The sequence below is a fragment of the Manacus candei genome, unplaced genomic scaffold (assembly GCF_025592945.1).
Source record: "Manacus candei isolate 608988 ecotype Guabito, Panama unplaced genomic scaffold, ASM2559294v1 h1tg000015l, whole genome shotgun sequence".
Lineage (NCBI taxonomy): Eukaryota > Metazoa > Chordata > Aves > Passeriformes > Pipridae > Manacus > Manacus candei.
This window is the reverse complement of record NW_026138063.1, coordinates 22,708,476-23,823,681: the sequence shown is the minus strand read 5'-3', so window position 1 is coordinate 23,823,681 and position 1,115,206 is coordinate 22,708,476. Positions and strand designations below refer to the sequence as shown.

Here is a 1,115,206-nt window from a genome sequence, read left to right as displayed (position 1 = left end):
GGAATAGCTGCAGAGGCGGGTGGCAGAGACAAGGTGAAGCCTTGGCCCCCTGGCCAGCGTGATGCTGCCCTCCTCCACTGCCTCTAGCTCTCATCTCAGAGGAGAGACGTGCCTCATTTTCCTCCAAGGCTATCTGGTCCTGCTTCAGCTACCTGGCAAGCACATCAGCACTACCTCCCCAGGGCAGGAGAGGAAGCCACCTGGGAGAGCAGGGCAAGGGGAAACCCAGACCAGCCTCTGTTCTCTGTGAGGGACAGGAGGGTTTGGGGCCATGGTCAGAAAGCTTTTGCATCCCTGCCCTGTCAGCCACGAGATCAGTGCTAACACTGGCTGTGGAGGTGAAGGCAGCCCTGCCGTGGGACAGTCCTGTTTCCACAGGGCCTGTGCCCCCAGCCCCAGGAAGCCTGGCCCTGCTGCCAGCTGGCATAGCAGCCCACTGCCTCCCACCCCACAGCTGGCAAAGTATGTAATACAGCCTTGGAAATAAAATTAGGGGGGGGGGGTTTGTTTTGTTTTTTTTTAAATAAAAACACTTTATGGAAACTGGATTTTTTTTAAGTAGTTGGTCAGTGGTCAGTGAGGAAGAATGAGTGGTGTTGTATTTGATAGACTGGATTTATTGGTGCCCCACACATGGGGCCCTGCAGCCACCACTGCTCTTGCTGATGCTGGGTGGGAGCCCAGAGCACCCATGGGTACGCAATGGGGTGGGGGAGTGTGCCAGCATGGGAGGGCTCAGGCACCTCGGAGCCTCACCTCCTCACTCCGGGGCTGTTTTACTTCTTTCACTGTCCAAATCATCATCTTCCTCTGCATATAGTGCATCCACCTCCTCCTCCTTCCCCTCTTCTGCCTCCTCCCGAGCCAGCAGCTTCTTGAAGACCTCATACTCCTCCAGGGTAGAGCAGGCCAGGCTGGCCAGAAAGTCTTTCTCCGAGAGCTGAAGGATGTCCTTCAGTTTTGGGTTATTGGTTTGTATCTGCCCTTTGTGTGGGGTCTCGTAGAGCCCTCGGCGCTCCAGGAAGATGTGCCGGTTTCGGAGCTCGGCAAAGGGCATTTGGAAGAGTCGAGCCTTCACCATCTCCTTCTGCCGGACTCCCATTCTGAAGTAAGCGTACTGCGGGCGGGACGGGCTGTGTCAGGCACAGTCCCATCCCCGCGGCAGGCTCCGGCAGGGAGAGGGATGCCGATGCTCACCTGGAAGTGGTGGTGGAGGCTGCACGGCTCCTCCAGCAGGACGGCGGGGCAGGTGCCCAGCACCTCCCGCAGCTGCTCCGCCGTGAAGAGGCAGCGCTCCCGCAGCAGCCGCACCGCCGCCGCCAGCCTCCTCCGGGGCACGGCGAAGAGCTGGGGGCAGCGGCTCAGCGCCCGCTCCAGCCGACCTGCAGGCACAGGGTCAGCGGGCCGGGCCGGGCCCGACCTGCAGGCACAGGGTCAGCGGGCCGGGCCGGGCCGGGCCCCGACCTGCAGGCACAGGGTCAGCGGGCCGGGCCGAGCCCCGGTGCGCCCCCCCGTCCTCCCCGCGCCGCCCTACCTCCGTCCAGCCCCAGGCGCCGCAGCTCCTCGGCGCGCTCCCGCAGCTGCTCCGTGGGCAGCCGCAGCAGCGCCGGGCTCTGCTCCAGCAGCGCCAGGGCGGCCTCGGCGCTCAGCCCCAGCAGCAGCAGCTGCGCCGCCACCGCCTCCCGCCGCTCGGGGCCGAGCCGGGGCTGCAGCCCCTGGAGCCGCCGGGCCTGCTCCTGGCTGAAGCCCATGGCCCGCAGCGCCGCCGCCTCCCCACAGCCGCGGCGGGGGCACGGCCGGAGGGCGGCGAGGAGCGCCCGCCCCGCCAGCACCGCCCGCCCGGCCCCGCGCGGCAGCGGCAGCGGCAGCCCCGCCATGGCCGCGGCCCGGCCCCGCGGGGAGCAGGCGGGAAGGCCCCGCCGCGCTGCTCCGCCCCCGCCCTGTGGGCAGCGCCGGGGAACGGGGAGGAGCGCCGGGGTGGGAGCCGGGCCCGGCCTCCCCGGGCACGCAGGGCTGCCTCGCCCCGAGCAGAGCGGTACCGCGGGCCGAGCGCCGTGCCCGCTGCCCATGGCCCGCAGAGGCGATGCCCGGGTCACCTTCCCCGCCCGGGCCGGAGCCGAAGCACAGCCCCAGCGCGGTGCTACAGAACACAGTGTACCGGGAAGGCAGCTAGTTATGTGTTCGGATGGAGACAGCAGAATCCAAAGCCGGACTCAGAGCTAATCTCTAGTAATTTACCTGGCTTTAAACTGAATCCTGTTGCTTCTCCGCAGAGCTGCTGTCAGACAGCAGCTGCAGCCAGGCAGAACTGCTGCCTCTCCCAGCACTTCCTCCCAAGCAGCCTAACCCTGAGCTGCATCCCAAAATGTTCCTGTTACCTGTGTCTCAATCAAATTCTCTCAGTTGAATCTATTTTTTCTTTCCAACATCTCTGTCTCATCAAAATCAAGGACTACTTTCCTGGATATAGAGAGGACTCTGACATAAAAAAAAGACATCACCACCCCACCCCCCCGCCCCCAAATCATGATTACATGTCTGTTTTTAAGGCTCCTTTGCGCACACAAACTCCAGAAAACACCCAGAGGTATTATCACTAATTTATTCATTCACTTTTTAGAAAGATACAAAAACTACATATAAAAAATAAAAGCAGACAATAAATATATATTCTGAGTTATGGACAATTTGAACAACGTTAAAATCTTGGCCTCACAGCTTTGAAGCTGGGTAAGAACACTAATAAACTGGGCACACATGGTTTGGGAACTATCCTGCTAACACAGTTCAGACTTCTATAAATCACTGCTGGATGAAGAAGCCTTCAGGAGGCGGTCTCACCTGGCTCAGCAGAGATGTACACCTCTTCCCAGGTGTAATCAGCCAGGTTCACGGGTTGCCGCAGCCAAGGATCCTCGGCTAGCACAGCTAGAGTCGTGCGCTCCTCTGGAAGGGGGTGCAGAAGCCCAGCCATGAGATCCATGAGACCTGGGCAGAGATAGCAGAGGGATGGCTCAAGATGTATTTTAGGCAGCCTGGGAATGTGAGATATGGTTTATATTCAAAGACTGACAAGTTGCCCAAACTCTGCTGCACTGAGCAGCTTTTGAAATCATCACAGAGCACACTGGGGAGCTTCTTTTCAGGCTTCCCCTTTGCTCGTGGTGAAAAAACACTGCTTATACTTTCCCACTCCTTTAAAAAAGAGATCAGCTCCTTTAAAAAGGCAAATGGAAAGAGCTCACCATCTGACACAGGGCGAGGAGGATTCAGGACAGCTGCCAGGGCCTCCTCCAGCTCACAGAAGGGATTCTCCCCAAGCACCAAGGTGTAAAGGGTGATGCCAAGCGACCACATCTCCAGCTCGGGGCCATGGTACCTGTGCAGAGATAAGCTTGCCTAAACTCAGATTGCAAGTATATACCTATCTGCAAAAGAAAGTAAAAAGAAAAAAGGAGGTTGGCAGCCCTTTTTCCCAATTTTTATTTTAACATAGGAAGTTTGTGAGAATTCTAAGCAGTTTCTCATGTGTTTGAGGAGTCTGCATTATCCTTCTCCAGGAAATAAAACCACCACAGAATGGCCAAACAGTTTCTGTTGATGAGTGTGTGAAACATGTACCCAGACTGCCACACACGTAAGCTGGTGACAAGAGAACTTACCCCTACAACTTCTTCACCATAAGCCAAAACTATCAAGTAAATATTTAACTGGAAGAGCAAACAGGTCCCCCCAGCCCTTTCAAAACAAAAGAATTCCATCTGAGAAAACGTGACAGTTCCTTCACACAGTAACAGGGAGAACTCCCAGGGAAGAGCTGCTCGCTTCACCTTCCATCTCATTCCCAGTGGGAATTACCTCTCCTCCTGGCATTGCTTCTTCCCCCCACTCTGTTATGAGGAGCTGCCTGAAGGACCAATGAAAACAGCAGTGAAGTGGGAGCAAGATACGTACAGGCACATCCAATCACTGCAGGTACCACCCTGGGATGGGGAGTCTTCCTTGTGGAGCAGGTACAGGACTGCCAGCTGCTAGGTACAGAGTACTTGGAGAGGGAAAGAAGGGGGAAAAGACAGCCAAGATTCAGGCAGCACATCCAAAACAGCAGCAAGAGAAGTTGCAAAGGAAGAATCCTCGAGTCCCAAGGAGCACAGAAATCAGTGGGGAGATGACCAAGGATTAAACTGCAAAAATTCAAGTACAGGGAAGCACGTAGGAAAGGAGAGAACACTCAAGATGAGAGTGTGAGAATACGAGGCACAGACACGCAAGGCAGGTGCTATTGACAGCAATACTTGATTACACCACCTCTCTAAAAGAGCAGCTTTTGGTGGAGAAAGCCTGACAACAGACTTAGAAACAACTTTGTACATATTCAAGCTTTTACAACTGTTTTCTGTCACCACAGTGCCCTACTTTGTATGCACTCAAACTTTCACAAGCGATTTCTGTCACTGCAGTGCCTTGAATCTTGCTGCAGTTCCCTGTGGTTGGATACTCTAGCAGAGTTCCAACGGCACAGCAACTTGGCTTCTCTGTTCCAGCCCTGCACACATGGGTTTTTGGTGTGATGGCACAAAAATAACTTTTCAGAGGGTTACATACGGTTTGCCAGACAGCACTTCTGGTGAGCAGTACTCAATTGTCCCACAGAAGGTATAAAACAATTTCCCAGGTTCCAGGTAGGCAGCTGAACCAAAGTCCACTAATTTAATTGTGAAATCTTCAGCAATGACAATGTTTTCATCCTTGATATCTCTGTGAAGGATGTTCCTGCAGTGGAGATACCCAACAGCTGAGACAAGCTGAAAGAGGAGCAAAGAACTAGGTGTTACTACACAGAGGTGTCCTGGATAATCGATGTGGCATCGCAGTATTCCAAGAGTCGCATTTTGGCTTGTTTTGACACCATCTAAACAAGATATACATCCTAATTATGGTAACTGGAAATGATCCCAGGTCCGCCTGTCAGCATTGCTGCAGCGGGTGCTGCAATGCTCTTGGGAGAGACAATTACAAAAGGCTTTGCTTGCTCTCCTCTCACAAATGTGCAGGAGGAGGGGATGCTGCAGTCATGATGTGATTGGGGTTTTTTTTTGGTGAGAAGCTTCAGAACTCACTGCTACAATCCTGCAGGTTACTCTATTTTTATCCCAGCTTCGTTTGGAGGGTCTTTTGGCTTCTCCAGAAGGATATTACTGTGAACCTCCCATACTGCAGGATGACAAAGCATTTAAGAGAACAGTTTGGTATAAATAATACAGTCGCTCCCAAATTCCATTCCTCTTCCTGCACAATTCATGCACTAGTGCCATAATTAAGGACAGCATCAGAATGATACCACCTTGGAGACATTCGTGATCCTTGCAACGCATTTAACAAGAAAAGCAGATGGCTGAGGGAGAAAAGTTTCTATTTATAATCCTCTGCAGAGAAATGCTGTACAGATCTGAGAGAACAAGGCAGCCCTACAAACTGCAGGCTGGGTTAGGGAAAGGGCTGAACCATCACAAGGCTAAGGGGACATCAACACTCCAGGTGAGGGGAGGGTGGGCACAGCAGGGATGTGGGGGAGGTGAGCATGTGCACAACTATTCCTGCATACCACAGAGCATGGAATTTACTCCAAAACTCATGAGGGGGAGTTACTTGGGGACTGCTGCTGCGGTTAACTCACTGAACAAAGGACAATTCAGCTCTCAATCACCTACTGGGCAAGCTCCTGACTCACAGGAAAACTACCCTGGTTACTTTGTGTTATGCCACTCTAAAATCCAAGAGAACTTCTTGATTTAAAGAACAGAGCCCTATACCCCTGTAACCAATCTAAACAAAGCAGTGAACTAAGTGAAAACGTGGCTTTTTGTGGAGCTTGGGGCAGCTTCTGTGAGCTTTCTTCCTCCCTCAGAGAAAATGTGACTACTACATGAATGGCATCCTGGTGACAGGGGCTGTGTTCTGCCCCAGTCACAGCTGAGGGGCCATGGCTCCACTGGAAACCCTTACAGGCAGTAAGGTCCTGCAAAGGCTTCTCTGTTACAAGTTTCTAGGCAAACCTTAACGAGGGTTCTTCAGGCAGCATTTCAATCAGTCCTACAGACTAACGAGGAAAGGTTCTGCAGGTATTGAACATGACTCCAATTCAGCACACCAGCTGATCAGCCTGTATGAAGTGAAACAGGGCCCTGGTTCTTATATTAGCCAAATCTTACCTGCATGTAGCATTTGTGTTCTCACCTGTCTGAATATATAACTCGCTAATGGCTCATCCAAGTTGGGCTGATTATCAATGAATGTGAAGAGATCCAGACCCGAGCCATGCTTCTCCATCACCAGCTGGAAAAAGCATTCATTTTCAAATACATCCAGCACCTATAAATAACAGACTGGTTTAATCATGTGCTTCATCCTCAAACAGCCTTTTTTTTTTTTTTTAATAAACACTGCTCTCCTCTTGGAGATTTAATTGATGTATATTATAATCTTCAAAGTCTCATTTCACTGAGCACAAACATTTCTTGAAGAGAAAACAGAGCTAAAACCAAGAGCAGAATTAAACCTAAGAGGAATTTGCTTTCTGAAGAAAAAAAAAGCAACCCCAAAACCAAAACCAACAACCCCAAACCAAACAGGACGAAGCAAGACATGTATCCAGATTATTTACTGAAGTTGTACATGTTCAGATGTGACATCACACTTCTGAGATACGCATATTATCATCTTGAAATAGTGTATAGGCTTTTTTTCTGTTAAGAGTCACATCTTCAGATCAGTTTGGGGTAAAAGTGTCAAAGCAAGCGATAGTCTGCTGTGACACACACTCCTAAACAAAGCAGGACAGATAGGTTCCTTTCTTTCCTGAAAAGGCAGATTCAGTGCAGGAGACTTCACTCCTGAAGAGGAACAGGAGACACCAAGTATTCAAATGAACCACCTGATGCAAACTGCATTCACTCCAAGCCACTGTACCTTAATGATACTGGGGTGCTGCAGCTTCAGCAGGATTGCAATTTCTTGAGTGACTCTCCCCAGCTCAGGATCATCGACCCAGCAGTCCTCCAGCACCCTCTCCTTCCAGATGAACTTCACGACAACCTACACAGACAACAGCATTCAGCATCGCCTGCAAAAGCACCGCTTTGAGTGTCAGGTGAGTTAATCTCCAGGAACTCAGTCACTCATATTACTAGAAGGATAGAAGCAACCCAATGTGAATAGCTACAGTATCTTTAAACACCTTTAAAGTAATTTAATCCTGGAAGCCAAATGATGCACATAAATGCACGTATTTATCGCTGTTCTGAATTCCAAAGGCTTTGACAGGCCAGCTGTCTTATCAACCAGTTACAGCAGCAGTGGCACAGGGGTACAATGGAGGGAAATGAGCACTTAACATCCATGCAGAGAAACGTGAGATACTTCTGCTGATACTTCTGCTGTAAAGAAGAGGGTCCCATAACATAAACATCTCTACTGCACATCCTTGAGTCATGGCAGGATAAAGACTTTGAGGTTTGCCATTTTCTTTAGTAACAGAAGATAAAAACCTGTAATTCTGTTTAGCTTATGTTAACTTCTTTCAACAGGTCCAATTAGCTACATTCATCAGTTCATTAGCTACATTCATCAGTTCATTAGCTCATTCTGCACCTGCTGTCTCCCATTCATACATCAATGCAAATATTTTGCTGTCCTGTTTCCCTGAGGTTTGCTTTCTCAGATTTCTGTTTAAACAAAGCAAAACCCCAAACTACAAAACAGAAGCTTTTAATAGTGCAGTGTTGACAGAATATGAACACTCTAACCTTTCAGTTTTCATCCTAAATAATTACTGCAGTAGAGCTAAAAGAAATACTTCACCTCCTGATGATCCTTCTTGCTCCTGGCAGTCCAGACAAAGCCAAAAGCGCCTTTGCCAATAAGACTGAGAGTGCTGTAATTTTTTGTGTATTCTCCCTCACATGCTCTTAATCCTTCAAGCTCTTCAGCTCTTCGGGAATTATTGAAAAGAGAAGTTGATCTGATGGCCTAGGTACATATATACAGGTTACAGTAGCAAGAAAACAAAATGAGCAAGCCACGGGATCACGTTTATAAAATGAATAAATACTGAAAAGAACAGACACATCTGCAGGAATTGCTAAAAGGAGAAATCTTTGGTTATGATAGCGACAACCATCACCAGACAAGTTAAGTACAGGTCTAATCTGCAGTACATTTCAATACACAGCAGTTCCTTGGAGTCTCCTGCAGTTTGGAACAGTGTTGTTCAAGTTGGAAAGGTAACTACACTAACCCGCACACCAGAAATGTTACAAAATAGCAATTTGAAACCTTTTCCTTTTAACATAAAAGTAGGAAAACAAAGAAACAGAAATATCCACCCCACCACCTCGCGACCTTAATTTGAAAAACTTTTTGACTTGAGCTTCAACTTAACAATCAAACAAGGAAAGAAATGCTCAGGTATTCAAAGATAGGATTTCTTACTTCTCCAAGACTGTTTGTAGAAAGATCAGCAACAGACTGGGCAGAGCTTGCTAGGCTGGAGAGCAAAAGCTGAGTCTTTGCTACAGCTTCCTTCTGGCTCTGTGAAAGGTCTTTCACCACCCAGACACAGAAAAGTACAGTGGGGTCCTGCAGTTCTGCACATTTCACCTCAAAGAGTATACCTGTAGGAACAGGTGAGGAAGTTAAAACGGTAGAATGCAACTTTAGTGTTTAGCAAGACCACAGACAAAATTCTGAGCTCTTAGCAAAGAGCTATTTATTTGGGGAACACCTGCTCACTAAAGAACCATCAGAGGGGCTGACACCAGCATAGCTGTTCTAGAGGTACCTATCAGCTACCTCCACAGCTCCCACCTCCAGCAGAAACTTTTGTCAGGGTCCAATTGTGATTATTCATTTTGTATTGTTATTCTAAATTACATAAAAATGGAGATTTTACAGCTTTACAGTGGATTTTTTACAGTGTATTTTCTGTTAAGAAAAAGTTATCAGGTTCAACCTTTTTAATTGTGTTTTAAGAATATTTCTGACTTTTAAGTAGGGATTAATTTCTTAATAACTTTGTATTTTATATTCATTTATACCACCTTTTCTAATATCCTCTGAATAGACTTAAATAGACTGATTTTTCTTCTAGATGCTTCTTCCTTCCTCTCCACTGTGAGCTTCTAACCAGAACTGTCTGCCTTCTGCAAAAATGTGGGTGAAAAACAGGACCCTGGTAAAAGTTTTGGGAAGGGGAGAAGATTTAACTTACTGAACTGTGAACCGTCTCTGTGACAGCAATTCCCAGCGTAGCTGCCTTCCAGAATCTCCCAGACCAAAGGAGCTGCTGGATTGAGCCTCCCTTCTCGTTTCACCGGGGTTGATGTTACTTTCCTCTCCATATTTTGCTGCCCCTGCAGCTGACCGAGTTCCTCAGGCCCCCCTTTGCCTCTCTGGGGGTTTCTGCCGGCGTCGTGCCCCACGCTTTCTGCAAGAGTTTTGGCTGTCTCAGGAAATGCTTTGGAGGATTCTTCAGAGTTTTGCAAATGCCCCTGGAAGGCCAGCCACCCAGAACCAGCTTCTGTGGCAACACCACTCAGCAGCTGCTTTGCTTGACCAGCAGAAAAAGTGCTGTTTGTCTCAGTTAGCATATTGGAGTCTACTGCATCAGACGAGCATGCTCCTACAAGAGCTGCAGCAATACCTAAAGAATTGTCTGAGTTCCCCTTGACACAAGTGTTCAGACCCAGTACCTCAAGACCAGAGCAAATACAGTTCAGTTCAGTGTCTGATTCTTTAACATCTTCAGAGGTTGTGGCAACTCCTGGTGCAGAAGCACTGTGACCCACTTTATTTGCTGGACAAACATCATAGACAGTATTTCTTTCATGTGCAAAGAAGGCTGGAGCATCATTTAGCAGGCAGTTTTCAACAGCAACCTGCTCAAGGCTGGAATGCTCTGCATCACACCTCGAGTTTGTTTTTGATGCCTGACCTGTAACCACGTGGCTTTGGAAGTCTTGTCTGCAGTCCAGTGCTGTCCCTGGCCATGGCTCATTCATTGTTGGTGTTCCAGGTGAGTTACAGGTAACAACAGAAGGCAGCTTCACTGGGCCATAGGATGAGGTGTTTAGAATGTCTTCTAGCCTAGAACTAACATGCAACCAGAGAGCATCTTTAGAGAATTATTTGATCCTGAAGTTTCCACTGTTCTACACTGTTCCACTGCTCTGATTGTGTCAAGGCAGGTTTTGGGATAAGGCTCTCTGGTGGGCTGACAGCCCATCAGTAAGCAAGGCTGTCCTCACTGCAAAGATTCAAAGCTGACAGCGACATCATGGTGCCAAAAGAATGAGAAAACTGTCCTGCTGTATCCTACCTACTCTTGTTACCATAGCCACTATTTAAAACCTGCACCAATTGTTTTAAATTGTTTGAAAGAAAAAGGTAGAAAGCTGTTGGCACAGGCATCCAAAATCCTAACAAATTTTCCAGATAAGAGCAGGTACACTCAAATGGCACTCTTTCCCTATGGATAATTTCCTTCTCTAGCTTAGCTTAATTTCTAAATATAGATCATAGATCGTTTCCCATCACAAAAAAAAAAAAAAGCCAGTACACATGGCATGATACTTCCAGTTCTGAGAACAGGAGATCCCTTTTCTGTCCAACAGGAGATGGATGTCCCCATCCATCAGTTTAACCAGGGTTCACTGAAGTCCAAGGTATTGCACAAGGTGTTTTGCAAACATCTCCATTAGTAAAAAAGCAGCGTAGAAAAACAATAAAGCAGAGCATTTACAACCTAAGTATGATATGAGAGACATAAATCCAGGAGAGCACCAAGAGTGGGACTGTCAGTCTCTTTAAAAAGCAGCAAGAACTGTGCTGGAATAGTCTATATCTTAAAATGGACAGTAAATACTGCTTAAAATTTGACTTACAGTAAACCATGAGCATCATATATGTACTTGTACAGAATTTCTAACCTTGTAACAGGAAAAAGACCTGGAAAGGTAGAATAAAAATGGCTGGACTTCAGTAACACAGTACCCTGTTTTAATGGATGACCTGACAGTTACACTGAGCACCAAAAAGAATAACATTTAGAATTCACGCCAGGTAATCTGGCTTCAGTGCAACACCAGCTTGAAGGAGATAAACATCCACTGTTTATGATGTAGAGAAGGCAGAGCCTAATTACCTTCCCTAGTCTGGGTGAAGCATTTGGTCCCCTTTAGAGCTGGAATTCCTGTAACTTTACAATGGTGAGTTGTGCAGATCCAAATAAAAACCTAAGGTAGGCAAAGCTCAGCCTGTCTTGCAAACAGCACTCAGATTCTAAAGACAGCAAAATGTGGAAGGCCCTTGTTGCACCTTCCCACAGACATCACACTGGTGAAAAAAACAGGTTTTGCTGGTGATTGCCACCACAGCTCTTCATTTTCCCAAGTGAATATGCAGTTCATGAAGTGCCTACCTATTAGTGGGGGTGGATGCCACTTCAGGAGGTGAGGGAGGAGAAAAGAAACTGGTCCCGTTCTTTTGTTTATTCTCATCATGTATTAATTTGTCACCCTTGTGTCTTTGTTCCAATTTCTGCTCTTCATCTCGTGACAGAAGGTGTGCTAAAGATGCAGCCAAGGAGCTGCTGTCTGTACCAAAGAGGAAACAAAACCATACCAACTTAACCTGTTATATTTAGTCTTCAGAGGCTATAGTGATTAAAAATAAACTTGGAACTGCCTCAGTCTGTCTTGTCCCTAAGGAATTGAGTATAAAAGGCTTGACTAAGGCAAAACAGTCCAAATATGAGCATTCCACTCTACTTCATTTTTAAAAATCATCACATGCAGCAATCTACATGTTTTAGGGCTGACAAAATTTGCTTTTCTATCAGAGCTCTTGGACAGGTATTGGTATCATGGGTTAGCTACTTGAGTTGAAGTTCAGAGACCTAAAAAAAGGCCAATAACACATAGAAACTGGAATTAAAATGATCATACAAATAGCAGCAGCAAAAAAAAAAAAAAAAAAAAAAAGTCCAAACCACACACAAACACTGTCCATTCCCAACACATAAAATTACAAGGTTTGTACTGGATTTATATAATTCACTGAAGCTGTAAGATAAAAAAAGTACACCATCTAAATATGTTTGAAAGAACAGGACACAAAGTTCTTTCGTTTTCCAGTGACAACAGATCAGAAGCGAAAACATGAGTTTGAAAGATGAAGTAAACCAAGTACTGTTGCTGCAGAAGAAAGTAATGAGCAACGAGATCTGAATCTGGAACAATCCTTCCATTAGTAAAAGCTGAGTGCCAACAATGCTTCCTCACTGAAGAAGTGAATTATTCCTAGATTAGTGGCATCATTTCATCAAGGAATTACCTAAGAAACCGTCTAGGAACTCTTCTTTGTTCCAGTGGGGTGTATTGGTTTCAATGCAGATGTGCCTTTCTAAGCAAAGAGAAAAAGAAAAGGGGGAAAAAAAGAAAAGGAGGAAAAAACAAGAGGAGACAAAAACAGCAGAAGAGATCTCCTGCAATATGGATGAAAGTGTGCACTTGTTCTCTGTGTCGGGTGAGCTAGCTGGAAAGACAGATTTGGAAACATGAGGCTTCCTTGCTTCTGTTTATTCCTGTTGTGTTTAGAGAACTATAATTTTGATAAATTTTTCATAAATGCAGCAAACTGCATCAGAAGAATATGTGATGCTTCCCTAACTGAAACACCACAGCAACATAACATTGAATATTAGCCAGCAACACAAGCCAATTCAGAAGAATATTAGATTTTTCCCTTAAAATATTGATCCTAAGCATCTACAGCCCTGCTGCAGTATAGTCACAAAAGCTGTATTTTACACATCTTAAAATACTGAAGGATCCTAGTAGGGGAGGGAGGGGAAGTGCTTGTTAAATATAAAGCATTCTCTATTGACAGTGTAACTTCCAACTTGGATATTCAGATTCATCTTCCTGGCAACAAAGAGAGAAGCACAATCTTAGGTGAATAATTCTCTTTACCTGAAGTTATAGTGGAAACCCAATTTAAAAACTGCATGGAGGGATGTTGCTTTTATGAAGAATGTCCCCATGTTTGCAGGTGAACCTCTAGTCCCTGCTCTTTCTCCCTTCCTTACAGCAGCCAGAGCCAGCTGGAGGGCAGGCAGCAACACCTTCAAAGAGGCACTCACCCTCTGTCCCCGTGGAGTCATCCAGAGGAGGGAAAGGCAAGGAACACTCACTGCTTCTCTCCATGTCGTTATAGAAACCGGGAATCAGGAATGTAATGTTCTAAAACAAAGAATGAAGCCTCATAAAGCTAAGCCAGCGCTCACAGAACGGGGGCAAATGCTAACAATCCATGTTCATGAACCCCATTGTCACGGATAGCCAGGCAAAAGTGATCCACAGGACTAAAGGAGAGCATAGGACTGTGCAGTTTGCTTTGGGCTACTTGAAATCCATACTTAGCCCCTCAGCACTGCAAGTCTTAGCAATTACAGCACGGGATTGGTGCTGTATCATCCCACACCTCACTTACTGAACATACGGAGCACAGAGGTTTTGTCACAGGCAACAAGGAGTGTAAAAGACAACTTCACAATTCCAATGGATATGCTGCCAGATGTAGCAGTCTTCTGGGAGGGTTTAAGCCTCTTATCTTACCTTTCCCAACAGTTCTTTCTTCTCATAACCAAAGAGCATTAAAGCAAAACTATCGTCGATGCCACAGATGATTCCATCTGACTGGACAGTAATAAGACCACTGATGGTGGAAAAAACCACAACTGTAGCAGAGTACTGATAGCCTGGGAGAGAGCCTTCTGTCTGCAGAATCCCATCCTTCTGCAGCCTTCCTTGGTCCTCCTCCAGAAGGCTGGCTTGCAGCTTTAAACTGAGAGGAAACACGTTACCCTCTCTGGATCGGCCTGCAGCTCGCTGGGTCCTGAGGTTCTAAATTAAAGCAAAAAAAAACCAACCAACCAAAACTCAAACAGAAAACCTCTAACTAACCAAATGTTTTTGCTTTATTCCAGTATTCATATAAAATGACACAGGAACTCTTAGGAAAAAGGAGCAGGAAAAGAAAAACAAACCGAACCTGCGAATATCAAAATGAACAATATCTGGTTTTCTAAGGATTTGGAACCCAGTGTTGAACTCCTAGATAAATATCTTGATGATGAGGACCAGCCCATACTGCAGCTTTTCAGCAAATTAAGCATTCAGGAGAAGGCCTCTTTAAACTCCCTAGATGCCCAGTTTCATGGCATTTGCAACATCTGGGTATTCTTTCACTCCTCAGACAGACATGATTAAAACAAACTAAAGAATTCAAAGGAACCTTAGAGGGCTTACAGAGACAGCAGAGTGTCTTAAAAAGCCACAGTACTGGAGAAAAGTGTCTTTCACCAGGACAGATTCCACAGTGAGAGGTCAAGGCTTGGTCTCATTCCTAGTTAGGAACTCTTCAGACAGCAGCTCCACAAATAAGCAGCAAACCCTTTTCCAGGGGAATTAGGGTTCTCTCTGAAAAAGCTCTTCTCTGTTACATGAGGAGGGAAAATGGCATGCACACATGTGTTCCAAGTGGGAAGGCTATGGAAGAAATAAGGTTGGTGCTTATACTGTACCTTTGGGATTTTTTTGCCTAGAGGAGGGATCTGCACAGAAGGAATCAGGTCCTTTATGTGGAGCCCAACTACTTCTTCCAATGTTGGGTAGCCATGGAGATGGGCAAAAAGGAGGTCACATGATGTAATCTCCCCCTTGGGAAGAAAATTTACAGGACTGTTAAAACTTTAGCATTTTAGCCACAGTCCACTCAATCCTTTGACAACGGTTTCTGCAAACATCTAAGCAATGGAAGGAAATTTCATTCTGCAGTCCCTTGGTGGACACAACTCACTCAATAAAAGCAGACACAGCATAATGCAATACTCTGACATCACTGTGCAGGGAGCCTGCCCTTTTCCTGGGGGAGAGGCAGAGGAGTCCAGCACTCCTCACAGAACTGTTCCTCAGCAAGCTGATCCCTTCACAAGAGCACCCACACCACAAATAACCAACCCCCGGCCAAACCAACACTGCCCAAGTGTAAGATGTCCCTGAGGAGAGACAGCATAACTTCATGTGGGTTGCAAAACACATCAAGGAGAGCCACATGGGAGATCCATGCCCAGGCCCTGCGTGCACAGTCCCGGTTTCAGGCACTGCTATGGGCACAGCCCGTGTTCACAGTCACCTGTGCCTGCTGCCTTTTAGATACGTTCAGCTCACACATAAACTGGTCATCACAACGTCATTTGATTGTTAGGACAACACTCACGTCAGCCCTGAAGCAAACAGAAGCTGAAAGTCTCTCCACTGGTTCCAGCACAACCACACAGCGCTGGGTGTCCTTGCTTCTTATTTGCCTCTGCCAGACTGAGACAGGGATCCTCTCGTTGAGGTGGCCTCTAACATCCATCTGTCCCCAGGAAGCAGAGATGGAGACACCACTTACTCAGACTGTGGTTACTTAGCAAGAATTTCAAAGAAGAGTAAGGTACTGAGGCAAGATATCTCCCTGTCACTGTTAGAAAAACATTGTTTCTCGGCTACTTCCTATTATTTTATGAGAAGAAACACAGTTTTAACATAGAGATGAAAAGGTTTGAAAATAAATCACTGATCATACACAAAATGTTACTTGTATATCATCTCTCCCTGCCTGAGGAAGACTAAAGGCATTTCCTTCAGCCACTCTAACACCTTGCATTCAGTGAGAAGTGCCTCTCAGAGAAGCCTCTCAGGATGCCCAGTGGTGCAAATGAACACTCCACGTTAGTAACATAGTTCTTACTTTGAGATGCAAAATCCAGTGGTTTAACTTCTTACGGGAGCAGATTCTTCTCAGATCAGAAAGTGTTTATTTATCTTATAGCCTGCAAGGTTTATATCAAGCCTTTTATGAGATTTTGACAGAATGGGTTTATGAATTAGACAGTGACTCCTATAAAGTACTTGGAATGGCTTGGAATTAGTGCCTTTACCAGATATTTGATTTTTATCTTGGGTTTCACTGAATCAAACTTTTGTTTTTTTCTTTCCCCCCATATCCAGCTGAAGATTCAGGAAGATAAAGCTCTAAGATACTGACAATTTCAGTACAAAAATAACACACCAGGAAGAATATGAGCTCATTTTCCAAGGATTTTCTACTGACAGCTCACAACAGTAGCAAAAGAAAATAGTTTTGAGACATTTCTCATGCAGTTCTCTTATAAGCAACCCCATTCTAGGAAAAATATCCATTCTATTCTTTTGCACAAACTATGGTGTTTTGGCACAGATATTTCACTGGTTTGTAACTTTATAATATGCACCATGCAATTTAAGACAATTTATAATATATTTTTAAGGACCACACAACTGGGAACTTTTCCATAATAGACTTTTTCCATGTTAAGCAATTATATTGATTTAAAGGTTTTTTTAAAATCTAATGTGCTTTAAGTTCTGATTTGGTCAAGTCATGGTTTAAAAGTTTGCAGATGTGGGAATTCAGAGATGGTGGGGAATATTCCCTTGAACATTTCACGTACCACAGTTCCTGAAACCACCGATGACCATTCATAAGTTCCTAGGTACTCCTCACCCACAGCTTCCCACACCTCTTGACTGGGTTTGGATATCAAGTGGGACAGCTTTTGACCAATGAGTTCCTGACTACTGCACCCAAGCAGCTTGCAGGCTCGATCATTAGCCACTAAGATCTAGAAAAAAAAAGCAAAACAGAAAAAACCCAAACCAACACAAAGAATAAAAGCTGTAAGTTTCGTTAATAAACCATCATGTCCTCAGGTTGCTGCTTTAATGTCTTGTAATATCCTTTCCTCTTAGTGAAAATGGAGTGGTTCTTTAGAATTCTGAGTTCATTAAAGCTTCTTACTCTAGGACATATCTTCTTGGTTAGGAAGTTTTGAGACACTGTTTTCTTTTAACTGTAAATCATTACATCCATGGAAGTAAAACTACAAAGCTGTACTTGCAAGCAAAGCCTGGGCAAGCCATAAAATCCTGTCCAGCCTCTAAAGTGTGCAGTGATTATACCAGCCATGACACACTTGAGTCTGTGTTCACAGAGCAAGTCAGGATTAAATGCCTTTAAGAGGGGTAAACCCAAACTGCCAGTTCAAGCTAAAAAATGTCACAGATCTTTAAAGTTGTCAGGATTCAATTTTAGATTCCTTTCAGGACAGAAAAATACTTCCCAACATAAAAGGCATATTTACTGGGGCAGATAAAGAGACCTTGTGCTACCACAAACACATCCCAGGGTTGGTACTTTACATAGAGGAGGCTTGAAGCACATTTTGCTTTTTCTTTCTTCCCTCATGCCACTTTACAGCTGCATTCTTATGGAATCATAGAATCACAGAATAATCTGGGCTGGAAGGGACCTTAAAGACTATCCAGTTCCACTCCCCTGCCATGGGTAGGGATACTTTAGAACAAGTTGCTCCAAGCCCCGTCCAACCTGGCCTCGAACACTCTAGGAATGGGGAGCCCACCTCCCTGGGCTGTTTGAAAAAAGACTCAAGACATCCATGCTTCTGCCATTGTATTGTATATTTTGCTAACTACAACCTGCAATGGAAATAAACTCGTCGTCAGCCTTTAGAAGACTGCTGAGCTGGAGCAGACTGCAAAATGCCTTCATAGCACTCCGATTACACGTAGGAATAACAGTCATTTTAGCCTGTCTGATGTCATACAGCCTGCACCAGTTACAGAGAGCTGAGTGCAGCAGGCAGTCCTGCAAATACCTCTGTTGTGCTGGCGTCCACGGTGAAGATGGCTTTGTTTGGGTTGCGTGCAGCAGCTGTGAGGTGCTGGCTGGATTCCTCCACAGCAGGGGCATGCAAAAAGGAGCAAGAAGCAGAACTTCCAGTGGAAGCAGAGAGAGAGGTGGAATCCCACTGAGCCCATGAGTTACCAGTTTTGCTGGAACAAATGTTACGAGCTGTCAGTGAAGACAAACAGTAAGAGCTCCATTTCTCCCCTAGGAAAAGAGAAAGATCAGCAATGTAGCTGTAACCGTCCAGGAGTGTCAGAGGAATGAATTAAAAAAATAAAACAGACACACTTCTAATAAATGTATCTTTTGGAATCACAGCCACTGGAACGTGTAAAATCAGTCCACAGATTAAAAAAATTTGCCAAGATCCATAAGTTTCAACCAGACTAGTTAACTTTCATTTTTCACTTAGCAGATTTTAAAATGTTTTGAAATCTTTCAAATGAAAAATGAAATGGTTATTAAATAATTGCAGTAAACGCTCAAGCCCTTATTAAACACTGCATTTGTCAGAAGCCAGTTATTTAGCTGTTCACACCGAAATACCTGAGCTCACACCAACGTTTCAAGCTACACAACGCCAAGTGATTGTACTAAAATTTTCAAAGGTTCTGCCTGTAAAGAACATTTCTCTAAGAGGGGGCATAAGCAGCCAAACACCATCACTCCAATCCCAAATCAGTAAGGAGCTTTGAAGGTTTAGCAGTACTGGAAGAAGCATTATGAACAACTCATCAGAAGGACATTTCTGATTTTATGCAGTGCACATAGCATGAACATACCACGATAAAACAAGGAGACCTGTATCTGAACACACCGACAGAATCCAGCATAACAACATCTTTCTCCTCATTTGAAAATCTTTTGTGGTTTAGATAATTATAGAAGATGGCAAGGTGGTCCAATATGGCAGGCAATAAAAGTTGCCCAGGGACAAGTACAAGTGCAGAGCACCTATCTAGTAATGCTTTCCCTGTAAACTCTCCCAGCCTGCAGTAATCCACAGCTCAGGTGCTTACTGAACAAGTGTATCCTGGCGGATACTTAATGCTGTCACCTCTAGGTTTGGGGAAGGGGAGGAGGAAGATCTGAAAGCTTCATGGAAACTCAATCTCACAGTACAATGCTCACCAGACAGAGATGCTCTAAGCCGACAGAGTCTAGAGAGACGACTTTTCCTCCTCTTGTTGCCCCAGGGGTAGGATCTACTTAGCTTATCAGAATCATTCAAGCAAGTAAGGACTAAACCCGCCGATGAAGGCAGAAGGCCTCCTTCAGAGGCGCTAAAAGCCTTGGCTGCCATGATCACGCTCTGGTTGCCACGCCGCACCCGGGGAGCTGCAACAGAAACAGAGGGAACTGGATCAGCCTGGCGGGCTGGCACTGACGCTGACAGGAGCGGTGCCCTCGAGCCAAGGCACAGCCCTGAGTGTTACAGCAATGCACCCGTTCCTGGCGTGTCCTGATCGGTGTTTGCTCTGAGCGGCGACTCGGCTGACTTATGGTTCTGCCCTGGTGGTGTAGGACACCTGTGACCGACGTGTTTCTGCCAGATCTAGTGAGCACCCACCCAGCACCCTCTCCCCGTTCTGGGCGGTTTTAAAAGCAAAAGCTTTGGTACTCTGGGAAGTCACGTCCAGTTTTGAATCAGCAAGTGCGGCACAGCCTCCCTCCCCCACTCCCCCAGAGCGCTGCCCGGGCCCCCGCGGCCCCACCAGGACAAGACAGCACGGCACGGCCCGGCACGGCCCGGCACGGCACGGCACGGTCCGGTGCGGTCCGGTCCGGCACGGCACGGCACGGCACGGCTCGGCTCGGCACGGTCCGGTCCGGTCCGACCCCCGCGCTCAGGCCGCCGCCACGGCCGCAGGGCGCCAGGGGGCGGGACACAGCGGCCGCGTCAGCCAATAGGCAAAGGCGTTGTGAGAATGGCACGGAGGTGAGCCAATGGAACGCCAGCGCGGGAGAAGGCAAAAGAGATTTGTGTCTCCCGCCCTCCCTCCCCTTCCCCGCCGCCGCCGCCGCCGCCGCCGCCGCCGCCGCCGCCGCCGCCGCCGCCGCCGCCGCCGCCGCCGCCGCCGCACGCGGGGCCCCGCGCCCCGGGCTGCCGGCCCGGATCAGCACGGCCGACCTGCTCCAGGGGCGGAAGGCTGCAGGTGGGCAGCGATCCTCCGAAGGATTTGTAGGCAGAAGCGCGCAACGCGTCTGGCCTGAGGCGCTGGTGGGGAGGAAGGAGGTCCCCGGACACCTCCCGCCCCGCCCGCGGGGAACTACAGCTCCCAGGAGGCTGCGGGGCGCAGCTAGCGCGCGTGCGCACGAGGGAGGGACAACAGCCAAGGCGCTGCCCTGCCCCCTGGGCGCTCCGCCTGCAGGTGATTGGCTGCGGCGCGGGTCCAGCGGCGGGCTCTGATTGGCTGGGCCGGCGGCGGGGGCGGTTTCCGGAAGCGGCGGCGGGAGGCGGAGCGATATGGCGGCGGAGAGCGGAGCGGGGCCGCAGGAGATGATGGAGGGTGAGAGCCCGCCGGGGCTGCCGCGGCTGCCGCGGGAGTCGGGGCGGCGCGGCTGGCTGCTCAGGCACCGCCGCCCGACGGGAGGGCTACCAGCTGCGCACCGGGGGACTTGTGGCCCCCCCGCGCCCGGGCAGCCCCCGGGTGCCCACCCCCAGAGCTGCTGCCCGCGGGGCCGGGTCCTGGCGGGCCGCCGGGCACGGGGGGCCGGTGTGTGGTAGCGGGGCATGGCGTGGTGCTGCCCCCGGCCCCCGCCCGTGGGGTTCCGGGCGCCATAGGGGGAAGGAGAAGGGTTGTGGAGATGACCGTGGCGTAAAAAATAAAGATAATAAGAAAGAAACCTTTTGACTGTCGCTGGTTTTCCTTAGTCCCCTGGTGAAAGGAGAGCAAATATTGAGGGAGGGCCGAGGAGGAGCGAGGAGCTTCAAGTCCCAGGCCCAGTGTGGCCACCGGAGCTGTGACTCTGTAAATATGAAGGGGTCTGTCAGGTTGTTGTGGGGAGACTGTTGCCTTTACCTGCAGGGATTTTTTTTTTATTGATGCCTTCACTTTTTCGTGTCATTGGTACTATTGTACATGATACTGATTTTTTTTCTAAAAGCTTTTAAAATGTAATAGTTCTAATTCCATCTCCTTAGTCTTTGGAATTGCACTTCATTGATCTAAGAAATTTCCTTTTTCCTCCAGTCTTCTTCCCAGATTGTTGGTTTTAGGAAGATGTGATGGGAGGAAAAAGTGCATCCAAAATCAAAGTAGAAACAAGGGGTAAGAGGCCTTTTATTTAAGACTAAACCTTTCATTTAGTTAACTTAGGATTTCTACTAACTGCATAGTGGTATCTGTGACCCCCTGGTTATTATTTCTGCTTGCTGCTCCTCCCCCGTGCCCCGCTGCTGGAAGTAGCCTAATCCCGCCGCTCTGTGTCTCGTGCAGTTGACAAGCGGATCGAGTCGGAGGAGTCTGGGGACGAGGAGGGGAGGAAGCAGGCGGTTCGCCTGGTGACGGACCTGAGCCAGCAGAGCCTGAGGGATGAGCAGAACGGCGAGAACTCTGCAGGTACCGTGTCAGCCCCAGCGGCCCCTGGGTGCAGCAGAGCCTGCACCAGCCCCCCGCGCTCCCCCTGGCTGTGGCAGTGCTGGTTATCGGCGCCAATGTGCCCCAGAGGAGTCTTTAAATTTGAATAAATGGTACTGTTATCGTAGCTGGAGTAAAGCTGCCTGCTTCTTATGGAAGCACCCTCGATTTTTTAATTTTTTTTTTAATTTTCAAATTTGTTTATCCGTCCGATATTAAATGTTTAATATCAAAACGCAAAACAATTTTATTCATACTTTTTTTGGGGTGGAAATGCAGAAAATGAATGTGGAAAGGTGCTGGAAATGTTCACTGGAAATAACCCCAAGCATCTTTTCATAAATCTACTTTAGTTTATGTAGTCTTTTACCTAAAGAGTTGCCAGATTCCTTTGGAAGGCAATGAAGGCTATTTTTAGGTGGATTGAAGGGAGCTGTCAGTATTATTATTTTTTTTAATTTAAATTTAATTTAAAAATTCTAAGACATACCAAAATTATATCTTTGAATCCTCTCAGATTCAAACTTTTGCTACTTTTCCTACTGTTTGTGTTAGAAGACAGGGTAGAAATCTTGACAGACTTTTCTTAAGCCTGTGCATGTTTGGTGGGTGGGTTTTCAGTGGCTTGCATGGAATTTGTCAGAGCAGATCCATTTCTGCAGCCCCTGTGTGGTGATATGATCGGGGCTTTTGGTGCTAGCTGACAGTCTGAAGTGTAACAGCATCCTTTTGATAGAGATGTCCATGTAATTATTGTTGGTGTGGTACTAGAAGGGAAATAATGCAACAAATTTTAATTCTTTTTGACTATACATCTACTGCAGATCCCTTCTCCTCTTAACCTTGCCCATTGGGATTTGCCAGAGTATTCTTCAAACTAGTAAACTGTTATTTAAATCTCATATCGTAACTAAATGCACTCTACATAGGTCTGATTCATTGCTGATAGTTTAAAAACCCTGTATATTAATTAGAAAATGCTGTGGTGACGCCTGTGAAAGAGGACACTTTGCAAACTGTACATCCCAAGCACTGTATGATTGATACAAAAATGCAGATAAGACAGAGCTTGCATGCCTGGAACTATGAGTGTTTACTCAGCTTGGTGTGACTTAGCTGTGTGTTTAGGGTCATACTGTGCACATTGTTCCCCTGGAAATTCTGCTAAAGCAAACACAGAAGTGACGTACTTTTATTCCAGTGAGAGCAAGAAAAACACCTCCAGATTTAGTTGCTGAATTACATTTGTGTACCATTTAATATAATGACTGTATTGTTACTTTTTCCAAACTGTTAACATTAAGAAAACTTCTGCTAGGGCAGAAACCAAACAAAGGAATAATTTTTGAACATTTGAGGTAGCTTTCACAGCCAGCTTTGAGTTTCTCAGCTGCGAGGAAAATTAAAGAGTTTTCCACATTTTTTTTCACAGAAGATCATAAGTAGAAAGAGCTCGAGCAGCTGAAATTTCAGATTCATCATTTGACTAATTCTCTGAGGAATAGAGCCTCTGGTTAGAAAGCTTATAACTGAGCTATTTATAATATTCTTCGTGCGTGTGCAGTTAAAAAGTGTAGTTGGGCTTTTTGTTGCTCTAAACGCCTGTGGTACTGTGAACTTATGTAACTCGGTAATGACTGCTCCTACTGTGGAATTTGGGGTTCCTGAGGGGTGGATTTTTTTTCCCTAGCTCTGCAAAGCCACGTGTCTTGCAGGCATAGGTTACACAAAAATTCACTTAGGGAACTTCACTGCCAGAGCAATGGGGTTTTTTCCCCTCTTGAGAAACGTGCTGTGTTGGGAAGTGTGGAATAAAGCAGTTTGCAAGGGAAATTGCAGTCCTGGCTGTTATGTCAGTTTAGAGTGTTTTATATCCAGTCAGTTCATAAATAAAGTGACATGTAAATGACTGTAGATTTGCTGTAATTCTCCTCTTCCTCTCCTCTTCCTCTTCCTGTACTTTTAACATTTTCATACCAATACTGACAGCTGATATCAGATACACATCTCACTCAGGCTGCCATATGGAGTGCTTTATACACAGCACACAAACTTCATGAGGGTTGGCTCTATTACATAACCGCAGTGCCTGCATGTTCAGTTTCAAATTGTTTTTGTTTCAGTGAGTTTGATATGTATCCTGTGTGATTTGGTTTTGCAGGCTTGGATTCGAGTGCTGTTTTCCCACGCTGGCTCTGCCACGACTGGTCTCTCAAAGCCACGTGGCAAAAAATAGGAGGAGCTGCCCTTTGACAGATCCCAGAACAGAGTATTTAACACATTGCCTAAATCAAATGTGTATAAATGAAAATATTCAAGCCTGCCAGCCAAACAAAGTCTTAAGAGGTGCAGCCTTGGTAGCAGGAGGGTAGGGTGTCCCATTCCCTTGCTGAGGTGTATAGCTTTGATCTGGAATGGAAATAAGAAAATGCAGGCGTTGCCCACGGCTAAATTGCTGACAGGCAGACATACCTGCATCAGTTCTGGTGGCATTTCTGTCCTGTTTTCAATGTCCCCAAGATTCCCAGCTCATTTTGGATCCCCAGAATAAAATCTATGTTTCCTGCTAATTTAGACTGTAAAATAAAATAAAATAAAATAAAATTAAAAGATGAGGATTGATTTTCAGTCTTAACTTCTGTCAGTCAGTTCAGTGAGTCTCTCTCCTGTTTGAATGCCCAGGCAAGAGCAGCAGCCCAAACACAGGAAGGTCAGTGATGATCTGTGGACTGTCAAACCCTTGTAGTTTGATGACAGTATTAAAAATTGTGATGCTTGCACTGTTTGTCCTTACACTGCTACTTAGAAGACCAAGCACCAGTAGGAGAAATGCTTGTTAAATACAGGAGCACTAGGCATTTGCAAGGATGTTGTAACCATGCTGGGCTGTGAAAATAGTCACTACTACTGGGTTAATGGCATGAGCTTGCATACAGTAATGCAAGAGTCAGTACAAAGCCTTTGGCATGTGACTGTAATTAAAGGTGCTTGTTTTTTTGGGAGTAGTTAGGCACATGAAGTAAAAAAGCTTCCATGCTGTATGTCAGTTTTGCAAAGCTGAATCAGGCCTTGGGGTTTTTTTGGAAATTGATGCAACTGGCACACCTTCTTCAATAAATGGGAATCTGCATGAATTATTCAGCATGAAATTCTCCAGTAGACTTCCCTCCCTCTTGTGCTGTTGTAGAAGCACAGCAAATACTGGGCTGCCTTCCAGAGCTATAAAGGCATTTCCCAAGAAAATGCATTCAGTGTGATAAACAATGTTGTCTGGCATAGTAGTGAGTTCAGGCAAACAAAGGAAGGGAGATCCATCCAAAAATGTGCACAACAGTGACATAAACTGGCAGTGCTAGTAAAAAAAAGCTGAGGGGTGGGATTGTTGAGGTGCTTGGTCATTCCTGGTGCTCTCACTAGGCAGTTTAGATTCCTTTTTGGCAGTGTTTTATTGTGCTGTCAGAGGAGCACAGACTCTTTGGATGCTGTATCTTCAGAGGCACGATGGCCCCAGGTGTAAAGAAAAGGCATCCTGCCCAGCTCAGTCTTGAGCCAGCAGTATTCAGCAGCCACACAGGCAGGCTGGGAAAGGTGCTGATCTTTGTGTCTTTTGCATCTGGGCATGAAATTCTGTTGTTAAGAAAGCTTTTTATCCATGCCTAGCTGTCACATTGAAGTGTGGTTTTAATGAAGAATGTCTGAACTGTGCATCTCATGTGTTTCTTCTCCTGAGAAGCATTTGCTCTCTTGGTCTCTCTGGGTGTTTGCCATTGTTTTCCTGCCTTTAGCTGTCAGGTACAGAGGTTCATAATGTATTTGCTTCTTGTGTAGGAGAAGCAGAGACACCAGTGGACATGGAGACTATTAGCCTGGACCCAGAAGCTGAGGTAAAGGCAGATTTTTGTCCTTATGGGCTTTATATGGCAGGAAACAAAGGTAGGAAAAGGCAAGTATTGAAACCTGGTTAAAAGAGCTAATTCTTCTGAAGGTGATGGCTACCATGATCCTCCACAGAATTGATTCAGAGCCTTTAGACTAGAAGTAGAGGTGTTCTATTCTTGATCAGTAGCTGAAACATTTTCTTAGGACTTCAGTATTTTGAGTTAAGCACAGAGGCACTGAGAGTGGGGCTGTGCTGCAGAAGGTATTGATGGGCTACAAGCTTCTGTGAGAATATCTTAATGAACTGTTTGCTGCTGTGAGTCCTGTGATTTGGCATAGGCACAGTGACTTTTCCAGCCTAATGCCTTGGCATCAGCAGCACGGTGAGCCTGTTAGCTGGAGAGTTTTTGAACTTGGGTGGGGAAGTACTCTGTTTCCCTTTGACATGCAAAACTGGAGCATCTGGTGCTGATCAGCACAGATGTGAAGGGCACCAGCTGATTGCCAGTGCAGAGCTGATGTTCACAGAACCACCAGTTGTTCAAACTGTCAGTGATTCTTGCTCATCTGAGGCCTGGAACTGGAAATGGCAAAGTGTTCCAGTTAAGCCCTAGAAAAGCAGGTAAGAGACCTTTATGCAAAACTTTATTCATGGTAGACAGCAGAATTTGTCTGTCTCGGTAAATTCTGAAGATTTCTGGTTTTGGCAGAACAGTGCTCAGAGTCAGGAAAGGGCTGTTGCCTTTTTGCAGCTGACAAGCTTAGGATGGTGCTTCACTAGTGGTGGTAAAATCATGTGCCAAACCCAATCTGAAAAAGCAGTTTGAAGGGAAGTTTTAATGAGCTACACATTTCGTAAGACTGTAATTTTCCTTAGTTCAAAGGACCGTGTTGGGTCTTGGAAGACCAGGTTTGTTTTGAAATAACTGCCAAATCCCTCCATTTCTCTTTCAGGATGTTGACTTGAATCACTTCCGAATTGGGAAGATTGAAGGATTTGAGGTGCTCAAGAAAGTGAAGGTAACAGTCCTAGGGAATAGAGGATGCCTCTTGGAACTGGGCATTTCGTAGATCTAACCTATAAGAGGACAGATACAGTCTCTTTTTGGCTGAGATCTTAATGAGTTCACTTTAGCTGAAGGACATAGTGTTTGCCCATTTGTCAAGTAGTAAGAAAAATCCTTAGATTTTGTAAGTTGATTTTGGAAGTGGATGAGAGAAAATGCATCAGGGCACATCCTAAAAGATACATCCTGGACTTGTATGACAGGCTGAACATAGAATAACATGGATGGGAAAGTACCTCTGGAGGTCTCCAGTACAGCCCTGCTCAAGGCAGGCCCAGTTAGAACATGTTGCCCAAGGCCTTCTCCAAGCTCTTGAGCATTTCCTAAGACAGACATTACGTAGCCTCCCTGCACTGCTGTTAGTGTCTGACCATTGTAGTTAAAAGATTTCCTTCTGTAGAGCTGAAGTAAACCAAGAAAGGATTGTATTTAAAAAACAACCAACCAACCAACCAAAAAAAACCCCCCAAAAACAACAAACCAACAACCTCCAAACAAATCCCCAGCAAAACCTAACTGGGAATCCCCCTACACACACCTTATTGCCAAAAGACATTTCATGCTGTCCTTCATATCCACTTTCCTGTTTCTTTTTAAACTTTTCCCCAACAATTAGACTCTGTGTCTCCGTCAGAATTTGATTAAGCACATTGAGAACCTGGAGCAATTGCAGACCTTGCGGGAGCTGGATCTCTATGACAATCAAATCCGGAAGATCGAGAACTTGGAGACTCTGGTGGAACTTGAGTGAGTCCAGCAGAATCACTAGGATTAGGTTGGGGGTGGTTTGTGACTGCATTACTCATGCTGTGCTTACTCCAGGCCTTTCTCAGAATTCATTTGGGTGCTCTGTGAAGGATGATGTCTGTTCTCTATTGATATTTAACCCGTGCAGTAAACTAGTTTCATTGTCCTGAAGCTCCAGGGACAGGCAGCTGGAAATGAAACCTGTGCTGTGTAAGGCAGTGAGAATGACAGGTGGTTGCAGCTTCCATGCAAGTGTGGGAGTGCTCAGGCACCCCTTGCTCTTGGCAGCGAGAGCTCTGTGTAACAGGTTTTCATTCCTGCAGAAATGACAAGAGGTTTCAGGTAAGGTTATGATTTTTTTTTTTTTTTTTTGGAGGGTGTTAGGGAAGGAGTAAGGGCCCTTCCCAGTTTCTGGCACTTGTCTGGGATCACCGTGGAGATAGATTACAAAACTGTTCTCACTGGGGCACGGACTGGCCTACTTCTCGTGGTCACAACTGCTTCCTGCCTGTGGGAGGCCTTGACATGGTCCTTGTAGGCAAATACCTTTCCCAAGGAAAATGCAGATTGGCTTCCTCCCACAGTGGCTCCGTGGCTGGGCAAAATGATGGCTGTCTTCTGCATGTGTCAGATGGTTTTTTCTTTTTGCTGACACACTACAGAAGTATTTTGGAAGTTATATTTGTTGTATTTTCTGATAACAAGAAATTACACTCATGACTTTAGATTCAAGGCCTAGCAAAGGCTTGATCACTGCTGATAGTGAGGTTCCCCACCAACTTACAAGTGCCTCTTTCAGAATCCTCCACGCCTGATAGACTGATGAGACCTTTGGTTTGCTTTCCCTCAGGATCCTGGACATCTCCTTTAACGTCCTGCGACAAATTGAAGGACTAGATCGGCTTACCCAGCTTAAAAAGCTCTTCCTTGTCAACAACAAAATCAGCAAAATTGAGAATTTGAGCAACTTGCAGATGCTACAGATGTTAGAGTTGGGATCAAATCGAATTCGGGTAGGCTTGCTCTACGAGATGTTAGCTGGAGAGTTTTGAGCTCTTTGGTTTGGGGTTAGCATTTTCTGAAAGTGCACTTCATTGAGTCTGACTTGCAATTTTGTTGGTTTTTATTGTTCTGGTCATTCACTGTGCTTATTGCTGTGCATGCTGGATCCTTTCATTATGCATTAGTGCCTGGCTACCAAATCACTATTTATGAATTTCTGTCTTTAATGAGCATGTTTATCCCCCGTGTGCTTCCTTTTTCAGGTGATAGTTTCCTCCTGCTAGAGAGCCAAGCCTATCAAAACTAGCAGTTGTTTTCTCTTACCTTTTTAGAGACTGTGTCAATGACACCTATTGAATGCAAATTTGATTTGTATGTGTAGCTGAGAGCCTGCTGTGGCAGTCAGTCTCGCTCAGGAAAAAGATTGTCTTTAGGCTTTGCTCTGAAATGCCTCAAAAACCTGGTGCTGCTTTTGGGTTTTATTGTTCAGTTTGTGACTTTTTCAGTTTAGATGATTGAAAGCCTGTGCCAGTTACAGAGAAGCAGTTGTGAGTAGTCTCTCCTGTCCCTGAGGTATGATTCCCCGTATTTGGCCAGTTTGTAAGAGAACTGGTCAGACAGATGACGCAAAAGACTTGCAACATGCAAAGTAAACTTGTTTTTTTTAAGCCTATTCGATTACATCCTCTTTAGAAAATACTCATAACAGATGAGTGCATTTCAGTCAATGTGGTCTAAGCTGGTGCTCCCCATTTACAGTCTCTGAGAAATTACTTGTTGTGCTGAAAGAACAAATTTGGAAAATATCTGTTTTTCCTCTTTATTTCAGGACTTGTGGAAGCACACTTTGTAGAAAAGAAGGAAACTTCAGCTACTAGAAACAGCTTTTTAAGACAGAAATGTGTGCTGCCTTTTTGAAGTGGAAGAATTTTGGTTTGCTCCTAAAGCTAAACTGGACTGAATTTTTTTCCAGCCAAAGAAATTTCTGCTTTGGAAATTAAATTATTTAGGAGAATAAATCTGCCAGATCAGATGAGGGATTAGGAACCTTAGAGTTGCATAGGTTGGGGGAACAGGAGTTACAGAGAAAAGCACTTTGCTGTTTCAGAAACAGAACAGGCTAAGAATACTGATCCTTACATTTCAAAAGCTGAGTTAAGTAAAACTGTACTGTATTCCATATCTAAGCATCATTATGTTCTGGAAAAAAAAGAAATCCAGCTACATTTCTGAATTGGTACTTAGGTGGTGCATTGCCAATAATATCAAGCCAAGGAATAGCTTTTAAACAATGAAGTTAGATTTACTTTATGTGTGTATTCTCAGTGTTGAGCCTGAGCATACTAACAGAACAACTGAACCCCCTCGAAATTGTCACTGGATGGGTAACAGGAGCTTCTTAAATTACTTTATTTTTAGGGGGGGGGTTCTGTTTTATCTGTTAATTCTGTTCTGACTTCTTCAGACAACAGTGCTCTATGCCTCTAATTGCTTTACTGGAGTGACTAACCTGTGCCTAGGCTTGGCATGAAGAAATCTCGTGTTGTTCGAGGGCACCTAGAACTCTTGTCCTAGTTTTCTGTTGCTAGGGTGGCTTGGCTGTATGCTTCACAGGTGGCCATATCCTTAACTTTTCAGGGTACCAGCCTGTGGACTCTTCAGGAGGCGTTCTTGGCTCCTTCCCTGTGCACCAGAGCTGCTGCAGTAGCACTGTCTTCCTCTGCTGGATGCTCAGACCTCTTGGTGTGCGCTTACCCTGCAGCCCCTCGTGACTGAGCACTTGCTGCTCTGTTCCTTTTGAATGAATGGTGGGGAGAAGAACTTTAGGCTTGAGCTGACACATTTAATGCTTTTTTTCTTAAAGTTGGACTGAGGCAACTGTAATGCAAGCACTTCTTTACTTATTCCTTAGGGTTTTGTCCCCTCGTGTCCATCTGTCCCGTTCTTCTCCCTGTGCTGAGTTGTCAGTGTTTCCTCCTCAGGGCTAGGGGGGCTGCCAGTGAGCAACAAATCTATCATTTTTCTTGCAAGGTCAAAACAGGGGTAAGGCCATAGCCTAGAAGGAGGGTGAATCCAAATTTGAGCTGCTTAACACCTTATGTTCAGTCCTTTGGCAGTTGTGGGATAGAGGTTGAAAAGCTTCTTTCCTTTCCCAGAGTGTATCTGTAAGTTCACAGTGTGTGTGTTTGTGTCCATCTTCCTCTTCTTTGTGTTATACACACACAGGTAAATGTGCACCCATGCACAAACACACAGTAATCCAAGTGGTGCTAGGACTCAGTGGCCTGGCTCACCAGCACTAACCAATCTGAAACTCTGCCAGGCAGGAAGAATGTGGGAAAGCTGAGATGTCACAACCTGCTTGAGCACAGACACTCGGGGTGTGTCTGTGTCCATATTGTTGTTCTTCTCTGAGCCGAAGTCTGGTTTTAAAATTCTTACCTCTTTTAACAGTATCTTGGTTTTTTTTTAATTAAGAGGCTTTCCCCTGAAAAAAAAAAGAAGTGTTTTGTTTTCTTTCCTTTTGTTTGCAGGAGCCTTTTATAATCCCACCCTTTTCCCATTTCCCCCCCCCTGTTTTCACTCTTCTGTTTGTGCTTTCTCCCTTCCTCTGTAAATAAATAATATGACTCTCCTTGATGCCTCACAGAGATCCTTATCTTCTCCCACTGAAGGCTGAGCTCAGGAGTTAAACTGGTACAGTGTATATGTTCTCCCAGTAGCATGTGTATTTAAAACATGTACATCACTTTAACTGGTATGGGTGTGTTCTGCATGACTGTATAGCCAAGGAGTTACATCTATTAACACACCTGTGAGACAGTTAACCTTGCTTAGGGCAGAGAAGCTGAACAACTTGCCTCTGTGTTATGCAGTCAGTGATTCGCAGGACTAAATTTGCAAACTGTGTTTTCTCCCTCCCAGATTCTCTTTCCACTCACTGGTGACATGTTTTCTCTCGCTTCACAAATCTTCTGCCCTGGATACACCCCATGGCTATAACATGGCTAGAAAATGGCAGCCACATCTACCAAGTGGAGTTTTGCCTCACAGCAGTAACACAGTCTCCTCTGGTCATTTTGCAGGCAATTGAAAACATTGACACCTTGGCTAATCTTGACAGTCTGTTCCTCGGAAAGAATAAAATCACCAAGCTGCAGAATTTGGATGCACTGACAAACCTGACTGTGCTCAGCATACAGGTATTGGTTGTATTCTGAACAGCCTTTGTGCCTCAAAGCATTTTGTGATTTATAATCAGCTCTTCTGAATCACAGAATCACAAAATGGTTTGGGTTGGAAGTGACCTTAAAGACCATCTAGTTACAACCTCTTGCCAAGGGCAGGGACACCTTCCACTATCCCAAGTTGCTCCAATGCCCATCCAGCCTGGCCTTGGACACTTCCAGGGATGGGGCAGCCACAGCTTCTCTGGGCAACCTGTGCCAGGGCCTCCCTGCCCTCCCAGGGAACGATTTCTTCCTAATATGTAATTAAACCTGCCCTCCTTCAGCTTAAGGCCATTCCCCCTTGTCCTATTACTACATGCTCTTGTGAAAAATCCCTCTCCTGCCTTCTTGTAAGCCCCCCAGCAGCAGATCTGCAGTGTGGGAGTTGAATTCCTGTACTGGAAGGAGGTGTGATATTCTCTGTGTTGTCTTTTCTCATCCCTTTGTGCTACTTGAGATTGACAAACACCAATAAAATGATAAATATTTGATTTTTATGGAAGGAAGAACAGGAAACGAATGTTATCCTGTATTTTGTTCCTGAAATACTGTTTCCTAATGTGTTACAGTAACATCCAATGCATTACTCCAGGGAAATCCTTATACTGGCAGTGGCTCAGTGTCGCTGCCTTCTTCCTGAAGAGCCAAGAAGTCTGAATGAGACTGTGCTAAATGACATCTATCCTTAATGGGCTTTTGGAAAGCTTCTTCCTTTTCTAAAAGGTGGAATAAAAGACAGCTAGTTTCTTTCACTGAGTCCCCTCCTCATCAGTATGACAATGCTGGCACATTCTAACATCTCTTGCAGCTGTTGGCAGGACAGACGTGCTGACTCCGTGGTAGCACCTGTGTTGCACCGTTGTTCTGTGGGAGGTACAGCAGAGTGCAGTGGGATTAAAGGGGTGTAACTTCTCCACTGACCATCCCCTTAAAAAGACCTACAAAGTGAACGCTGTTCATGCCTAGGCCTGTTGTTTGTAAAGACACCAAGTGGAAAGCTTTCAGGCTGCAGCTTTTGCTGGGAAGGTCAGAGTCTGATTCTTCTAAACTTGGAGACTGTGACTCCCATGGTGCTTCCTCATGCATCAGTGGTGCAGAGATCAAACAGATGAGCTCACGAGGTCAGTGTGGGCCCAAGCAGACTGTTTCCCCTTCCCAGCCATACTTCGGAGGAATGGTTTTTCCCCAGTGACTCACAGGGGTCTGAGTGTGTTTGCAGTGGTACTGAACAGCTGTTACACTTCCAGAATAACCGTCTGACCAAGATCGAGGGGCTGCAGAGCTTGGTGAATTTGCGGGAGTTGTACCTCAGCCACAACGGCATCGAAGTCATCGAGGGACTGGAGAACAATGTAAGCAGGCTCTTGCTGACTGTGCAGCACAGTTGTTGCCCTGAGCTGCTCCTGTTAATGGCTTTTCTGGAAGTTTTTGTTCAACTCGGGCCTAAAAAAAGTGGGACAGAGAAGATGAAGAGAAATCTGATCTAATATTTTTCATGTTTGCTTTGTCTAGAACAAACTCACAATGCTGGACATTGCATCCAACAGAATCAAGAAGATTGAGAATATCAGCCACCTAACAGAGCTGCAGGAGTTCTGGGTAAGCACAGGCCAGAGGCTGTCCCCTAAAATGTCTGTACAGCAGTGAAACCCTTCTGATGGGCAGTGTGTGGGTATGTGTGTCTTGAGGTGAACTCCTCTAGATCTGGTGATCAGCTTTAAGATCTTGACAGTCTGCATGGATAAAGTGTCTGGTGGTTTTCCATAAGGAAAGAGAAGAGCTTAAAAAATTCTTTGCAGAGCTTTGCTGAGTGGTAAGAAGCCTCTGTCTGCCTGGGAAATAGGCCCTGCCTTCACGCTCAGGGTGGTTATGAAACAGTCCCACGTGTCCTATTTCTGCAGCTCATCCTTTTCTGAGTGAGCATGACAGGGTAATGGGGAAGCACAGTGCCTGTTCACAGCAGAGCTGGTATTTTTAGGGCATTATAAATACAAAGAAAATCAAACCATCTTCTGGTTTGCTTCCATTCCTATGAGGTAGATAACAGCTTAGGTTTGCTTCTGTTTCTTTCTGACACCTGGAATTGCTAAGCCCTTTGTGATTCCTAAGTCAGCTCAGGAAATTCAGAGACACCCTCTCCTGAAGCATTAGCACCCTGCCATGTTTGGGAGCTGTGTACAAATCTGCTCCTGTGAAAAAACGGGGAAGAAGCAGCAAATGTTCATGAGCTGGCACGTGCTTTAGCTCTTGTAGAGTTTCTGCATTCAAGGCTGAGAATAAGAGTTGTGCATCATAATGTCTGTCGTTTGGAGTTCAGTCATTTAAACTCTTGAGTAGAGGCTGAGAGAAAAGGAGTGCAAAGCAGCTTCACATGAAACCCAGCTAGAGCCTGTAGTCCAGGTCCCTTGGGTCATTTTCCTAGTCTTGCAGTGTGGCTTAGGAGACAGGTAGTAGTGTTACCTGTCCATGCCTGTTCCATAAGGAACTCTTTAAGTATCAGAAGCTGAGAAGCCTGTTTAACATGACATCTTTTGGGCAGTGAAAGTGAGACAGTTCAGTGTAGCTGGTGTGGGGCCTGTCCTGATCCTGTGCAATTTCCTCCAGTCTTCCTCTTTGCTGTTGCTCTGCTTATAGGAGGTGCCAGCATTGCACTGCTGGTTGCACTTGTTGTACTGAAAGGACAGAGCACATCTGAACCTCAATGGATTCCTTTGCAAAAACACCAGTGTGTTTGGAGTCCTTTGTCAGAACATGCCTTGACCAGGATCTGTTAGCTGAGCCTGGAAAATGCCCTCCTGGATTTGTTCCACTTCTATGTTAAAAAAACAGATTTGTTTGAAAAGGAGCAGGGCAAAATTTTCTTCAATGTGAACAAGTGGTGTATCTCCCAATTTGTATTTTCACTGACTGCACAGTTGAAGCCACATAAAAATGTCCTTTTAACACCTTAAGGAAGCAGAATTTAAAGTCCTAGACACTTGTTTCCCAAGTACCACATCCCCAGTGGAGGGACTGAGATGCCTCGAGGTGGAGTGACTTGGCTGAAGTGACATTGTGATGAGCTGTAGCAGAATGAGACAATCCACTGAAATTTTTTTTATATTTTATTTGAAGGTGGCATCGCTGTAGTGACTTCTCTGTATCCAAAAGCAAAGGGTGCTTGTGTCTCAGGGTTGGACAGCATGTGGCTACCTTGCAGCTTTGCTTCCTTGTTGGGCAGCTGAAGCAGTCATCCCTTTGTGTGGGAATCTCTTTGCTGTGCCAGCAATGAGACAGGCAGAGAACCCAAATGAGAGAGCTTGGCATTTTCTCCGGAGTGCAGAAGCAGTTTTGGTGGGGAAGTGATGTAGAGGAGAGAGGAAAATGTTGCTTTTCTTGTCAGTTTGGAACCTTTTTTAATGTTTCCTGGGAAGCTATGAAAGTAAAGATAGATGTCCCAGTGGAAATAAATCTTGATGTAAATATTTCCAGCCCATAAATGCACAGTGTATGGGGTGGGAGACTGTATAGAGACTGACCCAGAGCCTTGCAGTGCCTTTCCCAGCAGTGTTTGGACTGGATACGCTGTCTGAAGGGCAGAGCAGCCACCAGGATAGTGTGGGTGAGGAGGGAATAGTGGCGAGGCCTGGAGTGTGAGACAGGAAAGCTCATCTCAGAGGTTCCAGGGGGAGAAGGATCTTGTAGACAGGGTCTTCTTTGATGCATGTGCAGCCTGTGCAGCGCTGCTGCCCTGGGAGCAGCCATCCTGGGCAGCGCTGGGTTCCTGTGCCAGGCCCGGTGTGGGATGCGGTGGGTGAGCGTCACTGTGTGTGCTCTGCAGATGAACGACAACCTCGTGGAGAGCTGGAGTGACCTGGATGAGCTGAAAGGGGCCAAGAACTTGGAGACTGTGTACCTGGAGCGGAACCCTCTGCAGAAGGATCCCCAGTACCGACGCAAAATCATGCTGGCCCTCCCGACCGTCCGGCAGATCGATGCCACCTTTGTTCGATTCTGAGCCTCCTGCTGCCCCCTCTCCCCTGCCCTCCTCTGAGAAATGTCCCAGCAGGGTTTTTTATCCACTCACCACTCCCCAGGTCTTCAGTACACTGACACTCATGGGGCAAATAGTCAATTAAAAGCACTGAAACCGGATCTAGTGTACAATGCACTCATTGTTTTTGAAATGTTGTTGTTATTATTATTATTATTATTATTATTAAATCTTAACACAAGAGCCTTCAATGTGCCTGTGTTTTTTGTTTCATGGGGGAGGTTTTGCCAGAAAGTGTTTGCAACATACTGAAGCCACGTGGAGCTGCTTGCCAACTGTGTTGACTCTGTGACATGCCTTCATGTTAGGAATGTCCTCACAAACACCATATCCAGATCCAGGCTCAACAGATATCTGTAGAAAAGTAAAAAAAGATCTGATGGAGGTGCCCACCCAGGTTAGTTACCAGGTGTGAGTCAGTGCAAAATATCTGCTGGCAGAACATGGGGCTGTAGAGGAAGTAGCCTTTTTGTAGTAATTTTATTTTTTTAAGCACAGCTGCAAGCTCATGAGAAGGTTGGGGACAAACTGATATTAATATATTAACAGTGAGCAAGGTAAGGGTTTGGTAGGACTTTGTTAACAGACAGTGTTTGCCATCAGAAAATATGAATTATGTCCTGCTTCCACTAAACATGGTGATGTGGCATTGCTGTCCCTCTGAACCTCTCTTTGATCTGGGCAGCTGAACTGCATCCCCCCAGCAAATGGAAAACCTCCCAGGGGGAATCCTTGCCGTCTGCCACTGTGTTAGTCCAACAGTCATGTCATCAGCCCAGGGGAACGAGTTAAAAACAGAAGCATTTCCTGAAAATTTGCTCTCAGTGGTAGTTTGATTCATCCTGATCTGACATGGATTTGAATCTCTGGAAGAGTGGGAAGAATCCCTTCTTCAGCAAGAGACCAGAAATATTAAGCAGGACAGTGTGGCCTGGTGGAAGATTTTAGTTTCCCTTCGTGGGCTATGTTCCGCTTGCTCACCTGCAGCTCTACTGTGGATTGTGATGCTGCTGGAGGTGACTGGGCTTGGCTGGGGAATGTGCATCCCACCACGCCACTGAACTTGGGATGTGTTTGGTGGGATGAGTTGCTTTGAGTCCTCCCAGGTGCCACAAGCACCTGGGAACTGTAAAAGCACCTGGGGACTGTAAAAGTGGGGTCTCAGCTGCTCTGTGACCATTGCTGCTGAAGCCCCACCCATGCTGTCCCTGAGCTGTGGGCTGCCAGCACCTGGGAGGCAAAACAGCTGGGATTTCCCCCAAAGTTGTAAAAACCAGCAGAAACTCTTCTTTTGGGGGGTAGATCACCCCAGAGCTTTTTAGGACACGTGTGTTTCCTCAGGTTGATTTTGTGCTTGGCACGTGTCATCCCAGCCTTACCAACAGGTCTGACCGAGGCTCTGGGAGGCCACAGGACCCAAACCAAGCAAAGTTCGGTGCTGACGTGCAACTCCTTGGCTCGGCAGGAGTTGCAAAGGGTGTAAATGAAGCTGGAATTTGGCTCAAGTTTAGACAGGGTTGGCTGAAAGTGCCCAGGGAGCTGAGATGATGGAAGGGAAAGAAAGGAGCTGCAGGAGTTCCACAGAGGAAGGGACCAGCCATGGGAGCTTTCACTCTGAGTAGCCCGTGAGCACTGGAGGGAGAAGGGCTGTCCCATTCCCCATGAGATAGGGCTGTGAGATGCTGCAGCTGCTGCTGTCATCTCAGCCTGTCCCTTCCCTGCTCTTCCTCCTCCTCTTCCAGTCCTGCAGTTTGACTTCATCACCATCTCTGTGGCAGCCTGTCCCCTGGCATCCCTCTTTGCCCTGCTCAATATCTGGGTGGAGATCTGCCTGGATGCCCACAAGTTCCTCTGTGACTGCTGGCACAGGGCATTGGCATTTGGTTCTCCATCCTGGAGGCCATCACTCACCTGGCCATCACCAGCAGTGTGCGCTGGGCAGGCAGGGGCTGGTGAGGGGGCTGCAGGTGGAGTAGGGACTGGGAGGAGAACTTGTTTGGATGTTTGGGATGGAGCATGATGAGGTGAGCCCCACTGCCAGCTGTGGGTTCACATGTGCAGAAGGTGCAGCTCCAAGGGCACAGCCACAGGCGGTGGGAAGCTGTCACCCTCTAAGCCCTGCTTGGCAATATCTGGGGGGAGAGCAGGACACTGCACCATGAGCAGGGAGCTGCCGTCCCAGACCAGTGGTGTTCATGTCTGGTTTGTCAGGCTGAGGGCGAGGAGAGGCAGAAAGCCAGCCCAGGAGCACAGGGCATGAATTAGGGTGGGGATGGGGTGTCCCTCAGCTGCAGCACCTGCTGCAGAATATTTCATTGCTCCCAGGCCTTCCTCATAGCCTTTGCCTCTGAGTTCCTGCCCCGTGAGTACCATGGGTACATCCACAACAGCAGCCTGCACGACTGCATGAAGTTCACCTTGGCATATGTGCCACAGGACTTCACCTTGCAGAGCAACACCAAGTGCAGGTGGGAGCCCACTCCCACCTCGCCTGGCTCCTCACCTCCTTCCTTAGGCTTGGATTTGCCTTTCTTTGCCTCTGCCACAGCAAACGTTTTGTTTAGCAGTGACCTTTAACCAGGTTCAAGTTGTCCACCCATTTTCCTGAGGTTGTGGGGCCCTTGCTCATGCCAGGACCGAGCGTGTGCACTGAACCGTGCCTATGTGTGGGGTAATGTGGGGGCATCACTTGCCACCACTATAGAGGGAGGTGCTTTTGTGAAGAATAAAGGCCCCTGGGGCCGGGTGACCTGGGTCCCAGCAGAGACTGGCCAAGGGCTGGTTCTACTGTGCTCTGGCACGCCAGGCTGGGAGCAGGGATGCCTGCCAGGAAGCAGATAAGGGTCAGTAACCTCTGCACTTTGCTCCCACAGATACAGAGTGTTCAGGGACCAGGATGGCAGCCTGACCTTGACTTACTGCCAGCCGGTGGCCAAATGCTTGGACTTCATCATCATGTTCAAGGCAGCAGCTGCCCAGCCTGGACAGGTGGCCCAGGGCGTGATGCTGGGGCACGGAGTGAGGACCTGCCACCGCAGCCAACCTGCACCTCCCATCCACTTCCAGCACGTGGTTTTCTTCACTGGACATGTGATTGCATGGCTGGTACCTGACATTCCTGAGGCTGTGGAGGTTAAAGTGAAGCATGAATGGTACCTGGCCAAAGAGGCTCTGCCTGAGAACACGGTGGGCTGCAGTAGGGCCTCTGCCTCCTCCTTTAAAGCCTTTGTTGCTTTACACTTGCATCAAGGCACAGGCAAGCCCTGGAAGGGGTTGTGGCCACTCCTCCTAGGACAAATGCCAGCTCCCTGTTTCTGTGGTTCAAGTCCTTTTGGAGAGAAGGGAGACAAGAAGCCAGGCCAGGGTCACAGATCCAGCTGCAGGCAGGGACTGGGAAATCGAGCAGCTCACCAGTAGCTGAGTGCTGCAGGATGTCCATGGCCCAGGGCACAGTGCTGGCACGGAGAAGCTGCTGAGCGGTTCCTCCTGGGCTAGCAGGTGTGCTGTGCTCTCCCTGCCTGCCTGGCACCTGGGCATTTGGGGACAGCTGTTTCTGAAGATGGGGAGGGTCACAGCTGGCTCTGGGTGTCTGTCCCAGCTCGTTGGCATTACCACATGGTGACTGCCCCGCTGTGTCCAGGAGCTGGCAGGGAGGAAATCCGAGCAGTCCCAGTCGCTGAGGGCAGATGAGATGTTCTGGTTGTGGAGCAGCTGAGCAAGAGACCATGGCTAGTGCCTCCTTCTTGTCCCCTGCACTGGCAGTGTCCCTGGCACCACCTGCCTGAGTCCAAGCAGGTTGGTGCCTCCCTAGAAAGAGGGTGCAGCCTCCACCACTGCCCTTGCCTCCTCCCTCGACCCACCACTTGCTGTGTGAGTCCCACCCCGTTAAGGGCATGGCCACAGCAGAGGGCTCAGGTGTGCAAGCTGGAACTCCTCAGCCTGGGCTAAACCTGGCCCAGCATGGGCTGCCTTGGATCTCACCCCAACAGCAGAAATAATATCCACCACACTCCAAGCTGTTTCAGGTTTTATTTTAGAATTTATAAAATTCCAGTGTCATCCATACTCATGAGCCTTTTTACATGTTTGCATATAGTCTCCAAATTCCAAAGTTAAGGCCAAGGGATCATTGCTATGGAAACGTACAATATGGAAGACGTCAAAGATAGGAAATGGACACATGCCACCGTTTGCTGCGGAAGGAGGGTGGTGGGGGGACAGTACTAGGTACAATCACTTCATGACCTTCTTTATAGTGGAGGGTCGGGTTGTGGGGCACGAGCCCATGGTGGTGGGTGCCCCAGATGTAACTCAAGCCTTGCTGTGCAACTGGTGAGGGCACGGGGGCATTAAGAGGAGGAGGAGGAGGAGGAGGGGGTGGTAGGCTTGGTGATGCAGGACAGAACTAAGCTACAGGGGTATTAACCATTTTTTGACAGATGCAGATGGGAAGGTATCACCCTAATTCTGTCGGACCCCTCCTGTCTCCCCTGCTGGAGGCAAGGCCACCCTGTCCTTCAGGGGCAACCAGGCACCCCACAACGGGCCATGGTCCATTTCACTTGGTTCTCAGACTTAAGGAGAGCACTGTGAGATTTTGATTCGACTTCTGCATAGCAGTCTCTGCCAAGAAGAGCTGGTGTGGGAGGGAAAAGCATCGGCATGTTCGGCCTGCCCCATGGAGAGAAAGACAAGAAGGCTTGGCTCAGCCTGCCAGATCTTTGCTCCCTCATCAGCAATAGAGAAGAGAGGCTAGGGACTCCTGCTTGTCCAAGAGCTGAAGCAGCTGGGATAGAGGAATGGCTCAGACTACAAGCTCTGTAGGACTGAGGCAGGGGAGTAGGGGCACACAAAAACCCCATGCTCCATGCCTCCCTCCACAAAGACGTGGTTTTCCTCTTACTGGCTGGAGAAGCTTGGACACAGTCCCCTTCAAGCAAGTCATGGCAAGGCCCAGGTACAAGTGGCCCCGAGTACAGAGCACGAATCACCTTCTACCGCCACATGATGGAGGCCTCGGGAGGGCTTAGCCTACACTTCAGCCCCGATGCTGTCAGAGCAAAGCCTGACTCACACAACCTCTGCAGCCAGGGGCTGCAGCACAGCTGCGCTTGTGGCCCTGGGGCTGAGCCCTGTGCTGGCTCAGCACGCAATCCTACGGATTCACAGCCTGCCTCAGTGTCACCTTGCTCAGCTTCCCTCTGGAGCAGCTCCCACAGCCACGCAGAGACACAGGGCTCCTCTTGCTTCTCATCCACGTTTCTGCTCTGGCTGCCCAGGCAGCAGCTGGAACAGCTGCTCACCCGTGACCGCCGAGAGGCCCCCACCATACTGACGTCTGAGGTAGAAAGAAGGCAATAGGAATGGTGTCACTGCCGCTCACGCCGAGCTGCTGCAGCGCTAGCAGGGGACTGCAGCTTCTCCGAGCCTGTGTCCCCCCAGCTGCTCCTGAGCTGCGCCACCGCAGCGACCTCGGCCAACCCACATCTGTCCCGGCCACTCACACCGCCACGTGCTGGCTCTCCTGCCTGCTCACGCTGCTGGCAAGGGGGAATGAGAGACCATGGGGAGCTAGGAGCGGGGTCTGTCATCAAGCACTGGAAGACTGGCCACGTGTGCAGGCTGGGGCTGTGCTTGGTGTGGCGCAGGGGCGCGCGCTTGCTGCACTCACAGGTGTTTTCCTGACCAGGGCAGCCGTACGTTGTTCCATCTCTGTTGCCTCTACAACCTACTGAAGGTTTTGTTCCTTAAAAAGCAAGTTTCTGACCTTTTAGATTATTTCAAGCTCTCCCCACAGTCAGCTATCAGCATTAAATGAATTTTTGGCGGTTAAAAGGAAAAAAAGTTGATTGCACTCTACAAAGGTAAGGTAAGGCCTGGGATAAACACAAAGGAAAAGAGGGCAAACGTTTTGGCTTTAGAAAGTCAAGGAAATTTATTTCCTGAGGTCATGAGACAGGAAGTAGATTCCTAGCCACAGTAAAGGAGGTCTCCTAATGAAGGCGAGAATGCCTAGTCAGACATGCTCAAGAGAGCAGATTGCTCTGCTAGCGCTTGGGAAGCTGCGAATCTTAGCCACTTGGAGTCAATTATGAAGTTTCTAACAAAAACACACACATTTAGTGTTTGAATCTGAGTGGAAGCCTTGTTCCAAAGGAGGAAAGAATATCCATCAAGAGATGAGGGTGGGTCCTAGCCACGGTGATAGCTGAGGGGAGCAGGATGGGGTCTAGCACTCCAGACACCATTAGGAGACCTCTTGGGGCAATTGACTTGTGCTCCAGCCGCTGGGTCAGATTTCAGACAGGAAGTATTTGTGGCAGGTTAGTGTCAGGTCAGCGGGCTGGAGGAGTTTCTGCTTCCAGGTCATTATCGTTTGGGTCCCCAGGGAAGAGTCTTGGGGGCCACTTGAGCCCCAAAGCTGGGGAAGTCTTCAGAACTGCTCATATCAGGGGCCTAGAGCAAACAAAAAGGGAACAAGTTAAGCTCCTGCCCTGCTGTGAACCTACACGGTGAGGCCCTGAGCTAAGCGACATCACTGATGTCCCAGGAGCAGAGACAATGAGGCAGGGACAAAAAGGATCACTGTGGCATCAGGACTGCCCAGGGTGGAGGGTGGAGCCATCGAGGGATGACATCAAGGAGGGTGCAGTTAGGCACAAGGGCTCCAAAGGTCCCAGCTCAGTAATTGGGCCACTGGAGCAGGGTCACACCAGGCCTGCAGCAGTGCCGGGGCAGCTGAGGATGAGCTGCCACATGCTCCAGCTCACAGCTGCAAACACTGAGCCAGTTCTGAGCTGCAGCAAAGGGCCCTGTCCCTACCCCTAAAAACAACACAACCTGGCAGGACACTTTCTGGTAAGGGTGCCCCATTCTCCAACAGCTCCACAGTGGGGTAGCCAAAGTGCTTCGAAAGCTAGACAGGAGAGCCCAGGCCTGTGCTCAGCTTGCACAGGCCACAAAGAGCAGGAGGGCCCTTCACTGCTTTCTCTGTCACCAAGGAGGGAGAGTGCTCTGTGTCCCCAGCCCAGATAGGAGGGTCCCCACGCCCTGTGGCCCCAGCCTGCAGCAGAAGCAGCACTCACTCACCTTCTCGTTGTTGACAGTGGCCCAGGGGGCATCTCTCACCACAAAGCCCTTGGATGGGGCCTTGGACTCTTCGTGTGAGGAGGGCTTCATATACACCTGCATCGCCTCATTGTCCACCACATCGGCAAGCTGCAGCAACACAACCAATAAGGGGGGATCTGGATAGCTCCTCAGACTGGTATAATATGCCCACCCTCTATTTCACCATGCTGCAACCTGTTCAAGCTCACCAGCTGTTCTACAATGACTGAATACAGTGTTTCAGCATTAATCTGAGGGCCACAACTCCTAACTGGTGCAAGCTGCTGCAAGGCAAGCACATGCACACCCTGGGTTGTCCCAGCATTCTCATTCACTCCTGGACAGTGGGGGCAGTCCATCTGGTTTGAGGGGGCTGACTGTCACCTGCATAGGGCTTAAGTTCTCCAAGGCAGTGGAAGAAAATACCACTTCTTGGTATTTTCTGAGTATATGTCTAAGACATATACAGAAGTATGTATCTTCCTGGTATATGTCTGAGATACTCCAGACATCCAACTCTGTGGCAGGAGAAATTCTTGCTAAGCCCCCCCCAGATTTGCTGAACGCTTACATATTCCTCCTCCAAGTTCAGGATGTGATCAATAGCTTCTTCCACGTTCTCAGGGAGTCCTGTCACGGTCACACAGTTGGGGTCAGGAGCTCCACTCTGGGGAAAGCGAATATCCACCTGCAACAAAAGAAACGGGACAGGACTTACACCTGCACATTTGGAATGCCACAGACTCCCCATGACCCTCATCATTAAGATTCACAGACCACTGTCTGTTCACAGGCACAGGTCTGTTTAGGACCTCCACAGCTCAGACACCAGGGGGTGAGCAGGAATACACCCGCCCCAAAGCTTGTCCAGTTTGCTGTGAAGGAAAGCAGAGCAGTCTTTTGAGCATCCCCTGCTGCTCTCACTCCCAGAGGCTCACTGCTTTCTGGGCAGCTCCTGCAGCAGAGGCAGGAGAGTGGCTGCATTTCCAGACAGTGTCCTTGCACTGTTACAAGCATTTTCACCACCAAGCCACCATCAGCATGAAGCACAATGAGCTTTCTGTGTCTGACAGAGTAATCCTGGGCCAGGTGAATAGAGCCAAGCACAGTGGTGTGGAATCGGGTGGTGCAGTGTGGATGATCTAGCTTCCAGGGGTTTGGTTTGTCCTGGTTCTTAGTTGTTTTCAGACTGGTGCTGGGGGAGAACATTAAGCTGTGGGAGCTCTCCTTGCTATATTGCCTTTGTCTGGAGACCATGCAGGCGGCGCTATTTTTGGGGAGCGTTTTTTTTTTGGTTCTTGGTGGTGAATGCCCTACCCCCTTTTGTGGGTAGGGCACCTTCTTTATATAAAATTTTTGCTATTAATACTGCTGTTGTTATTGTGATTTTAGTACATTGTTATTTCAACTAATAATCTCTCCTTACTGTCCCTTCATTATCAGAAGGAGCAGGGGAAAGGGAGTGGCTTAGTTGGACTTTAGTTCCCTGTTGGTTGTTAAAACCAGTACAACCCCAGGGACTGTGCTCTCTCACAGCCTGCCTTTGAGAGGGGTGCTGGAAAGCTGCACAAGGCAGGACCAAACCCAAAGGCTGCTCATTTGGGAAAGCTGTTTCAACAACAGCTTATTTCAACAACTGAGTCCAGTTGAGATGCAAGTCTCCAAAACCCCATCCTTCTGGATTCATGTTCACTGCTGCCCCTGCAGTAAAACCTGCTGCTGATGCCACATTCTGGCAGGGTAGAGATCCCTGCCCTTCCCAGACCAGCTGACTTTGCCACATCTGGAGCCCTGAGAGTATCCCCTGATTCCCAAAGTCAAGGGAATCAACAGTGGCCTAAAGGAAATCCAAAGGAATTCCTTGAATTAAGCTCAAGTAGCTGAGGAGGCCTGGGCACAGCCTCTTCACAGAGACCCCAGCAAGAGACCTGGCTACCCACTTCAGTAATCAGAGTAGATGATATAACCACCTCCTCCTGTCTCTGAAGACCAGCTGGGACTGCAAGAAACCCAACAAAAGAGCTGCAGAGAGGGACACAGCTCAGCGCTACTTGCAGGGCTAATCCAGAGCAACAAGAAGCATTCTCAGGTTCCTCTTCTGGCTGGGTTCCAGCAAAACAGGAAAAGCTCCCAGCCTGGCTCTCAGAGGAGTGTGACTCAGAGTTGAGGTAGTGTGGGGATGCTTCAGCTGGTGTCTGGATGTGGTGTCCAGACAGCCCAGATATCCTGAGCATACCAGGATGCCATGGCCCAGGGATGCTGCTCATATGCTGGTGGGAACACAGCTGGAGGTGAGCAGGGCAGCACTGGCTTTCTTTTGTGTCTGCTGCAGCTGAAGGTGCTTAACAGGCACAAGACCACAAGATGTGAGCCTCAGGCTCCTGAATTCAGCACCAAGCTGGTACCAAGCTCTTCACAGAGGAGCAAGTGGCCACCCAGGTCCAGCCTGACCTGTGCTGCATCGCCCCACCGCTCACCTTGAACTCATCCATGATTTTGCGGATGGCTTTGCCACGTGCTCCGATGATGCGGGCGTGAACACGATGGTCCAGAGTCACATCCTCAGACACCATCTGCTCCAGCTCCCCAACGATCTTCATGATGGCATCCCGAGCAGCCTCGGCGTTCTTCTCATAGCCAGTGATGGTGATCTGGTCTTGGGCCTGGGGCACAAGGACATGTGTTGAGAGATCAAGCTCATAAGCAATGGAGCAAGCCTTCTCCCTGCTAATCCCGTTAACCATCCACCTTATCCAAGGGCAGTGGAGAGAGTTCAGAGCTCTCGAGAAGATGCTCAGAGACAACCACCAGCCATCCTTGTACTACCTCTGATGTCTCACCTGGCTTTCATCATCCTTGTCAGGGAACTGGATGTTGACCTCATGCTCTGTGCGTATCTGGGTGATCACTGCTCCCTTCCGCCCAATGATTTTAGGGTGATACTTGGGATCCACAGTGACTGTCAGCTTGAAGCTTCGCAAGGCCTGGAACAGGAGAAGCAGAGTGAGAGCAGGGAACACACCATGGCTGGTCCAGTGACATCCACTTGAGTCCCAGCATTTCCTTCTGACTTCTGAGATGCCTGGAACATAATCTGCAGCACCATTGCTTAAGTGTCCATGGTTACAGAAGAGCACCCAAGCTATCTGCTGGGACCTTGTGCTTTCACTAAGTTCAGCTGGAAACCACAAACAGCAAACAACCACCCAAGTCATCCCTCACCTATTTATTCAGAGCTGTGATAAGGATTCAGTGAGGACAGGTACAGAGAGACTCCCAGCACAGTGAGATTCCTACCCAGCAGTGTCTCGAAGGCACGTGAAGGTGAGAGAGACTCCGACAGTCCAAAGTTACATCCCCAAACTCTCCCATTAGTTCGTGTCAAATGAGTTACCTTTGGTTAACTCACTTAACACCCACAGAACATCTAAGGGTAGTCTTAAAAGGTGAGGGGTTCCAGGAGTCTGTGCCCAGAGGCTGAAGCCCTGCTTGTCTGGAAGGAAGAAGGACATGTACAGGCCTTACCCGATCCTCTTGTTCAGCTTGCAGCTCCTTCACTCGTTCCAGCAGCCCGGCCTTGGCACGGTCCAGGTTGGTAGCCAGCCCAGTGATGGTGATGATATCCGACTGCAGCTCAGGAGCAGGCACCTGGATGTTCACCTGAGTAACAAGTAGTGATTATAATTTTGTATCACTGCCTGTTCTGTACCACTTGTGATGCCTCTCACTGCAGGTTGGCATCTCACTGGTCTCCCCTGCCACCAAGAACAGCTCCCACCGAGGCGGCCTAAAAACCACAGAATGGTTCAGGTTGGAAAGGACCTCTGAAGGTCATCAAGCTGGGGCACCCAGAGTCAGTTGCCTGGGACCATTTCTAGACGGTTTTTGAAGAGAACTCTCTTTTTCCAGCCATTATCAGGCTGCTTTGCTGCAGGGCTTAAGTCCCCAGCAGTCCCTGTACCAGCCCAGAGAGGCCAGGAAACAAATACACGTTCAATAGCACTGTCTGTGGCCAACATGCACCAGCTCTGGGAGCCCCTGTTGGCTCTGGAGAATTCTCCTAAATGGGCAGGCACGGTTGTTTCCCATGGCCCAGGATGAAAACAATTCTCACACTGGTGAGGAATCCCTGCAGATGCCAAACAAGTCATGCAACACTCACAACACCAACACTGATCATACAGCTTCAGCACAAAACCTGCTGAGCCCTGGAGCCAGGGACCAAATCACCCGGGGATCATTTTCCTACTACGGAGCCTGGGTTCCACGGTCAAGCTGTGACAGACCTGAGTATGTTGCAAGTGACTGTCACCACCCTAAATGGGGTCACTTAGAGGTTCTCCAGGGGGAACAACTTACTTCAAACTCATCCATCATTTTGCGGATCCCGCTTCCTTTCTGGCCAATGATGTAACGGTGAAGATCAAAGGGAACTTCCACCTCAATGGTGACAGGAACCAGAGCCTGCAGGGGATGGAGCACAGTTTACCAGTGAAAAGACTTCTCCTGTCTCCCAGCTTGCTGTATACTTGCCCAAAAGAACATGTTGCTGAACTGAGGTACATTCCCCTGTAGTCAGGATACAAACTCTACAGGAAGAGAGAACAGCTGGGAACACCAAGATGACCTGTTGCGTATTGAAGCATGCTTTCCAAACAAGCAATCTGAAACCTAACCTGGGGGACAGGCTATTTTCATATCCTTGGCATTTTCCAAGCCTAGCAGAGACTTGGAAAACATAACTAAAAGAGCGTGGCAAGGTCTGCTAAAGCTGGAATGATTCAGCCTCAGTCAAACTCCTCCTCATTCCAGCTGTGCTCCATAAAACAAGCATGTCATACTTCTGTGGCAAATAGCTTGGGGCTGCCTACAAGCTCTAGCAATTGTAAGGTCATGCAAGGTATACTATGACTGAAGTCGCCAGGTTAAGTCACAGAGCAAAGGGGCTTCCCTTGAGTGGTGCAGACCCCCTCTACAGCCAGCATCACTGACCACCTGCACTGCACCCTGCACTGACCAGCTTTTACTACCACCACCAAAGCTCACATCCAGGCATCACTGTCTAAACAGGGTAAGGGGCTGAGAAAGCCACACACCTGCAGTGCCTCCTTTGCTGCCTCGCACTTCTCCCTGCGGCCAGAGATGATGATGATATCACACTTCTTCGGAGAGCTGGGATCTGTGTCCTTCCCGTCCTTGCCTTCCCCACCTTCCTCACCGTTTTCCTGCACAGCTGGATCTGCAACAGGAGCTGGAAACATGGAAAGTCTTGTGTTCAATGCACAGAGCCCCCTCCCTGCTTCCATCCCCCCACCTTCAGATCCTCAGGCTCAGCCAGCAGTGAGAGCTCAGAGAGGCCTTGGTAAGCTCGTAGAGCCCTTTTTGTTGGGGTAGGTCCTCGTACTCCCTGCACTCTGCAGTGACAACACATCCACAACACCCAGGTCTGTGGTTTGACCTCCTAAAAGTGTCCCCTCTACCCAAGAGGGCAAGGTTGATGCTAAGCCCAGATTCAAGGACACTGCAGGAACACCAGGGATCAGTTCTCCATAGATTTTAAATAGAACATGTCAACTGGTATGGAGTGCTGGCACACTACACTTCTTTGATCATCCCAACTAGCACGTGAACATGCATCCATAGGTATACCTGGGTTCTCCTCCCTGTCAGGGAATTTGATCTGGACACCATAGTCCCGGGTGATCTGCTGGATCCGGGATCCTTTGGGGCCCATAATGGAGCGGTGGAACTTTTGTGGGATGGTGCATTCGATTGTCACTTGAGCTTCCTGTGGGAAAGCAGAGTTGCTCTATTGTGATGTAGCCTCTTTCACACCAGAAAACAGGATTATTGTGCATGGTGAAATCCAAAATGGACAGAGGGGAGACAGAAGATGGTCAGGGGAGGCAATTCCTTCACATAGCATTGCCATTTTGGAGCCAGCTGCCACTGCCCAGGCTGCAGACCCTATATGTTGACAGCAAAGGTTCAAATCCCAGAACTACCACAGGACTTGTTCTCATAAAGCTTGGCCACACAGCAGGTTCAAGGAGGGCACTGCTGAAGCAACAAAGTACAGAAGAAACAGTTTTTCTGTGACATACCAGGTCCTCGATGATCTCCTGGATGCGTTTCTTGGCTGCCTCTACACAATCCTTGGCTCCCTTGAGGGTGACTTTATCACTCTGGGTGCCGGAGCGTGGGAAGCTGACCATCACACCACCATATTCATCTGCAATCTCACGCAGAACTTGTCCTCTCCGGATGACAAAGTGGCGGTGGTGCTTGGGGTCAACCACCATGGAGTCCTCCACCACGTTATCCTGCCAATAGATGACAGCTAGTCAGCCCTGCCTGTCCTGGTGATAAGCATGAGATGGCTGCACTCAACAGCAATCAGCTTACAACCTCACCCCAAAAAGGAACAACAAGAATGATCTTCCTGAGCTCCCTTGAAGGGCAGCAAATGGTTTTAGGCAAGCAGGTCCTTCACACTGACTTGTTACATTTTGCTACAGTGAGAGGAAGGAATGTAGAAAAAGTAGATCATACCAAGTTCTTTATGAGGGCCTCCAACTCCTTCTGTGCCTCTTTGACAGCCTCCTCTGTTCCCATGATAGTGATCAGCTCCTGATCTTTGTCCTCAGAGGTGGGGAAGATGATGCGGGCCCCGGTATTGTCACGCACCTTACGTATGTTGCCACCACCCTTACCAATAAGGAACTTGTGGTACTCTGGCTTTGCACGGAGGTCCACGGTGTAACTCTTTGTTTGCTGAAAGGAGCCAGAGACCCGTGGAGCATGTCAATATATAGAAAACACCCACCAGCATCAACAATCAGCATGTGGGAATGTCACCTACACCCACATACAGAGTGTTGCAAGAGCAAGGTAGATGCAGAGTGCTGTTGAAGTAAAAAAGGTAAACAATGTCTTAGATTAAAAACACTACCCCCTAAAGATGTTCTCAGGGCTGAAAATCTAACTGTACACTCAGCATGACCAGTGAGAATACAAGCAGAGGCTTCCCTAGAAGCCTGGTTTGACCCTCACGCAAGGCAGTACAACCATTTGCTAAGTGACTGCTGCAAACCAGGACACAGAGGCAACCACCCAATTCACATGGGGAACATGTTCACATGCTGACCCTAGACAGGGGCTTTTGCTATTAAAATGACCAGTCAGTCAGTCAGTCAGCCACAACTCCAAGCAACATCTTGTACTCTGAAGTTCTCAAACCTGCATACATGTAGTGAAATGGAAGAACTGGAGCTGAAATTCAGAGATCAAGAAAAAAGTGAAGGACATCTGCAGAAGCTGTTTTGGAGAAATGTGGACACCCAAGTGCATTCAAGTCACAAGAGCAGAGAGCCTTAACTCTTTAAGTGTGTTGCCAGCCTGGGCAGAGAAACATTACAGCCAGTTCTTCTATCCATGAGGGGCAGAAGAGCCTTGTCCAATCTGTACTCAAATCCCTCAAAAGACGATTTGTCTGTCTGGTGCTAGAGGCTTCCCAGCAGGTAGAGTGAGTCACTTCAAGCCCCAGAAAGAAACAGCTGGCCAAACCAACCTGCTTCTTCCCCTATGAGACAAGGCTCACCTTCTCCTCTGCCAGATGCAGCAGCTGTTTCTTGGCTTTCTCCACATCCTGGGCTGGGCCCCTGATGGTCACGGTGTCACTCCCAGAGCCCTCGGTGGGGAAGTGGATGTGGACTCCACCACACTCCTCCATGATGGAGCGGATGAAGCGGCCTTTGGCGCCAATGAGGGAATTGTGCAGTTTGGAAGGAATGGAGACCTCCACTTCAGTGATGTTGGCCTAAGGGAGGACAGTATGGGGTGTTAGTCTAGCTGCAGCAATGTGTTTGCACCCACTCTGCTTTCCCTCTAATTCCATTGCCAGGAGTTTTGCAGGAGCTGTGTGTAAGAAATGCCTGACCAGAGGGAATTGAGACTGGCCACTCCTAACACATGAGCAGCCACAAACTTCAGTTGAAGTGTCAAGAACACACTGACACCCACATTTGTCTCCTCCCTGCCCACCCCCACTACAGGCACTTCTATTTTTATATCTCCTATATTTATATTTTCATGTCCCTCATCTGTCACAGGCCAGCTGTTTCACTTACCAGTTCCTTCTGGATAGCCAGAATTCTGTGGCGAGCAGCCTCACAGTTTGCTCTCTTGCCTGTGATAACAATTGTCTCTGAGTTACTGTTCTCTGCCGGGAGATCAATTTTGGTGTTGCTTTCTTCACGGATCTGCCACAAAAAAAACCCCAAAAAATCATTTGAGAGGTGTCCTATGTTGGAAAAAAAGGCCTTGGAGGTTTCTTCATTTTACATTACCAATGAGCAGGAGAGACCTCGCTGCAGGCAGTGACCACAATAGGCACTGGAGACAGGAAAGATATCTTACCTTCTTGATGTTGGCACCTCCTTTCCCTATGATATTCTTGTGGAATTGTTTGAAGATGGGAACAGAGATAGAAAAGCTGTTTTCAACCTAAGGGAGAAAGGAAGGGAGAATTAAAGATTACACTGTCATGGCAAGTGAGGTGCCATCCCAGGAATTTGATAAACAAGCTTTTGACAACAGGCTTAGACCCAAGGAATTCTCTGTATGAGACTTGCATGAATAAGCAAAGGCAGGTACCTTCTCCTGTGCTCTTACATAACAAGTATTACCCACCTGCCCCCATCCAGATATAACAATGTCCTCAGCTCCCTCATCTTGAAGTGTGTCAGCCCTAGCCAAGCTACTACAATTTGCTCTAATTCAGAGTTATCCAGACATGGGGGAGAGAACAGCAGATTGAAGTTGCCCTCACCAGGTCTGCCACCATCTTTTGCATGTACTTGGTGCACTTCTCCACCTCGTTTTTGGGACCTCTGAGTTGGACGATGTCACTCTTGTGTGCAGGGTCTGGGAAGTTGATGATAACCTGCAGGAGATGGTCATTTAGAGTCAACTCAAGCAAATGCAAGAACTGTGTCAGACATGTGCACACTCCCTTTTCCTTCTGGAAGAGGGTAACCATGTTAGCAGTCTCTGGCCAAAAGAACCATCTTTCAAACACATTAGATGTAGGAGCAGACACATATTAGCTACACATTTCTCATACTTACAGAGACACTAAATTTATGACTTTAGTGACAATGTGTCTACTACCCAAGCAGAAAACATCCTCTCTGGATTCCTTACCTCCTAGAAAGCCTTACCTCTGGGAATTTCTCCCGGATTTCCCGGATCCGCTCACCCTTCTGCCCAATGATGGTCCGGTGAAATTTCTGCTCAATGATTAGGTCCTTGGTGCGTTCATTTTCCTGAGGAGAAGAGAGTTTACATGGAGTGTTCAGCAGGAGAGCCACACACTTGTAATCACCACTTTGCTGCCTGACAGATTGTCCCTCTTTTCTCCTCCAGACATAATTCACTCTAGGTTGACAGAAAAGGGGATCCAAGGGAATAGAGGAACTTGCATTTGCCATGAGATCCAAGTGCTCAGTAGGCTAGGGGCACACACCTGCACCAGAAGGTTAGTAGGGAACATAAGAGTCCAAACCCTGCGGCCTCCCAGGCAATCACATCCCACTAACCATACGGGAAGCGAGTTCCAGCAGCTCTTTCTTGGCCTGTTGGACCCCCTGTGGGTCTCCTTCAATTCTGATCAGGTTGCTCTTCTCATTGTCCGGGGGAATGCGCACTGACACCTTGTAGAGGTCCTTAATCCTGTTAACTGCAAGGCAAGGGCTGTGGTGACACACTCTGCTAGGCCAAAATTTGGAAGCAAGGCACCTTGACTATCACTGCTGTTTAAGAAGTAAATCAGCCTCTGAGGAGAAGCAAGAGCAGTGGGGTTGAACCAGGGGAAAATGCCTCTTCACCCTGAGGTTCAGCGAGAGCAGATCCATGCCATACAAGAATCTGTACAAGTAAATACTGTAGCATCTAGTTCAGCTGCCAGAGTGAGGCACCTGTTTCTTCCCCAAACAGCACCACATTTAGACCAGAAGATGCTCACGCATTTCCAATCCCAAAGTCTTTTTTGGGGAGAAACTCACCAAGCAGATTTTGATCACCCCCAATTAACCGCTAAAATACAATTCATATAGATGGACTTGAAAAAAAAAAGAGAAAAGAGAATTCTCCAATCCAACTGTCCCCCAAAAAAATTCCTCCAGGACATGGCAAAGGAATCTGTTCAACTTTCTAAGACACTTCACACATGCCAAGGCCTCACTGCCCATTCATCTCCTTGTCCTAATGTCACTCCAGAAGAGCAGAGGACAGCACCCTGGATGAGCTGCAGCCACGATATGATCGACTAAACACAGAAAGTCTGAACACAGGAAGGATTAGAAAGGCATCCCACTTACTGTTAGCTCCACTCTTGCCAATGAGGTGTCGGTGAAATTTGTGGTCTACGTTGATTTCTGCATAATCCATCCGGTTGATCTATAAAGAATTGAACAGGGCTAGGCAGGGCAGGCCCCCTCTGCTGCTGTTTGTGCCCGACGTGACTGCCCACTGCCAGTGCTGGCACTGAGTCTCCAGCAGCCAGCTACAATCATTCCTCCCTGCTGTTGAGCAGAGCAGAACACTCCTCTGGTTTGAGCTGAGAGCACCATGCTTATATAACATTTTAAGGGACTTAAATGCTTCTCCACCTGTGACTGAAAGAGAATCCTTCCTTCTCTGCATCAAAAGACTTAAGATGTACTGCTGATTTTTTAAGAATGCTATGGACAAGCTTCATAACCAAGGGTTTTGCTCATCTGCCACACCACTTGCCTTCTGCAAGGTCTGTTAAGCCTGTCAAGATACTCTGCAGATGGGACCTATGCTTCATCTGTGCTCTGTTGCCCCATCTTTCCCCATTTTCTTCTTACATACTAGAACTAGTACCACCAACTTACCAGATCCTTGACCATGACTTCAATCTGTTCCTGAGCCACATTCACATCTTCTGTAGGTCCTTCCAAAGTGATTTTGTCTTCTCCTTCAGTGAATTCAATGTGAACCTTGAGACACAAAGCAAGGAAACCCATAAGAATTTTCCAAGACACAAGACAGGCCAATGCAGTCAGTCAGGCCCACACCATCAATCTCTGCCACTAAGGGTACACACATCATTCCCATGATTTCACAAGTAGGGTACTTACAATTCTGGTCATATCACAGTGTCTAGATCATAAGGTTTTGGTGCTGTCCTGGAGACTGCAAGGGCTTTGGAGAAGTTCCTCATCTAACCTTTCCCTAGATACCATCTAATTCACCAGGGAGAAGCCTCATTGAAATCAGCATTTGCAGGTATCCTACTATATCAATTCTCCAAATAGTACTACATAAGGCTTCCTCTGAAGGACTCAACCCTCAAGAGTAAAATAGGATGAATAGTGTTTGAGGTAACAGAAGTTCATAGCTCCTCTTAATACTATAAGATTAGTGTAATTTCCTCCTTGGTTTTATCCATGCTAGAACACATTTCTCTCTCCTACAAGGAGCGATCTGGACTAAACCATATTCTGCTTCAGTGGGTGCTAAGCTAATAGCTCATCCATACCTTTGGCATCTGCTGAGTTATTTTGGCCAGGTTTTGTCCTTTCTTTCCAATGATGAAACGATGAAGCCAAGAGGGGGCTGAGACCGAGGAGACGGTAAAACTGTTGGCCTAAGAGACAGAGAAGCTGTTTGATGGACAGACTGGAAGAGGCTTTCACAAAAATTCCATTCCAATTCCCATGTCGCACCCTCAGCATTGAGTTCTAAGCTGCACCTCTGACAGCACAACTGAGACTGACTGAGACCACCCCCCAACTCCTGTCAGTGCCCACAAATGTGTCTCCATGGGGCTTTCAAAGGAGGCCTGTCAATACCTTTGCATAGACTTCAGTCAGTGCTTGCCCAAGCTTTTCAGGTTCGCCTCGCAGTATCACCGTCTCTGAGCTGCTGTCAGTGGGTGGGATCTCGACAGAGACTCCAGTTTTCTCCAAGATCTCCTGCAGGGAATTGCCCTTGGGGCCGATGACATACTTGTGCTGGGACTTCTTCACCTCCACTGCAATGGTAGTAGTCTTCTTTTTCTGTAGGAGCAGAGGCACTGGGGCATCAGTCACAAGGGAGCAAGGAAGGACAAGAGTGAAAGGGAGAGACACAAGATGCAGTGAACCTCTGCACCCAGGAAAGAGCAAAGCCAAGGTGAACACAGGGATTCTGCAGAACCCTAGCATCTTTGGGACGCTGCCTACAGAAAGCCCTGTTCTCAAAAATTCACAGGTGAAGTATGACAATTCTGTGTCAGCTCCCTGGGACACTACATGGAAGAGACCACATACACACTGCAGCCCTTGCACAATGCCCAGCTGTCCCCAGGCAGGGCGGTAACGCAACACTGTGTAGGCTATTAGGCTATAAGCTGATTATCTCTATTGAAATCCAGACTGGTATAAATACAGACCTAACCACGAGGGAAAACATATCAACAACCTACAACAAGGATATTCACAGGGAAGCTAGCTGTGGAAAATAAAATGAAATTCCGTCTTCAGCAACTTTTACTCGTGTAGCAACTTTGATACTGTCAGTTGGCCACACTGTAGCCTTCACACTGCCCTCCTTCCTTTGTAGCACCTGTGTGAACACGCCCAGAGAGCTCTTAGTGGTCTGCTAATTCCCATGACACAAAAAATCAGGAGATCTATCACCTCCCAGGCAGAATCACCCCAAGTCCCAGTCTGCTGAGCAAGAAAATGCTAAGACCTGGGTTCACGTACTGCAAGGGCTGCTGAGCAAGAATTGACAAAAGGACAATGCAACTGAGGGATCCACAGAAGCAGAACAAGAAGGGAAGAGGGGCTGTGAGGAGGTGGGGGGAAGATGGGAAGCTTTATGGACCATCCATACCTTTTCCTCATAGATCTTCTTAACACGAGCCACAGCCTGAGCTAGCTGTTCCTTCTCTCCTGTGAAGACTATCTCTGTCTTGTTAACACTGGGTGGAGGAATGTTGATGCGCGTCCCCGTGTCCTGCATGAGCTCACTCACCAGCTTGTTGTAAGGGCCAGCAATAAAAGGGTGGTACACTTTCTCCACATCCAGCCGCTCCACGGCACGCTTATCCTGGAAGGGTCCAGAACAGATCTCAGTGGGAACCGATATCAATATTATCATCTCTGCCACACACAGCTAAATTCCCAACGCTGTCTTGCTTGACACTCTGGCCCCAAGCACCCTTTTCAGTTTGAAGGCTCCATCCCTTTCCATCTACAAATACTGCTGTTGCCGATTTATGATATTCACCTCTGTAATCTTCTGCCATATCTCAGCTGGCACCTACTGTGGTTCACTTCAAAACATGAAACTGCTTATCTACTTCAGAGATGGATGAAAGGGAGAACCAGAAGGTACAGAACCTGGCAGCAGTGTTCCTACAGCCAGTGGCATGGTGTATGTCTCTGCTCAGACTAACAATCTAACAATATTGGCCACTGGCTGTGGTCATGGTGGCCACGAGCATCTAATATACCACGGAGAAGAAAAATGGCCATTTGGCTAATGACATGAGAGATCACAGGACTGAAGTACCTGCTCAGCAGAGATAAGCAGGATCTCGTGTCGGGCCTTCTCAATCCCTTCCTTAGTGCCGGTGATCTTGATCTGGTTGCTGGGGTCATCCGGGCGGGGGATCTGGATTTTGGTTGCAGTTTTGAGCTCCAGGTCCTGCAGCTTCTCGCCGTTCTTTCCAATGACAAAACGGTGGTGCTCCTTGGGGATGGCAACTGTCGCTGAAGCCTGCAACACAAGAGCCAAACATCTAAGAGAGCCCTTGCCTGCACAGGGAAAGCAAGTCATGTGCTGCTTAGTGGTACCACTGAGGAGCAAACACAATGCCTTCCAGCACATCCTGTGCAAGGACTGATACTATGCCAGAACAGCTGATCTACAGTGCCTGTATTCCAGGAGTCTAAACCCCATTATTCCCTCAAAAGCCTTCTGTTTGTACAGGAGCAGTACTCTGAATTAGCAAAGGCCTTAAGGCACAGATGAGGAGGTGCCTATGCTCCAGTGTCTCACAGTCCCTCAGCACCAGAGAGAAACTGGGGTGATGGCTCTGGAGCAGTTTATCTGAACTCTGATATCTGCTGCCAAGACTACAGAGAACAAGACACAGTCTGACTCCTAGGAAACTGAAATTCAACACCAAAACCCCATTCCAGCAGGCAGACAGCTCAGAGATGCTTACCACTACTGAGTGCTAAGGTGTTTTCATTACAGCACATGCTGCTCCAGGGACTGCTTCAAGATGGTTCCTCTTGGAAAAGGGGGTCCCCAGAGCTTCTCTCAGTTTACCATTAAAGGGCTGGTTTGTAACAGGGATTCCTGACTTCTTCCCTTTTCACCAAGTTTTTACTGACCTAGTAGCTTAGGATTGCTATCATGCTCTTGGTCCCTGTGAATATGTAACTACTAACTAATTAGACACTTAAAATTCAAGCTACAACAGAAATGAACAAATCAAATCAAAAAAAGATCACTTAGTGTGTTTCTTCAACTCTGTGTCCACGTACTGATGCCAGCCAAGCCTAGAAGAAGTTGGAATACATACACACCTTTCAGATCCAGGGCCAGGGCAGTAGGAGGGATATTTGAGGACAGTGGGGTAGGGATCTGTGGCAGCACAACCTAAGCTATTATGCAGGGTTTGTCCCTTTCTTTTCCCTCTGGCAGGGTATGACACATGGGCTGAACAGCACTAAGCAGACAGGGTGTTAACTATTGCATTAACTACCTTGGGCATTACACTTTAAAACACACCATGACACCTGGCTGTGATAAACCCTAACATGACCTACCATCTTGCTTGTGAACTCAAGAATCTGAAGGTAAGAAATCAAACCCCACAGAACTGAAAAGAAAAGCAACTGAAACAAGGGGGCTGCAACTGCTTACCAGTGTGGCTCGAGTTACACCACACAGAACCCTGATCAGAAGCTTTCAGCATTTGGCAGAACTCCCTCTTCTCTACTTTTCTTTCTCCCACCCCTCCATGTTCTCCTCTGAAGGACTTCAGAGAAAGCACCGGCCTGTTCTCACACACTGCAAGCTTTGTGTGAGGGGCCTGCACTCCTGCCAGCACCAGCACCTCAGCACAAAGTCAGAGATTGCAGACTCCACCCTTCATGCAACACCACGGCCTGTAATTAGCTTTGAACCCTATTTTAAGTCTCATTTCCATTCCAAATTGCCAATTGTGTGCTTTTTTTGTGGCAAAGCTGAATTAGTCATCTAATAATATCTCCTTGGCTTATAAGCACACATGCCCAAGGGTCTCAAAGCATTCTGGAGTCTTGAGGAAGAGCAAGGATGAAGTGAGAAACACTTAGCTGCCCTCACCTGAGTCTGCAGTCGAGCGACAATTTCCTTCCGAGCCTTCATGACTGCTTCCAGCTTGCCAGAGACCATGATAGAAAGGCCCTGGTCCTTTGCGAGAGACAGCTCCAGGTGAGCTCCTGTCTTCTGCATGATGTCAAGGCAGATCTTGGCCTGCTCGCCTTCTCCAAACTGGTTCATGTCCTTGTATTTCCTCTCCTCCAGTGGCACATGAAACACCTGCACAGACACAGGACAGATGAAAGGGCACCGCAAGCTGTCAGCGTGCTTTTGCCTGACAGTGCCTCCCTCTCTCATGGCCATACAGGACTTCAGTGGCATGCTGACCTCCCAGGTTTGTGCAGCCCATCAACCAGCTGCAGGGAAGTGCAGCAGCACTGCAGCAGGCAGTCTGTCCCACACTGGGAGTCTTCATAAAGGGGGATCAGCACTCACTATAGGAATTCTGCAATCCTCCCTTCAGGCATTCTTCAGCTATTTGTGAAACAGGGATGCAGAGCTTTTTCTGGACAGTTTTCCAACACATCCTTCCCCTCCAGAGCAGTCCTAGCTCTCAATTGCAGTACCAGGGTAAAGTACAGCAAACAGGCTGCCATACCAAGGATTTCATACTCCAGGGAATGCTTCACTTCACCTACTTTTGGGAGTGGGGAAAAGAAGGGAGATAAAGACATCCAATTCCACCAACCTGAGTGATGACAGAAGCCTTTATTGGTCGAATTTTGCTCCAGGGACCAGCGGGTTCCTGGGCAGCTTCCAAACATGGTGCTTTCTCAGGGAGCGGAGGGAAGGCTTCCTTGTAGGTTGGAGGATCATTCTCTTCTTCAGAGTTTAAAGCTGTAACTGGGGTAAAGCAAACAGGGTAAATGAGACGCCCTCCCTGCAGAAGTGCTCCTGTTCACAGGCAGTGCAATTGTAATTAGGCACCACTAACAAGAGAGAGCAAATGGCTTGTGCACTGCTATTAATCCTATTACATCTATGCCTGTGGAGCTGCCAAGTCTGGAGCACGACTGACCTCAGCATAGCACAGACTGCAGTGGATGCCATGAACAAACAGCCTTGTCTGAGCTGGCACAATGCATGCAGGGAGTGAACGTGCAAGTGAATGGTGGCAGTAAACAGCACCTTATTGCCAACTTTGTCAAGAGGGGCTTAATTAGGAGAGAACAGTCTGAGGAGAAAGTATTAAAAGGACCAGAGCAAGGGTGCAGGTCAGAAGTGGATAAGACAAACAAGCTCAGGAGGAAGGCAGAGAGAAGGGCTATAGTTAGGGCAAAGTCCTAAAGTTATGTTCGATTCAGTTGTGCACTGGGCTGTGCCAAGTGGGCCAGCTCACAGCTGGGGATGGCTGCCAAAATCCATCACTGAGTCAGTTCATATGGTTACAGTGACTTTCCCAGCACCTGGCTGAGCAAAGGAAGGAAATGACAGCCCAGCACACTGATCCCATGAGGCTCTCATGTAGCCCAGTGTCCCACTCTTGCATGTGCCCCGTTCCCAGGGCTGGTAGCACTGCTAGCCAGAGCTCTCTGAAGTGTCAAGGCTTGTCTCCTCACAGCCTTCCACTGTGCAGCACCACCACTGTGCTGCTGAGGGTGAAAAGCCAGAGTCTGGGAAAACACTGATCTAGGAACAGAGAATGCAACGTCTGCATGCTTGTGCTCACACAGAGTGAGCCTGGGTAAGAACATGGAACATTGCCTGTGCAATCTGGACCTAGAGGCACATCACAGGAACTCAACTGTGTTTGCTTACCTTTCACTTGCTGCTGAGCCAGGCCACTGCGGTGTTCAGCGAAGCTCTCCTGGGTCAAAACTGCCACGGAGCTCATTGTCGACTTCCCACCCACACACAATCCGGGTATGCCACTGGAAGAGACAGAGGAGGCAATAATATCACTACTCAGGATGCATGGTCACTCCAGGAAGACAAAGTATCTGTTACTGAGCACTCTTCCTGTTATCCTCTTGAAAAGCACCCACAGTGCCTGTTGGCTGCCCAGTTCCCTTGTTGAACCAGACAGGAACTCAGGGGGGATATTTCCTCCAAGCACAGTGATCACCAAAATCAGAGTTCCTCATTAAGAAGGCAGAGGATGTGCAACCTAAGAAGGTCACTGGAAAGAGGGACACCATAAGTTGTTGAAGCATAATCTAATTAACCTATCAATTATTAATGGTGTGCAATTTTTAAATGAGTATGCGAATGTCTGGATAGTCAGTCCAAGATCACTGTATATCCATAGAGAGAAAAGAGAAAGGGCCTAGGAAGCTGCCTCTTCCTGAGAAACTTATTTAGGTGCCTGAACTCCTGCTGACTTAGGGAGACACTCAGAAAGCCACTCTGTCAAGTAAGCTCAGCAACAGCAAGATCTATAGCTCTCCCAAAATATGAACTTACCAGCTAAATGGTCAGTAGCCAGAGAGTCCGTCCTGTAAGCTGCCCGTTTGTCAGCCTGCCAGCTTTTGCTTTATAGAAAAAAAAATTAAAATAAATTAGGTGACTGCTCCAAGACAACAGAAAACCATGACACCCCTGTTACTGTAACTTTCAAAAGAGCATGGCCTGTATGTTTCAAAGTTGCACTTATCCAAACCAGTCTCATATCCAGTTGCATCTCACCACACATGACACATGCCATGTTTTACCAGCACTACAGGTAGTGCCACTATCTACTCAACCCTCACAGCAGGAAGCCTGGAGTAGCTACTCTTTCATCACACTGGCTACAAGAATAGCCATCTAGTATCAGGCAAAAATACAGTCAATTAATAACAGATGTGCAAGACAGACACGAAATTTAAGGGCTGAAAGCAAGAGCATCAGTATCTAGTCAGAAGAGACAAACAACCTGAAAACCTGCCAACAACGCTGCCATCAGTCACAAGTTAGGAATGTAGTTTAGTGGAGCTTGGGTGAATCAACATAGACGTCCTCACAAACTAAGGCAAACACTCAGGGCTCTCCACACTCAGCTGCTGGGCAATCCAGCTCTGCAGTTTTTATTGAAATAAGATCATGCCCCAGAAACTAAATTCTGTCTCCAGCCCTAAATCCGCAAGTCAGAAAAAGAAAATTCACACTGGTTTACAGTGACTATTTTAAACGTGTACACAAGATGGAACCAGAAAAAAAATACACTGTTGGGAGGAGCTTTAAATCTCCTGAATCTGGATCTACAGATTTACTGAAAAAGAGTTTTAGAATACAAGTAAAAATGTAGAAGCCAGTACAGTATACGCTCTGCCAGATGTACAGCAGCCATCCACACCTGGAGTCCCCCATAGCCATTACATGTGCTCCTGTAGGGCTTGCACTCTCCTAAAATCCAGTGCCTCTGCCTGCTTCTGGGACAAGAGGCTCCTCTCCCACACACACCCTGCAGTGCTCTTCGGACCATATTTTGAACAGCAAACTCAGACACTTTTCAGCAAAGTGACAGTTGCCATCTCCAACCTTTCAATGTGCCAGAAACGACTCCCAAAACCACAGTGTCGCTCCTAAAAACCCAGCATTGCTGAAGGGGTGTCACATCACACTGAAGTTGTGGCAGTAAGGGAAGGCAGCAGTACCAGAAGGAAAGGAGGGAAAAACAACAAGAGCAGTGACACAACGGGGCCATACAGGCCTGATCTGCAACTCAGCCAAGGCTGAGGTTTTCCCCTACTTCAACACACCTCTTACAAGGCAGCATGACCTGTGCTGTCAGAGCAATAGAGCTAATGTTGCAATTAATCCTGTAATGATCTGCTACTCCAACACAAGCAGGTACCAGGCCAGCCAGTCATGCTGCTGAAGTACAGCTGCTGCAGCACGCAGACCTCTGCAAGGCATTTGCTGGTGGACAGAAAGGGTGGCTAGTAACTTGATCCTGGAGAAATACCTGAGTTGTCCTCACTATGCAGGGTTATGCCACGGTGTAACACGTGGTTACGTGTCCCTGGCACACGCCTGCATGGCACAAGCTGCCACAGATCCGAGGAAAGCGCATTAGTGGCACGGCACCTGTCCCAGGCCATCTCGGCAACACCTGCAGATTCCAAGGCGGCTCCTCCAGCCTGCTGGGTCACTGGCGAGGGTGCCACCACCTCATGGCAAGCTCCAAAGAGCAATGAAGGCAGGAAGGCAGCATCCTAGATATCACAAGCAGCTGCTGAGGTCTGGCTGGAGCCTTGCTAACAGCACAAATATCCTTGTAATTCTCACTTCTCCAGAAAACACCACCTGGCTGATCTTGCATGTGCTCTGCTCCTTAGAGGAGGTGGGTAAGATAAGAAGTTAGTGAACAACACCCAATATAGCGCCTACCTGAAAGCCATGACCTCAAGGCACAGCTGCTGGTTTCGCTGTGTACACACCAGCTGCAGAAATCTTTCTTGCAGCCTCCACCTCAGAGAGTAGCCAGACATTCAAAGAGAAATTGAAGGCCAGGGTTTATCTGTATGAATTTCTGCCTTGTCACCCATATAACAAGCTAAGAACAAATGCTCCTCATCTCCAGCAACCCCAAGCATCTGGTATATTGTAGGTCTCAGGGATTCATCTCTGGCCAAAATTGAAGGCAACCATTAGAATGGTATTTTAAATGTAACATCAAAACCAGTAGCTCAGGCACTGCATTTGGATCCTACACCTCCCTGGTTTCCCACTTAGGTTTTGAAACTAAGGTTACAGCTATGTCATGCTAGCGTGCGGCTGACTGGGTCAACAGGTTTCAAACTGCCAGGATGATACACCGCCTGTAGTGCTGTCCTTGTGCGCCAAAAGAAGTTTCAGAAGTCTAGAGCGCGCTTAAACAAAGAGAATGAAATAATCCTAAAAATAACCTCCAGCAAGGGCCAGACCTAACCACATGGGAAGCATTTGTATGAAGAGAAACAAAAGCGAAGTCATGAGTTAGGCTGCCAATACAATCAGTACTTGTGGACAGAAATGTCAGTTACATGTTATTTAAAAGTATATTTAATAAAAACATTAGCACTTTGTTAATAGAGGTAGCTACAATCCAACTCAACGAGGACCACACACAGTAGCAGGGCTGGGCAGGTTGTGGCAGCCACTGCCCTCTGTCAGATGTTCATGCAGGGCAGGTCGATCTTTTGGTAATGAGTGATCATAGATGAAAATACTTGCTTTCTGAAAACTGACTGGTCTCCCAGAGATTAAAGGCCCAGGCCCCTTGGTTTTGGGGGGATCATGCTGGCAGACAGCCGTTGTGTGGCAGGATGAAGTCTCTCCCTTCGCATCGATTCCAGACACAGGACATCAGGGCGTGCAACACGAGCACAGCTCTGGACGCCGCCAGCCCTACACCTGACCCATCCCCCGTGTTTACTCTTCCACTAGCGCCGGCCTCGCCGCCACGTCCTGCCCCGGGCAGGAGGAGCCCTGTGCCGGCCCCGCCACTGAGGACGTGCACCCGGCCGCGTCCTGCCGGCCGGCCCAGCGGGGCAGGCCCCGGCGGTGCCTCTCACCAGGGCTGAGGGAGGGCTTCCCCGGCCGCGCTCCGAGAAGGGCATCGGCCCTGGGGAGCCTCCCGCGAGGGGCTGTCTGCGCCCGGAGCCTGCCCGGGCCCGCACCGCCACCGTGTCCCCAGGGGCAGCGGCACAGCGCTGCCCCTCCGCTCGGCCCCGCGGTGCCCGGCCGAGGGGTGGGGGAGCCGCCAGGCCCTGCAGGCCGGGCCGGGCCGAGCCGGGCCAGGCGGGCGGCGCCGCCGCCAGCGCCACCTCAGCACTGCCGGCACCGGGGGCGGGGCGGCGGGGCGGGGCGGCGCCCTTAAAGGGCCCGGCGGGCCCCGCTGTCACCGCGCCCCCGGCGGGGCCGAGCGCGAGGGGGCGGCGGGGGCGCGCCGAGCGCAGTGGAACTGTGCGGGGACGGGGCCGGAGCGCGGCGAGGGCCGTGGGGCAACTGCGGCCCCGACAGCCTCAGCCCAGCGCGGCCCTGCGGGCTGCAGGCCGGGGCCGGCCGCGTCAGGAGAGCGGGGGACATGCGCTCCCGCGGGGCCCGGTGACAGCCCCGAGCGCGGCTCCGCGGCCGCTGGAACGCTGCCGGTGGCGGCAGCGCAGCAGGCACGGCCGGCGCCGGACCCGGCGGTGGCACCTCCCGCCGCCAGCGATGGCCAGGGAACAGGGCCAGGGCGCTCGCCTCTCTATAGCACGGCAGGAGTGGAGGGCTCAGCCCCGCGGCCCGGGGCAGGCTGGACTGCCCGCCGCCGGCGCTCCGCGGTCTGCCCGACGCTGGACGAAAGCCCGCCGCTTTGGCTCGTACTGGGATCAAACCCTACGAACGCCTGGGACGGCGTGGAGCCGCCCCGGCCCGGTTGCCCCCTCCCCGCGCACCCACGGGGTCCGGCGTCCCCACCGGCCCGGCCCCGCACGCCGGCGCTACGCGGCAGCTGCTGCCGGCCGGCACAGCCGTGTCAGCGCCGGCCGAGGCCGCGCCGCGGGGCTGCACTGTCCTCACCTCCCGCCGCCGGCTGCCCCCGCCGGACTTTGCCCGGCCCCGCCGGCGGGAAGTTAGCGCGGAGTTTCCCGGCGGCGCCGACACGTCGGTGCCCCGGGGAGGATGCGAGGCCGCTCCGGGCCGGGCCGCCCCCCCGCCCCGCCAGCCTCCACGTCGGCGCCGCGGCCGCGGCGAAGGGGCCGCCCCCCATCCCCCGTGACTCACTCCGGCCGGTGCCCGCTCGCCCGCCCTGCTGGAGAACCGGAGCGCTCCTGGGAGAGCGGCGCGGCGCCCGCCCCGTCGGCTATATAGGCCGGGCCGCTGCCAATCCCCGGCCCGCACGTCAGCGGGACATGCCCCTTCGCGGCGGGGCCGGCCCGCCACGCGTGCCCCGCGCCGCCGGGGACGCCCCGCCACTCGCCCGAGCTGCCCGGGAGCCGGAGGCTCTGCCGGCGGCCCCAACTCCCGCAGCCCGGCCCAGCCCGACCCGCGGGTGGCTGCCGCCCGCTCTGCGCGCCCCGGGTCCGCGCTGCCGCCCGCTCCCCGCTCGGGGCTGACACCCGGGGGACAGGCCCGTCCGTCTTCCCCGAAACCGCGCATTCACCCCCGGAACGCGCTTCCCACTCGCGGCCCGGCAGCAGAGAGGCCTGGGGCTGCTGCAGGACCGAACCCCGCGCTGGTCCTTCCCCAGCCCCGCGGCGGCCTCGGGGAGGCAGCTCAGCGCCAAAGAGCTCAGGATTACCCACTTCGGCCGAGCCCGTTTCACGCAGGTTTCGCGAGCTGGAGTGGCTCTCGAGGGCTCTGATCAGTCTGAAAACCACAGCTGGCACCGGAGAGAGTGAACACCTGGGGCTCCTGCCCGGTTCCCCGAGTGGGAAGGGACACCGGGGCCCCAGGCGGCCCCTCGATCCTCCTCCTCCTGCGCAGACTGTGTCAGAGCAGCAGCTAAATGGTCTGAGGTTGCAGATAGAAGGGGCCAGGTAACAACAAGAGTGAAAAAAGAAAACAACCAACCAAAAAAACAACACAACCCCCCCAAACCACAACATACATCCCTCTCCCCCATAGAAACAAATAAATTTTAAAAATCCCTCTCCTTATTCCAGTCTTTAATTTGGAAATGGGGAAGAGCAAAGGAGGAGGAAGGCAAGCCAGCAAGTACAATACCCTCCGTTCCTACAGAGAGAGTGTTTATTAGTTTGTGCAATATCAATGTTTTTAATTATTAGTTCTGCACCCTCAAGGAACTGAGGAAAAAACCCCATCCCATCGGTGTAAAAAGACACAAAACTTGAACTGATTTTTGCATTAGCTCAATCTCTGCCCATTTTCCTACAAGCATTAATTTTTCTTATCATTCATACCTTGCACTTAGTGACTGTTTTTCTTATTTCCACCTTGCTCTCTCCCAGACCCTGGCTAATGAAACGCAAGAACCTGCTCTGTGGAGCTCTGACCACAGAAATTCAAGGTCTTTGGGACAACTGCTTTTGATAACGTGCAGCAATTTTTAGAGATTTCATGCACTGTTATTTATGGAAACATGGATGGTATTTAGCCTTTAGTAAAATTATTATTACTTATTTTTAACGAACAAGAGTAGATCTCTCCATTTTTCCTCTTTTAATCTTCTGGCTGGGAGGACATCATTAAAGCACTTGAACTTTTTGACACAACTCATCGCTATAAATAAAAATACACTTGTGGGTGAAATCAGGAAGTCTGCTAAACGGCGAACAGTCATCAAGAGTTGACACCATGCCCAGGCACCTCAGTGATCTATCTCCCCTCACGGTGGCCTCTCCTCAGAAAGCCTGTTGATCTCTGTGCGGATGCAGGGATACTGCTCCAAGCCTGGGGCTGCGGCACAGAAAGGCAGTGACTGCTGCTGCCACGTCATATACGCTCCGGGAGCTGGCTCCGGCTGCTCCAGCACAAACCGCCCGGGCTGTGCATGCCAGCAGCAGCACCCTGTAAGGCAAGCAGGCTCGTGCCTAACAAGACAGAGGTGGCTCATGCAAAAGCAGAGCTCTGGGAACCTGGGCAAACTGGAGCACCTCCAGACTTAGGGCACTTCTGCTTCCAGGCAGCAGCTGGAGTGCAAGGTGTTGTAATTTGGGACTCAGAGCCCAAGCCTCTGAACCTCGCTTGAGGTGCTTTTCTGGTGCTTTTAGTCCCTTGTGTTTATCTCCCCAGTGCAAAACAGGCAGACTCCTTGCAACGTTCTAACTTTACCCTGTCCAATTAACTCTGACATAAGTCCCACGGTCTCTGGTGCTAGGGAACCAGAAGAGCATCACAACTCCCAGCCTAGAGTATCTTACCAAGACATCAACATCCTTCTCCCTCAACTCCACTTCATTATCAGTTCAGTAGAGGCCCTCTGTGGGGACATGACACTTTGTGCCTGTGGGACAACGGCACAGCCCTCTCCTGCTATCTCTACTAGTGCTGCTGCAGCCCCTGGGGTTGCCAGGTCGTTATGGATTTCTGGCTTCTATCACAGCTTCCTCTCTGGGTTTGTTTAAGAGGGAATCTTCCCCACGTGTTTCTGTAGCTCTTCTTTTATTTGCAGCTGCAAGTGGTGGGAGGGAAGCCTGCCAGTCCCAGAAGTTACTGGAAGGCCTAAAGCATCCCACTGTGTGCTACCCTCAAATAACAATTTCTGCTGAAGGAAACCTGTCACAGGTTATTCTCCTTACAGGAAGATATTCCACAGGGAAAGAAGGGGGGGGGAGGGGGAAGGAAGAGCTCACCTTTCCTCTCACATTTAGTAAGTACAGAAGTGTCCTGTGCATAGACAAAAACACATTTAGAGGGTGCCAGGAGGCTTATTTCAACCTGCTGCTCCCGCCAGCACATCAACCATCCACGTCCCACCCCATCCCCCCCCTTCTGCAGGGGCTCCTTGGGACCTGTTCTGTCTACTTACTTGTCCACAAATTCAATCTCCTATTAAAAAAATGAATAAATAAAAAATACACTTGTCATGGAGATGTGTGCAAAATAGCTCCTCTGTGAGTAAGGCACAGGAATTTTTGGTAGCTGAGGGGAATGCAGACAGAAGAAGGTACCCAACCTCTTGACAAACATTAAGCACTCTCCCTCTAGCATCCCATTGTTTGGCAGCATTACAACAGACCCTAGTTTCATGACCTGTGAAAACAACTGAAAAAGAAGCCTCCCAAAGAAAGCACCAAAGTGCAGCAGAAAGGGCGAAGGATTGGGCAGTGTGTAGTTTCCATGGCTTATCAAACTGGCACCTCATGTCACCAGTCTGAAGGAGGACACAGAAATGGGACCAGCAAAGATATTAAACACGCACAGAGATAAAAGTAACACTGAACAGGTTTGGGGCTTGTTTTTTTGGAGCATGTGTTCAATACCCGTGTGAAAGCAAAGGCTGAGGAGTTAAGAGGCTTTCCATAATCATTCCCCTCCAGGATTCTTAGGGAAGGGAGAGGAAACTTCCAGCTCCTTAAACCACTGGAGCAATGACCACAAAAAGACTGGTCTTTCCTGGCACATTCACCCTCAGCTGAGCTGGGATTTTGCAAAGGATTTCTTCTAGCCTGTTCGTATTTTCTGTTGTTATAAGAGATTCCAATTTTTCCTGCCAGAAACTGCAAGCCTTATTTGGAAAGCAACCCAAGTATGTTCCAAAGAGTGTGTGCTGTGATTTTATTTCCTGTTAAATATAACTCCAGATTTCTAAAACTGTACAAATAAGCACCCTTTTTGTACCCTGGGTGCTTATCCCGCACACTGAAGTCAGAGAACACAACAAAAGAACTAACCCTCAAAGCATCCATTTCAGCACATCCCTCCACAGTGGCATGAAGAGAAAAGGGCTCAGGGAATACTTTGCATCACACTAGAAAAAGAAGTGGAAGAGGATTCAGGATGCAGGGCACTTGTATGCCAAAGAGTACTGGGGTTCTCAACCAAAGCAAGCAAAATGCATGTCTCAGCTCTAAAGCTATTGCTGTGGCTCACTCTTTCATCTTCCAATAAAATGTTTGCATTTCTACAGGAAAAATCTCTATTAAATTGAAGAGTCAAATGATACAGATCTTCCTGCTAAGAGAATAAAAAAAGACTTTCATCATAAGAAATTACCAAATGTGAGTCCAGATTGCTTACGTCTCAGTGACTCTGAGACCAGTTTTTACTTATCTGCCATGAAGAGGGAAACTTCCAGGGATATGCAAATTAGACATCTATCCTCCCCATTCACACGCCAGCACTGGGAAACTATTCCTTAGGCTAAATTCTTCCCCTGGGCTGTACTTGATGCAATCTCACCATCTTCAGAGGCCCACTGTAAATACCCAAGTAGAGAACTACAGACAGAAAGAAAAGTCTACCCAGGCCTAGACACTAATCTCAAATCCAACCATTTAGTGATGTTGTGAAGAAGGGAGGGTGGTAGAATGAAGATGAGTGTTTGTCTCACATGGAACCTTGGGGGGTATAAATAAAGGGTCCCAGGTGGGTGCAACGCAACTTGCCTTTCTCCTGGTAAGGTTGTTTATTGAGGTAACAGGTTGTTTATTAAGGTAACATTGTTTATGCAACCATCAGCTAGCAAAGAAGATATACACTGCCCCTCCTAGCCTATCACGGGGTGCTGGGGCACGCAGAATGGGTAGAAAGAACAGGAGCAACTTACTGGTGTGGACAAGTGTGAACAAGGAGCTTCAGGCCTTCTGATTGCAGAGGGAAGAAAAGCTGTTGGTTTTACACAGGGACACTGTGAGAAAATGAGATTTAATGCAAAAAAACCAGTCAAGAGACTCAAGCTCTACTTAGATTTGCTGCCCATTTAGTGAATTGGCCAGTGAAACCCTCTTGGTTGCCCTGGCTGTGCACACAGCCTCTTGATTTACTCTGTGGACTCGTTATTTCATTTCAGGTTGTTTAGAATGCTGTGATCCTTGGATGCCAGGTGTTATGACAAAATAAATGCCTTTTCAGAGATGAGGACCAGAGTCAATAGCCAGTTTAATGAATTCAATCCAAAAGCAAAGCGAAGCCACAGAGGACAGGTCAGAGTCCGCCCTTCCACTTTCACTGGGAGAGAAATCTGATTTAACATAAACTCAGCTTTCAAGGAGAAGCTGCAAAGGAGTAGAAACAAATTTCAGGTGCTTGGCCTTGGGGAGCCAATAAACACTTTCATGAGGAATAAACATGAGGGATAAAGTATCTTTCAGTTTCACAGTAAAGAAAAACACTGTCTCGACTCAAAAATGGAAAAAGAGATTCAGAAAACAAAGATTCCAAATACATTGCCTGGTTCACAGAAATTGAGAATATCTGGCAACAGGCTTGAGGGCTGAGTCTCTCGGGCCTCTAGTCCAACCTCCTGCTCAAAACAGAGTCAGACCAGCGTGTTCAGGGCTTTCCTCACTCAGGTCTTGAAAACCTTCAGAGCTACACAAACTTTCTGTCCAACACCTGATTACCCTTACAGTGACAAGAGGTTTCTTACTTGCAGTTAGAACCTTTAATTTCAGTGTTGGTTCTTCATGATGATCTGAACTTGCTTTTTAGTTTAAGTTACCAGCACACTGTGTGCTTATCATACCCAGGTACTTTCAGAGTGGTGCTGCAGCACTGCTCTCTGTTCACAACCTACACTGCAGAACAACAAAAATTTTCAACGAGTAACAAGCTGAGAGGCACTTCCCAAAGCCTGCTAAGTATCCCAGTTACCTAAGAAGAGAGGATTTTGGAGATACCGTAGAACAGAGCAGGAGCTATTTTCTTCTGCTCTTCAAAAGGAAAAACTTTCACTTCACCCTCCTCTGGCTACTGGGTTGGAGTTCTTTTGTCTACCTTTCAGTGTCTCCTGTTCCCCCTCCAATGGCCACTGCACTTTAAATGAACACGTGGCAACTTTTAATATTTTTTTTTTAAAGAGATGCTGCCAGCAGTTCTCATGCACTAAACACCCCCTAACTTGAAAAGGCAAGGGGCTTGCAAGCCCCAAACTTACCTTTTTCCACATTACATTTTCTAGACATATGCCAGTTAAAGTTGACTGTGTCCCTTAGCTCGACCCTGTCACCAGGATCAATAAGACCCTCCTCCAGGTGCTCTGAAGCTCATGTTTTGCAGGGCAGAATTTAAGGACTTGCTTGCAGCAGTGTATGAAGATGACAACAACCACTTCTTTTCATGTCAATTAGGTAAATACATACAGCAAAAAAAAAAAAAAAAGAAGAAAATTGGCAAACCAAATGAGACCTCCCTAATGCCATTTTTCAGGGGGGCAATGGAAAAATTGAGACTTAAGCAAAAGTGTAAACAGACATTTGGTTTTGTCTGCTTTGTTTGGCTTTCAGTTCTTCATAATCTTGCTTAGCTACTTTGAAACCAGGTATTGTACAGAAAAACCTAAGCAAAGTTGTTCAAGGCTCCTTGAAATAGTTTAAAGATTCCTCAGTTTCTAATGTTTGCTGGATAACGAAGACTCAAGAGAACGCTGAAGCTCCATTTCTATAAACTTTCTATGCACTCTGGTATGTTTTGCTCCGAGTTCCAGTTCCCCAAGTCACATGGCTTCAGAAGACTCTCTAATTCTGTAAATTTTGTTTTTCTTTATTTCTACCTTTCAGTTGCAACAAGCAGTTTGAAATCATGAACTAGAAAAGATAGCATTATTATGACAAACAAACCCCTCAAAAGAGTAAATCCTGAAACTTGCAGGAAGGCTAGAGCTTTGTTTGGAGAGGGAAGGAACTATTTCAAATTCAAAAAAAATCTTCAGTTTGGCAATAATTCCTCTGAGAAGGCATTAAAGTAAATACCTGATTCCAACTGCCACTTTGGAAAAGCAATGCTGGGACCCTCACTATTTAAGCACTGCCTTCCCTTTGTCCTATTCATAGCACATGCAACAGGGGCTCAGCACATTCACAGACAAGCACTAATTCCTAATCTCTACTAGGCCAAGCAAAAGGCTCTTCATGTGTTAGACAGAATTACATCACAGTGATCTAAACTGACAGTGAAAAAACCAGACAGTCTTCCCTTCCAAATCTCCAAGGCCACTCTAAGCCTGCTATGAAAGAAGAGAGAGAGAGATAGCGAGAACTCAGAGTAAAACTATTTCCCCTAATTGTTACAAATAATATTATTTTACGCTTAAACCTCCTTTTCATAACTGAATCGTTCCCAGTTCCACCCTGCTCATCTTTGGGCTGAATTGGAATGGTATGTGGGCCATTTTAGGTATAATTTTTTGGTTTGATAGCTCATGTTGCCCACTCCTCCACTCACCTTGTTATTTTCTTTTGGATTAACAGAGTGGTGTCCTGAGCAAGAGGAGTTTTCAAATACAACAGAGAGGTTTCTCAAATTTGCAAGAACTTCTAACCTTCTGTAAATATTCATTGCTTGCTCTCATTTTACCCACAATTATGCAGCAAGCAGCAGAGCCGTCAACTCAGGATTTTAATGTCATGGAACTATAAGAGCAGGTGTAGAACTTGACTTTTAAGTTTCCTCAATGCAACATAGCCAGCCCCACTTTTAAACAACAGTCATATACCTACAGCTTGCTATTCTCCAGACATTCCAAGGGTCCTTGTAAGACCAAACACCTAAATCTCAGCAGGCTGTATCAACTGCTGAAGCATTCATTTTGAAAACAAAGGCATATACACTAACAGGCCAACCATAACATATCCCCCACTCTCACCCTGCCTGCTCTGGGAGCTGTTCTTTTCAGCTTTCCTTTCAACTGCTCCAGCACAGGTTTACATTCAGCTTTATCACTTGCACAGAGATAACAGCAATCTTACTTTCTGCTGTGCAATGGAAACAGCTGGGGCCTGGTTTGCAAAGAGCAGAGCCCTGCTCTCCTCTCTGGGAAGGGCAGGGGAGGTCAGGCAGCCTACACCACCTCCAGTGCCCACTGGAGACACATAAATGCCACCCATCTTCCAGGGAGAGCAGCAACAAGTCCATTTCAATTGCTCCTGTCCTCCTGCCCAACTGGGGTTTTCCCTGGCTTTGCCTCTGTCCCTGCCAATGGGGAAATCTTGGTCCCTGTTCCTGCTATACAGCTTGCCTTAGTCTTTGTTTGTCACTCATCTTTGGCAAGTGTCCAGTTTATTTTGTGAAACATCCAGTTTGATTCTCAGTGCCAGAAATGCAGATATAGACAGAAACACAAGACCAGCAACAAGCAGAAGAAAACCAGCAAGTGGTGCTCCTGCTCCCTAATAGAAAACTGGCCATCAAGGCAGTCTGTGTTCCTCTGAAAAAGGAGGTTGCTGACTTTTCAGACTGACTGCAAAACCTTTAGAATACCATTCAACCAAAACTAGCAGGGGTGGGAAAAGGGACAGGGGAGTGATGCCCAATACCCTAAACCAAGCCTGGTATTTGAATGATGTAAGAAGATTATTCCAGTTATCCAATCCCCGATGAAAAATATGCCAGAGGTTAGCTTTATGAAAATCAGCTATACCTGCCTCATGAGATATGATACTGTAACCTTCCTTTAAAACTACAGTCCTGACACATACCTTACCCCCTGGCCTGTGCAGGGGTCAGATGGCACTTCATGGGCTTTGACAGAGATCTCAACAAGCAACTATCACCTAATAACACAGGGAGAAAGCTGGGTCCTGCATCCTCCAAACGACAGCAATAGCCAAAACACAACAGAGTTTCAAGTCCTTCCTCCTTAAAATCCAGTTTGTTACTGGGATGTTGCTAAATTCACAGCTACAGCACACAAGTATTGACTGTCATATCACCAGCACTCCCAGAAACTCTCATTCACAGGTATTTCTCATGCAGGTGAAAGGTGTGCTGTACACACAAGTTGTATGTGTGGATGCTTCTACCAGACAGGAATGTGTGCTGAGGTACGTTTGTAAGCAAGTCCTTCGTGGAAATCTGCTTCTTGGTTTTGCTTTGTTTGCTTGTTCTGGTGTTGGCTTTTTTTTTTAGGGGGGTGGTGGTGGAGGGAGGGATGGGTGTGTTTCTTTTCTCCCATTAATGCTAAACAAAACTATCCATTCCATCCCCAAACTTCTCCCAAATGGTTCTCTCTCTAATCACCGAAAGATCTTCAGTAAAGACAGCAAAACTGTTGCTGGAAAACAGTTCCAGACACTGTGCTGTAGGGGAATCTGGTACTACTTCCATTTTGCATCAACAAGTAAATCCATTTTATTTTGCAATTAAATTAAATAATGCCATTTAAGGGAGGTTGCATAAACATTACTGTGCTACTCAACCCCCTCAAAGGCAAAACTTTTCCTGTGATTCATCACTTCTTGGTGTCTTACAGCTACTGAACCAATCCCTTCCCTTCTTCCAGTGCTGTTTTTCCATTGAAGCTAAGCTCATTATGATTTCCTCTAACTGAGCCTTTTGTGGTCCATCTTTTCTCTCAGGTCTCTCCCTGCTTTTTTCTGTCTGCTGCTTTGCAAGGGCCTCTTTTGTGCCTCTGGCTGGACACAGCTCCTTGCTCCAACCCCTGCTCCTCACAAAAGAGTAACATGCTTCCCGTGCTGCCTCAGCAACACAGCCAGCTCCCAGAGCCAGGCAGCTGTGGCCAAGGTCAGCCCTCTGCACCCGCAGGAAGTACTTCAGTGTACTTAACTTACTTACACGCTAATGTATTTAGTAATAATTTGCAAAATATTACTAGATATTTTCGAGGCTCGAAAGATCTACCAGATGCATGATTCAACAACATTAAACCAGTTGTGAGAGACAAATGATGTCTACCAGCAGGATCAAAGAAAAGTATCTGTATTATATAGCAGCTGCTAAAAAGGATCCCTGTATTTCTGTGAGATTGCTGGGGAAATACCAGAGCTTGTGTAGGTAGAAACACCAAAGACCACCTAAATGAAGTAAAAACGAACCATTTCAGCTTTAATATAAGTTTCTCATCAAACAAAATAAACCCAGAACACTCATCACTGCCCAACTACTTCTTGTTATAATTAAAACCTTAAACACATAAAGCCTCCAGCAACTCAGTCTTCTATACACATAAAATATGCTCAATAAAGAAGCCTTTCCCCCCTTGCTTTGGCTGGAAATTGTCCTCCTCATTTATTGACACACCTTTTTTCGAAATGACTCTCTGATTCCCTTTCACTGAAGTCACACCATGAGAGCTAAGGGGCAACACGAGTTCATGGAAGGAAGATGGGGAAAAAGGTCACTAGAATCATTAGGCATGCAGGACTTTTCCATTTAAGATGGGAATGCAAATCACAAGATTTTAATAGCAGATTTTTAGGACATAAACAGTCTTTCTTTTAAAGCTAAAGGACAGATAAATATAAAGCCACACGCTGAAATTTTTCAGGTGTAATCTCACATCCAGGATAAACCTGTAATCCAGAATTATTATTCTAAAACTAGAAAATTCTAAAATAGAAAGAGCTCTTGAAACAAGCCCTAGATTCTTGCCTTAATGCCCAGCCTAGCACGAGCACCTGGGGGCCAGAGACCAGCTCCTGGTGTCCCCTGAGTCCTCTGCAATCCCTTCCCCACAGAGGCCCTACTGCCCAGGGCCCTCCCTCCCACTCCAAATGCACACAGCCCACAGTCAACACCACAGCCCCCTGGCAACACAGACTCTGCAGGAATGCTTCTAGACCAAACACCTAGAAAAAACAGTAAGTAAAATAAAAAAAAAGCATCAGCAAAGCAAAGCCCACCAAGCTACAAAACAGCATTCTCCTTTCAAGAGTCAGGTAATTAGGAAGAGAGGCCTAATCCTGCATCTGGGTTTTACTTTCCTATCTCTTCTTTATCTGTTTTCATATTTTAATACAAATAACACCTACTTACTTCTTGCGCAGACCCACGTTGCAAAAGTTCTGTAGGCTCTGGGCCTCTCAGTGACGTGCTCTTGGACAAGTCACACTCATTACCTCCCGGATGAACATGCCTTTCTCAGCCTGCTTTAAAAATCCCCATTGCAACTTCATCAGTAGTGCACAGAATCCCAGAATCACAGACTGTTTGGGGTTGGAAGGGACCTTAAACACCACCCAGTTCCGCCCCCTTCCACTAGACCAGGTTGTGCCAAGCCCCATCCAACCTGGCCTTGAACACTTCCTAGGATGGGGCAGCCACAACTACTCTGTGTATCTTGGTCAAGACTGTAACAGCATTGCCATAAGGGTCCAAAACACCCATGGGGACACCTGACAGTCTTGCCACTTCACTTTAAGTTTCATTTTATAAGCTCCACACAGGATTGGCCTGAGGGTTTCCTTCTGTAGAATTCTTGAATACAAAACAAAGTTGAATCCTTGTCAAACAACTGTTTTTAAAATAGAAATAACATTTTCACAGAAATCTGATGCTCTACAGAAATCCACGGCTCATATTGTCAAAATCCTCCCAGTCACGGTAAATTCATTCATCAGGGGAGGTTTTGACTGGATGTTGTGAGAGATTTCCTTCCTAAAGGAGTGGTCAGGCACTGGCATAGGCTGCCCATCAGTCACCATCCCTGGAAGTGTTCAAGAGATGTGTGGATGAGGCACCTGGGAACGTGGGTTAATGGTGAACACAGCAGTGCTGGGTTAACGGCTGGACTCTTCCATCCTAAATGATTCTGTGATTCTTACCACACACCCATGTTCAGTTTGAACAGTCTGGACTGGTCCCAGTGCCACTGCTGACTATTCTGACCACCTGACTGGTAGTGATTGGGTGAATTACCCAAATTTTCACAGCAGCACAATCCTAAGTGCATTTGTACTTAAGCTTAGTAAGCTTCTATATACTAAGAGAAGACTATGTTTTGGGAAAGGCTTTATCACCTGAAATACTGTAACCAGTAAAACATCCCAGTTTCCTTCAGAAAGGTGCAAACTGTGCAAGCTGACTTGTCTGGGATGGCTCTCACTCAGATAACAGCTATGAAAGCCAATGCTACAGAGCTCTCTTCTGACAGACAATACCGTCTTCAGAGGCAGCCTAATGTCAGTGGAAAAAGACCAGCTACTTGACTAGGAACTGCCCTTACCTAGAAAAACCAAGTTACTATTGTTACCATTGTGCTACGCAACATAATGACAATGCTATGATCCAATTCCCGTTGAAGGGAAAAGTAGGGAACATAACCTTTAAAATCATAAGAAGGAATGTCATATTTTTTCTCCTTTTCGAGTAAAACTGGGGGAGACCAGAGAAAGGAGACAATAAGAAATCAGCTTAACTTGCAAGGAAGGAGACAGGAGTATGTGTCACACTACCAGGAGTGAAAACACCAGGATGATTTATATAGGATAAACATGGAGCAATCTTTAACAGCTTCTCAGAAGCTACTTAGAAAACTTGCTTTGAGAATGATCTGGGCTTCCTGTACTTTGCCACAATGGCAAAGCTGAGGCTGGCTGGTTACACTGCCTCTGCAACTCCAGTTACACAATGCCAGGTACTGTTACCTCCACATCTAGTGGGAGCTTTTCCTATGCCTGTCATTCTGATCCATAAAAAACAATACTACTGTGGACTTCTATGAAAAAGGTTGGGATTTTCTTCTGGTGGATGGCTCTGCCTATGATTTGGGCCATGCTGTATGAAAATCCAAGTACAAACAGGAAGACTGTTTTTTTCTAACAGCTTAAATCTAAACAAGCAAGGGGTTAGAGAACAGGGAGCTTTAGTAGTCACACAGCTACATATTAGGTTACTGCTTCCTTTCCTGCCTCACCTTTGATGTATATTCCTCTACCACAGGGAGGGATATCCAACCCACCTATGAAACTACATGAAATACCACTTCCAAGTCAGGTTTGGAAGGAAAAGAAAAGAAACCCAAACCACACTACTATCTGTCTTCTAAATGAAGACAGTTGTCTAGCATTTGGATAGCAACAGTAGGAAAAATGGAGACTCAATCATGAGGCAGCAACTTTGCTCGTCTTACTGAACAGAAATCGTGTGATAAAGCAACACAGCACATATCAGTGTGCAGATTCTTCTCTGTCATTACACAACAGCATAGGAAAATTCCTTCAAACTCCTTGGCACTGAATGTCACTAATCTTCACTTCCCAGACACAGAGTTAAAAATCTGGATTCAAATACTAAACTTAGAACTGTGAATTCAAGGCCCTTGGCTCACCAGTTACGAGTGAACTGCTGTCTCTATTACCAACATTTCCAGCAAGATCTGCTCTCTTGCTTCTCTTTTAGTGGAAGGACCTATTCGTGCCAATTGGGAATCCTCCCCTACTGTCTGGGGAAGGCCAGCATAGGAAGCGTTACTTATCATGTGTCACATTGCTCCAGCTATAGCTCAAGAATCATCAACGCCCCGTGCTTAACCCTCTTCGGCGCTGCTGGATCATCCTGGTCTATAAATAACCCCCAATAAGGGCTGCAGTCCCAGAGAGCAGGTCAGCAGAGGCAGAATTTCCCCTTTATCATGCACAGAGGCGGCTGGCGCTACCTGCAGTGCCACAGGTGAGGCCAAAACCCTCCCGCAGCGCGGCCCATGGCGCAGCCTCAGCTTTCGGGCCCACGGGCGGTGGGAAAGGAGACTACAGCACCCTGAGAGCCCACAGCAGTCCGGCACAGGGCCGCCATCGGCCGAAGGACAGGGGAAGGCGACCGCCCCCCCAGCCGCGTCCCCTCAGTGGCGGGGCAGGCCCAGCCGCCACCGGGAAGGGAAGCGGGACATGACTCATGGCTTTTGTCGGCTCCCGGCTGGCGCCGGAGCGCTCCCCGCCGCCGAGGCGGCGCTCGCAGCGGAGCGGGACCTCGGGTGGCGGAGCGGGTCCCTGGGGCGGCCCCCGCGGCCCGGCCCGGCCCGGCGGGTGCAGGGGGCGCCGGCGGCACGTGGCCCGCGGTGCGCCAATGGGAGCGGCCGCGACCATAGAGCGGGGCCGGGCGCCCGCCAGACATCCCGCCCGCAGCCCGTCTCGCTGGTGCCGCCATCTTGCTGCAGGCGGCGGAACGCGTCCGGCCGCAGCGCCGGGCCCGCGCCCTCCTCCCGCTTACCTGAGGCGCTCCCGCCCCCGCCCTCCCGCGCGGCCGGCGCCGGGCCCGGCGTTACCTCTGGTCGGCCCGCAGCGAAGCCTATGCTGGGTACAAGGCCGAGGGCCCGGCCGCCATCTTGGTGCAGCAGAGGGATGTGCGTGACCTACAACATGCGGGCGGCCCCGCCCCGTCCCCGCGGGTTGCTATGGCGACGGGGCCTGCGCGTGCGCGCCGGGCCCTGCTCCGCCCCGGGGGCGGGGCCTGCCGGGCGGGGCGGCACCGCCCCTTCGCCCTGACCGTGCGCGCGCGGGAGCGGAGCTTGCGGACCGTGGCGGAGGGAGGCGCGAGGTGAGGGCGGCGGGCGCTGAGGGTCGGCGGGCGCTGAGGGGCGGCGGGCGCTGGGGGGCGGCGGGCGCTGGGGGGCGGCGGGCGCTGCCCTCCTCTGCCTCGCCCTGGAGGAGCTCGGGTAAGGGGCGGCGGGCGCTGAGGGGCGGTGGGCAGTGGGCGCTGCCCTGCCCTGCCTTGCCTCGCCTCGCCTTGGGAGAGCTCGGGTGAGGGGCGCCGGGCGCTGAGGGGCGGCAGGCGCTGCCCTACCTCACCTCTCGGCAGCTCGGGGTCCCTCTGCGCGGCTGTAAAGAGCCGGGGCTGAGACGAGGGGGCCGGGAGGGGCGCTGGGGAAGAGTTTATCCTTTACAGCCGCGCAGACGGACCCCCCGAGCTGGGGCGTTCGGCCGAGGCCGGGCGGTGCTGGCGAGGAGGGAGCGGGCCGAGGGGGCCGCGGGCGGTGCCGGGGGGGTGAGGCCGGCGCGGGGCCTGGTGGTCGTGTGGGCCGCCGAGGGACCCCCGAGCGGGGGCCCTCCCCACAGCGGGCCAGGCGGCCGCTTCTGAACACGCTCCTGTGGAAAACTCCAGCAGCGCTGTAGAACCCGGGGGGTGAGGAACATCACCGACCAGCTCCTGAGGAAAATCTGGGCTCCTCCAAGGCTGAGTCCTGCCTGTGTGGGAGTGCTCAGCCCCGAGGGGAACGCTGCGGGAAAGATCATACATGAAATATTTCTGTGCTTGGTCCATATGTTAAAACATAATGGAGCTGTAGCCATCTGCATAACTCTGCTTCGTTTCTTAGTAGCTGTGAGAAACTTTCCTCCTCTCTTCGCCTGCTTCTGAGAAACAGTTGGGTGACAGATAAGTCTTGCAAATTAAAAGAATGTTCTTATGTGTTCCAGCAGGATCTAGTTTTGTTTGGCATTGAAAATCGCTCGTGGAGGATGGTTGAGCAGGAGTCAATGACATCAGTTGTCAGGAAACACTCTTGGAAGGAAGAGTTGCTATCAGAGCAATCTTGCATGATGATGAAGGGCTCACGGATAACCTCTTAAGTAGTTGAATAATTCATCGGTCATAGACCAGTATACAGATGTTACAGATACTGCAATTTGTTTTTAGTGTGAAATTTCACTTGAGAAACATGTTATCCAGTTTTTATTTTACGTGAGTAACCAGGGTGCCAGATCGTTATCACTTAAGTTCAGCTTCATGAAAAAGGACACCAAATGGCTTCAATGTTCAACATCTGTACTCTTTCCCTCCCATTAGGAATTCTTTCTCAGAAACCACCTCTTCCTTATTGAAGTGATTGCTGGGGTGGAGGGGGGCAGGAAGTAACTTGGTAACTCTTACCAGTGAAGTAGTCACTCGGAGCTAAAAAGCTGCATCTTTGCAAACCTAAATGAGGTTGCAATTTGTGTACACATACAGATATACAGTAGCTTTGAGAAGCAAATCCTAGAAATCATCCCCAATTTGAAACAACTTTACCTTCTGCCTGGCACAAAAAGTAGGGCTCCTGTTCGTCTGACGCTGGGCAGGTTGTTTTGACTCAGGATGGCTCTTTGCTGGGAGGAACAGACTAAAGGGTGCTGCGTGCTGAGGCAGTTTGGTGTCATTTCACATGGTGCTGAACTTGCTGACAAAAATCCGCTTGGAAGGTGGAAAGAATCAAGCAGTGATAGTTTCAAATCTGTAGAATAAAAGTGGTAATGAGCTAGCTAGAGAAAAGGTGACTATGGGCCTGGGGAGTGGGAACAGATACCTTTTGATTAGAGGTAGGGGAGGGTCTAGAAAGGGGACTTGTGGTCTCCTCACTTACAGATCCCAGCATATGCTGACATTTTTATGTTGTCACAGTAAAAGCCTTGATCTCTTGAACTCATGCAAGTCAGTGTGATAGGCCTGTGGACGAGTCTCTGTTTGTCAAGAGACTTTTATGTAGAGGTGTCGGATGAGAAATTTTTTAAAATAAGTTTTTAGGAAAAATATTTTTTGCGCCTATTTTGTATTTTACACACAGCTGCATATGAAAATTTTATATTGGCAGCAGAAGGTAAAATGACTGAGTTTGCAAGCATCCAGATGAAAGAGGAGGAGGAAAAGATTCATATTGAAACTTTTAGCTCTTTACAGAACACTCAAGCCTGAACGGAAATGGTGAGGGGAAGGAGGCTTGAGAAGAAAAAAAAATACATGAGTTTGGGGTTTTTTAGCTTTGAAAAAACTGTTTCCTGTAAAGAGCAAGATGTCCTTGAGCAGGGTGTTTGGTTTGTTTCTGGAAACGGTGTGAACCTTTCAGGCTTCAGAATGGTTTGTGGCACATCTGGTGCCTTCAGCACCCCACGTTCATGTTGCTTGGATTTATTGTCTGACCACGTTCATAGCAACAATGGTAGCTGAAAATTCTGCCCCTTGTTAGTACAGAAGAGTCAAATACTTGCACCCTGTGAAGGAATTGACACTGTTTCAGGATCTGGACATCCACTCAGGAATGCTGCTCTTTTAATTTCATGTGCAACAGTGGATATTACGCTGATTTGTTGCCTTTTTTTTTCTTGTACAATTTTTAATGAACTGAAAAAACTTTATTTTTCCAGATTTGTTCCTGTCCTTTCCTAAAAATGTCCAAGGTAAGAATAGCATTTCTGTCTTCCAATGTAACAATGTGAAACAGATAATTTGTTTTTAAATACTAATCTTCGTGGATAAAACGTGCAACTTACATTGTGTTTGATGTATGCTTTATTAACAGTCCATAAGAGAGAATTCACATCTAAAAGACATGATATTGAAATATTGAGTGATGTAAAGCATACATTGAATTAGTTTCCTGCAAGTATAAACCTCTGCAGTTAACTAATACTCTTGGAAGGATTTAATTTTGGTCCTGGAGTTGTGTATAAGCATCTTCATTGAAACTTCCATTGTGCTACCTTGTTTTGAGCAGGAATTATTTAAGGAAATTATGTTCTTAGATCTAATTTCTTCATTTACTAATAGAACCAACTGATTTTTCAGTAAAATCCTTCATTAGAAGGATTGGTGGTAACCTACAATATTATTGGCATGCTGGGATTCACCTAATTCTTGGCCCTCAGGATTTGGTATGATGTGTAAAACATCTCTGTTGGCTTATTGGAGTGAAGTGAATGATAAAAGGTGCTTGAGTAATGTGTTTGAAGAGGAAAACTAAGAGACCTAAAGATTTCTCTGCCATATTTGTAGTAGTGGGCATTCCAAACACTGTTGTGTAAATTCCCCTTCCCCCCACTTGGAGAGCTCTCTGGAGAGCACTTACAGCAGAAAACTGTCACCTCATGAGTTGCTCAGGGTTTTCCTTTGAATGTGCTAGAAGTGGATTAGAAATGGTCACCTTTTTATTCAAGTCCGTACAAATTGGACTCAAGCTTTTTATTTTAACTGTGTGTGAAGACACTGTTTGAAGTGTGGAATTAGTGACTGCACTTCATACTTTGTCACACTTTGATAAATAATTGTTTGGGATTTTGTTTCCTTTTTACTTAAGGCGATCTTGGCTGGAGAGCTGAATAAATGAAATTTTTTTTAAGCTGTAGGTCATTGTTGTTTTCTGTACTTCTGTGTGAAACTGTTGAATAGTAGGAACCTCTGAGTAGTTTCCTCTCCATATGTCAGGCAGCTTCAAACCGTTGGAAATAAACAAGGAAGGCAGTTATACAAACAAATATGTCTGGAGTGGTTGCTTATTATTGTCTTCTTTTATTTCATTTTTAGCAACAGCCTGCTCAGTTTACCAATCCAGAAACTCCTGGCTATGTTGGATTTGCAAACCTTCCCAATCAGGTTCACCGAAAGTCTGTGAAAAAGGGGTTTGAATTTACTCTTATGGTGGTTGGTAAGGAAACATTTTATAGTCTTTCTCAAAATTAGTACTTGCTCACGGGGAATTTGAGGTTAAAATGAATTTTACTTCCGCTATTGTAAGACTCCAGCTTGCACCAGGAACTCTCCTGCACTTTCTTTTATAATTCTTTAATTTTATTTTTTATAGTTTATTAATTCCTGCAGCAGTTGTTTTCCACGCTACAAACTATGTTTGAATACATTAATAAGTTTGTGGGCAAAGAAATTCTGTTATGCACTCCAGAAATTATTTCTTCCTTCTTTTTCTCCTGTCTTACAATTTTCAAGCATTCTATTTAAAATGTAGTTTTAAACTGGTTTTGCATTTGAATACAGTCTCTATTCACTTCCACATTTTTATTAAGAGACTAGTATTAAGGAGAACATTCTATTTAAAATGTTGTTTATGTTTCTGTAGTTCAAAACAATCTGAACTCTGATCTTTCCACCCCTTCTAAATACTCTTGTAAAAGAAGACTGAGAGTCGGTTTTGATGTGAGCTGTTACTTTTTATATGGATCATGATTTTCTGTTAGCAGTTTTAATTTAAAGTGCAATTCTATTTGATAATTAAGAGTCTGTGTTGGTATCTGAAATGGAAAGTGTCTGCAGAAATATCTTGGTCCTTTAAGAAGTTGGTTGCTGTTCTTCAAAGTTATGTGGACTCCCAAATCAGACTTGGATGTCTTCTCTGTCTCTCCTGTTGGGCACTGTAACTTCTGAGTTTTGGTGTTTGAACTCTGCCATTCTTGCTTTTAAATAGGCTTTTGCAAAAAGTACCCTAATAGAATTAGGCTCTTTATTACCTGGCACTACAAGAAGTAAATCCCATTTGTGAGTTAGACTTGTCCAAGAGAGATCACAGTGGGAATGAGCAGGAGAGGTGAGATAGTACAGGGCAGGAGGTGTTTAAGTTCTTAATTGTTTTGTATTCCAGTAGTTACAGGGAGAGTCTATATTCTCAAACCTTTCATTAGTTTTGCCAAATGACAGCCCTAGCACTGCTTTTATCCTGTCTTTTGTACTTTGTTGTTGGACAGACTTGGCCCTTATCTTTGGCTTCCTAGAGTTTTATCATAGTTGTTCACTGCATCTTTCCCTGGATTAGCTTTGGATGATACCATAAAGGATATCTTATAAAATCTAAGGGTAAAGCCAAGCTATAAGCAGCTGTTTCAAATTATGGTATCTACTGTAACTCTTCAGAATTTACTGTTCAGTGAGCCTAGAAACCTGAAAGTTTTGAGAAAGAAAAAATGTGCTTTCTCTGCTGCAGCTAAACTTAATTTCCAGATTTCTTTGAGACCAATTGCTCATAATACCATGTAAAAGGGTCCTGGCAGAAAACAATGTAAAATTATATAGACCAACAGTTGTTTCTAGCTCCTTGTAAAATAGAAATAGAGGGGAAATGACATCGTGTCAGAGTATCAGAAAGGCAATTAATCCACCCATGTCAGAGTAAAATGGAACCTTACAGTTGTTGCCTGCCAAAATTTTGAGGGATAAATGAAAACTACAAAAACAGAACTTGGAAAAAAGTCATTTCATTGAAAATTTGGAGTGGTATTTTAAGATACACTAGCAGAGGGAGGCAGCTGATGTAAGATAAACTGTGCTTTAAATTGTTGATTATTTCAGCAGTTTGGAATGTGAATTCTTTCCCTTCAAATATGCACAGGGTTTAAGTATGTTCTCTTGTGGGATGTGTCACAGTGCCTGTATTGAACTATCATTCTTCATTGAGTTGCCATCCTTCTTCATTTCTGAGCATGACAATACTTCTTTAAAAGCTGTCTGCACTGACAGAGTCCTGATCAATGATTTTTCTTTTTTGCACTTTTTTTTCCTGCTTTTTACTGTGGTGTCTGAAAATACGAGCTGGATTTGGCTGCTTGGCTGTGTTGCTCCCAAAGAAATCCAAATCACTTGTATTTATTAACAATTTTGTGTTCATTCTCATTATTAAGCTATGACTTCATCTAAATAGTTATTTCACTTGAGAGTCGCTAAACTACTGTAGCCAGTATAATCCTTGACAGCAACTATGAAAACTGATTTGGTTAATGTATAATATTTACCCAAACTGAAAGTATGGTATGTGGCACTGGATGAAATCACACTTTTTTTTGGTTTTGCTGAGATGATTCCATGTGGCTGTTGAGTTCCTCTGGGTGCATGTCTCCACTGGTGAAGGCTGCACTGGTACAATCTGATTTCGAGAGCTGCATTCTGTGAGGCATTAAAAACTGGCAGCTCCTACTCCAATATTTGCTTAAAAATTATTTCCATCTTTTTTTTTCTTTTGTTCAGTTATTTTAGTCAGGCTCCTATTGCAGAATAGTCTGTCTTACTTAGAAATTACGTGGCTCACCATTTTTAGCATCTAGTTTTTCTAATTAATCCTATTTCTATTGACACCTAAAATTCTAGAAAAGGATCCTTTCAGTGAATTCAGGTACCGAGCACTTCAAGAGGCTACTCTTTTTTATGCTGTAATCATTTGTTCTGATTAAGATCTTGAACTAATTAGTTGGCCTTTGAACTTTTTCCTCGTGGCTTAGTCAGTAGCCCTAGAACCAAAATCTGTTTATGGTCCAATATGGTAATGCCCAAATTCATCAGTATGAAAAGAATGCTCAGTGATTGTGGCATATTTCTCTTTCCTTGGGTTCTTGTTTGCCATATTAGCATAAAAAGCAGAAATAAATCCCCATTTATGATGTCTGGGTCTACAGACAATGCCTTTTTCATTGTTTAAATTGATGATATAGCCTAGGCAAGATCTAGTTTCTCACTAGGTATGATCTTTCACATTCTGGAGTGATAGGAGAAAACCATGCCTTAAAAAATCAGGAGATATGAAATGGGAAATATTAAGTTTAAATTGATCAGATCCCCACTTGACTAGCAGATTTAATTACAATTCATCAGTGAAAGCTCAGGGAAAGTACATTATAAAGCAGAGGTGTAAAAATTGTTATTCAACCTTTTTGTGCAAACTTCTCCAATGCAAAATTATAAATTATAGAATTTTAATTTGAAAGAAACATGAAAAAAATGTATAGTCATATAATACTGTCTGGATACAGTTGAAATTATCTATGTAAATATTTTGAATTTATCTTTTTATTGAACCCCAGGTGAATCTGGATTGGGAAAATCTACATTAATAAACAGCCTCTTCTTGACAGATCTCTACCCAGAAAGGATAATCCCAGGAGCTGCTGGTAAACACACCTTCCTTCTAGTTTCTCTGTGCTTGATGATTTTTGGAGTTGAATGCTTTAATCTTAGGAATTTAATAACAATCAGCAGTGATTCCTAGCTGTAATAGTTTCTAATGTGTTTCCTGAACCTTGAATTGTGTCATAGAATTGATTTCCTCTGCACCCAATGTCTATGGGATATTTATTATTTAGTCCTTGGGTGTATTCTGTTAGCACCTAGAAAGTTGATCCCTTCTTTTGCTTAAAGAAAGTCATTGTGTCACAGAAAGATAAACAGTCAGAAGCTTTATTTAGTTTTTTAATCAATTGCAATTTTAAACATATGAATTGTTTATACCTGTTTGGACTTGCACCCTAATTTCTTTGCTTTGGCTTAGCATTTAGTGAATGTGAACTTCACCTCCTGTTCTTCAGTCCCTTGTCCTTTTTTTATTCTGTTAACTGAGGCATACAATTATCCAACAAGAGAGGATATTGTAAGAAAATAGAGGAAGATGCTATTTTTCCCCCTTTGCTAGTTGTTGAATTACTTCCTTTTTAATAGTTTATCATACTAGCTGATGATTACTTATTACATGCAGCCTTAGGAAAAAAATCCATTACATATAATTCCACGTTGTTCTCCAATTACCTACAATTTTGTCTCAGTCCCCTTTGCCTTAGTTTCTCCAGTATATTAAAGAAAAGTGGAAAGTCTCATACTATACTCTTAACAACATCTGAAGAATTTATGTATTGAGTCTTGCTGTTATCGGGGCCTTAGAATGTAATCCATAGAATAATATTTACGTGCTTGTGTCTGCCAATTAGTGTTTGGAGCTTATCTCCAAATGCCATGGTCTCACAAGTGCCATTCTGAAATGTCACATTTGTTGCCTTCCAGATAAGATCGAGCGCACTGTGCAGATCGAGGCCTCCACAGTTGAAATCGAGGAGAGGGGCGTGAAACTGCGGCTGACCGTGGTGGATACCCCGGGATACGGGGATGCCATCAACTGCCGGGACTGGTGTGTGCACAGGGAGTTTATTTTGGTCTGGGTGTGCAGACTGACAGACACTTCATGTATGTCCCTGGGTGTGTGTGTTAAGTGCTGAATATGAGGTGTGATTTTTTTTTTGTGTGGTTTTTAGAAAACCGTGCTTTCGAATTTTGAGGAAGCTTGACTTCAGTGTTATGGATTAATTCAGGTACATGTAAAAAAAAAAGCTTGAAATAAATTCTGTGACACACATGTATTTTTTTCTTTTCCCGGTCAACTTTCTTAAGCTTGAAAGAGCTTTAAGTGAAAAGTGACCTTGACTTAACTTGTAGTCACAAAGTAATGGGACACAAGAATTTCAACAGTGCTCTGAGAAAGCAAATCATCTAGTCTTTACTGTGGACAAAAATCCACCTTTAGATCTTGCCCACTTTCACCTGAGCATTCTCAGATTCTGTGCTTCATTTTTAAATGCTTTTCATCATCTTTGGTTTTTATTGTTTCGTTTGAAGGGTTTTTTTTACAAATTTGCATTGTAGTAAATACTGAGAAATAATCTTGAGATCACTGGCAGTCAGTTTCCAAAGGTAATCCCTTTCCCTACATCTCTCAGGCCTCTGAACCTCAGGGTAGGAACTGTGTAATCTCAGGCCCTGTAGTAACAGAGCAAGGGGCAACAGTTTGAACCTGAAAGAGAAAAGAAGAAATGTTTTACAGTGGTGATGTTGAGACACTGGCACAGGTTGCCCAGAGAAGCTGTGGCTGCCCCCTCCCTGGAAGTGTTCATGTTGGAAAGAGCTTGGAGCACCCCAGACTAGTGGAAGGTGTCCCTGTTTGAAACTGGATGATCTTTAAAGGTCCCTTCCGACCCAAACCATTCTATGATTTTAAATCAATTTGGGACGAGAACCTTAAACTATCTGGAACGTGTGTGATTAATGCTAATCAAAATATAAATACTAACCCAAGAGAATTTTTTTTGCAGAACTGAAGTTGTGTTACATATATGTATATTTTATCTTACAATATATATTAAAAAAGTACACATAGTATCTTGTTATTCTAGAATTCAACTAAAAATTTTAAGATATGTGTGCTTCTACTTTTCCAGTCCTACAGAATCAATAAATGAATTTTTTTCCATCAGAAGGTTGGCTCACCAGCAGGATGTCTTGTTGTTATGATATTACCTTTGGAACAGCTCTGCAGCTATTGACCATTGGGTGATTTCTCAAATCCACCTTTATTTTGCAGTTTTAAGACCATAATCGCTTACATTGACGAGCAGTTTGAGCGGTACCTGCACGACGAGAGTGGTTTGAACAGAAGGCACATCATAGACAACCGGGTTCATTGCTGCTTCTATTTCATTTCACCATTTGGTCATGGGTAGGTGTTTCTCGGTCATTTTTCTTTTTACATTACTTTATTTCAGGGACTTTGTTCGTGCCTGTTGACTTAAATTTTCAGAGTCAGGTTGCCATCCCTTAAGGAAGTGCTCTAACTGCTGGCATTAGTTGAATGTGTTCTTTCTCTCTGTGTAAAGAGAGATATTTATTTGGTGTGAACGTAAATTGTAATTTAGAGTAAAAATAAATAAAACTTTTTCCGTATTTTGATTTTAGCCTTAAGCCTCTGGATGTTGAGTTTATGAAGGCCATACACAACAAAGTAAATATTGTACCAGTGATTGCAAAAGCTGATACTCTTTCTCTGAAAGAGCGAGAGAGACTAAAGAAAAGGGTGAGTGTTTTTCTGGCTTGCAGAAATGTGTTGTCCTTTGATTGTAGCAGTATGGTGGCTGAAGAGAGGGACACTCATTAACCTTACTCTGCCCTAGCTGAGGAAAATATAATCTCCTGCACAGTGTAACATCATTTAATATGTAGTTTGATATCTTGTAAATTATTTTATTATGTATTTAACTGAGAAATTGTCCTTAGAATGTTGCTTGCAAAATGGCAGATTGGCTACATTTACAATTACATTATGACTGCATTTTGAAACTTTGGAAAAATACTTAGATACATTTGCTGATGGTAATTGTTGTCTTACCTGTTTAATCAGTCCCAAAGCAGAGACTGCATCTAGAATATGTGTGTGTGTATATATATATATATATATGTATATATATATGTGTATTTTTTTTAATTATTTTTTTTACCCAGTCAGAATTCTGATGGTTGAAAAATGAGATTTTCTGAGATGTTTCTGATTTTGGGGTTGTTTTTCTTCCCGTGTCACTCTTCTTCTAAAACATTCCAGTTCTTTCTTCCAGAGGCAAGAGCTCTTAATACATCAGTCTTGCAGGACTTGGTGCCATATTTGCTGGAGGGAGAGCAGGAGAGCAAAGGCTGGAGGAGTCAACAAACCATCATGAGTTAATAAGAGATATGAAGTTTAGAAAGGAGGGTTAGAATTAACTTTCCAAAAGGCATGCTTGATCCAGTCTTAGCTCTTGTATTTAAAACTTTATCTGTGATTTTTTTTTCAGTTATTCTGAAAATCCTTATAGCTATCTTACCTAATTTGGAATAGAAAGGCATTTACTTTACTAGAAATACTTATTGTGCTAGAATTCTGCAGAAATAAAGATTGTTTTATTGTTTTTTAAAGAGCAAAATTTGGGTTTATGGCAAATGGATTCCAGCTGCAGATGCCGTTCTTGGCAGTCATGAAGAGAGAAAAAAGTATTTGTTGTGTCTGTAGCTCAGCTAGCTTTTTAAACACTCCCACCTCTACCACCCAAGTAGTAATTCAGAGGTAAGAGCAAGGAGGTTTAGGCTGTGGCTTCTGAGTCAATGCTTTTATTATTACAAAAAAAAAAAAAAAGACAGTGTTTATGTGAACACTATTGTTTGTCTGAAAGTCTGTAGCAAGTAGTTGTTGAATATCCTGAAGAAATATGGTGTTTAAAAACAAATCCTTGTCGAGTAATTTGGATCAGTAAGATAGATCCAGATTTTTTAAGAGACTGTGTAGTAATTTTACGTTAAGATCTAAAAATACTGACTCTACATGTATATTATCTTGATTTCTTACATTACAAATCTCAGATTCTGGATGAAATAGAAGAGCATGGCATCAAGATTTATCACCTGCCTGATGCTGAATCAGATGAGGATGAAGATTTTAAAGAGCAGACCAGACTCCTAAAGGTGTGACTGGCTTCACAGGTTACATGTGTGAATAACATATTGTACTTCTTCAGACTGCTCAGATGGCTTTAGAACAAGACCTGAGATGAGACCTGGAGTGAGTCACTGTGTCTCTGTGCTCAGGCTTCCCTAGCTGGAAGATGATGGCAACAATTACATTTATTTTTTTTTAACACCTTCAAATTAAAAGAATTACCAACTTATTACCATAGTATGCAGTCCTGAGCCGAACAAGAGTTGTTCTTGGAGTTGTTTGTCCTTGTTCATTGTTAGTAACTTCTGCACTTTTGGCTTTCAGGCCAGCATCCCATTTTGTGTGGTGGGATCCAATCAACTCATTGAAGCCAAAGGTAAAAAGGTTAGAGGTCGGCTCTACCCATGGGGTGTAGTTGAAGTGGAGAATCCGGAGCATAATGACTTCCTGAAGCTAAGGACCATGTTAATGTAAGTTAGAGAACTCCAGTTAAATGGTAGCTTAACAAACAATCACTGAGGTGCTCAAGCACTGTATTGGGAGTTTGAAGCGGTTGTGGAATCCTTGGAGACATTCAGAATTTGGCTGGGGAAGGCCGTGAGCAGCCCTGACCTGGCTGAGCTAGGCCTAGTCAGGGATTGAGCCATGTAGGCCCAATAGGTTCTCTCCAATCTGAATTGCTCAATGATTCTGTGAAAATAGTCTTTTGTCTAATTCTTTTGTGGAATGCAGTGTTGTAGCACCATTCAAACCCCCAGGAACATAAAACAGCTTGTTTGAGGCCTTGTGCTTATTTCAGTGTATCTATAGGTAGATGCATCTGCAAAGGAGGAGATTTCAAAAGTCCACTGGTTGTTTTTTCACAGACTTTGCTACTCTGTTTCTCCTGCCCAGCTTCAAAGGACTCCCCATGAGGACAGCTTCAGTCAGGGCAGCCTCAGGGCTGAGGTGGTCCCTTTACTGCACCGATTTAACTGAAATTACCTTGTAAATTAGTATTTTAAGAGGGTGTGCATGCTAAGCACATTAAGCCGAGGCAGTGCTGAATGTGAGAGTTGGTTAAGCAAGCTGATGTGACACAGGGATGTTTCATCTTTTAATTACTTTTCTTCCTCCAGCACCCACATGCAAGACCTTCAGGAGGTGACCCAGGACCTTCACTATGAGAACTTCCGCTCTGAAAGGCTCAAACGAGGCGGCAGGTTGTTGTCTCATGGCTACATGCTGCTTCTTCCTCTTCTGAATTTATTTTTTGGTCTCTCTGTGTCTCACCTATCATTTCATTGCTAAGATTTGTTAGATCTAGGGCAGCTCTGTAGCTCCAGGAAGCACCAAATTCAATCGTCCAGCTTACAATGAGTGTAAGGAAAAGTATTTAGTAAATCCGAAGAGACAGCTGTGGCATTGAAAAGGAACAGTTAGATCTGTGCTTTGGTCTGAGGCATGAACACAGCTGGATTGGAATGCTGGAGGTACATAAGTAGGACAGATGTCTATGATAAACATTGTCTAAAAAAACCCTGCAAGTTAGGTCATTGCTGATATATTTAAAAGAGTGGATTTTTTTTTTTCAGGATTAACAACTGGAATATTTGGACTGTGTCTTTAAAAAAAAAGATATTTGAGTTCTTTTGTAGTGCTTTCTTAAACATGACATGTATAAATCATTTTCTTTACATAGCAGTCACAGGGCTGTCAGCCCTATTTTGAGCTGGGATGAGTAGGGCACGGCTTTCCTGGTAAGAGAGAAGGGCAGAACACCCCATTTTTAACTGCAGTAGCAGGATTTGTAGAGTTGAGTTGGTGAGTTTTGTGGAAAACTGGGTGTTTCCTGGTTTAGATGTTTCAGCTGCGTCTCTTACTGCAGCCACTAGAGGGTTCCGAATTGCACATTTCGGGGGCTTTGGTGCATTTTGCAAAACTTTTGCCGTCCTACTGTTGGCAGAGGTTTTGTCACATGCCTGGGCAGTTTACAGCCAAAGGAGTTTGTCTCTGCCTGTAGCATTGGCCTACAAGTCCAGTTTTGCCCTTCAGGCAAGATGAAATGCTCTTCTCTCCTGGCTTTTAGATCCTGACTTCTGAAGTTCAAGGTAAAAAACCCCAAATTTCCCAGTTCTGGTGCTTGTTATCCAACAGATGTGTAGGAAGGCCTTAGAAGTATTGTTGCCTAAGGTCATCCAGAGTTAAAACAATTTTTAAAATTTTTAGAGGATTTAAAATTGCCTCTGCCAGTGACCTGTGGCAAGAGGTTGCTGTTAATTTGGGGTATGTGAAACTAAAACATGTTTTGGTGTCTTGCCTAGTGAAGTGGCCCATATACCTTTGTTTTCACATTTCTGAAATGGGTGTTAGAATGCAGTCAGGTTTACTGTAAGTGAGGGTAGTTTGCATGTGAGTTTATTTCAAGCTTGAAACTCCTGTCCTATAGGAGAGCTTGGCAATAGGTGCTTGTTGCCTGTATTCATTAATGTTCCCAGAGGGTTTTGGGCACAGAGGATTTTTTGACAACTTATTTAACCTTAAATGCAGAGTTTGTTCACTCTGCATTTTTGATGGCACTTGCTTGCTTAGATCCATTAGATCTTCCCTGTTGTGACATGGAGTAGGAGGAAACTGTTAGCAAAGCAGTAGGTGACCTTGAATAGAGCCAGGTGGGAGTCAGTCCTTTCTCCCAGGTAACAAATGACAGAACAACAGGAAACAGCCTCAAATTGCACCAGGGAAGGTTTAAACTGGATATTAGGAAACATTTCTTCACTGAAAGGATGATCAGGCATTGGCACAGGTTGCTCAGGGCAGTGGTGGAGTCAGCATCCCTGGAAGAGTTCAAAAGGTTTGTAAATGTGGCATTTGGGGACATGGTTTAGTGGTGAACACGGTGCTGCGTTAATGGTTGGACTTTATGATCTTAGGGGGGTTTCCCAACCTTAATGGTTTTATGTTTCTGACAATACTCATCTTATTTTAGGAAAATAGAAGATGAAGAAGTAAATAAAGACCAGATTCTGCTTGAGAAGGAAGCGGAAGTAAGATGACAGAATTTTGTATTCTTGTAATGGGGGAATTTTTGTTCTTGTATCACTACTTTGGGTCAAATTATTTATATGGTCTTGGTAATTTGTAAAGGAAAAGGCAGTTATATATATTTGCCAATATGAAGTTGTATAAGGGTCACTAAGAAAACAGAATGCAAAGAGGTATAGAGCAGTCTCAGGATAGGGATTTGTTGGAATAAGTGGAATCTGGTAAAACTCCATTCCATTAAGGGATGTAACACACACTGTGTGGGCAAGGAGAAGCAATCTCACAAAACATGTAAAGGTTCTACAGTTAACAACTGCAGGCTGGGAAAAAGTTCAGCTCTGCAACAAAGGAGGGAATGATGGCAGGAATGGTCAGGAATAAAGAATGAAACAGAAATTCTCATTCTGCCACTATGACAAATTCATAATGGGTAACTCATGCTCTTTTTGTTGTATCCTTAACTCAAAGAGGGTATATCCAAGACTAGAAAAAGTGCAGTGAATAGCAAAAAGTGGGCAGAAAGGCTGAAGTGGAGACTGAAGCAGGTCCTGTACAAGGGGAGATGAGGTTAGTGCTCTTGTTGAGAAGTAGATACCAGAAAGCAAAGGGGCTTACATGATTATAGGTGGCAGGATGAATGGGAATCTGCTGTACAAGCAAGAGGTCTTGGTTAATGGGATTAACAGGTGGCTGATTTAAAAAAGTTAAAGTTAAAAGAGATGCTTCTAAGATAGTCTGTAAATTGTGGAACTCATTGGCGTGGAATTTGTGCATAAGAAGATATTTTTGAGCAGATAAGCCCCAAAATGCTGAGAGACTGGAGACTTTGCTTTCTCCATGAATGTGCTTGCTAAATGCAAAGGTAGAATTTTTTGTTTTAGCAAGTTCCAAAGGGACAGATTCTCGAGTTTGAGAGTGTGTGTGGGTAAGTACTGGGAGTGGGCATCCAGTGTTCAGGCTCTTCCATGTGCTTCCTAAGAGCCAGTACTGGAGAGAGGGCTGAGTGAGATGAACTCCTTGGCTTGCCCCAGCACAAGCAGATGCTCAGCCTTCTATTAGTGATCTTAGTGGTGACACAGGTCTCAAAAGAGAAGCAGAGTAAAAATGAAAGGGTTTGTTGTTTCAAGGAACATGAAAAAAAGAATAGTATAACTTTCTGCAGGTTTAACTTAATTGTTAAGCTTAACTGTTTAGTTTGAGTTTACAGTGTAAGTGCAAAAAGGCAAAGGCACCCAAAATTGTTCCAGTGAGGCTCACTTGCCACCTCTCAGAGCTGGGTACAATAAAAGGATTTAAGTATTGAATGTGCAACAGGGTTGAATTAATCTTAGTAGCTGAGTTACATAATTACTTTATGATTAAATGTTGCAGTGCTCTAAAACTGACCTTCAACCAAGTTTAATCATGCTTATGTTTCCTTGGATGGTTTGCCTGTAGCACTTGCTTCCACCTAGTCATCACTAGCAAGGGAATTGGGGAGTAATCCTAACAATTTTTTTTTTTTGGTGGCAAATACTGGTATAGTTTGGAGGGACACAAACAAGCTGCTTTTCTTCTGGTGATAAACTTTAGTAACTGTAAGTGTTTGTTCAGCACTTCAGCACCATCATTTTTATGCATTTAACTTCAGAGACTTCCATTCAGGAATGCTTAAAAATCCCATCCCACAGTGCAATAATAAAGCCTGTTTACTTCAGTCAGCAAATGCCAGCCTCTTCAGGGATGAAGAGCAGTAGAAGATACCATAACCCAGGGTCAGATAAAGAAAATGCGATCCCTCTCTCATATAAATAAGTAATAGGTTGGTGACAGTGAGGAATTCTATTCTGAGGGGAGATCAGTCTGCAGAATCCTTCTGTGCTGCTCTTCCAGCTCCGTCGCATGCAGGAGATGATTGCAAGAATGCAGGCACAGATGCAGATGCAGATGCAAAGTGGAGAAGGTGACAGCAGTGCAGTTCATGGGCACCACGTGTAAAGTCTTGGGTAAGATGTTCAAACAGCCACTTGAAGGGCTTCTTCCTTTAACTGTTCACTAGTATGATTGGCATTAAGAAGTTCTGGAAAAATGTTTATGAGGTGAGTTTCCAGAGGTTTCAATTTTAATTTTAATTTTTAAGAATTAACTGCTGATTCACTGACAGTGAAATGGCTTGGAGTTGTTGTTGTGGTGTTGTGTGTATGTGTATATGCAAATTTTCCAGAAAGTCAATACAATATATGCTGGTACGAACTATGGAAGAAGTCTTTGAAATAGTTTAAAAAGGGGATTCTAAGCTCATGATGTTTCCTTGTGACTTATAAAACATGTGCAGTTCTTGTGGGTTTCTAACTGTGAGAAGACAGCTGATCTGAAATTGTATTTTCCTGCCTTGTTTTTAGATGACTTTGTCTCCTGACTCAAAGGAGACCTTCTGGAGTTGGATTGCAGTGGTGGTGGAGCAGAAAGGATGCCTCTTGCTCCCATGTGACTTGGAGTTTCCTGTAGAATTTAATGTGGGAACGTTTTGTGGTAACTCTTGTGAGATGTATTTTGTAACATGTAGTCACACAATATTTTATATATTATACACATTTGACTTTGGTTTTTTTAGTCATTTTTACTTTGAGGTCATTTTTGATTTCCCATTGTATTAGGGATACAAAGTAGACGTCGAAACTTTTCTAGCCTGATACAGCATTAGATACTATTTTTTTTAATATACCTTATTAGCTACCTGCTTCTAACTTTGTGTTCCATTTAGAAAACAAATGTCTGTCAGTGATATCTTCTTCAGAGCCAGGTAACAGTCACCTCACTAAGGATCCCTGCAAGGTTAATTTTATATATATTGCAGTGTTTACATGTGTGTGTCTGGGAGACCATCAGCCCTTTCTCTGTCTCTGCTCACTGCAGGAGGATCTCCTTGGCCTCTGCAAGCATCAAATGAAAACTCAAGCATTCCTTGTGTCTTAGCAAAAGAAAGAAGAGGAAATGTCTCTGGGAGAGGCACACTGTGTGTTACTTGACAGGCATTGTTTCCTTCAGATTTAACCTTGAGGGTTATTATTTGCCTGAAATCTTTTACTCTATTGCAGCTAATTTTGAAGAGTTTCTTGTAGGTTAGCACAAGTCGGTCCCGCTATTTTCTGGCATTATTGTAGCCAAATAAACTTGAATAATGCTGATATTGTTAAATGGGGTAAACCCCAAAGAGTAGTTTTGTATGCACAGGTGTTTCCTATATCCAAAAGCATAAAAAAATCTATAATTCCTAATTAGTATTTTCATAATGTTTTTAGGGCATTGAAAACTGTTAAATATAGTATAAAATATATACTAGCACACTTCTATTTTTTGAAGTAATCTGTGCCTGACAGGATCAATACAAACTGTGTTTTAAGCTCTTGCTCCAAGATGGAGTCAGCAGTGTTACTTCAGAAGCGACTCTGATTTTTTTTATTAGGCCAAAGTCACTTCCCTTAACACTGATAGCAAATGGGGCTGTGTTCAGCCTGGCTGGGCTTGTGCTGCATGTCATGCCTGGTGTGGTGTTTGCAGCAGGTGATCACATCTGTAGTACACAGCTGCCCAGGTGGGAGCTGACAGGGCAAGCAGTGACACACCTTGGGTTGTCCACAGCTTCTGATAAAGCCAGCATTCAGCTTTCTCCATCTGATCTGTTGCAAAACATCCTTATCAAAACAGCTAATAAGCAGGTAGAATTACTACTTCTTTCTTCTCTTTGAGCTCAGGTGCAGCTGCGACTTTTATATTTTTTTTTTAATGTTTCTTTGACAAAAATAATAGGATTTCTACGGCTAATGTATAATTCCAGTTTACTTCAGTGGTTAGATTAAATATAAACCTACTAAGCAACTGAAACTTTTACCTGCCTGAAACTACTGTTTATAAATTGTTTTATGTTTGAATCTTTCTAAAAATGTGAAATAAAGCCCTGCATCATAGCCTTTACTGGGGAGCTTCAGCTCTCTTTACAGAAGCAATTACTGTCGAAGTTAGACACGGCTCATTTGACCTTCCCTAACCTTGACAAAAGTGAAAATGAGAACCTTTTTGTATGCTGAGATTCACAGAAGCATTAAGTCCCGTTTTGTCAAATATTTACATGTAAAACTTGGGTGGAAAAACATGTTACTTCTAAATTCTTGGGTCGCTTTTTCAAAAGAGAGTATAGAAACAAAGTAATGTGGCAGCACTGCCACAGAACACTCCACCTTATTTATTTCTGTTGCTATGAGCCTGTACTTGAAGAAAAACTGTGAAGTCTGAAGTGTCTGCACAGGGGCCTGGTTGTACGTGTCACTCTCCCTGTGTTTGTTGGACTGATAGTTTTTCCCTCTGTTTTTTAACATGGGAAGAAAAGTAGATTGCCCATGTGTTTAGGGCTGTTTGGTCACTACCTGTGGAATTAGTTCAGGCAATATGTGATTCCTTGAAATACCTATTAAAATATTTGATCAGGATAAAGTGTTTCATTTGATCTTTAGACAAAAAAAAATTTTGATCTCCAGATTCTAGCAGGAGAAATATTTTTGTATGTTGTTTTGGTTTTTTTGATGGGAAAAAGCAAGTTTATGGCACTTGCCATTTTAACTGCAATACTCAAGTCAGGTAATTGCTGCTTCTTCCCAAGCCCTTGGGGTGATTGTTCATAGTGTGCCTGATGTCTCTGAAGGTCTGTTTTTCCCCTACACTTTTCTTGGGATGGTCTTGAAATTCGTGGTTTCATGTTAAGACGTCAAAAGTGGGACTACTTTTCTCAGAAGCTGTTTCAGACAAACTCAACTGCTGGTAGAAGAAAGACTCAAAGCATCAGAAAGACTTGGGGACAAAAGGTAGATGCTGTTTGGTGGCTTTGCTGAACCAGCCACAGTTCTTTTTCTGTTACAGCATTGTGATGGTTTTCATTTTAGGAGTCAAAATACTTTGGAATTTGCAGAGCTTTATAGTTGGCAGCATATCTCACTTGTTCTTGGTACAAAAATCTGTTATTTTCTGTTTTATGTACTGCTATTAGCCAAAAGGATAATAAAAAAATGCTAAAAAACAATTTTGTTTTTATTACGATTCTTTATTATAATCAACCCCAGCAATATTAATTTGTGGTGATATGTTTGAAATATTTTCCTCAGTCCTGCCAGGACAGGGTTAATTTTTGCAGTGGCCCAGAGGGGCCATGGCCAGGACCTGGAGGTTATTCTGTACCACCTCATGGCAGTGCCTGGGGTGGGAGAAAGGGAGTCTCTTCCAGGGAGAAGGGGTTCCTTCCCAGCGAGTAAGAGTGGTGCTGGTCTCGAGCCAGAGGGAGTGATGTGGTGATGGCTGCCTGAATCACTCTCTCTTTTGTACACTTTTGTTATTAATATCATTGCTGTTACTGTTCTTTTTCTTATCTCATTGCTGTTTCCAGTAAGTTCCTGTCTCAACCTGTGGTCTTTTATCTTGTGCCTCAAATTCTCCTCTCCAACCACCAGCAAAGGGGGCAGGGGAGAGGGGAAGCGAGTGAGCAGCAGCCTGGTTTGGAGTTTCAGTGGGAACACTGAACTGGGGATTACAGTTCCTAAACCATGACAAACATAAAGGAGAAATGCAGTTGTGGTTGAAAGAGGACACAATGAACCTGCATCAAATGTAGTCATTAAGTATTGTGTGCTCTGAGTGTATTGGAACAGTGCATTTCCTTGTGGCTGTTCCCAGAGCTCCCAAAGTCCTACCCATGGGATCTTGCTTTTTCAGCAGCTTTCACCAAAGTTTCATGACCCTTAATCATGATGTTAGCATAGAATGGAGCTGCTTATTCTTAGGTGGGGCTTTAAGGGTCATTATTTTCTCCAGTGAATCCTGCTTCATCTTTGGTGAGAGCTAAAGACTGGCTGATCCTTTTTCTACATATTCCAAAATAACTTAGGCTTCATCTTCCCATAAAACAACTTCCAACGATCCTTGTGGCTTTTGCAGATTAAGAGCCTGGTGGCTGTGTCCTTGTTTTTGAATTCTTGAGATAACTGATTTTACAGCAATACTTTAAATTAGGAATGTGTGGCTTTTGCTCATGCCCTACTCTGGAATGATCTCTGTATGTTCGTGCTTTCTTTACCTGAAATATTTAGTGTGGAACTGATACATAAAAGGAAGGTTCATCTTTAGGCTATAGTGAGAGAAGAAAGCATCCCAAATATGAGACCTACTTTTTGAAAGAAAGCTTTTTATTTGTACTGCTTGTGTTTTTTGTTTTTTTTTTCCAGAATGTCATCCTTTCAGTCAGGTGTAGAAGACTACTTTTGTTGAAATCAAATCCGATTCTGGAAAGGAGTACTGGAAGAGAATTGCACTGAGTTGCACAATTACTGGATTACTGGAAAACTTATAAAAAATCTACCAGATTTGTTAGTTCCATGCACACAAACAAAAAGAACTGTAATTGTGGACAGGGACTGAAATAGAGTGTCAGAACTGACATATAAACACCTCACAAAACTGGGTAAGTGTACTGTAACCTTTCTGTTCAGAAGCGTGTGGATTAGTGCAAGTGGTCTTCTCAGACCTTTTTATTATACACTCTTATGTAGGAAAAAAGGGAGATAGGTCTTGCAAAAACAAAACAAAACAATAGAAAGAGTATAATGTCCTTTGTACATTGTTTTGCCACTGACTAACAGGAAGTGCTAGCAGGAAGGTTACAGTAATGCACTAATGCATTGTGCTCATGTGCTAGAACAAGTTTTATTTTGCTTTAAATCTGCTTAGTAGACCCAAGTTATCCCATTATTTTGGAGGAATTGCAGGGCATCATTAGGATATGGCTATGCAGATAAACTCATGTATTTGTTATATGCAAGCATACAGCTGAATCTATTTGGATGCAGATTTTTCTAGAAAGGTGTGCATGTATCTTTTAACCTTTCCTTCTAAGTTAATTTCTCATGCAATTTATGCTTGCACTGCTATAAATGTTTCTTTTCTAGGATTTATTTTCTTCTGATCACCTCTGTGCTCCTCAGTAGATTTTTCTCTTAGTTTGTTAGATTCCTGCCCTTTCTTTGTTCCTTACATTTGTGATCCTGCAAGGTCCTGGCATTTTTCTCGTATTTCATTTATACTTTTAGGGTAACATTTTTGTAGGTTCCACTTGTGCTAGTTAGAGTGATGGTGGCTTGGATGCCCAAATGTTCCCTTTTCTGAAGAGAGTAGTTGGAGCTTTACTCCCTGGCCACTGCGGCTCTTCAGCAAGGAATGAGGGTGGAGATCATTCAGAGCCTGTGGTGTGCCTTTTCCAGGCTGTTTTGAATATTAGGGTGGCTGGGCCTGAGATCAGATTTACACTGCTTGCTCTCAGGCTTTCCATTTGGGTGACAACCTGTGGATGAATTAGTCATACCTCTCTCCTCATAAACACTAATAACAGCAGATTAAGTGACTGAGGAGAAAGCTGTCCTGTGATGAGAGAGGAAAAGAATGCTTGGCATTTTATTAACAAATGCTACCAAAACTGACTATATTCAGCCTTTCCCTTAATGCACTGTCAGTTTACTTTCCTGGGCAACCATGTTGAAAAGTCCAGTGCAAAAAGGGATGGAGTTTTTCACTGTTTCGTCTTCTACAGAAGCTCGCAATTAGTAGGAAATCCTCCCAAGACTGAAAGAAATTCAGTTCAGATTCATGAGTTGTAACTTTGATGTCAGTTGAGTCCTCTGCTGTTTCTATCTGAGTAGACAGCATGAGTGCAGAAAAGTGCCTTGTTTTCAGATAATTCTCCTGCTCCACACAGCCAAATATTGTCTGGATCTTTCTGAGTGTCTGGACACGACCAGGCACACCTTGTGTGTCTGTTTCATGGGCTACCCTGTGGTGTTCTTGCAGGTTTATCTTGCTTTTGTGCCCTGAAGAGGGATTTCCATCAGAATTTTCCTAGCTTGTTACAGAGATTTAGTGGTTAAAAAAACAAGAAAAATGAAGAGAACAAAATATCTACTAACGCCTTTTTCTTGACCTCTGGGTAACAAAGAATGAAAAGTGTCACTTTTCCTGCATTTTTCTGGACACTTAGTAATAGATTCTGACATGCTGCATACTTTAGGGAAGTGTCTGAACTAGAGGGCAAACAAGGTTGCTAATTGCTTACAGTCTGGGTAATGTGCAAGAATATAAAGGCTTTGGGAAGAGTTGAAACTGTTTCTTGGGAAGACATCGAACTGCAATTCAATGCAAAGGACTCCAGGGAACGATATGCTCCTCCCTATTTGCTGTTTTCTCAATGTTGTATATTGAATAGTGCACAAAGAGCTTAACACAGGGCTGCTGCTGACAGAGAGAGAGAAAGCCAGAAAGAAACACTTAAAGGATTCCTGCAGTGGAAGAAAGCTGTGATTAAAACACTTCATAACTCAGCTTGCTCTAGAGCTTTTCCCACAGCCCACGATTCCCAAGGGCATTTCTCTCTCGAGTCAACAGTTCTGCTAGCAGCTCTTTGTCTCAGGGCACTGTTCCCACCGTGTCTGCCACCTCTTCCCGGAGATGCTGAGCGTGGCTCTGGGCTGCTGCACATCCTGTTCCTTCAGAGAGCCTGGAAGGCACATGGCTGGCAATGCAGGCCAGTTTACCAGTGGGGCAGGTATTGTCCTTGAGCTGGAGGAGACCTTGGCCGTGTAGTCGTTTCCTGATGAACCTCTTCATCACCCCAAAACTGCGAGGTGCTGTCACCCGCTCGTGTGTCCTTTTATATGGAGATTTGAACGGTGCTGAAACCAGGATGAAACCAGTGACCAGGTGACCACATTATGGGTCAAGCCCAGAAACTGAGAATGGAGCGAGTATGAGGAGGAAGAAGGTTGTCTGAGAGGTGGTGTGGTGGCCAGCCATGCTGCCAGTGCAGCCCAGACATGACGGGATCACCTGGGCCTGGCTCACAGCCACGGCAGGGTGTGCCCGAGTTTCAGGTGCGCTGTGAAGTTTCTGCAGCATTTAGCAAGGCAAGATCTGATGTAGCTGTGTGTTTGCAAGTTTAGTTTCGGTGCTTGAAATGCAGGAGACAAATGAATTTCACTCCCACCCACAGGAATGAGAGCCTGTTAGTCCAGTGAGGTAGAGGAGGCATCCAGCTGCCTCAGATGGAGAACAACACGCTTTTGGGAAACTACCCGTGGCGAGAGCAGAGGCAGCCCCACAGCCAGCCTGCTTGGCTGTGTGGAGCAGTCCCACAGAGCAAGCAGTGCAGCACTTTGACTGCTGTTGGAAACACTGAACTCCTAGATAGGAAAAGAATGAGGAGCTCTGCTCTCTTTCCCAAGCCTAGAGCCTACCCTGATCCCTTTTAGACCTGGTGCAAACAGGTTTGTAGAACTGAAGCAGCTGGTTGTTTATGCTCTGTACCAGCCCTACCTGGCTCTTAGCTTTGCACATATCATTTGTGGTGATGTAACTGGTGTCAGATTTGAGGCATGGCTGCGTTCCAAGAGGGATCCACGTTGCCAGGTGGAAATTTCTGCTCAACCGTATAAGTTGCATCAAGGAAGACATGGAAAAACTCAGTGAGATCTGAGCTATAAGTCATGCCTTCCATTAGCAACTTGGCCATGTTGAGGCATCATGTTTGAAGTGCCTCAGGTTGGCTGTTCCTATGTTTTTTATTGAGAAACAATTTGAAGCTGGTGGGGCAATGAAAAGGAGTTACCTTTTTTTTATAAACAGAAGCCAAAAATTCATGGGAAAAACCCATGTAGGAAGCAGAGGAGCTCCCAAGTGATGTGAAGGTAACTCAGCCTATTTTATTGAATAGGTAAATAAACACACCCTGAGAGCTAATCCAAAACATTCATTAAAACAGATCCTGTGCTTCTTCAACAGCATATTTTTTTAGAAACAGAAAGGCACTGACAGTAAAAGGCTTTGTTCAGAACATGCCCACTCCTGTGCCTCACAATTTGCAATTCCCCCGTTGTTTTAATGTTCTTGATTAATTTTTACTTTTAAGAAGCTTTTCCACAAGGGAGAGCCTAAAACCTAGGTCAAACTGTTCCTGTAGTGGTACTTGCTCTGAGCTTCTGCCCTGCAGAGAATATGTGATTTGGCTCTCCAGGAGTATTTCGCTCTCTTCGAAAGTTTGTACCTAAAGCAAGAAAATTGGTTTGAATCTTCCTTTCCTGCCCATCAATTAATCTCAGGCTGCTTTGAAACATGAAAACACAGTGTGGCAGGGATAGTTGTCCGTGTGTCCGACAGCTGGGCTCACCTTGGGGTCTGGCTCTTGGCAGCAGTGGGACTGCCACGCTCTGTGTCCTGGCACAAACAGCTGGAACAACCCCTTTGGCTGGGAGCAGAGTGGGGAATCTGCCAGTTTGGTTTGCCAGCAGTCTGTGTTTGGCTGCCTCATTTCTGAAAGGAACTTAAGGCAGAATGGTCTGTGTTACTGACAGCCTCAGCTCGGGTTTATTTGGCAGTAAAATATTTGCCAGGCTTATCTGTGTCTGGTGTTTAGAGATTCTAACTTTATCTTTTTATTATTAAGTGTCCTGTCCACGAAATAGAACTAGGCCTTTTTCTCCTTTATTTCTTTTAGACATAAATCCTTATTAACTGGGCTTTTTTGTAGTTGTTTTAACTAAAGTTAATCGTGAAGGTGAGGTGACCTTTCTTATCAGAATTTCAGATTTTGGGGGAGTGATGGTTTCTGTTTGGGGATGTCTTGTTCCCCACCACTCAAACATAGAAATTGTTGATGTAGATCTCTGAGGCACAGTACAAGTTATGACTGGAGCTCCTCTGAGGTAACAAATCCCAACCTGATTTGATGGGCAAGGAAATGAGGTGAACCTCAACGAGATTTAAAAATAAAAAAAGGATGGAGCTTTCTGACATTCCCAGTCATATGGGTTTTTTTTTCTGGTCTTGCTGCTTCAGACATACTTGGTTACCCTCATTGTGCAGGCTCATTATGTGCAAGAGAGAAATAAGAGGTGTAGTTGTAGAAAAGACTGGTATCTGCTTAACATTTAAGCTGTTACAGTCACAGAACTAACATCTATCAAAAAAACCTAGGATTCAATTTAAAGCAAATTTAGTGGAATTCTGGGCATATTTGTGCTCTTGTGCAATAGGATCGATGTACCACGTGGGGGCAATAAGGGATTGTCTGTGCCTGAGCTTTACCTGTGGATGAAAACCACAGGAGACACAGTTGTCAGATTTTGCCTGCACTTTTGTTCCAGTGTCGTGGCTCAGCAGCTGTTTTTCTCTGCAGCCTGTAGCTTGTCTACACTCTTGATTTTTGTGCTGTGGCTTCAGAACTGCTGCTGGCTACAGACTGAACCTTCTGGGTAGGGAGGACGTGCTTGGACAAGTTCACTAATCAGAATGAGAGAAGCTGCCGAGCGAGTGTGTCTCTGTGTGCGCAGGTATGAACATATGCTGTGCTTAATTGACTTGTTCTAATTGCCACTTTCACCATGAGAGCCTAGTTGAAATACAGATGCAATTCTGAAAGTCAAAGTAGATGATTGCAAAAAGGGATTGCAACCTCTCGGGTTTTTTTCTGTTAGCAGAGTTTTTTCCTGTACACAAGTGACCAGGACTGTTCTAAAGAATTGGTTAATGTTGAGAGTTTAGTCCTAGGTCACAGGCTGAGGCTGGTGGACTTTGCACTTTATAAAGTGCAATCTAATTGGTAGCTGCAATGTGTGTAGATGGGCTCCTGAAAAATACCCCAAAGGGGAGCAATCTGAGAAGTCCAAAGACTTCCTTCTCTGAGAAGTGCTAGAGCACAATTGTTGGGGGACAGTAGTATTTAAGACTGGAAGTGGAAAATTCCCCCCACAGAGTCTACAAATATCAGGAGCATGAAAATCAGTTTCTCAAGTTGGTTTAGCAAGGTGCTGTTACTGCTCAGTGTCTTTGCCATTCCATCTCTGCCAGTAGAACGAGGTGCATTCTACCCATTTTTGAAGCTTCTGCACTCGCTGCTGTGGAAGAACAGTATTTCTCCTGTGCCTGCAGGTCAATTTTAACAGTGAGAGAGTAATTCTGGCAATGTGCAGGTATGGCTGTGTTGTTCATTCTTTGTGCTGATCATGTGGATCATATCTCCCGTTGTCCAGCAATTCCTATTCACCTTGATTTGAATATTTTGCCATTTGCTAATGACAGTTGGCTATTGATCAAACTCTATGATTTCGCTCTTTTCATGTTTTTCTACCATCTAGGGTACTAGTGGGCTGTGAGTACAGAACAGCACCACACTGTAGTCACTGAAATTGGCTTGGTTTGCTATTTCACAAAGGAACTGGTGCTCTTTGTCACTGTTGGTAGAGGACTTCTTAATCAGTGATGAGACAGGTTGAGGAATGATTTATTGATCCATATAGACTGATCTCTACTGAGATATCTAAGGTGATGTAGAAGGCAATCCAGAAAATGGTTTGGTGAGATGAGACAACTAGTCTCTGTCTGGTTCTGCAGCACAGACCATTACAGACTGCAAAGTACTTTGCTGAACTCTTCGGGGCTGAAACACTTCCAGACCAGGAATATGGCCAGGGTGGTCACTAATTGTCATGACAGTCCATCTAAGATGTGAACACAGTTGTGGAAATGTGAGTTTTTCCCTTGGTGGACCTCTGAGGTGCTCTGCAGCTGGTAGTGTGACACCAGGTCCTCAAAAGTGATGGAAGAAAGAGTGATCCCGTGGAGGAAGCTCTCAGCTCTTGCAGTTAGGCCCAAGTGACACTGTGCTTAGGCTTAGGTTAACCATGTCTAAAGCAAATTGTTGAATATCTCCAGGTGGTAATGGGTGGGAGAATTGTTGTACAAGGCACTGGCCTGAACCAAAGTAGGACAATGGCAGTGAACTGTGGCAGTCAAAGCTCTGTGAACCGCCCCAGAAGGGATTGTGGTGCTTTCAGTGACCTACCTGTAATGAAATCCATACCAATCCATCTTTCCATCTTCATCCTCAGCATGCCCATATGTGTTGTCATTGCAAAGTCCCAGTACAGCCCACTAGAGAAGTGAACCGGTGGTGTGTGGCCCAGTCAGTCTGGAGTACAAAGTATAAAATGCTGGCTTAAATGTTTGTAACCATTTCCACTCTCGACTGTGCCAACCCGCTGCTGTAGACAGAAGGGGAGACACAATGTAAGCTTTTGAAACTGCTTGCCTTGCTGTTATGAGATAGGAGAGCTCTGAGAGACAGAGCTTTGTAGTGTGTATTTGGAAAATATATGCTGACAAAATCAGCAATAGGTATAATTTTTCAGCCTGCAGAGTTTCTCCTTGCCATAGTGAAGGATCTGAAGGATCTGAAAGGCTTCTGAAAGAAGCTTTTCCAGGTGCTGTTTTTCTTGGTTGATAAGAAGTCTGCTTTGAAGGACTTCCTCCATCCTCATCCAGAGGATGATTAAAGAAAGAGATGACATCATGGTGTAGTATAAGGGCAATTCTAATTGTCCCTCTCAGGCCAAGAGGAGAATATGGTGTAGATTATCTGTTATACTAGTTTGGTGAGTGAGTTACAGCTTGTTATCAGTTTCTTTCTCACAGGGAGAAAGTTGTGCTTTGTTCTGACACTGCATCCTTCCAACAGCAACAGCTGGCTTTCATGTGTGATGACCTTCTTCTTCTTCTAGCTTTGTTCTCTAAACTTTTCCTCCTCCTGCTCTAAAGGCTTCAAACACTGCCTGGATGGTTGGAAAGTTTGACTTCATGGGTGTTACGGAAACTCAGAGGTCTTTGTGGGTAACCATGAACAACATACTGCTGAGTCTGGGTATAGTGGGTCAGATAACCACCCACTCCCTCTTTTAAGTTTCAAAATCACACCTCAAGCATGGTTTTTATTAGAGTTGATGAGGATTTATTAAATGATTGTGTATGTAGAACAGAGGTTCAGCCTGATAAGGCACTTCCTATTTGTACTATGTTTGCTTGGGAGTAGGAATTGCAGAGGGTAGAGCAGTAAAACTGAAGTCTTGTCCCTTCCCCTGCCTGTGGTGGGAAGTGATGCCATATGTCTCTTTGCAGCCTGGTTCTAAGTGTGTGGGTAGAAGTGTGAAAATGGATGGTGACTCCTCTAATATAATGTATATATTATATAAGGAAAGGCTGGGAAATTGGGATTGTTCAGCCTGGAGGAGAGAAGGTTTTGGGGAGACCTAACTGTGGCCTTTCAGTACCTGAAGGGGCTCCAAGAGATCTATGGAGGGACTTGGTACATGGGCCTGGAGTGACAGGACAAGGGGGAATGGCTTCTCACTGCCAGACACCAGGATTAGATAGGATGTTGGGAAGAAATTGTTCCCTGTGAGAGTGGGGAGGCCCTGGCACAGGCTGCCCAGAGAAGCTGTGGCTGCCCCATCCCTGGAAGTGTCCAAGGCCAGGTTGGACGGGGCTTGGAGCAACCTGGGATAATGGAAGGTGTCCCTGCCCAGGGCAGTATGTTGGAACTGGATGGTCTTTTAGGCCCCTTCCAACCCAAAACATTCTGTGATTCTATGACATGATGGAAAACAATTTTTTTGCCTGTGTGGGTAGAAGGGCCAGAAATGAGCTGAGTGTAAGACAGAGGTGCTGGGGATGTGGACACTTAAACATGCTGAACCTCTGTGCCTTTTCCTTACTGGGTTGTTTCAGGACAGTAAATTACTTGTGTTTTGGGTGAGCAATAAAAGTCTGGACTATAGAATGAAGCATAAAAGGGAGCAGCAGCTTGTTGATGCTTCTAAAGACTCTGCCATATCTGTAATTATTGCTTCCTCTACTTGAGCATGGTCATATGTGGCTTTTAAAGTGATCACATCAGATTTATTCTCAGGCTTAGCAGGAGCTGCTTTTTTCCACGAGAAAACTTTAGTGCTCTTTTTAGATGTTAGAGCAAGTGATTGAAATGAAGATGACTCTGAAGTGTGGGCACTTGGAAGGATGTGAAACTGTATTAGCACTTGAGTTGCAAATAAACCTGCCTGCTCAGTTTCCATTGCCTGTGGAAGAGCCAAGCAAATGGCAGGCAAATGGAACACTGAGAAAGCTGTATCAGTAACGAAAGCACTTCACCTGAATGAAATAACAACTGATGTTATGAATGGAGTTGTCTAAAATGCTGGCTATACTTTTGCAGCTTTCCTATTTTCTTAATTTTTTTTTTGTATCCATGAGATTCTGCAGCTTCATTTCACTTTTTAAGGAGAACAAACCGCGGAATACATTTTCTAAAACCTCGCATCCTCTGTTCTTTTGAAGAGGCGAGAATGCTGCCAGTCAGGAATAACTCATTAAATTCGCGAGTCGCCTTTTTCTGCGGGTGGGTGAAGCCGCCTCAGGCTGAAAGGGCTGTTCTGCGCGATCTGTGCGCGTTCGCTATTACAAAAGTCGCACGCTACGTTAACATTTTTGTTTTTCAAATTGTCGTGAAAAGGCCAGGAGGAGGGGACGGGGCCGCTGGTGCTCCGTGCGCGGGGCCGGCCCCACCCGGGGAGGCGGTAACGGGACCCGGGGCAGCCCCGGGGGGCTCCGTCCGGAGCCCCCCGGGGCTGCCCCGGGTCCCGTTACCGCCCCCCGGGTGGGGCCGGCCCCGCCCCTGTAGGCCCCGCCCCCGCAGCCCCCGCCCACACAGACCCCGCCCCCTCCCCTGCCGGCCAATGGGGACGCGCGGCGCGGGGCGGGGCGTGGCCGGCGCGAGGCCGGTGCGCGCGGGCGGCGGCGGCGGCGGCGGCGGGACGGGCCCGGTTCTGAGGTGAGCGAGGAGCGGGACCGGAATGAACCGGATCGGACCGGACTGGATCGGACTGGACCGACCCGACCACACAGCCGGGACCTGAGGGGGAGCGGGAGCTGAGGGGGGACGGGGGGGGGGCTGTAGCGGCCCTGCCGGCGAGCGGCGCCCCAAGGCCGGTGGCTCGGCCCGCCCCGCCCTGCGCGTCCGCCGCTTCCGCCGCTGCCGCGCCGCCTGCGTGGGAGCCCGGCGGGGAGGGGGGACCGCAGTGTGCGGCCCGAGCTCCGCCGGCCCCCCGGGGACGGCGGGTGCGCTTTCCCCCGGGGGCTGCCGGGGACCTGGCCTAGGCCGGGCGCGGTCGGGGTGGGAGTGTGTGAGCGCCCGCGCCCCCGGCACGGCCCTTCCCCTGCACCCGTCTCCCTGCGAGGGACCCCCTGGGCTCATCCCGCTGCTCATCCCGCTCTCACGGCCGCTGCTCGGTCAGAGAAGTGTTCCTGAAGCACCGGTCCCCGCGTCTAGGTCCTTCCAGGCCGGCGTGTGGCTGCAGGGGAGAGCCGTGAGAGCCTTCACGGCCCTGTGGAGGGACGGGGGTCGGAGGGGAGTGTGGGGTCCGGGCGGCGCGGAGACGTGTCTCTGCTGTCACAGCGGGCCGCTCGGAGCCTCTGTGCCTCTTCGTTGCGGTGGGTAGGTTCCTGGTGCATCGGTGAGTGCCGGCTCGGTGTAGGGATGCTCGAGGGGCGGCCTGTTGCTTAGTGAGAAAGTTAAAAGGGGAAGGTTTGCTTCTGGTGGCTGAAGGGACCTGATCTGAGAGTACTTCCTTGCTGCTCCGTGCGTGCTCCTGCCATGCACAGGCAGTGGGGATCCCTTTGTATGGGAGGCAGGGATCACCCTGCTCACACTGGGCAGCAGGGAAAGTGGCCTTACTTCAGACCTGCCTTCTGCACGGGCGAGGGATGGACCATCATAGTGACCCCGTCACTGACCAAATCCACTGTGCTCAGAGGATTTCCTTTGAAAGCCCTTGGTATCATCCCTGGAAGTGTTCAAGGCCATGTTGGATGGGGTTGGAGCAACCTGATTTAGTGGGTGTCCCTGCTTATGGCAGGGGGTTGGAACAAGGTGGGCTTTAAGGTCCTTTCTAACCCCAGCCACTCTGTGTTTCTGTGATCTTGCATGTGCTCAGGTGTAAGCTGCCTTTCCAGATTTGCTGCTAGATGAAAACAGTGTCTTGCTTCTGAAAAATAAGTTTGTTCCATCCAAGCAGAAGATGAAACTCATTGTGACTTAAAAGCTATTTAAAAAAGACCACAAAAAAAAAAGTACAAAAATTTAAAAAAATTATATACAGCTACCTAAATTTCCTAAGTTTTGTTTTATATGCTCCTTCACTTAGGACTGAAAGCAATAGGGAGCTGATATAAGTTTGATGCCTGATCCTAATTGATAGGAAATTATCAGGACAAGGACTAGGTGCAAACAAGTTCAGGGAGGGGCAACGAAGGAAGATTTTTATCTTAGAACACTAATATTGTGGTAACGTTGCATTTCAGTTTCTCATTGGTGAGGCTGTGTTGTGGCTCGCCTGGGGCAGGAGGCTCTCAGTGCTGTGGGACAGTCTGCTCTGCCTGTAGAACCTCTTGATCTTCCTGGTGCTTGCAGCATGTCTCAGGCTTCACTGGTCCATTTTCCTCCTCCTTTCATGTAGTCAGCCCCTTGAACTGAAGTGTTTCTCAAACCATGGCACAACAGTTCTTGTCAGGAAGTGTCATATGTTGTCAGAGTACATAAAACATGATAGGTAACTCTGATTGGTGGTGAAACTGGAAATAGTGCTTGGCTTGGTTAACATTCCTCACACGTTGGGTTTTGGAGGCAGTGGGAGCAGACGAGGCTATTTGGGGATTGTTAATAGTTATGCTGGCATTAGTAGGGTGTTCTGGCAGGGAATGGGATGTGGCATGGAGACATGCTCCCAGCTGCCACAGCAGGCAGGGCACAGCTCTTCTGAGGATCAGGCTTGCTTCTGCACATTGCATTTTCTGCCTAGTGCTTGTTAGGCCTTTAAAATCTGAATATGTACTGGCCAGGGTAAATATTTTTAGGAACGTGTCATCAGCAAGACACAAGGCCGAGCCCTTTTGAGTTCACTTTTTCTGTTACCACCTGTGGGGAAGGACTTTGACATCTGCAGTTTCTGTTTGAAATGACTTTGGTCTCTCCTGGCGGGTGACCAAAGCCAGTGAGAATACCCAGGAGCTCCTCATTAGTCCGGATTTGGGTGGCCTGCCTGCCTGCCTTGCCTTCAGGAAGCGGCTGGCTCCAGCTGGAGGGGAGGCTGCTCAGGCCTCTGCCAGGGGCTGCTCCGTGTTCTGCTTCGGCTGTCGCTGCCTGCATTTTTTTCCTTTTGGGTAACTGCAGTGCCTGTCCCTTCCAGGAGCTGTTTATTCAGAAGGGGATGAATGTGCTCACAAAGCACTAACTTTAAGAGCAGGTGGCTAATAAACAGCCTCGTGAGGAGTGTGACCGATCCTGGGCAGCTCCAGTTGCCCAGCAAAAATCTTACAGTGTGGTTACATGATAAGTACACAGTGTCAAGGGGATACAGATGACACTGAGGTCTGGTTTCTCTTCAGATCAGCACTTAGAGATGTAACCTGGGCACCTCTCTCTGCTGACTTTTGCTGTTAGGGTGATTTTAAAATTTCTGACCTAAAAGTTTTTCTCCTTGGCTGTGTGGCCACACAAACCAAGGAGTCCAGCAAAAGAATACGCACAAAACACTTTGAGAAAGAAACTTTCTGCTTATTTGTCACCCAAAGCTGGTAAGTTGGACACTGGGCAGTGTGTGCCCACTTTTATGTTGAGATCATCCTTCATACTGGATTCAATTTCGGATCCCTGAAGCACTTTCAGAGAAGAGAAAGGCAGCAGAGCTGGGGAAGGGTCTGGAGCCCAGCTCTGATGAGGAGCAGCTGAGGGAGCTGCAGGGCCTCAGCCTGGAGAAAAGGAGACTCAGGGGACCTTCTCAGTCTACAACTCTCTGACTGGAGAGTGGAGCCAGGTGGGGGTCAGGCTCTGCTCCCAGGCAACAAGGGACAGGACAAGGGGAAATGGCCTCAGATTGTGCCAGGGGAGGTTTAGATTGCACATTAGGGAAAATTTCTTCATTGAAAGGGTGTTGAGGTACTGGCATGGGCTGCCCAGGGCAGTTGTGGAGACCCCATCTCTGGAAGTGTCCAAAAGACGTGTGGATGGGGCATCTGGGGACGTGGTTTAGTGATGGTGTTGGCAGTGGGGTTAATGGTTGGACTTGATGTTTTTTTCCAGCCCTTCTGTGATTCTCACACGTGTACGGTCAGCTGGGTGGTTGGAGACTCTCTGTGGTGGTCTCAGCTGTGCTGCTCAGGCAGCACTTGCAGAGGCCAAAAAAGCCTTGGGTGTGATTAGGTGGGAGGTGTCTGTCTACCCTCCTGGGATAAGTTTATCTGTACAGGGTCTGCAAATATAAAATAAAATCCCCCATAATGTTAAAATGCACTGATCTGTAAGCTGGGAAGACATTTGACCAGACTCTCTGAGTGTAAGGATTGAAACCTAAATCACTCCCTGATAGTTTGTAAGGACATGTAAGGCTGGCTCCATTCAAATCCCTGGAGCAGGCTGTCTACCTACTTGCAGCACAGAGGGACAAAGGGCTGTTTTCATGAGCTGCCTCTCTCCTTTTCAGACACAGCAATAACCTAACACTGCCTTGGATTTTCTGTGCTGGGCTCGCCAAGTGAAGGCTGTCCCAGCTGCAGTACCCACATAATTTGGATTGTTCAGACACAGTGTGGTATTTGGGTAATGCACCCAAAACCACCGAGGAGCCTCAGCCTTCCTGCTGAGCGCCTTGCACCTTGCTGCCAAATACTCTGTGCCAGGGGTGAGCGTGGGGCAGGGGCTGTGGTGCATCCTGAGCCCACATGCCTCACCTTCCATGTAGACCCTGCTGCGACCCCTGGGCAAATATCACCACTGCTCCAGTGGTGTGGGAGAGCCGGGGAGAGCCGTGTGGGACTTGTTCCCCATGTCAAATTAAACATTTGCTCTGCACAACTGCCACCAAACCATGACAGCAAGACTCCTGCTGTAGGAGTTGGCCTAGTGGTTGGTCTAATGTTGGTCTATGTAATTGAGATTTTTGCCCACTGATTTAATCTGGGCAGGTTTGCTAATGAGATGAGGAACTGTTATCTGCAGCCAGTGCCTGATGAAGGCTCTGAGCTGCAGGCAGTTAAGGTTTTGTATGAGTCATCATTTAGGGGATGAAGAAAGTTAATTGTTCCTGTTACCTTGGGGTGTGGTCAGTGGGATGGTTGGGTACAGGTGAGAGGCACAGTTCTGCCTTACCCTTCACTGCCTGTCTGCAGTGCTCTTGCTGCTGGTGGTAGGGAGCCCAATCAGCAGGAAAACTCATCAGAAACTAAAATAACGTGTCAGAAGGGTGGAGGGCAGAGGTTTGAGTATCCTATTGCCTAACCATGTTTCTGAATGGTTATTTCTTCTTGCTACTTTTTCTTCCCAGTGTCTGGATTTTAATCGTAATAGAATGGTTTGGGTTGGAAGGGACCCTAAAGCTCATCTCATTCCACTCCCTGCTATGGGCAGGGACACCTTCCCCTAGACCAGGTTGCTCCAAGCCCTGTCCAACCTGACCTTGAATACTTCTGTTTTTGACCAGAGTTTTGGTGTCCCGCTAGCAAAACCAATGACAAGGTTAAAGAGCCTTAAATAAGGATTTTGTGATAGTGCTTCAGTGGGTAGTATTTTCACACAGAAGAGATCTGTCGGGCTGTAACTGTCTGTTTTCTTCCATGTTTCTTTAGACTCTGCTCACTGTTGGAAGATGGGAGAGATAGAAGGAACATACAGAGTTCTGCAGACGCCGGGCTCTCGTTTGGGTGCCCAGAAGACCGCAGGAGTGAGCACCCTGGAGTCAGGACAGAACCTCTCCGCCGCCATGGCGTCGTCGCCTGCCAGAGCGCACGAGCGCGACCTCCCCGTCAGAATCAGGATGTTGGACAACACGGTGGAAGTGCTTGACATTGAGGTAGGAGAGATTTGCACCTGATTTCGAGTACACTGAGCCTCTGATGATGTAAAGCTCGCAAGGATGTGCCTCTGTGCAGAGCTGGGACGCTTTGAGGCGATATCTGAATAAAGATTCCTGTCGGGATTTTACCTGCTCACAAGTAGTGAAATTAGTTGCACGGCTTGTTTTTTAAGGTCTTTTAAGTGTAACGTGTGTTTTGTGTTTTTAACTTCAAATATAAGCGCACACCGTAAGGAGAGTCTTTCACTGCTGTTTGCTCTGGGGGAACACCAACTGTCTCCTGCCAAGCTGTCCTTGCTTCCTGAGCCACATGCAGCTTTGTCAGTTTGGCAGCTGAGAGAGCAGAAGAGCTTTGCCTTAGTTACTGATTTATATTAACTATTTTAATGGTATGTATCCTCTTCAAGTAAACTTGCTCCTATTTGAAAGCCTTTTCTTGCTGCCACGCTTTAGAGGGGAGACACCAAAGCAATGTCAGTGTTTCTGGAAATTTTTTTTTTAAAAGTGTGCTTGGGGACATCTGCCATAAGACATACAAACCATGCTCAAACTGGGAGGATTCTGCCTTTAAAGAAATTTTTGTTCTTCCAGTTCTTGTTACATTTTCGGTGTTGACCTCAGTTTAATTCTAGCTGGCCTAAGATCTGTTGTCAGAAGATAACTGTTCTAGTGAAGATACTCAGCTATCAGGTATCCTGTGTCCGTATCAAATCTGTGATCAGTAATTTATAATTAGCACTTGTAGAGTTAGTTTGTTGCATGGACTCAAAAGAGTTTTTTCCAAATGTGAAAAATATGCCTGTGGAGTTCTGAAGAAATAGTGGCTTTTGGGAATGTATTCTACAGATTCTGTCCAGCTGTTCAACTCTCAAACAAGGAATCTGCTTTTTTTTTGGTTTGTTTGTGAGGCTGTGCCTGTATCCTCCCACCTGAGCATGCAGAGGGTATTGCAAACCCACCTCATGTACTGCACAGAAGACAAAAGCCCCTTTTTTTGTCTTTAAATTATGTCAGAATATATTTTAGGAAATCTGCTGACTTTGATTCTTTTGAAGGATGATTTTATTTATTTTTCCAGGTTGGTGTAGACGTTGGTGTTTTGATTTTTAAAAAAATCAAAAAACAAAACCCCAAGCAATACCCCCAGCCCTGTAATTTTGAAAATCAGTGCAAGGTCAGGCTGGATGAGGCTTTGAGCAACCTGTGTTATTGAGAGTGATGAGGAGAAGGGGTCAGCCTTGGGTCAGCCCCAGACTGTCGAGCACAAAAAACTCCAGAGTCAGCAGCTGTGGCATTAGAGTCCTGCTAATACACTGCCTCCATGGCCTTTCATTTTTGTCTAAATGAGGTAGCAATGACAGCAAACAGGCATGAAGTAGTAAACTGTGACCCTCTGCCTCCTAATTTCTTTGGTGAGCTGATGGGATAGCAGGAACTGTTGGCTACTGTTTGTAATGGAAAATGCAAATTTTTCACTTGGGGATTGTGGGCAAGAGTTAGGAAATGGCAGCCACGTGGCTGAATAGGTGGTGTGAGCTAGCACAGTTTGTTTTTTTAAAAATAATAAGAGAAATTGGTGATTAAGCAGCTGTCCTAGAGGGGTGGAGGTTCTGATTGCTGTGCCACTTGCCCTCTCCTCTTTGCTTTTGCAGTTTTTTTCATTGAGTGTAAAAACAGGAGGTGATGTTGTGGGTTTGTGTTTGATTCAGGTCAGCAGTAGTTAGTCAGTGCAATGGGACACAGGCCTTTCCCCTGGGCTGTTGGCACTGCCTGCTCAGGGAGGTGTAGCTGGTGGCAAAAGGTGGTTTTGTGTTGGTTTTTATTCCCCCTGTTCCAGTAATTTTCTCTTCTATAAGAACAAATGGCAAATGACTTTTTACTGGGAAAAGTGATGTGTCAGTGGAAGAGCCTGACTGGGCACGGGGTCAGCTCCTGGAGGGGCCCTTCCCTGTGCAGCATGGTGGGGAAGCTGGTGCAGGAGCCTTGTTTATTCTTGCTGCCTAAAATGAGCCACAGCAGCATTTTTAACCATATGGGATACACAGAATAGCCACAGTAACAGCTTAATCCATGCAGCTTTTCCTTGTCTTCCCCTCCTTTCTCCATGATGTGTTTAAAACACTTGCTTCTCTCCTGACAGGAGTTGGTGGGTGCTCTCATTGGTGTACCTAGAACAGTGTGTTAAAAGTTCAGTATAGCTACATTCCACCACCTTTTGTCTAAAATCCACTGTCTCTCTCCCCTCTCTCCATCTGTATTGTATAGTTTGCTTTCTAGCTGGGAATTTTATTAATCAGTAAGAGGGAATTATTCTTTAAAGTATGCTGGAGCAGAGCTCTTCTTCAAGGAATCTGATTTGAATATTAGGGGGTGGAGAAATGCTCAGTGTTTTCTGGAGTTTAAAAAACTGAAAATGGGCTATTTATGGTTTCTCTTTTCCCTCCCAAAACAGAAAAGAAAATGAAATATATCCATCCAAAGCCAGGATGCAATATTCATAATTTTCATGGGTTGGGTTTTTTTCCCCTTTTACAACCAGCTTGTTTAGTCAGCTCAAATTTTGCATTTGCCATGTCACAGGGTGCCTGGCCTCTTCCCTCCAAACTAAGTCTGTCTGAAGGGTGGTTGTGCAGACTGAGAGATGAATGATCAGAAAATTCAATTTAGTTCCGACTGTGGGCACACTTCAAAGTAATCATGGTTTTGCAGTAGAAGTTCTGCCAGCTTTCCAGATTTTCTGAAGAGATTAAACTTGGAGGCCTTTGATCAGTGCAAAAATATGGCAGGCTCTTAAGTAGAAGGGCCTGGGTTGGGTTGAATTCATCAAAATGTCATTTAATGAAATTGCTGCCATAACGTGATGTTTAATGGTTGGTCTGTATGTTGTTCCTTATGTAGGAAATACGTGTTATATGGGAAATTCTCTTATATGAATTATGCTCTATGCTATGAGGAAGAAGTTTAGATTTTTATGCTTCTAGTTTACCGAATTGTTTGGGGAGAACTTGGCACCTCTTCAATGGCATGTGCTTCCTCTTCTCCTTCTGCTTGAACATCAAATATAATTTGGGACTGAAAAATACTTTTTCATTATATTACAGTAGATTGCTTTTCTCTGTTTCACCTGTTGGAGAATGAATTCTGTAGAACTGTAATAACTGTCATAGAATCATAGCATGGATCTTAGCTCTCAGCAGATCCAGGCAGGTCTGACTGCCTGCTCTACTCAATGGGAAAATTTAAACTGGGATTTTTTTTTTCTTTCATGCTATTCTTTTTGGGTTGTTTTGAGCCCAGAAGTCTGGGTGGTTTTTTTTTCTTTTTTTTTTTTTTTTAATTTAATGAAGTAATGATGTGCTGCATCCCTGGGGTGCTGTGTGATGTGTCCCTCTCCCTGTGACACCAGTGGATTCCTGACAGGGAGATGTTCCACTCCACTGCTGTTCTTGAGAACAGGCTAGTTAGATAAGAGTACACTTTAATTCCCCTCTTTATTGTCTTATTAAGTATTGTCCTCTCACTGATCACGTCTGCTTTGGTGTTTACTGATGTACCTTACGAAACTATTACATTACTACAAAATTGAAGTGGCTTATTCCATGCTGAGCTGAAAACAAGGACTCAGTGATTACTCTGATAGAGATACTGTCTTTGCTGGCCACTTATATGACTCTTCCTTGGCTTATTTAAATTTATAAATTGCATTATTATAAGTGCAAGGCTACTTTCCATCCTTAAGTTTGGAGTGGAATAGAATAACTGTGGTTATTCTGGTTTCTGTGCAGTTTGCAGTTATCTGTGACTGAAAAGGTGCCATGAAAGTGGCTCCCCCTTGGATGCCTGTTGCTCCTGACCAGCCATGAGCAGCCCCGAAATCAGAAGCTGGGCTGGGACTGCAGGAGGGTTTTGGGATGGCAGAGGGAGTACCCTGACTGCAATGTGCTTCCCATGGTTTGGAGAGTGTGTTTCCCACCTGTGCAGGCTGCAAAGCGCCGCTCTCAGCGACTGCTCACGGCGGCCTTCGTGCCCCAGGAACTTCAGTGGGCGTGATGCGAAAAGGATGCACCTTAAAAAGCTGCTGTGGAGCAGTTTTGAGTAAGAAACATGTATGTGACAAACTGAGATGGCACTGTGGGCACTGAGGAGCACTGCCTGTGTGCCGTGGTGAGCCCCAGCGGAATGGGCAGCCGCCGGTGGCTCTGGGGTGTAACCGCGCTCTGGCACTCGCTGCCCTCCCGCCTCTGCCTCGCTCTCCCTGCGCCTGCTGAGACCTTCCTTCCACTGCTGAGACCTTCCTTCCACTGCTGAGACCTTCCTTCCACTGCTGAGACCTTCCTTCCACTGCTGAGACCTTCCTTCCACGAAGCTCTTCCCCTCTGTGCTGCAAAAGTATTAACAGCTTAAATATGTGGGGGAGCGGAGGGACGGGCTGCTGTTGAATCCTATTAAGTGCTGTGCTGGAGGAACTGAGGTGCTGTTGGTCAGCTCAGTGTTTTTCTTCCCTGGCCAGGAAGAAATAGTCAAAATTCCAGAAAGAATCATAGCCAGATGTTTGTCATTGCTTTGGTTTGACGCTCCTAAATATGGCAAATAAGCTGCCTTAGGACTTATTTTTGTCTGACCTCAGAAGAGAAAGTTAGTAATTCACTATTTTAAATTTGGAGTTATTACAGGGTTTAAAAAGAAGGTAACTGCAACTTTGCAATTTGTGTACTTTTTGATTCGACTGTATATTTTTTAGACCTGTTATTTTGGGGGAGGGGGGCTTGACTTTTTTGATGCTATGTAGGAATGTGGTATTGGGTGGGGAAAGGTGAAACCGCAGCCATTTTGTTGACAGACATTTGGGGGGTGTGTTTTGTTAATTTGTGGTTGTTTTTTTTTTTCTTTTAGGGAATATGTGAACTTAAATTGTGTAATAAACCCATTTTATTATTTTACAGTTCTCTTGACACTAAGTGTCCCATTATGTATAAAGAAAATTGAATTATACTGCAGCAAAGGAGAAACAATCTGAATATTCCTCTACAAAAAGTTGTTTATGTGCACATGTTGTAACTTAAAACACAGAACCCATTTCAGAAGATGGTCAGGTGTTATCACAGTCCTATGCCATTTAGTCAGAACAACTGTAGGAAATGCTGTATTAAAAAAAAAAGGTGGTCCACTGGAACCCTTTTTTGGCTGTGGGTGACATTCAGATTTGTTTCCACAGATAGGTAAACATGTAGAATATATGGAGCCTCAAAGAGGAAAAAACCCCCGAAACCAAACAAAGAAACAACCTGCAGGCACCTAAGACAGCTACAGAAGTGCAGTGTGCTGTGCAGCAGGTCAGAGAAGCCTGAGGTTTGTGCCTGCAGAACAAACAGGGAGTTGGGGTTGAGCAGGGATGGTGGCTCGTGGTACCGCCGTGTTCAGAGCAGCACAGCCTTGGGGATGTGCATTTAGCAAAACAGGGTTGCAGAAGCACCTCTGTGTGTCAGCCCTTTCTCCTTGCAACCAAAGTCACGTCTGGCAAGGGCAGTGTTGCCTACTTTGGCAAAAGGGAGATGCTGCACATTTAAAAAACTCTGCCATGGCGGCACATGCCTAATGTGAGAGATTTACTTTTCAAGGCTGTGATGTTGAAGGACCCCTCTGTCTGACAGAGCAGTCGTTCATTAATAAAAACAAGAATTAGAAAAGAAAAGGGGAGGGTGAAAGGCTTTGTAGAGACTCTGTTAGAGCTGTCTGACATGTCTTCAACTGAAATCATGAAGGATGAGCATCGCTGTGCCCTCAGTGCTCTTCTCTGGCAGGTAGCCTGAAGCCAGGGGTGTAGGAAAGACTCCTGCTGGTGAGAGGGAAGTTAGCAAAGCTTGGGCTTGTCTGATCTGGCATGTAGGTATTTATTAACCCATCACCGTGTTATCGAACCTCTGCTTAAAGTACAGTGGGGATTGATGTTAGGACAGGTGATACAACTTTGGATTTGCATAAAACAGAAGAGAATTTTGGCCTTATCTGTAAAAATACCTAGTTTGTGTAAAGAGTCTTTTGTGACTGTCTTAATTTCTTGATGTGTTAAACTATTTCCTTTGGGAAACTTCCTCAGAGTGGTGTGTCAGCCTGGAGTAACCCAACCCCTCACAGGGATAGTACAGAATCCGGGTACTGTAACAGCTCTCCTCTGAGGGAAGGCTGAGAGAGCTGTGGCTGTGCAACCTGGAGAAGAGAAGGCTCCAGGGTGACCTTCTTGTGATCTTTGAGTACCTGAAGAGACTCTATAAGAGAGCTGGAGAGGGACTTTGGAAGAAAGCCTGCATTGATGGGACAAGGAAGAATGGCTTCAGAGGGCAGGGTTAAGTGGGATATTAGGAAGAAATTCTTCCCTGTGAGGGTGGTGAGGCACAGGCTGCCCAGAGAAGCTGTGGCTGCTCCATCCCTGGAAGTGTTCCAGGCCAGGTTGGACAGGGCTTGGAGCAACCTGGGCTAGTGGAAGGTGTCCCTGCCCCCAGCAGTGTGTTGGAACTGGATGGTCTTTTAGGGCCCTTCCAACCCAAACCATTCTGGAATTCTGTGAAAGTCCGGATGAAATCTAGTCAGTGTGGAGATGGATGATGGTTTTGAGGCAAAAGCAAAATTAATGGAGAAAGACTTGCAATTTTAGTAAGTTTTTTACATGAATAATGGAAAACAAAGTATTGTCTGTGTTTAAAGTGACTTAAAATATAGTTTTATTTATATACATATATATACATATGAAATGATACTGTGCAAGTTCCCAGAGCACCTACAGTCTAAGTGCATGGAGTGGCCAGGCCCGTCTGAGGGAGCAGGTATAGAAAGGTGCAGGGGTTTGCACAAGTGTGTAGGGCAAAGTTCAAGGGGGAAAAATTGAGATCAGTCTCCTACTGACTAGTTCCTTCACTTTGTTGTGCTGGTTTACAGCTCGTGTGAACAAAAGTAGGCGCTTAGACTTTCTGTTATTAACCTGATTTTGGGATCAGCCCCCCCAAAGCAGCTCTTCTCTGTGATATTATTGCTGCTATGGCTTGAATGTTTAATTATTAGCAAGCAGCAAGTCTGGTACCAAATCATCAGGCAGTACTGTCCTGTGAAACTCTGCCCGAGAACGTGGTCCAGGGTTTTCATTTGTGTGACTTTGCTCTTCCCCAAGTAGTCCACAGCCAGGCATGAAGCAGAGGTATTGGGGATTCATGTCTGTATTTCTCTCTCCAGGCAGTGAAAGCAACTAAGAATTTCTGCTTGATGGCCAGTATTTTTTATGTGGCTCTTCATGTGCTGTTTGTACCTAGTGCTTGGGAACTGTGTGTTGAACTGAGTGCTTAACTGAGGTGCCATGTGGTTTTTCTCTGAGCACAGTGTGTTTTATTCCAAGTACTGCAGGCACCACTTTTAAAACTTGAGACCATTTTTTTTTGTCTCTATATGCTATCTACCTAAGTACACATTTCCCAATCTGTTCACGTAATTCCCTCCCTCTTGGGGATCTTTTCCCATGTCAACCAATTGTTGTTTTCCTACTTTCAGGCATCCAGCAAGTCTAGCCACGCTGGAAAAGCATGTTTGTTGGGTAGAGCTGGTTCATTTGGCACTGAAGTGCTTTAACACTGCTTGAACCTTTAAATGATTACAGTTTTAAAGCTAGCCTTAATTAAATGAGCCAGAGGCTTCCATTTCTAGAATAATTTGTCTGGCTGTGGATTCTGCTTGAGAAACCCCTGGCAAACCCACATCAAAAATAACCACTGAAATCTTAGGACAAAAAAAAAAAATCATGGGGAGGGAGTCATAGAATTATTTATTTCTAAAACAAAAAATTATGCCCAATATTGAGTGTAATAATGGAACTTAAAATAGCTAAGAAATTTATATTTGGGTTTGCAGCTTCCATATTTTCAATGCTGTGTAGAAATACTGTAATACAGTATTTTAAAAAAGAATCAAATTTTCAAGGTGAAAGTGCACACTGTCCCATTTTGTGATGAAGAAGCTATGCAATGATTTCCAGAGTGGGGGAGCATGCCCAGAGTTGAGTCTGTGACCATGGTACAAGCTAAGCTGTGAGGCCCTGGCTTGGGCGGGTGTGGATGTTGGTGTTGCTCTGACAGAAGTGATTCCCAGTGTCCAGAGCCACCCTGCCAGCACAGGGACATGGGAAACCAGGGCTGACTAAGGATTTGGTTACCTCTAGGGAGCTGAGTGCTGGAAGACTGCTGCTGCAAGTGGGAGACCTGGCAGCTGAACCGTGCTCTCTGGGGGGCAGGGGAAAGGTTTTAAAAAAATAAATTCATGCCAGTGACTAGGGTATAAAGTTGGATGAGGTTTCACAAACCTTATTATGTGTGCTGGGTCGGCTCCTTGACCCAGTTCTGGTAGAATTCAGGATTGGCAACCTCAGTCAGTGGCAGGTGGGGACTGCAGGGCATGAGGCCCTTGGAACAGAGTCACATCCCCTGATGTCACTGGCAGGGCATCCATCCCATGTTCTGTAAGCTGTTAAATGCTCTGCAGGCTACTCCAGGGGTGGTCTTGATAAAGTAACCTGTAGTTGAGACCTGTCAATATAGGAAAGTGAATAAAAAGATGTATTTAAAATACCTTTCTTCTTAACAAAGAGTTAAAAAAAAATTGAAAGAATTGAAGCCATTGTTAAATGTTCAGATGATTAAAATGAAACAGTACTTAAACAATTTGGCTAAGCACATGAAACCAGAGTTTGACACAGTTGTCACCAGGTACCCATTTTTTTGGGGAGGCAGGGAATGCTTTCATTGGAGTCACTAGATCCAATCAAAATTGAAGAAAGTAATAAAGTACTGAAAAGGAAGGCAGTTATTTCTTACTTTTCTAGTCTGCAGATTATATACTAGATATGGATCAGTAAGGTCTTCTTGTTTTAGCCACAAAAACACAAAGTTAATGAATGGTGTTCCTTGCCATCTGAGATTATTTCCTTCTTTCTAATAAACATTTGAACATCCACCCTGTATTCAGAAATGCAGTTTTTGTTTATGTGTGGCATTAATGATAGTTATTAACAGGGAGTTTTGAGGGTGTTTTTTCTGTCTCACACTGCATTTGGACACAGATCTAACAGATTACAGGAGGGTTGGAGATAAACAGGGCTATAAACTCACTGAAATGTTTGCATATTTCTGATTAAGAAAGGAAATAACAAGTCTATGTTTAGTTGCCTTTTTTTTTTTTTTTAATTTGCCAAAGATGAGAAATCACATTTTCCTTAGGAAGACCACTGAAGTCCCCCAAAGTAAAAAAAGCAATAAAAATCCGTGACTGGTGAAGGGACCTTTATTTAACTCAGTTCAATTTGCTCTGGCTGTTCTCAGGGCACTCTGTGTTGGCTCCTTGTTGGCTCTGTTGGCTGCTTGTCAGTGATGACGTCAAATCTAAACTTCTCCCTCTCATGCAGATCCACTATTTATTGGAGGATTTGGTTTCCTGACAGTTGCAGATTTCTGTAACACAAAATCCAAGGTGTTTGCTGACACTGGGGACCGGTGGCTCCCCTGGCTCTGGCTGCACAAGTGTTTCCATTCTATACCTCTACTTTACAACTCTTGTTTTTTTCCAAACTCTTGACTTTTGCACTGATTTTTTTTTCTTTTTCCCTTCCAGCTTAACTGCTGCCAAAAGTGGATTTCTTTATTGGAAAGTTTGAGCAAGGGCAGTTTGTCCACTTTGGAAGATGAGAATACTACTTGTTATGAAAGTACCAGGGGTTTTTTTGTTTTCAGATTAAAATATGTGGAAGCAGAAAGTTAAGATGTTCTGGAAGACAAGTTTGGGAGTTAGAGAAGAATAGATTTTGATAATACTGACCTATGGTCTACTGAAAATCATAGGCTGTGTGTTCCCAGTTTGTTTTCCTCCCTGAGCTCAAATGTTATGGCAGAGGGAAGATCTGCCATGCAGGTAGTGTTGTTTGAGAAAACAGCAAATAACACTTGGGTTGACTGTCCCCCTCTGCTCTGCTCTGGTGAGACCTCACCTGTGGTGCTGCATCCAGCTCTGGGGTCATGGCATAAGACATGTGGAGCTGCTGCAGTGAGTCCAGAAGAGGCCATGGGAGATGCTTCAAGGGCTGGAGCCCCTCTGCTCTGGAGAAAGGCTGAGAGAGCTGGGGGTGTTCAGTCTGGAGAAGAGAAGGCTCTGGGAAGACCTTGGGGCCCCTTCCAGAGCCTGAAGGAGCTCCAAGAGAGCTGGAAAGGGACCTTGGGCAAAGGCCTGGAGGGACAGGATAAGGGGGAATTGCTTCACACTGACAGAGGGCAGGGTTAGGTGGGATGTTGAGTGAGTGAGGCCCTGGCATAGGTTTCCCAGAGCAGCTGTAGCTGCCCCATCCCTGGAAGTGTCCAAGGCCAGGTTGGACTGAGATCTGGCTCCAGGCCTTGGAGCAACCTGGGATAATGGAAGGTGTCCCTACTCATGGAATGAGATGATCCTTAAAGTTGCTTCCAACTCAAACCATCCTGTGATTCTATGATTCTATAAAACAAAAATAACTGGTTTTACAACTTTTTATATTATTTATATTTTACTCCCCTGTCCTAAAGATTGCTCACATTGAATATGTTTATTTTTCTGATAAAGATACCTCCTTCAGGCAAGAAACTTCAGCTGAAAATGCTTGTTCTTATGGATTTCTGTTCCCTGTCTTACGCTGTTTTAGCACTGAGCAGTGTCTGAAGGTGCTTCTCTTGCTATGCAGGGCTCTCTGTGGCATCACCACCAGTCTGGGTACCCTGCTTGCACTTGCACAGCTCTGAGGGAGCTTTTCAAACTTGATCTGAATATACAAATCAATTTGAAATAAATCTATTGTGCTTAACAGTCTTCTAATGATGACTTGTTAAAATTATCTGCAGTATGGTTATAGCTGGGTCACTGGAAAACTGTTGTTAGTTGCCTATTTAATTTTTTTTACCCTGTTTTTTTTCTTTCTTTTTATGTGAAATAATTCACTGATATCAGTAGTCGTTGTCTTGGCAGAAAATAATGAGTAATTGAGAAGTTTGGAATGAAAAGTATGCTGTGTTGTGAATTTGTATTGAAAGCAGGACCTTTCTGAAATGCATTCATGCAGCTGCTTGCCCTGATGCCAGAATTACAGTAATTAGGGAATTACTTAAAATATTTTACTTTGCTTTTTGCTGCTTTTATGCAAATTAAACAATGACATGGAGCTGCCCACTATGTCACTTCCATTTTTGTCCTCTTCAAAATGTCCAGCTTTTTGGAAAGGATGGTTGTAAACATAATAAACAATTTGAGGAACTAAATAGCTTTAAGAAGAGTTTTCCCACAGCATTGGAAACATAATAATAAAAAATCATGTTCCATCTCAAGCTTTTGAAACTCATTTTAAAATAAAATGATTACTGTTCTTTCAAAATGTGGCATTTATCTTCTGAAGGACTACTAAGCTACTCAGCTTAGACTGGGTTTCTTCTTGACACCCAAAATTTTAGTTGTTAGCCCAAGCCAGGCAAAATTATTTTATGCTTTTATAATTTGATCAGTTGCCAAGTTCTCCCAGACTTAACCATCTTAATTTCTTCATCTTTAGTTTCTCTTGAAGGAGCATGGACTTGACAGTGGAAGGGGAGGTACCAGGGCTGTGTGCCATATAGGCCCTTGTTTTTGGAGAGATGAAGGCAGCTGGACTGTCTTCAGCATGGAGCTTGGTGGAGCCACAGAGATGTAACTCAGTTTAAATGGGAGAAACCTGTGCATTACTGTTGGTTGGGATAATTTCAATTCCTGTATGTAACTAGCCGTGGACAGGACACAGATTACTTAATCAGCACAGTTTGGCTGTAAAACCTGTCTGATTGTTAGCAGGCATCTTTCACAAGGTAAGCCAAGTGTATCAGTTCTAACAGAAGGTGGTTGGAAACAGAATTGCTGCTTGTTTCACAAATGAGATTTGGGTCACAGGACATCTCCTGGTCAGGGGCTTCTAGAGGTCAGTAGATCTGTCCATGAAAAGGCAAGTGGCATATCCCATCTTCTGCACATGGAAGAATATGACATTGGTCAGGGCATTGCTGCATCCCCACAAATATTGCTGTCTGAAAAGTATTCCCTTCTTGGATCCGTGGGGCCTGGGAGCAGGAGAAATACACATGTGTTTATCAGTACCTTAAAAAACAGAGTCCCACTATATTTAAAGATATTTCCTTCTGTTACTGTTTGAAGCTTTATTCACAAGTGCGTAGCAAGAAATGTATTTCATTTGGAAGTTAAAAATTTAACTTTCAAAATGCATTTCTCCAGGCATGTGCCCCCTCTGGCAGAGTCTGTAACCTGCCTGGGATGTGTGTCTGGAGACAGCAGAGCAATAATGTAATTTACTGGAGATGTGGCTTGCCATTACTTGTATCATTCTTTATTTCATTGTGACCATTTAAATAGCAAAACCCTTACCCTCAGAGTCTTCTGTAAGTGCAGTTTTTGGCTAAAAAAAATTTAATTGTGCTCTTATAAAGAAAATACAATTTTAGACTTGTTCAGAAGAAGAGGAGAGCGTTCCTGCTCATGTACTGTGTCATCACTCAGCCAGGCATCTCTGTCCCCTCTGCACTCACCTAGAACTGCATCACTTCTCCCGACTTGCAGTTTTATTTGGGGGTTTCAGCATCAGTGGCCTGAGCCAGTGTGGTATCAAGAAACTTTTTGAATGACTCATGTTTGTGCCAGATGAATTCACCTGACCAAAGCTTCCCACCTGTGGTTGCCCTTATAGGTAACGTGAGTGGTAAAAGCATGAATGAGAGGGATGAGCCCATCTTGTGTTGTTCTCTGTCCTGTTTCTGTGCTTTTCTCTGAGGTTACAGCGTTGGATGCCATCAGCTCCACTCACACCAGTTCAAATACCAAAACTATGCCAGATTTGCAGCACTGCACAGCTGTCAGACTTTTTCTCACTGAAGTTTTGGGGATTTTTTTTGAAGTGTTACAGAGGCATTTAGCTAAATTGCATAGTTCTAAAAATGACAGTTAATCTTTTTCCTGTAAGAAGCAGTTGCTTTAGAATTTTTTGTGCACCCCACTAATGTGAAATAATTGCCCCAGCTTTCACAATATTTTTTACCTTTTAAACCTAAAGGGGCCCATTCCTTCTCTCAGATATTTTCATTTACATTTTATTAAATTATTCTAATTCTAACACTAATTTGACTTTAAAATGAATAAGGGTAGATTTAGATTAAATGTCAGAAAGAAATTCTTCCCTATGAGGGTGGGGAGGCCCTTACACAGGTTGCCCAGAGAAGCTGCTGCTGCCTCATCCCTGGAAGTGTTCCAGGCCAGGTTGGACAGGGCTTGGAGCAACCTGGAATAGTAGAAGGTGTCCCTGGAACTGGATGAACTTTAAGGTCCCTTCCAACCCAAACCATTCTGTGATTCTGTGATAACTTATTATAATGTCTAATACTTTTCAAAAGAGACACTGTTCTGAGTTTAAAGAGTCGATTGCAGAACTCTGTGCCTGCTTTGATGGGAAAGTTGTCTTCCATCACTCTGACTCTTCCATGGGAACAAACCTCTGTGGCATCAGTGCTGCCAGTGTGTTCTGTCAGATAACCCAGCTGACCAGAACGATGCCAGACCCTGTCACTACAGTTATAGGGTCACTTCCATGGTCCAAGGTGGAGCTTTGTGGCCGTGCAACCTCCCTCTGCACCCTGCTAGGTTTTGCGTGTTGCTGGAATGGGCACCTAGAGGTGTGATAGCCCTTTGGATTCTCTTCTGAGTGATCCAGATGGATTGATGTGTGGGTTCATAAATGCTGTTTTTCTTGTGGTGGCTGCTGCAGTCGTGCTGAGAGCAAACTGGGATGACTGAACAAGCAGCCCCAAGGGGAGCTGGTTTTGATGTGCTGTGGAAGTTTCCTGTTTTCTCCTATGTTGCTTTCTGACAATGTTTGGTTTGTGGGTTTGCCTCTAACTTGACTGTCAAAAAGGGTTGGTGAGTGGGTTTCTTGAGGGAGGGATTCATCAAAAGGACTCCACAGCAAGTGTGGTGTAACAGGAGGGTTGTTGGGGTTCCCACTGGCCTGCACTGGGATCCCTGGTGTTGGAAGGAGTGAGGGGTCTGCATGGAGCAGGGATTTGGCAGTCCCTGCTCGGTGTGCTGCTGGGGCAGACCACACCATCCAGCTACACAAACAAACGTGTGGGTTTACTGAAGGAGCTGCAAATAGCCTGCAGCTGGTCTGCTCGGGTCTCGTGGCTGACCCTGCTGTGAGGAGGAGGCTGGACGTAGGTGACCTCCGGTGGCCCCTTCCAGCTTCAGTTCCTCCTGTTCTGTGAAGGTTTTTTATGTGGAGCTGTGCCTGTGTTTGTGTCTTACAGTGACAAGAATAATGTGAAAAACCTTCGTGATATTTTTCTACAGTTTCTAAAGATGTCATAATTTGTTTTTTGATTTACTTTAAACTTATACATATTAATCTCACTGTAACTTTTTTATTACTTCCTTAGTCAAAATGTTACGGCCAGACATTACTGACAGAAGTTTACAAGCATCTGAATCTGATTGAATCAGACTACTTTGGAATTGAGTTCCAGAACATCCAGTCATATTGGGTGCGTATCCCGACAAATCAGGTGTAATAAAAAGCTTGGGTGAATGCAGTTCCTTGAGTGTCAAATATTTCCAAGTCTGCTGGAGTGTCCTGTAGGATCATCTCTTGGATTCTTGTATGTCTGCTTCGCTCACCAGATGACGACAACTACTAAAGCAGAGGGGAGGAATCAGATTCTGCTGCTTCTTAAATCTCAGGAAATGTATAAAGCTGTTAAATAGCTGCTGATATTCCCACTTTCAGGGACAGAAATAAAATCCTGCTTTCCTCTGAAAGGGGAAACATCAGCTCAAAGTGTCCTCTGTGGAGCACCTATAAAATCATATCACAGTGTGTAATTTTGGTAGCATTCATATTCATCCTCAGTTAATTCAGTCTTCAGTTAATGTCCTTGAAGAGCCATTACAAACCTCTTTCCAACACAAACCTCAGCAGGCATACAGGCCTGCAAGCTTTTTAAGTCATTGATCTAGATCAGTGCTGACACCTTTAAGCCTCCTAGTCACTTATCCTGTACCTTGCAAAGAGGACGATGTCCTTCTAAACTAGAAAATGTCCCCCAAACCCTCTTTTCCTTCTTTTTTTTCCCTATTACTTTTTCTAGTTTTAGGACGTGCAGAAAATCTGACTGAGAACATAGGGAATGCTAATGGCACTAATCCACACTGCTCTTGAGCTGAGGAAATACAGTAAAACTTGTTTAGTTTCCAGTTCTTCTGCACGGTTTCCAAACTGTTACTGCAGCTAATAAGGTTCTTGAAATCCTCATCTGTCTCTCAGACAGAGCAGTAACTAGTAAGGACCAAACATAATTGTCCTGTAACAGTTTTCTCTTTGGAGGGGTGGGGAAAATAAAAGGTGGAGCATCTAGAATATTTTGCATTACTTTTATGGACGCTCCTTTTACGGGAACAGCAATAGTCTTTCTTTTAAAATATGCTTGTCAAAAGAGGAAAAAATGGTGGGAAATTAATAACTAGTAAAAACCCTTAAGTAGTTAGATAGGAGTGCCAGAAAAAGCATGGAAAGGAAAAAAAAAGTCGGACCTTTTCTTGTTCTCCAGACTTTCTGTAATTCTGCAGCCTGGCTCCTGTCTGGCCGTGGGTTTTGGCATGACTCTTGCCTTCTTGGCAGTGGGGCTGTGCTTTTGCTGACTTGGCTCTTTTTCTGTCCAGAGGAGCTTTAAGCACAGATCAGTGATTTTTCTACTGATGCATGAGAAATGTCAATTCAAATAGATAAGCACACTTTTTGTAAAGCAAAGGAATTACTGCATTGCAGAAGAAATGCTACTCATAAATTACTGCTTAATTTAAATTTACTTTTGATGTTCTCATATTATATTCAAATAAGAATGTCAGTTTGTAATTTTTTTTTCTCTGCAATTTCAGATTTGGCTGGAACCTATGAAACCTGTTATTAAGCAAGTACGGAGTAAGTAGTTTTAAAAAAGGAAGTTTTCCTTAATTTGCATCTGCTTTATGTGGGTTGCTTTCACAATTACTACTTGATTTACTGGTTATGCTTCCCTGCAAATTACACATGGTAGTGGTGATAGTGGTTCCTGTTGGGACATGCCAACCTGATGTTTTTAATAGGTAGTGTGTTGTGGGTGGAATGGAAACTTACTGCAGGTAGGATTCTTTCTGTGATAAATATCTAGACAGATTGGGTCAGCTGGTGTTATGTTGAAGTGAAATACAACACTTGCTGTTTGTAAGCTTTTGGAAGTTGTGTTGTCATACCGTGGGAAGAAAAAGGAATATCTTGGCTGATTCCCATGTGAGCTCTTTCCATGTGCTCAGGAGCAGCTTTGCTGGTGGAGTAGAGGTAGGGATCTCCCACCTGGATGGTGGCTTCAGAGCTTCTGCTTTGGCTGTAAAATGCAGTTTTGCTCCCTGGCCAGGAGGATGCTGCAATAGCAAGGCTGTCTTGTCTTTATACCACTCTAAAAAGTAATGTCAGAGGTAATGTAAAGGTGAAAAATAATTGGAGAATGCAGCATGCAGGTTGGTTCTTCAGATGTTGAAAGATTAGATCCAGCTTTTTTTTTTTTTCCCTTTAGAGGAAAGTTAAACTGTTTGCTTGTTTTCTGGTTCTGAGTGCAGAGGCTTTGTGGAAGAACAAGATCAGGAGGGTGTGGTGGAATCCTATTCCTTTCCAAATTTTGATTGAAATATGTTAAAAATTAGTACTGGGAAGTAGTTTTTAGTTCGTCTTCTACCTGAAATTGTTTGCCAGAAAATATGAAATCACCAATTCTAGCTAATTTTTTAACCTTAAAGTCAGGATTTTGACTTTTGCCAACATTGTTTTTTAAGCAGAAGAGCCAGACCATCTATAAAAGGCTTCCTTCGAAGGGTATACAATACTTTCACTCTCTGTTTTCCCTGCCAAAAATATATTGGAGTGCCAACTTTTTATTTATTCCTGGCTGGAAGGAATTATATTCTAGTTAAAAGACCTGGTGGACCACAACTCTGCAGTGCTGCTTGGTTACTTCTTCTGTGTTCTTTTCTATACCATATAAATTGGGGAATCCTGACCTTAGATCGTAGATGGTGTTCCCTGATGGGACAAATATTGTTGTAAAATGATCTAAAATCATGGGGACTTGCTAAAAGTGTTGGCTGCTTTGTGGTCTACCACCCACATTATGTTGCCAGTGAAACTGAAAGATTTATTTTAAAATTTCTAAAATTTTAATCTGCAAGAGATACCAGTCACTTGTCTGGCAGATATTCACATTCTGAAATCAGTTTTAAATTGATTGAAATTTCCTGTTTTCTGTATATTGGGCTTTTTGTTTGTTTGAGGGTTTCTTTAGACTTTAATGATTTTGAAGTTAACCTTTAAACTTTTAGCCTAGCAGCAGGGGAATGTTATCATTGGCTTTAAGGTGTTCCAGCTCAAACCTGTTGGTTGATGTTGCTGGTGATTGCTTTGTAGCTGCAGATATGCACTTCTGAGTCTTTGACATCCTCTCTAAACACAAAAGTTCTTGATTTACTTTAAATTAACCTTGGCTGATGACCTGTTCTGAGATACATTTAGCTTTGTGTTGTGTGGTAAGAATTTTTATTTTTATTATTTTCAAATGAATGCAGTCAGTTTTACAACCAAACCACTCCAGAAGGCAAGGAGTTTGGATCCAAATTTTCAGCTCCCTAACAGGCACACAATATCAGGTTGGCATTTGGGTACTTCTCTGAGGTGCTGCCAGTTTATGGAGCGTTGTGTTCACCATCCCTGCCCAAGTGATTTTTCCTCACATCTCTTTTGTTGTTGTTGTTCTTGGTTTTGCTCAGATTTGGCTTCTGAAAATAAATTCTGCATCTCGATTAACACTGGTCAAGTGTTTCTTTTCCTGATTTGAATGGGACTTAAACACTGGTCAAGTGTTTCTTTTCCTGATTTGAATGGGACTTATTGATATAGGAAAGGCAAGGTTGACTAAACAAAAAGAGGAGGGTTGTGCTAGAGGCAAATATGCAGTATTATGTTTTTAATTTTTTATATTTATTGTCATTTGATGTAAGTGATGCTCGAAACACTTCCAAAATTGCTTCCACATTGATACTTTCCAGTTGATTGACATCATTTACATGCAGAACTGTTCTTGACCTTGTGAAGATCTTCCAGAGGCTCAGGGTATTTTCAGAAATTTGATGTGAAGTTTTGGTTTTTTTACTGGAATCATTAAAACTATTCATTTTCCTCACTTGCTGCATCTCAAGAACTATAAAATCCTTAGTCTCTGCCAAATGTGAGCTTTCTGTGTCATTATATGGTGTTATTTCCAGCCTTCTTTTATTTCTAGATATTACACTGTAATTGGGATGTGGATTTTAGTTTTTTTTGTTCACCAAAGCTTTAGTGATTCTGGGACTGGAGGACTAGGAGCTGCTCTTGTGACAGCTGTGATAATCTGTGAGTCAGTTCTCCCAGTCAAAAAGCAAAGTCTGTAATTCCCTCATTAGCAAACAAGAGTGAGTGGAGAAACATTTGGCATATGGGAATTGGGTATTCCAGACAGAAGAAATCCGTGTGCTTTGGGGCTGATGGGGTTAAATTGGACTTTGTCAAGCTTTAAGAGATCTTGATGCTTAAAATAAATCAAAGCAGGCTGTCTTGTGCTTCCCAGCATGCTCCAACAAATTTGATTTTTTTTTAAATTTTTTTTTTAATTTGGCTAAGCTTGCTTTGAAACAGCAGTGGCACACGGAGTCCTGGGGTGGCTGGGCCTGGCTCTTGCCCAGAGGGTGGCTGCAGCTGTCAGGTGGATGCTCTGCAGACCCCTGTAAGGACAGGCTGGCCAGTACTCCACCTGCCTGCAGAACACTCGGCCTCGTCTGTTTTAAGGCAGGAAAGAAAACGGTGGTGCCCAGTCCTGGCATGGAGAGCAACTGTGGCACCCTGCAGTAATTCCTTCAAAACTCCGGGTGCAGCAGGGTTGTGGTGCAGCAGGGTTGTGGGGCAGCAGGGTTGTGGTGCAGCAGGGTTGTGGTGCAGCAGGGTTGTGGTGCAGCAGGGACTGTGGTTCAGCAGGGGTTGTGGGGCTGCAGGGGTTGTGGTACAGCAGGGGTTGTGGGGCTGCAGGGGTTGTGGGGCTGCAGGGGTTGTGGGGCTGCAGGGGTTGTGGGGCTGCAGGGGTTGTGGTGGTTCAGCAGGGGTTGTGGTGGTTCAGCAGGGGTTGTGGGTCAGCAGGGGTTGTAGTGGTGCAGCAGGGTTGTGGTGCAGCAGGGGTTGTGGTGCAGCAGGGGTTGTGGTGCAGCAGGGTTGTGGTGCAGCAGGGTTGTGGTGCAGCAGGATTGTGGTGCAGCAGGGGTTGTGGTGGTTCAGCAGGGGTTGTGGTGCAGCAGGGGTTGTGGTGCAGCAGGGTTGTGGTGCAGCAGGGGTTGTGGTGGTTCAGCAGGGGTTGTGGTGGTGCAGCAGGGGTTGTGGTGCAGCAGGGTTGTGGTGCAGCAGGGGTTGTGGTGGTTCAGCAGGGGTTGTGGTGGTTCAGCAGGGGTTGTGGTGGTTCAGCAGGGGTTGTGGTGGTTCAGCAGGGGTTGTGGTGGTTCAGCAGGGGTTGTGGTACAGCAGGGGTTGTGGTGCAGCAGGGCTGTGGTGCAGCAGGGTTGTGGTTCACAGGCTGTCGTGGTGCTGGAGCGGTTCATGTGGACCAGTCGTGGTTGTGTTTTGTTGTAAAATGCCCCGCAGAGTGTTGTGGACCATTCCCAACAGTGACTGAGGATGCTGTTTAATTCTGAACATTAAATTAGTTTCCTGCCTGTTGCTGAGATGGACAAGGAAGTGTTGAAAATGGGAGGAAATGGGTATTACCAGGCATGCCAGAAGCAGGCTGCAAACACCCTTTATCTCCACAGGGAGCCAGATGGGTCCAGCCAGGCTTGTGGGTTCAGTTCTGATCATGTGGATGGTACTGGGAGCCTGTGGGGTGTGTCTCCTCTCTCCTCCCCTTCTGGGACCCTTTCACTGGGTCACCTGTGATGCTGTTGTATGCAGTCAAGTAGTTGCTTTGGGGTGTTACAGATTTCATGTTGAACAGAGCTCTTTTTACAGTGCTGAGCCTGCAGACTCACCTCTGCAGTGGTATCCAAGTTCTTTTGGAAACTAGCTCCTGTATCTCTGTTGATGTGGACAATCTGTACCCCAGACTCTGCTGTGGTTAGGTGGGAGTTGAAATCTGGCTAGACTTCATGTGTGTTGTGTTTCTCTGCTCGTTGGCAAACAGAATATGCATGTGCTTATGAAGAATGCCTGGGGTATTTTTGTGAAATGACCAACTTTTCTTCTAGGACCAAAGACTACAATGCTTCGTTTAGCTGTGAAGTTTTTCCCTCCAGACCCGGGTCAGTTGCAAGAGGAATATACCAGGTAAAGTATTTTTAGAACTATTAGATTTGCATTACCTACTGAATTAATAGGGAGGTAACAGTAGGAGGGCAGTGCAGCTGCCTCCTAACAGAACTGAGATGAAAGATGAGTTAAGGAGCACTTGGAGTGAGTGTCACAGTTTCAGCAGACATGTGTTGGCAGATGACTGGTGTCAGAAAAAATACTTTTCAAAGCAGAGAACAGCAGAGATTAGCACTTACCAACAACATGGTGTCAAAGGAGTCAGAGTATATAGAAAATAGTAAAATTTATAAACGGTGCCTATATAAAATAATCAGTACGTACTTTAATAAGTTACTTAGAATTTAAACTTCCGAAGCCCACACTTTGCAGCTAAAAATGACAGCTGCAGTTACTGCACAAACGAACCCTGCTTAAAATGTGGTTTTCCTTCTGCTGCGAGTCCTTTGTGCTGGATAAATTGCACTGGCTCAGTCCTGTGTTGATAAATTGCACTGGATAAGTCATAGGCTATTTTGCTTGATTTGACTGTCCTCGGTAGCCAGGCTGCTGTGTTACCTTGGGTTTGGAGAGAGGAAGAATTAGGAGTTGCTGGTTTTATAACCCCTTGCTCAGTTGTTCTGTCGTCATTTCATCTGTCAAGGCTGGTCCTTGTAACTCCAGCCCTTGTACCTCTCCCTCAGGTACCTGTTTGCATTGCAAATCAAGAGAGACCTGGCAGAGGAGCGACTGACCTGCAGCGACAACACGGCAGCTCTGCTGGTCTCCCACCTTCTGCAGTGTGAGTATCCCAGCTGGGCTGACATTGGTGCTGGTGCTGTCCCAGGTTAAACAGCACACAGAAGCTTTTGGTAGCTAAAAGCCATCTCTGCCTCATGGTATTTCCTCCTGTACACACTGTAAAACATGTTGATTTGCAACCCTGGAATGGTCATCCGGGCTGGCTGTGGGGAGGAACAGCTGGTGCTTACGTATGAGAGAACTTTGGCTTCGTGGAGGATGTAGGAAACCAAACCCCTTCCGTGTTGTCTGTTGTCCCTGGCTCTGCAGGCCATGTCACCAGCACTTCACATCTTCCAGACAGATGCTCTCATCTGCCTCTATGCTCCCTCCACTTGGCTTCTCACTTTCCCTGTGCCTGGGGGAAGATAGGTGTATAGGAACTGGGCTGAAACGCAGCTAGAACTGTGCCAGAGCAAGTTCCACAGTGGAGCTGTCAACAGCTTTCCTCCTCACTGGGAGTGAAAATGAAAATGGGAAGCAATTGACTTGGAAACCTTCTATGCTGCTGCTGACACTTGGTCTGTCTGTACCTAAAGACCTAAAAACGTGACCTTTGAGAGAAGGAGGTTGGAAACCTCCTTTCTAATCATGCTTTTTCCTTCTGTAAATCTCTTCCTAAATCCACTGTGTTGTATCTGAAAGACATGGATACGTGAAGGGGAGACCAAAACTCCAGATGTAATTTGCCATCTTGCCAAGTAGCCTTGCCCGTTACTATTTTACAAAAGTTTAGAAAAAAATACATTGAAACATGCTGGTTGGTATGAGGTATCTGTAAGTAAGAAATGTTCACACCACCTTGCGGGTCTTCTACAAGTCTAAATTTTCCAAATTATGTTTAAATACTGCTCTAATTCCCAGGAAGTCTTCTTGGGATAAATGTGCGAGTTTGGTAAAATGAATCTGGATAGAAAGCGTGATGCACAAATTTGAAGCACTTAAAGGCTCTTGGAGTCTCTGTAATTCCTTACCAAGTATTTTCAGTCATGATTCCTTTTCTGTTGTTTCTTCTTACTGTAACACTGTTTTGTTTTCTTCTTATTCTAAAATGGTTTTATTTTCTGTCATAGCTGAAATAGGGGATTTCGATGAATCGGAGGATCGAGAACACCTTAAAACAAACCAGTATTTGCCAAACCAGGAAAGAATTGAAGGAAAGATCCTGGAGTTCCACAAGAAGCACGTGTAAGTGAGGATTGAAGTAACCCCTGATGTAACCCCTGGGGAGCATGCAGGCTTGCTTGGGGGAGGTTGAGCATGTTGTGTGATAGGATGATGTTAGGAGAGTGTGCATAGGTCTTGCTTTTGTCTTGCATCATAGTCATTCTGTACTCATTAAGCACAAGGAAGATGAAGAAGGTTGGAGGAAGTAGGGGAGAAATAACTTTCATCCGAATTCATGCAACACCTTATTTTATAGCTGGGGTATTTTTGAAATAATGGAAGATTATTGGTGACAAAGAAACTCTTCGCCACATAAAACTGGTTCCAACACACAGTCAAGAACTGCAGGAACTTATCCTTCTGTAATTTTTGAGACCTTGCACATTAGAATTTAGCAATTTGAAGGGCTTTTGTTAATTGTGAATATCTTCATGCACACTTTATTGTACCTGGTTGTGTGTTTTAATCCGAATGCTATATTAGAAATTTAAATGTTCCTTTTGCTTTATGAGGGTAAAATCATGGATCGTTGCTGACTGACTTTCTTTTCACATAGAACAAGGAGGTTTTTCAGGGCAGCATCTGTGTTTAAGGCCAAGACACATCCTGTAGTATTGGAAAATTAGTTCCTGAGAATTTCAATAATTAACTCTTCGAAACTGTTTATGATCACTGATTTTCAGTTGTGCTGAAATTATTGGTAAGGATGGAATTTCAGCTTTGTCAATTCTTCATGAAATCAGGTGTTTGTTACTTTTTCCTGCTTTGAACCTTCAAGGTGCACGTGGAAATGGTTAAAAAAGAAACTAAAAGTTTGGTTTTGTTTTTAAATGATTTAAAGTAATTCTGAAATAAAATGTATGCTAGGGTTCTTCACCTTGGGAGAAGGTAGCTGGAGGAGGGAAACCATTAGTTTCATTATTTTTCTCTTGTCAAAAGAAAAGTGCTGAAAGAATTACTAACTTCAAAGCAAACTAAAAGGGGGAACATTCTTTTCATGGAACTCGTTGTGACACTGCTGCAAGGTGTGGTGGTGTCTGAAACTACAAATGGCTGGTGCAAGGTTTTGATGACATCATTGCATAAGCTGATGGTGTCAAATTTGAGATGAAATGTGGTGGTTTTAGTTCTGGGATAAGAACCCTCAGAAAATGCACAGAACAACCCTGCGTTAGTCACATGCCTGGATTCTGTTGAGTTGCTTGTGAGGAATTTTCTTGTTTTACTTCTCTTGATGGAAAGGTTGTGACTGTCTTCTGAGTCAGGGACTGGTGGTTTTGTTAACTAGGTTTGACCTTTTTTTTTTTGAACAAGTTACTTCTAATCATTTGTTACAGTAAGGGAAGTTTGCATTTTTGTATTGTTTCTCTGGAGGGAGTCAGAGGAAGGTTAATAGGAAAAGATTCCTTGCTTCATAAGTTCATTAGTTTAGGAAGAATTACGTCTAATGCAGCCATACTATTAAAATGATTGTAAATCTTATTTTAAAGCAGTGTTTTAGAAGTGCACATGCAAACCACATTAAGATTAGCAGCTGAGGCATGTAGTTAGAAAAGGTTGCCATTGGGGGTTAGCAATAACCCTGAAGGCACATTTTGAATCCCCCCACGCCTTTGGAAAAAATTTTGTTAGAGAGATGTCATTTTGCAAGTGCTGCAATCCTAAAAATAGCTGTGACTTCTGTGGTTTAACCCCAGCTCAGCCCCCACAGCTGCTTGTTCCCCCTCGGTGGGGTGGGGTGGGGGAGAGAATTGGAAGGGTGGGAAAACTCAGGGATGGAGATACAGGCAGTTTAATAGATGAAGCAAAAGCCACACAAGCACGCAGAGCAAACCCAGGAATTCATTGTGACTTCCCATGGGCAGGCAGGTGTTCAGCCATCCTCAGGAAAGAGGTTTCCATCACACATAGTGATGACGGGGGAAGACAAACACCATCACTCTGAATGTCCTTCTCTTCTTACTTCTTCCCCTGCTCTGCATGCTGAGCATGGTGCCATATGGGGTGGAATATCCCTGAGGTTGGCTGGGGTCAGCTGTCCTGGCTGTGGCCCCTTCCAACTTCTTGTGCTCCCCCAGTCCCTTGCCAATGGAGTGTGTGTAGAGCAGAGAAGGCCTTGGCTCTGTGTGAGCTTTGCTCAGCAGTAAGGAAAACATCCCTGGGTTATCCACACTCTTTTCAGCACAAATCCAAAACACAACCCTGTACCAGCTACTGTGAAGAAAATTAACTCAACCCCAGCCCAAACTAGTACAACATCTCTCTTCCCTTGCTCAAGGAGTATTGACCACCCTTTCCTATCTTTAGCAGTTGAGGAGGTCCCATGTTTTCTCAGTGCAGACACATTTTTCCTCACTTCTGTTCCAAGGAACAGGCAGGAGCAGGGACCTGGGGCATTTGGCTCCTTTCTGGTGGTGCAAAGTGCAGTTGGACAGACATGAATATTTCCCTCTCCTATTATTCTGGTGTGTCATATTTTTATTTTTGTGATTTGTTTTCATTTTGTTATTTCCTTTAATTGACCTTGTTATTCCCCCCCTTACTTTTAGCAGACTGATATTTTCAAGGCCAGGTTGGACAGGGCTTGGAGCAGGCTGGTCTAGTGGAAGGTGTCCCTGCCCATGGCAGGGGGGTTGGAACCTGATGATCTTTAAGGTCCCTTCCAACCTAAACCATGCTGTGATTCTTCACTGATGATTGCTTCTGACAGAGACTTCTTGTACTAACTGAGCATCCAGGAAGAGAAACCCATTTCTGGCAGGATGGTTCATTTCCAGACCAGTGCTGCAGCACCTTCTTTCTGCCTCAGATTCCCTTCTTTTTTTAAATTGCTTCACTGTAGCTATTAGAAGTTGTAAAGCATCATCAACCTGAATAAAGCAGAACCTCTGTATCCAATCCATTCTGTATATTGAGAATGTTGTAATCAGAAAGATGACAATTGAAAGCTTCTTTTCTATTAAATATTTTTTTTCTTTCACTTTTACAAATACTTTCTTTTACTTCCACAAGTAGACTATACTTAACTTTGCAAATGTAGTAATGGTAAACAGAATGAGTTATATTTTTGGTGTAGCATATTACTTAGTTGCTTCAGCAAGAGGCTGAGTTTACTTATTTCTGTAGTTAATTAAAAAAAAGAAAGGGTTTATATTTTGTGGATGGTGTATTGATGGGGGTGCAGTTAAATCCTGACTCAGACACTCAAAATACAATTTTTGCTGTCTTCCTGAGAGTAATAGAATACTTTCTGTGAGGTGAGTGCAGTCCAGGATTCAACATGTGTTCACATGGCTGTGGTTTCTTTGTCAGGAAAGAAGTAGAAGATTTGATAGATTTATATTTACATTTACTGTTGTCCTTTCACAACTTGTTAGCCTAGTTGTCCATGATTTAAATTCTTTCAAGTGTGTATAAATTAGAAAAATTCTAACTTTACACTTCATCTTTAAAGTTCTATATTGATTACTGGGTTTAAATGCCCTGTAAATCATCTAACACTTGACAGCATTTATTCTGAATCCATTACCACGGGAATATTGTAACACACAACCAGTATTTGTACACAGAAGTGGATGTAAGGAACCTTTATGTTAAAACCTATTGCACTGACAGCAGTTTTTGCTGGAAATACTGTTAATAGATAGTCTGTTGTCCATTGACCTGGGGAAGATTAAGTAGATTTATCTGCTTAATGGCTGAACAAAATTAGAGCAGATTGTTTTGGGGCTGGGCTGTGCAGCTAAGCCTGCAGCCATCATCTGAGGGCAATTACTGAAACTGCTCTCTTTGTACCTGTCTGTGGCACAGCCTGGCTTCGCTCCCAGCTTCCCCACACCAGGTTCTGCCTTCTTTGGTAGGTACAGGCAGGTTGTGTGCAAGAGAACACTCTTAAAATTGGCTGCTGCCTTATTTTTTATTTTTTTCTGGGATGTGCTGTGCTTTGGATCATATCTAACAGTACATGAAATAACTGTCAGTGATTCTGCATCAGTTACACCAGACTGTTCACGAGGAATTTTTAGTACTATATAGCTCCGATTTTCTAGTTGCCATTTTGTTTTTGCCTCCCTTCCCTTCCAACCCTCCTTGCCAACCTCAGCACCCTCTTTAAAAGACAAAGGCCCACTTTCATTCCTAATGTCGTTATGTTCAAAAGAATTATAGCAGGAATTAGTGTGGGTGGGAGTTACACACAGTGCTCTCAGAGTGTAACCGAGGAAGCTGTAGCCAAAAGGAGGATTTATGATCCACTTCTTTTGTGTTGTATGTGTTTAACAAACAGGAACCATGGTACTCCTGCTTTTATGACACAGTTAAGGAATCTGTGGTAGAATTGGAAACAACACTTAAAGCTGGTATTAAAAGCACTTACTCATTTCAGTGAGGGGAGGAGGAATCTGCTTTGCCGGTTGAAGCTCTTGGACATAACTAGCACATGTAACAGTAACACTGGTAGAAATGCAGCTACAAGGCTCTTATGTAGTTTGGCGTTTCTTTCTCCATTTGAAATCAGGTTTTTGTTCCTCTGTGTGTGTTCTTTGCAATCCCTTTATACATACGTGGTCACAAATATTGACGTTTGGATAAGGGTGGATTATGGACTGAACTTGTAAACTTAGGAATGTCACTGAATCCCTGCCTTCTGCAGTTGGCAAATAAATGTGGGATTTCCTGTTGCAGTGTTTTAGATTCTTGTTTTTCCCCTTGTGAATGAATAAGGCAACAGAACACTGCTGAAATCCTGTTGTCAGATGTGTGTGCATTCAGGCTTGCTTTCTCTGGGCATTTTGTGTATGTGTGTGTTTCACCCTAAGGAACATTTTACTGAGCATCAAAGAAGCACTGTTTTTTCTAACAGCTTCCATTTTAAAAACCCTAGCATGCTGAATAAGTTTCATAATTGAACTCTGAATTGTAGAGACAGTTCCTACATAGAGTTAATATATATTGCCATCATCCCTGGTTCAGATAAATTCAAATGTGATAATCATTCACTTCAATATTCTCTCTATTTTAAAAAAATCTGTATGGAGCTAAACTGTTGTTTAATCTATCACATGACTCTAGGTAAATAGAAGAAGGTATTTTTAAGGAGCATGACTAGAAAGGCAAGTTAGGAAAAGCAGGAGAATTTATTTAGTACTGATGTTTTGGTTGGCACTCCACAGTACACAAAAATAGGTAACACTAAAAGTAGTTTATCATCTGTTTTAATGAAATGAAAGGAAGATTTATGGAAGGAAGGCCGTTTCTTGGCAAACAGAGGTTTTAAAATTTGGCTTAGTCTGTGTGTGTAGGAATCTAATCTGGTTTCAGCACTGCTTGGTTGTAAATAGAATAATAATAAATTTTTATCACCTGTGTCTTCCTTCTATCATTACATTTATCCTAGTGAACTTGCACAAGCATGAACTTGCTCATGCAGCACTTGCCTGGAAGTAATTTGGTATTTATTATTTCTAATCATTGTCAGTAATGATAATTAATTTATGTGGCTGTGGCTGAAATAGCCTCACCACTCTGAGTGCCTCTGCAGGTCTGTGCTGGTGGTGTTTCATAGAATCACAGCCTGATTTAGACTGGAAGAGACCTTAAAGATCATCTTGTTCCACCTCCTGCCATAGGCAGGGACACCTTCCACTAGCCCAGGTTACTCCAAGCCCCGTCCATCCTGACCTTGAACACTTCCAGGGATGGGGCAGCCACAGCTTCTCTGGGCAACCTGTGCCAGGGCCTCTCTGAGTAAAGAATTTCTGTTAACGTCTACTCTAAATCTCTTCTCTTTTAGTTTAAAACCATTCCCCTTTGTGCTGTCACTATCTGCCCATACAAAAAGTCCCCCTCCCTCTTTTCTATGAGCCCTCTTTAAGTCCTGAAAGGCTGCAGTGAGGTCTCCCCAGAGCCTTCTCTTCTGGACACCCACAACCTGTCTCCATAGCAGAGGGTCTTCTGCCCAGTCCTTGGAGCATCTCCTTGGCCTCCTCTGGTCTTGCTCCAGCAGCTCCACGTTCTACTGATGTTGGGGGCCCCAGAAGTTGACACAGCACTGCAGGTGGGGTTTCCATGGGGTTGGCACAGGAGAAGGGTCTCCTGCTTTACCTGATTGTCCTGGACTGTATTTATACCTAAAACTGGACAGTAGTGTTGTCTTGCAGGATGTGTAGTTCAGAGACCTCCTTGGGCAACAGGCTTGTGTTTCTGATAAGGACTTTTTTGCTTTGTGGTGTCACTGGGGCACCATCAGTAGCAACGGTTGGACTTGATCATCTTTGAGGTCTTTTCCAGACATAATGATTTGGTGATTCTATATTCTAAGAACTCCTTCATTTCCATGGTAGCATATGTTCATGGAGGATCCTAAACCCCTTGTCAGGACCCCTGAACTGATAGAGAGTGGTTTGACTTATGGGAAAAAGTCTTGTACGAGCTGAAAAATGGGCTACAATACAATACACCCCCTGTCATGGAGAAAAACTGGGGGGGTGAGGGGGAAAAAAAGGACTGTTTTCACGCAGGAGAACAAAATATCTGTGACATCAGCTAGCTTGGGGAGCAGTCAGTGAGGGCTGAATCTTTGATGGGTGTGTGCCAGAGTCTTGAACAGTCTCTGTGTTGCTGTTTTGGACGTCGTGTGCTCTCATAGAGCAGTTGCTCCCTTTTGTGTACAGCTTCCTCCTGTTTTCAGTGTAATTTCCACAGCAGATGAGGTTTCATTTTAAAGATCCTCCTCTAGATTCCTTGGCATGGAGGTAATTGTCCAGCTGAAAACTGGGGGAATCTGCTGTACCAGGTAGTAATAATTTTGTAGTCCCAAAACCTGACCTGAAATGGGTCATTCTGTTGCAATATTTGCTTTGTTTCTGTTGTGCTGGCTATGCAGCTCTGCCAGCTCTCACTTCTTATCTGGTTAATGCTAATGTGTACACAAGCAAGCAGAAGAAAGAGCATAGTGGATTGAATCTGGATTTGTTCAACTTCATAGTTTCTAAAGTGAAAAAGCTCTGAGCTAGTTAACATCTGTTTTAGCATCTGTCTTGGGATGCATTTGAGGTTGGTCATCATCTGTGTCATACAGAACTCCTCTTACAGAACTTTCAGTGTAATACTTAACTTGGAGTGAAACTGCCCAAATAAATGAGACAGAAAATTCTCATTTAGTGCCAGAGTTCAGACTTAAGTGCATTAGCCGTGTTGGCAGTATTATAGAATCAGATTGCTCCTAAAACTTTATTTTTCTCCCTCTTTGCAGGGGTCAAACTCCAGCTGAATCTGACTTTCAAGTGCTTGAAATTGCCCGGAAACTGGAGATGTATGGCATCAGATTCCACCTCGCCTCCGACCGTGAGGGCACCAAAATCAACCTGGCAGTCTCACACATGGGTGTGCTGGTGTTCCAGGTACGGCGGGGAGGGCCGAGTCTGTCCGTCTGTCCTTTAGCGTGTCCTGGAGTGAGTCTCTCATTTTAATATCAGGTGTCTCTGACCACTTCCAAATCTAGCACATTTTATGGTCAAGGAGTGTCATTTAAGTCCCCAAAATATTGTTTGATGCAGTTTGTTCTTGCTGATGCAGAGCAGAGAGCATCAAAGCTGACAGTGGCGGTGAGGTAGAGGGGTTTTGTGTGAGAGTTAGATGTGTGGTCAGGGAACATCATCAGTTCAATTCGTTTGGTGCAGCCCTGGGACAGATTTGTCATCCCGGAATTTTAGGTCGGTTTCCCTTCTTTCAATGTTCCTGTGTATTTTTACCAGGATACCATTGCTCTTAGTGTGTAGAAGTGCTGATTGATTGAAGTGATTGGACCAATTAGTGTTACTGTGTTTGTTGTGTTAAATAAGTGACTCAGTGCTCAGAGTCCTGTTTATGGATGCAGTTATATTGTTTTCCTCTCACCAAAACACAGAGGCAGCTTATCTACTAAAATACTTCCCTTTGGGCGCTCGTTTTCTGTTTATTTTGTGTTTTACCTGTTCTTTGGTTACTGTGGGGAAGCTTCTTTTTGGAGGTGCATCATGCAGTCCTGCAATTCCTTGCAGACTCCTTGGTGACCTCTTTCTTGTTTAAGGGAATACTGTCACCAGAACTAAAAATACAGCAGGATGTACTGGGGTGGGGAAGGTGTCTACATGCACATGTCTATATAACTGCAACAGAATTATGTTTGTTATTCCACCCTTCTGAAACTTTTGCCAACTTTTAACTGTTCTCATTTTAATTCAGGGTAACACGAAAATCAATACCTTCAACTGGTCCAAAGTCCGTAAACTGAGCTTCAAGAGGAAAAGATTCCTTATTAAGCTCCACCCAGAGGTCTGTGCAAGTTTTTCTGTAATATAGACTGGTCAGTTGAAAAAACTACCTATGCTTCATTTTATTATGAACATTTCTAGAGTTTGTGATTTTATAAAACAACCTCAGCAGGGCAGGCTTCTCTTCATCATTCAAGTATAAATCTTTCCTTTCTCACCTCATAGCTGTCACCTTAGATCTTTAGGTTTTGTGTTTCAGCCTCAGCTCACCCTTAACATAGGCATACACATGCATAAATGTAAGACAGAAAAAAATTACTAAACCCAAGTATTTGGTGCATCCTGTCTCTGTACTTCTACTCTGAGAAGGTTACCTCTAGTTTCTTGATTCAAATGAGAATAACCTGTTACACCTCAGGAGGGAGTAGGTGGCTGGGATTGTATTGTTGGAGCTTAGTTTTAAGAGTAGTGTGATTACTCTTGCTTTATCTTTTGTATGCATCTGTATAGCAGAAGTGTTATTTTTCATGCTTGACTGATTTACAGTAGATGTTTTTGATTGCAGATGTCATCAAAGTTGTTGTTGCTTCCACACTGTGTGACTAGATTAATTTATATTAGAAAAGGGGCAAAAAACACCTTTGAACATAATATAATTACATGTATCAAGGACACCTGAAACAGGACACAGTGTCTGCCTGTGTAGTAATGACCCTCAGAAATTTCATGTGATAACTGTACTCTGACATATGCAGTATTTTCCAGTCTTGTCTAAATCTCAGAAAGTGAGAGAAGCATCAGAACTCCTAAGAAAGGAGAAGTATTTTAAAATTGCTACTATTTCACTTACATATTTTAATTTCTTCGGAATTTCTAAAGGTGGGTTATGTTGAGCATGTTTCTAAAGCCGAGTGCATTTTAAACACTTTTACAGTTTCAAGGTAAGCGAATATTTTTGAAAGCTATTAAATGGTTTTTGACTACCATCAGAATCACTCCTATGCTTTAAGGCATATGAGAAGTGACTTAGCAAAATTCTGCATCTCACTGGAGTTCAACCTTTTTGTTTGCACCCATTTGTTCTCTCCTTTACTCCTCATTGTCATTTTATGTGCTCCTTAACTTCTGTGTTTTTTTCCCAGGGCCCGTATCAAGATACGTTGGAGTTTCTTTTGGGAAGTAGGGATGAGTGTAAAAACTTCTGGAAAATCTGTGTTGAGTATCACACGTTCTTTAGGCTATTTGATCAGCCAAAGCCAAAGGCTAAAGCAGTGTTCTTCACCAGAGGGTCATCGTTCAGATACAGGTAGGGAGAAACAGAACAGATTCATTAAAGCTGAACTCATTATGTCTTAGAAAATGAGATCCAAAGGAAGAAGTATTCTAAAGTCATTCCATCTCTAGTGCTCATCCCCTGTGTTTGATAACGTTTGTACTTTTGTGGGTTCACAGTGGACGAACACAGAAGCAACTAGTGGATTATATTAAGGACAGTGGGATGAAGAGAACCCCGTATGAAAGGTGAGATCAAAGAGCTTTGTAAGGTGAAATGTAGCTGGGACTTTCACAGTGCCCTTATTGGCTGAATTTCGGTGTTTTAAATGCTCCTTGGAGGCATGGCCATTCTCAGTTACTAAGGTTTCTCTCAAAGTAGCTGAGCTAAATGTAAAAAGAATTATCATTTTGTGACGATTTAAGAAGCTTAGGAAAGTTTCAGTATAATATATTGATGTCTGTGGACAATGTGTGGCTTAGCCATCTGAAAGTTCAGCATGTATTGAAGATTCCCTGACATTACTGAGTCTGTGTGCTCCTGTAGCTGTGCAAGCAGCCAGTGGCAGAGCTCATAATTGAACTTGGGATCTGCAAGTCTGAAACCATCGCCTTAAATACTCATTTGTTTCTAAACATACAAATATATAAATTAAGAATGTGCGTTTTTATTATAAAATTGTCATTTCCTTACTAGACACTGAAAGCTGTCCTGTCTGCATGTGGAAAACTCCTCCTAGTCTTTCATCTGAAAGAGTATAGGGACTTAATAGGAATTTTTAAAAATTTGCATTAATCTAGTATTAATAAATATTTTTTATGTCTCAGACTCCAACTGACCTCCTTTTCTATATGAAAAATTGATTTTCTAGTTAATTAATGACATAGAATGAATCTAACCATGAGTGTAATGCAAGATACCACTTTCTGGGGTCTAACATACAGAATTTTATATGATTGACTGAATTTGTAAAAATTTGTAAAATTATTGCGTGTTAACTCGTTATGGTTCTGAAGCCATTCTTTGTGGATGTTTATTCTGATGTCAAAGGAAATGGTAACAAGAGACTGACACCCACCTGTCAACAACTCCCTGAGTGTAGCCAAGTTTGTTTGGGTTGGTCTCTTCTCCCAGGTAACAAGTGACAGGACGAGAGGAAACGGCCTCAAGTTGTGCCAGGGGAGGTTTAGGTTCGATATTAGGGAAAACTTCTTCACTGAACGGGTGGTCAGGCTCTGGCACAGGGTGCCCAGCACAGTGGTGGAGTCACTACCCCTGGAGATGTTCAAAAAACGTGGAGATGGGACACTTGAGAACACAACTTCATGCTGGGCTTGGCAGTGCTGGGGGAGCAGTTGAACTTGATGATCTTAGAGATCTTTTCCAACCTGAATGATTCTGTGATTCTACAAATGATCTGGGTCTTGCTTTATTCTATTTTTTGTATGTTTCTTGCTCCTGCATCGTTTAATTTACAACTCTTTTTTGACCTTTTTAAATCTTGAACTAGTTTTTAACAAAACACAGTAAAATAGAGCTTGAGAGGTGCCTGTTGGCTGCTGGAATGGCAGTGGGTGACTGGGGAAGGGAGGAGGCTGGTTCATGTCTTGGATGCTCACAGGCTGCTCTGTCCCACAGGAGGCACAGCAAGGTCAGAGCATCCACTCGCACCTCCAACGCAGATGTGCCAAAACAGGTCAGTTCTGCAGTGCTCTTGGTGTGGTGGTCAGGGGCATGGACAAACAGCTTTCTGAGGTGATGCTGAAGGAGTCAACCCTCCAGAATTGCTTTCACTGTTTGGTCTTCATCCCTGCTTCGCAGTTCTTTTTGTGGGTGTTACTGGTTTGATAGTTGTAGCCAATGGAGTGTAAAGTGAGTAGTATTTCACTTTTCAAAGTTCAGCTGAACTGAAAAGGAAATGTCAGACTTTCTAGTATGTTATTATTTCAGAGGATTAGTTTGTCTCCAGATACTCTCTGGCAGTCTTGAGTTCATTGTGTAGATGCCTTCTGCAGACCCCGGCAAGAAACAAGCATTTCACCGAATGCACTTGTGTTACGTGGGAGATGTTAAGGAAGCATCACAGAATTTCACTGTCATTTTGTTATTTTTCCTTGTGGATGCTTGTTCAGCAGAGGCTGTAAAATACACGGATTTAATTTTCCATCCAGTTACCAGAATTAAAGAAAACAGACCTTGTTTCTTACAGGGGCTGCTGGATCAGCTTCTGTGCAGTGTTTTGTTTGCTGTAAAGTGAGCTCCTCTGAAGCACATATTCCTTCTGCATCTGTGTGTAACTGGATGTTTCAGTTGTTTTTATGTATTACAAAAACCTTTTTATCTGTTGTGTTTCTACTTTTTTTCCCCTCTTAGAGTGTCCCATTCACTGAGGGCTTGAGAACCCCAGGGTCTCCTGCCTCGACAGCTGCTCCCTTTTCCTCGGTTCGCTCCTCGGCCAGTCCTGCTCCTGTCCTGCCCATCTTTGCTGAATCCAGCCCTTCCTCCTTGGACCCCCGAGCACCGTACACAAGGATTCCAGACAAAACCACTGCAGCACCAGCAGAAGAAGCGGGGAGGAATCTGATGCAGCAACCCGGATCTCCCATGCTCCAAGGTGTTGGGTTTGGTAGTGTTGAAGGAAACTGTAACCTGTCTTGTCCTGTTGTTGAGAGTGATTGTGGTGTAGATGTAGACATAGAGAGGAGTAGTAAGGAGAGCAGGGTTGCTGGTTGTAAAAATGACAATGATGAGGATGACTTTACCACAGGTGTATTCATTGCTGAAAAGGAGCAGCAGCACGGCAGCCGGGGTGCCCCTCTTTTCACACTGGCAAATGCACAGTTACAGGTGTCAGAGGAGTTTATTGATGATGACCCAGCAGAAATGTCCTTTTTTGCTGGGGGCTCTGAGGCATTTTCCTATGTGTACAGTGGGTTAGAGTTAAAGGGTTCTGAGTTTTCTAAGTGTATATCGGAGTCACCTCGTTTAACTACAGATGCCCTCCAGCAAAACGCAGTCTCTGCTCAGTCGAGCCCCGACAGGTACTCGACTGAAGCTGTGGATATGAATATGGAAGAGGAGTTTGAATTTGAAGAAGGGAGTGATTTCAACGGCAACGAGAGGCCATCGGACACCTCAGAGCTGTTTGAGGTGAAGGCCCAAGCGAGCAGAATGCAAAGCCTCCTGAGCCCCTCTGAAACGAGTTCCCTCATCAACAACCGCTCTGAGAGCAGCTCCCTCAATAACTTGCCGCTGAATGGAACGTCCTCCCTGCATGCCTATGGCTCTGCCAACCATTCCGAGGCCAGCTCCATGGTGAACTTCCCTGCCTACTCAGTGCGCTCCGAGTCCAGCTCAGCCTTCCAGTTCACGGACATTATTGACCAGCTGGAGCAGCTGAGCTACCCACCCACCACCACAGAAGACTCCAGCAGCACGGACACGGACTCCTGGGACTCCGGAACTGCTGCGCCTCTGGATGTAAATCTTTTCTTTAGTAACCCTTTTGCTCAAGCCACTGGGGATAACTTCGGTTTTGACTTTCAGAACAATTTAAAAAACCTCACGCAAGAAGACTGGACAGAGAAGTCACACGTCAGTCGCGAGTCTTGATTTTTGTGACCGATCCCTCTGTGCTGTTCAGACTTGGAAGTCAAAAGGGTGTGATCAGTTGCTTTAGGAAAGAAAACCCCAATCCAGTGGCTGGATTTTAAATCACATAATGTAGTTAATTATTTTTTTTTTGTTAATTCATATACCTCTTCAGTTTCCCTCAAAGCATCCAGGCTGTGGTGCTGTGTTTCCATGCATCACACTGCATCAAGAACAAGTTATAATATGCTACAATGTTGGAAAATACTGCATTTAGGAAAACCCACTGATTTCAAAGAACTTAAGTATCAACTGGCTCATGCAGACATCACAACTTACAGCATACTGAAGGATTTCTTTGGCTAAAAACATATCTGTAAGAGTCTGATGTATGCTGTTCCTGCAACACCTGCATAAAACAGTCACTTTTGCACATGCTTATTAATCAGCAGCTGCTTCCACTAAATTGCCCATTTTCCAGCGCTGTAGCAAGATCCACATTTTGTTTTTGTTTCCACAATCAAAAAAAAGAACACTCTTAAAATCATCTCTGAAGGACAGTTTTAAACTATCAACCTATGCAACATGTCTGTGGTATGCTTCGAAGAACAAATAGCCTGTGTGGTAGTTGGGAAGAGAGAGTGTGTACACAACCAAACTTCTTGTGAAGACAATCATATTTGCTGACTTCCAAGTGCCTTCAGCAGTCCAGCAGCAAACATTTTGCAGCAGTTTGGAGATATACAGAGACTATAAAAGCACTTAATCCCCATAGCATTTTGTCTCACCTTCTTTCTCGTTATTTAGTCACTCTGCATAAAAATACTTACAGGACACTTTTCTGAATTAATTTGTATCTGTGGGGGACAGCTAGTGGTAAACCCGGTGATAGCTTTAACTTTTTCTTTAAGATATGGGCTGTATTCAGAAAAATATAAAATTTTCTGAGAAATTGAGTTGTTAGGAGGGGTGAATACTGGAGACGACAGTTAGAGCTTCAGGGCTTTTATAAATTCTTTTAGGCGGGTGACTTTGATGTGAAACTTCACCTATAAGTTTGAAAGCGTAATTGAAAAGACAGTTACTGAACTGGTCACATCTAATTTAGCAACATTTATTGAGGCGAAACAGCAAAAGTTGTGGAATGTCCTCCCTAACTGCCGTGGTTTGGGGTAGTGACATTACAGAGTCACAGAATCACAGGTTGGAAAAGACCCCCGAGATCAGAGAGTCCAACCTGAGCTTCGGCTCGTAATAGCAGTTTTTAGGGTATTCTGCTTTTGTACAAGCAAGAATGTGAAATCCATTACACCTGACCCAAATCTTGTGCATCATCTCCTTCAGACGTTTGTTTTTGGGGTTTCCTTCTGCCCAGTTTTCAGTCCTTTGCAGAGGGAGTGCAGTGCTGGTACAGTCAAGGCCTCCAAAATAAGCAAATTAGTTACAATCATACCTTTATGCTCAATATTACTGATATCAGTTAAAGACCTTAATTGTTTACTCAAACATTTAAAAAGTACTATTATTTCTCAAAATTCTGATAACTAAAACTTTAATAGAATTTTTCTCAACATGTGGCAGGACACGAGGAGGTAAAACCTCCTTTAGTCACCTATTTCTTCCAACTTAGTTTTACCAAGATGTGATTATTCTGCACAGCACTTGCTTTTATCTCACTTGACTTACTGTGTTTTAGTGAAGTCTCTGTTGTCCCACGAGAAACCTGTCTGCTTTACCAGTGGTACAGAAAGCCAAAGCACTTTTAGAACAAAGTATTAGCTCAGACCTCCCAGAATGTACAGCAGTTTGCTCTTTTTGTCATTTATAAGTGCTGTATGTTACTTGTATTTCTCTCCTATTGGATGTGTGTTCTGGCTCTTTGTGTGACTTTATTCAGGCCTGTGGAGATGATGTCCTGCATGTGTGGTGTGACATTTCAAAATAGGACTTGGAGGAGGTCTGTAGTGGTGTCCAAAGCTGGTGCCTTTAAGTATGTTTTTAGGTGCTTCGTCTGATTTCCTCTCACAGTGAACTAGTAAGGAAGAAAAAGAAACCAGAAAAAAGACAGAATTCTGTCTGCAAACTCTCTAACAGGTGGCAGCATCAGGGACAAATATATAGATAAAGATATAGAGAAAGGCTGTTAGTTTCTTGGATCTATTAAAAAAAGAATCAGGATTCAGCTATTACATATAACTTTGTCTGCCTCTGTTTCATGTCCCGTGCCCCAATCACAAGCGTTCCTTCTAAATGTGTTAGAATTGCTTAATATGGGAATAAATCCAACTAAATTCTCTTGGTTTTCAGAAGATCTTAGGAGGAAGCTGCCTGTATTTTCGATGGACAGGCTTCCCAGTTCTCTTTCTTGCATCCCAGTTAGTTTGAAAAGGCATCTTCAATGTTTTTCTTCTTGTATTTTGCAATGGTGCAGATCTTTTATTGGCTGTTTCAAATCTCAGGGATTTTTTTTTTAAAGAAACTAATGAGAGTCTTAGTGTAGTGCCCCTTTTGTTTTTCTGAAAGAATGGGAGTGACTAGAATCTCAATCCTTTAGCTTAGGGCAGGCTATGTGGATCCACAGGTGAGGACAGAGCAAGGGGAGCTTTGACCCTGCTACAGATATTTTTAGATGAAGGTTTTAGTTAGAGTGAGAGTTCAGAGCTACTGCTGTGCCCCTGGTAGTCCTGTATGTGCTCTGGCTGACTGACAGCATAGAGCTATCGTGGTTTCCTTCTATGCTTCTCTTGATTTCCAAAGCCATGTGGCTTCTGAGGATATCTTTGCATAGTGAGCTGTGTTTTCTTGTTCATGGTTTCCCAGACAGACACAAAAGAGTAGAAAATTTAATTTGTGATTAGAGTTTTTATTATAGCAAGAAAGCTGTGAGCAAAGGTTCTTCATCATTTCCTTCAGAGGGATAAGTTCAGAGTCACTTTCCAGTACAGATGGAGAGAAAAACCAGCTGCCCTCAAGGGAATGGGATGGTTCCAACCTTTGCAGGGAGCTTGAACACCACGTGTGGGTTATTTCAATGCAGTGGAGCCATGCCAGGCATCCTCTTCTCCACTGACTGTCTCCTGAGATGGCAGGAGAAGGTGAGAGAAGGAATGGCTTTCCCTGCTCTGTCCCCTTCATTTGTCTTTGAGTAGTGTGAGGGAGCAGGTGAACTGTGAGGCAGTGTGGTGTGTCCCGAGTGCTGCCGATGCCGCTGAGCTCTCAGCATTGTTCCCTGGGGTTTGCGTGATTTTCTTTTCACAATGTTGATACTAAAAATTTAGTTCCTGGTACTGATTTCTGTTTGTTTCCTGAACACACAAGTTTTCTTTTCACGAAGGTGAGCAGTGAGCTGGCAGGTGTGGTGGTGTTGGTACCAACCACCTCACCGAGAGCCAGGAGCCTTGCAGGGCCCTGAGCAGCGACCGCTGCTGCAGGAACCAGGGGAGGTGACTTAGAAAAAATGAGAAGATCTTTGTCAAGTACCCCATGCAAGAAGAAAGCATTTGAGGAGCTGTGGTAGAGCAGGTAAAGCTTAGGTGTAAACATCACGAGTCCAGGGCCCAGTGAGTGGTCGCCCCCCCTGCCCCTGACACCCACCTCTGCAGGTACATTCTTTCACGTTTGCTTTCTGACCCCCCTCTGCAGGAGGCTGGGGGGACATACACAGGTACGTACATTTCTAGTCAATGCACGGGTCTTAGGGCTGTGTTTTTCCAGTAGGAGAACCACAGGGGTTTCCAGGTTTGTTCCCCTGCTCCCCACAGTGCACCCAGCAGCTGTTGCAGCGATGGCTCAGCAAAAGGAGGGTACTGGAGCCATCGCTCCGACTCCACAGGGAGTTTTCCTGTGGAAGCAGGGCTGTTTTCCATCCTTCCACGTCTCTCTGTTCTGTGTTAGCAAACACATGCAGCTGTAGGAAGCATGTTAATACCAGTGGCTTTTCCCAATGAGTTAGGCTGCTGGGCTTAGCTCTGCAGTACTCAACTGCACATTGCAGTGTGACTAAAAGGCACCAAAATGCGTGTCTCGAGTGAGTAATTTAATCTGCACCTGTACTCCTCTGTGTGTATACTTACAACGTTTCTATGCTTAAATACATTTTTTAAATGTAAAGCACTACATCAGAGCATTTCCGATTGTCATCTGTGCAGTTAGTGAAACTTAATTTGCACAAAACATGGGTCGTGGAATATTCTCTGACCTATCCATCATCTGGTTAAGCTTTGGTAAAATTACTAACCTGTGTTATCTATTGTGTGTAGACTTTGTAATTTTAAAGTACTCATTCATTAGTAAAGTAATACATGCTATATATTCCCAGGACTTGCCATATTTTATCTTAGGATGGAATAGGGCGATGTATTGATCTACTCTCACCTTTCACTTTATTTTCCATTGAATTTCAGAGTTACTGGATAATCTGGATAATACCAAGTATTGCTCTCCTTTTTCCTGTGTTTATTTGTGTTGTGGTCATAGGCGATTTTGTTTAAAGGGTTTTTGTTTTATTTTGTTAGTGACTTGGTTATGGTTTGGTGTTGGGTTGTTTTTGTTTGGGTTTTTTTTTTGGTGGTGGTAGTTTTTGTTTAGTTGCAAGTCTTGGTAAGGGTAAGATTTTGCAAAGACACTAATAAAAGTTATTATAATTTTATGCTTTTTGGTGCAAACCTGTCGATAAGTCATTCCCATTATTGTCATTTTGCAAAATGTTCTAAGCCACAGTTACTCAGTACTGATGGAATGAATGAGTATAATCACAGTTCTCAGTGTAGTCCTTTAGCTGTCACTGCCTGTCATTTTCAGGAGCTCTTACACCTCACTGGTCACAAATGCAGTGTGTATGTGTATGGCTGTACATATACATTCGCTGCATGAAGATGGGGAGAATTTACAGTTTCAAACGCATCATAAAATCCACTTAATTTATTACCTGCTTATGAGCTCTTATAGGATTAGTCCAGCAGGTGAGCTGGAGCTTTGGAGGTTCAAATTTGGAGCGTGGTGAATTGAACCTGGCCTGTGGGAAGGTGTTGCTGTACGTTTTCCAAAGCCACAACATTCCGCTGTTGCTGGAAATGCAAAATTCCCATTTGTTACATACAGGGGTACGTGTGCCTTGGTTAGAGGGACTCCCCAGTTCCATAGGTGCTACTCTTACCAGGAAAGGATTACATTAAAACAAAGAGAGCTGGAATTTCTTAACTGATCTCTTGAACTTTTATCTTTTATACGGTAAATGTTTATTGAATTATATGTTGGGGTTTTGAGTATCTTTGTGTCTGTTCAGATTGCCAATTATGAAACCACAGATTTGTACTAATTCGTAATTTTAATTGTTTATGCAATAAAACAAGGAAAACTTTGATATAAATGACAACATGGGCTTTTTAGCTTTATTTTCGTTACCCTTGTCTTTGAAATAGAATAAATATTTGTTCTCCTAGCCAAGGCATCTTAGAGTTCTCTTCCCAGCTTTCTCCAGACAGTTTTCTCCCCATACCCCTTCACTGAAAGTAGAGCACAGCTGGGGCAGACACTAGTGTGTGGGTTTCAAATTCCTGGTTTGTGCAGACCTTTTGCTTGGCGTACAAATGGGACTGGAAGTTCAGATTTCTTTGTAGGAATTACATTTATTGTGGAGACCATTTCTTTTAAACTGGGTATGTCCCTTGAACTCTCTCCTGTATATCTGTTTTTATTGGAAGTTTGTCCTTTATTGCAAACATAGCACGTGGAGGCAATTGCATGTTTTCTAGGTGGAAAGTTCTCCTGCAGGAGTCCGTGACCAATGTTTAGGTAAATTCTCTTTTCCTGCAAACAAGGGGGGGAAAGGTGGCAAAAGAAGGGCGGTTGTTTCAGATCCTGGGTGTGACCATAAAACTGGGACCAACCTTCGGACTCTACAACGGTACCACGTGTAGATGTGGCCTCACAGGTACCTACAGTTGCACTGGGGCACGTGCCAAGTGCTATAGACCTGCTTTAACATTTAATGTGATCTGTACCTGTGAGAAAGAGATCTTTGAATTTAAGGTCTCTTAAGTAGGTTTTTAGGCTCTTAGATAATTTTCAAGATTCTCTCTCTCTCTCAACTGTCCCTCATCTTTTTAAAGGAAAGATTTGCAGGGGGAAAATCTATTAGTTGTGATATTTTGAAATAAGGAAGATAGGGTGTTTTCCAGGATTTCGCTTGTGGTGCGTCAGCTTGCTAATGACTTCACTCTGGAAATAATCCTTTGGTCTGTGCATGCAATGGGTTCAACAGGGCACTGGGCAGAAGAGGGGCTCTGAGTGGGCTCCCATCATCTTCTAGTCAGCCTCTGCAGGGTGTTAACCTAAAAACAATCTCGTCTGTTTGAAGTAGTAGTAATAACCATGATATAATAATAAAGTTGTTTTCTGTGAAATACAGGAGGCACTCCATTTGATAAGGAGCCATTGGTGACATTTGACCCTCACATAGCTTTTGTCCATCCCATAGTGCTCTGTATTACTGGGGTACTATTGTAGTTGTCTGTCTTTGAATTATTTTAAGCATCAAGGTGTAAAGCTTATAGAACCTATGCTTACATTTTATTTTGGCCAGCCTGTGCATTCAAATCTGGCTTTCTGCATAGGGATTGAATTTAGATTGAAGAAATAAATGGGAAGTGATGCCAAAGCTTATTATCATTCTGCTTGTTACCTCAGTGGAAACCAAATGGAGCCTGCTTCTACATAACCAATATTACTGAGTAGCTGTGGCAGATAAGGCCAGCATCCTCACCCAAGTCTGTAGCTGTGCTCATGCAAACTACAGTGCTTTTGCAATGCTTTATTGATTGTTTTTTATTTTTTATTTCAATTACATGCATGTTGGTCTTTTTATGAAACTGGGTTTGTTTGCTTAAGGATACGTGTTTCTAACTACATAGTGAAACTAAGAGGTGTTAGTATTCTTAAAGATCTTTGAGTATGAATATCACACCGAGCTGATGCATTTTTGGATGTTGCCTTAAGTGCTTTTGTATGTGATGTGGAATCAGAAGTTTGTTGTGTGCAGAATGCAGCCCTGTCTGAGGGTCTGGGCTGCAGCACTGAATCCCCACGTCATCACATGGACCCCTGGCTCCTGCTTGCAGCACTTACAAACACCAGTTTGAGGTGTTTGTGTGACTTACTTGTAGAAAACAAATTTCTACTTCATGCAGAACACCGAAACATGGAAACATTCCTCTGAAAGAATAATCCCTTTTCATGTATCTGGAGGATGCTGCCTGCGGGGAAGGGAAGACCTCAGAGCACCAGGGTTTGAAGTCAGAGGGAATCATTCACGTGTTTTGATCTTTGCATCAATATTTCTACCTAATTAGGAGGTTTCTACATTGAACAGCTGTTGAAATGGCTTCTCCCTTTACCATCCTTCCCCTGATGAATAAGGAATTGCTGTACATCCTACCTGCTTGCCTGAAGTCCCTCTGTGCTGCTCTGGTGAAGAAGACTTGGATTATGAGAATGAAAATTACAGTCCTCACCTGTAATGTCATCTGCCAAGACACACTATCAAACTGAGCATTTATCAAACATTTAACTAAACAGATGTTAGCCAAAAAGCTAACCCAAGCTGCTCTGTGACATTTTTATAATCTTTTCTAGAAAAGGCAAATTTGGGAAGTGACAGGATGAGGGGGAATGGCCTTACGCTGAAGGAGGGTAGTTTCAGATGGGATATTAGGAGTAAATTCTTCCCCATGATGGGGGAGAGGCCCTGGCACAGGTTGCCCAGAGAAGCTGTGGCTGCCTCATCCCTGCAAGTGTCCAAGGCCAGGTTGGACCGGGCTTGGAGCAACCTGGGCTAGTGGAAGATGCCCCTGTCTGTGTCAGGGGGGTGGAGCTGGATGATCTTTAAGGTCTGTTCCAACCCAAACCATTCTGGGATTATGTGAACGTGTCTCTCATTTCCATCAGTCACTCTGGCTTCAGGCAGTGGGGTTCTTTCTTTTGGATGCAGTATTTGAAATCAGTTTACCAGCCAGTTTACCAATCTGACTGAAACAGGCAAGCAGTGGAGTTTAGAGCAAGTTACATCCCATTTGCTCCTCCTGTATCTGAGCTTTTGGACTGTCTGGAAACAATTCAAGTTACAGATTCTGGAATTCATTGCTACTTCATGTTAAATTCCAAGAACTTAAAGAAGCTCCTCTCCCCTGCAAGCTCGTTTGTTTGGAAGCTGATGTTTCAGCATTCCTGGCATGTAAAAGCAAACCTTGAATAAACTCCTGTTTCTGGATAGGTAAAACAAATGCCAGGCACTGTTGCTTTCCAGGGGTGATATTAAAAGCAGTGGGAATGGAGAAAATGCTCAGGCAGAAGCAAAAATCTGCTCCAGAATTAGTGCTGGACTAGTGTATGAATGGTTAACTCTGCAGCCTGGATGATCTGAATCTCTTCCAGGTGACCGAGTGCAGCACTGTTTAGCTTCCTGCGTTTGTCCATGTGGAATTCCAGGCTGGGGCTGCCTCGCCCTGGGTGTGCTTCCCGAGCCTGAGCAGCTGGGAATCGAAAGCCTCAGCTCCTTGTGCAGCACCCGTGCCTCGTGACTGTGTCAGGAAATGCTGTATATCCGTGGGGACTGGTGTTTTTTAAAGCCTTTTGCGATGATTTCTAAGTAGTCTGGGAAATGATGGGTTGGCAGTTTAGGGTTGGCTCCTGATTTCCCTGTTTGCCTTTGGGCAGGTGGTTTAGCACTTGTGACTTGACAAACCCTGCTGGGGAGGCTTGGGAGCGTGGCTGGGTGTTTGAGCTGGAGATACTGAAATGTTGGTACCTGTTTAGTTGCCTCACCTGAGGAAACTCATCTGTTTATCACAGAGAAGATCAGAAAAAATAATATGTGAGGTTAGGAGGAATTCTGTGTGTGTAGTGTAATTGGAGTGTCTGTCACCTTTGTTTGGTCCCAAAAAATTGATCTCGAATGGTCATTTTCCCCGTGAACCCCCAAGGGGAGTCTGCATGCTGAAAAGAGGAGGCTTAAATTCACTGTGATGGTGCCTTATGTGTCAGAAATCTCTAAAGGGTCCACAAATGAAATAATAATAATATTTTTTAAAAAGACTATTAATAATCTAAAGCAAAGCAGTACCTCTTGCTCCTGCTTGTAACAGGTTTAGCTGTGGATTGTGTCCATCCAGTTAATACTCGGTGCTGCAAAATTGATTTTCTTGAGATTATTCTATTCATATATTAGAAGAGCTAGGAATGAACTCTCTTGCATGCTCCCTCTCTGTATAGCAAGAGGTTTTCCTCTTCCATTGGACAAATTTTGGAGATTCCCTGATTTCTGAATGTATTTTTACCATACTTTGTCGTCCGAAGTGGTGAGTTGTGGAATGATTTGTCCTAGCTTTTCCCTGGGTTGAAAAGTAACTCTTGTATTGAGAAGGAAAAATGAAAGCTGTGTTCTGGTCCCTGCAGTATAACCCTATGTTGTGAACTGTGTTGCTGCTCAACAGCACTTTTTCCTTGACCCCAAGCAACTTATCCTTCCCTTAACTGTAGTTGTAGCAGTGTCCATCCTTACTGCGCTGCCATGTAACCCGTGGGATTCAGGGAACACTTCCTTTGCTTTGAGATATACACTGAAGTCTTTGGATCTATATGCCTTTTTGCTCTTTTTCTTTTGCCTTTTTTAAAATAATATGAGATTGCAATTCTGGTTTGCTGTAACAGTGAGTAATCACCTTAGCTGCGCTATCTTTGAAATAATTTTCTCTCTTTTTCCACTCCATTTTCTTGTTCTCTTCCCACCCAGGCCTCCCCGTGGACCATCCCGAGCTCTCCTCCCTTGTGCTGAAGAGTCCCCTGGGCTTGACCCCGGCCTTTCAGGTGAACTTGAACACAGCTGCCCAGGGGTCATCCCCTCTGCTGAGTCCTGTCCTCAGCGACGCTGGCGGGGCCAGGGTAGAAGAGGATGATGAAATGAAACGGAAGGTAAGATCATGATGTAGCTGGGCACTGATGGTGTCAGGTGAGGAGCTGTGCTGGGCACTGATGGTGTCAGGTGAGGAGCTGTGCTTGCTGGGCACTGAATGCTGATGGTGTTTTATTTTGTGGTGGAACAGATGGGTTTGGTGACTGTGTTAAAAACTCCACTGCTGAAGGTTTGGTCGGATGTCTCTCACAGTTGTGGCAGGAGTCCCCACTGCCCTCCTGGCATCTTCTTGTGTCCTCTTGGCATCGCCACTGGGACCCTCTCCCTCTCTTTTAGCAGGGAACTGTGCTCAAAATCCACCTTTTGTACCCCAGAATGGAAATGAGTTCAGGTTGGACATTAGGGAAAGGTTCTTCACCCAGAGGGTGGTTGGTCCCTGGAGCAGGTTGCCCAGGGAGGTAGTCACAGCACCAAGCCTGCTTGAAATCAAGGAGCATCTGGACGATGCTCTTAGTCACACGGTTTATTTTCAGGTGGATCCTCAAGGAGCAGGGAGTTGGACACAATGTTCCTTAGGGAGCCTTATTTGTTAATGTGTAAGGTGTGTCCTTCCTAGGTTCCTTCCTTCCCATGCAGTCTTGTCATGGTCTCATTGGTCCATCTCACCATATGTTGGTCCTCCAGGCTGTGCTTCCTGATCATAACAGGACCTTTAGAGGCATCCTGAGATGTGCCTCTTGAGCTGTGAAGGACCTGAGCTTAGCCTCAGCTGTCACAACAAGCAGGTGTCACAGTGAATTCTCTCACACCCAGTCTTCCATGGCTTGGTCAGCAGGGCTGGCTGTGTTGTTGAAGCTCTCCTCTCCATGGCTGACCCTCTTGTCCAGAAAGAGGTGGACAGTGCTCTGCCTTTGTGGAAGTTTGAGGCTTACTTTCTGGATAGAAGGAGGCAAAAGTGCTCCTGACTTTTTCAGGTTCAGTGAGTCTCAAAGCAGGAACAACTCTGAGTCTTCAGGACATGCTTATGTCTAGGTACTGCTCTGTGCATGGGCTGCTTTCCTCTCTGCCCACCTGTAAGCACTGGTTGCTTTAACTGAGGGCTCCCCCACATGATGTGGGGTTTTCCTCACCCCCATGTAGAGCTCAGGATTTGCTGTGTTTCCTCCAGTAGGATAGAGAAGTCTGCCTAACAGTAAAGTTCCATGACCATTTTGCTGGAAGCCTCTTTGCTCCCCTTGCCTTGCTGGCTAGCAGGGAGTTTTGTTGACTCTTTTGTACTTGAGAAGAATCCAGGACCTTCCATTACAGTGCAAGGAAGGCTCCACTGTCCAGACTCAGTTCTGTATGGAGTCGGTGGCCACACTGGGATCTACAGTTTTCTGTGCAGCCTCAAAGGAGAAACCACCTTGTGTGCTCTTTGCTCCTGCTCTTCTCTTCTGCTTGCCCCATCCAGCATCCTGGTTGTCCTACCTCTGTCAGGAGCAGGATCCTCAGGGAAGAAGGTCATGGGTCCCTACTCTATGGTGTCTTCACCACATCCTTGGGCACTTCCAGGCACTCCTTTCCTGGAGACCCCAGATAACTGACTCAGATTGTGTGATGCTATTGAGGAACACCTGTGGAGTGGACGTGGTGTGAATAAGTGTTTGCCAGAGAGAGGAAGGTTTGACCCATAACTGGGAGCTGAACTGGAGAAAACTCACCCAGCTGGCAGCTTCCCCTGTCTCATTCAGACTTTTTGAGGTGGAGTTTACAGCTTTGGCAGATTGCTCTACCTTTACTTTCTGTACTTATTTCAAGTATACTTCCTCTCATTTATCCTTGTAGCCTGGAAATAATGAGCAGTGAACGCGTTAGCTGCCTTAAGGGCTGAACCCAACCCTTTCTGCCTCTTTTTGCAAAGTCTGGTGTTTTGGCAGCTGGTGTTCTCATTCAGGCTGAAACTAATTTATAAAAGTGAGACTCCTAGAAGGGAACTTTTTTTATTCTATTGATCTTAAGCTTGATCAACTCCTGAGCCTTCCAAGGCTTCGTTGTCCATTCAGAGACATTATTTGAAGTGAAACAGACCCAGGTGGAAACAAATTGTTTAAATTGAACTAAGCTAAATTCCACAGGAGTTTTAGAGCTTTATTGTACAAGAAAAATGTAATCTTAAAATATCTCTCTGAATAGAGCTCTGATTTGAAGGTGATGCTGCTGTAATTCCACCTGGTTAATCAGGGTGTGTTCTGCAGACTCTCCAGCTCTTGCAATGTGTGCTCTCTGCTCTGTGCTGCCATGATGCTGCTGTACTGAAACATTGAGAAAGATGAGGGTTTTTCTTACATTTTATTTCACTGTGGTTTTCTTTCATCTTACTGGTAGATTTCTTCGCGTTTCTTTTCTAACAGAGGTTGATTGTAACAACCCACTTGAAAAGGACATTGAAACTGAGCTTTTTTTGGGAGTTCCCCCCACCTAGAGTTATTTTTAACACTGCTGAAGCCTGGTCTTTGAAGTGAAAAGTTAAACATTTTCATGTGCATGGAATTATTATTTATTATTTATTTATTTGTTTATTTCCAGACTTGTTAGTTTTGTGACATTGTCATCTGGGTACAAGGCAGGCAGGAAAGGCTTTCTTAGTCTTGTAATCCTTTTATTTTGGCCTTTTTAAGTTCACAGTAGAGCTCTTCACTCCCCACAAGCTTTTAACTCCCCACTCCTTGCTGCATGTGGTGAGTCTTTGAAGGTTTTCAGGTTGGATTGTGTGTACATGCTATGGTGAAACACTAGTTTTTCCAAGTGGGGGTATTTGCCTTGATGCCTGCTATGGTTGTAAAAACATTTTCTTTGGACTCTGGAAGGAGGCTGCCTTCTCAGAGAGTTTTTGTGTTCGTTTTTTTGAGGCATGAGCTGATTTTCTTTCCTCTTGCAGTGCCTGACCAGTACTGAAGGTGTTTGGCAGGGCCCCTGTGCGCTGTGACAGCCGCTCCACTTCTTGGTGCTTCTGGTGCAGGTTCTGCCCAGCAGCTGCTGCCAGCACTCAGCACAGGGGAGGCACTTAGGACTGGTGCAAGACAGAAAAAAAGCAAATTAAGGGCACTAAATTTCAGCAGGGAGCAATTTGGAAAGAGCAGGAGCTTCTGAGAGTAAATGATGATGCATTGGCAGGAGGGAGAAAGGAAGAGAAGAAGCCTGGGAAAAGAAAAGCATCTTCTGTGCCCCAAGTTTGCACAAAGTTAGCTGGAGAATGAAGTGAAAACCTGTAGAAATGCTCAAAGGTGATGAAAAAGGTGATCCATGCAGGCTATGAGAAGTGCCAGGTTATGGCCATGGTGTGTTTTTAGTTTTTAAAAAAGTTCCCCCCTGTTTCCTGTCACCACCTGCCCATGTAAAAAGTCACACTCCCACATTTTCATGTGTCTTCATGCTCTGTAAGGGTGTAAGCACTTCCTCTGTAAGGAAGTGCTATAGGATGCTGTACAGAGTCCAGGAGGAGGTGTACACAGAGCTGTGTTACACAGAAACATGCCTGCTACTCTCCTGTCATGTAAGAAACTGCTGAAGCTGGTGAGTGAAATGAAAAAGCCGTATCATCTTGAGCTCCAGGGAGGCTGTAAAAACGATGCTTTTTCTTTTGAGAAGAGGCTGTTTGAGAAGGATGCCCACTGAGCTTCAACAGGATATGACACCACAGTCAGGTAAATAACCCAAGAACAAAAAAGCAATACCTGAAGCCAGGATTAGGTAGGACTTTGCCTGACACTGTGTACCTGAGACAGGTAGGTTAAAGTTGAGAGAATGGCTATGGAACGAGTAGAAGTACGTTGAAGAATGTCCTCTGGTTCCTCCAGGGTGGGGACTGATGTGTGGGACTACAGTAACTAGCATAAAATAACCTGAAAAGAGGCTAGACATTGTCTCAAAATGAATTATTTGGGGACACATACATCCAGGAATTCTGTGTGGTTAAGGTTGACCCAATAGAGAGGTTACCAGGAGAACATCTCCTCCATGAGCAACGTTGAGCTGGAGCATTAGGAAGCTCAGTAGCTGTGCTGACAGCACTGGAGGCATCTGAAAGCAACTCTAAAAAGAGAATTTTTAATTAACTCGGCACATACAAGGAAACAGAAGAAATAATTTTCAAAATTGTGTTGCTCTCAGTAGGGGCAGACATGGGGGAGACCAAATTTTGACATAACTCAGTGGGTTTGCTGTGACTGATTTTGACCAGGCATAGGTTTGGCACAAAACTGTGCCACAGCATGGTGAGCTAAGGAGCCAAAACAGTATTTTAGCCTGAAATGGGATTAGACCCTTAATATTATGTGATTTTTAGTAATGTATGTTTTCAGGTTAACTCCGATTTTGGGTTGTTGCAGCTGCAGAACTGCAGTATTACCATTTCATTCCTTTATGCTTCCATGTCCATTCTGTCTTCTCTGTAAATAGCAGCCCTGGAGCAACCATACAGTCAACAACTGCTGCCCTTTGATTTTGCTGTTTTCTTAGCTAATTAATATGATCTTCAAAGGACTTGAGTAAAAACTGCAAGTGGAAATAGAATAGTTTTGGAAAAGGACTGTGTTGCAAATCTGCTGTGCTGTGTTTGGTTAGAGAAGTGTTTAAAACCTAGGAACCTTGGAATAACTGTTTCCATATTTTTGTAAAGTGCTCCCTGGATTTGAAATGGAAGTTCATATAATGGAAATGTTCAAAGCTGGGTTGGATGGGGCTTGGAGCAACTGGCCTAGTGGAAGGTGTCCCTGCCCATGGCAGGGGGTGGCATGAAATGGGTTTTAAGGTCCCTTCCAATCCAAACCATCTTTGTGATTCTCTGACAATTGACATATAACCTTAATTTTTAATAATCTCGAAATATAAAAAAATACTGTAAAGTCATTGTTTGGGAATGTGATACTGAATACAGAGATGCCCTGTTAGCAATGGGCTGCTCCATTTGCACACAGCAAGAGGGATGTAAGGTTTGGGCTCAAGCTCAGTAATAACCAGAGCATGTGTATTTTACTGTCTGTTGATGGCTGTGTATCCTTCCAGCGCTACCCCTCTGACAAGGCCTACTTCATAGCAAAGGAGATTCTGGCCACAGAACGGACCTATTTAAAGGACCTGGAAGTTATCACAGTGGTAAGGGGGTTTGACTTTCTTTAATGATTTTTTTTTGCTTTTCTTAGCACATTCGTGCCCAATTGTTAGTTTGGAAAAACTTGGAGTTTCTTCCTAACATGTAGCATAGTTCATTAGCCAAGTAGCTGTCCCCTTTCTTGTTCCATAGCTCCTCCTGTGGGAGAGTAGATACCTTCTCTGGACTTTTGTCTTTAGCTCCAGCAGCTCCATCCTGTGCCATCCTGATAACTTAGACAAACTTTTGCTCTGAAAGCTGTGAACAGAGACAGCCTAAAAGTGTTTTGCATTCAGTTTTGGTGATAGCTGCCAACTCTGCTTGTAACCTGACCATCAGTTCAGTGGTTTTCCTTGGGAAGTTTTTGTCCTTGTGCCTTTGGATCTGAGAGCAGATGGCAGTTGCAAAGGGCATCAAGGACCTATATGGGGGTTTGAGAAGTTTTGTCTTGTTTTCTTGTTTCTTTTTCTTCCACTTCCTTTTACCCAGACTAGACAAGTGGGTCCTGGCTTGGAGGACAGCGTGAGTTTCCAGCTTTGTTTCTGAAAGAGCTTTTTGTTCATGAGCTCCATGTTTGAGCACTGTGACTGTCACATTTCTATAAGCTGTTGTTTTAATTTCATCAAAGAAAAGCTCGAGTCCCTTAATGCCATGCATCTTCAGCTGAGGTGTTCTCTGCATCTTCAGCGAGCACCATCTCACTCCAATTCCTCCTACAGGCTTCCCAGCACTTCTAAAAGATGGGGGAACACCTGGCACTTCAGAGGATTTTTGTAATGTCCCCACCCCTGCCAGAAAGCGGGGAACCGAAACGATAAAGTGCAGAGTGTGACCTGCAACGAGATGTCTCCAACTGCTGAGTAACTTGCACAGGGCTCCAAGGTGTATGGGAGCAGTTGTGTCTGCATGGAAGTGACAGCAGTGGTGTGAGAGCAGCTGGGGCAGCCACTGGGTAACTGACTGTCACTCAGCTGTCACCAACCATCCCATCATCGCATTCAGAAACACGCTCATGCCCAGAGCCAGCCATAAATGTCTCATCTTCCTAATGTTTGGCAAGGAAACAAATCCCATCTTTTCATTTTTCACAAATTACTTCTTCCCTAAATATTTCTCCTTCCTTCCTGCTGTTTCCCTGTGCATACTTTCTCCTCCCCCATCGCTGCAGGAGCAGGAATTTCTGTTCTAACGACGAACTCCTGGAATAGAGAAATTGATGGGAATTTCTGATTTTCTGGCAGTGGTTCCGCAGCGCGGTCATCAAGGAGAATGCCATGCCAGAGGGCCTGATGACACTGCTCTTCTCCAACATAGACCCCATCTATGAGTTCCATCGAGGCTTTCTGAAAGAGATTGAACAAAGGCTCTCACTCTGGTAAGCGAACAGGGGGACCTTTTTCTACATCCTCATGTGAAAACCGGACTTAAACGCTCTTTGACCTGGTATTTCTGCATCAATACAATCAAGGAGAAGTATTTACTAAATTGTAGTTATAAAAAAAGCACTAAATGCATTGTGCAAAGCCCATTTTTCAAACTCTGCCTTGTGTATAATATCCTGTAGTCGTGTGAATTGTGCATCAGACCAAGGGTTTTGTAAAAGAAAAGACCCTTAAGATTGTCAAGTCCAATTGTTAATATAACCTGGTAGTGTCTCTCAAGCCTTAGAAAAGAGAAGGAACACAGGGTCAAAAAAGGTTTTTTTCCACACCTTCCAGTCAATGAAACTCCAGCTGAAAATCTAGGAAACATTTTTTGTAATTAAGATGAGAGTTCAGTTCTTGCAGCACCGTTTATTTCACAGAGCATGTTTTTAGTCTCTTAACCTTTCTCCTGACTTGACATATTATATGTTATCATATAATTACCATTCAAAAGGAGTATGAACAAAAATAAATTCAGGTGTGATCATGTTATGACATCTGTTCAGAGGTCTGAGAGGTTAAACTCCCAAACAGACTTTCACACAAACTCATTTCTAGTCCTTTCTCAGTTTTCCAAGCACAGCTTCGTGTTTGTTATTTCATACAGCTTCCATATTTAATGTACCAATCTGAACAGTGAAATGGGAATCTCAAGTGGCTAAAGATTATGTCTTGAATTGCAGAGGTAGATGGAGGGAAGAAATATAAATTTCTTGATCCCCCGTTCACGTTCCCTTCTTGTTTCCTCCCTGTGTGTGTCCCAGGGAAGGCAGAAGCAATGCTCACGTGAAAGGAGATTACCAGCGCATCGGAGATGTCATGCTCAGGAATATGCGCATCCTGAAGGTAAATACAGGATTCAAGAGATGAAATTTCGGGATTATGGAGTCTTTGTTTTGTCAAGGATCACAGAATCACAGGATGGTTTAGTTTGGAATGGACCTTAAAGCTCATCCAGTCCCACCCCCTGCCATGGGCAGGGACACCTTCCACCAGCGCAGGTTGCTCCAAGCCCTGTCCAACCTGACCTTGGACACTTGCAGGGATGGGGCAGCCACAGCTTCTCTGGGCAACCTGTGCCAGGGCCTCACCACCCTCACAGGAAGAAATTCTTCCCTAAATCCAATCTAACCCTGCTCTATTTCAGTCAGCATTGAAGTAACTTGCAAACAATTATTGTTGATAGCAATTTAAAAAGAAAACAAAATAATTGCATGAAGGCTTTGTATCACTGTTTTTTATTTGGCCACTTACATTTACCTTGAGAAAAGGTGTTTCTCTGTTGCTTATTCAGCAGAAAAGGAAGAAAAATTGTTTCTTTAGCTCCCCTGTTGAGACCCTGGTTCATAAGGTTATTTAATTCAAAAGTATATGTATTTTTTAAAGACAGAGCTTCTGAAATGAAGTCACCTTTATTCGGTGCAGAGTGCCTCTGTGGAACAGTTACACTTGTGCTGTAGTAGTGGAGTAATTATTCCATTAAAACCAGTGGCTTGAATGGGAGTGCAGGAGTGTGGGACTGCTATTTCGACTACCAGCATTTGGTATTCCCAGCAGGCACAGGCACAATGCCATGCAGACTTATTTTGATCCTGACTGGGAGCTGTCTGCCACTTTCTTGAATAATGGAAGACTGTTTTCCTTTGATCTGAGTAATTCTTTGTCTGATTCCACAGGAGTTCACCAGTTACCTGCAGAAGCACGACGAGGTCCTGACAGAACTGGAGAAAGCAACCAAGCGCCTCAAGAAGCTGGAGATGGTTTATAAGGAGTTTGAGCTGCAGAAGGTTTGCTACCTGCCCCTCAACACCTTTCTGCTCAAACCCATCCAGAGACTGATGCACTACAAGCTGATTCTGGGTAGGCTGTGCAAGCACTACACGGCGGAGCACCGGGACTTCGCTGACTGCCGGAGTGAGTGAGCCCCAGCTGTGTGCCTGCTGGCAGACACCCCTTCCATGGACATCCAAAGTTTTGCCTGTGCCCTGGGGAGACAAGAATTGTAGAATCATAGAGTCGTGGAATGGTTTGGGTTGGAAGGGACATTAGAGCTCATCTCATTGCACTCTGCTGCCACGGGCGGGGGGGCACCTTCCACTGGACAGGGGTGCTCAGAGCGCCCTGTCCAACCTGGCCTCGAACACTTATGTTCAATTATGTCCACAAATTCAGTGTGAACGCTTTTGGTCTGGCATTCCAGGAAGTGGTTTTCTCATGGTAATCTTAACGGACCCCAAGGTCTCAACCAAAGCTGAAAATTAGTCCTTTTCTTGTCTCCCTTTTTAGCAGGGGAAAAAAGTAGTTTTTTAGGAACTTTGTCATTTAGAAGTAAAAATGTGACAAAAAATGCTTGTTTTGTAGTATCAAAAACGTACATATTAAATTCCATTCGTGACAAAGTAATCTTTGGCAGAAATAGTTGGCTTTAATTTTTTACTTTACTTTTGGCTACATGGTAAATACTTTTTTATATGAGCAATATCTGAGATACACAATGAACTCCAGAAGCATAGGAAGTGCTATGAAGTTGCTTGTTAGTCTCTACTTACCCGCTGGGCAGCTCTAAAATACCCTTTAAGAAGTTGGCAGTTGGACTGGGTGATCATTGTAGGTCCCTTCCAACTAAACTATTCTGTTCCAAAGCTGGCTATGAATTTCAGATTCAGTTTTCCAGGGGTGGGTGAAATGGGTGGCCTGGGTCTCTCTGCTCTGCTCCCATCCCCTGGGTGCTGTTTTCCGCACAGACGCGCTGAAGGAAGTCACAGAGATGACATCGCAGCTGCAGAACAGCCTTATCCGCCTGGAAAACTTCCAGAAGCTGACAGAGCTGCAGCATGACCTGATTGGGATAGACAATCTCACAGCACCTGGCAGGGTAGGTGCCTCTGCTTCATTTTTAGAGCCTTTGTTGGTTTTATTGCCAAGGAAGTGCCTTTGAACCGTGGATTTGCCATTGCTGCCCCTCTGGTTTATGGGATGAGTGTAAGGTCTTTGTGTAACTGTCTCACAGTGAATCCCATGGATGATGGGACCATCACCTTGGTGATGTCCTGAGGAATAGATCAGAAATGCTTCTGCTGAGACTCTGGCTGCAGTTCTGTGTTTCCAGTACAGACACTGGTTACACTGGGTACGGTGCTCTCTGTTTCAGCGGGAACTGGTGTGTCACACTGGATAGGAAATCCACTCCCAGCTCTGCTGGTGCAGCCTGTGGGAACGTAGGGATGGTTGAACCATGGCACTGGGCTGAACTGGTGTCTCTGTTTTACAGGAATTCGTGTAGCTCCTGCCTGGTTTTTTGTTTCTTTGTTTTTGATAGATGTGTTGGGCATAAGTACAGGAGCATCGCATGTGTTTGGGGATGCTATGGCAGTCACTGCGATGGGATGTAAGTGTGATAGGTGAACTGCTGGTGTCCAACAGGAATTCTGCTTCTTTCCTTCCTCTTCCTTCACTGATTTAAATGCTGGTTGCAGCAAGGAGCTGATTCGTGCCACAAAAAAGGAGGAAAAGTGTCATCTGGCCTTTAACAAATCTGTTAGGGATCATTGCTGGGCACCAATCAACATCTGTGTACTCTGGGATGAAAACAAAATTCTCTTTAGTTGGGAAAGATCAAGCTTTGTCTAACTTTCTCTTTTCTGCTGCAGGAGTTTATTCGGGAAGGTTGCTTGTACAAGCTCACTAAGAAGGGCTTACAGCAGCGGATGTTCTTCCTGGTGGGTGTTGCTTCTGGCTTTCATAAACCCAAAGTCTTCAACATAAAGTTGTTGAGAAAATGTGTTTTCATGTGCTTGTGTCAAAAATCAACACTTGAGACTGAAAGCTCACTCTGAGAGATGTTTAGAGAGCATGACTGTGGCACTACTGTCTGGTCAACTTGGTTCCTTAATGGCACAGAGTTTTAACAGAATTTTAAAATTTAATTGCCTCTCTTGTAAATAAACAAGAGTGGTTTTAAGGAAAGTCAGCCAAACTGACTGAGAAATGGCATTTTTCATGCATCTACAGTGGACTTTAAACAACAGATTTTTAAGGAGATGTCAAAAAATCCTTGTCCCTGCCTGCTGCTTTCAGAACACTGATTGTCCTCTTCTTGCCTTTCCAGTTCTCAGACATGTTACTGTACACAAGCAAAGGGGTCACAGGGACAAATCAGTTCAAAATCCACGGACACCTCTCTCTGCATGGCATGTTGGTAAGTGGTTCCAGGTTGCATCACAGGGTTAAGGAAATGGCTTTGCCTGGGGTAGGCTGAGGAATTTCTTCAGGGCACAAGGACCAAAGCCACAAACTGCTCCCAGGTAGGTCTCAACAGCAATTGGACCTCAGATGTGTCAAACAGAGCCTTGTCTGCAGGTGATGAGCCTGTTCCTTCCACATTAGCAGAACAGCTGGAGCACACCCTCTTGTCAGTTCATTTTCACACTGCTCTGAGGGGCTGATCTGCAAATAGGGATTTATTTATCCTGGTGTTTTGCCCCCCCTGCACACACCTAGGCATATAACCAGCCCTTCTGCCTCCCCATCCCCTGTTCTCATGGGATTGTTCTTTCTGTCTTTGGTTTGCAGCTGATAGTGCTCGACCCTCCGGTAAGTAATGAGTCAGATCTGCTCTGACCACTTTCCCTGCCCTACTGGATGTGGTGTTGTGCTCCTGCAGTAGAACCACACAATAGATTTTAATGTAGAGCCAAAGTAAACTTGGGAGTAGGTGGTTTTCCTCAAAAAGTAGCTGTTCTGCACTTCCTGCAACCGGGTTTGACTCCACTCCCAGCCAGCAAAGGAGGACAGCTTTGGTGTTTATTGGTTACTGAGCAGTGAGGAGAAAAATATTTTCTTTTTCTGCAGGTGGAGGAGAGTGAGAATGAATGGGCCGTCCCACACTGCTTCACCATCTATTCTGCACAGAAAACCATAGTGGTGGCAGCCAGGTAACCCTGGTTTTCCTCAATTGCCTGGGGCTTTGAGGGATTCCTTCTCCAGAAAGTTACTGCTTGACTGATGCACTGCTAGAGGGGTGTTTCCTGCACCCTCTGGACTTCAAAATAAGCTCAGGACTCTCCACAACTCCTTTTTTCAGTGTTGAGTTTTGGGAAGGAGTAGTTTATCCTGGGCTGATCCCCACAGCCTGGGTAACAGGTGAGGAGGGGATTCTGCCCCTCTGCTCTCGCTCAGGTGAGACCCCCTCTGCAGTTCCAGCTCTGGGTCCCCAGCACAGCAAGGACATGGAGCTGCTGGAGCGAGTCCAGAGGAGGCACCAAGATGATCAGAGGGCTGGAGCAGCTCTGCCATGAGGAAAGGCTGAGAGAATTGGGATTGTTCAGCCTGGAGAAGGCTTTGGGGTGACCTAATTGCAGCCTTTGAGTACATGAACGGGGCCTACAAGGAAGATGGAGAGAGACTCTACAAGAGCCTGGAGTGACAGGACAAGGGGGAATGGCTTCCCACTGACAGAGGGCAGGGTTAGATTGGACATAGGGGTGGGGAGGCCCTGGCACAGGTTGCCCAGAGAAGCTGTAGCTGCCCCATCCCTGGAAGTGTCCAAGGCCAGGTTGGACAGGGCTTGGAGCAGCCTGGGCTAGTGGGAGGTGTCCCTGCCCATGGCAGGGGGTGGAATGAGATGAGCTTTAAGGTCCCTTCCAACCCAAACCATTCTGTGATTCCATCTCACCCAAAATACAAACAGCAGCAGTAACATTGCCATTGTGTTGGTTTACTTGTGAGTTGCCAGTGTCATCCTTCAAACTCACTGCAGGAGACAAAATGAAATCCAACCATACACATATTTTAGAGACCCAAAAGAATTAAACTCCAGAACATGCAAATTCCTGTAAGGAGGGGAGAGTTCTTGCACGATCTGATGGAGGAAGCTGGAAAGGGAGAGGAAAAATTAAAGGCTGACTTGGAGATTAAAACAATCCCTTTTCAGTCTAACTTATCCTTGGGCAGTGAGTTTGGTGCCTTTTTGTTGCTTTCTATCTGAATTGTACTTAGGCTGTCTCCTACACCTGGTGTCTCAGGATCAGCTTTAGGAGGTTTTGTCCTTCTGCAGGTCTGCTGAAAAGGCAGATGGAGTTAGGAATGCTAAGGATGCAGGGTGGGAGCACTAAATCTCAACCTTAGATCACAGGGTTTTTACTGCTTGATGACCTGTTCTTGAAAAATAACCACTACAGAATTTCACAGATCAGGTGTGTAGTGGCACAGGAACCAATACTTCTGGTATGCAGATGTGGGTTTTTTTAGTTCCAGCCTAACAACTGAAAGTGTCCTTTTTTTTTTTAAAGATCAACCGTTTCTCAGCAGCTGCAAATCATAAGGTGCTTGAAAGATTCTTAAATTTGGAAAAATAAAGATAATTTTTACATTGCCATAACTTTGAAATAGCTCAAAGTTTACCTGTGAGAAATAAAAATTGCTGCTGGGCTTAGACCATGGGTGAAATTTTCAGTCTAAATAAAAAGCTTTTGGAAAAAAAGAGATGATTACCAAAAAAAAGAGAAGTGTGGCTTTGTCTAAAGGCAAAGCTTCTGCTGTTGCATATCCATGGATACAGAGGAGCTGTGAATCTCTCATCCTGTAATGGAACCTGTGAGGGGTGAAGGAAGCCTCCTCTTCCTGCACCCTGGGTTTTAGTCGTGTGAGATGTCAGATCCCTTTAGAAGATGGGATGTCTTTCAGGTTGCCTTTTATCCTTCAAAAAAAATAATTGCTCATACTCCTCCATCTTCAAAATGTTTGATTCCTCTTCTGAGCCCAGGAGCTCCAGAGGGGATATTCTGCACCCCACTAGCTGTCTGTTCATTCTCTTTGCTCTAAAGTCCAAGTGTTTAATGGTTATTTTAGTCTTATTTCAAGGCTTGAGTATAGAGGTGAAGGCTGTGTGAGGTCAGTTTCCTCTCTGCAAAGCTCCTGCTTTGGAGGAATTCTAATTTTGTTTGGATTTATCTAATGGAAAGGGACTGCCCCTTGTTTTGGGCGGTGACCCGTGCCTCCCTTCAGCACACGGGTGCTGAGTCACAGCTCTGGGCTGGTGGATCCCCATGCCCACTGCTTCTCTTGCAGTACCCGCCTGGAGATGGGGAAGTGGATGGAAGACCTAAACGTGGCAATTGAAATGGCCAAGAAATCTACTGAGAAATCCGAGATGCTTCTGGAAAACTCTGTGTGCAACCGCTCCAACAGTAAGTGATGTTTCCTGCCTCCTTGAGAAGCAGCAGTTGTCTTGTCCTTTTCACCTTTCCTGTTGCAAATTTGATGACATAAATTAAGTATTTTTATAATTCATATACGGTAATGGAGAGTTAATGGGGTTTTGGTTTTAATCAAGAGAAATATGCTTGCCTTCCTAGACTGGTGTTCAAAGTAGCTTTAAATGCAGCAGAGATCCTCCCATTGCAGAATTGTTTTATAAGGTCCTTATTCATCTCTTGCATAGATTTTTCTCAATTTAACTATACAGTGATTTTTTTCTGTCCAAACGGTGGTGTCTTTGGAGGTCAGCTTTTATAGCCCAATATTCCTGTGCCTGTCTGGTGGTGTTATGGCTGTGCTGAAACATGGAGTATCCCTTCTTGGAGCACTCTGTGCTGTTCCTCCCGACTCAAGAGGAAGTGTGGTCATTTTTGTTTGTTTAACACAGCACTGAGTCAAACCATTCTGTGATTTTATTCTAGTGGAAGGTGTCCCTGCCCATGGCAGGGGGTTGGAAAGAGATGAGATTTAAGGTCCCTTCCAACTCAAACCATCCTGTGATCCTATGAATCAGCTGCCCCAGGCAGAGCTGAGTAGCAAAAGTCAGACTGATCTGCTCAGAGTGTGTGCACAGGAGCTGTGTAACCAGTTCAACTTGACATATTTAAAACTGGACCATGGCAAGAGAAAACAGCCTTTCTCAGGAATCCCAGCTTCTCTTGCTCTTTGTACTGCACAGTTTTCTTAAACCGCTGCCCAATTCTCCTCCCCCAGGATCCTCTGATGAGGTCTCTCTAGAACAGGAGTCTGAAGATGACATACACTCCTCTCGTAGCTCCTTGGACAGGCAGAGCCACCACCGTGCCAACACAACCATGCACGTGTGCTGGTACCGCAACACCAGCGTCTCCATGACTGACCACAGTGTGGCCGTCGAGGTACCGCGGGGGCGGCGCTCGCCTCACTCTGTCCCTCCTGCCTCGGCCTCCATCTCCCACTCCTCCTCAGCAGCGTTTCTGTATCCAGGGAGAGCACGGGCCATCAGATGCCACCGCATGCTTGTCCCCTCTGTGCATGTCCGTGTGTCCGCACTCACGCTCCGCTCTCTGCGCGGCAGGGCTTTGCTTCGGCAATGGCACAAAGCAGGGAAGGAAACCCAGGATATCCCAGGACTGAGTTGTTCCTTTGGGTTTTATCCTCCTTGCTGGAGGACTGACCATCCCCCCTGCACTGGGCACTGGTGAGGTGCCTCGACTCCTGGGTTCAGTTTTGGGCCCCTCATGACAAGAAAGACATTGACAGGCTGGAGCGTGTCCAGAGAAGGGCAGTGGAGCTGGGGAAGGGTCTGGAGCACAGGTGTGATGAGAAGCAGTTCAGGGAGCTGGGCAGGCTCAGCCTGGAGAAAAGGAGGCCCCAGGGGAACCTTCTCACTCTCTACAGTCCCCTGACAGGAGGATGGAGCCAGGGGAAGTCAGGCTCTGCTCCCAGGGAATAAGAGACAGGACAAGAAGAAACAGCCTCAAGTTGTGCCAGGGGAGGTTTAGATTGGATATTAGGGAAAATTTCTTCACTGAAACAGTGGTGAAGCATGGGAACAGGCTGCCGAAGCAGTGGTGGAGTCACCATCCCTGGAAATGTTCAAAAAATGTGTGGATGTGGCACTTTATTATATGGTTTAGTGGGATTTGGTCAAAGGTTGGACTTGACGATCTTGGAGGTCTTTTCTAACCCTAATGGTTCTGTGATTCTATGAGTTACCTGTCCATGGTATTTCCCTTTAGAGATTGACTCTACTGTGCTGAGCTCTGGTTAGCTGCTGTACTGCACCCAGAATTAAGAAGAGGGAGTTCAGTTCAGTGGGAATACACCTTCTCTGCCCTTCCCTTGCTGGCAGGACTGAACAGCCAAGTGCCTTTTCATGGCAGCATCATGTTATGCTGAGCAGAGTTGTTTATGATGTCCCTGATGAGGTGTTCAAGAGCAGGCTGGATGGAGCTCTGAGCAACTTGGTTTAGTGGAAGGTGTTCCTGCCCATGGCAGAGGGGTGGAACAAGATGAGTTTTAAGGTCCCTTCCAACCCAAACCATCCTGGGATCCTCTGATTCCGTGACCTGCTGGTACCTCGGATCTTGCCATTTGGTGCGGCACTGGTGGCACGTTTGGGTACTGAATCCTGAGTCCTGCAAAGATTTCCAGACAGATCAGTTCAGCACTCCTTACACTGCTTGCCACACCTCTATGGTTTCGCTTCAGGCAGCAGTTTGGCAGGTAGGACACCTTCCTGGAGGCTGGCATGCTTGGAAGACTTCCAGAAGTGGGAAGGACCCTAAATGTTGTGGAGAGAAAAAGGTCACTAACCAGACAAAGCAATGGGGCAGCGTGCTGTGGCACTGCTGTCTGTCCCTGCCTGCCTGCCCTGCCCCGCCCCTGAGGAACTGGTTTAATAGAAGGAGTTAAAAGTTTGGCCACTGGAGCTCCTGGGTTTTCCTGATACAGAGTGCGTGTGGGTCTGCTGAGTAAGAGAAATGCTATAGATGTGACCTGGGCTTGGGGTCCAGAAGTTGGGCACTGGAGCTGGTTTCTGTTGTGACTTGTGTTGGAGAAGACAGGCCTGCCTTTCCCTGCTGACACCTTTGGGAAAGGCACCATCTCACAGTTCTGTGCCTGGACAACAAGCCCACCCTGCTAGAGGTTCTGGGATTGACCGTGTGAGTTCTTGCACTCCCTCTTGCTTTGATCTGTTCCATGTTCTAACACCATCATTTTTTTCACAAGCCTTTTTCCTTTAACAGTCGCCTTTCTTGCATCACTTCTCTCACCCTAATGTTCTGTTTTTCTATTTCTCTCCCCCTTTCTCTGCTCAGTTTTCTGCTCTCTTGCTGTTTCTCCAGAGCTTCCTCCTCGCTATTTGCTGGGCCAGGCCCAACGGCCCAACACAATCACCCATGTTTGTTGGTACCGGAACCAGAGCCTATCCCTGTCTGATTACCTGTGCATGATCCAGGTAAAGATGCCTCTCACATTCTGCACTGGTGGGGAGGAGCCATGGGATGCCCAGAAAAATGTCCTGACTCCTAACTGCTCACTTGCTGGCGTGAGGATGCTTGTCCTCAGCAGCAGAGTTGTACTATCACCGTGTAGAGACAGGATTTCCTTCTGTTTATGCCTCACAAAACGGTTCTCTGTGTGAATCTGCTCTGTGTCCTGTCTGTTTCTCAGATCACAAAACCCCTGCGCTGTCATTCCGTGGCGTAGGTTTCCTCCTCCCCCTGAGTGACACCAAGGCAGTGGTGGTCCCCTCCCTGCAGCCCCTTCCACGCTGGCTTGGCTTTGCATAGCTGCCACATGTCACTTGTCCCCAGCTCTACCACTCTCTGTTTCCTCTCCTGCCTTATTTCCCTCCTCACACAGAGTGTTCCACGGGGGTTTTCTGCACGTAAGAAAGGGTGGCTGAAGGGATGGACGCTGGTGGCTGTCACCATACCTGGGAGGCCTTTTGCACTGGGGAGCAGGTGCAGGAGCAGTTGATGCAAGGGCTGTTTACCTGCAGCAGGATGGCAACCTGTGATCTCACAGCAGTTTTCTTTTCCTTCCTTCTACGCTAGAACCAGCTCTCTGGATATTTGCTGAGGAAGTTCAAGAACAGCAATGGCTGGCAGAAACTGTGGGTTGTCTTCACCAACTTCTGTTTGTTTTTCTACAAAACGCACCAGGTGAGCAGGGGTAGGTGAGGGAATGGTGTTCAGGGTGTTGGGGGCACCTGGAGGTCCTTGCCTTTCAGCTCCAGGGGCAGCTCACTGCTCTTTGAAGCAGAGTAATGAGTGGAAGGGGAGGTAGTTCATAATAAAGCCGGTCTCTGAAAGGCTGTGGGCCCTCCTTGTGGAATTTAATCAGGATTTCCAGTTCTGGTTGTACTGACCTTCTGTGGGTCTCCTCATGCAGTGACCAAAGGAGGTGGTGGTCCTGGCAGCCTCTGGGCAGTATTGGCCCACTTCTCTCCCTGCTGGGCTTCAGCTCAGCTCAACAGGCTCCAGGGATTTTCCTGCCCCTGGTGCATTCAGCACCTGCTTGATAACAAACCGTGCTGCAGCTCAACCTTTTCATCTTATTAACCCAATAAACTGTGTTTATTAACCCAACAGCTGGGTTATTCTGGCTTCTCGCCTTCAGGGCACATTTCATTTGGGAGTGTTATTTTACCTTTTGTGTCAGATCTGTGCTTGGAGTTCCACTGAAAGGGTGCAGAGAGGGAAGAGGGAGCCCAAGCAGTAGCAAGGGGCAGGGGAACAGAAGCAAATAACTCTATAAAAACAGTGAAAGGAGCTGGGGGAAGGTTTCATTATAAGCTGTCGGTGACCTTGCAAGAGAGGCAGGCTGCTCCTCTTCCTGTTATGTCCTAAACTGAAGTGCACAGGCCTTACCTGTGCTCACAAGCGTGCCTGTGTGTTGGGCTGAGCGCTGTGGCAGAGGGGCCTTGCACTGAGGGCTGGGCTTTGGGCTCTTGCAGGATGATTATCCCTTGGCCAGCCTCCCGCTGCTCGGCTACACGGTCAGCTCCCCGGTGGAGGCGGATGGGATTCAGAAGGATTATGTCTTCAAGCTTCAGTTCAAGTCCCACGTGTATTTCTTCCGGGCCGAGAGCAAATACACCTTTGAGAGGTAATTTTCTGTTTCCTCTGTCCTGGTGTATAACCTGCTGTTAACTCAGTGGTTGGTCATCCCGAGACCTCTCTTTCCTCCTAGTCTGAGTGACCTTCCAGCACATTCTCAGGAATAACATTCCCTTTCTCTTCCCACCGATGATATTTGGAGATCCCTTCTCTGCCAGAACCCTCCTGGGGGTGAGCTGAGGGTGCCCCCAGACCTGTGAGCTGCACTTTGTGCCAGGAGTCTGAGGCTTCCTTGGAGCCAGGGAGGCATGGGAGGAAGGGCTGTGGGGTGCTCAGCCCCACCATCTCTTTGGGAGTCAGATTTCCAGGTTCTGGAAAGATACTTTTTTTCCTCTTCAATCTCTGGAAACGGGATTTATAACAAGGCTGAGAACAACAAGTCCAGGCCTGCCTTTCACTTGGCTGCTTTCTCTGTAATTACATTTTTAAATTATTATTATTATTCTGTATAATTACAATTAATTGCTCTTAAGAGCTTCCACACAGGGTCCAAATTGTGTGTCAAATGCATCACATACAAAACTTTGCTGTTACATTAACTGTTGAAAACCCTTGCAGTGGGTCCTGCCCTGCAGGGTTGTATTGGTTGCTTTGGAATGTGGGTGTCACATATGTCCCCCTTCCTTGGGAGAGTGTCACACACTTGTGAGCGGCTTAGGTATCAGTCACCTGAGCTGTAAGTTGTGCTCTTTAATCCACTGGGTTCATGTAGTAATTTCAAGGGGAAAATGTCTCGTTCACAATGGGTTTGTCTGCTTTTTTCACTGTTGCTTTGCTTTCTTCCACATGAGTAAGGCTGTTACGTAATTCCTAATTTATTGTACGAAAAGCAGCAATTATTGTCAGCTTGTTGACTTTGATAAACACTGAGGGGAGAACATGGTGAGCTCTCAGGGGAGTTCTCTGGAGCTCAGAGCACTGTAGAGCTGTTACTTGGACAGGCAGGGTATTTACCACATCTCAAGCTGTTCATTTGAGTTAATTTCCTAAAAGACTTGTAAAAGAAAGAAAAAGTCTGTTTGGGGAGGTTTGGGGAAACGGGTACAGCTCATAACCAAAGGACAAGATTATCTGGGAGTGAGTGGCTGAGCATTTCTCACGTCCTTTCTTGGCAGGTGGATGGAGGTGATCAAGAGAGCCACCAGCTCTCCAGCCAGGTCAAGCCTGCTGCTTCCCAAGGAGGAGAAGGACAGTCACACTGACTGACGCAGGGCAGAGCTGGATCTCTGCTGGCAACACCAACAAAAGAGGCAGGTGGGAACAGGAGCCTCTGGAGCTGATAAAGCAAAGACTCAAGGAGGCCTGTTTCCCCCAGTGTGGAAAGTGGGAGTGAGGGGGCTGCAGACAGGGATCACATCCCTTCCCGATGGCATGGAAGAGGGTCCAGTCTGTTCCAGTTGAACCTACTTACATAGAACCACCAGCAGCGGTGCTCCGGTGCACACACCTCGCGAAGGGTTCTTGTTCCGTCGTACCTGTACAGTAACACCTTCACCTGCCCTGAAGGCCGGTGCCACCTTGTTTTTACATTTTGACTGGATGACCAGCATATATGGGAGGAACCCAGCAGCTGCCAGTGGTGTTGTGGCTCACAGCAGCGGGTGCCAGGGCTCGCTCACCTCTCCCAGCCATCACCTGCCCTGTGTGCTCGGTGTCCCTGGCTGCACAGCCCCTGTCCTGCTGCTGCCAAACGTCACCCTGCTGGCACAGCCGGCTCGGACTAATGGGGACGCACAGATGTGTCAGCTTACACACAGTTCATCACAAACAGGAACTGCAGCTCTCCTAAAACAGCTCTGCTCCTCAGGAGCTGCCACGGCAGCCCTTTCCCAGGGAAGCGGGAGAACTGGACCTCTGCTGAGCTGCCAAGGTGTCGGTGTATTGTGGGTCGGTGCAGGGGGTGCATGGTTTTTCCTCTGAACTCAATCACTATTCTCATATCACAGCTCCCGTTTCTGTCCTGTAGTAGGAACTATGTAAGGCACAGGATGGCATTCACTCTCCACTCTGGTGTGGGTGATGTTTTCAAGGCATTTAAGCACTATAGGAGAACAAACCTCTCTGAAAGTCACCGTTGCTTATGCTTTTGTCATGCAAAGACTTCTGAAAATCCCTATTCTTGCCTTTCAATTTCGGGTGGGATCCATCTTCTGTTTCTCCTGAAGGTATAAAAGTCACTGGATTCCAGATGGAGCATTACTGTCTGTGAACTCTATTAAATCTCTGTATTAAATCTGAAAAGTTCGCAGCTTGCTCTGTTTTTGTCAATCTGTCACCTGTGGGTGCCTCCACGGAAGGACCGATACACGCCAAGTGCCACAAGATGCCGTTGGACGTGGCTTTGATGGGCTCTGGGGACTCTGCTTTATATCATTAGATAGAAAAGTGTTTGTGTACTAGCAGAAGGAACAATGCAGTGGTGCAGTGAAAGCAAAAGGAAAGTGTTGCATGTTGTGAGGGTGCAGGAATGTGGAGGTCCCTGTGACAACGGGAAGGACAGAGGCCAGCACGTGCATTCTGTTGTGGTGTCAAAGATGTGGGGTGAGGACTGCAGGGAGGGGGAATCCAGAGGGATTTTTCTCGCTTGGCATTTGCATCCTCGAGGAGTGACTGCAGAACCAGCCTTTGCCACCGCTGCCACAAAGACCATTGTCCCATCTAAGTTAAATGTACTTAATTTATTAGCATCTTCATTTATTATTTTTTTAATTACCTGTTGTAGGTGTATTCATGTGGATTGATTAGATGTTATACTGTGGCTGAATATGACTGTTCAAAGTAAATAGCATCTTGGTATAAAACTCTCTCAGCCTCTTATTCCTGAGCCCACCATCCCATATTCAAGTTACTCACTAGTTTTCCAAGACTGGTTCTTGGCTCACCCTGCACCAAGTGCTGCTCCATCCAGAGTCATGTGCTGAGGTGGGACTCCCCGAAACGGGTGCTTCTGGAAGGACAGCAGGGAGCAAAAATTGCTTCTTTGGTTGGGAATACTGAGCTCAAATGTCTCCACATTTAAAGAGCAGGAGCTCAGGCTAGAAAAGCCAAAAACTTTGCTATTCCTGGCAAAACTGCAGACCCCTCACCTCGGTGAGCTTTCAGCGAGGTAAGGATTTCAGTGGCATGTCAATGCTGTGATAGATTTTACTTTTCCAGAATTCTGCAGGAGTATTTTTTGTCTTTGCTACAAGCATGAGCAGTGTCCTTAACAGGACCATTAAGCAAGAACAGCTTACAACAGGTCCTTACTTAGTGGTTTCCTGCTCACATGGTGTACGTAAAGGGGAGATGCACTTGGGACCACATGGCTTAGGATCCACGGTCTCACTATTTCAAAGACCATCCAGTTCCACTCCCCCACACCACCCACGCCCCCTGCCATGAGCAGGGACACCTTCCACTATCCCAGGTGGCCTTGGACACCTCCAGGGATGGGGCAGCCACAGCTTCTCTGGGCAACCTGTGCCAGGGCCTCACCAGCCTCACAGGCAAGAATTTCTTCCTAATATCCAATCTAACGCTGCCCTCTGTCAGTGTGAAGCCTTTCCCCCCTTGGCACACTGGAACCTTCTCCAGGCTGAACAACCCCAGCACTTCCAGTTTTCCCTCCTTGTGCTAGCCCTTCATCTGGGATAACCCAGTCTTGCTTCATTGCTTAAGAAACCACAACAATTGAGTTCTGCAGTAACTTCTACCACATGTTTAATGCAACAGACTGGAGCTGTTCTGGTGGCTACTCCCTTCTCTCTCTGTCCCAGGAGTGACTGTTTCACCAGAGAAATCACCTCCCTCTTTCATATTGGCTGCATCACCCCAGCTTTACCTCTGCTGAAGCATCAGCAGTGTGTGTGGGCAGAAGGTGTTCTGTGCCTGGCAGCACTCGCACTGCTGAGGTGCCAGTGGAGCAGGGCTGGCATGCCAGGAGTCAAGTACTCTGCTGGGCAGGGTTAGCGCCTGGCTGATGGAGGAACACTGCCAGACTTTCATTATATAAGGCAGACCATCAGCCACCAAAACACAAGCTGCACCCCCCTGCCCAGCTCTGCATCCTCACCTGCTGTGCTGAACCTGCCCAGCTGCACCACCCCTGTCTCGGCACAGCCTGCTCAGCTGAGGTGAGTGCAAGCACGGGGCATTTAGCTAAACTCCCCCAAAAAAGCAGAGTCAGAACCACATTTGTCAGTTTGCCTTCCTGGCTGCAAGGGGGAAAAGGTGAGGCAGCACTGCAGAGCTTGGTCACAGCCCCAGCCGTGGCCTTTACCTCTGTTCCTGCTCAGAGAAGGGACGGTCACACACAAGGGTTTAAACGTCTAAAGTGGCATCTCCAAAGTGTTCATCCTGTCCCTGAGGTCACACTCTCAGGGGTGTCTGATCCAACCCTTGCTCAAGCAGGGCTGTGTCTGGGCAGCAGATTACCCCTGGGCAACCTGTGCCACTGCCTGGGCCCTCTCTCAGCTGCAAAGGGAGACAGAGGAAGGCAGAGATACCCTGCTGTCAGCTTTTACAGTCAAGTCCAAATAATGCAGATAATGAACAGACTCCAGCAAAACCTGCACCTCACATTCCCCAACACAGTGTCACACTTTTGCAAAGCAGTGTGTACTTCCCGTAGCACCAGCAGAAAGGACAGACATGCCTTCAGCTGCAGTTCCTCCTTGCACACAAAGTACTTGGGTCTGTCTCCTGGGTGATATGGGGGAAGACCAAGAGGGATGCAGAGACAAGCAGCTGGAACCAATCCTTCTCCCCTAATAACACAAAGTTACACCAGCCTCATTTGTTTTTGTTACTTTATTGAAAGTGGCAGATCCCTTTCAACGTTTTTAAAAACTAAACCCATTGTTGCTTTGAGTACTGGACAAAGGTTGTGGGGATTGTTTCCTTTAAAAAGTTTACTCATTACACTGCAGAGAGTGTGAGTAACGATACAGGTACCTTATCAACACGGTTTGCTACCGTCATGAACAGCAACTTTAAAAGCAGCAGGAGCCCTTGTGCTGGCCTGCAGCCTCTACCTTCCCCCTCTCCAAGTTTCCTGTCTATACATTAACTTCTCCTAAGGGAAAAATGGGTTTGTTCTGCTCTTCCTAACTGTAGGCTCTGAGCTGGCTCACACCACAGCAGAACACTGCTCTGCAGCAGAGATCCAGCAAAACCCAACAGCAGCACCTCTGCTCTATGGGACAGGTTCATAGTGCTGCTGAGCCTGGATTTATCCATCAGGAAGAATAAAGGATAGTCATAAGCTAAAGTGAACACTGCACACCAGGATGAGGGAACATATGGTCCTCCTGAGCACTTAAAATCTGCAGGTCTGAATCCAAGTACCAAAAATCAAGCCTTGCTTCTAATAAAGTGGCTGAACAGCTCCAGCCTCTGTTCTCAGCAGCTCTGGGGTGAGCCACATCATCCACACACAAAGACCCAGACAGAAAGATCTGGATAACTGAGGTCTTGCTGACTTCATGGGAATCTTTACACAATTAGAAGGCAGGTCTCTAGGCAACCAGCTATCAGGGGTTATTTTCCTAAGTCTGTTTTTCTAGACCTTTAAAGTGTAGATTTAAGATCTGTGAGCTTACCTGAATTAAAGATTTGCTTTATAAACTAGTATGACACAGAAAGCAAAGCTCCTTGGGGATGGCTCTGCTGGAATACCTTAAGCAACCAACACAGCAGATGCTTTAACTGCTCTGCTAGCAAACACCACCCCAGCTTGTCAACTGGAGCAGAGCCCTGGCTGCAGCGAGTTTAGATCCCAGGCTGAAGGAAGAGCCAGAAAGGAAAGGCTGAGAAGGGGATGCCTAGAGCAGCTTTTGGGAACCCCCAGCCCCGCCACACTGCTGCAAGCCATCCAGTTTGTGCCTTCCTGTAGAGGACGGGTTGTTGCCTTGAGAACTGCTACGCAGTGTCCCTCTGCTTTGTGAACCAAAGCCCTGTCAGTGCCTTTGGCTGCTGTGTTCCACCCACTCCCCTTTCTTAACCCTTCTGCCCCATTTGGGCCTGCACAGAGTGTGTCTGCTCACCTCAGAGACCAGCACTGCCCAGCCTGCCTGTCTGGGTGCTTCTGCTGCTGAAAGCGCCAAGGACAAGAACCCCCCCAGCTCCCACAGCAAAAGGACCCACTTTGCCTTCTGGTTCCCAGAGACTGACAGCAAGTTCTGCTGTTGCCTGAAGCAGATGAACCAAGGCCTAATACAAAATGATGTCCCAGAGCCAAAAAAAAGTACAGTCAGCAAATCCATCCTCCTGTGAAACAACAGGCTGGGAAAGAGCGGCAGCGCATCAGCTCAGCTGCTGCTGCTCTGGAAAGCGTTTTGTTACTCGTGTGTGAAGGGGTTGAAGTGATCCTCCAGAACAACTGGAGAGCTGCTCTCGCTCTCCCAGAGGCTCTAGTGCCTGGAGAGCTTCCCAACATCCCTGCACTCACACATGACTGCTCACAAACACTTCTTTAGGAAGGCCAGGAGGCTAAAACCCATCAGACTCGCCTGTGAAACACATCTCAGTGGAAGAGAATCTCCCTCTTTTCCAGCAGCCAGGCATTTACCAGAAACAAGCTGTGAATCAAACCAAGCCAAAATGGACACATCCATAGGGAAACAATTAAAAACTGCATTGATTACATTGTAAAAACAATTAGACCACCCATCTCGGGTTCTGCAAAAGGTCTAAATTGTACTTGCATCGCAAACCCCACCCTGGGTTATCATGAAAACACGGCTAACATGAAGGCTCTGAAATGTCCTGGAGTCCATCACACAACGTCACATCCAACGGCAGATGGTGGTCTGGATTAGAGATGTAGTTCTTATGAAGCTGGAAAAAATCCTTCCCCCCTCATGACAGCAGCAGGGAATGTGGGTGTCAGCGGGCAGAGGTCAGGTGGTTCCGACTGTGTGAAAACCTGCGAGGAAGAAGAACGGGGCGGGGGGAACTGGTCAGCTCTGGCTGTTTGAAGCTCTCACCCCCCAGGAGAGGGTCCAGTGGGTCTGAGAGGGAAGGGGTCAGTCTGTGTAGGTCTGTCCCCATTCCCATTGCCCCTGCAGTTTTTGCTAGATAAAAAAAAGTTTTGAAAGCAAACAATAGCAATACAAAAAAAAGCCAAGGTGGCACTTTTTTCAGGCTTTCAAGATTGCTTTAACCTAGTAAGAAATTTTCAGCACTAGAAAGCAAGAGGGTCTCTGAGGTTTTGTAAGTCCCCCACAAAAATGTATCTTGAGCTTCTGCCCCATCCAGCAGTGTCATTCCTAGGCTGACAAAAGTGATTGATGCTGAAACATCTGCCCTGCAGTCACCTGTGTGCATTTGTGAGCACCTCTTGCTCAGCCAGACACTCAGGTTTTCCAGGTATCACCGGGACACCTTCTATGACCTCTGTGGGTCAGCCAGAACGATGGGAGTGTTCTCTTCACAGCATCAAAAGATTATTAGATGAGGGATCAACACAAAACCCATGGCATATTTGCTTGAAAGTCTGAACGACACAGAAACAGAAGCCCTCCAGTATGGCCAGTACATTTGGTCCTTAATATCTAGGACTCTTCTTTGCTTGACAGCAGCATGTACAGGACAACCAGGAGGTCAGGTGTGTTTAGGAAAGGTGGGTCCTGCCTGACCAACCTGATCTCCTATGACCAGGTGACCCACCTAGAGGATGAGAGAAAGGCTGTGGATGTAGTCCACTGTCTCCTACAGCATTCTCCTGGAAAAGCTGCAGCCCATGGCTTGGACAGGTGCATTCTTTGCTGGTTTAAAAACTGGCTGGATTGGCTGGGTCCAGAGAGCGATGGGGAATGGAGTTACATCCAGCTGGGGTCAGTCACTAGTGGAGGTCCCCAGGGCTCAGTGCTGGGGCTGGTCCTGTTTAACATCTTTATCAATGAGGGGATGAGGGGAGTGCATGCACCCTCAGTACACTCACGGGTGACACTGAGTTGGGTGGGAGTGTTGATCTGCTGGAGGGCAGGAAGGCTCTGCAGACGGATCAGGACAGGCTGAGGCCAGTGGTGTGAAATTCAACAAGGCCAAGTGCCAAGTCCTGCATGTGGGTCACAACAACCCCCTGCAGTGCTATAGGTTTGGGGCAGGGTGGCTGGAAAGCTGTCTGATGGGAGAGGATGTGGGGGGGCTGGTCAACAGTGGCTGAACATGAGCCAGCATGTGCCCAGGTGGTCAAGAAGGCCAACGGCATCCTGGCTTGTGTCAGCAATAGTGTGGCCAGCAGGACCAGGGCAGTGACCATCCCCCTGTGCTTGGCACTGCTGAGGCCCCACCTCAAGTCCTGTGTCCGGGTCTGGGCCCTTCATGACAAGAAGGACATTGCTGGAGTGTAAAAGTCCAAAGAGCAATGGAGTTGACAAAGGGTTTGGGGCAGAAGTCAGATAAAGAGTGGCTGAGGGAGCTGAGGGGGCTCAGCCTGGAGAAAAGGAGGCTCAGGGGGGACCTTCTTGCACTCTACAACTTGACAGGAGGTTGTAGCAAGGTGGGGGTCAGGCTCTGCTCCCAGGCAACAAGCGACAGGACAAGAGGAAATGGTCTCAAGCTGCACTGTGGGATGTTCAGGTTGGACATCAGGAAGAAATTCTTCATGGAAACGGTTGTCAGGCATTGGAAAGGGCTGTCCAGGGAGGTGGTGGAGTCCCCATCCCTGGAGGTGTCCAAGGAATGACTGGATGTGGCACTCAGTGCTCTGGGCTGGGTGACAAGGTGGGGATTGATCACAGGGTGGACTCGATCTTGGACGTCTTTTCCAACCTTAATGATTCTGTTCTATTCAACGGGTGCTTGAGCTACAAGGCACGGACTTAAACCCATCAGAAGCAGATGCTTAGAAAGCCCAAGTTCAAGGGTGTAAAAACTGCAAAGCCTGGGTTGTGTCTACAGGGGCAGACGGAGCATGGGATGGCTCCTTTGGTCACATGTATGGCAAAACACTTCCAGCTTGCTAACCAGGGGAGGGCCAAATGTTAAGTTTCTCTGCTGGTAACAAGGATGAGATTTAGGATAGCCTGCTGTGAAAGGGAGAAAAGCTGTGATCAGGGTCTGACATTAGTGCCTGCAACACATGGATACGACTGAACTTGGTGCCAGCAGTGGAGGCAAGTTTGACACAGCAAAGAACTAAATTCTACCAGATTACACTCCTTCACTGGTTTAATAAGCAATTGCCTTCAGGAAAAACACACTTTCCTGTGTATTTTCTGTACACCTGATGCTGGGCAAGCAGTGACTGTCTGCACATACTGCTGTAAAGCACATTCCTCGCAATGAAACAGATACATATTAACAAAACCTTACTATTCCAGAAGTGATCCTGATGAGATTTTGCATACTCCTTGCTACCTGGGTAATAGGACCAGCAGGACATCATAGGTATATAGGTATATGTGCAAAATGAAGGTGAATAGTAGCATCTTTCTGTGCTCTGCAACATACCTCTACACTACAGAATCCTTTTCACTGTGAGGAAGGACCTCTGGGGCATGAAGAGCTGCTTCCATTACATGAAAGCAGCTAAAAGAAGTGACTAAGGACTATTAAGGCAGCTTGTCACCAGTACTCACTTTTGTCTGTCTTGACTGCTTGGCACCAACCTTTCCCACACCCATGGAGTACAGCTGCCAGCTCACACTCAGGACACTCACCTTTGTACCCGCTCCACCATGTGTGCTATCAGTTTGTCAGAGATGCCTGGGCAGGACTCCTCAGCCAAGCTAAATGCATTCTCCAGCTCCTCCATGGCTCCCACGTTGCCTCCAGTCTGCTTGTGCTTATCTTTGAGCTGCAACCCAGAAACTGCATTAGATCCTTATTTTGTTGCAGAAAGCACTGGTCAAGCAGTCCAGCACTAAGGCCCTTTCCCTTTTAGCATGACTCCACCAGGGTGCAGAAGGTCACTCACATTCTACTTAAACAAACCAAAAAGGTCTCTTTCTGTAGATCAGGAAGGTGGAAACCCAATGTCTGGGATTCAGATTTTCTTCTAGGTACTAATGGCAATCAAGTCCTTACCAAAACAGGATGTACTCTTAAATGAATTAAATGATATAAAAAATGGATCAACAGCCCTGAAAACTCGTAGAGTAGTAACAGCACCAAGAACTCCAGGTGTACCTGAAGCAGTACAGTCACCTTTGCTGCTAATGACAGCCCAGTGCCCAGACACACACACAGGCTCAAAGGCAGGTAGGGCAGAAAATATCCAACACTGGGACTTAGTCACCACCACTTTGAATAACCCCAGAAAAGTCTCAGTTGCTTCTAGTGACTGAGAGGCCGAGGCAAACGACGGTCAAGCCAGGGATCCTGAGCCCCTTGGCCTCCAACACTCCTCTCCAAGACAGCTTTTACCCAGGGAGCAAGGGAAGGAAGCCCATGCACCAAGACCTCCACATGCAGCATCTGCCCTGATGAAAAGCCTCAGTTCACATCTTTCATGCTCAGTGCACTCCAACTAGGCCTCTGCTTGCACGTTTCCAACAGTTAAATTCAAAGAGCTACACCTCTGTCGAGAAGGAACTCCTGACAGGTCACTGGTGCTGACCCTGAAGGAGCCTGTCCTTGGAAATACCACATTCCCACCCCTTGCAACAGTTCCCCACCTCCTTCCCAAAAGTGCTGATATGACAGGCCCTTCCCCAGTTCACCATCACACAAGGAGTTGAACAACAATCAAACCTCCTGCTGAACAAGCAACGTCTGCCAGCCTACCACTGTCCAGTTCAATTAAGCTCCCATTAGGCCACGCTGATTAAAGGGCTTTACATAAGCCTCACAATTTTAGGATCAGCCTTTCCTGTTGCTGGAGCTCACCTTTTCTCCATGCTCTGGAAAGCAGGACAAATGTGAACACTAATCCCCAGCTGCAGCCGTCCCTGTGCTCCAAGTCCCCCACTGTGAACAAATAGTTCCCAGACAAAAAGGGCTGCTGTCTCCTCAGTGGGGCACCTGCTGCCTAACACACAGCTGTGGGAGGAACCCACACACACCTCTGCTCAGCCAGAATGGCAGGGGCATGGAGGGCAACTCAGTTACACATCAAGGGTACAGATTTCTTAAGCCAAAAATAGCTGTGATGCTAAAGCCAAGGATTTGATGTCCACCTACCAAAGGCTGCCCACCTCAGAACAAGCACAGGGTCTGTCCTGCAGATAAATTGCCAGTTTATCATCAGCCTTTGATGCCACACCCCTGACCTTCAGCTTGCCCAGCAGCCTGTGACAGGAGCAGTCTGTGCTGGCCTGTCTTCTCTCTCTGCAGAAGAGCTCTCTGGAGGTTAGCAAGACATTAGAGCACTGCACTGTGCTCACCCTACAGGCTGCCTCCAACTCACTGCTTCTCCAAGTGTAAATGTCATTTTCCTTCCCTGCCCCAAAAAGTTTCCAGATTTGCAGTTGCCCACATCTGTTAATTAACTCCCCATGGGTCATTTTCAATATTAGCATCCAATAACACACATGCAGGGAGGGTATATAAAAGATTACACACAGCATTTCAGTCAGATTTCCATTCATAAAGCCCAGCTTCAGCTATTTTATGGAAAGAGGGGATCAAACCTAGCTGGTCAGAGGGAATCACTCAACAGTAAGAAGGAGGAAGTCTGCCACTGGTAGGAAATTAGAACTGAAAAGAACACCACGTGCAACCAGCAGTGAAGCAGATTTCTGGCTTGGAGAAGTTTCCCTCCAAGCCCCCTCTAATGCACACAAAGGCCAGGTTATTTCAGAGACTGCCCAAAACCCTTCCTGCACCTGATTTTGCTCGGTGGGATCCACAGAGCCAGCACGAAAGTCTAATCAAAGGAAAGGAGGATCAACAAACTGGGGCAAGGGAGTCAAAGTAGCAGAAATGAAATGCCCAAGAAGCCACTTCCCACCTGGAACTGCTACAACAAGGTTGGTATGGAGAAGCACAAAAATGCATTCATACTCACAGCCCTGTCCCAGGAGGCTCCTAAACTGAACAGAGACCCAGATGTCAGTGACTGTGCTGCACAACCAAACTGCCTGCATCAGGAACCAACATAGTTTTAATTTGGTTTAATCTTACAGGTCTAGGCCTACAAGACCCAGAACACTGGCCTCATGCTCTGACCTCTGGAAGTCAAGCCCAGTGCAGTACAGAAGAGCTCAGTTAGATGAAGTCCCAATATCCAAAGCGGAGCTGTCTCAGTAATCTGCTTTTTGGGATGACCTCTGGTTCCTGTCACGCACCAAACCCTCCTTCCACATAGCACCAGACCTGAGAAAAGGGAGTTAAGTCCAGAAACTATCCCTGAAAAGGCACAGTTCTCTGCTGGGCCACCCCATCAGGATCCAGAAAAGAGTAAGTCCTCAGGACAGAAGAAAGGGTCTCTGTGACCAGCACCCCAAGAAGAACCCTGACATGCAGTGCCTAAGTGATTTCTTTTGAAGCAGAACCTCCTTTCCTACACTCCTGCTGGAAGGGGCAACTAGAGCCCGTAGCCAGCCCCCCCTTATGATTATCCTCCTCTTCTCTTCCCTGAGAACATCACCCAAAAAGACAAGTCACCTTTATGCTGATACAGACACCATCCTATCATTAATGGCAGCTTTTACTTCAGCTCCACATCCCCACCCTGAACATAAGGCAGGGAACAGGGTGGGTTTTCCAAACACATTTTCTCTGCCTGCCTTCCAGAGGATACGTGGCAGGGAACTCCTGGGCCTTGGCATGCTACTAGTAGCAGGTTGTGTAGATCAAGAAATGGTCCAGCAACCAGCAAAGCTGACTGCTGCTCTAACCCACCTACCTTCCCCTCAGTGACTGTGCTGTGGACAGCAGGGGACACGCACAGTGACAGGCCAGCTCGAGTACCTGCCTGCCTTAACAGAAGCTGCACTTCAGCCACAGACATCAGAGTCCAGAGCTGCCTAACCAGCAAGCCTAAGACACAGGAGAGACAGGTGAGGATCAGACTCCTCTATCTGATCCTCACCAGAAGACAACAGGGTAATGCTTTGCTTTCAAACACAACCGTTTTGGGGAGGACACGCCAGGGACATACTCACTTTCCCCACATACAATCCAGCCCTCTGAGCAGAGGCACAAATGCTTCAGAATCCCCTAACCCTACTAGATACTTCACTGCACTTCCCTTCTCCAAATCCTTCCCATTTACTTATCCATGTCAGGTATCTCCATCTCCAACCAGCACAGGCACCAAGAAGGTTCTACTCACCTCCCCAAAAACTGGGTGAACAAGCGTGGAGAGACACTGTGACCGTGGTTGCCTCTTAATGGGCTCAGTAGGCTGGAAAGCAACAGGAACAGAAGTTACAAGCACATGCAAAAGCTCCCAGGGCACACAAGTGTAAGTACTAAGTGTAAGTGTAAAGTACTAAGCTTTTGGTGAATTCACACCACTTCCATGGCAGTCCCCTCACCAGGTTTTAGGAAAGCCACAGGTTGCAGTACTCTGATAATGTGGAAAAGGCAATTCTGGAGCACCAGCTCTGGGTGCCAGACTGAAGTAAATTTTAGATAGAACATGAGTGCCTTGTGGCTTCCCCAAGACACCCAAAAGCTTGTGTTAGTTCAGTCCACTTCAGAAAGACCAGACAGCACACAGACCTTCTGGGAACCATGAAGAGCCATTCCTTTGTGCAGCTTGCTCAAGGAATTGGGGCGAATGGTTGGTGGGAATGTCCAGATTGGACCCTGGTCTCCATCTTCTGCGTCTCCATCACTGCAAATGAAAAGGGGAAGGTCAACACAAATCCTCAGTTCCATACATCAGGGGTTTGCCCATGTAGTCCTGGAGTCATAAGCTCTGTCCCACTGTGTTGCCATATCATTGCAGATCTCCAGGCATTTCCTTATCCCAGAAAAAAATCCTAAAGAGAAACCACTTCTACAGCACATACACAGCACCTGAGAGATCTGAGCTAAGTACTACATCATGTTTCCAAATCATCACAGTCACCTTTTTGCTCTAGATGCTTGAAGAAGCTTCTAGTGCTAATTAAATTTAGGAGAATTTCAAGACAATACAAGCTCAGAATTTCAGGCTTAGATGTTACAAGCCAATCTCCCAGAGTCCTTGAGTCACTGCCACTACAGTTAAAGAGCAGTTCTGTGATACCACTCTGGCAATCAAGTGCCCTTTCCCCACCCGAGGCCCATAACCTGACTGTCCTGCACAGCAGCAGCAAAGCTCTACCCATGAGTACACCAACACAGCTCTTGCCACAGTTACTAAAGCCTGTCGCTCTTGTACTTAATGGAATGGACACAAAACACAGGCAACAAGAGCCCTGTTTTACTATTTACACCCAAAGTGTTTCTTGTCAGTACTACAGCTCCTTACACTCAGCAAAGAAGCTCCACAGGTTAACACCGGAACAGAGAACCGGGTCCCACTGAACAGGAGGTAACAGCCTGGTTCTTCAGGCAGCAGTCACCTGTTCCCACAAATGGATGCTCACAGGTCTCTCTGAGCTACCATAAGATCTCCAACCCCGGTGGGAAAAGGACCTGAGCTGTGTAGGCACTCCTCTGTGCAGAACATGTACGTACATATCGGAATCACCAGAACTGGAATCTTCTCCGTGGCCCTCTGACTTCCAGCGCTTGAATCGATCAATCAGCTCCATTAGGAATGAGGTTTTCTTGGTGTAGCGTGTGATGAACTTGTGCTTTAGCAATTCTTTAGCTGTTGGCCTCTGGAGCAGATAAGGAAAGCATGTCACATCCAATCATCTCTGCACACTGAACATGCAGCACACTGACTTCCAGTGGAGTCACAGAATCTTGTGAGCTGGAAGGGACCCACAAGGATCATTGAGTCCACGGGTGGGCAGCAATACTCACAAATCTAGGATCCTTATTGAGACAGGCTTCCACAAACTCCTTGAAGGGTTTGCTGTGGTGACCCTCAAGTGTTGGAGGATTGTTTTTGGGGATCAGGAAGAGAACCCTCATAGGATGCAAGTCAGAATTTGGAGGCTCTCCCTTTGCTAGTTCAATGGCTGTAATTCCAAGGGACCAGATGTCTGCCTGAAAGCAGAAGAACGAAAGCAGAAGAATGAGGAGCAATGCTACAACATGAAAACACACAGTTTCAGGACAGCCAAAAGGCTAATTATATAAAATCAGATGGAGCATTTCATGTCTAATACACAAACTTCTCCAGGAGACCCTGAACCATAACAGGAAAGAATCATTCCTGTAGTAAGCAGCACTTCCAATCCCTGTTCCAGTCCTAGCACCACATCCAAGTAGGCCCAAGTAGCAACCCTCCTGCTCCCAAACTCACCTTGAAGTCATAAGCAGACTGTTTGATGACCTCTGGTGCCATCCAGAATGGAGTCCCCACAAAGGTGTTTCTCTTGATTTGGGTGTCCGTCAACTGTCCAGCCACCCCAAAGTCAGCCAGTTTCACATCTCCTTGTTCCGAAAGCAGCACGTTGGCAGCTGTTCACACAAATCAGCATTAAGTCTGCTGCCTTCTGAATCTCCAGCCCACACAGAACTGAACACTGAGAAGGGCCCTCCTATGCCATTCTCCTTCACCCCCAGTGATAACCCTCAGCTTGGATTTTCAGCCTCACACCCATTCTCGTCCTCTGAACTCCACCGGGTAACATGAACAAGTTCATGCACTTGGCTGGATCATAACAGGAATATTGCTATGGTAGGAGCAAGGAGCAGATGTGAAGGGCCACACAATCAACTACATGTGACACCTGGCCACACAAAGAAGGCAGGGCAACATGGCCCCTAATGGCCTTGATTTTTTTTTCGGTGTAGCATTCAGCACAGGTGAAATTGCAGATCCTTCTGAAGAGCTCAAGTCCCAGTCTTATGCTTCTTCCCACTCACTCATAAGACAGTAACATTGTGCAGGTTTGGGAATGGGGGTTTTCTGCAGGACTTTTCATCATGAGAGAGACCCTGCCTACAAACTTTCAGCATTTTCCCACTGCTGACAGCCAACAGCCCTGCACGTCTTGCAGCCCTAGAAATGTGCAGTCTCACATACACAATGGAATCTTTTCTCCTTATCTCCCTGCATGAGGTTACTGTGCTCTGCCTGCTCACCTCCCCTCCTGCAGGGGGTCAGAGGAGTGAGCATCCAGCACTGGCCATGGCTCCACAGCACTGTCCCTCCATCCTCCCACTGTCTTTTGATGCTCTGGGCTCGCTGTGACACTGCTCTTCAGGAGGCAGGTGCCAGCACTCTACACTGCACGAGGTCAATTACTATAAAAACCAGTAACAGGATAAGCTGATGCAAGCTGCCCTCATTTTCTAGGGCTGTGAACCCTGCATGAGGACAGCTCACCTTCACTGTGAGCTATAACCATGATGACCAGCACGCACACCCCTGGGGTCCACCAGCAAACCAGATGTCCAGACATGAGTCAGCTAATATCTGAGCATGCCTTTCATCAACTCCTTTGCTTCAGCTCCCTGCCTGTCCAAACTCCAAGTGCCAGAGGAGAGCTACAGATCCCTTTACTCTAAACACCTAAAGACATGAAAAGCATGAGTTGTGATACAGTGACAAGCATCGGATTCAGAAAACAGAAACCTAACAGGAAAAGGAGCACTGAGAAACAGTCTTTGAAATCTCACGGATTATCGCTATATGATACTTCTGAATTCTATGTTACTAATGTCCCTGACAAGAAAGGGAGCTGAGCTCTCCAGTCTTACCTTTGATGTCCCTGTGGATCTTCCTCTCTGAGTGTAAATAATCCAAACCCTTTAGGATTTCTCTCAGGATAGTAGCTATGTAAGTCTCCTCCAGCGGTCCCGGCTTCAGCTGATAAAGGGCAGAAAGATGACTTAAAAGAGGGTGACTGACACCTCAGATTTTTCAGGCTCTCAGTTTATTACTTGGAAACCTTGGCCCAGAAGGTCATACTCAGCAGGAAGTACTTGCATGCCTGGTGCACATTCTCCAAGCAGAATGCTGGACTTTGCACCTGGAAGCATTAAATGGAAAAACTTTGGGGGATTTTCTGCTAGTCTATCAGTCTATTAAAGGCTTCCCAAACAAACAGCAGGATGCTCAACTCTTGCTTTGGCCTGGAAATACATTAGTGAACAGAACATCTTAACAGTTTCTCTTGTTCAGGTCTCTCTGCTAGCACAAACAACTGAATTTCAGCCTCTGCAACAGCCCGGAGACAACATCAACCCTCAGGCTTTGGAGTATTGTATCAAAGCTCTTCTGCTTTCCATCAGTTCTCCTCTAACCAAGTCCTGCCTTCCCAGTGCAATAACCAAGGTTCTGACACTCAGATGACTTCTGCTGATGACAGCCCTGAACTACACCTTCCTGTGAGTCACTGCAGGCTCAGCATTTTCCCCCTACATGACAGGTTACTGCTCTGGAAAAGCGGGCATTAAAGAGAAAAATCCTGTGACAGAACACAGCACAGTAGAACTTTGCCTACGGGCATATTCTGCATTTGTATTCTCTTAACATTTGGGGTAACCTGATCACAAACCACGGCCCTGCTGAGCCATGCAAGCACTGAACACCGTAACTCTGACATGGTGAAGTACAGGTTCACACAGCTCAAAACCAACTGGTTGCTGTCACTTTTCAGTTCACTGGCTCTTCCCATCATACAGCAGCACAGTATTGTTGGAGGACAGTGCTTGGACAGCTGAGCTCTGCACAAACATTTCCTCTGTCCCAGGATAAGCATAACCAGCATGTCTGTCCTGCACTGCACACCCCTCAGGCACAGGACTGCCAAAAAGATGGTATGTGGCAAGTAAGTGTCTGGCTCACGGGCATTTCACAAACCAAGGCTCCAGACAATGTTTTCATAGTGCAGAGCTTGCCATGTACTTACCAAATCCAGGGCTGAACCTCCTCCCAGGTACTCCATGATTATCCACAGCTTAGTGCCCTGCAAGCAAGAGCACAAGTCAAGAGCAAAGACAGTAATAAAAGCAGGCAGAAAAGTGAAACACCTGGAGGCAGCAAGACATGGGAGTAGTCCTGTACACAATCCCACAATCCAAGAGATGCTGCACACCACAGCTCTTAGAGGGTCAAGGAAGGAGCTCCCAGCTCCCTCTTTTCTGCTGACACAGGTGGATCTGGTTCCAGTACATTTCTAAATCTCAGTCTGCAGTTTTATCTAAGCAAGTGCCCCTACAGGCACCAGACTGCCCAGCCCACAGAATTAAGCTTATTCTCAGGTTGGAGCCACTTAGCACCTCTCCAACAGCACATCCAGCATAACTCCTTCTTGGCAATGGCAAGGGAGCTTTGCAGCCTTTGATCTCATTAACAGGGCTGCCATCTTGAAGGGTACAATTGGCAAGACATCTTACTCCTCAGAGAAGAGATTTCCATACTGAGGTTCACAAGGTCCTGGTAGGAAAAAACAGCAGGCCCACGAAACTACAGCAGAAGGCTGAGAAAATGCCTTTTGGCCTTTGAAAAATATGCAAGGAATATTCAGGATCCAAAGAACTCAGGAACTGTTTGCTGCAGTCCCAGTGTTACCTTCACCTCCAGCATACAGTATGCAGAGGCCACCTCTGATCATCACTACTAGTAGCTTCCATTAGGGATTCCTAAGCCTGTTCTCAGTGGAAGCATATCAGCACTCCTCCATATTCCTATTCTTTTCACCATTTCTGATGAAATGGTGATCACAAGATCACAAAGTACAGTTTCAAACTTCTCGTCTTTCCAGAGGCATAAATCCCTCAGTGGTACTACCTTAGACTGTGCTATTCTGGAAAAGTATTCCACAAACTTCCTTTCAGGAATGGTCAGGCGAGAGAGAGGTCAGTCTTCAATGAACAATTTTCTCTCCAGTGAAGTGCCCTGCTCTTGGTAACACACAGAATCTCATTTCCATGTGCTTAACAAGTGTTTTAAAGCCCAGTCTGCTATTAAGAGCACACCAATGCAGTGAGCTGCTGCTGTTCCTGTTGCCACACTGACACTCACACATTGGGCACCTTCCAGTGCTGTGTGCCACCATCCGCTGCAGAACCCACAGAGGAGCCCACACCATTCCCAAACTGCTGGCAAGGAACCTCCATGCTTTGTCCTACCTTCAAGTATGAGCCATAGTACCGGGTGATGTAGGGACTATCACACTGGCTGAGCACTGTAATCTCCTGCTGAATGTCCTCGATCTCATCCTCAGCCTCCTCCAGATCAATGATCTTGATAGCAACCACCTCCTTGGTGCGGTTGTCGATCCCTTTATACACTTCACCAAACGATCCTTTGCCAATCCGCTCCAGCTTGGTGAACAGCTCCTCAGGGTCCACTCTGGAGTGCTAAACCAGAAAGCAGGGATGGGATAATTCCGTTAGATCCCAGGGCTGCGGAGCACCACACATACCCATACAGCTCATCTCCACATCTGTGCACCTACTGTGTTCATCAGTTCATCCAAAACTCACATATCAAAGTCTGAGAAACTTGACACAGAATATATCCAAGATCAGAACTGAAGAAACCTCTTCCACAGGCTTTCTGCCTCTGCAGGAGGGGGAGAGAAAGAGGAGGGAAGTCCAGCAAGAGAATGTCAGCAAGTCTCTTTATGGAAAGTGTCAGCCCCTCTGGGACAGGACTGCTCAGCTGGAGGCACAAACTGGTGGCAAAGCAGCTCCACGAGCAAGCACCTGCTCACACTTCAATAGAGACCAGCAAGGTGTACCAGAACCAGCCTTCTTTCAGCAATGAAAACAAGCAAGAGACCATAAGAATGTTTCCCTAGTCAGCCGTCCTGCACTCAAAGACTGAAATGACTTGAGAGATTTGCACCCTTCCCTACTTGTCTGGAGGGTGAGATACTCCACTGGTATCAATACCAGTTGACATTAGCTGTCTTCTCTGCTGCAGCCTGATTTCCAGGCAGCGCCCAGCCCAGCTCTCCTCAGATGCTTGCTGAGGAAACCTCACATCTTTTGGAAGGTCAGCAGTAAGGAGGCAGGAGAGCAGAATGGACACTCCATCTGCCTGACCTGCTTTTCTGGAACAGCCTCTCCCATGGATGGCACGCCCAGATGCAAAGGCAAATAGCATTTTCGCCATTAGATAAGCACATCAACTGGGAAGCTACTAACAGAGAAATACTGATTCTAACAGCAGCTGCACAGTTAACACTTTATTAAGATGAGTATGGATGAAAAAGCAGACAAACCACAATCACCTTCTAATACTATTTATTTCAGTCCAGCTGCACAGCAGGAAGTTCTGCTCTGCTTCATGCTACTAAAATGCTTTTTGTGATTAGTTTTTTCTGCCTTTTTTTTAAAATTTTTTTAAAATAGTTAAAAAAAATAATCTGGAAAATATGACCTGACCTACAGGAAGTAGCCAAGCTGCTATAGGGAGTTTTCCACACCCAGAACTTGTCGGTCTCCCCTCTAACACCAGACCACTCCCTCGCAAGGGCCTTGAGCTGGCAGATTTTATCACAGAGCAGGGAAGCTGCATTTTTCCATCTCATACCAGGTTCCAGCAGCAGGCCATCATTGAGCAGCCCAAGGTGCTGCTTAATGATTAAGCCAGCCCATCATTATAGGTTGTTTGCCTTCTGTGCCCAGTGCACTGCTGTAAGGCAGAACCAAGTGAGCTTTACAGTCAGCTCATTTAACAGGATTTCTACACAAACTCCAGTCCAAGATACAGAAGGGTAACCAAATATCCTTTTGCATCCATAGCAACACCTAAACAGGCTGTACTTTGAACAAATGCACTGGAAACAGATGGGAGGGGATGTGCAGACATGAAAAGAACTGGAGACACATAACAGGGACTGGAGAGAGGGAGGCAGGGTAAAGGAAGAGGATTTGAGCTTGAGAAATGCCAGGAGACAATATGAGAATGATGACTGCAGGCAGGGAAAACAGTCTGGCTAGTCCAGGCTCACTACAGACCAGAAGCAGTTTCCACCTCTTGACCTATTTGGAGGAAGGGGCAACAATGTGCCCCAGATGTTACTTTGCACAGTCACCTACTGCACCCTAAAACTGCCACTCACCACATCAGCCACTCCCACACATCAGGGAGAGAAAGAGGATCATCTCCTAGAAGCACCTGCTCAGCTCCTAAAGGAAACACTACCCACATCCTGCAGGGAAGCAAAGCTGCAAGAAAACCTTCCTCCCCTCCCATGTAAATAACTTTTCCATGAGGTAAGAAACAGCAAGGTGGAAGTGACTGCTGCCCTCCTTAGCTTGGCATAAGATATCAGAGAATCAGGACTGATTCCTCAAGAATAGGACACCACACATAAGAGCACTGGCTATGGCAGGCAGCTTCTGGGACAACCACCACTTTATGTGGTGGGCTCTGTAATCATGGACAGCTTGGTAAACAAGCTTCCAGACTTGGATGTTGGTTTATTCTGTCTTCTGTGGAACAAAGCAGTTCAGGTAGGGGTGGTGAAGGAGACAAAGCTTCCTGACAAGCACATGGAAATTCTGCCCAAGGGACTAGGGAAAACAATACAAACCTGATGGGCAGATGAGACAAGCCCACCACATTAGGGTGGAACAGGAAACTTCCTTTGTAGGTACTGGATTTACCTTCCCAGTACCTGCCACTTCAAAACTGACCTGGAGCTGCTTTGGACCTCTCAGGTGACAGGGCAAGAATCCGACTCTATGGAGGACCTGAGGACATATATCCCTTGACACAGTGGTCAGAATCACACAAGTCAGACCCAGCAACAGCCAGAACCCAGGGAGCCAGTATAGGGCCAAGAGGTACAGAGTCATTCCAGCCATGGTTACATCTCCAGATGCTGCTGCAGGATCAGAGTCTGCTGACAAATTTCTTCACTTTCTGTAAACAGGGAGGAGGAAACAGGCCCATCCCTGATGTAAGAAGGTCAGTGTCTGCCCAGGGGAACACCTTGTGAACTATCATTGTGGAAACCACAGAAGACATTGCCAGCTGGCATTTTCAGCAATCCTGAATTCCCATGACAAACTAAGACAGATAGAATTATGCTAGCCTGCAGGACATCTGCTCAAAAGCCCTTGTCCATTAAAAAAAAAAAAATCTGTTTTGAGCTGCCACACCTAACTTGCTGCTGACAAGCAAATGCTCAGATCCATAGCCATAAAAGTCTTAGCACTCAGCAGACAACAGCACAAATGCAGTTCTGCCAGGAATGGAGAGCCATGGAACTGCACTGCTCTGTCAGGAGAGAAGCACAGTCACACCTGGGCCCTTGGGCTGGGGGGGCAGGGGAGGAGAAGAATGCACTGCAGGAGCCTGACTCTCCCCTACCCCAACACACCTGCACTGGCAGAGCACTGCAGTGAGGGGTGTAACAAGCACCATCCGTCCCTCTCCTAAAAGCAAATTATCTCAGTGCCAGTTGTCTTGTCAGAGATTCACCCTGGCTGTAAATCCGTGTTCTGGAACTGCACTGCTACAAACACACCTGGAAAACTTCATTAGTAGGAGGTACCAGAATCCAGATGAAATGCTTTACACTTGCTTAAATGAGCATAGATAACACAAAGAGGCTTATTAGCACCTGTCACCTTTGCAACTGCTCACCAGCTAAGGTTCTTTCCATTTTCTTCCACATTCACAGAACCCACCAGGGCTGCAAAACAGAACTCCAGGCCAGCAGCTGCTGCTTTTTGTTCCACTACTGCATGTAAAACTGTTAAGGGATGGTCACTGCATTGTACCTTTTCGCTTGACTGAATGTTTATTACACAGCAGTTCTGGAGCAGAAAGCCTCATGCTGTTCCTCCCCACTGAGAGCAGTCAGGCACCAGAGATGGTTCAGGCAGGCCTGGGCAGACCTTGGAGGGGGGAGCACACAATGCACTATCTCTGTTGTAAGCACAGGAAGGGAAAAAGCATGAGAGGGATGACGACAATCTCCTAGTAATGTGCTCCACTTCTGCCCTCTGGGATCTAATCTCACAGCACAGGAAAGAAGGTCCTGACAGGTGTGGGGGTGTTTGCCATCCTGACTGATGATGCCATGTTTTAAAACAGAGCAACTCACTGCAGCCATCAGGAATTAGGAACTGCAGTGTGTTATGAGACAAGCCTGGCAGTAACACCAGCTGCTTCATGGGGAAAGAATGGGCTTTGGCAACTTTGCCCCCTCCAGCTGCAGAGACGTGATATCCATAGTCTTTGAGAGGAGACTAGAGAAAGCCTACAGTAAGTATCTGCCCTCATTTCAAAGCTGCTGCCTGGAAAGATAAGCTGTGTATTGGGAACAGAAGCAAACACCACTTGAACCAGCTGAAGATCTTCTCTCTGGGCTATGTCCAGCTGGATCTCATTCTCAAAATATTCGAGAGCAAGAATCATGCCTGCATCTGCTACATAAAACACTGAGGGGTGTTAAAACACTTTTGGAAATGAGACTTCCTTGGTCTGTGGTAGGTTGGAATTGGAATCACTGTTCTATACGGGAGAGGTCTGTAACAGAAGATTGCCAAGGCCACAACATTTTATGAGCTGAAGCTGATGGAGAGCCTGGCAACCTCCAAGGGTTTATTTGGAACCAGAAGCATTTAGTGTTATTTCTGACTAGAGCACTTTCCAAACAGCCAAACAAACAAACACAATTTTCCTCTGCCAAAACACAGTGGAAAGGAGGAAGTTGGTATTAATAAACCTGTCATCTTCTTTTCCCATTGCCTCCTCTGCTCCCCAACTTCCCACCCAGCATTTACCCACACTGCATGCTGCACACTCACCTCTGGGCCACCAACACAGGTGTCTGCAGCAGGCATTGTGTTCTCTTTGAGGAAATCAGCCTTGTATCTGAAACCATCTGAAAGTTTCCCTTCTGTGTGAAATCTGTGCCCAGCTCTTTGCAACTGTCAAAACCTGAGGCAGTTTTGAATTTCTGGACTATAGACAAGAGGGAAGTTTGTGTTCAGCACTTTGATACACACTAATTTGAGACTCCCAACTCGCTTCACAGGCAGCATGCTTTTGCTTCAGGGAGTAAAGCATTACTTAGCCAAAAAACCTGAATGGCTTCTTCAAGGTCACATAAGGAACAACAAAACTAGAAACAGAGCTCAGATCAGAGCTTTAAACAGGATAATATAAATATATCACCTGGCACACAGAGCTCCAGACAAAGACCAAAGACCTACAGTGCTGTATGTACACAGCAAAGGGGAGTCAAGGAAAGAGAGAAACAGCCTCCTGAGCCTGAAAAATGGAGGCACAGCCACAGAACAACCTGGGGATCAGCCTAAGGTAACACTGCCCATCAGCACCAGAACTGGGAATCAGACAACTCAAGCCTCTGACATCCCAATCTAAGTCTTAGTCTCTTGATTTTCACAGTATTTCCCACTGTTCCCTAAATCCTGGTGAACAGAACTTCAGGCCAGTTCCTACTGCCCTCCCAGCAAGCCTCGGTTACACAGATTTCAAGGTTGCACCAAGGATTCCTGAAAAGACCAGAGGAATGGACAACACAGACTGGTTTCCTATTCCAAGATGAGAGAGGCACAGGATGACAAGATCGAAGAATGCCTCACATTTCCATAATAAATTCAGAGCTGAGACCACTGGAACTCTGATAAGTTTCCTGAGTGAATGTTGTGTACAAAGAAAACTTCAGAGCAACCTCCTCTATAGCTACAGAACTCAGTTCAAACCAGACAGCATCCTTCTCTTTCTCTCCCTGTACAGTGACTCACTCAGGCACTCTATTTGCATTTAATTCCATAAACACTTTGGGGAAACAGTGGATGTGAAAAACAGCATGTAAACTAAGATGCATTGAAAATCAATTTTAAATCAGAAAAGGTTCACAGAAGGCATCATCTCAAACCACTGAGGCTTTTAGTAATTCTACACCTATAAGGAGAACAGAAAAATGCCCAAAATTCTCACAAAACATGGCTTAAGAGGACCTACATTTGGTCCTGACATCTGCCAATAATCAAACACACCCCACGACCCAATTCAGAGGGAAGAAGATGCAAGCCAATACTATTAATGTGGTTTAGCTTTTAGTCCCAAGTCATGACATCATCCTTCCACATTCCTCTTATGAAAATGCCATCACAACAGCAGCATTTAACTGCATCCATGGAGGCTGAGATCTCTCAGAAGAGTTACTGCTCAGTATCAAATATCACTGCCTCTGATGCAGTGAGGTTACAAGCACTGTTTTTCTGAGACTAATGCCACGAACACTTTAGGAAGGTACATCTGGCACAGCCAGCACACAGTTTTTCTGCTCCCATTTCTAGACTTCCCCTCCCAAAAATACTCAGACTGTCTCCCAGTGACTCCTGTCTCCCTACAAAAAGCAAATTTAACCTCAGAGGAAGGCCCCGTAGCGTGTGAAGAACTGCTTTTCTATATGTCTGGCAGCACAACACTATCACTCAACACCAGCACGGAGACACAAGTCAATCAGCTAACAGGAGTAAGCTGAGACATGTGCAAGAGAGATAAAGAGTGGCAAAAAGTGATTTTCTGGTGATTTGTTTGAAACCCTCATATCAAGAGCAAACACTGTTATGTTTGCCCTTGAAATGAGTTTAAAATAAATTTTTAATCACCACTTACCTGGCTGGCAAACTCTCTCAGGTGAGCCATGCCTACAGGATGCTCAGACATTCGCTTCTGCAAAACCAGGGAGGGTTGGGATGTTGCAGCACGACGGGAAAGCGATAATTTCTCATCCACTGGTTAACTGCGACAAGCAAGAACACCACAGCTCTCATGTGAGGTTCTCAGAGCCTGCCTCATTTCCCTGCATCTTTCTTCTCTCCTTGATTTGCAGCTCTCCTTGAACCTGCCAGCCCACTCTAAGTATGCCAGCCCCTTCTCACGAACCCCATTTCTCAATTCTTTACAGAAATGCCTTCCAGATGTGTCAAGGAGCCTCACCTTAATGATATACACTGATCAAGTCTCAGGCACCATTTTCCCCACCCATCACCTCGGCATGACAGTTACCCCCATAGCTCCATCCCCTCACCACCACTCCCGGCATCACCCCAGCACCTTCCCCAACACGACCCACATCATCGTCTTCAGACACCCCTTTCCTGCTGCTGCTCCCCAGCAATCCTTTCGCTGAGGGTACCCCTCTGCTCCCACTCTCCCCCGTACACTCGCCGGCAAAGCTCAGCTCCCCAGCGCGCCTCTTCCAGCTCAGGGAACCCCAACCCTGCACCATCCCTGGCTGCTCCCCCACCGGTGCCGCCCAGTTCTGTCCCCAGCAGAACTCCTCGGCGACCCTCCCCTCCACCCTGGCGACAGCTGAGCCCCCCTCGCCCGCCCCAGCACCTCCCGCTCCCCTCACTGTCCCCCGTCACGAACGCGGCCCCACGGTTGCTCCTCACCCCGCCGACTCCCCTCAGGGACACCTCGCCCCACCTCACACCCCAGCGATCCCCCACCTCCCCGGGTGCTCCGCGCCCCCACGGGCTCCTCAGCGCGCCCCCCGCTCCGCCCGGCCCCCTCAGAGTCCCTCTGTGGCGCATCCCCGCCCCGCCCGGCCCCCGCGGGCCCGCCCGGCCCCGAGCGCCGCCGCACCTACGGGCAGGGCTGCGCGGCCGCGGGGAGCGCCATGGCCGGGCCTGGCGCGCGGAGCCGCCGCCGCCCCGGCTGCCCCGGGACAGCGAGCGCGGCGGGGGGCGGGAGCGCCAAGCCGGTCGCAACGACACGGCGAGGAGGCGGCGGGAGGGGGGGGGCGGAGCGCGCTGCATGCCGGGAGATGTGGTCTTCGCGCAGCGCCGCCCGGCCGTGGACAACGCCTCCTTGGACTACAATACCCGGCACGCAGCGCGCGTAGCGGGAGGGCGGCGGGGCGGGGCCGCGGCGCGGGGGCGGCTGGGGCGGGGAGTCCTGAGGGGCCGCGGCGGGCGCTGCCCAGCCCAGCGGCCCCCGCGGCGGGGCGGACCCAGGACCCCCGTGCTCGCCGACGGGAGGAGCCGCCTTTGTCCTCTCGGCCCCGCCTCGCCGGCCCTCACGGGGCTGTGCCCAGGAGCCCGCTGGGAGATAGTGGGCAGGCCCGCCCTCAGCTCGTGTCTTGCCCCCTGCCCCCCGTAAGGGCTCGGGGCTGGGTGCCCCCGGGGGCTGCCGGTGCCCCCTACCCCTCTGCGGGGCTCCGGGCCCTCGGGGGAGCCGGCCGAGCGCACCGGGCCGTGCGGGAGCAGCAGAGGAGAGGCGAGGGGACGGGAGCTCCCTCATGGCCCCTCTCCCTGCGCTGCCTCTGCGGGGTTGGGTTTTCCTCCACGTGCTTTAATGTCAGTGACTGATTCACGTTTTCAAAGGGAAAAAAACCAAACAACCAATTTTCCCAGCCTCTGTTGCCAGGCAGCTTTAACACTGGCCCTGCATTTCTTCCCTGCAGTGGACAAAACCAGGCGCAGCTTTTCCCAGGCGCTGGCACACAACGCCTTTGTCACAACCTGCTGCTTCCGATGGTGAGCTGGTGCTGCTCTGTAGCACAGGTGACTGTAGCAAGAGGAACCGCCTTGGAACCTGCCGCTGCATGGACAGATGGGTCTGGGCAGCAGCCAGCAACTCCCTCACATCCCTCTGATTTCCTCCCACATCCCTCTGATGCTCTCCCCCATCCATCTCCCATCCCTCTGTTTCCCTGCCCCTGATCAAACCATCCAGCACTTTGAGGTACTTGAGTGAAAACATCAATTAGCTAGAGGACTGGTATCAAATACCCCTGTAATGAGATCATATCTTTGTATTTAAATCAACTGTACCTCGCTGGAAGGTTTTCAAGGAGGTCTTACCTGTTGGATCCTTGGATTGCTGGAGCTTTGAGTTTATACCTAAAGGACCAGCCTTCTAGCCACACAAAATATGATCATCTTGTCACATAAACATCCCTATTCCATCACGATACCTTAGCTTAAAAGGTCTATGAACAGGCAGAGGAACCAAAGCTTTTTGTGAAGTGGGAAAAGGAAGGAGAATGGAGTTCTGCTCTGGTTCTGCTGCCGGAAGGGCCAAGGGGTGTGAACTGTTCCCTGTTTGAGTCCCTCTGTATGTTACTTAGGAATCATTTCACCCCGATGGCTCAGCTGTCCACCTCCTGTCACAGACACTCATTAATTTAGCCATTCTTGGCATGAGGAGAAAGGGCAGAACTCTCACAAAAAGAAGCATATATTAATTAATGTGCCAAGTCTGAACATACACACACAAGCAGCAATTGACTTGTTTTGTCAGTTTAATTTGGGATAAGTCTCTCATAAGGGCTACTTGTGAGGGAGGATTATTTATGTGCTCAGAAAAATGCAGAAACAAATGCTGACCCTGAGGAAGTGGGTGTCCCTGACATCCCTGTGGCTGTCCATGGCATGTTTGTGTCCATCACCACCTCCGTTTGATTCCCAGAATACATCAACTGGGGCCAAAGCCTTACTCCTGTTTTTCAGTCAGTGCTGTATTCCTAGCAGAGTAGTTCTCTCTTTTCATTTTTTTTCTAATTTATTTTAACATTAGCAATTGTAACTACAGAACAATTGTACTACAAATTGTATATATGTAGGTTTTATATATATATATATATATATTTATAAATATATAAAACTTTTGCTTCAGCACTCAGAAGTTACCTGTGCTTTGCATGAAGAGCTCCACCTCCAGTGACAGAAACCCAGTCCCTGCCTCCAGGAGATCTACGTTTGGATAAAGCCAGCTAAGCAAGTGCAAAAGAGGAAATATTTCAGACAGAGGAAAACAGCAGAATGTTAATTACATGCTGGAGTGCCCAAGCCTACAAAACATTTGCCACTGGGTGTTTAGGGTTACAGCTTTCACCTGGCCCTGGGAAGCAGGGCTGCTGGAAAGGGAGCCTTGGACAGGATTGTGTTGTCTCCTGGCTCTGGCTGTAAGCTCCTCCTGAGCCTGTTGGGCTAGTATGGAAGATTACCTTGTTCCTGGAGCAGGTAGCCATGACAGGGATTCTCCTGTTGCTGATGGAGCAGGTGGCTCTTGGAGCTGAGCTGGCCTTACTGCTGTGCCTTTCTTCTGTGCTAGTTCTGATGCTGCTGGTTAGCATTTGCCTTCATAGCCCTGTTAGTAAGCTCTTACCTGTTCTTACCTTTTGCCTCACAAAATTTTAGGAACTTCATGCTTTGTGGGTTCCTACTCCCCAACCGGTTTAAAATTGGTCAAAAGCCATGAGTAGGGACGAGTCAAAGATTGTGTGTTTGCTGTCTGTGTGTGCTGTGTGGCTGCCCTGGATGCTGTAAGGAAATCAGGCTAAAAACCAAAAGCATCTGTTGTGTGGGGTTTCTTCTGTTGTTGGGGTATGTTGTTGGGGTTTCTTCTCACTTTTTAAAAGTTATTTCTTCTCTGTTGCATGGCTTTCAAGAGGATAAGCTTGTTAATTTTTTTCTTTGCCCTTTTCTAGTTCTTTCTGTTAAAGCAGAGGGATAAAACTCTAGAACAAACAAAAACTAGGTTAAAAGCTGGTGACATTAAAAAAAAAAAAGTATTTGAACAAGTCTTCTGCTTAACACCCAGCCCCCAAACCCCACCTCAGTTCTGAAAGCTGTTTAGCAGTAAGCTGTGCTGCAGTCCCCATTCCCAAGGAAGTTTTGCCTAACCATGGAGCCTGCTCTGTTCCTGTCCACAGAACAGTAGCCTTTGTCAAGAGTGAGTGTGTCAAAATTGCCAAACATTCTCTCTATAAGAAGGTAATTATTTCTAAAATGTGATGTTTTCTGCTGACAGTGTGGCATAAACACCATTTCCCCACCTGTAGATGGCTTGGGTCAGACAGAAAGGAGTGGGAGGGGGTGTGAAAATGTGTGGTAAGATGTGGACTCATAGAATCCTATAGGTTGAAAAAACCCTTAAGATCATTGAGTCCAACCATTCCTCCAGCACTGCCAAGCCCAGCACTAACCCATTTCCCCAAGTGCCAGATCCACATGGCTTTTAAATCCCTCCAGGTATCCCACCACTGCTCTGGGCAGCCTGTGCCAGTGCCTGACCACCCTTTTTGGGAAGAAATTTTTTGTGATATCCCATCTAAACCTCCTCTGGCACAACTTGAGGCTGTTTCCTCTCGTTCTCTCCCTGGCTACTTGGGAGAAGAGACAACCTTCCCCTGGCTCCTACCTTCTTGTCAGGGAGTTGTAGCAAGTGAGAAGGTCACTCCCAGCTTCTGCAGCCGCTCCTTATCAGACTTGTGCTCCAGATCCTTCCCCAGCTCCATTGCCCTCCTTTGGACTTGCTCCTCTTAAGGAAGGTCAGCCTGGAGCCCCAAGTACTGATAAAAGCAAAGAACACTGGTGAGTAGATGGTGTCTAGTCTTGCTGCAGGCTTGTGATAACTATTTATGGCCAAAACAAACCATGAGGAAAGGACCTCAAGAGCTTCTGCTCTGGACTGTGAAATCTTCCAAGAAAGCATCTGCTCCTGGTTGGTTCAAACACTGATAGATTTTTCTGTATGAATTATTCAAAACACCCGGATTTACGTTGTTCTTTCCCTCTTGAGAAACTTGTCATGACACTGCTGTCAGAGAGGCTGTGCAGGCATCCCTGGGAGAGCTGGGCAGAGTAGTGTGGTATGGCCTGCTATGAGATATCACCCAGTTCCTCAGGGTATGGGGCAGCTGGACTGTGTTTGAGACAAGGACACGAGCTTGGCGCTTTTTCTGAGTCCTGAGGCTGCTCAGCCTGCAGCAGCTCAGGGCTTTCCACTCTGTTCCCCCCCCTCCCATGCGTGCAGTGGGTCTGGAGAGCCCTTCCAACACCCTCACCGTGCTGACCGTGCTGTCAGGGAGCACTGATGGCTCTGGGACAGGTAAGACTTTTTGGAAGCCAACGTGGTTTGCTCTGTGTTGGTGCCAGCAGGTGGCAACAGCGCCTTGCAGCCCCGGCTCCTCGCAGCGCACAGCAGCGCCAGTGCTGCCAACCTCCCGCTGCTCGGCTGCTGCTCATCCCTTTCCCGCGTGGATCATGCAGCCCTTCGAGCTTTGCTCAAAGCCAGGCACGCAAAGCTGTTCACTCAGCCTCCAAGCAGGCATCTCGCTCCCAAAGGAGCGAGCAGCTGGCTGGGATGCAGGGCGGGTGGTGGCTGGTGCCTGGATGTGCCCTGGGACTCTGAGGTTTCCTGCTGCATGAGCAAGGCCAAGCCTGCTTCAGTTTCTTCTGTCTACCCTGGGTACCACGTTAGGAATTCAGGCACGGTGAAGGTAAACCAGTGGAGAGAGGAGTGATAATGACTGTACAGCTGCCAAGTGAGTGGGTGCATGGTGGCTGGGTGATGTTAGGTCTGGCACCTTAGCTTTGGAGTGACTGTGCGACACAGCGAGGGGTTGGAACAGGATGACCTTTAAGGTCCCTTCCAACCCAAACTATTCCATGATTCTATGATTATTTGCAGCAGCAGCTTAGGCACCTTGAGCCTGGAGAGCCCTGACAAGTGGTAGTACTTTCCTAGCCTAAACAGAGCTGTGAAGCAGAGCGGTTAGCCTGAGAGCTTGGTGTTAAGTGCTCTTCCTGAAGGTAGAGTTACTTAGCAGGATAGATGGTGTCAGACCCTCCTGTAAAATGTGCAACAGAACAACTCTCTTGGTGCTGTGGTGCTTGTTTGGAGAAGAGCTATTTCTGGCTCCATTCGGATACTGAGAGACTGGAGTGGTTTTCTGGATTGTTTTTCTGGAGAGCAGTGATGTGGAAGAGCACTATTGCTGCACTATGCAGTTAAGCAGTAACACTGTAAGAACAAAAGGCAAATTATCTCTCTGACAAGAGGATCCTTTTGAATTTGTCATGTTCCCAAGGTATATGGCTTTGCAAAGTGGAGCTTTCCAGCCCTAGGAAAGAATGCAGTTGTAACAGAGAGAAAGAAGAGTTGGACTCACCAGCGGTTTTACTCTTTGCTGTGGTTTATAGTTTGCATCTGGACTTGGCCCCTGAGCTTCTGCATACCAGGTGCTACTCAAGGTCATGCCTAAACAGTCTCTGCCTGAACTTGCAGGCTACGTTGACAGTTTTAAATGGGGATGTTCTCCCCACTCACCTTTCTTTTTGGTGAAGGTTTTGAAGTGCAGCAGTACCTTACCTGAATTTAGCAAAGGAGGAGCAGAGATCACTTTGAATCTAAATTACTCCTCCCTTTTGTGTAAAGCATAGGTCTAGGTTTTATTAGTTCTGCTCTATTTGGAGGCATCACAGCTACCAGTAAGCATAAAGTGATTGTCCTGCTCCAGGTCTTAAACTGTGCTCATTGTAGGAAAACCAGGGGGGATTCAAAGAGGAATCCATACCTTACAAGACTATCAGCTCAGGTTGTTAGAGCCTAGTGCTAATAACACCAAGATAGGTCAGGCTGAGGTGTTACTGTGGAAATCCATTTGCTTTGATGATGGCTCTTCAGGAGATCCCTGCTTGTACGGGGACTGCAGCAGACTGTTAAAGCTACACCAGTCTCCCTCCTGCTTTCAGACTGTATCACTACAAATCTTGCAATATTGGCTGCACAGGGCTTGCTTTCTGCTGATATTGTGGCTCTTAAGGCTGTCTTGAGAGTTGAGCAAAGAAAAGAGGCTTTATCTCCCAATCCTGCTGGCAGAGTGGAATAAGCAAGAGTGTGACGCTTGCAGCTGTAAAGCTCAGAGGGCAGCTGATGCTCCTGTTGGCTCAGCACCCCTTTGCTTCCCACAGTGACTAATCCCTAAACTAAATTAGCATTCTGCCAAGCCAAGAGCATGGAATGCTTGTTCTTCCAAGCCAGGTTTCTGGTAATGGTAGAAGACAGTTCAAGAGGATGAAGCTGAATCCTAGGTTCTTGCAGGCCTCTGAGCTGTGCTGTGCTGAGGCAGGAATGGATGTGGCTAATGTAATTCCTGAAGAGACTGTTGCTTTCCTGCTGGTCTCTTGGGGAAGCTGTATGCAGGTGAGTGGGTAGACCTCCCCATAAAGGATAGGTGCTGGCACACATTTTATCTGGGGGATGGACCTGGCACTTACTGAGTATTTCAGGGATAACCCCTGTCTGGAACCACAGAATACCTGTGACAACTAGTGTAAATGCTCCTTGAAACAGAGAAGAAAAATGCTCTGCAGAAACTGATAGCATGGCACTGTGCTTCAGTTGCCTATCTGCTTTTAAACTGGAGCTGCTAAATGTGGTTGAATCCCCTCTGAGTTATCCACCCGGGAAAATAAGGAGAAAGATAGTACTATCTGGAACTGCTGGAGAAAATAAGCTTGCTCTGACTTCCTGCCTATTGTACGTGCAGATTGGCCAAACACCTACTTTCTCACCCATGTCCAAATTAGGAACAGAAGTACTCAGCTGTAATTCTGGTAAAACCACAGTGTAGTCACACTTGTGTTTAGAAAGGTCTCTGCAATTCAAAATGATCACCTGAGTCATCTGAGGTGCTTCTGACCCCTCTGTGTTCCAGCTTCCCTCTGTGAAAATTCCATGGCACTTTCTGAACTTTTACTGCCTGAACTGCTGCTTTGTGAGGACAGTTTCAATATGTGCAAGCCATTTGGAGACTCCTTGGAAAGGAAACTCATGTTTTCACTTGTGTGTGGAGAACCACATCAGACATTGTAGTGCTGATCCCTGCCTCTTGAGTTCAGCATGGAAGGTCTTGTGGACAAAACCCTAGTGGTTTTAGAGGGGAGGGGAAGTTAGAGGGCTTGACAGCTGATATTCCCCTTGCTGACAGCATTATTTTCTTATCAATACAGGTTTTTCAGGCTATTAAACTAAAATATAGTACTAAATAAAACCAATTACTCAGATGCATGTACTTCAGAGGAAAGAACTGCCATGCTCCCATGAACTCCCAAGACACCTTGTGGAAGGGAAAACTAGCAATTCATGTAGATGAAAGATTCCTCTTTTATTTCATAGAATAGTTTCAGCTGGAAGGGGTCTTTTAAAGGTCATCTAGTCCAAACCCCCTGCAAAAGCAGGGACATCTTCAACTAGATTTGTCCAGAAACATTTCTAAACAGGAACATGTAGAGCTACCTGGTTGAATGAATAGTTGAGTGAATTAGGATTATGAAAAGCTTTTTTTCTGTCCTCTTGCAAAGCAAGAGGGTGCAAAGTTACCTGCTCTTTTAGGCCTCTTTGTGTTGAGGGACTTAGTGCCAGCATCTTGATCATCAGCTTGATTACCACTTGTTCATCAACTTGATGAGCACTTCTTTGGCCTCTGTTGTGTGGGCCAAAGCACCATTAAAAGCTCTATCCCCATGAGTTTCTGCAAGGTTTAGTCATAATTTATGCAAACTGCTCCAGGCCACTGCAGTGTGAGACCGATGAGCTCATGGCTGCTTCTAGAACTGAAGTCACAAAGATTGTATTTCTCCTAACAAAATGCTGTGTGTATGTTAGTGCCAGCAAGAAATTTTATGCTGCTTTGGCTTCTATCCAGAGAAAGTGGTCTGTAATTTCCAGGAAATGAGAAATCAGACCTCAAGTGAAAATATGCTTTGGGAGTTGGTGAGAGACACAGACCCTGTGCAGGTCTGTGTGAAGCTGATTTTGCTCTGATAACTCACAATTAGCAGCATCTGCTTCTTTTATATCAAGAACATTGATTAAATGACTCACGCTGTACACCTACCTTACTTTGAGGCTTCTACTAGAGGGGCACTGCTGTGCTTAAACAGCAGATGTTTGGCAGGAAGCATACAAGACAAGTGGCTGCCTGTCTTCCTCACAGAGGAGATGTGCTTAGCTGCTCACAGTGTCTTGGTGGCAGTGGAAAGCTACCTGGGAGTGCTTCCCTCATTGCTTGCTCCTCTCCAGTGCAGCAGTTCTTAAATATGGGAGCTGATTGTCTGTAATTTCTCACTGTCTTTGCCACATGCAATGATGCTGAACAGCACTGACTCCCTCCCTTAAACCACTAACACTTCACTTGAAACTACTGAAGTAACCCCACACTTCAGCTGACAACTGCTTACTGGAATGAGACACCTCTTTTCCCCAGAACTGCAGTTTTATGCATTTCTGCTTCATTCTTTGAAAACACTTCCCCTAATTCTGGTTTTGCTCATTAACCTCCCCCTTGCTGCTGACAGAGTTCAGATTTAACCTGGCTAGGGTACTGCTGGTTTCTCCTCTAAATCACCTGTGGGACACTGCACTCATTGCCAGTTCGTGTGCACCTTGCCCAGGTGAAATTTCTGGAAAGTTAAAGGGACCTTTTAGTGCAAGTTTTCCCTTAGAGTTTATTCATGTAGGTCAGTAAATACTTCATAGAATCATATAGGTTGGAAAAGACCCTTAAGATCATCAAGTCCAATTTAAACCCTTTCTTTGCTGTAAAAGAAAAATATTAGAGCCATGAAAATCTGAAAGTCTGAAGTGATGGAAAGCATGGCAAATATTTGAGTATTGTAAAATAGCAGCCAGCATTGCTTATGTTGAGTGGTTCTTCAGGCTTTTTGTGAAAAGACATTAATCTTGCCCAATATGTAGTAGATTTTTTTCCCCCTTGCCTCTCTGGCTCCTCATAATCAAATGACAAACTGAACTAACTCAGTAAGAAAGACTTCTCTGAGCTTGCAACATCTCAGAAGTCTTGACTTTGTCCTCAGAGAAGGCTTTTGGTCTCCAGCTGCTTATTCATTTCAACAGTTGACTCAGTTCAGTACCTGAATAAGAACAGTTCTCTGTTGTGGTTTTTTTTTTCCTCAGGTCCTTTTCTGCATTCTAGAGACCCTTTCCATTTCACGTTTGATAGATTAATTTAACACTTAAAAGCATAATTTTATTTCCATTTTAATTTAATTGCATTTGTATGGATGTTCAAGGGGGCATACAATAGCAAGAAGAAGTTGAAATAGCCTAAGTAGAAAACACCCTGGACACATTCAGATTTCTGACTGGTTGGAGCTGTAGAATTCCTTAAAGACACGTCACTTGTCTCCTTTTTAGCTGAGAGAGAAACCATAGCAATGGGCTGTGTTCATATACAAGTAAACAGGTGAGTCTGAGACTCGCCCTCTCTTAGAAATAAATATAAACTCAGATTAAAATCAGTGACGTCAAAACAGGATTTGCTGCTCACTGATTCTTAAATATGATTAAAATTGACTTGAATCACTTTGACTGAAGTGGATCCACCCTGAGTGTCTTTGGCAATACTTTTTAACATCTGGCCAGATGTTTGTTCTTGCCACACCAGTGCAAAGTGAAGCACTGGAGATGTGCAAGCTGGGCAAGAAGCAGGGCACCAAGAGCTTACTGGCTCTTGCTGAACTGATGGTCCAAGACCTGTAGCAGTTCTTTCCTGAGAGCCCAGAAAAATGACCAGGATGCATTGTGGAGCCTAAAAAGGGACCACTAACAATGGTGAGCTTTTCCTTCTTCCCTGAGCATGGGTGGGCATGTGTGTCACCTCATCCCAAACACTTAGAGCAGCTACTGCACCCAACTGCCTTTCACAGTCATGTAAACACTCCAGCTGAAAGGTTTCCAGTTGAAATAAGGGAGATAATGAAATCAATGGTCAACAAATGTAAGTTAACCCTGCTTTGGACACCTACTTGATTAAGCTCATGTTTCAGCCAGAAGGAAGGAATTGCTTATGTCGTGGTTACTGTACGTGCAGGATTTGGGTATCTCAATGTCAGGTAACAGAATGTTGCCATCTCTTCCTGTTCCTTCCCTCCCTCCCAATTTTAGTTAAAGTCTTTTCCATCAGAAGCCATGAAAGCTGTAATTTTAAAAGTGCATGGAAACCCAGATGTGCTAAGCAATCGTTGCTCTCACAGGAGGACCCCTTTATTACCTTCTCTCACCATTTATCTGTCTGCTGCAGGAAGAACCTCCAGATCACCACAGCTGCATTTTTATGTGGACACCAACACCAGTGCTATAGTTTCATGGGCATTTGTCTTGATGGCAAAGCTGAATTTCTTTCCTTCTGCTTGTAGCTACCTTGCTTGTACTAACACATCTCTGCAGATGTGCTTTGAATGGAAGGTTTATCACATCCAGATGAAAAATAACCAGTCAGCTCCCTGAACCAGCCCACAGTGCCAGCAACCACTAAATGATAGCAGTGCAATTGGGAAGGACAATTTGGGAATGAGTATGAGCAGCTGGACACGAAGGTTGCTGTAGCTGACCCTGCTGCTGAAAAAACCAGCTCTATACTGCTCCACTGAGTAAGAGGGGTAAATCTTGTTTACCAATGCAGCCTTGAAGAAAACTTTTGTCAGCGTGGAGTTGTACAAAGTCTAGAGGTGTATTAAGGATGTAGAAATGTTTTGCTGGCAATCAAGGTGGAACAGCTAAACTAATCCATCCTAATGGAGGTGCTCTGTGGTACAATACTGTGTATGAAGCAATCATGCACTGCAACATTGATCTGTGCAGACTAGAGGCATCAGCCTTCCCTCCTTGTCTGAGACCTTGAAAAGACAGTTATTTTAAGAGCATAGCTGCTGCCCTGCCCAGCCACAGAGGTTAAGACTGAAGATCCTGAAGAGGTTTTCCAGAAGTCACTAAGCATTTAATTACAAGTAGGATTACATTCTGGATAAGAAAAATTTGAGTCTAAATCCCTTGGAGCAGGTTTAGGGCATGAAGACGTGTGCAGGGTTGAGTCCTGCCCTGTGATTATCAGATCCAGCAATCCCTTTGCCTCTGTGGGACAAGTCTGCGTTGCTAGCACGTGTCTTGCAGCCACAGATAAATGTCAGAGCTCATAAGTGTTGCTGAATCAGTGCAGAAGTGCCTGCACCCACTTCAGGCTCTTGAGATTTTGGGATCATTGCAGGCAGAGGCATCTTCCTGTCTTTACCTGTGCATGTATCCCATGTGTGAGTGTGAACTGATTCCCAAACCTTTTGGGTGGTCAATTCTTAGAATGAGTCAGAGGCTTACTCTCTACCTGTATTGGTTAGATCTTGAAAGGGAAGAGAATTCTGCTCTCCTGGGGACAGTGACCTCATTAGACATTTTCTTCCTACCAAAAGAGAAATTTTGGTGGTAAATATTTTATTTGTGTTTCAAAACAAAGCTACAGCTGTTGAATAACTTAAAACTTCTTATTTCTTTGTGTCTGCTGCCTTCTTGGCTTATGAGATGATCCATTCAGTAAAATGTGCCATTTGGAAGCAAATTAGAAGATAGGAGACAAAAAACCCCAGTTATATCTATGCAATTAGGTTCTTAAGTGGATGATGCATCACCACCAAAGTCCTAGATGTAGCTAGAAGCTGCTGTCTTTCAGTGCTACCTGTGCAGCAACAACTGGGTAAACTCCTCTTGGACAACAATTCCAGAATAAGATTCAGGAATAGAGGTTCTATGATAAAACTCATATGCTAACGTTAAATCCCTGCTACAGTTTCCCCTTCACTGTGTTTGTACATCAGTTCTGGAGTACACCATATCTCTGTTCTGCCTTTGTCAAAACATGTGGATAACAAAGAAGCTGTGTCTACAGTGACAGTGGGCATGGCAGTGGGTTAAGAGAAGAAAATACTGGGTATCAGTGCTAATCTATGTCAGAAACCAAAATAATGGATTGGTCGCTAACCTTGATGTGTATAAGTCACTAGACCTGTATCCTCATGAAGGAGAATTGTCTAATGGCTGTGGAAGATAAGTTCACTGTGACACAGCCTCTTTGGTCTGGCATGTTACACTTTGCACTGCAAAGTCCTACTCCAAGAAAGGTGCTGCCAGGTGCTCCCATCAAACAACTTACACAACTCACTGCTTGGCTGTGAGGAGGCTTTGAATCAAGGCCTTCAGAAACAAGAAAAATGTTCAAAAAGCCTCAGTTGTTTTGGTTAGGTCCCATTAAGCTGCTACTTCCATGTATTGTTTTCCTGTTGCAGCTGGCAAAATATTTCTATGTGAAAAGAAGCGTTTCGTCCAACCTCCCTGTACAGCTTTGTAGCCCAAAGCCTGACACTGTACATGTTTTCACAGTGGTAAGTGATAACTTGGCAAACACAGACTCAAAGTATTGCTGCAAAAATCAGACAGGAAGAGCCAGTGGGGATAAGATTGCATGTTAAACTGGGTGAAATAATGCAGAACGTGGTTCAGGGATGGTTTGGTGGAAGGCACTGGTCTGCCTACAGTGCCAGGGTTTTGCCAGCGCATCTTGTCTCTGAAGGGAAACCTCTTGTAGAAGGTAGAGGCTAGCAGGGTTGGTTCCCTGGCTCTCTGGAGATGAACTGTGTGGCTTTGGCACATCCCTCTGCTTCTCAAAGTCCTTGCTCTGCAGGTGTTTATAACATCGTTTCCCTGTGTTACAGTGTGTGGTTTTCGCTGGAATTGTAGGTGGCTGGGACAGGCACTGCAGAGTGAGACAGAACAATACCTCCAGTAGGAACCAGGCTGTGGGAACACAAGGCTGAATGACCTCCTAGGGCCCTTGGGGCTATTCTTGTGCTCTTGTGGGCATTCATATCATGCAGACCCTTTCATAAACTCAGTGTGCTCACAATTCACTAGTTGTTTTGCTTCCCCTGCAACTGCTAAAAAGCCTTTCCAGAGACTGCCTTCTTTTGCAGTTAAACTATTTAATATTGAGCAGAAGCTGTCCACATTTAGACTATTGCTGTGTTCTCTCTGATGTGGCTTCCCCAGGGTTTGTTCCCATTTGACATGCTTATAAAATGTAGTCGCATCTCTGTAGCCCCCTGGTTTCATGAAAGGTTTTTATTAAACTCCTTTTATTAAAGGAGTGCTCCAAGCTGTTTTGGTCACCCCACCCGAGAAAGGCAAGAGCTGTGGCGTGAAGCCTGTTGTTCCAGCCAGGGCACTGTCATGCCAGTGATAGCTACACTGGGAACAGTGGTTTGGGGTGACATAAGCTGCATTTGCACTGTTTCCTGTCGCTCCTTTGCCACAGGGGTTTTCCCATTATAGATCAAGTCCCTAAGCATAAACATGCTATGGAAAAAGGGGCTCCAATTACACCGACGGTTCCTTGGATTGTAACGCCCTGTCCTTTTGCAGTCAGCTGAGCATTGTATGCTGTAGTTTCATCTATTTTTACTTATAGAGGCATCTTTCAGTGTGAGGCTGTATTTTTAGTGTGTAAATAGCATAGGTAGAATCCCATGCACTGTTGGTTGGGGGTTTTTTTTGTAACAAAGTTTGGTTTATTATACACAGCCCTCAGGCTTCTAGTTTTTGTGTCTTTGCAGCAGGGTGGAAGTTGAGGGGGTGCTGCATGCTGTGACAGTTGGGCAGGGAACTCGTGGGATGAGATTGGCACCCGCGGGGAGCTGGGAGGCACTGTGGCACTTGCACATTTGCCAGAATTCTGGGAAACATTATCATTAGTTAAGCAATACTGATATTTAAGCACTCATTTTTGTTTCAGAGCCCTACTGAATAGGGACAGCTTAGATAGGGCTCCTGTTTCAAGCTGTCAGCTGCTACAGGAAGCTAAGATATAGCTTTTAATGATTTTTTCAGCCATCAGGGTTGCAAAGGCAAAAATATGATTTTCCAAGAGAATATCAGGCCCACTCTGCAGGGAAGGGCTGGGTTGGGGGTGGACAGTAGCACAGGATCTCTGTAGTCTTGATTTCAGCTTCTATGGCATGGATCTCTGCCTATATTTAAATTTCAGGAAGGCTACTGGATAAAAACCAGATTTCTGAGAGAATCTTTGAGCACACACATCTAATGCTGGACATGCACAGTCACTGTTGCCAGCTTACCGTTATCACATCGAGCTGAGCTGAGGTCCCAGATGGCCACTGCTGCATACATGTACCTCTCCTTAACCCTGCTGCTTTCCCAGAAAAAAGCCAGCTCAGAAAGAAGACCCACTGCTGCAGGGTATCAGGTACCTCAGCCCTCTTCCAACACAGCAAAGCAGTCTCCAGCAATCCAGTTAATGGCAGCCAACCTGCTCTGTGTTAATCTGTGCGTGAGTGGCGTGTTGGATGCTGGCCAGAGTGTTCCATACGTCACACAATAAGGCTTTTTCATGCAGTTCTTTTGTTCCTTTTTATCCCTCAATTTTGGGGCCAGCAGTGGTGCAGGTTATACTTGAGGCATTTTTGTGATCAGCACCTTTGGAGGGGTGTACTCGCCTCTGTCTTTTCTCGAAGGCAACAAGATGACAACAGTTACTTCTCCACTTCTGTGTTTTGAACATGCCACATACCCAGCTGTTAACCTAAAAATTGTTATTTGTTGGGGAGAATTTGTGCTTGGGCTGGTAGAATTTCTTGGCTGCAGGAAACTTCTATTACTAAAACTTCTTTTGTTTCAAATCATAACACAAAAAGCCAACATTTGTATGTAGTTTGTTGAGATGTGGTTTATTCCACATGCACATGGAAGAAAGTTGAGCACCGTGGCATCAATACCATAACGTTGCAACAAGAAGTTGACGATGAAATTAATTTATAAATATGGTGGAACTAGTTGAAATGTTTTCCTTAAACTGTATATGTTAGTTTTCTTAACACACTGAGATAATATGGACATGTTCCTGCAAAACACTTCATTCTGGAAAAACTATTTCCTATCAGCAAACGCACCTAATTTTTTTTAACCAAACTACTCGTGGCTTGGGGGAATGCAAACACTACTTGCCTTAGCCCCGAGCTGTGGCTCTCATTGTTAATCATAAAATCATCATAGAATCACAGAATGGTTTGGGTGTGAAGGGACCTTGCAGATTATCCAGTTCCAACCCCCTGCCATGGGCAGGGCCAAAGTCCAAGACGATGGAGGGGACTCAATTGGTAGAACTAACCCACAGTTGAAGTATGACAATGTGTAGTTCCCCCACTTGGCTACCGTATGAAAATGACTGTCTGACATCAGCTCTGCAAAAGCTGCTGTGGGAATTCAGCAGGAGCTGTTCCTGTTTCAGCAGTGCATTCATCACAGGGGGTAACCTGGTCTGGAAATTATGCTCTCACTCTCACCCCAAAGTCGAGTCCTTGAACAAAGCCCAACAAAGAAAAACGAAGAACCTCCTTAAGAGGGAAGAAAGGGGAGGAGAAAACGTCGCTCTCTGGCTGCTGCAACCCCACCTCCCGGTTATTTCATCTTCCTTACAAGGCTAAAGCCAGAAGCTTTCCTCTGTGCCTGGGTCCCTGTAAAAGCGGGAGAGCAAGCCCCAAGGATCCCAGTGGAGTGCAGCCAGGATGCAGGGCTGACAGAGGTGGGGAAGGAGGCACTGGCGTGAGCCCTGCAGAGAGCACAGCAGAGGAGGCTAGTGCTCTCCAGAGAAGTGTGACAGTAACCCATGAATCCTAAACCAGGTATTCAGTGATGCAGATCTTCTAAAGAAACGTGAAACCAAACCCAAAAAGAAATCACTGAGGGGGAAAAAGTGCAGCATGAGAGGTAAATATATTTTTCCTTGGGATAAATAGAAATAACTGGCTTTATTTTGTTTGAAAATCATCATTGTAAGTAGGTGTCTGAAACTGCAGACTGAAAAATGCATTTACTAGCATCTGAATAAAGACTGGTCTGACTGACTTGGAAAGCAGCACTGGGTTAAAAACTCAGATGAATTGAAGGACCTCTGAAGAAATGTTGAAGTTGCTCTTTTTAAAGCTTTGTAAAAATCTACTTTTCTGTTTTGCTCTCTCTGCTACTCCTAGAGGTTTTCAAGAAGTAGCATGCACGTTGCTTTGGGGAAAAAGAGTGGCAGAACCAAAACCTAAACCGAGAATGTGGTAAACTGTCTCTATTGAAACATTTCAAATGCTCCCATACCCCTATTTTTGCAATAGTGCCATTTCTTCAGAAAGATCCATGACCTACTGAGCTGGAATGTCTGTTGACATCTGGTTGAGGTAACTGTAGCCGGTATTTGGGATTCTTTTTTTTTTTTTTCCAGTTTAATTGAAACAAGCTGAGATTGTCTACCCATTCAATGAATTGTTTCCATGCTCTGACCATGTAGTCTCTTTGACGGGTGATTCTAGAACTGCCAAATCTGAACTGGAAAAGAGGAAGCACCTCGAGAGTTCAAAGCTGCAGCCCTTCCATGCTGCAGCCCTGACCGTGCTGCCAGGGTTCTTGAAGGGAAGTCAGAGTGGCCAAAAGACGAAAGACTTTGACCCTTGTCTGTAAGATGGACCGAGACAAATGTGATACTACTGACTTTAGTGCAACTGTGTTCTTGGGCTTCCGAGTTACATCTTTGCGATGCTAGAGGACTTACAGATGCTTTTATTCACCAGGTAAAATGAAAAAGTGGCCTGTGGAGAAGAGCTACTGGGAGTTGTGACGAAGTACAAGACCAGAGGATTGCTCACCAAAGGCATTGGCTCAGCCTTCCAGCCAGTGCGTGCAGAGGTGCGGGTTCCGCAGCTGAGGATGGAAATGCTACGCCGTTCCTCAGTCTTTGCTGCAGAAGTGATGGAGGTTTTTGACAGGTCTCCCACTGACAAGGAGCTTGTGTCCCAAGCCAAGGCTCTCTGCAGAGACTACATAAACTCGAGGCTGATTCGGGCGGGTGTCAGCTGGAGCAAACCCGAGTACAACGTCCCGGTGCCCGGGGGTAAGCTGGCCGAGGTGTCCAGCATCCTGCTGCGACTAGGTGAGTCCCTGCTGCTACGGGGGGGAACTGGAACTTTGTGGAGCAATTTGCACCACACTAAGGTTTCTGGAAGAGGCTTTTTATGTGATGATAGAGAGGTTTTTCTTTTCTACTTGGGGCATTTAGTTTTGGTGATCTTCCCTAAGCAGCTCCCTTGCTTGGGTTTTCTCATGTCCCTTGGAGCACTGCTCAGCACAAGGTTTCTGCAGAGCTGCCTTTTTCTGAGGACTTCTCACAACTCAAAATCATGATGCAGTCCAAGAAAGCCCAACAGCAAACTAATTCTGTCTGCACAGGACTCCAGCTGTGTAACAGTTGTCACAGTATTTCCAGCAGTCTTTCTCAGCTGGACATTTTAAGCAGTCTTGTGGTGTTTTCTCCAGATCTGAGTGATGATGCAATCTGGCAACCCAGCCTGGCATCTAGTAGGGCACTGCTGCCTCTAGACTTGGGCTTCAGCAGTAGCTCACCCAGCTGCAAGGACCTTTAATTTGGGGGTAGTTGGCTTACAAAATGTGCATTGGAGATTTTATGAAAGCTGCTTTTGCATGACAGTGTGTTTTTAATTTTCCTTTGTCTACCTTAATCATTCTGCAAAACCTGAGTTTCTTGCTTTTCGCTGGAGCAAGGAGGAGTTGGCTGATGTTGCCTGTCATATGGTGCCATTTGGTGCCCCCCTCATGGCACAGCGACTGCGGGGGCTGCAGGGAGAGCAGTTTGAAGGTCATGCCTGAAGGCTGTGATTTGAAGACATGCTCTAGAGCTGTGCATGCACCAGGAGCACCCTCTAATGCTGCCAGTTGCCTGGCCTTTTGTTTTGGGTTATAGCATCCTTTGTGCTCCAGTCTAGCTGTTTGTCTTTTGGGATCCCACCACCCTCATTCTTGGAAGTTGCTTCCAACAGAACAGCCCTCTTTACCTGCAGGCTGGTGTTTTAGTTCACAGCTGGCTTGGAAACTACCACCAGCATTTGCATCTGATTTAATTACACCAGAGTTCAAGTGAGTCTGGTGAAGTAACCTTTAGCTGGGCCTAACAAACTCAGGACCAGGGCTGGTCTCCCCACTTTCTCCTGTTTCCACCTCTGTTTGATATTATCCCAAGTTTCTTTTTAAGGCATAGTTGTGTTTCTTTTAACTGATTATTTTTTTTAATTTGTTCTTTTTCACTTTTTCTCTCCTATGCTGACTTCTGTTTTTGTTTTGGTCTTGGGGCGATTTTTTTTCCTGTTCTTCTGTCAATATTGCTGCCGCTTTGTCCTCCCTTTCTGCCTGGGTTGAGGGTTGAGATTTATTTGCTTTCAACCAGATCTGTGGGTGGCCAGGAACATGTTAAAGGGCAAGCAGGTGGCACACTGGATCCGAAGGCGTCTCCTGGATGACTCTCCTATTACTTATCTGTGTCCAGATGGAAAGATTTGGCTGATAGTCTTCAGAACTTGGCGCCTTCTCTGGGCAAATCTGTTTGGAGAGCGCCATGTGGTACCTATGCAACAAGGAGGGTGAGCAGTTCCTCCTCATTAGGATGAAGAGTTGTTTCTGTCCTGTTCCTTCAGAAACTCCACTTGCCACACGGCCCATCCCTTTCTTTTCCCCTTTGCTGCTCTCACCAGCAAAAGGCTGAGTGGTATCCAGCCACCTGCCAGGAATGGGAGTCCTTCGCCATTTCCTAAGCAGTGCAACAAGCCAGGCCAGTTTTTTCCACCCTGATAGTGCTAAGAAGCCTGTGGAGATGAGAAGCTGGAGGATTTGCTAGCTGTTTTGCACATAGAGAGCCCAATGAACTGACTGATGGGCTGGCAGAGGTGCTGGGCACAGGCAATGCAGCTGCGGTCTTGGGGAGTGAGAGCCCATCAGCTCAGTGAGGCTTAGCAGCTAATTAGTGCAATTAATGAGTCAGAAGCGGTAAAACTTAATGATGTGGCCAAATGAGGCACCCCAGACTGACCTGCTGTGTGTGTCAGAGGTCTGGTTTATCTGAAGTCGTATTTCCTCTGGCCAAGGCCCAGGGAAGCCCTTTGACCACTACAAGGAGCTTCTGCACATGGGAACTGTCGCTGCTTCCCTGCTGGCTCCTCCATAATCACTGGAGGAAGGAGGAGAAGCCCCAGAATTGCTCTAAATGTTGCAAAGTCGGACATCTGAACAAGGGCACCGCAGACCAGCACCAGTGTAACGTGCTGCAGGAGAGGTCCTGGGACTGCTGCTGGGACAGGGAATGCTTTCCTTCCCCAGATGCTCCTGTCTGCCCTGTGCCTTGCTCTAGGGTGGGGCATATGTGCCTCCAAACAGACCCTGATCTCATCTGGGGCCTCCAGGCACTGCTTATTGGAAGCCATAACAGTGGCAGGCTACCAAGTGCTGATCCCAGCCTCCCGTGCCTCCCTCCCGGCTGACTAGGGCTATCCCCATTTCCTTGCATTTACCAGGAAGCCTTTGTGCTGCCTGTGAGGAGAAAACAGCTGTTGAGTACTGCAACTAAGGTTTCTTCTTATCTCTGCTGACCATGTGTTGGCAGGATTTCCTCTTGCCATTAGTCTGGGACAATCCCACACTCAGAAAGAGCCAGGAGAGCTCAGCTGTGGAATTCTGTAGAGCTGAGTTTTGACTGTGCTGAGTGCCAGTTAAATCAATTAATGATCTGTAGCTAATGACTCTGAAACAAGCTCCTGATTGTGGTGGCATCTTCCTTTTTATCTCCCATACAAATGAAATTTTGAGGAGGATCAGTTGCCCTCTGGCTGGGACAAGTCACCTGGATCTTGCAGTGGGATGTAAAGCTGTTGGGATAGCTCTTCCTCTTCCCAGAGCGCCCTTGTGCAGAAGAGCGCAGTGTGTCCTAAATCTACATCAAATAGGACTCTCTGTGCACAAAGGGCCTTGATCCCATGTGATGTGTTGTGTCATGCTCCTGCAGCAGCTATGAAACCTTCATTAAATATGTGTGATCCCTTGTAGAGAGAGAAATCCCTTGGAAACTGGGTTTTATTAATTCTACTTCTCAAAAATGGTTTGTTTTGCTACGGAGGAAAAGCTTTACTGCTGTTTCCCCAGCTCCATTGCTCAGTCCTGTGGGAGGAGGTTCTCCGTTTGTCCTTAGTAATTCCATCTTGGTCTTCAAGCTGGCCTAACACCTCCAGCCATTTCCCAGCTGGGGAAGAAACACTGTGGAGGTGAAAGCATAGGTCTGTATGTGTCAGGAACTTTGGTGCTGAGGAGTCAGTCATGCAAATGAACTTCTCTTTAACCATTGGGAGGAGAGAAAGAACTCCAGATCAATGCTCTGCCTGTGTGAGTGTAAAATAGCTGAGCTGAGAGTCTCTTTGCTCAATTAATGTTGTGCAGCTCTGGGTGGATCCTTGGCTTTCATCAGCATTCTTGAGTTGCTCTCATGTGCTTTCAGGCGTTTTTGTACAAGCCTGACGGGGTGCTGGGAAAGGGCGTATCTCCCAAAAGCTTGCATGGATGTACATGCCTCTTTCTCACTTCTGAAATAAAATGAAACAGCTTTGCTTATCTGGAGACTGTCTCCTGTGTTGAAGGAAAGCCAGGCAGCCAGCCTGGGAACAGCATTTCGGGGATTACTGCAGCTACATCACTGACACAGGGCCATGGGCTGTCCCCACTCCGTTTAGAAGTGCCAGGCACAGGGGATATTGGGAAAGGAGGGTGCAAGTGGTAGGGAATTGCATCTAAACGACCCTGAGCACTCTGCTGCCTGCTTAAACTCAGGTGGAGCTGGGGTTCAGTCTGTTTGGCTGCAAGGACCTGTGGTAATTCCTGCACCAGGAGTTGGTGTTGTGCGTGCTGACCCCTGGCTGTTTGTTCCCAGGGGACGAGCTGGAATACATTCGGCCCAACGTGTACCGGAACATCGCCCGCCAGCTGAACATCTCCCTGCACTCGGAGACCGTGGTGTCGGACGCCTTCCTGGCAGTGGCTGCCCAGATTTTCACCGCAGGTACTGTGCCCGGACAGATCCACAGACAGGGCTGGGTGGAAAAGAACAGGATGGAGCCACCTGTCTCGGAGAAGGCATGTGTCTGGGATAGCCTGCAAGGTGGGGCCTGGTTTCTGAAAGGGCTGTGGGCAGTTTGGCAGTGTGCCCTGCTTTAATGATTTAATGAGAGCTCCTCTCAGCTCTGTTCTGGCAGGGAAATGCCCTGTGTTGTTATATCCTCCCAGCAGGTTCTGGCTCATTCTAGAAGGCACCTCCAGCCCTTCCTCGATAGGAGGTGGTGTTACCTCATTGCATGGGTAGGTCACTCATTCCAAGCTCCTTTGCTCACCATTGGCAGCTGCAGAAGATTCATTGTATGGGAGACTCCCTTGTTCCAGCTCATGCTGCTGATGCTGGGAGCCAGAACCAACTCATCACAAGGGAGTTCCTCTCCTCCTGGCTTCCTTTCCCACAGCAATAGCCAGAACTGCAATGGAGTCTGATGCTTCTCCTTTCTCATATTGGTAAAGTCTTGGCCCTGAAGGCTGTTCCAGATGGGCAGGTACTTTGAACTTTCTCCCTGCTTAGATGTGAGTGTTCTGCTGCTGCTGTTAGACTGGTTCCAGCAATGATGGTCAAAAGCAAAGATATGCCCTGTGCTGTGTTTCTGCAAGGATACCTCAGCCTCCCCTGGAAACAGTCCCTGCCAGTGACTGGAAATGCAGCCTGTGGGAATTGAGGGAAGAGAAACCTTTCACACAGGCATTTATGTCAGGCAGGTCCTGACATCATCCTGGGTTTTCTACAATGTCTTGTGCTGTCTGTGGAAGGATAGTAGATCTTAGAGACTGGAAACAAAACCAAAAAAAAAGGAAAAATAACCAAAGACAGCAACTTGCATAGCAGTGTGAAAGCACTGGAACCAGTGACAGTGACCTGCCAAGCGTCACAGGATGCAGTGACTCTTGTCACATTGGGAATAGTTACTACAGTATAGAAGTCCAGGTTTCTGTTGTACTTTCAATCAGGCTTCCTCACTAAAAACCTTTTTATCTTGACAGTCAGCTGTGCTTCTTTATACAGAACCACTGACACCCTGGAGAAGCCCTGACATGGAGAACGTGTGAAGTGTGTTGTGGTGGAGAGAACAGATCCTCCCTAGAATCACAACAATGGCAAAATAGATGTCTGAGAGGCACTACTCAGGCAGGGCTCCTGGCAGGTCGAGCAGGGCAGATTTACTCCCTGAGTTAGGGAAACTGATGCTGTGTCATAGGAAATGGATGGAATTGGATTGGATGGATAGTCCTGCAGCCCTCAGCAGCCTTTCAGAGATGCCTGGGATGCAGATTGCCTTGGCATGGCGCTGGCCTGGGAAGCCCTGTGAGCTCAGAAAGCAAGAGCCGGGCAAGTATGGCAGGAATGTCTGAGTGTGGCTGTGTTCAAAGGGCAGGTGCCCTGTCTTGTCACTTGGTGCTGAGCTTTACTTGCTTAAAGGCTTACAGAAAAACAAGGGTCAAGTTGGCAAGCTCAGGTATTTGCATTGCAGGCAAGTAGGTGATCTTCTTAGATGACTGTAGCTGACTGCATCAGAACTGGCCCACCTCCAGAGCTGAAGTGACACAGGGACCTAAGCCAGAAAGGTGGATGGCTGCAAGTGGAGCAGACTGTGTGTGCTGCTATGCTGCATAAACATGATGCTGGGGAGAAAGCCCTGCTGCCTTCTAGGAATCCTGCTCTGAATGCATATTGACAAATTCATTGAGAGCTGCATTTTTGGTGCTCTTCAGCTTCTCAGCTCGGGAGTCAAATGCAAGGTGTGGATAGTTTAAAATTAAAGCTAGAAATTATAACTCTTGCTACTAAACTCTTGGTTTTCAGGGTAATAAAAATGGAATCTGAGCTCAGCCCTGTGAGGCTGGCAATGCTGGAGACTTTGGGAGCATAGCAGAAACCCAGGCTCAAGCTCTGTTGCCAGTGCTGCACCTTCTCTGGGGACACTGTGCTGCAGAAATGGCTGGCAGTGGGATGGCTGCACAGGGGGTGGATCCAAACCTTCCCAGTGTCCTCTATGCCCCGTTTTTAATTCTTTCTTGTCTCTGCCACTCTGCTGGGGGTTGTGTATTCAATTGCTTTTATCAACTTGTTATTGTAATTTCGGTTGGTAGAAGTTGCTGAGTGGCAGAGGAGTATGCTGATTTTTAACGTTCCTGGATCCTACTGCAGTCTCAAGACTCAGCATTTAATGCTAAATCCAGCAAATCAGAGTTGGCTGTGACAGCCAGACATTCATTCCTTACTTTTTTTTTCATAGTTCAGAGGAAAGAGGCTCTTATTGAGCAAAGGAAACCAGACACTCAAGTTCTGTCTGAATTTTCATGACAATTACCAAGGGCTAAAACATCTCAAGCTGTTTTTCACTGTACAGTTTATTAAGAAAACAGCTACAGTCTGGCACTGCAGTGCCTAGACAGCCTGGGGAGCCCCACTTGTCACTCACAATGCCTTTCCAGTAAGGGAGCAGGGGATTTTCATCCTTTCTTGCTGGAGAGATTTTCTCCTTAATCTTTCATATGTCTGTCTTCCACACTCTAGTCTGGTTTCGAATGCTGTGTAGCTCTGGCTGTGCTCATTCTTGTCCATGCTGTCTACAAGTCTTGTCTGAGCCCTGGGCAGCCTGTTTCAATGCCTGACCACCCTTTCAGTGAAGAAATTTTTCCTAATGTCTAATCTAAACCTCCCCTGGTGCAACTTGAGGCCATTTGCTCTTGTACCGCTGCTTGTCATCTGGGAGAAGAGACTATGGTAAGGCTCAAGCTGTGGTTTGCTCCCCTGTTTCCATACAACCCATTAGTTCTTCAGGATGAGGAGAGCTCATCTGCGTGGAGATGTGCACCTCAGAGCGTGATCTGCTTTGGATGGTGAAGGATCTGCAGCAGCATCACCTATGTGATGTTACCATTGATTCTGGCGTGTGGTTCAAAGCTGCTCTGCAGGCAGCAGGAGACTGTCCCCTGACTTTTAACAGGCTGTGGATTGGGGCTTAGCTGAGCTGGCATTTACACTGGCTGTTCGAATAAATCCCAGAAGGAAGGGGTCACTTGGTGGAGAAACAAGAGTAGAAAAGGGACATGCTTTTTCCTTTCCTAAGGAAACAGTTCCCTGCTGTTCGTAAGAGCTGCTAGGCTGGTGACAGACTGGATGTGGCACTCAGTGCCATGGTCTGGTTGACAGGTGTGTTGGGTCATAGGTTGGACTCGATGATCTCAGAGGTCTTTTCTGACCTAGTTGATTCTGTGATTCTGGGGTGGAATGAGATGAACTTTGAGTTCCCTTCCAGCCCAAACCATTCTGTCATTCCATGGAATGCTGTTAGAAATGCATCCTACTGCTCCCTCATTGCTTCCGCCTTATGACTTGAGCTCCCTTCCTCGTGCACATCCCTCTTGGCTTCTTTCTCTCCACCAAAGTGTATTGTGTCTGGCTGTATTCTTCCAGCTGTTGAAATGTAGCACTGGATCATGTTTCCTTTAGGTCTGACTTGCGAGCGAGGCTTTGATGCCGGGTGGAGCAGAGGGAAGTTTATTTGAGTAACCTCGGGCAGTGTGGTGCTCTGAGACCACACAGCCATGCCTCATGGCTTCTTGAGCTCTCCCCTGGGGCAGACGAGCTCATATGAGCAGGAACACTTTCAAGAGCACTCCTCTTCTGCTAATTCATTTTCCCCTGGGCTCGCCAGTGTTTACATACTTTCAGCTCCATGGCTGGCCTTGAGTCTGCAACTTGTATTTCTTATTTTTTATAATGCCTTCTAAGCAGCTCTTCACTTTTTCCATATCCTTTTGTTCCATCTCTGTGAGCAGAAGTTTTGGAGCTTTCTCTGTTTTGATCATTCCCTTCTGGACCAGTTTTCCATTCCCTGTTGTTGTTAGCTCCCATGCATGTTAGTCCACGCAGTGGGAAGCCCTATGAATGGATTGTCTTGCCAGGTGACGTGTGCCCATTTCACCCAGCATGGATGGCAGCCAGGCCTTTTGAGGAATTTGGAGCAAGATGATGTGTCTTCACTGCTCGTGCGCACTGGCCAGATGCAATTCCAGCTTATGCTGAGGGATGCATGACACTAGTGTCACCCTGAACCTGGCCTGAACATCATGGGGGACAGAGGCACTGCCCTTTCAGTAGACTGTGCTCCTCTGCCCCTGCCAAGGGAGTCCTTGAGAGAGAAAAGGTAATGGAGCTGGTGTCCTGGGAAAGTGCAGAGGAGGGCTGCTGAAGCATGTTCCCTTGCCCTGTCCTGTCTGGGGCTGGATGGCTGCTGGAGCCCTCCTTGGCAGGGGGACCAGTCACAGGCCCAGGTGCTGGAGATGTCTGCTCCCCTACATCAGGTGTGAAAAGAGCATAGGCTCTTTTCCTCATCTGCTGTTGCAGATGAGGAGCCCAGCCAGCTGTCTCCATCTTCTGCCTCCAGCAGTGACAATAGACACCTGAAAATCAGGAGGGAATTTCCTCCTCCCCCTGCCCCCATGGCCTGGCTGTGCTGCTAACAGGAAAAGCAGACTGAAAGATTGGTTTGACCCTGATGGACATGCTCTGGAAAGTGGATGTGACCGCCAAGCTCTCCACATCCATCACCATGATAAGCATTGGCCAACAGCTTGTCCTCTTTCTGCTGTCTGGTGAAAGGGGTTCTGTCTGTGTGCCAGGGAAGCCCTCACCTCATGCAAGTCCTGCAGCAGGTACCATTATGGAACAACCTTGGCAGGGAAGCTGGAGCTGAAGGGCTTCCTTGCCATCCTCCCTGGACTGATGTGTCTTAAACTGTGTACTAGGGAAGTCATGGGTCTCTTGAGGCTTTATCTTTCACTGACTGTGGATGCACTTTTCTTCTGTTGGAAAGAAAAACTTGGGTCTAAAACAAAGTTAACCAAGACTGCAGCTGTCTTTCTGTACCAGAGTGACCTCAGCCCTGTCAGTTTTCATTACTTCCATGTAAATATCTCAGAGCTAATGGACTTGCTTCAGATACTTAGAGTGCCGTAAACTTGGGAATAAGCCAGTGAACTCTTCCCTGGAATTTTGGGTAACTTTGGTTCATGTAACTCGAGATGCAAGGATCCACATTTCTGCAGGGATGGAGAACTGTAAAACTGGCTTACACTAAAGCTGAGGATAATCCACTGAGGCTCTAGTCCTGGAGATATCATCAGCAAGGTGTGTAACCCCTTAAAGCCTCTTTCATTAGGTAGAGACATACTGACCTGTACTGGGACTCTTTCTTGCTGGGAGAACCCCTCTGTCTAGTGTTTTCTTATGTGGTTTCATAGTCTCTTTCTGGCTCGTTCTACTGGCTGTCATGGTGACACACAATGTGAGAAAGGCAGATAAATAGTGTGAATGCCACACAGGCAGTGAACTTCCTGAGTGACAGCTCCGGGGAAGGGACACTGCAGGGCCCGCTTGGCAAATAAAACCAGGACAAGAATAACAGTCAGTCACTTTAGTTGTATTAATAACTTCCTCTGGTCTCGAGGATAGTGGTGAGGAGGAACAGTATCACAGGGGACACTGAGCTACTGCTGTTACTCTTGCTGCAGAGCCTCACGAAAGGATCATCTGTACATTTTGATCTTACATTAGTCATGAGTGAAAAGCGGCTTTTTTTGGAACACTGAATAGATTTTCACCAGTCTAACAAGGTATTCCTGTGACTGACATTTGAAGAGTTCTTCTAAAGTTTAGTACTTTTTTTATTTAAGGAAAAAAAAAAAGAAAGTGATTCTTAAAGGTGTTAGTGTGAGTGTCCCTTTTGAGTCACTAAGTGGAAGAACTGTGGAAATGCTCTGAAATCTGCATGTTTTTTGAGGAATATGGGGTGCTCTGCTGCAGTGAGAGCACCCGTGAGGAGGCTGGAGCTCCATCTCAGAGATGGGGGTGCCTGGGGATCTGAGAGTGCAATGAAGGAAAGAGGGAGACTCTTTACACCATTTAAATTGTATTTTTGCTTGCTGGGCACATCCAGTTTTCTGATGGTGTGTTTAACCCCTCCAGGTCCTCAGATCTAGTCACTGATCAAATCTTTCCATCTCACCCGTTTTCTTTCTCGTTGCAACCCTGTAGAACAGTTCTGTGTGGCTTTTAAACACTAAAACTTCACCAGGCTTCTGGCTATGTTTGGGAGAGACCTTGGACAGATTCCACAGAGACCTAACACTGTAAAATACTTCACAGTATGCTTGATAAATATGGCTATTCCAGATAACAAAGCATGGGGGGAATTCAGCTTCCTAGCCGATCCAAAGGAAATCAGTGTGCCATTGTGCAGTGGCAGTTCTGCAGGGGAGCAAAAGGGTTGCATTTCCAGGTCATTGGTCCTGACAAAAGCCTGATGAGGGACAGCTGGCTGGGATGTTTGAGCACGAAGGGTTTATGCCCAGTGGTGTTGGTAAAGCGTGGGGGAGGCCCTGGGAAGTTGGCTGGTACCCAGAGCTGAGCTCAAGCGCTTATCGCTGGCGCTAACAGGAAGACGATTGCTGCTGGGACAACTTCCATGGAGCTCTTGCTGCAGGCAGGTCAGCCTGGCAGGAAGGCTGTCCTCTGGGAGATTAGATAACTGACTGACCCTCCATCCCTGCACTGCCCTCAGTGGGGTAGGACAGGCAATGTTAAGTATTGTAGGCAGAGTGGACAAAGTCTTAAAGCTACCTGTTTTTCAGGTGGAGACTGAGGCATACTCCTTGCGTTGAAGAGGAGGGCAACCCTGAGCAACAGCTTCCTCATGAGGGGAAGAGGAAGGGCAGGCACTTTGCTCTCTGGTGACAGGATCCAAGGGAATGGCATGAAGCTATGTCAGTGGGGGTTAGATTGGATATTAGAAAAAGGCTCTTCACCCAGAGGGTGGTTGGGCACTGAACAGGCTGCCCAGAGCAGTGGTCACGGCCCCAAACCTGCCAGAGCTCAAGGAGTGTTTGGACAAGGCTCTCAGGCACGTATTGGGATTGTTGGAGCTGTCCTGTGCAGGGCCAGGGGTTCATCTTGATGATCCTTGTGTGTCCTTTCCAACTCAGGATTCTATGAATCCTGTGTTCCAACTGTGATTCTGTGAACCCTCTTGGCCCTGTTGCTTTGCCTCCCTTTTTTGTTTTGGTGCCATGGAAGAACTGAAGATGCTTATCTCGTGTGCTTTGCCTGTCACATTGGAACAGTTTTCTCTGATCTAGAAAAAAAACAGGAACACTTTGTCTAAAGGGTGTTAAAGGGTTGTGCTGATGACAAAAACCCCAGGTTGTTCAAACTGTTTGAATTCCATCACCTCCTGTGCAGCCTGTGCGTGGCTGAGAGCCAATGGCAATACAAACCATGGTGGTGCACTTCTTCCCTGTCCTGGTGGTGCCTTTGGGCTGCTTTCCCCAAAGCTGTGCACCCAGTGCTGAGAGGTGGTCAAACCATACCAAGGTCAGCTTATTTCATTCTACCTCTCTCTGTGGAGAGTTTTCCCCAGTCCTGGTCCCCCAGTATTTCTTTTCCCCCAGGGTGGAGAGCATGCTGAACCATGGCTGCGTGCAGGCAGCACGGGCACGTGTCATGAAGGAGAGCCATTTCCTTTGGTTATTCAAGACTGAGCTCTGTGTGTGTGTGTGTGTAAATCTGAGTGACCTTTCTTCTCTTCACAGGCATAACGTGGGGCAAGGTGGTGTCTCTGTACGCCGTGGCGGCGGGGCTGGCGGTGGACTGCGTGCGGCACGCGCAGCCAGCCATGGTTCACACCATCGTCGACTGCCTGGGGGAGTTTGTCCGCAAGACCTTGGTGACGTGGCTGAAGAGGAGAGGAGGCTGGGTGAGAAATGCTGTCTGATCAAACTTGCTTCTGCACGTGCAGGCTGGAAAATATCCTGACTGATGAAAGCGCGGGTGTCCCTGCTGCAGCTTTACGCTGAAAAGGGCTCTGTGAGATTCTCTTCCACAGCCCTCTGTCCTGCTTACACCTTGCTAGACTTACATAGCTCTGTTACTGGTCCTGCCCTGTGTAGCTGAGCCACAATAATTCAATCCTGACCCACCAGCATTCTCTTCCTGATCTTCTCTGGAGCTAACAGCCAGTCATAGTGGGAGACTGTAAATAGGGGTCATTTCAGTGAGGCCCTGGCACAGGTTGCCCAGAGAAGCTGTGACTGCCCCATCCCTGCAATTGTTCCAGGCCAGGTTGGACAGGGCTTGGAGCAACCTGGTCTAGTGGAAGGTGTCCCTGCCCTTGGCAGGGGTTCAAACTAGATGGTCTTTAAGGTCTCTTCCAACCCAAGCCATTCTGTGATTCTCTTGGCCAACTGTTTTCCAGAAACTGAAAAAAAATGAGGCTTTCCGACTTAATTCTCCTTTCACCTTTAAACATCTGATTTCTTTGGTCTCTCTATACCCCATGGGAGCGTTGGCTTCTGTGGAGGATTGTTCAGAGTAAGAACTTTACTTTGGTCCTGTGGAATAGCCAGACACCTTTCCAGTGACTTTCCCAGCAGACTGGGATGACTGGCTGGCAGCTGGGTGGTGCATGTTATGTACCAGGTTCTGTGTGCCTGGCTGGCAGGGACATGGACACTCCCTGGAGTGATAGAGCCCAAAGTGCTTTGGTGTACTGCCAGGAAGATGCTACCTGGAGCTAAATATTGCCCTATGACACCACTGAGCTCATGGGACATCGTGTTCCGAAGGCATGTGCTCTTTCCAGACTGAGCCACAGCAGCAAATTCCCTCTTTTCCAAGAGGTGAAATTTATTTCCGAGCCAACAGGAAATGGTCAGGCACCCCACCCACAAAGACCCAGAGAGGGGGGGGACATCTTTTTCCAAACTGAGTATTGCTCCTCTGTGCTAAGACTTCCCAAGTGTGCCTGTAGCTGGTTCAGTCACCTAATTTTTCCAGGAGTGAAGGCACCTTTTTGGTGAAGAGCAGTGGATCCCTTGCACTTACTAAGTGCCAATCCTGCCTTAAATCATCCCTCCCCTCTCTAAAACTGTGTCACCTTGAGGCCAGCTGACTCAGGGGTCTGTTTGGTTGGGCTAAAAGCAACCTTTGATTTGAAGGCCCTGATCTATTCCATTTTGCATCCACACAATTAATTGTGCCGAGGCAGGTAAAGAGGATATCCTGGGATTAAGTAGCGCTGTTCCTGCCTGTGAATACCTGTCCCTGCCTCAGTGTTATTTGAGGCTTACTTTAACTGCATACCTGTAGAGCTGCTTGAAATGTGTTCTCTGAAACAATTTTTCCTTTGGAAAAGATCCAGTTTCTTTGAAATGGAAACATTGCATAGGAACGTGTCTCCTTCTGGTTCCCAACTATTTTTCTTCTTTGTTTTGGTAAAACCTGCATGTTCTGATAAGTTAGCATCTTGTTTTAAGTTTTGTATTACTTCATTAGAGTTCAAAACAAGGTGTTTGGATAGTTCCAAAGGGATATTTTTGGAAAGTTTTTGTTGCAAAGCAAACAAGCTTCAAAACAAGCTGTGACAAGGGTATATTTGCCCACCAGAAAGGAGGGGTCCCTTCAAGTCTGGGGGAAAGCTACTAATCTTCCTTCCATCTTGTGCTGTGCTCCCCTGAACGTTCTTCCCCTTGATCTAGGCACTGCAGCAAGGTATTTCCCAGCTTTGTTCACTAAGGGGCCAGACCAAACAGCTCTATGATGGGGACCCTCTCGCCCTGCTGCCTGGCCTAGCTGGTGTTAGTTTGTCTTGGCACAAAGTCCTTGTTTCTCCTGTGCACATGGAGAAACATCAGCTCAGATGGAGGCTGCCAAGAGTAACCACCGTGCCCTGAGCTGGTCCAGAAAAGCCACTGTGGAGACCTTGAAAAGGCATTTGAAATTCTCCACTCAGCAGCAGGTCCCCATGCTGCTTCCATAGGGTGGAGAAGACCCTACCCCACAAAACCCAACTCAAACCTCTTTGGAGGAACAAAGAAAGTTTGAGGCATCATCTCTCCCTGTGGAGAGTTTGCAGCCTCAGCAGTGGCTTTACAGTAGAATAGAAAGATTTTAATTTTCTTAGCAGCATTTGCTACAAAGCAGTGCATGTGACTTGTACTTGTTTGAACAATTAACACAGAAGCTCAAACTGCCATTGCAGCAGTTTATCAGTGCCTGACAAGGCTCAAAGACCTGCTTTATTAAGTAGCTTTGAAGTTTTCAATTCCAGTACCTTATCAGGTATGCTTGATTTGGATAAGAGCAGCTAAGGCAATTGTTATACAGCTGAGCAATTTTGCTTATCTAAGCAAGCCCTATACAAATTTGTAAATGCTTCTGAGTGTAGCTCCTCTTGGTTAGAGCAGTGAACTCATTGTCTTTGGGAGAACATAGCTGGGCTTTAAGGAGTTCACATTTTCTCATCTGGCAGTTAACCCTCTGCAGCTGTGATCAACCCAGTGTGCATACTGGGCCTTGTACTGGCTCACGTGAGGCACTAAAGTCCTTCACAGCTTATGTTTCTCACGGATCAGGTACCCTAACACACATGTTCAGACAGCTACCTGCACATCATGACTTCTCTCGACTAAAGGGACAGTTTGACACATCTTTGTCTTGGACATGACACTGTGCAGGTCGCTAAAACTGAACAGGCTGAATCAGTTCAGACTTTTCTAAAATGCAAGTAGGGCGAGTGTGCTAAGCCATCACTGAAAGTGTTCAGGGAGACCCACTTTGCTTTCCTCCACAGTACAGACAAAGTACCTGTAACCACTGGTCCCACACTGCAGCATGTTCTGTTGGCTGCCTTGGCTGCGTGCTACGTTTGCTCGTGTTTTTTTGCTATAAGCAGCAGCATTTCCACACCTTGGTGCTGACTCAGCTTCCTCCTGTCATCCTGTTTCTTCCCATCCCTACGTGCCTGTATTCATTCCTCCTGCAGTCTCTGCTTGTCAGTTATTCACGGGCTCAGCATCTCCTGATGCTCCCAGGAGATCAGCAGTGCGGGGAGCTGCAGCATGCCAGCCTTCCAGACACTGTGGGGGAGGAACTGCTGGAACACATGGCTGCTCTCAGCAGAGCTTTGGTCTGTGGGTGATGAAGGGGTTGGTCAGTGCAGCTGTGCTCACTAACCAGCTGCCAGCATTTGTCCCTTCAGCTGCCTTTTGCTCCCTTCTAATAATGATCAAAGTTGCTGAGGCGAGGCTCAGCCATGTCTTCAGCACAGGCAGAAGGACTGGAGAAGATTATTGGGGTATTCATCATCTCTCATGTCCTGTTTTGGGGATGAACATCTCAGGGTTTAGAGCCTGCACCCCCCGTTACTCAACCACAGTCCACATGTCCTTGTGCTAGGCTGAAGTTTAACCACAACTCAGTTATACCACTGGCAGAGCTTCTAATTTTGATTCCTCCACCAGAAAATGCAGTTTTCTTTCTACCTCTGTCCTGTTCACTTTACCCTCCAGGTATTTTCCACCTTCTCCTCCCTACGCCAGGTGGAGAGCCTGTCTTCATCAATTTGCTGTGTTGTTATTTTTTATTCATTGTAGGCCAGCTTCTCTTCTTGTTAACACTTGAAACCAGCAGCCCAAGCGATCTTTAAATCTGACCCATGTGTCTGGGAGGCATCTCTGCCAGCACACATATTTCCACACACAAAGCTTGCATTGCTTTAGGTCTAAATTGGGGGTTGGCTTGCTTGCTTGTCTTCCAAAGAAAACACTAAGGCAAGAGAAAAAGTGCAAGCAACTTGAGTTGATATTAAACAGGACAACCTCTGGGAAGCATCCGGCTTTACAGAAAAGGATGGGAATGCTGATACTGCCAAAGTTTCCTAAACCTTTCAAACAGGGAAAGAAAGTTGTATTTAGCTATTCAAAATGGAAAATGCTGGACAATCTTCTTGTCCAGCATTTCTTTCCTCAGTGGTGGCTGAAAAGGGCGACACTTTGCCTTGTTGATGGGGAGTGAGGAAAGTGTATTTTGCAGGGCTCTCGGGCCTGATTTAATAACTTTTGGTGTGTGGAAGGGTCAGAGCAGGCATCTGGTGCTGCAGCAGCAGTGGTGGGTGCTGTGGGTTGTGGGGCTGGGAGAGCCTGCAGCGGTGGCTGATGTGGGCACCTCTCTCTGATGATCTCTCTTCCCTCCTCATTAGGCAGACATCACAAAATGTGTGGTGAATACTGACCCCAGCCTTCGCTCCCACTGGCTCGTGGCTGCTGTTTGCAGCTTTGGTCACTTCCTCAAGGCCATCTTCTTTGTCCTGCTGCCTGAGAGATGAGTGCGAGTTGCCAAGTGCACCCCCCTGCCCCATCTCCTCCCCCACTCCGCAAGCAACAAGAGGTGACTGGAGATGTAATTCCAGATTGGTAATGGCAATTTCTGAAGAGGAGGAAGAGAAGCACTGGGACAAACAAAAGGCTTGTTTTCCTCTGCCTTCATCTAGGAGCAGATCATCAACCACTGCTGCTCCTTTTGCAGCCGCAGGAGCCTCTCTGACCATCAATTCTTTCAAGAGTCTTGTTTTCCTGGGTAACTTGCATGTGTGGTCTGGATGTTGCCAGTCCCTGGGCACGCTGGTGGCATGTGCAGCATGGAATGTCAGATGTCTGTTCCTTACAGCTGTGTTGCACGGTTATGCTAGTGCCAGGCAGAGGGGAGGAGGAAGGGAATATTATTTGAAATGGGATAAGAAAATAGAAGAGGGGGAGAGTCCCTCCTTCACTCCACGTGATTCCCCTTTCAGTCCCCAGACTTGCCTTGTGTTAATTCTTGTCTCGTTAGGTCTGTGCTTAAAGTTCATCTCCTTTATCCCTAACTGACTTGCTGGGCTCTGCCCCAGCACAGCATGATGGTTTTTAACAGGATAAAACCAAACGTTTTGTCAACAAATGCTTCTCCCTGACACGTGTTGGAAGTCGGTCTGAGCAGCCGTGTGAGGGGCAGGATGAGAAGGCAGCTGCACTCGATGCAGCACGACAGTGTGTTTTGTTGAACCCTCTTACTGCACTCACACACCATTCCAACAGGGGCAACGCCTTCAAGCAACAACTCGGGCTGGAATTTCATCATGAAGAGAAATGGGTTTTCCACTGAGATTTTGTCGGAACTAAGCGTGTAAGTAGGAAAGGTCAGGGGGCACGAGCAGAAACAGGGAAACAGAAAGTGAACTGGCTGGCATTGTGAAGGGGGTGAGCTGTGGCAAAAGTAGCTGATGTATGTTTCTCTTTTAATCTCTTTGGAAGTACAACTCGCAGTCTTCTTTGTGGCAAACAATAAAAGAAATAGGTGGTGTTTCACTATTGCACAGGCTATTGTATTTGTTTCCAGAGTTAACAATTCCAAAAAAGGCCAGAACAGTGCAGAGACAAACACTCTGGCCATGCTAAAAATACTTCAGCTTTTCCCCTGGTAGAGCATGTTAACATGTTAAAACTACAACTCACCCAGTTCATGCCTGGAATTTAACCCATGTTCTTGCCATGTCAGAAATGTGCTGTTTTCACTGACAGATGTAGGGCCTTGCTGACATGAGCAGGGAAAGACTGTGGAGCCTCTTCTCTGCCAAAGCCTCACGGAGATGCCCTGCTCAGTGCCTTGCTCCCAGGAGTGTGGCAATTAACACAGAAAAAAACCCTTCTGGATTAAGAACATGTGGCACTATGGGAGATTTTGCTGGTTTTTTTTTTCCTGATTTCTCTCCCAAATATTTAGAGGGGTTTTACTCTTCCATACAGGAGTTACAAAGGTGTTTGAGAATAAAGCAGAGCCTTGATTTTTGGTACTATCTGTGGGCAGGATCTCTGCTAGCTGTTAGGAGTGCTGTGCTCTGACCAGCAGAAACCCTAGCACAGGATGTGTAGGGGTTAGATCCTTGTGCATTCCTGCTTTTGGCTGCTCTAGCTCTTTGCACTTTGGCTGATGTCTTGGTGTATGGGTACCAGGCCCAGCTTTAGCCCTAGTGCATCCCCAGTGAAGGGTGCTATACCAGCTTGGTCTACAAGGACGTTTTCAGCAGTAAAGCAATTCTCGTGGGTCAAAACCCTTAAAGGGCAACCTCCCCCAATCCACAATCTCCCAACAAAAACACTCACTGACAAGGAGAGAGCCTTGCATTCCATATCAAAGCCGTGTGCTGCCTTTGATAGTGGGTAGGGAGACCTTGGGATGGGTTATACTGACAAGTTCCCAGTGTGGATGCAGATGATGGTGCCCTGAGGCTGGGGCATTTTTATGTATGTAAAGCTTGCAGCAGTTCCCCAAATAATCCCAAACTGCCAAAAGAATATTTAATTTTTTTCCCCTTCCTGATGTAATTATATTGGCATTAGGGGTTTTGCTGGCACCCCTTACAGCTGGGATTTTCTTCCTTGGATTCTTGGTAGATCCGGCTATGGAAGTTTAGAGCAGGTACAGAACACACAGTGAATTACACTAATCACTTTTGATCAGGAGAGAGAGGATCCCCTCCCATCTGCAACAGAGGCATGAAAAGCTCTGTAGTCCACAGCAGGGGGATGCAGCTGTGTTGTCCTAATGGAGCTTGTGGAAAAGTAGACTTTGGATTTCTGGAAGTACCCTGGTTGTGTGCAGACTTTGGCTTGGACAGCTTCACAACTCATCAAGTCCAGCTTGCCTTATCATACCTTGTGTTTTATGGAGTGTATGGGAGGTCCTGAAGCAGTACAGTCTGACACTGGGACTGGCAAGACCTCTCTCAGTTTGGATGCTGTTTTGAAATGTAATACTTAAGGTTATGGCTGCTTTTTCAGTAAACTAATGGTATCAGAGAGAATACCAAGGAACATAAAGAGTTAAATGTACCAATTAAGTGGATTTAACAAAAAGATAATGACAAGCCAAATAAAGCAGCATTGCTGGAAAGGAATGTGTGTGGGTGGGAAGGGGGTTGCAGAGGCAGACAAAGGCTTGGCCTGGAAACTGCCAATAATGAAGAGGTGATTTTGGTCCCCTCAAATATGTTTAAGACTTCTCTGGCTTTTGGCTGTCTTCTTGCATTTGCAAGTCCCTGTGAAATACATACTGGGGCTGAATGGTGTGTTGCTCATCTTGCATTTGGTGTTAAAGGATGAGCTTTTGATCTTCTCACTCCTGTAATAACCACAGCAGCAGCAGCCTTGCCACCAAAATAAACAACAAAACAAACAGAATTGCACACACAGCTCTGCATTTGGAAAGTAACAGTCTTAAGCATGATATAGCCAAGTTTTTATGTTGTGTTCAGTCCTAGCTGTTATGTTTAGGAGTTTCAGAGTACTTCTAGAGGTCCTTTACAATCTCAGCAATTCTGGGGCTCTGTGATTTTTCTATTCCCTCTTCTCTTTTGGCCAGTCCTACCTGGTGGGAGACATCAGAGTTGGTTGTTTATCCCCCCGATAAACATTTTCCTTTTAAATGATTGGTGAAGATCCTAGGACTAGCTCTAATTTATTTAGTTGTTAAAGAAAACCAAGAAAAAACAAGTACCAAAATTAGTACTGTAGTACTATTGTGCTGCTCCATACCAAAAACCAGCATCAAAATCTGAAAACATCCAAACCAGCCATCTCATCCTTTTACCCCAGTGTGCTTCCAATGATCTGCTTGAGAACACTGCTTGTAGTAAAAGCTGCCTTCATTTTTTTTAAGCTGTTTTCCTCACACTGAAGGTTCTAAGTGAGACTTAGCTACACACAAACCTTCTTGGGGGTTGCTCCCTGTCCCCAGTGACCTTTCAGTCCAGTGTTTTTGCTGAAGGGCAGCAGTCACAGGGGGGTGGGGGGCAGACCTCCTCTCAGCATGGGGACACGTGGCTGCTGCTCACCCTGTTAGGCACACATAAAATCCAGATGGGCTTTAGCTGTCTTCTTGCTGTCCCACCAGAAAAGCTGGAAGCATAGGGAAAAGATGAGGCAGGGTCAGGTGGAGGCATGGGAAATTACTAGGAAGAAGCGGGAGGAGGGAGAACGGGTTGGATGGAGGTGGGGAAATGGCATATAGTATTTTGGTGGTTATAGAGCCTTTTGCAGAGGAGAGTGGCCTGTGTGCTATAGCAGTAGGGAATGTAAAGGTCCAGAGAGTAGTGCCTGGAGGAACCTGAGCCTCAGCTCTCCTTTGTTGACAGAAGAACTCGCCTCCAGTAAGGATTATCCCGCCATCCTTCACCTCCGGCGCCAACCTCATTCTCTGTTTGTTTATAGCAGACCTACATAGAAATACCTGCTTTATCACAAAGATGAGGAGCAGAAAAGCTGTCTTGGCTTGGAAGTTTCAATGATGAACATTTGACAGTGCTTATCCTGTCCTAGACATGATCTTGCTCCAGTCACAGCCCGAGTTGTACCTCTCCTGTGTCAAACACTGGCAGCAGGTTCACCTTCTTCAAAGCAATACTGAAGAAAATAGTCTCTGTCTTGCAGCAGATGTCACCTGTGTTCCTGCAGTGCTTTTTCTCCTGCAAGCAGAAAGAAAACAGTCTGTGAAGCTGTTAATTTATCAGACTTGCATCTGTATTGCAAACCAAAGTACAGAACAATAGCGACAGGGAGTGAGATTGAAGTTTCCTGGGAAATTGCAACACCAAACTTCCTCATTTTCAGAGTTGTTCTTTAGACCCTGAGAAAAAGCTCTGCCTGTATTTTTTTTTATTCTCCTTTTAATGTGCAAAGTCTGCAAGTGGGGTTTTTTTGTGCACGATTAAACTGAATATGAAGCAGATTGTAAGTCCTTTAGATGAGTTTCTGAAAAGATCAGTCCCTGAAGGCGTTCCAACAGCTTTGCCAAGAGCCTTCTTGATGTGACTCTTGTCAATGTGTGTCCCCTTGAATTTCTTCACTGTCATCGTTTTTTTAAGTCTACTATTTATAATTTTACAGGCATAGATTTGCCACAGATTAATTATTCTCTTAGGGCAATGTGAAAACAATGCATGCTACTAGATTAATGACAAGAAAACAGCAATTTAATGTACTGCTGGCTGACTCTATAAATTTCTTCTATGCAAGTGGTTTGACAGCTGGAGTTTAAATACTCGCTCTGAAAAGCCTGTAACCTCTTTAACTCTAAACATTTTGACCCACTGGGATTATGAGCCCCCAGCACAGCTAAACAGAGCGATCCTTGGTTGAACTTTACACCGTCACCAGGACCTGGAAGTGTATTGCATGTTCAAGCAGAGTCTGTGGGAAATAGAGTACCCCTGGGTCAATCACACGACATGAAGACCATGTCCAGGCAAGGTCAGATGAGAAAAAAACGCTTCCCCTTTCACAGAATTTAAAAAATAAGGAGTTGGGAAGGGAATTTCCAGCTTCCTTACCAGCATATTTCAGAGCTTCAACTCAGGAGAAATTTTGTCTCTTTGCCCACAGACCAGCAGACAGCACCAGAGCTTGTCTTCTCCATCACTGCAGGAAGACTTGCTGATACATCTCTACTGGCGTCAAATACAATCCCCTGTTGTTTCAAATTTCCACTTCTAGCCCTATCTTGTGACCTTCACTGTTGCTTTTGTTGAGCTCTGTGTTTAAGCAAGATAAGGTGTGTTTTCTATTCCCCTTCCCCTGCTGAATGTGACTCATGCTGGGATTGCTCTTGAGACCCTTTCAGTCATCTGAAGGGCAACTGGTTTGGACTTTGGAGGACTATGGGCAGCACCAAGGACCTTCAGTGTCACTAATGTGATGGGAGCTGAGAGGATGGGCCACTTGGCAGGACCAGCCCTCGCAGTGTCTCACCTGACTCTCATCAGGCAGGAGCTGGAGATCCTGCAGCCGGTCCCTGCTATGCAGATCCATTCTCCCACTGCTCTGTGACACTGTTCAGGCAACATCGAGCCACCTGAAAGTTGAGGTCCTCCCAGTATCGTGGTGTTGCCTTTTTACTCCTAACATGGAGGTGTTGGGGGCTGTTCAGTAGTGACCACGGGGACAGTTTGTTCCCATTTCCCACCAGAGCTGAGCCTGGATTTTCTGGTAATCTAAGAAGGGGATTAAAGCCCCCCCCAAAATAGCCTTTTATTTTGATCTCCTTGGCACTTCAAAAGAACAATTAAATCACTCTTAAGCTGCTAGAACATACTTTGCTCTCAGTTCCTCAGCCAGGAATGGCCAGTCTGTCCTTTTTAAGCCTGGCAAGCATCTGCCAGCTAACTCACTTGCCTTGTGCTGTCAGCTTTCCCTCTCAGTTCACTGGCATTGCTCCTGAGCAAAGAAGTCTGACCCCCATGGCCACCTGACCCAGCAGGCTGTTTTCTCCCCCAGAGAAGGCAACCCCATGCAAACCATGTGGTGGCTACGGCGGAGTCAGGTGCTCCCCCAAACAGCATCGTGCCCCACTGCCTGGTGTGTTCTCCCTTTGGTTAGGGCTGATGCATGCATTTACACAGGGTGGAAAAGGAGAAAGCATGGCTGGCATTTGAAAGGGAGCAAACAACTCCAAGGGTTGCGTTCACAGCCTGTCCTGCTGAAAGGCTGCTGCCGTCAGGGCTTGGGTACACATCACTGGCACTCCCCGGCTGATGCACACCACGAGCCTCTAATCTGTGGCTAATGGTAGATTACTTGAAGCTGGGAAAAGGTGCTTGGAAAATCTGTGCCCTTGGGTTTTATGGCTTAACTGGAGGAGGAGAACAGCACTGCTAAAAATAGTTGCATGTTCAAGCTCCCGTTTTGTCTCTGAGAGCGACAGATTCACAGAGTCGCGCCCAGGCTGTGCATTATTACAAACTTGGAGGCTGGAACTAGCTCGAGCTAAATTATGAGGTGCCGTCCCCAAACCCTGCAGCACATCAGGGGGACGACTGGAAAAATTGCACAGCAGGTTTGCTTATATTTAAACAGCTTAATAAAAATAAAGAAGTTAATAGAATGGCTTGTATTGACTTTTATTGATTCACAGCCTTGAGGATTTCTGTAGGGATGAAGACTGGATGGAGCAACAACGCTGTGTGGGGCAGCTGTTCTGGGGTGTTCTGCCATCATAACTGGCAGAAAGGTTTTCCTGACCGTTTTAGGCTTCAGCTCCAGTGCCAGAACTGGAGCTGGAGGAGAAGGAGCACACAGCCATCCCAGGATGGGTGAGGGCACAGCAGCTGGGAGAAGGCAGCCTGGCACCCAACCCCAGGGCTCTGGCCCTTCAAGTTGCTGCTGAATCTCATATCAAAGGGCTGTTTCTATTTATTTGCTGCCTCCCACAGCAAACACAGCTCCAGGGCTGAGCAGAAACAACGTCTTGAGGACACCAGGAGCCTGAACTGTTGACATGCCAAGATTAATGTGCAGTGACTTAAATCAGTTTATTTAGGAGTTCATAAAATGTAAAGCACTGAAGGAAAGGAGAAGAGAAAGCTGTAAGGGGTGCAGTGTGATCCAGGAGTATCCCATGGATTCACAGTGTACTTTCCAAAACCCAGTTATCTTGTCGAGACAGCTTCTTAGCAAGAAGCATTTGTTGACTGCATATAGTTCTCTCTGCAGACATAAAAATTTCAATCAGCCACGCATTTGAAGGGAAGAAGAGCAGCTGAGAAAACATTTGCCCTTTTTCAAAGAGCTTTATTTACTTTAGGATCAGAGTGATTTAGCATGGAGGCACCATCCGGGGCTGGAGGCAAAGCTGCACTTCCCTTGAAGAGGGAGTTGAGGATTAGATCAAAAGTGGAATTTAATCCTGGTATCTTTCACTTGAAATATTTAACAAAGTGCCTCCAATTTACTTTCAGCAACTTCTCCAAGAACAGTGGTGTCCTCAGGCTTTGAGGGAGTGAAATACTGGGCTGCTTGTCTGGAGGAAGCGAGTCATGTGCATGGCCCTCCCTGCCTCATTACCATGGGCAGAGGTGAACCTTCCCATCTCATGACCAGAAACCAAGCAGGGAAGGAAGAGTGGAGCACCAAGGGAATGAACAGGGTGATTTAATATCCTAGAACTGATGCACAAAAGACCTGATGCCTTGAAGGGGTCACACGGGACAGCACAACTGACCTCTGTATTTGCAGGGCACGTCTCTCCCAGGCTGACTCTGTTTTTAGAGGGAGTCTCTTCCTTCCCTGTGGGCTCAGTGCTCAGGGTGCTGGCTTTGGGACAGGCAGGGGCCCCTGGCAGAGCTGGCTCTACAGTCAGGCAGGACACTGTGGTGGCATTGCTGGTGGAACATTGGATAACAGCCTCTAAGCTCAAGCCAGTTGCTTTCTGTCTCCCCCACCTTTTCTGACTTGAAGTTTAACTTACAAAACACAACACTGGTTTTAAATGCTTGGGGAAAAATTGTGAATATTCAGGCCAAGCTCTCAGTTCCAGAGTGCATGGGTCCATCTGGCTTTGCATGTCCCTTGGGTGGCCAGGAGCCCCAGACTGAGTGGCTGGACCAGGCATGTGTTGAAGCTGCTCAGAGGAGAATGAGAAGATGCTGGCACTCACTGGTGGCACTGGGAGAGAAGCAAAAGACAACTCAACCAAAGCCAGTCAAAAACCCCATGGTTATACCATGTGATGAAAATTAGAGGAAGCTGGAGCTGCAGAGTCACAGAATCACAGAACATGCTGAGTTGGAAGGGGCCCACAAGGATCATGGAGTCCAACCATTAACCATCCCCAGGACCATCCCCAGGAGTCACATCATGTGCCTGAGAGGATCATCCAAACACTTTCGAACTCTGTCAGCCTTGGTGCTGTGCCCACTGCCCTGGGGAGCCTGGTCAGTGCCCAACCACCCTCTGGGAGAACAACCTTTTTCTGATATCCAACCTAAACCTGCCCTGACACAACTTCAGGCCATTTCCTCAGGTCCTCAGGTCACCACAGAGAAGAGATCAGTGTCTGCCCCTCCTCTCCCCTCCCAGGGAAGTTATAGACTACAATGAGGTCTCCCCTCAGTCTCCTCCTTTCCAGGCTGAGTCGGTGGCAGGTGCAGAGCTGTGTGGGGGAGCCAAGGTTCAGCCACAGCACACAAACCCCAAAGAGCAGAGGAGCATCACTGCACGTGGGTGCAGCAATTCCTTACAACAATAATAGCACGAAACCGCCTCTCTGATTAATCCTGCATGTGAAGGCCAGGTTGGATGGGGCTTGGGGCAACTTTGGGTATGATCACCTGTGCATGTAAACCTACCAAACTACCTTTGGGTTTGGGATGGAGTGAGACCAAACAGCCTCTCCCTCAACGGGAGGGTGTGGGAGCAGAAGACCTTCAGAAAAAATAGTGAGGAGGGAAAGCTTAGCACCCGTTCAAGGAAACTTTTGCTGCCAGAGAAAAGCTTTAAGGTGAGAAGGAATTCATTTTCATGAAGGATGCTGTGTATGTTGTCTTTATCTGCCTGCTGAGAGGTAACTCCCTTGCTACAAGTGATAAAATTCTCACAGACAGGCCTGGAGGCTCCCACAGAGTGGCCAGGCAGGCCATAAAGCACAGGGGGAGAACTCAGCCTGGGGTTTTACTGCACGTGTCAAAGGGGTTGTTATAGAAGCACCAAAACAGGTTTCCATTTTTGCCTTTTTGGCGAGCTGTATCGATCATTTGGATATATACTGCAGTGTTCCTCGCTGTGAAAATAAATTTTCTTTAACACTTTAACCACAGCCTGGTGCCTGGGGTTACCTGTATGCATATCAAGCCTCACAGAGGGGGAGGTTTAGATTGGATATTAGGAAAGATTTCTTCACTGGTGGAGGTTTAGATTGGATATTAGGAAAGATTTCTTCACTGGTGGTCAAGCACTGAAACAGGCTGCCCAGGGCAGTGGTGGATTCACTATCCCTGCAGGGATCTGAGAGATGTGTGGATATGGCACTTGAGAGACAGGGGTTAGCAGTGGCCTTGGCAGTGCTGGGGGAAAGGTTGGACTTGATGACCTTTTCCAACCTTAATCATTCCAAGATTCTATGATTAATCCTATTTTGCATGGCTGACAGCTCCTGAGAGTGGCCTTTGCTGGATCACAAGAGGCAGAGAGAGGAGAGCAGGGTTTAATTTTCCCCCTTAAAACGGGCAGGGTTAGGGGGGCAGCACTGCCTGTCTTTGCCTGCTGTAGAAGTCTGGTGTACTAGAGAGCAAGAGCCTCTCCTGGGGAGGCTGTAGGCAGCCTCTGGTGCTGATTCCCACAGTCTGGAGAGGGAGGAGCTGGAGAAGATCCCGGGACCACGTCCCCACAGACCTCTCACACACACTGCCATCTCAGGGGAGCACTGGGTCCCAGACAGGGGTGTGCACACATAGCATGGACAAATGGGATTTACAGGTGCTGGCTTCCTCATCTTACTCCTGGGAGTGGTAATGTCAAGGGTGCACAGAAGACTGAGAAAAACAGCTCTAAAGGGGAAGAGTATTTGCAAACGTGCCTGTTCTCCAGGCATTCCATAAGCAGTATGTTTGGAACAAACCCCGACACCTTTAGTAACAGTTCAATCTGCTAAAAATATGTTATTTGACTCAAAAAGCAATCTGGGAACCTAAACATTACCCTCATCCCCATAGCTCCAGCCTCTCCCAGCCAGCCCCAACGCCCATGGGTGGGAAGGCAGGCAGTGTCTGCTGCCTCCCAGGCAGCACCACGGTGCTGAGGGGACCCACCACAGTGAGATGGTCCATTTTCTGCTAAAAGGTTTGTAATTAAGAGCTCTGGCTCCCTGACAATGTGTATCCTATAAAGGAGGAGCTGTCGCCACTCTTGAAAAACTAAACAAAACAGAGAAAAAAAAAATAAATCCTTACTCTCATTTGAGGTACTACTTCCAGACAGTGGGATATCCTCCTAGTTTAGGAGACAAAAAGACTCCAGCCTCTATTTGATTGCATTTCCTACTACACACAGAACATTTTTTGACCTCCAAACTATTTCTGGAAATACCAATGTGTCATTTCAGGAGAACAGACCACCCTCCTTGTGCCTCTCATGAGTGGAATTATGTTTTATTGTGACCGGAGAGCTACTGAGCCAAATGCTTGGTAGCATTTGGTGGCATGGGCAAAGGTGCACAGCCAGTCCTGAAAACATGAGGCTTTGGACATGAGGCTGTTAGTGCCAGAAAGGGCATGTTGAGCCCACTGCCAGCATAGAGAGATGGACCTTTTAGAGACATCCAGTAATTTTCCAGCACTACAGAACACTGCTCCTCCCACAGCACTGCTTTCACCACTGCACCAAGGGGTCAGGAGGGCACTGGCCTGCTCCCAGGGCACTGCTGGTGGCCACCTTCCTTGTGTCAGGTTGGAGGTGGATGAATCTACACTTCAGGTTGCTTTGCTGGTGTCTGGCTGAAGGCATGGAATCAGGTTACAAAAAACCACTGTAGTGCTGCAAAAACCCCTCAGTGCATGGTCTGGTCTTGTCTCAGAGGAAATGCTGTTTTATTCAAGCACGTGATCGTTCATAGTGCTTAGATAATGAATGCAGGATTAAAAGAAAAATCTCCATGTCTGGATACTCCAGTGCTTTAGGCAGCAGGAGAATAATATTTCAAGGCTGGGAGACATAAGTGTGCATAGAATTCCTCTTTTGGCCCAGCTACTGCTTGTAGCCAGGGGTGGTTATTTATGTCCCTGCTTGAGATACTCTGTAGCTCCCAAGTCTCTCGAGCAGCTCTCTTGGGTGGCCAGACCTTGCCCTGGCGCTGGTGTTACACTCTGTCCCAAATATTCCCTTTTCGCGACGACTTATTTTTCTTTTAGCATCAAGGCTGGCCTTTTTCTTCTGTCACTTGCTGGAGGCAATAGCAGAGCAGATTTCTCCCTTTCCCCTCAAAGCTAAAGGCTTTTGTGTCAAATACAGCAGCCCCATCCTCCCAGCCCTTACAGCTGGGTGTTTGGCCCCCCATACCATGGCTGGAAAATGTTGCATGTGAGTAAAAGGGACATTGCAGTGCTACAGGAGCCGCCCTTCAGAAGTTGCAGGGGGGTTTGACAGACGAAGCATGGTTGATGGAGTTTTGTTTCCTGTGGAAACCAGGCTAAAAAAAAGGTTAAAATAAACCCACTCCAGGCTGACAGCTCTGTCACAACAGGCAGCATGCAGTGGCAATGCAGGGCCTGTCTGTGGCTGATCTGTGCAACAGCAATGCTCATTAAATCCTTACTCTCATTTGAGGTACTACTTCCAGACAGTGGGATTTCCTTCTAGTTTAGGAGACAAAAAAGACTCCAGCCTCTATTTGATTGCATTTCCTACTACAAACGGAACATTTTTTGACCTCCAAACTATTTCAGCTGAGGGATGACAGTCTTCTGAAGACTGGGACTGAGTGTTTGCTGAAGCAATAGCCAAGGCCATGCTCTGATACTGTGGCCCTGGTTTTGGCACTAAGAAAGTCCAGATGATGTCTTTGGTGGTGACGATGCCACTGCTGGAGACGATGCCCTCCTGGGTGGTGCTGCCATTCTGGCAGCTTTGGAGCTGTAAGATACACTTGGTGCCCACAGAGCTCTGCTTCTCAGCTCCCTTCCCACACCTCTGCTGCTTTTCCCAGACTGTTTTCACCCATAATACTTTTCACCATGCAATGCCCCAGGCTTCAAGTCATGATCACCGTGCTGATCCTGTCCGTTGGTGTCTCTTCCACGACAAAGCTGTGAGTTCATTTTGACAAGCTCAGCTGTGTGGGCAGTGCTTCCAGGCTGGTGAGCCCTCGCTGCCTGCAGGGGTGCAGCCTCGGACGTGTTTCAACGGTGCTGTGAACCATCAGCACTTTTAAAGAAAAATGAAATCATCAGGCCAGGTCTTGTCAAATCCTCTCACCTGATGGATGGAATCTGTTTACTTTACTGTTTAAAAAAAAAAAAAAAAAAAAAAGCTAATTAAGTCTCATTGGAGCCATACCTGCTTTCATCCAGAAGCTGCTGCCAACCAACGCACCTCTGGACTTAGGAGAACTTGAGCATGGGCTGCCTCATGTGAGAGATGTGCATTTCTTGCAGGCCCTGGAAGGGCTTAACTGCAGGGAAGGTTGAGAGCCAGGTGCACAATATCCAGGCCAGAGGCTCCATCCCAAAATTTGGCTTGGGAGTCTTTGCAGAGGAGAGACAAGAATGAAGAAAATTCAGGCAGCTATGCTCTGCACTTGCTTGTGAGCTGCCTACAACTGCCTGGAAGTGAACAAGAGGTACCTTAGCAATGCATTTTGGGGCTATGTCAGCTCCATAACACAAAAGGAACTAAAAGCAGTCATGGAAAGTAGTGCTGGCTTAACATGTGCTCTCGGTCCCTCATTAGACACATGAAACACTTCTGAAAGACTCAGAGGTCTCCTGCCTCTGGTACTGATTTCAGAAGAATACCACCTTTCATGCTGGGAAGGAGAAGTCCAAAACCTTTGGGTAAGGGACTAAACTCCAAGTTGCAGTAAGATACCTGGTATTGTGGGTCGGCTTTTCTCAAGCACCAAGAATACACCATTTCTGTTGACTTAGGAGATGAGATGTCATTTCAGGGGAAAAAGGAAGCTGGGCTCTATGTAGTACATAAATCTGGTGGCCCTTGCGGGCTTAGACCTTGGCTGTGATTTTTTTAATGTCTCTCAATAGCTAGTAAGGATACAGTGTCAGATGTGAAGGTGTTGCTGCTCCTTCCTTCCACAGCCTCTCTTCTGCCCTGGGGCCACCAGGGAGGGATGGATGGATGGATGATGCAACACTTTGGCTAAATAGTTTTCTGAATAAAAGGTCTGTTTTGCAGGAGTAGCTCCCCAAACAAGCTGCCAGCCTGGTACAAAACACAGTGTCACCAAGATGTCAGCACACCATACAGGGCTTCACCCAAGAAAGGGATGAAAAGGGGTGGTAGTTTGAAGAGGTAGGAATAATGCAGGAGATTCTCTGTCCAGGCTGTGGATGGAGGCTGGTAACACCTGGGTGCAGGAGGGTTGAAGCCCAAAGGGAGCTGCAAGCTGTTCTCTGGTGCTGTTCTAGTTAGAGAAGCAGCCAGGCTGTGTCTGGCAGAGTGACAAAGCTCCTTCTTCCATGACTCATTTCAGGAGAACAGCTTTGGTAAGCAATAATTTTGCACTCCTGTGATTTCAGAGGGTGTGAATTAAAAAAAAAAAAAAAAAAAAGCATCAGTTGAGCCCAACTGAGAACAGAGGCCACATGGCTGTGGGCTCAGCCATATGCTCTGAGCCAGGGGCAGGGCACACTGTCGTGCACGTGCCACGGGGCAGGCCAACCCAGGCAGAAATGGAACTGCCTGCAGCAAACCCCAGGTTGGCTCTACAACATGTTGTTAAAGCAGGTGGCTAGGAATTCAGTGTGGCTGTGAGGATGTCATCCTCCCACTCACCTGCTCTGTGACTCATCCTGGTGAGCTCATCCAGGAAAGGCAGGAGGGTGCTGCCAGCCTGGCTGGGTGGAAAGGCCACAGCTGCACAGGGAGCTGATGACCCACACCAGTGAAGCTGAGGTGGAAAGGGGCAGTGTGAGTTTGACACTGTTCAGCAGTGCACCAAGATGAGGGTGAGCCCGTGGCTGGTGTGCCAAGGGGGAGAAGTAGAAACTTCCCATGTTTCCAGCCTTCCCTTTCCTGTCCCTTCAGGGCCAGCAAACTCAGCAGTGGCAATGTGGCCAGTGTGCCTGTGGAGCACTGGTAACTGTGTTTCATCCCCCTGGAGTGCTCTGAGTGAAGCCATGAGACCTTCAGAGCAGGATCTCATCTCTGCAGCAGTGTGATGTGCACACAGTGCATGTTGTCACCTCTACTTACCTCCCACCTCTACCAGGGGCATCCCCAGCATCACCACCTTACTTTTTGGTGCCATGACAAGCATCCATAGGGGTCACCAATACCAAAAGAATGAAAGACTCTCATGGAAAGCCCTGGCACTACAGTTTGTTTTCAATGACAGACTGTTCTCTTTGCACTTCCACCTTGAAAGAAAACAATTCTGAAGCCCAGGAGAGTACCACCAGCCTGCCTACTGGGTTTTTACTCTTCGCTTCCTCCCTCTGTACATTGTTTTTCTGTCTCAGCTGTCTCTGTGCAGCTTAGGAGATGAAGAGGAGCTTTGGAAAGGGTAGCTGAGGCTGCAGTCTGGGCTGCTGCTGCCCTCTCCTGGGTCTAAGGCGGCCAAGAAACCAAGAGGTGATTTTTTAAAAGAGATTTTTGCAAGTCTGGGTGCAAGTCATGCTTGGCAGATCCTCTTTCATCCTTGCAGGGAAAAAGGGGAACAGCCTTCAGAGGGTGCCAGACCCAAGGATGCAGGTACAGGGATTGCCTGTATGTGCCATTTGAAGACCTTTTATCAGATCCCTTCATGAATCCCAGCGAAGTTTATGACAAGACAATGCATGATCAGCTTGGGGTGCAGGGGTACAGGTGCACTGGCCCAGTATTGTGGGAGCTGGTGGTTTCTCACATCAGCTGCTGCCTGTTCCCTCGAGGATGGTTTTGTTTATATTAAATTAAAAAGCTTTCCAAATAAGATGCTATGGCTGATTACTTGTACTCCAGACAAGTCCCCAACTCTGTCCCTCACTCTGTCTCCACTGCCAGCTGGAACAAAACCTCATATGGCATCTTTTGTCCTGTCTTGCCCAAGCTTTGTCTGACCCTTGCCCAGGATCCCATCCCAGATGGAGGGAGCACCCAGCCAAGGGAGCACCCAGCCAAGTGAGCACCCAGCCCTTCAATTCAGGAGGGATCTTACCCCAGCTTGGTCCTTCTGCAACAATGTGAGGGCACCCCCCTTCCAAAATCTGAGCCTCTGTGTTCTTTTCCTTACCCCTCTGAAAAGTGGCCAAGGAATCATAGAATCCTAGAATGATTTGGGTTGGAAGGGGCCTTAAAGATCACCTGGTTCTACCTGCCTGCCGTGGCAGGAACACCTTCCTCAGGGTTACTCCTGACAGAAGAACCTGTGTCGACGCCTACGAGGGTTCGGGAATAGTCCGTGGGTACACAGGAATAACACGGACAGTTCCTGCCATAGTTAATGATAAGAGGATGCAGAATCCTCCCCCGTGATGCCAAGAGCCCTTAATGCAGCAATTGGCTCATGGTTTCAGAAGCCACTTAGAGGCTTATTCTGGTGTTAGTGCCTTGTGAGCGGCTGGGAGCTCAGTGCTGGAGGGCTCCAAGGCTCCGGGGTGTTAGTGGAGTCCTGGCTCTCTTCTCAGTGGGAGCACAGGAGAAGGTGGAGTCAGTGGTCTTCCTCTACTTACAGCCTGTCCAGGAATGGGAGGCTTGGAGTCAGTGATCCAGACCCACATCTTCCAGAAAAATGATCTCAGAGCCGAAAGAAGCCCCAAGACACAGGCTAGGGCTGGAGTCCTCTGTGCCATAGAATGCTCCAGCCTCTGGGTACGAACCTAACCACATCTTGGACACCAAAGACCTCTCCAGATGTGCTACCACAAAACCCTGTGGCAGCCAGGAGCAGCAGATGGATTTCCACGGGGTGGTGCCAGACCTATGTGAAGGGAGCTGGGTGCCCTGCACATCCCTGGGCAGAGATTCCTCACCTTTTCCTTACTCACCAGCCCAAACCCGTAGTGAAGCTGGCTTCACACAAGCAGCCACTCCATGTTGCTCCGGGTATTTAAGAGCCAAATTAGCCCACTTATTGAAAACATCAAGTGTTTGAAGAGCTGGGGAAAAGAGGAGTTGCTGTGACATGACCCACCTCCCTGGTAGCACCAGTTGCAAAGCACAGGCACGAGGCCACCACGAGGGTCAGCGTGACATGGGCACGGTGGGAGCTGTGTCTCGCTGCCCATGGGGGACCACGTGGCACATCTCAGCCCTGGGCTTGTCAGCCCTGCCGTAAGAACAAACTGCGTGGGCAGTAATTCTTCCCAAAAATGCTCTTCCAGTCAGTGATGGAAAACTCCATCATGGGCTATTAAATATGAAGTCCCTGAGCCACAAATCCTGCACCAGTCGGAAGTGCCAGACTATTTATACACTCCCGTGTAAGAGCCATAGCAGACCTTTGGCTGTCTCCACTGCTTTTTGAACGTTTTCCAGTCCAGCTATATGCTTCCGAGACAGGGAGAGCAGAAATGCACTCCGTGAATTATGGATGTGTGGAGGGTCATAATGATGTTCTCCCTTTCGTAGGCTCCTCTTCTCCAAATGATTTTTAACCTGCACCTCTCATTCAAGCAGCTCTCGGACTACCTGGTAACTCTGAGCTCTCATTCCAGGGAGGGGATAACTTGGGGCACGTTGTAAGACTGTGAAGAGAAGAAAATAAAAAACCCCACTTTTGTCCTCATTCAGTACCAGCTGCCATTTTATTGTCTTCTTACACAGTGTCACAGATCGTTGTTCACCCTGAATTGTTGATGGGCTTGTCACCACATGGACCACACAGAGGTGGAAGCTGTGAGCTAGAGGGTTGGAGACAGGCTTGCACACCAGGGTTTTGCCCAGTCTGGATGGCTGGAATCCTCCCCCAAATGCTGCTTCATCCTTCACCATCCTCTCTACTCGCTCCTCTTCATCCTCCCCAGCAGCCAGGAGGAGTGGGAGGAAGGCAGGAGGCAGACAGTGCTGGGGTGTGTGAGGAGAGGACCAAAGTGGCTGATCCTGGGATGGAGCAGTGGTGGCCCCAGCTGTTCCTGGTCCTAGAAGGAAGTGGTGGTAGTTATGGCAGTGCTTCCCAGCCAGGTTCCCCACTCCACTGCACATTGAAGCACTGAGGAGGGCACATCCCTGTGCCTGGGAGCAGCACCTGATGGGGCAGGAGGTGTGCAGGGAGCAGGGAAGCTTTCCCACCTGTTTCCCCTCCATCTCCCCAACTCCTGACAAATGCTAGCACAGCCCCTGCACTGCCTGGGAGCTCTTGTCCCCACCCCTGGGAGGCTGCAGGCAGGTCATTGAGCAGCTGTGGTTTGTCCCTCGCCCTCGCAGTGGGGATGAATGGGACCATGCACCCAAGGCAGCTCCACTCCATCTGCATGGAGTGTGAAGAGAGTGAGATATGATGTGCAGCAGGAGCAAATTCTTGGTGTCCTAAGTACATAAAAGCCAGTGTGGTATCAATGCCTTTTGGGCCTGAACTCTTTTGTCCCACGCTGACAGGCTGAAATAGAAAAACATCTCATCTCCTATCCTCTCCCTTCTGCAAGAGCAAAGCCCTTGGGCCCACAGCCCTGCCCACAGCAGGATTTGCAGGGTTGGGGTCAGGGTTGTGGTGTGACAAAATGCTTGATGAAGGCTTTGCCTTATCTGCTCATCCTCACCACCCATAACTGGTCCCACACGCCTGCCCTGCACCAGGTCCCGTCTCCCTGAGCCATCTGCCTGCCGGCTGGGCTGCCGGTGGCCCCATTTCCCCCTTCCTCCATCCTGAGCACCAGGACTCAGTCTGCTAAAATCCCCATCGAAGGTGGGATTACCAGGCGCTGTCTGGAGCTCAGATCACCTGGGTTTTTCAGCCTTGGGCAGAGGAATGAGCTTTGTGGAAAATAAAAATGGGATAGGGTTGAGAGCCTGGCATGGAGCTCCCTAGGGAATGGAAGGAGGTGTCTCCTGGGGCTGAGCAGCTGATTTAGCTCCTGGAAGGCTTCATGCCAGATGAATTGTTTTTGCTGGGTGTTTGAGATCCTGTTTTGCTCTGCCTGGGCTGGGAGACAGCCACAGTTCTCTGCTCAGCTTAATACTTTAGGCACAGTGGAAGAAGAGACGCTCAAGGACCATGTGGCTGATGGCCAGGAGCGGATCTAGGCAAGGTCTATAAAGAGCATCATGGCACATAATGCCAACTACCTGAAAGGAGGTTGTAGCCAGGTGGGGGTTGGTCTCTTTTCCCAGGCAACTATCAGCAAGACAAGAGGGCATGGTCTCAAGTTGTGCCAGGGGAGGTTTAGGTCGGATATTAGAAAGAATTTCTTTACAGAGAGGGTGCTCAGACATTGGAATGGGCTGCCCAGGGAAGTAGTGGATTCTCCATCCCTGGAGGTTTTTAAAAAGAGAGTGGATGTGGCATCAGTGCCATGGTCTAGTAACTGCAGCGGTAGTGGATCAAGGGTTGGACTTGATGATCTCTGAGGTCCCTTCCAACCCAGCTGATTCTATGACTCTGTGATTCTATAAGGACCTTCCATCTCTCCACTGCCACGTCCTAAGGATGGGGGTTGGCAGGGCAATAAAAACCTGCAAGAGAAGAGTTGTCAGAGTATCTCCAACAGCATCAGCCCACCACCCTGCATGGGACGGGCTGGGAGCCAGTGGACACCGTGGCTTAGCCCAGCTAAAATTGAGCCAATGGGACTGGGCAGTTCTGGGGTGTTTGAGCTTTTCTTCAGCACATCAGGGGAAACACTTCAGGCCCTTTAACTGAATCCACAGAGCAGCCCTTTCCCTCCACCCACCTTCTTCAGCTTTTTGCAAATCCTGGATTTTTTCTAGCCTAGAAATGGAGCTATAAGGTGCTGGGGGACTGCTACCAGGAACTCCAGGAGGGGCTTCCCTAAGAGGTCCCCACCAGCTTTAGTACTGCTTGATGGCAGAGGCTTGGGTTCCCTGGGGAAAGGGAAGGACCCACTAATGGAGAAACCCTGGGAAAGAAGCAATATTAAATTGCACCTCACTGGGAAGAAGCCACCCCCATTCCAAATGGATACTCTCACTGGATGCAGCTTTGTGAAAGCCATGGCAGCATCCAGATCCAGGAGCAACGAGCCCAGAACTGGGGTGAGAGAAGCCCTGCTGACCCGGTCCCAGCTCCAGGCACACAGTCCTGCAGGCCCCAAGTGATGGCCTGTATTCCAAACCACTTCAGATTCCACAAGCACACCCAGAGGCTCCCTCCCGGTCCAGGAAGCATCCCATGGTGCAGGCAAAGCAGGAGCCCAGGTAGCCTGGGAGGAACATGAAGCAAGATCCTTTATTGTACACAGTACAGAATGTAATGCAGCTTTGCAGGAGATACATAGCCCTGCTTGAGTAAAGATATTTCAAATCAGTCCTCAGATTAACCCCTTCTGCACTGCAGACCTGCCACACCGAGCAAATGGTTAAAACCCTGTCCCCAAGGTGGGGTTCCCAAAAACCAAATGCTCCCCATGGGTACAGGCCACTGCAGCCCCCATGGGGAGAGTAACCGAGTCTTCGTGAGTTAATCTTCATACTTCCCCAAAAAAGAATGAATCCGACCAAAAAAAAAAAAAAGAACAACCCAAAACCAAACAAACCCCAAAAAATTCCAACCGAAGCTAACTAAAGAAGAGAAAAAAATTCCTATACAGCATTTACAATGAAAACATGTAGCCTGGTGCGGGGGAGGCAGGTATGGATATACGAGTGGTGGATGAGTGTTAGGGGGTGCAGCGGGGAGGGGGGGAGCTGGAGAGAAGTGGGGTACCCAGGAAGGGGGGTGGGGAACCCCCCCATCCCTGCCCACCTCAGCCTTACAGCCCAGCTCCGAGGCCATGCCGAGCAGGGGGAGCGCAGCTGAGCCGACACCGGGGTTCAGTCCCGGCTCCCCGGGAAAGAGGACTGGAGCAGTGAAATGGAGTGGACTAGATCCTTCGGCAGCCATCCCAGGGAGCCACAGGCATTGAGGGTTGCCCCTGCAAGCATGCCACCGGGAAAGCCATGGGGGTGTCTCCAGGGGCTCCGGGAACAGCAGCCGGGCTGCAAAAAATAGCTTCGCCTTAAAATACAAAAAATCTACAAAAATCAGTTTAGAAACCTTTCTTATTTTCCTAAAACATCAAAAAAACCCCCGAAAACAAAAACAAAACAAAAAAAACCCCAACAAAACAAGGAGGGAATTAGTGTCAGGGTCTCCTCCCCTAAAATGCAACCCATGGGCTGCAGCCAGAGCTGAGGAGGATCGAAGGGGGCACGGAGAGGATGCAGTGGATTATATGGGAACAACAGGTTATATGAGGAGGGGGGTTCGGGAAGAAGGCAGAAGGCTTCTCAGGGTTGGGGTAGGATGCTGCACACATCAGCCCTGGGGTGCTGGCCAAGGCAGCCCCCCTGCATCCCTCCTCTCTGTGCAAATCAAAGCCCTTTCCACCACACAAGGCAGCTACGCGGATTGTGCTCGATGCAAAGCAGATTGTCGTGACAATTGGCTCGGCGGCCACGCAGCCCAGTCCTGGGGCACTGCCAGAGCCAGAGCCTGGGGCAGACACTGCAGCTTTAGGCTCCCGGCGCCCCAAAACATCACGCTGATGTGTGGCAGGAGGTGCCGGCCACGGGCAGTCCTGTGCACTAGCCCTTGGACAGGAAGGGTGGGAATTCATCGGTGGCACACGCGGGGTGTTTTAGATCCCTCCAATTTGTGTGTGCACCCACGCGGTTTGTCGTTGGGTGCTTTTTTTTTTTCCTTATGAACAGCCAAAAATATTCTTTAGAAAACAAGGTTTGCCCCAGGTGGATGCGCTAGTGCCAATGGCTCTGCCGGCCGGCCGAGTCAGTAGGCGAAGCCCTCCGCATAGGGAAGGCTGCCACAGGGATCCATCTCCAGAAGGAATGCTGGGCTGTCCTCGAAGTGCGTCAGCGGCACTGTCTCCTCCTCTGGCACCGGGCAGTCGGGCTCTGTCTTCAGGAAAGGGCGCTGGTTGTCGGGATAGGCCATGGAAAAGAGGGCGTCGGGGTCGCAGACGAATTTATAGACGTACCGCTCACCGGCAACCTGTGAGGAGGAGGAGGAGGAGGGAGGGTGTGAGAAGTACCCTGAACTTGCACCCTGTCCTGGGGAAGCACTGCACACCTGACACTGGAGCTAACCCCCCTCCTGCTGCCCCTTAGGATGCCACAGTGACAGTGGGGGACAGTCACACCCCGTTGTGGGGTGGCAGGTGGGGTTACTCGCCTTCTGCATGATGCCCTTCTCATAGTAGTAGCGCAGGGAGCGGCTGAGCTTGTCGTAGTTCATGGCTGGCCGGTTCTTCTGGATGCCCCAGCGCCGTGCTACCTGCGGGGAGAGGCGCAGCAGTCAGGGCTCCAGTGAGGGCTTGGACACGGATCCTCACACGAAATCACAACAGAAACAAAAAGGGGCTCGTTTCAGAGGGCTGATGCAGCCGGGGGTGAAGGCATCACCGTGGTCCAGGAGTGGTGCCCCGCCTGCCATTACACACACTCCAGCTGCGGCCACGCAGCCACCGCCAAACCGGGAGCCGAATCAAAAGCCATTTGATTAGGGGGAGCCTGCCAAAAAAGCTGCTTCAAAAAACCACAATTTCCATGCATGGCACAAGAGACATTATGGGTAATTACCCACAATGCACAGCTCTGTGCTTGCTACAGCTGCTTTCAATTACTCCCCAAACAGCTTCTTCCTCTGTGTCACCCTCCCGCGGAGCCACACGGCTCCAGCAAGGCAGCGCGCCAGCACGGAGCCGCTGCTGGGAACCCAGGGCAAAGGATGGGAGCAGTTTGGGAAGGAGGGAGCCTTGGTGGAGCAGCAGGTCTCGGCAAGGCACAGCACAGAGGCAACGCCACCGCATCTGGTGACCACTTGCAGCTTCAGGGGCTGGCACGTGCCACGCCAAGAGGCAGTGGAAGAGATTAAAGGCAAATTTCTGCAGCTACCTGGAGAGTAAAGACACGTGTCTCGCTTCAAGTGCGAGCGTGAACATGCTGTTGCATGGGAAGGATCCAGCCCTCTCCTGCATCCCCCACGGCCACTCCCCAGCCTGAGGGCAGGACCACCTCTCGTACCTCCTCAGGCTCGATCAGCTTGAACTCCATGCCCCGGCCAGTCCACGCGATGAAGTGGGCATTGGCAGGGTCATCCAGGAGGGTGACGAGGAACTGCCAGAGCTGCAGGGACCCACGGCGCTGGTAAGGAGGGCCCTCGCGGTACAGGGTGGGCTCCTGCTTCACCTTACCTGCCCGCACAGAGACACCTGGTTAAACACCCTGGCTCTGCCCCTCTCCCAGGCTGTGTCACCAGCAACAGACATGTACAGCAACACTGAGGTCATCCCTGTGCTGAGACAGCTGAGCAGGATCAGGCCATGGGGTGGGAGAGGGAAGAGGTGCTGCAGGCAGGAAGGTGGCAGGGACAGAGATGGGCACGGTGACAATGCCAAGCTGCTGTGTGGGATGGTGCTCAGCAGCTCGTGAGAGCACTGTACCAGCACTGCTTGGCTTTAAAAGCCAGACACTGTGGATCCCAGCATCCCCACATCTCCCTCCATGAGCCCTGGTCCTCCTGCAGGCCTCCTCTGGGGTCAGACTCTTACCCTCCAGCCTCTCTGGTACCACGCACGTGTCATCAAAATACAATCTTGTGTCCTTTTCATATGAAAATCCTATGGGGAAAAGACCCTCAGTGAGCACAGTGTCTCAACCACTCTGGTGGCTTGACAAACCCGGGCTTGGCCCAACCCAGCACAAGACCCTATCCCCAGCTCCAGCAGCAGACTCAACCCCAGGTATTTCAGTGGCTGAGCACCACGCAGCTCTGCCCCCCCTCACTCTGGGGAGCTGGCGGAACCAAAACCCTCTTAGCAGCTATATCAGGCATATTATCCCAGATTACACGGCGCTGCCGTGCCCTTGCGGCACACTCGCAGGGGCTGCTGGCTGCTTTTAGTGCTGGTGCCACTGCATGTGGCTCTTACAGGCACCACCGTGCTCCTGGGGGTGTTTTCAGGGTGACCAGAAGCTCTGTTGCCCTCCTGGAAGGTACTGCCTGCCCCAAAAGAGGGATGGGATGGGACCCACCAGGGATGCCATGAAGAGGGGGAGAATGGGGGAGGTCACTCACCGTCATGGCTGCTGGGGAAGACATTCCCCCGTAGGTACGAGGACTGGCAGTTAGGCACTTCTGCGAGAGAGATGAAGGTGACATTAAGGATGTAAATCCCGTGGGTCCCACCAAGGATTTGGCAGCATATTTCCTACCCCAAGCATGTCCTGCGGCAAAGTCCGGGCATCTTCCCCCCTCCCCGGACCCCTGCATCCACCCTCAACATCGGGGAAAAACTCAGTGTGACTTGAGGTGGCACTGCAATGAACACCGGAGCAAAGGCTAAGTCAGCTCAGGTTCTCACAGGCCCCACAGGAAGGGAGGCACCACCGCGCCTCCCCTACCATCTGCTCGGCTGTGCCACCTTCCATCCCGAGGTTGGGATATTTTTAGGTCCTAAGGCGATTAGAGGATTTTTCCGTGATGCTGGTGGGGTCCAGCAGCCAGCAATCACAGCCAGCCCCAGGCCAGGGCTGCAGGGGGACCCGCTGGGTGCCGTGGGGCACCCCAGCCCATGGCTGTGGCACTGACCACACCACACAGCATTGGGTGAATGCCTGCTCTATTCCCTGGCTTTGGAAAGGGAGGAGGAGAGAGAGGAAAGAAAAAGGCAAAGCAGTATCCCAGCACTATGGAAACTCCAGCACCCACTGCCTGAGGCTCAACCCTGAACCCACCACGATGATGGCAGAGATGCTCTGCTCCTCTGGGTGTCAGTGGTGTAACCCCACCCAGCACCTGGCCGCCCCCCAACTCATACCCACCTGAGTCAATGCAGTAGTCCCGGGGCTCCTGCTTGATGCCCATGGGGGGCTGGAAGCCGTGGCCAGGGGGGCCAGGCAGGCCGGGGCCGCTGGGCTCGTAGAGCGGGTCATGGTACTCCTGCTTGAATCCCTGAGGGGGGCGGGGGGCAGCCGGGCCCAGGGGCTCCGACAGCTGCCGGTGGTAGACGGGGCGGCTGTCCCCTGGGACCCCGGGCTGCGGTGGAAAGGGGTGGCAGGGCTCAGACAGCTGCCTCTGAAACCTGGGGGAAAGGACACGGCATCACTGCAGAGTGGGGATGAGCCCTGCTGCCAGCTCTCATCCCAGACCAGGACTGCATGACAGCTGGGTGTCTTCAGCTTGGGGTGCTCCCAGGGTGCACCCACAGCAGGCTGGGATGGTTCCTCAGGAGCATGGCCACCACAGGGGCTAATCCCATGGGGACCCAGTGGGGTGCTGAGGAGCCCCATCCCCTTCCAAGCACTGGGGACCCCATGCTGAAAGGGCAGGATAGCACGTGGGCCATCACAGAAAAGCACTCTGGGCTTCAGATATCTGGAAAGGAGTGAGAAAAGGAACCAAAAAACCAGCCCTAAACAGTCCTAATGCTGTAAACCAGTAAAATCTGGCCCCAGGGTGGGGGGCAGCACTGCAGGGCCCGGGGATGCTGCGCATGGGTGGGTGCTTACGCAAAGCCAAATCCACCCTGCAACTCCAGCCAGCTGCTAATCCGCCTGCGCAGCCGGGATTAAACCTTGAACTCAACAGCAGAGAGCACTATTTTCAGCTCCAGGGTGCTGCCACCACTGGTCTGAGCCCCAGCACGATCTCTGCTGGTGGCAATGGATGAGGGACCATCCCGAGGGTGTGCTGCCGCATCCCCCCGTCCTCCGGCACCTTGAAAGGCGATCTCGGATCTCCGTGCTGGCTCCTCTCGGCCGGCCTTGCACCATTTGGCTTTGTAACCGGAGCTCTCCCAGCTGCCGGGCTGGGATTACTCCATTTCCGAGCCATGTCCCTCTGCCCTTCCTGAATGAAACCCAAGCCCCACACTGGCACGGTGCTTCCCAAGGGGTCGCAGCCAGCCCCCCGCATAGCTCAAAGGTCACCCAGAGCTCCGCTTTGCTGGGGAGGGATGTTCACCTGCTGTGGGCACTTTCCAAGGGTTTCCATGGCCCCACTGCATGGTCTTTGCCAGGCTGCCACATCTAGCCCCAAGACCACAGGGGTGACAGAGTGGCTGTCACAGCAAAGGGCATCCAGAGGCCAAAAGCAAAGCCAGAGGTCTTCTGTGACCTGCGCTGTGGCACCTACTGAGAGCACCCTTGGGAGCAAATCCATGGTGAGGTTGAGGACTGGAAAAGTGTCCAGGGACAGGGGAGTGATGGGGGATGAAGCCACAGCTTGAAGAGGAAGGAGGGAGCAGGGGTCTCCTTCCACAGCCCCCAAAATCACGGTAATGCAATGAGATACAAAAGGGAGCTCAGGACCAACCCCCAGCCTAGCGGTGCAGAGGGACAGGACAGGAAAGGTCACAGCTCCCCAGCCCAGCAGGGCTCGGTTTGGGGGCAGAGCTGCAGTGGATGGGAATGAGGAGAGCAGAGCCTGACTCAGCACCATCACCTGTTGGCACAGGGATGGATGCAGGAGGCAGCCTCTGCCTCCTTCACCTTTCCAGAGGGGGAGGCAAAGGCTCTGCCTGGTGTTCCAGGGGCTGGGAGGAGAGGTTCCCCATTAGCAGGAGAAAGAGCTGCAAGATCCCAATAGGAAGTAGCAAGTTTTGCCACATGGGACCCCAGGCAGCAACATTTGGCCCGCCGTCTGCAATCGCGGCACGGGGACAAAGGGACAGGCATCCCTCCTCCTTCCCCACGCTTTGGGGTCACTGACCCACCCTAAGAGTCCTCATAACCCCCCCAGCGGTTGCCGGGGTGGGGAACACCTTACCTGTGCTCTGTGGGGTATTGGTTCTCAGACATCATCTTTGGCATGTGCATGGGCGGGTGTGGTGGCCGTGGCACAGCAAAGGGCTGCTGCTGCTGCTGCCGCTGCTCCTGCAGCGCGTGCGGGGCCGGGGCCGCGCCGTGGGCAGCCGCGGGCACGGCCGGGGCCGGCGGTGGCGGTGGCGGCAGGGCCGATCCAGGGTGCGCAGGGGACACCGGCGTGGTGGGCGGCGTTAATGGCTTGAACCCGGCGGGGGGTTTCCTGTCATAGGCACTGCCAAAGGAGATGGGCCAGGGGCTGACGGAGACACCAACGGGGACACCAACGGGGACACCGCCCGCACGACAGGGAGTCCCTGAGGGGTCTGCGGGCAGCGGCTGTCCCTGTGCTACCTACCAACAGTTGTAGAGGCACTTGTCCCCATAGCCAGCACAGAGAGCCTGCTCGTGGCTGCAGGATGACAGCTCCGAGGACGGGCTGGGCAGCTCCCGCTTGATCTTTGCCGGAGGTGGGGCGTGCAGGACCACTGCAAGGAGAACAAGGAAGATACACATCGGAGAGAGCAATGGGGACATCGCCCCTGGGAGCATCTGCTTCGGTGCTCTTTGCTTGGGAATCAGGCGCTGAATTATGCCCCAGGAGCATCAGACAACTGAACCAGGGCAGGAAGGTGCCCCAGCAGACCTCAGCATTGGCAGTGGAGCGAGCTGGGGTGGCAGGGGAGGGCAGAACTGGGACAGTCACAGCAGCCCAGGACATTGCTCACAGAAGGGGAGTCCTTCCCCATTGGGATCCAAGAGGGGCAGAGCAAGGGCTGTGAAAGGGGAACAGGCAGCTTGACAACAGCCATGGACGAGACATGTGCCATGGCCAGAGCCCCTCAGCAAGTGGAGCCGAGCCCAGGCACCACAGGCAGCGGCTGCTCCCCCAAGCCATGGAGCAAGGAATGCAGGGGCTTGACAGATTGGAGCTCCGAGAGCACATAAACAGAACACAGCAACCCACTTGTCCTCACAGGGGCATACCCATCTTCCAGAGAGTCAGTAAACAGGATCCACCTTCCCCCAGCCAAAGTGCTCCAAGCGGACCCTCTCCCAGGGTCCCACAATTGTATGAGCTCCAGTGACAAACATCCCACTAAACCCAAATCCTCACTACCCACTCCCAAGCCCACTTGCTATATATAATTATAAACTGAATAATATATGCTTAAGCTAATTAATTTCTAAAAGCAGGCGCTCTAGGAAAGGGAAAGCGCCTCAGAGATCTGCACCTAAATAGTGCCTCAGAGGAGAGCCAAGACTAATCGGAAGTGGAGTATTAGCTTCATGCAAAGCCTAAACACAGCCCAGCTACAGCAGAGAGGAGTAGCTCCAGGACAACTGTTCACAGCTTGCCAGGTAATTAGCTGCTCCCCTAATTTGTCAAAACCTTTAAAGAGCTGCTGACTTCCCTCTCTACCCGTCCCCCTTCCTCGCAAGGGCCCAGCACAGCTGGTACCCAGGGCATAAAACCCCCCGAGAAGGATTTGAAACACAAAGCCCAGCGCCGAGCCAGCACAGCCCCCCACACGCCTTCCACTGGCTCCCAAGCCGGATTTATCCCACTCCTCCTCCTTCCCCCCTCCCCAGCGAGGTTTTGCCGCTCTCAGCATTTCCAGCCTTAACAGGGGGCCGGCACGGCGGCAGCAAAGTCCAGGCGCCCCACGAGCCACGGGAAAGCAAAGGGGAACTGGCTTTGGAAGGGCTCCAGCTGCCTATTGCGGGCATGGTTCTCCCAAACAGGCTCCGTGTTGTTGGAGCGGGTTGTTTTTCCGCCAGTCGTACAATGGGGTCTGGTTATTCATTGAAAAAAAAACCCTCCAGTCCCTGAGCAGGCACCACCCTCCATTCACAAACACTTCGGAGCGCTCCATTCATGTGGCTGAGGGAAGAGAAAAAAAAAAAAAAAAAAAAAAGAAAGGAAAAATTTCCCCAGAGCTTAGCTCTGCCATTCAAAAAAAAAGGGAAATGAGCCTTAAGATCCTAACAGAGACCAGCTGTCCAAGCCCGGACTCCGTGCAACGTTTGGATTCCTTACACAAACACTGCGGGGCCAGCCGGCGCTGCTCCTGCGAGGCACTCCTGATGCCCAGCTCATGGCTGACCAGTCCTCATGCCCAGCTCATGGCCGACCACTCCTCATGCCCAGCTCATGGCTGACCACTCCTGATGCCCAGCTCATGGTGCTGCTCCTGCGAGGCACTCCTGATGCCCAGCTCATGGCTGACGAGGCTGCAGGAGCCGAGGGGGCACCAAGGCTGGTGGAGCAGCTTTTGCAGGGAAGGTGCTGGGTTTGGGTCCCAGCAGTGAGCAGCCAGGCTGGAGGGTTCCCTGGGAAGGAGAGCCCTGCCCCAGCACCCAGTGCCTCAAAGGATGCATGAGCACTTTTACCCTTTCCGGTCCTGCCCTCGGCACTATAATTTAAAGCTAAAAAAATACATAAAAACAGGCAGAGGGAGCAGCTCAACTACAGATGGGGCTGGAGAACATGCCTGGGCAGATCCATGCCAGGGCTAAGCCATGGGAGCAGTGAGAGTGCCCGTGGGTGCCTGACAGCCCCTCTCTGGTCTGCTTTAGCCCCTAGGGATGAAAGGATCCCAGGGAGGCTGGGCAAGGGACCAGCTGCATGTGCCACTGCTGTGCCCAGGTAGGAAGGGAAAGTGGGGGAGCTCAGGCAAACCATCACAGTGCCTTATAACCAGTCAAACTGTAGATGCCCCAAATGCCAACCATGCCAACCATCAGCAAAGAGGTCTCCCATGGAAAAGGGTGACACCCCAAAGCCACTCGAGGCCTTGAATTCCCAGTGAATCCCTTGGTGAGAGACCAGGCATGTTGTTCCTGCCCACCAGCATAAATGGACCTCCAAAATGCCGAGCCTGGAGGACACTGGCTTTGCCAGTGGCACCCACTGTCCAAACCCAGAGGAAGGGAACTAAACCAGCACTCCCAGGGACCTTGGCACCCGCTCAAGCCGTCACCTGGGAGCTGAGCTCTGTGCCTGCCCCTCCATCTCCCGACACCACAGGACGCACCCAAGGTCACACCAGGAGAGGAGCCAGAAATAGAAGCCGGGCTCCTGTTTTCCTTTGTTTAAACGACTCTTCCTCACAAACAAACCTCCTGCTTTCATTCTGGTGTGTAAGAAAACCCACTCCGTGTCCCGCCCGTGGCTTTTGCCACGTGCCTCCCATGCAGGGAGGCCACAAGTACCCGGGGAACAAACCATCTGTTGTGATGCTTGACCTCCTCAGAGTGATTCCATCGCTTCTCAGGTATATAAACAACTGATGGAGGTATAACACTGTACATACACCCTTCTCCCCAGGACCACACTGCTGGTGAACCCACACCTATGCCTGGCCAGGGATGCAGCACGATGGCCAGCGCGGTGAGCTCTGTGGAGTTACCCGTGGCCTCCTTGCCTTCCCAGGAGGATCCACCACTTCCCTGTTCAACTTATAAGCACTGAATCAGGCCTCTTGCCGCTCAGTCCAGGGCGCTAAGAACAAAACATCCCTCATTCAGAGCAGCCCTGCTTTCTCTACAGTGGGATTTCCTCCCCAGCACAGCAATCCACTGCCCTCCAGTATGTTATTTTGCTCCCAAGTCCCAACTTTAAGCCCCTCTCTGCAGAGGATCTTGGCTATGGAATTGGGAACAGCAAGTAGGAAGCAGTGGAGCTGCAGGCAGCTATGAGAGGGTTTTAGCAAGTCAAGAAGGATGTTGCAGTTCTGAGCATCTCCAAGACTCCACACAGCACATGTGGCAGTGCATGATCCCCCCATTGCAGTGGGGTGCAAACTGAGCCTCATTTGTCCCTTTTTGCTGCTGTGCCAAGAAAGCTTGGCCCTGGGAATGCATGATGGGGCAGGAGATGGAAGTTTGCTCAGAACAAGAGAGCAGTAGCTTCCCCAGTGAAAAGGCACACACAACTGCAGTAACAGAGTCCAACGCATGCCCACAAACATCTGTAGGGACTAAGGAGGGATTTACCTTCCCCTGGGCCAGCTAAAGGACACTGAACCCCACTGTGACCAGGAAAGCAGCCCATCTCCATTAGTGAAAGCCAGGTGCAGGAAGGAGCTGCACCAGAGCCATCCCTCTCTTCCTTTCTACATGGCACAGGGTTCAAAACCAGAGTGAAATGAGAAAATAGGGTCAGAGAGTTGTAAACTGGAGTTTCTCTCCTCTTTAAAATCTCTCCAGTGCAGGGATGGAAGAGCCAGGCTCCCCATTCCCCTCCACCTGAGTCTGAGCCCCCTCAAAGCCAACACAGGAGCAGCGAAGGAAACCTTTGCTTTCTTTCCTCAGGAAAGTTAAGGAAGGTTATTGCAGTGGGGAGTCATGCAGGCAGATCTCTTTTCGAGTGACAAAGTCATTTCAACACCAGGTCTGCGGGCTGTGCAGGTCAAAACATTTTAAGAGCCCCGACCAAATGCCTTTTTATTTTTCCCCTCTTTTCCCTGCATCACCCAGAAAAGTTTGTCTCTCCGCCCTAAGCTCTTCAGGTTACAAGGAAACAAGAGACTGCCAAAAGGCACTGGAAAGAGCTTCAGCTCCAAGAGCCACCCTCCCACGCACACTGCAGTTTCTACCGCTCCGAGCGAGAGCTGCCGGGCTGTGCTCGGGATGTCAACAGCCCGTTGTGTTTCTGACTCCAGGCTCGCCTTTTATCTCAGGGGAGACAGGGAGAAAAGCACATCTGAAACTTGGGCTGTCTGGAACAGCTTAATGGCAAGCTTCCCGCTCCGAAGTAATCAAAGAGCAATAATTAACATGCATTTGCTGTCGGAGGAGATACCCCGCTGCATGCTGTGACAAAGCCGGAATGAAAAATCTGTTCGACTGCAGGCTAAATTTGATTTCCTTTAAGTTCCGTAGCTGTCTGGCTCAGCAGCAAAACCCAGCCACCGACACCAAGCTACTACTTGTGTTTGCCAGGTAACGAATCAAAACATCCTGATTCCCCCCCCCCCTTCCCCTCCAAGCGACCCTCAGACGTCCGGAGAGCAGCGCCCGGAGCTGCGCAAGCCCCGCACGCCATTACCCGGCCCCTGCCCTCGCCGCTAACCCGCCCCAGCAACGCGCCGCGGCTCAGAACCAACACTCGCTCTTATGCAATTCACGAGGGACTGCGTTTTCACTGGCCTCCTTTTAAACACGCTCGCTTGCCAGTGATTAATGCTGCTTAAAGCGGCTCAAGTTTCACCACTCAGGCCCACTCTTGCCAGCAGCGCTGGGCCAGGACTGTAAAAAGCTCCAGAAACTGCAGAGATTGTGGCTAACCAAGGAGCCCAGCACGGGCTCTCGCTTCCACTTGAAATGGAAAAGGAGCGTTCAGAAGCAAATCCACCTTACTACGAACAAGCAGCTTGTCTCAGAGGAGCCCAGAGATCAGTCAGAGAGATTACCACGTGTTGGGCCATGATTTTCCCCATTTAAAAAAGACAGGACATTGCAAGTTTCATCTCGATGAACCTAAATTGCACGTTTTCTCCCAGAAGCCCACAATTCCACGTTTTAGCCCCAGCAACAACTGCTTTCCTAAGGCAGCAACTCCAAGCCCAGCGCAAAGTTTTGCACAGGCACCCAAACCACCTCCCCCCTGAAGAACAAAAACCCAAAACAATCACTTACAGTTGTCAGACTGGAAATCTGGGACAAATTGTTCATCATCGGGGACCTGAGCTAAAAAAAACAAACAAAAAAGTGGGTTTATGGCTTTTTCAGTTCTCAAAAAAAATGCTCACAAAGAGATTTTACATGGCAAAAGGTGGAGGTGAACACTTGCCTTCAGCTAGCCAGGCCTCTTGGAGCTGGCTGAGATCCTGGAAGAGCTCTGGAACAGAGTGAAAGACTTATGTGCTCCACAGAAGAATAAATAAAACTGCCATTATTTGCAGGATTATTTCTAAACCAACGAACGTGAGGCAGATGGTCTTGTGGGGCACAAGAGAGGCCATGGCCGCCCGGGCCAGCCCTGCCTACCTTCCGAGTCGTGGGCCAAGTCGGTCTCCAAAAATTTCCTTTTCCTATCGGACCCCGGCCGGCCTCGGCTCTCCTCTGCACAGGACTTCTGCAACGACCAGGGCAACAGCTGCCCATGAGAGCGACAGCCCCCAAGGCTGGAGGGTGCCCCCAAGGATAGCAGGGTGCCCCCAAGGACAAGGGGAGTACTCCCAAGGATGGGGGGAGGTGCCCCCAAGGTCGGGAACGGAGGTGTCAAGAGGGATCGGGGAGAGCAAACTTACCCCGGGGCCCATGAAGGGAACCTGCTGATCGTAGAAGCCGTCCATGGCGCGGGGGAGGCGGGCAGTGCCCCCGGCGCGCTCAGCATCGACGCCGGCCCAGGAAGAGGGGTCCCGCCTGGGCTCCGGCAGGTGCGAGGCTGGGGGGTGGGAGGGGTCAGGATCAGCCCCTGGCCCCTGCCGCCCCCGGGGCTGGCTCGGTGCGGGGCTGCCGCGCCTCCCCGGGGAGCCGGCCCGCTCCTGCCGTGGCGGGTCGCAGCCCCCCAGCTCGTGATGTCACCTAATTTCTATAGAAACGGCCGTGACATCACGCGCCGTGGGAGCGGGAGGAGGCAGTGGGGCGGGCGGGAGGAGGCAGTGGGGGGGCGGGCGGGCGGGAGGAGGCAGTGTGGGGGGGGGGGCGGGCGGTCCGCATGCTTTGGCCCCCCCGCCCCTCGCTCGGCCTCCCTCTTCCCCCCTTTCCCTCCCCCCCGCTCACCGCTGCAGGGCCGCGCCGCAGCCCGGCCCGTTCCCACGCCGCCCCGCGCGCCCCATTCATAAACTCCGCCCCCCCCCTCCTCTCCCCCGCGCGCGCGCTCGCCCGCTCCGTCGCTCGCTCGCGCGCGCCCCCCGCCATTCACACCGCGCGGCCCGCGCCATTCATAAACACCGCCCCCGCCCCAGGCCCGGGCCGCGCCTCGCCCCCGCCGCCGGGCCCTCACGTACCCGGCCGGGCGCCGCGGGCTCAGCCGCCGCGGACTCAGCGGCAGCGGGGCGAGCCGGGACCGGGGCCGGGGAAGGCGCGGTGCCGCTCCGAGCCCGGGCACCGCGCTGCCGCTCTGCGCCGGCCCGCAGCCCCCGAGCCAGCGGCCTCCGCCGCGCCACGCCCCGCGTGCTTGTTTACCCTCCGCGCCGGCCAATGGGAGGCCGCCGCTCGACGGTCCGCGCCACCAGATTGGCTGCAGCGCCGCTCCGCGCCCGCCCGCGCGCTGCTCCCCCTAGCGCCATTGGGCGCCGGCTGAGTGGGCGGGGGCGGCAGCGACCAATGGACGCGGCGCGATTTGCCTAGCCCCGCCCGGAACGTTTTTCATTCATAAAAAAATAGAAGGGGAAAAAGGCTGGCGGGTGGGGCCGGGGCAGTGCAGCATTTAAAGGGGCCGCGACCTTCTGCAGGAGGGAGGCTGGAGGGTTAACGGGCGGCCTTGGGAGGGGTAGGGTGGGGGGTGGAACAGCCTAAGGGACCGGATCCGGCGTGGCGGGGACCTGGTTCGTGCTCCCTTTGCCCAGGAACCTGCACGCCGTACGAATGGGATGGACGTCAGGCCTCACGGGCAATGGGGACCCCTCTGCATAGGCCGTGAGATCCCCTCCTCTTTCCTGGGAGGTGGTTTCACCCCAGCAAGGCGGCGTCACAGGAGTCCCCCTTCGAGCCCGGCGTTAACCCACGCCTGAGTGCCTGCTTGGGCAGCCTTTCCTCTGCAGGCACGCTGGAGCCAGGGTTGCCTTAGAGAAAGGGACATGGGAAAAATAGTTCACATCTGCAGGGGCTTTGGGGTTGCCCGTGCTACGAATCCCTCCAAGCGAGTTCATGGATACATTCCCCTGCAGGACTGCAAATGTCCCAGAAGTTTGGGACTGAGTTTAGGATAAAGTGGTGTTGCTGTGTCCTGCCAGGGCCTCTCCTGCATCATTTCCATGCTAAGTGCGTCAGTTTGCCCATCTGTAAATGAACGTGGTAAGACTTGCCATGGGGACCTGCCAGTGGCTGCTCAGGGAGGATGCAGCAGGATAAGTGGACTGTGTGGAGGCCTCACATTGTTGTGGACGGGGAAGTTATTGCTGGAGAAGGGAAAAACAAGGGATAGTGCTCAGTTACAAACTGCTCTTCTCAGCTGAGGAAGGAGAGGAGACTTCTGCTCACATCCTGGGAAGTTGCCCAGGGGTTAGGAAGCCTGTCAGTACAGGGTTGTCCTGGCCAGTTTGAACTCCTCAGCCTCAGGTCATGGACTTGTCGGTGTCCTGTGAAACCTGTGCAGCGTCTCTGGGCTACTGGTGGGAGCTCCTCTGTCGATGTTGGGTTACTGATGAGCTTCCAGAGCCCTTCAGGGCCAACTCCACCCCCCAGGGATAATGCTGGTCTTGGCAGGTAGCTCATCTGCCATCGTGTCCCGGGTGGAATGGCGGGGGGGCTGCCAGGATACACCGCCCGCCGGGTGCCTGTGTGCTGGGGGCAGGAAGTGCACAGAGGGCACGGGGTGTCCTTGCTGCCTGGAGCCCACTCCGGGGGGCTCTGCAGGTGCTGGTGCTCTCATTTCCCCTCTGCACGAAGGCAACCAGGATTAAATCACCGCAGGTAAAATTAGCAGATGACACATGGGCGGGTGGGTGGCAAAACCCGGTCTGGGAAGCACGGCAGGCTGTTGGGACGAGCCGGGTCACGGCAGAGCTGGGGTGCACAGTGTGTGACCCACGCTGATTGCAGCCACGCACTGTCCAGGGGCTGCTCAGTACCCCTGGGATGGGGAGAGAGGACGGGGCCGAGTGCAACTGTGGGACAGGCAGGTGAGAGGTCACAGGAGTGCCTCGGGAAGAGCCAAAGCCCCTGGAGAGCCAAGGCTGGGAGGGGGCTGGAGATGGGTGCCTGCTAAATTTAGAGCCCACTCAGGGAAAAAAAAAAAATAAAAAAAACGTACAGGCTCCAAATTTAGCCGGATGCAGCTCCCACTGAGCGCTGCTCCATCGTGCTGCCGCTGCCAACACCCCTTCAGCCCCGGCACCCTGGGTTGGGCACGACCTGTTTCAGTCCCTGAAGGTGGGGACCCCACGTCCGGCCAGGAATCACCCTCAGTCACCCCAGGACCAGCCCAGATGTTCATCACCACCTTTATTAGAGGCAAGCCCACAGCAGTCCAGGTGTACACAGTAACACGCGCTACGCTACGGACGCCGTTCCATGCAGGCAACCACAGCTACACACACAGCGGAAGGAGGGGGCTGGGGGCTCCTGTGGGAATGGAGTTCCCAGCTCTTGGGAGTCCCCCAGTGCAGCACTGGCACCGGTGTCTGGGGCTGTTGTTTGGAGTTTCTGTTCTATCCCATGCCCTTGGGAACTGGGCTGAGCTCGTAGACACTGAGGGGAATACAGGGGTTCAGAGCCTCGAGCGTCCCTCAGCTGCATGGCATATTCCTCCCTGGAGCCAGGGACAGCTGGACTGAAGGGTCCCTCCTGGGCTGAGGACCTTTGCCTCCTCAGACTAAGGAGGTTGGGAGCTGCCATGCCTGTTGAACCATGCCTTTGGCAGGGTGGGAGCAGATAGGAGCCATGTCCCCTGGGGCAGGTGGCAGGAACCCTCTCCCTGACCATCAAAGGTAACGTCTCTGCCACCACTCCTGGCAGACCAGTGCTGACCTATCGCTGTCTCACTGGTGGCCCTGGGCCCTCCATGCCCTGCAGGACACATGGCTGGATTTAAGCTCAGAGGAGCGTTCCCTGCCCATGGTGCTGCCAGAGCCATGGGTGCAGGCATGGGCACATGGGCTTGCTTCCCCTGGCTCCACCACCACCGACAGCAAACCACAGCAGGGACCCCAGTGCTGCTCTTTGCCCCGAGCCCAGCAAACTGTGACCAGGGGCAAGGAGCACTGCTGATTCCATGCAGGCAGTGGGATAAAACCCCAGGTTGAGGCTGTGTGGGAAATGGAACCAAACCTGTTGACCTTGCGTGCTGCCATCCCACAGAACAAACTTGCCCTCTTGCTGGCAAAGCTCTGGAGATGGCAGAAGTGGTTTTTTTTCACCCTCCCCAAGTGTGGGGCTGTGAGGCACTGCTGCCCTCAGGAAGGGGCTGGGGAAATGGAGGCAGCTGGTTCATGGGACTTGGGTTTTGTTTGGCCTTGCTCCAACTGCTTTCACCTGGCTACTCATTAACAGCCACCTCGGGTGAGGAGGAGGACGGTGGATTTATGCACTGCTGGTGAAGTGTGCCTGTGTATGCAGGTCATGAACACCTCCCTTTCAGCTCGCCGTTCACTCCGAAACATAATAATGGCAGCACCCTCTGCACTGCCAGAGGGATGCTATTGAATGGGGACCTGCAGCATCAGGAGGGACAGGATGGGCACTAGGACTCTGGGGAGGACAGGGTGGCTTGTACCAGCTCTGTGGCAGGGGCATAGTAGGGACAAGCATCAGTTTTCCTGCCAGAGGTGACATCAGTGGGGCACATACTGCTCCTAGCTTGCTCACAGCAGCAAAGCAGCTTCCACCACACCTAAGGGAGCTGCCTGGGAGCAGGGGCCACAGCTGGAGGCAGTGGGTGCCTGCAGAAGCAACCAGCAGCCCTTTCTATGGGCCAGTCCTGCCAACTCCCGAGTCCTGGGGGCCCATCCAGACCCCCACAGCCTCCATGCATTCATCCGTTTTCTGGTCCCTGTGCATCCTGGAGAGAAGCTGCATCACATGATCTATCCATCCATGGGTGACATCAGCAAAACCTGCTCGTGCATCCCAGCTGGGCTCCGGCAGCTGTGCAGGCAGCAGCAACCACGAGACTCCTTGGATTTGGAGTGGGTTTCAGGGAGATGGGGCCACACAGAAACCGAGGTGCAACTGCTCTCCCCTGCTCCCTGCAGCCATCCAGGAGCATCAGAGGCAGCACTGGTTGCACTGGAAAAGCACCAGCCTGATGAAGCACATGGGCAGATGTGTTGTAAAAGTAGCAAGGACACCTCCAAGTGAGAAGAGCTGCTGTATGTCTCTCCCCAGGGTCCCCAGCCCCTGGTGCTGGCTGGCAGGCTTTAGGAGAGAGGAAAGTCCATGTGGAAGGAGGTGCCTTGGTGGACAGCCAGCACAGAAGGGAGGTGGTATCTGTGTCCAACCTGGGCTCATAAAAAGGTGACCCCCCCAAAGTTCCACCAAAGTTTGCTAAATAAATACATAAATATGAACATGAAGCCCAGAGCCGGGGTACAGGGGTTTCCCAGGATTGGCAGCTCCCCCCAGAATTCCTTTTTTTGCCATTTCCCCATCAAAACAGTCTCCTCCCATCCACCCCTGTGCATGGTCAGTCCCCAGCCTGTCCCATGCCTTGTGGCTCACAAGGCTGGCACCACTTTGCATCTCTCTTAACCCCCACAGCAGAGAGGTGAGTGGCTGAGACGGCTCTTCTAGTTTAAGGAAATAAATAATCCTCCCATTGCAAGGGTTGGAGGACAGAGAGCCAGTAGAGCACGACATCCAATGGCCTTCAGGAGGGTGAAAAATAAATAAGTGGAGCTTGGCATTGCCTCAGGAGCATGTTCACTCACAGCTCGGCTGGGGGGTAATTAAATAAAGGGGAAAAAAAATCCCAGTCCTAGTGCTGCTCCAGCAAATGTGCTCCCTGTATGCCAGTCTGCCTTCACCCACTGTTTCCATCCCAGATGGAGAAGATGCTTGAGGTGGTTGGGAAGGAGCCTCCAAGATCCTCCCAGGATAAATAATCCCTGCTGGGCTTGGAGGGGGAGTTTCTGTCCCAGCAGCAGAATTGGGATTTGGGGACCCCCTGCAGCAGGCTGTGGCTGGAATGCCGGGAACCTCCAGGCTGTGGCTCCTTGGATACTGTTTAATCTCGAGTTCGGCTTCTCCTCCTCAGGAAAAAGAAGCTGCTCTTCTGGGGTGGGCCCAGCAGCATCGGCACCTGGCTTTTATGTGTAATTTTGACCTAAAAAGAAGTAGAAAAACCCAGCTCAGTAAGGGGGTCCTGGGCTCTGAGCCCTCCAGGGCATCCCCCAGCCCCAGGACCCTGGGGAGCGACCCCAGCAAGCTGGGAGCAGCTCAGCACCCAGCACCAGGGCAAAGAGCTCTGGAATCACATCCAGGCAGTGGTGGGATGGGGAGAGGATTTATCCTCTGGGCAAGCTGCCTGCCGAATGGTGGGGACGCCACTGCAGCTCCCCCAGGAAGGGACGCCCCTGTGTGCACTGACCCAGAAAGGGATGAGGGTGTCCCTGTCCCCACAGCTCCCACAATGGCTTGTCATGAGTCCAGGGCCTTCACGGGCACAGTCACAGCTGGTTGGGCTCTGTGGCCACCTGCCAGCATATGTAGGAGCCTTTCTTCAAATTCAGAGGCTTTGCCACCAGGAGGCAAGGCTGTCCAATCCCACCGTCCTGCCAGCCCCTGCTGCCCCATCCTGCCAGCCCCTGCTGCCCCATCCTGCCAGCCCCTGCTGCCCCATCCTGCCAGCCCCTCCTGCCCCATCCCAACATCCTGCCAGCCCCTGCCCACCCCCACTTCCCGCTCCCTCCCCGGGGACTCACAGTGCAGGACGGCTGCATCCAGGGCTCCCCATCCACCTGCATGGGCAGCAGCTTGGATGTCCTGCAAAGCACAAAGAGAGGGAATAGGGGGTGACACAGCTGTCAGGTTTTGCTGTTGGTGCTCAGCTGTGACAGGGACAAATACCTGATAGTGACAGAGGAACACTGGGCCAGTCTCTTCCCTGCACTCTTCAGCCCTGTGTAGATCTGCCCCATCTCCATTGCACCCTCCAGCCCCACCACCTCCAGGAGGTGGTCACTGAGGTCTGCAAGAGAGAGGGGTCTGAGATCCCATCCCCAGGGATCCCCTACCTACCTTCTGCCATCATGCGAAACATCAGGGCCGGCACAGCAGGGCTGCTGGCTGTCCTGAAGTGCAGCAGGGCTGGTGGCACTGGGGGGATGTGTCCTGATGTCCTTTGTGTTCCATGACCACCAATCTGGATGTTTGCAGTGCTGGGCAACGCTGCTATCCACAATCTCTGGAGCAAAAACTCTCCTGGTCTGCAATAGCACCCAGGCCTATCTGGCTGCAGGGTGCCCCCAGCAGCCCTTCAACTGTTTGTTTGCATTGTATGAAATGGTGACACCCCTTCCCTGGGTGCCCAGGGGTGCTGCAGCCTCCCAGGAGCCAGCATGCATGGCAGAATCCTCACTGTGAGAAATCTGCTCAAATCCCAGGGCACAGCCCCTTATCCCAGCTCATCTTGCTCTTCTGGGCCACCAGCAAGGGCACCCAACTCTGACACAACTCAATCCTTCAGGGTTACCTTTCACACACCCCTGCCACTCCACCCCTGAGAAGCCCTCTGAGCCTCCCATACCATCCTACCCACCCACAAGTGGGGCTGTCCCCAGGGTACCAACCCTGCTGTCCCTTACAGTGCCTTTGGGACTGGCTTTTACTCTGTCCCACTCCCTGCTGCCTGTTCCCACTGGCTCACCCAGCAAGGGAGAGCCAGTGATGGTCAGGGATATGACACCGTCATTCTGGCAGTGTCATTACAGGGGGGCTGTTTCCAACCCCAGACCCAGGCTGTGGGAAGTGGTGGGCGGAAAATCCAGGCACTTTTGCTATTTTGCTGGCTGCTTCTAGCACACTGTTACCCACTGGGGAATGCTGGCAGCACTCGGGGCTGTCCCTGCCCTGCCACTGGTGACTGCAGCAGTGAGTGCAAGGTGCTGGCCAGGACACAGTGTGGGCACTGTGCTGCTCCTGAACCCCACATCCACGCTGGCAGCGCTGTGGCAGAGCCTGAGAAGAGATGCTTACAAAAGCCCTCGATGCCAGCTCTGCAGCTCTGTTCCAGCTCCTCCTTTGCCACACTGTGGGGTCACCCTGGCACCCCAAAAGACGGTGAGCCAATAACAACCCCTCCAGTACTGTTGCTCCAGACCTGGGGGTGCCCAGTGCCCCCGTGCTAACCCCACCCACTCCCCTATTGCCCATGGCTCACCCTGCACGCAGAACTTCAGCTCCTTGGCATCGGTGACCACCGTGCCGGGCACCTTCTCCGGCGCCTTCTTGCCCAGCCGGTTGTAACCACGCTGCTTCTTGGTCTCGCCCCAGAGGTTGGAGCCTCCGTACATGCTGGGGATGTTGAGGACAGCGATGCCCTCCAGGGACATGTTGCTCAGGTCTAGCAGGGTCCCGTCACACTGCCAGGTACGTGGGCAGTGTCAGGACGTGGGGTTGGGGGGCTGGTGCCCATCCCCATGGAGCCCAGCCTCCTCTCCCCACCACAGGAGCACAGTGTGACACTGGATAGTCTGCCGGGGTGACTGGGGCTGGAGATGCAAATACCCCCCCCACGCTTTGCTTTCCTAGAGCTGACTACCACCACCTCACCCTCCTTGTGCTGCTCTCCCCTCTATTTCCATAGAAATTTTACTACATGCCCAAAATGGCAGTTTTAAAAAGCAGATTCCTGGGAGATCACAGAAAACCTTGGCTGGGCTCAGTGCTGTGACCCAAAATAGGAGGCAACATCACCTCAACCCTGAAGCGACTTCAACCCAAGGAGCTCCAGCACATGATTCCCCACCTCCCCTTGTTCAGACTGACTCCAAAGGACTGGAAAGTTTGGCTGCCCAAAAAATAGCTCAAACTAGTTTGTTTTCAAGAGACACTAGGAAACTAGAAATGAGGCTGGAAGGAAATTATGGGAAAGGTGTCAGAGGGAAAAATGTCAGGTTCTGGAGTGAAAACCACAAGACAGCACACAGGACTGGCATCCCAGGTTTTGCTGTCGTACAGCAGGACTGCCCTGGCTGAAAATTCCCTGTAAAAGGAAAAATATCCATTTCCTGCAGCTTTCCCACAGGACTGAAGGCAGCAGCCGTGGAAATGCATTTCTTAACTTCAGGTCTTCTCACACTATCCAGACGCGGATCCCCTTCCTAGATACCTCTGGTGGAAGCAGCTGCTTTCCCATCCAAGTGGAATTTCTTTAGAGCATTCCTATTTTCCTTGAGGCATCTGCTCTCTGCCTGCCACTCTGCACCTCAGCAAATCCCAGCACAGCTTTTTCCTTGCCTCTTGGTGATGCAAAGGCATCTCTGCTCTCACTTGCTGTGCCAAGAGGAATGAAACGGGCTGATAAGCCCCCGCTGTTGCTCTAACTCCAGTTGTTTTCCTCTAGCAAAGGTTTGGAGCTTATTTTTACCTCCCTCTTGGCCAACGCTGAGGACACCAGCCCCCTATATGCAGAGCTGGACGCTCACACGAGCAAACACCTCGGTGTGTCAGGTCTGTTCTGCCTGCCCTGATGCTGCGGGATCTTATTTTTAGCCTTGCACTGAAAGCAAAATGCAGGAATCTTCTAGTCTGGGAGGGAAGAACTATTTCTCCAGGGCTTGGAAAGGATGTAAATCATTTCATTCTCAATACATCTTAATGATATTGTGATGTGTAGGAAGAGAAAAGACCTCAACGCTTGAGCAGTGGGTACCAAGCGAAAGGGCTCCGATCTCTTGTGGGACGGACAACACAGCCTGAGCATCACCCCCAACTGCAGGCACCTTTCCCACCTGCCTGCAAGGCAGTGGGAACCAACCCAGCCACGGTGGGATGGGGGTGAGTTGGCTGCCCAGGGTGCGGGACGATGGGATGCTGCAGGAGCCTGTTCCTGCCCACAGCTGCCCACGCCTGCCCACACACCCACGGGCAGGAGCGATTCTCCCTGTGGAGTCCTCCCTGGTTTGCGTGCCAGCGAGCTACAATGGGCCCTTTGAGCAGGGGCAGCTGACGGCGTGCTGGCAGCGAGGCTGGAAGGAGAAATTTGCAGCTGGGGGAAAAAGCAAATTCATTTCCAGGAGTCGTGGAGGGAATGAGTGCCAATTTCCAAAACAAAACTGCCATTTCTCTGCAAGGCTGACAGTTGCCTGGGAGCCGAGGGAGGACAGGCTGCTGCTTTCAACTTCATATACTGTGGGATTAACACTTTCCTGCCAGTGGACTCAGCTGGTGGGGATGTTCGGTGGGGAGCACCTGGCAAGGAATGGGGGGCACCTCATGCCCATCTCCAGCCCAACCCCACAGACACAGACTTTATCTACCCTGGGACCCTGCTGCATGGATGGGGAGGGGGGTGAGATGGTTTTGATGCTGCTCTTGCTCCTTCCCACCAGCTTCTACAGGTGCAGCTACCCATCTTGGGCTTTGGGAAGGGATGAAACTCCGGGTCTAGAAACAGGCATAAAAATTGCTCTGCCCATGGCCCCAGGTCTGCAGGGCCAGCTCTCCAGGCTCTGCCCACTCTCTGCCCACCGCCAGCACCCCTGTGCCCGCCACCTGCTCTGATTCCCACCAGTCTCTTGTAGCAAGCACTGCTTTTCTCCCCTCACCCTCCAGCCTGAGTTATAAAAGGGTGGTTTATCTGGAGATAAGGAGAGACGGAAGTTTACGGCCGAACCCCCCAGCGCCTCCGGAGAAGTGACAGCGCTCTTAGCAACCATGGGCCCTCCTCCCAGCTCTAATTAAAGGCTGTTTCCATGTCATCCAACGAGTGCTGGGAGCAGCGTGAAGTTTATAGAGAGAATATTCCAGGCACGCTCTCGAATACAGCTGGAAGTGGGGAATACAGGCCCATTCTTCTGCCTGCAGCTGGCTGGCTTTGCAGCAAGTGCCGCGTGGTGGAATGGGGGGTCCTGCCAGCCACTGTGTCCTCCCACCACCGTGAGGGGTCAAAGCCGTGGTGGCACCCTCTCTCCAAATAGTCAAAAGCCCTGCCTGAGGAACTTGTGGCCAACAGCTCCCGAAAAGCCCTTGTGCCGTGGCTGGAGCCACGGACCACCCCAGGAAACCCACCTCCACCTCCACATAGTCATGGAGCTTCTTGCAGGTGGCTGCAAAGGTCTCTGATGTTCCGAATTCGAAGTACCACAGCTTGTTCTTCATCCTGGGGCACAGAGACATGTCAGCATCCTGCTTGGAAGTGGTGCCTTGCCCCAGTTAGCAGCAAGATGAGCTGCCAGAGATTGTCTGGAGTTGTTGTGCTGGGGACATGAGCCATGGATGGGGACATGAGCTATGGATGGGGACACAAGCCATTCTGGAGAGGAACTGCCAGCATCATGACCCTAGGGAGTTGTGTGATGGGACAAGGGGTGGCTCAGGCAGACCTGGCTTAGACACCCTGTGCAGGGGGAGGATGGGGGTGCTGGGTGCTCCCTTGGCATGGGACAGGCCAGTATATCTTGACAAGGCTGCCAGGGATGGGATACCCCATGGAGGGGATGTCTCACACCTCAGAACCCTCCTGGCACTATGTCAGGCAGCCCCTGACCATGGCTCATCCCCTGCATCAGTTGTTGTGCCAGGCTTTGATGGGGGGCTGTAAGCTGTGAGGAGCTGTAAGCTGAGGGGAGCTGAATTTCAGGGCAGAAGCAGACACTTTCATCCATTCAGGATTCTTCTAGCAGGTATTTCTGAACCTGGGGTTGGGGATCACAAGCCACAGCTCCTGTTGCCATCACCCTATTTCCACATGCCCGAAGCACAGCAGGAGCGAGCTGTGACCTGCTGCCTGCCTGCCCTGCCCTCACTGCCTGGCCTGCTCCTGCCTGTCCTGGAATTCCATGCTAATTATAAAGCATGAATGAACGTAACTGGGTGCGTGGCCAAGTTCAAGCAGCCTGACACAACACACAGGGCTTGAAGGAGCACCCCAAACCTCTGCCAAGCCTTGCCCTGGACCTCCACCATGCCCTGTGCATGCCCTGCCTGTCTCCTAAGGCTGACCAAACACAAAGTCCCTTTGGCATGACGCATGGCAGTGTCAGGGTGTCCCCCCACACCCAGCTTTCCGGGGGGCTCCTGGGAAGCTGTTACCTGCTGTTGAATTTCTCAGGGTGCTTTTCTCGCATGATGTGGAAGCGGTGGGCGATGGAGGCGTCCTGTGGGGAGTGGGAGCACAGAGACATCAGTGGCACAGCACAGAAACCCCCGCTCTGTGCTCTGTGGGCATACGCCAAGGTACAGGAGCTCAGCTCTTTGTGGTCATCGCTGGCCCCCGTGGCACAAGGACATGGGGTGGTGGCCATGCCGAGGCGATGGAGGGACTCTCAGCCAGGCTCCTCCCAAAGCTCGTTAAGTGAGATGTAATTAGTGCACTTGGCCTCCTTCCCTCATCACATTGAGAGGATGCTGAGGGGGGAGAGAGGGCTACCAGTGGGGCAGTGGGGCTCCAGGGACACTCTGCACCTTGACAGCCCTCCTAGCAGGGCAGCAGCTCTCCTGAAGCTCATCACACCCTTTCCTTAGGCAGGGTGGGGGTGTTTGGGTCCAACTCAGAAGCTGTCACCAAATGCCACCTGCTGTGACACCCCCTGGCAAGAGCTGATGTGAACCCAGAAGCGTCCCATAGAGCTGCAAGTGGGTAGCCCACACCATGGCGGCACCCCTGGCCCAGGACAAAAGTGCTGCAAGCCCCTGGGAAGAGAAGGGCTTTCCCAAATCCCTCCTGCTCTCAGGATTGAGCCCCAGCACTGGGGGAAACCCCTGTGGCACAGGGCTGCCAGACTCCCCTGGGTCAGGAAAGCATGGGGGAACGTGGGTCTGAGCACCAAAGCAGGACTTTGCTGATGGGTGCTGTCTTGGCAGGTGAAGTGTCCTCGTCTCTGAGGCCCCAAACTTCTCTTGAACTCCATTTAAGCTCCTTTCACATTTTTCCCAGCGGAAAAGAGAAATCCTATGCCTGCTTACATATCTAAGTGTTGCCATTGCAAATGACAATAAAACCAGAAAAACAAGGCCAGGAGATGGAGGGAGGCTGGGAATGTGAGCAAGGAGGAACAGGGAGGGAAAGACCCATCCTTGGTTCATGGAACTCACCACCCCAATGGAGAAGTAGTTGTTGATGATGGTGGATGGGACAGGATCTCCGTTGGCCTCCCTGTCACTGGGAATAACATCTATCTGCCAGCGGTCCAGCATCACCTCCGTGCTGTGCTCAATGTCTTTCAGGACCTTCATCAGGTTGCCTCCTTCATAGCCTGGAAGGAAAAGAGGAGGATGAAGGAGGATGAAGGAGGATGAAGGGGAGCACAGCCACAGTTGGGTGTCAAGTGTCTGGGGGAGCCTGGGGCTGCTGCTATGCCACATCCTCACAGCAGTGGCAGAGATTTTGGCTAACGGTGGGGCTCTCCTGATGGAAAAAGCTGGGCAGGACCCAGCTGCAGGGGTGTTGAGAAAGCGGTGGCTGCTCTTTTTGGAGGGGGTGCCTGGAGGCACCAGGCTGAGATGAAGCTCTAACCGCATCCCAGGAGCCCAGGAGTCCTCCCTGCCCTGCGATGGCACCCACCCAGCTACACTGGAGGGTCCCCCTGGGCAGTGTGGGCAGCCCCTGGGCAGCGCTCCTCTGGCCTCACCTCCTCCCCAGCGCAGGCACCGTGCCAGGTCATTGCCCGTTCCCAGGGGCAGGACAGCCACCGGCGGGTGCTTCACCAGGTTCGCCTTATCTGCAGTTCAAGGGGGAAGAGAGGTTTGGGGCTGACAAGGCTTATTCCTGCTCCTCTCCATGTCCCTCCTCGGCCGGCAGCCCGGGATGATGCTGTTGTCAGGACCCCCCCACTTTCCCACGGGGAATATTGTGAATCTGTGGCAGATCACCGAGGATGCAGGCAGATGATGCTCTGTAGGAACACAGCCGTCCCTTGCTCACCTATGCAGTCCAGGATCCAACCCACCGTGCCGTCCCCTCCGCAGGCCAGCACACGGAAATCTGGAGTGTCCCGAAAGAAGTTCAGCCTGGAGAAAGCCAGGAGAGACAAGGTGTGAGGTGGGGGAGCAGGGGCTGGCAGGAGAGGGCAGAGGATCAGCTGCAGTGGCTCCGTACCCTGGCGCGGGCCCGCCGCGGTCCAGGTTGTACACTTGGCGTGGGTTGAGCAGGTAGTGAAACTTCCGAAGGACTCTGGGAAGAGAAAGGTGTGAGGAGCTTTGCGGAGGTGACTCCCACACCAGGAGTGATGCGTGAGGGACCAGCAGCCCCCACCCAGGGCGGGATGCTCTCCCTGGGCAGGACCCCACCTACCGCTCCCCTTGCCTTCCTCCGCTCTTGGGGTTCACAAGCACCAGGAGTGGGTGTGTCCCGGGCCGGGGGCTGATCTGGAGGGCAGAAAATGGAGCTGTGCATTCCTGCCTGCTGGGGGCTCAGCGGCAGAGCTCACCTGCAGCCCAGTGCGGGAACCTACCTGCAGCCCTTGCCCATCCACTGTGGTGGAGTTGAACTTGAAGCCTTGGGTGTCCTCGGGGGTGGTGCTGGCAGGGGAGTCGCTCTCTGATCGTCGGCAGTGGGACTGCCTGTCCTTTGGGCAACAGAGGTATGGATGCCCACACTGCCCCAGAAGGCAGTGCCAGCACCTGGGGGAGGCAGGCTGGCCTCAGTGATGCCCTGATGGGTTCCTATCACCGGCAGCAAGGAGGGGGGCACTTACCAGAACAAGGGAGGCACTTACCACTACAATAGGGTCACGTACCAGGATGAGAGGGGCACTTACCAGGACAACCGGGCAGATGTAGGATGGCAACAAGATGTGGTCCCGCAGTGGGCCCCCATCGCACTCCGGCTTCACGTGGGAGGCACACTTGTTGTGGAGCTGGAGGGGCAGGAGGAAGGGATGCTGAGCAGGGGACACCAGCCATCTCCTGCCTGTGAGCCTCTCCTCCCCAGGCTGACCGTGCAGGAGGCACTGTGGGTGCGCCCCAGCCCCCTGTACTCACGGTGACTTGGCACCAGACACAGTGCAGGCCGGTGATGCCCTGGTAGCACTTGATGCTCTTGTGACACCTGTCGCACTTGACGGGGGAATTGCCCTCGATCCAGGTGTGCTGCATCACCTGCAGGGCACAGGGGGACACTGCAGGCACACGACCGACCCACGGGCTTCTCCCTCCTGCTAAGGGCGGCTGCCACGATTTCAGAAGCTTGTCCTGCAGGGATGCTGACTGATCCAACCCAGCCCGTCACACAGCTGACTTCCCTCCCTGCTGTTCCATGCAGCACAGCAGGGACACCTGTTTCCCAGCCTGGAACCACGGCAAAACTCGGGGCTGAGGACCTGTGAGTGCCTGGGGACTGGGGACAGGGTGCATCCTGCAAGGTTTTGGATGCTGGGAATGCCCATGAGCTGCTGCCCAGGATGAGAGGGGCAAATCCCAGGGAAAAAAGCCATGTGGGATCAGAGCAGGAGACCAAGGGGCCAGGAGACCCACTGACTCAGAAATGCTGTCTACTCACGCTTGTGTTTCTCTTGGATTTAACGTAGGTACTGATGCAGGAGGCAATCTCTTTGGACACACACCTTTCATGGACTGTATACTTGCAGACTGGTGAGAGAGGAGAATCATAGAAAGAATCATAGAAGAATTCTTGGAAAACCCTTCTAAGACCACTGAGTCCAACTGTTGCCCCAACACTACCACTAAACCATATCCCCAAGTGCCACGAAGGAGATGGTGAGCATCGCTCTCCAGCATGGGAGCTGTCTCCTCCCCTCTCACCCTGCAGTACTCACGGGGCTCAGCACTAACAGGGACCAGTCCCCTCTCCCCAGGGCACTGGATGGGGTGGGAGCCCCCAGCCTGGGGGTGTAACATGCTGGCAAGGATCCAGGACTCACAGGAGCAGCAGAGGCCCTGCTTGCGGACCCCCAGCAGCATGGTGCGGCAGAAGTTGCAGTAGGCGGGTTTCTTGAAGTGCTTCAGCCTCCAGGCATGCTGCCCATCATCCTTCACATTCTGCAGGGCAGTAGAGTGGAGGGTGAGGGGTCACTCCCCTGCTGCCGGGGGTCCCAGAGCCCTCAGCCCACCGTTTTTATCGGCTTTTCATCCCCTTAAACCCCTCACTGTGTTTGTGGGAGTTTGCTCCCAGCAGGATCATGGGCTCCCCCTGCTCCCCTTCTCCCTGGTGTTTCTCCAAGCATGCAGGCTCTGGGCATGTCCAGCTCCAGGCACCAAGCTCCAGCTCCCACGGCCCCTTGGCACAGCCCAGCCACAGGGAGGATCTTGGTGGCTGACAGGAAGGTGACTCCACATCTGGGACCAGGCCATCACCACAGGGTGACAAAAGCACAAGCCTCTTACAGCTGGGGCCAGGCAAGAGTGCTTTGCAGGAGCCAGTTAAAATTCCTTGCTTTCTTGAATTTTCCTGCCAGAAAGCCTGCCTCCCACCCCCACCTCTCCATGGGAAGCATGGGCACCATGAGCAAAACCACAGATTTTTCCCTGCAAACTATTATCCAATGGCCAGGGATGCACCTGAAAGAAATTAAGGCCAAAAGGACGAAAAAACACCACAGAGAAATAAGGGGCGTTCCAACTGCCCCATCTCTGCTCTTTGAAGCTCACCCCATAAGAGGAGTTACCATTTTAGGTGCTCACCTTAATTTTTGATTAAATATTCATCTAACTGGATTATGCTGCAATAGCAAGGAGTGAGCCCAGCCTTCTTGGGCATGGCAGCTGGCAGTGACTACAGCTCAGAACTGAGCTTGGGAAGATCTGGGGGTAAAGGGGGCAGAGTGGGGGTGTCAAAAGGGTTGGGGGCCAGTGTAGGGTTGTGTGGTGGTGTATGAGTGCATAGTCTGTTGCTGGAGGCAGGCTGGATGCAGCCAAAGCAGGTCCCTGTGGGGGCACTCACCGTCTCCATCCCCAGGAGGACCAGCAAGGGGATGGTGGTCATGCCACCGCGGATCCATTCCTCCAGCGTCACAGTCCCATCGTGATCATAATCTATCTCCTCCATCATCGCCTTCAAGATCTGGAGGAGGAAAAAAATGTAGAGATACGGTGATTCCAGCCACAACTCTGGCTGTGGATCCCCACATCTGCCCCAGCTGCCCCCAGCCCCAGCACTCACGGGCTTCAGCTCAGTGGAGTCCCACTCCAGGTACTCAGCCACGTGCACCATCTGGTTGATGATACGATCCAGCTCCTGAGCACAGAGAGACAGTGGTGCCCGATGCTTAGGAATGGCTTCAGGCATGAGCAGTGTCCAGCCCCAAGCCCCCAAACTGGGGATGTATCAGGTTTATGTTTCCATACGCCCAAGGCCACCCCAGTCCCCACCCGCACAGGAGGGGCAGCGACACCCCAGTCCTCAGTGGGTGCTGGGAGTGGTCTTCTGCCCTGAAAACATGCAAGAAAATCTGCAGTAGGTTTTCCCTGGGAAAAACTATTCTGACAAACCAGATTTTTTTTCCAATAGGTTTCAAGGGCGATACCCAAAGAACAAAGAGAAAACATCCCGAGGGAGAAGGAGCAGTGCATTTTTTCTCCTCTGAAACACCATGACCTGATGCAGAGCTACAGTTCCTGGCTGGGTGGATTTTTTCTTGCTGCTGCTGGATGCAGTGGAGCTGGCATGCGTCTCCCAGCCCTGCGGTCCAGCTGCTGCCTTCCTCCTCCTTTCCCATACTGCTGCCCAGCTCAGAGCACCTCACCTTGGGAGTGGGCACCTCGGTAGTGCCCTGCCTGCTTCCAGCCCCCCGAGGAGCCCCCTCTTTGTCTCTCATCAAGGCTCACCGAGCTGTCCAGGAGGCCGTTTCCATCAGTATCGTAGAGGCGAAACATAACTGGAGGGAGGAGAGAAGCTGCTGATAGAGCCCAGCCCTGGAGCACCCCGGGGCACCCCAGGCACCCAGCTCCATGTTGCTGGGGCTCTGAGGTGGGAGCAGTGCTGTGCCAGCTCAGCTGGGGTGAGATGTGACCCTGGGGCTGCGGGGTATCAGAGTAAAGCCCCTCTGCCAGCCATGGGTAACGCACCCAGGAGCAGAGGGGGATGCTGAGTGGTTTTCCCAAATGGGCAGGAACATCCAGCTCTGCACCCTTCCTTGGGCAAACCCCCCTCAGGTGACCCCCTCCACACGGCACGACCACAGGGTCCCACTTACACTCCAGCTTGTCCTCTGCTCGTCCCCTCTCCAGCAGCGACAGGTAGCAGACAATGTCCTTCAGGTGGACCACCTGGGCCAGGGCGGTGGGAGGTGGAGCAGGGGGGGCTTTCAGGGAGCTGGGGCTCTTCCGCAGGCTGAAGGGTAACCTCTTCTCCACGCTCCTCGTGCCTGTGGGCAGGAAGAGAGGCCACACGCAGGAATGGCACTGGGCCCAAAGTCATCCCCAGGTGGGCCACGGAGGCTCTGCAGGCAGGGACCCATTCGTCATGGGGCCGAGTGGCACCACAGGGGAAGGGCTGGGGACACAAAGGGGGTGTGGGGCTGGGGCCCATCACGGGAGAAGAGCTGGAACACAGAGAGGATGTGGGGCTGGGTGACACTGCTGGAGTAGGGTTGGGAGCACAAAGGGGGCCCGGGGCTGGGTGCCATTGCTGGAGCAGGGCCGGGCACTGCCACTCAATCCCTGGGGCACAGACTCCCATCCCTCAATCACTGCAGGTGCAGGCAGGATGAGTAGTCAGAGCCCATGGGGACATGTCCTGACGGGGATCAGCACCCACCCAGAAGGAGTGAGAAGCTCAGTGGGCAGTGAGGCAGCTTGCTGGGGAGCCAGGACAGCCCACGCTCGCTGCCGCCCGTGCCGACAGCAGCCTTTGGCAGATGGTGGCTCTTGGCAGAGGGGCCCTTCCAATGCTTGCCTCCTCGGGGGCTGGCAGGAGCCGGGCAGGGGGCAGCCATGACTCACCACCCCATTTCCCCCTCCCTACGAGCTGCTGCCGGGTAATTAAGGCATTGACTGGTGGGGGCTCTGTGGGATGGGATCAGTGGCTTAAGTTTGCCAAGCAAAGGTGTCAAGATGACAAGAACACTCAGAGTTTGGGAGGTCACCACCACCGTGACGGGGACCTGACCAGCTGCACTGCCAGGGCACGGAAACTGCAGAGGGCTTGTCACTGCCTGTGTCCCCCCACGTGGAGTCCCAGCCAAGCTCACCTGGAGACTGAGGGCTGAGCAGAGACACGGAGGAGATCCTTGAAGAGCCTGAGGAGTTGTGAGCAGAAGCGGTGCCGGTGGTGGACTTCTGGGAGGATGATCTAGACCAGCTGGGGGAGGCACTGGGGATTGATGCTGGGGTGAGGGATACTGGCTGCAGCTCAGCCACGTTGCTGTGGCAGCTCTTGGGCTCAGGAGTGTGTCGTCCCAGGGCGCTTCGAAGCATTTTCCCATTGATCCCTGCAAAGTAAGATATATGCCCGGGGCAGTGTGACACCAGGGTGCCTGCGCCCCTTAGTCCAGGAACTGTGTGCTGAGTGCTCGCCCTGGGTCCTCTCTGCCAGCCCCATGCCTCTCTGTCCTAGCATCTCAGCCCCAGGGATCTCTGAGAGCCACCATGGGTGACCCCCTCAATCTCCTGCCCGTCCCAGTGGCTCCCAGCAGTGCTTCCATCCCTGGATGATGTCCACCACGGTTCTTGGAACCAGACAGGGAGGATGTTGTCCTTCACCATCAGCCAGAGTCAAATGTCCGAGGACGTTCTCCTTTTCCTTTTGCAATTTATAGTCCTTTCAGTAGATGTCTCCATGAGCCACAAATCCACTCGGAAAGGGCTGGGGGAGGCAGACTTGGGTGCTTGGCACACAACCCCTGCTCCAGGTGCTGCTGAGTGCAGGGTGGCTGCCTGCACCAGTACCTGTGACAGGGGCATAGGCCACCTCACTCTGGATGGAGATGCTGACTTGGGCTCTGAATGCACAAAGGAAAGGGAGGAACCAGTGCCGTGGTGCCCTGTTGGTGCCCATCCTAGGGAAATCCCTCCCTGGAACAGCAAAGGGCCCTGGGAGCCCACCCGTCGGATGGAGAAGAACTGGGTTGTGTGCCGGCCCCGATGCCACCCACTTCAGGTGCCACTCCCCAACCTCCATCCCCGTGAGCAGTTTGGGAGCAACCCCACCATGCCATGGTGCCCCGGCATGCCCAGCTGGGTGGCAGGGTGGGCTCACCGAGGCTGCTGTGCTGTGAGACACCGGGGCTCTGGCGCTGGGTCTCGGGGGAGGCTTGGCATATCTTACGCTTGAAGGAGGTGAAGAGGTGTTGGCAGAGCTCCTCAGGCACATCTGCCTCCAGGTAGGTCTTCATGAAGAGGCGGAAGCCCTCGTAGTCAATGGGCTGGGGAGGAGACCAAGGAGGAGGATAGAAGTGCCCCAGGCACACCAGGAGGGTGCAGAGGAGGAGGATAGAGGTGCCCCAGCCATACCAGGAGGGTGCAGAGCGGCCAGCCTGGGTGGGGCTCCATGCCCTCGGCCCCCCTCACCGGGCACATCAGCTACACAGCCCTCCCTAAAGCTGCTGGCTTCCCAATTCCCAGTGTGGGATATAACCTAAAGGGACCCAGAGGCAGCAGGGCCAGAAATGTCCAGTGCCAGTGTGGCTCAGCCAGGGCCAGTGGTGCTGGGATCAGGCTCAGCAGCCAGGGCAGGAGCTGAAGGAGTGGCAGGGAAGGGCAGAGCAGCAGGACCCTCCAGCCTGCCCCCAGCCTCTGGGGACTGTCCTCCTCCTGAGGTCTCCTCCCCTCCTCCCTCCCCACTGAGCATTGCCACTGTGTGGGGATGATGCCTTCCCAATGGCTTTTGTGGACCCAGCTGGAGTGAGGGTCCTGTGGTGCCCTGGAACAGTGGAGTAGCTTTGTGCCCTTCCTCACCATGGTCAGCCGACTGACATTCCTCATTTTGCCTCGATTCTAGTGATTACAGCCCCCGTGGAAGGCTCTGTCCTGCTGGCACACTAAGAGGTCTCTCTGAAATCACTACCCAGAAAAAATAATCCCAGCCTTCTTCGGGGGAGAGTGAGAAGGCACAGACCCCTCCCGTCACCACACCGGCAAAGTAATTTGCTTTTCAGGGAACAGTAAATCTCTCCCTGGCAAGGGAATGCCCCAAAAAGCTCTCAGCAAGGCAGCCAGCTGCCAGCACCCATGGCAACATCACTGGGATGGGGTGGTGTGCATGGTCCCCGGGATGGCCAGGGAGTCCAGTCCTGGGAGCACGACCATGGGGAGAGTTGGGGGACAGCCAGCCAGCCCTGCCTTCTCCCAGCTGCTTTCAGGGATGGGAGCCAGGCTGGGGGAGCTAGCAGGGGGCCAGGAGCTGCCAGCAGCACAGGGGAATGCTGGCAGGACAGGGCCATACCTGTTCGGGGTTGTACCTCGAGAGGACGCCGTCCCCATGGAACTCCTCCAGGACATCCTTGAGCTTCTTGGTGGAGTCTGGGGAGACAAAGGCACCATGCTGAGCATGGCCACGCTGAGCACCCTTTGTCATCCACGAGCAGGATGGTGCAGAGGGGTTTATCTGCTGGATATACAATTTCTGAATCCTTCCATGCCTGGAAGGGGCCATCCATGCCCTGCTTTCCCTTCCACCTTCAGAGGGCAGGGCAGTTATGGAAAGCTGGCCTGGGAGCTTTACATATATAGAGAGCTTCCTCTTACCTGTATGAAAATGAACACAAAGCCAGAGCAAAGCAAGGAAAGCCCAAACCACTCCCCAGTCCTGGCTGCTCGGGAGGGGATGCTGAGCACATCCCTGAATGTCCCTGCCCCAGTGCAGGGCTTTGGGTGAACGCTGGCACCTCTTGGCAGCCCCAGCCATCCCAGAAGCTGCCTTGGGCTGCCCACTGGCATCCTTAGGAGGTGCCAGGAGGGAGAAATAGAACAGTATCCATAGAATCATGGAATCATTTAGGTTGGAAAAGCCCTCTAAGATTGTAGAGTCCAAGCATTAACCCAGCACCAGTGCGTTCACCACTAAACTACATCCCACATCTACATGGCTTTTAAATCCCTCCAGGCATGGTGACTCCACCACTGCCCTGGGTGCTTGTTTCAGTGCTTGACAACCCTTTTTAGGGAAGAACTTTTTCCTCATGTCCAATCTAAACCTCCTCTGGTGAAGTCTGTGGTCGTTTCCTCTTTGGATTGCTCTATGCTAACTTCTATACAGGCAGTAATGACCTTCCCTGGCTGGGTGTCGTCAGGGCTGGAGTGTCTGGAGGGACATTGGTCCTTCCAAAATAGAGAAAAACAGGAAAAGAAGGAAAAAAAAAAAAGATCAAGGGGAGGGAACATTCAGCCTTCACCTTCACACACGTCTGGGCACATGCATTTAAAAGGTTCTTGGACACACTAGCCCTGTTAATTACTGTGAAATCCTCTCTCTGAGTGGGGGCTGTGCTGGCTCTGATCCCCCCCGCCCTCCACTGGGGATGGAACTTGGCACTGGACCACAACTGTCTGGGATATCTAGGGTGTTCAAAAAGGGGTTTCCTGGCCATAGGGCTGGGATGACCCCCCCAGCCCTGCTCTCCAGCCCAGTGCCAGGCCACCCTCCTGGGGAGGAAGCAGCTACCCATGTTGCAGCCTTGCTGGCCACACTTCAATTAACGAAATGAAGATGCTGTCTGTGTTTTGAGCCCAGCGTTACAGATGGTGTTTTAGGGTCTGGGATTCAGCAAAGCAGAGCCCATCCTCCAGAGAGGCAGGATGAGATGCAGAGAGGGATAATGCACGCACACCTCTGCCTGCATCCCCACCTGCCCCTGCCTGAGGTCTCTGGATGAGGAGCAGAGGCCTGGGGAGAACTTGCCCCCACTCTCATCCCTTTGATACACAGTGTCCCCAAAGACAGCCTCAGAGGGTGCTCGGGGTCCTCTTTGCCTCTCAGTCCTCCCCCATCCAGCCTGCTCACCCCAGGGTCATGCCAATCCTGCAAAGCAACACTCCTGAGATTTTACACCCCTTCTTCCTTCATCCTGTCATCCTGGCTGGGCTTTCCTGCCCATCCTGCCCTGCTCTCAGCACCTCCCTGGGCTGTGCTGCTTCTCTATCAACTGCTGTGAAGAGCACACCCGGCTCTTTGGCAGGCAGGACCTCAAGGACTTGGTTTCAGACCCCTGGGCTTTGCCCAGGCTCCCTCTCCAGCTGCTCCCAGCCCCAGAACCCTCCGGCAGTGCCACCAACCACCATCCCTCGGCGGGAGCTGCAGAAGGTTGCTCTTCAAAAGCACTAAGGAAAATTACCACAGAGGGCTGGCAACCCAAGGCAAGCTGTGGAGCAGCTCCGTGTGTTTGGGAAAAGCCAGTCTGCTTTCCTGGTTGGCATTTCACTTTGCTAACGAACGTGGGAGCCCAACGCCTTCAGAGGGACTGAGCCGTGCTCACGTGTCCAGCCCCCAGAGCTCAGCTAAATCCTCCCAGGCACGCAGGCACAGGGATCCCCACCAGCCAGTGTTGGGGGTCAGGGACCTTCCCAGCCTCCCCATCCAAGATCTAAGGAGTTACCTAGTTCTCCAGGAGGACACTATGAAAACGTAGGGTGCCAGTCTGGCACAGATCAACGGGACTTTTCGACCCCTTCTCCCTGTCCCAGGAGGGGCAGAGGGTACTCACAGTCTGTGTACTGCTGGAGCTGGGCAAACTCGGTGGGGCTGAGCGAGATCCACATGCCATCGCTCATCTTTGGGCAGCAGGGCCCGTGGCGAGGGCCACTGGCTGCTGTGCTGTCGTGCCAGGCTCAGTGCCACAGGTCCCCGCCGTCCACTCGGTCACACTGGCACTGCGAGGAGCGTGGGAAGGTCTTGGACTGCTGGTATCATCCTGCTGAGCCCGTGGGCAGTGAACCCCAGAGCTTCAGGGCACCTGGTCAGCACCTTCCTCCCTGTAGGGGGGCAGAAAGAGAGGAGGAGGTCAGCAGTGCCTTGCCCACGGCGGGCAGGGGCTGGGTCCTGCTGCACTGGCTGCCCTGCCACAGTGCCCCGGGGAACAGCCACCTTCAGCAGGGGGATCTGTGGGGCAGGGGGTGCGTGAGCTTGGAAATGGGGTGCCAGGGTGCTTTCCCAGCTGGGAAGGGCCCCCCACTGCAGATGTGGGGGACACTTCCTCCAAGGAACAGGGAGGGGAGTGTGTGGGCTGCAGCAGGGGATTGGTAGAAAGAGGGGTGAGCACAAGGGTCAGGGCACCTCGCTGTGTGACCATCCCTGGTGCTTGGTGTCCCTGGGGACAGTCCCCAGCATTTTCCAGGGGAACCCAGCATGAGGAGCAGAAGGAAGGGCACAATTAATTACAGAAGACACAGCACCTGGAGGCAGGGGATCCAAAAGAAATGAAACTCCCAGCTCACTCCACCTCTAAAGCTAGTGGTGACCGTCAGAAAATCATTGTAAATGAAAATCTACAGTCAAAACTGAGTACAAGGGGAAAATCTGTGTCACAGAGAAACCCCAACCAAGGGGCCCTCTCCAGCCCACACATTTTCAGGCTTCAAAACTGATTAGTTTTTTCATTTAACCAAATTGGTCATCAGGCAAAGGGCAACATTTGGAGGTGGTTGTTCTCCAAGGAATTCGATCTTCGTTTTAGGGTCGTTTCCCTGCCAAATGTTGGCTCCCAGTTTCCACCAGCCTGAGCTCTCTCTGGATGGACTGGAGAAAGCAGAGCAAGGATGAGCTGAGAAAGGGGTCACAGGACTTGGGGTGTTGCTCAAGGAGCACCCACCCCCCAGCTGACTGCAAGTCTTCATTCACAGAAAAAGGTGTTTGATTAAAGTGTGTGAGTCTTTTGTGGGAGTTGTCAGGTCTCACGTGCCACACCAATCCCAGCTGGTGTCCCTAGGGACATTCACATAGGGGATGCACCAGCAGCAGTCACTTAACCCCTCATTCTTAGGGCTTTCCCCAGTATTTCTTTACTAATGCTATTTTGGCTTTATATTCAGCTGCTACAAGTGCTCCAGGCAAGATGCGGTCCAGGAACAAAGCCTGGTGTTGGTGGAGGAGGGAGCAAATCCTCCTCAGGGCTGTGGAGAGGATGGTGACCCCTGAGTGAGCAGCACAGGGCTGAGCACCCATCTGGATGGCTGCCAAGGGGTTTTCCAGCTGCAGGGAGTGACTGCACATCTGGAGAGGAGCCACCAAACCCTGGGCATACATTTGCTGGAGTTAAACGTCATGACAATGCTTAGTCCTGCTCAGTCCTTTCCTCCTGGGAGGACACAGCTGCTGGAGCCTTGTTCCACCCCTCCATGGCCTGGGGCTTCTTGGCTCCTTCTGAGGCTGCCTGGAGGGCTGTGGAGCTTGGGGACCCTACAAAATGCTGCTTCTGCCCAGAGTGCTGGGGGGATGGCTGTCCCAGGATAGGGAGGAGTGCCCTCACTGCTCTGCCCTGAGGCACCTGTGGGGAGACAACACATAATCCTGGAGGAAATGTCACCTTCCCACCCTCACTGGGGCTCTGTGGCCTCACAGCAACTCACCTCCAGCCTACGGCTATCCCAGCTCATCCTGGCAGCTCTTTGTCCCCATGCCACCAACTGGGGACAGGCTGGATGCAATGGTGGTAGGGCTAGGAAAGAACTACCTCATGTCTTTCCACACTGCCATCAGTTTTGTGGGAATCTTCATCTTGGGAAAAGCACAAGCAAGAACATGGTGTTTGCTCCTTTCCTGGATGATCAGTTTGTCCCAAAGTATCTCCAAGGCTGGCCCAGAAGAACTCAATCCATAAGAAACCCCCAAAAGTGCACGCAGACTTCATGTTTCCTGGCAAATGAGCTGTTTGGTTTGATCAGAACCTATTTTTCATTCTAAATTTATCCAAGGAGAGGCTGAGAGCACAGAGCTAGTTAGAAGGAAAGGCAAAGCGGGGGGGACATGGCTGGCTCCAGCTGCCTGAAGGAGCTCGGGAGCACTGAGCCCTCCCATAACAGACGGCAGCAAAAATATCCCTTCCTTCTTTTAATGACGGGTGATGGGGCGGCACCAAGCGGAGCTAATTGGGCTATCCCAAGGGGCTTTCCCCCAGCAAAAGCTGGAATAACAAATGCCACTTCTGGCAAGTCAGCCTTGGATTTCAGGAAGGGCAGGAAAAAGCCTCCTTAGGAATCCAGCTGCTCCTCGTTTGGCTGCCCTCTGAATTGTCAGCGGCAAATTATGTACTATTAAATCAAATTTGCCTCTCGCTAAAAATAGCTCCCTACTAGTGTTACAAATAACACCGGATTACCCTGCCTGAAAGCGCTCACCGGGACGTGGCCCCTCTCCCCCTCCTCACTCCGTGCCCGCCAGCCGCGCGCGTGGGCTCGGCCGCTCCGCCGGCACCGGCGTGGCGTGACTCGGGGCAGCTGAAGTGGCTGGGGGAGGATGGAGAGGGGGGAGCCCGGAGTCCCCCAAACCCTCCCAGGGGATCAGGTGGTGCTGGAGCCCTCGAGAAGCTGCATGGAGCATCCTGCCAGCCCCGGTGATGAAGGAGGTGCCATGGGGAGCATCGATGGGGACAGGCAGATATGCGGCTCAGTGGGAGCCAGGGCCTGGCCATGTAGGGCCTGAAACACGTCAACAAGGGAAATGCCAGGCGGGAGCTGGACATGGGCCAGTCCCCGTGGGTGAGTGGAGCCCGGACAAGCAGCAGGACCAAGCCACCAGGAACATCTCCATAACCCTGAGAAAGGGCTGCCCATGGGCACTGCCAATGTCCAGGGATGGGAGTCTCCCAGAAGCAGCGATGGGACAGCAGAGGAGCTGTTTTTCCAGCCAGACACCCTGCCAGAAGCCTCCCCACCAGCCCCTGGCTGCCCAGTGCTGCTGAGGATGGAGGACCTAGCTCCTCCATCACACCACCGTGGCATTGGGAGGGCCTGTTCCACTGACACCCACCTGGCATCTCCGGGACTGGATCTACTGATGGGGACCTAGTTCTGCCCATGCTGGAGCAGAGAACCAGGGGCAGTGGGACGGCAGCTTCCAGGTGCTGGCAGAGCCTCCAGCCTCTGACCAGCTCCACAGGAGCATGTGGATGGGGCTGCAGCCCGTGCCCTGCAGGAGATTTCTGCTTCAGATGCCCTTTGGGAAGGAAAAACATGATCCGTCTCCTTGAGCTTCAGGATACAGCACGAGGAGGGAACGCTCCTGCCAGGCACACGCACAGGGGCACGTGCAGAGGCTGTGGCTCCCCAATGGCAGCACAGGACGACGCCGGGCCCTTGCCTGTGTCCCTGCCCAGGCCTGCAGAAAGCCACAGTCAAGTGACACATCTCCTCCTGGGGCAAAGCACGGCAGGTCCCTGCAGGAATGGCATTTTCCAGCCCGCCCGCCCCATCTTTTGGAAAGATCAGCCTATTTTTGTGTTGGATGGGGAGAGGCCCCTGAGGCGGTGGGTGGAGTGTAAATCCCTCCTGTCCCACTGCAGCAAGCAAACCCCAACCAAGTCACGCTCAAACTGTTTTCTGCATTGACAGAAGGCACTTTTCTGCATTTTGCCAGCCCAAGAGGACACTCAGGATCAGCCTTTTCTATTCTCCAAGCCTGTTGCTGTCTACACATTCCCCTGGCCCTTTGACCACCCACCCACACAGAGCCAGGCATGCTGTCCGGGTACCTCACACCAACTTTGCTTTGAGTTCTGAGCACCTTCATGGCACACAGGCAAGGAAAGGTGCTGGCAGAGGTGCCCAGAGCATCCTTGCTCTCCCACACAGGGAGGAGGGTGGCCACGGCCAGTCCTCTGGCCCCAGAGTTGGGCTGTGGGTGTACTGACTCCCAGCTGGGCGCTGGGAGGGCTCGGCTCAACCCTGTGTCAGCGGGGACCCAGCACAGCACCCCTGGAGCTCACCCCCACCCAGGGCCAGGACAGCTCGGTTCACACCCCAGGGACACCAACAACTTCCTGACTTACTACTGTTGCCTTTTTAGAGAATAATTTTGCTGGCTGAGTTCAGGGCAGACTGGATCTGAGCTAGGATGCCTTCGGAGCAAGATTCATCCCCTCACCGCTGTCCCTGCAGGTCCCAGCCAGACCAGACCTTGTCTCATGGAAAAGACCCTTCCCATGCCAGACAGGGAGGCAAATGCTGGCCCTGCAGCCTAGGGGATGGGATTCTCCCTGGGATCCCACCCCCATCACCAAGCCCAGGGCTTCAGAAACACTACAAACCTGGCAGAGGGAAGCTCTGGCTCTCTCCCTGTGGAAATCCTGCAGCCATGGGTACCATGGGTTAACCACACCTTGTATAGGATAACATTGCATTCTGATAGCTTTGAAATACATTCTTCTCCCCTTTCATCTCCCAACACAACCTGCAGAACAAGTCCCATCCAGCCTCCTTCCACAGGCCAGGCACGCTGAGTACCTTCTCGGTCCTTCTGCCCTCCAAAGCCAATGGCCCCAGCAATTTTTACTTAACAAGAAAGGCACTAACGAGCTTTTCTGGCCTGGCAACACATGGGAACGGCTGGATCAGGCTGTTCTTCTGCCCAGCCAAAGGATGGGTGGTTTTATAGCCAGGCTGAGAACCAACACATGCTGAGACACCAGTGAAGGTGGCATAGCCCCTGGGCTGTGTTAGGGGCTCGCTGGCTGCCATGCTCCCCACCCTGGGGACAAGAGGATGCTGCCCTCTCCTTCTCCACCCTTTGGGAAGCATTTCCCAGGGGCTGAGCCAACGCCCGGGCACCGGGAAACCCGACACCCCAACCCCAGCGCTGCCCCGTTCCTTCAACGCCTGCACCGCTCCCCAAACCGCTCGGGAAGGGGTCACGACCAGCCCGGGGAGGGTCGCGGACTCCGAGGGCAGCGGACGGGAGCCGACGTGTGCTGCCGAGCCGGTCCCGCGTGGGGCGGGGGGTCCCGCGTGGATCGGGGGGTTTGCCCACGACTGAAAGGGGGGTGAGCCCACAGGGGTCCCCGGCCTCCCCCCGCCCAGCCCCGCGTCCCCCCGCCGCTGTCCCCTTACTTGGCGGCGGCAGCGCGGTGCCATCGGCGGGACCGGCCGGGGCGCTCCGGCGGCGGCGGCTGCGGGGCTGGCGGTGCCGGGAGCGCTGGGCAGCCCGGCGGCTGCGGGGCTGGCGGTGCCGGGAGCGCTGGGCAGCCCGGCGGCTCCGCGCTCCCGCGGCGGGGCGGGGATGGGGGGATGCGAACGGGCCCGGCCCGCCCCGCCGCTCCGCTCCGCCCGCCTCCGCCGGCACCGGCGGGCGGCCGGGGCGGGAGGAGGAGGAGGAGGAGGAGGAGGAGGAGGAGTTGGAGGGAAGAGCCCGGCGGCCCCGACCGCGCCCCCGCCCCTGCCCGGGCCCGGGGCAGCGCCGGGGAGCGCCGTGGCGGGAGCGGCCGGCTGCGGGGACAGCGGGAGCCGCGTTTCCAGGATAAAACTCCTTTATTACAGATTCCCCACAGAGGCAAGGCTTTCCCCACTTCCCACTGACCCCGCACTCTGCCCCAGAGCCCCGACGTTATCCATCCCTGTCCCCATTCCTGCCTCCATTACTGCCCCTGTGCCTATCTCCATTCCCATCTATATCTCCATCCCCATCTTCGTCCCTGTCCCCATCTCCATCCCCATCCCGATCCCCATCCCCATCCTCATTCCCGTCCCTGTCCACATCCCCATCCTAGTCCCCATCCCGCTCTCTTCCCCCTGCACCTCGGTCTCTCATTTTCAAGCAGTTTCACTCATGGCAAAGGTTACTCTTTCCTCAGGAAGGGAACAAACCAGCGAAAACAAACAAACAAGAAATGCCAAAACAGATAAAAAGCATTTTTATTTTCTTTCCATGACGCGTCTGCCTGCCTGCTCGGGAGTGACACTATTTCAGGCATGTCTATTATTTATGTTCCACTATATTTATATTAATTAGAGACGCCATCCATGTACGTAGTTCTCCAACTTCAAAAAAAGCAGGAGAAGGGGAATGACATCTGGGACTGAACTTTCTCGAGAGAAACAGGAGCAGGATCCACATGTATAACTGCATGCTGCGTGCCAGTCCCAGATGACGTTCCTGCTCTACACTGGGGATCTCTCCAGTTCCAGGCCCGTTTTCCCTCCCTCCTTTCCGGCTGGGACTCCAGAGAGATGGGTCAGGGCCCCTGGCTGGGGTGCTGAGGATGATGGTGTCCTCAGAGCCATACAGCTTTTAGGGGAGATAGAATCATGGAATCTTTTCGGTGGGAGAAGATCTCTAAGGCTGAGGCCAATCATTAACTTCTGATGGTGGCACTTGTCTGTGTCCAGGAAAGAGAATTGTGCCTTCAAAGAACTAAATAGTCTCTGGTGGTGGGCTGTGCCAAAGCACAGAAGAGTCCACATTCCAGAGCAGTGGGAAGAGGACCCCGAGTTTTCCACTCCCGTCTGTGCCAACCGTCTCCCTCAGGAGCTGTAACCTGTGTCAAGACTGATCCAAAATGGGTGACCCCTCCTCTCTCCTGAGATGAGTGTCCCAGCCTTGTCCTCATCCTGTCTGATGGCTCTGGGGCACTTCTCCTCCATCCCGGGGATGGGGACTGGCCTGGGGCCTGGGATGGGGATGGGGAGCAGCAGGGCTGGAAGGCACAGTGCAGAGCTGGTGGGATGTGGTGAAAGCTCTGCTGCTATGCGGGTGCATGGAGGGAAATTCATAATAAATGAGTTTTATCATTTTTTATCAGCTATTGCAGGGAGGCAACAGTTGGCCAAACATGCGGGTGAGAGGAGGAGGAGGATGAGGATGAAGAGGTCTTGTGGCTGGACATCCACTACTGCCTGCACACAGGGTGCCAGGGCACATTATCTCTGATCTGGGCAGGCAGACATCTGGCCAGAGCTGGTGAAATCCCTCCTGCAAGGGCTCAGCTGGCAGACACAGAGCCCTTTTCCCAAAAGAAATCTCACACCAGATGACACCTTTCCCAGATCAGGGCTGATCCCAGCTTGTGTGGGAGTAACACACTCGGGATGCACACCTTCAGCAATGCCTTCCAGTCAGCAGGAGTCTCCCAGGGCTTTCCAGATGGCTGGCAGCTTCCACAGGTTTTCCAGCCTTTGGAATGGCCCTGCAGGAGTGGGGCATGAATATTTTTTCCAGGCAGGGTGGCCAGTTCGGTGACGAGAAACTGCTGGCCCAGAGAGATGCTGGACCCCCCTGCTCTGCCTTGACTTTGCTAATGCTCTGTCTGGACTACTGGTGAAATTCCCAGCAGTTCCAGACAAGAGAGTTTCATTCTTCTCCTGCATCCAAGTAGGTATCCCTTCCAGGGATTAATTAGTAAATTAAAACGGTAGAAAGACCAAATTATTATGATTAGACACAAGCCCTGGTAATAATGTCTCTCTCTTGCAGATCTGCATTATGTGCAGATTAGGCACACATTCCCACTCCCTCAAAGGGCTGCAGCAGTGGATTCACCCCGCAGATTGATTCCCTTAGTGGGACTCTGAGGTCCTTAGGGGGACTCTGAGGTCCTTAGTGGAACATTGGGGTCAGATTTGGGAGGATGAGAGCAACTTATGGATGCCTTAACACTGATTTCCAAGCCTGGAAACCCTGACCATGCAACCCACAGTGCTCTGTACCTGAGGGAGAAGGAGAACCCCTTGCTGGGGTGGCAATGACCATGGTCCAGGGGTGCTGGCAGCATCTTTGAAGCCTCTGAGCACTGCCTCCGCACACACAGGGGTAAAAGCCCAGTTTGGAGACGTGGGAAGCACAAGGTGCCAGCGTGGGCATGCTACCCTGGGAATTTGTAATGCCCTCCTGCTCCCTGTCAGTTCCCAATACTCTCCTTGCTGTGCCAATGGCTCCGTGGGATGACCCACCACCCATCAGAGACGCTGCAGCTGCGCCTGCCGGTGCCCCTCAGCAGTGCCCCTGCCAAGCCCTGCACCCCAAGGCCAGGGCTGGCCAAGCCTTGCTCTCCTGATTAACACAAGTGATGGATTAATTAGAGCTGCAGCCCCGTTTTCTATCCCTATCCAAAAAAGCCATCACATTCTGCCTGGCAAAAATCGTTCTTCTTAAACCTGAGTCACTTATGATTCCTTGTTCTGATGCTCAGGGATTTCTTCTTTGTCACTGGTTCTCCCTGACAGAGCTCAAACCCTGAGGGGATCAGCAGAGAGGGGGCTGAAACCCCTTCCCTGCCCACCCTGGGCACCTGGGCTCCCCTGGAGATGGATGCTCTGCAAAGGGTGGGCAATGATCCTGCCTTATTTTGGGCACACCTGAGGGAGGAAGATGCCCTTCTCGGTTTGACAAGCAAAGGAGAGGTTAAAATGCCTTTTCATCACCTAGGCAGGTTTGGGGGATTTTTATCAGCTCTCTTGCTTTAACTCTGGTTAATTTGCTGTTGAAATGCTGGCCCAAGGCAATGCTGAGGTTGGCTGCTGACTCAGTTGTAGCACTGCTTCCCCTCCAGGGCTCTGTGACGTAGGGGAGAAGGAATCCCGAGCAATTATAACTTGATTATTTTACTGAACGTGTGATTACAAATGGGAACTGCAGAGCAATGAGCGCTGCAGTCAAGATAAAATTAAAATGAGCCCAGGCTCCCCTGGTCCCAGCTCTTGCTCCAAAGACAAGCAGCTGCTTGGGAAGCCTTTCACACCCCAGTTATTTCTCAGCGACCACAGGAAAAGTGGTAACTCCCCCCCCCAAAACACTTTAGAAATTTCCAGGTTGATTTTTTTGTACAGTTCTGCTTGGCAGCAATGTCCTGGGAGAAGGATGAGCTCTCCAGCTCCTGCTCATGGGAGGTTACCAGCATTATATTAAGTCTCAGTAAGCCTGGAGAGAGGTAGATTAGGTTGGAAATTAGAAAACACTGCAGGGATGGGATATGCCCCAAGGGGGACTCAGCCTCAGAGCCAGGAGATGCCATTGTGGCTGAACTGGCCTCTTCCCAGCTGCTGGTCATGGTGCCATGGGTGTCCCTGGGCATTGTGCTGGGGCTCCTGTGCCCAGCGAGCTGAGCCAGTGGCAGGACAGTCACCTGCTCTGCCACTTTCACCACTGTGGATTTTCCCAAAGAACTTGGTATCACCTCAGAAGGCTTTTCCCAACCTCTTGTATTGGGGTGCTGAGCGTCAGAGAGGAAACAACAGCATCTCAGCTGCTGGCTGCCAGCTGACTCCATCACTGCCTCTGTGCCTAGAGAACAGCCTGCCCAGCTCTCCTCTGGAGAGCACTTCGAGGCAGGATGACATGCTGGAGGGTGAAATATTTCTGATTCGGGAATCCATGGGGCTGGCAGGCAGCAAGTGAGAGCTGCAGCGATGCAGTCTGAGGAAGCACATGTAGCAGTGCCAGCAGCAGCTCTCCAGAGCTGCGCAGCTCTCGCCCAAGCCCAGCTTCCACAGAGAGCCAGCCTGCTGCTGGGGAAAGATGGTGTGAGTGAGTCAGGGATTCGGGTGAAGTGGCATCTTCCTGAAGCTGGAGGAGAACTCCACACCAAGAGCACAGAGCCTTGCAAGCCTCTGGCTCCCTCTGAGCCCAGGAGCTCAGTGCAGGCTGGGGAGACTCAGGTGGGAGGGAGCTGAGTGACTAAGAACAGTGCTATGGGGCAATAGTGAGAGCACCCATGGGTGCTCTGAACTTCATCTCTGTTCTGTTTCCCCTTAGGTGACCTTGAGCTTGCAGAATATGATCACAGAATCATAGAACCACTGAATGGTTTGTGTTAGAAGAGACCCTAAAGGTCATACAGTTCCAATAGCCTGTCCCCACAGGCAGAGACACCTTCCACTAGACCAGGTTGCTCCAAGCCCCATCCAACCTGGCCTTGGACACTTCCAGGGCTGGGGCAGCCACATCTCTGGGCAACCTGTGCCAGGGCCTCACCACCCTCACAAGGAAGAAATTCTTCCCCAAATCCAATCTAACTCTGCCCTCTGTCAGTGTGAAGCTATTCTCCCTTGTCCAATCCCTCCCTATCCTAGTCCAAACTCCCTCTTCAGCTCTGTTGCAGCCCCTTTAGGTACTAAAAAGTCACAGTAAGTTCTCCCTGGAGCCTTCTGTTCTCCAGGCTGAACAATCCTCAGCCTTTCCTCACAGGAGGGGTGTTCCATCGCTCTAATCATCTTTGTGGACTCCTCTGGACTTGATGATGACCATGGTGACAATGCAACAGCTCAGAACATGAGGGTGTCACAGCATCGTGGCATCAGAAACCATTGGCAGAGAGCACCAGGGATGGCCACACACCTGAAAGGCAGGGTGCAACACTGCACCTTCCCATCCATGTACCAACCACACTGCTCCCCAAACTACATGTTGGTAGAGCAAAGACAAGAGGGATGCCTCAGCCCAGCCAGGCAGGAGGTGCTCTGCCTCTGGCTGCTGCTGTTGTGTTATTAAAACACGTGGAAAACTGCCACATCTGTGTGCCCAGCAGTTCTTTTAGCATGGTGAAAAAAATCCCAAATTTAACAAAATACATGGAAACACCCCCCCCCCTTGTACAGAGATATCAATGTACCATCTGCAACCTCAAGCATCCAGTGCTGTGGGTGACAGCTCACTGCACACCCATGGGCGCAGCTGGGTGCCTCCATCACGGAGAAGGGAGGTAGGAGGAGGACAGGGGAAGAGTATGAAGCAAATTTGAGGGGCAGGAGCTCATGCAAAGGCAGAGCCACGGCTCCATGCCCTCGGGGCAGGCGTGGGAACAGCAGGGTCCTGCCTCCTGGCTCCAGCTGCTGCCTCACTCGGAGCGCATGGAGAAGAGCAAGGAAGGGAGTAAAGGAGCTGTCAGATGTTGTTAGTGGTGTGGCACCTCTTAATAAGGCCCATCTGGCTGGAAGGCAGCAGATCCTGCAGGATTTCTGTGGACCTGATGGCAAATGCTCCTGCCAAGGTTTTACAATCAGCATTAATAAACACGCTGGGGCGGCATTTGGCACCACGAGCTCAAACTTCCCAGGATGAGAGCAAGAAAAAAAACAGGATTACTACAAAAATCCTCACTGCAGCGCAGAGCTCCTGGGAAACTCATTGCATCTTTCAGGATCTGTGGATCCCACACACCCACCCAGCTGTAGGGTCACTTCTGGTCGTGTACCCAGTTCCCATGGACACCCCATCTCACCGGGAATGTGCACATGAATCCTGCATCCTTAATCAAAAGGCTGAACAGGTTTTCCACCAGCCTTTCAAACATGAAGAGCCACCGGGCCTTTATCCAAATCTCTATTCCTTGTCCTGCATCGCTGCACCCCAAGGGACACAGGTGGCTGTGTGGGACTGTACCTGTGGCATGGCAACTCCTGTTCTCAGGAAAAGGGGCTGTGAGAGGACTGCAGGGATGAAACTCGCCGTGACAAACCCGTGTGCCACCTCAAGGCAGCACGTGCCATTGGCCAGCGGGCACTCCCAGGGCATGATGGCACCACACAGCGTGTCTGGGAGGGAACAGCTGGGCCTGTAGGTGTGGAAGAGCGGCAGAAAAAGCCCATGTGATTTGGGAAATGCCGCATTTGGGGATGATGAAAGGGTAGAGCTGCGTCGAGTGGCTATCGATGAATCACAGGGCTGTAGGGAACACTCTGGTGGGTGTTGAAAGCGCTCTGTAAAGCTTGGCTCAGCTGCAGCAGGCGTTTGGGCGTGCAGGAACGTGCTCTGCTGCCTATTCCCAGCATTCTCCCACCAGAGCTGGGGAAACACTGTGGGGTCAAGGGGAACCAAAGGTGGTGGTGTCCGTGGGGGACCCCTGCACACTGCCAAGGGAAGGGACCTGCATGGGGGTGCCTTGGGATGGAGCATGTGGTCCCAGCATGGCATGCTGGTGTGAGCCAAGCTTTGCCAGGACAGCCCTGCCCAGGGGTGCTTATTTGGTGCCAGGGGCTCAGCCCCCCCCCAGCTCCTGGGCCCTACAGAGTCCCCTCAGGTGAGTTGGCCTCTCTTAATTGAGCGCAATTAAACTTTCTTCATTAGAAACTCTATTAGGTTGAGCAGTCTGGAGCACCAGGCTGCAGAGGACACTGAGTCTCCCTGTTGCTGGGGAGGGGGAGGTCCCAGAATCAAACCGTGTTGAAGGCACTGATCCTGCACATCTGCACAGATGCCCTTTGCCTTACCCCCACAGGTGGTCTAGCCTGGGTCCCCACTGAGGCTCTTCTTCCCCAGGGTCACAGTACTTCCCCAAACCTGCCCCACTTTCCCTGAGGGCTGGCCGGAGTTCTCCTCGCTGAGAGCGATAAGAAGAATCACTTTAAGGATATACTTCCTTAAATCCCTTAAACTCCTGAATTAAAATAAGGATGTGGGATTTAACTTGGAAGGTTTTGAAGGAGATATTTTCGTTATACATCATCATGCATGTCACGAGCCTCAAATATTTGGAAGGGCTGTATAAATAACTGTGTGATCACCTTTTCTCAGCTGGCTCCTGCCTCCGTCTGTCCCACAGCTGCCACGGAGCAGGGAAACGTGCGTGGCACTCAGGAACCTGCAGGTTTACTCTCAGTTACTTTCTGGATTTCCATGAGAGATGCTGTCACAAGCATATGAAAGGCATGAGAGGAGAGGAGAGGAGAGGAGAGGAGAGGAGAGGAGAAGAGAGGAGAGGAGAGGAGAGGAGAGGAGAGGATGAGGATGAGGATGAGGATGAGGATGAGGATGAGGATGAGGATGAGGATGAGGATGAGGATGAGGATGAGGACCACGACCAGGGTGCACAAGGATGCTGCTTCCCCAAGCATGCCTCAGGCACCTGCAAACTGTTAGGACAAAACTGTTGGCACCAAAACACCATCACATTACTGGGATCTACACCATGTGCTGGGCAATGGTTGTGCAAAGCCCAGAACTCCCAGATATGAAATCATAGAATCATAGATAGGAATTTTCCTGACATTTTCAGTGAACAGAGAGGCAAAATAAGCCAGAAGCTGTTTCCCACCTTGACAGCTGAACCAGCCAGGGAGACCTGGGGACATAACTTGGGGTGCCCCACATCTTCCTTCCCATCACCCCAGACCAGCAGCTGGCAGACATTCCTCAAGATCTGCACCCCAAAAACACATTCCAGGCCCTGGGACCTGGGGCAGGGGGCAGCTCTGATGCTCTCTGGGTGATTTTTTTCCCAAAGCTACATCAAGAAGACATTGCTATTAAAAGACCTTCTGGGTCTGTGATGCAAATCCTCAACCACAGCCAGCCAGCTTGTCTCAGGTTCAGCTTAAACCCCTCCATGCCGGGCTGCTGGGGCTGGTGCTGCAGTCACCAGGAGAAGAGAAATGTTTGCCATATGCTGAGGGATTACTGTATAAAACTGAGATGCTTGGCTGCACGCCAAGACACAGGGTTTCCAAATAGAGTCTGAATCCTGGACAGAAAAGTTCCAACTAAATATAGACATGACAGCCTCGGAGTTGACTTCTTGTTTTTTTTTTTTGATTTGAGTTCACCTAAAATAGCATGTTGGGGGTTTTTTTGTGCCCTGTCGAGGGGGCAGGTATAGGCATGTTTACAAACAGAGTTACAAACCCAAGGAGATGGTGGGATGGGAACCTTACCCTCTGCTCTTGCCTACCCTTGGATGGTCCTGAGGGATGGAGGGGAAGCGGGTGCAGAGTACCTGGGCTGCCTCCAGAGGTGAGGTCCTCTTCCACACACCCTGCCCAGAAAGGTCTATCAGCTTAAAAACCGTTGCTAAAAGAAAAGAGAGTAAAAAAATTTGGGGCACATGATGACACAGGGGACAAGACAAGTGGGTGGCACCAGTGGGGGCTCGCTTGCACGTGGCTCAGCAAGGAGGAACCTCACTGGGTGCATTCAGCAGAGCCAGTCCTGCTGCTGGGAGCCAGGAAGCTGAGAAAAACTCAGCAAGGAGATGGTGCTTTCACTTGGAAAAGGCAGTGTGGATTTCCTGGGCTGCCAGCCCTGCTCACACCTTTTGGAGATGTGGGCTGGATTACTCAGCCATAAGACCCACTGGCAAATGCAGCAACAAAATCAAAGCCCAGCACTGGGATGGAGCAAGGGGCCAGGATCTCAGTGGCTTTGGGATGCAGCTCCTCCAGGTGCAGTAAGTGAAATACTTTTGCAAAAGCCCATAGAAAAAGTAACAAAGCCTAAATATCTCGGATGGGAAAGCAGGCTTTGGATGTGCTCCTCACACCCAGCATGGAGTGTTGGGAAGAAGCGTTGGAGGGAAAGTGGAGAGAACTCCCAAGCCAGACATGTGCACTGGAGGCAGTGGGATGTTGGAAGCTCTTTAAAGGGTTAGGGGAGAAAACTTCCAGAAACCTGTAAGTTGTTGGCTGTCTAACATCGTATATATATATATACACATATATATAAGAAATATAAGAAAATATCTTTAATAACCTTGATGAGAGAGAGGAGGTGAGACAAGCCCCTTATATTGTACGTGGGCTTGTACAGTATCCTCAAGAGCTTTCCAACACCCTTGCATTCAAGGCAGGAATTTATTTAAGGGTTCACAGCTCCTAGGACACCTGATAGGGATAAAAATCAAGCAGATGCTTGAGACAGACCTTAAATGAGGGCAGCCCTAGAAAACATAGGAGGTCTGAGTATTAAATAATCAGTAGTCTGAAAGGAAAAAAAAAAGGTTTAAACTAATATAGAAAGGCAGGAAACCGGACGAGGTGTGATCCCACTGCAGCAAAAGAGCTGCCAGGAGGGAGAAGTCTGGCTCTGCAAAACTCCTGTTCCTAAACAACAGCGTTGGGGAGGTCGGTGACATGGAGGAGGTAGGGCTAATAATAACAAATACAGCCAGAGTTATACCTTACATAGAGAAAACTGCACTGGAACTGGCTTTCTGAGAGCCCAGCAAAAAGCTTTTGTTTAATTTATGGGGCTCAGGCTATTTTTAGCCAGCAGATCCTTGGGGTTTTATCTGAGATCGCTGCTCTGAGCCAGCAGCTGGAACATTTTAATTGTTTGCTCTGGATTTGGGGTGGGTTTTTTTCCAAAGGGAGAAAGAGGAAAGCAGGTACTGGGGTCTCCAGACACTAGCCCCTGCTGGTCTCCTGACACCCTTAGCAGCACCTCCCAGTGTGGGGAGGGCAAACAGGTTTCGGAGCAGCTCTCTGCCTCCTGGGAGACTTTTTGGGGTGGTGCTGGGGGGATCATAGGGTGAACCCCTGTCCTCAAGTCCAACCAGGACTCTGCACTCATCCCCAGCCCCTGATAAAGGCCAGCAATCAGCAAGCCAGAGCGTGGCAGGGGGACACCGTGTCTCCCCGTCCTCTGTTTGCTGCAGTGGTTTAAAAATAGCCTGGGCGGTCCAACAGGGAGAGAGCATCCCCTTCTTCCAGGAAAGCCAGAAGCGCTCTGGGCCTGGGAACCTGCCTGCATGCAGTGGGGGTTTATTTGTCAGGAAAGCCCTTTGGTATCTGCCTGGAGCGTGGATGCGAGAGGAGCCATCTGCTCAGGGACAGGCCGTGTTTACACCAGCCCCGACGGACCCGGCGGAGCCTGGTTCCAGCTCCCATCACGCCGTTGGCACCTCTGCCCTGCTCAAAGCTTGGCCCCAGTGGTGAATGCAGACATCTCTGTTTAGAAAAACACTGGCTCTGCTGCGCTGGGATCTCCCATGTCAGCTCAGAAATCCATCCTGGCTGGTGGCTGATGAGCGCTGGCACAGGGAGGTGACAGGGGTCTGGTGGGGTGTCCCTGCCATGCAGGGCACTGGGAATGCCAGCAGCCTCTCCAGAGCTGTGCCCTGGTGCTGAGCAGGTTGGCAGGGGGCTGGAGGGGACAGTGGGCTGGAGCCCATGGCAGAGACACTGGCCTCGTAGGCAGTCCCAGCATGGGGGCACCACAGCACAGGAGAGTGTTCTGGGAGTTCCTGCTCCACCCCCAACCCTCAGGACTCCAGGCGGATACTTTTCCCCAGGCTCACAGGGAGGTGTTGGTGAGTTATGAGACAGAAAGGAGGCAATCAAAAGCAAAACAAAGCACCTCAGCTGGGCACATACTCTCAGGGGAGGCTGAGGTGCTCCAAGCTGCTCGTCTGCCTGTGCTGACCCAAGGGGATGCGGGCTTGGGATTAAAAGGAAAACTTTGAAGAAGGGCAAGAAAAATCAAGTTTTCAACCTTACTTCCCACACACACACCCCTTTTATTTTTTTTTCCTTTTGTCTCCCTAAGAGTAACTCTTTTTCATTTGGACCCTGCTGACACAAACTACCCCAGGTTTTGTGCTGAAACACCAGCAATCACCCCTTTCTATTGCTGGCCAGCGTGGCAAGCTAATTTTAACCTTCCCAGCTCCCTTTCATCTCCTGGAGATTGTCCTGTTGCAGCCAGGGAGTGCTAGAAAATAGTGCATCGCCCACTCATCCAGCCTCCTTCAAGGGAAATATTTATATGATGCCAAAGAGAGGGTTTCCATGGCAGTGATGACTTTAGCACCGTCGCCTTGGAAACCACTTGAGGCCATCTTGAAGGGTTTGAAAATCCCCTTCAGAGACAAATAAGGAGAGGGAGAGGAAAGGCCACTGGGATTAGAGTGGCATTTCAGTCTTCCCCAGCTTGCCCGTTGGCTCCTTGCCCACTCTCGCTGCTCTGGGTCCTTGCCCGTGCCACTGGGATGCTCTGTAGCCTGGATGTTGCTTCATTGATAGACCCAGGGCAAAGGAATGAGGTGCTTTGCAAACAGGAATGGTTCAGTTGATGCTTCCTCCTGCTTTCCAAGTCATCTGGCAGCGGCTCTGGTGTCAGGGCACTGCTAAGCCAGTATGACAGAGCTTCCTCCAGCCCTGAAGGGGGCTTCAGGGAGACCCCTGCCTGCACAGGGGTGATACCAGTGCCTGCCCAACCTCAAGCACCAGCTGCTTTCAGAACAGCAAACACACAGGTCCCACGTCTTTTTGATAGCCCCTGAGTCCTCACTACACACAACGTGTCCAGTGTTTCTCCAAGCAGCTGCCAAAATCTGAACCACATGCAGCAGGCGACGGCTGGCGTCAGAGCGCTCGCCTGTGGTGGCGAAATGAAAAGAGCCTGGTTCCCTCCTCTGTGTCACGTACCTCCCACAGCTCAGCCCCCACATCCCGTGGTTCAGCCGACTGAGCACCATCGGCCACTTACTCTCCCAGCCTGCAGGAGCTCTCTCACCAGCAGCCAGCCCATCTGGCTCTCAAGGACACCAGGAACACGACAGGGAGAGCGAAGCTTTCCTAGCAGATGGAGGATGAGCTCCACTGTGCAGCTGGTGGTGGCAGGGGTGGCCAGTGTTGCTGCTTGTTCAAGCTATGGGATCGCTTTCTTTGGGATTTTGCTGAAAAATATTAGTCATCTTCTTCATTTTGTTTAGGACAATCCAAAATATTTTATTCTTTCTCCCTGAGGTGCCTCCACGCCAAGGAGTCAGTGTTTCTCCAAGCCAGAGCTCTGACCTCAGCACCCCTGATCAGCTCTGCTGAGCATCTCCAGTGCTGCCTCCCGCCTCCCACCTATGAGTACCTTCACACCACCCCACATCTGCCCCCTCAGCCAAAATCAGCTGGCCACAAACAACCCAGCCAGCTTTCCTGCAGAGAAACACCCATACAGTGCTTAGTCCCTCCACAGGGTGTACCTGACCACGGTGCCCTTACCAGGATAGCTCATGTCTCTCTGTCCCACTGCCTGTGCCAGGCTGCCTGCTCCTGCCTGCAACTTGTGGGGGGCAAGGCGCATTTTGGGGGTGCCCCTACTATGTGCTGATGGTGTCAGCAACCATGGGTCTACCTGGAAAAGCTTGGCCTTGTTCTGAATTAATGTGGCTGAACCTGCCTTTGTTCTGGAGCCCAATTGCCCATCCAGCCTCAAGGGCCAGTGGCTGCAGGTGTCACTGCAGAGCAGGGGAGCAGCAGCCAGCAAGGGCACAGCACCCTGTGGTACCCATGGGTGCAGCACTGGAAGCAAGGATGGGTGCACTTGTAGGAACTATGGTTTTGTCTTGCTGCTGCTGCCAAGAAGGCCATGTAGTGATACTCTTACCCCATTCCCAAGGGGTCTGGGATAAGAGCAGATCAGCCCAATGAGAGCAGCCCTGGACATGCAGCATCATAACCCTCCTCACAGTGACTGTGGGAACCCATTTCTTTTGGGCTGTCTGCATGAAGTGGTGTGGAGCTCTGGCTCCAGCACAGGGAAGTTCTCAGTGCACTCTTGACCTACAGAATGTGAAAATCCCCATTTATACTGATGCAACTTCTCACATCTTGAACATTGAACATGTGGGCATGAGGCCAGGGGTGCCTGGCTTTGCCCAGGGTAGAGACTCATAGCATTCTGTGTGTCACGAAATTCATGCCTGGCCTGTGCTGACCAAGGCATCAGGCTGGGATGCAAAGCATGGAATTACAAGGGTAAATATTTATTCATTGGCATGAGATGTCCCAGCCAAATCAGGGCACCCAAATGTGGTTTTACATGGGGTTCTCACACCCATCAAACGCTCAGGTACAACACGACTTGACAGAGCACTAACACCCACACTACCAAATCTCCAATCACAGTAAAACTTGGCAAAGCTGCTCTGTTTCTGCATCGTTCTGCTGCTTATCGATCGATCCAGGTGTCCCTGAGTCCCCCTGGCTGCAATGACCAATCTGGGATACCGGACGATGCTGGGAGAGTCTCAGAGCCCTGTCAGGACGGCTGGGATGCTGCGGCACCCTGGGTGTCCCAGGGATAAACCTATTCTTTATTCTTCAGGCTCTGCTCTGAGCTTCCCAGAAGCAAAATTCTTCTCTCCAGGGCCGGGTCGTCCTTTTGTTTGTTTTACTTCAGCACGAACAATATCAAAGTTTGCAATAAAGCTCCACTACAGCATCACATCACAGTGTGTCATGAGAACTAATATGTATTTTACCAGGATGAAGGACCACCGCCTCCCTAAGATCTTGCTTTATGGTGAACTTGCCACTGGCTGCCGCAAGAGAGGAGCCTCGAAGAAAAGATACAAGGACTCCCTGAAACAACATCTCAGCCTTGGCCATATTGATCACCATAACTGGTCCACTCTGGCCTCAAATCGGGAGGCCTGGAGACACACCATCCATAACGCAGCTGTCTCCTTTGAGAACACACGCAGGATCACTCTCGAGGAGAAAAGGCAACACAGAAACAACCGTGTTTTGCAGAATATACCACCTAAGGAGTCTTTCTGCTGTGCCTTTTGCAATCGGATATGTCTGTCTCGTATTGGCCTCATAAGTCACCAACGTGCCTGTAACAAATGTGGATAGAGCCTTCCCAAATCTTCGTTCGCGAAGCCCAGCCATGATGATGTATTTTAACATCAACGTGTTTCCGTGCTATAAAGAGCGATGAATAAGCGGGTGAGGGGACGCGGGACCCTTTGGGGTCGGTTTGCGTAGGGGCAGCCGGCGGGGCTCCGGTTAACCCGGAGGGGATGCGGGCGGGCCGGGGCCCGTGCCCTCCTCCCGCGGGGGCCGGGCCCCCTCCTGCGGCCGGGCGCGGGGCTGCGGGGGGCGGCGGGGGGTCCCTCCGGCAGCCCCGCAGGGCTGGCTCCGCCCGGGACGGCTCCTGCGCCCGCCGCCACCCAGCCCTCCGTCCCTCCCCGTGCCGTGGGTCGGTCCCGGCACCCCGCGCCCCGCGGCCGCTCAGGGGCCGCCCCCGGCCCGCCCCCGGCCGGCCCTACATAGCGGCACTGCCCGCCCCGGCCGGGCCCGCCGCGCTCCGCCATGGCCCCGGCACCGCCGCTGCTCGCCCTGGCCATGGCCCTGCTGGCCGCCGCCCTGCTGGCCGCCGCCGCCGCGCAGGACGTGGCGGGAGGTAAGCGGTGACCGCCGGGGTGGGGCTCTGGGCGTCCGAGCAGCCGGCGCTCCCCGCACGGCACCCCAGAGTCGTGGCTGGGCAGTTTCTTTGGCCCCCGCGTTTGTGGGATGTCTGGTGCGGGAAGCAGGCGGGCACCCGCTGCGTGCGGGTGGCCACTGGCCAGGGCGCTGTGGCCACTCGGAGTAGGGCCGGGCAGTGGGAGATGGGAGGGGAGGTCCTTCCCTGGACGGGAACTCTGCAGGGTGGGATCTGGCGCAGAACTCCACGGAGTTTTGGAAGGTGGAGTGCTGGAAGTGGGGCTTCGCTCGCCACTTTTCCAGCTTCCACTGCCATGGAACTCTGCGTGACCGGAGAAGATGTGGCTGCCCCATCCCTGGAACTGTTCAAGGCCAGGTCGGAGGGGGCTTGGAGCAACCTGGCCTAGGGGAAGGTGTCCCTGCCCATGGCAGGGGGGTGGAACTGGAAGCCCTTCCCACCCAAACCAGTCTGTGATTCTATGATTTAGTGATGATAAGGGCTCAGGTGAGAGCTGGGTATGTGTCCTGGCCAGGGGGTTCTTGCTGGGCAGCCAGGCCCCTGCTGATGGCCCTTGGGAAGAGATTCTCTTTCAGGGCAGGGGAGACTGGCTGGGGCAGCCTCAACCAGGAACAAGATGGGTGTCCTCAGGTCTGGGTGGAGAGCAGCGGGTGTCCAGCTGCCCCTCCTTGGTGGGTGGAGGATGGAGGATAGCCCTGTGGGTGCTGTGCCAGGTGGAGGATAAGCTGTAGCAAAGGGTGGGGACAGCTGCCTTCAGGGTGTCCCAAGAAGTCTGCCCACTCTTCCGAGCGAGGAACTGTTCTCTATGTGATGATGTCTGCACGGTGGCTCCTCAGGGAGGAGAGTGAGGACCTGCCTATGTTTTGCTGTCTTCCTTCCTCTCCAAGGCATTCACTTTGCTCCTTTTGTAGCCAAGTGCCAAAAGCATTATCTGGGAGGTTTCTAGTGCAGCAAGAGCTGTTGTCCCATCTCTGACCCTGAGGACTGCAGTGCTTCCTGTGCCATCCTGTGCGAGCTGGCTGGTCCCCTGAGATGGAGTGTTCGGAAAAACTCCAGTCCTGCGGGGTCCTGGAAGCAGCCCGTTCCCAAACAGCTGTAATGGGGTGGCTTTGACTTAACACGGCTTGGAGAATGGTCCCCCAGCTGGGGGTGCCAGGAGAGGAGGAAAGCAGAGCCCATTTATCTACAGGCTCTCCTTTGCCCACCGCTGGCCTCCTGTGGTGTGGGAGGGTGTTTTGTGACTTCTGGTAAGAAAACAGTCTCAGGGCAGCACAGGCTCCGTGATGCTTTTCCGGCCTCAGTTGGAGAAATGGGGAAGACACAGCTTCCCAGAGTGTTTAAAATCTGCAATCTCTGCCTCTCCGGGTGTGTAAACACCCTTATCTGAGCTATGTTAATCAATTGCCCAGTTGTTTGGAGGGCTGCCGGAGCATGTGACTGCTGACAGTGGGTCACAGCTGAGGGTTCCTGCCAGCTGGAGGGAGAAAATGCAGCTTTGCTGCTTGTGAGGGTGGAAAACAAGCACCTCTGGGACTGATTTCTTCCTGATTAAGGAGCTTCGAAGCAGCGATTCTTCATCCACCAGTAAGTAGGCAGTCAGGCAAATTGGTTTGAGTTTTGGTTTTTTGAACCACTGTCAAACAGGCTTAGACTCTTGAGCAGGGGTGAGTTTTAAATGGCTGATTCTCAAGGGCTGGCAAACCACCCTTCCTGAGGATCTGGGGGAGCATACCAGAGAATTACAGGTGAAAATGCTGTAAGAAGACTTTCCCCAAGAGCTAGCACTGGTGGGAGCTACAGGTGAGCCCAGGAGGGTGTCTGGGCTGGGCCAGCTTGTCCTGTGTTCAGACTGATCCATTTCCCCACCTAGCTGACTGCATTCCCTGGGGGATGCCATCATCCGTGATGCCACTAGTCCTGGGAGCCACCTGTGTCTACAGAGCTGGGGTCTTCCTCTGCCAAATGGGGGCGGAAACAGGTTCTAACTGGGCACAGATTTTGGCTGCAGTGCTGCTCCCATCACCCAGACTGTGTCCTTCTGAAGGAAGATTTGGATGAATTGGCTGTGGCAGGGTACAGCCCTCATGTGCAGCAGGAGGGCCCCTGCAGGGACTGTAGCTGTGTGTGTTCCCTTGTGCTCCTCTGCTTCTCCTGCTAGTAACTTCTGTGTCTGGGGCCTATTTGCTTGAGCTGCTCCATCATCTGGTGCCACAGGGCTGCCCAATGCTCGCCCTCATCCTCACAGAGTCCCTCTGGACCGACCCTAGCTGTGTCCCCTGGCTGCCCTGCTGCCACAGCAGATGTGCAGGCTTTTAGGGAAATAAAACCCAGGAGAGGAACTCACAGCTCTGGGCTTTGGGTCAGCGGAGCAAGGCAGATAAACTTCCATTAGCATTTGGGCCTCCCACTGTGACCCCAAACAGAAGCTGGCAGCTCTGGCAGAGGCAGCATGCATTTCTGCTGGTCCAGTGGTAGGCAGAGCAGTGGGCAGGAGCAGGCTCACAGGAGCCCAACGTTTCAAACCACTGAAGCTCTTCAAAGTCCTGAGGTGTCTTTTTTCCTTCACACAGATTGTCGCCAGTATACGAACAGGAGCTGTGAGGAGTGCCTGAAAAATGTCACCGTGAGTAGCAGCAGTAAGACTCCCAACCTCTTGCAATGCCTGAAAACGTAATGTGGGCTTTGTGGGGCTGTTGCAGAGCAGTTTCCCTCCTGGAGGGGGCTATCCTCTGCCCTTGTCCCAGACAGGCTACAAATTCCACTAATCCATAATGGTGAGAGCACCTCCTGGTGCTCTGGGAGGTGGTTGCCAGAAACTCCTTGGGTTTTGTTGTATGGTTTTTGAGTAGAGTAATGGAATTGCTGAGCTGCATTTCACACATGGGGGACACACACAGAGAAGAGGCCGAGTGGGCTGGGCTGGGCTGGGCTGGTGAAGTTGCCTCTCCACCAGTCTGTGGGTGCTGTGGCACTGGGTGGGTGCAGGATGTGTACCAGTGTCCTGCCAGTCTCTGCTGCCTTATCTCTGATATCAGCAAACTTGAACTTGAGTCAGATCTTGCAGCTGATGTAGCCAGAACCAGTCTGACCAAACGCAATGGAATGCTGGGGTTGGCAGTTGGAGCCACCGGGAGAGGCACATGCAGAGCCCTGCAGGTAGTCTGGCTGGGCACACACACCTCTCCTGCTCACCAGCTCTGTGTGGACTGCCTTGTCTCAAAGGCTTTTTTCTTGTCCCAAAATAAACACAAAGGATTTGGTTATTACTACCATTGTGCAAGCCGTGGTGGGATCCTTGGGGCTGTCCTGTTCATGGCCAGTATTTGACTAAATGATCCTTGTGGACCCCTTCCAATTCAGGATAGTTTATGGTTCCAAGCCGTGAGAAGAATCCTCAGCATCTTTACTTACTCTAAAACTCTGCATTCCCCTTGCCTGCCTCTCCTGGTGTGGCCTGTGCTGACACAACTCTTATTCCCGAGCATCCCGTGGCTGCCGGGTGGTACCTGGCTCTTGGGAGCTGGCAGCAGTGGCCCTGTGCTGCAGCTACCAAAGCAGAGCGTGGCTATTGGCAGCACAGTCATGCACCAGTAACGCTGTGCTGCCTGGTTCTGTGTCCTAGTGCCTGTGGTGTGCCAGCAGCAGGAGGTGCATGGAGTACCCCGTCCAAAGAATCCTCCCCCCGGCCGACCTGTGTGAGCTCCGCTCTGCGCGCTGGGGAGTCTGCTGGGGTAAGTGCCTGGCGCTGCAGTGATGCCTGTGTGAGTGCCTGCTGCTGGTGGGAGGTTCCCCTGCCTCCCCATCTCGCTGCCGGTGTAGCAGTGACAGGCTGAAGTCAGTCAAGGTTCTGCAGATTTCCTCAAGTGTGGGCGGGGAAGCAGAGTATGAGCAGTTCCCTGCCTTCTGGTGACTAGGACCTGTGGGGATTTAGCTACTCCAAATACATCCCTTATGCTTTGGTGTGATGAGGCTCCAGACGTGGCTAGCATCTTGGAACAAGAGTGGAAAGTGCTCTGTGGGCAGGTGCCTGTGCAGCCCTTCCTGGTGTCTGAATCCCAGGAGCTCTCTCCTCTGCACCCAGCACATCACTCCATGTGCTGTTTCTGGCTCTTTGTGTCTCACGGTGTGGCTGCTGTCCCAGGTGGGCTCCTGGGACCAGAGGTGTGACTTCTCTGGAAGTCTGTGCGTGCTTCTAGCGCTGAGTGTGCTGTGGTCCTGTTCAGCTCTTACCCACCTGAGAAAACACCCTTTTCCAAATCTACCCTTGCCTGTGCAGGTCCCCTCCAGGAGCTTTTTCTGGTGGACAGCTGACTCTGGTGTTGGCTGTCTCTCCTTCCTGCTGGTCTGTTTCCTGGAGGATTTCTGGAGAAATTGGTGTCTTGTTTAGACCAAGCTTGGTGCATGCTTGTTCTCAGACAGGACGCAGCTTTTGGGGGCTGGGGCAGGAAGGAAGCAAGCTGGGGCTCGGTTGCTCCTACCCATCCCCTTGATGAGGAGCTTGGAGCTGAATTGTGGTCACCTGTCATCTGCTGTGCTTGAGGCTGGGCTCTCTTCTCTGCCCACAAGAGTTCAAACCGCTCCCATGCCTGTGGAGAAGAATCTCCTCTTTGTGAGCCCTGCAGTGTTATGCTTTTCCGAAACTTCTGTAAGACCTTGAAATACTAGTTTTGATGAGAGTAGCTTCATAAAGGGTTCCATTATAGAAGAATGCATTCCTTAACTTGCAAAACTAGCTTTAGAGGAGATTAGTGCTGTGGGAGATTAGCTCTCACATGAGTCTGCATTTTTGGTGTGTGTGACTTAGCCTTTATCATCAGCTGGAGGAGTGCCTGGTGCTCTGCCAAAGACCTCTCTGTGTGGGATGGGGGGATCTGAACCCCAGGCTCACCCTGAAAACCGAAGTTTCAGAAGCACTGAGGCTGCTGGAGGCTTTCAAAGCAATTTCAGTGGTGGAGTCAGCTCAGCCTGGAGCACCTAAAAAAGGATCTATTGAGAAGAGATACAAGGAAGAAGTTTTTTTACAATGAGGGTGGTGGCGCAGTTTGCCCAGAAAGGTGGTGAATGCCCCATCCCTGAAAATATTCAAGGTCAGGTTGGACAGGACTCTGAGCAACCTGGTCTACTGGAAGATGTCCCTGCCCATGGCAGGGGGTTGGACTAGGTCCCTTCCAACCCAGACTATTCTGATTCACCCCAATAAGTCTGGCACTGCTGGGTCCTGGCAGTGAGGGGACAGGCAGGCATCTTCTGAAATGCCCTCCAATGCCCCAACATGCTGTGCTTTAGGCATTCCACTGGGCTCATGGCAGAACTGCATGGAAAAGAAGGGATCAGAAGTGCTCTGAGCAGGTTTGGGTGCACTGGGATTCCTGTAACCTGGCTGTTGTGTGGGAAATGGCTCCTAAACAAATATTTCCACAGGCTCAAGTCTCTGAACAGTCTGAATCATACTTGGAAGAAACTCCTCTTTGTTGTTGCCTGAAATCCTTGGCATTTAGATGTGTCTGTTTTGGCTGGTGTCTCTACTGCCTTTACTGCAGGAACTGAGTAGGATGAGTGGGGCCGGGGCTCAGGCTCCTGCTTCACCACCACATCCCAGCGGGTTTTGTGCTGTGTGTGGGTGACAGATCCCCCCAGCTCTGGGGAGACATGGCAGCAGGGTGCAGGAAGCAGCCCTCAGCCTTCAGATGTTTCAGCAGCATTGCTGGTCTCAAGCCAATAAATCCCAACAGATCTTGTCTCAGTTTGTCTCTTGCCCAAGGACTTCAGACACCCTGAAATGCTCATCTCATCATAGGTGACTTCTGAGGTGGCTCCTGTGGGCAGTAACTCCTCTCTATCAGAGGTTGTTCCTCAGCCCTGAATCTTCCAGTTGTTGATTTTTTTTTTTCCCTTGATGGGTTACTGTTCACCTGGATTAGTGATTAAGACAGATTTGCTCCTGCTAGAGGAGTTTGACCTGAGTGCATTTCTTCTTGCCTTTCTTCACAGCCAGTAACTGAGCACTCCATTTAGCAGCTACATGTACTCACTGGTGTGCATGTGTGGGTGCCAACACTTGGTATATCTACAGCTAACCATGTCCATTTGCTTTCCCAGGTGGTTACACACGTCTCCAGCGCAGTGACTGAAGCTGCTGGTGACAGTAGCTGCATGTTCATAAATAGGACAAGAGGAAATGGTCTCCAGTTGCACCAGGGGAGGTTTAGATTGGGTATTAGGAAAAATTTCTTCACTGAGGGGGTGGTCAGGCATTGAAACAGGATGGTCAGGGCAGTGGTGGAGTCACCATCCCCAGCAGTGCTCAAAAAAACATGCAGCTGTGGCACCTGGGGACATGGTTTACTGGGGCTGGCAGTGCTGGGGGAACAGTTGGACTTGATGACCTTAGAATGCTTTTCCAGTCTTAATGATTCTGTGGTCCTGTGATTCTGTACTGTAACTCCAGACAGCTGTGTCTGTGTACTAAACATGTTTTGTCAAATCCTTCAGTGAACTTTGAAGCCCTGATCATCGCGATGTCCGTGGTGGGAGGAACGTTCCTCATCATGTTGGGGGTCTGCTGCTGCTGCTGCTGTTGTAAGAAAAAAAGCAAAAAGCAAGTATCAGGGGGTTCCCTGTTTGCTCGGAGCAGCTCAGATACAGCCACGTGCTGTTGCAGAACTGAGTGCTGAGTGCTGCTAACAGGCTCTTCTGTCTGTCAGGCCAGACAAGGATGATGAGAGAGCAGCCAGGGAGCGCGAGAAGAGGCGGGTACGGCAGGAGGAGAGGTGAGTTTGTACCACAGGCCCTCAGAATGATTTGGCTCCTGTCTGTGCCATCAGTTGTGATGCCAGGAGGCATGTGGGGCTTGACACATGCAGTCAGTGGCTGCTTCAGCCCAACTCAAACAGAAACCTCATGAGCAGTGAGGTTCTTCTGGGGTGACTTGTGGATGCAGCATCACAGGAAGGATATCCTTCAGGAAGTATACTGAGATGCTGGAGCAGGTCCAGAGAAAAGCAACGAGGCTGGTGAAGGGACTCGAGCACAAGTCCTATGAGGAGAGGCTGAAGGAGCTGAGGCTGTTCAGCCTGGAGAAGAGGAGGCTCAGGGGAGACCTCCTCACTCTCTACAACTCCCTGACAGGAGGTTGTAGCCAGGTGGGCGTCGGGCTCTTCTCCCAGGCAACCAGCAGTAGGACAAAAGGGCTCAGTCTTAAGCTGTGCCAGGGGAAGTTTAAGTTGGATATTAGGAAGAAATTCTTTACAGAGAGAGTGATCAGACATTGGAATGGGTTGCCCAGGGAGGTGGTGGATTCACCATCCCCGAAGGTTTCTAAGATGAGACTGGATGTGGCATCAGTGCCATGGGCTGGGAACCACAGCAGGGTTGGACCAAGGGTTGGACTTGATGATCTCAGAGGTCTTTTCCAACCCGGTTGATTCTCTAAGTGTTGTGTATGCGACTCCCCGAGGGCTGCTGACATTCGTGGGCTCTGGTGGTCCCCAGTGTCTCCAGGAGGGTGGGAGATGGGAGGCTGAGCAAACCTGGCAGCCTGGAGCTCCCTTGGTTGGCAATAAGCAAGGAGCTGTTGCTCTTCCTATTTGATTTTTGTATCACCAGTCACTGACTCATGGCTTTTCTGTTTTCTTCTTGCAGGAGAGCAGAGATGAAATCACGGCATGATGAAATCCGAAGAAAATATGGTACAGTGCTGACACGAGTGATTCAAACTAAGCTTTAAATGGAGCAGCCTCAGTAACTGTTCCTTGCCATTTTTACAGCTGTAGATGAGACCTGGTCAGCAGGGAAAACACAGTCCCTGCTTCCCTTGTCTCAGTGAATTACTCTCTGGGAGCAAGTGTAGGGATGCTGGGGTCATGGTGTGTGAGCCCACACAAAAGGACTCTTCCTCCTGGGCAGAGAAGAGGGAGTGTTTAATGCTCCCCAGAACTTGTGTCCTCTGAGCTTGCCACATGGGAGAAGTTGATGGGGCTTGACTGGAGGAGAGAAGCAAAAGCTGGGAGACACAGCATGATTGTAATGCTGTTACCCTTCAGGCACAGTAGCCCTGTGGCCAGTGAGTGGCTGGGGAGCCAGCAGTGTGGGGTGGGGGGCCAGGAAGGAATGAGAGTGCCCACAGCTCAGGAGCACAGAGCAGGCACCAGTTGCACCACAGAGCTGGTGTTCTGTGCTGGCAGGAGGTGGCTCAGTGCCCTGGGGAGCACAGCCTCCCTCCGGGGGCTGGACTGTCCTTCAGGTGAGTCCCACAGGATTGGGCCAGGTGCAGACCTGCCAGAAGTCTTGGAAGGAAGCAGGAACCAGCCAGTTGCTCAGAGCCAGTGGAGGGGTATCTCCAGCCTGCCCTTTGGGGTGCTGGGGGCTCTGCCAGGGTCTGGTCATGGAACAGGGAGCAGTTGGGCTCATGCACGCTGCACTTGGTGGTTTCTGGCTTTGGGGGGAAGGGCTGTAAGGAAAGCTGGAGACCCTTCCTCTTCCTGCAGCTGCTGCCTGCTTTAAGTCCAGGATGGGCAGGAGATCCAGGGACCTCTGGATGAACTGGCTTCTCCAGGGAAGGAAGAGCAGGCAGAGCTGTGCCTGAAGGAGCTCTTGGTGAGGGAAGCACCTGCCTGTGGAAGAGCTGTGCTCTGGGACTGTCTTGCCATGTCAGGGCTCTGTCTTGCTGCAGCCTGACCCCAGAGTTTGCAATCTCCTTTCTGGCTGTTCTTCCTCAAAAGTGTTGGGCTGGGAAAGCAGCCAACAGAGTGGCACAGAGGCTCATTGCTGGCCCTGAAGTTAGCCTGATACCCTGCCTTGCTGTCTCCCAGTCTGGATGTAGCAGCAGTAGAGCAAGTCTAAAAACAGTTTTAATTTAATTTGGATCTGGCCTCTCCACTTGTCTGACAGAAGGGGTTTGCAGAGGGAGTGGTCTGGAAGATTAGTCATGCTGCTTTACCTGGACTGTACATGGACTGCCTGGGAGAGGAGTTTGCCATCAGGTTGAGCTTCTTAATGGTGCCTCTTCTTGTGCAGAAGAGGAGAGTGAAATAGTGCTGTGTGCTCAGCTCAAGTAAGAGCAGGTCTTACGGGAAGACTGCTGGATGATGCACAAATGACAGAGCTGTTACCAAGAACTGGGTTTCCCACTGGCCATGCCTAGATGTTGTCTAAATGAATCTCTCCTCTCTTCTAGGCCTGTTCAAGGAAGAGAACCCTTATGCAAAATTTGAGAATTAGCATCTCCAGACCCACCGGCCCCCGTGAACAGTACCTTCTGCAGAGCCAAAAGTCTCCAGGTTTCCCCCCCCATCAGGAGACCACCACTTCAGCTGCCACAGAGGATGAGCCAAATGTTTGGTGGCACCATTGTCCCCACTCTGGGTGCTCGATTTGCCCAGAGCTTTGCTCTTGCCCTGCCGGCGCAAGAAAAAATGGTGGCAATACCAGACAATGGCACATTTCTTTCACTCACCCCTGGGGTGGTTGCGGGATCCAAAGCAATGCAAGTAACAGCCCTTGTCCCTGGCCAAGGGCAAAAGTCACCTTTCACATCTCCCTTGCTCCTGCCCTGCCAAATACCAAATACACTTCACGCACACAGAGCCAGACTCTTCTGTTTGCCTATTTTCTCCTTTTTTTTTTTTTCCCTTCTAGTATATGTAAAAGCCAGCAAGAGTTTCCTGACTTATGGGTCAGCAGGAGGCCTTGGCCGTCACTCCAGGTGCCTGTGTTTATCCCAACACATTAGCATTCCTCTCAAAGAGCACAAGTTTCTGGTAATCTGGGGCTTCCAGGAGGAAGGTCCCACGTGAACCTTCTCACTTGCAACTAATCTGGGGAAATGCCCCAAATCTCCTACCTCTCTGTGCCTTTCTAGAAAGGTGGTCTTGGGCTCGATGGCCACAGCTCTTAGCAATACTATAGGTTTCAGATGCATTTACAATATGTTGACTCAATATTAAACTGATTCGATTACTATCCTGGTCTGAAAGAGTTTAATTCTGTTTCTGCAGCAGACATGGGTTGGCAGTGATGGCAGATGGAGTCATCACTATTGCATGGCTCTGACTCATCAGGGGTAGCTAGAGGAGGCAGAAGCAAGGCTGCCTTGGGCTCTTGCTGGGCTTGAAAGGAAGAGTCTGTTCATGGAGATGTTCAGGTGTCAGGAAAAGCTTGAGATGGGAGTAATGCTGCTCTCTAAGGAAGGAGCTGGGTCTTCCAGCAAGAGCAGGGCCTGTGGCACTCCTGGGAGAGAGCCCTTGTCTGGGTGGGGTGACCTGGGGGGTTCCTGGCAGCTGCAGGCACAGACAACTCTGAGCTCTGTAAGGGACCTGGGGTGGGGAAGGAGGATTGGAGCCGACTGCTCCCATGTTCTGCACCTGACCACAACTGGCCATGCAGCTCCCAGAGCCCTGTGTGCAGGCAGGACATTGACTGAGAGAGTTTGGGCTGTGGCCTCCTGCCAGGTGGGGTGACTCCTCAGGCTGTTGAAGCATTGCTGTGGCTTGGATAAAATGCTCCATCTGCATTGCCAGGCTCATGGACCTCAGCACAAACTGCGCCAGCTGGGCTTGTGAAGCTGAACTGGCTGTGAGCCCTCACTGCTTCTGCTGCCCTGCCTGGGCTGTGCTGGCAGCCAGGCTCTGGCTGGCTGCTGCCAGGATGCTTGGAGATGCAAGACTTGCAGGTGATTTTTTATTTTTTTTTTTTTTTTAATCCAGGCTGTCTCTGGCTGCTGCCAGAGGAGACATGGGTGGCAGGAACAAAAGGAATGATTCTGCCAAGCTCTAATGGCTGCTTTCCCATCTTCTGTCCAAGTCAGTTGTCTGGGCAGGGGCTGTGTCCTGGTGATGCTGGTCAGGAGCTAAGGTTGGTGGTGACAGCAGCGCATCTGGGTGTACGTGGCAGGGAGATGATGCTTCAAAGGCATCCCTTGTGCCTGGGTTTGGTTTGAAACTCCTTGTACGTGGAAAATGAATTGTACATTCCCTGTAATGAGAAGGGAAAGTGCTGATAAGGATGCTGGTTGTGCTCTGGGCTTTACTGGGTGCACTGGCCCAGAGAAGCTGCAGTCCCCCTGCCAAGAAAAGGTACAGGGGACACTGTAGGGGCTTTTCTTGGGAACAAGCAGTGTACAGGGACAGTTGGTGCTAAAGCTGTTGGAACTGCCTGCACCCCTGCTGGGCTACTCCAGGTCCCATCCTGCCCTCAGCCTGGGACCAGGATAATCTATTTGGGTTATCTGAGCCCTTCCACTGGCCCCACTCCCAGAACTAAAGGGTGGTGCCTCCAAACCCATCAGGGATGGGGGGGCCCTGCAAGCAGGTTCCCCTTCCTGGGACCCCACTGGTGACAGGCTCTGTCCTCCTCTGCTGAGCCAGGGCAGCAGAGGGACCTGCTCACCTAGGGCAGCACCAGCTATCCTGGGCTCCAGCATCCCCATCCACAGAGCTGCCTTCCATAGCTTGGGATGGAGCTACTCCTGATGTTCCTAATTTCTCTTGTGAAGGTTGCTGTGTGCAGGCATTGTTTGGCTGATGTGCTGAAAAGCTGGTGCTGCCTTTCGCTTGGCTGGGCCATGACAGAGAGGAAGCTGTGTCCTTGTGTGGCCAAGTGTTACGGTCAGGTTATTAAAATTACTAGAGAGATGCCTCTGCCCAAATTAAGATGCAAACAAGACTATACGTCAAAGTCAATAGTATGGATTTTTATTTAGCAATAAATGTGAGGTAGAGAGAGTTGCCCAGTCGGGTCTGGGACGAAACACGTCCAAAGTGAACCAAGAGCAGAGCCTGGCAGCTAAAAAGACACTTTATGAGAATTAACTGGTCCTTGGAGAGGCCACCACGATGGAACACTGCCCTGATTGTGGTGGGGGAGCAGACAGCCGTGGGGACAGCATGGCTGAAGGGTGGGACAGTGCCCCACCACCTACAATAGCTGACAACAATAGTCACTAGAAGGATGCAGGAGGCAACTTGGAGAAGGGATTAATGAGTTGTAACAGGGAGCTTGGCTTCGAGCCACAAAAAAGTTAAACAGCCCTGCACAGAAAGGCCAGAAGCAGCTGGCACTGAGCTGATTCTAATCATGTGATAGGAAAGGTGGGACAAACAGCCAAAGCCCTTGAAGAGATGAAATCTCTGTGAAAGACAGAGCTGTGAGCACTGGCCTCCCAGCTGCAGGTGCAGGATAACTGTGCTTGGTTGGCCGGCAATCCTAAGAGCCTCTTCCATTTAATTCAAAACAGAGTGGTGGTGGCAGCAGCAGTGGGGCCCTGTAGGTGCCTGGCACTGGAGATTCTCCACTGAGCAACCTCAGTGACTCTGCAGAGGGCACAAAATTATTAGGAGAAGTGGTGTCAGTGTGTCGTGCTCCAATGGTATCTTCAGGAAAAGGGGAAGAAGAGGAAACAATGCAACATATGCTGCCTTGTGTTCCAGAGCTGCTGTATTGGAAGAGGAAAATGCTCACTGGGGCCAAGAAATGAAGCACCCAGACATTTGTCATGGGTTTGGAGAAAGAGGACAGCCCTGGAAGGGAGCTGGGCAAGCACTGAGGTGTGCAGCCCGCTGCCAGGTGGGCTTTGTGTCACAGGCTCTGTCTGTGTGGACAGGGGAGGTCGTGGCTCTGCCCTGAGTGTGCCCCTGGGAGCTCTGGGATGTCACCAGAGTCACAATCCCCCTATGACATCACCTGCAGCGGGTAACTGGAAAAGGCAGTGCTGGGCACTGCCAGCAGCACACAGACGAGGTCTGCGGGCAGCACCCGAGCCGTCGAGTACTGCCAGAGCACGCCAGACTGTGAGCCGCCAGTGGCCAAGGAGCCACAGTGAGTACACAGCGACTGAGGAGCCTCTGAGTCTTGACAGGGACTGAGGAGCCTCGGAGTGCCACCAGCGGCCAAGGAGCCTCCGAGTCCCGCAGTGGACGAGGGGGCTCCGAGTGCCGCCAGCAGAAGCCAAGCCTTTGAGTCCTTCCAGCAGCACCCACCAAGTGCCAGCAGCAGCTGCGAAGACTCAAGGGTAGGAGGAGCAATGGAGGAGGCCAGGCATGAGGCAGCAGCACCAGGAGCCGACAGGAGCTGCCTGATCTGCCTGGGTGCCCTGGAGAGCCCTGCTGCCGTGGAGCCCTGCGGGCACATCTTCTGCCATGCCTGCATCCAGGGCCGGGCCGCTGCCACCTGCCCGCTGTGCCGGGAGCCCATCGGGGCCATCCGCCCGCTGCAGGGGCAGGACAACCCTGCTGGGGTGGCCCCACGTCGCCGCCGTCGCCAGCTCCATCCCTTCGTGCTGCGCTGGCGGCAGGAGCGGCAGCGGCGGCAGGAGGAGGAGCAGCAGCAGCAGCAGCAGCCGCGGGGTCCTGGAGGTCGCCGTCGCCGGCGATTCTCCGACGGGGATAGGGAGCAGAGTCCCCCCGTGCCCCCGCGCCGTGTGCGGAGGGAATTGGAAGAGCGGCTGCACAGGGTGCGGGAGGAAGAGCTGGCCTCGGGGGACTACGTGCGCCGCCTCCCCTTCATCCCCTTTGAACCGGAGCCTCTGTGGGCCCCGTGAATTAAAAAACCCATGTTATTCCTACACGAGCTTCAGCTGGTTTCTTCTGCTCATCTGCTCCTTGCTGCAGGACTGGGGGAGTGGGAGCTGTGGGAGAGGGAAGGATGCGGCCATCAGAGAAGGTGGGCTGTGGCTGAAGAACCACCAGAGGGGGAGGAATATAGATATTGGAACTAGGGGAGAGGGGCTTTTCCTAGTTGCTTCGGTGCTGCTTTGCTCATCCCCATGGGGATGCAGTCCAGAAGAGAAGAAGAAAGGTTAAGGGAAAGTCCACTGCGACTCCTTGAGGAGATCCCAAAGGGGCCAGTGTGTGCTTTTCTGAAGGTCAGGGCAGGGAAACAGGCCGAGATGGAGGCTTGGGGCAGATCCTCTTCTCGTCTCCTGGCCCCGCACACCCCTGTGCTCTGGAGGGCTGGAATCCCTGGGGAGGCACTGGATCCCTGGGGCTGGCACAGCCCTGGCACAGCCCTGGCCAAAGGGCACCTGCCTGTATTGCCCTTGGTAGAAGCGGCCCCAGCCTGGCTGGGCCTCGTATTTAGGGGGTCTCCTCTGAAGAAGCCCAGAGCTGTTCCGGTCCCTCCCTGCAGGGGCTCCCGCAGCAGCGCCAACATCCCTGCCGCCTCTTCGCCCGTGCCGCTGGGCAGGGCCGGTCTGGGCTGGGCCGGCCTGGAGACCGCGGGCGGGCTGTGCTTTGGGGTTGGAAGGCTCGTACTCCTGTGTTCTGCACTCCCAGCGGTGCCGTGCGGCCGGGAAGGGGCATTCCCGGAGGTGTCATTCCCGGCGGTGTCATTCCCAGAGGTGTCATTCCCGGAGGTGTCTCGCGGCTGCCCCGGGCAGTGCTCCCAAGGCCCCGCCCGGGTATCCCGTGCCGGTCCCGCACAGCGCCCCCTTGCGGCCCCGCCGGGAAGCTCCGGTACAGTCTCGGTCACGCCCCCTTTGCCCCGCCCCTCGTGACGCACTTTGGGGAGCGGCCGCCAGGACAGGCCCCGGTGACCGCTCCTGCTCACGTGACCCAGGGGCGGAGCCGGGCGGGCGGGGCGGGGGCGTGGCCGAGGCGCGCGCTGTGGCAGGCGGCTGGAGGGGGCGTGGCTGTCGCGGGCGGCTGGAGGGGGCGTGGCCCCCCCACCATGTCGGAGGAGAAGCCCCGGGGGAGGCGCGGGCGGAGCGGGGCAGGGGAGCGGGAGGAGCGGCCGCTCCGCCGCGTACCGGGCCCCGCCCTGCCCTGCCCCGTCCCGGGCCCCGCCCTGCCCTGCCCCGTCCCGGGCCCCGCCCCGGGCCCCGCCCTGCCCTGCCCCGTCCCGGGCCCCGCCCTGCCCTGCCCCGTCCCGGGCCCCGCCCTGCCCGCTGGGCTAGCGGGACAAGACTGCGGGCGAGCCGCGGGGAGGCGCAGGCGGGCCGGTCTCCGCAGGGACCCTGCGACTCTCCCGGCCGAGCTCTGAACCCGGCGCGCCCTGCCGTGTTCCGTCCGGGAAGGCGTGAAAAGAGAGAACGAGTAGATCAGCCTGAAAGTTGCGGGGCAGCGCGGCTCCGTGGTGCAGTTCAGAATGAAGCGGCTCGCCCCGCTGGGCAAGCCCATGAAGGCACCGACCCCGCGCCCCCCGGGCAAGGGTCCCCTCGCTGCTTCCCTGCCCGGAGCCTGGAGCGTGCCGGTGCGGCGGAGTGAGCCTATCCAGGCGTGCGGGAGAGCGAGGGGTTGGGATGCTGGCAGCTTCTCGGTGTGCAGTTCTCAGTGAGTGGATGTTTCCTCTAGCTCTTCATGTGTTTTCCCTGATGTCCCGTGGCAGCGCTACCAGAATTCCTCCAGTTCTGATCCTGGCCCTGAGACAATTCGCTAATCCTCAGTCCTGTTATCTCTGAAAACTTCATCAACTTTGAGTGCATTTTCTATTTGGAAAATGGCACAAAATAAATTCTTCCATCCCACAGCTTCCTCATAGGCTTTTTCCTTCTCCCTTCCCCTGTCCCTCCCACTGCCCAGTGCAGTTGGGACTGCTGTGTTTGCAGGTGTTTGTTGGCTGCTCCGTGTCAGAGGCTGTTCCTTGGTGCCTTCCTAAACTGGAAAGGGATGTAGCCCCACCATCCCAGTTCCTGAGCCTAGAGCCCTCAATGCCTCTGCTTTACACAGAGCAGAAGGTGGGGATGTAAATGGCTTTGGAAGAGGAGTTTGCCAGTGTTTCCCCTCATCTGTTACTAGCAGGATGCTTTCTTCACTTACTCAAACTTTACATGCTGCTCTGTTCTGTGCCTCTCTCTGTTTGGGAAGGAGAGGTGAATACTTGGGGTTTTGCAGAGGTGCATGGAATTTTAGTATTCCTTTGGCTCTGTGTGTGACAGAAAGGTGAATCACACAGGGATTTCCAAGGATTTGAGAGGGCAGAGCAGTGCTCAATCCCTCAGGGACTGACAGGGAATAAAGACTTCCTCGTGTGATTAAACACTGTCAAAACAGGTTTCAGTTGAGTGTTAACTCAGGTTTTAAGGGCAATATAAACTTACCAACATTCAGCCTTCCTCAGTGTAGACAAGGAGACAGATATGCCCTTGTATTTGTCCTGATGATTAAATTTAAATCATAGAACCACAGGATGGTTTGGGTGGGAAGGGACCTTAAAGCCCATCTCGTTCCAAACCCCTGCCATGGGCAGAGACACCTTCCACTATCCCAGGTTGTTTTAAGCCCTGTCCAACCTGGCCTTGAATGCTTCCAGGGATGGGGCAGCCACAGCTTCTCTGGGCAGCCTGTACCTGTGCCTCACCACCCTCACAGGGAAGAACTTCCTAATATCTAACCTAAGCCTACTCTCTGTCAGTTTGAATCCATTCCTCCTTGTCTTTTGAGTGTTAATTTTGTTAACATTTGTTCTGACAGTAAATCCATGAATACTTAGTTTGGATTTGGAAACACAAGCGTAGTTTCTCATGTTAATTACTTTGAACTCGCAGGGCTTGTCAATGAGGCAGATTATATTCTGGTTTGATGGACAGCCAATTAAGGAAGCAGAAACACCTGCGTAGGTATGAAAAACACTCTTACTGCAAATTGCTACACAGATATTCTGATGTCTGTGTGATGATTAAAGGGGCTTGAAATCAAAATGATCCTGAAATAGTTGCTCTGAGTTTAGCATGTTCCAAGTATTTTGTTCAGGTTGACTGAGGGAAAGTGTTTCATGTGTTAATTAATTAAGTTATCCCTGAAGTGCTCTGTTGCTGGTTAGGAGCAGAAACCAAGTGTTTTTGTCATCGTGTGTCTTTCAAATTTTCTGTGTTACTTATAATTTCCATATTTTTAAAATGTTAAAATAATTCCTGTGTTACTCCCACAGTTAGAGATGGAAGATGAAGACACGATCGATGTGTTCCAGCAGCAGACAGGTGGAGGGTGCTAAGACACGCTGTCCTTTGGAGAAAGAGGAGTTTCAGGATCCTCACCTCACCTGACTCTCTCATCTGTCCTCGAATTTGCTATTTTAACAGTGAACAAATGAGCATTCCAATCACACGGGGCTCCTCAGAACTTCAGAGGACGTTTACCAAAGTTGCTTGTTGTCTTTGACATTCTGCATGCACAAGTCAAAACAGTATCTGCAGGGATGGATCAGCATTTGAATTGGGCCAGCTTGATTTAAGTTCAGATTAAGTCATGCGTATTCTCTCTGCTGTTATTCTTTTTTTTAATTGTTTTTACTATATTTTTTTTTTCTTTCTTTAAACCTATAGCCTGGACATTCATCCATGTGTTGGGACATGGAGCGTTCATTCCTGGCTCTGTTCAGTCTTGTGCCTCTGTTTAGCTCAAATTATGTAAATCAGTGTATTTTCATGCTAGTTTTGAGCATGAAAGTTTACTTTTAGGAGGCACCCAAGAGGAGGAACAGAGATACTGGTTTTAAGTTCTTAGCTTGTGTTGCAAACGCAGTCGGTCCCTTGGGCAGCACTGAGCCCTCGGCACGGGCTGGAACACGAGACAATACTTACAAAAGAGTTCAAATACTGAAGGTTTACATGTGTTTTGTCATGTTAGGATAAAGGTGTCCAAAATATACTTTTTTTATGCAGAAATGAGATTTTTTTTTTTGTCCTGAATTATTGCAGAACTGGAGGTGGCAGGGCAGTTGGTCCAAAACCAATGCTCGCAACAGAGCAGTGGTGTTTTTTGCTGTAGAAGCTTATAAAAATCCCGTTGCTGAAATTCCAGTCGTTTGCTGAGTGCCAGGCAGCTCCTGTCCCTTTCTCCTGCTCTCTTAATTTCAATTCTGTTTCACCCTGGGTACTAGAAGTCTGCAGCCTCAGGTTTCTTTTCAGTACTTGTTTTTGGCAGATAAACTTGATAAATGGGAGGGGGGTGGGTGGGAAGCACTTTTCAATGTCACAAAACCGTGCAGAAAAGCGGGTGAGCGAGGAGAGAGGCGTCTTCAAAATAATCACCTGCTCTCCTGTCTCCCTAACCTTTCGAAGTTTAATGATTTGTGTGGTGGTTTGGGCTGCGTGGAGCCCGTTCCAGGGGAATTTTAACTCAGGCCGTCCTGCTGCTCCATGGGATTCATACCAGCCTTTTCTCTTTCCATTTGGCCACGTTAGATCTGCTCCCGCTTGTAGGAATCTCGCTGGGAGGGCCCCCGTTTCCTTTTTCGTGTTCCTGTTGGCGGGCTGGGGTGGGACATCCCGCGGATCCCGGATTTGTCTGCTCCTGGATTTGTACGTTGATGTGTCGCCCCTTGCTGTTGCACGCGGTGAATCAATCCAGCCTGGGGCTCGGGCTCCCGCCTCGTGCTCTCCGTGGCCCCGTCCTGGCTGGAAGGGCACGCGCGGGAGCCGCTCCAGGCACCACTTCCACAAAATCCCCCTGGGAGGGGGCGGCGTTGCTGCACAGACCCCGCTCCGCGGGGGGGGTTGCCGCACAATGCAGCATTTTGCGTATCGCCCTCTCTCCCCCCCCTGGCGCAGGAGCTGCCGCGTTCCCGCCGCTTCCCCCCCGGCTCGCCCGCGGGAGCGGGAATTCCCGGTGCCTCCCTGGGCACGCGCGGCGCCGGCTGGAGGACTGGGCGCTACCATAGAGGCGCGGGCGGCGGGATAGAGCGCCTCCCCCCGTCCCCACCCCCGGGCGCTCTGGCCGCGCACCCGGAAGCGGCGGCGGGGCCGCGCCATGGCGGGGACGGCGCTGAAGCGGCTCATGGCCGAGTACAAGCGTGAGTCGCGCTCCCTGGGTTTCCCGCGCTGCCCCTCCTGCCGGGATCCTTCCCGCAGCCCGGGAGGGCCCGCGGGGCGGTGGCGGGGCAGGCCAGGCCAGGCCGCGGGCCTTCCTGCCCCTGCCCCACCGGCTGCAGGGCCCTCCCCGCGTCCGTCCGGAGCCCCCGGGGCGGGGGGGTGAGCGGTACCGAGCACGGGGCACCGCGGGCTTTGGGGAGCAGCTGTGGCGAAGGGGGGCACGCCCGGCACCGCGGCCCCCTCTCGCAGGCGGGACACAGCCCGTGCCCCGGGGCACGGGGGGCGGGCGGTGTGCGGGTGACACATCGGGCACTCCGCGGCTCCAGGAGCTTAGTCATGGGCGAGGCTGGCAACCCTGGGCAAGTGGCCAGTTACTTTCATGCTCTTCCCTGTTAAGATTTTCCGGATGTGGAAAGTCTCTGTTGCAGAGCTTCCTTATCTCAAAGATCATTAGAGGTGTTTGCCAGGATAGATACGTTCTAGTTGTGGCTGCCTCATCCCTGGAAGTGTGCAAAGCCAGGTTGGACGGGGCTTGGAACAACCTGGTGTAGTGGAAGGTGTCCCTGCCCATGGCTGGGGTTTGGAACGAGATGATCTTTACAGTTTCTTCCAACCCAAACAATTCTGGGATGTTGTCCTTAACAGAAGTGGTTAGTAAGAGCATTTAAACTCGAATGTAGTGATCAAGGACATAGACTTGCTTGTTTGTTTAAAAATCAGCGTGAGATGTGACTTGCAGGAGGTGGAAAGCAGTGATCCAGACCAGCCCCCCACAGGGAGCAGGGACTGGGTCCCCCTGGGAATCCCACTTCTCCTGGGATGAATCATCTGCTCCCTGGTGAGCTTGAGAGGTGTCCGAAGGTGCCTTCTGTTGGCAAGAAATATTTGTTTGTTTAACTCCTTGCTTTTGGGCTCTGATGCTCTGCCTTTTATTTATTATGGAAAGGAATTAAAATGCAGAAACAAAGTGTTTGGTGGGGAAGGAGGGAGCTGGGCTTTAAGAACTGTTCTCCTGCTCTAGGGAAGGTCACTTACTGCACTCCCCAGGCTGTCCAGGGACGGGCAGTTGTTTCTCTCTCTGCCATGGTTTAGGGGAAGATTCCAGCCTGAGTAAAACAGAGTATTTATAGGCACACGTTCCCTGCCAACAGCATGCCTGTTCCCAGAGCACAGGTCTGTAAGCTGAGCTGTCACACAGGGGTTTGGGGGGCCAGGCTCCCCCCACTCAGGGGGTGACACTGACAGCTGGGAGTGGTGGGCAAGCCCCGTGGGTGTCTGAGCGAAGCCTGTGTGTCCTAGAAATCTGCATTTTCCCTTGTGATCCAGAGGCACTGACCTGAAAAACAACCACAGACAGACTTGGCTCTGCTTCTGTCTGTTCTCTTGCATCAATCCCCTCAGTCCCAAAAAGCATTTTTGATCCTTTGTTGTTGAGAGAGACTCAGAGATCTGACTGGAGTGTCTTGTATGAATGAAATCTTTAGGAAAAAAATTATAATAAAGGGCATCAGAAAAATTACTTAATGCCACAGACAGACATGAGGTGAATCTTCTCTGCCTGGTTTCCCAGGGTAACACTAGTCATGAACTGAGATAATGTTTGATCTGTGATCTGCCTTTAGAAACACTTTCCCACCTCCAATACAGTATTGTGAAAAATTAATGTGACTGACTGCATAGTGCTTTGAATTCTAGAAACCCAAGTTGCAGCAGTGCAGTTATCCAGACGTTCTGGTGTCTGTTGCTGCCTGGATTTTCCTGTGCTGCCCGTGCCTTTTCTGGGTTGTTACTTTCCTTGAGCACCTCAAACCCTGCTACAGACCCCAGAATCAAGGCTGGCTCAAACCCCTCCCCCCAGTGTTTCACAAAAGGCTGGCAGTGAGTCGTAGCTCTTCAGAAGCTGTCACGCCCTGTGCAGATTTTCAGCAAAAGTTATTTTGAAGAACAGAAACAGTTCCTGGTCGTGAGCAGTTCTGCTGCCCCTTTTTGCAGAAAAAGAGCAAGCCCTGCCTTGGGACTGAGCTGTAGTCTGAGGTTTAGCTTTGTGTGAACTTTCCATTCTCCCCCAGTGATGTGAGTTGCTGGTGTGGATGCAGGCACTGGGTGAATGTGAACATGAAGGTGGTTTTCAGTCTTTGTAGAAATTGGTGAACACAATCTTTTACCTTCCCTCTTTCTCCTTTCTCTCTCTCCTCTTCAGTTATTTCTAGTCATGACAGAGGTGTTTGGCAGTCAGTCCCTTGCTGGGGGATGTATTTTGCTTGCCAGACTTCCAATTCTTTCCTTTTCTTTTTCAGTTTTGGTCTTTGATTTTCTCTGTGCGTGTGTGCACACGCTTAAATCTTTATATAATATGTATTTATTGTTGCTTTATGTGAAAAATGCTTGACACTGTGAGGAGTTTCTACCTGTCAGAGCCCAAATACATTATTCCATTTTGTGAGAGGCTGTGAAATTGCTCTGGTTTTCTTTCCTTTAGAAAAAGAAAGGGATGGTGGGTGTGGACAGCCACATCATGTGGATTCATTTTTTTGTCCTCATTTAGATCTTTGTTTGCATGTTTGGCTTTTTTCTGCCTCATATTTATTATCTACTCTGCCAGAACTGATTTGGCTAAAGCTTTCCAAAAAATCAGATATAAAAAAGGGCATTATTTTTATTGGAGTCTGTTGGGTTTTGTCTGTTATTTTTATAGAGTCTGTTGTTAATTCTAGATGTGTAATAGTATTAAGGCCTGATATTAGTCTCTCAGTAGCAGCTTGTATTTACGAGAGTTAAAGAGATGGAAAGTTTACTGCTTCCTGGCTGCAGGATCTTGAAGATATCTTACACTGGCTGAAATTTCAAATCTAAAGTGGGTTACTTTGGAAGAATTAGGTCAGATCTCTAGAGACCTGAGAACTATTGTGCCTGGTTGTATGCCCTGTATTTCCTTCCTGGTACAAACAGGCAATAGAGCAGTAGATTGTAATGCCAACAGGTATCTTTGGGAGTGCTGTCGGGTTAAAAATACGAGATTTATGTTGTGAGATTTGAGAATTCACGGGAATTATACATCTTCTGAACCTGGCAGCGCTTCAGTGAGTGCCTCCCATCCTTATTGCTTGGGAAGAGTTCTGTGGAGCCAGAAGAAAACTGGCCCTTTTCAAGTGTCTCAGTCCAGATGCTTTCAGATAGGGCAGTGAGCACGCCCTTAATGTTTCCCGAGTCCCGGGTTTTTAATCCCCTTGGAGGTACCTAAATTAGGTGCAGCTTTTAGAAAAAAAACATACTGTTGAACTTCTCTTATCAAGATGTGATCAGACTCTTTATTAAGACCTTTAACAAGAAGGTGTGTTTTCAGTTTTCCTGAGAACAGTCTCCCGGGTGGAATTGGCTGATAATGACTCCACAAAGAGCAGTGAAATGAAAGGTGTTGATTGTGCACCAGATCTGCCCCTCGTTCCCAATAGAAGCATCACAGTTCTGTAGTGTCAGCTGTTTTGAGCTTACAAGCAACAACTTTCCTGGCTTTCCCCTTTATCTCTTTCAAAGCTGATTCCTTTCTTGGCTTGCTGGTTTATTCTTTTTTGCAAATTAGGTCATCCTCAGCAACCTCTCGGAACCTCTTAGTGGGACATTTCTGCTCGTGTGCATACTCTGTAGGAGTTTTATTCCTACAGTTAAGGAATAAAACTCCTTAACACCAGTTGTAGTATTAGAAGCAGGTTTTACTTTATTACAGCGCTGGATGCAGGGGGGATGACTCCTCCTAACATGCATCCTTGGCTCCAGGTGGTACATCCCTGCCCATCCCAGGGGATGGAACTTGATGAGTGTTGAGGTCCTTCCAACCCAAACTCTTCTTTGCCTGCCCCAAAGAGCTAGCTGCTGCATCAAGTTTGGGCAAGCTGCCTCTCTACAGTAGTAGGTGTAGCTTCAGGATCTGTATTTTCCCTGTCAGTGCCTTCTGTTGGATACTGTCCATGCTTAGCCTGGGCAGAGGGCTCAGCTCCTTGCTATCCAAAGAAGGGTAATGGAACTGGGAAAGGGTCTGGAGCACAACTCTCATCAGGAGTGGCTGAGGGAGCCGGGGGGGCTCAGCCTGGAGAAAAGGAGGCTCAAGGGGGACCTTCTGGCTCTCTACAACTCCCTGACAGGAGGGGGGAGCCAGGTGGGAGTCAGGCTCTGCTCCCAGGTAACAACGTCACGTAGCACCAGGGGAGGTTTGGATTGGATATTAGAGAAAATCTCTTCGCTGAGGGAGACTGTTTGGCCTAGCTGGTCTGTCAAAGTCATTCTGCTTTTGATCTGAGCATTTGTTTTAGCCTTTCACTGCTTTTTGCTGCTCATGTATAAATAATTGGAAAAACTACCCCCTAACATTCCATTTTTGGAGGGTCTGGTGAGCCTGAAGCAGCTGATGCTGTGTCAGATCCCAGCAGTTCATACTGTGCAGCTCCAAAAACTGTGCTTGGAGTTTCCCCTTGAACAGCTTTAGAGAAATCACTGGGTAGGATGTGACCATTCCTGTGGAAAAGAGGTTTTTCCTTTCTCAATGACCAGGTGTAGCAGCAGCCACTCAAAATCAAACCTCTTGTGCCCCTGACTGCCCAGTTCTCACTTTGCCTGATCCTTAAGAATGGAAACCTCTTTCTCCAAGGGGAGAGCTGAGCAAGGAAGTGGAGAATTGAACCTGTGATCTCATGAAGACCCTTTGCTCTGTGGGTTTTGGCCCACTGCCCTGGTTTTCGTTGGAATGGAGAGCTGTATGGCACACCTCTGCTTGGCTGCCACCCCAGGGGATACACAGGTGCTGCTGGCTTTTCCAGGGAAATCATGGGAAACATCAGAGGGATTTTCTTAGAGAGAGCCACAAGATGGAGCAAAATGATTCCGGGAGCTCCTGGGTTTGACATCTCCCTCTTTCTGTCTAAAAGCATCAACAATAAAAACTGCTGGAGACCCACTGTGAAGCTGGAAAAACCTGTCCCTGAATGTCAGGACATTGTGGGAAACCGTAAGGCTGAGTTTCAGTCTGGGGCTTCTGGGCTTTGGAACTTCAGAGAGGGCTGTGCCAAGGTTAAGGGCAACCTGAGGGAACAGGAGAGTTTCACGGTCTCTCCTGTCAATGCATCTTGGCACATCTTTGAACCCTACAGTAAAGGAGCTGTTCTAAGACAGAAATCTGTTCCATGCAGCAGTTTTCACCTACAGCCTAACAGAAATTAGGTCAATCATTTCATTTGTTGGTTTGTGACTTCCCATGTTGCCTGGGTCCATGTTCCTGCGTGGGAATGAGCATGGTGGTTCTTGTGGCTGTGTTCTATGTTACTGGCTACTGGTGCTCCACAGACCATTGGTTAGGAAACAGTGTGCTGGGAAAGCAGCTGGGAGTGTCACCTCCTGCCACCAGTCCCACTGGCTGACCCACCAGCACTGTGGGGCTGGTGTTGAACCCCCGGGACTGCAGGCCACTGGTTGCCTGTGTGCAGCTGAACTGTGCCTCCCCTGCTGCTGCCACCCTGCAGGACATCAGAAACTGGAAGTTGATGGTCATTCCACTAGGCAGGAGAAAACCTGGTTGCTCTTTTATCAGCACATGGTGTTACTGGGCTTCACCAGGCTTGAAATGGGGGGCTGATGCCGGAGGTTATTGTATGAATGTCTCTGCTTCTCCTGCTTTTGTGTCATTCTGGGTTTTGTACTGAAGTGCATCAAACCTGAATGGGTGCACAGAGGTCACAGTAATACAGCCTCTTTGTAGGCTGTTGAGTTTGTACTTGCAGATACCACAGAGGTCCCAGAGGGGGGTGTTTCTCAGGCTCTGTGGAGAGTTTTTGTTTTCCCTCTCATTTTTAAATTGTTGCCCCTGGGAAGATAGTGGACTCGATGACCCTGGAGGTCTTTTTCAACCTAAACAATTCTGTGATTCGAAGATTAATTCTGGGAGGCTGAAGAAACCCAAAGTGCCAGATAATTTTGTCTATAAAACTTGTCTTGCATGTAGCAGTTAAATTGTCAGCTGTGGGATCCTGGGTCTCCTGGATGTGAAGTTTTGCTCAGTGAAGCATGGCCAGGAGATTCCTCCCATGGTATCCCCAAGCTGTTCTCCAAAGGTGTTTGGTGGTGGGGCCTCTGTGCTAAGCTGTGGCCAAAGCAAACACCACCCAAAATGCTCAGGCTCACAGGTCACCTTAACCTTCCTTGTGTTTCTGTTTTCACAGAGCTGACCCTGAACCCCCCTGAAGGGATCGTGGCAGGTGAGGAGCCGAGGGGGGTTTGTGCCCTCTGGAGCTGTAACCTTGTGTCCAGGTGGCACTGAGCATTGCTCTGTTTTGTTTCACAGGTCCCATGAATGAAGAGAACTTCTTCGAATGGGAAGCCCTGATCATGTGAGTTAATATTGTTTTGTGTCTGAAATCAGCAGTTGCATGCTGTGATTAGCTTCTAGGAGACCAAGAATGTAAAAAAATTACTATCAGTTCTGTATGACATCAGCCTTGGCCTGCCTTGGCTGGGAATTCCTTCTCTTACCTAAACAGGGAGTTATATTTGGATTTTAACCAGGATGATAGAGACAGCATTGGTGAAGTGTACAACTTGTGATCACTTGTTGTACAGGTGTCATAATAATAAGCTTGCAGATTTTTCAGGGATCCTCATTTGGGCTCCCTTGACTGTGTGTTACATTTACAAACACTGTAGGAAACAACAAATTGCTTGTAGATCACAGAGCTGTTGGGACATTGTTTAACTGCAGATGCAGGGCAGATTTTAAGTGGAGCAAAATACACAGATTATTAGTGACAGGAGAAAAAAAAAATCAATGTCTAGAATTAGTTTACTTACTATCCAGTCTTTTTTCTAGAAAAATTGAAAGGTTTTGATCTGAAAAACTATTCGTAGTTAAGTAAAAAAATCTTTTGTAATTCTTTAAACTTCATGAATAGGTTGGTGCTGTGAAGAGTTGAGTGCAGTGGTTCTGTATAGAAAGCTCTTCTTTTGGTGAATAGCTCTGAAAAACCTGTTGTGTTTTGGGGGTGGCAAAGAGTCCTTTAAAAAGCTGTGTTCTGTCCCTTCCACTCCCCAGCTGATGGGTATGGTTGTTGGTAGCAAAATTAGCCATGAAAAGACAAAATCTTCCTGACCAGTGTCTTAGGAGTTGTCTTACCTCTTTCTTGTACTCTTAGTCATGCTGTACTTTTGGGAACTTTGAGTACATGGAATAACTTGTGTTTTTTACAAAATAAAGTTCTAAAATGGCAGAGGAGAAGAAAACAGACCTTTGTCACTCACATGTGACAGTTTATGCAAATGCTACACAATTAGAGGAGGAAGAAGCTTTAAACCACTAAGTTCATCTTGAATCTGATGGTCTGTTATTGGGGTAGATCCCAGCTCTGTATTTCAGGATTCCTTTGGTAAGAATTGGTGATTTCCTTTCCTTCAACCAGGGCTGGGGGGTCCTGGAGGACTCAGGGCAGCAGGTTTTGGCCGTGGCCCCACTCACTCTGTCCCCACTGGGCTCTGGGCAGGTTTTCCCTGCAACCACCAGTGCTGACTGGTGAGATTCTCAGCTGGCGTGGGTGGCAGAGTTTTCCTAGCTGGGTTTGCTGGGAGTGTATTGTCTAGGGATGAAAAACAAGGTTTCTGTCTCTTGGGCTCAGGCACACAACCAATACAAAAGCATCCCGGGCTGCAGCGAATCCCCTGTTCCACACAAGCTGTGTGGGTGATCCTGCTGTATGGCAAGCAGGAGTCTCTGAGTTATTTTAGGCCTTGGTAAGTGGAGGTTTGGATTACCACTGCTTGTTTGCTCATTGATGGGAAGAGTTGGCAAATGCCTCTGCTTATGTGCAGCGATTTCTCCTGGGATAACAGGTTGTGCTTCCTGGTAGCTCAGTCCCCTGAAATTAAACACTTGGCATGGAAATAGGTTGGTTGTTGCCTGACACCAAAGATTTTGGCTGCAGGGTCTTATGCCTTCTCTTTCTGCGAGTGGCATAGTCAGCACATGTGCTTTGTAATGTGCCAGACTGCAGGTCAGACAGCTGTGCATTGCTGGGAGTGGAAATCCCAGAGGATTTAATGCACTTCTTGGAATATTCCTGCCTCTTAGTACTTTCTCTTAGCAGAGGCTGTGTGGCTGAGTAGAGCTTTGGTTTAGCCTAGACAGTACTTTTTCATATTTCCCATAATGTTCCTGAAGAATGAAGTTGCTGCTTGCAGACTTGAAAGCCCTTTAAAGTGCTGAGTGTTGAGCTTCAGGTCTTTGTCAGCGTAAAATGAGAGGCGGAGGAGGTGCTTTCATTTTGGTTTCTGTATTGTGTGTGTGTCATAATCAAGTTATATTTTAAGATCTGCTCAATTCTGAAGCTGTGGTACAATAGAAACATGTTTACCCTAAACACGTTTGGTTACTTTCATCTCTTTACAAGCCCTGTTAGCAGCAGTGTTTGCATACCTTTGGAAAGCAAGCTACACCTCTTGTTTGTATTTGTGGTGGTCTCTTCCAGTGTTTTGTAATCTCAAATGTGCTGTATGAGATTCTGGGAATGAGAGGTGTGCAGATGAGGAAATTAGAGTAAAGCTGGCTTCAGATTTTCAGACGGATGATGTGCAAAATCTAAGTAACGTGATAGTGAAAAGAACAGAATACTTTTTTCCTTCACCCAATTTATATAAAGCTAGAGCACACGTAATGGCAAATAAATTTAAAAACAGGGACCTAGGAGAGAAAAGACATCTCTCATTTATCAGTTCAGAGGTGGGCTGGGTAATGTTACACAGATTGATGTAAGAACTTGGCTCAGAGATAAAATAATGTCTTTTTAAATAATGGAAGTAATAATTTGTATTTCCAGTGTTCTTGCCCGCAGCAGCAGTGCTGGAGGAATGTGAGACATATAAATGTTAAGGCTGTATTGACATGTCTGGAGGACAGAACAGCTCTTACGCTCCCAAAATGAGTGTAATAGATCAAGAGCTGAAAATACCACGTGGAAACCTTTCTGAACAGCAGAGGTGGGGAGTATTTCTGAAAGTCAGATCTTTGCAACAGCGTTTCAGGAGAGTTTGCCTTATGCTGCCCAATTCCTTAGCGCTGGGTGAGGTCCTTCAGGCTGTCTCATTTTCATGGATTTAACATTTCAAGGCCGAGTTTTGCCCTCTCCAGTTGCCATGTACAAGTGTGTGTTGCTGTTACAGTTTATCCCCAAAAGACACAAAACCACACGATTGTTAAGAACTTTATTAACCTAAAGATTGCTTGAAAACTAAACAATGTAAACTGAAGTCAACTTTTCAAAAAGCTGTCTAGAAAGGTAATTAGAGCTCTAATTAGGCTTATGACTTTTGTCTCCATTCCTATTTTGGGCATCTCATGATTGTGGGGTTTGGCCTTTTCCAGTTATCTTTTTACAAATAAGCCATTTGAATAAGTATTTGAAGCTGTGAATATAGAATTAAGAATCACAGAATCATTAAGGTTGGAAAACACTTCTGAGACCATCATGTCCAACCTTTCCCCTAGCACTGCCAAATCCACCACTAAACCGTGTCCCCATGTGCCACATCTCCGTGTTTTTGAACACTTTCAGGGATGGTGACTCCACCGCTGTGCTGGGCAGCCTGTGCCAGTGCCTGGCCACCCTTTCAGGGGAGAAATTTTCCCTGATACCCAATCTAAACCTCCCCTGCACAACTTTTGGCCGTTTCCTCTTGTCCTGTCTCTTGTTCCCTGGGAGCAGAGCCTCATTTCGCTTGACCTTCCTGTCAGGGAGTTGTAAAGAACAAGAAGATCCCCCAGAGCCTCCTTTTCTCCAGACTAAACAATCCCCATGAGCTGTCCTCGTCAAGGCACTTTTCCCTCTTATTTTGGCAGATACCCACCACCCTTTTCAGCCCCTTGCCTGAGTAATAGCTGGCTCGTGGAGGTCAGAGTTTCTCATTTTCACGCTTAAAGTCAGCTGTGGAATCACTGCAGAGCAGGGGGGTGATTGCAGAAGCTGCCTTGCTCTTACCTCCCAGGCCCTGCTGATGTCCTTTTTGAGCTGAAAGTGATGCTGTTAAGTTCAAATGCTGAGTGTTTTGTAGCTGCAAATGCTGTCTTGGATTAACTTTAATAATTTCTTTGAAGTTGATCCTGGCAGCGCTGAGTGGCTAAAACAAAAGCAGGGCCGAAAATGGAGTGTGTTGGGTTTTGAGCCTATTTGACAGAAGAGCCCTCAAGGCTGTGGGTTTGCTCTCAAAACAGAACATAAGACACCCACCAGCTTTTCAATGCCTGTATGTACATACTCTCAGAAGTTCAACAATAAGCCTTTAAAATGCAGCTGGAATTAAAATGGTCATGAAAAAATGCATTCAGTTTACTCTCAGATGTGAATTGAATCCCAGCTAAATTTAGGGAAAAGGCCGGAAAGGGAACAAAGTGGCTGAGACAATTTAGCTTTCATTCTTGCAGACTATTGATGCATTTCTCTTATCTTACCTGCCAGTGTCAATGTTCGGGTTTAAATCACATAGTTGTTGTGTTTATCTACCAGCCAAGTCTTTTGAGTCCCAAAGTTTGAGACAGTGAGTTTCGTAAGGCTTTAGGATTTGCTGCTCTCGGTTTTCTTTTTCTCTAGGTTATCAATGGCTGTCTTAATTGTTAAGAATCCTTGAACTTTTAATGTTCTTTCTGGCACGGGGAATGGGGATTGGGAGGGGGAGGCATGAATATATTCCTAAACCTTATTTCCCAGTCAGTAGAACCTTTGTTTGAAGGGCTTTTTACTAAATAGATGAGGTTTCCCTGGCCACGATTTTCGGTGCTGAAGCTTATTTCGTCATTTTTCCAGTCAGGGGAAATCATGTTTGTGTTACAACTTCCAGATGGTTCATCAAGTTTGAATAGATCATGGCCAATAAACTTTTTTTTCTGCTCACTTTTCAAAAGTGTTTTATATAGGCAGGGTAAAATAGTTGTCTTCATGTTCTCAACTCGACTGCACTTTGAACTAGATGTGGAACACAATAAGGAAATGTTTCTACAAGAACCCTGGTGAAGCCATTTGTTCTCCACATGCACTCGAGGGAGGACAAACTCAATACCTGAAGTCTGCAAAGACACATTGTTGTCCTGCATCTCCTCTGGCAATTATGGTCTCAGGGCTCTGTTTTTATTTTTGCAAATCCTCGCTGTGTTTTCTGCATCAGACAGCGATAAATGTTTGTGTGGTTGTTCTCTAGACTGGCAGCTGGGATCTCTGTGAGGCTTATAATTTATTTTTGAGCTCCAGCATTTGACATCTCTGTCTTGTGCAGCATAACAGTATCTTCAAAGGCAGAGGAGTCCCACACCTGCCTCTGCTTTCTCTTGACGTGCAGACGCTCAAATCCTGGAACATGCCTTGGAGCCAGATACTCCAATTATATCCAGACACACCCTGCTAATTAAACAGTGTTGTGACCTTCCTAGTAATTTAGTGTGCAGGCTTTGATTTCCCCCTTGCCTCCCAAGCCTTGTATTTGGATTTAAGTTTATGAGGTGTGGGGTAAGAGCATGTTAACTCTTTGTTTCCCAGAGAGGATGATCTAACTGAAGCTTCAGACATCTCATTTAGACAAGAATTTGGGTGAAAGAGCTGCTTAAAACTGGCGAATAACGTTTTACCTGTTTCTAGGGGTCCTGAAGACACCTGTTTTGAGTATGGTGTTTTCCCTGCTATCCTGAGCTTTCCACTCGACTACCCGTTGAGTCCTCCGAAGATGAGGTTCACGTGCGAGATGTTCCATCCCAACAGTGAGTCTGATGCAGCAGGATGCACAGGGGAGTGGGTTGCTTGTGCACTTTAAAAACAAATTTGTGCAGCAGGAGAGCTGGTGTCCTTCCTGGGGGTGGTTCTCTCCCTTTCCAGCCTTGGCCATGCAGCAGCAGCACTCAGCTGTCCAGTTTTTCTCTGGTTTAGGGTCCTTTTCTGTTAATCACATTACTCCTCGTAAACCTTTTGCTCCTTAACAGTCCAGTAAGGATTCCAAAAAATTCACTGCCTTTAAGATAATTCTGGGTATACTTGTAACTAATGGATAAAGCTGAATCTACAGCTGAATCTTCTATACATGATGTGAGACTTAGTGAATTAATACAGGCTCTTTCCAGTCACAGAATCATAGAATATACTGGGTTGGAAGTGACCTATCAGAATCATTGAGTCCAACTCCTGGCCCTGTGCAGGACACCCCAAGAATCACACCATGTGCCTGAGAGCATTGTCCAAATGCTTCTTTAGCTCAGTCTTGCTCTGTGCCTTGTGTTTAGGTAGTTTGGTGTTATTTTAATGAGTGAAAAGTTGTTCATGTTCACCAAAGTGTGGGTGCAGCTTCATCAGGCAGCATGAAGTCACAGGTTTGTTTAACATTTCTGATGGGATCTTTCTGAAATACAGAGTGCTCTGTCCAAGCAGACGACACATTTGCTGGGCATTTAATATTAAGACTTTGCTGACCTTTGCTCTGCAATTCTGATTCCACTTGTACTCCATGATCACAGAGATCTTTTCCAACCGTAGCGATTCTGTGATGGCAGCAATATTATCTTAAGAGTCTTCAGTGGAAGTAATTGCAGTAATAAGAAGCACAGCTAACAGGTTTGAGCCTTGGACATGAAAAAACCATAAAGCCCCCCCTTTGCAGCCTGGAGCACTGCCTTCTGGCATCAGCCTTGAAATTCTGTGTAAAATCATTGCTTATGACATCTTCTGAATCAACATGGATTCTGTAAAGGTTGTTTGTCATCACCCAGGTTTGGTGGGCTGCATCTGTGTTCTAGGCTGTTAGGTCTCTGCCACTTGGGAGCAATAAAAGGCAAATGCTGCCCTCCTGCCTAATGCTTCCTCTCCAGCTGATGTTCCCACACTTGCAAAACACAAGTCGTAGCTTCAGCTGGGAATCGATTTATTTCGTCCTATTCCAAGGAGTTTTGCAATTTTGTGAAGTTGTTCTGTTCTTCCCTTCTGGAAGCACCACTCGTGCAGGTTCTTGCCCATTTAATCCACATCTTTCTGTTCTCCTGGGGAAGACACACCTGCATGTCACAGGGTGGAAACGTGTGGACATGCCTAAGGCAGTGTGGCATCACCTCTGGAGCTCTGGTGTCCGCAGCAGGGCAGCATTTGGCACTTGAAGCAGTGTGGCCACATCAGCACCTTGCTCCAGCTGGACTAATTCACCCAAAATTCTTGCCAGGACTGGTCTCCGTGAGCAAATCCGTGTGCACACAATACTCTGCAGCTCCTGCTGTGGCCTTGCCTTGAGGTTTACTGCTGGCAGCTACGTTGTGTGCAGCATTGCCAGGAAGAGTGGGGTGCAGAGAAGCACAAACTGCCTGACTCTGTGTTACAAGGTGGCTTTACATATGAGTGCTTCTTCCATGTGGTTAACTGGAGCATACTAGGGGGTCAGCTCAGTTCTTTAAAACTCTGGGTCTTGTAAGTCTGAAGTTTAGATCACCTGAAGTAGGCACTTGAGTCTTTCTTCTCAGCTGGGGTTGTGCTGGGCTGATTCTACCCAGAAAGGCTGCAGCTCTGCTTTTTCTGTTCCTTCAGTGCCTGTTCATCCTGCTGTGAGAAATTGCAAGGAAAATGTTTAAAAAGTCTGCTGTGTTCCCTCATCATTGCAGTTGATGTTATGTGAAGGGGGAATCAAAACACCTCTGAGCTATCTTCTCTTAAATTAAAATGACCTTCTTGGATGCTCTGGTGAAGACAACTTCAAAGTAGTGATTAGTGGCAGTGCTTGCATTAGCACTGAGCGATGACATGGAAAGATCATAGGATTGTTGGGGGGGATTGGAAGGCATTGTTGGAAGGGACCTGAAAGTCCATGTCATTCCAACCCCCTGCCATGGGCAGGGACACCTTCCCCTAGACCAGGTTGCTCCAAGCCCTGTCCAACCTGGCATTGGACACTTCCAGGGAGGCACAGCCACAGCTTCTCTGGGCAGCCTGTGCCAGGGCCTCCCCACCCTCACAGGAAAGAATTTCTTCCCAATATCCCAATTCTGCCCTAATCCTGCCCTCTGTCAGTTTGGAGCCCCTTCAGGCACTCCAAGGCCTCCCCAGAGCCTTTTCTTCTTCAGGCTGAACACCCCCAGCTCTCCCAGGCTGTCTCCAGAGCAGAGGGGCTCCAGCCCTCAGAGCATCTCTGTGACCACCTTTGGACGTGTTCTAGCAGCTCCACATCCTTCTGATGTTGAGGTCCCCAGAGCTGGAGGCAGCACTGCAGGTGGGATCTCACCTGAGCAGAGAGGGAGAAGATGAGTATGTCTTCCTGGAATCAGCCTTTGCCATCTTGACTGTGCCGCTGTGTTCCTGCTGTTTGAAATGAGGCCCTGCACAGAAACAGGAGAGTCACAGTGAAGCACCTTCTGCCAGTGGGTTCCTAACTTGCAAGAAGTGCTGATTTAGCACCTGCTGTTTCCTCCTCTTCCAACAACAGCTAGACTGGCTCCAGTCCCCAGCCTGGGGCTGCAGGAGGGGATGTAAATAAAAGTCTTCCACAGAGCTTACGTGTCACAGGCTTGTGCAGACATAGCTGGGTGATTGGAAGGAACTGGAAATGAGCACAGCTGCTTCCAGTGGTCATTCCTGCTTTGTTTTGTCTTGCTTCCCTGGCAGTGGCACAGGTTTGGTCACCTGAGGAATTGAAGCACTTAAAGTGCTTGGCTAAAGTTGTCCTTCCTTGGGAGGCTGCAGAATTAGGCCATGTTGCTAGAGCAGTGTCTCCAACTGTATTCTCTTTGTGTTTCCTCTTCAACCTTTGTTTGGTTTATTACCAAGTCAGTAGAGTCCAGTCTCTGTTAAGACAGCTTGTACTGTTGCAGACACTTTGCTTGTGCTAAAGGTGTAGAGGGGAAGGTGCCTGAAACTTTTAATTCATAGGTTTCCTTGTTTCCCGTGCTTTAATGCAGCTGAGCTTTAAGCAAAATGGTAAAAAAAAAAGCTGTGGGAATCCTTCTGATTGCATATCAGTAATGTTCAAAATAAGATCAGTTCTATTCTTTATGATATATTTATGTTATGGTTTTTAGCATAACACTTTATTTTTTATCACACTTATGTTTATAGCGTATTTAACATAACACTTTTCCCTCCTTTGCTTAATTATTTTCACAGTCATGGTCCAGTGGAGGACTCCAGTGTGTGTTCAGTGCATTTGCTTCCATTTAAGTAGGACTGGTTACCTACTTGGAACTGTGTCTGTGCATAAATCCGTGCCTTATTCCACCAGGCTACATCTATTATGTTTCCCATGGAGCCTGTCACTGGTTATTAAATGAGTGCTCCCAGCAGGTTTCTGTTGGGGAAGGACTTTGTTAGATTTGCTTAAAGGTTTTTGTCTTTCGGATTTTGTGTCCTCTTGCCTTTGGAAGGGGAAATTTAAAACTGGGTTTGGCCTCAGTCAATACAAAGGCTAAAGATCTGGACAAGCCAAGTGTTTCCACTGAGTAACAACCAATCCTCTATACTTCTTGCTCAGTTTACCCAGATGGGAGAGTGTGCATCTCTATCCTTCATGCTCCCGGGGATGATCCCATGGGATACGAGAGCAGCGCAGAGCGGTGGAGTCCCGTGCAGAGCGTGGAGAAGATCTTGCTGTCAGTTGTTAGCATGCTGGCAGGTGAGCAGTGCTGTTCTCTCAGCAGGCCCTGAGTTAGCTGGAGCTGCCTCTTGCTGCTTGCTTTGTTAAGTGAGCAAAGCACGTGTAAAGCTGCTCAACAGCAACCACAGTTCTTAAAGCCTTGTTATTTATTTATTAATAAACCAGTTTTCTGAAAAGAATTGGAAAAAAAATGCGACTGAATCAGTAACTAGGTGTTCCCAGCAAGGCTTTCCTTCCAGGTTGGCAGCAACCGAGCTGGTGGCGCTGGTCAGGTGGTTCCAGAGGCTCAGCTGGTTCCCTGCTCCTGGACAAAAGCTTCTTTGTATTTGCTGTGGTGTCCGTTCAGCTCTTAAAGCTGTGGATTAGAGCCAGTGTTGGATTTGGCTTTGGCAGCTGGAGTGTTACCAGATCTAACCAGTACAGTAAGCTGGAGCCCATAGCCTCTGTGATTCAGAAGCCAGCACCCTCCATTTCTCTTTGTTATTCCTGACCTGGGAATGTGCCCCACTCTACCATCTCTGGTTCAGGGGAAGGCTTCCTGAGATGAGACCTGGGGTGAAAAACTCTTTGTGCAGCCTTTTAAATGTTTTTTTCCTAAATCCAGTGAGGGCCATGGATCAGCTCTGTCACGTGCAGCTCCCTGAAAGATGGATCCTTTTCCACATAGTGGACAGAGCCACTGAACTGCCTGAAGAGGGCAGAGCCGTGTCCCTTAGAATTGGGTTTGAAGGATAGATGGGTTTAGAAGCAGCAAAGCTGATCAAAGGGCAAGCAGCAGATTCCTACGTGGGACTGTTTTAGCTTTGGAATAGTAACCTGCTGATGGGAAGCTTTGCAGGCAAACAGTACCTTGCTGGGCTTCCCATGGCCTCGAAGAGCTTGGTTTGTGGTGCAGCCTTACCTAGACTGGTAAGTGCAGGAGTCAACATGGTCTCATTCTCTGCCTGTGCATCCTGTTTTCCCATGGCCTTTGGAGTAATTAGGCTAAAACATCAGCTTCTTTCAGGCTGCTGGCCAACTCTCAGCTCTGGCTCTGCAGGTAGCATAAGCCCAAGTTTGCTAGACTGGGTGACCTGCACACCTAGTGGTTTTTACAGGTGGACCATCTCATGTTGAGAAGGATGTGAGCCTGAGGTACCTGCCATGAACTGGGCCAGAGTGGGTTTGGACTAGTGTGTGAAGGGAAATGGGCAGTGTGTGTTCTGTCTCAGTGCCTCGTGTAATCCTGGGACAGTGTCCTGCTGTAGGCTGCCCACAAACCTGATGAGTCCTGTGTTTCCACTCACCTCTTTTCTAATGGGGAGCCCCCCTGACCCCAGCACTTCATGTGCTTTCTAAAGCGCTCCGAAATCCTCAGATGAGAGATGTTGCAGAAATGAAAGCATTCTCTGGGTTTCCTTGGTTTGTTTTGTTGTTTTCTAATAGAACAAGCCATCTCAGTGAGTGACAGAGCCTGTTTGGGTGGCCTGGTTGTGGGGGCTTTGTGTCTGGGAAGCTGCAGAACCAGGAAAGAACATTTTGCAGGGAGCAACACGCGGTTTTAAAACCCCTTGACGGCGCTGGGGGTGCCCCATTGTGTTGGCCATGTGCCTGGTGGGGCTCTGCTGCTGGGAGCACAAACAAAAGGAAGTCCTTTTCCTCTGCCACTTGTTTCTCGCCTAAACTCGACCTTGCTGTGATATCCTTTCTCTTGTGGTCAGTTAAATCAGAGGTGTTTGGGAATCTGGGAGCTATCACTGGGTGTTCTTTAGTGGTGTTTCTGTAGTCCCAAGGAGGAGAAGTGTGTCAAAGCCTCGGGGGAGTGGCATTCTTGAAGAAGAAAGGAGGTCTTGTTCCATTGCCCACTTACCTTTCAGTCTTTCTTGTTTCAGAGCCAAATGATGAAAGTGGAGCCAACGTAGACGCCTCCAAGATGTGGCGGGAAGACAGAGAACAATTTAACAAAATTGCCAAGCAGATTGTGCAGAAGTCACTCGGACTTTAAGCTCACAGAGAGACTGAAGTGTTTTGTATTTCTCTCCACCTGGAAACGAGCAGTGCTCAGTGCTGGTACCAAAAAGGAAAACTTTGTAAAACTATTGACCTAGTTCTTATCATTTGTTATTTATTTACCATCTCTTTTCTTCCGCTGCTCCAGAGAAGCCTCTAGTTCACAAGCTAAACTGTGTGGAAAAGGGATTCAGTGCTAGGGAAAAAATACAGAGACAATGCTGTTTCAAAGGCTGCTTGTTGCTACCTCACTTCGTGGTGTGGAAAGCCTGGAGACTTGGCAATCTGCAGCCCACCCTCACCCATTTGCTGTTGGAGAGCAGTGCTGGTTTGGGTCAGCTGCTGAAGAATTAGTTGTGTGTTTTTAGGTAGCGTTGCATCTGGAGCAGTAGTAGACAGAACATAATCTATCCATTTTATGATACTCTCTAGGTTAAGGGCAACATTTGCAGTCAGATTTGATTTGAAAAGTATAGTTAGCAGGAGAGGCTGCAAAGCAAGGTTATAGTTGGGGTGTGTTAGCAAAGAAAGGAACTTTAGAGAGGATGTAGGGAGCTGTGAGGACTGGCTGGGGATCTGGAAGGTGCTGGTGTTCCCGTGTGACACTGTGAGTTTGTACTGAGCCTTTGAGTCAGTGTTGGCTTAGCAGAAATCCCAAGAGCTGCTTTATTACTCCTTGAAGACACTCAGTTGTAAACTTTACACTCAGTTAGAGGCACAAGGTGTAAAGACTGGATTGTGAAACACTTGGATCCAGGTTCAGCCGGACAGCTCTGTGAGCTCCTCCTCTGGTGACACGTGGCTCTTGAGAGGATTCGGCGCTGCTGGCCTTTGCTGTTACAGCCCAGGTCACCCATTTTCAGGTGAACGAGCGAAGATGAACACGATGAACTTGTTAAAATTACCTGTGACACTCTATGCTGAGTGCTCTTATGTATTAAATAGGAGCCAGAGAAGACAGGGACTGTCTTCTCGAGGATGGTACGATGCATGTTTTGGACTGCAGTGTTGTAGCCGATGTGAAGGGGGCAGGAAAAACCAGCTGATCAGTTCCTAAAACTGCTGAGGGGCCTCTGCTGACCTTTCTGCTTTGCAAGCCAATCTCACGTGTAGGTCCAGATCTTCAATTTACTACAAGCAATAACATGCCCACTGACAGCACACAGAGTCCAATTTTGTTGGCAGCTTTAAACGGGCTAAATTTGAGAAGGGCTGGTTTTCTTTTAATGTGAAGAGCGTGTGACATGGAAGGAGTCTCAGCGTGGAGAAAGCTTTACAGAGGTGGTTGTGTGCATGTGCGTGGTACAACTCGTCAGTGTTTCTGTCTTGCTCTCCGTGGTGCAGGTTGCACTGTGCCATCGTTCTGCACCTCTGAAGGGTTTGTATTGCTACAACTTGCTGATTTTTACCTCCTTGTAGAAGTAATTGTTGCTTTGATGTAAGGGTGGGAGGGGGACCGGACATAGCTTGGGAGCAGAGATGACAAAATAGTGTTGTACCTAACTAGTATTTCAAGGCATACAGGAAAATGTAGCACTTTACACAAACTGGGAGCGTTTTTTGAATTGAAGTAGAGGGAGGATTGCTCCTGGGAGCACTGCAGCCACTTTGGGGAACAACGCTGGAGAGCTGCAAGGGCCATGTGGCCAACGATGGATTCAGCAGACGTGGCAAAAGTGGGGTTTGGTTAAGTGCAGAGTGTTTTATTCATGTGTGCTTGCTCATTATCTTGATTTTATGGTGGGATTTAGTCTGTATACTGAAAATAAAGTGATTATATTTTCTCCTTTCATAGGTGTACGCAAATGTATTGCAGTGGGTGTTTTGCACGGGTAACCACCTGGCCAAGATACTTGCTCCAAAGGAGTGGAAGGGTTTATTCTAACCCAGTTAAAACACGGGGAATACTTCAGGGCAGTGGAGGAGCTGACATGGTTGCTGTTGCTTGGCCTTGCAGGCAAATGTCTTGTCTCTAATGATGGCAGTGGGTGGGTAATTCAAAGAAAACTGCAAAAACCTGACAGCGGGCAGATGTGCAGTTTGTTTCTTGCAAAAATCTTGTTATAACCATGTGCCTGGCCTAGGAAGGTCTCGTGAACATGCAACAAGTGAATTTATTTGGAATGTGCTGATATTAACCTTTGCATTTGAGAAGGACACTTAGATCATAGAATCACTGAATGGTTTGGCTGGGAAGGGACCTTAAAGACCATCTCATTCCAACCCCCTGCCATGGGCAGGGACACCTTCCACTAGTCCAGGTTGCTCAGATGTCCAGTTTCTACTCAGAATTTCCATAGTCCCCAAATCTCTCTGTTTAGAAATAAAATCTTTTTTTTTTAAGTGACTGGCATGCAGCAGGCTTGCTGACTCGGGTGTTTGAAGCCACCCAGTGAACATGCCTACCAGGCACTCTTGCAGGTGACAAAATGTAGGCAGAAGTTCACCTCAGAGGACTTGGTGTCGAGGTGAGAACTGTCCTAAGTGGTGGCTGTTTGCTCAGCTGAAACCAGCTGTGAGTGTTTTTCATTGAAAGGAGTTCGTTGTTTATCATGTTCTTTGAGGAAGAAATTTTTCCCTGTGAGGGTGGGGAGGCCCTGGCACAGGTTGCCCAGAGAAGCTGTGGCTTCCCCATCCCTGGAAGTGTCCAAGGCCAGACTGGATGGGGCTTGGAGCAACCTGGGATAGTGGAAGGTGTCCCTGCCCATGGCAGGGGATTGGAATGAGATGGGCTTTATGGTCCCTTCTCACCCAAACCAGTCTGAGATTCTATGAAAGGATTAAAGGTGGCAGCGTGGTTGGCATGCTAGATTCCCTGTTTTATTTGCAGGAAAGAAAGAAACCTTTATTTTTCTACAATAAACTGAATCCTTGCATGCAGCACAAGGGTTCAGCTCACACAATGGTGTGTGGGCTCCTGCTGTGACCAACTGAGAGGGTCTCACAGTACAGGCACCTTATTGTAGGTAGGGAACACCTGAAAGTTCAAGCTTGTGAAGCTGCCCTGTGGCTCCCAGGATAGACTTTCCTGAAAGGCTTAATCCTCTCCCTTCCTGAAGGAACACACATATTGGCAGCATGTGCAGTACTGGCCAGTAGCAATGTTTTTCTGAGCAGTTGCCTTTTTTTGGCCTGAAACACTTATTATAAAACACGTTCACTGGGGAGTGTCAGAGCTCTACAGGTGTTACGCATGCAGGTAAAGTATGAAAGATTTTAAAGAATCTTGTTCTCTGGATTATATTTGCTTTAAGGTTTTATATATATAAAAAAAAACAAAACCAAAAAACAACAGAAAACAAACCAACCCCCTTCAACAAAGCTGTAAAAATGCGAGCAACGTCCTCTTTAAAGCCTTTGTATATACACACATCCACACACACATGCTGTTGTTTTTCCTTGGCAGAGGGGCTGTGTCAGAACACACACAGTGGGTTGTGAGACATCCATTAACTGGGTTGGTGTGCCTGTGTGCAGGCGGGTGGCTCTTTGAAAGTGTGAGAGGCGTTGGAACCACATGAAACGGCTGCAGCTTGGGGGCAGAGCCAGCCCCGGGCTCCCTGCCAGCATTTTTTTTGCCTTTCTGGAGCGATATCATGAATGGAAGGTGGTGTGCTGCCTTGGGATGGGTGAAATAGGGAAGCTCTGCTTCTCAAGAGGGTCCCTGCTGTCCTCCCGAAGTTGTGTCTTGGTGAGGATGCTCTGTGTGTTTTGCCCCTGTGAGAATGGAAAGAAGAAGCAGCACAGACCTGAAATGTCCGTACCCAGTGCCAGCTGTGCTGCTTACACTGGGATTGTCTTGGATGTGGGATTGGTGCAGCTTTTAGCTCTAGAAAGGGGCTGGAAGCAGCAGCTTCCCCTGCCCCAGGGGGCTGTGTGTGCTGTGACTGAGCCAGGGCAGTGGCAGGGATGGAGGTATGAGCATTGGGGGTTCCCACACTACCTTGACCAGAAGTGGCACTGGTCACATGCCCTATGTGGCTTCTCTCTCAAATTTCCCTTGGAGGGAGAAGAAAATCATAGAATCACTGCCTTTCAGCAAGTTCAAGGGCTGGAGGAGTGTGAGGAAAGGGATGCTGAGGGTCTTGCTGCCAGCTGGAGGCATAGCTGGGGGTCTCAGAGGGAGGAAAAGGTGAAGGAATCTGGAGAATTCCTCTAGCATCTGAGAGCCTGAGCTTCCAGCCCCAGCGAGGGTTCCTGGTGTCCCCTCTCCTGCAGCCAGGTCCCATCTGATGTCACAGGCACCAAAGTGCTGTGCCAGGCTCTGTGGTGCTGCAGGGATGAAACCCAGCACTGAGGAGGGAATTGCTCAAGCCAGTTAACATTTGGTGGTCCTGCTCGGTGCTCTCGTGGTCCCCTGGGAGCATGGGATGGCTGGGAGGTTTGTGCCTTTCCCAAGACTCCAGCACTGGTGATCTTCCTGTCCATCCCAGCCTGGTGGATCCTGGTCCTGCCTCGGCTGCCAGCCCCTCTTCCAGCCTTAGGACAACCAGCCAGGTGGCTTTTGAAGGTGGTTTGCACCCCTCGAGATGGGACTGGGTAGCAGTTGCGATGATGGGACTCGTTAGTACATAATTGATGGTGGTGACACGGGCTGTGGGTTATTACAGGGGAACGGCCGGTGTGAGCAGTGTGTGCATGAGCTCTCAGGAGCAATTTGGGAGCAGGTCTGTCTGGTCATGTCCCTGAGGGGCGTGGGGGGAGATGAGCCAAGTCCTGGCCTGAGTCCCCTTCCTCCATGCATGGGGCATCTTGACTGGGGGATGAGACCGTGGCTCTGTCCCAGCTCTGACAGGAGCCATACAGGGTGGGGGGTGGCTGGGAAGGGGGGTTCCCTGGGACAGGGCTGAGGAGTGAAGGCAAATACCCCCACTGGGGCCACCCCTTTGGTGGGTGTGGGGTTGGGTTCAAAGTGGCAAAGATGCAGGATACAACATGCAGGGGGTGGGAGGCACCCACACGCTTGGGTGCAGGGCCTAGCACAGGGAGGCTCTCCACCCACGGCCAGGATGGGAGTTTGTCCCTAAAACAGTTTTCCCCACGCCAAAACAATTTGGCAAATTGAACCCAGTTGGGGTCGCATGGGGATGTTGGGTGAATCGGGGTTTCTTTGCTGAATCTGCCTGGGATGGGCTCACACAGACTCCTCTCCCGCTGTGGTGCTTCACCAGGATCCCTGTCTTCTTCTGCCACTCAGAAGAATATCCCTTGGAGATCTGATAAGATCTGATCCCGGTCAGGTCCCTCCAGGCTTGGTCAGCAGGTCAGGTGCTGGGGGATCTCACCCTGTGGGACAGGCATATTTAGGATATGCCTCCATCTCCAAGCTGATTGTGAACTGCAGAGCTTGTCCCCAGGGATGTCTCGCTTCCGCTTGCCATTCATCCTTCTGGGAGCTAGGAAGTGGTGAAACATGTAGTGGACCAGGTCAGGGGGATTTGCTGTGATGCAATGTTGGAGGCCTCTGTGGTTGAAGTTCCTTCCTTGAAGTCTCTGGACTTGCTGCGAGGGTGGCTCAGGAGGGGCCTCGCTGAGCTGGAGCTCAGCTTTGCTCACTGGTTCTTGCAATGGAGGAGGATGCCAGCTGGGCAGGGTGGAGGGCAGGTGTTTTCAAACCCACTTTCCCTGGAGAGGCAATTAGAAGTTGAGTTTTGTCCTTCACCAGATCCTGCTTTGACATGGGAACCTAGACATGGCCTTAGTGGGAGGGCATGGGTTCAAGAACTGCAGTGACCTCTGAGGGCTCTATGTGAAACTTTGCTTTATGAAAACATTGGTATTGTTGGAGAAGCCTCTTGTCCAGACTGTCTCCATCCAGCCTCACTTTTAGCATTTGATGCTTTCAGCATCTGTCCCTTGAACACCCAGTCAGTGACGAGAGGGCACCTGATTTATTTTACCAATTCATTACAATCCCCATCTAACGAGGCTCATAGGTTGAATTCCCTCTCATATGTTAAATACTTTCTTCTCTACCCAGAGAAGCTTTGGCTGCCCCATCCTGGAAGTGTTCAAGGCCATACTGGATGGGGCTTGGAGCAACCTGGGCTAGTGGAAGGTGTTTCTGGCCATGGCAGGGGGGGTGGAATGAGATGAGCTTTAAGTTCCCTTCCAACCCAAACCATTCTGTGATTCTTCTGTAGATACTCCTGTTCCTCCTGTGAGACCCACGGAGAGTGACAAGGGTGATCTCCTTCCCTACGACTTCGAGCCTGGGCTGAGCTTGCCCCTTCCCCACCACAGCCATTGTACTTTGGCCGGTTACAGGAAGCTGGATGTCACCACTGAATGATTTAGGTTGGAAAAGACCTCCAAGATCATGGAGTCCAACCATTAACCCAGCACTGCCGTGTCCCAGTGTCTGAGAATCTTGGGAATGCCCAACAGTGCTGGGGAGCGGGGCAGGAGCTGCGGTGCATGGGGTAACCACTCTGAGGATGCTGCCTCTGTTTCTGTGCTAGTGGAGACCAGGCTCCAAGGGCTGGATGGCAGGCACCTCGGCACGGGAACCACATCCCCACCGGCATCTGCACAGCTCCGAGCACAGGGGCCCGTGGTGCTGCAGATGGAGTGACTGGGCAGCAGCACTGCACTGGAAGAACTGCCCTGAAGAAAGTCTTGGAAAACAATAGCAATTGTTCTGTGCCTTTGTTCCCTTCCGTCCCCGGATGTCGGAGGAGATGGAGCTGCGCTCGGCTGCCGGCGGGTGGGCAGAGCGAGCGTGGCTGCCTGTGCTCCCGCCGGGGACCGGGGAGCCCTCCGAGCCCGCCCTGCCGCCCGCCCTGCCCCGCCGCCGCCCGGTCCCGCCAGCGCCTCCAGAGCCCGGGTCAGCGCTCGGGTAATAATTAAAGCTTGACACTGTCACATAAGCGAGCGACAGAACTGGCTGGGATTCTCTGTGTCAGGGGGCAGGAGGTTTTCTTACGGCTGCAGAGCAAAATGATGCTGAAGCTGCTGTTCTTCACCGCAGGGACCTCGGCCTGCCCATGGTCCGGGCAAGAGGGAGGACCTGGCCCCAGTCCAAATTTGCTACCAGCACTGGGTAGAGGCTTGTGATGCCCACACCATTCCCTAATGCCCCAGGCAGTCTGAGATGGACTTCTGGGAGGGAAGGTGCTGACTGGTCCCTAAACAGGGAGCCATGGGATCACTTTGGTCCAAGCAGCGCCATGCTTCCCATTTTCTATCCCTGCTGGTCCTCAATGGGCCCAAGCATGTAGGGGCAAATCCCTGGGTTCCCCTGCTGTGGCTCTTTGTGCCACTTACCACCATCTGCCTGTTGTGTGTGCTCACTGCCACTGACCAAAGGGCTACAAGCAAACGTGGAGAAGGGTTTCCCCCAGCACTGCCAAGGGAGATTCCTCTCCCCCTGCCAGAGCCAGCCCCTGGGGTTCAGGCGTTACCCCAAGGCAGCCTGCAGAGAGAGATCACAGATCACAGAATCACAGAATGGTTTGTGTTGGAAGGGACATTAAAGTTCATCTCATTACAACGCCCTGCCATGGGCAGAAACACCTTCCACTAGATCGGGTTGCTCCAAGTCCTATCCAGCTTGGCTTTGAACACCTCCAGGGATGGGGAGTCCACATCCACATCTCTGGACAACACTTAGCACGGGGCACTTGTCATGGGGTTTGCTTGGCACAGCTGACAGCTCCCCATGCAGGGCCCTCAGGTGTGTGTGTTCAGCCTGATGAGCTGCTGCTCCTGATGCAGGAAGGCTCAAATGTTTCCAAACTCTACCTGCTTTGCACAATCCCACGACCTTGGGACAAGAGCTGCTGCTGAAGGAGCATAGAGCACAGGCAGTAAGCATGAAACAGGAATGTTGCCTCCTTCCCCTTGGCCTCCAGAACGCTGTTTGTTCCCTTTGTGGAGAGATCTCAGCTGACCTCAAAGCCAAGCAGAGCTTTCCCATTGCAGGTGGAATAGGGAGTGCAGGTCACACCAAGTGACGTGTGAGTCCCTCTCCTGCTCTTTTGCCTCCATGTAGACTGGGGGCCTATAAAAAATAACCATTTCTATAGCTGGTGTGCTCATGGTTTCCTGGGTTGGATGCCCTCCATCTATGGGGAGCTGCCTTGCTGAAAAGTGGTGAGTCTGGGTGTCCTGTGGCTGCAGGGAGGTGACTTGGCCTCTTCAACAGGTTTGGGCACACTGAGGGAAGGTGGCAAAAATTAGAACAACCATGTCACCGAGGAACAGGCAGTAGTGAAGAGCTGTTGATCACATGCAGGAGGCGAGGGGGGATGCAGCTGCAGGGTGCTGCACAGCCCTATCCGGAACAGCTCCGGTGCAGGAGCACAGTCACAAAGCCTGTCTTTTCCCCTGTGCTGGCGAAAGTTAAGTGTCTGCTTTTTGGAGCCCTTTCAGAGCCCGCCAGCTCAGCTGCCATGTGTCCTCCAAATGCAGGACAGGACTCTCAGCTTGCTTCTGGCTGCCTGGGCAGGGCCATGGGCTGCAACCCGCTGCCTGCTGCCATGGCCAAAGCCAGGGAGCCCTGCCAGGGGCTCCCAGCTCCTTCATTCCCTGGGGCTGGCAGTGGCTGTGTGGACACAGAGGGCTCTGGGATGTGAGCGATGCTGGTGGCTCACCGCTGCCCGGCAGGGGCTGCTCCCAAAGGCAGCTCCGTGCTGGGAAGCTGGCAGCGGGACTTGCTGTGTTGGGGTGGCTTTGTGCTTTTTTTTGGTGGTTTTCCTGAAAACGGTGCCTTTTGCAATCCTCCCAGTGCTTCACAAAACTTTTCCTGGCAGAACCTCTCGAAAACTTCTGGGAATTCATTTTTTGAAAGGCATTGGGGTCAAAGACATTTACACTTCTGTACAACGCTGACAGGTTTCCTGGTGCGAATATTTCTTGCCGGAACTCCTCTTTATGTTGGTGGGTTGGACTCAGGGAGCTGAAGTTGCTCCAGGAAACAAAGGGAAAATTTTCAGCCTGGGAGAAAGGGCAGAGGTGATGAGGGAGGAGCCTTGGAAACAGCTGAGGATGGAGACCTCATCCTGCCATCCTGGGTAAGCTGTTCCATTTGTTCAGCCCAAACTGTGATACGTGGAACTGCGATGTGGGATGTCACTCTGGGAACAGTTCCCCCCATCCCCTTCATAACTGATCCCAAAGGGCTGATCCCCACCCTGCTGCTCAGGTGAGACTGGCTCCGTGTGCTCATTGCTGACCTCCAGCTCCATCCCCATGGGTGTGTGTGTGGCAGGCTCCACTGGCCCTGCCAGTGCAGGCAGGAGGGCAGACACAGGCTGGGGACAGCACAGAATGGGTATTTGTCAGTAGGTTACTTATGGGGTCCCTCAAAGCTTTGCCCTGTAAGCACACTGTGTTTCAGAGAGAAATACTTGACAGTCTTAGAGGTCTTTTCCAACTTAAAGGATTCTCTGATTTCCTACAGATGTCAGGAATAAAGACTGAAATGAATAAGGCATGAGGCCCTGAAACACGACTTTGTGTCTGCAAATAATAAGGAATGAGTTACAGCCTTGGAAGAGCAGGAACGCTCCCCGTGTGCAGGGTCCAGCCTGTCCCTGGCGTCGAGGAGGTGCCCTCCTTGCACTGTCCCCTGCCTGAAAGCTCTGCTTGGAACAGATTGCCTACAGATGGGTCTCTCAACCTTTCCTAACACAGGGATGGCCAAACCTTTTTGGTGAAAATCCAAGGACCATTTTGTTCGGAGCCGCCACATGGTTTTATTTACACCCCATGCGAATTAGGCAAACGACTCACTGTTTGTCTCTTTTATTTCATCCCCTCGTGCTGGCTTCTGCACATAGGAATGTATGCCTGGGTGCTTAAGGAACTATTTTGCAGACCACTTCCTACTGTCCTTGGGACACAGGGCAGGTCCTGGACCTAACGTGACAGCAGGCAGCGATGTGTCCCTGTCCTTACTTCACACAACAACTCAGTTCCCCTAGCAGGGAGGAAAGTGCTGGGCACTGCCTGAGCCTCTCCACCATCGTCTGCCATGCCAGCATCCCCAGCCCAAGGATGGGAAAAGCCCTTGAGGACCATCAACATCCCCGTCCTCACCAGGAGGCTGTTCATTAATGTGGCTGAAGAGCAGACTGAGCCCACCGTGTCCTCCGTGGTCATCAGTGGGGGCTTTGGTTCCCCCACCTCCTGCCTGAAAGTCCACAGATCTCCCTGCTTCTGGAGGGGACAGCCAGAGCTGTGTCCTTGGCTCTGGAGACGTTCCCACCAAATGTTTTTTTGGACAAGAAAGCACTCAAAGGTGCCTGCATCCTCTTTGGAAAAACAGTCACCCTGGAATCTCTGGCAGGACTTTGCCTCCCTCCCTGGACCCTTGCAGAGCCTCAGCAGGAGTCTTCCCCAAATCCTTCCTCTGCTCAGGGCGGTGCTGCCAGCTCCCGAAGCCACGCTTAACTTGACACATGTGTGCGGCCCTGGGAGATGTGGCGGCTCTGATTCTCATTTGTGCCACCTTCCCCAGTGCCAACCTGACGGGGGCTTCCCCTCCAACATACCCAACTCTCTGTCAGACAGGCCCGGGGTACCTGTCCCCATCTTCCCACGGTTTGGGGTCCCAGTGGGGTGGCTGCTGCCGGTCCCGATCCTGGCGGCTGTCCCCAAAGCTGCGGGGAGCATCAGGAAGGGCTGAGCCTGCCAGGGAAGGTGGGATGGTTTGTGCCTCCTGCATCCCTTGTGGTCACCTCCAGTAGCTCACATTCAGGACCTCCAGCAGCTCACATTCAGGACCCTCAGCTGCCATTCAGGACCCTCAGCTGCCATTCAGGACCCCCAGCTGCCATTCAGGACCCTCAGCTGCCGTGTGGGACACCCAGGTTTGGTTGTGGCTGTGCCACTGAACACCATGCCCAGCATGAGGATGAGGGCGGTGGGGAGCCAGTGGTGCATCACCTCTGCAGCTCTCTCTGCAGCAGGGTTAAGCTCTGCTTAAACTCTGATCCCAGTAGAACCCTAACTTGGGGGATGCCCAAAAGGAGGCTTTTTGGAGAGAAAGAGCTCCATGCAGCCCTATTTGGGCTACTGGACAAGCACACAGCCGCTCTCCAGGCTCTGAGCCAGAGGCACCAACATTCTGGAGTCTTGGGGTTTGGTACAGCTTCTCTTGGGATTTGGGATCGAGGTGCAGGGTGCTGCATGCCACCATGGGGTGCACCCCTTGGGCTGCACCCTCGCAGCCCCAGCACAGCAGGTTTTGGGGTGTGGGCAGGACACGGCCATGGGTCCAGCTCTGCCTGATCCTCTCTGACAAAACCCCCAGTTTGCAACACAGTTTTTGGCGTTGGGTCCTGGCCATCCGCTTTCTATTCCAGCGCTCGCCTTGCAGGAAGGCTTTGGGGATGGGGGGGGGCTGGGAGCCTGTTTCAATTGTTTGGGGAATGGAAGTGACTTGTTCTGCGGCTGGAGGAGCCCAGCAGAGCTCGCTGCGTGCGGGGAGTTTTTCCACTGCTGTTGCTCCCTTTGGAACAGCGGAACCTTGAGGGCTTCCCAACTGGTGGCGTTCTGGCGGCAGGGCCGGTTCTGGTGGCTGGCCCGTGGGATGGAGCCTTGCCTGAGGCACAGGCTGTGCATCACTTACAGGCTGTGCATCGCTACATCAGGACCGTTTTGGGGGGAAATATGCATTCTGTGGGGTCTGGCTTATTTTTGGGCACGGTGGAGTGGTCTGGAGGAGTCAGAGGGTCTCTCATCCAGTACAGGCTGGGATTGTGCTGCCGGAAAAACAAGGCATTTAGGGGCAGGAGGTTCTCACCTCGGTGTCTCCAGGCAGGGGTGAATCTCCCACCTACTCCCATGTGAGCCCGGAAAAATGAATCACCAAAAATGAAGGGAAGCAAAGAAAGAAAGCAAAAAATAATGATTAGAAAAATCCCTCCCCAAAGCCGCCTTCCAGAGGGTTGGGCAAAAGATAAAAGCTCTCGGAGGAGCCGGGACTCCTCCTCTCCCACCGCCGACCTCTCATTTAAATGTCTGTGCGGAGGCTGCAGCCGGCACTGCCTCGGCGGCCGCCCCAAGGGACCCCCGCCCGCCCCCGCCCGCCAGCCCAGCCCTGCCCCCGGGGGTGATGCCCACGCAAGGCAACGGCAGAGCCGAGGCTTAGAAACCTGGGGTGACACATCCCCGAGGAGGACGGATCGGTACTGGGGTGCTCCGGGGGGTCCCACCACAGAGCATGCGAGAGCCCCCGGGGAGCTGAGCCGAGCAGCGCCTGCCGGGGCAGGAGGGAGTGGACAGCAGGGGTGTCCCGGTGGATGGACTCCCTGAGACCGGCCCCCCCGATGTCGGCTCCGCTGCTGCTCTGGGTCATCCTCCTCCGCTGGGCCAGCGGTGGGGGCTTCATCCGAGGAGGCAGGACGTGGCAGCACTGCACAGGTAGGAGCGAAGGGCAGGGGGTGGGTGGGCTGCACACCGCGAGGGGGGTGTCAAGACAGGTGTTAGCCCTGCCGGGAAACGTGCTCCCATGGATGGGGTGTTCCCCGCACTGACACGGCAGACCCCAGAAGATGTGCTCTGTTTTGGGGGGCATGCCTCAGGTGGGTCAGCCTCTCACTGGCAGCCCAGCCCCAGGATTCCAGGTGCCTGTTATGCCTCAAGTGCTGCAGCTTCCAGCACTCTGCCAGCACCCATGGACAGCGGGTAGTGGGATCGTTCCTGCACCTGCGGCCCCCACCAGCAACCCTCTCAGAGCTGTGGAGAGACCTGTGTGCCTGTCCCTACGGCACAAGCATTGTCCCAAGGTCTGCTGGCCCTGGGGACAACATGAGAGGGGAAGGGCTGGAAAGAGGAGACGTGAGCCATGAAGTCCCCTTGGAAAGTCCCTCCTGCCCCAGACTCTCCTGCTCTCTGACAGGCACAATCTGCACCCTCTGGGAGTAAATGTCTCTGTCCCACTGCCCTCAGCCAAGGAGCTGGCAGCTCCAATGGTATTTCCAAGAGGAGCCTGAGCTGAAGGGGATCCCCATGCCCTGGCTCTGCCATCCCATCCCCGTCCCTGTGCTGTGTAGGCAGTGAAACCTGAGCTCAGTTTTTGGGGCTGCTTGGGCCCAGGCTCTGTATGTTTGGGGTTTGTCCCAGTTTGATGGTGCCTGTATTTGCATTTTATTACAGCACAGATGATGTGAGAAGGACAACTGGGAGAGATTGGAGAGTTTCTGCCCACTGCCTCTTCCTTGAGGTGCTCGAGTCTCTCTGGGAATGTCCCTGCCAGGGATGTCAAGGCTGAGGACCCCAGCACAAGGTGCCCTGGCACCACATGTACTGCCCAAGCTGGGCTGGAGCACCCCAGCTGCTCTCCCAGCCTTAGCAGTGCCAGATATGGGAGACAGACAGGGATACACATCTTTGGGTTTAGAGATTTGGGTTTGGTTTTGGGACTCGGTCCCTTCCTGGCCCGCAGCCTCCAGCCCCACCTGAGCTGTCTCCTGGCTCATCCCCACCACCCCAGGGGCAGTTGAGGACTCCTAAACCCCCCTGCAAATCCAAGCCTGAGTTCAGCTTGTACTTTTTGCTGGGGAAAATGGAAACTGGACATTCCAAGAGTGGTGCATTTCTGAAGTAAGCCATTCGAGTTAAACCTCCCCCAACGAGGCTTTGCTTTAGGAGCAGCTTAAACCAGTGGTGGGGCAAGCAGGGGGCATGCAGAGTTGCCAGGCTGGGAAAGATCTCACTGATCTCTCTGCTCTGGGCTGAATGAAGCAATATGAGCAGATTCCTCTTTGCTCTGCCCACCTGGAATTGGGCTGGCCAGGGGTGCCAGGAGGAAGCACTTCCCTTCTCCAGCTGTTTTGGATTCAGATACATGGCCCAGCCTTGCTCCCATCTCCCTCCCTCCCAGCTCTCCCGCTGTGCCCCAGCAGCCGGGATTTATTAGTACAAATTGGAGCTAAAAGCTGAGTCTCAGTGGGGTTGGGATGAAATCAGGGGTATTTTACTGTAGCCAAGTGCTGCTTCATCCCCTGGGCATCAGCGCTCTTTGCAGATGATGCAGGTCTGCCAGGGAAGCATTCAAAAGTAAAAACAGGAGGGTGCCAAGGCCAGGAAGGTCGAAGAAGCCCCCACAGCAGGTACAGCCCTTCCTGTGGCTGCTGGCTCGGGGCTTGCTGAGACATCAGACTGACGGTCACCCTGGCACTGCTCTGTGGGGTGGCACTTTGTGGTGCCCATGCACGGTGTGTTCTCACCGGGGTGATGCCCCGGGGCTGGGCACGTTGTTTTCTTTTCTGGGGAGAGATTAATTATTTATAATGAGTGGTTTTGGTGCCTGCTGGGGGAGTACGTGTGCGTGTGTGCAATTAGGGCTAGGTTGGGACAGCCTGAACCGGGACTGAAGGGTAGAGCTCTCCCCATGCCCCATAAGCAAGCCCACAGTGTTGGATCCCTGCCTGCTCTCCTGGTTCTGGCTGCAGTTGCTGGTGCTGGTGTATCCCGAGGAAGCTGGGGCTGCCCGGCTGGCAAGTCCCAGCTCCACTGACAGCATTCAGAGCTGCATTAGTGGGGTGGCTCTGCACACCCGGTGTTCCTGCTGTGGGGATGGAGACGCCAGCCTCGGTCTCTGGAGGGCAAATGTTCCCTCTGGCCCCAAAGCAGGGGCTCGGGTTGGACCCCAGGCAAGGACCAGCAGGCTACTGGGGCACACTGAGCCATCCTGCTGCCATGGGGCACCCCAGCCAGCGCAGTGGGGGCCCCATCCCACAGTGGGACAGGGTGGGACGGCTTTCACCGCTGTGACATGCTCCGCTGTCCCTCGGCACAGACCTGCGCCCGCTGGACATCCTCTCGGAGGTGGTGCCGGCCGGAGCGCTGGCCCGCGGCATGCGGGTGTTCCAGGTGCAGGGGCTGCGCGGCTTCCAGCTCGCCGCCTCCCGGCCCCGCGCCCTGGCCTTCCCCGCCTCCCGGCTCTTCATCCACTGCGACCGCTTCCCCGAGGAGTTCTCCATCATCGTCACGCTGAGGGTGCTCGGCGTCCCCGCCAAGGTGAGCGCGGCCGGGCGGGCACAGGGCAGGCACAGGGCGAGGACAGGGCGAGCACAGCGCGGGCACAGGGTGGGTACAGGGCGGGCAGAGCGCGGGCACGATGCGGGCACAGGGCGGGCACAGGGTGAGCACAGGGTGGGCACAGGGCGGGCACAGGGCGGGCACAGGGTGGGCACAGGGCGAGCTCAGGGTGGGCACAGGGCGGGCTCAGGTTGGGCACGGCGCGGGCACAGGGCGGGCACAGGGCGAGCACAGGGCGGGCACAGCGCGGGTACAGGGCGGGCACAGCGCGGGTACAGGGCGGGCACAGCGCGGGTACAGGGCGGGCACAGCGCGGCCCCGCAGCCCGCGGCAGGCAGGCAGGCGTGATCCCGTGCCCTCCCGCAGAGGAACGAGTACATCTTCACGCTGATGGCGGAGGAGAGCCCCGGCGTGCTGGTGGGGCTGCGCTACGCCCCCGACAAGCTCCACTTCCTCTTCTGGAGCCAGGAGCGCGCCGGCGGCTGGCAGACCCGCGTCACCTTCCCAAACGTCTCCCTCTCCGACGGCCAGTGGCACACGCTCGTCCTGGCTGTCTCCGGCCAGTCCTTCTCCCTGACGGTGGACTGCAGCATCCCCAAGGATGTGTAGGTCGGGGGCAGCGGCGGGGGGTTCAGAAGGGCGGGCGGGGCGGTGTCCCTCCACCAGCATCTCCCCGGGCCATCAGTAGATGCCATGAAATTGTCCCTGCCTTTTCTCTGCCCATCCTCAGGGTGGTGGAGACGCCGTTTCCAGCCTCGCTGTCGGTGAGGAGAGCCAGCTTCTACCTGGGCAACAGGCGGAGAAGGAAAGGCGTGTTCACGGTAGGTGACCCATGGTGTGGGGTACCCACGGGTGCCCGGGGGTGCTCGTGGCTGGCCGTGGGGTGACCCACAGCCCCCTCTCAGCCCCCTACAGTGGCAGGGCAGGAAGCAGAGGTAGCTGTGGGTTCTTGTGGAGGCAGTGAAAGGCAGCTGCAGCTCTGAGCCCCATGTCAGTGCTCCCCTCACACCAGCTGTTAGATTGCATGAGCTGGGCATATGGGATTTGATAAATGTGTGTGAATCCCATGGAGACTTCTGCATCCTAGGAGGGAGGGCAATGAGCAGGAGTCGGGCAAAAAATCCTAGGCATGAATCACCTGCAGTTCCCATTCTGTGGTCTTGCTGGACTTGCTCTCCATCCCGCTGCTCCCACTTTCCCAGGGCTTGCTGAGACAGCTTGTCCTGCTGCCAGGAGCCGATGCCACCCCTCGGATATGCACCACCATGAACTTCAAAGTAGCAACGCTCTCTATCCCCACTGTCCTCCAGGATGCTCCCATGAAGCCAGCGAGCAACGAGGTGCTCAAATACCCCTACGGTCAGTGCCCCCCAGTGCCTCTGTCAGCCACCCCTGCCTCTGTGAGGAAAAGCCTTTGTGTGTGGCAGAACATGGAGCAGGAGCAGGGGGGGAGAAGGTGCCACCAGCACCCTCTGTTTCTCACGGTGTGGGATGGGATCCCTGTCCAAAACTCCCCTGGAGAGACAGGGTGCTCCTGCCCGGATCCCTTAGCAGCACTGGGCTCATGTTAGTGGCCCCACACAGGCTTTTGCCAGTCTGTGTCTTCCCAGGTTGGTGCTGGGTTGCCATTTCCCCCATTCCCTGGTGCCCATTATCAGGATGAGACCGGGACATCCAACCCTCCTACCTCTCTGTTCCTCCACTGTGTGTGCTAAGAGGCTCCTGCCTCACTCATCTCGTGGCCAGAGACTGACACGAAGGTGACCCTGGGGTCCCACCCACGCTGCACCAAGCAGGAGAAGGCGCAGTTCTGGTTCAACGCCTCCCGACGAGGGCTGTACCTCTGCAACGGCAGCGCCTGGGTCCCCATGCTGGAAGGTACTGCTGGGGAGGTACTGGCACTCTTTGGGAGGGAGGGAGGAAGGGAGGCTCTTGCAGCAGAGCAGGAGCTGACATCTGCCCTTTTGATGGCTTTGGGATGGGAATCAGCAGCAGAGTGAGGGGGCCTGCCCCCTGCCCCTCCCCTGCTCGACCAGGCTTTGCTTTGTTCTCAGTGCCCACACCAGCACTTCCAGAACTGCTCTTGATTCAAGTGCCTCTGTGGTCCATCCACCTTCTTCTTATCCATCTCTCCTGGGGCTTCTCAGGGCAGGATGAGCTCCTAGTCTGTCCAAGAAGGACAGCTCACCCCATGTAGAGCCATGTTCAGGGGGTTGTGCTCCCTGCCATGGGTTCCCAAAGGTTGTGGTGCTCCTGGTGCTGAAGCACTTGTGGGGTGGACAAGGAGGAGCAGAGAGACTCATCAGCTGCCAGAAATACTGGGGCAGCATTGGGAGGGTGGCAGAGGCAGGTCCCCATATTGTCCTGGCTCTGTTGGGACACTTTGTGAGGAAAACAGTGGGAACACCAAGCTGAAAAAACAACCAGAGCCCGGGTGGATGGATGTTATTCAATAATGACATGGATTTCACCCACTGGCACTCTCCCACACACTCTAGGCGGTTTCCCCAGGATCCCTGGAGAGGACATGGAGTATGGGATATGCCATCAGCCAAATCATGCTTCCCTTCACTCCTCTTCCAGCATTTTTCTTCTGCTGATATCCACTGGGTGGGCTTGGATGAGCCATTTGCTCCCCACAGGAACTGGCAGTCGCTGGATCCCCTATCCTTCCCTGCCTCTGGAAGTCATCAGTACAGATTGGCACCATGTCCCAGGACACCTCATGCTGGGATCTTACTGACCTGTGCCCTTTGGTGCCACTGACACTGGCCCTTCTCCAGTGCCCAGCCATTTGCCTTTGGGGCAACTCTGGAGGTTTCTGCTCCTATTTCTGGCGTTAATTCTGTCTAAGTCTTCTCTAACCTCTCCCAGAGCTCATGCTGACTCCAGCCAGAGCCAGCAACTGGGCAGGGTTGCTGCAGGTGAGTGTGGGCTAACCTGGCTGCTCTCAGCAGCCCAGTGGACTGTAGGTCTCTTCCTCTCCTCCTTGGTCTTTTGAGGATAAATATATCAAAGTGATCAAAATCCATGGCATGGGGTTCTTCCCCGCTCCCAGAGGAGACAGCCCTGCCCTCCACTGGGGAACAGGCAGGGATGGATGGGGCTGGATGTGCTGCCCATCAGGGTGGAGTCAATCCTTTTACCACCCCCTTGGTTTGGCCCTTCACCCCCAGTGACACCAGGACCTTCCCTTCCCCCATAAGGCTCCACACAGCAGCAACTGCCACAAAGCTGGCACGAGGCCTCTCTCCAGCCAAAATTATCTGATTTTAACCTCCCCTCTCTTTTTTTGTGGTCTCCCAGTCAAGCACAGGCTGGACTATGTGGAGGAATACCAGAACCTGGTGACCAACTCGGAGACGATGGGGATTGAGGTCTTCACCATCCCGAAGGTGGGACTGTTTGCAGCCACGGCCAACAGGATCACCCCGCCGGGATCGGCCGTCTACAAATGGACCGATGGGAAGTTTGTGCCCTACCAGAACATCCGCACCTACCAAGCTCAGTCCTGGAAGTATTTCACCATTGGGAAGAAGGTGAGTCTGCCTGGAAGGTGCCTCCGTGTTTCAGTGCATTAAAGTGCAGTTGCCCGACAGTGGCTTCTCTGAAGCCCAGAGTCTTGGGCATAGTTTAGGGAGTGAATCTTTCTCTCTTTGGTGGAGTCACGCTGATACACGTGTTCAGCTGACCAAGGTCTCTCCAGGGACTGCTGGCTCATCTGTGGGCTGCCTGCTGTGTTTTTTGCTGAGGCACAGCTGCATCCACCCAAGCCATTTCCAGCACCTGATCCTGGCAGAGTAGGTAACTGCATCTCAGAGATCTACCTGTGGTCTTAGAGAGCCATCAGAGCCTGCAGCTCCCTCCCAAGACCCACTGATTTCAACCTCCTGCATTTTTAAGCTCTCATGCTTTTAAATCATTCTGGGACTTCAGAGTCACCTCTCCTCCCCTGGGCAGTCTGCCATGGGACTTGTGAAGAGTGTCTGCCTGGTTCTCTCCCCTTGGAAGCTTATCACTTTTGGAGGAGCCCTGGGCAAGGCACCTGCTGAGAGCCAGCTCTGTGCAGGGCTCCTGGGGAGCTGAGATCATTTCCCCTCTGGCATGACCCATTCTAGCTTTGTCACCAGGGTGGCTGCAGGGCTCCTCTGCTGCCAACCACATGCTGCAGGGTACAGAGGGGTGGGTACCTCCAGGCTTGGTGTTACCAACAGCCCTGCTGGTTGGATACAAACAGGCCATGTCCTCTGTTGGTGGAAGGGGAACATGACGGTGGGGTCCTGCAGAAAACCTGGTCAGGCCCTGAAAGTGCAGCTGTGTTGCAGTGCTGGCTTTGGGCTGGGAACGTGCCTGGCATCCCCAACACTGCTCTCCATCACTCCACTGCACCCTCACAGGCAGGAGACCTCCCCACTGACTGTTTCCTCCCTGTGGGCTGTGGCCCTGTGCCTCTTTGTGGCCTAAACTGGGGCAAAACCTCTGCCACTTCATCTGAAAGACACTGGAATGGTGGAGACAGCATGACAGAGGTTGGATGTGCTCCCCACCTTGCGCTTGGCTACCTCTGCTGCACCACAGCTGTCCCTGACATTTGCACAGGGGTTTCTTGGTCTGGAAAATGTTTTGTCTCGGGGAATTGTTATCATTATTGTCATTGTTATCATGTCTGCGATTTTTCTTCTGAGCCACCTTCTTTACAGGAAGGTTTGGTAGCCTGAACCTCCCTCCCTCCCCAGTCCATTTCACATCCGTGCTCCCCATTCCCGAGGCTGGTGAGGCGCAAGCAGACACAGCTCAGCTCTCCCTCCCCTTGTCTAAGAGGCTGTGACTGAGAGTCGTGTCCCTCCCATGCACAAACACCCCCACAGGCCACTGGGTCCCTGTCCCCACTTTGAGTTCACTGTGCTGCCTGGGGACTACTTAGGGACCCCAGCCAGGGCCACCTTGTCCTACAATAGCCACCTCATCCCTGGTCCCCCATCCCACCTCCCCACGCCCATTCTTGCCCATCCTCCTTTGAGAGGAGAAAATCAAGCTGTCCTGGCTTATTCCTTTTCAGATCTTCCTAGCAGTGGCGAATTTTGAGCAGAACGAGAGGGGTCAGGAGTTCTCTGTAATATACAAGTGGAGCCGCAGGAAAGCGAAATTCATCACGTACCAGCGGATCACCACGCACAGCGCCAGGGACTGGGAGGCCTTTGTCATTGAGGGGGAGGCTTTCCTCGCTGTGGTCAACCACAGAGAAGGTACCCAGCCCTCATATTCCCTACAGGCCCTGGGGTGACATCTGGGACCATGACAAGTGCCCCGCCACAGGCACCTGCTCAGAGCATCCTCCGGTTGCTGTGGAAACCCCGCGGCTCCCTGTGCATCCTCTGCTGGAGCAGAGTGCAGGGCAAAGCCAGGGAGATGTGCACACAGCTGGGAGCGTGGTGTCCTTCAGGAAGCCTGGAGCCATGCAGACCCTCCCATTATAGGGGAGAAGAGTGTTTGGGGAAGTGGCTGATGCAGTCCCCCTCTGGGTTTCTGGCAGCAGAAGACAAGGACAAGAGTGGGGACAGTGTCTGTGCTGAATCTCTGCTTCTTTTCATTTTTATCCCCAATGCTACGTAACCTGGTAGCACCCCAGGCTGAGCCTTTTGCACATGGGAAACTGAGGGAACCTGAGTGAGAGCCTGCTGACATCCCTCCCTCCCTCCCCGGGCACCCTGCAGACATGATCCAGCCTTGTTCCCCTTCCCAGGCCCTGGGAATAGTTCTGTGCTGGGACATGCACTCCTCAGCATGGAGGGATGAATGGGTAGATAGCACAGCCCTGGCTCTCCAGGATGCTCCCAGCTGGGTTCAAAACACTCAGCTAATGGGCTCTCTCCCTGCCATCAGGGCTGGCTCCAGGGAAATCAGCTCCTCTGGCACCAGGCTCGGAGCTGGTGGCAGGTTCCTTGGGCATCTGTGAGCTGGGCTGGAAACTCCATGTGTCACCTCTTGGACCCCACCATGGCCAGTTTGGATGAGACCTACTCCCATGGCAGTGTGGTCCCTCCAGCAGACATGCATGCAGGGGTTAAGACCATCATGGCTAAGCCAACCTGGGGATGTTTCCTTTGGAGGCAGGTGGATGGTCAGTCCCTGAAGAGCTGCCACTTATCCATGTGGCCATTCCTACACATTCTCCCTGCAGCCTTTCCTGCCCAAGTCCCTTCTGCTGCAATGAGGATTTAAAGCCAGCTGGGTCCCACACAGGTGTGAGGTCAAGATGCTTGAGCAGAGCCCAGGAGCTGGATGGAGCACATGCTTTGGTGCTGGGGGGCAGCCCACGATGCCAGGAGCTGTGGGACTGGCCCCAGCACACAGAGCCAGCCCGTGGGACCGCCAGCAGAACTTGGCTGCCCTGGGACACTGGCACGGTGCCTCTGGGCTACTGCTCCTTTAGGGACATGGCACCCACCTGTCCCTCCTCTGCCAGGGCTGCCACAAAGCTGCCACCGTACGCTCAGGACAAGCTGCTGGTGTGTGCCATGGGATGGAGGCTCTAGGTGTAGGTGGGGCCTCTAGACAGGAATGGAGGCTCTAGTTAGGGATGGAGGTTCTAGGGAGGGGTTGAGGCTCTAGACGGGAATGGAGACACGAGGTAGGGGTGGAGGCTGTAGAATCTCTTCAGCTACTTCTTGGGCAGCAACAGGTGACATGCTGGCAAAAATTCACGTGGCTGAACCTGTTTCTTAGACAAGCCAGGTATCCTTTTCCCTCATAGTGCATGTCTGTCCATCTGTCTTCCCCAGGGAACAACCACAATATAGATAGTGTGATATACAGGTGGAACCCCAGGACAGGGTTGTTTGAAACTAACCAGACCATTCCTACCTCTGGAGCCTACGACTGGGAATTTTTCACCGTCGGACCGTATTCCTTCTTGGCTGTAGCTAACACATTCAATGGCACATCCACTAAGATCTACTCACACATCTACATCTGGCTCAGTGGGTCTTTCCAGCTCTTCCAGTCTATCCTGGTAAGGCTTGCCTATTGCTCCTCAGTCCCCCTCTGGGTTTAGTTGAGCCAGCATGTCTCATGGTCTCCCTCCCCACAGACATTTGGTGCTGCCGACTGGGAGGTTTTTCATATTGGGGACAGAGTCTTCCTGGCTGTTGCCAACAGCCACAGCTATGACAGTGGGATGCCAGCGCCCTCCAACTTCTATGCCATCAACTCCTCCATCTATGAGCTGAACATCACCGCTCAGATGTTTGTTAAATTCCAGGACCTTCTCACCTACAGGTACCTTTACTCACAGTCAGGGTGCTCCTCAGTCCATGTCCTTCCCCTGAGCAGCCCAGAGGTCTCATAGAGTCATAGAATGGTTTGGGGTGGAAGGGACCTTAAAGATCATCTCATTCCAACCTCCTTGCCACAGACAGGGACACCTTCCACTAGATCCAGTTGCTCCAAGCTCTGTCCAACTTGTCCTTGGACCCTTGCAGGGATGGGGCAGCCACAGCTTCCCTGGGCAACCTGTGCCACAGCCTCTCCTCTTTCAGTTTAAAACTGCACTCGCTTGTCTCCAGGAGGGTTCCTGCAGGTTTTCACACTGCCAGGGACTGAGACTGGTGGAGAGGGTGATGGGTGACAGCTCCTTGGCACCAAATCCCAGTGGGAGCTGGGAGAAGGCCCTGGATTTGAGAACGAGGCTGGATTTCTTTCAGGAGCAACCTGGGAAGAGCAGGGTTTTCTGTGTGTCATCAGGGTGGCAGAGATTGGAGTGGGGTGGGCTCAGCCCCATGGACACACAGCCCCTTCTTCAGCTGGCCACACAGGGGCCACCTCACCTGCCCCTCTGCTTTCTTCATGCCCAGTGCCCTGGACTGGGAGTTCTTCTCGGTGGGAGACGACTCTTTTCTGGTGGTAGCAAACTCCTTCGATGGCTTCACCTTCTCCGTTAACAGTATTATCTACAGGTACTGCAGAGGGCAGGGCTGGGGAGCTTGGGCGTTGTTCCCAGCAGGAACGACCCTGCATGGGTGTAACCTGGTGCGTCTGCCCAGGGAGGAGGGATAGGACTGCTCCCTGCTTTCGGGCAGGAACGAGGAGCCCCAGTGAAGGACATCCCACCCCGAAACAGGGGGGAAGTGGGAGATGCCAGCCCCAGGGCTCAGCTTTCCTGCCCCTCCCAGGTGTCCTGGGAGCTAACTGCCCTTCCCGTGCAGGTGGCAAGGCTACGAAGGCTTTGTGGCAGCCCATCACCTCCCCACCGTCGGCTGCAGGGACTGGGAGGTTTTCCACACCACTGAGGGCTCCTACCTGCTCTACTCCAGCGCCAAGGAGCCGCTCTCCAAGGTGCTCAAGCTGAAAACCACCTGAGGTGGCTGAGACATGCTCAGCTCATCGCCAGGACGGAGGCGAGCTGGGCATCCAGGTGAAGATGGACCGCAGAGCCCAGGAACGGCTGCAGCGTCAGCCGGGCAGCGGCTGGCTGTGCACTCTGCAGGAAGGGGAGGAGGAGGAGGAGGAGGAGGAGGAGGAGGGAGCTCCAGGGCTCCCTGCAGCCTTGTCTGGGGGCTGGCAAAGGGGCTGAGACCCTGCTTTGGTGCTGTTTCTCCTGGGAAAGCTCTCCCACCATGCTTCAGAGCCATGTCCTACACAAGGTTCCTGGCGCCCAGGTGCTTCCCAGGGCTCACTGGGACCTGACACTTGGCAGTCTCCAGCTAGGAGGGACCCAGAGGTGCCAGTGGCTGTGGCCAGAGGTTGCACAAAGCCAGGGAAGGAAGAGACTGAGCAGAGCATGAGCTGGCAGGGTGGGTGCATGGCAGAGGGGAGTAAACATGTGAGAAACTGCGGAAAAAGGTCGGTCCAGGCTTGGCTTTGGCTGCCCAGTGCCTGGTGCTGCGATGCTGCTGAGGACCATCTGGTTTGACATTGCAGCCACTCTTGGTGTCACCTTTGGTGGCATCCCCACCCCTAGACACTGCTGCGGGTGCCTTCCCCCCGTGTTGCTCTGCTGTGGCTGGTTTGGGTTGTCCTTGACATGTCACGTGTGTGTTGTACAAGCCCGTCAGTGTGTACAAGGACCAGTGCTGGTCCCTGCACACCTTTGCCTGGGGTTAGCGACTCCTGAGAAAACCTGCTATGCATTTGGACAAATCCAGCTACCACGGGCACGGGAAAGATCCAAAACTGCGCCAGGTGAAACTGTGGCCTCTTTTCTTTTCCTCGCCTTTGCTTGGGGACTCTTTTGCTTAACCAGAGCTCTAATAAACTGTGTGCACCCAGCCTTCATCCCATGTGAGTACCCAAACTGCTCTGCCCATGGCAGAGGCATCCCTTCACCCAACAAGTCACCCCCGGATGAGGTGGAGCCGTGTCCATGTCCATGAGGATGAGGTGGCCCTGAGCACAGCAGTGTGCCGGGTTGAGGCTGCCCCTCTGTTCCCCCCAACCCAGGACCCTCTGCCTCACCTGACTGTCCCAGAGCATCACTCAGTCTTCCCCAGGCCCAGGTTTCCTGCTGGAGCTGGGCCACCCACCCTGGAGCTGCGGAGCCCTCAGGATGTGCCAACCCTGCAAGAAGGACTGAGGAGTCACAGCTTGAGCTGCCCCGGGGTACAGACCTGGGAGAGGCTCTGCATCCCTTCCTCCTCCCCCTGTTCATTGCAGCTGCACCTGGCTCTGCCAGGAAGGACCATTTCTCGCTTGTGAGATGAGGGAAAATTTGATTTGCTTCCATCACGCCAAGCCACCAGCAGCAGCTCAAATTCAGCTCTGAGAAAGGGAAAGATGAGGCAAGATGTACCAGATGCATTTGGGCAGCTGGTCCCTGCTTGAGCCAGGCTGGGCTGAGGGTGGAAGGGATGGCACCTAATGGAAGTCATGCTGGTACATTGAATTTAGGCTGGTCTGCTTTGGGAGAGATTGAAATAGGACAAGATCAAACCCCCCGAGCACCACCCTCTGCCCCAGGCACCCAGCTCTCAGCGTAGAACAAACCCTGAGGCTTTTCCTGTGTGCGGGGCTTTATTGAGGAGCCAAAGGTTTGGGAGATCCCCCCCCCCCCCAGGTTGCTGGAGGCAGGCAGAGGCTGCTGAGATGCCACATGGAGCGTTGGGGATGATGTCCTGCTTTCCACAGGGCTTGGAGCCAGGATGGGGTGACCCTACTGCAGTGACCCTTGGCACCCCGGTGACCTCCTGGCCCCACAAACCCCCACCCCCATCTCTTCCCACCAGGTGCTTGACCTGTGCAAACTACGAGCGTGTGGCTGGGGCTGCATTCCCTGCGAGCCCAGCTCTGGCAGGGAAAAAGGGTCTGGCTGGGTGTATTCACCCCCAGGAACATGGTCTCTGTGGACAGGTCTGCGTGAGGTGTCCCCAGCATCCCTCCCCCGTGTCCTTTGCTCACGCTCGGTCCAGTGTTGCTGGGGAGGGGCGGTCGGTGGCACTTGTGTGCAGGATTGGAGCAAGCACTGGGGGAATCCCACCAACAAGCTTTGAAGCCCACAAGTCGGCCGCTGGCTCCCTGCAAAGAAGCTGTGAGCTGGCACCCCAACCCCGCACTACAGGGCAGTGCTGGTGGTCTCTGCGTGGTCCTGGGTGCTCGGCAGTGACCTCAGGTAATCCACGTGCTTGCAGGCGTCCTCCTGGTTGTGCCGGACGTAGCAGATCACGTAGACGATGACCATGGCGAACCAGCCGAACATGGTGATGAACATGGCCACGTCCGTGGTCCTCTGGCGCACGCTGCAGAAGTTGACGCCGGCATCCAGGACCTGGAGCAGCGGCTTGCCCACGTATTCCTCCCGCGGGGCCGTGTGGCAGGTGATGTCCTGGACAGAGTCAGGGTCCAGTCGTGCCTCCCACAGCACCTCCTGCAAGGCGCACTCGCAGTGCCAGGGGTTGTTGGCCAGCCGGAGCTTGGCATTGAGTGCCAGCAAGGCCTCCTTGGGAATGCTGCGGATGCGGTTGCTGGAGAGGTCAAGGGTCCGCAGCCCCGCTGCCACCCCTTTGAAAGCCGCCCTGTCGATCTTCTCAATGGCGTTCCTGGAGAGATCGAGTTCCTCCAGGTGGGAGAGGTGCCTGAAGGCATTGCTGGGGATCCTGGTGATGCTGTTGGCATCCAGCTTGAGGAACACCGCGTCTCTGGGGATGTCCTTGGGGATCTCCTCCAGGTGCCGGGAGCTGCAGAGGACGGCCTTTGCCCCTGCCCGCTCCGTGCACTGGCAGCTGGGGGGGCAGGAGCTGCCCCAGGGGACGCAGAGCAGAAGGCAGAAGAAAGCCTGGGCCACGCTGGCGGCCGGTGTGGTGGTGGTGAAGGTCATCTTGCAGCCGGGCAGCTCAGCGTGGCTGCCGGCAACTCCCCGGGGGCGGCAGCAGCTCCTGGGCAGCAGGGCGGCCCCTCGGCGCTCCTGCAAAGCCTCTCCCATCGCTGGAGGGAAGCGGTGGGTGGAGGGGATATGACACGGCATTATTTCCTGGAACATTGTGTAAGGCTCATGTGTGATGTGCCCTGGCAAAGGGGTGGGAGGCTGGGCTCAGGAGCTTGGAAAACAAGGGTGGAGTGACACTGGCTACCATCTTGTCCAGAACAGCTTAATTTGGCCTAAGTTTAATTATACACAGAGATGCAGAGAATGAAACCCCTGCCCCCTGCCCCTATCTCTGCAGAGACCACCCAGGTAGACAAAGGGTGCTGCAGGAAGGAGGTGTGGAGGCAGGTCCAGCCTGGGAGCCTCTGCCCCATCCTGCTGCCAGTTTCCAGGGGCAATGTGATGCAGAAGCAGCAGTAAATTCCTATCTTACCAACACTGAGTGTTTAAAAAAATGATGAGTCAGACTGCACGGATCATCAGACTGACTTAATCACCACTGGGGTTTTAAATAACGAAATCTGGAGCTCTTTTGCTTTCCCTCCCCTTCTGGTCCATGAGCTGGTAACAGTCACATTTCCAAGGGTTTTGCCAAAGAAGGGTTTGGAGATGAGTTTGCTTTTTAAAGTAAACAAAGAGTAAGGTTTGATAGCCTAACTCTGGGGGCTGGAGGTGAAGAGAGGAGCTGCTACCACAGTAAAGGGGGTGATGTGGAAACCCCAAGGGACACCCTGGTGCTGTCAGGGGCAAGGCAAGAGTTGAAGCAGGTGGGACACCTTTCCTCTGCCTCTGGTGCTGCTCACACCTCTCCTGCTGCCTTGGCCAGCCTGGGGGGAAGAAATCTCCATGGAAAGAAGGGTGAGAGACCAAGGGAGCCTTTCACTTGGGAATTAAATGGCCCATGGTGATGTCATTAGGGGCACTGAGTTGTTGTCCCACCTGGTAGCAGCATCCTTCTGCTAATGGCATTCCCCTGGGAACAGCAGCATCCCTCAGGTGTGAGCATCCTCGGGGTACCACAGGAGGATGCTCACACCCGAGGAATGCTCATACCCGAGGGATGCTCATACCGGGTGGATGCTACCCGTGGTTTACCCCGTGGCCCTGCCCAGGGCTGGGGCACTGTGGGCTCTGCCAGAGGAGATGAAGTTCTGCTTCCCGGGAATTCCTCTTGGCCCTACGAAAGGTACCGGGCTCCGCCAGCTCCGTCTCTCCGGGGGAATGAGGGCGAGTTATGCGATGCCAGTCCTCACCGCCTGGAAGGGCTCAGAGGGGCTCTGAGGAGTAGCAGCCTCCCGGACCCCAGGGGTGTGCGGGGGCGATGCCCCGACCCGCTCTCCTGCCCCGCCCCGAGCCGGGACCCCGGCGGGCGGCACGACCGCCCTCCGCCACCCCCCGCCGCCCCGAAGCCCCGGGGGTCCCTTACCGGCTCCTCCGGGGCGGCTCCGGATGCGGGTTCAGTGCCAATGCGGGTGCGGTGCCGGTGAGGGTGCGGTGCCGGTGCCGGTGCGGGTGCGGTGCCGGTGCCGGTGCCGGTGCCGGTGCCGGTGCCGGTGCCGGTGCCGGTGCCGGTGCCGGTGCCGCTGCGGTGCGCGGCGGCTCGGCCGCGATCGTGGCTCGGCCCCACCTGTTGCTGCGGCCGCTCCCAAGGAGCCCCGGGCCGGGCGGTCCCGCCGCGGCGGCACCGGGCGGTGCGGGGGCGGTGCGGGAGCGGGGGGGCGGTGCGGGAAGACGAGGGGAGTGGGACCTGGGGGCCAGGGCGGTGGAACAGCCAGGCAGCATCCCCACGGGGCTGCAGGAGAGTGGCCGCGTGGAGCACCCCTGTACGGAAAATTAAGTGCTGCTAATGAGGTTTCGGCAGTTTTCCGGAGGCTGCCGTCCAGACTGCGGGTCTGGAAGCTTGATCAGCTGCTGTAAGGGGCGATCGATCGCCCCTTCCCTCCCTGGCCATGCCTCCAGGCTGGACCTCCCTGCACCCGTGTGGGCTGTCAGCAGATGGTCTCCTGACCTCTCAGCAATGGGAGACCAGGAGCAGATATCAAACAGTCCACGAGAAATGGGAGAAGGTGCCGTGCCAACACCTCGGAGCACATCTCCCATATGGACTCCAAAGAGGTCAAATCATCTCAAACACCCATGTGTAGTAGAAGGTGTTCCTGCCCATGGCAGGGGGTTGGAAAGAGATGGTCTTTAAGGTCCCTCCCAACCCAAAGCACTCTGTGATTCAGCCATCATTGGGGGTGAGTCAACAAGCAAAGTGAGTTTGTGCAACAAGATTGGGGTGAGAACATTCAAACTGGGCTCATCCTGGAAGTGTGCTCCAAGCATGGCCTTCAGGAATGGCCCCTGTTTAAACAGCATAAAAGACCACCAGCCTGTAGTTATTTAATACATGGTTTATTGAGCTGGGTTGAATACATTGCCAAAATGAGCCCCCTCTCCTTGCCAAGCCCCAGCACGTCACTGGTGAAACTGCCTTTGTGCTGTGGTGGCCACCAGTGTGGGATGAATAGCCCAGGCTGGTCAGTGTCTGATCCATCAGAAGAGGGTGGGGGAACTGAAATCCCACCCTGAGCAGTCCCAAGCATAACCTGCTACTGTGGGGCTCTTCTGGGTGACCAAGAAATGTCTTCACTGTGCCTAGTTCTCCCCATGGCGGGCAACAGAAAATGTGAGTGAAAGACCCCTTAAAAGCAGGGATATCTGGGATTGACACACTCCTGTCCCCTCTCCTGTCCCTTCCTGCTCAAGGGACCATAGAGCACAGATCACCTGGTCCCAGCAAGCTGCCCCTTTCCATCCACGTGCACCAGGGGGTGGGGACAGGCAGGTGACATTTAGCTGGTGCCTTGGCTCAGACAGAGGGAGGGAGTTCAGCGACAAGCTGAGCTCAGCATACACACACAGGATTACATATCAGTGTGGGGCATGGCGGGTGGGCCAGTGCAGAGCTATGAAACCATAGATATATAAGCAAGAGCTGCTCACACGTTTGGAAGTGCTGGGTCACAGCTCAGGACCATGTTGTTGGGTCTGAGACAACCAAAGATATGGAGACAGCTGCCACAGGGGGGACTCCAAGCCTTCTCCAGAGCAATCCTTTGGGATCTGTGGCACGGGGGCTGCCAGGGCTCAGAGCAGGAGCAGGGAGCAGAGATGGATATCCTTGTGGAGTAGCTGGGACTGGTGAGCCCTCAGTGCCCACCCCGAAGCCAAGAGCAGGTTGGAGCTGAGGGAGGGATCACCTTGCAGGAACAGCCCTGTGGCTCTGCATGGCCCAAGCTCTGGGCTAGTGCTGTGGGCTAATGTGGAAGCACCAAGACACAAGCTGGGGCTGAGCTTGGTCGCTCAGGTGACTGGGATGCACTGTCTAGGCAGCCCCTGCCCCCAAGGAGGGGACACTTTTCCTCCCAGAGACCTGCAATGTACATTCACAGCAGCACCCAAAGTACCTCATCTCCAGCAGCTTCCACGGTCTCACAGGTGAACTGGGGTGGAGCTGCAGGTCCCAGCCAGAACCTGCTCTGGGGCAGCAGGAGCCCTGGCCTGTGCTTGAGGCCTCAGTAGTAAGCACCAAGGAGGGTTGAGACCTTGTGTAGGAGCTCCTTGTGGTTGGCATGCAGGGGGATCCTCTTATCCAGCACCTGCCAGCGGATGCACAGCTCTGGGTCGCAACCCTGAAGGAACTGGAAGGGGACAGACATCGTAGATGTGCTGCTGGTGAGGGGCCACGCCAGCCACACTCAGCAGCACTTCTAGTCCCCAACCTCCTGCCCTTTCTTTTTGGGGCACACATTGGGGTGGCACCCCATGTTCATCCCCATGTTATTCCCCCACTCTGTGCAGCTGGAGAATCCCACTCCTGCTGAGAGGTGGGTCAGGGAGCCACGGGGTGACAGCCCCGTACCGAATTCAGCCGCTTCATCTCCACGTCGTTCTGGTTGTCGAAGTGGACACTGACAGCGACCGTCTCCACCCAGGCGTTGTCCGTGTTGCGGGGGTCATCCAGGTACCCCTTGTGCACCTGTGCTCAGTGACAGAGTTGCCACGTCAGCAGAGCCCCCACCACATCTCTGAGGGCACCAGAGGCCCTGGGGGTGGTGGGGTATTGCCCTGCAGCTCCTCTGCCCCACTGGAGACCAGCACCCCATTTCCACTGCAACCGGAGCCATGGAGAGTGACTGCAGCAGGCACAGACACTGGAGTGGGCAGCCACCCCCCGCTCTCTGGGCTGCTCCAGACCCTCACCCATGCATTACTGCATGTCTCCACCTCCTCCAGCCATTCCTCCCTGGTGGGAGCAGTGGCCACCAGTGGCCCCTGTACCCTGGGGTGCCCATGTGGCCCTGTTACACCATGAATGGACACATGTCTCTGTACTGTGGAGATGTCCCCATGTGCCTCTACTGCCTGGGGTGATGCCTGCATGCCCCCATCCCAGTGGGACACTCACGTCACCCAACACCACTGGGATACCCGTGTGCCCCCCACCTCAGTGCCTTGTTTCAGCAAGTTCTGGAACTGGGGCCAGAACTCCCGGCGGAGGATCCACTTGAGCTTCAGTGGCAGTGTCTCCCCCGGCTCCAGTGACCCCTGTGCCAAAGGAGATGTCAGCCATATGGCCTGCCATCAGCACAGCCCAGCCTCCCTCCCTGCCACCAGCTTGGCCATCAGGCAGTTGCCAGCCACCACTGCAGATGATGCCACAAGCTCTCGTGGTGCCTCCTTTCCTCCCTCTCCCGCTTGAAGCCCTCAGCTCTGCCCAGGCAGATGTCTGAATGTGCCTGGTGCAATGCCTGTGAAAGGATGCTTTGCCAATGGCTTAACATGCTCCCAATGAAGGACATGTGAGAACTGAAGCTGTGAAGGAGGAGGAGGAGGGAGAGGCAGGAGACGGGGGCTCAGGTGTGTGGGTGTTTGTAATGGGACCATTGCTCACCCAGCAGCCCTGGCATGCAGATGCTCTGCAGGAGGGTCAGAGGTACCTCCTCAGCCAAGGCCACAACATGTACCTGTCATTCCCCCTTTTCTGTGGGACATCCATCCATCCATCCATCCATCCATCCATCCATCCATCCATCCATCCATCCATCCACTGCTCCCATCTCCCATCTCCATCTTCTGCACCAGCTGTTTTCCCCCAGGTCTTACCCCAGGCAGAGCCCAGACGTCTGACAGTGGGTACTGGGCTACCAGCACTTCCAGCATCTTCTTCAGACTCTTCCTTATAATGGACCCATCCAAATTCCTCCTCCAGCTGTGAGAGAGGCCCCTGTCATGCTGCAGCTGCACTTGGCTCCCCTCCTCCCAGCAGTGGTCGTATTGGCAGAACTGGGTTTGGCCAGGTCCCAGTCTCTCCAAGGTGCTTCCATGCCCCCTTTTCCATCCCACATGCCCAGCCCCATGCTGGAGCAGGACACCTTCATGTCCCCACACACTCACCGGGTCACGACAGGGTGCAGGGCATGGTTGGGCCCAAAGCAGTGCAGCCTCCCACGGCCTCGCAGCCCCGTCCTGCCCATGGGGTTCCTGTCAGAGTGAGAGTGAGGGGGTTGGGACGGTGCCACAATCCCTCTGTGCACCCCTATAGCACTTCCCTACCACTGCACCCCACCTCTTTTGGGGTGCAGTGGTGGTTTTTTGGGGATGAGCCCTGAGCATGATGCATGCCATTATCCCTGCCGCACCGTTAGCCATAGGAAAGCGGGATGGGCTCAGGTGCCCCTGGACTCTGTCTCCTGGTGCTTGCCTCCCAGCCCAGCTCCCAGCTCCCTGTGGTGGCTGCACTCACAGTGGCAGCCCGTCCTGCACGGTGTAGAGCCCGTGGAAGCTCTGCCGGTCGATCAGCCCATCCATGGTGTTGTAGTTGATCTTCAGGAGAGACTCCAAGGAGCTGGGGGTGGGAGGCAGCCCGGTAGGGAGGGCTGGCTGTGCCACCCAGGAAAGGGGTAGAGGAGTGGGGAGCCGTGGGGGAACACTCACAGGCTGAAGGGGTCCTGCACAGCCATGTCTTTGTGGTCAGCCGAGTAGGCAGGGGGGTCATAGAGCGGGAAGTCCACCTGCGGAGCACATGGCTGTGTCAGGACTCCCTTGCATCTCTGCTCTGGTGGCAGGCAGGGACTGGGATGTCCAGGGACACCTTATGCCCCAGTGTATTGCTCTGCACAGCTTCTAGCATCACTGCCCTGGCTCTGCTGGGGGCTGAGCTCAGGGTCTCGGCTGATGGGATCATGCCCCCATGGAAGTCAGTGCTGGATCCTGTCCCTGACCCTGAGCCAGCCCTGCTTCAGGAAGTGCAGAGGCAGGTGATTGTACCCTCTGTCTCCAGCCAAGCATCCCCAGGCATCCCTACCACTGCAGATCCCAGCAGCAACTATGCCCTTGTCTCTGGGAGAACCTCAGTGCAGCCGCTCCAGGAAGACACTTGTCTCAGGGCTTGGAAGAACAGCAGCTCCCAAGTGCAATGATGGGTCTATTCCTCCTCCCACCACTGCCAGGGTCTGCCCCACACCCCCTCCTCCCAGCCCCACTGCCCAGGGTCACAGATCTTACCTCCCAGGGCACCTTCTCATCTGGCACAGGGAAGCGGAGGGTGTGAGAGCCTGGGTACAGGAGGTTTCGGGCAAGCACATGGTACGGGGGCTGTCTCTCCTCAGCTTTCCCCTCCAGGTCAGCCTCCTTGAAGTCCAAGGCTCTAGAGGAGCCTGTGAGACAGACACAGACAGCAGGGTCCCACAAAGCAGGACACTGAGTCCAGTACTGCGGACCAGGGCTCTGCTGAGGGGGCTGGCTGGGTCTCTCCATGGGGATGCTGACATCCCCTGGGGACCTGGACCCTGGCTTCCCTTCCAACAGGTCCTGGAGGAAACCTCAGGGAGGGTGGAAATGGCCACAGGAAGGGCTGGATGGCCTCATGGAGCCACCAAAGCTCCCAAGACCAAAGGAATCTCTGCCTTGATGTTGAACAGAGAGGTGCAAGGGCCTGCTCAACCCTGGTCTTGGGCCCTGGGCTTCCCTGGTGCTGCTGGGGTTGAGTTGTGCTCCACTTACCCACGGCTGGCAGGTCCTCCCCTGAGCTGAAGCCATTGCCCCGCAGTGCCTGCATCATCCACCTCAGGGCCTGGGCACTCTGGTGCACCTGTGGGGGACAGCAGAGGGTCACCCCCAGGTCCCCCTACCCCTGAGTAGTACAGGATCCAGCCCTGGCAGGTGGCACTGCTGCCCTTGGCACTGACTGCCAGTCCCCATGGGCAGCAGCGATCCTGGCTGTGTCCTGATGTTTGCCTTGGAAAACCACCTCCAGGGAAACATTTTTACAAAGCACGTGGAAATGGAAGTGGAAACAGGAGGTGCCAGGGCTGGGTCAGCTCCCTGGCCACCCCACTGCCAGGGGTGGGGACGGCTTCACAGAGTCCCCATCTCCAAGAGGTCTGGAGGGTCCTCTTAGGCCAAGGAGAAGAGCTGGGTCAGCTCTAACTCTCTGGTGACCAGTGGAGGCAGTGGCTCATCCCACCACTTCCCACTTCGGAGTCAAACAGAACATTCCTCAAAAACCTTTTCCACTTGGATGCTAATGGCAATGAAACTCAAACTGTCTGAAGGGGTATTGATTCAGGCAGATTTTGTGCTCTGTTCAGTTGACTCGGCCCCTGGAAAATATTACCTTTCTTGGGTAGTTGCTCTGTTTTTGCCTCACCTGGTCTTCCAGAGAGCCCAGTCTCTGCTCCACCACCCCCGTCCTCTTCACCCGGTCCAAGTCCAGCAGCTCTGCCAGTACATCAACCCTGGAGGGACAGTGCAGATCACAACCCCCTCAGCAGCCACTCCTGCACTGATCCCAACTGCTCCCTGCTCAGGGCGCCGAAGGATGGAAGGAACTCTCTGTCTCAGGAGTGACAGTACCTCTGTGCAATGTCCCGGATCATCTGCTCTGTGTTCTGTTTCTCCTGGCACTGCTGGTGCTGCAGGTAGTTCTCCTTCAAGAACATCTCCCATGAGAGGAGGGCAGCTTCCTCGTTCTTCTCCAGCTTCTCCTCTGCCGGAAGAAGGGGATGGCAGTGCTGTCAGATCTCGGGGCATCTCAAACCCCAGGACCACAGCCCAGGTGCCCAGCCTCGTGCCCTGAGGCTGGTCCTCACTGAGGACCAGGGAGGGAGAGGGAGAGGGAGAGGAGAGGGAGGCTGGTCCTCACTGAGTTTGTGGTGCGTGGCCGGCCGGCGGAGCAGCCCACGGCGGACCAGGAGCTGCAGGTGGTTGAGCAGGATGAGGGGCGGGGGCGCGGGCGGGCGGCCGTGGTACTCCTCAATCAGGTCGTGCCGCTGGAACTTCCAGATCTGGTCCGTGTGCTCCTGGACCTGCTGGAAGGTGTAGCTGGGGCAGAGCCCAGGTGTCAGCCGTGCCAGGGGGGCGAGGGGGCACATCATGTCTGAATGGTGTCCCAGCTCCTACCCATCTCCCTGATCAGCCCTGACCCACAACTGCTACTTCCATCACATCTATAATCCCCCAAGCGGGATCCCGCTACTTCCACCAGACCGCTAACCCCTCAGACTCACTTGAACATGGCAATAAGGAGATTGAGGAGGAGGATGTTGGTGAAGAGCAGGTACAGGCACAGCAAGATGACCGTCAGCCACTCTGGGAAGATGGGCTTCTTGTTGTCCGCGTTTGTCTCTGGGCACTTGGGCTTGTAGGGGTCGGTCCCGTTGGGGCTGCACTGGTCGATGTTGAAGTTGACCCCTGTGGGAGGGCACAACATGACTCTGTGGCGACCAAGCCTCAGGGTGTCCCAGGGAGCACCAGGCAGGGATTTGACCTCCATCTGCCACATCCCAGGTGCTCTGCTCACTGCCACCTGTTGGGAATTCCATGGGCCAACATGGCATGATTTTGGTACATTGGCCTTGTCACAGCCACCCTGCTCGTGCCATGTGCTGTCCCTTACCATCAATGTAGGAAGGAATCTGCCCAAAGATGGTCAGGTAAGAGTGGTAAACCACGCCACGGAAAAGCCACTCCACGCGCTCCTCGTTGTGGATCAGGATAGCCTGCTTGGCCACCCCAAAGGACACCACCCACACTGCCAGCAGGAAGAGGAAGAAGAAGACATCCTTCATCTGCAAAGACAGCAGAGGGGAAGGATAACTGTGTCCTGGAGCAAACTCCTGTCCAGGAGGGGATAATAGGGGTGGCACATCCGGCTGCTCTAGCAGGATGGTCCAGCATCACCCTGGCAGGGTTGAAGGGGAGCTCTCACCATGCGCTTCACAATTATGATCTTGGGCCCCAGCGTTTTACTGACTGTGAAAATGTGCATCAGGCGCAGGCAGAAAATGATGAAAGCCAAGGACAGGATGATACGCCCGGGATATAATGTCGATGGGATCAGCCTGGGCACAGAAGAGAAGGAAGGAAACACCTCAGTGCCACCAATGAGTCATATAGAATCATTTAGGTTGGAATTACTGTGAGGGTGGGGAGGCCCTGGCACAGGTTGCCCAGAGAAGCTGTGGCTGCCCCATCCCTGGAAATGTTCAAGGCCAGGTCGAACAGGGCTTGGAGCAACCTGGACTAGTGGAAGGTGTCCCTGCTGTGGCAGGGGGTTGGAACAAGATGAGCTCTAAGGCCTCTTCCAACTCAAACCACTCTGTGATTCCATGATTCTATGAAAATACTATCAAGCTCTGCAGCTTACCTGCAAGTCAGCCCTGCGATAAAGACTAGGATGGCGCAGATATCCAACTTATTCCAGAAGTCCTTGATGTACAGGGAAGCCATTTTCACAAGTCCAAGCCCATCTGGATCATACAGCAGCTGTTGGGAAGAGAAGAGGAGTTGGGTGTAAGATACTCATGTGCCTCACAGAGGGGAGGGATCACAGAGATCAGCTGGCCATCACTGGACACTCTCGCTGACCCAAAGGTAACCTAAGCCTATGGCCTTTTCTATACAGGCATGGAAGGAGCATGGGGACACCTGGGACATGTGGGTCTTCAGGCTGGAGGAGAAAGGCACTGAGGTATTGAAGCAAAAACTGAAGAAACCTCGAATATCAAGCAAAGCGTGGAGATGCTGCGGGGAATTCACCCAAGGAAGGAGGTGAGTCCTCCATCTCCTGACATTCCCCAAACCCCCATGTTCTTCTGCACGTGCACATGGCTAGGTCAGGTGCAGCCAAGGAGGTTCTCCAGCCTCAGAGATGGGGGGATCTGGTGGTTCCATGTGCTGGGAGGACCTCTCTGAATGGATGGTGACGTGAGAAGCAGCACGGGAACGTGAGCTGCTCAGGACGTCCCAGGAGCCCCCAGAGGGGTGTCTCTCCTCCTCTGCCACCCCCCAGCCCTGGCTCTGCCTGCCCCGCACCTGGCGGGTCTCCTCGCACACCAGGGAGAAGAGCCAGAAGTAGATGAGGTATTCCCGCCAGGACGGCGTCGGCTGGAAGTCAACCATCAGGACATAGGCGAAGAGCAGGAGGAAGGTGAAGTAAGAGAGGATGTTCATGAGGAAGATGACGACGGGCGCTGTGAAGAAGGCTCGGAGGCGTGTCAGGCAGCCCATGGGCTGCAGCCTCTTCTCCCTGCTGGGAGCAGGGGGGGCGTGGGCTCAGCTGCCCAGCGAGATTCCACGGCAGCTTCCTCCAGCCAGCCACAGGGTGAGGCTGGAGGAAATCCCTGTCTCCGTGCATGTGTGCCCCAGGAGCCAGAAGTACCTGAAGGTGATGAGGTTGGTGTAGAGCAGGGGGAAGAACAGCATGCATGTGATCACCCGCCAAAGCCCGTTGTCCACACACAGCTTCCCCCACCAGACCTTGGTGAGAAAGGCCTGTGAGGAGGGAGGAAGAGGAGTGTTGGTTACAGGGGATGAAGGGCAGAGCCCCACTGCTGCCTGCAGAGAACCCTGGATCTTGGGGACACTTGGACACGTCCCCTCCCAGCACAGCTGCTGGGAACCCACCTGGACACCCCCGTGGGACACAAAATTCATGTTCTTGGCCTCCAATGCCAGCTGCAGACAGGTTGTCTTCCCCCAGGCTTCAGAGACACGGGTGAGAAGCTTCTGAGCTCTCTCTTCATCCTTACGGTAGCAGTCTGTGAACACGCCTGCACGGGCAGGTACCAGGGAGATGAGGCTGAGTTCTGGGACAAGGCACCCACAGAGTCACCCTTTGCAGCAGGATCAGGACATTGCACCTCACAGTGGTACTCCCTGCGCTCCCACCACCACCTGGCAGAGCCCTTGGAGCATCATGACCTCGATTCTGATGACGGGACCCCCCCATCACCCCCAGACATCTCTTAGGCAATGCCTGCCAGCCCTATGGGGTGCCCTCCTGCTCACCAATCGCCTTGTGCTCGAACTGCTCAGCCAGGGCCAGCATGTCATCAGTGGTGTCTGTGTCCTCCTCCTCCTTGGCCAGCTCCTTCAGGATCTTGCTGCAGGCGAGTGCAGCTGCCATGCAGTCCTGGCTCTGAGATAGAAGAGGGCAAAGAGAGCGTGGACACTCTGTCTGTCAAGTTCCATCAGTCCTGCCAAGCCCTCCCCAACTCCCACGGGAGGGAAGGTGGGTGTCCCAAGCAGACTGGCACTCAGGATGGACAGCTTGCTGTGACAAAAGCTCAGCTGGGCTCCTCTCTGGGTAACCCACTGCCACAGGGAATACAGGGACAACCCTGCCCTCCTCATGGGATGCATTAGGTGATGGGATGGAGTGACTCCTCAGCATGCTCACCATGCCACCAGCCACACTGCCTCTTGTCTTGGGGTGCTGTTTATGGGTGGAAGCCTTCTCCAACCCAGCTGCCGTGCCCCTGTGTGCTCAGCCCTCTCTCAGCCTGTGCAAGGACTAGCCCACTTTTGGCTCAGAGCATCCCCTCTTCCCATTTTGGCCAGGAAGGGAGGGATCTGGCCTCATGGTATAGCTGGGGATGAACACCAAATCCCCTGAGGCTGTCTTCCCTTTGGCTGAGGTCAGGCTTGGGACAGCTTGCCTGCTATCCCAAATCCCAGCAGGTGCCACTGTTGCCCTTGGGGCTGGAAGGTTTGGCCCCACCTGAGCCCCTCAGCCATGACCACCAGCTCTAGGCTGTGATACCTGGGCCCAGATGATTTCTGCCAGCTCCTTGCGGTTCTGGACCACAGCCCAGATGAGCAGGTCTCGGACAGGGTCCATGGTGAAGGTGACTCGGCCGGCAGAGCGCTTGTAGAGGGACCGGAGGCTCGACCCCTGAACCTGCAAGGTGTGTGATGGTCAGACCTGTTCCCTCAGCACAGAGCCACCCAAACCCTGGGTACTGTGTCCACCACCCACGGAAGGGACTTTGCCTAGATAGAGGGGTGGCCAAGACTGGACTTATCTTGGAAATGCCAGGATCAGGTGGAGCTGTGCACCCACCCCACTGGGTCCTGCCCACCAGTCATGCAGCCACATGGTGCTGCAGGGGGAGGAGGGTGAGAGTTGCACCTGGAATGCAGGGCGGATGACTCGGGCAGGGCTTTAAGGGTTTTCCAGTAGGGTTATTGAGCAGAAAGAGAGGACAGAGGCCCAGCTGCAACCTCCAGGACGGCTCCCTGAGCTGGTGCCCCCTCCCCACTGCAACCCTGCCATCAGGTAACCTGGAGATGCGTACGTTCAGCTTGATGTGCGGGACGGGGATGGAGAGCCGGGGCCGCTCCGTGTGCTTGGGCTTGGGGTACAGAGGCTGTGTGGAGCAGCCCAGCAGCTCCCGCAGCACCTGGGAGACGTGGTGCAGCTGGAGCCTTGGCATTTTGGAGCCGGCCGTGTGCTCTCTCTCCTCCAGCAGCACCTTCTGCAGCTTGCTGTGGAACAGGCAGGATGGTGCCAGGTTGTCATACAGGTAAACCAGGGTGTCCCAGGTGACAAAATCCTTGAGGCGCACTCCCTGCTCCAGGAACAACTTCACAAACTCTGGCTTGTTGGAAATCAGGGCAGCTGCCATCACGGGGTGGAGATCTGTGGGCTGGCAGGCCAGAGACAGAGGTGAGAGGCTCCATGGTCTCAGAGCAGAACCCCACCAAGCTCCACACTCAGGGAAGATTTTATCCCTGAGTGCACAAGGAGTTTCTGGATGTGAAAGAGCATCTGAGAAGTACTAGGACTTGTGGGACATCTCCAGAGACACACTGGTGGATTAGTACACTCGATTCTCTGGCAGTGGAGCCCTCTGCTCGCTTGGCTGCCAGGTGGAGGGATGGATAGAGCAGAGAACAGCTTTCCCAAGTTCATGAATATCACACAATCAACAGAATGACTTGGTTTGGAAGGGACCTTAAAGCCTATCTTGTTCCAACCCCCTGCCATGGGCAGGGACACCTTCCACTATCACAGGTTGCTCCAAGCCCCATCCAGCCTGGCCTTGAATACTTCCAGGGATGGGGCATATACCCCCAGATATTTCATTTTTTGATTCCTAGTTCCCTCCAGCTCTTCCTAGTCCCACCAAAGGTACATGACCTGGGGGAACCCAAACTGGTGACCAAAATTGGAAAATCCCTTCCAAGTCCCACAGATCCATCAGAAAGGATGGATAAACCTGCTCAGCTTTGACCTCTGCTTGGGAGCACTTTTGAAAAACAGGAGATATTAAGAGCCCTTGGCAATGCAGTGGGAGCTCTAAAACTCCCCCCAAGCACAGCTGAGGTGAGAAGTGTCCTCCATATCTACAGTCCTGACAAGCTGTTAAGCCTGACCAGACAAGCACCACAGATACTGCCTTACTTTCCAGTCATGGTCATCTGTGAAGATCTCACTCCGGGCAATGTCCACCCTGTTCCAGGCCACAGCTAACTTCAGCTGGTGATCCCAGTTCTCACGACCAAAGTGGTCCTGGTTTCGGGATGCTGCATGCAAAGTGCATATGTTAGAACAGAGGATCAACCTTGGAGGTGTGGCCCTTTGCTATAAACATCTCTTCCCAATCAGCTCAGCATCACAAGGTTTGGGGACCACTTTGGTGATCCTGTAAGTCAGGCAGCTGCAGGAGGTGACTTGACCCCCCAACCTGTTTACCTTGCCCCATCCTCCTAAGCAGCCCCTCACCTTTGAGAAGGGCCTGGAGGATGGCCACATCCACATCCTGCTGGCCATATTTGCCCTCTCTGAAGATGGTCAGGAGCTGCCGGCTCCGCACTATGTCTTGGATCTACAGGAAGAGCCATGGGCAAGATATCAGCAGCAGCATCTCCTCCCTGCTGCTTCCCACAGCTCCCTGCCCTGTGCAGGGCAATTCCTCACTCCACTCGGGTTGCCTGCAGAACCCCTGTGCTGTGGCCCACAGCCTGGCTGTGGTTGATCCCAAACACTCCCTCTCTGCCCAAAGGGAGCAGACAGCAGAGGAGCAGAGCTCGAGGCCACGGGGTGCTCACCCCATGAGCTTTAATTTCCTGCTGGGAGCCTTTCTGCTCATGGGCTAGGGTCCCTGGGGACCCCTTTGGTCTCCACAAGCTCAGAGGAGCCTGCAAGGGGCTCACCTTCTTGGTCCACTCCACCAGCTTGCCCTCAGTGAAGAGCTCATAGGTGTCATGGAAGAGCACACTCAGCTTCTGCTGGACCAAGGCGATGGTTATCTTGGACACGGGCAGGTTGGCCACCTGTGCGATGACATCGGCCACACGGCCAGACCCTTCCACGATCACACAGGGCGTCCCATTGGTGATGGCGTTGTAGATGGTCTGCAACAGGGTGGGGAGGCTGGTCCTGATCCCACCCAGGCACCAGCAGACCCTTTCTGCTGCTCCCAACACTCCTGTCAGGGTGGCACCGCGCTCGCTCCGACACCGAGACCAGCCCCCCGGGAAAGAGCTGCCCCCACCACCTGCCCCATCCTCAGCTCGGCGGCAGCAGTTCCTTACATCGAGAGTCCCGGGGCCTCCTTCCAGAACCACACACACGATGGGGATCTTGATGGCAACACCTGCAGGGAAGCAAAATCCAGGGTCACCTCCCCATAGGGCAGATCCCCCTCATGTGGTCCCCTCTGAGTGGTGGGTTGGGAAAGGCAAAGTGGGAGCATTGTCCCTGACATGTCAGGCTTCAGGAGAGGCAGGGATAAATCATAGTAGGTGCTTGTCTGGTATGTCAGATCAGACACGTGGTGTCTGATTTTTGGGGGTGTCCTGTACAGGGCCAGGAGTTGGACTCAATGATCCTTATGGATCCCTTCCAACTCAGGATATTCTTTGATTCCATGATTCATGCTTGCTGATGTATGTGTGTGCATGTGTTAGAACAGAAAATCATCTGCACAGCAAGAAGATGCCACCTGGAAAGCTCCTTGGAAGCCTGGCCCTTTGGGAGAAATGACTTTCCCTGATCAGCTCAGCAACACAAGGTTTGGGGACATCTTTGGTGACCCCATAAGTCAATCAGCTGGTAGAGAAAGGGTCTTTGATCTATGTCACTGAGGAAGCAGGTTCTACATTTATCATGGCAATCCTCTCAGGTTGCTTGCCCAGATCCTCCAGGGATGCCACAGCCACTCACTGGAGCCCAGGATGGACACCCTCACCAGGGAATGGCCCATCCCTGCCTCAGGCCGGGCTGTGTGTCGCTGTTACCTCCTTTCACCTTGGTCTGCTCCGAAATGAACTTCTCCAGCTTGGTCCTCAGGGGGATTTCCACCCCGTACCTCCCATGGGTCCCATCATCCACCAGGATGAAGTGGGAGTGGTTGCTGTCCAGGCACGACAGGCTGCCTTGGTTCTCCTCATCCAGCACGTACTCAGCAGGAAAGCCACCCTGTAAGGTGCAGGAGGAGACACTCTGGGAGAAGCCTGGCACAGGAGCACCTGATAGCCAAAGTAACCAGCATGTGGGGCCAGCATGTGGAGACAGTCTGGCCAAACAGCCGTCCCCTGCCCCCCTCCCCAGCGCTCACATCAGCCTTGCCCCACATACCCTCACACCCACAAGCAAATATCAGCCCATGACCCTGGAAGTGTCCAAGGCCAGGTTGGATGTGGCTTGGAGCACCCTGGTCTAGTGGAAGGTGTCCCTGCCTGTGGCATCCTTGGAACTGGATGATCTCTAAGGGGCTTTCAAACCCAAACCACTCTGTGACTGTGATTCTATGACCTGGTGCACTCCTTCTGGTGCAGCTGGGTTGTACTGGGACTGGCAGCCACAGTGACATCTAGAAGCAGCTGTTCCCACCACAACTGTTGGCAGGACTTCCCCGGCAGCCGAGGTGTAGGCAAAGCAATCCCCCCTTTGGCTCTGCCCGGCTCACCATGGGGCAGACGAGGCTCTCCCGGTTGTACACGGTCCCCCAAGTGGCAATGCCAATGGTGACAATCTCGCCCTCCTTGTGGCTGCAGCTCAGGATGAAGTCTCTCACTGCCTCTCCCACCTGTTTCATCACACCAGCATGGGACCCCCCTGTAATGATCCAGGCTCCTGGGGGTCACAGAAGGGCATGGAAAGGGAGAGGTTCTGCTCACAGCAATCTCCAAGCATCCCCCTTATTCCTGCAGGTCCTCAGGGATGCTCCATCCCTGCCCTGGCAGCACAGGAGATGCCTTCTTCAGCACCTCTCTCAGTCCAGCTCCCTCTGAGCTTGCCTGCAGTGACTAAGCAACATCCTTGGTGGAGGTGGTCCAGGCAGGGACCTACAGGTCTCCTGGACCAGCTCAGCTTCTCTGGAACAGCCCAACTCAGGGAACCTGGTGTGGCTAGGTGACATGTCTCTCACCCACTACCACCACAGGGAGACACTCTGCATCCAGATAACCTTTAAAGGTCCCTTCCAACCCAAACTATTCTATGATTCCATGATTTGATGATTCTGTGATCTCTTACCTGTTGTCTGGGCCACCTTGACTAGCCCTTGCCGGAAGATGTTCTTCAGCCTTGGCTTCATGATGAAGTTTTTGGCTCCCCCGGTGACTGAGATGAGCAGGTTGGGTGCATCAAGGCCCCAGTGCTGTGTCATGAGGTGGTAGATGACCCGTGGAGGGGTGTCTGAGGAGACACGCACATACTGCAAAAAAAAGGGAGCATATACATATTTTGGGTATAAACAATGGGGTCAGGGTAACAGGCCACCTCCACCACAATCCCTCCCTTCCCACCAAAGAGCATGAGGCTTCCCAACCCCATTTCCCAGCATAGTCATGTTGCTGCTGCTCCAGGTCTTTGTCCATGACCCTGTTCCCAATAGATTCCCTGTGAACAAACATTCCCAAGACAAACCTAAGGACAAGGACAGGGAACAGCCACTCCTTTAATCACAGGTCTCACAGTGTGAAGAGCAGCCTTGTGGTTTCAGAAATGGACTAAGACTGAGAGGGAAGAGGGTTCCTGTCCCATCCCCCTCCTCTGCTCGGGTCAGCGTTGCCCTTGGGGCAATCTCACCCTTTTCTAATATCCTCTCACTCAGGAGGGAAATACTCCCACGCCATCCACCATGGCAAGGCCCAAACACTGGCTCCCCCTGCACCACAGGTGGGACAAACCAGTCACCTTCCCTGTCTTCTGCCCCAGGCCCGTGAAGCGGATATCACCGAAGGCATCCGTCGGCATTTCCTGGATGTGCCTGCTGGGGTCCCATTCCTTCCCCAGGAAGATGGGAGGCTTGGCACCATCGTCCAGGTGCTGTTCCCTGAGGTAGCCACACTCACACACGATCCTCCTGAAACACACACCAACTTTGTTGAGAACAGCTGAAACTCGAAAGGCCCAAGGTCAGCCCTCCTGTTCTCCTTAGGAACACCGTGGGTACCCACACCTCCCACCCAGCCCCTCCTCCAGCTCAGAATTTGTGCAGAAACAAAGGTGTTGTTTGGGGGGAAACTTAGGAAAAAAAGAATAGATATTTCCACCTGTAGAGATTTAGCACACAAATATTTAGGATTGAAGTGACTGCCTGCAAAAGCATTGGAAAGGGTTAGGGTGTCTGGGACACAGAATCTCAGCCATGTGGTGACACACAGCAGGGTGAAGAACCAGTTAAAAAGGGATTTGGGAATCCCTGTGATAGAAAGGTGGGATTTTCTGGTGCTGTAGCTTTGTCTCCAACACCTGCTTCTGCTCTCCTGGCAGGGGAGGGGAAGGAGGGACTGCCTGACTTACCCAGAATCTGATGTCTGGGAGCTTTCCACAAAGTAGGTGCACTCCTTCTTCCGGATGTTTTCAGGAATCCAGGAGATGAGATTTTCCTGAGGGAGCAGGAAAAGCAGCAAGGGGTCAGGGTTCCTGGAAAGGGTCAGAAGTTGTGCCAGGGGCCAGACACCCAGGTAGTGGGAGCACATCTGGGTGCTTCTTTGGATGTGAAGGATGAAAGCTCCATCGCTGTCTGCAAGGACAAAGCCACGTGTACCCCCAGGAGAGGGGATATGAGTGCTGAGCATGTACCTCAGATATCTGGGGGGTTTCTGTCTGTCCCTAAAACTAATCTGATCCGTTATTAATGCTCTTGTTAATGAGCACTCATTATGCCCATGTGTGTGCCCAACCACCCCCTCTTCAGGAGGTTCCTGAACTTGCCTTTTCATTGCTGCCAGTGGGGAAATGCGCCTTCCGCCTGCTCTTCGAGACGCTGCTACTGCTCTGCTGCAGGTTGGGGACCACCTCAAAGTCACTCATCTTCCTGGGGTGTGTGGCAGGGTCATCTCCTCTCTCAGGGCACACCTTGTTCAGCTCGGAGGGGAGCACCTTGGCGCACCGGCCACGCACGGACATGGCTCCTGTGTCTTGTGCTTCTCAGCCTCCTCTCTCCTGTTCCTAGGCTGGGAGGTCCTGAACATCCCCATCCTGAGTGCAGCAGAAGAGAATCAGAGAATCAGGCAGTGGTTTGGGTTGGAAGGGGCATTAAAGCTCATCTTGTTCCACCCTCACCTGCCATGGGCAGGGAAACCTTCCGCTAGACCAGGTTGCTCCAAGTGCCGTCCAGAGGGGCCTTCAAAGTAGGATACCCATGAACTGAAAGCACCAAGGAGCTTTATCCATCATTCCCTGGGTGGAGACTGTTCCCTGGGAAACCTGCCATCCCCTCACCACGATCCTGACACAGGGGCCACATGGGTGGTGAACCAGTCTTAGTGTACACCATGCTGCCCTGGAGTGCCCACAAATTGCCCCCACCACCTTCAGCCTGCCAGCCTGCAGCTCTCCTTGCCTGCTCTCTGCTGCAGGCAGCTGGGATATTTCTGGCAGCAGGGAGAGCAGGAACTAGGTCTCTTGTGTGAGCAGCCCGAGTGTGGCCCTGCATGGAAAACCTGTATAGACACACACTGGCTGCAGAGACCAGGTGCTCCTTTGTGCAGGGTCCAGTGTCCCCTGCAAAGGTGCCCCAAGAGCCCTGAGGTGCACACTGGCTCTCTGCATGGTGGGGGCTGCAAAACTCCTGAGCCCCCACTGAACACTCATAGCCCCCTTTGCTGAGATGGGAGAGCTGCTGGAGCAAAGGGGGATGGTGTCCCCTGAAGGGGCATGGTGTCCTCTCAGGGGAGCTGGGATTAGGTAACAGAGGAAGCATCAAGCTCAGGTGATGCTCTGGCCAAGCTGTGGGGTTTAAGGAGGATTTTGGCTGCCTTTCTACAAGCCAAACTCTGAATCACACCCAAGGGTGGGGAGTCCTTGTGGGAACAAGGAGTAGTGAAGAAAAATCATGAAGCAGCAAGGGAAAGCCCTTTTATCAGCCTCCCCCTTGGGATCTACACAGCCCCACTGACCTTGGGAGGCAAATTTTGGCAGACTGGCTTTCTGCATCAGCACAACCCGCAGCAGATCTGATTTCTTGAGAAAGAGTTGTCAAAATAAGGTCAAATGCACCCTTAATTCTTGCCTGTGGCCCCCCAAGGCAGGCAGGGTGATGGGGGCTTGGGGCATGGACAGAGGCAGCTCATAAGCCCATGCAGGAAGGGCTCCCACCCTGAGTCCTCCATGGGCACCTCGGGAGAGACAACTGGGCTTCACACCTGGAATACACGTCCTTAGGAGCTCAGGGACAAGGGCAGAGTCTCTCCCGCAGCACACGCTGCCTGCCGCCCCAGCCTGGGGGATCAGGTCACCCCTCGGCCGCACAGGGTGGTCTCAGCACCCATCGGGACGGGGTGCAAAGCCGAACAACTGCCTGTGAACCTGCCCATCGCCCTCCCCTCCGCCGGCACCACCGGAGCGGCTGCCCGTACCTTCCCTGCAGCATCCTCCGGCCGCATCACCGGCTCCTCCGCTCCGCTCCTGCCACAGGGATTCAGCCTCTCGTCCCTCTCCTCCGGCGAGTCATTTTGTCACTGGAGACACAGGCGACGAGCGGAGAATAGGGCAGAGCTGCCTGCAGAGAGGAGGAGGTGGCAGGCGGCTGGCAGCTTCCCAGCAAATCAGGCTGCGGAAGCGATCCCTGCCGAGGAGCTGCAGCGCCCAGGCAAGCCCCGAGTTTGCTGGAGAGGCTGAGTCACGCTCCCCACTCCCCGCAGTCTCGCTGCCGTCAGCTCCACGCGGGGCGAGACGCTCCATCCCGACCCTCCCTCTGGTCCCAGGGGCTGCTGGGACCCCAGCACATGGATGCTGCCGGAAAGGAGCGGCGGCGCTGATGGAGGCTCGGGTGCGTTGCAGGCTCGGCAAGTGTGACGAAAAATCCCTTCCCTAACTGTCAAACAGCCTTTATATTACAAAAGTGTATTAACTTTATGTATGTGTGCGCATATATATATATACACACACACTATATACATTAATGATCCACTGCAATGTAAGGAGGCAGTGAATTTTACTGGAGACTTTGGTATTGTTTGTGCTGAAGTAAAACAAATGAAAGGACAGACCAGCCCTGGAGAGGAGAATTTTGCTTCTGCAAAGCTCAACACAGTCCCCAAGGGATGAAGAACATCCCTGGGACACCCAGGGTGCTGCAGGATCCCACCCCTCCGGCAGGGCTCTGAGACCCTCCCAGCATCGTCCGGTGTCCCAGATTGGTCACTGCAGCCAGGGGGACTCAGGGGCACCTGGATCGATAGATAAGCAGCAGAACACTGCAGAAACAGAGTGGCTTTGCCACATTTTACTGTGATTGGAGATTTGGTAGTGTGGGTGTTAGTGCTCTGTCAAGTCGTGTTGTACCTGAGCGTTTGATGGGTGTGAGAACCCCATGTAAAACCACATTTGGGTGCCCTGATTTGGCTGGGACATCTCATGCCAATGAATAAATATTTACCCTTGTAATTCCATGCTTTGCATCCCAGCCTGATGCCTTGGTCAGCACAGGCCAGGCATGAACTTTTATTGAGGAACCTCATGTGACACCACAGGTGACAAAAGCCTTTTGGCTAGTGCTTCCCATCTCCCCATTCCAGATGCTCTCCTCCTCCCATTACTCTCTGTGCCCTAAATGAATCCAGTCTCCAATGGATTTACAGCCACTTAACTTGCATTTGCCACAAGATTCACTTAACAAAGACAGCATCCATCTTCCTTGGGAAATGTGCTAAGCAGCAAAGCCGGGTCAGGCCAGCATCCAAGGCAGTGGATGCTACAGCAGTGAAGAAAAGGAGGCTCAGAGGGGACCTTCTCATTCTCCACAACTCCCTAACAAGAGCATGGAGCCAGGTGGGGGTTGGGCTCTTCTCCCAGGGAACAAGGGACAGGATGAGATGAAACGGCCTCAAGTTGTGCCAGAGGAGGTTTAAGCTGGATATTAGGGAAAATTTCTTCACTGAAAGGCTTGTCAAGCATTGTAACAGGCTGCCCAGGGCAGTGGTGGAATCCCCATCCTTGGATGTATTCAAAAAAACATGTGGATGTGGCACTTGAGCACATGGTTTAGTGGTGAACGTGGTAGTGGTGCTGGGTTGATGATCTTAGAGGGCTTTTCCAACCTTAATGATTCCATGATTCTGTGATTTTATGATGGTAAAACATCATGGGGCAGTGCTGGGAGACAGCTGGGAAGAGAGATGCTGCTGGATCTAAAATGGAGATCCACATCCTTCAGGTGTGGGGTGAAGCCCTGTGCCCCTTCAGGCTGCAGTGGGCTCAGCTGGGACGAGGCATTAAACCAACAAGCAGGATCCAAATGCAAAGGCAATGCTGCAGTCACCTCCTTTAGCACACTTTCCAGCCCAAGGATGTGAGTGTGCACAGACCATCCATGCTGGTTGCCCTAAACAAGAGCAAACAGCTGAGCTGCTTTGTTGGGAGAACAGATGCCACTAATAAGGCAGTAAATAAATCCATGTGCAACACTTTACAGTTTGGTTGTAATTACCTCCAAGCTGCCAAAAGAGCCGATGCCAGAGCTGCACACTAATGACACATTAATGGGAATGCTCATCCGCTCTCTGCTGGCTGGTTCTCCAGAGACCAGGGCTTTTATTTCATTTCTGCACATGCCAAAACCACCATGGTCCAGTGAGACTTGCCTGGAGCCAGCACTGGGGTGGTTCCCACTGCTCCTCCTAAAAGCCTAGCTAAAAACCAGCAAGGCTGAGAGCAATTCCCAGCAAGTTAATATCCATTTGTGACAGTGGGAGGATGGAAGTGGGAATAGGGAGGACTCTGTCTGCCCTCGGAGGCTGTGCCTGCACACACGTCCTGTGCCCCAGGTCACATTCAATTTGTGAACCAGAATGCTTTTTCCTGCCAAAGAGCAGCAAACCTGCTGGTACTGGGGAGGCTCCGCTGGGATCAGCCCCTCACTCCAGGTCTCTCTCAGCTGTTACCCAGCTCGGGCTCAGTCCTCCCAGAAGCCATCGTGGTGCTGTCTTGGCTGTGGGTGCTGGAGGCTGTCCTGTGTTCCAAAGGAGGAACCTTGCAGCAGAGCATGGAGGATGCCTCTCTCCTCAGGTGGGAAGGCATTCCAATGAACTGGCAAGGGAGGACATGTGCCCTGGTCTGCCAGGGGAAGGGGGTCTCTCCTGCCTCTTCCCCCCACACCCCAAAGATATTGTTTGTGCCTCTCTCTCTGAGGAGTTCCCATGAAGAATGCCTCCTTTCAAGGGATCCATTAGAGGTAGCCTGGGACCTCCAGAGAGGGCTGCTCGGAGGGAGCTGCTGGGAAATACTAAAACTCACCTCCTGCTTGCCAGTGCTTTCCCACCTGCTCCTCCACGAGATTTCCATCTGTGCATCCACCTCCAGGGAAGAAGGCACCGAGGCCATGCTCTCCCTGAGCAGCCTCACCCAATGCTTGGCTGCCCTGGCTGGGGCAGGAACAGCCCCCAGTGCTCTCAACACCTAATTCTGAAGCCTATCCCAGGGAAGGACTGACTGCCAAGGCGGTAGGGAAGGATGGGCAGTAGCTCAGCCCCAACACTGGGAGCTCCCCCAGCAACCGAGTCTGCCAGAGGGATGGGAGCAGGGTGGCAGGACAGGCCTGGAACCCTTCAGGACACATGGCCACAGCACAGCTCTTGGAGATGGCCCCAAGAAGGGAGGGGCTGTGGGTTTTTTCAGAGGAGACCCCCTAAATACGAGGCCCAGCCCGGCTGGGGCCACTTCTCCCACGGGCAGTGCAGGCAGGTGCCCTTTGGCCAGGGCTGTGCCAGGGCTGTGCCAGCCTGGAGAGCCTCCCCAGGGATCCCAGCCCTCCACAGCACAGGGGTGTGCGGGGCCAGGAGAGGAGAGGAGGATCTGCCCCAAGCCTCCATCTCAGCCTGTTTTCTCACCGTGGCCCTCAGAAGAGCACAGACCAGTCGCTTTGGGATCTGCTCTAGTAATCTCAGGGGATTTTCCCTTTAACTTTCCCTTTCCCTTTCATCTTCCCCTTCAGGACTGTATCCCCATGGAGATGAGCAAAGCAACCCAGAACTACCAGGAATGACCCTTTCCTCCAGTTCCATCATCTACATTCCTCCCCCTCTACTGGTTCTTCAGCCATATCCCACCCTCTCCCACAGCTCCCACTCCCCCAGTCCTGCAGCAAGGAGCAAATGAGCAGAAGAAACCAGCTGAGGTTCGTGGAGTTTTAATTCAGAGGTCCCATGGAGATTCCGGTTCAAAGGGGATGAAGGGGAGGCGGCGCACGTAGTCCCCCGAGGCCAGCTCTTCCTCCCGCACCCTGTGCAGCCGCTCTTCCAATTCCCTCCGCACACGGCGCGGGGGCACGGGGGGACTCTGCTCCCTATCCCCGTCGGAGAATCGCCGGCGACGGCGACCTCCAGGACCCCGCGGCTGCTGCTGCTGCTGCTGCTGCTCCTCCTCCTGCCGCCGCTGCCGCTCCTGCCGCCAGCGCAGCACGAAGGGATGGAGGTGGCGACGGCAGCGTTTGCCCAGCTCCCTTCCAGGGTGGTCCCTGCTGCTGGTGGGCTTGTGCCAGTGTCACACTCCTAAACTGGCTGGGGTTGGCATGGACCTGGCCCAAGTCCCTTTTGAAGAATCGCTACTGTAGACCAGTAGTGGTGCGAGTCCTTTGCCTCCCTCACTGCTGAGGGACTCGATGACAGATTTCATTAAAGTCTAAGGCTGCCTTGGAATTTGAGACTTGGAAAGAGTTGCTGAGATTGATCCCTACTGTTGGCTGCTTCTCTTCTCTCTGCTGGCTCACAGTTATCCCCGAAGGTCTTGTGATATTATGCACTGAAGCTCAGTAAGGTTTGGCCCTGGCCTCCAGCACTGCACCAACTCCCTTCAAACTGCTGGACTGCACCACTGGGATCAGGGCCTGCGACAGTTTCCTCTGTCCCACAGCAAGAAGGTGCTCCCTCCCAATAATTAAGTCAAGTTTCATTGGACAGGCTCTCAAGTTCTCAGAGTCTGTCCCTGCAGTGCAAATCCATTCCCGAACTTTCTGCTCTTCCAGTGTTAGCCAGGTCGTCCAGGAGTTTGGATCTCTAATGCAACACCTACTAAGGAACAAGCAGCACAAAGCCCTCTGTAAGCACTGCCAAGCAGCAGGAGGCACACACCACCCTGCAATCACACCAAAGACACAGCCATAAAAATAAAAGCTTTTTATTTATTTTTTTTTTTATATACCATTACAGAAAGATCTGAATAACATTCTCAACAGGACGGGCAGCTCCGGGGCCCAGGGGATGAGTGCAGGCAGCAGGCTCCAGGGTCTGCCCTACTGTGCTCCCGAGCTGCTGCTGCTCCTTGCCCAGGGAGACCCAGCACTCCCAGCATCAGGGTGTCACCTTCTTGTAGGTAATGTGGAGGTGCTGAGTCATGGGCTGCGTAGTGGTTGCCATTGAGACAGTTTGTTCGAGTTTCCCATCAGAATTGAGCCTGAATTTTCTGGTAATCTAAATGGGGGAGGGAAGAAAAGAAATAAGGAAATCAAGCAAACAGCATCCATGGGTAAATCCCTTACCTGTGCTTTCTACCTTCCCTTTGCCATCCTCGTGCCTGCTGTCAAGGATATCCTCACTACAGCAGGCGAGTAAACAAGGAGTTGTCTCTCCTAAAGCAAGCAGCCTTCTCCACAATACCAGCTCCAAGCCCATCATCCATGGAGCAAGGCAAGGTCCTGGCACTACAGCTGACATCACCTCAGTACAGACAGGCATCTGTCCTCCACATCCCTCCACCAGAAGAATGGCTCCCTGCTGGCAGCTCAGGGAGATGGATGAGCCATCATTCACCAGGGCAGCCTTCCAAACCCCTTGGGCTCTCTGCAGGTCCCCACACCGTGCCAGGGTAAGGCAGGACACGACTACATGAGGAGATTGGAGCCTGCCGAGCCTCGGCCTGCACCTGCAGCCAGGTTGAGGTCCAGCCCTGGGCAGGAGGGAATAGCACTGCCATCTGCCAGGAGGGCTCCACAGGTGACATCATCCTCATCTCTGCACCCAGGCAGGCTGTGAGCCCGCTTGTGCAGCACCAACCCTTGAGAGAGGCAATCTGGGGTTGCCCTGTGGAGCTGGACCACTTGGGACCTGTGCCAGCAGATGCCTGAAGCATCCAGTGTTCAGCACAGGTTGTAGGGCTGCTCTGAGCTGTTGTCAAAATAAAGGAGAGAAGTGGGACCACCCTTTTGAACCTCAGGTGCTGTTTCAGAAGGATGAGGGTGTCACTCCAGCCACCTGGCCCAGCAGGAGAACGGCCACAGCACCGTGTGGGTGACGCCAGGGCACGGCAGCTGCAAGCACAACTCTTTCACAGTCATTTCAGCCAGCCCCATTTAGAAATTCCTAACGTCCAGAGGTTTTTCCAAACTCATTCATTGCCTTGAAGTCACTCAAGGGCACATCCATAAGCTATTGCCAGTCTTTCTGCTCCATACTCTCTGTTCACAGATCCACTCGTATGCCCACAGTGGGCCCTTAGCTCCCATATCCAACATGTCCTCCTCCTGGAATCAGAGCTATGCAGGGGTGCAGAGGACACGCCATCAGTCCAACATCCACAGGGGCAACAACAGCAGGAACACACACATGATGCTTGGATTCCTATTTGCTGCTCTGATGAGGCTCTCTTTGTAATGCACCAGTGTTCTTCAAATTCCCTAAGCAGGAAAAAGCGCTTAAAAGGATACAAAAGTCACTCATCTTTAACATGGGGGACCCACATGCCTTGGGGGGACTCTGCTGATCTCCATCACCTTTCACAGGTGACGGGGCAGCTCTGCAGGTGCCTCACCTGGTGCCCTCAGTGCCCACATAAGGCCAGGACTGTTCTGACCTTTACAAGTGCTTGAAAACCTGCTGGTTCTCCACATGCTCGTCACAAACCGAGTGACTCAGCGTGAGGGTCTCCCTTACTCCTTGTATTTCTCCCTTTAAACATAAACCCCTGACTGAGTCTGGGTCTGGACCTGGGTCTGGACTGCACACCCAGGTTCCACCAGGAGCTTGGAAAGCAAGGGGATCCTCTCAGAACCTCGTGACTCAATGGGAGGGTCTCCCTTATCCTTTGTGTCTTCAGTCTCTGTGTAAATCATTCCAAATTGATTCAAATCCACTTTTCCTTTGGATGTTTCACCCATGAGTAAGTAATAGAGGGAACCCTGTCACATCAAATTTTAAGTTGTGCTTTCAGAAATTTGTATTAAACCTGCTTTGATAAGCCCTTTGATGGTGACTCTTCAAGCAACCTACACCACTCATAACACAGCCTGGCCCAGGGAAAGGGTCTTCCTGCCTCCATGACAGCTCAGCTGAGCCACAGCCAAGCCAAATCACTTTTCAGCAGGAATGTAATACAGTGAAGTTTTCTCAAAGTGAGCAACTAAAGTATCAGCACACGTGCCCCTCTCACAACACCTGTGGCATCTTTGCTTCCATGGGCAATTTATGTTATTCTTGGTGAAGGAGAAAAGGTGTTGGGAGTTGGTTACTCTCTCATTCTACATTCTCCTTCACCAGCAAGGGCCTCTCAGATACTCACTGGGACCAGTCCCTGGGCCTGAGCTGCCCTCAGGTGCCAGATGAGCATGGACCTCCAGCTCCAGAGGTTCCCTCTTCCAGCCAAAGCCAGCCTTGGAGCCCTCAACTAGGAAGACATCTGCTGGCTTTCTGTGCTTCTCCCCCTCCTCCTGCCAGACCATCAGCTCACATTTCAGGCAGTGACTCAGAGAGGACAGTCCCTTTTGTTTAAATGTCTGCAATTAAGAGCTCTGCTCCCTTGCTGATATCCATAGTATCTAATGGCTTTAGTTTTGCTACAGAAAGGAGGCAACACAGCTGTTCCTGGGAAAGGGGAAACCCAGCAACTGAAAATATGCATCTAAAGGCAGGGGAGTTAGGACTTTCCAAAGTTAGGACACTGTGTAGGCACATGAAATTTTTGTCTACATCTGCACAAACCTGTGCTCTGTGTTGTCTATGGGTAAGTTTTGTAGCACATAAAAACCAGATTGTGAGAGCTTGTTCAGCCTCACTGTCTCTCTCAGCTGCTGGTCAGCCACGACAACTTCAGATGTGACACTGAGACCTCAGGATGCCACACTGCCCCCAGCAGTGCCACTGCACTCACAGCTGGCTGTACCCCTTCCAGCTGTGTCAACAACCCCCTGCTACACACTCAAAACAAGTCAAAACCCAAAAATACACACTCAAAACAAGTCAAAACCCAAAAAAAGACCCTAAAAGCAACTAACCAAGGCTGGAGCTGATAGGAAATGTCAGCCCTGCCCTGCAGCCACAGATGGGAAAAGAGCCCAGAGCAAGGTGTGAATGTCCTGAAAAGCAAGTTAGCAAGACCTTAGGTGTTCCTAAAATATCCTGATGAGGCCCAATACTGACTGTACCTAATACGTGCACCCTCATCCTGCAATCAATCCAGAAAAACAGCATTAAGAACTAACCCCACTGCCACAGAAGGGTATTTAGACAAGACTTTCCTATTCTCTTCCCTAAGGACCTGCTACTGCCCACTGCTGGAGACAGGATTCTGGGTTGGCTGGTCTGATCCAGCTCGTCAGTTCTTATCTTAATGATCCCTCTGGGTCTCATAATGTACAAAATACCTTCTGAAGGCTGTTACAGAAAGGATAAGCCAGGATGCCATGCAGTATTTCCAAGAACTCCTGATGGCATTCTGTAATTAAAGCATGCTAATTAACCTATCCTGTCAACTAGACTCCTCCTGGGGTGAGCAATGCTACGGGAATTGCTCACTGTGTGTGCACTCACCTGCTCTACGTGGGGCTTCTTGGCAAAGGAGATCCTGGCTATGGAGTGAGAAGCTATAGAGAGCTCTTGTCCATTCACCTCCCCTTCCTCCACCTCCACCAGACCTAGGTTGAAGCAAGGGCATACACATTATTAGGCTACAAAGGTTATTTAACTGTGTCACAATTATTACTGTGGCCTTTCAGCACTTAAAAGGGGCTTATAAAAAAGAAGGAGGATTTCTGTGATTCTGTGACTTTTTACACAGGCAGATGGGGATAGGACAAGGAGAACAGTTTTAATCTGAAAGAGGAGAGATTTAGATGGGATATTGGGAGGGTGGTGAGGCCCTGGTTCAGGCTGCCCAGAGAAGCTGTGGCTGCCCCATCCCTGGAATGTCCAAGGCCAGGCTGGAAGGGGCTTGGAGCAACCTGGGATAGTGGAAGGTGTCCCTGCCCATGGCAGGAGGTGGAACTGGATGAACTTTAATGTCCCTTCCAACCCAAACCATTCCATGATCTATTAGGGTACATAACATACCATCACTCTCCCTGTAGAATGGTTTTATTTGCCCAAGTATTATTGACAACTGCAAATCCACACGCTGTCAGACAGGGAATGCTGCTCAGAGAAATCCAGCCAGCCTTACTCACACCATGTGGGATGAGTACCACACGGCAACTGGCACTTTTCCCTTCAGCATCTGCCATTTTAGATGCAAATTTAAGCACCAACTGGGGTTTAACACTTTCACTTATAACACTTGAGATGTGGTTCTCTCTAGTTCAGTCCCTGCCAGATGTGTAACGAGTACCAAGGTGCTCCATCCACACCGTGAGAGACTTCCTGGTTGAGACCTGTGGGTCCAGCACCCAAGAGCAGCGATGCCCACGGGGAAAGTTAATTAAATAAAACTGTGAGAGGTGCAACAACTTTCTGAGAAAGTGATGAAATGGCCCAGTGAGGTAAGGACTTCTTCTTTTCCCCAGCATGGGTATCAGGTGTGTACCTGTGTTCTGGGCACTGATGAAGGCCACCTTATTAGTGTCAGGCTTGAGGCGGATGAACCCACATTCCCGGTGCATGGGCTTCCTGGTGTCCGGGTGGAAGGCGTTGAACCTGAGGGGAAATCAGAGCACAAAAGCTGATGTGTTTCACATGAAAAGACACTGTTTGCCCTGGCTTCCTCTTATTTAACCGTGTGAGTGCCTGCAGTATTCTTTGAAGGGTAAACAACTGACAACACTTCACAGCTGGGAGATGTAAACTTGGAAAAATGTGGTTACTTTACAGGCACAGCTATTTCTTAGAGCTGGAGTTAGTTATTTCAGCACAAGCTCTAGATTTTCCACAGCTCCTGGGTCTTTCTAAGAGCTAGCTCAGAAACCCCTCAGGAACTCAGACATTTCATATATGCTGAAGCCACACTCTGCCTCAAATACTTCCTTTTCTCCAGTAAATATCTGGAATCACTGTATCATCTTTAGCTTTTACCCCTGGCAAGTTGTATTTTCTGTGTATTCCTTGCTGCAGGCAGCAACAGAACAGACATATTTCTCCCATCACCCCCTTCAAAAAGATAAATTCAGCTCAGATTCTTATTTATTCTTCAGGAGGCCTTAAAAACCGTAGGTTTGGTCACCCATCATGTGGGTGATTATATGTATCACATGTGTTTATCTATTATATTAGTTGGGGCCATTATTTATTAAAGCAGCACCGAGGGCTGAAAAGTCCAAAGCAAGTGTTCCCTATATGAAGTAACAATGGATCACACAGAGTCAAGACTCCTGAAAGACCAGCAGCACAAGGTGCAGCACATGGCACCCCTACACCCCACAGAAACCCACTGGCTTCAAAGAAGTGGAGACAAGGAAGAGGGAGCACAGCTAAAGGAAGAATTAGGAAGAGTCTGGCTGGCTTGCAGCTGCTTCTGGCTGTCCTCTGGGTACAAATACACAAATTACTCCCCCCATTTGGCTTTGCCTCTCAATAAAAGATGTCTCCTTTTAACCATGTGGCTACAGGAAGAGCCAGGAATGACTTCTGTCAGTGGTGCAGGGCTGCATCCCTGCTAAGGGCTGTCCGAGCATCCCAGCCTCTGTGCTCTGCAGCCAGTGAAAACAGGTACCCTATGGAGCTCTCATGGTGGGAGAAACAAACTTAAATCAGGCTTTTTTCAGTGCTTGGAGTATTCAAGGGGTACTTGTATAAGTATCAGTCATGCAGCACTGCTCCAGGAGCCAGGAGCTCTGTCCTCCAAGCCTGTTGCCTGTTTTCCTGATGCATCCCAGAGCTCAACAGATCTAGGCTGTGTATCTTCTTGGCACAAAGAAAAGGACAAAAAAACCCAGGTGACTCAAATCAGTAACTGTTCACAAGCTGGAGAGGGAGGTGCAGCCAGAGCATGACTGTCAGAGCTTTGTTTCTTTTGGAAACTGGACTAAAACTGTCACAGGCTGAGCTGGCAGCTCTGTCACACTCGAGGAACACAGGGCATCTCTCACACAACACTTACATCTTGTAATTATTCTTTTCTTGGTTTTCAAAGCAACACATTTTCCAACTCACCCCTCCCAAACGAGCACCAGAGCAGCACTGAGCAGCAGCTAACATGTCACTTCTCTCTCTCCAGATTTCTTTTGATTTCTCTTGGAACAATCACTTGCAGCCAAAGCAGTTAAGCTACCTGCCTCCCATCCCATATGGTTTGACAAAGACTAATTCTTTTCAGATTTCTACACTGGTGAAGGCTGAGGACCACAGTTTGAAATGGACAGACTTGGCAGCCATGCCACAGCTCCCTCCCCTTGTTCTATCTGTAAGTGGGAGTCTCCCAAAGAATGCCAAGTTTTCAAGGAAAATAAAAGTCAGACCATGTAGTCACATACCACGACATCATCTCATTTGGTAGGTGAAAATCTGTGTACTTTGCCATTGGAAAAGAAACACAAACATATCAAATCACACTGGAGCCATGCCTGCTGCACTCCAATAGCTGCTGCCAACACAGGCAAACCCTTGACTTACGAGAAGTTGAGCATGGGCTGCCCCACGTGAGAGATGTGCACTTCTTCCAGGTACTGGAAGGGCTTCATTGTAGGGAAGGTGCCGTCTCCGGGCGGGTCCGAGAGCCAGGTGCCCAGCATCCAGGACAGGGGTTCCATCACAGGGTTCAGCTGGGGAGTCTCTGTGGAGGAAGAAAGAAAGAAGAAAGAAAACTCAGGGATCTGTGCTCTACAGCTGGCTGGAGGTGAACACAAAACACCTCAGAAACGCTGCAACAACACTTCTCTCCAGAGCAGCGCCACCTCCAAGGTGCAAGGGGAGATGGGGAACAATGAACGGTCATGGAAATTGGGTCTGTTTCCAAACCTGCTCCTAGCCTTACATAGAACAAGAGCACTCTTCCAGGTGGTCCATTTCTGACTCCTCTCCGTAGTCTGATCCGAAAGGAAAGCCCCCTCCCATCTACATGCAAGAAAGAAGATGACTGAAATCTCAGTGTAAAGAAAAATCACTAAATTGTAACAAATTCTCTAACGCTCTGGGCTGATCTTTCTCAGGCACTGAGTACATGCCTTCCCTGTTTTCAGAGACCAAGGAAGAGAGTCCTCACTTCAGAGGAAAATCAGGCTGTGTTCATTTTTGAGATCAAAATTTGGCTATAATTTTTTTAAGAGGTTAACAGTGACCTGAACTTTATACAAAGAGACGGGCAGGGATCATTCAGAAGTTGTTCTGCTTAGGTTCTGGACTAAGTGAAACATTTTAAAAAGACTTGAGTGCCTGTAAGTTAAAGAGTAAATGGAAGAGAAAGACACTTCCCTTTGTCACTGCATTTATTAAGGAGCAACCAAAGTCTGTTTCACAGTTAAAGCTTCTTTAGGAGAGCTTTGATAAACAACAGTTTAGCACTTTGCTTTCAGAGGTGGTGACCTGAAAAAATTAATCAGAGAGACGGAGACAGACAATTTAAAGCCACGTGAAAAGCAGAGCAGAACCATTACTAAGGTGTAAGTAGGGAAAGTGAGACAGCACCCCTGGGATCCTGACTCCCATACAAATGTGTGCCCACTACTCTAGGAGTAGTCTGTTATGCAGACAAATATGACTGAAGTATGCTTAAAGCATGTCCTCCTCCCCCTCACAGGACAAATGTTTCATCCTAGCAAGGTGGGAGTTCCAGGGGAGTGTTTTCCACACCTAGTGAGATCACCAAATACAAGAACAAGCTGCCTGTCTGGCTGGTCTGAAAGGCTGCAGGGAGAAATTGGGCCTAAAAAGGTGATGTTGTGGTCAAAATTTGCTTGATCAGTCTGAGTTTCACTGTGCTCTGTATAAAATATCAGGCTAAAAACACTGAGTAAGGAGGAAGAACAGACAGTCCGTACCTGGAATGCCAAAGGAGGAGGAATAGAAGCTTTCCTGGGTAAAAGAGATCACTTTTGGTACTCATTCTCCCACAGACAGGCAGGTTTGGAAAGCCAGCCTGCATGTCAGCAAGGTGCTGTTAATAACTCTGCTTTATCCTGAAGTATTTTGCAAAGTGAAGCGACATGACAAACATGAGAGCTCACCAGGAAATAGGTAATAAAAGTCTACAGCAGCAGAGCCAGGCTCTGCAGAGCGCCCTTCCAGCCTGTGCATTCCCCACCAGCTCATCCAGGGGTTGGGAAGGGGTTCCCACACCCCACACAGCAGCATCAGTGTACCAGACAGTATTTCACTGTACTCATTTCTGCATTTCCAAGTGGAGAACACACAGTTCTGTGGGTAAGGAGCCTTCCACTCCCCCGTCCGACTGGTGTTCGCCTTTCACTCCCTACTGCAGACACTGCATTTCTTTCCAGGCTTTTTGCAGGCCCCACTCCCACTGTGGAAGCAAAGAGCAAAGCTTTGGAAAGGCTGGAAGAGCCTGCAGCCTGGGCTGCTGCTGCCCTCTCCTGGGTCAGCATCCCAGGAGCAGGATGCTTTCTGTCACTACAGTGCTTTAATAGGGCACTTCTTTTCTTCTGCTTGCAGCACTTCAGGAAAAAGCAACAAAACAACACTGGAAAGGAATGGTTTTAGCCATTGCTACTCTTTATACTCCATTATAAACCAAGAGAAGCCAACTGACTGTTTCCAGCCCCCCCAGCTTGATCTCTGTCTTGCTGTGCAGCATCCAGCCTGTCCGGAGGTGCCTGACTGGGCAAGCTGGTCTCACTTCCAAGGAGTTGGAATTCCAGCCAGCTGAAAAGTGGAGATGTAACTGTACATCCTAAGTCTATGGCACATGGGCAAACAACATGGCCAAGAGACCATTCTTACTTTTCCAAACTACCTGGATGGCAGCAAAGCCAATGTGAGTTTTTTAGTTCTCATGTCACTGAAAAGTGCCAAGAGCAGCAGAAGTGCTGGTGGGAATAAGGAACAGAGACTCATTGAAGTGTAGAGGAATAAAGACATCCTGATCTCACTCCATGCAGTGCTCTTCTTACCTTCAGTGTTGCTCTCTGACTGGTGGACTAAGTCCATTTGCCTCCCTGGCAGCCTTCTGTCAGAGGGCTGGGCTGGGAGAATGGAAAAGCAAGAGGGGAGCCAGACAGGAGAGAGTCTGATTGAGTCCATAAAAAAAAAAAAAGTAGTCATTTGAAATTTGCTTTTTATGTCATGTTGGAGCAGGTAAATGCAAGACTATTGTAGCAACAAAAATTCTTTGCTGAGCTGCTTTGTTTCGAACAACAGGTTTAAAGATGCAGTCCCTGTCAAGAGAAACTTCTCTGACACTGGCAAAGGAGCCTGCATGTCCCAAGGATCTAAATCCTGGCACATCACTTTTACAAACAACCTGCTAATGTGGCTTAAAAAGTAAGCATGTGGTGATATCAAGAACACCAACCATGTCTGAGAATCTGCACCCTGGTCACCCTTGTGCATGCTTAAAGCTTCACACTCAGATGGGGTCCTCTTAATGCTGGTTCTCTTGCATCCACATGCACAGTTCTTTTACCCAATAACAGGGAAGCTCCCACTGCAGCCTCTTTCTTAACAAGGGCACTCCTACAGTCACCTTCCCCTACCAGATTACACACTTCCTTGAATCCAGAATCTCCAAGACCCCTGCTCCTCCACAACCTGGTCTAGTGGAAAATGTCCCTGCCCACAGCCAGGGGTTGGAACGAGATGAGCAGCAAGGTCCCTTTCCACTCAAACCATCCTGTGATTCTATGAAATCCAGCTGAAATCAGCCACGATGCTCACAAGTTGCAACAGCTTGGGAGACAAAACCATAAGCCCATAAGCAGCTTGATCTCTTTCCTTCAGGAAGCCACTCAGGCCAAAACTGCCATGCCCAGGCCCTGAGCACACAAGTCATCTCCTTTTCACCACCTGACCCCTGCTCCATCCCTCCAAACTCGCAGATGGACAGTTTCCACATTTTTCCCATTCACGGAGGGTTTAGAAGTCAAATCCCACCCCACACTGTAACACAGTCAGACTGTAACCAGCTGTCCAGGCTTTGCAACAGCAGACAGGCACTCTCCCTGCTGTGAGACAAACCAGACACAGTGGCTGGAGAGCCCCCTCAGGCCACGGCTGCACAGCAGGCGTGACTCTCAAGTGGGATCCCTGGCACAGAAAGCTATGCTGGCACAAATTCCGACGCAGCTTTATCAGCAAAGCCACAGTGAGCAGCCAGCTGGCTGTTAACAAGGCAGCTAACCTACTCCCCTGAGCTGGGGAATACTTGCTGCAGGAAACTTGAGAAAAAACCTCAGACAAACAACAACAAAAAAAAACCCACCAAAAAATCCCAAAACAAAACCTCAAACAAAACTCAAACTAACTCACACTGTCTTCAAAGTACAGGGTCTGCGGCAACAGCTGGCAGCCTCCTGCAGTTCTTCCTTCAGCTGGGTCGCTCTCTGGGTTTAACTCATCATCATCAAGGTTCTGGTAACTAAGGAGCAGCCTTGTTCAGCATACTCTGTCCATATTTAAGTACAGAAGGTGGTTTTGTACTCTGCTGCTCTTCCCTGAGAGCTGCAGCCCTTTGCGCACTTTGTTGATGCTCTCCCCAGCAAACGAGTAAAGCATTCCTACCACCAGCATGCTCTGGCTCCATCATGGAATATGCTGAGCTGGAAGGGATCCATCAGGATCATTGAGTCCAACTCCTGGCCCTGCACAGGACACCCTAAGAATCCCACCATGTGCCTGAGAGCATTGTCCAAATGTTTCTTGAACTCAGACACCTTTGGTGCTGTGACCACTTCCCTGGGGAGCCTGTTCCAGTGCCTGACAACCCTCTGGGGGAAGAACCTTTTCCTAATATCCAACCTAAACCTCCCCTGACTCAGCTCCAGCAGTTCCCTTGAGTCCTGTCACTGGTCACAAAGCAGAGATTGGTGCTGCCCTCCACCGTCCCTCAGGAGGATGCTGAAGACCCCAATGAGGTCTCCCCTCAGTCTCCTCTTCTTCAGGCTGAACTGAGTGATCTCAGCTGTTCCACACCAGGTTTCCCCTCCAGACCCCTCACTATCCTTGTTGCCCTCCTTTGGGTGGTCTCTAATAGCTTAATGTCTGTTTTTATATTGTGGTGCCCAAAACTGCCCCCAGAACTCAAGGTGAGGCCGCCCCAGGGCAGAGCAGAGCGGGACAACCCTCCCTGGCCCAGCTGGCAATGCTGGGCCTGATGCCCCCAGGACAGGGTTGGCCCTCTTGGCTGCCAAGGCACTGCTGACTCAGGGCCAACTGGTCACCCACCATGACCCCCAGGGCCCTTTCCAGCCTCTCATTCCCAGTCTGTCCGTACATCTGGGGTAGTCCCATCCCAGGTTCAGAATCCAGCGCTTGCCCTTGTTAAGCTTCAGACAGTTGGTGATGGACCATCCCTCTTATTTGTTGAGGTCTCTCTGCAGCACCTCCCTGCCTTCCAGGGAGCCAACAGCTCCTCTCAATTTAGTGTCCTTGGAAAACTAACTTAGCATCCCTTCGAGTCCTGCATCCAAGGGGTTAATGAAGATGTCAAAAAGAACTGGGCTGAGAGAACCCCACTAGTGACAGGTGCCAGCCTGATGTCACCCCATTCACTGTCACCCTTTGTGCCCAAGCCATGAGCCAGTTGCTCACCCATTGAGTAACACAGTTATCCAGCTGTGGGCTGGACATTTTGTCCAGAATGATCCTGAGAGAGACAGTATCAAAAGCTTTGCTGAAATCCAAAAAGATTACATGAACTGGCTTTCCCAGATCAACCAGGTAGGCTGCCTTGTCATAGAAGGAAATCAGGTTCAATGACAACATGCTGGCTGTGACCAATGACTATGTTATTTTTCAATACTTCTCAGAATAATCTTCTCCATGATTTCACCAGGCACTGAAGTGAGACTGACAGGCCTATAGTTTCCAGGGTTCTCCTTCCTGCCCGTCTTGAAAACTGGGACAACATTTCCAGCTTCCAGTCAGCTGGGAGCTCCCTGGATTTCCCACACTGCTCAAAAATGAAGAGGTTTTGTGATGACATCAGCAGCTCCTTGAGGATTCTGGGTTGAATCCCATCAGGCCCTACAGATTTGTAGGGATCCAGCTGCAGCAGATCCTGCACAAGTTCAAGGTGGACTGGGAGTTGATTGTTCTTACAGTCATGGTCCTCCAGCTCAGGGCACTGAGACCCCCTTGGTCTGTCAGCCGTGTTGGAGACAGAAGCCTTGTCTCTGTCCCTGTTTGTGAAGTGACCATCCTCATCCTGGAATGGGTTGATGTTATTTGAACACTGTCTATTCCCATTAATGTATTTCAAAAAAACTCTTTTTATTGTTCCTCACATTTCTGTCCAGCTTCAGCTCCAGTTGAGCTTTGGCCGTATCAATTTTCTCCCTGCAGTGGCAAACAGCATCTCTGAATTCTTCCCATGTCACTTGACCTTGTTTCCACTGGGCCCAGACCTTCCTTTTGTGCCTTATTTCCAAGAGAAGATCCCTGCTCAGCCAAGCCAGCCTTCTGTCTCAGCTGTTTGACTTCCAGCATTTGGGAATTGCTTCTCCTGTGTCCTTAGGAGGTGAGATTTGAAAAGTGACCAGCACTGATGGACTCCAGCACCTGCAAAAACATTTTCCCAGGGGACTTTACTCCCCCATTCCCTGCTCAGCCCGAAATCTGCTCCTCATATCCAGAGCTGAGGTTTTGCTGGCACTTCTCCTGCCAACAGAGATTTTAAACTCAATCACCTCGTGACCAAGATGGCCCTCAATCTACACTTCACTCACAAGATCCTCTCTGTGGACAAGCAGCAGATCAAGGAGGGCATCTTTCCAAGTCAGCTCCTTCAGGACCTGTTCCATAAAGCTCTCATCCAGGTTTTTTTAGGAATCTTCTGGCCTGGGTTGTACCAGCTGTGTGATGCTCCCAGTTAATTTCTGGCAAGTTGAAGTCCCCCATAAGGACAAGGGCAGTTGACTTGGAAGTGTCCCTTAGTTCCTCAGAATACCTCGTGGGTGTCATCACCCCGGCTGGGAGGTCTAGAGCAGAATCCCACAATGACATCCACATTATTTGCTTGCCCCAGGGGCTCCCAACTGTGAGCTCCAGACATTCCAGCCCTTCCATCACATACAGTGCCACCCCTCCACCTCTCCTGCCCTGCCCATCCCTCCTGAAGAGCCTGGAACCATCCAACAGGCACTCCAGTCACAGGGCTCATCCCACCAGGTTTCACTTATGCAGTGATGTCAGATCTCTGGGACTGGGCCAAAGGTTCCAGCTCCTCCTGTTTGTTCCCCATGCTGTGTGCACTGGTGTAGAAACATTTCAGGTGTGGTACATTATAGCCAACACCTTGAGAAGCAAATTGAGGGATCCCATCAGTTTCCTCAAGTTTTGGCACATCATCATTGGTGAGCCTGGTTTTGACCTTCGCCCCTTCTCCCTTCCAAGCTGGTTTAAAGCTCTGTCAACAAGCCCCACCAGCTCCTGTGCTACAACTCTTTCTCCCTTTGAGAAAGGTGCATCCTGTCAGGTGTCAGTAGACCAGGTGTTGTATGGATCATCCCATCTCTGCTCTAAAAGCTGGGAATGTAGTAATATTCAAAATTTTTCACATTACAGCCTCAGTAATTAATTTCATAGCCAAGCACCAATGTGTTATTGCCTCTGTGGTAAGTGCTCCAGTGCCTGTAGTCAGTGTCAGAGTTCTGCATTACAAAGCACAGAGAAAACATCTTTAAATTATACCCAAACCCAAACACCCTACCTGAGCTCACCTCAGCCTGTTTGACTTTCTCTGGAGTTTTCCTTAGTTGGCTGTTTCGTTGCTTCCTAGCTGCAAGCTGGAGTTTTGTTGTGAGTCATTGCCAACGTGCTGCAGAATTAAATGCTTAATGCACAAACTCTATAGGCTATCAGGGAAAAAAAATGGAAAAAACAAGACCATTCCACTGGAAAAAAACACAACAGCAGAGCAAAAAGTCTTGTTTCCTCCCTTCCAACTGCCTTTTTCCCCAAGGGGGAGGTCAAAGAGCCATTCCCCTCAGCCAAGTCCCTGACCTGGTGTGCCTGCTGCCACGTGGAGCTCGAAGCAGTTCACCTCCCACCCGTGTGCTCAGGCCACAGGTGCTGTGAAGTCTCACACAGCCTCTCTCAAGACACTTCCTGCCACGGATTCAGCTCCACTCTTAACCTCTGCACACATATTTCTACTCCTTATCTTGCTCTCAGCTCACTTTATAGCTCTCCTGTTCTTTATATCATCCACCCTATGGACCAGCCTTTTACCCTGGATGTGCCCATCCCAGATGAGGCACAAAACCCTCACAGGCAGCACTTGCTGTCTCAGAATAAAAGCACTTTTCTTCTAAAATCTAGCTACAAGTTAACATGCAGCTGCCAGGTTAGCAGTGCCTGCCCTGGCAGAGGCAATTTCTCTGACAGCACATCTCTGTGACCCATTAGACACATTTAATTTCCAAGCTGAACCAGACAGGGCCCCACTGCTGGTCTAGTCCTGCTCAGGCAGGTGAAGGCACAGCACCTCCATCCACGCACAACCCCACTTCTCACTGCCACTGAGGAATGGGATTTTGCTATTTGTTTTCTGCAACATGAATGAAAACCTGTTGCCATCTCGACAGGGAGCACCACCTCAGGCCCCACAGACCAGGCATCAGGGCACAAAAACACATTTAATGTTCAAGTCCTTCTGCTTGTCCCCGGAGTTCACTAACTGTGACTCATTTGCATGTAAAAAGTACTACAAACGACCCAATTTCTACACTGGCTCTGCACAAATATTCAAAGACAAATCCAAGCTGGAAGGAATTATTATTTCCCCCAGATCCCTAGCAAAATGCTAACCATTTTTCACACGGACTCATTTTGCCAACTCTCCTGCCTTTAACATGACCTTCACGAAAGCAGACATGCAGCGTGGAAGAGGCTCCCCACACACCCAAGCAGCCGAATTCTAAGAGCTTCACCTCTCTGGTGAGCACAGACACTCCAGCCCCATGGCACCATACCTGTGTTTGCTCCATGGCCAGCCATATTTGCAGATATTTTGCTATTTGCTCTACCTCTAGCCCCCTCTGCCCCCAGAAGGCGCTTTGCGCAGGGTGGTAAGATGGATATGAGGGAAGTGATCTCACGCTTGGGTAAGAGGGATCCCACTGCCTGCTGGGAGATGTAGTTTTGCAAAGGCACCAAACTGGAGCTGTGGAAGGAGCACCTCGGATCTCCTGCCTGTGCCAGCACACGCGATGCAGAGGAGCTGTGGGACCTTCAGCAGAACAGGACAAACAGACAGCACTTGTGTAGCAGAGTTCAGTGCTGTTAGAACAGTCTGCCCTTCCCTAGGATACTGGGTCCCTATTTGCTCCCTAATTTCTCCCAGTGCATTCTGTTTTTCTCCAAGGTGCATCCAACGCCATCCTGCCTGGTGCACTGTGCCTGACAGCATTCCCCAACCTTTGGTCCACGCCCCTCAGAAGTAGCCCAGGAAACAGAAGGAAACATTTTCCTACCAAACGAGCGACTAAACTCAAAGTTCAGATGGAAAGGGCCACCGTGGCAGCCTTGCTGTGCAGGAAACAGCCTGGGGCTCCTCCTAAAAGCAGTGAGTCGATCCCTCTGGTAAGACAGGTTGGGAAACACACATTGTGACAGCTGGAACAGGCCGGGAGCCACTCACCCAGCCTGAGTCACCTGGCCTCAAGCGTGGCTGGCAGGGACTGCTGTGCAGCAATCCTGCAGAAACCTGCTCTTCCCAGCCGGCTGTAGCTTGGATACAGCCAGCAGAAATTTATTTGTCTCATTAGAGGAAAGTGTGTGTGAGAACTAGCACCAAAATGAAGTTCTGCTTAGTGGGTGTGGGCCTAAAGCTTGTTTTTGTGCTCGGGATTTTGTGGTAGTGGCTGAACATAAGGCAGCAGCAAAGAGAGGTCCTGCAACACGTGGAGCTGGGATGCAGACAGGGAACCTGCATGGTCAGTCCAGTCAGGTGCTTCACTTACACTCCCCATCCCCAAGACACTGCCTTTAGCAGGAAGGAAATAATGTAAGGTCAGGTTCACAGCTAAAACCATCACCTCAACAGCACATCAGATGGTTCGGGACAACAGAAACGGAACTAATAACAAAGACTATAGTTGTTATCAACCTCATATGCTACCTGACTGTATTTTTATGAATACCAAAAAGCCTTTCTTCCATTCAGCCTCGTATTACAGCAAAACTCAGTGTCTGGGTGTGAACCAGGCTCTGCCCAGCAGCAGCTGGCTGCACTTCATCAGCTATTTTCACTGCCATAAACTATTTCTGTGACCACACAAAAAGCAGTGCAAGGCAGAAGAGCACCAAGATTAAGCTAAAAAAAAAAGAAAAAAATAAATAATAAAACCACTCAGCCATCAACAAATGCTTTAAAAAAGTCCCCAGCCAAAGGGTTCCATATAAACTTCCCATCCCAGCGAGCTACAATCACCAAAACGGTTCATTGTCACACACTGATCTCCAGTTTAGTTGGTAAGAGATGGCAGAGCAGGTAAAAAAATTGGTCAAATCATTAAAAAAAATGACATTTTCCTTTAGAGAATAGAATATGTAACTCATTAAGAATATCTTCTGTAAGAACGTAAAATTCTAACTTCTCAAAGACACGTATAAAAACATCAGTCTCAGGAAAGAGGATAAAAATCTCAGCATTCACCAGAATAAAGAAAAACGTCCTTAAAGACACTCTTCCTGCAATTAGTATCTAATTGATGGTATTCCAACAAAGCTAGACATCCCTTTCATATATATAAAAATACGTATATATATATATATGAACACAGTTATACATCCTTTTCCATATATATAAATATATATTAACAACTATGGAACCCTAAAAGTTGTATTTAGTTATTTTCTTTAGTTTGAGACCAAAACAATACAAAAATGCAGACCAGAAGGCACAAACAAGACTAGGCTGATTTCCCACACAGAAAAAAACCCCCTTCTTTTCCCTCCTCAACCCAAATCAAGTGTGAGTTCTCCCATACTTTGGAAAATCAGATGCATGTGGGAAAAGTAGCATTGGGTATTGACCTTCACAAATTTTGTCAGGGTCTGCTTTCTTACACTTCAGTAACAGCCTGGGGGATGTGCCTGTCTATGCCACCATCACCTTTCTGACTGTGTCCAACGGCTACAGAGGAAGCCATGAAGTTTTTCTCCTAAAGGAGAGGCAAGAATTAACCATCAGGGGATGCCCAACCTCCATGGGTGATGATTTCAAGCAAGCCCCCTGTCACAAATCCTTCACAAGGCAACCCCACGTTTTCTCAGCAGCCACACAAACATCAAACATCATCAGATGGTCCTAAACTCTTGCCCCAAACTGTACCTTGCAACCAGAGTCACTGGGCAGAAGTTGCACGTTAAAAGACGTTTTTTCTCACAAGAAAAATGGTTATAGCCCAATTCAACTTCCACATGACAAATTTTTCACATGACCTCGTCCCTCACGGAGCTTCCCTATGCTTTCAGGTGTTTAATCATTATTTTTTAATTGACAGAGAAGTCATTCTCCATCGCTTCCCATTTTATTATCCATTTCCTGACTTCTTCTGCCTTCTGAAGGAGGAACTGATCAAAGCAAACACAGACATTTGCTCATAAATCACGACCTCGCTGTGTACCACAACATACTGGATACCTCCCACCTCACTTATATTTCCTGTATCCCGAGTGCTGAGTGCAGTGCATGAAATCCAAGATCAGAAGTGCTTCTTACATCACTGGAGAAGATGACAACAGCTTTCACAGATATCTGCTGCCATGACAGCTCATTAACACACCCAAAAAAAAAAAAAATCACCAGCACGCTCCAAAGGAAGAAGGCAAATCCTAACAGGTGTCACTGAGTCTCAAACAAGTTAGAATAATAAAGGAAATTAAAAAAAAAAAAACAAAACACAAAACATAAATTCATCAAGAGAGTTGTCTGCAACATCTCAACCTAACTTCCCATTCCACATCTCGGAAAGGTTTGGCATATGAGAACTAACTAGTGTACCCCCAAAAGGAATTCTTTCACCTGCATCTGTTGGTCTAACACAGGCTACCGCTTCTCCCTCCCAAAATGTCCCTTGCTCATACCTTTTCCCCATCGCACCTCTACAACCTCCAATTTTAGCAGCCTCTAAGAAAACGCGGAATTCTGCCTCAACGCGGCACCCCTGGGAATACTGACCACAGTCCTGGGATAGCAGGCTGTTCAAGTAGGGGAAACTGATCCGCTTCAGCTCATCCAGCTTCTCCTTCAGCTTCCTGACCTGGCTGTCAGAGCGGCTGATCCTCTGCCTCAGGAGCTTCAGCTCTCCGTTCTTCTTCTCCACCTGCTCCCGCAAGCAGCACACCTGGCTCTTGCTCTGCCGGGAGGAGAAGCAGTAAGAGTGCAGGGAGTCGATGAGCTTGCAGGCCCCCGAGGCCGACATGATGACCTCGTTGATGGACATGGGGTTGGCGTCCGTGTCGCCCTTGCGCCCCACCACGGCCTCGGCGGCCGGGCGCGGGGTCAGGTCCGCCGGGGACGCCGACAGGCCCTGGGAGGGTTTCTGGGGAGTTGCGGTGAGGGAGGAAGTCGGGGACACTTCTGCCACGGCCTTGTCGTGTCCCAGGAGATGGCTGCTGCAGCTTGGTTCCACCTCTCTCTTTGGCCTCTTCCTTTCCAGCTGCTCTTTCGGGAGAGATGGCCTCTCCCTGGCGTGCTTGGAGGAAAAGCTGTACGAGTGGAGGGAGCCGATGAACTTGCAAGCACCGGAGGCAGGAGGGGTGAAGTCGTCGACCGACACGCCGCTTCTCTCTGCCACCCAGCTCCCCGCCCAGCTGCCCTTGGGACAGTCCTCCTCCACAGGAGACCTCTCGAGCTTCTTCTGAGCTCCAGGCTTCGCACCCAAACTATCCCCTAACGTCCTTCTCCGAGGGCCGTCCAGCTGGCTGCGGAGGGCCTCCGTCTCCTCCGACATCGATCCCATCTCCACTTGCAGAGTCGCCTCCTCCATCTCTTCCTTCCCTTGCATCACCATGAAGTCCTGTCCAGAAGACGCGTCCCTCTGCGCTACCTCACCGCCTCCTTCCCGCGGGGCTTCCCCATCCCGCACCTGCCTCGCTATTTTCCTTCGGCTCCTGACATAATCCAGCTTGTCGTGCTTCTTCTCCGCGAGCTGGAAGATGGTCGGGACAGCAGTGGGCTTCAGCAGCCGGTGCTGGTCTTCCAGCCGCTTGGAGAAGCTGTCTTTGGTGAAGTGCTCGCTGCAAAGAAAGGAATACTTGGTGGGGGTCCAGTTGTCTCTCTGAACAGCTTTCAGCCACTGAATCAGGCGCTTCGAATCCTTCAGAGGGAACCTAAAAAAGAAACGAGACATGGGTTTCCGTGAAAAAATAAGCCACCTTTGGGAAATCAGAAGGGCCAGTGCTCTTCAGATCACAGAACCACAGAATCATAAAATTGTTAAGGTTGGAAAAGACCTCTAAGGTGATCAAATCCAAGGTGATGGTCAGGCTGAAGAGGTTCTGGTGAAATCTATGTTTTGAGAGGCTCCACTCATTTAAAGATTTTTTTCACTTTGGGCTGAAATATTTGATATTCGTTCCCTGCTTTAACAGCTCCGCTTCACAAAAAAGCACAGGACTAGAAGGTGTTGTTTCCGTTTTCATCAGCAATCGACCCATTATTCCGCTCACCTCCCCCACGAGGAACACCCTGTCCACAAGGAAGGAGGATGTGACCACCACCAGAACACCCAGCTCAGCCAACACGCTGCCCCACCGCTGCCTCCGCTGCCCGGGCGATGCTGACACCGGGTGTATTTAATTGCATTCAATAAGGTGTAGAAACGCCTGGAGTGAAAGAAAGCCCGAGCAGAGGAACCAGGCGCCGTTTCCAATGGGACTCCCGGGACAGGGACCTTCCCCTGGGGACCCGCCCCAGGGAGCGATGGGGGGCCCGGGGGGCTCGCACGGAGGGGGCTCGTGGAGACAGGCCGGCGGTGGGCCCGGGCCCCGCGGCCACGGGCGCTCCCGCTGCCCGGCCCGGCGCTGAGGCTCCGGGAGCCCCGAGCCGGTTCCCCCCGAGGGAAACAAAGGGCGGCCGCTGCCGGGGGGGCCTGGCGGGGACAGCGGGGCTGGGGGGCGGGCGGCCCGGCCGCGGCACCTGCACGGGCCGGGCGGGCCGCCCTTACCTGTGGAAGGAGACGGCGCCGCGGCGCGCCTTGCCCTGCCGGTTGGAGCAGTTGGCGGCGGCGCAGCAGATCACCATCTCCGGCCGCCGCCGCCGCCCTCGGCCGGCCGGGCCCGCCCCGGCCCCGGCCCCGCCGCGCCGCCGTACGGCAAGATGGCGGAGCCGGGTCACCGCGGCGCCCCTCGCCGCTGGGGAAGGGGTTTCTGTACGGCACAACATGGCTGCCGCCACACGGCCGCCGCCATTTTGGCCGAGGCGCGGCCGTACGGCGCCGGTGCCGCGGGGCCGGTGGGGAAGGAGGGGGTCGCTCCCTGCGCCGCTCGCTTGCCTTCTCCGCGCTCTTGGGCGTCCGCCTCCCGACGAGCCGCTCGGTCCGCGGCGGCCGAGCCGTCAAAAGCGACTCCGAGAGGGGTGGGCATGGTGGGGGGGGTTACCTTCACAGGGAACGAGGGGCGGGGCTCGGACGGTTCCGTACAACAAGATGGCGGCGCCTCGTTGTCACAACTTCCCTGGGCGTACGTGTCACGGGCTGCGCGTGCCGGCGCTCCACGCAAAGAGCGGAGCCATCACGGGCCACCCCGTCGCCTGGCCATATCCCCGACTCCGCCGCCGCCCCGCTGCCTCCCCGCGCCCAGCGCCGCCGCTCCGTACGGCAACATGGCAGCCCACACCGCGCGAGGGGAGAGGCGCGGCGCGCCGGGCCGTGACGAGCGCCGCCGACAGCCAATGGGCGCGGGGGTCAGCGGCGAGCGGCGCTGCCATTGGCCGGGCGCGGCGCGTCGCGCCATCAGCCGCGCGGGGCCGCGCCGGGCACGGGTGTCGCGGGGCCGCAGCTCGGCGGGGCCGCCATGGACGCAGGTGGGTCCGGCCGGGCCCAGCCCCGGCCCGGCGGCCGCTCCCCCCGGGACCCCCGGCACCGCCCGCACTGGCGGCCGCTCGGGGCTCACGACTCCCCGGCACCGCCCGCACCGGCGCGGCCTCCCCGACGGGCGGCGGCGAAGGCGCCGCTCGCCTCCTCGGGAGCCGCGGCCCTGCGGGGCCCGGCCGCCCCTCGGCGGGGCGGAGGGGTGGCAGTGGTGGCTCCGTGGCCGGCGCAGGCGGGTCCCTCCTGACCCCCAGCCCCGCTGGTGCCGCCGCTTCTCGGAGGTTCGGGGCTCGGCCTCCTGGTCCGGGCTGCCCGGGGGGGAAGCGGGGCGGGGGCGGTGGCAGGGCCGTGTCCCTGTGCCCCGCTCCCCCTGAGGCCTCAGGGGCGAGCGTGCGGCTTGGGGGTGAGAGGGTGACTCTCGGGGAGGTGAGAAGGTGTCGCCGAGGGGTGGGAGGGCGACTCAGCCGCTCATCGCCCTCCCCGAGGGCTCCAGCACAGCTGTCTGCGGTACAGCTTTTTGCTTTCTTACAGAGGAGGGTAAAAATAAGTGTCTGGCTCTGGTGTGGGGACCCGCTTCCCTCCAGCCTTGGTGCAGCAGCAGCTTCCACCCCCCACCGCAGAGATAAGCCTTGTTCCATCCCAACAAACGCTTCCCTGTGCTCCGCGGGCTCCTCCTCCGCGTGTGTCCCGGGCAGCCCGCAGCTCCCGTCCCCCCGGGCGGCTGTCCCGGCTTGTTTCGTCCTTGGCGCTGCTGTTGTCAGCTCGGGCCGGCTGAGAGCGTCCCGACTCTGCCGGAGCGTCCTTGGATCCAGTGTCACACCTGGGAACAGGACGCGGTCCAGGGAGTGAACTGGCACACCCCGAGCCGGGAGATGTGTTTGCTGTCCCTTGGTGTGATCGGTACAAGGGAAGGAAAGCCCGGCTGCGGTGGGCAGTGGGGCTGGATCTCCTCCGTGCAAAGGGGAGGGGCAGGGGGGTCTCTGGGATCAAGCCCCTCGGTGTCCAGCCCCCCTCCCAGAACAGGACCTGACAGGCAGACTTTGAACTGTTTACTCTGGACGTCCAAGGAAGCACTACTCTCCAGTTAAATGACTTTTTTTCCTAGCTGTCCTTTAACTCCTCATTGGTGCTCAGATAATCAGGATTTGTCTTGTTTGAAAGAGCTTAGGGGAAATAAAAGATTTAATCTTTTGTCTGCAGAGGCCAGAAGGAAGGGTTCCAGCTGTTTGGTGTTTTTCAGCAATGAGCTTTACTAATGTAGTAAATTTACCTTCTCTTCTTGGCTCTCTTTTGAAATGTTCCACGTTCAGTAACGTTCCTGCCCTCTGCATCAGCTGAGGGAGAGGATCATCCACCTCATTCCTGACTCCTTTTTGGTGGTGTTCACTGGAGGCTGAAGGATTTGGGGAGCAATGAGAGCCAAGCCTCTGCAGAGAATGGGGGAAGCAATTTGGGAAGGGAGGTGTGGCAAAGCCCGGTTTTCCCTCAGCGCTACGCTCAGAACCTCCGCTTCAGTATTTTGCATGACAAGGTTTTCAGCAGGCAGGCTCTGACTGAGTGGTTGGTGCCGTTCAAACCACAAGGAAAATCACCTGCTGCGTTTCTGTTTGAGTCACCAAGTCTTGACTGGTTATTTGTTTCCCAGAGCTGGTGGAGAAACAAGTGGCGTTGGTGATGGTGAGGCAGAGGGAGCTGGTGGCTTTCAGGGGCTCTGTACTTGCTGTGAGCACAGGTCTGGCCTCCAGCACTTTGCAGAGTGACAGCAGTGCTCAAGGGTTGCTCTCAGCCCCGGCTGCCTCTCCCTGTGTGTTTGGTACAAGTTGGGATAACGTTTTTAGTTCGAGTGTTTTGTTGTGCAGCTTAGGAATATAAGTAGGGAGGGAAAATTTCACCCTCTACCCTAATTCTGTGTATTTAGACAGTTGTTCTTGTGCTGTGTCAAGATGTGTTTCTGTGAGGAAAGGCTGAGAGAGCTGGGGGTGTTCAGCTGGAGGAGAGAAGGCTCCAGGGAAACCTTAAAGTCCCTTCCAGTGCCTGAAGGGACTCCAAGAGAGCTGGAGAGGGACAGGACAAGGGAGAATGGCTTCCCACTACCAGAGGGCAGGGTTAGATGGGATATTGGAAAGAAATTCTTCCCTGTGAGGGTGGGGAGGCCCTGGCACAGGTTGCCCAGAGAAGCTGTGACTACCCCATCCCTGGAAGTGTCCAAGGCCAGGTTGGACAGGGCTTGGAGCAACTTGGGTTAGTGGAAGGTGTCCCTGCCCATGGCAGGGGGTAGAACTGGATGAGCTTTAAGGTCCCTTCCAACCCAGACCTTCTGGGATTCTGTGATGCTACAGAGCTTTTCAGTAACCTCACCCAAACTCATGTTTAGTAAAGTGCTGTTGAAGGTCACTGTTATTGTGGGCACGTGCTGGGTGTGTCAGGGGTTGGTTCCTTGCTCTTCAACCATGTGCACAGAAGTGGAAGAGAACTCAAACATTTCAGCTTTATCTTGGTATTTAATGTCCTTTGAGTTTGAGTGCCTTTACTACTAAATTCCTTTAATACAGGTGTCTTCTGCAGTGGTGTTTGTTCCCACATCCCTGGGAGTGTTCCAGGCTGGATTGGATTTGTCTTGGAGCAACCTGGTCTAGTGGAAGGTGTCCCTGCCCATGGCAGGGGCTGGAACTGGATGGTCTTTAACCTTCCACCCCAAACCATTCTGTGATTCTGTAGAGGTGTGTACAAAGCTTTGCCTTTTCTGCTGAGGCTTTCTAGGAGGAGAAGGTGTTCTGCAGATCCTATGGGTGGTGTGCCCATGGGGCAGAGACCCAGAGAGCCTCACATCATTCTCAGTGTGTCCAAGACCCCTAGGAAGCAAGGCTGCCTTTCTCAGGGTGAGCTGTGCAGGGCTGACACTCTGCCTTTTAACTTTAAATCCGTGTGAAGTTGAACTGCTGTGTTTGATGTGCAGCAGCTGCACATCTTTCTCTGCAGGAACTGCTGCTCTGCTGTCCTGGATGCTCAGAGGTCGGTAATTAAAGCAGACTGAGGGCTTTCTGAAGGTGAAGTTTTGGAGCACTGCCTGAGAAATGTGCTGATCTCACCCGGCTTCTGCAGCTCTGAGAGGAGCAGCTTCAAACAGGATTTCTGCTTGGGGAATTTCCAGGCTCACTTCTTTTCAGACCCTTTCTCTCTGGCTATAAGAAGGAGAGAAAGGTTCCTGTGCCCACTGTGACACTTTGTGCCTCTGCCTGAATTGCTCAGGCCCCACTGGCTCATATTTAGGCCATCTGGGCAATAGCACAAGGGATGTAGCTTGGAAAAGTGCTGGAGCACGTGAGGGTGGATGCTTGTAAGGGAAACACTCAGTGACCTCAAGCCTTGTGAGGAGTTTACTGCTGCCTTTATAATGTCCTTGATGTTAACTGGGAGCAGTCACTTGAGTTTGTCTCCCTGCAGAGGGGAAACCTGAACTCCTGTGTTTAGCAGTTGTGCCCTTTCAAGTGTTTTCTCCCAAAATACCAGTATGGCACTAATGTCTGGATGCACAGCTGGACACACACAGCCAGATGTTAGGCATTCAGCTGAAGGGCTGCAAGCCTGGGACTCTCATCCCAAATGTGCAGTGTCATGGCACATGTGGTGCATTCCCTGAATACAGAGGGAAGCATCCAGTTGCAAATCCTGTCTTTGCTAAGGATCTGGTTGGTGCCCTGCAAAATGTGAGGCTGCAGAGGTTGTGACGTTTGAGCAGGCAAGGGAATGTTGCTGAGAAGGAGAAAGAGGGATGGTGGGTCATTTGATAGTTCCTGTGTAGCATCCTTGTTTCAGTCATTTTCTTCAAACAATTTGGGGCCCCTGACAGAGAGATAGATACTTGGCAAGCTTGAGAACTGACAGACCACAAAATATTCCTTGGAGCTTTAAAACCTTCCTGAGAACTTCAGGTTTTATGTTAAGATCATATCTCTTATCTTTGTAAGTCTGGAAATTGGTAAACTTTGGGTAGTAGATGGGAAAGAAATCCTTAATTTCCCTGCTAAAGTTTGTTAGAGGAGACTGCAGTAGTTCACTGGGACATCTCTGTACAAACAGAATTGCTTTGCTTGGCTTGCTGAGGAGTCACATCATGGAATGGGAATGGGAGTGTGTGGCCTGTGCTATCCTAAATGTGCCTGAAACAGTCTTAAGGACTAATTCACCCAGGGAATGTGCTCCAGATCTTTTGGGCTCGACTTAAGGCAGAGTCTGATGCACAGTTTTATTTAGGAGCGTGTTGTCATCTCTGTTGCCAAAGTTCCTGCTTAAAGAGCAGCTGGTCTTAGTGAGGGTGTCTTGCTGCTGCTACTCCAGTGTTTTCTTGGACACTTGGAATTCCAGGTCAGAGAGCCCAGGGGCAGAAGGCTGATGAGATACCTACAGGAGGCCAAAGTCTCTTGTGTAGCAGCAGGTGACTCCTAGGAAGCCAAAGGCGAGGTGTGTGACATGGAGGGGAGCTGCTTTCCCTTGTCCTGCTTTAAACCCAACTCCCATTACTGCAGATTTTACTGCATTTGCTGTGAGAGGGATTTTTCAGTCACTGCTTTAATAGTTACAGAGCAGTCTGGCTTAGCTCTGCTTTGAATTCTAGGTGTGGTTTGTTAAAGAATTGACTCCTGCAAAATCAGTTGGTTCATTTCCAGGGTTCCCAGGCTACTTTAAAGTGCCTGATTCCCAAACACGGACCTGGTGGAGCACAGTTCATCTGTATCTCCTGGTTTTTCCTCCCTGTGATGACAGCTTAAGCTGCCCTGCTCCAAAGGCTGTGCTGTGAAGGGAGCCAGTAAAAGGGACAAGGTTTGCCTGTCACCTGTGTGCAGGTACATCCGGACAGCTCTGCGTTCTTCACGTTGTGGGTGACACCTGTAAAGGCTTCTGCTGGGTTTGTTGCCTCTTGAGGAGGGGCTGAGCAAGGTTTAGTTCCCACCTGAAGGTGATCTGTGTTTTGTGTGTCCTTCCTTCCAAATTTATATTCTCTGAAAGAGGATTTTTACCACTTTGCTTGCTGGAAAAGAGAACCTCAACATCATTGCTGATGACATGCAGGATGGTGCCTGTTCTGGAAAATGATATAGCTACCAGCTGAAGTTTTAGATGTTTTCTGCCCCAGGCAGAACCTGGAGCTGGCCTAGCCTGGAAATCCCTCTGCTTTTGTGCCTGTGGAGCAGCCAGGAGCGAGTCAGGGCTGGATCACCCCTGTGCCTCCCAGAGCCTGTGGGTGCAGTGCAGGAAGGAACACAAGGAAAAGCTATGAAAGGTCTGTAATTTCTCTTTTCTCTTTCCAGCTACCCTTACCTACGACACCCTCAGGTTTGAGTATGAAGACTTCCCTGAGACCAAAGAACCCGTCTGGATCCTCGGCCGGAAATACAGCGTTTTTACAGGTATTGTCATGGGCAGTGCAACGTTCTGATGCTCCAGAGCACTTTGTTAGTGTTGCACTTGGGTTTTAACTGCCAGGCTTCTGTCTGTCTGGCCATTTCTGTGGAGTCTGGAATATTTCTGTGCAGAAAGTTACCACACAGTAGTTATTGGGACATGTCGTGAGGGCTGGATGGTGGAGGCAGGGGGATGCTCAGAGGAAAGAAGATGGTTTGCCTCTTCATAATTTGCCTGTGGCTGTAGTGTCTTTGGGTTGATTGCAGCTGTTTTGGGGGGAAAAGGAAGTTTTTTCTGCACAGCAGCACTGCCCTGTTCCTCAGCCAGGCTCTCCCTCTCTGGGCATGCAGGCTGTGAGGAGCAGATGCTGCTGTCCTCAGGGAGGGTGAGTGGGAGGTGGGCTTGGCTGTGGTGGTGCCACCCTCACGTGTGCGTTTCGATGCTGGACACCTTTCAGAGAAGGAAGAGATCCTGTTGGATGTGACCTCTCGCCTTTGGTTCACCTACAGAAAGAACTTCCCTGCTATTGGTATGTACTGTGGGGGAGTCTAAAGACATCCTGGAAATGATCATAATCTGGTTGTCCCTGACAAAGCAGTCCCCACAAGCATGACATCATTTCCATTCATAAGAAGTCTGAAATGCACTTCATTTAATTGATTGGACACACTTTTGCTTATCTGATAATGAGAATTCCTCATCCCCTTGGGTGTGAGGGATAGCAGTGGTTTCAAAAAGGACACAAGGAGGAGTTTGGGAAGCCTGCTCTTTTTTTTTTTATGCAGCTTGGGAAGATTTCTGTGCTTCATGCTCATCACATCCTACATCAGTCTAGTGTGAAATATTATTGAATAATGGTCTTGGGCCTGAAGTGGATTAAAATTATGAAAGCTACAGATATGATATGGAAATTGCTGCTTTTGTGCATCTGCTCTAGACTGTGTGTGGGGTTTTGTTTGTGTGGGGGGTTTTAAATGCCTGAAGTGTCTGTTACACACAGGAGCTGTAGTGATATGGGAAATTTTTCCCAGTGAACTCGAAGGAGGATGTCTTGGTTCCTTAAGATATTCTGTATGGCCTCTTCTGGGGTTTAGTTTTGTGTTCTGGGTGCAAGGTATATCAGAGGAGATCTAAGAGCAAGGGGATTCCAAGAGGATCTAAGGCAAATGGGATTCCAAGCCCCACCCATATCCCCCTTCTGTCAGTGCCATCTCCAGCAGTCAGTGGGGAAGGAATATGGCTCAGGTTTGGAAAAGAGACTTCTTAGTAACTGGTCCTTCTGGCTTGTGCTGTTCTTTCCCTGCTGGTAAATCCTCTGTCTCACAAGCCCTCAGACATCTTTGATGTAGTTTAATTCCTTTAAATTCATGTTTGTGCACCACAGTTAAACACATGTTTGAGACTGAAGGGTTAGCACATATTGAACTGGCTCGCAGACACAATTGGGGTTTTGTGAGTCATTAAAGGCTGTGAGGCAAAGGCAGACACCATTTTCTGAGTCATTTCGCATTTACAGAATAAATATTATTTGCATATATACAGTAAACCTTTTTTAGTATTTTTCTTCTTCCAGTCATCCCTGTTGTTGTTTGTCACTTCCCTCTGTGCTTGCCCACTTAAATATTGTAAGGGTTAGGGGACTGTCTAATGCTAATTTGGTAAAGCATTATCATTCTTGGAAGTTGTATATGTTATAAATTACTGGTGAAATCATGGAAGACAGCTGCTGAACATCCAGATGTTGATTAAATAGTTCTCTGGGTGATTTTTCTCCCTGTGGAGAGTAGTTGTTTAAGACTAAAAGACAGAGGCAGCCTTACAAAGACTTCTGGCAGCTTTGCCCAGGCACAGCTGGCTGTGTGCTCATGAGACAGCTCACCTGCTGTGGTCACACTGAATGTTTATCTCTATTATTTGTAGTAATAGCCAGAGCTGCAGTGGAGGAGCTGCAGTTTCCTTTGGAAGGTCTGTCAGGGAAATGCTTCCAGCCTTGAGCTTTGTCTTGGAAGTCTTTGTCTCAGACTTTCCAGTGTGAGCTAATATCCAGCTTATTCTCCAACATGATGTAGGATGTCTTTCTTTCATTGCTGGGGGGGGTTTATTTTTTTTTTTGTCTGATCCCTTTTCTTTTGGCCAAACTACACTGTTCACTTTGGAATATTAGCCTGTCATTGCTGCTTCTTATGTAGGAATTCCTTGGGAATTGTTGAGTTGCCTTCTCAAGATGAGGATTGCAAGAGTCACGTGCAGCAGACACCTCTGTATAGAGCTGTCTCTGAATTGGGCTGGGAGTCTGCAGCCAGGCTTAGAGGCCACTGTGCTCCTGAGAAATTCAGCTCTCTCTTGGGCTGTTTGGATTCCCCTTGGAAGTTTTTTTCCCCTTTCAGTTGGCATTAGAGGGGTTTGTTTATTTGCTTTTAAGGGACACCATTAAGTCACTCATTGTTAACCACATTTTTGGTTCTCAGCCTTGGGTGTGTGAGCTAAGCTAGTCCTTACTCCCTGCCTCGTGTCTCTGTGAGCCTGCTGCCCACGCAGACTCACTGTGCCTGCACTTCTCTCCCTCTTGGCACTGTTTCCCCCTTCATTCCGTGTCTGTTCTCCGTCCTCGTTTGCAGGAGGCACCGGTCCCACGTCGGACACCGGCTGGGGCTGTATGCTGCGCTGTGGCCAGATGATCTTTGCTCAGGCCTTGGTCTGCAGGCATCTGGGAAGAGGTAAACCAGCCCACACTGACTTCCAGGGCCGTGTGCTCCCACAAGTGCAGCACTTGTAAGGACAGAGATGACGAGGGCACAGGAGGGAATTGCTGTGAGGGCTCTGTGACTTTCTCTTCAGTCTTCTCAAGTTCAGGGCTGTTGGGAGAGAAATCTACTGGGAACTCTTCAGCAGGATTTTCCCTGTTTTCTCCAACTCTACATAGATATTTGTATTTTTATTATTATTATTATTATTAGTTTTTCTGTGGGTGGCATTCCTTTATCCTAGCTGTGAGGATGCTTTCTGTTCTTTTAAAATTAGTCTGTTACTGTTGGAAATGCCTTAGATGCTTAATAGTAAGATAACAATGTGAAAATCAGGTCAGTTGGTTGATGCACAGGAAGAGAATTGTTGCTTGCAGCCTCTAGTTGCTAACAAATACCATGCTTTGTTTCATATATCCCATTTTCTTAGACTGGAGGTGGATAAAAGGGAAGAGGCAGATGGATAATTACTTCAACGTTCTTAATGCCTTCATTGACAAAAAAGACAGCTACTACTCCATTCACCAGATAGGTAAGAGGAAAGAAATGCTCAGAAGAAGCAAATGGAGTAAGGAAGGATCTCACCTCAATACAAACTTCCCTGAAAAATAAAAGAGAAGCTGCCTGTTTCCTATGGGGTGTTAAGATACCCACAGCTCCAGTGAACAGAACATGGGTTACAGGGGTGGTCTGGTGATCAAACACTCTGTGTAAAATTTCTTCTGAGGCAACATTGCCCTTTGAACTTCTGTGCTGCTGCATTTTGGGGAAAGGATTTGCTTTACAGTCCTTCAGGATGAGCTGCTCACCCCCACCTACAAGAAGATACCCCATGACAGGGTACATTCTGCTGATTCAATGTTTCCGAGTGAGAATTCTTCCCTACTTAATACAAGCCTGCTGAGCAAGGGATGCAGTGTGGGTGAAATTACTTACTAATTTTTTTTTCCTTGTGCTGCAGCCCAGATGGGAGTTGGAGAGGGAAAATCCATAGGCCAGTGGTACGGACCAAACACAGTCGCGCAGGTGCTCAAGTAAGGGCTGCTTTTTCTCCTTTTGCCTGTTGAACCAGGCAGTGTGGGGTCATTTGGGGTGTGGTACCTGAGCTTACAGGGTTCTGACCACTGTGGGAGCATGGGCTGCCTTGACTGACACCCTCCCTCCTCTCACTGTTCTCCCCTCACGTTGGTACGTGAGCAGGTAGTTCCCTGGAGTAGGCTGGGATTGCTTAAAGGCAGCTTTCCCAGGTCAGGCCATAGGCTGAGTTAGCCCAGGCTCTGGTACAGGTGGTCAGGAGATAATGTATGGGAAGTCAAAGTGCTTTTATTTCACTTCTAATGCTGTCTCACTTTCTGGTAACCAGCAGTTAAGAAATTCCACTTGGAGATTGTATCAGGGCTCATGTACTTAGTAGCTGCTGAGGGGCAGATTAGATTCCCAGGTGTAATCCCATTTGCAACCTTGTTTATTCTTTATTCTTCAGGCAGTAATGAAGTCTACAACTCTGCCTCTATCAAAGCACACTTCATAGCATAATTGATTACACCAGTCCCTCCTAATCCAGTTTCTCCTCTCTGCTACCCCACCATCTTTGTCATGTAGTTGTATTAATTCTTCCTTACATATTTGCTTTTAATTTTCCTGTAGAAAACTCGCAACTTTTGATACGTGGAGCTCCCTGGCAGTACATATAGCCATGGACAACACAGTAGTGATGGAAGAAATCCGTAAGTACCACACAGAGGTAGAATGTGATGTATCCTCTGGCAGCAACAAGCCAGAAAAAAGCTGGAGAGCACAACAAACATGAAGTACATGTTCTGTCTTAAATTCTTCCCTGTGAGGGTGGGGAGGCCCTGGCACAGGTTGCCCAGGGAAGCTGTGGCTGCCCCATCCCTAGAAGTGTCCAAGGCCAGGTTGGATGGGGCTTGGAGCAACTTGGGCTAGTGGAAGGTGTCCCTGCCCATGGCAGGGGGTGGGACTGGGTGAGCCTTAAGGCTCCTTCCAACACTCACCATTCTCTGGTCTCTGAAAGCTACAGCCAAGCATTCTGAAACCAGGTGAGAACTGCTGTTCTACGGCAAGGAAGGCCCTTGTTTGACTTTTGCTTCATCTGATAAAGCCTCTGGCTTGGCATAGTGGCCTCTCTATCTGGAGGGAAGGTTTGCTGACCTTCAGACAGTAAGTGGGAGCTGCTTGGATGGCAATGTTGGACTTGTTTATGGCCACGAGTAGCAAGCAGTAAATGGCTGCTTCATCTCTCATATAATGGGTAGGATGCCTCTGCTATTAGGCAGGATAAGAAAACTAGAACAAATCACTGAAGGGAAAAGTGAACAAAACTGGCAGGGGGCAGGGATAAGAAGGGAATCCATCTCTAGAGTGAATCTCATCATTTTAAGGAGTGTTCACTCATGGTTGGTTTTTTTTTCCCTTTTTTTTGTTTGGGGTTTTTTTGGTGCATCCTGCCCACAGGCTGGCTCTGGAGCTTGAGCAGGTCTTGGTGCCCATCCTGAGCCTGCCTGCTCAGGCTGCAGCCCTGCAGTAATGAAAGCTGAGTGCCTGCACTGCTGGTTGCTGCAGCCCTGCATGGCCCTGGCCTCACCAGCCCTTCCCCTGGCTTGCTTTAGGCCAGCTCCCGAGGCAGGGAGCTCACTCAGCACAAACCTTGCAGTGTTTCTGCCAGGGCAGTGCTCTGGAATGGCAGGTACAATGCTCTGGTGAGTGCTGGAGCTGGGGCAAGGTTACAGGTGAGGTTGTGGCAGGCATCATTTAGGCTTCTTGGCTGCCACAGAACCAGAATCAACTACCATCAACTACCTGGAGTGCAGGACAATCACGTTACAAAGCTCCATCTCTTGTCAGGCAGCTCAGTTGGATCTGACTGAGAAGTGCCTGTCTGACCTGAGCTGAAGGTACATGCTGATGTCCTTGGCTTAAACAAGGGCCAATTTAAAAACCAGAAATTGGATTTGTCTTATATCCTTAGCCTGAAAACATCACTTGTAGAGCTGAAGCATGCTGGCTGCGAGGCCTGGGTGTGCTGCAGGCTCTGTCTGTGTGGCACTGGCTATTCAGCACTGATGCTGCTTCAAGTGGCGTGTCCGTACCGCCTGTCATGGGCAGGCCGTGTTTGTTGTCCTCAGATGTGGATCATAATGTACCTGTACAGGGCCTGAAGGTCACTGTGTGAGTGGGTCTGATGTGTTACACGTCTGTAGGTTTGTGTTAGATACCTTGTGCCCCAGACATTGACGATAGAAGTCATGTTGTTTCATACATCCATTAATTTGGTCACTGATAAGGTTAAGCCAAAGGTTCACAGGAAATGCCTTTTGCTACAGCATTGAAGAAACATCCACCTTTACCCCTGTGTTCCATCAGAAGGGGGCTCTCAGTTGGGCATTGGAGGATCCTGTGCATCAGAAACGTGATGAGGCTCCAAGGCAGTACCTGACAGCAGCAGCCACAGCAGGAGAGGTGTCATGTCAGATCTGTTGGAATATGTTTGCAGTAAATAGTTTGGATCCAACTGGGAAGCTTTAGACAAGTTCTGCTACGCTCTGCCACCATAGCAGTGCAAAGCCTGCCAAAGACCAAGGTGAATTTAGTCTGTGCCAAGCTCTCTGCTGCTTAAACTGGAGTTAAATATGTTCACACCACAGCGCAGGATTGCCAGGTGCTTCACCTGATGAGGAAACCTGCAGTGACAGCCCATGCAGCAACAGCCCTGGATTGGCAGCTGATGTCAGATCACCAGGACAGGCAGGCTACTGCAACAAAAGAACCTGTTTTAACAGGAGAAATCACTACTTAAAATTTCCTCAGGACCTCTGGTAACTACGTCTGTGCATGAGATGCACACGTACACCTTCTCCCTTCTTGAGGGACAGTACAGGGAGAAACTGCAGACATCCATGCAGGTTGTCTTTCCTCCTGAGGCTTTAGATCAAAGTCGTATTTATTCTAAATTTGGGTGTAACATTGCCCTTGTTCAGCTGGGTTTGAAGCTCTCAGTAGTGAACAAACACCAAGGTCAAATGGCTGGTGATTAAGGTGTTTGTTTACATTGTGTCCTACCTGCTAGAGTGTCCTGGCCTTCAATTTAGGCCAGGAATAAATTAAATGAGCCTCTGGCATTCTGTCTAATTGCCTTGGCTTCATCATTAAAGTGCTGTGGGTTTCTTCGGAGTTTGAGGTTTTCTCTTGACACACCCAGCAAGTAATGAAATTGGCCAGTGAGACAGGTAAGCTTCGAGTTCTTTCTGGACCAGAATTTACATAACCTGGGTGCATTACAACCTGGCTGTGTGTTTGTCAAGCCTGTAGAATGAGGATGCAGAGTGCTTATGTCATGTGTATGCTCTGAGGAGTTCTGCTGCCCCACATCTTAGAGGCAAAGCTTATGCTGAAATTGCAGAGTTCAATGACAATCCTGCTTTAGGTCTGTGAAGAGGCTGCTGAATGATCCCCAACAAAATTTGTGAAGGTTAAAACCTTTAGGAAACTTAAGTGAACTTAGGAAAATTATAACTACTCTAGACAGATGCCATGTTTGTATCTTGCTACAGCACTGTTACAGATGAGCATTTCCTGTGTTAAGCCATAACACTGTCCTCGTTCAGTTCATTCACATCCTCTGTGAATTCCTCTGCAGTTGGACACTCCACACTTTTCTCGTTCTGCCTACAAGCTTTGTGAATTCAGGACTGTTGCCTGACAGCCTAATCAGCTCATCCAACCTTGTTGGCACAGGTGCTTGCTCACCTTGTGGAAGAACTGGCATTTTCACTGCCCAGCAGATGGTAGCTGTGAGTACAATGTGCTCTGCCGTAAACGTGGTGTGAGCTTGGCTGAAAGGCTGAGCCCTTCAGCAGCCCTGTAGGGAGTACACACATCACACAGTCCCAGCACTGGGCCTCTTCAAGCTTTTCTCGTTGTTTTTAAGTGCTGTAGGCTTTTAGAAAATAGCAGTTGTTGATCAGAGCTTGACTAGAACGACTCAGGGTCTGGAAACGGAGGTGATTCCTGATGCTCTCTGCTCCTGTTCCTTTCCATAGGGCGGCTGTGCCAGTCCAACTTGCCGTGTGCTGGAGCTGCAGCATGTCCTGCCCTGGAGTCAGACGTGCTCTATAACGGGTACCCAGAGGAACCAGGGGTTAGAGACAGGCTTGTGCTGTGGAAACCACTGGTGCTGCTGATACCTCTCCGCCTCGGGCTCACAGAGATCAATGAAGCCTATATTGAAACACTAAAGGTAGGGGATTTGGAGCTGAATTCCTGGTGGGGTGATGCTTAAGGATCCTGTCGTGAATGAAGTAATTATTCAGAAATAATTGTCCTATTTGCAAAAGAAAAATATGTTGAGAGACAACTCACGTCAGAGGTCAGGATACAGGTTCTTGCAGGCTCTAGTCAGGAAAATGGGGTGGGGCTCGGGGAGTTGTGCCTTTTTGAGGTTGCTTTTTTTTTTCTTTTGGGGATTTTACTTCATAGCTTGGTCTCAGTGTTTAGATAGCACCAACCTGCTGAAGCATTTGTTCAGCACAACTATACCCTGCTTGGCAGTAACCTGAGTATTGGTTAATGCAATGTTGGACACTCCTGTGGCTCTGAGGCTGGAGCTGGTGCTGCAGACTAAGGCCAGGAGCTGGCAGGCAGTTGCAGGTGGGGGAATTGAGAAGCTGCAGAAGCAAGGGTGTACAGAGTATGTGCACAAGACAGAGTGCACATTGTCTTGCTGTCCTAGTGCTGGCAGGCTCTGAGCTGTGTGGGTAAGACAGCTCCAAATTCCTGTGAGGTTACTTCCCTTATCTCAGTAGATCGTGCTTGGATGCTGCAGGTGGATGAGGAACTTAAACTGTTTCCTGAGTGATTGTTCCCTCCCGGGAGCACTGTTGCAGCCTGATGACAGCTCCAGGGATCTCGCCACTGACGGCAGCAGAGCCAGGACTCGCCCCTACTGAGTCCTGGAGTAGTGCAGCTTCTTCCATTTGGTCCATCTCTGTGTTCCTGTCAGCAGTTGGAAGTGTTTTTGAGCTGCTTCCATGCTCCTAGAAGGCCCTGTGTTGTAGCCTTCTACCTTCCTGATGGAGCCTCTCTCCAGAAATGGCTGGTTTTGCTGCTAGAGTTGCAGATTCTCTGTGTCCCTGTCCCATCTTTCTCACTGCATTTTTGGATGTTTGCCTTTGTTCCCACCTGCTGTCTCACTGTCTGTCAGCTGTGTGTTTTCTGTGTTGCTTTTCCAGCACTGCTTCATGATGCCCCAGTCCCTGGGAGTGATCGGAGGGAAGCCAAACAGTGCTCACTACTTCATTGGCTATGTAGGTGAGTGCCCAGAGGACTGCAAAGGCTGTCCAAGCATCTCCCCCCGCTGCTTGTGGGGTGCACAGCTCTCCTGCTTGGCCTGTGGGGAATGCTGCAGGGTTTTCCTTCCCTGCTGGAAGCATGGAAGGCTGCTGTGGGCCGAACCTCTCACCTGAGTCGTGTAGATTTGAACACTGGCCATAAACTGCCCCTGTGTAACACTAATCCTGTCTGTAAGAGGAGTGCACAGAACCTGCTTCCCGAGTTCAGAACTGATCTCCCTCTGGGGCCTGGCTGGATATAACTGTCCTTTAGGTGACCCTTCCTCAAACCCTACAAACTGTCATTACTCTCCTCTGTTTTTCTCTCTCTGCCTGAGACCTCTGGTTACTTGTGCTTTAGATTTCTGGGGTCTACTTGAGCTTACCCAGGACCTGGGAAGGGGTGAGCAGGGACAGTACCCAAACAGTGCCTGTACCTCGATCCCAGGGGGTTGCTGTGGAGTGGCCACCGTGGTTCTGGCAGCTGGCTCTGTGCCTGGCTGAGAAGCATTTGGGGAAGTGGCTGGAAGCAAGTTGTCCCCAGAATGTGGCTTCCTCTGTGTGGTTACGAGAGCTGGCTCTGCCGTTGCTCTTACTCCTTCTATCTCACCGCTTCTCAGAGACCAAGGTGCTGGCATGGTTCTTCCTGTTGATGTGTCCTTGCCTCTCTGTCCAGGCGAGGAGCTCATTTACCTGGATCCCCACACCACGCAGCCGGCGGTGGAGCCCGGTGACAGCGGCTGCCTCCCCGACGAGAGCTTCCACTGCCAGCACCCTCCGTGCAGGATGAGCATCGCTGAGCTCGACCCCTCCATCGCCGTGGTGGGTTCCTGCTCCCCATCCCACGGGGAGCAGTGCTGGGGCCCCTCTGTTCCACAGCTCTCTCCTTCCCCAGGGAACTGGCAGAGGCAGTGGGGATGGGCTGGGCACTCTGCAGTGCTGTGCTCTGGTCAGGTGCTGCCCCGGGTTTTGGTGACAGCCATAAAGCAGCTCCTTGTGCAGGAAGCTGTCCCAGGGAAGTCCCCCTTGCATGGCAATTAAATGCCATTCCTCCTGGGGCTGTGTCCTTCTCTCAGGTTTAGTCTGGGCTTTGATTCCTGTCTTGATGGGCAGATCTGCAGCTATTCCTGAATCCATATGAGGATGCACTGTGGCTTGTTTTCTGTTGAGCCTGAGATGCCTGCCCTTTTTTTCCATGGGGGTCGTTCCTCCTGGTTTTCCTTCTGCAGTAGAGCAGCCATTAATGATTCCAGCACTTGGATAGCCTGGTCAGAATCAGCCTTTGTGGAGTGTTCACTTAACACAGGGTAGTGTCATGCATGGTTTTAGAGCAAGGCAGTTGGGTGTAGATAACTGCTCACAATCCTGATCACGTTGCTTGGCATTAATACAGGGTCTTAGGTCTGAAACAATCAATCTAAAATATAGAAGGATAAAATCTTTTTCTCTTCTTTTCAGGGCTTTTTCTGCAACACAGAGGCAGACTTTAATGACTGGTGCCAGCAAATCAAAAAGGTTTGTGTTTATAGATCTGGTCAGACATTGGAACAGGCTTCCCAGGGAAGGGGTGGAGTCACCATTCCTGGAAGTATTCAAAGGCATGTGGATGTGGCACCTGGGGACATGGATTAGTGGTGGTGTTGACAGTGCTGGATTAACAGCTGGACTCAGTCTTGGAGGTCTTTTCTAACATTAATGAGTCTAATTCTACTCTTACTGAAAGGAGTATCAGGTATTGTCTTGTTGCCAAACCACTGCACAGAGACCATGTTCTCAGCAGCATGATCCCATTTTAAAGCATATTAAAACAGTTTATTAAACTACCAAGGAGAGCATAGCTCTGAAATTCTGTTGGTGACACAAGTAAAAGATTTGAAAAACATTTTTCCAGCTGCAGTGAAGTGCCAACAGATCGTTGTTACCCCCTAAAGAGCCCCAGGAGTGCAGAGCTGTTGGTTCTCATGGCTGTGCTCTGTCTCCACAGCTGGCCCTGGTCAGGGGAGCGCTGCCCATGTTCGAGCTGGTGGAACGCCAGCCCTCGCACTTCTCCAACCCCGACGTCCTGAATCTCACACCAGGTGAGGCCACGCAGGGAGGGAGAGCTGGGGTGAGCCAGTCCCTTTGGTTTTCTGGAAATTTTGAGGTTGCACAGTGGTTTCTGATATGTTCCTGTTCATTCCGGAGTTTGAGCTGGAGTTCCTGGATCAAGTGATCTGGTTTTTTTGGCTTTCAACTAGTGGTTTGCAGATCCCAGTGTCTCAGGATGATTTTTAGAACGATTCTGTGAATGGTGATGGTGACTGAAAAGGAAAAACAAGCTCACAGGCTGTCACAGTAATGTGAATCTAGGATTTCTTAAGGGATGCTTGGAGGAATCAAACGGGTCCGTTGAAAAGGCTGAAAGCTGAGTAGTTATGTAATGAAAATGGTCCAAGACAGGGCTGGTCACACTTAGTTCCAGCATAAGGCACTCCTTCCTGGCATGTACCACTGCCAGTGTGAGAAGGAACAACTGCTGGCCACCAGTCTTGACTGTCAGGCTCTGCTTATCTTGTTCATAACATGCACAAACATTGCAGGAGATAGAGAGGCATTGGCAGCTTCTGCCAAGAGCAGTGAGTGTGTGTGGGCAAACCCACCCTGACACCAGGCACCAGGCTGCCTCCTGCACCCTGTGCTTCCTCACTGTCTCCCTGTAGCATGAACTTTCAAAGCCTTCCTTATTGCACTGTCCTGTGCTGTAAGAGTGCTCGATTCCCTTAAGCCAATCGATCCTTGCCTCTCTTAAATTGTCCCCAATTGTTGCCTTTCCTACTCTTAAAAATGTTTTTGTAGTGGACTGCTTGTCCTTCTTCCTCTTCCCTGGCTTGTACCGACTCTTCCATCTGCCATGGCCATTCTGTTTGGCGTAGTCCTGTCCCTCACTAGGAGGAGTAATTGAAGTTGGAGCCCGTTCCAGTGCCTAAAGAGGCTCCGAAAGAGCTGGAGAGGGCATGCAGTGACAGGACAAGGGAATGGCTTCAGACTGCCAGAGGGCAGGGTTAGATGAGATAGTGGGAAGAAATTCTTCCCTGTGAGGGTGCTGACACACTGGCACAGGTTGCCCAGAGAAGCTGTGGCTGCCCCATCCCTGGAAGTGTCCAAGGCCAGGTTGGACAGGGCTTGGAGCAACCTGGAATAGTGGAAGGTGTCCCTGCCCATGGCAGTGGGTTGAAATGAGGTAAGCTTTAAGGTCCCTTCCTACCCGAACCATTCTGACATTCTGTGACTGTCCAGCCTGAGTTAATACAGGTTTCTCCTTCCTCAGTTTGCCCATTGGTCTCACCTGAATTTCCCCTGTGCTAAAGTTGCTTCCCCTTTAGGTGTGAGCTCCTTCCTCACCATATGTTGGAAGGATGGACAGGAGGGATCAACTATACTGTACAATTGCTTTTGGGAGAGTGCATGTTGTGTAATCACATTCCCTAACAGTTGTACCAAAGGTAACTACAGTAGAAACAATTCTCCAATACATGGCAGGAATGTATCCCTTAATTGAGCCAGAAACCCTCATGGATATTAGTCCAGACCTGGGCAAGTTCTCTTTATTTTGAGCCTCTTGAGGCAGAACAGTCTCCTGCTAATGCAGAGTTGGGGCACAGCAAGGTTGTACTGAACAGTCACAGCAGAGTTGTTTTGGGGATCTGTGAAAGGTGACGCACTTCTGTGCTCCATATAATTCTCTCCAGTGCATTTTCCATGCCATTGACATGTTCTCATCCCTGCTCAGAGCCTTCACTCGGGTATGTCACTGAGTCTTGGAACTTGTGGGCACTTGGCACTCAAACTGTGATGCCCTCCAGCTGCTGGTCTCACAGTCAGGGTGTCACACGGAGGCAGTGCTTTCTTCTTCTCTTCCAGACTCCTCCGATGCCGACAGATTGGAAAGGTTCTTTGACTCAGAAGATGAAGACTTTGAAATCCTGTCCCTTTGAAAACAAATAGGAAACTGACTCTGCAAATTTGTGTATGTGTGGGGAGAAGGGGGGAGGGAAGCTCCTTGGAGAGCCTGGGGCTACCGGTTTTCAATAGGCGCTTGCTGCCATCCCCGCCTCTTGTCCATCCCGGCATTCCGTGCAGCCTCGGAGCAGAGCGCGCAGTGTCTGCGGTGGGATGAAGAACCACGTGGGTGTTACAGCCTTACTGGCTGCAGTCAGAATTTCTCAGCAGCAGACAGTTGCTGGAAGTGGATGCAGTGGTGCTTAGGAGTTCAAAGCCTATGTGTTACATCAGCAGGTCAGCTGGGCCTTCCGGGGGAGGCACGGGAATCAGCAGAGTGCCGGATCCTTCCGTGGGGACTCCCCGCTGAAGCTTAAGTAGAGCCCACCCATCATTTTGCAGGAGAAATGTCCAGTTAATGCCTTTAGCAGCTTCTCTTCTCACTGGCCAACCTGGACTGCAGCTCACAATGCCAAGGAACAGCAGCCACGTCCCACAGACAGCTGTGAAGCCTCTGGAGTGCAGATCCCTACGGTACAATTCCTGTTCATGCTCTGCAGGACACAGCGCTTCCTCTCCTGCTCATCCTCTATGGAAAGGGCACTGAGGGAACTTCCAAGTGACTGGGAATTCAACAAGTGAATGGCTGCCTGGGGAAGTGTGGAACAGAGCTGTGCTGCTGAGAAGGAGCATCTCAATCCCAGTTTAAATAACAGCAGAGAGAATGGAAGAATAGAAAATGTGTGTGTTGCTCAGTGAGTCAATCCATGTGCTTCTACAATGTAATCTCTACAGCGAGTACCTTCAGGAAAGCTGCTTCAAGCAGAGAACTGGATTCCATAGGCCTGGAAAGAGACCCAGCTGGGAGAGGTGAAACAGGACAGCGGAGATCTGCCGGGCTCCTGCCTGTGCCCTCGTGCGCTGGCACAGCGTCTGGGGAGTTAATCCTGTCGTACCAAAAACGTGAGCTGTGAAACTCCTCAAGGTGCCCTCGGTGCACTGATCAGCAGTTCCTCCAGCTACTCCTGTCAGACATTCCATTTCCAAAGCAGAAGAGGCACCTGAAGGTCGGTAGGATTCCAAGCTGTTGGTACCTTGACTCTGCCTGCCCCCCTCCCTGCAGAGTGTGCACAGAGGTACTGTAGGAGCCAGCCTGGAGAAACCCCTGTCAGGTAATCATCCCAAACGGGCAGAATGCCTTGAGAAGGTCCAATTATACTGGCAATTTTAGCTGCTTTAAGGTGGTAGCTCTGCCTGGGGCTCTTCTCCACACAGAGAAGGGTGGAGCAGAGCTGTCTCTCTGCCAACTGCAAGGGAAGTTGCTGCCGTAGTTCCTTGGTGCATGCTGCACACTGCAACCCCGTTCACAAGGCTCTGGTTTGTGCATTCGGGTTTGGAACCTGTCAGATGATGGTGTTGTGACCAAGGGTGGTGCCACCTGGGTAGACATGACCCGTTTCCCCTGTGACTGACCTACTGATGCTCTGTCCCTGTGCTATCCGAAAGCAGAGGTTTGAACTGGGAACCACAATGCTTCTGTCACTAAATTATTATTTGCTGCTTTCTGCCTGCTTCTCCTCTTCTCTCATGTAGTCAGGGGAAGAGGCAGCAGAGGAAGTGGGGCTGTGCTCCATTCATCTGCTTTCAATTTCTATCTGAATAAACAGATCTAAAATCTTTGCCTGTTCTAATGTCCTTGCACGAGTTGAAAGAGGTGGTGGGTGGCATTCCAGTGACCCTGCCCTGTGATAGGGAATGCTGTAACCAGTTTCAATAACCATTATTCCTGTTTTGCCATGCAACAGCAGGACACAGAGCTTTAACTGGAAGGCTGTACGCTCTGTTGGCATGGGCAGGTCCTTTTCATTGAGATCTCATCACTCAGGACACATCACCCTCTTGATCTGTTCACCAGAAGAATCAGTATCTAAAGGGACTCCAAGAGAGATGGAGAGGTTTGGACAAGGGCCTAGAATGAGAGGACAAGGGGGAATGGCTTCCCACTGCCAGATGGTTAGATGGGATATAGGGAAGGAATTCTTCCCTGTGAGGGTGCTGACACACTGGCACAGGTTGCCTAGAGAAGCTGTGGCTGCCCCATCCCTGCAAGTGTCCAAGGCCAGGCTGGATGGGGCTTGGAGCAACCTGGGCTAGTGGAAGGTGTCCCTGCCCATAGAACAAGATGATCTTTAAGGTCCCTTCCAACCCCGACCATTCTGTGATTCTACTGCTTATTTCACGTTCATGATTTCATGGTTAAGGACAGCTCAGCCAGACAGGTTTTTACCTGAGTGTTAACACAACCCCAATAACAGAACTAAGCTCAGCTGTCTAAGATCTTTAACAGGTATTTCTGGCTTTTCAGTCAGGCCCTTAAAGCTAATAATTAAATGACTTCCCTGTGTGTTGTCTTGTGTCAGTGGTGCTGTCAGGGCCTGATTCAGCATTACAGGCACTCATCTGCTTCACCAGAAGTGTTTGGCTGCCAAGTGCTGGGCAGCTGTGGAGGGAAAGGAGCAGCTTTTTCCATTTCAGCTGATGTCTGTATTAGCAATTTTGCTTTAAACATTTAGCTTTCCTTTCCCTGCAAGGGAATCAGTTCAATCTGCCTCTCTCTGAGAGTTCAAGCAGGAGATTAATGCAGTCCACCCTGCTACAAGGTGTGTTAACTGTCCAGCAGAGACATGAACTCTCCTGGGCATCCCCATCTCTCAGTGCCCCTTGCAAATGATTTAACATTCCAGTTTGTTGTGGTTTGCTGGTTGTTACTGATGGCTTGGGTGATTCATAGCTGGTCTGGTTTGGCAGCCCTTATGGGCTGTTTAAATTGCACTGAGGGGTGTGTAGGAGCCACAGATTGATTCCCCTCATCTTAGCCAGTCTAAAATAGCTTATGTGCTACTCACCCTCCAAACTGGCCTTGCTGTGAGCTAATCCATCTATTTCAGGCTCTTACCTGCTCACAGCACTTTTCTGTCCCATTCTCAGTGCACATCTGGGAAGGAGGCCTGAATTCACCTCTCCCTTCATTCCACAGCTCCAGCAAACAGCTTTCCTTGGATTTAGAGCCTGAACTGCAGCACTTTCACCTCCCACGTGCCCTTCTAGAAGATAAATGATCATACTGGGAAAAAAAATGCCCTGTGCCAAATGCTTAAAAATAATAATTTATTAGCAAGTCCTCTACAAACCGGTTTGAGCATGCAGGGTGCATTTACTAGAGAGGCAGAATAATCAGAAACACGGCAGTTCCCTGAACTGGAAACTCTCCATGCTCAGGGGTGGCCCTGGGCTTCACACCCACATCTGCACCCCAGGACTCGAGCTGCAACAAGAGCTCCTGTTTGGGATAGGGAAGTTTTTACCAAGAATTTGATTCATGCTTATGGCATATTCATTTAAAAAATGTGGAAGGGACTATGGAGGGGAAGGAGCAGATGAAATAACAAGGACATCAGCATCGTTGGACCCAGAAGAATACTCAGGATCTGAGCTGTAGCTACTGGAGAGTGATATGTAAGGGAGTCATCCATGAGGTGAGCTTTCCCCTATTCCTTTAGACCTGCCCTGTATCAAGTCTTATTTCCAGAGTTCTTCCAGAGGTTTATTCTGAACCTCCTCCATGGTTTTCTCTGCAATGGACTTGATTTCTCTGTGCAAGTCTTCTATGCTCTGTGAAGCATCCACTGTCTGTTTCCAAGACAAAAAAAAAAAAACCAAAAAAAAAACCAAAACAGGATAGATACAGAAAACACAGAAACATGTTACTGGACACCAGAAAATGAGAAAATCTTTGCTGTTAACATCTGCTCCCCCTCATTACTCAATATTGTTACTGTTCCTGAGCAGTGAAATGAGCTAATTATACCTCCTGTGCACTGCTTCTGGAGTGGAACTGGGAAAAATCTATTTAGGAATAGACATTTAAGAAGTAGATGTGGGGCTGGGTGAAGGGAAACAGAAGAAACTGCTGTTGCATGTTGTTTGCTGACACTCTTTGGGATGTGTTAGATACATAGAGGCAGGTAAGCTGAGATTCATCACTGGTGCTCCAAGAGCTGACCAGGGTGTTCTGCAACAGGGAAGTGCCCTCTGCCACAGCCCACAGTGCCCTTGGCTGGTCCCCAGCATGTCCCCCTGACCAGGAGCAGGAAGGGGGAGCACAGGGATATGATGGGCACAGTTTGGGAGCTCTCATGAGAGACCCCCACCCCAGTCCATGACCAGCCCATTGGGGTTATTTCCTCACCTTCCAGTTCAGGGTCTTGTCTTCCATCAGACAATAGAAGGACTGCAGAACTTTCTCTTGGAAGGAGCTGGATTCATAACGTTCATGTCCATAGTTCCCTCGTTCTGCTGCTTCTTCTGGGCTTAACTGAAGGAACAGGATCAGGTCTGGCTTTGGGAGTCCCACGTCGGGCTGTTTGCACCAGTCCAGGCAGAAGTTCTGTCCCAAACAAAGACAACCAAACTTGAGGTGAAAGAAACACAAAAAGCGATAATATCCCAGCTTACCATGTGGGAATTCAGTCCTGGTAATTTGGGGGGGAGCAGGTTTTGCTGGGTGCTGTGCACCCCTTGTGCTCACTTGAGTTGGACAGAGCTAAAAATTTTAATGCCTCTTCTGCAGAGCCCTTCAGAGCTCTACCAAGGCACATCCTGAGCCTCCTCACAGCCTGTATCAGTCCAAAACTCGTGCTTGGTCCAAAAGAAAGCTGCTCCCAAATACAAACACCACACAGCTTCCCTGTGGATCTCTGAGCCCATGGAGGCTCCTTTTCAACACTCACTTACCCAGGAATTTCAGTCCAGACACAAGAGAAGCAGTTCTCCAGTTTCTGGATCTTGTTGACTGATCTGAAGACTTCCATCAGGGCACGTGAATCCATGATGGTGTGGGGAGACCATGGAGGCTTGTCCACTTAATGCTCATCCAAATCCTAAATCCCTCTTTTAAGAGGAGCAGGCAAATCTGCCCTCCAGTTTCTCCCCAGATGTTCTGTATCCCAGCAGTTTGGGTGTTTTTTGGATGCCTATGCAGTGGAGTTTTTAATCCCTTGAGGGTGTGATAGAAGCTGGAAGTGCCACAGCATCTTGGACATGAGCTCTGGCTGCTGGTAACTACTGTGTTAGATATGGGCATCAACATCTTCCCTCCTTCTGGGAATGCTTCTGGAGTGAAAAACATGTCAAACTCCACTCCTTTAACAAGTAGATGAGATCCCTTCTAGCAAAGGATGCCATCCCTGCTTCCCAAGAGTTGCATCCATATGCCTGAGTGCTGCAGGTTGACAGCTGCAGTCAAAGAAATGTAGACACTTTAAGACATTTTTCCCCCCACTGGATAGCAGAACATTCCTTGCTGTGCCCATATGGGCTTGGGATCATTGTTTTGGAGTGACTGACTCAGCCTGTGTTACATGTCTTCGCTCCTAATTTGGGGCCTTTGCAGACACCCAATTAGCACCTTAATGCTTTAATGCATCCATCTCAGGGTTAAGCCCCACTGTCCAGGTTTGGGGAAGCAGGAGGGTGGACAAAGATGTAGGTGAGGGTGCAAGGCATGGGGACCCAGATCTCCTCAATCCTCCCAGGAAGCAGGAAAAGGCTTGGGCAGGAATTAATGCAGGACACTGGTGCTGCAGGCCTGGCTTCAGCTTCTGTGACCACAGGGTGCTCTTTGAGGATTGAGGGCTACTCAGCAGGAATGGGGCTCATCTGATGGAATGGGACAAGAGTGACTGTGCAGAACAGGGAGGCTGACAGAGCTGACTTGTCCTGGAAGCAGGGACAGGCCCAAAGGCACAAGTGGGAACGTGAGAACTTCAGGCTAAATGAAGAAAGTCACTTTTTACTCTGAAGGTGAGCAAAGAAGAGCCCAGAAAGGAGTGGATCTACATCCCTGGAGAGACTCAAACTTTGGCTGGACGTGGGCCCGAGTCAGCCCTGCTGGAGGCTGGGCTTCATGACTTCCACACGTGCTTTCCAACATAAGTGGTTCTGTTATTCTTTGCAAGTTTATGGGCCAGCAGTCAGAGCAAGCACGGAGAGTCTTAAATAAACTCCTGGAATCATTCTCCAGAGTCAAACAGGTCAGCTTCCAGTCCAGGAGTCTGTCCAGATTTACAGAAAGCAACCAAGTGAGTTTCTTTGTTCTGGGGAAGGGCAGACCCGGACAAACACACTATGTCAACACCTGAGCTGAAACTTCCAGCCCTCACTTGCAATCCTCATTTCCCAGCAGGATAATGGCCCCTGGGCCACTCACAGCAATGGCATCTACCTGGAGCTGCTCCCCCAAACAGAGAGAGGGGCAGGGGCTGCTGCAGGACTCACTCACCCCTTTGGCATTCGTGAAGGCCACTCCAGAGAAGGCGTATCTGTCAACCACGATCGTGATCCCTTGGTGTAGCTTCTCTTTCATCAGTGGTCTGAAACCATGTGGGAGATAAAATAATGAAGTTAGTTACACTCCTTTGTAGTGACAGAAATGAAAGGAGTTCCATCTAAAAAACCAAGTATGTCAGTATTACCAGAGATCACTGTCAGGGTCAGCTGTGATGCAGACAAAGAGCTGTTTGTATTCTCTGACAGGCATTAACCAAATATCCTTTCAAGACACCCAAATTCAGGGTGCCAAGGGCTGGGCACTGCTCTAGGCAGCTCCAGGGCTTACAGGCAAGATCACAACTGAACTGTATTGATATGAATGACCCTCTTTAGGTGGTGCAGTAGATTTGGGATACGCTCTGCCCCCTTTATTCACAATGACAGTTCTTATTAGAGCTCACTCATCTGCCTTACTCACAGTTTCCTTGTCACTGCCACTACAGCAGAGCCACAAAAGCTTTTCTGTAAAATGAGAACATTTTGCAATATAGGTTTCCAGGTGAAAACAACAGCCAACACCCACTTCCCCACCTCCACACACGAAGCCTTGGGGGCTAAAGCAAGGACAGCCAGTCATGGCTGAACACAGCCTTTGGCTTGAGGGGAAATTTGGGGGCAATTCCTTAACCATTGTCACTCACAGGGACTGCCTGGCAAAGCAAGGCCTCTTCAGGGAAAAGAGTAAATTCACAGTCTAGGCTGGTTCAGTCTCAGCTCCCCAGTTCTTTAATCCAGTATGGAACAGGGACTGGAAATATGGTACCAATGATTCCAAAAAGCCACACCGTGGTACCTGATCTAAGTTTACAAGGCCAGGGTTAGATAGGATAGGGAGTAGAAATTCTTCCCTGTGAGGAAGTGCAGCTCTGGCACAGGTTGCCCAGAGAAGCTGTGGCTGCCCCATCCCTGGAAGTGTCCAAGGCCAGGTTGGACGGGGCTTGGAGTAATGTGGGATAGTGGAAGGTGTCCCTGCCCTTGGCAGGGGGTGGAACTCGATGGTCCTTAAGGTCCTTTCCAACCTAAGCCATTCTGGGATTCTATGATTAAATCCAAAGCTGGAAGAGTCCTTGAGACATCACTTCCAGCCTGTTTCCCTGGCTGAACAGGATCGCAGCCCTGTACTTTCTGTATCCACTGCAAGCTCAAACCCCAGGGGGATTCAACACCACCCATTTTTCTTCTACAACTGAAGAAACTTCCTCCTTACACATGTTCCCAGCGGTTGGCAGAGAAGAGCAGGTGAACTGTGTGGTCCTCCAGGTCCTTCTCCCTCACCAGGTAGGAGCTGATCAGCTGCCCAATCTCTGTCGTTCTGTCTGGGGGAAAAAGGGGGAGAAGAAGCAAAGGCTGCCCTAAGCTGCTCTTCCCAGAGGGGTGTCCCTCTCTCCTGGGAGTCTGTCTGTCTGTAACAGGTGGGAAGAGGTCAGTCCATCCAGGGTGGGGGTCTGTCTGTCTCGGGTTGGGGGAGGTTGGTCTGTCCGGGGTGGGGGGTATGTTTGTTGGTCACGGGTCAGAGGAGACCAGTCCATATGGGGATGGGAATCTCCCAGCCTGTGGCAGACTGGGAGGAGGTCAATCTGCCACGGGTGGGAAGAGCTCAGTCCAAGCACGGATGGGAGTATCTGCCTGTCCCAGGATGGGAGGCGGCCGGTCGGCCTGCCCAAGCATGGGGGGTCCATCTGTCGTGGTGGGGGGCGGTCGGCCCGTCCGGGGATAGGAATATCTGCCTGTCCCAGGCTGGGGGGCGGTCAGTCGATCTATCCGAGCATGACGGTCCATCTCTCACGGGTGGGGGGCGGTCGGTCCATCCGGCGTGGGAGGGGGTCTATCCGCCACCAGAGCCCCCTGCCGGCACCCCCCGTGTCATTGTTCACATCGAGCGCCTGGTGCCCCCCCGGGGCCCCGCCCCGTCGTACCCGGGAAGCGGACGAGGCCGGCCCCGTGCCCCACGGCCCCGCCGTGCCCCATGAGCTCGGCCCCGTGCCCCGTGCCCCCCGCCCCCGGGAAGCGGGCGAGGCCCGCCCTGCGCGCCCCGTACCCGGGAAGCGGATGAGGTCAGCCTTGTGCCCGGCGGCCCGCAGCCCCTGCACGAGGCGCCGTCCCTGCGTGCTCTTGCCGGCCCTGTCCACGCCCTCCAGCGCGATGAGGGCCCCGCGCCGCGCCGCCATCGCCGCGCGCGCGCCGCGCCGCGCCGCCCCGCCCCCGCCGCCCCGCGCCGGCCAATGCGCGCCCGCCTCGCCCCTCATGAATATGCATAACGCGCGCCGCCGGCGGCCAATGGGCGGCGGGCGGACCGCGCATACGGGATGAGGCCGCGGGCCTGGTCATGCGGGGCCGGCGCGCGGCGGGGAGCGGCGCGCGGGCCGCAAGATGGCGACCGCCATGTACCTGGAGCACTACCTGGACAGTGAGCGCGGGGCGCGGGCGGCGGGGCCGGGGAGGGCGGCGGGGAGGCCGGGGCGGGGGCCAGGGCCGGGGCGGGGGCGGCGCGGGTGGAGTTGGGACGGGGACGGGGGCGGCGGCGGCGGCGCGGGAATTAGAACTGCGCCACGGGCGGTGCGGGGGGCGGGGCCGTCGCTAGACGTCATCAGCCGGCGCCGCGGCGCGTGCGTCATCGGCGCGCGCCGGGCAGCGGGGCCGTGAGGGGATGGCGGCTATGGGGGTTCGCCGGGCGGGGGGATCCGGTTCTTACACACACACAGCGGGCAGGGGTCCGCTCACACCCCTCAGACACACACACAAACATGCACACAGTGGGCATGGGGTCCGCTCCCCCCACACACGGTGGGCAGGGGGTCCCGGGCCGCTGGTACCGGGCCGGTGCCGGCCTGCGAAGGCCCGTGGTCTGGTGCACAAGCTCCGCTGAGGCGAACAGCCGGCTCACGGTACGTGACTCGCAGGATGGTTTGGTTTGGGAGGGACCTTAAAGCCCCTCCCATTCCAACTCCCTGCCACTGGCAGGGACACCTTCCGCTAGACCAGGTCGATTCGAGGATTTATTGGTATTTTTAATTGCAGGTATTGAAAACCTGCCGTGCGAGTTGCAGAGGAACTTCCAGCTGATGCGGGAGCTGGACCAGAGAACAGAAGGTGTGTTCAGGTATTTTAGCAAGTGAAGGCACAGAGAGTCTCACCTGAAGGATGGGAAGAGCCCAGGGGAGACTGGACTTTAGAGGATGTGTCTCCCCTTATTGCTTTTCCTTTCCTCATCCCGAGGACTCTGCACTGTTTGTTTCTTCTCTATGAGGGCTGCAGCTCCCAGGACTTGGGTTTGTGTTCAGCCCTGGAGTTTTACTTCGTAGCTGTGTGATCACTGTACCTGATGACCCCTTGGAGGGTCTTGCTTGCTTACATTCCCATATCTACCAAGTCCTAGGTTGCTGTGTGCTTTACAGGACTGTTTTCTTTTTCCTTTTTGAACTTTTTGTTCATATTTGACTGCACAGTAAAGACTTTCAGTTTGAACCATTAGAACAGTAAGTAACTGTGCAACAAACAGAATATTCTGCGTGTGGGAAGAGAGGGTGAAGCTTGTGAAGCTGTGGGTTTGGTTTCTGATCTTAACTCTGAATTAGCCCTTGAAGTTGCTATAAAACACTTGAAAAAAGCAGAATCACACCACAAATGTTGAAGAGCGAATACCTTTGACTTAATTTTTTTAAATTGTTTTTAAAAAGGAAAATACGTTGAGGAATTGAGGGGAAAACTTTCAGGAAGGGTCTCCTGAATACCACAGAGAAGTAGAAGAGCCAAAATGCCTGCTTTGGAAGACAACTCTCTCCCTTTGCCTTTCAGATAAGAAAGCAGAGATCGACAGCCTGGCCGCAGAGTACATCGAGTCAGTGAAGAACATGCTGCCTGAGGAGCGAGTGGAGCACCTGAAGAAGATCCAGAGTGCCTACAGCAAGTGCAAGGAGTACAGTGATGACAAAGTGCAGCTGGCCATGCAGACCTATGAGATGGTGAGGCTCTGGAAAAACGGGCACGCTCTGGAGTGGTGCACGTGGAGGCACTGCCACCGCATCAGCTTCTCCTGGCGTATCTATTTTGTTGCTTAAAATCTTACTGAAACAAATTATTGGTTCTCAAGCTTAGTTTCCTCACTGTTGCCATTCCCAAAAAGCCTCCTCCTGTGTCACTGGGCTTTGTGCCAAGAAGGCTTCTCTTGTGCTGAAGAATTAATGAGTTTATCTCCCTTGGAAGTTGCTCTGTCCGTAGCACCCGTCTGCTGTGTGATAATGCCAGAGAATTTTCCCCAGTCCCTCCTCCCCAGCAGCTCCTCTGTCACCTGATAATTTATTTGGGGCTGGTCTTGGTTGCAAACAAGGTTTTTTAAGTCAACTGCAGTACTTTATTGTGGAGGAATGAAGGAGATCTGCTCCATTGCCTTGATTTATTGGACATCAAAATTTCCTCGATGAACCTTGTGGGAAAATCCTCTTTCTTAAGATCTAGCTTTCCACTTTTTTATTCTTCTGCTCCTACTCCTGTGACCCTGTAGCTGCCCCTTGAGAATTCTTATCTCTATGTGTTTTACCCCCTGGATAAAACTCGAGGGAATCCTTCTGACTGTGCCAAGTGTGTGTTGTCCAGCATGTGGAGATGCTTTGGGTTGTGCTGCATCTACAGATGTTTTCTTGCCCTCAAACACTTCAGAGAAGGAAATTGTCACAGGAATATCAGTGGCCTAGATAACTGGCCAACTAATTTGATGACAGAGTGTTGCAGTGGCACAATTTGGGGGTGGTGGCTTAAAATACCTTTGCCACATCCCTGTTGTGTAAGTCACATTGTTGCAGCCAGGGTAGTACAAGGTACTTTAATTGATGTGCATTGATTTGATATTGGGGATAGTCAGTTTCTGCTTGTGTTTATTACTGTATTTCTTTAATTAGCATGACAGTGTAGTACCAGGGGAAAAAATGAACTTATCCACTCGATGCATTTCAAGGGCAATATTTGAACTGCGAAAATTGTAGGGACTAACAAGTTATTTTTAGTACCTCTCATCGTGTTTTGTTCTGCAAACAATTAGCCTGAGTTCCTTTAACTCTCCCTCATGTCACCTCCCTTTCTCTTTGCCCTGGAGGGACTGGGTCCCCTTGCTTTTTGACTCGTTTTCTCTCCGCCTCCGTTCGCTCCGTGTGTGCCATTTCCCTTTTCCCCGCCTTGTCCTGCGCTCCCACACTCTGTTGGTGGCGATAACAGCCAAGCCTTAGCCCTTCCTGTTTCCGTGTGGGGCTCTTTTTGGGGGTTTTTCTTTGTGGCTGAGTCTGTGGTTTCCCCTGGGTGCAGGTGGATAAGCACATCCGCCGGCTGGACGCGGACCTGGCGCGGTTCGAGGCCGATCTCAAAGACAAACTGGAAGGCAGCGACTTCGAACCCCCTGGATCTCGGAGCCTGAAAAGTGGGTGAATTTTATGCAATTGAGAGCCTTTTCCAGCACTGCAGGAAGGCCGAGATGTTAAAATAGGCCCTTATTTCTGGAAGAGGGAAAGAAGTGCACCATAGTTGCTCTGCTTGGCTTTAATGCTCTTCAAGATATTTACACTGGGCAATAGATAAAGAGAAATGTAGTGCTGGGATCAAAGTTGGTGTTTCACAGATCACCCTGAGGTTGTAAGGAGGGAGCTGGCCAAGGGGCAACTGACTGTGCCAAACCTGCACTGATGTGTGTAAAGGTGGGAGTTTCAACCTTGATCTGTTACTGAGTAAGTTCTGTGCTCTTTTTGAAGGGAGATTTGCCTATTTTCCTCCTTTTACCAGAATCCGAATACTAATCAAGCTGGAAAAAAAGCAGGAAAAATTAGGAGGTAAAGGAAGATACCAGTTTTTGTAGTGTAGACTGAAATCTTGTGTGATTACAGTGACATTTGAGAGTGAATAACAGCAGCACAGCACAGCTTTATGCCTCTCAACTATGAAATAAGGGGTAAGAGCAGGGAGGTGGAGATAAAAGTTACTTTAGTTATTGAGTAACCTATTAACTGTTTAAAAATGCACTGAGATTTAAAAAAAATACTGCCAGTCTAATCAAATGTGATGCTGTTTATATCTTGTGCTAACACACTGCAGTGCTTTAATTGCCAAAAGAGTTTGGGGCTCAGTTGTACTTGCTAATTTGGTTTATTTGTGGCATAAAAATGAGTTTCAGAGTCAGCATATTCAATTACAGATGAAATAAGGATTGTTCAATTCCATTTGAAATGAGGAATTCAAGACAATAACTGCACCAAAAGAATGACACCCTGGGATGTTTCTGCCTCCCAAATAGGCTGAAAAGATGTGGCTGTTTTTCCTTTCTAGAGGGACGGAGTCAGAAAGACAAAAGGAGCTCTCGTGGCCGAGGCAGGAGAACATCTGAAGAAGATACACCAAAGAAAAAGAAGCTGAAAGGAGGGTAAGGCAGAGCCAGGCACAGCTCTGGGGACTTGTGCTTGACACTTCATGAATTTTCCACGAGGTCGTGTTACCCTATTTATGACTCGTGTCCGGATGGTTAGAGTGTTCTGGTCTTACACCATTTCATTACTGTCCTGCTTGGGACGAGCCAGCTTTGTTAATTAACTCCTTGGTTGGCATGTGGAAGCTCAGCATGCTTGGAACACTCTGACTGGAAGGACAAGATCAGCCCCTCTGTTGCTGTTGGCAAGCTGAGAGAAAATAGCTTTGATTTTTGTCACATGGCTATTTTTAACAGTGGCTTGTCAGGGTGGTAAAAAGAAACACTTGTCCATCAGGACAGAAACTGATGTTGTATTGTTGTTCTGGAAATCTTGGAGAATTTAGGGGAGTGTTTTCAAAGGATCGTGTCCTACATATCCTTGAATAATCTGATTTGGTTTTGGGAAGCAAGGAGGAAGGCATGTCCCCTCTCTGTGATGTGATTTGTACTAAAGGGGCTTTGTTTATTCTGATACTTTCAGTTGGTTAAATGGTGGGGCAGAAAACTAAAAATAGTTTCTGTGAGCTGCTGCTGACATGTCAGCACATTCCTGGCAGAGCAAGAGGGTTCACTCATACCTGACAATGAGAAAATAATGTATATTATTATGGGGGGGAAAAAGCCCAAACAGGTTATTCTGCCCACAAACAGGAGTGATCTGTATGATAATTTTGTTACTTTAGTCACGGCATCTACAAGTAATTGTCTTAATCCTTTATAGTCATACTGTGTTTGATCAACCTATTTTATTATTTTAATTATTGGATAATATGTGATAATATAATTTAAACTCTAAAGTAGGGTGAGTGTGGTTTAGGGAAGATAATTGTAAAATACTAATTTTCCCGAGTGGGACTCAGATCTTTGAACCCCAGAATGCTTTGGGTTGGAAGGGACCTTAAAGACCATCTTGTTCCAACACCCTACCACAGCAGGGACACCTTCCACTAGCCCAGGTTGCTCCAAGCCCCATCCAACCTGGCCTTGGACACTTCCAGGGATGGGGCAGCCACAGCTTCTCTGGGCAACCTGTGCCAGGGCCTCCCCCCCTCACAGGGAAGAATTTTTTCCCCAAATTCCATCTAACCCTCTGGAAGTGGGAAGCCATTCTCCCTTGTCCTGTCACTCCAGGCCCTTGTAAGACAGTGTTTCCTGCAGCTGGGAATGTTTTGTCCTCACTCTTTCCTTGCCCACAGGTCTGAGTTTGCTGATACCATCCTGTCAGTGCATCCCTCAGATGTCCTGGACATGCCAGTGGATCCCAATGAACCCACCTACTGCCTGTGTCACCAGGTGTCCTATGGGGAGATGATTGGCTGTGACAACCCAGATGTAAGCACTGGAGATATGGTTTATTTTTGGATATTTGCAGTATCCCAACCCTGTGGAATCTGAGGAGGGGGCCCTTGCTCTGTTAGATCATACCAAATGACAGGAATGTTTGTGAACCACTAAGCATCTCTTGGGGTTTTTCCTTTCTGTTTTGCAGTGCCCCATCGAGTGGTTCCACTTTGCCTGTGTGGACCTGACAACCAAACCAAAAGGGAAATGGTGAGTGTGACAACATACAGCTTTGGGATTTTTATCAAGCTGCAGTTTGCCTCAACAAGAATTAAAATGACAACAAGAATTAAAACCCTATTGTGACCCTTCCTGACAGAGGAGCTTTACTCTTCTCATCAGAAGGTTTGCATCCTCTATGATTGGGGATTGTGTTTGAGAGTAGAAGGTACAAAGAGAACCTTCTTTCTAAAATCCATTTCCATGGGAGTCTTGGGTTCTAGTGGGAGCAAAACTGCCTGTCAAACAGCAGGTTTTGGCCTGAGGTTTGTGTAACGTGTACAGGTTACAGCTGAGGTTTGCTGTACTGTCACTAGTTGTGGCTCTGCTTATAACTGAGAGACATACATTTTTTTCACTTCTGGAGGCAGATTTTGAAGACTTGTCAGGGTTTTACTTAAGTATGTGCTCATCTTGGGAAGAATCATGGACTTGATCTGTACTTAGATTCAAACACTCCATTAGATAAAACTAAGTAACAGTGTACCTGTCAGAAACAGTCTTAAGTGTTCATGAGTAGTAAAAGCAGTTCTTGGGCTCTGTGCTGTTAATTTCAGGAGCTAATTACTGTCTCTTTTTCCCTGTAGGTTTTGTCCTCGTTGTGTTCAGGAAAGAAAGAAAAAGAAGTAAGGAGTAGAGGAGAATGCACCGCCGAAGCAAGAAGAATTTAATATATTCCTTTATTCACGTTGCAATATTACCTTTGATTATTTTTTGTTAATCTGCCCTCCATCTTTTTCCGGTATGGTATTTAATTATCCAGTGGCCAGTTGTAATTCCTGTTCTTTCACAAGAAAATGACTTTGGGAGGGAGTCCCAAATCCCTTTGCCACAGAGATTTTATTTATGTTACTCTTGCACAGTAATATTGAGAGGGTGTTGCCTTTCCTGGCTGTTTCCATTTCCCTGAAGATCCTTTTAAGTACCTCACTGTGAAGATGAAACCTACAGTATTCTTGGAGAGAGAGAGAGAAGGTTGGATTTATTCAGAAAATAAGATGAAGGCCTGACTTGTCAGCTGTGACTGCCTGTGTGGGTAAATCAGGAAATCAGGTTTTAGGGAGAGGCTCCATGAGGACACTGTGTTTGTTCCCATGATGGTGTGGCTCTATGTTCTAGTTTTTTATTGGGCCACATTTGCATGTTCTTGACTTCTTTAAGCTGCCTTTCAGATGATGAATGTGAATCCTTGTGTTGACACAGTGTCAGTGGCTGCATGGAAGGGAGAGAGGAAATCAGGAGTAGGAAAGCAAAAGTCTTTGTTTTCTTACTTCCTCTGAGTTACAGTGGATGCAGAAGTTGAGGGTTGACCAGAGATAAGTCTTGTCTTTACATCTGTCTCCTGCATTATAAGGTTTACCTGCCTACAATGAAAGATGTAGTGGGGAAGGACTGTTCTGCTGGTGGAGGGGGGAAAGGAAAGCCCCCAACTCCTGAAGTTTGCTGGCCGTGGTCCCTGAGGGGTGTTGGCTCTGTGCAGGGCTGTGAGCTGCTTTCCTTACCAGTGTGCAGGAGCTCTTGGAGACTGCTGCAAAGGCATGAAGAAACTTCCAGATAAACTTTTCTTCTGCTGAATCAGCAGTACAGGAGATTAAAAACACTTTTCAGACTCTGGCACCTGTTTTCAAAAGGAAAAAGGCTTTTCCTGTTTTACTGAGCCTCTTAATCATGTTTTGCAATGAAGAAAAGTAGAACACAGCCCCTACCACTCCTCCTCCCCTCTGTGGGACTTTGTGCCTTGCTGACATAGAGGAAACCTCTCAATCCTGAGGCAGCTTTTCTGTGAACATTTGGATTTATTGCATCTCCACTGGGAAAAAAATGCCCGTCTCCAGGGTCCTGTCATTTAAAATAAGTGTGATGTTGCATGTGGCTTCACTACGTTACATCACAGAGAGATGAAGTTTTCATAACCCTGTTTATGAGATGATGAACATTTGTCATTGCTGCCATGGAATGGCAGCTGGAAAGCAGGCAGAGGAATTAAAAACAGAATGCTGGAGGGAAGGAGTAGGGACAGCACAGGCACACAGACCTGAACTTGGAGGTGCAGCCAGCCCTTGTTTTCTTTCTGCCTCTTTATGAGGGCAGATCTGTGATACCTCCTGAGCCAGCTTGTAATCCAGTCACCAGTGGGTGGGAGCTGCAGCTGCTGCACTGGATTCATCCGGAGCGTTGCTGTGTCCTCATGACCTGTGTTGATGGTGTTTCAGGTTTTATTTTCCCCTTCCATCCAATGGTATTTATCTGTTTGGGTTTTTTTTAACTTTTTCCCTAAGGCTTTGTTGGTAGTGGCATCACCATAGATTAAGCATTTGATTTGAAACAGTCTCAGAATTCCACTCTAAAGGTCTTGCTGGAAGCATGCCCTGAGGGAAGAGAGCAGCTCTGCGTGAGCCTGTGTGGAGCTGACCTCCCTCAGCTCCAAAACACATTTTTAGAAGTACCTTTGGGGCTTGGAAGAGCGTTTTCCACTTTAACCAGCAATGCAAAAAAAAGGAAAACAAGCTCTAGAAGGTAGAGCCCTCAAAAGGATGGATGATTTGCTAGGAATGATGTGAGGTACAACATTCTCCTCTTCTTTGCAACGCCTCTGATGTGTAAAGCATCTGAGATCTGATACCAGCAATAAATTCTCCCATTGGGAGCACACCAGTGCAGGGCTTGGATGGGCTCAGGAGTGTCTCCTGCCCTCTTTACACCTGGTTGTTGAGAATTTTTTTTTAACAACTCCTTGTAGACAGAAATACCAGTAGCCTTCACTTTTGCTTACTAAAGGATTTAAATCTGACTCTTGAATGTACAGCGTTAAATGTTTCCTGGAGGAAGGGTGACCCCTGAAGGAATGTCCTGCTAAAGATTGCCCACCCGGGGGCTCAGCTTTACCACAGCTCACCCAAACCGGAGGCCGAAACTTCAACCCAAAAATCCTACTTTTGTAACAGAATTAAGACCCGTAACTGAAAAAAAAACCAAAACAAAACCAACATAAACCTTTTTTTTTTCCTTTCTTAACGAGAAAAAAAGAAATAAGGAATGTAAAATTTAAAAACAAATGTATATCTGTATTTTTGGATCTTGGAGATGATGGATTATATTATAAAATAAAGTATTTTTGGGAATAAAAGGTGTGAGGGGAATGCGGGGGCGGGGGGTTGGTGCTGTTGCAACCTCCGGCCGCTGGGGGGCGTTGCCCCCCCACCAGCACTGAGCGCCTTCGCGCTGAGCGCGGGCGGGCGGCAGCGCCCCCTGGCGGCTTGGAGGTCCGGCGCACCGCGCTTCCAAGCCACGGAAAATCCTTGTCTTCTCCCGGTTTATCGGGATAATCCCGGGCTTCCCCGCCCGATCCGGATTAATTTAACCCCAAGGGGTGCGTGGCGCTGCGCTGTCGCAGCGGAAGAGACTCGCTGAGGCTCTAAACCAGCTCTGCGCCCTCCACACGCCGCCGCGTCCCCTCACGGCGAAGGTGGGCGGGGGGGAGGAAGGGGACGAGGTGCCAGAGCCGCGGGTTTCCAGGACGAGGGGGCATGGCTTCGCCAGCCCTGTGGGCTTTGCTGAGGGGCTGCCGCGGGAGGGTCTTGCGGCCCCGGGGGGACCCGCCGGGCAGGGGTTCGGCCGAGGTGGTGGCGACGAGCGAGCGCTACGCGGTGCGGAGGCTGCCCTTCGCCCGGCTGGGTGACAGCGATGTGGCGTTCTTCGAGAGGGTGATGCCCGGCAGGGTGGTCACCGGCGAGGAGGAGGTGAAGCCCTTTAACGTGGACTGGCTGAAGTCGGTGCGAGGTAAGGGAAGCCGGTTGGTAAAGCCTCCTCTCCCCCATCCCGCCCCGCTTTCCGTACGAAAAGTTTGGCAAAAGGAAATCTCGCTTTTATTTATGGCCATCGCGTCTGTGCGGACCGCGGAATGTCCTTCCCACCGGACAGCGATTCCCCGTGCTGGGAGCACCGCTGGCACAGCCTGCAGAGTCCTGTCAGTCACAGTGTCACTGCGTTGGCTAAAAAGACCGTGGAGAAAAAGACTGCAGGCCAATGTAGTGTATAAGATAAAGAGAGCAGGCCCTTTAATGATGCCGTAGGCCTAGAGGAATAAACACCACGCGTGCCACCCCAGACAGTGGTTCTAGGATTTTATAATAAGGGCCATCCAATCCCAGATCTGTCCACCCCTGGTTCTGCCTCCTGACACGCCCCTTCGGGAATTGGGCCTGGGGGCGTTTGGGACCCCTTCTTCCTCATCTTCATCTTCTTCAAAGCAAGTACAGTCCTTGGAGTTCCTCCAGAGTTCTGGGCTTGGAGGTCGCCTTGTCTGCACGATATCTCCTGGTCCAGGCCTAGAGTGAGATGTTCTTAAACAGGGGTGTTTTTCTACAATTTTACCTTGAAAAGGAGACTAAACATGCTAAAGGAATTTATAGGGATTGATAAATGGTAAGGGATATAATACCTTCTGAGCTGGGAGGGACCCCCAAGAATCATGCAGTTCAACCTTTGGCCCTGCACAGACACCCCAACAACCTCACCCTGTCCCTCAGAGTGTTGTCCACTCACTCATTGAGCTTTGGGAGCCTTGGGGCCGTGACCACTACCCTGGGGAGCCTGACCACCCTCTGGGGGAAGAACCTTTCCCTGATACCCAACCTAAACCACCCCTGACACAGCTCCAGCAGTTCCCTTGAGTCCTGTCACTGGTCAGAGAGAGCAGGTTCTGATCTAATCTCCTTTACCTTTACAGAGATCTGTGCTGCCCCTCCAAAATGAGTTTTTCTCATAAAAAACACTTCTTTAAGAATTACCTGATATCTGGTAAACTTTCAGGCTTTCATTAAAAAGAAAAATAATATAAACCCTCTAACTTACTAATTAATTTTTTCAGAAACAAATTGATTCAATTAACAGTTTTGACTCAGAGAAGAATCTGGAAGCTTTGGGGAGACTTGATTGCAGCTTTCCAGTACCTGAAAGGGGCTTATAAAAAGGAGGGAGAGGGACTTTTTATATGGGCCTGGAGTGACAGGACAAGAGAACCAGAGGGCAGGGTTAGATGGGATGTTGGGAAGAAATTCTTCCCTGTGAGGGTGGAGAAGTCCTGGACCAGGTTGCCCAGAGAAGCTGTGGCTGCCCCATCCCTGGAAGTGTCCAAGGCCAGGTTGGACAGGGCTTGGAGCAATCTGGGACAGTGGAAGGTGTCCCTGCCCATGGCAGGATGTGGAATGGGATGAGCTTTAAGGTCCCTTCCTACCCAAACCATCCTGGGATTCTGTGACTCTAAACAAAGCACTGTGAATTTTCTGTTGCTTCTGTCAAAGATTTCATGAGAATTCAAACCCTTTCCCATTGCCCCTACTGGAAACCAAGTCCACCTACCCACGCAAAGTTTTCACAGGGCTTTGAGGGAACGGTTGCTATTGAAGTGCTTGTTTTAAAAGTGCTTAAAATGCCTCGCAGTGGAGGGAGCACTGCTATTTCCCACCTCATGCTTTCCCACCTGTTTCTTTCTGACCCCTGCAGAGCCACAGCTTGCCTTGAGAGTCCCTTGCTTTCATTGCAGGCTGCAGCCAGCTGGTGTTGAAGCCGCAGACAACAGCAGAGGTGTCTCAGGTTCTCAGGTAACTTGCACCTCTTCTGCTGGGCTTGGTGCTGAGGAGACTCAGGCTTAGCCAGGGAGGACCTGGCAGGTAAAGGGAACTTGTAGGTGTTCAGACACCAATTCCTTAAGTATTGAAGTTGCTGAGGCTGCTTTCTGCATGACTTTTCTGCTCTGATAAATGGTTAAAATTAGGTGTTGTACAGGTACTCAGAGAGGAGCAGTCGTGTAGAAGGATTCAGGAGGGTCTGTTTGAAAAGGTAAAGAAGGTTAGATCAGAACTGGGCAGTTTGAGGATCTGTTTCATCCACGTCCCCTGGTTCACTGGATCACCGTTTGGCTGAAGAGCTAAAGCTGCAGGAACCTGCTCCTGACTGTGTTAGAACAGGCGTGTGGAGCACAGGAAAGGCAAGCAGGGCTTCTGAAGGAACTCTGGTGCTGTGGGGCTGGGAGCTCAGAGAGGATATGGTGGGTGTGCTTGGCAGGGATGTGGCAGGTGGAGCAGCTGAGGCACAGGTTCACCTTTTATTGCCTACAGGGCATTCATTTCTTGGGGGGAGGAGGAGGAGGAGGGCAATCATGTCTGAAACTACTGCCAGAGGCTGTCTGTCAGAGCCCACAGAGGGAGCCAAGCTGTTAACTGAGACTGCTGCAGAAACAGCTGAGGTGTGAACAGTGAGCAGGGATTTCCAGGCAGATGTCGTGTGCCAGATGTGTAGGTGCACACAGGGCTAACCCCAGGCATTCATTCCTTTACTCGGTGCTGGGGTGAGTTCAGGCAGGAGTTGCACTTTCTCACTTTGGCACTGAAAGTGTCCCTTTGTACCAACTTAATCTTTAATCTAAATTTAATCTAAATGCTGCTGAATTTTAAGGACCACTGAGCACTGTCATAACAGCAGACATTCATATGGAGGTGAAACTCCTCTGATAGACTGCATTATGGCCTTAAATTGCATAAAATTTCAGGCAGCTTTCTTGTTCCAGGTACTGCTATGAGAGGAACCTGGCAGTGACCCCACAGGGGGGTAACACGGGCCTCGTTGGGGGCAGCGTTCCCGTCTTTGATGAGATTATTCTCTCCACTGCTCTCATGAACCGGGTCATCAGCTTTGACAAGGTGTCAGGTAAATATCACAGAGATGTGAGGCACAGGAATGAGCCCCGGGCCTCAAAACAGGCATTATCCTGGGAACAGATAACAGCAGGATCAGCAGGGTTCAGCCCAGCATCATCATAAGGGGTGTCAGAGGTTTGTTTGGATTTGGAGTTAGGGATCAGGCTGGTGTGAGTCTTTCAATTCAGAGAGAGAGAACAGGCAGAGGTACACTTAATGTGATTGTGTTTTACCAGTCCAGAGTTGTGGGTGACCAGATGATGAGGTGATGGCAAAGCTCCCCGAGGGGTAGGACAATGCCCTGGAGCGTGCACAGACTCCTTGTGCATTTAAACTGAACCCCAGGAGGTTCTGGAGGACGAGGTGGTTGCATCTGCTCCTACTGCTCCTGCCTCTTGGGGAGGCACCTTCTTCTCAGTCACCAGCTTGTAGCAGGGCGTTTTTGTTCCAGGAATCCTTGTGTGCCAAGCTGGCTGTGTCTTGGAGAGACTCAGCGAGTACTTGGAGGAGCAGGGGTTCATCATGCCGCTCGACCTGGGAGCCAAAGGCAGTTGCCACATCGGGGGGAACGTGGCCACCAACGCCGGGGGCCTGCGGCTCTTGCGATACGGCTCCCTGCGAGGGACGGTGCTGGGCCTGGAAGTGGTAAGGCGAGTACCTGGCACTTCCCTTCTCTGTTTAATCCTCTGCTTCTTACTGCTTCCTGCTCCTCTGGCTATCCAAGCGTGCAGAAAAGTTCCCCTCCAGGCTTCTGCTATTAACTTTTCCTCGTTGGGCTCTTTTGAGAAGGGTCAGCACGTGTCGCATCACTTACTGCTGCGGCAGCTTCCAGCTCCCTCCTCTGTGCTTGCTGACAGAGGTGCTGTTGGGTGGTTTGCTAATCCAGAGGAGTGAAAAGAAGGTATCTCTACTGGGGGTTCCCAGGTTACCTGCATGAGGTTGGTTCCTCTGAGCAGTCTGCTAAATCCAGGTGTCTGGAACGCTCTGCTTAATCCATCCTGCAGCACTCTTTTCTAGTGGCTGCTCACTTGGCTTTTAATAGAATCACAGGATCACAGGTTGGTTTGAGTTGGAAGGGATCTTAAAGATCATCTTAAGGCTTAAAGCCCACCCCATAATAATTGCTTTGGGTTCATTTGGCTGCTGGCTTTGTCCTAGAGCCTTTGCTGTTCCTCAGCTGCTTCTGCCCTACAGGCCTGTGCCTCAATGTGTAAAGGCTGGATTAGGGGTTCTAAAAGATTTCAGGGCTGGGGAGCAGAGCACTAATGGGAAATAAATTGGGCAGGGAACAAAAGCATGGCTTGGTTTTATTGTGTAGGCTTAGAAGGGAGAGTGTTTGTCTTTCAGGTCAGTCCCTCTAGTGTCAAAATAGCCCTTACTAATGTGCCTTGGTTGATACTCAACCTTGATTTCAGGCTCAAGTGACTTTACCTCATTCTGCTTAACTGTTCACTGTTTCAAGTAGTATTTCTTGTTTCTGTTGAATACCCAGAGCTAGGGCTGCCGAGAATGGCTGGTCTTCTCCACCACTGGTAGGAAAAGCAGAGCAAACTGTATCTTCTGTTATTACTTGTACTGCTGGAAGGAGAGAAGTATGAGGGAAATACCTACTCTGTCCTACTCAGGTAGGATATAGAGGGGAGGAAGAGCTGGGAGTGGAGGAGCAGTGTGGGAATGGGCTGCAGCTGGTGTCCCCCTGCTCAAGGTGAGCGGCAGCTTGGTCACAGACAAGTTCATGACATCAGATTCCTACCTGGGAGCGCTGACTGGGCCTCCTTGTTCCCACAGGTGCTGGCTGATGGCTCAGCTGTGGACTGCTTGGCCTCTCTGCGCAAAGATAACACGGGCTATGACCTGAAGCAGCTCTTCATCGGATCCGAGGGGACCTTGGGAGTTATCACTGCTGTCTCCATACTCTGTCCTCAGAAACCTAAGGCTGTAAACGTGGCATTCCTAGGTAGGAGCTGATAGTAATGATTTCACACCTGAATTCAGAGGCTGGGAAGGGAAGGGGGATGGAGAGGAGAAAGCACTGCTCGGCCTGCTGAGCTGGCCTGCCAGCATTGGCTGGTTCCTGGGAAATATTGTGGGGCTCTGTGCTGAAATACCTGTGCAGGTATTAAATATCTGCTGAAATAACTGCAGGGGCAGATTGCTCTGTAAGGAAAGTAGAACCAGGAGATTAGGGTGAAGACGCAGGTAGGACAGTCCCCTCATAGACAAAGGCCTAGTCCGACAGTATCCAAAAGAGGTGAGCAGGGCAAGTCTGTGACAGAGGGAGAGGCAGCCACCATCCAAGGGCCACCAGGTGACAAGGTGATGACAAGGCAAGGCTGGGAAGTCAAGTCTGCAGAGTCTGGATCAGCGGAGTATGTGGCCAAGTACAGCTGCTTAAAAGCTGCTTCTGAGTGTCCCTCAGCAGGGACAGAGTTATTTGTGGGGAGCCTTCTGAGCCTTTTTTGTCAGAAACCTCCAAGGAGTTTTGGGGGGGTCTGTTTTTGTTCCTGATTGCTCTCTGTGTTCTGTCTGAAGGCTGTCAGAGTTTCGCTAAGGTTCTGGAAACATTCACAACCTGCAGAGCCATGCTGGGCGAGATCCTGTCTGCTTATGAATTCATGGATGAGAAGTGCATGGAATTGGTTGAGAGACATCTCAAGCTGTCCAGCCCAGTGACAGGTACTGGTGACATTCATGCTGTAGAAAGAGGCATTGTACTACTTGGGAATTTTTGGCCTAGTTTTAAACACTTCTTAAAGAGTTGACTTGGTGGCTTTTGAAAAGTCAGTCAGAGTGTCAGCATCCCTCATAATTTTTGTACCCAGTATTCCATTCCAAACACCTTTTATCTTTAAAGATAAGGCTTTTTACTTCTGCTTGTTCCCACAAAACTTATAGTTTTCTGAAAAGTGCTGGCTAAACAAAGGATAGAGCATGTCAGTGAAGTGCCCTACAGATAAAAGATTGCCTCTTGAGCTCCTCTTCTGCCTGGCACCAGGGAGTCTGGGCACATAACATGTGCCAAGCTTGGGAGAAGCTCCAAAACCTGCCCTAAATTCCTGTGTTTTATCCCAGGCATCTGCTTACTCTGGTCTCCCTCACTTTCAGGCAACCCTTTTTATGTTCTAATTGAAACTTCGGGCTCCAACTCAGCCCACGATGAAGAAAAATTGAACAACTTCCTAGAACAGGCCACAGCTTCTGGTTTGGTCACCGATGGAACTGTGGCAACAGACGATAAGAAAATAAAGGCAAGTCAGTGTTTGCTCTTCCACAAATCTCTTCAGGCTGGATTTGTATTTTTCACGGGGAACTGTTCAGACTGATGTTTGGTATAAGCAGGGAACCCAAGAGCCAGTTGGTTTATTGGTATTTCTGTGATCTTTGGTTGCTCAGACGCTGTGGAGCCTGCGGGAGAGGATCACAGAGGCCCTCACTCACGAGGGTTACGTGTACAAGTACGACATCTCCCTGCCTGTGGGAAGGCTCTATGACCTCGTGACTGACATGAGGGCTCGGCTGGGCCACAGTGCCAAAAGCGTGGTGGGCTACGGCCACTTGGGTACGTGGGGATCCTGGGAAAGGAGGTGATTGCCCTTCTGTGCTCCAGGCTTAGCTGTGCAGCTTCCTAGTTGTGTTAAAGTTTGGGTTGAGAGTAGTGTTCTAGATTAGTGAGAGGCATAAACTGAGGGCTGTCAGAAGAGGAGGGTGCATCAGGATCTTTGTGTTTGAATTTCATTGCTTTCAGACTGTATTCCATACATTAATGGCAGGTTGCTGGCCTGCCAGCCAGGGACCTGGTCATTTATATCTTCTTTCTCTGTACTTTCTATTTAAATATTTAACTTGTTCGATTGGACCATCAATTTGGTTAATGTGCTTGGACATATTTGGCAGGTAAACTCTTTTTTGTCTGAAGTGATTAGTCCTACTGGAAATGAATTGTTTGTGAGCCATTAACCTTCCAACAGAGAGTATAAAGATACTGCAGAGAAAGGCTGATACATTTGTCATCATGCTGGGAAACTAATCTGATTTTACAAGCAGGTAAATTGGTTGCTGAGCAGAACTGTTCTGTTGTACAAAAAAATACGGAACACTCTTGAGCACACTTGATTAGGGATGATTTGAAAGACAGGTTGCATAACAAAGGCTCCCTGTGGTAGTGCTTGGTATTGAGGATTAAGCTGTGTGCAGTGAGGGTTTGCTGGGTTGCAGGAAGAGGATCTGGAGGGAGGAGGATGAGTAAGTTTTGTTTATCTTTGTGTGTTTTATCTTCAGAGTACCCAGCAGCTCTGTGCTTAATCAAATACCATCAAACAGTGGCAAAAGGAGAAACTGTTCTGCTCTCTTTGTTTCTGTTGACACAGTGCCAAAGCGCATTTAGAGCACTGCACAAACATAATAGGGAGAGAAAAAGTGATGAAGGGCCATGTTAAAATCTAATGATCATTTTGAAATGCTCTTGGGGAAGTCTTTGACACGGCATCACAGTGGTGGCACAGTAATTGATGCAGCACAGTGGGAATTTTAAAATCACAAAAGTCGGAGTTTGAAAGTGGCATAACTCAAATATTGCAGTGGAAGCACGGAAAAACAAAGATCCAGTTTGAATTACTCGTGCACAGAGAGGCTGACGTTTTGTGGGACAGTGAGCTTGTCCTTTTTATACAGTTTGCAGACCAACAGAGGCCCCATTGTTTGAGTATGTGGAGGAGCCAGGAATGAGTCTCCATTGCAGGGCCACCAAGTTTTTCTTCCAGACTCACCTCTGCGATGTTCTCTTCCAGGAGACGGGAACTTGCACTTGAACATCACGGCGGAGTCCTACAGCCATTCCCTGCTGGATGCCATCGAGCCCTTCGTGTACGAGTGGACCGCGAGGTGCAGTGGGAGCATCAGCGCCGAGCACGGGCTGGGCTTCAAGAAGAAGCAGTTCATTCAGTACAGCAAACCCAGCGAGGCAGTGGCGCTCATGCAGCGCTTCAAAGCCATGCTGGACCCCAAAGGGATCCTCAACCCCTACAAGACGCTGCCCTCGGCTCCCGAGAGCAGCACGCGCTGAGGGGCCGGCGGAGGGTGGCCCAGCACCTGCACTTCAGCCATAAACACACTGGTGCATCAGTAGGCACGTGGGGTGCTCTGTGTTTGATTTCTTTATCGGGGTGGAACAAGTAAAGGATCATGGTTGCTCTTTTCAGGGGTGCCTGCTCTTGCTGAAGAGCACACTACCGTGCTTCCTGTTTAATCTGAACACTGAAACCAAACATGCAGGTACTGTGTCTGGGTATCCCAGCTCTCTGCATTTGCTCTGATTTTTCAGATACACCAACCAGAGGAGGCATTTTCTCACTTGGGGTGTGCAAGTGAAGCATCAGAGACACAGCAGAACCTGTGGATGCAAATCTTCCAAGTGAAGATGTTGCTCTTCCTAGCTTGTTTTATGTAATACACTTATCCCAAAGCCCACAACAGCATCAGGTTATGGCCTCTTTAGTGATGCCAGCTCCAGGCTGTCCCAAATAAGCATCAGTGTTGTCCCACATACAGGTTTGCAGTCCTGGAAAGACTGGCCAGAGAAGTGAGGGTGCCTGGAGACCCAGCTTCTGGGGTTTATCAACTGAGGGGAAATGCCAGCAGCCAGGCTGAGGGAGGGGACCCCAGGACATCTGTCTGGCTGGGGCAGGCTGTAGGCATGCCAGTATTTCCTGCTTCCTTGACTTCCAATCTGTCCTTGACAGCAAGTCATGATTTGCTCTCACAGAGAGATGTAAAATTAACCCTCCCAACCAGGCTGGATAGAGATAATAACTGACATTATAATCACCCAGAGGGATAATCCAAAAAGATGGGGCTTGGAGCAGCCTGGTCTAATGGAAGGTGTCCCTGCCCATGGCAGGGTGATGGAACAAGATAAGCTTTAAGTTCCTTCCAATCCAAAGTATCCTGGGATTCCAAGACGGGAGTTCTACAGACTCTGGAGGAACAACAGACCTTGCAGAGGGATCTGGATAGATCCAGACCAGGTAGCTGTCAGTGGCATGAAATTTAACAAGTCCAAGTGCCAGATTTTGTGCCCAAGACCAAGTGACGCTGAGCACAAGTATAAACTGGGAAAGGAACAGCTGGGAAGCAGCCCTGCAGAAAGGATCTGGGGATCCTGGTTGGCAGCAGCTCAGTAGGAACCAGTGGTAGCCAGGAGGGCAAAAGGCATCTTGGGGGCATCTCACATGGCACAGCCAGCAGGGCAGGAGAGGGGATGGTCCCACTGTGCTCAGCACTAGTGTGGCCTCACCTGGAGCCCTGTGTGCCAGGGTGGGCCTCATCATTAAAGATGATGTGAAGGTACTTGAATGTGTCCAGAGAAGGACAACCATGCTGGTGCCAGGGCTGGAAGACGTGTCCTGGGAGGAGGCTGAGGGCTCTGGGTTTGTCTGGTTTGGAGAGAAGGAGGCTGAGGGGCGACCTCATCACTCTCTGCAGCCTCCTGAGGAGGGGACGTGGAGAGGGAGGTGCTGATCTGATGGGAACGGCTCAAAGCTGTGCCAGGGGAGGTTCAGACTGGACATTACAGAGTGAACAACCAAATACTGCAACAGGCTTCCTGGAGAGGTGGTTGATGTCCCCAGACTGTCAGTGTTCCAGAGGCACCTGGACAATGCTGTAACTTTAGGACAGCCCTGAACTGGTCGGGCACTTGGACCAGATGATTGTCGCAGGTCCCTTCCAGCTGGACTGTTCTATTCTAATGTGGTGGGTTTTGCTGGTTTGGGGTTTTGGTTTTGTTTGCTACAGTCTGTTTTGAAATAACAGAAGACATCGTAATTTATGGTTTGTTGTACAAAACCACACTGTCACCCTTCCGCTACAGATGGCAGTGAGTCATCTGGTCTGCTTGGTGCTTGCTTGTCATATCCGCACTTACCAGCACCTGTCACTCTTAACCCAGGCTCTGTTGTGTCCAAACGAAGGTGATGATTGGGAAGAGCCTAGGGATTTGCCAAAAGTAAATAACCTGATCACCTTCTACAACAAAATGACACTTTCTGTCAACATGGGTGCAGCTGATGAATCCAAGCAGAGACAGATGTTGTCCAGGCAGCTCTACCTTATAACTTTATTACCCCATATATACATTTTTTACCCCATGTATATAGAGGACATCAAGGCAAGCCAGATGTTTCTTATCCCCACACATGCCCACATGACTGCTTTCATTCACAAAGAACAGTTATGCCTCAAGGGGCCTTCCAGCTTGACCTTGTGATTCTTTTCACACACACTAATCTTAGCTCTGGCTAGCTTAGGACCAGAATACTTTTGCTTTAGTATTTTCTTCTTTTATCATCCAGGTGGACGGTGGTGTCTGTCTGGCTGCCCCTACACGTGGGGAAAGCCCTACACGTGGGTGTCAGCAAAGCCTTTGATGCTCTTTCCCATAGTCTTGTCCAGGGTGGGCAGGGGTTTGAGCGGCCTGGTCCGATGGAAGGTGTCCCCTTGCCCATGGCAGGGGGGTCGGAACGAGGCGAGCTTCCAACTCAAACCATCCTATGATTCTGTGATTCTCCTGGACAAGCTGGCAAGGCACAGAGCAGCTGCCTGGGCTGTGGGACAGGTCAGAAGCTGGCTGTGCTCAAAGGGTGCTCATTGGTGGTTTTTACTCCCATGTACTGGTTTGGGAAGCCTTACTGGATGCCATGAGGGTAGGACACAGTAGCTGTATTCTCTGCTAGCTGCTTTTCAGTGATTTTGGCTCCTTTGCAGAGCAGTGACATAAAAGTTCCATCCAGAGCCTTTTCCTTGGAAGAGGAATCCTCCTGGGGAGTCAGTTTTCTTCTGTTTTAGCCCAGAACACAGTCTCTACAACGCTGGGAGCTGTTGGATTGCATTAAGGATACTGGCTTATGCTCAGCACCATGTTGCAAACACCCTTCCCGATACAATTCTAAGATCACACCTCTCTCAGCTTGGCCACATGGATGCTTTTGACAGGAATACCTCCGTGTCTTAGGTGGCATTACCTGCCAGTATCTAGTCCTGCCCTCCCATCTTGTCCCTTCAACTCTTTCTCTCTGCTATGGGACACTCCCCACCTCTCTATTCCTCAGGATGAGTTAGAGAGGAGCTGATCGACCTCTTCTTGGGTGAAGCAGAGTGAACAATGCTGTCATTAGCAAAAAGGAAGAATTTCTCCACAGAAAGAGTTACACATCAGAAGGGGTTGCCCAGGGAGGTGGTGGAGTCCCCATGCCTGGAGGTGTCCAAGGAATGACAAGGAATGAGCACTCAGTGCTCAGCTCTGGTTGACAAGGTGGGCATCAGGCACAGGTTGGACTCGATGACCTTGGAGGTCTTTTCCAACCTAAATGATTCTAGAATCCTGTGGTTCTGTGAAGGAGGAGACAGCCCATGGAACACAGTCAGCCTGTGCTACTTGCATGTGGGGTGATGCAAAAATATGAAAAGTCTATGATGTTTTCAGGGAAAAATATGCAGGATTTGTTTTCTGCTAGGATAAGCTGATGCAGCTCATTCTTTCCAAATCAGACTGTTTATACTCTCTGCCTTTTTCCTACACCATTCTTTCTCTTTTTTCCCCCAAACTACTGACCATCACTGTTTAAAATACAGGCTTTCCACGTGAAAGGCTCTTTTTGGGAAGCAGAACTTTCCATACTCCTGCTTTTCAGCTACACATGGAGAGAGTGCTCGGGAGGGAGTCAAGGCTGACACACAACCTAGTGCTGTGGCCAGGGAAGTTCTGGCACAGCTCCACTTAACCATCTTCCTTACACATGAAGATCCTAAAGCTCCATGTAAGTTTTACTGTTTCACTAAACCATAGAGCAGTTCCCTGAGAGAATAGAAGGGAGGAATTATTGTAGGGTAATTTTACAGGAGCTTTCCTAGACCTTAAACACCAGCATTACTCTCCTGTTCCATGTTCTCAGTGATGCTTTCAAATAGTGGTGCACTGTTGTACAGGGGGGGAGAGACAGGGTGGGTACATGTGTGTGTATTTTTACAAAGAATCATTGTGGCAGGGACTTCTTTTCCAAAATTCTATATTTTTCTGGGACAGACTGGAGTGTTAGGATGATGTGGATTCTCCACACTTTGGAGCAGTGGTCTTCTGGCACAGTGAGGAAGCACTTGGCTCTCTGTACTGCTTTTGCCTCTCTCTCTGTACTGGTTTTTGGCTGGGATAGAGTTAATTTTCTTCACAGTAGCTGGTCTGGGGCTCTGTTTAGAGCAGTGATGGAAGCACTGGGATGTTGTAGCTGTTGCTGAGTGGTGCTTGCACAGTTGAAGGTTTTTTCTGCTCCTCACCCTGCCCCCCCTGTGAGGGGCTGGGGTGTGCAAGGAGCTGGGAAGGGCCACGGCTGACCCCGCCTGACCACCGGGATATCCCACGTGTAGGACCCATGCTCAGCAATGAAAGCTGGGGAAGAGGGAGGAAGGAGGGCATTCCCAAGTCACCTTTACACATGATGGAGCCCAGCTCTCCCAGAATAGGAAGCTTTGCTTCCCTTTATCACAACCCATGAGTTTTTGCACATTCACCCCTCTGATTGTCCCCATCCCACTGTGAGAGTACTGCCCCCCAACATGGAGCAGAGCCAGTCTGGAGCTGTGAGTCCAGTGCCCCAGCTCACTAATCCTGCATCAGCTGGCTGACCTTCACTGCCCTGGTCTCCGAGCAGCCCACTCCCATATGAAATCAAATATTCCTGCCTGGCATCGTTTTGGGGTTTTTTTAGCATAACCAAACCTAATGATTCGTGTGCAACAGCCCAGGAGAGAGCAATGAATCAATTGTAAAAGTGCAAAAAATGGGCTTTTGTGATCCATGGGCTGTACCAGCTCCTGAGTGAGAAGCAGCACAGCTGACGTGTGCAACGTAACAGGAGAAAGAGGTCCATGAAATGTGCCCCCTTTGCCAGCAGCAGTGGGTGCTGTGCCAAGAGTAACCCTAGAAATTCTCTGTAAAAGAGCACATTGACTCGTGTTCTAGCAAGAAACTCAGGGAAAGCAACCTTACACCTTGCTAATCTCTGATCTTGGTAAGCACTGGGGTTGGGGCTGGCCTGGGGAAGCTGTGATTTAAAAGGAAATGCTGAGGTTTTGGGCACTCTGAAGACAGAGCAACATGGGTGAAGGAGTTCTGAGGACTTGGCTGTTGGTGGGGCAGGTTGGGACACAGCATACGAGGTTTGGAAAGCTGACACCGTGGGTGGGGAGGGAAAGGGGACCACCAGGAGATGCATGGAACATGGCATGGCCATAAAAGACAAAAAGCAACAACTTAATCCCCCCTGATCCAGGCTGGGAGATGTGGCTACGCTCTTGCCCAAATGAGGAGAGCATTGGCTTCATCTCTGCGTAGGGAAGAGGGAGATGACCCCACTTCCAGAGCTGCAGGACAAATCCTGCTCTCACCAGGGCAATTTGCAACTGTCAAACCCACTTTGTCTAGTGCTGGTGTACAGCAGCCTCGGTGGAATTTTAAATTCCTGCATAATGCAGGTTGTAATGGTAGTTAGCACCAAGAAGTAATTTTGCAAACAAACCATAAAATAAGGCTCGATTATGGGCAAGAGCTCTCCCCCCACCAAGGCCTGGATGCAGCCAAGTGTCTAAGCCCTTAACCTCCAGCTACAATAATTTCATTTTTACCAAAAAGTGGGAAGTCTAAATGTTTTAAGAGGAATTTTCAGTAGGTGATCACCATTCCTGTTTTGCCGATGTCCCCAATTTCCTCTTACCGAATGCGTCTGGCAGGGAGTTACAGTGCCAACCCACTGTGCAAGAAGCAGAGGAAAGGCACAGCAGGTGCTGTGACATTCAGGGTCACAAAGGGACCAGTGCCCTCCACCAGCCCCACACCACCAGCACCCTGCCTGGATCCTGCTGTGAGCCCCCCACACCTGCAGGCAGGAGAGAGGGTGGTCCCCACTAAGGGGTCCCTGCCAAACCTTTCCTTCCCTGCAAAGCTGTTGCAAATGCTGTGTCCTGGGGCAGCTTATTATACCTCTGTTGATGTCCCGCCACACCAGCGCTTTCCATGGCTTATTAATTAACTCCCACCCACTCTGGGAAACACACCTAGCCACTCCCTGTGTCCTCACCTACCTATTTATAGCCGGGAGGGGATGCTAGAAATAGGTACGTGGGCACTAAGAGGCAGAGGAGATGAAAAGGGTACTGGAATCGATTTGCAAATGAGACATTTCCCAGCTCGGAGCAGCATGAAAAGCCCTGGGTGCACTCCAAGGTAAGGGCAGAGGGAGCCGAGTGCTCGGGGTGCTGAATTAAAACTCACTTTGCGGGAAGTTCTGGTTCAGGTAATCCCTGGAAGCTGTTAATAACCTATAGACTTAGTTCCAGTTTGCTCCAGTGTAAGGGATTAATTTTGCCACGAATCATTCTTTCCGGTGTTCCAGGTCTTTTAATTTGAAAGAACCTTGTGAAGTTGACGCAGAGGTCTGTTCTTTTCTGCTTAAGCCAAAGCAACAAGGAGGTTGCCCCAAGCCTTAAAGCATCCGTAGAGGCACCTCCAAGAGAGGCAGTTTTCCATGTGTTCTTCACAGCTGGGAGATGGCACAGCACAGGTTGGAAAGGCAAGTGGAGCCTCCGGCGCCAGCCCTGCCGAGCGCTCCGCAGGTTTTTTGGCTTCTTAGAAGAACTGTGTATTTTCACAGTCAGCTCCCAGGTGCTTCCTCCAAGGGCTCCCAGGCCAGTTGTGTGTCACAGATGCTTAGGTAACTTCAGCGCGGTGCTCGAGTTGGGGCTTTCTCTCTTGAGCTTTGCTTTGCCAGATCTTGGAGGTCTTTTCCAGCCTAAATGATTCCGTGATTCTGTTCAGGTCAGAGACTCACAGTGTTGTGGCAAAGGGTGGGCTGTATGACACTAAGGGAACAGTCTTTAAGGCTCTCACAGAGGTGTGCCAGGGTGGTGGGAGCCTAACAGGGGGTGAAACCCCAGTGCAGGTTTGCAGGACATAGAATCACAGAAAATCCTGAGCTGGAAGGAACCCACAGGGATCATCGAGTCCACCTACTGGCCCTGCAGAGGATAACCCAAAAAAATCACATCATGTGCCTGAGAGCACTGTCCAAAATCTTGATATTCTCATAACTTCCATGAGGTGTATTTGAAGAATATAGAGCCTGAAATGTAATTGTTGTTCTCTGCAGACTTTCAAGGAGTTGTCATGTCTTACTCGGTTGTCACTGGAAGCAAGGTCTGGTAGCAAATCCCACACTGGTCCTGTGCTGTTTCCTGGCAGAGCAGTGGCACTGTGTTTAAAACAGGATGTGTATGCTCTGGGTAAAGGTCCTACACAGTTTCTATCAGTAAAAACCCTGAATCATTTCAAGAGCTCACTTGTTTACAAGGACAAGGTCTGCAGGAATGTTGGAGATTTGTCATAAGAGGAGGGAAAGTCCCCTGTCAGTTTGGTCCATGAGGGGTTTATTCCCACTCGGTGTGTGGGACTGCCATGCTGCAGCCAGTGGCAGCCCCTGTGAGTGCAGCTGTGGGTGGCCAAGCCCAGGGGGTGATGTGGACAGGACCCCCTGTGGGGGTCAGGACCTGGCTGCACGAGTGCACTGACCAGCACCCCACATACCTGCAGCCCCTCCTCTCATCCCCCCTCTCTGTTTTCCCACAGTCCTCCCTGGGGATCACCTCAATCCCTGCCCCAGGCCCTTCCCCTGCATTGCATGCCTTTGCTGGGCTGAGGGGCAGCAGAGTCCCCTCCATGTCCCCACTCCCTGCTCATTCCCTGAGCTGGAAGGCAGATATCTTTCCATCCATCCCTCCATCCCGGGCAGAGGAACAAGCACTGTGCCATGAGAATGCATCATTTGTCATCCCCGGGACAAGAAGCCTGTTATTTCTGTGCATCCTGGCACCTCCATGGACCACATGCCACAGAAATCAGTCACTCTTGCTCCTTAAAACTGCCGTGGTTTTGGCCTAGGTAATTTGGACCTTTATCCCCACTGTGTCTCCAGATGCAGAACCCAGCTGTTTGGTTTGGGGCTGACAAAACGGGTCTGCTGAGAGCATTCAGTTAGGCTGGAGATAAACTCACTGTGCTTGGAGGCAGGAAGGCACTTTGTAATCCTTTATTTAAGTAAACAATTATTAAAATATCGTGAGATTCCTTAAGGTGACTGGATGCAGAGGTCTACAGAGCCTGTCTTCTTGCAGCAGGAGGGGCTGCTAGTCCTTCTAGAGCATGTTGTGAGCCTGACCTGCCTTCAGGATGATTTTGGGTGTGTGCGATTTGTTTGCCCCATAAGACATCAGTCAGAGTCGCCATTCTGGGGACACCACCCAAACAAATAAATGGACCATTATGGCACTAATTGCACCTAAGAAAAGGTGCAAAAGGAGGACACTGCCAGACCAGCTCAGGAAGGACCTCCAGGCAGGCAGGGTGGTGGAAAACTATTGCACCAGCAACATCTTTCAGCTTAAATGAAAAGACCAAGAAGATTGGCAGGGGCTGCATGTGGCTGATGTGAGCCTGCTTGCTGCCTGTGGGCCCCTCTGCCTTCCTTCTCCCATCCCATCTCCAAGGACAGGGGATTGTCCCACTCCTGCCCCCCAACAAACCTGGGACCAAAACTGAGGAAATCCTGATGAAATCTTGCCTGCAGCAATGTCTTGAAACTATTCCTGCAGAAGCTGTGCTGTAAATTCCTGTCAGAGGTTGGTACCAGCTGTGGCTGAGGGTGTTCTCTGGCTTTGGGAAGGGCTCTTGGAGAAAGGTTTGGAGCCTTGCTTGCTCCCTTGGGAGAGTGGGAACCATGAGTGCCACCATACCATGCTGTAAATTGGGATTATATCTTCCCAAAACAGCTTAAAGCCATATCTAGTGCATTTTGGGAATGGTGGCTGAAAACATGGAATTCACAATGAGTTAAAACATCAGAGAAGTCAGATCAAGCTTGGTGATGAAAAATTCCTTTTTGGTGGGTGTCAACACCTTCAAAAAATCCTCTCTGTGTCCCAGCAGGACACTGGTGATGATCGTGGTATCACAGGATGGTTTTGATTGGAAGGGACCTTAAAGACCCCCCGGACTCATTCCAACCCCCTGCCACAGGCAAGGACACTTTGATACATGGTGGTTGCCTAATTAGTGCTGGAAAACATTCTCCCCCTCCTTGTTACCCAGCCCTTCCATTTCAAAGTGGGGTGTAATTAATCATTACAAACCAAACCTTGTTTGGTTATTAATTGATTTTCTGACTTGAAAAATCTCAGTTACATTGAAAAAAAACCCCTCCATTTAGTGTTTCTTTGTGTTCCCCATCTTCTGGAGTGATGCGATTACAGGAGCTGCTCAGGTTTCTCACCAGGAAAGTCTTTATAGCCCTACAAAGGGCTCGTTTTCTAGTGAATAATCTGGGAGTTTGAATAGTGAATAAGCTCCAAAGCCCCAGAAAAGCAAAACAAAAGCAAAACAAAAGGCAGCATAGCAGAGTGGAAGGCTGTTGGAAAAAGCTTAGGCTCTTCGTGAAGCACACTGTGTCTTGCCAAAGGCCAAAATTAGGAGAATAATAGTGAAAATGTAATTTCTCACTGTCTTGTCTCTAACACCAGAGCTGCTGACACAGCTGGGGGTGCCAAAGGTGGCTGCCACCACTGAGACCTAAAACTGTGCTCCCAGGGATTAAAATTCCCGAGGGTAAGACGCAAAGTTTGGTGGTTCAGGGAAGGACTATCAGATAAAATTCCACTGAAACTCTTCTTCTTTTTCCAGGCATACCAGATGTCTCATCATTTTCAGCCTTTTGCTGGGACTCATGTTCCTGTCAGGATTCTTCCATAGGAAGGATAAGGATTATGGGTAAGTGAAGCAGAGGCAAGGCTTTGTGTGCCCAGGCAGCCACGACCTAACTGTGACACCTGATTCAGCTCTCACGAGGCTGAGGCTAATACTGGAAGGTCAGTGTCCCCAAAATAAGTGCTAGGTCCATGTTTGGGTGGGTAAGGAATCAAATTAGCCAAAATGCAGGTCTTCAGGGCAAAATCAGCTGGGTAGGGAACTAAAAAGGGATTGAGCTGAAGCCTTTGGGTAAGGGAGAAACAGGAGAGAGAGGAAACTCTTGACATCTGCACTGGAGGGATGGGGCTGGTTTGGGTGCAGCCTTGCACCAGCTGGAGGTGTGGTGTCAGAGGAGCCCCTGGGTTTGGCTGTGCAGGGTCTCAGGGATGGGGTGCAGCACCAGAGAGGCCGCTTGCCCCATCTGTCACCTTCCTGCAGAATCTTCAACAGCCACGAGGACCAAACTGTCGCCTTCCTGCAGAATCTCAAACAGCCACTGCTGACCCCTCCCACGCCGTGCCATGCCAAGACAAACGTCATGTTCCTCAAGACCCACAAGACAGCCAGCAGCACCGTGCTCAACATCATGTTCAGGTTTGCAGAGAGGTACAACCTCACCGTCGCCCTCCCTGCTGGCCAGCAATTCCACCTCGGCTACCCGAGGATTTTCAGGGCCCACTTTGTGGAGGATTTTGAAATCATAGGCCAAAACTACAACATCATGTGCAACCACTTGAGGTTTAACCCCTTGGAGGTAAGAAAGAGCCACAACACCTGCGGAGAAACCTGGCTGGGACAGCAGTGCCTCCGGAATAACCTCTTCTTCCTCCCACAAATAGGTGCAAAAGGTGATGGCACCCAACACCTTCTACTTCTCCATCCTGAGGAACCCCATTCCTCTGATGGAGTCTTCCTACATCTACTTCAAGAACAATGTCCCCGCCTTCAGGAGCTCCAAGGACGTGAACGAGTTCCTGGCATCACCCACGAGGTTTTACCACCCAGCAGATTACAGGGAGAACATCCACGCCAGGAATATCATGTGGTTTGACTTTGGCTACGACAACAACGCGGAGGACGGCACAGAGTACGCCCAGGCCATCCTCGAGGAGATCGAGCAGAACTTCCACCTCATCCTCATAGCAGACTACTTTGATGAGTCCATGATCCTCTTGAAGCACACTTTGTGCTGGGATCTGGATGATGTGATTTACTTCAAGCTCAATTCCAGAAGTCAGGACACTGTCCAGACTTTGACTCCGGAAAGTGAGGAGCGGGTAAAAGCGTGGTGCTCGCTGGACTGGAAGCTCTACCTGCACTTCAACCAGAGCTTCTGGAGGAGAATTGAGGAGACCATAGGGCTGGAGGTGCTGGAGAAGGAGGTGGATCACCTGCGAACCAGACAGAAGGAGCTCATGGAGACCTGTCTCTTGGAGCAGGAGCCAGTGGGGAAGGATCACATCAGGAACAAAGCTTTCCAGCCTTACCAGTCAGGGGCTGCAAATATCCTGGGGTACAACCTCAGACAGGACTTGGACAACAGGACTCTGAGAAACTGCCAGAAACTGGTCATTCCAGAGCTCCAGTACACGTCCTACCTTTACACTGTCCAACACCCGCACAAGAAGGAGAAGCAGCTGGGGTTGCCATTGCCATGGACCAGTCTCCAGGAGAGGATGCAGCTCCCAAATACCAGCTAGGACACATGACAACCCACTGTGGCTTCCCACTGCTTTGCATCACCCCATGTCTGTCATGTGACTGACTGACACAAGACAGGACTCTTGTGCATGGGGGGAGGCAGTGGGGGCTTTGTTCAGGGTCACCGAGTTGGTGGTTGGTCCCTTTTTGGGGACCTTGAGCCAAAGGCTCTGCGTTGGTCAGATCCTGTGTGATCCTTCCTGCCTGCTCCCAGCTGGGGAGTGCTGGGCAGGCTGCAGCTGGCATAGACATTCCAGCTTCTCAATCATTAATTACAGGTGTGATCATTTGCCTGCTTTAATTTCATTTGATATCCACCACTACATCCAGTCTGGTCACAGCTCACTGGAGCAAGTCCTGATTTTTTGGGTTTAGGGGAGGGGGAGGGAGACAAGGAGAGCACAACGAGGGGATGCAGCTCTCAAAGGAGAAGGAGACGTGTTGGATGTCCCAACCATGGAGTAACCACCATGCACTGCGGGGGCTGCCTTTGGGATGGGAGTCCCAAGCATCTGTCCCAAAGCCAGGCATGCTGACTGGCTGCCTTTCTCCGTGGCATGTGAGATGTTCCTTTCACCTGTGTCACGAGGTGTGGCAGCCTCTGCCCCACATGGGACACCTTGGTGCTCCTCCGGGAGGACGTTTTGTGGCTTTGCCCCTCTCTCTTGTGTGAGGGTCTGTGGGCAGGGAAGGTCCTTTGGGATCAGCATCCCTGAAGGCCTTTATCAGCATAGGGTTTGTTGGGTCTCCCCTTGCTGCGTTGGCTGAACTCTCTGGCACAGATTAGGAGGGGATGGGGTGAGGCACTGCTTTGGGCATGCTGGTGCCATCCAGGTCCCCACTGGTCCACCTGCTGGTGCAAGCAGGAGACACCAGCTCAGCCTCTTAAGTTTATTGGCACTGTTGGCACCAAGGGGTGTGTTGGGAACTGGTGACAAGCGGTCACCACATCCACAGGGCTGGTGCTGCCACCTTGACCAACGTTCCTGGCACTGCCACAGCAGCAGGGCCACGGGTGGCGGGATGGGAAGGATGGATCTGGGGTTGCTTGGCTGGCAGTGTTGCCTCAGGGCAACATTGAAGCTGTGGGGCAGCAGCTCCAGCTGGGAAGTATGAGGGATGCTGTCTGGGGAGCAGGGTGGGAAGCAGACCCAGGATTTCCTTCAATTCTGTTTAAATCCATCAGGGAAGCAGCTGAGGCAGGGGTTAACCTGCCCTGCAACCTGTGCTCCTCACAGCACAGGTGTCCAGCAGCAACAACAGAGATTAACAGCATTTTCACGGTTCCCTGCTCCAGGAACCCTCCTAACCCGAGGCTCAGGAGGCGTTTGTGCCAGCAGGGTGGAGCAGCCAGAGCCACACGTGGTCACCTCGAGCCATCCCAGGGGCCCTTCAGGGGCTGTTCTGCAGCCTCTGCGTCAGTTTTCCCCTTGGAGCTTCTGATCCATGACCTACCCTGTGAATTTTGTCCAGCCCTTTAAGCTAAGTTGATGACAGAGACAGGTGTAAAAATAGTTTCTTAGTAGCTGACCTGTGTGCAGGTGGGGATCCTGGGCAGTGTGGGGGGCGTGGGAAGGCTGGTGATCCTGTGGGGGCTGGGGGTTCTGGGAAGGCTGGGGATCCTGGGAAGGCTGGGGGTCCTGTGGGGGCTGGGAGTTCTGGGAAGGCTGGGGATCCTGGCAGAGCTGGGGGTCCTGGGAAGGTTGGGTGTCTGGGTGGAGCTGGGGATCGTGGGAGGGCTGGGGGTCCTGGGAAGGTTGGGGGTCCTGGGAGGGCTGGGACCCTCCAGACCACAACCCCCAGGCTGGGGAGCTCACAGCAGGGTGGACCATGGTGAACATGGGCTGCAGCACCTCCCAGCCTGCAGGAGGAGGGAAACTGAGGCAGGAGTTGTAATTCCCCCATCATGGCTCCCCTCACATCCCATCCCCGGGGTCCAAAGAAGGAGGCTCAGCAGCCGCGGGGCCCCGGTTGTGCCCGGGCCCATAACGGTGCCTTTGTGCCACGGGCACAGCACCAGCAGCTCCACTGCTGACTCAGGGATTTTTCCTGGCCACCACCACCGCGGGAGCCCCGTGACCCATCGGTGGGGGGACCCTGCAAGGGGAGAGGGGTGGCAGCCAAGCAGTGAGGAGACGGCTCTGCAGAAACCCAGCAACGGCGGGAGCTGCTGGGGCCGAGGGACAGAGGGGACAGCCCAGCCGAGCAGGACCCGGTGAGTGCCTTCGCTTTCTCTGGGGGGGTTAGATCAGCAAAAGCTCCTGATTAAACCACTGGTGAAAGTCAGCCTTGGCTGCTCCAGCTGTGCCTGGAGTGGGGTGCCCATCTCTTCCTGTGGTAATAATCCCCAGGGACACGTAGAGACATGTAACCTGGGGACAGCTGACATGTAACCTGGGGACAGCTGATGGTGGTGTCACTCCTGCTCTCCCCAGAGGAAGGGCACTTGGGGACAGCTCGCACCCACTGCTGCAGGGACAGCCCGGCCAGGGACCCCACGGTCTGTGTTGTGCACCCCAGGCTCCCCCCACAGAGGGGGGGAACAAGGAGCCCACCGGGTACATTGTGCTGGAGGCACCAGAGGTACAGGACAAAACACTCCCCGACCCCCTCTTGATGAGCCCAGGCTGATCTGGGGGTCCTGTGTGTGCAGAGGTGGGCTCTGCCCTCCCAGTGCCCACTTGAAGGGAGCAGGGAGCTCCTTTGCTCACTGGCCTTGATTTCCCAGAAGAGCATCTTGAAGATCAATTTAATTTTATTTAATTTTATTTTGGAGTCCCCAGGTCAGCCTCCTTGCTGGTACCCAAAGTCGTGGCCAACCTTTGAGCCGCAGGGACTCCCCACCAGAGCAGTGCACGTTCAGCCTCTCTCCACCCCAGCCCTGCCCCTGCTCCCTGGGGGCTTCCCCAAGCCCAAACCCACCAAATTAAATCCCCAACCCTTCCAAGGACAACCCAGTGCCCCTGGCCGTGCCCAGCAGCCGATCCCCCGCCTTCACCGACCCACTGTGGTGGGGCTGCATCCTTTTGCTGCAGACCCCATGGGCTCCCGGCACTTCCCTGCGCGGACCGTGCTCTTTGAGAGGGAATCCAACGGCGTCACGTACCGCGTGCCCGCCCTGCTCTACCTGCCCTGTGTGGCCAAGCTGCTGGCGTTCGCCGAGGAGCGGCTCAGCGCCGACGACGCCCACGCCAACCTGCTGGTGCTGCGCCGCGGCACCATCTACGGCAGCTACGTGGAGGTGGGACGGGGGCACACCCCGGGCTGGGGGGACACGCGGGGCTGGGGACGTGGGGACGGGTGGGTGGTTGTCCTCGCTGCCTGTGTGTGGCACAGCTGAGCTCCTGGAGGCGGCTGCGTGGCGGGGGGAGGCTGGGTGGGTGAGGGGAATCATGGAATCCCAGAGTGGTTTGGGTTGGAAGGACCTCAAAGGTCATCTCATTCTACCCCCCACCTTGTGCAGGGACACCTTCCACTAGAGACCAGGTTGTTCCAAGCCCCATCCAACCTGGCCTTGAACACTTCCAGGGACAGGGCAGCCAGAGTTTCTCTGGGTGAAAAAGTAGGATGTTCCTCACCTGTCTCATCCCTTTCCATTCTCTCTTCCTCTTCCTCCTCCTCCTCCTGCTCCTACTCCCTGGGCAGTGGGAAGACATGCGCGTGCTGGAGACGGCAACGCTGCAGCACCACCGGTCGATGAACCCCTGCCCGCTGTACGATGAATTCACGGGCACCCTCTTCCTCTTCTTCATCACGGTGCTGGGCAGGACGCCCGAAGCCTACCAGATTGTCACTGGCCAGAATGTCACCCGCCTCTGCTGCGTCACCAGCGCCGACCAGGGCCTGAGCTGGAGCACAGCCACGGACCTGACACAGCAGGTCATTGGTGCAGCCATCAAAGGTACCCAGCTGGAGAGGGCTGGGGAGGGGGAAGGATGGCCAGCAAGGAGGTGACCGTGGGTTTTGGCCTCCTGGAACCACCTGTGGTGTGGCTGGAGGTGACCTTGGAGTAGGAAGCCCACAGGCTTCCAAGAGGGTGGAAGAGAACCTTAAGCAGAGGGGAGAGGGGATGGAGGGAGTATCTATATCACTTGGGGTAGGAAGAAGATGGAGACCTCCCCACAGCCAAGGGTAGGACCATGTGTGAGGACAACCAGGCAGCACGAGGCTGCTCTCCCACCCCACCACCTGGCTTGGCTGGGCAGGGGAAGCCCTGGAGACCCTTCCACACTGGGCATGGAAGGGCACCGTGGTGGTCGCTGTTTGCCCATTCCACCTTCACCGCATCCCGTCTCCGCTCCGCAGACTGGGCGACGTTCGCGCTGGGCCCTGGGCACGGGATCCAGCTGCGCTCCGGCCGGCTGCTGGTGCCCGCCTACAGCTACCACATCGACTGCAAGGAGTGCTTCGGGCAGCTCTGCAAGACCACCCCGCACTCCTTCGCCTTCTACAGCGACGACCACGGCCACGGCTGGCGCTTCGGGGAGTTCATCCCCAACCTGCAGACGGGCGAGTGCCAGCTGGTCTCGGTGGATGAGGAGGATGGATCCAACGTCCTGTACTGCAACGCCCGCAGCCCGCTGGGCTTCAGGGTCCAGGCGCTCAGCACGGATGACGGGGCCGTCTTCCACAGGGGGCAGCTGGTCCAGCGGCTGGTCGAGCCCCCCCATGGCTGTCATGGCAGTGTCATCGGCTTCCCAGCACCATTTGTGTATGTCCCCACCATCTCCCAGGACTCTGTGTTGCCCCTCCGGGGCTCAGCTCGACGGCTGCTCCCCAGGATGTTCCAGGGTTTTCAGTACCTGCCCACCCAGAAGGCAGCAGGTGATGGGCTGCCCACTGTGGCCACCAGCAGCCACCACGAGCCAAACGAGCCCAATGAGGACTGTCCTACCCCAGGGCATCACCAGCAAGCCCACAGTGTCACCTTGGCCCAGGGGGACCCTGCAGCAACCCCCAGCCCCACTCCCTTCTTCCAAGCGCCGACATGGATCCTCTACTCCCACCCCACCAGCTCCATGTCGCGGGTCAACATGGGGGTTCACCTGAGCACCTTCCCCAGGGATGCAGAGAGCTGGACAGAGCCCTGGGTCATCTACGAGGGCCCGAGCGCTTACTCAGACCTGGCTTACATGGAGCTGCCCTACACGGAGGCGCCGGTGGCCGGTGGCACGGCCATCGCCTTCGCCTGCCTCTACGAGAACGGGACGAGGTCGCCCTACGAGCAGATCTCCTTCAGCATGTTCACGCTGCACGACGTGCTCCAGAACATCCCCGTGACAGCCACTGCTCCCCGCCAGGGCCGCAGCCCCCGGCGCCGCGGGAAGCGGGGCCGAAGGAGCTGCCCCGTGTCCTAGTGACCCCCCAGGCCAGCTCCCCCCACCCCCCCAGTGCCACATCCCGGGACAACAACCCATAGCCTGGGGTCCCACCCCCCCGTCCAGCACGGCCACATCGCACAGAGCAGTGTTACCATTCCCAGGCTGGATTGGATCTCACTTTTATTGTTATTTTTCTAATTATGTATCGGTTGGTGGGGAGGCCTGTGGGTCCCACACAGCCCCAGGCTCCTTTCCAGCAAGAGCCACCTCATGAAACAGATACTGGGGGGCAACAGCAATGCCAAAAGGAGGCAGCTGGGGCACCCTGTGCCATCCCTGTGTGCTGGGTCAGGGGGACACGGTGCTCCAGCTGTGCCACATCTGGCACCACCACCCTGCTCCGGGAGTTTCCCTCCCGTTGTTATAAATAGTTATGTTTTATAAATGTTTTATATGTTATATAAATGTTTCGTGTTATATAACCTTAAATAGTTTCTTTTTCATGAAAAGGCTTTTTCTCAGTGGTCTCCCTGAAGTCACTGCGAGGGTTTGGGCTGGAGTAGAGTTCAGTTCCTTCATCACAGCTGGGATGGGGCTGGGTTTTGAATTTGGGCTGACGATAAAGAGATGTTTGTGTTCCATCACTTGTCTGTCTTGGGTTCTATTTCTATCTCTTTATTATTTTCCTTTACATTACAATTTATTATTATTATTTCAGTTATTAAACTGCTCTTATGTCAACCCATGAGTCTTCTCACTTTTACGCCTCTGATTCTCTCCCCATCCATCCCATGGGGTTAAACCACCACAGTGGCCCAGTTACTGTTTAATCTGGCTCAGTGCTTTGGTGTTTTTAATCTGCTGCCCCCATCACTGCTTTCCTTGGCCCTTGTCAGTGGGGGCAAACACCCTCCCAGCATGGGCAGGCTCAGGCCCACACTGGGTCCCTGTGAAGGTTTAGGGGAGTGGGAGATGCACTGAAACCAGTGACCCCCCTGTAAGCACAGCAGTGGGGTCCTGGTCCTGGGGATGAGCAGCAGCTGCTTCTGACATTTGTGTGTGGGTGAACTTTGGGGGGCTGCACCTCAATTCCAGCCCTGCCTCCTCCAGCAGGACTCTATCCAAGTGCTCCAGCCAGAGCCCAGCTCTGCTTCTCTGGTCTCCTTCCCCTCTCCTGCCCTCTGCAGGTGACAAACACCAGCCCAGCTGCCCTAAATACGAACTGATTAAGAAAAATTAAATTAGTGTCCCGCTCTTGTCTCTACAAACACTGTTGGGTCACATCTTGCACTGGGGTGGGTGGAGGCAGCCGAGGAAGCCGCTGGGCTCATGCTGGGGTGCCATGAGCCGAGTCCTCACCTCCATCCCTCACCTGGCTGCTTTCCAACCCCAAAGGGCCGGTGTCACAGTTCCTACCATACCTCCAGTTCGGCATGTGCCACCAGCCAAGTGACACCAGGGGTGACACCTCCTCCTGGCCCTGGCCCCGGGCCCTACTTGCCCTCACAGAGGCCACAGAGGCAGCCGAGGCACCCGTTGATGATCTGGAGGAAGGACAGCACCATCTCGGCCACGCTGGCGAGCAGCAGGATGGAGAAGAGGACGACGTTCCAGGCCACGATGCCCTCTGGCTCCAGGCAGATGCTCCAGGTGTGCCGATCGTAGAGGTAGGTCTTGGCCCTGTGTGACGGGCAGGGGAGGAGATGCAGGATGCTGCCCGTGGCAGGTCAGGAATCCCATCGCTTTCCGCCACAGAGGGTGTCCCAGACATCCCTCCTTCAGCCCGAGGGTGAGTGGGGTCAGGGGGGTGGTGGAGGTGCAAAGCACCATGTAGGAATTCATGGAAGGTGGGCACCCCTCGAGCTACCAGAGTCTTGCAAGCACCCACCCCCCCCACCATAATTAACAGTGACTTAATTAGCAATAAGCCAGTGAGGCAGCACCGGTGATTCAGCCCCTCACCTGGCATCGGGCACCTGGCCAGCGGCATCTGGGAAGGGGTAACCCCAGAGGGCTCCGTGCCCCAGGCTGTGCTCAGAGGCGTTGTAGAAGCAGAGGGGGCCGTTGGTCAAACCCACCCCGGAGAGGACGAAGCAGGCGGCAGCGCCCAGGAACGCCAGCTTGGAGAGCACGGTGGAGATGAAGGCCTGTGGGGAGCACCGGGCAGGCAGAGGGGACACTGAGAGTCAGGTGGGCTCCAAAACACAGCTGCTGGTTGTCAGCATGTTTGGCAGGGGGGAAAACTCCCCTCCCCTTCACCCCAAGGGGCTCCGGTCCCGGGCAGCTGTGGCTGTGGATGGAGCCATTGCTGGGCTGGGCAGAAGCAAGCAGGGAGTGGAGACAGGCAGGGATGGAAATGGGCAAGGAGCAGGGACAGGCAGGGAGGGAAATGGGCAAGGAGCAGGGACAGGCAGGGAGGGAAATGGGCAAGGAGCAGGGATAGGCAGGGATGGAAATGGGCAAGGAGCAGGGACAGGCAGGGGTCTGCCATGCAGAGCCTGGTGGGACAGAGCCCATGCCAGCACACATGGAAAGCCTGTCTTCTGGGAAGGGGCCACCCTGCAGCATCCCACCATGGGACCACGAGAAAGGCTACTCTGTGCCATGAACCTCCATAGGGCCATTGGAGAGGGACACCCTGCCAGGACCTGCCAGGGGAGAGGGGCCACCCACCACATCCCACCACGGGATGAGGGGAGAGGGGGTCCATGCCATGTCCCACCGTGGGGCCGTGGCAGAGGTGGCACCCTGCCAGTCCCCCCCATCCCACCCCTTGCTGCTGGGCACCGCTCTAGCACAGGGGTCCCTTACATTCCAGCGGGTGCCGCAGGTGGAGCAGCCGGCACGTCGCCACCCCAGTGCTGTGATGTGGGTCGCTGCCAGCAGCACCTGTGGGAGGGAAAATGAGGCTGGGGGACAAAGAGAAGCCACCTGCCCTGCTCCATCCCTCTGTCCCTGCTCCACAGGCCCGTGAGGGGGGACGGGTGTGACCCACAGTACTCACGGGGATGCCGCCTCCCCAGACACCCGGCACGGCCAGGGCATGTCTGCTGATGTGCCCCTCCAGCAGGTACTTGGATGCTCCGCCAGGGAAGAGCAGGAGGATGCTGGCTGCCATGGAGAGCGTGCCCAGGGCCAGCAGGCAGGGACCCACAATCCGGCTGCACTTCCCCACACACATCTCAGTCCTGCATGGGAACAGGGAGGAAGAGGAGGAGAGGAAAGAGCTGCGTTCAGCCTCGTGGGGCCCCACGGCTTCCCCACCCTGAGCCCATCCCACAGCTGTGGGAGAGCAGGAGTTACTGGGTCTTGGGTTTGGGTTCCAGCCCACCTCACTGGCACTGCCCCTACTTGAGGGCAATTTCCAGTGGAAACCCTAATATTTCTTTGGCAAACAGGCAATGGAGTTTAAGACAACAGCGAGTCCCACACCAAGCCTTGAGACCTGTGCAACCTCAGGGTTGGCTCCTCCAGAATGTGTCCCTGCCCAGAGCTGGAGGGTTGGAACAAGATGGTCTTTAAGGTCCCTTCCAACCCAAGCCAGTCTGTGATTCTGTGATAATGTTACTGCAGGGGGCAAACCACCCACCACGGCTCAGTTTGGCTTTCAGTGTTTACAGCGAGCCAGGAAAGGGGTGAAATCCTTGGACAAGGACTTGTGAAGGCACATCAGTCTCCAATCAAAAATCCAACAGCAACTCCACTCCTGTCATACATGAATCCTGCCATAGGTTTGAGTATGCTGAAACTAATTAAAGTTAATTAAGAAAATGTTATCCCCTACCCTCCAACTCCACTGACATCTTACTAAGTTATGAGTTCACCTATAAAGCACCTGCCCATCTCCAGGTGATACCTTGTCCAAAATTACTTCTCTTCTGCACCTACAAGACAGGGATGCCCACTGGTCACTCTGGGACCTCTGAAAACAACCTGGTTTGGTGCTGTCCTGGCTCCCAGGTTTCTTCTACCCTGTGTTCTTTTTGTTCCGGGTTGGGTTTATGCATTTTCCCCTTTCCTGGTGGATTGTGACCCATTTTGCACAAGTTCCCCAGACTGAGCTGCTTCTGGCTCTGGATAATCTTTTTCAAGCTTGCTCTGGCTTTGCAAAGCAGAAGTGGCCGTGGCACCACTGCCCCACGTGGCTGTTAGTTGTTCCCGTGGGAAGAGCTGCCTCAGCCCCCTCGTGGGCCGGGGAGGAGCAGCTCAGGCAGCACATCCAGCCCAGCACGGCCCGAGGGGCTGGGGAGCAGCCACACCAGTCCCAGCAGGATGCCAGGGGGGGCTGAGCATGGAGGAAGGGGCTGGGAGACCTGTGCGGAGGGTGACACGAGCCAAGATGCCCGAGTGGACCACCAGCTCCCCCCCATCCTGGAGTTCAGCTCCCCCCCATCCTGGAGTTCCACCTCCCCTCTGTTTTCCATCCTCCCTGCCTTGGTTATACAGAATTTAGGGCCCCTCACCCTATGTGGTCCTGCCTGCAGTCCAGGGATCGTGCGTGGTTGTCCATGAGTATCCAGTGCTGAGTCCCACCTCCCCACCACGGGGGAGCTCCTGCTCCTCTGAGCTCACAGCCCAGGCTCTCACCAGCCAGAGTTTTCTGCAACTTCAACCTCTCCAAGGATTCTCCTTCCCTCCACAGCTGCCCTCTCCCTGGGGACGGCAGGAGGCCTCTTTCCCCTAGGAAGCTCCCCGTGGTGTGCTGTCCCCTCGAAACGTTCCCCTTGAAGAAGCAGCTTCCCTCTCAGCCAGCACAGACAAACCCCTGCACGAGGGGAGGTAAAGCCAAAGTCCAGCTGACCCAGTCTCCGTCAGGACCCTCAAAAGCCTCGACCCTTCCGCCAGCACATCTCCATGGAAAAGCACAGGGATTCCAGCAAAGCCCGGGGAGCCTGTCCTCCCTGCTTCCTGGCTTACCTGGGAGCGATGCCACGTGGCGTCAGCAGCGTCCACCCCTCAGATGAGCTCTGTGCTGGAGGCATCTCCCTCCAGCTGACTATTTATGATGCCCCAGGGTGTGCTCCCTGTCTTCCCCCTCCCACCCAAGGTCCGCCCATGCATCAGTCATGATCCTTCCATTCAAAGGGTGACTGTCCTGGTTGAATGAGCCAGATCCTCCGGCGCTGTGCCGGATCCTTCTGCACGGTCCTTCCCCCTTTCACTGCCAGAGTTCATCAAAACAGGCACAATTTCAGATTTTAAGGCTTCTACCACTTCTGCACTAAATGCCTCGACCACTGAGAAGCCGTTGCTCCTGGAATGACCTGTGGTGACTATGTTAGGAGAACACTCCCCTCTCTCACTAGTATTTTAATAAAAGCTTCTAAATAAGCATTCTCATGTCTCAGCTGGTTCCTAACTCCCACCTTTTTCTTCCTCACAGGTGGCCCAGCTTCTCCTCAGGTGCTGAGTATATCTCGTGCCTTGGAGACAAGATTGAGAGGCAAAGGTTTCTGCACATCTTAATTATTACAAGTCCTCGGACACCACCTTTTCCCATCTGAGGTGCCCATGGCTGGCAGTTACTGTGCAACAGGGAAACTCCTCTGCTACTCCCACAGGAAAGGTCTGGCAGTATGGGAACAGGATTGGGAGAATGTGGATGATCTTTGTGTCCGAGAACAGGAGACAGAGAAACTGTAGCACCAAAAAATGGCAGAAATGGGGCAGTTTTGTTGGCAGAGGAGTTGCAGGTGGCACAAGCAAAGAGAAGAACAGCTCATGGGCTGTGTAGGCAGAAGGAAGAATCTTCTCCAAGAAGAGTTTTGAGATGGCTCCTATTCCTTGTGTGTTCACGAGGACCTGAGGCACAGAGTCTTGCTCTGATGCTGTAAGTAAAAAAAGCACCTGGAGTGCTGCCTTCTGGTCCATACCCTAACCTGCTCTACCCAGGGTGACCCACACCCCTTTGCTGATTTGTTTCAAAGTGGCTTTTCCTGCTTTCAAATCAATGAGTCGAGGATATAAATTGTGCTCCCAGACAGGAAGAAATAGAAGGTGGAGTTGGAGCCCTCAAGAGTCACATGGGAAAACATGAATGGGTGAGGCCAGGTCACATCAGACAATTCTGTTCCTCTAGGAAAAATGAGAGGAGCAGATTATCCAACAGCTCCTCTGAAAGGAAAAATCAGAGTCTGCAGCAGCACATAAATTTCTGTTTTATTCCTAAATAAGACAAATTGGTCTCTAAAAGGCAGACAACAGCAAAGGCAAAACATGCAGGACAGCAAAGTGCCGAGAATAATCCAATTTCTCCTTCCTCTCTTTTCTTACTTAGAAAGAGGGGAAGCTTTCCTCTGCTCCTGGAAGAAAATGTGTTGCAACCTCATCTTGTGCCTTTCCTACGTCACGGCGATCTGAGCTTCCCACGCTGCCCCACACATGATCCACTCCATCACCTCCCACAGGAAACCTCCTGCCACGCCGCGCCGGGGCGGCGGCAGGGACAATCTGGGATTGCTGCTCTTCCCCTTGTACCCGGAACAGTAACCAGAACAACAATAATAAAAGGCTAATTTTAGCCCAGCACGTGAGGGGCTGTGCCCCTGCCTTTCTCACACGAGAGCTTCATTGTGAAAGCACCAGCACAGCAATTATGGGCAAGGAATTTGCTGCCAGGCCACCCAGTTCATGGCACAGCCAAACCTGGTCCCACGAAAAGCAATTCCAGCTCAGCAAGGTCCTTCTCTGACTTCTTCTCACAGCTTCTTTGCTTCCCTGCTCCCCTTGCCCAAACTCCTTGGGGGCTGGGGAAATGCCACAGGTTGGGTTTCAGGTGTGGTTTGGCTTCAAGGAGGACCAGAGGCTGAGCTGACTTGGAAGTGTTGAGATGAAACCCTTCTGTGCCAAACCAGCCTCCACCTCGGTCCTGGCCAGAGGATGCTCAGCGCAGTGGTCCTTCCTGCTCCTCTCTGCAAATCTATTTGTGGAATCTGCAAATCCATTTCTGCCACAAGTCAGCCACGACTCCTCCAAAATCCCCTTGGACAAGCCCTGCAGGGAGTCTGTGGCTAGAACTGCCTGAGGAAATACCAACACGATGCTGCTGGACAGGATTTGCTTTAGTGCCCTTGTCACCTGAATTAATACTTCAGATAAACCAATCCCGTTAAAAATCTGAAGAAGCCTGCAGAAAGGAAAAATAAATTAATTAAACCAAAGAAGTATCTTGAGTTTGAGGTGTCCCTGTAGTTCCTTGACCTGCAAATGAAAAAAAGATTTCCACGCCAGTAGGAATGGGAAATATTTTCTTCCTAAGCTGCAGGAAGAGGTAAAGGTGTTTTCCAGCTTCAAACAGGGCAAGACCATGGCAATGGCTGAGGTCACTGTTTCAGTGGAGACCTACCTACAGTCAGGAACACGAGCATGACCCAAAATTAATTTCTTAATTATTGTTACCCCACTGTACCTGCCAAGTTCTTGTCCAGAAGGGCCTCTGCTCATCGACATTTCACGTGAGGCCACAACAGAACATCCCAAGAAGCCCCACAACAACTGCAGAAAGCAGAGGCTCTGCCTTGACAACAACTGTACCAGGAGGACACTGACAGGTCAGAACAGAAAGCCCCATTTCCTCTGCTCTTCCAATGGAAAATCCTATTCCTGCCTCTTTTTATTCATTTTCATAAGGGTGTTTTTCCCATCAAGGTCCCAAAAGTTTGTCTCACTTCAAGATTTTGTACCCTCTAGAATGGGCTGAAGTTTTCTTGGGCTGAGCAAGCAGTGCACTTGTTGTCAACAGTTGGAACTTCACATGTAAAACAAGGACAGACTTTCATTACAACTAAACCAACAAATAAACCCCAAAACCGAAAAACCAAGACCTGAAGAAAGCTACTGAAAACAGTTTGTTTTATTTCCAGGATCAAATATTACAATAGGACATTTACATATATTTATAAAAAATGCAGCAGTTGTGTATATAGATCAGAGGTTTCCTTGAGTTTGGTCCCTCCCAGCACAGTGAGCTGAAATCTTCCAAATGAATCCTCTCCCTCCTCCCACGTGAAGTTCGACATCACTGAAGAAGAAAGCGACCGTTGTAAAAAGTTGTAACTTCAAACTGGACGTTCCCCAGTTCGAGGAAACAGCCTCATTTAAAAAAAAAAATCATCTGTCCTAGAGTGTGGTGTCTGTGATGAGGCACCACGTCTCTGAGCTGAGTTTTACCCAGAGGTTCTTCATATAAATCTGGTCTATAAAATAGCACCTCGTCCCCTGCTCTGCAGACAGTTCCTGGATCCTCCCGTGCCTTAAATCTCAGCATCATTTCACAAGCAGTTACACAATGACTTTTCTCTGTACTGCAGACACTCACAGCAACTAAAGCCAGTGACCAAGTCCTGGATTTCTGCCATCACTCACAAGGTACCCATGGAAAACCCTGGATAATCCCAAGGCAGGCTGAGGCACCGGTGCTGAGTGCTGCGCTCTCCGACTAAGAACACGTGTGTGTATGTACATATGGCTCTATTTATTGGGAGTGGACAGACACCAAGCATCTCAGGGACAAGAGGAGACAGGAATAAAAGTCATGGTAGAAAGGGCATCCATTAACCTTCCCAGCTCCAAATCCAAACACACCCATGGGCACTTCCAGCAACCCAGATGGCCAACACAGGGCTCAAGGTCAGTTTGCTTTGTCTTTGAAACAGGAGCTGTTCGGTTTGTAGAACATAATTTGTTAAAATAAATAAATAGAAAGGGTGAGGGAGAGCAGAGGCTGGATCTGAATCTATTAGAACAGCCAGACAAGGCACAGCCAGTTCTTATGGGACAGCGACTTTGCTCTTCCCCCACCAGAACCACATCTCTGCCATCCCTTCTCCTCTTGGAATACAAGACCACCTGTTTTATCAACTTGATCAAAAAGGGGTTAAACCAGAAGAAAGCAGTGGCATTTAATACAAACCAAAAAGGAATAAAAATTAAGTGACAAGTTCCTGAAATGACACAGATCTTTCCACTTGCACCGACACTCCTGCACAGGTCTCTATGTTCATAATCTGGTTTTATGTGGTTTAGACAAACAACCACAAACACCACGTTTCTGCATCTCTGCAGTGTTTGGTACCTGACAAAACACAGCCCAAGTGATGCTTTGCCCCCAGAAGAAAAGAATATTGGTTTTAGTTTAGCCCTTGTTGCTCGAGTCCCCATGAACAAGCTCAGTGCTCTGGGAGGAACAGGAATTCGAGACCCTTCAGCAGGGAGGTGGAGTTATTAAAACCTGAACTAAACCCAGTTTCTGCAAGGGTACAAACCACAGCACTGGCAGAAGGGGAAGCTGCAGAAGCTGGTGCAGGTGAGTGAACAAATTTGGTAATCTTTAGAAAACATGGCTCTGAAGGACGTGGACCTTGTGAAACACAAGCTGGACAGAGCAGAGGTGTCACCTCCCCGTAACAGAGAGGCAAAAGGTCAGGGAGCTCTGGGAGGAGCTGATGGAAAATTCTTGTTTAAATCTCCTTAGGAACAACAGTACCTTTGAATGCCTTTTATAGTCCACTATACCTTACAAGGCTATGTGCACATACTGGACATTCCTTTAATACTGGTGGTGTTAATGGAGCTGATTTATCAGGAAAAGCAACACACTTCAATGTCAGAAATTGTAAAAATCACAGACCTTAATTCAAAGCCTAACAAAAATAACCCAAGTATGACCAGAAATGTTTGGCACAGCCTTCACCTGCCCTTTTGACATCATGCTGTGAGGCTGAAACTGGTCAATCAGCTTGACTTAAGAGCATGTGGCATCAGGAAGATCCAAAATCCTTCTGGGGGCCTCTGAAGGATCACAAGTAGGAAGTAAATGTGTCAGCAGCACCTGGTAGGGAAAGCCAGTGCTCATTTCACTTTCTGTTTGTGAATCCAGGCTGTGACTGGGACTATTGGACATCAAATCCCAAAATGAAGCCCTGTGGGGTGAAGAGCACAGGCAGAGGAAATAGCCCTGATGAGTTCTCTGCCCAGAAAAGCCTCCACTGCCTACATGCACTGCTGCTCCTCCAAACCCAGCCCTCGCAACACCACATGCAAATTCTGACCAAGCAACACCCACCTGAAGCCACAAACCACAGCCATTAAAGGATTTGTTTCCTTTGTCCTTTGTATGTCAACATCTTATTTCACAACCAGACCTAGCGCATTTTTTCCAACCTGCCAAGGGCAGTTTGAGCTGCAGATTTCACATCCAGAAGTGACTGTTGCAAAGGCTCTTTGAATAGTGTCCAACCAGCCCTCACCTTTGCTGCTGTCCCAGCTACAGCTTGGTTCATGTTCTCACCCCCATTCCTCAGGACAGCAAAACACGTCCTCCCAAGGGCTTCAACGGGAATGAAGATCTGAAGGGGTTGTGTCCTGGCTGGTGCTGGTTTTTAACAGCTTTCAGCCCCCACAGCACAGCTGACTGACATGTGTGCCACAGCACTGGGTGTTATTTGGGTTGGGAAGAAGGGAGAGAGGGGAGAGGAATGAAGGGAGAAAAGAGCCACGTGTAGGGACACACATTCCCTAAACATTCTTTTCTCTGTCTCTTGCTCTCGAAGCAAAGCAAAAGAAAACTGATAGAAAAAACACATTGTGCCACAGAAACCAACAACAACAACAAGCCAGGATCATGATTTCTCGGAACAGAACAAACTACTAGAAACCAAAAGATGGGAGAAACATCCCACTTTCATTGTAAATCTTCAACTTCATGTTCTTCTTTCCCTGCTAGAGCAACTCCTGGTGTCCTCACAGAGCTCACAGCCCAGTGAGTAGGTGAGTACACACCAGGGAGGGGCTGGGGGAGAGAAGCTGCCCATAAACCAGACCTGGGAGTGAGAGGGCAGAGTCAATTCTGCACATCTAACTGCAGGAAAGCTGCTGTGGGACAACATTCCCAGAGGGGATACAAAGCCAGGCCTGTCCAAACTGAGCTAGGCCTCCACCAGCCAACACAGCCAAGCAGCCACAGTGCAGAGAGGACCCTGGAACCACCAAGGGTGCATGGGCAGGAGAGCAGGGAAGGTCCCTGTGCTCCCACTGCCCAAGGGACACGAGGGGCTGTCACTCTACACCTGTTGGGTTCTGCCTCCTGTTGGCAGCCTGCCTTCACCTGCCTGGGGCTGACCATGGAGGAGCAGCAAACACTGAATTATTCCAACTACACAGCTGCTTCAGGAAGCACTAGATCTACATGGAAACACAAGTTATGGACCTGGATATCCCAGAAACTAAGGGATCCTTCAGTCCAGAGGTGCCACTGCTGCTTCACAGGCCAAACACAACCGCCCTTCTCCTCTGCTGCCCTGGCACCTCACTGTCCCACACTGGGAGCTGCTTCCATGACAGGGTGTCTTTACAAACCAAAATGCCATCTGGTGATACTGATCAGGAAACTGTGGTCAGATTTTGCTTTCCTGACACTACATCCTGCAGTAGAATGCAGCCAGTGTTCGTGCAGAAGGGAAATCAATTTATACAACTGCATGATTACATGTCAAACCCAATTATGAGCAGAAGACAGCCGTGAGCTCAAATCCTTCTGGGGAACACAAGGCATTTTCTGTGATTCCTCACATTTAAAGGCTCCTAAGTATCCAGGCTAGTATGAAACTAAAGGCAAAATATCTTGAAAAAAGTTTGAACATGGTAGATTTCTGACTACTGAAGTCTTTAACATGTACAATCATCTGAGAGTGGCAGAAGAAGTCAGCAGTTATGGCAGGTCCCAGCTGCCCTTCTCCTCACTGAGGAAGAGGACATCAAACTGAGTTTTTAGTTGTAAACAGGCAAATTCACCAACCACCCTGATGGCTGTGCTGGTTAACTCCTGAAACACCAACTGATCGACAGCTCCACGTCTACAGAAGACACTGGAGGAAAAACAGGGCACTGACTTCTGGTGCCAACCTCCAGAGCTGAAAGGAAAGCCTAAACAAAGGAGCAGCTTTCCCATGTAGCCCCCCAGCCTTAGAGGTAAGTGACAGTAGATGAACATGGCAATAGAATAAAAATCATCACAGAGAGTTCAAGCCACCAGGCTGGGAAGCTTTTTCTGAAGCATTAATTTGTGCCAGTCAGTCCTGGGAAAACCAACCAAGACACTGTGCCAAGGAAAAAAAAAGCCAACTAACTGTCAAGTCTGTGGTAGGTGTTTTCAGAGTCCAAGATCTCCACAGTATCACCTTCTGTAATCATTTGCAAAATCCTGAGAGCAAGTAAGAAGACACTTTGAGGATGTTGGGAAGAGAACCTGGAAAACCCACCCACTCCCACAAAGGAGTCAGTTCTGCTCCAGCAGTGGACACACAGCTTTCCCTCTGGGCCAAGCAGTCAATCCCAAATAGAGCACAGCTGGCTTTTTTGGGGGGGTTGGTTGGTTTTTTTACTATGTCCACTGGCAGTTTAAAGCAGGAGGAAAACATGAAGTCAACCTAGTTTTTAAATTAGATGGGGGCAGAGTACTTTACCACAGCTCAACCCAACTCCTTCCCAAAACCAGAGTGTTGGGTAAGTGAACCCTTGAGAAGGCTGGAAGGTTAATGGACACCTTTCATGTAGGGAATCCAAACAAAGGAAAGACTGTCCTGAAGATTACGCTCTCTCCTTAGAGAGATGACTCAGTGCCTTATCACACACTCTTTTCAAAAATAAATTAAACAAAACAGATTTAAGAATAGCAGCGAGAAGGGTTTGTGTATTATGGCCACTCCAAGCTTCAGCACGCCGGACACACCGATCACCGATCACTTTATCCCAGGGAAGCAGAGGGAAGGTGTTCCTCCCAACGCTCTCTGCAGCTGAGAAAGAAAATAAAACTCTGAGCACTCTCATTTGGTCAGTAGAGCAGGAGAAGGGAGGAAGAGAGAGGAGAAGGGAGGAAGAGAGAGGAAGAGAGGGAAGGGCCAGTCAGCTGCCTGTCTGATTCCAGCACTGCAATCCTATGACCCTTAACTGCATATTTAACAAGTCGGTGTTCCAGGCAAAGGGAAGAGGGGAGGAAGGCTGGGAGAACTCAGGCCACAGTGCTAATTCCTTTCCTGCACAAAGACAGTCTCTTGAGGACACAGGCCTGCCTCCTGTAACGTGATCTCATAGTCCAGGTGGGAGAGTTTCCTCCGGGGGAAGTTGGTGAGCAGTTCAAAGCGTTCGTTGGGGTATCCTTTGGACTGGACGTGTTTCACGAGGGCCTGGAGAGAAAGAAAGGCAAAGGAGTGTCACAGAATCCAAAAGAGGAACCTAATACATGTAGGATAAACTATACATAATAGGACATTAATGCAAGAAATAAAAAAATTAAAATTTGCAAATAAAATAAAAATTTGGAAAAGTGGAAAAAAATTGGGAAAAAATTGAAATAAAATCTGAAAAAAAAAGCCTTAAATGCCCCCAAATAAAAGCCTCCTCACTTGTTTATCAGATATTAATCCTTATCCTAAACCTAAATGCTACCAAAGAAGCATTTTTTGTGAGGTAGCACTGGCCAAAATAAATGCAGTACTTTTACTCATTATTTTTTTTCTTGCCTTCAAGAAGCAGGAGGGTTTGGGGTTGTTTGACTTGTGTTTTTAAAGCTCTTTTCAACTCACTGACTTCTCTGCCTACAGTGGTAACTGGGACAGGATACAGAGGGCATTGGGATGAAGGGGTATCAGCCTCACAATCCAACAAGCAGAGGCTTCAGGAAGAGCTTATGTCCTTGCTGTGATAAGAGAAATTTCCCAAGTTCATCAGGAAATACGGCAGATAAGAGCAAAAATTAGGAATAGAGAAGTAGAGACGGGAAGAAGAAAAGGGGATACTGCAACAGAGCAAGACACAGGCAGAATGGAAAGCTGAAGCTTTTTTAAGAGGGGGGAAAAAAGACAAATGTCTTGTATGCAATAAAATAGAAAGTGTGAAAAAACAGGGGGAGTTTCAACACTACTGTTACATAGTTTTGGTGGATAACTTATGCCAGTAAATTCCAGCAGCCTGCAGCACTCTTCTGGAACAGGTTACCCAGAGAGGTTTTGGACTCTTGATCTCTGGAAGTGTTCAAGGCCAGGTTGGACAGGGCTTGGAACAACCTGGTCTAGTGGAAGGTGTTCCTGCCCATGGATGAGCTTTAAGGTCCCTTCCAACCCAAACCACTCTGTGATTTTATGATGGAAGGGGTTCCTGAAGGACCCAACCTCTGACCTAACCCACTCTTGGAAGCTTGCTGCTTGCCTAGAGATCCAGGATGTCACTGGTATGATTTTGGTGGGATTATCATCACAGTGTTCCAATATAACAATGACAGAGGCATTTCTTTCCCAGAGATGCACAGTGAGGAGAGACAACACACACAAGCTGCCCCAGGGGCAATTTCATCTGGATATTAAAAAGGAATTCTTTATCATGAGAGAAATTAAACTTTGGAGTAAACTTCCCAGAGAAATAGTGCCATGTCCCTTGCTGGAATTATTCTGGACTCAGCTTGAGAGGGCCCTGTACAAGCTCATCTACAGCCCTGCTTTCAACAGGGGGTTAGAGCAGGTGATCTCCAGGGATTCTGCTCAACCTGGACTTTTCCAAGGTTTGATGAGTGCAGAACAGACAGGGAAGGACCTGCATGGAGGTTTCCCCCAAATTCCTCAAAATCCAAAGCCTTTGGCAGGAGGAGACTGTTCCCCAACCTCCTCCTTTACCAGGACTGGTCTCCAACTGACTTTGCAGATCACAATGCCTGTGTCTGATGGGGAATGCAGGGAAATGGGCTGACTTCCTTCTCAGGCAACAAGGATGATCAAAATTCCTTTACAAACCACTGGATTTAAATATTCAGCCAAGTTTCCTGCCCATATCCCTCCCTGTCCCCTTTACAAGCCAGTCTTTCCTGCACACCTGAAGCACTTGGCAAACAAAAGGTACTCAGGGGGAGCTGAGCTGCTGAACAGAGTAAAGTCAACTTAATTTGTACATAATGAACAACTGCTTCTGTGAAAAGGGGGGAAATGGGATTATGGTAATACTGGAAGCATAAGCATCTCCTGGAAACAAGAGCATGTAAAGAAGCCACACTTGATTGATAACAACACAATGATTAAAAATAAAACAGTTTTAAAACCAGCCAGTACTGGTGGGTATCATCAGTTAAAACTCCTCAAGTGCAACTGTCTCCTTAAACAATTTCTTTTTCTAGTTCTGGTCAGTTTTAAAATGGAAAAAATCATCATGGAAATGATGCTCACAAAGAAACACCTGAAACTCAAATCTTGATCTGACTGAAACGGCTTTAGAAGATCATATGAGGTGAGCACACAAGCTGCCTGCTCAGCTCTGCAATCAAAAGATATCTTTACCCACAAACCTTGACTCAGCTCAATTCCTCTGCTGACTGTAGAGTAGAAAGGAAATCACATGCTGAGATAAACTTCCTTTAACTTCAACAGTCCATAAAAGGAGTCAAACCAGAAGGCAGGATTATCAGGGGATATCTCAGTATCACACCTATGTACTGCCTAAATAAATCCCTTAAGTGTTCAAAAGTGCTACATGTTTAATAACACACACAAATTTACTTAGCAGGCTGCTTTCAAAAAGCAGTTAAGCTTTTTTTTTCCCCCATTTATTTTCAAGCAGGAGAGTTAAGAGCATGAGCTTAGGACACTGTACATTCCTAAAGCGCTGCAGACTAGGTGATAGCCTCATTTTCTGTATGAGATAGGACACTTCTCTCCCAAATCTGCACAAAATCCTTCTGAAGAGGTGTGCTTTTGCCTTCCCTAAGACTATTAGGCTGATTACACAGAAATGAGCTTAACTGGTCACCATGCCCTGAGAGCTCATGGCTAACAGGAACACAGTGACCTCTCAGCACACTGCTTCCAGGCAAGCACCCACAAAATCTGGATGGAAATGTCATCCACATCGACTTCTCCAAGGGAAGCGAGGCCAAAGCACAGCTGAAACTGTGAATTCACCGTGAAACTGAAATTAATATTGTAATGAATTTGTTTGGGGGGAACTTCCTCCAAAGTCTGCCGTGTCATCCATGCCCAGAAGGGAGGGTGGAAGTATGATGGGAGTGATGGAGAATGAGAATGAAGAGTTTTGCTTTTGCTTTTACCAACCAAACTTTTCCATTTAGAAACAAATGAGTGAGCTGAGGGCGTTTTATGGTAATTAATCATTAATGCAGAAGCCACTTAGAGCCACCACAGAATGGAAATGAGCAGTTTGGGGATTAAAGAAGACACTGGAGTGTACTGGGAACCCAAGCAGCAATGGCAACACACAGAGTGAGCAGGGTCTGCTGATCAGAGAGGAGTGACATGGAACACAACAGAAGGACAGTGCAAGCACTCCCTGGACAGACCTCTTCCACTAGATCTGATTTCAGCAGTGCCAGAGGTACAGTAATTCTGCAGGTTCAGCCCTCCTCTACTCAAACAAGGATTCCCATTAACTCCACTCACCAGAAGTTTAGCTTGTTCGGGCAGTGAAACTTGTTCCCTCTTTCCATCTGGATACCTCAGCATCAGCTGTGCCTTTGGTCCTACACAAAGGAAGTTACTGCAAGTTAACAACAGGACTTGAGTTGAGTTCTTGCGTAGATTTTAGGTGCGACAGCACAGCAGGGTTAGGGACTGCAGACAAACACAGGGTTCCAGTCTATGAAGATGTATTTCTGCCACAGGTACTTAAAATACACCCTTCAAACTCAGGACTCTTCCAAAAAGGTGGTGACTGGAACCAGTCAGTGTGCCCAGAGCACGCTGCACCTGCATTACACCAGTGTGTGCTTTACTCCTGGGCAAGGTCTCAAAGTAAGAAACCTGAGCTCAGGGACTTGGTCACAGCACCAACCCTGCCAGAGCCCAAGGAGTGTTTGGACAACACTCTCAGGGACAGGGTGGGACTGTCGGGGTGTCCTGTGCAGGGCCTGGAGTTGGACTTGATGATCCTTATGGGTCCCTCCCAGCTCAGGAGGTTCTGTGACACTATGGCTAACTGGACTCTGTAGGCTGAGCCAAAGTGGTGCTGCTGCCACGGGGAATCACTGTCTGGTGGCAAGAAGTCAGTAAATCAGAAGAGATTCAGCTTTTTAAAAACCAGGGATGAAACCATGCCTGGCAGAGTATAAACAGTTTCAGAGAAAAAAAAAACCCACAGCAAAAGCCAGGTCATGATAAAAAGCTTTAACTTACCATTCACATCCAGGCCCCGAAACGCACTCTCAGGCTTGTCCGGTGACTCCTCCGGCGTCCCCGCGTCGATGCAGGGCACAACTCTGTGGTTGGATGTCGTCCCAGGCTCAGTCCTTGCAGGGGCCTCAGGCTGAGGCCTCCGGCTCTCCTCTTTTTTGTACCCCAAGTCCTTGTGTGGAGACTTCCTCAGCTTGGCAGGAATCTCCGATTCCTCCTCCTCCTCAGAGCCGCAGACTGAAATAAACTCCTCGCTTCCAGAAAAAAGCTCTGACTCCGACTCCTCATCCGACCGACTCTCCTGCTTGGCCTGCGAGGAATCAAAATGTGTCTCCTGCAGGGAGGCTCTGATGGCAGCTTCCAGCTGGCTGTCCTCACTGGCATCAATGAGACTCTCCTGTGGAACGCAGGCACGACACAAATACATCAGGACCGCTCTTAAATATGCACTGAAAATCAAAAGGGCATCAGTCTTCCAAAGGGAAGCTACTAAACCTGTCAGGAAGAAACAGCAGGGAAAGCTAGTCATGCTATTATTAGTTAATGGCTTCTCCTTGGAGTTCTGCATGGAGTAATCCATTTTCCTCTCACACACGCTGTTAAATCCAAACCAAATGCTGAAAGCACGCACTGCACAACAAAACGGCGATCCTGGGAGAAGGCATTCCCTGTATTTTTGCATGCCCTTGCACTAACTCTGGGAGTCTGTCTGGGAAATCAGTGGAGCTGGATAAAGACAGGCCAGAGTGCTCTTTCAGGTGCCTCCAGTCCTGCCAAAGGGCCTCATACTCACCGAGCGAGAGCATTTCTGGGGAGGGCTGGTGGAATGCCCGTCCAGCTGGCCATGCTCACTCAGGAACCCAGTCACTTGGTCCAGGAAAGAAGTCACATCCAGCTGGTGCCACTCCACGAGCTTCTGGCCTGGGGAACAAACGGCATCATGAAACATCATTTCAGCAAAAAATTGCAGTCCAGTGGTCAAACACACCAACTCACTGCTGCAAGAGTCCGCATTTGTGGAACTGCAGCTTCCCACAGGCTACCACCTGATAATTATGGAGCTTCCTCCTTCCACTCCCTTGAAAAGGGACAGACACAAATACAGACTCAGTTTATTTCCTTCTTTTCTTTATACCTACAGGAAAATGAGCACAGAATGATGAATTTGTCTTCAAAATGAATAAACACCAAACCACTTGGTTTATGAAGAAGTACTTCTACATTCTTGCTAAATTGATTCCAACCCTTGGCAAACAGCATTTGTTCCCAGAAGTAAAGTGGTAAGAAGAGTATCCTAACTTCAGTTGCAACATTAAAAAAATATATATATTTTTGGCTGGTTTAAATCAAACACGAAGAAATCTCAGCTTTGATCACAGACATTATTACTTCAGTCCTTAGAAGAAGGAGACCAGACAAGCATTATATGACCTGACAGCTGCATTATATGATGATAAAAGAAGGTGCTGGGATACAAAAGAAAAAGTAAAACTTTTGAAAGAACTAGAGGGAGAGGCAGAAGTCTGACTGTTCAGGTAAAAACTGCAAACAAACAAACAAAAAACCCCCCAAACAACAAACCTGAAGCCAAAACAGCATTTCAGAATTAAGATGCATTTTAAAAAGTCACCACTGAGCCTCACAAAAATAGTGTGGAAGGAGCAGGAAGCCGATTCATGTAGTGCTTACAAATATTGTGGCTTATTCATCATATGATTTCAAGAAGCTTTTAAAAGGAGAGTTAAAAAAAAAAGAATTAAATTCAGAGTTTTGCCACCAGGTGGAACTATTTTCACCTCCTAAGCAAAGTACTTGCTAAGCTTCAAATACACGAGATTTCTGCAGGTTTGGGGTGTTTTATTCCCTTAGTTCCTCCAGAACTGTGTCACTGCTTCAGCGACAACAAGGTCTCGTAGAGATTCTTCAGCCGAAGAAGAATCTTCCACTGCAGTGGAAGGTATTCCAGCCTGCAACTGCCAGTCCTCCCCATGGGATAATAACTCCAGGTAACCAACTGTGACATGCCTTACCTGTCCTGGGATCCAGGATGGAGACATAAGGGAAGTCTGCTAATTTATAGAACTGGATGTACCGCTGTCCTTCCTCGCTGTCGTGGTACACCTGCAAAACACCACGTTGGGCAAATCAGTGGCTGGAGAGGGAACACAAACAAACTGTGCCTTGAAAATGCACCAAGTTTTTCTCTTGTTTTACAGTATAAACTACAAAAGGTACAAACAGTTCTCAGCAACTGTGACAAGCTGAAAATGTGCCTCCACCTCTCCATGTATTAGAAGCTACGTGGCAACACCTCGACTGCACAGGTGAAAGGCAGTTTATGCATTCAAATGCATATCCCTGAATTACATCTACGTCCATAAACTACACACACTCCATGACACACATCATCTCTGCAAGTTCAAGAGAACTCCATTATGCCATTGCATTCAAATAAGTCCTTTTTATTTTTTTTTTTACTGTTCCATCTACCAAGGCCCCAAGTCACTCACAGATCCAGCCCCATTCCATTCCTCACCTGCCAAAAAATGAAGTGGTCCCGGATGATGTTCTTCACGGCCTCGTTGCTCCAGACATCGCGGTTGAGACACTGGCAGGCAAAGTCTTGCACGTTCTGAATGTTTATCATGAGCCACTTGTTCTGCATCTGACCACACTCCTTGGCCTGGAAGCAGAGAGGAAAGCTTTGTGAGATCAGACTGAAGAGCCAGACACCACCAACGATCAGAGATGGCTTCTAAAACTGCCAGACCTTCCACCAAAACCCTTCCCAGTGAGGAAGATGGACAGAGCTAGTGAGAAGGCATCCACAAGACAGGAGGCAGGGCTGAAGGATCTGCTTTAAATGAGCCTGGCTGAATTACAGAATCACATCGATGAACAGAGCTGCTGGATTTTCAACAAGCCAAGCACAGGGTGGGAAAAGCAACTCAGAGGGGGGACACACATGGCGATGCTGAATAAAGTATTTATTCAGGAAAAAGTGTAGTCAGTCACACTGGTCTGACAACAAAGACCTGCTCAGTCTAAAGATAAACCCGTGGATCATCTAGTTAAATAGGCTGCATAATTGACAGAGGACTTTCATTAATTCAACAGGACCACTTTGCTGTTTTCTTTTTCCTCTCCCAGTTTTGAGTTACTCCATGACTGTCCAACTGCCCAATTAGGCATCCTTTTTTGATGCTCCTTATCCAGACTGCAAGTGGGGAGGAAGACAAGAAGGCGCAGGAAGAAATCTTACTGGTTTGAGTCACAAAGCTGGCACTGTCTGATTGCCTGGTTAATGGTAGGAGTTTGATCAAGAATGTAATTCTGATCGCTGAACTGTCATACCTGTTGAAAAAAAGAGGGCTAGATCAACAGCAGGAATGCTCTTACCACCTGGAAAGACTGGAATTGGCATAGGAACTCCCTTTGCTTTCAAAAATATATATTTTTAAGTTATGTTCACCATCCTGCTGGTAATGTGCTGTCAAGGAATTCAAAAGAAAAAAAATTCAGAGGAATCAGGATGTTATGCAAGATTTTGCTGTTTTGGGCACTACTGTGTTCCCCAAACCAAAGTTTTTACTTTTGAAATGAATTTTAGCCAGTGTAGCTTGGAACAGTCAGCCTGTCCACTGCGTGACAGACAGACATGTGAACCCCACACACTCAGCTTCACCAAGGCAAGAACCTCAGCCAACAAAATCCAAAAAAATGAATGTAGAAGCATGGAACAGTCCTGTTCTCAAAAGGGGCCTCCCACTGACTACTTACCACTAATATCACACTGCCAGAATCCACCAGGTCACCAGGTGAGAAAAATGGGGCAGGTGACATTTAAGTAACTGGTAAGGGTCATAAATACAGTCATCATGCTTTTATTTAAGACTTGTTTTGAGCTAACTGTGGGTTTTGAGAATTTAATCTAGGAAATCAGTTTAAGACAAGGCCTAGAGGTAGTGCCCAAATATATAGGGAACAAAAATCCTTGTGTTACTTGAGTCAATTGGATTGCCTTGGTCCTGTGTCCTAATCTAATCTGTATTGGATTAAAAGAACAAACTCAAAAATATATAATTAGAAAGCTGAAAAGTGCATCTCGCTCTTCTGCACTTTGTATACTTTTCAATATTAATGAAAACCTCTTGCTCTACCTCTCCTCTGTCCAGCTAAAAGTCCTTTGAAGGATGGAAGCAGGAAATTCCACACAGAACATTTGCAAAGATGAGTTTTCACCTGTAGAGCAGGTAGAGCATTTGAAACTACTTTGAACTTTCTTCCAAAAACAGGCTTCAGATTTACCATTTAAAAGGACACAGTTAAACTGCTGCTATCTCACACCCACAGCTCTGTTCTTACACTGCTCCTGGGATTCTTCAGAGGGGGTGGAAGGAGAAGAGTGTGGGGGGAAGAAATGCTGAGGGTTTGGAGATTATATAGGTGGGTCATTTGGTAAGTGACAAAAGAACAAGGCTCAAGAGCTGCCTTGTGTATCCCAAAAGCTGCCTGATGGATTTAGATCCACTGTTTCCATCCCCAACTGCCCCCCATTCTCCTCCCCCTTCGATGGACAAAGGCCAGGACCAGGCACTCAGAGAGCCCACAGACAGGGCACTACAGAACAGCCACTCTGAGAGCAGAGCCAGTGGAACTCAGATGCAAAAACCAAACCAAACCACCCCAATCTGTCCTAAGTCTGCCTTTACCCTTTCCCAGCCACATTTTTCATCACTACAACTTAGAGCAGCAAACTGGTCAGACCATCTGTGAAACAAGTCTTGTTTTACACCCAGTGCTGGATCTCACTGCACAACCTCTGGCTCTTGCAATAGTAAAAATAACAAGTTTTCTTCTCATTTGACTTCTCTGAACATATATGGTTTAAAACTGTTGGGGTGGCTCAGCTTTGTGGAAATGCAATCCTCCTTCCAGTCAGCAGGGAGAAGAAGGAAGTGGAGCCAAGCATCTTGTGACCCTCTGGACATCTCTGTGATTCAGGGTGGAAGATAACAGGTGACAGAGAGTCAGAGCAGATCATCCAACAAGAAATCTCCTGTTTGTGCCACACTTACACCTCCTGCCTGGGGCAGGGCACAGATCCTTTCTCCAAGCAGCCACTCCTGTGCCACAGCTGTAACTGCAGGCCATGCTGACCCAAACCAGGACAGAAGCACCTTATGCACCACTAGAACACAGTGACCAGATCAGCTTCCAAATCATTGCTGTTTGTTAAGTAGCAACAATTAAAAAAAAAAAAAAATCAGTCTCAGCTGTGAAGCAGGGAGCAGCTAGAAAAGGCTTGACTTGTAAAATGGGCAGAAAAATCACACAGACAGACTCGAAGCTCTGCACCGTGACATCCAGTCACTTCAATGAATCCCTAATGAGTGTTAAACACAGAACTGCACACACCAGAACCACCCCCTCCCTCAACAAGAAAGGTAAACTAAGGCAATTCAGTGTGTAGCCCCCAAATTAAATCATCTCTCACGTCACATGCACGAAGGGAGAACACCTGCAGTTCTTGAAAGCAGTCTGAGATGAGAACTAAACCACTGTTCTCTACCAAGCATTTTTGGGGTGCAATTTATTTATTGTGCTCAGGTGAATTATTCCCAGCAGATTCCACACTAAGGAGAGAACTCTGTTTAGTTTAGTTAATCACACACTTTACAAGTACTGTGATCATAAGTTGTTCTGCATGTGAAGCACAAGGCATCTTCACATACAGCAAGTTAAAAAAAAACCCAATGTCATTCAAAGTTTGAATTTTTTTCTTCAGTGGAAGTTAATCTCACCTACTCCTAAAGCTTGTATTACTGAAAAAATGAAAATGAAATGGCAACTTTTTGGACCTTACTGACAACAAAAACCCAAAGAGGAGCAACAGACCACGAGCAACAAAGATACGTGAAAGCATTAATAAGACCAGATGCCACCACTCCTGCCAGGTTTGAATGAAGTCCTAAATCCTAAATGATTCCATGATAAATGCACATGGCTCAAGCCTGGCTGAGCATTCCTGCACAGCCCTCCACAGGCTGGAACACACCACACACCAACCATGGTAAGGAAACCCCACTTACATTAAAACTGAACTACAAGAGCATCAAAATGACAGTATTTAGTTTTTTGGCACTCTGGAATGTGATGAGTATCTCTGATTTATCCTTTGGTTTATATATGTTTCTCTCAGCGTACAGAGAAGGGAGAAGCCAAGAGCAGCTTGCTAGAGATGAATTTTGAGAGACTCTGGTCACTGAGGCCCCACACTGCCCCAGACTGAAGCAGCAGAGCAGTCTGTAGTCCAAAAAGGTAAAATGCAAGCGGGCGACACATTGAGAAGACAAAGAGTTTTATTGCAATGAAGCTGAGGAGCGTCAGAGTGAAATGAAGGGTATCCCATGGGACAAGGAACTGTACAAGAACACACACCAGAAAGTGCACATGTCTTTAGAGAGGAGCTCCTGCACAGAACAAGGTGAGTATATACAACCCCCTTCCCCACTCCCAGCCCACCCTTCCTTTTTCTTTAAGTTTCAAGAGTGAATCAGAATGCAGAGACTTTAGGACAAACAAATCCATCAATCAGTTGTTTCACTCTCTGAAACTACTTTTGACTGTGATAGATGCCACAATTAACATTGCTAAAGTCTTGATGTGTTTTCAACAAGACCTGAGAAAGGACCAGCCCACATCTCAAATTCCACAGAGGGCTCACAAGGAGCTCAGAGGGTACTCCCTGATTGTCCTGGAGCAGCACTGGTTGTTTCCATGTGAATTCCCATTACTGCTGCCTTTAACCATGTGTTTGGTGGCTTCAGCAGCAGCTCTGAACCCCCGGCCCAGGAGGTATCACCAGCTGGAAGACCTGACACACCTTCATTTGAGGAAAACCCTAAACCACAGATCACAGGGACATCTGAGCACCAAGTGCTTCAGGCTGCTCCTCTGCTTCCAAACTCCTTCCCAAGGTAGACACTGCTGTTCTCTGCCAGCATCCCTTCACACCTGGAATTTTGTTAGAAGATTAAACAGATGGAGGGCACCTCAGAACAGGAGAATTAGTGACAAAGCAACTGATCCCTGGTGATTTGGGAAGCACAAAAAGAGATGAGGGTAACAGGATGAGAGCTGGAGACTCAATAAAGGCACATAGTGTTTCATCAGAAGTTCTCCAGCAGTGCTCTAGTATTTGTGCACAGCAGCAGAGGCACATATGAAAACAAGGTAAATAATATTTTTTGTTCAGCTCCTGCAGTCAGTTCTCCAACATCTGTACTGAACCATTTGATCATTACTTTGCATTCTCATTAAATAATATTATAATAATAATCATTACCATCATCAATCTCAGCTATTCAAAGATGACCAGGAGGAAGTTCAGTAGTAACTGCAACTTCTGAAGGATATCTGGAAATTATGGGCTCAAAAAATGAAAACATATACCAATCTCCATATTCTCTAATCATTAGTTACGTTGCTGATCCACATCATAACAACTTAGGATGAGATCCACACGTGCCTACACAGGCAAGAAAGGTGACACCTGAAATTACTGAAAGCCAAGTCCCCTGTATCTCTGGGATACTTTTCCCATCACTACCAGATGCAAAAGACACCCATTTTATACATGAGCAGGGCCTCTACTGAAGATAAAGCTGTGGTTTCATGGCAAAGCCACACTCAAATACTTTTAGTAGCTCAGGTATCAAAAACCACTCAGCTGTGTTAACTCCACCTGAGCTTCTCAGCAGGGCTGTGCTCCAAACTACCCTGCCCCTTGTGAAGTCCTTCCTCACCTATCCTCCTCCAGCTTTTTCTGTATCGTGCCATAGGGAGATACTCCAAGGGATTCAATTTTTCCATTCTGATGGAAGTTCTGATCCCTTGCTCACCAAAGTCCTTCACCAGGTGTGATTTGCCACACTGATATTGAAACATAAGCAGTGGGCTCTACATGGTCATCATCAACTCCTGCTGGACTTGGTGGCCCCTCCAAGGTGATACCACCACTAGTGAAGTTCTTCAATGTCACCAACGTTCCCATGCACAGTTCACCAAATATTTATCACTGCGCAGTCTTTTGCAACCTCCTGACCCTCCAGCCACGGATCCCCCCATGCCAGCAGCCTGACACAGAGGAGCTGCACCCCCCCCTCTCAGCCCTCACCGTTTCAAAGCTGCCCTTGTGCATCAGGTCAATGGGAGGCCTGAAGAGATCTGCCAGCGTCGTGAGCTTCTTGTCCACGGCCCCTCCGTTCCGGAGCTCCTGCTCCTGCCGAACTGCACCGCCCCAAGAGGAAAGGAGGCTGGGTTAGACAAAGGACACTCACAGGGGGGATTTATGGTTGGCTGAACGCTCAAGCACAAAACTTCAGCGCTAGGCGCAGGGTTAGACCCCACCAAACAAGATCAGCTGGTATGTAAGGGCAGAATCCCACCTGTCTCAGCTTTCTCTGACTTTAACTCTTAAAAAACATCTTAATAAACCTGAGTATCAGCAGAGGGGGGTCATATACCAGTATTTGAAAACAAATAAGTCAAAAGAAGCCATGACTTGTCCCCAGTGATGCTTTAAAAGGGGAAACTGAGCTAGATTGTAGCAATGTAATATTTCTACCGTAGTGTTTCCATTACTTGACTGTGGGGCAATCCCACAGAAAAGAAAATCCAAACAGATTAAGTTTATATGGGGAAATCTCTTTGGATGTTTATATTTAATATCAAATCTTCCCACAATCAGCTCAAGGTACCACTGTCTTGGGTGAACAGGTTTTCAGCCTTGTTTATTCCCAAGTATCACACTTTGAATGTGTCTTTTAACTGCATCAGTTCCACCCAAAATAACACAGAACATATTTCCTACACAGACCTGATCATGTACAATAAAGATACACATGTACACAGCAGATACACAATGTATTTTGTTGAACCAAGTCATCTGAAATGGGCAATAACTATCCCAGGACCAAAAATCTTCCAGTGTGGAAGGAGATGCCAATGGGCCAAAGTGTACAAACCATGTCTGAGCAGACACAGAGGGGATAAAGTATCCCTGTGGAACAGGTCTAGGACACAGGAAATAAACTGGACTTTCATGGCCAGGGCTGCTTTTCCAGAGACAGACAGACAGGGATGTTCATCTATAAAGTTTTACCAAAAAGCATGACAATGTTTCACCATAAACCCTCACAATGAATTATATATTGTGCATCTTTAATGTCTTAGAGTAGAATCCCAGAATGGTTTGGGTTGGAAGGGACCTTAAAGCTCATCCAGCTCCAAACCTTGCCAGGGGTAGGGACACTTCCACTAGACCAGATTGGAAGATGGTGAGAATAAAAATTGTGATTCTGTAAATGGTGCATTTTCATTTACACAACTGCCAGTGATTTTTGTAGTTAATGAGTTTATTATTACTGCAAAACTCTCACCAAACCTATCAGGGGAAACAAAGTAATTATCAACACTTATTTTCAGTTTGGCAGCCCACACCTGTGTGGGAACATGGTCCCACTTGTGTGGGAGCCCAGGAGCAAGGGACAGGACAAGAGGAAACAGCCCCAGGCTGCACCAGGGGAGGCTGAGATTGGATATTTGGGAAACTTTCTTCACAGAAAGGGCTGTCCAGCCCTGGCACAGCTGCCCAGGGCAGGGGTGCAGTCCCCATCCCTGGAGGGATTTAAAAGCCATGTGGATGTGGCACTTGGGGACATGGGTTAGTAGGTGGCCTTGGCAGTGCTGGGAGAATGTTTGGACTCGATGGTCTTGGAGGGCTTTTCCAACCTTAACGATTCCACAGTTACACTTCTGGAATACTCCAACAACACCAGCAACAAGAACTGCACAACAGCCATAACTCAGCTGGGAAATATCTGCTGTTGTGCTGTCACAGTGATATTCTGTGAAACTTAATGGATTAAACAACAGCCAGTGCTTTGGCATTTGGAAATCCTGTGTATGAACAGACAGGGGCAAACAGCAATTCAAGTCATGAGAACCTCGTGTGTGGCCAAGGAAGAAGCCTCAGGGCTACTCAAATGTAATTCAAGTGTCAGAATGACCACTGCCTAGCCAAGAAATATTCTACTTGGGTGTCAGAGATTCTTCCCCCTTTTCTACTCCCTCTAGAACACAAAAAGAGGTTTTTTCAGAGTTAGCAAGAAAGTATTTGCCATATGAAAGCAGACAGAATATACCGTGATAATAATGATTCTCTAAATCTAATAATATTATTCAAAAAAACTTCTATACCACAGGCAATTTAAAAACCATTCAACAACTGAAAGCTGTCCTGGCCTACAAGGGAAACAATTTTTCAATCTTATTTGAATTAAAAGCAATAAAACAGAAGTCAGGCTTACTGATCTATAGACACTTACTGGTTTCTGTCTGAAAATCCCGAAAGCCATCGAATATGGAGCGCGCGGGTCTGCGTCTTTTAGGGGCTTAAAAAAATAAACAAAATTCAAGAGTTATGTCAGAAGTGCCTCATCAAAACAAACACATATTAGTACTTTCCATCACACGTGTGAGAAAACAGAACAGAGATCCAAAGCAGGGATGATGTGGAAGAAGAGGAAGGGACAGAGGAGGATGGAAACAGGTGGTTTGTAAATCCCGTTTTCCAACGCGTCCTGCCTCCAGCAAACCCTACCTCAGAAACAACACATGAATCAACAACACACAGATGTTTAAAGTCATCCCCTTCTGATGGGCTCACCAAGGCCCATCAGCACGTAGTGGCAGTGCTGTCACAGCATCACCATGTCACAAATCCAGTCAAGATTTTACCAAAGGCCTTCAAGTGGACAAAAATCTTTAAAAGATTAAACCCCACGGGAGAATATTTTCTTTGTAAGGAAACACATTTGGTTTTTTTTTCCACAACGCAGTTCTATTCTTTTCTAAACTCTCATTCTGACCCTGTCCCAACTTCTGTGGCTGGACTGGCAACAGCCACATTTTTCCATTAGATCCAGTGTCACTGTTTGCAAGAAAACCTTCAGAACTGATTATCTGCAGCTGGACAGAGACAGCAGCCCAGGCAGATGTCAGAAATAACACCCCAAGTCCCACTGAAGTCCTAAGGTCCAGCACAACCACTGCACTCAGAATGAAAACAGAACTGCTCGCTGGGACCTGTTGCAGCTCTTTGTGTGCTTTACTATCAACTGAAAGCAGAACAATTTTAATACAGAACTTTCAAAGCCCAACTGCCACGAGACATAATAAATAACAAACAAATTAAATAAGACAAATACAATCTATACCCAGTGGAAGCATGTTGATACAGACTATCAGGGAAAAAGCCTGAATAAGGAACATGCTTGTGAATAACATCTCAACTCCAGTGAGTAACATCTTCACCCCGAGAGCTTAGGGACAAGCACAGCCCAACAAAGCCAACCTCAGAGCAACTTCAACTCAGCTGAGAACAGGAACTGAAGGACCACTTCAGCAAAAGCAGCATGTCCCTGCAGGCTCAGCCCCAGCCTGGCAGCACAGGTGAACAGGTTCTCAGCAGCCCAGGTAGCTGCTTCCCTGGTCATCCTTTGCCCTGCAAGATGGGATCCGTGTCTCTGGCAGAGCACAAACACACAGGATCACCTCTTCAACTGGAAGACACCTGAGCTCACACCACCACCTCTCAATATGATGCTGCTAAAAACAGTAAGCAGCATCTCCCCTGCTTTGAGGTTAGAGCTGAGAAGACAAATGAAGCATCTCTCCAGGTTCAGCTACTTTTTCAGGCTGCTTCATGTTTGAAACATAAGTGGCACTGGTGCATCAGAAGGGCCAGGAGGGCATCACTGACCCAGGACCCCTCAGTTGGTGGTCAGTGACTGTGACTGAGATCAGTGTGTGACAGGTGGGTAGAATCTGACCAACCATTAGGGTCAGCAGATCTTAACCCTGCACCACTGAGATTCCTGAACCCACAGGAGCCTACACTTTGTCAAAAACTCTGTGTCAGGCCACAGGAACAAGTACAGAGCTTGTCTGTCTTCAGAGAGGCCTCAGCAGGTCACCTTCCTCTGGAACCACCTCTCAGCTTGTGCATCCTGGCTAAAGACCTCTCTGATGTTGAAACAAAGGTTTAAGAGAAATCCAGTTCCCAGGTAAACCTGAAGCTTGTTCTCCTTCTCCTTTCTAACACAAGAACTAAACAAAGAAAAAAGAGCATTTCCTGTGGGTGTGAGACCACTTCAGTGACGAGCACTTGCATGGCCTTCCTTGATAAAAAGGGCGAGGTTCTCAATCCACTTGACATGGCAAAAGTCAGCCCAGAAATGGCCTGGTCAACACAGGAAGGACAGAAACAAGAAAAGTAGCTGCATGGTGCAGCTTAAAGAGCAAATTAAATTCCTAAATGAGAAATGCAGAAAGCTATGGGTAATAATCACACAGGTCACCCCTTCCTTTTGATCTTTCATCTCCCTAGGAAGCATGCATTTGTCCTCTTCATTTTCACTTCATTTTAACAAAGATCGAGCCAAGGCTCAATGTCTCATCCCAGCACCTTGAACACTTCCACAGCAGTGTCCCACGGTTCTGAACCCCCAGAATGCAGATGTGTACTTAATTAAGTTAATTGGCTGTTGCCTCACCAGGTCTCATGAAACAGGAGTTAGCAAAATTAGTACCTTTGGGAACGCAGCATCTCTCACGTGTGAGGTTTTCGATGCCACTGGTGTTACTTCTTCATATTTAGCAAGTTCTGGTTTTCTTTTGTCACTTAGCTCATCTCAATGTAAAGAAAACAGAAACAAAATAACAACACAAGCCTACCTCCAAACAAGGGCTCAGGCTCTACTAAAATTTCCTGCTTTTGAGGAATTGGAGCTCGTACTTCATCCCTATCAAAGGAGAAGAAAAAAAAAAAAAGATCAGAGAGATGGTAATATTTCAAAGGAATGCATAAACCACATTTCACTGTGCTCCAAAAGCTCCTGCAACTTGAACCAGCTAAGGATGCTGCTGTACCATTGCACAGAGTGAAGAGATTTGGGGTTAAAAGGGACCTCAAGAGAGCATCTATTCCCCCTCATGGCACTGCTGCAGGGCTTGGTACCCACTGCATCAAGTTCTGGCATGGATTACCTTTGATAGAAGATTACACAAACCCCTGAATGACTCGATCCCAGGCTTTGTCAATCTACTATTTAAATGCTTTTTCTTCTTTAATAACTTTGTTAGAACTTGGAAAAGTTCCTTAAAACTTAGCAAAAGCTGTTAATTACCCCATTTGTTATCCTCCTCTGATTATCTACATAGAGAACAAAAACTATTCTCTTCCTTATTACCAGCTTTCTTCTGTTGGAAGACCTTTTGCTTTCACTTAAAACCCAGAGCTCCCTCTTATCCAGAGGAAGGAAAAACAAGATGGTCAAAATGCCCATTTCCCCCATTTCAAGCAATTCTTTGCTCACATAACTGGGCTCCCTCACATATCAACAGCTCAGTTATGGTTGCAGAGATTTACAGATAATCTGAAATTGCAATTAGGATAAGAAAGGGAATCACAAGGGCTCTGAAACATCACTTAACTAGTGCAGTTAGCTGGCCCTTGGATCTGTGTGGAGGAGGACATGGGTTCATCCACTGCTACATCCTGTCTAGGAACTCCCTCTTTCCTTGGACTCTTCCAAGGTGTACAGTCTGCACTTGATGGTTCTTGGCTCTGCAGGTTTCAAAAAGTAACTCAGAATGTCAGCAGGATGCAGTAACCCTGCTGTTAACCTCCACATCTTTGGCTGTAACCCTGCTGTTAACCTCCACATCTTTGACTGCTGTGTGCAGCTGGTTACTCTCCATTTGCATATTTACTGTTCTCTCTTCCTAGAAGGAACACTAAGCTGACCAGCACCTGGAGGGTGTCAAGTACAAAAAAGAAAGTATTCGAAGAAAAACTTCAACCTTAAGTCACTAGTGTGCCAAAAGTTGTCTAGAAATAAGAATGCTAACACCTGTAAATGCAGAGTTTTACCTTCCATCACCTGTCAAAGGTTCAAGCAGGAAGACACTTGACATGAGCTATAAAAGTCAGTGCCACAACAACTGTTTAAATTTATACATGTGCTTCAGAAGTATGAGGGGGAAGGCTTTTCCTCTGTCTTTTTCCCCAAAGTGGACGATTTTCAGAAAGACAAAAGCCTGGCCAGGTTTAATTTACAATATTTAATTAATGTGATTTATACCAACTCATTTCCACTGAAAACATTCCATTTGTCCCAAACAGACTCATCAACAGGCAGCACCAAAAGCCTTTCTGCCATGGTCAAGTGGAAAAACTCTTCCATTTACAGGCATCTGATGTGCAAGACACTGATACAGATGTTGTAGCTGCTGATTCCTCTGCACACTGGTAGACATGGTCTGGCCTTTTCAGTGCAAGACAGGGATAAAACACCTCCAAACAAACAAAAGCCAAACAAAAAAGCAAACAAAAACAAACAAAAAAACCCAGGTAACAAGTGACACAGTGAGACAAAACAGCCTCAAGCTGTGCCAGGGGAGGTTTATACTGGATATTAGGGAAAATGTCTGCACTGAAGGGGTTGTCAAGCACTGGCACAGGCTGCCCAGGGAAGTGGTGGAGTCACCATTGCTGGAACTGTTCAAAAATCGTGTCATTGTGGCTCTTGAGGACATGGTTTAGCGGTGAGCGTGGTGGAGTTGCTGGGTTGACAGCTGGACTTGATGATTTTAAAGGTCTTTTCCAACCTCAACAATTCCAGAATTCCATAAAATGGGACTAAATCATTGTAAAGTAAAATTTCCGGAGCAATTTAGAAGTGAGAATCTCTTATTACTGGATCCTCACTTTAACGTCCTGTGCTTTGTTTGTAAAAAAACAGCACATGTGAGCTACAGAAAACTTCTGAAGCACAACACAAGAGGCTAATTTCTGCTGGTCCACAAACCGAGTTACGTAACAACTCCATTTACCCAGCACAGCGTTGGAGCAATCAATTTAACAGGGATCAAAGCAGCAGGTACTGCAGGGAGCTGGGGGAAGGTGAGGAGTGACAGTTGCCCTGTCTGCTGTGCCTGACACTGTGACATTTTTGGGCCAGACGTCCCCCAGGTACGTACTCGGTGTGCGGGCGCGCGGCCGACACCCCCGCCGAGCTGGTGCTGGGCTCCTCTGCAATCCCTCCACCATCCAGGAACATGGTGACAGCCATCTCCAGGTTATTGTTGCAGGCCTCCAGCATGTGCTTCCCCACGCTCTCGCTGGCACCTGCAATGCCAAAGGAAAATTAAAGGCGCCCAGAACGGCTTCCTCTCTCAAAGCGTTAATAATCAGGAAGAGCAGTTCATCAGCTGCCATTTATCCCTGAAGTACAGCTATGGAATGAGAAAAACATACATTTCTCAGGGGGAGGGAAAGCCTGCACGGAGGACAGCCAGACTTCTTCCTGATGGCAACAGAAAATCTAGTGGAAGCCATCTGAGGGGTCTTCTAGAGGTCAGACCTTTTCCTGGTATAATTTTTCCTGGTATGTGGATCTGTTGGAGTCCAGAGGAGGCCATGGAGATGCTCCAAGGGCTGGAGACCCTCTGCTCTGGAGCCAGGCTGGGAGAGCTGAGGGTGTATAGCTCGGAGAAGAGAAGGATCCAGGAGACCTCAGAGCCCTTTCCAGGGCCTGAAGGGGCTCCAAGACAGCTGGAGAGGGATTTTGGACAAGGGCCTGGAGGGACAGAACAAGGGGGAATGGCTTCCCACTGAGGGCAGGGTTAGATGGGATGCTGGGAAGAAATTCTTCCCTGTTGGGGTGGTAAGGCCCTGCCACAGGTTGCCCAGAGAAGCTGTGGCTGCCCCATCCCTGGAAGTGTCCAAGGCCAGGTTGGACAGGGCTTGGAGCAACCTGGGCTAGTGGAAGGTGTCCCTGCCCATGGTAGGGGGTGGAACTGGATGAGCTTTATTGTCCCTTCCAACCCAAACCATTCCATGATTCTGTGAATTTTCCAAACACAAGTAGGCATACACAAAGAAAAATGAAAACCTGATTTAACATTTTAACAGGGAGAATACTAAATCAGTTGCTAAAAAGTTTTTTTACTCACTTGTAACAGATATTTAGAGCTGGAAGAAAAGGCTCCCTGATTAACTGATTGTGCTGAAAGGCAAAAACAAACCAGCAGAAGTTCAGTTCATATAAGAAGGAAAAAAAACAGCCAAGGGGGAGAAAGTAGCACTTGTCTAGAGAGTTCTTTGTATAATGACTAACATTCATTAAAATCATAGAATCATGGGATGATTTGGTTTGAAAGGGGCCTTAAAGACCACCCAGTCCCACCCCATGCCATGGACAGGGACACCTTCCACTAGACCAGGTTGCTCCAAGCCCTGTCCAACACGCCTTTGAACACCTCTTAAAGAGCAGTTAATCCCAGTTTAAATCTTGCTGCCAAGGATGAAAGAGCAATTTCTAAAATCACTTGTGACTTTTTCCTCAGAGGAAAGAGTCCTCCCAACTTCTCCTCCAAAACCATCCCATCAGCAGAAGCTCCCTCAGCAAAGGAAGCTCTCCTGCACCCAACCTTTTTTAGTGTCTAACTGAGTACAGCACCTTCTCCACAGGTGGTGAGTTGCCAAAGAGCTTATTTTCCTATGGAAAGGCTGGTGGAGAGGAACAGCAGCAAAATGCAGCTAAACCTGTCTGGGAGCAGCTTTGGGATCTGTAGCAATTCTTCCTAAGTTCACCAAAACGAACAAAATGCTTTGCCCAAAACCAGGCTCACAGATAACATCAGTCTGGGCAAAACACATTCGGATGTTTCTCAAGATTTTCTGGGAAAGGCACAAGAAGCTCCAGCTCAAACAGAGAATACCCTTTGAAACTGAACTGAGAGCAACCAGTCCTAAATAACCTGCACATCAAACCACAGAGAAAGCCAAACTGACTGAGGGAACTGATTTCCTAAACACCCGACCTGCTGTGACAAGCGTGTGGGGATGGCAGGCAGCTGTACTGTAAGACCTTCATCAAGGTGAAGAAAGTGCAAAATAAAAACTAGTGGCATCCCAAAAAATGACGTGGAGTTCGGGTTCTTCCCACATTGTTCTTTGGCATTTTCAGCTCATTTCAGTGTCAACTGTAGCAATGAAACCACACCTGTGAGTCTGGGACACACACACACCACCCCACACCTCACTCTACAGTCATGCAAAGCCATTCATTTGCAAGAACTAGAATAAAAATGATAAATCAACGCTCTGCTATTTAAAGAGCCACCGACACAGAAAGTGCTTGCACTGATTCCTCATCACTCCTGAGCAAAGAGCCACCACATGAAAGCTTTCAGTTCTTGTGCTGGCAAACAGAAAATGGTAAATATTTGTTAAGTTTCAAAGCAAATTTCACAGACATCCCATCATTTCTTTGGGAAAGACATGCAGGAGCCATATCCTCTTAGCAGTACTCTCCTGGATGAGAGCACTAAAGAAACATGAGTCTGCCATCAGATAAAAGAAAAGCATCAAGGACTATTTCTCCTCATCCCTTACTATCCAACACTGTGGAGTACTCCCTCAGTCTCTTCCCCATGGACAGGAGTGATTCCATACACACACAGCTCCAAGCTGGAAGCTGCTAACACAAACCACTGAGGTGTGAACTCGGAGCACCTGTCACACCACACCAACATCAGCCAGACAAGCTCCACGACAACACACTTCTGCATATAACCTTAAATTCTATTAAAATAGAAAAAACAAAGCTTCAAAACTCCACTTGGACAGTGGATAGGCAAAGCCCAGCAGGTTCTTTTTTTTTATCTTGGAAAACATAAAGAGGGGTGTTCTTACATTTAACATAAAACACAGAAGCACAAAAAGCCGTCAGGAAGAGCAAACCAGCACAGCTCTGCCTGTTCTGGCTGTTTTTAGCAAATATCTCACACATAGGCACACAGTACAGTGAAAACATGTTTGATGTGAGTTCTTTTTGTTCACGGGAGTTTACCCTGAAAGGATTCTTTCGTGATAGCTGAGAGATCAATGATTTCCCTGTTCTCACGCGGTGTTCACATCCCTGTTCAGGGTTTGAGTGCATCCAAGCCCGGGGACACAACCTGAAACGGAGCTGGTTCGAGCAACCCAACTAAAAGCAGTTTCACTTCTCTCTGGCTGTTTAGTGGATACATCCTACTAAACACCCCTGCAGCATCTGACACGCCAAGCCATCAGCGAGGGGGAACCACAGCGAAGCAGATTAAGCACAAAGTGGGTCAAGCGCTCCGAGCACACAGACCGGCGCTGTCAGGGGCTGTCACCTGACGCAAACTTCCACGTAAGAGCGACCTGCCACCTCCGCGAGCAAACTCAACCCTCCGCAAGTCGCCAGGACCGCACGATAATTACGTATTTTCATACGCGGACTTGGGGCTCCGCTCCCGGCGTTCCCCGCAAGAGCGGGACGGGGCTCCCGGGGCGAAGCGGAGCCGGGAGGGAGGGCAGGACGAGCGCGGAGGGAGCGGGACACGCACCGGGATAAGCGGGAGGAACCCCCAAGCCGCCGCTGGGAGGGAGGGGAACTCCCTGCCACGCACGGAGCCGGGGGGGTCCGGGGCAGCTCCGCCGCGGCGGGCGGGCCCCGGGGCGCGCCCGCGGACAGGCCCGGGGGCCGCGGGGCAGGGCGCCCGGAACCGCTCCGCCTCGGCCCGCGCCTCCCGCCCCACGGCCCGCCGGCGCGGGTGGGCCGCGCGGGACCCGCCCTCGGCAGCCCTGGCGCGCCGCTCGGCCCGCACCCACCGGTGATGGCGGTGAACTGCTGCACCAGCGCCCTCAGCGCCGCGGCGCCCGCCGAGCCCCCGGACGCCGCCATCTTGCGCCGCCGCCGCCGCCGCAACACAACACACGCGCCGCCGGCCGGCGCGCGCTGCGCATGCGCGGGGCCCGCCCGCCCGCGCGCACCTTCCCTCCCTGGCCCGCGCCGCCCCGGGAGGAAGGCGGGAGGGGCGGAGGGGGCGTGGCCGAGGTTGCCGTGGTGACGAGCACCGCCCCCCACGGCCGCGCGGGAGGCGGGAGTTGCCATGGCAACGCCGCCCCCTCCCTTCCCGGCACCGCCCCAGCGGCTTTCCCGAGGGATCCTCCCCGGCATTCCCGAGGGATCTTCTCCGGCTTTCCCGAGGGATCCTCCCCGGCATTCCCGAGGGATCTTCTCCGGCTTTCCCGAGGGATCCTCCCCGGCATTCCCGGCCCGCCGCTACCAACGGCGGGACGCGACGGGCACGTGCCGGAGCGGCACCCTCAGCACGCGAGGCCGGGGGGTCCGACAGTGATTTACCCCGTCACAGAGGGTTTACCCCACGCAGGCCTCGAGGAGCGGGTGGAGCGGGTCCAGGCGCTGCGAGGGGGGAGACACCGGGAATAGCCCCGAGCACCGGTACAGGCTGGGGGTACTTGCTGGAGAGCAGCGCTGCGGTGAAGGGCCTGGGGGCCGATAAGCTGTCCCTGAGCCAGCAGTGGGTCCTGGGGGCCAAGAGGCCGATGGGATCTGGGGGACATCAGGAAGAGCACTGGCTGCAGGTCAGGGAGGGAATCCTGCCCCTCTGCCCTGCGAGGCACATCTGGAATCCAGCTCTGGGCTCCTTAGCACAGGACGGACATGGAGCTCCTGGAGCAGGTCCAGTGGGGGCTGCAGAGATGCTGAAGGGACTGGAGCATGTCTGGGAGCAGGATAGGCTGAGGGAGCTGGGGCTCTTCAGCCTCCAGGGGCACTGGGAGGGGCCCTCATCCATGTGTGTTGGTGTCTGCAGGGAGGGGCAGGGGATGGACCAGGCTCTGCTTGGGGGGGCCCAGCAGAAGGACAAGAGGTGTTACTGCAAATTGGCAACAAGAAACCTCTGAAAGTCCAACTCCTGGGTTTGTCCCCACCCACTGTGCCGGGTGTTTCTGATGCCCAGGCCGCCTGCAGAAGTGGCAGAAAAGGAGGGGTTTACTCTTTTCAGCAGTTTGCCTGCACAGCAGGAACATGCCTGGCTTGCTGCCAGCAGGCTGGAGTGCTGCTGAGCACCCAGCCAGTAACACTTGTCAGCTACAGTGAACACCACAGAAAGCTGAGGTTTCCTTAGAATTCTAGTAATTTAATACCTCACTGCCATGAAAACAGGTACATCTGTTCCCTCTCTTATGCCCTCTCTGCCTCCCATCCCCTCAAGCAAGCGACCAAGCCTGTAAAGTATCTGTTTTTTTGATGCTTGTTTTGTTTTTCCTGGCAGTTGGGTGAGCTGAACTTGGTTCACAAACAGGACACGTGGATCACCAGAGCTGAAGGCAGGTGAACTCATCCCTTCCGGGCAGCAGTGAACTGTTACACCAGCCCAGACGCCCAAACACAGACTCCTGCTTCACAAACACCACTAAAACAAAGCTCATGTCACCTGCTTCAGAGCTCCTGGATCACAGGGACAGAAACGAGCTGTTGGTACAACCAAAATCCACTCAGCGGTGGCCAAATTCCACCCTCTCACAATAAAGATCTAAGAGGACAGGCTGGACTGTGCCTGGTGAGGATTATTGTGTGTGGTAGGGAATGGGATCGTTTGGGGGGGACCCAAGGGCTGGCAGTCCCCCACCTCAGATGGGGCTGCTGCTGTAGGTGACAGGTTTTGGACATTTTGCAGTTAAGGATGGGGTTTATCTAACAATCAGTCTGTAGCCCCCTTGTTTTTTTCTATTCTGCTTACAAAAATAACAAGTCTTATGTAAGAGCCCATTCTGCCATTGAAGACAAAATTCAGCGAGCTGGAAAAACACAAATATCCCCCAAATCCTTTAACACACCCTCCAGTATATACACACAACAAAACCCACTTGTGAGCTATTTAGACCTTTGAAATAGCAAATTTTGTAATTTTTTTTACTGATTTCCAAAGGAGTCACAGCAGCAGGATTTGCTGTTGCTGGTGAGGGAGGCTGTGGGAGTACCTCCCTTGCTGAACTTCTTACTGGGATTAGTTCAGTGCATGTCACAAATCTTATATGGAAGAGGCATAATCACACATTAAAAGGGAAAAGAAAGAATCCATGGAACAGCTTGTGGAGGAAAAGGGAATGGGGCTGGTGTGAAATGCAGCAAATCCACGTACTGGGATGTGGCTTCAAGCCAGTGCTGCCAGAAAGGGAAATTCTCCCTTCTCCCTCACCCTTCTCTACCCCTAATGCTTCTTCTACCACTTTAACGTGTGGAATTAAATTGTGGGGAGTCCCCAAGTGCCCAAGCTGGTACTTGGGCATAAACTTAGGGTTTGGGCAGCCAATAAGCTCTTTCTCCTCCTCTGCTTTGAAAATGGAGTTATTTTTTACAGGCTTATCCTGACTGGAAAGGCCGAGGGTCACCAGCATGGAAACAGCCAGTAGCTCTGCCTTAAAGAGCACTTGAATTAATGAAGGGACATATTTGTTTCTGTTGACAGAAAACAACCTCAACTCAGGTAAGGATGAAAGAGAACCAGATCCATATTGAAGGAAGGCTTCCAGCACAATGGCTGAGGCTGCAGGAGGAAAACAGAAGGATTTGCAGCAGGTCATCTTTTGTAACTTTCTCAAAAAACATCTCAGAACAGACCATTTATTTATGAGAAGCCCACCATTGATAGAGACATACAGGCAGAGGGAAACAAAAAACCCAACAAGTCAGATTTTTGGCTCGGTGTGCCAGTCATGCTTTCCATAAAATTTGGGCTTTCTTGAAAATTAAACCATCAGAAGATAATGATTTGAAGTATTTTGTTACAAGTCTCCCAAAACAGAATTAAAGTCATCAGTGGGGTTCAAAAAAATGTACAAATCTCAAACAATTGCTGCCTTTGGTGACTAACACCCTTCAGCACTTACAGACAGTGCTTGGCTCCATTTTAAACATGAACAGTGCAAAAGCAGCTCCAAAGAAGCAAAGAAAAGCCAAAATATGGCTTCATAAAACAACATATAAAACAACATATAAAACAACATATAAAACAACTGGCAAGAAAACTTCCTCTGTGGAGTAGGACCTGGTCAACTCTTCACCAGCCTCAACTTCCTACATGCCTCAGCACCCCCAGGTCTAAATTACAATTTATTTTAAGTTCTTTTAGTTTTAAACCCAATGGGAACAGTATTTGGTAGTGCCTCTAATAATGGAGGGGAACAGTTACAGCCAGGCAGGGCAGTTAGGTGAATCTTTAATTGCAGTTACATCATTACTGACAACTCCAGTTTTCAGTTGCTTTTCCCCTTTTGGTTTAACTTTCTCCATCATAACTGGCTTCTGGACTGGGTTTTTTTTTTTAATATTATGTGGTTTTAATCAGACTCAAACCAGTTTGAGTATGAAAATTAAACGGCACCAAATACAGGTAACACTATTATAGAAGAATAAAGTTGCAGAACATTAGCAGTAAGAAAACAAATGTTGTTCTTAACAATAAGGAAAATGGGATCTGCAGGAGGGACCTCTCTGAATAGAGGTGAATACAAGCCCATAGCCTTGGCATCCATGAAAGATCCTTGGCTTTGGCAGCGGAAGAATGACCTGTTTCTTCCCTCTTTATCCAAGGGAGGGGTTAGCATATGAGAAGGAAAGAGAGGCTGTCTGGTTCCACTTGTGTAAACGGGCTGCAATTCCAGAAACAGCCAAAATTTCAGTGACATGCTTCAATTTACAGAGCAGTGGTTGTGCTGAGGGTTGAGCCTTGCAGCTGGCAGCCAGCTGGGAACACAGGCTCGTTCTTTGCTTGCTTCCTCCACGGAACGTGCATCCTTTCCGTAAAAGACTCTGGATTCTCATTTTAAATTATCCTCGTTTTTGAACACTACTGGTATTCACATTCCAAACCACGTAAACCCAAGCGCCAGCAAATGAGAAATGCTGTGAGTCCTGCAAGAAGTGCTGCAAGTGCTAGAAAATAAAGTTCAGGAAAAGAGCAATTAAGAAATGTTCAAGTCTGGGGGCGTACACTGCTAAAACTCAGAACTCACACCACCACTGCCCAGAGCCATTCCCCTCCAAACCAACAACTGGGAACTGCTTAAGGAAGCTTTGCCTAACGCGGGAGAACATCCCCACGGTTCCCATTCCCAGTCTACCACGTGTCCGTGGCTCTGCTGATCTACTCTGCCACGGGGCTTTTAAACATCTGCAGGATCGTCTTTTGCTTGTTCTTAGGCAGCGAGCAAATTTCGTTTTTGTCACTGGTATTGACCACACAATTCAAAACCTTTCCCTCCTTGATGCCGGGGGATTTCACCCGGACCTTGGTAGGCGACTGCCAGTTTTCATTGCAGGAACCTTTCCGAGTCTTGTAGTGATTGGTTTCGGCCTGTTTTTTTGATCCCTTGGAGTCTTTGGCCACCTTGGAACTCCCCTTTTTAGCAGCAGAGTCTTTCAGAGACTGAGGTGGTTTGGTGCGAAGCAGATACTCGTCTGGAGAACCCTTCTGCCGGTTGAGTGTCCTTTCCTCCTTGTCCAGCTCCTTTTGTAGCTGCAGAGCCAGGAGCCTGTCCTGCTCCTCCTGCCTACGCCTTTCATAGAACTCCTGCTCAAAGGCTCTTTGTGTTTGCAAGCTGAAATCATTCATCTGCACCCCTTCTTCTTCCACACCTTCCGAACAGGTTCTTCTCCTCTTGTCAAGCACCCCTGAGTCAGTCACGGCATCAGCTGGGGCCTCCAGCAGCTTCCTTTTGGGAGTCTCCTTAGTGTTCTGCAGCCCCTCTGCTTCCTTTTCATCTGAGTGTGCAGCCACCTTCCCCAGACCACATCCTGCACTCTGCCTGTCACACATCATGGAATTCATCCCTGACTGAACAGAGGTACAAGTCTGAGGAGAGTTTTCAATGTTTATGCTTTCTACACGTGTTAAACTGCCACTGTTTGTCTCGATTTCATCATCTTTTCCTTTGGATCTACAAAGAGCTGTTCCAGACCCTTCCCCTTCTGTGGCTTCATGAAGTGCACCTGGAACTCCATCTCCTAAACAATTTGGTCCTGGTGTTTTTTCCTGGTTGACAGTAGTGGTTTCACCTGAAGCCGAGGCACTGAAATAGTTCATGCATGATTCCAAAAACAAATCCTTAGCATCAGAATCTTTATTTACGCTGGTCAGCTGTGGAGACAGGGTCGGCATTTTTTCTTGCTCATCCTGCAATGCAGAACAGTTGCCTTCATTGCTCTTGGTCTCCTGAAGAACAGGGAGAGACCACCAAGAAAGTAAATTTATTAAAAGCCCACAGGTGTGAATAAATGCCAATCTCACTTCTCATAGCTGCACGGCCCCAAACTGCTCTGGGAGAGCAACTTGGATACTTGTCTTTTTTAAAAAATACCTAACTGTTTAATAATCATGAAAATATTTAAAACAACTCCAGAAGCCCAGCTAAAAGGACTAGAAACCACAACTGCAGTGTTTTCCTCTTATCAGTGACTCAAACCAACCATTCAGGCCTGCTCATGTTCTTTTGAGGCCTACCAGGAACGATCAGACAGACAGACAGACATGGAAAGATGTAAATCAGGGTGTGCCCCCCTCCAGCAGGCTCCAGAACTGGGAATTGTAGATATTGAGGGTAGCTTAAAACGGGTGAGATAACCTGCCCAGCACTGATGGGCACGGGGAATAGAGGATGGAATGCTACAGGCAAAGGGAAAATATCCCATAATTACCAACACTGAGATTCATAACAAAATGATTCCAGTTACCACTGAGCCAGGGCTGCTCCTGCTTCTTCCCGTGGTACTACAGAACAATGCTGGTCCCAACGTACCATGATGCTTCGGAGATAGGTACCTTAAAGGGAAAAATAAAAGTACACCCTTTTAAACATTTTTTCCTTGAATTGTCAGCCCTTTGCATTAATCAAGATCTTCAGGTTCGTTCTGACAAACCAAAACAACAAGAAGGGCAAGTGTTTCCCTTCTTCTCATATGAGGAGATGTTGTAACCTTCAGCACTTCACACATTTGTCCCCGATTATCCAGGGAAGTTGCCCTGCAGGATTCCAAGGAAGCAAATAGAGCAGAGGGACACTACAGGAAGAAACAGATCAATAATTCAATTCAAGAAACACTTGAATCCCTTACTTCTGAATGTCTCCAGCGTTGCTTGGTCTGTTCTTTGCCTTGCACAAGTGTGCTGGGGATGTCTGAGGCGAGAGGCTGTGTGCTGGTGACGGGCTGCTGAGCACGTGTCCCTCGGAATCCTCATTCTTCCATGGCAAGTAAAAACAGTGTTATATAAATAAAACAGAACACAACACAGACCAGAGAAACCCCCAGAGAACTGCTTTGGTTTTGCTGCACAATTAGTTATTTTTGCCCAAAGAATTCTAGAACTGTAAGTAACAGATAGTTCTATGGAATAAGAAAAGCTACACGTTGCATACACTTTCCTGGATCTAGTATTGAGGGACAGGAGGATTTGCTCAAATAAGTACACAGCTTTCCTCACTGGGTAGAAAAACTCCAACTAACCAGAACAAATTAATAAAACAAAAAAAAACCCCAAAAGATAAGGTAAATTTTCCCTGTGTGTTCCTTTTTTCCAGTACAGGTTACAGACGTTATTTTGTTCCAAAGAAGGATTTCTAAAATCATGGGGAAAAGGAAGTTTTCAGGAGAAAACCAAGGTTTTAAAATGTTTCACAATGACAACATGCAGCACATGTGCTGGATGCTGGACTTCAAGTGTGTATTACGTGTGTATTACAGGCAGAAATGTTTGGGGTTTTTGACCCTCCCGCTGGTTTTTCAAAAATTAATGGTCAACTAAGGCTCTGAAGTACTGGGGGCTGACAACAGCTTCCAACTACAACTAAAATAAATGCAAATTATTCCAAATTTTAGCTTTATCTCTGAGAAGCTGCTGGCACTGTATCACTGTTTTCTGCTGTCCCCCCTCGACCCTAACTCACCAGACTGTTACTGAGCTGCCAGGCCAGCTCTTCATCTTGCTTCAGCTGTTTCTCCATCTCCCTCCGCCTCTGTTCTGCCAACCTGTTCTCCTCCTCCTCCTCCTCTGCCAGCAGCCTCTGGATGAATTCCTCGCTTGCCTTGTTCTCCTCCTGTTCGTGCACTCGCCTCTCGGCCTCCACCTACAACAGAAGTGTTTGGGAACCCACCTGGTCACAGCTGCAGGACCACACTCTGCACCAGAACCTCTGAGCTGACGCTCCTTAAACGCGAACCACCCGCTGGTCACAAAAACCAGAACCAGCATTAACTGCACGAGTCTCCAAAGGTGTAAATCACCCTGATACCGTGTGCAGGGCCTTGGGTTTGACCACAGCCTTTTGGTTTCTGCCAGATTACACCACTAGTCTTGCCCACCTGCAAGGTTAAACTCCATTCCTCACCTTTTCACACGAAAACTAAGATCTCCAATACATGGATCTACAGAGCAACTGGGATTAAGATTCCTTCTAAGGCTGGATGGCAGCTATTCCACAGCATTTGCTCAACTTGCTTATGTCATTGTATCATCACATACCCCAGTGACAGCACAGCTCTTCTACAAGTCCTGCTCTCCTGAAATGCACAAAACCCAAAGCAGCAGGCCCAGAATTTTGCATCTGCCTTCCTTCCAGCAGATACCCACTGAGAGATCAGTTACCAACAACTCCACGAGGACAGCAAAGTACTTCAAGACTGAATAAATCTTTCTTTACTGGGTAAGGGAATTTGGAAATTACCTCCAGTTCTCTGCTTCACTCACACACTCCCCCTGCTCCTGTAACCACCAGCAAGGGGCTGTCAGGGAAAGGAGCATTCTTGCATATTTTCCAACTATAAATCTTAATACTAGTGTGTCTGAATTGGAAGAGGGATCCTTAAATAGGCAAAACTGAAACTTCTTAAAAATATTTTCTTCTGGTTTTCAAATGACTGGAGGTAGCAGAATAAGAAGAAAGAAAACACTGTATTCATCCAATTGTGGTCTGTAAGGCAAGCATAAAACCAAAGCCCAAACAGTTCCAAATATTTACATTTGCTACTTTTAAGTGCATTGGTTGAGAGGTGAGGTAGGAGGTACAGATCAAGAAAACTTGAGAAATGTCACCTCGTGTCAAACACAAGGAAATCTCTCTTCTTCCATAAATGTAATCCATCCTTTAGGAGTGACCAGTATGTTCTTGCAGTTGCAATGTGCTTTAAAGTATCTTTATCACTAAATACCATAACAGCTGTTTGTGGGAAAAATTCATATAACTGGGAGCAATTCAAGTAACTGGATCCAAAGTATTTTTACTTTTAAATGTAGTTTTAGACTTACCTTGCTAATCTCTGCTTCATATTCCTGCCTCAGCTCCCCAGGCTTGCTCAGCTGGTGCTGTGGTTTGGGGGCACAGACTAATGGATAGGAAAAAAAACAAAGTAAGGAACAAAGCAAGATCATGACAGTCAGCAACTATTTTAACAACAGACAACTTTCACACCCTGTCACAGGAATGATTTGACTGAAATCAAGTGCTGTGATAAAAAAAAAAATAAAAGCACTTTGTGTTACAAAGGAATAAAATTCCCACAGTAGAAAAGCACAGTGTCACAGAGTGGCAGGAGCAGGCTGTGATTTCCAAGCACTGTATATAAAGTAAATATGATGGAATAGGTTGCCCAGAGGAGCTGTGGCTGCCCCATCCCTGGAAATGTTCAAGGCCGGGTTGGACGGGGCTTGGAGCAACCTGGGATAGTGGAAGGTGTCCCTGCTCGTGGCAGGGGGTGGAATGAGATGGGCTTTAAGGTTCCTCCCAACCCAAACCACTCCATGATTCATCCTGTGTTGGTACACTGACCATAACATGTGTTTTTCACTTGTTGTGATTAAAAAGACCTCATAACACTGCGCGTGGAACAAGGTGCCATAGAGCCAACCTACCAACAAGTCTCCCCCAAGGGAGCTTGCAACATAATAAACCCCAAAATGCTTCTTCAAAAAGTCAGTCAGATTTCACTTCCTTCTCTCTGGCACTACAATTTCAGGCTCAGACACTCTTGCATTGACCAAACCCCTGGAATCTCTAACCAAACTAATCGACTTAAAAAACTTCTAACCACTTCACTTACTTGACAGTGATAAAGAAACACACCCGCACACCCAAACACTGCTTGCAGATACTACAGCTGAAAACGAGTAATAAGAACTGGTGCTTTTGCAAGGCCAGGCAGCTACACACCAGCACTTTGTGCCAAAGGCATGAACAAATACCCACTGCCGTGACCTGACAATATCATTTTTACTCTCTGTACTACAAATGAAAGAGGCACTGCCCAACTCTTCCCTGCCCCTTTCGCAGGAGAGCTCTGCCTCTGCCTTGCCCACCTGCCTACCCACAGCTCTTCATTTCCCAACATCCAAAGTCCACCCACAGTAACTACCGTGGCAAAGCAAAGACATCCCAGGACAAGTGACATTTCACTTACTTTCCTCGTCCAAGTCCTGCCCGTTAATCCTCCTCTCGCACTCCTCCGGGTAATTCTTCTGAATCTTCTCCCAGAGCTCCCAGTTAACAAGAGTGTTTCTGCGGGCATTGTACCGTGCCCAAGAAGAGACTCGACGCCGACAAAAAGGGCAGGAAAGACTGGCCTTTTCCACTGTCAGCTGGAAGCAGGAATTACAGAGGGTATGGCTGCACGGCAGCGTGACGGGCTCCACGAAGATCTCCATGCAAATTTGGCAGAGGCAGTCAGACAAGGAAAGTGGGGCCTTGGATTTCGTTGACATACTGACTCGGGGTAGACAAACAAGACTAGGACAACATCAGGGCCTGAAAGCAAAGTCAAACGTTCAGGTTCCTTATGGGAACTAAAATAAATAAAACAGAAAATGTTTTACAACAACTTTAAGAAAATGTTAGTGGATTTAGAAGCCTGTCTAAGTGGTTGCTTTTGCTCAGGATTCTAGACAGATTCTAGATGAAGATTCAAATCTTTCCAAAACTCATGGAAAAATTGTACCAGGCTTTCCTACTGCAGCGTCCTGTGAGCTGTAACAGGTGCTTTGGGGATGGCAACCCAGTGGTGAGGCGAGAGGGGGAAAGAAGGTGAGAGTTCTTCCAGCCACTTCTATTACTCCACTTCTCTCCCAGCCCTCTCTGTCTGTGCTATGCTATGACAAGCTATGCTGGATATGTTATCCCAGTTACCTTAACCTTCCATTTGCTCAATTTTTCAGTACATCCATGTCCTTCAAAAGCTGCTTTTGGCACAGACTTGCTTCCAGCACATTCTGAAGGTGAAATACATCATCAGGGCAGAGCAGCTTCTTTCTCGTTCATTTGCTTGCACAAGCTCAGACCAAAAAGCAAAAATACTTTTTTCCTATGATAAACGAAGAATTAAGACTTCAGCACCTTCTTGTATGACTTGAAACAATGGGGACCATCTGGCTCCTCACAGGATTTTTCCACTTGGCCTCTGTGGGAGAGAAAATAAGACACATGCAGCAGAAAGAATAAAACGACCGATTTATAAGCTACAAGCTTCTTAAACAGGCAGCCACAGGAGGTGTTTGAGAGAAAGGCTGCGATTCCCCACACAGAACTCGCCATGGCGACAAACACGCTTTAAGGCGGGTTTTACTACCACCGCTGTTTTTTATTGATTAGAAAATTAACCCCCGGGGGCGCGGGTGCTCAGAGATAAGGGCTCTCCCCCCCGCGCCCCGGCCCCGCTCAGCCCCGGCCCCTCAGGGCTCCCTCGAGCGCTCCGCACCCACCGCAGCGGCTCCGCCACAGGCCCCGCAATGGCGGCCGCGCCCCGCCCCTCACGGGGCCCTTCCCGCCGTCCTGCTGAGGGAACCGGCTCCTCCTCCTCCTCCTTGCCCTCCTCCGCCGCCGAGCCTGCTGGGAGGGGGAGCCTGCGGGCCCTGCGCGGAGAGGTGGGATTGCCTGTGGCGATACAAGTGAGGGTTAGCGGCTCCCCGCTGCCAGAGGGCGGCGTGAGGCGGGACACTGCGAGGCGATCCTTCCCCGCTGCCGGGAGAAGCGCCGTGCCCTCAGGGGCCGGGGCCGGCCCGGGGCGCGCTCACCTGCCCTCGGGAGCCCAGGGCACATCCCGCCGCAGGTCCCGCTCCAGCACCTCCGCCTGCAGGTCGAAGCGCAGCTGCAGCCCCTGCAGGCTGCGGTCCAGGGCCGCGAACCGATCCTCCAGGGCGTGCAGCCTGCCTTCCACCCTGAGCGGGGGAGACGAGGGGAAGGGAATCTCTGGAGGGTTTGGGGCTTTCTGCCGCGGCACTGCGCCGCCAACAGCTCCAGACCCCAAGCTGTGAGAACATACGCCGCTAAAAATCACGTTTTGGTTTTTTTTGTTTGTTTTTTGTTTTTTCTTCACGCCCCATGTCTTTTTGGCCCTTTTCTGGTGCGGAGGTCTTACAACCTCTAAAACCAGCTGCAAAATCAGTGTGGACATGTATTTGCAGGTCTCAAACATTTGCATTATTAGTGGCATAGGCTGGTGTTTTTTTTTCTCTAATACGTTTTGAGGTGATTTATGCTTTTATTTGTAGTATCGTGATGTTTTGAATCACTTTCATTTGGTGCCTTCTCATTTCTCCTCGGAGTAAGAATGATGCAAATAATAAAAAACCCACCCGCAGTGTTTTTCTTCTCCCATCAGCTCGTCCTGTTCTGGTTCTCCCTTTTGTAGGACTGTTCTTCCACGGAACAGCTCTGTGATAAAAACTGCTTCATAGCTTTTATTTATTAACTGCTTTTCATTACTTGGTATCTGTTGTATTTTTCCTTACTTAAAATCGTAAATTATAAGACCAAAGAAGAGGTTTTGGGTTTTGAGCTATTCCACTCCACTTTTGCTGAAGAAAACTGCCAAATTTAAGAGAATTTGCTGTATTTAGGGAGAAACTACAAGGCAATGCAAGTATTTATGCTTTGAGCCCATTTCTTTGCTGGAGAGACAGGCTGTGCTGGGCTTCTGTCCCCCCAGGTGGTTTTTGGAAAGATAGTTTTCTCCAGCTTTTCCTCTGTTATCTGACTGGCACAAGGCATGTTCTTGAGAGTCCTGAGGATCTCAAAGCTATCAAGATATAAATCCTTCAGAGTTCCTTCCTAAATACTGAACAACTGTCTCACTACTATGTAAGCAATGTGTGGTTTATTAGTAGAGCATCAGCTACTTCTTAGAGAATTTTTTGCGATTTTTCTTTCTGTTTTACTGGCAGAACTTCAGACTATATTAGCTAAACAGAAACTGCACCGTTGCTAATTTTTTTTACAGAGAAGACCCTGCGTTTTTCCCTTTAGCTTCTCTTTCTCCACCCCCAGTTTGCCCTACTGCTTCTGTTACTATTATTGTATTGTTCTAATGTTCAGGGAATGGAGTTCTGAATTGTGACCTACTTGTGTTAAACACTGTATTCAGGTCTTTTGCCTTGTTTGTTGTGGCACTATTATGCATACCTTTGGCTTTTTTTGTACAAAAAATACACAGCAGCTTTCAGGTGGTGACGTTAAAAAATAAAAAACCCAAACAAAACCCTCCGAACAAACAAATTAATTTTACACTGTATGAACAGCAGATTAGATAATTTACCCATAGTTTTCCATTCTTTCACAAGTACTCCAAGGTATTTTAAAGCCAGTTGTTGTAAGAGAAGGACCAAGAATGCCATTTTTTCCCTAACAGTAGCTCCCCCCTCTCCCTGCTGCCTCTTCTCCTGCCACCTCCTTCTCCAAGGCCTACTTTGGGTTCTGTCTGCAGTTGACCTGAGCGACGAAAAAATAAAAAGACATCAACCGTGGCACATTTTACTAAGTACCCCAGACCTTAATTCATTGTCTGGCCGCTTGAGCACATCCTCCTAACGATTTTCTGTTGTTTCCTGAGGCTACAAGACTTCCTCTGCATCTTCCTGCGGCAGGACTCCTCTTGCCTCAGCAAGAATCTGGGGACTAAACCCGAACTTAAATCGGAAAATTGAGTTTGTGCGATGTACAAATGCAGAGTTGAGAAGAAGTGGAAGGGTTGATGTGTCATAAGGGGATCGAGTCCCTCAGCACAGAGAGAGCAAGTGGATAAAATGAGGTGTGAATGAGTTTTAGAGGGGGGGAGGTGTCAGAAAATCAGTGTCCTGGGGGAGATACTCGCCGGTGAATTGCTCCCTGTTTTGCAGCTTTTTATCATGGTAAATAAGCTTCCTCGTGGCCCATTCTCGGCCCTTCTCCTTTACAAATAAAGTTATCGAAGATCTCATCAGTCATGCTACTGTCAGTGTGGTAGTTTGTTTCTCAGCAGCCTTTTAGTCCAATGCTTTACCAGTTGACCATTTTTGTCTCTCCAGCACTTTTTTGGGGGGTATATTGCCCGTCTGTAAATCGATCTTATGTATCTTTAAGCACCTGTAACAAACATTTCAGCATTTGCTAATTTGGGGTCTAAAAACATCAGTTCAGTTACACCACGGTAGGGCCCGTCTCCTGCAGCTTTTAGTGAATTCTGATACACTCAGTGCTGCTGCCTCTTGATCCAAGTTTAGAACAAAACGAGGAAGGACAGATTAAACCTCCTGCTTTCATTTCAATCCTGACCTCTGAACACTTTTCCTTTAGTGTGAGTGAAGTTACCACTGAGTCAGTGACCTCTAACTCTGGCTAGTGTACACACAAACCACATCCCCATTCTTTACCAGAAAGCTATTTAAAATTCCCCTCTCTCTCTTATTAGCCCACAGAACATACTTGGAAGCTATGCAGTAAAAGCACCAGCATTCCCACTTCTCTGAAAGTGTGGTCGTATGGGTAACCTTAGTTCTGCTATTCAGGCATTTACAGAAAATGACATTTTAGAGCTGTCACGTGGTTTTATTTTCCAGGCCAGTGCAGCCTCCAAGCTCTCCCTGTTCACTCACTCAGACACTTCTTCAAGAAGTTTACCACAGATGTAATTTTCACTTTTTTCTTTCAGGAGCAGTTCCAGTGTTTCTCCCTTGGGTCAGGTCTCTAGTATCTATTTTTGTGGTCACCACTGTTTGGAGTCATAAAAGCTGAGGGAGGGAACCCTGTTAGTATCTCGAGGAGAGGAGCAGTTTTTTTCCAAGTCAGTCTGTCAACACCTAATCGTTCATTTCCTAAACAGAAGTACTGCATCCCATTGGCTGTGATACTCTTGGTAGTGATCGTTTTTACTGCAGGTAAATCACACTGTATGTGTGACAGCTGAGTTGGCTTAAAAATGTCTTTTTACTGTAAAGGCAACACATCATAGAATCACAGAATGGTTCGGGTTGGAAGGGACATTAAAGATCATTCCCTTCCACCCCCTGACATGGTCAGGGACACCTTCCACTAGCCCAGGTTGCTCCAAGCCCTGTCCAGCCTGGCCTTGGACACTTCCAGGGATGGGCCAGCCACAGCTGCTCTGGGCAACCTGTGCCAGGGCCTCCCCACCCTCACAGTAATATGAAAGCCCAGAAGTGAAAATCCACTGGGAGGGAACAGTATCCTGCCTGTCTCTAACTGCTGACAATTCCAGACCCGTTTTTGACTCTTTCCTCCCGAAGATCCGTGCTCATGGTCTGTATCTGATCTGAGCCTCTGTCCCCCTGCAGCTGAGCCGAGCACAGGGAGCGGTGCCAGCAGGGGCAGCTGGGGCTGGATTGTTTTACAGGAAGCCAGGGGACCTGCTGGTCACGTTCCTCTGCCGAGGGCAGGCTTTGGCAGTGGAGGGTGAATCAGTGTCACCCGTGTCCTGATCCCACAGCAACACTGATTTGCTTTCTTTAAACTTACAAGAAAGGTCCAGTCTTGTTTGTTTTGTTGGGTTTTTTTTGCTAATGATAACCATTTACTCCCGATCTTTGAATCCTCCAGACTCTGAGGCATTTTCCGAAATTTGGTAATTCATCCCAAATCTCCCATTAACAACAGCAAACCTGAACTTCCTGTGGGTTATAAATCACCTGGCAACACCTCATCCAGCTGCAGGCCTTGGCTGGTGGAGCCACTGCCCAAATCCTGCAGCAAACAGCCAGGACAGCAGCCACGGAACTGACCACCACCATGGAGCTGGTGGCTCCGTCCCTCTTCCCTCCCCAGCGAGTGAAGAAGTCAGAGTGCCCATGAACCGCTCCCTCCCCACATACACACGATGTGTGTGTGCACACCCTGCTCCCCAGGCATGTTTCCAGGGAAGCACAGGTGTGCCATGCTCACAGGTTGCCTGGTCTCCTGCCCCAGCCCTCCCGGTCCCTTCCAGTGCCGCTCAGACCTGTTCAGCGTCTCATTCAGGGAGCGGAGGGAGATGCTGCCTTTAGCCATCTTCCTGGAGAGCACCAAGAGGAGAAGTAAAAGCTGGGCTTGCTCCTCTCTCCTGAAGCCGGCAGCAACAGCAGGGACAGGGGATCCGGGTCCTGCAGGAGGTTGTTTGTTCCAAGGCTTTTTATAGCCCGTATATCCAAATATAGGTCATGGATGCACCAGCACATGCTCATGGATATATCACACACCAAACCACGCACCTGAACCCCTTCCCCTGCCCCACTGACCACGTGTCTGCACACAGAAACTAATTCAGAGGTGGCACACAAGGAGGAAATTACACTGTTCTGTTTTTGATTTTCTGCTGTGTTTCGGCTTCATTTTGCTGTGGTGCCCATCAGCTCAGGTCCTGGGCCAAAGTCTCCTGCTGGGGAAGGCTGCACAAGCAGATTGCCTTTGGTTTCTTTAATTAAAAATGATATGATGGTAAAATCAGATTTGGATGAGAATGAGTTGTGTTTGTTTGCAGGGAGCTGCTTTGAGCTAAACCAAGACAGCAGGAATCTCTTCTATAAAGGATGGAGAGCCAGCACTGCCAGCTAATAATTATCAGGAGCTGGGTATGCAAGAAAACGACCTGGAAATTTTTCCATAATAATAATATGGGTGTGGTAAGAGCCCAGCTGGTGAAAAAGGCAGCACAAACTCCCCATCAGTGCAGCAGGTCCTCAGCCAGCACCAGGAATTCAGTTCTGTGACAGGTAAAGGACAGGTTGGGGAGAAAAAAAATCCTCTTTTTTAAATTATTTGCCCATTCCATGGGAAATCCAGCACGAACTGAACATGTCAAGAGCTGCAGCATTCCCACTTAGTTCTTCCTACCTTCAATTTGCAAATGAAGAGATGCTTCTAGCAAGCCAAGTTCTGCTCACTGTGTTTCCAAAGCTTTGGGAAGACGAAGTATTTAGGTAAGGAGAAGTCATGCCTTTGGCCCTTCACATTCCCCCTGTGACAGGGGTATAATACACTTTTTGACAGAATTTTGTGTGAGTTTGGCAATATTAGAGTGAGTCTAAGCACAAGGGAACAGTGAGAGAGAAGGCATTTATTTAAGTGTAATAGTTCTTTTTCCCTGGGATAAACAACTGACAGCTGAGCCATCAAACAGGTGTTAACAGTTCCCCTGCTCCCTCCTTTACTGCAGCGTGAGCAAAACCAATTGGCAACAACAGGGAAACTCATTTAATTTACTCATTAATTGACGCTTCCCTGGTCTTACAGAATGATGGAAAATAGATTCCACTACAGCTGGTTTAAGCCAACTGGGCTACAGCTTCATGGGGAGAGTCACACAGAGCACTGCAACAGTGCAAACCCCACAGAGCACAGCCAGCAACAGCCCTGTCACTGCTCAGCACCCTCACTCAGCATCGGGGTGTCCCCTCAGTGCTGAATTCCTCTTCCAGCCTTAATTACATCAGCTTAGTCATGGACTGATACCACCTAAATGTAAAGACCCGTTTCACTTAATTCAAGCAGCAAACTGCCAACCCTGCAGGAGATGGCAGCTGTGAACACAAGAGCCACAGAGAACCAGCATGAGGCCAGGGACACCACGAGTGCACAGCAAATCTCTTCCCCTTCCAAGGGACGTGGGGGTTCACTGCCCAGGTCACTGTCAGTGGATGTAACTGGCTCTGAGGAGTGGTTCTGCCCCCCCAATGTCTGCAAACACCTGGGTATTTACAGTTCTGGCAAGGGATACACCGACACAGAGCTGCTCTGGTCAGCGACCAGCACCCTCCTGGAGCCTTTGATCTCTGCGCACGAGAGCCAGTTCACCTTCTCTCCGTGCTCGATGGTGAGCTTTGGCACAACTCCAGTCTGTTCACTTGAGGACACTTTGTTGAGCTTCCCATTTTTCCTGCTGGAAGCAGGTGCTTGGGCCTTCCTCCTCTGCAGAGATTTTGCTGGACTTTTCTGCTGCTTCCCAACCTCGCTGCCGACATCCCAGAGCAGGACTTTCCCGTCGTTTCCTCCAGACAACAACCAGTACGCCTCTGGCATAAAGAGGACCTGGGAGACTCCCAAGCTGTGCCCCTGGAACTCCAGCTCACGTTCAAACTTGACACCAGTGACTCGGAATATTCTGATTTTACCGTCCTGAGCTCCGCAGCCAAAGACGTTCCCGCAGGAGGCGACGGACAGGGAATGTGCGAGCGGCGGGTTGAAGAACTGCCCGGCTGACTGTGGGCTGTCGTCCTCCAGGCCACACTCCTGCAGGTTTGTGGTCCACAAGGGGCGAGCCTTCTGCAGGTTCCACAGCATGACCTGGAAAAAACCAGGACGAATGAATGATTTGTCCATTTCACACAAAATCCGATCTTTAGCAGTAAAAATGAACCACCACACTTCTGGTTCTAGCAGAGCAAAGGCTGTGCGTGAGTGCAAGAGGTGTAGGGTGTGTGGTGAGGAGGGGCTGAAGATGCCCTGATAAATATGGCAAATCTTTCCAGCCTGGTCTCCAAACCCCCACCGCCATACTCTGCAGTCAGTGACTCAGACCTTTAGACCACGAAGGGGATGCAAACCCTGCTCTAAAAGCCTCTGCATTTATCTCAGCAACAGCAATCCTGACATACTGCACATCAATTATTGAGAAGGAGGGACATGGAAACACTCGCAGTGAATAGAAATCAGTATCATTCTGGATTTTTGTCTCTGCTACGCACTTGCCCTACAATAATCATCACCATGAATGTGTCTGAAAAATGGGACAGCAAAATGCAAACAGCAGTTGAGGCTCTCATTTTTAAACAGGTGTATTTGTATTTCTTTTTATATCCAGTGAGTAGATCTGGTTTGTGCTATCGAGTAGGGTGTGCTTTTCCTGAAGAGATGGGGGGAGGTTGTGCTTTTAGTCTTGCTTTTCAAATGCCACCCCACCCCCAAGCCCCCTCTGAAGTGATAACTGTGCCTTCACACGAATCCTGGGTCTCTCATATAGCAGTTCAAGCACTACAGATTTATACTGAGCCAATTAAAAATAATTCTCTCAAGACTTTCATAGGATATGAATTGACAATAAGCATTTTCAAGGCCAACAGAGCCAGAAGCACAACTCAGTCTAATGCAGCACTGCTGTGCTGTTTGCTTCATAAAGCTAAGCTTTAATTTGTTGTTGATAAAAATATTCCTTCAGCAGTCAATCACCAGTAGTAATCACCAGCAGTAATCACCAGAAGTCTTTAAATTTGGGCCACAAAGGAGCTGTCACCCTGGCTCTGCCTTTCTGGAATCCAAGTCACGCTAAAACATCTGCAACACATCATTTCCTGTCACCTTCCTGTTTCAGTGACTGCTCTTGCTGCTGCATTAAAACTACTTTGCTATGGATGAAAGGGAAAACTTTCCACAACAACTGATTTGTAAATCAGAGAGGCTGGGTGATGCTTACAGAAAATACTCCTTTTTCCATCACGGACAGCACTGCAACAGCCTGATAAATCCATCAACTGCTGACAGGTTTCCTGCAGACTAAGTATTTTCTGTCCTCGTGGCATTTTCCCTGCTTCCTTGGAACTCCTGAAAGAACTGCAGCAACCTAAATTTCAGTTCTTACCAGCCACGGCTTCCCCGAGGGTTTGACTGTGAATCCAGAACATGTTTGGATGCTCGTGGAGCTCGTAACTTGTCCAAAGACATGCTGCAGCACAGCATTCCAGAGCTCTGCAGCTCAGCTCCCCTTTGGGAAATGATGCATCTTAAAGGCAGCCTCGATGCAGAAAAATGCTCTTTTCACTATATAAAAACACACTAATGAATCCCAACTCTTTCGGGATATTGACTTTCACCTAAAACCCAGCTTGCTGAGCTACAATAAAAGAAACTAATACTAAAAAGTCACAAAAAAAATAACCAGCTCACTTGCACCTAGTGGTATATAAATGCTTACAATTCTGATAAAAAGCTTCCAGGCTTGTGAATCTGCATTTTAGGGTCCTGAGTTAAGCCAGCTAAGGCACCGAGCATTTACTCCTCTCAGACTAGATCTATCATCAGGAATTTAATGTGGAAAATTACCATTTATCCTAACTACCAGCATGTATTTGCTCTAATGGGTTTGAGATGTGCTTTGGTTTCAAGAACACAGAGTGAAACTGTTCAGTGCTGTCAAACAAACTTCACCCTGACATGCTGGAACCACAGAAACCTTTGAGAAGTGACAGTTTCCATCTCGGGCTAAACCAGGAATGTGGTCAGATCTCAACCACTGGAAAGAAATTACTGAAAAACATCTGTTCTGGGTGGCAGGCTCTGAACTTAACTCCTAGCACGGTTCTTCTCAGAATGCAAAGGACAAAGTTTCCTCTTGACGAGGACAGAGAAGTGTAAAAAGGCAAAGAACATTTCATGCTTCCAAGAGATCAATCAGAACAAAGGATGAGTTGTAAAAATGACTTGTCCTTAGTGATATGCTCCACTTGGAAAGACGTTGTAGTAAAGGAGCTTTGCACTGTATTCTGATTTCCTCCCACCCCGCTCACTTTTGGATTGTAAATATTGAGGAAGATAAAAACAGGGAGAGGAACTGCTGAGTAGAAAATGGCACAAACAGCCTTGACACTTGGTTTTTGGGCCAAAACTACTTTTGAATAGTGATGGAGCTTCCCAGTGACTGCAGGCTGGACACCTTCACTTTCAGTGAAAGTCTGTGGGTGCCTCACTACGACAGGTGGGGTTATTACTGTTTCACTTCACCAATAACCATCTACGTGTATGCAAATCACCTGCATGTCCAGTCCACAGGAAACCAGGCTTTGAGGCCGCTGAGGTCGGAAGGCAACAGAGGAGCAGATGTTGGAGTGTCTCAGGGACCGTATGGCTTTCTTGCTTTCCAAGTCCACAACCTTTATGGCCCCCGAGTCATCTGCCGCGGCCAGGAAGCTGTCAGTGTCGCTCAGGGAGAGGCAGTTGATCTCCTCCTCGTTCACGTGGAAGCGCTCCAGGGGCTCCTGGAGGGCCCGGACATCCAGCACGCTGATGGTTTCTCCGTGGGAGGTGTACAGGGTGCTGGGGCGGCGGGCGGAGAACACCGCGGAGGTCACATCCTCCTCCCCCGGCAGCCGGAGCTGTCCCGCTGGAGAGCCTCCCCCATCCCACAGCGCCAGCTCCCCGCGCTCCGCGCCGGACACCACCAGCCCCTCTGCGCTCACAGACAGGCACAGGACAGAGGAGGAATGTCCACCAGTCCATTTGACTGCCATGCTTTGGGGACACCTCTGAAACAAACAAAAAAAAACCCTGAATTGAGCTGGTTGTTGGTCACATTACAGCAGAAAGTTATCAAAAAACAGGATCATCCTGCAAAGTACTTGAAACTTCAGTGTCCAGGTAAAGCAGGCATAGCTCAGTACCCACGTGGAGCTTTGGCTCAAACACCAGCAACACCAGGTGCTGGCAGGTCTTCTCCAACCTAAAGGACACAATGATTCTACGATCCTTTTAAAAGCAGCATTACCAGTTTAAGGCAGGTTAGTTGCAAGGGTTGCAACACGTTTAACTGGGTCTCAGAGCACGCCCATGGAGCTCGCCAAGCTCACCCTTCCCTGGCGTGACTGCTCACAGCCTGTGCCACAGCCCTGCTTACGGGACATCAGCAGAAAATTAAGTGAGGGAGGAAAAAAATAAAAAGAGTGGCACAAAAGCATAATAAGCGTTGGAGGGGCTGGGACACTGTGGGGAAAGGCGAGTTAATGGCAGGGCAGGGCACAGGCAACGTGGGGCTCGTGTGACAGCCCAGAAGCCGCTTCGCTGCCCTCCGTGGGTTTATCGCGTTACTGGGCAATAAACGGCTTATTTTCGTTTGGGGTATTTTTTACCATGTTACGCTTTCCACGTGATTTTTGCCGGGACACGTCTAAAGAGCAGCCAGCACCCATTCAATGCACCAGTAAAACTTCGGTCTCAGCGATTAAGTAACACCTACAGAGAGGGCCGACACCTTCCTCTCCCGCGGGCCGCGTGGGGGGGCCGATCCGCGGCCGCCCGCCCGCCCGTGAGCCGCTCCCTCACAACCCTCCGCGCCCGCGGCAGCTGGTCCCGCCCGCCCCGAGCCCCCCGCCCCGGCAGGCCCGGTCCTGGGGCCGCCCCCCGCGCCGCCGGGACCGTCCCCGGGGGTTCCGAGGGTGCGGGTCTCACCTCAGCCCCGCTCGGCTCGCCCGGCTCCCTCAGCCCGGCTCCCTCAGCCCGGCTCCCTCAGCCCGGCTCCCTCCGCGCCGCCCCCGCCCCTCGCGGCCGCCCCGCGCCCGCCGCGCACGCGCGGGGCGGTGCCCGCGGCCGAGATGGCGGCGCCGTGAGGCCTCGGCGGCCCCGGCCCCGCCGACACCGGGCGGGCGAGGGGAGCGCGGGGGGACGGGGGCGATGGCGGCGGGGCCCGGGCCCGGCCCCGGCCCCGGGGCGGCGGCGTGGGGAGGGCCGGGCTGGCGGCTGCCGGGGCGGGTGCTGGAGCTCGTGTTCTCGTACCTGGAGCTGCGGGAGCTGCGGAGCTGCGCGCTGGTCTGCAAGCTGTGGCACCGCGTCCTGCACGGCGACGAGAACAGCGAGGTGTGGCGCAGCCTGGCCGCCCGCTGCCTGGCCGAGGAGGCCCTGCGCACCGACATCCTCTGCAACGTGCCCACCTACAAGGGCAAGGTGAGGCCGGGACCCTCGCCCCGCGGGGACACCCCCCAGAGCCGCCCAGCGACCCCCCGGGCGCCCGGGGACACCCCCACAGACCCTCGGCCCACTCGCCATCCGAAACCAAGGGGGGGCTGGAAAACACTGCGGGGTTTCATGTCGTAGAGCCACAGAGTGGTTTGGCTTGGAAGGGCTGAAAGCCCATCTCGTTTGGGTTGAAAGCTCATCTCGTTCCCGGCCCCTGCCGCGGGCAGGGACACCTTCCACTAGACCAGGCTGCTCCAAGTCCCGTCCATCTCCCCCACCACCCTCCTTTTCTTCTCCGCCAGGTCCGTGCCTTCCACCACGCCTTCAGCACCAACGACTGCTCGAGGAACGTCTACATCAAGAAGAACGGCTTCACGCTGCACCGCAACCCCATCGCGCAGAGCACGGACGGGGCGCGCACCAAGATCGGCTTCAGCGAGGGCCGGCACGCCTGGGAGGTGTGGTGGGAGGGCCCGCTGGGCACCGTGGCCGTCATCGGCATCGCCACCAAGCGCGCGGCCATGCAGTGCCAGGGATACGTGGCCCTGCTGGGCAGCGACGACCAGAGTTGGGGCTGGAACCTGGTGGACAATAACTTGCTGCATAACGGGGAGGTGAACGGCAGCTTCCCCCAGTGCAATAACGCGCCCAAGTACCAGGTGAGGGGGCTTGGCGCGGGTCTCGTGGGTGCTGGCTGTCCCTCCCCTGTCCTGGCTGTTCCTCGGGTGTCCTGGCTGGCTGCTGAATTGCTTCTAAATGCCCTCTTAAGGATCTATGTGCCTCCCCTGCAGAAGGCAGATGATTCTGCCTCGTGAGCCCTTTCCCCCTTGGTTTACTGCTTCCACAGGCTACACCTGTCTGGTGTTCAGTGCACCTGACCCTGGGTTGTTTCCACACTTTAATCTCAAACGCTGAGTGTGAAGCGTGTGCCGTGCGTGTCTGCTTAGACACCGTGTTGCTTTTTGGAGTAAAAGCTGAAAAGACTGTTGTAGCCTCGTGAAGCAGTGACTTGCCCCACAGCAAGGTGAGTGTCTGAGCTGTTTTCCCCCTTTGTTGTTGTCTGGCAGGGTGAGCTGAGGTTAGTGCTTAGGTAAGAGTCTTCCTGCAGCAGTGCTGAGTGCTGCGTTTGCTGGCTGGCTGCCTTCCCGTGGGTGACATCCCTTGGCTGGGACGTGATGTTCAGATAACTTCAGGGTATTAAAGAGCAAATGCTATCCCACCTTTTTGTCCTTAGGGAAGTGTTTGTCTTTGTCGTTCTGCCTGCTCACCCAGCTGCGTTTTGGCTACTGGGTTTGCTCGTGTTACTGCTTGAACTGGATGCGTTGTCATTTCCATCTCATAATCACGAAATCGTGGAATGGTTTGGGTTGGAAGGGACTCTAAAAATCATCTAGTCCAGCCCCCAGTGCTGTGGCTTTGCACTGGCTTATGTTTCACTTGTGGGTGAAGATCTGTGTAGCAACTTGCATCTGATATTCCTAAATTTCATGTGAAAGTTAAAATCAGCAATCCTTTGGCGTATTTTATGTTTATTTGGACATGTGCAGTGATCTGCTCATAGAAAACGTATTTAAAGGGAAGACAAAAGTGTGTCAGTGTTGGTTGGAAAAAAAATCTGTTGGCTGGAAGAAATCCCCAGCACTGGGGCTGGTTGGAGAAGAGTCAGGAGTTTGTGTGGCGCCTGCTGTGCTTGTGGCTGCCCTCTGGGACTTGTATTGATGTCTGAAATAACCCAGGGAGCTCTGTGCCTGCCTGGATCAGAGTCTCCTGCTGAGATCCGTGTTGGTTTCACTCGTGTGTGTATATACTCTCGGTTTTTCATGGTTATTTTACCTTTTATAGTGGAATTTCCCCCAGCCTTGGTGAGAAAACACCTCTGTCAGCCACAGCACCTGCATATCGGTCTATTCTGGGATTTTTTTGTAGGTGGCACTTGCCTTTCTTAAAAAATACATTGTCTTTAAAATTGCTCCTAACAAAGGAGAACCTGCTCAGCAATAGCAGCAGCTGAACACCGAGCTCAGGGATCTTGGAGGCCATGGCAAGGTTTCCAGAGCACCAGGCACTCTGTGCTCGCTCTCAGTGCTCTCACAGGTTTGTATGAGAAGGGTCATGTTTATTATCATAAACAGGTGGTGGGTACAGGCTGCCCTGCTTCAGAGGCACTCGGGATCGTGGTGAATTTGAGTGAAATTGGGAAATTCCCATCGTTAAAGCAATCAAGCATGAGAAGCAGGAAAGCCTTGCTTTAAAATTCTCTGCTGTGTTGCACTTTGCATTATTTTTAACTCCATCTGAGCATGCTGACTCTTTCTGTGTGTTATTTTTATTCCACTTCTCCTGTCCCTGTTTCCAGATAGGCGAAAGGATCCGAGTTATCCTGGACATGGAAGACAAAACGTTAGCGTTTGAGAGGGGCTATGAGTTCCTGGGAGTTGCCTTCAGAGGACTGCCAAAAGTTTGCCTGTATCCAGCAGTGTCTGCTGTGTATGGTAACACAGAAGTGACTTTGGTCTACCTGGGAAAACCTCTGGATGGATGATGTGGATTGTTTCGTTGGGACGTCAAGATGTGGATGATTGGGAGGAGAAATCTGCATGTTGGTTAGAGGGAAACGTGTATTAGAGGAAAAAAAAACAACAAAAAAGCGTGGGTGTGTGTCCAAGAACCATCGAGGGAACCACACTGGGTTTGGAAACAGAGGACCAGCCATACATCAGGAATTGTGTTACATTTCCTATTTCTACCAGGCCAGAAAAAATCCTCAGGGCTGCAGTTGGTTGAGTGGGAAGCTGACACATGCATGTTGCAACAGATTTCATTGCTAAGATGGCAGTGTGACCTCAGACATTTCAGAAAGGACTTGAGACAAAACTGCTTGAGGAAATTACTCCGAGATTTGTAAGTGGTGTGTTTTGTGAGAGACTCCCATTTCCAAGCTGCTTGTTCCTTCCTTCCTTCCCTCCTCGGGGCCAGCGTGGGGGCCGGAGCAGAGCGGGGCTGCTGGGGGTGTTCCCAATTTTTAATGTACTGAGAGGCAGGGTCTGTGTAACTGCCCTTCTCCAGTGTAACGACACAACACGTGGGCAGCTATTTTTAAGTGTATTTTAAGGGTTGTATATACAGAACACGTTGAAAAGAACAGGTAAAAGAAAGGGTTTGCCTTTATTCTAACTGGAACATAATTTCTTAAAGGGGAAAAAAAAATCACCCCACTCGGTGACATCGGAACACACACCTGGGGCAGGTGTCCAGCGTTCATGTCAGTGCCCTTCTGTTGTATCCTAATGTGTTTTGGGATGCTCTTGTGGAGTATGGTGCTACTTTGGGTCGTTTCCTGTGACAGTTTCCATGGCTTCTGTGACAGGCTTGTCCTCTGTAAGAAACACAACACGTTTCCTTTCACCAAACTTGCACTCCCCTTGGGAAAGGAAGGCTCAGCACAGCGCTGAGCTTGCCTTCCTTTCCACATCAAACCCACCAACTTTTAAAAGCATTCTTACATTTTCTAATCACTGCTGCAAAGTGTTTCGAGGTAACGAGGAAGGAGCATTCACTTTCTGCATCCAGACCTTGGTTTTGGCTTAAATGGCTTTATAAGACCTTAAGGCTTGGCTGAACCTTTCTTTAATTAAATAAAATCCCCCCAGTACCCGAATATTCACCTGCCCAGGAGGAGTAAAACTCTCACCAGCCCTTTGATGGGGATTCTGGATCATGTTCAATGTTTGGGCTCTTCACTTGCACTGGTTTTCTCAAAGCCAGGCACAGACCCTCAGGTGTGTCCGTGTGCTGGTATGTGCAGGCTGGGAAACTTCCAGGTGTAGTGAGGAGGGGCTCCCTGGTGAAACCACTTTGCTCTGAGGCTGGAAGGTCTGCAGGGAGCCCCAGAAGGGCTCTCTCGTGGGGCAGTAAAGCTGTGAGTCCCATGACTGGTTTCGTGCTGGTTGGCGTTTCCCAGAGCTGCCTGAGCTGTTTCAGAGCTACTTTTCAGAGAGGGAGAAGGATAAGGAAATGTTTATACAACCTCTTTTTTTTGCTTTTCTTGCACTGGAGAATGCCAGTTGCTTAATGTCAGACACTGGCAACTCTGTGAGCATGGCAGAGGGAGGAATTCCCCTTAGCCTGTTGCTCATCCCCCCAGTTCCTCAAGGAGAGCAGTGCAAGGAGGTGAGTGAGGCTTTGCCCTTGGAGTGCTTTTTGCCTGGTAGATCACCAGGTTCTGCACTGGAACTGTGTGAGTCATTACCATTTAAAGGATTTTAAAGTATTTATTTGTTTTGTGTGTTCATTGCTGGAAGGCACTGTCGAGGTCTGTCCCCCTCCTGCCTCAGCCAGGAGCGAGGAGGTGTTTTAGGTGGTGGTGAGAGCAGCTGAATAAAGGCTGTGGTGGGATGGGCATCCCAGTGCCTCCAGGACAAATCTGTTACAAAGCATTGATTGTACTGGACTGTATCTGCAGAGCAGAACCATGGGATGTGGAGTTGGGGATAAAGGAAACAAAACCCTGTCCAATTTGGGAAAATAAATAGTCCCCGGGATGAATGTATTCTCAGTGCAGTCCTGAAAGACGTGACCTCTGTGCTTGTCCATGATCCAGTTAGAGGCAAGGAAACCCTGAGAACTTCCGAGGAGTTTTAATCACCAATTCAGATTGATTTCCATTCTTCAGACTGCGTCTTACCCTCCAAATAATTTCCCTCTAAATAATTTCCCTCTCAATCAGAAATGCTGAAAGTCGAACATTCCTTAAGGGTGGGTTTGGGTGGACTCACTTATGTAAGATTATAACTTATTCCTGGAGACCAATGCTGGCTGTACAAAATATTAAAATAAACTCTGCTACCATTCAGAAGGATGTGTCGGTGTGGATTGTTGGAATGGCACCTGTGGAATCCCCCAGATGGGAAGAAGGGAGCTGCAGTTTGGTGCACCAGGAGGACGGAGCCGCTGGGACTGTGGTTTGCTGTGTGACTGCTGGAGAATGGAGTCTGGTGAGTGGTTAACAAGGGATTGGAAACTCAGTGGTCTGAGAGCTGTGCTTGGGAAACTGCATCCTCTGAAACAGCTCAGCACTGGGGGAAAAGGCATTCCTGACTGCTGGAGGCCTCTGGATTGGGGTGGGGTGGTCACTGCTGCAGCCACACTGCTGTATTCAGGGGCCTCCTTCCCACGTCAGCTTCCCACTGTTCCCTCAGCTTTCCCCATGGAAGTTCAATGTTTCATGGCGCTTTTAGGAAGAAGCAGGGGACTGTGTTGTGAGCTCTGAGGCACTTCCCAAACTTTCTGCATCAAGAATCTGTTTTTAAGCAGTAAATTTTGGCCGACATCCCTGTGAGCTCCTTCAGGAGCAGAGGGGTTTGGTGCTTGCCAAGAAGGTGGATTTGCTTTTTTTTAGCCTGAGGTACTTCAGGGTCAGCTGAGCAGCTGTTTGAGGTATTTTTCTAACCCTGACAAGGGATTAACTGCTTTGGTCAGGGAGAATATCAACTGTTCACAGGCCCCCAAACAGAAATCAGCCAAATTCACAGGTCTTGGCTTTGGAATCCTGCAGGACGCCAGGATTTTGGGAATAAGCAAGCATTTTGTCTATCATTTGAATAAAACCCAGAATTCCTTGTGATTTTAGTGTGCTGTGAAATGTGTTGGGAGCTGAGCAGTTGGTCATCTGCCCCCATCCCACCTCTCTGAGGAGGTGAGGAGCTTGGTGTGGCCACTGGTTTGGAGGCAGAGGCTGTTCTGGGCCTTGGTGGCAGCTCGTGCTGGCCCAAAGCCACTTGTGTGACTTCTCAGGTGCTGATGGCTGAAGTGCTAAATCAAGATGGAGCAGGAAACTCACCCTGGGAGGGGTATCTCCTGGAAAAGGGTGGGTTTTTTCCCCACTTGAAGACGCAGCAGTGAGTGTGCATTTCTGAGAGCCCCCAGTGCCTTCCCCCAGCAAACCCCAGTCGTTTCTGTGCCCCCTGTTTCAGGTGACAAAGCCAGGCAGGAGCAGATGGACCTGGTGGTGTGGGCTGAGCCTCTGCTCCTCGGATGCAGCTGTGCTCTTCCCTGCCTGCCTCGGAATCCGACAGTGAGAAATCCAACTTTCCTCCCTGCTCATCTGTGATCTACATTTCCAAACTCCCTGAGCACACGGGTGTGTTTCCAGATGGCTGCCTCTATTTTTTTTTTTTCTCCTGCCTCTATTTTTTTTTTCTCCTTTTCCATTTTCCCTGGGATGATGACAGCAGTGATGAGTTAAAATAAGGCTCAGCCTGATCATAGTCTGATCATGCAAAACTGATTTGCTCCAAGTATTTGAGATACTACCAGCCCTCAGTCATTCCTGAGCCTGTGTATTTCCATACAGATGTTTCAGTCCTAAATCTTTACGTGTTATAAATAGCTCTTAGATATATGTGGTTTTGTTTGGGTTTTTTTCATTTATATACAATGAAATCTGCAGCCAGAAGGCAGCATTACTGAAACCTGCACTAAGGTCCTCTCTAAATTTACAAACCAGGTTTTTAAGGGGTTGGCAGTGGCTGTGTTTGATTCTCTAAGTGACAGAGGCCCACCTCGCAGCACAGTATGATGCATTTGAAACAAAAATGAATGAAGCAGTGAGTGAACACAGAAGTATTTTCCTGCAGTGCTGCTGAACCTGCTAATTCATCCCTTAAGCAGGTTTTTGTCTCCTGCTGGATGATGGTGTGTGACTTCTGAAGGAACTCTGCCACCTCCCCAGAAGAGGGCAAAGCTACAGCACTGTGGGAACCTTGTGGAGCTGCTTAAGTGTTGTGCAAACTAAATGTTTAATATGGAACCTTCTCCCTTAGCATTTGCTTCCTGTCCTCCTCAAAAAACAAAACTAAAAACCCTCAATGGAAGTGGATGTTGGACATGGATTTTTTTTTAAATTCACTCCTTTGTTTAAACCCTGGGTTTAATTAGGCTCAGCAAATATTTGCATTTCAGAAAATGACTTTTAGTGACAGCAGACTGAGCCAAGGCTCTGAAATCACCTTAAAGGATTGACAGGGATTTGAGAGGCTCAAAAAAAAAAAATGTCCCTGTTGCTATTCAAGTTCCACTCTTTCCCAGACTTGCTTTTCTTCCTCTCAGGCATTTATGATCAGGAAATAGTGATATCAGCAAAAACTTATTTAAAAAAATGTCATTGCAGCTGAAAGAAAAATCAGAATCATTTAAAAGGGATTTAAAAAATAAAACTGTTTGTACGTTATGAGTGTTGTTTGTTCTTCTGCAATTTTACCAGGTCAGGAATTGAATGGATTTTCCCTCCATGCCTGCACTGGCAGGTGTGGTGTGAGCTACCTGGAGTGGTTTCATGTCTGCCTGACTTATTTTGTCTTTTTAATCCTGAGCATCCCGTGCTTAGGAGAACTCAGCCTTATCCCATCACTTTTAAACAGCAATTTGAGAGAGTAAACTCTGCCAGCTCCATTCTGTGACTTTAGAAAGTGCTGGACAAACCTGCCAGTGAGGAAGTGGATGTTGGCCAAAGTGCTTTTTGTATCATATTCCAAATACTGCAGTGGTTAAAGCTTTTCATAGAGTCACACACTGGTTTGGGTTGGGAGGGTTGGGAGGCTCATCCAGTTCCACCCCCTGCCATGGGGCAGGGACACCTCCCACTAGACCAGGCTGCTCAGCCTCTGCCACTTCCAAATCACATTTGGGGGTTTTTTTGTTGGCTTTTTGTTTGTTTTTTCTGTGCTCAGGTGACATCTGACATTGGGCACCTGAGCCCTTCCACGAGATTTTGTGCAAGAGCAGAGCTGGAGGGTGGGATCCCACTTTGGAAGCAACCAAGAGATTTTTATCTCAGTTTCAGCATATGATTTTATCTATTCCTGGAAAAATAATTGACAGGAGCAGAACTGGAGCAGAGCTGGAACATTAGTGGGACTCAGGAGAGTGTGCAGGATGGAAACCAGGTGGTTTTACGTGTCCAGGTGGGATGTAGCTCATGTTTACTGGCAGCATGAGCTGCTCTTCCTGGCAGGAAAGCAGAGGGCAGGAGGGGAGGATCTGTGTATTGATCAAAGTGTCCGACTGAACTTGCCCCTCCTGCACTCCTGTGTGAATCCAGGTCTCCAAACAGAGAGGTGAAAGTGCTTTGAGTCTCTCTCGGGTACAGCTGCAGGGATTGGGTTTTGGGTACAGCAGCAATGCCACTTTTGTGTTGGAGATTGTTTAAAAAAACCCACAGCAACTTCTGTCCTGTCAGTTTTTCTGTTCTGTGCAAGACAAGGGTATGTCCTACGTGCCACAGGGTGCTCCAATCCCCAGGCCCCACAGACAGACTTTTCTTTGTCACTCGTCCCCCAAGCACGCTGGAAAAGAGGGATGCAGAACTCCACAGCTGAAAACCTGGGAAAAGGCTGGAGTGTGACTTTGCTTCCAGAAGAGCTGCTTGTGAGATCAGGCTGCGTTGCAGGGATGTTGGCCCTCCTGGCCAGAGGGGAAAGCTGGGTGGGATACGCTCAGCTCTGCAAGGAGCTGAGAGAGTTTCACTTCCCTTTGCATTCTCAACAGAATTACTCACTTCTCTTAGAAGCAGAACAGCAGCAGGAAGGGACTATATGGGGCTGCAGATGGGAGTAGTTTTTCTTGCCACAATTTGCATTGCTGAATGATGTCATGGCAGTGACTTGTCCAAACCTTCTCCTTCTGCTGACTTACAGTCTCTAGTCCTGAGAGTTTTAGGCTAAAAACTGACAGAGAGGAGGTTTAGATTGGTTATTGGGAAGAAATTCTTCCCTGTGAGGGTGGGGAGGCCCTGGCACAGGTTGCCCAGAGAAGCTGTGGCTGCCCCATCCCTGGAAGTGTCCAAGGCCAGGTTGGACGGGGCTTGGAGCAACCTGGGCTAGTGGAAGGTGTCCCTGCCTGTGGCAGGGGGATGGAATGAGATGAGCTTTAAGGTCCCTCCCAACCCAAACCATTCCATGATTCTATGGTTAAAAACTTCAGTGAATGTGCTGGAGTAGATGGGTCAAGGAGTTTTACTGCTTTCAATGGTTTATTTTATTGTAGAGTGCAAAGATAAAGTCAGTTTATCCACCTTTGGCAATCCTCTGGGAAAAACCTGGGCAACACTTTTGGGCGTAGCTGCAATCTAAGACCAAACTAGATGGAAGCAACCTGGTCGTGGGGCTGTTTGCAGCTCTTGAGGACATGTAGGAGAAAAATCACAGAAAGGTTTAGGTTAGAAGGGACCTTAAAGCCCATCCAGTCCCACCTCCCTGCAACGTGGAGGGACACCTTCCACTATCCCAGGTTGCTCCAAGGCCTGTCCAACCTGGCCTTGGACACTTCCAAGGATGGGGCAGCCACAGCTTCTCTGGGCACAAGGTCAGTGGCCTTGTCCAGCTTTGGGCACTTGCTTCTCCTGCAGGTGAGTTCCTGAGTGTCTCTGGAATGTCTCGGAACACAAGGGAGTGGATGCTCTTGGCTTCCAGTTGCTGCAGAAACATGAGGTTGCACTATTTCAGCATCCAGTGCATCCCACTGCATGCTCTGCTCTGTGTGATCCAGCTGCTGTCCCGCTCTCCAAGGAGGAGGTTTCCCTTGGCATGGTGGTGCTGGATCCTGTGCAGCCCCCAGGCTGGGGTGTGATGGCAGGGCAGGGGTGTGATGGCCACGCGTGCAGGCGAGCGGGGGAAACAAGATCCTGCTGTGGCTCTGCCCTCCCTGTCCCACTTCCTCCTCATTTACAGGCTGAGGAGGAAGAGCAGTGACCACGGAGATGGAGCTGCCTGGGCTGGACCTGCTTGTGGGAAGGGAGCCAGGGTGCAGCCTTACCCCGGCACGGGGATCCGGGAAAGGGCTGTGGCTGAGCCGCCGACCAGTTCCCCTCTTCCCTTCCCACACGGCCCTGTGCCCCCAGGAACGTGGGTTTCCTTTCTGCTAAGGCCTGTTCCTGCCTCTCTTCTGACTCCCATAGAGGAACCTTTGAGAGACTGAAGGGTCAAAGGTGGGAGCCTCTATGAAAGTCCTGCTGTGGTGTCATCCAAGCCCAAAGGCCTCATTTTCCCAATTGTTTGTGCTGGGACTCACCTGTGGGCTCATTGCACGTTTTCAGTCCTGGGGGGTTATTGCCTCCCCCCTCCTCCCTGAGCTCCCACAGCCCCAGTTCTTCAGATGTCGGCAGCCAGCGTGTGGCTGCAAAGGTGGGTGAGCAAGCCCAGTGCTCTGCTCAGAACAACCCAGAACTAATTCTGGGTTCAAAGAAGTCTTCTTTGAACCCCTCTTCCCATCAGAAAACCTGGCAAGAGCTAGGAGATTCCGGACAGCTGGAAATACAGGGAAGAAAGTCTTCCTTGTGAGGGGGTGGTGAGACCCTGGCACAGGTTGCCCAGAGAAGCCACATCCCTGGAAGTGTCCAAGGCCAGGTTGGACAGGGCTTGGAGCAATCTGGGATAGTGTAAGGTGTCCCTGCCCATGGCAGAGAGTGGAACTGGATAGGCTTTAAAGGTCCCTTCCAACCCAAACCATCCTGGGATTCCATAAAATGCAGGAGCAAAGCTGGGCTTGGCTGTGGCTAAATGTGTAACTGCAGAGCAGGAGAGAGCCAGGAGTGTGGGCAGCTGCTGGAAGGGGAGCAGCAGTGGGGTGGGGGAGTCAGCCTAGAGGAAGGTGCTGGGGCTCTGGGGGGTCCCAGGCACAGGAGTCACTGCAAAACCAGAGCCTGGAGCTTTAGTGGCTGATGTCAGTGCTGGCACACGCCTCTCCTTGGACACCCAAACATGGCCAGGTAAAGCAGCAGGGAGGTGGTTTGGCTACAGCTGAGGGGGGAAGAAGATTTTGCAGCTGATTATAAATTGCTGAGTTTTGGCCCTTGGCTTCCCCTTGCAGGAACTACACCCAGGGGAGCTGTGCTTCCTGCAGAGCTCCCGTCCCACTGTGGTGCTGGGCTGGGGGAGCCCCTGCTCCTGTACATCAACGTGTCTGTGCCATCCTGGGATGGGACACATCCTGAGCTATTCCCTGGGGATAAACTGGGTGGATTCCTGTGGAGAAATTCAGCCAGATGAAATTCCAGAGCTGTAGTTTAAAGTGTTCAGCCATCGAGCTGGCCATTTTAGCTTTTCCCTTTTGCCCATGCAACAAATGATCTGTTTTCTTTTTTATGTTCACAGTTCATCTTAAATTAGAGGCAACTACTGCTACTGGCAGCTCCTGGGATACAGCAAACCTGGAGCTTCCCTTGTTTTCTCCAGAGCAGGTGATTAAATGAAATTAATTAAATTAATGATGCTTTGCACCATCCTCCCTTGCAGAGCCACTTGTTTAATTCTCTCCACTTCTCCATTCCAGTGGGAATCAGGGAAGCCCATGGAGAAGCCCATTTCTGTTTCACTTTTCCCCCACTCACCAAGGCTGTGGTCCTGCTACCAAGTGACCCTTCTCCTGGTGCTTCCACTCTGGAATAAATCACATTTCCTGCAGGAAAACACAGGTGCAGCAATGGGGCTGCTGTTTCCTGTTGCAGTTTCTCCTTTCCCAAGCATCCTGTCCTGGGTGCAGCATTCCAGCAGTAACTGGGAGCCTGCCCTCTTGTCACAACTTTTCTCTTGGTTTGTGCTTGACAATTTGAGGGTTGTTAAGGGGAAAAGATGGTTTGGAGGAAGAGGACGTGGGAGGAACGGAGGAAGTTCACTGAGTGTAAAACCATGTGGGGATTCCCAGCCCTCCCCTACAGCTGCAGGAATTGCAGCTGCTCTTGTAGACACAGCTCCAAGCAGCTGAATTTCCTTCAATTTAATCCACCTGTGCCATTGGGCTGGATTGGAGCTTCCTGAAGAGCTGGATGGAGCAGCAGGTCCTGGCAGCTCAGTCCCTGTTCCTTTACTGTGCTGATATTAAAAAATAAATGAAACCCCCATAAACCACAAATCCAGTGTGAGGGCTGGGGGGTGGGGGTGAGGGGTGCGATGCTGCTGGGGAGGAAAAGGAGGGGACCAAGCAGCAGCTCTGGGACGTTTTCAGAACCACCCAGCTGCAGGATGTGGGGAAAGTGTGAAGTGCAGCCCTGCTGCCAAACTGCCCCAGCACAGAGCCCTGGCCTGGGGCTGCTTTTGGGAACAGTGGGGTGGGTGAAACCTGGGTGGGTGCTGCAGGGACTCTGCCACCCCACGGTGCCCTCGCTGCCGGGGAGAGGGGGTTACACTGCCCTGGCTCTGGGGACGGGCTGGGGGTGGAGCAGGGCATGAAACAAGTTGTTTTCTCTCCCAGTTCCTGCTGGGCTGCAGGAGGAAGCTGGTTTGACCCTCGAGGCATCACCGTGTTTGGTGGCACTACAAGGAGGAATCTCACCAGAAGGTCTCCCAGGAGCCTCCAGATCCAGTGAGTGGAGTATGGTCAGGGCTGAGGATGCTCAAGTTTTACAGCTCCAGGTGACTCTCTGCCAGCTCCCGCACCTCCAAGCAGCAGGTGAGGGGTTTGGGTGAGGGCTGGGCCTGTGGCACGGTTTGGGATCAGCAGTTTATAACCATTGGCCAGTCTCAGCCCTTCGTGTGCCCTTGAGCAACGCCATGGGAATTGTGCCCTACTGCAGTTTCTGCCACTCCTGTTCACTTCTCTCTTCTCCTTCTTGATTTTTGTATGTCAAACTTCCTTGAAAATGGAGGAAATGAAACCACAGGGCTTTTTCACGAGTGGCATGGGACAGCTCAGCCTTCTCCCAGAGAAGAAATTAAATTTAGGAGGAGGGCAAAAAAAAATTATCTCCCTGGTCATTTGTGTTGACTGCAGGAGTTTGGGGGCCACGTGGTCTGGCAGATAGGGGGGATCCCAGCTGAGATGTCCTAGTGTGCTGCAGTTCATCTCTCAGCTCTGCAGAATATCCCATTGGTGCCAGGGAGCACATGGCATGTGGAGCATGGACACTGCAGAGCAGAACCTGCTGATCCCACTACACAGGGTCCTGCTGCAGGGCTGGATCCCTTCTCCATAGTTCTGAACCCTTCCCCAGCTAGGTAGATCAGTGCAAACTGTTTTCCTCCTCAGTGGCTGGATTTGGGGTTGGGGATGCGTGGAGACCTTGGGAGAAGGGAGTCATGGGATGGGGAGATAGAGAGCAGGAGTAGATGGGGATGAGGAGTAAGGGGACCTCCCTGCTCATATTGCCTTGGAAATATGGATTGTTGTTTCTTGGCAGCTGTGGGAAAAGCCAGTTCTGCTGAGTTTCCCATAGGGATCAGCACTCAGGAGTCCCTGTATCCAGATGAGTCTGACCTGTGCCCTGGGTGCTGGGTTTGCAGAAATCCTGAGCAGCCCCAGGAGACCCAAAGGATTGGGGGTGGAGAATCTGAGCATCCCAAGTCTCACCTACACAATGTGAGGGGCTGGGCACGGGTGTCCCAAAGTGGGGACTCAACATCTGGGACATGTCCAACCTTGGCTTGGGATGCAACAGGCAATAACAGCCCCTTCTTCCCCCATGGGATGCACATCCCTGGGCTCCTGTCAAAGTCCCTGTGCTGGGCACTGGAGGCAAGCAGGAGCTGGAGGGGCACTATGGGAATAGGTGCCATGCAGAGGGGTGGCATTTCTCCACGCCGCAGGACCGGTGCCGTGGCTCCACGGACCTCCCTTCAGTCAAGATCTCTGCGGCCCAAAACCCGAGCAGGGGTTCTGCCGCCGGAGCTGGGCAGAGGAGTCCCAGTGCAAGGCTTGTCCCTGGGAGCAGCAGGACAGGCAGGAGCTGGTTCCCCCTGGCACCCCCTGGTTCCCTGCCCGGCCGCCGAGGTTCCTCCTTGCCAGGGAGCTGTGTGTGAGTGCGTGACCCCGGCTGTGAGTGCTGAGATCAGTAAGCGAGGAGCTCGGCCGCGCTCTCTGCCTCCATGTGACTGCAGTTTCCGTCGCTCCTTCCGCAAAGGCTATATCGGTGCTCGGCAGGAGGGCGGGTGGGTCACACACCCAGCGGGTCACCCCTGCCCCCGGCCCCGAGAGCCCCCCGAGCGCAGCCCGGGGGCCGCTGGCCTCAGGATGGGCTGTGCCAAACCCTGCGCGCCGCCCCACCCGGTGAGTACCTGCCCCCCGTACCTGTGCTGGGGGAAAGCCCCGACGGGGGTTTTTGGGGAGCCCTCGGTGCCAGTCTGCGGGTGTGTGGTGGCTGCGTGTCACTGGTGCCCACGCTCGAAGAGCTGTGGCTGCGTGGGCCGGGGCTGGGCTGGTGTGAGGTGTGGGGAGCACCCTGGGTGCTCCCAGAGCTCTTGGATGTGGGCTCTGGTGTGGGGCTGCGGGCAGGGGTTTCCTGCCAGGGCTGCCGCCTGCTCTCCTGGCTGGGCAGGTGCCATCCCTGCAGCTCCAGGGAGGAGCGGGAGCATGGAGGTGCTCCTGGTGTTCAGAGAGGCCAAGAAAGGCTGGGCTGGCTGAAGGCAAGTGGGAGTTTCTCCAGAGGAGTTCAGGAGCCAGAGCCAAAGCTGCTGGTTTTTGGGTGCAGTCAAAGTTTTTGAGACTCAGCAAGGTCCCTCTCCTGCTCCCTGCTGGGTATGAGGTGCTGCTGGAGACCAAGGGCTTGGGAGGGCAAAAGGTGCTGTGTGTGAGCTGCAGCTCGGGGAAGGGGGGCTTCCTCTGCATCCCCCTGATTAATAAATGCTGCTTTGATAAGGCACCAGCTCTGTCCTTTTGGCTGTCCCAAGGAAGGAGACAGCCCAGGACATGCCCCTGCTCCCTCTGTGCTGTGAGGCTCCAGCTGCAGGGCTGCCCAAGATAACCCCCCGTTTCTCCTTCAAGCAGTGGCAGTTCTGAAAGTGCTGTGTGCCGAGGCCTTGCTGAGCCCTCGCTGCTCATTTGCCTGAGTTTCAGCTTTTCCCCAGATGCAAATGTCATCGGCTCCAGTCCCACCAGGTCAGTAACGGGGCAGGTTGTGCTGGAGAGCTTCCAATTCCCTGGGAGGGGACGGGCGCTGGGGGGGCTCAGGGGGGACTGGGTCAGTGTCCCCTGGGGGAGCATTTGGTGCCAAGAGAGGGGACACAAGCCCTGCCAGGGGGACTCCTCTGCTTGAGGGATGCAGTTCAGTGGCATTCACGAGCAGCTGTGCAGCTCTGACGGTGCCTTTCCCACGTGTGCTGCCCCATGCGGGGACCGAGCTGCCACCTCCCTGTCCCTGCTCTTCTCCTGCCCTCCAGGCTCAAACTGGGGGAGCCCCACGAGGGCTCCTGCTGGGGTGGGTGGGCTTGGTGCTGAGGCCCTCTGTCCCTTCTCCACAGGCAGCTCGTGGTGGCCCAGGTCACCTGCACCTTTTGGGGTGAGCAGCCTGCAGCTTCTGACCTCCTCGCTCTGTTTCCATCTCCGCAGGAGTGCCGCCGCTGAGATGGAGGCCCCGCTCCCTGGTCTCTCCCTGCTTCTGGTCCTCCTAGCAGTGGGAAGGGGAAGCGGGGCAGTTGCAGCCTGGGCACCATCTCCGGGTCGCTGTGAGCTCGTAAGTCCTCTCCTGTGAACCCTCACCCCTCTGAATGCTTGGTCCTGCCTGGCAAAGCCCGGGCGCCTCAGCGTCTCCAGACCTTCCCTATCCCAGCTACTGGCTTGGAGGGGACTGGGGTGCCAAGGTTCTAAACACAGAGCCACCTCCTCCATACTCATTCTGCTCCCCAAACTTCTCCCTCCTCATCTCCTGCCTCTCAGAGTGGTGTTACAGATCCTCCTCTTGCTTTAGGTGCAGAGCACCATGGACTGCACTGGGAGATGGCTGAGCTCCATCCCAGGAAACCTGCGAGGTGATACCGAGGAGCTGTTGCTCGATGACAACACTATCCAGGTCCTGGGAAATGCTTCTCTGCTTCCATATACCCAGCTCTGCCATCTCAGTTTGACCAGGAACCGGCTGGAGCTCATCGAGCCCGGCACCTTCCACAGCAGTCAAGGCCTCCAGGAGCTCTCCTTGTCAGACAACCTCCTCTTCACCAACTACTCGCTGACAGCAGCTGCTCTTTCTGCTCTGCAAGCCTTGAGGACACTGGATCTGGCTGGAAACCGCCTCACTGAGGACATGGTGTCGGTTCTAGTTTGGAACCTATCTTCCCTGGAGTCCCTGTCTGTGGCCAGGAATGTCATCATGAGACTGGACTCGTCCATCTTTACAAACATGACACAGCTGCTGGAGCTGAACCTGGAGAAGAACTACATCTTTGAGATTGATGAAGCTTTTGAAGGGCTGCAGAGTCTGCAGAGGCTCAACATAGCTTACAACTACCTCCCGTGTTTGGTGGGGTTTGGCCTCACCCAGCTCAGGGTGCTCAATGTCAGCAACAACATCATCGAGTGGTTTCTGGCTCTGGAAAGCGATGACCTCTTTGAGCTGGAGGTGCTGGACCTGTCCCACAACCGCCTGCTGTTCTTCCCCGTGCTGCCCCGGCAGAACAAGCTCCACTCCCTGCTGCTGCAGGACAACAGGATGAGCTTCTACCAGCGCCTCCCCAACGGCACGTCCCTGGCCAACGTCACCGTGCAGTTCCTGATCATCGATGGCAACTCCACCAACATCACAACGGTCAGGCTCTGGGACGAGCTCTGCTACAGCAACCTCTCCTCCCTGCGCCTGCTGGACATGAGCCAGAACCAGGTCTGGGGCCTGCCGGAGGGCTTCCTGGCCCAGATGCCCTCACTGACCCACCTGAAGCTCAACCAGAACTGCCTGGAGGCGTTTCACCTGTTGGAGGAGGGCCCCTTAGCCATGCTGACTGAGCTGGACCTCAGCCAGAACCGGTTGGTGGAGCTGGGGACAGAGGTGGGTGTCGGGGATGTCCTGCCCAACCTGCAGCTCTTCAACGTCAGTGCCAACAGGCTGCGGGCGCTTCCTCCTGGCGTTTTCACCCACACCAGGAAGATCACTACTGTGGACCTCAGCCACAACCAGGTTGACCTCTGTCCCCAGGCAGACGTTGCAGGTGAGGCGGAGAGTCCCCCCTGCGTAGACATCAGGGGCGTGGAGACCCTGACCCATCTCTCCTTGGCCGGCTGTGGTCTGCGGGGGCTGGGCGGCCGCCCCTTCCAGGGAACGTCGCTGATCCACCTGGACCTCTCTGACAACTGCCAGGCACTGTCTGGGGGCCTGGGGTGGCTGCAGGACCTTGCCCTGACGCTGCAGGTGCTGTCTCTGAGGAACACCAGCCTCTCCTCCACAGCCGTGGACTTCTCCACCCTGAACAGCCTCGTACACTTGGACCTTTCGGGGAATTCCTTGACCGCCTTCCCCGCCTCGCTGGGCGCCCTGGAGCTGCACAGCCTGGACCTGCGGGACAACTGCCTCCCGGTGCTGCCGCCGGACACAGCGCGGACGCCGCTGGGGAGGAGCCTGCGGGAGCTCTACCTCAGCCGGAACCCCTACAACTGCTGCACGCTGGGCTGGTGGGACGCCCTGCAGCGGGTGGAGGGGCTGCGCGTCCCCGACGGGCGGGAGGTGACCTGCAGCCACGGCTCCCACGCCCTGAGCCCCGGCGCGCTGCCCGAGCCCGTCCTGCGGAGCTGCCGCTGGCAGACGGCCGACCTGGCGCTGCTCTACCTCGTGCTGGCTCTGCCCACCTGCCTGACGCTCCTGGTGGCCTTCGCTGTCGTCTTCCTCATGCTCAAGGAGAAGCTGCTGAAGCTGCTGAAAAACCGGTGTGGGGTTTCCAGCCCTTACTGATGGCTGAGGAGGAGGAAGAAGAGGAGGAGAAGGAGGAGGAGGAGGAAGGTCTCAGGACAGAGAATGCGAGTGGGAGGTTGGCTGCTTACAGGATTACAGCTGATAACCTCTCCGAGGTGGGTGAGATGGAGACTTGATGGATTTTAGGACACGGGGTGCTGGGTGAGCCCTAACGGTACCCAAAGGGTTCAGGGCTGTGTCCAGTGATGGAGCCTGGGAATCCTCAAGGGACACATCTTCAGCAGAAATCTTCGGCTGGTGTGGACAAGAGCTGAGCAGACACGACATCAAACACCTCTTGGCTGAAGGGACAGGTTGCCCAGAGAAGCTGTGGCTGCCCCATCCCTGGAAGTGTCCAAGGCCAGGTTGGATGGGGCTTGGACCAACCTGGGCTAGTGGAAGGTGTCCCTGCCCATGGCAGGGAGGTGGAACCAGATGATTTTTTAAGGTCCCTTCCAACCCAAACCATCCTGTGATTCTGTGACTGTTTTCCCCAGTGCTGTTTCCCCCCTCCCCCCCCACCTTCAGGCAGTTCCTTTTATTTATTCCCACCTCAAAACATCCTCCAGATCTGCAAACGGCCTCCACGAGGTGCCCCGGGCTGGAGCAGACATCACCCGGGCGCTGCAGAGGAGGCTCTCCCTACCCTCAGCCTCCCACCGTGCTCTTGCGGGCACTGCAAACCCGCAGGCAGCCCGGGGCGTGCACCCTGTGCGTGCGCTGATAAGATGGGCGTTGTCGGCAGGACTGACACATTTTGGGGGTTTGTTTCTTTGGTAAGCCACAGTCCCGGTTAGAAAGTCCATTACAAACAGCCCAAGTGAAACGATGTGAAATATTGATTGAAAGGCAGGAGAGTAAATTGTATCCTGCTTATATTTTATCATGGACTTATTTTCTGCCAGCAGTGCTGGATTAAACGTGCAAAGGAAGTAAGAGAAAGCCCTTCCCTTCATTGTGGAAGCCCTGCTCCGGTGGGTGTGGGGGGTTTCCTCCACCCAGCTCCGGTTGCAGCTCACACCGTCCCTCCTGGAGGGGCAGCGCTACCTGGGGAAGTGCTGCTCTGTTCCTCGGAGAGTCTCTGGGGGGGAAGGAGAAGTCATGGTGGTTTGTGCTAACTCAAAAGCCCTTCTGAGAACTGGAGCGGCTTTATTCCCTGGCATTGCTGGGATTTTCCAGTGAAACGTGTTTAATTGGGAACAGGGGGGGTGGGAAAGCCGCAGTGTTGTGGGCATGCCGGGGGCATGTCCTTATGTGGGTGGGCTCCGCAGGGCGATGTGGGGTGTGCTGGGGGCTAAAGCCCACTGGAGTTGTCCTGGGAGGTGGTGGAGGGAGATGCCCAGGCTGGCGTGGGGCCGGGAAGATGCCAGGGGTGGTGCAGGCAGCAGGAGCAGGGCAGCCCCCTCCCCGGCAGAGGTGTGGGACAGGGACTGGGTGAGCCTGGTGTGGCCGATGGCCGTGCCGGGCTGGGAAGTGGCGCAGGTCGGACCCCACTGGACATGCTGGCAGCTCCAATGGGACCGAGTGCAGCCAAGGCTCTGGAACCCCACTGTCAGACCCAGCTCAGAAATGGCTGCTTTCTGGCCCTATTTTAGACTGAACTAGCCAAAACCAAACCAGGCCCCAGCTGGGGAATCCCTCAGCCTCTTTCAGCCCTTCTTTTGCCCGTAAGCTGCACCCCTGGGGGACAGCAATGACCTAAAAATACATCCCTGTGCTGTCTCCTGGCAGCATTCCAGTGTCTCCCTGCTGGCAGGGTGAGCAGGTGCCCCAGTCCCTGGGGGTGTTTTCCCCTGCTGTGGGTGCCAGGGCCAGCCTTGGATTGTGGATGGGCTCGCTTCCCCCCCACCCCAGCCAACGCTGCACCTCCTTTTGGAAGGGGGATGTGGGGTGCAGCTGTGGGAACACAGGCAGGGAGGAACCCGGGCACCCGGCACTGCCCAGGGCACAAATAAAGAGCAGGGGTTCTTGGTTCTGTTGAGCTGATGGGCAGGATAATCCACACTCCTCCATCACGTGCCTGGAAAGCTGAGGCTCACCTGGAGCTGGGATGTGCATGGGATGTCAGGGCAACAGGAGGAGATTCCACTTTCAGAGTGGTGGATGTCTTTACAAAGCTGCTCTCACCATCTCTGCAAGGTCATGGCGATAGGGAAGGCCCTTCCATGACTGGAGAACCCAAGTGTCCCACCCAACTTCAGTAATGGCCAAAAGGACATCCCAGGGAGCAACTGGGCAGTCACCTTCATGTTGGGAAAACCACGGAGTATCCTTTGTTTGGAACACACCTCTAGAAGAGGGTGGCTGGGAGCAGTGAGCGTGGATTGATGAGGGTAACTTGTGCCTACCTGACCTGCTTTCCTCTCAGGATGAAATTGGTGGTCTGTAGGCAAGGGGAAAGTGGTGGGTGCCATTTCCCTCAGCTTCAGCAAGGCTTTGGACACTGTCCCACAACATTCTTCATCCAAGTGTGGATGTCATGGTCTGGATGGATGGGCAGCCAGGCAGGTAAGGATCAGCTGGAAGATGAAGCACGCAAGGTAGTGGTTAGTAGGAGGCTGGTGAGAAAACACCAGGGTCTGGTTTGGGATCTGCCCCATTTCATCTCTGTCCATGACCTAAAGAAGGCTGTGGAGCAGCTTTGTGCCAAGTTCACAGATGAGCCCAAACTGGGAGGACCAGCAGGGCTTCATCCTGAAGGACTGGTGTGGGCTAGAGGGACAGGCCAGCAGGAACCTCATGGTCCAGGGAGGTGATTACCCCCTCAAGTGGGCACTGGTTAGGCCTCATTGAGCCCCCACTGTGAGAAGGGCCATGCCCAGGGAGGGGGTGCAGCCACATCCTCCCAGCCCAGCCAGGACAACGCTGGGTGCAGGATGGGTGTGCAGGAGGAGTCCCCATGGCCCCCTCCCGCTCAAGTGGGAGATCTTTCTCTGCTGTTCTGTTGCAGTCTTTGAGGCAAGGCCTGTGCCAGAGCCCCACATGCCCCTTCCGGTCCTGGGACTGCTGAGTCAGGCTTTAGATTTCTTTAATTGTGGCAAGTGAGGCACCAGCTTCCGTTCCTAACTGAAGCCCCCCGTGGCCAGGTGTGAGCTCCCTCCTGCTCTGCAGTGGTGGCACAGCACTGTGGTTTCACGGAGACCCGTTCCAGATTTTCCCAGCAGTGACTCCATCGTTTCGGTGTGTGGGAGGAGAGCTCCTCCAGCTCCAGCGCCTGGGCTGCCACAAGACATCTTGCTGATAAATTTAACATGTTTTATTTAGTTTGTGGTTGCAAGAAGGAAGGCAGGAACTAGTCTGGGAGGCCATTTACAACTCCTCTGAGTTACCTCAGGCAACAGCTCAGGATGAAGGCCCATCCCACCCACAGCCCTCACAGCTGCCTGGGTTTGGAAAGCTGAAACTCGGGAAGCTTTTGGAGTTGTGCAATTTCCTAAAAAATCCTAAACTTAGTCCTCCAGTTGTTGCAGGAGAGAAGGATTTGGCTGGTACAGACTAGCAGTGGGAATAAAAGCTTCAGTGGGATGAGTAAAGGTTTTGTTTTACTCTAAACCCTGGCCTTTGACTTTCTACCACTCTATTTTTTTTTGGATACTTTAAGCACATTCTCCCAGAATTGAGCACTTATAAGAAAGCATCATCCAGCAGTGTAAGGAACCAACCACCCCATTGCAGCAATTTGAAATCACTGTGTTTTCAAAAGTGCTTTCAAGACTAATTCATTTTCTAGATATTCCTTTTCTTAAATATAAGGATTTATATTTGTGTAAGCTAAAACTGGAGATTTAAGCATTTTTCAGGAAATGTGAGAGTAATATCCTCAGTGCACTGTTGATTTATATAGAAAGAATGATATATATTTAACTTCCCAGCAGGCAATAAGAAACACTCTACTTGTGCAATGCAGCTTTAACAGTGCTTTCAGGACATGAATATTTAACACTTCATTTTCAGCCAAAGCTGACTGAAATGTAAAAAAAAAAATCGAAAGATTAAATAAATTCTTTTATGTAGGAAAAGACTAAAACCACCCAACAATTTCAGCTGCCCGGTTTCCATTTCATCAAGTCTGGCTTCTTAAACAAAGCTCCCTTAACCCTGGGACTGCTGTGGTCCCTCGGATTCTCTGTAGCCAATGTGCATCAGTTCTGTGTGGCACCGACATCATCCTCTCTGCTGGGACAGAAATCTGGAATCAGATTTCTTCATCTGACTCCAGGTCCCAGCCACAGGACTCCAGCTGCTCATCCTGTGGGAACTCCACCTCAACGTCATAGATGAAATCGGGGTCATCCTTCTTCTTCCTGTTCTTTTCAAAGAGCTCGTCCATGATGCTCTTCCTCTTGGCTAGTTCCTTGTCATCTAGTTTGTTCATATCCTCCTCTGGGTCAATGGTCTCCTCCTGCCGAAACTTTTCCAAGCTCTCAGCCAGGCTCTCTCCTCCCAGATGACCTCTCAGCAAACTGTAGAGCTTCTGGAGCTGCCGCAGCGAGACCCCTTCCAGGTAGGGCTTGTGCCGAGGGTTGTTCTTCAGCTGCTCGGCAGCCATGCTGCAGTCTGGAGACAAAAACCACCACGAGGACTTAGAGCTGCAAGCAAAGCTCTTCCCAGAGACAGATCTTCTCCCAGTCCCTCCCAAGGGTGTCTCTCCAAACCCTCCAGACTTAGAGAGGCACTGCTCAGGTTGAGATGGAGCCTTGGGCTCCTTGGGGAGGCAGTGTCACCCCAAAACACCCCTGTCTGCACGCTCTGCATGCTGGTAAGAGGCTACTCAGTGGTTACTAACAATGCTGTTACAGTGAGTTCCTCTCTCTGTGTCTGGAGGGGACCTGGGGAATGCTACAAGTGAACGAATGCACCTCACCTGAGAACCTGGAGAAATTCCTGACGGGCATGATGCGCCGGCGAGTCTTATCCTGGCTGTGGTCTCTGTAGATGAGGACGATGGAGGGGGGCTGGAAGCAGACCCCACACTTCTGTGCAGTGAAAGTCATCCTGGTCCTGGTGCTGGGAGTGGCCTCATCAGATTCCTCAGCAATGGTGAACCTCACTGGGAAACAGGGAAAAAGGAAACAAAGTGTGAGTGTCCCTCAGCGCTGGTCTTTTTGTCAGGAGTAGAGTGACATGTTCAGCAAAATCCCAGATTCCCAGGATGGTTTGGGTTGGAAGGGACCTTAAAGACCATCCAGTTCCACCCCATGCCATGGACAAGGACACCTTCCACTAGCCCAGGTTGCTCCAAGCCCTGTCCAACCTGGCCTTGGACACTTCCAGGGATGGGGCAGCCACAGCTTCTCTGGGCAACCTGTGCCAGGGCCTCCCCACCCTCACAGGGAGGAATTCCCTTAATTGTCTCTGTTTGTCACAAGCCTGGGCATATCACACTCCTGATTTCATATGGTGAGTGACAGCCTTGCATCCACAGTGTTGATGTATCTAATGCTGTGGCTGCCCCTTTTTTAAGATTTTAAGAGCAGGGGCACCCAGTCAGTGTTTCCTTTCTGAAGCTTCAGAGTGATCTTGCTGCCTGTGACAGACGGGACAAGGAGAGAGAACAGTCAGAAATGAAAACCAAAAATAACAAAACTCCTTATTAGTTAACAACAAAAATAGGAATTAATTTTTAAAGAGTGGAGATGTCTCATTTTAAAGTAAGGACTGCTGAACTCTCAGGTACCAGTACCTCAGTCAAGCTACTACACAGAGGAGGTTATGAAGTTGATCCCTAATTATCCTTTTCACTTTTCTCTGAAGCATTTGGTCTTGTAGCAGCAGAGGAGGAACATCAGCCTGACTGGCAGCAACAACTTTTCTTTTCTGCCTTATCACATTTGTCTCCAAATGCTCTCGGGAATTTCTCAGCATCTGCTCTGCCCTTGGCTCCACCCCCTTTCTGGGTAAAAATTAATGAATTATGGAATTAAATTGGAGCAGATTTAAAGATCCAAGTCTGCTGCAGATCTTGTTTCCCAGCTCAGTTTACAGCATTGAGTAAGTGTGTTACTTTTATTTTGGTTTTAAATAAGTGAAAATATGCCAAATGTGAAGGTGAGCTCGGACTGCCCTACAGAGAGCCAAAGTAACAAATTATACCCCCCAAAAAATCAATGTACGTCTCCAAATTGAGAAAAATTACATTACTCTTCAAAAACTGCTTTGAAGTAGAGTTGAAAAGTCTTCCTCCTTTGTTAAAAGCCACATAGGAAAGAGTTCAAATTTGCAGTAAAGTCCTTAATAGTGGAGATTAACCACCCTGGAAGTGTCCAAGGCCAGGCAGGACAGGGCTTGGAGCAACTTGGAACAGTGAAAGGTGTCCCTGCCCATGGCAGGGGGGTGGAACGAGATGAGCTTTAATGTCCCACCCAACCCAAACCATTTTGGGATTCTGTGAAGACGAGCAACATAAACGTGAGCAGCTGCTCTTTGGATCCGAGGGTGTGTTTTATGGCACTACCGCAGCAGCGGCGCCGCTTTTGCCGTTAAAAAGCCGTTTTTCCGCCGCAGGAGCGGCCCGGGGGGGCGGCGGGGCAGGGCCGGGCCCTCCCGCCCCTCCCAGATCCCAGATGGATCCGGGAAGGGAACACAGGGGCTCACCTGGTCCCACCTCCCTGCCCAGCAGGGCCATCCCAGAGCACACAGCACAGGACTGTGTCCAGGGGGGTCTGGAATATCTCCAGTGAGGAGACTCCACACCCTCTCTGGTCTCTCTTCAGGGCTCGGTCACTGCACAGGGAAGTTCTTCCTCATGTCCAGGTGGAACTTCCTGGGCATCGGTTTCTGGGCTGGGCACCCACTGCTGGGCAGCATCGAGCAGAGCCGGGTCCATCCCCTGCCCCTCCCTGCAGACCCTGACAGATATGGATAAGGGCCCCTCTCAGCGTCTCCTCTGGAGGAGGCTCTCTCAGCCTTTCCTGCTCGAAGATATGCTCCAGTCCCTTCAGCATCTCCGTACCCTCCGCTGGACCCGCTCCAGGAGCCCCACGTCTCCCTTGTACTCCCTCACCTCGGGCGGCCGCAGGGCCGGGCAAGAAGGCGCTGCTTCTTCCTACTCCTCCTCCTCCCCCGCCCGGTTGCCATGGCTACGGCGGCTCTGGAGGCAAAGGCCCCCTGCTCCGAAGGCCCCCTCCGGGCTGTCCACGTCAACGCCTGCGGGACACGGCGCGGCGGAGCGAGGCGCGGGCGGGCCTGGCGCGGTCAGGCGGCGCCGCGGGCAGCCCTCGGAGCGGGCGCCATGGCGGGCGGGCGGCGGGTCGGCGCTGGGCTGGGAGCGCTGCTCTGCGCCCTCCGTGAGTGCCCGCGGCAACGGGAACGGCCTCTGCGCTGGGACAGGCCGCGGGAGCTGGGCGTGCTCAGCACCGACAGGAGGAGGCTCCGGGGAGGCCTTAGAGCCCCTTCCAGTGCCTGAAGGCCCTCCAGGAGAGCTGGAGAGGGACTGCGGGCAAGGGCCTGAAGAGACAGGACAAGGGACATTGGCTTCCCACGGCCAGAGGGCAGGGTTAGATGGGATATTGCGAAGGAATTGTTCCCTTTGAGGGTGGGAAGTCCCTGGCACAGGTTGCCCAGAGAAGCTGTGGCTGCCCCATCCCTGGAAGTGTCCAAGGCCAGGTTGGACAGGGCTTGGAGCAACTTGGGTTAGTGGAAGGTGTCCCTGCCCAGGGCAGGGGGTGGAACGAGATGGTCTTTAAGGTCCCTTCCAATCCAAACCATTCCATGATTTGGGAAGCACATCTCAGTCAGTGGCCCAAGAAACCTCTTCTGCTGTTGATCACAGTCAAATTCTGCTGTGAGAGGTTTTGCAGATGAGATATTCATGGATTATATGGCTTCACTAGTTAAAGCTGCCAGCCCGTGTGATCACTGTGTGTGTTGTGATCACTGTGCTGTGATCTCTGTGTGTGCTGTGATCAGTGTGCTGTGATCTCTGTGTGTGCTGTGATCTCTCTGAGTGCTGTGATCAGTGTGCTGTGATCTCTGTGCTGTTCTGTGCACACTGTAACCTGTTGTCTCCGTGTCACCTCAGATGTACAGGCAGCCTGTCGGGACACCACAGTCACACAGGAGCTCCTCAAAGAGGGGTTTCACAGGTGAGTGCTCTCCCAGCCCTCCATCAGTACAACATCAGGACTGATTTTACATGAGAAGAAGCTTCTCCTCTTTTCAGGCACAGTTGTATGAACTTCTTGAACCATGGGCATGTTTCAGGAATGGATTAACATGGTCAAATGATTAACAAGCTCTAGTGGAGGAGAACACTCCTCACTGGAGTTCCCTTTCTAAGATCTCTGTGGAGACAGTTGGTAATTGAGAAGTTAACAAAGAAGTGAAACTTCATTTTGGCCATGGGTGTGGAGTTGGGGTGAAGGAGACCATGGCTTGGAGGGAACTGTGTTCTGAATGAATTGCACAGTGTGAGAGCTGCATCTCTTCTCTGTGCATCTGGGAAATGTCTCTCAGGGGGTTTGTGCCAACTTTTGAAGGGCAGGTATAAATGTTTTGCTTCTGTTTTTGCTTGAAGGGACCTGCTGGTGAAGGTGGAGCTTGGGGAGGATGCAGGGGGATGTGCAGTGGCAGCTAGAACTCATCTTCCACCAGGAATCTACGTGGATTCCTACGAGCTGGCGATGCTGCAGCAGCAAAATTTAACCAAGGTAACGGCCCCAATGCCAGGAGATCTGGCAGTGACCTGGATAAGGACTCAGGGAGTTGTAATCTCTGCTCATCATCTGGTTTGTTGCACCAAGGGGATTAATCCCTGGAAGGAGATGCCACACAGAATCATCTTCGTGACATCTCACTGTATCTCTGGTTTGATCAGCATCAGTTTTGTGTCGTGTGCTGTTGATATTCTTATACACTGTCTGGTGGAGCTGCTGCTCCTCTGCTTAGCCCCCAGGTGAGCAGCTGTGGGAAAAGCACTCGGGTTGAGAAGGGGGAAGGGTAGCCCCCAGAAAGGTGGTGGGGAGCTGTAAGCAGTGTGCTGTGTGTTTGGATGGAGTAGCTTCCCAGCTTTGTTTTCATCCTGGCTTTCTGTGTTACTTTCCAGTCTTTGCTTCACATTTTGGACATAGAGATGCACAAAGGCTGTGGCTTAAATTTCCTTAGGTGCTTAATTTGGTTAAAACATGGATGCAAAGGCTGTGGGCACCTTCTGCCTTTGGGGTGCCTGAGGTGCAGGTCCGGCCTTGCTTACTCACCTCGTTGAGCTGATGCCTCCCAGGTTTGGCTGCAGGCACAGTGACACTAAGCTTTTCACATGTAAGAATCACTCATTGGAGAGGGACTTAGAAAGGTATTGTGGAGCAGCTTAAGGCCAGAATTTCCAGCTTGATCATCCTGACCACGAAATCAAGCCCAGTGCTAGAAAATAAAATGAGGGGAATTGTTTTCCCCCCGGTGTCAGTTCCGATCACAGCCACACCTGTACCTTTCCCACTCGCAGGCCGTGCTAATTCCTGATGTCACTGATGTGGAGGCTCCCGAGTACCTGGCCACGGCTCTCGTCCTGGTGCTGTCCCTGGAGGCAGACCCGCGGTGTTCCCGCTGTTTCCGCGCTGCTGTGCCCGTGCACGCGCGGTACCACCGCCCCGCCGAGGGCAGCCAGCAAGCCTCGGTCGTTCTGGAGAGCCCAGAAGTGCTGCTCTGCTGCTGCCACAGTGAGATTCTCCATGATGTTTTTTCTGGGGAGAGAGGAATAACCATGGGTAATCCAGAGTTTGGAGTCTGGCTCTGTGTTTTTTTGCTGGACACGGAGCTCTTGGTGCTTGTGTGAGCACGAGGGGAAGGTGTGGCCCTGATAAAGACCACGTTGTCTTCCTCGCTGGGGGCTGCTGCCTGCCCAAAGGCAGATGGATTGTCAGCACACCTCTTGGTGTTATGCTGCTGCCATTGTACCCCTGTGCTGTCTGGGTTCTTCCAGCTGGAAGTGTTGGCAGTTGTCACGATCCATGTGTTTGCTGTGATCCCGGCAGGCCCTGGCTTGCCAAAGGCCTCCTGCTCTGACCATGCTCCCAGTGTTTCCCTTGGCAGCTGAAGCTGTGCAGGGTGTATTTAATATCCACTGTCGCCTATTTAGAGGAATCAAAGTATTCTGATGGTTTCTGACACTTTGTTCCTGCATTCCCTCTGTGTAAAGGGGGAATGTAGGAAACTGTGCCTGAGGCTTAGAATGGTCAGAGTCTCAAACTCGGATGAAACGAGAACCTGATACCACTGACAATGAATATTTCAAGTTATATGAACAATGAAATCTTATAGTTTTGCTGCAAATCTTGTGTCCCTTCACAAAATCATTCCTGCCAGCTGCCAAATCAAACACACTAATGGTTTTCAACTCCTTTATCTTCACTTGTGCATCATTTGAGCAGTGATTTTCTGGGGTAAAGGCAGGGACAGGCAAGACTGCCTTTTCTTTTAAAAAAGGGGCCTGAAATCTTCCTGTTTTTCTGCCACATTTACTCCTTACGAACAGGAAAACATTTATTATTATTATGAAAATGTGTAAAGCGTTGGAAGGGAGGTCTTGCATGTGCTGACAGAAGGCCAAGAAGGCGAAATGGAAGAATGACTTACTTAGAATTTTCCCCAAAGTAAGTATGGGTAAAGTTGAGGGATCTATAGGCTAACCAGGAATTCTTTGCCCTGTTAAGACAGAAGGGCCAAGATGCCACACAAGTGAGATTCTTTCTTGGCTACCTGCTGTATCAGGAAGGGAACTGTTGCAGAGTTCACAGGAAGGAGTGCCCAGCATCACTTTGGCCGTGCAGGGGAGCTGGCATGTTTCTGTCAGTGCTGTTTCACTGCTTGCCGTCCAGGGAGTTGATTCTGTCAAGCTGTTGTGGGGGAAAGATCCCTTATTTGGCAGAGTCTTGCAGGCCAGATTGCTTCATCCCCCCATGCTCCTGCTGATGCACTGATGCCTTCCCTAGGTCAGCTGGCAGCAGAGTGTTGGGAGCCTGCTGAAGTGGGAGCTCCCTGCTTGGCCGAGAACGTCGGTCCCTGTCAGTGGCACAGCACAACACACAGACCCGTGAGTTCTCCTTTCTGCTTCTTTTTAACATTTCCTGCTTCTTTTTTTGGTGTGATTAGCAACTTCCATAGCACAGGAATTAATCAGTAGAAGACTAGTTGGGTGGTTCTCCCTGTGTGAGGCTCCTTTCTTCCTTTCTGAGTGGTTTTTGGTGGGGGTCATCCTGCCCTTCTGCCGTGCTTACAGTCACTCTGTGCTCTTCTGGCCCTTTGGGATGGCTGCTCTTCTCACCTATTTTTTTTTTTCCTTACTAGTTTACTTGGAATTCTAGGATATAACTGGCTCTGGTCAAATTAAGAAAAGTCTTTACGATGTTGGTGCTTCAGAGGAATAGCAGAGTGAAAAACTACTTGATGATATAACTAAAGGAGGGGTAAAACTGCAAAGATTTAAGGAATAGCATCCTAAAAAAAAAGGCCACTTCTGTTTGTTTGTTGGTATCTGATTGGGTAAGGAAAGGTGAAATTTCTTATTCTGTGTTCAAAACCAAGGGAAGTTGGATCTTTAGTATGTTCAACAACTGCCTTTGATGCTCAGAAGGGTTGCAGTAGCATAGAAATTCAGAAATAAGACTTGATTTATATAATAAAAAATCCGTTGTTGTTGCAACACACATGCCTTCTTATATTTAAGATGCTTGGAGATGCCTGGGATATCTGCAGCTCTTGTCCAAAAACACTTTGGAGCTTCCTGCATCCACAAAAAAACCAAATAGTTGTTTACCCTGGGGAAATCTGTCTTCTCATTGATCTGACTTCACTGTGAGAGCTGCTCTCCTCCGTGTGGTATTCCCTACACATCCCCAGGGGTGTAGGAGCTGAGATACAGGGATACAAGTGCCAGCAGGTCCATTTACTGAGCTTTGCAGTGCAGCAGTGGCTGGCACTGTGTTTGCTGAGCATTAAAAAGGGGATGTCCCATCTTGGTTTTGATTTCAAATCCCAGAAGAAGCCTTGGCCAAGGGCTGGTTAAATCAGGGTCTGGTTGCAGGCAAAAAGGAGCCGTTTGTTAAATGAGTACAATCCATTTGTTTTTCCTTGCAGGCATGGGAGGAATTGGTGCTGGAGGTTCCCGTGGGGCTCAGGGAACACAGTTACCTGGTGTGTGCCCTGACCCTGCTCACCACCCTGCTCTGTGCCAGCCTCATCCTCGCTGCCACCTGCAGGCATGGACACTTCTCCCTGTGACCTGCTCAGAGGAGGAAATGTGGAATGACTGACCCCCATCCAGCAAAACTAACTGGATATTACATCAGGTTCCTAGATGGATCCTGTTCTACTGCTATTTGTATCTTAGGGGGTGTGAGGGTCCCATAATGAGTTATAGTTCCTTTGCCTTAATGCTTGGAAACACCTTCCACAGCCCAGAAGACAGTTTGGATGTGTTGTCTGTAGCCAAAGCAGATAGAGGGGAGGAAAAAATCTCAGAAATCTGAAAACTGCTGTGGGTAATGGGACAACAGTCAGCAGTGGAGTTTGGGGCTCCTATTCCCTCCTGGTCCAGAGCCTGTGTCCAGTGATGCCTCTTGTAGAGCTGTTTGTACTTCTTGACTTAGGGATTGATTATTAAGGGTATGAAAAACATTATGGAGTCATTGAAGTGTCTGAAATTTAAGCTTGTTGTGCAGATGTGTTATGTATGAATTTGTGAAGAGACATTCTGTGTATACCTGGGACAGGAGAAGGCTGAAATAGTCTCTCCCATTCTCATAACTGGGAGGGATTGGCTGCTTTTGGTCAAATTAGAATCATGGAATCATTTAGGTTGGAAAGCCCCTCTAAGACCATCAAGTCCAAGGCCACCACTAACCCACGTCCCCAAGTGCCACATCCACATGGCTTTTAAATCTCTCCAGGGTTGGGGACTGCCCCCCTGCCCTGGGCAGCCGTGCCAAGGCTGGACAAGCCCTTCCATGAAGAATCTTTCCCAATATCCAACCTAAACCTCCCCTGGTGCAACGTGAGGCTGCTTCCTCTCATCCTTGTTCCCTGGGAGCAGAGCCAGACTCCCACCTGGCTCCACTCTCCTGTCAGGGAATTGTAGAGATGGAGAAGCCCCCCCCCTTCCCAGCCTGCTTTTCTCCAGGCTGAACAGTTGATCAGAGTTGAAGTTTAGAAAGTTTAAAAGAAACCTCACCCTATTTCAGGAGCGGAAAGAGCCCCTTGGAAGAGGAGAGCCAGTGAAAAGATAGTGACTGGAAGCAAATATTTAGAAGACTTGGATTCAGTCGCCAGGACAGTTGATAAATACGAGGAAATGGAGAAGGAAATTACCCAATGGAAAAGCTGAGTGGCTCTGGAGCGGCGGAGGCGCTCGGCTGCTGTCTGCAGTTGTCACTAGGTGGCACATTGGGCCCACAGTAACTCCCACGTGGAGGATTTTATTCCCTGGGAACTGCGGGTACGTCAGGAAAAGCAGGTGATTTGGGGGAGTGCGTGTGTGAGGGACGTGAATGAAAACTCCTTTTGTGGGCTCAGTGTGTGGCCGAGGCTTCCCAGCAGCAGAATTGGCCTTTCACCGCTGTCCAAGTGTAGCCTCAGGATCCCTTGGGCATCTTTCTCCTGGAATTCTACAGAGAGCTCGTCTTGTGACTTCGCCCACGACTGGTTGGCAAGTGCTTGGACACTGGGCTCTTGTTTGCCCTCGGTGGCTGTGCCAGGACTTCATCCACTACCTCAGAGGGGTCAGCTCTGCATCTGCTGGGGGGAGACGTGAAAAGGCAAAAATCAAAGAGAGATTTGGGCTGTTTAACCCCATCAGTGCTGGGACCAGCATTGTAGTACTTGTCTCCGAGTGGGATTCTTAATTCCCAGAGTTGAATTTGTTCCTGGGCTCTCTCTGTCTTACATAGGTAATTCTGTATTGCAGTCTGACCCTTGGAATGGCAACATCCCAGATTGCCAGAGTTCAGTGGCAGGGCAATCTCCTGAAAACTCACTTTTTCTTTTTTAAACACCAGATAATACCAGTTGAAAATCACAGGTTGAATCCTTCAGTTAAATCAAGCTGCCTGATATCAGACCCTGGGGGAAGGAAATGGGAATCACAGAATCACAGGATGGTTTGGGGTGGAAGGGACCTTAAAGCTTATCTCATTTCAACCCCTGCCATGGGCAGGGACACCTTCCACTGTCCCAGGTTGCTCCAAGCCCTGTCCAGCCTGGCCTTGGACACTTTCAGGGATGGGGCAGCCACAGCTTCTCTGGGCAACCTGTGCCAGGGCCTCCCCACCCTCAAAGGGAAGAACTTCCTTCTAACATTCAATCTAAACCTACTCTCTCATCTTTTGAACAAATGAGAAAAAATATTGCAAGGGGCAAAAATACATGTAAGTAAAATACATGTCAAGATTCCCATCAATCAGCTTTTCAGCTGCACTTGAGTAATAGATTCTGATTAAAGTAAAATATGAGAGGAGTGGCAGAGCTTCTCAAGGAATGCTTTTTGTTACAGCAAATATTTGCTGTTTTTAAATCCGTAGCATTTGCCTAATAAGTATAGCAGATAGGTTTTTCTTTAAAAGGTGTAAATAAACCTAATAACCATAGTAGTGTTAAGTACAAAGGAATTTGCCAGTTAGACTCCCTCTCAGAGCAGAAACTGCTACTGTTAAGCCAGCACAGAATTTAGCAGGTGTGCCCAGGTGTGCCATTGCAGGAGGATGCAGCTGCCAGCCCCACGTGGATCACCAAGACACCAGAAGATGATCTGTAATGCCTGTGCAAAAATTCTGGCAGTTTTGGAGACAAAAATGAGGTGTTCCTGGCAAGAAAACACCAATACAAGGGTTGGACACAAACACTTCCATCATTAATGTGTCTAAAGACCGAATCAGAGCGGGGAGAGAAAAGGGGATGGAGTGTTAGAGGCCATGTTGGGAGTTAAGGCTTTCTGAATACAAATTAATGGGTATAACAAAAAAAAACCAACCAAGAAAAAACCCTCCTAGTTTGTAAAAAAAGCTGTGCCTGGGGAGGGAGGCAGAAGGATTGGAGGGGGGTCAGGATTCTGCAAAGGAAGCAGGAGCTGAGAGGGATTGGGGGGTAGCAGGCAGAGGCAGCACAGAGGGTGAGGTGCCTCCTGGGGATGGGAAGCAGAGCTGAGGGAAGGGTGAAGTCACAAACCCGCTGTGGTCCCTCCAGAGATGATGCAGAGGTGAATTAGCAAAAGCTAATTGATCCTGGGAGGATCACATATGGAGCTGAGTCAGAAAGGGAAAGTAACGTGTACGGAAAGAGGAGCAAAGATGATGGCCGTGCCCGCAGGGGGAAGGCTCAGAGCCAACAGTGGGGTCACTTTGGAATACTGCTCCTGGAAAATGGGCTGAAATATGGCAGGTCTGTGGGGGCAAGTGTGCTGTGACCACCAGCTCTGCAGTAGTTCAGAGTGAGGGAGCAGACAGCCAGCACGTGTTGGCTGGGAGCACAGGCTGGGGAGCCTGATGTGCCCAGACCTGTGTGGAGGTTTGAGGTGTTTGTGGATCTTTCCCCCAAGACCCACGTGAGGAGAAGCTGCCTGGTGTGTATCCTGCTCCTTCTGAGAGGAAAACCAGACCTTGCTTCAAGCCAGGACTGACAGAGGAGGTGAAGTCTAGGCTGCAGGGCAGTTTGGGGAAGTCATGTGGAAGATTAAACGGCTCGCAGGACTTTAGGGCCCATCCATTGCTTTCTCAGCTGTGTTACCACTGGATTTCTTGGAAGCTGCACATCTGAGTGGGGGTTTGGGTTGCTGATGGTGGGAAGAGACACCACAGAGAGCTGTAAATAATTTTTTATAAATTATACATATAAATATATATTTATATATATTATATATAAAGTACATGAATTATATACCTATATAAAAATTCTATATATTTACATATACATAACATATATGCTTATATAGATGTTCTATATATAATATATACTATGTATTATATTATATATTATGTAAAATGTACATTATATAGTATGTTACCTACAAAAATGTTAAATATAAAATATATTACATATAATAAATGTTATATATGTAAAATTTATATCTATTGATATAGATTTATAACGATTTATATATATATAACCTTTATTCTTTTTGTAGACTGTTGAGCTCTTTTATTCTCCTCTGGCTGTGGGCAATATCCAGCTGCAGGGGGCAAAGCCTCTAGGAAAAATATGTTATATATATAAAATTAAAATCTATGTAAATATAATAAATAAAAATCTACGATATATAATATATATTATATATTATGTAATCTATATAATCTAGCATAAAGACATATAAATGTTATCTAGAAATGTTATATACATAACATTTATTATATGCATATTATATTTAACATTTAATATTGATAATTTATAATGTATATATAACAAAAAATATAACATATAACAGATATAAAATCTATATACATTTATATATATACTTTATATATGTAACATTATATATATATACCCCATGTATGTATAACATATATATGTGTGCATATATATATATAACACATTTATTCTTTTAGGGCTGTTAGACAGTTTTATTTTTCTCTGGCTGTGGCCCAGAGAAATATAATATTATATAGATAAACATATATATAAATAATATATATTATTTACAGATATAAAGCACATTTCCCATCAGGGAGGGGTACTACAACTCCCATTATGCCACGCGGGGAGCCCACTTCCGGCTTCCGGCAGGCGGTGCCCTGCCGGCGGTGCCCCGCCCCTGCCCGCCCCCGCGGGCTGTGGCCACGCGCGGCGGTTCCGCTTCCCCTCCGGCCCCGCCGCCGCCGCCCCGCCGGGTCCCGGTCCCGCCGCCGCGCTCAGCCCCGTCCAGCCCGTCCGTCCGTCCGTCCGCCGAGGTGGCGGCGCCGGCCCACCCGGTGAGTGCGCTCACACCTGCCGGCCGCGCCCCCTGCCCTTTGTGCGGCCGGGCCGGGCCGGGCCCGCGGTGGGGATCTCTCGGGGCGCGGCCCTGTCCCCGCTCCCTCCCTGCTCCTCCGTCCCTCCCTTCCTCCCTTCTTCTCGCCGCCCTCGCCCCCCGCCCCGCCGGGCCCGGCCCCGCCGCCCCCGCCCGCCCCGGCTGTGCGGATCCGCGGCCCGGCCCCGCTTCCTGCGGGCCCGGCGGCCCCCGCCCCCAGCGCGGCCCCGGGCCGGGGCCCTGGGGAAGGGAGAGCTCCTCCGCCCCGGCGGGGAGCGGGGCTGTCACAGCTCCCGGGGTGAGTTACTGCGGGGATCCCGGCACCGGGCCGTGCGCGGCCGCTGTCAGCGCCCGCGGGCCGCCCGAGCTCCCGCTCCCCATCCCGGGTAATCCCTGCTCCTGGTCCCCGAGCCCGCCGGGGTTTCCTCCTTCCGCTGTTTTCTGCCTTGTTTCTGTCGCCGCTGTTTTGTTTATCCCGTCAAAGCCCCGCATGGTGGTTTAGAATCACAGAATCCCAGGATGGTTTGGGTTGGAAGGTACATTAGGGATCATCCCATCCCACCCCCTGCTATGGGCAGGGACACCTTCCACTAGCCCAGGCTGCTCCAAGCCCCGTCCAACCTGGCCTTGGACACTTCCAGGGATGGGGCAGCCACAGCTTCTCTGGACAACCTGTGCCAGGGCCTCCCCACCCTCACAGGGAAGAATTTCTTTCCAATATCCCATCTCAACCTGCTTTTAGTAGGTTAATGGTAATGGGGAGCAGGGAGGGTAAAGTTGGATTTAGCCTGGTCCATGTGGCAACTGCCTAAAGGCTGATTTCGGAGCAGAGGGTTCATCAGCTGCTTTCGAGGAGCTGTGCTGTGCTTTGCTGTAGCCAAAATAAACCAGTTCACGTGCTGCCTTATGGCCAGTGTCTGGATATATAATACAATCATTATTTTGGAAGCCCTACACTAATAGCTATGTTAAGGGCGATTCAAACATGGTATGCTGTGAGGTTTTTATCATCTTATTTCTGTCTTTCTTTGGGTTTCTGCCTGTTTTTTGGTGGGTTTTATACCTGAAAAATAGAGCCTGCTTTAGAGAAAGTCTGGGATTTGCTTTGCAGCTTGAGTGTCCTTCACAGTGTGAGTCCTGGAGTGGCATCTCCCTAAAAAAACAGGGACTTGCTACTCAGTGCTTCAGTTTCTTCATTTTGGAGATGAAGGTAATTAAACTCATAGGGATATTGTGGAGGCAGGTTAAAAAAATATGTTACACCAGAGAACTGGTTCATTATTACAGACTGAAATAAAGTGGAAGCAAAGTAGAATTATAAAAATGCAAAAATGTTATGAGTTTTGGAGTGGAATCTTTGAGCTAATAGGAGCACTTCAAACAAAGTGCACTGGGTAATGTTCTAGAGGCAGGAAAAGCCTCACTCCAAAGTTCACTGGGTGGATATTGCAGTTCTTGAGGCCAGAACAGAAATGCTTGAAGGAGAATGACTCGAATCTTCTGTGTTATCTACGTTGTGTGTGGAATTTGGCTCATCTTTGCACGGACATGGTTGTTAACAGTATCAGGCTCTTAGCTGTGGAATAATGGCTCTGTCTGGGCACTTAGCACTTTTTAACACCACTGCATCCAAGGCCTGTGCTCTGCTGTGCAGCAGCTCGTCAGAGGTTGATTTACTAGGATGAAATTTGTACTGGGATACAACTTGGACCTTTGGCCAACTGGGGGAGTTTCCTCTTGGAGGCACCTGCTCGTGCTCCCTCTCTGGGCTGGATGCTGGAGTGGGTGGGTGGGTGGATGCTGGGACCATGTATGGCAACTCCAGTCTTGGGGTTATTTTAAAATAATATCCTTTTAAAATCCCATGTGTACTTGTGTTGTTTGTCAGCATTTTGGTTGTGTTTAAAAGGGAGAGTTATTCAAGCACCTTTGGTTTTGAAATAACTTTGGAATTGAGGGTTTTGATTGGTGCTGCAGATTCTGCTCTCGTGATAAGAAAAAGCTGTAGGGACCTCAGTGTAGGTCTGTGTGTTATTAATAAGATAATTCAGTTTCAGAGCTCTTACATCTGTCTTGGGTTGGTTTTGTTTGGGTTTTTCCCCTTTTATCTGTTTCCTGCATTAGGAGGTCTGTGCCAGTATTTTCTCGTTCCTCACAACACACACGTTTTCTGACGTGGCCGGCACAACAGAGAAGCAGCTCTTTGTTCTGCAAACAACCCTGAGTTAAAGGCACTGCTCTGGAGGGCCCAGGGATGGCACCAGCAGAATTTCCAGTCCTGAGACAGGGCTTTGGAATGGAGCTGAGTCTCCAAAGCATCCACGAGGAGATGGTGGCAGAGGGCTGGTGGTGGGGAGAGCAAGGGGAAGGAGAGGACTTCAGCAGCCAGGCTGCAGGGATTAACATCCTGATGAACATATTGCTGCTGGCAGCTGGGAAAAGGCCAAACAAGGTGGTTGTGGAGCTTTCCCTTCTTTCCCTGGGAAGGTGGTTGCTGCGATCACCCTGCTCTGCCCTGTCAAAGTGAGGGCTCTCTTTTGGGCTGGGATTGATTCAGGAAGGCTGCACCAAGCTCCATTTTCAGTTTTCCAAGCAGGCACCTAAATCCTTATCAAATGTGATTGTCTGGCCCCAGACTCTGAGGGCTCTTTGGAGTTGCACAGTGTCCTGGAGGGGTTTTTGTCCCTGCCATGGCAGTGCCAGGCACTGAACCTCGTCAGGTGCCAGCGCTGAGGCTCCCACTCGCCCTCCCAAGGGCAGCACTTCCAGAGATAACCAATCCCTTGGGTGCCAGGCTGGGCTGCCAGGTTGGCTCTTGGGAACGATAAAGTCCACTGGATGCAGAGCTGGATTGATTCTGCCTCCTGGCAAGGTCAGTCTGACCGGGGAAGCACCGTGGAGGAGGCTCCATCTCCTGCCAGCCTTCAGGAGGAGGTGGGGGAGAGGGAAGGAGTCCAGGGCGCTCACCCGGGGGCAAAGGACAAGGAACCCTTGGGCAGGGCAGGGTTTTGAGGGCAGTTTCATTTTAGCAAGGAAACACTGCAGTGTTCCCCGAAGGCCTAAGGACTCTTGGGCTTTCCTGTTTGGAATTACTGTGTCTTGAGCTTGCTAAGACTTTGGAAAGCTCTTATTTGCATTTAAATACAGGTGGTAAAAGGTAGTAGATGTTTTCAGGTGAGAAGAAGAGATTTCCTCGTGACCTACCTGGGATGTGAGGAGCAGATGGAGCTCAGTGTTAATGCTCGAGCCTTACTTCAGTGCTCAAGGTTTTTGAGAGCTCAGACCATGGTTTTACCTAAAGCTGGTAAAATTATTTCCTTTAACGTGAAAATACACACTTCAGTGTTTGTATTTTGACTGATGCAGTGATCACTGTCTGTCACTGAGAGCTGGAAATGCCGGTTTTGGTCCTAATTCTCTGACTTGACAGTTTTTGTAAGTGGATCATTCTTTCTGTTTTCTCAGCTTCTTTTTATTTTCTCAGCTGGGAATGGGGATTAACCAGGCTTTGAAAATGTCTCACCTGGCAGGCAGGGATGTGTTAGGAAAATGCCTTAAAATTGAGAAGGGTTTCAATTTTTCTGTTGAGATAAATTTTGATCGGACACACCGTGAATTCACAAAAGGAATTCCTCGTGCTTTCTAAAGGTTGTAGTACATTGAAAAGCTTCAGGAATTAGTGAGGCAGCTCTTTTCCTTCAGGCAAAGCAAGTGGATTTTTAAATTCTCAAATTGATGTGTCTGATTTCTGTTTGTAAATTTTGAAACGCTTTTAAAAGTCTTCAGCTGCTAATGAATGTACTGGTGCTTAGAACTGTTCGAGTGAGCCCACCTTACTAGGAAATACAGTATTTTTAAGGCTCCTAGAAAATATTGGGGGCTTTGTATAATGGATAGGTTGTTGTTTCCCAAAGGATCTGAACTCTGTGCTGGTGCAGCTCTGGCAATGCCCGAAGTTCAGTGATATTTGAATCTTTGGTCAGGGCTCTTCTCTCTGGCAATTAGCAAAATTTGTCTTTAAAGGAGTCCTTTTGACAAGGCAGGTTTAATTATTTCTAATTCTATAGTTTCATTTAAAACATAAGCAGCTGTAGGAAGGAGCCAGCATGTTGAGGCTGCAGTGAGTGTGATTTAAGTGGTGTTCAGTGTTAAGAAAGGATTTAACATCATGTGAAGCAATGAGGGCAGCTGGCAGGTGTATTCGGGAATGGAAATGCATTAAAAAGTCTTTCCAATTCAACTTCTACTTTTTTTTTTTTCCTAAAGTTTTCTCCTTGCTTTTTAGGTGGTGGATGTTTGACTCGGTGTGTACCCACAGGAGTTAAACTGTCAGCACATGAAGCCTTTCCCATAACTTCTTTAATGAGTGAAATTAGAGTTATCTGATGGCATGGGGTTCATTTTAGAAACTAATGTGATACTTTCTACTCTTTGTTGCATTTGTTTTTCATTTACAGTCATTTTAGAACTGCTTTAACTAGCAGAGGTATCTCCTGGACAGAGCAAGGAAAAACTGTCCCTGGAAGATGCTGTTTAAAATCACCTTTGAATATTTAATCCATTTTGTCTTGGAAAGGTCTCCAGTAAAGTGAGAACCTGGAGGAATGAAAATCTTTCCCCTAAGCCTGTCTACAGCAAAAGGCCATCCTGTTTTAAAGGGATCTGGGGATTTGGGATTCAGGCAGGAGCTGGCTGGGCAGATTCCAGTAAGTAGCTCACTGGAAGGGGCTGAATTGAAAGTGCACTTCAGCTCATGAATTATCTGCTTTAGGGTGTAAAAAAATAGTTGTTTAATAAGTTATGTGAATGTTTGGAAGTGAGCAACTTTTAAAATTCAGAAACATCACTGAAAAGGTAAACTTGCTGTTTTATACTAGTGTTAAATCAGCTGAGTGCTTGGGATTTTACCTGGACGTTACATCCACCTGCTGGCCCTAATTTAGACAGAAATACTGACCACAGGGTGGATGATTGCTTTGCCACCTGGGCAAGGGGCACCAGCCCCAGTTTGGGGTGCAGGGGCACAGGGAGAGGGTCTGGCTCTCCCCTGGCCCCAGACCAGGGATTTTGGGTTCCTGCCAGCCCCAATCTGTGACATCCCTGCGTGTGGGGATCCGTGTCAGGAACTCAACTGCTGGAAAGGGAATTCCTGATGTTAAACTTGGCTTGGGAATTTTGCTGAGTGATCTGACACTAATGGTCTGGAAAAGCCGGAGAGTTCTCTGTCTGGCTTTCTGCTCCTTCTGCCTTTTTCATGGAATGTGACTTCAGATCAAACGCAGAACTGAACAGGATCTCCTCACAAAATGCTGCCATCATTTTCTGTGGCTCAGCAAACAGGTTTCTAATGCTGTGAAATGATTTTTTTACTTTGAAAAAGCCTTTTATTTCCAACGTGTGAGATGCCAGCTGTCACTCTTACGAAAATAAATGATGTGAAGTCTTTGATTTGTCAGAGCTGGGGCATGATCACCAAGTGTGAAATATTTTCTGCTCTCGCCCCTGAGTGGAACAAGGAGACAAGTGAGATCTGGGATTTTCAAAGCTATTTAGCAATAAGGACAATTAATTTTAATTTGATGCCAACATGCTAAGGCTCTTTGATACCAGTGTCCAAGATTAGGAAATAATTCTTTGTGGTAAAGAAGGTCCTGACTGCTGCAGCCAGGAAATTCAGGCAAGTACCTCTTGATTTTTGGGATGAGGCTGTTTTGCAGTTCCCAAAGTATGTGTTGGCAGTGCTGGGAACTCACTTTTGTGACTACTACTTTTTCTTTCCAGCCCTTCTGGACCTATTTTATATATATTTTTATATAAATTTTTTTTTAGAGTGAATCTTGTGTTGAGATTTTTCAGTGAGGATTATTTTTCCAGGTAGTTGCTGGAAATGCAAAATAAAAATTCAAGATGGTTCAGTACAACTGGTTTGGATGGTTTCTTCACGAGCAGGGCAATGTGTTTCAGCGTGTGGTTGTGATGTCTTTTATTTTCTTCCTTATTAATAATTATTCCATTGTAAAATATTTGACTTTGAGAGGTGTAATTCTCATTCTCCTTGGCTCGTTGTGTGCATGCTGGAAAGTCTTTTTGCAGCACAAGGAAATGTACTCAGGCTTAGTAAACCTGGATGGAGTTTTACTGTGGAAGAAGTTAAGGCACCTGGTAAATTTATAAATCCACAGCAATCTGACTAGAGCTTGGAGCATCTCAGGTAATAAAGTTTTAGTGTCTTTAAAAAAAGAATTAGAAAGAAGGGTTGGGGAATAAATGGAAAGAATGAAGGATAAGTGAAAATACCCAGATGAAATTATTTTTAATTTGATTTAATTTGTGGTGGTGATGACTTTTTTTGTCCAGAAAAAACAAATTTTTTATTAACACTGTCAGAATTTAAATGATTTTTTTTCCCCCTACTCCCTCATTGCTGCTAAGATATACTTGTCAGACACGTGGTTGGTATTGAATTTTATCTTGTAATACTTTTAGCATGGCTTCTTGGAGATCTTCCTTACCATGGGATGGAAAATCTTTGGCAGTGAGTCTTTGGCAGCACTTTTCTCCCAGGTCTTACTTGGCAAAGGGACTGGTGGTGGTTGTAATTTACTTCCTCAGCACTTCCAAAGCCCAGGGACCAAAGTGAGGGAGGCAGCTTTCTAAATTTAAAACTGCATCTGAACTGGAGAAATCTCTTTGTTTCAGGGACCTTGGTCAAGATTGGAACTAGATGTGGGTTTTTGTTCCACATCGCTCTGGTTAACAGAGTGACTGTGTTTCCTGTGCTGCTGAAGCCACTTTCTCTGCCTGACCCTGAAAGGTTTTGTCAAATAACTTGTCAGTATTCCTCTTTATTGTCTTTACTGTCCATTTCCTAAACAAGGTGTGGGTATCATCAGTGCTTTCCTTTTGGTTTCTTACTCGCTGGCTCTGCGCTCGCACACACCCGGTCACAGAACCATGGGATGGGTTGGGTTGGAAGGGACCTTAAAGCTCATCCAGTGCCACCCCCTGCCATGGGCAGGGACACCTTCCACTATCCCAGGTTGCTCCAAACCCTGTCCAACCTGACCTTGGACACTTCCAGGGATGGGGCAGCCACAGCTTCTCTGGGCAACCTGGCTGATGTGCAGTGGACAGTGGGCCATTCCCCAGTGAGCAGTGTGGGGACAGGCTGGTGGCAAGCTGATATTCAACTTGCTGCTCAAACTGATATTCTGTGGGCTCTCTCTGTTGCCAGGTTTAATAGAGATTTTTATCTCTGTTTTGCTCTATGGAAATGGCTTACTGAAATTCGCTTCCTGTTTTCTTAACAATTGGAAGGACCTGAGAAAATTTTCCCTTAGATGACAAACTCTTGGAAAGCTGACCACTTCTGGAGGTGTGATGTTAAGGTTAGCTTCTTCCATGGCTAAAATAAATTTCATGAGAGGAGGATTTTTTTTATTATTTTTTTAATTAAAAGAACTGAGTTTTCATAATCACAGAATCTGTAAGTCTTCCGTGCTCATTTGTTGCAACAATAATGTTTTATGTCCTCGTTTGTACGTTCACCCTTGCTGGTAGCAGCCAGTAGTATTGTGAATTAAAAAGAGGAAGATTTGGAAAGCGTAGAAGTGTTGTGCTGGGTCAGGCTGTCAATGTGTGTCATCTCTTCTTGATAAATGTCAGCTTTAGTGTAAGGACTCTATTAAATGGCTTTTTGGAGCTGGGAGGCGGCCCAGGACTTGCTTGGTCTCCTGAACCTCTGGATGAAAGAATAGGTTATTGGTGTTCCCTGCCTGATACATCCTTCACCCTCCTGTGATGAGGGCTCAGCTGGTGCTGAGCATGAAGGCAGTGCTGTGATTTGTCTGCAGCTCATGTGTTGATGGCACAGCAAGAGCAATGTCTGATGGTTTTCGTAATTATTTATTGCATCCCTTGCAATGGAATTAGACCCCTCAGATAAGTGGGATCTCTCTTATTTCTACTGAAATAAGTAGCTTTACTTTTCTATTGGAGTGGGATGTGTGTGTGAGGACCTCATGGGTGGAATCCTCCATGTCATGGGTGAGTTTGTGTTTTTTGTAGGAGGTAAGTCTTTGAAGTCTGTTTTGTGTGAGTTCAGTCTCATCCTCACAAACATCTTCAGCTGCTTTATGATTGCACAACTGTTATTGAGGCGAGATAATAAGGTAGAACTAGGTCTGAGAACTGCATCCTTTTCATGTGTAAAATGCCTGAGCCTCACAAAAATGCATTTTCTGAAGCTTTATTCTTGCTCTGTTAAGATATCACTGAAATCTTACCATTCTGCCCATAGGAATGTCACTCATTGTGTACTGAACAGGCACAGTTACATATGCTTCTTTGTTAAACTCAGAATTTGTACAACAATAAGTGGGTTTTTTTTAAAGCCTTTCGCAGCTTTATAGGTTTGATATTATGTTTTGTCAACTGTTTCAATATTATTTTAACTTGACAGCTTCCTTTGGAAGCTCTTCAGCTTCCCAGGGTGCTGGTTATCCTGTGGGGCTGTAATTTTCACAGGCCTTTTGTCTATTCATTTGGTAATGGTGTTCTTCAGTCTGTATTTTTATGTTTTAAAAAGTATTTCATTCTTGAGCTGTAAAATCAATTTTTTGTGGCCCTGGTACTGCAGCATCCTGTATAAACAGTCGTGGATAGTAACTCCCTCAAAGTGTGTCAATATTGGTGGGATATATGAAATCATATTGAAAATTTGATGAATTTAATCACTCACAGATGGTGTTTAAGTCATTGCACTTTTCTTTACATATTTTGGGTATTTTTATCATGCATTTGATTTATGAATAGTAAGAAGCATATGGGGTAGTACTAACACAGAAGAGGTTGGGGCTTTTCATATTTATTTTTTCCTTACTTACTGGTTCCTGTAGTTCTCCTGTAGGCTTGGCAAAAAAATAATTTCCACATCAGCATAAAAATTATTTATATTTTTTGAATTACGATACAGTTCCATGCTTTTTTGGCTACTTAATATAATTTGATTTGTAGCCTGTCCTCCGTTTCTGGTTGCTTTGGGTTTGTTTTAACAGTATTTTAGATAAAAAGCTGTTTGAGTGAGAAGTGGTTTCACTAGGAATAACTTTAAAAAAAACCCTAAAATTAGAAAATTAGGTTAAAAACTCATTCTGGCAGCCAGTGTTTTTAATGCAAATTGTCATTTCCAGCATTCAAATGAGTGCTCTGGCTCCCTGAAAGACATGCAAGAACATTTGCCCAAATTTCAGGGAACTGCTGCATTAGGCTGTACATGAGTATGTTGCTTGTATGTGTGCAAGTAATTTTAAAGTAGAAAATCTGTAACAGCACACAAAGAAAACCAGTGCAGTGTCCCAGCAGGAGCACTGGAGTGTGAACAGGGGCCAGTGATTTACAGAGACCCTTTCCCTTGCTCACTTTTCCCTTCTTTTTTTTAAAGGAAAGTATATTACAGTTTTTTGGTTTTCTGTTGGTGAATGCAGGTCTAATGTCCAGAACTGTAGGGGAGTGTTTGGGCTGATTTGAGTTGTGGCAGCTGCAGGTGTGCTTTTTTGTTCTGTTTATTGTGCCTTGAAATAGTGGGGAAGGGGCTGCCTGTGGTGCTGTGCAGTGGCTGCAGAATTGGTTGTGTGCCCATCTGGGTGCTTCACCCCTCCTAACAGAGTTAAATATGCCAGGAAAAAATAAAATAGTCACTTGTCTGTGTGTACAGAACCTGTAAAACTTGAAACCTCAGCTGTGTAACAGAGTTCCCTCTGAATGTGACAGTCTTGAAGCACTTGTGCCAGCGCTGTGGCTGAAGTGTGAGGTTTTATTGTGGAGCTCTTGGGAGTGTTTTACTAAAGATCTGATTTCATCCCACGGAACTGAGCCGATGTTGGTAGTGAAACATTGGGGTAACCCCTCCTGAGTGTGTTGCTTTCTCATTAAGTAATTAAAAGACCCCACTGGGAGTATTGCATCCTGCTCTGGAGTCCTCAGCAGAAGAAACATGTGGACCTGTTGAAGTCCAGAGGAGGCCATGGAGATGCTCCAAGGGCTGGAGCCCCTCAGCTCTGGAGCCAGGCTGGGAGAGCTGGGAGTGTACAGCCTGGAGAAGAAAAGCCTCCAGGGAGACCTTGGAGCCCCTTCCAGTGCCTAAAGGGGGTTTATAAAAAGAGGGAGAGCAACTTTTTACATGGGCAGATAGTGAGAGGACAAGGAGGAATGGTTTTAAACTAAGAGAGGAGATATTTAGATGAAATGTTAGGAAGATATTCCTCCCTGTGAGGGTGGGGAGGCCCTGGCACAGGTTGCCCAGAGAAGCTGTGGCTACCCCACCCTGGAAGTGTCCAAGGCCAGGTTGGACAGGCCTTGGAGCAACCTGGGCTAGTGGAAGGTGTCCCTGCCCTTGGCAGGGGGTGGAACTGGATGAACTTTATGGTCACTTCCATGGACAACTTTCCCAGAAGTGGGATGCTGCAGGGAGCTCTTCTCTTGTAGGAGTCTGAGTGTTTGAAGAAGTCGGTGTAGTCTGTCAAGGCACAAATGGAATGTAACTCTCCCAGGAGAAATGATCTGTGGTTTCTGTGTGGTGCTGCTAGAATGGGGACATGAGCCATGCCCACCCAAGCCACCTCGGGCTGGGGGGGTTGTTTTCGAAAGACCTGTTGCCACGCCCAAGTGCTTTTGGTATTTACAGGTCCTGCATTTGATTTCTTGCAGCCTTTGCTCCTTCTGGCTGAACTTATGTCCAGTGTGGGTATGAAGATGGACGATTCTGGAGCTTGGGTCACGCAGGGGTTTTGGCAAACCCTTCCAAGTGGCCGTGCTGTCCGGGTGGCAGCACTGTGCTGGTGCGCACTGTGTCTGGGAAAACTGACTGGGAAGAGGCAGAATTTCCCACTGTGGGGTTTCGTTTCGTGGCAGGCTGGCAATGTAATAAGAGTTGGGGGTTTGGCCCCCAGGGCTGTTTTGCCAAGCTGCACTAACTGCAGTTGAAGCAAGCCTTGGGCAGCCACTAGAGAGAAACAAAGAGCTCTATTCTGAATGCCTGTGAAAAAAGAGCTCTTTTGGAGGGAGACATTTCATCTTTTCTCTTTGTCTTTTCCCTTATTATTCCTTTTTTCCCATAGCTGATAGCTCTACCAGCGTGATGAGGGAGTGACAGATCCCTTAACCTTGGATTCTTCCTGGTTTTGCCATCCTCATACATACTTTGTGACCTCTTCTCTTTCCAGTTACTCCTAACCTGGATTAGAAAGGGGGGAGGGGGAGAAGCCACAACCTTGTTTTACCATTGCACAGTAGGATTTCTAGAAGTTAATAAAAAAGGTTAAAAAAGGTTTCTTTCCCTGATAGGGATACTGATGATCCTTCTGCACACGACCAGCAGCCTGATGATGCTTTTAGAGCTGTGTCACTGCTCTGTTGGGTGGTGAATCTCCAGGTTAAACAGCTGTGAATGATGTTGTTAATACAGAAGTGCACCAAGTTGTACAGGTACCTCGTGCAGGGCAGCCTTTTTTCAAATAACTTTTGCTCTGGAATGTGTGGTCCCTCCCTGCCTGTAAATGTCAGCTTTAATTAAGAGAGAATCTCAGCAATGAGATGCAGACTTATTTTTTTCCTATTATTTTCTTGTAAACTTTCCCTGCTTGCCCTTTTCCCCATTCTCCTTTAATCTTTAGAAAACCTCAGCTCGTGAAAATAGAGGCTGAAAAGTGCCTGCTGGGTGGTGAAATATGAGTAAGCACAAACACCTCGAACCCTGGATTTGCATGTGCTGTGCCCGCCGCCGGCTGCCTTGTCTGCCTTCAGTTGACTCAGGATTTTCAGGAGGCAGAGCAGGGATAATTTCCTGGTTGAGCACCGAACAGGCTGGTTCAGACACCTTGTGTTATCATTATGCATCTTAGCACAGTGGTTCCTTGAAGGAAAACTCTGGCTGTGGGCTGTGTAAAATGGAACTGAGTTCAGCTGGTAGGCGGCAACTCCCCAGCCCCGCAGCAGAGGGTGGGAATGGATCCCCTGGATCCCTCTTGGTTTGATTCCTCCTCCACCACACTCTGTAGACCTCTGTGGGCCTGCAAGGGCTGCCTGGGAGCGAGGTGGGAATGGGCATCCATGTCCATCAGCTCGTCCCTCTGGCTCATTTCTGTGCACTCCTGTCATCAGCTGCCTTGCCAAGGGAATTTTCCTGCCAAACTTACGGGAAATGGGACACAAAAGCAGTTGGGAAGTGACTTCTGAGGCCCGTCTGGTATTGTGGCCTGTGGTGTTTGGGCTATTTCAGAGGTGACAGAGCAGAGGTTCCTGGTGGTAAAATGCCACCTCAACTCATTAGAGCCACATTTATGTTATGAAGCAGAAATGAGGGCTCAGGTGGGTGTTGATCTCCCTGCAGGTTTAAAGGGATGAAGATGAATCACAAGACTCACAGGTGGCCCCAGTGTTCAGTGAAGCCAAGTATTGTGAATTTGCTTAAATTTTCTATGCACTAATGGGCTTTTACCAGGACTCTTGCACGTCTTGTCTCTAGTCTGGGCCTCCTCAGATTTTCCTTGTTGATATCTGTTTCATTCACAGTCTTCCTCAGAAAACTGGGATCTCTTTTAGTTTCAAAAACGTTATTTTTGCAGCCTGACTGCTTGTTTTCAGTGCAGGATTCTGCACATCTGCTCAGTGCCTTAAGGAGTCAATAAGTGCTTCAGGTTGTAATGGACTTTGGCAGTGGGTTTGAAGCCTTAGTAACACTTTGAAATATTCCCTGAACAGGATATTTGTCTTGTGTAACTTGGTCCATGGGAAGCACGTCTATTACAGTTTGGGAGAGGCTATCCCTTCTTCTGCACTAAAGATAGTTTCCTTTCTGCTTTTTTTTATTTCTTCTGCTCGACCGTGATTTTTATCTTCTTTTTTCCCCCCATAATCTCTTTATCACTTGGCAATTAAACAGCATTTATTTGTGCTGATTTTTTCCCTTCTATTTCTATGACTGGGCAAAAATCAAATTAAGGGGCTGGAAAAAGACAAATTGGAAAGAATTTAGCTGAGCATGTTCTGTGTGTCATCCAGTCTGATCTTGCCAAATCAGGCTGAGTTTCTCCTTTACTCTCATTAGAGTCACAGTATTATGTGTTTCCTCTGCCACATGTAGCAGCAAAGGGAAGATAAGAAGGACCTGACCTGTTTATAAACTTCATGGTGGTTGGTTTGGTTACTGTTTGTCCCTTTGTAGATCTTAGTGAAACGTATGTTGGGCTCAGATATTTTTTATTTGGGTTTTTTTTTTTTTTAGCTGTTATCCCAACTGCATCATTTGAAGGGCGAGTACCTTTTGTGCTTCTAAATTAGGGAGATCTGCTCAGATCTTTGGCGCGTCTTAGGTTACCGGAGTTTCCTCTCCCCTCCCCATAAAAAGAAAAAAGCTAAATAAAAATAACTGGGGGTTTCACAGGTTTGGCACTGACCGAACACTTTTTACCTGCGACCCCCTGAAGCTGGAAGGACGTGTTCCAGCACGCCACGTGGAGGTCGGTGCCTGTCTTTCCAGAGGTGGGATGTGCTGGAGCACCCCCACGTGTTTCTAATAACTGTAGGTGGAAGGGATGATCCCGCTGGCTCTTCCTGGCCCCTCTCACGGTTACTCTGCTCCGTGCTTTTGCACGAGTCCTCTCTTGGCAGGCAGAAGATCTGCTACTGCATTTGCCAAGTCTGCAAGAAAGTAATTCTTTGTCTGCCACTGCCGGGTTTGGTGTTTTTTTTTTTTTTTTTTGGCACCATTTTCTGAGTCGAAATGATGAGATAAGTATTTTCGGTCTCTGAAGGTAGTCTCATTCTGTTCCAAAAAACTCCTTTTTGGATCTGATTAAATAAATCTCGTGGATCCAAGTGCTTCAAGTTGGAAAGATAAACATCCTAAAAGACTTGTTTTGTTTTTCATGGAGAAGACGAGTCTGAGACGTGCTGGATTTGTGATTTTTTTTCTGCAGCAGTGAAATAATCTCAAGCTGTTGATCTGCTGAACTAAGAGGCTGTTAGTGATGGGGCAGGAAGCTGTGGCTAGGTAGCACCATCTGAATAAAAACTTGTCAGAAAGCTGCTTTCTGCTAATCCCTGGGAGGAAGTGAGCTATAATCAGCACTAAGTGAGCTAATCACAGGAAATCTATTGCTCAACAGGAGCCTTTAAACAAAAAAAAAAAGGAGGGGGCGGGGAGGAAAGAAGAATACCCGTGGAGACACTTCATTCTGCTTTTGGACTCCAAAACCTGTTTGATCTAAGAAAATGGAATATCTGATGAAACGAGTAGCCCTCCAATCTCCTCTTAAAAACTGCACCTCTCTTCCAGAATAATGAAGTGTCAAGTCTCATCTCCTCCTGGAAGGTGGTTTTCAGGTATGAAGAGGTGGTGGTATGGGGAGGCAGTGTATAACCAAAGTACCAAAACTACTGGGGGCACTGGGAGTGAGTCTCCAGACGTTTTCAACAAGGATTTTTATAATATGAAGCAAGAGTGAGATGTGACTGTCTTAAATCTGTCCTGTCACACCAGTCTTTCACTGGAGCATCACGTGCTGGCACTTGTATTGTTTTTAGTTACTCTGTGCCCTTTTTCACTTGACATCTGCCTTGGAGATTTCTTTCCAGGCATCTCCTTTGCTCTTTTCCTGTGCTCTGGACGTGGCTGTCCCGGATGCTGTGACAAGTGTTGCCAGTGGCACCCTGTAAGGCCCTACAGGAAGGGGTGACAGCCGTGGGGTTGCTGGAGGGGGAACTCGCTGCTGGAGCAGGGGCAGGGACATGCACCCACTGTCAGCCCTTCCTTCGCTTTTGAGCTGCTCTCATTTCTTCTTCCATTCCTTCTGTCAGACCACAAGCAGTTCTGCTGTGTTGCCTTCAAGCTGTGTCGGTGGCCCAAGTGTTCTGCAGTTCAGGTGTTGTCCCAAAAAGGTCCTGCAGCTGTAGAGGCACATCAAGAATTAGGATTTCAAGAAACAAGTGGTTTTGTTTCTTAACACATTGTTAGCCTGAAATCTATTACTTCTCCTTTTTGGTCAGCCGTGCAAAATGACCTTAAATTTGATGTTTTTGCTGCTCCTTCTGTGTTGTGCTGCTGATAGTAAATGAGCTGAGTAATTTTTACTTGTAGTAAATAGAACTTGAGTTCAGTTTGCAGCACTGTGATTTTCCTGTCACAGATTTATTTGATTTATTTCACCGATTTAGTTCTGGCCCTCAGAGATCAGTGGCAGTGTAAAGCACAGTATTGTGTGCCAGGAAGAGGAATTTTATGTGCATGTTGTCAAACAGCTCTGAGCTTGATGTGATCAGTTTTGGTTTCTTTTTCCAAACAGTAGTCCAGTTTAGTTTTGCATCACATCCCAGGCAGTGAAATCACAGGTGCAGCCTAGACTCCTCGAACACATTAATTTGAACATCTTAAGAAGACAAATTCAAGTTATCACAATGTGAGAACTTTCTACAGCAGCTGTTTGATTTGACACAAGGTACCATCTACCCACCCCTGCCTGGGGCCTTGCAAGGCTGCTATGTGTGACCAGAACACAGATTTAAAACTTAATCTGCTCAAATACAAGTGCTCCAGGGAAAGTGTGAGTGTGCACTGCAGCAGGGAGGAAAATGATCGTCTTCAGTTCAATTTTATTTCCTTTTAGTCATTCTGAAAAACAAGTTTGAGGAGAAAAATGTTTGTCCTTTTCTAGAATTCAGAGGAGCTAAACAGCAGCACAGGGCTTTGGCTGGAGTGGGAGTGCTTGTGAGGCTCCATCCCCATCCCAAGGGAGCCCAGGGAAGCCAGGCCAGCACAAGAACCAGGCTTAGGAAGTTCTTCAGGAGGCAGCCCAGCTTTACACTCACACAAAGGGAACCTGGGGGGGAGAAACAACAGAAAAGCAAGTCAAAGCCAGAGCATTCTGACTAATGTGCTGCAGCAGTGTGTGTCCGTCGGCTTTCTGAAAACGCTGCCCAGTTCTCACTTTACTTTCCAGCTTTTACTCACTGTCAGGGTTGTTTCTGGGTGTCTTCCCACCAGTGGCAGCAACAGGAACTGCTGTCTGTCCTGTGACCTGGGTATGCCGTGGGTTGTCGGGCCCTTTTCATCCCCAAAAGGAAGAAAGGTAGTGAGCAGCAGGGTGTAGGTTGTAAAAATGAAACTCAACACATGTGCAGATCAGTCTCTGCAGGGGCTGGGAGGAACAGGAGGGTGGGTTAAGCTACAGGAGTTGCTCCCTGTGTGTGTCCTGCCTCACCCTTGCCTGGCAAAGGTGGGAAGGTTAATGGTGCTGAGTTAACTGTTGGACCTGGTGATGGGAGAGATCTTTCCCAGCCTACATGATTCATCGAGAGAGGAGCTGCAGTTGTGAGGAGCTTGACTTCAGGTCTCCAGCATTGGTGGTGAGTGATTTAGACAGCACAGACCCTGTCTGGACACTCTGCAGTGGAGGAGAAGAGCACATTTGCCCTTCAGCTGCTGCAGTGGGTACTGAGAAGGTGTCCGAGGCTGCTGAGGATGGAGAGGGTACTTTCATTTTTGCTGCCTCAGTGCAGGGCAGGAAACCTTTGTCAAAAGGAGGGGACAGCAGCTGGGAGGAGTGTCATATACTGGGCATGAGGATTGAGTCAGAGGGCCCTGTGGTCACCAGCACTGCCACCTGCAGATGTGCTTTGTGGGTTAAGCAGCAGAATTGTGGGGAGAAAAGCTTTTAGCTCTTTTTATGTCTTTTTTTTTTTTTGGGTATGTAGTGGGTTGCAGTGCTGTCCTGTGGTGGTACTGAATCTGTCTGAAGGCTGTAGTTAAGTATTATTTGCAGCTTCACAGCTCGTCTCTGTGGTTCAATCCATTGCTTTCTAGTTCTTGTATTAAGTGTAGTGCAAGTAGTGACTGTGGGGGAATTGCTGATGTGCTTGAATACATTATTATTACTGGTGTTTCCTTCACTGGCAAAGATGAAAGTGAATCCCTCTTCCACATATTACCTTTAACATACTTTTGTGAGGTTGCTCAAGCTCAGGTTAACTATTTTAGTAAATGTCTTTCAGCCAAACCTAAAAAAACCCCACCATTAATTGTGCTGGCTGATTCTGTCAGAGAAATATGAACCTGACATCTCCTTTGCTGGGTTACAGACTGCTGGCAGGCACGGGGGAAAAAAAATTCCCCATGTCCTCGCAGTTCCCTGCACAAGGCATGAATCAGCAGGACAAGCACACGTGGGTGGTGGTGCAGGAGTGATTACGCCTGGCTGCTGTGATCTGAACGGGCTCCTTCTCCTCTGTGGGGGACTGAGAGAGCAGAAAGGGAGCTTCAGAGTGTATTTGCACGCTTCTTTTTATTTTTTTTTTTCCCCCCATTTCTAAAATCCCTCCTCCAGGCATTGCCCATAATGCCAAACCTCCGTAGCAATTTCCGAAGCACTTCCTGACGCCGTGGAAATCTCCCTTGCCTGACGAAGCCAGGGTAAGGATAGAGGAGAGGGGAACTGCTCTTTTCTTCAACTGAGTGCAGAAGAAAAAGACCTGTTTGGATTTGAACCTGGACAAAATGATTGATTTTTTTCTTTTCCCCCCCCCCACCTCTGATGGTCACTGAAGGATTGGAATTCTGCTTCCCGGAGCTGTGTGATTTATTTAAATCATGAATTCGAAGCTGCCCTGCATTGCCTTTGTGTAAACTAGGTGTGAATTTAGCACTTTATTTTAAACAATGATCTTTGAAGCAGCCGCTCAGAAATTTCACTACTTCGTGTTAGTAAATAAATCACGGTTGAAGTTTTTCCTCAAAGCTGAGGTTTTCCTAAACCACGGATTTAATGGGCTGGAAGGAGCCAGTCCCTCAGGTGGGAAGCTGATGCCTGGGCTCTTTGTGCCACTCCAGTTTGCTCCACCAGCCCCACGGTTTGTTCTCCCCCTGTGGAGCTCCCGGGCTGTACTTCCAGCGGGGTCAAGGATCTCTCTGAACACTTTGAACACTCAGCAGCTGATGGGAGCTGCAGCTCTGGGGGTTCTGCTCAGATGCTGTTACACCAGTTTCTTGAAGTGCCTGATTTTCTTCTGGAATAGATTTGGATTTTCCATATACTTGCTTCCAGCTTGTTGTTTCACAGTTTCTTCTCCTGGCCACACAAGATGCTAAGGAATAACTCATTTTGGATCAAGAATCTCTAATACTGAGCATGTGATGAGCTGCTTCTGTCACTGAAAATGAAGAATTTTTACTAGAGTGAGAATTTTATTTAAAAAATGAGTCAACAGAAGTGCAGTTAATTTTTATTTATTTATTTATTTATTTGATTTGTAACCTGAATACCACATTACAGCATCGTTAATTTGGTGACTGGGCTCTCTAAGGGAGCGTGTGGGGGAATTACTGTGGGTTTGGAGGGCCAAGTCTGTTCTTGTCCAGTTTCAGATGCAGGTGAGTTGTTTATCCCTACATCCTGCTCTTGCTATTATCAGACAGCTCAAAAAAATCTGCACAGGTGGAGGAAATTATCGGGTTTGTTTTAGAAAAGTACAAAAGGCTACTCATGATGTTTCTTTCTTCACACAGTTTGTATCATTTTGGCATTCAAGCTATATGATATGCTTATTTGCCTACTGTGATTTTTTTTTAGCTGTCTTATTGCATTTGTTCAAAAGAAGGAATTCTTTAACTGTCTGTTCCCACTTGGATAGCTAAGGACCCTCTATCCTGCTCTTTTCTGAGGTTTGATTAGCAGAAGGGACATAGATTATGGTCCCCTGTGCTGCCATCACTCCAAACCCAACTTCAGTAGGACTTTCCAATATGTGTCTGTATATATGAATATATATTTTTAGGAATATACATACGTATCTGTATGTATGAACATACATTTTTTACATTTTTGATTGAATAAATCAGTTTCACTTGGTGGATATATTGTGTATATATATATAAGGTGAATACCTTTATTTCGTTTATACACCTCAAATTGGTGTCAGGTATTTGGTGTGTTGTAAGGGAAGCATTTGGAATTAAAATCTCTGTGGGTAGGCTGCTCAGGCCTGCTGTTGGATTGCAGGATACTTAATTTTTTTCCTCCATGTTGCAGTGCAGGTGCTGGAAACCACAGAATGTCCTGTAGATAAGTTGCAGCCTCTGAAAGGGCAATCAGTAAGTGAATTTGGAAGTGTGTTGGGCAGTGGGAATCACTGCCTGACTCCCAACTGCATCCCTGCAGACTCGTTGGGGTGTGGCAGGTCTATTTATCACCCCATCATCAGCAAAGGGCTCCAGGGCAGGTCTGTAGAGGTGGGTGTTGCACAGCTCGGGGAGCTCTTCCCCAGCAGCCTCCAAGTCAGTGGAGCAACCAGCACATGTCCAGTTTTTACTGCACTGCCAGAGTGTTGTGCTGCTTGTGCCTCTGAAGGTGTTTGTGCAGAAATGGTGTGCTTTCGTGGGCATTTATGGGGATAATTAATTTTAATTTCCCTGGATCTTAACGACATAAACCAGTGTGCTCTTGTGCTGCCCCAGTCCAGGCTGCTGGCCTGATCTGTGTCCATCTGTTGGGATTTGTCAGCATTCACCCACCCTGAGAAATGACAGGGAATGACAGTCCACGAGCTTTTAGTTCTGCTGCTCAGGCCCTGCTGGCAGGATGCAGGTGTCCTGTGAGTCGTTGGGTAGCACAATAATTGAGAGGGGATTGCACTGTCTTGTCCTGGCTCTTGTGAATAATGACACTGATAACATGTGGCTGTGACTGAGTCATGCCCTGGCACCGTGATGGGAAGTTGGTAGGCACCAGGAGGCCATTCATTTCCCAAACTGTTGTGAGAGGAGAAGGAGGAGGAAATATGTTGGCTCCTGTTCCAAAGAGGTAGCTTGTCATTTGAGTGAACAGAGGAATTAGGTGCTTGTTTGTTACTCAGCTGTTATTGAGAGGTAATTTCTGTAAATCTTTCTTTGTGCCATTTACTCTGTATCAGAGAGGTGCCTGTTTCCTGGTGATCAGAGAAAAATCTCCAAAATATTATGAGGAGGGAGGAAATGCCAGCGCAGATTTTTTTGAATAGGGAATGTGTCATGTAGATGTTTTATTGTGCTGTGGTTTTAGCTTTAGCTGCTGTTTGTCCGTGTTCTCGCTCATGTTTTTGTTCAGGATTCAAAAAGGATTGTGGTGATACTATATATGCTTTTTTAGAAAAGGAGAAGGTGTGGCACCAAGTGGGGAAGCAATGCAAGGCCCCATTCAGAAGTGGAGTGCACCCTGTGGATCTTAGTCCTGTGCTCTTTAATGTGGGCTGTGTAATATGGGTAGAGAGATTCTTAATGCAGCTTGATGTGGACAGTGTGCTGAATTGTGACTTACTAACATAAACAGTTCTTTTGTTCCCAAGATCTTGTCTGATAAATGACAAGAAGGAAAACATCTAAGGCTTTTAAAGCTGTTTGGTACCAGAGCATGAAGCTCTTTGGGCTAGAGCTACCCTTAAAAGATGTTGTGCTTGCGCCCTTACTGCGCCCTTTGTGTGAGCTGGGAACCAGATCTGGGAATTGTTCATTTTGTCTGGGTTGGTTTTGTCACTGGAAATGTTTGTTTCTCCATCCCACAAATGCTGCTGCTTGCACAAATGAATGGGTGACCCAGAAGTGGGAATGACGAAGGGATTTGCTTCCTTTGGTGGAGGTGTCAGTGCCTGCCCGTGCAGTGCTTGCTGTGTTCCTCAAAGTTGAATTCACACCTCCTTCCACTTGTCCAACAGAAGAAATGCTACATTCCTGCATTCCTGTGCTCTTTTTCTATGTTAACACAAATATTTCTCTTCCAGGGCTTTCACTAGCTATTGAGAACCATGTCTGACAACGGAGAACTGGAAGACAAGCCACCAGCTCCTCCTGTCCGGATGAGCAGTGTCATCTTCAGTTCAGGGGGCAAAGATCCTTTGGCCGCCAACCACAGCTTGAAACCCCTGCCCTCTGTCCCAGAAGAGAGAAAACCTAGGTCGAAAATCATCTCCATATTCTATAGCAATGAAAAAGGTAAGATGCCTCTCTTTCCCAAGGTATCCCTTTGCTCTCCTTGGAAGTTTTGGTAGTCCTTTAGACATCTGAGTCCAGCCTGTCCAAACATAGGGGACTGGAAAACCACCACCTATTGCTTCTCCTGTTTGCTGCCCAGTTTGAAGAAATGCACTTCCAAACAACCCTGATCTGTGTCTGGCATTCCTGGGGATCATGTCACTTAAATGCAGATTTCTGGTTTAAACTGAGCATCCAGCTGGTTTGGAAGTTATTTCATGTTGATGATCATTCATGTGGCACCTTGAGGAGGAAAAAAGATAGTAAAGAAATAGTGGTGAAAGTACAGTGTGCATGTGGGAGAGAAATTACATCCTTTTACCTGTGGAAATTCACTGTTAGGATTGATTACTCGTGGGGGAAAACCTGAGTTGCTGTAATCAGGATTATTTCTGGGAAAAATTTTGCTATAATGAAACTAGACTGTGGTTGTGTTTCTGTCCTCTTTTCTGTATATACAGCACTGGAGTCTCATCCTGTCTCTCCAGGATGTCTGTACCCATGTACAACAGAAAGGTGCATAGATAGAAATATCTTCTAGCATCTGGGTGGTAAAACTGCACAGGCAGTTAAACCTGACCTGAAGCAGCTCAGGGACTTAAGCCTGACCTGTATCTGCTAAGCATTTTATTAATCTACTAGTTAACATTTTTCTGGTCACTATTAATATGACCCTGCTGCTCTTAGTTCTTTCTAGTTGTTCTTTTGTCTCCCTGTGCCTTGCTGCTGGTGTGCTGTAGAGGTGCAGGGCTGATTTGGTCATGCCAACAAAGGTTTGGTTGTTTCAAGAGGTTTTGCTGCTCTGGTTGTTTATTCTCATGGCTGAGTGTTCTCCCCAGGACTGGTTTTCACTCTTGCTCAGCTGTGTGAGCAGTCCCTTTGCAGCCATGCCTCACCCTGGAGATAAAACCTGGAGGGCAGGCTTCCCTCTCATTCCAAAGTCTGGCTTTCCACTCTCAACAGTAGGTGTGTATTCCTTTAGGGAGGATGGAAGGATTTTTGGCCAGTGTAGCTTTGGGAAGCAGCATAGTTACTTCACAAGTTCACTTATAGTGAATTAGCCGCCCATGGCTGGGTTGCAGGAGTAGCAGTGGTCTTTTTACTGACATGGGTGAGCCTGAAGGAGGTGAGTCTGTAAGCAGAAAGTGAGAAGCTACTACAGGTTGGTGGCAGCACCCCAAGAGAGACTCCAGACCTCTGAGGGTGGTGAATTTGGGTGCTGAAGGTGGCAAATCTGGGTGCTGTCAGCTCGGGGTAGTGGCACGTGCCTGGAGCAGGTTCTGGCTTAGCCCTTCAATCCTGCAGAAACTGGTGTTTTACTATTAAATTGTTGGTCGTGGGAGGAAATGCCTGGAATTTGTCATGGTGAGTGCTGCAAGGAAATCTTGCAGGGGAATCAGACCTGCCCATCTTCAGGCAAGAATGGTTTAGGAGCTGGGATGGCACTTGTCATGTTGCATTGGTGGTTCGTCAGAGCATTCGAGCCCTTTTTACAGACAGAGTTATAGTAAAGTAGAACATAAACCCCATGTGAAGGAAGGTTTTGCTTGCTCTGAATTAGTAAGACAAATGAATTATGAATACAAGTGGGTACAGTACAGCTGGAGAGCTTTGTGACATTCTGTAGCACCTTTTCTTCTCCACGGATGTTTTCTCTTTCCATCTTGATGGTGGTTTTGTTGGTTGCTGAAATGTCTGGGGAGGTGGTTGAGGAATTATCTAAAATTGTATTGGCTCATCTGACATTGCTTTGGAGTCCTATTAAGTTTATTCAGACCACTCTAAATGCTGGTGTGTACCAAACTTAGGGAAATTTATCTGCATGCTTGCTTAGAATGTGTGTCTATCTACTGATACTTAGTGTTGCAAATTAAAATGGAAGGAGTAATTTCTGCTGAGAAAAATACATTTTAAGAAAAATCGTGTCTCTTGGTGTTTTCTTGATGTCAAAAATTCATTCAGATAATGTACTTCTGAAAAAAAAAAAAAGGCAGATTTTCCTGTTAGTCGAGATAATGTGGTTAGGAAAAATGAAAATTGAATTACCTAACTGGAAGAAACTATCTGAAAGGTGTAGTTTTTTTAATTTGGAAGAAACTTGTCTATTGGATGACCCACAACAAGGCTAATGCAAACATCCAAAGAAAGGATTTTGGCCCTCAAGTCTGCAAAACTGGCTGTCAAATGTAAGCAGAACAGAAGTGGACACAGTGTCTTTCTGGCACTAACACAATAGTCAGATGGTAGTTGTTTTGTTCATTAGCATGGCTGGGATGCACCCTCCCCAGAAATGCTCAGTTAAATCCTTTTTTTTCTTGACATTCAGCTGCTGGGAAGCTTTATAGAAATATTAGCCTCGTGCTTGGATTTAAAAAATACACTGGGACTAGATGCAAAATAATCTGTCAGCCTGGGATAGAAATTTTGCCATGGGGAAAAATTTCTCCAGCTGGTACAAAAGTTAACAAATCACTACAAAAATGGTAAATTCTCCTTTTCAGAAAATGAAGGGATGCCCTTGCTGTTATCCAGGAATGTTGTTTGGCTTTGTCTGAAAATCTCTGTCCATATGATTTTGCAAGGTTCTCCCTCTTGGGAGGTTTCTGTAGCTGAGGAGGGGATGTGCTTTGGGGGACTCCCTGCAGGTGATGAGATGTAGCAATTACACAGTTTCTGCCCCAAGTCTGAGCTCGTTCTGTGCTGAAATAATCATAAGAGTTTGAAGGGATTATTTAATCACCTCGTCACGGAGGGTTTGTTCCCCCTGGTTCCATTGTTTAGGATAAATGAAGCGATAGTCATCTTCTTACTAGAGTACTTAATCACCATGAATTTCCTTGCCTTGACTTCTGAAGTCAAAGGAACCTCTGTGTGGTTTTGGAAAGCTTTAAAATAGTCCCCTAAAAGAAGAAATGTTTGAGCAGAACGTGTTAAAGGAGGTGCTGAGGGCACCACCCAGGGTCATGCATGTGGCGCGCTCAGGGCAGATTTCGGTGTGGTTTCAGCTGGAGCTCAGTAACTACAGATGTTCACCTGGAGTCAGCTGCCTGCTACCACCAGCTGTTGGGAAACAACTGTGATTCTTGCCTTGTGCATGGAATTTGGCTGGTGGGAAGCCAGGGATGTGTGAAGTGCCCAGGGTGATGCCTTTGCTGCGAGTGCCTGTGGCTTCATTTGGGGAAGAGTCCAGTTGTGTTTGAGTTGAGTTGTATTTTTGAGGCACCTCCTTAATCACACAGCGTTTCTCCAGCTCACTAAATCCTTCCAAAGGACCTGTGTGTCTTCTCCTCCCGGGAACAGGGGGATTATGCTGCTGTCCCTGCAGGTCCAAGGGGCAAAGTCTTGGCATTTCTCCCACGACCAACAATTTAATAGTAAAACACCAGTTTCTGCAGGATTGAAGGGCTAAGCCAGAACCTGCTCCAGGCACGTGCCACTACCCCGAGCTGACAGCACCCAGATTTGCCACCTTCAGCACCCAAATTCACCACCCTCAGAGGTCTGGAACCTCTCTTGGGGTGCTGCCACCAACCTGTAGTAGCTTCCAGCTTACAGACTTATTTCTTTCAGGCCCACCCGTGTCAATAAAAGACCACCACTTCCTGCTTTCACTTACTGTTTGAGACAAGCGTTGCCCTTCACTAAAGGGATTCCCTTTGCAATCCAGAGCTGTTCCAGACCCAGCCAGAGGCTGGGAAGCAGTGTGGCCTCCCCGTGGCCTTGTTCTCAGAGCTCGAGGATGTCCTGCCAGCACATGACTCACCGGGCTTGCCTCTGGCAGGAGCTGTTTGTTTGAAGTGCTGCTCTGCTCCACTGTTCCTGTGGGCAGAGGAATGACTTTTAGTCTCCTTGCCTTGCCTACTGATGGGATCTGTGTGTTTTTGGAAGGAGGGGGTTTATTTACACAGCGCATGCTGGATGGGTTGAGCACCAGCTCCTGTTCCCTACATGTCAAGTGTTCCTGAACAGGAACCTTCCTAAGGAATATAACTTTTTAAAATATATTTTCCCCCCTCTTGCTTTCACACAACTGCAAGAAATTGGGAAGAAATAGGGAGGAAATGGTGCTTTCCTCAGCTTTCACAGCAGCAGTTTCTCCTGTCCCGTGACCGAAGGCTGTTAATGAGAACGTCTGACAGCCCGTTTGCTTTTTGGCTCTGCCCTGTGCAGCCATATTAAAGATATCCTGTTTATAGCAGCCGTGTCTTTCCACGGCATTGTTCAGCTGGAGGCAGCCCACATGGCTTTTCATTTGGGAGCATTGTCCTCGCTGCCTGTCCTTCCCTTCCCGCCAGCGTGAGGGGATTTCAGGCGGATTCCTGGCTCTGAGCGGCACCGTCTCTGCTTGCTGCGGGGTGTTGAAGAGGGTGCTGGTTTACCTGCTCTTTCTGTACTGAAACAACAGGATTTTTAAGGTGAATTTAAAAACAAAGCAGAAAAATAAAAAAAAAATTTAAACACCCCCTCAACCCTCTCCCAAAACCCCCCAGACAAACAAACGAACAAACAAAAACCCAAAGCCCCAGGCTTTAGAAAACATCTTATAAATTTAATTGGATCTGGGTTGGATTGTGCGCATGGTCTTTCTAATTATCTGTTCCTGCTCCTGGTACTTGGTATGCTTTTTTTTCACCTTTTAATTTAAATTAGGTAATTGCTCTGAGGCTATAAACTCTTATCTTCATCACAGGAAGTCCTATTTTGCATTAATTAACTTGAATTGAAGCAGTGAGGCAACTGAGTTTTAGGTGTCTTTAGGGTGAACTTGAGGTTGAACTGAAGTTGTCTTCACTGCTTTTCTTAATCCATATTAAAATGTCCTTTTTTGCATTGTAAACACTTAAAAAGTTCAGATTTCATGTGCTCAACAGAGCACTCTGGTGCTCTTAATCACTTATTTTCTTGCTGCCGTAATATAAATTATTTGAATGGAACAAGGTATTGATTCTTAGAATCACAGGATGGTTTGGGACAGAAGGGACCTAAAGACCACCCAGTCCCACCCCCTGCCATGGGCAGGGACACCTTCCACTAGCCCAGGTTGCTCCAAGCCCTGTCCAACCTGGCCTTGGACACTTCCAGGGATGCAGGGACAGCCACAGCTTCTCTGGGCAACCTGTGCCAGGACCTCCCCACCCTCCCAGGGAAGAGTTTCTTCCTGACATCGAGATCTTTGAATGTCTTTTTCAGGAAGCAAGAAGAAAGAAAAGGAGCGGCCAGAAATCTCCCCACCGTCGGATTTTGAACACACCATCCATGTTGGCTTTGATGCTGTCACTGGAGAGTTCACAGTGAGTATTCCTGCCTTGGGGTGCCTTGGAAGACACTCGTGGTCAGTGCTGTAGTGAAGCCAAGGCAGTGCTTTAGGTTAAAGTGCAAGTTAGTCTCTATTTATATCAAAGAACTAATTTTCCTGTGTGTTTGTACAGCACACAGAGTTATGATGCCGTGACCTGTTAGTGCTTCTCCAGTGTCAGTGTCACATCTGGTCCTTTGTGTCACAGCAGGAAAACCCTCCCTGACAAACCTCCTTCACTTTACTGTTGTTAGTGGGTAACAGTGGTTCTGCTGAGTGGTGTTGTGTCCCCATTCCTCACATCTGGCTCAATATAGCTGGAAGAGGTGCTGTTGTGTTGGCACCATGGTTTGTGTTGCCACCTGTGGCTCCCCATTAAGCACATGTTGCTCATGTGCTTAAGGCTGTGCTTGTTATGCTTTTTATAGAGGGAAGAAGTTTGTTTTGCTCTTTAAAAATCTTTAAAACACTAGAACACTTAAAATCCCCTGTTTTTTCAGGGAATGCCAGAACAATGGGCTCGGTTGCTTCAGACCTCAAATATCACCAAGCTAGAACAGAAGAAGAACCCCCAGGCAGTACTGGATGTGCTGAAATTCTATGACTCCAAAGACACAGCAAAACAGAAATATCTGAGTTTTTCTGCTCCAGGTGAGAGCCAAGTGTGTGCAAGACATATTGGAGTTGGGTATTTGGAGCACAGTCTTCCTCTCAGAATAATAAATCAGGTTCAAATGCTGATTCAGTGAGGAACAAATACTTGAAGGTGGATTTAAAACTTACTGGAAACTGGCGTTGTCCAGTTAATTTCCTGTTTTAAGTGGAGAGTTGGAAGAAAGAACTGGATAATTCACAATAGCAGCCAAAATGAACTTGAAGGGGCTGTGTTTCTGAAGCTGGAGCTCTGAGAGTGGTATGAACTGGTTTCATGCTGGAACCCTTTCTCCTCACAGTTGTCTGTGAGCTTGATGTCACCAGCTGGTGACATCAAAGATGCAAAATAATTTGTGACTCCCAGATTGGGAGCCAGTTGGGAGGGCTGAGAGAAGGATTGTCCTGCAAACAGGTACAGTTGTGCCTACTTTTCTTCCAAATTATTTGTAGCTTAGGCTGTGTAATACTTTCATTCTTTGCTCTATAAAGTTCACTTTGTGTTATTTTTTTCTGATGATTTTATGTATTCTGCTGTTTGTCCTATTTAGAAAAAGATGGTTTCCCTTCAGGAATGCCAACGGTGAGTGTGTTTATTATTATTTGGATATCCTTAGGTGCATACTAATTCAGGTCTTCTGTATTTGTTATATCCTGAATTTCGAAATATTAAACTGTATGACGTTTAAAAGTATAAAAATGAGGATATTCTTTGTGGAATAAAAACATAAATTGTGGGGGTCAGCAGGGCATATTTTCACAGGAGTGACAGTATTTGAGTCTCATAAAATGTAATAACTTAGGGATAGGTTGATTGGTTTGTTATTTTCTTTTGACATCCGTAAGAATTCTTTTATCTTAATGTGAAAAAAAAAATCAAGTCTTTAATACTGTGGGGGAGACACATTTGTTTATTTATTTATTTTTTTTAATGTTGGTAAAAATGTAGACCAATGCCAAAGGTTCAGAACCATCAACAACTGTGGCAGATGAGGATGAGGATGATGAAGAAGCTCCTCCTCCTGTGATTGCTCCACGGCCAGATCACACAAAATCGGTGAGCAGCTGGAAAACTTGACAGTGCAGAATTCTGGGATTCTTTGTATTGCAGGACTTCTACATCTGTTCTCTAGAAAAGTGTTTTATTTGTGAAATGAGCTGTTGTAAGATTTTTGGGAAGAGTTCTGTTTTTTTTAATTTGCCAAGAAAATACCTAATTTCTGGATGTCAGTTGGACCAGAAATCCTGAAGTAAGTGGAATCACAGAATCATTTAGGTTGAAAAAGACCTCTGAGATCACTGAGATTTGGTGATCTCTTGGTTAGCTTGTGTTGAAGGTATCCAGTTAAGCTTATCCTTCAACCCAGTGTGTGAGGAGGAGGCTTTTTAGTCCTAAAAATCTATGGGTAGTTTCTGTAACTTGGCCCAACCCAGTGGCACAAGTGTAGTGTGTTTGATTTTCTTCATGTGATTTGGTGGCAGTGTGACAGCCTCACCAAATACACTATCTGGACCCAAACCAATTCAGATTCAAGACTTGAAAGCTTATTTCACTCACAAAGCCCTCAGCAGCCCATGAACAGTTAAATGCTTCAGTTGTTCATTAAGTTATAGTGTAGCCCTGAACTACCCACCCTGGTAGTAACATCCCAGGGATCCCACTTACTCCAGCTCCTTCCTTTGGCTGTGGTAGCTGTACATTTTGCCTCTTTGTTGCCCACTTTTTCTCCCTCCAGGAGTGCAAATGTGAATTGTGTTTATTTGTCAACTGGCACTGCTTTATAATTGCCCACTCTTGGGATGTAGACATATAAAAAATGTGAGAGCTGGATATTTCTAGAGTAGCTGTGCATGTCTGAACAGCTCAGGAGGAAATTAAATAAATCTCCAAGAAATTAAATCTTTTTAAAAAAACTCAAATTGGGGGCAAGTGGGAAATTTTTTAGAATCTCATGCTTCTTTTCATGGCAAGCATGAGTCTTTTTCCTTTAGATCTTAATCTCACTATTAATCAGTGATTACTTCTCTGTTAACTAGCATGGGTTATAAAGAATAAGCAGGTAAAAAACTCATGAAACATCTGTCCTTGGAAGTTGGGGTTAACTTCCTGGCATCCACTCTGTTCAGGAGGTGCCTTTCAGAGGTCAGTACTGTTGCCAGGGGACTTCAGTGTTTCTCAGGTCTAATTTCTGCCTCCTGCCTGTTACAAAATGGTGCCTAGGGATCTTTTCAGTGCTGTGATTGTTTTCAGCTGAAGGTCAGTGATTGCAAAGCCCATGCTCAGGTCCATGGTCTCCTTCACAGATTTATACCCGCTCTGTGATTGACCCCATCCCTGCCCCAGCTGGTGACTCCTGTGCTGACAGCGCCACGAAATCGGGGGATAAGCAGAAAAAGAAGACCAAAATGTCAGATGAAGACATCATGGAAAAACTACGTAGGTGATTTTATTTCAGATGAACAAAGGCTTTAGGACTGGGAGAGGAATATTAAATTTTTGCCCTCGTCCTTATTTCTGTGTAAGAGTTGTGTGGATACCACGCTCGGCTGGTTTTGTGTCAGGAGCTGAGAAAAACGTACTCAGAGGTTATGCTGATTTATAATCTTCAGAGCCCTGTTGGGTAGAAAAATATTATACAACAGCTTTTTTTGTTGTTTTTTTTTTTTAATCAGAGTTCAGTTGTGATAATGTGATCTGCATGTATGTTACAGCCATAATAACACAAAGTAGTTTCTGCTGGGGCTTGTTCCATAACCACCTTGAAGATAATTTTTCAGCGTATTAATGTTCCTGTGCAGCTTTGGCTGTTTGTGCATCAGCTTTGCTCTTTGAACTTGGACATATCTTGGCCAGGCCAGCCCTGCTGAAGGGGGACAGTGGGATTGGATTGACTCTTCTGTTGTTTTTTCTTTTAGGCACTATTGTAAGCATAGGAGATCCCAAGAAAAAATATACCAGATATGAAAAAATCGGGCAGGGGTAAGTGTTCCCCCCAACTTTTATTCCCAGTGGGCCAGTGTTGGCAGCACTGTGCTGTTCTCTGTCTCATACTGTCGTGTACCCACCTCTTTCTGTGCAGGCAGAAATGTTGGCTGCATTCAGCAGTGATGAATCACAGAATCCCAGAATAGTTTGGGTTGAAAAGGAACTTAAAGCTCCCCTCATTACACCCTCCTGCCATGGGCAGGGGCACCTTCCACTATCCCAGGTTGCTCCAAGCCCTGTCCAACCTGGCCTTGGACACTTCCAGGGATCCAGGGACAGCCACAGCTTCTCTGGGCAACAAGCTGTATAGTAAATAAACAGTGAAGGCTTTACACAGTGGTGGAAATTTTGAATTGAAAGCTGAAACAATTTTGTGTTTGTGATTTGGCTGTTGACTTGTGTGTTTGTTACAAAGAGATGCAACTTGCTGTAACATTTTCCTTTCTCTTCACAGGGCTTCAGGTACAGTTTTCACAGCTATTGATGTGGCAACAGGGCAGGAGGTAAGATTCCTGCGTTCGTTTTCTCTCAAAATATCCTTCTGGAGGTGGCCAGAATTTCCTTCAGTGCCTCCCATATCTGCTATCAGCTCTCAGAAGGATGTTTGTCATAGTCAATTGTAACAGTGTGTGCCTTGTTCTATAGTAATCAGATGGTGAAAGCTTGAAAATAGAGTTCTGTCTTTCCAGTGAAAAGCAGAGGGAGTGAGGTGTTCCAGGAATGAGTTTGGAAAACGGTTTATCCTTCAAGAACTGCAGGCCTTGGTGTCTTGTGTTTTCAGAAGTAAATGTTTGTTTAGGCTTTGCACACATGTTCTCTAGTCCCGACTCAGTAAAAGTGATGGTTGTTTCTGTCTCCGTGGAAACAGCTTGTCCCCTGTGATTCCCTGTTGTAGTTAAAACATCTTCTCCACATCCTACTCTTTGCTTTTACCCCCTGGTTTCTCCAGACTCACTTAGTGAAATTGGTGACATCAGCAATACTCTGCATGTTTGTCATCAAGTGGCCATCTCTGGTTTCTGTGACTCAAATTTTAGGATTTATTTGCTTCTACTTAACTTTAGATTTCCTTACTTTTCTTTTAATGTTTCTATTTAAATTCTTTCCTTAATTTTCCTTTAAATAAGTATTTAAATACCATTTAAATACCATTTCTTAGGTCACTGGTAAGTAATTGCCCTTTCAGCAGTAATCACATTTACCAGTCTTGCAGTGGAGCACCACATCTTGATAAAACATGAGCCTGTCTATCATCTCTTAATTTGTGTCTCTTAACTTGCTCTCTACTTCATGTCCTCTTACTGGCTGCAGAGTGAGTTTAGAGCCCAGAGGGGTTGTGGAGTATCTGCTCCTTCAGGTCTCCATTCCAAACTCACTTACACGAGACCCTCAGCAACCTGCTCCACCTCCACTCTTAGTTATTGTATCATTCTGTGCCACAGAATGACAAGAATCTCTTCCTTTAATGCCCCTGGCAATATAATAATGATAATTTCTACAAGATTACATTGGTTCTTGTGTTTGGTTTTGGTCTCATGGGTAGGTTGTTTTGTAGACCTCCAAACTACCTCCACAAAGTGTAGCTGACAGAGCTGGGACAGTTCTTCTCCATTTTAAACTCTGGAATACTTGTCCTGGTTAGCTTATTTCCTGGGCAAGATAGGCCTTTATCTCCCCTTTTCTCTCTGGGACAGTTCATTGATTTAATTGCTTTGAGAGGAATTCCTTCTGCCTCCCAGCATTCCTTATACCCAAACACCAATCTGGTCAGAATATAGAACAACAAATTGCCTCATCTTGCATTAGAAGGCTCAGACTTTCTCTCTGAGTTGCTACAAGATTCTCTGCTGCTTCAGGCCTGTTGATAGGAAATTGGGCGAGTCTTTTTATCTCCTGCATGCTCCCTTTTCTGTCTGTTCTGGCCTCAGTTACTGTTTGTGGATTCTTTCAGCTGCAAGAGGATGCTGTTGGCCACGGCTGCAAGTTGTGTGCTCATCAGGCTGCATTCTATTAAGTTGTGTGCTAATAAATAAATAACTTGCCAGCTGCAAGCTGTGATAAACAACTTTAATCCTGTTACAGAATTCCTTCTGACTTTTCACTGTATTGAGTGAAAGCTTCTAATGGTTTCAGTGATTGCTGTTTTATTTTGCCCTGTTCAGGTGGCTATTAAACAGATCAACCTTCAGAAACAGCCCAAGAAGGAGCTGATTATTAACGAGATCTTGGTAATGAAGGAGCTAAAGAACCCCAACATAGTCAACTTCTTGGACAGGTAAATGCATCCAGCTGGTGATTCCTTCACCCCTGAGGGTTTCAAGAAGTTATACCCTACACAGACCTGGACTTCCTGTACCTGAGGGTCTTGGAAGCAAATGAGTCTGTATTTAGGCTTGGTCACCCTGATGGCACATGGACATGCTTTTGGTTTTCTCTTTGTAGTTACCTCGTAGGAGATGAGTTGTTTGTGGTGATGGAATATCTGGCTGGGGGCTCCCTAACAGATGTGGTCACAGAAACATGTATGGATGAGGCACAGATTGCTGCTGTCTGCAGAGAGGTGAGTGTTGGACTTGCTGGGTAGAGGGATGAAGGTGCACTCTATTCCCATAACTTTTATGGAATGCTAAGGTTAGGACTAATTGCAACAATTGCTGTTGGAGCCATTGAGTTAAGAATGAATGATACCGTGAGTAGAAATCAATATTAAAGTTACAGAAAATAACAAAATTGGGTTAACTGAGAAAATTGAGGTGGTTGCAAGTTATAATAACACAAAAGAGCTGTGGCAGGTTTTGATCTGAGTGTTTGGGAAACTTAGGGAAGGGAGCAAATAAAGTCTTTGGGTTTGGTACTTGTGTTGCCTCATCCTGCTGACAGTGTTAACAGAAAGATATGAATAATGTGGACTGAAGTTCAGGGAGGAGCAATGGAGAAGTTTAGCAGCTGCAAGGAATGGCTTTTTAAACTTCAACTAACAAAGAACATTCAAAGGCACCAAAAGAAAAAGTCTTGAGTATTCATGTATGGGTAATGTAGAAAAAAAAAAAGAGAAGGAAAAAACCTGAAAGCTTCCAAGTGTTTTCCAGAAGGAAGAAGGGGAACTGTGTTTGCTCCCAGTGTGAAAGTGGATCTGCTGAGACAGGAGTACTCTAAGAAACATGTACTAAAACAAAGATGAACTGGATGCAGATTATCTATTTTCCCTCTTAGTCATTCTCACAGTGTGTGAAATCTGTAGTTCTGTGCCAGTTAAGCTTCCTTGAGGGATTTCTCAGGAAAACAATTCTCCAGAAGATTGTAGTTGGAATAATTGTAAGGCTGCTGGAAGATTTCAAATGAAAGAGTTAAAAGCAGCTGATATCACACCTTATCAGTGGTTTCTGCCCTGAGTCAGTGCCAGCATCCAGCTCAGGCTTGATTTATTACAGCAGAAGGAGAATTGTGTTATCTGCTGTGCAGGAGAGACCAGGGCTTTTAAAAAGCCCATCTGACTCCATCAGCATGACGTCTGCTTTTGTGCCTCACCCAGAGGGAGGGCAGGGAGAGCAAACTTGTGCAGGGACATGCATGGACAGGTAATGGTTTCCTGAGGAACCAGAGCTGGAAGCAGAGAACCCAAAGTAACTCTTTCTTGTAACAGTAATGAACTTTTCTGAGGAAGAAGTCAAATATTGAAGTATTGTACCTCATCAAAACTCTGCTGCCCACTTTATTTTGCAAATCAGTGTCAATTTGCTAAAGCAAACAAAGATACACAAAACTCACTGGGGACATCCGTGCCAAGCAGCAAATGGCAAATGTTCTGCTTGTATTGAAAGAAAGATCTGACTTTTTTCTTTTGCCTTTTATTCTCAAATAACAAAAGTAAATTTCATTATGGTTTTGGGCAGAAACTTAGTGGGAAAGGTTTTAATCCGAAAACAATGCAAAACCAGTATTAGTGAATTTCAGAATGAAGATGTTTTACAGATTTCACTGTAGAAATTGTGTGGATGCTGGGAATGAATCCTCACCAATTCCCCTTGGTGAGACCTCAACCTAAAAAGCTCTCACTTAATCCTTTATGGTTCCTCTGTAGAATCTGTGGGATGTACCAGAATTAGCATCTGGGATTTCTGAGAGCATCTTGAGTGGTGAGGAGTTTTACATATGCATTTGTTAAGATAGAGAAACTGTCTGTGGTTAAATGATTTTTGTCTTCCTGAAATCTGGAGAGTATTTTTTAGCCCAAGAGCTTCCTCTGCTGGTTATTTGCAATAATACCTGTTACATTTTTGCACTCAGAGCTGGCTGAGGGTGTAAACATTGCCTTGAATTTGTGTTCACATATACCAGGCGTGTTTCCATGTGCTGAATGATGGGTTTTTTCTCTCCTATCCAGTGCTTGCAAGCACTTGAGTTCCTCCATGCCAACCAGGTCATCCACAGAGACATTAAGAGTGACAATGTGCTCTTGGGAATGGATGGATCAGTTAAATTAAGTGAGTAGCTGACAATTGTTTTAATGCTCTGCTTCTTCTTTCCAGTGATCTCTGACTCAGTGTGTAAATCAGTAGAAGGAGAGTTGACAGGGAAACTTGAGGTGGATTTTTATTGACTGTGAGGAATAGAAATTCATTCTGTGTTACAAAATGTGTAACAGGCAGCAGGTACTGAAATTCTGAGGGCCCTCAGACTCGGGCTGTGAACGTGTTAGCCCGGAAGGATGTTGAAGCAAACCTGCGGCCACATGAATACGTTGGTGAATATGAAGTAACTGGTGCTATAGAGTGAAGCAAAATGGGAATGACTGCAAGAGAAAAGTTGCAGCAAACTGCAGTAGCTTTGTTAGGATGTTATGGCTTGATTTTAGTGCTTTGCCCCACTCATTAGAAGGCCACCAACGAGAAAACTGTGCTTTATTGATCATTTATATTGCAGTCTAGTCTTACCCTGTGCCTTTTCTTGGGCTGGAAGTGTAACAGCCTTTCATTAATATAATCACAGCAAAAGAAACTTCTTGCTTTTCAGGCAACTGTTGTGCATGCATGGACTTGTGTACGTGGTATGTGTAAATAAAAATGATGTGAAACCACTTGTAGCTGTCAGGACTGTTCAGAAAGTGGTGCATTATTTGAATTTTTGGTATGCAGGAATGTGTAAAACATATAGCAACTGAAGAGTTAAGGTAAAAAAAGGTGTAAAGTAAAAAGTGTTTTTACAGTTGGGCAGGAATTTGAAGTGCCATGAAAATGTCATAACAGTATTCCTTATTCTAGATGGTTTTCAGTTTCATTTTGTTTATGAGATGGAGTGTGAAGGAAGATTATGAGCAACATGATTTGCTTACCAGCATCTTTGGATGCACTGCTCGCTTGCATAGAGGGGGTTATTTGTTTTAAGGGTGTGATGTGTTTGTGCACAAGCTGTGGATTCAGAGGCTGAAGAGAAGTGAACACTTACAGCAGAGGATGTGGCTGAGAAGAAGTAGCCAGAGAAGGATCAAAATTGCACAAAAGAGGTGTCAAAGCAAAGCAGAGTGGCCAAAGGACAGGGTTGGCAGCCTGAATCAAGAAGCATCACCCCAGGAGACTGGGGGAGGATGAGGAGGAAGGAGACACAGGAGAAGACAGGAGTCAGCTGTAAAAATGCCCTGTGTGAAGGGGAGGTGTTGTAGTCAGTGCTGAGACAAGCTCTTCTGAGGCTGTGTGACTGTAGAGCTCCTAGCAGTTGTTAAGGGTTGGAGGGTGGAAGAAGTTGCACATTCTTTTTAAGCTCTTCCCCTTCTCTGAGGGAGTCTGGTGACAGGACAACTGTCACCACTGTACAGCTGCACACACCTACACACAGGACTGCTGGGGGAAACTGGGTTCCTGCCTGTCTTTTCTCTCTGTGCTGGTGGTGTGGTGCTGAAGGCCTCGCTGGGAGGTCAGGAGGCACAAACTGCTGCTGTTTCTCTGGGGTGGTCACTGAAATGGGCTGTGCTGTGAGTCGAGTGTGACACCTTGATAAGGCCAAAAACTGCAGGAGAAACTTGGTGACTCCTGTAGGTTTGATTTTATTTTTTGTTTGTTTGGTTGGTTTTGTTTGTTTTGTTTTTGGTTTTTTGTTTTGTGTGGGGTTGTTTGGTTTGGTTTTAAGGCAGCATTTTGGCTATCAGGGTGGGGATAGTTCTTTGTTAAATTGTCTTCTTGGTACAACTTGGCACTTCCATGACTGTGGCTCTTTTGTTAGCACTGCTTGGCATAACACTTTCAAAATTTAAATTTCTCTCTTTCTCTCCCTCCCTCTCCTTCTCTCTCTCTCTCTAACTTAGTGTCAATGATAAGGTAATATCTGTCTCCTGCCTTAACTGTGTTCTTATTGATGCTTTACATGCCTGGGAAGTGGGAGTGCTGCAGCTGGATAGAGTAACATGATGGAACGTGCATTGCTGCTGCACCTGAAGGCTGTAGGAATAGGTGACTTTTCTCGTTTTCTTGAGTGTGGTTGTTCTCTTTGGTAGTTACCTTGTGGAAAGGTTTGTTTGTCCAGGTTCCTCCTGCTGAGTGGGGTAGCACTGCACTTACCTGAAGCCTTGTTTCCGTGTCCCTGTCAGCTGTAGTACCTGTCTAGATGGCCAGATTGCTGTGAAATGTTCAACTCAGTAGCTGCACAAGTACCATCTGTTTAGAAGGGCAGAAGCCATGGATTGTGGATTCATTTCTTCTGGTTCAGGCTGTATAACACACCAAGTGCAGAACACTTGCCTCCTGTGTTCTGCTTGATTGCTTATTTTGGCTGCTACCAGTCTAGAATTACTGAAGGAAGGACTGGGCAAAATACCATTCTTCTGCAGGGTAATTCTTCTTTCTAGGGGACAAAAAGTCTTGTCTTCAGTCCACAGAATTCTGCCCTGCTTAAACACCTTCAGGTTTTGTATCTTATCTTGCACGTTGGCTTATTTAATATGGAGAATGTGGAGGGGGGGCAGAAGAAACCCCCCTAAACCCCTCTCAATGAAATATATGTGTAGCAATAGAAAAGTCTTCTAGGAAACCCACTCCTGGGGGTGCACCAGTTTAACCTCTTCATCCTTCTGTTGTCCTGCAGCCGACTTTGGTTTCTGTGCTCAGATCACCCCTGAGCAGAGCAAGCGCAGCACCATGGTGGGAACTCCGTACTGGATGGCTCCAGAGGTGGTCACACGGAAAGCATATGGCCCCAAAGTGGATATCTGGTCTCTGGGCATCATGGCTATTGAGATGGTGGAAGGAGAACCCCCGTACCTCAATGAAAACCCCCTGAGGGTAAGAAGCCTCGGGGCTGGAACTGCTTGTGGGTGTTCACTGTATCAAATTGGTCATTAATTGTGTCTACAATAAAAGAAATGAAAAAGCCAAGAAGCTTCAGCAGTGCAAGAGAAGTTCTCCAAGGGAAGACACTTGTCTTGAATTTGCAGTCATCCCTACCCTGACTCCCCATCCCTGGAAGTGTCCAAGGCCAGGCTGGATGGGGCTTGAACCAACCTGGTCTAGTGGAAGGTGTGCCCATGGCACGAGGGTGGAACCAGATAGTCTTTAATGTCCTTCCAACCCGAACCAGTTCCCTAAACTATCACAGAATCTTGAGGTCAAAATACAGTGTTTCAGTTACAGGCAGGTAAATCCTCTAAATGGAAGATTTTGACCTCAAGATTCTGTGATAGTTTAGGGAAAGTAAATCCATCAGGTTATGAAAAGTGTTGCTCTGTCACAATCTGATATTTTCTTTGCTAAAATAAGTATCTGTTGCCAAAAGATTTTGAATATTATTTTGCTACTAGCAAGAATAAGTCGTGACTGCCTATAACTGTGGCATTTTTACAGCTTAAATCTCATAAGTTTGAGAAGTAGGCAGCCGAGCCCTTTCTCAACTAAGGGCTTGCCACTAGACAGGACATTTTGGCATCTTTTAAAGATTTGTTTTTGTTATACACTATTTTTCATTTTACAGGCTTTATATTTGATAGCAACTAATGGCACACCAGAACTCCAGAACCCCGAGAAACTGTCCCCAATATTCCGGGATTTCTTGAACCGATGTTTGGAGATGGATGTAGAGAAAAGAGGATCAGCCAAAGAATTGCTACAGGTGAGACTCAGCTTCTCCTCACAGTGTGAAGTGCAGAAGCCACGAGTAATGTCAGCCTGTGATAAACCACATGTCACACTGGCACCCTTTTTGTGTGTGTGTGTGTTTTCTTCTGAGAACTGTAGTGAGAACAGTTGGTAGGAACAACAGTCATCAGAGATTTGTAATGCACTCTAAAGTCGTTCCATCACAGTCTGTGCCTTCACTCTGCCACTGCCAAAGCATCCAGCAATTTATGAACTCCCTTCAGGAGCTGGCCCCTGATAGCATTTGCATTGCTTTTCATGTCTTCACTTGCAAATATCCTCCTCAGAGCTCTTTAAAAGAACTGTTTATCTGCTAGTCTGAAGTCAGTGTTCAAGCCCTGAAAAGAAAAGCTGCTGTTTTCCCCAGGGTTCTGCCTTACCAGCTGAGCAGCTGGAGCTCATTGCACCTGCCATTGTGCCACCATTTCTCCTTGTAGTTTGGATTTAAATGCCTCCTGGAGAAAAGCTGGCTTGTAAAATGAGATCTTCTCACAGGCTTAAACACCTTCAGGTTTTTTCCTGTGTGAAGGAGTGATAGAATCACTGATGGCCATTCCTGGGGAGAACAAGGAGTAGCTCTGAGCCTGGAAGCCAGATGATGCGGAGGCTTTCCCAGTAAAGCCAGCTGCTGCTCCTTGTCTTTCTCTGATTATTCCATGTTCACATCTTTGCTGTTTTGCTCATTGTGAGTGCAGCTTCAATACTCACCTTTTCCAAAAGTGGTGAGCTATTCCAGGAGAAACCCCATTGGGTGAGGCAGTATGATCCCAGCCAGCTTGGGATCACCTTTTCCCTATAAACCTCAGGAGAAACGCGTGGAAAAGTTAGCAGTTAAAGTGAAGAATCATTCCTGCCCAGCTCCACACAAACATGAATCCTGCTGAAAAGTAACCCTTTGCTGACCTTTTAAACCGTGTCTTTCACTGATTTCCAGTGTTTCTCTCTTCCTGGCAGCATCCCTTCTTGAAACTGGCCAAACCTCTGTCCAGCTTGACGCCACTGATCTTGGCAGCCAAAGAAGCAATGAAGAGTAACCGCTAACATCCTGCCACAGCCTTCCTCCTTTTTTTGTTTGTTTGTATTTTACAAATCTTTATAATATATGAAATTGTTACACTTCAGTGGGGAGGGAAGGGATTTTGGTGGGGGGGGAGGAGGGTGGGAAACGTCTACAGAAGGGAAGAAACTCTCATCCAGAAGACACCCAAAATACATTGTGGCGACTCTAGCGATCCCGGCCTGGGGTCCAGAAGGAATTGAGGACTGAATTACTGGCCTTTAGCTGTGTTTTATCCTGATTTTTTTTTTTTTTTTCCCCAGACAGCCCAGAAATGCCACTTACTGTGCCCGGGGCGTTAAGGGTTTTTAACGACTTCGCTGTAACAGCTCCTGTTCGTTGTACCCTCTGGGTACTTTCAATACTTGAATGACAGGTTCAAGCTTTCAGAGAGCAGTACTAATTTTACCTGCTGATCTCTTTGACTCTCCTCTTCCTCCCCTCTACCTGTTGGCTTCTAAATCCCTCTGGTAAAGCTCCCCCATGACGAGATTCACGGCAGGTGTGGCGAATGTGAAGGTACATCTTGCCCCTCATTTCTTTTACGGACAAGCTGTTGCTGCACTGTAGAATTGACAACTTGGCTACTTAGGGAGTCGTAATGCATGGAGATGTTTTTCACTTTCTAAGATGAATAAGGAGAGGGGGGGAGGAGAAGTGTTCAGCTTTTTCTTATGCCTGTGCTCTGTGGACTTTTTTTTAATCAAAAACGTGGGCTCTTTGTAGAACCGTAATGATCGGTCAAGTCTTTTGATGTGGGTTATGGATATGTAGGTTGGGGTCAGATACTTTATTTATGATCAAATGATCAGTTCTAGTCAGGGCAAGAAAAAATTCCAGCTGTCTTCCTTGTGTGCTCTTTTTTCCCTGTTAGACTTGCTGGCCAGAAGCTTAAGGGTTAACGTGCTTGGTGCGGTGGGTGGTTTAAAAACATGTATCTGTGCTCTGACTTGGGCTTTGGAAGTTATGCTGGTGCCTTTGACTTTTTTATTTTACATTTCCCTTTTTTGTATCAAATACATTTTTGTATATGTTGTAATTTTTTCCCCCAAGCGAATAATGCATCAACCTATGGAGTTGTCAGAGTTTAAGTATTAGAGCTATTTTTTCCAGTTTTGTATGTGCTCCATTTGTACTAACGAAACCAGAAGAACAAGTAACCAGATCTGAGGACACTGAAGATACAGGATTTTTAAACTATGATCCAAACAGAAGATGATGAACACCTGGAGATGCCAAAGCACTGTTCTGAGGTGGAAGCTGAGGGGAGGACAGTGCTGAGGGGACGTGTCACATTGATCCTTCTCACTAAAGACGTTGTGCCAGCCAGGACGGCTGCAGTGAACCCTTCAATGCAAGAAAAAGTGCCTCCTTTTGAAGGACAGTGAGAACCAGAGTGGTTGAGTTCTTGGGGTGCTGCCAGGGGCGAGTGTAGCAGAGCCTGTGCCCCTGGCTCCTTTGAGTGCTACAGTCTATGCATTTCAACCTCCCCGAGTGTTTGAGGAAGAGCCAACTGTAGTAACAATGTGCCAAATAAGTCTGTGAAAGAACAACCATGCCTTTAGTGGGATTTTATTGCATTCCCAGTGGGGCAGGGCCTGGGACAGACAGAGTTATGGTTGGGTATGGACAGAGGACCCTGAATAAAAACCTTTTTGCACACTTTTCCAAACATTGCTGGCAGGGGATAGAAGTCATATTCAGAGAATATCAGTATCTGTATAGAGATAATGACATTTTGAGGACTGGTAGCCAAGGTATGACAAAACCAACTTCCAGCTGAGAGCAGCCAGCCAGGACAGTGGAGGCTGTTTGGGTGATGATGGAGGGGAGCAGGGCTGGGGTCTCACAGCATCTGCTGGGACTCAGGAGCTCCTGGGGATTGTGTGGTGCCAGCAGAGTGCCTTGCTGGGCAGGTTCAGCTTGTGTCCTGCTCCTGTGTGGTAGTTAAAATCCATGTTGGGTGAAATATCTTAACTGTTCCATCACAGGGATAGATCCCTCTAGCTGTGAGTGTAAGAATATGGCTTTAAATTTTAAATTCAAGGAGGTGTCTCATTCCAGCCAAGGAAATCCAGATGCATTTCCCAGGGGAAAAAAAATTATTGGGAGCCAGGGACACTGTAATCACCCCAGGTTGAGTGTATCTGGCTCCCTGGTCAAATGGAGCAGCGAGGAGGCTTGGCTGAGGAAAAAACATGTTGTACCAATGGTTCCCTCTTTGTCCGTTGCTGGCAATGGACTTGGTAAAACTCCTTGTGCCAGACTTAAACTGGGAGCTTTTCTTTCTTTCCTCTTTTTTTTTTTTTTTTAAATGACACAATCTATATAAATTTAGCTTTTCTTTTTTTAATAGAAAGAGAACAAGAAATCGTAAGTAATTTTAACTTATTAGTTCACTTTTATCGATGAAAGAGAATGGTTTGAAATATATGTTACAAAAATTCGTTCAATTTAGTCCATTTTGGAGATGATTTCTGAAGTTTCAGCCACCTTAGCACACAAAACTTGGCCCAATCCCAAAGTTCCCAAATGGTGTGTGTGACCTGGGAAGGTGTTTAGCTCTGAGGCTGAGAAGTGTCAGCATCTCCCTCTCCCCATGCAGCACGGTTGGTATGTGGTGAGGTCTCTCTTGGGGATCAGAGGTGGAGCTGGCAGGAGAGGAGAGCCAGGAGAAGGTTTTTGTGCTGTGCTTTGGTGTCTTGGTGGGTCGGGCATCGCTTTTCCAGCGGTGTCACCTGGATGTGTGTGCCAGGTTAAAACTGCAAGCCGTGGTTTTTCCCCTGGTGGGAGTAGGTTGGAGTCCTTAAGGCTTGGTGCAGGGCTGGGCAGCTCTGCTTTGTCTGTCACTGGGGCAGGTGGAGACCAGCCAGAGCTTGAGGAGGTGATGGGAAGGGACAGATTGCATCCCAATGTGGGCATTCCCATGCCTCTCTCCTGGGTGCCCACATGAGATCCTGAGTCAGGATCAAATGTGCACATGATCCGTCTGAAGTGTCCTGTGTGGTCAGTGGGGCAGCTTTTGGCTGAGATGCAGTGTGCAGGGGATGTGAGACTCCTGGGACTTTCTTGTGATCATAGAATAAACCAGATTTCTCTTTAAAAACAACCATGGGAATGTGCACTTTGCCCTAATGAGACTAATTGGAGCTTCCCCCCGGCTCTCCGTGCAGGGAGGTGCGAGGGTTTGGCTAAAGCAGATGGGTCCCATTGTCAGAGGGGCTGGGGAGGGACAAGGAAGCGGTTAAGGGTCTCTCCAGCTGGAATTGAGTCAATAAATCTCTCTGGTCTGTTTTTCCCTCTGTTCCTTACGCTGTCGATGGAAATGGAAGTAGGTGCAAGCTTTCTTTTTATTTTTTTAACTGTCTTCAGATGTTAATGTTGCCTTTTTGTGTAATTTAATCCCATTATGTTATTTAATTGTTACTGCAATATTAACTACTGTATTTGTTGACTTTGTTTAATAACTGTTCTTTCAGGGCTAGAAATAAACTTTTAAAAAACATTTGGGGTTTTTCCCCCCCTTTCCCTGTCATGAATTTATACCTTCAAAGACAAGAGTAGCTGAAAGAGTTCATGTGTTGGTGTCTTACTGAGATTAACAGAATGTATTTGTAATTAGGCTTTAATGGTAGTGGATATAATTTCATGCTATACCAGCCTGTTTCTTTTAAAATGTTGTTACTCATCAGTGTCTGTACCTGCCTTGGGGTCACCACAAACTCTCCTTCCTGCCATGCAGTGCTAGGGAACGGCTGTGCCCCCCACAGAAAGCTCTGGATTGCTTATGGGAGGAGAGCAGCTCTGGAACACCCTTTACACCCATTGTGGAAGAGAGAATCCCTCATTTCCTTGTGAAGGGAGCAAGGCAGAGGCCAGCCTGGTTTTCACAGCCACATTTTCCACCATCTGCTTGCCATGAGCAGGGTGGGACTGACGGGCCAGTGAACTGCAGTCGTGGCAGTTCCGTAGCTATTCCGAACGAGCTGCTTTGTTGGAGATCATCCATGTCCTGCACATAAACATTACAGCATGGGAGGCACAGGCACTGAGCTGTCCTGGTGCCTGCTGGGAAGATGTGGCTCCTGGATTTGCACTGTCTCCGCTGATCAGCGTTTGACCATCAGAAGGAGGACGTGGAGTGTCCACAGCTCTCTGAGGACTTGGGATGACATCCTTGGTGCCTCTTGGCCTCCATGGCTGCAGGGAGTCACTCTTGCTTTCCAGTGAACCTACAAAAATGGTGTGGGGTCTAGGCCTGCCAGTCCAGCTAAAGCCAAGGACACCTAATGATTTACTTCAGGGTTGAGTCCGGTTTGTTTGATTCCAGATGAAGTTTCCTGTCTCAGTTGTGAATGTCAAAGACTCGCCGTGTCCTGTGTTTCCCATGTGTTATTGGGAAATGGGCTCTTCCCCTTTCTTGCTCATACCACTGACAAAGGGAAATGAAGAAACCACTTGTCTCCAGCAGCTGTTTCACCCAGCCACAAGAATGTTGGTTTGCACAGTTGTTCTCCTCAGGTTCATCAGTTTTTGGAGCTTCTTTGTCTTTATATATAGTTGACCCTTTATGCATTTAAACTGATGTTTCTCTAACACTGCCTTAAAGTGATTTGGCATTTAATTTATGGGGGAAGAAGTGAACAGGAGGAGGGAGAAGGTGCTTGGTGGAACTCAGTATTATCTGTATTTTGGTGTTTGAGCTGCTTGAAGAGATGGGTTTGGGCTGATGGTGGTTTGCACAGCTCAAAGTTGCATGTCCCTGATAAATCTTTGTCAGTCTTGTGTGAACTTGGTCATCCCTTACAAGTACTTGCCTGAGACTAAACTCCATGTTTGGGGATCAGTTTATTCAAGGTTGAGTATTTCAAACAATGTTCTTGAAGAGAGTCAGTTTGGGGTCAGCAGTTTCTCCCTTTCAGGGCTGCTGTTTGGTTGCAGTGAGTGTACTGCAGAGCTGAGCCACACACTGGTTAAAAACAGGATGGCTGAAAACTGTGGATCTTCCTTTCACTGGCATTTTCCCAGTGGTACCTGAAGAACATGGTTGGGTGCAGTGCAGTTCCTGTGGCTCCTGTGCTGGAGCACAGCAGTGTCTGCAGTTGCTGCTCCCAGGGGTTTGTACAGCTGCATTTTTTCCTTTTTCTATAACTTGCATTTTGCTCTCAAGATTGTCTTTAATAAAAATAGCCATCCTCAGTCATGTGAGAAAGTGAAGTGAAAGTGTGCTGAGCTCAGCTGAACTCTTGGTGCTCCTTTCCAGATGTGTGGAGGAGGCAGGTTTTACCAGGAGATTCTTTCACTATTTGGAATTCAGCCTAAGGAAAGACTTTTTTTCCTCGAAGAAAGAAGGGGAGGGAGGGGAAAATACCAACAACTGAGAACAATGAATTTCTGATTGTAACTTCTCTACCTACAAGGGAGCAGGGTGGGGCAATACAGCTCCTCATGCTGTTGTTCCCATATCCCAGTGGTGATGCTGCTTTTTCTGACTGGTGTCTGCAGGAGGAATATCCTGCAGCACATCATAACTTAGATTCACAGATTTGTTAAGGTTGGAAAGGCCTTTAAGATCATCAAGTCCAACAGCCAACCTTGATTTCAAATGCCAGTTACCCATTGACCCGAGTATTGAAACAGCCTGTAAGGACTCATGACTTTTTTTTTTTTTTCATAGTTATTTTTTAATGGGATTTTCCCACTGGGAAGTTACTGGTTGCTCATTCTCTTTAGGACATAACAGGCCACCAGACTTCTGCTTTGGAGATGTGTTGAGTCAGTGGAGAGAAGGATGGGCCTGGAAGAGCAGACAGTCTGTTCCAAGGCCTGGATATGTCTCTGTTCATGGATGTCTCAATGCATGCACTCCAGGTTCTGGTGTTTCCTGAAGGGCTGGTGAATAATGAATCCAGCTTGGAGTAACTGTGGATCAGTGGCAGAGATATTGATGTGACTCAGGGAATCTCCACAGGATGCTCTGGAAGGGGAACATCTGCCCACACTGGGTAAGGGGTGACCTTCCTCAGCACAGATGTCTCCCTGGAATTCCTCAAGGTTTCTAGAGCCAGAGATGACACATCTTTGTTATTTTGTCCTCCAGTGAATGCTTATTCTAAGGACTCTGGCCTTTTTCATGAAGCATAATTAACTCCTGGCTCTCCTGGAGCCCTTTTCCCTGCCTCTCTCTGGGAGGAAACCTGCTGTGGTTCCTGCTGCCTCATCACAGCAGCTGAGAGCAGGTGGCTGCTCTTGGAGGGCTCTTATCCACCCCCTGCCCACCAAAACTCCCCTAAAATAACCTTATAACTGTGGGGTTTTTGTAGCTGTTACCTCTTGGTGGGGAGAGCCAGGGTGGCTCTGTTCAGTTCCTGTGTTTTTGGAGAGTGTTTATTCTTCTTAATTGTGGAAGTGCCAACTTGGTTCCCTGTCCCATGGCTAAAATCCCCTATTTAAATATCTGCATTTTAAGCTGTTTTTGTTCTTGACAGCCTTGGAAGCAAGTTGGGTTTAGAAAAGACACTGATGTTCCACTCACAGAGAAGTTTATTTTGGTGGGAGTATCTGAATTTTTACAGTCTTGTTTCTAGAAGAGCAGCCCTGCCAAGCTGTGTGGATTTTGCTGTCAGCACTAACACGAGCGAGGGAACAAGCCCCTGGCGTTATTTAATCCCACAGTTATCCTTGGAATCAGCAGCTTCCAGCTCCCCTCTCCAGCCTGGGTTAAGTGTCCCACAATTGCAGGATGTGCTGTGGGCATAATTGCAGATAGTGGATGGCAAATAGTTTTTAAACACCTCAGAACATTTATTTCCTAAGGCCCAACTCTTAAAACACTTGAAAAGAATGGAAAAATCAGCTCCTGGGGGAAGGAAAAGATGTTGGATTTTTTTTCCTGGTTTTACTGTGGGTATCACAGTCTGTTTCCCATGAGCTGGCAGTTCTCTTCCAGGGTCTTGATTTGGGCTGGTGTTGCTGGGTCCTTGTAGAGTTTTGTTTCTAAAGAGAAAACTCTGCAGGTTTCTCTACTTCTGAGAAACAGAAGTTACAGGAGATGGAAAGAAATGAGCTGGATTGTGATGTTACAACTTTTTGTTATTGGTTCTGCAGGGCTGAGCAGCTTTGGCCAGCACTTTTAGCACTGTCAGAGGTCAATTTTCATGACAAAATTATTATTTTATGAGTCTCTTAAAGCGTGTTTTATCATCTGTTATTCGAGCAAAGCCATTTGTTCATTTGAGGTGGAAGATGCACACTTGACCTGTCACCTGGAGGGAGAACTGGGTTAAAAATGGTCACACTGGGATAAGTTTGAGGCTGGCTGACCAAAAGCAGGGCAGTTTTCGGGGGGGAGGAGGGGAGACCTTGGGTGATGGGCTTTTGGCAGCGTGGTCCCTCTCCTTGCTCAGACTTCCCATGGTTTCCAAAGCAAGTGCTGTGACCAGTGATCTGAGGGGACCTTCCCTAAACCACTGCGGGGTGGGCACTTGGGGATGGAAACGAGGGGGAGGGAAGATGAGGAGAGGGAGAGTGTTGCAGGGGGAGATGCTGAGCTGAGACTTCCACCAAGATCCCCAAAATGCCCTCCCAAAAGGTCCTGTTTCTTTTTCAGTGTGCCAAGGGCTATCTGAGGAGAGGCCAAGCGGCTCCAATGCCTTCGGAGCGTCCGCTCCTGGTTTTCATGGCTTGGTCTGTGTCACTGTAGCCAGTTTGAACTGTATGAGGTGCCTCATCCCTGGCTCAAGTGTGCTTCAAACCTGTGTTTCCTGGCAATTCCTTTTATAAATAACATGGGGGTTGGGAATAAAATGGCATTAATGGAAACTGTTGGCTCTTTGTGTGTGACAGGGAGCTGAGAGGAGTTTGGGACACCCACCATCACCCCTGCCCTGGGGATGAAGGAGATGCTGTTCTGCCTGTAGGGGTGGAAAACGTGGGGTCAGGGTGTTCTTATTGCTGCTGCAGAGCAGGGAAGTGACCCAGGAGACACATGAATTGTTTGTCATAGAATCATAGAATGGTTTGGGTTGGGAGAGGCCTTAACTCTCATCTCATTCCACCCCCTGCCAAGGGCATGGACACCTTCCCCTAGCCCAGGTTGCTCCAAGCCCCCTCCAGCGTGACCCTCCAGGGATGGGGCAGCCACAGCTTCTCTGGGCAACCTGTGCCAGGGCCTCACCACCCTCACAGGGAAGAATTGTTTGGGTTTAGCCCAAATGAGATCAGATGTTTCAATGGGTTTACAAAGTCAGGTAATGATGATGCCATGGGAGGGTTTTGGTGGAGCTGGGAAAGATCCCATCGCCAATATTTGTGTTACCAGCAGGAGCAGCTGAAATGTTGCTGTCACAAAAATGCCACCTGCAGACCAATGGCACGTGTAATTAGTGCCACCTTCACCAAACCAGGGTATTAAGACAAGGGTGGGGGGCAGTGAGCAAGCCAGGTTTCCAAATTGGCTGAAGATGGACCTTGCTGTGGCTGAGTGACTATTCTCTGGAAAAAATGGGAACCATTGGATAGGTTGCTGGGTCCCCTCATGTCTCAAGCTTTGGGAATGGGGTGGTAGGTTGTGTTTTATCATAGAAACCCAGAATGGTTTGGGTTGGAAGGGACCTTAAAGCTCATCTCATTCAACCCCCTGCCACAGGCAGGGACACCTCCCACTAGCCCAGGATGCTCCAAGGCACATCCAACCTGGCCTTGGAAACTTCCAGGGATGGGGCAGCCACAGGGATTGGAGCCAAGCAGAAAACAAATGAAGATTTTTGCTCCTTTTGGGAGACCTGGCAGCTCTGGGGAGCTGCTGGGGGCTCTCAGGTGTGAATGCCGTGCTTGGGGTCCCAGCGGGAATAAAACCGGCACCTCCTTCCTGGGACAAACACCGTGTTGGCTGCTCCAGCTGCTGTGATTCCATCAGCTCCTGGAGGCAGCTGGCATTGCCCTGCAGGGGCCACACATGTGGCATTTCCCAGGCCTGTCAGGCTGTGCCACGTTTGCTCACACGGAGCTTTATAAAGAGGAGCTGCGGGAGCTTCCTCTGCTCCTTCCCAGGGTTTGGTCCGGACTCTCCCCCGGCACAGCCCTCACTATGGACACCCTCAATGTCTCCATTGCTTTTTTTTTCCTGGTTGTTGGGATGTGCCAGGTGCTCAGGTGGCTTTCCAAGAGGCTCCTGTCTCCCAGAGCGTATGGCTGCCTTGCCAGAGAACTTGCTGGCTCGTTACAGTTGTGCACGAGCTGCCTGGAGCTGAGGATGCTGATGGAGATGGGCCCATGGGGGGGTGGCTTTGGCCTGGACATGGTCTTGACTCTGCTCTTCCTTCTCTTCGCTGTTCATGGCGCCTCTTTTGATGGAGCATCTGCCAACCCAACTGTCTCTGTCCAGGAGTTCCTGCTGCTCGAGTCCAGTCTCGCAACCACAGCTGCCAAGCTGCTGGCCCAGGGCGTGGGCACGGGGGCAGGCTGGGCTGTCACCAAGCTCTTCTGGTCCTGGGAGCTGACGCAGTTCCACTTCATCCAGAGCCTGATCTCATCGGAGTGCAGCTCCTCCATCCACACCTCCCTGCCCCACGCTGCCCTCGTGGAAGGCACCTGCTCTTTCCTGTTCCACCTCGTCCTCCTCAAGTCACGTCAGAGTCACCCCATCTGCCGGGTCCCCGCGCTGGCAGCGACCGTCACCTTCCTGACCTACACAGGTGAGCAGCACTCCTGAGTCATTTGGGAAAACACCTAACTTGTGGGGGAGGGACAGCCCCTCTTTCATCTTCTAGGACTGGAGAGGTAACGATTAACGAGGTAACAACTGCCAAGATGTTTGTTTTCTACTTGTTTTGGGGAACAATCGCTTTGGGATGAAGACGGCAGTTTAGGATATTTGGGCAGCAGGTGAATGTTGGCACTTGAGAAGCCAGTTGGCCCAGGACTGGGATCACTTCCCTTCAGTGTCCCCTAATGCAACCCCTTGGCCCCAAACTGAGCTTTTCTGCTTCCTGCAAAGCTCAGGATGACGAGGGTGGGATTTTCCCCACCCGAGGGATGCAGGTGCTGGAGCTGGGCAGCAGCAGGGATGCTCTGGGCAGGCAGGAGGGGTCACGGTCTGTGGGCCCAGCTCTTTGTCAGTGTCCCAAAGGATGCAGGTGAGACCCTTGGCCATGTTTCTCTTCCCACACAGCTGGATCATTCACAGGGGCCTTCTTCAACCCTGCCCTGGCCACAGCCACCACCTTCCACTGCACAGGGAACAGCTTCTGGGACTACATCCAGGTTTACTGGCTGGGGCCCCTCGCAGGTGAGATCTTCCCAGGGGCAGGGGCTGGGATGGGGGGCAGTGGGCAAGGCAGGAATGCTGGGTGTAACACAAATCATTCCTGCAAGGGGCTGAACTTGGGTCTTGGCAGTGGCAAGTGTTATTTTTCCTCCAGCTTCCTTGTCTCTGGAGTCATCTCTTGGCTATCCAGGTTTTTAATCTAATTTCTGCACGGGACATGGGCAAAACTCTCCCTGAGGCCTGAGTTTGGGGGAGATAAAGCAAAGGTGTTTTAGAGCAATGACAAGCTGAGCTGTGGTTTGGGGTTGTCCACAGCTTCGGGATGATCACAGGGAGCTGGATATGGGCTGCCTTGAATGCAGAAATTGGGGACAACTCCCTGACAGGAGGGTGAAGAAGGGTGGGGGTTGGTCTCTTCTCCCAGGTAACAAGGGTCAGGACAAGAGGAAACGGCCTCAAGTTGTGCCAGAGGAGGTTTAGGTTGGGTATCAGGGAAAATTTCTTTCTGAAAGTGTGGTCAGGCACTGGCACAGCTGCCCAGGGCAGTGGTGGAGTCACCATCTCTTGAGGGATTTAAAAGCCACATGTGGATGGGGCACTTGGGGATACGGGTTAGTGGGGGGGGAATAGTTGGATTCAGTGGTTTTGGAGGGCTTTGCCAACCTGAATGATTCTGTGGCAAAAGACTACTGGGGTGGTTTGCGGCCCTTTTGGGTCAAAACAAGCTTATTACATTAGGGAAACACTGGCTAAATTCTTCTTAAAGCCATACAGAGGAGGTCTGTCAGCTCTCAGTGAGGGCTTCAGTGGTGCTGAGCTGCCTTTTGCTCACGGTGAAGGTCGTGGGTTTGGAAATCGCGGCTGAGCCGTGGGGAGGGTGGAGGTGCTCAGTGCAGGACACGGAAGGGTCTGTGCTCTCATTCCAGGGATGTTTGCTGCCCTCCTGCTCTACCAGGGCAACATCCCACGGCTCTTCCAGAAAAACCTCCTCTACAGCCAGAAGAGCAAATACAAGATACCCAAGGTGAAGGTGACAGTGCACGAGGAGGGTGATGAACCGAAGAGGAAGAGGAAGGGGGGGAAGAGCAACTCTGAGCCTCGTGCCTGAGCCGTGGGGCAGAGGGGGTCTTGGCAGCCCCTCTCCTGGGATAGGGTTTCCAGGCAGGGAAGATTTTGCTGCTCATCCTGCGTGTTCAGTCCCTACCACCAGGTGAGACTGTTTTAAAGCATCGCAGAGGAATCCTTGCAGGATGTCTGAGTCCCTGAGCTCCTTTGGGAATAGCTTTGAAAGACTCCCTGGAGAGCCCTAAATGTTCCAAGCCTTTGTTGTTAGCTCAGTGAGAAAAAAACTAACACTTTTGCATAAATTGCTAATTGTCTTGTATTGCCAGGAAGCTCCCAGAAAGACTATTACATGGGCAGGCTTGAGCAACCCTGGGTTATTGCATTGTACAACGCCTGAAATAACCTCACTGGGTCTCTTGCAGCCATAAAACCAAAGTATAAACCAGTAACTGCCTTGGAAACTTAGGATGGGGAGGAAGCAGGCTTTGATCTTTCGAGTTATTAATGAACATTGGTCAAAAAGTGGTGGGGTTTGAGTCAGACTTGAACTGAGGATGTTGAGTTGCACAGGCTGAACCTGGCAGGTCTTGGAGAGGAATTAAAAATGCTCCAAGGCGAGTTCACTGGCCACAGGAGACCCTGCTCCTCTGGGGGTGTGCTTGGCCAGGGTTTTGGCGCTGTAAAACATCAAGAAATGGTGCACAAAGGGTCTGTGGTGAGAAAAAATAAAAGAGACCCAGGCAGCCAGTGTGGTTGAGCAAGTGCATCCCTGGGCTCCGTTTCTCGTCTATGCAAAATATTCCTAAAGATAAAATTGTGGTTTGTGGAATAATAATAATAATAATAAAAAATGTTGTGGTTGGCATTTGAGTCAGTGATGTTGTTCCTGTGAGCTCTGCTGAGGGATATCAGCCCATCTGATCCCTGAAAATGGGAAACACCTGCTGGGCGAACGGGGATGCCCCCAGGCTGTGCTGGCCCTACAGCCCTCCATGGATGCTGCATCCCAGGGCTCTCTCCCCAGGGAAGAGCACAGGGGGGACACGATGCTCCGGCTGTGCCAGTGTCCCTGCCCTGGGTCAGCTTGGCAGGAGCTCGAGCAGGGACAGACTCCTCCTATTTCCTGAGGATCTAGACCTCTGCAAGGCATGAGCCCACACCACATCCCAACAGGAGAAATGAGGGAAGGAACCAACACAGCGATGTGTGGATGTGCCCCAGAGATTAAACTTTATGGAATGAACAACACCCCAAAAACCGTGCAGCAAACACCCCCAAAATGGTGCCCCCACATCGTGCCCGCCCCCCGATGCTTGGCACTGCCCTGGAAAAGGCACTGGGAGCACAGTCTGGCTTTTATCCTGGTCAAACAGAGCAGGAAACAGGACACCTTTGGGTGTAAACCTAAACCTTTGAGGCTCGACGTGGCTGCCCCAGGGAGAGCCCGGGATGCTCAGATCCCCCCGCACAATTTTTCCTGAACCTCTTTTGGTTTGGCAATCAGCTGAAAACCCAGAGGTGGGGCCTCCATTTATCCCAGCTGATTTGCTGGCTCTGCTTTTGATTTGTGGATAAGTGCAGGGTGCGAAAAGTAAGGCTGACTCGCCCACCACAACCCGTTCCTGTGGTCCCTTTCCCCAGGCAGAGCATAGGATGTTCCTATGGCTGCTCCAGGCGGTGGATTGAGATGTCTGGCTGCAGAGATGCTCACGAGGCCTCCCCCAGTCCCATGGGTATGGAACTTGCAGTCTGACACCCTGGTGCCAGATCATCAGCTCCAGGGTAGGATGCTGATCCTATAAATGCAGCGTCTGAAGGCAACACGTCACCACAGAGCCAGGGAAAAAATATTGCTGGATTTTTCCTTTTTTTTTTTTTGCTTTTCAGATATTTGGGATCTGTTTCTTGGGCTGCTGGGGAGAGTGTCTACCAGGCAGATTGTCTACTGGGGCAAATTGATGTAATTAAGGGGAATTTAAGGAGTGGCAGTGGATATTGTTATTTTTAATTAAGAGGCTGCTTTTCCAGCACGGTAGCGTTAAGGTGGAGCGGAGGAGAGCTGCAGCTGGACAGACAGACAGACTCATTCCCAAGCTGTAAATCAAACTCCACGGCTCTGATTTACAGCTTGGCCCTGCACTGTTGCAGTCTCTGGCGTGGGGACTGGGGCTGCCTTCCTGGATCTGCTCCCTGCTGCCGAGGCTTCAGCTGCTGACTGGGGGGGGAGGGTTCCCTCTGGAAAAGTCATGTCGAGCCCCTGGGACCCCCCATTGCAGCCCATCCTGCTCCACAGCAGTGTGTAGCACCCAGAGCTTGTGCACAGTCTTGCACAGACAGAGGTGACAGGGGGCTGCCAGCAGCCCCCAGCCCACCCCCTCTCCAGGGCAGGAGCAGTCCCCAAGCCCAGGATCTGAGTGCCTCGCTGCCCTCAGCCGAGGCGGCTGGAGAAGATGCCTGGAGGGGCAGGGAGGCTCAGTGTTGGGTGCCCTCCAGCCGGTGCTGTGGGGCACTGCCTTGCCCAGAGGGAGTGGGCTGGGGGGTCTCGGGGGGCTCTGGGGGGAACTGCTTCTTGTAGAGAGCGCTGCTGTACTGCAGCTCCGGGGTCACCAGGCGCCGGCACATGTGCTCCGTCTCCTTATCCAAGCCCTGCTTGAGGTTATAGCCCAGGATCCTGGCACCCCCGTGCTGCAGTGGCTTCAGGGAAGAGTCCTTGATGTCCTTCGGGGCCACGCTGCCCGTGCCCTGCAGGCAGGTCCTTGCCAGCTCCGCCTGCCGCTCCCGGAGCGCCTTCACTTCCCGCTCCATGCGCTCCCGGCCGATGTCCCGGTCGATCCTTTCCCAGAAGGTCCTGTTGAAGTGAGTGTAGATTTCCCAGTCCAGCCTGTTCCACTCCTTTATCTTCTCCACGATGCTGTCCGAGAGGGAGGACTTGGTACTGCTGTCCCTGGTGTTGAGTGGGAAGGAGACGACGCTGTCCAGGTCCCAGCACAGCATCTCCTTCAGGAGCACCATGGACTCGTCGAAGTACTCGGAGATGAGGATGAAGTCGAAGGACGCCTCGATGGCCTTTACCATGAGTTGCACCCGCTCAGCAGACACCTCTGCATTGGGGTTGAAGCCAAAATCGAAGGTCATGAGGTTCTTGGCGTAGTTGCTGTCGCCCCTGGCGGGGTCGTAGTAGAGGTGTGGCTGGCTCAGGAACTCCTCCAGGCTGCGCACGCGGGAGAAGGCCGACGCGCCCTTGTAGTACGTGAAGGAGGACTCCATGAGCTGCACGGGGTTCCTCAGGATGGAGAAGTAGGTGGCAGAGCTGGGCACCACTTTCCGCACCTGTGGAGGAGAAAAAGGAGAGTTTAAAGGTGGGGTGGGGACAAGGGGCCTGCTTGCCCACAGTCCTGGCAAGCAGAGGTGCTCACTGGGGTGGGAGATAGTGGGTGCTGGGGAGGGTTTCAAGGTGCAGCTCATCCAAGGAGCTGTGGAGAGCCCCAGAAGAGGCACATGAGGGGGGCAGTGACCAAACCTCCCCACCATGTGCTGCCACACCTGTGTGGGCTTTCTGGGATGGAGATACATCCTGTCTCCTTGCCTTTCCCAAGACCTGTGTATCATCAAGTGGCATCCAGAGGGGTGGATGCTGGGCATGGCTGACCTGAACTGATGCACTTTAGATGTTCTCCTCTGGTGGTTCCCTGATGGCCTGTCCAGAGAACAGGATGTCTCCAAGGGCCCACCAGACAAGAAGGAGATGATAGCTGCTGACAGCTACAGGTGCTGTCCCCCATCTTGTCACGGGTCAAAGCAGAGTGATTCATCAAACCTGCTCCCAAAAGCTCTCAGGAGATGCCAACAACGTGAAAGGTACCCGTGGGCAATCCTGGCTGCCTGTGACTCATCCCTGAAGAGTTTGCGTGCTTTACAGGTGCCCCACCTTGCGCCCCATGAGCCCCTGTCTCCCTCCCCTGCTCGCCCTTCCCAGGGGTCGTGGCTTTGCCTGTACCTCCGGCTGCAGGAATCGCATGTGGTGGCAGAGGATGTTGAACCGCCGGGGGCTCCTGGGGGAGAAGCCCTGCACGAACCTCGCCATGAAGTGTCGGGGGTAGAAGAGCTGGAAGCCCCCGCCGAGGGGGAAGGCGAAGGTGAGGTTGTGGGTCTCGCCGAAGCGGAAGAGGACGTTCATGACGGTGCTGCTGGCACTCTTGTGCACCTTGAGGAAAACAATGTCAGTCTGGGGCTCACACGCCTTCCCTTGAGGGGCGACTCCTCTGGCCTGCCGACCCCCTCCATTCGTCCCCTCCTCGACCATAGAGGCTGCTGTCCAGTTTGGGAAAAATCCTGTCTCTGGGCGTGTTTCGTAAGAGTCCTCTGCCTGCAGGGGCTGAGCTGAGTTTGGGACGGGATCTGTCAGTGAACTGCTCCTCTGATGGCTGGGGGAAGCCACGGCTTGAGGCTGAGACTGGTTCTGTACCTCCACCTGTGTCATTCTGGCTGGTGACGTTTGCCCGTTCTCCTTAGTGCTCAGTCTGTTTGCAAAGACAATGAAATTCCTGGTGACAGCTTCTGCCAAAACTGTGGTGATCCTGCCAGGAAGGCTTGGAGAAGGACTTTCTCTGGCTGCTTTTCTCAGGACAGGGAGCTGGGGTTTCAGCCTCGTGGGCAATAGATGAGCTTCCACCTTCTTACTGCTCTCCACAGGCTGCCGTGTCTCATGCTCCTCTGGGCTGCCTGGGCTGCTTTCCAGTGAGGTCTCCCAGCTGACATGCAGGTCCTCAGTCGAAGTGGGGTCTGGCACAGCTTTCCTTTGCCACTGCAGGGAATTGTCCTCCCAGAGCAGGTCAGGTGTCTGGAGGCCAGAGTTGAGCCCCTGGCCCGTGCTCTGCTGCAGGTCACGCTCCACCTCACACTGGCAGTTCCTGTAATGGGGAGGACACGATGCTCAGCTGCATCAGAGCGGAAGGAATGTGCAGAGGGCAACTCCTCTGCAGCCCAGTGAGCCCCCCCGAGCCCTCCCACAGATACCACCAAGTGTGTTTCCCCATCTTTCTTGGGGTAGGTGGCACTGCTGGTAGGTGTAGGGCTTCACCCCTGCCCTGGGGAGTCAGGATGGGTGCAAGAAGTTGGGCTTGATGAGCTCAGAGATGTTTTCCAACCTTTAAGGATTCTATGATTCTATGAAGAAGAGAAGGACAGGTCAGCAGCCTGTGTCAATGCCTTTGTCTCGCTGGAGCACGATGGAAGGGGCAAAGCAAGAGGAGGCAAAGTCAGAGAAGAGCAAGTTGCCTAGAGAAGCTGGAGGAACAATTGCAGATAACCCCAGACTGGGACAACTGGGCTCAAGATCTGTAGGGGGTTATGGTGAGCCAGGACAAAGCCCAGAGCAACCTGGCCTGACCCCAGAGTGGGCTCAGCTCTGACCAGGGCATAGGGGTGGGATGTGGGAGCCTCAGAGAGTCCTCTCCCACTTGGATTTTCCTCCCTGTCTAAGGAAGACCCTGTTGGGTGGTTTTCAGAAGAGTGGTTTTGAGCCCACCTCAGTGGTCAGCAAAAGGCTGGAGGATAAGGTGCAGTTCTGTAATCCTGCTTTGGACCTACCTGGAAGGCTGCAGCTTCTCCACGACTTGAAGGGCGACCAGGAGGAGGATGAGGAGGCTGAAGGAGATCCAGAGCCGACCTGGCTGGACCCTGTAGACTGCACTCAGCTTCCTGCAAGGAAACCGATATTTCAGACCATTCATGGGGAAATGTGTGAGGCAAAGGTGCCTTGAGGCTTGTTTTATTTCTTTATCTTTCTTTCAGGTGCGGGCGGAAATGATGCGGAGGCAGTGATAACCAAGGGACCTCCAGGCTGTGCCAAGCGCTGGAGCCCAGTGGAAATTTCTAGATGGGCCACAGATAGTCCTCTGAAAAGTAAACAGTGGTAACTGCCAACTCCCTTGGCTGCTCAGGGACACCTTCCTGGAGCAGCCTGGGTTCCCACCTTGGCACCAGGAGCAGGCGCTCCCTGCGTATTCCCTGCCCTGCCTGGTCTAGAAGTATCAGGACTCCATCTCTATCAACCTGGACAATAAAATCTTTGTTTGCCCTGCTCTCCCTGCTCTCAGTGCCTGCTGTTAGAGGCTCCAGCAGTGGCTGAAGATGTGATGCCACCATGGGGGCCCCAGCGATGCCCCTCCAGTGTGTGGCCTGGATTTTTGTCTGGTTTTAGCTGAGTCTGCAAGGGCAGTGTGATTTCTACAGGTCATCAGTGCAGCGCTGTGGGGGATTGGGTTGTTTGTGGTGACATCCAGGCCACAGAAAACACTGCCACGGGGCTTCTACTGCTTGTAGGACTTGCTGCAACATCCTGGTGGAGTTTAGTTGTAGTCCTAATCTTTAGTGGAGCAGCTGGGGGACTAAGTTTCCTGGAAAAAAAAATAGTTTGCATTTCATTTCTTTGTGGAAACAATAATCAAGCCCTGGCAGAGGCGAAGTCACCATCCCTGGAGGGATTTAACAGACATGTAGTTATCGCACTTGGCAACATGGTTTAGTGTGGCCTTGGCAGTGCTGGGGGAGCAATTGGACTCAATGATCTTAGAGGGCTTTTCCAACCTGAATGATTCTGTGATTCTGCTGGTTTCTACCCAGGAAGCCAATTGTTGTCTAACAGGAGATGATTTGTGCTGAAGATCTGGTTAAATCCTCTGGGGTGGGCTCTGCTGGGGGGGGTTTCCAGCCTGCCAGCCCCACATGCCTGCTCTCCCCTCTCTGAGGCAGGAAGGGTCACAGGCTGCTTTACTGAGCATGAAATGGAGGGATCTAAATAGAAAGAGTTAATGAAAGCAGGAATTTGGTCAGAGTGTGCTTAGAAGCCACGTTCTGACAGCTAATCTGTGTTGGTTGGTGTTGCTCGCTTCCTGCAGTGGTCAGATTTGAACCAAGAGAGTGGGACTGGGACTGCACAGACCTTCTTGTCCTGGAGCTTCTTCATCTTCATGATGCTTTATCTCCTACTCCAGGCAGTCCTGTGACACGTGGGAGCAGTACTTGCCTGGTGAGCCAGCAGTGACACAAATGTGGGCTGTCCAAAGTGGTCACGTGCGTCAGACAGGTCAGAAATTTGGGGTTGTTACTGAGAAATTGGATTTGTTCCAGAAAAAAACATCAACTGTTATGACTAAGCAGTAGTTTGATAGCGACAGTGCTGCTTCTAGTGGTTTGGACACTCATGGATATGATTCTGCCCTGCTCCCAAGAACATCCTTTACCAACCTGAAGCACTGAGCTCCCCCCCCAGGAGGTTTGTAGTTTCTAAAGTACTTGGGACTGGGAAGACTGGGAGGTCTTAGGTCATGGCAGTGCTACTGGGGATTCAAAAGGCACGTAATTACCACACGTCAGCAGCACAGCATCCCCAAACCTGATGGCAAACTGGTGGTACCCATGACCTTTTCCACTTGAGGAGCAGGTTGCCAAGGTGTTTGGCAAATGTGCCCCTGGCTCATTGCCTGGCTGTACTGGCAGCACCAGGAGAGCCTCGTGCTGTCAGAGCTGAATGGGCACAACAAGCAAAGGAGCAGAAAAATGCCAAATGCTTTAACAGCACATAAAATGCCAAGGGATGTTAAAGGGAGAGGGGGAAGCAGAGACTTGAGGCTGCCCCAGAGCTGCTGTGAGGAAAGGCTTGTTGAAGTAACTCTGTGTGAAAGGTCAGAGACCAAAGAGGGAGAAGGCAGTGAGGGAGGAGCTGCTCCAGGATGATTCTGCCTGACAGATCTGGTTGGCAACTCAATCCAACTCTCCAAACACTCAAGGTAAGCCTACCACAAGCACCAAGAAAGGAATGAAGAGGTGAATAACTGTGATATTTAGTGATACATTTATACTCTCTCTTGGGGGGAATCTGCATGAGCACCCAGTAACAAAAGCAGAATGATGCAAATCTTCTCCTCAAGTATTTGGTGCAGATATAATTCTTGACTTGCCTCCACAAAGGTCCTAAACTCTCGACCTGTAGAGAACCTGGGGGAAAGATCCAGGTCCTTTTGCTCTTTTGAGATGGTCATTGTGTTGGTTGAACACCCAGTTGAGAACACATAACACGTGGCTGGCTGCTTGGGTCTGGTCAGGACAGCAGAAAAACAGAGCCCTTCCTCCCTTCCTCCAGGCTGGCTCTGGGGGGACATGCAGGCATCAAGGAGGGTGTGCTGAGCAAGTGGCAGCACTGAAGTTTGTGCTGAAGATACCAAGAAGTTGCAATGAAGGCAGCAAAACTGGGGTTAAATGGCACATGTGGCATGAACAGTCATTGTCTTGGAGGCTGGAGCAGCTGGATGAGTTGTAGCTGGCTTCTGTGGGTAACCCCTGCACAGCCTTCTCTCCATTTAACACACCAGGATGGGATCAGGGTCATGAGTGCCTTGGGGCAGAGTTAAATACTTGAGCACCAGAAGATGTCCAAGGTGCACTCGGAGCTGCTGGGAGCTGGCACTGCCCTGCAGGGTGGGTTGGGCTGTGAGAGCCCAGCTCCTGCAGAGACTCTGAAGATGCCTCCCCCTGCAGGCAGGCTGTAGCTGAAGAACCCCCTCAGATCAGAGCCTGTGTGCTGTCACCTCCAAAAGTGACAAACCAGGGTGCAGACATGTATGCAGCACCCTAGGGATGCCTTTGGCTGTGAGGGGTCACAGTGGCAGTCACAGCAGCTGAATCCTCCTGTGCTGGCTCAAGGGATTCAATCCAAACCCAGTGTGCTGGTGGTTTATTTGCAAGGGATGATGTCCCCAGGAGTGTCTCAGTGCCGTGTCCCAGCAGGGCAGGGGGTGCCTGGGGTGCTGCTCGGCAGCAGGTGCTGCTGGCTCACAGCAGTACTGTGGATTTCCCTGCCATTATTTTCCCTCTGCTTGAAGCAGTGGAGGATGTGCTTCTGCCTGACCTGTGCCCTGTCCCAGTCCAACACAGAAATCCCTGCAGGGGATGGGTCCATGGTCAGGTGGATGCCAAGCCCTGCAGGGTCCTGCTGTGGGAGGTGCTGGGGCAGAGTTCACCAGGCAGATAAGTGGCAGAAAAAGACTTTATTGTTTTGCTGTGCCCAGGTGTGCTCCAGGAAGCAGCAATTTTGCATGGGGAATTAATGTACACCATCTGTACACCAGCCACAGCCTACTTCCTCTGACCAGTAATTCCAGACTTTTTTTTTTTACTATAAATAAGAAAATGGGCAAAATGATCAGCAGGACACTCAGGAGAAGATAGAGCAGCACAACGAGGGCACAACAGCACTGCCTACCTGTGTCAGTGCCCACCCTACCCTTGACACAGCTGGGCTGGGAGTGACCCTGAGCCCCCTTGCACCTCAGCCCTAAAATGCTCTCCCCCAGCCAAACAACTTTGCTGTGAAGTCAATCCTTGCCCTTCCCTGATCCTTGTCCATCCTCTCCAAACCGGAGGCTGTGGAAGAGGCACCTCACCCTACTTGCACTCACTGGGCTGGCCATGTGAAAGACTTGCACAGAGCCAGGTTTCTGCTCCACATCTACTCTGCTGGTGATCCCCTTGCCTGGGATGCAGCAGGAGGGACCAGCATCCTGCCTTTACACCTGGAGGTGGTCAAGGCCAGGCTGGATGAGCAACCTGATGTAGTGAAAGGGGTTCCTGCCCGTGGCAGGGGGGATCTAATGAGATGATCTTTAAGGTCCCTTCCAACCCAAACCATTCTGTGATTCTATGAGCCTATGATCCTACTTGCTCTCTCTTTGCCATACTCCTTCTTTTGTGGTAACAGCCTTACAAAAGGTGCTGTTTTCCTGCTGCCCTTGGAACTTCACCAGAAGAGAGAAGCCCCATCACCCCAGAGTGCACCGCACAGAGGCAGAGCAGAAATGCTCCTCTGCCTATTCCCATCACCACTTAAATCTCCAACTGTTTTGCAACACAGGGGGACCCACAAGGACATCACCTCTGGGTAGGCTGGAAAGAGAATTTTACTTAGGGAAACAGTATTTTACTTAAATAAATACATAAAAAAATCCACTTACGTGACCAAATACCTCTTGAATTTCAGCATGGTGAGCTGGAGCCTTGGCTGAGGAGCAGGTGGTTATCATCAGCCTGGGAGAATGCAAAGCAAACACCCAGAGCCCGGCTTGTGTGCCTGCAGCCAGAGGCCCCTCCCCGGCAGGGCAGCTGGGATGGTGATCCCACAGCAGAGACCTTCCCACTGGTGCCCTGCACTCCAGCACTGCCCCAGGGATTGACCAGGCTCTGCTCTGGTGAGTGCCAACTTTAGCCCTGCAAGGCACTGCCACCTCATGCAGAGGGGGGGCAGGCTGAGCAGGGCATGATGGTGGGGCCACGCCACCCACGTGTGTGTCCCTGTGTCACTCCTTGATTTCACCCATGGCTGTTGGGCTTTGCCCCCTGCTCTTCTCTTTGTGCTTGTCCCTTCTTTTCCCTTCTCATGTTCTACTTTTTCTTCTTAACAGAGATAGTCACGAGTGTTTAGCTCTTTATTTTGTTGGTACAGTCTTCAGGTCCGTGCAGGATGAATCACACCTCCGTGACATGGAGTCCTCTCCAGTGCAGCCTGGCTCCATCCACGCTGGGCTGGGGTTATGGCAATCCCCAGCTCCCTCCTGTGCTTCCCCTTGCTGCTCCAGGCACCACTGAACACACTGATGTCTTGTATGTGCCATCTTCAGATGGCCTCCCATATTCCTCTAAGCCAGCCAAGTCCCCAAGCCCTGTGCTGCACCAGGATGATCAGCAACAGGACAGCCCTGCTAGAAAGCCAACTGGCTTCCAGCACCAGCGAAAAAGTGGTCACTGAGTCTGCTTCTTGCTGGCTGGTGGACAAATTGAGACAACTCAAAGGAGGACTGGGAGCTGCTCTCCACAATGGAAGTCCACAGCCGGTCCTTTGGCCAGGGTCTCCTCTCTCTGCAGTAGCTTCTCTTCCACATCCTTCCCTTTCAAACTCATCCCAGCATCCTGCACAGCATCATCCACGGCTTTGCATGACCAGGGACCCAGGTAGCAGGACTGTGTGTTTCTCCTGTTTGGGCACAGACACCTGGGGAGGTGGAGATGGGTGGCTGTGACGTGGGCCACCAGGGCCAGTGGCTCAGGCTGTGCAACATCCCCTCTGCAGGACCAGTCACCCCATGTGCCTCCTGGCCCCAGAGGAGAGGACCTTGGCCACATGTGCTTTCCCTTGACAGGGCTCAGGAAGTACATGCTGGGCAGATAAGTCACTTCCAGCCCAGACTTTGGCTTTCTGGAGGGGCAAAAGGGCCCAGCTCCCTCCCTGCCCTCTGGCTGGCAGGGAGGCAGCTGTTTCTCTTACCCTGGCACAGGCAGGTGCTGCCTCTCCCTGTCCACCTCATCGAAACCACAAGTTTGCTGTGGGGCTCTCGCATTCTCCACCCATCCTGTGCTCTGGCTCTCTGCCCAGGCTGGCAGCTTATTTGGGAGTCTGGGGCTCCTGAGAGCCACATATGAGCTCGCTTGCGGGGATCAAACCCCCCTCTGATGCAGGGACTGAGAGTTGGTGCTTTTCCCACTCCTTCCCTCTGCACAACCATGCTCCATGCAATCCAAGCTGGATAAGGCTGCTTGGGGCATGGTGATGGGGGGGTAGGTCACCAAGGGTCTGTGAGCATTCCCCGGGCAGGACCTTGGGGAACATTCTATGGTTGCAGGGCAATAGAATGTTTGGGATCATCCAGAGGCTCGTCAGTGTGAGGGTGCCCAGACAGGCTTGATCTTGCTCATCTTTGATTGTTTCCTCTTGCTCAGTGGCTGCTGCTCAGCTCACTTGTTTCCCTAGGGACAAGCCTATTTTTCCATGGTGACCTCATGGAGGTTCAGTTTCCACATGTAATCCCTGCTTCAGATGATGAGCAAGGAAATCTCAGCCAGCCTCGAGATGCCCAGTCCCTTGCCACTCTGATGTAATGGCTTTCCAGCTTGGCCTGTCCATGGCCTAGAGGAGCTGCTAGAGGGTTTTCCTCTGGATTGTTGGACAAGCTGCACCTGGAAAGCAGTCATCTCTCATCCATTTGCAAGCCTGTACCAGGGGTTGAGATGAAGTGGAACATGTGGGAAAGTGACACATGGGGAGGAGGAAAGGAGACCTGTGAGCTGGATTTCCAACCCTGAGGCTAGACCAGTTGCCAGAGCAATGGGTGGTGTAAGGGAAAGCACTGGGGTTTGCAGGGGCTTGAGCCTTGCTGGAACATCCACCAGCCACCTTCCTGCCTTTATCCACACCTTATTCCTTTTCCTGCTGGGTTGGGATCACTCCAGCATAAAACCAACCCAGCAGAAAGCTGTGTGTGGGTTTTTGTTTGGTCTTGCTGGAGGCAGATTCTGTTTGCCATCACCAACACTCCCTGCTGAGCCCCGAGGTGCGAGCAGCCGCCTTCAGGTGGGCAGCACAACACATCTCCTTGGAGAGGTGAGAGCCAGCCAGGACCTTCCAGGCAGGAGCAGCAGAGCTCTGTTCTCCTGTGAGAGCTTGGATGCCAGGACAGTGCTGTGGAAGTGAGGTGCAGGAGGAAGGCCACTGCTGCTCCCTGGGACAATTCCTTGGCTAATGAGCACACCAGTGTCCTTGTGTGTGTTGGCAAGAGGGAGGCAGCTGCAGCCTGAAAGGTACAGGCATTCAGGGAGGTGTCTTTGTAGGGAGCAGAGTCTGGGGTCCTGGGGAAGATGAGGAAACTGCTGCAGGGCTTTGCCAACAGAGGCTGGGGGCAACCCCGTGGGATTTCCTGGGGCTGGCGTGGCCCGCAGAGGTTTCCTTAGCAGAGATGGAGTTCCTGCTGGAAATGACTTCTTGCTTTTGAAGCCAAAGTAGGACATCTGCAAAAACAACAAAACCTCTAAAAGAAGCAGCCAATGTTGCTTAAGTTCTGGGCAAAGCCATTAGCTGGAGGGGGAAAACCAATGTGCTACCAAAAAAGCCATATCCAGGGTTGAAATTATCCTGTGAAGGGCCAGGAGTAAAAATGCTACTGATCTCATGTTAGGAGGGAGACCTCTTGGCAGTGCCGTGATAGTAGGGTAGACCTCCAAGGAATCCTGGTTGGTGCAAGGGGATGAGGAGCCCTCCCATAGGGCAGGACCAGGGTGGCACTGGCTGCATCTGCAGTGGGAGTCCAGATGCCTGAGGCCAGAGCATCCTGGCTGGAGACTTGTCCCTTTGCAGGTAGCTAGAGTTTGAGCACCTGGAAGGGGATTGTCACCACTGGGATGAGTCAGGGAAGGCATGTCTGATGTGGGGCTGGGTCCCATTCCTCCCTGGGTATGACTGCAAGGTCCCTATTCACATCACATCAGCATGTTTTCCCCTGTATTTAATTCTATTTATTTATTTAACTGTGCTTTTCTTAAGCAAGCATTTCTCTTTGTCATTGTCTGCCATCATGGTCACTTTGGCCATGTCATTTGTACCCCAGCAGCCTGGAGCTTGCTGGATCTCAAAGGGGGATGGAAAGACAAGAGGTTTGTTGTCTCCCCAGCAGCAGGTCAGCCCCAAATGCAGTGATGGACTGGGGAAACCAGGGTCTGGGACATACCAATTTCCTAGGTCTGTAGACATTCCCACAAAACTCCCAATGGAGAGAAACGAGAGGGACAAGCTGTGCCCTCTCTGCCAGCAAACCCTTTGTGCAGCTTTTCTGTTTGCTTTCCAGACCCATTTCCAGACAGACCTGTTCATGGAGCGACCCATGATAATTTCTAGATGACTCTCCCAGAGTATCCAGCCTGCTGTGTTATCAGCAATGTGCAAGTTTGCTTTCCAAGTTGTTCTGAAATCTATCACACCATGGGCCTCCCCTTCCGCCGCCATTGCCACCATCCATTACCGCCCACCTAAATTGATATTTAGTTAATTTTACACTTTGCAGAGCGAGCTGGGCATGCTCATTTGACCAGCTTTCAACAGCTGTCCCGGGACATGGAAGTCAGCCTGCTCTGTGGTGCTGTGCCCATCGATACCAGCTCTCTCTGGAAGGATGCTCAGGGAGCAAACGCATCCACCTGGGAAGTCAGTAGGAAGGGGTGGTGAGAGCCGAGTGCAGGACCAGTGCTGTGGCTGCTGTGCTGTGTGGGATCCCACTGTCACGGGGACCTTGTCCCAGAGGGGACAAGGCAGAGCCTGTGCCAGCACCAGGCAGAGCTACTCTTGAGTGGGAAGGCTGAAGAGCAGGTGGATGAGCTCAGGGTTAGGTGAGAAGGACGCTGTTGCTCCTCTGTATGAGTTTTGGCTGGTGTTGGGACTTTGCCCCTAATTGTACTTTTATTTGTTCTTTAATCTTGGTCACCTTATCAGAATCCTTTGAACAACCAAACACATCCCTGCTTACCTGAGGAACAGGCTTTGCTGTTTCTTTTTGATTGGTTTTGTTTGCTTGCCAAAGACTTCCAAGAGATTAGGGTGATGCCTCACAAACCTGGGCTTTGTCTTGGAGCCTCTGAAGGCTGCAGCACTTGCAGGACTTGGGCACTGAGAGAACTCTATATTTTAGGGCAACTTTGACATTAGACCAGATCCCTCAGAGCCTTGTGGGATCCAGGGTCTTCTGAACCGTCCTGAGACTATCCTTGTTTTCTCCAAACAAAACACCTGGTTACATGTTACTGGGAGGACTTGCTGGTCTGTCTGCAGAAGAAACAAAAGTGGGCATCCCAAGCACAAGATGCCATGGGCCCTCCTCAGCAGAGATGGGAAGACTCCCCCCCCTCCGTCATTAAATTTTATCCAGTTCTGAGCTCCTCAGTACAAAAAAGACATGAAGCTCCTGGGGTGGGTCCAGAGGAGGGTGACAAAGATGATGAAGGAACTGGAGCATCTCTTACAAGGAAAGGCTGAGGGAGCTGGGCTTGTTCAGCCTTGAGAAGAGACACTGAGAGGGGACCTCATCCATGTCTGTCAGTGTCTGCAGGGAAGGGTCAGAGGTTACACCAGGCTGTGCTCAAGGCTGCCCAGCCGTGGGACAAGAGGCCATGGACAGAAACTGATGTCCAGGGAGTTCAACCTGGACATGAGGAAGAACTTCTTCCCTGTGCAGTGACCGATCATTGGAACAGATTGTCCAAAAAGGGTGTGGAGTCTCCCTCACTGGAGATATTCCGGAACCGTCTGGACACAACTGTGTGCCATGTGCTCTGGGATGACCCTCCTGGAGCAGGGAGGTGGGACCAGATGAGCCCCTGTGGTCCCTTCCAGCCTGACCCAGTCTGTGCTTCTGTGGGTGAATTTCATGCGGTTTAGTTTGCTCCCATTGACTCCTGTCCTGTCACAGGGTACTGCTGAGAAGAGCCTGGCTTCCTGCCTTCATTCCCTTCCATCAGATGTTTATACACATCTGTGAAGTCCCCCTGAGACTACTTTTCCCCAGGATAAACAACTCAAAAGCTCTCACAGTTGCTACTTGTACGAAGGATGCTCCAGACCTTCATCACCTTTGTGGCCTTGCATTGAACTGGCTTCAGTCAGTTGAACTCTCTTGTGCTGGTGAGCCCTGAGCTGGACCCAGCAGCAGCAGTGTGACCTCACCAGTACTGAGCAGAGTGAGCAAGGAGGCTGCTGGAGCTCAGGAAGCTGTGTTTGACCTGGGAATGGCCAAAGATGCTTTTAGGATTCTCCAGGGTCAGCGGGAGCCCTGTGCTGCTGCATCTGAGCTGGAGGAGTGTGTAAGTGCTGGGTCCAGCCCTGGCTCTGCCTCAGGCAGTGCCTGGTGCCCACAACAAAATAGTGGAAGTGGTTTTCAGATGAAGCCTGGACAGAAAGGCCGTATTGATCGAGGGAAACTGGGTGGAGCAGGTGTTTACTGAGCAAACGCCTTTTGAAACATATCAGCAGGCAAACAGGGTGGGGATCTCATGGTCTGGTGCTGCCTCCTATTTATGGATTGCATGACAGGGTGCCCAGATAATTGTGATGCCTCACCTGGCGGAAAACCCCAACAAAATAGAGTGAAATCTAGGAGAGGTTTTATGTTTTCTAGGAAAGCTACAGCATCAACCTGTGTCTACTGAACAGATACAGTTACCCCTGTCACTATAGGACAGACATTGAGGGGCTGAATAATGTCCAGAGAAGGGAATGGAGCTGGGGAAGGGTCTGGAGAGGGAGGGACCGGAACAGCTCTGGGCTTCTTCACAGGAGACCCTCGCAGGCAGGTGCCCTTTCACTGGTGGCTGTGCCAGCCCGGAGAGCCTCCCCAGGGATCCCAGCCCTCCACGGCACAGGGGTGTGCAGGGCCAGGAGAGGAGAGGAGGATCTGCCCCAAGCCTCCATCTTGGCTTCTTTCCTCAGCCTGGCCCTCAGAAGAGCACACACCGGCCCCTTTGGGATCTACTCAAGGAGTCTCAGGGAACTTTCCCTTTCCCCTTTCCTTTTTCCCTTTCTCTTTCATCTTCCCCTTCTGGGCTGCATCCCCATGGGGACGAGCAAAGCAGCACAGAAGCAACAAACAGGAATGGCCCCTCGCCTGTTACAGACCGGTTAAAGGCTATAACGTGGTTCTTTTAGATGATTACTTCGAAGGCGAGATTAAGGCACAAAACTCCAAATGTTGGGTCTCAAACAGACCATTAGCTTTATTGTAAAAATAAGTAACAGTAAAAGCGAGGGGGAGGTGGGGAGAAGAAGAGGGAGAGATAAGGAAAAAGAAAGGCTACAAAAGGAAATTGGAAAAAGGTTACCACCACCAGTGAGGGAACCGGGTGTAGTCAGCTTCAGGCAGTCAGGGAAGAACCGCTGGAGAGAAGCAGGTGGTGAGCAGCCTGGATCCAAGATGAGCAGAAGACACAGACACAGGCAAGTGGGACCAGAGCAGGAGGGAAGCAGCAAGACAGAGGCAAGCAGGACGGAGAGAGGAGTGGGGCCAGCAGCCAGCACAGGACCCTGGGCAACACCAACAGGACTGTACCAGACAACAGCACTGGGCACTGCCTTAAATACCCCCCTGTGGGCACTCACCGGCCAGCTTGACTCCGGGAAGATCTTTCCACAGTGTTGATTGGTCAAACAGCTGGTATCCAGGCGGGCTGGCTCTGCCAAGGTGGGAAAATGTAGCAACTTTCTGTTGGAGACTCTCCAGGAGGCCAGCAAGCAGGCCAAAATGTCCCCCAGGTGGATGAAGGCAGCCCTGCTAAAGGCTAAAGTCGGTGTCTGCTGTTTTGTTCAGTCACTGGGCTCCGGGGAGGCTCCTGGTAGCCTGCAAAACTTACACCTGGCACGTACCTCAGCTGATGGAAATAGCTTCCTAAGTGTGAAGTGGTTAAATGCCGCTTGTGCAACTTTAAAGGACTTCCAAGAAGCCTTGCCCAAGGCGTTTAATTGCCTCATTAACAAGTCTAACACCTCAGCAGAAGCCCAATTACTAATTGTTCATTACACGGGTCAATGTAAAAATAAAGGAGCGAGTCAGAGATGGAATAATCTCTTACATTCCACCCTGCAGTTTTACATTGACTGGGGGAATATTAACACAGCCCTCCTCACTGGTGGTGACAGGGGTCAGGCCGCTGGGATGGTGCTGGTGGGCCATGAGCCCGAAGCCAGCAAGGCCTTGGGCCCACATGGTGTCAGGGGAGGACTGAGAGCCCCCAGGGAGGAGGAAAGCTGGGCAGGCCCCAAGGCTCCTGGGCCTCTTCCTTGGCAGCCCTTTGGCCAAGGCCCCGAGGCAGAGGTGGGGCTCAGCCCCTGCCCAGCAATGGGGCACAGGCTGAGCCCCAGGGACACCAGACCCAGGCGGCCTGAGCTCTTCTTCCTGCAGCGTCTGCCTGGGGCAGCCCAGCCAGGCCTGAGTCTCTCCAGGAGAGGCCAAGCCCAGCCAGAGAGGGCTCAGCCCTCTGAGGCTGCACTCACTGCAAAGGGAACAAAACATTGGCCCAGAGGACATCCTGCCCCCAAATGGAGAACTGGAAAGGTCAAGAATAAAAAAGGCAGCCCTCTCCATTATTCAAGAAATGTTCAGACCTCTTTACTAAAAGCATCCAGGACTCGGGTCACCCAGTTTTCTCTCTGACAAAGGTTTGGAGGGACTGCTTGGTAGAGGGAAGCCCTGGGGCCCCAGTGCAGATGGTGGGGCTGCACTCTGGGGGGGTCGGCCTTTGGCTCTTGGCTTCCAGGGGCCCCCAGGAGTCAGTGAGCCGGGCTGGGGACGAGGGGCAGGACTGGCTGGGATTGCCTCTGGTGCCTGGCCCAGAAAATGGAAGTGTCCCCATGGGGGCAGCTGGAAAGGGCCCAGGAAGGAAATGCTGCCCCAGTCCAGCCTGTGGCAGTGGGGAGTGTGCAGGGGGAGGAGGCTGGGCCAGAGCAGGGCTGGGCAAGAAGGGCCAAGCCACGAGTGGATTGTCCCCTGGCTCCAGGGCCCAGCCCCTGATGGGAGGGCCTTGGGCAGGGCCTGGGGCGACTGCAGGAATCTCGGAGCCAGCTGAAGGGACATGCTTTTGGAAGGTGCATTGACAGCCTCAGCTCTCTGCAAGATAAGTCGAGAGCTCTGAGCCAGAGAGGGCATGAGAGCCGGGTACAGGATCCCATTGGTTCTATTACTTCATTAATTTTTCTGAGATCTTGTAAAAGTCGCCAGTTGCCTGAGGATTTTTTAATAATGAAGATGGGGGAATTTCATAGGCTTGTTGACGGTTCTATATGATTTTTATCTAATTATTCTTGAACTAATTGATTAAGGATTTGTAGCTTTTCTCCTTTCAGTGGCCACTGGTCTACCCAAATTGGCTTATTGGTCACCCAATTAAGGAGAGTAGTTGCTGCCTACCAGTGGCCTTTATTACAAATTCTCCCTGCTCCCTCTGCCTCCCTGCCTGGAAAACACCCCTCCTGCACTCCCTCCTCCTCCTTACCTCCTACAAAAGAGGAGCTGCAACCTCCCGGATCCTTCAGCTGGGTGCTCCCGGCCGATGGAGCTGTGGGGACTGTGCCGAGGGCAGGTGACACGGACCGCGGGTCACAGCAACGCTGAGCCTCCTCAGGGCCGGGCTCTTCTCCCTGCGGGGCACCCGCCAGCCTGGCAGGGACACTTCTGCTCTGCACGGGAGCAGAGAGGGACAGCCCCGCAGCGGGCTGGGCCAGCACAGCCCCCAGCCCTGCCCCGCGTCCCGCGGCTGCCCGGCCCTGTGGCCGGAGCGGCCCCACAGAGCCCCGGCACAGCCCAGCTCGGGGCCGCCGCCCGCCCTCCTCCCGCCGGGGGAGCTCCCGGCAGAGCCCGGCAGCCTTGGCGTACGCCCTGGGAGTTGGCTTCTTTATTTCACTTAATTTTCTTTTTACTTAATTTTCTTTTTTAATGTATTTTTGGTATATTTTTTATTGTATTTTTAAATTGTTATTATTCTCTTTAAAAGCCCGTGTAAGGCGGGCACGCCCCGCCCCGCCCGGAAGCCCCGCCTTCCCTCCCCGGCGGCCGAGCGGTTCAGGCGCCGGCCCGGGGAACGCGTCGTTCTCCAGAGCCCCGGGTTCGAATCCCGGCTCCGGTGGATATGGCCGTGAGCGGCACTGCAGCCGCGCGCCCTCCCCCCCAGCCGATGTTGTATTTATTTTTAATTTTGTTGGTTTGTGTTGGTTTTGTTGGGTTTTTTTTGGTTTTTTTTTTTTGGGTTTTTTTTTGTTTGTTTTTTTGTTTTTGTTTTTTTGGTTTTTTTTTAGTATTTTTAATTATTTTTTTATTATTTTCCTTAAAGGCTGTGTGAGGCAGCCACGCCCCCCTCACCCGGTGGGAGGGAGCGCAAAAAGGGAGGAGTGAGACACCCTGGACCCCCAAAATTGGGCGGGAGGGTGTTACTGGGAACTACCCTTCCCCTCCTCCCCACTTTGGTCCATCATCCGTGTTGAAGACAGAGGCAAAGAAAGGGTTAAACACCTCTGCCTTGTCCATACCCCTGTTTTGGAGGTGACCATTCCCATCGTGGCACAGGCAATGGTATTTCTATACTGCATATTGCCACCCAAATTAGAGCAGTGAGAATTCATCTAAAAACTCACCGCACCAGAACTGCACTCTAAGGAGAACTTAAAATATCAAGTACACAAGGTCAGAGTAAAGATATCCTTCAGTATCACTCACAATAAAATTAGAAATCCAAGTCTTGAGTGGGTTTCAAATAAATAATCATTTTGAGAAAGTGTTTCCATATAAAGGGAGCTCTCAAGGCAGCAGAGCAGTTTGCAATTCCCCCTGCTAACACATCCCCACCAAGAGAATGTACAGTGGGCACTGCCCACTGGGGAAACAATCACAACACAGGGCACACGTGCCAGCTTCCATGAAACCCCTGAACAGCAAATGGGGGAGAAGCAAATGAAGGCATGTGCTGCCTTCTAAAGCACCACCCTTTTTCCAAAGCCTTTTTACCAACATAACACAAATGGGAATGAAAGTCATGTCTGCTTCTAAAATCCACTCTCAGCTCCCAAGACTGACACAGCACTGCTCTGACAAAGAGAATGTTCCTCAAACTGACACTGCAGCACAGTGTATCATCCATCCCCTCCCAGCTGCTCTCTGATCCCACTTGAACCTTTAAGTTCCTCTCCAGTAACTGCAGGGGTAACCCAGAAAGCTTAAAGACAGCTAAAGGTTGTTGTTTCTTGTAGATCCTGGCCCAATGTGCTGAGAAGAACCAAGATGAAACACAGCAAGGATTTTTAGAAGCTGGAATCTTGCTCTGAGAAGGAGTTCACAGATCCCACTCTGAGGAATGCTACATTTAGGTTAAAAGTGAGAGAACAGGTATTATGGGATTAGCCAAGGGAGAGGAGGTACCAGGCTCCGAGAGGCCTGCCTGGGTTTGGTATGTTCTGTTCTAATGAAAGATAACAAAAAGGTCAGCTTAGTAGTCATAAATTAGATAGGATGGACATCTGGGGGGGGAAGAAGAACTGAGTCAAGGGGTTTTTAACAAGACCTTAGCACATAGTCAGGAAGAGCTGAAAAGTTCATTGGCAATGAGGAAAAGAAAAATGACCCTCATGAGGCTGAAGAGTTGGAAGGACCCCCAGGAACCTCCCCAAAAGGAGATGACTCCGCCTCAAGCTCCACCTGAACCCTGCCTAATATGAATATTATCACTAGATGTTGTAATTTTAATGAATATTCACGTGAAATATTGTAATCCCTCACCAAGACTGTAAGAATTGCCTGCCTTTTCACTGAAAACTTTAGAGCTATTTTGTCCCATGAACTGGTAGCTCTCCAACGTTGCATAAAATAAATACCTTTGCTGCTTAAAGACCAAATTTTGTCTCTGAGCAGTTATTTCCTGCTGGTTTTGGCAACAAAGACATGACAGACCTCAAGGTGTAGAGTTACCAGCAAAACATATGGTGTCTTCTGACACTCAAATAAAATCTTCCAAAAGTCAAAATTCTTCCTCAAAGTGTAGATTTGCCTTTCTTAAACAATTCCAATTATTCTGCTGTAAAAATACACCTGATGTGAAATTTCTCACATCAAAGAAAGATTTCACAATTCAGAGAGAACAAGAAAAAAATCAACAATAAATTTGCCATAAAACTACTTGCCAGAGAGTTACTGTAAAACTGTTTTTGTTCAGTAATATTAAAAAGTATTCAATATTCAAAATCTTTTCTCTCTGCAGATAGGGTAGGGCAGTCTTCCACTCTCTGTCCTTTAGTTCAACATGCAATAGCTCTGTGCTAAGCACTGCACTACTCACCAGGTAAGTTGTTTCTTCTCCATTTCTAACATACCTGAAAAAGGTTCTGTCTCTTGCTGCTAGGAGTTAATACAAAAATTTACTATGTAATACTGCTGTGTACCTACTGAATAAATATTACAGGAGTTAAAGGAGTTTTTCTACTGCTAGCTGGGCTTTGGCAAAACAGGAGCTGGGCCAACATACACTAGAGACTTCACACATTTGAGTAGGGGACACTGCAATGTTTAACAGATATAGAATAAAATAAATCTGAGATTACTAAAACTCTCAGCACACAGGGTTCCCAGGCTGTTCTGAACACAGGAGCAAGGTAATCAGTTTTCAAGGAAGGCCACATAGTCAGTCAATCTGGCCAACTGCTGTTCATTGGGAATTGGTGGGACCGCGGCAGGTTCTAAAAAGAGAAAACAAATGCATCATTCATGAAATTTAGGAAGCAAATCCATCAGCAATACCATCCATCACAACAGTAAGGAAAAAATTAAATGCATCAGACTGCTGAACAGCTTCCTGGGGGCACACCTTAACTGTATCTTCTACCTGCACAGCTCTAGCTGACAGGAGTTTGCTGTCATCTGTAACATTCAGTAGTCCAAGAGCTACCAACAGCAAAAACTGCTGCAACAAGTCCCATCTGTCAGCAGCCTCCAGAATTTTTTTGCACATAATGGAGTGTGGATAATGAAGCCTGACAGTACTTTCACCTGACAGAAATGCTCCTGGTGCTCTTTGGTGGCTCCTTTCCTTACAAGCTGCCATTCTAAAGACACCAAACAAATCTACTGGGGGATCTGACAAACAAAACACACAGGACTGCACGGGCTGCAGGAGAATGAGGGCACATGCAGATCCTTAGGTAAGTGCCAGCTGACCTGAGATCTTGGGTTAACAACAAGTTGGAAGGCAGGTGACTAAAGCCAGGAACAAAAATTAGGAATTAAAAAGCAGATATAAACAACAGTAGCAGGAAAATTTGCATTTACTCTTCCTGAAGAGTCATCAGGCCAGCATTCAGAACACAGTGAAAGCACCCACACTGCTTAGGGCTGCAATTGCATGTCAGAGGAGGCTGACAGTCCAATGAACGTTTTCAAAAAGCAAGCTCCTGGAATTAAATCTCTATACTTAAGACATTTTGGCAACTGCTAGACACAGGAAGCCACCTATTCAGACCTGCTGTCACTGTCTTGGGAACAAGAGAAAACAGCTTTTTGAGAATCCAACATAATGTCTTCCATCTCAATCTATAGTTGAGCTCTGAGGAAAACCAGGAAATGGCTGTTTCTGCAGGGGAGAAGGACTTCAGAAGTCCCACGTTATGCAAGAGCAATGAAACCTGCCCAGAGCTGCTTGGTGAAGCAGCAGTTTTAGCCAAAATTGTTTTACAGAGGCTGTTCTACCCCTGCCTTGGAATCTGCTCCCTCCTTCAGCTATGGAAGTGGGAATCTCAGCAATCTCAGGTGCTTCTTAAACGTGAGGGAAAGAAGACAGAGGGATAAATGATCCTGTTTACCCAACACCTGATTGGGGTGATTTGTTTGGGTTTTTTGAGAGGGCAGTGACAACACTCACTTCTCTAGAACTTAATTCCCACTCTGTGGTGCTGGTGACAATCCTTAAATCCATCTAAATGCACATTTACTATATATAAACAAAAATACCTGATGAAGGAATAAATCTCTTCAAGGAGGCTTCCAGCACACCTGAAGAAAAACACATGAAAGTTAGTCCAGTGGAACAATTTTAAACAGTTCTATACAGCAAGTCAAAACTGGGTTCAAAGGTAATGAAAATCAAACCTGTTTGTTTATCACACTTTATTACATAGATAAAAAGCAGAATACCCAAGCCTTAGCTGCTTCAAAACAGATTACAGTCTCCCACCTCCTTCTTTTTGCCTCAGTAGTAGTTCCTGCACTCAGTTTTGAAAAAAAAAATAAAAATCCCCCACATATAAGTAGTTCCCAGTACTTGTAAGCTCTGCCTAGTTTGCAACCAGTTCATAGAAAACCCCACCTGATCACAGACAAAAGCTCAGGGCTCTGGTTGGACTTGTGCTCTGAGGAATAACTTTCAACACCTTGCCTGGCACATCTTTATTATGCTGTTCTGAGCTCTGAACACCTAAAAACTGCCCCTACAAACAGTGTATTTTCTTAGCCTAATAGATCTGGCCCTTTTAGATATGCTGGGATTTGGCTCCTTCTTCCAGAGCTGCACAGAGCAGTTTAAGACCAGTCATTCCATACTGCTTTCATAGCTTAATATTTATTTCTGCAGATCAAGCTTTGCACAAGCAGAAATTCTGTCATCAACAGAATGACAGTGAAGAAAAGATCCAGCAGAATAAATTTTAAAAGCAAAGGAAATTACACCAACAGCTAGAGCTCCTCAGAAGACAAGGATTCACTCAATCCCTGCCCAAAGAAGTTCTAATTCTCCTGAAAGAATTCTCAGGTTCAAAATAGTGTATTTTTTACTCATCTTTCTTAGATTAAGACATGTCATTGCAGGTCACCCAGAGCCAGCAGCAGAGGAGCAGGAGCAATCACAGTGTATCCTGACAGCTTTTGTTTAAAAAAGTTCATGGGAGGATGTAGTTTAATCCAAACTACTCAGAAGTCCAAACCAAACCCACTACTTTGTACTTCCTTACATTTATACATGCCCCACGTTTACAAGCAGCATTAGCCTCCAAAAAATATCTAACAGAATTCTGGGCGAAGTTTTAATTAAAAACTACCACCTAATTCCTCGAAAAGGCTGAACCCAAGGATTCAGGAAATAACAGCTCCACCTACCTGGCTTTTTAGGCATCACCATGCGAGTTGCAAAGTCTGCTTGCCAGCCCTGCTCTAGCACACCTGGAAAAGCATTTTTACACCTGTAAGAACAGTCTTCTTATGTGATTGCTAGACATGCAAAACAAAGATGTACATTAAGGCCAGTAGAAAAGTATCTCTGGTCACTGCCTCTATGCCATAACTCCAATACAGATTTCTTACTACAATATTTATATTTAGACATGCAGTTCAACAAATAACATCATGAAAGCACATGGAATTAGCTTCCTGTTTCACTCTTCCCTCCCCCTGGAATTGTTTTAACATCTAGAAGGGGAGAATAAACAATAACCAGTGGCCAATAATTAAAAAAAATACAACCATTATTCAGAATAAAGACATTATTTCTATGCCCCATCACTTGTCTTTATAACAGTCTCTGAATCTGTATACATGATTTTATTAATCATCACTTAGAGCTCTCTGATCTCAATCACCCATGCAACAACTACTCAGGGAATAGATGCCAAGTACCTTTCACAGCTTCTTCTACGGGAAGTCCAACAAAAGCTGCAAAATCATCTGCAACTATTGATGTATAAGCCTGAGAAACCAGTGCAAAGGCTCGTTTCCTGGTGGCATCTAAGGACAGAGAAACACTGTAAGCAGATGGAGGCTCATCTCCACAGGTAGGAAACCTGAGAACATTTTCCCAGCTCTGATGCCTTTGGAAAACCACTACCAGCCCCAAAGTGAGCACTTCAGAAGTTCCCCCTCCCCTCCCACACTTCACTGTCGTACTACGGTCAGCAGCCAGAGACAACAACTTGCTCTGCCAGGACAAAACCCCTCTGAGACCACAGTGACCTCCAAATGCAGGTCTTGGGCACTCCCACCAGTACACAAACCACTTCAGGAGACCCTGCATCTGATGGCATTCTCCACTTGCAATAGGCTTGTGTGTCAAACAGTTCAGAAGCAGAAAAAAAAAAATCTCTTACAACAATTAATTAAATTATTAATGGCATCTAAAAATCAGTTGTTTCTACAGCTACAGAGAATTTGTTATTGCAGAATACCTCAGAAGGCTTCTTAGCAGTCTGTGCAGCCCTCTGGTAGCAAGAATTTGCATGTTACTGTTTCACAGTCTCTAAAACTGTCAAAACATTTGTCTCAAATCACAGGTAACAGATAAACCTTTCAGAAGGTTCTGAAATGCCAAGTCACATTCCCTAAATTACTGCTTAGAAGTCTGATAAAACTGGGTAACTACTGGTCAGTTTTGCTGTTACAGAACAAACCACGTGGTTTATGAAATTCCAGTATGAAAGAATATACAATCACAGACACAACCCCAATAAAAACAATTTAGTTTGTTGCTACCAGGTATTGTCACGAGATTTTTATTTACATCTGATATCTAAAATCCTTTTGGGAAAACCTACAAAAATTTGGCAACAGTTCTGATTTTTCATAACTAGTCATTTGTCTATTTTGTCTCTGTGTTTGAGCACACAGGAATCATTTTGGGCAATTCCCTGCTGCCCACACAAGTCCATTTTGTACCTCTGAGTGCTTCCATGATTGGCTGGATGGTCTCGGACCACTGATGTGCACTGATGGTTGAATAGATTCCTGGGAAGTCTCTCTGCCAGATTCTTTGTCCCACTGACCAAACTGCACCAAGTTCAGCATTTGCCTGTTGTGACAAAAAAACCCTCCCAGGTGTTAATCCAGAAGAATGTCTTCTCTATAGTGGTCATAGCTATAAACCCATTTCCACTTCCAGGTTTTCACAGTGTTGCTGTGCACCAAATACAGCAGGATTCTGAGTTAACTGTGGTCCAGATACCATTGACTCAGCTGATGTAACTACTTTTCTCTTTAAAGAAAATTATTCCAGAACTATCTCTCTGTCCCACCTTGACCGTGAGGTTTCTTAAACAAGGCTACAGAACAGTTGTTTTCTTGTAAAATGTGTGATCTCAAATCAAAAATCTAACAACAGAGGAGTCTGGAAGCATTTCTGGTGCTATATTTAGCTGAATCCTCCAAACATATCTTTGATCCAGATTAAGTGGAAAACAAATGCTTTCAGAAAGTTTATCCAGCTGGAGATGCAACTTATCTGAAGTCACTCTGTCCTGCCCAAGGTTTTCTGTCCCCTCCTGTGGAATGTGCCCCATCCCAGAGTTGGATTCATTGCTTTTCCCCAGCTGACCACCCTTTATCAGGAGACTTCCTACTATAAAGTCTACAGATTGACTGAACTCTATTGCAGCAGATTCCTTGTGAAGGGAAAGAGGGAACAGACAAGGAGATCTTAAAGCCCAGCACACTGGGCGAGCTGTTCCCAGCACAGACCCGAGCCCGAGGCTACTCACAGAGTTCTCAGGTCAAAACTCACCATTTGCAAGCTTACATGAAACTATGATAGCACCAAAAGGCAGCTGATGAAGCACTTACAGATTTGATGGCAGGAGGGATTCTTTTCCAGAGGTACCGTGCATTATTCCTAAAAAAAAATGAAGTTAAAATAATTCTCAGACACCAAATGCTTCCTGCAAGGAAACACCAAAAGGTCTGTTCTGATCTGTCATGAACAGCCTCAGTGCTTTGAAACAGTTCTTCTAGGCAGGAATATTTTACACTGAAGAGGAAAAGCAAAGCTATTCTCCAGCAGACAACACGACTCGAGTAACACAGCAAACAGTTCATTAATGGCCTCATTTAGCCAGTTTGGGAGAGGTTTTTCATTTGAGTGCAGCATTTCTCAGAAGTCAGGTTTGCCACACACATTCTGGGGATTGGGACATATGAAACATTTAGTAATTGTTCTCTGCAGAGCACAGAAGCCAAACTGAAATGGTTACGAGTTCTAAAATTTAAAATGTTAAATAAAGAAAAAGACTCACTGCTTTTCATTAAAGCACAGTTCTAAAACTTCACAGTTGTAAAACCTCAAATTCCTCTGAACCAAGGTTATCTGCATTAAATATTCAGTATCAGCCTTCAGGGAATTTGCCCTGGAAGAATATACATCTACAATCCAGGAAAACACTCCAATCTTGGAATTCCCCACACCACTGCTTCCTTTGGGGTTTGGTAAGCAAATGTGGCAGTGACATTTTTTCTGCCTGAATAAATAATCAGTAATTTCTCACTAAAATCCCAAGTGCAGTGAATCAAGTTCATACAGGGCTGTGGCAATCCCATACCAGATCAAACTCACAGGATCTCTGCTTCCTGCAGATTTAGCTCCTTCAAGCCAACAGTATCCCTCATTTTTAACATGGACAGTCCAGAGTTATCCTGCTGGAATTTAAAACCCTCAAAACAAATTCAGCCTTGAACAGCTATAAATCAAAACACTGAAATATTTAACACTGCCCAAAGCAGCCAACTTCACTGTTTAAGGAATTTTAATCCTAAATGTCCCTACAGTTCAAAAGGGTGGGGAGGACCAAACAAAGGAGAGTAATTTCCCAGAGTCAGATCGAGGGGTCAAAGAGACTTAATCCCATAAATATCACTCTTTCCTTTTAAACACAGCACTGCCCACTGGCATTTTGTTACTCACACAACCAATTCCTCACATTCTGGCAACTGCAGCTCAAGCTGCTGGTGACAAACCCCGGGACTAAAGCCACAGGTGGAGAGGAGCCACTCACATGTCATTGTGCAGCAGGTACAAAGCCAGAAGCTGGCCATAAACAAGGGGGGTTGCAATTCCTCCAGGAGCCTAAAAACAAACACAGATCGTTCTGTTACACATTTTTAGAGCAGTAGGATACAAAACAGAGCAGGAAGCCAAGCTTCATGAAAACTGAACACTCCAAGATTGGGGGTTTTTTTTCCACATCACATTATAGGTCTGGGCAATTTTTTTTATATCAATGCAGTTGTATTTTACAACGAAGCTTCAGGCTGCCCAAACCACGTACCAGCCACTGCTCTGAAGCTTGGGAATGGGGCAGAAGGGAAGTCCATTTACAGGAATGTGGGGAATCAGAACCAGCCCTCCCTCCCAGGGAGTGCTGGGAGCACACCCAGTGCCACACTGCCCTCAGGCACAGCTGGCAGAGAACAGCTGTACCCTGTGCTCCTCCAAAGGACAGGAATGCACCTTCACAGCTCCTGGCTGGAAGGGGCAGCCATACTCAACTCTCCCACCCCCACAAGGCACTCTCCTGCTCCTCTCAGCCCAGGTGCCCATTACCTGAGGCAGCAGCAGCTCCTGCTTCCAGCACAATTCCCTCCAGGTCCACAGCACTCCCCACAGAACTCAGGGCTACCAGGAGGCTGCAGCACCACGCTGGGCACACGAGAGGCACCTAGGCTCAGCACAGGAACAGCAGCTGGAGCTGGATGCTGCTCCCCTGGAACCAGGGACCTTTTCCAGTGCAGGAGGGAATTTCCACTGCACAGCTCTGTGCCCAGCACCAAAGTTCTGATGGTGCCCGGGATCACACACAGGATCACCCACTTCCCTCCACTTGCTGAGGCAGCCAGATCTAAACTCAGGATCGCAAGAGCTCCCAGAGAGCGAAATTCGCAGCCCACCCTTCTTTCAGATCACTGCAGCGAGCGGCATGTGTGAGCTCCACGTATAGACAAGCACTGGGAACTCTGCCCAAGGATAAATCTCTCTGGATGCCACGCGGGAAGAGCCTGTGCCGTGCCCGTGGTGCCACTTCTGCAGCCCCGGCTGCTGCCCGGAGCCCCGACAGTGCCCGCAGCAACTGGACGCTGCTCGGGCAACAGAATTAGGGTTGCACGGAAATGTACTAATTTGTCTGAAACTCGAGAGTTTATCGAGGGCTTTCTGGCGAGCCCAGGGGACGATTCTGAACACTGTGCCCTGCGCAACTCACACACACACACTCCACACACACACACTCCACACACACACACTCCACACACACACACTCCACACACACACACTCCACACACACACACTCCACACACACACACTCCACACACACACCCCCAGCCCCGGGCCCTGCCCACCCTACTCCCCGTGCTCCTGCACCTCCAGCTCCCGAGTCTCGCACTGCTCCAGGAGCCTCCTGAAGCTCTCGGCGCTCTCGGCCGCCACCGCCACCGGCATCTTCCCTCGACGTCACTTCCGCTGCCAGCCCCCAGGGACTTCCGCCCGGCGCTCCGTGCGCGGGGACCGCAGGGCGGCCGGGCGGGGGCGTGGCCAGGGAAATGGGCGTGGCCAAGGGGAGGGGCGCCCTGAGGGCGGTGCGCGCCGGGCGGCCGCGGTTTTTCGGGGTCGCGCGGATGAATCCTTTTTAAACCCCGTTATTTCTGCGAAATAAGCAGAATTCCAGTGTCATAAACGTAATTACCTTCAGTTTTCCGTCTGTATACGTCGCCTATTGCGGGATGTATGAGATACGTGCTCCTATCCCGTATTTCACATGACATGCGATTAAGGGATACACTTTAGGGAGAGGAAGTGCTTTTCCAGCTTTTCCAGCTTTGTGCCTGTTTGTGATGGGGTTTAAAACTAGTTTTACAGTGGCAGTTCTCCATCCTTGTTCCCTATAAAACCCCCTGCCATGCAGAGCAAACAGCACGGCCGGAGAGACTACAGAATCATGGAATGTCCTGAGCCGGACGGGACCCACAAGGACCATCAAGTCCAACTCCTGGCGCTGCACAGGACACCCCAACAATCCCTCCCTGGCCCTGAGAGCGTTGTCCAAACACTCTTTGAGCTTGGGCAGCAGTGACTGCACAGCCCTGCCTGAGGAGCCCAGCACCCTGCCCGCGGTGGCAGCAGCTCTGCGGGCCCAGAGCTCTGGCTCAGAGGGGTGTCGGCCACAGCCCTGTAGCCTGGGCAGCCGCAGGGGCCCGGACTGGCTGCCAGCCCTGCCTGTGCCACTGCCCCTGGCCGGCAGCACCCGGCGGACGTGCCCCGGCAGGGCCCCCTTCCTCTGCTTGTCCCCAGCCAGGCCAGCCTGGCCACCTTGGGGGTGTGCCCACCCTGCTGCTGAGGCCTCCAGGGCTTCTGCCACAGGACTGGGAGTTGCCTCGAGAAAGCACCAGAGCAGCCAGGTGGCAGGGAAGGAGGTGGCTGCCTGGGGCTGCTTATGGCCTCTGCCCCCCAGTTCCTCAGGGGCTTTTTTCCCGCTCTATTAGTTCCATCACTGCAATGAAGAGAACCATGGAGAGCTCCTGCACTCTGCTGTGGTCCTGGTGGAAAGAAAGAGGAAAAGACCTCAGCACCAGCTTCTCCACGCTCATGTAGGCATAGGCCTCAAAATCCATAGGGCACAAAGTTTCCCAGCAGTACCCAGAGCCCGTGGGGATGGGGGGGGGCACAGAGACGTTTTGAAACAGCAGCCTGAGCACCTCAGCCAGCTGCAGGCCAGTACAGATGGATATTAGGATGTATTTCCTGTTGAACCTGTTCTGGAGCTGTGTCTGGAGCCTGTTCTGGAGCACATTTGTGAACACAGAGAGGGTCAACCTAACCACATCTCTGTCTGTATCCTGCAGTAGCTCCACAAGGCTTTCACTCAGGCTCCAAACAAATGCTCTTGTCCTGTGAGGAACACAGTGCTGTGCTGTGAAGCCATGAATGGCTGCATTGCCAACACTGCTCTGGTGGTGCAGCCCCACGCTGCTGTCACGGGGCCCACAGGCCAAAGGCGTGTCCCAGAGGACTCAGGCAGCTGAACGGGGAGGAGGAGAGCTGGGAGCAGCTGCCACAGCTGCCAAAACCCAGCCAAGTCCAAGTGACTGCACTGCACAGCCGCACGCTGCTGGCACGGCTTCAACCAGCTGCTCCCTTCTCATCCTCGAGGGATCCTTGCTGAGCACCACGAGGACTCTGAGCACCAGGTGATGCCGCTATGTGCTACACAACTTCCTAGAAAGGATCTGCAGGACCCTGTCACCGCATTCTCTCGTGTCCAGGCAGTGCAGAACCTGAAAGGTAGGAAGCAGTGACGGGGTGCCCGGCCGGCAGGAGCCCAGACCCGCACAGGGCTGTGCCCAGGCAGCAGCACAGCGTGCAGGCACCGTCCCGGGCAGCTGCGGCTGAGAGAGGGCAGAGAGGGGGAGGCAGCGGTGGCCGTCAGGCTCCCCAGGGAACGCCATGGAAAGGAGTTCCCAGAGCGGCTCTTCCTTGCTCAGCAGCTCCAGCGGGTGGAGTGTGATGCACGTTCCCCTTCCCCGCTCCCCTTGCCCTCTTGGGGGGGGGCGCGGCCCAAATGACCCCAGGGCCGCCCCCGCGACCCCACCCGCCCTGGGCAACCGCGCCGAGCGCTGGTTCTTTGCCTGCGGTACCGCTCTTTCATCGGCAGGCGGCACCGGAGAGTCATTGAAGTCAGTGCGCATGCGCCTTTCTGTCGGTGGGGAGCGCTTACTGACCACGTGACACCATACGTCGGGCAACTGACTCCATCATCATCATCATCAATCATCATCATCATCATCATCATCATCATCATCATCATCATCATCATCATCATGGCTGGGCTTCGGAAGGAAGATTTGGGAAGGGCTCTACCCACTTTTGTTACAAGAGCATTGGTGGCTATAAATGCGGTTAAGGCCTTCGAGCCTGCACAATGGATTTTTTAGGTGAGAGACAGTGTGTGCTGAACTCAGAGCCCACCCTTTAATCCTAAGGTTCATCTGCCAGGGCCGAGCGAGCTTGAACGGTGGCAGTGAGGTCCTCAGGACGTAGGTTTGTTTAGAGTGACCTTCTCTTAGATGGATGGCCTTACAGGGCTGACGAGCTCCATCTGCCCGGGTTGAGAGTTGTCCTTCTCTTCTGTTTGTTCCGGGGCTCCCCTCTCAACTCCCACGATGGCACTGTCCGCACAGGCGAAGCTCCCATTCTCTCGCTCCTTTCCGCGCCCGGGGCCGTGCCCCAGCGCCCCGGAAGACTGACTACACATGTGCGAACGGTGTCACCATCTTGCCCTTTCTTACCCCGTGACAGATCCTTCGGTTTTGATAGTGCGCATGCGCCAGCCTGCCGGTACTTTGTCCTTGCGTATCACGTGACCCTCGGGCTCAGTGGAGCGACTGCGCATGTGCGCCCTTCTTTGCTGCAGTACTGCATTGAGCCGGCAGGTGTCACCAGCGAGTCTCGCGCATGCGCAGTGCCGCGCGGCCCCGGCCGGGCCACAGCGGCCATTCCCGGCCCGCCCAGGGCGGGGATGGAGGGGGGACAGGGAGAGGGCTGGGAAAGCTTCCCAGTGCGCAGAGCTTTTTCTGCCGCCTTCAGAGCGGGCACATCTTCTCACATTTTCAAGCCCTTTGGTTTTTCGTTTACATATTCAAAAGTCACATTTGTGTTTTTCAAATGCTAGAAACTTTAAAAGTTTTAGTATTTTACACACACACACGCACCCTTCCTATGAATTTTCAGGTGTTTTTGGACTGTAACCTTCCTTACTGGGGGATCCCACCTGACCCCCTTGATTCCCCACTCATCTTCTTTGAGGGAGTGAGAGGAAATTCTGAGGTAAAAGTTCATCTTTTAGGGGTCTGGGGGCAGATCTTGGGGTGAAAAAGGTAAATTTGGCAGTGCAGGACGAAATCTTGAGGTAAAAGGGGCAGATGTTGAGGTAAAAATGCAGATATGGGGGTGAAAATGCAAATTTTGGGGGGTGGGAGAACATTTCTAAGGTAAAAAAGTCAGATTTTGGTGCCTGGGTGGAGATTCTGGGGTAAAATGGCAGAATTGGGGTAAAAGGAGCAGACTGGGGAATCAGAGGGGTTATTTTGAGATGGAAAAGACAGATGTGGGGTGACAATATCAGATTTTGGTGTCTGGGTGGAGACTTTGGGGTGAAAGGGGCAGATTTTGAGGTGAAAAGGGCAAATTTGGGGTGAAAATGGCAGATTTTGGTGCCTTGAGGGAGATCTAGAGGTTGAAAAGGCAAATATCGGGGTGGACAATGTAGATTTGGGGTGAAAATGTCAGGTTTTAGGGCCTGGGGGGCAGATTTGAGACTGAAAAAAGCTGATTTTGATGCCTGGAGGGAGATTTTGAGACAGAAATGGGCAAATTTGATGCAAAGACGGTCAGATTTGGGGTGAAAGGGTCAGATATATGGGTCAAAAAGGCAAAATCAGGGTGAAAAGTGGCAGATTGGGGATGAAAAGGGGCTGATACGGTGTAAAAATGGCAGATTTGGGGTGAAAAGGGCAGATTTTTGGGTCTGGAGTCAGATTTGGGATTTAAAAGGCTGATTTTGCTGTCTGGAGGGAGAATTCGGGGTGAAAATTGCAGATTTTGGGATGAAAAGGTCTGATTTGGGGTGAAAGGGGCCAATCTGGGGGGGAAAGCTGCAAATTTGGGGTGAAAAGTGCTGGTTTCGAGGGCCCACACGTGGTGGGGAAGAGAGGGGCCCTGAGAGTGGCCCAGCTGATGAGAGCCTGGTGCTGGTAACACCAAGGGTTTGATCCCATATGGGCCTTGCATTTGGGACTGGACTCGGTGGTCCTTGTAGGTCCCTTCCAACCCAGAATATTCTGTGATTCTCCTTCACCCCATCATTGGTCTCCCAGTGACATTGGGGTGTCCCAAAAGACACCATCACCCCCCCCCAGGCTCCAACCCCCCCCCCCTTTCTTGCTCACCCCTAAAGAAGGCACAAAACGAGTCAAACTGCCCTGAACAGCAGCACGTTGCTTTAATACTGCCTTTGGCAAATGTACATTCTCCCCCCAAAAAAGGGGGCTCTGCTGGAAAACTGATGGCAGGAAAGCCCCTCAAAGGGCTGAAGTCCTCCCCTTCCCAGCTCCTGTCCCACAGGCTGGCGGCTGCCCCGAGGCACAGGGGCAGTGCTCGGACAGTGCCTCGCCTCCCACTCCAGCTCCTGAGCTCCAGCAGTGCCGGGAGATGTCTCCTCCCTTCCCCAGGGCGCTGCTGCAGGGACATCCCCCCGGGATGGCTGCAGGACAGGCTGCACCGGGACGGCAATCTGGGCTCCCAGACCCACCCAACAGCCCTCGTGTTGCTGCTGCTCCTCCCGCTCAGCCAGCAGGGCTGAGAGAGGGAAAACTTACAGAGGGAACTGGAAAAACCACCCCAAATCTCAGGAACTTTCTTTTTGCTAAAATCTTGTGCCTGTGTTTACATACCTCTGAAAAAACACTCCCACTGGAGAAGTCCTGGATTTTCCTTTGGCATTCAGTGAAGTGGCACAGCTCAAACTGATGCCATTAAATTGTCCATTTCCAAAATCCAGGTTGTCCTTTTGCCGTGGGGTTTTTGCCTGTTCCCTAGTCCACAGGGACCTCTGGCAGCTGCACTGCCCACGAGCTGCTGTGGGAAACACCATCGGGAGGGAGGTAGAAATAAAACAATTCAGGGCACTATCTCAAAATATTGGGGAAAATACCATAACAGTCCATGGCCTCCCTTTGTAAACAGACACTGGGCTGCAAACACTGGCCCACCCAGCAAACAGCATCACACACATCCTTGCACTACAGCAGCTGGATGCCCTGGCTCGTGCACGTCTTCCACGTTCTCTCCTCAGTGAACACACAGCCTGGGCCAAAGTCCCAACTCATTCCTGAGTTAAAAGGGGAAAGGCAGGGACCAAAGTCACACCACCTCCCTCCAAGACCCCTCAGTGCATTTGGAGAAGATCACTTCCCACACTCCTTCAAGAATCAGCAGATTCATCCCTGCCCGCCTCCTCCCTCTGAAGGAGCATCCTCGACGATGTTGCACTTAATGTTACAGTCATACAGTCATGTACTTGCTTTGGGATTTGGCACTTCGTGCACCTCCAGTCACTGAAACACGTTAAAAGAATTAAGTGCAGAATGCTGAAGCTCCATCGTTCCAATTATATTTCAGTGGTATCACTTAAGGTACTAAAATCCAATGCAATACTTAAAAAAATTAAAAGCAACATCCTCTCCCTCACTTCTAATTTTCCAGTTTAGCAGTCCTCCTAAGAACAGGTTAAAGAAAAAAAGCCCAAGACTAGTGAACAAAATCACCTGCTTTCCATATGGTTTGTAAACAGAATACATTTTCATTGGACCTGATTGCTTTTCTAAGAAAAAAAATCTTGTACAGGTAAAAACCATCCAGTAGGGAGGGGTTTCTGAGCCCACCCCTCCCAGGTAAAGGATCTGAGGAGGAGCAGCACAGAAGGATCCAAAAGTGCGCAAGGGAGGTTAAAATTGACTGTGTTTGGTAGGAACATTTGAAAACAAAATGCTTTGCAGCTCTCTCAAGTCTGAAGCTCACAGAAACTAAATGAGCTTGCCCTCCTGCTGCATTCTCTGCCTTCTCTGATCAAAGGAGAATCACATCATGCAAAAGATAAAAGATGGTAACGTGTCCCATGCCCCAAAAATTGACCAAGTGACGCTGGTTCTGAGCCCCCAGAAGGCAACTCTGGGTCTCTGCTTGCCAGCCCAAAATCACAGGACTCGGGCTCAGTTCCGAGCCCCCCAAACACAGCACTGGAGCTCTCCCTCTGAGCCCCAGAACTGATCGTGGTCCGGTCCCACCCACTCCTTTTATAGCCACGGCCCTGCCCAGGCCCCACCCCTTACCCTACCCACTCTTTTAACATTATAAAGCCAAGATTTAATCCGGAGCACCAGGTGTTGATGGGCAGCAGCCTGCCCTGCACAGCCTCCAGGGTTGGAGTTCAGTCCATTATTCCCAGGGTTGGAATGACTCTGGCATTATCTTGTGGCCACGAATGGGACAGAAACCCCAGAGCCAACAGGAACTCCAGTCAGCAGCAGGCAGATGTTATCCCTTCCCAGCTTTTGGGGAGTGGGGTGGAAAGCCCCTTTCCCTGTCCAGCAGTCGGAGTCATCCCCGCCGCAGAGCCCGCACCAATCCTCAGCCTTGTTGGAGCCAGTTCCCTAGTCACAGCCCACTTTCTGCAGAAAACAGGGAAAGACTGGGTATTATGAGAGAATTCTTCCCTGTGAGGGTGGGGAGGCCCTGGCACAGGTTGCCCAGAGGCGCAGTGGCTGCCCCATCCCCAGAAGTGTCTAAAGCCAGATTCGTCAGGGCTTGGAGCAACCTGGGACAGTGGCAGGTGTCCCTGCCCATGGCAGGGGGTGGAACGAGATGATCCTTAAGAGTTCCTTCCAACCCAAACCATTTTGGGATTCCATGATATGAAATGATCAGTGGAAGAGAAGTGGAGCATTCCCGTGGAACAGGTCTGTGCTGTTCTCTAATTTAATTTAAATCTTGGGGCATTATGAGTGTGCTGGTTTAAAGGTAAACCGGCAGGAGAAATGAACCCAACTCAAAAGAGATTATGTCAGAGTTACAATTTAATAAAAATAATACAATAAATACAATTATATGGACAAACAATTGGTTTTAACCCACGAAACCCAGATGTATAACCCAGCACCCTGGGGCACAAACAGAGTGGTGTTCGTTGGCCCCCCGTGCTGAGCCCCACGTGGTCCCCCTGAGTCTAAAGTAAAAGGAAAGGAAAATCTCTTGGTGAGAGTGCTGGTCACAGTCTGGTTGAAGGTGGCGACTGCAGTCCAGTTGAGGGTGGTGGTCGCAGTCCAGTCGAGGTTCTGGTCCTCCTCTGGATCCAACAAGTGGGCCCAGAAGTCCCAAGACCCCAAGATTATATACACTCAGGTTGGAGTGGCAATGCCCAGTACCTCCCCCAGGGCGGGAAGTTCCACAGTCATGAGATATTTTTGGAATCCTTGGTGGCCCATTAGCAGACATGACCCCTCAGGCTGGGTGTGGAGATGCTTAATGACTCCCCGGAGGGGAGTTATCACACCTGAGTCATTGGTGTGAGGATAGGAACATCCTATCTCACAGGCTTCAGGAGTAAAAGAATGTTTTTAGCTGATGGAAATTAGATTCCAGGAGCTTCATCTCCTGGAGATTCCCTGGGGAGCTGATCTGCTCTCCCGTGCCTCCTACTCTCAGTTCCTGCCCAGCCAGAGCTAACTGTGCAATGGACACAAGCACTTACACCCTGGATAGGGAATGGGTGACTGGCTTGTGCAGAATTCACCTAAAGGGTAAAAAAATAGGGATTATGGGAGTATCTGGGAACCTGCTGGAAGGAGAGAAGCACAACACCACGTTTTCACACTGTGGGTGGAGTCGTGGAATCTAAACCAGCACAAACTGCTACTCCAAAATGAACATACAGGGCCAAACAAGGGTCACTGTCACTATGGAGAGGCAAAAGAAGTTGTTTGGGACTTGGATTATCCCCTTGGGTCATGCTGGTTGCTGTGATGCATAGAATTCCACACATTGGACTGCCAAAATTTCCCAGCCCAGGGGCTTTCAGTGACACAGAAGCACAAAGATTGTTCTCTGTGGGTTTCAGTATCAGCTTTGCTGGTTTAGATGAATTCTACCTATAGCCTGGAACTCCATGATGAATTCCTGCTGGAATAGCCTCACAGCACCTCATGGAGCCCATATATTCCCATGCAGAGCTACCAATCTAACACCAGGTTTGTCAGGAACCATCCAAGGTTCCAAGGAAGCTCAGCAGCATCGGGACAAGGACAGGTTTATATTCCATAGAATTTGCTATTTATAACCTTGTCCCCCAGCCCCACTGATGTCCCTGTGGGTAACTTTACTGAGTTCCCTGGAATTCAGCCAATTGCCCCCCCTCCCAAGGTTGGGCTCCAGGGATGTGTTTGCCCAGGAGAAGGGGGTGGCCGGACACGCTCCCGGCCTGTGGTGAGGCAGCAGCTGAGCACAGGTGAGGACATCTCTCTGTGCAGGAAGGCAGTTTCATTTCAGAGCCTCAGGAGTGGCCTCTGGAAGTTCATTTCCCTGAGGAGAGGGATGCACATACCTGCCTTCAGGGCATCTCAGGTCTGGCCCACCTGTTAAAGCTTTCCATGGGTTCTGCAGTTCTGGTTTGGAAAAACTCCAAACTTAATACAAACAAAACTTTGTCCAACTAAAACCCTTTACTTTAAGGTATTTCTGGGGGCTATTGGTTGGGGTTTAATTTCTGTGATGGAAGATTCCCTTGGCTTTAATGCTGATGATGGATGATGTTCTCAGGCTGGAAGGGCAGAGATTTGGGGCGGGCAGGAACACACGTGGGGTTTTGTGGCAGCTCTGGGAGGTTGGCACCGGGAATTGCTGTCTGTGCTCCTCTGCAAACACAATGTGCCAACATTCCCTAGTGCCAGCTGGTTTCTTCGAGTATTTTTGGGGTGTTGGGGTCCATCTGGGGTGAAGCATCTCATGGTGCCTCTTCAGAGCAGCCCATGGTGGAAGGACTGCAGGCAGACCTTTATCCATGCCCATCCGAGAGCTGCCCAGGCATCCCAGTGCCCATCACTGGGTTCCCATCCCTGGGATGTGTGTTTTGCAGACAAGCCCTGCCTGGGAGACAAGTCCATCTCTGCAGGATTGGTAAGAGAAAGATGGTATTTGAGATCAATACAGCTGAGAGCAGCCCCACTGGACACAGGAGGCGAGAGGAAGGATTGGCTGTGCTGATGGCCCAGTGGCTGGGAGGTGGCTTGAGCCCTAGTGCTGCCATGTGCCGTGCTCCTCCCAGCCCCTTGGAAATACCTGGAGTCTCCTTTGCACATCCAATCCCAGTAATCTGTGCTTCTCTCTAAAGGAGAACTGCAGGCGTAAAGAGATGACATGATGGCACTCAGAAACCATTATAACGGGAGAGAATGACTAAGAGCTTGTCTGTTGCTGTTGCCCTCAGCCAAATCTGTTGAGTTGCTGGTTACTTATTGTCTATTACTCTTTCCTCAGCCAAAAGTTAAACTAAAATAAACCCCTCTAACTCAATTCTTCACGCTGATTTAAGTAAGTAATAAACCCATCAAATGCTAATTTAACCTGTACAATTCTAAATATTTACTGCAGGGCTGAAAAATGAGATGTTTGGACGCCGAGAAACACAGAGAGCACAGATTTCCACCATCAGTCCCAAGCTGCAACAACATATGTAGCAGTGGTGAGTCACATCATAGCAGGCTACCTCATAAGACGAAAACAACGCTTGAAATTGCTTTTGGGCAGAAGCTCCCCATCCCATTTGGTGGATCACCTTAGCATTGATACAGTATGTCACAGAACATCTGATCACAGGCAAGAAGGGCTTAGATGTTACGAAAAACGTCGCACTTGGAGGTGTCCCTCATAGGGAACGCGATCCCTCATCCCTCAGCAGCAAGGGCTGCCATCACCACTTCCTAGGAGCCTTCCCGAGGTGCCTTCTGCTGCCCCGAGGGTAAAACTCCCCCTGCGGGGATGCGCAGGGAGCGCTCCAGCCTGTCCGGCGGGCTGGGAGCGCGGCTGCTTTGATCGCGGGAACCAAAAGTCACCTCAGGGAGGTGTGTCAGACACAACCGGGCACCAGGTAGCGGCTCGGCCAGCGCCGCCCCGCTCCGGGACGGGCTCGCAGTAGCCGCTCTCTGCTCGCTGCCCGGTGGGGCGAACGGCTCCGGCGGCGGGGCAGGGGCAGGGGCAGGGGCAGGGGCAGGGGCAGGCGGCGTGCTCCGGCTGCCCCCCCCCGCTCCGCCGCCTCTTTATTCCCTATTTTTTTCCCTTTATAGGAAAAGCATGCGCGGGCCCGGGCGGGCTGTCCTGAGTCACCGCGGGCCGCGGCGCCCGCCCACGCCTGAGGAGCCCGGGCCGGGGCGGGGTTAGCGCTGCCCGCCGGGGCCGCAGCGGCCGAGCCGGAGAGGGGTCCCAGCCCGCGGCCCCTCAGCCCCGCAGCCATGACGGGCAGGTAAGGCCGGGCAGGGGGGAGCCCCGGGGAGCCCCTGGGCAGGCGGGGAAGGGTCGGGAGCAGCTCCTGCTCGCCCTGGGTGACGCCGTGGTGTGCCCGGCGGGGAGGGCGAGGGGGAGGACACTTCGCTGCGTGAGGCTCGGGCGGAGCGGGGCCCGCAGGGCAGCTCCGCTATGCCTCACCCGGCTGCCCGGGACACGGCGAGGGGCGGTGGGAGGACCGGCAGCAGAGCTGGGAGGCAGCGGCCGGAGGTGCGAGCGGTGCCCGCCCAGCAGCCCGGTCTGTGCGGCCCATGGCGGGACCCGGGCTCGCGGCATCGCTGCCCCACAGACCCATCCACACGCAGCCCCTCTGCCCACACAGACCCATCCACACGCAGCCCCTCTGCCCACACAGACCCATCCACACGCAGCCCCTCTGCCCACACAGACCCATCCACACGCAGCCCCTCTGCCCACACAGGCACTCTGTTCTCCTTCGAGCTGCCCTCGGGGTTAACATGTCCCAGGAGCTGCTTAACTATGGAGCTTGATTCTCCACCTGTGCTGTCTGATAGTGGAGAACTCTGTGAAGTCACCTAATTGATGGATATAAGTGAGGAAAACAGTAGGAAAAGCATTTATTAGCATTTTGCGAGGGTTTGCACAAGTGCTTTAGTGCCCCTTTGTTCTCCCATCTGTCAAATAAAATCTAGACGTTACAAAGCAGTTTGTGCAAATAAGCTTGCTTTTGTTGAATGTCTTGGAGATGAGAAGCATGAAAAAGTGATACTAAAATTAGTAGGGTGCCCTTTTCAGGATACTCATCCTCCTGAATCTTACTATCATTATTGTAATCCTGAAGCATTGTTCTTCCCGACTAGGAATACTGAAACGGATCCACAGTATACTTATACTTTTGTGTATAAGTATTCACTTTTCTTTTGTGTGATGTGTTGATGTTTGTATTATGCGTCTTATGATAATTTGATAATTCCCAATTGGTAGGTTGTTGGGTATGAAAACATGCTGAATAATTCTATATGCTTATCTGTGATTTAGGTGGGTGTTAATTGATGCTGTTGGGTGATTGTACATCATCAAAACACTTCTGGGTTTTGCCTCTTGTCTTTAATGGTTCCTTTTTTTCTTTTTCTGACATGTGAAATAGGTGCGTATTTACAAGCTTACATTCATTTCCTTACAACTTGAGGCAGACTCAAGAGTCTTAAATGTTCACAAGTCGTGGGTACCTATCCAGCTTCTAAATGGAGACAGAAAGAGAGGACCTGGGAAGAATTGTGGCTGTATGAACCCAGCTGATTTCATTTTTACAGAATTGTGGTGTCGTGCTGTTTAGAATGACAGGTTTTACCTCAGGTGAAATCACTCAGCTGAGGAGGACAGTGGGAAATGCTGGACAGTAATCCTTGTCTTCTCTCCATGCTTCCTCTGGAACCTGCCTGTAAAAATGCAACACCATTCAGTGACAAGAAGCTGTGTGAGGCTGAGTGGGGAGTTCCAAGGCTGAGACACTGCAGAGTGTGCAGTTCAAAGCAATGCAGGGATTTCTCTCTCCTTTTCCTTGGGTGTATTTAGAGGGTTGTTAAAATGAGCAGGCTTGGCTTTAGCTTGTGAAAAGTGAAGGCAAGTGTTATTTAATGTTTTCAGAAATGTTTGTCCTGGGAGGTTTGTCAGCTATGAACATATCTAAAGCTCTGTCTGCTGTTGTTCCCAGGACAGAACAATTAACTGTTCTGTCCAAGATGTTTGTCACAGCTGTTTCCCTGTTAATGGTATCATCCATTTAGGGTGGCAGCTTCCCAGCAAAACGAGACCTGTATGGCAGGAGCACCCCCACAATGTGGGAACCTTCCCCAGCCAGGAACAGGATATAAATGGTCTTGAAACTTGACAGAGGGAAGGGAATGACTGTGATGTTTCACAGTGTGGTAAAGTGAGGAAGACTGGAAAACATGAGGTGTTCAAACAATATTCTTTTTCATTCACCTTTCTTGTCAAATGAAATACAAAAGGACTCTCTTCTAGATACTCTGATTACTGATGGTAATTAAAATAAATGAAAAATAACTCAATTTTCATTGTGTTCTGTCCCATTCAGCTGCAGAGGAAATTTAAATAGATGCAGTAATTTGATTTATTGATTTTTAGCATTAGGGAAAAATATAACTCCAGGGGAAAAAAAAAGAAAGATGTGCACTTCTATGTATTCATAGTAGAAAATTATTAAAATTAGGTGACTATTTAGCAAATGAAATTCAAATCTTACATGTATTACTAGTTAGATTGCTAGAGTGTGAGGACTGTGTTTTGTTAGAGAAAAGTGATAACTAGATAATTGGAATTTGCAAATAGTAATTGTGTCTGCCAAGTCTGGGTTAGGCTATTAGTGGAGCAGAGGAGGAGAACCACCTCCCTCGACCTGCTGGTCACACATTGTGGTTTTATGACTTCACATGTTGTTTAAGTACATTTGGAAATAAACTCTGTATAGGAGATGGGACGTTAGATATAAAATCAGTATGTTTCTAAGCAGCCTTTCTGTGTTTTGCAGTGTTTGGAAATACAATTGGTGTGATTTTTGGTGCCTTTAGAAGTTTACTGTGGTCCTTCCTTACTCATAAATAAGGGAAGACTGCTTCTAGAATTTCTATGTGATGTATTTGGTCCATCTGTTCATTTTGACTTTTGCATTTTTGAGGATTGTTGGAGTTTGGGGTGGGATTGGTTCTTTTTGTTTGTTTGTTGTTTTTTTGTTTGGGTTTTTTCATTTAATAGTTCGGGGTTTTTTCTTTGTCTTTGTGATGGATTTGTTCCTAAGGAAGATCATCTGTGAATAACCAGTGAGCAAAACATTGTCCAATGCCCAAAGTAGAAACTAAACCAGAATGGAAGAGAGTTTCTTTTTAAGACTTTGCTGCTGTGGTGTTGATTAGAAAACACAAAAGTAAAATATGCCTGGGCTGTTTTATTGCGTTTAGAAATTAATACAAAGCTCAAGAAAAACATTTTTCCTAAATGCACGTTTCAGAGCATAATTATTTTTGTAAGAAACTTTTATTATCACTATACTTGGTTAAATTGGGATATGGATACGCCTATGCACTTCCTGTAGTCAACAAAAGAAGAGCAGCTGCATTTACAGATACACTTATTGATTGTTCCTAATCCAGTGGAGGTAAGAAATAAGGGTATATTATTTTTAATTAGGCTAGCTGACTAGATGTTTTTTAGCTGAGTAGAGAGCTGCTGCTGCTGTGCATGTGCTCCATTTCATGAAACAGTTGCAAGTAAAAGGGTTTAAAAGAGGAGGAGGGAGTATAATGGATGGTAATACTAAGAAAGGTTCTTGGTGCTGAGTAGAAAGTACCTGCATCAAATAAATAGAAGATGTCTCATCTCTCTGAGTTAGTAGCAACCATTTCTGCTCTTCTGGGTTGAAAATGTGGTTTTGATCTTGTCTTTCTGTCTAAATCTGCTCTCTGTGGCTCTCTAGATAGATTTTATCTTGTTGGAAAGTCCTTAGTCTGTTCTGAGGCCACAGAGGTGCTTCTTCAAGGAAGAGCCACTTGTTAATGCCTGAAAGAAGTCTAGCTGCATTTTTCTCTGCTTTGGCCCAGAGAGTAACCACGTGTAAGATTTTGTCATCAGTCTGGTCTCTTAAAAGTGATCTGCCAAGAGGGAAAGAAAAACAAACCTGTGCCTTTTCACTCTTTATGTATGAGGTGGCAAGAGAGAAGTGTGTGAGGGAGGTTGTGCTGAGGGATGGGAAGACAGGATATTTATTGTTGTGATGGGTTTTTTTTCTCTAATCCCCTCATCTTCCCTCTTGAAGAAGAGTCATACTTCCTGTGGAAGAATGGTCATTTGAAAACCAAAAAAATCATGTCATATGAGTCAGAACAGTAAAAGTTTAGGTGTTTGAGAGAGAAAGAGGTTTTTAACCAGATTGCTGAAGGTTAAGGGAGATTAATGTGGTGGTGATTTAATAAAAAATAAAAAGGTGATTTAATTTTACATCTTAAAAGCGGTTTATTGCTCTAAAATTTAAAAGCTCAGCGAAACACCCAGTATGGAGGACATTTTTCTTCTGTTCCATTTACATCATGAAATAGAAATGGATAAACCACACTTACAATCTGAAAGAAATTATAGTGGCAGATTGCTGTCAGGTCAGGAGCTGAAACTCCCAGTGACATGTAGGGTGAATTATAGATTTTGAGGTTGCTAATTTGTGGATTTGAAAGTATGTTGTTCTTTATTTGTGCTTGTTCTGCTGGGCAGAACCCTTCTGTTTCTCTTTTTTGTCAGAAGGGATATCTGCTGGTTAATATTGATTTAGAACTCATGAAGTCATCACTCCTGTCTTTTTTTCCTCTGTAGCTTGCCAAGCCATAGTCATGCTATGTATTTCATGCTCATGCTACAAAAATCCTTTTTTTTTTTTTTTTTTTTACAGTTTACTGAAAAGGAATTTGTTGGTAATGACTCTTAAGATGTTTTTTCATGGTGATGCTGAACAAATTACACTGACTCCATTGCTCATGTCCTCCACTCCTTTCCCTTTATTCTCTCAGAAAGTGACTTCTGTGTTCCCAGGTTTTACTCTTCCCAATCCCTACACCAGGCCCGAGGTATCTGTGCAGTGTGATCCTCTTTCTCTCTTGCAGTGCTGGGTGGACAGGGGGAGTGCTAGAAAGAGTGAACTCCTGTTTGAAGGCCCTGTTCAGTCCCCAGCAGAGAGCTCTGGGGGCTGGAATGCCAAGTATGTTCCTTCTCCCTGCTTCCTGACGTCTGTTACATGCCACTTCTGCTGGCTACAGCGTGTCCGGAGAGCAGAAGCCTTCATGGCTTTGTTTTTGGAATATGTTTGATCCAAATGGAAGGAACAGTTCAGTTGTTTACAGTACTGGTAGGACATTGTGTGGTGCAGCAGCCTGCAGGAAGTACTTGGAGATGCCTGGGTCAGATACCGAGCTGCAGTAAACTAAAGTGTTTGCTGGCAAGAGCTCTAGTAATCTGCTTTGCTTTGCTGCATTTCTCTGTGATTTGATCAGAAAGTTTTCTTGAATTAAGTGTCTCAATTATGCAAAGACACGGGATTTTTTATTTTTTAACCTCACTTATTACATTTATACAGATCCATTCTGCCAGGCTAACACAGAGTGAGGTGCTGATGTAGACCTTGGTGTGCTGCATTAAATAAGTAATACATGAAAGGTGGAATACAGGAAAGGTGGAATACAGGAAAGAAGTTGTCAGGTCCTTGAGGCTGTGGCAGAATGGGAGACAGGTTGTAAGGAATAATGCTCGAGCAGGGGTCTGTGCATCCTGCTTTCCTCTTTGGGGAGGCAACTCCCCAAAGGAAGGTGACTCACTGAGTGTCGGTGTCGCTGGTGTTGGCTCCAGCTGTCTCTGCATTCCCCTGGACAGTGGCCTTGGGTGCCATGGCTGGCCTGAGGCTCCGGGGGTTGGCATCCTCCAGGCTCTACCAGCGCCGGCAGGATCGGCTCAGTGGCACCGGCTCACTGCTGGGCACCAGGACACACACAGCACCTGGGCCCTGGGGGTATGTCTCTGAGGTGAAGGGAATGGTGTTGCTGCAGCATTTTCCAGGCTTTCAAAGGCATTTGGTTCTGGTGGTAGGTAGGGGTTTTTTTGTTTAAAGTGGGAGTTGTCTGCACACAACCAGAGGGGATGAGGTTTACTTTAGTTTCCAAGTAGATTATGAGGGAAAGGACTTTCGGTTTTTAACAATAACAGGAAAACAACAATGGAGAACCTTTCCCGTTTCTAGCTCTGGGCTAGACTGTTCAGAACCAGCATTGGTGCTAGTGTTGTTAATAGTGAAGTATTTGGGCACCATGGGAATAAAAAAAAATGATGAAATGCAGTAATTTTTCAAAGTGTCAATAAAATTCTATTGTTCCTTGGTTTTTAGGATTCAGTAGTCCATTTTTTCACCTATAATGTTAATAGAAAGCCTGTTGATTTTAGTTTTTGTAATTGTAAATGACTCCAATCCAGCAGAAACTGAAGTTTCAAGTGTAGCTGCTTCATGAGATTGTTTAGAACATGTCAACCAGAGCTCCTTAAATCTGTCCAGACAATTCCATTGCTTGAGTTGATCATTACTTTTTCTGTGCTTCACATTAAAATTTTACTTCACTTCTGAGTTTTCATTAGTGAATTTTGTGCAGGAGATAAATTAAAAGGAGTTAAATAGAACTTAGTTTCTTGCATTTCAGGAGAACTGTGAGCTGCAGCAGCAACATGGGATCTGAAGGCTGTGTTGCTGGGGAGAGCACTGAGCATGCAGGAGAGATCTTCTTTTATTAGCAGTCAGGAGTTCCAATTTTCAGCCTTTTCTTAGCAGGAAATAGACCTGATGCTTGCCTGGAATCAAGGGATTGGTTTGGCCTCTCAATTTGAACTGTGGATCCCTTACTAGAACCCGACTTTTCCTACTATTTTCCTTTTAGCCAGTAGCTACTGGTCAGTTGATAAATTTTCACTTTTCACTGCACAAAGTTGTGGGTGTGAATGTATGAGAATTTAGCAAGGAGGGAAGTGAGAAGGTAGTGAAGGAACTGATGATGCCATCAAATGGAGAGGATGCTGTTCAGGAAGAGTGAGAAGCATGGAAGGGACCTGTGAGAGAAAAGAAAACAAGCACTGAAAAAGCATATGTACAGTAAATTGAGTACATTTTTCACATCATAGTTCTTAAAGCAAGGAGAGCACAAAGCCAACATGTTTTGGTTTTACTCAGCAGGTGACAGTGCTGAAGGTTATAATCCATTTGAGAAATTTGTCTCCTGTCTTGTAGTATTTTATCCACGGTTTTTGAGCTACTGATAATTTTTACTTCTTCCTGATGGGTCCTGATAGTTTATGATCTTTCTTCAGGCAGATAAGAGGAATCCAAAAGTACTGCTGCTAGGTGGTGATAATTGATGAACACAATGGGAATGATTTGTGTTATCAGTGCTGGTAAACAAACATCACATTTAAGCTCCTTTGAGAGAATGAAAGTGAAGAAGAGAAAGATTAAACGTGTGTTAGGAGTTATTTATCAAATAGACATTCTGAGTGAAGTGGTACATACCTGATAATTAAAGAGTGGGTTTCCTGTGTAAGAGTTATAATTTATTTAAAACCTGCACATTTCTTTTTGTTGTCGATGTTTGCCTGGGCTGAGTGAACACTGCTAAATGTGTCTTTTTAAGTGATTGGTCATGATTTACTGGCAATAAGTATTGCTTTGTGTTGAGAGGGACCTCCAGGTACCCAGGGCATGGGATTTTTTTCTGTGTGAATATCATCAGACTTTGCTGCTGCTGGTCTCAAAGTTCTGCCTGACAGCGGCTTCCCAAGCATGGACATTGTACTCTGGTCTCAGCTGACATATGTGGAATCTTTTTTAAACCCCTGGCTTCTACTTACAGCAAATTGCTGTTGCTGGTAGGCCAAGGAGAGATTGGGGGTTTTTTCCATATTATGACCATAAGTTGCAGTTGTATATTTTTCTTAATTTCCGTTATCCCTGTGTTCTAAATAAGAACAAAAAACATTCATTTCATTGAGAGTTTGAGGGCTGCATGTTCAAGGAAGATATACTGAGATAAACACTACTAATTTCTTATTTAGCCAATGCAAAAATACTTAATCAGAATGAACTGAAAATTTAATGCAAGCAGAAGGAGGAATGCTGAAAATGTTAAGCTATGCACACAGTTTAACAGATGCACGACAAATCATACATTGAACAAATGGGAATTTTTTTTCTAACACTTTATGACAAGTTTAATAATGAAGAAGTTAATTCAGTTTGGGAATGTTGTCCAGATAGAAGTCAATTGCAGCAAAGCGATTTCGGAATGGTAAGGGTGGTTGAGGGCTGGTTTTCAGCACAAGTTCATGAACTGATACCCTTCCTCTTTCTTTTGTCTTTGCATTAGTCATTATCTGTGAAATTAATCATGAAGTCTGATGTTGTCCCAGCAGATTTTCTTTTTGGCTTTGTCAACACTGAGGACTCGAAGCCACAGATTCTCAGCCGAACTGTGGGGGTGGGAAGAACCCCCTCAGCTGGAGTGCTCTGATGTTTACCTTGGCTGCTGACATCTGTCATATGTGCAAGTGGTGATAGCTCTTTTGGTTTTGACTCTTCACTGTCCTACCCATGTGTGCCTGCACAGTGGAAATGACCATGTCAATGTGATCATATTTGGATATTTTCTATATACACTTGTTTCTACTGGTAAACCAGAATGAGCAGAGAATACTTTTATAGGGCTCCCCAGCACAGTTACAGTGCCTGTCTGCTGAGGTTTGGGTAATGCCTTGGGTTCTTGTATCTCAAATTATTGTCTTCCTTTCTTTTTGTAGTATCTGTAAGATTTTGGGTCGTCTGTATTAGTGATTCTTCATCAGCATGGTGATGAAGGAGAACTCTATTTGACACTAAAACCAAAAAGCTTTGGAAACCAATTAAAGAAAACTGATTTTTATTTTTTTCTTTTTTTTCTTTGCTGGGCTTTTCTCACAGAAGCACTCCTTGCTTCTGCAGTTCCTTTCTTGAACCTGACAAAGTCTGAGACTGTTCATCTCTTCTGCTTGTCCAGTTTTGGTTAATTTTGTCTTGCAGCCACATTTAAGATAATGAATTCTACTAATGCACAGGCTGGAGCTTCTCTTCTGCTGTCTTAGCAATGCAGTTATTAGATTTGCTAATTTTTCCTCAATCTGTCACCAGTGCTAGATCCCTGTGAAAAAATGTTTGAAAAAGGAGGTAATTTTGACTTTAATGACAGAAGGTAAAATGCTTTCAAATATTCCTGTAGCACCTGTACCTGTGGCAGAGAATGGGTCTCCTAATTAATGTCCACTTGTAAATAAGGAATTATTGTTTTTCTTTTTTTTTCCTTCCACTCGAGAGCAATTTGTAGTAAATACTTCTGAGAAATCAAAGCATGAGAAACCTGGTTATAATGGTAAAAAGCTAATTTCTGTAAGTTACGTGCTTTGACAAAGATTGTTAAAGATGGAGCACATAATGGTGAAAGATTGGAAAAGGCATTGTTTGAGAACTGGTATTTTTTGAGCTTGTGCAGGACAGGATAACTTCAGGATGTTGATCTCATCTAATAGCCTTTCCTGTCTTTGTGTCACTGGCTTATTGTTAAAACAGAGGAAGATTCTTTATTTTACTGAATAGCAAAAAATCAGTGAGCAAACAGAATAGAAGCAGCACTCTGTGTTGGGGACTGTCCTTTGTGGGAAAGATTTAGCTCTAAGTATCTCATGATTGACACAGCAAGTCAAACTTTAGTGGTCACTCCTGGTACACCACCATCCAAAGGATGGTTTATGTGTTGCCCTTCCTCTCCCCATGCTGCTGGCAGCAGTGTTTTTGCAGCAGTGTAGTAAACTGAATCATAAAACTGCTCTGAATCAGCACTGTGCTCCCTCTTCCTTCCAGCCTTGGTTAATTTTAACCAATTTTAAGCTGACTAAATGCTTTGTTTTGCCCAAGGAAGAGGACACACAGGGGTGTGTACTTGAGAGAAATTAAGCAACTGGAAAATATTAAAGTAAAACTTCTGAATAAATGCCAAGTCATATCTTTAGGGCAAAGCTGAACTGGCAGATTTTATCTTGAGTGTAAAACATAAAAGCATCTTAAGTGAAAAGGGATGCAAACTTAGGAGTGGAAAGAGAGCAGGGAGGTAAAACTTGAGCTGTGATTGTCAAAGAGCCACAGCTGCTGGTTTGTGTTGCAGGAGACACGTTGATCAGGAGCTGATGTGTGATTTAGTTGACTCCCATTAGTATGGCTCTTCCCAACAAATTTTAGTTGGGTTTTAGCTGCAGCAGAGAACTGTGTTATTTTGTGTACTGATTTTTTTATTTTAAGTTTTCCTGGACTGATAGTTTCTTTTGTGTGAGTAATGAGTCACACTCATTAGCTCATTTGCACGGACAGCTCAGACTGCATCACAATCACCTTCCTTCTGCCTTTGAGGAAATCTTGTCAGCATCAACAGCAGCATCCTGAGGGAGTTCCTGTTCTTGCCAACACAGCTGTGGGACTTGTGTGGGAAATGTCTCCTGGAACAAGTGTATTCCCTGGTCTGTGGTGTGAACTGGCCCTGCTGTGCTGTGTTCCACACAGGAATGTGGCAGTGCAGGCTGGAGGCTGGGATTGTTGTGAGCTGCCCTTGTGGAGGTGGCAGCTCTGGTCTTGCAGAGTTCATCCCTCAAGTTGGTAGTGGCACTGATGGGTCCCTTTGGAGAAAGGAAAAAAGAAAACCAGGATTTTTAAAAATGTTGATTTCATGTCAATAAAGCAAAAACCCACCAAACACAACCTTAGATGGTGCTTTGTTGTTAATATGTAGAGTGTAATACTTGCTGGCTTGCCTGGTTTTCTTGCCAGTTTTTCCACTATGTTGACAGGAGTCTTCCTTAATGATGGCTGTTGGCTAGCTCAAGTCTTGGAATTCTGGAATCGAATTTTTCAAGAGGAAAAAAATACTTGATGGGAAGATTATATTTTCAAGTCCTGCCACGTGTTTACATGGTATAACTGAGAGAGCAGTGACTGTAAACCAAGCTGATTAAGTCTCTCAACTTTGCTGCAAACACTTGGTGTTTTTGTGCTGACCTATTCCTTTGGTACTGTGTCAGGATAAAAATGTCTTTTTAACCTGTGATCTCTAGTTTATGAAATTACAGAATTTCCTGCTAGTCCATAATTCCGCTCCATGTCTGTTTTTTAAAACTCCTTCATATTGCAATAAGGAAACAAGCTATAACAAATTTCTGCTAAATTGGTGCTCCATTCTTGAAATTATTACAGTCTCCCGTGGTTTTTTGCCTCTCTTGGAATTGAAGCAGTAGAAAGAAAGTCCTCTTTTACTGAGCGGTCGCTCCAGGTCACAGTGCTGGATGTTTGTGCAGGCTGCAGATGGGAGACACTTGGCTCAGCTGGGCCAGCTGGTGTGCAGGGCTGGCTTTGTTGCCTCAGGGGTATGAGGCTGCTGCCTGCTCAGTCCAGTTGTGCTCATAGTACAAAGCCCTGGAATACAGACAGTGGTGTGTTTTGAGGGGGGGACCAGAGGAAAGAGGATCTTCTGCTACTGGAACGTGCTTTTTGAATTACTGTTCTCCATGAAAAGGTGTGTAAAGTAGCATGCTGGGTTGTAGAATAACACTAACAATGAAAATTCAGTTCAGAATAGCTCTGAATGTAAAAAGAAAGGAAAAAATCTTTTAAACTGAGCCATCTTTCATTTTATGCTTACGTCACGTACTTCAGGAAAAGTACTATACAAATAGTTCAGAGATTTTTAACATGCTGGAAAATTTTTATATTCCTATCTGTAAAACTTCAGTCTTTCCAATCATTCATTTCAAAAGGTGCCCAGAAGGCATAAAATAGTTTTTCTATATCTAAAAGTGCAACAATATTGAATTTTTATGTTATTGGATATAGCCTGGTGGTTAAAAGAAAGATTGCATTGCAGCAAGAAATTGAGACTTGTCTTATAATTTTTCCCTCTCCGTTTGGACATGTGAGACATGATTTTAAAACTGCATTAACTTAGATTAACATGATGGCAAGCATGAAAATTTTGTGAAAGAGGTTAGGGTCGTTCCATATTTTAGGGGAGATAGAGGAAATGTTCGCTGTGTGTTTTGTGACTGTGGCTTTGGGGGGTTTTTAGCCTCACTTTCTGAGCAAATGAAGCTGATATATTGGGCAGGCCATCCAGAGGTACTTCTCTCTTCCTATACTTTTGTAACACTGGGAGAGTTTCAGTTAATTTGGCAGGAAGGCAGGGCGTGTGGAGGGGAAAGTGCCCTGCTAATTCCTGCAGTGAAGGGGAGACTCCAGTGGGATGTCCGTGCTTAGTGCACCTCAGAAAATCCTCCGAGGTGTACATGCTGACCAGAAATCCAGAGAAGTCAGAATCACTGGGTTTGCTGCTCTCCAAACTGCTAGTTTATTTAAAATTGTGAATATTTGCTATGAGCTATTAGCAGGATGACACAGTGGGGTGAAAGACTGTTGAAGTATCCAGAAGTGCACAATAGATAAGTCCGCCAGATGACCGCATCTGACACATGTGAGTGGCCAGGACATTATTTCTGGCTGCTGTCAGTGATGAATTGACTCCTTGATCTTTCCTGGTCACGTAAAGGGGAGTTTAAAGCAGCGGGAACGTCCCGTTCGTAGGTGTTGGGGGAACTTGGGTGACGTGGTTGTGCTCGCCTGACTGGCTGTGACATTGCTCACGTCCCTGCTCTCTGTCTTCCTTGCAGTAACATGTCTGATGCTCTGGCCAACGCGGTGTGTGAGCGCTGCCAGGCGCGGTTCAACCCCGCCGAGAGGATTGTGAACAGCAACGGGGAGCTCTACCACGAGAACTGCTTTGTCTGCGCTCAGTGCTTCCGGCAGTTCCCAGAGGGACTCTTTTACGAGGTGAGTTCTCAGGCTGTGTGGAGGACAGGAGAAGTAGCTCTATTAAAATGCAAGGAATGAGGTGGAGATTCTGGCAGATATAAGAATTTTCAGGTTTTCTTGCATGTTTAATGTCTTAGCCCTAAACCTCTGTTGCCATTTTTTTGAGGAGCTTCCAACTTAATTTCCCTTTTTTTTCTTCTCATATATTCCCTCAGTAGCAGCAAAAGCTGCTCTTTTGGATAAGAGACACTTCAGAAAGAAAACCAAATGTGTTTCTTAATCATCATAGAATCATAAAATGGTTTGGGTTGGAAGAGATCTTACAGACCATCTTGTTCCAACCTGCTGCCATGGGCAGGGACACCTTCCACTAGGCCAGGCTGTGCAAAGCCCCCTCCAACCTGGCCTTAATATTTCATTAAACATGAGTGAATTTTTGTCTCTATTCTTGGACATTTTGGACCAAACTTCTCCAGTTGGGCACCTGAAATAGGTGAACCCATTTAAAAATTACACTGACTCTTTTTTACAGAATATGCATGAGCACATATTATGAATACACGTGATTTTAAACGGGCCGTATTTTTTTGGCACTAGTTTTAGCCTCGTGTAGTAGGAATAGTTCTGAACTCTACAGTAAAGCAAAAATTAAATTAAAGGCAACTATAGTAAAAGGACTTGGGGATTCTTCAGGATTTTTACTGTCTTATGGCAACATTGCTGTTAATTTAACTGTTTGCTGTGCAAATCCACCACGAGACTGAAGTCGTATCTGGATATTTCTTTAAGAAAAGCCTTTAGGAGTTGCAAAACAGGTGTGTGGGGGGGCTAAAACTGGAGAACTTGAGTGACCTTGACTAATTGGTCATTTCAATTGGACAGTCATGCTGAACTGTTGAAATGTAGAAGTAGTTCAATTATTCATGAGGGCTCCTTCTCTCTTGTTTTGTTTGCAGTTTGAAGGTCGGAAGTACTGTGAGCATGACTTTCAGATGCTGTTTGCTCCTTGCTGTGGGGAATGTGGTAAGATGTGGCACATGTCAACAACGTGGGGTAACAGCTACAGGGCTGTGCAAACCTTCCAGCATTGCTGTGACATCCAGCCCTGGGCTGGGGTTGTTGAGGTCATTTAAAGGAGCAGGAGCTCTGGATGGAAACAAAGCATGATAGCAGCAGTGATTTGGGGTATCCTGGTTGTAGGAATAATTGGGTTTTCTTCAAAGTTAGACTGTTAACTGTACTTGTGAAATTGAAGTGAAAGGACTATGAAGGCAGTAGATTTTGATGCCTGTTTTCTGATGCATCTCAAGCTGCTGCTTTCCTTTTGCAGGTGAGTTCATTATTGGACGTGTTATCAAGGCAATGAACAACAACTGGCACCCAGAATGTTTCCGCTGTGAGCTCTGCGATGTAACCCTTGCTGATCTGGGCTTTGTGAAGAATGCTGGCAGGTAAGACAGAGAAGGAGCTTGGAAAGTTTTATCAGTGTGTTATTGATGCAGCAGTGAGATGCTGAGAGTGGTCAGTTAGTTGTGCACAGAGGAAAAGCTTGAAAAGGTACAGGAGAAGCTTTAAGGAATAACCTTTTATATGGGAAATGGAATGAAGAGCAGTGTTCTTCATCCAATGCAACATGTAGAAACTCAAATTTTAGTAGCTAGTGGATGGGTTCTGGAAAAGAAAGGGATTTCAGGCGGAAGGAAGGGATTTCAGGAAGAAAGCTGAACAGTACATGAGAAAAAGGAATTATGTGATCCCGGGCAGGCTATTTATTGAGTAAGCTGCTGAGCAGGAAATCAGGATATAGAAAAAGGCCAAGAGAATAACACGATGATCACAGCAGTCTGTTCAGCATGTGATTTTACTGGTCTTCAGAAATCATTCATTTTATATACAGAAATATAAAAATGAGTCATAGAGGTCAATTAATACATTTAATTAAAAAGTAAGAAATAAAAACACAAAAGAGAGCTTATACAAAAGCATTCCATGATAAGAAAATAAAACAATCCAGCAGTTAGCAGACAGTGCACAATTCATAGTTTATTTTAGGCTTTCATATGTCATGAGCAAAGCCTAGTAGTTTATCCTAGAGTTTATATTTTCACTAGCTAAATGGTGAAGAAAGGAAGGAAAGGTTATATACTTGCATCCAGTCCAGCAGGGAGTCCTCTCAACTCCCTCTTCCCTTCCATTCTGTATGCAACTTCTGTGCCTTTGTGCCAGTTGGAGCTGGGCATAATTGATTTTTCTTTGACACCTAAGCTTGTTAGAATGGGCTGTTGGGATAGCACTTAAGATGTTTTGGCAAAGCAGTTAGGATTGGAGCAGTTCAAGCAAGATAAAGTATGTTTGATTTCATAATTTGTGGGCCAAATCTGCGGTAGTAAAGAGCTTATAAAAATGTATTTCACCTCTCATATGATTTCCTAAAATATTTATCTCCATAGCATTGAAGCAGTCTTCTAGTAAATATTATTGGAAACTCTTGCATTCTTTTTCACCCCTCTTATTGTACCTGGTCTTCTCTAGTCTGCCTGTCAGTTCCAAGCATATTCTACATGATGCAGTTTGTGTTAGTGAAAATAAAGATAATCCCTGCATTATCCACAGGGAAGGAATAGTCTTGCTAGATAAGTCACAAAAAAGTTGTAAACCATTTTAAAGATGGGAGTCTCTTCTGGACCAAGTAGACTTCACTTCTTCAAGCACTTACTTTTCTTCACTTCTGCCATTTGGGTTCATATTTTTACAATTCAGTATGTAGCAAACATGAATGCTATATTCCTAAACAGCCTTTTTCCACTCCTCAGTTTGAGGGTTATCAGGATATCTGGGGTTTTGCAGGGAACTGCATAAAAGAGACAGTGAATTAATGTTGTCCACCTGCTGTCTGCAGCTTTGAGACAATGGCAGAGTGCAGATAGAGAAGGTAGTGAGAAGTTTTGTGCTCATCTCCAGCTCTGAATGCTGGGAAAAATTAAAAAACCCCACATTGTAAGGCCTGTCTTAATTCCAGTCCAGGCTAGGTTCACTGCAGCATTTGGTGTTTTTTTTTCTTGTCACCATTTAGTACCAGTTTTCTCTCTACTGTGTATAAATGCTTTGAATTTGGAGACTTGGGCAAGATGTGCTAGGGTGTTGTTTTCTCATCAGGCAGGTCTGTCTCAGGAGTGGATCTCTACTGCTGGCACAATATGAAATTTTAGAGAAGGCTGTATGCATTGTGCAGAAGAAGAGTCGTTACTGAGTGCTTTGGGATTAAGTTCTTTAAAAAAAAAAAAAAGGTCCATTTTCCTCTTTGCCCCTTTCCCTGTTCCTAAGTGCTCAATCCTCAGTTTCACGTCTTGGAAATCAGTAGAAGTGTCCTTCTGTTTGCAGTTTCAGTAAGACAAGCAGATGTGATCTCTGTTGTCAGAGGAGTTCTTGCTAATTGCAGTCCCACAAAACCAACAGAACTTCCCTTCTCGGGCTGAGTTTGACTCTGTGTGGACTGTCCCACCAGCTATTTGTGCTCTCGGCTGCTTTTGGTGGAAGTGAGCGTCCTTAAGTCAAAGCAGTGACAGGAGTCACGTTCACAGTTCAGATTTAGCACTTAGGGAGCTTTCATTTGTCTTACCCTCGTACGTTTGAGGCAGCATGACGGTCTTTTTGATACAGAACAGGTTGCACAAAGCCTCGCGGAATTTCTCGGCTACGAAAAAATACATGACTGGGTCGAGGGCCCCGTTGAGGCTGGTGAGGCAGGAGGTGACGCGGTTGCTGAGGGCCAGGGTGCGCTGGGTCTCACAGGAGGCTTTGGTGCCGTTGTAGTGGAGAATGTAAATGTAGCGGTTGACGTGATAAGGTACAAAGCAAATCAGAAAGATCATCAGGACCATGATGATCATTTTGACAGCTTTTTCCTTCAGGTGTTTCTCAACTCTGTTCCCACTCCTCAGGCTTCGGATGATGAGTAAGTAGCAGGTCACTGTGGTGACAAAGGGGAAGGTGAATGCCACCGCCAAGGACACGAGGGCGTGACGTGAGGCCTTCTCTCTGTAGAGCTGCAGGCAGACGGTTGTGTTTTCCATCTGGACTGTCTGCACACTGAGCAGCAGAGGTGCCATTGCCACCCCAACAATGACCCACAGAAAGGCACATGTCACATGGGCATACCGGGACCTGCGGAGCTTGATGGACTTGACGGGGTGCACAATGGCCAGGAAACGGTCAATGCTGATGCACATGAGGAAGTAGATGCTGGCATACATGTTGAGGTAAAAAAGGAAGCCGGTGAGTCTGCAAGGGATCTCCCCAAATGGCCAGTGGTTACCAGAAAAATGGTACACCAGCCGGGTGGGAAGTACCAGCACAAAGGACAGGTCGGCCACAGCAAGATGCATCAGGAAGATGTTGGCGGGTGTGCCTGACTTTTGGTCCCGAACGAAGAGCCAAAGAGCCAGGGCATTGCCAGCAAAAGCCAGGATGAAGTCCAGGAAGTAGAAAGTGGCAAAAAGGATGTTCTCCATGTGTGTCTCTTTGCCACATTGCTCTGACGTTTCCAAAGCAAAATGTGATTGATTTGAGCAATTGAAGAGTGGGCTTGAATCTGCCGGGCCATTCATTTTTCCCCACAGTTTTGAAGGAAAAAACTCACCCTAAACCTGAAAGAATTAAGACAGTATATTACAAAAGAGCCTGGGTTTGTGGAACAAACCAACCAACCAACCAACCAAAAAAAACCCCAACAAAACACCCAAAAAACTACACATGGAAACCAGTGATGTCTCCTGTTTGCTATTATTGGTGTTTAATGTGACAGGTCAGTCTGAGTATAAACCCTTATATTAAAATCCTGCATCCCCCCTGCCTGGCCAGGTTTTCCAGACCAGTAATTGCTGTGGAGGGAACCTTATTAAAGAGCTGGCTGGCTGGTGATGAGCTTGTATCCAACCCGTGCGAGGTCAGTTGTATAACCAAGTAGTGAGATGCTTGTGTCTAGTTAAGAGGAGTAGAAGTGGGTTTTATATGTCTAGCTAGAAAGTATTTGCCATGTTTTAATTTGAAATCCTGATTCAGGACTGAGGGGCTCCTAATGAGTAAGCTTTTCTGAGCACAGGTATATGTTGTAAGGTGACCTAGCTTAGAATATCTGTCTTGTTCCTAGAAGAGATGGAAGACAGGTCAGGTCTTGTTTTTACTAAAAAAATCTACAGGATTCCTGAAAATCTTTGAGGATTATTTTAGTCTAAAGTCCTGTATTTAAGGCAAATGCACCTATTTCCAGTATAGTTGGAAAGTTTTCAGATGGGTAACAATATCCCATCTGACACTGAATTGACTTAGAGATTATTAATAATGCCCATGCTGTCAGTCACTTGTCAAAGTGCCATCCTTCCCTACAGCTTTTCTCCCCCAGCATAGCTCTCTCTTTTCCTCCCTCAAAAGTCTGAGCTCCATGTAGCTTATTCAGGGCCTTTTCCAAGTAGCAGCTTAGTAAAACTGAGCTTAGCTTTGCCAGTCTGTGTTTGCAGTGTCCTGAACAGCATCAACAAAAAGTGATGAGATTTTCTGGGCACCTCCCCATGGCTTTTTATACACTGCTCATCAGTGGGTGTAGGTGGTGGGAAAATGCAGGCCATCTGAAATTCCAGCATTGTCTCTGTTTCTTGGATTCCTCAGAGGTGTTACAGTATGTGCAGCAGTACCTCCATTGTGCTTAACCATTGCATTTTGTACTGACTGATCATTTCTCCATATTATTCAATACGTCTTTCAATATATTCAATATACAGTGCATCCAGATTCCCAACATAGCTCATTATTCAGATGTCCAAAAATATTGGCATAATCAAGAAACTGAAATGGGATTAAGGACAGACAAATGTATTGGAAAATATAAGCAAAATTCCAGATAATTAATTTTTTTTTTTTTTGGCTACTGTTACTTTCAGGGGAACAGAAAACTGCAGTAGCTAGAGGTTAATGTGCTGGGCTGTTTCTGTTTGATTCACAGTTGAAGAGACAGAATCAACAGAAGGGGGACTGAATGAAATTCAGAAATTGAAATTTCTTCCTATGGCCACAGAGGGCCCTTCTTACTCCATGCATTGCCTGGATATCCTTCCAGATTTGAGTCTTAATAACAAGTTATTATCTTGCCATTACTTGCAACTGCATGTGCAAGGAAGACTGTACAGCCCTTATGTCCAAGGGAATTTCATCCATAAAAACACATGTGAAATCCTGCTTTCATGTACTAAAGGAAAATGCCCTGTTTGCAGGTTTTTTGTATGAAGCTCGGGGGTTTGCAGAGAAGTCTGCAATTTTTTGTTTCTAGTGTTCCTCTGTCCCTTACCAAGTAAGACTCAGAAGTATTCTGGAACACAAGAGTTTGAAGTTTGTTTGTGATGGTAATGTTAACTCAAATACTTGTCCTCCCTGGATGGAATTAGTTTAGGCATGTGCTTTTCTGTTGCACACCAAAGGAGAAGCACAAGACCATGCCTTTTTACTGTTAAATTACAGTAGTGCCTATCACCTCATGTTCTTGCTATTAAGCCTTTTTTTGTGTCAGACCCATTGTTGAATTGTGCTTTTCATCTGCAAAAAAAGTCATCAGATGATGTTTATGTCAGTGGTGGGGTGGTCTGATGGCTAAACATTACTGTATCCATGGCTGTGACACCTGAGCAAGCTGAAAAGGCAAAAGCAAGTCTGATGGAACAGACTGGGATGACTCTTACCTTATTGAAATGATTTAAATCAGTTCAGGAAGAGAAGCAGTAAGCAGAGTTTTCCCTCTTTGCAAGCTTATTAGGGGTTTAGTAGCATGATACATTGAACTGATTCTGTTTGAGCCGAGTTCCTAAGGAGGATCTTGGGGATTCAGACTCAGCTGAGTTTCAGTGCCAGACTTGGAATAGGCAAGACTTGAAAGTTGAGAGTTTAATCCTCACTGATGGCAGCATTGGGTCTGCCATGAATTTCTATCCAGACATGGATTTCAGTGCAAAGTGTTGTGGGGTGGAGTAAAAAGGAGAATGTCAGAGCTGTCTAAGAAGCCCACTATGTCAGTGACAGGAAGAGAGAGGCTTAGAACTACTGATAAAATTGAAATAAATTCAGTCTTTGCAAATGAGTGCCTTCATAGGAGAGCTGCTCTTACCCAATTTACTTTTGAGAGCAAGGTGAAGGCAGATATTTTTCACTATCTGATTAAAAATCATAGAAAAGGGAAATGGTCCTCCTTCGAATTTTGTTTATATTTTAAATTAGAAGGAAATGTTAATTAAAGCTTTTATGTATTTTACAATTCTGCTTATTGGGTGAAAACTGTGGTGTAGCACTTGAGTAGGTTAGGGAAAAAGCTGATGTCAGTAGAATGAATTGCTGATCTTATTTTTAGAATTTATATGTTTTCAACAAACTGCTACAATTTTATAAAAGTAATCATTCTCTGACCAGTGTGTTCTGTAGACAGTGTTGAAAGCCCCTGCTGTTATGTGCAGTTCCACTTCTATTTTTCTTGGGTTTAGCCTATCAATTTAAAATAAATGTTTTTAGGTTTCTTTCTTCCTTTTTGGATTTTTATGCTTACAAAAAAAGCACTGGGAGTCCTAGAAAGCCTGTCGTACTAGTCTGTATAAATGCTAGGAGCAAACTAGAAACCTTGCCAAATCACCTAGAATGTGTAATTTGTGTTAAGCTATATAGTGCAAGAGGCTGTGACTTCACAAACTCCTTTAGGAGTCTGGCTCATTATCCAATAATTTCCGCTTGGATTGCGCTCTTGGTGTTGTGTGAATATTTAGTGATTTATGTGTTGCTAAACAGAGCACTATTCTGGAAGGGCCAATTATCCCAGGCCTCCCAGGGCTGAGCTGTAATGGGAATGTCACTGCTCATTCCAAGTGTATGCACACTGACCATATTTTATGCCCTGTTTCTCTTCTGCTCAGAAACAAGCAAGATAACAATCCACAAGGCTGTCAGTGTGGACATAACACAATCACTCTCACAGCAGATGCTCCGTCTGTCATTAATGAAACAATTAACTAGCAGAAGAAATCTGTAGGTCACTGTAAGTTTGTTACCTGGCTAGTTCAGAGCTCTGTTAGAACACCCACTGCCAATAAATATGAACTCTACGTTAGGGTTTGTGGTAGATATCAAAAATTCCTGTTCTTGCCCCCAGCTACTGTAGTTTCTGGTTTGTGATTACACTGTTTGTGTGTTGTTATGATTATGGATTTAGTGTCTTGTCAAATGGGAGTGCCTCCTATCTTTCAATCAGAGTACTCTTCATTAGAAAGAGTCTGCTTCTGACTGAAGTTATTCTCCTGAAAATCACTCCCTGCTGAGACCACCACCCTTCAGCTGAAATACTTCGTTTTTGTGAGCATCAGAGCAGTGTCAGAGAGCACTGGACATACCATACAGCTGGCACAAATGGATATACATTAGGTACAAAAGTTTGGAAACTTTTTTGTTTTGAAAGAGCAATGTAAAGAAAGACAAGGAAATTAATCTTTGAAATTCAAAAAATACTACCTATTCTTAGGTTCAGACATTTACATTATATTCAGCCATCTCATTATGTGTGTCTTTGCTCCTCACTGGCTAAGACTAATGATATTAGGAAAGCTCCTAAAAAATGCTCCTGAAAGAAGAAAGCTCTTAAAGCCCCTTCTAACAGAATTGTGTCTCTTACCTCTTTACAGTGCAGTCCTGTGGGTGGAGTATAGGATCCTTTTGGGGAAAGTCTGAAGGAACTCCTGATGACAGCAAACCAAATAGAAGCAGAATGGAGAAAACGAGATGATTCCAAAAGAGTGCAGAGTTGCAGAGTTGCTGAGGGTGGAGAGGGAGGTCCTCTATATAGTGTCCTCCTCGCTCTGATAGTGCATTATCAACTCAGTCACACAACAGAGCAGGGGAGAGGAGACCTCAGCACTGAGGAGCAGTCTTCATCCCAGCTGAGCTCTTGGCACTGGGGTGCTGCTGCCTGTATAGATAGGAATATCCTGCATGAATATTCCAGTGTTCATGGTGCTTACTGAAGGCTGCTACTGAACTCCTAGCCATGAACACAGACTCCTTGGAGTCCCTTGATTATTTTAGGAGGGTGGAGAGAAGCATTGTTTGTGGGAAATCTAGTATTAATAGACACAACAGGACATTTCAGAATGGGATAATTCCATAATGGTGGGAGTGGGGAGGGGTAGAGGGAGAGGGGAGGCTGCTATGGCAACAGCTTAGCCTGTCCAACACTTCCCTTTGCTTGCAATAGAGGAGGGTCTGTGGGAGGGCAGAGGGTTTGTGAGTGGGGAGGGGGTTGATAATGGTTTATCAGTGCAAGTGGCTGAAGGCATCTCATTCAGCTGAGTGAGAGGGGTCTCTTTCAGGACACTTGCTTCGGGGTCCCCATGTCCTGCCCTGTATAATTACTCTGCATTTGACAGTGCTGAATAAAATTGATGCCTTTATGCCGAGATGAGCACAGCTGCATATTTCCCTATAATGGGGTGCTGTCTGCTTTTTCTGGACTCTGTCTGGGCAAACAGTAGTTCCAGCCCTGGACAGAGACAGTTGCTGAGAGGAGGACTCAGATTTTTGAGAGAATAATAATGATACTTAGCACTTAGGCAGGCGCCTGCCAGTTGAGGGTCATAAGTGTTTGAGGTCTCACAACAACATCTGTGTTGTATTCTTATCCCTGTTTTACAGATCTAAGGGTAAGTGATTCATCGCAGCAGAATTTTGGAGGAAGAACACACTGCTTCATCCATAAATCTGCCCTTTGCATTTGAACTTTTCCTTTTGTTTTGAGAATGACCTGTTGTGGGGTGATGGATAGGGTTAAATCTAGAGGAGATTCAGAATTCTAGGGTAAAAAGCAGCTGCAACTCCCTGGACAGACTGAGGTAGACATGCTCCCCAGTACAACAGTAAACATCTGCTCAGAGAAATATAACAGAGTGTGGAACAAAGTGGAGACTACATAGCTCTCCTCCATTGAGATCCCAGCAGAATGGGAGAACATTGTGGTACTGAGACCATACAATACCTGTCTGATAAGGGAGAATCAAGATGTTCTGCTGCTAAAGCCAACTACCATGTCGAACCCCCTCCTCAGATGCCAAACCGTGACCAGCTGCCCCTCCCATTAGGTACACCAATCAGAAATAAAAGGTATTTGTGACTAGAGCCATGCAAACTTCACCAAAACACAAAGAAAATAGTATAAAAGTAAGTTGGGGATAGGGGGAAAGTGGGAGAAGACCTTCAGTGAAACTACTGGAATTAATTGACAGACTCAGTCCATCTTCTTCCCTCCCCAGAGGGATGCCTTGGGTGAAAATTATACTCTGTGTTGTTAAATTCTGCTTTTAGGACTAGAGCGTGTGTTTGTGCTCACCCTATGGCATGTTAGTAGATTGCTTGGTGTCAGAGCTTGTGCTTGCTTAATGTATGTATCAGTAGATTGCTTTAAAACATATTTTTGCAGTTAGAATCTGTCTCTGACAACCTTCAAACCTTATTAATGTGTCACAATTTCTGTTTATAAAGAGGGTTATTCTGTGAACTGTTCAGGTGAGTCTTCGCAGTTGCTGGCAGTGGAAAACACCTTGGCAGGGCCTGCTGAGGGGTCTTGGCTCTTCTGAGCTTCCCCTAAAAGGGTGGTTGAAGTGCCCTCCAACCTTGTGAATCTGTTGGTGAAGGGTCTCGTTACAAGACACCGACAGACTGTCAAACACCAAGGTCTTGACTTTCCTGGGGGTACTGACAGGCAAAAGTCTAAACTCCCATCTTTCATGTGACACCTGTAAACCTCAGCAAGTGTTTGACATAGTGATACAGTGAAAGGAATTAAGCAGGCTTGGTAGTTTTGGGACAAAGCAACCCACAGAAGTCATTTCTCTGCCATGTTTGTTTTATCATAAATTGTTCCCAGCACACAGTGTTGCAGCTAGAGGGTTAGGTAATAGGCAAGTAAACTTGAACAGCTTCTCCTCAGAGCTCCTAAATATTGGGATAAAACTGGTGGGTTCCATCAGCCTTTACACAAATTTTTTTATGCCTTTGTCTGAGTTTTTCTACCAGGAACTTGCTTTATCTACCTGTTCAGGGATGTACTTGTAAAGTGTTCTAGAACATGTGATAGGAACACAGTTGCATTTACCACACAAAAGTGCAAATTGCATAGTTCTTTATTTTCTTTAACTTAGGACTAAGAGGAATTTGTATGTCAAAGAGCCAGCATTCAATTGTGTCTTGTTTGTCCTGGCTGTTGAAGACTAATGAATCCAGCCATGGTAAAGGCATGCAAGCAATGCACTTTGGTTTAATGCTTTTTATTCTCTGTCCTCGACTCCCTCCCAGTGCTGTAATGCCTCTGTTATGCTTGGATCCCATGGTTAGTAATAGAGAGAGGGCACTGCCACCTTTCCTTGCCCAGCTCTTGGAAAAGATCTAAAGTGTTAGAAAGGATACCTGGAAGAATAACTATGTGATATGGGATGTAAATCCATGAATGTTGAAGGAGTATTCTAAGGAAACACAGCTCTGTGACTGCTCTATCCACATATTCCTCTCTGTGCAACTGGTGTGAAATACTGGATACCAAAGTGAATTATATTTAGTCTGACACTTGTGTTAAATAAAGTACTTCCTATAGTATGCATTGTATGTTGTTTTAAGAGAAAGCATTTTTAATACTTTATTTCCTTTACTTTGTTCAACCAGGCATCTGTGCAGGCCCTGTCATAACCGTGAAAAAGCCAAGGGACTGGGCAAGTACATCTGTCAGAAGTGCCACTTGATAATTGATGAGCAGCCTCTGATGTTTAGGAATGATTCCTACCATCCAGATCACTTCAACTGCACCCACTGTGGGTATGTTCTCATACTGTAAACTCTGACAAAAAAGAAAGGAGACAAACACTTCAGTCAGCAGCACAGTCCTTCCCAAGGCCTGAACTTTGTTGCCTTCACATTGTTGAACAAACAGAAATTGGGTGAGGAGAAATCGAAATAAATTTGGAAAGCCTACAGAAGCTTTAGTTTTATTTTGCCATTCAGTGTTCTCTTATTCTAACCTTGAATGACACTACTTTACAATGAAAATATTTCATTGGGATGATCTTACCTGAAAGACTGTGTGCAGATTGCCATAGTAGTGTTGTCCAAAGATAGCAGTTATCAGGCTATTCAAAATAGTTTCATTTTGAATTCCTGGGTAGAAAAAAAAAAGAGCTGTGTCAGTGTTCTGGCACAGACCATTACCACGCTGTCTGACCTGAATTACTTTGCCACAAAAGCAGTATAATTGGGGCACAGTACAGCCCTAGACTGGGTAACAGTACAATTAGGTAACTCAATGTTGAGCACTGCTAGGATAGTCCTTGTACCTGAACTCTCCCATTCAGAGACAGCTCAAATCTTAGCATGGCACTGCATTGTTCCATGTGTAAGTGTGCCTTGTATTTCTGCAAGGGTGTGTAGCTGAAGACATGGTGTTCTACATAAGTTCTTGTCTGGCAAACTGAGAAGGCAATTTGAGAAAGATGAGCTGACAATGACTGTATTTCACTAGCTTAATGACTGCATTTGTAGCATGAATGTTGCCTAAGTTCCAGTTTAGTCTTCCAAAATTTCATCCTGGGTGTTAAAGAGCTTCCCTTAGTGTCCTTGCTTCAGGGCATGTGTGTGTTTTCAGGAAGGAGCTGACTGCCGAGGCCCGGGAGCTGAAGGGAGAGCTGTACTGCCTGCCCTGCCACGACAAGATGGGGATCCCCATCTGTGGGGCCTGCCGCAGGCCCATCGAGGGACGGGTGGTCAACGCCCTGGGAAAGCAATGGCATGTCGAGGTGAGGCCTCTCCGAATCTGAAACTTCCTTCAGGAGCCAGTTTGGGAAAGGACTAGTGCTGTTTGGAAGCTGTAGACACGTAGGTGATCTGTGATGTGTGAATTCCAACAAAACCAAATTGCTTATGTTTCAGACTGTCTTCACCTTTTGTGTGTGAATGAGTGCAGCAGGGCCATCAGAAAGCTATGCTCTCGCTACTGTAATAACCTTATTTTTAAAATGCCTGAGTTGCATTGTAAAGATTCTTGCAGAATATGATTCACTGAACAGCATTTACTTACTAATAAATTTCTGTATTTGCTATGGTATACTTAAGATACGTCCTTTCCCATTGCAGTTAACAGGTGCATAAATGTGTTGGAATTCCTGCTGCAGACAGAGCCAGTGCAGTTCCTACTGCCTTTTCAGCTCATTGCTTCTATAACTTTCAGCTGAGTCATCACAACCTGCTCTGAAGTGTTTTAGTGATTTATGTTTTCAGTCATTTAAGCCTCCTAGGGCTTGAACTGAGAGAGATGCTGCTGCTCATTTGAAGTGTATTCATATGTTTTATGTTCCTGTTTCTCTTCTCTGAAACAAGCAGGATAATAATGCACAAGTCTATCAATATAGAACACAAGATGATTGTCCTTCCAGCAGGTCTTCTACCTATCTTTAATACAACTCTTAGTTACTATAGAGACTAAATATCTCCTCTTCTCTTTCGCTTCTGTAAAGATTTTCCTGTCTGTGCTTCATTAAAGCATTAAGAGGCAAGAGTTTTAAACGGAAAGAAGTAGATTTAGATTAGATGTTAGGAAGAATTGGTGGTGAGGCACTGGAACAGGTTGCCCAGAGAAGCTGTGGCTGTCCCATCCCTGGAAGTGTCCAAGGCCAGGTTGGATGGGGCTTGGAGCAGCCTGAGCTAGTGGAAGGTGTCCCTGCCCGTGGCAGCAGGTAAAACAAGATGGGTTTAAGGTCCGTTCCAGCCCAAACCATTAAGTGTCATGTATTAAGCCATAATTTGTAGCCATGTAAGTTTTTCCCTGGTGATGGTAAAGTCACTTTTTCTGCCATGGAATGTCTTTTTTTTTTTTCTTCTACAGCATTTTGTTTGTGCCAAATGTGAGAAGCCATTCTTGGGGCACCGACACTATGAGAAAAAAGGACTGGCTTATTGTGAAACTCACTATAACCAGGTAAATTCTGCCATCTATGCTGGAGGTACTTGCTGTGACTGGCAAATGCTTTTTTGCATTTTAATATGCAAAGCTGCAGATTTTGCATAATCTGAATTTGTAGAGGCAATGCAATATTAAGAAATTTGTGAGATTTAACAGAAAAAAGTAGTTTTTCTTGATAGGTGGAAAAGCAATGTTGAGAACAGAATAGAAATGTCTTGGGGATACTGATTTTAATTTGTGCCATTGACAGAAAAGCACTGACCACGGGTTGTGATTAAAATCCCTGTAACTGTACTTCTAAACTATTTGTGTGGCCATCTTTGGTAATACTTTCTTCCATGGGCCTGAGACAGCTATTATGTTGTCTAAAGCATGGGAAACTATGTTTCAAAAGCCAATCAAACTCTGTTTTTTCTGTATGGTTCTATGGAACAGCTATGAGTTTGGTATTTTCTTCTGTCAGATAAATGAGGTAAGTGTTACTGTTTTGATAGAAGCTCCATGTTTTATTTTGGTATTTACAGCTGAGCATCAGGAGATGTTTGTCTACAGTAAGCATCATACTCTACTGAACCTTTCTTCTCCAATTGCCACATATACAGAACTTTAAGATCCCATAACAGTGGTAGAGTGTGAGGCATCAACAAAAAAGGTTTTGTAGTATTTAGTGGTATGAGATCCAAAGGAACATAGACTATTTGGCAAGTGTATGAGAAGTTATTCAGAAGATTTAAATTGGTATATTTGGGGGCCACTGTAGCATCTGGGAATTCTTTGATTATTAGGATTTAATGTTCACACCAGCTGCATAATGTGGGGAGCATGAGTAGTCAGCAACATGAGTTCCTGTTCTTATTTCTTTTTCTCTGCAGCTCTTTGGAGATGTTTGCTACAACTGCAGCCACGTGATAGAGGGAGATGGTAAGATTTGTTCTCTCCTTGTTTTGGGTTGCTGTCCTCGCTCCATTTGTTGGTGCAGCTGTTGCAGTCCCTCAGTTGCAAGGCACCAGTGTTTGTTTTCACATCTGGCGACGTTTGAATGTGGACATAAATCTGAATTCAGATAATCTGGCAGTTTCTTCTTACTTTGTGCTTTTGCTTTTGCAGTGGTGTCAGCTCTTAACAAGGCCTGGTGTGTGAATTGCTTCTCCTGCTCCACCTGCAACATCAAGCTCACACTGAAGTAAGTCAGTGTTCATATTTTGGACCATGTGAGACATTCACCCCTAAGCTGGGGTATCAGCTTGGGGGAGCCATGAACCAGAGGCTCTCTGAGGGGCAATATACCTCTTCTCTGCGGGAGCAGGTGCTTATAATTCCACTGATTTCAGGATTAAAAGGGAGCTGACACAGCATCCTCTCTGATTTATTTTTGTTTATTAATCTGTTCTGTAAGAAGGTTGAGTATGAGGAGAACTCATTCAGCAGTACAGAGGGAAGGCTCTGAACTTTGAGGAACTGCCTGTCCTGAACAACCTGCAACCTCCATGTCTCCTTAAATTTGCATGCTCCCCTCAATGACAATATTTAATATTCCACAGATTAGTTTGAAATAAAATACTATGCTATTTGCCTCAGATATGTAGAAGAGGGACAGGAAAAAAGCAATCCTACATTCTTCCTGTCTCAGGTTCAAACCCTTACCCTACTATGCTGGGTTGGCTCCACCAAGGAGCTCTAATTCATCACAAAGAGGACCTTTGAAGTGACACTTGCATTCTACAATAACAAAAAAATTATTCTAGATTGTTACATACAAATATATAGCAAAATCTTGCTCCTTATTTAACTAGGGGTGCTAAAGACCCAAGTTCCCTGGTAAGAACCCAATCTCTGTTCTTACATCACCAGATGAGGAAATGAGTTGTTTTATAAGTGCAGGTGCGTGGAGATTTGAATTAGTGAAGCATATAGTTTGCAAATACCATTTTAATAACTGTTCTTTGTGTTAAAGGAACAAATTTGTGGAGTTTGACATGAAACCTGTCTGCAAGAAGTGCTATGAGAAATTCCCTCTGGAGCTGAAGAAACGCCTGAAGAAGTTGTCAGAGCTGGCATCCAAGAAGGCCCATCCCAAAGCTCTAGATTTAAACTCTGCTTAAACAGGTCTGTCAGTCTCCTGACTGCACTCTTACAAAAGCTGCTGCTCACTGCAGCTCTTGATTTACAGAGGCAATTACTAAGAAGTGACACCAAAGATAAGTAGTCCCTTCCCCTGCTTCTGGTAGTATTGCTTGCATCTAGACTATCCCTTTTCTCAAGCAGTTGTCTATTAACACTGGCAGAAAGAGGAGTATGGTTTGTGCTTGAGCAGTTTACAGGCTGGTTATTAATTTGCTAATAACAACACTTTTTGCCTTTGTGGAATTGTACACAATCTTTCCTTCCTCGACTGAACTGTGGTTCTCCGTCCATTCCTCTTAGTCTAAGGAATTTGGAAACAGTGGTTTAATGTAGAGCTGGAAGAAATGTCTGATTTGCTCTTTTTCAGATAAAGTATCGGCATTTTTCTTCTTACTGTGGGGGCAGAAATTTTTAGGCTTTTTAGTACCTAGGCAAATATTCTGAAAGTTGTTGGTCTTTGCTACATGCAAAAAGTTCTGGTCTTTCTCCATTTTCCTTCTGAGAATATATGGGTGCTGTACAGTCCTTCTGGTTTGTAGGTTTACTAGAAAGGTTCAGGAACCAACAGCTATGGCATCTGCACTGCTGGCTCCTATGTCTTAGGCCCAGTGCTAGGACAGCTGCAGAAGTTTGCTTTGCTGCTTCCCTGTTCAGTACTGAGGGGATTTTAGTTGTCAAGGCCATGTCAGGGTTCTCCATGATGAGGAGATGACTATGGGGAAACAAAACATTCTATTAGAATTAACAGTCTTTAATTTTCCCTGTTCTCTACTACTCCATGGCTACTAGAGCTTCTGCTGGTCAACACAAAGCATGTCCTATCCACTGGTGTAGCTAATATTTCTTGAGGCAGTGTGGCTGGAGCCTTGGTTATTCTTCTGCACAGGGAAATCAAGTGGATAATATGGTAACAGTTTAGGCACTTAAGTGTCTCTTTTCTCACTTTATTTGCAAGCTGAATATAGGCTTGGTGGTCATGCTTCAGAAAGCCCAATTACATGAAGGCATTTCTAATGTTTACAGTTTGTAGCAAAAGTGGTCTTGTGCAGAAAAAAACTCAGAAAGTACTTCTCTTAAAATTTTTACCCAAATAAGATTTCCTCATCACCTTTCTTCTTAAGACCTGAGTGTACTTAGAGAGAGGATCTCAGTCATGAATGTGTACATCTCAAGCATATAGTCCTGCTCTGTAGTTTTGCCTGTCACCAGTGAAGTTTCAGTGGTCCTGCTGTCTCTGCTACTACAACTCAAGGTGCTGAGGAATTTACTGGTGTTGTACATTCTTGATACTTCTTTAGGGGTGAGCCATCATCAGTGCTGCTCCTGAGCCCACCTGCATGCTGTATAATCACAGTGAGCTTCAGTGCTCTGGAGGCATGCCCTATATTTTCTTGTCAACTAAGCTGAGCAACCACAAAATCCCTTTCAGTTGAGACTGTGCCTCCACTTTTGTGAGGCTGACAAGCACTGGAGGACTTCTGTCCCTTGCATGATTTAAATCTTCTGAAAAGTGAGTAGGTCAAATGAACACAGCAGTTGGGCCCAGGCACCACCCTGCAGCCCCAGGTGAATTAGCTAGCAAGAAGTTAAAGTTTCCCTATTTCTTGTATGTGTGAGCAGCAACTGGATTGGGGCAATAATCTCCTTTAAAACTGTGTTAATACGCTTGCTGGATCTCCTACCCATGGAACTGCACCCCTGATAGCAGAGCAGTGGGGGGAAACCCTGGTTAACTGTGTGCGATGAAAATCCCGCCTGTCAGAGCATCCCTTAGATCCTCCCTGTCTTTGCTAACTCAGTTTACCTCCTCTGCTTTGCTTTTTGTTGCCCTAAGTTACCATTAACTTTTAACTGTGTTATACTGATTCCACTATAGCACTGCTGAAGGGATGGCCTAGGTTTGACAGCAAACTCTTCTATCCTCTCCTGGCCACAATCTCTGTAGATTCCAGTGAGAGCAGGTGCTTGTGTCATTGCTTTAGGAGAACACGTGGCTACTTGCTGTTCTCTCACTAGCCTTAAAACAGACTTTTAGTTAAGGGCACAAAGAATGTGTCTTTTGGTGCAGTAGTGTGTGGCCACTGTTAACACACATCCTGTAAACCTGTTGTTGGCATTTTTGTCACAGCACGGAACACAGGAAGTGCTGCTCTAGGTTCAGCTCAGTTGGTTATGCAGATCCTCCTCAGCATAAAGCATTCTGGTCTGTTCCTGCAATCTCAGTCCCAGGCTATGCCTTGTGCTGAATCTGAGCAGCTGTGTATCCCTCCTGGGAAGGAGGTGGAGGAACACACAGCAGCACATTCCTGGTAAATAGGAAAGGACTATGTAACTAGCAGGCAATAGGTAATATTCTTTCAGTGGCCACTCAAGTTCAGCAATGGAAAATTGTGGATGTGGAGGTGAATGGAATTACTTTTGTAGTGCAAGTAGAGAATTAGTGTGTGCTCCTTATCTTGTCTCATGCTAGAAATTCAGCAGACCTTGTAAGCTTCAGAGTTCAAAGAAGAGTTTGTATCATTCTCTTTGATAGGCCATTCAGTTCTCTAGGATTTGGATTATGTCCTTATCATCAGGACATTTTGGAAAATCAGTGGGCGGAAAAAAATCTTTGTAATCCCTGATCTCTGTATTAGTGGAAGATGATATAATCTTAGTATCTCCTAAAGTATTAATTTTTCACAATTATTTTTCTTATACTTCTGTTGCCCATAGCCTGCAATGTGCAGAGTTACAGTGGTGCATATTACTGCCATACTTTTTGTCAGAGAGTAGAATTGAAGGAGTAGGAGAAATAAATAGTTTAAAAAAATGCATCTTCCTCTACTTCTGTGAGTCTACTTTTTAAAAACCAAGCAGAATATAGTGCAGGCTTCATGAGTTCTCCTTAGTGTGTTGATAGGCTGACATGTTTGTTTTCTTTTTTAGTAAAGTCAAGGTGTCAGTCAGAAATAAGCTGCATGCTTTTTTCCATTGTTGTAAATCGGCCTGCTAGCCAAATTCATCCTCAGTATCACACCACTGGAGAGTACAGATTTATACCAAGGTTGAACTTGGCTCAGAAGCCTACACTTACTAAAAGCTGTTGTCTCATTCCATGCATTTATAGTTTACATTCTTACTTCTACATAATTAAAATCACTAACATAAACTGAGTACACTTGAAAATGGTTTTGCTTTTAGAAAGCACAGTATGCGAAGCTTGTTTGTATTCAAAGGCTATGCTAATCACCTGCAGTCTGTCTTTGTGGCAACTACTCTGCTCTCTAGGGTTTGCATCCTGGTGTTTATTTTTACAGCAGCCTGTGCAATGTTGGCAAATATTGGTCAGCCTTTGGTACAGAGGGTTCCTGATGTCACATGGTGTGTGTTAGATGATATGACTTGACACTTTTTTCAGAAGTGGTTGGATGGTGAAGGAATAGATTGCAGGCAAACATAATAAATGTGGTTGTACTAGTCTGTAAAGCACTGTTAAGTGCTGAGGGTGTTATAGACTGAGAAAAGAATTAGCAGCTACCTGCCTTGGTTCAGGCTTTGATGAGCAGTGTAGGTTCTGCATCGTGTAGAGCTCTCCTTTTATCACACAGGTGCTGTCTAACCAAAAAGTGGGATTGTGGATTGAAATGTTGTAATATCGTATCTTTGTATGTTCCTATAATAAAGTTAACTGTAATACATTTTAAATCTTTACACACACACAAAAATAAAAAATTTGTATAATGTACAGTTAAAAAAAATACTGCATTTGCAACGATGAACCAGAGAGCATTACCAACTCTGAGGAACCCTGGGGATTGCCCAAACCTGAGACACTGTTGTGGTGAGTTCATGTTTTAGATCTGTGCTGCTTCTGTGGTGATCTGTTGGTTGATAAGGATGTGCAGAAAGGGGTATTATCCTTTTAGAGGCTGTGTTGTACAAAATGTGTTTGTACACAGATGGGATGCTATGATCACTTACAGGCTGTAGTAGATATTTGCTAGATTTAAGTTACATGGATCTAGAGCAAATACTCAAGTTTCTTGTTAAGAAAAAGACATTGTGGTTGATTTTCTGCAATCTTTATTTAAAAACCAAGAACAGTACAGTTTGGCTGCAGAATTTCTTTCTGTACAGGTGAATTATTGAACACTTCTCACTTATAGCCAGTTAGATCAAAACCACTCCAAGTAATGAATTTCCAGTGTTTCCATTGCCAGCAATGGACATTACAGCAGGAGTGTCTAATTGCTTGCAGAAGGATCACTATTCTGACAGGTGTGGCACTCGTTTAGATGCACAGAGTAGGGCTCTTCCCTGCCACCCATGAACAAAAATCCCATCAGTGTTTGAATTTCACACACACACACGTCTGAGGGAACAAGGGACCGACCCTTTGTGCATCCATTGGCAAAGCTGAGAGATCAGGCAGAGCTGCTTTTCCAGCACTGCCAGATTGTGTCTCAAGGAATTCGGTGTAAATGCTTTAAGACACATCCATGTTTCACTGTGAGCAAGGGAGAAGTACTTTTTCTCTGAGGGGGGATCATCCAAGCTTACTCCCACCACAGTGCATATCTGCTTTAGACACTCAGCACACTCTGGTTGCTATGGGACCGAAGCTGTGTGTCTGCAAAGGTCTGAGAGATGAACATAAGAGCTGAATCAAATTTTACCACTCAAACTGTCTGCTAAACAGGAAACAGAATCAGGAGAAATTAAAGCTATTCTTGTCTCGTAAAGGAATGTCTGCATAACTTCAAGTTGAGAACATTTTTATAGAGTAGAAAAGTCTCTTTTCAACAGATGTTTTGTTAGACTGAGTTCTTCAATTCTGATTTGCACTGAATAGTACATCTATAACTTGAAATAGGAGCAACTAAAAGTAATGGACCCAAAATCCAGACTCATTTAAAGTTTAAGCTTACTAGAAACCACATAGTAAAAGTGGTTGTTAGTTTCCAAGAGCATTATAAAAGGTAGAAGAAAGAAGACTATTTAATTTAACCAAGGCAGTGGTAAGTCAGGGGGCAGCCTGTTAATTTAGCAGCACTCAAGAAGTACAGTTACATTCTGTAACTGGCTGTCCTAGGCTACTGTAAGGTGCAACACATAACCTAGGGATCAAAGGATGAAAACCAGCATCTTACCTTTCAAAGTGTCCAGTTATCTACTACTGAAGGGGCATTGCTCCACTCTTAGAATTTCCAGTAGGAGAAAAAATAATTACTTTTGTTTCCAAAGAAGCATGGATTTTATGCATTTGGTAAGAGCATATACAACAAGGGTCATTCTTTCCAAAAGGGAGACAACTGTTAATGTATGTCTTTCTTTGAATGGAGGAGATTCAGGCTATCATAAGAGGCCTTCATAAGGTTCCCCCACTCCCATATAACATTAAAATCCACCTAATCCAAAATCTGAATGGAATTCTCATACTACATCTAAGACAAGTGTTACAGATATTTGAAAGCACATGCTCACTTGAGCTTCTCTCATAGTAATATTTCAGCAACTCAGTTCTTCCAGTGTGTGACCAGGAGACTGATCACCAAGATTAATATTTTTTTAAATGGCATGTCTTATGAGAGATGAAATTACAGGTAGTTTGGCACAAACACAGGTCGTGGGTTCTATCCCCACTCTCAGGCTGGGAGGTTCTTTTGCTTGTTTACAGCATTCATGAGCAGGCGTACGTAGGATGTTAACAGGTCATCCATTTTGTAACCCTGTCAGGAAAGAAAAAAGTCTTAAATCTCTCTGAGAGCTCCAGAAGTAAAAATAACTAGAATTTCCTCCCTGGTTTATCTTCTTCTTAGGTTCTTCCCTGCATGAACATCTCTTTCAATAGCTATTACTGTGTTAGTAATGACTTACCTATTTCTACTCTTCATTGATTTCCAAAACTTTACAGAGCATAGCTCTGCTGTCACCTGGGTATTCACTCTATAGCTTGACTTGTACTCTAAGGTTCTTGTATTTAGGGATCCAGGCTTTTGTGTCAGAGAAGTTAGCCTACAAATGTTTTTGTTATCTTTACAAACTTACCATTAAATATTAACACAGTGATACTTCTTTGAGCCTCTGGACAGTCTGAAGCCAATTGTTAAAAAGTTGGTACCAATCATTGGAAAGTATAAAGTCTTACAAGGCTGGCTTTCCTGCATAGATGGAGGCAGACATGCAAGACAAAAAGCCTCTTACATAGTTTTTCAGTCTTGATGTCTCAGGTGGATAGAATTTTGATGTAGGGGAAGAACTTGGGAAATTACTATTTTCATTGTGTCCTGTGTCTTAAATCTTTGCATCAGATAGCATGATATAGCATGGAACCAGTTCTAAATGGCAATTTTATTGACACAGCAGCGAATGCTTTTTGTATCTGCAGTGGTATTTATCTGTTTTGGCTCCCTTGTTTTGTACCAATTCTGGATGTAAAGGAAAAATCAGGAGGTTGTTTTGTCTAAGTTGAGGAAAGTCTTCTTACCAGAGATGTCTCACATAAGAGCCGGTTTCCTCGTACCAGGTTCCCTATTGTCATGTGAAAGTATGTGCTGCCACTGCTCCAGTTGGAGATTTTATTGAATGGGTAGACTGTTAAAATATCCTGTAAGGGGAAACAAATTGAACTATAGAACATTTCTCAAATGAAAACAGGCTGTTACATGAGAAAACCGGTAGAGCCAGAGCATTCTTTTTCTTTCCCACTTCATTTATAAATGCAGTGGATCAAGGTAGTTCTTGCATCTAAATGAGTGTTATATTGTATTTTCACCAAGCAGGTGAATCTTAATCACACTAGTGAGACTTCCTTTCATTATATATTGATCTGTGCCTTAGCACACTGCCATTATATTTACTGTAATCTAAAACTCACTGCATAGTCGTTTCATTATTAAAAGGAAATAGTGATATTCCCTTTTCCTGGGAACTTGGTAAGACCAGAGTGTTGGGGTTAGGCAGCAGCTAAACACTGCCATTCAGCCTGAGCTTTTAGACACCTGGGCTTCCTGCAAAACACTTTTCTTGAAGCAGGTGCACTGCCCATCCATCTGACTGATCCTGCACATCCATCTTACCACCTTGCTCAGGTGCATCATGATTCCCATGTCTCTTTGCAGAGATGCTCTACACTGTTTCTTTGCCAGTGTAGAAACTGCAAAGAAGTAATTTGAGGCAGTGAAATTTTCTTCTGTTTTCACACAAAAAATGAATAGAGGGCCTCTATCCTCTCTTATCATTCCTGGAGAAGGTCCTGTTGCTGTCCCTAAATTAGCACAGTCAGTTAGATCCCTCCTTCCGTGGACTCATGAGAAGCAATTGTTACCTTTGTCTTCTGATGTATCAGTGAGACTCCTTGCTTGTTGATTGCAATCAGCACAATCTCTGGGAAATTTGGCTCCGAGGCTTGCTGTGAACAACACAGAAAGATAAGCAGAAAATGAAGAAATTGTCTGTATGAGGTGCACGGTGACCTTTAACAGTGTCCAGTGCTGCTTGTTCTCTTTCCCAAAACGAACACTGAAACCTTTTGGCCCTATATTGATGACTTGAGCAACTGCTGCATGAAAACAGAATCAGGTCCATTATTTACTACACTGATAACAGGCTTAACAGTTGCTTGCAAACCAGTTAAGGGAAGTGAAGAGCCCAGCAAGGAGAAATTAAAGGTAGCAAGTGGGAAATGATTCTTGGGAGGTATCCTCTCCAGAATGAGAGGATTAATACAGTTCTGTTCTAAGGGAAGAGTCCCCACAGAGACAAGATTTGGCAGCATTTTGTTGTGGAGAGTGATGACAGGACAATTAAGCATCCATGTAACTAACCCCCTACTGCTAGTACACACCTGTAATATAGGTATTACAACTGGAACAACAGCATAGCCAGTAAACAGTAGACATAGTTCAGAGTGGATAAAGAACCCATCTCCCCACTTTGAAGGAACTGAGTTTTCCTCAATAGTTCACAGGAACTCAGCTTTCTAATGTATTTTCACTTATGCAGGTATGGAATTATAGTAAGTCCGTATCCCCTAGTACTGATCTACTCCCAAATCCAGTCACACAGGCCTTCAAACCTACCTTCACTTCAAAAAAGGCTGATCCAAATGTTGGCCACCGGTGTATCATTTTCAAGAAGGCAATCTTGGCCTCATCCACAGTTTTTCCCTCATGTTTACCATATGCTGCAGTAATGCTCTGTTTAGGAAAAGCAGATACAAGGCCTGTTCAGTTGGGAGACAGGCAGATTTCCAGTGCCCAGCATTAGCACTAAAGACAGCACCAGATCATCACCAAGATCATGTTTTTTTTCCCACAGCAACAGAAGACTGTGAAGATGTAAGGATCCTGCCATGCCCTGAGGCAAGGGGGAGCCAGAATCCCCAGCTTTTCTTATTCATGTGCTGGGTGAAGGAAGCCCAGCAGCCCCAGGGAATGGACTTCAGGTCAGAGGGGCAATGTAGGATGAAACAAAAGAAAGGCAGTGTTCATCACCCACAGACATGTATCACATCTTCTGCTGAAACATGTAGGGTCATTTGAAATAGTGTCCTGGGTCTTCCTCAGAGGACTAAGTAAGAAGTACCTGCTGAAACTTCCTTGCCTTTTCATGGAGAAAAGAGCCTTTTGCTGTAAGTAGCATGCACATGGTGCAAGGAATTTTATTTGGTGCCAAACTATGAAATACTTTATTACACACCTTAATTTTCTGGTTTTGTCCAATATCCTCAAATTCCCAGTCCCATCACTGATTTCCCTGTCTCTAACTCTTATTCTGAGCACTGGAAGCAGCTTACTATCATCAAGAAACATGCACATCTCAAATCAAGTCATCCAGGCCTGCAGATATCTTTCAGAGCTTTGGTAGAGAGGATGCAAAATGAGGATTGTAAGAAGCAAATAGTCTCACTATCCTGCTGGCAAATCCAGCAGTATCCAATAGCATCCCTCCATAGTGCTTTCAAAGACTGTCAGCTCAAAAATGTAAAGTGGCTCGATGTCTATCTTCTCTCCTAAAGCTCTCTATAAACAGTATGACTAAGGAAAGCTGATGTTCTTACCTTCTTCCATTCATCTGGTGAGACTGCTCGGAGCAGGTTGTCTGGCACCAGCTCCTTCAGGATTTTGGGGATGGTTGCCAGCTGTGCGCGGTCATTATTGAAACGCACTTTATAAATCAGCCCTGCCAGCTGGACAGCTTCATCCTTGGAACACTTATGGTAACCTCTAAGGTACTTTGGCAGCTCCTGGAAGAGACCAGCTCTGAATTCAGGCACGATGGGCTGAAGCAAACACTGACTTAAACATTCTAAATCCGTAAGGTCAGGATGTGAGTCTTGCCAAACACAGTCCAAGGACATCCTGAGAAATTTTGGGTTGATCTTTAAAGGTCCTTTACAACTCAGAACTTTCTGTCATTCTCTGTACAATTTATGGAGCAAGACAAGCATCTCCACAGAAAAATTTGGTAAGGGAGCTCTGCTCGTATCATAGTTAAGATGTGAACTCTGTGAGAAATAAATCTGCTTCTGAGGCTGAGCTGTGCCTTCTGGAGGCATTCCTCTGGAGGCTCTATAATGCAGGCCTTGGGGAGGGACAGTAATACTTCCTCAGGAGTGTTTCTGGGATCACACTATATCTGTGCTTTAGGGAGCTGCTTACCTGGTGGTAATGGAAAATGGTATCAGCTTTCAGGTCCTTCCCAGGAGTGACATTCAGCCACAGCTTTCTCATGAAGTACACCTCATATGCCACAGACATAGCAGTCCCTAAGGAAACCAGATCTTATTAGTGTTCTCTGCATCACTGGCAGTTCTGCAGTTTTTAAATGGCTTGTGAGTTTCTGCAGAAAAGTAATTCTGGTTTTAATAGTAACAAATAAAATTGCTACCCAAAAAAATACAAAAAGCCATTTTAGATGACCAAGAAAGTGCTTAGTTGTCAGTTCCTGGACACTGCTCACACAGTGATCTGAGATAGGGTCTCTCCAGAAATGAAGGAGAAGGTGAGGGTGCCATCCATAGAGTGTTTGTTATTTCTTGGTGCTCATGACAGCTGCCTGCTGGTGTGCAGCACACCTGAACTCTGGTACACTGATGCCAGTACATTCCCTGAGGGCTGTGCTTACACAAACGAATTGTGATTTAGTGGACCCACATCTTTATGCTGTGGTTTTTGGGGCTCCTAGCAGCTGCATCAGCTGTGGGGAGAGAAGTTAGAAAGTCTTAGATACATCGACAGAGCTTCAGGAAGTTGAACCTCAGCTGTCCTGAAATGAGCAAAGATCAGGATAAATTGATAAGAAATTTGAGTGGAGTTTGATGTAGATTTCAAAATGTTTGTTATACATGGGGGGGGGCTAAGTGCAAGGAATTGCTGTTATTAGTATTACATTGCTTTATTCTAATGGCTGTTTCCCTGACAAAGTAACTTGTGCTTGGGTATCACCAGGTAATAATCTGGTTAAAAATTTTCTGACAACCCAAGGAATGTAAGTGACACCATGAAGAACCTATTTACATTTGTTGGCTGATGCTTAATACTTGAGGATCAACCTGTATAACTTGTGTGTATCCAGCGGTGTGTTTTGGATACACCAAAAGATTTTTGGTCAAAAAATCTTTGTTACCAATTTAAAGTTTCTGGAGAGATCCCCACACAGAGATGCTCTGGTGTTTCTGATAGCCTGTGCTTGGCTGCATTGGGTCACTTGCTGCTGGTGCAGGCAGTAACCATGTGTACAAACAAAAATGGTATAAAAAGACTCTGCTAAACACTTCCCAAGGTGGAGTGAATCCTACTGGATAAATCTGCTCTTTCCCAGTACAACACAGCATGTCATGCAGCTTCTTGTCATGCTGGCATTCTCCTTACCATCTTTCCCTGGTTTGTTCCTCCTGTTCCAGTCTGTCACCTGCCTTAGTGAGTCAAAGAAGTAGTCTGCTTCGTTCTGACTGATCACCTGCAGGGGCCAAGCAATGAAGGAGAGAAAGGAGGGATTAGCACATCATATAAAATACTGCCAGTGCCAACATCCCCAAATATCAGGCTGAATTTTCTTTCCCTGTCTACAGTAAGAGGGCAGAATTACAGCAGGAAAGACAGAGGCAAGGGGAAAGAAGTAGAGAAATAGGAGAAGGAAGGTTCAATTTATTTACCTTTTGTATGGGGACTTTTATTGCATCCTGTTTTTCTTTTTGCTTTCGAAGCTGCTTATTGAAGTCAAGCTGAAGATGCCTACCTTATTCTCAGCTTATTCTCCTCTTTGTAAAATATTGTCACGTACTGGGTTCCTCTTTTCAGGAAGGCAGCACATCAGAAACTCCCTGTGCTTGGGCTCACTGCTACTTTTGCCTTGATCACAGTTCCAGAGAGAAGGGACCTCTCAGCAAGGCAGCCAGACCAAGCTTCAGTTCAAGCAAGGCAAGCTCCTGACAAACTAGAGAGCAGTCAACTGGTGCTGATTGCCCTTGCTCTTCTTAATCTCAGTGGGCACTGTATATGTGCAGCACAACTCCTGGGAAAAGCCTGAGTGGAAAAGGGCTGAATCCAGCACTAGGCAACATCCAGCTTGCAACAATCCCAGCAGCTGCTAGAAAGCCCATGTCTTCTCTGCTTTTAGTACCACCTAAGTATTGGCAGGCTGATAGAAACTTGCATCTCCATCCAGCCCCTTCAAGAGATTTAAAATAATTGTCTGGTGCTAAAAGTTTGAGTCTAGGTAAGACTCAGTAAGACAGAAGCAGTAATGACCTGCTCTGGTCTTTAGCTTCATGTGGTTGTTTAGGTAGTCTGGTAAATAAATAAGAGAGGAGGGAGAGTCTGGCCACAGTTGAGAAGAGTTACCTTGTCTGCAATCTTCACAAAGAGGCTGAAACCTTCCCAGGAGCTCAGCTGCAATTTAGAAGCGATGTTCTGACACAGGGTCCGGATCTTGGTGTTTGTTCCCACATCAAATGTCTATGAGATAACAAGACTCTTGTTAGAGAGGAAGAAGTAAGAGCACTGAATGTCCTCAGACATGCTCCTGGGTGAACACACCATGGCTGGAAAAATGGTCAAGGCTGGGAAAACAAGTAAGTGCTCACCTGTTGTGTTTCATTGGGGAAGCAGATCTTGTGTGAGATCTTAGTGTTGTTCTGTAAGATGGCCTCAACCTCCACAGGATGAGGTGCCCACTTCCTGCAGCCACTCCTGGAAAATACCACCACCATCATAAGAGAGATCAGTGCTGGATGTTTAATCATTGAGGAGCTGAACAACAGTATTCCAGCTGAACAACAGACTCCACTCAAAATGCTGGTGCTGTGTGGTGGGGTGGGCTCCAGTGGACTTTCACCCCAGTGAAATTCAGTATATTAATAGCAAGAAACTGAGAGTCTCATTAGCAAATATATTAAAAGCATATTCTACTCTGCAACAAGATTGCATGAACAAGGCACCTTCCTAGCCAGTACCATTGCCCCTTCTATAGATTCAGCAGCATTTTTCCTTACTGAAGTGTGAAGATAATGGCTACAAGGAGAAATACATTTTATTTAATTCTTGCATCAGGAAAAGATGTATTCAGATTCAAAATTACTTAAAGCACAGAAAGCAAGTACCAAAAAGGTTTGGAGGGCTCCTGAAAGTGTTTTATATAAGAGCTGGAATGCAATCATTGACTCAGGAGCTATTAAACTGTACAAACCCATTTCTTTGAAATTATACCTCAGAGCAGAGCTGCTTTTTAAAGCAAAGGAACTGAAGTCTGAGTCATGCCAAAACCTTGACACAGTTAAAGTGAGGAAAAATCTAGCACATTACCTCCTGGGGCTGGTATATTCCTACCCTCGGTGGCACAGAGCAGGCTGTTCAGAGATTTTGTACACCATAACTTATGGGCCAAACTCCTCTCACACTGGGTCAGTCTCTCAGGAAGAGGTTAGTCTGGATCCAGCTTCGGTTGTGTAGAGTTGAAAACTAATATTTTTTTCCATTCAGTAAAGTAGCAATTTCATTTGGAGAAGGAAAACCTGACTGTTCAGCCAAGCTGAACAGCATGTGCAGGTATTGTACAGAGTGTGGACCTTCCCTACTCAGTCACCTGTTCCTGAACTGGCATCTCAAGGAGCTCAAGGAAGTGCAGCAGCTTGGCTGGAGAGGCACAGGGCCACCTCTCTTTGCAGCCTGAGCTAGGAATTCATTGCCAAGGTGAGATCAGTGGCCAGGATTCTGGGGATGAAGCTGTAAAGCTGTTTATGGAGGAAAAAGTATGTACCCGAGGGCTCAGTTGGCCTCCCCTGAATGTATCATAGGTCAGTCCTTTGAGCTGACTGCCCTCCCCTTTCCAAAGAGAGCAGGTTACTTATAGGGAGAAGTTTGACTAGATGATTGTTGAAGGTTCCTTCCAACTGAAATAGTCTTTTCTGTTCTATTCTATTCTATGCTATGCTATTCTGTGCTGTTCTGTGCTGTTCTAAACAGGTGCAGGTTTAATCTTATGAAAAGAACTGTGCTTAGAAGACAAGATTTGTCTTCGTTCCTCTTCCCATCCCCCAAGCTCCAGATCTGGGGAAGTTTAGCAAATAGAATTCTGCTCCCAAACGGCCCATTCTGCTTTCCCCTCCCTCTTTGCCCTCTCAAAAGCAGCTCTGTAAAGCTCAACAGGGCTTAGAGCATGAATAGCACATGATATAGGGAGGCAGGAATTTTCAAGTCTTCTCCATAGAAATAAACAATGAATAGCATTCCTTGCCATGCATTTTTCAGGGACTTCAAAGGCGAGTTCAATGTGTGGTGTCATTTCCTCAGCAGTGCCAAAATCCATGCACTGCAAGGGGGTTATCCACTGTGTTAGCATTCCCTTAGAGCCTGACCCACAGGGTTCACAGACCAAACATGGGGCTCAGCCTGAGAGAGGGGAGGATGGAGGAGCTGCAAGGAGAAATCATTGAGCAGCTTCTTTACTGACGAGGTCTGTGGCAAGCAGGTGGTAAATCACAGCATCATCAAAAGGGAGGAGGCTGGAGTCAACCTTGATGCCAAACTCTGTTCTCAGAGTGGTAAGCTGGGTAATTCCAGTGCCTGGAGCAATCTAGGGAAACCTTCCCCCTACAGTTCAGTTGATCCTTCCTGAAATCTGGGTAGCCCTTCTATTCTCTCTGGTTGTGTCATGTCCATTAGAACAACAAGTTATTCAGAAGTTCAGGAAGCACTGTGGTTTGGGGGCCACGTTGCTTCAACCCTCACCAGGCTCAGGTAATGCCAAGTGGATGGAAAAGTGCCTTGCTCTGAGCCAGGTAAGTGTCCGGGCTTTGCTCGTTTGGATTTCTTCAAAGAGAAGAATTGATTGTGTTGATCTTCTCCTCCCAGCATGGATCTGCTTTACTTCACCATCAGAAAACCAACAGAGCCATAGTAGCACTCTGCAGATAGCAATGACTTTAGTGGTGCCCCTCCACTATGAGTAAAACATACTACTGTTGTATTTTTAGCTGCACGTGTGCAGCTCTTTGCTACTGAGAGTCAACAAACTCCAGACTAATCCTCAGGCACATGCAAGAGAAACAAGGACGTGCTGCCTCACCAAAGAAAAGTAAGGTCAGGACATCATCAATGATGTCATTTCAAGCTGCATGCTGTGTTTGAAACACTCAGGTTTGAAATACCCAGCTCTGGGAGTCAAGTGATTATGTGTGATGATGAACCTTTTAAAAATGCTGCTAACTCTGTGAAAGAAAAAAGTGAAACTGTGACACAGATCACTTTTAGTGGTTCAAAGCCCATAAAGAGTTAAAAATAATTATCACTTGTAAAAAAGAGGCTGTAAAGAGGGAAAGAAAAGTAAGAGTCACATTATTTTAGCCCTTGTGGTTTTTGGAGCCTGACCGTTGATTTTTGAACACTTTGAGCTGGTTATCTGCCAGATCATTTACCTCATTACTGTCTGAATCCTCCGACGGCACGCTGGAGCCAGTGTTTCTTTCTGACGTGTCTCTATGAACTTCTGGGCATGTTTGAGCAGTGACTTGCTGGGTGGGAAGAGGCCAGTGCAGAGCCAGAGGAGCTGCCAGCCCCTGGTCACACTGTACCTGTGAACACAAAGCAAACAGTTCTGCTACAGCCACACATAATTCTCTGTCTGACCACACACCAGCCACAGGGAAGAGAAACACACTCCCATCATGGTGCCATTCAACAAAGAGCTGCAAATCAACAGAGCCTTCACACAGGCTCTGGCAGTCATTTGCTGTGCAACAACCACAGCCTGCATGTGAAAACAGTGCATGAGGAATACTTGTGACAGTTGCAAGTCTCATGAATAAATATGAGCTTCAGGTTAACAGACATCTGGGCAGCAGTGACCCTGGTGCCATCCTCTTGGAAAGCCATTTGCTGCTCAAGCTCACATGTATTCGGATTGTGGTTTCTCAGTGGTTTGTAGTCACCTGCCCTCTGCACTGGTGAGTTTTGCTCAGGGCACAAGCACTTCACATGCACTGGCTTCCCCTCACATGTGCTCCTGTTCTGAAAAATGAACATGTAGATGGCACTGTGTTATGTGGTAGTTAGAGTTCTTAAACACCCCACATCAAGTTGGTACCATTTTCAGGCAGAAACCCAGTTCTTCCAGCCTCTGCACCTGTGGAATCTGCCAGTTGAAGTTCTTCTGGCACCTTGCTCTCACCAGTAAAGGCTCTGCAGCCTGGAGGTGGTCAGTCGTTCTGCCTTCAAAGCGAGGAGCAGAACACACTTCAGTTGTGTGTGTCCCAGGATTACTCTGAAATACCCAGTGGTGTGAAGTGGTTTTGTTTGGGAAAGTCAGCATGTCTGGCTCTGAAAGGGCACCAGACTTTGCTGAATAAAGAGATCCTTGCTTGTCTATTCCCATTTACTATTCTCATTTTGCAGATGAAGACACGCTATTTTAATCTCTTTTATACTATATAGATGAGTGGTGTTTGTGTCTGTGCGAGAACGGGACATGGTCCACAGCACAGCAGCCTGGGAAGGATGAAAGATTTGTTGCTCTGGCTGTTCTAATGAAAGTATATGGAAATAGCCACCTTTCAAGCATTGTTTTTTCCACATCAGTGATCCCGCTCTAAACAGCGACTAAATTGGTGGAGCACATCAGGCATGGCTCTGGCACCATGGTTACAGGCTATGCATTAAATAGCCTGTAAGATTTACTGCCTGCAAGGAAATGTAACAGTCAGTGATTACAAACATGGTGAAGGTTCCACTAGGAGTAATAGTCGTGGAACAGAAAGAAAGAAAATAAATAAATGGAAGCTCCTTCTAGAACTTTTGCAGTGACAAAATGCAGCCAGAAACAGACAAACCATTTTGTTAATAATTAGTATGATTTTAAGCTTCTTTTGGCAATTGATTTCCCCTGGAAGTAGGTCAAATTCTCATTTTGTGAGTGGGGAAGAAAACATCAGCCTGTTTCAGAGACTTTATGTGGGCAGAGGCCTGTGAAACCAATCTGTTCTGCAAGGCAGTTGTGTAACCTAATCAATATAACCAAAGTATTTATTCACTGGTGGTAAAAATCTAGTGTGAACTATGTGCATATGAAGGGAAATGCTGCCATTGGGAAACTTAAATGGAGGGTTAGCAGGGCAGTCACTGATGGGATGCAAGGACTATGCAGTGTCATATTTTCTATACAGATTGCCTTGGGAGCAAGAGAGCCTCAAAAACACCTTGCCTGCCTCACATTGTGCTGCACAGACAGGAGTGTGGAATGCTGATGGGAGCAAAGCAGCAGCTCAGGGGAGATGAATGGTGTTCTGTGGCCTCTCACTGCCAGGCAGGGGTCCTGAGTGCTCCACAAAGGTGAGTCCCACAGCACTGCCTGGCAAAAGGGAAAGTGTGACTCCAGCCATCCTTCCCCTCTGTTCCTGATCCCCACCTGCACTTGAGGCCTGGCTCTGTGAGGAGCAGGGTGTTTGCAGCCAGGGGAATACCTGTTTCTGTTCTCAGTCAGTTGCTTCATAATCTGACAGTAAATCTCATCCCGCAGGACCTCCTCCTGGATAGCTGCCACAAATATCTGGTCCGTGACTTCCACGGAGGAGTGTGCCTGTTTGGAGGGATAGTCTCCCATGAACTTCATGATGGGTGAATGTGCTGTTAAGGAGAAAAGCAGGCCAAGTTTGGAAGGCAAATGGTAAGTTTTATCTGGATCCTAACACGTTGGGGATCTTTTGATGTCTAAGTGGCAAATTCTGGAGGAAGGTCTGGAGCATGCTCCCTGCCTGTCCCCTGCCCCCTTTCCCTATGCAGCAGTCACTGCTTGGCTGTGATTTGTACTGTGTTAGCTGCTTGCTCTGGGCATATGCAGTAAGTCTCACTCTCTCCCAAAGCCACATTCCCAATTAAGTGAGCCATCAGGAGCTGTTGAGCACTGGGAGGGAATAGGAACCTTTTCTCTGTAGACAGGGGACACAGATTTGGTACATCCCACCTTTATGTGAATGTATGCCCTGTAGTGCAGTTAAGGTATGACAACAAAGGCAAGTTTAGTGGAGGCAGCTAGCCTTTCCTTCCCCTGAGTGTTCTGAGGTCCCAAAGAAAGGGGAGAAAGGATATCAATGAAGGCCTGACAGGCCAAATCCCGAAGATCAGGGTCTGTGCATGCTCTCTTCAGCAACGGCTGTTTCAGGGGCTCCTTAGAGTGTGCCCACAGTTGACTGCGCCCACGGGATTTCTGGAGAACAGCTTTGCTGATGGATTCCTTCTCAGGAGTCCTGAATGAAGACAAGTGCAGGCAATACAACATTACTGGATCAGTATTGCTGGGAACATAGCAGGTCATTATCACAAAGTCATATCTCTAGACATGTTCTTTCCCAAGACATTGATCTCATATCTCCTTTGAGTCTGTAGGTGAGCAAGAGCGGGAAAATGTAGTTTCCTGTATATCCAGAAGGGAGAAGGTTTGCAAAAAGAAGAGAAGTTTTAGAAAACTAATTTTCCCCTTCTCTCTGAGGCCTGAAATGTTGTGTACCCTTGTTGAAGAAGGGGTGAGAACTAAGAATAGGGCCTGCTGGGAAGAAGTGACTCCAGCTGGGGTTCTACTCTCCCCTTTGCATTTCTGCAGACTTAAGATATAATAGACCATGTGCCAGAATCTCTGCACATCCAAAGTCACAATTACAGGGAACAAAGAGAAGAAACCCAATCAGAAATGGGAGGTGCCATTTCGTCCTAGGCTTTAAGGATCACTGATCAATGAGAACTTTCCTAGGGCGTACACTACACAGAGAGCTTCACCTGAAGTGTTCATAGGAGAACTCCTCCAGGGTGTAAGGCTTCACTTTGACATCCTCTTCATCAGGTTCCTCCATGAAGGAGTTCTGTGAAGCTGTCCTCCTCTGGTCTGGAGACATCATCAGCAAACTCTGTAATGACACAGCCACATAGAGGTGTCACATGGGAACGGGTCTCTGCACAGGTTGTCGGGTGTTACTTAGCATATGTGCACAGGTAGTGCTCTGTGCTGCCCAAGACCTTCTGTCCCCAAAGCAGCATCTCCAGAGACTCAAGAAAGACCTAGGAACAATTGACTTAAGAGCAATTTCCACAGACTCAACAGCAGTACACATAAAAATGTGACTTTCCAAAGCACGACACATTTTTCAATGCACCTGTTTATCACCAGTGTATTTTGTCTCCAGTTTTTCTGCTTTTTTCCTGTTAGCAGAGTATCCAACATACTGAATTGCCAAAACTGAAGACAAAATTGTTAGCAGAGGGATCAATGGCAAACCTTGACTCCCTCAAAGATCATATTCTTTCAAAGTAGCTTGCTGCACTCAGAGCTTCCCCTGAGGCATAATGTGATCACCACTCAACTCAGTGTGAATGCAGGGAAATTCAGCTGCACACCCATATCCACTAATTGCTACCAGTTCCAGGCACTGAAATCTCCCATGGTGAACAAACTGGGTGTTTTTTAAAAAGTTGTTGCTTTTGTGCAATTGCAGCCTTGTCCTTAGAGTCTGGGCTAGGTTTAGGTTTGTTTTCAGACAGGACAGAATGAAGTGCTTTGTTTCAATGGGAGGTATAGAACTTGTCTGACTTTGGAGGAACAATTATCTTCCAGCTATAAATTTAATCATATTTAACATTGTTATTATCGTTTATCTTCCAGTCTCTTCACAGAGAGTGCTTAGCTTTTCTTACCAGCACTTGACTAGAGGGTTTTGTGAGAGAAGGAATGATGTAGATGTCTTCCAAAAATACATTCCCTGTTTTGCCTGTCCTTTCATTCTGGGCATGGATCCAGCCAGAATCTTCATCCAGCCTTTTGTCTTCGGTGAAGATTAGCAAGTCTCCCTTCTTGAAGGACAGGATGCCAGGGTCTTCTGGAAGACAGAATAAGGGAGTACTGTTCTGGCTTGACAGTCCAAGAAAATGCAAAGGGATTGCAACAGGAAAGACAAGGGAACTGTATTTTTTGAAGGCCTAAATTCAGTTAGCAACAGAAAGTGATTTCTATAAATAGGGCTAATTATACAGTAAAACTTCAGAGATATCACTTTAGTTTCTTTTGATGGCCTGATTTTGATCCACTCAGGGCAGTGGTAAAACTCCATTTGATTCACTTGGATGCTGACTTTGTGTCTAGACTGGCAGCAGAGCATGAAGAGAAACTCAGTAGTTTAAGTAGCTGAAGTTAACGTTTACATCTTAAACCTCTCATGTCTGTTTGAGCCAACTGTATTCCACAGAAAATTCCAGTTTACTGCCTCTGTGAAATTCTTCTGTAAAATATTTCCAGGAAGCCCAGACCCAACTTCCTACTATAACCAAGCTGAGTTTTCGGACAGTGTACTCTCTAAATAAAATATGCAAAGAGGTAGAAGGAGGAGGAAAAGGTGATTTGTATGCAAAGGTACTGAATCCCATTTCCTTGTGCTCTGCATTGCTGTGCTGAGGCATCCCTCCTGGAGCAAAGGGACTCTTGCTGAAGTTCCTCCTGTCCTCTGTGAGCACCTTCAACAATTCAGATTTCTTCCCCACCCTGTAGAAAAGTTGTAAGACTTACCCTGGGATTTTTTCTCTTGCATTGCCACAGCAAATGGTGATCTTTTCTTCAGTCCTTCCAGGAATGTCACCACCAGTTCAGCAATGGCGACGCTGTTTACAGATGTCAGGACAAACTCCTCAGCACGAAGTGTGATGAGTGTGCAACTCTGTCCAAATGACTTCACTGCCCTATGTATTAAGGAACAATTGGTTACCAGAGCATCTGAAAAGCTTAGAGACCCATCTGCAAACACAGCCAAGGCACCTCTACACCTTGCAGATAACTCCCTTACAGCCAGTATCGGGAGCTCTTAATTTGCCCTCCCATGAACTGGTAGGTGTGAAGGTCAGAAGTGGTTCAGCTTTACTCTGGACTCCATCATGTTTTGTACAAAAGTGCTTCATTATAGACAAACGAACATCCTTCTTTTGGAGTAACCAGGCAGAATCTCTGACGGTCCTCACAGGGGTTTTTTTCATGTATGTAAGACCCTTTTCTCTGAGTGACACAAGGATGTGTGCCCTGAGCTAGCCAGTGGTTATCCTCTTTCCCTCGTTATCCTGCTCAGGTCCATGACACCTGAGAAGTAAATGAACTCCCAGCATGCACGGCAGACAGTGGCTTAACGATGTCAGTTATTTGGGCTGTTCTTGTCTTTATGCTTATCTGTGCTTCCTTACACCTTTTTGACTGAGGAGGATCATGTTCCATCAGCTGGAAGGATCTAACCATTTCAGTATTTCCTTTATAGGCTTCTCAGAAGCTTTCCCTTTCTGTTTCCCAGACCTAGGCTAAGCCACCTTTCCAGGCGCAGATCAAATCACCTAAGGAGATGGCAGAGAAAGTGCATGCTTTCTGAGTATGGAAAAGATGCCTTCGGCAGATATTGTCTTTCTGGGGCCTTCACCTGTTGGTGTGGATGCCAGTTATCTCTGGGAAGGTCAGCTCAAGGAGCCGCTTTTCTGACTCATCCAAGAAGCAGATACCTTTCCAATTTATAGCAACGATGAAGTGGTTCTTAGGCAAGCTGGGCCCTGAAAATACAGAAAAAGATCCTTAGCAATGCTATGCAAGTCTTCTTCTATTGATCTTATAGCTGTCCTCTACTTCCCAGGCTCCAGGTATTACCTGAAAACTTAGTGACTTCAAAGAATCGGGAAAAAAGCAAAGGCCAGTGAAAGCGAGCAAAATCTACAAGTTGCTCCTTCACAGTCTGAGAGGAGAGACGGTCCTGTGTGTATGGGGCCTGCAGGATAAAAACACACCCGAGGTTTTCTCAGTAAAATGTGGTTTGCATGATCTGCAGACAATAAAGAGCAAGCCTGATCCCAGAGATTCCCAACAACCCTCTGCTGTCACAGGTGCCAAGGCTACCTGGCGTAAGTAAATCAGGAACAGTCTCCAGAGGCCCAAGCCACATGCAGCTAAGATTGCCCACAGGCATGCAGATTCCAAATTTCCCCCCAGTCCACACTGACTTATCTGTTTAGAGTCTAACACACTTTGGGTGCCATGGAAATAATTCAGGTAATCCATTTCTAGATCAAAACCAATATTCCACCCCACATTCATCCTGACTTGGTTGCCTTAAAAGCTAATCTATTCAGAGATTTAAATGTACTTTTTCATTCTGCCCCCTGCTGAGTCTTAAATGGAAGAGTGAGTGGAAAGGTTCTCTGCTGCCCCAGCCCTGACAAGCTATTTGGGATATACAAACTGAGCTGGGTTTTATTCTTCCCCCTACAGACTATTCGTAAATGGAAATGGTAAAAGAAGCAGAAGCTGGTGCTCAAGAGTGGTTACCCAGCACTGCCAGACAAACCTCTTACCTTAGCATGTGCATAGGTTATAAGGCTCACCCACTTTTCCAGGGGCTTGGACTTCAGCTGTTTCACTGGGATACAGTCATGGAGCACCTTCTGCACAAGTTCATTGTGGATGGAATCTCCAAATTGGATATAACAATATTTTGCACCTATTTCCACCAAATCCTCCTCCTGAAACAATTAATCCATTAAAAGAGGCCTAGAAAGATGTCAAAAAGGCCAGATAGCCTCATTCAACCTTGAAGCCAGTTTAGGAATGGGGTTTTCTTCATTTTTGTCTAGAAAACTCTTAAGAGTCATCCAGTATAAGGAGGGATGAACTTCACACAATCATAGCATCAGAGAAATTATTAGCAAAGATATTTTAAAATAAGACCCAGTTTGCCCCTTTGGACATGCCTCCTGCTGCCACATAAACTGAAAGTTGCAGGGAAGGAAAAAATACTAATTAGAGCTGCCAGTGTGACATCTGGCCCAATCACCTGGACAGGAATTGTTCACTAAGAAGGGAAGGACTGTCCACATCCACTGCAAACTTAGTTCATCTTCATGCTTTTTTTAAGGTGGGAAGTGTTAATACAGTTCTGACTCTTTCGGAGATGAATCGGGAGACCCACCTTCTCACAGCGGTACTCGCCAAACCGGACGCCGCGAATGACTTGGTGGTAAATGAGATCCGTGCTGACAGGATCCTCCTGGGAGCTGTGCCAGGGGGTGAAGATTTCCTTGCGGAAGTAGAGGCGCCAGGGCGCGTGGCGCTCGTGGGTGCCCCGCTCCCTCACCAGCTGCTCACACTGGGAGATGGCATCCAGGACGTGATCCCGGCCCCCGCCCAGCGACCACACCTGCCACAGAGGGACACTGCGTTACTGGCATGCCTGCCCTGGGGCTGAGGGAAGGGCCACAGGCACGAAGCTCCTGGTCTCCCGACAGCAGGAAAACCTCTGAAAAGATAAGCAGGTGGGTGTGCAAGTTGTATGGGGTAAGTGGATGTATTTTTATTAGTTATGTGACCTGGCAAAGGAAACCCTACAGTGCTGCAGCAGGAATTGCTAAGTGGTGAGCCAGCAGAAAGGCAGAATAGGATTATCAGGTCCTGAGATCCAGCTGGGATTCAGAACTGATTTGGTCTGAGTTCAGGACTGGGTTGAGGGTGCTCCAGAAGTCAGAGGGAGTCCTCAGTGAGGCTGGGTGGGCAGCAGCAACTCCACAGAAAGAGAAGGGAGCTTTCATTCTATTTTTCTGCACTTTACCTTATCAAACACAGCGATGTAGAGTGAAAAACCAAAGGCATCCTTCAATTTGGTTTTGTCTGCTATGAACTGACAGATCTCTTTGGCAATGGAAGCAGAGTCTGCAGGGACAGTGATGCTTTGGCCGTTCATGAGGGTGACGTTAAACATAATGGGTTTCTTCTGCTTTGTTGCCTGTTAGTCAGAATGAAATGAGAGAAAAAAATTATGGGCAAACCTCACTTTTCTCTGAAGAATGAAGAAGGCATTTAGATTTGAGCTCCACACACTGTACTACACACTCAACAATCTAAAAGCGAATCTCCAAAACCCACACAGTTTCTTCAATGCACAGTGAGTCTGAAATGTAAATTACATCCCTGGAGCAGCACTGGACTCAAGTTCTCTCCTCAGGAGAGGTCATTATCACACAACAGTGTGGACTGATAGACTTTTCATGAGCCATTGTTGTCCTGATGACTTTTGGGAACAGCCTTGCACACATCAGTGGAGAGATGGCCTGAATCAAGTAGTTTGCCCAGGAAGATGTGTGTTAGGCAATAGGGTCACTGAGATTTAGGAAGGAATTGAACTGAGGCTTTTCCTTGAAGAGGGAGTGTGTAACTTACAATTACTAGGATGACATTTAAAGGAAGAGGAGGACAATATAGCCCCATTAAACTCCTCTCCATTTTAAAAGCATAAGCCCTGCTCCGTTTTTTCCAAAAGTGATGGTAAGAGCTTCCCTCAGGAGGTCGTTTCTGGCCTGTGGCTCCTGAGTGGATGGAGGTATCTCCTTTCAAATCATGTGTTGCAGCTTTTAACTTACATCCTCTGCCGAATTTAGGCTAACTGAACAGCCAGAAGAGGTGTGCCCAAGAAACTGCCCAGGCCAAGGCAGCTGGTTTGCAATCCCCTTGCGCGATTGATTTCCGTGACCGGATTTAGGAAGATCTGTTAGTACAGGTCAGTAAATGCAGAGCAGTATAAAATGTCACAGATGGACATAAGGAGGCAAAGAGGGAGTTGGTACCTGCAGCTCCAGCCAGCTGGGTGGCTCAGTCCGCGCCCCGTTGACGTAGGTGCGTCTGAGGCGCTCGGCGCAATAAGGAGCGTAGCCCGCGGGCCCGTGGTGGATGAAATTCAGCAGGTACTGTGTGCACAGAGCACGAGAGGCAGTTAGGAAACACTGATCCTCTTAAAATGTCACAAGCCTTTTGTAGCTGACACACTAGATCAGAGCGATCCGTTAGCTTTCAGTTCATCAGACAGCATTAAAGGTTAGAGTTGGAATTAGGGTTTTCAAAAAGGAGGTTTGAGACACTTGGTTTTCACTCATTCTTCAGAGCTTTCAGTCCCGAGGGGAAGACTTGTGTCAGTCTATTCACTTGTTTAACTATGTGAAAAATATTACACTTTATTCTATGATTAGCTTAGAGCAACTAACTCTTCAACTGAAGAGCCTGAAGTCTGTATGAACAGTGCTGGGAAGAGAGTTAATTGCGGGTTAGAACTGGCAATGACTGATACTTTCAGTTTTATCAAGTTCTCTGGCAATATCAGTAGCTGAAGTCCATGATTAAGATTGGACTTTGGAAGAGAAGAATTGGATAAACTGAGCTTTTGGAGACTGTGTGGCTCTTGGGTGACACAGACTGGTATTTGCATATCTGTATTTAGTGCAAGCATGGGCATTCACCTGGCTGTTTTAATGATTCAGGATTCCTAGAGGTCATGTCTTTTATGAATTCTGCACAGTTCAGAGTCCTTGGATGAAGCCTGGTATCAAAATATGATGTGTTTGGTTTGTTACAAGTAGTGTCCATTTAGCAGCATTTATGATTATATTAATCATTTGAACTAGGGTGTCAGTAAAGCAAGGCTGAATTTTCAGGCACATCCATAGATCCTGTTTGCCTTTGAAATCTAGGAGGAAGGCTGATATCAAGTTGGAGCCACAGGTTGGGTTTTTATCCTGTGGTGAAGTGGATTTATCATCCATTTAAAGTTGGAAATCCCAAATCTTCGTTCGTGAAGCCCAGCCATGATGATGATGATGAAACGTGGAAATGCATGATTTAAGAAAAGGTCAAATCTCTACTGGATTTTTTAGGGCTTGGAAATGTAGGGTAAGAATTGGTAAAATATGAGGGGTGATTTTATACTGGCCTCCTGAGTATATTTAATCACTAAACTGGAGACACCTTTTAAATGTTGGAAAGGTAGAATTGGAGAGGTTAAAATTTGCCAGATTCTTTGCAGATTAGAGATCTAAAATGAGAGCTGTGATGAAAAACAGAATCCAACCTGTATGACATGGATTGAAAAAAAATTAAACGTGAATGTAGCAATAATTTATTTAAATTCTCAGATAAGGATATGAGATGAGAGAGTATCTGCTGAAACCACAGCACCAGCTGCTGTGGCAGCCAAACATTTTTGTGTGGTTGTCAGCATCAAATCATCAAAATACACAAGACCCCAGCTGAGCCCAGGCACGTGAGGTGCTGTTGGAAAGGTTAGCAGTGTACCTTCACAAAGGTGTCTGAGGGAGGGAAGCAGCCAAGGCAAAGGGACAGAAGGATCCAGCCGCGAGCGTAGCTGCTCCTGTTGCTGTTTTCAGTGAGTTGCTTGCAAATCTGGCAATAAATCTCATCTCTGTAATGAAATATGTGAGAGCAACAGATAATGATTCACTGTCTTTCAGCTGTCTTTGGCTATGTTTCCACTGCAAGCATGGTGCAGTTGCAGCATGATGAAATCATGCTAGATTTAACTGAGCTAGATTTAACTGCATTAGCTGGGATACCACCCGTGATGCACCACAGGAAATAACTTGGTCATGGAAAAGGCTCAAGGTATGCTCAGGGCCCTTTGCCACCCCTTCTTCCTCAAGCAGTTTAAGTGCAATAATTCCCATGCTGGGGTACCTCCTGTGACAAGCAGGGGTACTGTGCAGGGATAACAACTGCTAGGTCATCCAGCTGGGAAATGGCATTGCTGTCCCACCATGCTCCAAGCTCTCTAGAGCATGTGGCTTGTACCTTGGCTTTTGTCTGTTTGCTCCTAGGTGGTTCTGGGGATAAGGATGGTGGGACACCCTCCTTAATTTTATATATTTTTTTTTGGTATATATATTTATATACAAACTTGGAGTGAATCCTTGGACAGGCACTTCAGAGTGAGCTTCTGAAAATGCAAATTGCCTGCAGCAAGGAAGTATGGGAAACAGATTCAAAAATCTGTATACAGACAAAACTTCTTTTAAAAAATCATCTTAATTTTTCTTGACTCTTGCAACACACATCTGGCAAATCTGATGTGGGAGGACATAAGTCGGATAAGGTTTTGGTTCCCTGATAGAACATATGATGAAACACAGGGCAAGGGGATAGGTGCTTAGCCTGTGGCTGTTATGATACATGGACTGAAGGCAATTTTTCCAGCTGAGAATCTGCTTCAGGGAGTGTCTTGACTGAAACAAAGCCACAGTGTAGAGAGGAAAGCAGCCCATGACTGAGGTCAAGGCAGGGCCTGTGCCTGTGGGCTTTGTTACAGAAAAATGTTACGTAAGCTAAAACAGAGGAGAAGATTCATGGGGTCAGGCCAGGACCAACCAGCTTGTGTCTTATCCTCACACCAAGCTTGGCCTAAGGTCCAGCCTCACACTGCTTGTGGACAGGATTTCTTCTTAGTGGCTGATACACTCAGCAATCCAGACCTTCAGCTGCCTCTGATTTGGGGACATTGCTTGAGGACTCAGCAATAGGCTATTGGGAAACCTCTCATCCATTAACTCCATATTTCTTACTCTTCTGAGTGACTCTTCTCCCTCATCCTAGGGCTATGTTCCACCAGATGTTATTGGGTTACAGCCCTGAGCTCTGCCCCGTTTCATACCCGCGGGATATTCAGAAGGCAGCTGGCCTAAACTGCAACATGAAAATACTGGGAAAAACAATAAAGGAGTCATTCTCCAGGACTGTGGAAAGGGAATGCTGGATTTCCTTCATGTAATGGGCATCTAGTCCTAGGAAGGAGGTACAAACTTCCTACCTGATGGCAGGACGCAGAATTGCATTGCCAATAATGAAGTGCACTTTTTCTAGGTTGGACATCGGTCTCTCAGAGATCGAGGTGTCCTCTTGGAAAGCCTCTTCTCCACTTCGCAGCTGGTCTGTCACCTGAAGGAAAGCAAGTAGAACCCCAGAGTGTTCTAGAAACCCCCCCTCTTAGCAGGCAACTCTCTCAGAAATGAGAGACACTCCTTTTCTATCTTTCTGGATAAACCGCTGTCTGCTCAGTGCAGGAGCAGTTAGAGCCAGGCCACATTCCCCCCTTCTGTCTCCAGGTAACTCCTTAAATGCACTGTTACAGCACTATCACTGGCTTGGAGAACTTTCTTGTACTGTCCTGTACAGCCCTAAGCACATGGTAGTTCTCAGTCTGTTCAGGGCTTTGGGCAAACTGTTGTGTAATGCCAAGAGTTCTCAATAATAAATTGTTCCCTGTGCTCTCTGCCAGAGTATGGATGACAGCATTGCCCATGGGGATCATTTCCAAAGAATACTGCACCAAGTATCCCACACAGGGCTGCACTGGCTTCTCAGGGGAACAAGTTCCCAGCTGGGAGGTTGCTGTCACATAACATCTGTCAGAAGGTGAAGATAGGGTTCCAGGCAAGAAGAAAAGGAAGCAATTTATTTCCACCTCTTACCTTCCCTGTCAGCTTGGATGACCGTTTCAGCTTCAGGGATGAGATCCCCTTCAAAATTTTGTTATCCCTTCTGCCTTCTCTCTGCAACAGACATTACCACTATAGGAAATTAGTTCAATGCACAGCAAGAATGATTCATTAAGGACAGAAAGATGCTCAAGTGAAGATGTTTTTGTTTTGTCCTCTCCTGCCAGAAGGAGCTGCAGTGTCCTGCCAGGACTAACTGGAGCCCTTTTGTACTTCTAGCATTTCAAGTACAGTAGCATGAAAGGGTTCCTTTGCTTTTCTCTCTCTTGGTAGAACAGCACAGAAACCAAGGAAAGCAAATGAAAACAAAAACACAGCCTGCTTCTCTCACCATATTCGGGCTGTCATTCTTCAACTGGACCTGGTTTTTTCTGCCAAGTGTGTCATATATCTGTGTCATCACAGAGCTGCTCTTGGTGGTGGAATTCTTGGCAAACATTGCTGGCTCTGGCAGGTCCCCCATGAACCTCAGGATGATCACCCACACAACTAGAGAAGCCTGTAGTAGCAGAAAGCAAAATCAGACACCTCCAAGAGAACCAATGCCTCATGCCATTTCTGCCTGTTTAGATAAGAGCATTTTCTTCCTTTACCCAGTCCAAGTTGTTAAAATTCCCATCTCCTCCTGCTACTTACACGAGGAGTTTAGTTTCATGTCAGACAACATGAGAGCAACACTCACAACACTTTAATGCTAAAGGAAGAGGGTACAGCTCTGGTGAGAATATCAGATTTGCTCTGTGGTTGCTGAGCCCTCACCATTCCCTTTACTGGCACCTTGCAGGTATGCTGTGGCTGGAGTGAGGTGGAGAAACCTTGGCTGAACTGCACCCTGCATTTACCCACCTGGGCAGTGGAGTGGACTCTTCCAGGAGCCCTCATGCCCAGAACTAGAAAGCCAAGTAAAAGTGAAGTTCTTGACACGTGGGATCCTCGGTTCTGCAAGGCTGCTTAGCATCAAGGAAAACACCCTCCCTAATCCCCCTCTGGTTCAACAGAATATTGGATGCCTGGCCCTCCCCCTTCTGTCCTAACTCACAGACCAGCAACCCTAACAAGGGCAGAGAAATGGGTGAGCTCTGGTGCTTCTTCTCTCTGGTCCATTTTTGCCCCCAAAGGGTAACTTCTGGAGAAGTCAAAACAAACCTCTGAGTTCCCTCTTTGGGTAGACTGAAGGTAACTAGAGATCCTGTGTTGGGCAGGTGTTTGTGGGAAGTGCCTGCCTGCAAAGTGCCAGAAAATGCTGATGAGAACTGTTATTTTTCGTACAAGTGTTGAAGACCATCTGCTTGGCTCTAGAGTCTCTGGCTCCCAGGGCTGTGCCAGAGGCAGGGGACCCAAGGATGAGGGGAGCTGTAAAGCTAGGGCTGTGGACAGAGCAGGTGCAACAACAAGAAGGAGCAAGATACCAGGACATTGTCCCTGTCATCATGGTAGAGCAGTGGGTGCCGTAGCTGTCTCCGGATGTGTGTATGTGTAGAAGACCCCTGGAAATAAGTAGCTGCAAACTTGGGGAAGGTGTACTCCTCCAAACCATCTGCCTCCTCTTCGAGCTCCACGCTCATGGGAACCATGTCCAGGTCCACCTCCTCCAGCTTGTTAGGCTTTGTTTCCAAGTCCTGTGCAGAACATGAGGAAGAAGCATATTTTCTTTCCCTGAACTCTGATAATCTTATGTTTGCTTTTGGGGTTTTTTTTCTTGGTCATAGGTCCTCCTTTCCAGCTAACCTCAAAGCCATTTACAGCTGCTACCAAAAGATCATTTGAACTCAGAGCTTGTCCTTCTGAGATACATCCACTTCATATGGCCTTCCTGTCTTGGTCCTCAGCAACAATATTGCTGATGGAAAATCCAGGTGTTACCTCACTGTTCATATCCTGCACTAAGACCATTCTATTTTGCCCACCTCTCCCTATGCAATTCCATCATCTACAGCTGTCAGGACTAGTATATACCAAGTTTTGCTTTTAAGAACATGGGATAACTTGGGTTATGAACTTCCACCTTTCAGGCAGAAAACCACCAACCTGAACCATGTGAACCATCAAATCTAGTGGGTAACTATTTTTCTTTTTTCTCTCTCTTTCTCTTCTCCTGCTGCCTCCACTTTCCCCTCTCTACTTCTCTCTTTCATCCCTTTTTCTTCACTCTTTTAATCTGTTTTCTTCTTCTTTTCCTTCTCTTGTGGGTAACTTAAAACCAATGAATTGTGTTTTACTACAGCTAGTACATTGATTCTGTGGGATGGGTTTTTGTACTGAGTGTTGTAGTGAAATGCTTTTTCTTGGTTGTATTTTACTCCTTTTGCCAAAATATCTTTTCATTAAATTAACAGTATTTATCTTAGAGAAGAGTGTGTGACTTTTTCTCTGGACGCTAATTAGAGGATATAATGAACCAAAAAGCTTTTAAAAAGTCTTAAATAAAATATAACCACTCTGGGCAACTTCTGGCTTAAACTCCAGAGTGTAATAGGCTGTGCCAAAGAAACAAATCTGCAGTTAGAAGCTATATAGTTCTCAAAATGCATGTGACCAAAACGGTTGAGAACTGACCTCTGAAAGCAGATGTCACAGCGACTGTCTGGATGACTAATTTGGGTGATTCTTTCACTGTACAGAAGTTCATTAAACAGAACTGACCACTGATGGAATTCCAGCAGTCAGTGGACTTACACAAGGGATAAGCATGACTCATTACCAGTCTGCAGCTCTGTACCTCAAAACCCAGAGGAGCCTGTCCTTCTTGGCCTCCAATCATAGAAGGTAAGAACCCAAAAATTTTGTCCACCATTTCTTGGTCACTGATAACATCATGATTTGTTGGTGTGTTACTCCTTTGTGTTGCTTCGGCCTCCTCTCTCTCCTGAGTTGCCAGGCATAGAAATAAACATAGAAATAGGTTAGGCATGACTTGAACATCATTCTGTTAGAATGAAGGAGTGTGAAGAGGAAACACTATTACAAAGGTGTGTGACAGTGAGGTCCAGCCCTACCAGTGCAGTAGTGGAATGGGAAATCAAATGTTGCTTGTGTCAAGCAGTCACAAAGATCTGGCACATCAGCAGCAGGGCCTTGCTCTTACAGCTGTCCTTATGGACTGTTGGCCTATTGATAATGATGTGCAATTATTCAAGAACTTTATCAACAAGAGATAATACAGGGAAAACACAGAATTTCTAACAGCAGAAACCCCCACAACATTTAAAATTTAAAAAGGTTTTGTGTCAGGGGGTTGTAATAGCATTGGGCATATTTGGCTAACGTGCCAGCTCATGCTGCAGTCAGAAACGTGTATGTGTTTGGCTTGTCCCATTTTCAAAGCATTATTACAAATAGGTTTGCAACTACGTTTTCTCTTTCTTAAAATATAGCAGTGCTCAGATGTTTGAACAAGTCTGCAGGTCTGGTCTAGGCAAGGGCAAGCTGTCTTGTTAGCCAAGGAACATATCACTCAGTGTTCTTCCACCAACATACCTACCTTTTGTAATCTCATAGCTTCTTCTGTTGCTTTCACTGGTCCAAGGACTTGGATGAGACCTTCCTCTTCCTCCAGGTGGATATTCCTGGCTTCCAGCTTGTTCTGTGGACAACATTCTGTGACCATTTGTACAACTGCTGAGCCAGGTCCCTTCAGCCATTAACGAGCTGTCCACACCAGCACTTTTTCCCAACAGGGACTCAGTTCTAGATCGGGCATTTTAGGGAAGAGGCAGAAATCTGCAAATTGGCTTTGTCCTGTTTATACAGGACATTAGTACATCAAGGAGGTCATGGAGAGGCCTCCAACGTGCTGTGGACTATCAGGGGCTGGTAGCACACAACAAGACACACTGCGTTAGGATTCCCTTCATGGATCCCTGAGTGCCATTAGCAGGCCTTTCTGTAGAAAAGGATCTCCCCTTGCAGGAGAGATCCATGCACACACATCTTTTCTCCTGCCTTCTGTCAAAACCGCTTCAGCTGTGTCAGTGAAGTTTTGCCCCATGCTAATGATCACATAAAGCAAATGTAAACAAGATCAGTCTGCCTAACACTCTGCTTTTGGGCTTTACAAGAGCTCAAAATAAAATATCCCCAAATGAATATCCGCACCTAGCGCTATGCCACGGCAACGCTTGCTGTTCGTGAGACTGGAATTTCATAGAAACAAGTTATCCGTGAGCGTACCTCCCCCTTCCTCCTCTGGTAGGTCTGGCGAGCCAACATGCCCCTGGCGTACGCCTGTATGACACACACGGCTTTCTTCTGCTCTGCCACCCTCTGGCGCACCAGGTAACCCCGGCACCGCGCTTGGAGCCTGATGATGCGGGCCCGGGTGGCCCCGTAGTGCTGGGCCAGCTGCCGGCTGCGGTACAGCGCCTGCAGGCGCCCGAAACCCAGCATCGCCTGAGGGATGGGAGAGACAGCGGGTCACTTCAAAACCAGGGAGACTGCCAGTGAGCTGGCATGGGTAGAAGACAACAAAATTCAGGGACTGCATAAAGACACTGGAAGCAGCTAATGTAATAGTAGCTTTTATGCTTTAAAAGGTACTTTACTGGTTTTCCTGCCAGTAAAACGACTTTAAAACAAGATATACGGATTTATCTGGGGGATCTATTCAGGGAATGGCTCCAGAGAGTGACAGTGATAGCCTGGGATTATGACAAGGGAAGGAACAGAGCAGACATGAAGCAAGTGAATGGAAGCAAGCAAAGTCACACCCTTGGAGCCATGGATGTGGCAATTGCAAGAGAAGCAGTGCAGGAGGGTTCCTATTTCACCAGAAAGCAGAATTCAGCAAGCCCTGAGATGTCCCAGAGTCCTCCTTGGACTTTACAGCCTTCCTTACACCCTGCCATCTTGCCTCTTCTCCCTTCATTTGTGAATATCTTCATTCCTAATACTCTACTCAGTCTGGCAGGGCATAGTAGATAAACAAACAAACACACACACACACACATATATGTGTACACCTTCATCTTACCATTCTGAAGTCCTTCCGGCAGCAGTAGCCTCTCCAGGCTGACTGAATAGCTACAGCAGACTTCCTCTGTTTCAGGAACTGCTTCCTAAGCAGACAGACATGTGAGGTGACAAACAATAGGTTATCTCTGTTGCTTCTTATGACAGTAGTAAAGAAGAAGGTGGCATTTCTTTCCTTTTTTCCTGGGATGTCTCCAGTCTGATCTCAGCCTTGTTTCCTGCAAAAATACTCACAGCAACTGCAGACCAAATTCATTGCTATGGTCAGAGAGCTCTGTAAGAACTGAAAACCCCTTACATCAAGGTTGGATAAGTTAACTCCCCCACTTAATAACCACTTGCTCCCCAGTGTCCTGCTGCCAGGACAAGTAGCCCATTTGAGCAAGATGAACTTCCCATGGTACAAACTGTCACACCAAGGCTGGCACGTAGCTCTGATGGCTTAAAAATAAAAGCAAGTTGAGGCTTTTAGGGAGAGGTGATAACTCTGTTAGATAGCAGGCAGAGTCTGAAAAAAAAAGGGGGAAGTTTTGGGGCATTTGTGTCATGTTTTTTGGTTCTTGCTCTCTACTGTCAAGAATATTATTAAACTAAACCAGGATTCAGTCCTATATCATGGTTCTGGTTGGGGGGATACAAGGTAAATAAGAAGAAATCATGACACAGAGCATTCAATGAGGACAAATATTTACTTGACAGTGACTAAATTGCCCTTCTGAAGATATTTCAAACTAAAACCAGACAAAATGCAAGAATTATGCATCTTTGGCAAAGAGAAGGACTAGTTAATTTCTATCTGATTCTTTTCTAGGTTTTGTATCAAAGAAGCATCCTAAATAAGAGAATTCTTGTAGCTCTGAGAAGGACACAGATTGCATGGGGATTTCCTGCTTTTGAGATGTCTACTGTTTACCAGAAATATTAAGAACAAATCCTCCTTCCAACCCTTCCTCTTCATACAAGCTGTGTGTGCCACAGCCCTGCATTTTGAAAAGCATCGTGAAAATAAAAAAACTGAACCAAACCAAATCCTTGTGCAAAATCTGCATAATACACTGTGCACTCTTACATGATGAGCATGGAATTTAGGGCTGGTGGAAGGTGTAGATTGGTGTGTTTCATACTTAGAAATGCTGCACAGAGTGTGTTAAGATGCACTGCTTCAAACCAAAGTGACTTCCTTCTTACAAAATCACTGACCTGTCCTTCAATCCTCTCATCACCTTCTGGATAAGAAGAACCTTATCTGTGAGTAGATTTTGGCGTTGCAGCTCCAATACAGTGTCATGATGATCCTGTTAAAACAAAGATATGCCAGGTGAGCAGACACACCTACCACCTCTGAAAACTGGGCACATGGTCTGAAAGAGGCCCAAAATCAGCATGATGGAGCATAATGTGATTAAAATGCATTTATGGGACTTCAGTAGGACGAGTACACGCCACCTGAGCACACTGGTCTGTCTGTAGCCATAAACAAGCAGTCAGACTGTTTTACCTGGGGGAATGCTACAGGCAAGGTGGTTTCCTGCAACAGTGTCCTGGTATCCCATTCTTTTTTATGCTCCAGTACATTGCACTGTACTGTTTCAGCTGCAAAGATGGCACACAGGAACAGGATCAGCCTCTCCTACACCAAACTGTCTCTACTGAATTATTTGGCCTTCAGGAACAAAGATACAGCTTCAGATTCAAGAGAGTTTATAAGACAGCCGAGTCCTCCTAGGTCACCACTCTTGCACAAGGAGGTCAAGCTGTACTGTGAAGCATCCAGTCTTTCAGGAGAAGAGACAAAAAACTGTCCTTTTTACTTACTTTAAGGAAAATCTTGGTCCTTCCAACTTGCCAGCTTTCATCCTTGCCCAGCACTGCCTCGGAGATGCTGATGCAGCTCTGTCGAGCATCATTCTTCAGCTGATGTGCAAAAGCATGATGATGTTAGGGCTTGGTTGTGAAACACAGCAGCTGTGCTATGGGTAAGGATCTACTGCCCTGCATTTCAAAGGGCGAAGAACAGAAAGAGATGAGGTCTTACTGACCTCTGGGCTGACAGTATAGTGAATGAAAGTGGTTCAACTCAAATGGTCAGGAAAAGGAGGAACACGACTGCATGGCCAAACATTCCAGAGTTCAAGTGTGAGGAGGATGTCAGAGACCTGAGAAGTATGTGATTACAGAAAAGAAACATCTGAAGGCACATCCTGCCTGGGATGTCTGTATGGAGCAGGCCAATGACAGCTGGATCTAAAAACAGCTGTGCATTTTCAGCTAAGGCCCAAGTGAGTAAGTATTTAGCTGTAATTACTGTGGTGACAGTTCCCATGATGGCAGCTCCTGCCATGGCAGCTCTCTCAACTGTGCCAGCAGTAATTCAAGAACTTTCTACCGTGGAAAAGACTAAAGCCTCATAAGGAAAAGTTAAATTAGCCTTCAACCAGGTTTTTGCTTACACACCTGTTGTCGAAGAGACCATGGCAGGAGAACCCTGTATCTCTCAAAGAACTCCTCGAAGGTGTAGCGAATTGGGTACCCAGCTTTCCTGATCTGAATGGTCTCCATCATCCCCGAATATCGCAGCTGTTTGATGCACAGCTCCCGGTCGAACAGCTGGAGGGGAAAGCACACGAGGAGGAGGAGGAGGAGACTTAGCACTGAAAGCAGGTACACATCCAGCATCCCCCAGAACGTATCTATTAACCTTCAGCCTCAGAGGGCCTGCAAAATGGCCAACTATGCTTTTTTTAATTGCACTGAATGAATTCATTACGGGCATAAACAAGTTACCCCAGAGGGTGCTCAGTTCTGTGTATGTGAGCAGAAGATACAGCCCATTAACTTCACTCTGGCTTTAGTAACCATTTTCAGTTCCAGAACCACAATTCCAGATGAACAGTGAATTGTTCATATCATTTGCAGGTGTGAAAAACTTAGGCCCTTTGGGCATACCATGCAAAGCATAGCAGGTGTGCTGCTTGTTTCTAACAGGCTCACTAAGCCACATGCAGTACTTCAAAAATATTCACTTGACCAACACCATACCAAGTTTAAGTGTAAAACCGGATCGAGATCTCCTGAGTTCCAGACAAGTGTCTTAATGACAAACTGATTCCTCTTCTCCCATAGTGTCAGACTAAGCCACATCACCCCTCTCACAAACTCCAACAGCTCTCCTATTCTCTCTCAGGCTATTTCATACTATGAGCATTGTGGGATCCTAATGAGTTTTTTTGTCCCCTTGCTGAGGGGCTGCAAACTCTCTTTCACTTTACAGAAAATATAACTATATAACTCTGCTCAGGAATACATGTATGTGCTTTTTTGCCATCCATTACTGTAGGATGTATTTTTTTGAGATGTTTCTGTACATTAACAATGTTATATCCTCCTACTGTCTTAATTGCAGGAATAGCCTGTACTCCAGCTCTTCTTGGCTGCAGCCAAGTACAGCTATAAAGTGCTACACAGCAACTGACAGCTTTTTCTGATTAAAAACTTTACTGAAGACAAGAGCTCATATTGTTAGAACATTACCAGTGGTTTCTTGTAGTCATTAGGCTTGATGCAGCGGATGAAGTATGGCTGGCACTGCTCCAGGATTTTCATTAGTTTTTCCAGGGATTGCTTGAACTGTCCTCCCAGAGTAGAGAGCCGCTTGGTGGTATCCAAACCCTGGGAAGAGTAAGCACGTGCTGACTGCTACATCATTCACTGTCAGAGGCCAGTTAATAAAACTTTGTATTTTTGTACAGCGTAGCAGTATCACACAACTCTCAGAAAAAAAATTATTTACTTACATGGGAATTAAATTGGTCGTTTTCATCTTATTAATTTTGGTTTATTCTTGCAAAGAAACCCCATTAAGTGCTGTCACCTACTTGGGCACTAAGTTCTAGCAATGATGGTGGCTGTGGTAGAAGGAATTCCACCTACAGGAGCCCACATACGCCTGTCTCTTCCAGCCAAGGCTGTGTTTAGTGTAGGGCCTGGGTGCCAAGTGTGATTCCTGGGTGTGTGCCTGAAAGCTTAGTGAGAAACAGCCCCTCCCAAAGCAGTACTAACCTCCAGGCCAGACATTTTGTGCCATAATAGATAAGAATGCTAAAGATCCAGAACAGCCTATTTCTTAAGGATTAAGATGACTGATCGCCTTGCTCATTAATACTACAGTAAGCAGGGAGAAGGCAAACTTTTACTGGAGTAAGGTGAGAGCCACTCCAGACTTCCCCAGCTTCTCTGACAGCACAGTTCCACCTATGCCTTTTTCACACAAATCATCACATTAGGCTCAAGCTTCTATCTCTCAGTATGGGCACATTAAATTGCAGTGACACCAGTACAAATTCCAAGTAACAGAAGGGCTCCAGTGGCCTTTTACATACAGGCATGGAGCTAATTATTGCAGCACAACACAGCTGGTTTGCTCGTTTGGGGAGGGGTTAGTGGGTTGTGGGGGGTTTTTTATTTTTTTCCAAGTAAATAATTTAAAGTTCAGTGGCTCCTCTCACTTCCATGGTCTTTACAGTACTTCATTCTGCTCTGTTCTTACATCTAAAGTGCCTTTTTGAACACTCAAATTGCCACCCTCTGCTTTAGTTGCAGGGCAAGGCTGCCCTCCAGTGATCGACTCATGTTTTTGGAAAACAGCTCCTGGGAATGTCTTCTCACAGCTCTGATGCATCTTAAGGCTAGCAAGCATCTGAAGTAGGTATGATAACAGCATATACATATTTAAGCTGTGTAAGAGTTAAAAGCAGTTTTCACTCCCAGACCTTAGAGGCCTTTCTGCTGTACCCTCAGTGGCAAGGCCACAAAAGGCTGAAGCCCATGCCCTCATGATTTCACACATGGAACGTTGTTAAAGCTGAATTTGTTGTTGGCTTTTGGCTTAATGGTGACTTTTCTGCCCTGGTGTGTCAGGAGAGGAACTGTGGGACCTCAGGACAAAAAAGTGTTTTCTGGCCCTTAGTTCATTATTCTTTTCTGTAGCCTGCTTCTTAAGCTTCCCAATGGTAGCCCCACCTATTTGAAAATTAATAGGGGTATTTCAGCTAATTTCTATGCATTTTGGAATGGGTAGCCCCCATTTAGTATCTCCTTTCTTGACATGCTGCTGTGCTTTTTATCAATAACGCAGACTTATTTATAGGAACAAAAACTATTAGAGCAATGTAGATAGACCTGATATTTAATCTGAAGGTATTCACAGCATTTAAGAGACGCTAAGCCAGTTCTCTGTTGCTGCTTGTACCACTTCTGATGTTCTTTGCCCCCAGGATGTTTACCTGTCCATGGCCAGGTGTTCTGGACAGCAGAAAACCACACTGGGACAAAGACAGAGGAAGAAAGAACAGGATCAGAAAACAGTTCCAGGAGAATAGACAGATAAGAGGTAAGGTAGCAAGCTGTTCTGCGTCCTGAAAGAAAAACTCAATGATGTAAACAGTAAAAGCAAAAGTACCTTTACACACTGATGACAGTACATTGTTAAATGCTCAGAAATCACAGTTTGTGAAAGTTGGAGCAGCACAAAGAACCCAAACTCTGCCCCAACGCTGTTTCCAGTCCACTACACTTTACACCCTCATTTTCACTAAGCACAGACAAGGCTCCCTCCACCACCAGGCACAGATGGGCCTGTGACAATGAGCCATCATGAACTTTGTCATAAAGCCTCTGGGCAAGAAGGGAGAGCTAAAATTGCAGCAGTATGCAGGGCAGTGAGACTCTCTCTACAGGTGTCACTGGGAGAAGGAGACAGAGTATCTTTCTGTGACAGCACAGCTCTTTGCTCTGTTGTGCTACCTGTCAGCCCTCAATAAGAATGGGAAGGCCAGGACCCACTGCCCAGTGAGCCCCTTTGGTGTTCTGGTCCCAGCAGACTGGCTGCCTGTGCAGCACAGCAGCAGTTTCCCTGCTGTGTTGGCTTTGCTGAGGGCTCTCTGGTTGGTGCCTTGTCCATTCCAGTGAACGTTTTGAACCCCCTCATAATTTACACCCCTCTGAGCAGTGTGGGTGCTGGATGGATGCCCAGGAAGGTGCAGACCAAACCCATCCAGCTGATGCCAGCAGGTGGGGGAGGTACCACGACTGAGGGATGTGGGGCAGCCTGCAGGCATGGCTGCACAGATGTCCAGGGATGCAGATCTGGGCGACAGGGCTGACAGTGCACTTGTTTACAGCACAAACACCAGACCCCGACTTTCCTGCAGCTTCCTTTGCAGAAACAAGTTGAATGAAAGGGACAGGAATTTGCAGAGACAGTGGGGGTTAAAAAAAAAGAGGAGGTCAAGAACAGCTAGAGGAAGGGAAGAGAAATGAGTTGTTTCTATAAGCCAGTGCCAGTAAGCCAACCTTGTAGATCTGGTCAGCTCCAAGATGCCGGATGGTCCCACGTCCCAGACTAGGTGGGGTCGTTTCCACCTGGAAAATCTCTCTCAGGAATTTGTTTTTGGAGGAATGGACCACTTGCATTACGTTAGCACTCAGTGTGTCACGATTTTTCTCCAGGAAATCTGTAGGATGGAAACAAAATTATCACATCTGCAGCCTGCTGGCTCTAGCACCACTCTGTCTGCCCAAAATCCAACTCATTTACAGTAACTTGCAGATTGGTTTAGAGTCATTCTCCTGGCCTCCTGATCAGCTTCAGATCAACACTACCCTGAACAGCCACATACCCAGGGCATGTCCTGCCCTTCTCTTCACCCTCTGTATCCAGCAGAGAAAGACTCACCTTTTGATTCATAAAAGACAACCCCAGCAAAGTGGTTGATGCCAAACTTGGTGTCATGAACACTCTTAGGTGGGATATAGACTTTACTTTTGCCATGGAGGGAATTGATTTTAACAAGCATGGTGGCATCTGTGCCCTAGAAACAAAAACAGGCAAAACCAGACAGTTATCAGATTGTCCCCAGCACTGGCCTGTGCTCAGCAAACAAACAGAAGTGGTGATCAGAGATAGCAAAAGCTCAAATTCTGCCCTTATTTGTGTAGCAGATCTGGAGGAAGGCAGTGCCAAAAGTATCTTCCCTTTTACACAGACCTCTCTCTCAAGCACCATGACAGAACACACCATCAGAGCCTAAGGCCTGGTGTTCTAGGGCTGTACACAAGCCCCCATAACAGTACTGACATCACCAGGTGCACTGAGAATTCCTCAGATCTTTGGACCTCACAAGCAGAGCCCCCCACCAGACGTTCTCACGCCATCCTGTCCAGGACACTCTAAGGGGTGCCTGCTCCTTCTCCTGGGCAGGCACAGTTCTTTCACTCTGCAGCTGGTGCAGGACTCAGAGATCCCTGGGAGATTCCCTGAGCAGAAAACCAGTCAGCATGCCCAGATTGTGAGTTCCAGAGGCAAGGCAGTCAGCTGGGTGCTTCTCTTCAAGGGGTGCCATCACAATCTCATCCCCTCGTGGTGCATGTGAGGCACTCACACTGTGCACTCTGTGCACTGGCCCTTCTAGGGGCAGTGAGGGCTGTGCTCTCAGAATTCACGTGCTCTGGGAGTCATAGAAGAGGTGCCTTCTCGTCCTGACTGTGGGACCACCCTCTTCTTAGGGAAGAAAGGGGAAAGCTGTGTGCCTGTATGTGATCCTCTCAAACTGTTACCCAAAGGACACAGATGAGCTGAGGCAGGGGCTGGCTTTTCTGGACAACCCCATTGCCATCTGATTCCTGCACTAGCAATCCTGCTTAGCCTCACTGTGCTCTGGAGGCTGAAAATTCTTTGCAGGGATGTCTGAGATCAGATGCTACTTTCACGTCTGCTCTTCTGTTTGAGATGCCTGGTCTTTGCAGAATAACATTTCACAGAATCACAGAATTGTGGTAGACAACAGCCACAGACTTTCACTCATCCACTAAGCAGGTCACCTTGTCATAGAAGGAGATCAGGTTAGTCAAACAGGACCCATGCTGACTGGGCCTGATCACCTTGTTGTTCTGTATGTGCTCTGTGGTGGTGCTCAAAATGATGTATTCATGACCTTCCCCAGCACCAAGGTCAGGCTGACAGGCCTGTAGTTCCCCTTCAGTTCCTCACAATGGTGACATTCCCTCTAATTAGGTTTGTCAATCAGGAGAAGAAAGAGCAAGCTGCAGCCCAGACCAAGAGCAGAACAATACTCAAACAACAAACAATTTCAAATATTTCCTAAGAAGCCCTTGTAAAATGATCTGGACTCCTTCCTTTGTTTGGAACAGCTGTAAGAGTTTCAACAGCGAGGTACCAGGAAGAGCAAATTCCAACAGAGAGTGAAGCAGCTGTATAGTGAGCTAATTTAAAAGAAACATCTATGGGGAGAACACATTGCCTCTCCTAATCTGTCCAAAAGCCACCTTTGCACTTTTGTCTGTGTAAAACCAAGTGCTACCTGTGAGCTGTGTGCAAAGCCAGGCATTACGAGTGAGACCAGAAATTTACCTTTGGGAACCTGCTCTCTTCATCAATGAGGGAGATGATGTTCATGGGCTTGAGTGCAATGACTTCCAGAGCCTGGCGGTTGTCAGTGAAGTCGATGTTGTTCCAGGCAATGTGCTCTGCAAGGTATTCCTCCTGCTCCAGCTTGAAGACATGGTGCACGAAGAACTGCTGAAGGTGCTCATTTGCAATGTTAATGCAGAGCTGCTCAAAGCTGAGGAAGGACAAGAGGAGAGCCCATGGTCATCCTTGGCCAGTGCTGCACTGCTCTCTGTTATTTGTTTATTCTCTGTATTAAATACATATCCAGAGATACTACTGCTAAATTCCACAGTGCTGGTGACACCATCACTGCATGTTGCCAATCTTAGCAATACAGGAGAGGCATTTTCTGCCATGGTAAAGGTCAGCAGCAGTGAGCCAACTGGTGATTGAGTGTTGCTGAGTAGGCAAGGAAAGATCTCTTACTTGTTTCAAGAAACTCCAGAGATAAAGGGGAACTGTGAAAATCTCGACTGCATGAGTGTGTGACATGTGCTCCCACTGGCACTACCAATTCTTTGGTTAGTTACTCCTTTATGCTGCACCTGAGTGTTACCTGGTAACTGCTGTGGCACACTGTATGTGCCTGTGGAGTGCTCACCACAGTGAGGCCCCATGGGGACTGCAGCCTTTGGGAACAGCATAAAATAACAGGAGAGAACACAAAAGAAAGAAGACGGACCAAACTGATCCTAGATCCTGCTCCAAAAGTCAGTGAGGAATATTATCTTGTTGAAGGCAAGAGGCATCAGTTGAAATGGATTGAAAAAAGACTGCAGAGTGTGCTGATGGTTTGTGAAGGACTGATGATATGGTAACTAAGAGAGCTGCTGCCCCCAGAGAGAACAGCAAACAGAGATGGTGCTTTGGGACTGGAACCACCAGTGGAAGAGGCAGCAGTGGTACAATGGTATACTGACCAGGGACTTTGCTGTCCTGTCCTTAAGAGTGGAGAAATGCAGCAGCCAAAAAAAAAAAAAAAAGGATGGGAGAACATTGAGGAAGATGTAAGCATGAGCTGAAATGGTCTCCTTTGCACTATATGCCAAATGTATCCCAAGAGACATTGTAAAATGCAATGGAACAGGAAAGTTTGGTACAGAGACACAGGGACATACTACATCCTCACATAGTGGCTGTTTGCTCATAGCAGCTTCATAGCCATCTCCTCTGAGAGAATTCCTGAGGTTTTGGAATAGTTGTGTAATGGATGTACTAAAATGAAGGCGGGGGAGGAGGCAGAAATATGACCAAGACTGAAGAAAAATGGAGTCTGTGCATGATCATAATTGGGAAAATCCAGTCATGGAAATGTCACTGCTTTTCTGAGAATCAGGATGATGATGAAAAAGCATGTGTCTGTTTTTTTCATTCTTTCCCTTTACATCAGCTGCTTTTCAGCTTCTCATCTGGAGTCTCCTACCTGTTGTTGCTGAAGTTTTCAAACCCAAAAATGTCCAACAGCCCAATGGACTGACGTCTGTCCTTATGCTTCTCAGAAGCTGGGTTGAAAATGGCTGAGTTGATCTTGTTCACTATCCACAGGAAGATCCGTCCATATATTCCCTGAGGAAAAAATGCAAGAGGAATTAGAGCCCATCATTAGAGTCTTTGGACATAGCTTACTGCTTGTTATTGTGCTGCTGTGAAACTGTGCCTGAGAACCAGAAAGGCCCGGAGCCCTCTGGGTGAATGTCACATCAGACTCCTCAGCCAGGAAGACAGAGAGCTCTGAAAGCATCTTCAAAACATGGAAGTCTTTGAAAGTCTTCAAACATGGAAGCTGTAAGCACCAGTACCTTCACAAAGGCATCCCTGCCGTCGGCAGCTTGAGCCACGTTCAGAGGCCTAGACACACTTTCTCCTCGGACAATGATGGACAGGTTTGTGAGGCTGTTCTGGAGTTCACTGGAGTCCACCTGGAGGAACAGTCATGGCAACCTGGTCATTCCAGGTGAATAAAGGAGATCCAGCAAAGTGTGTATCGGGAAGAGGGCTGTGACAAACTGCATGTCTGGCAGCATTCACAGGCAATTTGCTGTCCCAGTTAAATATCTCCCCACTCAGAGAGACACCTGCAGCAGCATGACGGGAGTCTCAGCAGGAAGAAGGGGATGTGCCTGTTGGATGTGCATCCCTGCACAGACACTCCAGAGACGTGCTCTGTCGGTGTGCTCAGGGAACAAGGGTGAAGGAGGAACGAGCAGGAGGAGATGAGTGTGTTACCTCGAGCAGCTTGGTGGCGATGGAGAAGTGTGGAGAGTCCATCACATCGGAGCAGTCCAGGTTGTCGTACACGGCCGCTGCAAAGAGGACACAGGTGGTCTGGGAGGGAACCATTTCTGCTACAGTAGCGGCCTGTGCTGTTAATGCAGTTGCATTTCTGTGATCCCGTAGCTCTGGGAATGTGGCAGGGCACCCAGTTCTCTTTTGAAACTCCCAGGTTTGATGATTTTACTAAGGATTTCACCCAGGGATCCTGGGATCTACAGGGCTCTCACAACTCCAGAACATCAGGCTAAAAACAGCAGCCAAACTGACAAGGTTATTAATTTAAAATAGTAGCTATTGAGGGTCTGGGGAAGTGATATTTGACTCCAGAAAATGTGTTTCTGAAAATATTTTTTGTCTGTCTGCTTGTAGGAAATTTGGACAACAAAGGGGAATGAAGGAAATCCCTAATTTTAGCAGCCAGCGTTACTCCAAAGAATCCAAATGGCATCAGTGCATCAGGCCCCCTGTATCACGAAGTGAGGAGCTCTTTTCTAAAATGTGAGAGATTCTGGCATCCCGCTGGTGGGTGTCACACCGTGCCTGTCCATACCAAAAGTGCACCTATGCAGGTGAGTGTTTACCAGACTCAGCCAGGAGGATGACTGCTGTTATCTCCACAGCAAACACCACTCAGCTGCTCCTATGTCCTCTGGCTTGCCTAGCACAACAATCAGCAAATGTAACACGGCATTATACTTTCTGTTGTTTCAGTGTGTGTGATAAGGGCCTATTTACAACCATGGAAACCTGATGGCATGACAGAATAACAATAAGATGTTGTTTTTCAAAACACTAGGCAGTGGAGTCACAGATCAGAATTTTATGGTGCTTATCTGCCCATCCTTCCAACTCTGTTGACCTGTTAATGCACGGCAGAGCAGCACAACCTGATCTGTACAGATGGAAGCAGGAAGCACCGAGTGGAAGTACCTTTACCATAGAGTCTGAGGAAAGGCAAGCACAGAGAGTGCTGAGTTTACCTTGGAACTCTACATTCCCCAGGTGCAGGATGGCAGCCAGCAGCTTGCTGATGTCCCAGTGCTCGGAATCTGAGAACATGAGGATCTTCATGGCCGAGCGGATGTGGGCATAATCCTTCGCGTCATTCCGGCTGTCGCAGGACATGCAGTTGCCCTGCAAGGCACCACACCCACAGGTGAGGAGAATCCTCCTGGTACCCATACAAGGAAGAAGGGACCTGCAGGCTGACAAACCTTTGTACACAGTGTGGGTATCCTGTGAGTCACTTGCCACAAGATGCAAGGTAAAAACCTATTTAGATATCCTATATCCTCTTCCCATGGCTGCTTCTTCCTTCATCTTTACTCTAAAGAACCCATTAGCAGAGGGTTCAGTAATATATTTCTCTGGGGCTAAACAGAATTCTGGGGAGGCCAAAAGGACAAGCTGAAGGGAAGGCTGCTCTGGAGCACAGAAGGACAGGAAGCTTTGACAAGGTTACCTACATTTACAAGGCCATGCCAGTTTCTTTGGTTTCCTCCCTCTGTCTTGTCAATGGACAATTAAGAGCCCTTATCCCAAATCAAAGCAAGTAGGATTGGATCAGTACTAGAAGGCAAATCTCAAAATAAAAATATTAGGTTCTAGTGGAAGGCAAATGGAAGCATTCAAGGCAGCATCAGAACAACCTTCATCAAAGCCTGGTCCCAGGATGCTGCTCCTGATAGAAACTATTTTCAGCCCTAATGGAGATGGGGAAATGCCTTTTTTATCCTTGCTATTTCTGACAAAAGTGAAATATTCCTAGACATTTCAGTCTACAGCATCTAGACATGCCAGCTTGTGCCAACAGCTGACCTTAACAAAACCATGGATATGTTCTCCTTTAATCCAGTCCTCCTATCTCTGTATCATACTGCCCTACTGCTGACCCAGGGGCCTTTTTTATGGAATGAACAATGGCTGAATTGCACTAGTTGTACTTGTCAGCTTTTGCTGCAAGATCACTGCTATTTTGAAAACATTACATTTGAAAAAATCTCCAGCAACTTAAATGGTTTTTCTTTTGAGACTTTAGAAAGGGATGATAGACTTGATTTGATTTCCTCTGAAACTAGATGCCTAGCTTCCACTAACTTCAGTAGAGGCAGGACTAAGCCCCATTTTTTCCACAGCTGTAGAACAGCCCAAATCAAACCAGCTGACATGTTTAATATGAGGTATCTATACAGACTAAAGAACAGAATTTTCATTATGGCTTTCATGTCCTAAACCAAACAACTAGCTATTTTCAAAAATCTCACCTATGAACATTCCACTGCTACCACAATGGCATCATAAACCCAGACAGGGACATTAACATCAGTTGTGGGAGGTTATATTGAATGCCAGCTGCCTGCATTGTGTACATAAGATTCATTAGATATAAGGACTAGGATTCTGCTTATTCATTTTCCTCTAAGGTACACATATGTGATTGCTGTTCTCCCTGGAATGAGATCCCTTGCATTCCTCTGAAATCTGAGTGCCTGGGAAAAGTGGGGGGATGTTTTCCACCTGCTTTAATATGTCCTTTATGTTTCTTAAGTCTGACTTTGATAGAAAGCTTTGACTTGCCTCAAGCTGCTTCCCACTGGTGAACAGTACAATAAGTCTCTGAAACTGAGGCTCACAGCACTTTTGGTGTTATTGCTCCTGGTATTCTAAGGAAAGGACTGTTCATATTTGGTAAATACCACTTGCAGCTCCTACTGATTGTAACTGCTCACTGGGAGAAGCAAATGGCAGATGGATAAACAAAGAAGAAAGCAGAGGCTATTACCATGGTGAGATATGTGTACTCTGAAGCAGTGCCCAGATTCAGCATCTTTTTCTGCTCTGTATTCATCCCCATTAGCATGCAGTAGAAGATGTGATAGTTCCTCTCCTCTGGAGCCTAAAAAAAACCAAAACAGGCCAATGGACAGCCTTGTCAGGACAAGCTTGTAACACAGGAGCAGGCAGAATGCACACCTGCCAGTGCCCTCACCTGCCGGCACACCCGGGACTTCTCCAGAAGAAACTGTTCTATCCGGGCTCCTTCTATCACTCCAGTTTTGTTGAAGTGGATGTCAATGTATTTCCCAAAGCGGCTCGAGTTGTCATTTCGAATTGTCTTGGCATTTCCAAAAGCTGATGGGCAAGGGACAGAGAGAGTATCTGGATTATTACAGTTAATGAACATCGTCTCTTTTTTATGCCCTTCTGTTTTACTGCTAGTGTTTTACACCTTGTGTTCCAAAAGACAGCGCTGGCAAGCACTGGAGAATGTCTGGTCTCTGGCTGCCTCCTGAAGAGAGAGGCAGGCATACTGTGCATCCAGATAATGGGGTCCTAAAAGACATATTCCAGTTATACAAATGTGGTCTGTATCTGGCCAGACAAGAGAGTCTGAACACCTCCAGAAGGGTTTACTGGGAGCACATTTGATCCCTGTACAGAGAAAGATGAGTGTCTCGGGGAGCTCCCCTACAGATACATCCATGTTGCTTTGCCACTGTCTAAGGTGAATGGTACACCAGGGGGCTTTGCCTTGGGCTCTGCATTCCCAAGGACTCTTGTGGTCCCAGCAGTTCAGGGTTACACTGTAGTGGCACCTCCTCCCACTGTGTGGAAGCTGCTGTGGGATTCATGGAGACAGGGCAGGGAAGTACAGAGAACAGCCACTGTGCATCACCACTGTTTTCAGGGGGTTTAGCAGTTATGCAGAAAAAACAGTTCAAACATCTGTTTCTGATTTTTTTTATCCTGAGATAAATGTGGTAAATCTGGCACGTTTGCCAAATAACCCACCTTCCAGAATGGGGTTGGCCTCTAGGATTTGCTGCTCTATCCAGGAATGCTGGCCACTGACAGCTGCCAAAAACTGCAGTATTAGCTTTGTGCTTTCAGTTTTCCCAGCTCCAGATTCTCCACTGCAATAGGAAACAAGATCATTACAGGTTTCCTTTCTTTTTTTGGATAGGGTGGCAAAATGGCAGACCAAGTGAAAAAAAAAGTAACCCACTTAAATTTACCCTGTGAATGGTAGATCAGACTTTCTTTCATAGAGGGCTAGAAAATTCTAGTCTTTCACCATCTTATCTGCTCAAATTTGTTTTTTAGACTTAGGCTGAGGACTAAATTCTCCCACTAATTAAAACCAAGCAAATCCATGGAAGACATTCTGTACCTGTGCAAGTTAAATGACCACTTGCTTTTCTTCTTTGTTGCATTACTAGATTGTGAATGCTAGTCTTATCACATCAACTGAGTTGCCTCAGCTATAATCAGATATTACTGAAATGAGATTATCTAGTTCTTCACATTGATGACAATCAGAAAATGGATTGTTTATAGGATGAAAGCAAGCTTCCCTCCATCTTCAGGTTAGCAGAGGTTATTTCTCTCCAGGAAATGTCTGTTCTCAGGAACCACATGTAACAGAAATATGCCTCCAAGGTAAAAGATAGCCCTACATCACATAGGGTCATAGTTTATGTTTCCATATGTAGTGACCATGTGCAGAATGTACAGCCACAATCAAAGATTCTGGGGGAAAACAGTGGACTTCAGAGGTCCCTTTTGCAGCCTAAACTGAAAATGAAGAAGCAAGGGAGAAATATTTCCTTCCTGTTGTCTATATCTGTGCCCTTCCATTTGGAAAGTCTGCTGTCTCCACAAAGGCTCCCCAAAACCATGCCAGACTTGGTTTCTGCTATTTGTCCTCTCGGTCCAGTCACCTGATCACACAGCACTGGTCTCTCCTGTTCCTCTTCATATTGAAGTAACAGTTGTCTGCAATGGCAAAGACATGAGGTGGTAGCTCTCCAATCCTCCTGTTACAGTACAGCCTGATCTGATCCACTGTGTAGAGGGGCAGCAGCTGGTATGGATTCACTGCTACCAGGATCGATCCCGTGTAAGTCTGCAAAACAGTTGTGAGCGTTACTGCTGGCAGCAAACCTGCAAACAAGAATACAACAAAGCCACTTGCTGTATAAACCTCAACAGAGGCAGGAGGGGAGCCTGGGAGATCATAGCAACACTAGGTGAAGCTGAGAGCCCAGTTCCTCACTAGGCTCTGCTGTTAAAATTTTAGGATATGGAGGGTTTTGCCCAAGGAAGAATGCTGGGTGTAATCTCCTTGCCAAACCACACCTTGGGGCTCTGTCTCAAGCTGAAGTGCATGGAAGTCCAATTTGACCTGGCATTTTTGTGTTATCATAAGCTGTTTGGCAATGTTTTGTTAAGCTGCTTTTGTATTCTAGTGTAGATGTAGCTGAACTTTGCTAGTGAGCAAAGTTATACTTCTGCTATATATACACAGGGATTTAGTAACATTTGTAAACAGCACCACTATTGAAACGAAGGATGCTGTTGAAGGTTGTGGAGACACAAGGCAATATTATTGTTCAAGAACTACATAAGACAACTGCAGACTGCTAGAGTCAAATACAACAGGTCTACACACACACCTTGGTAGTTATAACTGCAGCATCTATAAAATCAGTCCTTGTTTACTCTAAACATCACCACACCTATCTTGTAAGAGGTAGCTTCTCTCCTGTAGTGTATATAACATGGGAGGCAAAGCATGGAAAACCCTGAATATTAATTATCATATTACAAATTGGAAACTAAGAAACAAAGAAAATAAAAATGCCAGATTGCTCAGTCACAGAAAAAACCTGTAACGGGCAAAACATCTGGATTTGTTCTTATCTATTTTATTAATCAAAATCAAGTAAATGTTGGCTTGGACTGGAGGACAGTCATGTCAGTGTGTACTAGTTGGACTGATCCTGCAGGTAAGAGCAGCACTAAGCTGTAACACAGGCTGGATTTAGCTCACTGTCAGTGACTGGTGGAAATGATCACTCGAGGAGAAAGTCAGCAGGGTCACTACCTGTGCACAGAGTTGTGACTGCAGTCTGCTCTTAGCTCTCTTCTTCACAGCCAAAGTACTCAAATGAAAGAAGAGAAAAACTGTGTTGTGTCTCCTTGGCACCCTTGATCAGTAAAGGACTCAGAGGGTTGCATGTGTGAAAGGCTCTCAGGCTGCTCAGGTCACCCACTGAGTGTGCCAGAGAGGTCACTCCTCAAAGCCACCTTGTTGCAAAGCAGTTTAAATTTAGTAGTAGAATGGCTAAGGCTTAAGTAAAAGGGTAAGGCCTAGAAAGCAACACATTACAGTAGTGAGTTAAGCAGCAGCCTTGTTCGTGGGAATAGAATGTACTGAAGAAGTAGAAACAATAATCAAAAGATTTAGTCAAGCATGTACGTAACGATTTGTACCTTAGATGTGGTAAGGGTCTGTTAAACAGTTTCTAGGGGGGTAGGACAACTTAAGCAGATTTATGATTAGAGTAGATGATTGTTAATTGTTATAAACTACTGCACCTGGGTTGCTATAGAAACTGTAATTGTTTTAGCCGTGAGAATACATGTGAACTTGTTTGTGTATAAAAGCTGAACTGAGAACGAGGGTCGTCGGAATCCTGACTTGGGGCGTTAGCCCGCAGGTTCCCGGGGCCCCGAATAAAGCACCCATAAACCGGCACTCTGTTGGTTTGTGTCTCTGTTTACGGGCAACAACCTGGCCTGGTGACTGTGGCACTCACATAGATTTTGTGCTCCTGGTGTCGGATGAAGAGGTTGTGCACCATGCCAGCTTCATGGAGGTCCCCAAGGCGGATCATGTCCTCCACCCCCTGCACAGAGGAGGGGTGCATCAGACGCACCATGTGCATGTTCCGAGCCGTGATCCAGTGTTCCTGGAAAAGCCAAGGCACTGCCTTGAATGTGTGATGCTGCAGCTCAGAGGCAAGCACAGGGGAGCTCTGCCTTAGACCACAGTGCAATCCATGATCAAAACAAGCATGTTCTAACAAACAGGTGTCTGACCTACAGGAATTAACTGGTCTGCTGCTCCCCAGGACTGGGTGATTTAAAACACTAAATGAAGCCATTCGGGTGGGTTCTGAACATCACCAAATTTAACACTGTTCAGAGTGCAGCTCTGTCAGGTCATCACAGCTACAACATTGTATGTGGTAGGGATTAACTGATTTTAGTGGGATCATGTTTTCACCTAAAGCTTCACCAAATTTAGGGATTGGAGCCCATCCATTTCTTTTTCTTAAGTATATAGATATAACCTCTATTTCAAGAAGCTCTGAATCTTCATAGTGCTTGGAGCTGGGAATGCCAGGGCATCATCTTATGCTTGCCTTATTTTTATATTCTTTCTTTCATTATATCCTACCAAACATTATCAAAGTCAGACCATCTGGATAGATGGAGCTTTGGTCTGACCCAAAAGGGCCCTTCTTTTGTATTTTATACTTTTAAATTTTATGTTCATCTTTTACATGATTATGGTTATGGCATGGCCCACCTTGCCTTCATCGTCCTCCAGCAAGATCCGTCCTGAGTCAGATTCCTTCACAACTGCCCCAATAGGGACATTAAATTCACTGTTTGGTTGAGTGTCCAGCCACACATGATCACCCTGGGAAATAAAAATCTACTGTCAAGTCCAGTGACATACTTGATGCCATGTAGCTCACAGGCAAACACTTCTTGGTCTTCCTTTTTTAGCGCTTTGATTTCTTTAGCAGTGTTTAACTAGTTAAGTTCTTACTGCTTGCAGGCAGTACATTCACAGACCTCTGAGTTCTACTCCCAGCTCCACAGCTGACCTAAAACATGACTTTGGACAAGTCATCAAACCCAGCTCTCTCACAGCAGGAAATGAGGCAACACCTTTTTCAAAGACAGCAGTGATGCAGCTCCACTACTTCCACCAGGCTGGTGGAGGGCACAGTGCATGCTGGTGGAGTGCCTTGGCAGCCTCACAATTAGGGGTGGTATTCTTTCAGAAGAGATTCCTGAGAACATAGACTTTACCAGGAAAAAGAAAAACAAACAAACAAAAAAACAAATGTCTGGAAATGTAGGGGACTGTTGTGACAACTTTTAGATACATATTCTTCCTGCTGTAGCTGAAATGGAGTGCATCCATGATCTCTCTTAAGGAAAAAAACCACCAACATTCTTTATCCAGCCCAGCTCCTCTCTTCACATTTGTAAAGGCTTGGCAACATTCTGCCACTCTGCAGAGCAAGCAAGAACTGCTCTGCTGTCACTGGAGGAAGGGGTGAGCCACAGCTGCCCTTTCCTAGACATTAGCAGCATCTTGATGTCACCTGCACTAGCATCCTGGTTATACTCCCCTGCTCCAGGCCTTCAGGAACACCACCTCTTGCTCCAGGCACTAATACAGACTCAAACAGAAAGATGGAATAAAAACTGAACAAAGTTGTGGATCAGATCTTCAATGGGCTTTCTAGCTGTCCTCACATACAACTTTTGTTACATACTCTAGCATTTATTGCCATAGTTTCAATGTTTTAATGAAAAAATACTTCTTTTTCCTCTCAAAATACTTTGTGGGCTTACATTTAAAACCAAACCACCAGTGTAAAGCATCTCTAAACATTGCACCAGGTTATGAAGAATGTTACAGACTAAGAGCTCTCATTTGTGCTGAATAAAACTCCAGAAGTAATTTGTGTGGTTTCAGTGCCACACCTTGTGACAGAGGTCACCTGCTCAATCACAGCACATCCAGGTTTGTCAAGACACCTCTGCTCCCCTAGCCTAGGCTGAAGTTATTTTATACCTTGTTGATTATGGATTATTGCTACTTTCTTTTTGATTGAACCATGATGTTGAGGTAATTTTCTCCTCTTTGGGCCTCAGGCTAATCAGTCAATCACAGTGAAGAGTAGGACTTACCTTTCTGAAAACCACCATTATGTTTCAGATCACTGTATGCAACCTGCAGTGCCAAGAACATAACGTTAGGCCAGAAAAGGGCTTTGACCAGAACAGACAAAGGGGTTTCCTTGTAAAAAATAACAGCAAAATGCCTTTAAATAATTTTGTTAAGCAGAAAAGATTGTAATAACCTACACCTAGTGTAGAAACAATGGCACCATCTACCAAAGCAAAGAACCTGCAGAACTGGGATGGTGGTCTGTGTTCTACCACATAACCCTGGAGATGCTCTCAGCCCTGAAGATTTCACTGTGCACATTTTCATAGCAAATAATTCCCTCAGTCAAATGCTTCTCTCAATCAAATGCCAGGCACAATTATTGCCTGAAGTATTAGTGAGCTGGGTCACTAATAAAAAGACCCCACAGTGCAATGTAATTCGGTGCAGAATGGAGTTCCCTTTGGCTGAGTTCCCTCAGACCCTCCAGCTTGAACCTACCACCATACAGAAACTGAGGTTTAGAGTTCATCTTCCTCAGCTGGAATGGAAGGGGTTGCAGTCAAGGCACGAACAGCAAGATAAGGAACTGCAGGGAACCACAATAAAATTAGGAACTCGCTATCAAGAACATAACAGTGAAAATATCCGTGGCTAGAAATCTACAGCAGTGCTTTAATTAAGGGATGATGCTGTCCAGGCTGTCTTCCTTGGAATAACCAAGGAATCAAAGTCTTCAGAAGCAGCTTTCTGTCCCACAGACAGAGCTGGATCTTGGGAGCCATTCCAGGACTAGGTGTGATTTGCCAGCTCCTGCTCTTGTTACAGTGGGAAGGCTGCTGTGTGTCTTCTACTATGTGTGAGAAATCACAGCTAAGTTCCCTTTAAATGTTTCTAGAGTTCCAAACAGGGATTTTTCCCTTTTCCCTCTTCCTACCAGCAGGAGTGATTCCTGTGCAAATAATCTGTGATTCAGTAGCTGCTGTGAGCAGCAGACTTCAGTTATCAGCCTGTCTCTACAGCCCCATATTCACAAACTTCTCACAGCTGTGGGATCCATTCTGCTCCCCCCATTCCTCTAAAGGATCTCCCCTCTATCCATTGTTACAGCACAACCTGAGAAAAGGTTGAGCTCAGAGTTAATAATAAGAAAAAAAACGTTTGCAATGAGCGAAATGGTCCAAAACTTCAACCTATTTTTACTTTCTTTTGATCTGTTACCAGTGATAACATTATTATTATTATTATTATAGCATTTTATCTCAACACATTTTACAATCCATGGTCAGTGAGGACATATTGAACCATCTGCATCCCTTCTGTGTGTTCCACTTGAGAACCACTTTACAAGGTGAATGGACAGTACAGGACCAGAAAAGGAGCTTTGGCACTGACTCCAGGCAAGTCCATGATCTCTTGGAACAACCCCTATGATGAAGACAGACATCTGTTCTGATTTTATCTTGACACTCAAAACTAAATTTCTTGTTATCTCTTAGCCTTTTGAGAAGTTATTTTATTAAGGCCCTAAATTATACTTTCCTAGGTTTTGGGCAGGTTCTCTGGAAAACTTGAACAAAACAGGAAAACTGTAAATTAAATTAGTTGGAAGATCCATTTTCTACCTGTGCTATACAGATAATGAGCAAAATCTCAGTTTGTAGTACCATTAATATTAGTAATTATTAGAATACTTCATCAGTAATTTCACTGACAGCCTTGGGATTTCTTCTATCATGTAAAAGATTTAAAATTTGATGTTTAAAATTTTTTATAACTACTTACAATCTTATGTAATATGGATGCTATATATTTTAAGAGGTACCCAGATTTCATTACTCTTTTGACTGAATCATTTAAATAATTTTATTATTTATCTTAATTTTATGGTGGGGGTATACAAATTGCTGAGGTTTAGAACTTTGCAGCTAAGTTATCAGAAAAGTGTTTCAAGTCACCACTCTATTTTTGGAAATTCATGCTCTTGAAGAATGAAGATTACCATTAAAAAACCCTCAAGGTTAAGTTCAGGGTACTATTGTTTTCTTCCTCTTGTTTTACTGAATTTTAATGTTAAAACATTGCAGTGAGAAAATTAGAGCTCATTTTACCATTCCTCTAGCTGCCCACTTATTTTTACTTAAGTTATTTGGAAGGGGTGTAAATAGCTTCCATAAATCATGGTCTTACTTAAAATTGATGGGTATATAAACGACCTTTTCTTCAGACTAAACAGAAGGAGCAATTGCACTCCTGCAGATATATCCCACTGCTGTGGGTCTTCAGACTGAATATTAGGAAAGGGAGGTTTAGGAAAAATTTTAATAATAATAAATTTTAATAATATTAGGAAAAATTTCTCTACAGGAAAGGTTCTCAAGCATTGGAACAGGCTGCTCAGGGCAGCAGTGGAGTCACCAGCCCTGGAGGGATTTAGAAGACATGTAGATGTGGTGCCTGGGGACATGCTTTGATGGTGCCAAGTTAACTGCTGGAATTTATGATCTTAAAGGTGTTTTCCAACCCTAACAATTCTGTGACTCTTAAGGAGGGCTGTCGGGGTAGCAAGATGGAAAGCAGGAAGTGCTTGACAAGCTCCATGATCTTTGTGCCCTATTTGTGGCTACACTGTAGCATGGATTGAAGGGAGTTTCTAAGCAAGCCCAGGATGATTTACCACTTAATGTATAAGAGAACTATCAAAATTACGTATTGGGATCCCAAAGTAAAAAGGAACTAGAAGCTTCAAGAGATGGCAGACTGCTGATGTAGAAGTCCAATGCTAACACACATTTTAAACCAGGAATTTTAAATGTAATTTTCACAAAGGCGTTCCAATAACAAGAAGAGAGGTGAAATGTCACATTAATAACAAAAGCCAGAGAAACAGCAAAGTCTGTGTCCCCCAACACAACACCTGCTGTCTATATTAAGAATTGCTTTCCCCTGTGAGACTAAGGCAGACTCCAGAGCTCATCTGTAACTAAGGCAATCCTCAATTTTGTAGCACAAAATCCACAAAAATGTAGCAATGCAACATGAACGTGTTCTTTCTGGCTGCTCGGGGGTTTTCTGCTGGTTTTGTACACTCTCTCTAGAAGGAACTTCAGTCTTTCATAATCAATTGTTCTTATGGCAAGGTCCTCATGTTCTTGTTCACGACTCAGGAGCTGTATCTGCGTTACCAACTTCAGCACTGTGATGACTTGTCCCTGTGAGCAATGCAGGGTGGTACAGAAGCATGGCCCTTGGCAAACACAGGCTAAAGATGGGCCATGGGCAGTGATTCACAACTGACAGGCACCTCACCTGCACCAGAAACCAGAATACAGCAACAGAGCAGAACTGTTGCCCCTGAACAAAGAGGGAGTGGCACCCACAGACACAGAGACAGCCAGACTGTGTCCTGTCAGAGGGACAGCTGGCTCCAGAGCCAAGGATAGACAGGTGGGGAGGAGATCCCTTATAGTCCCGGGATACACAGTTCCAACATTTAAAATGCTTATTTCCAATGAATTTATGTGGCCACCCCCCCCAGCCTGGTTGCATGGCCACTTCCTGGCAACGCCTGGCTCTCCCTGCTGCTTTTCTCCCCAGAGTGATACAGTGCCATAAACCAAATGTAACCCCATGGCATGAGAATTTACCTCTCCAGAAGAAATCTTCACCGTGTGGCTTCTGCAGCTTAGGTCCCTCTTTTTCATAAGCATTGGAGTAAGAAGGAAAAGGAAGGTGAAACTGGCACTAGTGCCATTAAGGGATCCCTCACAAAGTGCCACTTCGCAGCTGCACAGAGGAGGAAATGACTGAAGCACAGTTATTTATTACAGGACTTTGCTCCCAGCTCAGTGTACACCTCCTTTCCAAGTCAGATGTTCCAGTAAGCACGAAGGCTAATTCTTGCCTGGATGAACCTTAAACTTCAATCTCCCCGCTGTGCCTGTATCCTTTCAGATTTCTGGAAAGCACTCCAAGAAGAAAACCCTTTAGCATCTAGTCTTATGCTGCTCCAACATCACTGGACTTCCCTGGGGTTCTTTCTCACCCTATTAAATATGAAGAAAATCAGGCCCTCATCTCATCATCCAAACCTCCTCTTGGTTTTACATAGCTCTCTTCTGCAAGGAAACACCCATCAGTCTGTGTTTGGTGTGGTCTGTGTTTCACAGCTCAGTACCTAGAGCTCAGAGCAAAATAAACTCATGACAACTGAAATTCATACACACACTGACATAAAGGGACAACACATCTTGCTTTTGTTATCTTAATTTACCTCCCAGCAAACACTGTCACCATGTTCCAGAATCTAGGTGCATATTAACTCCCTATTTGCCCACTTCTCTCTTTCCAAAATAGGATAGTGTGGTCAAGAGCTTCCCTCTTTCTGGTTGCTCCACGTGTACTCTCAGTAATCCTGTGTTCATCTTGCAAATTTGGTTACATTCCAGTATGGGAAAGAAACAGAAGTGTAGTATATCTGTAGAAAGGCAGATACAGGGTTTCTCCAGCCAAAGCAAGAACTCAGGAGTCAGGCACATTCCAATCCTAATGACGAGCCCAAACAGTGAGGATGAGATTTTTTCCATCTACCTTTATGCAGCTGTGTCACCTTCCTCCAGGGCTCCATGCAGAAGAAAGTTATGTCTGTGTGCCCATTATTAAACATGCAAATGAAAATGTGCAATAACTGTGGACATGTGAACATTTGCTAGTATAACTAATACCTTAATTCTTATTTTCTTGTTCCCTAGGTTCAGTGTGGCTGCACTGTATGATGGGAAAGACAACAAGAAGCTCCCGTGTCAGATTCTTGGGGCTCCTGCTGTAGCTCCATATCCAAATCAGAGGTAAGCATTCAAGTACAGCAATAAATAGTTGGGAGTAATGTGTGTTTGTCCACTTCACATATTTGTGTTTTAAGGTCAGTCTCCTTACCTGAGTTTTTATTTAAGTTTTACAGCAGCCATGAAAATACAGGTGCAGAAATAGAGCATGGGCCCTTTCAGGCTCAGAGACTTTCAGAGAGAGGTAGGAAGACACAAGGCAGAGAGGAAGGAGAGCTTTCTTCAAGTTTCTAACTGCACAAATCATTCTTACCCAAAGATTTTGCCTCAAAGTAGTTGTTTATCAGACTTATTTCTGATACAATTTTTAGAAGTCTATATGCTGTAGTGATTAACAAAATTCCAAGTGCTGATTTTATTAGGTGAAGGACAAATATTGGCAAATAAATCAAAGTACGTACCTTTATACACCAAGGTACATTCTAAAACCAAAGGTTTTGTATAATTAGACTGCAGGGGGAAAAAGTACCATTTGTATTCCTTCAGCAAAGGAAACATATCTGCTGAAATTCCAGATGGAGCCTGTTTGGGGGCAGAAAATCTCATTCTCAAAATAATCTCCATTTTTAACCCATGTGCCCAAGGCACCATGGCTATGCTATTTCACAGAGAAGCACAGGATTTATGTCCTAATACAGTATAGAAACTGTATGAGATGGAAACACAGGGAAATTGAGGTAAGTCTGAAAGAGAAGTATGACTCATTGCACAGCTGAAATACGTATTGGAAGGGAGATTGATTTCTACAGTTCAGTCTAGACATATTCAAGGGCAAGAAAACAAAAGCTGAAGGAGTAGAGACTTGGCATACCAAGGGAAAGCAGCCAAGATGCTCTGCACAGCACATGTACCTGGTGGGAGATGAGCAAGTGACTGCTAAAGGGGCTGTCAGAGAAGGCACTGTGAGTGCAAAGGGGTAGCTCAGTTTTGGGGGGTCACTGAGCTGTGTGAACAGGGAAGGACAGGAGAGGAGCTTGCCAGGAGTGAGCAGCTCAGTGTTCTGCTGAAGGCAGAGTTTGGGGAGGGACTGTGCAGGGCACAGGAGTACTTGTAGTGGTGATTAGGGATAATTTGTAGCATGGTCTATGCTGATTAATTGTTGTAAACTTTCTTGTATGCAAATTGCTGAAGGTGAAGACTGTGAAGTCACAGCTTAAGTAATAAAGCTAAAAACATTATTAAATGGCACCTTAGTGAGGCCCTGGCACAGGTTGCCCAGAGAAGCTGTGGCTGCTCCATCCCTGGAAGTGTTTAAGGCCAGGTTGGATGGGGCTTGGAGCAACCTGGGATAGTGGAAGGTGTCCCTGCCCATGGCAGGGGGTGGAACAAGATGAACTTTAAGGTCCCTTCCCACCTAAACCATTCTGGGATTCTATGATTCTGTGATAAATAATGCACTGAGAAATGCACCAAATTAAAATTGGATAATCATTAGTGAATTTAATCCTGCTGTTGTTCAAAGCAATAGGTCTGTCCGGAGAGACATGTGTTAACAAAACTAGCTCTTCCTGACAGCTTCCTAATTAAGAGATTGATGTCAGGATCGAAGGGTTTAATTTGCACATGGCACTAGCTTTCCCATTTTCTCTCCAGCTAAATCAAAGTGGCCTTGTCATTTCTGTATCACCAAGTCCTAGATGCCAAACATCATTTTATGTTAAACTAGTTATTTCTCTGAGATTTCTGAAGGGAGGTGGATTGGATGTAACAGTTTGCAATTTAAACTGTTCATTCAGCAGCCCTCCTGCCTACACTAACCTCCTTCCTTTCCCTAAGCAGATTTGTAGCTCTAAGTCACTGATGTCTGTTAACTCTGAAAGGTGCAGTGCAGGGAACAAAGCAAACTAAAGAAGCAGTACGTACCAGCAAAGGATTTCCAAGTGCATCCCATGGTTTTCTTGAGCATTCTGTCCCTCAGGGAAAGGCTTATTTCATTCCAGCCAGTTCCTGGTGTTGCCCAGGGAGACAGACTGGCGGGGCTCTGGGATCTGTGTCATGACACACCTTCACACGCGCCAAGTGCGCGCTGCTTGCTGCTTACGCTGCTTGGTGGAAGACAGGTCATTCTCCCCCACTGTGCAATCCCATTATGGTCTGACTGTCACTCCATCCTTCCTCTTGGGAAGCAGCCAGGATGGCATTACAAGAGTATATTACAGGCTGATGTCTGCCAAGCTCTGGCTCATGAGGGACAAAGGCATGTGCACAGCAGAGTGCACAGACACGTTACCTGCAGAATGGGGGTCAGGACTGAGGCCCAGTCATTCAGCATTGCTGAGGTGAGGTTATTTCAGACACAGGTGCCCCCCCTGCTGTGTGGTGGATGTGGCTTGGGGTTAGAAGGTTTCTTTTCAGGAAGATGGGAATTCATAACTGTTAGGAAGGAACCTCTGTGCCTTCTTTCGCTTTCACTAAATGCACAAAATCTCTATTCACTCATCAATGCAGCCTCAGTGCTGCTGGAGTTTGGGACACTGCCTTGCCATCACTGCAGAACATGACACATATTTATAAAGGACTAATTTCCAAGGCAGGCTACCATCATACTCTGATACTGCATGGAACTTTAGTATGGGATAGACTCCTGTGTTTTCTAGGTCCCTTGGTACAACTTCTGTGTACCTTTGTACACATTATTCAACCTTTTTTTTTTTTTTTGTTAGTTTCTATTTTCTGTTACACTACTCCCAAGTTATTTCCTTAGTGCTTTTTCTGCAGAGAACTTTATGTGTTGTGTTGCAAAGTTGTCATCCTGCCTTCTATTTAGTCAGTTGTATAAAGCCATTCCCTTTCTTTATGGAAGTCAGACAAGTGAAATGACAGGGGCCTCCCATCACATACTGACAACACGTGTGCCTGCTCCTTCCAGAAAAGATCTAAGTGAAACCACACCACACAAAGACCTAAAAGCAGTAAAAGTCATACAGAAGCAGGAAAAAAGAACGTGATAGCATCAAGAGTGTAGTCTCGAGGATCCCTGAGGGAATGGGGGCAATCTGGAAAAGACCTGTAGAGCTGTAAGCAAAGAGACATTTTATTTTAGGTATCCTGCTTTCAGGGGGGAAAAAATGTTTTCTGCGTTTTTGCTAAGAATATAGGATTGTATCCAAGAAACGTCTGACTTCACTGTTGATTTCTCCTTCTAAGTGAGATGTAGAAGATGTTGAGTAATAACTCAATCCTGAAATCTCAGCTGTGTTTAACCTGGTACACTGAACTCCCTGCATTATAACTGTGCTTGCTTTTGGAGTGTGTTGGTTAATAATGGCTTAACCTCCCTGCCATCCATTCTAAGGTGCCTCTAGCACAGAACAAATAGACTCATTTTGCCCAGAATAATCAACTTACCAAAGTTTGATGTCCCTGAACAAGAGTGTAGCATGTAGGATTATAAAAATCAGTGCCATTTAGAAATATGCCAAATGACATACCCAGCAGTTTTCTGTGTCTCACATTGACCTGTATCCTCCCAGAAAATGAAGACTGAGGGGCAGGAGACCAGCACTGTACACATTTATTAGACTTTCCATTTTGAAATTATGCATCAATGATAGTCATCACCAGCAATCCCCTACTGACATATCATGGGCATGCCAAATACTTGAGTAGTAACACTGCTCAGAGGATGAGGGTTACTGAAACAGAACACGACAATCCCTGGAAAAGATGGGGATTGTTCTGCCCCTGTGTTTACTCCGGAAGTCACCATCACCTGGGAGCTCAGGGCAAACTTCCAGTCAATCCTGAAGGCTAAATCTGGAGGAACCACCCACACATGAACTAGATTGAACTGCAGCTTCAGCGAGGACAGCCAGACCTAAATTTGCTGGGCCGGCTGTTCCTCCCTCTCCATGGCCGGCCGCGGTCCCTCTCTGGGCAGCGGTGACACGGACACTGCCGGCCCCCACTGCCCCGTCCCGAGCCCACTTGTGTGCCTGTACCCGAGCCCTGCTGCCTTCTTGTGGAGATGCACGTTAATCGTGCTCACTTGGTTTGTAGGGAGCAGATAAATCTACCTGTTATTTAAATGGCAAAATCTATTCTACTCTAGATGACACTGTGGGTCTCCCACCCATTATCCCTGTGGTGATGTGCCTTGGTCTGGCAGAAGGGAGATGTAGGGATCCCTCGTGTAGCTCAGGGCTGTGGGCTCGGGGAGCCATGAACGCTGTCAGGAGATGTTTCGGTCCTGGAAATTCCCCCAGGAATTCACCCAAGGAAAGCCCTCTGCCGGGATCCCACTCGTGTCACACTGCAGCTGTGCGCTGCCCGCGGTCACGCGGGGGCTACAAACAGCCTTTTTTCCTCAAAGGCTCCTTCAGTTTCCCCAGCGCTTCAGTTATCAAGCTGAAACCAAACGATATTCTAGGGGGAAAATAAAAAAAGACTTTGGGGGGAGGAAGGAACGGCGTTTAGTTCGATGTGGTTAAAAACGACCCGGCCGGGCGCGGTCGCGCGTGGGGACGTTACGGCCCCGGCGGCGGCTGCCCTGGGAGGTCTCGCGAGACCCGGCCGGCGGCGCGCGCGGGGCGGGGGCGGTGCTGAGCGGGGAGGCGCCATCTTGTTCCTGTGTGGGGCGGCGGGGCCGGGGCAGCGCCGAGGGCAGTGCCCGCCGCCAGCCCGGGCCCGGCATGGACACCGACTACTACGGCGGGGAGCAGTCAGGTAGGGGCGCGGGGCCGGCACGGACAGCCATGGACACACGCTATTACGGCGGGGAGCGGTCGGGTAGGGGCGCGGGGCCGGCACGGGCACCATGGACACAACTGTTAGGGCGGGGAGCAGTCAGGTAGCGGCGCGGGGCCCTGCCGGGGAGGGCGCCGGGCACAGCGGGGCCCGCGGGGCCGGAGACTTTAACAGCCCAGTGTCTGGGCAGTGTATCAGTCGCTGCCCGCATGGTATAGATGGTTTTGTGCACTCTTTAGGGGTGTCTGAGGTGGTTTGTTCGGACCCGAGGTTCTTTCCCCTCCGCGTTAGAGCGGGAGCCTGGACGGCTCCTTTAAATGCTGCGAGGTGTCATTGAGTTTTACTTTCTGTTTTTAACCTGGGGATAGATGATGGAGGAGCTACTCCAGTGCAAGACGAGCGAGACTCGGGATCTGATGTGGAAGATGAAGGAAATGAGCAGCATTCTGGATCGGAGAATGGAAGTGTAGGGCACCATTCAGAGGTACTACGGGAGCTTTATCTAGATAAAGTTTACTATTCTCTCAGTTCTCTTTTGTTGTTGTTTAAAGAGGCATTCTCTCTTAACCCAGACATTCATGTTTTATTCAGTTCTTAAGGGTCCCATCTGGCAAAACTTTACCTCTAGAAAAAAAGTTGGATAATCTCTTAACCGGTATGTAGGATAGGGTCTTTTTTCATTTTTCTTCTTAATTGTTTTAATAGCACGCACTGTTTTGAACTTGAATAAGTTTAATATTGTTATACTCAATTGCACAAAGATAACATTTTTAGGTTTGAAATTCTAAGCCGTGGATTATGAGGAATTGGAAGTTGTACCTGAAATTCCACACAGTAATGTAAAGCCACGCGTTTTGGAGACGAAGATTTCCTTGCCAGAGTGTAAATGCTCTTCCAGCTTCCATCTCAGATGGGGTCACTGACTCTCAGGTCTGTTTTGTGCTGGTTTTGTCCTTGTCATTCCCAAAAGAGCAGATTAAAGGTGCGTGTGGAGCAGGTTAAATGGGACCTGTTCTTCCTCTGAAGAGGTTCTTACTAGAAGAAGCATTCACTCTGGAGAGCCTTTGGTCCAGGGTTGTGTCTGAGGGAGAGTCACTTCATTTGTGGATTCACTGTTTTGGTTGAGAAGAGATTCTGATAAAAGTGAAAGTTACCTTTAGATTTCTAAGACAGTTTGGTAGTTAAGATTAATTTTAAAGAATTTTTTGTGACTCACAATAGAGCTACATCAAGTCTTGGTAAGAAGGAATGTGAACTCATGTCGTCCACCAACAAAGTTAGGGACAACTTTTTGATACTCACAAAACCTGTAATCAAAGTTCACTGTGCTCTGCATATTTTGTTGCATTTTATGTAAAGATAAGGATTTACTCTGAGTAGGTTTTCAGTGTTATACATTTTAAAAGTTGCTTAAAATGTGACATAGGCTGATGTGTCAGAAGGCTTGATTCCACTGTGGTGTAACTTGCAGTCCTTTTCTTTTCTTCCTGGCCTTTATTGAATTCATACTTCCCTCTGAGTTAGAAAGTAGATGAAGATTTTTGTATTCGTATAAAATGAAAGTTCTTTCCATGTATTTGAACTTGAGTGTAAACCACATTTGGAGTTTAGTTCTTCTTAGAAGGTGTTGATATTTACAATGGAAGAATAGATTTGGTGCAAGGCAGCATCTCCCACTGTGGGAGAATGGGAAAAGTAACTGTCTGTCAGAGGGCTTTAGTACTTCTGTTTTAATGAAAAATAGTGACTGCATGGAGAGTCATGGTGCTGCTACAATAATATTAAACTTTTTCTGCTGTGTACAAAAGCTTGATCGTTGGTTCTTGCTTTTCTATGCTCATCTGGGATTTAAATTTTATTTACTGTGGCAAAGTAACTTGCAATCTCTCCAAAAGAAGAGATAGTTGACTGTTGTTTAAATTTGCAGTGTGTTTCTTTCAGATTTAAGTAACTCAAAAGTACCTGTTGTTGTTAACTGATTCTCTTCATGTGCTGACTTATTTTAAGGGCTCTGTTCTGTGCTGGCTGTTGAATATTCCTCAGAAATACTTTAGAAAGTCCATCTTAAAAAAAAATAAATCCAAGTTAAACCAGGTTTCTGTCCAGTAAAAATGTGAACCTTCAATCCTTAATGCTTTATTTGCTTCACTTCAAATCAACCATTGGAATATTTTGTTTTGTTATGAAGTCTTAATTCTTAGCTTTCCCTCCATGGATGGAGTTCATTTTTGCACTCCAAAGGCAATAATGTGGAGCAGCTCTCTCTGAAAGGAGTAGCTTTCAGTCATCTCTCATATTATTTACCCTAAATATTCTCTCATCCTCTTATTCCCATCATGTTAAGGAGTATGTGGGAAGAATGACACTCAAAGGTAATAAAACCTTTGAGGCAGCCTAATCAGTTAAGTTTATTTAATTACTATTTCGTCTCTAATTTAGAACTCAGATGTAAAGAACTGAAGTTTTAAAATTTCAAACTTTTCTTTCAGGTTCTTAACTTTAAAGAAAAGGGGAATCCTGAGGAATTACTTATGTAGGTCTCAGGTATGTGGGTTTTTCTTTTCCACAATTCTTTTCTGGCTTTCCTTCCCCCAGTCCTACTTTATCTATAAATGTTCTTCTTGATGTCCTTACTGATTCTGCTTTAGGCAATTAGAATTAGATAACACATAGTTTTAGTACAGTAATGAATCTGAAATCATGTTTACAGTGTTTGTACAAGTCAGGCTTATATGGAAATCTGTAATGACTTAAGTCTTACACTTTCACCAAGTCACTGCTGTTTCAGGGTTTGAGTTCTGGTTTCACTGTCACTGTTAACAAACACACACAAATATCTGACACTTCTGAAAAAGGAGGAACTTGCTGATCTGCCTATGATGGTTATGTAGGTCTTAGTTTAACACTTGTCATTCATGAGATTGTAGTGGATGGGTCAATTTTGTTGAACTTACCAAATTATCAAAGAAGTACCTCTTAAAAGTGGCTGCATGTTTCTCCAATAAACTACCTGCTAACTGAAATTTTTTATTTAGAAGGATAACACTGTAAATTTGATTTTTGATGTATTCCTTATACTGTACTAAAGCCTCATGTTACAGAATTCTTTCAGTTAAAAAAAACAAAACTAAGGACATCTCAATTAAAATGTTTATAGATAAAGAGGAGGAAGAAAAGAAAGTAAAGGAATTAGAGAAAAATGCAGTAGCAGTTACCTGAGACCTACTTGATTTTGTGGATGTCTAATCTTTTAATTATTTGGAAAAGGAAAATTAGAAAACTCCAAAATTACATACTTGATTTCTTTGAAAACACTTTTTTAGAGACGACTTAGTAAATTAAAAAAGGGGAGGGGAAGCCTATCAAACATATCCAGTAGCATTTAGTCATTTCACTGTGAAGATGCATGCACTTCTGATATCAGTCACATTCCAAAACATTCTGAGTCATGAATTGTGTGCAGAAGCCCTTTGCACTGCGGGCTGTGGGCAGGGCCTGGCTGTGCTGGGGCTCAGCACTGCTGCAGGAGGTGCTGAGCTGTGTTGGTGCTGGTCTGAGGCAGTGTGTCAGCTCTGCAGGGCTGCTGAGCTCACTGACAGCGGGGGTGCTGCTTGGGGCAGCCCTGCCCCAGCTCCCACAGCAGGGCTGTGTGCCCAGGAGTGGAGGGACACCCCTGGGACCTCAGCTGTGCCCCGGAGTGGAGGGACACCCCTGGGACCTCAGGTGTGCCCAGGAGTGGAGGGACACCCCTGGGACCTCAGCTGTGCCCCGGAGTGGAGGGACACCCCTGGGACCTCAGGTGTGCCCAGGAGTGGAGGGACACCCCTGGGACCTCAGGTGTGCCCAGGAGTGGAGGGACACCCCTGGGACCTCAGGTGTGCCCAGGAGTGGAGGGACACCCCTGGGACCTCAGGTGTGCCCAGGAGTGGAGGGACACCCCTGGGACCTCAGGTGTGCCCAGGAGTGGAGGGACACCCCTGGGACCTCAGCTGTGGCTTGGCTAGTGCAGCACATGGAGCTGCTGGAGGGCTTCTGTGTAACCAGTGTGAGCTGGTCAGCTGTGGGGCTGCTCTGCCTCCCCAAACATCTTCCTTCTCAGGAGTGATTGTCAGTTTGCAGTAACAAGATTAGAAGTTCACTGTCTTGTCAAGTGCTTCTGTAATAATGCTCTATAATTATAATGTCTTCTTACCAAGTCTTTGTGATTTAGTAATTTATTCTGAACAGGTGGTTATATAACCTGCAGCCACACTTTTGACCTTAGAAATATCAGAAATGTTTACTGATACTAGTTGCTTTTGGTTTCGTTTAGTTTTTCACAAAGAATCTCTAAAGTGGCAGTCAGGAAGGTGATGAGCCTAATACCTTTAACAGAGGTATTTGAATTAATTTCCTTGGGTTTGTTTAGCAAAATGTCTTATTACTGCTGACATAGTTATCAGTACTATTCACCATCTGACATTGAGAGAAGACGGACAAACCCACCAAAATTAAATGGTAGGAAAACAAGGATTAAAGAATTTTTGTTACTATAGACATCAATTTCAGTGTAGATCTCTGCATTTCAGTACTTCTTAGTGACCTGATCTGTAACCTTATCTGTAACTGCTGTGAAATCTTGAGTTTCCTGTTCTGTTCCCAGCTGCAATTTTCTTTAATCTCAAGTAATAGTCAGAGAAAATCATGTACCTGTGATTGGTTTATGTGGGAGATACAGGAGAGGGCAGTCAAAGTGATTTTTTGGTAAGGCAATAAAAGTAGTAAATAAAATTCTGTAACAAGCTGAGAGTTGAGTGTGTATGGTCGTCCTCAGTTCTGTAACTTCTTAGTCTTCCTATTTAATTATTTAAAATTCCAAATTCAGGTTTTAACAGAACCATGTTTCCTTTCTGTGAGGAGGAAGAAGTACTGCATAATACCAGCAGGATTCAAAAGATGCATTGCTGTAGAAACAGGAACAAGCAGCAAGAGAAACAACTCAGATTGTCCCAGCAGCTGTTTGTAGTTAGCATTAAGTAACGTGGAAATAGTGAAGTTGTATTTGAAGTGCATGTTTTAAAATTACATAGTCCCAGAGTTTTTTCATTGTGCAGTAACTTTCTGTTAGTCATTTTGCAGTAATTCAGAAGATCTTTATCAAGTGCTAGCCAAGGGAATAAATGCATACGGTCCAAAGTCTTATAAAACAGTGCTGTTTGCCACTTAGAATAGTACTGCAGGGAGTAGTTCCTAAAAGCAATTAAAATTAGTTTTATTTAAAATTCCTCCTGAATCATGCATTTTAAAGATTAGTAATGTTGTTTGTTTTAGGATAGCTACACGTGCATTATTTTGTATGGCTCTGAATGTGAGAGTTGAATGACTATAGAAAATAAAAGTAGACAGAAAGTCTGTTTCCGAGGAAATTAAATTACAGACAAAAAGGATTTGGAAACAACAGGACATACAGGTCTTAACCAGGACAATAAAAACTCAGTTTTCTCCAAGTGGAGAAAGGAGTTCATAGCTGGGACAAAATCAGCCCTGAGGAGTTGAGTTGGGTGTGCAGAAGAGAAGTTCCTGGTACAATATTGTTGTTTTCAGCTGAAAATAGGATTATGGTGGCAGTGGCTGTGAGAGGTGTGCTGGGTTAATGGATTGGGTGTCCAAGAGCCTAATTTGTATCCTCAGGTAAATGAAAGGGAGATTTTTTTCCCAAGTAGAAATTTAGGTGTTGTAGGAAAGATAAAAGACAATGTTGTCAGTAGTTAGACTTGACAAGGTGGCTTGTGAAAGGTTCTTCCAAAAATGGAGCATGTGGCTCAGTATTTTTTGCTGTGTAGAAAGGACAAAGGATTGTGTTTCAGTGCTCAAGTTCTCAGATGGGTGCGTGGTTTCTCTCCAGTGTGTGGATAAGCATGGGAGCTGTCAGCTTAAGGGAGACAAGTGTCAAATCTGTTCTTAAATTCCTACACATTGAAACACAAAACTTGCTAACAATGATACTCTGAAAGGTCTGACTAAAACTTTATTCCTGTTTTTTGGTAGGCTTTTGGTCATGGCTTGTTCTTAAATAGGTTTCCTGGGCAAAGAAGGAACAGGCACTAGCTCTCTTGAGCTTCACTTGAAGCATAATGCACGTGCAGCTTCAGTAAAATGTATTTCATACAGAAAATATCTGCTTGAGATCTTAAGGAAAATAAAATGACAAATGCAAGGTACTGTTTCTTGCTTTGTTACTGAGGATCTGAACTAAACCATTTTGAAGGCCTGACCTTTTAAAATAAAGGTACTAAGCCCTTACCCTTGAGGAACTGCACCCCTCTTGAACATGTTTATTTAAGTGGTTTTTAAATTCTGGTACCATTTCCAAAACATGATTGAGCTGCAGGGCAGACAAACCTCCATTGATCTCTTAATGTTTTTCTTGAGCTGAAGTATTTGATAGTATTTGATGCAAATTGTCTAATTATTTCTGTGTAGAAAGTATTTCAGTTTGCAGTATCTTGGAGGAAGGACAAGCAAAAATTCAGAACATCTTTTTCTTTACTTGTTAAGGTTTTTTTTGCTTAGTTGCCTGAGATTATTTTTCTGTTTCAGAATGAACACAGCGATGGAGAAGACGATGGGCAAGTGGGAGAGCCTCATTTGACAGACTCTGAAAATGAAGATATCCCAAGGCAAAAGGACAGTGATTCAGATAATGAGGAGCCTCCAAATCACAATGTGAGTGATTCAGACAATGAAGCAGCTCACGGAGGGAAAGACAGTGATTCTGATGCTGAGGAGCATCCAAACCGGCCTTTAAGTGACTCTGAAAACGAGGAGGCCTTAAATCACCGAGCGAGTGACTCTGACAATGGAGACCCTCCCAGGGACCCCAGCAGTGATTTTGAAAACGAGGAATCACACAAGCAGCCGGGCAGCGACTCGGAGAGCGAGGAGCTCCAGAAGCAGCCGGGCAGCGACTCGGAGAGCGAGGAGCTCCGCAAGCGGCCAGGCAGCGACTCGGAGAGCGAGGATGTGGCCAGGCACAAACAGATAGAGTCTGAGGACAGCGATGGGGAGGACAGGAAGGAGGAGGTGCAGAATGACTCCCATCATTCGGATAATGAACGTGTAAGGGAAGGATTTCAGGGCTCTGACAGTGAAGATGAAGCTCCTAAGAGACGTAAAATATCGGACAGTGATGAAGATGAGAAAGAGGAGGAGAAGACGGTGAAGAGGAAAACAGCCATACTTTCTGACAGCGAGGATGAGAGCGAGAAAACACGTAAGGAACTATACTGTGAAAGTGTGCTGTGACAGGCAGGGATGTGAAAGTAAATTCATTGTGTCCATGTGAATAAAGCATCTAAGTGAGAAACCATGAATCAGGTTTGGTTTTAGAGCAAAATTTCGTAGAGGCTGTTAGTCTAACTGCTTTGCTGTGTGAATATCTATCTAATACTTTTGAATAATAAGTAGGTGTAACAGAAGAGAAGACAGTAGTGGTCTTGCTTTATGCTGGCATTGGTTGTCATGATAGTTTGTTATTTCTCTACTTTGTTGTTCTCTCTCTAGTCTTTTTTTTCCTATGGGTTTTTTCTTATTTTTGTGTACTGACAGTGAGATTCAGATTTGAAATTACAATTTTTTATGGATAAATGTGGATAGATCTTTTATGGATAGGTAGATAAATCCAGTTGCTGATTTAATTAAACAGAGTTTAGAATTTATATGCTTTTAAGAAATGGCAGTGATTTTGTGTAGGAAGACTAGTCAGGGAATAGTTTTTTGAGAGTACCACTTGTATCCTCTGTTTCTGGGACATGTAGTAATGCTCCTCTCTGCTAGCAGCTGCAAAAAAGGTACGAATCCTTTCTGATGTGGAAGAATCAGATAGTGATGCTGCTTCAGAGAAGTCTGACAAAAGGAAGAAAAACATTGTATCAGACAGTGAGGAGGAAGAAGAAGAAGAAGAAGAAAGAAAAGAAAATGCTGGGAAGAAGAAAGAAGAGAAAGATCTGTTTGGCAGTGACAGTGAATCTGGAAATGAACAAGAGTAAGTGCTTCTGGGATTGTGAATTCTTTCAGGGTGGCAGGTAGTGGGAGTGATGTTGAATGGAGAATGGATGAATCTCAACCAGGGAATGAATGACTGTCCACTTTCATTGGTGATGTGAAGAGGAAGGTCAGTAGTAGGAGGCAGGACAAAAAGGGGATCTCCACACCGTCACTGGAGATTTTGCAGAAAAGGCACATCTCACTGTTGCCATCCAAATAGCTAAATGTTGCTGTTTCCTTCACAGGAACCTGATTGCAGATATATTTGGAGAATCTGGTGATGAGGAAGAGGAGGAATTTACAGTAAGTGTTATTGTGGATGTCTCCCGTTCACTTACTAGGTCTGATCTTGAAGGGGGGAATGCTTATGCTGTACAAGATCAGCTTTGTGTCTGCTGGACTCACTGGGGTAGTCTCGGGGTTAAATAATATTTACAGCTCTTCTGTTGGGAGACATGTTGGTATGACAGTCACAGGTGGAATTAGAAAGACTTTGCTCTTCTTTCTAGATCCTCTGCAGACTTGTCAGTGTCAGGTGCCTGAGTAGATGCTCAGTCTTAATCCATACACTGATTTGCACTGTCTTTACCCATCAGGGTTTTAACCAGGAGGATTTGGAGGAAGAGAAGGGTGATGGAGACATGAAGGAGACAGCAGATGAATCAGACTCTGATGACAACATCAAAAGAGGGAAGCAGTAAGTCAGTGTGTTACATACTCATTTGTTAATGCAAGATTTTGGTGAAAGGGCTCCTCCAAAGACTGGCTGGAATTCTTAGCTTAGAAAGGTCTGGGACTGTATTTCTGCAGTGTTCTCATGAACTAGGACAAGGTCCTGTCCCAGCTTGTGCAGTTTGGTCAGTGGCAGTCCAGAGCAGATTACTTGTCCTGCTGCCTCAGAGACAAGATTTCATAGCTCACATCAAAACCTCAGTGAAATCAAACAAGCATTAGCAGTTCAGCGTTGGAGTCGTAGGTGTGTTTTCTTTGCTGGTGCAAGACTTGCCATCAGCATGTTTTCAGTTTCCTTTCTGGCTGCTCCAGTAGCATCAGAGCAGTGTATGGCAGGTATAGGAAAGCTAAATGTTTGTCAGCTGCAGTGCCAGCTTGAGGACATTTTGAACCTTGAATATTATATGTGTGCACGTGTTGGCCGTTGCAACAAGGTCCAAGGGCATCTTGGAGCCATTGGAGCCCTTTGCTAATTTTCCATTTTGCACACTAATTATCTCACAGGGACCTTGAGACATAGTGTTTGTACACGATGGAAATACAAAATTATCCAACTCTCTCATATTTCAGCATGGACTTCATGTCAGATTTTGACATGATGCTCCAACGGAAGAAGAGTATGAGCGGCAAGCGCCGGCGGAACCGCGACGGTGGGACGTTCATCAGTGACGCAGACGACGTGGTCAGTGCCATGATTGTCAAGATGAATGAAGCTGCTGAGGTGAGTTTTCCAGGCTCCAAAGGCACCTTAAAATTCAACTCCATTCTAAGGGAAAATCTTGTGATCAGTAACATACAAAAATCTGGCTTGTGTTTCGGAGGAGTGATCTGTACACATCGGAAAGCTTTCAGTGTCTGTGTAACTGTTTAAATGTTATTTTGCTATTCTGAATTAAAACATTTATTCTGTTGAAATTTCGAGAGAATACTAATTTTAAAAATTAAAATCAGTTAATTTGCTCAGCTGAGATCAGCTGTTCTATAAAAAGGGATATATACGTGCTCTGTAAACTATATACAAGTGTATCAAACACTGAGAAAGGGACTGTGCATTAATTTCATTATATGATTACTGGCATATGTTGTACTTTGGTTATTTTTTCCTGAGAAGGACCCTTTTCTAAACTGAGTGACAGTGCTGTGGTAAATGACAGAGCAACAGAATCATGGGAAGTTCTGCCTTGGCAGCCTGCCTTTTTCGAGGAGAAATGTTTAATATGTTACTGTGCAAGGTTTATTGGGGTCTTGCCTTCTGTCAGGTGTCTTCTGTTATTTTGTTGAGAAGCCATCAAATGAACAAACAGCACTGTGAAACACATTAAAATCAATTTGAGATAAGAACTTGAGGAAGTTCAAAAATAGCAATAACAGAAGCATTTTCCTGAGAACAAGATCAGAAGGATAGTGAGTTCAGGGGGACAGGGAGAGTGAGAAAGCATTCTGGGAGATAACTGAGACTTCCTTGGTCTTGGCAAGAAAGTCTTTCTTTGGACAAGATGACAGCCAGATGTTTCAAATGAGGCAGTAAAGTCTGAAATACTGGAGCATGAGGAGGGGAAGAGACGCATTAGAAGAATCTCCTCCCTTGCAATAAAAAAACCATTGTGCAGAAAGAGCCTTCAGTGGATTAAGATGAGCAGAAAGGAATTACCACAGCAATCTGTTGATTGCAGTGGATGTTCCAGATATGGGAGCCAAGTACTGAACAGATATGACAGTAATGCCTTGGATGGCAGTAATTTTGAAACCCACAGCTGAAGGGAATATTTGTGTTCTCCCTTCCCGTTGCTCTGTTTTTCAGGTGAGGTTTTACTAACAGAGTGTTGAGGTTATCTCTGCATAGCATGGAGAACTCCAGTTATTGCAGTCAATTGAAGTCATGAAGTGGGAAAAAAATGTAAATTTAGGGGGACACTCCTAATGTGATGCTTTTAAGGAAAATGTTGACTAAAGTGTGATTAACTTGTGCTGATTCTTCAACTCCCTACAGGAGGATCGACAGCTGAATACACAAAAGAAACCAGCACTAAAGAAATTAACTTTGCTACCAACTGTAGTTATGCATCTTAAAAAGTGAGTTGTTATTTTTCCAGTTAATTATAACCTTGGGGAATATTCAGAATCTGTTAGATTTCACGGAGTGACACTGCAGCTCTACAGAACATGCAGTAAAGCAGTTTTTTTTCTTCCAAGTAAATGTTGGAGCTAGGTGACCTCAAAAACCTAAACTTACATGTGATTTTTGCCTGTTAATTTAACATGAAACAAACTCAAATGCACTACTGTGCTTAAGGAACACATCCACATCTTAAGATTTTGTTGTATTACATGACTCTGGGGATTCTCTTTAAACTTTCTAGGCAGGACCTCAAAGAAACTTTCATCGATAGTGGTGTTATGTCTGCCATCAAAGAGTGGCTTTCTCCTCTTCCAGACCGAAGTCTGCCAGCACTAAAGATACGGGAGGAGCTTCTGAAGATCCTGCAAGAGGTTTGGAACTGACTTTTAACATTTGATTCGTGGCTTCTCTGTGGTTTTATAGTCACGTGCTTTAGGGAAATGTTTGCTTTTGCCTCCTAACTTGTTATTTTTATAGAGTGAATGCTTTGAAGGGAGTAACTCAGTTTTGGGGTAGCGTAAGCTAAAGAGCATTTGGAGTAAAAAAGTTCTGGAAACCTACTTCATTTTGTGTATGAACCCAAGAATATTAAGGCAGATTTCTAGTTTTTGGTGTTTGACACTTTAAACAATTTCTAGTGGGACAATGAAAAAGATTAATTTTTTGAGCTTATTGTGAAGGTGAGTTTTGGTCTTTTTGTGAAGTTCAGTGATGCCAATAATGTTCAGACATAATTTCTTGCTATTTTCTGACTTTTCCTACCCTGCAGCTGCCCAGTGTGAGCCAAGAGACCCTGAAGCACAGTGGGATTGGACGGGCTGTGATGTATCTCTACAAACACCCCAAAGAGTCGAGACCAAACAAGGACATGGCAGGGAAGCTGATCAGTATGTAGACCTGTCTTCACTTTGTGTTGCTGAGATTGGAATCTCTGCATCAATCTCTAGTGCACACTTTTTGCTGTTGTCTGTAGTGGAATTAATTCTGCCATGTAGGAACCTCATTGATCTGTTCCATCACTTTGTAGAGCTCTTAACAGACACTGTTACATGAACTAAACAGGACAAGGTGCATGCAGAAGTTCGTTCTTGTCCTAAGTCAGATGGCATTTATTTGCCCTGGTCCTCTCTTGGTTTGTTGTCCAGACCCTCATGTATGTGCTGCAAAGGCAGGAGGGTGCTGCCAGAGGGCTGTTTATTCCATGGACTTTAGAGAGGACTTGGCTGACTGAGAGTTTACCACTGGAGTGGCTGCAGACTGAGGATGGACTTGTGTTCTTTAGGAACTCTTCTGCATATTTCTAAAACAGCATCTTGGTGTGCAGGAGCTCCTGACACTGAGTATTCTGAGAGCTCAGAGGGATTCCAAAAGAACAGGCAACAGCAAGACTTCAGGGATGGCTTACTGTCCCCAAGGCTGGATTTCCATGAAGTATTAAGGGCTCAAATCATTTGTTTGGTTGAAAGGAAGCACAAACACTTGCCGTAAACTTTAAAAGCTGTACTTGGATCACCGGAATGGTGTGAGAGAAACTTCAGAGGCCTGGCCATTGTGTTAACCAGTTATTCTTTTAATAGATGAGTGGTCTCGACCCATCTTTGGCCTTACCTCAAACTACAAAGGCATGACCAGAGAAGAGAGGGAACAGAGAGATTTGGAACAGATGCCTCATCGAAGGAAACTGAGCAGGTAGGAGTAGCAGGCAGAAACACAAAATCCTTCTTTCTAAGACTCCATCAAGGAAAATGTTGTGTAAATATTAAGGAAACAGAAGGATAATAAGTTATGACCTCTCTTTCCTTTTACCACACTTCGTTTTTTAAAATTTCTGTCTTTCTCTGTGTATAGATGCTTAAAAACACTTGTTTTTCTTGCAGCTCTGGTGGGCAGACTCCCCGCAGAGACCTGGAGAAAGTGTTAACTGGAGAGGAAAAGTAGGTTGGGGTTTTTTTCAAAAAAACTTGATTTAAGTATTTTGGTGGTACTACCAATATGGCAATTGCGTGGAGGTTTTAGAGGCAGTGGTATGCAGTGTGTGTCAGAGGAGAACACACCACATTGCTGTACTTCTTTCTGGATAAGATTTGTCCGTAACAGTCACGTCCTCTTTTCCTGCAGGGCTCTCAGGCCCGGGGATCCCGGGTTCTGTGCCCGTGCCAGGGTGCCCATGCCCTCCAACAAGGACTACGTGGTCAGGCCAAAGTGGAACGTGGAGATGGAGTCCTCCAGGGTAAGCGCTGGCATTCTCCTGGTGACTGCCCTAAGCCTGGGGATCTGTCACTGTATTGCCATGCACAGTAGGGTAGTTATTTTAAGGGGCTCTTCTAATGGGAGTAGACAGTAAGTTCTCTGTCGAGTGGGCTGTTCTAAGCTCATCAGATGCTTTCACTCAGGTTTCATTGCTTCTCTGACAAGAGATTTTTGAGATAACTGTTGCAGAGTTTCTCTCTTGGCTGAGAATCTGATCACAGGCCTCTTGCTTTAGAGCATTCTGACCTAGACCTGCAGTTCAATACCTCTGTCACTGCACTGATATTTTTATACCTCTCCCCAGAACATTATCATGTTCTGATAATATTCCAGTTTGGGAAACCTTTGAGGTTTTGGTAAACTTGAATAGCTTCGGTGGAGGCCTTTGTGTTGCTTTCTGTGGTTCATCCATCTACCTTGGTACAGTTTCAGTTAAAAGGGGTGTACGTGGTAGAGTATGTGTAAATGGAAGAAGTAACAATTGCTGTGCTTGCTGCTGTTCTCTCTCCTTCTGTGCATTAATTGAGATGTTGTTTCTAGCCCGGGACTATTAAGAGAGGTATTAGTCGCTTGGAAAAGCACAAGAGACGGTTTGCTGAACAGAAACGACTCAGCAAAGTGCATCGGGCCATCAAGTTCAGCATTGAAGGCAACAGGATGCCCCTGTAGCCATGCCACTGCCTTCCCAAGTTGGAGAGGTATCCCTCGAGGGAGGTGTGAACAGTGCATGTGCTTCAGCTGTTGGCAGTTTGCACATGCAGGACAGCAGTGTGTACACCCTAACCTAAACCTGGAAAACTCTCCTTGTATTCTCTCGTGTCTGTACTGTGACCTACAAGGCAACTTGTACAGGAGAAAACAGGCTGTAGCACATAACACCTGCCATGGCACCTGCCTGCACAGCATCAGGGTACCCAAATGACAGGTGTCCAGTGAAAATACCTGTGCTCAGCACCAGCTTTGCACCACCTGTGGTTTTAAGTGCTGTTCTGACACAACTGGGTTTTCCAGGTTTACCTGAACCGACACATGGGAATTCTTAGCCCTTGGTACAGAACCTCGTGTCACTGCACACCAACATCTGTGGCTGATCTTTGAGGGGGGCACAGGGAGGTGTTTTTCACACCTCTTTCAAGGAAGTAGAGTGATGTGATAGTGTGAAGAGACTTTAGGAGTGGTTGATGGGAGGCAGAGAATGAGACCGGGGGAGAAGAAGCACCCCATTGTGAGTGTGGGGTGGGAGAACATGCATCAGTGTGGGAATTGTTCTGACAATTCCTGGTCTGCATTTCAGTGCTTTGAGCAGGGCTGCCACAAGCTGACAGTGACAGGAAGAGACGAGCACAAGTGATAGATAACTGTTGAGTTTAAGCTTCATATTTATTTGTTTTAAAAAAAATATTTTCTTAAAAATCACTGTGAAACTTCAGCTATAATTTCAATGAGTAGTGAAACAGTTTTATGAATAAAGTTTATTTAAAATCAGTGTGTCAGGGGCACCTTCCTCAGCAATGGGAACAAGTTTCTAATGGATGTGTTTTGTCAGATACGATGTAGCATGTTTTGGATATCTCTGTTTCTCCTAAACTTAAAGGTGTGACAGTTTCATTGTTTATTATTTCTGTTGTCTACTTAGGGGAAATTGCCTTCTAGGAAGTATGGGCTATGGCTTGGAAGGTCCTTGCTGTTTGTCTTCAGTGATGTTTTGTTACAGCATCACTGTGTTTAATCTGGGCAGAATAACTGCTGCACTGCCTGCTTTTCACTTGCAGTTCAAATACAGAGATGAGATGCAATAACTTCTAAAGAGCTTGTATGGTCAGCTTAGCATTTCTCTGGCTTCTCCCTACACACTTCTCCCAGTAATCTCTTGCTTTATAAGGACTAATCCATGACCTTTAAAACAAATGGCAGTTTGGAAAGGCCGTGTCAGCCTCAGTCACAGTGTATCCGTGTCTGAACTCCCCCAGGAAGCCCTTTTGGGTGACACTGGTGCACTGTGGTTCTGACACACCTCCAGCCAGTAGAGAGAAAACTTGCAAACTGTACCCAGCAAACAGGGTGATGGCTGAGTGGCTCTGCCTCCACACGGGCCGTGCAGATCCTGGGGGAGCCTTTCCCACTCTGGGGAAGGACAGAGACACCAGCCAGGCCCGGGGGTGACCTCGCATGCGCCGCTTGCCTTGGGCCTCTGGGACGTCTGCTTTTTTTTCAGTGGTAATTATTAGTTTTATTTTTTAAGTTCCAGGGGACCTCTAAGAAAGGGGTGAGTCGACTGGACAAACAGATGCGGAAATTCACAGATATCAGGAAAAAAAGCAGATCGGCCCATGCAGTGAAAATCAGCATTGAGGGTAATAAGATGCCATTGTGACCCTTCACAGAATACCCCATGAGCTCTGCTGTAAGACAGTGCACCCACAGACTCTTTGGAGACCTTTAAATTTTTTTACAACTTGTTTGGGGTTTTTTTAAGTGAGTCTTTGAATTGTTGGTTCAGGTTCTGGTATAAGATGTTGTCTGAGGACTGTGAATATGAAGACTTCTTTCTCCTGATAGTATTTAACTGGCCCTATCATGTCCTTTGTACAGATCATGTATTTGTTGTATTGCAACACTTCAGACAATAAAACATCTTCTGTTTTTTTGGGCTGCTTGTTGATTACTCAGGGGAAGGTATGCACAGACCACCTTGGATGTGGAAAAGCTGTGAATGGTTAATTTTCTGTTCAGAGTTGTCCAGTTCCTCTTTACTCAGTGATTTATTAATCAGTTATTATGTCTTTGGAGATCTACATGTATTGCTTTTGATTAGAAATACTGACCATTTTCCACACAAAGGATATTATTCTTCATGAAGAGTGATGTAAAGTCGAGGAAAGACCAGCAGACCAACCACTAAAAATTCCAGCAGTTTCCAGCTAAAATGTTTCTGTAGCTCACTAGTGACTTTGCAAAAGGTTTGTTTTACCAGTGGGAAGGAGAAGGTTCCTGTCTCTGTGTTGGGGGGATCATGCTGCTATTTATTTGTCCCTGCAGCTACGGAACAACAGCAGAGCAACATCTGGTCATGTTGCTTCTTTGCCTTCACCTCCACAAATGGTTGTCTCTGCTGAGCTTGCCTACAAGAAGAGGACTCTCCTCCTTGCATGGATAACTGGCAGTTGGAATTTCTTCAGTGAGAAAGTTGCCTTCCTTCCAGAGGAGCGGAACCTCTTTGCTGTAATGTGTGTTCTGTAATTCTGGGACTTCTTCGAGGTGGGGATTATGGTGTTTGGGTGAGTTACTGCTGGCACTGGTAAGGGGTGAAAGCAAGAGTGTGGAGAGTCACATGTGAAATGTGGCCCTGTGAGACTGGAGGCAGTGACAGTAACAGAGCTGTGTGCTGGGACACCAACTTCACAAGGAGGATGCCTGTGCTGGCTGGGGCATGAGAGGGATTCTGCTCCTGAGACAACTTCACCTGCTCTCCCCAGGTATGTGTGTGCTGCAGTAACCGCCTCAGGGGTGTGTTTTTAGCATGCTGAGACCTTCAGGGATTTGGGGTTTTTTCCAGTTTTAGTTAAGAATTTATTGAAAGCCACAGCCTTCCTTACTGCCATAGTGGCAGGTGCAACTGTGAAGAACAAGGAAACTGTGCAGAGCTGTTCATAGCCAGGGTCTGTTTGGCCCTAAAAGTCCAACGGATTCTTTTTTCTTCTCTCAATTTTTTTTTTTTTTTGTAGTTCTGGTGCTTCAGTCCAATCTTCTAGTCACTGGGGGCTAGGGGCTACTTTTAAATCCTAGGAGATGTTTCATTGAGGTACTGGGCTTGGTGGTCTTGTGCAAGGCCTAATTCAAATTCTTCCTATCAAAATTCATCATAATAGCTCAACACTGTGTGTTCTCTGAGGCAAACAGAATGGTTCCGTTTCTTGTGGAATGGTAACAATGGAGTGTGCTGGGGGGGTGTAACTAAAATGTCAGTCAATTGTAGGAGAGGTCACAAAATCAAAACTTGATATGGATCACCTGTTGAGAATTTTACTGCACAATCCTTTAATCTTCCTGGAGCTGGGTGGATTCCTGCTCCGTTTATGCCCAGTTCCACATAGACTTTTTTGTATCAGAAAACATTTGTAATTTAGTAAACTGACGTCCTTGGTTCCAGAACTTCAGAGCTCCCTCCCTGCTGTGTTCAGCACTGTCTGTCTCACAACTAGAGCCAGACACCACTACCCAAACTGCACTTGCTTTGCTAAGCACTGAATTCGTACAGAGAACTGAGTGTGCCTGTCTGTGAGATGGAGGTAGGCCTGAGAAATGTAAAGCTTTTGCTTTCTCTTAAAAAAATCTTCCTGATAAGAATTTACATTAAGAAAAGTTGTTTTCTCCTCTGTTACTTGCAAATAGTTCTTTATTATACACAAGTATTTTACTTAGCAATACTTGATTAAGCAATTTAACCCTCTCAAAATTTCCTTGAGGGTAAGGAGCTTGATTTTACACCATTAAGGACAAGAACAGGCCCAGTGTTGTAGACTGAAACACTGTAAAAGTAGAATTATTCCTGCTCCTGTAGCTGGCATTAAGAAAAGTTAATGGAAAAGTTTTCTGAATCTGCTACGCTTTCAACCACCTCTTTAATCCAGGGGATGTAGTTGGCTACTCTGGTGTACACCCCGTATTTCCCCTGCTGGGCACAGCCCTCGCCCCAGCTGACGATGCCCAGGAGGAACCAGGTGTTGCGGTGGGAGGCGATCAAGGGGCCCCCGCTGTCCCCCTTGCAGGCGTCGGTGGCCGCGGTGCCGTGCCCCGCGCAGAGCATGTTGTCGGTGAGCAGCCTGTCCATGGCCCGCTGGCAGCGCTCCAGGCTCACCAGGGGCAGCCGCACCTTCATGAGGAAGCGCAGGGGGGAGCCGCGGGCGTGGGAGGCTCCCCAGCCGCTCACCACCCCCAGCCGCCCCTCCTCGGAGAGCAGCGCGGCCAGGCCGGGGCTGGGCAGGCAGATCGCAGGAATCGCGTACTCGTTGAAAACAACGGCACTGCTCAAGTAGAGCAGCGCGATGTCACCGTTGTAGTCGTTGGAATCGTAGTGTGGGTGCGTCCAGGTCCTTTCCACAGCGATCTTCTGCTCCTTGAACTCTCTCTGGTATTTGTCAAAGTCTCCTGCAGCCAGGACAAGTTAAAACGTTAAGCAAACTTAAACAGCCTCTGGGGTATCGTCACTGGGAAACAGGAAGGGCGGGGAGTTAACGCTTTGATATTTTGTCCTGAGAAGGCACATCCCAAACCAAATCCTGCATGTAACAAGGACAGCTGTGATCCTGCAAACCAGACTTTCCAGGTGTCCTTTAGGCAGAGCTGGGGCCTCAGTGATGAGATACTAATGGAGATGATTTCCCATAAACAGTCAGTCCTTCTTAGTAAGCAGAGCTGTGTCTAAACTTCCATGGGACAATGTTTCCCCTCTCAGGGACATGACACCAGCATTAAGCTGCAGCTGGGACTAAGGCTGAGGAATTGTTTCCTGTCAGTTCCCCAGTGCTGTTTGCTCCTCCTGCACATTTCGGGAGGGTCCCTGTGGCACAAGGTTGTGTTTGTTGCAGCATTCCTGCTGCAGGGGGCCAATTCCTGTGGCTGTAACTGGAGGAGAGGGGCTTTGTGCTCCCAGGCAGCTACAGGCAATAAGGAAGAGGCAGCACAGCAGGTAATTAACCTTAAGGCTGATTAAGAACCAAAATGGCCTTGATAGCAGACAGTCACCTAGAGGAACCCTTCTTCCCCCTTGGTCACCAAGATGCGCTCAGGCTCTGTGCACAGTGAGTCTGCCAAAATGGATGACAGAAGAGACAGATCTCTGCCTTGTTTCCCCAGGTTCTCCATGAAAACAAACGGGACCAGCTGAGCCCTTTGGCACCTCTGCGCTGCCAAGGAGCTGAAGTGGTCGCTAAGTGCAGGTGGGGCTGGCTGTGCTGTGCCTCCCTGCCCTGTGCTCACCCACAGTGACGTGGTGGGGGCTGACGAGGTCCAGGCAGTGCGCGGCCGTGACCACCCAGCGGCTGCTCAGGAGGCTCCCGCCGCAGAACCCCACGCCCCGGCTGTCCCGGATCAGCACCTGCGGGAAGGGAGAGGCAGAACCGCGGCTGGGCCGGGGACGTGCACACACTGTGGGCTCTGACCCAGGTGAGGAACACGTCTGGCAGGAGCACCGGCCCACCAAGCAAAGGGCAGTGAAAACAGTAATAAAATCCCTGCACTGCTGTGATGGGGGAGCAGAGTATTCAATGAACTAAGCTCGACGAGCTCATGCAGACAGAGCTGCAGTGGCTGATGTTCTTCTGAAGGAACAAGTATGACTGATTTATTTTTCACGTGGCGTCAAATGTTTTGGGAGTGGTGGAGAACAGAAACACAAGGTGCAGTTTATTAGTAATCAGGTAATAAAATTTGTAATGATCTACACAGTAGCAAATGGAGAAGTTAAAACATGGTGCTCAGTGTTTGTTGTCTGTCTTGTCTGTTCAGAATTATAAGCTCCATCAATGCCTCAGCATCTCCTCAATTATTAATTATGTGTACTATTGATGCTTTTAATTCTGTTCAGTGGTGCTAGAAATAAACATTGAAAAGTAGCAAAGAACATTTATCAGAAAATGCTGTCTTAGGTTATGAAGACCTAGAATGCAAAAGGTTTACAAAAACCTTTAAAAATTATATTTATAGATAGATACACTTTAAATTCAACATTAAATTTCTTGATGTAATGACAATTTAAAACCAGCTTAGTGGTAACACTTCATTTCCAGAAGAAACTGTATAAGGTTGGACAACAAACAACATTCCCATCTAACAACCCAAAATCAGTCTACTGATCCAAAGGGAAGCAGCTGCTGATGGAAACCCATAAAATTGGCTAATAGTGACATTTCAGCTTGCCAAAGTGCACAATGCATGGTCCACCCAGGTTCAGCCTATGATTTTTCCACCTAAAAATACCTTCTGATGTGGAATTGGGAAATCTACTTGTGTGCCAGCAGTAAATCGAGTGAGGGTAATGTGAAGGGTTTGAGATCAGAATTTCTCTGCAAACAGTAACAGGACATTGACCAGAGAGAGACAATATAGTGAAAATTAGTAACAAATAAGGACACACACAAAAGCCCCAAACCTACTGAATCTCACCTGGCCACAGAACCTGCCTCAGGAAAACTATTTCCAACCTTCCACAGGGAGGCAGAAGCTCAGCTTTTCCCTAAGGACACGCAGACACAACCTAAGTAACAGCACAGGAGATCTGACTGGATTAAGATAGAAGGTATTATGTTCTAATCCAAAAGCATACATATATAGGACGGGAAGAATCAAAGGCATCTAAAGTCTGTATCATCAAAAAGCCCTGCTGAAGGCTGAGAAATACACGTGGTTCCATTGCTCTCGACCTGAAAAAACTTTACAATGGCTTGATGAACTCTGCTCCTGAAGGACCCAATAAAGTTAAAGCAAGAAAGCACTCAGAGGTGGTGTTTGGCCAGACTGGAAGTAAGGTATTACCTGCCAGGGGCAATGTCCACGATGACACAGCATTCCTCCTGTTATCCTGGGGTCCCCCTGCTCCAAAGTAGAGCTGATGTTTGCCTGGGTGGGCTGAGGCACGTCCAGACCGTCTCCCCCGTCCCTGCTCTGATGCAGCCCGTCACTCCTGTGTTGACCAGCCCCTGTTCTGTTCCTGCCAGTGCCCTCCCTTTGTTGGTTTTGCCCTGTGGTGTTTCCCCCTGTTCCTTCCTGCCTGGCAGCAGGTGCTGTGCTCTTGTTCTGCCATGCTGGGCCCTGGCTTGGCTCAGCCAGGCCTCTCCCAGTTCCCTCCACTGCCTTGTGGTTCTCAGGGCCATCCAGCTCCTCCCCCAGGGGCTTCTGGGACACAGAGCCCACCACTGTCTTTTTGCAGCTGGAAGCATCTCCCGTCACCTCCGTTTGTCCAGCATGCCCGAAGGCATCCTTTATGGTCTCCTTTTCCCCAACATCACTGTGTTCCAGCTCCATCTGCCCAGCTGTGCCCTCTGTGCTCCTGTTCAGCTCAGGCACATCCCTGTGCTCCCACTGGCTCCTCAGGAGGCTTTTTGGCCCCTGTCGCTGTTCCTTCAGAGCCTGCCTGGCTTTGATCAAGCCACAGGGAAACGGTGCTGGAAGAAGGAATGACAGAAACCAAGATTTGAGATTAGGGTGTGTTGGTGTCATGTTGAACTCAAACACAAGGCAGCACTTTTCCTGTCCAAGGATGGGACTCGACCCCCCTGGAACAACTCTGACCTCGTGATGTCAAACTCCCCCCTGCCCCCCCTTGGCTGAGTGTGCAGAACTCATTACCCAGAAATGGGGGTGTGGCTGTGTCTTTTCTGAGCCATCAGCCAGGAGCAGCCTGCTGAGGGCTCTCTTCAGGAAAGAATACTGACCCAGCCCTCCCCTTCTGCCTGACACCACATTTTAAAGCCCCCTGTCCTATCCTCTCCCCTCCCACCCCTGCACTTTAGCCTCACGCCTCAGTTTAGCTGATTTAAGCCTGTGCTAGAACAGGCCCACTCCAAACTGTCCTGCTTGCTCCTTGACCCAGTATGTGCTCACAGGGGCACTGGACTACAGACACCAGGCAGAGAGGAACCTTAACATTTAAAATAAACATTACAAATAAGACAGATCTCTTCATACAGTAAGTGCAAGCTGCAGTAGCCACAGCATGTGCAGCTCTTTGCATCCAGTGGAGGGAAAGTCAGTGCCTGCAAACCTCCTCTGTTCCTGAGGTGGCCCAGCAGCCCGTGCTTTACCTGCCTGCACGCAGCTCCTCCCGTCCTCGTGCAGGGTGTAATCCCTGGCGCAGGAACACTCCACGTGGAGGGCGCTGCTGTCCCTGCAGTACTGCCAGCACCCGCCGTTCTTGTACCAGCACTCCAACCTCTCTGCCGGGGAAACACCCGCGGTTACAGCACCCAGCTCCCGGAGCTACTATTGCATGAGGCAAAGCAGGAAAACATCTGCTGGAAGCGCTCAGGGGAACAGAAGGAACCGCCCCTTCCAGTTCCAGACACGCACAGTGGTGTGCAGCAAACCAGACCTCATGTTTGGTTTGTTCTGTTCTGACCATTCTCCCATTTGCCAGCTTTGCCCTGAGGCCACGGCTGGGCCTTTCTGTCTGTGGAGCAGGGGGTAAGAAGAGGCCTGGAAGAGCAAACACTTCTAAATGCATCAGTTTTTGATCCACCTGCACATCTCCTCTTTTATATCATGACAGGTTTAAAGCACCGGGCACTGGGTGGGGGTCCGACCTGGCTGAGATTTTTATTCACTGTTACATTAAAAACAGCCATGTTTAATTGCTTCACTGTACAAAGAAAAGGTCAACAAAAGCACTTGGAGGAAAAAAATTTAGTTTCCACAGTTTGGCTTTTGCTGTTATTTCATGCCTCAGTTTGCAAACTGGATAGAGCATTTCAGAGGATGAAAAACCTGGTAAGAGAAGGCAGTTTTTATCCTTCCTTTTTCATCACTCATATATTACAACATAAATATAGCAGACTTTTCCCCTTTCAGTGAGCTTTGGCTAATTTGTTTGATTGACTCAGTAAAAGAGAAGAGCCTCACCATGAACAATCTCCAGTGCAGGAGTCACTAGAGTTGTTATCCCTCCAAAGTGATGAAAAGGGGCCTTTCTTGAGAGCAGATAGGAGATGGCCACATGCCATCCTTCCTTCACAATGAATGCCAATGTGTCTATTCCTGCACTCACCTATTTCACAGTTGTGTCCTCTGAATTCTGGGGGGCAGATGCAAAAGTAACTGTAATGTCTTATTTTGCAGACTCCACCATTGTTACAGGGATTTGTACTACATGGATTTAAACCTAAGGAGAAGAAACAAGGCACGGTGTAACTCCAGGAATTAAGAGAAGCCTGGCTTTCAATTGCCACATAGTTCTTTGTACCCAGGAGGGACACACGAAATACATTTTTTAAAAATTCCTTCTTTACCTACCTTTGTAATTGAACCAAAACTCCATCTGCAAGAGGAAATCACAAATGAAGAGAACAGGTAACAAACAGTCATATGGATTACTGAAGACATAGTTTAGAAAGCTGTCTTTTTAGGGTCCATGTAAACTGACATTTTCATTAGAGCCACAAACACAATCTCAGAACAGTATCTCCTGATCACCACCGTGCCATTTACTTTTGTAAATGGACCATGTACCATGGACCAGTCACAGAGTGCATAAACTGGGCTGTACTGGAATCAAAATGAACCTGAAAGTTCAGATCCTTAAATGCTCCAGCCACTGAAAGGTCTGTGGCACCAGCTCAGGAGTTTCAAGTGACACCATCACCACACCCCCCCTCCCCAAAAGGTGTCACTGCAAGGCCTCAGCATCAGCTGCTTTGCTCTGAAGAGCCATTTCTACTGTGCTGCTTTACCTGCTACAGAGACATTCCTGGCACCTTGGGCTGGATCCAGGAGAGACCAGGCACCTGTTTAACTCTGCAGCTCCAACTCCTGCCTCAGCACAAGGCCCCAGAAGGCCCCAGCCCTGCTTCCAGCCAGATGCTGTTGGCCCTGGGAATGAGACACTCCTCCCCTGGATTTGGAGGGTCTGGACAAGCAAGTGACCTCTGAAAATGTCCCAATCACATTGCTGGATTGATGCTCTCAGAAATGGGTTTTAGATACTTCCAAGGATTTGTGTTTAACATTTACACAACAAACTGAGCACTCACAAAGTGCAGTCTCACAGGTGCCCTGGGTGACCCTCCCTGAATCACCCTGAAGTGACCCAAGCTGCAGAATCCAGAGGCACACACTTCCAGAGCCACACTAGGTGACCTGGGCAGGGTTACTTAGACCTCACCATTGACTTTCCTCTGTTTCTCCTAAAATCAAGTTTCTCACCGTTTTCTCCTGCGAATGGAAGATCTCCTTGGCCTCCTCAAATGAACACTTTTCCTCATTGCATTCTCTCTCCAAGTTCCCTGGACGAATCTCTTCTAGGAAGTAGTTGGCACGTTTATGGACTCGCAGCACCTCGTGGGCTTTGTCTTTTCTCACAAACACTAGAAGACCAAAACTGAACAGTTGGTGCTGAAGGCAACACAGTGGCATTGCCACAGTCACAGTCACATGGGCTTTCAGTGGAAAAAACAATATAAATGAGGGGAGCGGGAATCTACACAAAGAGCCCAAAGGAAAATAAAATTAGTCTGTGTTTCAGGAAAACATATCAGTAGTCTGAGCTTGCTTTCAGTGAGTCAAAAGAGCCACTACTGAGACTTGCAGGTTAGTGCAGAAATTTTTAATTCCACAAGACTCTTGAGTATTGCAGCTTTTTCTCTGGAGGCTGGTTAGATTTTTCTGCTTAACCATCCCAATTCACAGCAATTATTAGCTTGATATTTGGTTATGGAGTCGCAGAGTTCTCCAGGTTCTGCTGTGGCCACAATAGAACAGACACCAATCCCTCATTAAGAGGAAATATTATTGTCAGTTTTGTGCTTACATTTAGCTCATCTCAACTTTGCCTCACTAAGGTATTTGCCCTCCTCCTGTGATGCCTTAAGCTGTTACTGCCAATAAATTAAGGGAGGAATGGCCAAAAGAAGGACTGTGTCAGTAATGTCCTCCCCACACACCCTCTCTGCTCCACAGCACATCTTTGCTAGGGCACCTCTATCTGCAGCAGTGTGCCAGGGTTTTTCCACCCACACCCCTTGTGGGTGCACTGATCCCAGAAGTGCAGCCCCATGGCCAAAGCCCACCTGGCAGATGGAAAGGCTGCTGCTCTAAGTGTTATGAGACAAAAGCTCACTCTGTAATCCCAAAAAAGCCTATGGAAATCCACACAGCACTGCTTTTCCCAGCTAGGGATTAGTGCCCTGGACAAGTCAAACCTTCTGGCAAAGAACCCAGTTTTGGAGATGGACTGTGAAAACACAGATCTATTTGCAGTTGCAGGATCAGTATTTACAGCAATGACTGAAATTCTAGAATGATATTACATTGCTTCATTTCCAGGCAATTAGTAACAGCCCACAAAAACTCAGTGGAGAAAAGCTTTGCACAGATCCTGCTGTCTGGTAATGGAGAACATTTCCTTCACTTACATCAGTAGAATTTCCCTTCAGCACCTCTTGTGTTCTGGGTCACCTTAAAGGATTTCCCTCCTTTAAGCAGGTGTCCCACAGAGCCTTTGCAGATACTCTGCTCTGCTCTTCCTCTTCTGCAAGGACAGCCACAATGATTCCTGAGATCCTGCACACTCTGGTGCCTGTCCCACAGCTCTCTGAAGCCATTTCCAAACCTTGTGTAGTAGTTGTACAATCAACACGAGGTCCAAGAACACATGTTGAAAGTGCCTCATTTTAGATTTCCAAATTGGAAACCTCCACCATGCAAAACCAATTCAGATCTCGGGTTCCATGTCACAGGGAGAATACTTTTTCAACAGGAGAGTGGGCTAAACAGAAATCTAAGAAAGGCTGATTTCACTTGCAAATATGTATATGAATATTAATTTCTTTCTTGTGCATTTCAGGAAGCATTCCTTCAACCCAAAGGACTTTGTGTTCAGAACAGGAACATAGTTTCTGTTTAAATGCCAACATTGCCATAAAAAGACAATTTAATTAAAAAAGTATAAGAAATACCTACCTTCATATGAAAACAGGCAGCTGCTGTCAATGAAGCACATCAGCAGGAGAAATCTCCCAAGTGAGGAGCTGCTCTCCATGTTAGTGAGCATCCAGAACACTGACCTCCTGATTTCTTTCTGAGGGAAAAGAATAATAAAATTAGTATGTTGTCACAAAAACAGCCTGCAAAAAAGATGAAAAAGAAGTGAGAGGATAAGAAGAGACAAAGAAAGCAAGTTCTACCCAGTTCATTTTGACCTCATGTCCCCTGTCTCCCCAAGCCACGCCGATGCTGCACACCCCAACAGGCAGGAGCTGAGCTGTGGGGCAGGGGCTGATCCAAAGCCCATGGAAGCCATGGAAAAGCCATGGGGAGCATGGGAACACACGGTCCAAATGGAGCAGAGGCCACTCCCAGCCCAGTCTTGCTGAAGCCGGGGCGGGAGCACAACCAGCCCCTGTGCAACTGCTGATGGGAAGACCCTGCACAGACCCCAAGGAGGAACCAAGCACCACATACCAGCAGTCACAGGTACAGCACAGAGGTTTGCATTTCTTCTTATTACCTTCCCAGGCTAAAGGATTTACCAGGATTCAACAGCATGTTCCTCTCTGCTACCTGCAGCATTTTTTCAAAACCACAGGATCCAGAATGAGTTCAATTTACACAGAACCACGCAGTTATACTCACGTTTTTCTTTATTTTTGTTTTTAGGGGAAGACAGGAAAGAGATTTGGCTGTACACCAGGAACAGCCATGAGGTCAAGAGGTTGATCATTAACTAGTCACAAATATTGACAGAGGAGAGAGAACCTGGATTCTATGAGACACATTAGAAATTCAAAATCGGAAGAAAAGTGTGTGTTTCCACACACATACACATGTGCATTAAAAAGAGAATTTAGTCTTTTAAATAATCCTCCAATACTAAAAGCCACTGCTTTGCAATAAATTTCTTCGGGAAAATGTGGAACTTTTAAGAGCAGATTTCTGACACTGTCACCTCACAGTAGGCAAGGCCAACTGATCTGGAAAACACACCAGCTACTCTGTAAACAGGTGCTGAAATATTGCAGAGCTGGGAGTGTGCAGGAGGATTCACTGCAGTCACCAGCAGGCAAATGTTGCCCTGTCGCAGCACCAGCACTGCCACCCCCCACCCTTCTTTGAACACAACCATGTTTCAACTCAGGGTTACAGGTTACCTGTTCCTGGTGCAGGCCTGCTGAGAAGGGTGCTGTTCAAAGCATTCTTATTTAATGTTCCTCCATCCTTAAGTCCTGTCCCAATAGAAAAGGGGGAGGAGAAAAGAGAGCCAGAGCCAGCGAGCACAGCTCCTACCCCGACTGCTCCTTCAGCAATGACTCAACACCAGCACTTGGGTAACAAGCACCAAGGCAGCTCCTGAGTCAACAAGTCCACAAATACAAAAGGTATTAAACCTCTTTGCTGACACCACATTAAATTTCTTACAAACTAACACAATTCCTTGTACCTGAGGTTTTTTTCGTTTAAGTCTCATCACAGGAGCAGACTGAAGTTCTTCACTGATCCAAACCCCTCGAGACATTGGAACACACATTGGAAACGCACATCACTAGAGCAGAAAGAGTTCTGCTTTTTTTTTTTTTCCCTACAAGATTAATTCTATTTAACAAGTGCTAAGATTAGAAACAAGTATAAACTGTGATATTAAACTTCACCTGGACTATTGGTACTTCCTATGAACTTACTGGTGCTCTGCATCATTTACTCATATACACACACAGACAGAGATGCAAACACACACCATTTATCAGTAAGCATTAGCAATGCTCACACAGCCTGCAGCTGACTGCAGTCACCAGAACAGCAATAAAGAGAAGCATTTGCTTACCTTGCTAATTAGAAGACTGCTACAGACCCCAAGATAAATAGAGCCTGCAATAGCTTGGAATTAAACAGCTCTTCTTTTTTTTTGAATAACACTATACAGTTCCCATTCTCTTTTCAGGAAGTTTGGGGGGGTAAAATCAGGCATCAGGTGTGCAAAGAATAGAAAATACAGAGAAGTTCTAGTCACCTGCTGAATCAACCATCTGTGAGCACTGGAGTAGGATGTGAGGGACTGGAAGCAGTAATGATGTTACAAAAACTTCACTGTGTTGCAAGAAAAATGATACAAATACAGAGCAAACCAAAACAGTTACTGTGGGTACAGCTGAAATGACAGAACTGCATCTCGATGGTGACTTGCAAAAACAGTTTTCTCTGTCCCCTCCTGCCCCCCACCCCAACCAATTCAGATATTTTACACCTCAAAGATGGAGTTGTCTGACCAGGGATCACCTTATTTTCTACAATGCTGTACAGCATCTCAGCTAACAGGGTTCTTTTTTCTTGCCCGTAAGGCTTAAGTAGGGCCATGCCACAGATAAACAACACAACCTGCAACAAACCAATGTGAACAAGAAAAAAAAGGAGAGAAAAAAATAAGTCCCAAGGAAAACAGCACATGAGGTCAACATATACTCAATATTTAATACTGAAGGTCTGACATTACACTGCATATTGCCACCAGCACAACATTCCAGACTCTCGGGGTCAGAATCAACCCTTCAAAGGAGCTGACACCTCTATGTGGTGCTGGATCCACTCCAGGTACTGACTAACTTTGGTGTAGACTCCAAATTTCTCCCTTCTCCCGCAGCCTTGGCCCCAGCTCACCAGTCCTACCAAAAACCAAGTATCCTTGTATTTGGTGGACATGGGGCCCCCGCTGTCCCCAAGGCAGGCATCCTTCCTGTCCCCCAGGCTCCCGGCACACAGCATGTTGTCGGAGACAGGCGAGGCCATGGCGCGGGCGCACTCGTTGCGGGGCACGATGGGGATCTCGATGTAGTGCAGGGAGGTGGGGTAGCTGACGTTGACGTCGCTCGTGCTGCCCCAGCCCGTCACCACCACCTGCTGCCCGCCCCTCGTGAGCTCCTGCTCGGCCAGGTTGCGGGCGGGGAGGCAGATGGGGAGCGCGTACTTGTAGAACATGGCGTGCTCGGCCAGGTGCAGCATGGCTATGTCGTTATCCAGCGTCTCCTTGGTGTAGTTTTCGTGGATCACCCGTTTGTCCACCCGAATGATTTGCTCGTCGACATCACGACGACGGAAAAGGAATTTCCCTGGAAGAGCAACCAAGAAGAAGACAGATGCTGCCGAACTTTCCTTCCCCCTGAACACCAAAGCATCTGGAATATGCTGTACTCCTGGGGTTTTACTTCCCTTGTAATACAGACATTTGCTCATGTTATGTCACAGGTTGACAGTGTTTTTAACAGATGGACTAACCTATAAACTTTCCCTATTTACTGAAATCATGAATACACAGTAGTAAATGAACTGGTGCCCTAGAGCTCTGGTCATCAGCTGAGAAACCAAAATGCCCTGCTGTGTTCACATTTCAGTACACCTGTGCAATATGAGAGACCTCCTTCAGGAGGAAAACAACCTTTTTGGAACCAGCATTAAAAGCTGGAAGAGCAAGCACATGCAAAGCAGGACATTCATGACAGGACATGAGCTTTATGCTGCCTGAACGAAACGTCAGGATTTATAAATAAAGGTGACTGACTGGTAAGCCTATTCCTTTCTGAAATCTTACATCTGTATTTTAATGAACTTTTGACTGCTAAAGACTTCTGGGTTGCTATTTGTGCTACATGATCACAGCCACTTCAGGGGCCAAGCAGTCAATGCAACAGTAAGCAGGAAACTGTGTTGAAAAGGGCCAGAAAGGCAAGAAGTCCTTTGTGATACACTGGTATAGGAAAGTCAGAGACAGGTCTTTCTTGTAGGCCATCAGCGAGGTCTTGCAGCTGTTTTTTTCTGTCAAGAGTCAGTGTCTCCAAGTGTAGGGACTTATGAGCCACAGTAGCTACAGAAACATATTCTCAAAAGACTCCTTAAGTCCAGCTTTGGATCTTGGACCTCCAGAGCAATTATTTCAGAGCCTCTCCTCTTGCTCCTCTGCAGACATCCAATGGAAAATTCATACCTGGCCAGAGCAGGTGGCTGACACTGCTCTGACGCGTTGTATTAAGTAGTTCCAGAATCTGAAGGACTTCCCAGTATCAAGCCAGCAATCACAAATCAGTGTTTTTCTCCTAGCACAACCTGTCTTCCTTGAGTGTCCTTGGAGCACTCTCCAGCCACTGTGGCTGGGGGATGGCAGGGAAGAGGCAGGGCTTTATTCCTGCCTTCACAGGTGCAAACCCTGCTTTAGGCCTCAGAAATAACTGTGGACTCAAGTGCTCCTCTAAGGAAGGCAGTGTGGATGAGCAGGAACACACGTGCTGCAGGGCTCACTCCTCTTGTGCTTCACAACTCTCATCCATGGCCACACACTGGATTCTTCCTCTGTGAATAAGGAAGGTCTTTTGGGCAAGTATGAGAGCGAGAGAAAGCCGAGCCCCACTGATAACCATCCTTACACTATAAATTTCTCTGTATACTTGCCCCAAATTCAGGTGTGAGACATCTCTCAAGTTTCATTTGAACAGAACAAAATCTTCTCAAATCAGGGTTCTCAAGTGCTGACATTTCTTCACCCACTGAAAATCACATTTTATTTGGACTCTCCTGACAGATCCCACCCCTTCCTTCTTTGCTGCAGACACATCTCAGGGCATGGTTAATCCCAGCTGAAGGCTTGTCAGACTGCACAGATCTCTCTCAAGACCTGCAGTATGAGGCCAGGGTGGAACAATGTTAAGTGCAGCCTCAATACTTGCCCCAGTTACCAACTCCCCACTGAGTTATTCCCTCCCAAGTTATGCTCAAAGCTACATCTAACAAAGCAGAACACTCCAACACCACATCTGACAGTTGTTTTTCCTCTAACGAGGTTCCTTTGTGAAGCTCTTCTTGGGCTTCACCAAAATTAATGGAAAATGCTTAAAAAGGAAGAAAATGACATAACTTATGCACATTTCCAAACTATCACATACACTTCTATTTGGATGTCTCCCTGTGAAAAGGTGAATATTCTGGCACTGAGAGGACCCAAGGCTGCATCACATACTTTTCTATTCATCCTGTATGTTGGAAGTACATAAACACATTGATCTGTGTGTGCCTTACTGTCTCTGTTCTCAAACCCCTGCACATCCACAGCCTCTATGGAACATGCATACAGACTGTGTATTTTCCAGGAGAGGTACACAGACAATATATTGGCAGGACTTTCAACAAATACTGGGAATATCCTATCATTTCACTAATGGAGAAAGCAAGCAGCTGAGTTGTTATGCCTCAGCACCAATGGTACATAGAAAACATTGATCCAAAAAAATCCCATATTACTTCAGTGTGAATGGAACACTAATTATTTCTGTCTGTTAATTCAGGAGCAGCACTGCTACCTGACATAGTGACATTTTCTCATGCTCCAGAGCAGCAGTGCAAGTAAAGGCAGTGTTGCCATTCTACAGCACCTCTCCTCCTTCTGCAATGAAATTCTCTTAAGTAACAGTGTTTAAATGCATGAAAAGGCAGGAAGACACCCTGTGACATTCTCCTCCTGGGATCAAGACCTTTTTTTCAGTATTGGGATGACCTTGAATATTTTCAGCACCAGAAAAACACAAGGAGAAGAGACCAAGTCTTTCTGCTTTATAGACCAGCAGCAGTGCTCAGAAGACACCAGCTCACTTCCACAGTAAGGCTGATAGTGGCTCAAATGAAATCAGATTTTTACTAAGCTTTGTTTTAAGCTAAGATGCATATTTAAATAATACTGTCTAGACAGTCCATTCCTACAGCCAAGGACTTTTGCCTTCAGAACCTGCTATCTTTTCCCTGAAATGATAAATATTTTGAATGAAACAGTTACATTTAAAAAACACAGGGATAGATGATTTTCCATACCAAGTCTTACTTTGAGCTCCTTTGGTGTGTCAAGGCAGTGTGCTGCTGTTAGGACCCAAGCTGGATGGATGAGAACACCCCCACACAGAAACTTCCCACTTGTACTTTGCAGCATAACCTGAAACCAGAGAGGTGTGAGGTGTGACAGTGCCTGGAGAGTGGCTCACCAAACACTGTGCACAACCTTCTTTGTGGCTGCCAAACACCCCAATGCACCAAACACCCCAATGCACATGCACTGAAGCCAAAGCTCCACAGTGGGACAAAAGCCCTATGAATAAAGTCTCTGTGGAACACCTACAAACAAGTTTTGAATGTTCTTCCTGAATGAGGGCTGGCTTCATCCAAATCAGCATGGGGTGCTGCTGGGCACTGCAAAGAAGCACTTTGCACTCCAAGCTTTGAAACACAGAGCACAAATGAGGGGATTATTCTTGTGTCCCACACTAGAGACAGTGCATCATCTCAGACTGCAGCTCTCATGCTATGGTGTAAAAGGGTCTTTCATATCAAAGAGAACCACGCCCTGATTATTTGCATTCATTAGTTCCATGATAAGCTCTATGAAGTCTCTCTCTGTGATATCCCATCACACAGCATGAGTTTCCCAGGATGGAGCAACAGAGTTGGTGAATGTAATCACCATCCTCTCTCTTGATAGTGTTGGCAAGGTAAGGTAAAAAACTTGGCAACAGTGACAAAGTCGAGTCCAAACAGATACTAAACCATTTTATCCTGCTACTCCAATTTTGGGGTTGCTTTTGAAAAAACTAAGGAAATTTTAGCTTCACGTGACACCACCAGTAATGTAGGAACCCTTCTGGAGTAGCCAGGCAGGCAGAGCTTTTGGTAAGAGCCTAAACTACTTGTGGTGAAGAACTCTCTTCTCCTACCTGCCAAGGGCTGTCTCCCCTTCTTGCAGCTGTTCCCTCAATGAGCCGAATATTGAGGTTTGCTTTGGCTTCAGTGTCGTCCACCTTCACTCTCCCACAGGGGAACTCCACTGTGCAGATGCAGAGAAGTTCACTAGCAAAGCCCAGATCACCCAACACAAACCCACTTTCTAGAGCACTCCCTCTGTGTCTCTAACCTAGGCAATACTGGTCAGAGGCTTCATGGAAGTCCCTCAGTGCTTGGCAAGGAGGCGGTCTCCTGATTCCCCTCTATGTCTCCATGAGGCAAACACAGATTAAGGGCCATAAAGCAGGTATGGAGTTGAGAAATGCAGGCAGAGTTACTCTGCACGGAATAGGTGTTTTGAAAATGAGTAGAAAGTGCACTGCCGACAATTCTGCCCTAAAACTCTCTTACTTCAGTCTGAATAATCCTTTGTCAAACGTGGATCACAGACATCCTCCTCTTACCTACAGGCTTGCACGTGATGTGGTCGTTCATGAGCTGATACCCCGATGCACAGCTGCACGAGCGGCCCTGGTTGGCAGGGTCATCCCGACAGAAATGGTCACATCCCCCGTTATCCACGGAGCAGTTGGTGTACTTGACCTCTGAGGGAAAAAGGAACAGCAAGAGAGATGTGAGAAGTTTGAAAGTCAGAGTCACAGGGAGGTAATGTGGCAAAGTGGGCAACAGCTGTCAGTGATTTGGGATGACAGTTGTGGGCTTTAACAGCACCTGGGCCCTGAGACAGCAAACAACCTTAGTCCAGAATCAGGCAGCGGGGAGATGGAGGAAACAGATTACTGTCAGAGCAGGTAGACTGGAGAACAGAAAATTCCCTCTCACTACATGCAAGCACACAGTGCAAAGTGTTGATGATACAGGACATACAGTGCTCATCCCTAACTATGCTGTCCAGCTTTTGTTCAATTTTGTTCAATTGTCACAGTAATGACAATAAATACACTGTATTTAAAACCACCACCATCATCCCTGGGTTGACAGTTCTAAAGTAACTGAAATCCCTGCTTTACAGAGTTATTTTCAGTACTTGTTCAAAACTTAGATATCTCAGATCTCCGAACTTCTCCTATGGCAACACAAAGTTAATTTTGCTTTAGATAAGCACAAATAAACCTCCTACCACAATCATGAAGCAAGAGAGAAATCACATTAGTAAAGAAAGTGAGTAAGCTGTGCAATGACTGAAGTGTTGACCCCTACTGCACAGAAACCTCTGTCACAAAGGATGTTATTTTATAGTGGATTAAATGCAGCATTACCATAATTGCAGAAAAACCCCTCCCAGCCTTTGTTACAGATGCAGGAAAATTTTCCAATATTGTCCTTGCAGATGCCATTGGAACAAGGCTGTGGCGCACACTGATCTCCATCTGAAACAGAGGTAGGAAAATCCAGTCCCTGAATCACACAGAGCTCACAGATCAAACATCAACATGAACAGGCCCTCCCCAGATTCCCAAACATCACCCATGTGATGGGTGGTAAGCCTCTGGCACTTAAAGGTGACACCTCCATGGCACTCGCCCAGAGACAGGGCATCGCTCTGGGTTCTCACCTACAGCTGCACAGAGAGTGGGGTGGGCAGAAGGGGAGGAAAGGGCAAAGCCTGAGGCAGACAGGGCAGTGGCAGGTGACTGCAGGGGTGGGGCTCCTCTTTGGCCCACATCAGACAAGGTTAGAGCACCAAAGCACTTTTCAGCACAATTCCTTAGCTCTGGGGAGATGACTGATGACAGCTACAGGTGCACAGTGTTTTGGAAGGTTGCTTGTGTGATAGAAGGGGAAAACATTCTTTGCACACCCCATATAGGAGAAAATGAGAATATGAATCAGTATGTGACATATGGCAGGAGGAAGGCTGAGTACCAGTTACTCTTGAGGAAACACAGAGAAGTGATTAGGAAAGTCTTTTACTTACCTACATACTTGCTCCAAAAATTGAGCTGTGGAGAAACAAAATTTGTATTATGGTGAGAAAACCATTTTTAACAAGTGAGGGATTTAAAGTGTATCATGGCCTTGGCCAACAGAGAACAGCATCAGAGAACAGTCAACAGCATCAGTCTCATTCTTCTTGACAGTGTAGTGACTGGCACTACAAACCAAGAAAACTGGCCAAATGATCCTATACTGCTTGTACTCAGCACAGATCTCCCCTGCCCTGTTTGCAGACCTACCAACACCAAAGCCCCTCAATATCCCCACTGCTTCTCTGTTTTCTTGTCACTTACTGCCAGGTGAGGCATCCAAGTTCACTTGTGCCCAGTCAGACAAAAACGTGGGCGTTCCAAACACAGATCCCTCTCCATTCTGGGGTTTGAGGGACAACAAAGACTGGCTCATCCTATGCTGTGAGCTGCTTTGCTCAACATAGTAACAAAGAATCCAAGCTGACAGAACAAGTGTGGAAAAGGGGCAGGAGTCAGTGATGCTGATGATAAAGGTAGTGTCCAATTGAAAATATGAGTTTGGACAAAAAGAGAGAACCTAGTGATGAGAGAAACGTTTGCCATGCCCAACTGGGACACTGGGGAGATACAATGAAAAGCAGCCAGGGCTGGTGAATGGACAACAGAGGGCAAAGACTGGAAGGACCTGGAAAAACTCAGTGGCAGCAAGAATAGCCAGCGGGGTCAAGCAAGGATTGGAATTATCTGGCTGAGCCCTAAACCTCACCATTGGGTCAGGTGGGACATGCACGAGTAGCCAAGTTTTATGGCCCATACAGGTGGTAACACGACAATCACTGTAACAGAATGACATTCAAAACCATGCCAACACCTTAGGAATCAGGAGAGATCCATTTTTAGTGCCGACAGCATGATCTTCTATGCCCTGGATTGCAGTATTTTAAGAAAATAATTGATTGGGTAACTCCCACACCCATCCTTAAAAAAACAACTTACTGTTGATTCCTTGGTTTCAAATATCTCACTGGCCTCCTCGAAGTCACAGTGCTCCTCAATGCACTCCCGCTCCACAGAGCCCGGCTTGAGCTCCTCCAGGAAAGAGTTCGCCCGCTTCTGGATCCTCAGGACCTGGTTTGCATCTTCAGTGCTGTAAAATACTGGAAGCAAAAATGTGAAAGCACAAGCAGAGAAAAGAGCTGGCTGAAAACTAGTAGTGGTGCTTCCCAAAGGACACTTAGCAGAGCACCAGCCCCTGGGGCTGCCCTGGACACCAGTCTGTCTGTGCTGTGCTGCAGAAGCTCCAGCTCCTGCTCTGTGCTACTCTTGACAGCTCAGGGGCTCAGGAGGGCTGTGACCAGGCAGCTGTCATGGCCCAGCACTGCCTGTCAGCTCTGCTGGAGGAATTCAAACCCCCTAATAATGGAAAGGATTCCAGCTGCTCCATCTGACTGACAGAGGAGCAGGAAATGCACGTGCAGCGACTGGGGAAGGGTGAAGGGTCTCTCTAAAACGAAAACTTACTTGAGGTGCCGCAGACCCAAGCAGAGCAGGCAGCCAGCAGCAGCCCCAGGGCGAGGTGCTTCCACATCCTGCAGCAGGAGTCACCTGAGGAGAAGGCAGGTGTGAAGAGGAGCACACTGCTGAGGGACAGCAAGAGCCTGCTGCAGACAGTTCCCCCCCAGCTGGCCCAGCCAGCTCCTTCACTGGCCTGTCACAGGCCTGACTCGACGACTCCAGCTCTGGAGCGGCCATTCTCAGTCCCTCCACACCTGTTTGCTCATTCCCTCTAACCCATCAGCAGCTCTCCCAGAACACTTTATGTCTGCCCTGACACTCTCCCCTTGCCACTGGACATTTTTGACAAGCTTCCTGCTCCATCAAAGCAAGCTCTCCTTGGAAATCCTGAAGGATGCAATACTTTTGAAGCACTTACTGCTTTGTTCAGTGGGAATGAGGGTGATCTATTCTTCCGCCATGAGCTCTGCTGGAACTTAGTTAATCCATAACTTCAGATATTTACTCTTTGGAGTGACATGAAGTTAAACAAACAGTGCTCAGGGGGAGCTTGACAAATGACCTGCACACAGGGGAAAAGTGAAATAGCTGAGGCACCCACTCTGCCTTTTGAAAATCTGTTTTTTTTTTCTTTAGATTCTCTGGCAAGCAGAAATTGTTATATTTAGTTTGTAAGCATAACCACCCAGTGCTAAGGTCTCTTGAGAGATCCTACCATCTTCTCACAGCATGCAATCATCCAAAAGAGACACATATTGCAATTTTTAAGAGTCCTCCCACTTTACTTTCTCACCCAAGATTCCCCCCCCAAAACAGCCAAGGGAACTAATCCCCCTGACAGCCACGAGCAGGTACCAGAAGCTTGTACCAGCATGCCACATCTTTTGGTATACTGGGTTAGCTCTCAGCAGCACAAAGTATTCTACAGAATTCTGAATATTAAACATTTAGAGAAAACCCTCAGTCCTTTTCAGAAGTTTTCTTGCATTGGAGGTGGGGGGAACCAGCATTTCCCCTTCTCTGAGAACACTGTGTACAGCAGCACCTCTGCAAGCTGGGCAGCAGTCACGGAATTACTGAGGCTGGAAAAGACCTCTGAGTCCAACCTGTGACCAATCACCACCTCATCACCCAGACCAGAGCACTGAGTGTCACATCCAGCCACTCCACCACCTCCCTGGGCAGCCCCTTCCAGTGTCTAATCACTCTTCCTGTGAAGAAATTCTTCCTAATACTGAGGACATGGCATTTTCATGCAAATTACCTGTGCTGGCAGGAGTCCTCAGGGGTCCTTTGTCACGGAAAGTGCCACTGGGGTCCAGTGAAAGGTGAGCCCGCTGGCCCTGGGATCTCAGCTCACATCCCCTGACACTGTTCAGGAGAGCACTGAGTGCTTATAAAACTTTTCTTTTTTTTTTTCATTTTCACCTCACAAACTTGACCATGGACTTTCTTGAAAACAAGCTCTCTTTAAACGAAGGGTTCACCGTTCAACCACTGGGGGCTAAAATAAAGATTGTGGCATCCGAAATCCCAGCTGGGGAAGGTGTGTGCACTGCCAGCTCTGCTGGTGTGTCCTTCATCCTCAGCCATTCCACAAGAAAACTTCCACTGACATTAATGGCAACAGATTTTTGTGGCAATTAAAGTTTATGCAACATACCTGAATACAGGAAACACAGGTAGGACCATATATTACATATATTACATATATTCATATATGTAGCTGATTTTGCCATTTGCTACCACACAGGTTGCATGGGTTTTAATACTTGGTATAAAGTGTATATATATATATATACACCAAGTCTAAGACTTGGTATAGGTTGGAAATTTAGGACATGCACATTAACTGCCAATCTAGAAGATTCAAACCTGTGTGTCAGTCTCCTAAAAATTTCTTATTTTTTTTTAAACCCCTATACTGATACTCAGAAAGAATTTACTTCATCAGCCCTTGTGTTTTGAGGGCTTTATTATCCTGGTTTCCCATTTCTCCTGCCACTGTAGTGCAGAAATGTGTATTTTAAAAGCCTGCACTTGGGCTATCAGATGATCTTACAACTCCTGGTGCAGGGGATTGAAGGAAAGATACTATAGGGTACCTCAAAATCTGCCCAGTTCTGCATGCCAGGGAATCATTTCAATCTAAACAATTACAGTGTTGGGCTCTCTGCTTTCTAGTTCACCTTCATTTAAAAAAAGGGGTTTTTATAAGGAGGGCTAGAAAAGGGTAAAGAGGAGAAAGAGGAAACTTCACAAGTGGATGGCAAGACAGAGGCTCCATATAATTTAAATTAACACTGTGGAGAGTTGTGATTCACAGTTGTCACAAACAGCTCTACCAAGGTCTCCCTCTCATCCTGGGCCCTGATTTCTTGCAAGACCTGCAGAAACCCAGTGTTCTGTGAGCCATCATCTCTCCCCATGAACCACCTGAAACGAAAAAGCACAGCCCATGAGTGCAAACCAACCTGCTCCTGGAGAAGGACCAGAAGGCTTAGGCCACCCCTTCCCTGCTCCCAGGAGGAAAAGCCATAGGCTACAAATGACCTTGTATTTTACCATGAAGGTCACTTGGTCACTGGAACTCTTCAAACAGAAGTTGCTCAAGAACTGCCATAAATCTTTCAGCTGTTAGAACATGAAATGTAACTTCCCACAGTCTCAGAACCTTCTTAGGTTCTTAATTCTCAGAACCTTCTGAGAATTAAACATCTCGAGCTGCTCCCAACCACAGAGCAGCCAAACAAGGAATTTACCTTATGACTCTGCAGCTGCTTTACAGGTGAGAAGTGGCAGGGCTGTTTCTGAACCTGTCAGTTTGCAGAGCTGCCCATTCGGCTGGAGCAGATCTCCCTGCCTTCTCCTCAATTCTCAAGACACTTTACACTCTATTAAAAAACCCAAATACATAAACCCTCCCTACCCAACACCACCTAGGACAAGGGAAACACCAGAAGAATAAGAATACTTTGTGTTTTTAAAACTCATTGGCACTTCAAGATCTTCACAGCACACCTCTCTTCCCATCCACTCCCACCTCCTGAGATCCACGTGGCAGTTAAATCAAACCAAGAGGATGGCAGCCCTGAGCAGGTCTGACATCTCAGCAATGAGACACTGAGTGGGGCAATGTGTTTTTTGCTATTGGCTCCTGTCACATAATTAAAAAAAAGACCAAAACAAATTACCTGTATCAGAGAAGTAAGAGTATCTTCTGCCTCTGCTGTTACTTTCTTTGCATGTTTTCTGTAGTGCCACCTAAAGAAGAGCCTTACACTCAGGTCTGATATGATTTTTCTTTTCTCCTTATTCCTGTTCTAGGTAACATCGTAATGATAAATTTTACCATTTTCATCTTGCAAGAGTATGTAACATTAGTATGATTTCTCATGTTCCTGTCACACAAAGTATCTCTCCACACTTCCATTTAACTATCAAGTACAAAGGTGTTTTTCACATAGAAAATATTCACGACCATTATAACTTACTTTCCATCTACTTTGCAACAGTACTGTGGAACTCTACAACCAGTTTAAATTAGTCTGCTGAAGTTTCCTGTCAGCATCTCATGAACACACCAATCTGTATGGATAGAAGAGAAAGTTTATCACAATCAGCTCTACGGACTCCTCACCCAAACACCTCCAAATTCTATCAAGTTTACAGGTGTCCTTTTATGGCATTGAGTTTCTACAGTCCATGAGAAAATTCCCTTCTCCCACATTTTTGTAAATGCACCTTCACTCGTTCCAGTCACTGTATACACTGCCTGCAGTACATGGAGTGCTCCCCTCTCACCCTGGCACAGCACCCATGGGAGCTCTGCAAACACATGAGGTAACAACACACACCCTGCTGTGTTCCTGGAAGGGTCTGCCCATCAAGCTGGGGGTTTGCAGGCAGCAGAGCTATGAGCAGGATGAGCACCAGCAGAAACACCACATTTAAAACATCTTTTGTTCACTGCAAGATGTAGCTAATGAAAATAAACTACCTGATGTCTTCTACTCCAATTAAACCAGCACAAAAAGCTGCTACAAAACTAATCTACAACACTCCCATTTACTATTTCACTCCCCTCTAAGGAACAGCTCTCAACTTCTGATGCAAGTCAGATAAAGCCACTTGATCACAGCACAGTTTTTTATTAGCTGGTTCCCACCAGACGGGCACAGCAGCCCTCTCACAACAAAATCAGTAACAGAGAATCCTTACTGGAAGCTCAGAAACATGTTTACTTTATATACAAGAAAAACTTATTTACAACAATCAACAGTAAACTATGTACAAAAAAAAAATACAAGAGACATTGCCATGGTAGTCACTGTATAAATTAACATAATAAATAGGAGGGAAGCAGGTCCCATTCTTAAGGCACAAAACCTTCTTCCCAAGCCTGTACAGGGATTCACTTGCTTCCCTATGCTTTTGACAGGATCACAGGAATGGCGGGGAGACCCCTGAGGAACAACAGTCGGTGGACAATGATATGGACACGCAGTCACTGCTAACAGCTGTAGAAAAGCATAATTTTTCATCCTTTCCTTTTTTTTTTCTTTTTACAGTACACACATCTTAAGATACAAAATATTTCTTGTAAACAGTCTTTATAAATCAGGTGGCTAGTATGCACATTTTTAAATAACACTAGAACAATGAACGAAGCTCCATTCGATTTGGGTGCAGAAACATTCCCAGGACTGGCACTGAAGGCCTTGGCAGAGCTGGAAGCCCCCAGGCTCCTGTGCAGCCCAGCCAGGCAGCACCTCTGTACAGCTCCCTCTGCTGCAGAGGAGGGGGCACGAAGATCCCCCGAGCCAAAACAGACAGGCTGGATCAGCCCTCGCAGAGGGAGCCCAGAGCAGGGCACCACTGGCAGCTGCTTCACGGGCCAAGCGTCCCTGGAGTCCCCAGTGCATGCAACCCCACCTAACCCCAATGGCATTCCCCACAATCTGCCATCAAATATCCAGGACCGTGCCAGAGCGTGAGAGAACAGATTGAAGGAACCCTATGCCCATTGCAGCCACTGCCAAGGGGAGGGATGAGGAACAGAAGGTGCCGCGCGGCTCTCCCAGGAGTTGCATTTTTTAAGAGACTAAACACTGTGTGATATGTGCAGTCCTAGCTTCTCTCAAGCTGGTGTTTACCTGAGACTGCTGGACAGTCTCTTTTTTGGCAAAGCAGCAGATTTTATTAATTGTCTTTCCTGAGTTTCTCTCCCACAAAAGAATTATCAGATGCCAGAAGAGGAACTCGGAATAATGTACCCAGGAGTTCAGCTCCCTACTCTGCAGATGGCTCTCACTGTTCAACACAAATTGCCTCCATCTATTCACAAAATCTCTGCAACAGAAATCTGCATTATTCCCAGTGAGACACACAGAGCTATGGCCCTTTTGTTAGATCTATACCTTAACAAATATTCAAAGGCACTCAGGTTAAATGTGGATCCCATTTTCTAGCTCTTAAAAGAAGGTAGAACTCCCTCCCTGCCTCTGATAAGCAACAGACAGGAATATACTGGCTCTCAACCCTTTGATAAATGTGCATGCACACAAAAAGGATCTGAAGGCATTGACACAAAGATCATAAAAGCAAAAGAAATGAAGATGGGTCTGTGCAGGCATCATCACTCGGAGCAGATGGCTAATATTGACAGATATGGCACGAATTAAGGAACATGCCTGAACGTAAAAACTCTTTGGATTCCTCTGTTGCTCTGGGCAGGAAGAGTAGAGAGAAGCTGTTTCTATGGAGGCAATAATTTAATCCCTCAGGGATTATGCAAGCAAGGCAAGTGCATATTGTTTATGCATCCTTAACCACGAGGTTGCCTGGGGAAAGTTCAGAGCAAGAACAGTTCCTTCACCACAAAGAGGAACAAACACAGATTTCACCTCTCCTCCAGAGTTCCCACCTGCCTCACTCCCCTGCTGCACTCTCCTGGGAAGGCACTGGGATGTCCCAGCCAGGTCCATTCCTGGGACTGTCAGCAGGGAGGATGGCTGCAGCCTGGAGATCTCCTTAGGGGAGGCTTCTCATTGGCATCCACACACTGCTCTGGGCATCACCAAGCAAGTGGAAAAATACACTATGTCTGCAATTCTTATTGACCTGATGCCTCAGGAATTCAATATAGTGAGGGGGGTCTGTACTGAGAAATAAAAATACAGCTATGGAAGCAATTGCCAATGTATAGGTAGGAAAAACAAACTCAGGGCAAAGCTGGACGTATTTCTTGCTCAGTCCCCACAGTATTTATACCAGAAATGTTTCTACCTGGATCAAGCACATCAATCTTCTTTTATCTTCTCATGAGGAAAACCTGTCACTCACCAGGCTGACTGGTTAGAACAGACAGGGAGAGCTGGAATAATCCTTGGTGAAATATGGAGAATCCAATGGAGTTTGCCCAGAATGAAATCAGCCCAGAACATTTATAAGCTGTCAAGTCTTTACATAAGCTAACTTGACTGCTTGTTGTTAGACTAGAGAGGTGATATCAATTTGATAAAAATCCTTACAAAGAAGAATGATGTCCTCAGGTAATGATCTTTTATGCCACTGTGTATGTGGCCTATTCTGTCTGCAGCCACAATCAGACAGGTGCCACTCTGTAATAATAAAAAAATAAAACACACACAAACTGACAGAGCAGTTAAAAATTTCTGCTGTCTCCCAACTTCTACAGCACTGGCTGTTCTCAAATTTCCTTTGCAGTGATAAACATGGTGATAACTATCCATGCTGGTCTTGGGCTTTAACAGTCACCCAGCTGAGGCCAGGCACCTAGAAACTCTGAGTCAGAGGCATGAATTTTTCCATGCTACACTGTTGATGGAACCAAGGGCAATTTATCAACATACTTCTGTTTTCATTAAGATGCTCATGTCCTCAGTAACAATCCTCCTTCTCTCAGTGCTCTGATGTCTGAGAAGACATGGTATCTCTCTAAGGGGTACTGAGCCATCCTAGTCTTTTGGTATCACCTTGGAGTGAAGGAGCAAGGCAGCAAGAGAGACAAGCAAGATGGAAAAGCCATTAAGACCAAGACAGGTGAAAAGATGCAAGTATTAGACATAAATCACATATTTTGTGACAGAAATAGTTTTCTGCACTGCAAGCTGAAGCAAAGAAACAGCTCTCTTGTTTGTGGCCACAGAAGTGGCACTAAATGGGCAGGCTGTTGCCCATCATTCTGCTCCCTCCACCGAGATGGAGTAAATTGTCCTATATCTCATTTCATTATGTTACACTTCCTGTGCCGCCCAAACATCTCATTAGCTTTCCTCTCCCTTTTATCTGGCCTCCTGAAGATGAATTCAGAAGAGGGAATGTCAGAGTTGATCTCCTGCAACCTTCTGGCTCTCCAGAATTTTGTCTTTTCTTACTACCAGAATTTCTGAACAATTGTTTGTGATGCCTGAACACCTGATGATGTACCATTGCCCCTGGCTGGGACAGGAGAGCCAGGCCCAGTGGGAGGCCTGGCCAGCTGGTGAACCACATGCATTGTTTGTTGCAAAGGCATAAGTGAGTGAGAATCACTGATATTCATTGGAGGAGGTCTGTACTGGCTTTGAATTTTGGATGCAAACTGCATGCAACTACAGGTGTATTAAAAAGGGAGCAGTAAGACAAAAGGACAAGCTTTGTCCCACTTATATATGCTAAATACAGGTGTGGCACAGAGATGAGTGGGAAAGTTTTGGGTCTGAAGAGACTGTCAGATGCTCCTGAACTAAGACTGGCCAATATATCTTTTGCCCTGAATTATTCTACTGTGATGAAGTTATCCAGTAAAGGTAGCTGTGTTGCAATTCTCAGGAGTCTTGCACTGTCACTGGAACCAGAACTTCCCACGTCAGAGGACGTGGCTCTTCCAACAGCGAGTGCGTTCCCTCCGGGAGGCTCTGCCGACTGCAGATCAGGTGCCTCTCCACTGGATGCAGCCGTACCCCACAGGAAAAAGTAGCACCATGTTTGGTTGATATGAGCTCTGAACAGCTCCAACTTGGCTGCTCAGTAGAGACAGTTGTGAGCACATCTGCTCGGTGAGGTGACTGCTGTGCAGTCAGCGGGAATGGTAGACACAGGCTGTGAAAACAGAGGCTAAGCCTCGCTGGCAGAAGTGCTCCGGCTCAGCTCCTTGATCCCGTGCAGGATCCTCTTCATGTGACCCACTTTGGTCACACCCAGGTCCTGGAAGAAAAGAGAAAACCTTACCCTCAGAGAAAGGCAGGGGGGAACTCCAGGTGGCCAAGCAATGGTTACAAACTAGTCAGCCAGTTACAAAGAGAGGAGAAAACCAACCAGAAAGATAACAAACCTGAGGGTTATATACAGCACCTCCAACCACATGTCAAAAAGCTACTAAGGATGCAGAGCAGGCACAGAGAAGTGTAGAGAAACAACAGCAGACTGTTAGCCAGAAACACAAATTGCTTTGGCTGTCAAAGACTGAGAGAACAGAAAGAGCACACAGATCAAGGACCTAAGTTAGCAGCCAAAACATGCAGGAACAACCGACCAGTCACATCAAATAACTGGTTACCATGCAACAAAACCCAGGCTGCAGCTGGATGGCATGTGGAGGGATCAGCTACACAGGTCACAGCAAACCTCCCAATGGGAACACAGTCAAAATCACACATGAGATCCAAGGAACATTTGACAAATGCCACAAACCACTTCATAAGTGTTTTCCTGCTCTATGCAAGTGACCACAATGATGACATAAGTCTCTTGCACATACAAAGCACTTTCAAGTTCTCTCCATAGAGACAGCGTCTCCTGGTGAGGAGATGAAAAGTTGTGCAATGTGATTGCTAAGCACTATTAAAAAAGATTCTCTCTGTCTATGAGCCTCATCAAAGGGCACAATCACTTTTTCTGGTAACAAAGAAGTGTGATGATCTATTTGTCCAGTCACTGCACAGTAAGAACCAAATTCTGCCAATCACAGCACGTTCTGCAAAGATGGGACAGTAGCCGAGAAGTTGAAAAGTTCCATCATTAAAATCAGAGACTCTCAAGAACACTGTCTGAAATCTGTATGCTGGACTGTATCACATCTCTAGAAGACTGTGGCAGAACTGGACAGCTGGTCCCTCAACTACCTCTTCTACCTCCCCACTATTAAAAACCAGGTGACCTAAAACAGTGAGAAAACAAAACGAGACTGCGATGACCCTGTTTGTCTTGCCAGGGCACTGGAACGAACAGCAGGCAGACCACTTCCAAGCACATTCAGCACAGAAGTCATGCAGATGCAGCTGGCTATTTCTCATGAGCCAACCATGAAAGTACCTTGAGGTCCCTCCGCTCGAGGTGCAGGAGCTCAGAGCCCCGGACGTCATGGCGGATGAAGATATCCTTATACTCACAAAGACTGAGATGCTCAAGCCAGGCCGCAACCTCCTCCGTTCCCCAGAGGTGAACTGTCAGAGATGGAAAAGCAGGAGTGCATTGAGTACCCAGAATCCCAGGAGACAGTGAGAGATGAGGACACCACAGCACTGAGTGCCAGAGGAGGAGGGCAGCCAGGACCACAGCCTCAAACCAAGGGGAGGGCAGCATGACCTACGATCTCAAACAAAAGAGGTAGGACAGAGAAAGGTAAGAGGTGTTCCCTTAAGTAGAGGCTTGCTGTGGTACAGCCAGGAGGAAGTGCATGTTTGTTTTGATGGGATTGGATATGTTTTTTAAAGTTTACCCCCACGCTTTAGAAGAGTCAATTCACTGATACTCTTCTGTGTACAAAACAACAGGTTGATAAAATACATGATAAAGAATCACAGCACAGATTACTTTGCTATTATGTACAATCACTTGTGCTCAGTAAACAAAATGGCAAACTCCCCCTTGTCTGAGGAAAAGAGGAGGAGTTTAGAGGTTTAGACTTCCACCTTCTTGCACAGCCTCTAAATAAGAGAATAATAAAGTTTCCAAGTTCTGGGAGGCAACGAATGAACACCAGCCTGTCAGACAGAAGGAGACTGTACCCACAACCCCATGGCAGAGGACAGGACCCAGGAGCCCACAGAACAGGTAGTACTTCTGAATTTTAGAAGAAAGCCTTCATAAGGAGAGCACAAACCAAAAATCAACTAACCCAATTTGGAGAGAAAGTATCTTGAAAAGTACAGGTAGTACTTCTGAATTTTAGAAGAAAGCCTTCATAAGGAGAGCACAGACCAAAAATCAACTAACCCAATTTGGAGAGAAAGTATCTTGAATGGCAACTTGTTGATTCATGGCCAGTTTTTATCTAGTTACCAGTAGGATTAAAGGTCAGGGTGCACCTGTGGTGATGCTGATGCCCAACCAACTAGACATGAAACTTGATTAAAGCCTGAAGGTGAATCAATGAGAAAACAACATTTACCATATCACAGAGAATTAGCAGTGAAGAAACTGGAGTTATGCGGACTTGGGCCCCACAGTCATTTTGATACTTAAAATGCCAAAATCCTCAAATTCACTTCCCTAAACACCCCCTGAAATATCCCTGGAAATATGTAGAGAGAATTCTTCAGAGGGTACCTCCTGTTCCTGCTCAGGAATGTTTGCGTGGTACTGGGGGATCATGACTCAAAAAGGAGCAACAAGCTACTCTGCCACATGAAGACGACTGAGTAGACCTCCAAGAAAAGGCAGATGCAGGTGAAACAGGAGGAATATGTGAGGAGACAGACAAAGAAGAGGTAGTGTGACAAAGAGACACAGTGAATGAGCAGACTGGGTACCCGGCAGTCCCATGCTACTATGAGTCTCCTTATTTTTGTTGTTCTTCTCCTTTTTAAACTTGGTCACCAGGCGGAATTTGCCACTGCGGCTGCGTTTAGAATAATCCAGCATCTGGTTCTGCAAGAACAGAAAGGGAAAATCAGGCTCTCAGTTGTAAATTGATTGGGATGAACCAAGAGCAACAACCACTGTCAAGCTCAGCTCCGCGACCTTGTAAGAGAGGGAAAAAAAATTCTAAACTCATTCTGATCAAGAAAGGAAAGGAAGCAGAGAAAGTTCATCCCATGTCAGCCAAGGGATCTTAGCAGGAAATTACTTTCTTTAGCCCTGGGGAGCTGAGTTTCCTTCTTAATGACGTTTTCTCACATCAGTCATACAGTCACAGCCAACTAGGGAAAAAGAGAACAGCTAGGGAAAAAATAGCCCTGGTTCTCCTCACCTCCTCATCACAGGGCTCCATAAGCTGCCACAGCCAAGGGATGTCTGCCAACTTCCTCAGCTGGAGGTCCATGTCTGCCAGGGCTGCCTGGAGCTGCTCCTTCTGGGGAGAATCTAATTGCTAGATCAGAAATGGAAACAGAGTAGAGTTAAAACCACATGGTGGAACACACAGTCAGGCCCTTGCCTCAAAATCCCTAGCTAACAAAGCAGTTCCTCCTTATAAAAGGAAGTGCACAGCAAGCACTCTGTCCAGACCTTACCAAGCCAATGATTCTCATCTGTTCTGAGCTCCAAACTCCACAGAGTCTACCTTGACTGCTCATCATGCCCATGTAGCAAAATCATCCTAATTCCTGGATGATAACATTTAAACTGACTGTAGAGTTACAAAGACAAGGAAGCCCAAGACCAGTAAAATGTTATGCCAAGGTAACAGGAGGAGAGGGGAGGAAGTGAGAGGCTGCTTTCCTCCTGCTTTGTGTTCCTTACCAGAGCCATCTTGCCTGCCAGCAGCAGTTCTGTCTCATTGTGCAGGGCTTTGACATTATTCACCAACTCTACCACGAGGCTACAGTTCAGACCCTGCAGGGAAGCAATTCATGCACAAGTTAAGCCTGATACTGCAGAAGTCTAAGCAGTCAAAAGGAAGAAGTCTTACACAAGCAGGGCCTACTTTTGGTCAATCAGAAAGGAAAACCAAGAGCTATGGAGTGAGGACAAAATGGGAGATGCCAATGAGTGACGTACCTCTGTAGACTTGGATTTAGCGTAGACTTTGTCCATAGACTTGGAGCTGGCATTGACAGCATGGGCAAGCTCCTGTTCCATGTCCTGATAGGACTGGGCTATTTCCCGAATGCTAAGGAGAGAATTAGATTGCATCAGCACATGCTCAAAGCAGGAGATCTCTTCTGACTGGGGATCTCCTCCTAACACCCCTCTGAGCGACAGGGGCAGGGCTGGGGCACAGGAGGGGCACAGCCCCTGGCAAAGCAGGGCAGTTCTCCCCCCACAGTGAGCACACACAGGCAGATCTCACGGGCACAACTCCAGGTGCATGTTCAATTCTGCAAACAAATTGGGATCAGTGTGAAATACAACCCAGACATTTTAGTATGGCCACGGTGAAGTGAAAGGCAGCTGCACTTAGGGCAACTTAATTAACACTTCTCTGATGATTCTGGGAATTTTCTCTCAGAAGCTCAGACCAAGGTGCAGAATGTCTGACCAAAGGATGAACAGATGAGCATACAGTGACTTCTTCCAAAAAATCTCTGCTGGGCATCAGGGTTACAAGAACCCAGGTTGTCATCTGAGCTCCCAGAGAGGCTTTTGTTTCTTTTCTGATAAAAAGTAATTTATATTCAAAGATAATGGGTTCTTTCAGATTAAAGTATCCATGTTTGCTCACAACAGTAACATTTTTTGTTCATAATGGCCTAAGAAAGTTTATTCAACTTCAAACCTTGTGCAGATGGGACAGTGCATAATGAATGAGGCTGCTCCCAGTGACATGGACCAGCACTGTGGAGGGTGAGAGTGAACAGGAACATCTCTAGGAACAGGAAGTATGACTCCAAAGGAGGGCTCTATCACCAAAAGCAGGTTGAGTCGCACCTGTGGATCAGAGCACCTGCAGCTTGACCAAACTGGTTGATCTGAGTGGATTCCTCTTCAGACATGATCTCTGGTTGCAGAGAGAAAGACGAGGGTCGGGACAACTCACACTTCTGTTTGTCCTCCCAGGACTTGAGGGTGCTCTCAAATGCCTAAAAACACAACAAGCAAACTATCAGGTACCTTGTGAAGCTCCTGTAAAAACCCAACGATTGTGCCTACACCTGTAAAACATGTAGATCTGGTCCAGACACTTTTCATTGCAGGACCCAGCTGCTGAGATGCCTAGAACTTTGCTAACTAGCTGGGTGGACTGAAGTTTTCCATGCCACATGCTTGCTTTGCTTTAATTTTTGTTTAAGCATAGTTTTAGTCAAAATTGGTAGGCCAATTCCAAGGGCCAGACTAGTAAAAATACATCCATTTCCTACTGGTGACAGCCTTTTCTTTGAGTGGCTCTATAACCTCTACACTTCACTATTACTGTGACACCTCAGAGCTTGAAATTAAAAATGTTCAAGGCTCCTCCATATCTGGAAGTAAATGGTGTTTCCCTAGGAACTGGTGGGTCAAGCAACTGAACTCAGAGCTAGGACCTGTCCTGTTTGCACCCTTACTGATATTCCTGGCAGCAGCTAGTGGTGTGGGAAGAACCAAAACAGATCCAATGCAGAAGGATCAAAACTGAATACAGTGAGAATGAAAACTGTGGAACCCTGTGGTAAAGTAATCCCTTCCCCTACTGCCCCTCCTCCAGGACTTTGTCAGGCTCAGTCAGCTCTGTCAGCTCAGTGCAAGCTACCTGATCTCAGTCCTGCTGATGACTCTTCACTGGTCCAGATGAGGCCACATAAGGGAATTTTTTTCCATCTTCAGTTTAGGAAACTATATATCCAAAATCACATTTGAAAAATGTTACCAAAGGTACAGGGTCACATGCATGAAGAGAGGACCCCAGTTCATCAACTGAATAGGACAGGTTTGCTCTGTGAAGGAAGGGGTGTGCCATGATCATCAAAAGGACAGCAGGAAAAACAAGGATAAGCCCATGGCCACGACAAAGTTGCATGTTGCTCTGCAAAACTGGAACCTATTCCTCAGTAGCAATTCCATGCCTGCAAAATCAGGTCTGCAGGCAGTGAGGAATGGGATGGCACAACCACAGCCACGGCTTCAGGTGGCCCAACACACAGCACACTCACAAGGGACTGCTGTGTCCTCTCTACCTCTTGTGCTTCACTCCACCTTCCCCACCATACCCACATATAAGCTGCCTCTCCTTTTTTCCCCTCCCTTTACCATTTCAGCAGGAATCGTGTTTCCCCTTGCTCTCTCTCTTCAGACTAGATATAAGAAATTTCATATGATGAAGGTTATGAAATGCTGGCAGAGGTTGCCCAGAGAGGTGGTGGCTGCCTCATCTCTGGCAACATTCATGGTCAGGTTGGACAGGGCTTTAGGTAGCCTGGTCTAGGGGAAGGTGTCCCTGCTCATTGCAGGGGGGTTGCATTAGATGACCTTTAAGGTCCCTCCCAACCCAAACCATTCCACGGTTCTATGATCATTACCCACAGCAGCTTTGTATGCCCACCTTTGCTTTCTCTTCATACTACCATGTTTATAACTTCCTGCCTGTATGAGGCTGCTTTCACTTTTTCTCTTTGCTCTTCTCTCTTTTCTTGTAATTCAGCAGAGGAGTCTTTTGCAGAGGACCTTGATTTGCTCTGGAAACTGGGTAAAGGGGCACTGTGGTGCAAAGTGTCAAGAGTTGCTCTCAACTTAACTGTTTATGTGTGGACAGTCACAGAATTGGGAGGAATCATAAAGCCTGTTTGTGCCACAGCAAAGCCTTTATCCTCTCCTTTGGCTTACCCTCAGTCAGTAAATAAGCAGTAAAAGAGCAAGGAGGCTTCCTTATCTGCTAGTACTCATCAGATATATTTGAAAATTATGAGACTGACAAACACTTCTGAACAAGGCATAAGATGCTGCTTTACATGGTCAATGAGGTATAAGCCACATACTGAGCAGTAATGAGAAATTAAGATATTAACCATCTGAATCTAGACAATCCATGGCAGTTGGTGAGGCAGGCACCCTGTGGGAAAAACAGCATGCAAGTGTGTTAAGAAACACTGTCACCAGGCACCTAGAAAAGGAAGTAAAATAAGCTTGCATAAACAACCTTATTTATGCCAATTCCCAAGTGGTGAATGCAAGTCTGATCACATTCTTTCCCAAAAGTTTTATGGTGTGTAACAAAATATGCTTCTTGCATTCACAAAGATAACATTCACGTGTGGCTGTTGCCCCATTCTCCAGAAATATGAGACATAAAAACACGTGTGTGCTGCAAGAGTGTATGCAAGGCTGCTCTTACCCTGTCTCGGGTGAGGGTCTGTGCCCTGTTCTTATGAACAATCCAAATGTAACCTGGAGGCTGGATCCAGGCCTCTCCATCCACTTGCACGGGAACTCCCTCTTCTCCAAGGATTGCTATCTTCACCGTCCGACACTGCAAGAAGTGACTGCATCAGAAAAGCTCTAAAATGTTGGTTTTCCAAAAGCATGAGCCATTCTCTGTCTTTGCAAAGCCCTTCCCCAGGTGCTGGAGCTTTGGTGCTACTTGAGGCATCTGTGTCTGGGCAGCAGGGCACACCTTGCCCTTGAGCAGCAGGGAGCACTTGCTGTGTCTTTGGATGAACCTGTATTTGAGTTGTTGGTCTAACTCCTACCACAGTGAACGCTAGCAAACAACTCCATGCTCAAATCGCCCCTGAATATTCTCTTTTCCAGCCCTGGTGGATGCTCTTTCCATGGACCAGAGAGAGCACAAAGGAGGGCTTTACTGACTGAAGCTGGCTCTGAAGTCACCAGTTGGAGAGGGGCAGGCACGAAGAGCTCAGGAAAGCGGGTGGTACCTGTGCAATGCGGTGGTGCTGCAGGTTGATCACACGTGACACTGCCATCTGCATGCTGCCAAACACGGCCACCACCTCCAAAATCTTGTCATCAAAGGAAGGGGCTGTAAATGTCTGCCAGATACAGGGGAGAGAGAATTTAGATGACATACAGCTCTGATGAAGAGGTTTCCTTTAACCCCTTACTGGTGCAGATCTGGGGGTCGGCTTTCAAATGCGGTCTTTAATCTGTATAAAATTAACAAGGCTTGAAGCTGACAATCTGCAGTGAACCAGCAGGGAGAAAAAGGAGGCTTGATAGTTCCACTGTGCTTCCAATGGCTAAAGTATAATGCAGACACACAGGCTGTAGGACACAAGGCAATAATTATACTTCACAGAGTAGGCACTCCTTCAATAAATACAATAAATACAATGTTTCTGAGTAAATCTACCTGCCTTTGCCTTCAAGGGGCTTTACTTCTCCACCAGTCTATGGTGACAAGGTAAACCTAAAACACTTCCTGCAGCTCCAAATAGTCTGGTGATGTTTCTACTGAATCATTACAGACTGCCTGGGTACAAAGCTGCTGAAGACTGAATTTCAGTATCTTACCCACTTCCCAAAGAAAGTACAACCAGACAGGCCCCTTGACCTCTTCTTGCAAGTACTCTTCTCAGGGGCTCTGACTTCAAAAGCAACAGTAAGTAGAAACATTTCCTGGATTGCCTTAGAGAATACTCACATCATCTTCCTTGGTTCCCCCCCAGAAGTTGGTGCCCCCTGCGTAGCTGGGGATGTTGAGTACAGCAATCCCCTGGAGACTGGGCAGAGGGATTGGCCTCCCATCACACTGCACAGAAAAGAAGGCAACACTGCTCTCAGCCCAGCAGGAGAGAGCCCCTCCTGCCAGACCACATGCTCTAAGAACAGAAAACAGCCAACACAGCTTAGTAATACATTAATTCAGGTTTCTTCCTGTTTGTTTTTGACCTAGCAGAGTAGAACTATCCACTCAAGTCTCAAGAGCCACGCCTCTTTTGGCAGACATGGATTTTAGAGAGATACTGTTGCTTCTTTTCCTCTAACAGGAACAGGGAACACCTGAGGGGCTTGGCAAAACGTCGTGGTTTATTCCTCCAGAAAGGGGAATAAAACTCATGAAACACCTATGTGATGAGGGTCTCCTCCTGCAAGTTACCTGTTTATGTTTTATATGGCCTATACAATAGTAATTTTACCCAGTCAGATGCACATTACAGCACAGTCAAATCAAGAGCTTTCCACTGCACCTACTATCTAAAATGATGTGTTCACATTAGGTACCACCTGTACCATAACAATCCATGCTGAACACTGAGCTGGGAACAGCAGACACTTTCCAGCGAGATGATACTTCCCTTATGGTCTGAGAATACAAGTTATCCTCCAGAACCAGGAAAAGCCACTTTTAGTTGTATCAGGCAGGCAAATGTCACTAAGTAGAATCACCATGCCAAAGTCACAGCGCCCAAAGGAGATGCAATTAGGCATCCCAGGAATCCCAGAATCCCAGATGCAATTAGGCATCTTTAGGAACAGAAGAGCATGCTAATTCCTCACCTCCAGCAAGACTTTCTGCTCCAGGTTTTTATATGTTCTGTGCAGCAGCTCCTTGGTCCCCAATACTCCGTACCACATCATGTTCTTTGTACGACTTCTAAGGGGGCAAATCAAAAGAGAAGAAGTCAGCACAGACATTTACCCTTTCACCAAGAAGGAAGAAAAACCTCACATTGAAATGATACCTGCTATGTCCTAAAACACAAAGGTGCTCTGCTTCCAAAAGGGTCAAGCACTCCGAGTGGTCACCATATGTATTAGGGAACTACTTCCCTTTAAATATGTGTCAGGTAGGAACTGAGGATGACTGAGTAACACACGCTACCAGGAACATACACAGACTCCCCTGGCACAGAACTTGTCCATCTCATACATCAGGACATCAACAGTGTTTGGCTGTATTAGCTCAAGTACAGCAAATGTACCAATCCTGGGCTACACAAAGCATCCTGCAGCTGCCCAGGTATTCAAAAGGCCAAACCCGAAGTTTGTATTAAGACAGGATCAAGGCCAAAACCAGCCTTTGTGGCACTTGTGCTCCTCTTGTGGCTAAATAGCCCAGGAGAAAAACCTTTGAGATGACATAAAAAGAACAAATGCACTCAATTTACACCAACATAACTACTTAAAGACCTTATAGCATAATAAATCAGTAATAAATCAGTAATTTATCTCCTCTGTCATGATTTCAAGCCTCGAAGGAGATTATTTACACAACACACCTATTCAGCACATGTGTACACAACCAGCTTCCAAACCACACAGAAGAATGAAGTGGTTTCAGTCACTTCTAGCATCAATCCAAAGGTCAAAGCCAAACCCACCTGCATTTCTCTGGGTGCTCATCACGTTTGTTGTTGAAGTCCAAAGAAATCTTTGCATCCAGTCCAATTCCAAAGTAGTTATTCATGACACACTTCTCTGTGTAACATTCACTGTCAATCAGAACAAAACTCCCATTTGTAACTCTGGGTACCATTTGATGTGTATCTCACACAGAATCCCAGAGTCACTTAGGGTGGAAAAGACCATCCAGCCCAACTGTGTCCAATGTGTAACTGCGTGTCTAACTCCATAAGCTGCCATTCCCTGGCACCCAGTCATGTAAGTCTGGGCTGCTGCAGCCTGTTACTCTGCTCTGGAAACTAATCCACTTCTCCTGAGGTCTGTTTGGAAATGCCCACTCCCTCTCTTCAAACTCCTGCACATACTCACAGATTTTCAGGCTCAGAGTTAAAGGGATCAGCGTGAATCAGCAGCCGGCTGATGACAGAGCTCCCAGGCAAAGAACCAGACATGCCAGCACGGATATCTGTAGGAAAATTGGCCATGGAGGAGAGTGCAGCTAATCATAAGCAGAAAACAGGTAACTTCAATCTCCAAGACAAGATAACAAGAGTTAATGTATTCTGCCATGTCATTCGTGGAGAAAGCAAATAGCATTAGTGCTTTCTTCCACTCTGGAGGCTTAGCTCTTTTGACAAGCAGAAGGATTTCTGAGGCTGCCTGCAGGGTTTCTGCCTGACAGTGTATTGCCTAAGGCCAGCAGCACAGTTGTACAGGAACATGGAAAAGGGTAATAGGAGTGTGTTCTCTGCAGTAGCCTTTTTGTTCCACGGTGAGACACGTAATGTCCCTCCTCCAGTTACTGGAGTAAGAGTAAAGTTATTATCCAAGTTGCTCAAGAAACTACTGTCTCCTGCTTCTTAAATTATCAACTGGTGACCCACAAACAGTAGGTTTGTCAGAGAGAAAGGAAATTACCTGCCTCTAGAAGAGGCAATTTGTACAAGTAATTTGGAGGAAGAGGTGGAAGGACACTACCACAGTGATGGGGAGAAGTTGCTGCTCAAGATGTGGGAAGTGGGAATTCTGCTGGGTCTGTGCACTTCCAGTGACTTCAGTCGTCACATGAAGGGACTCCCAACCTATGGTTGCCACTCTTCAGAAACCTTTCTCATATCCCCCTTCTCTAGGTTACTTTGAGATCAGCATCTCCTTGCAATTGGCACCTAAATTCTGCCACTTCACAGTGTTAATGATAATCTGTGTCTAGGTCTTAGCTACAAACTGGAAATTATTGCAGTTCACTCCAAGCCTCCTCTTGAAGTCATCCATAAGGGGATTTCTCTCCTGCACAAAAGAGCATCTGGCAGGACAATGTCATGTTTTCTTGTGGGGACTGCAGCCTGTGCTACTGTCACCCATGCTCCAGCTGGCTGCCTCAGTGGGAAGAGGTGGGTGTCACACTTACTTGGGTAGAGGATTTTTGTGTTCAGCATTGGCAAGTTGTCCCGGTTTCCTGTCTGGGGAGGAAGAGATGCAGAGCTGCCCAGCGACAAACTTCCTTTGTTTATTAGTCTTTCGCAAGGAGACTTGGAGGCTGTAAAACACAACACAAACATGGCTATTGACAAACAATGCTGTGATTCAGACCAGCACAGGGCAGCGCAGTCCAAGCAGCAAGACTGGGTCAGGACTCACTCAACAGCAAAACACTTGAGCCACCAGAAAACAAAGAGTTGACAGAACCAGTCATTAAGAGACAGAGACATTATATATGTGCTGCCAGAAAAACTCACAGACTAGAAGCACCAAAATGCCACATGAAAAATGTGGAGATGAAAAAAAGCTGGTGCCAGCAGCGTAAGACAGAGTATTTGGCTCCCAATCAACACTCAGGGAAGTTTCAAATATATCTGCAGTGCTCAGGGATCTCTAACAAATTACTCAAATAACACATTGATTAAAGCAAACTGGCTGCTGTTCTCTGTCATCTGCAAAGGATGGCAGGGAAATGTTGCCAGGTACACGACATGAAAAATGCTCAAGACCGTCCTTGTCCAAGCACTGAAAGCCAAGAGAACCCAGATTACTGGCTAAGGTGCAAGAAAATTCATCACTCCTAGGCTCCATATGCTATGAGCACAGACCAGCCATCAGAGAGGTAGCAAAAAGTGAGGTGTATAATGCACAGAAACATGCAGGGCCTGAAGAGCAATCATGCAAAAATTAGAGAAAAACACAACACACCAGGTAATACATGTAACACCACCTTCCCTTTTTACAACTAACACAACTGGAATGCACAGGCAAGACCTGCCTGGTGGCGGCTCCAGAGCAGTACCTTTCCTCCTCCCCTTGGACACTCCACAGCTGCTGCTGTGTGATGACTGCAGGGACATTTTATCCTCGTTCCTCAGCTCCTTGCCCTCCTCAGAGGATGACAGACTAAGCAGGAAACCCTCTTGCTCCTGGGTCTGGGCATTTTGCTCATCTACAGCTGTATGGAGAGAGAAAGTAGGTGAGTTTCTCACAGCTCTTCCAGCAAGGAATACCTCCCACTGATGTAAATAAAAACAGGATGGGACTCTACATGTCCCAATTCCTTAAAGGAAAGAACAGGAATAACAAAAAGCTCAGGTACTCAGACATCTTGAGATGTAAACTGTGTTACAGGTGATGGGCTTCCATTTATTTGCATTTAGATGTTGCCATGAATTCTAACCAGACAGACATGAAGTGATTAATGAATTTTCTGTTTGTTTAATCTGTAGTGGTGCAATAACATCAGCCACTTGAAAAGGGCACTTAGACACATATAGTGGAGGAGGAAGAAAATAGCAGTTGGTAAAAACCAATTCAAACAAAGGGAAGAATCAGATTACATACTTTGGAAGAAGAAAAACAGTTTGGAAAAGTTGAACAAACACATCTGAAATGTAACTGGAGTTTGCTGGAGAGCTGACATGATATAAACACTAGCATGTTGCCTAAAGAAACCAAAACTTCCTTTGGATGTAATCAACAGGCCTTTTCCTCCCCAGCAGCCCTTGCCAGAGCACAGCTCTAAACTGACCACAGCTACTCTACCAGCTCCTCGCCTCCACAGGGGGACGGGCTCCCCTTCTTGCAGCCTCTTCCCCTCCCTTGTGCTGACTTTGGAGTTCCTCAAAATTACCCACAAGGCAACCCAACCCACCAGCCCATCAGAAACAGAAACACTTCAGGCTGGATTAAGCAAATTGCTTGGGCTCCAAAAGAACTCCATAAACACCAAACTGGCCTAAGGTAAGCAGCAGTGAGGTCAAGGCCTCTATTTCACCAGAAGCAGGCTGTTTGCTCCACTTCCCTCATCCCCTCCTACTTCACCTTCAGGAGAGGTTGTATACAGTGCTGCAGTGCTGGAAATCCAGGCAACACTGCAACACTTTGTAACTTACTACACAGTTGTTCATAGTGCACATTTGGGTGTGCCCTGATGCCACATCTGTAACTTCAATGCTTTTACCTCCAGTGACAAGCTGTAAAGTATTTCCTTTGGTCTCAGTTAAACCCTTGTTTATGACTAACATCTGGAAAACTGATGCCTTTCAAAGAAAATAGAACCTTGAGCTATGGGGGGGTGTACCTGGACAGAGATAAGAGTTAAGATGTGGAGAAGAAGGTCACCTGCCTAAGAAGTTAATAACAGAACAGAACTGATTTGTACCAAAGGTGCAGCATTGTAAGTTTTTCCCAGGGACAAAGCTTGTTCAAGAAGTTCCTGCCTGCTCTTGCAGTTGTGCCACAGCAATGTTTTGCTCGGCTCTGCTATAAAGAGATTTCTGAAACAATCCAAGTTAAAACACTTAAAATGCTTTTTCCCCAAGTATTTTCAGATCCGTTTTACAGCAAGGCCATACAAACAGCTGCACTGACACAGTTGTGGTATGGGTGGGGACAGACAGGAAATGCAAATTAACAGAGTGTGGGAGGGCAGGAACTTCCTAAACCAGCCCAATGGGAGAGAAGACACCTTGATCTTCAGGCTCATTTACCAAGCAATGTGTCCAACAGGTGGGTTTGGCAGAGATGGCACTGAAACTAAATAACCAGGCTTACTGAGTGGCTTCTCTAGCTCAGGAGAGCTGTTGTCAATAAAGAACCCTACTGCCCTGGAACAAAGACAACGTATTCTTCTCAAGAGGCTGCAGAAGTGCCAGGCAGGACTCCTGACAGTCACCTTTCTCTGCGTGCTCTATGATCTGGCGAATGGCCTTTTTCAGGCTGTTGGCCCTCAGCATGAGCTGCTCCCGGGGCCGGAAGATCTGGGGCCGCGCCGTGCAGGACGAGCCCACCGAGCGCTCGCTCCCGGAGTCACAGGCACTGCCCGACCCATCCCCGTCCTCGGCCTCCTCTGCAATGGTGGGAGGAGGGTTTGGCAGAGATGAAGATGCTTGAGATTCATCATTCAGTGTCTTCAGCAATGAGTCCAGCTTCTCCTTCAGGACGCAGCACTACAAGGAGAAGAAAAACATTTGAGTAGAAATAACAGTAGCCTGGGTAGCTCATTTTTTTAGTGCCTGCTGAACTGCTGCTGTCCTAGTTCTCTGCAAACAGAGCAGTTTTACATTTCAGAAGTAGAAAGCCAAACAATTTTCAAATTTTACCTTCCTGGCCATGACCTCTGATTCCTCTGAGCTTTCTGTTGCCTTCTCATAGGCTTTCCCTACTCGAGCCACAAAATCCTTCACTGTCTCACAAAGCACCCTGGACAAGGGAGGGAGTGAAAACGAAGTCATGAGAAGATTGTCACAGGATTTTCACACTGCAGATTTCACTTAAAGAAGTTGTCCTCCAAATACTCACTTGGCTGAGGAGATGACCACTGAGTGTTGGTCAGAAGTCAAAATTTTGGACAAATGAGCAGCCACTGAGTCTTCATAGCAGAGAATCTTCTGCACCTGTTGACAGTCAGAAACAAGTCATTGGGGTGCTGCTTCCCAACATTACAACACATGCTGTGCAACCCTGGCTCCCCAGAGAGTACCAATCACTCTACAGGTTCTTTTTGCCCTGAAAAGTTCCACAGTCCAGGGTTCAGTTACTCATTGAAAACCTGAATCTAAGGAAAAAACTACTTCTGAACCTAGAAATGATCAGCAGAGCAGTTCTTAGAGTCTCTGATCAACTGCAGATCTAAAAGCACTTTTTTATGACTGCTATGCAGCTTGTCACTATTTCAACAACTTTTTGTCATGACAGCAAATAAAAGTCAATTCTTTCCTTTCTGTCCTGTTCCCAGGATCTTCTCCTCATCCCTCGTTCTGCTTGTTGACTCTGGTAACCCAACCTCCATCCTTCTCAATAATACTTCATTGCTTTAAAGCTCCTGATCTTTGCAGCTCTGGCTGCACCCAAGCCATGGCTCAGGTCTGCTCCACTGGAGCTCAACCACTGTCTCCCATCTGCTCCAAGGCTGGTGCTCCAGTCCCCTGCTCTCTGCATCCTGGGAGGTACCTCTGAGTCCTCATTGAAATCCTCAGTGACTGTGGAAGTAGAGGCCTGGCGAGGGAGTTTGGTTTCATACACCATGATGCTCCATCTGTTGAAAACCACACTTGTCACTACAATGCAGATGATTTCATCCTTTATCCAAAGGACATAACAGGTTAGAACCTCAAGGCAGAACAAACTGCACTATGGGGGGCCATGACGGATACACGGAAGCCACAGAGTTGGAATGGAAATGCAAAGGGGCTGAACTAGGGAAGAGGGAAGGATCACAAGATGAACAAATATTCTACAGCACAGGGAACTTCCCTGTACTTCTCTCTTCACAGAAATTCTACGGGCATTACTCAATTCAACATAAGAGATGCCAAAATGCAACTCAAAAAACAAGAAGCATTTTTAAATGTACGAAAATATAGGAGGTATCAATAGTAGGGGCAGACAGCCACTTCTGCATTCAGCTTTCATTTCTAAGACAAACTCAAGATAAATTGCTTCCAGTTTACCAAGAAAAAAACATAGCTTAAAAAAATAAGTCATGACTTTAAGGGTGAAAAATTCAATTGATGAGAACTCTGGAACAGAAGAGAGAACACAAGACATCAGACAATTTCACTTGTTACTGTTCTGCTGACATGGAAAGCCAGACCACCTTTTGTTGCTAGAGGGTGACAGGGGATTATCAAAAAAAAAAATGTTATCTGGCATTAGTAAGAGGTCCAGCAGCTTGGCAGAATCAAGACAGCTCTGTTCTCTCTGGAAGGATATTTTCACACAACTCTTGCACAGCAGAGGATGTTAGTGATGGTTACTCACCTGTCCAGCATTTTGGTACTGGCCCTCTCCAGCTTCTCCAGGATCTGTGGGAGCTGGGTGTCATCATCACAAGCAGACCCCCAGCCTAACACACGAGCAAGGTCATTCCCTGTCCCCAAGGGCAGCACTCCCAGTTGGCACTGCATTAGAGAAAAGGAAACCAGAAGTGATATTCAAATGGGAAAACACAAGCCAGGAACAGCCACAAGTAACATTACTGATTCCTTAATACACCAGTCACTGAGAAACAACTAATCCCAGGGTGGGGAGAAAGTAACTGGATGGGGAAAACAGCCAGGAGAGCATGCAAATGTAGAAAAATTTCCTCTGCTTTTAGTTGTTAATTGAGAGGGAAGCATTTTACAGCTACTACCTGAAGGAGCACACCGCTGAAGTAACCCCTCCTACAGAGGTTTGTATGTAACCATCAGGTGGTGCTGCTGTGTTTCTGTAAAATTAGCAGACACAGCTCCCAGACAAAATGGAAACTAAAATTAAACACCTACTCTGATGAAGTTTCTGCCTATGCCAAGACTCCAAAATTACACCACGAGAATTAAAGGGATGAGGAATTAAATAGATGAGGAGCACAGGCCACGTGGAACTCCCAAGTTTTCTAACTGCAGCCCTTTCAGAGCATGTCTGCTGGCAAGGGAACAGGAGTACTCCAAAAGCTTCATCTTGTGGAGGAGCACTGGAGTCAGGAATAATGAATTAATCCATTCCTGCTTCTGGCAGAAAACTCGTGAAGAGCCCTGCTGTGGTGAGCTTCCAGCAGCTTCAGTCCTGGGGCAAACTACAGCTGCATGACCAAGGGAAGTCTCTTCAGCCCATGCTGTTGTTACTTCATTCCTTCACCCCACCAAGCTCCTGGGCAGGTACCTGTTTGTGAAGGTTGAGGCTATCAATCTCAGAGAGAACCCAGCCAACACTTCCATCCCCACCACAAACCAGGATCCGGAAAGTGTCAAATTTCTGGAATAAGCGTAAACTACAGAGGAGAGAAAAAAAGCAAGAGGGAAAACCAATAAGCTGTTACAGAAAGAAATGATAAACAATTCCAATCCAGGTAATGAACGTGGCAGCTTTGCTTACTGTAGGCTCTGATTTCACAATGAGTACAGGTCACTGTCACACTACAGATGAATTAAAATGGTTATAATTAAAATGGTTATTATAAATACAGCCAAGCAACTTACAATGGCTATTCACTACAGAAATATCTCCCAGACATGCTCTGCTACTAAAGCAGGGCACTTTTGTCTGTACAGAAGAGGAAACAAGCATGTGATAGCTGATTATCCATTGAATTAACTCCTTTTTGCAGCCTCACACCACTTACTTGTCACTGTTGGACTGCTCTGAGGCCACACAATCAAAGTAAAGCTTCAAGACAGGGAACTTCATGCAGTCACTCAGCAAGGAGACAACTGCAAGAGAATGTAAAGCCTCACAAGCTTTAGTCCTCCTTCTGGAAAAGCAACACAAACCAATACTCTGGCACCTGGTCTGTCCTGCAGGCAGGCAAACAGCTCAGCATTGTGAGTTGCTCTATTCACCCTTTCCATAATAATTAAAAACCTCTCCTTAAGCTGTTTGAAACTGTGCTTCTTACTGAACATCTTCAGGACCTACTGCCTGCTTTTACTTTGGTTTTACATGTATGTTTTTTATTATTATTACCTAAACAGGATTTGACAGAGTACATGGAAATCCTTATTTTATCAGGCATTGTTGACACACAAAAAATGGCTACCAGAAACGACAACATCTTATGGTACAGTCTAACTGGCACCAGTTGAAAATATTTAAATTATCAAGAAGCAGCCTTTACCCTATACTATCACTTCCCTTTTGAGAGAGCATAGAAAAGCAGCTGTTTTAGAAGGTGTGCACCACAGCTTGAGAAAATAACTAATTCCCTCCCTTCCATTCTCTCCTGCTTAAAAGCAGAATTCCTCTCTCCAGTCAGCCCAACTGGGGAAGGGAAGAAGAAAAATACTTAATTTTACAAGTCTTCTTAGTTTTCAGCCAAACACATCCCCTGGACAGCACACTGCAGTTTTAAATGCCAGCATTTTGCAATGTGCTATGGCAAAGAACACAGGAGTTCTCAGGAGAGCAGAACCCAATGGTCACTCATCCAGGAGTGACCACTCCTAGATTTAGTTCCCTGCATCTACAGATCTAGTCAAAGACTTGGAGTCACAGTCAGAAATGGATGAGGGAAATTTACCTTGTGTTGGCTCTTATTATAAGGAGTATCAATTTGCAACAAAAGTTACTCAAATCTGATGCAACAGATAAACATTTGGAAGTGGGCAAACTAAAGACTAAACCTTTTTTTTAAATGAGAGTTGCAGAAATACATTAAAGAAATTTATTCCACAGTACTCTTTTTTTTTAAATTTACAGATATTCTAGTTAAAAAGTCTGAAATGTCACCAAGATCCCAGGGTAGAACCAACTTTACCAAATGCACTCATAAGAGATCTTTTCCCAATATCACCATAAAATCTTTAAGGGATGGAAGTTTCACATACTTCCCAGGTAAGTTATTTCTCAATAAATCTCATTTTGACAATATTAATTTTCTATCCATGATATCTGTCTGTTCACTTGAGTTAACTGAAGTTAATTCTCCTTAGCAGTAATCAGGAATGCCTGTTACAATCTGTTTGCAGACAAGTTTTCTTCTGGATTCAAGCTTTCTATGCTTGGTCTTCTTCCAGGGGAGTGTTTCTGGAATTCCCCCAAAAGGCCTCAAGCTGTCCTGCTGTTACTCATGAATGGAAATAATAACCTTTTTCAACAACATTTTTGGTTTTAGCTAATCAATAACACTAAACACAGAGGGAGGAAAACCCCTCCAAATTTTGTAAGTGGTCAGTTTTCTCTGAGGAATAGGTTCCTTGTTATATTTGAGGATGAGCTTAACCAAAGAAATCCCTTGTACTTCTCTGGTATTTACAAGGAATGTGTGTTTCTACAGAATATCTGCCTACCCCAGGTGAGGTCCTCCATTCATGAGGTCAAAGACCTGGGCTGGATTCAGCAGCTGTTTGAATCTTCGTAGAAATTTTACACCTTGGTTGTCTCCACTCTTTGAGTTGACAAAGACCAACAAAGGACTTGTGCAAGAAGGGGGACAAGTAGCTTTCCAGAAACCTGTTGGGGAAAAGGGAAGGGAGAGGGAGGAAAAGCCAAGAAATGTGAAGCTGTCCGTGGAGATGGACAGAGAAAAATACCAACACTCCACAGCCCAGCCCAGCTATGAAGCAGCTAATACTTGCCTTGTGCTTATGGCACTCACTGGGCAAATGCCAAACGTGCACAGCCCTGAATCCAGCATGAACCACACCTCATATTGCCAAGTATCACACTTATCTCCTAGCAGTATGCCAAAATTTTCAGCTTCCCCAACCTTCCCAAACTGCTTCTGCAATATCGTTATTCTCAATAAACTTCACCAGCTGCAGCTCAGCAAACACCGACATTACAGGGTGATAAACTGAGTGCAAAAGCAAAGCAAACAGTTCACTCAGCAATGGCTTCCAGTTGGGAATTTCAGCAACACCAAAAGCAGAATTTTCAGCTGACAGAGCCTGGCATTAACAGTGTCAGCTGAAGGGACTGTGACTGAGAGGAAGAGAAACAAGAGCTACTTACTCGCAGTACTTACCATCTGAATCAATGCTGTTCAGAGCAGTAGGGGGAATGACAGACACTTTGCACAGCCCAAGAGGGCACTTGTTTGGCAGCAACTCTTTACATGCTGTGTGTACCTGGAAACACCACCAAAAAAGTAATTCAGACCCTCTCAGGCACTGTGGTGTAACTCCTAAAGCCACCCAACAAGAGGTTGTAAGACCAAAGAAAGGTGGTGGGGGTGAAATGACCAGGAAATGTCAATTGATAAATTTATTGATAAAAGTTATTTTAAGAATCAGTCTTCTTCTAATTGTCCTCCTTTCATTAGTATGTAGTTTGCCATTTGAATTTGTGAGGCCAGCATTTTGAGTGCTGAGAGGACCAGGTAACACATTCTGAGACTTTAGGAGCCTTCAGGCATTCTGCTTTCAAAATCCCAGCCTCAGCTGAGAGATACAGAGTAGAAACAAAAGAAAAAGCTGGGAACTCAAGAAAACAAGAAAGCAAAAAACAAAGCAGGAAACCATGAGGGACATAAGAGAAGAAGAGATTAATGAAGCCCCCCAAGAAAGGAAATACAAAGTAGAGCAGGGCACTCCAGTAATTTCTGGTACACCAGGGCTGCAAGACAGAGGGTTTGCTTGTGGTTTGAGCCCCCATTCTAAACGCTTATTTTGTGATACTTCTCTGACTAGTATTACAGACAACTGGAAACACAGCAAGATCTGCACCACTGCAGTGGTCAGGCGAGAGAAATCTACTGCAGTGGAAGGGAAACTGCTATTATTAAAACAGCTGAGCATTCTTTACAGTTTGTTGTACCTTTCCAACTTGTAGAAATAACAAACAATGCCTCCTTAAAATCCAACATATTCCATCCCTGAAGCATTGATTCATATCTAGTGTAATTAGATTCTTCTATGAAAGCTCACTCTCAAAATAAATTGAGCTTGTAGAGAAGCCAGGTACTTATTTCAGGTTACTTTTATGCATCATAGTGACACTTTTCAGCACAATTAAATTTCTATCTCTTGCAGAACAATAAAGCCCTTCATGGCAAATGAAGGACATGACAGCACAGTTAGAGATTTCGTTTTGAGTAAATGTCACTAAAAGAACACAGCCCAGAGCTGACCAAGGACTGTCCCTTACTGAAATGATAACTCACCATGGCTTTGCACCACAGGCAGCGCCAGTCTTGCAAACGCAGGACACTGCCACAGGTTTTATCACACACGGTGCATTTGGCACTCACGGGCAGGTTCCCCTCCAGCCACTGATGTGGCATCGAGATCTGCAAACGGCACAGAGGGACAGGAGCAATATGGACTTAGCAGAGGGCAAACTAAAGGGGCAGGTGGCACAGCGGCTCTGAGACAGACAAAGAAGCAAGTCTTCATATGCACTGTTTAGGAAGAGGAGAGGTAGTTTCTAGAAAACACCTGAGGACCAATTCTGGCATTTTACATCATGCACAGAGTCCAGGTGACTCACCCCAGGCTACCCAGGAAACACTGACTTGCATCATATGCTAAGGTGCTGTTCCAAACACTCATTTACTTTTGTTTTGCCAAAACTCAGACCAAGTTTCCTGTGTCTCCAATTATTTAACCTTCAATTCCCCAGTCCATAGCAGGAGTTTCTTCCTATTAGAGTCCTTGATACCCTGGTCAAACTTTTCACACAGAATCTCATGCCCTAGAGGCCCTTCCCACATAAAGGCAGAATCTGCTGTTTATGTAGTGAAAGAAAAACTAAAGAGCTTTTTACAGGGCCAGTGCTTCCATATCAAAGTAAGGCTGCAATAGTCCAGGCTAACACCTACCCCATCTTCATCCTCAATGATATCTTTCCCAATGGAGGCCAGAGTTGTCCACTTGCAGTTGTTGGTTGCCCGCACAGCACAGCGCTTGTGAGCTTTAAACTTGCACACTGTGGAGGAAGAGAAGGACATATTAATCCTTCCTCAAAAGTCTAATGTGAAGGTGTGTAAATAGCTCCTGAAGAAATAGCTTTACCCTCGTTAGCACTGCCAAAACAATCAGCTCTAAGTGTTCTGAGAATGAGGATCTAGCTATAAAAAATTCTTGCCTTGTCACTTTTGCCAGTTGCTTGTACAAAGCTCAGTTACTGCCCTGTTAAATCTGACATGATTTATACAGTCATACACTCCTCCATCCTTTTGCACAGTGTGGGTGCCACCTCATTCACACTGGAAGCATGAGCTGTGCACAGCCATATACATCTGCTAAGCCCGAGCTGAGAAAGAACAACCTCCTGGCATGCACACATTTAACAAGGACGTTCTTACAAACAGAATTTTTTTAATGAACAGGAGTATTCTTACGCATACTCCGCCTGCTACCTCAGAAGTGTGTTATCAGCTCGCTGCAGGGGCAGGACTTTAATAAGGGAAGGCAGTATTTGGGTCTCTGGGAACAGTAGCAATAAAAGTAGGAGAGGGAGCAGACCTACCCTCACAGGACAGCCCGTGCGAGGTGACCCCGGACAGCGCCTCCCGGCACACGTTGCAGTAGGTGGGCCGGGCGTGCGAGCAGGCGTACCAGTTGTGCATCCCTGAGAAATGGTCCATGCTGTACTGGGTAGACTAACAGCACAAATGGGTTACAGCAGAGTCTAAAGAGAACCAACAAGACTTTTTTCCTCAAAGACTTGCACAAAGCAGTCAGAAAAGGAAGAAACAGAACACTTTTCTACCAGGGAAGAGTAGGTCGTGTGCAGTTTATACACACTAGCAGTAACTCCAGAAGGTCTTCAAATCCAAAGAGATTTCCTGCTCCTGTCCCACCTCTCATCCTTGCCTCACTACAAGTGTATGTAGGCAAATGAACTGGAGAATTTATCTTCTGGAGAATTTATCCCCATTTTTTGCTGGATTAAGTTTTCAGCAAGATCAGTTCCCCAATGTGGTTTATTGCGTAGCAGAGGGTGCTTGTGCCAGCATAAAGGAGGCAAGATCAGAGTGGGTAAAACAGAAGACAGCTTCTCTTGGTGGCAGTGCTGGCCTCACTCCAGCCCCAGGAAGCAGGCAGATGCACTGAAGCAGGCACAATACCAAACAGGCGAGATGGGAATTAGGACAGGGAGGATAACTGAAGAGTGAAAAGATAATGGGAGGGGAACTGTGTTTCATAACCTACCCCTACTCTGGAAAGTGCTATCAAGGTTACCAAGGGAGCACATACAAAGCCACAAATATTCTTTTGAGAATCACTTCAGTGTATTTGGGATCAGTTTTACAGAAGGCCTAACACTATTACCACCCACTGTAGTTAACGAAATGACTTATATTGACTTCAGTGGAAGCTGACTGCAATCTCAAACAAGCTGTGCATGAGCAGATGAGACACAGAGTACAATGGAACACATTTTCCTGTTACCTCAAAATGTTCACGGTTTTGTACAGTCTTCAGTGCTGCAATCCAATCTTCCATCTCTTTTCTGTTATCAGCACAAAGGATAAGCTTCCGACATGGAGTGATAATCTGAAGAGAGAAAATGAGGAGTGTGTATTCTGGGCACATCAGTGAGAGACAGCAAGAGATACCCTGTCACTAGTTCAGCTACTGAAGCTATTTTCAGAGGCAGGGAGCTGCACAACAGAACTTATTTGCACCTTTCAGCCATGTTTCTCTTCCACCATAACATACTCTAATTCCTTCCTAAATGTACAGAACCACAGAGATTTGAGCTGTCATTCCCAGTACTGAACTGAGTAAAGAAATCTCTCACACCCAAATAACCACCTAGCACAAATCAAGCACAGAGCAGTAGGATTGCAGACCTTGCATAAGTGGTTTTAAATTGGCAACAACGTTGAAACATTTTGTTAATAGTATAATATATCAGTTTCTAGCAATTAATCAATCAGATAACATACTTTATAATATCATACTAAAAATCTGTTTCATCATGACAAGAAGGGAGGGAGGAGGGGGGAATAGAACAAAATAAGTAATCTAGAAGAGCAATCACTGTATTTTGAACCCTCATGTTTCCTTCTATGTTTATTACCTGAAAGATATTCCAACAAATATTCCCCTAGCAGCTGGAGGCTGTGGTGAGCTTGCCTCCCTCTAAAAATCCTGTCTTCAATGTGTTTCTGTCCTGGGTTAATTCCCAGCATTAGCTGCCCTGTGTTAAACAGTGTTTTAACACAGAGCAGAGGGTATGCAGGGGGCCACGCTCCCCTCTGCACAGGAAGGCAGCAGGTCCCTGTTCCCCTGCCACCAGTCCCTCTCCTTCAGTCACACGGCGGCAGCAGAGAGAAATAAAGCTCTTCAGAGGACCATGGCAGCTGTCCTCGGGGCTGCCCAGTCCCCTGGGCTCCAGCCCTGAGAGAAATCAACACTTATTCTTCCTAAGACAAAAGCCTTTCTTCCCCACTTTGTAGGTATCTCATTGGCACCTCCAACTGCTTTCCATCAAACTGACTTCTTAAGTTAGACCACTGCTGAAGTGTTTGCAAGACCTGGATGTAGGAAAAGCTGCGTAAGGTTGAGCACCACCAGCAAAAATCAAAAGGCTCCCTTTTATGTCAACTCTAAAAATTTCCTTTTTTCCTTTCCTGCACTCCTCTACATTTTGTACATGAAAAAATTTGCCTACATAATATGCTTTTCCAGCAAATTGTACCCTAGCATCTCAAAGAATGGATTAAAATAAACTTGGTTTGGGCCAATTTGATGAGGCCCAACTATGCAGCCAAAGTTCTGTTAATGAACACAAACACCCACACATATCACCCCAATGTGTGACCCCTATTTATTTCCATTCTGTTTCTCACTTCTCTCATTATCATTCATAAAACAGATTAAAAATAAAAGCCTCTGAAGTTGAACATCAAACTTTTAGTTGATGCTGAAGTGCCTCAGAGCATGTGCCAAGAAATGTGGATGTAGTGTCAACAAAAGAGATATACCTGGAAATTTCTGCTTTATTTTAAGATCTTCAATTTTCAATCTCTATTTCTGCAGCATTCACCTGCAATAACATCAACCTGACTCAAAGGTATGACCAATGCCTAGAAAAGGGTGCTACAGACACATTAAACGGGTAGTGAAAGGGGCTAAATCCCTTTTCAAAGCAGGAACTGGCCATTCATATTAGAAACACAGTTCTGGCATTTGGACCATTCTATCTTGGACAAAATGACCTGATCTGTATCAGCTGTAAGCAAACAGAAATAAATATTTACGCTATTCCAAAAATAAAACTTTGAAAAAATTCCTTCTCTCTTCCCTCACCTTCATTTAAACAATTCCAGCTCTGATAAAATTTATTCCCAAAGAAGGTAATCACAGGAATGTTTCTTCTTACTTGGGTAGGCGGAGAAGTGAGTAGTTAAATGCATTTCCATCAAAAACTCTGCTATGGAGGAATGGTTACCTTAGAGAAAGTTTTTACAGAGCGTGAAACACTGATGCAAAAATCAGCATGAAGTTAGAAAAGAACAAGGGGCATCTCTGAGTCCTGCTAAGAGGAAGCAGCTTTTTCTCTGGAAGTAAAACCAAGTTCAACTAATTTGTTCAGAGAGCACTGCGCCTGCCTTTTTTCTGGCACCAAACCCAGGAACATCTATAACTGCATATGCACAACAGTACCATATGTAAAGTCCAAACACCCCAGGATGAAGTATCCAAGGACCTCTCACTGCTTTCAAAGCAGCCAGGTGTGGTAAGGAACCACCAGCTCTTTCATCAAGCCACTGGCTCTTGAGCACTGGGGAAAAACAACTCCACAGCTCCTACTCAGTGCTGTCCCCTTTCCTATTTTTCTGCCTTTGGGGGGGGGAGGAGCAGGGGAGAAAGGAAAATGCAAATTATAGCATAGTTTTTAATCACATTGGAAGACATGAAATTTAAAATATTGGCATAAAATACAGAAATGCAGATACTGTTGAGAAGAATTAATTTCTGAGGCTACTGAGTTACTGGATCACTGGAGAGACCATCCAGTATAGAAAACAACTAATCCCTTCTTAAGTCACCTACTGCATCATCATAAAAAAACCCACATTCAGTGTTAGACAATCCTCTGTTCAAAGAACAAAGTTCGTAAGACAAGAGGATAAGTAATGAGATTAAAAGATTTTCATACATGAATCATCCAGATGAAGAGTCACAGAACTAAAATAAAGGGTCTATTGTGTAACAAAACTGCAAATAAAATGTAACTGCAGGATACATTTAGTCAGTTCTAAAGCAACATTTGCATTGCAATTTATTGGTATCACCAGAGATGGGAAATAAAAGAATAAAATCTCAAACCTCACTCCTAAGAAGGACAAATCGGGACAATCCAGGCTTCACTGTGAAGGACTGATAAGATTTTAAGGTAACTAGTGCACCAGTTCTTTGGGGAAATGAAGAAACCATACAGATCTGTTTTCCTGATTAACATGCAGTGGTGTTACAGTCAAACATTTTAATGGGGATAATTAGGAATCCAGAAACATGTTAACAGGGACACTTCCTTCACAGAGTGGTTCAACAGCCCTTCACACACCTCACACACAGCCCAGCCAGCCCAGGTACCCTGGGAGCACAGGACACTCCTGCCTTCCCTGCACAGCCAACCCAGGTACCCTGGGAGCACAGGACACTCCTGCCTTCCCTGCACAGCCAACCCAGGTACCCTGGAAGCACAGGACACTCCTGCCTTCCCTGCACAGCCAACCCAGGTACCCTGGGAGCACAGGACACTCCTGCCTTCCCTGCACCGCAGTAGCTGCCAGGCTCTCACCTGCACAGGTTGACGTAGAGCAGGAGAGCCACTGCACTGTCCTGAGCAACAGAAAGAGGCTCTCACTCCCAGGGAAAGGAAAACATTCCTCCTACCACTTTTACCTCCCTCTACTTGAGGCAGTAATTTCAGCTCCAGACACCCACCTGCCGAAGGCCACTGACAGAGGGACAGAGGCTGTTACGGACACTGCGCTGCCCAGACAATAGCCAGGAGCCATCTACACCTCACACCCAAAAATATAAAGTGATTCTTGTCATCTTAAAAGCAACCCTCCCCCTGGAAAGCTGTCCTTTCCCAACCAGGGAGCTGGCTCCCAGCTGCAGCTGCGATGAGCCGGCGCTGCGGAACATGAGGCTTGGTTATCCCTGTTGGCAAATGTGGCTACAAACCAGCCCAGTCCAGCTATTTTTCTGTGTTCCGGCTACAGCTCTTGACTAACATCCTGGAACAGTATATTCCACAGGATGACGACGCACTAGGTGAAGTAGCATTTCCTTTTATTTGTTCTAAATTTACAAAGCAGTAATGTCATCTAGTGACCTCTTGTTCTCATATAAACGGAGAGCATGAAAACAACGACCTGATTGCTTTTGAGTTAGGATGAAGGCTGCCTTGCTAGGAGTAAAAAAAACCCCACAATAAAAAGTCTTCAGATTTATTTATGATCTCATACATTTGGGGATTGGCAGAACTCTGAGTGTTCCTGTCCTGAAACAGCTCAGAATTTTATCTCGATATGAGCAATTACGCAAATTAAAAGTGTGTGTTCTTCCTAAAAAGGGAATATTAAAAACTAACATACTTTTTTGATCCTAAATGCTACTGAACTTTTGGGTGTGGTTCTTTAGATTTCAATTCTTAGGAGGAACTGGATACCCAGAGCTCACCACATGGTGACATGACTGAGGCCTAATCCTGACCAGAAAAACAGCTCCACAGTCATGGGGGAAAAAAAAATCTTTGAATCCTTTAATAAGTCCTAGAAAGCCATAAGGATGGGTGGGAATGGCAGGAAGGCTTAAAGACATTTCAAATTAGGGCACAGGTTAACTACAAACTGAATATGAAACCCTGGAAATATCTTTTGCAGAAATGAGGGTGACAATCAGCTCCCCAGCAGGTCACCCCTTTGCAGGCAGTTGTGTGCCCCCCTTTGCAGATGAATCAGCTCAAGTCTATTAGAGAAACTCTCCATTTTCAGGCTTGCTCACTCTAAATCTAAAAAACCCTGAATCTGAAAACAGCCATGCCTTCATTGGCTCTCTTATGCAAATACCAATGCTCCCCTGACACTTCAAATTCAGCTTTATCTTGTCTGTCTCTCCCTGACATGGCACATGCCCTCTTACCAGCTGTTAACCCCCATCACCTCTCATGTTGACCCACACTCCTCTGTCCAAAACTAACACCACTTTACTGACATTTCAAATCCAGCCAGCTGGCAAAGAACACAGCCAACCAAAGAAAATTCCCCATTTCACGTTCTAAAAATGGACTGATGTCCCTGGATGTCCTTCCCCGATGAACAGCTGTGAATAATCGGATTAGAAAGGCAGTCCAAAAAACTCCTATATTAGACCAAATTTTACTTCACCCTTTGCTGTTTTGCTGTACTGAGCAACCTTCCCCCACACAACAGTTGGAGCATAAACTTCATTTTCTGGTCTTGCTGCCACACAAGACAACTTTATCACCCCTGCTCACTTCCTCTTGCAGCATTTTCTGGCTGCCCACAAACTTCTCAGCAATAAAGTGACAGTCTGGCCAGGCATGCCCTGGGACTGTGAGTTATCAGAGTAGATCTGCTGAGCTTGGTGACCACAAAAGATGGCAAAGCAAGTTAAGATCACACTGGCCCAATCATGGAGCTGGCAGAAGAAATGCTGTGGGGGAGATGGGACGGGGGGACACACAGCTTTGCTAAATACAGTTTTCCTGATGTGATACATTTCTCAGAGTGCCCAAAAGCGGGTGTATGAGAACACCTGCTCGTTCTGACTGCTTCCTTTTACTCATATCCTGTTCAAATATAGACTTATGTTCAAAGGTGCTAGCCATAAATGCCCCAAAGAGATCCGATCCCACATTATTCCAGTTGATGACTGGAGCACAGAGACAACAGGAATTTCTGGAGTTCAAAAGACCCAGCAACTAAAAATTTAAAAGCTGCAAAACCTTCAGCTTATCACGTATGGCAAAGGTGGGGAAACAGAGCCAACTGCTATGTTTGCTTCGTACAGTGGAGTTTGCTCTTGGTGTCCTAAGAGCCCCGAAACTCAGGAAGAAAAACTGGGTGAGATTGTAATGAGGACCCAGCCACTTCTCCACGTCAGCTCCTATTCCAGAGGCAGCAGCAGTGAAATGAACACTGGAGTACAGTAAAACACCTCCCTGTGTTCAACCAGCAAGATTCACAAACCAGTAAAGTCACTCTATGTTTCAAACACGATTGCTGAATTCGCACAGCAGAGCCTTAGACAGCACATCAGTATGACTTCAGTAGGTTTCCACAGATTGAAAGGGAGAAATAATACGAGTATCAATGCTTAGACTCATGGGGGACTGAGCCTTGCCTTCCTCCACAGACAATATCCCTCTTCTGCTTTGCAATTCAGCTTTCACCCAGTTTTGCCAACAAATTCAGTCCCATTAACTCACTGCAGAGCTCACTTAGAGCTTTGTAGAATTGCACTGATTCTCTCCCCCCAAAACCTGGATGCTACAGGAACAAAAAAAGCAGCTTTTCATGTAACTCTGGAGAAACACACCAGTTTTGTATTTATTTTTATAATGTGAGATCTTAATTTCCTGCTGAATGACCATCTTCTACCTATGGAAACTCTCCACCAAATAAAATAAGTTATTAATGTTCTTATAGTTGTGCCAAATTCCTTTCCTTTTTTTTTTTTTTTAAATAGCAATAACAAGATTTTCCTCAAAGCCCAAAGTGCCCAAATCTTTGTTCACAATATACTGGGTATTTTACCCCCACTTTCCACATAACTGTTTTACCTTCACTTTCAATCTGTAAAATCCAGGACAGCTCATTTCCATAGGAAAACAGGTACCAGCGAGTGTTGTGGTCTCTCTAGGACCACTTTTACACCATTAGGCTAAAGCATCTGGCAGTCTGTAACTCCTCTGCCAGGGCACCAGTGCATCTCTGAGCACTGGCACTCACGTCATTATGCTGTGCCCACAGGTCAAGCTCAACTCGTGCTGACCCTCCATCTGGGACTTCTCCCAGTCCCTATCTTCCCCCATGCTGCAGTGGGAAATCAGACCAGACAGAGCATTCCCTGGGAAAATTATCATCTCTCATACCAGGGTCACATTCCTACATGCTTCTGGAAACTGTTCCTAAACAAGGCACATTCCTGCTCTTGGCAATTGGTAAGAGGAACACAGACAAGGAGAGGATTTTAGGACTTTCGCAACCGCTTACCAGATGTCAAAACCAGAGCGTGCAAGGTCCTTGCCACTGTCAGCAGGTAAGAAATGCAAACTATCCTGGTAATTTGGGCCTATGAATCACTAGAGATGTCCATGGATGGAGCAGCATCCAATGGGATCTGAAATGGTTGCCGTGCCAAGTGCCAGAGCAGCTCCATATCCACGCACCTCCATCCCATGCAGCAGATGCATCCCTTCACCTGTTTTCCAGAGCACACAGCCCTTCCAGGAAGAGTTTCTAAACAGAAGCATCCTGTCCAGAAAGGGCAGCCCATCTGGGAAGGTAAAGGATATTTCAGAGAAACCTCCCTACTCACTCAGAAGCAAACCCATGAAGAACAGAGGGCAGGTCAGTGCTGCCCAGTGGTGGAGCTGCTGTCTCACTGGGCTCACACACAGCAAGGTTTGCAGCTAATAAATCACAGCACTGGGCAATAAAAGATCTTGTCCACAGGAGGAAGATGACCTGTGACTGACAGTTCATTGTTAGGAACAGCTCCTCACAGCCCCCTAAGCTCAGCTGTGCTGAAAGGAGGCTGGTAGCTAGCACAAAAGGAAATGAGCCCCTTTCAACAGCTTGATGAATCCAGGAGCTTTCCACACCAGGTCACCAGGCAAAGACAAGTCCTGTTTCACACACTATCACAAGAACTACAAGTAGGGAGGCTGCATTTCTGTCAGTAATGTTAGCAAGCCTCTCCCTCCATAAAAAGGAGTCTTCCTTCTAGAGAAGCTCCCATGTAAAACTAAACATGTTCTCAAAGGACCTCCTGCCCACGACAGGTTGTTCTGCTTTTGTGTCTCACCTGGAAGGGGAGAAGATGCAGTTGCAGAGAGATTATCAAACAAAAGCTCCCAGTGTTCAGGCACAAGGGCAGACACTAATTTCAAAGCAGAAAACTTCCCTCTAAGGAAACAAAAGCTCTTCACAAACAGTCGCCTTCACTTGCCAGCTCCCTGTCTGTCCTGTCCCACAGTAAAACACATAAAGCTCAGTCTGACCTCTTCCTCTCACAGTAACTTCATCTTTCTCAAAACCTCCTGTATATTTTCAGGTCATTCTGTAATGTACAGTAGCAATCGCCAGATCTCTCCACCCACAGCAACTTCTTCAGACTTTTTAACTCTTCTTCCATGTTTATCCTCTCTTCGATGGTTTTTCTGCAGATTTTTCCTTCTTTTGTGACAGCAGACTAATGACCAGCTCCCACAGGAGGCTGGATTAAGAGTCCCAAAAATCCTTGACATGAAAGGATTTTAAATGACTGTTTTCACTGACCAGCAGTGACTCAGAATGGTCTGTTTACCAAAGGGCCGTTTCTCAAGGAGAAAAAACTGCACTGAAGTCTGGATTACAAACTACTAAAATAGCAAAGTATTTTGAAACTGCAGCAGTTTTGACAGGAAATGGGGATTGAAATGCACTTAATGAAGGGAGGGGGAAAACCAGCAGAGTGACTCTGGACACGGCAGTATATGGGTCTACTCATATTTTCAGCTGCTTATAAAGGAAATTCTGACAGCTGCCAATACAAACAGAGTAGGAACACTAGTAGAGAGTGTACAATTCCTGAACGTGTACACACATGGGTGTGGAAAAGACAACAACCCCCAGCAAAACCCGAATTTCCAATGTATGCTCTAATTTTGCCTGGCTTAGAGAGGAGAGTTTACAAACATGGAAGAAAGAACCACCCTGTCCACAAGTCCCTCTTCTCTAATCTTTCCATTTTCCAAACTCTACTAGGGCAATCCATGACTGTGTGAGGATTCTGGACACCTCGTGACTCCCCTGTGTCCCTCTGTCCCCAGATTAGCCACTCTTTGTGCCCAGTGCTGAGAGCTGGTGCCTTCCCTTTGGTCCCTCAGCCCATGCTGAGGAAGCAGGGGAGGAAGATCCTCTCCCTTGCTAGGAAGCCCAGTGACTCCCTGCAGCATATGTTCGATCTCATGTTTTCAGAGGCCACTCGGGGCAGTTCAGGGAATCTGTGCAAGTGTCAAACCACGCAGATTTCCCCAGTCTCTATCAGCCCAAGCTCAAAGTCCACGTCTGACTTTCTGCAAACGGCTTGTAACAAAAGTTCTAATATTCTTTCTCCTCATAAAAATAAGTCACATGCTCTTTCCTGAAGCTTGTATTTCAAATCAGCACAAATAACCTCTGATGTGGGTCCCCCTTGTTCCAGCAGTGTGTTACAGGCACGCAGCTCCTGTGCTACACGTGAGTGGCAAACTTTCTGTAGCTTCAGCAACTCTAATTACTCTTTCAAAACCAAACTCTTCAGAGAAGACTTCACTGCCTTCTCTGCTAAAAAGGATTTATTTTCACTTAAAAGCACTAATACAAATAATTCAACTTGAGAGAAAATCATGAAGAGGCAAAGGCACTTTCACTTCATTGTGAGTGAATCTGCAGACAATAACAACATACTCTCCCCACCAGGAAGTACCCTCAGCACTTCAATCTTTTGTTGAAGTTCAAGCACTCTGCCCCCTGTTCTTAGGAACGGTTCATTCCCCCAAAATGAGGACTCATGCTATTTCTCCACAGCATCAATAATCCCTGGGACAGTAGAGCAAAAATACAGTCTAGAGGAGATCAGATAGTAAGGTACAACTCCACAAGACAGAAACTGGCAACTTTGCTGCTGGAAAGTCAGGACTAAGTAACAAGGTTATAATAAAATAAAATTGTAGCACACCTCAGGCTTCTGTACAGCTGGAGAACTACATCCATACTGCTTCTCAGAGATGACAGCACACTCTCCTTCACCAGCACCAGCAACTCCCTGTTCCTCAACCTACCACAACCACCGTCGCCTCCAGTCACACAAGTGCTCTGGAGTAGAGGTATTACTCTAATCTCAATGCTTCCTCTCTCCTGGGACATTGGTCAGGGTGAATCATCAGTTAATAAACAGAATTTCTTAACTGATGGGTGCAGCACTTCCAACAGCACCACAGGCACATTTCCCTTTAGCCCTGTTCTGGAGAACTCATCTGCATAAATCCCCTCAGGAGGGAACACCTGAACAGTAAGAGCTTGTAGCAAACATATTCCAAAGCGCCTGAGCTCCTGACGATCTGTTATGCTGGCACAAGAGCCACGTTTCCCAGTGCTCAGTCCAGGAAACTCAGAATCCTGCTCTTACCTTTCACGTTCAGTCGTCCTCTACACCAGCGTCCAGAGCAGCCCAGTCCCTCAGGAAAAGCCTAACCAGAGTGCCTGACGTGCAATGACTGGCATTTGTCTCATCTGTGGTCAGTCCCTCTGAGCTGAGTTCCACTGGCCACAAGCTGATTAGCTGGCTGCTTAAGGAGGAGCTGGGCTAAGTTTTCTTCTGCCGGCAGTACAGTGGAGAGGCAGGCGCTGACTGGAATAATATGCTGTTTCCTGTCTGCGGCTGAGCTGAGAGGTACTTCCCAACAGAAAAGGGTTTACAGGAGCTCAGGAGCTCAAGCTCCACCTCTTCTAGTGCAGAGCCTTTAACTATGGAGGAGGGGTCACCAGCATGGCTCTTCCACTACACCATCAGCTTCCACCACCAGAAAGAAGAAACCAAACTACACACAACTCTCTCTCCACAGAGGCTCCTATGGAATCTCAAAGCTTTCAATCAGAGGGGACAAGAGCGAATGCTGTGACTCATATTTTGTGAATGAGGGTGAAAGTCCACACCACCATTTGGCAGCAATAATTGGAAAACTTATAAAACCACCATGTGAGAATCATACTGGAATACAAAATCTGTACCTGGAAAGACGTGATGTCCTTTCCAGGCTCTCTCCTGATGACGACAGGTGTTTTTTACTAGTATTAAAGAACACATATTTTATCTTTATACAAATATACATATTCCACGAGGCAGGAAAGGGTCAATGAAGTGATAAGGACTCACTCCATCAACCGTGCCAACTGCACTGAAGGCAGCAGGTTTAACTCAGCTGGCACCTTCTAGAAAAGAGCAGATCTTCAGCCCACAAGCTGATCTGAGGAGGAAGAATTTGTTCACCACACACACTTACAAAACTGGGCCAAAGTCTTTTCAACAACTCTTGTGGGGGCAGCTGTGGACGCAAAGTGTTGACCTGAGCACCAGGCAAGAGTGATTGGTGTCCCCCAAACCTCATGAGCATTGTAGGGGAAAAGGGATAAGGGTCGTATTGGATGGATCAGGTTCACGACATAAGTAAAGAGTCATTTTGAGAGAGAGATCAGTAAAAGCCGGGCTTGCTGGCATGTTCTAGAGAAAACACTATTCCAGGTTACAGTATGGAACCCATCCTCACTGCATACTTTGCTTTAATGCTCCTAGCACAGCTGCAGGCTAGTCCATTAAGTGGGTGTCTTACCAAATCATGTTACTGCAAAGCTGCACTGTCCAAGAAAAAACGTTCATGGAAAGAGCTGAAGTCTCACTGGGAAGACTCAACACACCCAGTGTGATCCCAAATCATCTGCTCTTTAGAAATCATGAGAGGTTTTGAGGGTATTGCTGAGAAAGCTCTGCTCAGAAATCAAGGTCAGGCTTTGCCCTCAGCCATACAATGCTGATGATTCTATTCCATAATGAGTACAAATGTAGCACACACTGATGGCAAGAATCCAGGCTAAAAGTTGATTGCTCTCTTTGAAATAAAGGGTCTTGAGCTACCAGGACAACACAGTTTTCATTGAGTTTGTACCACAGCAGATCTTCTCTAAGGCCCTGTGCAAGACAGCAACCCTAGGAAAATGCACTGGTGAGAGATCTAGGCACCACATCCTGAAGGATCACAGGTGGAAACCCCCTTCACTTACAGCCAACACATCCCAAAAGAATTTACCTTGTAGACAGCTGACTCTGAAGGACAGAAGTGGCAGAAATATGACAGAATCAGCAAATACCACACCTTTTGGCCTAATGAGAGAAGAGAGGTCTGGCATGGAGCTGCTGTAAAATTTGTTCCCAGAGGCTTCCTGCTAAATACCTCTGCAGCCACACTAACTGACATAAAGGAACAACAGTTAAACATAAAGCTTTTTCTTACACCTCAGGGGACACAGTTGTACAACATCTTAAGTCAAAGATGCCCCAATCACACGCTCCCAGCCCATTCTGTAGTCATCCATCCATTAACTCCAGGTAGCAGTCCAGAAAACTATCCCCACTGCAAACAGGATACACTTACTGAGGAAATCTATGCAGGATCAACTAAGTAAACAACAGTGGAATTAGTTATTACACACTCTTCTTCTTAGAGGAACAGGTCTATGTCTTAAAACTCACTTCTCTCACTCCCCTGCCTGCTGACAGCAAACAAATTACCTGTCAGGCATGTCCTATGCAAAAGGTTTACTGGCAGCTATTTTTCAACCTTATTCCTCTATGTATGCAGCATAACCTTTGCTGGCTCTTGCTCTGGTATTCTTCTCTCCTGATGCTGCCTCCTCATGCTCCTCACTGCCCGGACACCAATTTCTCTTCTGACTGGTCAGCCCTTATTACCTCTTTGTTTTAAATACACATTCTCCTCTAAGTGCTTTATCTGGTGTTTTTGTCTCCCACTTCCTCTGTCAGTACCTTAGGGGTGTCACTCATGCAACCTGACCTGTAGAATCTATACATTAAGCAGTAGAGATGCCTGGAGAGAGGCTGAGTTTCCTCAGAAAGAAACCACTCTTTCATAAATCCCAAACTACCACTTTCCATTGAAGAAAACAGAAAACCAAAAAGAAAACCAGGCCATCTAAAACTCTGCTATACAACACCAAGTGCTGCATGCTTTCAGTTTAGGAGAAAAACTCAAATCATGTGTCCCACCGATTTGAAACAGGGGAAAAAAATGCATCAAAGAATTCTGAATTTTAGAGAGGAACCAAGCCGGGGAAATACAGAGGGGAAACAGAGTGCTCTCAAAGAAAATCAACAGAAAACTGCATGACTGCAAGGTATCCAAAGCACTGACAGCAGCGATGTGGCAGAGCCAACAGCAGCAACACCAGGCCACCTTCTGATCTTCTAAGGATTTTCAGAGCTCACAGTAAACCACAGTCAAGCCCCTCTGTAAGCCATGATACAAAGAGTAAACAGAAATTAAGAGGAAACATGTTTTTCCTGAAGTTTACCCGAGCCCCATGATACAGTGCTCAGCTGGAGCCAGTGCAGACTGTACCTGCTCCTTGAGTTTCATGGTAACCCTGTACTTTTACACACTAGGGAAGGCAGGGACTGGCAGAGCCTGATACCAGAGTCTTGGAAATAACTCTTCACTGTTGGACTTGGATGGGGCAATCTGAGAGAGCAAACACACTACTTCCTTCCATCCCTAAACACAGTGTTCCTGAGGGAGATTAGATCTCTCCCAACTATACCAACAAGCAAAACAGTAACAGTACACTTACCTGAAACATCAGTCTTTATTTATATCTGAGAAAACTGAAGCAAGATCCAAGATAAAATGCTTTATTAACAGGTAAGTAACTTCCCATTCTTGAAAACGTATCCCCTACTGAAATCACTACAGAATCCTCTCTGTGCTCACACGTTGACAACTGATATCAATATTTACTATCAGGGCTCCTACCTGTCCAGTTATGGATGTAGAAAGTATTTTCAAGCTTTGGGAAGTATTGGGGTTTTATCTGGACACAGGGTGGGTGCCATAGCTGCTTTCCACAGGCACTGCAAAGCCAAAAGCTACAGCTACACAACAGAGATGGCCTTTGGCAGATGTTTAAAGCAGCAGGTCCCTCCTGCTGCAGCACAAGGCACACTGCTCAGCCTTGGTTACCATCCTGTAGGGTCAGCTTCCTCCCTCCACCTGGACTACTCCCCCTTCCCCTTCCTCAGAGCAGCACTGCCTCCCTTCTCCACATCCTCCTCCCTCCTGAGCCCTTCAGGGGCTGCATGGAGGTTACTGCTGCTCAATTCCAAAACTCACACCAAGACCTGACACTCAGCCTGCATGGCTGATGTTAATGGCTTTTTTCTGCACACCAGGGACTCCCCTCAAAACGGAGCTTGAAGAACACCTGCACCTCAGAAATATAATAATTTTTCCTCCTACTTCCTGAGCCTGGAGAAAATAAAGCAGGGATACCACCACATCTCCAGACTGCAAATACCTGGTACACATTTCACATCTAACAAGTATCCTGAACCAATTCCACAGTTATTTCTGTGCTATTTCTTTCTGTTCCTCCTTTTGCTTTCCCACTATATATAGCACACATATATAAACATACATACAGACACACACAAATAAAGTCAGAGAAAGAAGTTTACATATTTTAATGCCTGAAGGGAAAACTAAATTCCTTTTCCAAGATCTGCAGCATAAACATCAACATTACCCTTAACTCCCCCAGCAGAACAAATTTTTCTGTCCCACTGTGTGAATGGGTTCTATCAAGCCCTCCCAGCTTATAGGTAAGCAAATCCCTGAATGCTGAGTTTTAGCACAATACACAGTAACCCGAGGTACTTCCCATGAGCACACAGATGAGTTAGCATGTCGTAAAGAAAAACAAGATTATAATTTTTTTTTTATTTTCAGTGAAAGACGCTGTGAAGATTGTTCAGATGTTTTTACAATCTGCAAAAGACATGGGAGTGAGGAAAAGACGAAAGAAGAATGGAAAATAATGCAAAAAGTCCTACCGTGAAGCTGTTGTTGACATTCTTTGTGCTGGATTCTGCCACGCTGGCATCTGTCAGATCCACCTCATCAAAAATAATGGACTGGAAAGAAAAAATTCAAAATCCCAGTGAATTACTGAATCCAGTGTATAAGAAGCAGACTCAAAGGGAGTCTGCCTGGCATGGTCCATCCCAGCCTTCTGTGATCCAAAGTAAACATCCAGCACCAACAACATAATGGACTTGGAAGTCTAGTTCCATACACTGGGGCTCACTCTGGCTTGTCTTTAGTCAGTGAACTCAATTACTTTATTTTTATTAAAGAATTATTTAAAAAAAACCAGATAACTGTAGGCTTTGTTCCCATGAAAGGAGACAGTTTTATATCAGCTGACTAACCAGATGCATGGTAGCTCTGATTTGATACATTTTAGCCTTGCTTGTCTTGCTTGCACTTTCTCTTTTCATTCATATTCTCTCCTTCCTATTGATTCAGAGCCCATTCCCTACTAAAATGCACCAAGGAGGGAAAACATGGAAAAATCATTATCACAGGTCCTCAATGCTTTACTTCAAAACCGAGGATTTCCAAGTGTGAGGCAAAACACAGGGATCTTCTAGTAGTTACAAAGCCTGCAGACAGGGGCTTAAAGAGCACGTGCTCCTTTCTCTGCTGAGGGCTGCCTTCCCACCGACACCCACCTGCCTCTGAGCCCCACCACTGACTGCCTTCCTTGGACTCCCAGGGATTGGCAGGACCTTACCTTGGCAGTTTTTGCATAGTAGAGTGTTCGTCCTCGCAGCTTAAAATATCGTCTCTTCCAGCGCTGGAAGGAGCTGGTCTGCTTCATCAGCATCCCCTCCTTTATGACAGTCTACAAAACCAGGAGAGCAGAGGGTGAAGCACGGGTTTTACTGACAGGGACCTTTCCCGTTCTCCCAGTGCAGACTCGCAGGGGAATAACCGGAGCTGGAGATCAATAACCCCAGTGCCCTCTGCTGGGAGCGTTTCACAGTCAGTCGGCAGCACTGAGGAAACTTAACAAGACTAAGCCCTCACAAACACACAACCCACACCGCGGTGCGGTTTTACCCTTGTCTCCAGTGCTATCACGATATCAAAAAAGATAAATAACTTATGACTGAATGAGACTGAATTTCAAAGTCTAACAGTGACTCGAGGAGTGTAACAGTTAAACTCACTGAGGTCGGATTTCAGTCGCAGGTAATTGTGCCTTTCATTTCACTGGCATCTGATTAGCAGTGCATACACACCGGGATATCTGCCTCTGTTTCCAGTTCTGCCTTGTGAAATTATCAGCATCTACCTGGCACAGGGCTGGCAAGCTGCAAGCCCAGGGGGTGAAGAGTGAAACTAGAGCGGAGAAGGAGCTGCATCCAAGCTCAGCATTTGGTGTTCCTCAGAGAGTCTTGGCCCTGCATCAGCACTCTGGCTGGCTGCCATTTCCCAGGGCTGCAGTGCCAAAGCTGTCTACGCACGCTGCCTTTTTTTTCTTTAACTGCTTTAGAACTAGGCTGACATACCAGCACACACAGGCCCAGATGCTCGCTCACATACTATGCATACATGGGGGTATGGATTGAATCCACATGCGCTTCACTCTGCTTTGTCAAATCCATTTGATTCCTTTGCTGAGGACAGGTTTTGAATACCAACAGCTACACGAAAATAATCTCAAAAACTAAAGCTCAGAAAGACAAGAGGCAGAAAAGTCTCAGTGTCCAGCCCCAAATTCCTGATTGAAAGTACTGCCTAGGAGCAGCAAACAGTGCTACGTCAGGCCTCAGTACCACCAGAAACCTACTTCTCTCCCCAAGAAACAGTCCCAGGAACCTACTTCTTGCCGAACGTGATAAACACACAGTTAAAACACAGGAAACAAATGGTCTGACAATCTTGTAAGACAGGTTATTCTGTATCTTGGTGCCAGGAAAATGACACAGCTTTAACATACCAGAGGTCTCAGCGAAACTCAGGTTTGTAAGTCAGGTCACTGATGAGTATCAATTAATTCACAAACAGCACCAAATGGACACTGTCGGGCTACTACAGTAGGGCACAAAATAAACTACTACAGGGCACAAAATAAATGCTCTTACTGATCCACGGGGTTTAGTTCATTTTAGAAATCCTTTCCAGGGCATTAAACTTGCTTTTAAAATGCTATATGTATTTCTAATGTGGGTCTTTCCTCTTTGAAACAGCTGCGGATTTTAATACTTTCCACATACACTGGCCCTTGCCAAGCTCAAAGTTTCCTCAACAAGCACTTGGAAAAAATGCTGACAATAAGGAGAAACATCCATCTACCAATCCATGCTTCTTGCCAGACAGAGCCATCCTCAGACTGGCCTGGGAGATCACACGGTCTGGACCCCCACGGTGAAGCCTCTACTCCCAAATCAGCAGGGAAGGAGTGGGCTCCACATACCCACAGATCCCAAAGAGAGCTGTCGGAGACAAAAGCCACTCTAGTCTTCCTCCACTGTGCTGAGAAAGAGAAAAGGGAGAGAGTTCCCCTATCTCCTAGAATAACCTCACCTATCTTGGATCCTGGGACCTGGCCAATTCCAAGGTGAGCACAGCTCAAGCCTCCCCATCTCCCAGTGTTCTGTAATACTGGCAGAAATACCTGCCAGTGCTCAGGCAAACAGCAGCTCAGTGTGCCTGCTTCCCCCGGGACTCTCAGAGTACCAGGGCACTGCCTGCAGAGTGGAAACAGAAAATGAAAACGCACCATCCTGGACTAAGCTCGTACCAGCAAACAGCCAGCCCCACATCAGCTCTGGAGCAGTCACTGAAAGGCATCTTGGCACTCATTTTCCACCACCTGCCACAGCAGGGACACAGCAGTAGGAATACTCTTTAAGAAGCCATAAGGCATCTATCTGGGAGTGGCTTTAGGGTCCGGAAGTTAAACACACTATAGCGATACCCAGAGACAAGATGTTAAACCACCTCAGAGCTGGTGTGATGTAAAGAATCTGAAATTCAGCCATGATCTTAATCTGAAGCCTCAGCATAAGAGAAAATGGAGTGCAAAGACTGACCCAACAGCATCCCTTGCTGTCCCAAAGGCAAGGCCAGAGCTGAAGGCATTCACCTGGAACCGGGAAAGTGCATTCATGCTCCTACTCTGCAACGGTCTTTTTATGAGTTATAAAGCAATTTTCACTCTCCGTGTCTCCATCCTCCAGACGTCAAATGGAACAAACGGCACCACCCAATTCTGTGGAGACCCACTAAAATATATACATATAAATGTCTCTCTGATGAGTTACTTTAACCTCCAGCACCTGAGTATAAAAGAGAAATGTAAAGCAACAGCATCCAAATTACCATGCTAAAGAAATCACACATTTCTGCAGTTCACTTTTTACAGGGAAGAAAATGGGAAAGTGGAAGGAGATTTTCCAGATTAAAACAGAAACATGGAGTGATCTTTTGGATTCCTTGGGAAAAAATACATATAATTAAAAAATGAGACAGAGAAAGTAGATTCTGAACTCTGTAAAGCCCTGAACCAAAGTCAGAGAGGAACTAAAAATCCTGGGGAAGACTCCTGGGATGCAAAGTCTGAAGATATCAAGTCAGCCAGGAGACTGATGAGAAAAAAACCAACTTGCAGGCGGAGATTTCAGAGCTCTGCTGCAATGGTTATTTACAGCTCTGGTTAGATGGGGTCAGCCAGACCCCACACTCCCCAGGCTCAGGCAGTGGCCCTGTGGCCGCTCACACTCCTGCCCAGCCCACCAGCAGCCACCGGGTCTCTGCTTCCCCTCAGCTCCCACCACTCCCGCTCGGCTCCGAGGGCTCCCTCACCTCGGCTGGGCTCACTCACCTCTGCACAAGACCTGCATTCCTCCATTCCTCTTTTAAACCCTCTTTTTTTTTTTTTTTTTTTTTTTGTTTTACCAAAAGGCAACAATCCCGGGGGTCACGTTGCTCCGCCCTAAGCAGCATTTATGTCATTGCCAGGCTCTATGTATAGAAAACCTCAGTTCCCCAGCTCAGGCATGAAAGGCCAGAGCAGCAGCGCTGCAGCGCTCAGAGCAAACACGGCTCTGGTTCAGCGCTGCCCATCCCTGCACGAGAGCAGCGCGGCTATTTATAGGCACTCACTCCGCGCACGGCTCGGGGGGTTTGGGCGGAAAGGGCCACAGATAAGATCAAGATGAGTTTATAAAATGATGCAGGCACTGCTGCCTTTCTCCTCCTCTCTTCTGATTTTACAGCCAAAGGACTTGCTACTTGCAGAGGAATGCAGCAGGAGAAAATGAACCGGGGAAAGGACCTGACTGCAAAGTGACACCAAATGAAAGATCGGGGGGAGATGAACAGTTACTTTTGCTCACCAGCCTCTATGCAGCTTTTTAATTGAGGACCTACTCTGATCAGATTATTGGGCATGTACTTCATCAAGATAAGAGTGAAATTTCTTCTCCCATAAGGAAAAGAGAGAGTTAAATCTATTTTTAGTGTCATATATTGGATCCCACAGGAAAACTTACTGCCCTGAAACATTATGAGGTTTGATTATATGCATCCTATCCAGGATAAATACTAAAATTGTTTGCAGTGGAACTATTCAGACTGCTTTCTATCCAGCTGAGTCCCTCTCCAGTGGTGTCCTGTGGCATGGCATTCCATGGGCAGACAACACTGAAAAAATGAATTCTCTTCTTGGATCAAGCCTAAAATGATGTGCTACTGGTTTCAACAGTGATCCCCTTCTATCATATTACAAATCAGTGCAAAAAAACCTGACAATTTAAAGCAACACTGCACGTAGCAGAGAGTCTTATGAAGTCTGCAAAGAACAGGATTAGACAGCTGAAAGGCAGGGCCTAGGAAGTTTCTAGCATTTTACTATTTATCTTTGGCCTTGAAGAAAAGCAACTTCCTGCAGAAAAAAATTCAGTTCATGGCAAGCAATACACAACCCTCCCCCCAACTCGTGCTCTTTTAAAAACTGACATTTAGGAAGAGAAATAATATGTTCTCAGATTTCTCCTGTCAAAATGGGTGCAGGGTTCAGGTCTAATCCTGAACGGACGAAAGAAAAGTTTTGTCAACAGGAATGGTTTCAAACATCTCAGAGGACTTAAACTAAGGACTTAAGAGAGCCTTGTGCTTCACTGCTTCCCCTTCCCACAGTACCACCTCATAAGAACAAGAAGCCAAAAGATTAACAAGAGCCATTCACAAAACCAGCAAGACACAGCTGTGTTTTTTGTGGCACTGCTCATCTGAGGTGTCTCTGCACCCAGTAACCCATGTCAGGAGGTCAGAGACAGCCTACACAGATTAAATGCTTTCCACACTGATAACACGAGTGGTTCTACTAAAAGTCAGGAACAACCACGACAGATTTCAGCTGCTTTCAGATTACATCCCTTGTTCTCCTGCAGGCAGTGCTGCTCACTATGGGAAACACAGGAGCAGACAATCCTTTCCTGAAGCTTAAGCCTACTGGCCCATTTGGAAGTAAGGCTCTTGATAAAACTGATCTCCAAATCTGGACAACAAGGCCCTATCAGCCCGACTGAGGGTGACTGTCAGGCCTGCCTACCTGTCAGGCTGGCAAGTGTCCCTTGGCACAGAGAGGTCCAAACCGTGTTCCATACAGACACAGGAAGAACAGTGCACCCTATTTTACTGCTGAGGTCATGACATATTCTTAGGGGCAGTTATTCAGTGAGCATATCTAAAACAAAAATTTTGCTCCACTGGTATTTCTTTCCAATGCAGAAAAAGAACTATCGAAACAGCAACTAAAGAATCCCAAACCTGGAGTCCTCAGCATCTGGATTTCTCTGTTTTCCATGTGTCTTCAGAATGTGAAAACTTCAGGGCACACACTGGTTTTATTTGTATGCATCATAAAACACTGAGCAGGGCACTGATGCCAAACAACAAGTAACTAAGAAAGCACCAAATGCACAGAGGAGAAAACAAAACACAAAAGCACATGTGGAACTGACGGGCTATCTTCCTATGTGCTTCCTAGGGAATTTTACAGACAGCTGATCCCCACCACCAAACTATCTCATCTAGTCACTGATTTTGGGTAAACTGTGGCAAAAAAAATGGGAGTAGATCTGTGGTTGCTTAAACGTGGTCAGACAGCCCTGCCACGCTAGGGCAGGTACATATCTGGAGTGCTGTGCCTTGTTTTGGGTAAAACAGTTTTAGTACCTGGTTTCATAAAAGCTCTTTGTGGTCATAAACACGGAACTAATAAATATTTAGAAATCAACCGAAACACAGTAAATCCAACAAAGAAACTACAGGAATAAATCTAACAAACCCCACAGAATAAGACATGAAAGGTCAAGAGGGTAGGGGTTAACAAGCTAATCCGAGAGCAACATCCTTCCACCAGACAGTGGTCACACCCTGGAAATTAACTCCAGGAAGCTTGGAAGGGGGAAATCTGGATAAGTACAGCAATTCTAAGTATGGGACACACAGAGCTATACAGATCTATAGAGGAGCACAAGGGACTTACAGGTTGTGTAGTCCTATTTGGAAATTCTACATTAAATGCACTTGGTTCTTGAAAAAAATGAAAATGGGATTAAGATTTCTTTCACTGGTATCCAAAGGACAAGACAATATGTGAACTCACTGCAACAAAAGGACTCCAGAAGAGGGAGAAAGAAAAGAAAATCAGAGGTCAGCTGCAGGCATCAAATGTCAAAATAGAAGCTGGGGCAGTGAGCCAGTGATCCAGTGCCAGCAGCTGAGCACTTGCTGAGGAAGGGGGCACTGGCCAGGCCCTCATTGTACACTGCTTCACTCCATTTTGGTTTAGTAACCTGTGCCTTATAAACTGGGAAGCACCCACGAGAGGTTACAGCACAGACCTCTACACAACCACATGGGAAAGCCTGCAAAAACTCCCCTACCAACCATCCTCCCAATGCTCCTCTTTGTAACCTCCATCTCTGCCGAGTGAGCTGCACTCCACACAGTGAGTGTGACAGCTCTCCTCCAGCCTCCCTGCCACTCCTGAGCCCAGCAGAGTCCACAGCAGAGAGCAGTGACTGGGCCACACAGAGCTGGAAGGGTACTGAAACAGGAAATGCAAGCTCATTCTCCAGATCAGCAGTGAAAAACAGGAGTTTGTATCAAATGAATACTGAAAAGGCATGAATTTGCCTTGGCACAGACAAATGCTCAAATACTTCATTCTTCATTAGTTCATGCTGCAGCCAGTAAACAAAGAACAGGTCTTTGAACCAGCTCCTTTTCAATACCATGTCCAGCTGCTACTATTCTGAATTACTCTTCTGAAAGGGACGCACAGTCACAGACCCAAAGTGAACAAATTCCCAAAGGAAAACAAATTTGAAAGCACATACAAAGGTATATGGGAAAGGAAACACAAAATACAGCCTATCATCACACAGCTCTCTAGCAAAATGAGCTCAGTCAGAGAGCTCCAAGCAAAGTACTTAAAACAGATAAATACCCTGGTCAGCTACTTAGGAGAGAATGAAAAACACACCAGTACAGGGATTCAGGATAAGTTAGCAACAGGACAACTCCTGGCACACTAACTGCTTAAGCCCTCAGTGTGCTTTCCATAGGCTCTAGGCATCCTTCCCAAACACATTTATCTCAAGAGGGGAACTGAGCACAAAGCTTCAGTCAAACCATAGTAAAGCTGGAAGATAAAGGCTCAAACTCACCCACAGAGATAACCAAAGGGAAAAAGGCAACAGTTTAAAAGCTACTTGAAAACTTTGGAATGGAATAAAATGTTAAAGGGTATTAATTAAATGTGAACTTCATACATTTAAGAACAGACACGACAAATTTGACAGTTATTTTTTCTACCATCTAAAATTACACGTGCACAACTACATCCCTTCCTTGGGCATTTTCCCCCAAACACAAAAAATGTCAAAACACATTACCCGCTGTGAAACCTTCATCTCCAAGAGGTGCCTGTCCCCAGGCTACTCACCAGCACCACAGAACCCCCCTCTGAACTCAGAAGCACGTGGCTCTGCTGCTGAGACGCAGCAATAAAACCTCATCTGGAATCACAGCTTGTCCATAGAACCCTCTAATGCTGCAGCCAGCACCACCAGAGCTTAAGTCCCACTCTTATTCATTCAGAGACAAGTTATTACCAAGACACACTGCAGTCAACCCATTTTCTTCAGCAGCAGGCAGAAGGAGCTGGGCACTCACCATAGCGGGTTGTCAGGGCCATCTGATATGAGAGTGTCAGGCTGGGGAGGCACAGGAACAGCCAATGTGAGGGAAAGCACAGCCAGAATACAGCTGTGGATCTCATCCTCACAATCATAACCACCCCATCCTTCCCACACCACCACACGTCACGGAGATCTTGGCCAAGTAGGAAGGAAAAGTCAGCAGCAAGTACTGGTAGGAGAACTTCAGCACATGGGAAAGCGAAAGTTACACCTTGAGGAAGAAAACTGAATCCTTTGCCCTTGTATTGAGGAGGCTGAGAGAAAGACAGCTTCCTCCCACTGTGTCTGGATTCCCAGCAACTCTGCTACTGAATTCTGCAAAGAGCCTTATTTGGTAGTGACTGGTAGAGGCAGGGCCAAATCCTCATCCTTTTACTCCAACTGGTATTACACTGGGGCCAGAGAAGAAAGTGGCTTTTGGTCTTTGGCCATTTAATTAATACTTAGGTATCTTAGAACTTATTTTTATCTCATCTGTAACAACTGTCGCTATCAGATTTTCCATATTTATGTATTAAACAACCTATGCTTTTAAGTTTTTTTTTCCTCATCTCTTTAACATAGTTTTTAAAGGATACTCCAAAGCTTTTAATTTGTTTTTCCACTTTCCCTGTTTTAATGTCCTGCAAATACCTTTGACCATGCCAAGACATCTTAACCAGCACCAGCAACAACAAGAAAGATGAGCACAGCCCTGGGAACACCGTTTTGTTAACTTTCAGCTGAACAGAAGGGGCCAGAATCCTGATTTCTAATAAAATCTCAGTGATAGACCTACACATTCTCAAAAGAGTGCTCTGCCCTGCTTCAGCCCAGAGCAGTCTGAAGAGCACGCAGCTAATTACATATTAATCAATTATCTGACTTGGAAGTGGTCACGTTGAAGCAATAACAACTTAGTGGGGGAAAAAGCAGGGAACAAATGGTTTCATTGGAGAGTTAATAAAAAATTCCTTCAAATAATGGTTTGTACATTTGAAACCTTGAAAAAAACCCACATTCCAAGAGGAAGGTGCTTTTCACTTGGGACAGTATTTTGCCGTGAAATTTCCAATGCTGCTGTGCCAATATTTAGGGCAAACCTTAAGCTTTCCAGGAAGTAGAGAATACAAACCCCTCTCTGTCTCACTTCTGCTTCCTCTGACATATGCAGGTATATCAGCTATTTTAGAAAAAATCACACTGGATTTGTAATTAAAGAAGGTAAAGTTATGTAATGTCTTCTATGGTACACTGGATTTTCTAATCAGGTAATCTGGAGATACACATTTCACAGTCTGCATTTATAATGCAGTACTCCTCCAAAGTAAAATAACAATGATATTTTGTAGCAACAGGGTTTGGATGGGGGGGGAAATACTCTAAATATATGACTTAATTTTATTAAAAAAAAAAAGAAAACATTTAATACCTATTTTATTTTGTCTGTAATTTTATTTGAGAAAATAATTAGCAGCCTGGCAATGTACTTTTTAGCAATGTGGTTTAAGTAAATCCATGCTCTCAAAACATGCAAAAAGTTTAATGTTAGCTCTTTAGTTCCTGGAACCTGATCTATAGTTAGAAGGAATGAGAAAGGCTACAAGTGCGTGTGGTTTTGTGCTTTGTTTTGTTGTGTGGTGGGGTTTTTTTAGTTTGGGTTGGTTTTTTTTAAGAAGGAAGTAACAGCTGTTGCTTTCATACAGAATCCAAAACTCTCCAGCAGCGAGGCAAACTTGCAGTACACCAGTGGAAACACAGTGCTGGGAAGCTTCCCAATTTTGTCAGGGCAGATGAGCCTGAAGAGCAGAGCAAACTGAATGGAGACTGAGTCAAGGGGCAGAAACATTCGTTCAGCCTACCACCCCACATCTGTCCTCAGTGCTCAGAGAACAAACTGGGCTGCTCATGCTGCTAATCCAAGAAAATTAACGTCCTCAAAACCTGTACCCGAGATGTTCAGTCTCTGTTCAATCACAAAAACCTGTCTTCTGCAACAATTCCCTCTCTTTAAGTGAAAAGTTCACAGTTTCTACCTGGATTAAAGCATGAGCCACCACCATGTATGACACGTGAAGCTCCTAAAGTGTCCTCTTTCAGATACTCTTAGAAGGCAGTAAACCAAAACCAGATAGACATTTTAATATGTTTTAGTGGAAGATGCCACAGACAGAATATGAATTAAGCCATAAATTCCTGAAAATTCCTTCCTCATCTGTTTTATAATGTCTCTTTACTGAAATACTTTGCTTCTTATCATAATACTTCTTTCAATACTTGTATTTCAAACTAATAAACTTCTCCAATTTCCTCAGTCTAATCTCATCTCAGAAAACCTTTAAACATTTGCCCTCCAGAAATAAAAATAACACTTCTTTACCTACAGAACAGACATTTTATCTAATAGGCAGTGCAAGAAGAAACAAAATGAGCTTTCTTCAGCTGCCCACACTGCCCACCATGTGTTTGAGGGCTCAGTCTACTCTGGAAAGTTGCACAAAATCGAGGAGAAACATTTTGCTTCCTCTCAATGATTTTTTTTTGCCTTTATGTTGCAGGGTGGCTCTGAGACCTCGAAGCTGCTGATCAGAGAGGGAATCACAACTTCCCACAGCACAAAAGGCATCATCTGTACCTGGTACACAGCACAGAGATCAGAAACGTGCTATTTCAGATACTGAACAGTCTGTCCACCACAGCACAATGCTCAGTACCAGTTAATTTATCCTGCTTTTCATAGTATAAATTAACTTGACATATCTCTGCTACTGGAGCTAGACAGCTTCCAATATCCCAGACAGTTTGGATAGCTGCTCACTCTGTTTGCAACTCTGATGAAATATATACTGCAAACTTGTCTTTAAAAGTTCAAGGCAACGATAAATGGTTATAAAAATGAAAATATAAGAGAGAAATAGCTTGTGAAAGTAAACAGAACTTAGACTGAACTAGTCTAAACAAGAAGTCCCCCTGATGCCACCCAAGGACGCTGCTGAAATCCAGTCTGGTAAACAAACTGAGAGCTCAGCACTCCCCCAGAAGTGATGAATGAAACGGGAAGGTGGCCTGTCCACCCACCCTCCTGCTCCCCGAGGGTTGTGATGTGACACTGGCAATGAAAGGTCGGGTCCAAAGGAAGCAGCACCTTTCACTGTCAGAGCTCGTACAAGGTGCTGTGCTCCTCCATTTCACACCCTCAGCTCCCGGGACCGCTCTGGATGTTCCTGTGCCTTCCTCCATGCCAAGTGACAATGAGATGACATTACCACTCCAGCTGGTTCCAGCTGAGGCCTCAGCTCTGCTCAGGAGGTGGGAGAAAGATCCTGCTGTTGCCTCTCCTCACACACATCTTCCCTCTCTTAGTTTATTTAATCTCCTTCCTAATTCCCATCCATTCAGAGACACTGCACCTCAGCCCATCAACAGTTCCTGCAGCTGCACCAACAGAGAGGGGCTAGAAGCAGCACACTGAAGGTGGATGCTGGTACAAGCCTGACAGGTCTAAAAATGACAGATCAAACACGTTACACAGCCTCTGCTTCTCTGCCAACTGAGACAAGGGCAGCCACACCACCTGCTATACCTGATCCTATGAGGTTTTCTTCTTTACCCAGAATAATAATCATTAAAAGACTGCTAAATGTGCTTCCCTTATACCTTCCTCTCTGCCTCAAAAATTCTTTCTAGTCAAAAGCAAACAAGCATACTCAGCCTTCCACTCCTCCTTCTGCCCTCTGCCTCACAAGGGAGATGTTAGCTGTGATTTGCCTTCAGACCCTGCACACCAAGCTCTCAGTCCCAAAACATCCAAACAATTTCATCTGCCCCACCACTACCACACCAACCTACTTCAGCCAAACACAGATGAGCAACCTGTGGGCTCAGAAGCAAGTTCAATGACATTTTATGGTCTTGCAGGCAAGCAGCTTTATTTTAAAGCATTTCTTAGGAAAACAGATGGCAGGACCAGCAGAAGGAAAACATACCTTCAAAGTGTTTGCAACTGTGACAAACAAGTAAATTCTGAGGAATTCCATGGCCACAGCAGACTTTGCACTCAAGCTGTGATAACAGTAAGCTTCCATGGCGATTTAGCTGTACTTACAGGCATAATCCTAAGCTAACTGCAGCAAAAGATGTGGTCAGAAGAGATTTATATCCTCAGGCCGCAGTAAAAGTCTGCCTGCATCTCTCACTGTCACTGAGAGACCTGTCCAACAGCTTCTACAGCTTACAGTAGTCTGCACTCTGTCATTCATCAAACAAATTCAGAATTAGGTCTGCCTTTACACAGGAAGCAAGCTCCTCAAAGTCTCATCAAAACTATGATTACTCACAAAGTTGTCTTTGCTCCTTGCCCCGAAGGCAAGGAAAATGTATACATGCAGCAGCACGTAGAAAGGACAACGGTGGAACAAAAAGACATCAACAAGCAACAGAACAAATCAATCCTTGATACCATAATACCTGGACTTACTTGGAAAATCTGACACTGTTTAGTCAAAGGTTTTCTGCAGATTAGCACACAGCAGGCTTAATAGCTGTAGACAATATCTGTTTATAATCCTTGTTGTCACCATGTTTATGTTTGCATGCACAAGTGGTTGTGTATGCAAACAGCTTTTTCCAGCCATGCTGATGCAGGAAGTGATGTAAAACAGGGAAAATTATTAAGTAGGGACAGGGAGACGTGTTCTGCTATATTCAAACAAAAATACAATCCAGTGCACCTTTCATCTTAGCATCTCTAACATCCTGTTGGAAGCAAGAGTTCTCACTCTACTGAGAAAGTCTTTGTGTCTCATCACAAATACCACCATGTAGGCAGACTAGAGCATCCTTCCTCCCTTTCCACGAGACCCCTGCCACAAGGGGTGTTAAGAATCACCAGGTTCATCTGATCTCCAGTAAGACAAATTCTTAATATTCGGCACTCTGCACGCAGGAAAAGATGTCAAAAGTCTTATCTTTTTTCTCAGCAGAAGAACAGACTGGCTTAGGTCACCTAGTGCTACAGTACAGCTGAAATCTGCTTGATACAGAACATCAACCAGTTTAGAGGGCTCCAGGGTTTCCCAGGGTGGCCAAAAGAACAATCTCACAGCCCAGACCTGCAGTGCCTCGCCCCAAGAAGGCAATGGCAGTGCCAGCAGCACGCTGCAGACAGGGCAGCAGCCCTGCCGTGTCCCCACCTACGGCCACGCTTTGCCAGGGGGGCTGCAGAACCAGGACCCGCGTGGCAAAACAACAACGAGCAGTAAAACGATGACAGGCTCTGTGTCTGAAAGCAGGGCAAACCAGCCAGCAGGAAAAAGATCCCTCTGAATAACGCTTCAGATACTGCATCATGCAGACACATTTACTCTCCTTTGCCTCGAATACCAGAGAAGCAACACTGAGCTGCAGCACCGGCGCCGAGCGAGCCTTTGCATCCCCACGGCTGCACCGCGCCTGCCCACGCTGCAGAGACAGGGTGATCTCAGGGCACGTGATGGCACAGTAACTAACCTTGTATTTCTAAGCAGAAACACATCCCATAACAGTCCAAGAGTTACACAGGAGCTTAATGGCTACAAAGAAAAAATCATGCTGCTATAATAAAAATAGTACAGAAAAGGGAAACTCCCTATGGGTGGTTCCCAGCCTAAGGCTGAAGGAAATCTTCGCATCTTCTCTTACAGTAACAATACAGAGGAACTACAGCTGTGGTTGTAGTTGCAGAATGCTGGTGCTGCCCCTAAAAATGGTTTTATCGTTCCAGAACAAGAAACAGAGGGGTAAAATATGACTGGGCCAAAGGAATCCTGGTGGAAAGGACTGTTACCTTACCCGGAAGGCAAAGCAGGACAGAAAAAGCTGGGAACAAAGACTAACCAGCTTTAAGATCCCTGTTTGACCAGACAGAAAGCTAAGCATCACTACATGGCTACAGAAAGGTAAAAGCACAGTATAAGATGCGGAAAATTGGGCTGCAACCACAAAAAGGATGGGAAGATGTTGAGGGGAGAACGCACTGATTGTAGGGAATAACAGCAAGGGCTGCACCTTCCACAGCAGAGCTCTGACTATGAGCCAGTGACTAATGCCAAGTCCAACGGGACCACAGGAGTGGGGTGTTGGAAAGTGATAATGGCACAATGTGATGGGAAGCCATGGTTTGGATGTGCAGGGGTTCTCAGGAAGGTGAGGAGGGAGCCCCTGGCAACTGGGACACGGGGAGAAAAGGGGAGATGCAGCCTCATGGTGTGGGAAGAGACAGGATGTCGTTAAGAGTTCATACCATGGTGCAGCACTAGGGAGCCCAAATCTGAATATTACAGGAGAAGAGAGTAAGGAAGGAAAGAGGTAAGGCAGCGTCCTGCTGAGCCTGGGCACACTGATCACTGTCGGAATAGAAAAGCTCCCGGGCAGGTCTGAACCTGGGCACTGGGAAGAGCGTGGCCTAAGCGGGGCTACTGGGCAGGGGAACTGGGGAGGCTCAGAGAGGCACTTTGGGGATGGCAACCAGCCAGGTGGTCAGGGGCAATTGCAGGAGCCCCTGAGGGCAGTCGGGGGGGCACTGGCAGATGCTGAAGGGCATTTAGGGGGCAGCTGTTAACGAGCACTTGAGAAAGAGTTCGTTATGAGGATCCCTACGAGGCATTTTGGGGTCCGCAAGTCCATGGAAAGTGTGGGGGCTGTTTTCAGGGGGTCTCTGAGGTGTGGGCTGGGGGTCGCCGGCAGGTCCCTGAGGGGCGGCTGGGGGTGTCACCGAAAACGTAGGGATAAATAAAACCCTTTAACACAACCCCTTTACAATTAAAGACCTTCCCAGCAACGGGTGAGGGGGAAATGGCCGAGCCCCCGAGGGGCGGTTTGGGGGAATGTGAGGCGGTCGCTGGCAGGTCCCCGAGGGGCGGTTTGGGGGAGTCAGCGGCAGATCCCTGAGGGGCGGTTTAAGGGGTGTGAGGTGGCCGCCGGCAAGCCCCTGAGGGGTCGTTGTGGGAGGAGAGGAGCGGGGTGTGGGGGAGATCGGCGGCAGCTGCCTGAGGGACGGGCGCAAGGGGGTTCCGTGGCGGACCGCAGGGGGAGGCTTGGGGGACGTCTCTGGCGACTCCCAGAGCGGCGGCCCGGGATGGCGGCAGCGCGGACCGTGCCGGGAGGGACGGGGAGGCGGCGGCGGCGGCACCGAGCGAGACGCGGAGGCAGCACCGGCCGCAGCGTTGCCGGGAGCCCGAGGCCCTGCCCGCGGCCCCCACCCGCCGCACGCACCTTCTGGCGGATCTGCCCGGACGTCGAGACTTTGCGGATGAGCTTCTGCGGGGAGCCGGGCTCCTGCTCCGGCTCGCTGTCCGACGACTCCTCGGGCGCGGCGCTGGCGGCGGCGCCCGTCCCGGGCTGGGGCTGCGCAGCCCCGGCCCCCGCCGCCGCCATGCTGCAGGACCGGCGGCGCGACCCGCGCCCCCCCCGCCCGCCGCGCGCACTGCACCGCCCGCCCGCCGCCACAGCGCCCCCTGCCGGCGGCGGGGGGGACGGGGAGCCCGGCCGCCCTCACGGGAACAGCCCGGGCACCGCTCGCACCGAGCTCGGCCCCCCGAGAACAGCCCGGGCACCGCTCGCACCGCGCTCGGCCCCCCGAGAACAGCCCGGACACCGCTCGCACCGAGCTCGGCCCCCCGAGAACAGCCCGGGCACCGCTCGCACCGCGCTCGGCCCCCCGAGAACAGCCCGGGCACCGCTCGCACCGAGCTCGGCCCCGCGGCCCCCCGAGCACCGCTCGCACCCCGGCAGGTCCCAGCACCCCCGTGGCTCCCCGGGGCCAGCGCAAAGGCGCTCAGCGCAGCCCGCCCTGCTGCGGCGGAGCCCGGCAGCTCGGACCTCGGTCCCCATTCCTGTGGCTGCTCCAGCACAGAATCACAGAACTATTCCAGGTTGGATAAGACCTCTGAGATCGCCGAGTACAACCTGTGACCGCTCCCCACCTTGTCACCCAGCCCAGAGCACTGAGTGCCACGTCCAGTCGTTCCCTGGACGCCTCCAGGGACGGTGACTCCACCACCTCCCCGGACAGCCCCTTCCAAAGCACTGCCCTTGTTCCCAGGATTTAACAAGTCCTGGGGGTACACCCTCCTCCCCAGGCTCGACCTGCCGAGCCGACACCCTGCCCAGAAGGCACTTTGGGGGCAGCGGCACCCCCTCGGTTCCCCACGGGCCCCGTGTTCCAGCTGGGATCTCACGGAATTGCACGTGGGGAAGGCACATGGCACCAAACCCGTCCCCTGCCGTGTTTGATACGAGCTGTGTTCAAACACGGCGGTGCCAGGGATGCCACGGCTCCCAGAGCTCATCCCGCTCCCGGAGCTGGCAGGCTCCCTACAAACGGAGTCAAGAAACTGGATTGCTCCCCCAGCTGTGCAAAGGAGTAGCAGGTCCGACTCGGCAGAAGATCAACGTAACACCACAACCAGAAGAAAGGGAAGATAAAAGGAAAACAGTTCCACCTAGAGACCTTTTTCTGACAGAAGTCAGCATCTGCTGGCTGAAGGGCAGGAGAACAGAAGTCCAGCTTGTCCCGCAGGACAGGGAGCTGCAGAAACCAGCCCTCGTTGCTCTCTGAGCAAACGTCCAGCATGAGCTAGACAGTGTCAGAAAGTGCTTTCCCGAGCCCAGGCAAAAGAACAGATTTAATAATCATTTTGACTCCACCCCATTGCACAGCAGAGTGCACTGTGATTTTGTCACACTTAGCTTACAGAAGTCACCACCACAGCTGAATTTGAGATAAAAGTCAGGTAGTGACAGAGGCCCCTCACAAGGCTGACATATAAGAAGAAAAAGAAAAAGAAAAAGAAAGAAAATTAATCAGATCTCTGAGTTTGCTAGTCCTGTACTTACAGGTCCAGTAGCCAGGAACACTGAAGGAATCACCTCTGTGGAGGAAGCTGTGGTTTGAAGCAAAACTGGAAGACTGTTCCCCCTCCTTCTCTTAGCATCTCCAAAGGATTTTCTGAACACCAGCTCTCTGAGACCACCATATTCACAACCAGCAATTTGTTCAACCTTACTGTGTCTTCTGTGTGATCTTTTTGAGCCACCAAGAAATCAGTAATAAAAATATCAGGGAAAAGCCTCCCCATACATCCAGGTGCAAATGCCTGACCGTCCCCCAAACCCAAAGCTGAAATCACACCAAAATCATACTGACCACAAACACCTGAAATGGCCACAGGTTTCTTTAGCAGCAAAGCACTCAATGCTCAGAAAGAGCAGAGCAAACCATTGCCTCCTGCAATTGCAGCTACTGTGAGACAGCTGTGATAACAGACACACGGGGGGACAGGTGTCTCAGGAACCCTGACCTCAGCCAGGGACAGGGGGATCAGGGCACTGATGGAACCCTGAGGACAGCCACAGTCTTCGCTCACTGCTTCCAGCAAGAGCAGCTTACAAAAGCAAAACAGGAGAGGGCTTTACTTTTAACCCCAACTCTTTGTGCTGGAGGCCCCATGTAAAGATGTTTGGTTAAAGCCTTTGGACCACCTGTAAAAGTTGGGCTTGTAGCCACGATGATGTCGGTAACAAAAGACAAACCAGCCCCTGCTCAGAAAACACAGCCTGTATATAGAACGATTCTGCAGAAATGCATCTCAAAAAGGTCTCCCTCATTTTCCTCTGTTACAAGCACATCGGTAACTAAGATATAAGAGTGATGCTCTTAATGCCATTTTCTGGCGTATAGGGTGGGAAAGATAAGTTTATATTAATAAATTTAGGCCCTGCATGCAGACTTTTCAGGAGAATCTAAACCCGGACACTGAAAAGCAGATTTAAAGCAAAAATGAGAAAAAAAACCCACCAGTTGTTTTACATGCAAAATGTAATTAGCTGATGCAACTCACTTCAGCTAAAACCTAAGTGAGATTCAGGAAGGGATCAGACATTTACATAAATAATGTGAATATCCAGATCAACAACAGAGAACAGTTTGCAGAATACAGTCTCATTTCTTAGAGCATAAACCAACCTCTGGCAGATGCATTTTGGAAAAGGCTCCTCAGGGAAGGCTGCCTCATAATTTCCTCCTTAATTTTCCTGCACCCTCTTTTGAAGCAGTGTTGCCTGCAGGAAACTCTATTAAATACAGGATCAGCCTGGACTGGCAGTTCTCTCTTTGGGGTTGCATACAGGGAGCTTTGTTAAGGAATTCCTGGACAGTGCACATTATCTCATCTTTCACAATGTGGTTGTACAGCATAATGCTAGAAAGCAAATACTGTGTATCAGCCTTATATCTGCTGAGGGAGATGACTTGCAGAACATTTAATGGTACAGAAAGGGGTTGTTATCCACACGGGGACAGTCCAAGCACTGAAATCATGCACTGGATGAATGTGGTAAAGCATAAACACAAAAGCAACCAAAAGGAAATAAAATCAGTTTTGTATAGTCTGCTGAGAAACTTCAGTGAATCACTCAGGGCTGCAAGCCAGCCTTCCAGGCTGGGATTTGGGTCACTGGCACTGCAAAGTCACAGATCCTGACACCGAGGAAGTCCAGGCAGGCTGCACAAACCCTCATTTAACTCTCACCAGTGCTGAAAGCAACCAACCTTTTTATTAGGCAGCCCTGAAAGCAGAAGTCATGACATGGCAGCCTCCCCGTCCTCCTCTGGTAGCTCGAGTAAGCACCAGGGGCTGTGTTTGCCACATTCTCCCAGAGGTGAAGCTTGTAATAAGCAGTAGAGATCCATGATGTTGTGTCCACTGATCTCAGGGCTGATCCCTGCATGACCACGTGTGCATTGAAAACATGCAGTTTACTAGAAACTCAGGTCCTAAATTCCTAATTGAAGTCTGACTACGCAGCTCCTCTGGCAGCTTGTTCTTTTAGTCACTCATCAGCTGAGGGCAAATTCTTGTCCTCTTCATCAGGTGTATTTTTTAGCTGCTGACGAGCAAACTCCTCAAATACCAGCTCTGCTTCACTGCAATGGCAGAAACACAGGTGTTTGAAAATGATGTCAGCCATGTTTTGTACCAGCAGACTACAAGCAACAGATAGGAGGGAGAAGAGAGGCCTGGAGCAGCCTGGTAATGTTTCCTTTGACTTCCAGGGGATTTGGATCACATCCCCACAGGCACCATCTTCACTGGTGCTATTCTAGCTAACAGGAAAAGCAGTTGATTGAGCAAGTCAGGACACAAACTGAGGAGGTTTTTATGGGTACTGACTCATGTCCATTCCAGCTACATATTTATCAGCTATCTGAACAGCCTGCAGCCTGAAAGGGGCTTTGTCCAGGAATAAAATGTGCAACCTTTCATCCTTATTCCCTCTGTACTAAAATAGAGGCACATGGTCAAATCTATTAAGTTCCTGAGACTTTGAGCTACAGAACATCAGGTGAGCACGAACATACCTCTCCCTCAGCTGTGAGGCAAAACATGTTCTCTTAATCAAATTTCACATGGTCAGCCCTTGCTGGTTAACTGAGAGCAGTCATTTGGCAGGCCACAGTAACTTGCTCAGTTTGGATTTTAAGCTGGGGATTTTTGGACAATTTTGAGAAGTTTTCAAAAGAGTCAAAGCAAAAGTGCAGCCAGAATGTGAAATACTAAAAGAAACTTACCCATCCTTCCCTGCAGTCACCCACATGCAGCAAGGGAGGGAAAAAAGACACGCCAGGTAGTTAGAACAGGAGATGCTGAAACATTTGCAAAATGTTTAATGCAAAGATGTATAGACTGACAAGTCAAAGCAGTGACAAGCAGTAGGATTTGCAGCAGTATAAGGAGAATTCCAGAAAGTCTCAAAATGTGCATACATGCACCTGATGAAGCAAAACTTGATCTCCCAAATGGAAAAGCACTCCAGCAACATTGTCCAAGCCATCAGAAGGGCTGAGAAAGCAAGACAGATTCTCCCATCTATGCTTGCTTGTGGTCACAGCTGGGGGAGACATCTGGGCACACACTTGGACTCCAAGCTGACAGGGCCTGTGTGACATGGTGTCAGCTTTAACTGCTCTGTCACTGTGACTGAAGGACTCAGCTGAAGAGAAGACATGCTCTTGTTCAATAAACATGAGGGGACTAAGATCAGAGGTCAGAGTAAAGAAAGGCCTCATGGTCTCTCATTAGATAGGTTATGCCCTTGAGGCAACACTCCTGATTTCATCTTTCCCTAAAAATAGCCCCAAGACCTTTGGCATTTGTGTTTCTTTAATGGGATCTTTGCTAACCACACTAACAAATGCTGCTTGCTAGCAGGATTCCCTGGAAGCTGTTTCAGCACAGTCTAAAATAAGCAGAACAGACTGTATTTGCAGGGATGTTTTTGTTCTCACAGTTACTTTATCTTTAGCAAGTTGCAGTCACTTCAGTGGCTTACTTGTCCTGGGTTTGAGTCAGGGAGCAAAGCCCACCTCGTTCAACAGAAGTCATTGGGGATCTGGGATGCCTCAGCAACTGGAGAACTCATTACCTGGAGAATTCTCATCCACAGCACACACTGAAATCAAGAGTGAGTGGTGACAAGCACTGCTGGAAAAGTCAGCATCAAAAGTGTGCCAAATGGGGCTGCTCTAGCCAAAATGCCTCAGAATGCCTCAAAGGATGGATCATGCAAAGACAGTCCTGATGGTATCTATCCAGACACAGATGGTTTCCTCTACTCCCAGAAGCCAAGATGAAGTCTGGAAAGTCTCAAGGCATGTATGCTTGATTGCAACGGAGTTAAAGTAAAACTTTTAGAACTTCTAAAATTTCCAACACATCATTCACATTTCATTTTTCCTCCAATTTTTATTTGTTAAAGAGTCTGCTCTCTGAGGTACACTCGTTGCTATGGGAACAGTGGTGTCAGTGATGTGGGTGAAGCTGAGCGAGATCCCACCAATGTAATTTGAAACAAATTTTGCAAAATCGATTGAAGGGGAAAATAGGTTTTGTTTCATTTGGGCACATACTTTACTGCGAGATAAATGATTACTGAATCAATACATAGTGTGGCAGCAGAGTAATGCTTATTATATAGCTCAGAAGGCTCAAGTTTGCATTCAAAGATGCACTGCTTCACCCTCAGGCTGTGGCACTGCCTCCCACGTGCCACACTGGCACCCTTGCAAGAGGCCTGCTCCAGAGTCCTCTTTCTGTCCAGTGCCTTATTTAATACTATAAAATTGAAAAATTCCCAGAAAATGGGTAGACTTTTGCTTTTTTTAATTAACATTCCAGCAATTGTTTTGAGGGTTGGGATGGGAGGGGGACTGATGCGGCTGCAGAAATGCCATCATCCTCTCTGCAGGGTTTTCTGTGAGCTTTCATTATGCAGCCACAGAAATGATTCCATGTAGTTAAAGTTGTGGCATACGGTAATTTTCATTATAAGCTTGCTTAACCTCTCTTAACTTTATGGGAGAGGGAAAAAAAAAGGTAGCTTCTGTTATTTTTCAAGGCATTCAAGTGCTTTAAAAATTCGCTATTTTCTGGAAGTCACAACACCAATACAGGGAAGGTATTGCTTTACTATTAGAGGGACAAAGCATTTTTGGGTTTCCTGAAAGCAGCCCTTTCGTGCAAGTTTAACCAGGGAGCAGATAAACGACTCTTTGTTGAACAACAGCCAAAACAAAGACCAGGGTCTAAGACATAAGCCCACAAAATGTAAAACATCAGGAGATGGGCAGGAAAACCCCAGACCAAAGAACTCACGCTGAGACCACAGCCTTGAGGAAAACCCAGCAGGAGCTTCTGGGCTAACTGCTGACCAGGAAAGGTCTTGGAAGCATGAAGGGACACAGCCCAGTTTGAGTCTATCTTCAAAAGAAATAGATCCCTACACATTTTTTGTCAGCAGGCAGAAAAGACAGACTTGCCAGTGTGACAGGAGCTGCTTCGCCTAAAAATAACCCCCCAGGGACCACATGGGTCTAAACCCAGTCAAAAACCCAGCACAGATAAAACATGCAAATCCCAGACTCCCAGGGGTCCGAGAGAAGGAAGCTGTAAATAAGCACAGGAAAGGGAAGGTGGCAAGCCTCTCCTTTTCTGTCTCCTCCGGGCACAGGGAAGAAGGACCAAGCAATCTGCAATAGCCATGCACTGGGACAGACCTGCTTTTCCCTAAGGAATGAAGGCTCCAGAGCTCTCATGGACAGCTAGACAGGGCAGAGCAATCTGCCGTGGAATAAAACACATGGCACTTGGTCACACTCACCCTGCTTGGCCCTAAAAAAATTAAACCATGTGCTTGGGAAGCTTGTGTTTCTGAAGTTCTCTACTCTCAAGTCACCTCTGCATGATTACAGGCATTATGTTTAACTTCTGCCATAAATCACCTTGGCTGGAGAAAAGGATATTCCCCCCCTGCAAGGAATAAATCGTAATATGTGGCGGTTTTTAGTCCCACTTCAGCTTTGACTCTCTAAGTTGGTTCCTTTGACTCTTTTCTCCCAGCTGTGCCTTCAGACAAAGTCAAGTGCAGCAGGGAGGTGCAAGAGGCAAACTGGTTCCTACTGACTCATCAGTACAAACAAAAGGGAAGGGAAAGAGAAGATGAGGAGTGATCTCGAAATTCCCTAGGCATGCACCCCTGCCTACATCCACTGCACAGGCTGCTGAATGAGCCAACAAAGAAAAGTTCCATCTTTTGGGACCTTTGAGAGTCTAAACACTGTTTGTTGAAGCTCCATCTCTGCAATTAAGTCTTGATTTGCTTGATTCCAAATTAGATGGTGTTTTACTAATGAAACACATTGTATTTCTCAGGGCTCATGAGCTAAAGTGGTAGAATAAAAAATTAAAAAGCCTGAACTCACAGTTGGGAAAAGTGATTAGGCACAGTGCATGGAAAACTACCAGCAATAAAGCTGGAAAGGATTTGACTTTACCAGCTTCATCTGGGAGGCTATTTTATTCACTGCAATAAGCTCAGACCCCACATTCCAGCACAATTTTCAAGTCAGCTATGCAGGATTCAGAGGAGTTTTCTGTTGTGTTAAAGTGTCTTTTTTTAAGAGAAACCATTTATTTCCCGAGGTAACCATTTGCAGGGCTTTCCCAGGGGATAGCTCCTGAAACTGCCTGCCTTTTCCTTCAGTTTATAAGGAAGCTGCAGTTTCCATGTGTACAGAATGCATGGACCATAGCTGTCTTCTGACAGCAAGCCCCTGCAAGACTTTGATGTAGCAAACAATACATGGGCTGTGCCCCTGGTAAGAGGATGTGCTGGGGGAAGTGATCTGAGAAATATTACAGTTCTCCATTTCCCCTCCAAAGTCTTCTGCCCACATCCTTTTGAGTGTCCTTTATAAAGGAATACATCAGCCCTCCTTTGAATTGATCTTAGAAGGGAAAACTGCCCGATTTCCATTTTTCCTCATACTACAAATGCTTTTCCCAGAATTATAAAGTAATAAAAAGGGGATTGTGGCATTGTTAACACCAAAAAAAACTCATGCAAAAATATTCTCACCGTTTTAAAAATGTAAAATTCTTTACAGTTGCCTATGCCTTTGGATGAGCCTCGTTAGAAGTTTTCAAGCTTCCCCTGGTGTCCATGAAAGCTCTGGATTTTGCATCCTGAGCTGCCCACAGGCCCTCACCAGCCACTGCTCCTGGGGCCACCAGTGCCATCCCAGCCCCTCACCATGCTCTGTCTGTGCTCAGGGGCTGTGCTGGCACAGCTCACAGCAGGGGTTTTCCCAGTGAAAATGAGAGTTTCCTGGAGTGCAATAAAACCTACCTTTGCCCACTCTAGCACATCCATAATTAGCAAACCCCGATTCCCAGAGCATAGAGTGGATCACCAGCATCTCTGCTTATTGCTTACACTTGATTCCTGCAACAATTTCACAGCAAGGACTCAATGTTTCTAATGCTGCTGGTACAGAACAGAGCATCTATCTCAGGGTAACTCTTCTCACAGGTTCTGCCACCACCTTCCTGTGGTCACATTCTTAGAAACAGCAGCTTTAGGTACATTTGGGTCCAAAGAGAAAAAAAAGGAAAGAAAAAGCAACACAGAAGCAGCCATGGGGTTTTTGTTTGAAGCCCCCCAGCTCTGTCCAAACACAGGGGCAGGCCAAGATGGTTCATCTGTAACAGCCCCAGCACAGAAAGGCTGCTGTGTTTGTGTTCAGGAGCTGCTTCAGAGCTGGACAGGAGCCTCTGATTTCGTGTGACTACCTTGTCTCTGGCATTCACCACTGGAGAACAGAGCCAGCCAGAGCCTGAGGAAGTGGGAGGAGAACACAGATGCTCCTGACAGCCTGTGGTTTTGGCATCTGATCCCAAGCCTCAAGATGCCTGGAGAAGGCTTACTCCTTACACTGCTCCAGAGTTCCCACACTTCCCTGCACAGATCTGATGCTGAGGAGACATTCCTCTTGGCTAATCACTGAACATAAAGGCCACATCATAAACACCATGGCCAATGCCACATCAGGATAACAGGGTCTCCAAAGTCATCAATAGTTTTACCACCTCTTAACTTTGCTTAAAAGCATTTTGCTTTTTACAATGCTCACGTGTGTTAGGTATTTTCCGATGGTTTTTTTTTCTTATCCTGGAATGTGGCTGGGAATTGCTGACAGCTTCATTTGGGACATTGTACTCTGCAGTCATGAGATTTAACTGTGCAGTGCTTCCTCAAGCCCCTGTCCTTTGAGCTGTGATTCCACAGATGAAAGATGAAAAGGTAACATGACTCGTTTCCATTTTCTCCCATCTTAGCATCCCTCCTGCCTGTTATTTTGTGCCTTGAGGATGAGATAGATATATATATATATATATATACACATACACACACATAGAGCAGCTCCATATTGGAGCCCTGTGGGCTCTAAAGGCTTCCTGAAGCACAAATCCCTCTAAGCCTTACCCTGGTGAGATCTAACTGGAGTCTGTTAAGGAACAAAGGCAAAACTCAAGTGTCACTGACCTGCTGGGCTCCTCTCCTCAGGTTTGGGGTGCATGAGACGGAATGGCAGCTCTGTGCCCACTTCACTTGGGGGAGAAGAGAGACTGCATCAGACCCACAGCTCCATTCATGCCTGCTCCAGACCTCTTCCCAGTTCAGGCCAGCCCGAGCCCCCAGCACCACCTTCACCCATTCTTTCATATTTTCTAATCATAATTTTCCCCTCAAAGAGGAGGTAAACTCCAGTTTCTCCACAGATATCTCAGGCATATCCATGATCATGAACTGGGTTTATTATTATGTGCTGAGTGTATTTGCATGGACATAAAATCAGAGATATCTTTGTAACTGCTTCATTTTCACAGCTGAATGCACAAACTTCTTGCTCCTATCAGCTTAAGGGATAGTTATTTTTTTTAGGGAGGTGGGAATGGCAATAGGAAAGAGGGTAAAAAGATGAATTAACAGCTAGGACTGCATGGTCTGAAAAGGAAGATGATGTTTACCTGGAGGTGAGGTCTCCCAGCATGCTACAAAAGAAAACAAGGAGAAAAACAAAGAATATTTAATGCCTTTCCATTCTGGTGCTCTACCAAATGCTGGTTTATTGTAGACTATGGAAATCACTGTCCTCATATACTGTTCTCTGCTTGCCACAAAGCATAAAATCCAAATAAACCTGCTTTTAAAAAAATAATCTTCATTTTTCATGTCATTCCCACAGAGAAAGAGCCTAAGTTTTTGAACTCCTGACCAAGTGTTGGGCATGGCCCCTTTTCCAAGAGCCAAAGGAGCAATTGGAGGTCCACAGAAGGCAGCAGGCATTTTATCGGGCATTGGGCAAATCACTGATTCATTTTTATGCTAGAAAGAAGGACAGATGAATGAAATACAAATGTAAACAGTGGCTAACATCAACTGAGAGTTATTATCCTTGTCCTCTTTTGCACTATATCCTGGAACTAGCTCAGGTTGATAACATCAGCTTTTCCCAGAAAGTTGGCTTAGTACAGAACCTGAGCTACATTATTTATGACTTTCAGGCAGATGTTTTCACCTTCTGGTCTGAAAGAACAACGCCAACATAAAGGCTCACACAAAGTTTCACTTAAGTTCTCACAAAACAGGTTATGGCTTTGAAACAAAATGTTGCAATGCAAACCAGAGGTTCCTGCTTGAGCCATACAGTCATGTGGTGTCTACAGATGGCAATCCAAACCCTCTGGTTCAGGTCAAGTTCTTTGGACAGGCCAAGATTGATTTCCAGGAAATTTAGGCTTTAGGAGGAGCCTCACGTCCTACAACATGTGCCCTTTCTCTTGGGGTGGACTGTCCTGCTCCCTCCCCACCCTCACTGATGGACACACACTCCCCTCGCTTAACTCTAGGTAGGTACAGCAGAAAGGGTGTCACACTTACCCTGGAACAGTGAGCTTCACTTTGACCTTGTAGGAAACCAGGATCCCCATCACTGTCTTGTCTATTCCATCCTTAATGCTGCCAGAGAAAACAGCAGTGTGAGGTGGCACAGCAACATGGCACAACACACACCTGGAGCAAGAACTAGGGGAACATCCTGAACGTGGTGGAGCAGACAAGCCTCAGGGACAGGCACCAGCTCTGCAGAGCTGTGACCACATACCCTGAGTGAGTGTGACAGGGTCAGTAGTGCTGCTCACACCTGGACACACAGTTACAAAGTCCTGACAGAAGGGTCTCCTCCATCCTCCCCTCTGCTTTATAACTCACCCACCGCCTGGGACCATTTAAAACTCCACTCACATAGTGCTAGAAGCCAAGTTGGTGTCCTCATCCTTTAGTTTTCCATCCAGAGCTATTTCCCGCGTCTCCCGGTTATTTGCAAGCAAGGGCAAAAGTGTCAGTGTCTTGGTCAGGCTGCTGTTGGGCTGCACCTTTTCCCTGAAAATAATAAGGGAAATGATACACTGATTTGTGTTACATACCCAACCAAGAGAACTGCAAAACAGAAATTACAAAGCTCCCCAAAAGGAGAGGAATTTAGCCCAATTTAGTTGCCTGCAATGCATATGTCTGCATCTCATCTAGTCAGTAAAATTCCCTTTATAATCAGCAAAGAAGAACAGGTACTTACAGGAAATGCTTAATTTCACATTAAGGCAGAAGAGTAGGTCAAAACTATAGAATCGTACATGAGTTTAGTTTGGAAAAGACCTTTAAGATCATGGAGTCCAACTGTTAACCCAGCACTGCCATGGCCACCACCAAACCATGTCCCCAAGTGCCACATCCATTTTTCCTAATATCCCATCTACACCTCCCCTGGCACAACTTGAGGCCATTTCCTCTATGCTGCAGACCTCCAAATTTGGACAAAATGAATCTTAGCTAAGACCAATACTCAATGGAAAACATGTCCCTAAGTTACAGAGCAAAACACCAGACAAGTGTAAAGTATCTGGGTATGCCCAACCCTCCTCACAAAGTGAAGTTCAGTGCTACCCTGCCAGGGCAGTGAAAAAAAGCAAGTGGTTCTCCATAATGCCAACAGGCTCCAGGTTTTCATGGACTTTCTCAGGCCAAAAAGAACCAAATGAAATGGTGTGGAAAAGACCGGCCTCAAGCTAGAGTATCCATGTCAAGCTAGAGTATCCATGCCTGCCACTCAAAGAGCAGCACCTTTCAGAAAAGTGCTGCACCTCTATTTAAAGATTTCCAGCAACGGGGAGCCTTCCACAGCCCCTGTTAAGCTTGTCTAGTAAGCAATTACTCTTCAAACCTCTTCTGCAACCTCCCCATTCCCTGAAACATTGTGCAGGGTCCCTGCTGGCTCTCTGAAAAAGAGACCAGCTGCATCTATAGAGCATGGATGTGGCACACACGTGAGGGAAGAGAGGAGAGAGCACTGCAACGACAGGCTGTAATTAGGAGAACCCCCCATTACTCACAAGGAGGGTCATTAAAAGGGTGCAAAGGAGCAGGAAGGGAGAAGCAGAGCATTCACTCACTGTGCTTCCTCAGCAGCCACCACTTTGGTATAGTAGTCACTGGAGTACAGCACCACATTGGCAACCTGCTCCACTGAGGGAGGAAGGAGAAAGTGAACATCAGTCATGTGTGTGCACCAGAAGCAACACAGCTGCCCCTGCCCTGAGTCTCAGGAATGGGAAACATGACAAGGACAGCAGGAAAAGCCATCCATCTGGAGCCTGAAAGGACCACCAGGTCTGACAGCCTGACCTGGACAGAGACCAACAGCACACCAAGGCCAGGGCCTATCTCCCATGAAAGGCACCCGCCTTGATTTGGAGACAACAGAAACTCAATTACCCATGGTTTCCCTTGGGAGCCTTCTCTTTCCATTATAGAGACCTACCTCTTCCTTCTCTAACCATGTCTGCTTTTATCTCTGGTCCTGGTATCTCTTGTGTGCCTACAGCACGTGCATTTGCATTCAGGAGACACCATCATCACACAGACTGCAGTCAAGAGCCTGTGATAACAAGTGGCTTATATTCTGCAGTCTAACAGAAAACCCCCCAAGGTAATTCTGACTGAAACACTGATGAGGAGAGAATCTGGGGACCAACAAGGTATTTTAAAGCCTAATAGAAGCATATCAGACTAAAAATATTTGGGAATCACCAAACAGTGCATCCAAGATGGGCACTGGAATGGCTTTTTCTGCTTTAGAGTTTTGTAGGAACCTCAGCCATTTTGTTCCTTCCCTGCCTTCTGTTCTCTTTCTCATCTCTTGTCTCTCAGACCATTTTCCTCAGCTCTGCAGCTTGTGGCATGAGAACATGTAGTGCCACAAATATAACACAGGCACAGTGCTGAGCTCAGCCCCTGCCCTCAGCTCCTCAGGAATCACAGCATCGCTGGCAGAGGAGCTGTTCCTCTCATTGCCTTGTTTCTGGAACACCAGGCAGAGCTGTATGGGAGCGAGGCACATTCACAGTTAGCAGGAGCATCACAGTGACAGGGAGTCCTTCCCACTGCCCTTCCCAAAAAGGGGTGGATTTTCCCCCACAGCACCTGCCTTGCTTGCCCACTGCAGGTGCCAGACCCTCTCTCTTTACTAGATGGAACAATCTGGTGCCTCAAATTAAGACTTAGAACTAACCACAAGAGTCAGGAAAAAAGCTGCAATGTTTCACTTGATGAACAGCAAAGGAACAGCAACAGACAGGGTGGAGGGACAAATTCTGTACTCCCTAATCACTTTCTTAAACTGTTGCAAGCACTAAATTTTGGCTCTCTTTCAGTCCTATTCCGCTCAAAGAATCCTAAGCAACAGTCAAAACATACCCTGGACTTTGATCTTCTTCACTGTTTTCTCCGTGCTGTTATTGATGGTGACAGTGACTGGAATGGGCTCGCCATGGTAGTACACCTGGAAGGAATTTGATGCTCAGAAATCCAGCCAGGACACTTCTCCCAAGCCCTAATTCCCTCTAGTTCCCCCAGATTACATCTCACAGAAGCTGAATAAGGGAAGATGACCCTTCCCAATGATTCATGACCCTTCTTTCAATGACTTCTTTAGCCTCAAATGTGTCTGGTAACAGGGTTTCAGCCTCCCCTAACAGCAGCTGCTGACAGGAATTACATTCCCTATAGCCCTTGAGTGGTGGGACAAGTCAGTCTGAGCTGAGACAGCAACACATGAAGTAGCTGCTTTGGGCAGCAAAATGCACACTGGCCTGCCAATCCTGGGCTGTCCACAGCCCCGGAGCAAGTGTCTCCCTCACCTCTTTGCTGAGGCAAGCTTTCAGCTGGAGGGGCTTGCTGGACATGAAGAACTGCCAGGTGGTCTCTGCACAGGGCTGGGGTCCCGGCTCCTCTGGAGCGTACTGCACCTTGCGGATCAGCAGACGAGCAGAGTTCCTGGAAGCAGCAGAGGACAACGTGGTGGTACCTTGTGCTTGGCAGAGGCAGGAGTTCTGCACTCACACGTGTTTACCCCCAGGAAGTCCACTGACAAGTGGGGCACAGCTGAACAAGCAACCGAGGGGCATCGCTGGAGCACCCACCCCCTTTAAGGGCAAAGCTGAAGACAGACACATCCATTCTGTTACCTCTTATGAATTCTCTCTTCCACATTCTCTGTTGAGAAAGCTTTTACCTCAAAGTCCACCCCACAGGTCTGCCAGAGAGAGAGAGGACACCTGTGAGATGAGGGTCAGAAGCCAGGAGCATCTGCACATGCTTCAACATCTTTCTGCCCACCAGAAATCGGCAGATTCCTGCCAGCTGCAAATTCTTCTGCCCTCCTACCACTGTAAGAGATCCCTGCCAACCCAGGTGGCAGAATCTACCTGTTCCATGATGCTTCTGGTAAATGAGGCCTAATTCCCAGCCTCCTGAAAGGCTTTCTGTGAGAGCAGTGCTGTAGAGGTCACAGCATAAGACTGATCAGTGTGCAGGGCTCTCCAGCCCACCTTGGATTTCTGAACTGAATTTCTGAATTGGCTTTGTGATGCCAATACCTTCTTTCCCAGCATCTAAGGACTGGGAGTGATCAGGCCCAGCTGACCTTTGCTTTAACAGGTTTATAGTATCATGAGACATCTGCGTGAGTCCCAAGTAACTCTCTACAGAGAAATTTTTGCTAGAATATCATTCCCTGACATAAAACACAGCTTATCCTTGTTGCACTGGATTCTGCACTTTGCCTGTTCTGCTGTTCAGAGAAGCATCCAGTGAAGTATAAAAAGAATATTTTAAATGGTATCAGAAACCTTGCAGAACATCTCATTATTTAATGACTTTTACTCCAGGGCTTTGGTTTGTTTACACACATGCACAAACCAGCCCTTTTCTGCATTTAATTCAGAGCAGGTCTTAACACGTATTATTTATAGCAATATATATTAATTTATTTTAGGCACTCTGTCTCCTTTCCTTTCATGTAGCCTCACAGCTACAACCATTTTATGTGCAACCAACCAACAAATCACATGGTAATCTTAAGGAAGCTACAGCATTGCACATTTTTGTAGTCTTGCTGCTATTTGTCTGGATTCCCTTTCTTATTTTGAGGACTTCGATTCCAACTCTGTGACATACACTTGTAGCCCTTAAGTCAGGTTCTTGACATTTGTGGCACACCACAGTAAAATCCAGCATCACCTTCTCCTACTCTCAAGCTGGACAAATATATTCATGTGACTTTTTTCCATCTGACTTTCCCCAGCCATGATAAGCAGAAGTGTCCCATTGGTCTCACCTTATCAACATCACGAGGTGCAGGCTGCAGACAGACTGAGCAAGGCAGGTAATCTGGAAACTGTGGGAGGAAGAAGAGAAAATACCCCAAAGCAATATTACACAGATATTCTAGGTAATTTATTCCTCACAAAAACAATTCTGTAGACAACGGGTCAATCCCTGTCATGCAGTAACCCTTTGGGATTCTGGCTGGTACACTTGCCTTGTGTGACAAGTCCCTCTCTTCCAAAAATACTTTAACAGTCAAGATAGGGGGGGGGGGAAAAAAAGTAAAAAAAGCCTAGGCACAACCTGGATCCTCCCAGGGAATGCTGAGGCAGACATGTCACCGACAGTACTGGAAGCATATTCTGTCAGAATCAGTTTGGCAGGGAGCTGCTATTTGTTGACAGCATCTGCTAAAGAGCTTTTCATCTGCTTATTTGATCCATAAGGGTCTTAAAGCAAAAGGATTTGGTGCTGAGGCAATGCTATAAAGTATTCCAGCCCCTCAGGAATGGGAAGGCATAGGTATGTGGGGCTGTTGCTAGCACAAAGCCATTGCATATTCCCTTGCCATTTCAAAGAAAGCCCTTTTCCAGTGCAGTGATCATTGTGCAGTTAGGATCATCTTGCACTTTACTTCTTAGGACAGCAAGAAGAAAAAAAAAAAACACCACATTTTTACACCTCCTGTCATTCAAAACTGGAATTTGCAGAATGTGAATTCACTATTAATTCCCACTTTCGGTCCATCACTGGGCCTCAACAGCCTGGTAAGAACAGACAAGGAGAAGAGTCAGAGGCTATTCTGAGATACTCACTGTAAAGAAAAAGGGATAAGCATTTTTCCCCAGTTTCTTTAGCAGAGATTCCTGCAAGTGGGTAAGAGGTTCTGGCTTGTCAGCAGGAGGGAACACTTGGAGCCTGGAGAAGAACAGGTCCCGTCGGAAGGTGAGGCCCATCACGTCGATGTCCTCCTGGCCGTACCGGAAAGCACAGGTGAGGGACACGTACACTGGGGACAAGCACAGCACAAGTCAGGCCTGCAGCAGGGTAACAGTGCAGCCAGGGTGGGACCTGGAATGCTCCTGCACTAGAGACGTGGAAACTCATCTCAACACTTGCATAACCCAGTGAGTATTCACACCACACGTAACAACTTACGCTATGTTGAGCAGGAAACCCATTTGTACCCTCAGAACAATAAAAAGGTTCTATCTCAGCATCTCACTTCACAAGATAACAATTTCTGAGACACACATTGCATAAAACCTCAAACCTTTTTTCCCCTTGATAAGAGCAGGATCCACCAATACAACGCCATCTGAAAGGAAGTTAAAAAACAACGATTAACAGAGGCTAATCAGGGCTGAGAGAGCAGGAAGGGCAGCACGTTTCCCTGTGGACTTACCCACAGGTTCCACGCTCCCAATGTTGTCAATGAAGTCCCGCTTTCCCAGGTAGATTGTCAGCTGTGGGGAGGAGATGACCATGGTTGAACTACAGAATGTTTGTGACTGTGTGTTGAGGGAAGGGGGACACACACGCATCAGAGAGATGTAAATCTTGCAGAGATCAGGACAATTCCATTTTAAATGGAGTAATTATTTAAATTACTGATTATCCACCTGGACTCACCAGGATTATCCACATGCTTCCAGACATCAGAACTGAAGACCTGATCTAGACCAACTCCCAAAAGTACAACACAAATACTTGTGCACGGGACCAAGAACTGTAGATTTAAAGATTTCTGGTGCCATCAGGTTGGAAAGATGTTTTAAACATCTACCAGCAGGAGTACAACCCAGGAGGGGGGTGAGGTGAGCTGCCTTCCTCTTGTATTATTATAACATTAGAAGTTTGCCCTAAGAATTGTTTACATCATCTCCTCAAACTTAGTGCTAATTATGGTTCATGGTTCTTCTTCAGGAAAAAATGAAGGCGACAGGAAAGAGTTTTCTATTTAGTCTCCAGTCTCACTACAGGTGAAACTCATACCTAAATAAACCCCTTCTTATGGTACTCACAGCTTTGTCACGGGTGCTTTTTTTGAAGATAACTTGTTTTTGTGGAGAACCAGCATTCTTCCCATCCATCCCTGGCTTTTGAGCCTCAGGGCAGCTGACAGTTAAAGATGGGGATGTGACTGTGGGTGAGTGAAGGTTTTCTGCCCCAAAATGTCCTGGGAAAGATGCCTGGGGAAAACAGGTGGATGAGACAAAAGCAGAATCATACTTGGTGGGTAAAGCACTGTACTCCTACGTATAGTTTGCCATTTCAGAGCTCCACACATACCCAAATGTTGGCCAAGGCTCAGTCTAGGAGCTACAAAGGTGGTTTGTGTTGATAAGGAGTCAGACTGAACCCAAAATAAGAACACATCTGCCCTACTGCATTTTTCTCAACCCAATGCAACCCATCACGTGCAGGGTATCACTGAACTCAAACCAGAATGGACTTTAAGAAATAGAACAGTCCAGCTACCTGCCCAGACAGGTAACAGTTATAATCAGGGGTAGGGAACAGCTTCCACCCAAAGGACAACAACAGACAGAATAAAATTCTTCAGGAGGAGAAAAAAAGGCAGGGGGGAAGGGAAGGGGTGAAAAAAAAAAAAAAGAGAAGGGGAGGAAAAAACAGAAGAGAAAGGGGAGACCACAAGGGCACAAGAGATATCCAGAGTGAGAAGTCCAGAAAACCTAAGTGGTACAAAGCAGAGAGATTAGTTTTTCATTTTGTTATGTCATAAAATAGCATCCAGTTAATGATCAGACAGCAAATTCAAAAGAAGGTGGAGCTCTTCCCCAGTTAACAGAAGATTCAAGAAGGCTCTGGAAATCACCAATATGAGTTGGATTACAGGACTAGACACATTCACAGGGACAGGTTTTTGGCAGCCGTTGGACAGGGTGATTCAGGTGCAACCTTACCCCTGTAAGATGCTGAAGCTGAGGAGCAGCACCAGGAAAGGGCGATGCTGCACTGCCCTGTCCTTACACTTCTCCCCATCCCACCAGAGTGAGGGGTTAGGCACTGTTAGACACACCCCTGGCCTGCTGGTGTAGGACTGTCCTCACCATTTGCTCCCTTTCTATTTCCCTGCTTGCTTTCCCATTTTAAAACTGCTCCAAGAATGAAACAGTTTCTAGGGCCTATTTGCAGACAACAAACCATAAAAAAAAGGAAATAGTTTGCTTCTTGGAAAGCTGAAAAAAAGTACGGCAGAGGTTATAAACAGACTGTACACATTTAAGAATTTCTATTTTATGAAGTAGGTTTTCCATGTCCAGACCAGTATATGTTGCTGACTAGATGTGCTACTCATGCTGTACTTAAATAAACAAACAAGCAAATAACATTAAATACCTTGCTGTGTTCCCAATGACACAGGAGCTTCCACAGACAACGATGGGGACTCCTGAACTCCTAAGGAAAGATGACTTTTCCAGGCAGTCGTGTCCTGTTCTTCTTTGCCTCTACCAGAGGGAATCACTGACCTCTTCACAAACAAGGAAGACAATTTGTAGGGGATTTGAAAGCTCATCTCTAGTTGCGTCCATCCAGGATTTCAAGAATTAATCCCCCTCCAAGAGCAAATATTGTACTTGGGCTAAGGGTCAACTGGGAAGTGGTTAAGTCAGCAACATAAGGCATTACCTAAGGACACTCAGACAGTCAGGGAAGAGGTCTACAGCGTCCTACTCACATGCTTTGTAAACACTGCACACTTACATAGCACAGGACAGTTACCAAAAGCAGCTTTATTTACTCTCATGCTCCATCTCCTCCTCCCTGGGGTTCCAAGACTTCCAGCCTGGTAAGGAGCTGAACGGACAAAAGCCATTTATGAGAAAAGGAGTTTAGAAAAGACTAAAATGCCATTTTGATGGACCATCAAACACTGAGAACAATGTGTTATTCTCACAATCACTAAGCAATGGATCTATTACTGTTTCACCAACATCCCACTGGCATGTGATGCAAAACACTGTTGCTGGCTAGTACACCCCCCTCCCTTAATTTACTTAGAGAGGCACATCATCTAGGATTTAAGAAACAGATATTTCAATTACCTTTAGCTTTTCTGTTCATAAATCTTCCAAGAGTAGCTTTACCCCCCACCAGTGAATTTGGCCTTGATATTTTGCTCTACAGTATGTGTAATTTTTGGCTTGCAAGCTGCAGGAACAGCTGTAGCTTTCCTCTGGCTGCATGTGTTCCTTTGATTCCAGGGATCACATGATATCCTCTCAACTTGCCAGCCCAAGAGCCCCTCCAGCTCAGGCAACCTTGCAGTCACAAATCAGGCTTGCTTTTCGCAAACCATCACCGACATCTGCCTGAATATAGTGGCCAGGTTACACAGATTATTTCCAAAAAACCAACCACAGAACCAGTGTTCCTCAGCTCTTTCAGAGTTTTCCAAATTCCAACAACATTTTATTAACTGGAGGTGGATTATTTGGAGAGCTTAATCACTACCCTGTCTATTCAACTCTAGCAAACACAAACCAGCCAGGCTTAAACCACAGAAATTTACATGTGCCAGTGTTGCAGAAGGAAAGCCAGGTCCTGACTGTGGGAAGTAGGGAAGAAACTCCAGAAATTAGCTCAACAAATTAACAACTTCTCTTCAGTCACACTTTGCAAAAGCAAAAGGGAGAGTGCTGAGTTTGTACAAGTTTGTGCTGCAGCCACTGCAGGGTCATTAGTCCTCCAGGGGAGGATGAGCATTCCTGTTGGTACATGTGCCATTGCAAACATTCTCAGAGGACCTTGGAAACAGCTCCTCCATAACCCTTCGATCCAGGGAAAGATGCCCAGCCCACCCCCAAAACCACTTGAAGGGCAGCTCCACCTTTAGAAATGAAACTGCAACAACCCCTTCTGCACCACAGGTCCCTTCCTTGGCTCTTCCTCCCTTTCAGGCTGAAGCAGAACAGGAGGCAATGGAAGTAATCAAAATATAGGGGGAAAAAAAGCTAAAATTGCTCACTAGAATTTCCTGCATACCTTGCTGCTAAGGAACTTAATCTAAAATGCTTAAGGTCTTAGCTAGCTGGCCATTACCCTTCAGCATTATTAACCTGCTTCATAACAGCATCAAGGGGCCAAATAAAGCCCTTTGTGCAAGATCTGTGTCTATGCTGTAATAAAACACAAGTGTAGCAGCCTAAATTATAAACATCCTAAACCCATTCTGATCCTCCTGAGCAGAGCCTGCAGTTTTGATTACGTTAATCTCCCACTAATCTTTCATCATGCTGACTTGCCATTTAGGGATCTGCTTTTCCACAGTAACCAAGGTCACCCAGACTCGTGGCAGGTGCCTTTCCAAGGACTGCCTGCCACTGCAACAGGCAGAAGAAAAAACACCTTGCCTTTAGAAATGGTTCAGAATACCAACTTTTCATTTTTACTACAGTTCTCACTTCCTTGACCTGGACAGAAGCTTCTTATGACAAAAGGAGGGTGACGAGCAATGGCTCTTAGTTATGAAATGTGCACATTGAAGAGCTGAAGGCTTTGCTTCATTACTCTGAAGCTGGAACCAGAACACCATCTTCAACAGGGGGTTTTGTGTTTTTAAAGAAACGTGCAACTCCTATTCCTGGCTTCAAAACTTCACAAGGTAGCAGCTGAAGTCTCACGGCAGGAAAAGCCTTCTATTCTCAGCAGTGTTTGAAATACAGATCCTGATTTCCTCTGTTCAGTAGTTTATCCAAAACATCCAAGAGTACATCAGCCTTTCAAGGACAGAGGCACTTGTTCAGTGTGGCAAGACTTCCTTCAGTCTCAAGGCAGTATTCCTGGGACAGGGCACACCCAGGCTGCACCTGTGGGATGTCCAGTTCCAAGCTTGGAGCATTATCCTCTTTCCCCCTATAGACCAAATCTCACAATGTGGCTGAACACAAACCCACACTTCACCAGGAAAATGACATTTCAGGTTCCCCTCTGTGCTCATTCCCAATGAGATCTCACAGAGACACACAAATAAATGAATCAGAGCACTGTGGGGTTTTAAAAGCAGAACACAGGTTTATTTACAATCAAGTTCTTATGGGCAGCTGAATAAATAAAAACTTTGCCCCATATACTCTAAGTCCCCTCTGCAGAAAGTGTCTGAACAAAAGGCTGGGTTAGAGGGAGCCTGTCAGAGCAGCTGCCCCCAGCCCAGCCCCTGAGAAGAACACACTTCCTCAGTAAAACACTATCGGGAAAGAAGAAAATAAAGTGCAAATAAAAAGGCAATAAAACGCTGGTGGCTTGTCTTGAGGCCCAGACGATGTGGAAAGGTTTGGCTGGATAAAGATATGCCAGGTAGGTCCCTCCCAGCCCCATCATGGGTTGGGGTGCCAGAACAGGGGCAGAGCCAAGACACCGCTCCGTAACACAGAGGGCTCCAGCGCGAGGGGGAATATTGCACGTGTGCTCGAGAAGGGGCAAATGGCCTGGAACTGCCAGCACCAAAACAAACAATGGATTTGGGATCTGACCCCACTGCTCCCCTGTGTTCTACTGACAGCCGCCAGGACAGGACGGATGAACAGGGAAAGGGACCAAACACGTACATTCTGGGACTGAAGTCACGGTGTGACTACATTCCTCATCACAGCAGCACAACTTCCACAACGAGTTCAACGAGCTGAACTTCTCTCTCCTCACACCCAGAAACCAAACTGCCTGTGGTATAAAAAGATTAAAAATCTTCTATTTTGTGATGCCCAAGCTGTTGAAGGGCATTTCAACACGCGGGTGCAGAAGTCCTGAAGAACAGACCATCACCTCAGGAGCAAGTGAAACTGATACAAGGAATTCACAGGACAGTGCTGGAGAGCCTGTGCCAGGATCAGAGCAGATCCAAACAGAGCTGGTAAAACTCCAAGGCAGAGTTGCCAGAGCCACAGGAGACTCTCTTTAAAAGCTGTTCCAACACTTCACACTGCCCAGGACCTGTCCACATTTCAGGATCTTCTCACCCCACACCTGAACTTGGCCACGAGAACAGAACACAGGAGACAGGACATGTTTTAAGTCAGCATACACAGTAACTCCTTCCCAACGTTTCCACCTCAGAAGTGCTGTAGATACATTTGTGTGACAGGATATTTGGCACAGCTGTCTGGTGAGGAATCCTGCTAGTATCTTCTGCTCCACTTGGTGCAGAGATACTGCATGTAAAGGCATGACTAAGTAGCATTCTCCATCCAGAACAGCTAATCCCTCGCCGAGTCCAAGTGCCACAGTGCAGTGACGGCCGTAAGAAGTCTGACTCGGGCTCCTTTCTCCATTGCTCTGGAACTTCCCTCTGGAAAGCGAAGCCCATGTGCTTGTCAATATCCCAACTCAGGATGAATCTGGGCTCGGGTGTCCCTCCTGTTCAGCCACGGAGCAGCAGCAGCACCACACAGAGCCGTGCACCCTCCGGCAGTCAGAACTCAGCCCACAGCACAGCCTTGTTGCCCTTGTCCACACTGACCACGTGGGCACCCGCTGGCGACCACGCCACTGCATTGATAGGAGAACTGAAATGGAAGCCAGGGGTGAGTTTACAAGAAAGCTGAATTCCACAACACTGAACACAGGAATGAAATACTATAATACTGTGATCATCAATTAAAAAGCACTTTCTCAGCTCTCAAGAGACTTGGCCTTCTAATAAGCCTGAGAGAGGTACAGTTTCTTCAAAATATATTGAATGTACTTTATTAGAACCATATCTCAGTTTAAGAAGGTAACAATAACAAATCTAACCTAATTCAACCTAGAGAATACTGTCATGAACCCATAAGGAATCTGCATATTAAGAATTCTCACACACCAATGTAAGTTGCAAGGCTGTACAACAATAACTTTGTCATCGCTCAGTGAGATTCACAACCCAGATCCCCACTTTGGATTGCATGTCCCGCCTTCCTCACCTGTGATGCTTTGCAAGCGTCCTCTCCAATTTCCCAGTAAGCACATTCCAAATGTAGAGGGCCCCATCAGCTGAACCAGCAGCCACATAGTTACTGTCAGGGCTACGAGATCAAACAAGGTGCAGAAGGCAAAGAACAAGTCAGCAATTTTCAGCACACATCATCATTCCACCCACAACTTCCTAAGCAAGAAACTTGGCATTAACTACTCTTTTCAGAGTTATGTGTTACCACCTGCCAGCACTAAGAGGTGAAAGCACTCTGAAATCAGAGTGTTTCACGACATTGGATCAACATCTAGAGATAACAGTATCTTGACCAAGAGGAAACACTGGGTGAATCACCAACTCCACCCCAGTTTTCCTGGCTATAAGTGGGGACCAATGCAGCCAAGCATCAGGAATCGCTCACTTTGGCTGCAGAAAGATTTATCAGGCACCTTGCTTATATCTGACCTTACCTGAACACAACTCTCGTCCAGTCAGAGCCACATTTGAATCCCTGGGCACTGAAAAGTTAGAATCAGATAACTGTTAACTAATTTATAAGAAGAGAGACTTTCAGGTTGTTTCTGAAGATCACATTAAGGATTTCTGCATGGTTCAAAATAAACTCCAGCATCTTTGCTGTCAGATTCTAGAGAACTTTGCCACCATGTAGAAAAAGAGTTAGGAGACTGCTCTCTCCATGGTGGTACTGAAAAACACTCCAGTACTGAGGACAATCCACAACCCAGTTCTGAAATTCCCACTGTTCTTGTGAAGAACACGCTCACCTGAACGTCTGCTTGACAGCACTAACCCTCAGGTCGATGATCTTGAGCAGATCATCACGGGAACAGGTCAGAAGCTCTGTTCGCTCCGAGTTCAGGTCCAGGGCTGTGATTCTTCCAAGCAGCTCCAGCTCTTTTACTATGCTTTCAGTCCTAAAGACAGAAAGGGAAAAAAAGGGAAGGGAAAAAGGCAGCAGTGAACCAGGATCCAGAAGCCAAACCACTGTATCAAAACTTTGACTTGTCCCAGTGTGGAAGAAGAGGAGAAAAAGGATTACTTGGTTTACTCTTACGTTTTGTTTCTCTCCCAAGCTAGATCCCACCTTGTGGATAACATTTCCAGATAGATACAACTTTCCTAACAACCCCATCCTAGAACAGCAAATACTGACCAATGCAGAGTATTTACCACCAAGTAGGTTGCCTTTTCAGAAAAGAAATGGCATCCCCTCAAAAAAAATCCAAAATACAAAACACCGAATAGTATAAAAGTAGTAAAAAAAGGTCTCTTTCAATGGCCTTCTGCAACTCCTACAACAGTCTCATTGGCTTCCCAGCTCAGGTAGAAAAATCCCCTAGCTCAGACTAACCTGACAGCAGTCCCATAACCATTCCTACACCATAAGCTCTCCTATGACAGTTTTACCTGATGTCCCAGAAACGGATTTTCTTATCAAAATGTCCACTCATTACACACTGCTCAGTACACACGATGTCATTGCAGCTAGATCCTGCAAACACTGTTTTTATACCTAAAAAGGAGAAACCAATGGTGACACACTTAAATTCATACTGTACAAACTGAGGAAAACAGAGACAGAAAACAATTACTAACCCCCCTGACACACACAGTGGTCACACACAGCAGTGCCCAAGGAGTGCCACGGGGCAAACTCTGTCTTAGAATAATCCTGATTTAAGTCTTCAGCAACCTCTCTGCCCTTCTTAATCTCCTTTGCTGGGGCTAATATCCCTTTAAATGTGCCTGTGACAGCTGCTTTACTTCTACTTCATATTTAGCCAGCTCTAATTTGCTGCTGTTAAACAACATGAAACTGTCTCCTTGACCTCTGTTCATGATCCAGGTATCAAGGTAACCTTGAATTTCAACTGGTCTCTCAAGTGCAAGCAAGTTTAAGAGCCATCAATAGGAAAAAAAGCCAAGGAAACAAGGTGTTTCTCCCAAAGAAAAACCTGGACCTTAGCAATTTCTCCATTTTAGATACTGAAATTTTTGGTACATTTCTATCCACCTCAGGGTTAAAAAACCTGACCTGGCTCCAAGTTTTTAGTGGAATACTGAAGCACACCCCCTCAGACTGGTAAAGAAAGAACCCTCCCAAAACACAGCTGCTATCAAGTGTAATAGCACTAAGAGTGCTTCCTGCACACACAGGATTCCTTATTGCAGGCAACAGGCAGAAAAAGTCCAGTTACTTGAATAACAACAGACGACGGCACGGTTGCTAGTTTTTCCTTTCTTTAGACTAGCCAGGAGATGAAATAATCTATCTCATGCCAGACTCCCATGTCCATTCAGCAGAAGCACATGGATGAAAGACAGAAGTGATGTCTCCTTACAGACTTTGCTGCGGAGGTCCCAGAGCTTGAGGGTCCGGTCGTGACTCCCCGAAACAATGCGCGCGTTGTCCAGCAAGAACTTGGCTGACAGGACTTTGCCGCTGTGACCCGTCAGGGTGTGCTGGGGACAAGAGATTTACAGGCTGAAACTGTGTATTTCCACTGGCTTCCATCACAACTTGCATTGTTTGGAGGAATAAACATCTCTTCCAATTAAACACAGGCTAACGCTGAGTAGGAGCAGTAAGTACCACAGAGTCCGTCCTGAAGCCGGGAGACACAGGTCACCTTTGGCTGCAGCTTCTCCTGCTACTCAGGAGTCTGCAAAAGCTCCCTTCCTAACCCTCCATTCACCTACACTTCATGGACACATGGCAACTGCAACACAGCCCTGCAGGAGCCAAGAGAAGGGGTTAAACCATGCTGCAAATGGAAATTGTGCCTTCCTGGGTTTATAATGAGCTTCCCTCAAGGACACAACAGGGTATCAAGTCCCGACTGTTGTTACATCTTCAAGCCTAAAAGCTGAGACAACCAGAGATTTCAGAAAAACTCCTTGCAGCAGCTTCTGTAAGTGCAGGGAGACGCTCTGTGGGGCTGAGAAGATGAACCGTGTTCACTTAGAATTGCTCAATATTTACATCCTAAATCATAAAACAGATCATGAACGACTGAAGAGTTATGAAAAACAATAGAGAAATATTTCTATATCCTTAGATTTTTTTAAATACTATCAAACTACACAAAGCAATCTGGGCTTGGGAAACACAAAAGAAAAACCCTTTAGAATAGAACGGGAACAAAGTTTGGAAAAAAAAAAGCCCTGATACACAACACAGAGTCAAAGATCATCTCAAAAAGACCCCTTTATCTTAAAAAAGGACACAAACTCCAGCAAGGACTAACTTTCACTCTGCATCTCTCTTCTGCTCTTGCTGCACAGACATTACAGGCAGATATTTGCATTTAAGCAGGGAGTTTGTGGCACAGTTCACTGACTTCAGTTTCACTGCCCCTGGCTCATGTGCAAGCCAAGACAAATCCATACCACACACTCTCAAAACAGAGTGCACTATTTTATCTCAGCAAACAGTGAATGCACTCCAAAAAATTACAGGAATATTACATGAAGCCAGGTGGATGTTTGCAGGCATAACTAACTTTCTGTAGCAAGTAACCTACACTCTGCTAAACTGGTATTCCCTGTAATTCACATTCAACAAAGAGAAGCTGCAAAAGAACTGATATTCTTCCCTTTCCTAACTGAGACCTCACATCTCCACGCTGAGAACTACTCGGTGAATTATCATGCATCTCTTGGTTGTAACAAACATGTGAAATATCAGAAGATTTGGAATATCAAAGTAGCATCTTCCTAAAACAAAAAGTTGAGGAAAAGAGTACATAGGAAATTACAATTAAAACCCCCAAACTCTTGGAAAGCTGAGACGAAACTTTTCTTTCGGTCAATCAAAGGTCAAACTTCCTTTAAATTAGAGCCAAGTGGTAGAGAAGAATGTGAGTCAAAAGGAGTTAGGAGGAGAGGAGGAACCTTTCAAAAGACATTGAGAATACAGTCTGGCAGGTTCAGGCTTGCTGCCTTGGACAGCCAGGCAAGAGGCTCCTTTTCAAGAAAGCTGCTCCTGACTTAAACCAAAAGTCCCTCTTTGTCTTCTGCAAACCCTTTTTCAGCAGCCCTCTCCTTGGAGTGAGGCTAAAACATTGAGGTGGCTCTCCATAAACCAAAGGAAGCATTTAATCTTCCCCAGAGGGGGGCACAGAAGTGTACTTTATGTGGCAAGGTTTGCAGTGGGGGGGCTGCATTGGGAAAATAGGCAGGAACTGGGACTTCCTGCAAGGTTGTGCACAGACCAACCCTGCACCTACACAGACCTTCGAGAGATAAAGCACCTGTTAAGGAAAAGAACTACTAAAAGTGCCTGTAAATGCCCAACTTCCAAAATTGCCACATCCCCATTAGGCAGAATGGGAATACAAGACAGAAACACCTCTTTGCTTCACGAGACTCACCCGTAATCGATTGTCATCAACAGTCCAGATTCTGCTGGCAAAGTCATTTGAAGCTGCTAAGAGGTAAGAACCCTGTGAACACAAGTTTCATTTAAAACTCCTTCCACTAGTCAAGATGCAAATTAAACTCAAATATTTCCAATAAATCATTAAAACCATGTTAGTGCTATTTTGCCACAGGAAAAAAAAGAATAAAACCAAAAACACAGTGGCATATGACAATCTGGAAAGTTAGTGTGTTCCTTCCAAAAGGGCTACAGCTTCTGCTTATCACCAAAATGGGAGTGATTTGTAGAATCATGACTACAGATAAAACAATATACTTATTATAACAATAAGAATTTATAAGAATATACAATTATAACCAGACCAAAAAGGACATTCTCCTTTCCCTTCTGCTGCACTGAGGAAACAGGTTCTAGTTTGCCCTCATCTGTTATGGAGGCATATTTTTCTTTACTCTTTTTTTATTTATTTATTTTTTCACCACAGGGAAAAAGCCATGCTTAGACAGGCCTCAGAGCGGAATTAGCCTGATTCTTGCAGTTTTCATTAAAATTCTAATGTTTTAAGCTAAGATTCCAAAAACTAAATCTGTCTGAGGAGAGATAAATTGACTTGTTCACGGCTTTAGGCTCTCACAAGTCATCCATGATGGAGAATGGGCACCACAGAATTCATGCTTGCGCCCCTGTCCACCTCAAAAGACCTTCCTGAATCCTTGTAAGTCCACTAACATCTCACCTCAGGTAGTTCTCACCTCAAATGTGTTCAAGCAAAAATCAGAACTAGCTTCTCCTGCAGATGAACAGCACCAGCACATCTCTAATAAGCTGGTCAGTGCCCACAGGAAGGATCCTTTTGGGTGTCAGTAAAGTTTGGCACACAGAATCATCCCCAAACGGCAGAAGTTATGTCAGCTTTGTGTTATGGAAGAGGTCTCAGCACAAAAGTCAGATCATGTGTCCAGTTAGAACAATCCAAGACCCCAAACTCCTTGGAGCAGGACTGTAGGATGCTGATCCCAGTCATGTCTCCAATACTCCAGGTGAACATGAACTGAGCACATCTCAAGCTGTCAGCAAACACTCTGCCAGCCACAACATTACTGTGCCGTGACTGGTGAGAAACTGCTGGGAGAAAAGGTCATGGAAGTGCAAGTCTTGGGATAATCAGACCTTTTACTATTCATCACAGACCTCAGTAAAACACTTTAAAAATAAACTTCACAGAAATAAAGCCTCAGTGTATTTGCTTTTTTGTACTGTTACACCAGCTTCAGTGGAAAGCTGAAGACTGATTTCTTACTTTAGACAAAGCCAAGTGTATTTTATTGTAATTTTATCATAATAGCCCATAACAGCCAATGTCTGAGCTGCATATCATCTTCTGAATTGTAAAGCAAAGATGAGAATTACAGACTGCAGCTTACCAAATAACGATCTTTTGTACACTTTTAATTATTTGCAGTTACTCTTGGCTTTTCACTCATTTCTTAGGTAACTTTTCAACTAGAATGGAAACTGATAGCAGAGAACAACACAATTCCATTAATTTATTCCCAATCACAAACAGTGGATATTGCACAGATACTCACAGCACTATCAAATTCTATGCTTGTAATCCCAGCATTACTACCAGAGAGGGAACCTTTGGGCTCACACCTATCTGCACAGAGAAAGACGAACAAAAACTTCAGCAACGGATTAGAACAGAAGCTGACACAAAGTGAACCATAATAGGACTTTATTTAGCATCCCACCATACCCCAAAGCAAAAAAAGGTTTACCTCCCAGGACTTCCCAAAGCTTAACCCTCCGGTCCATGCCTCCTGTTGCCAGTAACCGGGAGCCAGGGCTGAACTGCACTGCATTCACCTCCCCGTCGTGTGCATCCTGAGGGGAGGAAAGAACAGCCACCCAAAATGGGATCAGCACAGGCCCAAACCCCACACAGCACAAAGCCACAGAAGGAAAAGGTTACAAAGAATCATAGCTGTGGATCTTTCAGCAGTTTATAGGAAATAAAGCCACAGACAAACTCTGCTACGGCCGGTGGGGTATATGGACAGCAAAAAGGCTGATCCTTATCTGGAGAAAAAAACAAAGGCACATAAAGAACCACACCACAGCAAGGACTCAGCAGGGATAATAAACTGGCAAAAGCCTTACAGTGCTTCCTACGGTGTGGTTTTTAAGTTACACCAGAAAAAAAAATAAGGAAAGAGAGGAGAGGACAGAAAACAGTAGCAGGTGATATTCTGTAGAAGGAAACTAGCTTTTCATTCCTCCATCTAGAGACAGTCATAGAACGTGATCCAAACAGTTCATGCAGCCATGGAACACTCAAGTCAGGCTTGAGTTAGGTAAGTCTGCTAGAAAACAGCCTAACAGATGAACTGCATTCCCTTAGTGCACTGGTGATAATGCTGCCTTACACTGGTGACGAAGTAGTGCCAGCACAGTGTGACAGCACCTTCTCCAGAGAACTTGGGCTTAAGCTGTGCTTCCTATCTGCATTTGCAGTGACACCCCTGCTTTCTCACAGCTTAATGTTCTGAATTCTTAACTTTTTAAAACCTATGAAAATTTTGATATTCATTCCTTTTTACTGCCCTGTTAATTTCACAGCTTTAAACTACTTACCCACACAGTATTACTACCACATTATCAATTAATTTGCTGCATTCCTTTTTAAGTCTTTTCAATAACTGCTCCTTCAAAACCAGCCTTTCTTATATTTTTCTGAAACTTGTTGCTTGAACTTGGTCTGCCAGCTCATATTTAGGGGTCATTACACTTCAAATCTGATCTCCCTGCAGGTGCAGAGGAGCCACTCACAACAAAGCTGGTCAAAGGCCTTGCCTAGAAGCTCTGGCTGAGAATGATGGCTGAAGTGATTTCCTTTTCTGCCTTCTACTTATCTCTCCAAAGCTGAGCCCAGTCTGCTCCCTGTGTCTGCCACACCTCTGCCACAGAGTCCTTGCATTAATTCCTGGAATGCTGTGCCAGACCAAATGTGTCTTGACATTTTATCTGGGTTCAAATCACAGGAGCTAAAGCCTAACATCTCCTCTGCTGATGGTCCCTTTTCAAGCTCCAGCTGTCACTTAAGTCATGACCCTATTCTCCCTTAAGGTAACACTGCTTCTTCCTCCACCCCACGACTTCTGCTAGGGAGGCTGGTACCAAGGCAGGCAGGAATACACAAGCCTGCACGCTGCAGTGAGCCACGCTGGGTCTATGGATGAAAAACACAAGTCATTTCACACCCATGAAAAACTCACATCCAGCTCTGGAGAGCCCGAGAAAGCTCCAGACACCTGTTCAAACAAGCAGCTGCATTACAAGACAATTTCCTGCAGTACCTTTCATTCAGAAGTCAATGCCCTGCACAGAAATTTAAGTTTCGCCTTGTGAGGCCAAAGAACACATAAAGGAGGTCTCAGCTTGAAAACCTTTGATCATGCACAGCAAATGAAGACACCCCACCACCATGAGCTCCTCTTAACCAGGTCTGTTGGATTACATTTGGTGCCACAACTCCCTTCACTGTGGAGAACTGGCCTGAATTAATCCAAAACTGTCAGCAATCTCTTCCTCAATCACAGCTCTACTATGGCATGACAGAACAGAGACTGTTGGGAGCCAAGAGGGTAATGGAGTGTAATTCCTCTGTGCCCTCAGAAAACTTCTTTGTCATCATCGACCTCAGTAAGACAGACATCAAGCACATTGGCTCTGGGAAACACCTGGGCTAAGACTTACAGGGAATGAACTATGCTACCAAACCAAGAACTCCTTCCTGTTTGGCAGTGCTAACAGAAACAGCTCCAGAACATCAGTTCCCACACCAAGAGGATTCACTACCTCCAAAGACAGTAAAAGGAATGGTAGAGCAGAGAGTTTGTTCTATACTCACAAAGACACAGATGGCAGTAGTGGGCACTCTCACTTCCTTACTGGCACCTGGATGTGGCTCTACATTATCCTGGGGGGCAGGGAGCGAGGATAAAGAACGCCTCCTGAGATGAAACAAAGTAGAAACACTTTAAAAGGAACAAGGAACACTGTTTCTCTTGAGTTCATCCATCTGTACCTGTCACTTAACTACCCTGTACAGCAAGTAAAAAATGGGGGAAGATACTTTTAACTTTTTTTTATCCCATCTTTCAAAAATTACGTTTGTTGTATAACACTACCTTCACTTGTGGCTTTAGGTATTTCACAGTTCACCAGATAAGTTACCTGAACTGATTACTGACCTCATTTTGGAGCAGTCCTTACTTTTTTAATAAGAAGAGAAACATGGCAATGACTGCAGCTCCATCATTATGTCTAGGGAGACTCAACACCATTGCAGCACTACATCCCTGGCAGCAAAATGCTCCATTCCACACCTTGGGCTGCTCCATTTAAGCAAAGACCATCTACCTAAAGCAGAGCCTGGCTTAGAAGGACTGGCTCCACTCTGGACACTAAGCACAGAACCCAATGACTTATTTTAAACAACCCTATCAAAGGAGCAAAGTGCAGTGGAAAGTAAGAGCAAACCCCACATACTCTCTCCACAAAGAGGGGCTCATTACTCTCTTACTGTAGACAGTTTCTAGCCAGAGTTATCAACATCTGAAATCTAATCAGGACAATGCAGCTGGGTTCCATGTTACTTCAATGGAGTACATTCACATGCTGGACTAAGCGCGGAGAATGTTTTCACCTGGCAGCATCAGAAGATTGATGTCCCAAAAGGGGAGACTCAGACAGACTGGAGGGAAAGGTCAGAGGTCAGCACACGGCAAGATGGAAGAAACAGGAAGTTGAGGAGAACAAAAAAGAAAAAAAAAAGAAAGGCAGAAGCTAGAAGAAAGGCTGAAAATACTTGCTCGTATTCCCTGTATCACCAAGATTTTGGCGTACATTGAAACCAATATACAAAACAAGGAGGTGAAAGGGTTCTAACCTACCCAAAGATATTAGTGATAGAGTCCAGAAGGCCTCCAGCTGGCTGGGAGAGTCGCTTACTGAAGGAGGGGAGCACAGGTTTAAACCTTGCGAACAGCTTCTCCACATAAAGATCAATACAAACACATTTCATAGCAACACGTCCCTGGAAGGACTCCCTCCCCTGCAGACCCAGCCCAGAGACAGAGAACACCAAAGGCATCAGTGCAAAAGTGACCAGTAACTGCAACTCAGAACATGGCTTGAGAGTCAAGTTTCTGTAACTTCCCTCAACCTCACCCTGTGAATTGCTGGGTTTAGATATGAGTGTGCAAAGTCTGAAGTTTCAAGCAAATTAATCTGTGAACTCATGTAACTACCTCTTACTTTCCACTCACTGCTATTTCAGAGAAAGAAACAGATGCATTTAATCTAGGTGAAGATTATTTTAGTATTTCAGCTAAACCCAGCTTTTTGCAAAGTCACATTGATATCAAGTGTAGTAATGAAGGCAAAACACAACAGGCACTGTTATACCCATGTTATTAACTATTTTGTTTTTAAACCTTTAAGATTAAACAGATTTTTTAGGCACTAGTGTAATTTAGTTAAAGCAGCACAGGAAAACCAGCACATCTTAAGCACAGTAACAGAACATAGGACACGAGTTTCCTACTGCTCTGGTGGAAGTACTAAACTGTGTTCCAGCTAAAGGCAACTCAAAACCCTAGGTGACATTCCCAACAGTGCTCCAACTCTCCTATGCCCCCTGTTCTGGCTCAGTGACATGCTCCACAGCCCTGCTGCCCACATACCTGGCCACGCGGCTGACGGCTCGCACCGGAGACGTTTCCTCCGCTGTGTCCGAGGCTTCATCCGCCAGCACTTCGATGTCATCATCCCTGCTGGAGTGAGAGAGAACATCTCATTCCCAACCAGCCACAGCTTCCCATGGAAACCACCCAGCAACAGGCACAACTGACAGGGCGACCCTGCTCCAGGGTCTGTCAGTGTCCATGCCCAACCCACTCCGGGTTTATGCAGCTGCAGTAACACGCAGGTAGGTCCAGACAACACACAGACCTGGCTGTCACTGCCAGAGAGGTAACACTCAACATACTAAGTCTGAAAACAAACACAGGCAGCAAATATATTTCAGGTTTTTTCTTTCCAGCTGCCAATTCCTCATCCCTGGTCACAGGGCTGGGTTTCCACAGCCGCTATTTCTACTGCCAGACCTCCTCTGCAGATTCTCCTTACTACAGACATTCCATTTCAGCTTTCGGTGCTACAAACAGCACTGTAACAACCTACCACATTCAGGGGAGGCTTCACCACAGAGTTAATTGTGTTTGCTGGATCAGTTACAGAACAACAGAAACACGAGTTACTGCACCACCAAATACAGGTGATATTGCATCAGCACCTTCTGCTGCTTCAGAACAAGGAGGTGTTAAAAAAAGCACAGGAGTCTGAACTGTCCTCCTTCACCCACACCAAAGGCATCCTCATACTTTCTGTACTGTTGTACTTCAGGTGATGCACCATTAAGTACAAGGGATGTTTTGGTTCATTCCACTGAAGTGCTGCTGTATGACTGAACACAAGTGTGAGGTTCCAACACATGTACCATAAATTAATCCACGTAAATTACTCAGCTAATGCTGAACATTTTCCCCCATTAGTCACCATGGGCTCTGACAACTAGTATTTCTTTCCTTCAAGGATGATTTTTCCTTCACTGCTGATTTTGCAGGACAAACTATTTTTAAACACACTTGACCAACCTAATGCCATTTGACTGAGAAGGAAGTTTAAATTCAGGTTTTAAATAGGAGTAAACCAATTTCCTGCCATCAGGTAACACTCAGCTGCAAAAGAAGTTAAAAGGATGGGACTGTTGCATAGCTGCACTTTCTGTTCTAAGATTTTGGAGGATAGTATACATGAAAAGGCTATGGAAAATATATACTCTGATTTAATGTATCAAGCTGAGATTTCAATAAAACACTATCAAGTTCTGCCAATATTTCTTTTTAAAAATCTAAAGTTTGTGCTATTAAAACTATGTAGCAAAAGAACTTTCCATGTTAACAACATAGTTTTAAGTGAATATAAACACCAGGGCACTCCCCTTGAAATGCTGCAATTTTCCCCTTCAGTAAGCAGCACATTTATACAACACAAACTCTCTCCAATTACAAAATCAAAGAAGAAATCCAAACCATCTGTGAAGCAGTTTGAGTAGTTTACAGAAGCAATTATGCTACAAGCTCTCTCATACTCCCCATCCCAAACTTTCGTGCAGATCCTGTTCCAGAGCAGATACATTGCTCCTGTCATGTGCCAGGACGTGCAGCACAGGACCCAACAGGATTACAGGATGTGAATATAAAGACCCAGATCTCAGGAAGGAGCCTGCACACTGCACTGGAGACTCCCAGCAGTGCCCAGTGACAGTGCAGCAGGTGCTGCTGTCCTGGACTGGGCTTACACCTTATCAGCCACTGCCCACTTCAGTCACCTGCCTGAACACCACCCAGGGGTAAACACAGCAGAGAAAGAACAAGAGACTAGAGAGATTTTTCTTTGGCTTACCAGGTAAAGTAACTCCACATTGATCTACTTTTTCCTCAGACAATAAATCCCTCACAGCATGGAAGTGAGGGGTATATTTTCACCCACGTTGACTCACTCGGTACCTGTTCCTACAGGAAATCCTTGAGCACATTTGTAGTCTAACCCTTTAAAATCCAGGCAAGTCCAGAGTAATTGTTTCATGACTTCATTATTTCATGAAGAATTATTTTAAAGACCAAAGGCATCATACAACAAATATTTTTATGCTGAGATGACAACATACACTGACCATATGAACCACTCCTGGGACTTTCAGCCCAAGCATCTATTTTGAGTCCTGACAGAGCTCCTTCTTCTGTAAGTTCAAGCAGGGAGAATTACTGTGCATTTCTGACTTCACATGAAAGTTTAAACACTCCTTTCCCTCACCCAACTTAGAAATAACAAAGATCCCATTTAACATGCATCTGCAGAGACCTGAGACACGAACTATGAAGGAGACTCTAGAAATCATGACTGCTTACGGTTCAACAGGCAGGGGCTCTTTGGCAGCTTCTGCCAGCTCCTTCTGCAGCCTGGCCTGGCGTCTCCTAAGAAAAAGAACCCAGGGTTATTTAAAAAAAGCACACTCCAAAGGCCACCCTGCACAGTTTTGATGGGCTTCATAAGATTTAAAAAAAAAAAAAAAAGTAAAATAAAAATAAAATAAAAAAAATCAGTCCACTGCCCTAATTTTATCCTGATTTTCAAGATACTCAAAGCAGGAGACACAGTTTTCTTACAGTGAATAGCAAAGGACAAGATCACTCCAGTGTGGCAATAAGGCAAAGTGAACCCATGGACCTTTATGACTCATATGGATACAGATTAGTTTGGAGGGCAAAAACTTGTCAAAATAATGATTGTTAGTAAAGCTAATACAAAACTGCCCATTACTATGAGGCTCACAGTATAGCCCTTACTCTCCAAGTATTGTTAGCTGGGAAGTAAGCTGAAGCAATTCAGAAGAAAAAATAATTTACAAGGAAAAAAACCCATACAAACCTATTTTTGCAAGTTATACATAGCTCAGTCTAATGGCAGATGCTCATTTTAGAGGAATGCAAAAAACACTGAAGTTAGTTAAGCCAAAAAAGGATAAAACTAGGAGCAGTACAAGATTCATTATGAACAGAAGTCCAAATACAATACCAGCAAAAAAACCCCAGTTTCTATCTGATTTATAATCTTCAGGCCACAGTTAAATGTTGCTCAAGAAACAAAAGAACATGTTTTATTCATTTAAAAGACAGGAATGTTTTCACAAAGCATCAGTCTGCATTGGCCAGAAGAAGGAACACAAAGTTCTGCACTCTCACTGTGTTGTGCAAGAACAGAGATCTCAGAGATCAAAACTAAATCTGCTTTTATCCTATGCACTCATAACTGAAAAATACACTGAGTTTATCAAACAGAGGTCATGGATCTCACCTGGAATCCTTTTCATTTTCTGCATTTAAACGATTGGCTTCTTGTGCTTTCTCTGCCATCCAACGCGAGACCAGCTCCTGGTTGTCTTCAGTAGTTTTCCTCAGTTTCTCCTCCAAGGCATTGAAGGTGATCTGGAGAGCATCATATTCATCTTTCAGTGTCTGATTAGCTCGCTCAAGATCTTGCAGTTTGCTACGCAATTCCTGGCACTCTGTTTCCAGGTCAGAAATCTTTTGCAAATACTCTGCAATCCTGGAATGGCAACAAAACATACAAAACAATGAGGATGTCCTTTGGGACCCGTGCCATCTTCTCTGTGCTGTTTGCACAATGCCTCACAAAGGCATTTTTAGCCCCTGGCTAGGACTCCTAGAGAACATTATAACTCTAATGAAGAACTCCAACAGAAGTCTGGCCCCAGACAAAACAGTTCCTACTCACTTGGCTTCGTTCATCTGCATCTCTTTGTCCTTCTGCTGCATTTGGTTGTTCAGATCAATTACAGACTGGGCCAGCTATAGAGAGGAGAAAATCACGTTACAAGTTGCAGGGGTGCCAGCTGGATAACACACCCTGAGCAGCCACCAGTGCACACACGCTGGTGGTCTGTGTATCAATCTAGCTGTGATCCAATTCAAAGTATGAATCACATCTTTAAGGTCTTTTTTCCCCAGCTTCCTATGCAGATCTGTTTACTGTCCTTTATCACATGGGTCATTAAAACAGAGAATCCACTTTCAAAAATGGGTTGTTAAAAAGTTACTGTCCTTCCTCTCTTCCTTCGAAAAGTTTCTTTAATAAAGTCACATCAAACAAAATGCATATTAGGAAGAAATTTTAGTAGTAAAAAAATTAATATAGAAACTAAAAATTGCCAAGTAAGTAAACCAAGTGCTGACAACCAAGAAACAAATCTTCCTGCTTTGGCCAGGACAACCATTGTAGGAGACATGCAGGTCCTACTGTAAACTCAGGTGTCACCAAGAGCTTTCCCCCAAAGAAAGTTGCTGGTGGAGTGTCTGCAGTGCACAGGCCAACACTACAGAGCTGCAGCTGCCAGATCACAACTCTCCAGTCAGAGCTGGGAGAAAAGTACCTGCCTGGGCAGGTGGCTTTTAGAACACCACCTTGGGGGGAAAGAAGGACTTGTCAGAGCCCTGACTAGTCGGTGCACACCTCCTGTAGAAAGCTGTCTCCTCTTTGGAAAGCTCAGAATTGCTGACACTGGAGCTTTTCCACACCTCCAGTGAAATGTGTTCAGAGGAGCATGACAGCATTTTCCAGGTCATTCACACCTTTACCCTATAGAAGTCTGCAGTACAATTCAGGTACCAGCTTCTGGACTCATTCAGTCCACCACTGTGCTTCTAAAAACCCCAATTCTGCTGATGAAGCCTCCACATCTCCCTGTCAAAAAAATCCTCCAAAAACATAAACTCAAACCCCCTGGCTTTTCCTCTCTTCCAGGCCCAAGTGCCATAGCCACAGAGCTCCTGGGCTGTGACTCAGCACTCCCTTTCCAGTCCAACACCGTGGCTCTTCCAACCTTTGCTTGTGCTCGTTTATTCCGTCCCCTCTCACAGCAGTGGTGCTGCAAAGCAAGACCAGTGAAACCACACATGCCACCTATGCTCTCACTTTTCAGTGCAGAACTAGTGGTCATACACAGCTCTGTGACCCACATCAGTTCCTTCCTCCTCCAGTACAGTTAAAAACCTATTAGTGAAACACAAAATTAAGCACTTAAAAATCATGCTGTGCTGACAATGTAAGCTCTCATCTCCTGGTGTCAGTGTTACAGACCAGTGTAACACTGGTTGATTTTAATCATCAAAAATTGGGGAAGCTTAAAAAGGCCCTACACAAAAGGAGGAAAAAATGATGATTAATAAGCTTGGTAAAATTACGGTCACACCCCCTGAGGGCCATGTAGGGACCACTCAGAGCATGAGAGGACTCTCTGACCTCGCCACGTTTCTTGTGCAGCTCAGTGAGCTCCTCCTGGTGCTTTATCTTCAGCTGTGCCAGTTCCTGCAGCTGAGCATCATTCCACGTGCCATCGTGTCCTGGGCTGCAGCTGGAGAGAGAAGAAATGTCACAAACCGGAATCAGTTGTTTCTATGCCTTTGACAGTCTCAGGACATTGCCTCCCTTGGATTCTCTACACTGCACCAGAGACACAGGTCATTCACAACAAACCAAACCTGGCTCCCACACCACACACCCCTGCACCAACCAAAAGGCCATTACACAGCACTGGAGAGTTACATTTCCCGAGGACTACATTCACCTTTTTGTACATCTGTAAGACAGAATTCAAAATCAAATGGAAGATAACTAGCCTTTGTTTAAATTTGCGTGAAGAAAAGCGAGTCTTAAAAGCACACTCTCCAAATGCTGGAACAATTACAAATGTTTTACCCCCTCAATTTGTTCTGGAGGGAGCTGGTGGACCTTGAAGATGCTGGGTATCTGGAGAGGGCATAGAACCAAAATCCAGGGAATCAGGGGTGTAATTCCCAGGCTCTTGGGTTTACAGTCCCAGGTGTGACAAGTCACTTGTCCTTTGTGCTGTCTATGCCCTGACTGCGGGTAAGTTTTGGAGTGGTTACTAATTGTGTTTTACAACACAGTATTACTGTAAGATAATCTTGAATTTCTACACACCAGAACACACATATCACTTCCCCAAAACAACTGTGACCGTAACATTTATCACTCATGTCTCTGAAAGCACAGAGGCAGAAACAGAGAAAAACAGGCTTTTAAAAGGCATATACACACATACACACATCACACACAGACTCTGAGCACATCTGCAGCTATATTTTGAATTACAACTTTTAAAAAATCGTAATTTTAACTTCATTATAGCAGACGAACAGAACAAGGCAATTGCATCCCTTTCTGCAGTCATTTCACGATGTAACAGTCCAGTGGGAAAGAGATAATGCATCCAGAAGCTGAAAGGCCTCACAGTGATATCAGTAACTTAATGCTCTTCTCAAAAAACAACCAACCAACCAATCAACACCTCGCTGAACTAATGCTGCACTAATTGCATTCCCGAAACACTGTGTGCAAACAGACAGGAAGCCAAGTCCTGTGGTAATATCCAACACACCCTATAACTCTGGCCATGCATACCCCTATAGCCAGAATTAGGTACTCTTCCCTTGGCCTTGAGGGAAGTAAAAACATTTTTCCTCAGCTATCTAGGATTAGAAGAGTAATTCTGTTTCACAAAACTGTCATATACTGAGCACAGTATCAGAGTTTAGCTTAGTATTTACTTCAAGGTGCTGTTTCTGTGCTTGTCTTCTCATCCTCATCAACTGCAGCCCCATCTCTTGGAGCAGGTGCTCAACCAGGATCTGATTCTTATAAACTGGAGATGGTTCAAGACAACTGCAGCCATCAGGAAGCTTTTGGGAACTTTCACACAGTTCACTCCAGCCTGCTGGCCAAACACTGACATTTTGCCTGCAAATCCTCCTTCTCTGCTATATTGATTTGATTTGTACTCCAGTCAGACACACCTGCACAGTTCTGCATTACAGAGCTGCGCTGGTTCCAGGACAAGGGCAAAAAGAACTTCAACAGAGGAAGCAATTCCCATTGAAGTAGGAATTCTGGCCTCCTTAGCCCTGCCTTTTCTTCAGGTACACCAAGGGCAGAACCCATGGGATGTAGAGGCTGTCCAAAGGACACTGCTTTTCTGTGGAGTCAAACACCAGCAGAATGAGCAGCATGACCTCTGCCTGCAGCACCAGAGTGCTATTCCCAGGTTAGAGAGGACTCCTGCTAAACAGCAGGCAGAAGAAACCTTCCTTTTAGCATCTGGTGCTTATTTGGGACTGGCACTTCACAATCATGGTTTTTTTCTATTCTCTCCTTCTATGTAATAACACGGATTGAAAGAAATCAAGACATCGTTTTCTCCCTGCACTGCAATCCAACAATTTCATAATCCTTAGGAATTAAGAGCAGGTAAATATTATAAGCATTACAAGGCAAACAGATCAGAAGCAGCAGCTCCTTCTGGTCCATCTGCACACTGTGAGTTTGTGACAAATCAATTTCTGTCCCAAACTTGGTCAGACTTTTCTGTAAATGTACTGTAACTTCATCACATGCTTAGACACAGTTGTAACTTATTTTTAGTTCAACAGATTTCCCAGTTTGTTGTGTGCCAGATCACTGTGGTGTCCCAGAAGCTGTTTGTGTAAGGTTTAGGTTACAGGGTGCACCACAGAGGAGGAGTTTTACACACCTGATCTCATGTCTGCTCTGCATGTCATATTTTTCTGCTTGAAGCTTATCAGCCAGCACTGCATGAAGGTCTGACTTCTCCAGCAGCTTGTTATCTGCAAGAGCAAAAAGTGCAAATAAGAAGATAACCAGAAAGCAAATCCAGATTCCCACCTTCTCCCACCAGCTATGATCTAGTCTCTTTAATTACTGTGACACAACCAAATGCTATGGGAGCCTCCACCACATTAGTGTGCTCTCTCTCCTCTTTGATCTCAGCAGGTTAAGGCACTACCCACCTATAACCCCAAGAATTCCTCCTTAGTCCAGATGCTGTGTGGGACTGGTGTAAGAAAGCTTAACAGACAGAGAGAGAGACTGCTCAAGTGCATTGCTATCTGACAGAACAGGAAGAGTTCGAAGTTCAGGCTCTTTACAGCCCCTCGGAGGACAGCAAAAAGAAGAGCCCTGCAGAGCCCCGCTCAGCCCCAGCCCCAGCCCCGTGTGCCCAGTGCCGGGTGACCGCTCCGGACAGGGCCGGGCAGGGGAGCCCCGCACAGACAGTGCCGGCCCCCGAGCAGCTCCCGGCTGTACAAAGGCCCGTGAGCACGGTCAATAGCACTATTGTTCCCAGCTCCACAAGCATCTGGGCAGGAATCGGGCAGACAATTCACACATTCAATCACTGTCCGCACCACAAAGCGCCTCATCCTCTGAGGGAACTGAGAGAAACAACTACTCATTTTCCCCGATAAAGCAGAACCCCGACTTTTCCCAGCTGCCACAAACACGTCCCAGCGGCACAGCGAGGCCCCGGGCCCTGAGCCCCCCCGGTTCTCCCGCTTTCGAGGAGGGGCAACCCCAGAATCCCAGAACGGCTCGGGCTGGAAGGGCCCACGGCGGTCACCTGGTCCCCCCTCCCTGCTCCGGCAGGGCCATCCCAGAGCACGTGGCACGGGATTGTATCCAGAGCGTTCTGGAATATCCCCACTGAGGAGACTCCACACCCTCCGTGTGCAGCCCGTTCAGAGCTCGGCCACTGCACAGCAAGGAAGTTCTTCCTCATGTCCAGGTGGAGCTTCCTGAGCATCAGTTCCCGCCCGTTCATCTTGTGCCATTGCTGGGCCCCCCGAGCAGAGCCTGGTCCATGCTCTGCCCCGTCCCCGCAGGCACTGACGGCACGGACGGGTGCAAGAGCAGCGCTTACACTGGACGATGATCTCCTCGAAGGCCTGGCGCTGCAGCCGGTCCCGCCGCCGCAGCTCCGCCGCGATGTGCCGCTTCCAGGGGGGGAACCCGGCGGCGCGCAGCCCCGATGCCATGTCGGCGGGCCGGGGGGGCGGCGTGGGAGGAGCCCCCTGAGAGCCCTCAGAGCTCCCACAGCCCGCACAGCGCTCGGAGAGCCCTCAGAGCGCCCTCGGATCCCTCACGGCCGGGCCGGACCCGCCACCGCCCCGCGCCGCGTCAGGGGCCCTCACGCTTCAGCGGCGCGCCGCGACCGCGGCTGCCCCGGCGCTGCCTGAGCCGCCCGCTCTCCTCCCGGCCGGCCCCGGCGCCGTTCACCCTCCACCCTGTCCCCGCACCGGGGCAAAAGCGGTGGGATGGCGTTGCACCGCGGGGGCGGAGACAGGGGCGGCTCAGGCAGACGGGCGGGCACCTTTCTGAGGAGAGGGGGCCTCGGGCCGGCCATTTTGTGTCCTTCCCGCCAGCGCATCCATGCGCTGCCGCCATCTTGAGTGTGTCCAACTCCGCCTCTTCCCCGAGCCGCCATCTTGAGAGGACCGTGGCCGCCCCGCGGCGCATGCGCAGTCCCGCACACAAACACAGGCCCTGAAGCCGGCCCTAAGGCTGTCCCAAACGCTCGCTGTTCGGCCCTCAGGTCATCCCAAACACTCCCTGTTCGGCCCTAAGGCTGCCCCAAACACTCCCTGTTCGACCCTAAGGCCATCCCAAACACTCACTGTTTGGCCCTAAAGCCATCCCTGTTCGGTCGCCCTGCACGGCAGAGCAGCACGAGTGACACTAACGCTTGGCTGAGGCGAGTGGCCGCCCCTGTGGCACCAAGGCCATCCTGCCTCACCAGCCACCGTCACACCTCAGCCTTCAAGAAGGGTTGTGGTGAAATGAACTCTAGTTTGGGGCTTTTTAGGTAAAATTATTATCTATTTAATTATTATAAACTGCCCTGCAGCCCTCGCTCCACTACGGCATACTGTTCAGCCTCACAAAGACACCACACGTTTGCTGGCAAATGTAAAAAAAAAAATCTGTAACAGCTTGTTTCATTGCTTTATTTTTAACTGCTCAACTTCTGAAGTAACGCATTAGGTAACTATATTATTGTAATTGAATTTGAAACTGGACAAGATTCATAACACTTTTGTCTTGGACTACCTACATTGCTCTGGTTTTCTTTTGAGTAAATGAATGAGGATGTAATTATAACACCGTAACAGCATAAAATAGATTATTCACTACATTATTAGACTGGAGGAGAGTGTGCTGCTGTCTGAGTTAATGCTCAGCTCTGTCTTTCCAAGTACACAATGCGTGAGGTTCTGTGTGTTCTCTCTGAAAATAATAGTAAGCACAAAGCCTATTTTATTCTGCTTGTACATCATAAAATCAGATGTTTAAAAACCTAAAACTACTTGTAACTGTAATCTTAAATCCTAATTCTGTACATATAGTTACTGAACTGAAGTGCTGAGAGAAGTTCATCCTGTCAGATCTTCTCTACCTCTTAATCCTCTGCAGAGAAAGAGGAAAGCAGACATGAGGCAGGACAAAAAAGGGAGAAGGCAGAGACACAGAAAGACAGGGCTCAGACTCAGTAACTCCTCTCCTGAGGCTTTTACCTTAGCCTTAATATATAATCAGCCCCAATGTCCCTCACTGCCCTTGAACTGCCAACCCCCTGCTTTCTTTCAGCCTCTCCAGCAGAAAGCCTTCAGCCTGTCTTTGAGAGGAAAGTTTTCTCACCAAAACTGGGAGGGAAAATAATTGTCCACTATTTCTTTCGGCAGGGCAGGAAAAAGAGTTAGTGTGAGCAGAAATGACATGGGGAAAAGAAAAGGTGTGTGCTCAAGCATTAGCTAAATTACTTCAAATGCTGTACATGTTTTACTGTTTACAGCAACTGCTAGAGTGATCCAAGGGAAGGATTTTGATGAATTGTCATCTGTATGTCTGAAGTTAAAAAAACTACTCTATGTTTAAAAAGATGTCCACCTTTCCGTAACTTGTGATTTCCTTAGTGGGCAGGACATCCTGAATTTCTTTACAGTACTTGCTAATAATGCTTCTTTCACCCCAAATACAATATTCTTAAATTCAGCTGAAGTGTCTGGCAGTCTTTGCAATAGCACATCCCTGCTCCATGTCATCATCTGTCATCCTGCTCTCCTTTTAGATCAACAAGAACTGTAAGAATGCTGCAATAAAACAGCTCCTTCAGGCTGAAAGTGCCTCCTTGAAGCACCTTTCTGTTACCCCCATTAAAATCTGCCAATTTGTTCACCAGCCTGATTCAGGAATAACAGTTGAAGACTGCTAACAAATCTCATGATTTCAAGAAAACTCACTCTGCAGCGAAAAAGTAAAAACTGTGCCTCCAATGAATATTGTACTCACATCCACAGAGGCAAAAGCAAGACTTCTGGTGGAGACGTGTCCAGCTTTAGCCAGTACGTTTCAAGAAAAATTAAGAGTGGCAAAGTAACCTCCCAGGAGTGACCAGTATACAGAGAAGATCTGATTCTGAAGAGAGATTTGGGCAGTTGGAATTGTTTACTCTAATGAGGAGAAGGCTGATTGGGAAGCATGACAGCAGTATGTAAACATGGTGTGTCAGAAAATTAAAATAACCTGATCTGCTTGTCCACATGGGACAGGATTACACCAAAAAGGCCTAAAGTTCACCAAAATATGCCCACTAGAGATGAGGAAGGGCTGGTGAAGGCTCAGAAACAGACTGCTTGAGGCAGGTGAGAAACTCTCACACTGGAGGTATGTAAGGCCACTTAAAAGTTCTGTGAAGGATTTTGTAGTTTACCCTGTGCTGGGGGGGAATGGGGAATGGATTGTATGGGGCCCTCCAGGGTCCCCTCCAGCCTAATTCCTGGGAGATTCTGTTCTGAGATGGCTGTGCTGTGGTTGGCACTTAGGGGACAGAACAGATCCTTGCTCCAAGGGCAGTGGAGGAGTTCCTGATGGGATGTTCCCTTCAGACCTGCTGTGAGGTCAGGCTGAAGCTTGGTGCTCAGATTCACCTCCTTCCCTCACTGCTTTCTCACTCAGAACCAGAAATGTTCACTTTCTAGGAGATCTGATCACCAGCATCCTTCCCAAAGTTAAACTCAGAGCTCCCTTTTGAAATTCAGCTTTGTTCTAGATTTTCCAGTGCACCTTTGAAAAGAGGGAACATGTCCCACACCTGGTCATTTTCTTTGTGCTTACGAGCTGTGATGTCAAGATGTAAACTACTGTAAAGTGTGGAGCAGACATAATTTCTGTGCTAACTCTCCTTTCTGTTGCAAAGTCTTTGCCTTTTTTTCCAATCTCTTTGCTGCCTCTACGTTCTTCCCCTTTCTGAGTCAACCTGTTTCTATCAGAGACAGCTTTTACCCACCTCCTTTCTGTTGGACTCTCTCTCATTCCACAAAGTCCCTCCTTTGCTGGTTGCTTTTCTGCAACCTTTCTGCTTGTTGCTGGACACTGACTCCTTCACCCATTCCTATTCATTTACTCATTCCTGAGCCCAGCATTTACTACCCTGTTCTGTGCCATCTTTATCTCTGTTAGTTATGGTATAATCTAATACTTCCTGGTATGAGAGATTGATTTATATAATCCAGACCAGACCTTGAGAAAAAAATGCAATAAAGTGTTAATAATAACTGTAACGTGTAGCAGATTACCAGCCCTGGCACAGAATGGTCTGGGTTAAACAGAATCACAGAAGTATGGAACAGTTGAGACTGGATGGGCTGCTGGAGTTTGTCTAGTCCAAGCCCCAAATCTCAGCAGGCTTATGTTTAGTCTTTGTGATGTCTCCTGCAATACTGGGGTTTGAGAATAGAGTTTTGATTATAGTTTTCTACAGTCAGTTTTGATCTAAAAGGGTACATTGAAGTACCCTTTAGTTTAGCTGACTTGGGAGCTAGAGCAAGGATTACCTGCAAATAAAATTAATGAAAAAGAATAATGGTAATGAGCTGAGAACAGAAGTTCAGGTAAATTTGGTGATGCATAATGAGATAATGCTTTATGATGGTGCATAATAAGATAAAGCAGAAAAAACATAGCAAATTATGGTAGGCATAAAGAAATCTCTCTCTTCTGTCAGCCTGGCATTCAACTGTGAAAGAATTTCTGAGAGACTTCAGAAGTTTAACACAAATGCAACCCTAAAATAATTCCTATTAGGAGCTTCATTTGAAACAACATCATGCACACACATGATCTTTTTCATATTCATATTCATGTGAATAATAACTTGATGTTTGCTTATATATAGAGAGAGAGAAAGAACACCTTGTATCTCTCCAGCTAACACCTTTTCAGCACAAGGGAGATTTGGCAGATGAAATGAGTATTTGGATTGTTCTGTAGCTCTTGCATAACAAGTCCTTCCATGGGCCTTGCAGGACTGCCCTGGTGACTGCAGCACCTCTTTGGTGGCAGATATAAGGGCAGGGATGGAGTCTTGTTGGAAAATGTCCCACGGGTGAAAGTGTGGCTTTCCCTCAGGCAGAGATTAGGGAAATAAAAACTAAATATCTGGATATTGTCCATTTCCAACCAATCTGCTGCCACCTGGGGCCATGGGCTGGGACATCCCTGGGAACTGTCTTGCCTCACCTTGGTCAGTTAGTCCTGACTAACACACAAATATCTGAGTCTTCACAATGTTATAAAAATCAGGAGCTTTGTCTGGGGGTAAATCAATTCATTTTTGGACAATCCTTCAGTCATATGGACTATTATTGTACTATCACAAGGACAGCAGAAAAACATGCTAAAATTTTAGCAAACCTTTCATTTTAGAAACAAATGGAAGGGTAGTGACTCGTTGGTTAGTTTTAAGCTGTACAGGCAAAGGGTGCTTGGCCCCAGTAGATTATGGGCCTAAGCAATGTAATTCCCCTCACTGTTTTGGAGTGAGTAACTCACCTTCATTTGGTTTGCCTTCTGTTTTTCCTCCTTCAGCCATTTTCTGTAAGAGCCTACCTTTACCAGGAAGGAAATGTGTAGCCCACAATGGCATTTTAGGAAGAGCTTTAACAGTGTCCTGTGATGGTTTTACTGCTGAGAGGACCAGTAAGCTGCTGTTAGATGCTTCAGGTGCAGGCAGGAAACAGGGTTTCTTGAAGTTACTGTGTTCTACAATGTCCTATCCTGTAGCTGGGAACTTAAAGCATTTTTGACAGCTGGGTCTCCATGGAAATAAGTACAAAAAGACTCCAGCTATTTTAGGAACATAAAATAAAGGATGCCGGAAGGTTACAGATAGACACTGCATCTGGGGGAAATCAGTACATTTTTGGACAATTCATACCCTTCAGTTCATGTCTTCTACTCATCCTGCCTGTACTAACTGAACTGGACAACAGCAGAGAAGGCAGAGAAATGTGCCTGCTCTGGCAAGAGTCACAGGTCCAGGATGGAAGAGAAAGCAGAACCTTGTGCTCAGTCCTAGTTTCATGTGGTTTGAGGCCCGGGCCAGTAAAACCAATAGATATCATCTTAAAAGCTTTGTGACAGAAATCAAAACCAAACCAAAACAAACATAAGCACAGACTAATTTGTTAAATCCAGTTTCCTAATATTCACATCTGGCAAGCTCCCACAGTTGGTGTTACCAACTCTACCATCTCAAGGACAGCCAGTCTTGCCATAAAGACAAGTACTGTGCAGTGTCCCACCTCTGCTCCACTCCATGTCTAAGCTGTTCACCTGAGAAGTCTCTCATCTGCAGAGGCTTCAGAAAGCTCTTTACAGAGCCTTCCTTTGAACATGATCCACTTGCAAAAATCTTGGTGGCATTTGTCATCATTCCATCATAACTCAGACTGTCTTTGGAACCCCAGATGGGTAAGTAATGCATTTTTATCAGGGGAATAATGATCTATTTTTTTTCTGCTGGAAACTTGGCAGAGAGCTTCTCTTCTCCCCCAGCAGCACACTTTTCTAAAGGAGAGGTCAAATAAAGTACCTGGATGGGTTCTTTCGGTTTTTAGTAAGTCCATTGCTCTCAAACTCTGCTCATCTGCAAATCTGTGCCCAATTTAACCAGCATTCCCAATCAGAAGAATGTTTACACAAAAAGCTATACTTGCTTTATATCAAGTTTTAGTTTGTAAGCTTTGGAGAACATACTTTCTTTTCTACAGCTTAGCAAGTCAGTGGATAAACACAGAAAATCTGAGCCTTTCTTATTGAGAAGTTAAAAATTTTTTGTAGAGAGCCTGTCACATCTCCATCTCCACACACACAAGAACACCTCCCAGAATTACCAGGCACTGATCTAACTCTCCACATCAGACAGAAAGCTCACCTGCTCCAGGGAGCTTTTACTCTGTGGCCATACAAGTTCTTCTGCAACCTGGAAAAGTGAAATGCTCCCCAGGGCCAGGAAAATACCACAGCCACTGAACTCTGGGGATTACAGAGAGGGCTCTGCTGAATAAAGCCAGGGGAATGTAAGCTCGTGGTCTGCCTTGCTGATTTGTAGGTTAGAGAGCCAGGTGCTTCAGTAATGACGCCTTGAAACTCCAACCTGCATGGCAGAAAAACATCTCCTTTTAAAAGACTTTTGCCTTACAGTTTGTCCTCTTCCACACATTCTCACATGGCCTCTTCTGCTCCAGTAGAATTACTGTACATGTTCTACACTCATACAATTAGTAACTGCACCTGCTAACAGGGGCTATAATTTTCAAGCCAGTTGTATCCACAGAGGGTGTGTGCACACAGACAATTGTGTCCTCAGTTGTCTTTGGTGTATCTTTCCTGCTCTCCTCCTTGTTTCTTCTGGGCAGGGACTACTGTCACTAAATGAGCTGGTGTAACACTCAACTAAAGCTGCACCGTGTGGCAGGCAGTTTTAAATTTTCAGTAAAGAATGGTCAGAAAACTATTTTATTATTTTTTAAGTAATCAACATGGAAACAGTAGCCATGATTAAGTCACAACAGGCATAACCCGGTTGTAACCACAGAATTAACACTTTACATGAACACAACAGAACTGACAAGTGTGTTAACATCATTCAGTCACTGAGCACACGTGTACAGTAAGGTCAGCATTAATCTGTTAGGAATGCTACACAATCAGCTGGCCAGTGTCCTTCCAAAGCAGAGTGCTTGCTGTCAGACAGGCCGGGGGGACTCCGGAGCTGCACTCCGAGGCTGCCCCTGGGCCCTGCTTCTCCTCCCCTCCCGCAGCTCTGGTTTCCCTCTGTTAGTTGGGGTATTAAAGCCCGACCCGCTGGAAGGAGGAGGAGCCGCGGTGCCTCACCCGCTGCGTTACCTGAGCGCGGCAGACAGAGCAAAGCTGGCTCTGCTGACAGTGTGGGACCCTCATCAGTAGCTGCTACTCAGACTCTTTTCCCTCCCCTAATTCCTTGCTCCATGGACAGGACATGCTTTTGGAGCTGTACCGCTTTCAAGATGCTTTCTTTTACATATCACTCTTTAATAGGAATCCTGTAACAAAATAGAAATCTTGCTTTTGTAGAAAGGGGTTCTCTAAATCCACCCCTCCCATCTCCTAGTCCTTACACACCGTACCTTCCTCTTTTTCAAAACACTTACTAATGTATGTACTTGGCCACTGCTTCTTAATGGAAGTACCAAAGTGACACTCAAAAGGGTAACTTGCACTTGGTATTGTGCTCCTGGCTCCTCTTGATCTGAGCAACATAGGATAAACTTCTCAGCTAGAACATTTTCATAATGACAGGGAGGGATCCACCCTCAAAAATAAAAATCCTCAGTCTTTTTAGAACCAGACCAGAGGAGATGAGTGAACAAAGCAGCAATCTCCATCGTTCTTCCCATCAGGATTCTTCCTGGGATGCCGGCTGCTGTGTCATGTTCACTGTAGAGACAAAAGAAGACATCAGCTTGTCTACTGTCAATTCTACAAGTTTTGATGGAGAAGTCAAAAAACATCCTACAGCTCGCTCAAGTGGGCTTTTGCTCCCAAACACACTTACTAAAGCCTCCCCTGCTCCTTCTCATCTAGCTCATGGTGTTCTGGTGAAAAAAAACAACAAAGACAACCAGACCAAATCAAACCACAACAAAAAACCCCATCAGCCCAGAAAAGTATATGTGTGATTATTTCTGTAGAGGTTCCAGGAATGTTTTCGGACACTGCTGTTCTAAGTTGCTAAGTATTTACCACTAACTACTTTTAATCATCTTTTTATTAGTTACAGCAAGGCAAATCTATTGCCAGTACTGTGGGTTTGCACTGTCAGGCCAGGTCTGGGCGTTCTCAGGAACGATGCAGGGTGCCCCAAACAAGCCATAACAAGGCACGGACTACTTGCATTCCTCTTGTGGCCACCAAGCTTAAACAGTTCAAAACCAGTTAAAAATTCATGCAAAGCTAAGGCCATAGTTTCACAACACGCCCTCTTCTGCAGCAATAGCTTTACGATGCTCCCTGGCAACCCCTTGGGTTTGTGGGACAGTGCTCTGAGCTGGGACAGGAAACATGGAGCAAGGACTCAGGAACTAAGCCAGTACTACTCTAGTCATGTTCTGCAGTGACCCCACAGCCTAATGCACCTTCCAGCCTGCCTTATTCCCATGAGGAACACACCGGTGTAGTTGTCCTGCCCAGGGGTGCCTCCTCTGCCCGGTGCTTCCCGGAGTGCGGCAGCTCTGAGCTGTCCCGATAATCTCGGCCCTTGGAGTTCTGCATGTCCAGCACCGCCCGGCTCTTCGAGGGAAGGGGCGGCTTGCTCTGCTGTCCCTGGGTGCTCAGGCTGACTTCAGCCCTCAATGGCTTCACTAGTTTCTTGAGCTGGGCCGAGTTTTCCAGTGGTGTTGTCGCCTTCAGTTTGCCTTGGCTCTTCTCACCTGTATTCTTTTCTTCCGCCTGGCCGGAGCAGGTGTAGGACCGGAATCGCTGTGTGGGGACCAGGAAAGGTGGGGATGGCTGTTTGCCAGGGGTCTTGCTGCCCTCAGGCTCCTGTGGCTTTGTGAGATGACAGCTCTGCTCAGGCAGTGGCAGCTGCTCTTTCCGCAAGGCCTTGGGGTATTCCTGCTCTTTCTTGGGAGGCACCTTGCCCTTGGAGCCCATGGAGCCATACAGAGGGTTCTCAAACATCTCCGGCCTTTGCTGTCCCTCCTCCAGAAGCACAGGCTCTGCTGTGGATTTCCCCAGTTCAGGTGGCCTGCAGTCATCAAAACAGCATGTAAGGGAGACTTGTAAAGAGCAGGCAAGAGATACTGACTGAGTTAGAGACAAAATGAATAGCAAATGAGCCTGATAAAATTAAACTGTGTAAAGGGGTAACAGGAAAACAATTAAACTCAGGGAGAGAGAACAGAATTGTGCATTGTTTTTAATCATTAGGAACATGACAGCAGAGAGCAGATATGCATGGCCCTGTATAAACTCCCTGCTAGACTACAGTCCTGTCAAAATGATACTTGGCTTCTCTTTAAACAGAGATAAGCCACTGAGCCAGACTGTGCCAAGTGCTTTGATGGCTTTGTGACACACACAAATCTGAATTTGAATATTAATAAGAATCTTCAGATCTGTCGGACAGGATGGCTGTCTGGAGGCTTAACGTAAGAGCTCATATCATCCTGTAACATTTTACAACTAGGTCAATCTCTTGCTACCAACGCAGCATGGTATTCCTAAGGAAGGGATAAATCTCCTTACTGCACCCAAATGCACACTAGAGGAGTAAGAGCTCTATCCTCTAGGGTGAGACAACTCCTGTGTGTTCACAGTGGAGCCCCCTGAGCAGCAGCTCAGCCTGGAATGAGAGCACAGCTGGGACACAGTGGGACGCGGCAGATCTGGGGGTTTCTGCGATGCCCTGGTGTGGCAAGGCTTTAATCTGGAGAGCCACCACAGGGCTTAAAAAATCAGCCACAGTATCACTGAGCAGAGGAGAATAGGGGTGAGTGGCACGTGTTCTTTGGGTGCCTTCAGGTGAGTTGTGTTCCTGGCTTCCAGCTGTGTTCACTAGTCAGTGCAGGCAGGAGCAGAGCTGAGAGCATGGATGGAGCACTGCAGGGTTTGAACTGCAGGGTGCCACATCCATTTACAGTGAGCTCCAGCCCAGGCTCTGAGAGCAGCTGTCGCTGTCAAAAGGAGGTCTGGAACGAGGACACAGATTGCACACAGGCACTGGGGTGAAGCTGCCTCATCACTTTACTAAGTTGGGTAGGGATGAGATATTTTCAGTTGCCAGGTGGAAATTCTGCATCAAGGCTTGTGATAGATGCAGCACATGGATTCTGGCTTCTTAGCAAGCTGGATGTTTGTATAGTAGTGCAAGTGGAAATTCAGTGAAAGTACTTCACATATGACACTTGAAGGAGCTCTCCTTCCTATCCAGGGGAAAGATCTATGCCACACTCTCCCCTTTTCTCTTTTGTTATTACAGTCAACTCTGTAATCTTCTCCTTTTCTCTTGACAGAGAATTAAACCTCTGTCAGGCTGAGAGAGCTGGGGTTGTTCAATCTGAAGAAAAGAAGACTCTGGAGAGATCTTATTGTGGCCTTCAAATGCCCAAAGGGGACTTACAGAGCAACTGTTTACACAGGCAGATAGTAACAGGACAAGGGGGAGCAGTTTTAGTAAACTAAAAGAGGAGAGATTTAGATTAGATTTGGGGAAGAAGCTCTTTACTAAGAGGGTGATGAGGCCTTGGCACAGGTTGCCCAGAGCAGCTGTGGCTGCCCCATCCCTGGAAGTGTTCAAGGCCAGGCTGGACAGGGCTTGGAGCAACCTGGGCTAGTGGCAGGTGTCCCTGGCCGTGGCAAGGGGTGGGACAAGACAGCCTCTCAGGTCCCTTCAACCCAAACCATTCTATGATTCTAAGATTCTATTGTTTAGTTGTAAGTTTAACTTATATATTTTTGGCTTTCCTTTCATAAAGGTCTGAGGAACTACTACACTTGTTTTCTTTGAGTATGAGATGTCTGCACTTGTGACCTTTACTTATCTTTTTCTAATTCTAGAGATAAAATATGGAAAGAATATGCTGAAGGCTGAACTCTTCATACAGATAATGAAACAGTGACAGTGTAGAACAGGAGAGAGGGGCCCAGCCCCAGTGCAACGCTCAAAGACTCACAGGTACTCTTGACTCCGACTACAAATGCTTCTGTTTGCTGTGGGCTGGAGGGATGGCTTTGGGGAGAGAGGTGACAAGGAGGGTGATGTGGAGGATGAGGGACTCTGTCCCATCAGGGAGGTGGTCTCTTTGGGCTGCTGCTCATAGTTCCAGAGAGAAGGTGGCTGGTCTGCTGAAGGTGTCTGCTTAAGCTGGCAGGTTGCAGAGGGCTGCTGAGAGAAGGGAGCCATCCCCAGGTAGTTGGGGTTGCTGATGTCTGTGGGGGTGGAGTTGCTAAAGACAAGAAATATTGTTAGGGAGGTACATGCACAGATACACTTGGGTTTTTGTCTCCCTGCCAGCTACAAAGGAGTTAGTGCCCACTGACTGCTTAGATTCAATACCACCTACTTTTTTTTGTCACTTGCTTCAGAATCAGAGAATAAGTGGGAGTCCTGTTAGTGCCTCCCTCCCCTGGGTCACCAGAGAGGAAGCAGCTGGGTCAAGGCCACCTCCCCCAACCCCAAAATAGTTCCTCTGGCTGTGGCAGACACTTCCTTTTCCAGGCTGCAGAGAGCATTCAGCTTCTGCAGCCACATCCAGGGGCTTTCACGGGTTTCTGAGCCCAGCAGGAACTGCCTGCAAAGAAGAGCCCCTGTGAAAACGGAGTGAAAGGACAGCCTTGCCCCGACTCATCCTATGACTCTTGGAAAAAGGAAAAGACAGGCAGTTTGAGCACAGGTTGCCACCCCAGGCTGGCAGAGGTAAAGCAGCAAGGTTACCGTAGGATATCCTCCTTTCCTGCGGTGTCTGCAGAAGGAGAAGCACTCCCCCAGTAGCGAGCCACGGCTGCTGCCTCTCTGGCCATCAGATGAGTAGATTTTGACTTTCTGTTGGAAATAAAAGGGCCCTTTCTAAGTGGGGTTCAGGGACCTGGTCTGGCTAATGCATTCTCAGCTTCTGAAGCTTTGGGCACAGAAGCACTGACCAGCCCTGAGCAGAGAGCCACAGAGCAGCTTCCCAGTGCTCACCACACCCGTTAATGCTGCTCCCACGGCAAGCCCAGCTTGGCCTTTATTGAGCCAACCATTTTTCTGGTACTGACTTACCCTCTTGCCCTTTACCTGTTAGTCTGATCCCACTCTTTGTTAGGCTCTAAATTGCTGATGTTCCTTGTTTTCTGCCCAGCAATTTCATCACGTTCAATCTTGACAAAATCTGGAGGAAAGGAAAGGCATAAGAGTGTTTTGGCAGCTTCAGAGTCTGCCCAAGTTTTGTGCATTAAGGCATCTCTCTTTGTCCATCAGAATGATGCACAGTTTTAAACTGTTGTTGCTGTTATGTTTTCAACTGCCCACAAATACATGTAATTCTTGTTGATATAGGAAGAAATGTGTATCTTGAAATACAAAGGTTTGTGATCCTTTAGCTAAGGAACTGCTCCTTCAGAGCCTCACTCATCACCTTCTCATATAGCCACTACAAGTGGAAGTTAGATATCCCAATTCAATGAAACCAGTATTAGTGACAGACAGGGGGCTCTCTCAGTCTGCCAAATTTACTTGAATGATGAAAAAAAGATACCCAAATCGAATTGCTCTGTCTCTCTGAAAGAGTACAGGTATCCTCCTGAGAACTAACAATACTCACAGCTCTTTTCAGTCAGCATCAAAGGGACTTGCCTCTTTGGGACTATAAGCACTGCAGGGGTAATTTTCACCTCCTTGACAGTTATCAGAAATCTTTCGAGGTGAATACTCTCTAGGGTGAGCATTGCAGAGATGATGACATTCCTTACCATACAGCTTCTCTCTCTGTTTCCCTTGTGATGTTTGCAACTTGATTTCACCTTGGAAGACTCCTGTTTTCTCTCCATGGTGTGTCAGCACAGTGTGGATAGGAGCTAAGGATTCTGTTGCTTCTATTCTCAGGGCAATGCAGCCTTCCCCTAAAAGACAACAAGGAGACAATGAGCCTGAGATTGAGGAAAAAAAGCACTGAAATCTCTTGTGTCATCTACTATCACTGTGCTGCAATTACTGGAGAGAACCTGCTTTGGATCACAGCAAGGAGTGTATTGTCTCCTGAGAAATCAGGGGCATTCATTTAACTTCAAATATGTGTGAAAGATTTGGGCACTGGAGATACCTGTGGGTGACTGCAGTGTTCTGAGCTTCCATTCCTGGTAAGGAAAACACGAGCCTGTGGCTGCTATTTCAGTTAATGGGATTTCAGCAAAGAGCCTTCTGTGGACAAGGACTGCAGTCTCTGGCTGCTGAGAATTTGGAAGCCAGCAGCACTGCCAAATCCTTTTCTGTAGCCAGGAGAAATGCCTCAAGTAAGTGCAAGTGAAACAGGATTTGAATATTCTGAATAAACCCATTTAACCAGACTGACTCCTGATTTAATTCCTGTACTTTCTTTTTAAGCCACTGCTCTTTTAGAGCTGGTAAAGCTCACACAGGTTGTTGCTTCATATTTCTCTAATCATAATTACCTCACAAACTATTGTCCACAGTGTATTTTTGTGTATGTTGAGTTCTAAGTCAGAAGTCAGAGTATCATAGGTGTTCTGAAAGAGTTACTTCTGTTCTCTCCCACTCTTTCAGTGGTTTGGAAGAATCTAAGTAGATTTTGACTCATCCAGAACTTCAGAGCTAAGCACTTACCATAAGATTCATCACTGTCTGATGACTTAATGCTGATCAGGATGTGTTGATCCAGTAGGTATTCCGGGTCTGAAATAATTGGGGTCAGCTGCAAAGACAAGTTAAGGTGGGTCAATACAATAGATGGGCTACAGGAGCACAGTTCTTCCCGTGCCTCAGTCCCAAATGAGGACAAAGCTGCTGGATAAACCCTTGAGGATATCATGTCACCTCCAGGATCAGCCTCTTTGCTGGTGTTTGGACATCTGTGGGAGAAGGCTGCACACTCTTGCTCCCAGCACAGCAGATGGGACGCTGCAAATCTAACACTCATGGGATGAACTGCAGTTTTCTCATGCAGTGCAGGCCTGAAAATTGCTCAGGGAAGAAGGGATCTGGACTCTGATTACAGTCTGTTCCCAAAAATCTGTTTGGCTGTTGTTACAATCACTTATTGAAGAGCCTTTCCCTAAGCTCTCAGTGTAATGCACTCTTTCCAAAATCAGCACATTTTCTTTTGGGGCTATTTAGAAGGGTACTGACAGGAACATTTGCTCCAAATCCAGGAGCTTCTGTAGTTCTTCCAGCTCCCACCATGCCAAGAAATGGAGACTAGCTCTGATCTCAAGGACAGGACTTGTGTCTGACACTGACACACAGAACACTGCTTCTGGCCATCGATGCTCTTTTTAACATAGGTAAAAAATATGTAATCAACCCTTCTAAAAAATACCAAGAGAAAACTTTGTCTGACCAGGCAAAAAACTCCAGGGCAGAGCTATCCTTTAAGATGTTTTATTTTCCATCTAAAACTAAAAAAAAAAAAAAAAAGGGGGGGCCTACTTAAAACACTTGTCAGCATAGTTACACTCAATAAACAGGTGAGAAAAAAGTCATGTTCCTGAATGGCATAATCATGCCAGCAAAATTCCTGGTAGAGATGTAAGTCCTTTCCTGCTTATAACATGCTCTGTTTAGCTTAAGCCCATTCTGCATTCTTACAGTCTCTTTGAGTCTAAACAAGACCACAACCACATTCCTGCACAAAATGTTTATATATATGTTGCTTATGGGATGAAGGTGGAAGGCTTCTCTTCCATATGGATATGGGAGGATAGTCCCAGTCTACCTTTGGAAGTGCATCGACGAACTTTACCACGAGCTCCCCTTCATTCCCATCCTCATTTTCTCCTTCCTGGCTCTTTACAAAACCTGCAAAGGCACAAGAAAGGAGTTTACCAGAAGAGAGACAGCAAGAATGGGGCTACAAATCCTTTTCACATGCCACGCTCCAAAAGGCCTACAGTTATTTTCCCACTTGGACACAGATTTTAAAATTATTAAGAAGCTTAAAGCCTTAGCTTCGGTGAATGTTTACACAGTAAATTTACAAGTGATTTTACTGGAGCATTGTTAAATGGTTTAATTTTACAGTTAAACTTGGCACTGAACAGCTGAGTGCATCCATGGACTGGAGGATAAGAACATGACAGGTCTTCCTACGCCACTCAAGATAGCACACTTTTGAAATTCTAATTTAAGATTCGTAATACACTGTTTCCATAGAAATTTATGCAAATTTTGATACAGCCAAAAAATAATCTTTTATGGAACTGTCTCTTCCACCGCGCTCTGACACGCGATAATGTGCTGAAGCAAACACCACAGCACACTGTCCCACTTACAGAAGCAGCCCTGGGATGGGGGTTTAAAAAACCCCAGCAAGGGCAGGGAGGCTCGTGTTACATAAACAGCTGAGACTCAGCCCCGCAGCACAGGGCCAGGGAGGGAAACCTGCAGCACTGGGAGGACACAGTCCCACTTACACAGGCAAACCACTTGCTTTCCTTTCACTTTTAGCTGATGCTCTGACTTATTCTTTGTTAAACCACGGTAATTCAATTATTTAAAATTATCTTTATTAGCATAATGCAGGTGCATTATTTTGGAAGCACCTGATTTTGCAGCAGGCACAATCAGACATTTAATCAATCACGTTTTCTAAGTAGAGATTTTCTATGTGATGAGCAAGAACAGCACGTGTCTCTCTTCAAGAAGGAAACAGTCAGATTGCCAAAGAAGATGGAAGAATTGGTGAAAGGCAATTGGATTACAGCTCCCTTGGCTGTGGGGTTTGGATTGTATGGCTGACAGTATGGGCTGACTTGTAAACTACAACAAATCTTTAGGACATCCCTTTTTTGCACTGGAACAAGTGATCCACACAGCTATTTTTTTAGATCAAAGCAAGAAGAAGGGGAACTAATCCAAACAAGCAGAAAACTTTGACAGAAGTAATAAGGATGAGCAAAGCCATACTTTCTAAGCAGCTAGAATGAAACTCAATGTAGAACTTGGTCTGGGACTTGGTCTTCAGAGTGGCACAGCAGTGCAGGAACTCTATCTCCCCTTGGGAATCTGTGTACTTGGAGTCTAGGAAAGAGGAAGGAGATAAAGAGAGGGCATTTTAAAGTGGACTCTTTAAGACTCATCTTTTTCTTTCTGCATATACAAAGCACTACATTTTGTATCCCAAGGTGAAGATGGCACACTGGCACCCAACCTGACTGACCGTTCTTGGAGACAAACTGTGAGGTAACTCCCACTTCAAAGGTGGCAAAGACAGGACTGTGGTCACTGGTCATGATGTCAGTGGTGCAGCCTGCCAGCGAGAAAGGGAGGATAGTTACTGCCCTGCTCCAGGGAGATCTCTGCCACAGAAATACTGGGTGGGAATCTTCCAGAAAACCTCACAGTCACTGTGGTAACTGTCTCTAGTCAAAGGTATTTCTTTACATAATCCCATGTCAGTATGCAGGAAGGTAACTCTTCTGTCAGAACACAGAAAGATTTGATTAATGGACCCAGTTTTACCATATCATTTTGCAAGCGACTGTCAGTGGTGGATTTCCCCAGCACAAAAATCCTTTGCAGGCTTCCCGGTTGCCTCTGCAACAGGCACAGCTAATTAAAGCTCTAATGTGGCAGGAAATTACACAAGAATACGCTGGTGCTACTTCAGTGCTACAGAGCAACTCCTGGCCTAAGTTAACAGTGAGTGAGCAGGGCCTGATTTACCCTAAGCACACACTGAGATCCAGCAAGCCCAGTCTTTCTACAGGTGCATATTTGACCACACACCCCAGCATCATGGCTTGGTGATCAGATCAGTCCACCTGATCCCCTGAGAGAGCCCTCTTCTCAATCCCATGAATAGGAAACCATCAACATCATACTCAGATGCTCAGTCCTACATATAGCCACTGACATTTCAGCAACTGGTATCTGAGTCTTTTTTTAAACAGGTCTTGTGGGCTTTCTCTCTTCCCTGCACTGCACTTCTGTGATGCTTCTCAGCAGGAAAGGGAACAGGCTCTTGGTACCACACAGTCCTTCTGGCATATGATTGGATAGAAGAAAGAGGTTTGCAGCTCCAGCCTCTGCAGACTGGACTGTGCACACAGGGTCTGCCCTGCTGGCACCACCAAGTGAGGAGTTCCTGGTGGTAACTGCACAGGAAAAGTGGTGGTTGTTGCCAGGAAATATTTGGTGTAAAGTGATCCTACAGCATGGCCTAGAGCTGGACAGCTGCAGCTGTTCGAGTGGTGTTCTGCACGTAAAAGAATAACAGAATTAATTCTCAACACTGGAAGGTTACAGGCAGAGAGATTTGGCTCTCCACTGCCTGGTTTAACATCAGGTCCCTCTATGCTGAGTGCCTGGCAGTGCAGGGAGATCCTGCAGACTCTGCTCTGAATCATTTCCGTTTCAGACTGATTGCCTTGCTATCTGCAATCTGTTATCTACCCACCATAGGACTGACACACAACGTGCACCATGGGGTAGGATTTCCAGAGCACTCGATCACACCAGGATGGCAAATTGTACTTCATCTGCAAAAAAACCGAAACGATGTCAAGAAGAGGGGAAAGGACTAGTTCACAAAAGGACAGGAAATTCGCTCCCCCAAGCACCATATATTTGTGTCAAGTCTGTTTGTTTGTATTGACTCCTTTCGAAACCTTACAAGGGCAGGAAATGCAGAGATTGGTTTAGGAAATTTTCTTCTGTCGGAGGTACTTTCCCTGCTCTGCCATGTACCTCAGAAGGGAACTCAGGTTTCACCTACCCCTGTAGCCTTTTGCTTGGTGTAAGCGTACTTCTCCCGGCTGCCTCTCTCAAAGCGGTAGGTTGGAGCAAATGTGATTTCTTCTTCCTCTGGAACAGGGAGAGCTCTGTCACAGCCTGGCCCGTGGGCAACCCTCCTCTGGGCAGGACAGCCACTGCCCCTGTGCACCCGCCCCACATCAGGGCTGGCAGAGAGAGTTGGTGGGAGTGGGAGAGAACCTGCCAGCAAAGCCAAAACCTCACCGAACTGCAGGAACACCTTTTGGTCTTTCCTCTCAAGGAGAAGCTGGTCGAAAGCCAGCAGCTCCGGATACTGCTGCTGCCTGATCTTCTGGATAATATTCTCTGCTTCCTGCCAACAGGGAAACAGCAGAGCTGCAGATGATGCAAAACCTTCTTATAAATACTCCCTTCTCTGGTGAACTGGCAAATGCTCTTGAGCTGTTTCACAGAGCTGTACCCCTGCCACTTCCCCACCTTTCCCTTCATGGAGAGGCCTCACTCTTTGCTGCATGGATGAACATTTGTCTATCAAAACAGGCATCAAAATGCCCACACATCCCCTGCATAAGCACACACACAACCACATGCACATCAACACCAGGCTTGCTGTTGTCTCCCACCTACTGAAACGGATCCAGTATTTATGATGCCTTGCCTGTTCCTGAAGGCCTGCTCTGAGCCATTCCAAGCTCATCAAACAGAGTAGAAAGGCAGATGCTTGTTCACAGTGGGAAGGGAAGTTGGGAGGTCTGGGGAAGCGAGGCTGCCTGAAGCAGCAAAGTGTGCCAGATGGCATTCCTGGGTCCATTAATCCTTGGAGAGGGCAAAGGGGATTTCCTTACTTTCCCTCAACTGGCACCACACTCATGCCCTGGGGATCCCTTCTGTCTCCTCTCTTTTTGCCACGTTGCCCTAGGCTGGACAAAGACAGAGCTGCTCTGGCAGCACAGGGAGCTGCCCCTGCAGGGGTCAGGGCCCCCCCTCACCGCCGGGGGCTGCTCCACGCGGTAGTTCAGGTCCCCCAGCCAGAACAGGTGAGTGAAGCGATGAGTGATGTTGAACGGACTCAGTTTCTTGTCTCCCAGTGTCAGGAAGCGCAGGATGTTCGTGTAGTTCTGGTTGCGTCTGTCAAGACAAGAAACATCTGCCTGACACACTAAATTGCCATGCAATTCCCCAGTGCCTGGGTTGGCAGGGGCTGCTGCTTTCCCAGGCAGGAACCGATTCAACTCGACAGCTCGAGAGGAGCACGTCAGAAACAGAACTTGCCACCCCAGCCACGTGCTGCTCCTCAGACCAGGGAATGTGCTCCTAAAGCCACTTTTTCTGCCTCCCAGGGCTCTCTCTTTCCAAGCTACATGTCCTAGAAACCCAGCATTAGATGGTTGCCTTCAGATTTCACCTGCAAATGAATAACTAGATTTTGGCAGTTATTCCAGACCCTGGAGAACTCTTCCATAAGAGTTAACTCCATCAGTGGCAAAGACCCTGTGCAGAAATCCCACACCATCTGTGTTCTGCACTGGTCAAGATGGCAAAGCCAATATCTTCATTTCAAGTCCTCTTTGCTTTCAAAACCAGTCCTTCCAACAGCTCTGGCTCCTCCCAGTGTGGGCACAGATCTCCCACTGTTGTCAGGAGCTTTGCCTTCCAGTCCTGTGCAGAACCCACCTAGACCAGAAACATTCCTTTCACAGCTGGGTATAGAGAATCAGCCACCATGGAGATATTCCTGTGCTACACACGCCTCCCTCTCGGCATTCCTGACAGCTCTGCCTGGCAGGACCTTTCTCAGCTGTTCCCCAGGGCACAGCACAGCTCCTGTGCTCACAGCACTGCCTACAGTGAGGAGGCAGACAGTCCCCTTCAGTACATTATTCTGGGATGGGAGAAACCTTCCCACATCTCTCCAAGACATCGTAGATCTGGGAACTGTTTTCCTTGTTCACTGGGCTTGCATAGCAGGTCATGCAAGTGTTGTGTGAGACATTTACACTCAGCTCTGAAATCATTTTGCTGGCTGTTTTCCCTGCACCCAGGGCCACATAGCAGAAGTCCCTTGTTCAAATGCCTTCCCAGGAGACATTAACAATTCTTTTATGGTCAGGAAGACATGTTTGTGTCTGTCTAGTGAGCCCCCCCCTTCCAAACACGGCCCAGAGAATTTCACCCTGGGTCAACAGCCATTTTTTAAAGGGGAGGACGTATCTTACCTGTGTTTCTTTTCACTTCCAGAAGTCAAATGGCTGTTAACAAACCCAAAGGAGGTTCCATTAAACATGAATGACACCCCCACCGCTCCTTTATTACCTGGAAAAAGATAAACCAAAAATGTCAAGAAATCAATCCACCTCCAGACTGAGTCTAGCAAAGATAATAATGCACCAAACGTCTTAAGTGAAGTGGAGGATGGAGAAGAGAAATAACTTGACTTAATCAGCACAGAAAGAATTAGTACATGCAGAGAAAGAATTAGTACGTGCACCACAGATTGTGGCAACAAATTTATTAAGGATGCTAAAATAACTTAGTTGAAAGAAAAGAAGTGCATTTTCCCAATGAAACCCAAGAAAGAGCAACCCAATAGCCAGTCAAATGTGTTTGCTGGGAATATAAATATATATGTGTGTGCTATGTACACACACAAATAGATTTCCTCTCTTACAGAGTAAGAGGTAATCAGTGCTATTGGGATACAACTTTAGGACCACTGGTGCCACATAAATTTTGTCCCAGGAGCCTTGTGGAGGAAGAGCTGTTCCATGTCAAGGAACATTTGGCACAGACAGATCCCAGATCCCTGGATGGGACCAGGGCTGCTCCTCACCCAGGGTGTTTGCGATGCCCGTCTTCACGTTGTCTGTGCAGATGTGGCTGATGCGGTTCTCGTGTTCTGGCTTGGCCAGTACCACTATCCTGATGTTCCAGAGGGTATGGATAGCTATCTGCAGGGATGGGAAGGTTAGAGGTTACACTTCTGCACATCCCTGCAGAGGTGCAGTATAGCTGCAGCCTTCCAACTCCTTCTGTAGTCCTTCTCCTACACAGATTTTCTTCCTGTGCTCAGGATATGTTTGCAGTCATTTTAATCAAAGGTGGGAGGAAGGACCTCGCTATTTTCTAGTGCTTTTTTCTAGTTGAACTTTGGATTACCTTGCTTGCACAAGATAGTTTCCTAATCACCATGAGAGTTAGAAGTCCTATGGCTTTCCAGATATGCTTAGATTTGTTTCTTGACATCACTGAAACTCATGAATGTCCAAACCTGGTCTTATTAAGTTTCAGTTTATTTCATGACTGTGGCTGTGTACCTTGAAAGTGCAATAGCCTAGGGCAAGATCTTGGCTACAGCTGGCTCAGGAGGTTTTACAGTATCCTCCTTTTTTAAGGTCAAAATAACAGCACCACCTGAGTCAAGTTCTCAGCATCTGCCCTTGCTGCCAGCCTGGCAGGGTCCCTGCTTTGCCAGTGGGGGGTCACTGTCCATAGCAATGCACCCATCTGGCCAGCTCCAGGGGAGGATCTCCACACAGTCAGTTCACTCTCCCTCATCCAAATGCAATGAGGGAAGGGGAGGAGATGTAGGCAAAATCCCACTTATTCCTATTTCTTTTATTTGAACAACATGTACTCTCCTCATGTGCCCAAGTTACGTGCAATAACTGGAATAACTCCTCACCACTTTGAAGCTGATACTGGTGATTTCCTGCAGAGATTGTCTCAGTGTCTCCAGCCATTCCTTCTCCCCTTGGGGATCCTCCTGGGTGCCAATCACATAGATGTCATGAGGAATGTAGTCAGCAGTGTCGTCACGGGTCTTCCCCTGCCCCTTGGAGAGGAACCAGGAGGTGATCTTCTTTGGGGGAGGTGCTGCACCTTTTATTAACAAATCCAACGCCAAAGGAAATCAGAGTGTGTCCTGTCAAACCCAGGATGCAGATAACACGTGGGGACAGAAATGACAGCCTTCACATTGACTCCACCACACATCAGTTCCGTATCACACTCTTCTAAGATGACAAAGATGTTATCCCCACCTGAGTCACCAATGAAGGAGTGACTCTGCTTTGGCCACTTTGCTCTACTTCATCAGCTTACCAAAGCCAAGGCTAGCCAAGGGTAAAGGCAGGGAGCTGTACTCCTCCTGGCCTGCCACTGCCTTCACCTCACTTCTTAAGCATGACCAAGCAAAGACAGCTCAGCTCACAACAGCTGAACCAGACTTTTCTCCCAAAATGGGAAAAAGAACTTAAATCCCACTGTCCTCACACCTTGTCCCCTTCTCTAAATATTGCAGAGCCTCAGCTCTCTTCCCAGGCTGGACATGAACCATCCTAGTCAGGGTCAGAGCAGCTGACAGGCAGGTGGTGGAGCTGCTCCTGTCCTGTCTGCAAGGTGGAGGATGATGTACACTGCTGTGCCAGCTTTGTGCCAGCCACAGTTCCCTGGCACTGGAAGAATCCTCCAGTACCCATCAGGGACAACCTCATGGTCCTTTGACTGGAGCCACGAGAAGTGTCAAACCACATGCAGGAATAAGTCTGGATCTCAGCTCTTGCCCTGTGCCAGTGAGACAGCCCTGGTGTGCAGACCTGCCACGGAACACACACAGTGTCTGGAGCTCACCCCGGCAGCTGAGCACACATTTTGGCAAGTGTCTGAAGGAACACCCGTGTCAGAAGAGAGCCCATACCCATATTCCAGGTCCCAATGAAGATGGTGATCATATCAGGCTCTGGTTGCTCTGAGTGTTTATTCTTCATCTGTTGCAGAAGCTGACAGAACCCTTCTCTCTTCTAGACAGGGAGGAGCAGAGACAATTAATGAGATGCTTAACTCCTCCAACACAACCTCCTGACAAACTAGCTGAACCAGGAAATTCCCAGCACACTTGAAGGGCAGATTGTTCCTCCACCATCCTGAAACCTTCCAAGAGGATGTCTTTCCTGTGGTGCTTTTTTAGGCACTTAGCCTGTGCATTGCTCTAACAAGTGCTGAGCTGGTCAGAAGTCTCTTCTTCCCTCTTGTTTGTCTGTATGAGCCTTTTTGCAGCTGCCATCACAGAGTTCTTGCCTCTCCTCACTGTCCTCCTGCCCCAGTGACAGCCCCGAGTATGGCTCTCCAGTACCTCCCTTTACACACACCTGTTCATTTTCTGAACGTTTCCAGAACAAAGGAGAAAATTATTTTTTGCAAAGCCAAGCACCATCCTTCAGCAGCTCCTCTTTCTGCCAAGGAATGCCCCATGTGCCACTCCCCCCAGGTACCTGCTCCAGGCTGGCAGGAAGGGAGCACCGTGTAAGTACCTTGGAATCAGAAAAAACATATTCCTTCCGCTGTGTTTTTTCTTTTTCTGTTTCCAGCACAATCACCAGTTTGTTTGGGAGCTTCTGGGACTTGATAAGCTGCAAGACTGAACAGAGGCTGGGTGTCATGAGCTGCAGCCATTGAGAGGAAGATCCCCCCAGAACAAGCAGGCTCGGGATTTACGTGGTCTCTTGTGACTGGGACCCACTTTGCTCCACAGATCTGCATTTTAATGTGGCTTAATCCTGCTCTCTATAGGAACAGATTTGGACTCAAAGGGAAAGGACCTCCAAAGCTCATTCTACCTGGAGATCTTGCCCATCTCAAGCCCTGCAGCCTGAAGTGAAGCCCTGGCTTCCTGCAGGCAATCCTGTATTCTGAGCCAGCCTACATATATTCCTTCCCCATCTGCGAAAGAGGATGCAAAACCTCATTTGGTGGTAAAGGTGATTTCTCCCCATCTAAAACAGCAGCTAAGTAACTATGAACACCAGGTGGAAAAAGCCATATATGAAAGCTCATCTTTTCAGTCGCTGCCAGCAACAGGTTGATTTTCTAGCAGCAGAGAGCCCAAGGGCATTGTTTACTCTCTGATAAATCTGTTTGGCTCAGTCTCAGTGGGCTGCCTGTCCAGAAACACAACAGAAAAAAAAAAGGGAAGTTGTTTGAATTGGGCCTTCACAGACCAAGCTGGCATTGCTCATCAGGGCACATACTGATTTACATACAAAAAAAATCAAGGGAAATTCAGTGAAAAATGTTACTGAAACTGAGTGTTTGGCTTTTTACCATCAAAAATCATCAGAGAAGTCAGTATGTTCCTGCAGAATGTCTTTCTTCAAGTGACATTGCTTTTCAGTAGAAAAATGGGTCCATTGCAACCAGCTCTGTGGGGAATCTTCTACCAAAACCTGCTCCCCTGTAGTCCTAGTGTCTTCATTTAGACCAGAAAGCAGGGCCTAAAACAATTTGTGAAAGCTGGTTATCCCAGTCACGACTCCCTGGTCTCTGTCTAGCCTGACTAGAGCCTTGTACAACACCCAGGACCTAGCAGAAATCCCTGCCCTCTGGGCCAAGCCTTGTCCCAAGTGGAGCCAAAGGGAACCCCTCCCCATCATCCTGGAGACCCAGAGTCTAGTCCAGCATTTGTGACCTTAAGCATCTTACTTTTCTTGTGGGTATAAAACTTGTCTTCTGGACCATCCTTAGATCTCTTGATAATCAGTTTTCCCATTTCCACATCAACCTTGAGTTGTATTTTTGAGAAAATCCCTAGGGAGTCAGCTTTCACCTATTGGAAGACAGAGAGGTTTCTTGTGAGCGATCTATGCTTCAGTAACACTTATTACAAATGCAACATTCCCCTGAATTCCTGGACACATATCATTATGCCAATCTCACTAGACATCTCTTAAGCTTTTGCATGGTGCTAAACAGCATCCAAGAATAGCTGTTATCTCTGTGGCAGCACAGCAAAGTTCCCAGGAACTGAGATGCCAACATAAATCTGTGTTACTGTCCTTCCACATTATGATCAGCATCATTAAAGAAGTACATTTACCTCAAAAGTGACAGGGGGAATAAGGGAGCGCCGGTGTGTTGAATCAGGACCTTCAATCAACAGTGTTTTCACCTGTAAAAGAATTTATGTGTAATTTATTGCATTTGGTGATTCTGCATTACATTGACAGCGATGAGATCAGAGTAATCTAATCTTAGTGTAGCAGAGGACTGCACTGATGATGAACAAGAAACATAACTAGAGGCAAAAGATGACAGAAAGACAACATAAAACAGCTTTAGAACTCTACCTTTTCTTCAATAGAAGACAGCAAAGAAATCAGCTGGTTGAGTTTCAATACAATATTGACTGGACTTGCTTCACCAAGCATCTGAAACCACAGCACAATAACAAAAAGAAAAAGAGAGGTGGATGATTTCCAAATCCCTGGAGCATGGCCTGGAGTGCAGCCCCAGGAACACCCCACACACAGAGCAAGGAGCACCACCTGTACCTCTGCCACAATGACCTGTAATGGGCAGCACAAGAGCATGGAGTGTGGCTGAACATGCAGAAGTATGGGAGCATAGAAGGACAAATCCAAAAGCCTTTTCCATAAGTTAGAGGCAGCTGGCCATGCAAGGGGGTCACCTTGCTGCTGGGGGGCAGGTTTGCATGACCAGCTCTGGGGCTCAACATACAGAAGTCCTGGACTTTTGGCTTTCTAGCAGGGAGAGGAAGGTCATGGGGACTTAAGTGGGTTTGGGAGAAGGAAGGATTTGGCAGTGAAACATCCTGGAGTGAAGTTTATGGAAAAAGAAGTGTGCAGTCCCAGCCCACAAGCTGAGGGAGGGTGGGGAGGTGGAGTCCTCAGGCAGCTGGTGGTACTTTCCTCTGGGGCAGAAAGGGGGGCAGGCATAAGGGGCTATGTGGGATATGTGTCACTGTGTGCCCCCTGCACTGCAGCCAGGCACTGAGGAGAACAGAAGTGGCACCTGTTCCCCCAGCCCCTCCCTGCTCCAGCCACACTGGCCCCTCCTCCCCTCCCACCCGCCAGCCCCCTTACCTGGGAGCGCTGGTGGACACCGGGGTGCAGCTGCTGCTCAAACACCTTCTGGATGGATTCCAGGGATGGCAGAGTCCTAGAGGCCTCACTGGGGACAGAGACACGGCAGAGGTCTGAGGCTCTGGCTCTAAGGGTCCCTGGGTTGGTGAGCACTGGGACAAAGCTGCACAGCAGAGACTGTGGGCACACGGTCACACTGGGCCTGCCCTCGCCACGTGCCCTCCGAGCTGCTGGGAGGGTGATGGGAGCATTTCCCAGCTGCTGCAGTGACACTGCCAACGAGGCAGGTGACTCAGGCAGTGACTTTGCCTTGCTTGGCCACACTGGCTGTTCCTTGGGGTTTGTTCTGGAGATGCTAACTTTCTCCCCAAAAAGATACCCCAGACTTGGCCAAACCTGAGGACACAGTGTAAAACCAGCATCAACCCAACTATGCCAGCTCACAGATCAAAGTGCACTCAAATGTCTCACAGCCCAGTGCAGTTTGGTGCCTCTGAACACTGCAGGGGTGGGAGCAGCTCAGCTCAACACAGGTCTTGTGTAGCTGCTGAGGCTGACACAGGCTGCTGGGGACAGTGCTGGGGACAGTGCTGGGGACAGCGTGCAAAGAGGAAATTAATTCTTAGATGTTTCATCTCCCATGACAAAGAGGGGCCGAGCCCAGCAGGAGGGTGGAAGGGCCAGCCTTTCATCCTGAGCAGAGCCCTGGGTAACAATGAGGTTCCCTGAGCAGTTCCCCGTTAGATTGCACAGGATGCTCATTTGTCAAACGCTGCGTGTGAGTTTGGCACAGGAGCTGCGGCGATAATGAGGAGACTCATCAGGGAAAGAGCAGCCAGGGAGCACAGGTCAGCAGGAAGGCAATGCTGGGGAGCAGTGCTGGCATGCTTGCATTGTGTCTAGTCAACGCTGGATATTAATGATTTCCCTCACTTTCCTACATCTGAATGGACTGGATTTTATGCCCTGTTTGCTGGGGAAAGTGCTCCAAAGTGAAAGTATCGCTGTCTGGAGATCAGATATTTGTCTAGGTGTTGAACCATGGATGATTAGTGGCCTAAATTAAGCATTCATGTGTGAAATTTCAGTCTGAAAGAACCATGGGGCGCAAAGAAGTACAAGGCACTTGTAGGAGTCTGGTTCTGCTAATCTTAGTCCTCCAACACCACTATTCAGCTCTGGATCCCCTAGGGCCAGTGTCACTGCAAAGGCCTTTGGCCCCAAACCCAAGACTTCCACTGATTTCTGCAGCCATGGAACCAGGCCCCAGGAGACTGCATGCAGTTGCAGGAGCACTGGGCCAAGTTCAGTCTGGGAAGAATGAAAGGATATTTACTGTGACCAAAAGTGCAGGCCTGTCTCTCGAAAACACACAGCAGGAGCTGTTTGAAGCAACTCAGAAGTGATTTCTCATGGGAAAACTGCCCTCTGCTTACAGTGCAACCTGTAGGGTAAGTATGATGAGGAGGAAGAGCATCTGAAGGCATTCAAACTCACCAAAACCACAGGGTGGTTTTAATGGCACTTGTAACTCCTTTCGTTTTCTTTTCTTGACAGTATAAACACATTTAGTGATCTTTGTTGAAGTGTCAGAAGCCACATGCAGTGGCACAAGTGCTGGTGTCACAAGTGCTTGAAAAACTGCCTTAAAAGCTCTCTGTGCAAATTATCCAGTGAGGGAGAATAAACAAGAACATGCAGAGCAGCAATTGATGACCAAATGATGGCTTTGGACAGTAGCAGATTGAATAGGTCACTATTGGTGTTTTTCGCTTAAAGCTGAACAAATCCATTCACATGAGCAGTCCCCACTCTCCATGAGTCAGCTGTCCAGCTGCTGGAGGATTCCCCTGGCCAAGGAACTCCTTGTATGCCAATTGCTTTTAGCACCAAATGGCTCTCAAAGGTACCCATCAGCCTTACGAGTCTCTTTTGTTCCATTTTCGGTACAAGAGTGGCTGCTCCGTTGCCCCCAGGCTCTGAGAAGGAGATATGCCATGGCTGTCCTGACCCCTTGGCCACAGCTAGCTCTAGGAGGTAGCAGCAGCTTGCAGCAGAGTTAAACCAGCTTTCCCAGTCTCTGATGCACACTGGGGTCCAGTCCTTGCTTAACTCACCAGGGATTAAAGAGCTCACAAACTTCACACTCTGGTCTGCTGTGGCCCAGCTGTGCTTGAGCTCCTTGGTCAGAAAAGGGTCCTGCACCTGCTCGTGGATAACACCCAAACTGCAAAGGGCATAGTTATAGGATGTCACTTCACAAGGTCCAGTCCCCAAAACTCCTACAGAAAATCTGGGAATGTAAAAAGTGCCCTGGCAGTTGAAGGAATTACAGACCTGTTGCACCTCCTTCCTTACCATTCCACATGCATTTATGAGGAGTAGGGTTGTGAAACCCAGATAAGCTGAAGCAGAATAAGAAGCTGGAAATGGATGAATCCAGCCATCCTCAGAACAGCAGCACTGGAGGTGTTTCAGTAACACAAGACTCTCACTTGTGAGTTCATTTGAGTTTAGTTTCCATTGTTCAGGTTTATTCTTAGCCAGCCACCTGGCTCTCCCCTTCTGTGGGGGAGAGCAGCAAAACCCCCAGGCAGGGTACAGAGGGGCAGCTCTTCACACAGCCTGCCCTCATCCTCCCAGGGGCCTGGCTGTGGGCACCTGGCTTCTAGGGGAGCAAGAGCAGGCCAGCAGCACCAGCAGCCTCACTGCTGATGCACCAGAGAGAAGAGGATTGCAAGCCATGGATAGGAGTGATGTGCCCTCATGTGCTGCAGGATCTCTGCACAAGGGTGGGCTGATCTCATTCGCTTACGGGCAGCAAGAGGGGAATCACCTCTTCCACCAGAGAAAGACAGAGCTCTGCAAGGTTTTACTTCCCTGTTGGAGTTTTTCTATTTGGGACATGGAAGGTCTATAAATAGGAAAGGTAAAATTTGTAGAGTCTAGAGTCTAGGCTTGTTCCTTTTTTCATTTGAGCTGGACTTCACCAACATCAGTGGAATCACTCCAAGTTCATAGTGCATTAGTGGGAAGGAAAATCAGTGTTTAAAACCTAGTTATAGACCAATATGTGCTTGTTTCCATAAATTACTTGTGCTTGACAATTCTGTGGGTGTGATTTATGTGTTACCAAATTATACAGTTAATCAGTTAGTGCATTTTTGTTTTGTTTTTTTTCTAAACAAAGCATAAAATACAATACTCCACTAACTGAAAGCACCTACAAGGAAACTTCACTGTCAGAGCTTTGTCTTTTATACAGATTTCATATCTTTGGAGCAGAATCACAGGTCATGAGATCTAAATATCCTGTTTTTGAGGGCAAGCCAATTTCCTATGCCAGAAATGCGGGTTCTGAATGCATGCACATGGAACCTGTGTTAGACTACAGTGTTACAGCATTATCCTTTGCAAACCAGCTTCTAGTTACCTGAAGAGTCCTTTGCAAAGAACTGTAAGCAGTTTCTTCAGTTGAGGAAGGTTGCTTGAGCCAGTCTGCACCATCTCGAAGTCACTGACGATGTGAACTCGCAGGTAATCCTGGATGAGTTTAAGATGCTCGTCAGAGACACTGTGAAGAAACAGTAAGGTCAAAAGCCAGCTCTTCTCTCTACTCCCAATAATCAAACAGCTTTCTTAATTTTCTGAACTTCCCACTGCCAGGTGGGGAGTAGTTTGCCTTGGATTTCAGTATGAACATGCAATTCTGAGAACGGGACAATGGATCTCCTGCCACTGCTTACACCTTCTCCTTGCCCTCCTTCCCCACCCCAAACCCTCTGTGACTCCTGAGCTGCCACACCAGGGCAAGTCTTTTGATGCCTGGCTTTGCCAAAGTGCCAAAGCCACGGTGGCATCACCAGCCTCGGTAGGTGAAGCCAGGCTGCTGTGAGATCACCAGTGTCAGCAGCTCAGGAGCTCTAGGGAGAGGAAGACTGCCTTTCACCTCACCAAGTTCCACTTTGAAGGTTTTATTCCAAACAATCCAAAACAATCTTAAGGGGGCTGAGACCACAGAGCTGTACGCCTCCCTGTCTCTGTGATGCTTGGACTCCAGCACCTCAGGGAAGGGTGAACCAGGCAGACTGTATGTGCTGTGCTGTCTTGTGGCCTGACAAGTGCAGAAAGTCCCAGCTGGCTGCTTGTGATGATGCAGATGAAATGGTGGAGGCAGCTGAACAAAACTGGGTTTCTCTCAGTCAGCTGCTACTGGGCCACCACAACACAACCTGTGCTGCCGCACACGACCACTGTTTGCTCACAGCCTCCCACTGCCCTGCCAGCAGACATGTCTTCTGATGGTATTTTTGTTTTATTTTTACACTGTGCAGATCTGGTCATTAAATGTCATGTGGCTTCCTGTAAGGCTTCAGTGTACGTCCAGATTTGACACAGCATGTGGGACAGTGTGAGTCAGACCCATAGCTGGGGCAGATCAGTAAATCTGAGCACCTGGAAATCCACACGCAAGTTTATTCCTTCTGAAGACTGGCTGGTGCTTTCCAACACAATGTCTAGTTTGGGCATATGGCTAATATACCATCCTTTATATTAGAAAGCTACACCTCAGTGGAGAAAGTCTTTTGATTTTTTAATAATTTAAATTTTAATACTTCAGAAAAGTGTTTTTCCTAGACGACAGCTGGACTGTAAAGAGCAGCCAATGCACTGTCACCGGTAGTATAAATGAGGAGTAATTTCATTCAGTCAAATACATTCTCATTTGTCCCAAACACAGAGGCCCAGAGAGCACAGGGTTGGGCTGAAGGCTGATCCTGCAGCCCTGTGACTTGCCATCCTCACCTGCTCGTATCCTGGTACTGCAGGCGCTGGAGTAGTGTCTCAGAAAGGGACAGTTTATTAATATCTGCCACTCTGGAGTTTTCAGGGAGAGAGGAGACCTCCTTTGTGTCACCACCCGGCAGTGCCATGAGGATGTTGCGGGGGGGCAGGATGGGAGGCGTGGGCACCAGGTCTGGAGAGGAAGAAGGGAAAGGCACAGTCATCCCAGTAAAGCCATCAGACCTCATCCCCCTCAGCCCGGGCAGGGCAGAGCCCCAGAGTCCCTGCAGCCACCCCTTCTGAGGGCTCTGTCAGAGCTGGACAGCCCAGGGCTCGGCACTGCCCTGGCCCTGTTCCCAGGGATGTCACTGGGGTGCCACCAGAGGGATGAGCTGCCAGCCTTGGCCCTCTTGTGCAGACAGCACCTGCCTGTGCCTGGCAGTGCAACCCTGTCCCAGCCAGGCTGGCCATCCCATCTGCACAGCAATGGAGTTGAATATACACTCTAAGCATTTTACAAAACACAGATGTTCTTCACCCATATCATTCCCATTATCATGGGGATCTGCTGCTGGGGCAGAAGGGATGGAGGGGTGTAATAGAAAGAGCACCAGAAACTGGAAAGAAGTGAGCAGCTAAAGTAAGGAAATACAGATGGAGAAAATAGACCCCATGATCCAGCAGAGGGACTAAATATCCTGCCTTGTGTCCTGGGCTGGAAGAACAAAGGGTTTTCCTGCTCTGTCATCCTGCTGCTCAACACACCTCCCTCTCCTGGGAGAAGAGTGGGTTCATCTCCATTGATCCCAGACATGGTCACCTCTCTTTTCATACCAATTGCTCCAACACTTTGGCACACCTGTCACGTGTAGCCATTTGAGTTGTGAGGTTTTGGCTGGTTGTTTCCTAATGGTGGAATTTGCATTACAAAAAGATCCCCAGGACTCATCCACTACTAGTGGGCAGTGCTGTGATTCACAGAGCCACCAAAGCACTGAGCCATGGCACAGTTGGGTGGTGCATCTGCAGGGTGCTCATCTTCCACCTCTGCAGTTCCACATCTGAGATGGTCAGACATCTGTAGGCCCTACATGACTCCAGCACCATGGCACCAAAGTGCCTTAACAAAATCCAACTCTGTACACGAGCAGCCCAGCCCCAGTGAAAATCTCTCTCCATTTGAAGGCTCTTAGTCTTGGCTAGAACTTCATTCCCTGCTGCTTGCCTCTCTCTGTATTATTTTTGCTGTAGTTGCCTCCCCCGCCCTGGAGACTCAGTGCAGCTGGCCAAAAACCAGGAACATCTTTCCTGAGCAGCTTTGCAAAATGTTGTTCAGTTTCTTCAGGAGGATGGCATACCAAAGTCTTCCAGCTCCTGTCAGATATGCATTGGGTTACATAAATGCACACAGACACATTGATCTGCTGTAGTGCACAGGCCTGTCCATCTGTCCCAGGGACTGTGTCCTTCAGACAATTTTATTGTAGTGCTCATCATTTCCAGACAGACGTCAGAAAGAACAGGAAGGATGGCTCTGTGGGCATGACCTTCCCCTGGGGCTCAGGAGAACAATGACAGATCCAAGGGATGATCCAGGCAAAATCCAAGGAACAATCCAAGACCAATGAGTGTCAGGAACACACATGACATTTCATATAAAATAGTTGGGATGATGCCAATCATATCTCTTCATCTTACATCTGCCTCTGTACACAGAGTTAGACTGTCTGCCACTGCTGGATCTGTGCCCTCTGGTTCTGACTGTCAGAAATGCCCCCTAGATCAGAGCAGTTGAGGGGGCCTGAGTTTCAGAGGACCCCAGACCCTCTGCAGCTGCAGGTGTGTGGCACTGCAGAGAGAAGAGCTCCAAGGCCTGGGGAGCCCATCTCTGCTGTGACAGGGCCCCCAGGGGTGCAGTGCAGGGAGAGGGCTGCAGAGGCAGGGGACATGGCTGGACATAAACCAGCTTGAGACCAGGGAGGAACAACAGATTAGCCACCCCACACCAGACAGAGTATAACTCTACAGAGGGTCTCAGTGTATTCCCTCAGGTGAGCTGAACTGATGCTCCAGTACCACACAACTCAGCGTCCTGCCAGCTCAGGCCTCTCTGTGCTCTGCTCCATTTTATGCTCTGGCCCCCTGCCTGCACTGCAGATCTCTAGTCTCAGGATGAGAGTCAAGGGTCTGCATCACCAAGTCACCCCACAGGTCTCTTACCAGCATCCTCCTCTAGTTCATCTGCAGCCTCCTCCTCTTCCCGTGGCACTGGATATTTGAGATGCCATATCAGACCCATGTTCTCCTTCCTGTAAAATTCTATCAGTTCCTCCAAGTTCTCAAAATACTTCACAGGAACACCCTCTGATGCCTGAAACAAAACACAGAGGCAGTCATGCTCTGGGATTTCCTAGCCAGAAACACAGAAGATAAAGTCACAGAGAGAGGAGAAAGCCACTAGTGCTGTCCAGAGAGAGCCAGCCCTGCTCTCGCTGCCCATGTGAGCACAGGCTGAGCGGAACAGCTCCTGCAGCACAAACAGAAACAGATATGCTCACAGTTCAAGCCAGAGTCAGCACAAACACCAACCTCAAAGACTCACTGAAGCCAAGTGCAAGAGCTCTCTCGCTGGACTCAGCGTGCTTGGCTTCACAGCAAAGGAAGACTTTAAAAACAAGGAATTCTCCTGGATTAATCTTTGCATTCCCTCCTTTAGTGAGAACAAACCCCCTAGACTGTGCTCTATTTCGAGGTATCCAGGAAGACTTTTCTGTGAAATTGCAAGATAAACATGGCTCGATGCAGACATTTGGATCCCTTCAGGTGTCAAAGGCTCAGAACTAGGCTCAAATGAAACATGGTACTGTCCTGTACAGGAATGCTGGGGTGAGGTTTAGGGGGCTGAGGCTCAGGGTCCGGGGAGGACAGAACGTGCCAGGCCTGACACTGAGCCAGCTGAACTTTAACTATGACTTTAAAGCTTTGTCTCCAGTTTGAAGTAATTTCTTGCACAGCCACACTTTAGACATTCTGCTTCTGACTAAAAGGCAGGGTATTTAAATTTGTTTTGGGTTTGCAATTATTGCCTGTAAAAATTAAGACACACAGAGTTTTGAACAAGCTTATTTACTTGCCATTTGTGTTCACCTTTTTTGTTTAAAAGACAAATGTAGCAAACCCAAGAGATTAAACAGGAGTAATGCAAACAAAGACTACAGCGAGGGGAACCCAGAGAAATGTCTGCGGTGAGTCCTAGCAGCAACAAGATTTCTTTTTAATTTTTCTTAAGGAATAAATAAAATCTCAGGCCAGAAATTAGGACACTGCTTTCAGTCTTTGAAGCCGTCAGTGCCCTCAGGCCTGCCACCAAAAACACCTTTCATTTTTAACTACACCTGCTTGTCTTTAAAGGCTCAGGAAGACACATTTCATAACAAATGTGAATGATGTTTCTGAGAGCTCTGCCTGTACAGTCTCCTTTTCTGTCTCACACAGAAATGTTCCTGCCTTTAGCAAGATTCTCGTACACTGGGGAAAAAAAACATGAAGGCAATGCCTGGGCAAATACTGGATTATATTTTGGTGAGTCCAGAGGAGTTGAAACAAATTGCTGGTTAAAACTTCACATGACTGTACAAGCACAGGCCAAATCCTGCTCTGCTAGAGGGGCACAGACTCAGCACAATCAGAATGACTTCTCATTTACACCAATTAATGCAAGTAGTGTCTGGTTCCTCCCAGATTTTTCTGCTTCTTGTTGCCAAGCGTGAAGGCTGGGAATCAGGGAAGATCATCAGGGGAGAAACTTTGCTCTAATCTGTTATAGCAAAGGATCCTGAAGTTCCCAGCTGGAACAGACCTGGAATAGTTCAGCCAGTTCTCTGTTCCCCTCCCCTGCAGCACCTTCCTGTGCTCCCAAATGCCCACTTTTGTATTATTTAGGCAGGTGTGCCCAGTGGCCCTGCCAGCAGCCCAGAGCACACTGCTGGCAGCACTGACAGGGGGATGGTAACACCCATGCCCAGCCCATGGCAGGGTCACCCACACTTCATCCTCCAGATTAACCTGCCTGGGCTGCCTTCTGTCCACCTACAGCACTTGTAGATGGGCTGGAGCTCATGAGAGACAAGGCTTGTGATGGTTTGCTTTGCCCTAAGCTACCCCAAAGAGCACCCAGACAAAGGCATCAGCCTCATCAGACCACACACATACCCTAAAAAACACCAAGGGTAAGCAGGGTCAGGGTTTGTCATGTGCATCCTTGTAGGAGGAAAGCTTTGCCATCGGGGCTCTCTCTCACCTCTTGAATTACTGCAGCCTACTCTGCTCCCTCTCTTTCCAAAGTCGTCTTCACACTCCTACTTCACTTTCCTTCACTACCTCCCTGTCTGCCTGCTTCCCCAGATCTCCCCTGACTGGTGACTGTCCCCACAACACCCCATCTCTCCACTGCACAGCATCCCTCCCAACACTGCCTTGTCCCGCCCCTCACCTCCTGCTTTCCCAGGGCACCTGCAAGAAGCCACAGTGCCCTGCACGGTTCTTCTAAGGCCAAACAGAGCCCTGATGGAAGTGGGAGGAAAGGCTGAGTTAGCACTTTTTGCTACCAAGGATAGTTCAGTCTCTGAAACCGTGCTGGTCTCTGTGGTAACCAGAAGAAGGAGCATTTTGCAACAGGCCTCCTTCCTCTAACTCCTTGCATTTCAGGAGTGGACCCAAGCCTGTGGTGCAGCCCAAATCCCCCACAGGCCCCAGCTCTCGTGCAAGCTGGCTGGGTGCACACATGAGCAGAGAGGCCCTGCTGCTATGCACCCTTTCTACCCTGCTAGCTTGGCCCACCACCTCCAGCCACCCTTCTTGATGAAGCCTACCATCTCCTCTCTCAAGGGTAACTGGAATTTGTGGCCATGTTGAGGAGCTGGGATCTGCATGCATCTGTACCCAGATACTCCTTCCCAAAGAGAGGCAGCCTCCAATCCAGCAGTGCCAGCTCCTCTGAAAGCCCACCTTCCCCAAGTCCACTCAGGATAAAAAGGACCAACTCTCCATGGCACAAGCAAAATAAAGGACTGCATTTCATATTTTGAGACAGAACTCAGCAAAGAACTGAGCCTAGTCTCGAGCAACTGCACAGAGACAGCGAGAGCTGGAATAAGAAAATGGGGAACCAGCAGGGTCAGGAGCTCTGACCAGCCATGACCAAGCAGAGGGGGAAGGATGGGGAACCTCAAACCTGCTCAGCACCCGCTCAGTGGGGTGGGGGAGCTCGAGGTCCTTCCCCGCACCACAAAGGCCACAGCGGCGGCACCGCCTCGCTACACATCAGCTTGGCCATCACGAGAGTCTGAAAGCAAAATTGCTGGATTATTCTCACTCATTTTCTTCTGCATTATTATTTGCAGGGACCTCACAGAGGAAGTGTGTGGGAAGGGCTGCGCCCCTCCAGCACAAAGCAGTACCCAGCAATCCTCTCTGCCTTTTGCCTGCACTATGAAATGAGCTCCTCCCAGCTCCAAGCACCCCCCAGATTTCCCCACTCCCCCAAAGAGAGCACAGCACTCTGCTTTGCACTGCCTCCCTCTGCAGAGAGGCACAGCAAAAACTGCACATTGTTTGAAATGGGAGAGAGGACAGTAAAAGCAAGACCCTGTTGCACTTGCTTCTCCCCTTGGGGAAGGGATGGGAACAAAGCCTGCGTGACAGACGGCACATTGTTCGACACACAACCACAAGGTGCTCGGATACCACCTGTGCCACATGAGCCCCTCCAAATCCAACAGCCTGACACTTTGCTCCCAGCCTACAGAGCAGTAGGACCATCACCCAGGCTGTGGGGTGTTCCCAGCCAGCTCTGCAGGGATGATGCCTGAGTAGCATCAGCTGAACGCAGAAAACCTGGTTCAGTAATGTTGCCGCCAGAGCTCGGGTTGCTGGATGACCCACCTGAAGGCTGGTCTCTGCCAGCAAGCAAGGAAAGCAGGGACACCTGCTTTCTTCACACTTGAACCTGTGGCAAAGGCTTAGAGGTGGGAAGGAAAAGTGGTGGTGGATAGTAAAATAGTGGCATTGAGTCAGTTTGCAGGTAGTTGCAGAGCACAATTCCAAAAACTGGATTGAGGGAACACTGAATGAACGTCCTGAAGACAACTGCTCTGGATGACAAGAGCGAGGAAGAACGCAGCCTAGACTTTACACAAACTTGTTCTGGACTTTGAGCCAGGAAGCAGAGGCAGAACAGGCCCTGTGAGCAAAGCAGAGCAGGACGGGGCAGCGCAGGGGGAGCTGGAGCCACCCCAGCAGAGCCAACAATGAAATCCACTTCCCGCCCCCCTGCCCGCCTCCAGTGAGTAACTATTTCCTTGGGGTTATGGCAGCACAGATCTTGTTTTAATTACAGAGTGAATTGTTTCAGGTCATTATAAATGTGGATGGCAAGTGTCATCTCCACGGCAACACCCCACATCCCAGAAACGTGCTCCCAGGTCTGCCAGGACACCAGAGTGGTGTGGAGGGCAGGCCCAGTTCCAGGGGGATTCCTCCAGCATCCCTGCTGGTACCTCAGCTTTGTGCTGATGGCAGCCACAACACACAGAAGGGGAACACCTAGTGAACAGATGCAATTTAGGGAACAGCCCACAAAGCAGCAGGATTGTACAAAGGAATCTGTGGAATAGTGAATCAGACAGTGAGAAGCAATTTTACAGGGGGAAGCTGCATCTGAAGCACGAGTCCCTCTAAGATCTGTTAATGGGAGTGTCATACAAGATGCAAAAAGAAACTCCTCTACTGTACTTCCTGCCAGAAGACTTTAGCTGGACTGTTCTGTGCAGCTTGGGGCACCAATTCTTATGGAACATGTAAAAATACCGTACAGAAACCCAAGGAAAAATTCCAAGGAAGGCTGAAGAGTTGGAAAATGGGATTTGCAAGGAAAGCTCTGAAGAAAGGGACTGGTATGGTCTGGCAAAGGGGCAGCCTGGAGATGGCACAGCAGCAGTCTTACAAGTTTTAAATTCTCTTATAAAGAAGATGGCAACCAGATGTGCTGCAAGTCCCCGAGGGACAGCAGAGGTGGGGGAGGCTTTGCAGCAGAGGAGGTTAGGCTAGAGCTCAGGCAGCTTTGCCAGGCAGAGACAGTAAAGTTGGGCTACACAGAGAGTGTGTCCATGTCTCTGGAAGTGCTGCAGTGCAGGGTACCCAGGCAATCCTCATAGCCAGCATCCAATCCTGCTTCTGCTGGGGAAACGGGAATGCTGGGGGGAGACCTGCAAGGCCTTCTGCCACCCCTAATCCTGGAACCACGAGAATCTCTCTGCACATCTGCCAGCTGCCTTTATTCACATCCTGCTGTATCCTTGAAGGAGACAGCTAAAGCTGACTGTGACCAGCCCAGCCATTTTAGCTGCATCCCAAACCATGATTTTCAGATCTCCCACTTTGGATTCCGGCCCTTTTGGCTGTGAGCCCCCTTTCCCCCAGGATGTCTTGGTGTCTCCTGTCCTCCAGACCCTGCCCTCAGTTCTGCAGGTCCTTCCAGTTATCAATCCCTCCAATCCTCTCTATCCTTACTGTACAATGGTTGAACACCACTAGCTGCAACTTGCTCTTGTCTTCCTGCTGAATAGGCTTCCAGGCTGTTCATTTCATGAGAGCAGGCACGACTAAAGCCTTTAATCACTAGTCTTTGGTTAAATCTTGGGATCCCCTTTGCAAATTCAACCACCTGGACTTTTCAGCAGGTTTTTGTATGGCTGAGACAACCTAATCTTCCTTTGCCACCTGGCCAAGAGAACACCTCGACAAAGACACTCCAAACACGGGTTTGGTGAGGAGCAGCTCTGAACACACCTTTAGGAGAAGTTGCAAATGGAGTATAAAGACACAAAGTAAAAAGAGATTTAGAAGATGTAAAGCCTATGCTAAGCCAGGAGAGGAAGTGGTTAACTTGGGGTTCATTACAACAATTGTATAAATAGATGGCACAGGAAGTCTGGGGCCCTCAGAAGGAAGAGGAAGTGTTTTCCTTTCCTGTGCCAAGGCACAAGGAGGAACTAGGAAACTGGTCATCTGCTTATATTGCTTAAGGTCAATCTTTTCTAACCAGAGTGCCTTAAAACAGGTATTTAAACACATATGTAGGCATTTCAGTAACAGGCAATAACTTTTTAAAGTTATAAAATTCTTGCAATGCCCACCAGCTTAAATGGAAGCTGAAAATCAGGTCGCTTCTACTGTGGTGAGAAAGGCTGGCAGGAACTTTTCTCCTTTCAGATTTGAAAAAAAAATAAATTCTAGGTTTTCAGGTTTGGAAAAATCTTCAAGACTGACTGTTAGCTAGGATGTCTAGGTGGCATTTTTAAATTTACTTCTGGTTCTCATGTAGGCAAGCTTTTTACATTTCACTAAAAAAGGGATCCTAAGAGCTACAAAATTCCTGGTAAATTATTTTTTACAGCATTTTAAAGCAACCTGGTTGTGTTTTGGTTTTGTTTTTCTAGAAAACATGCCTTATTTTTAGATCAAATCTTGTGCTAAGAAGTTCCAGGAGCATTTCACAAGAATGGGATCATAGACAGGAATCACAGCTGGGAGAAACAGCTACTTCCCAAAATACAAGCCACCCAGAAATGTACCCTCATCTGAATGCAACACCCGGGGCTTGGAAGAAATGGAGCTACTGAGGAGCAAGCACAAAGGGAGAGGAGTAAGTGTGTGGCTGAGGAAAAGAGGGATCCTGTGACACAGAGGGGCAGTAAAGAAATGAACTTTGATAGGAGGTGGGAACTTGGAGCTGGCAAGGGAGTTCTGCTGCTGCGTAAAGCTCAGCAAGAGGGTCTCTGCCAGGGAACTCAGCATGAGAGAAAAGGCAAGGGGAAGAATCCAGGGAACAGGGGCAGAGGATGCTCGTGGGTGGGTGGGGCAGTACTTCCTCACCTGGAAAAAGAATCATACAGATTTTGGGGAGAATGGCACAATGGAAGCGCAGTTACAAGTTATATAAATTTAACAATGCTGGGGGGAATGGCAGGTGAATAGTCCCTGTCTTTCTTGTCTCATCCTGCATACGGTTTGGTCCTGATGCTCAGGTTAGCTTGTCCATGTCACTTTTGCTACAGTGGCCTTTTAAGTTTAAGACTTTGGGTGAAACCATGGAATTCAGAGAGTTCCAGGAAAGAGGTTTTCAGAACTTCTGAAAGAGATTATTCATGGAAGGAAACAAGGAATTGCAATTTAACAGCTAAGTACATATTACTTCCAGCTTGTGATCCTGGCTGAACATCAGATATCCAAACAAAACTAAGTTAAAAAATAAAAAAAAAAAAGAAAATTACTATGTTGTCAATCTTATAAAATTCCCTCTGTTCCTCCAATGCAACAGAAGGATACCAGTACATGCTGCCTCTCCCACAAGCTCCATTTCTCTAAGCATGACTTAAGAGACTCTGTGTATTAATTACTCACACTGCATCACAATTCCATTCTTATTAAACATTACCAAAAAACGGAAATGCTGAAGGTTTCCAATTTTTGGAATGGCCATCTCACTTTTTCCTACCTTTGCTCATTCTGGGTTTCAAATGCTTAATGTGTGCTGTGTGTGGAGTGTGAGCCCAGCTGGAGTTCATCTTAAAAAGATCCTGACTGTCATATCTGCCCCTGCTAATCTCCTCTGGCCCTGCAAGGGTTTTGCTCTCTGTGATCCCACCAGGCTTTGTTCTGGCAGCCCAAGCACTGGTCATGTTCACAGGTAGCTCCCATGGCAGAACTGGGGCACTTGCAAATTAGGAGAGTCTTGAAGAGAAGGAATATTGAAAGGACTTCTCAGTAGGGTATGGTTGCCTGCCAAATTTTTATCTCAAGTTCCTTGTTAAAATTCTACATCCTAGAGTAAAACATATTAGAAGTTCTAGAAGGTAAAGGACCAATGGAAGTCTTTTGAACCAGCATTTTCCCACACATAATAAAGACATAGGTCATAAAAATAATGTACTCAGGTCCTACATAAAGACCTCATTCCACTCTTCTCCTACACTCCATGATTCACATAAAAAGTATGTTAATTGCCAAATATCCAACTAATATAGTTAGACAGAAGCCAGGAAGAACACCAAGCAATTGTAGAAAGCATCAACACTCCATACTCGAGTTAGTCCTTCACATTAAATAAACCATTCAAACTCCAGCCATCAAAAAAGATATTGCCAACACAGCACACATGCATTCAGCTGGTAGCACCACAAGAAACCTGCTGAGCAACCAACCCTTTCAGTATTTCTCTGTGTTATAATAAAGAAGATTTACATCAACAACAAGCAAACAACAGTACAGTCCATGACAGAACATGAAGGACTGGGATTAAATTTAGCTACAGGGTGCAAGTCAGATGAGCTGGTGATGAATGAGCAAGGACTGCAGATCCCTGAGGATCTGGTGCAGTTTTTTTAACACTTCTGTAGTGTGTGGGCAGAATTTAAGTAAAAGTTTTGGAGTACACTACTTCTAACAACTTCTGTAATTATATCATAAGCCTTGTGCTTTTTGGTTTTCCACTGAAAAGCTTCAGCACTTCAGGTCAAATAAAAATTTCCATTTTCATTTCTTCAAAAAGCATGCAGCTCCAGTGCTTACCAAGACAAACCTGAAAAAAACCAGGTCCCCAAGAGCTGGCAAGGCAACCAAGGCAGCAAATGCAACACAGTGATGGTTCCTGAAGGCACTCAGTGCAGGTGTGGGATCTTGTCAGTGCCCCCTGCTCACAGACACTGGGCTGGGACACTCCTGCAGGTTACTTGCCTCTGGGGAGGTGATCTGCTTCTCAGATACATGTATTAGTTGTATATATTGCAGGTTATTTTCTTCTCAAATTCCCAAGCTCCCTTTTCCTTGAAACAGATGAAAACATGCCCAGAGTGGCTCTGCCTGCACAGCTGGGCAGGATCCCTCAGCTCACATCAGTCTTACCCTGTGTTGCTGGGGGTCTCCCCTAACCTGTGCAGCAGACATGGGAGGATCCACAATCAGCTCTCTGCTTTCTTTATTGTCTTCTTGCCTAAATGAATCCCAGTTCCAACTGTCACCAAGCACTAAACATGCATAAATTACAAAAAACAATCAAGTGGAAAAGAGAAAAGGTAAGACTAAAGAGGCCATACTTATTGAAGACATGCTACTGAAGCAGAGCAATGCAGGCAGAAGGTTCATGGGAAACAACTGCATTCACAATTCACCACGTAGAACTGCATAATTTTCTGGGATTGCATAATTAAAACTTCCAAGAAATGCGCAGATAAGGGTGAGCACCTTAGTGTTACAATTTCCTGTCTTCAGCCTGCAAAATTTCTCAGTCTTTTGCTACAGCAATTGTTTTCTATTTTTGTGACACTTGGGGTGACCACTTGTACTTTCTTTGAAGGGGCTGTCCCTTATTTCATTCAGTTACTGCAAACCCTTACTCAGTGAAAGGAAGCCCTGAGCCATCCCTGCTGACTGAACAGATACAGAACCCAGCCTGAAGAAGCATCATCATTTAACAAAACTAACCACAAAACTAAAACCAGACAAAAAACACCCTTCAAACCCTCTCCTTTTATGTTCTCCCCTGAACCTGGAATAAAAATAGCGGATGTTACACGTTTTGTTACACTTTGCCCCCTAAAACTGGGCTTAACACACTTTAACCACCAAAATGTAAATTTGAAGAGTAATGGTGGAGCAGACCTCGTTTACCTAAAAGAAGTGCAACCAGGACAATACTTTCAATGGAAAATGTTGTTATTTAAAGGTCATTGCATCTTTATATTTTATATTTATATCAGCAATAAGTTACTGCACGTGTAGGGTGTATAGGTCTCATTTCCTGAGGCTGGAATGCAGATCACATGAACAAAATCTAACTGGACCCCAAGTATTACTTGTGCTGTGCTGGATAAGTTCCACTTCTGCTTGGAGAGGGAATGCAGCCTGCAATGATCCATCTCATCAGCAAATCAAGATAGATCTCTGAACAAGAAAGGGCATCATCCTGTTGGGAACAAGCGTGGAAACAATTTTGTATTGATGGCAATATTTGCCATAAGTCTCATTGTAAATAAATCTCATATCAGTGTTTTCCAAGACTCATTGCTATCTTAAATGATCAGGACAAGAAGCCTCATACAGCACCAACAATATATTAACTTCTCTTTCTTTGAGAAAACAACTCAAGACTTGCCTGGAAATGAGCACTTTCCTCCGTGACCCATCATGCCTCAAAGCACAGAAGCAATAAAACAGTGCTTCATTACCACACAGAGGAAAGAGAAATAATCTGTTGTGTCCCTGAATACCTTAAATTGAGTTATGAAGACTATCAGAAGTCTTTGATAAAATATAAAAAGGCTAAGACAATCAAATGGTTTGAACACTATGTGATTAATGATATTAAAGCTAATATCCCTCAAATTACTGCAAAATAAGAATATTTTCTTGTTGAGAATGTCGGTTGCCTATGTTTTCAATTATATTTTCTCATCTGCCATAAGAGGTTTAGAATCTCAGGAAAAATTTCATTTTGGTAGTCCTGGAGACCCTGAGGTGGGTGTGTCCCAGGGGCTCCTCTCAGTCAGGGTTGGACATTTGGCCTCTCCAACAAACCTGGTTGTTGGAGCTCCTGTAACGGGAGCTGGAATATCCGGTGGGGTGGGAAAGAGCTGCTGGGGGCCAAAGCCTTTCCAAAGGATAATAGGTGAGACAAGAACTCTTCTAAACCAGTAATTGGTCAGCTGGTCACTGTGTAACAGCCCTAATCCTTATCTCCTGAATCTGGAAGGATTTTGCAACCCCAGAGGGTTGGCTATTTGCAATTTGCAATTGTTTGAGTGTGATGAAGGCTTTGTGAGATAACACATTTATTGGAAGGCAAGCAGCAAGAGAATTGATGACATGCACTGGCATTTCACTGCTTAGAGATTTTATCTGAAAGGACATCTAGATAAAAGGAAAAGGGATTTCAGTTCATGTCATTAACTTCCAAATACCTGATTTCATTTCTTGGAGCTTGAAAAACAAAATAATACCACTTTAGTCTGATTTAAGCCATCTTCTCTGAACATGTTTTTTTATATTTCAGGAAACTGGAAACATTCTGGAAGGGTTCAAACTAGACAAAAGCTGGATATGCTTTGTTTGTATGAAGAATTTTGTATACTGAGAGATTCAGTAGCAGGAATGTGCATGTTTCAGGAAATACCTAGTTCTCTTATTAAATGCTGCTTCTTTCAGCTTTCCAAAACCTGTGAAATGCCTTCTGTTTATTCCTGCCTCAGATGCAACAGCAGAAAAAACCATTTTTCTTGTATAAACAGATTTGGATAGTTTGCAGAAACATGAGATACATGTGTAATTTCAGTCTTACATGTAAAGAGCTTTACAAACTTATTTAAATCAACATTAAATTATATTGAAAAATATTAAAATTTTAATATCTACCGGTTTTTGTAATAAAATGAAGCTTAGTATAATTAAATTATGTATTTGGGCATACTAGAAATGTGCTGTCCTACCCATGTTTCAATGCATTCCCCATAAGTATTGTCTGGATGTCCAGTTGTCCCTTGTTTCTCTTCAAGAAAAGTAATCCCCTTGATTATCCCTCAGCCCTTCCGTGCCAATGGAGTCCCACCAGCACATGGAGTTTTCTGTGGTAGGAACTAACTCCAGTGAAATCAGTGCCATTCTCATCATTACCCTGCCCTGACAGGGGTGTCTCACAGCCCCTGTGCAACCTGCACCGGGCATTTGGGGCAGGCCTGTGCCTGCCCCGTCCCCACTGGAGACCAGGAGGGTTTGCCATCAGTCTGAGAGGTACAAACCCCTCACCCAGCAGGGACAGAAGTGGCTGCAGTGGTGAATGGCTGAGCCTCACCTGAAACAGTGAGCTCTGCTTTGTCACCCACTGAAACCAGCTCAAGAGCAATTCCCCAGTTGAAAGGTTTTGATCAGGTACAGGAAGATCAGCAAAATCCACAGCAAATCACAAAGTCCTTACTCCAGGAAACCTCCTCTTGGCCACACGAGTCAGAGCAGCACAGCACATTGGGATTGCAGTGTGGCAACCAGGAGACAACAAAAACTGCACCTCTCTACAGGGCTGACAATGGACTGGGTGCTGCCTGTGCCACAGCCAGGCCTCTGATGTTGGTGACAGCAGCAGTGACACCAGGAATGCAGGAACTGACCTAAACTCCCAGCTCTTATCAGATGCTGCTGGCAGGACAGGCAGCCCTGCTCCAGAGCAGGTTCACACTCCGGATGGAGCCTCCAGGCCCAGCTCCACCCTGCAGGACTCATAAACAGAGGCCAGGACAAATCCTGCTCGGAGCAGGGACAGTCCTGTGGTGGCTGACGCGAGCAGAGCCCCCTCATCGCACATCCTGCCCGTCCCAGGACAGAGGATTTAGTTCATTCTGGCATATTTAGCCGACCCACACACAGAGGGAGTACAAATCAAGGTGTTCCCCAAAAATGTGTTTCTAGAAGCATGCTGGGGAGGAAGGGTTTCAGCAGAAGTCCCTACACACAGTGTTTAGGGATTCTCCACCTCCTGGGAGCCTCAGAGTACACTGTGCCCCACCCCTGTGTCAGCTGGCACCGTGAGTCACAGCTGCTGGCCTGCCTTCTAAACGTTCTCATAGCACACTTGTTTCCTGTCACAGCCCCGTATCAGACCAGCAAAAAATTACCAGAAAAATTAAAAAAAAAAAAGCTCTATGATCACTCAATGTAAAACAGTGCTGCCAGGGCATCTATAATTTTCACTGAAGTCAGCAAAGCCCACAAGTAACGAGGGCCAGGCCCTCCCTTTGCAACAGGTAGTAAGTACAATGTAAGCAATTTGTTTAACTGGGGGATTTCAGCACAAATGCAAGGAGTGTTCCTGCTCCCAGAAATGATGATCTGGTACTACAACTGCAAAATCAATGTTTCCTACATTCACCCACAGAGGGGGTGCAGGAAGATGCATGCACTGCTGCTTTCTGTCAAACCTGGGACATTGAAGTGGAAAGAAAAAGACAGGCAATAACCTTTAAAACTCTAATGTTTTCCTTATTGTAGTACAGTCTCTTGTGCAGTATGAGAAGAAGGTAGCTTTTAGCAATTCCTTCTCACAACAAAGTAATGCTCACAAAACTCTGGAATCGATCAAACAGTTTTGCTCAAAGCAAAAAAAAAAAAAAAGTTTATCAAAAACACGAAGGGGATTGGAGCATGTGCTATGCAAGGCATAGTCTTTGTTCAATTTCCTTTTCCCCTATTAATTTTAAAAGAAGGTGACAAGTTCAAAATTGCTTATCTGGACTTTTTCAAAAGAGTGATCCAGTTTTTCCATCTGAAACAACGTTTTTCTTCAACATCCTGGCAACACCATGCTCACTTCTGAAAAGGCCGAAATCAAAATGAAACATTTCACCTGAAAGAAGGGTTTTTTTAAATTTTCCACTTTGCTTGAAAATACAAAGTGGCTCTTGCTTCTGCTCAAGCCAAGTTCCATCTCTGCCCTCTCCTGTGGGGCAGCCAGAAGATGCAAACAGCTCTCAAGGCACTGTGGGTGGTTGGAGCCTCCATCCTTGGCAGCCCACCATATCTCAAGGCAGGTACATGGCTTGAGGCAAGAGCTCAGCTGGTGGCATGAATGGGAGAGCAGACTGAGGGTAATATGGGAACAAACAAACCAAACAGGTTGGCAAGAAGGGCAAGGAAGAGCACCTTGCTAGAAGGAAGCAGCAGTGGTCAGGCAACGCCCGTGCCCTGAGCTTGTAGAAAAACACGTCTGATGCAAGTTCTGGGGGGCAGAATGGGAATGTTACCTGAGTGAGCTGAAGCACCAGGTCACACCCACGGGAAAGCAGGGCAAGCTGTGCCTTCCTCAGGCTGAGGGAGACTCTGCCACAGAACAGGAGACACAGCACACAGTTATAGAATCAAAGAGTTACAGAAGATACTGAGTTGGAAGGGACCATCAGGATCAACCAGTCCAATTCCTGGCACTGCACAGACACCCCAACAATCCCACCCTGTCCCTGAGAGCATTGTCCAAACACTCCTTGAGCTCTGGCAGCCTTGGTGCTGTGCTCACTGCCCTGGGGAGCCTGGTCAGTGCCCAACCACCCTCTGGGGGAAGAGCCTTTTCCTGAGATCCAACCTGACCCTGCCCTGGCACAGCTCCAGCCATTCCCTCAGCTCCTATCACTGGTCACCAGAATGAGGAGATCAGTGCCTGCCTTCCAGTGCCCCTCGGGAGGATGTTGCAGACCCCAATGAGATCTGACCTCAGTCTCCTCCAGGCTGAACAGACCAAGGGCCCTCAGCCACTCCTCATATGGTTTCCCTTCAAGGCCCTTCACCACCCTCCTGGCCTCCTTCAGATGCTCTGTAATGGCTTAATGTCTTTTTTGTATTGTGGTGACTAAAACTCCCCCAGTACTCAAGGTGAGGCCACCCCAGTTTTGGCATGGACATCTGCTCTACAGGTGCCCCAGTTTCTTAAGGAGACTCCACCTTTATTAAAAGCCAAAGCTGCTCCCACAATGACAAGGTTGGCTCTCTCTCAGCAGCTTTTACCAAGGGCATCTCCGGAGCCAGCCCTGTTTGTGCCATGGTGCCATCTCTCCATCAGGATATCTCCCCCAGCCTCCACATGCAGTGGCACAAGGCCTGTGCTTGATCCTGCAAACAACCTATGGACCGTTATCTGACAGACCAGAAAATAAGTTCTGGCCAAGAGCAGAAAATAAGATGCAATCTAGCTGCCCCTGAGAACTGACTGACTGACTGCAGCCAGCAGATAACACGAGCTGGGAACTCCTGTTGGAGATGTACCAGAAATCAAGAGAGATCAAACTCCATCAGGTTTTAACAATGGTACCACACCCCCCTGTACCAATCCATTGTCACTGACCAGCCAACACCAGTGTCTTCCTCCTTCTCACCACCTCTTTCAAGCACTCTCACTCCCAAGGCAGGTTATACTCTTGACAGTGACCTTTTAAAATAGCAGTATGTCGAGGCAATCCAGGGTAAAGCATTAGGCAAAGGCAGTATCACAGTTTTTCAACAGCAGCTCTTGACCTCAGTGCCTTCTCACACTGAACAAGAGACAGTTGTACTGGGAATCTCTTTATCTGACTGCAGCCTGCCAAGTTTGGCAGTTTAAGGGGGTTCTCTGGGCTCTTTAGACAACAGAGACAGGACCCACTAAGGACAGTTCAGCCCATCCAGATCAGAAACCCATTTCTTTCCTGCTGACTAGAGAGATACAACTCACCTTTGGCTACGTGACAGCTTTGACTGCACATCTAAAATGGGGGGATGCATACTGATACACATCCTCTGATCCTGGTAAGGTCAGCCAGGGATAGCTATTTAAAATTATTTTTGGTAACCCAATCCTCAGACTGGGCCAAGTTCCCCATTTGTTGGGGGGATGCTAAGATCACAAGGAATGCAGATTGGGCAGTGAAGAGGGTCATATTGAAACCTCAGCCAGCTGGATAAACGAGGTGCTTTAAGTGACAGCACAGGAAAGTAATATCTTCTGTGAATCTGGATGGCAAGAACTGACTATAGATGCTTAGGTAACAAAGACAATGTTAGTGTCTTTAGTCTTGTCTCTCATGTTTAGCTTGATCTTGCAATACCCAAGGACTCCTTTGCTGCTTCGCCCCTCTTTGCACAAACATGATTACACTCAGCTAATCCCCAAACATTCCATAACTACACATTGATTATGCCTCCCCTTTGGAGCAAGGGAAAATCATATTTGTTTTCCCAGAGAAGAAAGTGAAGTAGTCCAGCTGTGACTTACCCCCAGGCAGCAGCTCAGCCACCTCAGGGGCAGTTCTTTCCAGCCTCGTGCCCTGCTCCTCGATCTCTGTGGAACTGTTATTTGCTCTCTTCCTATTCTCAGCTCTCAGTGCTTCACTACAGTGAGAGTCTGCAGGCAGCAGGGAGATCTGTGACTAATTGTTCTCAGCCTAAAGATCTCTACTGGCTCTTACAGATTCTGTGTTTCAAGGGGTTTTCATTACTCCTACCCTCCTTCCTTAAATATGTTTTCATCAGCAGGAGGCAAGTTTGATTCATCCAAGCCATGGCTTTCTTTGCCCATATTTTGAAGTCTCAAGTAATGGAAGGAGAAAATTACTCAGTTCCAGAAAAGAAGGGGGACAAATTTCCTTTGTATGTAAAGAAAACAGTCTGTGATGGTGACCTCTACAGCCCAGTGTGCTTTGGGAGGACACCAGCTGCATTCCAGATATGGCAGGCCAGAGGGATTCCTGACCATGCTAGCTGATGTAGAGCTGCTGCAGGTGCAGAATCCCAATGGCACATCAGACCATGGCACAAAATGCTGGAAGGACATATGCAAATATCATTTTCTTCAGCCTGAATGTGAAAAAGTGCATCTCAGAATGCAAAAATGCACACCTCCCTTTCTGCTACCAGATAATGTAACCATGCAAAAAATGACACTGAGTATCATTCCACTGGGGCGGGTCGAACTAGAAAAGAGAAAAATGAAATGGCCTCTCCAAGACTCAATGAAAAAGTGAAGCACCTTGCAGCTTTAAAGGTGAAAAAACTCCACAAGTGGTAGAGGGAGAGCCTGTCCTGTCACATGTGCCGTGTATGTAGCTGTGACATGGGACCTCTTCTGAAGCTGCTGTCATCATGACAAGCTCCTGACAGACAACATCCCAGCTCTGGGCAGGAAGGCAGCTTTTTTCAGGAAGGAGCACTGTGCAGGCAAAAAAAAAAGGTCACATTGCACAATCAGGGCTCATAACTAATGCAGGCTAATCTCAGGATTGAGTACTGAATTTTTCCTATATAATTTTTATAAACTCAGAAATGAAAAGCACTTACCGATTGCTGTATTAATTTAACACCTGTTCTAATTCCATTGGATTAGTAGACTCCTTCCTTTTTTAATGGGATTTTTTAAAATGTCAACACTCCATCCTATTCAACAGCTTTTATATCCTTGCACAGAAGTAATCTTTTCAAAAGTCTGATCTTGTAATACACATGAAGTAGTTTTTGTTTTATCCAAAAATCAACAGACAAGCAACCAAAAAAAGCCTGGCCCAGCTGGAACACTGTACCAAGAACAGCAGCCAACCACATGAGACTGTTTTTCCTCTGAGCCTCAATTACCACTTTCACTGTGTCCCTCTCTTGCCAGATGAAGCCACCCTCCTTCTTCTGCCTCTCCCACAGAACTGGAATAAGGCAGCACAAAGCAGGAGGTGTTTTGTCTTCAAAACATGAGTTAACAACACACTTTATTTAGCCTACTCCTGATATTCAACCTACAGTTCCTGGCAACCCAGCTTACAAAGGTATTCCACCACAGTCCCTCTGCATCCCATGACATAGGAACAAGAGAAATCCCTCACAATCACAACACAGATCCCAAGAGAATCTTAAAAATTACATGTTCATAAACCTTGATCCAGCATGAGAACTGCCCATTGCTACAGCAGAGAGAAATGGATTTCCTGTGGCTGCAGGGCTCTGACTTGCAGACAAGTGGAACAGCCATACATGAAAACAGGCCCTTTTGTCATGGCAGAAACACTCTCAGACCCAGCACGAGCTGGGGAGCGTAGCTGGCACCCTTGGGGGCTGTACAGAGCTCCCTGGGGGCAGGACTGGGGCCAGCCTGTGCCTCAGCACTCCCTGGAGGGCTGCACACATGGCCACAGGGCTCTCCACTCAGCTTCCAAACCCCCATTGCTCTGGCACCAGTGTCCTGCCAGCAGAGGCTGCAGGCCAGGCTGCAGACAGCACTGCTCACACGACATACCAGGGGGCACTGAGGGACCAGGAGGGGACAGGGCTTGCCCAGGACACAAAGGGACAAAGTGTGGGGCCATCTGGCTGCCTTTGCAGGTACTCTTTGGCCTACCTTTCTTCCTCTCCCACAGGGGGATAAACAACATAGGATCATTTCTGTGCTTGTTTTCCAAAAGACAAAGCAGCTGTCAGACTCATACTCCAAAGCCATTCAGAGTTAGGGTTCCACAATGTCCCTTCCTCACCTCAGTGCCAGGGCAAAGAGTAAGAACATCATTAGCAGTGCCAGGCTCCCACCCCAGCCCTGCCACAGAGCTGGTGTGGACATAAGTAGTTGTGCCCATTGCTGACCCTCAGGTCTCCCCCAACACTCTCCCTGCCCAGGGGAGCTTCATTTGTGAGCTCTCTGGCACAATGAGACCCTGACCCCTGCAGCTGCTCTGGGTACTGGAGCAATGATAAACAATGGATCATCTTCTGAACACATGCCACCATCACAGCATCACAGCACCACACCACCACAACACACCAAGACACATTAGTTATGATGGTAAGGCTGGGCTAGATCAGATGATGGGGGAAAACTGAGTATTCCTACAAACAGGCTGCTGCACCCTGTGGAGCCAGATCAGAATGGCAGCTTCTTGGTTCCAGCTGTGTGCCAGCCCTGCTCCCAGCCTGCACAGGCTCCTCTGTATGGTGTTCCCCAGTGCTCTGGGAAGGTGGATGAGTTTTGGTGACCTGCCATAGTAACACATACAGACCCAGGTCAAGTCTGGCACAGTGTCCCACTGCCAGTTCCTCCTTAAAAACAGAAGTGCAAGTGAGGCAGAGGAATCTCAATGACTGGGGAATCCAGCTGTCGAGGCCAAGTGGGATATGGTGGCTGGCCCTGGGCAGAGAGTCCTCTGGAGCACAGGGCTGAGAGCCTGGAATTGGCCTGGGTGGCAATATAGCTGTGTTTGTGCAGAGCTGCATCTGAGTGGGGCTCCTAAGAACAGCTCGAGCTCCCAAAAAGTGGCTCTTGCAGAAGCCAAGCTGGATGTGTGCACCCAGGACACACAGTCCACAATTCCTATCAACAACCTACAGCTGAAAGAAAGCTGCCAGCACTCCGCTGTTCTCACTAACCTGATGCCTCCAGTTTCAGACATGCTGCCTCTTACTGCAGATCTCAAAGAGAAACTGGTGACCCCAAAGCACATCAGGAAATACACGGGTGACATGGTGCATGTGAGGCATGTGAGCCACACGTGGAGTCAGTAGAAATCTGATTTCTAGTGTGGGAAGCTGGTTGTCATCTGAAATGGGAAGGAATGATTGTAGACTGACTCTGAATAGCCTGGCAGACTGGTAGCCTGGGCATTTCCTTTTAATTTTGCAGGGAATGCCCATGCAGCACTGGCTGTGCCAAGAGGATGGAGTCAGCTGCAGCCCCACTGCTGCCTAATAAACCCATGCCCAATTCTTGGGGCTGGAAGAGACCATGCCTCTCTCCCCACCCCAAGTTTCATGCTCCATATTAAGAAAACCAGAGCTGAGAGGTGGCACAGGAAGGGGAAGTGGCTCATTTAGGATACTAAAGCAGAATAGGAATAAACAGAAGGTCTGAAAGTCCTGCCCTCAATCTAGTACTTTCTGGATCCTGAGACCAGAACTCAATTTACGTTCTCTGGGTGTAGGTAAACTGTGCTGCAATTTTGGATTGAAAAGATCCACAGTGTACTGATAGGAAGTTGGCTTCAGAGGAAAAGGTATTCCATGGGCTGCGCTTCTCAGTCGTATAAAACCTGTCAGGGACATGTGTTAAGTGACATGTGCCGATGGCCATGGCAGGACCAGACCAAAGACTAAAATGTGCCCAGCAGTGGACTGGAGACCAGCACTGTGCTGGCCAGGGCATTAGTTTAACTCCTTGTATCCTTTTTCTCTTGGTGTTAGAATTGCTTTAAAACCCAGCAGCTGTCAGGGCCATCTTTGTGGGCCAACATAGTAACACAGCAGGGCTTACCTGGACAACGAGCTTGTTTTCTTTACCAGGCAGAATTCGGTAGGTATAGACACAATTCCGGAACCTGGAACAGATCACAGGTGATGTGGTTACACCGTGTCCAGAAGGGAATCTCAGCATGGTACCCCTCCCCATGAGAACAGGCTTTGGGACATTCTGAGACATACTGGTGGCTTCATGCACAAGAGGTTTAAACATTTCTCTTGCTTTCCCTGGAGTCTGTGAACTAAAACAAGCTTGAAGTGTTCTTGGACACTGACACATCTGCAGATGTCACTGCAGAAAGTGGTACCAGCATCAGCTCAGAGTGAGTTATTCAACTCTCGTTCTGGCCAGAAAGAGAAAACACCAAATGGCTTTAGCTGTCAGTAGAGAGGGCAGCTCAGGAAGGAATGGAAAAGCAGAAAGCCAAAAGACACGGGGCCAAAATCAGCAGTGAACAAATAAACTGAAGGTCTAGTATGTGCATTGACTTGTATTGGAAAAAACAAATAATAGATTTCAGCTAAATCTCAGTACAAGAGCTGATTGCTAGGCACATTTTCATCCACAAGTCTTAAACAGCCTAAGTGAAAACCCATCTCGCCATCCTGGTGTGGGTGCACACTGTACATGTGCATCTGTAGATCAGCCATAAAAAACATTTTGTCCCAGCTAAATTCTATTAGATTCTTATTTAAGGGGAGATGGAAGAGCCTTTTTCCCAGTGAAGGGTCACATCAATGCACAAGAGCCCAAGTGAAGCCTGAGCAGTGTTGTAAGGTAGCAAATTTGACCTTCCTCAGCAGCTGTTTAGCTTTGTAGATCTCATCCAAGAAGTATTGACTAAAAAGATATATTTTTACTTTTCTCCCAAGTGAACAACAATCTTTTAAGTCACCTGCAAAGCACTCTGTTAAAGCATACAATATCTCTCTGAGCCAGCAAACAGTGCTGGTTTCAACACCTTCCTCTCAAAAGAAAGAACAGAATCCGCTTTTAGAGCTTCCTTGGCTGTAACAGAAACTCTGCATTACCTGTGGAATTGTCACAAAATGTGGCCTGAGGTCAGCCCCCCCACTGGGGAGATCAGGCAGATTGATAAAACATCCTAATCTCTTTTACAGTTGTATCGTGAGTCTGTTCATCATATGCCTTTCAGAATCATTCCATGCAGGAGAGAGAAGAGGTTGCCAGGATTTTAGGCAGCTTTGTACAAGGAGTCACAAAGACATTGGAAATGCAAATAAATTACTCATAGATCATAGCTGAGCTTTTCCAGGGTGTCTGGAGAATTTGGTCGTGCACACACATGAACGTGCATCTTTTGATGGCATTAATGCAAAGGACATGGAAGAATTCTAACTGCTCCCAGAGCTCATTCCACAGGCACCTGTTCATTCACACATCTGGGACAGGGCTGGCAGTCACAGACATGATCCCCAACTGCTGTGGGCAGCCACAGCACTGCTAATGTCACCAATCCCAGGGTAATCGATGCCAGATGAGGATATGCCCCAAGAAAGGGTATGGGGTTTGTTTTTATCTGTCAGTGCAGCTCTCTTACACCATTTCCTCCTGCTGATATGCAAACAGGGCTAAGCAGAACTGCTCATGCAGCTCATGAGAGACAATTTGTGTGTGTGGAGATTATGAAACTGATAAACGAACCAGCTCAATGGCTCTTGTATCACAGCAGGACCCTCGTGCTGCCTCCACAGAAAGTGCCTCATCACACAGAGCTCACCTTGTAAAGTGCTTTGGGCTGAGGACAGGTGAGATCAGTGGAAGAACAAGGAAGGAAGGGCAGTTAGGTGAGACAGGTGCAGAGAGGAGCACTTCCTGGGATCAAAAGCAGGAATCCTTTTTAGCAGTCTTCTAATTTACTGCATGTGGATGAAGAAGACTGGGACTCTTACTTCATTTTTACCCTTAGGCTTTCTCTCCTTGGCATCCTGACTGTCAAGTTGTGTGATCCCAATTACCACCACATTCCAGGTCCTCCCTAAAAACTGGGTTGAGTTCAGAATTGCTTAACCATTGTTCAGGCTGTCCATGTGGAAGGTAAATAAAACATCAGCCCCAGTTTAAACAGGTCTCCAAGTACTTTTTCGTCTCTCTGTCCTCTCAACCAAGCAGAGGAGGAAAGGGGACAAGGCTGATATTTGCTCTTTCCTCTCCTGCTGTGTGTTTTTATGTGCAGGTGATGACCTGCATATTGGGAGTGCCTGGAGATCCTACACAGGGCTGCCATGCCAGACATGGTGCTAAGTGCACCGTGAGAGAGGCAGGGGAGTTGGACATGGCATCTCACAGGCACTTAGAGGGGTCCCAAAGCTGCAGCTAGCCCTTGAGGGTCATCTCTAAAGAGTTGTTAATCCTGCAGCCATCCATGGATGAACCACCAACAGAAGATCCCCTGGAGGAATGGTACCAGTTCAGCTGCAGGGAACACTAAGCAGGCTCTTTCGGATTTCAGGATCCAGGCATTCCCCTTCAGGTGAGTTAAAGAGCCCATTTCTTGTCAATAAACTGGCAGATCACATGGTGCAGGCACAGAGAAAGGAGGAGGAAAAGGGCTTTGCTTCTTGCCTTTTATGGGGCAGTGTGACCATGGGCCAGCAGTGCAGGGGAGGAGCGTTCCCCAGCTTTCACTCCCCAAGTTAGAAGCTGCTGTTCTAAGTTTCAGAAAAAGAGGGGAGGCACTCCTAAAGGCCCTGCAAATACATATCCCTTACTTGTCTATATTTATACAAATCCTGTTTTCCTCTGTTTATTGAAGTAGCTCTTCAATAAAATCACTATTTCATTCTGTGACATTCTAATAATAAGTGTTTTGCTGTTTTTCAGTTGATCTGCCCAATAAATATAAGAGCTCTGTAGAATATGACATTTCTTTTTCAGAGGAAATTTCATGGTTTTTGTTTTCCTTATCTATACACAGTTGACACTTTCTCCCTTTCAAAATAATTCTACTTTTGTAGAAACAATTTTGCTGTCAGCTTTCAAGTCCCCTCATTCTTTGTCCCCAGCCTCTCTGTTTTTTAAACAGAAGTAACTGAATAGCCCAAACCTCAAACACCTCCCAGTCATTAACACAGCTGAAATTGATATATTCCTGAGGAAGTTTTCAGCTTCAGCAAAGCTGCCCATTTTATGGAGAAGACATTCAGAGGGAAAGACTTATTCGCCACGTTTAACTCTTTCTCTCCACAAACTAACTACAAACCAGCATAAGCTGAAGGCTTGTTAGGTTGTTTGACAACAGTTTGTGTGAAATTTCTGCCATCACTTCACACCTCAGATCCAGCTGCTCTTGCCTGGCGAGGCTGTGTGCTCCCCAGTTCTTTAATCACCACCTCAGAATGGATTTCAGAAAATAACCTTTGGCTCACGGTTCAGAAAATCCTGGTCATTATATTGTTTCTATTTCCTGATCCCATGTCTCTCAAGTCACAAAAGGCTTTCAAAATCGGCTGCATAAACATCTACAATGGAAAAATTTATGCAAATGCATGTTTAGCATTTTTTGCAGCACCTTCCCTTACTATAATCCCCACCACTGCTTGGTAAAAACATTTTGTGTACAACTAGTTACAAGTCATATCAATGGGGCCATACTAAAATTGCTCAATGGAAGCAACAGTCTGTTCTAGTAAAGTGTTCCCTGACTGGCAGCTTGGGCCCTTGGCCAGTGATGATGATTGTCTCTCCTGCCTCCTGCTTGGCCTGCCTATTTGTCTGCAACTGGCCTTCTTTCTCTGCTCCCTCCAGAAAGACAAAACTCTTCCCTGTGTTGTTACAAGCACCTGAACAGGCAGGTACAAAGGCTTTCTGCACCTTGTAAACACCCCCATGACCCAGCCACCACTGTGGCAGTCCAACACCTACGCTCACAGGGCAGTTATCCAGCCCCAGGCTCCTCTGCACATGAATCCTCTGCTGCAGAGGCAAGCAGTTAGAACAGAGTTATAAACAGCAGCACCACGTTCACCACTACAAGAAATATACTTTCAGAAGGAAAAGGAGAAACCTGTGTAATTTAATGTGGGGTAAGGATGCAATGAGTTTTATTGATCTGCTGCGCAGTGGCAGCAAAGAGGATCTGACGGGCAGAACAGGGTCCCAAGGGGGTTCTCTTGATCTCTCCTAAGCAGGGAGCAACTGTCTTATCTCTCTGTGATGCAAAGTCAAACACCTCAGATTTTACCTACTGACTTTAGTCTCCTCTGGCCCCTGCTCTCCTGCCTCCAGGAATAACACCTGCTCCTCATAAACCCAAGGCAGGAGGCCTTGCTCTCTGGTCTCCCAGAATGGGGGGGTCAGGGCTACCAGCATTTCTCTCCCTGTTTCCCACATGAAACATTTACCCCATGAGCCACATTAATGATGCAGGCAGAATCACTGCTGTGCCAGGTGTACCATGCACAGCTTCAGGAACTATTTCAGCTTTTGTTGAATGGGACACGGTACAAACAGGTGGGTCAAACACACACTGAAGGCAAGAAAAGTGCCTGGGAGGGTACCAAGCTCAGTACTGGAGTTGTTCAAGGTTGACCCAAGTTGTTAAGAGGGGCCAAAAGTTCAAGATGCTATTTTCTCTCAGAGCACAGCTGCAGTGCCTTTGATTATTCTCTCCTTTTGAATCGGGCGCAAGGGCAGCGTGAGCGGTGCAGCAGTAAGTGATACGGGTTTGTCCAGCCTGGCTCTGATCCCAACCCTTCCTTGCCCCATGGCCCAGTCAGGTGCTCTGGTGTGGGCTGCACGTTCCCCGTGGGTCCAGCGGCTGTTTGCCCACCTGGGGGGTGCAGGGGTGCCCCTGCCCAAGCGGGGTCAGCGGGTGCGGGGGCGCGGGCGGACGCCGTACTTACAGCACACAGAGCGCGTACGCCGAGGCAATGGACTCGCTGGCCCGCACAAGGAAGCTGCCATCCTTGCCTACTTTGGAGAGCAGGTCTTCGGCCCTGGAGCGAGTGATGTTGCCGTGGTACCAGCACTGATCCATCGCTGGAGCTGGAGGAAACCCGAATTCCAGTCCAGGAGCTGCCAGAGCTGCCTGTGTGTCTGTGTGTAACGATCAGCCAGCTTCAGCTCACCAGCTTCCTGTTTCAATAGTACAGAGAGGGAAAGGAAACTCAGCCACGGACAACTTCCTCAACTCAAACAGCTCAGAGAGTGAGCGTGACATGTTCCTGCAGCCCCCGCTCTCCTCTTCATGCTGCAGCTGAAGTGACTTGCAAGCCCATGCTCCCTGCCTTTCCCGCCCCCTTCATGTCAGAAAGTCCCAGCTGGGCATCTCTTCTGCTCCCTCACAGATTCAGTCCCCCAGGCTTTGGTGGCCTGCTGTCCCATTTACGAGCTCTTGTCAGACCCTGTGAGTTTTCATCTTTTTCCGTCTGTCTGTCCTACCCGCTACAGGGCTCCAAGGGCAATAAATAAATCTCTGATCAGAGACACACTGTGTATTAGGATACCTAACACTGACTGCCCTGTTCCTGCCTTGACTAGTCCTCATAGGTAGTTAGGTGTGAGGAGGGGACTTCAAAGAACTGAACAGAAAAAAATTATGACTGCAGGTTTCCATGCACAGCAGACTGAGAGGCTGATCTGCACTGGGGATTTGTGACCAAAGCTCCCTGTCAGCTACCGTGAGATGAATTCAAAGATCTTTCCTACTCTAAATCCCCAAAGGTGGGATGGAGCAAAGCTGTGTCTGGCAACCTGCGTCAGAGAGGGAAGAACTGGAGTTTTCACTTCCCTTTTCTTGGTGTGTACATCTGTCCCTCAGCTGTGCTGGGTGGCTGCTCAGTGCTGCATCTCCAAGGCACAGCACAGGGGACACGTTTGCAGCAAGCCAGGACATTGCTACAGGGGCACTGCCTGTGAGGGAAAATTGGTTGCTTTGTCTGTTCCTCCAACCACTCTGCCTTGGAAGGCAGCATTTCTGCACATCCACATTTGAGCTATACCTAAAAGCAGCAACTGAGCTCAGACTCTGACTTGCAAGTTCCCAGGTAAGACATAGATCCTGCTAACCCTATGCAAACCTTGCTTTACAGAGCCAGGAGAAGTACTGGAACCACAGTACCTGGATCATGGACATAGCATGGACAGCAAGGCAGGAGAGAACAGACTGTCACTGCATAGGGAGAGGCTAGAATTTGTGGGTATGGAGAGAGAGTGAACAGGCACAACCCAGCATTCATTCCTGCAGGCCTTCCTGGTGCTTTCAGTTCTCCAGACACCTGCCCTGCAGTGTCCAGCTTAACCTCTGCCTCTGAGATGAGGCTGAGGGCACCAGCAGCTCAGAGCTGTGTGGCCAGAACAGCGCCCTGCTAAACGAGCAGAACTGCACCCTGCAGGGCTTCCTGACCACGCCGAGCAAGCACTGTCTGCAGACCAAAATTAGCTCAGCTGGACCCGACCTTCAGCTTAGCCCAGATCCGCACAGGGCTCCAGGAGACAAACTGCCATGGATTCAGGAGCCTAAATGCAGTCACATGCTGATTGCCATGAAGTGGCTGTGCATGGGCAGTGGCTGTAAGCTACAGAGGGGTTACAAACCCTGCTCTCCCCACCGGGAGGAGTGTCTGCACATGGTAAAGGAACCGTGCAGCTCCTCCTCCCTGCCTGCCCACAGACCACTGCTAACCTCACCTGCACCAACTGCCTGGGATTTCTGGCACCTCCAGTAGCTTCTCTGGAGTACAGCTGCAGCAGGAGGCAGAACAGCTCTGAATGTTAAACCACTGCTTGGCCTCACAGTGCTCTCCATGCAATGGACACATATCTGGATGCAGAGTGGACAGAGCTGCTGATCACCCCAGGAGTTCTGCCGGAATGAAACTGTGTTTGGAAAGCTTCTCCTGATCTTCTGCAAGCTAAACAAGGTAGCAGGTACAACTCCTGGTTAGACATCTAATTAGCTGTTAGACAGACTACTTAGGTGTATACTTAATTCCTATCCACCCCTCCACCAGTTTCAGTTTTTAGCTGTTATTTCTTCAAATCCCTTATCCAGCCACACACAATTCCTTTACTTTGAGACATAAACAAGGCGAAGGGATCCAAATACATGTGATGATTGTGGCAATTGGATGTGCAGGCTGGTTTCTGTGAGTATTTCTTAGTTGTAAAAGAAAGCACAATACAGCTCCAGCTGCTCAAAAGGTGAATCCCAATCCCCTAACATAAACAGCTCTGTGGTCCCTAATGGCTCGTTAGCTTGAAATAATACCCCATCTCTCAGACACTGCAATAAACTGGTTTTGCTACAGATGTAGTAGTATTGTACCAGCTGGCTGTCAACTCACCAGCCTGTCCAGAACCAGTAAATAAATACTGTCATCATTCAAGATGTCACACAACCCCCCACGTGTAGCCAGACTGTCCACTCTGCATCATCATGGGAGCTGCCAGGCATGACCAGATAAAAACTTCTTAAACATGCATTTCCATGTCATGAAACAAAAGTATTCCATAGTACCTGATGAGGAGGTTAAATCTATAGGACAGCAGGTAGCTTTGCTGAGGTCTAAATATACCAGTACCTCATTAGGCATCAGTGACAGGCTATTGGCCACAAAGGTGCATTTAGGCTCTGGCCTACATCTGAAGAGCACATGAGTAATACCCACAAAGTACTGGCTACCTGAGCCACTCTGCTACGCCAGCCCAGCACGTTACTGACCTGCTGCTTGGGAAGGGCTTGGCAAATTACAGGTAATCTGTGAAGGTCATGAGATCTCATTACTCTCTTGGTACCTGCAGCCTCCAGGTGCCCTGAAACAAATTCAGACAGTGAGAAAAATCAGGGCCCCTTCTCCCACCACCCCTGAAAGCTGCCAGCAGTAAAAGTACAGGGTAGGGGCACTGAGCAAACAGGGACCTGCAGACCTGAGCAGTGACAGTGCCAAGGATCCTATGGCATTTGCTAGTGTTTCTCCAAGGGGATGTGTTCTGAGAGCTCTCTGGAAAGCAGGTGTTATTCTGCACCAATAGAGCAAACAAACACATTTTCCTTGCAGCCATTCCACACGTGCACACACACAGGATACAGCACCCAGCAAACAAGCACAGACTGGTTCATAAAGCAGAATTTTGTCCAGAGGCATAGGTAACACTTTCCTAGCTCCACCTGCTCTGACATGTCTCCCTTGGTACCCATTCACTTCTGGTGGGTCCCTTGTCTACTCTCTGTATAAAACCTCCTTTCAAACCACACCAGAGCGTCAGAAATAGTGTCTCTCTAACCAAAACTAGAATAGTTTCCTTCAGAAATCTGCTGAAAATCTGCCTATGTTGGAAAGCCTTCCAGTTTGAGTGTTCTCATGCTGCTCTGGGCTTGGTCAGGTCCCCTCCCTCTGACACAGGTGCTTTTTTACTGGAAGGGGGGCAATGTTATTTGTTTGACATACTGCCTCATATGCCAGTAAGACTCTGTAATAAAAAGACATGGGGTTGCCAGCGACAGAAGCAGTAGCTGCATGGATCATACTTGTGTTAGAAAGACCAGCAAGCATTTCCCCTCCTGACTCTAAATTGGGAGCTCCCTCTGCAGACCTGTCCTGATCCTGCAGTTCCAATAGAGGTAAAATGCCATTTCGGCCACTTGTCCTGTCCCCAGACGTGGAAGGGTCCTGGTGTCCTCCATGACCCCTACTGCCACTATCCAGGGAGAGGGAGCAACTAGAGCACACAAGGCTCTGGTTTTCTTACAGAGAAACTGCAGCTTGTCAGTGCAGTGTAAGCAAAAGGGCGAGTAAGCAAGGACATGACATGGGAAGTAAGAAGAAGGTTCAGTTTGACAGAAGTCCCTGGGGTGCCTGGGAACCCAGCAAGGCAACTCCAAACGAACTGCAGAAGTGGGCAAGGAATATCCCCAGAGCAAGACATCCCACAGCCTTGCTGAAATAAGGAGCCAGCAAGCCCTGAAAGTTAGAGGTGCCACATTCCTACACCGTCTGCGAGAAGCAGTACTCCCAAGCAGAGCCAAAGCAGTGTCCTGAAGAAGGTGACACCAGATATTGGGCAGTAAGCCCAGTGCCCTCTCTAGAACTTTCTCCACAACTTACTAAATACCACTCAGCATAAAACTGCTGCCATCTGTTCCCAGGCAGTCCCTGGGAACACTGTCAGCAGTGCTACATTGATCCAGTCTATCGGAGACCTCAAGGCGAGAAGCCCCATACAAAGGTCACACTTGGTTTGGGCACGGGATGTGTAAAAAGGGAAAGCCAAAGGGAAAGGCAAAAAGGGGGAACAGACAACAGAAAACGAACCCAAACACGTTAAGTTTTGTTACATTTAATAGACTTCATAATCTACAGACGCCGCAAGCCAACGCCAAACTAAGTGTGCAGCAGGAGTACAAAAAACCTCCTGCTCAAAGATGAGAAGTGATAGTGAAAAGTATCAGCAAAGGTGGTGTTTGGAGGGATGCTGGTGGAAAGGCTTGAGACTCAGAGCTCTGAGGGAAAGGCTTGCTTCAAGGTGAACATGACAAAGATCATCTCTTCGCACTGCCGGCGGGTCCCATATTCAAAGAGGCAGGAGAACAAGGGTGAGCCATCGGGTCCAACACCCATGTACTGCAGATCCGAATAAGCACACAGGCCCCTGAAGAGGATGCTAGGTTTTGTCCAGTGTGCTGGATTTAAAGGGCTTTTGTTGAGGTAAATTCCTAAATCTTTCCGACCCTTTGGGTCTGTAGGGTGAGCATAGAGTAACCAACTGTCTTGGCACCTGGCATCAGGGGGAGGTGGAAAGGCAGTAACACTTCCATGGCATCCAAAGGGAGGTTCCACTAGCATTTCAACCCGCTGCCCTCCCTCGAAGTCCAGCCCATGGTTGTAGCTGATGGCCTGGATTCGGGCTCCCCTGGTGCTCCTCGCGTTGCAGTACAGGACCCTCCTGCCACAGGTGTGCACCTCCGCTACCTGGCACTCCACCGCGCTCTCCTCGCCCACGAAGTTGCCCAGCTCCCACGTTGTGCCGTGGTCAGAGCTGATGAAGCAGAAGGCATGAGGGGTGGGGTGCTGCTTAGGGTCCAAGATACGATAGGCATAGGCGGGAATCACCAGGCTCCGGGCCTCGTTGAGCAACTGTAATCCGTGACCCGGCCCCACCGCAAACGTGGCCCAGTTCTTGTACTCGGTCCTGATGGTGCCGTCGGTGACATCCTGGGCAGCGCTCCAGGTGCGCCCTTGGTCCATGCTGGTGACGTAGCAGAGGCGTACCAGGTTAATCTTTGTCCTGAGCTGATGCTGCTCGGAGATCTTTCCTGGGACAGCTATGAAGAACAGGATCAGCTTCCCGGAGACCTCATCGTAAACCGGGCAGGGGTTCATAGATCGGTGGTCTTTCAGCTGTGCAGTGAAAAGGGTCTCCATGTTATTCCACTGCCAGGGCCCACGTGAAGGGAGACAAGAACGAAACACACCATTACAAACAGATCCAAGTTAGAGTGCAAGGATGCCTGGACAAAAGTTACAGAAAAGCATGGGAAGAACAGAAGAGAAGCAGGTTAGTGGATAGAGCAAGAAATGGGAAAACAATAATCTGGCATCACCAAAGGTAAGTGAAAATTCTTTGGATGACACAAAGCACATGCACATCACCAAGCAGGTGGGTTATGTCCCTTTTAATTACTACTCCCCGAGGAGCTGACAGCTCCATACCTCAATGCAGCTGGTGACTGATGACACAGTCTGGAAAGCTACAGGAGCTGAATTGTCAGAAATTCTCACAAATACATATTTGGCACAGACGTGCCCAGTGGTCAAAGTGTGCTGGTACAGACACTGTGCTGTGTCAGTGCTTCTTAAGAGGCCACAGAGGTACCCGAGCCCTTTGCAAGTATCCTGGATGCTGACAAATTCCTTTCCATTCGAACTCCTATTCCTCCACTGTGATCCATGTGTGAATGGGCATCCCAGCCTACACTGAGGACCCTTGCTGGGCTGATTGGATGGCTTTCCATGCTCTGGTATGGAGATTTGGGCCCTGAGCTGTCCGATTCAGAAAAGAGCAGGTATAACTACCCTGCAAGCCCTCTCTTTCTTTAAATGAATAGCACCTAACACAATCACATTTCTAACACTAACATTGCTATTAGAAAATTATGCCTAAATAGTGTTATTGGCTTTGTAAAAGAAGCAGTGGTTTCCAGTAAGATTATACTAATTCGCTTTTCTGCCCTGAGTTGCTGATTCCCCTTTTTGATCATGTTTTCTCTTTGTCTATTCAGCCTATATTAACTTTTCTTGAATATTTAATATTTCCATTTTAAGAAAATCTAACATGTGAACACAAATGACTAAGTTTATGACCAACTGAGCCCTACTTAACTGAATTACAAAGAGTTACACAAGATGCAACCTGAATGGTCTGATACTGCAGATGTGCTCAGAGGCTGCTTCTGCAAGGCAGAATCCAGCTCTTAGGAGTGTACAATCAAAGACAACTAATGAAGGTTTGGAACACAAAAATATAATTACTTTTTTTCCTCCCAACACATTTATGCCTTTGCAAATGCAAACAAATTACTATAAATAGAATATCCACCACCCCCAGCCACCCAGCAGGATAACTGTTAATAATAACTGGTAGGTTAATAAAGTAGCCAATTCCCTGGCACCAACACACCAGACAACGCTCTTTTGCGTGGGGAGACTTGCTGTTCTCAATTGTTTTTTAAACCAGAAATTAGTATTAGGATGATGAATTAAAAACAAAAAAAAATAGCAACTGATGGCTAATTTACTTCTCCTTGTCCTTGTGCCACTCCCCATTTCTGCCTCTCCTCCACATCTTGGCTGCCACAACAGGACTTCTGTCTCCTCTCTCTGTCTGCATCCCCATCCCCATCCCCAGTGATGGGCCCAAAGCCTCTCCTGGAGTATCTGTTGTACCTACCCCCTGTTAGTCCCCCCACCAGCTGCCTGGTCACAGGATTGAATCCCAGCAGTTTTAGCATCACGTGCATTATTTAGTGGCAGATTTGTCTCCTGTAACTGGGGAGGAGAAGCTGCCCTGTCCCTCCAGCAAGAGGGTAAATCCACTGAAGCGCTGTGGAGCCACGTGAGCAGCACAGGCGGGCAGTGCCCCCGCTCCCTCCCCACACTGGTACCTGGACGTGGTGCGTGCTGGGGTCATACACGCCCCTGCGCATCGCTATGAGCTTGGCGTGTTCATCCACCACATCCTCCCGCTCCTCGGCAAACGCCAGGATCATGCTGAACCGGGGCAGGTAGAGCAGGGCTGGAATGCGATAGCTCCAGGTTCCGTTCCGGAACAACGTCTCTTGCTCCAAGACAGGGAATGAAGCCATTGTGCTGGAGGGAAGACAAAGCACATTGCATTTTGTCCCAGCAAAATGTGATGGGGCGCTGCTTTTTGCTCTCCTTGCTCAGTGGGGCCTGTCCTGCACTGAAACAATTTCTGCTACTTTCAGCTCTGTCTTTTTCTTCTGCTTTTCCAAAGAGAACCTGTATGGAGCAGAGTAGCTGGAACTGAGGCCAGACTTACCCCAGGAGCAGCCTGGTTGATATGGCTGGAGTGTTGCAAGGCAAGTGCACTAAATACAGTTAATAAAAAAGCTGTGCTTTGTTTTGTCTTTTTAATTAAATTCACAGGCCAGGACTTTTGCGGGTTTACTCTGTAATTCAGAAGGACTGTTGATAATAAGACATTGTAGTACTTGCCCTCAGAAGACCATTAACGTCTCTGGTGATGGTGTATCCAAAACCTGGCACAGAACTTCTGCTTTGCTAAATATGAGTTTAAAATTTCATATAAATGACACACTGAGGCAATCCCTGACCTCAGCTGTGCCCCAGCTGGGGGATGACAAGCACTGAGCACGAATAAAGAAAGGAAGAGAACTTCCCTCCTTCTGTAAGATTAAAGAACAGTCTGAATGGTGTCCCATAGCTTTGGGTGGCACTTCTGACCAGGTGAAAACCTTGTCCTCTTTACAGTGACTTAAAAGCAACGTTATGAAGGAAAGCAAACATGAGGGAGAATTTAAGGAAGCTGCCTCTGTGTACCTGGTCTGTGCTATGCCCCACACAGTTTCTGTTCCTCTCCCAAGACCCACTCAGCCCACTGTCCTCTTGCACTGAGCTCCTCCTGTGAGCCAACCTACCCTGGTAAAAACCCGGTGGGCTTGAGGGAATTATCTCTGAACGGGTGGGGGCAAAAATAAGAAAAAAAAAAAAAGAAAAAGAGAGAAGGAAAATACATGTCTCTGACATGATACACCAGAAACTGAAGGCTTGGATATCCCTTGCTCAGCAGGGAAGGGGAGAAGAAAAAAAAAGAAAAATAAATATTAAAAAAAATCAAGCCTTAGATCTCTGACGCATCGAGTGGGTAGGATGGCAGGGAGAAGATGACAATACACTATGAGTAAGAAATTCAAATGCCTCCTACCTCAGCTGAGGCAAGACTTGCTGCACTCTTCATTGAGGATTCTCCTATTTATCCAAGTCTTGGAAAGTGCTATAGTAGCTATTGGACATGGATCAGATCCTCGTGTTTTTGAAGGCTCCCTTGACAATTCAGGACCAGCTGTGGAGGCAGCTGCAGAGTGCATGTACCTACCTGGAGAATAGTTTGCACTCTTCCATGTTTAAGAGGAAAGCTTGTATTAGCCAGTGTAACTAACCTTGACTAGGTCCACAGTTTGTTTAAATTGTTTTGTTTTGCAGTGCTGATTCCTGAGTTAGGACAGCACAGATAGGCTGAGTTCATCCTCCTCAGACAGCACCATCACATTACACTCTCTCCAGATCCATAGCCAGACAGGGAGTGTTTCCTTGCTTTCACCTTGCAGCTGCTATAAATACCAGTGAGATCTGTGAACTCACAGCGTTGCTCAGAAGGGTCTGAACTGCACTGTTTGAGCTAAAGTGACCTGTACAGACTCCAGCCCCACAGCCCCACTGCCACTCAGATCCAAAGCCACTGCAGAGGGAAGTCCATCTCCCAGGAGCAGCTGCTCCCTCCTCACTGTCACCAACTGTCACCTCACCTCTGCTGTACTAAATGTTTCCAGAACTGGATCCCAGCTATCCAGGCAGTAACATGAAGGAAGCAGGAAGACCTTCCTAGAACAAATAGCTGTGCTGTTCACTACTTCCCAGGATGGCTGTGGCTATTTATACAGCCCACAGCCGTGGCTGTGTGCTCATGGCTCCTGAAACAGAACTCACCAGCGTGCTTCCAGACTATTTAAAGGGAGATTATTTAAAGGGAATTAGTCAGCCTGTCTAGTGCAGCACAGGTTCCCTGGCGTTCCTGCTCATGGTACTGCAGTCTGCTGTTCTGATACTGCAGTCCTGCTTCAGGGCAGAGCAAGAGGGAAGGAAAAGAACCAAGAAAAGATATAAAGGAGAGGTAGAAAGAGAAAGAGAGATCTGGGTCATGAAGCCCTTGATGGAAATCCAGACCAGTGCCACAGGAGGCCGTGCTGCACCTGAGTCCCTCCCACGTGAGCCTGTCACCTGCAGACACCTCTGCCCACACTCTCAGCCCTCCATGACACAGTCAGTGTGAGTGTCACAACACTCTTCCCCTTATTGCCAAAAGGGGATTGAGGAACTCACTGAACTGGGAATAGCTGCCATAGAAACAAGCCTGAGGCTCCTGGACACAGCACCCGCAACTATAACCAAGGAAAATACTGGAACCAAGTGGCTTCTCCATCTATCTAGAGACTAAAGAGAGGTATGTGTGAGTGTGTGTATATACACACACATACACACACTTGTATATGTGCTCCCTACACACAGTGTGGCCCTTATGGCTGGATGCATGTATATACACACTGTGTATCCATCTGCAGAGAAACTCTTCCATCCTTTTTTAAACACAGTTAAAGTCAGTATTCAGCTTCTTCTGCCTTCTGCCTCGTGGATCCTCAAGCAGAGATTGAGTCATAACAGTTTGAGTTTCACACAGAATCCAAAATGCAGGATCTTTAAATAAACTTAAAGTTCTTAATATTTATATATTAAAGAAAAAAATAGCACTGGCTTTAGTTACTTCTCCAGCCAACTGAAAGGAATTGATTTTTCTCTTGACCTCTACCCATTTTCAAAGGCAAACCCACTAACTAGACCCTCCTGAATAAAAGAGAAGTAAAATGGGCAAATCGTTGACAGGACAGCCACAGGAAGAATGTTCCTAAGTTCATCCTCCAGCACTGCAGGAATTCAAATCAGACACACCAGTCCCTCCAAGGCTAAATTGCCAGAGGATGCACATGTCCATGATGCTACTCTGCTCCTAAACCCTACTGAAATAGCACTGCCTGGCCTGCAAGGAAGAAGAGAGTATTGCAGGCAGCACGACCCAAGGACAATGGCAAAGTTTGTAGATCACAGCAGTATCTTTTGAAATACCAAGAGCTATAATTAGGTAAAAAAAAAAAAAAAAGATAAACTTCTGGAACACAAAGGCCTGAAACACAAGCAGGAGACTGGAGAGCTGTACACAAGAAGACAAAAATTGCTCAGATCTCCATGAACTCAATGACCCTGGAGAGAAGAGTTAGCTGTACTTTTTTGAGGTAAAAGAGTGAGAAAGGTAAGTTTTTCCTAGGAGAAAAGAACATAGCTCCTCACCTCTTCCCAGATGAGAGAGGTGCTGGTGAGGAGAAGGGAAATTAATCTTGTAGCCATTAAGCCAATATTCCCTTCGTCATTTTGGTATTTACTGGAGTGTTTAATTCATTTCCCAGGCTTATCCCTGCCAAGTGTCCGGTTCAGGGAGAATGATGTTTACCTGCAATTCCTCTCCAAGGCACAAGGGAAGCTGCTGCACCGAGATCCAGTACCTCACCTCCGGGCAGGACCAGGCAGACAGGGAAGGATGAGCACAGTGCAAACACTAAGAGAAGGGGGAGTTAAACCGGAGGAAGCCATTACTCATAGTTTGCAAGTTACACAGCTGTAATGATTTCCAAAGCAGAGACTGTTTCCAGCACACCAGAAGAGTCAAAAAAAATAACAGTTGTCAACAAATGAATCTGTGCTGGATCTCATGCCTGGAAGGAGCCCAAGTGGCAGTAAGGGATAGGTGCTGGCAGACTCCAGGAGAGGGTACTTGTTCCTTCCTCATGTCCTTCAGGGCAGCTCACATGGACTTGTCTATAGAGCAGGATGAGCCCTTGCATGTTTATTTGCTTTAGTGACTAAAAATGATAACATTTCCACTGGCCTCAGCTTCTGTATAGACCTGTTCTTAACATGTTCAGATCCAAGCTGAAATGACAGCGTGTCTTTAAAAACAAACCAGCAGAGATGAGGTAATAAGCTGAACTCTATCCCTTGGTCTCCATCAGAGAGCTCTACACTCTGTACAGCAGGCAGCTTGTTCTTGAATGATTTTAGATAGGTCCCAAAAAAACAGACAACCCATTCAGGGAGGGGTTGGGGGGAAAAACACAAAAAAAAAACCCCAGGCAGAGCCAAATACAAAACCCAACTAAAACTCTGCTTTGCAAGGTAAGCATAAGAATCCAAGATAAGTTGTTCTGTACTCAACATCAGTCCTGGATTTACAGTGTTTTCCAAATGTGTAAAGCATTTCAACTAATGCTGAAACACATTCTCTGTTTCACTTAAAGGAAAATAAGGCATTTCCACTGGGATATTGCACAGAGGGCTCCCAGGAGTAGCCATGTTCCAGTTGTATAGGACTAAGAAACAGAAGACCCGGTTTGCTTCTCGAATCCTTGCTGCACAGGGTATTCCTGTGTGGAAGCCCTTCCTCCTTGCTGAACAGCCTGACTGTGCCTGTTTCTGCCACAGCCCAGCACTGGAGTGCTCCATCCCCAGCCTGCTTGTGCCCTTAGACCAGATCCCACACTAAATCTAGGCTATAGAAATTCATAACAAGCAGGCAACACACATTTATTTAGTCCAATAAATCACCCTCAATGTAAAGTCAGAAAGACCTTATCAGTGAAACTGTCAAACAATAAACCTTAAACAAACTAAACCATTCAGAATTCAAAACTGAAAAAGACACAAAACTGGAATTACATTAATCCAGCAGCCAATTGGATTAAACTTTTTAACCACACTAGAAACAGAAAGTTTCTCTTGTGGTAAAAACTTCATACCACATTTACATGGGGATTTTCAGGCTCCCCACTACATGGTTTCCTAACCAATCAACCAAGTTCTGTTTTCAAACTGCTGTGGCTCAGGCTGGCAGTAGCTCCTGTGCCCTAGAGTGGAGGTTTTCTTAGCAATAGGGAGGAATTACATGAAGCAGTAGTATTTTTCTTAAAATATGTTTCGTGGAGGAATACACAAATTGCACTCCTACTTGAACCTCCAAAATGTTGTATTTACCTTTTTCGTTTCTAGCAATGTCCCTGTTATGAAAAACTTTGTTTGTTTGTTTGTTTGTTTTTAAAAGAAAAGAAAAAAAGAAAAATAAATACCTTTTTCACTCTGTGTCTCCTGGAAGTCACGTCAAAAGGAAATAAAAACAAACCACCAGAACCAAAAAGCACTCCTATTGGAGTAGATAAAAGGGAGGCTCACCACGCTCTTACCAACTATCTCCAGCCTGCAAAATTATTTATGTTGGCAGCAATGTCAGCTGTCTTGGATCCCCAAGAAAACCAGGAGCTGGCATGTATACACAAGCTGACATTTAAATAGCAAACCTGCTTTGCATATAAGGGGTGGCTCCATGTGAGCTGGACAAACAATAGGGAAAGACTTTTACATTATCATAGTAATTAAGCAGCATATTTCTACCTGCACGGGTTGACAGCGCTGTGGAGCAGCTGCTGTTCCAAATGGTTGTACAGTTCCTGTGCTGTCTTATTTCTTGGACCTCTTCTGCCCTGGGGCTGAGGACAGGAAAGTCCCTCTGGTCCCAGTGCTTCCTCTCAGAGTGATCCTGACCTCTGGGAAAGTTTGCCAAAAGACCTCACAAAAGTGTTATAACCAGGAGGTGACAGTGCTGTGATAATCCAGCATTCCTCTCCTGGCTCCCCACACCTCCAATCCACCAGCACGTTCTTCCTGGATAAGAAATGGGTTAACACAGGGGAGCCCAGGCAGGGATACAGGAATGACATGCCGGTGCAGGCAGGTGCAGCTCCCAGAGCCTCTGTGGAGGTGTTCCAAGACCAAACTATCACAGTAGCTGCAGGCAATGAGCTATGGGGAAGGGTCAGGCTGAGGAACAAAGGGTAGAGCACAGCCTGGGGTCACAGCTGAGGAAGAGGAAGAGGCAGCACCCCTTCTCCCATTTATGCCCTGCCTGGCCTAGAGCCTCTCAGCCTGCACCTGCAGCTGCTGGGAGTACTCAAGCAAATGATTTCACCACTACATGTGCTACTGCTGTCAGAAAGGACCTTTCCTAGCTGCATCCCCTGCTTTCTCCTCTTCTCTGCTGTTTCCATTGCTGCCATTAATACTTCTCGTCTTGGAAGTGATCTGAAAAAATGAAAATAACAATCCTGCAAACAGATCTTGCTAGTAATGACAGAAGGGGAAGGAAATCTCTTCAACTGATGGCAGCTGTGGCTGATCTGTGCAAGCCAAAGAGGGAGTTGCAAAGGTGTGGATTTACAACCAATCTGACTACCTTAATTAATGTAATGCTTCTGTATTGCTCTCCTTCCTCTCTCTTGAGCAACCTTGTATCCCTTCTTGTGACAGCACGGATGCTCATCTTACCCTGGCAAGCCATCAGAAGATGTCAGTCTGGCAGAACACTAATCCATAAAGAAAAAAGTGAACAGTTTCTGCTAGGTCATTGTCCTGGACTGCGTCAGCAAGAGTCAAACAAGCAGCAGAATCTGCAGTAGGAGCAGGAGCTCAAAGCTGTTGACAGGAGGAGCAGACTCACCTCCCAGACTGGCACTTAGCCATCGGGGCTAATTAGCTGCATGGTAAAACCACACCCCGTGTTTATGAACCTTGTCTAACTGGGCAAGTGAAGTACTGCCTAACTGGGGCACACTAGAGAAGCCCGAAGGCATTTGTATCTCAATGCTTTACCTGGAATCAAGCAACAATCAATGTGAGGAAAAGTCCCTCCAGAGACAATGCTATTGATATCCACCAGATATTAACTTTCAACAGTGACTCCTGGAGAAAATCCAAAGCAGAAGCAATTCATGAAGGAGGCTTCTAAGGTGTGGTTTGCCAGAATGCCAGACATGAGCTATTGCTTTATGGATTTCTTCACCTTTTTTCCTCTCCCTGGCTAGCAGCAGTGTTACTCGGGTGATTTTCTGAGTCAGACACTTGGCTGCTGCAGCCAGACAGCCCATAAATACTCATTTGTTTAACAGAAATCACCTTGTCCAGCTGCAGCTTAAAACTGATTGTCCATCTCTTCTGAGTGGAAGTCCCAGATGTGCTTGCTGTGGTGGCAGTGGTTTCATGGGCTATGGTGGCAGCACACACATGGCAGAGTGGCTGTGCCTCAGGCCACCTCTCATCTCCCTTTATCATCTCCCTTTCCAAGTAGGACTCTACACATTCCTCTACAGCCAACTGGGGTGCTCTGCCTTCAGCCCATTCCTCAGGACAGGTATCAGATGGGGCTGTGCAGAGGCTCAAACTACTCCCAAAACAAAGAATGTGTTGCTTAGTCCTCCAGGGAGGTTAAACTGGGTGAACCCCAGTGCCTGTGCAGGGCAAACCCACAGTCAACATGGGCAGCCTGTGCTGCCTCCCTGCACAGTCAGCACCAAGCACTGCCAGCATCCAGGCTCCAGCACTGCTCTTCAGCCCATACCACAGTTCTTTAGCTGCAAAACCCATCCTTGCTGATAAAAGTGCTTTTTCCAAACATGTTGTGTGCTGCAACTATTCTACAAACCTGTTCCTTATTAAGTATCAAAAGTGGATGTCCCTCTGTAGATGTGCACAGCTTGATTCTCCTTCTTTCCTTTCAGTGTCACCAGTGAAGTTTAAAACAGGTTTCAGTCTGAGGAGGATCAAGCTCTTCACTTCTATTGTTCCACGCTTACTTCATTGCCCTTATCTGATTGTTGTAATGAAAACGTTTTTAAAAAGGTTAAAAAATGCAAATGGGGTGTGTGGGTGCATTAATAAGAGGATATAAAAATAATGCAGAATATAATATAATGACAGAATTCTGAACAATGGAGCATTTGAAGTTGGAGGACCACATTCACTTTTGGGTGCCACCTCTTAGGAAAGATACAGCAATAGCTGCAAATGGAGGCTGAGGAAAGGAATTCAGAAGCTAATGCTTCTGAGTGTATGTGAAAAGTAATTAGGAGGAAAACAAGAGTTGGTATTTAGTGAGTGACACATAGTCCATTGAAAATTATCACAGTGTATTTCCCTTGCAAAATGTTAAACCTGTGCCCATTGACTCCTGGCACCATTAAAAGGCAAGGCTGGCCCAGGTAATTCAGGATTCTTTCTCTGCAGTGCAGTGTGGCTGCTGTCCTGGGGATGCTGGTTAACAACCCAGGAGGTCTGTGGGGTCACACCATGCGAGGCACCAATCACACCAGGTTGCACATTGCAGTCCAAACACCGTGGGCTGCTTTCCAGGTGCTGGGGAATAGGGTGCAGGAGATAAATCCTATAGACCTGAACTCTGACTGAAAGTCTGCTCTGTCAGGGGAGGGGAAAAAAGCAAACAAGGAAAAGCCAGAGTAATAATAATTATGAATATAACGGACAGATGCTAATGGCAGAGCTCTTTGGGAAACAGGGTTCACTGAATGAGGAAACATTCACTGCTTTCTTTTAGTGCCAATTCTAGATAAGGAAAAGAGCCTCTGAGCACATCTGAGACCAGCACCTCGCTATCCTTATCAACTGTAGGAGCAGTAGGCAGGATGAGCAGGTACTCACTGGGCACCATGTCACACCCCACTGACTCCAGTTACATTACTGTTGATTTCCATGAGCAGGAGCAAGCAGAGAATCCTCTGCCAGTGTCTCTCTCCCACTAAGTCATAGCCTTTCACAACTTATTTCCTCACCTTGTGGAAAAAATTGGACTAAATCAAAAAATACTCCCTCAACCCAAAGTGTAACAGCCACCCCATAGCCTGTAAGACCTGTAAATCAAAAAATACTCCCTCAACCCAAAGCGTAGCAGCCACCCCATAGCCTGTAAGACCTGTGAGCCTTCTGACTCTCCACGGTGAGTCGTGAGTTTGTCACAGGGGAGCTGCCTTACCCTGGGAGAGACAACACCCAATAAACATCCTGCCCATTATATTTTTCCATTTACTTTGCCCATTTGGAAGAGAAAAAGAAATAAATGTACCTTATTTTTGTAACAAACTGAATGGCACAATCCATGGGAAGCAAAGGAAGAGAGGTGGTGAGATTTACACACAAAAAGGGGATTGTAGAAGTAGGATTTATTTACTCTCAAAATAACAACACTGAGAAGGAGTCACTGGAGCAATTTACTGGCTGGAAAAAGCAATAAAACCAGAGTCCCTTGCCTCATGTACTCTGCAGTGCTGGGACACTCAGGTAAGCCAGTCTGAAGCACGAGGCTAGCTAGAGTCACCCTGGGCAGCTCTTGCGACAGAGAGGAGCCCAGATTCCACGGCATCCCTCACTCCCAGTCCTGCTGGCTCTCGGACCAGCAGTGCACAGGTCTGATGGTGACCTTGATTAATCATTACAGGATTAATTGCTGGCAGCCCTCTATGGCCAGGCCCTCAGCTGATATAAAGGGACACTGACACTGCTGACCATGAAACTGTGATGACTGAGCTCAGATTAACCCAAGCTTAACTCAAGGAACATCTGACCTTCCGCATGGTCAGGCTGGGCACACAGTGGCATTTTAAAAGGAATAGGGTAATGTCGTGAACAATTAATATATTTTGAGATGAACAAGGGACTTGGCAAGTCCAGTGAACTTCAAAAAGAAATAAAAAACAAAGGAAAGACTAGCATAAAATTCAGCAGGAGATGTGATGCTTCTTGTAAGAGTCGATCCAACTGCAGGCTTAAAAATACTAAGTGAGTTATCCGAGGATGAGGGAAAACTTCCTTCCTAAGTATAGCACTGCACAAGTATCTACAGCAATTACAGACTTGTTTGTCTTCCTTTGAAGCACTGGGCCTAAGCTGCCCCCAGAAGAGGGACATTCAAATCATCGAAAGCAAGCAAGTAACCTGAATAAGAAATCAAATTATTTATTTCAAGGGAGGAAATTATAACAGGCATTTGGATGAACTGATCCAAAAGGCCTTAAAATAAAACCAAGTTGGCACTGCTATATCCACCCCAGTGCCCAGGTATGTGAATACACATGAAATTAAGAAATGGCAATCTAAAAATAGTCATAAACATTTAGGTCTTTTCATCTCAACTGGCTGTAAATAATGTAAAGCAAGAGCAGTTTCTGAGCCAGTGGGTCTTAAAGTGTAAGCAAATGCCATTTACTGTTTTCACTTATTTGAGTTTTCATATTTGGACTGAAGTTTCACCCAGTTGTTAAAGATTTATATGGGAGGTTTAACAATGCCCTGTCATTAAGCCTTGGCACAAGCAGTGCAAAGGACATTCAGGGCATATTTGTACTAACTTATCTGGGTAAAGAGAAAGCCGTGCCTTTAAACTGTGTTTGCTGTGACTCTGGAAACTGAGCAAACAAAGTTTGAGGGAAACTTTACTCTCAAGCAGAACTGACAGGAAGGTACAAGGACTGAAGGACTGCAAATTTCTGTGGGACATACCTGCCTCTGGATTCACTACTGAATTGCAAATCTCTAACTGCCTGGGGGAGCTTAGTTCAGACTTTTTGGACATACCTCATCCCGATGGCAAATGAGAGACTGGTTCAGCCTCTGAGTGTCAGGTGAGTAAAATCCTAATCTGGGGGGATACTGGAAGAGGAACGAAACGGCAGGCCACAAACAAAGGCACAAATCCAGTGCCCAGGAAAGATCTGGCTTTGCTCTACAAGCAAAGCCACTCTGAAGGAGTTGTGTGCAAGCCAGGGAGAGCACAGTTGTGACACTGTTGAAATACTGGCTGACAGAGAGGAGAGACGCCACTGGCACAACTTGGCAGGCACCAAAGCCATCCCAGGGAGGGAGCCTGGTCAGAGCCTGCACAGAGCAGCATTAATGTGACCAACTAAACAGCAAACACCCCCAAACCAGCCAACCAAACTGTGTCTTTTTCCAGGGGCAGGACAAGTGGTGATTTTTCCTGGCAACCGTTTATGTGTGATCTGGCTTTAAAAAAAATATACAAATAAAGACAGGAAATGTGAAAAACAGCTTGTTTTCCTCTTAACTCCAGGCTGATCCTTCCCCTTAGCTGATCTTTCCTTTCACTCTCAGAGACCAGTTGCTGGGAATCCAATGTAGCTGTGAACTCTGTCCCAGCAATTAGGTATATTTTTAAATGCACAAAGTAAACAAGGACTCGGATTTCATAAGAACAAGACAGCTCTTGAGATACTAAACTATCAACAGATTCCACCAGTTATAGTGCAGCTGTCCCTTCCAGATCTAGTTGAAAGTAGGAAATTGCTCTAAAATAATGAAAAGTATTTAAAATATTTCGCTGAACCTGCAAAAAGTACTAACTGGTTGACATCCATCTTAAGAGATGGACAGAAATTTTAGTCAGGGCTGATTTTTTCCAGATTCAATCCACTTTAAGACCAACTGTAAATACAGGAGTATGTGTGAAACACCACAGTAACTGCCAGAAAAGAAGAGCCCAGAGAAAAAGAAGCCATTGTCCCACACTGCTATAATTTGGAGAGGACATTTGCAAGACAATATAAAGTTCTCTGACTATATAATTACCGTCATCTCTCCCTGAGTATGTGGCCAGCGCCTGGGGTTTTCACTCAGATTTTCCTTTTGAAAGTAGCTTGTTCTATGATTTCTATAGGCAATTATCATTTTTCCCACCATAGCACCTGGAGGAAATATTTCATGTTTCCAAGCAGCACCCCATGGAAGCTGTCCCATTAGATCTAAAATAAGGAAAACCGACAAGACTCAGTAAAGCCTAAAACAATGTGGAAATTGCATCTCCTCCCTGCCTTGTCTTTCCTATCCAAAATCATCTTTCAAACAGATGTCTATGAAAACCAGGTCAAGCAGGTTACTCAATATGCAAAACTTGCACTTTGCTGTTCCGAAAAGGAGCAATTCCTAAAACAAGAACCCTTTTTTAGGAGAAGTTGCAACCAGTTCAAATGAAACTGAGGAAGAACAACAGGGACACTGAGGAACTAGAAACCTAGAAAAAATGCCTGCTTTTCACCTGGAGTCTGAAATGTATAAAGCATCAAATGAAAAATAATCAAAAAAAGAATATTCAAACTGGTTCATTTTTTCCTTTAATTACAGTATTGTCCAGGGCTCTTTGGAACACATTAGGCTGTCTCATGTCATGCTCTTGTACTTACATTAAGCTCCTGCTCAAGTAACTCAGAAGAAAAAAGGCTGTGGAAGAAATATAGTATTCATAAACTTATATACCAATCCCAGTGTAGAGATGGGGAACTAAGACTCAGGAAACTCTCTGACATGCTCAAGATCCTGGATCCTGTGAGATTCACTGCCCCTATCCCAGCCTTCCTCTTTCCATGCTTAAAAACTGGGGATGAAGAGGGGGGTAACAAGGGCTGTTAGAAGGAAAGATCCAACAGGGAAAGGTTTGCCAATCTTTCCTAGCACTTGGGTGGAGTGAGCTACAGAGTTCTGCTTGCAGACACACTCATTTGGCCCAAAGCTGGAGAGTCCCTGTGGATGCACAGGGAGCTGGAGCACCGCCAGGGCTGGAGCTGGCAAACTAGAGGCCAGTGGGGGAGGGTTGGGTGGGATTGCCTAGGCCCTGAGCCAGTCCCCCAGAAGCAGGAGAGAAGGAGCTGCGGCCCTGAGAGCTTCCCGTCCTGCCAGGTCCTCCCGTGGGGCCTCAAAGGAGCCCTCCTGAAGGGGAGGTTTGCATCAGCCCACGCTGTTTGCTGCACAGTTTCCAGAGTTGTGTATCAACTGCTTTTCTTGAGTTACTAAAGGCACTTGCAGTCAGAGTAACAGGCTGTAAGAATAGTATCAGCTTATGTCAGGTTTGAAATTAGCTGAAATTAGCTTAATGCAGTTGACAAGGACAGCCTGGCATAGCAGCACTCCAAACCTGCCTGGGTTTGCAAGCCAGCAGTAACCAGCCTAACAGTATTCTGATATCCTACCGACTTCTGGCTCCCTTGCAGCTACAAATTTGCCAGCAGATTCACCAAACAAGCACTCCTTGGACCCTCCACCCAATAACCACTGAGGGAGGAAAAACTGAGAGCTCTACTATTTCTTGATCAACAAAGTCAGCCCTCTCTTTCCCTGCTTCTGCATGAAAGCTTTCAAATAAAACCCCCTCTGAGTTCTTACCTCTCTGCAGTTCAAACAACCACCCCTGCTCATTTTTTCCATAACAAGTGTCTCATACACAGCCAGCAAATCTAGAAATAGAACTGAGCATCATTATATTTTTCCCCAAGAGCAGTGCAGGTATTGTCTGCCCAAGGGACACTGGGCCTGTCTGCTTACTAACTAGTCTGTCTTGAAAAGCTTCAGCCAAGACATCTGCTGATCCTCCTTTTCTGAGTGTCCTGGCATTACCAAACCTCTCTGCCTTCAGCCAGGAATTATGCCCAGGACATCAGTCCTCAAACCGTGTTTTTGACTAAACCATTTCATTGGAAACTAAAGCTTCTATACCTGAGTAATTGAGTCTTTTTGAGTGTAAGCTCTATGTTGCATATCCAGCCCCAAGCTGATGCTTGTGTACTCCCCCCAGCCTGGAGATGCGGGGATTTGGTTTTAATTATTCGCTTTTCTTCCAGAGATAAGCCTGGAAAACCTCATGAGTTTCAAACCACAGCTACTTAGCAACAGTTTCAGTAGAATCTTCTAAGCAGAAATAAGGAATGGGGTGGCATCAGGGACAACAACATTTCATAAACAGCAGGAAAAGGAAAGGGGCTTCCTCTAGAGCCAAGACTTCTTGTTAGTAGAGAGATATGTCAGTGATGTCAGAGGAACAGGATGGGCTTTATCCATTTTACTTCTCAGGACTCTCTCAAAATCTTCAAGCAAAGATGTACTTTCACCATTGCATGTGAAATAATTTAAGGAAAGGAATAGAAATGAGGTCAAATTTTCATCTAATTAGTTCTAAGAGCTTATAATAAAAACCAGAAAGGCTTGCAGATTTCCACTTCTGCTCTTCTGTATGCTTTAAAAGTGAGGCTGGCTCCTCTTCCACAGTGGGAGAGCATGTGTGTGTTTGTATATGCATAGATATGTACACACACATATGTAGAATAGCTCCAGAGGGGGAGTTCTTTAACATCTTAGCTATAGCCCATAGCTACATCTACTACATGAGACCCAGGGGATGAAGCATGGAATTTAATGGGATAGGGCAGGATCACTCTCTGAGATGCATGATTTGATCAGAGATGTCAATTATTAGTGGCACACGGGAAAGCACATTTTTAAATAATTGGTTTTGAATTCTAAAGAACCAGTAAATAGTCAAAAAGATAAATCATGCTGCAGCAGAAAAATATGCAGTTATCTGGTGTTATTTATTAAGTATATATCGAGATATATTAGTTAATTAACACAAAGTAGCTGCTATAAATAGCCCATGTTTCACACAGAGGGCACTGTGTGAAGGCACGTATCCTTTTCTGTCATATGTAATAACTAATATAGGACACACTCGTTTTGTGTCCATGTTTACACATGTATGCTTACCTCTATCCAGAGACCTTCCCACAATGCCTGACTTAATTCTGGAAACAGTTTTAGATCTAGTGAGACCATCTGAGTAATTTTTAGCCATTTTACATGTACTGTTTCTCCCTCCAAGCCCTGCTCCCTGGGTCTCATGGTGCCTAAAGCACAGGGTTTGGAGCCTATATTAAATGGGTCCAATGGATTTATTTTTAGTCCCTGAAGTGTTTCTAAAACAGGTTCTCTGTAACATATGTGCAAGACATAAAGGGGGGTTTTGTCACAAGAGTGTAACGAACTGCATAATTCTGTCTTGGTTTTGCCTGCTATAAATAAGGTACCAGCACTAAATCACGGCAATAGAACCATTCTGTTAACCTTCCTCACCTGAAAGACTATCTCAAAATTGGAGTGTTGTACTTTGATTCTGTTAAGGCTGGTTATAGAATTTAATCTTATTTACATAATAAGTACAAAATGTTTGATTACTGGAAACATGGGGAGTCAAATTATTTGATATTCTTTTAGCCAGCATCCCCTGACTTACTGTCTAGTTTTGTCTGGCTTCTGCTGTGAACCTCTTTGATCCATGTCTCATCTTTAGTCAGTCTATTCTCATGCTCCTCCTTTTCGTCTCCACCCCTGTGCCTTAATCAAATAATACCTTGGCCTTGTACCTAAATAATTGAAATTCCTTTGTGAAATGTCATGTAGCTTGCTTCGGACAGGGACATGTGCTTAACTGTCTCTTGCCACCACCTAATAGAAAGGGTCAAGGATTGTTAACACTTCAAGGATGGTGATCCTGACCAGTAACAATGAAAGCATAAATGTATGTGTGGTCAGGCAGTTCAGGGCCCCGAGGGCTTTAGAGTAAGGTGTTCCCATGCCCACCTGCCTGTACACCCTTCTGCTGGAAGTCAGCCCCACTGGAGCAGGGGTGGCTCAGCACCTCACTCACAGTGGCTCAAAGTCTGAGCCTTCCCTAAACCACTGATGAGGCCAAATGAATTCATAGCTACATCTGCTGAGAGCTAAATCTGCCAGAGCCTGGGGCTGAGTCTGTGGGTGTTACTATTCCCCTGACTCAGACAGAAATATCTCCCCGTGCAAACGCAGGCCTGAGCCTGTGTGGAGCCCTGAGCCTTGGCAGGGCCCTCCCACGGGGCACTCCTTGAGGGATGGCACTCCTTGAGTGAGCAGGAGTGGCCCATGAGTAAGGGCTGCTGCTGGAGCCTGGACTGTGCTCCAACCTGGCACAGCTGGGTTTGCCTCGTTACCAAGCAGAGTGAAAGAGCTGAGAGATGACATTCTACTCCACTTAAAACCCAGGAAGATGGGAAGAAGTCAATACCTAATGCATGAGCAGGGATGTAATGGGGGACTGATGGTGGTGGGAGGGAGAGGGTTGTTTTTGGTTTGCATGAGACTTTTAAAAAAGCATTTTAGAAAGAAACTGTTAAGATGCAGCTAAATCAGTACTTGCATATACATTCAGACTGTATTTAAAGAAGAAATATTAAAGGAGCCATGTTATCTATGAGGGCTTGAAGTCAAAATACTTTCTTAAAAGAGCTCCATCTGGTTCATCAAATATACATGAAAGGTGCATCCCTACATTCAGCATGCAAAACCTTCCAGATGAGTCATTAAGAGGGCTTTTATACTTGAAACAACTTCGACACATAAAAAGGAAGAAAATATTATAAGACCCTCTGCCTTTCTATAGCATAAACCCCCTACAGCCAAAACCAAGACAGTAATTTCTGCACTGAGCCCCAAAACGAACACACCAGTAGGTAACTCAGTGAGGGGGTTCATTGCCCTGGCTGCTGAGAGCACCCACCTGCATAGGCTGGGTGCCCACTCAGACACATCAATACTGTGATCTTGTTCCTGTGCTGGTGGGGACACATTACACAATCAGACAAGGGCAATTCATCTCCAGTGACTGGATGTCCCTGGATAGGCCAACCATGCAGTCAAGTTGTGTTCACACCTGTTACTTCCTGCTTTGAAACACCCCCAGAGTTGCACAGCTGGAGATTTCAGCCTGTGTTAATATTAATTAAGCAATCTTCATTACCCTTCCAGACTGGGCAACAGCATTGTTTAAGATCAGCAAATTGAGCAGTTTTCATTCCAAAATCCTTAAGCGTTCTTTGACTTCCTTACTACAGTACTTAGCACTTTTCAGTCAGACAATACACCTCCCCACTTTAAAGGGGAATTAGAAATTTAAGAAGGACTGGATTCACTATCAAGCAGAGCCACTGCTCTCATCCTGCTGCACCCCTTCCATGGCAGGGAAGGCTGAGTGCAAGGACCCAGATAAGTTTTGATTATGATTGCCTTGTGGCAGCAGAGGGGAGCGAGCAGAAAAAACCCTCCCAGAGACAGGGGCTGCGAGCTCAGGGCCAGCACCAGGCGTAGCAAAACAGCCCATTACCAAGGGCCACAAATTACCAGGGGCAGCAAAGCATCCAGGATCCAGCTGCCTGCTTGGCTGTGCTGCAGCCCTGGAGAACTGCTGCAGAGAGAGGGGTCAGGCATGTGGAGCAGCACAGAGAGGGGTCAGGCATGTGGAGCAGCACGTTTGGCAGGGAAGGAGGTGCCACTTTCCAGCAGCTGACACAGCATGCACCACTCCTGCCTCAGTAACAGCTGGGGCAGCCCCCCTGACTCTCTGGGGTTGCCAGCCCCCAGCAGCTCCCTCTGCCACTAGTGACAGACCACACACTCTGCCCCTGTCACACAGCCTCCCTCTGCCACACAGCCTCCCTCTGCCACACACTCTGCCCCTGTCTGTCACACACTCTGCCCCTGTCACACACTCTGCCCCTGTCACACAGCCTCCCTCTGGCATGGCACGTGCAGCTGCACCCACCTGGCACGGCGTGGGGTGGGCAAACAGGGAGTGATGCTCAACCAGTGCTAGAATGTACCTCCTACTCCAGACTCCCAGATCAAACTGCCCAGAACAAACCCATTTGCAGGTCTACACGGCTGCAATCTCATCTTTCAGTCTGCATCTTCTGCTACTAAAAACATCCTTGAGTAGCTCTAACTGATTAAAGTCACACCTGATATGCCTTTCCTACACCTGAGACCCTTTGAATCCCTATCACCCACTCTCTTTGTACAGTAGGGACCAGCAGTTAGTGCCATTCACAGCCAGACCATGCCTTGAAAACACACCCAGTCCCACCCTCCCAGAGGCAGCAGTGATCCTTATTTCCTGCATGTACCCATGTGTCCAGGTCCACACTGCTCTAGGAACCTCAGTCCCTTACACCATTTTTATTAGCATTTTACCCAGCATCCCTGAGGTCAACTGTTCTTGTACAAAAGTCATGGCATTTGCTGGCAAGTGTCAGTTTTTTCCATTGGCAAGTAAAATTTCTACCCAGTCAAATTCCTGGAGGCTGAATTATGTGTGAGTCAAAATGCATATCTCTAGTGTTCTGTATGTGCGTCACATACTGGCTTCAAGGTTGCCATCTTTCTGTTTTCTCTACAGACTTCTGCTTTGATCTCCATGAACTACAGGGAAGTGTGTTTGCCTGCAAAGCACATCCAGGTGAGTGGGGATGCTGCAGCCATGTGATCTCAAGGTGGCATGGGAATATGCTTGGGATGGGTTACTCCGGATGCAAGACCTGACACTCACCTGTGATTATCAGAGGTAAACACCTTCTTCAAAAATTCCCTGCAAACACTCAGACAGGGATAGTTATGGTCCACACCTGCCTGAGTCATTCATTCTCTGTCACTGAATAGCTTGACTGCTACCAGAATAATGTAATATGAAATTTGAATGTCTCTCTTAAACTCATCCCTAGTTTTTTAATAGGCCTGAAAACTGCAAAAGCCAGGGCTATTTGATATCAGTAAATAGTTTCTCAGTAATTTCTTAGAGTATCAGTTTTGGAATCAGAAGCATTGCCTTCAGAAATACATTCTGTTCTTGAACTCTTCATTGAAGAAAGGAAAAAACCAGTATGTATTGTTCATAACCACCACAATAAACAAGTGCCCCCTCTGCCTCTCCTAGAAAACATGGAAGTCTTTCTCTCATCCATTGCTATATTCAGTTCTGGTCAAGGATTCTGTTTGTTAGGGACTGTTTGGTAGCCTGGCAGCAAGCTGACTGTGTGGGGTGGGCACCTTCACTCTTCTGATGGACCAAAGGAGGAGTATCTGGCAAAGATAACCACACTGGTTTGACAGGGCTGCTGAACACATAGTTACGTCTTTGGGCAACCCAGCTGAGTGTTGGAGGCTCCTTCTCTGCCAAGTTTCTTTGTAAAAGCCCAGCAGTGACATCCAGGTACTCCTGTGTTCACCAGATAAGTGAAAGGGGAAAACAGTCTTCTTCATGCACACATGAGCATCTCTTTGCCTAATGATCCCCTTGAAAACTTTAACTGCTGAGCAGCTCCTGTGAAAAATTTAACTCATTTTTGAAGAAAACACCAACAGCAATTTGCTAAGCATTGCAAACTATGTCAGCATTGCAAAGGCCACAGGAGAGACAGGTCTCTGCACCAGTCTGAATCACATAGACAAAGGGTGGCCACTCAAAGCACACAGGAACTTTGATATAGAGGAGATTGTTACAGGTTCATCTCCTCGAAAGACAAGGCATAAAACAATCTATAGAAGAGAAAGAAATCAAAAATTAGCAATTGTTAGAGTTTAGGGTTAGGAAGGAATACAGCTGTAATCCTAATTTTGGTCCAGTTAACAGACATCGTCCATCACAGTTGCAAGGATCAAGCCTCTGGGGCTTTAGTCTTGGGACACTAAGAGAGGTCCAGGAAAAGAAATAGCCTCTTCTTTCTTTTCAAAATGTCTCCAACAGCAGCTGGTTTTATTTTGCTATTCCACAGAAACAAGCTTAGTGAATCTCTATACCTCAGAGTCATTTACAAACCAAACTTAGCACCACAACCAATAAATGGGTCCTTCATACAGTTCCAGTAACACTGGAAACAGTCCCAGAGCAACCACCAGTTCCAAACAGTCCAAAACTCTCGGCAGAATTGAAGTCAGGATCCAAATTTAGCAGTTGTGAGCTGCATGCTGTGGTTCAGGTTATGAAGGGAGAAAGCAGCTCTGTAGAGCCAGGAAGCTCATGCCCAGTGCATGATTTCAGGTAGTGACCCACCCTTTATAAGGATAAATCATGGGGCCCTTCAAAATTTTGGAAAGCAGAGGATTCATAGATGATGTCCCACCTGTCCCTGATAGCCCAGGGTCAGCTGGAGTGACCCTGGGGGGCAAGCAAGGGAAAGGCTTGTGGCACACATGGGATCATAGAGACTGCAGAAAACCAAGAACAAAAATTGAAATGCTTAACTTTCTGGAGTATCTTGTGTCTTGGATATACTGTAAATGTAACAAATCAGTGATACGTGTAACTTCTCAAAACAGCATCTAATGACTAATCCACAGCACCCTTTTATGCCCTTCTCTCAGCCAGCTGTCAATTTTATATTCACATTTCCTGTACAGCATGTCTTTCTACTATTCATGATAGCCTCCATCAGTCACAAAATCGCGTTATGTACTCAGAAGGAATTTGACAGCTCTAAGAATTCAGCAGACAAAGGAGCAGCGAATGCTTAAGTAATCAGTTCCCATTTTACCCAGTCGTGCAAAGGCTGAAGGATCAATTGCTGTTTTGCTGTTGGAGTCCTAAAAATGCTTGGGAGTAGTGGCACAGTCCACATACTGACACACGGAGCAGTGGGACCCCTGTGCTGGTCCCCATGTCACTGAGGAGGCACATTGGCACTTGAGGGCAATGCTGGGAAAATAAATCAAGTGTCTGCACTACATAATCTTGTCTCTTCTACCTTCACTTCTGGACAGTTACATGGTTTTTACTTCACTTATGTGCACAGCAGGAGTGAGCGCTGTTGATAAGTATTAGAAGGCACCCTGTAAAAGGCAATAATTCTTCAGATAATAGACAGATTAACAGAGCTTTCTCTTCAGCTATTACTTTCTGTTCAGTAACAGTTTCACTCTCGCAAACAAGGACATGACCATTCCCTGTTATCTACTCTAAATCAACTAGTAATCTGCTGCTCACAACTGACAAAAAGGAGTGGTCATCAACTGAGAAAATACTACATTTTCCCAGTAACATCAGTAGCACTACCACGTGCCATGGAAGGACAACCATGAGCACATCAAAGCAATGTTCAGGACATTAGAATAAGGCTTGTGAGATGATGATCTCAGAATGATCTCTGAAAAAAAGTTCTGGAAGTCTTTGTTATCCTAAACAGATGATGGACTACGGCCTCTGAACTAATCAGAACTTTGTCCTTTCTTCTCTTGTTTGGTTGTGTTTTGTTTGTCCATCTCCAGCTCTGATTCGGATACAGCTGATGGAGTTGTGGAGGCTACCTGTCTTCTGCTGCTCTGCTGCTGATCCATCATCTCAGTTGCCATAGAGACAAGATCTGGAAGCCATGGATGAGCATGGGAGAGAAGCCACCCACAGGCTCTCCGCTGGTGGGCTCTGGCAGGGCCTTTCTCAGCAGGTACTGAGAGAGTCAGGGTCGGTCTCTGAGGGTGAGGAGGAGTCAGCAGGTGCTGACCCAGTGGTGCACGAGGGGGACTTGCCAACACATTACATTGCCATCCAAAGAAATTCCAAGTACTACCGATCCATGAGGCTGCCAAACAGAGGGAAAAGAAAGACTTCGAGAGAGGCAGCGCACGTGGGGCGTGTCCCAGGTGAGTACCGACCCAAACAGCATTATGCTCCCTTTTGCAGTGAGATTGGGAACTCTAGGGGTCAATGGGAATAGAAAAGGGACAGGGAAGGTGGAAAGCAGCTCAGCAGCCAGCACATCACAGAGCACCCCTGCCCTATGGCACAGGTGGCAGAGGGGTGCTATCCCTCTGTGCTCAGTATGGAAGTGTGACATGGTTGGACATTTCAACACATGCTGTGGCAGAGAATCTAAACATTTGTGGGGCTCTGCACTGCCACCCCTCTGCTCTCTAAAAGGAAAATAACTTACCCAAGGAAAGACATGAAGCTGCCAATGAAGTAGGGACTTCTTTAGCACCCAGAAAGGACATATTCCAAAGTAGTGAGAACCGTACAAGTAACTGTTTGGCAAGGTGAGCGACGTATAGAAAAACAGTCAGCAGAGCCAGAGGAAACTGCAATGGGCTCTTATGAGGGGGGAGCAGGGCTTCTCTGAAAGTGCCTTTGCTGCCACTTTGCATTGAAGACAGCTGTAAGAAACACCTAAGCCCCCTTTGAACTGGGAGGCTGAAATAAGAGGAACACCATCCAGAACACACATGCATTCAGCCACGGCTTCAGTAGAAGAGGAATGAGTTGGCTTTCTCTGAGTATGAGCAGTACAGAGCATGACTGCAAGGCCAGGCTGTTCACTGAGCTGGAACCTTGTCTGAGCAGCTGTCTGTGAAGAAGCAAGAGAAAGATAAGAGAAGTGAAGAGAGCCAGGAAAGGAGCTACTGCAGCACACTCAGAAGCACTGGAAACAGGGTTGCAAGAAGAAAATTTAAGTGGTTTTAATCTAAACTCTAAATGAGAGTGAACTGAAACTGGGAACACAGAAAATGCCCTTTGCTTCATCCCCCAGATGCTCAGAGAAACTGAACTTTATAACTCCTTCACAGCAAATATACCTGTCCTATCTTCAGGGTATAATCTGACAGAATCAATGCACTGGAGTCTGAACTGATGTTCAAGCCTGAAAGCTTTGTTGTGCAGCAGTAAAGCCACTGCTTCAGCCCCTGAAAGTAGACCAAGTTCTCTAAGAAAACAAAGAACAAACATCCTCCACCCGAAAATAAAAGAGGTTTGGGAAATGTCCCCAAGAAAATAGGTGTCTCCTGCCTGCCTTGCCAAGGGAGCCACACTATTCCAGCAGTATAAAGGCCCATTCAACCCTGTGGCATGGACAGGAGGAAAGTTCCCTCCCTTTTCCAAGTTTCCAAGCAGACAGCGGCAGGGCACAGAGCTCCTGTTTAATATTCTGCTACTGTTGCAATGAGGTTTGTGGATAAACTGAGTGTCGCCTGTGCCAGAGCAGAGCCGCTCTCCACCCTGCGGGTGCAGACAGGACCCGAGCAGAGCCATCCTCTCCCCGCCTTCCCAAGCCCCGGGGGCAGAGCGAGCAGAGCACAGGCGGCACAGCGTCCCAGCGCTGTCAGGGGCCCTCACCCCTGCGACCTGCGGCTGCCACTGCAGCGGCACCGGCACGGGAGGACGCGCCTTCTCCGTACACCTGCAGCGTCACGGCATCAGGACATCGGCACGGGAGGACATCCCTCATGTCCGGCCAGGGACATTGAGGAAGGACAAGCTAAAAGAAGGGCTTCTCTCTTAGCAGTCATTAGAGCATCCACAGGGGCTGGCCTGCGCTTCTCTCCCGCCCCCTCCCCGTGTTACTGCTGCTGAAACGGGATCGGTTCCAAACAGGGCTTTTCCTTCCATACCTGCAATTTTTCAACAAGACACACTGGGAACGTTTCTTTTCTCCATCTGTACAGCAAGACCTGGGCTAGGAGCAATAGCTCTTCCTCCGGGGTGACTGTAGCAAGTCCATCTCAGAGCTACAGCTTTCAAATTCAGCTAAGACTGTGTGAACAGCTCTTCTGCCCTCTCCCTCTACTTCACTGATTCCATCCCCTCTCCCTGAAACTGGACAGCGGGTGCTTCTACACCAGCCTCATTTGTAGCAGGAACTTCTGACAGCATTTGCTGACGTGCATGGAAGCAAGGGATGGGTGAGCTATTTTATCTTGCCTTCCAACCCATTTGAACAGCAGCTATCCAAGAATATGAGTCAAGCTCAAATGTTAACCTGTTCTCATTTTGCTTAGGGAATGACTGGAGGAGAGGAGAGGAGAAGGAAAGAAGAGAGGAAGAGAGGGAAAGATACAGGGGAAAAGACAAAGTAGGATGCAAAATGAGAAAAATAAAGACTCAAGAGATCAGATCACAAAAACCAATGTAAAATAATCTAAATTCAGCAGAGGGAAAGGTTTTCACCCTTTGCACCAGCCCAGCTTTGGCTTATAGCCTAGGAGCTGTAAAACATAATAGATGTTTTCCGTTAACTGGAAAAACAGTTGTTGGGGTTTTTTTTAAGCAATCTCCTTGGACAGAAGGATAAAGTGTTTAAACTATTCAAAGTGAATAACTCAAACTACTGTTTCATAAGCCCTTGGCACTAGTTTAGCAAGTTTTAAAATTCTGGATGTCACACCTTCCCTCTGAAAATTGATTAAAAAGGTGCATCAGAAACCAGCCTCAGTCAGAGCATTGACCTGACTGTGCTGTCACCAGTTTGAAATGCAAACAGAATTATGCCTTAGACCAAAATATTTCTAATAAAAAACAACAAGGCCATATATCAACAAGCCTCAAACAACAGGAGGTTTCATTTGAAAAGTGAGATGCATCCTCTCCTGCCAAGTACTACAGTAGTAAGCCATGGACTTAATACAACTCTGGCTCCCTGTGAAGGGATCAGAGGTTCATCTGAGGGAAATTGGAGAAGCAATTAAAAGTAAAGCTCCTGTTTCACCCAAATCTAACCTTGATTTGTCCAGTAAACTGAACATCTACTGTATGCCTGACAGCAGAACAGTCATGAAGCCTTGACTTGGGAAACCAAATACTGGCATGCACAGGCACACACAGATAAACCTTTTCTGCTCAGTGGATTGCACTGAAAATCACTCACGTTGGGACCAGTGGTGAGAGTGCTACTCACACACGTAAGAACTGACACCGTATATCCAACTTCACCTTTTCTCAGTTGCATTTGCAGCTGTGACAAAGGCTGTACCATCTTGCACTGTGCAAGCTGATGACACTTTGATCTTGTTTGAAAATCGAAGCTGAAATGTAACCACCTTTGTGTCTGTGGTCTTTCTGTTGCCTTTGGTGTAAGCAAACCACTGCCTACAGTAAAAGTAAATTAAAAAGATAACTGTTTTAATACCCTCTTGGCTTTCTTTTATGTCACAGGTTCACTCAAAAATAATGAGCCTGTCAAAGAGCCTCTGAATGTTTTATCTCATAAAGGATCACCATCTCCAGCAAACTCTGATGAGACAACGTTAGACGAACTATGGATCCAAAGGTAAGAAGGGAATTCACTGTGCTTCCACTGAAAATTACAGTCAGAGTGGTGTCAGAGCTGGAATGCTGTCTGGGGAAGCACAGCTGGACAAACTGTAGCTCTGATCCCTGCCTTCTCACCTTGACTTGTGCTGCTTTCAGTCTTAATGATATATATTGCTTAGTATTAGTGTGACAGTACAAAGGGTCATGTCAATATGGGTTTGGAGAAGACAGTGAAGGAAAAAGAGGCAACAAGAAGACAGTAGGGAAGGTGGTGGGAAAAGGGGAATGTGAAGCAGGATCATCCAGTGGTATAAGTGGGCAGACTGCCTTAAGCAGCTTGTTAAGAGAATAAGGAGAGCCTGTGGGCATTTTCTTGTGGAACATCCCAACATCAGGGTGATCCCATTCTTGGCCTTCCTAGAGAGCTCTCCTGAAGCCTGTTATACAACCCCACATGGAAAACAAGATTTTATAGCTGAAGAAGTAGCTACAAAGATGTTTTCTACAGTATTCTGACTTTCTGTTTGCTGTTTACTTTGAAGAACTGAGAAGCAACAGAGGCTTTCAGTGAGGGAGCCCTTTTTGGTTTAAATCCCTCAACAACCAATGTCCAGGAAAAGGCCCTGATCCCACAACCTGTAAAGGTACATCCATCCCATAAATCTACCCTCAGCCCTGCTCTATTGCCACTGCAGCCAGTTAGAGAGAGGAGCATGTACCTAGCCTTACATTTTCATATATGACTGAGGTATTCTCCCAGACTCCCTCTCCAGCTACTCACCTCTGGTGTGTACAGCTGTGAGATAGTCCCTGCTGGTACTGTAGAAGATCAGGCTGGAAGCACCAAGCCCCTGTCCTCTAAGGGTGCATGCATTGTGCCACACCAGCTGTGTTGGTGTGTGGTGCCTTGGCACCTTTCCTTACGGAGAGGACTCCAGGAAAACAATTTTAGCCAAATGTCAAGTCGGATTTAAATAAATTAATTGCCTTGGCTAAAACTGATTGCCCTTTGGCCGTAAAGTGAGCAGATGAAAATAGACAGCCACAGTCTGCTGTGGTGTCAAACCCATCTGTCTTCCTCTCCTCGCGGCACAATCGTCACAGTCGGTGTCTGACATCCTGACACCAGCACTTAGGCAGCTCTGAAATGTGCAAATCCTGATTCTCCCTGGAGCTGGAAACAATGAGCCTGTGCTGGGAGTCAGGTTTGTCGAAGATGATGCTGTGCAGAGCTTGACAGGTCAGTACAGGTTCTAAGTCATGTGTCTGCTAAAAGCAGGCAGTGCTGCTGAGCGGCATCGATGGTCTCTTGAAGCTGAGCACAGACATTTGACAGAGAATGAGACCAGAGTTCCAGCTCAAACTCAACCCATGTCCTCTGCCCTTCTCCAAAGATCAACTGTAATTTATAACAGAACCACTAGAAACCTGCATTGGGGAAGCCTGCAGGAGCCTAAGAATGTTACCATTACTTACAGTAATTCCTATTATCTCCCTCCTATTGGAAAAAAAGGCCATTATGCAGATAAGACATCAAAAATATTATCACTAGTCTCAAGACATGCATTTAATCTCTCCCCAGAAGAATAAATCAGAAGAATAAAGCATTCTTCTGAAAGCAGAAGCTGGCAGTTCTGCAGAAGGGACAGTGCAGGCACCTCTGGCCAGCTCTGGAAAGCTCATGGAGTTCTGAGGAGTGAACCACCCCAAGGGCAAGCGGGGCAGCAGTGCTGCATCTCTTCAGAGTCAGCAGCATCCCACAGCAACCATCTAAATGCTAGGGCTGGGCAGGCACAATCCCTTCTCCTTGCCTGAAGATAACCAGCAGGTCTGACACAAATGGGTTCTTCACAGGTAGGGATGTCACTTCACATATAGCCACGCTGCATAATTCAGGGCAGGAGGTAAACACAGCTGGGGAACGTAGTAAACAGCTCAGAAAAAGGAATTGTCACAGACTTTGATTCAAATCTATGTGTCTTTCAAAGCTCTGAGAGTAGTAGAGTAATTCAGTGATCTCAGAACACTGATGTTTGAAAACAAGATTCCTCAAACATTCTCTGGTGTTCCAAAATCTGCCACGCGCCCTCCATAAAATACTTCCTAAGAGCATTTTTATGCTCAGGTGGCTTTTCCCCCCATGATCTTTTTCCTGTGCCACCTCCAACTCCCTCTAAGCACTCCAGAGTTCTCCACAACACCCCAGGGCTCCCCCTCAGCCTTCCACATTGTACAAAGATCTGAACCCCCACCATGACGAGCTGCTTCCCGACACCAGACCTGCCCTTGAGCATCCCAGTGCTGAGCTCCCAGCACAACCCCTGCTTTCCAGAGCAACCTGAGCCAAGGCCCTGGAAGGAACTGAACTCAGCAAAAGTTGCTCTTGCCCACAGTGAGCAGTCCTGCCAGCTCCAGACTGAGATCACAGAAAGCCACCAAAGAGAAACATCCACCCACAGTGTCCATCCACAACTGCCAGCTGAAAGCAGCTCCCACAGAGACCAGAAAATTAGTCATTGCAGACCCTAGAAAGGAGACTCACTAAATATTGTCAGCTAATAGGATGTTCACTTTTCTTCCTTTCTAGTGCAATACAGATATTTTAGCAGCATGACTGCATTATTTACCTACCATTTCCCACCGAGCCAGATTCCAAAAATGATATGTTTTTATTATGGGCCACGAGATACATTGGAAGAGAAATTCAGTGTGAAGTTTCACTTTGCAAAGCTCATGGTGAGATCATGGGTCTCCCAGTGCAGAGCAAACTGTTTCTTTGTGCTGCTTATGAAACGTCCCATTCAGAGAAACAAGGGTCATCTAAAAATCATTTGATTATGTTTGATCTGAGCTCAAAGAATGGAAGTACTACCACAGTGAATACAACTAGTCACCTTCAGCAGCAAGAGGGAATCCAACTTGTTTGAATTCATGCAAACACTTATTAGAGAGGAGTAGTACACATGTGAGATAGCATAGCACTCTGAAAGGTGCTCGTGTGAGTGTGGGTTACCAGCCCTTAGCCCAGCACTCTTGGTCCTGGGCAGCAGAGGGCACTGCTTTTATAGCCTGATTTAACCAGAAAAGTAGGGAAAACCTTTGGAGAGGCCGGGAGCTGGATTGCAAAAGGCCTTAGAAACTTGTGCAGTTTCCTTCTGCTTATGAAATACATTTCTTGTAGTCAATTCTTCTCTGTGCTGCCAATGGTGCTTCAATATGCAAGTGGTGAAGTCAGCAATAGCTGGTGCAAACACCTGTTGAGCAAATCTTTCCATTTCATCTCTCTACAACGTTTTGCTCTTTTAGAGGTAAATGAATAGAGACAGATTTTTTTTTCTGTCCCTTTCTGTACAATCTACATCTTAAAGAGACTAAGGGCAACTGTATTTGCAGGGAGAAGTATTTTAAAAACTAGTAAATTTCCAGAAAAAATAGCCTCTGTAGGTATTAAAATGTCCTTACTGTCAACATCCCATATTTCACAGGATCACACAGAATAGCAAGCAATAACATACACAGTTCTAATGAAGCATCCTTCCAGCATGCAGCCAAAGGAGATCCCAATCCCAGTCTGCCCCTCTATTCCACACAGTCCCTGCTTGCCAGGTTCTTGAGCTAGTCATGTTTTCATTACTGTGCAAGGTCCAGGCTTTGCCCTCCATGTCTCCCAACCTGATCTGCTTCAGCTGGACTCCTCAGCTCCTCAATCAGTCTCTTCGTTTCATTCCTTTTCTACCAGCTTCAACTTGTAATTCCCCACACAATCTCCTCAGCCTGCTATTTCTCAGGCACATTAGTCCTCTCTCTTCCCTCCTGCAGCTCATATCTCAGTGTCCTGTTGTTCTCCAGGCTCTTCACCCTTTGGCTGCTCATACAATCTTATTATCCCACTCCTCCTCCTAGCTCCAGTGCCAAATTTTACAGCCTTTTCCAACTCACCATTTCCTGAAGCCTCCAGCTGGGCGTGAGTTCCTCTCTTCACAGCAGTCTCCTGCTCTAGAAGTAGACCTCTTCCTCCCCATGCTTGAGTCTTACCCCTTCTGTTTTTCAGTCAGGTAGTTTTCTCATCATGCTGACTGGATCCAGCACAAGGATCACTGAGGATACCGCAGGAAGGTCTTTATTTGTATGTTTATATATTTATTTATAAATATTTATTTATACCTAAAGAGGCCTTCATTCACAGAGCCTAGAACTGGACCAGGCAGCTTTTACAGCTACAGTATCAGAAATGATTGTCTCAGCCCACGGCAGAGGATGTGTTCTCTCCATGAGCAGCAGCCCAGGGATTTTAGGTGCTACAATCTAAGTCTGAAGCTTGTGTGTATTGCAGAGAGTGGAAAAGGGCCTAAATGCTATGGATTTTCTTAAGTCTGGCAAAAACACAATCCTGGAAAGCCCCAAAATCTCAACTTGCATATCAACAGAAACCAAAGCTTTTGGAAGGACAGAACAACAGGTTTTCTGTTTTCCTTTAGTAGGGATCCAATAATATTTTTCTAAGTCTAATAAATTGTTAACTGCTTTTAATATATAAAAAACTAACTTGTCTGTGGCAGATGGTCAGTAAGTAAAAACATAACCTTGATGATTATGAGCACCAAAAGGTTAGAAGCACCTAAAGGTAAGGATCTTATAAATGAAATTTCTGAACATTTTTAGTTATTGGTAAGCCCCAACAGATATAACTGAAGTATTTTGATGAGAGCTTAAGGAGGTTCAGGAGAACAGATATGCTCTTATCCTTTAGGATCTAAAAATACTAGGGATGAGGAGTTCTGCTTATCTACCATTAAAAAGTCATAATCAGGAACAAAAACTGCACAGACACACCCATTGCCAAAATCACTGCTAAAACCACACATGAACAGAGGGAATCTGAATGAACCTGAGGTATGAAAATATCCTTGACTAGGTATAACATTATTCAAATCTATTATTAACTTCACACTTCTCCATAAATTTGGTTAGTTCAGATTAAAACAGTGCTTCTTACCTCATCTTGTGGCCTTTCTTGGTGTGAAACTCCCACTGACTAGAAGGGTCTGGGGAATTTTTCATGAATACGATTTGCTGGACTGCCTCTTCTCTTTTTAGTTTCTAGAAGAGAGGGTCTAATTTCTAAAAATTGCCATAAGAGAACATTTTAAAAATGCATTTCAATTTAATTTGAAAACAAGCTTTATTCTAAGGATTGCTTTTGAGTTGAAATGCACATAATAAATCTTAATTCAAATGATTACTCATTTTTCAAAATTACTAGTGCCGGAAAATACAAACCAAGATTGGAAATTCATCCCCCAAGCATAACTTAAATGAGATAATGGTAATAAACTAATTATAAACTCACACCAATTATCACATTTTAACACAACCATGGACCAAGTCAGCCAACATTTAGAATCTTTTCCAACAGCAGCACAGTGAGGCTGGGAACAGTCTGCAAGCACACGAACCCCTTCTCTGCAGAACAGGTGCAAGCTCAAACCCACTTCCCTTTGCCCACAGGGAGCTGAGCCATGGTCCTGCCCCGTGGCAGCAGAGCATGGCCACCAGGGAGCTTCAGGACCCTAAGGATTCCAGAGACAGAACTGGGGTTTGGTCTATTGGGGCACTGTGGGGCTTCTGTCACCAACAACAGCACAGGGCAAGCAGCACTGCTTGTGCAGTGCTGGGATAGGATTTTCAACCAGTTGCTTTGTTATTCTAGTAATCAGATTCTTTCTTTCCCCCTACAACTGGACAGGGAATTTTAGGATGAATTGGAGGGATTTTGGTGAGAAAACTGGTTTGTCATCAGGAGATTGTACTGATTTTGATAACTGGGGGAAAGCTTTTTAGGCTCTGCATCAAATTCTTTGTTCTTACAGTGAGAGAAAAAAAGAAAACCTCCTCCAAACTCCTACCTGATGGTTAAGATTAGGTGGAGTAGGAACTTCTCCAGGCCTGAGCCTGCTGTTCCACAGCAGTGTAAAAGGATCCAAGGTGGCAGTGCCACGGTCCTGCCATCCATCTGCACGTCTGCCACCTCTGCTCTGCTGGCACTCGCTTTGAGCTCACCCTGTAGTGACACCATACACACAAAGCTGGTTCTACCAAAAAAAATGAATCATTTTCCATGAGTTTAGCTGCCCAAACCTGTTCACTGAGAACGAGACAAACTCGAGTGAGTGCTGGCATAACAGCAGAGGTAGAAATCTGCCTCAGGGGGTCAAGTGAGAAGTGGAATTGAGCAGCTGGATCAGCTTAAACTGCATGCAAAGTCCTAGCACCTGTGGAACTAGGGAGGAAGAAAGGGGCAGTTATGTTGGAGCTGCTCCACATAAATAGCTCAGTATTGACTGACTTAAAGTGGTATTTGGTATTTAGTGAATAAGCATTTGCCAGGTTGAAGCACCTTTCCCAGTGACCAGAGAAAGCAGAGCAGCTGCAGGAAGAGAGACTGACCTACCCTGGAACAGGCATGTGGGATGTGAGGGAATGACACAGCCGTGACTCTGACCTGGATCCTCCATGACCAGCATGAATATCCCAGTCACCAGACCCCTGTGACAGAATCACTTGTTTGCCTGCCTTTAGTTTGCATGACAAACTTTAAAAGCTTTGTTTTGTCTCCAAAGAGAAAAGCACGATTTAGAAAATCCCAGGACATTTTGTAGAACAAAAATATCTCCATCTTGCTAAATATCACTTTTTATTCCAGTCCCAAGAGTACTGGGAACACTCTGTCACTTCACTTGAGGGAAAAAGTATTTCTCACGCACTCGTTCTGTTTCTGGCCATCCTCTGTATGTCAACGTAAAGTACAAGAATAAAGCTGGAAAGGAAGAAAGAACAACATGTTTGAAAGACCAAATTGCAATTAAGAAAGGAAAAAGTTCTAAAGGAAGGAAAAGTAGAGTAGTGGTCGTTGCTACTCAGTGGAAGAGCTCTCTGAGACAGGAACATACAAGCTGCGGCCTCCAATGGCCACAGGGGGCATTTCACTCGCAGCTGGTGTTCTCACCTCTTCAGAGCTTCCGATGTTTTTATTATCGTTAGTGCTTCCAGTGACATTTTCAGATTTTCATCTTGGACCAAAAGTGAAATTATGTTAGAAGAAATGAAGGAAATGGAAGACGGGCAGGATCAAATTACCAGACAGTTATAGGATCATGAAAAGATGCTTTCTATTTCTGCAAGTTTTTCATAGCATGACCCAGACACTTTTTCTAAAAAGAAATTTCAATTTGCAACAGATTTAACCTTCGGAGTGAAGCAATGTGAGGGGTTAGAATCTGTTAAACTCTTAAAGCATACTTCTGAAAGAGTTTTTTTCCTTAGTAAATACACTCAAAAGTTATATTTAGATATATATTCATCCTATATATTCATCAGAGCTTATGCACTGATTTTCCTTTGCATATGAGAGAGAACTCCCCATTGCTCTTGGCCCTTCCCTTTAGAAAAGAGTAAACAGCATATCTGGTTTTCCAGATTTCAGGATAACTAAAGATCACTTCTTTTCTGAGAAAGAAGCTTGTTAGCATCCCACCCACTCACTAAAACCCTTGACAATATTCTTGCCCTAGCGGCAAACCACCAAAACATCAGTCGTTAGGCACAGTCTCTGCCGCTTTATCCCTTCCACAAGGTTTTAGCCGCCCCCTCACTCACCTCTCTCCCTAAACCCCCTAATCCCCAGCATTTAATGGTGATAACCCACTGTCATCCCATATTGACCACCTACCCAGTGACAATCTCAGTCCCAGCTCTCAGGCTCTCCTCCTCCTCTCTAAGCACAAGGCAGGCTCCAGCTCTCACCCTCACCCTGGTATTTCCTTTCGGTTGTCTGGTCCTTCCAACCTCCTGCTCCGGGACTGGACATGAACTGGACTCACAGCCTTCTCTGAGCCTTCAATGACATTTCCAGCTGTTTTTCTTTCCCGCTCTGCTTCTTAATGACTTAATGACTGAGCTTTCCAGTGTGCCAGATCAAGATCTAGTTCACATAAGCTGAAGGACTTTTTCTGGACATACCATCATGTACTGATTAGAAGCTATCCTGGCATATGATTTAGCAAAACCAATATAAAAATGTTTAAAAGGAAACCATTTTACACATACAGACCAATACACAGATTTTATGCTGTTACATAAATTACCTTACCATGTACAGAAAAATCACGGTTATTTATGCAACAGGGAGAAAGCGAGCGCAAGGAATAGCTGAGCACTTTCCCTCTGTTAACTCCTCAGTTGCAATGTGGTGCAGATGACGGGTTTTTTTGCCGAGAGTTATTAACGTGTAGGGAAGAGCTGCACCCAACCTGTCCACAAGCACTCCAACTGATCCGAGGGTGTAACCGTACTCTGGAGCTCAAGAGGATTTATCCCTGAGGCGGAAAAACAATTACTTGAACGAAGAGAGATAGAGATCATTGAGATACTTACTGCCTAAACGAGGCAATATATCCTTATGGAAGTAGCGACGCTAAGGAAAGGGAGACGGGAGAAATGAGCGATCGGGTGCGAAGCCCCGCCGGAGGAGGAGAGGCAGATAGCGGCCAATCCTGTGGGGTAACCAGGGGTGCACTTCCCGGCAGGAGGGATTAGGCTGAGTTTCCCAGTTACATTCCTCCATCTCAGGGTTTCGCCCCTGGAGAAGAAATGCACCATATGCACCAGATCTGGAAGCAGTTCAGGAGAGCCCCCTTCTCCCACCCCTTTTTCTCCCTCAAAGCCGGCGCCAGGCGCACATAGGCAGAGAGGTGCAGGGGATGGGGGGCAGCGCTGCGCCCCGGGGCTGAGGGAGGACAGGTCAGTGCCAGGGCAGGACCCCTGCCCGCTGTGGGGTGGCCGTGCATGGAGGAAAAGGGCTGGGGCCGGTGCATGGGGTGGGATGGGGTGTGTGGGTGCTCACTGGGGGAGGGTGCCTTGCTGGGGGGAAGGTAGGGGATGGAAAAAGGGCTTCCCTGCATCTGAGGAAGCAGCCTCTGTGCAGGAGCGCAGGGGGGATGGAGGTAGGGGTGCCTGTGAAGGTGGGGGGCCCTGGGGCAGGGATTGCTGCCTTTTGGGGGGGCCCCTGGGGAGGAGGGAGTCATCCTCCCGGCGGAGGAGGGACCTGTGCCGGAGCGCTGGAGGGGAGCCGGGGGGCTGAGGAGGTCTCTGCGGGCTGGGGTGCCGGGCAGGGGCTGGGGGCTCCGAGAGGGGAGCAACGACACCTGAGGCGTCTATGGGGGCTCGGAAAAGATTTTGGAGGCGCTGAAAGGGTGTGCAGAGGGGGCTCTGAGAGGCTGTGGGGGAACTCTGGGGTCAGGTGGGCGCTCAGAGGGCTGAGTTTGAGGGGCTCCGAGGGAGCGGGGCTGGGAACTCTGCCGGACTCTGAGGGGTCTCGGGAGGGATTTGGGGAAGGCTGAGGGAGCTCCGCTGGGATTTGGCAGAGCTCCGTGGAGCCTCGGAGGAAATCTGGGAACGAGGAGAGGGGCTGCAAGAGGCTAGGGGGGCTGTGAGGGGTTTGCGGGAGCCCGAGAGGAGACTCTGAGGGGAGTTTGAGGGGGTCTCTGTGAGGAAAATCTGTGGGGAGGCTCTGAGGGGGGTCTGAGGGGAGGCTCTGAGGGAGCTGCGTGGGGGTTTTGGCGGGAGAGCCGGAGGGGGTCGCTGAAGAGGTTTCGGAAGGCTCTGAGGGGATTTTGGTGGGGAGCCCCTGTGGATGCCTGACGGGGGGTCTGAGGGGAGGCTCTGAGGGGATTTGAGGGGGCTCTCTAGAGATTTTCGGGGAGGGCCATGAGGACGCCTGGGGGGGCGTCTGAGGAGAAGCTCTGAGGGGAGCGGTGAGGCTCTGAGGGGGCTTGGGGGCAGAGCGTCTGGGGTGGGGGGTGTCTAAGCAGAGGCTCTGAGGGGGTTTCGGGGCTCAGAGGGTCTCGGGGGGCTGCGGGGGTGCCCCGGGGGCGGCCGCAATTCCCCTCTCCCTCCCGCGCAGGCTGCTGCCTTCCTACCCCCGTTACCGTGGCAACCGCCCGGGCTCCCCCAGCCCCGCAACGCCGCCGCCGCCGCCGGAGCTGCTGGGCAGCCGCCTGCCGCCGCCGGCCATGGAGCTGCTGGCCGCGGCCCTGAGCGCCGCCTGCGCCCTCGACCAGGACGGCTCGGCGGGACAGCCCGGCAGGTGAGGGGGGGCTGAGGGCGGGGGAGCGAAGGGCGCGGGCGGGCGGAGGGGCCGCTGTCCCGCCGCCTTTCCGCCGCGGCTCTGAGGGCTCCCGTCCGCCTCCCGCAGGAACCCCCCCGCCGCCGCTGAGGAGACCCCCGCCGGCACCGCCGAGCCGCCGCCCGCACACCCCATGACGGCCGACTCGTGGAGGAACCTCATCGAGCACATCGGTAAGGAGCCGTGCCGGGGGGAGCCGGGCGGGCTGTCCGGCCGCCGCCGCGCCCTCACACAACTTCGCCGCTCGTCCCGCTCCCGCCCCACCGGCGGCGCAGCAGCCCCGCCGGGTGCCCTCCGCCCAGCCGGCCGCCTCTCCCTGAGCTCCCAAACCCACCCCCGAGCCCCCACACCAGACCTGGAGCCACGCGGTGTGCGGCCGGGGGGCCTCGGGCGCGGCTGTGCTGCGGGACCCCAGCTCCCTGTCCGTGCTGGGAACCTCCGAGCTGTCGCTGTCAAACATCACTGCCGTGGCCTTTTGCCGTCTTTAGGGGCATCGGGTTTGTGCGCTGCCTGGCAGGAGATTAATGCAGTTGCTGAGTAGCCTGACTCCCGTTCATAAACAACGATTACTTCTTGTAATTACGAAGCAATTAATCGTTCAGGCTACCCCAAACTTTCTGGCAAAATATGATTTTGTGTACTCAAAAGACATAAGACTAAAGTATTGTGTCACTCGTCCTGTCGGACATTGGTTGTATGCACGGGGTTCGCATCTAGTCGATGTAACAGCCACTGGCATAGCACTTGCAGGAGAGGAGTAAGTGATTTTATCATTTGTGGTCTCTAAAAACACAGAGTTGAGGTTATCTGGGTGGTTGTGGAAGAGAGGACTGTCACGCTTTTGCTTTTGTGGTTTATTTCTCTTTTTTTTTTTTTTAATTATTATTATATTTTGTGGCATGCAGAGAGGACCTTCACAGCTTGTTTCTTTTATTTCCCACATCGGAATTGTGACTTTCCTCAGCGGGATTTGGGCAATGGCAAAGTAAAACCCCGTCCTAGGGCAGGTTTTGTGATGGGAATATAGAAGCTTTGTTTTTAAACAATTCTACTCGGTTCCAGGAAATGAAACAAACACACTTTAATCTAGAGGGCAGGAATGCAGCACTTAGCATGGGAAAATCGGGGAGATAACTCTCACGAGCAGCAAAGCAAACCTCCCTGGCACGAATGAGGAGGCTTCTCACGCTGTTTGATGTCTTTGCTGTTTGCTGTCAGGTTGTGGCAGGCAAGACTGGTTCTTGCTGTGCCTGTTGCCACTGGGACAGTGCTGGGGAAGGAGGCTGGTGTGAAGCCAGCAGCTTGCCAGCGTCTGTCAGAAAAAGCAGCTGAGTCTGGGGCCTTCTGGAGGAAAGTGGTGAACAATTTGCATGCGTGTTACCAGATCTGTTACCTGCTTTTGGCTGTGGAGGTACTAATCTCCCAAGGAAGATGTGTCAAAACGTTGTCAGTTTACTGGGACTGTGCAGCTAAGAGGTGAGATAAAAATACTAAAGCCAGCAGGATTTCAAAGGAACCCAGTTGCTATATTCATATATATTTTTGTGTGCTGTGTGTCAGAGGGAAGGTGTGCAAAAGCTCTGCACACATCAGTGTAACTGCAAGTGGGTCTGTTTTGACCCTGATGGAGGAGACAGGGTTTTGACGACCAGAGATGCAATGCTTGTCCCCAACAGAGATGTCACATCAAATGGCTGGAGAACGCTGGCTCCCTTCCCTCCCTCCTACCTTTGAGGCATTAGTGGACTTTTTGCCTGAAACTGGAGCAGAGAATTTCAGAGAAAACGTCTCTGGGCCTCCTGAGATTTTACATAGCTTTCAATGTAATAACGTTTACTTTAAGAGCACTGCTAACTCTCTAAGGCAAGGATTTCCACAATTAGTAACTAGTTTTTCAATTACCCTCCCAGGTTTTGAGAGAGCTGGGAAAGGGAGACTGTGACAGTGAAATTAGATGGAATAAACAGAAAGGGAAAAGTCTGTTATGTACTATAAAAACTATGTAAACACACATTAGGAAGGTCAGCCTTAAACACTAAGGTCAATAATTAACACCAAACTCATGGTCTGACCACAGACCACAGGTCACAGTAAGGACAGTTGGGACAATAAGGAATGAATGGAGCTGGTACAGGTCCCTGACATTTTGTACTTGTTCACTTAATTAAATGTAAACATTTACTAAATCATTATATCCTCTGAGTCACATTCAACATCTTCTTTCTACACAGTCAGTTCCCAGATGTATTGTTCTCCTGTCAACATGTCAAGACCCTGTTCCCTGACCTTGCATCTGTTACCTGTCCTGTACTGTGGCCATCTCCTGTCCGTCTGGATGAGGCTTTGGCATAGCTTCTCTCTCACTCTCTCTCATCTAAGTCACTTCTCTACCCATTGTATCCTCTTTACTGACGTATGGATAGACCTTTTAGACCAAGAAAGTGGGAATATCTCTTATTCTTGCTGGCACAGCCTTCCTTGTTTCTTCCTACGCTTCTGCCTAAAACATTTACCTACCTGCCTTTTGTCTTTCTTCTGGTACCACCTTCCTGCTTTCTCTCCATATTGCTGTCTGTGGTAGAGCTTCAACCAGTCTCTCTTTATTTCCCTTGCTGTCACTTCTGGATGAGTTTCTTCAGTCAGATCTCTCCATGTCTATATTTGCCTTTGCCTGCCACTGACGGCTCCATAGGTCTTATCTCTTGGGCAGTCAGGGAACCTGGAAACAAAATCAAGTTTCATTGTCTGCGTTTTGTTTCCTTAAAAGCAAGGGGGAAATAGTCTTGAGGACGTTTTTTAAAGAGCTGCTCTCCAGATCTGCACAAGGGGCCCTAAAATCCCCCTTACACAAAATATCCTCTGACTTGCAAGGCAGACCCACCAGCACAACATGGCTGTACAGTCAACACTGCATGTAAGTATCTCCAATATGAGTAAAATAGATTTCACTTCAGCTTCCCAGCGTATTTTCCCTCGAGTGGAGCATTGCCCACGCTCCTGCAGGGTGTTACTGCCCAGCCTGTCCTGCTCTCTGTGGGGCAGAAGGACCCAGTGCTGTGCTGCCCCAGAGCCCTGAGCACAGGCTGAGCCTGCAGATCAGTGCCACTGAAGGCAGCTCCCATTTCTCAGGCTCTCCACTCTTTCCTGGAGGAGCCTTTCCACCCTGCTACATCCTCAGCACCCTCCCTGAAGCTGAAGAACAGGCAGTGATGCCTAGGAAAGCCATATAAGCCTCGTTGACGCAGAGAGAAATTACATAAGTAGCAGCAGCATGCAAAACTTCAGGGGAAGTCTCCTCTGCTCAGCATTGTGTAGGAAGCTAACAGAAGACTATATGGTTTCCTAGGCACAGCTCCCCTTATTGCTATTTTAATCCAGTGTTGAACATCTTTCCAGGAAGAACAGATAACAGGATACACTCGCAGACTGCAGCAACGCTGTCCTTGTGTCTGTGCTTTTCCCCAGCGTATTTCCCATGTAGTTTTAGCAGTGACTGGTACAGAGCCTTGTGGATATGGGTCCAGAGTTTTAATAGGCAGCAGCATCTACACTTTTGCCCTCCCTAGACAAATTCCTGACCCTGTTGTCTCTCACCTCATTACACACAAAATCTGCTTCTGAGATCAAATATTGTGAATGCATGTGACCAGATAAATTTTAACCTCTAGCGATTCAGATAAAATAAATTATGTAGGGTGTTCTTTTTAACATCAAAGACTTTTTATTCATTCGTGTTACACTTTACAATTCAAGCATAAACCAAGTGAGATAATGTAATTGTGCTTCTTCAATTTCAGTAAGGGAGGAGAGTGACTCAGAGCATGTTCATGTTTTCTTGTCTTCACGTATCTTCTAAATTACATTTTGTATTCAAGCAGTTAAAATTCTGGGTCCTACAGATGGTTCAGAAAGAGAAATGGGACCGTTCAAAAGCCCTCAGAGAGACAAAGGATGTTCTAAAGATGACCAAGGAATTTCAGGAGTCCTACCTTTTTTGTGCTGTCAGCTGAAATCAGGGGTGGGGGCAAATTTCAGTTGTTTCATCTACTCCTGAAGTTAGTAATTGAAACTCAGAAGCCACGTCCTGTGATTGATGTACTGCCAGATGGTGTCAATTCAGACCCTGTTCCTTAGTGATGTAACATTCAGGTACCTTTTGAATGTTAATTTTGTATCTTCAGTCATCATAGAAACCAAAAAGGAAAGCAGAGGGATATTAAGCAACATGTTCAAGGCTAACCACAAGGTCATACCAAAACAAACTAGTAACTGTAGCTTCTTGTCTTAAAGCTTCACCTGCCTTAACAGCAGCTCCGTGTTTCCTCATTAAGGATTTTCATTGCCATCAAATTGCTCCTTTAAAGTGGTTTCAATGTAGGCAGTATTACTTTTCCAGACACACATTTAAACATACATATCAACCTATAAAACTTGTAACGTAGTAATATAAGAGAAAATCGAGCTTTAAAAGACAATTAAAAGCCTGGCAAATGATGAACCGCTTCTTTTAGGTCTTCTGATTGATCACAGATTCCTCTGACTGTGTTACTAAATGTTTTGTAGAGCAGGTTGCTGACAACACTGTAGATTTAGGAATGGCCTTCCATTTATAGTTTCCACTTCTGGCTGAAGTAGGAATGCCATAATTGGCTTTTTGCTCTGCACAGAAGGGATCTCTCTCACCTCCGCTGAGGTGAACAAAGCAATTGCTTTTCCCATAACACTTTTCTACTCTCTTGTTCAGCTGTCACCTCTCAGACCTGTTATGTTCCCTCCTAGGGCTCTTGTACCAGGAATATCGAGATAAGTCTACACGCGAGGAGATTGAAACCAGGCGACTGCAGGATTCACAGACAGACCCTGAGGAGACTTCACCCAGCGAGGAAACCCCGTCTGAAGCAGAGCCTACAAGTACAACCGAAAACAAAGCTCCACCACAAATCAGTTTGCTGAGGAATTCCAACTCCAGGTTCAACTTATGGCAAGATCTTCCCGAGATCCGGAGCAGCGGCGTCCTCAGCATCCTCCAGCCAGATGAGATCAAGCTGCAGGAGGTAATGAGGGAAGGCAGAGTGCTTCTTAACTGCATTGCTACTTTAAAAAGTGAGAGTGGATTAAGGTAGATTATCAAGATTTAAAAACTAAAAGCTTCACAGCAGTCACAGACAAGCCTTGCCCTGCTGAGTATTTTCTGTGTTGCTCTGGTTAGCATCACTCACTCTTTCTTGAAACTACAGGTGTTGTTCCATATTCTGTATGTTCTGTTGCTGCCGGACATTTCTGTGGCAAAAAGAACTTTTCCCTTTTCTGATTCAGCTTTAGGAGCAATTTACAAAGGAAGAGGGATAATGAGGAGGTTTTTACAGTAGAGCTTTTGATTCGAGTGCACATTAATCCTCTTCTGAAGTTACTAGCAGGACACATACTTTCCACTAGAAATCTTAGAAGAATTCAACCGTAAGGTTTTGAATGTGATGGCATTAATAGAAAGAGAAGAGATGGAGACTGATAAACTTCCTTATATTTAATTTTTGTTACTTGGACTCTATTGCAAAACAGGAAAAAATAATGACAGGTGTATTTGTGTTTTAGCCAGACAGTGCAGTGATGTCACTGCTTTAGAGTTGCATGCTGTTGACTTACAGGGCTGCATCACACAGTGAAAGGAGTGGGTGGGGGTAGCTGCCACAAGTCATGAAAACATCAGTTGCACAGCAATTTACAACTGGTTGCTATTCTGGGGAGTGTGGGGAGCCTGAGTGCTCTCTGTCAATACATAGCACTGCATTCAGAGCAGATGACAAGCCTTGTTTAGTGTGTGGTGTGCGTTGTAATACGAGCAAGGGGACTTCAAAGGCTCCATCCTTTGAGTCCGACCATGCTCCTGCACCAGCATTGCTTCTGCTGAGATGGTTGTGGCAGTGTGTCTGTTCATCTCTGGCTTGTGAGATTGTATCCGAGGTGTTGAAGAACACCTCAGGGTGTGAGCAGTTCCCCCAAGTTTACTTGGACCTGCACAATCATCACTGATGAACTCCTTGTGCACACAGTGCCAGTGCTCATCCTGTGCCCCAGGGGCTGTGATGGGCAGGGCTGTGCCACTCACACCCTTAGTGCAATGGACCCATGTTTATACACAGTACCTTGGGCTGGCAAGCACAGGCTGTTACTGAGTCAGGGTTAGGGCTGAAGGTGACTGAAATGATTTGTTGCTTTTTGTGTTCTTCTTCTGCACTGGTTATTTCCATATCAGATTTGTTCTGTTTACCTGGCAAAACATGATACTTCAAAGTGCCAGCATTACAAACACAATCTGGCATCTGAAAAATTACAAGCTTTTCTTTTTCTTTTTTTGCTTCAAAATGAAGAGTTTTTTACAGAGAAATATTTGCTTAAAAGTGTGCACTATAGATTTCAAAGCCTGCCATTTCCGTTAAGTTACATTCATTACCTGTAGGTGTTTTAAGGAAAAAAAATCTCTGTGCTGCTAAATCCCTACATTAAGTGTGCTCAATTTTCTCCTCTCTGCTTAAATAACAAGAGAAATAAAGCAGATGGAGAATGGGACAGTGCTGCCTTAAAGAAGTGCTGTGCTTTCTCCAGCGTTACTTTATCACAGCTGAAATTTTCTTCCTGTTTGTTCTGGGATTAGCACAGTGAGAGATTATAATGCTGCTCAAAGCCAGAAAGCTGTGAAATTGGCTGAACATTGAACGGACAAAGTGGAGAATTTGCTTTGTGAGGAGAGTCAAGGACAGAAAACAAGGAGGGCTGGAGGAATCACTGAGGCAATCGAGGAGATGATGTTGGATCCAGCCTTGCTATAAGCAAGCACTGCTTGCTCCTGCAGTGCTGGAACCCTGACCAAGCTGGATGTGAACTGTGAGTGTGAGCTGTACACGAGGGTTTTGGTGAATGTAGAATGTTCAGCTTCACAAAGGAGGATTGGAGACATTTTCCTGAAGTACAGGACAGCAGAAATTATGGAGTTAACATCTTAAGGACAAAATCGTACCCGTCTGACCTGTTTTATCCTCAAAGCTGCAGTAAACACAGGGCCTAGAAGAGCTTGTAGCTCTTCAGCCAGGAGAGATAGAACAAAAGTATTATTGAGACCACAGGAAACAGTACTGGTACACAAATTGAAAGAAAGTTGAAGTTAACACCCCTCTTCACAGCCAAGGAAGGGAACGTCACTGTAGATGTGACAGAGCAGGGCATAAACACTCAGGAAAAGTCACACATCTGCAGGAATCTTCAAAGTGAGAGAGACAAGAACAAGAAGAGGAATCTGGTCTTCATTATGGGCAATGATGGAAAGTTGCTGAGCAGCCTCAGCAACTTTTGCAGCAAGGCAAAAAAAGACAGGTGTTTTTCAAGCATCAAAACAAGAAACTTGACTGGAAGAACAATGAATGCTTGAAAAGTGTCATGGGAGGCAATTTGTTATTGTCCCCATTGGAACAGATGAGTCAGAAAACGGAGTTTCAGGAAGAAAAAAACAAAACAAAACAACAAAAAACCCCAAACCCAACCGCCCCCAAATCCACATCCACATTTCAGCAATTTCAGAAACAAAAAATGTTGCAGCACAGCCCATTAACCCTGGGAACTCAGAATTCAGACAGCCATGGCCTCTGCCACACCAGCCTTTCCCATCTGAAGCACAAGTGAGATTAGAAAGATACGAAACAACAGCTGGGAGCACCCCAGAAAAATGCAGCTGCAAATGCAGAAAAATACACGGTACAGACCACAAAGGTCAGGGAAATACAAAAATTATGTGCTACCAGAATAATTATCAGAAGCGACTCAGTCATTGATAGGGTAGTTTTAATTACCTAGGTGTGTGTTGAGCAAACACAGCAGAACATGGATCACCAAGGGCTTTCTTCTAACTCCCTAAGAAGATGTGATGATGCAAGAAGAACAAGCCAAAAGAGATGCTCTGGGTTCTGACATGGAGACAGAGTGGAAGGAATAACAGGCACGTGTGTGTAGCAGGAGGAAGAAATGCCTTGAGAGAACACACTCCCTGTGTTACATGAGATTTACATTAAAACAAACTCTGTCCCCAAGGCACTAGGCTCTGAAGAGATAGTGATCCAGAGAAATGACATTTAATCAGTGAAAATCCTTTCAGCATGAGCCTAAGTAAAATACTGGTATGGCCTTTTTGTGGAGCAGCTCTGTGGTTTATTCCTACTTCCTAGTTCGTTTCTCTCCTTTTCAGTCTGCCCTTGTTTTATTTACTGTATAGTTTCTTCATTTTGACCTTTCTTGCTTGCTAACTGTGTTATGTTATGGTTGGACTCTGTCTTATAGAACTGTTTAGGTTGGAAAAGGCCTCTGATTTTCCTACACCCTGTTTATCTTCTGTGTTTAAGGAGGTTTGGAGCTGAGTGGAACTCATCCAAAACAATTTGGGAATGAAAATAGTTTAGCAAACTATTCTCAGTCTTTGAACTGAACCATTTTTGCTGAGATGTATGAGCTTTGATAGAAGTTTTTGCCAGGTATTTTTTGGATTCAGGTCACTTTGGTGTTAGAAGAAGGGCTGAGACAGACTAGTCTGCACCCATGGTGTGAATTTAGGTGAGAGAGCTGCTGCTCTGGAAATATTCTTTGCTTGAGCAAAAGTTGTGTGCACTGGTGGCATGGCTTGTGTAGAAGAGCACACTTGACAAGCAGGCAGTCTTTCTTTTTTGTTCCATTTTCACAAAAATGTCCAGGAAATACTTAATTTAGTCTCCTTCACTGGGTAAATCTTAGATTTCAAACCTTCAGAGTGCTCTTGTGCTGAACTTACTGCACTGACCCTGTGGAGGCAACCAGGTCTGAGAGCTGATCAAAGCCAATGCCGTGGCAAGGGGTCAGAGCAATGTCCCTCCTAGACTAGACCAGGACTCCCCTTCTTACCTGGTGGGTTATGTGAAGAGCAGGGCCATCAGGAATGGGTATTTCCAGTCCATGCAATAAAACACCATGTTGCCTCAGTGGGAATTGAGCCTGTAGGATTAATCTTGTCCTTGGTGACTCTTATTTCTTTTCCTTTTCGATCGTCTGCATTTCCTTCTTCCTTAGGCTTCACATCCCTTTTCCTTTCTCAGCGTCCCTGCCAAAACATAAGCAATGAAAGTGATAGCATGGCTTTTACATGCTTATGAGATTTCATGAAGTTAATGACCCGGGGGACTGATGGTGTGGTCTTGTTTCCAAGACAGAGTTTCAGGCTCAGGAGACAGCAATATGTCAACTGACATTTAGTTCAGATTTTTTCCTAATATTTTTGCACTTCTGAGACCAGAGGTTGATGCTCTTTTTTCTAGTGACTGCTTAGAGCTGGCAGAGCTCAGTTACTCCGCAGGGATCACATCATCACGTCACAGGTGGATGTTTGGTGCCAGTTTAGGAGGTTTGCAGCTTGTTTTCCTCCTCCAAAGCACAAACAACTGGCTGGGCTGCCTGGAGCAGGTCCTTTTGGTCTGCAGAGGACTAGCTGGATCTCCAGTGTAAATTAGGAATCTGGCACCTTGCACATGCTATGAACACTTCCAGAAGCTTGTCCCAACCAGTGAAGATGTTCTTTACTTTCAGCATCTCCTTTAAGTCAGAACCCTGTGCAGGGATATTTTCCCTAGGGATTTCATTATTTCTTTTGAATGGCCAGCACTCTGCACCTGCCCATGCACCCTCCACTATGGTGAACAGCAAACACACACAAATTGATTTCTCCAAACACAGGCAGAGGGGCTTCTACAGACCAGGAAGCAACCTCCTAGAGGAAGCAAATTGGCTCAAGGTTTAAAGGCTGTGGTAGAGTGGCAAGTCTTGATCTTGGCTCTCACAACCATCCTGCAATCAAATTTGGCAGAAAAAATGATAGGAGGTGTCAACCTCCAGGATATCTGGAAGGGATAGTTGGCTGTCCCAACATGCCCAGTCTTATTCTTTGTTGTATCTTTGTATTTCCACTTCTGCTCTCATTTCTCAAATAAAAAGATACAGTTAAAGCTGTAAAAGTTGCATTTAGGACTGAGCCGGTCATGCAGAAAGAGAGAGGTTCTCTCCCAGGTTCACCAGGTGCCTGGGTAAAGCTGTTGGAGAAGCTGAGCTGATACTCCTCTGCTTTTCTCATGAGAAAACTGGTCTTGAAAAAAAATCCAGCACCCTCTTATTCCTTAAACACTCTCTGATGCAGTCACTGACTGATAGAGTCATCTCTATCCATCTTCCTTTGGGGAGCTGAGTTTCCCTCTCCGGTGCAGGAAAGGACCATGTTTGAATTTACTGCCCACTGGGAATACTTCCTGGGCTACCAACCCTGCAAAGAGCTGAAACATCACTTAAACTGCTATTTTAGCAGCTCTGGATTGAGTAACAGTCCCTCCTTGCTGTGCCTGTCCTCCAGATCTTGGACTGCAGCACAGTGTCAGGGACACAGCCCAGGTCTCTGCCTTGGGTTCTTCTGTGGTGCACAGTGATATTTCCAGGAAAAGGCCAGAAACTGAGCAGTGGAGAATATCAAGTAATTTCTTTAAAAAGAGCAAACAAACAAACAAACAACAAGCAAACCACAACACAGACCCCCAGCTAATTCAGAAGATATCTTAATATATGCACAGCACAAAAAGTCCTGCATGTACCTGTAGCTCCACTGGATGTCCTTGGCTGTAGCTGGGCCCTGCAGCTGCTGGGAGAGCTCAGGGCCCTGCCACTGCCCTGCCCTGGGCAGGAGGGGAGCATCCAAGTAGCTTTGGATCCAAGGAAACAAGACTTTCACTGACCTATAAAAGGTTCCTCTCTCAGTAGTGGCTGCATGGGCCAGCCCCAGGACAAGGAGCCCAAGATGCACCTTCATCAACAGATGTCTGGAGGATCTAACAATTTTTCAGCTCTCATGAAGCTCTCGTGAGAATCTTCAGCTAATCTTACTTCAACTAATGGGAGTTGTGTAAATGCTCTCCTTTTGTATCTCATCCTGAACAAAAGCAACAAAGACTCCCTCAGAGAGTAAGGAAGTTCTGTGTGCCAATAGTGGACCGTCTCTGTGGCACCGACTGTAGGCAGAAGACTATATGTCTTCATCTCATTAAATTGATCTTTATCTCCAAACCAAACCACCAATTTGTCTTTCTGCTTCCACAGACCACATCCTTGGCCTGAGGCCTTGCTCCAGAGTTTTCTCTTCTAATAGGATAAGCAAAGGCTGAAATTTGGAGTTAATTTCTGATTGATGGTATTAGTTAGGGACTACTGTGTCTCGTCCTGGTCCTCTGTGGATTGGGCCAGAAAAGTGTATGGCCAGGGCTGACCAGGGAGCCTCACTCGGACAGTAACAGCTCTATTTCCTTTGGGTCAGGGCAGATGGTTGAGGAAGGAAACCTTCCCTGTTCAAGTCACTATCCCCTGTAACATGTGGCAAATGTGTTGCAGGCTTCCCTCTCCCTGTGCTCTGGGCTGGAGGGTGGGTGCAAGGCCCGTGGCTGTGCAGCACAGATGTTCTCAGCAACGCCGGGGTGCCTCTCTGTAGAAGCAGAAGGTACCTGCTGATTGCCTTCTTTGGGATTCTCCCCCAGGCCATGTTTGAGCTGGTTACTTCTGAAGCCTCATATTACAAGAGTCTGAATCTGCTGGTGTCTCACTTCATGGAGAATGAACGCCTGAAGAAGATCTTACACCCGTCTGAGGCACACATCCTTTTCTCCAACGTCCTGGACGTGATGGCTGTCAGCGAGCGGTAAGGCAGCTGCTGAATGGCAGGGCAGGCAATGGCTTAGGCTAACCTCAGCTGTATACAGGGATGGAGGAGCTGACTGCTCCTGGGGATTGCCTGCCACAGACAGGCCACAATTAAATATGGGTGCTGGCTTTCTCATCTAGCTTCCTGTTGGACCTGGAGCAGCGGGTGGAGGAGAACATCGTGATCTCGGACGTGTGCGACATCGTCTACCAGCACACGGTCAATCACTTCTCAGTGTACATCACCTACGTGTCCAACCAGACCTACCAGGAGAGAGCTTACAAGCAGCTTCTGTGAGTTCTAGTCCTTGTTGCTAAATTACTTTGCAAAATGGTACAGGCCATGGATTTAGCTGTAATTTTGATATGTATGAGAAAGGGCTAGATAGCACGGAAACAGGATTTCCCACTTCACTGATTTCTCACTACAGCCATAAAAAAACCCCCACAATTAAAGGCTTTATAGTAAAGATGGGGTTATATAGTATGCAGGTAACATGGCAAATAAATTCAGAACCAGCAGTTCCCAACTGTGGGAAATAGTTGTGGTGCACACAGGGCCACGTGACTGTGAAATGCACGTATTTTTAAACAGCAAGTAGAGGCAAGAGATAAAAGGCCATGAATATAATTGTCCTGGTTGGAGCAACTGGGAAATATAGATCTCTGATGACACAAACAGCCACTGCTTTTCCCAAGCTTTTCAGCAAGACATTTGACCTTCCCAATTAACTCTTTTTCAGAACAACAGAATTTTCTTAAAAGGAAAAAAAAAAGCAAACGCTATTTGCTTCACATTCTGGTGTTACACATACAGCCTTAGGCCTGAGGGTATAATCCAAGATATTTTTGTAGTATTTTTCAAGTTTAGCAAGTCTTTTGGTCCAGTAGGAATTCTCTGATACCAGCTCAAAACAATGAGTGCCCTACAAGCTTGTCTTTGAGCAGGAGATTTAATTTTTCTTTAGTTACGGTGTCCTGGATTCTTTCAGGACAGCCCATTGCCCATGCTGCAGTGTTTTTTCTCCTGTAGCAGCAGCTGGTTCAGGCAAGTGTAACAATCCCAAGTCCTTTCCTTTCCCACTCTCCAGCTTTTGAGGAAAAAACCTACTTTTAAGGGGCTTCTGCTGAGCTTGGCCAGCTGTTCTCTCCAAAAGGAGGGTATGACAGGGTTCCTGCAGTCAGAGGTGAGCAGTGCAACTACAGAATAGAAACAGTTTGCTTACAGTCATTAGCTAAACACTCAGAAGCAAAGCAGCAATAGGCTGGATTATTTGAGCTTAAAAAGGACCTGTTGGAGATGGAGATATTCCTCAGTGTGAATTCTGAGGGCAGCATTTTTTGTCTGTGAGAATACATGAGGCAAATCGAAAAGAGCAGGCTCCCTTCGAAGCCCGGGCTCCCAGCTAGCACAAGAATTTTGCAGCACTGGGCTGAACTCGAAGCCTGAGGTGTGTCACAGTTCCCCCCACTGGGCAGGTGAGTCACACCATCACAGAGTACCTGCTGCAGCAGGGAGCACTGCCAGTGGCTTCTCTTGGATGTCGTGAGGAACACACAGTACAGACAGGTTTAGCACCGTTAGCAGCCTCCTTGGCTCCACGCTGGTTCTGCTGGCCAGGGCTCCAGCAGTGCCGGCCTTCCCTGGAGCCCTGTGACTACCAGGAAGCTTTGGCTTTGCCTGTGGCAGCTGGGCCTTCTGAGACTGCTCCATGCAGCTGTGTCCATGGCCCACCCATGTCCTCATCTCCTGGGAACACCATCAGGGAAGGCTTGGGCATGGCCCCTGCCCTTCTCAGGCCAGATAATGATTGCCATCCTCCAGCTAAGCAGCAAGGAATATCCAAGCTTGAGCTGTTCTGTGGCTTGTCTTGTTCTTATGACTGTGTGAATTTCACCTTGTCACAGAGTTCCAACTGTGTAAAAATATATAATTATGGTTCTGAGTCATGTACTTGGACACACACCCCATTCACACACACCTACGCACGCAGTGTATGCTGCTGAGCTGGAGATGAACATATGTGAACGCTACCATGGCTTGTACATTAGAAATCTATTTTTTCCCTCCCCCAACACTATAAATAGTTTTAGATTCAAACTAAAATACACCTAGAGGCATTCAGTCCCCTCCTCCTCTCTTATCTTCTGTGGCAGATGCTGTCTCTTGAGACCAAGCTGCTTTTGGGTCACCAGCCATATAGGCGAGTCCCAGGCAGGGTAGCACTCCAAGTCCTCACCTTCTCTGTCTCTCCTCTCAGCCAGGACAAACCAGCTTTCCGGGAAGTGATCTCACAGCTGGAGCAGGATCCCAAGTGCAAAGGCCTGTCCTTTTCTTCCTTCCTGATTCTGCCATTTCAAAGAATCACTCGGCTCAAGCTGCTGGTGCAGGTAGAGTTTTGCTCTTATCTCTGTCACAAAGGTCTTCTGGATCACTCCTGTAATTTTCTTTTCCAGCAGCTGTGAATGGGGCTTAGATACAGCCATGATCAACCCTAGAGCTGGGAGAAGCCTTTCCACAGAATTAGACATTCCCCATGACTACAGAAAAAAGATTTCAGTCTTGCAGAGACCATCCCCAAGTTAGTGTTGGATTTGCCAGATAGCTTTTACTGAGTGAGAGAGTGGGAAGGGACTTCATTGAGCTGCTAGAAAGGGCAGCAGCAGTCCATTAACCCAGCTGCCTGATGGTTAGGATGGTGACACACAGATGCAGAACAGCTGGTGGACATGGGGATGCTACATCATATGATGGCTTGGAGCAGACTGTCAGCCATTTTCCTCCTGTGCTTTGCCTGCTTGTCTAAACACTGCTGGAGAACATGCTTGTAGGGATGAGGAAACAGCTCAGTCCCAAATGGTCTTATCCCAGTGGCAGTACCAGTAACATTATCTGTCAGTGCCAGCTCTAGCTATATTTATTTATTAATTTATTTATAAAATAAGAGTCTGCTTGTTATATTTCCCTTAGATATAAGGTCATATGGGAACAGGTTTTAATGAGAAATAGGAACCAAGAGGTGAGAGTCACTGTACTCTGTCACCTCTCCTGTAATTAGACTGATGGCCAGCAGTAGCTCATAGGCTAGTGAAGACCTTTCTGTGCTCTCAGGTTGGGATCACCATTAACACAGCCTTTCCTCCCCTGCAGAACATTTTGAAGAAAGTGGAAGAGAAATCTGACAGGGAATCTACAGCCCTGGATGCACATAAAGAATTGGAAACAGTAAGTCTGAATAGGTTAACTGAAGACCATTAAGATTAAACCATGATGCTCATTTCATGCACACACACCCCTCAAAAAATGACCTACGGACTACATTTCATTCTGGAGCTGTCTCTTTGAATTCTGTCACTGCATTTCAAGACTAATTTTTTTTTCTTAAGTCTGAAAGATGGACTAAGCTAGCAGCACTTTAATGTCAGTGACAAGGAATCCCTTGCTGACAGCAGATGTGTGTGCTTCTGCCATAGGAAAGGGCAGAGGGAATGTTTTTCCTCGGGGTCTCCAAGAACACAAGAACACAAGCCGTTTTTGCAGATACCTGAAGGTGATGGATCCCATTGAGAGGTGTAATTAGTGGCAGCAGGCAGCAGAGCACAACTGTGTCAGGTTTCCTCCAACACAACACACTTCTTCCTCTGACCTAGAATAACAGTTTCCTAATGAAGTCCCCAAGACTGCCTTTAGCCCTCTTCCCTGAGTCTGGGAGGTAGATGTGGTGTTCAGTTGTGCTAGTTACTTCTGTGTACAAAACACCGGGAAGGCAGTGGGATGTTTTCTATCTGGGCTCTTCCTGACATGGTCAGACAGGCTGATTTCATGTATGAATGGTCTGGACGTAGCTGGCAGCTACATGTGCTGGGACAGAGTGCTTGGAACATCTCCTGGCTCCTGCAGTTCAACATAAGCATTTGAAGTTGAAAACTCTGCTAGAACATTACCCTGAGCACGGGCTTGCAGCTTCTGACTGAAACACTGGGACAGAAGTGGCTCTTGGATTTGCCCTCAGCTAGTCTAGGAAGTGTACACTTGGAGGTTGCTCTGGATGAAGATGGAGCTTTCAGTGAAGGATGTTCTGTGCTATGTCAGTGTTTGCAGAATCCCTCTGGATATATCTGATAGCCAGTTCTTTTCCCACTGGTCAGTAGCCTGAGGAAGGCCTGTTCCTGTGGCGTGCAGGTGACTACAGCTGCTGATGGAAAAATGCTGGCTTTATATTCAGTTATCAGTGACTCACATGATCAGTTTGCTAACTCCTTTGCATGGTTAAACACTGATCTGTAAGTGTTTAAGCTTAGATACCTCATATCCAGCTAGGTACAGGCATCACAACAGAGGTCATCCAGCACTTATTTTCTCTGTAGGGATCCTGTTTGAGAGACAAGAGGTGGTCACTGTTTCAGTTGCTGATACTCGGGTGGATTTTGAGTTGCAGAAACAGAGCACAAAGTGGAGCTTGTTCTCCAGTGTAATTTTTCTGCCAAGCCAGTTCTCCAGAGAGTTGCTCCTTATGAAACAGACAGTGGCATCTAGGTTAAGGTCCCTGTAACAGGGTAGTGCCTGCAGTTGGCTGTGGGTTTTCAGTTAAAAGTTTGCACTCAGAACACAGCTGGGCTCTGTATGATGAACGACGTCTCTTTCCCTGGGACATTTCATAGCCTTGGCATCTGATGCTGCTTGGCAGAACCACAGCATTTGCATTTTTGAAATGAAGATGTTTGGCTCCTTTCTCTTCTTGAAGATGACACTGCACATGTTCCTCATTTCAAGTGCTGGGAGCAGGGGAGATGAGATACATGGTGTGTCAGGATCCGGAAAATGAACTGTTCCTTTTGCTGTGCAACAGGAACATTGTTTTACACTGTCTGGTTCAGTAACTGATTGGAGCCACCTAATGTGTCCTCTGATAGCCAGTTCCACCTGTAACATCTTCTGGGTGTTTGGGGGCTTTTGGTCGTTTGGGTTCTGAGGTTTTTTCCCCTTCTCTTTTTCATGCAAACACAATGTTGATAGAAGAGCTTGGCTTGGACAATTCCTGTTACAGCAGGGCACTTCCCTGATGGTCAGGCCTTTCCATGCTGTCCAGCACTTCAGGCCAGTGGAGGCAAACCTTTCTGCTCTCTTTTCCCAGGTGGTGAAAGCCTGTAATGAAGGTGTCCGGAAGATGAGCCGAACAGAGCAGATGATCAGCATCCAGAAGAAGCTGGAATTCAAGATCAAGGTATAAGCACAGGCTGGTAATGATGTTAAAGGTAGATGAAAGCTACAAAGGGAAACACTTGAAAGCTGAAAAATACCCAGATGAAGATTGTCATGGCATTTTAATTCATCACTGCATTTATACATTATGTACAGTCTCTAGTTACCTGGTGATGTATTTTGGCTCCACTAAGGGAATGACTAAATCAATATTTAGGAACATCTGACCAGATTTCATTTAATATATACCATGAAACTCCAGCGCTGAGTATAAAGTTGTCAATCCTTTTCATGAGTGCCATGGAGATGCTTCTCAGGTCTGTCTGCTTCATGAACTTTAAGGATCACATTTAGCTTCCCAGCAACCTTTTTATGTGCCTGAACAACCTAAACAAAAAAATTTGATTTTTCCAGAGCACTTCACCAGTGTGTCGGGGCTAGACCACAGCCCACAGGACAGCAGTACATTGGGGTAGCTACAAAGCTGCCTCCACTTCTGGTAAAGCTTGGGTTGTAATGACAGGCAGGAGCTGGTTCATCCCTGGAGCAGGTCTGCCTTGGGCACTGGCACAGGGAGTGTGAGGACTGTGCCACTGTGCATGTGGCAAACACTGGAAGGGAGAGAAGGTAGAAAGGGTAGCAATTATACAGATATTTTTCAATATTTTGGTCAATGGGAAGTGTAGTGTTCTTCTAGCATAAGATGTATTTTGTTCTGGGCTTCTTGTTTTTAACGCAGTGTGTGTTAAAACTCTAGCAGAAGTGCTGTGGTGGCTCGTGGACAGTATCTCCTCCTGGCTAGGCCAGACACAACCAGTTAAAACCCATTTAATCTGGGTTTTTTTATAGCCAAAAGGCCAAATACATGTTTCTGAAAGTCAGTCTCCCTGGCCAGAAAAGCTCAGCCCAGTTGATGAGACATGGGCTCTCCCAGAGAGAGCTCAGGGCTTGGGCTGTTGTTTCAATCCAGCATTGCCATCCTTAGGTGTCTGTCCATTCTCAGGCCCCTGCTGTGCCCCTGTCTGAGTGCTGTCACACTGCTGGGCTGGGCTGTGGATGGCAGAGGGCACTGCCCTCTCCTTGCAGCTCTGCTGCAGCCTCTGCAGTGCAGGTTGTGCTGAAAGGAGCTCACCACCCCTCCTTTTGCACCTCTTCTTACTTTCAACATCCTGACCACTTGAATCCAAGGGGTTTTGCTCCTCTCCTGAACTTTGCCATCTTTTCCTCCCTTCTAGTCTGTGCCCATCATCTCCCACTCCCGCTGGCTGCTGAAGCAGGGGGAACTGCAGCAGATGAATGGTCCAAAGACATCACGAACACTTCGCACCAAGAAACTCTTCAGAGAAATCTACCTGTTTTTGTTCAATGATCTGCTGGTGATTTGCCGGCAAATTCCTGGGTGAGTGCAAAATTTGGGTAGTACACAGGACACTTCATTAGTCCTGTTTGCCCCTGGGTTTATCCAAGCTGTGATCCCATCCTGTCCCCCAGGCACAGGGCCTGCCCTGGCTTGCACACCTCCCTCCGTCAGTCACCTTGCCTTTGAGCACAGCTGACTCTTCATGGGTGGCACGGCTCTCACTGGCTGAAACTTTATGGCAAACAGGAGTTAAACAGATCCCAGGCCAGGTTTTCCAGCAGGGTAAGTGAGCCTGTATCCAGCAGTTTCTGCAGAGTGGCAATGAGTTGGTGGGCTGACCCAGGAGGCCTGCCTTCCTGTCAAGAAGTGATTTTTGACTCATCACTGCCTGAGGAACAGCTCAGATTTAGTCAATTAAGCCTCTAAAAAAGCAGACTAGAAAGTCTGAGCAGCAGGGAGGGGTATAAATGTAGGCCTGAGGCCAGCAGTTATATTTGACAGGGTGTAACCTGCCTCAGGAGGAGGAGGATGTTCTCATGCTGAGGACTGACTCCTGTGCAAGCGGACACTGGTTAAACACAGCAGCAGAGAACAGCACACTCTTTGTGGGCTGAACCAGACCCACTGGTGGGGAGCATCTCGCCCGCCCAGCGTTCCTAACGAACGTGTCGCCGCAGTGTCTGTGTGCGGGGAAATGTTTTGCTTCTGTGGCAACTGGTATCCAGAAAACACAGAGGGCATTTCATGAATAGGAATGAATTAAGCGTCACAGTCCCCTTTGAGGGAGTACCATCTGTGTTTTGTGCATGGGGAGCTCCGAGCAAGCAACTTGTTCCAGGCCATGCAGGATGCCTGGGGCAGAGCAAGGAGAGGGTTTCTTACTTTGCGGTGGGTTTTCATAGTCAACTGCTCATCCCTTCCCACAGCAGGACATCTTTTTTTCCTCCTGCCATGCAGAGGTTCCTGGTCTGTGTCCTCAGTACAGTTCTGGGTGGCTGAAGCCAAAGTCTCCAGGAATAACTGCGTTTTTTCCTAATCTCCTCTCTAACCTTTCCCAGGGACAAGTACCAGGTGTTTGACTCTGCTCCCCGAGGGCTTCTTCGGGTAGAGGAGTTGGAAGATCAGGGGCAGAGTTTGGCCAATGTCTTCATCTTGAGGCTGCTGGAGAATGCAGATGACCGGGAGGCCAGCTACATGCTGAAGGCATCGTCCCAGTGAGTACCAGGCACCCTGCCAGCACTCAGCAGTGCTCTCCCCTCACACTCTGCCTGCACGGGGACCAGCTCTCTGGGCTTTCCAGGGGCCCGCAGGGAGGGATCTCACTGCTGCAGCTGGGCTGGCCCTACCACCCTCTCTGCCCAGCATCACTCTCCCAAGGCTGCCTTTGCCCCCTCCTACTGAAAGGCACTGGTGAATGAGGCAGGTTTCTCTCCTGTACAGTGTATTTGTGGCATCTGGGGTGGAGGATGTACAGGCACTTTCTGTTCTGGGACAGAGAGGTCAGAATTCAGCCCAGGCAGAGGGGCCCAGCTGCTTTACAGCCTGCAGCATATTCAGAAAGTAAAACCAAGAAGGAAGTGCACTGGCACACTCCAACAGCTCTGCTGGCTGCTTCTTCCATGTCTCCACAGCCAGTGCCAGTCTTGTGCAGCCCTTCTGCTGCTGGGGGCCTCCTTGTCTCCCTGGATACAGGTTTTTTGGCTCACTGATTTTTCACTTCAGGCTCCAGCAAGCTCAGACTGGGCAAATGATTCAGCTGCACTAGCGCAGAGCCGATTGGTTTGGAGCACAGGGCACAGCTTTCTCACTGGCCTGAGCGTTACCAGGCCCATGTTTTCTAGGCACAGCATCTGTGCCACCAGCTAAACAGCTCCTAGAGACGATGCAGAGCCCCAGCTGGATATTACCTGCTGTCAGTAGGCTGGTGTTCATCATCCACCTCCCCAGGTGAGCACCAGCCCCAGGGCTGCACCTGACCCCCTGAGCACAGCGCAGCACCAGTGTCAGGAGGACGAGCCCCCAGCACAGTGAGCAGCTGCCCCTTCTCCCCAGACACGTGGCTGCAGCTCTGCTGCACTGAAAATAGAGATGTCAGTCACATTATGCAGGGCAAGCGCACATCTGACGTCTGCGAGGCTTGGCTGTGCAGAGGCTGATAAACCAGGCCAGGGGAGGCAGTCACAGGTCTGTGCTCTGCATCCTGTTCCATCTTTTAAGTGGCCACAGCAAGTATATGATCCAGAACATGGCTTGCCAACAGATCTTGAGCACTGAAGTGTTATAGAGCAACTGCTGAAGGCTGCTGTTCCAGAGCTGCTGGGATGATGGGGGCAGTACCAGGCACGGACAGGAAGACTAAAGAATTAGAAGGGATAAGTGGGTGCCAAACAGAGACCTTCTGCATCTGTTCCACAGCTCTTGCAGCTCTGAACCTGTATGGCAATGGTGACTTGCTCAGTGGCAGCTCTCAGCTAACACCCTGGGTGGGCACTGCCAGGAGCTGGCAGCTTATTTGGACACAGCTGGTTGCAGGGATAGGACTGGAACACAGGTGGGCTCCTTGCAGGACGACAGGAGCAGGGTGCTGCAGACAGGATCCTAAGAGCTGTGTGCAAGGCCAGCCTGTAGACAGACATGGCAAGCCCCTGGGTTGGTCTCTACATGGCAGCTCCTCCATGCACAAGGCCCTCATCCTGCACATCTTCATCACACCAGGAAGGTGTTTCCACTGGTCCTTGGCATTGTGCTTTGGCCCTGAAGCACGAGGTATTCCCAGCCCCACAGATCAGCCTGCCAGCACTTGTCCTTTATGCCTTCCTTTCAGGCCCCTCTCCTCCCAGAAGACACTCCAGTGGCTTTAGATGTGTGTCAAATTCAGGCTTTAAAACCACCTAAGGAGGTAGAAAGTTCTGGTTCCCTTGGAGCCAGGAGCACAGCTGGGCCTCCAGGCAGGAGCAGGAGCCTGTGAAAACAAACTGCCCCATTTCCAAGTGGGGCTGAGGGAAGCCTCGAGGGGTTTCTGTAGCACCTGCGAGATCTTACCCTCCTGCTGCAGACCAAGGGTTTGCAGTGTGCTGGGGCTGGTGGTGCATTCACATGGGTCTGTCTCATCCCCTGCAGAGTGAGCGGTACCCTCGGTGTGCTGCAGCGTTTGTCTGCAAGGGAATTAATCAGCTCTGCCCTTTAAATGTTCCTGCACAGCAGCTGTGGGAATAAATGGTTCCTGTCCTGCTTATCTCCAGGAAAAACTGCCCCTATTGACCAGCCCAGCCAGAGCTGCCTTTGCTTGCTAGATCTCAGAGAACCCAAGCCCCCACCCCAGTGTGCTGGCTCCCAGCAGCAGTGCTGCTCCCCAGAGGGGGACACTGCTGCCTGTGGGGACACTGCTGCCTGTGGGGACAGCCAGGGCTGTGCTGCGGGGCCCAGAGCGCTGTGCCATGAGTGACATCCCAACCAGGGTGTGCAAGAGTGGGGCTCAGCATCACTGCTGAGTCCAGGACCCCTGAGGGGCTGGGAGGAGGAATTCAGAGCCCAGGGCTGGTTGGGCAGAAGAGCTGGAGGCCCTACGACTGTTGCATGCTGACGGCCTTGGTTTGTCTGCCCTATCCAGGAGTGAAATGAAACGCTGGATGATTTCACTGGCCCCAAACCGGAGAACCAAGTTTGTTTCATTTACATCCAGACTTGTTGGTAAGAGACACGGCATGGGAGCCAGGAGCTCTTCGCCCCCACCCCAGGGTGCCTTATTCTGCCTGATCTCAGTCCAGCAACATACCTGAGGCCTCTGCCAAAGTTGAACCCTCTCCCTGGGCTCCCCTTGTGTTTCCACCATCAATACCTGCTTGTCTCTAGGCCTGGCCCTGACCTTTTCCCCCTCCAACCCAGGCTGGGCTGCACCAGCACTCTCCCTCCCACCCAGGCTGCTCATGACTGGCACTGTGGTGGTGATGTGCACCCAGCTCCCTTCCCACAGAGCTGCTCCACTGGTCCCTGTTGCTGGGGCATCCTCTGGCCTCCCCAGGGTTCCTTACCAGGTCAGAGGGACCATGCACAGAGCTGGCAGCGCTGCACCCCCCGAGCTGTGCTGTCCTGCCCTGGGCTTCACCCCAGTCATCCCTCACCGTGCCCTGTTCCCTGGCAGACTGCCCACAGATCCAGTGTGTCCACCCGTATGTGGCCCAGCAGCCCGATGAGCTGTCCCTGGAACTGGCTGATGTCCTCAACATCCTGGACAAGACAGACGATGGTACGGGGGACAGGGTGGGGATGAGCTGGGAGTCCCTGTGGAGGGCTGGGCTTTGCTCTGGGCAGGCAGTTGTGAGTCTCTCCCTTCAGCCAGAGAGAGACCTTGGCATTGGCATCACAGCTGAGGGAGGTCACAGCAGGAGAAGGGAGTTATTGCCTTCTCCTAACACTCAGACAATCTAGGCTTGCCCTAAGCTGTGGCAATACTGGCACAGCCACCCTGGTACCAGCTGTGGGCCATGGTAGGGCTGGCACAGCCACCCCAGATGTATCCCAGAGCTGTTCTTACCTTCATGATGCTTCACAGCCACCCAGTCCTGCTCTCTGGAACACCCTGGTGGTCTGTCACTTTGGGTCTCTGCTGGGAACCACTCCTGTGGCTTCAGGGGCAGCAGAGGGCACTCAGTGGCAGCAGTGCCTGCTTTCTGCTGGCATCCCTCAAGCCAGTTGTCCACACACAGTGCTGCTCAGGCACATCCCTGCTGGATGGACAGACTGAGTCTGCTCCAGCACAGGCCTCTGAGCAACTTCCAGAAAGCTCTGCCAGCTCCGCAGGCTCTTTGCAGCACAACTCTCCCAGTGCAGGAACAAAGGACTTCCATGCTTATACCTGTCTCTGTCTCTGCTCAGGCTGGATATTTGGGGAGCGTCTTCACGACCAGGAGAGGGGCTGGTTCCCCAGTTCTATTGGGGAAGAGATCCTGAACCCCAAAATCCGAGCCCAGAACCTGAAGGAGTGTTTCCGGGTGCACAAGTCAGATGACAGTCAGAGAAGGAAACTGGGCAGCAGAAATCGCCAGTGACTGGCAGCATTCCCGAGCATCTGGAGTGCCTCCGGGAGAGGGGCAGGAGACAGAGGCTGCCAGCTGGGAAGAGGTGGCAGCTGTGGGACATGGTGGAGGACCTGCTGCACCGGACAAGGCACTAACACCCGTGAACAACCTGACTGTCGTTCCTGGCCCCCCCCAGCACTGATCCTTTCCTAGAGATCAGTGCTCTAAACTGTAAAATAACCCTTTTCCAGGTGTTCTGTAAAGTCCCAAAGAGCATGAGCCCCATGGACACTGCCTGAAGGCCGGCTGAGCCCCATTTGTTGCACATGTGCTGGCTGGGGCTGGCTCAGACCATTTGGGAAAGGCACATGGCCACCAACATCACTGAGCAATTAACACCACCCAGTGTGAGCACTCATAGCTCATTGCTCCCTTCCGAGTCTGGGGTGCTCTGGACACAGCCTCCCTCAGGGGTAGGAACTGCAGCCAAGGAGCTGTCTCGCTGCCTCTCAGAGCCCATTGGCAACAAGCTGGGACAAGCTCCAGGACCTCCACTTCCCCTCCTACTGAGAAGCTGCTGGGCCTATTCCTACAGGCAGACCCTCAATCTGCTTCCACACCCAGCCCTGCTCCACCAGCAGCCCAGCCTCGCCAGCCCCAACCTCCATCTCTCCCTGCCCGATGGCCTGGAAGCACGCCTGGGCCCTGCCCTGAGGCTCAGCCCCTGTTGCCCAGCCCGCCTCCCTCTGCAGGGTCACCGCAGAAGCCCCCCCACCGTGGCCTTTCCCAGTGACCTGGCACTCGTGGTCTTTGCTGCTCCCTGCAAGGCCAGCGCAGGGTGGCCATGCCAGCGCCTCCCTGCACAGCACCACAGCCCAGGGGAGCACAGCATGCTGGGCTGCCCCGCAGCAGGGAGTGCCCTGACCTGGGAGCTGCTGGCCCACGAGCTGTGGGAGGCCCAGCCATCGCTGCCTGCATGCTTGTAACCCCCAGCCCCACTGTACAGGCTGCCCTCCATGTACACACCCAAACCCTGCCCCAGCACAGCCATCCCTCCTGCCAGCTGTGGCACTGAGCACCGCATGAAGCCCAGGGCACAGCACTGAGAGGAGCTGGGGCACAGGACAGACCCACAGCCCCTGCCTGCTGTTCAGCTCCCACACACGGCTGCAGTCGAGGGCCTTGGAGCTGCAGGCTGGTCCTGAGCTGTGGCCAGCATCCACCAGGAAAATCGTATTTGGGACTGTTCTGGAACTCTGCAAAGGACTGTCTTCCAGGCACTGCGGCCTGTGCTGGTGGATGCTCTGGCGGTGCCACAGTTGTGCTTGGGGAGGGGATGGAGAGCAGCTGCCTGCCCATGGAACCACACACCAGCCACCTGCATGGAGGGGAGAGGCACCACCGTGCCAGCAGCAGCGTGAGGAGGAAACAGGACGCTGGGAAGCTGCTGAAGGGAGGATCCTGAGCTGGTCTTTGAACCATATGGGGCCCAGATTACATATGGGGTGTGCAGCACGAGGCCAGACACAGCTGAGGGGGGGCCAGGGCTGTCCTTGGGGCTGCCTCTACTGTCACCACAGCTCTGGTACAGCCAGCTCAGAGCCAGTCCCAGGACCGAAGTGGTGGGAGCCACAGCAGTGAAGAGGGAGAGAAGGCATTGCCTGCTCAGGTCCAGCTCAGTGCCACCACCTTAGCATGTGACCACAGCCAGCAGAGTTGTGCTGCCCCAGCCACCTGTGGCACCCCTGGCAGAGGGCCCCTGGGCAGCTCACACCAGCCAGAGGCTCCAGGTCACCATCCAGTGCCCAGCCCAGAGCTGGGGCCAGGAAGGACCTGCAGCCTCTAGTCTGGAACAGGAGGCTGATTTAATGGGGACACCCCAAGCCAGGCTCCCCATCAGCACCCCACAGTCAGCTTTCTGAGACAACCAAACCTCTGACCTTGCAGCAGCCACAAATTTACTAGTGCAAACCCCCAGGGACTTCCAGCTCGAGGAATCTGTTAAAATTACCTGAGAAGTCACCACAGTGCAGATCCTCCAGCTTTGCAGCCCAGCAGCCAGGCCAGCCTAGGCACTGCAGCCCAACATGCCCACCTGGGGTGTTTCTCACAGGACACAAAAGCTGGATTACCCATCAATGAGAAGCAGCTGTTTCACTAGTTCCCCAGTGCCAGGACAGCAGGTCCTCACTGGATTTCTCCAGGGAGTGGGGCTGCTGTGCCCTGTCCCCCCGCCAAGCCCTGGAACTGCTCCAGCCCCTCCTGCTCTGTTGTGACTCCAGCCCCCGGCCACAGGCTGTGCCGTTTTCAGGCACCAAGTGGCATCCAGTGTTACTTCCTCAGCCCCAGCCCTGCACGCCCCCGTTTCAGTGGTCTCCAGTGTTGTCCAGGGCCGGGCCTGCGGCCCACAAGCAGGGGCTGGAGCCCCCTGGCCCCTGCCAGGCTGCCTCAGCCAACTGAGGGGAACTTCTTGTTGTCTCGTTTTACCGTGTGATGAAATGTAGCTGAGCAAGCCAGCGCCAAAACAGCCTGTGTGTGTCTCCTTCCTCCCCTGCACTGATCACTCGCCTCCTCTCAAGTCTCCTCCAGTGCAATAGGTAGGGAGCAACTGGCCCAAATGCAGCGGGTGGAAGTGGGGTTGAACACATGAATGTGCAGTGGTTTATGCCAATAAACAACTCTTCCCGAGGAAAGCTGTGCTGAGGGATGCCCCACAGTGTTACCATCACCCAGGCTAGACCCAGCAGGGCCCCTTTGAGCTCCAAGCTCAAAGCCACACACTGCCACAAGTCCTTTGTGACCAGGGGGGTGACAGGGCCTGGGGTGGTGAAGCCTGCCAGGTCTGGGTGCACCTAGGAGATGCACACACTAAGAGCAAAGAGCACTCAGTTGCAACCTGGCTGCTCAGCAGAGGGCCTGGTGTGCAGCATTTTTCCAGGGCCCCAGGCACAGGGGGCAGGAGCAGGCAAGAGCTGGAGGCAGACTGGTTGTGTAACAGAAAAATCTTTTATTGAGTTCAGGAGGCCGAGAACTTTCTCAGCGTGATGATGACCAACGCCACCAGCACAGACGTCCCCAGGAGGGAAGCGATGACGATGGCACCGATAGCTCCGGGCCCCAGTGAGCCTACAGGGACAGAAAACGAGGTGTGAGGTCAGCAGAGTCAGGGGGCCCCAGATGGGAAGGGCTGCAGGGATCACCCCACACCCAGCATGTCCCCAGCCATCGGGTCACGCTCCTGCCCTGGAGCTCATGCACTGGCCATGGTGGATGTCCCACGTCCCCAGACAGCCGAGGTGTGGTCCTGTGCCCCAGCAGCATTGCACCTTTGGGCAGGGGCTGTAGCCAGCCACTGCCCCCTCAGCCAGGTCCCAGGGACAGCTACCACAAAGCAGGTCTGTGGCACTGAGCTTTTCTCTTAACACCCATACTTAGAGTTCCTTTGCCTGTGGCAAAACTGCATCCAAAGAGGCTTTTGCTGTCAGTCAGGAGCCAGGAAAGGTGCTCACTCCCTGTTTAGGGAGCTCCAGGCACATTCTGCTCTGGAGAGCCCTGCCTGTGCTCAGACTTCTTTCTGCAGGTGCCTGCCATGACAGGTCAGACCGGGGGCAAGAGGAAAGGTCTTGGAGCAGCTCTGGGGCTGGCCAGTGCTCCACAGTGGAGGATTTTCAGTGGGGAAGTTCCCCTGAGCAGGAGGTACAGGCGGCCCTTCCCCTCCCTAGCAGTGTGGCTGGGGACAGGCCACCTCTGGTGGCTTCAGCACCTCCTGGGAGGTGACAGGCCCCCAGAGAGCCAACCCACAGTGACACCCCAGCCCCTGTAGGGGTGAGCCACAGGTGGCCCACGGTGCAGCCACGTACCGTCCCCGGTGTCCAGTCGGTGCAGGTGGGTGGTGTCCTCGGGCTCCAGCTCAGAGGTGTACGGGGGGAAGGCGGTGGCGTCCGACAGCCGCGCTGTGGTGGTGGCAGCGTCGAAGGGACCGGCTCCGGAGGGCAGCTCGGGCGGCTCATTCCACAGGGTGGGGACCGGGCCCTGGGGGTACTCTGCTGGGAGACAAGCACCCATGGGCATGGGGGCCAAGGCAGGCTGCTGGTGACAACCACAGCTCAGCAGGTCCCTGGGCTCCAGCTGTCTGCCAGGTGCCCCTGGGGTGGGTGCAGGGGTGACCTGAGCGCTGAGAAACCCGGTGGGGCACAGCCCTCCCCACAGAGGGCACCACCTCCACTCAACACCCACACCCAGAGCAGCCCCAGGGTGATGCCACTGCCACAGGCTTTTGGGGCACTCTGGTGTACACACAGCACACACGGGACAACAGGGAGCTCCTCGGACTGTGCAACCTCTGCTCACACACAAAGAGGCCCTGTGAACACCCACAGCTCTTTTGCTCGTGGATACCCGTAGGACTGGGCTGTCACATGTCTGCAACAGGCAGAGGCCACCTGGCTACCTGTGCTGGCCAAATTCCCAGCATTTCAGGGCCTTTCTGTCCTGCACTCCCAGTCCATGCAGTGCAGGATGCCAGAGGTGCTGGCACAGTGCAGGACACGGCTCCCCCAGACAGGACCCCAGAGCCTCAACTTCCCTCTCCTGCGCCTCCCCTGTGCCAGGGAGATGAAAGCTGGGCCAGGCTCTGATGTTACCAATGGTCTCCTGTTATTCCTTCCTCCCGTGGGTCAGGGCCCAAGGCAGAGAGCCCTCCCTGTCTGTGTGTGGCTCAGCCCAGCACTCCCTGTCAATGCCCAGCTTGTTCGGATGGGCCCTGGCGGGAGCAGGAGACATTCCACAGCTCCCTGCTGAAACCGCTGGGAATGTTGCACTGGGATGGGGAAAAAAAAGCTGTGTGGGGGGGAAACAAACATCCAGAGCCAGGGCCCTCCTGAACTGACACAACGGTTATCACAACCAGGACAGGGAGTCAGAGGAGCTGGAGCAAGCAACCCAGGCTCCCTGGGGCACGGTACCCTGGCTCTGGCATGTCAACCCTTGGTGTCCCAGGCTCTCTATATGGCCTGGGAAGAGAGATGGCAGCAGCACATCCTGGCAGTGCCACTTCAGGTCTCAGTACCTCGAGCCCTCCTCGCCTCCCCCAGAGCAGGAAGAATTGTCATTAATAGGCTCCACCACACACTGTTCTCCTGTAGGAGCCCTGCATCCAAAGGAACAGGAGCACCAAAACACTCCCCTTTTCTGCCTGGACAAACCAACTGAGAAATTACTGCAGGGCTTGCCTCAGAGAGTAGCTCCCACCATCCCCAGAGCTATTCCAGGCTGCCCACAGTCTTGGGGACAAAACAATGTTCTAAACTAGTTGTAAAAGCCCTTTCTACAGCCATAAAAGCTACAGGATGTTCAGTGAGGCAGCTACCAGGTTTAACTCTGGCCCACTGAGCACAGAGAGAGACAAGTCCCCAGCATGTGGGCTGTGCCAGCTGGGCCAGGCAGGGTCCCCAGCACACCCGGGCTGGCTGTCCCGCCGGGGAGGAGCGGGCGTAGCGTCCATACCGTGTCCTCACACACCCGGTACATCCGTGCTCACTGCACCAAAGGGGTGAGCTCAGCTCCCCCAGACAAGCACACAGAGCTTTGTGTTCCACCAGGGCTCCCCAGAAACACCTGAGCCCTTTGCAGGGCCCTTCCCAACCTGTGCTGCCAAACCAACCAGCAGAGCTGAAGACTCACATCCCATCCAGAGGCTCTTCCAGAAAGTGTCATTTCCAGTGGAGCTCTCTTCTATAAATCCTGTGGTTCACTACCAGAGGACAGAGCAGGAGGAAATACAGAATTCAGTGAGTAAAGGTAGTTAAAACAACAGGGAGAGGAACTGAGCAGAGCTGGGCTAATTAGTTGGCAACAGTGGCATGGAGAAGCTGTTGGTTTAAGAACAGGCCAAACGTAAGGAACAGTTTTGAAGCCCTTGTTCCAGGCTGCTTTTGCAAGGGGAGAAACCCCACACAGAAGAGCCACACTCCAGCTATGACCTTGCTGACTGTGTCAACAACCCTGGGGCCAGCACCAGCATTGCCACTGTCCCCAGCTGAAAGAGGAACACTGTACTGGGAGGATGGCATTGCTGCCTTTCCCAAGAATGTTTTTTCTCTCCAGAGCTGGGCATGTCCCTCACATCTGCCCAGGGACAGGTGTGAGCTCTGATGATCTGTAACAGATGCAGCACCACCCAGGGAGCCTGTAGGATCTGGACAGGGTCTTCCCAACTCTCAAAGGGGTAAGGAGGGAGCAGTACCCCTTCCAGCCAGAGTGCAAAGTTTCTTTATCTAACCACACCCACAGGTCCCAGAAAATCTCTCCTGTCCCCTCTTAGAATGCATCTAATTCCTGAAAAATCTACTGCAGCTCTCTTTAAGCAGGGCACAGAGCTTATTTTTGATAGCCAAGTACAGAGGAAACAGGTTTCATTTTGTTTATGATCTCTGTGATTTTTTCAAGACATGGATGCTGCTGGGTCTGTATTTGGTTAACTCCCCTCATCTGATGCTTTCAGTTCGCCCCCACAGAAGGGGCAGAGTGTGCCAACCACACGTTTTCTGTCCGAGTTCTTGTGGTTTCACCTTAACGGCGCTTCAGCCGAGGGAAACACAACCCCTTTCAGTTGGCTCTGGTGCCTCACAAACAGGGTTGTCAGCTCAGAGGCAGCAGCAGAGTCGTGCACAAAGTCAAACACCAACAAGTGAATGTCACAGGAGGCAGGGCTGGTCCCCTTCTCATTCCTTCCCCTCACTGCTGCTGGAGCGAGGTGTAGAGCCCTGCCACCGGCACAGCAGGTGGGGGAACACAAAACCCACCCCTAGAGAACACTGCCAGCAGGCAGGTCCCTCCAGAGCTGACTGCTGCAGCCTGGCAGAGCACCTGCTCGTGGCCAGCACTTTTTCCATGGCTCATCTTTGATCTTCCCTCCTAAACCAACAGCTCATGTCCTCATGTGCCTCCACTCCTGCGTGGCTGAGAAGTCCAAGCACCCATCCACCCACCCTCACGCATCCAGCAGGTTTCTTTACCAAGCAGAGGTGTCACATCTTCTCCCCGACAGTCCCAGTGAGTGTCAGCCCTGCTGCCACTGGCTGGGAGTGGCAGATCTGTAACAGAGCAGCAGTAAATACCACACTCCCTCTCCAGTCCTCTGGGAAAAGCAAGAAAAGCAAGGGGGAAGGACAGAGCTTGTGTCAGGTGCCAGAACCCAACAAGCACATTTAATAAGATCTCACGTGTCTCCAAGTGAGATATGAGGGCCTCTTCTGGTCACCTGTTGGATGGAGGCTGGGCAGGCTCTGTGTACAGGTGTAGGACCCAAGTGAGGAAGTTCAGTTCTCTGCCTGCTGCCCATGTTCTGGGGGACCACAAGTCCCTCTCCCCCTCCTGGGCTCAGTTTCTCTGTGCACAAGCAGGAGACCAGGACTCTAAACACCATCTACAGGGAAAGCAGCACCAGTGCAGCCAGGCCTGAGCACCCACACAGTTACTGTCACCCTGAGGGTGACCAGGGGAACATGTCTGTGACTGAGCAAACACCTCTGGGACAGCTCCAACCCAGCAGAAGCCCTTCACAGGGAAAGAGGAATTTACAGGGCAGCTCCACAGCCCTGGAGGCAGGGAACAGCATTTCTCACGTGTGAAAACACCCAAACACGTTGCCACCTCCAGTGAGGGGGTGCAGCCAAGAGTTGGAAACCAGATATGGAAGGCAAGGTAGCACATGGCTTTCCTGCACACCCAAGAACTTTATTTCTACAAAGAACTAGCAAGAAACATGCTCAAAATACATCCTCCAACACAAGACCAGATGTTTAACATCTGGGTGAGAGCCATGCATTAGCTGTGCTGTCATCAGCCTTGGGACCAGTCCTGTCTCTAGAAAAACCCACCTGGCACACTCACACGGTTGGTTTGCCCCACAGGGACTCAGCAGGGGCAGCAGGTGGGCAGATGGAGGGGCTCCCAGGCTGCTGCCACACACAGGTAACCCCACTGCTGCCACAGCTCCCTGTGGGTGCTCTGAGGAGGGAAACCTCGAGTGCAGACACGGAGTTATTCCCCAGCATTAGCCCTGTCTCGGCACTGGAGCACGGGCTGAGGGCAACTTCTTCTCCACAGACTAACAGTGAAATTCTCTTTGTGACACACACAGTTGGAGAATACTTAAGAGAAAAACATACAATAATGTCTCTGGGGGTTTACTGGGCAGAGGAGGAACTGGACAAAATGGACTAAAAGTAATACTGGAATACTGATACTGTACTAAAACTATACTAAAAGTATTCCAGTATGCCAGGTGGATGATGGCAGTTCTACCTTCCCACACACTGACACTACAAATTGTCTTATTTTAGAGAAATCTCTCAGCTGCACTATGTCCTCTCCCACTATCCAGCACAGGTTAGTTACAACTGAGACCAGGAAAAGGGAAGAAAATCTCAGAGTTTCTGTAAAGAAATCCACCATAAGTTTTCTGAGGATGCAGGAACTCAGAGGGACTCCAGGCACGTGGGCTGTAGAGAGATCCAGAGAGGATGACACCAAGGGCAACCTGACAAAACTGCTGTTTCCATGCTCAGAGAGAGGGAGGTGAGGCGAGCTGCCAGCACAGTGACATGGTGGCCAGTGCCCCAGGTACTCAGTGACAAAGGTAAAACTGGAAGAGTCTCCACAAGTGACAGGTCTTGAGGAAGCCAACCAAATGTGATGGAGCCAGACCCTCCCAGACAGGCAGACTGCAAGACCTCAGGGCTGGCAGATGTGGCCACTTCACATCTTCGTCCCCGAGATCGCTCCCCAGTGACCAATACTCTTCCTCACACAAGCTGGTTTCAGCACCTTGTCATCCTCACTCCCCACTTCCAACCTTAGCCAGGAGTCAGTAGCAGTGTCAGTAATTTATAAGGAGCGTTGGTTCAGAGCCAGGCTGAGTAATGGCCAAAGTCCTGCTGTAAGACTGAACCACATCTTCTCCAGAAACTTCCCTGACAAAACCTATTTGCTGCTTTTCATGTTCTAGTACTTGAGCTTTAAAAACTTCCTAATGATCTTTTAGTCTCCTATAGTTGAGAATGAGGACACACAAGTTGCTACAGAGATGTCCCTGGTCAAGGTGGTGTCCTGTATATTTTCCTTCTGCCCTGCTGCTTTTCCCCTCAAACTCCTTCTGATGTGCCACCACAGTACAACACAATTCCACACTAGCTCAAACCAAAGAAACTCAGGAGCCCTTAGGTGAATTCAAATAGCAAATATGTACACGATTCAGAAGCCCACACCTTGCAAAGGCTTTTTACTCACTTCCACTTCACTTGGAGCTCTTAATCTATCCTAGGAATTGACCCTGGTTTGCTGATGGAGTGGCTGGCACAGCTGCAGCCTATCCAGGGCAGCCCCTGCCCCGGGGAGGGCTCTGCTGTGCACTCAGAGGTGCTGGGATGGGAGGGCAGGGCTGGTGAACTCTGAGGACAGCACCGGGCTGTCCAGCCCCAGGTGGCCATGGTGGCACAGGGCCAGGGCAGGATGAAAAGAGGCCTTCACCGGGAGCACAAAGGGCATCTGTGCCTGCTGAGTGCCACAGCACGGAGCGCTGCGGTCCTGAGGAACGGGGAGCAAACTTGTTTACAGAGAGGCAGGGCCACGTGGGGATGTGCTCAGAGCAGAGGGCTGTCTGTGCCCTTCCCCTCTTTGTCTGCACCAGGCAGGAAATTTCCTTTTCTAATGGAGTAAAAGGCAGAAAAAATTCCACTCTGTGCTGGGGCAGGAACTCTCGATGCCCAATGCAGCAGAGAGTCACTCTGCTCCTGGGATGGCTTCCCATACATGCTGGTTCCCTCATGTCCTCTTTGAGGGAGCAGGGAACAACTTGATAGAGGCCTTAAGCAGAGAAAGCATGAAGTCTGTCCTGCACACCAGGATCTGAACGTTGCATTCACCAGCACAAAGCCCTTGGAGAGCACTGGCCTTGCTGCACGAGCACAGCTCAGCCAGTAAAGGAATCAGTAAACCTGGGAGTATCTCACAGGAGCAAAGTGACACAGGGAGGCAGTGACAGGGCAATGCCAGAGCAGGCCCACAGGAAAGCTGGCAAGGAGGGAGGCAGAGCAAATATGCACCAAATACTGGAAATTTAAACACCATAGAAGAAATTCCAGCTCGGAGAGGAAACAGATGGAATTCTCACTGGAAATGAATCACTTCCTGCAGAGTGAAATACTGTTAATGATGAAGAAAGATCTTACCTGGTGCAGGGCAAGAGCATGGTCACTGCTCCTGGGAGCAAGAGCAAGGCACAAACTGAAACTGTGCTAAAGTGATTAAAGTTCCACTGTACAAAAAAGGCTGAGGGTTTGAGAAGGAAAGTATGCACCTTTTAGTGCTCATTTCTTATTTACTTTAAAAGTTTCCCAGCAGGAAGGTGTCCTCCACAGGGAGGATACCAGCTGGAGGAATTCTGTTCCTGTACCCACAGTTGTTCCAGCCAGGCACAGCATTGAATTCTCCTACCCCTATGAAAGCCCCTTTAGAAAGAAGTGATTTCATAATTTCATCTGCTAAACAGCTGGCCAGGATCTCCCTGCTAGGCAAGATGCTTGGAACAAACAGGGAGGGAACTGCAAACCAGCCTTGCTCCAGGTCTAGGGAGGTAGGACAGGAATTCAGGAAAACAAATGCTGTGCTCCTGCCTGTTATCCTGGCCCCAGCCATCCCTTCAGCCTCACTTCCACTGAAGGAAAGGCTTTGAGGGGAGCAGTTCCCCACAGGAGTTTCCACCTCTACGCTCAGAGCCCATCAACACAGCGGGTTTGGAGGCCCAGTTTTCCCTCCCCTGTGAAACCCACCTGAGCCCTGCAGCCTGGAGGCTGCCTGTGCTCCCTGCAGCCAGCACAGGGTGCCAAGGGCAGGGCAGGCAGGGTTGAAATTACTGATGATTCCCTCAAAAACGGTGCCTTACAGAACAGGCACCTCACCTGTTCTGATTCCCATCCCCTCACTGAACATGGGGCAGAGCCTTCCCAGCGCTGCCTCGGGACCCCCAGCTCTGCACAGACCCCCTGAGGATGCAGAGTTTGGCTTTGGATGGAGGTTTTCATGGACACTTCCCTATTTCTGCCAGCAGCAGCTGTTGGGGAGTTCCCTGCTGTAGCAGAGTACAGAAGGAACCAGGAACTGCCCCACATGCTTTAGCCTCAAAACCCATTTCTTTTCACAACTGTAACTTCTTCCTGCCATTAAAAGCTGAGGGACAGCCTGTCCCCTCAGCTGCTGGGAGGTTTTCCATCTCCTGTGACTGATGTGACCACTGATCTCCAGCCACCCACGCTCACATACGTGCTACTGCTGTTCTGCTTAGGAAAAGTTACAAGGAATTTTCTCCATTTTCCCCAACAGAAACATGGGTTTGGGATGGAAAATATAACCTTACTCACCACCAGCCACCAATTCCAAAGCTGGTTTCCATTAATCAGTTATAATTCAACACGTACTTATAGATGTTTTCAGGGAAGTGAGAGAAGAGAGAGGCAGCACAGTAAAGGATCTTCCACGCTTTTGGGCTTTACATGCAAACAAAGCTCCTTACCTGCCAGCACAGCAGGGACCAGGATGCCACACAGTGTTAGCAGGACCAGTTGAAGGGCTCTGTGGCAGGGCATGGCTTCCCTCAGGAACAGCGTCGGCAGGAATCCTTAAAACTCTTCAAAGTACGAAACAACGTGGAAATGTCACTGCTACAATAAAAATCTTGTCCAGAAAGGTAAAAAAAAAAAATAATTCCCTTCACAACAGCAAGTGTGTAGAGAGAGTGCAAAGCCCAGCAGAGCCTCCCTCGCTCTGGCTCCAGGAGCACAGCTCCTCCCGAAGGCAGCTCCACCCTCCCAAACTTGTGCCGAAAGGCCCCGAGCAGCCCAGCCTCAGGCAGCTCACCCTGCCAGGCCAGTGCACACAGAGCAGTTGTTGGTGAGCCCTTCCCGGAGGCCACGGGGATGCTCCTGGAATGCCTTCCCTCGGCAGGAGAACAACACAGGAGCCATTGGGGCAGCTCACCCCAAACCCCGCAGCCCTGGGCTCTGAGGGCTCTGCCTCAGGGCGTGCAGGTACTTCAGGGTGGGCACAGCAAAGAACAAGGGCCTCAATCAGAGCTCAAACGCTCTGACAGAGCCAGAGCAGCCCCGTGGCACCAGTGTCTGGGTGGAATACTTACAGAGCTGGACTGGGAGCCGTGGGTGGTCTTCGCTGCCCAGAAAATGCTGGGAAGTCTTGCAGGAGAGTCGGCTCTGGAGGGCAGGGCCAGCATCCTCCTGGGATCCCAAGTGCACAGACATCACTCCTGCCAGCTCTGCCATCGGCCCTGCCCGCCTGGGGGCTCATGGGAAGGTCACAGCACAGAAAACAGGCTTGTTTCAAATCACATTTGCACCAACAGAGACTGGGGGAAGGATGAAGTGTATAAAAAGGGGAACACTCCAGCTGACTGTCACAGAAGAAATCCATTAGGATTTTTTATAAATACTTCATGTTTTCCCTTCAAGTAATGAAGTACACAAACACTCCCAATGTCAGTACTTTATGCTCTGAAAATATGACACGAGTATTTTTGGGTTAAATTTCAGATACAGATTTTTCTGCTAAGAGAACTCTTTGCTTTTTGGCTTTCTCTGACAGGCAGCCAGACACAGTTTAGGTGTCCCTTTAAATCACTGCTTGCTGCATGCCTTTGCAAGAAATGCCTGGCTGAGAGGGGAAGCAGCAAAACCAGAGAGAACAGTCCTGTCCCTGCAGTGAAACAAGGAATGAGGCAGCTACCTGGGGAATCATGCTCAAAAGAGACCTCAGACACCTCCAGCATCGAATTCAACATCATCTGTCAAACCTGGAGCAAAGCCCCAGCAGGTTCTGTCTGCAGAGGCGCTCAAAGCACGCAAATACATCCAGCAGCGGGTAAAATGCTACAGCTCTTATTTTTCCCATTCCTACTGATCCAAACAACTCCTGCTAAAGAAACAGGCCCCGTGTTTGTCACAGGAGGTGACAAGGCAGTCACCTGAGCACACAATCCACACATGCCAGCACCTCCCCTTTGTACCAAACACAGAAACCAGCACATTGCAGTACCAAGAACAAGATCTTCCCCACTGGTCCATTATGGACGAACTCTGAGAGGCTGAGTGAGACCCTCAGGGTCTATTGCACATTTCCCCTGCTTGCATTTCTGCATTTTCATGTAGCAATCAAGGAGCTGCTCCTTCCCTGTCCCCCATCTGAGCTGGAAATTAATGGGCTTTTGTGTATTTGTTACATGGTAGAGAGCAGTCCAAAACTGGATTGTAGAAATCAGATCATACCATTAAAAAACAGAAAGCACTTATTAACCAGACACCTCATATGCTAAAAAAAAGAGAAGACATTAAAACAAAGTCAGGTTATCAGCCTAAACATATCCTGTTCTCTCTGAGACATCAGTTAAACATCATGCAAGGCACTGTGTAATTTGGGCCTTAGCACACTTACTTTCTGTGGTCATGTGAATGGCAGGAGAACATTTATCATTACCTTTTACTGGGATTTTCCACACAAAAATAAGCAGCAAGTAGAAAAAAAAAAGGAAAATTAAGTCTGAAAAGGGAAACCTCCAAGGTGTCTGTGTGGACTTTAGGCTGAGGGGAGGAATCAAACCTCTCATTGACAGCAGTGAACTGGGGTGGGTGGGGTGGTCACCGACTGCAAGGGAGTGAGAGAGAACCAGCCATGGCTTGATCTCCCCTGCACAAACAACACGGGCACGAATTCACGTGTTTCTGTACAGGGTGGGGGGAGAATTAAAGCTTTCTTGTTTCCAATCTCAACTTACTGGTGTTTATTTGAACTCTAAAATTATCAAGCAGAAAAACCCACCAGTATTCCTCACCAGGGAAAAAATAAAGCAGCAGTTGTTGTTCCACATCCTGTGTGTTTGCTTGTTGTTTCTTGATGAAAACTGATGCAAGTCGAGTTTGGGGTGAGTTTTAGCACCAGGAATTCAATCTCAAAACTCGGCTTTGACAAAAGCAAGCAGAAAGTTTTCTCTCAGATATAATACAACCAGGTTTTATTTAAGTTCTCTCTTTTTCCCCCCCACACTGGCAAAAGTTCAGAGGGAGTTTAAAGTTTTGTAAACATTTTAACTACCCCTCTTCCCCCTTTTATGAATTTACAAAGCAAAGGAGACAGGGAGACCAGATTTGCAACAGTTCCAAGTCTCTCCATGCTATTGGATCCAAAAACTATATACAAGTCTGCAGCAGTCTCTGTATAGTTACTGTACATGTTTGGGGGGCAGGGGGAAGAGAGAGGAGGAGGGGAAGGTGACCCCAAAAAATGAATAAACCAAATGAAATAAAATCCAAAGCCAAACTGCTCTTGAGCAACTCGAACTGTTTTCTTTAGGCAGTGATGACAGAACAACAGACACCTTTACACAACTCCACCAGAACTGCAGCGGATCTCCCTCGCAGGTTACAAACCCTCTGGGGACGGGAGATGGGACCAGGGGGTCAAACTAAGTGCATTTGGCAGTTCTTCTCTTTCTTTGCGGTGTGTGCATGTGGGTGGGTGGGCAGGTGGAGCAGGGAAGGTGGTGTTAATCTTTCGGTGAGAGAGGAAGGTTATGATTCCATAAACACTCAGATTATGGATCCCAGTGAAGGTGCACGAAGTAGTTTAAGGTGTAGAAGATAAGCAGGGCCGTCATTGCACAAAGCTTCATCCTCCAGTGTCTCTCCTCACGACGAAAGGGCATCTCTGCTCGTTCCCTAAGCACTGAAACGACAACCAGCTGAGCCTGCTGGGGCACGTGTCTGAGAGCCAGCGTCCACCCTCTGCAAAGACTACACAGCCACACGTCAACATCCCACTGCCTCTTAAACGAGACAAATTTGCAGGAAAAGAGCTCAAAATAAACTGGTCCTAACCCTCTGAAAGTAGCATGTAAGGGGTAAATTCGACCTGAAAGAAGAGATGCCACCCCCCTTTTTTCCCAGAGCAGAAGTCCCCACTTGTCCAGGAAGGCTGGAGCACGTCGACGGGGAACTCCAGCAGCTCCAGCATCACCACCTAATGAAGACAGACTCGAGCTTTCCCTCCAAAAATAATGTGCTGAGAAGGGCTGGCAGGGGGTGTGCAACTTCAAACCAACCCAAGCTAAACTGCGCCCGCCACCGCCCCTCTCGTGCTGTCGCCAGTTCTGCGTTAGCTTATGATGCCCCTGGCCCGGCAGAGCACCCGTCCTGGGAGCCCAGGCAGGAGCTGTGGCATTGGGGTTTGACCAACATCTGTTAACCACAAACTCTCTCTCTCTCTCTCCATGGGACTGCACATGTTGGATGTGGTAAGAGTAACCAGGAGAGGGAAGCAATAGTTTGCAGAATCCCAATTGATTTTTTTTTTTTTCCAGGTATGTCAGCAGAAGGAATCACAGCACAGTGAAAGCTCGCTGCCCAAATCAGCCTTGTTGAGAAGGAATCCTAACTCCCACCCTCCCAGGGCTCTGAGCAACGTCCACGGGACTCTGGGCTGACAGGAGGAACGATGCCTGTGCAGTCCTGGGCACAAAGGGTTTGCTGGGGCCAGAGGAAGCAGCCTGAGATGATTGATCCTGTGATTCACTGCGAGGTGAAGAACAACACACGGTGGAGAGCACTGTGTCCAAACGGAGAATCCATGGTTAACAGATGCAGGAAAAGCCAGTTGATTTGCACATGCTCAGTAGTCTTCCAAAGTCTCTATTTCTCCCATATTGAGCCGCTCTGAGGAGGCATTCACTGAAAACCCTGCAACCAAAAAGGACTGGGGTTAAACACCTGGCTGGGGGATGCTGTGTGTGGTGGGATAAGTCTGGGATGTGCAGCAGCAGTGCAAGACCAAAGAGCATCAGAAACACCAGTGCCCATGAGGTTCTGCAACATCTTGGATGGGAGCACACTGAAGTCAATGGTACTGGGGAGTGGCTGCCAACACCCTCCTGCCACAGTCTGGGGGGCAGAAATGGACCTTCTGAGAACTTGGAATCCAAATGTGGAATCATGCCCAACGCTTCAGGGGGTGTGAGCAATTCTACCCCTTACTTTAAAGTCTAAATAGGTGCATCTATGAAATCTGTGAAATGCTTTTTTACAATCCCCATCTCTGGAGTACCACATGAAAATGTAAAGTTACACAGGGCCATGCAGGTGGCTAAAATGCACTCAAATTTCTACCCAACCTTTTAGCCATGAAGTGCTGAGGACATGATGCACGTGAGAAAAGCGTGAAAAAAAGTGAAAACACTTTCAACAAGGAAAATATCCAATATATCGTATGCAACTTTCCTACTGAAATCCCATTTTTATGGTTGCAACAACCCCATATGGAGTATGAGAAAAGGGAAAGTGATCCTGTGTTTTTACTAAACACAAAGCTGACATTTCATTGTCTAGAGACTGCCATATAGGCTGCTCTGTGCTAGAGAACCAACTGCTTTCCACAGCCTCATCTTCAAGAGAGGAGAAAAATGCTCTGTTCAGTAGGTTTAGGAAAATCCCTCTGGTTCCCTCTCGTGGCAGTGTGTTACCTACAAGGATTTGAAATTATTCTGTAAAAGAGTGTATTCATTTGTAAAAAGCTGCATGTGCTACTTCTCTTACAGTTGAAACTTCTAATTTGTATTTAGTGACTTCACATTACACGAGTTGGTTTTCTAATATATCCAACTGAGTCCTCAGATCAGACTCACTGGGGTGGTTTAAGTCAAGACTCCACAGAAAAGTTCAGTGTTCATCAATGCAGAAATCACTGATTCAGGTGAAGAGTTTTGGTTTTGGTGAGAACAAAAGACAGAAAGGCAGGGCTCTGCCAGAGCCTTAAAAAAGCAGTGACTTCAGGTGGATAATACCAGGTTGCTTTACATAAATGTGGGTTAAGAAGGCCCAGCACAAGCACTGCTCAGTGCAGTGCCCTGGTTTCCTTCTGTCCCACAGAGCACAAACATGGACACGTTTATTTTACAAAAACTACACCCCACAGTCTCAGGGACTTCTTTGATGCCCTTGAATCTTAAAGAAACCTTTCCATCAGTGCTACAGCAGCTGGTTAATACCATCCACACATAAAAATTAAGATGGAGAAGAGAATAAATGAAGGACTGCCAATGATGTCATCATCTGCCTCCAACTGAAAGTCTGTGACCATTCCACCTGAGCCATTTTTTCTGCCTAGGGTGGTTAGCTCCTGTAAAAGGGTGGGAAGGCACAAAGGCAGCCTCAGGAAGCTGCTCCTCATGAAGGAACTTCATGCTTTTCTTCAAAGAATGAATTAGCATTAAATCAATAAAATAGGCATAGGTCAACTCACAAGAGGAAAGGCAGTTTAACTGACATCCCTGAACTACTTAAAGGTTTCCAGATAATAATCAAGGTATCAAGAGGCCTTTACATGAGGGAAAGTTTGACAAAAGCTTTCCATGAGTCTGGTATGGAATTTTTCAAATCATTAAATAATAATAGTATTGAAACAAATTCTGAAGACACTTCAACTTGGCTCAAATTCAGTATTGCCACTCAAGATCAATAAGAATTCCACACTTCACAAGGCCAACTCCCACTCCCCAACTGACCATTAATTTCTGAAGAGGAGGACTGACCTAACAAGCTGGGATCTGCCCGAACCATCTTCTGTTTCTTCTTCTTCTTCCCACCCTGCACAGCCTCAAAATTGGATTGCTGGTTGTTGCTCTGGTTGGTCTGAAAGACCGAATGTAGTGAACTGTGGTTCATCCCCCACACTGAATCCTACAAAACAAAGTCAGGACAAAACTGTAAAGCACAACTATGTTTGGTTTATTTATACAGAAAACATTCAAAGAGCCCAAAGCATCTCCTACATCCCATGTGGCAGCAGCAGGCACTGCTGCATCCACCTCATGGTTCCACAGCATTTCCTGGGTCAGCAAGCAGACACTCTTTGGTCCACAGCTGGCCTCAACTGTGAGTTATGAAGGACAAGAATCTGAAATCTGCTTAATTCTCTGCATTTCACAGGACCTATAAAAGTGAAGTGCAGCAGGAATGCAGCCTCTCCAGACTCCAGGTCTCCACACACTCCTGAGGACTGCAGGGAGTGGGATTTACCTGCTGTTGCTGCTGTTGCCTCTGCTGACTGGCTTTCTGTTTGGCACGGCGCTCAAGAAACTGCTTGGCAAACTCCTTGGCCTCAGGAGTGTCCCCCAGATAGGCTCTGATGTAATCATGGACCTCATAGGGAGACTCCACTTCCTTCAGGAAAGAAACAAACGTGGGAACTGCAAGAAGAAGGCAGAGTGTGAGGGAATGCACCCTGACATGCAAACACACATGTGCAAGAAACACAACCTTTGGATTTCTGTGTCACAGATTTGCTGATCCAGCAGCCATGGCAAACAGCCTGCCCTTCCAACTTCCCTACTGAGGGGGCAATAAAGCCTTGCCATGCAATCCATGATGAAATTGGATCCTCATCTCTGCTAATGCTTCCACAACCACTAGAAACCCTAAGCAGGCTCTGGGTGGCACTTTAAAACTGGTTCCAGGCCCCACTGATTTGTTGTAGCTGGGACAACGAAAACCATGGAGAAGATGACACGGCCAGTTCTTCAGGTCACTATTTAATGAAGCCATTTTGCACTCAAAATGGTCCTTTGATATCATTACAGTCCCCCAGAACTACCTGGTCAGAAAAACTGGATATTGCTTCTCACATTCCTGCCCACCTCTTACCATCTAAGTTGTTGGCCGTGTTGAGTGCATGAAGCATCTGTTCACACCACTGAGTGAATCCATCCTGGGCTTTATTAACCCCCTGGAACAATTTCAACAGCTTCTCCTCTTCTTCTACCTTCTTGTTTTGTCTACTTGTAATACCTACAGATTTACTGAGGGGAAAAAAATGCATATGTTAGGTTATCAACTACCAGACTTATCCACAGTACAGTGTTATAAGAGTCACTATTTTACAAGATGCAAACACTTTTTAAGAACCAAATGATTTTATAAGCAGATGACAAAATGAACTGTGAATGATCACCTCTTAACTATTTTTGTTGTCAAAACAGATCCTGAGTGACACAGGAAAAAAAAGGAGAACACATGAAGATGTTATAACTGCTAAGTGATCACCTCATGAATGGCAGCCTTTCTTTGCAACAGCTCCTACCTGAGGCTGGCATTGCTTTTGTTTTTGTTGGTCGAGTTACGAGGTCCCACTTCCTTCACTGCATCATCCCAGAAACCCATGTTGGAGTTTTTGGTGTCAGCATTACTCCAGATGCTACTGACTAGGTCAGATGCCCACTGGTTGCTGGGATTAGTGTTTAGGGAGCCCCACACTGAATTCCCAATGCTGGTGTGCAGGTTAGAGTGCTGTGGAAACAGAACCAAGAGATCCTGGTTATGAGCAGCAGTGCTGGTAGAGCAGCAATGAGCAGACCCAGGGAAGGGGCTGTTCCCTCCTGTGGACACAGCACACCTACCGTGGTATTTCGGACTCTGTTGGGCTGCTGGTGCTGCTGTTGCTGCTGTTTCTGCATCTGCCTTGCCTCCTCCTGCTGGATCTCCAGCAGGGACTTGGTGGTGCCTGTTGGTTTGGTGACATTCCCCCAGCCTGACAGTTTTTGCTGCTGTTGCTGCTGCTGTTGCTGGAGGGCCTTCATTAGCTCCCGCTGCTGACGCCTTTGCTGTTGCAGGCAAGACAAAAGTGTTTGTCCATACTCACAGAGGCTCGTTACTATTCAGAGGTCTAACTTGGAAACTGGTTTTAAACTGATTTCACTTTCTTCTGGAGAAGTCTGGCTGACCTACTATCTTTTGGGTCATTACAGTTCCTCCAAAAAGGGAGACACTAAGTAACCAGGAAATACAAACTGTTTGTTAGTCTAGGAAAGACTAAATTTATTGAATCATGACTGCAGTCAGCTAAGCATTTGGGGTCTTGGAAGAATACCTTCTCTACTACCATCACTTGTTCTCACCCAGCCCACTCTTCCTTGGACTGCCCTGGTCTTGTGCATGTCTGCAAACATATTTTAGATGTCAAATTATTTTATACTGGTTTGTGAACATATTGTACTCCTGGAGTTAAAAGGGTGCATCTTCCCTCCTTTCAGACACTTGTATTAAGAAGCTATAAAATCTTACTGAACCGATGCCTGGAACAGAGGATTTTACTCGAGCTGTGCTATTGCAAAAATCATTCCTCATCCTCACCATTCCTTCTAATAACTTCAGGGACAGCCAAGCAGCCACGTGGCTGAGCCCACTCTCCAACAGCTCAGACTCTGTTCCTGTTAGGATTTACCTCTTCTCGAAGCTGCCGTTCTCGTTCTTCTTCTAACTTCTGGATTTCTGCCAATGACAGTGTGGTCTGGGATTGACAAGCTCCTGAATTTGATTGCTGACCCCATGTTGAAGATGAAGGGAGCTGGGCCAAAACAGACATCATCAGGAATTACAAAACTCTCCAGAGAATACTGCTCAAGTACAGTCATGAAAAAAAAAAACACTATAAGCCACCTTCAAAGTTTAACAAAACCCTGGAAAGTATAAAATGGTATAATTAAGTAAGAAAAAGTGCAAAGTATAAACTGCACTTTCTTTGAATTGCCCTCTGATGTATCATAGTGTATCAAGAATAATGTAACACATCATTGCCTGAAAAACAGCAAGCAATTTAGATTTCCAAGACTTCAGGAACTCCAAGCTTTAGGAACTTTGCACTGGTCCCTGGTCATTGTGGCAGAATAAACATCCTTACCCACCTGTGAGACCCTCCCAGTGTGCTTCTACTGACAGAACCTCTCTCTTTTGTAATTTGTAACTCCTCTTCCTCTTTCCATCACTTTCACACTCAACTATTTGCCTTTCCCCTCTCCAGACAGTTCCTCTCTCTCTGTCCCAGGTACCCCGGACTGCCCTGAACGCAGCCGTGGCTCTGCCCCGCGGAGCTGCAGGAGGCAGTCCAACTGCAGGAACCCCTCACCTTCATTTGTGCAAGTTGCTGCTGTTGCTGCTGCTGCTGCAGCCTCCGCAGAGCCTCCTGCTGCTGCTGCCTCTGCCTCATGATCTCCTTCTGGCGCTGGAGTTCCAGCTCCTTGCGCTTCCGCTCCTCCTCCTCCAGCCGCTGTCGCGCCGCCTCCTCCTCCATGCGGAGCCTGCTCTCCTCCAGCCGCCGCTGGGCCTCCTCCTCCTCACGGGCCCACTTGGCAGCCTCCTCTTCCTTCCCACGACAGAGAGGAACAAAGTCTAAGTAGACTTAGCAAAATTTAAAATACTCCTGCTTTGAGGTACCTGTCAGAGACTGAAGTGTTTGATGATTTATGCATTCTAGGAGACTTTTGCAGGCTTTTGACATTTTGATAGGTAGTTGGGCCCATCCCCCCTCCTCCAGTGCAGAAGATGCCAAGCCCCCAAAAGGCAGGAAGAGCCGGGCTTGCAGGCTTTTGACTGTTGCACTGCACCTCTGGTGGCCCATGGGAGCCCATCCCAGGGCAGACACAGCAGCTCTTGCGCAGGGCCCAGGGAGAGGTTGGAGGCTCGAGGCATGGCCCGTGACACTGACCATGGATATGATAATTCATAACTTCTTGGAGTGGGGGGGCTTCCCTCCTTCCCCCCCAGCAGATCAAGGCCACCACTTCAAGTGACAGACATGGAAGCTGCAACTATCAAGTTTCAGCGCTGGACCCCGTGGGCGGTGACTATGGACATCTGTCCACTCTCAGCTTTTCTTTCCCTTACTCTCCCTTGCTCTTATCCTGCCTTTCTCTCCCCTATGCATTTTTCTCCTCCCCAGAAAGGTTATGACAGCACCCAAAAATGTTAACTTACCTATTGATTCAAAATTGTTAAAATAAATCTTATCAAGATATGTTTTCATACCCCGATTATTTAGTGTCGTTTCGCTTTAATCCACCCCAAAGGAATTTTTGATAAAACCTGGGTTACCCCCTCTCCCCTCTTTTCCTGGGGCGGGTCGTAACATTTTTGGCGTCACGGACAGGATACTTTGGATGTAGTGGAGTAATCGGTGTAGTCCAAAACTGATACCGAGGGTGAGTCAAATGGTGACTATCCCTTCGCTGTAAAATTATAGTGAGAATTTTTCTCCTCTCGGTGTGACCCGGGCACATCAGACCTGTTGAAAGGTTTCCTAGTGTGGCCTGGACCTGTTGAAAGGTTCTCTGGTACCTGGACCTGTTGAAAGGTTTTCCAGGAGAGAGTCAAACCAGCCCTCAGAGGGTTAAGGGGGAGAGAGACATTAACCTAAGCTGGGTTAATGATTGAGGCAAAGGGGATGACACCCCAGGTTGAGTTATATGGGGATTATTCCCTCCTGATAGTTATCCTTGGTTTAGAACTGGTTTTTGTGGGTGCTGTCTTAGGTGTGTTCCTTAGAGCAGTGCAAAAGCAAAAATCAGCTATTCAGAAATCTGTAAGTGAAGTGATAAAATCTTTCCAAGAGTCTGAGAACTTTGCAGGACCAGCTAGAAAAAGAGGCTATTCAAAAATCTACCGGTGAGGTGATAAGATCTCTTCAAGAGTCAATGAAGGCATTACAGGAGCAATTAAGAAAAGAACGCCAGCAGTTAGCTGCTGAATGTCAGGCACTGGAGAAAGAGAGAGAGATTAACTCATTGCTTCGGTCAGCCCTGCAAGATGAGGAGGAACAAAATGAAAGGCTTAAAAAGATACCGGAAATGAAAAATTGTGAATTGCGAGACATTAATTCCAAATACCCTAAACCGGTAGATGTTAACAAATCCCTGTACCCCTCTGGGGAATTAGAAGAGTTGAAGCAAAGTTACCCGGAGGAGGGGGTAATACATATGCGTCCCCTCATTAAAACTGAAACCACTGGCCAGGGGGCAAACAGGCAAACTACCACACGAACTACCCCGTACACGGGGGAAGCACTGGCCAGAATTCAGGAGAAATACAGCCGTAAGGCCAGTGAATCAGAGACTGAATATGTGTGGAGGGTGTCCCTTACCGGGGGAGACCGAATTTTATTAAGTGAAGATGAGGCCAGAGGATTTTGGGGCCCAGGGGTCTTCCTGACCACAAGTGATAACCGAGCCCCATGGTCCCTGACCCAGAGAGCTGCCTACTGGGCAGGTGGGTTAGACCCTATAGAAAGGGGAGATCCTCACACGATTAAAACACCCACAATTGGCCACATTGTAAAAAGTGTACAAAAAACGGCATGTCTCCAGTTAATGCATACAAAATTATTAGACCCACAACGAAATTCCCCAATGGAACTCGAGGCAGATCCACAGAGATTTCCAGTTTTAATTCGAGGCCTGCCTGATGCACTAAAAGTTTATGCTAAATAATTACAGGAGCGCATAAAGGCAACCCCCAGACCTAGAGGAAGGGGTGCTCCATCAGGAATAACCTGGTTGGAAATAGCCCAAGATTTAATAGCTACTGGTCAGCAGCTGGGGCTCTCTGGTACCAATGGCCAGAGAATACACTGCAGGAGGGCAGGGCAAGTCCAAAAACCTGCCTCGTCAGGTATTTGTCAACAAAATGTGTCATCTAGCGGGAGAAAGAGATACAGTCTGTGGAGAGAAGGTGTTGCAAAAGGAATTCCTCGAGAAGTGATGGATAAATTACCCACTGCTAATTTAGAATACTTGATAAAGCACTGGGATAAGATCAAAGAGCACAAGGCATCCCCTAAGGGCAGCCCCTCTAAGGAGTCCAACACTGTGATCCCCTCAGCCTCTCCAGAAACCGGACTAACCAGTTTGACCAGTTCTGAGTCAAGGAACTGGACTTACTGCCCTCGGTAAATAAGCCAAAAAATAGCCAGTGGGTTTATGAGAGAAAGCTTACAGAAAACAACCAGGGAGATTTGGTAATCACTTTTCCTCTTGGCCCTTTTAAATCTTTGGTTACATTCGTGGTAGACACGGGTGCACAGGTCTCAGCACTCCAAACTGAAGCTGCTATTCAGTGTGGCATTAAACCAGACAAAAAAAAGTTATGGGTAACTGATGCTTTTGGCAAATCCCGACCCCAGTACACTGCTCGAGTGAAATGTTGGTTACCTGGAGATGAGACAGCCACAGAAACTATCATGATTGTGGGACCATTACCAGCTAACATCCTGGGGTTAGATCTGCTAAAGGGGAGGGCCTGGACAGACGCCAGAGGGAGAGAATAAGTGTTTGGTCTCCCACCCCCCTCTGTCCGTCTGTTGCAAACTGCTCCAAGTCTGCCTCCTTCTAAAATACCAAATGTAAACCCCCACCCACTCCCTTTAGGAACACGTGAAAACATTACCCCAGAAATTGCAGAATTGCAGGAGCAAGGAGTAGTTGTCCCTATACACTCACCATGGACAGTATGGTCTGTCCCTAAACCTAATGGGCAGTGGCAGCTGCCAGTGAGTTACCTCGACGCTGACACTGGCTCACAAACAGCTGCTGTACATAACAAAGCTGAACTGATTGCCCAGATTGTTGATGTCACCACAGTGGACCAGACTCAGACAAGTACTATCACCCACTTAGAAAGTCTGAGACTTCAGATTCCCACAGGAAAAGTAACAGTGTGTTTTCCCCCTGACACCTTGGCCACCCCAGAGCAAATAAAGATGCTGAGAAGTAAAAAAGAACTCCAGCATGCTCTGAGTTTATTTGTTTTTTGGAGAAAACATGTTCCAAACTTCTCTATTATTACTGCCCTAGTGACATTATGCCAGATAAGAAAAGGAGTTGGATAAATAGATAGTTCCTTCTTTTTAATAATGGGTCCGTAGTGGGTCAGATTTTCTTTTTTTCCCCGCAGGAACCTGCCAGCAGATGAGATCAAACTGCATGAAACCAATAAAGCTTTCAATTGCAGCAATGGGCAGAAAAGATAACTGCCCCCACAACTGCTCCTATTATCAGCTTACAAGTATCCCATGAGAAAACGAAGTAGCAACAAGACTGAAGACTTATACTGTTCTTTGACATGTGTTTGTGTTTTTATCTTAATAACTTTGTAGTATGCATGTCTGTATGTATTTTTGTGTCGGTAAGTTTGCAATATGCAAAAGTTTACCACAAACATTGTGTTTGTGTCTCCTCTACTCCCAAAACTGCTTGTATTATCAGCTTATTAATAATTGTTGACTTATTTGTGTTTTTATCATGAACAACTCACTGGTAAGATTGTGTAAGACAAGCCATTTTATGTACTGCTAGTTTAGTTTTTGCCAAGTTTGTTTTGTCTTTTTGTTGGGAAGTGAGTTAGCTTGAGAAAAGCTTTCAGACGTGTGTAGTTCTGTCTCAATCAATCGAGAATCAGAAAACTCAATCAAATTTAGCCTGGGAGTTAGTACAAGAAGTTATGAATATTTAAAATCATACAAATATGTATTCAGAAGGCATCAAATTTTATATTTGGCTAAATCTCACAAAATATTGACAAATGAAACTAAATCTAAACAAAACAAAAAAAAGTGTTTCCTGAAGAGAATATAAGAAAGCCTTTTACCAGCTCCCAAGTAACTCAATGTTTTTTAATGTATAATTTCAATTATTTGTATATGTTTGTAACCTTATTAATGTTAAGAAATTTGATTGCAACTATTGAGATCCTATTACATCCCCTATGACTACTCACGGAGTGGAGAGAGTAACTAATGCAGATTAGCCTACTATGTTATTATAAAGTTGGTTTAGTTTTTTTTGAGGGGGGAGAATTGCAGGGCATTGGGGCTTGTCTCTTCCTTTCCTTCACTCTTCTGTCTTCCTATCCACTATATGAAAAACACCACCCACAAAGAAGATTCACAGTGAACGACAAAAGATTACTGAATGCATAAATCACGGGGTGGTGTCAGAGACTGAAGTGTTTGATGATTTATGCATTCTAGGAGACTTTTGCAGGCTTTTGACTTTTCGATGGGCAACTGGGCCTATCCCCCCTCCTCCAGCACAGAAGATGTCAAGCCCAAAAAGGTGGGAAGAGCCGGGCTTGCAGGCTTTTGACTGTTGCACTGCACCTCTGGTGGCCCATGGGAGCCCATCCCAGGGCAGACACAGCAGCTCTTGCACAGGGCCCAGGGAGAGGTTGGAGGCTCGAGGCATGGCCCGTGACACTGACCATGGATATGATAATTCATAACTTCTTGGAGTGGGGGGGCTTCCCTCCTTCCCCCCCAGCAGATCAAGGCCACCACTTCAAGTGACAGACATGGAAGCTGCAACTATCAAGTTTCATCGCTGGACCCCGTGGGCGGTGACTATGGACATCTGTCAGCTTTTCTTTGCCTTACTCTCCCTTGCTCTTATCCTGCCTTTCTCTCCCCTATGCATTTTTCTCCTCCCCAGAAAGGTTATGACAGCACCCAAAAATGTTAACTTACCTACTGATTCGAAATTGTTAAAATAAATCTTATCAAGATATGTTTTCATACCCCGATTATTTAGTGTCGTTTCGCTTTAATCCACCCCAAAGGAATTTTTGATAAAACCTGGGTTACCCCCTCCCCCCTCTTTTCCTGGGGCGGGTAGCAACAGTACTGATACTCTGAGAGAACAGAGAGAGGCCTTTATATCTGTAATCTGGCTCTTTGTTTACCTCTACATTTCTCAGGCAAGAAAGCCCAGTAGTCTAGCCTATATTCCCTAAAAATACAAGCTTCCCGTGGCCCCACCAGGGAATTCAGAAGAGAATGACATCTCCCTAGTTCAGACAAGCTCACTTCATAATATTTTCTTCCTAGAAGTCATGCACCTTTCAGTCTGAGCTTCTACCTGCTTATACTGCTCACAGTACTGCCACACTTTCAGTGGAATACAACATGGCAAAAATAACATGAAAGAAGGAACAGGTGACAAAGAAGGAGATGTTTACTGGAGTTACTCAACCCCAGAGGTGCAGGGATGATGCTTCTGCAGACAAAGGAGACAACTGTGCAGTGGGACAGAAACGAGGTGAACATCTTACAAGGGAGGACCCTGAACAGGAATTTTTAAATACTAAGTGGGAATTCTGAAATGGACCTGGAAGTTAATGTGAAGCCAATCATGTTTCAAGGTTAGTTTGACTGAGGGACTGTGACAGTATAAATTAGGGGGCTGGAAGCTCAAGTTCCCTAATATGGACTTCTAAAGCTGACCCCAATAAGAAAAGATGCTGTAAAATAAGACAAGAAAAGGGAAGGAAAAAAGCTGAAACTCTGGTAGGGAACATAGTCTTGGCATTGTACAGAAATGCCAGTTTGGCAGAACTGATCATCTCAGGTGACAGTAGAAGATAAAAATTCTCTAGTAAAGGCCCAGAGAGTGGTAATTCAAACCAAACTGTTACTCTGGTACTGTACTCTGCCTTTCCTTTGAAGAAAGGAGCAGAAATACCATGCTGCAGAGCCATTCTTAAGGCTCAGGCACAAAGGAAAACATGCACTCCACCCAAATCTCTTTTCCAAAGGACAGATCGGATCCCGATTATTTTGTGTGAAATCAGGATACAGGTAAACAACCTCTTCTTCATTCCCTCAATACTGTTTACAATCTCTGCTTTCTTTCACCAGAACTGATGGTCTCTCAGGCAGGGATGCAAGTGTCAGCCCCTGTTTGTTCTGGCAGCCCCAGAATGAAATACAGGAGTCCCTTTTGCCATCGTCACCTGTTTCCGAATTAACTCCTCTCGCTGCCGTCTCTCCTCCTCTTCTCTCCTCCTCTCCTCCAATCTCCTAAGTGCTTCCTCCTGCTGCTGCCTCTCCTCTTCCTCCCTCTGCCGCCTTAGTGCAATTTCCTGCTCTCTTTGTCGCCTCAGGGCTTCCTCCTGCAGTTGGGAACAAGATGTCAGTCTGTAAATGCCCTCGTACTGACAAAGCACATCAGAACACAGATTACAGCACTGTCTGGCCAAGTGAATGGCCTCAAGAAAAGCTCCCTGGCTCCAAGCTAAGCTCTACCAAAACATTGCATCAAACACTACAGACCAACATGGTAACAAGTTATTTTGATGCAATGTGCATCTCATACATAAATTAATTATTTTAATGAAAAAACAAACACATGAAATCATTGCCTGTCTTTGGTTTTAGGAAGAATGGTGTGGAGAATGACAACAAAGGGCGAGAGTCCTCTTTCCACTGTGCACTCAGTACTTCACATACATGTATTTTAGCATATGGGTATCATTAATTACTTTTTTTTGGGGTGTCAGCTGTAAGTTGGAAGCTTTTCCTACTTACAGAAGTTTCTGAACCCTGACAATTCAAGAGCACTACAAAACTCAACCCACATGTCCAGACATAAGAAGGAAGCTGAAGCAGCCCAGTGCACACACAGATGCTGTAGCTGTGGAAGTCTCAGAGATGTGACTCTATGCAAGGGCTTGGACTGGGCTGTCCCTATACTATTTAAATATTATGGCCAACAAAAGGTCTCTCAAGGGCTTTGATTTTGGGCTGTCCCTAAACTGCTGACAGAGCTTCCAATGAATTATGTTTTGTTTTCCAAGTAGCAAAGCTATTTACTCTACTCAAAAAGCAGTACCCTTTCCTACTGCCCCAAGGTCAGAGACATTTTTCCATCCTGCTACTTGTGTCTGGAGGAATAGGGCACAAGCAGCCTTTGGCTGGCTTCCTGGATATTGTTACATGGGAGCACACCTGAGGGACCTTTCCCCCAGTTCTGACTTTCCCTTGCATTAAAAAGCCTCAGTTTGTGCAGCCTTTTCTGATCTCTGACATTCAGCAACTGAGTTAAGGCCGCCCTGCTTTTCATCCCTTCTGTTTTCTCTCCACTTTCTGACATCCTACTAACTCAACCTAAAGATCCTACTTTTTGGACAAGAAGTTTTTTAAGCTTTTATAAATCTATTTTCCTTTTAAAATGACCGCTACTGTGCAGTCGTACTCTTCCAAGCTTTTTATGAGCAACAATATTCCCAGGATGCTGGGTGACTAGTTGTGCAGCATGGATGTAAACTCTGGCAAATCAGGGGAGTGAACTGGGAAAACTAAGACCCTTTTATTCAATTTGATACCAAACCTTCATGTCCACAGAGCAGAGATAAACTGCACTACAGTTCCCTGAACAGCTGGCCTGGGTGTTCCTCTGACAATAAAATTCAGATGTCTGCAACAGAGCTGTCAGTAGACAGAACATCTTTTATAACCAATCCTATAGCACTGAAGAGCTGCTGGCTGCAAGCTGACAACTCATTTTTGTTCCTGGGTATCACTGAAGCGGTTTAGTGCTAAATGGAAGTTCAGTGAATGTTTCTCTTCCACTAACTGGACATAAAACAATAGCCTGTGATTCATCTGCTCATTAATCAAGCCCTTGGTTTGTCATAGTCACAGAAACTTGCAGCACAACACGAACCACCTGAGCCACTGCTGTAACTTGGGGCTGTAACTGTATTAACTGGACACGTGCAGTCGAGTCAGAGGAGTCAAGTGTCCCCAGTACAAGTGCTGGAAAATTTCTGCTCCTTGTTTCTTTCCCTGAGAAGTCTCCTGAGGAGGCTGGGGGTGTGCCAGGCTCCTTTGTTTGGCTGGAGACCACAGAGCAGGATCTGAGCTCGGGAGGCCCAGCTCAGCCAGGCTGGGGGGCTGTCACTGACTGAACACGTGGTACCTGAGATCAACCAAGTCACCAGTGAACAGCAGTTCATTGACATCCCTGCCCTACTTTCCCTTTGGGAATGAGGCTAGGATTGCCATTAGGCCAGCAGGTATCAGGGATCTCTCTCTTGCTCAGGCATGCCAGGAGAGACACTGTTGAATGACAGCAATTAAAAGATTTCTGTCCCCTACAGAGCTAAAGACAAACAGTGTTGTACCAAGATGAGAAAAAAAACATCTTAAGATTCTGAAAAGCTGGGAACCACATGGCTGATACAATTCCTTTCTCCTACTCTTCACAGCTATAAAAAAGGTTGTCTTAATATTTACTTCTGTATCTTCTTATTATTCCATGTTTTTGTTTGAGCATGTGACCAAAAACATTCAAAGTTCTCCAGCTTCCTGCCACTGACTTGTATGGGAAACACTCAATCCTTTGGCTCTTGCTGTTCCCACGTTTGCACCTTCCTGCTCCAAGAGAATCCCAATGTTTTTTAGCATCTTTCTTAATAATATTTGTTTTCAAGCACACACACCTTGCTGTACAGACAGCTTATTTCAGACCTTTTAAAATATCTGTAACATCACAGAAAATTCTTAAGCAGCAATCCCCAGTTCAACAGGCTCTGGATTCTTGAATAAAACAGGGAATTTTTTGCAGTTGGTAACACCTGCAGTTCTGCTTGTCTGTATCACTGGGGCTTACAAATCTCTGTGCTCTCATCTTTGAAACAGGTATTTTAAAGGGAGCACTAAAAACATAATTCAGAGAAAATAATCATTAGCTAGTTATTAAACCTCCAATTTTGTTCCTGAAAGCAATCAATCATGACAAAACAGAAGATATCAGACCAGAGACAAAAAAGAAATACAGGAGCTACACAAGCTGGGCATTACTGTTTGCAATTCCACAGTGCAAAGTAATTGATGAAAACTATGAACAGAACTGAATTCAACATTTGGTATGACATTTCATCCTACAGAATTGAATTTCTATTAGTTATTTTTTTATTTAGAATTCACCATCAACAGCATATTTACTAACCTTATATACTAGTCTTTTATGCAGTATTACATCAAAAGCCTTCCTGAAGTCCAGGCAGATTAAGTCTACTGCTTCACCCCTCTCAGCTCTCACTGTCATCTCCTCAAAAGAAGTTAATCAAATTTGTTAAGCATCATCTCCTCTGTATAAATCCATGCTAATAAATCAGTTCATCCCTGATGCTACAATGCCTTCCAGTACAGAAGTCAGATTCAAATATTAGACCAGTTTTCTTTTTTTTTTTTAAATACAAAACACAATGTTACTTTCTCTTTCCTGAGAAATGCTTAAACTCTTTGTTACCTTTTCAAGACATTACTGCTCAGAATTCAGCATTGTGGCAATTATGCATTGGTAATGAACTAACATACTTGCTGTTACAGCTTTTCAACCCCGTTCTGCTTCCTCCTTGTCAACAGTTATTTCCCACGGCATCTCAGAAAGGGAGAGTCAGAATGTTTACTGTACAGATCCAAAGTGGACAACAAAACTTTGGAATTTAACAGACATGGAGTTATACACAGTAGCAAAACTGTTAGACTGAAAAGAAACAACCCAAGTCTACTTGAAGCCACCATGGATGACACACATTGAGTTACCAGGTGATCAGCTGAAAAATGAGTTGTTATTACACCAGATCTAAAGCCCTCTGACTCAAAAGTTAAACTTTTGAGTACATTATTGCTTCCATGCTACAGTTTGACCTCAAGCAAAGGATGCTTTTCCACTGTACACCATAATGACTTCCTGTACACAAAGCAGAGATATTAAAGCAAGGAGCCATTTGTAGACTTGATCCCAAAAGATTCCATGACAGTTACCTACATGTCATATTAAAAGAGATCTTCAGTGACAAAACCCAAACCCTGAGTCAACTGAGGTCTACAACTAACTTACAAATAAAACTAGAGGTTCTTAGAGGCTTCCTCTGAAGTGTCTGATGCTTGAACCAGGAACGTGCTTTACAACTGCCCATCTAAACACACAGCAAATATTATAGAGGACACAATTATTTATTACTTCTGCCTATAATTACTGTGGTGCTTCTCAGGGCATTTAAACTCCTTAGTGTATAAGCTCAGCCATGTGCTTGCCCTTATCCTTAACACGCAGAGTGAAAACTTCACCTTGCACTGTCTTTCCCTCCTACAAAACTTAAGGAACAACTTAATTCTCTTCCATGCAGAATTCAGAAGAGTAAATGCTAAAAATGTCAAACTAGTAATGTCTCCATTTTTTATCCCTGGAAGATTAAGAACATACAACTCCCATATTCACTCTTCTACTGCAACACTGATCACATAATTCTTTTTTAAGAGATCTGCTTGACCAAACTACATCTCTTCCTTTTCAACTGGGGAAAAAAAGCTGACAGACTCTATTATGAAGATAATAATTCATTCAAAATTATTTACTAAGTTAAAAAAAACAACAGGAGAAAAATAAGCTGAATGTCACACCACTTTTTTCCACTACAGCCCTCTACCTCTTATTCATTTGAAACAGCTGCTCAAGCTCCATCTACTCCAGAACATACCCTTATAAAACACTACACTGCATAAATGGCAAATAAAGACTTAACATACAACAAGTGGGCAGCTAACTGCAGTCTAATATTGACACTAAAAAGTCAGGAGGGAATATTCCACATGGAATAAAGCCCCTCTGCTCTCAAACAGGAATCTATCTTAAAGTTGAAGCATCAAAGCCCATTTCTTAGACTGCAATTTGGGCTCTTAAAATCAAGTACAGGAGAATCATAAATTCATATACTCACATGAAAAATATTCAAACTGTCTTCATACACACCTACCAAAGATTAATTAGACCCCACAGGATTCTTAAAGTGAGTTTTATAAAGTATTATAATTAGAGATTAACTACATTGAGGAAACTCACTTGCTTCCTGCGGGCCAGTTCTTCTTCTTCCCGTCGTTTCCTCTCATCTTCCTGCTGCCTCCTAAGTAGCTCTTCTTGTTGCCTCCGAAGCTCCTCCTGCCTTTTCCTCTCCTCTTCCTCTCGTTTGGCCCTCATTTCCACTTCTCTCCTCTCTTGCTCTAGCTACAATTCACATAAAACTATACTCAGATGCAGGTAACGTATTCCTACACCATTTCTTAGGGCAACTCTGCTGAAATTACAGTAACAGCTTAACAGATGAAGCCTCTGACAGATACTCTCCCTTAACTGGCATTTTACCTATCAGCTGGCTGCCTACTGGGGTCAGATTCCTCAAGCAGTCTAGAAGAATTTTGGACAATTTCTGTTCTGTAATGAACACCAGCTCTCTAGTCAGTCTTTCCACATCAGCTCCTCAAAATACCCTCTGACTTTAGAAGCTTGTAGCGAGTTACTTTGCAGTGATCAGGAAATAATCATTTTCAGGAAATGTACAGAATCAAACAGGTTCAAACTCACAGAAATAATTTAATACTAGAGTATGTGTGAAATAACCCTGGCAAATAAGACTCTTATGATTTCCCAAAACCAATGCTGGTGAAAAACACATGGCTTAAGAGAACAACTACCTGATCCCAACTCAGGGTTTGGCATGACAGCTCATGATGATCTCAGTTTAAAAGAGAGGTGGCTAATGAAGAGGTTTTAACCACAAATGTAGAACACAAGCACTACTTCAGAGGTCAGCAGTACCTCCACAGTAATGGTTTTCACAAGCAGTCCACGAGGGTTTTGTAACTGGTTTTTATGGGTTATTCTCTTTATGGTGCTTTCCATGAAAGTCTAGTCAATCACAGATTTTGACCAGATTGAAGAACTTGGTCTTCCATTGGCTCAAGAACCACAGTTACACTGCAGAACAGCAATCCCAACTTCTTACAGTACAAAACAGTTTCTGACCTTTGCAGCTTTGGCCTTCTCGAGCTGCTGAAGTTGTTCTAGAGCTGGTCCCTGAGCTGCAGTATCAATGGGCAGATCCCAGACACTGCTTCCTTCCCAGACTAGATAGTGAAGAAAACAAACATTGACAAGCAAAAATAAGCACATCAACAAACATAAGTGAAAGGGCGAAATCTTGCATACGCTGTTACTACATTTTATGGACTAAAATCATGATAACATGTTACTCTTAGTCAGTAGAGGGCCACCTTATCTTTCTGCAGAACAAGGTTTGTCCATGTCTGAAGCAAGGCTGGGTCTCCTACAAAATTCTACAGAAAAACCAGCTATTCAAACTCCTCCCAACAGAGCAGAACATCCTTAGAATATAACAACCCCTTCAGATCAAAGCTTCCCATAACCATCAAAAAATTACCATATTCTTCACAGCTCTCAAAATGGAACTTACACTGTGAGGCAAAGTAGGCTGATCCAGTTAAAAATAATGATGCAGAACTAATTTCCCCTGGTGTCAAAAAGGGAGTGATCATCTCAAAGATGCTGACTCTTACTGCATGGGCTTTTCTGAGTAGCCCTGGCACAGGCAAAGCCTCTTACCTGTAGGCTGTGAAGCTGACTGAAGTTCCCATATTGAGCCAGTGTCCGGCACTGACACAGACCTTGTGACAGGTGGCATCATGTTCTGTTCAGATATTCTGCAATACCAACAGGGAGAGTCAACATGCCACTTCCAGGGACAGGAGTGCTCTGAACACACATGACACTCAGTAACTTGTAACATACTCCTTTCCTTCCACGCCTCTATTTAAAACAAAAATACCACGCAGACAACACCAATTGCTTGTAGAGTTCTTGCTGATCTCATCCCTGCTGCCAAGCCAAGGGCTAAGCCAGCTACTGCTCCAGCATCCAGTACTGCAGAACTTGACTGGCAAAGCCATTCTGTACCAGCCCATCTGTCAAACAGGTATGATTTCAACTCTGAGATTTTTCCTCCTCACTTCCATAAACACTCTCTAAGACAAAGACTACATCTGTAAAGCAGTACTCAACATCCCGAACGGCTTCATATTCTTATTGCAATCTTTAAAATATGTAATGCTCCAATATGAGCAAACTCGACTAGGACAGGCTGCTGACAAGATGTAATTATTGTTATATACAAGCTAGAGCACAGAAAGAATGGACTTCAGTTCAAGGCTGGGCTAACTCACCTCATCTTCAGGGCTTGGAACTGTTGCAAGAGGATAGCGAGCTGCTGTTGCTGCTGGGAGGAGAGGGCTGCCTTCTGCTGCTGAGCCAGCATCTGTGCATACTGTTGTCTTCAAAAGACAAGCAGAGAGTCACTGGGGTTTGTTCACTTATGCCCAGGTTACAGAGTCATCCTCTGGGACTAATGCCCACTGACCTATATAATGTACATGCTAAGCACCAGTAGAAAGCACACAATGGGGGTTGGGAAAGAACCAAAATGTAAGGATACAAACAATTGGCCCACGTGACCAGAACCAAATTTCTCTTCACCTTCAACTATGTCACCTGGGTATTACTGCCCAGTGTCCCTCTTGTAGGTTTGTGCAACACTACTTCCCTTCTTCTATAAATTCTATAAAGTTAGTTCAAATTAATCTGGCTTTGCTCCATGCCCATACTATCAGTCTCTTCCACAGTATGCCAAGGCATTGCCTGGCACAGGGGCAGGCTCTCACCTCAAACTATAAGCAGACAATCAGTATTAAAAAAAAATATGATCATGACACATGCTTTCAGGACCCCTTGAAGAAGTAGTCTGGTTGTTTCCTTTCCTCCAAGCCCCTACAAAACAAGTTGTCAGGAACTGGCCAGAACTGAACAACTGACAGCTTTGGCAAAATAGACTACAAACTTCTTTGACCAGCAGTTACCTCCTGCTGATCTTCAAAGAGTTGAGCAAGTAGACCAAAAGGAAGTTCCACCTTCTCCATCTCCAGTTCAAAAAACATCTGAAGTGCATTACTAGCACAGCTGGGATTCAGTCTGACCAGACTGACAGGTACCATACAGCAGCTCTCACCCAAGCAGGTATGTGTGACACAGAAAACAACTGACAAATGTGCCTGAGGCAGCCACACTGTCCTGCTCCTGCACACTGGGGACACCTCTGGTGTTTGGGGAAGCAGCTATTGCTGTTGGAGGTAGAGCACTCCCAGCCCCAGTGCCCAAGAAAACAATGACAAGAAGCTGAACCCAGATGACCAAAAATGCAGAGCAGAACACAGTCACTGGAACACCTCTGGCACTCTGGGGAGTCTTACTGTATTAAAAGATGCTGATACTGGAGGTGCTGCATTTGGATCAGAGCCAACTCCTGCTGTCTAGTCAGTCGCTCTTGGTCCAGCTCGCCCTGTGTTCAGGAATAAAACACTTCATTATAATACATACATATATGTAAGAGCAGCATATTGCAAATGCAAGCAATGTAAGAGTTGTACTTTGAACAAAAAAGTCAATGAAAGCGGAAAAATTGCAAGAGACTGCCAAAGCCTGTAGCACAGTGAATGAAGTACACAGCATTCCTACATATTACAGGGCTAAACCTCCCAGCCACAGACAGGGCAAAACAGACACTTTTAAACTTAGTCTCTTCTCTTACAAAGGTAATTTAACACCGAGTTCAGCCTCGGTGCTCAGAACACCTGCAATTCCAAGACAAAGCACCCAACTACTAAAGAATTCATTCCTATTTGTTACAGGACTATTTGAATACTCTGTCACACAATTACCAGATGTGGAAGTGGTGCTGGGCCTGGAGTGAAGGGGACCCTGCCCCACATTTTCATGATGTCTCCAAGTGGCTGGAAAGTCTCATCACAGGCTCTCTTAACCAACAATGACATGGTGAAGTATCCAGCCTGGAACCACTCTGCCATCTCCTGATTACTGAATGGACCTGAAGGAACATCAACCAACACATGTTGCAGGGAAGGAGAAGCAGGGCTGAGTTCAGCATGTTGGAAACAAAGAGCACAGTGCTTGTTAAAGTCACAGTACCAGCACCAGCAGGTCCTGTCCATCTCCCCCCTTGATTGCACACACTGAGCCCCCAAGGCTGGAGTGTCCATGCACAGATCTGCATCTTTACAGGGGTACAGCTCTGCCCCAGAGTCTCCCCCTGCACCGGAGGGGACAGGCCAGCCCTGAGATGGAAGCCCAGCAGCCAGGGTGCTGTGGAGCCTGGCCCAGCTAACACCCTTCCTGCCTCTCAGCAGAGCTCATCACTGCTCCAGGCTCAGCCCTGGGCTGACAACAGCCACAGTTCCCAGGCTGGCCCTTGGCAGCACCCACGAGCTGACAGAACCACACTGCTGCTCTCCCCAGGTGCACTACACAGCTCGTTCAACAACCTTAGCCTGGTTCTACTCTTGCCTTCACATTGGAGGAATTCATATGTTTTACAGAAGTTTTGCTTCTGGAACTCAGCAGATGAGCAGATCCACCTCTGGATGGACAATTACATTTGGTAAGGTAATGAGGATCCATTGTCTTTCCTTTCTCAAAAAGCTACATTTTTCCTTCTCTTCCTCTTTTTCCTGAGAAAGACTTCAGTAATTGCCTTCAAAGGAGGGCTCCTATACTAATTTTACATATCCAAATAGATACAAAGCCAGTAGAAAAAAATATTATTTAACCAAGTAAGAGCCACATAACTTTTGCAAAAATGTTTTCTGAAAAGCAAGAACATTTAGCAACTCTTGCCTCCTCTGTAAGGAGCATCTCTAGAAGGTAATTCCTTTCAGAGAATATAAAACCAAAAGAGGATATTCCAAGAAAAAAAAAATTAGGTGGGAGTGTTTACTTCTGGAGGTCACATACAAGGAAGTACAGCCAGCAGTGCCTGACATACTGTGTAAAGCAACTGAGCAAATATAAGCAGTTTATGGCTCACATCCTTTCAACTTAAAGGAGTGAGGAAAAAACCCTAAGGATGTGCAATACCTGCAGACAAGAGATTGGCACAGATCCCATAAAAACACCCCCACCAATCCTATCTGGAGTCCACAGCTAAGGAGTCCTTCACACAAACAGTGTGGAGGGACAGCAAGGGAGGAATTCACTGTTTAACTGCATTTTTGGGAGGTAGATAAGCAGCTGTTAAAACAGAGCCCAGAGAGACCTCCAACAGAAAAGTACCTTCTGAAAGCAAAGATGCAAATATCTGTATGAAAGGCCTGCTCTAACTTTCACTGCAAAAAAAAAAACTCTTCAGCAAAAACTGCAAGCATGAAAGAGTTTATTTGTATTCTATGAACTAACACTGCACTGGCTGCAAGTGCAATTTAAATTGAGATTCTGCATGAGCACTGGCTTATGGAAACTTGTTGCCTCTTTGCTCTAGATTCTAAACAAATTACCTTTCCCTGAATACTCAATGTCTTGAGGCTGAGCCTAGAAAACTGATTTCAATGTTTCTCACGGATTCTTCCACAAGATACTCGAGTGGTCACGTTCTTGGTTTGTTTCCACTGTTATCTGGAAATCTGAGTAACTGCTGGCATGAAAAACAGGTTTGAGTGTAGCCTCAATTTACAGAACCACAAAGTGATGGCAAACCTCACCCACAACAAAGCCTAACTCTGGACATGAGGCCTGCTGAGCTGAGGGGGGCACTGATGGGTTGAAGATATTTGCAGAACCCAATTCTAGAGTGGTAAAGTCCCTGTGCTGCTTTTGTAAAAACAAGTGCCAGTATCTGTTGGGGGTAATTCTGTGAAGAACTCTAACAATTTGTGAAACAAAAGAGGAAGTGTAAAGGGCACAGACCTACCCTGAATTTCTCCTTGTGGATCTTTGTAGTACCACTTCTGCATGGCTTCATGGAACAGTGGCATAGAGGAACCCTTGGCTCTGTGTTCTTGAATTTTTGCTGCTAATCTTTCATCATCCAGGGCACTGTCCTGTAGGTATGCCACCATCTTCTCTGCTTGCTGCAGGAGACATCAAAATCAGCAAGGAATACAAGAGGTAGATGTGTGCTTACAGATCTGACAGTGAATGTGCCAAACACAACCACCTTGTGCTACCCAGTGCTCAGGAGTGGGCCAGGACTGCCAGGATGTGACTGCAACACAAACCTTGAGCTCTGTACCACTGTCAGAATCCTCAACAAGCACAGTTCACCTGCTTAAGCAAAGCTTTAAAACAACTTGCCAAGAAGGTATCACACAGTATCATGGTGAAAAATGCATATTTTAAACACACTGGACACACATACAGGCAAATCATAATGCTACTTTACAGTGATCATAAGCACTAGGGTCTCTAGTTTTTTAATACAGAGTATGGCACCCTGATCCATACTGCATAAAATACTACAAAAGCTTAAACTATTCTCAAAAAGTAAAAGTAATGGAGAGAAGCAGCTTTCAGTACACACCATGGATTGTAAAGTCTCAGCTGCATTTCTGATTTATGGGCTTCAAAACTTTTTTGCATTCCAAATTCCTCCAGTCCCACGATTGTCAACAAGGAAGGAATCTGAGACATTTTACCTGCTCTAGGTGTTTGAGGCCCTCTTCATCATCTGGATCAGTGGGAATGTTGCCCATGCCTGGAGCAGCTGTGACAGGTGTTTGAACTGGCCGCAGAGCAGGATTTGAATTGGAAACAGGAGGAGAAAGATGAGCAGAAGAAGTTGTGTCTGCAGAAATCTGTGGCAAAGGTTGAGCAAGAGAAGCCAAATCTAAAGAAAAATGTTAAAGTTAGTTCATTGTCTTTTCATTAACATAAAATTACTTTTAAAAACTTACTGTAGAGAATGCTAACAGCTCAAATTTAGCACCAAAGCAAAAGAATTTTCAGATGTCCCTGAATGTACTGTGTTTACAGCACAGGCACCCAACCTCACTTGAGGGAACAAACAGTTCAGTTTAACAGTGCAGAACTCAGCACACCCATCCCCTGGCCACACCATTTGTCCAGACTGATCTGCTCTACCACAACAATGCACATCCACAACTGGTTCATGTTTCTCTGAACTGCACTGCAACATGAAGAACCAGTGCCCTGCAAACACTTGAGATGGCATATCCAACAAATCCTGTCTTTACAGACCAGTTGATGAATTCCAGCTTTTTATCACCGGAATCCAGTCCTTGCCTCTTCTAAGAGACCAAGAGAGTGGGAACTCACTAAATTTATCTGCCAAATTTCTTACCTTCCCCTCTGCTGGACATTTTGGCTGGAGGTGTATTCTCCGGTCGACTCTCTTTATCTTCTGTTTTTTCTGTTCTTTCTGGTACAGACTCTTCCTTCCTTTCAAAAAGGCTTGTCTGCAGCGGGTCTGGAGGCTGGGATTTTGGTGGGGTGTCTGACCTTGCAGCTGGAGATGATGCCTGGGCTGCTTCTTCCCCAGCTTCTGTAAGATGGCACAGTTCTGTGTGACTGAATTAACAGAAACTCTACACCGGCAGTTGCACCAGAAGTCCCCCTTACCTGCCACTACTCTTTCTGTTTTCTCCCCCTCTTTCTTGGTCTTTTCATGATCTTTGGCTTCTTCGTTGTGGCTCCCTTCAGAGTCGGACCTCTCTTCCCCTTCCTCCACGGGTCGGAAGTCCATCTCCTGTTCCTCAGGTATCGGCTCCTTCTGCACCTTCTGCAAAGCCAACACAACGGCCCGTGACCCACCCGACAGCTCGGGACGTCGGGCACGGCCACCCACGGCCCGGGCCAGCCCTTCACCTTTAAAGAGAGGAAGGCCCCAGAGGAGTCGAAGGTCCCCATCTCCTCCTCGGCATCCTCCAGGCACCACTCCGGGAGGCTGTCCCTGTCGTCGTCCATGCTGCCGCTGCCGCAGCGCACGCGCCGATAGCCCCGCTCGTCGTCGCGCTCCCGGAAATCGAACTCGAACCGCCGCCGCCGCTCCATGTGCTCCCGCCAGCCTGCGGAACCAGGACAGGGAACTGCACCCCCAGCCCGGGCAGGGCAGGGCCAGAGACGGGCAATGAACACACAGGACACGGCCCACCGACCAAGGGGCAACCTCAGGGCAAGGGAGAGGAAAGGACAATCCTGCCAACGAACATTGTCCGCGGCACGTCCCCGAGTGATAAACTCTACTGTGAGCACTAACAACCAAGTCAGGCTGAGAAAGCTGGGCTGCATCATCTACAGCATGCACCAAAATAAGGCAAGAAACACTAGTTGCTGATAGAATTTACCAGCCATCGTTGACCTAAATCTTTTCTGGCCCCTTTCTGTGTGTGAGACTTTGTATTTCCTTCCAGGCCACCTGCAGAAGTCACTCCTGAACGAAACATGCTTTTTGCCTCATGCCCTCAGAGATGCTTTTGTGCACACACATGAAAAATGGAGTGACAACTGTTCAAATACCCTTAAAAGGACTGGAAAGTCTCTTGAATGGTCATTTTTATAGCCATGGAATACCAAAACTTGGAATGTTAAGAAGAAGGAAAACCTTCCAAATTCAAGTATAAATTTTATATCCAGAAGACAACTTCATTCAGCCAAGTTTCAAATCCTGAGTGCAATAATGCTATTTAAACTGTAAAGAACTTGCTGCTAAGGAAAACAAACTGGGAGTGAAAGGATTGTACACAGCTTTCCCTGCAGTAGAAAGCACCTTTGCCAGAAAGGTGCAAAGTAAAAATGAAACCACCTTAACTTTTAATGCTTTTAGTGGCACTTGTTCTTTTCTGGAAGGGGGAAAAAAAAGGAAAAAAAAAATCTACTTTTTGCTCTCAATCTGTGCAATCAGTGCAGTCTCACTGTACCAAATGGCTCCCTCCCCCCCCCAAAAAAAATCACAGTAAAGGAGAGAAATGTTGTCCTGTTTCATATGAAAATGAATGTTTCCACACTGACCTTAATACCCTGAGTATTAATATTAGCTATGCAAAAACCTACCTTTGTATCACAAATATAGGAGATGTAAAACAAACTCCTTCTGGAAACATTATGAACTTCAGTGTTAAATTTTACAAAGGAAACACAAAAGGTTAGACTTTAACAAGGCCTTCACTATACCACATGTGCCTATTTGCAAATAATTCCACAGGATAACTTCATCTATGCTTCTAGAAATAAGTATTAAACCATCAAATGAATATTCTGAGGCAACCTTTCAATGTCATTAAGGAAGGAGATTGAAGTGTGAGAGGTTGCTGACAACCAGCCTGCATTTCTGATTAAAGCCATGGCCAGACATCTCATCACAACCAGGAACATCCAGGTCAGGTTTCCCAACACCTGGAAAAACAGAGCCATGGCCTGAGCCTGGCAATGCCATCCAGGGGCTCACAAATGGCTGAGTATCTCTTCTCCTCCTCCCTTCTGTGTGGAGCAGGAAAATCCAGTATTAAGAACTCCCTATACAGCCATAAAGGGGCCATGTAGAGTCCCTGCATTAGAGAAAAGCCTCTGCTTTTCCACAGTTCACATCCCTACAGCAGGAGCAGAGGCTCCTCACAGTACAACCCAGAAACAAGGCCTGGAAAGTGAATTCTAAGCATTTTGTTAATTCCAGGCGTCTTCAAAGTCCCAGTTAAGAACCATTTCCTCTGCTTGCAAAGATTTAGTCACAGCACCCTTTATACCCCCTCATTTTCAGAGCTGGGGGAAGCCTTTGTTTCTTAATAACAAACTCTGTTTGTAAAAGCCTAGTCAGAATATAGGCAGTAACTCAGGAGTGAAGTACCAGGCTGCCAACCTTTAAAACAAGACAAAAGTAAAGATAAATGTTCAACTCTTCTGCAAAGTTTTTTAACCAACAGTTAGGACACAAACACAGCTTTAAATTCAGTCCTGTACTATCACCAGGTACCACTTATATGACCAAGACTTCAAGTTACAAGACATAATTTTAAGCTTAATTTATCCCTTGTAATTTATGGTGACACTGTAGGTAGAAGACAGGACTACTGGCCACTGCAGGAAATCCAAGTACACATTAGCCTCAATTATTAACAGCTATTTCTCTCTTAAAAGTTATATTCTCTAACTTAGCAATGAAATTTTCAATGTATACTAAACTAACACTAAATACTTAACCAAAAAATAGTACACACTTTTTGGCATATGTTGCATAATGAACCTAATTCTTATTTTGCTCAATTTTAGAGAAAGATTCTCCAACGTACTTCAGTTGCTTCAAGATATTTAATATGCACAAGGAACAATGCCCAAAAATTCAGCTCTACCTGAATCACAAACTGATTCTGAAAATAGAGTGACCAAGATGATTTGAAAAGTCTTTCAAAAAAAAAGCAGCAACCAAAAAGTCTTTATGAGATTACAGCCTAAGGACTCTCCCAAATGCTTTTCAGGAAAAAGACCTTAACAGAGGTATTTCAGGAAAGACACAAAACCATATCAGAGAGAAATTTTAGGCAAGAAGAACTGATTCCTATTTCTTAAGGATGACTTGGTAACCAAAACATAAACACCTATACATCACTCACTAGTTTTGAGACCAAACCAGGTTTGTATATGTACCTGACAAAATGGACTCGTAAAAGGCAATCACTGTATGAATGCAAGGATTGGAACAACAGATAGAGAGGTATTAAATCATTAAAGATGGTTAAAAATTAAAAGAAAAAAACCTTAGATTTAGACTCACTGGCTGCTTCCATGGTCACACTCTTCTTGCAGACAGTTAACCCTGTCTAAAATCCCAGCAGGGATACACAGAGCCAAGCCAAAGGAAGGGCCAGCTAAACAAATGACAGCCCTCTCAAGATATTTCTCTATTTTTAGCAGGACACATGATTAGTACTATTGCCTAACACCAGAATAAGTACAAAGCAACAGTTTAAGCCACGCCAATTTGAGTTAAACTCATTGTTTAAAGTAAAAATGAGATTAAAACCATTTTGATGGTCCTGTGGCTACTCCTCACAGGAGAATTCAAACCCAGCTCTGAGTGAAGCCAATACAGGACAATCCAGCTGTCAGCTCAGGCTATCTCAAAATCAGCAACTTCTCTGCACATTCACAGATCTCTCAGAACAGGTTTTCAGGAACTAACCTGCTAGAACTAACTTGTAAGTGAAGTTCAGTTAGTTGTCTACTACACCAGACATTCAAATAACCAGTAATGTTTTCCATAACAGAAGTAAGATCATTTTCAAAATCTTCCTCAGAAGATCTTCAAAAAAAAGCCCAAGACATGAATGAACTTCTGAACTTTGAGGTCTGTGCTTCCTTTTAAGCTAAAGGATGTGGGCTTGCACTTGCCCAGCCTTCCACTCCTCATCCAAAGCTGCATCTGACCATCATGAGGTCCCGGCCTGCTGTCGTCTGACCCACATAGCAAAGAAGCAGTGTCTAATGAACAACTGTGACCACACACTGGGGAAAGGAAAATAACATTATTCAAAATTTGCCCTCCAGCCTTGCTCTAAATAGAAAACATCTGATGATAAATCTAGCCTTGTGCCCCTTGATAAATTTTAGTACAGTCGAGCAGCTGTTTGAGGGCAGAGCAACACAGTTGTGGGGAGGGCTTGGAACAGAGGTGATGGGCACTCACAGCAATAACAGCACTCAAAGTCCTCTGAGGTGTTAAAAAAGGGCAACAGACTCATTGTAAGAGCAACTGGGACTCTTCTATTGAAGAACTTGTCCACCTCAGCCCCAAGGGTGTCTCATGCTTCCTTTGCTTTCCTATCAAGTGTAGCCAGGCTCAGGTGGTACCTTATCACCCTCTACAACTACCTGAGAGGAGGTTTAGAGTGGATATCAGGAGCAACCTTCACTGAAAGGGTTGTCTAGCACTGGCACAGGCTGTCCAGGAAAGCAGTGGAGTCCTCATCCCTGGAGGGAATCCAAAAGATGTGTAGATGTGGCAGTTGGGGATGTGGGTTAGTCCTGGGGAACAGCTGGACTCAGCAACCCTGAAGGTCTTTTCCAAACTAAGCAATTCTATGATTCTCTGAAGATGTAACAGTAGAAGAGCCAGATCCTCCCTTGGTAGCCCAGAATCCTTCTGCAGCCAAGAGATATCCAAACCCAGGATCCCACAACAGGTATGGTTGAATCTTTTCCAAAGAGAAGGGAAACATATATATATATTTTTATATATATTTATATATATATATATTTTTTATATATTTTATATATATTTTATATATATTTATATATAAATATATACATTTAATGCTGGAAACAAGTGAACAGACCTACCTTGTCAGGTCAGGGAAGGGCAGAGTGACACCAAACTGGTGCCTGACATTTATCGAGAAAAGACATCCTTTAACTATCTACAAAATGCACAGAGCAGTATATTTTGAGATTTTCCAAGGATGCCTCTTGGCACTGCGAACACAGCTGGAAAACTCGAAAAAGAGGTCGCTGAGCAGAATGGTTTAGTGTCAGCATCCCTCCACAGCCTCAGAAACGCTGCCTAACGTGGGTCATTTCTCTCCCCTCATTGCCACAGCCACAAAGAAATTAGAAAAATCCTGCTTCTACCAGGTACATACACACCTGGAACACAACCCAGACAAGTGCACACCTGCAAAATACTGTTCCCTTAAGTAGGTAAGGGTATGGAAGATGCTCAGAAGAAAACAAAAGCACGTGATTTGATGCTGATCATTTTGTGGCAGCGCCCAGTATTTCATGGCCCAAACCACACGAACCTCACCTGGTTTTGTCCCGAACTTGGGACCTCCCTTTCCTCATGCCCTGATTCCCCCTGCCCTTTCCCTGTAAGCAGGGCTGCCTGTTGGCCCCTGCCCTCTCACCTGGGCTGTGGGGTCGCCACCTCTCTCCGTCCCTGCGGGACCCAGCCAGTCTCCAGCCTCCGTCCTCGTCCTCCCCGTTCTGCTCCTCCCGGAAGATGCGCCAGTTCTCGCTCTCAGAGCGGATAAACTCGTGTTTCCTCCCCGCTGTCGCTGTCCCACCTTCCTCAAAGTTTGGTCTCACTGCAAAGCAAACACAGGCCAGTCAATATGTGTTCTGTCTTTAGGAACACAGAAGCAAAAGGGTTGAAATCCTGCTCCCTTGGAGGCAAAACCACATCAGAACTGGTTGTAGGAACCTAGGAGAGGAATGGAAGTTTCAGGAAGGAAGCATGACAGATTTAGGAAATCCAGGTCCCTATGTACCTTGGGATGGAAAGACTGAGGAAATAAGAAACATACCAGAAGTAAGCAAAGCATACAAGAAATTAGAACATAAATAGGAAAGATAGAGGAGAAAAAGGCAGTTTAGGAGATGTAAGGAAGTGTAATAGAAAGAGAAGAGAAAGAATAAACTGCTCTATCATGAAAAGTCTCATGCTAAAGGAAAGTGGGAGAGCAGTAAACTGTAAACAATACATAAATCAAACATTTGCTACTGCTGTAACAAAAAGAATGTGAGATCTCTATATTTAATCCAACATGACATACAGCACCCTTGCAATGTTTCAGGAAACACCAGAAGTTTAAAGTAGGATTGAGGAACAAGAAAAAACTTAACACTGTTAACATTATGCTATTATAATCCATCCTCTGGGTCAGTTAGAAGCAATTATGCTCAAGGGCAATCTAGAAAAAGTTCAGGATAGTCTTTTAGTTCCCAATTTACATCATGTTGTGTTTAAAACAAAACAGAAAATCCTCAAGTACTAAATGAAGAGCAAGACTGTGGGAAAAGGATGATACAAGTATTTTTACAGAAAAGCTCTCCATTACACACCAGTACATCCACCACATCACACACCAGTATGCCCAGGCTAAACACAGATGCTGCTTTCACTGCTGACTCACCCTGACAAGATACAGCACCACTGAAATAACTGACAGCAACAGCCTGAGGACTTCTGGATCTTATATTTCTTTCAATATGTTCAACTGTGTAGCACCAAACTCTCACTGGAACCACGGTGATGTCACTTCCTAACTCATAAGGTTAACACCCAGTGTTAACCTAAAATTGTCTTGTTATCTATTAAAAAGAAGTATTCAAGTACTAGAGAAAGGTATACTGAATTTTCCTTCTTAAGAGTCTTAAAATCCAAAAATGTAAGATGGTATTTGGTGCCTGCTTGCTTAGGATAAACAAAATAAAGCATGATTATGCTTTAAGATTCCTAGGGTGGAAAGGGACATTTTAAAGAATTTAGTTAAGGAAGGATAGCAGAATGCATTTCCCTTTCTTTCTATCAGACAGCTTTTTCAATGAAAAAAATTAAGAAACAGACTATCTGAAATTCTGTGGCATATCAGAACTTGACATTTCTTCCTACCTAGAGATATTGCCCTCTGGAGACAGGAAATGCACACTGGCTTTGGACTTGGCACAGATCTTGAAGAAAAACCAACATCCCTTCTCCACCAGCTCAAAACACTGGAGGGAAAAAACACCTTTTTTTTTTTTTCCTTTCTCCAGCTCAACATTTTCTAGAATCCCTTCCTCTCCTGTTGTTCCTCTCTGAAGAGCTAAAGCACATGGGTAAATTTAAAGCACCCAGCAGTATCTAATTTAGAGCCCAGCCTCAGCACCACCAGGCAACCCCAGACACGAGGGGTAGCATCAGCCACTCACACCTTCACTGCACCACAGGGGACAGGGGCTGAACATCACTCCTGTACCTGCTGGCCTTTGAGAACAAAACCCTTCCAACAGTGTTTTGGGAAGTCTCTGGTGATGCTGGCTCCAAACAGCTGCTGGAGGGACTCAGCTCCCTCCCTTTGGTAGGTGCAATGCTGGCACATTCTCTCATCTGGAGTGGACAAACCTCTGCAGATGAAGGTCAGCCACTCTCTGTTCTCCACAGAAAACACAGCAAGGTAACAAGCCACTCAGAAAATCTAAGGCTGGTAAACACTGGTTTTCTCACCTTGGGCATCTAAAACATGTGATGTACACAAAGGTAACAGGCAGTGCACAGGAGCCTCTCAACGTTGCTCCTTGAATGGGCTTCACATGGTAGGAAACAAGAGCCAGAGCTCCAGAGACAAGTCAGCTGAAAGGACAACACAGGTAGGTCCAGGGGAGAGATCAGTCCCACAGGCCAGGGGAGCCTGAGGCCCACAGGATGTGTCTCATTCTTTCTGAACTTACTTTTAAAATGCTATAAGGAGGACAAAAAATCCATTTTTTTTTTTTATTCTGCAGCACAAGACACTTGTTTTATCTCACTAAAATTAAAGTTACCAAAAGATAAGTTATTCAAACCACTATTCTGGGACAAGAAAAAATTTTTCAGATTTATCTACTATTTTCATAAAAATTCACAGCTATTACTTGACACTTATTGAGTAACATTAATTGGAGATATTTTAGAGTCTACCAATTAAGAAAAAGAAGGGTGTTATTCCTTTCCATTGTTATCAAGTTCAATTGAATCTGGAGACTGCTCTTTGACAACCCATCAGCTCACAGGCTCTGTTCTGCTCTTCCAAAAACACTGGGGGGAAAAAGCCACTTCAAGAATATCGTGGAGTCTACTTTGCCACTGTAAATCCACGTGCTTTAGCCTCTCTGCACATATATTCATGCTATGGGCACCACCAAGGCAACTCAGGTTCTGTCAGTCCTTAAGACAGCTGGTTCTGCTCCCTAGAACTGAATCATCCAAGTCAGGTTTTGTACTCTGAACTTGCAGAAAATGGCATTTGAAACACATCTCTGCAAAGGTGATAAAACATCAAAAGCTGTTGGCCGAGATCAGACACAAGTGGGAACCTGCACCTCCTCTGATTTTAAATTACAGCTAGAAATGTAGAAATGGAAAAAAATAAATCAATTATAAGGAGTCAGTTTTATATTCATCTGAGGATGGGATCACCTGTGATTCCAAAACCTTTGCAAATACAGCAGCACTCCAGTGTGTCACCTCAGAGACTGTTCTGATGTCACACTCAGTGGAATTAAGAGAAAAAATGCAGTGTATCATGACATACTCAGGTTTCTGGTACTAAGACACAGCAAGCAATGGTTAAGGGCAGCAAGGCATGTGTCCAAACAGGTCTGGCATGAGATGATCCTGAAGATCAGTGAGATCAGCCAAGAAACTGGTTCTTTACAAACGCGAACCGGTCACAGGTTAAAATCAGAAAAATCAAGTGACCCAAGTGACAGAAAGACTAGGACAAACTGAGTACAGGGACACTCCTACAGCTGAACCTCAGCTAAATCCATAACTCCCAAAGCCCCGGCACGCTCTCTGCAAACTGTTCCTAGACTTGAGAACAATCGTTCAGCTGAAATGACTTAGGTCAAAGAATCAGGACTTGGCAGCATTTTAAGGATGAAAGAAACCAAAATGCAATCTCTGGTTTTGCCTTGGACTAATTGCCTGGACTTCCTGAAGAGAAGGAGCAGTAAAAGGGCACCTCTGTTCAAGCCTGTCACAAAGCCAGCAGCGGTGTTTACAGCAAACTTCAGACAGAGCCTGGTGGTAGCCAGCCAAAAAGGCCACAGCTGTGCAACACTGAGGGAAGGGATCCTGGCTGCAGGGACAGCACTGGGATTCTGGGATGTGGCCCCATGGCAACGCATTTAGGAGAGGACTGGCTACCAGAATGGCCAATAACTCCTGCTCTCCAGGCTCAGGCCATGTTCCCTGTGCCACGTTCACTGTCTGGAGAGAACAAACAGGAAAGCCAGGACTGACAGCAGGACTGCTCACTCTGCAGAGGGGGGAAACTAGGGGAGCCTATTAAGTGCTTTAACTTCTCTCTGCTGCACACTACACACTCCCTCAAGAGGAAGATAAAGAGAAAAATCTTTGCAGCCAGTGTTTTTAAAGGAATTGAAATAACTTGGCCTAGATGTGTAATTTTGTAGCTCCTTTTACAGAAAAATAAAAGAAACGGTCTTAAGATGATGTTTTTAAAGAAAGACTACTTCTCATTAGGACACTACTGGAGTAGGGACACTACAGAAATACAAACATCAGGAAGTGACTATCAGTGACAGGGATCAGAAGTTCTCAATCCCATTTCCAGGAAGTGACTATCAGTGACAGGGATCAGAAGTTCTCAATCCCATTTCTAGCTTCACATTCTCCACAAAATCTCAATCTCACCAGTAGGTCTCAAAAACATACTACTCAAACATCACTCTAGATTTTTTTTTCACTAAGTTGACCGTTATCCACTGTCATGGGTAGGGGTAAACAGGTAGATTCAAAGGAATTAACAAGAGTTTAATTCTCTAACACACCTGGAAATCACATACTGTACCTATTTAACCTGCTGCACAATCATGTCAGATTTTCAATTCATTCAGTTGAGTCAGATTAGAAAACCTGTGACCAGACACCAGCGCTTTCTACAGGACAAAACATGGTTTGTATGAAAATATTGTTTGCAAAAAAATCCCTCTTGTGAATAAAAGAGGCTGGCTGTAGTGGAAGGCCAGCTTTGCAGGGGTATACAAGAAGGGTGAAGGACAAGTGACATTGTCCTCCTGGGTTGCCACAGTGGTGGGAGCCCCCTTGAACCACATTATTCAGGTTCTGAAGGTCACACTATGCCTATCACAACTTTGGGTGCTGTGCCTGAACATGTATTAAAATATTCCATACTAATGAAGCAAAGAATTAATGGTTTGCAATTTAGGGCTGGGGGAAGGTTAAAGCAAAAAAAAAAAAAAAAAAATAGGGAGGATTTTGTTTCCTAAGCAGGAAAGTCTACATTAATAATTTTCCCAGCAGGCCTTCAGTAGTTTTACTGCAAACAACCACAGCCTTTGTTTCTCAGATCCTCTTACATGTGACGTTCGATCAAAGCCCTCACATCAGCAGCTCACCAAGGGGAAAAAAAAGAAGTGTGAACTACTCTTGGGTTCCAGAGCTGTCCTCAGAGCTGGTTTAGCAGTGCAGCTCTGCAGCCACTCAGCTAAAGCACAACCCAGTAACTCTTCTCATCTGAGGAGCGAGAGCTTCAGTGAAAGCGGCTCCGTTTGCCACAGCCATCAGCGAGCCACCTCATCTGCACTGTTCACTGCTGGGCTTTCCAGAGTCCCGGGACTGAGTCCACGTTCCCACAAAGGAGCAGCGTGGCCATGGCCAGGGCTGTGTTTCTGGGCAGCAGGAGGTGTTCAGAACCCCCTCCTGGGAACGCCACCGCTCCGCAGCTCTCGGGACCAACCCCCGGGGAACCAGTGGCACTGCAGAGCAGCAAGGGAGACACAAGAGTTCCTCTCCTCACCTAAACACACAGCACCTGACACTGGTTAGAGAGAAAGTACCAGGGAACAGTGTGTGGCTTTTCAGCAGCAATATAGGAACTTCTCCACTCAACTTCTCCAAGAGACTTTTGGCCTTTTCAACTTTCGTGTAAAGCTTTAGGATTATACAAACCTAAAAAAATGATCTTGATGAAGGAGGTGAGGGGGAAGGCAGCCCTTCTCCAAGTAAGTGTTGGAGGATTTCTCCTTGGCTGCTAAGGGTTTGTGTTGGGTAAAGAAAGGCTCCTAACAAACCAGCATTCTTTTCCACATGATCAGAGCTAACCGGCCCCCCTGCAGGCAAAATGACCAATCAAATCAGCTTCAGAGGAAAACCAGCCCCCCAGCACTATAAACACAGGAATGAGACATACAAACCCATTTTTAAAGGGTTTTGGTGGGTTTTTTTAAATCTCTACCAGCCACTTGTGGGAAGTTTCTTACCAGTGGTGGGACCAATACACCAGAGCAGCCCAATCCCTCTCCTGGAGCCCAGGTTACCCCTTCCTCCTGCACACAACCCTTCAAAGACTGGTAAGTAAACAAAACCGTATTTTTCCCCCCTTTTTCTTATTGTACAATTTGAAATTGTTCTGTCATTCTTTAATCAAAGAAATCGAAGTAGTTATCAGGGGAGAGAGTTTTATTTCTAAAGCGTGCTGAATTAACTATTATCTTAAAGAAAATTATTTGATTTCTCCCCCTCAAAAAGAAGAAAATGCTTTCTCAGGTGACCACGGTCTTAAGAGCACAAAAAGCAAAATCAAAGGCATTATACAGTATTTTTTCAGAACATTTTTGAGAGAAGCAGTGCTGGAAAGACTCTGCAATGCTCTGCAGACAGGGAGCATTTGCAAGTCTCCAGCTCAGGTAGCTGGGTGTTATGAGACTGGTCAAGTGTCAGGAAAACATCCTCCCCACCTTGCTGCATTCATCATAACTCAGCATTTCACTTCAGTTCCCTCACAAATTAAAAGAAATGAGCTTCCTACCTGCTCAAGTCTGATTTACCATCCCTGTATCTCACACCTGCAATAGTTTTCAGTCAGTGCATCCCTGTGCTCATGGACACACTGAGCCAGCACAGGAAACCACACCTGGGCACTGAGGGACCTCATCCTGCCTGGAAAACCAGTCCTTGCAGGCAAGCCATGGGGAACTCTGCTCCTCAAAAACAGCTCACTCCACACTGTATGGGTGGCTGCAGACTTCTAGTGCTACAGCTTCACATCAAATACAATCCTCCCTCCTAACTGTCAAATGACTCCTCCGTTGGCGATATTTCATTTGGCATTTTTGTTTCTTTAGAAGGAATTAACACATGCTAGCATATTTTAAAGCCTTTCCCAAAATGTTAAGTTTTTCTGCTTCTCTAAAGGTGATCAGACTAGTTGGTCCTCTCAGATGCTACCTCACAATCAAGAATTAAGTGTTCATATGGGTCCTCAGAGTACTACCGTGAAAATACATTATACACAAAATGGAGCATTATTTGGATTCCCAAAAATCAAGTCTCTAGGCAGCCTTGTTTTCTGTACTATGAAGGGAGACACAGTCTCCCACTATTCTTTAAAGTGCATTCTGTAGTAAGCTGTCACAGAAAGCCAAAAGTACGAGTTCTCACACCCTGGACTTTGGGGCACTTGCTTTGAAAAATGTGACTTGGGCTCAACGAATTCAAGTTCCCATTTTTACAAGACCTACCTATAAATGTAACAAGTCCTGAAAACTGTTATCTTAATTCTGCAAATCGCTCAGAAGTAACAGCTTTGTCACAAACTATTCCCATTCATCTCAATGAGGCACTAGCTACAAAATCTAAAGGACAAACCTTTGAAACCTTAACTGTCCTACTCACAACACCAGCATAACCAAAGCAGTTACTGAAAATGAATTGCTTCCTACATTTCTAAAATTGTCCCCTACTGTAAGTTATATGATTCAATCATGTCATCCATACTGAAAAAAAATCTTCATTTCCTAATATTAATGTCAGAGCACCTCAAAGGTTGCCAGCCAGTCTGTAGACAATTTGGTAAGGGTAGGAGCTGGGCAGGCAGGGCAGCAACTCACAAGTGTCCCCTGAGCACAGCTCCTCCTAAAGGCACCCAGGCTCCAGAAAGGGCTGCAGGTGCATCAATGTATTGAGCTGAAAACAGGCTGGAAGGGTCACTTCGAACGCCTTCACCTGAGAAGGCAGATGAAAAGGAAAGGAGGACAGGGTTCCAAATTAATTCCCCTACAACCCTGAGTTAAAATAGCTGAGTTTGTGCTGCCAAGAGAAAGGCCAAGCAAGAGGAGAGGAAAGCAAGGTGGTGGCATGGAACAGGAATGTAATAAAAACTGTTACAACAGCAGGAAGAAGATCTCAATCAAAAGGCAAAGCGTGGGAGATCAGTGTGCTGGATCATGAATTTCAGAAATTCATACCTACAGCCTAGAGCTGTTTTATTACACATAAATCATTAGCTAGCCAGGTCAGTTTAGAACCTGCCCCATTGCTAGGAGCAGGAACCCGTGACTTCTGATTTAAAAAGTCCATGTTTACCCTAACTTGACTGGTTTTAGAAAAGTGTATAGAAGAAAGGAGTCAAGATGAGGAACAAGGTGGTAAAAGATGGAAAACCAGAAAAAGCTAAGAGCTGGCATACACACTGGCCTTGGTGATAATTTAGTCTTCAACAGACTGGCAACAGGAAGGATTAGACAGAATGAATGCTTGGTGAAAGATTGGTCAAGATGCCAAAAGAGGTTTAGAAAAGTAATTTCTGACAGTTCCTGTCTTTCCAGTCAGGGGCTATCAACTGGGAGATGGAGGGACAAGGAACACCCCAAAGCTACAACAGCTTCCCAAGTCAGGAACCAGGAAAGGCAGAACTAAAACAGCACAACAGAGGTGGTTAAGAGATAACAGGGGAGCAATGTGGATGAGAAACAGTATGTGTGTACCAGTGGAGACAAGCATTCTCCAACAAACAATGCAGAATTGTTCTTTCCAAGTCAAAGTTGAGTGTCTTTCCTAAAACACACACTGTTTGAGATTGGGATTTACCTGGGGACATCAGGGACCATGCCAGGCAGGGGATCAGATCAGGTGTTGGTTTGTTTTACTACAGTGGGCAAGGAAGGGAGCAGACAGAAGACAGTAATTCCTTTTAAATTCTAAGTCACATCTGCCCTTAAGTGGTCTCTGCTTTTGAGAACATAGAGGACCGATCCTCCAGCCTGGGTAAATGATTTCTCACAGGGCAGTTGTTCTTTCACCTCTCTCACCCACCTGCATTGCTATTCACAGTTTCCTACCCATTTTCTCACCCCAGCAAGTTGAGGCTCGTGGCCTTTAATGCCATCAACAGTGTTCGCAGAAAAACAGTTTTGGAACTCAGGTTTAGACATTTCCACTGCCACTGAATTAGATACATAATATTTTAAACAGTCCTAGACCATAAAAAACAGGTCTATATCAAATGAACCAGTGCATAACCTGGTTAAGCTCAGCAGGCAAATTCCCCAGCCAGGATGCTCAAGGAGCAGAGACACAGCACTGTTCTGAGACCTGCTGCTGGGGGGAAGAGAGGTGCTCTCTCACACTACCTCAGCACTGTACAGATCTGCAGCACAGCCAAGAAAAATGGACCATTTTTCTCATATATGTCTGTAGCAGTGCAGAACCAGGCCCCAAAGCACAGATGTGTGCATGGAATGCTGCAGGATCAGGCCCCAGTCAGTCAGTATCACACTCATCCTCACAACATGGGTTTGTTTTGCAAACTTAGATTGCTTGGAGGCTACAAAGCAGATGCTGTCCTCCAAGTACCCTGAGAATTTATGGAAACACAGAGGTTTTGGGGGTTTGGGTTTTTTTCCCAATAACGCGTGATGTTTACACCCAGAGGCATTTTGTTCTCTGTGTTCTCCTCTGTTCACACAAGTGTTTCTTGTCAGTACTGCTTATTCTAAGATGGTAAAACCAAGGCACTGTTCCCAGCTCCCTATAAGCCTGGTTCCCACCACCATTCCCATTCAGAGATGCCCGTTTTCCAGCTCCTTCAAGGCATCCAGAAGGGCTCCTCTACACCTCAGTACAAGGACTCTGCTCTGCAGACCAGCCACTGATCATCTGATTACTGCAGCATTTCTAATTGCATTCAGGTTACTGTAAAATCTGTAAAAGTGCAGCAATAGTGAGAACTGTCATTTAGGGAGCTGTGCAGCAGATTAAAGAGCAAACTCAGTGCAGGGGGGCTGAAAGGGCTCTGATCAGAATGGACTATGACCAGAATGCCCAAAAAAAGTGGCCTGGTACCAGAGACCACTGTATTCTTTGGCAGAGGGAGCAGTTTGAAAATATTCCTTCTAGGAGATGTGAACTGGAAAATAAAAATGAAGGGAAACCTATCAAATTCCACCCAGGTCATCAGCTACCCTACCTTTTTGACTAGAGCATGGATAGAAGAGCAGGACAGTTCTGAGAATCTACAGAAGGGAAAGAAAGTAAAATGAAAGTTTAGCTAAATATTCACTCTAATTCACTCTAAATATTGACATATTTAGCTAAATATGTCAATCCTCCTACTCCTACCTCAGTAGGAATTAAGCATTAGAAAGCAAAAGAGAATGTTCTGTAATTACTAAAATTTGGTATGAAGATTAAATAAACAGTCATGGAAACTGCTGGCTTATGGAACCAAAGATCACAAGACAGATTTTTACCTTCCATAAACTTCTGAAGTTCAGTATCCTCACATACAATGTGTTTCAAGAGAAAACTAAGACAGCACTCTTGGAGGGAAAAAGATCCACTTCCTCTGGATGTTTGTAAACGTGCATTACATACTGAAATAGTCTAATTCAGAGAAAGGTCAAAAGTGATAGGAAACCAAAACTGACTAAATACTCCCTGTATAATCATGATTTGCAGAATATGGATGCATTTTTAAATCCTCTGCTGTTCTTCAAACGAGTTTCCTCACCACCTTCTTTAAGCAGGTGGTACACATTATTAACTCTATTTTATATAAACCCCAGGTGAACTGTAAACATCCAGTATTTATAAAATTTATGGATTTGAGTGACTGGTGTCTTTTCAAAAGACATTCAGCACCTCTGGCAAATTCAGCAAGCTCTGAGGTTTAAAAGGAACCAAAGGAGCCCAGCATGTCAAATACCTACAGGAACCCATTCTGCTTCCCACATTTGCAATTCCACCTTAACTCCCATATGCCTGCTGTCCTATTTTCTTATTTGGTTACTAATAAAAATGGCACTGCTCAGGTAGACTAGACTGCAAATTATGTCACGGTGTATTTTCTGTCTTGGTCCCCTGCCCTCCTTTTACCTGATCCTTACATAAACAGCCTCAGCCTCCCTGAAGCAGCTCTGCCCTGAATACTGTAATTCTGTTTAACTGGACATGGTGGGTGCAGACAGCAGACACTTCCAGAGCCAGGGAAGTCTGAAAGGGCTACTAGTTTAACTACAGCATTCCTTTAAAATGCATAAATATGTCAGAGAAATAACAGAATAAACATTATCTCTATAGGACTACTGTTAGTAGTATTCACAATAGTATTGGTAAGTTATTATACTCTGCTGAAAAGTTACAAAACCTGATATAATCAGACAAAACCCAGTTTCTTTTCAGATACAGTATGCTAAGCCCGTCCCACTCACCCCCAAAGAATTAAACCATGTGACTCCAACGTACATTTAGGAAGGTAAAGCATGAAAGTTATATTTAAACAACTAAGCAGGGAAAATTTGAGAAGTAGTCAGATTTTTAAACTTAATCTTTTTTAACAAAGTATTACCACAAACAGTGGTAAATTCCTCTCCAGGCTCCTGCCTTAATCTTCTCTGGATTGCAATGTATAAGCCCTCCTTTGTTGGCTGCAGTATTTCAACCCCTGCTGATGTGTCAAAACCTGTGAGCGTTAGGCAAAATACAAACATGCTGCACTGTCTCCCTTCCGCTCCTTTCCCCTCCTTCCCAGCCCATGACGACGGACATGATGGAGAGCAACAACACCAAGGCCAGCGCTCCCCTGCTGGCCCAGCGGCGCCCGCGCATGGTGACCAAGGACGGGCACAGCACCCTGCAGCTGGAGGGTGCCCGGGGCAGGGGCCTGGCCTATCTCCGCGACGCCTGGGGGATCCTCATGGACATGCGCTGGAGGTGGATGATGCTCGTCTTCTCCGCTTCCTTCGTCCTCCACTGGCTGGTCTTTGCGGTGCTCTGGTACCTGCTGGCTGAGATGAACGGGGACCTGGAGCTGGACCACGATGCTCCCCCTGACAACCACACTATCTGTGTCAAGTACATCACCAGCTTCACAGCTGCTTTCTCCTTCTCCCTGGAGACGCAGCTCACGATCGGCTACGGCACCATGTTCCCGAGCGGGGACTGCCCCAGTGCCATCGCACTGCTGGCAATCCAGATGGTCCTGGGGCTCATGCTGGAAGCCTTCATCACAGGTAAGCCTTCCCAGTCCATCCTTAAACAGAACAGGTGGAACAACTGGGTTTGGGGAGGGAGCTAGAAATACTGATCATTTGGATATATGAAAGAACAACTAAGGCAGTCAATACAAGGATGGTGAGATTCCAGCTATGTAGTACTAAAACACCTTTCATTAACAAAAGGCATCAATTAGCTGATATCAAGATCTGGACTTGATAGTTCCGGTGTTCATTGGACAATACTTGTGGCAAATCCCTGCTTATCACTCTCAATCACTTATTTCTTATACCATTATCTCTCCAAGTTTTTTCCATATAACTACAATATTTAAAAAGTCTATTTGTTTTGATTTTTAAGGCAAACTTTTTTCTAGCTGAACTATTTTCGTAGTTGAAACTGAAGTTGATCTTCAACTCAGTGTTCAAGCATTCCTCAGTACCCAATGTAACGAAGATGTTACAGTGTCACAGCTATTCTGAAGTATTTTCAGTTATTTTAAATAATTTTCAGGTTTAAAGTCATTCAAAATACTTTAAAAATACATAGGTTAGTTTACTGTGTACTAGAAAGAGCTTCTATGGTGTAACACACCGAGATCAGGTACTATTACAAAGTACAGTAACTCAGAGCAAGCTGACAGCTCTTCTTACAGCTCCAGATCCCTTCCCAATATAACACAGCTTAGGAAAAGCAGCATTTTAGGCAACTCTACTCTTTTAAACCCAAGTGGGTGAGTGCAATGCCAGCCCAGCAGTTCTCAAACACAGTCCTTCCAGCCTGCATGTCCTCCCAGGCCTGCTCCTGCTCCCTTGGCTGTCTGGAGGAGCTGGGAGCTGCAGGAAGCCCCCAGGCCCTGTGCTGGCCCTGAGCTTGTTCTCTCCCGCGATCCAGGTGCGTTCGTGGCCAAGATCGCCCGCCCGAAGAACCGGGCGTTCTCCATCCGCTTCACGCGCTCTGCCGTGGTGACACATCCCGAGGGCAAGCCACACCTCATGTTCCAGGTGGCCAACACTCGCTCCAGCCCCCTGACCAGCGTCCAGATCTCTGCTATCCTGTACCAAGAGCAGGAGAACGGGCAGCTGCACCAAACGAGCGTCGACTTCCACCTCGACAGCGTTACTGCGGCCGAGTGTCCTTTCTTCATCTTCCCGCTGACCTACTACCATTCCATCTCTCCATCCAGCCCTCTGGCCGCCCTCCTCCAGAGAGAAGCTCCTCATCACTTTGAGCTGGTCGTCTTCCTGTCAGCTGTGCAGGAGGGCACGGGAGAAACGTGTCAAAGGAGAACGTCCTACCTGCCCTCCGAGATCCTGCTGTGCCACCGCTTCGCCCCCGTGCTGGCCCGCAGTGCCCAAGGTGAGTACCACATCCAGATGGAGAACTTTGACAAGACTATTCCTGAGCTCCCGGCTGCAGCTGGCTCCAAGAGCCCCAGGAGGACTGACAAGGAGATCCGCATCAATGGGCAGCATGCCGACAGCTTCCAGCTCTCCGAGACTGGCCTCACAGAATAGAGAGAACAGACTGTGGACTTGGAGCTTTTTTTAATTATTATTACATTAAACTTTCAGGTTCCATTTACAACCTTCCCTCCTTGCCTGCCCTGCCATCTTCTAGTGATCCTTCTCTTGTACTTCCATCCTTTTGATTACAATGTGACACAGTGAAGAGAACGTGAGTGCCCCGAGAGGCTGGATGAGCCACCCAGGATGAAGTCGGGTACAAGAACCACGGTACTAGCACCAGAAGAGCTACTTGCTGAATTCCCCAGACTGTGATTAATGCCACACTGACCCAAAAAGGAGAGATCTTCAAAACTCCCAAAGATGACCAAAATCATACTTCACCAGCTTGTGACAAAATGGACAACAATATAAAAGCAGAAAACAATACGGGGTCACTCAGTAAATGCATTAGTTCTGCCTTAAGTAACTCTGTTCATCCAAGACACCAGTTTTTCTGTTCTCTTAAGTCTTTGGGAATACAGTTACATCACTTTTCAGAGGGCTGAATTCACTCTCAGAAAGTCCTGCCAATCTCTCGTGGCAGTGAAAAGCACTCCTGCTGTGCTTATTAAGCAAAACTGTAAATACCAAGTGTAGTTCTTCATTCTGCCACGCAAAAGAACATCTCGTTTCCAGACAGATCTATGAAGACACTATCAAAAAATCTTGATATATATGACAAATGCTGCAGTGGAAATTTTTTCATATTTGGAAACACTGAATAAATTATTTAGCAGTGGCAAACAGACTATTTTTAATGAATGAATGTACTTTTTTTTAAAGACCCATACATTGCCCATATTGTCACTGCTTGTCTGCAGTACATCTGACCCAGAGGGATGCACTATATCTAGGAGAAGTAGAACCACATCCATTTATATTTTATGCTTTTTAACATCAATATTTGCCTGTACACACAGCACAAAAATATTTAGAGACACTTGGATCAATTTTGAAATAAAAAATTAAAACAAACCATACGTGAGACTTCTGTATTTAAGTGCCTCATAAACCTGCTGCAATTAAGACACTGTTCTGAAGCTCCTAAATAATTTAAGATGTTAAAGGAAAAACAGAATGATGAATAATTATTTCCAAGCTCTCAACAAAAGCAGTGCCTGTCAGGTGTCCAAAACCAGGCCTGTTAGGTACCTGGTCAGTCAAGTATTAAAATAAAGCTACCTTTCAAAGTTGGAAGACTTTTCCCAGAAACCCACATGGCATAAATAGCAACTTTCACTGCCAAGAGCATAAAGCACTAACAAATATGCCTCCTTTTAACTTCCCCAAGTGGTCAGCAGCAGGAAAAACAGGCACAAGCTGGCTGAGGAGGTTCTGTTTAACTCAACTCTTCTCAAGTCCCAAAAGGGGAAAGGAGGAAGCTCCTGGTGTAGGGTCTGGGGATGGGGAGCAGCCCCCCAGCCCCACTGCACAGGCAGGGCAATGAGGCAGAAGGGCTGTGTTTCTGCTGCAACTGAGCTCTCACTCCAAAACTGTCCAAGCACTGCCTTCCCCACTGCAGACCTCAGACAGGGCTGGGTTATCACACACCCTCAAAATCTTTTTCAAATTTAATTTGATGGACAAGAATTCATGAAGATTGTGGAGCTCAGAGAGCAGCACACCACCAAGTTACCCTGCCTTCATCCCTGCTTTTCTGAGCTGTTGGCCCACACACAATTTAAAGGTCCCTTTTCCAGCCTCGTGTCAGCACCAATAACTTTTAAGCATTTCTTGCAAGTGTTTTTTCCACATTCACGACCAATATAAGACATTGATAAGAGTCCTACAAATTAAGACCCAGTGCAAGAGCACAGAACAGATCCCTGTGTGAAGTCTGAACTAACCACTTAGAGCAGCATTCTGGGTGAGGTATTGAGAATATTCTGTTTGACAGTATTCTGGGTGAGGTACTGTTTTTCCCATATATCACATACTCTGGTCTCAGACAAACCAATTGTTCTCAAATTCACATGTATAATCCCAACAGGACAGGATTATAATCTCATGATTTAGAGCCAAAGCTATAAAAAGCTATTTCTAACTTCAATTAACATCTAATCAAAGTGCAGGCTGCTTCATTTGATTTCTGAATGATGTGATACTTAAAAGTTATCCTGTTTTTAAAATAATTTTCTATTTCCAGACTTCGTTTAAAAGGGGGTACAACAGCAAGTATAAAGAAAAAATATGTTTAGTACACGCTACGTGCAATCTTCAAATATTTCATTTTGGAATGTAAAGGTGAATAATACTAAGGAAGCAAATCAGACAAAGAACTTTGTAGTTACTTCAGAACAGCTGCAGAACAAGGGGTAGAAAAAACAATGATTATGCTTTTACAGTTGCAGAGAACTGGTGAACCACAGATGTCTGAAAGCACTGGAAATGTGCCATGGCCCGAACTGGAAGAGGAGCCCTGGAAAAGGGTTGATGGGCTCTGGTGCCACAACACAGCACCCTGTGCTTCAGCACTGCACGAGCAGACTGGGGCCCAACCTTCATGGATGCACCTCCTGCCACGAGGCAGGCAGGAAAACAAACCAGGCAGAGCAAGGGCAAGTGCAATTCAAAGCAACCCAGCACCCTTTTCTTGTAGCCACTTCAACACACATTTTATATTCAAGTCTTGTTAACCTAACCAAACCCCACACGTTCAACAGAACTCAATCAGGCTCCACAACTGACTTGCTAGAAGTTCTGTGTAATCTACATAACAATTATTTACAACCAGTGTGTAACTGCTGGTAACTAATCAAATCCCCTCAGTTGCTAAGCTGGTATTAGTGGAGAGGCTGCACGGAAGATTAAGCAGCTTTTGTGCAGAGACAGACGTGCTCAAGAAAACAACTTGCTCATTTTCTTTGCTAACGGCCTCAGCCTTCCAGAAACCATTTGGGTTCTCAGTGAAGACCGTCAGAACTGTGACAATCTGCAACAGGAACCCCCAAATACTTTGTGCATCCCCAATTTGCAAACTGAAACCAGGGACAGATACTGTCTATGCTGAGAATCAGTCAAATGTGACCTTGCAAACTACTGTGAGCACTGAAAAAGCAATCATTAATTTTGAAGAATAGCATACTGATAATTTTTGAGAAGTAATTCTTTGTTGAAGGTCTATCACTTTTTTCATCCCATGATTTTTAATCGAGAGGTTCTTGCATTGGCATCCATTATGAATGTCCAGAAGACTTTAATATTTGATCTCTTATTCTGTAGTGTGATCATCCACAACAAAGGACATGAAAAAGTTGGCAACTCAGTAAATTATGTAATCTGAGGCTAATCCAAGGCCCTGTGAAGGACCAATGAAAAACTAAAGCACAGTAAAATCAGATAATAAAATCCTAAACTAAGGAGTTTAACCAGAGTACCAGAATCCAAGGCATCTGCTAAAGCACATCAGCCTGAATTCCAGGTTGCATGTCAGTGCCCTCCCTGAATGTGGACACCAGTGCTTGTATTAACTGGGACTTCTGGTGACACATCTGTAACCCTCCTCACACTCAAAATATCGTGTCATTGGAAAGCCTTTACAGAACAGTAACTATTTGTAACTAACCAAGGCTCGGGTCAAACAGACCAGCACTTTGTTAATATTTCTGTGCTCTCCATTTCTCTGAAGGTAGAGGGGAGCAAAATGGTCTTCCAACCCATTGGGACATTAACCTCTAACACAGCAATACACAAACATAAATTACTGTTGTGAAAACAACATTTTTACAAAAAGAAACTCCAGAAAGATTGCAGGGCTCCTTCCTGTATCATACTGAGCTACAGAGCCTTTAGTCACCTAAATCAGACCAGAAGAGAAACAATACCAGACTTCAGAGGAGCAATCAGGTACCACAAAAAGCTTCCTAACTTAAGAATAAGCACGTCATCCCTGGCAATCAACTTCCAACAAATCACACAGGGACACCATCTCCTCCAGGAAAGGGTTCTTGGCAGATGCATTCCATAGTCCTGCTTCCTAGGAGTTGCTACAAACAAGACCCACTCTGTCCCAGCTGCAGATAACCTCTGGCAGAGGTTAAGCTACAGTAAGATTATGGTGCACACTGCAAATTCTTCTCCATTTCAAGAGATACACCTCATCCCATACTGCAATATTTTTATCCATCTTTATCAGAAATGTAGTACATTCTATAGTCCGGAACTGCAAGTGCTGTAACTTTAGTCACAAGAACAGGAAGGTGGGTACTACTTTTACACCTGTTTGTCTTCTGTAAAAATTGCAGTCCTGAAACCTCAGTAGTACTTAGTTTCTCCTGTTTTCGTTTTTTCCCCAGAAGTTCTCTAAATATACACATACAGAGTCCAAAGTCTCACTACTGGCATTTCAAAATGAACAATCTCAAACCAATCTCAAGTTATTTTTTGGAAGTATCCTCTTTTTAAAGGAAACAATGAGGAAAACGTGCAACATCTTTGTGTTAACATTCAACTTAACAAGCAGAAAAATAAAAGCACTCTTTAAAATCTATGAACAGATAGGACTGGGAGGGCTTTGAAAGCACAGATGATAATTTAAGACTCCTATGGCATGTGCCACCATGCACATCTGGAAAATTATTCATATGGCATTTTATGCTACTCTTGCTAAAAATACTGTCAGCTAAGCAAGGACTAAAATACAGTCCTGCCACCTTTTCATTGTCTGTCTTTACATCCAACCTGCAGTTCTCTGTCCTGATCTGTGCTTTATCAGTATGTTCACCAAAGAGGGACTCAGCCTTCAGCCAAGACCAAGAGATTCTCTGGGTCCCAGACAGACAAGCTCTTATTGTACAAAACCTGTCACCAGGCACAGCTGAGCTCCATGCTCATGGAAACATCCATGGAGAAGGAACAGAGTCCCCCCAGAGAACACTCAATGCATGAGCCCACAAAGCAAAAGTCACTGCCATGACCAGAGAGCCACAGTCTCCTTCAGTGTCCTCCCCACTCTCCAAACACAGGTTTTACCCAAATGCCTGTGTTCCACCCCCAAGATGACAGACCCACTCCAGCTCAAGCTGAACACTCAAACAGAAGCACAGGGCCACAGTTAAGGATCCAGCATTCTGCCTGAACATGGCCAGTGTGAAGCATTTCAGAAACAGGAGAGGAGAGGAACAGCAGACAGGGGATCAGGAGGTTCATGTGATGACTTACACTAACTTGATACCCAGTAAATCCACCAGCACGGGAGCCTCGGGGCGCTGCCTCCGGGATCTCCCTCAGCTGGCAAGCATTCAGAAAAATTAACTGTTCACAAGGTCAGCAAGTCCTGGGTGCCAAAACAGCCCACACCAGGCACGTTTCAAAGCTGCCCTGAAAAGGGCTGTTGTCACAGCACATCTGTTCACCAGCACAGCCCCTTTCCCAGGGGTACAGGAGTTTAGTTCCAGTTGTAGACTTCATCTTCATTGAACAAACAGAACCTACTCACTGCAGATTTTTCTTATCTACAACATTCAAATGTCCAATAGTGAAAACAACACAAAATAGGAGAACCAGCACTTTGAGAACACACTTAGATAACCTGGCACAGTATCATGAATCTTGTATCAACAGTATACTTGGAGCAATAAGAAAGGTTTATGTATGTACAGATCCCTTCCCCAAACACACCCTGCTCCTCCCTCCCACTTTCTGCCCACACAGTAACAAAACCATACCTGGATCTTTTCGCCCTGGTTTTTCAAAGCGTCTGTCTCCCCTAGAAAGGCAGAATAGAAGTTTCAAATAAGGTTTTGGAACTGCTCCACTCATTTTAGGTATGGGTCTTGTTTGGCTTTGGTTTTTTTTTTTTTTGGAGGGGACTTTCTTAAAATCAGAGCTTGATGGACAGTATCTTTAGAGGTCCAAGTGACAAGTGAAATTTTCAGGAACACTAATACACACAGCCTTTGGCAACTGGGTATGTTTTGAAATGTGCCCCTAAATGCTGTCAGCAACATCAAGACTAAAACTGAAGCAAATCCTTCAGCAATCCACAGTTTCACCCATCATTTCCACTGCAACTGTCATAATTTACGTTTTCTTAACGTAGTTCCTTCTTCCCAGGAACTCAGCAGAAAAAGTCTTTGCAAAAATGCTCTTTTACTTGCTCCTGAGCCTCTAGAAACATTACTGTGTACCCCATCTCAGAAATTCAGACACTCCACTCACAGATACAACTAATCACCCTTCCTAAAGTGTTTTTATGAAGTCAAAAGGCACAAATGGAAGCTGAACAGATGTGTGTAAAAAACTTTAAGGGCTAGAGTTCTGTTACCTTTCCTCCCAACTCTGTGATCTGTGCATTTCCCTGCCCCCTCCTCGCCCAAATCCACCCTCCACTTCATCAAAACTTCTTTGGTAGAAACCGCTTTCTCCTCGGCCTCTGCCTGAAAAGACAAAAAACACAAGTGTTTGTATAAATAATAATAGAACTTGAAAGAATCAGGTAGGTTTCCCTTTCCTGGTGTCCCTGTGAACTAATCTTGCAGTCTTAAGCCCCAGTGAAATTACCTGGGGCAAAGGAAAAAAGGAACAAAGACCGAAGAAAAGAGTCTTGTGTAAAAATTCTTATCAAGAAGTGCAAGACAAGACAGAACAGGCAAACAATTCTAAAATAAATACCACGCAGAAGAACACAGAAAACAGATACTTACCCAACAGAAATCACCAAGAAAGGATGCATTATTCACACAACATCCACACTGCACATGTGTACTTCACACTCAAAACCCAGACTCCTTTTCCCAGCAAACCCCAGTGTAGAGGCACTGCTCTGCAGAGATACTCCTCTTACTGCTGTGAGGGGTCATAAAGGAGAAGGAAGCCTCACAGCAGTGAGTACCAGTGACTGCCAGCAGGAATCTCCCGCAGGAGCAGTGGGGAGAAAAGAAGGATCACAGGGTGGGTACAGGCAGGGCAGAATGAGGGACCCCATTAGCCACAGCTTAAAAATCGTCCTACTCACTTTTTCAATAAATGATTCTCCACAGACAGCTACCATGTATCAAGCCTCCAGCCAAAAAGTTACACACGTGTCCTCAAACAAAGCATCTCAAAGCACATCTTCAGCGTTTGAGAAGGCATGGGGTGTTTGGGTAAAAAAAACCCCACACAACAGAAAAACAACACCCACACACATCCCCAGACCTTAAAGACAGCTCCCAGTACCCTCAGATTAATGGTTGGGGGGAAGGTTCCAGATCTACCAAAAGATAAACACTGCTTCACACAGTGCTGCAGCACAAGAACAGGCTAAATTACCATGTCAAGGATCTCATGGAAGACAAACAAGTGAAACGTCAATCAGCTGTTTGTCAGGACAATGCCTTTCCTACATGCACATATGCAGTCTCTATAGTCATGTTCTAGAACCTAAAAAGCACCTGATAACAGGAATTCTTAGCCCTGAAAGTATCTCAAACATCAATCCTTTCATATTTCTCTTTTCCTGACTTCAAGGATAAGAATCAACTTGAAGCACGAGGTGCAAACCTGCCCAGGGATCCAGAGGAACAAGACAGAATGACCAAACAGGAAACAAACACCTTGAGAATGGACTGCAGTCCTGGGAGTCTTCTGAAGAAAGTAATAATAAAAAGCCTCTACATGTAAAATCTGAAGACAAATGGATGCACCAAGGCATGAAATGAGGCTCTAAAAAACTGAAATAATCAAGGCAGGTGCAACAGTTTCTCTACTGTTCTATACCAAATCTTGTGGGGGAAAATAAAAGTTGCTTTCCTGGCAGGGAAAAAGAAAAAAGTGATCCACAGATAATCCAGTTGGGCTCTTTAAATACACAGCTGACTTTGTATCAGGCAGAACAGGCTGCAGGGTGTACAAGGAAAAATTCAAAACTCTTCTTTGGACAAGACTGTCCTGTTGTAGACCCAAAGCTGCTGAGTGGCAGATCCCATCACAGAGATGCCTTCCTCACCAGTTCAGATGGAGACTGGGCAAACTGGGAAAAGAGAAACAGAGGCCACATCTGGAAATACACTGGGATGCAAATATCTGGAAGCTGAGCCTCTTCACCTCTGCATTTTTACTCAGCCCTTTTTCTCTGGCCAAGGTGCCTTCTTTTGGCTGTTTCCAGACTATGGAGCCCACGGAGCTGAGCGAGCCCCTCCCAGATTCAGTGTGGTTGTTCTTGCACACACTCAGGGGGAGGCACAGGAGCTGACTGAGCACCCGAGGCAAAAGAGGAGAGATTAGTGTTAGAGCTACAACTGTACTAGAAACACAAATACCTTCACTGTGGCAAGTCTGATACCACAAGGCTGACCACAGTCATGAGTGCAAAACAAGCTGCGAATGCAAGAAAGAGAAAGATGTGAAACAACATCAAGAAGCACAAAGTTTATCCAGGGAAGGTATCATGGATCCCCTAAAATCCTGGAAGAGGACTCCAAGCTGTTATGCTTCACAAATACAGCCCAGGACAGCTCCAGCATCTCATGCAATAGCAACCTTAGCCTAGTTTCTTCACTACAGGAAAGCTCTCTTCCTTCCTCTAGCAAGAGATAGTAAAGCAAAAATTCACAGAGTCAACACAGAACAAAGGCACTGACTCATCTCCTGCCTCTGAGGTAGCAGAGGTGGAAAGCTGCATACACTTTTTCAACAGGAACAAAACAGGTTGTCCTTTTCTGTTTTTTACAGTGAGCAGTGGCAACATTTGCAGCATGAGCAGGCAGGAGTGCACACTGACTGCTGACACCACACACCAGCAGGGCCAGACCTGGTCATATGGGAGTTTTCAGCAGCAAATAAAACAAGAGTCCTGTATAAGAGCAAGAACAGAACCAGCTTCTTAAGAGCAGCATGGCTTGTGGTTGCTTTAAAAATGCATGAAACAACAGCCTGAGAAACCTCCCCTCACTAACCACCCCCATGTTCATCAGTACTTCAGTTGTGCTCAGCCACCAAAATGGTCTCAGTGACACAACAACCTTGCAAAATGCCCACCAAGTGATCTCAGCCATTCAGTTGGTGGTTGCCCATGGGGCACAGGACTGGGCTCCCAGCTGCACTGACACCCCACAGCACTGGGCAGGCTCTGCTGAGGCCACCTGTGCCCTGGTTGTGCCACCACCCCCTGCACTGCCCCAGGGCCCCTCTGCAGTGCCCAGACACCTGGCACACCCTGAGTGGGAAGCACCAAACACACCCCACCAGGCACAGAAGAGCAGCAGCCAGTCAAAAAAACCTGTGCAAAGGCAGTTACTCAGCAAGTGTTCCCCAGATGGGTCTGAGCTAGGACACAGCTAACAGTGCTAACAGAATGCTTGGGAAATGCTTGCAGGGGGGATAAAAATGCACAGAGAAGCACTGACATTCTGGTTCTGCACTTCTTGGCTTACTTTAAACTGAATGCCACTTCTGAAAAAAAAATGCCTGGCACATGAGCAGCAGACTTTTGAAGTGTAGATGTTGCACAAAGTACTGAATGCACAGTTAAGAGATGTCAATAAACCCTTCCATTTAGGAACTGAGTGGAGCAACTGTGTCATTTGTATTTCAGTAATTCTTAAAAATCTCGGAATGAGGCCATCATTCCACTGGATACTGTAGTAACAGCCCCAACTCTCTAACTTGAAAAATAGACAAGTTTGAATTTAAGTAAAAATGTAAGACACAAGCAAGAGGGCAGGATGCAGCACAAACTGTCATTCTGTCATTACAAAAAAAAAAAACCTCCCTAAAAATACAACAAGCAAATCGTTCAAATTATAGCATAACTGGAGTTTGGGGTCAACAATCACAGCCACAGTACAGCGTGGGAAAGGCTGAATAACTGTAGTTCAACTACTGCTGTTTAGATATGATAACATTCCACTTTCACACCATTTACACGCCTTCCAACAGCAGCAGAGGCAGATTACAAAGAGCAAAGAGGGTGGGAGGGGAAAGACTTCGAATAGGAAGCAAAGGACCCTTCATAAGAGTATTAACCGACAAGGAGAACAGCTACAAAACAAGGTGTCTGTGAGCTTACAGCCCATTCCAGGGACCATTTAAATCTCTCCTCATCTGAGGCTCTTATTCATGAATGTTGACATTCCAGCCCCGCCAGCACAAAGCACAAGGCTTAACTGCACACCACAGGGAGCTCCCAGGAAAACAAGTCAATTAGGAAAGAGTCACGTGCAAGTACTTGGTTTCTTTAGAGACTACAACTTCTTTTTTTTTTTTTAAACAAAAAAAATCAAAGCAGCTTTCACATAGTGATCGTTTTCACATCATCTAAACGCAATGGTTGTCAGTAAGAGCTGGTGTGAATTCCCAGAAAATATTCACTGTTCCGCTATAGTTTCAAATCCTGGGAAGTGAATCCCATTTAGAATTCTAACAATAACCCTCCTTTACCAGCAGTTCTTCCCTTTGCCAATGTGTCACAGATTGCCCCTCCTGCTCCCAAACGCTGGAACACAATTCTGTGATTTGTGTCTCAACAAGGGAACTTAATTAACAAACCTAATCCTACATGCAAATTCTGCTCCCCAGTTGCTGGGAAGTCCCTCCCAGACAGCAATCTGGTTTTGGGGAGGCTGAAGCCCACACTGTTGTTGCACACAACGATGTAATAATGTCCATGAAAAACACCAGATAACCTTTTAAACCCAGGCAATTCTGCAGTGCAATAAGAACGTTTTCCAACCGGCAAGTGAAGCAGTTCATTTAGTGAACAAACTCCAAAGAAATTCCAAGTTCTTTTTACTGTAACTTGAAAAAACAGAACTGCATTTAAAGCCTGCTCCTTGCAAGTAATGTGCTCTTCTAAGTCATTTGTCAACAGTCCGAGACTGAGCTTTTAATAAATAACTCTGAAAACAAAGTCCTTAATTACAAGAACATGACGTGTATAATTATGAAAATTGTACAGTTTTGTCCTGGCAGAAACTTTTAATTTCTTTGCTGAGATATAGAAACTTTGGGAAGACTCATTATGCCTTGAGCCCAAGACTAATTGCTCATGGGAAGAGAAGGGGAAGAGGGGAAGAAACAAGCAGCACCCAGGATCAAGGAAAGCTCAGGCAGCTGAGGAAATTTACTGGAGAAATTATCTTTTACAGCTTGGCAGAAGAATGGCAGAGCAGCCCAACAAGCACAGCATATAACAATTCAAACAAATTAAAAGATTAGATGAGGATGAAACTAAAAAAAAAAAAAAAGTGAAAAAGATTGAAACTTTGCAAAGTTCTTGCTAGTATTTCTTAACACATCTTAAAAATGAACTATGAAAAACCAGGAATACAGGCAGCAGCTTTCAAACATCTTAATACTGCATAGATTTTAAGTTCTGTCCACCCATATGTAAGGAATCAAAGTTTACTGCCAAACAAAACTGTCATGCATACGAATAGATTCGATACCAGAATGTCTGGATTAGAAGCCACATTCTGCCACATTTAACCCTGCCACCTCACTGAAACTAGTGGGGGTAATTAAAAAGCAACCCACTGCTCACTGCAGAAGGATGGCATTCACTGTTAACGGTGCAGCAAGAAAACAAGGGAAATTTGACAAAAGAAAACAAAATAACAAAGTTAGAAACAGTCAAGGGATCTTTCTATTCAAACTAGAGAGCACACTAGTGGTGGTAGGACCTCAAATCACCACATTTTAAGCAGCATTCATTTAATTTGCACAATTAAGCCCTGATGCACCTAAAAAATAGCTAATACACGTATTCTTAGCAAAATGAAATAGATGGTAGCAATACACACAGCAAAAAGCAACAACTTCCACACGAGGAACAGAAATATAACAAGGTACATATAAGTAAGAATGTCACCCCAAATTTATGTAAATGCACACCCTTTTTTTTTTAAACTAAACCCTCAGCACTTGTGCAAATACAATGATAAATAAAGAAGGGGAAGCAACAGGGAAAATCCAGTCTAATAAAAGTTTAAATTCATATGTCTTTGCTGGGAAGCAACCACAAGAGGACAGACAACAACCTACAAGTATCTGAAAGATGTAAGCTAAAAAAGAAAGCAGCATTAAGGAAGGAGAAGAGAAATGAGAGAACACATTAAGTCAGAGCAAAATTCTGGTCAAGCATTTAATTATGTATGGAAGTTGTTAGTTAAAATATCACCGGTTAAGGACATTCAGAATTAAATTAGAAAGGGCTCTAAGAGAAACCTCACCTAAGCACCTGCAAAGACAGAGGTTACAAGATTAATTACTCCTGATGATATTTCCAAGTTATTAGCTTCTTACTATTATAAATGCAACTCATCATATTTACATATAAAGCTCAAAAAAAAAAGTGTTCACAGAAGTATGCACATCGAAAGAGATAAGATAAACCCTGGATTTAACAGTTTGGTTTAAACTAGGGAATATGGCTTGAGGACATTTTCTCAATTCATTAGCAAATGTTTGAAGTGATCCTGGATGAGACATCAACTACAGCAAGGCACTATAATTGGCAAGACTCAAATTTCTCCCAAATTCAATTATGTCTTCCCATTAACCTTCTCCTGTTTATGCTCAGGATGTTAACAAATGAAGATGATTTTTCAGAATACTGAACACCATCTACTACAACCTTGACATTGTAAACATATTTGTGCATTTTTCTCCCCTTTCCTTATAAATTGGTTTTAGAGCTTTAATAAAGTTATTTCCAACAATTCTGAACCAAACTATTTCATATTCCACCTCAAAGCCAGGTGGGGGTTGGTCTCTTCTCTCAGGCACTCAGCAATAGGACAAGGGGGCACGGGCTTAAGCTCTGCCAGGGGAAATTTAAGTTGGATATCAGGAGAAAATTCTTTACAGAGAGAGTAATCAGGCATTGGAATGGGCTGCCCAGAGAGGTGGTGGATTCACCATCCCTGGAGATTTTTAAACGCAGATTGGACATGGCCCTGAGTGCCATGATCTAGTAAATGGACTGGATTTGGACCAAGGGTTGGACTCGATGATCTCGGAGGTCTTTTCCAACCCAATCGATTCTATGATTCTATAAAAACCACCTTTCCCTTTTGCTCTCCCCACCCACCACCCTGACAAAGGCCTGTAGCACATGTACCACAGGTCCCAGATGTGCACTGAGGTGTGCAGAACCACCCCGAAGCACACGAGGGCTCTACCACCACCTTACTGGGAAGGTTTCAAAGCTTTAAGGGAAAAGAAAGCAGGCATGAGACAAGCTGGCTCTAGCCAAGCTCCACGAACAGCCCTGAGCAGCTTTAGCCTGGATCACCTGTGTACAGCGCAGCACATCCCACTGGCAGCTCACCTCGACCTCGAGAGGAACTTCGACCTCGAGGAGCCCCCACCACCGTTCCTCCTCCGCGTCCCGTCAGCCGCAGGACGGCAGCACTGTTTACAGACATCGAGAAATTCCTCTGTGGAGACAGGGCAGGGTCAGTCACACACACACCGAAACCACAAGCACTTATCGTCAGCCTAAACTCAGCCTAACCCCGGCTTTGCTTTCCCCGTGCTCAGCACAAGCCCATAGGACTGACACCAGTAAGGAAAAGGATTCCCCGGGCACAGGAGCATCTCTGAAAGGATGTGGTGGACATCAGTGCTCCCGAGTTACTCACTTAACATTGCTCTAAAGGCAGCAGTGGAGCACCTACTCCTTTGGCAGATGATGTTCCCATTACTTAATTGGAACACAGACTGAACACAGACATTCTGCTCCAAAAAGAGACTGGCACTTGCCTACACCTGACACCATGAATTAATGGCAGTTCTAAACTTCATTCTTTGGCGAAGCAGAAACATGTAAAGAGTAACAGAACTTGGATAAAGTTATATTTACCAGTATTCTCTGCAGAAATAAGCCTTTCTTCCCCCCTCTCTAAATATGTCACAGGAGTAATATGCTTTGGGGAAAACTAAGTGTACTTAAGACTTCTGAAATCTAAGTGATACTCCTTTTAATAAGGCAATAAACACCAGTAAAATTCAATTTTATTTTCATATTAATTGCTAAAGAAAAAGCTATTTCAATAAAGAATGGATAATTATAACCAACTCTGGCCCCATTCTCTGAACACAAATAGTTGGAAAACTGGGCCAAAAGATTCAGGAGCAAGTTCAGAAACATTAGCAAGCAAACCTGGATTCACACACACTTTCTGACTGCCAGTTTTAAATAATTAGAATGCAAAGGACTCCAAACAGCTGTTACACTTAAAGCAGGCAAGTGCTTACATCAACTCATCTGAATTACTATGACTTTGAAGGTCTTCAGAGAACAATGAGACAAGCAATTACATACTATTTAAAATCTAAATGGCTAACATCAGAGCCAACAGGCATTTGAAGGAGTTTTAACCCATTTCAGAAACTGCTTGGTATGTGCTTCCTAGAAAAGTAGATCTTCCTTCAAGAGAGAATTGGTAACTAAGAAGACTTGAGGGGAAAGAAAAAATGCAGTCATGCACGGCAAAATAGCAAGGTCAGCCTCCAGTAAATCTGACTATTTTCCCAGCCAGCTCTTGAAGTTTAAAGCAACCATTTCATCAGCAAGTCAAAAGGAACCACCTCCATTTGCCTGGAAACAAATCACCACCTTTCCTGCTGTTGATACTTCTGCTTTTTTATGAAGAAGGGAATATTTCCCTACAAAACCATCTTTAAGCTACTTATCAGATTCATTGTCTTGCATAGGAGATTCCTTATTTTTTATGCCTTAATTCTTCCAGTAAGGACAAAATAGTTATCTCCCTTTTCCAAATGTTCTTTAACTTTGCCATTTCTGTCTGAACTCAGAGCCAATTCCCCCTCCTCCTGTGGCAAAGGGTGAGATCCTCCTGTGCACAGTGACAACAACCCACATGGAGAGATCACAGGAAGCAATAAAAAATCAAAACAGCAAATCCCACCCTCCTACTGATCAGTGTATTCCTTCAATGCCCATCCCTGACAATGCACACCAGAGAGCAAAGCTGCCCCAAAACAGGGGCTCAGTTAATGCTTTAGGAGCAAATGGAAGAAGCCTTTAAGAAACAGATGTCAGGAACTCCATCACAATCAGCAAGAGTTTGAGCCTCCCCTACTCCACGGGCAGATAAGACTAAAACCACTGAATTCTTCCCTGTTACAAACAGGAATAAAGGGGCTGGGCAGAAAGGCAAAGGAACCCGTGCTCCACAGTGCCAGTGGTCCATGGTGGAAAGTTCTGTTAAAGCCATCCACAGAAACCTTCTTTTCTTCAGACACTTCCATGGAAACAGATCTCAGACAAATCTGTGATATTATATAACAAAACCTACTACAAGGTCAATCAGTTGAGCTCTAGGTTAGCTCAGCAACTCTATTATCACTAAAGAAACATTCTACATAAAAAGAACCAGCAACTCCATCCAAAGCAGACCCAGGACCTGTAAGAGGGAATACTGTAACCCCAAGTATCCGCTAGTTAAATTCTACAGGACTAAACAAATTAAAGCTTAAATTCACAGAGTGCCATAACCCACCACCCACACCCAGATAACACATCTTTCCATCAGCCTGAGACAAGTTCTTCCAGCCACAGCACACACACAGCTGCAATGCCAGCGGGTGCTGGGACTGCAAGAACTGCTCTGAATCCAGGCCCAGAGCAAAAGCCTGACAGAGAAATGCTAACAGCTTCACCTGCACCCTACCCAAAGTACCCCTGCTCTAATCAGGACTCCCAAATCTCTGCCCCCCAAGCTCTGAGACAATAATTCTATTTTAAGTATTCACAGAGGGGGTAAAAAGGGACTTTTAAACTATCTTTTATCAATCTTAGCGGTAAGAACTGCCCTGTACCAGGACTGGCAGCAAATCCATTAATATTCACCTCACGATCACTTCTGAACATGATTCTTGATGATAAATGATGTTTATTATGTCATGGGAACAAACACCAGGAATTTCTAGTAGCTTAAATCATGGCATTCCCCTGGTATCTCAAATCAGCCATGGAGAGGGGAAAATGGACATAGAAAACCAGATTGTTCTCGTCCTCTGGGTCCCCAGAAAGCATTAATGGAAATTTATTAAAAAGGGAATATGGACCTCTTCTTTCAGATTAAGATTTTTGTGGAGATTGTGGAGAACTGTTAAGGTGCCTAAAGGTTCCTGTATGATTACAGGTGAAAAGGAGCAGGAGAGAGCAGTGACACAGGGCACACCAACTCCTCAGGACTTTTCAAGACCGGTGAAACACTGGGCACTGCAGCAGAGGACCACCTATCCCTGAAGCTCAGCAGCACTTCCCATCTTGTCTGTGCCAAGAGGCCACTCAGCACACTTTCAATACCACAGCCCTGAACTCGTATTAGTCCTCCCAGAGTACACCAACAACCTCCAAAAGTGGGTGTCCCCCTGAACAGCCAAAGGCCTGCAGTGCTCTCTGAAGGACTCCACTGTGCTGCAGCAAACAAATCTGTCAGGGTATTTACACCGAGGTTCACTCTTCTGCTGTGCTACTCTATGTCTGGCTGAGCATTTCTTGTTCCTGCTCAAGAACAGGAGCTGGGCTAAGACTTCCCATAAAAGCACCCTCTCAATCTCAGCTCCCTTTTTAGTCTAACTGTGACATGACATGAAGTGCTTACAATGTATCCATGTGAACTCAAATACAACTGCTGATTACAAACTAAACCATCAGCACCTCGTGTCAAAGGACAGCATCCTACAGAGATACAAGAAATATGAATCAACTCTGAAGAGGGAGGAATTCCAGAAGAGGTGAAGAGGATATACAAGAACACCCAGGCACAAAATGAAATGAAGAATTCAAGAACACAACAGCACGGAGCAAAGGAAGGAGGGTGCTCTTATATCTTAAATTAATAGTAACACTACCCACCCCTGCAAAAATCAAAGTGCTCAAGCCAGTAAAGATACTCAGCTTTCTATTAGAAAAGTAACAAAATAACCAAACAACAGTATTATGGAGTAAGTGCTAAGAAACATGACAAATTGGAGAGCAGCTTCAAAATCAAAAGTTCTGACAGCCATAAAGAGGGAATCAATCCAGAGTCAAACGTCAGAGGCACTGTCCAGAGCAGGGCAGGCAGCTTTCTGCACTAGGAATGCCATTTAAATCCAGGGTTTTTCAACTACCCAGATCAGTCATCTTTGAAATGGCATCTTTATGGACTGCCTGTTCTCACTCTTATCTTGTTCACCAATCAACCACATACCTATGGAGACCAAAGGAGATAATCAAGCAATTGCCTGTGTATGGAGTCATTAAGAGCACTGGATCCTTCTAAAAAATGCTAACAGTCAAAAAAGTTCACCAGTTGTCCAAAGGGCACAAAGTTGAAGCTACAGAACTTAGACACTTCTAGGACTCTATGATTACAAAAGAGAAGGTGATCTAAAACCTGGAGAAAATTTTACTGTTCTGAAAATGGCACATACTCAAAAAATAGGTAACATTTCCCAGATGGTGATCCTGGATTTAACAAGCTGACATCCACAGAACACTGCATGACAAAATATCTGTTCAAATTTAAGACAACAATTGAGCATGAACAGAATTTAAACTTTATGCTGACACCGTGCTTTCATAATTTCTTTCTCCAAATTCTCCAAATCTCAAATTTTATGGTTACTCTTCATTTTGTTGTTTTATGGTATACTCTTCATTTTGTCTTTACACTACTGACAATCTAAAGATTTAACATAAACAAAAAAAAGGATACCAACCTGTTCTTCTTCTGTAAAAGGTACAAGTGCCAGTGGTGGCAGGGGCTCCTCTTGTAAAATAGGCAGAAATTCCTTATCCAGAAGGTCTGAAGGTATCTGTATCAAAGGAAAAGAGCTTTCTACTATATCCAAGTATTTCCACTTCAGGGATGATGCCACAGACGTTGATTCACAAGAAATGTTATCCTGCCAGCTCTGTGTCCATCCACCCAGTGCACCAGTGCTTCCCATAACATTTACCAGGGGTGGGTGGAACTGCAAATTTACCACCCCCAGAAAAAAAATTCTTATAGATTTCCAAAGAACCCCCACACACAAGTTCACAGACATCAGAATACAAAATTACACAGCACTGCAGCTCAAACCTGAACCAAGTGAAATTTCATTTGGTAAATTAAAAACTATTGCTTTAACTCCAATGCACTTTATAGCCAGACTTTTATTCAGCAAAACTACCACACACAGCACAAAGGCTGTATTTGATTTAAAGTCAGCAAGTCCAATTTACAACCAACAAGGAGAGTAAAAAACCACAAACAAAAAACCCAAGTAAAACAAAACTATATGTATAAATTAGCTAGAGAACACTGATGATTTAAATCAAAATAAACTTTAACACTAATTTTGAATCAGAAGCTCCATCAGCAGATGTGACCTTGAGAATCTGGACAAGAAGCTGCAATTACAGCCAAGTGAGGTCTAATTATGCCAACAGAAATCTGTTTCAAAAACATTTAGTTCAGAATACTAAAGACTTTTTATATTTTCATTTGGGCACATGCTAGCAGAAGCTTTCCTGCTTTCAGTCAATGTATCTTTTAATCAGAAAAGCAATCTTTGCTGGCTGAAGATGAAGCAAAGTTGAAGATGACCCAGTGAAAAAGGACAGGGTACAAGACACAGCTTAAAAACGTTGCCCTGAGTAGTTAACTAGAACGACTGTCAAGATAACTAGAATTTCTCAGCCCTCTGGAAACACCTGGGTATCAAAAGCAAGACTCAGTGTAATGATAATGCCTTTCTGGCAAACATACAGGGAGAAAATCTTCTTTTGGACCACTCCTAAGGATGGGGAACTTCCTGTGACACAGGATATTCCAAGGTTGTTCTGGATCAGTCACAAGTGCAGAGGCCTCAGCAGCACCTGCTCTAGCACAGTGAGCCTCTGGCTGGCTGGCTTATTCCAGCACAGCACCAAGGTTTAAATCACAGCTCCCAAGGCTGAGCAGGACAGTTCTGCATGTCAGAGCAGGACTTTCAGGAGAACACACTTCACAGGCTCACAAACACCCCTGACACTCAGTGCCCCTGTGGAAGCAGCACAGGGCTCCCAGCACGGAGTGTCAGCAGGGCCATGGCAGGGCAGGAACACAGAGCTGGGTGTGCACAGCCCTGTGCCAAGCTCAGGGCACAACCTGACACCATTTCTTGCAGCCCCTCCCTCACATGAGGGATTGAGATTCCCAAGGCACTGCACGCTGCTTCAACAACAAACCAACCTCTGTCACCAGCTGCAGGAAAACCCAAGGTTTACAAATGCAGAATGTTGCCTGAAAGGACCTCTGAAATTTTACATCATCTTTTACACCACTGAGAGCCTTGTTTGAAATGAAACCAGGAGGAAGTTCTTGACTTTCTACACTGTCCTAATGCATTCCATGTGCCTGATTGTATTTGTGTCCTGATTCCCAGAGAAGGGAATACCTGAGGACTGCTCTCATTGGGCCAGTTACCTGCCAGAACGAACAGCCTTAATTTGGGATAAATGTGGATCCATTGCCGTTTTCAGATGATCTGCTAACATGATTTATTGCCTGACTTTGTAGCTGAATCAAATAACTATTACGCCCTACATAAATAAAATCCTACTGAGGCAAGCAAATATGCACAGCTGCAAGGAGACTTTAACCCTCAGTCATCTGTGGCAGTGGGACTGAATATGGCAATCAGGTTTTTTGTTCTCCAGGGTACAGGAAGTTGCCCCTAAAGAGGCAAAAAAAGAATCAAACATAATGAATGCAGTAAAAGTGGGATCAAATAAGTACACACACACACAACCCCCCCCCACCAAATCAGACCTCTTCAGTCGGGGATGCCAAGGGACACATGATTTCTCTGCCCACAATCCCAAAACACAAACCAGTATTCCTGATCTCAAGGCTCACTAGGAGCACACCCATGAGGCCTTTCCCTGCTCACCTTGTTATCCTTTAGAAAAAGTGCCAGCATTTCTTCTCTCCCGTAGCGATAGTCTGCTAGTTTGTACTTGGGCAGGGCCGGAGACAGCGGAGGGGATGTCACGCTCCCACCGCTGGACAGGGCTCGCAGCCTGCAACAGAGACAAGCCATGGCACTGACTGAGGGGGTGCCACCACCCCCTGGGCCACTGGGCCACCCCCCCGCGCCACTGGGCCACCCCCCCTGCACAGGCACAACAAACAACGTGCAAAGGAAAGACGAGCCACAGCTTCGGTTCAAAACTCAACCTCGGTGCTCCAGCGGTGAAGAGCTTCCCTCATTTCACCCACAGCCAGGACAGAGAGAAAAAACATTCCCAGGAGCACAGCAAGGAACTGAACTGGCCCAGGAAAACTCTTATGTTGAACATATAGCAAGTTACTGCACCCCTAAAGCCTTGCCTGAGCTGCTTGCACTGCCTGCACACAAATCAGTTGTCCATCTTCCACAGATATTCATGGCAACATCTTCTTTTGGACAAGAAAAATTCTTACCATGCTGAGGACAGTGCAGCAAACATTAACCACGAGTTTATTCAGCTGTTTGGCAAAGTTTAACACTACAGCACAGTAAATTTTGCAATGGGTTTTCTTCTTGTGTCTCTGGAATGCTTCTTTACTACAAAACCTTTTCCAGAAATTAAAATTAATGGTTTGTTTGTTGGGGTTTTTTTAGAGTGCATATATCATTTAGCTTGGGGTATCAATAAAAAAGATGCACAAAATACAGTGCCACTATTTCAGAGACATTTCCAGCAGTAGTCTAACTTATGGTAACGGATAAATATGCAATTACATTTGCTCCCATCCCATACAGGCAAGTTAATGGACTTCTTGCACATAACATCTTACCATTGTATGTGATTCCCACCCTGCAAGTACATTAGTCTCCCTTCATACAGTCATTTCCTCAGCTTCACAAATATTCTATATTTTTAGGAATTTTTTTTTGAAGAATGTTTCACAAAAGGATGTATGTGTCAAGAAACAGAACCCTGACCATTTTCCTACTTTTTCCTTAATGTGCATCTTAGAAAAGTAAACAACAAAACCTCTTCTCAACAACTGAGAAATCCACGGAAAGGAAGGTGCTCTAAACTGTAACAGTGATTCAGAGGTTACCTTTCACCTAATTATTGAAGCATGCTTTGATTTGCTTTATTGTTCTTTAAACAGAAAGGAAAAAGCAATTTGCAAGTCAAATGTTGATCTTATTTTTTTAGTTTGGTGCCACCCCGTGGCAGGTCCTTTACACACCACTTCCAAACAAAACATGCCTGGGGAAGAATTATTCCAAGGATTAGATGGCTCAGTGCAATGTTCAGTGTTTGATCAATGCAGACCAAACGTGGCCCAGAGTTTCACTGTGAAGTGATACAGCAGCTTGTGTGACAGACACGACTGCACTGCAACCCAAAGCAACAATTATAAACCTTATATTCCATCATTCCTGTAAAAATCTAGTAACTCACTCAAGTATAATACATATTCCATACACAGTCTAATCTGGTTTTTAAACTAAATGGAGACTGAAGTCCCTTCACTATGACACAGCAATCGAGCTACTGTTAAAATGTGCTTTTTTTAGAGTTGTCTTCCCCCTTCTTTTTAATATAACTTTGGCTCCCATCCATCAAGAATCTAATCATGTCTGTCTCTTACACTGAGGAGCACTCCAGCACAACATCTCTTCCTGGTGGGTGTATTTATAGACAGTGATAGAGTCATTCTTTAACCTCCTTTCCATCTAACAAAATAGACTGAGCTCTCATTGTTTCCCAGCCCGCAAATCATGTCTTCCTTCTTGGCTGAATCCTCTCCAATTTCTGGGCATTGTGCAGAGAAGTGTGTCAGCAGAAGTGAAGATGTTATTCCAGTAAGTCTCCCCACATGCTGTGCAGCAGTTATGTTTCCCAGGCCCACTCCACACCCCCAGGATCACATCCCTCTCCAGAAACCACACCACCCACAAGCCTTGTTTGTAACTGAAGCCACCAACACTTCAACGAGAGACTGGAACAAATAATGAATAATCACACCTGTGCAACCATCCCTTAGCAAAAACCAGGACAATGCATGTCAGACAAGCTGAAAACTAACAGCTGACAAAATGACAGGACATCAGGGATTCCCTTTAATGCAGCAGCTCATTTTTCCTGACACTTGCAGTGCACACATGCAGGATACTATGACACAAAACTCACTTTCATCATGTTCCATACAGGGGTTAGGTTTTTTGAACAGTGAAAAAAGAAAAAGCTTGCTTAGCTACAGATTTAAGTCCAGTGAGGAGAGTTTAAGAACTTTCTTATTAACATGTAGCACATGGAAAGACCAAACAAGCACATCTTCAGTCACCCTGTGCACACCTCTGGGATCATACACATTATTCTACTTGGTAGCAATGTAAATATCATGCCTTAATGTAACATAAAACCCAACCCATTTCATACACAAAGTGAAGACTAATCTTACAACATTGCCTTCAACCCCAGGCCAGGGACTGAGGTGAAGCAGGATGGAACAACAAACATATCATATCCCATTCAGTCTTATAATCAGTTCTGTTCCAAAGGACAGAAATTCATTTTAGACGAGGTTCTGGAGTCTCACAAACCAGACAAAACTTACCATTCAGGCCCAAAGTTAAGTGTCTGAGTTTCTGCTGCCATTTTTTTCCTGTTCTATTCCTCTTTTCTTAAAAAGTGTGAACCTGAAAAATAAAATTGTTTACAATGAAAATAGCTGGATTGATACAGTCCTTCATAAATTAATTCACAAGAGAAAAGCACATCTGGTCATGCAAAGAAGTGAAAAAAAAATTGACATGGAAATTTTTTTTTAAGGAATCCATTTCATTCTCCAACATAATTAATTTACTAATATAGGAGCAACTGCATCAAGATCTCTTCCCTAAATCCCTCTTTTAACAGATCAAACAGAACTCTGGATCAGTGTGTCTGAGGAAATAATTTGTACAAACACTGAGAACTTGATGTATAATCCCCTTCTGTAAGAACAGTAATGCTTAATTAACAGAATTGCTGCTTCCTGACAATTACAAGAGGATAAAAACCTACTAGAATTACAGCAAGACAGATTTGCCAGCTGAGTGGCAGAGTATTCAAGAAATTTCCACTGCTCATTCTTGAAAAATAAGCCTTCTAAAGCCTGAGTACATCCAATGCTATGACATCCTCCAAAAATCTGCAGGCAAATGACAGCATTTCTCTCATTCTTAGTTTTATTAGGCCAAAAAAAAAGCCTAACTTAAGATTTGAGCTACTTTCATTCCTATCAGCCAAGGTCCTGCAGACACAGCAAAGGTATGTTCCTACATATGCAGAGTGTATGGACAAGAGTAGAGAAAGCCACACAGGAGGGAAGGGACAAGACTAAGGGAAGGCTACAAAGTTTTTTCTGTCAGAGCCAAGTCCAGCCCAGGAAGCTCTAGAGAAGTGTCTTTTGCAGCCATAAATACAGCCCCTCTTTCCTTCCAGCAGCAGCAAAACCCAAACCTGCAGAGGAAGGAGGTTTGGCTCTTCAAAAATCAAACACACTGTAGGCAAAGCCCAAAGAAAAAAGGATTTGAAGCATTACCTACAGACACTGGTTGATCAGACTTGAAGAACCCATCCAGGACAGATGGGAGGGAGGGAACTCTGCTGTATCAGAACTTTATTCCTTAACCAAACAAAGGAAACACTTTTTTCTTATATACATGTTACAGAAGTAATGATACTAAAGTTAAAGAAAATAAATCAAGACCCTCAAAGTGACAAAATGACAAAACATGCTAAAACCAAACATGCTAAAACCACTAGAACACATTTTACCCAAATCTTTTGGGCATAAGATTACAAACAGTTATAGAACTCCCTGCAGCCTAAACCTACCAACCAACATCTGGCTTATGGATTTTTACTACATGGAATACCCATTTTTTTCCATACACAATGTAATTTATATATAAACCTTAGTATTTTTATTTTCACAATAACCCTATACAATGAAATGGAATTATCCCCACTACCTGCTCCAAAAGCTAATACAAAAACACCCAGCTATTCTTACAGGCCCAGTTTGAGATGATTTTGGTCTGAGTTGCCTTTTTGAAGCAAGTGACAGCTCATTACAGCGTTCCCTGTGCATCACTTATTATTCTTCCAATCATAATACAGGGTGAGGTACCCAAAGAAGACAAAGCAGCCACTTGTGACAATATTGCAGGTCAATTCTAGCAAACCATCGTGCACACTCTGGCAGAGACAAGCCTCTAAAACAATTCCTAGAAGCCTTAAGTGGATGGCTCTGCCCCTGCACTTCCTGCAGTGCCTGTAATCCTGCTGCTGGAGGGGTGGAGAGTTTCCAGATCAGCCCATGAGGATCACCAGGGAACCTGGGATCTTTAGCTCCTAACATCAAAGCTAGCTTAGTAACAAGTCATACCAAAAGGGCTGGCACTGAATGTTAGACTGCCACCAAAACACAGTTGAAAAGCATCAGACATAAGGGCAAAGCACTAAAAACCAGTAACAACTGAGCCATTTACTGGGGTTGGACCCACTGGGCCCCACCCTCTTCAGCCTCTGCATTCCCTTCCCAAAAAACCAAGGATGCTGTGTCATCTTTCTCTGCCAGACTCCGAAGCACTCGAGTACCTACAATACTCAAAGCCTTCCAGTATCATCCCAGTGAGCTGCAAAACAGTTTTCCCTGTCCCTCACTTTGGTCACCACACTCATTTTGAGAACTCTTTGCTGGCTTCCTCCTTCTGTATTGCATTGAGGTAGGTTACTGCCTCCCTACAAGTTCTGACTGTAAGGATTTTGAAATGAGACACCTCTAAGTGAGTGAAACTGTAACTGAACAGGCCCCCAAAGACCCCCAAAACAGAATAAACCCCAGATGTGCAGATGATTTGAAGAGGTTTAACAGGTGGATTTAATAGGCAACGTTACCCAGAAATAAAACACACATGAAAAAGAAATTAGAGGCAAAGCTGAGAGAAAACCATTGGAAAAAAGAGGCACTCTGGGAATGGGCAGGGACTTGGGAGGAGGAAGGCAGAGAGCAGGGAAAAGACTCAGGAAAGCTGAGACAGCAAGTGTGCCAGAGGAATACACTGAGCTGTGTCAGAGCAGAGGAGACAGGGAAAGCAGGAACCATGTGCTGCTTCTCCTGGTTCCCACAGCAGGGAAAAGGGGAGAGGAACCTCCACAGGGCCTGCTCAATGCACCTGGCTGGTGCAGAGGAGAAGCTGCACCAACTGGAAAGGCCAGTCAGGGTGGACCAGGCAGCACTCCCTTCACGAGAGCAAAGAGTCAGGGTGGAGCAAGAAAAAAGGAGCAGAAATTAAGGGAAGGGAATGAATGAGCAGGTCATGAATTCAGCCATTTTGGCCAAGGAAAAGGCATGAATTTATCACATCTTTATCATCTAGATAATTTTTTTACATTTTGAACTTCAGTATTAATAATTGAAACGTTGATTTTGGTCTTTTTTATCAATGCTGCCTCCTTATTAATCAAGGATCGCAAAAATAACATGTATTTGCAAATTGCAAAAATAACATAACTAATGAAAAGCCCCTTTCTGAACTGCTGGTTTTGTGAATCAGGGTTTTCCACAAATAAATGGCTATCAGTGGTGGAATCCCCAAGCCACAGATGTGATCTGGGCAGAGCACACAGGGACAGACTCAAGCTGAAGGGAGAAACTGAGGCACTGCTTTGATCCTGGCCAGGTAACAGCTCTGCTTGGCCAAGAAGGCTGCCCAGTGCTTCCCACCAGTCCACCCAAGAGGAACATTTTCCCCAAAGTCTTCTACAAATCAGGTCAATCCTTGATCAAGGTGCCAGTGCAACCCTACAAATGGCTGCAGTTTTCCTGCATATCTGGGGGGAAAATGGAATTGCTTCATAAACTGAACTGGGACCCCATTCTCCTGGGGTGATCCCACCAACCTGCTGTCAGCATGCAGGGCTGAAAAGAGAAGAAATCACACCAACCCCACCATCAACCTGTGGACCAGCAAGAGAAAAACCACCCCTGTGTTTTGTCAGCTGTTTAGCACTTTGAAAATCAGAAGTCCATCCTCCGAGCAGACATAAAATGTAATCCAATAACATTAAGCCCTTAAGTGGCTTTCACTCACAATTACCAGGTAATATAGATGCACAAGTTGCTATCAGCAACACTCCTTTCATTGGTTCACTGCAGGTAAAATGGTTACTTTACCAAGCTTGCAGTTTTTGACATTATTTTTCAAGCTTGCTACTTAGTACCTGACAAATCTATTAAAGCTCTCAGAAACATCTGCTACAGACACAAGTTGGAACTTGATTCTACCGGCCAGATTTGTGCATTAAAATGCACAAGATGTTTCAGTTGGAGGTCTATAATTACTGTGGCACACTTTGCCCACAAGCTCTGGTATTTTAAAACATATAGCTAGCTAATAAATATCCAGGCAAAAAGCTGTTTTCAGAGACTCTGAAAGTCCTAAACTACCATGTTGTACCAGACCTTGCTCAACTTCAGAATATACCAAAAAATGCCATTTTAAGATTTATCCCTTACTGACAGGCACCAGAATTAAGATTTTCAGGCAATGTTAAATTCCTACATTTCCATTACAGAACTCTGTCAGCTTGCACCACTTGGCAATCTGTCTGTTCTGCTGCTCCAGATAGAGATGCACTGATTCTCAGCATTCCAAGTTGAGTCTAGGCAGTGGCTGCATTCAGGTCTGCCCATCTAATCTTTCCTACAGACAGAAAAAAAATTAAAGATTTGGACTGTCACTGCAATTTATAGCTTTGGGGCTGCTGTGTGCTTAGGGTTTTTATTAACTTTGGAAACCTAAACCTTGGGAAAAAAAGGTATATCACTGATCCTTCCTATACACAGCTATTTTATTTTGAAATTGTCTACTCTTTGATTGGAGGTGTTTAGGAAGAAAAATATCCTTTCCTTCCAAGGTAGTACTGTCACTACTGCAGGTTTGAAACAGCCTTTTAAACCTATAAATTGGCTGAAACTTTGAGAACCAAAGAACACAACAGAGATCTAACCTAAGCAGGCTGAAGTGCACGGAACTGGGTTCTCCTTAAATAAAGATGGGACAGGAATTGAACAGCAGTGTTCCACCATGCAACAGCAACATTACAGCAGGATGACAAAAGCTCACCTTCCTCAAGCAAGAAAACATTCCACAGGCAGCTACTCTAGCTGGCTGATGGCAGTGCCAGCAGCTGTGTTTTTAAAAAAAATTAACAGGTTGACTGAATAATTAATGCTGATTTTCTCTAATTCCTGAAATATTAAAGAAGATCCATAACTGTATGCAAGCAAGCCACTTTTTAAGCACAGTGGTAAACAGGATGACTCAGGTGGCTCCCCTACCTGCCTGTCTGATATTAATCACTGGCTAAAGCAGACAACACTGATTAAAGGACTCTGACATAATTATGGCCAGACAACACGGATTTATGGAAGGCAGTCAATCAAAATATACTTTTGTAAGGGTAGAAATTTCATTGCCCCAGCAAGTAGGTGAAATAAATTTTAATTTCAGCAGGACATTCCAATTCAATAGAACTCTAAAAAGGACAAAATCATTCAGAACCACATGAAAGGTCTCAAATCATCACAAGATACTTTTTCTTTTAATCCCCTCTTCCAAAGAATACACAACCACCCATTCTCAGAAGGAATAAAATTCACAAAACCACGTTAAGAAGCTTTCTCCTACTTCTACAGAGTCTGTAGCACTGGCCCACAAAACTCCTAAAACCTAAGGATGAAAACATGGACATGGTAAATAATGGGAATGACACATCATCAATGGTGCCATCATGAATTATTCACCTCGGTCCAGTACAGCAGGTTGTATAAGGCCAGGTCAGAAGAGTCACTAGCAGAAAACACAGGTGATACACAACTAATGCAGGACTATTCTGGAAAAACACAGTCCTGAAACCAAGCTGAGATTTATGACATTAATCAGCTGAAAAAAAGCACATGATACAACATTGACTAAAAGAGCTCACAGGAAACACTTAACACAGGAATAAGGAAATACAGAGTAAATATACACCAAATTGTGTCACTGAAGGGATACTGTGTCCTGCTCTGTTGTAAGAGGCAAAAGAGCTGATAAATCAGGAGTTCAAAAATTGATAGAACATGACAGATACAACTTACAGTGACAAGAAGAAACACCAACACCACACTAAGGCTCTATTTATTAAGCTTTGAGAAAAAAATTAAGTATTTTGCTCCGTCTTAAATGATCGTGCAGGTTAAAAAGGCTGAAGACTCAAGTTTATTCAGTGAAGGGACATGTGAGGATAAACAGCAAAGTGAGTTGTTTTCAGGTCAACACTAAATTTTCTAAAAGGTATGTTCTAGTTTAAACAGAAAATGAGTCAGGAAAAAAAATCCATTAGTCACATTACACAAGATGCCAGACAAGTCACAGGAGTCCCCTCTGGCTTGCCCAACCTTATTCCTGATAAAGGCAGTGGATTTTCCAAGGCCCATCTACCCACACGCCAAGTTTTTCCCAAGGGAACAATGTCCAAACCGTTCACTTCTCCAGAAATCACACCTCTGTTATTACTCTTACATTTTTAGATCTCCTCAAGTCTTATAACCTCCCTGTCTCAAACCATTGCAGAAGTGTTTCAATCTCTCGGCAGTTTCTGGTCAAAAATTGCCCGTGACTCCCTCAAATGGCAGCTCCAAGCTGCCACTCCCCTGCTCACTCCACACAGATCCCTGTAAAGCTCCAGGGAGCACTGCAGCTCCCAAAAGGCTGCACTCCAGCCAAGGGTGACAAACACAGGGAGGCTCAGAATCCCCTCCAGGAGAGGATGACACCAGAGACTAAGGAGACCCACACACCTAACCAAGAAATAAAGGAACGTTAAGTACCACAACTCCAGATGTTTTCTCCCTTTCCTACCTCCTGCTGTGAGCCTGGTGGCTGGAGGTAGGTTGGGAGCTCCCCTCTCCTTGCTCCACCTGCACACAGACAGCCAGGAACACTTTTCCCGGTCTCCCCAGAAGGCAGCGTGACCTCCACCTTCATTCCCAGTCTCCAGCCAAACACAGACACCAGCGATTAAGCTCCAAGCAGAGTCAGGGAACCACACCCTTGGCCTTGCCACTGGCTGAAACACAAACACTTCTCCTTCCAAATCCTATCCCAAAATCCTGCCAGCACTCTTGTTTTCCAGCTGAAAAAATCACTTCCACATCTGTGTACCTTGTACATCCAAAACTTGCCGGTAGTTTTAGTAATATTTATAATAATAATTTTAGTAATATTTGGTCTGTGCCATTCCACAAGATGTTAGGGATCAGGATGCCTGGTCTGCCTCCCTGCTCCCCAGCAAGGTCAGCAGCCAGCAATGCGAATGCACCCAAAGCTACACACGCAGAGGTGCTGCAGCAGCTCCCTCACCCTCCTCACACACATTATCCAGCCCAGACACACAGTCAGGGTGGAAGAACACAGTTCAGACTGTGCTCACTGAAAACATTCACTGAATTAACAAATCTGGCTTCTTGTGGGGGCTTGGGGCTTTGTTTTACATGTCATAGACATAAAGGAGCTTCTTTGGGCTTTGTGGGAATTGTCTCCCCCCACGCCTTCCTAAAGTTTCCTACTCATGCAGTTCTGAGCCTGTACTCCTATACTTCAGGAAACATTCAACACAGAGTGTGTCTGACAAAGGTCCTAACAAAGAATTACAAGGTGTATCACACTGCATACCTTGGTCAGCCAGGGAAACAGAGGGTAACTGGTTACTATGTATGAATTGCAACACTTTTTTTAATAGCTTACCACTTCTCTTCATGTTAATATTGCTGAAGATATTCACTTGTTTTAAGGTAAGAACCATATCTTTCAAAATCGACTTGTGATGTCTGGTCCTGCCTTAGTACTCTTAAAGCTTAGTGCAACAGAGAAAATTACATATACAGATGATTCAGCATTAACTAAGCCTATTGTAAAAGCTTCCACTGGCTTTAATGGTAGTTGAACTGGGCCTCTCATTTATTAAATCAAGTTATGAGATGCCTTTACTTAAAAATCTTACCATATGCTACTTCCATGATGAGCCCCACTCACTTTCCATCACACACAGTCTAACACTGACGTCAGCCCTGCTTTGAGCAGGAGGCTGGAGCAGACAACCACCAAGGCTCTTCCAGCTAAACCATCCTCAGATTCTAACAGACATGGCTCAAAAACCCATTTATACACCCCATCACTTGCCAGCCACACCAACTCCTTGCCACACAGCATTCTGACCAAGGCTAAAGGCTCGTGACTTCAGCTCTCCATCCATCACCACAGAACTTCACCCCAAGTCACCTCCTTAGTGCCCAAAGCTCTTCTTCTCCTTCTGCTCCTTCCAGTCTGAACTGACCCACCACCACACACACACCACATCTGTTTTTACCCAAACTGACCTGCCCATGGACATCCACAGCCTCTGAATCCCCCACTCACACAGTCAGTATCTTTATCATAAAACACTATCAACAGGATGCCAAGTGTTTACAGTTGTTGTCAGTGACGGGAGGAAGATTTTTTTTTTTAAAGTGTTTCATTGTAACAACGACTCGAAACAAGTATTTCTCTGCTGAATAAAAAGGACAGAGTTCCCCCAAGCAAACACTGCCTTCCCAAAGGGCAATGCATCACGCTTGCTTTCACCAGAAGAACAATATTTAACAACACCAAAATATTTTTCTGGCCAATTTTTGTAAGGTGTTATATGTAAGCTTGTTTATCTCTTCACAATGCCAAACTACATATACAAGAGCCACTGTTAAAGCCATCAAGTGTGAAATGCTGCAGGGGGATTTTTCTAGATTCCCTAGATTTTTTCCAATGTATGGCCAAAAGGAGAGAAAGTGATAACACAGTTTTAATAACTCGCTGAGGGAATCAAAAAACAGCAAGTGATCCAAAAGGCACATCAACAAAGCAGTATTTTAAAACAATTCTCTAAGTGTTCATCAGAATTTCTCATTGACCTACAGACTCTGTTACAATCTCTACACAGCTCCTGGTATTCCTTCTGCTTTTCTCTGTAATCCTGGAGTCTACATATCCAGCTTCTAAGTATTCCAAGCTTTAGGGATTACAGAACAGGCTGACTCTTGAAAACACACATTTCGATTTCACACTTGCCAAAAACCTCGGATGCATCAAAACAATTCTATGCATCCTTTCCATTACAAAAAGAAAAGAAAAAAAGCAAGAAGGACATACAAATTTCAATTGCAGCTTAGTTTCCCACGCAACATCAAACCATCACACGGTGTCTGAATTCACGCAATGTTTAATCACCTTTAGAGGAAATGGACTGACCAACCTCCCTCTGCAAAAACAGAGAAGTGGACACATTTTGCAACCAACACACTGTGGCAATCTCAGCTACTGACAAAGCCACGCAGAGACCTCAGCCTGCTACAACCCCCAGTTGAGCTAAACATGAAAAAGTAATGGTATTAAACATCCCCATGGTGAACTGCATGGTTATATATATCTACACACCAACCACAAGAGGGCCAATGCTGTACAGACCTTGTCACTTAGAGCACTTCACTCTTCTTAGTTCCATCCAGAACTCAGGTGCACCTGGAGCAAACTTGCCAAGTTTTCTCAGTTCTGGCCATTTTCAAGCCAGATCACTTGTGCAACCAAACAAATGTTCAGGAGTTGATAGCAAAAGAGAAAAGGAGCAGCTAAGCTGGGCAGAAAACTGAGTTTGTTCCCCTGAGAGCAAACCCCATCCCCCTGCAGCATTTCACACACCTAGTGCTTAAACGTCACTCCCTGAATTCAAATAAATTGATGAGAAAACCACACAAAGAGAAGTCCCTTTCAACACAAATGCTTCCCCAGTAACAAAGAGTTGGGTTTCTCCTTACCAAAGCACCCAATGAATCTCTAGCAAGAGAGGAGAAGGCAGGAGAAGGCAGATCAGGCCTGTGCTTTTATGCCCACAAAAAGAAATTTTATTGCTCTGCCCCTTAGCTCTGTCTATAATCATGAATAAAATATAGCTTATCTCCACTAATCTTTGAGCAGAAGCACTGAGAGGGGAAAAAATAAAAACAGAAAAATAAGGGGAAAATGCTAGGAAAGGGATTTTTTTTTCCTGAATCAGACTTAGTACCATACTTTAAAAAGCCCTAAGGAAGAATTTTAAAGACCTCAATGAAAGAACAACACACACGTGACAGTTACTTGAACTTACAAGATCAGACAAAAGCAGGCAGAGTCAAATTTCATATTCTTAGCATTTCAAATAAATTAATAAACAAAGAGCTGAAGGCCTGAATTACTTTAAAGAGGGGGCAGAGGGGAAGGCCCAGCCCATGGTCCACGTGCCCAGGTCATCTTCAGCAGCTACTGTGAACCAGGGTTTCCCTTCTAGGTTTAAATACAAAGATCTTTCAGCACAGACAGGTGGATCAATACCAGCACAGCCCTTCAGCCAGTCAGCTGCCCCAACAAGGTGTTCCAGATGACTCTGACATGCACAGCTGTTTTTATTTTAATGAAGTACCTACAGATCTTAAAACACCTGCCAATTTTTTTCTTATATTCGGGTACAAGGAACTCCAGTTTGTGATAGAATTTCATTCAGACAACTGGTCTCAGCAGAGATGCAATGGTGCTTAGTCTCAATTCCTTAGAAACACCCAAAACCTTCTTAGTACTCCTCTTCTACAAACAAAATTTTTTCCTCAATCCAGGAACAAAACAGTAGGGAAAAAATTAATTGTAAAGGCCTCAACTGTCTATTTACAAGCATTTTTTTCCCACTCACATCCTCACAGAGATCATATTTTTAATTTCCTGTAAGTTTTAGAAGGCAAGAAAAAATGCTAATAGGAGCACCTGATGATATTTTACCTCAAGACCAACACCTGTAATGAAAAGAGGATCTGCAAGAGTCCAAGTTTTTGCTGTGGTACCAGAATTTTTTCTAAGCACCCTACAAAACAAATCATGCCTGCTACAAGACTACTGTGCATTTTAGTTCTGTGCTCTTTTATTAAAAGACAGGGTCAAGAAACCATTCACAAAAGGCCCCAAAAGAAACACAGTGCCCAGGTACCCCCATGCATGTTCCTGTATCCAGGGCCTGAGCAGCTCTTAAAAACATTAAACCCCGTGATTTACACTCAGTACTGTCACACACTGAAAGGGGCTACCAAAGGCTCAGCACAAGAGGTGACATCCCCCTTCCAGGAATAAATCTCTGCCTTCTCTTTAATCCAGTGGACTAGTAAACAGAATCTTTAATTTTTTTTTTATAAAACACACCTTCAGTGAGAAATTAACACCAACACACATCTGCTGACACCAGCTGACTTGTAGAACTACACGAACCTGGGGAGCAAAACAGGTGCAGAAGGGGCAAGGGACACTCCAACATTTCTGTTGGCACACCCAGGATCGACTGGGACCCGTTTTCACCTCAGCACCAGCCAACTGTTGAAAGGATGCTTATTCAAGGGAATGGCAAGAAAACCAGCACCTCAGAGTAGTAATGCTCTTATTATCTATTGCAGCCAACACCAAATAACAAGAGCTTAAAAATATCAAAACAAAGCTTCTGCTGTTGACAACTGCAACCAATTTTGTTTACAAAGGTTCCCAATTATCACACTGTGCATCAACCAAATGTTCCATTCACAAAGCAGCAGATGAATTTGTGTTTATTAAAGAGTTTCTTAAGAACAAAAGCAACCAGCAGTGTTATGGGAAAAGGAAAAAAAAATTACACGTACTTTCCAGGAACTTGCCCAAGTCAGCTCCTGAAGCAAGAAAACAGAATGAGCAGCGAGAAGTTAGAAGAATATAATGAGAGTTCAGAAGTTCCTTCCCCACCCACCCAAGCAGGCAGACACTCAGAAGTTACAGTAAGAGCAGCACACCACGAACGTTGAACCGAAGCTTACTGGGGAAAATGTAGGGTTTTATTCCAGAAGCACTACTTGGCAACACCTCCTTTTGGCCTACACCTTGTCCCACTTCAAAGTGCAGCCACACGGGACTAAAAGAGCGGAAACAGCTCTGTTGACACTGAAACTACTTGTCTTGGATCAATACCAAAGGCACACAATGCTGATCGATGGTCCCTTCGGCCTGCCAAGGCCTCTCCAGTCAAACACTGCCGGTCACGGCTGCTCCCGGCGCCCGCTGCCCGCGGGGGAGGCTCGGGGCTGCCACGTTCCCCGGGCTGTGCCCCCTGACAGGGCCGGGGTGCCGGAGCGGGGCTCCCCGCGGCGGGCTGGCAGGGACGGGTGAGTTCACTGGGTCAGTGCGAGGGGACACGGTGCCGCCTGACAGGCCCCGCGGAGCCCCGGGGGAGCGCAGGGCCCGCCGGCCGCGGCCCCGCTCGGCTCGCATAAGGCCCCGGGGAGCGCAAGGCCCGCCGGCCGCAGCCCCGCTCGGCCCGCAGGAGCCCCCGGGAAGCGCAGGGGGCCCCTCAGGGCGCGCCCCCCCCCCGGGGCGGCCTCGCCTCCCGGTTAGGCCGCGGGGCGCCTCGGGGCTGCGGCAGCCGCGGCGGGCGGGGGCTCCCTCGGGGCGGGCGGTCGGGCGGGTGTGGCGGGGCGCGGGGGGCCGGGCCGGGCCAGCAGGGCGGCCGTACCTGCGCTCCGAGCGGACGGTCCCTCACAGCCGCGGCGGCTCCTCAGCCCAACAACACAAGATGGCGGGTGCGCCGCCACGCAGCGTCACGTGAGCGCCGGGCCCCGCCCCCCGGCCCCGCCGCGGGACCCGGATGAGCGGCCGCGCTCCCCGCCCACCGCCCGCGTGACGTCACCCCGGGGCAGGCCTACAGCGCCCCCTGCCGGAGCATCGAGCCCCGCCCCTCACGGCCCTGAGGGGACCCGGGGACATGGCCGGGCCGGGGGTCCCCGCGCCCCCCGGCACCACTGCCCGGCTCCCCCCGGGCTGGCACTGCCGGGGCACCTCGAGGGCTGTGTCCAGGTCTGGGCCCCTCAGTTCGGCAATGACACTGAGGGGCTGGAGCGTGTGCAGGGAAGGGAACGGAGCTGGGAAGGGGCTGGAGCAGCAGGAGCGGCTGAGGGAGCTGGGGGGGCTCAGCCTGGAGCAAAGGAGGCTCAGGGGGGACCTTCTGGCTCTGCAAGTCCCTGACAGGAGGGGGGAGCCAGGGGGGGAGGTCGGGCTCTGCTCCCAGGGAACAAAGGATGGGACAACGGGAATTGGCCTCCAGCTGTGCCCGGGGAGGGTCAGGTTGGACATGAGGAGGAATTTCTTCCTGGAAAGGGTGGTCGGGCACTGGAAGGGGCTGCCCAGGGAGGTGGTGGAGTCCCCATCCCTGGAGGTGTCCAAGGAAGGACGGGACGTGGCACGCAGTGCTCTGGGCTGGGGGACAAGGTTGGGATGGGACACAGGGTGGACTCCATGGGCTGGGAGGGCTTTTCCAGCCTGAATGACTCTGTGTGTCCGTGGCCCTGTCAGTCCATGGCCCTGTGTGTCCGTGGCCCTGTCAGTCCGTGGCCCTGTCCCCTCCCGCCGCTGTCCCGCACACGCGGCCCCCTCAGCAGCGCGGTGTGGCCCCGGCCCCAGCCGCCCCCTCTGTGCGGGCTCCGCGGGGCCGTTCAGCTCTGTCGGGGCCCTGAGAGGCCACAGGAGCCGTGTGAGGAGCCGCCGTGGTCCGAGCACTCCGTGCCCGGGCCCGGGCCGCTCCCCCCGGCCCCGGGGGAGTCCTGCGGATGCGCTGCCGTGGGACTCACCCCGGGGAGCGGCTGCCGCTGACACAGAAAGGACAGCGGATGGCTCGTATTTTGACTCTTCCTGATGGAAAAAATCAGGAGCTCGGGGCAAACTTTTTTTCAGCTAAAAATACCAGTTTATTTTTAGTCCCCAAACCCATATTAGTACATGATGCAGAATAGCCCCATGTGGTTCCTTCAGCCTAAAAAACTATTCTGGGCTGTTACGCACTGCTGAAGGTATAACCGCTCTCAGCTGAAACAGTTGCACTCCAACCCTCATGGCAGCCACAACCCGCGGAGCTTTCTCCCTCCTCTTCTAGGTGAATAAATACTTGTCATTGTGCACTGAGCGCCGGCCAAAAATGATGCAACAGTGAACACTGGTGATTCTTCTGAGCTAATGGGTTGAAAGCCTGTAATTCTTGGGGCTTATTTTTAGCTGAGAGCAACACAGAACTACCTCACCCAAAAATCTCAGAATGGAATTTCTCCTTTAGGAGGCTGGTATGGAAAAGCAAAGCTCCCTAGAAAAGGGCTGGCCTCTGACAAGCTGCATTCGATCCCCCTGGTTGTTGCTACACAGCTTGAGCCAATACTAATAGCTGTGGAGGGAGGGAGGCAGGCAGAGCTGCATTTCAAGCTGTCAGGATAAACTCCCGATTTCACTGCAGAAGCAGCTGTGCCTTGTTATTCTACTTATCAAATATGAGCTTGAGCACTCAAAAATATTTTCACATGCTCTAAGACAACCTTTATCTGAGATGGGAGATGTTTAGCACTTGTGGAAATTTTTTTTATCCCAGTTAGCACAAACATTATATTACTGAGACAAAAAAAAAATTCAAGAAGAGAGTGACTGAAACATGCCTCATCTGCAGAACTTGGCATTTCTGCAGAGTACCTCAAGGAAACTCAGATGACAATCTTTTGGTAATAGCAGATGCATCTTAAATCCTCCACAACACTCATTCAAGCAGAACAGGGAGAATCTCATAAAAATTCACATCTGTACCCGTGCAGTAAAATTCCCGCATGGCTCAATCACAGAACTTCAGCTGATATTGTGTAGGTGTGAAATCACCCCAGCAGCCAGCCTGGGTACCAAGGGCACGATGTACTTCAGAGCCCTGGATTACTGTGCCAATTCCTCCTCACTATGACAAATCCAAGAGCAGGGAAGCAGCATTCCTAACAAACTGAAACCTTCCTTATCATCCCATTGTTTGTGCCCATCCTGGCTCAGAGGCAAGAGCCTGCCCCT

The 1,115,206-nt window shown here is 47.9% G+C and overlaps 50 protein-coding genes and 2 non-coding genes across 143 annotated transcripts in view; 22 read left to right on the top strand and 30 right to left on the bottom strand.

Moving 5' to 3' along the window:
- Positions 1 to 493, top strand: part of SNED1 (sushi, nidogen and EGF like domains 1) — a 22,466-nt gene extending 21,973 nt beyond the window's left edge. For all 4 annotated transcript variants that reach the window (XM_051781276.1, XM_051781278.1, XM_051781277.1 and 1 more), the window contains one exon: positions 1 to 493. This exon is cut by the window's left edge and continues 1,260 nt beyond it. The gene's annotated coding sequence lies outside the window, so the exon portion shown is untranslated.
- A 103-nt stretch (positions 494 to 596) lies between these two features.
- MTERF4 (mitochondrial transcription termination factor 4) lies at positions 597 to 1,877 on the bottom strand. The gene is made up of 3 exons (XM_051781280.1): positions 1,535 to 1,877; positions 1,198 to 1,382; positions 597 to 1,117 (listed from the first exon to the last, which is right to left on the bottom strand). Exons 1-3 carry the CDS (start codon positions 1,875 to 1,877, stop codon positions 761 to 763), a joined length of 885 nt encoding a protein of 294 aa, XP_051637240.1. The 3' UTR covers positions 597 to 760.
- A 693-nt stretch (positions 1,878 to 2,570) lies between these two features.
- PASK (PAS domain containing serine/threonine kinase) lies at positions 2,571 to 19,501 on the bottom strand. 5 transcript variants are annotated; one of them, XM_051782381.1, is made up of 17 exons: positions 18,982 to 19,501; positions 17,819 to 18,054; positions 16,595 to 16,765; positions 15,337 to 15,477; positions 14,642 to 14,776; positions 13,674 to 13,961; positions 13,199 to 13,298; positions 11,477 to 11,651; positions 9,269 to 10,149; positions 8,491 to 8,672; positions 7,861 to 8,028; positions 6,970 to 7,095; positions 6,238 to 6,372; positions 4,606 to 4,805; positions 3,955 to 4,184; positions 3,246 to 3,379; positions 2,874 to 2,988 (listed from the first exon to the last, which is right to left on the bottom strand). In XM_051782381.1, the coding sequence occupies exons 1-16, from the start codon at positions 19,151 to 19,153 to the stop codon at positions 3,270 to 3,272; spliced, it is 3,450 nt and encodes a 1,149-aa protein (XP_051638341.1). In that variant the 5' UTR covers positions 19,154 to 19,501; the 3' UTR covers positions 2,874 to 2,988; positions 3,246 to 3,269. The 5 variants fall into 5 exon arrangements, with proteins under 5 accessions (XP_051638342.1, XP_051638341.1, XP_051638344.1 ...); XM_051782384.1 differs by lacking the exon at positions 3,955 to 4,184 and adding an exon at positions 3,831 to 3,907; XM_051782382.1 differs by lacking the exon at positions 3,955 to 4,184 and having other exon boundaries at positions 2,571 to 2,988.
- Positions 19,502 to 20,257: 756 nt separating this feature from the next.
- PPP1R7 (protein phosphatase 1 regulatory subunit 7) lies at positions 20,258 to 35,572 on the top strand. 2 transcript variants are annotated; one of them, XM_051782480.1, is made up of 11 exons: positions 20,287 to 20,360; positions 21,045 to 21,122; positions 21,291 to 21,413; positions 25,260 to 25,315; positions 26,265 to 26,330; positions 26,994 to 27,124; positions 27,975 to 28,137; positions 31,213 to 31,329; positions 32,604 to 32,708; positions 32,869 to 32,955; positions 35,177 to 35,572. In XM_051782480.1, the coding sequence occupies exons 2-11, from the start codon at positions 21,080 to 21,082 to the stop codon at positions 35,351 to 35,353; spliced, it is 1,068 nt and encodes a 355-aa protein (XP_051638440.1). In that variant the 5' UTR covers positions 20,287 to 20,360; positions 21,045 to 21,079; the 3' UTR covers positions 35,354 to 35,572. The 2 variants fall into 2 exon arrangements, with proteins under 2 accessions (XP_051638441.1, XP_051638440.1); XM_051782481.1 differs by lacking the exon at positions 21,045 to 21,122 and having other exon boundaries at positions 20,258 to 20,360.
- A 3,832-nt stretch (positions 35,573 to 39,404) lies between these two features.
- HDLBP (high density lipoprotein binding protein) lies at positions 39,405 to 78,532 on the bottom strand. 5 transcript variants are annotated; one of them, XM_051782363.1, is made up of 28 exons: positions 78,399 to 78,532; positions 60,296 to 60,363; positions 59,651 to 59,763; positions 58,581 to 58,735; positions 57,896 to 58,111; positions 56,087 to 56,293; positions 55,406 to 55,621; positions 54,379 to 54,585; positions 54,066 to 54,173; positions 53,419 to 53,523; positions 52,879 to 52,957; positions 52,099 to 52,238; positions 51,721 to 51,825; positions 51,330 to 51,443; positions 50,918 to 51,004; positions 50,629 to 50,760; positions 50,100 to 50,318; positions 49,052 to 49,273; positions 48,604 to 48,822; positions 48,149 to 48,287; positions 47,596 to 47,750; positions 46,859 to 46,963; positions 46,025 to 46,159; positions 45,340 to 45,483; positions 44,977 to 45,162; positions 43,071 to 43,187; positions 42,479 to 42,607; positions 39,405 to 41,845 (listed from the first exon to the last, which is right to left on the bottom strand). In XM_051782363.1, the coding sequence occupies exons 3-28, from the start codon at positions 59,724 to 59,726 to the stop codon at positions 41,759 to 41,761; spliced, it is 3,804 nt and encodes a 1,267-aa protein (XP_051638323.1). In that variant the 5' UTR covers positions 59,727 to 59,763; positions 60,296 to 60,363; positions 78,399 to 78,532; the 3' UTR covers positions 39,405 to 41,758. The 5 variants fall into 5 exon arrangements, with proteins under 5 accessions (XP_051638323.1, XP_051638325.1, XP_051638324.1 ...); XM_051782365.1 differs by lacking the exon at positions 78,399 to 78,532 and adding an exon at positions 78,344 to 78,362; XM_051782364.1 differs by lacking the exon at positions 78,399 to 78,532 and adding an exon at positions 64,562 to 64,669.
- SEPTIN2 (septin 2) lies at positions 76,731 to 96,854 on the top strand. Of its 3 annotated transcripts, none has more exons than XM_051782479.1 (13): positions 76,731 to 77,806; positions 81,250 to 81,282; positions 82,406 to 82,526; positions 85,678 to 85,764; positions 86,648 to 86,771; positions 87,999 to 88,133; positions 88,370 to 88,487; positions 89,801 to 89,902; positions 90,201 to 90,346; positions 90,995 to 91,078; positions 92,845 to 92,902; positions 94,773 to 94,885; positions 95,282 to 96,854. In XM_051782479.1, exons 2-12 carry the CDS (start codon positions 81,274 to 81,276, stop codon positions 94,875 to 94,877), a joined length of 1,089 nt encoding a protein of 362 aa, XP_051638439.1. In that variant the 5' UTR covers positions 76,731 to 77,806; positions 81,250 to 81,273; the 3' UTR covers positions 94,878 to 94,885; positions 95,282 to 96,854. The 3 variants fall into 3 exon arrangements, with proteins under 3 accessions (XP_051638439.1, XP_051638436.1, XP_051638438.1); XM_051782476.1 differs by lacking the exon at positions 76,731 to 77,806 and adding an exon at positions 78,578 to 78,670; XM_051782478.1 differs by lacking the exon at positions 76,731 to 77,806 and adding an exon at positions 78,714 to 78,788.
- A 2,193-nt stretch (positions 96,855 to 99,047) lies between these two features.
- FARP2 (FERM, ARH/RhoGEF and pleckstrin domain protein 2) lies at positions 99,048 to 180,367 on the top strand. Of its 14 annotated transcripts, none has more exons than XM_051782392.1 (27): positions 99,048 to 99,384; positions 113,469 to 113,692; positions 128,209 to 128,313; positions 129,704 to 129,746; positions 134,114 to 134,192; positions 134,858 to 134,955; positions 136,028 to 136,142; positions 143,374 to 143,521; positions 144,345 to 144,434; positions 145,516 to 145,679; positions 145,826 to 145,894; positions 147,285 to 147,342; positions 148,020 to 148,260; positions 159,025 to 159,203; positions 164,191 to 164,280; positions 165,517 to 165,650; positions 166,464 to 166,545; positions 167,376 to 167,613; positions 168,444 to 168,574; positions 169,350 to 169,418; positions 169,808 to 169,897; positions 170,551 to 170,633; positions 172,768 to 172,886; positions 173,671 to 173,834; positions 176,502 to 176,609; positions 177,404 to 177,555; positions 178,682 to 180,367. In XM_051782392.1, exons 2-27 carry the CDS (start codon positions 113,489 to 113,491, stop codon positions 178,770 to 178,772), a joined length of 3,144 nt encoding a protein of 1,047 aa, XP_051638352.1. In that variant the 5' UTR covers positions 99,048 to 99,384; positions 113,469 to 113,488; the 3' UTR covers positions 178,773 to 180,367. The 14 variants fall into 14 exon arrangements, with proteins under 14 accessions (XP_051638352.1, XP_051638354.1, XP_051638355.1 ...); XM_051782394.1 differs by lacking the exon at positions 99,048 to 99,384 and adding an exon at positions 104,603 to 104,767; XM_051782395.1 differs by lacking the exon at positions 99,048 to 99,384 and adding an exon at positions 104,910 to 104,932.
- Positions 180,368 to 182,342: 1,975 nt separating this feature from the next.
- STK25 (serine/threonine kinase 25) lies at positions 182,343 to 204,233 on the bottom strand. Of its 2 annotated transcripts, none has more exons than XM_051782462.1 (12): positions 204,092 to 204,233; positions 203,113 to 203,239; positions 196,626 to 196,856; positions 195,404 to 195,460; positions 194,250 to 194,358; positions 192,847 to 193,004; positions 192,402 to 192,587; positions 192,108 to 192,253; positions 191,163 to 191,277; positions 190,771 to 190,842; positions 187,214 to 187,350; positions 182,343 to 184,473 (listed from the first exon to the last, which is right to left on the bottom strand). In XM_051782462.1, the coding sequence occupies exons 2-12, from the start codon at positions 203,161 to 203,163 to the stop codon at positions 184,434 to 184,436; spliced, it is 1,302 nt and encodes a 433-aa protein (XP_051638422.1). In that variant the 5' UTR covers positions 203,164 to 203,239; positions 204,092 to 204,233; the 3' UTR covers positions 182,343 to 184,433. The 2 variants fall into 2 exon arrangements, with proteins under 2 accessions (XP_051638422.1, XP_051638421.1); XM_051782461.1 differs by having other exon boundaries at positions 204,088 to 204,230.
- A 15,334-nt stretch (positions 204,234 to 219,567) lies between these two features.
- Positions 219,568 to 243,781, top strand: BOK (BCL2 family apoptosis regulator BOK). Of its 3 annotated transcripts, none has more exons than XM_051782497.1 (5): positions 219,568 to 219,861; positions 220,710 to 221,068; positions 224,900 to 225,028; positions 232,681 to 232,844; positions 242,341 to 243,781. In XM_051782497.1, exons 2-5 carry the CDS (start codon positions 220,846 to 220,848, stop codon positions 242,449 to 242,451), a joined length of 627 nt encoding a protein of 208 aa, XP_051638457.1. In that variant the 5' UTR covers positions 219,568 to 219,861; positions 220,710 to 220,845; the 3' UTR covers positions 242,452 to 243,781. The 3 variants fall into 3 exon arrangements, with proteins under 3 accessions (XP_051638457.1, XP_051638458.1, XP_051638456.1); XM_051782498.1 differs by lacking the exon at positions 242,341 to 243,781 and adding an exon at positions 237,130 to 242,329; XM_051782496.1 differs by lacking the exon at positions 242,341 to 243,781 and adding an exon at positions 237,126 to 242,329.
- A 12,982-nt stretch (positions 243,782 to 256,763) lies between these two features.
- Positions 256,764 to 270,482, bottom strand: ETV5 (ETS variant transcription factor 5). Of its 2 annotated transcripts, none has more exons than XM_051782453.1 (13): positions 270,315 to 270,482; positions 269,613 to 269,749; positions 269,350 to 269,437; positions 269,153 to 269,200; positions 268,999 to 269,049; positions 263,714 to 263,843; positions 263,321 to 263,590; positions 261,376 to 261,635; positions 260,630 to 260,689; positions 260,103 to 260,171; positions 259,576 to 259,745; positions 258,725 to 258,826; positions 256,764 to 258,544 (listed from the first exon to the last, which is right to left on the bottom strand). In XM_051782453.1, the coding sequence occupies exons 2-13, from the start codon at positions 269,655 to 269,657 to the stop codon at positions 258,323 to 258,325; spliced, it is 1,515 nt and encodes a 504-aa protein (XP_051638413.1). In that variant the 5' UTR covers positions 269,658 to 269,749; positions 270,315 to 270,482; the 3' UTR covers positions 256,764 to 258,322. The 2 variants fall into 2 exon arrangements, with proteins under 2 accessions (XP_051638413.1, XP_051638412.1); XM_051782452.1 differs by lacking the exon at positions 270,315 to 270,482 and adding an exon at positions 270,088 to 270,108 and having other exon boundaries at positions 269,350 to 269,458.
- A 1,973-nt stretch (positions 270,483 to 272,455) lies between these two features.
- LOC127468803 (diacylglycerol kinase beta-like) lies at positions 272,456 to 298,534 on the bottom strand. The gene is made up of 25 exons (XM_051782406.1): positions 298,060 to 298,534; positions 292,725 to 292,992; positions 290,468 to 290,544; positions 289,283 to 289,448; positions 288,276 to 288,515; positions 287,280 to 287,450; positions 286,912 to 286,961; positions 286,247 to 286,321; positions 286,028 to 286,147; positions 285,009 to 285,126; positions 284,627 to 284,715; positions 284,110 to 284,226; positions 283,887 to 283,985; positions 283,581 to 283,694; positions 283,421 to 283,494; positions 283,226 to 283,300; positions 283,052 to 283,137; positions 282,759 to 282,848; positions 282,223 to 282,383; positions 281,221 to 281,285; positions 280,198 to 280,288; positions 277,346 to 277,547; positions 276,034 to 276,154; positions 275,889 to 275,949; positions 272,456 to 275,290 (listed from the first exon to the last, which is right to left on the bottom strand). Exons 2-25 carry the CDS (start codon positions 292,789 to 292,791, stop codon positions 275,192 to 275,194), a joined length of 2,628 nt encoding a protein of 875 aa, XP_051638366.1. The 5' UTR covers positions 292,792 to 292,992; positions 298,060 to 298,534; the 3' UTR covers positions 272,456 to 275,191.
- Positions 298,535 to 312,668: 14,134 nt separating this feature from the next.
- Positions 312,669 to 322,834, top strand: PTTG1IP (PTTG1 interacting protein). Its single transcript, XM_051782503.1, has 7 exons — positions 312,669 to 312,835; positions 315,445 to 315,497; positions 316,497 to 316,605; positions 319,367 to 319,472; positions 319,579 to 319,644; positions 320,516 to 320,562; positions 322,050 to 322,834. The coding sequence occupies exons 1-7, from the start codon at positions 312,745 to 312,747 to the stop codon at positions 322,091 to 322,093; spliced, it is 516 nt and encodes a 171-aa protein (XP_051638463.1). The 5' UTR covers positions 312,669 to 312,744; the 3' UTR covers positions 322,094 to 322,834.
- Positions 322,835 to 331,506: 8,672 nt separating this feature from the next.
- UBE2G2 (ubiquitin conjugating enzyme E2 G2) lies at positions 331,507 to 351,022 on the top strand. Its single transcript, XM_051782504.1, has 6 exons — positions 331,507 to 331,597; positions 337,823 to 337,858; positions 337,945 to 337,990; positions 343,268 to 343,386; positions 347,121 to 347,261; positions 349,115 to 351,022. Exons 1-6 carry the CDS (start codon positions 331,555 to 331,557, stop codon positions 349,225 to 349,227), a joined length of 498 nt encoding a protein of 165 aa, XP_051638464.1. The 5' UTR covers positions 331,507 to 331,554; the 3' UTR covers positions 349,228 to 351,022.
- A 10,485-nt stretch (positions 351,023 to 361,507) lies between these two features.
- On the top strand, positions 361,508 to 372,695 carry TSPEAR (thrombospondin type laminin G domain and EAR repeats). The gene is made up of 12 exons (XM_051781398.1): positions 361,508 to 361,601; positions 363,982 to 364,202; positions 364,590 to 364,828; positions 364,954 to 365,044; positions 365,426 to 365,582; positions 365,970 to 366,101; positions 367,530 to 367,762; positions 369,283 to 369,469; positions 371,006 to 371,235; positions 371,314 to 371,501; positions 371,927 to 372,178; positions 372,428 to 372,695. Exons 1-12 carry the CDS (start codon positions 361,508 to 361,510, stop codon positions 372,579 to 372,581), a joined length of 2,178 nt encoding a protein of 725 aa, XP_051637358.1. The 3' UTR covers positions 372,582 to 372,695.
- A 1,538-nt stretch (positions 372,696 to 374,233) lies between these two features.
- LRRC3 (leucine rich repeat containing 3) lies at positions 374,234 to 377,125 on the bottom strand. Its single transcript, XM_051782486.1, has 2 exons — positions 377,006 to 377,125; positions 374,234 to 375,638 (listed from the first exon to the last, which is right to left on the bottom strand). The coding sequence occupies exon 2, from the start codon at positions 375,634 to 375,636 to the stop codon at positions 374,770 to 374,772; it is 867 nt and encodes a 288-aa protein (XP_051638446.1). The 5' UTR covers positions 375,637 to 375,638; positions 377,006 to 377,125; the 3' UTR covers positions 374,234 to 374,769.
- Positions 377,126 to 377,977: 852 nt separating this feature from the next.
- On the bottom strand, positions 377,978 to 396,084 carry TRPM2 (transient receptor potential cation channel subfamily M member 2). Of its 2 annotated transcripts, none has more exons than XM_051782347.1 (33): positions 395,725 to 396,084; positions 394,079 to 394,345; positions 393,665 to 393,750; positions 393,056 to 393,224; positions 392,393 to 392,573; positions 391,824 to 391,990; positions 391,153 to 391,333; positions 390,448 to 390,509; positions 390,067 to 390,267; positions 389,636 to 389,738; positions 389,315 to 389,436; positions 388,206 to 388,556; positions 387,671 to 387,808; positions 386,917 to 387,046; positions 386,533 to 386,678; positions 386,288 to 386,400; positions 385,942 to 386,158; positions 385,274 to 385,392; positions 384,836 to 384,968; positions 384,524 to 384,695; positions 384,135 to 384,318; positions 383,771 to 383,949; positions 383,482 to 383,614; positions 383,276 to 383,363; positions 382,630 to 382,717; positions 382,132 to 382,283; positions 381,562 to 381,638; positions 381,371 to 381,472; positions 381,022 to 381,108; positions 380,731 to 380,836; positions 380,071 to 380,172; positions 379,487 to 379,603; positions 377,978 to 379,265 (listed from the first exon to the last, which is right to left on the bottom strand). In XM_051782347.1, exons 2-33 carry the CDS (start codon positions 394,271 to 394,273, stop codon positions 379,140 to 379,142), a joined length of 4,527 nt encoding a protein of 1,508 aa, XP_051638307.1. In that variant the 5' UTR covers positions 394,274 to 394,345; positions 395,725 to 396,084; the 3' UTR covers positions 377,978 to 379,139. The 2 variants fall into 2 exon arrangements, with proteins under 2 accessions (XP_051638307.1, XP_051638308.1); XM_051782348.1 differs by having other exon boundaries at positions 385,942 to 386,155.
- Positions 396,085 to 400,464: 4,380 nt separating this feature from the next.
- On the bottom strand, positions 400,465 to 420,946 carry THAP4 (THAP domain containing 4). Of its 2 annotated transcripts, XM_051782427.1 has the most exons (6): positions 420,786 to 420,946; positions 418,796 to 419,949; positions 407,113 to 407,272; positions 405,092 to 405,201; positions 404,104 to 404,207; positions 400,465 to 400,773 (listed from the first exon to the last, which is right to left on the bottom strand). In XM_051782427.1, exons 1-6 carry the CDS (start codon positions 420,860 to 420,862, stop codon positions 400,654 to 400,656), a joined length of 1,725 nt encoding a protein of 574 aa, XP_051638387.1. In that variant the 5' UTR covers positions 420,863 to 420,946; the 3' UTR covers positions 400,465 to 400,653. The 2 variants fall into 2 exon arrangements, with proteins under 2 accessions (XP_051638387.1, XP_051638389.1); XM_051782429.1 differs by lacking the exons at positions 418,796 to 419,949; positions 420,786 to 420,946 and adding an exon at positions 415,584 to 415,705.
- Positions 420,947 to 421,541: 595 nt separating this feature from the next.
- Positions 421,542 to 441,801, top strand: ATG4B (autophagy related 4B cysteine peptidase). 4 transcript variants are annotated; one of them, XM_051782473.1, is made up of 14 exons: positions 421,542 to 421,642; positions 426,959 to 427,057; positions 427,510 to 427,581; positions 429,671 to 429,769; positions 430,227 to 430,328; positions 430,758 to 430,830; positions 431,444 to 431,523; positions 434,857 to 435,053; positions 436,045 to 436,123; positions 436,820 to 436,965; positions 437,602 to 437,658; positions 438,128 to 438,221; positions 440,044 to 440,149; positions 440,419 to 441,801. In XM_051782473.1, exons 1-13 carry the CDS (start codon positions 421,633 to 421,635, stop codon positions 440,115 to 440,117), a joined length of 1,182 nt encoding a protein of 393 aa, XP_051638433.1. In that variant the 5' UTR covers positions 421,542 to 421,632; the 3' UTR covers positions 440,118 to 440,149; positions 440,419 to 441,801. The 4 variants fall into 4 exon arrangements, with proteins under 4 accessions (XP_051638433.1, XP_051638432.1, XP_051638431.1 ...); XM_051782472.1 differs by having other exon boundaries at positions 440,416 to 441,801; XM_051782471.1 differs by having other exon boundaries at positions 440,263 to 441,801.
- Positions 441,802 to 443,275: 1,474 nt separating this feature from the next.
- DTYMK (deoxythymidylate kinase) lies at positions 443,276 to 448,713 on the bottom strand. The gene is made up of 5 exons (XM_051782491.1): positions 448,550 to 448,713; positions 447,719 to 447,827; positions 446,462 to 446,552; positions 444,371 to 444,568; positions 443,276 to 443,811 (listed from the first exon to the last, which is right to left on the bottom strand). The coding sequence occupies exons 1-5, from the start codon at positions 448,677 to 448,679 to the stop codon at positions 443,701 to 443,703; spliced, it is 639 nt and encodes a 212-aa protein (XP_051638451.1). The 5' UTR covers positions 448,680 to 448,713; the 3' UTR covers positions 443,276 to 443,700.
- Positions 448,714 to 448,788: 75 nt separating this feature from the next.
- On the top strand, positions 448,789 to 455,237 carry ING5 (inhibitor of growth family member 5). Its single transcript, XM_051782490.1, has 8 exons — positions 448,789 to 448,918; positions 449,530 to 449,601; positions 450,307 to 450,473; positions 451,807 to 451,918; positions 452,818 to 452,911; positions 454,153 to 454,288; positions 454,446 to 454,507; positions 455,104 to 455,237. Exons 1-8 carry the CDS (start codon positions 448,882 to 448,884, stop codon positions 455,144 to 455,146), a joined length of 723 nt encoding a protein of 240 aa, XP_051638450.1. The 5' UTR covers positions 448,789 to 448,881; the 3' UTR covers positions 455,147 to 455,237.
- Positions 455,238 to 457,771: 2,534 nt separating this feature from the next.
- D2HGDH (D-2-hydroxyglutarate dehydrogenase) lies at positions 457,772 to 466,493 on the top strand. 4 transcript variants are annotated; one of them, XM_051782442.1, is made up of 9 exons: positions 457,772 to 458,296; positions 460,062 to 460,119; positions 461,085 to 461,224; positions 461,666 to 461,859; positions 463,003 to 463,171; positions 463,747 to 463,890; positions 464,320 to 464,462; positions 464,608 to 464,773; positions 466,002 to 466,493. In XM_051782442.1, the coding sequence occupies exons 1-9, from the start codon at positions 458,044 to 458,046 to the stop codon at positions 466,274 to 466,276; spliced, it is 1,542 nt and encodes a 513-aa protein (XP_051638402.1). In that variant the 5' UTR covers positions 457,772 to 458,043; the 3' UTR covers positions 466,277 to 466,493. The 4 variants fall into 4 exon arrangements, with proteins under 4 accessions (XP_051638402.1, XP_051638400.1, XP_051638401.1 ...); XM_051782440.1 differs by having other exon boundaries at positions 464,608 to 464,798; XM_051782441.1 differs by lacking the exon at positions 461,085 to 461,224 and having other exon boundaries at positions 461,666 to 461,864; positions 464,608 to 464,798.
- Positions 466,494 to 471,057: 4,564 nt separating this feature from the next.
- GAL3ST2 (galactose-3-O-sulfotransferase 2) lies at positions 471,058 to 478,046 on the top strand. Of its 2 annotated transcripts, none has more exons than XM_051782457.1 (4): positions 471,058 to 472,486; positions 475,991 to 476,077; positions 476,495 to 476,810; positions 476,896 to 478,046. In XM_051782457.1, exons 1-4 carry the CDS (start codon positions 472,365 to 472,367, stop codon positions 477,754 to 477,756), a joined length of 1,386 nt encoding a protein of 461 aa, XP_051638417.1. In that variant the 5' UTR covers positions 471,058 to 472,364; the 3' UTR covers positions 477,757 to 478,046. The 2 variants fall into 2 exon arrangements, with proteins under 2 accessions (XP_051638417.1, XP_051638418.1); XM_051782458.1 differs by having other exon boundaries at positions 472,335 to 472,377; positions 476,896 to 477,781.
- Positions 478,047 to 479,844: 1,798 nt separating this feature from the next.
- On the top strand, positions 479,845 to 483,868 carry NEU4 (neuraminidase 4). Of its 3 annotated transcripts, none has more exons than XM_051782454.1 (4): positions 479,845 to 479,972; positions 480,793 to 480,998; positions 481,403 to 481,658; positions 482,063 to 483,868. In XM_051782454.1, the coding sequence occupies exons 2-4, from the start codon at positions 480,798 to 480,800 to the stop codon at positions 483,112 to 483,114; spliced, it is 1,509 nt and encodes a 502-aa protein (XP_051638414.1). In that variant the 5' UTR covers positions 479,845 to 479,972; positions 480,793 to 480,797; the 3' UTR covers positions 483,115 to 483,868. The 3 variants fall into 3 exon arrangements, with proteins under 3 accessions (XP_051638414.1, XP_051638415.1, XP_051638416.1); XM_051782455.1 differs by having other exon boundaries at positions 479,849 to 479,972; positions 480,706 to 480,998; XM_051782456.1 differs by lacking the exon at positions 479,845 to 479,972 and adding an exon at positions 480,331 to 480,340 and having other exon boundaries at positions 480,706 to 480,998.
- Positions 483,869 to 483,876: 8 nt separating this feature from the next.
- On the bottom strand, positions 483,877 to 488,103 carry TM4SF19 (transmembrane 4 L six family member 19). 2 transcript variants are annotated; one of them, XM_051782494.1, is made up of 5 exons: positions 487,996 to 488,103; positions 486,083 to 486,266; positions 485,890 to 485,967; positions 485,041 to 485,225; positions 483,877 to 484,758 (listed from the first exon to the last, which is right to left on the bottom strand). In XM_051782494.1, exons 1-5 carry the CDS (start codon positions 488,058 to 488,060, stop codon positions 484,572 to 484,574), a joined length of 699 nt encoding a protein of 232 aa, XP_051638454.1. In that variant the 5' UTR covers positions 488,061 to 488,103; the 3' UTR covers positions 483,877 to 484,571. The 2 variants fall into 2 exon arrangements, with proteins under 2 accessions (XP_051638454.1, XP_051638455.1); XM_051782495.1 differs by lacking the exon at positions 485,890 to 485,967.
- Positions 488,104 to 490,917: 2,814 nt separating this feature from the next.
- Positions 490,918 to 519,359, bottom strand: UBXN7 (UBX domain protein 7). Of its 2 annotated transcripts, none has more exons than XM_051782435.1 (11): positions 519,013 to 519,359; positions 515,349 to 515,496; positions 513,042 to 513,109; positions 510,632 to 510,697; positions 508,420 to 508,532; positions 502,777 to 502,923; positions 502,271 to 502,361; positions 501,034 to 501,161; positions 500,244 to 500,637; positions 499,512 to 499,591; positions 490,918 to 496,259 (listed from the first exon to the last, which is right to left on the bottom strand). In XM_051782435.1, exons 1-11 carry the CDS (start codon positions 519,293 to 519,295, stop codon positions 496,098 to 496,100), a joined length of 1,680 nt encoding a protein of 559 aa, XP_051638395.1. In that variant the 5' UTR covers positions 519,296 to 519,359; the 3' UTR covers positions 490,918 to 496,097. The 2 variants fall into 2 exon arrangements, with proteins under 2 accessions (XP_051638395.1, XP_051638396.1); XM_051782436.1 differs by lacking the exon at positions 519,013 to 519,359 and adding an exon at positions 518,535 to 518,828.
- Positions 519,360 to 521,819: 2,460 nt separating this feature from the next.
- On the bottom strand, positions 521,820 to 534,627 carry RNF168 (ring finger protein 168). Of its 3 annotated transcripts, none has more exons than XM_051782433.1 (10): positions 534,458 to 534,627; positions 530,265 to 530,408; positions 529,953 to 530,124; positions 529,588 to 529,651; positions 528,659 to 529,002; positions 527,511 to 527,587; positions 526,153 to 526,332; positions 525,323 to 525,447; positions 524,942 to 525,029; positions 521,820 to 524,423 (listed from the first exon to the last, which is right to left on the bottom strand). In XM_051782433.1, exons 5-10 carry the CDS (start codon positions 528,957 to 528,959, stop codon positions 523,356 to 523,358), a joined length of 1,839 nt encoding a protein of 612 aa, XP_051638393.1. In that variant the 5' UTR covers positions 528,960 to 529,002; positions 529,588 to 529,651; positions 529,953 to 530,124; positions 530,265 to 530,408; positions 534,458 to 534,627; the 3' UTR covers positions 521,820 to 523,355. The 3 variants fall into 3 exon arrangements, with proteins under 3 accessions (XP_051638393.1, XP_051638392.1, XP_051638394.1); XM_051782432.1 differs by having other exon boundaries at positions 529,381 to 529,651; positions 534,458 to 534,625; XM_051782434.1 differs by lacking the exons at positions 530,265 to 530,408; positions 534,458 to 534,627 and having other exon boundaries at positions 529,381 to 529,651; positions 529,953 to 530,173.
- Positions 534,628 to 535,532: 905 nt separating this feature from the next.
- On the bottom strand, positions 535,533 to 540,715 carry WDR53 (WD repeat domain 53). 2 transcript variants are annotated; one of them, XM_051782482.1, is made up of 3 exons: positions 540,649 to 540,715; positions 539,238 to 539,729; positions 535,533 to 536,778 (listed from the first exon to the last, which is right to left on the bottom strand). In XM_051782482.1, exons 2-3 carry the CDS (start codon positions 539,712 to 539,714, stop codon positions 536,191 to 536,193), a joined length of 1,065 nt encoding a protein of 354 aa, XP_051638442.1. In that variant the 5' UTR covers positions 539,715 to 539,729; positions 540,649 to 540,715; the 3' UTR covers positions 535,533 to 536,190. The 2 variants fall into 2 exon arrangements, with proteins under 2 accessions (XP_051638442.1, XP_051638443.1); XM_051782483.1 differs by lacking the exon at positions 540,649 to 540,715 and adding an exon at positions 540,437 to 540,553.
- A 58-nt stretch (positions 540,716 to 540,773) lies between these two features.
- On the top strand, positions 540,774 to 546,007 carry FBXO45 (F-box protein 45). The gene is made up of 3 exons (XM_051782488.1): positions 540,774 to 541,140; positions 541,455 to 541,811; positions 543,509 to 546,007. Exons 1-3 carry the CDS (start codon positions 540,871 to 540,873, stop codon positions 543,692 to 543,694), a joined length of 813 nt encoding a protein of 270 aa, XP_051638448.1. The 5' UTR covers positions 540,774 to 540,870; the 3' UTR covers positions 543,695 to 546,007.
- A 6-nt stretch (positions 546,008 to 546,013) lies between these two features.
- Positions 546,014 to 559,202, top strand: NRROS (negative regulator of reactive oxygen species). Of its 2 annotated transcripts, XM_051782420.1 has the most exons (6): positions 546,014 to 546,146; positions 552,300 to 552,385; positions 553,396 to 553,593; positions 555,901 to 556,014; positions 556,465 to 556,588; positions 556,823 to 559,202. In XM_051782420.1, the coding sequence occupies exons 5-6, from the start codon at positions 556,481 to 556,483 to the stop codon at positions 558,788 to 558,790; spliced, it is 2,076 nt and encodes a 691-aa protein (XP_051638380.1). In that variant the 5' UTR covers positions 546,014 to 546,146; positions 552,300 to 552,385; positions 553,396 to 553,593; positions 555,901 to 556,014; positions 556,465 to 556,480; the 3' UTR covers positions 558,791 to 559,202. The 2 variants fall into 2 exon arrangements, with proteins under 2 accessions (XP_051638380.1, XP_051638379.1); XM_051782419.1 differs by lacking the exons at positions 546,014 to 546,146; positions 552,300 to 552,385 and having other exon boundaries at positions 553,399 to 553,593; positions 555,904 to 556,014.
- Positions 559,203 to 562,625: 3,423 nt separating this feature from the next.
- CEP19 (centrosomal protein 19) lies at positions 562,626 to 565,924 on the bottom strand. Its single transcript, XM_051782505.1, has 3 exons — positions 565,794 to 565,924; positions 563,655 to 563,840; positions 562,626 to 563,347 (listed from the first exon to the last, which is right to left on the bottom strand). The coding sequence occupies exons 2-3, from the start codon at positions 563,782 to 563,784 to the stop codon at positions 562,986 to 562,988; spliced, it is 492 nt and encodes a 163-aa protein (XP_051638465.1). The 5' UTR covers positions 563,785 to 563,840; positions 565,794 to 565,924; the 3' UTR covers positions 562,626 to 562,985.
- A 53-nt stretch (positions 565,925 to 565,977) lies between these two features.
- PIGX (phosphatidylinositol glycan anchor biosynthesis class X) lies at positions 565,978 to 571,430 on the top strand. Its single transcript, XM_051782493.1, has 6 exons — positions 565,978 to 566,076; positions 566,811 to 566,874; positions 567,306 to 567,438; positions 568,230 to 568,443; positions 569,716 to 569,816; positions 570,860 to 571,430. Exons 1-6 carry the CDS (start codon positions 566,022 to 566,024, stop codon positions 571,001 to 571,003), a joined length of 711 nt encoding a protein of 236 aa, XP_051638453.1. The 5' UTR covers positions 565,978 to 566,021; the 3' UTR covers positions 571,004 to 571,430.
- Positions 571,431 to 575,520: 4,090 nt separating this feature from the next.
- Positions 575,521 to 618,371, top strand: PAK2 (p21 (RAC1) activated kinase 2). 3 transcript variants are annotated; one of them, XM_051782449.1, is made up of 16 exons: positions 575,521 to 575,676; positions 596,517 to 596,727; positions 601,957 to 602,057; positions 602,563 to 602,713; positions 603,265 to 603,296; positions 603,663 to 603,770; positions 605,018 to 605,150; positions 605,630 to 605,693; positions 606,154 to 606,202; positions 607,862 to 607,974; positions 608,142 to 608,259; positions 610,084 to 610,183; positions 612,774 to 612,970; positions 613,656 to 613,793; positions 614,774 to 614,893; positions 615,140 to 618,371. In XM_051782449.1, exons 2-15 carry the CDS (start codon positions 596,541 to 596,543, stop codon positions 614,858 to 614,860), a joined length of 1,578 nt encoding a protein of 525 aa, XP_051638409.1. In that variant the 5' UTR covers positions 575,521 to 575,676; positions 596,517 to 596,540; the 3' UTR covers positions 614,861 to 614,893; positions 615,140 to 618,371. The 3 variants fall into 3 exon arrangements, with proteins under 3 accessions (XP_051638409.1, XP_051638408.1, XP_051638410.1); XM_051782448.1 differs by having other exon boundaries at positions 614,774 to 618,371; XM_051782450.1 differs by lacking the exon at positions 575,521 to 575,676 and adding an exon at positions 589,868 to 590,096 and having other exon boundaries at positions 614,774 to 618,371.
- A 5,271-nt stretch (positions 618,372 to 623,642) lies between these two features.
- Positions 623,643 to 627,021, top strand: LOC127468850 (aquaporin-12-like). Its single transcript, XM_051782499.1, has 3 exons — positions 623,643 to 624,571; positions 625,048 to 625,164; positions 626,070 to 627,021. The coding sequence occupies exons 1-3, from the start codon at positions 623,833 to 623,835 to the stop codon at positions 626,249 to 626,251; spliced, it is 1,038 nt and encodes a 345-aa protein (XP_051638459.1). The 5' UTR covers positions 623,643 to 623,832; the 3' UTR covers positions 626,252 to 627,021.
- A 1,659-nt stretch (positions 627,022 to 628,680) lies between these two features.
- On the bottom strand, positions 628,681 to 636,325 carry LOC127468348 (galactose-3-O-sulfotransferase 2-like). Its single transcript, XM_051781397.1, has 4 exons — positions 636,219 to 636,325; positions 631,798 to 631,908; positions 630,206 to 631,118; positions 628,681 to 629,538 (listed from the first exon to the last, which is right to left on the bottom strand). The coding sequence occupies exons 1-4, from the start codon at positions 636,245 to 636,247 to the stop codon at positions 628,681 to 628,683; spliced, it is 1,911 nt and encodes a 636-aa protein (XP_051637357.1). The 5' UTR covers positions 636,248 to 636,325.
- A 9,920-nt stretch (positions 636,326 to 646,245) lies between these two features.
- On the bottom strand, positions 646,246 to 656,047 carry COPS8 (COP9 signalosome subunit 8). 2 transcript variants are annotated; one of them, XM_051782502.1, is made up of 8 exons: positions 656,030 to 656,047; positions 654,347 to 654,417; positions 653,142 to 653,190; positions 652,242 to 652,374; positions 651,210 to 651,317; positions 650,694 to 650,756; positions 649,554 to 649,595; positions 646,246 to 648,286 (listed from the first exon to the last, which is right to left on the bottom strand). In XM_051782502.1, coding segments are annotated over exons 2-8 (477 nt in total). In that variant the 5' UTR covers positions 654,349 to 654,417; positions 656,030 to 656,047; the 3' UTR covers positions 646,246 to 648,206. The 2 variants fall into 2 exon arrangements, with proteins under 2 accessions (XP_051638462.1, XP_051638460.1); XM_051782500.1 differs by lacking the exon at positions 656,030 to 656,047 and adding an exon at positions 655,708 to 655,866.
- A 10,198-nt stretch (positions 656,048 to 666,245) lies between these two features.
- On the top strand, positions 666,246 to 698,714 carry LIMS2 (LIM zinc finger domain containing 2). Its single transcript, XM_051782485.1, has 10 exons — positions 666,246 to 666,409; positions 678,739 to 678,898; positions 679,837 to 679,903; positions 680,211 to 680,331; positions 690,611 to 690,760; positions 691,584 to 691,734; positions 692,820 to 692,912; positions 693,770 to 693,818; positions 694,005 to 694,080; positions 694,852 to 698,714. Exons 1-10 carry the CDS (start codon positions 666,399 to 666,401, stop codon positions 694,997 to 694,999), a joined length of 1,026 nt encoding a protein of 341 aa, XP_051638445.1. The 5' UTR covers positions 666,246 to 666,398; the 3' UTR covers positions 695,000 to 698,714.
- GPR17 (G protein-coupled receptor 17) lies at positions 682,408 to 690,599 on the bottom strand. The gene is made up of 2 exons (XM_051782484.1): positions 687,576 to 690,599; positions 682,408 to 683,526 (listed from the first exon to the last, which is right to left on the bottom strand). The coding sequence occupies exon 2, from the start codon at positions 683,485 to 683,487 to the stop codon at positions 682,456 to 682,458; it is 1,032 nt and encodes a 343-aa protein (XP_051638444.1). The 5' UTR covers positions 683,488 to 683,526; positions 687,576 to 690,599; the 3' UTR covers positions 682,408 to 682,455.
- A 371-nt stretch (positions 698,715 to 699,085) lies between the features above and the next one.
- Positions 699,086 to 751,117, bottom strand: MYO7B (myosin VIIB). Of its 3 annotated transcripts, XM_051782345.1 has the most exons (50): positions 750,948 to 751,117; positions 747,802 to 747,889; positions 747,321 to 747,363; positions 745,918 to 746,031; positions 745,142 to 745,294; positions 743,261 to 743,445; positions 742,332 to 742,453; positions 741,529 to 741,671; positions 741,322 to 741,435; positions 739,520 to 739,673; positions 738,492 to 738,568; positions 738,065 to 738,184; positions 737,689 to 737,831; positions 736,227 to 736,437; positions 734,532 to 734,667; positions 734,150 to 734,310; positions 731,330 to 731,467; positions 730,253 to 730,405; positions 729,614 to 729,712; positions 728,999 to 729,093; positions 727,800 to 727,884; positions 727,001 to 727,219; positions 726,312 to 726,413; positions 725,550 to 725,696; positions 724,240 to 724,449; positions 723,162 to 723,329; positions 722,804 to 722,884; positions 722,143 to 722,270; positions 720,618 to 720,744; positions 719,120 to 719,239; positions 718,108 to 718,281; positions 717,472 to 717,699; positions 716,858 to 717,025; positions 716,157 to 716,274; positions 715,936 to 716,062; positions 715,047 to 715,216; positions 714,182 to 714,363; positions 713,270 to 713,397; positions 712,586 to 712,743; positions 711,961 to 712,114; positions 709,921 to 710,076; positions 707,092 to 707,197; positions 706,850 to 706,963; positions 705,878 to 705,965; positions 704,666 to 704,772; positions 704,065 to 704,250; positions 703,085 to 703,201; positions 702,331 to 702,414; positions 701,491 to 701,610; positions 699,086 to 700,732 (listed from the first exon to the last, which is right to left on the bottom strand). In XM_051782345.1, the coding sequence occupies exons 3-50, from the start codon at positions 747,336 to 747,338 to the stop codon at positions 700,649 to 700,651; spliced, it is 6,492 nt and encodes a 2,163-aa protein (XP_051638305.1). In that variant the 5' UTR covers positions 747,339 to 747,363; positions 747,802 to 747,889; positions 750,948 to 751,117; the 3' UTR covers positions 699,086 to 700,648. The 3 variants fall into 3 exon arrangements, with proteins under 3 accessions (XP_051638305.1, XP_051638304.1, XP_051638306.1); XM_051782344.1 differs by lacking the exon at positions 747,802 to 747,889; XM_051782346.1 differs by lacking the exon at positions 747,802 to 747,889 and having other exon boundaries at positions 714,182 to 714,360.
- Positions 751,118 to 756,667: 5,550 nt separating this feature from the next.
- On the top strand, positions 756,668 to 772,606 carry IWS1 (interacts with SUPT6H, CTD assembly factor 1). 3 transcript variants are annotated; one of them, XM_051782412.1, is made up of 15 exons: positions 756,668 to 756,809; positions 757,199 to 757,314; positions 763,410 to 764,082; positions 764,649 to 764,853; positions 765,101 to 765,158; positions 765,452 to 765,552; positions 766,158 to 766,308; positions 767,578 to 767,660; positions 767,948 to 768,077; positions 768,476 to 768,593; positions 769,284 to 769,395; positions 769,584 to 769,640; positions 769,825 to 769,936; positions 770,497 to 770,654; positions 772,199 to 772,311. In XM_051782412.1, the coding sequence occupies exons 1-14, from the start codon at positions 756,776 to 756,778 to the stop codon at positions 770,623 to 770,625; spliced, it is 2,079 nt and encodes a 692-aa protein (XP_051638372.1). In that variant the 5' UTR covers positions 756,668 to 756,775; the 3' UTR covers positions 770,626 to 770,654; positions 772,199 to 772,311. The 3 variants fall into 3 exon arrangements, with proteins under 3 accessions (XP_051638372.1, XP_051638370.1, XP_051638371.1); XM_051782410.1 differs by lacking the exon at positions 770,497 to 770,654 and having other exon boundaries at positions 772,199 to 772,606; XM_051782411.1 differs by lacking the exons at positions 756,668 to 756,809; positions 757,199 to 757,314; positions 770,497 to 770,654 and adding exons at positions 757,726 to 757,760; positions 759,320 to 759,374 and having other exon boundaries at positions 772,199 to 772,606.
- Positions 772,607 to 772,900: 294 nt separating this feature from the next.
- On the bottom strand, positions 772,901 to 783,269 carry LOC127468811 (coagulation factor IX-like). Of its 2 annotated transcripts, XM_051782430.1 has the most exons (9): positions 783,127 to 783,269; positions 782,626 to 782,743; positions 780,871 to 781,031; positions 779,962 to 779,986; positions 779,717 to 779,830; positions 778,758 to 778,889; positions 777,490 to 778,118; positions 775,936 to 776,053; positions 772,901 to 775,104 (listed from the first exon to the last, which is right to left on the bottom strand). In XM_051782430.1, the coding sequence occupies exons 2-9, from the start codon at positions 782,714 to 782,716 to the stop codon at positions 774,524 to 774,526; spliced, it is 1,851 nt and encodes a 616-aa protein (XP_051638390.1). In that variant the 5' UTR covers positions 782,717 to 782,743; positions 783,127 to 783,269; the 3' UTR covers positions 772,901 to 774,523. The 2 variants fall into 2 exon arrangements, with proteins under 2 accessions (XP_051638390.1, XP_051638391.1); XM_051782431.1 differs by lacking the exon at positions 783,127 to 783,269 and having other exon boundaries at positions 782,626 to 783,093.
- Positions 783,127 to 793,411, bottom strand: PROC (protein C, inactivator of coagulation factors Va and VIIIa). The gene is made up of 10 exons (XM_051782463.1): positions 793,270 to 793,411; positions 792,858 to 792,941; positions 792,333 to 792,493; positions 791,345 to 791,369; positions 790,686 to 790,796; positions 789,870 to 790,010; positions 789,399 to 789,508; positions 788,506 to 788,623; positions 783,813 to 785,762; positions 783,127 to 783,225 (listed from the first exon to the last, which is right to left on the bottom strand). Exons 2-9 carry the CDS (start codon positions 792,922 to 792,924, stop codon positions 785,197 to 785,199), a joined length of 1,299 nt encoding a protein of 432 aa, XP_051638423.1. The 5' UTR covers positions 792,925 to 792,941; positions 793,270 to 793,411; the 3' UTR covers positions 783,127 to 783,225; positions 783,813 to 785,196.
- Positions 793,412 to 795,495: 2,084 nt separating this feature from the next.
- DGKD (diacylglycerol kinase delta) lies at positions 795,496 to 854,415 on the bottom strand. 9 transcript variants are annotated; one of them, XR_007903685.1, is made up of 31 exons: positions 854,240 to 854,415; positions 839,521 to 839,631; positions 838,778 to 838,858; positions 824,315 to 824,419; positions 823,389 to 823,521; positions 822,739 to 822,845; positions 822,082 to 822,207; positions 820,945 to 821,047; positions 820,268 to 820,430; positions 818,145 to 818,253; positions 817,263 to 817,402; positions 816,453 to 816,537; positions 815,802 to 815,896; positions 815,603 to 815,702; positions 815,176 to 815,449; positions 813,298 to 813,453; positions 812,425 to 812,553; positions 811,386 to 811,482; positions 810,995 to 811,105; positions 810,171 to 810,267; positions 809,314 to 809,421; positions 808,589 to 808,702; positions 808,048 to 808,182; positions 805,668 to 805,819; positions 804,798 to 804,909; positions 804,540 to 804,632; positions 804,049 to 804,168; positions 803,609 to 803,726; positions 802,170 to 802,300; positions 799,727 to 801,062; positions 795,496 to 796,439 (listed from the first exon to the last, which is right to left on the bottom strand). XR_007903685.1 is itself a non-coding variant. In XM_051782373.1 (30 exons), the coding sequence occupies exons 1-30, from the start codon at positions 854,399 to 854,401 to the stop codon at positions 800,973 to 800,975; spliced, it is 3,657 nt and encodes a 1,218-aa protein (XP_051638333.1). In that variant the 5' UTR covers positions 854,402 to 854,415; the 3' UTR covers positions 796,987 to 800,972. The 9 variants fall into 9 exon arrangements, 7 of the variants coding, with proteins under 7 accessions (XP_051638333.1, XP_051638335.1, XP_051638334.1 ...); XM_051782373.1 differs by lacking the exon at positions 795,496 to 796,439 and having other exon boundaries at positions 796,987 to 801,062; XM_051782375.1 differs by lacking the exons at positions 795,496 to 796,439; positions 854,240 to 854,415 and adding an exon at positions 846,984 to 847,005 and having other exon boundaries at positions 796,987 to 801,062.
- Positions 854,416 to 855,794: 1,379 nt separating this feature from the next.
- Positions 855,795 to 876,054, bottom strand: SAG (S-antigen visual arrestin). 2 transcript variants are annotated; one of them, XM_051782460.1, is made up of 15 exons: positions 873,452 to 876,054; positions 872,113 to 872,280; positions 871,494 to 871,554; positions 871,362 to 871,406; positions 870,904 to 871,097; positions 870,099 to 870,158; positions 868,948 to 869,015; positions 868,621 to 868,756; positions 868,178 to 868,262; positions 866,875 to 866,947; positions 865,670 to 865,807; positions 865,307 to 865,384; positions 864,394 to 864,417; positions 863,909 to 863,973; positions 855,797 to 857,951 (listed from the first exon to the last, which is right to left on the bottom strand). In XM_051782460.1, the coding sequence occupies exons 2-15, from the start codon at positions 872,179 to 872,181 to the stop codon at positions 857,908 to 857,910; spliced, it is 1,140 nt and encodes a 379-aa protein (XP_051638420.1). In that variant the 5' UTR covers positions 872,182 to 872,280; positions 873,452 to 876,054; the 3' UTR covers positions 855,797 to 857,907. The 2 variants fall into 2 exon arrangements, with proteins under 2 accessions (XP_051638419.1, XP_051638420.1); XM_051782459.1 differs by lacking the exon at positions 873,452 to 876,054 and having other exon boundaries at positions 855,795 to 857,951; positions 872,113 to 872,632.
- Positions 876,055 to 876,102: 48 nt separating this feature from the next.
- On the bottom strand, positions 876,103 to 897,115 carry ATG16L1 (autophagy related 16 like 1). 6 transcript variants are annotated; one of them, XM_051782421.1, is made up of 19 exons: positions 896,846 to 897,115; positions 895,661 to 895,754; positions 893,353 to 893,464; positions 891,829 to 891,902; positions 891,388 to 891,639; positions 890,442 to 890,507; positions 888,153 to 888,242; positions 887,361 to 887,417; positions 887,114 to 887,161; positions 886,316 to 886,418; positions 884,184 to 884,289; positions 883,992 to 884,062; positions 882,395 to 882,466; positions 880,364 to 880,484; positions 879,429 to 879,534; positions 878,786 to 878,935; positions 878,471 to 878,518; positions 878,011 to 878,112; positions 876,103 to 877,614 (listed from the first exon to the last, which is right to left on the bottom strand). In XM_051782421.1, exons 1-19 carry the CDS (start codon positions 896,958 to 896,960, stop codon positions 877,521 to 877,523), a joined length of 1,881 nt encoding a protein of 626 aa, XP_051638381.1. In that variant the 5' UTR covers positions 896,961 to 897,115; the 3' UTR covers positions 876,103 to 877,520. The 6 variants fall into 6 exon arrangements, with proteins under 6 accessions (XP_051638381.1, XP_051638382.1, XP_051638383.1 ...); XM_051782422.1 differs by having other exon boundaries at positions 888,153 to 888,239; XM_051782423.1 differs by lacking the exon at positions 887,114 to 887,161.
- Positions 883,332 to 883,594, bottom strand: LOC127468882 (small Cajal body-specific RNA 6). Its single transcript, XR_007903714.1, has one exon. It is a non-coding gene; the product is annotated as a small Cajal body-specific RNA 6 (non-coding RNA).
- On the bottom strand, positions 885,835 to 886,104 carry LOC127468883 (small Cajal body-specific RNA 6). Its single transcript, XR_007903715.1, has one exon. It is a non-coding gene; the product is annotated as a small Cajal body-specific RNA 6 (non-coding RNA).
- Positions 897,116 to 903,762: 6,647 nt separating the features above from the next.
- On the bottom strand, positions 903,763 to 990,148 carry INPP5D (inositol polyphosphate-5-phosphatase D). Of its 3 annotated transcripts, none has more exons than XM_051782370.1 (28): positions 990,050 to 990,148; positions 954,091 to 954,322; positions 949,241 to 949,304; positions 929,614 to 929,764; positions 927,415 to 927,586; positions 926,042 to 926,182; positions 922,609 to 922,696; positions 921,853 to 921,933; positions 921,603 to 921,674; positions 921,209 to 921,332; positions 920,041 to 920,147; positions 919,428 to 919,530; positions 918,414 to 918,610; positions 917,562 to 917,679; positions 916,948 to 917,044; positions 915,721 to 915,859; positions 914,975 to 915,083; positions 914,733 to 914,821; positions 914,415 to 914,496; positions 913,176 to 913,265; positions 912,923 to 913,036; positions 911,733 to 911,815; positions 910,625 to 910,712; positions 909,754 to 909,903; positions 909,080 to 909,173; positions 908,738 to 908,845; positions 907,977 to 908,249; positions 905,452 to 906,049 (listed from the first exon to the last, which is right to left on the bottom strand). In XM_051782370.1, exons 2-28 carry the CDS (start codon positions 954,222 to 954,224, stop codon positions 905,452 to 905,454), a joined length of 3,666 nt encoding a protein of 1,221 aa, XP_051638330.1. In that variant the 5' UTR covers positions 954,225 to 954,322; positions 990,050 to 990,148. The 3 variants fall into 3 exon arrangements, with proteins under 3 accessions (XP_051638332.1, XP_051638330.1, XP_051638331.1); XM_051782371.1 differs by lacking the exon at positions 990,050 to 990,148 and adding an exon at positions 956,910 to 956,998; XM_051782372.1 differs by lacking the exons at positions 927,415 to 927,586; positions 929,614 to 929,764; positions 949,241 to 949,304; positions 954,091 to 954,322; positions 990,050 to 990,148 and adding exons at positions 903,763 to 904,740; positions 926,563 to 926,670 and having other exon boundaries at positions 905,473 to 906,049; positions 913,167 to 913,265.
- NEU2 (neuraminidase 2) lies at positions 958,397 to 990,174 on the bottom strand. Of its 2 annotated transcripts, none has more exons than XM_051782469.1 (3): positions 965,009 to 965,361; positions 961,350 to 961,554; positions 958,397 to 959,619 (listed from the first exon to the last, which is right to left on the bottom strand). In XM_051782469.1, exons 2-3 carry the CDS (start codon positions 961,548 to 961,550, stop codon positions 958,681 to 958,683), a joined length of 1,140 nt encoding a protein of 379 aa, XP_051638429.1. In that variant the 5' UTR covers positions 961,551 to 961,554; positions 965,009 to 965,361; the 3' UTR covers positions 958,397 to 958,680. The 2 variants fall into 2 exon arrangements, with proteins under 2 accessions (XP_051638429.1, XP_051638428.1); XM_051782468.1 differs by lacking the exon at positions 965,009 to 965,361 and adding an exon at positions 990,050 to 990,174 and having other exon boundaries at positions 958,533 to 959,619.
- Positions 971,808 to 1,020,036, top strand: NGEF (neuronal guanine nucleotide exchange factor). Of its 3 annotated transcripts, XM_051782407.1 has the most exons (17): positions 971,808 to 972,071; positions 979,496 to 979,555; positions 982,357 to 982,728; positions 986,012 to 986,126; positions 996,072 to 996,254; positions 996,363 to 996,466; positions 1,001,073 to 1,001,347; positions 1,007,873 to 1,008,033; positions 1,008,177 to 1,008,329; positions 1,010,297 to 1,010,426; positions 1,011,187 to 1,011,261; positions 1,013,171 to 1,013,260; positions 1,014,474 to 1,014,637; positions 1,015,657 to 1,015,812; positions 1,018,209 to 1,018,288; positions 1,018,740 to 1,018,844; positions 1,019,474 to 1,020,036. In XM_051782407.1, the coding sequence occupies exons 3-17, from the start codon at positions 982,461 to 982,463 to the stop codon at positions 1,019,644 to 1,019,646; spliced, it is 2,232 nt and encodes a 743-aa protein (XP_051638367.1). In that variant the 5' UTR covers positions 971,808 to 972,071; positions 979,496 to 979,555; positions 982,357 to 982,460; the 3' UTR covers positions 1,019,647 to 1,020,036. The 3 variants fall into 3 exon arrangements, with proteins under 3 accessions (XP_051638367.1, XP_051638368.1, XP_051638369.1); XM_051782408.1 differs by lacking the exon at positions 979,496 to 979,555; XM_051782409.1 differs by lacking the exons at positions 971,808 to 972,071; positions 979,496 to 979,555; positions 982,357 to 982,728 and adding an exon at positions 984,744 to 984,762.
- Positions 1,020,037 to 1,022,037: 2,001 nt separating this feature from the next.
- Positions 1,022,038 to 1,033,525, bottom strand: SNORC (secondary ossification center associated regulator of chondrocyte maturation). Of its 5 annotated transcripts, none has more exons than XM_051782508.1 (4): positions 1,031,810 to 1,033,525; positions 1,031,189 to 1,031,349; positions 1,023,477 to 1,023,662; positions 1,022,038 to 1,022,742 (listed from the first exon to the last, which is right to left on the bottom strand). In XM_051782508.1, exons 2-4 carry the CDS (start codon positions 1,031,259 to 1,031,261, stop codon positions 1,022,633 to 1,022,635), a joined length of 369 nt encoding a protein of 122 aa, XP_051638468.1. In that variant the 5' UTR covers positions 1,031,262 to 1,031,349; positions 1,031,810 to 1,033,525; the 3' UTR covers positions 1,022,038 to 1,022,632. The 5 variants fall into 5 exon arrangements, with proteins under 5 accessions (XP_051638468.1, XP_051638467.1, XP_051638471.1 ...); XM_051782507.1 differs by having other exon boundaries at positions 1,031,189 to 1,031,302; XM_051782511.1 differs by having other exon boundaries at positions 1,023,477 to 1,023,659; positions 1,031,189 to 1,031,302.
- A 139-nt stretch (positions 1,033,526 to 1,033,664) lies between these two features.
- On the bottom strand, positions 1,033,665 to 1,112,958 carry GIGYF2 (GRB10 interacting GYF protein 2). 12 transcript variants are annotated; one of them, XM_051782351.1, is made up of 30 exons: positions 1,112,853 to 1,112,952; positions 1,111,990 to 1,112,016; positions 1,100,791 to 1,100,872; positions 1,098,122 to 1,098,251; positions 1,095,923 to 1,096,018; positions 1,091,478 to 1,091,622; positions 1,084,530 to 1,084,641; positions 1,083,931 to 1,083,971; positions 1,064,881 to 1,065,060; positions 1,059,854 to 1,060,053; positions 1,059,608 to 1,059,767; positions 1,059,330 to 1,059,530; positions 1,058,665 to 1,058,855; positions 1,057,941 to 1,058,100; positions 1,055,899 to 1,056,065; positions 1,055,431 to 1,055,519; positions 1,054,351 to 1,054,458; positions 1,053,734 to 1,053,831; positions 1,053,137 to 1,053,237; positions 1,052,177 to 1,052,338; positions 1,050,278 to 1,050,379; positions 1,047,279 to 1,047,437; positions 1,040,629 to 1,040,865; positions 1,039,948 to 1,040,070; positions 1,039,124 to 1,039,327; positions 1,038,808 to 1,039,013; positions 1,038,372 to 1,038,526; positions 1,037,748 to 1,037,917; positions 1,037,261 to 1,037,408; positions 1,033,665 to 1,035,413 (listed from the first exon to the last, which is right to left on the bottom strand). In XM_051782351.1, the coding sequence occupies exons 3-30, from the start codon at positions 1,100,829 to 1,100,831 to the stop codon at positions 1,035,346 to 1,035,348; spliced, it is 3,954 nt and encodes a 1,317-aa protein (XP_051638311.1). In that variant the 5' UTR covers positions 1,100,832 to 1,100,872; positions 1,111,990 to 1,112,016; positions 1,112,853 to 1,112,952; the 3' UTR covers positions 1,033,665 to 1,035,345. The 12 variants fall into 12 exon arrangements, with proteins under 12 accessions (XP_051638311.1, XP_051638310.1, XP_051638313.1 ...); XM_051782350.1 differs by lacking the exon at positions 1,111,990 to 1,112,016 and having other exon boundaries at positions 1,112,853 to 1,112,958; XM_051782353.1 differs by lacking the exon at positions 1,111,990 to 1,112,016 and having other exon boundaries at positions 1,050,278 to 1,050,376; positions 1,112,853 to 1,112,958.
- KCNJ13 (potassium inwardly rectifying channel subfamily J member 13) lies at positions 1,069,985 to 1,082,075 on the top strand. 2 transcript variants are annotated; one of them, XM_051782475.1, is made up of 4 exons: positions 1,069,985 to 1,070,833; positions 1,076,293 to 1,076,773; positions 1,077,651 to 1,078,115; positions 1,078,331 to 1,082,075. In XM_051782475.1, exons 2-4 carry the CDS (start codon positions 1,076,296 to 1,076,298, stop codon positions 1,078,405 to 1,078,407), a joined length of 1,020 nt encoding a protein of 339 aa, XP_051638435.1. In that variant the 5' UTR covers positions 1,069,985 to 1,070,833; positions 1,076,293 to 1,076,295; the 3' UTR covers positions 1,078,408 to 1,082,075. The 2 variants fall into 2 exon arrangements, with proteins under 2 accessions (XP_051638435.1, XP_051638434.1); XM_051782474.1 differs by having other exon boundaries at positions 1,077,651 to 1,082,075.
- Positions 1,112,959 to 1,115,206: the final 2,248 nt, after the last annotated feature.

What these genes read in the sequence shown, in the direction of transcription:
- MTERF4 (XM_051781280.1), bottom strand. Translation starts at nt 1,877, where the DNA reads ATGGCGGGGCTGCCGCTGCCGCTGCCGCGCGGGGCCGGGCGGGCGGTG. An exon ending in GCGCCTGGGGCTGGACGGAG is followed by an intron (nt 1,383 to 1,534) that starts GTAGGGCGGCGC and finishes CTGTGCCTGCAG; the next exon opens with GTCGGCTGGAGCGGGCGCTG. An exon ending in GCCTCCACCACCACTTCCAG is followed by an intron (nt 1,118 to 1,197) that starts GTGAGCATCGGC and finishes TCCCGCCCGCAG; the next exon opens with TACGCTTACTTCAGAATGGG.
- PASK (XM_051782380.1), bottom strand. Translation starts at nt 19,153, where the DNA reads ATGGCAGCCAAGGCTTTTAGCGCCTCTGAAGGAGGCCTTCTGCCTTCA. An exon ending in CTACAAACAGTCTTGGAGAA is followed by an intron (nt 8,029 to 8,490) that starts GTAAGAAATCCT and finishes ATATGTACCTAG; the next exon opens with GCCATCAGATCAACTTCTCT. An exon ending in GAAGTGCTGTCTGGCAAACC is followed by an intron (nt 4,185 to 4,605) that starts GTATGTAACCCT and finishes GAATTTTTGCAG; the next exon opens with TTTAATCCTTGGTCATCTCC.
- PPP1R7 (XM_051782481.1), top strand. Translation starts at nt 20,318, where the DNA reads ATGGCGGCGGAGAGCGGAGCGGGGCCGCAGGAGATGATGGAGG. An exon ending in GCCGCAGGAGATGATGGAGG is followed by an intron (nt 20,361 to 21,290) that starts GTGAGAGCCCGC and finishes TGTCTCGTGCAG; the next exon opens with TTGACAAGCGGATCGAGTCG. An exon ending in TCGAGGGACTGGAGAACAAT is followed by an intron (nt 32,709 to 32,868) that starts GTAAGCAGGCTC and finishes TGCTTTGTCTAG; the next exon opens with AACAAACTCACAATGCTGGA.
- HDLBP (XM_051782363.1), bottom strand. Translation starts at nt 59,726, where the DNA reads ATGAGCTCCGTGGCAGTTTTGACCCAGGAGAGCTTCGCTGAACACCGC. An exon ending in AGAAGATCTATGAGGAAAAG is followed by an intron (nt 54,586 to 55,405) that starts GTATGGATGGTC and finishes CTGCTCCTACAG; the next exon opens with AAAAAGAAGACTACTACCAT. An exon ending in AAAAGATGGTGGCAGACCTG is followed by an intron (nt 51,005 to 51,329) that starts GTGAGGGCAACT and finishes TTTCTCCCTTAG; the next exon opens with GTTGAAAACAGCTTTTCTAT.
- SEPTIN2 (XM_051782479.1), top strand. An exon ending in AGCAGACCAGACTCCTAAAG is followed by an intron (nt 89,903 to 90,200) that starts GTGTGACTGGCT and finishes TTTGGCTTTCAG; the next exon opens with GCCAGCATCCCATTTTGTGT. An exon ending in AAGCTAAGGACCATGTTAAT is followed by an intron (nt 90,347 to 90,994) that starts GTAAGTTAGAGA and finishes TTCTTCCTCCAG; the next exon opens with CACCCACATGCAAGACCTTC.
- FARP2 (XM_051782392.1), top strand. Translation starts at nt 113,489, where the DNA reads ATGGGAGAGATAGAAGGAACATACAGAGTTCTGCAGACGCCGGGCTCT. An exon ending in GGGTCATCGTTCAGATACAG is followed by an intron (nt 145,680 to 145,825) that starts GTAGGGAGAAAC and finishes GTGGGTTCACAG; the next exon opens with TGGACGAACACAGAAGCAAC. An exon ending in GAACAAAGGCTCTCACTCTG is followed by an intron (nt 165,651 to 166,463) that starts GTAAGCGAACAG and finishes TGTGTGTCCCAG; the next exon opens with GGAAGGCAGAAGCAATGCTC.
- STK25 (XM_051782462.1), bottom strand. Translation starts at nt 203,163, where the DNA reads ATGTCTGAGCATCCTGTAGGCATGGCTCACCTGAGAGAGTTTGCCAGC. An exon ending in AGTTCTGGTGATTCCGATAT is followed by an intron (nt 191,278 to 192,107) that starts GTACGTACATGT and finishes TTTCATTTGCAG; the next exon opens with TGATGGAGACGCAGAAGATG. An exon ending in TTCACCCAGTTTTTGGGGAG is followed by an intron (nt 187,351 to 190,770) that starts GTGAGTAGAACC and finishes TCTGGGTTGCAG; the next exon opens with CTCAAAGATAAGCACAAGCA.
- BOK (XM_051782496.1), top strand. Translation starts at nt 220,846, where the DNA reads ATGGAAATGCTACGCCGTTCCTCAGTCTTTGCTGCAGAAGTGATGGAG. An exon ending in CAGCATCCTGCTGCGACTAG is followed by an intron (nt 221,069 to 224,899) that starts GTGAGTCCCTGC and finishes GTTTGTTCCCAG; the next exon opens with GGGACGAGCTGGAATACATT. An exon ending in TGAAGAGGAGAGGAGGCTGG is followed by an intron (nt 232,845 to 237,125) that starts GTGAGAAATGCT and finishes CCTCCTCATTAG; the next exon opens with GCAGACATCACAAAATGTGT.
- ETV5 (XM_051782452.1), bottom strand. Translation starts at nt 269,657, where the DNA reads ATGGACGGCTTCTACGATCAGCAGGTTCCCTTCATGGGCCCCGGG. An exon ending in AAGTGCCTCTACAACTGTTG is followed by an intron (nt 263,591 to 263,713) that starts GTAGGTAGCACA and finishes CTCCTTTGGCAG; the next exon opens with TGCCTATGACAGGAAACCCC. An exon ending in AGAAGGGCATCATGCAGAAG is followed by an intron (nt 258,545 to 258,724) that starts GCGAGTAACCCC and finishes TCCTCCTCACAG; the next exon opens with GTTGCCGGTGAGCGGTACGT.
- LOC127468803 (XM_051782406.1), bottom strand. Translation starts at nt 292,791, where the DNA reads ATGAGCGATGGCATGTGGATCTCGCTCAGCCCCACCGAGTTTGCCCAG. An exon ending in CGCGGCGGGCCCGCGCCAGG is followed by an intron (nt 283,138 to 283,225) that starts GTACGGAGCCAC and finishes GGCTTTCTCCAG; the next exon opens with GCTGAACTTCTTTCGGGACA. An exon ending in GTGCCTGCGCTGGGGAGGAG is followed by an intron (nt 282,384 to 282,758) that starts GTGAGGCCAGAG and finishes TTTTCCTTCCAG; the next exon opens with GCTATGAAGGAGGCAACCTG.
- PTTG1IP (XM_051782503.1), top strand. Translation starts at nt 312,745, where the DNA reads ATGGCCCCGGCACCGCCGCTGCTCGCCCTGGCCATGGCCCTGCTGGCC. An exon ending in GCGCTGGGGAGTCTGCTGGG is followed by an intron (nt 316,606 to 319,366) that starts GTAAGTGCCTGG and finishes CAAATCCTTCAG; the next exon opens with TGAACTTTGAAGCCCTGATC. An exon ending in CGGGTACGGCAGGAGGAGAG is followed by an intron (nt 319,645 to 320,515) that starts GTGAGTTTGTAC and finishes TTCTTCTTGCAG; the next exon opens with GAGAGCAGAGATGAAATCAC.
- UBE2G2 (XM_051782504.1), top strand. Translation starts at nt 331,555, where the DNA reads ATGGCGGGGACGGCGCTGAAGCGGCTCATGGCCGAGTACAAGC. An exon ending in CGAGATGTTCCATCCCAACA is followed by an intron (nt 343,387 to 347,120) that starts GTGAGTCTGATG and finishes CTTCTTGCTCAG; the next exon opens with TTTACCCAGATGGGAGAGTG. An exon ending in AGTTGTTAGCATGCTGGCAG is followed by an intron (nt 347,262 to 349,114) that starts GTGAGCAGTGCT and finishes TTCTTGTTTCAG; the next exon opens with AGCCAAATGATGAAAGTGGA.
- TSPEAR (XM_051781398.1), top strand. Translation starts at nt 361,508, where the DNA reads ATGTCGGCTCCGCTGCTGCTCTGGGTCATCCTCCTCCGCTGGGCCAGC. An exon ending in TGCTCGGCGTCCCCGCCAAG is followed by an intron (nt 364,203 to 364,589) that starts GTGAGCGCGGCC and finishes GCCCTCCCGCAG; the next exon opens with AGGAACGAGTACATCTTCAC. An exon ending in AGCTCTTCCAGTCTATCCTG is followed by an intron (nt 371,236 to 371,313) that starts GTAAGGCTTGCC and finishes CCCTCCCCACAG; the next exon opens with ACATTTGGTGCTGCCGACTG.
- LRRC3 (XM_051782486.1), bottom strand. Translation starts at nt 375,636, where the DNA reads ATGGGAGAGGCTTTGCAGGAGCGCCGAGGGGCCGCCCTGCTGCCCAGG.
- TRPM2 (XM_051782347.1), bottom strand. Translation starts at nt 394,273, where the DNA reads ATGTCCGTGCGTGGCCGGTGCGCCAAGGTGCTCCCCTCCGAGCTGAAC. An exon ending in CCACTGGCAGCAATGAAAAG is followed by an intron (nt 393,751 to 394,078) that starts GCAAGTTCAGGA and finishes CTGCTCCCTCAG; the next exon opens with GAAAATCTCATCTCCTGGAT. An exon ending in GTGCAGGACCCCTTCAGCCT is followed by an intron (nt 381,473 to 381,561) that starts GTGAGTGTTCCC and finishes TCCCACCCCCAG; the next exon opens with CTCCTTGGAGTCTCTCCTGA.
- THAP4 (XM_051782427.1), bottom strand. Translation starts at nt 420,862, where the DNA reads ATGGTGATCTGCTGCGCCGCCGCCAACTGCTCCAACCGGCAGGGCAAG. An exon ending in CATCAGTGCCCAGAACACAG is followed by an intron (nt 404,208 to 405,091) that starts GTACACACCTGA and finishes GCTTCAACCTAG; the next exon opens with GTCTGGTGGAGGTGGAGGAA. An exon ending in AGAAGCCCCACGTAGAGCAG is followed by an intron (nt 400,774 to 404,103) that starts GTGAGTGCACAC and finishes TCCCCCATTTAG; the next exon opens with ATTACCAGAAAATTCAGGCT.
- ATG4B (XM_051782473.1), top strand. An exon ending in ACAGTCGCGCAGGTGCTCAA is followed by an intron (nt 430,831 to 431,443) that starts GTAAGGGCTGCT and finishes ATTTTCCTGTAG; the next exon opens with AAAACTCGCAACTTTTGATA. An exon ending in CTACTTCATTGGCTATGTAG is followed by an intron (nt 436,124 to 436,819) that starts GTGAGTGCCCAG and finishes CTCTCTGTCCAG; the next exon opens with GCGAGGAGCTCATTTACCTG.
- DTYMK (XM_051782491.1), bottom strand. Translation starts at nt 448,679, where the DNA reads ATGGCGGCGCGGCGCGGGGCCCTCATCGCGCTGGAGGGCGTGGACAGG. An exon ending in TGACCTCATCCGCTTCCCGG is followed by an intron (nt 447,828 to 448,549) that starts GTACGGGGCGCG and finishes TTTTTCCCCCAG; the next exon opens with ACAGAACGACAGAGATTGGG. An exon ending in CCTTCACGAATGCCAAAGGG is followed by an intron (nt 444,569 to 446,461) that starts GTGAGTGAGTCC and finishes TGTTTGGGACAG; the next exon opens with AACTTCTGCCTGGACTGGTG.
- ING5 (XM_051782490.1), top strand. Translation starts at nt 448,882, where the DNA reads ATGGCGACCGCCATGTACCTGGAGCACTACCTGGACA. An exon ending in CCATGCAGACCTATGAGATG is followed by an intron (nt 450,474 to 451,806) that starts GTGAGGCTCTGG and finishes CCCTGGGTGCAG; the next exon opens with GTGGATAAGCACATCCGCCG. An exon ending in TGGATCTCGGAGCCTGAAAA is followed by an intron (nt 451,919 to 452,817) that starts GTGGGTGAATTT and finishes TTTCCTTTCTAG; the next exon opens with AGGGACGGAGTCAGAAAGAC.
- D2HGDH (XM_051782440.1), top strand. Translation starts at nt 458,044, where the DNA reads ATGGCTTCGCCAGCCCTGTGGGCTTTGCTGAGGGGCTGCCGCGGGAGG. An exon ending in CTGGCTGAAGTCGGTGCGAG is followed by an intron (nt 458,297 to 460,061) that starts GTAAGGGAAGCC and finishes CTTTCATTGCAG; the next exon opens with GCTGCAGCCAGCTGGTGTTG. An exon ending in TGGGGATCCTGGGAAAGGAG is followed by an intron (nt 464,799 to 466,001) that starts GTGATTGCCCTT and finishes GTTCTCTTCCAG; the next exon opens with GAGACGGGAACTTGCACTTG.
- GAL3ST2 (XM_051782457.1), top strand. Translation starts at nt 472,365, where the DNA reads ATGCTAGAAATAGGTACGTGGGCACTAAGAGGCAGAGGAGATGAAAAG. An exon ending in AGCCCTGGGTGCACTCCAAG is followed by an intron (nt 472,487 to 475,990) that starts GTAAGGGCAGAG and finishes TTCTTTTTCCAG; the next exon opens with GCATACCAGATGTCTCATCA. An exon ending in AGGAAGGATAAGGATTATGG is followed by an intron (nt 476,078 to 476,494) that starts GTAAGTGAAGCA and finishes ACCTTCCTGCAG; the next exon opens with AATCTTCAACAGCCACGAGG.
- NEU4 (XM_051782454.1), top strand. Translation starts at nt 480,798, where the DNA reads ATGGGCTCCCGGCACTTCCCTGCGCGGACCGTGCTCTTTGAGAGGGAA. An exon ending in TCTACGGCAGCTACGTGGAG is followed by an intron (nt 480,999 to 481,402) that starts GTGGGACGGGGG and finishes CTCCCTGGGCAG; the next exon opens with TGGGAAGACATGCGCGTGCT. An exon ending in CATTGGTGCAGCCATCAAAG is followed by an intron (nt 481,659 to 482,062) that starts GTACCCAGCTGG and finishes TCCGCTCCGCAG; the next exon opens with ACTGGGCGACGTTCGCGCTG.
- TM4SF19 (XM_051782494.1), bottom strand. Translation starts at nt 488,060, where the DNA reads ATGCCTCCAGCACAGAGCTCATCTGAGGGGTGGACGCTGCTGACGCCA. An exon ending in TCTGGGGAGGCGGCATCCCC is followed by an intron (nt 485,968 to 486,082) that starts GTGAGTACTGTG and finishes TCCCTCCCACAG; the next exon opens with GTGCTGCTGGCAGCGACCCA. An exon ending in CCTGCGGCACCCGCTGGAAT is followed by an intron (nt 485,226 to 485,889) that starts GTAAGGGACCCC and finishes TGCTCCCCACAG; the next exon opens with GCCTTCATCTCCACCGTGCT.
- UBXN7 (XM_051782435.1), bottom strand. Translation starts at nt 519,295, where the DNA reads ATGGCAACTCCCGCCTCCCGCGCGGCCGTGGGGGGCGGTGCTCGTCAC. An exon ending in CCCAGAAATGCTCTCGCTCG is followed by an intron (nt 500,638 to 501,033) that starts GTGAGTATGAGG and finishes TGCGTTCCACAG; the next exon opens with GAGAGTCTCATTGATGCCAG. An exon ending in CCGAACAAGCTAAACTTCTG is followed by an intron (nt 496,260 to 499,511) that starts GTGAGTGGAGTT and finishes CTTTCTCTCCAG; the next exon opens with GCCCTCGTGAAACACGTCCA.
- RNF168 (XM_051782433.1), bottom strand. Translation starts at nt 528,959, where the DNA reads ATGTCAACGAAATCCAAGGCCCCACTTTCCTTGTCTGACTGCCTCTGC. An exon ending in AACGCTGGAGACATTCAGAA is followed by an intron (nt 525,030 to 525,322) that starts GTAAGGGATTCA and finishes TTTCCCTTTAAG; the next exon opens with GTACCTATCTCCGAAGCATC. An exon ending in GGAGCAGCCCTGGCTCAGTG is followed by an intron (nt 524,424 to 524,941) that starts GTAACTGGAATC and finishes CCTGTTCTTCAG; the next exon opens with GAGACCAAGAGCAATGAAGG.
- WDR53 (XM_051782482.1), bottom strand. Translation starts at nt 539,714, where the DNA reads ATGGCAGTCAAATGGACTGGTGGACATTCCTCCTCTGTCCTGTGCCTG. An exon ending in CCTGTGGACTGGACATGCAG is followed by an intron (nt 536,779 to 539,237) that starts GTGATTTGCATA and finishes GGTTTTTTCCAG; the next exon opens with GTCATGCTGTGGAACCTGCA.
- FBXO45 (XM_051782488.1), top strand. Translation starts at nt 540,871, where the DNA reads ATGGCGGCGGGGCCCGGGCCCGGCCCCGGCCCCGGGGCGGCGGCGTGG. An exon ending in TGCCCACCTACAAGGGCAAG is followed by an intron (nt 541,141 to 541,454) that starts GTGAGGCCGGGA and finishes CTTCTCCGCCAG; the next exon opens with GTCCGTGCCTTCCACCACGC. An exon ending in ATAACGCGCCCAAGTACCAG is followed by an intron (nt 541,812 to 543,508) that starts GTGAGGGGGCTT and finishes CCCTGTTTCCAG; the next exon opens with ATAGGCGAAAGGATCCGAGT.
- NRROS (XM_051782420.1), top strand. Translation starts at nt 556,481, where the DNA reads ATGGAGGCCCCGCTCCCTGGTCTCTCCCTGCTTCTGGTCCTCCTAGCA. An exon ending in CTCCGGGTCGCTGTGAGCTC is followed by an intron (nt 556,589 to 556,822) that starts GTAAGTCCTCTC and finishes CTCTTGCTTTAG; the next exon opens with GTGCAGAGCACCATGGACTG.
- CEP19 (XM_051782505.1), bottom strand. Translation starts at nt 563,784, where the DNA reads ATGACTTTCACTGCACAGAAGTGTGGGGTCTGCTTCCAGCCCCCCTCC. An exon ending in GAATTTCTCCAGGTTCTCAG is followed by an intron (nt 563,348 to 563,654) that starts GTGAGGTGCATT and finishes TTTTGTCTCCAG; the next exon opens with ACTGCAGCATGGCTGCCGAG.
- PIGX (XM_051782493.1), top strand. Translation starts at nt 566,022, where the DNA reads ATGGCGGGCGGGCGGCGGGTCGGCGCTGGGCTGGGAGCGCTGCTCTGC. An exon ending in CTCAAAGAGGGGTTTCACAG is followed by an intron (nt 566,875 to 567,305) that starts GTGAGTGCTCTC and finishes TTTTGCTTGAAG; the next exon opens with GGACCTGCTGGTGAAGGTGG. An exon ending in GCTGCTCTGCTGCTGCCACA is followed by an intron (nt 568,444 to 569,715) that starts GTGAGATTCTCC and finishes TGCCTTCCCTAG; the next exon opens with GTCAGCTGGCAGCAGAGTGT.
- PAK2 (XM_051782449.1), top strand. Translation starts at nt 596,541, where the DNA reads ATGTCTGACAACGGAGAACTGGAAGACAAGCCACCAGCTCCTCCTGTC. An exon ending in CTGTCACTGGAGAGTTCACA is followed by an intron (nt 602,058 to 602,562) that starts GTGAGTATTCCT and finishes CTGTTTTTTCAG; the next exon opens with GGAATGCCAGAACAATGGGC. An exon ending in ATAGTCAACTTCTTGGACAG is followed by an intron (nt 607,975 to 608,141) that starts GTAAATGCATCC and finishes TTCTCTTTGTAG; the next exon opens with TTACCTCGTAGGAGATGAGT.
- LOC127468850 (XM_051782499.1), top strand. Translation starts at nt 623,833, where the DNA reads ATGTGGCATTTCCCAGGCCTGTCAGGCTGTGCCACGTTTGCTCACACG. An exon ending in CACCTTCCTGACCTACACAG is followed by an intron (nt 624,572 to 625,047) that starts GTGAGCAGCACT and finishes CTTCCCACACAG; the next exon opens with CTGGATCATTCACAGGGGCC. An exon ending in CTGGCTGGGGCCCCTCGCAG is followed by an intron (nt 625,165 to 626,069) that starts GTGAGATCTTCC and finishes CTCTCATTCCAG; the next exon opens with GGATGTTTGCTGCCCTCCTG.
- LOC127468348 (XM_051781397.1), bottom strand. Translation starts at nt 636,247, where the DNA reads ATGCTGAAATTCAAGAGGTATTTGGTCAC. An exon ending in TTCAAGAGGTATTTGGTCAC is followed by an intron (nt 631,909 to 636,218) that starts GTAAGTGGATTT and finishes GTTTCCTTGCAG; the next exon opens with GAAGCTGAGTGCAGTCTACA. An exon ending in GAGAAGCTGCAGCCTTCCAG is followed by an intron (nt 631,119 to 631,797) that starts GTAGGTCCAAAG and finishes TCCCCATTACAG; the next exon opens with GAACTGCCAGTGTGAGGTGG.
- COPS8 (XM_051782500.1), bottom strand. Translation starts at nt 655,785, where the DNA reads ATGCCGGTGGCGGTGGCGGCCGAGAGCGCCGAGAGCTTCAGGAGGCTC. An exon ending in AATCATGGAAGCACTCAGAG is followed by an intron (nt 651,318 to 652,241) that starts GTACAAAATGGA and finishes CTCTGTCCTTAG; the next exon opens with ATGCCACCAGGAAACGAGCC. An exon ending in CGTAGAAGAAGCTGTGAAAG is followed by an intron (nt 650,757 to 651,209) that starts GTACTTGGCATC and finishes ATGCTTTTCCAG; the next exon opens with GTGTGCTAGAGCAGGGCTGG.
- LIMS2 (XM_051782485.1), top strand. An exon ending in CAGAGGGACTCTTTTACGAG is followed by an intron (nt 678,899 to 679,836) that starts GTGAGTTCTCAG and finishes TTTTGTTTGCAG; the next exon opens with TTTGAAGGTCGGAAGTACTG. An exon ending in GTGAAACTCACTATAACCAG is followed by an intron (nt 692,913 to 693,769) that starts GTAAATTCTGCC and finishes TTTTCTCTGCAG; the next exon opens with CTCTTTGGAGATGTTTGCTA.
- GPR17 (XM_051782484.1), bottom strand. Translation starts at nt 683,487, where the DNA reads ATGAATGGCCCGGCAGATTCAAGCCCACTCTTCAATTGCTCAAATCAA.
- MYO7B (XM_051782345.1), bottom strand. An exon ending in ACATCGCTGTGTTTGATAAG is followed by an intron (nt 717,700 to 718,107) that starts GTAAAGTGCAGA and finishes CCTCTGTGGCAG; the next exon opens with GTGTGGTCGCTGGGCGGGGG. An exon ending in CTGACTGAGAACAGAAACAG is followed by an intron (nt 710,077 to 711,960) that starts GTATTCCCCTGG and finishes TTGTGTTCACAG; the next exon opens with GTACAGTGTGACCAGGGGCT.
- IWS1 (XM_051782410.1), top strand. Translation starts at nt 756,776, where the DNA reads ATGGACACCGACTACTACGGCGGGGAGCAGTCAG. An exon ending in AACATCAAAAGAGGGAAGCA is followed by an intron (nt 765,553 to 766,157) that starts GTAAGTCAGTGT and finishes CTCATATTTCAG; the next exon opens with CATGGACTTCATGTCAGATT. An exon ending in TGGAGATGGAGTCCTCCAGG is followed by an intron (nt 769,937 to 772,198) that starts GTAAGCGCTGGC and finishes TTATTTTTTAAG; the next exon opens with TTCCAGGGGACCTCTAAGAA.
- LOC127468811 (XM_051782430.1), bottom strand. Translation starts at nt 782,716, where the DNA reads ATGCTCACTAACATGGAGAGCAGCTCCTCACTTGGGAGATTTCTCCTG. An exon ending in TCCATTCGCAGGAGAAAACG is followed by an intron (nt 779,987 to 780,870) that starts GTGAGAAACTTG and finishes TTCCTCTTGCAG; the next exon opens with ATGGAGTTTTGGTTCAATTA. An exon ending in GTTTTGGTTCAATTACAAAG is followed by an intron (nt 779,831 to 779,961) that starts GTAGGTAAAGAA and finishes TCTTCTCCTTAG; the next exon opens with GTTTAAATCCATGTAGTACA.
- PROC (XM_051782463.1), bottom strand. Translation starts at nt 792,924, where the DNA reads ATGTGGAAGCACCTCGCCCTGGGGCTGCTGCTGGCTGCCTGCTCTGCT. An exon ending in CATCACGTGCAAGCCTGTAG is followed by an intron (nt 789,509 to 789,869) that starts GTAAGAGGAGGA and finishes GCATCTGCACAG; the next exon opens with TGGAGTTCCCCTGTGGGAGA. An exon ending in GGGGAGACAGCCCTTGGCAG is followed by an intron (nt 788,624 to 789,398) that starts GTAGGAGAAGAG and finishes CTCTGGTTTCAG; the next exon opens with GTTATGCTGCAAAGTACAAG.
- DGKD (XM_051782373.1), bottom strand. Translation starts at nt 854,401, where the DNA reads ATGGCGGCGGCGGGGGCCGGGGCTGCGCAGCCCCAGCCCGGGACGGGC. An exon ending in TAGTAGCATGGGACTGCCGG is followed by an intron (nt 802,301 to 803,608) that starts GTACCCAGTCTG and finishes CATCTCTGACAG; the next exon opens with TTCACCTCTGGGGAACGGAG. An exon ending in TCGAGCGGAGGGACCTCAAG is followed by an intron (nt 801,063 to 802,169) that starts GTACTTTCATGG and finishes CTTTTCTTCCAG; the next exon opens with GACCTGGGTGTGACCAAAGT.
- SAG (XM_051782460.1), bottom strand. Translation starts at nt 872,181, where the DNA reads ATGGATGGGAAGAATGCTGGTTCTCCACAAAAACAAGTTATCTTCAAA. An exon ending in TGGGAGCGTGGAACCTGTGG is followed by an intron (nt 871,407 to 871,493) that starts GTAAGTCCACAG and finishes ACTTCCTTTCAG; the next exon opens with ATGGCGTTGTATTGGTGGAT. An exon ending in GAAGAAGATCAAAGTCCAGG is followed by an intron (nt 866,948 to 868,177) that starts GTATGTTTTGAC and finishes TTCCTCCCTCAG; the next exon opens with TGGAGCAGGTTGCCAATGTG.
- ATG16L1 (XM_051782421.1), bottom strand. Translation starts at nt 896,960, where the DNA reads ATGGCATCGGGGCTGCGCGCCGCCGGGTTCCCCCCCTGGAAGCGGCAC. An exon ending in CAGAGCAGACATGAGATCAG is followed by an intron (nt 893,465 to 895,660) that starts GTGTGTAAAACT and finishes TTCTCTCTCCAG; the next exon opens with CTGCAGCCCAGGACACGATG. An exon ending in CAATCTTCTGATGCTGCCAG is followed by an intron (nt 886,419 to 887,113) that starts GTGAAAACATTC and finishes GTTTCATCTCAG; the next exon opens with GAGGCGTTCTTTATCCTCGC.
- INPP5D (XM_051782370.1), bottom strand. Translation starts at nt 954,224, where the DNA reads ATGGATCAGTGCTGGTACCACGGCAACATCACTCGCTCCAGGGCCGAA. An exon ending in AAAACAAGCTCGTTGTCCAG is followed by an intron (nt 929,765 to 949,240) that starts GTAAGCCCTGCT and finishes GTTTTGTTTCAG; the next exon opens with GCATCAGAGGGTGTTCCTGT. An exon ending in AGTCGGAGTCAAGAGTACCT is followed by an intron (nt 906,050 to 907,976) that starts GTGAGTCTTTGA and finishes TGATGACTGCAG; the next exon opens with GCCACCTGAACTGGGGAAAT.
- NGEF (XM_051782408.1), top strand. Translation starts at nt 982,461, where the DNA reads ATGGATGAGCATGGGAGAGAAGCCACCCACAGGCTCTCCGCTGGTGGG. An exon ending in GGCTCAAGCTGCTGGTGCAG is followed by an intron (nt 1,010,427 to 1,011,186) that starts GTAGAGTTTTGC and finishes CCTCCCCTGCAG; the next exon opens with AACATTTTGAAGAAAGTGGA. An exon ending in AGCTGGAATTCAAGATCAAG is followed by an intron (nt 1,013,261 to 1,014,473) that starts GTATAAGCACAG and finishes CCTCCCTTCTAG; the next exon opens with TCTGTGCCCATCATCTCCCA.
- NEU2 (XM_051782468.1), bottom strand. Translation starts at nt 990,132, where the DNA reads ATGGGGAGGAAGAGGTCTACTTCTAGAGCAGGAGACTGCTGTGAAGAG. An exon ending in GCTGGAGGCTTCAGGAAATG is followed by an intron (nt 961,555 to 990,049) that starts GTGAGTTGGAAA and finishes TCTTCCCTCCAG; the next exon opens with CACAATGGCTTCATTCCCTG. An exon ending in CCAGCACGCACCACGTCCAG is followed by an intron (nt 959,620 to 961,349) that starts GTACCAGTGTGG and finishes GGGCCCTGGCAG; the next exon opens with TGGAATAACATGGAGACCCT.
- SNORC (XM_051782506.1), bottom strand. Translation starts at nt 1,031,261, where the DNA reads ATGCCCTGCCACAGAGCCCTTCAACTGGTCCTGCTAACACTGTGTGGC. An exon ending in GGTCCCTGCTGTGCTGGCAG is followed by an intron (nt 1,023,663 to 1,031,188) that starts GTAAGGAGCTTT and finishes CTTGTCTCCCAG; the next exon opens with CAGAGTACCCCCAGGGCCCG. An exon ending in CCGACTGGACACCGGGGACG is followed by an intron (nt 1,022,743 to 1,023,476) that starts GTACGTGGCTGC and finishes CTGTCCCTGTAG; the next exon opens with GCTCACTGGGGCCCGGAGCT.
- KCNJ13 (XM_051782474.1), top strand. Translation starts at nt 1,076,296, where the DNA reads ATGACGACGGACATGATGGAGAGCAACAACACCAAGGCCAGCGCTCCC. An exon ending in GCTGGAAGCCTTCATCACAG is followed by an intron (nt 1,076,774 to 1,077,650) that starts GTAAGCCTTCCC and finishes CCCGCGATCCAG; the next exon opens with GTGCGTTCGTGGCCAAGATC.
- GIGYF2 (XM_051782350.1), bottom strand. Translation starts at nt 1,100,831, where the DNA reads ATGGCAGCAGAAACTCAGACACTTAACTTTGGGCCTGAATG. An exon ending in CTTTTACAGAAGAAGAACAG is followed by an intron (nt 1,091,623 to 1,095,922) that starts GTTGGTATCCTT and finishes CTGTCTCCACAG; the next exon opens with AGGAATTTCTCGATGTCTGT. An exon ending in CACGGCCAACAACTTAGATG is followed by an intron (nt 1,037,918 to 1,038,371) that starts GTAAGAGGTGGG and finishes TTCTTCTTGCAG; the next exon opens with TTCCCACGTTTGTTTCTTTC.